The sequence below is a fragment of the Equus przewalskii genome, chromosome 23 (genome assembly GCF_037783145.1).
Source record: "Equus przewalskii isolate Varuska chromosome 23, EquPr2, whole genome shotgun sequence".
Lineage (NCBI taxonomy): Eukaryota > Metazoa > Chordata > Mammalia > Perissodactyla > Equidae > Equus > Equus przewalskii.
In genome coordinates, this window is record NC_091853.1 from 8720496 (window position 1) to 9873928 (window position 1153433).

At 39.9% G+C, this 1153433-nt stretch overlaps 8 protein-coding genes, 1 long non-coding RNA gene, 1 other non-coding gene and 1 pseudogene across 48 annotated transcripts in view; 6 read left to right on the top strand and 5 right to left on the bottom strand.

The window, feature by feature from the left end:
• Window positions 1-57789: 57789 nt before the first annotated feature.
• On the top strand, window positions 57790-733665 carry RABGAP1L (RAB GTPase activating protein 1 like). Of its 22 annotated transcripts, none has more exons than XM_070590936.1 (27): window positions 57790-57825; window positions 58153-58264; window positions 124980-125150; window positions 126594-126786; window positions 134135-134345; window positions 137207-137381; window positions 144149-144306; window positions 145949-146059; window positions 163524-163590; window positions 169246-169348; window positions 172113-172279; window positions 189744-189885; window positions 219461-219554; window positions 241659-241809; window positions 416974-417087; window positions 445530-445604; window positions 469613-469738; window positions 471936-472079; window positions 521914-521955; window positions 578479-578607; window positions 699778-699870; window positions 710089-710199; window positions 716914-717018; window positions 719359-719442; window positions 722870-722941; window positions 727303-727500; window positions 728484-733665. In XM_070590936.1, the coding sequence occupies exons 3-27, from the start codon at window positions 125013-125015 to the stop codon at window positions 728634-728636; spliced, it is 3156 nt and encodes a 1051-aa protein (XP_070447037.1). In that variant the 5' UTR covers window positions 57790-57825; window positions 58153-58264; window positions 124980-125012; the 3' UTR covers window positions 728637-733665. The 22 variants fall into 22 exon arrangements, with proteins under 22 accessions (XP_070447037.1, XP_070447045.1, XP_070447049.1 ...); XM_070590935.1 differs by lacking the exons at window positions 57790-57825; window positions 58153-58264 and adding exons at window positions 58614-58932; window positions 120563-120696; XM_070590933.1 differs by lacking the exons at window positions 57790-57825; window positions 58153-58264 and adding exons at window positions 58682-58932; window positions 82492-82564.
• LOC139078944 (actin-related protein 2/3 complex subunit 3 pseudogene) lies at window positions 117467-117985 on the bottom strand (annotated as a pseudogene).
• On the top strand, window positions 279601-282705 carry GPR52 (G protein-coupled receptor 52). The gene has a single exon (XM_008511290.2). It carries the CDS (start codon window positions 279772-279774, stop codon window positions 280855-280857), a length of 1086 nt encoding a protein of 361 aa, XP_008509512.1. The 5' UTR covers window positions 279601-279771; the 3' UTR covers window positions 280858-282705.
• On the top strand, window positions 608893-608997 carry LOC139079032 (U6 spliceosomal RNA). The gene has a single exon (XR_011532294.1). It is a non-coding gene; the product is annotated as a U6 spliceosomal RNA (small nuclear RNA).
• On the bottom strand, window positions 728940-737283 carry LOC103552158 (protein translocase subunit SecD-like). 2 transcript variants are annotated; one of them, XR_011531966.1, is made up of 3 exons: window positions 736620-736757; window positions 729651-729729; window positions 728940-729181 (listed from the first exon to the last, which is right to left on the bottom strand). XR_011531966.1 is itself a non-coding variant. In XM_070590953.1 (2 exons), exon 1 carries the CDS (start codon window positions 737168-737170, stop codon window positions 736712-736714), a length of 459 nt encoding a protein of 152 aa, XP_070447054.1. In that variant the 5' UTR covers window positions 737171-737283; the 3' UTR covers window positions 733563-733764; window positions 736620-736711. The 2 variants fall into 2 exon arrangements, 1 of the variants encoding a protein (XP_070447054.1); XM_070590953.1 differs by lacking the exons at window positions 728940-729181; window positions 729651-729729 and adding an exon at window positions 733563-733764 and having other exon boundaries at window positions 736620-737283.
• On the top strand, window positions 736912-747152 carry CACYBP (calcyclin binding protein). The gene is made up of 6 exons (XM_008521985.2): window positions 736912-737189; window positions 741567-741786; window positions 743267-743363; window positions 743618-743717; window positions 745160-745257; window positions 746582-747152. Exons 1-6 carry the CDS (start codon window positions 737169-737171, stop codon window positions 746736-746738), a joined length of 693 nt encoding a protein of 230 aa, XP_008520207.1. The 5' UTR covers window positions 736912-737168; the 3' UTR covers window positions 746739-747152.
• Window positions 747153-752003: 4851 nt separating this feature from the next.
• Window positions 752004-758996, bottom strand: MRPS14 (mitochondrial ribosomal protein S14). 2 transcript variants are annotated; one of them, XM_070590954.1, is made up of 3 exons: window positions 758872-758996; window positions 754246-754404; window positions 752004-752456 (listed from the first exon to the last, which is right to left on the bottom strand). In XM_070590954.1, the coding sequence occupies exons 1-3, from the start codon at window positions 758932-758934 to the stop codon at window positions 752274-752276; spliced, it is 405 nt and encodes a 134-aa protein (XP_070447055.1). In that variant the 5' UTR covers window positions 758935-758996; the 3' UTR covers window positions 752004-752273. The 2 variants fall into 2 exon arrangements, with proteins under 2 accessions (XP_070447055.1, XP_070447056.1); XM_070590955.1 differs by having other exon boundaries at window positions 758631-758932.
• TNN (tenascin N) lies at window positions 758322-862728 on the top strand. 11 transcript variants are annotated; one of them, XM_070590924.1, is made up of 23 exons: window positions 759087-759144; window positions 772887-772948; window positions 773474-773574; window positions 775632-775720; window positions 807850-808290; window positions 809749-810123; window positions 810553-810816; window positions 814123-814308; window positions 815358-815447; window positions 823626-823889; window positions 827193-827456; window positions 834075-834338; window positions 836420-836683; window positions 837835-838098; window positions 841509-841772; window positions 842425-842688; window positions 845010-845140; window positions 846119-846251; window positions 846702-846853; window positions 852263-852359; window positions 853182-853349; window positions 859575-859738; window positions 861831-862728. In XM_070590924.1, the coding sequence occupies exons 4-23, from the start codon at window positions 775654-775656 to the stop codon at window positions 861969-861971; spliced, it is 4257 nt and encodes a 1418-aa protein (XP_070447025.1). In that variant the 5' UTR covers window positions 759087-759144; window positions 772887-772948; window positions 773474-773574; window positions 775632-775653; the 3' UTR covers window positions 861972-862728. The 11 variants fall into 11 exon arrangements, with proteins under 11 accessions (XP_070447021.1, XP_070447031.1, XP_070447025.1 ...); XM_070590925.1 differs by lacking the exon at window positions 759087-759144 and adding an exon at window positions 764870-765011 and having other exon boundaries at window positions 775610-775720; XM_070590922.1 differs by lacking the exon at window positions 759087-759144 and adding an exon at window positions 764870-765011.
• An 11136-nt stretch (window positions 862729-873864) lies between these two features.
• KIAA0040 (KIAA0040 ortholog) lies at window positions 873865-874429 on the bottom strand. The gene has a single exon (XM_070590961.1). It carries the CDS (start codon window positions 874294-874296, stop codon window positions 874003-874005), a length of 294 nt encoding a protein of 97 aa, XP_070447062.1. The 5' UTR covers window positions 874297-874429; the 3' UTR covers window positions 873865-874002.
• Window positions 874430-900845: 26416 nt separating this feature from the next.
• On the top strand, window positions 900846-977157 carry LOC139078831 (uncharacterized). Of its 2 annotated transcripts, XR_011531967.1 has the most exons (4): window positions 900846-901153; window positions 903029-903330; window positions 955572-955646; window positions 977012-977157. It is a non-coding gene; the product is annotated as an uncharacterized lncRNA (long non-coding RNA). The 2 variants fall into 2 exon arrangements; XR_011531968.1 differs by lacking the exons at window positions 955572-955646; window positions 977012-977157 and having other exon boundaries at window positions 900860-901153; window positions 903029-908544.
• Window positions 977158-994245: 17088 nt separating this feature from the next.
• The window catches only part of TNR (tenascin R), a 405138-nt gene continuing 245950 nt past the window's right edge, over window positions 994246-1153433 (bottom strand). For 2 of the 5 annotated variants that reach the window (XM_070590959.1, XM_070590960.1), the window contains 21 exons: window positions 1080018-1080579; window positions 1077052-1077528; window positions 1070781-1070940; window positions 1067357-1067472; window positions 1064934-1065084; window positions 1059510-1059779; window positions 1053724-1053909; window positions 1041912-1042001; window positions 1040549-1040812; window positions 1039692-1039961; window positions 1038383-1038502; window positions 1037323-1037469; window positions 1034639-1034758; window positions 1031488-1031631; window positions 1030655-1030785; window positions 1029638-1029770; window positions 1013737-1013888; window positions 1012202-1012298; window positions 1007513-1007674; window positions 1003200-1003363; window positions 994246-1002289 (listed from right to left, as the gene is read on the bottom strand). In XM_070590959.1, the coding sequence (XP_070447060.1) occupies window positions 1002170-1002289; window positions 1003200-1003363; window positions 1007513-1007674; window positions 1012202-1012298; window positions 1013737-1013888; window positions 1029638-1029770; window positions 1030655-1030785; window positions 1031488-1031631; window positions 1034639-1034758; window positions 1037323-1037469; window positions 1038383-1038502; window positions 1039692-1039961; window positions 1040549-1040812; window positions 1041912-1042001; window positions 1053724-1053909; window positions 1059510-1059779; window positions 1064934-1065084; window positions 1067357-1067472; window positions 1070781-1070940; window positions 1077052-1077195 (3141 nt within the window). In that variant the 5' untranslated portion in view covers window positions 1077196-1077528; window positions 1080018-1080579 and the 3' untranslated portion in view covers window positions 994246-1002169. Of the gene's footprint in view, window positions 1002290-1003199; window positions 1003364-1007512; window positions 1007675-1012201; window positions 1012299-1013736; window positions 1013889-1029637; window positions 1029771-1030654; window positions 1030786-1031487; window positions 1031632-1034638; window positions 1034759-1037322; window positions 1037470-1038382; window positions 1038503-1039691; window positions 1039962-1040548; window positions 1040813-1041911; window positions 1042002-1053723; window positions 1053910-1059509; window positions 1059780-1064933; window positions 1065085-1067356; window positions 1067473-1070780; window positions 1071045-1077051; window positions 1077529-1080017; window positions 1080580-1153433 lie in introns of all 5 variants that reach the window. The other 3 variants (XM_070590956.1, XM_070590957.1, XM_070590958.1) reach the window with 2 other exon arrangements.

Sequence of the window (1153433 nt, forward strand, 5' to 3'; positions counted from 1 at the left end):
TCCATTTAGGGCAAGAGGTACCATATTGCATGGAGCTTTCTACAAACTCAGTTGGGCACTTTTTTTTTATTCCTCAGGCAAGTGGTCATGAGGAAGTATCCATGAGGCCACAGAAGTGGGATATGGGCGGTATGGCAGTGAAGTCAGAAATGGCTTGATGGGCACGTGAGCCACCTGCATGTATACCTTCCTTGTGACTTTGGGACCTGCTTGGGTGTAGTCTTGTTTACACTTTTCCCACTTGATGATAGTGTGCAGATGCTTGACTTTGTTTCTAGTTAGATAATTTTAAGTTTATGACGGATACCAAATATGTCATGGGCATGCGCTCAGTATCCACCAAAGATCAATAGAAAGCAACAGGCTATTTTTTAAAAAAAATTATACATACATATTATGTATCTATATAAATAAATTTTTATTATATTTTTATAATATATTATGCCATTTTTAATAAGAGAGCATAGATTTGTTTTGCTTCAAAGTCCTACGGTGATTGTCCCAACAAACCTTGGCACATTCTCTATATAACATTATAATCAACCACACTTTGGGCACCATTGGCTCAGAACTACTTCTACTTCAGCCCGGGTAAGTTGGGATAGTCCCTCTAGAATGCAGATCAGGTTGCTACTCTCCCTACCACTAAGAAAGAGACACAATGCTTGGTGAATCCCCTTGGATTTTGGAGGCAACTTATACCACATGAATACGCTGCTCTGACCCATTTTCAGGTTAACACAAAAGGTTCTCAGTTTTGAGAGGGCACCAGAGCAAAAGAAGTTTCTCTAGCTGATCAAAGCAGGCCCAGGAGCTGTATGGAGATGAAGGCAAGTTCCAATAGGAGAATCAAAATGGAGGCACCCTATGGTTTGGGAGAAAAATTATGCCCTTACTGGCAAGAAACTACTCTATTTTTGATAAGCAATTCTTATTTTGATAATAGTCTCTGAACACTTGACCAGAAGATACCAGGGGACCATGAATTCCGAGGAGCCCTTGATGAACCAGGTGTTGTATGATCTACCTAGCCATAAAGTCTGACATTCCCAGCAGAATTCCATCATCAAGTGGAAGCAGTATATGTAGGGCCATGAACAAGCAAAGTACAACTAAGTGACATGTGGAGAAGGCTCACATTTACATCTTTTCTGCTGCTTCTGCCTCAGCCCATACCTAGAGCTTCATGTGGAATTCTCTATGATCATTCACTGAGGAGAAATTAAAATCCTGGCCTGGTTTACATATATTTAGGTTTTACTGGCACCAACCAGAAGGCTTACAGTTCCACTCAGCCAGGAAGACAGATCAGAGGCTTAATTTTGGACAAATTAAGTGTGAGATATCTGTCATTCACCCAAGTAGAAATATCTTCAGTTAGATATATGAACCCGGACTTAGGGAGGACGAGGCTACAGCTCCATTCAGAGGTGAACCTGAAGGACAATGGAAGGGAGAATTCTTCCCAGCCCCATCAATTACACTTGAAGCAGAACATTGCATTGTTCACTTTGCCAAGAGGAAGAGGTGGCATAAGATAAATATGTACACTGATTCATGGGCAGTAACTAATAGTTTTGACGAAGGATTAAAGACTTGAGAGTAAAATGATTGAAGAGTTGCTGTGAAGGAGTTTTATAAAAGTGGTATGAGGATAGATCTCTCAGAATGGGCCCAGAATGTTCGAACATTTGTGTCCCACAAGAGTAGTCACTGAAAGATGCCCACCTCAAAAGAAGATCTCAATAATCAGACAAGATGACTGATACTATAGGTGTCACTCAGCCTCTTTCCCCATCCACCCAAGTATTTACCAAGTGAGTTCATAAACACCTAGATTCACTAATTGTTAACAGTTTGCTACATTCACTTTATTTCCCTTTCACTTGCACTGTCTACACACACACTCTTTTTTTGCTGATTCCATTTGAGGGTAGGTTGTAGACATGATGACACTTCATCAGCTATGATACATAAAATACATGGCCAAAATGCACTTATGACACTCAGGATAATTAACATTGGTGTATATATACAGCCTATATTTAAATTTCCTCAGTTGACCCAATAATGTATTTTATAGCTGTTTTTAAAATTTCATAGAGCATCCAGTCAAGAATTATGTTTTGCGCTGAGTTGTCATGTCTCTTAAGGTTTTGAAATCTAGGACAGTTCCCCAGCATCTTTCTTTTTACTTCATAACATTGATAGTTTTAAAGAGTACATGCCAGTTGTTGATAAATATTTTCTAAATGAATACATAACAGTCTGCTCAAAATGTTTTTGCTTCCTGTCTCTGCAGCTCTGAGCTCTGACTATTCAGGAGTCTGAGAAAGCAAGAGAAGAATGCTTCTACCAGGGAATACAACAGCAAGTCCATTGAATGTGAAACTCACACTCCTATCTGGGCATTTCAGTTTCCTTTTACCACTGGCCCAACTGGTAAAAAAGAGAATTATGATGGTTTATTGAGGTAACCAATTTTGGATATCAAGGGAGAATAGGATTGCTGCTACAAAATGGGGACAGGAGTAGTTTAGACAGAACCCGGGTGATCATTTGGGGTTCCTTCTGTTATTAGCATATTCAGAGGTATAAGTAATGGGAAACTACAGCAAACTATCCAGGCAGGGCCACCAAAGCCTCAGATCTTTCAGGAATGAAGGATGAGTCACCCATCAGGTGAGAATAGCTGGCTTAAGGGAAAGAGAACATGGAGTCAGTAGCAAAGAAGGAGAGTCATAAATACCACTTATGGTCTCATGACTATTTTCAGGAACAAGAACTGTAGCGTAGGCCTGTATTTTCTCCCCTGCTGCGTCATGTCAGAGTAAAAGTCAGTTTTTATAATGACCTTATGACACTACGTCATCCGGCCCCCTCTTTCCTTTCTGATCTCATATTCCACAACTCTCCTCATCACTGGTTTTCTTCCTCAGGACCTCAGTACCTTCTGCCTCCCTTGTCTCAATATTCTTCTCCAGATATCTGCATATCTCACCTCATCTCATCATCTCTTTTAGGTCTTCACTCAAATACCAATTTCTCAACAAGGCCTTCCCTGGTTACCCTGTTTAAAATTGCAACTCTCCTGCTCTCCCATATATTTTCTTCTCCCATCCATTAGAAAATTGGGATGATATTTATTGCCTATCACTCTCCCTGTTTTTTTTTTTTTTTTTTTGGAGGAAGTTTATCCCTGAGCTAACATTTGCTGCCAATCCTCCTCTTTTTGCTGAGGAAGACTGGCCCTGAGCTAACATCCATGCCCATCTTCCTCTAGTTTATATGTGGGACGCCTGCCACAGCATGGCTTGCCAAGCAGTGCCATGTCCACACTTGGGATCCAAACCAGCAAACCCTGGGCCACCAAAGTGGAACGTGTGAACTCAACCACTGTGCCATGGGGCCAGCCCCCTGCCTGTCACTCTCAATAGAACATTTGTTCATTGCTGTAACTCCAGTGCATAGAAAAGTGCACATGGTAAATACTCAATAAATAGTTGTTGAGTTAATTAATGGATGTATATATTTACCTTTTAAGATTATTTAAAAATAATTTCTATTTTCCCCACTATTGTATATTGGATATGTAGTTGGTGTTCGTCTTTATAATTTAGTCTAGAGGTTACAGAATAATGTGATGGGATAACGATAGGATTAGAGGAATGATGGACATTAGTCAGGAATCATGGACATGAAGCTGGATGCACAAATTCAGTGGTTGGTAAACTTTTTCTGTAAAAGGTCAGATAGTGAATATTTCAGGCTTTGTGAGACACACAGTCTCTGCTGCAAGTGTTCAACGTTGCCGTTGTAGGACAAAAGTGGCCATAGACAATGTGTAGACAAACGGGTGTGGCTGTGTTCCAATACAACTTTATAAATCCGCCTACAAAAAATAGGGTTTTTTTGGTAAAAAATCTTGCACTAACTGCTGATGTCTCCATTTTGGGGAGACGGTGAACATGTTTTCAGTTGTTGAAGGATATGTTGCAGTATATTGAGAAGTACTTAATGGTATAAGGATGGGAAGAAGTGTGTTTGCTTCTATTGGGCGGTTACAAGAGCAGATTACAGTAATATTTGCTTTTTCTTTTGGGCTGCTCAGTATTTGAAGTTCCTTTTGTATATATGCGGGATTGCCATCTTCCATTAGAGAAGCTGATCATTCCAGATACTTTCTCTTCCAGCCTCCTTTGCATTTATAGCGCTAATCAGAGGCACCCTCCTGAAACTTTTTAGCAGGTGCTAGTGGTTGGGGACCACAAGGAACTCTCTCTGGGACCATGAGGAACTCTCAGGGGAGACTGCAGACACATCGACTCCCTGGAGGACAGTGGCAGATTTGTCTGTTGATGACTCAGAGTCTGGTGTTAGTGGTATCGGTGGTACAAGTTGCCATGAATAATGTTTTGTGTCAGCAAGAATGGTGCCCTCACTGTACCAATTCTGAGGTGTTATTATGAGCATCACTTAAGGCTATGTAGCCCAGAGTCTGATTTTCTCCTTCTCCAGTTCTCCAGGAAATTCTGTAAGTTATCCAACATCCTTTCCAAAAATGCCTTTTCTATTTGAATCAGGCAGAGTTGATTTCTATTGCCCCCAATGGAGAACTGAGCTTAAAATGCATTCTTTTTACATTTACCAAACAATCCTGTGACACAGTCATGAAGATCTTTTTATAAATGACTATCAGCTAAATTAAGTAACTTTTCCATTGGATTTTTCATTTCAATTATGATATTTTTAGTTTCTAGAAGATCTAGTTGGTTTATTTCCTAATTTGCCTTAAAAACAATATCTTGTGCCCCTCCTATTTTGGTTCCTTCTTATAGTTCCTAAAACAGGGCTGGATTTATGTTAGCTCATAGATAGTACAACACTACTTCTCATCGTTACTTTTTTTCAAAACATCAACATGATAGTTCCAATTTAACTTGAGAGGTACCTTTTTTTTTCCTGAGGAAGATTCACCCTCAGCTAACAGCTGTTGCCAATCTTCCTCTTTTTTCTTGAGCTAACATCTGTGCCTATCTTCCTCTATTTTGTATGTGGGTCACTGCCACAGCATGGCCACTGACAAGTGGTGTAGTTTCTTGCCTGAGAACCAGGCCTGGGCTGCTGAAAAGGAGCATGTTGAATTTAACAACTAGGCCACTGGGCTGGCCCCCGAGAGGTACTATTTTAATTTGAGTACTTCAAAGACGTTCTCATTACTCCACTATCCACCCCCGCAAGAATCTGTCCTGTTAACCAAATATCTTCCAATACTTATTCAAAAAATATAGCTTTTTCTTCTCTATCTCCTTTTGTACTTAATTTCTAAGCTGTGTAAATTATCAGGTTATTTTGTACTTCCACAATAATATTTATATGTGCAATATGGTGTTTTTCAGCAATTATTTAATATCGTTATTGTTTGATTATATTGCTACCTTTTGTACCCAAGGATAACATACCCAAGGACCTACATTAAACTTGCTCAAAAATGATTTGTTGATTGGCTTTTTCTGTCATTGATTAGGTAGTTTCTCCCACTGAGGATTCTTATTACTATTCAGAATTGTAACAGGACAGAGGGCCTGAATGAGAAAAAAATGTTGTGACCAAGTTCCAAACATAAGCTATTAAATCGTTTAAATATCTGGGGGTCTTCCTGTGGTCTGGAGCAGGTTATTGCTACATTTAGCTCCCCACAACATAGAAATTTTCCCAAAGACCAGAAAGGGGCTTCTAAATTCAGAGGGGCAGGGTGAAAGGGGGCAGGGAGATTTGAGATATTCTAGCTTAAAAGCTATTTTATGACTTAAAAGCCTCTGACAGTTATTTGAGCAACTATGGCTTTAGCATCTCTGAATCCAGGAAGGCCTGATATTAATGCATATATGAATGTTTAATCAAACTATATGGTTCTTCTCTTTTTTCCTTTTTAAGAATGGGGCATCTTGTAGCCTACATGAGTAAGCAGAGGATTCTCTGGAGAACTCCCTGAGCATATGAGGTCTTTTTCACTATATCTACTTCCCCTACGAGGAGAGTGACCACATAATTTGTCTTCCAAATTGAGACACTTGATAATAAAGGGACACTATTAATAATTACACTCAGACAACAGGTAAAAATTACCTCAGGCAAACTGGTTTGTATGGTCATGTTCTCTACAAGTCATCTCCTGCCAGTTTTATACTATTCTAAGGCATAGTCCATTAAGTGGGATATTGTTTTTCTTTACTTGTCTCTATTTGGAAAAACCTCCTCCCACTCGCAGAAAGGGATTTCATTTCCTGGACAACTCCTCCATAACCCCTCCCTCTGATAAAATGCCCCAAGTTTGAGCCATTTATTTTAAAGTAGCACACTTGAGGCCTCATCTAGATATTTAATGTTGTTTGATGTCTCATAAGTCATGCTGGGAAGCTTGGGAGTGGTGGTGAAGAGGAGTTCAGGAATGAGAGGCTCCTCGTTTCATGCCAATGGTGCATGTGGAGTCTTCTGTTCAGACTGCCTTTTTGATGTTTCCACAGTATAAGTTGTAGGCATGCTGGTTTCTTTAATTAGGGGACTGATTAAATTACTTACAGAACCTCTTTCAAAATCAGGATTCTTCTCACCATTCTTATTCAACATCAAGTCCTAGCAAATGCAGTAAGACAAGAAAAAGAAATAAAATGTATAGCAAGGTTGTAGGATACAAAGTTAATGTACAAAAGTCAATTCCTTTCCTATATACCAGCAAAGAAGAATTGGATTTTGGAATTAAAAACAAAATGTCATTTATTTTGACAACAAAAAAAAGAGAGAGAGAGAGAAATACTTAGGTATAAATCTAACAAAATATGTATAAGATCTATATGAGGAAAACTACAAAACTGTGATGAAAGAAATAAAAGATCTAAATAAACGGGGAGATAGCCCATGTTCCTGGACAGGAACACTCAATATTGTCAAGATGTCATGTCTTCCCAACTTGATCTATAGATTCAATGAAATCCCAATAAAAATCCCAGAAAGTTGCTCTGTGGATATTGACAAACTGATTCCAAAGTTTATACGGAGAAGGAGAAGACTCAGAATAGCCAACACAATCCTGAAGAAGAACAAAGTTTGAGGACTGACCTTACCTGACTTTAAGACTTACTATAAAGCTACAGTAATCAAAACAGTATGGTATTGATGAAAGAACAGACAAATAGATCAACAGAATAGTGTGGAGATCCCAGAAATAGACTCATGCCAATATAGTCAACTGATCTTTGACAAAGGAGCAAAGGCAATTCAATAGAAAAAGGATAGTTTTTTCAACAAATGATACAGGGTCAACTGGACATCCACATGCAAAAAACATAAATCTAGACAAAGATTTTACACTTTTCATCAAAATTAACTCGAAAAGGGATCATAGACTTAAATGTACAATGTAAAACTGTAAAACTTCTAGAAGATAACACAGAAGAAAATCTAGATGACGTTGGGTTTGGTGATGACTTTTTAGAGACAATACCTAAACCACGATCCATGAAAGAAAAAATTGACAAGTTGAACTTCATTGACACCACCAAATGCTGATGAGGATGTGGAGCAACAGGAACTCCCATTCATTTCTGCTGAGAATGCAAAATGGTAGTCACTTTGAAGGACAGTTTGGCAGTTTCCTAAAAATCTAAATGCAGTTTTCTCATCTAATCCAGCAATTGTGACCTAGGTATTTAACCAGATGAGTTAAAAACTATGTCCATGCAAGGACCTGTACACAAATGTACACAGCAGCTTTATTAATAATTTCAAAAACTTGGAAGCAAGTAAGATATCCTTCAATGGATAAACATTGAATGGATAAACAAACTGTGGTACATCCAGACAATGAATTATTATGCAGCAATGAAAAGAAATAAGCTATCAAGCTGTGAAAAGACATGGGGGAACTTTAAATGCACATTGCTAAGTGAAAGAAGCCCGTCTGAAAAGGCTTCATACTGTTTGATTCCAACTAGATGCCATTCTGGAAATGGGAAAACTGTGGAGACGGTAAAAAGATCAGTGGTTTCCAGTGATTGAGAGAGAGATAAAAAAAGGAGAAATGAATAGGTGGAGCAAAGGGGATTTTTATGGTGGTAAAACTATTCTGTATGATACTGTAATGCTGGATACATGAAATTATGCATTTTTCAAAGCCCAAAGAACCATACAAAAAAAAAGAACGCTAATCTAAACCATGGTCTTTAATAATGGTCTCATTATTGGTTCCTCAATTGTAACAATGTACTTCACTAATGCAAGATATTAATGACAGAAGAAACTGTGAGGGGGCAGAAAGGGAGTATTTGAGAACTGTCTGTACCCCCTATGCAATTTTTCTTTAAACTTAAAACTGCTCTAAAAATAAAGTATGTTCATGAAAAAGCAGGTAGCATTAATTTATACTAATAGCACAGTCTAAATCAATATTGCTGCAGGAAATACTTCTATGATTAGTAATGTGCTTCATCCTACCCATATTTTAATGGACTTCCATTTTTGTGTGGAGTAGCATGTCATTTTTTTCTCTTATAAGGGCCTGCTGGAACAAAACGAGAGCTATATTAGCCTTTGACGGCTTCTCCTGATGGCTCTGGTTTTGATTAAATTCCTTTGATTCATTAGTCTCCCAGTAAAAAAATAATTTGGGGGTTCTCAGTAAAAGGGAACACATGCAAATAATTTTGCTCCTTCCTGAAACTCCACTGAAACTTATTTAAAAAAATTCTTAATGCCAGTAACTGACAATCTAGAAAACAGGAGAATAAACAAAATCAACGACATTTCAGAGGCTGTGAAGCAGATAGATTGGTAGTTACTGAGAGCAGCCCAGAAAAAGTAGACTCCTAAACTGGCAGAGGGAAATCCAAGAACTAAACTGATTTGCATTGCAGAAATGCTTAAAATGCCAGGATTAGCAGGACCAGGTACCTCTGGAAGTGGAAATAAAAGTGGGGGGAATGTTAAAAAAGGAAAATTAGTTAAAGGCTAATTAAGAAGCAGATAGCTAAATCTTGTCTCTCACTCCATGCTGCTGATTGATTATTTACTCCTGCCCTACAGAAGACTAGAGACTTCTTTGCAGAAGGTAAAACAGAGACTCTTCCATTCACAGTTGAGTGTGGAGTACAGTACCAAACACGTAGGAATGTGAATGTACTCAGAATGCTGAGTCCAAAGTCCTCTTACCATATTTGATTCTAAGATCCTGGCAGTCAGGCCTAGATCCTCTAGGCAGGACATTGGAAGATCTTTCTCTGCAGATCAGACCAGTCCACAAAGAAAGCTAAAGATACCAATTCAGGGGTTCCTCAACAGATGACACAGCCATATCACTTTACAGTAAACCTCAGAGTTGACATATGCTCAGAACTTTCAATCAGCTTTTAGTATCCTACTCTTAAATGTGAGCAAACAAACAATTGAGTTCCAAAAAGTTGAGAAAATCTTATAAAAGCCAAAATGAATAAATACAAGAAAGAAAATTTGAGGAAATAGCAACTGGGCAAGAAGAAAAAAACTTAAATATAAGAACAGATATTACATTAATGAAACAAGACGCTGCATAAAAATGATATTCAGATAGCAAAATGTATTCTTTGGAATTAAAATTGTGGTATTATAAATGCAAAAACTCAAAGGAAAAGTTGGAAGATCCAGTTGAGGAAATATTCCAGAGAGTAGAGCAAAAAGACCTCGAGCTGGAAAATAAGAGAGAAGAAAGAAAGTAAGTTCAAGAGGTCCAACATCTGAATAATAGGAGTTCCAGAGAGAGAGAGAGAGAGAGAGAGAACAAGAGAGAGAGAAATAAGAAAACATTTGAGAAGGCCTTAACAGTGTAAAATTTTTTTTAATTTTTCCTTTTTCTCCCCAAAGGCCCCCGGTACATAGTTGTGTATTTTTAGTCGTGGGTCCTTCTAGCTGTGGCAAATGGGATGCTGCCTCAGCATGGCCTGATGAGCAGTGCTATGTCCGTGCCCAGGATCTGAACTGGCAAAACCCTGACCACCGAAGCAGAGCATGCGAACTTAACCACTCGGCCATGGGGCCAGCCCCTTAACAGTATAATTTACAAAAATTTTCCAGAACTGAAGCTCATGAGTTTTCAGATTGAAAGATCTCACTGACTATATAGCACCAGGAATGAAAAAAACCCACACCCAGGCATATCACTATGAAATTTCAGGACATGGGGCAGAAAGATCTTACAAATCCACCCCCTCAACCAAAAAAGAGGTCTCATACAAAGGATCAAGAATCAGAATGTCTTTTGACTCCTCAGTAGCAACAGGAAGGCAGAAAGCAATGGTGAAATGGCATCAAAATTCTGAAGGAAAATTATTTCCAACCTAGAATTCTATACCCAGCATGCATGTACAGGGAAAGAAAACATTTTCAGATATGCAAGGTCTCAAAATATTTACTTCCCATTTATCCTTTCTCCTGAAGAGAGAATCAGTGAAGGTTGTCTTCCATCAAAACAGGAGATCTACTTAGGAGAGAAGTGAAAGGAATCTCCAAGACATTTGCCAAGGGAGATCCTAGGATAATAGCTCATGCAACAAGTCCAAGTTGGAATAGGTCAGAGGCCCTGAGACATAAGTATTTAAGAAGATGAAATTGATATAATATATTATATAAATTTAAACAACTGGCAGACAGTTTGATTGAATTAGGGATTAGAAAATTAATTAGGGGCCAGCCTGGTAACATAGTGGTCAAGTTCATGTGCTCCGCTTCAGTGGCCTGGGGTTCACTGGTTCAGATCCTGGGTGTGGACCTACGTACTGCTCATCAAGCCATGCTGTGGCAGCATCCCACATAGAAGAACTAGAAGGTCTTAAAACTAGGATATACAACTACGTACTGGGGCTTTAGGGGGAAAAAAAGAGGAAGATTGGTGACAGATGTTAGCTCAGGGCCCATCTTCCTCACCAAAAAGCATACCTTAAAAAAAATTAATTAAACACACACACACACACAACTTATGAACTCCAGGGAAAGCAAAACATTTTGAAGGAAAGGGAAATTCGTCATAGTTGACTACATCACTCTGTTCTGAAAGCATATATACAGTCACTTAATGACAGGGATATGTCCTGAGAAATGGCGTCATTAGGCAATTTAGTTGTTGTGTGAACATCATAGAGTATACTGATGTGGAACAAAATTTGCCACCGCAAAATGTGTTTCTTTAACATAAGGGTTATTTTAGGTTGATTATTTAATTTTTTATGTAAGACATTTACCTTTCATTTTATACTTAAAAAATTATTTTATTGAGGTCATATTGGCTTATAACATTGTGTAAATGTCAGGTGTACATCCTTATATTTCAGGTTCTGTATAGACTGCATCATGTTCACCACCAACAGTCTAGTTTTTATCTGTCACCATACACATGTGCCTCTTTATTGCTTTTACCCTCCCTCCACCCCCTTCCCCTCTGGTAACCACCAGTCTGTTCTCCATATGTATTTGTTGGTTTGTTTATCTTCCACATATGAATAAAATCATACAGTATTTGTCTTTCTCTGTCTGACTTATTTTGCTTAGCATGGTACCCTCAAGGTCATCCATGTTGTTGCAAATGGCACAATTTTGCCTTTCTTATGGCTGAGTGCTATTCCCTTGTATTATTATATATATATATATATATATATATATATATCTCACAACTTCTTTATTTGTTCATCTGTTGATGGGCCTTTGAGTTGCTTCCAAGATTTGGCTATTGTGAGTAATGCTGGGATGAACATAGGGGTGTGTACGCATCTTTTTGAATTATTGATTTCATGTTCTTTGGGTAAATATCCAGTAGTGGGATAGCTGGATAGTATGGTATTTCTATTTTTAATTTTTTGAGAAATCTCCATACTGTTTTCCATAGTGGCTACACCAGTTTGCATTCCTACCAGCAGTGTATGAGGGTTCCTTTTTCTCCATATCCTCTCAAACACTTGTTATTTCTTGTCATTTTGATTACAGCCATTCTGATGGGCATAAGGTGATATCTCACTGTAGTTTTGATTTGCATTTCCCTAATAACTAGTGACATTGGACATCTTTTCCTATACCTGTTGGCCATCTGTACGTCTTCTTTGGAAAAATGTCTGCTCATATCCTCTGCCTATTTTTTGATCACGTTGTTCACTTTTTTGTTGTTGAGTTGTTTGAGTTCTTTATATATTTTGGAAATTAACCTCTTGTTGGATATATGACTTGAAAATATTTTCTCCCATTTGGTGGGTTGTCTTTTTGTTTTGTTGATGCTTTCTTTTGCAGTGCAGAAGCTTTTTAGTCCAATGTAATCCCACGTGTTTATTTTTTCTTTTGTTTGCCTTTCCCAAATAGACACGATATTAAAAAAGATACTGGTAAGATTGACATCAAAGAGAATATGGCCTATGTTTCCTTCTAGGAGTTTTATGGTTTCAGGTCTTACATTCAAATCTTTAATCCAATTCTAGCTAACTTTTGTGTATGGTATAAGATAATAATCTACTTTCATTCTTTTGCACATGGCTGTCCAGTTTTCCCAACACTATTTATTGACGAGATCTTCCTCACTCCATTATATGTTCTTGGTTGATTAATTTTCAATTTTTTTTTTGAGAAAGATTAGCCCTGAGCTAGCATCTGCTGCCAATCCTCCTCTTTTTTGCTGAGGAAGACTGGCCCTGAGATAACATCCATGCCCATCTTCCTCTACTTTATATGTGGGACATCTACCACAGCATGGCTTGACAAGTGGTGCATAGGTATGTACCCGGGATCCAAACTGGCGAACCCTGGGTCACCAAAGCAGAATGTGCGAACCTAACTGCTGTGCCACTGGGCCGGCCCCCTTGGCTGATTACTTTTAAGAAACAAGAGACTCAGAAAGTTTTTCTTGTTAGTTCCCCCTTAACTGCCTAAAAGAATTCAGACAAAAATACCTGTCTCAGGAAGCAAGTTATCACCTTTGTATAACATGAACTAGATGGTAGATAGGGAGGAACCTAGAAAAGCCCAATTATTGGGGTCCCCTCTGTGTTCTGTTTCTGTGTGGCCAAAAAACCACTTGTTTTCCATATCTTTCCTCCTTTTCATGGCTGTGAATTGCCTTCCTTCTCTTTGAAGTCCCTGACTCTCCCCACCCCCAACATCTTCTTTTGTGTTTAGCTGAGGATGGTATTTAAGGTGAAGGCTTCAGACATTTTGGTGAGTTACTTGGTTTTCCTGGTTTTTGTCCCCATGTACACAGTTATTAAACTCTTGTTTGTTTTTCTCCTGTTAATCTTTCTGATGTCAATTTAATTACTAGACCAGCCAGAAGAACCTAGAAGGGTAGAAGAAAATTTCCTCCTCCCCTATAATACTTACACAAACCTAGATGGTATAGCCTTCTACACACCTAGGCTACATGGTACTAATCTTATGGGCTAACCATCGTATATATGGTTTATCATTGACTGAAATGTCCTTATGTGGCACACGACTGTAGTCATAGTAATATAAATACTATATATTTATCTAATCACTATATTGTGATAATGAGGAATGGGAACTGGCTGTGTATGTATGTGTTTAATTGTAGTGGAGTGAGGAAAGACAATAGAGAATGCTTACAAGTAAAATAACGTGAAGTAGCAATACAGTCATGTGTCACTTAATGACTAGGATATGTTCTGAGAAATGTGTCATTAGGTGATTTCATTGTTGTGCGAATATCATAGCATGTACTTACACAAACCTAGATGGTATAGCTTACTATACACCAAGGTTATGTGGTAGCCTAATTGCTCCTAGGCTACAAACTTGTACAGTATGTTACTGTACTTAATACTGTAGCTAATCGTAACACAACGGTAAGTATTTGTGTATCTAAACATAGAAAACATACAGTAAAAATATGGTATAAAGGATGAAAAATGGTACACCTGTATAGGGTATTTACTGCTAATGGAGTTTGCAGGACTGGAAGCTGCTCTGAGTGAGTCAGTGAGTGGCGAGTGCGTGTGAAGGCCTCGGACATTACTGTACACTACTGCAGACTTTATAAACACTGTACACAGCCCACACTAAATTTATTTTAAGGAATTTTCTTTCTTCAATAATAAATTAACCTTAGCTCACTGTGACTTTTTTATTCTATAAACTTTAAAATTTTTTTTAACTCTTGTAATAGCACTTAGCTTAAAACACAAACACATTGTACAAAAATATTTTCTTTCTTTGTATGCTTATTGTATAAGCTTTTTTCTATTTTTAAATTTTTTTTTACTTTTTAAACATTTTTGTTAACACCTAACACACAAATGCACACATTAGCCTAGGCCTACACAGGGTCAGGATCATGAATAGCACTATCTTCTTTTTTTCCTTCTTCTTCTTCTCCCCAAAGGCCCTCAGTACATAGTTGTATATTCTAGTTGGAGGTCCTTCTAGTTCTGCCATGTGGGATGCCATCTCAGCAAGGCTTGATGAATGGCTCTAAGTCTGTGCCCAGGATCCCAACCAGTGAAACCCTGAGCCACTGAAGCAGAGTGCACGAACTTAACCACTTGGCCATGGGGCCAGCCCCAATAGCACTGTCTTCTACCTCCACATCTTGTCCCGGTGGAAGTCATCAGGGGCAATAACACGCTTGGAGCTGTCATCTACTATGATAACAAAGCCTCCTTCTGGAATACTTCCTAAAGGACCTGCCTGAGACTCTTCTTGAGGATGTGTCAGTCTTTTCAGAAATATGTCCATGGTGGTTTGCTTGATTTCTTTCTCTTTTTCATCATAGGTATGCTTGTAAGCACATGATGCACCATGAGCATTTCTCTCTATTATTGAAAACCTTTCGGTGTTGGGGTCTATGTTTTCAAAATTTTTAAGAAGCTTTTGAGGTCTGCAAAAGCTTTTGCTAAACTCTTCACTGTGAATTTGCTTGGGGATTCTTTTTCTTCTTCTGTAGTTTCCTTTTTTCTTGCTTTTTCTTCAGCTGTACATTCCTGTTCCAGTTCCAACAATTCCTCATTAGTCAGTTCCTCAGGAACCACCTCCAGGAGCTCCTCAATGTCATTCTCATCCACACTCAGGTTAAAGTTGTTTGCTATCTCAACCACAGCCTTGTTGATTTTTGCAACCTTTTCATCCTTGGCAAATCCTTTGAAGTCATGGATGAACCTCTTGAGTCTTTTCTTCCAGATGCCATTCATACACTCCTTGGTGACATCCCTCCAAGCCAAGCAAGCCCAAGTCCAACCACTCTACAGTGCAGTCATAGATGTTGTAATCCTTCCAGAATTGCATCAGCATCTTCCTCAGTTGCAGCAATAGCCCAGGCAAAGGTCTTCCTCAGATAGTAGGCCTTAAAAGGTGCTATAACTCCTTGATCTATCAGTTGGATCAAAGAGGTGGTGTTTAGAGGGAGAAATACCATTTTGATACTGGGATAAAAATCACTAATAAAAGGAGGATATCCGGGAGCACTATCAACAATAAACAAATCTTGAAAGGTGTGTTGTTTTCCAAACAGTACATCTCCATTTCACTGGCACAACAATTCAGGAGAGCATCTTGAAAGAGGAGCTGGGACATCCGTGACTTCTTATTGCTCCTATAGGATACTGGCAGTGTGTGCTTATTGATATGCTTGAAGGCCCTGGGGTTCTCACTGTGTCAGATCACAAAGGGTTTCAATGTGTAGCCTGCAACGTTGCCCCCAAACAAGACTGTTATCCTGTCCTTAAAAGCCTTGAAACTGGCATTGACTTTGCCTCCTTATGGATGAAAGTCCTTTCACACATCCATTTCCAGAATAGGAAGCCTTCTTTCATAGTGAATATTTGCTCTGGCAAGTAATTTTCTTCCACAATCAGCTCATCTAGAGTTTCCAAACATTCTTCAGCTGCCTTCGCATCAGCACGTGCAGACTCACCACTCACCTTCACATTATACAATGAATAACGATTCTTAAATTGGTTAAACCACCCAGAGAGAGCAGAAAATTCAATATCGTAGTCAGGTCTAGTCTTTTCTTTCAAGATCACAAACAAACTTTTTGCCTTGACCAGGATTATCATAATGCTGCAAGGGATATGCTCTTGTGTCTGGTCATTAGAAGTTTCCCCGTATCTGATATAGGCCCCTCTCAATTTTTTTTTAGTCTCATTGCCTTCAATGAAGCAGATTCTTTAACATCTTCCATCACATTGCTCCTGTTTTTCAAGATTTAAGCCATGCTGGAATGGGACATACCTGATTAGCGAGCAATAACCATCACTGATTTTCCACCTTCATAGTCTTTGATCACCTTTTTTTTTTTTAAAGATTTTATTTTTCCTTTTTCTCCCAAATCCCCCCAGTACATAGTTGTGTATTTTTAGTTGTGGGTCCATCTAGTTGTGGCAGGTGGGATGCTGCCTCGCACAGCTTGATGAGTGGTGCTATGTCCACGTCAGGATTTGAATTGACGAAACCCTGGGCCACCAAAGCAGAGTGCGCGAACTTAACCGCTGGGCCATGGGGCCGGCCCCTCTTTAATCACTTTAACTGGGTTTCCAGGTCAATTACTCCAGATGGCCTGTTACTGGCAACATTATCAGTGTTTTGTATGGATAGGGCCCCATGATGAACAAAACAACATGAGATTAAATCAAGAACAAGATGAAATGATGCAATCAAGAGAGGAGGTGAACACAAGACGTATGAGGTTGTTGCCGGTGTAACACGGCATGCTGTTGTATAGTAAACTATTTTTTTAAGTAGAAAGAGTACACTCTAAAATAATGATGAAAGTATAGTGAATACGTAAACCAGTAATACAGTAATTTATTATCATTATCAAGTATTATGTACTGTGCATAACTGTATGTGCTATACTTTTATATGACTGGCAGCACAGTAGGTTTTTTTGCACCAGCGTCTCCACAAAGATGTGAATAATGCATTGCACTACTATTACATTACATTACAATGGCTACCACATCACTAGGCAATAGGAATTTTTCGGCTCCATTACAGTCTTATGGGCCACTGTCATATATGTGGTCTGTCACTGACTAAAACATCATTATGTGATGCATACTGTACAAGCAGGTTATTTATGGTACAGAGATACATATGAGAAATACATATGAGAGAGATTCTTTAGGGAGAATCATCTGGAATTATAAGTAGTTGTCTTTGGAAACAGGAAATGATGGGTAGACGGACTGAGGACTATTTTGTGTTCTAATATATCTTGTAAAACTTGTTGACTTTTTAAAAATGAAGACAAAAAGTTAATTGATAATCACAATGTTTCAGAGACATATTGAGGACACTTCAATGGCTATTATTATTTTTTTAGCATGTCTTGTACACGGTGAGTACTCTCAATTATTTCTTGAATTGAATCTTTTAAAATGTGTCAGAAGTGTTGTAGCAAGTCATTGCTAGTCTGTAAGATCCTTGAGATCAGAGATCATTTGTTATACATCTTTACAGCTCCTTCAGGACACAGCGTGACATTATTTGCCTTTTTCCTTGTATTAATGTGTAGGCTTTTAATTGTCCAAGTCTCATGAAGAACTAAGTAAAATTCCTTTTTATTCTTAGTTAACATATGAACACTCTTGAAATGAATATTTAACATTACAAATAAGATTTCCTCTTTTCAGTACCAGGAATGTAGGCTCTGCCTCACAATCAGGAAATCATCAACAATTTCTTTTTGAGTACTTACTGTGGACAAGACAGATCACACAGTTCTTTACTAACTATATTACGTTCTCTAGGAAAAGAATCTGAGAGATTGCCCAAGGTCACTAAGAGACAGAAGCAGCACCATCTTTTCTAAATGAGATCCTTTGCCTTAAACCAAACTTTTGTGATAAATACACTCAGAGTACGTGTGAGGAAAAAGCCAGAAGGGTTTATCCCACTTGAGATTCACAGGCAGTGTAGCATATCTTCACCCAAAGTGTTGACAGATAAAAGGCAAAAACTGGTGTGTAAATTTAGCTTTCACTTTGTTGAAAGAGGATTAAAAATAGAAAGGAATTTTATTTAGGTTTAGACAGCGAAGGCTGAGATATAGCAAGAACTTGTAAAGGAGTGGGCTTGAGATATTTTTTCCTTCTGAAGAGCCCAAATTATGAAGCTGCCAGAATAAGCATCTTGCCTGCTTGCTTGTATTTCTACTGTCTTGATGAATTGCATGACTGTCCTACATCAACAGTTTTTAATCTGTAAATTCACAGCTCCTGAGAGTTAATATGAGATTATCCAGACACTATTTAAAGAGCCAGAGATCAAGGAAACAAAGAAGCCTCTTCACAGGGGGTATGTGAATACTTTCCTTGTCCTTAGGCACTTAGTAATTTCACAAAGTAGATATGGTGTGGTCAAGCATCTCTCTCTCAACAGCCTCCTCCCCTCCATTTGTTCCTTCTCATTATAAGTGGAGTTTGTATTCTATACCTCCAACAGTAGAACAATTCTACTACTGTCTATTTGCTGTATTAATGGTTGTCTCCTGTAGGGAATCTTATCTTCAACATCTTAGGCTTAAAAAAACCTTGGAAGATCATCCCCAGGACTTAGGAACTATAAATATAATTCAGAATACTTTTGAAAGAATAGAGTCCAGGAAACAGTAAGTACAAGAAAGCCACATTAATAATTACTATTTAAAAATCTGCCATACAGAAGATAACCACTAACTTAAAAGAACTTACCTATTAGCTCTTATAATTTTAAATTGATTTTCAGAGACATACTTTCCAGATAAAATCAAAGGAAGCACTCTGCATTTTTAGCATTAAATGCTGGAACATGTAATTCAATAAGAATACTCAGCAATTAGTGTTCTATACTTTTTGAAATGCTTTCCCATATATATTTTGAAGTAGATAATGCAGGTATTATTCTCATTTATAGATTAAGGGAACTAAGATATGAGAATTCAAGTAACATGGCCAAGACCTCACAATGACATTATGAAAGGCAGGACCAGAACTCACATTCTATTGTTTCGTTCTTTATCATCTATCTGTGAAAATCATATCTTTGATTAATTATAGGCATTTTATAGTTTGGTATATGACGACAAAACAAAAAGAATCTTAGTGGGTTTGTTCAAGGTCACTCTGTAAGAGAAACGAACAGCCAAGAAAAATATCCATGAACACTGACTTGAAATCCTTTGCTCAAATCACTTGACCACAATAAATCTAAGAGTGAAGACTAAAGAGTTGTGTAGAACACATTGTCCATTACTGTTCTTAAGGTTTGTCCTAGATAAAAGGTTTCCATTAAAATCCATTTCTTCTTGGCAAACACTGTGCCTTTGTATGTGTGTGTCTTTTAGAAATATTAACAACACAAGAGAAAAAAAGATTTTTCCTGGGTAAATAATGGAAATAGAACAATCCTTTATGATGAACAAAAGTCAGAAGGATTACATGTTTTTTTTTTTAAGGAAGATTAGCCCTGAGTTAGCATCTGCCGTCAATCGTCCTCTTTTTTTTTTTTTTGCTGAGGAAGACTGGCCCTGAGCTAACATCCATGCCCATCTTCCTCTACTTTATATGTGGGATGCCTACCACAGCATGGCTTGCCAAATGGTGCCATGTCCACACCCGGGATCCGAACTGGCAAACCCCAGGCCACCGAAGCAGAATGTGTGCACTTAACTGCTGCGCCACCAGGACCAGCCCCAGAAGGATTAAATTTTTAAAATCTAAGTATAGGATTATGTTCATACAGTTGTGAAGTTTATAACACGCATAAACTATTGTGTAGCCAATTGTGATAATATTACAGTAACATTCTGTTAATCTGGCCTTTAAAACAATGTTTAAAAAATTTTTATTGAGTTGATGATAGGTTACAATCTTGTGAAATTTCAGTTGTACATTATTGTTTGTCAGTCGTGTTGTAGGTGCACCCCTTCACCCTTTGTGCCCACCCCCCACCCCATCTTTCCCCTGGTAGCCACTAGTCTGTTCTCTTTGTCTACATTTTTAAATTCCTCTTATGAGTGTAGTCATACAGAGATTGTCCTTCTCTATCTGGCTTATTTCACTTAACATAATTCCCTCAAGGTCGATCCATGTTGTTGCAAATGGGACGATTTTGTTCTTTTTTACAGCTGAGGAGTATTCCATTGCATATATATATACCACATCTTCTTTATCCAGTCATTTGCTGATGGGCACTTAGGTTGCTTCCATGTCTTGGCTATTGTAAATAATGCTGCAATGAACATTGGCGTGCATAGGACTTTTGGAATTGCTGATTTCAAGCTCTGGATAGATACCCAGTAGTGGGATAGCTGAGTCGTACGGTAGTTCTATTTTTAATTTTTTGAGGAAGCTCCATACTGTTTTCCATAGTGGCTGCACCAGTTTGCATTCCCACCAGCAGTGTATGAGGGTTCCTTTTTCTCCACAACCTCTCCAACATTTGTTACTACTAGTTTTAGATTTTTTCATCATTCTAATGGGTGTAAGGCGATATCTTAGTGTAGTTTTGATTTTCATTTCCCTGATGATCAGCGATGATGAACATCTTTTCATGTGCCTATTGACCATCTGTATATCTTTTTTGGAGAAATGTCTGTTCATGTCTCCAGCCCATTTTTTGATTGGGTTGTTTGATTTTTTGTTGTTGAGTTGTGTTAGTTCTTTATATATTATTGCTATTAAGCCTTTGTCAGATGTATGACTTGCAAACATTTTTTCCCACTTAATGGGTTGTTTTTTTGTTTCAATCCTGTTTGCATTTGCCTTGAAGAAGCTCTTTAGTCTGATGAAGTCCCATTCGTTTATTGTTTCTAGTGTTTCCCTTGTCTGAGAAGACATGGTGTCCAAAAAGATCCTTTTAGTACTGATGTCAAAGAGTGTACTGCCTACATTTTCTTCTTGAAGCCTTATGGTTTCAGGTCTCACCTTTAGGTCTTTGATCGATTTTGAGTTTATTTTGGTGAGTGGTGAGAAAGGATGGTCAATTTTCATTCTTTTACATGTGGTTTTCCAGTTTTCCCAGCACCATTTGTTGAAAAAACTTTCTTTTCTCCATTGTATTCCCTCAGCTCCTTTGTCGAAGATTAGCTGTACAAAGATGTGTGGTTTTATTTCTGGGCTTTCAATTCTGTTCCATTGATCTGTGCACCTGTTTTTGTACCAGTACCATGCTATTTTGATCACTGTAGCTTTGTAGTATGTTTTGAAGTCAGGGACTGTGATGCCTCCTGTTTTGTTCTTTTTTCTCAGGATTGCTTTAGCAGTTTTGGGTCTTTTGTTGCCCCACATGAATTTTAGGATTCTTTGTTCTAATTCTGTAAAGAATGTCATTGGGATTCTGATTGGGATAGCGTTGAATCTGTAGATTGCTTTAGGTATAATGGACATTTTAACTATGCTTATTCTTCCAATCCATGTACATGGAATGTCTTTCCATCTCTTTATGTTGTCATCCATTTCTTTCAGAAAGGCCTTGTAATTTTCATTGTATAGGTCTTTCACAGCCTTAGTTAAATTCACCCCAAGGTATTTTATTCTTCTTGTAGCGATTGTGAATGGTATTGTGTTCTTGAGTTCTTTTTCTGTTAGTTCGTTATTAGAATATAGAAATGCTACTGATTTATGCAAATTAATTTTATACCCTGCAACTTTGCTGTAGTTGTTGATTACTTCTAAAAGTTTTGCAATGGATTCTTTGGGGTTTTCTATATATAAGATCATGTCGTCTGCAAACAGCGAGAGTTTCACTTCTTCCCTCCCTATTTGGATTCCTTTTATTCCTTTTTCTTTCCTGATTGCTCTGGCCAGGACCTCCAGTAGTATGTTAAATAAGAGTGATGATAGAGGGCATCCTTGTCTTGTTCCTGTTTTCAGGGGGATGGCACTCAGTTTTTGCCCATTGAGTATGATGTTGGCTGTGGGTTTGTAATATACGGCCTTTATTATGTTGAGGTAGTTCCCTTCTATGCCCATTTTTTCAGAGTTTTATCATAAATGGCTGTTGGATCTTGTCAAATGCTTTCTCTGCATCTATTGAGATGATCATGTGTTTTTTATCCCTCAGTTTGTTGATGTGGTGTATCACGTTGCTTGATTTGCAGATGTTGAACCATCCCTGTGTCCCTGGTATGAATGCCACTTGATCATGATGCATGATCCTTTTGATGAATTGCTGAAGTCTGGTTGCCAAAATTTTGTTTAGAATTTTTGCATCTATGTTCATCAGCGATATTGGCCTATAGTTCTCTTTTTTCGTGCTGTCCTTGTCAGTCTTTGGTATCAGTGTGATGTTGGCCTCGTAGAATGTGTTAGGAAGTGTTCCATCCTCCCTAATTTTTTGGAATAGCTTGAAAAGGATAGTTATTAAATCCTCTCTGAAAGTTTGGTAGAATTCCCCAGGAAAGCCATCTGGTCCTGGGGTTTTATTCTATGGGATGTTTTTGATTGCTGTTTCAACCTCTTTCCTTGTGATTGGTCTGTTCAAATTGTCTGCTTCTTCTTGAGTGAGCTTTGGGAGATTGTAGGAGTCCAAGAATTTATCCATTTCCTCTAGGTTATCCATTTTGTTGGCATATAGTTTTTCGTAGTATTCTCTTATAATCTGTTGTATTTCTGTGGAGTCTGTTGTTATTTCTCCTCTTTCATTTCTGATTTTATTTGAGCTTTCTCCCTTTTTTTTCTTTGTAAGTCTGGTTTGTCAATTTTATTTATCTTCTCAAAGAACCAGCTCTTTGTTTCATTGATCCTTTCTACTGTCTTTTTTGTTTCAATAGCATTTATTTCTGCTCTGATTTTTATTGTTTCTCTCCTTCTGCTGACTTTGGGCTTTGTTTGTTCTTTCTCTAATTCGGTTGGGTGTAGTTTAAGATTGCTTATTTGGGACTTTTTCTTGTTTGTTAAGATGTGTCTGTATTGCGATGAATTTTGCTCTTAATACAGCTTTTGTTGTATCCCATATGAGTTGGTATGGCATGTTATCATTTTTATTTGTCTCAGGGTATTTTTTTATTTCTTCTTTAATTTCTTCAATGATCCATTGCTTGTTCAATAGCGTGCTGTTTAGTCTCCACATCCTTGTGCCTTTCCAAGCTTTTTTCTTGTAGTTAATTTCTTTTTTTTTTTAAAGATTTTATTTTTTCCTTTTTGTCCCCAAAGCCCCCTGGTACATAGTTGTATATTCTTCATTGTGGGTCCTTCTAGTTGTGGCATGTGGGACACTGCCTCAGCATGGTTTGATGAGCAGTGCCATGTCCACGCCCAGGATTCAAACCAATGAAACACTGGGCTGCCTGCAGTGGAGCACGCGAACTTAACCACTCGGCCACGGGGCCAGCCCCTCTTGTAGTTAATTTCTAACCTTATGGCATTATGATCGGAGAAGATGATTGTTATTATTTCAATTTTTTAAAATTTGTAGAGACTTGCCTTGTTTCCCAACATATGGTCTATCCTTGAGAATGTTCCATGCGCACTTGAGAAGAATGTGTATTCTGCTGTTTTCAGATGAAGTGTTCTATATATGTCTATTAAGTCCAATTGTTTTAGCTTTTTGTTTAGCTACACTATTTCCTTGTTGATTTTCTGTCTGGATGATCTGTCCATTGATGTGAGTGGGGTGTTGAGGTCCCCTACTATTATTGTGTTGTTTTTAACATCTTCCTTTAGGTCTGTTAATTGTTGCTTTACGAAATTTGGTGTTCCTCTGTTGGGTGCACAGATATTTATAAGTGTTATTTCTTCTTGATGAAGTGTCCCTTTGATCATTATATATTGTCCCTCTGTGTCTCTCTTTACCTGCCTTATTTTGAAATCTGTCTTGTCTGATATAAGTATTGTGACACCTGTTTTCTTTTGTTTGCTGTTAGCTTGGACTATTGTCTTCCACCCCTTCACTCTGAGCCTGTGTTTGTCCTTGGGGCTGAGGTGTGTTTCCTGGAGGCAACAGATTGTTGGATCCTGTTCTTTAATCCATTTTGCCACTCTGTGTCTTTTTATTGGAGAGTTCAATCCGTTTACATTGAGGGTGATTATTGATGCATGAGGGCTTAATGCTGTCATTCTGTTGCTCGTTATCTGGTTTTCCTGCGTTACCTTTGTTTCTCGTCCTGTGTGCTTTAGCTTACCCATTGACTTCTGCAATTTCTTATGCTGGGTTTCTTAGATTTTTCCTTATTTATGTTTGGTGTCTCTGTTCTGTTTTTTAGTTTAGTGGCTACCCTGAAGTTTGTATTTAGAGTCTCGTGTATAATATAGTCCATTTTCTAGTGGTCTCTTACTTACTTGGCCTAGACTGATTTAGTCCCTTTCCTCTTCCCCTCCTAAATTATTATTTTCATCTCTTATTCCAACTTGTGTTATGAGTTTGTGGTTAGAATGATAAGATCGTCTTTGCTTTGGTGGTTTCCTTCCCTTTATCCTAACGCTATAGTTGAATATTTGCTATCCCATTCCGGTTCTATCTGTCTCCCTACTCTGTGGTTTGTGATCCCTTTCTCCCTTTTTTTCTTTTTTCAGGTATGAGAGCCTTCTTGAGGATTTCTTGTAGTGGAGGACTTTTGGTTACAAATTCCCTTAACTTTTGTTTGTCTGGAAAAGATTTAATTTCTCCCTCATATCTGAAGGATATTTTTGCTGGATAGAGTATTCTTGGCTGAAGATTTTTGTCTTTTAAAGTTTTGAATATGTCATTCCATTCTCTCCTAGCTTGTAAGATTTCTGTAGAGAAATCTGCTGAAAGTCTGATAGGAGCTCCTTTGTAGCTTATTTTCTTCTGTCTTGCTGCCCTGAGTATTCTTTCTTTGTCATTCATTTTTGCCATTTTTACTACTATATGCCTTGCAGTAGGTCTTTTTACATTGACAAATCTAGGAGATCTGAAAGCTTCCTCCACACACATTTCTCCCTCAATCCCTATATTTGGGAAGTTCTCTTCCATAATTTCGTTAAGCACACTTTCTGCTCCATTTTCCTTTTCCACGCCCTCCGGGATTCCGATAATTATTAAATTGGATTTCCTCATTGCATCTGCTATTTCTCGGAGATTATTTTCATTTTTTTATATTCTTAGTTCTCTTTCTTCCTCTGTCTGGAGCCATTCAGCCTGTCTATCTTCGGTTATGCTAATTTGCTCCTCTACGGTGTCTACATGTGCATTCAGGGAATCCATATTCTGTTTTATCTGATCCACTGTATTTTTCATCTCTAATATTTCTGATTGATTCTTCTTTATAGTTTCTATCTCTTTTGTGAAGTAACTCCAGAACTTGTTGACTTTTTTCTCTATATTTCCCTTTACCTCATTGAGTTTTTTGATGGTAGCTACTCTGAACTCATTTTCACTTAGTTTACCTGTTTCCAAGTCCTCAGGACTTAATTCTGTGTTTTTATTGTTTTCCTTCTGGTCTGGAGCTTTTATAAATTGCTGAATGGTAGAGGAGTGGTTTTTGCGCATGATGGTATTATTTGGTTGCAGTTATAGTCTGTCGCCACTAGATGGGGGTCGAGAGGCACGCTTTCTGAGCCCTCCACCTTCAGCCATGATGGTGGCGTGCACCCCGGTTGGGGAGGAGGGGCACTTTCTCTCGCGTTCCGACCTGGATTCCAATCAGCTCTTGCTCTCTGGTTTCCCGGCGCCCTGGCTTGATGGGGTCCCTGCATGTGGAAGCTTTCCCCCGTTAGAGGGTTTCCGCTGCACGGGTCTATGAGAGTCCTGGATGATCCCGTGGACACACAGCCCCTCCCCCGCTCCTTCCCTCACCCGCAGCAGTGATCCCAGTCTCTAGGGGCAGGAGCGAAGTTCTCTCTTACCTCGTTCCAGCTCCTCCGAGGGCAGCTCCAGTCTCTCTGACTGTCGATTTGCTGCTGTGGGTCTCTGAAGATCTCTGTATTAGAGTTATTGGTTGAAATTCAATTGTTCCAGGTTTTGTTTGTAGTTTGGAGGGGAGAGAGTCCCAGGTCAGCTCACCCCACCATTTCCTCAACTTCTTGAAAGTCTTAAAACAATTTTCTAATCAAAGTAACCACTATACACCAGATAAAAGGTTGCCTTAGAGTTCTTAAATAAATACTATTAGAGAATTAAAAATAATTTGGATACTGTAGTGGAAATGGGTCATTACTTGGGTCACCTGAACTGCTTCCCTGTATTTAGAGAATTCCTTACCTTGTAAATCTTGGTGGCATGCAAAGATGTTTCCCATAATGGAAGTAGAAAATGTCAGATATTCATGTTCTTTGCCTCCCTTGCAGCTAGGGCACAGGCATGTGACCTAGGCTTTCAATCAGACATCTATGCTGGATCTTTGACTCTGAGCTGAAGATACAAGCAACAGTCTTTCTTTCTCTCTCTCTCCGTCTGCCCCTGTCGCTGTCTGTCTCTCTCTGTCTCTCCCATACTGGCAGCAGAAGTCACTGTAAGCTACGGTTTCCAACACAGAAGTGGTCAAAGGACAAATTGTGTTGTCTAGTGTTTGATGTTCATGGCATCGGCTGGAGGGAGGTTACCTTGTCACAATTTGCCCAGCACTGGAAACTCCAAATCCCTGAAAACCTTTTGGTCCCAGGAAAACCAGGATGGTTGGTTACCCTGGCCAACTTCCTCATCAGACTAGTTCTGCAGATGGTTTATTCCTGCTACTCAGCGTCAAGCCTGGTTTTTCAGCCCTCTCAGCAATTCTGTGAGCCACCCACTATCGTTTTTGTTTGTTTTTTTTAAATATATGGAAGCATAACTCAGTATCATTTTAATCAACTATTGTTTTGCTTAAATCAGTGAGAGGTGGTCTCTATTACTGCTACCAAGAACCTCACTGATACAGAACTGCTGTGTGTAAGCAATTTGGAAACCTGTTATTCACACTGACCCCGTGAGTCATATTGATTTGATTTAGCTCATAGGGTTATTACAGACCCCAGCAGATATTGGTGAAATCTTTTAATATTTTGAAAGGTGCCACAAAAACATCAATATTGATTATTCTTGCTGTGATTTTGAAATCCTGAGGCATTTCTGATGGTTCAGACCATCGTGAAACATTTTCCCCTAGTGAGGAGATAAACAAACATTGACAGAATGAAAAATCACTTGAAAGTTACTTATAGAATATCTTTGAATTTCCCCACCCCATCCCATCCCACATCCCTCAAATTTATGAATGTTTATTTCTCCAGAGGAATTTTTTGTATTGAGGTCATAATGGTCTATAACATTGTGAAATTTCAGTTGTACATTATCATTTGCCAGCCACCATATATATGTGCCCCTTTACCCCTTATGCCCACTCCCTAACCCTCTTCCCCTCCGGTAGCTGCTAATCTGTTCTCTTTGTTCAACTGTTTGTTTATTTTCTACATATGAGTAAGATCATACAGAGTTTGTCTTTCTCTCTCTGGCTTATATCGCTTACGACAATACCCTCAAGGTCCATCCATGTTGTTGCAAATGGGACGATTTTGTCCTTTTTTGTGGCTAAGAGTATTCCATTGCATATATATATATATATACCACATCTTCTTTATTCATTTATCAGTCGATGGGCACTTTAGTTGCTTCCACACCTTGGCTATTGTGAATAATGCTGCAATGAATATAGGGGTGCATAAGTCTCTTTGAATTGTTGATTTCAAGTTCTTTGGATAAATACCCAATAGTGGGATAGTTGGGTAGTATGGTATTTCTATTTTTATTTTTTATTTTTTTGAGATCAGCACCTGAGCTAACATCTGTTGCCATTTTTTTCCCTTCTTTTTCTCCCCAAAGCCCCCTAGCACATAGTTGTAGGTAATTCTGATTGTGCTATGTGGGATGCCACCTCAGCATGGCCTGATGAGTGGTTCCTTGTCTGTGCCCAGGATCCAAATCAGTGAAACCCTGAGCCACTGAGGCAGAGCACTCAAACTTAACCACTCAGGCACAGGGCCAGCCCCCTATTTTTAGTTTTTTGAGAAATCTCCATACTGTTTTCCATAGTGGCTGCATCAGTTTGCATTCCCACCAGCAGTGTATGAGGGTCCCCTTTTCTCCACATCCTCTCCAACGGTTGTTATTTTTTGTCTTGGTGATTATAGCCATTCTAATGGGCAAAAGGTGATATCTCAATGTAGTTTTGATTTTCATTTCTCTGATGATTAATGATGTAGAACATCTTTTCACATGCCTATTGACTATCTGTATATCTTCTTTGGAAAATGTCTGTTCATATCCTCTGCGCATTTTTCCATCAGGTTGTTTTTTGTTGTTATTGTTGAGTTGTGTGAATTCTTTACATATTTTGGAGATTACCCCTTGTCAGATATATGATTTGCAAATATTTTCTCCCAGTTGGTGGGCAGTCTTTTTGGTTTGTTCCTGGTTTCCTTTGACTTGCAGAAGCTCTTTAGTCTGATGAAGTCCCACTTGTTTATTTTTTTCTTTTGTTTCCCTTGCCCAAGTAGACATGGTGTTTGAAAAGATGCTTCTAAGACCGTGTCAAAGAATGTACTGCCTATATTTTCTTCTAGGAGTTTTATGGTTTCATGTCTTACCTTTGAGTCTTTAATTCATTTTGTGTTAAGTTTTGTGTATGGTGAAAGATAATAGTCTACTTTCATTCTTCTGCATATGGCTGCCCAATTCCCAACACCATTTGTTGAAGAGACTTTCCTTTCTCCATTGTATGTTCTTAGCTCCTTTGTCAACGATTAGCTATCCATAGATGTGTGGTTTTACTTCTGGGCTTTCAATTCTGTTCCATTGATCTGTGTGTGTGCTTTTGTACCAGTACCATGCTGTTTTGATTAATATAGCTTTGTAGTATATTTTGAAGTCAGGGATTTTGATGCCTCCAGCTTTGTTCTTTTTTCTCAGGATTGCTTTAGCCATTTGGGCTCTTTTGTTGCCCCAAATGAATTTTAGGATTCTTTGTTCTGTTTCTTTGAAGGATGTCACTGGGATTCTGATTGGGATTTCATTGAATGTGTAGATTGCTTTAGGTAATATGGACATTTTAACTATGTTTATTCTTCCAATCCATGTGCATGGAATATCTTTCCATTTGTTTATGTCATTATTGATTTCTTTCAGTAATGTCTTACAGTTTTCACTGTATAGGTTTTTCACCTCCTTGGTTAAATTTGTTCCTAGATATTTTATTCTTTTTGTTGTGATTGTCAATGGGATTGTATTCTTGAGTTCTCTTTCTGTTAGTTCATTATTAGAGCATAGCAATGCAACTGATTTTTGTAAGTTGATTTTGTACCCTGCAAGTTTTCTGTAGTTGCAGATTATTTCTAATAGTTTTCTGATGGATTCTTTAGGGTTTTCTATATATACAGTCATATCATCTGCAAATAGCAAAAGTTTCACTTCTTCCTTTCCAGTTTCAATTCCTTTTATTTCTTTTTCTTGTGTAACTGCTCTGGCCAATACCTCCAGTACTATGTTGAATAAGAGTGGCAAGAGTAGGCACCCTTGTCTTGTTCCTGTTCTCAGAGGGATGGCTTTCAGTTTTTCCTCATCAAATATGATGTTGGCTGTGGGTTCGTCATATATGGCCTTTATTTTGTTGAGGTACTTTCATTCTATGCCCGTTTTATTGAGAGTTTTTATCATAAATTGATGTTGGATCTTGTCAAATGCTTTCTGTCTATTGACATGACCATGTGGTTTTTATTCCTCATTTTGTTAATGTGGCATATCACATTGATTGATTTGTGGATGTTGAACCATCTCTGCATCCCTGCTATATATTCCACTTGGTCATGGTGTCTGAGCTTTTTAACGTATTGCTGTATTCAGTTTGGCAATATTTTGTCGAGGCTTTTTGCATCTATGGTCATCAGTGATGTTGGCCTGTAATTTTCCTTCTTTGTATTGTCCTCATCTGGCTTTGGGATCAGGGTGATGTTGGTCTCATAAAATGTGTTAGAAAGTGTTCCATCTTCCTCAATTTTTTGGAATAGTTTGAGAAGGTTTGGTATTAAATCTTCTTTGAATGTTTGGTAGACTTCCTCAGAGAAGCCATCTGTTTCTGGACTTTTATCTTTTGGTAGGTTTTGATTACTGTTTCAGTGTCTTTACTTGTGATTAATCTATTGAGATTCTCTATTTCTTCTTCTTTTTTTTTTTTTTGAAAAGATTGGCACCTGAGCCAACAACTGTTGCCAATCTTTTTTTTTTTTTCTGCTTTTTCTCCCCCAAATCCCTCCTGGTAAGTAGTTGTATATCTTAGTTGCAGGTCCTTCTAGTTGTGGCATGTGGGATGCCGCCTCAACATGGCCTGATGAGCAGTGCCATGTCCGTGGCCAGGATCCGAACTGGCGAAACCCTTGGCCACCGCAGCGGGGTGTGCGAACTTAACCACTCAGCCACAGGGCTGGCCCCTCTATTTCTTCTTGATTCAGTTTTGGGAGGTTGTATGAGTTTAAGAATTTATCCATTTCTTCTAGATTGTTCAATTTCTTGGCATATTGTTTTTCATAGTATTCTCTTACAAGCCTATGTATTTCTTGGTATCTGTTGTAATTTATCCTCTTTCATTTCTGATTTTATTTATTTGAGCCTTCTCTCTTTTTTTCTTAGTGAGTCTGGCTAATGGTTTGTCAATTTTGTTTATCTTCTCAAGGAACCAGCTCTTAAATTCATTGTTCTTTTTACTGTTTTTTGTTTGTTTGTTTGTTTCAATTTCATTTATTTCTGCTCTAGTTTTTATTATTTCCCTTCTGCTGATTTTGGGTTTTGTTTTTCTTCTCTTTCTAGTTCTGTTAGGTGTAGTTTAAGATTGCTTATTTGAGATTTTTCTTGTTTGTTAAGGTGGGCCTGTATTGCTATGAATTTCCCTCTTATAACCACTTTTGCTGCATCCCATAAGAGTTGATATGGTGTATTTTCATTTTCATTTGTCTCCAGATTTTTTAAATTTCTTCTTTAATTTCCTCAATGATCTTTTGGTTGTTCAGTAGCATGTTACTTAGTCTCCACATATTTGTCACTTTCCCATCTTTTTTCTTGTAGTTGATTTCTGGTTTCATAGCGTTATGTTCAGAAAAGATACTTCATATGATTTCAATCTTCTTAAATTTATTGAGGCTTTCCTTGTTTCCCAACATATGGTTTATCTTTGAGAATCTTCCATGTGCACTTGAGAAGAATGCGTGTTCTGTGTTTTGGGATGGAGTGTTCTATATATATCTATTAAGTCAATCTGGTCTAGTTTTTCATTTAATTCCACTATTTCCTTGTTAACATTCTGTCTGGGTGATCTATCCATTGATGTAAGTGGGGGTGTTAAGGTCCCCTACCATTATTGTGCTGCTCTTAATATCTCCTTCTAGGTCTGTTAGTAGTTGCTTTATGTATTTTGGTGCTCCTATGTTGGGTGCATATATATTTATAAGTGTTATGATCTCTTGGTGGAGTGTCCCTTGTGTTCTTACATACTGCCCCTCTTTGTCTCTCCTTGCCTTTTTTATGTTGAATGCTACTTTGTCTGATATAAGTATGGCAATACCTACTTTCTTTTTTTTCCCATTAGCTTGGAATATCTTTTTCCATCCCTTCACTCTGAGCCTGTGTTTCTCTTTAGAGCTGAGATGTGTTTCCTAGAGGCAGCATATTGTTGGGTTCTGTTTTTTAATCCATCCTACTCTCTGTGGCTTTTGATTGGAGAATTCAATGCATTTACACTTAGATTGATTATTGATATGTGAGGACTTAATGCTGCCATTTTATCACTTGTTTTCTGGTTGTTCTGTGTTTCCTTTTTTCTTCTCCCATGTATTTTGGCCTGCCAATTCAGTTTGGTGGTTCCCTATGATGGTTTTCTCAGTTTTCTCTTTATTTATCATTTGTGTCTCTGTTCTGATTGATTGATTATTTGTTTAGTGGTTACCATACAGTTTGTGTACAAGATCTCATAAATGAGATTGTCCATTTTCTGATAGCCTCTTGTTTTCTTAGTCTAAGCAGGTTCCATTCATTTCCTCTTCCTTGTCTAAGTTATTGTTATCATATCTTATTCCATTTTGTGTTGTGAGTTTGTGGTTAAAATGAAGTGATTATAGTTATTTTTTATATATTCCTTCCCTTTATCTTTAATATTATAATTGACTGCTAACCTGTTATGATAGAGAGCTGCACTTTTCTGATTTTGTCTATCTATTTATCTTCTTGCTCAAGGCTTTTAGCCCCTTTCTTTTTTTTCAGGTAGGAGGGCCTTCTGGATCATTTCTTGTAGGGCAGTTCTTGTGGCAATGAACTCCTTCAGCTTTTATTTAGCTAGGAAAGTTTTTATTCCTGCACGATTTCTAAAGGATATTTTCACTGGATAGGGTGTTCTTGGCTGAAAGTTTTTGTCTTTCAGAATTTTGAATGTATCATTCCACTCTCTTCTAGCCTATCAGGTTTCTGCTGAGATATCCACTGAAAGCCTGAGAGGGGTTCCTTTGTAGCTTATTTTCTTCTGCCTTGCAGCCCTTAATATTTTTTCTTTGTCATTTACTTTTGCCAATTTTACTAATGTGTGCCTTGGAGAAGGTCTTTTTACATTGATGTAGTTAGGGTTTCTATTAGCTTCTGTTTTTTTTTTTAAGATTTTATTTTTTCCTTTTTCTCCCCAAAGCCCCCCGGTATGTAGTTGTATATTCTTCATTGTGGGTCCTTCTAGTTGTGGCATGTGGGACGCTGCCTCAGCATGGTTTAATGAGCAGTGCCATGTCCACGCCCATGATTCGAACCAATGAAACACAGGGCCACCTGCAGTGGAGCATGCGAACTTAACCACTCGGCCAGGGGGCCAGCCCCTCTATTAGCTTCTTTTACTTATAGCTCCAGCTCTTTCCCCAGGTTTGGGAAGTTCTCAGCTACTATTTCTTTGAACAACCTCTCTGCTCCTTTTTCCCTCTCTTTTCCTTCTTGAACACCTAGAGTTCTAATGTTGCATTTCTTAATTGAGTTGGATATTTCTTGGAGAATTTTTTCATTTCTTTTTAGTCTTAATTCTCTCTCTTCCTCCATCTGAAATAGGTTCTATATTTCTGTCCTCTAAATTACTAAATCTGTACTCCATAATATCAGCTCTGTTGTTTAAGGACTCCAGTTTTTTCTTTATTTCATTCATTGTGTTTTCCATCTCCAACAATTATGATTGGTTTATATATATATATATATATTGTTTTGATCTCTTTTGTGAAGCATTCCCTCTGTTCATTAATTTTATTCCTGATTTCATTGAATTGTCTGTCTGAGTTTTCTTGTAACTTGTTGAGTTTTTTAATGATAGCTATTTTGAATTCTCTGTCATTTAGATTGTTAAGTTTTTGTGCCTTCAGGATTGATTTCTGGATGCTTGTCATTTTCCTTCTGTTCTGGAGTATTAATATACCTCTTCATAGTTTTTGATGGGGTGGATTTGTGCCTTTGCATAGTGGTAGTATCTGGCCATAGATTGCACCTGTTGCCACTCAGGGGGTGGACAGGAGCTGTGTATTCTGAGCCTTCTGCAATCCCTGGCTTCTGTGCCTTCCCTTTGGAAGCTATGTTTGCAGACCCCACCTGTGTTTGCCCACTCGCTGCTACCTTACAAATGCATGGGCATGCACTCTGGTGGGGGTCCCTTGCTCTGACTCACTAGCCAAGCTGGTGCAGGAGGAGGGGCACTTTCTTTCATGTGCACTATCCCAGGTGTGCTCTCTGTCTGCCCTCCTGGGCTGCTCAGTTGGGTGAATACGCTGCCCCACAATTGCTTAGTCTCTTCAGTGTGGAGCTTTCTTACGGGCTGGAGGCAACTCGGAGAGTGAAGTTGTTCCTGCGAAGGACTGCCCCTCTCTCCTCTCCTCTCAGAGCCATGCAGGGTCCCATGCCCTATGTCACTACCATTAGGGGATGGAGACAAGATCTCCTTATATCCTTCTACTGCCTCCCAGAGGATCCAACACTTCCACCTTCAGATGTGTGGCTGTGTGGGTCTCTCAGACACCTATTATGTTGTGTGAATGTCTTCTGTTTGTTTGTGAATGTCCTTTTCATTGTATCTTAGTGGGGAGAGTCTAAGGGAAGAGCTCAGTCTGCCATGATGCCAACATCAGTCCCAGATGAATTTTTAAAGTCAAAGAAATAGAAGGAAGTAGTGACCTAAAAAACCCTACTCAACTATTCATTTGTGGAGCATATGTAAAAGTTTGTTGTTTCTCCTGATAGTTAGACTTCCCTCTAAGATGAGTATATGCACCTTTCATTCAGCTTCATCTTCATGACATCCTCATACTCCTGCACTTTGATTTTTCATCTTTTGGAGAGAAAATCTTCAGTGAGGAAACTCCTGTTCATAAAATGGTTATTAAAATTTTATCATGTCAACAGTACATCTTTATTAAAGGAAAATAGAGAATACAAGAAGACAGAAATAAGCATTTGTAATTCTGCCACCACTAACATTTTGGTATTCTTTTTTTGTAAGTATTCATGTCTATAGGTGTAGAATTTTTTAAAATTGGAGGTCAAACTATGCACAGTATTTCAGAATCTGCTTTATTATTAGTATTGTGAATTTCTTTCTATGTATATGCATATAGATATAATTTTAAATGATTGCACACTTTTACAATATTTAGAAGCATCATAACATGTCATCAATGAACTCTTAGACATTTTTAACTTTTATAAACAATACTATAAAAATTATATATCTATTCTTGAACATTTTCCTAATTATATCCCTAAAATAAATATTAGATGTAGAATCTTTACATCAGAAGCTATCTTCATTTTTGAGATTTTTTATTATATTTTGCCAAATTGCTTCCCAGAAAAGTCATGCCTTTTATGCTCTCAATAGTCATCTATGAGACTGTGTACTTCCACTGTCAACAACACTGAGTACTTCCATTTGTTTAATCTTTCTTAACTTGATAGACAAAAATATATCTCATCGTTTTATAGATTACTAGTGATGCTAAACATTTTAATATATTTTTTGGCCTTGTATTTCTCCTTTTTGAATTATCTGCTCCTATCAAGTGCCATTTTCTTCAGTGTTTTGAAATGCAAACAGCAAACTCAAATTCTGAAAATAATTGTCACTCCCTCCAAGAATTGTTGTTATTTGGCTTGTCATCACAGCCTGGCTATTTGGTTTTTATGAATTACCTCCTCCCTAAAATAGATTTCTAGTTGATTTTTATCCTCTTAGTCCCTTCTCAAGAAGTCCTTAGATTTCAAAAATTTATTTTCTTTTATCCCATGAAGTACCATACTAATATTACTTGTTTTGAATATAGATGCTTAGGAATTTATACCTTGTATAGGAAAGAAGTCAAGCAGGTAGTGCCAAAATGCAATTAATCGAATCCATTTTCTCTTTAGGTTAAAAATATTGTCTCCCTTTTAAAAAGAAAAAAAATACATCTTTTGACTTTCTCTTCTATGAGGAACATATATAAACTATTAAGTAAAATAGTTACAGTGCTGGCATTTGTCACAAGGTGAGAGTTTAGAGGAAGTGTACTCAGCATCTCTGCAGCAGTATTTGCTGCCTATTTCCCAATGACTTTGCTGTTTTTTGCTGACCCTCGTGTCTGCTGTTACCTCAAAATCCATCATCACCCACTTATAAAGCCTACCTGCTGAGCATTGCTGGAGGCTGTTAATATCAGTCACACCAGAGAGAGGAGAGGAGGCGGGAAACTCTTCAGGGGATCTTGGTTGGCTTCTATATCTCAGCTCTATTTTTAACTCTCTGCAATCAATGCTGATGACATTAGACATTTGCTTAATATCAGTGCACTCAGTCACTCTTTCTTTGGCTCATTCCTCTCACACCTTAGAGCCCTCTACTACCAAATGACACCCTATGCTTAGAGCGACCATATGCTCTCTTTTTCTGGAAAGTCCCAATTTCAAATATTCTGTTCTGTTGCCAAATCAGATGTCAGACCATATGCTTCATGTTTTCTTTGGGGAAATATATTCACTTATCTATGCTTCAGTTCCCTAAACTCTGTTCGTCAAGATTTCTATTGGTTTTGTTATGACAGTTTATGAAAAATATTATTAATCCAAAATTCAGCTCAGATGTCTTCTCCTATGGGAAGCATTCCTTTATAGTCTTCCTTTCTTTGATGCCACTCATTCATGTCCCCAGAGCTCCCTATGCTTCCCTCTGCCAAGTGTGACCGAGGCCTCAGACTTCCCTCACCCACTCATTGGAATCGCTTTTCTTGGTATATTTGGGAAAACTGAAGGGTGAGAAGGATTACTCCACATTTATTATGGACTCACTCACCTGCTCTCTTTTGCTCAGGAAGGCATTCTCTGCCCAGTTAGAGAACACCTTTCATTTTTCTGCTGCTAATGGTTTGAATCATAGACTGTAGCCTACCTTCTCTTTCTCACTCCTGGTAGTCTATGGATCTGCATATCCCCTAGGAACCCGTTTCCACACCTTGCATGCTTCAGTCTAGAATAATATGATAGGGAAGGGATGGGGGCTCCAGGTGGGCTTTCCACTGTATATCCAGTTTCATAGTCTAGAGTCTCGAAAGAGCTTTGGTATTCTAAGGATCTAGGAGATAATCCATCAGATCAGGCACACATGCTCACACTGATCTTCCAAGAACAAACATCAACTATTCATAGCAGTACCAATAAGGGGGAAAAGAAATATTTTCCTAATTGTTCTATAAAACACGGCCCTCGCACACAATGGAGCCAGAACTTTACATTATGATGCAGAACAGCATTAGTTCTTTTATTCATCTCTCCCTTCTCTCCTCCTATTTTTAAATAGGGAGCTACAGGCCAACCAGAAATAAGAAAATGAGTCAATTGCTGAGGCTAATTTCCTCCTAATGGATAAAATATGATATAAACTGTGGCCTTTCTTTGCAGAAAAAAATATGTATCTAGCCAGTGCACAAAGAATTTTACATAGTTTCAGGGCATCTATGGACCTCTCTAGAATATTTCTGCATCTCAGAATAAGGATTCCTGTCATATTTATATGTATTCTAGTACTGGGGAAGCAGACATTAATCAAAGAATCACGACAGACAAATGTAAATTACCATTGTAATTTTAGGTGTGTAACAGGTTGAGTTGTCTTAGGCAGAGCAGTCCCAGAAGGCTTCTCTGATGAAGTGATGTTTCAGATAAAGTCAACCAGAATGGCAGAGAGAATCCAGATAGAAGAAATAGCATGAACAAAAGCCCTGTGGCTGGGAGGAGTAGGCATAGTAGAGAATGAAAAGGCTAGTGTGGCTGAAGTACAGAGAATGAGGGAAAGAAGTAGTGAAAGTAAGGCTGGAGAGAGAGGCAGGTTGTGAAGGGCCTTACAGACCAATTAAAGAATTTGGTCTTTAATCTAGGAGCATTGGGAACTGTTCTCCATAGAAGGTTGATACCTGGTTTTGGTCTTGAATAGAACACTCTGGCTATCCTTTAGAGAATGAATCAGAGAGAAGCAAAGGTGGATGGAGAGAGACCAGTTAGGACACTATGACTGTACTCCAGATTAGAGAGAATGGTACCTTGAAGTAGAAGGATGGCAGTGGAGGAAAACCGAAGTGTCTAGGTTCAAGAAATAGTCCAGAAGTGAAATTGATAGAACTGAGAGATGAGCTGGAAAATAGGGGAACAAGTGATAGAGAGGGAAATGTCAAAAAGAGCATCAAGGTTTTGGGCTTCCATGACAGGTTAAATGGTGATGTCATTCAGAGAGATCAAGCATGCTAATAGAGAACCAAATTTTGGTGGGGAAGATCCTGGGTTCATTTTGCACACATTGAAATTGAAATGTCACTAATTCTTTCACTTGAAGTATGTATTAGTCAGCTCAAGCTGCCATAACAAAATATCACAGACTGGGTGGCCAAAACAACAGACATTTATTTTTGCAGTTCTGGAGGCTGGAAGTCCACGATCAAAGTGGCAGCAGGGTGTTTCTGGCCAGACCTCTCTTCCTGGCTTGTAGATGGCCGCCTTCTCACTGTGTCTTCACATGGTCTTTTTTCTGTGCACGCACAGAGGGAGAGAGATAGAGAGAGCGAGCTGGAGTGCAAGAGCAAGTTTTAGTGTCTTTTCCTCTTCTTATTAGGACACGAGTTCTGTTGGATTAAGGCACCACACTTATGATCTCATTTAACCCTGGTTACCTCCTTAGAGGCCCTATCTCCAAATATAGTCACATTGAGGGTTAGGGGTAATCCCTAAGAACATAAGACCATAAGAATTTGGGGTGGATATAATTCAGTCCACAGCAAAGTGTATTACACGGTAGATAAAAATCACAGATTTTCAAGTCAAACAAAACTGGGTTTAAAAATCTGCCTCCCATAACTCAAAAAGTCTACCACTAGGTGCATGGATAAATAAATTGAAATATATCTATACAATAGACTATTACTTAGCATAAAAAGGAATAAAGTATTGATACACACACTAAGATAGATGAATCTCAAAATAATTATGCTGAATGAAAGAAGTCAGACAAAAAAGAGTGTGATTTTGGGGCTGGCCCTGTGGCCAAGTGGTTAAGTTCATGCACTCTGCTGCAGGCAGCCCAGTGTTTCGTTGGTTCGAATCCTGGGCGTGGACATGGCACTGCTCGTCAAACCACGCTGAGGCAGCATCCCACATGCCACAACTAGAAGGACCCACAACGAAGAATATACAACTACGTACCAGGGGGCTTTGGGGAGAAAAAGGAAAAAAATAAAACCTAAAAAAAAAAGGTGTGATTTTATTTAAATAAGATCCTAGAAAATGCAAACTAATCTATAGTGACAGAAAGCAAATCAGTGGTTGCCCGGGGCAGGGGCGGACAGGGAGGGGGAGGGGGGGGATTACAAAAGGGCATGAGAAAACTTGGGGTGATGGATATGTTCATTATTTTGATTGTGGCAATAGTTTTACAGGTACATACGTATGTCGAGAAGTATCAAATGGTACACTTTGAATATGTGCAATTCATTCCACACCATTTAAATCTTAATAAAGCTGTTAAATTTGGGGGGGAAAAAAGAGTCAAAGGAAGCTGTCTCCATGCCCACACAGAGGTCTAAAAGCCTTTCTTCTCCCACAAGTGAAGAGCATGTGGCTTTCCATTCAGGTGGCCAGGCTTAGGCCAGGTGCCTGGCCCAGGCTTCTGATGATGCTCTGAGTATCTTTAGAGGAGCTTTTTAAGGCCCAGCTGAGCTTCCTCACTGTGACCCTCAGTCGGGCTATATTTTGTCCACCTTCCTGGTCCCTCATTTGCTATTCTGAAACCAAAGATGGGAGTAGATGGTTTGAGGCTTCTGGCCCCCAGAAGATGAGGAATAAGGTTTGCCAGTTGATTGCGTTGAATGGAGTCTGTATATATTAAGACTGAAATTTTTCTTTTCATTTGTTTCATAAGCATTTACTGCACACCTACTAAATGGAAGATGTTGTGGACATATTTATTAAGCTATTTCCCCAGACCTTGAATACGGGCCTTGTGACTTACTCTGGCCAATACGATGTGACAGAAGTGATATTATGTGCCAGCTCTTAGCCTAGGCCTTAAGAGACCTTGCATGCTCCTACTTTCACTCTTATAAGCCTGACAGTCCATGTGACTAAGGCAGGCTAGCCTGCTGGAAGATGAGAAACATATGGCTCAGTCACCCCCATTTCCCCAGCTGACAGTTTGCTAAACTCCAGAAACAGAACCTCTTAGCTGCCTAGCTATCAACTGCAGACTCCTGAGTGAGCTCAACTGGACAGGAAGAGCTACTCCTGTAAGCCCAGCCCAAATTACTGACCCATAAAACCATGAATTAAATGAATGCCTGTTTTAAATCACACACACACACACACACACACACATACCACACACACACACACATTATGCACACCTGGTTCCTCCTCTTATTATTAGTACTTGAGTGATTTGATCAAGTTATTTAACCCTACCTGTGCCTCAGTTTCCTCATTTTAGAAATGATTATAAAATGAATGGATAAAGAAGATGTAGTACACACATACACACACACACACACACACACACACACACACACACACACAATGGAATACTATTCAGCCACAAAAAAGGCGAAACTGTGCCATTTGCAACAACATGGATGGACCTTGAGGGTATCATGTTAAGCGAAGTAAGTCAGACAGAGAAAGGCAATTACCGTATGATTTCACTCATATGTGGAGGGTAAACAAACAAACAAATAGATATGGAGAACAGATTAGTGGTTACCAGAGGGGAAGGAGGTGGGGGAAGGCGAAAGCAGTGAAGGGGCACATGTAAATGGTAATAGATAGAAACTAGACTTTTGGTGGTGAACTACAGAAGTTGAAATATAGTGATGTACACCTGAAATTTATATGATGTTATAAACCAATGTGACCTCAATAAAATAAACTTAAAAAATAAATTTTGAAAAATGATTATAAAAATACCTACCACATAGGGTTGTTGTTAGTATTAAATGAGATAACATTTTTAAAGTGCCTAGCACAGTCCTGGGCACATAGTATGTATTCCCAATATAGTAGCAATGATTATTTTTCAAGTCAGGACCCATATCTTATTCATCTTTGTTTTCCCAATAACTAGAGCAGAATCTTCTTCACAAAAGGAACTTAATAGGGGCCGGCCCAGTGGCACAGCAGTTAAGTTGGCACGTTCCGCTTCAGTGGCCCAGGGTTTGCCGGTTTGCATCCTGGGTGCAGACATGGCACCGCTTGGCAAGCCATGCTGTGGTAGGCGTCCCACATATAAAGTAGAGGAAGATGGGCACGGATGTTAGCTCAGGGCCAGTCTCCCTCAGCAAAATGTGGAGGATTGGCAGGCGTTAGCTCAGGGCTAATCTTCCTGAAAAAAAAAAAAAAAAAAGGATTATAATCTTCTTGAAGATAGTACCATATATTTATCCAAACGGCAGTAAGAAATCACTCCTATCCTTGTGATTTTAAAAACAAACAAGCAAAATCTTTATCTTTGTTGCTTTGAAACCCAGACTGATATCGAAATTCTCACTTCTTATCTTCTTGACCCCATCAGCAGCATTCAATGCCAGCTGATCATTCCTTTCTCCTTGAAACACTGCCTTCATTTGGCTCCCTGTGTCATACTTACCTGACTTCCCTTCGACTTCACCAGCCACTCCCTCGCGGTTTCCTTTGAGCTTTCACCCTCATCTCCTCAGCCTCTAAATGTTCACGTGCTCTAGGGCTCAGTCCTCTGTCCTTTTCTCTTCTCCATTTCCATTCCTTCCCTTGGGGATCTCATGCAGTCTCATGGCTTTAAGGACCTTCCCTATAGACTAGCAATCCCAAATTTATATCTCTGACTCAGGCTTCTCTCCTGGACTCCAGCCTCATAAATCCAACTTTATATATCTAACTGCCTGCTTGAAATCTCCATTTGGTTATTTCATAGGCACCTGGAACTTTACACATCTAAAGCTTAACTCCTGATTCTGTCCCCTTCCACCTCAAACCTACTCCTGAAATTTTCTTTACCTCAGTATATAACTCTTTTCTAGTTCCCTCTATTCTTAGAAGAATGTGAAATTCACAGTGTAATTCTCCTGGAGTATTTCCCAATGTTCTGCCTCATATTACACATAGCAGCCAGGAGTGAAGGGTGGAAAATGAGTTGTGACAATATCACAGTTCTCAGAGGTTGCCAATCCCAGCTTGAGATCATATATGATCCCCTGGCTCTGCAGCAAAATTCTCCTGTCCTACATTTCTTTTCCTTTTGCTCATTCTAGGTGACAGTACAAATACTATGATAAACTGCTCAGTTTTAGGTGATATTTTTTCAACAAGCTTTGTGTCCTTAAAAATCTCCCTCTCCACTAGTGAGTTCCCCTGCTGGTATCTTATAACAAGCCACTTTTTCCTGCTGAATTATTCCAAGATAATACGTATATATCTAGCAGAAACTTTCAATGTCTTTAACTCAAAACAGTAAACATTAGCTACCACAGCATGACCAGTGGAAAATATATTGTTGGGCAAGATAAGTCTTTCAGTACCAGTCAAAAATACCACACTTGGCTATCTACTTGTACTTCTCTTAAGTAAATACCCCTTTTCCCCAGAGGCTAATTCTGGCAGAAGATGTCATTTTAGGGGCTGGTCCTGTGGCTTTGTGGTTAATTTCGGCACACTTCGCTTTGGTGGCTTGTGTTCCTAGGTTCGGATCACAGGCACAGACCTACACCACTCTTCAGCCATGCTGTGGTGACCCACATATAAAATAGAGGAAGACTGGCACAGATGTTAGCTCAGGGCCAATCTTCCTTAGTAAAAAACAAACAAAAAAGTATCATTTTAACATTTTTTTACCTTTTTTCTTTCAGAAAAGTTTCATATGCAAGGAGCCCAGTTCTCTTTCCAGAAGGCTAGTCCTAAATGACATGTAGTCTCTCCTCTTTTTCATACATTTATCCAGAGTCTGAAGGATTACTTAAAAGAGGAATGTGTCTGTATGGGATGGCTCATGTTGCATAAAGTTTCAAAATTATTTTCACATCCACTTTCTTGCCTAATTCCATTACTATCCTAATATTATTCTAGCCTAATTTTGTTACTACTATTACTATTGTGCTGTTACCTTCACTGCCTTTCATGCCTTTCATGAACTGTTACCACATTTTCACAAACTAATTATTGGTATAGCTTCCTAATAATTAGTCCTCTGACTCTGTCTTCTTTGCTCTAATTTACCATGCATTCCACTATAAAACAACAACAACATTAATTTATGAAATCTGGACTACTTGTTCTTCTTTTAATCCGTTCACCCTTTCTCTTTGTATAAGGCTTTACCAGTTTCAAGGAGCTTTCATATTTATTATATGAATCATTATATAATTGCTTAATTCTATAATAGCCCTGTAAAATATTATTAATCCTCCTTTAACAGATGAAGCAGCAACATATACAGAGAGTAAATATTACCTAAGAAAATCACATAGGAAATGCATGTCAGATCCACGATTCAAACCCACATCTTCTTATTCTAACTTGAGTATTTTTTAAAAGAGAGATACTCTTTTATAACTCCTCTGCCTAACCTCCTTCTCAATGCACATTATCCTCGGCCCCTCGCACAATGGGCCTAGTTTCCATGTTAGGACCACATGACCTCATACTCCCTAGCAATAGCTATGTGGATATTTGACCCAAACTGAGCCATTCAAAATCTGCCTTCCAGGAAATTGGAAGTGGATTACAGAGACTCTGATAAGTTGTTGGCAACTAGTGCTAGGAGTGAGGGTGTTTTTTTTCTCCAATGTGCATGTCTTGGTATTTACTTCCTGGAGGACCCAAACTGATACACCAGAGTGGAAAAGAGAGAACAGAAATAGACAATGAAAAATAGAAATAAAGGAAAAATTAACCTTGGTTCTTAACTTTCCAGTTCCTGGTTCCACACACTTGTGGGGCCCAGATATACTTCCTCTCCATTCTTGAATCTCTGAGAGTTCTTTTTTAAAATCCTACTTTATCTAAACTTCATCGAGTGGATTTTCGCTCTTGCTGATGAACGTCTTCTAAAGCATGTTATTCTTTCCACCTAGTTTTTCTTCTTTACCTCACATGTCTTCCCTCCTGCCACTCCTGCCTGGAATGTTTTCTTATTCTCTCTCTTTCAAAATTCTGCCATCCTTCAAGTCCCAGTTCAAACGCCATGTCATCTCTAATGCCTTCTTTGTCCATTCCACCTGGAATGAACAATCACTCTGTATAACTATAGCATTCAGCTTGTATCAACAATACAACGCTCATCACAAAACGCTTTATAGAATTATTTATGTGCATGTCTCATCTGGTCCACTGTTGAGAAAACCTCTTGAGGATAGAAAGCAAAGCATTCTAATTTTTATATACCCCCACTGAACCAACACCAGGCAGTTGTTCAAGTAAAGGTGAAAGAATGAATGAATACACAAACCTTGACCCATCCAGTTCCAAAAGGGACTGAGGCATAAGACACATCTGGATATCAAAAGTAAAGCCATATGTGCTATACATGTAACTATTCTCACATTGTCAGCACCAATGTCTTTACCTATTGACTTAGTAATACTATCTTTGGAATGAGATAATAAAATTACTGAACTAATAGCTTTTGAAACGGTTGTTACCTCAGAACAGAACAGAACAGAGGTGAGGTGGGTCAAAACAGTTAAGTTAATAGCCTGTTAGATGCAAAGGGAAAAGTTGAGCCTAGTATTTCCTAAACTGAGTTCAGTTTTGAGATAAACAATAGCCATTTATTACAGAGCCCATAGTTGTATAGTGACAATATTGATAATGATGATAATAATATTGACTTCTGAATTTATTTAGTGTTTGCAATTCCTGTACACACAAACAATATTAATTCTAAATGTGGTTGGCAGTTATATTTAAGAAGATAATATTTTATTTATATATTTATATGTTATATACACACATATATCACTATGGTGAAACTATAATTATTTTACTTTTTCATTAAAACGCATTTTTCGGTATTATGTGGCTAACATTTTATAAACTCTTTCATGAGATGGTTTGTATTACGAGCAGTCATAGCTCACACCCTCAACACCCTTGCCCTTCTCTCCTTTGGTTCTTGCTTGGCAAAACTCCAAGGCTGGTGAAATACAACTTCCCGCCTACTCAGTGTCCACACCTAATTAACTGGAGAAAAAAATTATCCTGCTGACTGGACTCACTTTAAAATTATGACCTCAATCTTCAAGTGGGTTCTCAGTGTTGCCTGACAATTCTTTATACTTCCCTGGTCGTTTGACTCTTCTACTGTTCCAGATGATGTTGTCCCCCTGGAGCTTCTCCCTCCCTTCTCACTCTCAGCTGATGACCTTGCTTTTTATTTCATGGAGAAAAAAGAAGCAGTCAGAAGGGAATTTTCACAGTCTCTCACCACTAATTCTACCCACCTCCCCGCATCTCACCTTCCCTCTTGTTATGAAGGCTGAACTGTTCCTGTTCCTATTCCTGTTCCTGTGAGAATCCAACCCCTCCTCCTGTGCTCTGGGTCCTCTCTCTTCTGCCCATTCAAGAAATTTTCTCCTAAAATTATCCCATCTCTTTCATGTATGAATTTCTCCCACTCTGTGGGATCATTAACACTAACATACAAATACATTTAATATCTCTCATTTAATCAAAGAAACCCTCTCCTGATCTCACATCCCTCTTTAGCTTCTGCCTCATTTCTTTATTCCTATTTACAGAAAAACTGGAAAGAATTATTTATGTGTACTGTCCCCATGTCATCATCTCTCATTCTATCTTGAATTCTCTCCAGTCATTCTTTTTGCCCTCACCATTCCACTGGTAATACTCTCATTAAGTACACAATTGCCCTCCATGTCACTAAATCCAAGGCTGAATTCTCAGTCTTCATCATGCTTTACCTCTTAGTAATACTCAACACAGTTGATTTTTTTGGAACACGTTCTACATTGGCTTCCTAAAAACCTCTCTCTCCTGGTTTTCCCCATATCTCTTTGGCTTCTCCTTCACAGTCTACTTCGTTGGTTCCTTTTCACTACTTTGACAAGTAAATGTCAAAGTTGGAGGTCCCCAAGGCTCAGTTCTCCTCTATCTATCCTCATTCCCTAGGAGAAATCAACTATTTTCATGGGTTTGCAAACTATATATATGACTTTTCCCCACTCCTTTTCCTTCTCTTCCCAAAGCCATTAGGTGGGAAAGAACAAGATTGGCAGTGGGCCTGAATTGGGGAGAATCACAGAGGCTTAGGGTGGGGTTTTGAAGCCAAATCTGGGAAAGAAGGGTGCTGGCATAAGAGGACTGCCTCGCATGAATAGTCATAGCCTGAGCAAAGTGAGGAGGGCATTCACGTGGTAGGGGCAGACAGGTGTGGGTGCCAGAGCCTGAATGGGTGAGGAAGGTATCTGTGCAGGGAAGAGAGTGGTGATGACTGTGGAAGATCTATTACTTACAGGGGAGTTGATTACATAAGCAAATATGTTAAAAAATTGGAACCAGGTTTCCCACCGTCAGATGGAAAAGAAAACTAGAATAAATATTGTGGTGTTGGATTACAGTTGGAGGTATTTTTGTGAGTTCATTCATATCCAGGTAGATGATAGATAGATAAATAGACACAAATAGATATAGAAATAAATACAGATCTAAAAGCATGTATGTGTTTTTGTATCTCCATATGTATATTCCTTAGCTCCACCTACTGAGAGATCCTGGGAGTAGTAACAACCCAATACAATTGAGCACAGATAGACCCCAGATTTTGGTTTCTAAACACCATTCTCTACAAAAGTAACCATGGTTCTTGGAGAAGCGGCAGATGCTGGTATTGAGGCAGCAAAAGTACCAGATAAGCTTGGCACATCTTGTTGAACCAGAAAACAAAGTGTTCTAAGAATGATGGCAGTATGTCAAAAGAACACAGAAGCCAGCTTGAAGGGGTTTCCAATGGCCAAATCTGGGACAATTTGAGCAATAAATTAAATAATGATGGAAACAGATTATAACCCATTAAATAAAGTAAGAAACCACAAGTCAATAGAGATATAAATTAATAGATTAATGCATTGAAAGTTTAATGAAGAAAAGGATATTTACATAGTTTCAAAGTGCCTTCCCACAAAATTTATCAATTACAAAAGGTAAAAGAATAACTTTAAAATAGAGAAGCCTGCAAAATACTACCTTAATCAAGAGATTTAAATGAACATTATCAATAAGGAGAAAAATTGAAATTGTGTACCAACTGTTAGGATGCAACAAGAAGAATACAGGATTGTTTTTGTAATATTCATAATAAAGACACATAATCTGAATCCAATCACGATGAAACATCAAAGAAATCCAGGTTGAGGGATTTGCTTCAAAATAACTGGCCTGTAATCTTCAAAAGTGGAAAAGTCATGAAAATCAAGAGAAAACTAAGAACAGTTCCAGAATGAAGGAGACTAAATAGCTAACGGCAGCACATGATCTTGAACTGAATCCTTTCAATATAAAGAACATTATGATTTGAATAAGATCTGAAGATTAGATGGTAGTAAGATGGCAGTCAATTTCTGGATTTCAATGGGTTTATTGTAATTATTCAGGAAAATGTCCTTATTTGGAGGAAGAACACACTAAACGAGGGTGATGTGGCATTGGGTCAGCATTCTCATTGGGTCATTATTGAATCAACATAACTAAAGAAAGAAGTTGTTTGTGCTGTACTTGCAACTTTCCTATAAGCTTGAGACTGTTTTAAAAAAAGAAAGAAAACTATGTGCTGATGAGTATCAAATTTCTCTCTCCAGCTTCACCCAAGATCATACATCTAATTTTCTAGTCAAAATTTTCAGTTGGGTGTCATATGTCAAACTTAACATGTAAAGTTGAACTTCAGATTATGTAGCTGTTCTCTAGCTCCATTTGTCCTTTCCCCAATGTTCCCACCATTCACCTAGTTGCTTAGGCCAAAACTCTTACAGTCAGCCCTGACTCCTGTTTAACTCTCAGTTCATTAGCAAATCCTGTTGGCTATATCTTCAAAATACATCCAGAATCCAATCACTGCTTTCCACCTCTCCCACTACCACTCCATTTCAAGCTACTATCATTTTATCTGGTCTTCCAAACTAGCTTTCTAAATGGTCTCCATGTTTCTGCTCTTGCTTCTCTACAGTCAATTCTCAACACTGGAACTAGATTGATCTTTTTAATGAATAGAACTGATCTCATCATTCCTCTATTCAAAATAACTTTCCATCAACATAGAACAAAATCTAAGTTGTGCACACTAAAGATGGGCCATAGTCTATAAGGTCCTCTATCATCCTGGCTACTAGCTTCCCCTCCATGCCCCCCGCCCCCAATTTCATCTCCTAACCCTTTTCCTTTAATCATTGGCCCCAATCATACTGGCTTCTCTGTTGTTCTTAGAGCACACCAAGGACTCTGCCATCTCATTCCATTTGTATTAACTGACCTTCATGTCATCGTTTTCTGCTCGCACTTCCCCCGAGAGGCCTTCTCTGACAACCTTACCTAAACTTTCTATTCTTTTATACTGTTTTATTTTTCTTCATTGCATTTATCACCACCTGACATTCTATTATAATGTCTATTTATTTGTTTATTAACTTCTGGCATTTTCCACAAGTATCCATAAGGGCCTGGACTTTTTCCGTCATGTTTACTGTTACATCCCCAATACTTAGAACAGTGCATTCTACTTAAGACATACTCAATAAATATTTGTTCAAAGAATGGATGGAAACAGTTACTATTAAAATGACCAAGTGAAAATGATATGGAAAGCTCTGACAAAGAGGGAAAGGGAGGACTTTAAAGCAATACCCCTCAAAAGGCAGAATTTGTGGGCTCAGTAAAGGTTGTTATATCTTATTCTGATTAGAGAAAAAACTAAGGGAATCATGCCACAGACACAAATCTGTTATATGCTGACAATTTCCCTTTTATTCTTTCTGCTTATCCTCTTAGAAGGAAAGGCAAACCTTTGGAGAAGAGAAAGTTAAAATATGTAGAAATCTAATTCAGTAGCAAGCTGTGTAATATAGTCAGTCACTGAAATTATTGTATAAACTGAAGCAGCTACACATACATATAGAAGGGCTTCTAACTGGTAAAGAGGTATTTGATTCTAAATAGGGCAGCCAAATACATATTCTGAAAATGTTTTTTACTCTGAGATGAAGAATGCAGGGTTTGTTAGAGGAAGGTTTCTTAGGTCTGATGGTATTCATGGTAGAATGAGGAAGAGGATGTAGGAATTCAAAGAAACTATCGATAAAAGTTACTGATCAGAGAGAATGCAGGCTGGCCCCATGGCCTAGTGGTTAAATTCAGCACACTCCACTTCAGCAGCCTGGGTTCAGTTCCCGGGCATGGACCTACACCACTCATCAGTGGCCATGCTACAGCGGCGACTCATATACAAAATACAGGAAGACCGGCACAGGTGTTAGCTCAGGGCAAATCATCCTCAGCAAAAATAAATGAATAAATAAAAAACAGAAAAGTTACTGATCAGACAGAAAAATACCAAATTTTACTTTGTATATAAGTGACTGGTTTGTGATTATTGTTTTCAGTTTGTATTCTGTTGTTCTAATAAAAGATTTTATTTTTTAAAGCCTAATTTATCAGAAAATGGTGCTAATTTTCTCTTGGTTAAACACGTCTCTGAAAAGCCTGTAACAAAAGTTGTAACAAACTTAATTGGGGGTTGTTTAGAGAATTTCAACACAAGCATTCCAATGCAATAGATATGATTTTTCAGAGTGAAATACCAGACCATCAAGCAAAAATTTCAAAACAAATTTCCACTATTTAGATGCCTCTTAAAAACCACAAGGGTCAGACAGTGGAAAGTGAGACTGCATTTGTGAAGAGATGTTCTCTAGAGAAAGCCAAGCTGTGCATCTTATGCCCCTCTCACTGGGGCGAAGGAGGGGAGGGAGGTTGCCCCTTCACCTTCGCATAGTGGTTGGAGATTCTTAAAGGATTATTCAGAGAACTACAGTGGGAAGGATGAGTTTTAAAGGACTGATGTCTGACTTTTCCAGGAAAATCTAGAAGGCCAGAAAGAGATGACCTGGCAGGCTTTTTGTTATTGGAGAGGATATTTCCAGTTGCACTGGGACCAGTCAGCTCCCTCAGAGATTGTCAGGAGAAAGGATGCATAAAGCTTCCCACAGACCGGATGTGGGTCACACAGGGAAGAAAGGGCTAGTCCAGACGTCTTTTTGACTCTGCCCAAGAGAACTGCCTGAGATGTCTCCAACAGAAATAACTGTATGGCATGGATATCTGAAAAAAATAATCTGAAATATTCAGGAAAAAAATCTGAAAAAAAAAATCTGAAGCTAAGGGAGAAGTGGCCAGCCCTAATGGTCTAGTGGTTAAGATTCTGAGCTCTCACAGCCAAGGCCTGGGGAACCACGCCACTCATCTGTTGGTTGTCATATGGTGGCAGCTGTGTATTGCTGTGATGCTGAAAGCTGTGCCACTGGTAGTTCCGGGGAGCATTGTCTGATACAGCACCAGTGAGAGGATGGCACAAAAAGACCGGGCAGGGTTTAGTTCTGCTGTACACAGTCTCACTATGAGTTGGAATGACTCAACGGCACTAACAACAAAAGAGAGAAGTGGCAGCGAGAGGAATAGACTATATGGCCTGTGTCACAGGAGTTGTTGGAGGAGTTGTAGCTTGATTGGCCAAGCATGCAGCCTCTGAGGAACTTACAGAAGTTCCCACCAGACAGAGTCAGCTTTAAACATCTGCCAGTCCCAGAGAGTACAAAGTCATCTCACTGTAGGGCCAGCCAAGGAAGACCTTTCTGCCCCACTTTCTTCTTCCCTCCTTGTACTCCAACCCAGAGCCAACAACAGTAGCTACTGAGTAGGGGAGAGAGTAAGCTAGAAATAGAGAAGCAGCCAACCACATTCCTTTTCTCTATAGCTTTCCTTTCTAAATGCCAAACTGAGGCTGAATTTTGTGATTTAGAGCAATTGTAAGACAAGTGAACAGGAAAATCATGAGACTTGCTGGAATTTTCATTGTAGTGGGAGGGGGAAAAACTCACCCCTCTGAATTAATTTCAAGAGAACAGTTATGTTTTGACTGTGTCTCACAAGTCATACTAGCTCAATGTAATGAAGACACAGATTTTCCACTGTATGATCAGTGGAAACCTTTCAGAACTTGCAGGTACTGCAGTCTTAGGAGGAAATAAGCAATGCAAGCCCAAACTTACAAAATAAAAAATCTTATGAGCCAGGCTGGATGGCCGGCCCAGCGGTTAAAGTTTGGCGTGCTGTGCTTCAGTGGCCCAGGTTTGGTTCTAGGGTGCAAAACTATACCTCTTGTCAGTAGCCATGCTGTGGCAGCAGCTCACATAGAAGAACTGCAAGAACTTACAACTATTCACAACTATGTTCTGGGTCTTTGGGAGGCAGAAAGGAAGGAAAAAGGAGGAAGATTGGCACAGACGTTAGCTTAGGGCAAATCTTCCCCTGCAAAAAACCCCCAAAAAACAAAAAAACTAAAAAACTAAAAGGCACCTTAAGAACCATGCTTTAAAAAATTTTTTAAAACAATTTCTGTGTTGGTTTCATTCACCAATCACTATAGCAGAATCTTGAAATAGGTGAATGTAGAATATTCAAACTTTATGGAAGAAATAAATGTAAAATTTGAATGAAAAAAATCTAATCTTCCTAAGGCAGGGAAAAAATGCCACGTACTTTCGGTAAAAAGATTATCAAACCAAAATGGACTTAACACATACCTTTTAGCCATGATAATTAAGACAAAATAATTACTGAAGTTCCCATTCAAACTTCCCATGTCAGCTATCCTTCTAGATATGTTGGATCCAAATAAAGAATTTCAATTTTAAAGGAATTATGTTATTATGAAACAATTTTAATTCTCTATTCTAAAGTCATGTGGATCAATTAAGAAAGAGCATAACCCTAAAATAAGGTTTAAGATAAGAGAGCAGTTAGGTTAGCTGCGATGAGTAAAACCAAAAATAATAAATAATAATGGGTTAAATATACAAAGTTTTGTTCTCTATAAAAGGAGTTTGGAAGTTGGCATTTCAGGTAGGTTGCAGGTTCCACAAAGTCATCAGGGACCTAAACTTCTTCCACTTCACCATGCTACCGTTCCTACAGCGTGTTCTGGTAGTCTAGTTCAAGATGGTTGCTAGATGCAACTATCATATCTATGTTCCAGGTAGAAGGAGGGGAGAAAGGAGAAGAGCCCATTCTCTCTCTTTGAAGAAAATTTCTCAGTTACTTCTCTTCTTCCAGAATACATGGCTGCAAGGGAGGCTAAGAATTACAGTATTTTAACTATCCACATTGTAATCTTGAATAAATCTGGGGTTCTGTTACTAAGGTGGAAAGAGGAAAAGGATGCTGAGGTAAGCAGGAATCACTGGCATAGAGACTTAAATATATTTCTTCTAATAAAATGGCTAGGTCAAACATTGATTAATAATAAAGTAGAATTATTGATAAAGATTCTTAATTGTACTGTAGACATGATTTTCTTTAAATGCTTGCTTTCTCTAAGTAGAGAACATTTTTGTCACTTGCAACCAAAGAAACACTAATTAATGATCAATTATCAGGAGACTCAGTAATTTGTTATATTATGTAAGCTCTCTTTTTCATTGAGAATAGAACCATCTCAGTAATTTCTAAAACAAATTTGTCAATGCATTCGTTCATTCTACCATTCATATAATAAATATTTACTCAAAAATATTGATTTCTGTCTTCAAAGAGGTAAAATCTGGTGGAGATAGATAGTTATGAAAAATTTAAAACGTAAGAAAGTGTTATAGGTGCTGTAAGAAAGTATGTGCCAGGTGCTGCAGGGGTACAGAAGAGATATTACTTCTGTAAGAGATTGAATGGTGTGTATCCAAGGTAAGGCACGAAGTCACGGTGGAATTATAGTAAAAATTATTATGCAATTATAAATATACCAAAAGGCCTAGAGAACATCACAATGAATATCCATTTACTCACCACCTACCTTATGAAATGAGATATTATGAATATAATCACAGGACACACTTTTTATTCAAAGTAATCCTAAAACCTGGAATTTGGTATGAAGTTTGAGATTAGTAGCAGTAATATATACAGCGAAAAATATCATAAACTAATGATCTTCTACAAGACATTGTTTTTGTCATCTAATCAGAGAATTAAAGAGTAGTAAGAACCTTCTTGAAATTGGAGAAGTGCTAGAGAAAGTGTTAGGAATCTTTTAATATGTTCTAAAGCAACAGTGTTTGTCATTTAATAATTCTCAATTACTTTTATGTTAGAAAGACTCTCATGGAACTTAGACATAAATCTTTTTTTCAAATTTGCAGCTTATTTTTTATGTGGCAAAGGGAAAAGGGACTAAAAAAATGCCTTGAGGGGAGGGATGGGAGGTGGTGGAGAGAGCATGGATTTCCCTTGACTCAGAAGACGAAAGTGGTAATTTTCTTCCTTTTACTATGAAAGTATTTGCAATTTTTGAAGTTGCTTTTCTGCAAAACGTGTATTTAAGGAATATTTCTTATATGTCCAAAATCTAAAGTCTAGGACTGTGGCAAGGACTTCAAGGGAACTTGAGGTCACAGCCAAAGTTATGTTTGTGTGTCTGGTGGAGGGAACGGACCAGGGAGTAAGAACTCTGCTTGAATGGCTGACACCACATCTACACAGAGGCAGGCTCCATCTTTGAATACAGAGTTTCTTCCCATTGTTAAAAAACAGAGTTCCTTTTCAACAGTTTCTTTACATTGTTAAAAACAATTAAATTCAGATTAATACGGCAAAGTAGTCTGACAAGGGAAGAGGCTCTACGTTTCCAAAAATATAAACATACTAGATAATAACCTAAAAAACCGAAGAAATATAATGTTGCCAACTTCAATATTTTGAAAGCAAGAAAGGGGAAATTCCCAGGATCTAGAAAAAGGAAAACAGAAAAACAAAGCATCAGAGAGAGCCGAAGCCAAGCACATGCTGAAGCCCAACGGCTCACATGGGTATTAGAACCAGAAACAAGCTGTGAGCCATGAGGACTTGAAAAGCAGTGACTATCAACACGTGCAACAAGGTGGATGAATCTCCAAATAATTACGCTGAGTGAAAAGCAACACAAAAAAGAATACATATTGTGTGATTCCATTTATAGAAAACTCTAGAAAATGGAAAATAATCTATAGTGACAGCAGGTCAGTGGTTGCCTGAGGATGAGGCAGTAGGAGAGAGAAATTACAAAGATGTAAAAGGAAACTTTTTTGGGTCATGGATATCTTCACTATCTGGACTGTGGTGATGGTTTCACACCTGTATACATATGTCACAACGTGTCAAATTGTATTCTTTAAATATGTGTGGTTTATTGTATGGCAATTATACCTCATGAATCTGTTAAAAACGAACAAAATCAACATCCAAGCAAGTTCAACACATCTTCCTTCCCATTTTTATTTATGCAATTTATTTGTTGAAGGAACTTGGTGGTCTATCAGGTAGAGTTTCTGACATTCTGGATTTTATTGATTGGGAAAAAAAACCCTTATCTTTTAGAACTATATAATGAAGTATCTACGAGTGAAACACATGTGGGGGGTAGGGAAGAGGAGATTGGCCAGGTTTCATAATTGTTCAAGCTGAGTGATTGGCACATGAGGACTCATTATACTGTTCTCTCTACTTTTTATGTGCTTAAACACTTTTTGTAAGAAATAGTTAAAATAAAACAAGTCCTGGGGCCCATCCCAGAGTTACTGAATGTCTTAGGGGTTGAGCATAGAGATTTTCATTTTTTATAAACTCTTGAGGTGACTTTGTTATACATTAAGGAGGATCACTGCCCCAGACCAAAGAAAAGGACTGGCATGAGATGAATTTCAGATACTCGTCAGAGGGTATGGGAAAAACAGTTTTTTGTATGTGTCCTTTTTATTTTTTATCATATTACAAGAGTAGTACATTAACTATTCTTCATCATAGAGACATTTATGGCCCTCCCTGCCCCTTACACTGGTAGGACGTTTTCTGATCCCTATATACATATTGTTTGATTTTGTTCTTATTTAGTCTTAAAAGGGTGATTGTAATATAGGTTTGGCTACTGATATAGTCTCAGTGTGACTTGCTTGAATTACTCTGAATTTCAGCCCTGCATAAAACTGGGGAATAGAAAAGTTTATCTTCTGCATCTCTATGCTCCTCTATTACATCTTTGCTCCCTCTGTGATTCCATCCTTCCTCAGGTCCCCACTGTCTCTCTTCCAATCTTCTCACTACTGAAAAAACATTCAAAAACTATCTAATATGGGCCAGCCTGGTGGCATAGTGGTTAAGTTTGCACACTCCGCTTCGGTGGCCCTGGGTTCATGGGTTTAGATCATGGGTGTGGGCCTACACATTGCTCATTAAGCCATGCTGTGGTAGCATCCCATGTACAAAACAGAAGAAGATTGCCACAGATGTTAGCTCAGAGACAATCTTGCTCAGGCAAAAAGAGGAAGATTGGCAACAGATGTTAGCTCAGGGTCAGTCTTCCTCCCCAAAACAAAAACAAACAAACAAACAAATCTATCTAATCAAGTCATTTATACAAGATTACTGATTAGAGTCATGAAGTACTCTTCTCAGGGAAAGATGATTTAAAAAAAGCACAGGGGGCCAGTGTGGTGGCACAGTGGTTAAGTTCGCACCTTCCGCTTCGGTGGCCTGGGGTTCGCTGGTTCGGATCCCGGATGAGGACACGGCACCGCTTGGCAAGCCATGCTGTGGTAGGCGTCCCACATATAAAGTAGAGGAAGATGGGCACGGATGTTAGCTCAGGGCCAGTCTTCCGCAGCAAAAAGAGGAGGATTGGCTGCAGTGTTAGCTCAGCACTAATCTTTCTCAAAAAAAAAAAAAGCAGAGGTTTTAAGTCTAAGCTGGAAAAAAAAAAGGTGTCATGATTCTCAGGCATCAGTAACCCAGTCAGGGAAGAATTTTTTGGGGGTGGTCAAGTTCCTTTCAAGATCCTCTAAAATTTTACCAAGCAGGTTGTTACCTATTCTTCCTATTGCAATTACATCCTTAGAAGAGTCAGATAAGGCAACTACAGGGTTTTCTTCTGTAACGCGCATGGAAAATTTAGCTTTGCCTGAAAGTAATAAAAAGTCAAATTCAAACTTTCTTAAATAGCTAAGAAAATTTATTGGCTTGGGAAATTTACTAAATCCAAAGGAAGGAGTAGGCTTCAAGCTGGGTTTGAGCTCTTCCGTCATGTGTCAGCTTTATCCTCAGGCTGGCTTCCTTTGTGGTAGCAAAGTGGCTGTAGTAACCATGGGACTCACATCTACCCATCACACCAGCCAGAGTAAGAGAGAAAGCACTTTTCTTTTTTCTAACAAACACAAGATCTGGCCTTCCTTATGACTGGGTCAATTTAGACCTGTGTTGAGCATCTATCCAATACTGACAGAGTCAGATGAGGACGGGAGAGGCCGATTATGTACATCAGTTAGTGCCCACCACTGGAGCTGGAGCTGGGCCTATTCCCGTTCAAATCATTAGCTCCCTCACAATTGCAGAGGAGGGGAAACACGTGCTGGGGAGTCAACCAATAATGCCCTTTATAAAAACAATATAATATTTCAACTGCATTAAACACCATAGCTTAAACTTTTCCATTTTTGTTCAATGTTTAACTTGTTTCCAGTTTTTTTACATTATGGTATTTTAAATGGGGAGTTCTAGACCTCGAGGGTCTAGAAACAGGAAACAGGGCAGTGTAAGTACAATAGGGAATATAGAAACTTTGGTAAAAGAGAGAATGCATGTCCTGTAGCTGGTTGTCACCGTGTGAAAATGTAAGCTCACTGTTACCAAATCTTCTACTTTTTAAAGAGAAGCCCAGAATGCATGTGAAACCTTCAGACTTTTAACTTCGGCAATTTTTTTTAAGCACCATGTGGGCGCTTAAACAAAACATATTTGTGGGTTAGATCTGGACCCAGGTCACCAGTTTCTATCATGTTATGAATCATGCTAGAATATTTCATAACACCTTCCCCCAGGCAAGAGCTTCAGTCTTTTCATGGACCAGGGCTGCTAGGGTATGTTTAATGGAAAGGAAGCCATAGTGGGGAGAGAAGTGAGCAGCACACATTACAAGAAGAATGTTTTGTTATTAATTCTTTGGCATGTACTAAGAATTGTTTTCCTGATGGTAAGGATGAGCTTGTACCAAATCATTTTCACTGTCTCTTATCTAGGTTCTCTTGTGACTTATCTCTTATCTAGGTTCTCTTGTGACATCTCTTATCTAGGTTCTATTGTGAAGAACAATTCAGTTTTACAGAATGACCCCTGGTGACTAGAGGTGAGACATGTGGTCATGGGACAAAGTTTTTCTTTTTCTTGTAACAAGCTGGCACATGGATTGATCTTATCTCTAATAGTGACTTAGATATTATGCTCCACTTTAATAGAAGAATTAACTGGCAAGAACCAAAGGGGCCATTATTATTGCTTTCAGAGACATATGGAACCCAATTTGGGGAACACCAAATTTATTTTGGACTTACCATTTAAAAAACGTATTTCCTTTTTTTGCCTAGGTTTCTTATTGAGTGCAGATAATTACCACAGTGTTGCCCTTTTTGTCAGAAAGCTTCTCTCCAGTTAGAAGATATCAGAAGGCAGAAACCATGGCTTTTTCATCTGTTGACTTCCTCATGGTGCCCAGAGTAACTTTAGTAGTACTTTATTTAATAGAGGCTCAGTACCTATTGTTGGCTTATTTATTAATAGATACTGTATGCGTCAGGGAATCAACAGATAATTTGAGTTATTCTAGCCATAACTTCACCAAATTTCAAACTTCCAGCATTTATTGATCAGGTCTAGAGCTAGGTAGACTCTTGGGATACAGAAGTTAACAAAGGACTTTCTGGGAGGGAGCCTATTAAGTAGGGGAAACAACATAGTTGCAACACTGTTGATCTCTACTAGCATCTGTAGACATTTAAATTAGGTAAAAGGGAAAAAAAAGAACTTGAGAGAGAGGACGCTTTGGACAAATGTCATATTTCTCGGCACAGCTATCGGCTCTAGATCTAGGTGAGGAAATGGGTGCAGGGGAATTGAAGTGGGACAGAAGGGAGAATTTTAAACTAAAGAAGTCATTCCAGAGCTCAAATCATTGGATATATAGTTAACTCTGGCCGCACTTCTACTCACTTATTCATGCAAATAACACTTCCGGAGTACTTTCTGTAAGTCAGGCATCGTGGAAGATACAAAAATGAGGTAAGCAGGTTCTCAAGGATTCTCTAGGGGGATATAATACTGCACAGATTTACTTAGATAAGGTTGAATATATCAAGTACCTCGAAATTGTAGAAACAAAGTGCTAAAGAAATTGGGAAAATTTACAGGTCATTTCTGGCTGCGGGATCTAGGAAGGATATCCACAGTTCAGGGATCAGTACAATATTTGTTGAGGAAAGAATTGGTTTATTTTCTTAGTTCGCACCCCAAATTTATTGCCCCAAAGGACTAAAAGGTGCAAATGGAGGCAGGTTTTCTTCCCATAAATACAGGCTCGTGCTTAGCGGTTTCCTCCGTTCCCGGCAGGTTATTTCCCTCCTCGAGCTCCTTAGTCCCACAGAGCCATCCGCCTGGGAAGCGCTACCGAAGCACACAGACGCCTTGACAGAGGCGCCGAAAAGAGTAACTGGCTAGAAGAGTGAGTATTCTTTAAGGTGACTTCTCTGAGGATTACTGGGCATTAAGAATGAAAATATGTCAACCAAGTTTGTGAGCGTGAGAACCACCACCTCAACCTCAGAATGATCTAAGACTCAGGAACCGCTTGGCAGGGCTTCCGCCCACCGCGCTCGGGGCTCGGGGCCCTCCGCAGCGCGTCCGCGGGGGCTGCCTCACCCGCGCGGTTACCCTTCCGGGAGCTTCGGGAGGGTTGCGAGCACCTCTCGCCGCGTCCCGGGTCCCCACTCTCATAACCCAGGTTCTGTCAGGTTTTCACTCCCCCGCCCCAGCCCAAAGCCAGCGAGCCAGGGACGTGTACGCGCCTGCGCGCCGCCGCCGCCGGGGGCGGACGCGGCGCCTCAGCCCTCAGGAGCACGCACGCTGCGCAGAGGGGCCCGGACGCGCGCGCTCCCGACTCGCCTCCTCCTCAGCCGCCCCTCCCTCGCCGCCTCCTCCTCAGCCCGCCCCTCCCTCGCTTCTTCCTGCCGGGCGGTCCTCCTCCGCGCTCCGCTCCTCTCCCTCCGCCCTCTCAGGGCTCTGGCGGCCGCCGAGTGAACGGGACGGGCCCGGCCGCAGAGCGCGGGGTGGCGGGTGGGACGCGGGAGCCTGGCAGAGTTGTTCCGGCCCTGCCCACGGAGACGTGAGGAGGTGAGATGGGGGCGGCCTCCTAGGGGCGGGCGGGCCGGCGGCGCGGAGCGGCGGGCCGGGCCGGGGGTGTTGGCGCCGGGGCTGAGTCGGAGCAGGGTCGTGGTGGGGGCCGGGACCCGGACGAGATGCGAGAGGACCTCGGGAGGAAGACCCGGGGCGGGCTCGGGACTGCCAGTCCCCTCGTGTACCCCGCGGGTCCCCGGGCGGCCGCTCCTCGCGGCGCGGGCGGGCGGGGTCGGTGCCCCTCACCTGGGGGCGGCGTGCTGACTTCGGCGCTCGCCCGCCCCAGCCCTGCCCTTCTGACATTGCCGCCGCCTCCGCCGCCGCTGCTGCGCTGTGGCTGCTGCCGGCTTCGCGTTCCCTGCGGCCCGCGTCCGGGGGGCGTGTGGTTAGGGTGTTTTCTTACCCCCACTCGGGGTTCTGTTCGTGCCCGTGTCTCGCCTTCGCCCTCCTCCGTCTCCGCCCGGTACTTTGCTCCGCTCCTGATGTTGATGCTTGTGGTTTTGCAGTCTGGGATGGGCTGCGTCCTGGGCAGATCTCTACCTGCACGGAATTGCCCGCTTCAAAGTTGACCGCCTGGCCATGACAACCGCCCCCCCTGCCCAGATTGTGGGTGCTCGGTGTCCTGATAACTGAGTCGAAGTTTCTGAGACTGGGATGGTACTTTGCACTGGTCGCCAACGGTGCAGGACTGGGCAGTGCGTCAGCATGTGGAAAGGGGCCACCGGCCAGTGGGAGGTGGCCCGGTGCTCAGGGACTGGACTGACAGGGTTTGTTTCTTGTCCCAGGCAACTTGTCCAGGTGCTTCGGTATTCTCCTTGGACCTCTCAGATAGGGTTATTTTAGAAAGTGTACTACAATTTAGGTGGTCACTTGCAGAATTGAGGGTTTCATGCAAGTGAGGAGAAAAGCCAACCATATTACACTGATGGTAAGGAGAACTTTTGCTTGCTTTACAGATTTCAGGTCTGTTTGAAAACTGATTTCAAGGCCTTCGTTTTGGTGCTGGAAGGTTTAGGGATTTGTGTGTGTGTGTGTGTGTGTGTGTGTGTGAGTAAGATTGGCCCTGAGCTAACATCTGTGCCATCTACCTCTATTTTTTGTATATGGGACACTGCCACAGCATGGCTTGATGAGTGGTGTGTGTGTCCACACCCAGGATCTGAACTCCCGAACCCTGGGCCCCTGAAGCAGAGCCTGCAGACTTAACCACTACACCACCAGGCCGGCCCCAGGGATTTTTTAATACATTTAAATTTTCTTGTACATGGTGGGAGGTAGGTAGTGGCTTGTTACAGTTCTGAAAACACAATTTCATGGAAACCTTCTGACTTTTCTCCTAATAGTGTTTATATTTGGCTTCTGCTGTGCTTCTGTATAATATCTAGTACGATGATGTCTGAAGATACAAGCACGAAGTTTGCTTGTGGTCAAATTGGAAGTGGATTTTGTCCATGGAAAATATTGGTCCACAAGCTGCTAGCACTGGATAACTGGCCTGTGGTTCATTATCTCAATAGAGAGTCCCAAGAGAAACTAACAATGAAATTGCAAAGGACAAGGACCAGATGGATTTAATGTAGGCATTATCATCAAATTGTATTAAATGCTTACCTGCTTGGGGAGTTAGTTGAGACTCTGAGTTAGACTGGCGTCTATATTAAATCAGTTCAAAATGTGCTCTGATATTATGTATTGATAAGTTATATGGGGAGAAGTGGATGTAGTTGGGCAGTGCTTATATGCGAACATGTTATGTAGCCTACACTGTATTCTAGAAAGCTGGAAACAAGGTAGTAGGTTCCAGTACTCTTTGGACATGTAGTGAATATACCAACCAATGTAAAAAGATGTGACTGTAAATGTATGAAGTTTTTTTTTTTTTGGTCTGAGTTATTTGTTGGGAATTTTTATATATTATAGTTGTGATATTCTGAGAATTTTTGTTTCTATGCTAATTGTTTCATGATTCAGGTAATTTTTCATTCTAGTGATTTTTTTATTATATTTTTTATTTCAATGACAGAATTTTATTAGTCATATGAAACAGGAGTTTTCATGTTTATCAGCTCACCAGTTCTCAATTTGTGACTTCTAAAAACTTGTACGTAAAATTTTTTCCTTTGCCTTAGCCCAAACTTGAACTTGTTTAATTACTTTATATTTATTGGAACTTAGATGGTGCAGCATTAAAGCTGAAAGTCCTTTTATCCATTCTTTTGGAGTAGTCAAAAGAAGAAATTCTGTTGTGCCAAGTAAAAATATTATGAGTGGGAGATAGCCAGGCTTCTAGAAATTAACTTTGAAGAGAGTAGTAGCTAAGTAGCAAAAATTTCTTGTGTTGAGGGTGTAGAACTGGGTTTGTATTCCAGCGTACCATTGTCTTGAAGTGGTGTGGGGATGATTATGGCTGGATAGAGGGTGTTTGGAGAATGAAGTGAATACCGTAGCTGATGAGATTCCTAGGCACAGAGCTTTTTTGCTGTGTCTCACGGGTTTTAATGAGTGGCTACACCGGTATAGCTCTTGTCTTATATAAACAGGTCAGCCACTGGGTCTGAGGATGACCAACAGCCCAAGGCTAATTGCGCTTCTGGTACTGCAAAGACAGCTCAGTAATCTCTTATGGAGATAGTCTTATGAGCATTTGCCACCACAAACAGTGGAGGCAGAGAAAGTACAGACTTGAGCATACTCAGTTTTTTTCTTTTTTTTGTGAGGAAGATTCACCCTGAGCTAACATCCATTGCCAGTCCTTCTCTCTTTTTTTTGCTTGAGGAAGATTAGCCCTGAGCTAATATCTGTGCCAATCTTCCTCTGCTTTGTATGTGGCATACCTCCACATCATGGCTGATGAGTGGAGTAGTTCTGCACCTGGGATCTGAATTTGTGAACCCAGGCTGCCAAAGTGGAGTGCACAGAACTTTAGCCACTAGGCCACGGGCCGGTCCCAACATACTCAGTTTTTAAGGAGAGGTTAAATATTGTGACCATGGAGAAAGACATTGCTTGACTTGATTCTTGGCTTTTCAGAGTGGGGAGTGAATTTCGCTTTATGGTCAGTGTTTGAAATTGGGTTTAAGTATGTGAACGTCAGTGGATCTGAATTAAGCAGAACTTGTATCTCAACATTCTCCTTTTCATACTTCATTTACTTTCTCTGTTGCACCCCTTCAACAGGTAATTGTTTGAGTATAGCAAGTTTGTGCTCATGCTGACTCCTTTTTGTCATATTTTGGTGTAATTTTGGGAGATTTTCCTGGGAAACTTCTAGACATATATTCAGTTGATGTGGAGTTAGATTTGTGCTAAGATTTGTGCTAAATTCTGAGCCTTCTTGTTTTCAAAATAGCCTTAAAAATAGAAAACACAATTCTTTATAACCATTCATGAAAAATCTGGTTACAGACGGTGTTGTTGTGATAGACATAGTACAGCCAAAAATATATTCAAAAAAATTCCCCTCTCCTGACCCAGTTTAATAAGCTTAAATAAGAATAAAATATTTTTTTCAATAAAAGCCTGATTTTCCCAGAATATCAAGCCCAACAACAGACTAATGAGTCTGTTTGCTGTGCTGTTTTTCCCTTGCCTACTCTAAATTCAACATGTCTCTAGTCCATGGCAAAAACTTAATTCTAGTGGGGAATTCTCAGTAATAGAGGACTTGTTGAGGGATGCAAACTTGTGATGGAGAATTTGGCTGGCTAATGTCAGGTATGGAAATTTACTTTTTTATAGCACTGGTTTTCTTTGTACCCAGGTTCTCAGTGGGGTAGGGGCATGGGCACAAATATCACAGTAACTTGGATTTTTTCCATAGTATGGATTTCCTCTTCTTCTCTCACCCGTAACTCTTTGCTAAATGAGCCATTGCTACTAATAGGAATGTATTGTGTCCCTCAGGTGTGCGGGGCTGGACAAAGGCTGAGAACCTTGCCCTTTGCTGATACTTCCTAATGCAAATTTTCCCTGCCTGTAATTTGCCTTCTGGTAATATCAATAGGCATTCCTGTTACTCTCATTTTTGAAAAGAAATATAACTTGTGGTGGTGAAGAGACTACATATGTCACCAAGAGTAAGATTTATTTCATTGTGTAGTACACATGGAAGAGACTAGGGGATTGTTTAGCTGAACATTTATTAAACTATTTTGACTGACTCACAGTAAGAAATACATTTGATACCCTGATTCAACACACATACGAAGTTGAAAGAAAAGTTTGGTGAAACAATACTTATCTTTTCAGGTCCTTGCTGGAGCAGGCTCATCATACTGGTTTGCAAGAGCCGTTGTGCCTTTCTCTTCCCACCCAGCTCCACATCCACATTCTGTGACATTGTATGGGTAGCTTGAAACTGGCCATGGTGGGAGTCTTTACACCAGGGAAATCAGCAAATAGTACAATTTGGGGTTTTCCCCCGCTCTGGATAGCCAGTTGTTAAACATTTGCAGCACACCACTGCCTACAACACACTTTCATATTTTCTATTCTATTTCATTTCATTAGAAAAAATCCTAGGTTTTGATCCCCAAATTGATTTCACAGTCAGCTATGGATAACAGCCTATTGTTAAACACTGGTTTAGTTCAACCTCTTCACTTTGCAGATGGACAAACTAAAAGATTGAAGTTCAGGGTCATATAGCTAGTTATTAGCAAAGCCAGATTTCTGGACTCCTAATCTGGAGTTGTTTCTAGCGGACTTCTGTCCTCTCCTAACCCAAGCCATTCATGTAACTCAATTGGAGTACTTAATACGTGCAAGACATTGTGTTAAACACTTTGAATAGAGATGAATAAAGCATGAACCTTGACCCTGAGGGTTTTAAGTTTATGTGGGGGATTAAATATGGAAACAAAGATAACGTACAGCAGAAAGTAATGTGTGGTGAAGAGATAAAAATAAGGCGCTACAACAGTTTAGAGAGAGGAGGGAGAGATTACTTTTAGTTGTTAGGATAAGGGAAGAGGTGACATTTAAACCATGCTTTGAAGAATGAGTAGGATTTGGACATGTTGAAATACCACAAATAGTATGAAGAGAAAGGCCTTTCTGGGCCAGGGGCCAGGGTGATCAAAGGCATAGAGGGAAAGAGCTAGGCAAGAAAGAGTCAGTACCAGATGGTGAAGAGCCTTGAATGCCAGTTTTCCTTTCTGCTTTTCAGCTTATCTTTCATTTTTGTCTCTGGAATCATCTAGTATTTCTTAACATTAAATAAGCTTTATATGCTGTGTTCCTGATTAGAATGTGACCCGAGAGCACTTAGAGTAAAAGCTGAAGGGAAAAATTATTAGTGTTAGAGGAACAGCCTCGAGTTTACCAATCCTAAAACTGTTGGAAAGGGAAAATATTTTCTTTGTAAGGAGATACCATTATTTTTTGTTTTGCCAAATAGACAGCATCAAATTGGCTGTAGCAGAGCAGGAAGCAATTTTGAAAGTCTTTTCAAAGCACCTTCTAAAATGTGATTTCTAAATGACTCGATCTTAATTTTTTGGAGGCAAGTCTGGCTGGTTCAGGCAGAAAGGCAGCTTATACAGATCCACAGCTGAGCTGACTTGCTTTCAGAATTTGGGGCAGCAAGGCAGAGTATTTCATACCACAGCCAGTTGTGAGGGATTGATAGATTCTTTGCTCAGAGAAGTACCTTGGATTTCAGCATTTATGTGTTTGACAGCCTATATGACTGAGGATGTTTTGAAGTCCTGGATGGAGCTTAGCTTGTTTTACAGGGGAACTACGTGGCTAGAGATGAAGATAAATGACAGTAAGTTGTGTCTCTTAATCAAATGGAAGCACTGATGGTAGTTCTCAAGGTTTTCTTTCTGTTGATGATTTCACAATTACTGCTTCTAATTGAAATGATGCACAATTTGAAGAGCTTTACTTTTATTTGACCCACTGGTTCTATAAAGATAAAAGCCCTTTTAGAGTGTTGCCCAGGTAACAACACATACAGAGACTGTTGGAAGTGTGTGGAAAATTTTGGTAATCTTGGTAATGAAGTTGCTATAGTAAATAACTCCTTGGTTGGTAAAAAGCTGGGCTTTTTTCTGGATGGTTGACAGAGAACTTTTCGATGAGCTTTGGTTCCAAAATAAGTGTGACTTGTGTCTTTGCCATATTGTTTCCCTCATTTATTTAAGCTTCTGAAACGTATACTGTCCTGTCACTTTAGAAGGCTTCATATGAACTGCTCAACAAGATAGCACAGCCCAAATAGCATGATAAGAGTTCGAGTGCAGCGTGCCTCAGATACCTCACACCAGTTGAATGGAGTAGCTAATCATGTCAGCACAGAGACTTTTTTTTTTTGAGACGTGTTAGGCTTCACAAATTGAGTTTATTTAGAATCCTTCCAGATTTTCTACCATCATTTTTTGTGGTATATAGTGTGATGTGATGTCCTTAATTTAAACTATGCAAACATTTTCTAAAGATACACACCTACACATAGATGTATATGTTTGTATCTATGTATGTACGTATGTACACACCCCCCCTCCCCCATTTGTTTTTGGAATTTGTGGTGAAAATACAGTCTATCTAGCAAATAACTGAAAACAAGTGTCTGGCTTTTTGAAGACTATCATGTGAAATATTCACAAATATGAAAGTAACGCAAACCCAAAGGGATTTTTTTGTGTATGCCAGAGTTCCAGGAAAGGAGCACATTTTAAAAGACAAGTGTAGAATTCATTAATGTACCAATGAAGGACTTCTCAACCTCTCCCCTCTCCTACATACACACTCATACTCTGCCCTCATTATTAGCAGATACAGCACTTTAAAATTAGACGTCTACTACAGCGGATGCAAATAACAAACACTATTTTTAGAAAAAAGACAAATCTGTGGTTTTCAGTTTTTAAGGCTTAAGAGACATATAACACTAGTTTTTGATGAACCATATAGAGTATTTATTCTTTTTTTTTTTTTTTTAAGATTAGCCCTGAGCTAACTGCTGCCAATCCTCCTCTTTTTGCTGAGGAAGACTGGCCCTGAGCTAACATCCGTGCCCATCTTCCTCTACTTTATATGTGGGATGCCTACCACAGCATGGTGTGCCAAGCAGTGCCATGTCTGCCCTGGGGATCTGAATTGGCGAACCCTGGGCCGCCGAAGTGGTACTTGCACACTTAACCGCTGTGCCACTGGGCTGGCCCCTGGAGTATTTATTCTGTGCTTCAAGATGTATTTGTTATCTTGAGGCCCTCTGCTAAGAGCATTATATAAATGCAAGTGGTTGTTAGAGTGGTTATTAGGTATTTACTTGAGTAGTTTCTCTGTAGTAAATTTATCTTGGTGTGACACTGAATAGATTATACTTTGGTGAAAAGTCAATCATTGAAGGCAGCTTATACATATACTGGCAGACAATATGGTTTGCTAGGTTTTTTCCTAGTAATTTTGTTATTTCAGCAGCTATTTGCCATCAGAGCTCATTTATTTATTGTTTTGTTTCCACAAAGCTCTTCTTTCATGAACTGTGTTCTTTCATTTTAAATCTTTGCCTCCTATTTGCTGTGCTGTTAATGGTCATGTTTGGACTAATGTTTTTTTTTTTTGAGGAAGATTAGCCATGAGCTGACATCTACTGCCAATCCTCCTCTTTTTTTTTTTTTTTTGATGAGAAAGATTGGCCCTGAGCTAACATCTATGCCCCTCTTCTACTTTTTATATGTGGGACATCCACCACAGCATGGCTTGATGAGCTGTGTATAGGTCTGTGCCTGGGATACAGACCGGTGAAGCCTGGGCTGCCGAAGTGGAGCGTGTGAAATTAACCACCGCACCACCAGGCCAGCCCCTGGACTGATGTTTTGATTTGCCTTTGTCCTGGTCTTCCTGTGCAAAGATATATTACTGCCTGTCAAGTTGGTACTCAATTGTAATTCATTTAATTTCTTCTTTTCTCCATCCATTTTTTCTCTCAATATTCTAGAATTGACTCTAACACTAACCCAAGCTTCCTAGTAAAGTTAATGGAAAAATGAAATAGATATTATTATTCAAATCCTAGGACCACCTATTTGCCAGTACAAGTGAACCTATAAAATTTTTATGCATGGGGGCTGGCCGTGTGGCCCAGTGGTTAAGTTTGTGTGTTCCGCTTTGGCAGCCCAGAGTTTTGCCGGTTCGGATCCTGGGCATGGATATGGCACTGCTCATCAGGCCTTGTTGAGGCGGCGTCCCACCTAGCACAACCAGAAAGGACCTACAACTAGAATATACAACTGTGTACTGGGGGGCTTTGGGGAGAAGAAGAAGGGAAAAAAAGAAGATTGGCAACAGATGTTAGCTCAGGTGCCAATCTTTAGAAAAACATAATTTTTTATGCAGAAGTTATGTAGCTTAATTTTTTACTAATAAGTCTAGGCCTCTAAGTTTTTTTCTTTTTTTTAAAAATCTTCCAACATGTATTTTATATTTCTTGTCAACAGTTCCAGTCATTTTGATATGAAACAGGTTTCTTCTGTGGCATTGGTTTCACAAACAATAAAGTTGCAGTGTCTACCATTTGAAGATATCAGCTAAAGTTTTTAAAAGATAATCTAATAACGGTAAGTTAGAGGAGCTGATTTGTTTAGCAATTAATGTGATACTTCCCATTTTGCTTTTATTTCACTATGTTTACATGCTAATCAGAGTGGAACTTTATTATGTTCCACTGATAATTTACTGTTCTAAATTCGAACTTTAGCAGTTTTTGTACTTTTGAGAATTTCATTCTGAAAATGGAAGAGGATGATAATAGTATATTTTAGAAATTTCAGTTGGCCAAGGGCTGGGAGAGAGGAAGAGAAATAGTTATTAAGCTGCAAATGACCAAAAACAATTTTTGAGAAGCCAAGGTAATCTTTGAAATAGATAAGCACATATATTACTTTGTAATCACTAATGCCATAAAATAAGACAATGTGGGAGGAACACAAGACCTTCATTCTTGATCTAGGGCTGCTGTGAGATTCAGAGAGAATAGATGATTTGCAGTTTTTTCTTTTTGCATAAAAATAATAATGATGAACTAACATTAACTGAGTGTTTATATGGCTTAGTTATTATATAAGATAATATGCATTATCTAGTTAATCTACACAATAACTGTATGAGGTAGGAACCATTATAATATTAGTCCCGGTTTGCAGATGAGGAAACGGGCTTAGAGAAGTCAGTAACTTGTTTAAGATAACATAGCTCGGTTTTTTTTAAAGATTTTATTTTTCCTTTTTCTCCCCAAGGCTCCCTGCCACATAGTTGTATATTTTTTTTAGTTGTGGGTCCTTCTGGTTGTGGCATGTGGGACTCCGCCTCAGCATGGCCTGGTGAGCAGTGCCATGTCGGCACCCAGGATCCGAACCAGCGAAACCCTGGGCTGCTGAAGCGGAACGCATGAACTTAACCACTCGGCCACAGGGCCGGCCCCCACACAGCTCTTAAGAAGCAAGTCTCTCCTGCTCCTAAATCTGTCTCATAGTGACTCTCAACTACCACTCTATATTGATGATTCTTTAAATGGGGATGATGATACTTGTTTTGTCTATTTCATAGGGTGGTTATGAGAATCAGACACAGTAAGGTTTACAAAAGAACACCTGGTGTTTTCATTTTGCTGGATAATTTTTGAGAAACCAAAGAAATCTTTGAAATAGATAAGCACGTATATTACTTTGTAATCACTAATGCCATAAAATAAGTAAAAAAATGAATATTTGAAAGGCTACTGTCTGCAAAATAGAAGACATATTTTGTGTGGGTTGAGAGGGTCAGTGAGTAAAAGGCAAAGGAGGGTAGAAATGTGGGGTTGTAGTGAATAAAAAGTGGACTGGATGATCTGTAGCAACCTGAATTCCTTCTGCAGTGAGGAGAAGTATATGTAAATAACATTAGGTGACCTCTAAGATCCTTCTGACAGCAAGAATCTATGAGTCTTCTTAATGGGTGACTTTTCTTCTGTTCTAATACCTCAGAATAGCTAGATACACCCAAAATAACTTTTTTATTTTAGCTTGGATTGTCAACAGTCACCATTCTTTAAATGTCCATTTTTTGCACTTAGGCTGAACAAAAGTGTATAGTTGCCTTGGAAAAATACAGTTATGTATTTTTGCTCCCCCCCCCCCCCCAAATCAAAAGACTTTTTTGAGGGTGTGGTGGGTAAAACAGCTTAATAGTATGTTGTCACTTGCTTATACTTAATACTCTTCTTGTCTTTCTCTTAAATTTAGATTTCCTGAATGTGTATTTTCAGAAGAAAGTTAATATCGTTATGAGTATGAAAGGTCGTTTTTATTGTTTGGAGTGTTATGGCTTTATGGTTCTTTATATGGTTGGTTTCATTCTCTGACATTGTTTTATTCAACAAGCATTTATATGGCAGAGTATGGGTTTGGTGCTAGAGAAGCAGGGATAAGAGTCTGTTAAGGAACTGACAGTTGTATTGGGCAAACATACAAATATAGTGGAGTGTAGGAAGGATGGGGCAGCATAGGATGTGTCTTACAGAAAAACTTCAGAGGGTTGTATAACCTGGTCTGGGGTTTCAGGTAAGGCTGCCTGGAATATCTGAGTTGAGTTTAAAGAAGGTAATAGACATTTTAGATAGAAGTATGAAAATTTGAAATTAACTCTTTACCTACGTAGAACCAGTGGCACCTCCTCATCTCTCTGACACACTGCAAAAATCCCAAAGCAGATGTCATTTTTATAAGTAATTGTTAGCTCTCCCTGAGCACTTCTTTTTATTTTATATATGATGCTTGTGGTTTTCTAAGGTAGCAGATTAGAAGAAGGAATAATTTAGAAGTGGCAAGATGCTATCATAAACACATGTGCTGATAATAGGACAGTGAGATTGTTGACATGATAGCAGTGAAGAAAGAAGGAAAAACTGTGTATACAAAAACCAAATCTAAAAACCATAGCTAGTATAAGCAAAACAACCTTGCGCAATCTAATTAGCTTTAGGGTATCAATTGTATTTCTAATAGTATAGGATAATAATGAAAATGTGTCATGTTTTCTGTTACCAAGAAAAGGTTAAATATATGGTCTGTATAATGCATTTGTGAAGGCATAGTTGAGTACAGACGGTAATTGCTATATAACATTGGCTAGAAATTATTTTCTTCTATAAGATATCAGAGTTAAGCTTCTTGACCATTTTGGTACTGAGTACTTTTGTAGAGTGTGGACCAGATCATCTTTCTCTTCTGGATGGCTTGTAGTTGTGGTCTTAGCATAGATACCATTATCTTGAAAGCTTTCACTGAGACTGTAGACTTGGTTAGAAATCTCTCAACTGTGCTTTCAGAGCATCCTGTTTTCCTACCTCTTTTGATATTAATAACATTATATTGTAATTTGTCTGTTTCTGCATTAGACTGTAGGCTTTTCAGGAGCAAAAACTATTTTGTTGAGGGCTCTGAAATTGGTCTACCCTATGTTTGAATCTTAGCTCTATGTGGCATTGAGGATGTTATCTGTAAAATGGGAATAATAGTATTTACTGCCTAAGGTTATTTATCTTGAATAAGTTAATGAACGTAGAGGAGATATAGCACAGTTCCTGGCACATAGTCCAAGTTCTCATAACTGTTTCCTCCTTCCTTTCTTTCTTGTGTCTGGCACTTAGTAGGACTTCAATAATACTTTTTGTATGAATTTGTAAAGTATGTTAGAGCTGAATTGGATCTGTGTATCTATTTATCATTAACTTTATTAATTGAAAATCTTTTAAAGTGAATAATAATTAGTATATAAAAGTACAGTCTTGAGCCAGCCCTGATGGCCAAGAGGTTAAAGTTTAGCGTGCTCTGCTTCAGTGACCTGCGTTTGGTTCCTGGGTGCAGAACCACACTGCTTGTCTGTCTGTAGTCATGCTGTGGTGGCGGCTCACAGAAGAACTAGAAGGACTTACAACTAGAATATACGACTATGTACTGGAGCCTTGGGGAGGGGGAAAAAGCCTTTTAACTAAAAACCAAACAACAGTCTTTGAACTATATGACAGCAAATTATTTAGTCTCTAAATTTGATTACCAGCTTGCAAAACTTTCTCCAAGCCCTTGTCAAGCTTTTGATTGTTATGGTGGCAGTGGGTTTAAAGTGAGTGGAAAAGATTGTAGAGTTTTTTTTCCTGGACTTGCTGCTTTCTGACCTTGTTCACTTGTATTGGTGGCTATGCCTTTTATTGCCATCATCTTGGCCTTTTTATAATGAGATTGTTATTGATCTATTTCTTGGGGAGGAAAGAACCCTGAATCTGCCAGACTTACCAGCTGTGTGACCTTGGGTAAGTAACCTTACTTCTGGGTTTATATATTTGTGCAATGAAATATCTCACGAGTCTGTGAAATTTAAGAAATAAAATAGGGGCCGGCCCAGTGGTGCAGCGGTTAAGCGCGCACATTCTGTTTCGGTGGTCTGGGGTTCACAGGTTCGGATCCCAGGTGTGGACATGGCACCGCTTGGCACACCATGCTGTGGTAGGCATCCCACATATGAAGTAGAGGAAGATGGGCACAGATGTTAGCTCAGGGCCAGTCTTCCTCAGCAAAAGGAGGAGGATTGGCAGATGTTAGCTCAGGGCTAATCTTCCTCAAAATAAATAAATAAATAAATAAAACAGGTGTCTGGTAGGTATTCTTGGCCCTGTTACCAAGCTAAAGTCCTCACTATTCCTTGTTTATTAGTAACTTTAATTGACAGCAACAAACCAAGAAATATGGTGAGGGAGAATTGAGTGACCTGGGGAATAATGGCAGAAATTTAGCACCAATGCTCTTGACCTCCAGTGGAAGACATGGATGGGGAGGGCCTGTGGCTTTATGTGAAGGCTTACAGGTGGAACCAGATTGGATCAGATGTGGAATAACATCTGTATTCTGGTTTAAAACCTCATAAACCAGACGGGTGGTTGTTTTTTTTAGTTACTAAAATGCTTACAATACTAAACTGCTTACTTGATTAGAGAATGATTTTTCATTGAGCAGAATCCAGTTTATCCAAGACTTATGGACTGTTGAATTATTCCTTTGTGATGATGTGTTAAGACATTTCTAGGAACAAAGTATTTTTTTATCCCCTTTAATGCCACAAGCTATTGAGATCTGTAATGCTGCGACTGCTTTGGGATCTGCCTTTTCATTAGATCCCTGCTGTTTGCAAGGCACCGCGTTAGGTGCTGTGGAGGAATGTAGAGAAGTGTAAGGTATAAACCATGTCTTTCAGAAACTTGACTGTAGTGGGGAAAGTAATGTATACGTGTATTAAAAATAACTGATTTTTAAAAAGAGTGGAAGTATTGACTGAAAACAAACATCTTATTCTCTGAACCTAATATCCCTAGCATCATTTATTTGAGATAAATAGTTTGCTGGAAAAAAGTCTTAAGCTGTTGTTTATGCCAGTGTCAAAAATTAAGAGAAAAGTTGGAAACTGAAGTTTCTAACTAATGTTAATCTTTTCATCTTATTTGAAAATCTTTATTTCTTCTAAAGATTTCGTTATCTATAAATCTTGAAGTCTTTACTTCGTTACCTTCAGATGTGATTACTGAAAAGTTTGTTAATTATTTTATACATCTTTCCAAAGTAGATTAAGTTAAATCATCACAATTTAGATATTTTTCTATGACAATATTTTATCTGAATTTGTGTATCACTTGAAAAAAATTGAGTTAGTGCCATATTTATTATTGAACCTGTTTGTAGTATCTTTTATACTTAAGTGGTACACATTTTGATCAGTAGAGACATTGCCAGCCTACTCTTCACCCCCTGCTGTACCCTGACTAAAAGTTAGATATAAGAGAATCTCTAATCAGAATGCTCTCTCCTTACATTTTTCTGTTGCTGACTTTTCCTTGCTATTCAAATCTCGACTCTCTTTTCATTTTCTCTGAGTCTTTCCCCAAACCACCCAATCTAAAGTGGTCCCTTGATCTGCCTTGCTCTGCCACGTTGCCCTGTGTAGTTTAATTCAAAATACTTATCCCTATCATAGAAAATGCCTTCCTTCCTTTTTTATTTACTCCTTTCTTCCTAGCCCCCAGTAGCATGTAAACTCCTTGAGAGCAGGGACTTAACTGTTTTTTCATTTCTGGTATCTCTAGAGCTTCGAATAAAGCACTCAATAAAATTTTGTTGATAACTGAAGGAAGCAGATATTCTTGCCCCTAACTAGCTTTAAGACTTTCTTTAAAGTTATTTCACTTCATTATGCCTTACTTTCTTCCTCTGGAAAATAGGTGGGGATGGGAGAGGAAAGAGATTGAATTAGGTTGCTTCTAAAATCCCTGCCGTTGAAAGGCCTGCTATTAGCTTAATGTGAGCTTTGAGTTCTGTTCTAATGGCCTTGATGAATTTGTGCTGTGACTTACTTTCTTACTGTCTTCTCTTGAAACCAGTAGTGCATATTTATATTTGCAAGATTACTGACAGCATTGGAGAGTCAATTCTGATTGCAGAGTCAGGTTTCTTGGTGTATCTGGATTATTAAAAAGATTAGGGGCCAGCATGGTGGCATAGTGGTTAGGTTCGCTTCCTCCGCTTTGGCGGCCCGGGGTTCGTGGGTTTGGATCTGGCGGGAGGGGGAAAGGATTAAATCTGCAATATGATTTCATTTTTCTTTTTCTTTTTTTTTTTTGATGAGGAAGATTGGCTCTGAGCTAACATCTGTGTCAGTCTTCCTCCACTTTTCTTGTGGGACACCACCACAGCACAGCCTGAGGAGTGGTGTGCAAGTCTGCACCAGGGATCTGAACCATGAACCCCAGGCTTCTGAAGCAGAGCCACAAACTTAACCACTGTGCCACCAGGCTGGCCCCTATGATTTCTGTTTTGATGATCAAATTAAGATGAGTTTCTTTGGCATATCCAAGTACTAGATTGAACTGATCTTTCTGGTATTTACTATAAATATCAGGAAATTTGAGTCAACTGTTTTTTAAAAACAGGTGTATGCAGGAGAATATTCACAGCAGCCTTGTTTATTTATTTAATTTTTGAGGAAGCTTAGCCCCGAGCTAACATCTGCCACTAATCCTCCTCTTTTTGCTGAGGAAGATTGGCCCTGAGCTAACATCCATGCCCATCTTTCTCTACTTTATGTGTGGGACGTCTGCCAGAGCATGGCTTGACAGCGGTGCGTAGGTCCATGCCCAGAATCTGAACCACTGAACCCCAGGCTGCCAAAGCAGAGAGTGTGAACTTAACTGCTGCCCCACAGGGCAGGCCCAGCTGCACTATTTATAGTAGCAGCATATTGGAAGCAACTTAAATTTCCAACAGTAGGAGACTTTAAGTTATGATACATGTATTCTGAGAATCATTATGTAGTGTAAAATAATATTAAAAAATAATAAAAAAATAAGACTATATTACCATAAAGAAATGCCTATACATTTTAGGAATGGTGAATATAACCATTTAAATTATATTAGAAAAAGATGAGGAATCCACTAAAATCTGATTGTGTTAGAATGATAGGATTGAAATTTATGTAACTTTTATAATGAAGAAAGTATAAACGAAGTCAGATTTTGCTAGCTCTGATCATTTTGTTAGTATAACCAGGGTTGCCCAATTTAGCAAATAAAAATACATGCAATATCTGGGACATACTTATACTAAAAATTGTAGTTTATCTGAAATTCAAATTTAAACTGGGTGTCTTGTGCTTTATCTGACAACTCTAAGTGTAACACATTTTGCTTATAGTTGAATGTTCTTGAGAAATGTTGGGATGCTCTGCTTCCCAAATAATTCTAATTATTGTTTTTAATTCAGTTAAGTTGTTTTTTAAAACTAGGGTTATTTACCTGGGAGAATTTCTCATGGTCTAGTTTTATTTCAGGACTAGTTTTTGGATGATGCTTGAGGGAAATATTCTTCAGTGTTTGATGAGAGTAATTCAAAAACCTTATTATTTGACAAAAACATGATGATAATGGATGCTGCCTGTTTACCTTAGATAGGAGGATGATTTGTTAAGCTACCAGTTTTGAATCTTAAAAATAATGGTATTTCTGCAGTGAAATATCTTTATACGTGTATCTGGAAAGGTGCTTTCCCTGTAGCAAACTTATTCGCAGAATGTTTGAGAGGTCAAGGAAATTAGAATAAGGAGGAAAGGGGAAATAGGATTGTAACTGCTCAGCTTTGAAAACTGGAACTTTTTGTAAGTTTCATATTTGAAGTGAAAATAAAATGACATTTGTAAGAAATTCCAGCAGTTTTCTGAGTCTTAAGGGTGAAATAGATAATCTTCCCACAGAATAAGATGTCAGGACTTTTTGGTTTGAAAAAAATAATATGAAATTTTGGGGTCCAACTGAAGGTGAATCATATGAAGATGAAGATCAGTTTAGTAATCATTGTTAATAGAGTTAATGTATTCAGACAAGGCCTTTGATGTAGTAGGTACTAAGTGTTCACTTAGAGACCCTCCCTCATGGAGTTTATAGATTAATGGGGATGTAGGCAGTTTCACTGCTCTGTGATAAGTATAATGATAGGGCCATATGAGCTGCAGTGCTAGCTCGGAGGAGGGGCATCTTACCCAGAAGAGAGATGATGTCTAACTGAGGAGGAGTAGGAGTTAGCCAGGGAACTTGATAGGGGAGTGCTGGAGGGTGAGAACAGATGTGAAGGCCCAGAGGCAGGGAAGAAGAGCATAGCAAATTTGAAGAATGAAAAAAGGAAGTTCAGTATGGATTGGACAACAGTGTGTATGAGGGAGGGAGGAGAGGAAGTGGTAACAAATGAAGCTGTAAAGGTAAGCAGGGGCCACATAATGCCTTACTGATCATTTAAGAAGTTTGGGCTTTATTCTAAGATAATGTGACATCAGATTTTTGTTCTAGAGAGATTGCTTTGGCCTAGGTGTGTAGAATGAATTTGGAGAGAAGTAAGGCTGGAGTCAGGAAGACAATTTAGAAAATTATTACAATAATCCAGGTAAGTGAAGTAGGGTGGAAGAAGTTAAGTTGGAGAGGAGTGGAAAGATTTAAGAAGTTTTGGTGAGGTAAAATCAATAGGACTTTGTGGTACATTAGATTTAGAGGTGAGAGAGGAGGAGTCACTGATTCTTGGGCAGGTTTACCAAGAGGAATTAAAGGAGGAATAGAGTTTTGGGGGGAAAAATATGGGTTCACGGTTTGATGTCTGTGAGGTAAACATTGGAGGTGTCTGTGGGCAGCTTGATGTAGTTATGAGACTTGAGATGTCTGAGTTAGAAAGGTACTAGTTGAGACTGAGTGAGTAGAGTAGAAGAGGCCCAGAATGGAATCCTGAGGAACTCACTTTTAGAGATGGAAGAGGAAATTTTTTAAAAGAAAAAAAGGATTGTTTCTAAAAACTTACATATTTATATAATTTTCTTCTGTTCACTGGTATTTATTTCTGTCTATTTTGTTTTGTCACATCTCTTTCCTCCATTAGATTATGAGCCCATGGAACAGGACCATGTCTCTTTTGTTCACCTCTGTATGCACAGTACTTGGCACATAGTATGCACTCAAGAAATATTTCTTGAGTGAATAATTACAGTTTTCTCTATTATTGTGTTTCTTTTGTTCCTCATGTGAGTCTTTTAGTTGTGGAAATTTATTTCTGGAATCTCTGTTCTGTTGTATGGTCAGTTTTTCTCTTTAAATCAGTATCATGTAGGTATGTTTTCTTTTAACTTTTCATTATGGAAAATTTCAAATTTGTAAGAAGAGAAAGTAGTTTACTTAATATCCACATAACCATATAAATTTAGCAGTTCTTACACTTGTCATCTTCATCTCTTTTTTTTTTGGTGTAACACTGCAAATTACAGAAATTGATTTATTTTGTCCCTAAATATTTAAACACATCTCTCAAAAATAAGAACGTTTTCTTACATAACCATAATCATATTCTCACATTATCACACCTAACTAAATTAGCAATTTTTTACTATTATCAAAAACCCAGCCTATATTAAAATTTTGCCACTTCTACCAAAAATATCTGTATTAGTCTGCTAGGGCTGCCATAACAAAATAACCATGGACTGGGTGTGGCTTAAACAATAGAAATTAATTTTCTCACAGTTCTTGAGACTAGAAGTCCAAGATCAAGGTGTTGGCAGGTTTTCTTTCTCCTTAGGACTCTCTCTTTGGCTTGCAGGTGGTCACTTTCTCTCTGTGTCCTCACATGGTCTTTCCTCTGTGTGCACATCCTGGTATCTCTGTGTATCCAATTTCCACCTGTTATGAGGGCACCAATCAGATTGGATTAGGGCTTACCCTAATGACCTCATTTTTAACTTAGTCATCTCTTTAAAGGCCCTACCTCCAAATATAGCCACATTCTGATGTACTGGGGATTAGGTCTTCAACATATGAATTTTAGGGGGACAAAATTCAGCCCATAACAAGTCTTTTACTGCTGGTTTGTTCAAATCAAAATATAATCAAGGACCATGCAGTTGCATTTAGTTGTAAATTTCTTACATCCATTTTAATCTACAATGCATCTCTCTACTTTTTCCTTTTTCTTCTCTGGCTGTCCAGACAGCCACTTGTCCTGTAAAATGTCCCATATTTTAATTTGTCTGATTTTTTTCTGTATCCTGTATTTCCTCTAAGCTGAAAGCTAGATCTAAAAACTTGTTTAAATTAAAACATTTTGGGCATCAGTATTCATAGTTGGTGCTGTGTATATCATAATACATTGTCTCTGGAGGCATATGTTTGTCATACTCTTAGTGATGCTGAGATTGATCTCTGGGTAAAGTGGTGACAAAATCTAATTGTTCTATTATAAAGTTTATTTTTTCCCTTGTAACCAACAAGTTGTCTGTGGCACAATACTTTGATTCTAAGCGCCATATAGTTTTGATAATTGTTATTTAGGATAATTTGGTCGCCTGAATGTTATCAGTAGGGGTTGTTATGAATAGTGAATGTTTGCCATTTTTTTGCTTTTCAGCGTTTGAACCCCTTTCCTGTATTCGCCAAATTCCCCTAATTTATGAGTCAGAGCCTTCCTTTTACTAGAAAAGCTGAAAATGTGAGATGCCTTAATTCCAGCCCCCTTTTCATCTAGGGCATGGGTACATACCTAGGTTCTAACAGTGAAATACACCTACCTCCAAGTTTGGACTGGAAGCTAGTAATATAGAGAAGATGGCACTGTACAAAATTCATTCTGGTGCTGCATGGTAGCAGTAGCCACAATCTCATTGAGTTTTAGAAGCAGCAGAGGCAGTGGTTCTAAGTGGGACATCCACCAAGTGCCTATACTGTTGGTAGTGTGGGCTGTGCAACCTATGACATCTGTGCCCAGCAGCAGCAGTAGAGCAGCCATGGTGTCATCACTGGATAGGTTGAGGCATGCTTCGGGGCATGTTCTTGGCTGTGTGGCCCTTATAAGTCAGTTCCTTGCTGTTCTGGAGATACTTTTTAAATGAATTCCTTTCTGCTTAGGTAGCTATAATTTGTTTTTTTTCCTTAATAACTAAGAACTCTGACTGAGAGAAACTCTTTGAAGGGATAATCAGAAGTTGGACCCAGTGTCTTTATAGGTCCTCTTTAAATCTGCAGTTACATTTGTCTACCCATTCTTAGTTTTTAAAGGTCATTTTATATTTATATTCTTGTTTCTTGTTCTCTGAGATATAGTTTGTTATCGATTATTTGTTAAGTTTTAGAAATATTCATTGTAGAAGCATTCATTTATGCCCACTGTGAGCTAAGCTGGAGACAGAAGATTAATAGTCTGCCCTCAAGGAAGATACATCATATAGAGATCTTCATCTTACAGGAAGTTCAGATAAAGTGCATTGGCAATTCAAGTAGGAAGCAGTCATTTGCAGTAGGAGGGGTAGGAGATGATGAAAGAGGTAGCTATTGAGCTGAGTTGAAGGATTGGTAGCATCTAGATGTGGCCAGATGAGAGAGAAAGGGTGCTTTAGGTAAAGGGAACAACGTGACCAAAGGTAAGTTGTTGGATATGTATATGGGGATATTTACTCTATTAGAAATTAAAATTGATAATTTTAAATGCTTATTTATTCATTAAAAATAACAGTAATAACCCACTGCATGTTAACATAAATAACATATGCAAAATATATAATATATAATGAAATATATAATATATAATGAAAAGTAACTATTTCTAAAACAAAATAGTGAGAAAACAGCATCATTTTACATTTTGCAAATCCCTTTATTTAGAATATAGGTATTTGAAGATCTCCTCCAATTCATACAATTTAACCAGAAATAGTAAGATAAACAATGAAGATTTTATAAGGGAGGGGGGATTGAGGTGAGGCTTGTAGGCATTAGATAAACAGGAGGAAATAGAAAAGCTTTACTGTTGAGACCAAACAATATAAACAAAGTTATGGAAAATTGCATATCTCAAGATCAAAAGATTGAAGCAGTTATCATGAATTCAAGTGGTAGAACAAAAGTAAAAATGACTATCTTAGACTGGGGTCTGATAAAGCCTAGAAGATAACTTAAAGACCACGGGACAATTAGTTGGCCAGTAATGATGGGGGGAGTAATAGTAGCTAGCCACTCATTGAATGGTTTCTCTGTTTCAGTTACTGATCTAAGTGTACTACATGCATTCATCCATTTAATCTGCAAATAACCCTAGAACGTCAGTATTATTATTATCATCATCATCATTTTACACATGAGAAACCTGAGGCACAGAAACATTATGTTACTCACCTGAGAGCACACAGTTACTAAGTTGCAGAACTGGCATTTAAACTCAAGCAGTTGAGTTCTAAGATCTGTGCTTTTATGGAGCACACTAAATTGTCCCTTAAATATTAAGAAATAAGATTACATTAGGAGGGGCTGGCCCCGTGGTTGAGTGGTTAAGTTTGCACGCTCCACTGCAGGCGGCCCTGTGTTTCGTTGGTTCGAATCCTGGGCGCGGACATGGCACTGCTCATCAAACCACACTGAGGCAGCGTCCCACATGCCACAACTAGAAGGACCCACAACGAAGAATATACAGCTGTGTACTGGGGGGCTTTGGGGAGAAAAAGAAAAAAAAAAAAAGAAAGATTACATTAGGAGGATGGTACTAGTTTATGAAGGAATCTTAAAGCAGAGGAACTTGAAATTGATATAGGAGGCTTTCAATAACTGATTTTTTTCAGTTGAATTGATTTAAGAAATAATAAAATATTTATTGAGTGCCAGCTATATCTTTGTCAGTTGTTATGGCAAGGATATAAGGATGAGTGTGAGAGAGCCTGTTAATTGTCCTTCAATAGCTGTCTTTCTTTTCTTCTGAAGCGGTAGCATTTTAACCTGGGCTCATGGTCACCCATAATAGAGACAACATTTCCCAGCCTTTCTTGAAAGCTGGAGTGGCCATATAACTAATTCAGGCCATTGGGATATAAGTGGAAGTATCCTTGTAGCACCTTATGGAACTTGGCTTAAGTGATAGGTGGTATACATCCTTTTTTCTTTGATTTGGTCCTCTCCTCAGTCTTACTGCACAAAATTGGGCTTCTCCTACCTGATGTGCATAAAAAAAGCCAGTTATTGTGGCATCAGCTTTTAGGAAAAGAGAACAGCTTTATTGCTAGATCAATCAGCAAGGAGACAGGAGGCGTATGCTCTGAGATCTGTTTCCCTGATTCAGGGCTTGGGACAAAATTTATGGGATGAAGGGCAAGGCTGTCTGAAGTGTGGAGATGCGTGATTGGAGGTAAGGAGAAGTGAGGTAATTGTTGATCTACACAAGCATAGTCAAGCTTCACGGCTCTTCATAAGACTCATGTTGACAAAATGGTGGAGTTTTCGGCTCCTTGATGTCAAAAGGGTCACTTATTGGGTGTTTGTGCAGGCCCAGTTGATGGGTTGGTGGTCTCAACTGGCCTGAACTGGACGAGAGGTCTCAGTTCCTGAAAAACCATTCTTAATTACTCTGTTGGTAAGATGGGGTCAGTTGCACTGGTCCTAGAGAGACCATGCTTACAAATGCCTGTAAAGTGCCAAAGGGAAAAGTGTTAAAAGGAAGAGAATCAAATCTCTTTGAAATATAAATTGTTATAAGGAAGGATTATGGAGAAGCCTGCTCCAATGGCAGAAGGTGAAGGAAAAAACTATTTGCCATAGGAATTAAAATTTGGTGGGCGCAGCAAGAATACCAAAGATGTGTGGAAAACTGTTTAGTAGATTAGTGGTGCTCAGTTGGTGAATTTGAATCTGTTGATTCTAGAGCCCCAGGCCCTCCACTGCTCGCCCAATCCTCCAACCTAGCATTCTCCGTAATTTCACACTCTGAAAGATGATTGACCAGAAAGGGCCATGATTATGCATTCATTCAAAATGTCAGCAAACCTTGGGAATAAAGTGGCAACAAGGCTTTCAAGTTATATGACCAGCCTCCTTTTATCTTCCTGCTTTTAACCCCATGATGCTATTTTTACTTATTTTTGCTTTTGAATAGACTATTTTTCAGAGCAGTTTTAGATTTACTGCAAAACTGAGCGGAAAGTACCGGAGAGTTCTCATTTATCCCCTCTCTCCACTCAGCATCAAGAGAGCCTACCCCACTCTCAACAACAGGCATCAGAGTGGTATATTTGTTACAGTCGAACCTATGTTAACACATCATAATCACCCTAAGTCTGTAGTTTACATTAGGATTCACTCTTGGTTTTGTATATTTTATGGGTTTGGATGAATGTATAATGACTTGTATCCACCACTATAGTATCCTACAAAATAGTTTTACTGCCCTAAAAATCCTCTGTGCTCCACCTTTTCATCCCTCCCCTGTAACCTCTGGCAACCACTGATCTTTTTACTGTCTCCATAATTTTGCATTTTCTGGAATGTTAGATAGCAGGAATTATGTAGTATATAGCCTTTTCAGATTGGCTTTACTTAGTACTGCGCATTTAAAGTTCTTCCATGTGTTTTCATGGCTTGATATCTCATTTCTTTTTAGCAAAGAATAGTATTCCATTGTCTAGATTATTATTTATTTATCCAATCACCTATTGAAGGATATCTTGGTTGATTCCAGGTTTTGGCAATTATGAATAAAGGTGTTGTAAACATACATGTGCAGGTTTTGTAAGGACATAATTTTTCAACTCCTTTAAGTAAATACCAAGGAACATGATTCCTGGATTGTATGGTGGAGTTATGGTGGCATCCCTTCCCTGCTCATATTCTTGTTAGCTGTAGAGGGCAATGATTCTTTTTCTTTTTTGTTTTTTTCCTGCTTTTTCTCCCCAAATCCCCCAGTACATAGCTGTACATTTTAGTTGTGTATCTCTCTAGTTGTGGCATGTGGGATGCTGCCTCATTGTGACCTGATGAGCAGTGCCATGTCTGTGCCCAGGATCCGAACTAGCGAAACCCTGGGCCGCTGAAGCGGAGCGCGCGAACTTAACCACTCGGCCACAGGGCAATGATTCTTAACCTCTTAGGATTCATACACTCCATTGAAATGTGATTCTAGGAATAGGAAGAATCTGGGAGAAATCTGTCAGTGCTCTCTGCCATCCTCTTGTTTCTGATGACAGGATCTGGGAAATGTGGGGAGACCAGGAGATGCTTTGGATCTAACTTCAGAGTCTACTGGTTATGGACTGTTCAGTAAGTAAATATCCCAGTTGAGATGAAGAAAATTGTATGCAGCTTGCTTTGAGAATTATAGAGCTAAAGTACTTTGAAGGATAATTTTAAATTTTATTTCGTTTAGGTTTTACATGTACAGTTGTCCTTCCTTATCTGTGGGGGGATACATTCCAAGACCCCCAGTGGATGCCTGAAACCGTGGATAGTACCAAACCATTTTTATACTATGATCTTTCCTATACTTACATACCTTTGATAAAGTGTAATTTATAAATTAGGCGCAGTAAGAGATTAACAACAATAACTGGTAATAGAACAATTATAACAATATACTGTAATAAAAGTTACCATAGATCTCAGCAACTTCAGCATACGATTTTTTTTTCTTTCTTAAATGGAGAACTTCCACTCTTTCATTTAAAGGAAGCACTTTATGGCTTCTCTTTGGCATATCCAAATTGCCATCATCATTACTCTTGAGCTTTGGGACCATCACTTAATAAAATAAGGGTTAGTCGAACACAAGCAGTGCAGTACTGTAACAGGTGATCTGATAACTAACATGGCTACTAAGTGACTGTAGGCCGGTAATATATTCACCGTGGATCCGCTGGACAAAGGGATGATTCCTGTCCTGGGTGGGACTGTGTGAGATTGCATCATGCTACTCAGAATGTTGGATAATTTAAAATTTATCAATTGTTTATTTCTGGAATTTTCCGTTTAGTATTTTTGGACCACCATTGACCCCGCAGGTAACTGAAACTGTGGAAAGTGAAACCGCAGAGAAGGAGGGACTACAGTAATTAAAATGATTTTTTTGTTTTATTTAAAGAAATATAAAATTATACATTCATATAATTATTTCTTGAAATTTTCTGACTTTATTTTAAAATCCTGAGTAGTATGTGATCATTGTAACAAATTTAAAAGGAGGATATAAGTAAAAAGTGAAATTCTACTTCTCCCAATACATTGTTTAACAAACACACAATTAATAAAAAATGAGCTTATAATAGACCTAGTATATTTTGATTATCTTTCTGTGACAGTTCAGTGGCAGTGTACTGCCACGTAACCCATTGAACTATTTCCTTATTGTCACAAATTTAGATTGCCTCCTTTCTCCCCCTACCCCCCCCCCCCATTGAAAGCAATGCTAATATTATCCTTGTAATGGTATTTATTACCAGTTGGTAATGGTATTTATACCATTACAATTAACCCTTGTAATGGTATTTTCAAATATTGGCAGCTGTTTATCTGGGACAGATTTTTGCAGATGGATCACTGGTTCATTATGTATGTTTACTTTAAAATTTGGTTTAATTTTTTTTTTTTTTGAGGAAGATTAGCCCTGAGCTAACTACTGCCAGTCCTCCTCTTTTTGCTGAGGAAGGCTGGCCCTGAGCTAACATCCATGCCCATCTTCCTCTACTTTATACGTGGGACACCTACCACAGCATGGCTTTTGCCAAGCGGTGCCATGTCTGCACCCAGGATCCGAACCAGTGAACTCCGGGCCGCTGAGAAGCGGAACATGTGAACTTAATTGCTGCACCACTGGGCTGGCCCCATGGTTTAATTTTAATTTTTTTTAGTTCTAAGAGTTAGATGTTGTCTTCTAGTCACTTTTGGACACTAATGCTCAAACTCATTTTCGTAGAGATGCAAGATGTTTCACTGAACAATCAAAGATATTTATTAAATAGAAGATGGTAGGTAGAAACTCGCAAGGATACTTTCTACGTAGTTGAGTTTCAGGTAAATGATGAAGATGCAGGGATAGTTAACCTCACAAAATAATAGCTAATACTCACTTTTTCCATTTTGATTCAAAATTAAGTCAAAATAATTTCTGAAGGATTTAGTGGTGTTCTGGCAAGCAGTTAAATAATTTTAACTACTTTCTAGTGAGAAATGTAGTATTTATAGTCAGTGTTTTTATTTAAAAAGTAATGAATGCATATGGTTAAACTTTGAACAGTTCAGAATGTCTGTATCTTCTGCATAGACCCCTGCTTCCGTTCCACCCCAACCTGCAGAAAAGCTGGTCAGCTCACTCAGAGGCTGACTTGCCAATTTGTCATTATCCATGTACTATTGTTCTCCTTTGTATTTGACCATTTTACTGCTCAATTCTATCTGCTAGTTTAGACATATAAAGGGAAAGGGAAGAAGTGGTCATGTCTAGTAGATGATGGGTTAATTGAAACAGTTGTTTAGGGAATCATGAAAACATAACATATATCCACCTTAAACATGTTAACTTGAAATCTGTGTGTACCTTTATTTACCAAGCTTTTGATGTAGGGCCAATGCTTTTTGGCATTCTGTATTTTGGTCTTTGTTGTATACACCTGACCTGTAGTGCTTCATTTTAGATTTTTTTAGTGCACTTAGAATAAAACCTTAGTGGCCAGCCCCGTGGCCGAATGGTTAAGTTCGTGTACTTTGCTGCGGTGGCCCAGGGTTTTGCCGGTTTGAATCCTGGGCGCGGACATGGCACCACTCGTCAGGCCACGTTGAGGTGGCATCCCACATGTCACAACTAGAAGGATCTGCAACTAAGATATACAACTATGTACCAGGGGAATTTGGGGAGATAAAGCAGAAAAAAAAAGATTGTCAACAGTTGTTAGCTCAGGTGCCAATCTTTAAAAAAAAAAAAAGAATAAAACCTTAAATCTTTAACATGTGATATAAAACTGTACATTAGCTGGCTCTCTGCCAGTTTTGGAGACGTCTCCTCTTCCTGTGGCTTTCTGTGATCAGGTTATACTGACTTTTCAATTTCTGAAACTTACCTTAGGGCCTTTCCACATGCTGTTCCCATAACCTGGAATAATCTTTTTTCCAAGTCTTTGGATGGAGAATCTTATCTCACATGTCCAGTTCTCAGAGAGGCATCCTTAATATTCCAGTCTAAAGTAGGATATCCCACCCCACTACTAGTATCACCCTGTTGTTTTCCTTTATTCTGCTTGGCACATTTGATAAGTATATATTTGTGTTTTTATTTGTTGAATTTATGCCTTTTTCACAAGACTGAAGGTTACATAAAGGCAAGGGCCATATCTCTTAGGTTTACCATGATACGGTAGCCTATCCTTAGAGCAGTGTATGGCAGGTAATAGAAGCTTAAATATTTGTAGACTTAATAAATGTTTAATAATTGCATACGTTTCAGGCACTGTGGGGGTGTTAACTAATAAATACCACTTAGTCACCTTATTGGTAGCCTATAGTATATTTTTAAATGGAAATAGTGTACATCCATATATGCATCATAGGACGTTTAAATTTTTCTGATGGTAATATTAGAACCTGCACATTTTATGCTAAAACAAATAGAATCCTTTTTAAAACATGGGAGAAAATGTTGCTTATCGTTTTAAAAATAGTTGTTCATCTATTTTTCATTGCCACTATCTTGAGAATTCTCATCATCTTGTGGAAAGCTTTGAAAAGCTAGGAAGATCATATGCATATTATTAATAGTTGTAGCCCTTTTTTTCTAAAGTAAAGTTTTCCTGTGACTCTGCATAATATAGTGATACTTGCCCTCTGGAGAACCAAAGAAGTTTAAAGTATAGAACTAGAAGTAGAGCATAGGTAATTAAAGCTAAACTAAGATACTGCAGTTCTGATTCGCTATGTCTTAAGAGCTGTTGCCCTTAATAATATGTGCTAGTGTAAACAGAATGGCAGGCATCGTTTGTCAAGGTTTTCCTTTTTATCCTGGTTTTTGCATGACCAGAAATTCTCTGATTTGAAAGGCTATACTTTTTATAAAGAACTGTGTGCAGTAAGTGTTTAGCGTTTTGTCTTTGTATTAAGTCTGTGGAACTTGGTTCCTTGACTATCAGTGAGTGAATTAACCTTTCAAATCCTATTATACTTGTAACATGGATTTGGGTTTGGTGTTTGTAAAGGTTGTCTAATGTAGTTAAAATATAAAAAAATTTCTCTGTCGAAATGATCTTGCTAGAGAGAAATTATTTTGTTCTTTGAAATACGTAAGTTTAACCCATTCATTCAACAAGTGTGATATTGTCAGGTGGAGTACTATATTCCTTATACTTTCCTGGGAGCTGGAAATACAAAGATGTATAATGTATAGTTACTGTCCGAGAGGAATTAGTTGTGATCGATGAGCTGGACACATAAATAATTGTGTGGTATGATAACTCCTGGAGTAGGAATATAAATTAGCATAAAATGTTGCAGAAGCACTGTAGAGGGAGGGATTGACTCTTTTTGGAAGGATTGGAGAAAGTTTCTAGATTTGTTAATTTAGACAAATCCAACTGTTGGGATTTTACCCTCCCAAATTTGTGTAAAATAGGGCGTTTTAAACTACTTGCAAAGAACCCCAAAGGCAGAGGAGAGTAAGAGTACCTCTTGGAAGTTCAGGATATACCTCAGAGCATCTTGAAAATTTCTTGAATTCTGCTTTAAGAATTTATGTGAATGTTGCATTTTATGGCATACTGATTATATAAATAGATATTTTAATAGCTACCAGAAAAGAAAAAAACATTCCCTCCTGGTTTATTAATTTTGGAAAACTGGGGTGAATGAGGAGAGCTTACACTACACACCAGGCTTAGCATTCACCATCATTTTCTTAGTGTATCCCCAGCATGTCTCGGTTTATGCCTGGGGGGATATTTGTATACTGGCTTGCGGAAAAAAACATTGGTCAGTGAGATTAGTGAACATTTCGTGCTTCTTCCTTTTATCTGTAGTGTAGCCTTGGGAAAATTATTTAATTTGAGTCTGTTGCCTTTGTAAATTGGGCTAATTATGTGTACCTATACTTTTATTGGAAGGAGATTTTGTAGAAGCTGCTCATTAAATGCTGATTGCCTGTTTCCTCCTTTCCCTCCCACATTCCTCTTGCTTGCTTTCTCCTTGGCTTTACCCCTGGTCTTATAACTGCTTTGTGTGCCATGATCAGCTTGCTTATTGCCTTGCTGGTCTTTATCAGCCACTGAACAGAGAACAATACTAGAATATGCTTGGGGCATAACCAGGGAAGTTTCTGAAATAACAGAAGAGTTGAGTCTTGAACATTCAGTACACAGGGAAATGATCAGATTTGGCTCATTTCAAAGTAAGCAGAGGTCTAGGAAGGCTTCTATATTAATGAAGGGAAAGATAGGCCAGACTATAAAGTTTGGGATTAGAGTGTGGGACTGAGTGCACTGATAGAGTCCAATTTCTGAGCAGCAACAAAAGCTGGTGGTGTTGACTTAATTCTTTTCAAAATGGTCAGAGTATTAGACCAAATGGTCTGAAGATTTCATAGATTGAAATAAGTGCATGTTGAAAAATAGATTATTTCTGAAACCTTACAGTAAACATAAAAAGAAGTTATGTTACTGGCTTAATTTTGTAAATGATAATACCCATCCCTGTGGTTCTCTTGATGTTGTTAGTGTGTTTCATTAAAGACAGCTGCTTGATCTCAAGCCCTGTTTCTCTGACTGTACTGCACATGTCAACTGGAGATTCAGAATGGTCTAATTAAGTCACTTCTGCACCTGTCCAAGTTCTTAACTAATTGAGAACAGAAATGAGGAGCCAAATATGGCAGAAAATAAGTTTTGAGCTTTATTAGTAATAAAGTTGGATTGAAAAATGTGGTGAGGATTTATTCCAGTATTGCATTCTTCCTAGCAAGAAGTGAAAGCCCCCACATAGAAGTAGGAGAACAGAAGAATAGGGTTTTCTTTTCAGTGCAATGAGTCATGACACCTGCCACAGCCACTGTCCCTTCAGATGGAAACTTTAGGCAAGGAACTAGGCAGGCATGTTTTAAACCATTTAACTTGGTCTCCTCCCTGCCCCCCTCCCCGCCCCTCCCACTAGCCTTGAGATGGATAGCTGACCTATGGGCAGTTGCTGTAGGAGACAGACCACTACAAAGTGAGATTGATTTGGTTGCTTCAAATCTGGACTCCATATTTAATTAACCATATTAACTAGAACAAATGATTTTATGTTTTTTTTTTGAGGAAGATTAGCCCTGAACTAACTACTGCCAGTCCTCCTCTTTTTGCTGAGGAAGCCTGGCCCTGAGCTAACATCCATGCCCATCTTCCTCTGCTTTATACGTGGGACACCTACCACAGCATGGCTTTTGCCAAGTGGTGCCATGTCTGCACCCGGGATCCGAACCAGTGAACCCCGGGCTGCTGAGAAGCAGAACGTGCGAACTTAACCGCTGTGCCACCAGGCGGGCCCCTGATTTTATCTTTTGAATGTATTCCTTCATTTGTTAGATGGGATTACAATTAGTTCAGTGATTGTTGTGAACATAAAAAGATAACTAAAATTTAGCTCAATTCTGTTTGATTCATAGTAAGCATGTAGTAAATAATGGTAATAAAATAATTGTTATTTATGAGTTATAGTAACTTATTCCCAACAAACTATACCTTAACCATTTAAATCTTTAAAAATTGCAACTGCCACATTAAACACTAGTATGAGATACTTGTTACATTCCTAAATTGTACTGCTAATAGAAAATGTGTATCCTTTCAAATTAATACTTACTTCTTTGACGTACTCATTTCATGAGAGCAAACGGCTGCAATTGCTTTTATACTGATGTGCCCTTATATTGCAGACTTGACCATATGAGTATTACACAGACCACCAGGTATAGATTTTCATTTTCTTGTCAGAATGAAATCTCAATTATATTCTCCATATTTTGGGAGAAGGGAGCATGTGGGTTAGCTGTGCATTAGTGAACACTTGTTTCTTTTAAGTGCCTTAAGTTTCATTTGAAATTGGAGGTTTAATTTGTTTGAGTCAACATTTTGATATTTTGGAAAAAAAGGTATTATTTATATCGGTGTGTAGGAAAACACACAAAAAAGCATTGACCTGCCTTAAACTTTATATGGATGCCTTGCACATAATTATTTCTTAGTAATATTTCTTGACTGGCCTCTTTCTGTATGTTCATTCACTCAGCTACATTAAGGGAGAGCCTATGGTACTTCATTAAGATTTGAATATGTGTAACAGGATAAATAGTGTCTTTATTTATGGAAGAAAATAAGGTTGAAACATACAACTAAACATAGGATTAGTTGTTTACAGTCTGTTTGATGCTAGAAATTGTAACAAGGGTGGGGATTCCTGGTACTAAATTGTATTGTTCTTTGGGTAGAGAATTCTGGAGCTCTTCTTGGACCAGTTACTGTTTGCTGATTTGGTTTTAAAAATGTACATGAAAAAAGCCATTTAAGACATGGTTTTGCTGAGTTTCCTAAATTGTCCGCATTAAACCTTTCCCTCCCTCACTCCCTTCTTTTCCCCTCTCTCTCTCTCTCTTTTTTCTTTCACTACTTATGACATTTTATTTTAAAAAATTATTTTGCAGAAGTTATGATGCATTGTGAAGTATGCTAATTTAAGATTTTGGCATTTGAAAGGTAGAAAATACTTCATAGTGGAACTGGACTGAAAGGACAGCAGTTCCTGCAGGGAGTGCCTATCCAGTACTGGTTGGAAGCCAGAAAGTGAAGAGAGAGGTACTAGAAGTTAGTATTTAGGCTGCTAGAAACTGCCTTTAACTGCAGTTAAATGAAGATATTTTCATTGAACCCAGCCTTGGTCCTTTGTGATGCCCTTGGAGATCCTCACTGCCCAGATCACCTCCCTCTCTGTGCTCTCCTTTTCTTATTGCCAGGGCGCACAGGAACCTTCTACAGCATGTGTAAATACATTTCTTTGTGACCTAGGGTTTGGGACACTCTTGTACTTTTGTGAAGCAAGGAGGATATTGAGAATTTTTTCCTCCCAGTGTACAATGTATAGTTCCTAGGTAGCTATATATGAAATATGATAGATTACAATTTACTTCAGATGTAGTACTTGAGTTTTATTTCTGGATATATCAAATATGGGTTTCATTTCTGTGTTTCTCCAACTGTTTATTTTCATCATTCTCTTGAAAGAACACATTGAAATGTGTTCTTGGGTTACAGAAGTTTGAGATATTTTGACAAGACTTTGATAAGTTGGAAAAGATCTCATCCTTTCATTTTCTAAACTTTTTATCTCCCACTACTGGTTGGTCATAACATCAGGTGTTAATTGAAGTTGTGTGCTAGGGCTATTATGCAAGGCTAATATTTAGCATATTAGGTACAAATTACTTAAATGACACACGTAGATAAAAAATACAGTCAGGGGCAGAATTTAAGGTGCTGAGATGGGCTTTGACTAGTGGGAAGAAAGTTATTTGCTGGTATTTGAAAAAAAGAAGTGAAGTTCAGATGTAGAGTTTACTGTGGTTTCTGTGTTGATTTTCTTGGAAACGATTTTCTATTTCTAGAACTTGGTTTAAAGGTGGTAATTTTGGTATAAAATATTTGACTTTTTATCTGAGTTCCTTTGTTCAGAAGCAGGAGAGAATTCTTGCCTCATATTTTTACCTTTAGGAGAAAAGCACAACAAATAACATTTAGCTGTGTGTTAAAAAGATAAACTAGGTAATTTAAGTGGGGAAAAAGACACCTTTGACTTCTCACTTTGTGTTTGGGTGTTGGTTTACAGTTGTTAAATTCCCAGGTGTAAACTTCGGGAATCAGGAAGGGATTGCGTGTATAAAGTAGCATGACTATGTTTATGGCTATATATTTACTCTCTGGGCCTAATTAGGAACAAATTTTATTTTGTATTTATAACCTGTGCTATATTTTTTATGGTAGAAATACTTGTTTATTTAATTGTTATTTCAGCTGAAACTTAACTAGATTAAAAGAAAATACCTTTGGTTAAACTGAACTTCGAATCTCCCAACAATATGGTAATAAAAAAAATGCTTTGGGAAAACCGGAGTTTATCTTCCAAACTTAACTAAAGAAGTGAGACTCATGTTGGAGGGTCTATACCAACTTTTAATTTACTAATTCATAGAATTAGACCAAATGTTTTGTACATTTCTACTTGCTTGAAGCTTGTAGACGGTTGGAGTGCTTTTTTGTATATAAGTTCTGACAGTGGCTTTGTAGTGCAACGGTAATTGGACTTGGGAACCAGTTAGATCACTTTACTCACCTCTTTCACCTAAAGGACTTTTACTTCTTGGTAGGATTTGGTTCTGGGATAAACGTATAGCTCAGTACTAGCTAGAACTTTCTTTTAATGCCTTTCTTCCATCTCATCTTTGTAAAAATCATTATGGAGTTGACAATTGTTATCCTGATGACTGAAGTTGTGGAAGGCTTGAGTATTTTAATTCAGATAAGACTGATTTTAGTGGCAGATATTTTGACTAGATATGAGGGTAGTATTTTATTTTTCTCTCCTTAAAATCAGCAGATTATGAGGGCTCTTCCTAAGATTTTGAAGGTAATTATTGACTGAGTTGTAGGGAGAAAAAACTTCTCAGATCAAATAATGAGTGGTTCTCTTTTAACTTCGTTTTCTTTTTTGTTTTGTTTTTGTTAAGTTTACTTAGAAGCTGCATATTTTGTGGCTTGCAATGTGATTTGAAGACCCAGTAATAAGAAGAGTTGTTCAACCTCCTCTAGAAGAATGCTTCTATTTCTGAAACTTACGTGCACTAGTGCTGTCCCTTTAATTCTTATGTTTTGAAATATTCTCATTTTTATTTTGTATTCAAGTTCAGTAACTGGCTAGGATAAATGGTTTGCTCTAAGAGTCTAAACAATATTTTGAGAGAGTGGGGAAGAATTGTTTGGAAGTGCTGAAGTTTTTGTTTTCCTTTATTTTAAAAGAGATCCACAAGTAAGTGGCAGTTTGAGAAACTGCAGGGACCCTCAGCATAGTTGTAGGTACTAGGGCCTAAAGACTCCACAGGTTTGACTTATCTCTAAATTCCCAGCTTTAAGTGTTAAGTATATAGTAGGCTTTGGTAAATGTTTGAATTAATGAATCCATGGTATGCACATTAAAAAAAATTCTTTGGCACATTTTGGGTAAGTATTTAATTATCTTTCTTCCATTTTTGGGAGTCATCTTCAGAATATATGACACATTATAGTTGCTTCAGTTTTTCAAAGTTGGAAAGACATGACTAGCCATTCATAGAAATTTTTAGTTTTTATTCAGTGTTCCATGTTCTTGTATTACTTTTTTGTTAACCAATTGATCATTTAAGTGTTTCTCAAATAATTCAAAGATAGAATGACTAGTTTCTGATTTCCAAAGTTATTCCTGCTCTTAAATATAGGAGCTCTCTGTTCTTCTCCAATTCAAGATCCAATTCCAAGATCTCTTTCTTTGATCTAAATATGTCTCTTGAAATTCCCTAGATTTTAAGATATGGCATAGTTCAAGAATGGTCCTTCGGAAAAGACCTGGGTTTGCATCTCATTTCCAGCCCTTACTGGTTGTGTGGTTCTTGGGTGAGTTACTTAATTCCTTTTTAATCCCAATTAACAATTAAATTAATGGACAAATATAAAGCCCCTGGCAGAACAACCGATAAATAGTAAAATGGTAAATGCTAATAATAACTACCAACTTTTGGCTATATGTTTACTAAAGGAAAAGCAGAGTTAATCACACAAATTTAGCATGTGTTGCACTTGAGGAGGAAGGAAGATTATACAATTGGTAAAACTGTGGCAGCACGGTAAATTTCTATTTTTAAGGTGTTGTGGACTCTCTAAATTTGTCTTCTGGATATAGGCTACTTTTTCTCTTAAACTCACCATCTTAAAAAGTCACTGAGGGGCTGGCCCTGTGGCTTAGTAGTTAAGTTTGGCATGCTCCGCTTCAGTAGCCCAGGTTTGCTCATTTGGATCCCAGGTGCAGACCTACACCACTCATCAGCCATGCTGTGGTGGCAACACACATATAAAGTGGAAGAAGATTGGCACAGATGTTAGCTCAGAGCTGATCTTCCTCAAGCCAAAAAAGAGGAAGATTGGCAACAGAGGTTAGCTCAGGGCTAATCTTCCTCAGGGAAAAAAAAATAAAATAAAGTCACCAAAGTGACAAACTAAAAGTCTCTTTTGGTTGAGGAATAGTAGGTGCTGAACATTTAAAATTCTAGGGTTTGTTTAGTTGTACTTGGAGAGATTATATAAGAGAAGGAGAAAGAAAAGTGCATAGCACAGTGCCTGCTATATAATAAGCTTAATAAATGGTAGCAGTTGTGTGTGTGTGTGCGCGTGCACATGTGCATCTAGTGGTTAAGAATATGGCTGCACTGATCAGCTTACCATACTAATCTTGTGACCTTGGATAAATCATTTAATGTTCTATTGTTTCTTCATTTATAAAAATGGATTAATACTAACTCTATGTTATATTGTGAAGGTTAAATGAGATGGAATATAAAGTGCGTAGTACAAAATAAACACTCAATAAATGTTAGATATTATTATTATGTACTTTTTCTTTTGAGAGGCATCATTCCATAGTGGAAAAAGCAAGATTTTTGGAGTCTGGTTGAGTTGATTTTGAGTTTTGCCTCAGCTATATACTAACACTGTGACCTTAGGCAAATTACTTAACAACTGTTCTTTTCCTGTTTTCATATCTATAAACTGAGGATAATAGCTACGTTGTAGAGTTTTTGGAAGTATTATAAATACATAGATACTCAGTAAATGGTAATTATTATAGGCATGATGCCTGTAATTCGGGTCAATAGTATTTTCTTGGGTTGGCAATGTGAGCCAACTGGCTAGATTTTTCCCTGATGCTGATGGCTATCTGAATTGAGTACTTAGTCTACAATCAAGTCAGTTGTGCTTTTTCTATAACAATAAGACTTTGTAAATAACAGCTTAATATTTATTTATAATTTTTTCATATGCAATACAAATTAATGTATATTAGAATGTAGTTTTTCATATTCTCTTAATTATTTTTGTAGAACAAAGGTAAAAGCAACATCAGTTTGAGCTCAGGATAAAGAGATGCTATTCTGACTTCCCCTAGATGCTTTCTGCCCTATGTATCCTGGAAAAGAGAAATCCTGCTCATGTGGAGTTGTTTCTAGGATGTAGAGGCTTTATAGAAAAGTGACAATCATCTGCCTGTTTGAGGTAGACAACCTAGAACTTGTCTTCCCTAGACAACACAGAACTCCTCATCAAAAGTGACGGGTGACTCTTTATTTTCACATTCTTTGTTGTATGAACATAGCTGTCAGTGGGATCAGGCAGCTCAGCTCCCAGCTTAGGTCTGCAGAGCATGAGCAGTTTCCTGCAAGAGAGGATCCGTCTATTAGAATTTACTGAGCACAGTGACTAATGTGAAAAAACCAGATGATCACCCACTCTCAACTGAAACCACAGCAGCCACTCACAGGGTTCTCAGATGTAGAAACTGTTTGTGGAGAACGTTAGCAAAGGGTTTACGTGTTCGTTCAGATATTCAAATCTCATGGCTTATTAAGGGGACAAAATATGTACTTGTTTGTGCCCCGCCTCCTCTTTTTTGAGAAAAGAAATCTTGGGATATAGAGAAACTACAGCTTAATAGCAGATTCTTGCTAAACACAAAATTTCTGATGAATAACAGTCATTTTACATATGTTTTCCTTATATTTCTGGAAAGTTTTGCATATAAATGTCCATTACACTGTTTCTTTTTAAAAGATACAATTCACATACCCTAAAATTCACCATTTTAAAGTGTACAGTTGGGTGGTTTTTAGTATATTCACAAGGATGTGCACCACTATCTAATTCCAGGTAGAGTATACATTTTAAAGAAAGAGTATCTTTTTCTTATATTTTGATTAGCCTACCTCTGTTTTTCTTTTCTACTTTAAGGAAAATCTGTTTTGTCTTGAGCTTATATCTGACTTTCTGTTAAGTTTGGAGTTCTACTGTGGTTTCAGTTGAGAGTGGTTGATCATCTGGTTTTTTCACATTAGTCACTGGTGCTCAGAAAGTTCTAAAAGCTGGATCTTCTCTTGAGGGAAAACTATTTTACCAGTTTCAAGAAGTCCTCAAACATCTATCTCTGCATTAATTTCATTCTTTACTTCACAAAAAGGGAAGACAGACCATAATATCATTTTGAATGACTTTGCCATAGTCTGAATAAATGTTTTTTTGATAGTGGAGCATTTGTTTGTTAATTTAGTCAGTCTTTTCTCTTGAATGACTAGTTAAGTTTTAATATAAAAATTATTTTTTATAGACCAGCTAAAGGTGATAATTTTCCTTACCTAGCAATTCATAATACTGTCATGCAACCATTTTATAAATTGCTGTAGATCTCTTAATTAATTACCTTCATTCCTAGAGAAGCTTTACTTCTCTTTCCAGCTGAACAGTTTCATTAAGATTTGTACAGGGCATTATAATTTTTCAACATATTTACTTTCCTTGGACAACGAAAATATGTGTTTATGTAACTTTCTGTACACAAGTAGATGGAGATCAACACTAGATAGAGAATTTAGTGTTGTCTTCTTTGTCTAGCCTATTATATGTCTTAGTAGCTGGGTCTCTGAAAAATATTTTAAGTGTTGTTTTCCAATTTGCTGTTATTTTCAATCCAAACTAAAGTGTAATTATCTCAACTGCAAAATATGTCTCTTCAGGTTCTTTAGCTTCTAGTGAAGTAAAAACTTGTTCACTTTTTTTAGAGCCATTGTTTACCCTTTCCTTGACACCTGAGATCTCTTATAGGCCTCATATCTATCTATATACCATACTGTCCAGAGGGAGGACAGCTTCTCTCTCCTCTCCAGTACATTCTCTTGTGGATTTAATCTGATGCAACAGTTTAGTTCTTATATTCTTTCCCGAACAGTTGTCAGGAAAATAACATGTTAATTGGCGTAAGACTTAGTGACCCTCTTGGAACAAAGCGTTAAAATAACAGGTGTTAAGTTTATTGGCTTAGAGTTCAGTTAGAGACCCCCCACTTCTGCATGCTTAACCTCCCTCTCCTGAGGCTGGGGATTGGAGCTGCTACGCAGCTAGGGAAGAGATGGAATAGATGCTAGAAAACATTTAATAACATGTTTACTGATCATTTGTCTTTTTATGTCCTTTATTTTCTATTGGAGTATTTATCTTCTTACTTATTTCTAATAGCTTGTTATGTATTTAGGATAATACCATTTTGTCATGTTTCAAACTTTTGCTGTTAAATTTTGTTCATATTATTTAGTATGCATAAGAATTAAATTTCTGTGAAGTTAAGTTTATCAGTCTTTTCCCTTATGATTTCTTCCTTTGCTTTATGCTTAGTTCTTCCCCACCCTGATATCAGAAATAGCCATATATGTGTATATATATTTTTCCCCCCCATGTCATTTAACAAAGAACCAAAATCCTTTTGACATTTTTTTGGAGTTTGGTTTCAGGTAGGGATCAAAATTGATTTTTTCCGTAGTAGCCAGTTGTCCCATCGCCTTTTATTGAATAATCTCTCCTTCCGTTCATGTTTTGACTAAACTTGTCATTTCTCCAGTGCTTTGTAACATGCCACTTTTATCCTATATCAAATTGTTCTTTATACTGGTAGGCTCTTGAATTCTCTCTTTTATTTCTTTGATTTGCCTGTGATTTCTTATACCAGTATTACATAATTCCAATTAATCTATCATCCACTATCTGGTAATATACCGCCCCCCCCCCCACATTTTCTTGATTATTTCCCCCCATTTTTTCTTCCAGATGTTGATACTACCTTATATTTACTGAGTGAATAATATGGGTCAAGTTTTTTACATGTATTAGCACGTTCAGTCCTAATAACAACCCTATGATGTTGGTGTTATGTCATGATTTTACAGAAGCAAAAATCAAGATGCAGATAGGTATAATACTTAAAGATCACATTAAGCTGAGGAACCAGGATTCAGACCCAGGCAGTCTGGCTGTAGAGCTCATGCCCTTAATCATCATCCTAAAACTTAGATTATTTTGTCAAGTTTCACAAGAACTTCTTTTTAAAATTTTCATGGAATTAGATTGCACCTGTAAATCAACTTGGGGAGAACTGGCATCTTTACCATATGTAGTTTCATAATGGTCTGTTTTCTGAATTATGCATCCTGGAACATTATATGTATCTCTATTTGTTGGAAGTTTTTGTGCACTTCAGTAAAGTTTACTAGTATTTTTTGTAAATTCTGTGTATACATAAGAAGTCTATTGTTAGATACTTATTTTATTGGCTATCATGAATGGGTTCCTCCCATCCTCTTTTTGGTGTAGAGTAATAAGATGCAGCTGGCCCAAAAGAAAGCTGTTGAATTAGTCTCTTTTATATCTGGCAGATTTACTTAATAATAAAAACAATACTGATTATCTCTTATCTTCATGGAGAATATATTTCAGAAAATATTTGTAAGTTAAATGTCTAATAGTAATATTGATTTGTGTGTGTGTGTGGGTGGGGCAGATGTATTCGTAGGTAGCTAAGAAAGTGTGAAATCTCTAGATAGCAGATACAGTTTAAGGCTGAGGGAAGTCCTGTAGCTGGTTGATATTCTTTCCAGAGACTCAGGGTCCCTGAGAGGGAGGCCCAGTGACTTTCTTACTGCCTTGGTGACCAGGAAGCCTTTGGATGGGACCACACACCTGTCCTTAGTAGTGGTGAGGGTAGGAATTTTACTTTATGGGCCCTGCTGCAGAAGAGATCTGGTCTTTTGCCTCTGGGGCAGATGATTTTACCATAGAAGAACCGGAAATCATCTTTGCCCTGTGGATATGTGTTACTGCATTTGGCATAAGAAAGGCAGGCTGAGTGTGTCAATATATAAAGTAAAAAACTATGAAATGTGTGAAAGTAGAGAAATGTTTGTCATAATGATGACTGGCATTGTTTTGTGTACTTAATCTGTCCCAAGAGCTGTGTTATTTTTCTGAAATCTCTTATTAGTTTTAATAGGTTCCCAATTGACACTTTGAAATTGTGGCAGTTTGCACAATAATATTACTATAAAGGTATTCTGGAATAAAACTAGCAATATTTTGATATGTAGTAGTCTCATTTTTACCTTTTAAACTGTCTATGATTGTAGCTTTGATGTCTTTATTGCCCCAAATGTTTAGTGCTTTTTATTTCATTCATTCAGTACATATTTGTTTAGTGTTTACCATGTGTCAGATGCTCTCTTAGGTGCTGGGGAAGCAGCAGTGCACCAAACAGATCTTTTTTCTAGTCAGAGTTTGGGAATGTTTGACAATAAACAAGCAATTGAGATCCCCTCTACTTGATGTAAACTGTAATTGGTATTTAGTTATATTGTATTTTTGTCAGAGAATATATCCTAAACAATCTCTCCTCTAAAAGTTTTAATTTTTTTTATGTGGTCTAGGGTGTGCTGTGTTTTGAAAATCAATCTTTGTTTGGCCAGAATGATAATTCAGTATTTATGTATATATCTGTTAATGAGCCATACCAGTTAAACTCTGGTATCCTCATTTCTTATGCACTTGATCTGTCAACAACTAAGTTGTCTTCAGCTTGAATTGTAATTGTGTATCTGTCAATTTTTCACTGTACTTTGAACAGTTTTTGCTTTTGTAGTTGATTAGAGCCTTTTGACTAAGAGGTCTTCAGTGTGGCTTGTACCACTTATCAATATGGAAAAGACTTTTTTTGTCCTATTTAATGCTTTGGCCTGAATTACACTCTGATATTGAATTTGCTAATCTCAATATCCTTTTCATTATAATATGCCTGATATGATTTATACTTTTTAACAACACTTGCCATGTATTTTTGTTTTAGAACAAAATATACTTAGAAGCAGTATATATTAAGTTGAACCACATGAAATTGCCGTTTCTATAGGTCAAAACCATAATGTCATGTATTGGCAATTTCATATGGTCCAACCTGTTGTTAGTCATCATTTTTTTTGTGGTCATCATATTTTGACCCTATGTGAAAATTTTTTAACAGGTAGACAGTATAGATACCTATAATAAGTAGCATTTATTGAGTACTTATATGTGCTGTTCTAAGCACCTTACTTATGATAAATCATTTTATATTTACAATAATCCTGTGATGTGGGTATAGTTATTCTATTTTATATCTGAAAAAAAAAGACACATAGGGAGATTAAGTAATTTGCCCAAGGTCATAATTTGCTCATTGTTATCAGTTACTTGGCACCTGGTGGGCAGGCATGCACTAGTCACAGTCTCTTAACTAGTCAGGAAAGGCTAGAAAGTTATAAAAACGAGCAATGTGAAGAGACACACAACAGGTTAGAGGTTGCCATGGGGTAGGGAGGAATGGGGACTGTTCCTAGTGGGTACAGGGATTCTTTTTGAGATGGTAAAAATGCTTTGAAATTAGACTGTGGAGATGGTTGTACAACCTTGTAAGTATACTAAAGACAAGTGAATTGTTTAAAAAAGAAAAAGAAAAGAGCAGTGTGAGCTTTTTGGCAAATGGAGCGCTTTGGTGGGGATTGAAGGCCAGGGGGAGCTTGTTCCCCTTATGGGGAGGATGCAGCTGACTTCCAAATTTATTTTATTTTTTAAAAAAGACTTTATTTTTTAGAGCACTATTAGCTTCACAGCAAAATTGAGCAGAAGGCATAGAGATTTTCCTGAATGCCCTCTGTTCCCACACCTGTATAACCTCCCCCATTATCAACAGGCCTTGTAGGGTGATACATTTGTTACAGTTGATGAACCTGCACTGACACATCATTATCAAAGTCCATAGTTTATATTAGGGTTCACCCTTGATGTTGTATACCCTAACTTGTATCCACAATTATAGTATCATAGAGGGTAGGTTCACTGCCCTAAAAATCCTCTCTGCTCTACTTTTTCATCATTCCCTTCCCCTAACCCTTGGCAACTACTGATCTTTTTATTATCTCCATAATTTTGCCTTTTCTAGAATGTTAGATAGTTGGAATCATACAGTATGTAGCTTTTTCAGATGGGTTTCTTTCACTTAGCAATACGCATTTAAGTTTCCTCCGTGTCTCTTCATGACTTATAGCTTTTTTTTAAACTCTGAATAATATTCCATTGTCGGGATATACCACAGTTTATTTATCCATTCACCTACTGAAGGACATCTTGATTGCTTCCATGTATTAGTAATTATGAATAAAGCTGCTGTAAACATCTGTGTGCAAGTTTTTGTGTGGACATAAGTTTTTCAGTTCCTTTGGGTAAATACCAAGGAGCGTGATCATTGGATTCAATGGTAAGAGTATGTTTCATTTTGAAAGAAACCACCAAAATATCTTCCAAAGTGGCTGTACCATTTTTGGTTCCCACCAGCAGTGCATGAGAATTCCTGTTGCTTCACATCCTTGCCAGCATCTGGTCTTGTCAGTGTTCTGGATTTTAGCTATTCTAATGGGTGTGTAGTGATATCTCATTGTTGTTTTAATTTGCATTTCCCTGATGGCGTATATGGAGCTTCATCTCATTTCATACACTTATTTGCCATGTGTATATCTTTTTTGATGAGGCATCTGTTAAGGTCTTTGGCCCGTTTTTTAATCAGGTTGTTTATTTTCTTGTTGTTGAGTTTTAAGAGTTCTTTGTATGTTTTGGATAACAGTCCTTTGTCAGATATGCCCTTTGCACATAATTTCTCCCAATCTGTGGCTCGTCTTTTCATTCTCTTGATAGTGTCTTTTGCAGAGTAGAAAACTTTAATTTTAATGATATCTAGCTTATCAATAATTTCTCTCAAGGATCATGCGTTTGGTGTTATATCTAAAAAGTTATCACCAATCTGCAGGTCATCCAGATTTGCTCCTGTATTATCTTCTAGGAGTGTTATAGTTTCGCATTTTACATTTAGGTCTGTGATCCATTTTGAGTTAATTTTTGTGCAGGGCAGAAAGTCTGTGTCTTGATTCATTTTTTTGCTTGTGGATGTCCAGTTGTGTCTGCACCATTTGTAAAAAAGGCTGTCTTTTCTTCATTGTATTGCTTTTGCTCCTTTGTCAAAGGTCAGTTGACTGTATTTATATTATTTAATATATATACTTATGGCTGAAAGAAGCTTATCTAACACACATTTTCTTCATACAGTACATCACAGTGTTCTTGTTCTTAAGAACACTAGACAGCACTTCAGCACTGTGCTTGGAGGCCTTTTAAATAACGAAATCACCAACAAAAAGCACAAAAGTACAAAAAATGTGGCACTAAATAGACCGTGGAAAGGGCACTTGTTTACAGTGTGAGAGCTGAAACAAGAGCATTGCCTTGTTCAACCTTGGCTGGGAACATGGGTGACTCAAATTTTAGGCTGTGCTGTGCATGTCTTAAGATGACTGCAAAAATGCTGCAAATATTGATTTTGGGACTATAAATTTTAGTTGGTGAGTTCACAGATACAGAATCTGTGATTAATAAGGGTCAACTGTATCTGTTAACTCTGAAAGTGGGAAATTTAACATATGTAAATGTATATCTATTTTTTCTTTCTTATTAGGAGTTCTGTTGATGTTCTATTATTTTGACCCAAGTTAATTGTTAGTGTATAAAATCAAGTGTTTCAGGAAGTTTTTACATATGCTTTAGATTTTATAATTATATCAACAACAGTTATTTAGACTTACTATGGTATAATTGATTTTATTGTTCACTGTTTGTTCTTTATCGACTAACTTCCCTGTCCTTAACTGTTTGTTTTTAAATTTTGATTCTTCTCTTCTTAACCTGGGATATATAGTTGGGTAATTATTTTCAGGAAGAGTATATTATATGAGCGATCTATTTTCTGAGTTCTTGTCCTGTTGAAAAGTGCTTGATTTTGTATGTGCATAGATAGGTATGAGATTCTTTGGTTTTGATCTTTCTGTTTCTCCTGGTGAATGTTTAAGGATTGCTTCATTATAATTTGGCTTTTAGTTTTCCAGAGGAAAGGGTTAAGTCTGAGATGAACTCCCCCTGAACCCGGCCCTTACCACACTCCTCCTCTCTTTTCTTTTTGTAGATAATTCTTTTTTGCTCCTTGTTTTTCTATAGGATTTTAAAAAAGTATTTTAATAGGCTATATTTAGATGTTAGCATGTTCTTCAATTAATTTTTCCTTGTATATTCAAAATATTTAGATGTCCAGACTCAGGTTTTCCTTCAACTTAGAAAAATTTTCTTTTAATGTTTTTTGAGGAACATAGTACAGTGTTAAAATTGCAAACTGAGGAGCCAGGTTACTTGGCTTCCAATTCCTGCTCAATGATACTGGTGTCTTTGGGCAGAGTTCTTAACTTTTTTTGTCCTCAATTTACTTATCTGTAAAGTGGAGATAATAATAGGCTTATTTGAAGGTAGAAAGAGTTTATATGTCAAGTGCTAAGAATAGTGCCTGGTATAATGTAAGAATTATTATTATTATTATAGGCTTCAGTATTACTGTTCTCACTTAAGTTTTCTGTTTTCTTCTTCTGGCATTTTTAAAAAAATTTATTTTGCCTCTTTTGGACCTGGTTTCCATATTTCTCTTACCTCAGCATTTATATTTCTTAATCCTTTTATCCTTTCTGGGACAAATTTTTGAGTTTTCATCTTCTTTCTTTATTAATTTGATCTACTGAAATATCTCATCTGCTTGCCAGGTCTGCTGTAGTTTTTCCTTTGGTGATCATGTTATTTTGTCTCTGTGCAGTTTCTCCTAATCTTAGGTTTTTCACCCTTCATAACTTCCTGCTCTAATTTCCTATATGTAATTCTTTCTTGAATTGCCCTGAGAACGTCAATTAGAAATTTTAATAACAGGTTTTCCTATATCTTATAGTAAATCTATTTCAGAGAAGTTTGCTTTCTTTGTTCAGTCCATAATTTGAACTGTGGTAACTTTTTGGATGTGAAGTTTTCTTCCTGCTCATTTTTGTATTGTAAGGTCTGTATTAGCCTAATATTGGTCATAGCATAAGATAGAATTTGAGATGTGTTATAAGAGATGGATGTGAATCAAACTAAATCTTTAAATTTAATAAAGGTAGGTGATACTGCTAAAGCCCCTGCACTGATGATCCAGGATTCACAGTATCATAGAAAAGAATAATAAGTGATAATCACTGATATGTATTCACCTTTTTTTAATGTGCCAGGCAGTGTGCCAAGTGCTTTTACATGCATTATATCATTTAATCTTTCCCAATAACTCTAAGGTGGATATTATTATTTCTCCTATGTTGAACTTGATGAAGTTGAAGTTTAGAGAGATTTACTTACCTAAGGTCATAAAGCTTGTAAATGGTACAGGCAGGATTAAACCCAGGTGTGAGTGTGTCTCACTCTGGTGTTTGGGGGCTTAATGGTTAGCATTTAATGGCCTCTATTGTCAATATCTCAAAGAGCATGAACTCTTGTCAGTAGGTTTAGTCTCAAACTCAAACTCTGCCCCTCCTCACCTATGGTAGTCAGTGGGAGATGTGTGTAGATCCTTCTTGGTGAAAGAATTCCTCAATCCTCCACTTAATGTACTTTGAAACACCATATAATTTATTCCCTTCTTAATTTGTTCCCTTGTTTTGCTCATTCACAAATAACCCCTCTGAACCCTTCTGATGCGCACAAATAACCTCTCTCATTGCCATGCTGCTTGACTACCTATCTCTTATGCATAACACAGTACTGCTGATCTCTGTCTTTTTTTTTTATTTTTTTTTTATTTTTTTTTAAAGATTTTATTTTTTTCCTTTTTCTCCCCAAAGCCCCCCGGTACATAGTTGTGTATTCTTCGTTGTGGGTCCTTCTAGTTGTGGCATGTGGGACGCTGCCTCAGCGTGGTCTGATGAGCAGTGCCATGTCCGCGCCCAGGATTCGAACTAACGAAACACTGGACCGCCTGCAGTGGAGCGCGCAAACTTAACCACTCGGCCACGGGGCCAGCCCCCTGATCTCTGTCTTTTAAAAAATCTCTTATAGTTTATGTTATATAGATATTCTTGGAGTTCTGGACGTGTGATTGGCACCGTTTCCTGAAGAGCAGAGAACGTCTATTTTATACGAATATATTTTCAGTGTTTGCCATGATCCCTGTCACAGAGGATATACCTAATAATTATTGGTTGAATGAATACTGTATAAATTAAATTAGATAAGGAGATTCCATAGCTTACGTCCTCCAGGATGGGCATATTTAAAATGGTTGGATATGTATATCACAGTCAGCTACGAACCTTTTTTCAAAACACAGATGCTTATTATGTCTTGTCCTCTTTCCCTTCTCCCTGTCCATGATGTTTGGGGTTCTTTTGCCTAGCTTTCAGAACCACTATTCTGAAGTGTTGAGTGTATTTGGAGGCTATAAAATGAATAGTTCTTGATAAATAATTGCTGCTTTTCTTGACATTTAGATGTTTGTGCTTTAATGATTAAAATGTCTAAATCCGTGGTACATATGATTTAGATCTTGTTTCTAACACACAGAGAAAGGCCTTTTAAGAGTTCTATGAAATAATAAACACATGATTGGTTCATTATGGATTATTTACTGTATTAAACTGGTCCCAGAATGACTTTGCAGATTGTCATAATACTTTTGGCTTTTAGTGTAGGAGCGACATGTAATAAATCATCCCTAGATTCAGGGACTTGACTTAATGAGAACAAATTTAAAATAGGTGAATTTTTAACTCTTTGAAATCTGGTATAATATTTTGATTTATTAAGATGATTGTTTAGGTTATATGAAAATAAGTCTTTCCAAAATGAAGATATTTGTAGTAATCAAAAAGGAAATGAGATTTCTTTTTCTTTTGGTGAGCAAGAATCACTCTGAGCTAACATCTGTTGCCAATCTTCCTTTTTTTTGCTTGAGGAAGATTAGCCCTGAGCTAACATCTGTGCCAGTCTTCCTCTATTTTGTATATGGGTTACTGCCAAAGCATGGCTTGGCAAGTGCGTAGATCCGTGCCCGGGATCCGAACCTGCAAACCTGAGCCGCCGAAGTGGAGCATGCCAGACTTAACCACTACGCCGGTGGCTGGCCCCAAAATGAGATTTTCTGATCAGCAATAGGGTGCAATGCACTGTACTGGGAATTAATGGCATAAAAGTAACATTTTAAAATTTATATTAGTAAGCAAAGAAAAAAATTTAATGCTTTCAATATAAACACATTTTTGTCAGACATATCAGACCGGAATTTCGAGTTACTTTACCTACTTGACCAGTAGAGTCTTGAGTCACATATCTTAGTGGAAGGAATTTTATTCATATATTGTTCCTCAATTCCAGAGCGTTTTCTTTTTAAAGATCAGTAATTGTGTTCATTAGTTCCTTAATAGTGTATTCCTCCATTATTGTGGGAGCCAATTTAATCTTTCTCTCTCTCTCTCTCTTTTTTGTCTTTTACAGATCTTAACTCATAGGGCAAAGTTTATTTTTGGTTTCTATAACTCTAAAACCCGTGTTGAAGGTCCAGTCTCCTTCCTTTCATAAAGTGGTTTGGAGGCGTTGCTTCAGGAAGATAACAGTGAAGCTGGCTGAAGGAAAATTGAAAAATCCATAAGGAAGTAATAGCTATTCTTAGAATTATTGGTTATGAAAAAGTGCCTTCTTAGATTTGCACTAGTGGTGGTTATTCATAGGAAACAAAAGTGAGAATTATAGTTTTAAATCTGGGCATTTCTTTCTCTAAAGAGAAATTAAAAGTTAATTAAAATAGTTGTATATTCATTATTTTTGTTAAGAATTTGAGATTGTGGCAAGTAAGAGACGAGAAAATCAAATAAACTAAGAATAGATACTTGAGATATTTTTATATAAGCTCTCGTGTACGGTGGTAGCTAACAATCTGGTATTCCTAGAATGTGAAACACACACATCATATTTACTCTTTGGCAGATTAGTAGAGTAAGCTGGCATAAATAACAGTCTCTATTCCTAATTGGAAAATCTTATACGTTTTTGTACTTGACTTAGTCCATTGGATTTTTATCTCCAGTTACTTGAATGTTTATTAAAACAACAAAACAAAACAATAAGTATTTATCTGTACATGAGCTAGATGGTGACTCCCCAAAATTGTTTTTGACTGTAACCCTGCTGGTTAATATTTTTCTAGACTAGATTTAATCATCTGCAGAGATTGTTGAAACTGCTTCCAGAGGTAGTGCAAGTTACGTTTTGAAGAATACAAATTTTGTTATATCTAGTTTATTCTACCTTAGGACTGCTAAGATTTAAATTTTCTGTGCCTTTAACATTTTTTTTGTTTAGTTGATCTTTCCAGGATTGAGAGAGTGTTTGTTTCCTGCTATATTTGTTCTTTAGTCACATTGATCCTTGTATTTCTAATATTTAAGCTGCAAGGTTATTTGGTACCTAAAATTTCACTCATATTCTCTTGTCCCCCTTGATTATATTTTATATTTATGTAAATGACCTTTATAGAATAAAGTACAGAGCATTTTATCTTGAAAAAGGACACAAAGTCTTTTTTCCTAGTCCAGTCATCCAAATCTGAGATCACTATGGCTACTATCACTTTGCATGGTATTTTTCTTTGACTCCGAAGGAGCTGCTCACTTTGGTCATTAGTTTTTGTTTTAATCTGTTCTTATCATTATGGTAGTTTATAGAAACTTTTCTTTTTCTTTCATCATTTATTTATTTTATTTAGGTGTCACATAATGTGCTAGATGCTAAAAGAAATAGAGGCCTTTTTTTTTTTGAACTTACTTTCCGTGCTATTGTTACTTTGCTTTTTTATTTTTATTTTGAGAAATTTCAAACGTACAAAAACAGGGCAAATGATATAAATATTTCTATGACCTTCTACCAGCTTCAGCAATTGTCTGCCAATCTAGTTTTTTCTGTGCCCACCCCAGATTATATGAAGCAAATCTCAGACATCGTATCATTTAATTTGTAACTATTTCACTATGTATTGCTAAAAGACAAGGACTCCCTCATAAAGATACCACCATCCTCACATTCTCAAAAATATCAACAATAATTTCTTAATATGATTGACTGTCTAGTCAGTGTTCTTGTTTTCCCTAAATGGGAAATTTGGTGAAGAGGTCTCTAACATTTTATTTTACTCTGTATTCTTTTAAAAGTTACCTCATTATATCATAAACCCTTGGAAGTTCTTTATAATGTCAAGAGTGTGTGCTGGTTAGTTATCCAGTGAAAGAAATCGTCAGTGCTCTTATCATATTCCTTGAGAGGCAAAGTCCTCATCAGGCTGTGGGGTACTAGATGGCTATTTGAATTTTAGGAACTTTGAGTTTACTCATCTTGGATATTCATTCATTTGTTCATTTATTCAGCAAGTATTTACCTGTCTGCTATATACCAGGCATTCTTCTAGGTGCTTAGGTTACGTCAATGAAGAAAACAAAGATCCTTGCCTTTGAGGATGCTGCATCCTATTAGGAGAGACAGAAAATAAAGAGTAAATATAATAAAAAAGTAAATTAGATTGTGTGTTAGAAAATAAGTGTTCTTGGAAAAAAGATTAAGTAGAGCAGGATAAAGAGGGATTGGAAGTTGTTGGTGAGGAAGCAGTATTAAATAAGGTAATTGGGGTAGGTTTCTCAAGAGGCTGAAATTTCAGTAAAGATATGAAAAGGGGACTAAAAGTGTTATTAGCCAAGCAGCTACCCGGGAGAAGAGTGTTTTGTTTTGGAACAGCCAGAGCAAGTGTTCCAGGGTTGTTTGAGAGAAAGTAAGGAGATCATTTTAGATGGAGTTTAGTCAGCAAGGGGGAGGATTGTAGGAAATAAGTCACAGAGGTAAGGTAAGATGGGGTGAGGGAAGTAGTAAGGAGGGGTAAGTTTGTAGTATAGGCGTTTAATGGCTTTGAAGGTCATTTGGCTTTTGTTGTGAGTGAAATAGGGAAGCTGTTGGAGGGTTTGATCAGACGACTGACAAGAGCTAAATTAAAAGAATCATTCTGACTGCATTTGCAAATAGACCGTAGGGGAGCAAGTAAAGAAGCAAGGAGACTAGTTAGGAGGCTTTTAGAATAATCTAGGTAAGAGATGATGGTGGCTGGGACTGGGTAGTGGCAGTGGAGGTGGTAAGAAATGGATGATTTCTGGATATAATTTTTTTTTTAAAGATTGGCACCTGAGCTAACATCTGTTGCCGATCTTCTTTTTTTTCTTCTCCCCAAAGCCCCCCAGTACATAGTTGTATATTCTAGTTGTAGGTCCTTCTGGTTGTGCTGTGTGGGATGCCACCTCAGCGTGGCTTGATGAGCAGCGCCATGTCTGTGCTCAGGATCTGAACTGGTGAAAACTCGGGCTGCCAAAGTGGAGTGTGCAAACTTGACTGCTCAGCCACGGGGCCAGCCCCTCTGGATAGAATTTCAAGGTAGAGCCACAGAAATTTGCTGACATTGGAGGTGTAAGGTGAGAGAGAAGGAGAGAGTGAGTCTGAGAAAGGAGAGAAAGAGAGGAGTAGCATGACTAATATTTTTGACCAGAGTAACTGATGGAATTGCCCTCAACCGAGATGGGAAAGTATACAGGAAGGAGCTGTGGGGTTAAGGTAGGTAGGTTAGGGAAAGACTGGAGGTATGATATTTGAATGTGTTGAGTTTGAAATGTCTCTTAGATATCCAGTTGGAGAAGACTACCTTATAACTATGCCTATCAAATAATAAGTGTGCAACATCAGTGACAACAGTGAATGCTTATTAAAAAAAATTTAACTGAATTCTATGTGAGTAGCATTAGAAACCTTGTGGCTCTAATAGTCCAATCTCTGCCCTCAGTAAGACAGCAAGTCTGTTGTGGCTTGTGGCCTGAGATTCAAAGATATGACAAATAGCAAGATGGACATCAACATGCAGATTTAGGAACATGAGAAACTGTCAAATATTGGGTTCCAGATAGTTTGTGTTTTTATCACACTTTTCCTGTTTAAAACATCAGAAAGCATTTAAAAACACCCTTTAGGTGGGATATTCAGTAGAAATGGTTATGAGGCCATTGAATAATTTGCTCTTCTAATCATATAAAATATGTTTGGATTTTGTTTCCTTTGTGAGAGTAAAAACTTGTAAAGTAGAAAAACTTAGTACTAGAACAATTTTTACTTTGAATTATTTTACCATTGAACAGTGACTCACTTTCTAGTTTATAGTTTTAACTCAGCAAGACCTTCTCCTTTGCTTTTGTAGACACATGACATTATATAATTTCAGAAACTACTTCTGGAATTTTAGGTGTATGGCATAATATTTCCTAAATATTAGCTTCTTCAGATTATTCTTGATGCTTTTATTTTTGCTTTTGTTTATTTTTGTGAAACAAATTTGGAAGTCCTTTTTTAGGATTTCAAAACTTTTTTTCACATTTCTTAGCTTTCCTCATAAGCATCCTGCCGAATCATTTTACTGGAAAGATTAGGGAGTAGTCTTAAACAAAGTCTCTTCTTTGTGTAAATTCTACCAAATCAAGGAAAAATGCCTTTTTCTTGAATTAAAAATTTGAGGGATTTTCATGAATTCTAAATTTTTTATATGGATCACTAATTTTGTAGAACTGGGCAGATATAAATGCATACAAACATACATGTACACTGTATGCCAAGAAGCTTTGACTGCTGTATATTTAAATTTCTTCTGATGAGCTAAAAGGTGTTAAGTCAGGCATATCTTGGAAATACTCATGTTCTAATAAACCCGGAAGGCTCTGCGCTTCAAAGACAGAAGTCGGATGTTTGCTTGGAGGCCTTAATAGGAAAATAAAAATAAATAATTAAGAAATAATTTGATTCTTTTCTTTAGTTGTATTGTTGCTGTACCTTCTTGGGCGATGATTGAGGCTCCCCTGACTGCTGATCTCGTGTCGATCAAGTAATTGAAGAGGGTAATCTCAGTACTTTCCCTTAGCTTCAGGAACCATGTCTGGTTGCCAGGTTCATGAAGTTCTGGTTACTACCTTACTATCTGCTGCCTACTACCTTACTCCCTCTCTATGCTGGACGTAACAAATTGGTAATTACCATTTCCTCTGTTAACTTAGTGCCAGTCAGTAGGAGATACGCAGTAAACATTAATTCACTCCTTTTCCCTCTTAATTCTGCTTCATGTTGTATTTTAGGTGTACTTTCATAGAGTGTATTGTGTGAGGGCAGAAGAGACAATTGACTGGAATCAAAATGTTTGTATTAGTGTAATAATTACCATACCTTGGAAAGGTAATATGCTAGTAAATAGATTTCTCAACTGAGGATTTCTAGATTCTACTTGTGGCTCTGTAACTGTTTAGAGAAATTATTTCTTTGTGCCTCAGCTTTTTAATCGTAGTTCTATTTTCACTTCATATACAGATATAATTCATAAAATAAATGATGCGTAGAATTTTTAGAGATTAGAGATCTTGGAGATCAGCTGGTCTAATTCCTTATTTTTCTGATAAAGAAACCACCAATGTGTTCATAGAAGTGAGATACCTTGTCTCATGGAGATGTTGGGCCAGAAAGAACTCAAGATTTTTGACTATCTTATGTGCTTTGTGTAGCATCACATAACGTACCAACTATTAGATAGTGACCCAAAGATTACAAGACTTTGGTTTTCTTTTACCAGCAGAGGAAGGTCGGGCCACAGTTATGTGGACTCTTTAGTATATTCTGTCATCTGATGGATTTTTTTACTCTTTACCATATACCCGTACCTGCTGGGCACAAAGCTGATTATCAGTCTTAAGCCAAGTTTATAGAACTCTGAATTGTATAGCTGACAATTCTTGGTTTTCCAGGCACAAGTGACTATATAATATATATAATTTTATCAACATTACTCTTGAATAGATTGCATATATAATTACAGCAAAAAAACCAAGAGAAAAATATAGAGTTAAAGTCAGTCCTCATTAAAAATTTTCAGTATATTTAGTTTCAAAATAGTTTTCATTTATGTTATTGCCTAGGAGATATTACTGAATAGGCGTTTCTAAACTACAATAGAATACATGAGTCAATGTTTTACACAACTGAGTATTCCTAGAGTTGAATATTAGTATTACAAGGATAGCCTGTTGAGGTACATTTTAATTCAGTGAAATCTAAATAATAATTATAGAAACCACTGGATTTTTAAGATAATAGTTGAAGAACCGTATCAATATCTCCTCCAAAGATTGATTTGTTAGTGTTACCTTTTTCTGATTTTTATTTAATCTAAAGATAGTATAATAATCCTGAAGAAATTTAAAAAATAGTAGGTCACTGAATTAGCTATTGTTGTGCTAATGATATGTAACAATGCTGAAGTATTTTATGACTTAGAGCAAACATTTAATTTTTTAACTCATGGTTCTGTGGGTCTCCCAGGGAGACTCTGCTTATGGCTGTGGATTGCATTCAGGTCTTTTTTACATGTTGTATTTTGGGTCCATTGGCTTCCTGGGACATGTTCTTCTCATGATAGATGGCGGAAGCTTAAGAGACCAAGCCAGATAACTCTAGCACACTTAAAGTCTCTCCTCAAGTTTTGTTTATTGATATTCCATTGACCAAAGCAAATTACATGGCTGAGCTCAAAATTATCTGGGCAGGGAAATATTTTGCTTCACTTATTCTAGTGGGAGGTATTACAGAGTCACATGGCAAGGGGCGTAAATGTACAGTTCTGTGATAGGAGAGATGAAAAAATTTGTAATACTCTGATCTACCACAGTCACCTATAAATTTCACCATCCTAATATAAATTTTTAAATAAAATTGTTTTCCTGTATTGAATTCTATTTTTATGACATAGGAATATTATGTAGCAACAATCATAAAGTGTCTACCATTTAAAATTCCTCTTGGGGCCAGCCTGGTGGCGTGGTGGTTAAGCTCACATGTTCTGCTTAGGTGGCCTGGGATTCACCAGTTTAGGTCCCAGGTGCACTGCTTATCAAGCCATACTGTGGCAGGCATCCCACATATAAGATGGAGGAAAGATGGGCATGGATGTTAGCTCACAGCCAATCTTCCTCAGCAAAAAGAGGAGGATTGGTGGCAGATGTTAGCTCAGGGCTAATCATCCTCAAAAAAAAATTCTTCTTTGTCCTATGGTAGCTTACTATTTTGCTTATAAAACATTCTTCTATTGCCTTTTAAACCATCCTTTGTTAGTAACACTTGTATTTTCCCTCTTTTCCTGTAATTATTTCAAGTAAGTATTTTCTCTACTTTTTTCCCCCTTTCTTTCATCACACCCACTATATTGTTTATCTAGGAAATTATTGTCAACTTTTCAGCTTCTCTTTTAGTCCTTCATCTAGATTTCTGTTCTCATATCTACTATATGAAACCATAGGGCCGTCTACAACCTATTAAACTGTATCTTGTATGTCTTTTTGTCAGCATATAATTATATTAGGACCTATTAGGCTTGATGTAACGGAAACTCAATTTAAATTAGCTTATGCAAAAAGAATTTATTGGAAGAGCTATTTCATAGAACTGTGGATTTACTAAGACTGAGATGGGAACAGACAGAGTTAGGCCTCAGGAATGACTCAAAGTGATAGGACTCAATTAAGACTCTCTTGCTTGCCTGTGTTTAGGATTTACTTTTCTCTCTCACTGCATACTGGCCTTCTTTATATGGGAGAAACATGGCCACCAACAGTTCCCAGTTCACATCTTACAAGTTTCTGCTGTAAGAGAGACACTGTCATGATAAACTCTCTGGTAACCAGTCAAGAAATCTTAGGAGTTGGGTTTATTGGTCTAGTTTAGATTCAATGTCCACCTTTGGATCTGTTTGGCCATGGGGTTGAGGTTTCTAAAAGAGCCATGTGATTTGAGTAGAGGGAAGGCTTATTCTCAGGTTAAAAGGTTTGGAGATTATTTCTGAACAAATAAAAATAGGTGTCCACTAAAGTAATGTGAATTAATAAGGTCCTTTTGTGCCCTTTTGAAGGTAAGGGACATACTTGCATACATACATACATACTAATGTGGCTCTTGCCTGAGAACTAGAATAGTAGATGGGTTGTTTAGTAAACAGAGGTCATGGTTGTTTTTTCCAGGACTGGCTTAGTTCTTCAAAGCACAGAAGAATTATGATTGGTAAATGTTATTCTAAATTATTCATGTCCATTTTCTTATTGTAAATTAAGAATATTTCCTGTTTCCACTGTTGGAATGAGTCTACTATAGTCATTCTAATTCTCATGCCTACTAGTCCTCCCAGCCTAGCTAATTTTGACTCACACTCATATTTTCAGTTTTCTATTTTAGTTCAAGAGCCTCTTGAAAATGAATAGGTGCAAACACATAATCTAAAAGCAAGAAGCAGGCTAACCACTTTTGGCACAGAAAGAAGTTGGACCATGTGCACCACGATTTTATGCTTTTGAATGTGTCTAGTTATTTTGGGAAGAAGATAGCTTCCAGTTAGACGTTGCTGAATGTTGTTATGCTGTTTCTAGTATATGTGAAAGTTGTAGTTTGAGGCATCCAAGTGAGGTGTTAATTTAGATATCGTATTGCTCATTTGATAAAAATGATGTGGCGTTAAAGGACGAATTAAAAGCTATTTCACTTGGTAGAATTGCTGTAGGTGGGGGGGTTAAGTGTGTGTTTAAGTGATTTAGTTCAATCAAAAGTATTTATTGAGCTACCTTGCATTCAGAGCAGGGGAGAAGGGGATGAATATAAGAGACATACATCAGGGGCCGGCCTCGTGGCCGAGTGGTTAAGTTTGCGCACTCTGCTTCCGTGGCCCAGGGTTTTGCTGGTTCGAATTCTGGGCTCGGACTTGGCACCACTCATCAAGCCATGCTGAGGCGGCATCCCACATGCCACAACTAGAAGGACCCACAACTAAAAATACACAACTGTGTACCAGGGGGCTTTGGGAAGAAAAAGAAAAAATAAAAATCTTAAAAAACAAAAAAAGGAACATACATCGAATTTTCTGTAGCACTGATAAGATTTCTGTCACTTATTCTCATTTAGTTTTAAAATGCCCTAAAAATAAAAATGTTTATGGCTAGACTATCATTCCCAGTATTGTTTTTTGTGTTTTTTTGGTACCTGAATAGACATAAAAATCCTTTGTCAGATTTTACATTCTAATTTTCAGACTTTAATAGAGGAGCCTTTTAAATGCTTTTAAAAGCACTTTTGCTTTCATGTACTGTTCTGTTTTCCGTAGTGAGCTGAAATGGGTGTATTAGTCTTTAGGTCACAGAACAGCGAGCTCCGTATTATTTAAAAGACCCTTGCAAATTTTCCAACTCATATTTCTTTTGATCTGAAATAATAGCAGATTGCCATACTCAGAGAAAGTCACATTTTACTTATCATACTGCTGCATAATAGTAGACTTAGTAAGTTATGTTTTGAATTGACTTGTTGAAATGGAATTCTACACATCACATAAAGTGAGAATCTTAAGAGGAAGTGACTTTAGAATGCATTTGGTCCAACTTCCTATCTGATGCAGGAGTCTGTCCTGCTATATCCAAAATAACTGACTTGTTTATTAAATAGATATTTATTGAGCCCACATTGTGTGTAAGCACTGTTCTGGGAATGTGTTGTTGAATAAAATGAAAATAGACATGGTCCCTGCCCTTGTGCAGATAGTTCAGCTTGTAGTTGAGTGCTCTGTCAGTTGGTCATTTAGTCCCAGCAGGTTATTTTTTGCATCTAAGTAGTACTCAAATTGATAAGAATTGACATCTTAACACTATTGAGTTTTCCAGTCCGTGAACATTGAGTATCTCTCCATTTATTTAGATCTTTAATTTCTTTCATCAATGTTTTGTAGATTTCTACTTACAGATCCTCTATATATCCTGTTAGATTTATACCTAAGTATTTAATTTTTTTGTGCTATTGTAAATGATAATTGCTTTTTAAAAATTTTAACAATTTCAAAATTTCAACTGGAACAAATTCCAGTTCACTGTTTGTAGTAGGAAAGAAATTGACTTTTGTATATTGATGTTGTATCCTGTGACCATCCTATACTCACTTATTCCTTCTAGGAGGTTTTTTTAATAGATTTTTTTGGGATTTTCTATGTAGATAATTAAGCAGTGTGTGAATAAAGGCAGTTTTATTTCTTCCTTTTCAGTCTCTATACTGTTTATTTCTTATGATGTTGAATCAGAGTGGTGAGAGAGGGCATCTTGTGTTGTTCCCAGTCTTAAGGGGAAAGTGTCCAGTCTCACAACTAAGTATGTTAGCTGTAGGTTTTTTTGTAGATACTCTTTATCAAGTTGAGGAGTTCCATCAATTGCTAGTTTACTGAGAGTTTTTATCATGAAAAGGTGTTGAATTTTGTTAAATGCATTTTCTGCATCAATTGACATGATCATAATTTTTCTTTAGCCTATTGATATGTTTGATTACATTGATTAGTTTTTGAATGTTGAGCTAGTCTTGTGTATGTGGGGTATAATTATTTTCATACATTGGTGGATATGATTTTATAACATTTTGTCTATAGTTTTCTTGTAATTGGGTTTTGGTATTAGGCTAGTCCTTGTCTCATAGAATGAGTTAGGAAGTGTTTCCTCTCCTGTTTTTTGGAAGACATTGTGGAGAATAGATATTATTTCTTCCTTAAATGATAGAATTCACCAGTGAAGACATCTGTGTCTGGCTTTTTGTTTTTGGAAAGGTTATTAATTATTGTTGGCTAAATTTCTTTAAAAATATAGGGCTATTCAGGTTATCTATTTTTCCTGGGGTGAAATTGATACTTTATGTCTTTTAAGGAACTTGTCTATTTCATTTAAGTCACCAAATTTATGGGCATAGAATTGTTTGCAGTATTCCTCTGTTATCCTTTTAATGTCCAGGGGATTGATAGTGATGACCCTTCTTTCATTTTTGATATTGATAATTTCTGTCTCCTCTTATTCTTGTTTAGCATGGCTAGAGGTTTATCAATTTTATTGGTCTTTTCAAAGAACAATCTTTTGGTTTTGATTTTTCTGTATTGTTTTCCTGTTTCAATTTCATTGATTTCTGTTATATTTTTTATGATTTCCTTTTATTTGCTCTTCTTTTTCTAATTTCCTAAGATTCCTAAGGAAGCTTAGGTTATAATTTCAATATTTTCTTCTTTTCTAGTATATGCATTCAGTGCAACAAATTTTCTAAGTACTGCTTTCACTGCATCCCACAACTTTTGATGTTGTGTTTTCATTTTTGTTTAGTTCAAAGTATTTTTAAGTTTCTCTTGAGTCATCTTCTTTGACTCATGGTTATTTAGAAGCGTGTTGTTTAATTTCCAGATATTTGGGAATTTTTCAGTTGCCTTTCTGTTACCGATTTCTAGTTTAATTCCATTATGGTTTGAAAACATACTTGTATGATTTTATTTTTAAAAATTTGTCAATGTGTGTTATGTGGCCCAGAATATGGTTTCCCTTGGTGTATATTGCCTGTGAGCTGGAGAAGAAAGTGCATTCTTCTGTTGTTAGAGGGAGTATTTTATAAATGTCAATTAGATCAAGTTGATTGATGCTGCTATTCAGGTCCTTACTAATTTTCTGCCTTCTTCATGTATCAAGCTCAGAGATGGGCTTTGAAGTCTCCAGCCATAATAGTGGATTTGTCTGTTTCTCCTTTCAGTTCTGTCGTTTTTTGCCTCATGTATTTGATGCTCTGTTAGATGTATTCTTATTTAGAATTGTTATGTCTTGGAGAATTGACCCATTTATCATTATATAATGCCCTTCTTCATCTCTGATAAACTTCCTAGTTCTGAAATCTGCTTTGTCTAAAATCAATATAGCTATTCCAGCTTTCTCTTTTCTTTTTTTTTTGAATGTTAGAAATTTCTTTATTGTTTATTATTAAGCACCAATTTAATATGCAAAAAATTTCAGCTCACTCTTCCACAACACACTCTCTTCTCCTCTACCTAAATTCTTGATAAAGAGCTTTTCAAGTAAAGGCATGCTCTCCTCTCTTCCATGTAAAACTTTATCAAATAAAAGCAAAGGACTATATATATTTATGTGATGTAAAATGCTGCCTCTAGCTTTGAAGACATTGTCTACCCAGGCTCCATTTACTGTGCAGGTCTTGGAAGACTCTTGTTCATGAACTGCCTCTTTACAAAGCAAGTCCACCACTTACTAGGTTTATCATTCTGAGGGTCAAAGACTTTTCCACAAATCTTAGTCTCTTGCATTAGCTGCTGTAAATAGACTCTCAACTCTTCATCTTTCTGTTTGTTTGCAGGTTTGGCATAAATTGCATTAAGTGGAAAACCAGGCTCTCCAAGAATGTAATTCCCAGTGTATACGTTTTTCTCTCACCTTGGCTTTTGGAATTGTACTTTTGGAGTTTCTTGAGACACTCAGAAATGTAAAGAGTTATATATATCAAGGTCCTATCAGTTTCATTCTTAATTTCATGGTTTTTGAAGAAGACATTGACCTTGAAGTAATAGATAGCTTCATCTACAATATCTGTGTATTTTCTCCTTAGGGACAAGTCCTTCAAACTGACTTAAAATAATTAATAGTGCCGTGTTTCTGGTGAGTTTGTTCTCGGGTTCTATGAGAGAAGCATGGTAAGCTGGCATCTTGGTGGTGCCTGGGTTTCAACCCTGATGAGGAAGGTTGGGTTAGAGTATGGTGCTTCTGGTCTTCCAGCTTTCTTTTGATTAGTGGTATCTTTCTCCATCCTTTTACTTTTGACCTGTCTGAGCCTCTGTATTTAAAGTGCATTTCTTGTATGTAATATGTAGTTTGGTCTTGTTTCCTCGTCTACTGTGACAATCTCTGTCTTTTAGTTTTTAGACCATTCATATTAAAGTGATTATTGATATAGCTGGATTAAGGTATACCATGTTTCTCTTTTCTATTCATTGCATTTACTTTTTGTTTCCTTTTTTTCCCTTTATTTATTTTCTCAGGTTTTAATTGAGCATTTTATATGATTCCAGTTTAGCTCTTCTAGTGTGTCAATTATACTTAAAATTTCTTTCAATGATTGTTTTAGAGTTTGCAATATATATTTTAACTAATGTAAGTCCACTTTCAAATGCAATAACATGCTTATAACCTATATATGTGTAGTGCCTTAAAATAGGACATTTCCAATTCCTCTGTCTTCTCCTTTTGCCATTGCTGTTATTCATTTACCATATCTATATACTATAATCACCCAATACATTGCTTTACTAGTATAGCTTTAAACAGATAGTTATCTTTTAGATCATCTCTTCTCCCATATTCTTCTTCTCATTTATGTAGGCACAAGTTTTTGACCCATATAATTTTCCTTCTGCCTGAAGAATTTCTTTTAACATTTTGTTCAGGGCCTGTCTGCTGGCAGTGAATTTCATCAGTTTTGCTTGTCCGAAAAAATCTTTATTTATTTCTCCTTCAGTTTTATTGCTGGATATAGAATTCTAGACTGGTGGTTTTTTCTTTCAACACTTTAAATGTTTATGTTTCAAACGCTCTTTTCTGCTTGTGTGGTTTCTGATAAAAAGTCCACTGTAATTCTTATCTTTGTTTCTCTGTAGGTGAGGTATTTTTCCCCTGTCTTCTTTTAAGATTTTCTCTTTGTTTTTGGTTTTGTGCACTTTGAATGTGATATACCTCAATACATTTTTTTTCCCTCACGTATATAGTTTTGGTGTTTTCTGAGTTTCCTGGAACCATGGTTTGGTATTTGTTATTAATTTTGGAAAATCCTTCGATATTATTACTTTAAATATTTCTCATGCTGTGTCCTCTCTTTCTTCTCCTTCTGGAACTCAAGTTACATATATGTTGCACCTTTTGGTATTACCCCCCAGTTCTTGGATATTTCATTCTGTTTTTTTCATTCTCTGCAGTGTGAATATGCTAAGCCTAGGTGCATTTTTGTTCCCTGTTTGCATCACTTTTGGTGTTTTCTTAGCTTCCTGGATCTGTGGTTTGGTATCTGTCATTAATTGTGTTAAAGTTCTTGGCTATTATTAATTCAACTATTTCTTTTGCTTTGTTCTTCTCCTTCTTGAATTCCACTTGTATGCATGTTACACCTTTTGGTATTATTCCACAGTTTCTAGATGTCCTGTTCTGGTTCCCCACCCCCCCCTTTTTTTTTGTCTTTGCATAACAATTTGGTAACTTTCTGTTGACCTATCTTCAAGTTGACTGATTCTTTCTTCACTGATGTCATGACTACTGATCAGCTTATTGAAGACATTCTTCATTTCTATTACCATATTTTTGATTTCTGTTCTTTTGATTCTTTCTCAGAGTTTCCATCACTCTTCTTACAGTACCTGTATGTTCTTGCATATTGTCTACTTTTTCCATTAGAGCTCTTAACATAATACTCATTATTATTTTAACTATTTAAATTCCCTGTCTGATAATTCCAGCAACTATATCATGGTTATAGCAGTCTATTTCTGATGATTGCTTAGTCTTTTCAGACTGTGTTTTTTCTTGCCTTTTGTCGTGCCTTGTAATTTTTTTGTTGAAAACTGGACATGTTGTATTGGGTAATAGCAACTGAAGTAAATAATCCTTTAGTGTAAGGAATTCTTCTGAATAAATTTCATTCTTTTAGTGGGTCTTTATCTTGGAGCTTTGATCTTCACAAGCATTTCTCCAGTGGTATAGCTCCCGCCACCCCCCACCCCCCCCACCCCCCAGCTCCTTACTTTCTTCCCTGGTGGCAGCATTACCAATCTGTTTCCTTGAATCTCTGATACCTGTTGACTATGTCACTCCCATCTCCCACCTTAGGTAAGAGGAAGGTTGAAGATGGCTAGAGTGGAAGGAATTCCCTTCCCCTAGCTGAGATAAGGCTCTAGCAGAATTTTTCTCTGAAGAGTAGGACTTTGTTATGGAGAAGATTCTTACTGTATTCCACAATAATTACTTTTTCTCTCCCTCTGCCAGAGCCAGAGAAGATGTTTCTTGGATTTTCACTGTGAAAACCTAGTGGGGTTGTTGGAATAAAGCCAGTGAAAGTGTGGGGCCCCCCAACACTGCAGTCCCCAGGAAGTTCTTACTTTCACACTGTTTCACACTTAGCCTCCAGGAATTTGTAAAAATTATCATTTGCGTTCCTATCAGTTTCTGACTCCACCAGGTTCTGCTTCAGATAAACAGATCTCAGTTGCTGTCTCTCCCTGATTTGCCTTTCTCTCCAGATTTGTGGGATGGCAGTTTATCCTGTGACCTCAGTTCTCTGATACATCAAAGAAAACTATTGGTTTTTAGTTGGTCCAACCTTTTTTTGTTGTAAGGAAAGGAGTGGTGACTTCCAGGCTCTTTTGCTGAAACTGTAAGTTGGATTATTTGTCTTTTTATTATTGAATTATAAGAGTTCCTCATGTAATGTGGATATAAGACTCTTATTGGATATATGATTTGCAAGTATTTTTCTCATCCTGTGGATTTTATTTTTACTTTTTTCATGGTATCATTTTCAGCACAAACACTTTAAATTTCAATATAGTCCAGTTTATCCTTTTTTCTTTTTTGCCACTTGTACTTTTGATGTCATATTAGAAACTGTTAATAAACCCAAGGACATGAAGATTTACTCCTATGTTTTCTTCTAAGAGTTTTATAATTTTACATCTTATATTTAGGTCTGTGATCTGTTTTGAATTAAGTTTTGTGTATGATGTGAGGTAGAGGTACAACTTCATTTTTTTGGCATGTGAATATCTCATTATCCCACCACCATTTGTTGAAAAGACTCTTCTTTTCCCATTTAAATCTTAGTACTTGCCTGTTGAAATATTTTGAAATATTAACTTTACATTCTCAGTTTTTTGTGTCTGTGTGCAAATTTGATAAGCATCTCATCTCTGTATTGAGGTTCAGAGCAATGTTCAGCCCAATAAGGTAGGATTAGACAACTTCTAAAGGTATCCCTACGTCCCTTCAAGGCAGGGTTTTATGCTCGTAATGAGAGCTGTCTTCATTCTGAGTAGACTGAGAAACACTAGGCTGTGTTCTCTAGAGGTCGCAAAATTACGTATGGTAAACTAATAGTTATTTTGTTAACCTGGCAGAATATCTGACATTCTCTTGGCCTAACGAAAACCGTTACTGAAAATGGACATCTTATTTCAATTGAGCAACCGTTAGTATTAACATGCCAATTCAGAGTTAACTATCAGATTAACTATCACTTATCTAAGAAGAATGCTTTGGGGGAAGAGACAGATAAGTATTGATGGAGGAGAGGTATGGAGAAGGTTGAGTGTGCATAGTGACGTTCTGTTGAGGCACATACCAACCCTGGGTCTCAAGGAACAGTTGAAGAGACTTTCAGGAACAGTATAATGTAGTAGTTCAGAGCTTGTACTCTGAAGTCAAACTACATTGTTTGAATCCTGGCTCCATATTTGCTATTTGTGAGAACTTTAGCCTGATTGGTGCTTTTAACAACAGTTTGTTCAACATGTTTATTGAATATTTACTAGGTACTGGTACAGTAGGCATGGGTATTTCCTGGTAAACAAAACAGAGTTGGGATTGGGCAGAGGGCTTAATTAGATAGCCTTAACATCAAGGGTGGTCTCTGGCTTTTCTGCCTTCCTCCCATATCTCATCTCTTACTACTCTCTCCCGTACTTATTATGATCTAGCTATCATGGCCTCTTTTCTGTTCCTCAGTAAGCCTTTTCTTACATCTGGGCTTTTGTATTTGCTATTGCTGCTACTTGGAGTTCTTTCTCTCTAGTTATTTTCATTGCTTAGTCGTTAAGTGCAAATGTCAGCTGGGTCCATATTGCCTCCTGCCTTCTTCATCACCTTTTGTAGTACTTATTCTGGTATCTGATCCTGATTTGTCTTCTATATTACTTGTCTCTTCCATAAGAATGTTAGCTCTAGGAAGACTGAGACTGCATTGGTTTTACTCATCATTTAGTCTCCAGTTCCCATTATAGTTTCTAGCATATAGTAGGGACTCATTACATATTTGTTGAATGGACGAATGGAAAGCTTATACCTGTGGGGATCAGCCATATGAAGGTAGGGGGCAAGAACTAAGACCCTGAAGTGAGAAAATACTTGCGGTGATTAAAGACCTGTAATGATACAGGGACAAAGGCAAAGATGCATTGGACCTCCTAAGTCCTGACAAGGAGTTTGAATTTTGTTTGAATTTTAGTGAGAAGATTTTAGTCTAGAGTTTTAATGTAATCCAATTTATTTTCTAAAAGATTTCTTTGGCAGCTCTGTGAAGAGAAGATTAGGGAGAAGACAATGGGACTTCTATAATAGATGAGAGGATTGCTTGGATTAGGTTGGTAGAAATGGACATGGGGAAAAATGGGATAGATGTGGGGTTTATTTTGGAGGTGGGCCTGACATGACTTGCTGATATGAGGAATGAAGAAGTAGAGATGAATCAAGGATGATACCCAGTTTCCTTGTTTGAGCAACGTGGTAAAAGGTGGTGGTATCTATTGAAATGGGAAATTTGAATGAGGAACAAGTTTGGAGGAGACATTAAGAATTCCATTTGGGTTACATTTAAGATATGGATAAAAATTCCACATGGAAATATCAAGTAGAGAGTCGGATTCCAAATCAGGAATTTAGAAGAGACATTTGGGTTGGGATAGAAATTTGAGAGTCTGTCAGCATATAGATGGTATTTAAATCCACGGCAATGAGAAATATTACTTAGAGTATGTAGCAAGGAATCAGAAAAAGTCTCAGGATTTGAACTTGGGGAATTTCCAACATTTAGATGTCAAATGGAGGAGTGGCAACTGAAAAGGACTTGGAGAAGGATTGGCCACAGAGGGAACACCTGGAATGTGTGGTATCTTGGCAATCAAGGATTAGTGGGGCAGCCTAGAAGGGTAAAGACATGGCTACCAACACATACTGCATTTTCAAGAACATATAATATACAAAATGAGAAAAACCTGTAAAGGGCAGATGAATGTGCTTGAAAAAGGAAGGATATTGGGCCAGCCCAGTGGTGTAGTGGCTAAGTTCCTATGCTCTGCTTTGCTGGCTCAGTGGCTCCGGGTTCTCTGGTTTGGATCTGGACACGAACCTATGCACTGCTCATCAAGCCGTGCTGTGGCAGATGTCCCACATATAAGGTGGAGGAAGATGGGTAAGGATATTAGCTCAGGACTAATCTTCCTCAAAAAAAAAAAAAGATATTAACATTCTTAACAGAAATAAATGATGACTAGCTAATTACATTAGCCTAGAAGTAGAATTATTCTTTATTCTGATATTATTGGAAATTTTGATTTATGATAAAGTTGGGAAGTAATTAATGTTTTGAAGTGTAGCTTGAAGCTGGAAGTAAAATTTTTTTTGTGTGCCAGGAGTAAAGGTGTTAGTGTCACCTAATGGCAAAATGAGGTATTGCAGCCGTATTTATGTGAGGCAATGAACAAAGTACCTAATTAGAAAGAGAAAAAAACATTTATGGAGGGATTTTAGGCATGGATCAGAAGATTTACCATGGTTACAAGGTCCTGTGTTCTTTAGCTCCAGCCTACTTTCCTGTCCCTCTGTCACGTTACCCCTTTGGTCACTGAGCAGGTTGTTTAATATATGGCTCTTTTTTCTTGTAGGTTTCAGCTCAAATATTTTTCTTTCAGAAAGTCTTTTCCTACCACCTTACTTAAACTTGTCCCTACACTCCTTAGCTACTCTTTGTCACATTAACCTATTTTATTTTCTTCATAGCCTTTAGAGTGATTTAGGATTACCTTATTTGCTTACTTGCTTGTTTCTTCATGAGAAGTAAACTCCAGGAGAGCAGGCTACTTGTCTGCCTTATTCCCTCATGTAACCCCAGTGCTGAGTACAGTGTCTCCAGTGTCTACACTGTAGTGTCTACAGTGTTGAGTTAAAATTACTTGTGTGAATATTTGAACTCTTGGAAGTAATAGAGAATGGTGAGTTTCTGTGGCGTAGAGATCTATCCAGAAAATAGAATTACACTGTATTTGATTACTGAAACATTGTTTGCTACATGAATGCAATGTGAAAACTTTGGCTTCTTTTTTTTCCTCCTCCTGCTAATAAGTGGTAATGTGTCTGGAAAAGAAAAGATACATGGCTTAGGATGTTGAATTCTGTATTAATTGGCAAACTAAAGTGACACAGAAAAAAATATTTTAAGGTGCAATACTCCAAAAAATTTTTTGGAGACATTTAGATTTAATTATAAAGTAATTTCAGTGAAAGAATTTTTGTTTGTGTGTGAATTTGTAGATACTTCTAGTATCATGCTTAATTATTTACTTTATTTATTAAAAAGAACAAAAACATTATCTCTGGGAGAAATATAGAGTCAAACAGTAGTAAATCTGTTTAGTTGAGATGTGGGCTGTTTTGTGTTGTTTTTCGGGAAACAATATGGTTCTTTGAGTCTGGAAACTCAGGGTGAATGGAGTACATTTCCATTATGTGGCCCAGTCCAAGAAGGTAGCCTCCCTAGTTTTGAGAGAATTATCTAGCCAGCAGAATTCTTCTTCACATGAACCATTTTTAAAGGCTGAGGATTGATTAGGTTTGTGTTTTTAATCAATAGTTCTTTTGTTTTTTTTTAATCTCTGTGGTTTTAACCAGGTGAATGTGGGAAGAGAAGTTTGCAGAACTGAAATGGAGGTCAGAGCTTCATTACAGAAGGTTAGTGGGTCATCAGATTCTGTGGCTACCCAAAACAGTGAAGAATTTGTTGTGGTTTCTCAGCATGCAGATGATACTTCTACAAAACATGATGAAAAACCTGAACTGAAGGTATTTTTTTCTTTTCTACAAATGATACTGTTTTAAATTACTATTTTTTTAACTAGATGAAACTTATCTTAGGAGATGTGTAAAATTCAAAGTCAGTGTTTGATTTGTCCGGAGGCTAATTATGTGGTTTGTGTATTTATAAAGTTTTATGCTTTTGGTTATTTATCTTTTAATTCGGAATTCTGGAAAAAAGGAATTGGAGGGAAAAAAAGAAGAGAAAGGATGATTGGTGAGTTAGACTTAAGGATTAAATGTTACATAAATTTAATTTATCTGGACCTTTTTGTCTCTCACTGCTGGGTTTTAAAAGTTAGTTGTATAAATAGTTATGTTTTACTTTCATGTCAGAGACTTTTTTTTATGGTTTTTATGTTTTAAATCAGTTACTAACATGCTAGTATGTGATTTAACAGTGGACTTGTCTAAATATTTTTAAAGTATGTGTCATATTTTTAGTAGTTGAGTTTTTATGTGGATATGGTTCCTTTTTGTTTTCATTTTTATGTTGCCTTTTGTAACTCAAAGAAAAAGAATCATACAAACCCAGGTATACATGCGTGAGAATTGCATATCCACCCTCTAGAAATAGGAATAGAAAAATTAGTCAGAAGTGCAACATATTGTTTATGACTTTTATTTAATATTAACTGTGGCATCAAAGCTATATTAGTATATCAATCTAACAAATATTAAATTTTATAAAAATCAGATTTTAATACCCATTTTACATTACAGTGAGGGTATATAGTTTTGTAATTTTATTAAAATAATCAATGATCTTATTTAAATTTATTTAAATATTTCTATTTAAATAAATGACTAAATTTATTCAAATATCTGTATTTTAGTATTACTGTGTTTAATTTAAGACATCGTTTATTTACTTAGGCTTTATGTTTCACCTGCTTTTAAGAAAAAGATGAAACAAATGTAGGGAAATTAACAGTACTCCTTTTGGCAGCTACCAAGCAAAACATGTAAAGAAATCAGAAATATGTTTCTGCTATGATTAGAAAAATGACTTTTTAAATGATACAGTAGACACTGTCTATTTAAACTTATCAATTTTTCCATTTAAAACACATAAATTTATGATTACCTGGTTTTTAGAATGTGTTCCTAAAAAATAAAAAGGAAAAAACAAGAAAATGAAATCTCTGTGAATAAAATCTTAGATCAGAAGTAGTTGGAAACTGCCTGAAGTCTTTTCTGAAGAAATCTTTTTCTGAAACTATTAATCCTCCAATTTAGTTGGTTCTGTAATTCAGGATTTTGTATTATATCTAGTGAAATTACATACAACTGCATAAATTCTTGGTGTTCAGTAACTATATTTAAATTTAAATATTCAGATTGTTTTAATTTCTTCTAGAAATGAAATATTTTCTTTACGCTCCAGAACCATAGTATGATTGAAACAGAATTGTCTTGCTTTGTCTTTAGATAGTTTCTAATGGTGATGAACAGTTGGAAAAAGCCATGGAAGAGATTTTGAGAGATTCTGAGAAAGGGCAAAACAGTCTTCTTGTTGATTCTCAAAGTTCCAGTGAGATTTCAGACCATTCATTTGGAGATGTTTCAACCAGCCAAATAAATAAGCCATCTCTTCAGTTAATTTTGGATCCGTCAAATACAGGTACTCTATTGTTGAACTCTTAGAAACCATGCAAGAAATGGGATAAAGTGATAATGAAAATTTTAAGATGCAAATTAGAAAATCCTATTAGCTTTGTTTTCTAAGATCAGGGCCACCAGCTTTTCAGTTCTGTTGGAGAGTTTCCACTTTGGTTCTTATGTTCCTGTTTGTACCTTTACTTGTAAAATCAGTCTCGAAGACCAGGGACGATGTCTGGGTCTACATTTTACACCTGGTACTTTGCACATAGTAAGCCCTCAATAAATACTTACTGAGTAAGTGAATAAATTCTTGGATATCAGAGAGTAGTGTAATGGACACAGTCTTTCATATGATGTGTCTTTTTACTAAGTTTGACTACAGTTATTTCAGATTATAATTTGTGAAAATTGTAAGTAAAATAGCATATCAATTTATCAGCGTTTTGAATAATAAATACATTCATGAGTGAGTAGGATTTGTAGTAGGAATACCAACTTGTAAGTCAAAATGGTTTTGGGTGCAAGAAAACCCAAACTAAACCAAACCCAACTTCTGCTTCAGCTACTTTAAATGCTAGAGATGTGGTTTGGTCTGGGTTCTTGTAATGTTTCTTTGTAAACTACTCAGCATTGATCTTCTTCATGTCGCCTTCTTCCTTAACTGACTTCCCTTCTGGTCACAAAGTAGTTAGCAGCAGAAATTGGTAAGTAAGGCCAGGTGATTTGTTCATGCCTGGTGGCAGAGAGAAGAGCTCTGTTCTTCTACCCATTGAACAAAAGTTGTGAGTTTTACTCTGACTGAGCCAACTGAACCATTTTCTAGTGGTCAGGGAGATGACATGAACTGACTGGTGTAGGCCTTGGTTGCATTCAAACTCCTCAATAAGTCCGTCTGACAGAAGAGATATGGCTATCCTGAAAGGCTTAAGACATTCATGATCCATTTCTGAATGTTTGTGTAGGGTAAGTATAGATATAGGCCAAAGTGCTGCACAATGGAGCCTTGATGGCCCTAACTTACTCTATACACAAAATTTATTCCTAGTGAATCAAATATTTAAATGGGGAAATTAAGCCTTTAAGAAGAAAATATTGGAGAATATTTTTGTGTTTGTCAGGGTAGAAAAAGCCACATCATAAAGGAAAAGAGAGTTATATTTTAATACATAAAAATTAAATCTTCTGAATGAGAATGATACCATAATAAATATGATTAAATGACAGGCTAGGAGAAGATATTTGCAACGTGTTGAGGGTCTCTAAGAGCACCCGCTAGTTTGATGATTCTTATAAAGACTCATAGGTCTCAGTGTATAGTCATACTCATGCCTAGATTTAAGTTTAGAGGGACTTAGGCTATATATATACATACATATATATAAGTGTATATATATATTTTTTAAATTTCTTTAAAAATACAAGATTGGAAACAAACTTTACTAAGTATTAACTTTTGTTCTTCATTGAGGGAAGATGAGAGATTGTATTATTCATTGTGCTTTGCTTTATCTTTTGAGTTTCTTAAATCCCCACCCCTCCCTCAAAACCCAAAGCATACTGATACCAGCGTTCATATAATTATGCTACTTTCTAGTTAAAGGAATCAAAAGGAAGAAATACCTTTTCTGATGTAGCTCTGATGGGTTCTTGGAATCAATTATCCTTTGCAGTGACTTAGATAATGTGATTCTTATTTCTGAGCATATTTGATAGAGACCATGTATTGTGTACCTTTTTGTGTTCTCAACACCCATTACAGTAAATACATATTTAAAAATGTATCTTTCACTGAAGATCTTGGTAGATAGGAAGAATTTCCTTTGCTTTACAAGTAAGTTTTTACTATTCTTTTCTAGTTATATATTTTTAGTTTTCATTTTCAATAAGAAGACATGCTATAGTCTGAATGTGTCCTCCCCAAAATTCATATGTTGAACTCCTGACTGCTAAAGCTATGGTGTTAGGAACTGGAGCCTTTGAGAGGTGATTAGGTTATGAGGGTAGAGTTCTCATGAATGGGATTAGTCCCCTTATAAAAGAGACCCCAGAGAGCTAGCTTGTCCCTTCCACCTTGTGAGGACACACTGAAAAGATGCTCACTAGAAAGCGGTCTCTCACCAGCGCCTTGATCTTGGATTTCCCTACGTCCGGAACTGTGAGATATAAATGTCTGTTGGTTATAAACCACCTAGTCTGTGGTGTTTTGTTAAAGCAGCCTGAATGGAGTAAGACAAGACATTTCAGCTGCCTTTTCATAGTTGCAGTCAACACAATTGTTGTGGTTGGTTTAAAATGAGACTTAACTTCAATGGCAAAGAACTGTCTGGAAATTATTTAGATTTAAATGGTTTAAAGTGAACATTAAAGGTATGTTGTTTGCCTGTTATAAAACGAGATAGATGAGAGCTTTTTGTTTAAACATCATGATAACTTGTTGGTTTTTGTCATTTGGGGATCTTATATCCTGGCTACTTGACTGCAGCTCTAACAGGAAATCTTTGCTAGTTTACTGCAATGTACTAAAATACTGTTTGGATACACAGATGAGTCTTCTCTCTCATGCTCTTTGTTACTCTTTGCATCCTTCTGCTGAAGAAGGGATGATGGAATTAAAGAAGCATGACTTGAATAGGACTGAATTTATATTTGGGTGGAATGGAATTCCTTATACTGGTATATGATTTTATCAGGTCTAAAAGTGTTGCCTTGCTAAAAATATTCTGCTATTCACCTGCTTGACTCAGGATCTCATAATTGAATAGTTACCAATGAGTTTGTCTACATGAAGGCTGCGGTTATGATGTGTTTAGTTGTGGATGGGATAGGGTGTAGGTGGGGCCTAGATGATGTGATAGGTTGCTGAAAGGACCACTAACCCTAAAAAATTTCATTTATTTAGTGATTAATTCGTTTGATATACCTTGAGTGTCTAGTCTTTTAGACACTATTAATAAGTGCTGGGAATAAAAAAGGCTAGAACAGTTCCTTCCCTTGAAGAGCTGATACTCTCTAATTAAGAGCAGAATAAGAACTAAATTGTGCTTTTAATTCATCTTATTTTAGACCTTTCATGGAGGTTAAGACATGATATCTGAAGTTCAGACCTGGGTTTGAATCCAAGCTCTGTCTGTGACTGTATGACCTTGTGCAAGTTATTTTACTTCTCTAGCAGTCCTCATCTGTAACAAAGAGGTAAACTAGAACCTGCCTCATTCGGATGTTGGAGGATTAAATGACATCATCCACGTAAAGTATTTTGTAAAATGCCTGGTGCAAACTAAGTAGCAAATAAAATGCTTATCATCATCATCGTCATCAGTAGTATTGGAAATCTTGAAGCTGAAAATAAAATCACATAAAATCTTAGGTCCTGGGCTGGCCCGGTGGCCGAGTGGTTAAGTTCGCGTGCACCACTGTGGTGGCCCAAGGTTTTGCTGGTTCGGATCCTGGGCGTGGACATGGCACTGCTTGTCAGACCACGTTGAGGCGGTGTCCCACAGAAGGACCTGCAACTAAGATATACAACTATGTACCGGGGGGATTTGGGGAGATAAAGCAGGAAAAAAAAAAAAGGATTGGCAGCAGTTGTTAGCTCAGGTGCCAATCTTTAAGGGGGGGGGAAAAAAAAGAAAGCACTTAAAAAAAAACAACAACTTAGATCCAAGCCCACATTAAGCACGCATCTGCTTAAAATGGACGTGGGGCATGGCGTAGGCTCCTCATCTCCATTGGCCACCTTCATAGAACCCCTGGATTTCTATGGAGCAATGTCCTTTGAAAATAATTTAGAATTTCAGTGTCCTTTGAAAAGAATTCAAAAATTATTTGAGAACAATTTAGAATTTATTTTTGTTGAGGTTCACTGAGATTCTTGAATCTGTAAATTTGTCTTTCACCAAATTTGTGAAGTTTTTAGCCACTATTTCTTAGAAATATTTTTTTCTGTACTAATCTCTTTCTCTTCTCCTCCTGGAAGACATTTTTTTTTTCCTCCAAATTTTAGATGCCTGAGGTACTCCCTAATCCGCCTCCTCACCCCCTAGTTGTAGTGCAGCTCCAGCTCCATAATTATGGCTGGACTTGTGGTAGAACTGGCAGAGCAAAAAGGAAGAGAGGAAAAACGCCAAAACAAGTTATAATTCCCCAAACACTCTCTGGTTTGCAGGGACTTCTTTTTTGTCCTTTGGCCAGGAAGATTGGATTTCTTTCACAGTTTTGTTACTCGCTGCATGGTTCTGCAAGTTGGGTTGCTCTTAGGTCAAAACTGGAAGATAAAGGACAAAAAAAAAGGAACTTCAACACTGTAGTGGTAGTTCTTCAAGTTTTGACTTCTCTCTCTAATCTATTATTGTCTCCTTTTTTAAAAAAGAATCCTCAGGTAGTTATTTTTTATGTTCTGTCTAGTGTTTTCAGTTAAGAGAGAAAAGTGATAGCAGACTTATTATTCAACTTGACTGTTGTTCAGTTTGAGCATCTTTAGTTCTGCCAGTTTTTACTTTAGATATTTTGAAGCTCAGGTATTCAGGTATTTGAAGTGTTAGGGGCATAACCACTTAAACTTACTATGTTTTCCTTATAAACTGACCTTTAACATTGTAAAATGTCCATTTTTCTCCTTTTAGTATTCCTTGTTTTGGAGTCTAATTTTCTGATACTAGCATAGCTGCTCTCATTTTCTTAAAATTAGTGTTTGCAATGGTATGTCTATTTCTATTTTTTTTGTTTACTTTTAAGCTATTTGTGTCTTTAAAGTGCATGTTTCTTATAGATAGCACATAATTGAGTTTTGCTTTTTTTATCCAGTCTGATAGACTGTCTTTTAATTGGTATGTTTAGACCAGGGGTCAGCAACTATCTCCCATGGGCCAAATCCTGGCCACTACTTATTTTCAGTATGGCTTTCAAGGTAAGCATTGTTTTTACATTTTTAAAGGGTTCAAAACAAGTCAAAAGGAGAATGATATTTTGTTATATGTGGAAGTTACATGAAATTCAAATTTCAGTGTCCATAAATTAAAATTTGAATTTTGTAAAAAAAAATTGTGGAAGATTGTTTTCTCTATTTTTTATATAAATATTTGCATAGTATCTTAGATTTTTTTCCTCTGGGCCCACAAAGCCCAAAATATTTATAATATGGCTGTTTACAGCTAAAACTGATGACCCCTGTTTTTGACAATTTACATTTAATGCAATTTCTTATGTGTTTGGATATAAGTGTACCTACTCTCTTGCTGTTTGTTTCTTTTTGTCCCTTTCTTTATTGTTCCTTTCCCCCCCATCCTGCCTTCCTCTGAATTGAATATTTTTTAATATTCTGTTTTATCTCCATTACTGGGATGTTAACTATATAATTTTGTTTTGTTATTTTAATGGTTGTGTTGAGGTTTATAACCCAATTCTTCAGCATGTCTCTCTTTTAATAATAATATACCACTTCATGTATACTGTGAGGATCTTCTGTTTCCTCCTTTGCAGACTTTATGCTTTTGTTGTTGTTCATTTTGCTTGTCCGTATATTACAAATTCTACAAAATACTAATTTTTCACTTTAAATAGTCTGTTATATTTTAAAGAACTTAAAAGAAGGTTCCCTCATATTTATAACTTTTCGCACTCTTTGGTTTCCCTCTAGTATCATTTTCCTTTATACCAAGGAACTTATTTAACAATTCTTTTCTTCTGCAATTTAGAATCTGCTGTTATATCCATCCAGGGAATGTTTCATTTTAGATCTAGCATTTTTCAGCTCTAGAATTTCTTTTGGTTCTCTTTTCTGTCTTTAATTTTCCCCTTGTTTTGTTAGATGTTTTTCTTTAAATCCTCTATCATATTTATATAGTTACTTAAAGGTCTTGTCTGCTAATTTTGTTACCTGTCTCTTTTAGATCCATTTCTGTACTGTTTGCGTATTTGAGCTATACAGAATTTTGTGAATCTGTGAGTTATACAGATTTGTAAAATACTTATTTCTTCAAAAAACTTTTCTCCCCCTGTCTTTTGTAGGACTCCAGTTATACGTAAGTTAGACTGCTTGAACTACTTGATCTATCATGCTCATCTGTCACTGAAGCATGGTTTTACCACAGGACCTTGCAAATAATTGTTGCATAAGTGCTTGCTAACTTAACAAAAATGCATAATATATGTGCATATAACAATAATAGTAAAATGGAAACATGTTGGCGTTCAACCTTAGTGTGTTTGTGGTTTTTTATTTATCCATTTTGAAATGTAGTACATTGAACTCATTCCCAAGGGGAAAAAACATGTTTTAGTGACTGGAGAACATGGTAGGTGAAGTAATTCATTTGAATGGCTTTAGTTTCTCAATAGAAAAAAAGTAGGTGGTGAGGTTGCATGTTTTAGTATAAGGATGGGAGCTGGAGTGGGGGAGGTTGGGAATGGCTTTTCTGACTTTATTAATATCCTGTAAGCAGAATCCTGTTAGTGAGAATTTGAACATGCTGTAAGCATCTAGTTTGGGTGGGACAGGCATACTTAATTTTGTGCAGCATGGATATGGGTAACAACGGGATAATTGGAGACTAGCTGAATGTGGGTTTCAGGTGGGGATGAGAGAGTGGCACAGGGAGAGTTTTATACTACCTGATGTATGCAGATAGATACTGTCTAACCACAATGGAGCCTTTACTACTTGCTGTGCTTAGAATTAAAGTGAACAGTTTTTTGGTTTGTTTTTGTTTGTTTGTTTGTTTGTTTAAAGAAACTCATTAATGAGGAGGGGAGAATTGGGGGAAGCAATCATAGGATCATTCACCAAAATAATTATTTGGAGGAAAAAATTTCCATTGGAGTACTTACGTAGTTCATAGAAGCCAGCAAGTCAGGAAGGAGCAAAATAAGGAGCTTGACTTTTGTTGCTATTATTATGAGATGTAACATCTTAACATTGTTTACTTTTGCTTAGGAAGTTAGGCTGCTTAATATGATAAATTCAGTGCTGTGCAGGATCTTTTACAGCCAAGAGAAACTTTTAGCTGATTTTAATTTTATTTAATCCTCATTATTTTTAGGCTAATTCACACTCTCTTTCGTGTGTTCTTTTTCTCCTTATTGTTCTGTACCATTTGAACTCTGTATTTTTGATTTTTTAAAATGTAAAACTTAGAATTTTTTTCTCTGAAGATGTTATAGCTAAGTAAGATACTTTGAGAGATTTGAAAGTATAAAATAGCCAATTCCAGAACTCTGAATTAAGATATAGAATAAACATTAAAAGAAATGAAAACACAGAGAGACCTGAATTTTGTTTGCAATTTTTCATTTGTTTTTGGGCAATAGGCAAAATTATACCGTGAAGTTTTGTGTTAACTTTTGAGTGTTTCTTTTTTTTTTTTCTTCAGAAATTTCTACACCCAGACCATCTTCTCCAAGTGGATTACCTGAAGAAGATAGTGTTTTATTTAACAAACTGACCTACTTAGGATGTATGAAAGTTTCTTCCCCACGTAATGAGGTGGAGGCTTTACGGGCAATGGCAACTATGAAATCTTCCAGTCAGTACCCCTTTCCTGTTACTCTATATGTGCCAAATGTTCCAGAAGGTTCTGTAAGGTAAACTGTTACTTTTCTTTCCCCTCTTAGACATGTATGAAGTTCTTTGGGTGGTGGTGATGACATTGTATATATTATATCACAAATCAGGACTAGGACTTACTGTGAATTCACTTTTACTCTGCAGACACGCTAAGTAAACATGTTTAAGCTTAAATTGTGTTGCTTGTCTGCATGGGGTATTTGCAAAATTATTCTTTTTTTAATTTTTAATTTAATTTTCTTTTTATTTTTTGAGGAAGATTAGTCTTGAGCTAACTACTGCTAATCCTCCTCTTTTTGCTGAGGAAGACTGGCCCTGAGCTAACAACATCCATGCCCATCTTCCTCTACTTTATATCTGGTACGCCTACCACAGCATGGCGTGCCAAGTGGTGCGATATCCGCATCTGGGATCCAAACCAGTGAACCCCTGGCCGCTGAAGTGGAACGTGAGCATTTAACCGCTGCGCCACTGGGCCAGTCCACAAACTTATTCTTAGAATATTATAAATGGAAATATAACTGTAAAAATACCTGTAAGTCATGTTTATTCAGAAGGAGCATAAAAACCTGCCTTCAACATGTCATTGTAGCCGTGGTTCAAAAAACTAGAGTGAGCCCTAGATCTTACGCTGTTTACGTCAGACTGGAAAGAAGCAAAATGGTCTTTTCTCTTATGCTTAATTGGGAATAATATTTAATGTCATCTGAACTTTGAATTTCTTTAAATGTAAACCAGATAATGTTGTTCTCCTACACTCAGCCCTCCAGTGGCGCCCAGTCACACTTGTGGTTATATTCCAAATCTTTATCATGTCTGACCGGTCTTCTCTCTCTGCTTCTCTTACTCTTTCACTGCATTCATTGACTGCATTCATTCACTACATTCCAGTCGTAGTAGCCTCTTTGTTCTTTCTCAAACCCAGTGTGATCCCTGCCTCAGGGCCTGTCATGATTCCTACCTCAGGGCTTTTGTATAGTCTCTTTCTTTTGCCTAAACAGTCTTTCCTTGGTTTTCCAGTGGCTTTTTTGCCTCTTCTCAGTTTAACTTCAAGAAACAGTTTATCAAAAGGAGCTTCTTTTGATCATACCGTATAACTACCCCTTTCTTTCTCCTTACTGGGCCTTTTTTTTCTTCATAGCATTTTCCTTGACTTGATATTTTATTGTATATTTATTTGCTTATTTGTTTATTGTCTGTCTTCCTCACTAGAATGTAAGCTCCATGCGAGCAGGTTATTTGTGTTTTTCCCTGGTGTAGCTTCAGTGTCTATAGCAATATCTGGTCCATAGCAAGTTTTCATTAAATATTTGCTGAATGAACAAATAAATGAACCAGGTCTAGGAAGTTAGGTTGAATGTCTCCTGAACCTGTAATATTCCCTGAAGGCTGATTTAAGCTTGTTAAATTCTTTTCTGATCTGCGTCATTCTTCAAAGTTTGCAATGTGGGAAAAGGTTAGCTAAATTCTAAGTACCAAAATAATAGCAATATACATTTACAGGTTTTGATAAAAACGCTTTGACTTTTTCAGGAAAGGGTTTTGTAGATATGTTGTTTGTATGATATCTCTTTAAAGTGTCAAAATGCATTTTACTTATTTTGTTTCAAAGTACCAAACACACCTTGACAAAGACTTAGTGTTTTGACTTGTCTCTTGATTTCACAGTTTGAGATCCTGAAGTGGTCTTGGGTTTTTGTTTTTGTTTTTTTTTTAGGATTGGCACCTGAGCTGACATCTGTTGCCAGTCTTCTTTGTTTTTCTTTCCCCCTTCTTCTCCTCAAAGCCTCCCAGTACATAGTTGTATATTCTAGTTGTAGGTCCTTCTGGTTGTGGTATGTGGGACACCACCTCAGCATGACCTGATGAGTGGTGGCATGTTTGCGCCCAGGATCCGAACTGGAGAAACCCTGGGGTGCCGAAGCAGAGCTCATGAACTTAACCACTCGGCCACGGGGCTGGTCCTGGCCTTGAGTTTTTAGAACAATCTAGGGTTTAGGATTTGTAGAGGGAAAGTTAGAGAATTATTTGCTCCTAAATCCCACAAACTCCTTTTACCTCTTAAATTCTGTTAAGTTCATCTTTAGAACCACTCTGACCATTTTTGGGGTAAAAGAGGTCTTGGTTGAACAATGACCTGGGGCTTGGATAAACTTACAGGTGCTGCTCTAAATAGAAATGAATTCTCCAGGGATGGTCTGTGCTATTCTATACTGGCATTCTTTTTGTCATAACAGAACAAGCCTAGCATTTAGGCATTGGTGACATAGATTTTACCAGGCAATGTATACTTAGCTTTGGGCGTAAGTAAATTGGGTCATAAGAAATACAAAAATGAAGTCATTGTCAAAAGAAAGTGAAGAATTGGGGCTGGCCCCGTGGCCGAGTGGTTAAGTTCGCGCGCTCCGCTGCAGGCGGCCCAGTGTTTCGTTAGTTCGAATCCTGGGCGCGGACATGGCACTGCTCATCAAACCACGCTGAGGCAGCGTCCCACGTGCCACAACTAGAAGTACCCACAACGAAGATTACACAACTATGTACCGGGGGGGCTTTGGGGAGAAAAAGGAAAAAATAAAATCTTTAAAAAAAAAAAAAAAAAAAAAAAAAAAGAAAGTGAAGAATTGATGTTTCTGTATGTATATATATGTGTGTGTGTATATATGTGTATATATATATATATATATATACATAGCATACATATACATCCTTATATGTATATAGCAGGAATATAAAGACAATTTGTTTCCCTGCATTATTAGTGCCAGTTTATTTTTGTGATTTTAAGATAACCATGTTTTTGTTACTGGCATAGTAAAACTGTTTCCCTTTGTTCTTTGATAGTTAATATTTTATCTCATTTTTCATCACTGTTCTGCAGAATCATAGACCAATCCAGCAATGTGGAAATAGCATCTTTTCCAATCTATAAGGTGTTATTCTGTGCACGTGGACATGATGGGACAACAGAGAGCAATTGCTTTGCATTTACAGAGAGTTCCCATGGTTCAGAAGAATTTCAGATACATGTTTTCTCCTGTGAAATTAAAGAGGCAGTAAGTATAATATATCGTAGCAATTTGCTATAGAGATGAATTAGGGTATTATTTTTGGACCCTTATCTCACTGTCATATAAATTAGTATGTATGACCATATACCATATTACATAAATTTGTAGTATATTTCTAAAGAGAAAATTAATATTTGTAATGGCATAAAACTGAATATGGAAAGCTAAATCTGATAACTCTGTGCACTAAAGTGGTATTATAGGGCACTCTCAGCTTAACAGATGTGACAGAAAAATCCCACTTGATGAGCTGTCCTCCCAGCCCACCATGGTAGTAATTACTCAGGCTTCGAAAGGAGGAATATTTTTGCACATCTTTTATTATTTTGCTCATGTCGATTGGTCCATGTGATTTTAAAAAGTGCCTGTAACAATTCATATTTCTCTCCTGGGCCTAATAGTTGCATGTTGCTTTTACTTAGATATTGCACTAAGGCTGTTTCATGGATCTCTGTGGTTTTGACCTGTGGTTATTTGTTATCTGCGTTCACTCGGAGGCTCTGTAGAACTGGCCTAATTGAAAATACAAATGCTTAACGTACAGCATGGGTATCAACTTGTAGTCCTTTGAAGATGCCAGTAAGTTCCTCTTAGCAGTTATTAAGTAGTGGTTTATTCTTAGACTGGAGAAGTAGTTCAGAATCAAATGGCTGTTAAATACATGGGGAAATTGCCTTTTTTCTGTATCTATTGAGTTTTCCCCAAATTAAAAATAAGTTGCACTTTTAGAACTTTAGTAGTTACAACCATTTCAAAGGCATTAATAAATGGGATTGACAAGCAAGGTCTCAGGTGTGTTTGCTTTTGGAAATATAAATTGTCAGTAGAAAATGCTGAAAGCAGTTATTCTATTTTCTCTTTATCATGAAACATAATTAAGCCATTGTGTTAACAGTAGTTCAGAGAGTTTGTTTCTGGCTACAACATGGGAACTCATAGAAATGTAGATTTCTTGTGTGTTGGATGCAGAGTCTGAGTGATATGTCTATTCTTATGCCCTGGTGATTAATTTTATTTATGCTAAAATGAACTTGCATGAACATCATTACATCATTTAGATTGTAGCCATAGAAGTTGTCTGCCAGAAACCATGCCTGTGTTAGAAGTTCAAGTTTGGTGTTTGGTTTTTTGTTTTTTTAGATAGTTCTGAATCTCTTTTATCCCACCATTTATATATTTATATATATAATGACTGGTTTGGCCAAAAGTGTGATAGATAGGAGAATGAATGAGCACAAGTGTGCCTGGCACATAGGATGCAGAGAATATAAATATGTTGAAAGAATACGTTTTGTTTGTGAATGAGGGGGTCTATTTTACAACTCCACTACAGAGGTGGGGAGGCAGATGGTAGAGTCCTGGCTTTTCATGTTGGCAGCCAACATTTAACATACCTGTGTGGCTTCTGGATAATTGGCACTCAACAACAAGGAAATGAACTTTGAAGAATTGGAGACCCTGCTGCTTGGAGAGGCAGAGCCACTGCTGCAGAAGGAAATTGAAGGGGACCTAGCTGCAAGCATTTTTCATAACTATAACGGTATGAAACTCTTTTGGATTATGCCATCCACTTGTTTATGGGTGGGGGAAATATTTGTCATTTATCAGAGATTTAGCAGTGGATGAGTGGTGGACAAAACTGTGGCTAATTCTTCGCCTGACCATTTTGGATATGGTATTAAATAGTGTTAATTATATTTCTAGAGAAGATATTTGGTACATTGCAGATTGTAAGAAAGTGATATCCATGTATCTAATTTTTTTTAGAGTACATTTTTCGAAGTGTTACATTATGGAACATTGGTGGTAAAATTGTTTGAAGGAGAAATACATGACACTTGTCATTAAACTTTATTATGACAGATCATTTCTAAATCAAAAGTAACCCAGTGTAAATACCAAAGAGCTTATGCCAGGCACTGTGCTAAGCATTTACTTGATACTTATAACATCTCCATGACATAGATAATATGTATTTAGACTAGTAGTCTTATGCTCCTCTTTGCCTGGAGCAGTCCTAGTTTATGCTTATCGTTCAGGTGTATTATTAATAGCACTCTATTTTATTCTCAAAAGTGTTCTGGTTTGATGGATAAATTGTATAGTTACCCTTTGTTTATCCCAAGGCAAAGAGAATAGATGATAGAGCTGGGTTTCAAATGGAAGTCTCTCACCAGACTCTCCGTGTAATTTTCAGTAACAACTTTCCTGTTGCTTAAATATTATAAAAACCAATTGTTGTGGATTTTTGGCTTTCCATTATGCTTTATAAAGGGATTTATCAGTCATATAGCTTGCCTTCCATCTACCTTTGGATTTTATTCATGCCTTTTACAGAAGATGTCCAACACCTTTCTCTCTCCCCTCAAAAAATAATTACCCTTTAAATTAATCAGAAGTCTTTTAGTTGCATTTACTGGTTGTCTGGTTACCTAGTTCCCAGATGTTTCTTGATCTGTGGTAAAGGGACAACCTTAGTCCTTAGTAGTTGGGTCACTTTTGATATGCACAAACAGTTGGCAAAGATAGCTCAGGAACAGGTGACAGACATTCTTACTGCTTAAGTATGTACTGTGCGGGAGCGTTGCTAATTTATTTGTTTTCCATTGTTTGCAGAGTCCCTGGATGAAATCTGAAGTTGTCAGCAGTCAAAGGCAAGAAGATGTCTTCTCAAGCAGGAGTTGCGCATGGCTGCCACTACTGGCTGTCACTGTGATGCTCTTATTTCACACTAAAGTCCCACAAGCAGCAGTCACCTACAGTGGGAGAAGGGAAGCCAGTGAGGGTTGGACCTGTGATACAAGGATTAGGGGTTCCCACAGGAGAATTAGGACACATTTGACTTGTTACCCTGGATATTCTTCTGAGGACTATGCTGGAGTGGATTTCAGTTATCTATGGCAAAAGAGTTGGGGAATTCAGCCAGAAGTACCTTGATGCTGATGATCTTTGTTCAGGGAGAATGATGTGCTGGGCTTCTGCTGAAGAATTGCAGGCAAAGCAGAATATCAGAAAGCATACTGAAAGAAGCCAGGAGGCACCTATTATTGTTGCATCTTTATGGATGTATATACAAAACTGTTTTTAAAGATACTTTAAAAGGCTTAGTTGACTCTTTTTTAGAATTTATTTCTACTAGTCAGTGTAACCATTTTCTTCAAAACAGATTTTGATGTTTGTTGTTCGTACGTTTTAACATACTTGCCATCACTAGCAATTCTTAGTGGTGTGTTTTAGAAGCACAGTTGTCATCATCTAGTGTTAAAGACATTCAGAGGTGTCAATCAAATATCAAGGGTGTCATTGGGAAGATCTTTATTCATAATGCACTGGTTTTTCTTGGGGTTGCTGATATGCCACTATATAAAAGGAAACCGTATTCTTTGCATGGGAAAATATTATTTCTAAACAGATGTTTGTTAATATGATATTTTAACAAAGTGCCTTATTTTGGAAATTAATCCAGAAGTTGCATTCTTAGTGTTTTCCTTAAATAAATTTTTATAATTTTTAAAAAGTTTCTTGTGGCGGCGGCTCTGTGGCATAGTGGTTAAGTTCAACATGCTCTGCTTTGGCAGTCTGGGTTCGTAGGTTCAGATCCTGTGTGCAGACCTACACCACTCGTCAGCCATGCCGTGGCAGCAACCCACACATAAAGTGGAGGAAGATTGGCACAGGTGTTAGCTTGGGGTTAATCTTACCTCAAGCAAAAAAAGAGGAAGGTTGGTAACAGTTGTTAGCTCAGGGTTAATCTTCCTCAGCAAAAAAAATAAAGTTTCTTGTGTGATGCCTCTTATTTTAACTCCTTTCAGTGAGGAGTATATTTGAGTAAGTTGTTTTTAAAATTTTAACACATATCTTTCTGGGTGTCTTTATAGAATGATTTTCTACATTTATTTCTTGGGTGAACATTTTCTTGATATTTGCTATTTTTAAGAGTTGATTCTCTTTCACCAATATTAGTGAGAAGGCTTTATCTTGGGAAAAATTGGCTGTTATTTATTTTAAGTGAATACCTTTCTGTTTAAGAGCATTTTTTGGCTGTTAACATGTAATCCATATTTGAGAATTTGGAAAATACTGAAAAAAGAAAATAAAAGTTACTGAAAATTCCACCAGGGTTAAGATTTTGGTGTATCTCCTTTCCACATATCTACATGTGCCCCTCTCCTCACCTCTTCAAAAACAACCACCGCTACCACCTCAACACATAGTTTTGTGTTAATTAGTGCTTTCTATAGGTACTGCCTTATGGGGAAAAATTGTACTGTTATTTGTTAGTAAATCTTTGCCTTATGCAAAGAAAATGCCTATTCTAGATTATTTGTTTGTGTGACATATGTAGAAAAGTTTGCCATAGTATGTGTTTTTAGTTTTCTTTTCATGATGTAATTGGTTACCCAATTTGTTCCAATCACTATAGACATTGATAATCATTGTTTCTAAAGCTACTCTATCTTACCAATGCTTGGATCACCATTCCAGCTCATTCACACACTCTGGAATTCACAAATGATTTTAACCTTGTTGTTGGAAATAGCAACTTGCAAGACATGGTCAAGATTATATGTAGTTTGACTGCTATTAGTGAAGCTAATGGACTGTTGTGTCCTTCCTCCCAAAAGAGAGAAAGATGTAGTCTGATTTTTTCCCCCATCATTCTCTACTACTCTGGCTCAGCCCCATATACTTAGCATTTTAAAAAAGAAGTTCCTGAGCCTTACCATCTGCTTTGGAATTTCCCAAGTTCTTTGACTTGTTTGGTGTGGCCTGATGTGGCAGGCTTGCTGATAGCTCTGACGCAAAGGAAACGAAATAGAAGGTATGGCAGAGGAGAAAAAAGAATAAACATGGTTGAGGTTTGGCTCTAGTAAAGTATCAAAAATTATGTACAGATAGTCCTCTATTTTCACATATAATGTTTTATAAATATCCTAAATTTGAATGTATAAAAAGTGAACAATAGCCTTCACATTTTATTTGGAGTTAGGAAGTGGGGAGTACTCAAAGAACTAAAAGTATTTACACTTTACCTTGTAGGCATAATCTTCAGTGACTTATTTCTAACATGTTCTTTGGTTCTGTTTTCCTCTATATCACTTAAGTTATTGGACTAAGTCAAATAAGTATACATTGAGGCTAAATATTTCTGCTTTGGCTTACCGAATGATTCCTTCTCACCTACCCCAAATGCGTTCAAGTTACATGTGCTGGAGTGTAAGCTCCATGTTTGCTGCTGCATCCCTAGCACCGAGAATAATACTTAGTACACAGAAGGTGCTCAGAAAATATCTGTTGAATGAATGAATGAATTTATTATTGTCTTAATTGTATAAGATTTGAGGCCTACAGTCTTTATTAATATCAATCCTTTGCTACTTTTATTGTTTTTACTTATTTGTATAAAATTACATTGGTATATAACACATTAAAATATTTAAAAAATTTTATAAGCACTGTGATACATATAGGATACTACTGCTCAAATTAAACTTTAGGCTGGAAGGCAGCATTCTTATAGTTAAAAGGTGTCAGTTAATTTAAGAAATTATTAATTTGGCATTGGAAAGGCAGTTTAGAGTAATCATTGATTAATAGATGTAAGTATGGCTATTGGAAGTTTGAGGACCACTTGTTTTTGAATGTGGTAGATTGTGTGTATGAAAAAGGTGGAATATGTGAGTATAATAAAAATAGAAAAACGAGGAAAGACCCCCCTACGTTACGACTTTCTGCTGCTGTTAAAAGTACTGATGATTTCTCTTGTTTCAAGAAATTTACAAACTATCATAGTCCTAGACTAATCTGATTCAATGCATAGTTTGAATTCACCTTAAAGTGAAGAATTTAATATTCAGAGAAGTCTCTTGCACCTCCCAGTGTGAGGTTTTGAAAATACAACCTTTCCTAAACCCTTCTTATTTCTTGTTTTTGTTGTTCAACCCATGGGTGGCCCGAGAGATCTGGAAGGTCTTTTGAGCTTCAGGCTTACAAGTTTGAAATGGTATAATGCTGCTTTTGGAACTAAGGAAGAGAATAACTTCTGGAAGAGTGAGGGATTTAGAACACCTCTTTACTTTAGGAGAAGAGTATTAGCCATTTTAAAGTAGTCACCAGGGTGGCTTAATAATAATAAAATAGATGAGAGCATTCCAGCATTCATTCTGGGAATCCTGCACTGCATTTATACTGCAAGAACATTGAGTAATAACACTGGAAGCTCTTTAAATCATGTTTTCTTATTGCTAACAGCAGGATTTGCTTTATTCTGTGACTTAGTGTCTAGCCCTCTGAAGCTGAGGGGAGTGAAAAGAGAAATTGGCAGCTTGGGCTAAAACCTTGTTTGTGTGTATTCATTGGAAAGATTTAGATCCCGCATCATTCTAGTAATTATCTTAGGATTCGTTCAGTACAATATAGTATGTTCTGAGTCCTGGAAACATTTATAAATAAATATAGTTTCTTTTGTGAACTTAAATTTAGCATTTTTATTATTGTGTTTAAATTCCAGATTCAAAGAAGCAAACTATGTACACACATGCTTGACTGTATTTATACTATATATTATAAACTATATAATATATTATAAACTATGTATATATCATATATATGTATCTGCTTAAAATATATTTACTTTATCTGCTAAAGGGAATTGTGACCATGAATGTTATAGATTCAAGAATTAGGAGATAAGGATATTAAAATGCAGTTAAAACCTTTGCCTAATGGTATTTCCGTTTTTATTCTTTTAGGTAAGCAGAATTTTGTATAGTTTTTGTACAGCATTCAAACGTTCTTCCAGACAAGTGTCTGATGTTAAAGACTCAGTTATTCCTACCCCTGACAGTGATGTGTTTACCTTCAGTGTCTCCTTGGAGGTAAAAGAAGATGATGGAAAAGGAAACTTTAGGTGAGGTTATTTGGAAAGAATAAAAATTGGCACTGTACCTGAAATATAATGTTGGCTAATATATAGGCTTCAGAAACTATACAATGTTGATATAAAACCTTAAAATGATAAATAAATATTTGGTGAATGAGTATGTTTTACTTATGCTTTTCAAATATTTTATGTAAATGATTAATATTTAAAAATACTGATATTATAGCAAATTTAGTAAGATAAAAGAATAAAAAGTTATAGTCTAGTCAGCTACAGACATTATTTTTAATATTTCATTTATTCCCTTTGTTTATTTCTAGGGAGTATTTTTATACAATTGTATATATAATTTCTTTTATCTTTTATGATATAAAAAACTTTTAATTCAAATGTTCTTAATTAAAATCATTTTTAATGATTACCAATAGTATGTTGTGTGGTTTGATCATCATTTAATTAAACGTTTCCTTCCCTTGTATATTTAGAATGTTTTCCTCCAGTTCAAAAATAGGTAATAGGAAACAGTTATACTTTTTAACGATCGCCTGTGTGCCTTAACTATACCTTTAATTCTAACAATAATTGTTAGGTATTTTATGTTTTTTATAGATATAGAAACTGAGTCTTGTTTCAGATAAGTTGCTCAGGGTATTTTTCATTTTCAGATAGACAACCTACATTTTAGACATTTATTGTTTTATTGAATTAATTCTTAAGAATAGTCAGTCTAGGGGCCAACCTGGTGGTGTAGTGGTTGAGTTCGCATGCTCTGCTTCGGTGGCCCGGGGTTCACTGGTTCATATCCCGGGTGTGGACCTACACATTGCTCATCTGGCCGTGCTGTAGCAGTATCCCACATACAAAAAATAGAGGAAGATTGGCACAGATGTTAGCTCAAGACCAACCTTCCTCAAGCAAAAAAAAAAAAAGAATAGTCAGTCTGGCCTAGGCTAGAATTTAACTTGCCCTGGTCTATAGCTCTTTGTCCATCTTTTTTTCTTTTTTTTTTTTCTGAGGAAGATTTGCCCTGAGCTAACATCTGTGGCAAATCTTCCCCTGTTTTGTATGTGGGCCGCCACCACATCATGGCCACTGACCAGCTGTGTACGTCCATGCCTGGGAACTGAACCCAGGCTGCCAAAGCAGAGAGCGCCAAACTTAACCACTAGGCCACTGGGGTCCCCTTTGTCCATCTTTTATTTATATTTACTTGGATCTGTCTCAGTCATCTCAAATTCTAGATATTTAAAAGTAAGCTCTTCTCACTTTGCTTTGCCTTGGGTTTCACTATGTCAAAGGGCACTCATGGCCACACAACCAGCTAAACTAGAGATGTGACAGTCTTAAAAAATAAACCATATTCCTAAATTTGTTAAATTTAAAACCAAAATTCAAAGTTATGTCATTTTAGAAATCTTGTTTTTAACCTTGGTTGGAGATAAAATATAAGGCTCTTGTAAATCCAGTTTAAAAATTAATAGCTACTCCGTTTTGCTGAGTGTAAAATTTGTAGTTTGTAACTCTGTGGCAAGATGAGAGTTTAGTGCATCTTGAGAATAACGGTGTTGTTGCTTAAATACCTTATCTCATTCTAACTTTGGAATAGATTATCTTATTTAATTGTCTTAATTGTTGTATCGATAATTCCTCTTTTTTTTGCATCTTTCAGTCCTGTGCCTAAGGATAGAGATAAGTTTTATTTCAAATTAAAACAAGGAATAGAGAAGAAGCTTGTGATTACAGTACAGCAACTTTCTAACAAAGAATTAGCTATTGAAAGGTAAGCAGCTTGCTCCTAAATGCTCTCAAAAACTTGTGCTGACACTGTTACTGTGTTTCAAGAGATGTACTATGAATCTCAGTTGTCTTACTCAGCCTGGCTTTTCTCCATACTTGAGTTCTCCACTTAAAAATGAGAATGAAAATCATAATGCTTTCTCCACTTAAATAAGTTAGATGTGGCTGGTGCATTGAAAATCTCAATTGATGGGGGAAGTAAACATGAAATGGTTTTATTTTTTCAGTAATAACTGCTTTAACCCTGTTTGTTCACGTTTCTTTTTCCTACTGTCCATCATTTACATATAGGTCAGATACCTTAACTTCTCATTCATCTTTGATTATTAAAAAGTCCATTTAGTTACTGGGATTTCAGAAGCTTTAAATGCTACATCTTTTAAGTATATAAATACACACACACACATATATGAGTGTGTGTTCATTTGTATATTTATGTGTGTATTCGACCATATAAAAACAAAACAAAAAATTCTTGTAGGACAGAAGATACTATAAACAAAGGATAACAGATGATAATTCTGTAAAAAATATTTGTAATATAAATGACAGATGAAAGATTGTTATCTATAATATACATAAATTTCTTAACAATTGGCAGAGAAAAAGAAAAACAAGAGTATGAGTAGACAAATCACAGGAAAGCTATTCACATGGCTAACAAATATATGTATGTAAAGATGTCCCGATTCACAAATAGACAGGAAATTGTAGTTAAGGTAAGAATAAGATATCGCGTTGACAAAAATAACATGTAGAGCTGATGGGGATATGTGGAAAAGGGTAAAGTGTGTGTATATCATTTTTGAAAAGCAGTCTTGCAACATGTATAAAGATAAAAACATACGTATAATTGGACATGTTAGTCCCATTCTAGGGAATCTATCCTGTTGGAAATAAAAGTACGCTGTCTATGGACATGTTTCAAGGATGTTTATTAGAGCGTTGTTTATAGTGGCAAAAAAACTGGAAATAAAAACAAATGCCTATTCACTTGGCTTTAAGGAGTGGGAAAAATTGGCAATGATCACTAGAGAAAGAAAAGTCCCTTATCAAGGCTGCTGTCCACTATGACCACTCCCTCTCCCCTCTCCACATTCTCTAGACTGGGAATGAAAGTGGGGCCAGTTGAGGTGGCGGCTGATGGCCACCTCTGTCCCTCTGAGACCTAGGAGGGAGGTGTCTGGCCCCTAGTGATCTGCAGCTTTCTTTAGAATGTCAGCTATTTAGCTCCACTTTGTTCCCGTCTTTGGATTCTACTGCCAGTATCCAGATAACAGGAAGAGTTCTGTTCAGTCAACATCTTGGTACAGCGATGTATGCGTTTTTAATTGTTTGTGAAATTACATAAAAACCATGTTTCATCAATATTAAGATGCATATGTTTTCACATTTAACATCTTTGAAATTGTGTGTTTAACAGTTGATGGAATCTTACAGTTGTCATCTTTTTTTCCCTTTCTTACTGGTATAAAAAAATAATTGTGAGTCTTAAGATTGATGGCTTCTTAAAATTTATGAAAAATAGCTGATGATTAAAGATATCATTGATTTTGAATATTTTAGTCCTAAAAGAATGATGACGGGGTTTTAATTTTTTTTTGTTAGCAGTAGATATAGCAATGTTTGGAAGTAATTTTATTTGGAAGTAATTTCAAACTTACGGAAGAGTTAAAAAAATAAAACTAGTACAGAGAACACCTGTAAACTCAGAATCACCTATTGGTAACATTTTACTCCCGTTTGCTTTGTACCTGCTTTCTCAGTCTCTCCTTTCCTCTCTCTCGCTCTCTCTTGTTCTCTCAGTCTTTCTCTCCCTACCTACCTCCACACATACACACACACACACACTATTGTTTTTCTGAACAATGTAAGAGTAAGTTGCATACATCATGGTGTTTTATCCCTATATACTTCCTTGGGAAATGTGTCTTTCCTAAAAATACAGATAGGATATTTCTTATATAACGACATTATATGAATCAACTGCAGTAAATTTAGCATTCGTACAATACTTTTTATCTAACCTACCAGCTGTGTGCAGTTTTATCAGTTAACCCAATCACATCCTTTTCCCCCTCCAGTTCAGGATTCACGCTAGGGTCAGATATTGCATTTAGTTGCCATGTGTATTTAGCTTTCTTTAATCTGGAAACATTGCCACAGACTTTGTCTCTTACAACATGGACATTTTTGAAGATTACATCCCTTTCTCCTCTTTTTAATATAACATTGCTCATTTTGGGTTTATCTAACATTTCATCCTGATTAGATTCAGATTAAATATTGCTGCATAGGTGGTGATGTTTCCTTCACAGTGTATCACATCTGGAGGTGCTTGATAACCATATATCTCTTGCCAGTGATGTTAATTTTGATTACCCAGTCAAGACATCTGTCCCTACTGTAATTCCTTTTTTTCCCCTCCATTGCAGCTGGTAAGCAGTCTATCGGGAGTCCCATGAAAATGTCCTGGTTCTCATGAAAATTTTCTTCAGCATTTATTCATGATTCTTGTCTGATCTAATCTTTACCATGATGGATGCAAAATGATAATTTTCCATCTCCTGCACTTTCTCTCGATTTACCAGTTAGATCTTGTCATTCTGATGTAAGCTGGAGCTCTCATTTTCTACTATTTATTTATTTATTTGTTATTGGCATAGACTCCTGAACCTCCGCCCTACCCCAGTAGTTTATAATTCACTACAGTGCTCCATTATTTGGTCCTCAAATTGTCCCAGAACTTGCCAGTGGGAGCCCCTTCAAACTGTTTGTCCTTTTGACATGCCCTCAGCACTTCGTTTCTGGCATAACAAAAGGCAGCTTTCCATTTGACAAGTCTGTAGTAACACAAGCAAAGAAGTATTAATTGTTGAGTAATTTAACTTTTAATAAATAGTATTTAAAAATCTTTGAGTTTTATAATTAAATGGTATATTATGCATCTACTCTGGATGCCTATGCTTTGTTTGTCTATAAGGCAGTTCTTCCTTTTCCCAATGAGAAGCTCCAAGTTTGATCAGCTTGAATATAGAAATCTTGATGAATATAGGTGAAATAGTTGAATGCCTAATTATAATGTTTTCTTTAATTTAATTAAACATTTACACATATGTTTAAAATATATTACACAGAATAATCACTTAGAAATGTTGCCTTTTGCCCATCTGATATTCACAAAACAACTTTATTCAGACTCTCAATAGTTTTCAACATCAGTGTCTTCATTATCACTTGAGGTACTTTTTGAATAATTTTAAGAGATTTTTCCAGAGCACGTTATCTCAGTTTCTACCTCAGTTATTTGGGATAAAACACCTTTTGAATCAGTATATATTGCTATCATTAGAAATTTTACCTAAGCCCAAGTACCCATTTGTATAACTTCAGGATAGTTAAAAAAATTTTTTTTCATTCCATATATAACCACTTACTATATTGCTTTTATTTTAGTATAATTGATGATAATTTCTAACAGCTATGGGTTCATATATCCAGCAATAATTACTAAATCCATGTTAACTTTCTGTACTTCCTTTTTCACGTATTCTGTCAGATGACTCTGTAGACATTCAAACTAAAAGGGGTCTTCTCCTAAAATACTTTGTCCCACATAACAGGTAGAATTTTCTGTGTTACGGGAAATTTTGTAAATACTTGGATTTATCTTTCTTGGAAAAGAGAAACCCTTGCCTTTTACTGGGTTATGCGTGGTATTTAATGTGTTTAAATCACAAAATGTAAATGGTGGAATTTAAGGTAATCCAGCAGGTGGCAGTCTTGTCAAGAGAATTCTTAACATCTCTGAACCTTAAACATTGCTGCTGACAAAAGTTAATTTGTAGTATAAAGACATTGGTGTGAAAGAAAATCCTTCAAGTTTTATAATTTTGGCTTATCTTCTGAAAGAGGAAATGATTTATCATCTTTAAAACAACTTTTCGTTATGTAAAATTTCCAACATACACAAAAGTAGAAAGAATAACATATTGAACCCCAGTGCACCCATCACCCACCCCAAATGCTAATTTTCAATATTTTGGGTTTTTTTAATATTAATTTTTATTATGAAAGAAGCCATTTCTGTGTGCAGTTAAGGGTTCAAGCATCCCTCATATGTAGATATTTGACAAATTATACTGCCGTTATCTGTCTCGACCCCTTTGAAGCAAGTACTGTGTCATTTGTCCCACAATCTTCAACATCTAGCACATTCGTAGGAAGACACAACTTTGTAGTAAGCTACTTACTCCTTACTGAGTACTTTCTCTTTGCTGGGCAGTGTTCTAGGTGCTACCTATGAGGTTTAGGTACTATTATCTACATTGTAAAGTTGAGGAAACTTAGGCACATAGAAGATAAATAACTTGCCCAGGGTCATATAATTAATATTTGAACTGAGTCCATCTGGTACCAGAATACCTGTTACCCTCTACTGCCTCTTTTAAAAAACTTGTTGAATAAATGAATAAAAAGTATATAAAAATTTTATAAAGTTAGAGCATTGACTAAATTTGTCGTAATATGTAAGAAGTAAGAGAACGCTGCAACTGATAGAATCCTACTTTGTTTAGAGGATAGGTGGAAACTGCTTTCATATCTCAAACATTTCTAATATTCTTTTGTTTTTCCCAAGCACTCATGTTAGATTTTACATGTTAAGCTTTATTTAGGAACTGGGTGTAAGAGAAAATAATAACAACAACCAACATATATTGAGCACTTGCTGTGTGATGGCCATTGTAAAATTTAATTGTCGTAACAACATATGAGGAAGGTATTATAATTACTGCCCCCTTTTTGCAGGTCATGAAACACAGGCTTGATGAGGTTAAGTAACTTTGATCACTTGGCACACACTAAGTTTAAAATTAAACCGGTTAGAAAATAAGTGAATTGGTATTCTTTGGTTTATTTCCAGCGGAATTTGAATGTGAGAATATAGATGTTGGGGCATCCAAGTGATCGCTCGGTGACGTCAAACCCAGGGGCACCAAGCTGTGCGAGAAAAACTGATTGATTTGTAGAAGAGAAAACAATAACAACTGAGAGGAGAAAGCAAGATGATTGTAATCTGAAATGTGTGACGAGAGCGAGGCCTAAGCCTAATTATTGAGAGGCTTCGGTTAAAATGTTCAAGCATGTGCAGATCCAGTCAGGTCAAGCTCTTCTGGTATTTCTAAAGCAGAAAGGCAATCATCTCTGGCCCTGACCAGCTGTCATTTCCATGGGTTTTGGTATCACCACATGTAGAAATATTGCAAAAGATTGTCTTGCATACTACTAAATTGATGTGGATTTTTAAAGCTTTAGTGTTTAAAATATACTATTACTAGCAATATTAGATAACACCCAGTTCGATGCTTTGAATAGGTCGTTGGTTATGTTTGTTACCAAAAAGTGAGGCAGAAATCTTTCAGTTTTTGCTGCATTAGTTTTCTGACTAGTTGCTTTTTGCGACGTATTACTTCCTATTTTGTAATAAAATGATTCAGGACAAATAATACCATATACGTTTAGAAAATGGGCCTCTTTACAATTCCCTAACAAGAAGTTTGGTGTTCTAGCGATGGTAACTTCAGGCCTTCTGGAAGGTTGGATGGGAAGAGATTTTTGCCTTCAGGACTTTATGTCTGTCAAGTCGCTGTGTTCCCAGGGATATGCCCTGGTGTCTCCTGTGCGAACCAGAATGGAGTATTGATACAGCAAGCAGAGTACAATTATTAGATTTGTTAGAAGCATACAACTCCGTTTGTGCTGAGTAACATGGGCCAACACTGCTAGAAATAAAGGATTTCCGTTAGTCACTTTTATCTGATCCTAATTTTGAGGAATACAATCATTACATATACATTAAAAAATATATATATAATACATCATTACTAAGAGGCAGTTTGATCATTTGTAGTGTGATTCAGAGATATGCCTGTTGACTGAAGAGTTCTTAATTTGTGCTTGCTGGCTTGCAGCAAAAACCATGTAATGAGAAATTGAAGCATTGAGTGCCATACCTCATAGTGCAAATGATTGACAGGTACCTTTCCTTGTATTATTTTCTTAGGGAAAAAATTTTGAAGCCAAGGACTACTGAAAAAAAATCACCTGGAGCTCTTTTCTTCTCACAGAACAATTTTCTAGTATGATTTGACATCACTAAAGTAGATGGATGGTAGAACTTGAAATTTTTATTGTTTTTGGGCTGATCTAGTTTGTTAGACCATTCTGAGGGTTTTTTTGCTGAGTTTACCTAGCACTTATTATTGCCTTCACCCTAGCAAGTTGTTATAGTTTCTTTAGTTGTAGAAAGAAGCTCAAGTCACTCACTTCACGTTGCCTAGATGTTAGTTTGATTTGCATCTTTTATTCTTTTATTTAAATTAGTGTATCTGTGAAATCTTTTGACAAAATCAGGAGTTTTGGATGTTCTAATAATTTTTCTTAAAGGACATCATTCTTCTCTATTCTGAAAAAGCTAGTGGGGTCACCCAAAGTCTGCGTAATACTTTAAAAGCTGCTCTATGAACTTACTTATTTGTCCTTTTAGTTTTTTTCTTTCAGGCAGTAGAAAGACAACTCTCTTTTTCCTTGGGGAAAACAGCATATATGTATACAAAAATACTTTCATTGTTCTCTGATAGTTATTTCAAGTGACAGTTGGTAAAGAGCTATTGGCATTATCAGGTGCTTTGGAAAGTGAATAATTGGAAGCATATCTCTCTCTCTCAGCCTTTGGACTGGAACTTGTAATTAGGACAGAATTTTCAGTATCTTCCATTGCTGGCTTCTGCTGGCACTCAGTAAAGGGAGATGGCACTATAGAAGTGTCTATATACTATTACCTTTTCAGCGTTGTATTTTAAGAAGTACTTTTTTATATTAGCAATGAAAATATACATTGTTTTCTGTAATTTTTTTGTTTTTTAGAGATTGGCACCTGAGCTAACATGTGTTGCCAATCTTCTTTTTTTTTCTTTTTCTCCCCAAAGCCCCCCAGTACATAGTTGCATATTCTAGTTGTCCGTCCTTCTAGTTGTGCTATGTGGGACACTGCCTCAGCATGGCTTGATAAGCAATGCCATGTCCGTGCCCAGGATCTGAACCAGTGAAACCCTGGGCCGCCAAAGCAGAGTGTGTGAACTTAACCACTTGGCCATGGGGCCGGCCCCTGTAATGTGTTTTTATAAGTTGATCTATTCTAGGTGTCTTGGAGCTCATTTTTTTTTCTTTTTTGGTGAGGAAGATTGTCCCTGAGCTAACATCTGTGCCAATCTTCATCTATTTTGTATGTGGGATGCCGCCACAGCATGGATTGATGAGTGGTGTGTAGGTCTGCACCCAAGATCTGAACCCGCAAACCCTGGCCTGCAGAAGTGGAACTTGAACTTAACCACCACGCCGCTGGGCTGGCCTTTGGAGCTCATTTTTAAATGAAATTTAAAATTTGAAATAATTGTAGACTCATAGGAAGTTACAATAATAGTACAGAGAGGCCCCATGTACGCTTCCCCCATCTTGCCCCACTGGTAACATCTTAGATAACTGTAGTACAATATACCAAATAGAAAATTGACATTGGTATAATCTGTAGACCTCTACTGGAGCTCTTTTTGAATCCTTTTGTAAATCATAGTATAATTCTATAGTATAATATATTTTCTTAATTAATTACTTATTTTTCTAGCAGCAAGAGATCTTTGTTTACCTTTATCATACACCCAGAAGTGGAATTTCTGGATCATATGATAAATCTATTTTTAATTTTTTGAGGAACCTCCATATTGTTTTCATAGTAACTGAACCAGTTTACATTCTTAATTTCCATTAAGAAAATAATTTCTTAATTTATTGGTTTAAGAAATTTTTATTTCTAACCTGGCTGTTAAGTAATTGGAAGAGCTGAGGTATTTTAACTATGTCTTATGCCACTTATCAATTTATTGTCTCTTCGTTCCAAATCTACCCTTTTACTTGATCTGCATTAGTGGAACTGCTTTACGCATTTCTTCTTTGCAGCAAGCACAATATTAAATTGTGCCAGTAGAGGGTGCTAGAGAGACACTGCAGGAGGAAGGAACTTCTCTTCGTGGTTCTAGTGTGCTGTGATTGTTGTTTATGGCTCTAGCTGTAAGATTCTGGGACATCCAGTGGTGCTGTGCTCCAGCTGTGCACCAGTGCATGCACTCCCTCCATGAGCTCACAGCCCTGGTCCTGGTTCAGTGAGATCTTCCTCTGGCCCTGAAGACACACACACTGTGGGCCCCAGGCCTCACACCACTCTGTCAGTGAGCAGACTCTGAAAGCCCTGATTTCCTTTGTTCACCTGCCTGTCAGCCTTGGCTGCCTGCACCCTGGAGGATTGTTTTGTGCTTGCTTGTGGTCCAGCTTTGCCTGGGTAGTCCAACAAATTTCTTTGCAGTCCACTGGGCTGCAATCATACCCTTTCCAGTGAGGTTTGAATACCAGCTTTAGGGAGAGGACCCTCCTTCCAAGTTTGCTCTTCCTTGGGATACTCTCCTTCAGCCTTAGGGTATTCTTTAGAATTCTCTTTATAGTTACTCCCCTATTACAGTCAATAATTCTTTATAGTAAACTTTCCATGTTCAAATTATTGTGTACTCTCTCCTAATTGGGCCTCAACTGACAGTATCCAATTGAATTAGTATCTAATGAAATTAACCAGTCCCATAGATAAAGTTTCTGATACATTTCTGGTTGGGGGGGGGGGACCCAACTTGTCATTTTAGATAGTCTTTTTTTTTTTTTTTAATTTTTTTAAAGATTTTATTTTTTCCTTTTTCTCCCCAAAGCCCCCCGGTACATAGTTGTGTATTCTTCGTTGTGGGTTCTTCTAGTTGTGGCATGTGGGACGCTGCCTCAGCGTGGTCTGATGAGCAGTGCCATGTCCACGCCCAGGATTCGAACTAACGAAACAGTGGGCCGCCTGCAGCGGAGCGCACGGACTTAACCACTCGGCCATGGGGCCAGCCCCTAGATAGTCTTTTGACTGATAGTGTTTTAACTGTCATAATAGTGGCAGGGATAATAATGATTATTTAATAATTTCTGCCATATGTCCATTTCCATTCCAAGTGTTTAATGCACAGTCTAATCCCCACATGACTCTCTGTATATCCCCTTATCTGACTTCCAGCTCCTACCTTTGCCCAACTTTCAGAACCATTCCATTCTACACTCTGGAACTCACAGTCCGCCATCAGCACAATTCCTTTTGTCTTCAACCTCATTTCTGAATGTTACCTTCACTTTATACAACCTGACTTTTGCCTAGGTCCACTGCTTCCCTTACGGCCCCTTCAAATGCTGCCTGTTCTCTCTCATCATCCCTTTGAACCTGTGGCCTAGAGGTGTGTAAGTATCCTTCTTGCATGTTTTTGTTTCTTCCAGACCATTGTTTCTCTTTCCTCCTTAAGAACTCCCAGTTTCAAAGTTTATGCTATCAGATTTTACCATCTGCTAACCTCTGTGGTTGCAGTTATCTGCACATCCTTGGAATTCCCCTCATTCTTTGGAGATTTTAGCTCCTGGCTCACTGTCACTCTCTAATTATTAGGCTTATCTTAATTTTTGGCAGTTTCAATATCTATGTAGATGATTTTTCTAAAACCTAGCTTCATAGTTGCTTGACCTCTTCTTGTCCAAAGATCTTGTCCTCCTCCCTACCTTAACCACCTACCCCTATGATCATACTGTAGAATTTGTCATTACCAATAACTGTACTGTCTTCATAATCTCAATTTCAAGTATCCCCCTCTGATCACTACCTCTTATGTCTCTAATTCACTCCTGTTTTCTCAATTCCATTAATTCTTTGATTCCTCTAAGACTGATAATCTATGGTCATACCATGTTTTACTGTCCCTCTCTCACTCCATGTTTTTACTTGTCTCCTTCCCAGTTTAGATTCCATTATCTATCTTTATAAATTATTCCTTCATATACTTCCACAACTCTCTTGCCCTCTTTTCCATCTTCCTACTCACTTGGCATGTTTCCAGCTCTAGTTAATTCTAGCTTTCTGCTCCTTTGTGCCAACACTTGAGAAAAATATATATAATGCTGATTTGCTTTACTTTAGATTTATGTCCATAACCCCAGGGTACCTCACTGTTACTAGCATTCCTATTTCATTTTACTAGACAAGTTGTTTCATCTCCTTCCTGGACTATTTCACACCTTCTATTTAAATCTTCATCATGTCTTCTACCATGTTTACTCTCAGCCAATGATCTTTTCTTATTTAAGATAATAGAAGCAATAAGAATAGAACTTTAGATATTCCCATCACCTTGTCTACCAAGCTATCTTATCTGTACCATGTATTCTACTTCTCTCTCATGACTCTGGATGAAATGTCCATGTTCTGACGGCTAGTTTCTTACTTGTATACTAGAATTTATTCCATTTTGCCTTCTTGAGGACAGCAGTCTAGCAATCTTTCTACTACCACACTCAGTTGTTAGGTTACCTCATTTGGTCTTATGACTAAATATATCTATAAATAGATGACTTCCAAATTTTTATCTCTGACCTGACGTCTCCCCTAAACTCCAAATTCATATATTCAGCAACCTCAGATCTTTATTTGGCATATCAAAGTTAGTACATTCAGAACTCAAAGTCTTGATTCCTTGTGCCAAACCTGTTTCCCCAAAGTCTCTCCCCAGTCTTATTAATTCGTGACTTGATCCTTCCAGTTACTCAGGCTGAAAAACTTGAGTCACCCTTGACTCTTTTCTCTCTCACTGTGCGTCTAATTCATCAGTAAATCATGTCAGTTCTACTTCCAACTATATAAAGGAAGATAAAACTCTAGAGGAAGGAGATAAAAGAAAAATATATGAATAGACATAGGAGAAAATGTAGGTAAAAAAATAATTAGAAGAAAAAAGAAGTGAAATTACATCTGGGAGAAAGAAAAAGAAGCAGAAACTCCAGGTAGAATCACTAGTATTTGTTAAAAAGTTAGTAAAATTGTTTGTGCTTTACATTTTATCGTAAAATTAAATTTATAATTTATTTGCTATGTTTGGCTCAACTCTACCTACATTTGATTTAACTTTGTGAAGGAGAAAATGGGCCCTGTTAACTAGAAGTAGCTATAGAGGGAAAATGTTATTTGTCTTTATGATTTTTAATGTTTTTGAATTCTGTTTACAGGTATATTCAATTATAAAGTAATTGTAGCTTGGCTTTTGATTATTTTGATGCATATACCTGGTATATGCAAAAACCCAAGTAATGTATCGCTATCCAGATTTCCTCGATTATTCCTGTAGAATAGTAAAGCAAAATAATTGACTTGCTAAGTGTTTTTAGCAGTCATTAAACCAAATATTATTTTGAAATTTATTGGTTTGATTGTTGTGATCATTTTTAATATTATATTTTTATCTTTCTATAGCTAAGTTCTCATTTTGTATTTGAAGAGAGTTAGTAGAAGTATTCATGTTTGATTTATGGTTCTGTATTCCAAATTTTGATCCATTATTAATGTGAGATAGTGGGAACATTGTTGCCCAAGGATGGTATGGAGATTGTTGGATGTTCTTGAAGTTTATTGGTTGATAATTCTTTAAAAATATAAAAAAAGGACCTAGGGCTGGCCCGGTGGCACAGTGGTTACATTTGTGCACTCCACTTTGGCAGCCTGGGGTTTGTTGTTTCAGATCCTGGGCGCAGACCTACACACCACTTATCAAGCCATGCTGTGACAGGCGTCCCACATATAAAATAGAGGAAAATGGGCAAAGATGTGAGCTCAGGGCCAGTCTTCCTCAGCAAAAAGAGGAAGATTGGCAGTGGATGTTAGCTCAGGGCTAATCTTCCTGAAAAAACACAAAAAAAAGGACCTAAAAATATGATCTCTTTTTAAAAGTCTTCTTGTAGGTTAAATCTGTAGGTTCAGTTTTCTGCACTGGCTCCAGATCTGAGACAATCTTAAGCATCTATTTTAAATTATTTTTTTCCTAGTAATTAGTCCTAGTGTTCAGGAAATCTTTGGGAAATGAATAAAATTTCCCACCTGATGAACAAAAAGAAAGAACAAACGAGCCAGGTGTTTTGTGTTTGTTTGTTTTTTTGTTGAGGAAGATTAATACTGATCTAACATCCATTGCCAATCTTCCTCTTTTTGCCTGAGAAAGATTGTCACTGAGCTAACGTCTGTGCTAATCTTCCTCTGTTTTGTATGTGGGACACCACCACAGCATGGCTTGATGAGTGGTGTGTAGGTCTGTGCTGGGGATCTGAACCCACGAACCCCAGGCTGCCAAAGTGGAGTGTGCGAACTTAAGCACTATGCCACTGGGCTGGCCCCAAGAGACCGTTTTTTAATCTCTTTTGCTGAAGTATAAATCCAAATGGAGAGATGACTTCTTCCTGTTACTGATGGCACTGAAGATAATAGAGTGACATTTTTAAGATAAACAACTATGGAGTTCCCTCATCTGGGTTTGAATCCTGGCTTTCCGGTGACCTTAGCTAAGTTATTTAACTTCTCTGTGCTTCAGTTTCCAATTTGTAAATTGTGTATAATACTTACCTCTTAAGAATGTTGGGAGAATAAAATTAGATAATACCTGTAAAGTATTTGGAATAGTCCCTGACACACAATGAGTGCTTGCCATTATTATTATTGGTGGTACTGTTACTACTGCCACAATCATGATTTCTACTGAGACTGTTTGTACTTTGTGAGTGATGAGTGGAAATCAGAGTAGCCTGTAGAATCAGAGTAGATGCCACAGTGAGAAGGCAAAATCTTGGCTAGATTTATTTATAACCTGTGTGAATACATGGGCAGTCTTTGCCTTGCAGTTAGGATATGCATGAATTTATGTTACCATGGTTTAGTTAAAGAACACTAGTCCCTCAGCCACATGGTTCAAATTTTTGTTACCATGGTATATGAATTGTGAGTAATTGCCTAAAGTGTGTTTTGCTGTTAGCTCTTCAGTCACAATCACAACATAAATGTAGCATCAGTGACTAGTCACATCACTTCTTTCAAGTCTGTTGATGATTGGTCATGGTGTATTTGTTGTTGAGTTCACTCACAAACAGCAAAGAGCGTTGTGTTATTTGCTTGGTTTCTCAGTGATAAGCCCATGTAACAAAAATGGATAATTGAAAGAATTGGCCAACAAAGCTAAAAGTGCAGCAAAGAAATGAAAAGTGATAATACTGAAAGTGAGATTGCGTGTGATCTTAGAAGCTTTGAAAAGGTGACAGCAAAATGAAAGGAGAAGGAGACCTAGCTCTGCGTGAAACTGTGGTAGGAACCATGTTTAAAAAGTCTGTCGAATATAAAAAACATGATAAAGTCATGATAAATAAGGCAAGTGGTTCTGATGAAAAGGGTGAATGTCCCAGAGGAAGTGACGCCAGCAAAAACTTCACGTTAACGGAAGTCTTGGAGAGATTTCACAACAGTGAAAGTGCAAAAGATAAAATATTGGAAGCTGATTCAAACTTAGAAAGGAATATGACAGTGTTTCTACGTGCTTTAAATTACAAAGTACTAAATAAATAATAGTTTTAATTTTTTCCATTTTTCTATATATTTATAACAACAGGAAGAGAGTTTTTAAAGTTTTGACAAAAATATTTAAAGATCACAGAACAGTTATTTTTCTCATTGATTGTAAGATCACTTTGCACAGTTTCAGCTTGTATGGTTATTTTTATGGTTTCACACTACTGTCCATAGTGAGGACTGTCTGTATATCTTTTTCTACTTGATCCCTTTAGTAAGGGAAAAACAATCCCAACAATTTTATATAGGAGACTTTTTCAGCTATCTTTTGGTTTAACTTCTTTAGAATGAGACTGGGATCCCAATTTTTACATAATTATTTAGTTTTTAGAGTTTTTTATATTGTTCTAAAAAACTATGATTGAGTTATAGCTTTTCTTCTTTGTAGTTCTGTTTACCCCTTCTGTCACACTGTCACTTTTTTGTTTTTAGTAACAAAAGTTTAGCAAGAGACAGTGTTCTTGAACGGTTGTTGGTCAGATGCCTGCCTCCTTTCGTTCTCCTCCTCCTTTCCTCCCTTCTTAATTTTTATCCATAGTCTTCATGGAGGTATATAGAATTCTAATGATTTGATGGACTAAAAGCAAGAGTAAAAAAATTAGTTTCCTATTGTAGGACATTAACATATCTTATTTTTCTCACTTTTTTCCGTCAAGTCTACAGCATTGCTAGATAAGCTGAGTTTTGGTGTTTGTATGGATGTTACTTGTTAAAAGCTGTTTAAAGCTCTGTTTTGAGTAAAACAGGTATTATGGAAGGCCAAACTTTTCTTCTTAATAATAGTGGCAGTTATAATAATTTGTAATTGGCAACTGCTCTGTAGTTTACAGTGTACTTTCACCATGAGTTTTTTCACTTCAACTTTACATTAAAACACTGAACATGTAAGCAGGTAATATTTGTATTTCAGAAATGTGGAAAGTGAGACTTTGAAGTGTGTGACTTGCCCAGGATCACACAGGGAATTTATATTCTTTTCTACTGATAGGCAAGGGAGGTGGCAGAGTATAACGTGTACAAGACCACGTGGTTTTGGAGTCATAGACATGGGCTTGAATCCCAGTCCTATAACTTAGTAGCTCTGTAGTTTGGACAAATCACTTCTACTTTCTGAAAAGCAGTTTTATTATTTGTTATATAAAGGTTGTTTTGAAATATAAGTGCAATAGTGTAGTAATGTCTGACTTAAAGTGAAGGTATTCAATAAACGGTAGCTGCTATAATTAATATTATTATTAATATAATAATATCATCATCTCATTCTCAAGAGGTTTGATTTCAAATTTTGGGTTCGGTCAGCTATTTACTATATTTTAAATATTGTTAGGTGTGTCTCCTCTCTGCTTTGTTAGCATTCTGTAACTTACAGCTATCATAGAACTTACCATATCAGGTTGTAATTGGCTGTTTACTATTTTCCTCCCCTACTAAACTCTGAGCTCCTTGAGAAAATAGGTGTGATAGCAGTTTGCTTTCTACATTATTTATAGAGTTAATAAGAGAAGGTCGAACACTTTGAATTCCCCAGTGAAACTCTTATTATTCACATTAGGTGTTTATGGTACTAATAATATCTATCTAATTACTGACATGTTATTCCTAATAGACCTTGCTTGTCTCCGTAGGAAACCTGATGTGCTTTAATGAAGTATAATTTTGGAAATGACTAATAAGTGCTTGATAGAAAAGATTATGCAGTTTTAGTGCTGGAAGAACCCTTGGAGTCCGTGTATTATACCTCTCCCATTTTCTAGAAGAGGAAGCAGAGGCCCAAGGGAGTTAGGTGCTTTCTCTAAGGTCACACTGCTGGTTGGTGGCAGGATTTTTTGTTTATAGCCCAGGAGAAGAGCAGTGCATCAAAAATCATCAAAATAAGATGATATGTGTTGCCATTTAAGGAAAACCTAAACTTCCAAGGCTCCTTTTGCAGTAGAGTTTAACAAAGGAAAATTATATTAAGAAATATAAAATTGTACCCATTTTACCATTTACCTGCAAGTGTTTGACAAATGAAATAATATAAAACTTTAAATTTTCGAAAAGAGCAATAAGAAAGGTAGGGAGGATGCATACTAAACTGTTAGCATTGGTTCCTAAGGGGGCTGAGATTAGAGAGAGAAGTGAGAAGTTATTTTTTCCCTATACACTTTGGTATTCATTAACTTTTTACAATGAGTATATAACAGTTTTGTTGCTGAAAAGCCCCATAATACAGAAAATTGTTCTTAAAAAAACCCATGAGAGATGTAAGCTGAAGCAAAGTATATAGGGAAAGTGAGACAAGTCTTCTGTCCTCACTTTTTAGTTGGAGGGACCAAATTTTATATCTGAAAAAGAATTAACTCTTTTATTCTTGCTTATCAAGAATTTAAGGCAATAGTAGAAGAAATAGTACAATGAATTGCATGGTTAATTAACGTTTAATTAGTATAGACAGTGTTTGTTATAGGAGATCCTAGGAGGGAGATCAGATCTGTGTATAGTAATCATATTAAAATTATGAATATTAGAATATAATTATTTCTGTTGTAGTAGATTATATTTTGTTCACTGGTACAATAATATGTTTGGGAAGTTATCCTCAAAGCTTATCAACTTTGTCTTTGTTACCTATTTGATTGTTTTTGGGTGCCAGTAGGGAGCCTCGCGCAAGGTATCCTCAAGTGCTCACAGGAAGTATATATTGTTTTATCACTTACTCAGCTCTTATTTGGATATGATCAATCACTTATCTTGTTCATGGAAGAAAAAGCCATGCTACTAGAAAAGTAAACCTTTGGAAAAGAACAAGGATCAGATTGAGTATTGACTGGTGAACTGCCACTATTTTGAAATTTAAAAAATGTTATATTTTTTATTTACATTCTCTACTCCTTGTGTTAAATGTTCTATAGCATATTTTAAAATTTTGGAAAGCTACAATAAAAACAGTCTAGTAAGTGTGGGTATGTGTTGTTGGCAGAGGAACACTTCGGACAGATCACATTGACTCTAGAGTTACAAGACATATTTAATACCCATATGAATTTGAGTAAATTGTTTAACTTCTGTGGACTTTACTTTTCTTACCTATAAAGCAGAATTAACAATAATATCTTGACAAATGTAAAAACATTAGATTTACCTGAATTTTAGAGCTTATGAAAATTCTTTACAAATAAAGTGGTGGTGTTGATGAGATTCCTGAAGCTTCTTTAGCAGCAGGATGCACAGAATAAAGTAAATAATTAATGGTATATGGTATGTTGGATAATATCTTCACAAATAGCACATTTAGTATTATGTGCTAAATACACATATTTAGCACATATTCATTCAACTCATTATACAGGAGTAATGAGTTTCATATAACTTTAAAACTGAGGGTATAGTATTAACAGGCTGCTCAGAGGACATGACTCTTGAGGGCCAGGGTAATGTTTCTGTTAATCTGGCTTGACGCAGAGAGATAGCACAGTGTCTTATTCTTATTTTTCAAAAAAATCTCGTTTTTTATTTAACTGGATTAGTTGGTCTTGACCTATATGTTTGGAATAATTCTAAGGCAAATAAAATCTCATTTCTACTTACAAACTAATTCGTATTTCACTATTGTATTTTGTTTCGGTCAACAATTTGTGACCATTTTTATCACAGTTTCTGATCATGGTAATCTTTTACATGCAAAAATAAAGATCTGGGAATTTAGATAACTTAGATTTAGTTAACTTCTATGTGCTTTTATTATGTATAATAATGATTTCTTATTTGTGGTATTTTCTCTAAAAAACAATCTATTTGTAAGTACAAAGCTCAAATTGTATAGTTATTATAAAAAGGCTTTTTGCTCACTGGGCTTCTGTATGTTCTTGATACCTTATTTCTCCTTTTTTTCCCCCAATATTTTCAGATGTTTTGGAATGTTATTAAGCCCAGGTCGAAACGTGAAGAACAGTGACATGCATTTACTGGATATGGTAATGATAATCTTAAGCACCTTAACCAAGTATAGATGATAGTTATTTTATATTTTTTAAGTATTTTCTATTTTAAAATTTGTCATGTTGTCAAAATTGTTGCTAACTTTCAGCTGTATGAAAGTAATAATGAAATTTGGAAACCCAAATCTAAAATTATATATGAGGGAGAGATTTAAGAAAACTTCCACCAAAAAGTCATATGCAAGTTGAAAGCACGTAAAAGGACAATGTTATGACAATGTCCATCTATTTATCTGTTTGACTTCTTAGGAAGATGTCTTTTCTTTGAGCCAAAAATAACAAGTATGTGATTATAACAGGCATATTCAAAGTGAATATGGTGCCTTTCATTTATTTTAATGCACTGTTATTAATTTGATTACTGTGATGGATGCTTTTGTTTTCTCTAAAGGATTTCCCTTTCTGAATTTCTCCTCCTTGATTACCTGTGCTTATTAGCAAAGTATATTTATTGTAGGAATGGTATTTATTTAAGGAATGCCCTTAAAGGTTAATGTATATTTAAGAGTTGGTATTTAATGTAAAAATAGCAAGTCATCTTAACTTTTAAACAGAAATATCTTCTAATATTGCAGTTAAAGAAAACATTTACTTTGTGATTTAGAAATGTTATAGGAAATAGAGTAAGTATGAAGTTCTTAATTAACTGAGGTTTTTATATTTAGTGATAATAAGTACTACCTGTTTTCTTCCTTTCAACTGTGATTTGCAAATGTGAGTTAAATATCACCAATTATATCAACTTTTTCTTTGAGTTATTTCGCTGTAACGTTGATTTTCTAGTGGCCACTAGAATGGTTCCACTAGATTGGTACGTTTAACCTTTGTTATGCACTTAATTGTATGCCAAACATTGTGTGAAGTGATGGGGGTGTAGATACATTAAAACATAGCTCCTACCATCTGTGGGTTCATAGTCTTGTGATAGAAACAGACCTTTTAAGTATGTAACCACCGCAATGTGTTAAGTGCTCTCATAGAGCTGGTATAGCTAGCCACAGAAATAGAGAGGAAGCACTGCATGGATAGGTAGTTACATTGAATGTGAAAACAAATTAGCTGTTGATCTCTCTCCCTCCCACTCCTCTTTACAATATATCAGTAGTGCATTTTTTACCAAAGGCAAGCCAAAGCATTTTGGAGCCCTGAAAATTTTGTGAAGAGGTAGTTCAGGAACATAAAACTGTTATAAACTCCTAGGTCCTAATTAGTCATGGTCTTTCAGAGTTTAAAAGATTTTAAGATGAATCACTGGCAGAGATTTTTCCATAAAACCTAGTTTAGATTATAGAATTACAGACCTGGCTTGAACTTCTGAGGTCCCTTAGTCTTGTGTGTCTCACTTGCAGTGTGGTCCTCCACCTTTAAGAGTCCATATTAAATCAAAGCCTTGTCAGCACTGAAGCTCCTGGAAAGAGACGTGGGCTTATCTGTACAACAAACAGTTGGTCAGGTGGGAGGGTTTGTGTTTGCAATTATCAGCAGTTGTGATTTGTTGTTACCCAGTGCTGTTAACCTTCATGCTATCTTAATACATGGTTATTGACCTTTGGCTGGACTACATCTAATAAAAAGGAACTCATTGCTTTACAATGATGACTGTGGGACAGTTCTGGTTATTACAGTTATTTCTTTGTAATCACTTGAAATCATGTTCCTTGTAGCTCTGCCTCATTAGTCTTCGTTCTGCTCTCTAGAGCAAGATGTTAATACTTCTGCTTCTTCTATGACCTGTCCAAATATGTGAACAATTTAAAAACAAATTTTACCATCTTACACTTTATTCTGACAAGTTTTGAAAAAGCATACCATTGTATTTAATTTCAGAATTCGTGCGACTTTTCTGTTTGTCTTGAAAAATTTTTAAACAATGCTGACTTTTCTTCCCTTTGAATATATTCTAACAAGCAAAGTGAATTGAGACTTTCCTATAAATTTATAATTTTTGTTTAATATAAGATCTACATGAAAGAGAAGGTCATACTTATAAATGAAAACGTATTTTTTAGACAAAGAGCCAGATTACTTATATATATTACATATAGTATATAAATAAAATCACATAAAAAATTAGTTAGGTTTTTTGGGAGTACAAATCACAGAGGCTCAATTTTCTTCCAGTAATGGGAATATTTTTGGTGGAGATACTTGTAGTGTAGCAATAAGGGGTTAAGAATTTTGATCCACAGCCATTGATAGCTAGGAAAAACCTAACAGCAAGGTACCAAGGAAGAGCTGAAAACTCAGTAGAGCCAGGTTTCATGGAGTTGGAACACAATTTAAAATTAAAGTCCTAGAGATGCCTTAGAAAGTTTGTGGATCTTTACAGTTAACCATTTATTGACACTAGATCAGTAGCTGGACTCACAGTTAGAAATACATCTTCCTTTGTAATTCAATGCCCTTGTAATATGTATGTATAAAAGCTGAAGTAAAATTTTCATGAAACAATTCTCTTTTTTGGTGAGGAAGATTGGCCCTGAGCTAACATCCATTGCCAATAAGGAAGATTGCCACTCTATTTTGTATGTGGGTCACTGCCACAGCTTGGCTTGATGAGTGGTGTGTAGGTCCGTGCCTGGGATGTGAACCTGCAAAGCCTGGGCTGGTGAAGCAGAGCACATGAACTTAACTACTAAGCCACTGGGCCGGCCCCTCATGAAACAATTCTTAATCCTTACATGTTTGATGAACTCTGCTATTTTTTCTTCTCCTTGATTAAAAAGTCTGGTAATAGGGCTGGCCCAGTGGTGTAGTGGTTAAGTTTGTGCACTCCACTTTGGTGGCCTGGGGTTTGCGGGTTCTGTCTTGGACATGGACCTACACATCATGCTGTGGAGGCATCCCACATACAAAATAGAGGAAGATTGGCACAGATATTAGCTCAGGGACAATCTTCCTCAAACAAAAATTCTGTCCATAATCCACTAAATTGATTTTATGATCTGCAAATGGGTTGCAGACTGCTGTTGGGAAGAGAACAGTCTGTCAGCTCCATAAGGTCAGGACTGTTTTGTTTTGTTTTCCTTCCTGGATACGCCCAGGCGTAGAGCATGGCTCGTAGTAGGCTCACGTTTGCTTAATTTTGCTTAATATAATGGATGGATTGGCATGAACTTACATTTTTTGCTTTTTCTTTGTGTTATCTCCTCTTTGTACTGCCATCTGTTTGCTTTACCCTACTTTCTGTCTACTTGACTTCATAGTTTCAGCTTGTTCATAATTTGACAATTGTTCATTCACAGCTTACTACGTGGTTCTCTGGCCTCTATCTTATAGCCTTGCAGACTATGTTCCCATTGAAAGCTGCCATATTCTCTCGCTTTTTCCTGGTTTATTTTCTGAAGAAGAGGCCATCTAGTGGTTCAAGCCTGGCCTAGTTTGGGCAGAGTTTTTTGTTGTCCAGATGTCCCTTACCTGCTGTCCCTATTCTTGTCAGCCCTGTTTGTGTTGGGTTGTGGGGGTGGCACAGAGGAGTCAAGAAGAACTCTTCAGTAAAAAATGTGAAGTATCTTTCTAAAAGGGCTGGGAGCAAACCAGGCCAAGTGATGGAAATGTCTAGTTCAGTAACAACAGTGTCAGACTTGATGGGGAGAAAGTTTTATTGAAGGCTTTTGATGTATAAGATAGTATTACTGTGGTCCTGTGTTGTGAGGACTACAAAGAAATAAAAATATGGTTGTTTTAGTTAGGCTGTTTTGGTTACAACAAACAAAGAATCGCTTAGAACTCCTTAAAGACAAAGGAGGGTATTGATTTTCATGCAGTTGTCCCTAAAGCTGCGAAGTGGTCTCTGCTGTGTGGTCTCTTCCGCCTGCCTTGCCTCCCGCATGGGCTTGCTCTTTCTGTGAGCCTCTTTCTTGCTCAGGCTCCTGCTCTCTTGGACCTCTCTTGCTCTGGTCCCCTTTTCTCTTCTGTACCCTCTTCTCTCTCGCTGTTTCCCTCTCCCTCTCCTTCTCTCTCTGCCTCTTTCTTTCCTTTGCCTCACATTTTCCCTCCCTCCTGCCCCTTCTCTCTCTACTCCCCACTCTCTCTGCTTCTCCCTCCCTGCCTGCCTGCCTCCCAGTATCAGCCTTTGTTTTTTGATTGCATGATTAATGATTTTTAAGGATTTTTGTGTTTGCTTTCTCTGTATCTTTATTACCTCTTAGCAGTTTTCTAATATGCTGCTGTTCTTTATATACTTTTCCTTACTTTATAATTTCTGTTATAACTTCATTTTATGTGTCGCCTGTCGTCCCCTGACTTCCTATCAAAACCTTTAGCTCCACCACTGGCTGCCCACTTTCCTTGGTATTTGTTAATTGAAAGAAAGAATTTGATCGGTCTAGCTTTTCTTTTTGGACTCAAGCATAGTACAAGCTCTTGTTTAGAAATGGATTGGTGTTTTTTTGGTCAGATGCCCATTCTTCTTCTGAATGGGGGTTTAATTAGAGGGGAGAGAGAGGGCAGACATGTAGAGAGAGAGAGAGAGAGAATGAATGAATGAATATGAACATATGAGTGTGTTGGAGGTGCTGAGTGGGTTTTCTTTACATGGCCTTGAGTGTTCTTCATCTCTGGAATAGAGTCCCTGCACTTAAGCTTTACAGTCTGATTAGTGAAATAACAGCAGTACACTAGAAAAATATATATAGTAATTACCAAATGACTGAAATCATTTTATTGCGATTCAGAGAAGTGAGGGTAATAGAGGAAAAAAGCTTTTCTTTTTGTTTTAGTCTGACCCTTTTAGCACTCTCTAGTCATAATATGAGGCAATTGGTACAGAAAATTGAAAGTACTGTAGATAACTTTCTTTTGTGTATGCACATATTTGTATGTTGTGTGCTGTTCTTCCCTTGGACAACCTCTAGCCTCTTGTCACCACACACATACGTGTACACAACTATTTGGGGGCTTGCTTTCACCGTAGGAGTAGCTGGCTTAGGAACTGGCTTGGTAAAAGTCTTAAAGAGTGGGGGAAATGAAGAGGAAGGGGAGAAGGAGAGAAGGGAAGAAGGAGGGAGTAAGTATAAGGGTAAAGGGAGATAGTTAATAAATTTGGGTGTTGATTACAAACCAATATTAGTCTCCTAATATTGATTCATGATTATAAGAAAGTGTACAAATATCTGACATACAGATAACAGAAAAGTATTAACTTTAAAGGTATTTATTATGACAAAGTAAATTAATATTTTCAGAATATATTAAAAATTAGAACATTAGAAGAAAAGTACTAATTTCTTGTGATTAGCTATTAATTCAGTTTATCTTTAGTGAGATCTGTGGTTTTAATAGAAACTATGTACATCCTTGTATGTGTAAGTATAGGCAATTTTGACCCAGCCTAACATCAAGCTAAATATAACTTTATAGCAATATTATGTTTTTGTGATTCAGCAGTATACCTCTTTTATCCAGGAGGTACATGTCTTTAAATAGAAACTCTGTTTGAAGAAAGCTGTAAGAGAATTTAATATTTAAAGAAATGCTCTGTAGGGTGAAAAAATCTTACAAAGAAAATAAATCCCGTTTGATTGTAAATCCAAATTTTAATAAATTGGATTGCTTAAAATAAGATATAATTTAAAACAATGATTTTCTTGATGTATATATTCTCAGTGATTCCTGTTTGAACTTCTATAGGAATCCATGGGAAAGAGCTATGATGGGAGAGCTTACGTTATCACCGGCATGTGGAATCCCAATGCACCAATATTTCTAGCACTTAATGAAGAAACCCCAAAAGGTGAATTTTCTTAAAAGATTCCTTATTATTTGCTTTAAATTTTACATTATTGACAATGTTATTTTGTTGTGTTTTAAAAAAATTCTAGTGCTCATTTAAAATGGAGTTGTTCTTTTTTTGAAGTTCGTTTTCATACTTTATGCATCTATGGGGAAAACCTCAACTATTCAAAAGAATACCCCCCGCGCCTCCCCCCCCCCCAAAGATAAGTGAATTAGTTCTGTTAGATTATGTAGAAAGTATTTGGGCTTGTGTCTCATGTGTCATTATAGAGTTGTTTTATTGGGGGGGAAATGATGGAAAAATATGAAGGAAATGATGAAAGCAAATTCTGGAATTTTGCATATCTTTAATAAATATTTTAACTTTTTAAATTATATTATAGATTATTTATGCTTTTTCAGTTATTAATTATTTGTACCAGTTTTTTGACCTTTGGGATCTTAATAATGCATATTAAGGATTTCATTTGTGGCAAACACTTTTTTCCTAGTTGTTTACTGTTTTGTTTTGTTTAACATGTCTAGTGTTGAACAGAATTTGTAAATGGTAAATGGTCACATTTGTCGTTTTTCCCATTGTGTTTATTTTTATTTCTACTTTATCCAGATAGCTGTTAATTGCCTATGTTTTTTGCCCCTTCACCATCTGCCTTTAACTAAAATTTAAAATTTCACCAAATGATTTATAATCTTACACTAAATGCTTTACTGTCATGCAACCGATAATTTATATTGAGAAAATAATGGATCAGTTTGTTTGATCTTTAGTCTTGCATTCGTTAGTTTATGCCACAGTAGACTTTTGGTTAAAAACAGGAGCATTAGTGAATACTGATATAGAAATATGATATATTAATGAAGAACATTAAAACAATAATTATTCTCAAATTTCCTTAGAGTATTTACCAGTGCCATAAATTGCATGCATTTGATCACATATTGAGCTGTCTATTTCCAAATGAGGGCTAAAAAGAGAGAAAAATAATGATGATTATATAAAATTTAGCTTTTCATATATTAGGAATAAATAATATTTACACCCACAGTTTGTTATTTCTGGACACAGGCTTGTAAATACCAACTTGTAAACTTCTTTTCTTATAATTTTTCAGAAAGAAAACACAAAAATGAGAAAAATAAGCTGGTTGATAATTTTGAAGAATAGAGTATTGGAATTTCAAAAAATAAGTTTATGAAAGCAGTTTTTATTTTTTTAAATGTAATATAAAGTTCAGTTTCATTTCGTATTTTAATACACATTTGGTCCTCAAATAAAAGACAATATAGCCTAAAATTTGTTCTATTAAAAATAAGCTTTATGTAGTACTATATTACAGTAATCTTCTGAGCCAAAGATAATGTATTTTAAGTTTAAAATCCTTTCGTATGCCACACAAAAGTATTCACCTGATTTCTAAAATTTCCAAATGGTGCTCTTGAGATTATAAATTACACAGAGGATTCATGAATCATAGTTTGGTTTTTACAGAAGAGGATGAGGCCCTGAGAAATGTCTTGGATCTTTTCATTACACCAATTTATGAATTATATTCAATGTTTTGTATTATTCTCTCTTACTCCTCTACATTACTTCTCTTAGACTTTAAGGTCTTCTGGTTCAAGTACAATGTCTAGAGAATCCTAGTTTCTGTTGAATTGACAGATTGAATGCTGTATTTAGTAAGAATGTAATACAGTTTTTGTTGAATTTGATGATATTAATAAAAGTGTAGTTGATGAGTATAAATATTGTATAATGTTTTAAAAAAAACTATTGATGGTTTCTTCTAGTCGTGGGCTTGGTTATTTGATCTTTAACTGAGAACTGAAAATGGTGGGCAAAATAAATTTTAAAAATATTTTAAAGTAACGAAGAAATGACAAAATGGTATGGAATAACCAACCCACAGGTTCAAAAACCTCAATGAATCTCAAGCCATGTAAATAAAATGAAATACATATTTCAATCTATCATTGTGAAACTGAAGAAAACCAGTAGACATGGGCCTAGAAGATTCTAGATTCAAATTAACGAAAAGCTGTGGCCTAGTAAATATTTAAAATAGTAATAACTGAAAATTTGAATGATAACACTATTCTGTTGTCCAAAAGCACTTGCCAGGACTCTGAGATATATGTATGTCTCAGCACAGAACTATTTCATTAGAGCTTTGATCAGTGATTTTCCTGAGGGTAAATTTTTATTGTGGACAGTACGAGTGCTGACAAATCTCCAGGGACTTCACTTAAAGCATATAACATTGAAAAATTCATTTTAATAACGTTTTCCTATACAGTTTAACATAGTGAAAGTTGAGCATCTCTTCTGATTTTATGATCTTTCCCAAGCAACTCATCAAACAAACATAATTTCCAGTATCTTTTATAAGATGAAAGGGAAAATCTTAGTGATTTTCCAGAGGTTTTCTGGGAAATCTGAAAGATAGTTTTAGTGTAAAAGACATCTTGAAAATTTTATTTTACTTATTTTTTATATTAAGGACCTGATTTTGGGAAGGAAAAATTAAAATTCTCAGAGGAGATTGGACACTTGATTAAGATAGGATCATGTGTGTTGAGAAACATACTTGGAATACTTGGTTACCTGTTTAAGCCAAGTGACAATAAAACGTTTAAAGTTAAACATAGACCATAACATGATTGTGAAGAACTTTAGTTCTTTCATAAGTGGGAAAACTTTGTTCCTTAAATAATTAAGGAATAATAAAGCCAACGTAAAACACAGAACCCTTGTACTACAGATAAGCGAGTGTACATGACGGTGGCAGTGGATATGGTGGTCACGGAGGTGGTGGAACCTGTCCGCTTTCTCCTGGAGACAGTAGTACGTGTGTACCCTGCAAATGAGCGATTTTGGTATTTCAGCCGAAAGACTTTCACGGAGACATTCTTCATGAGGTTGAAACAGGTAGGACCTTTTGTTCTTTTCACATAACAATATATATATATTTTTCTACCATTCTCTTTTAATACCAAGATATTTCTTTAAGTAGCAATAAAAAGCAATAAAATTCCTCAAATAATCAAATGATATGTTGAGTCAGCCACTAGAGTATTTGAAAAATCCACATCTATGTAATGTAAGTTAAAAAAAAAAACAGCTTGTGTAATAAATTATGTAATTTTTTTTTTAGAGACCTGTAATGTGTGCCTATAAAGTGTCAACATACTTAATAGAAATATTGATTCTACATCTAAAACAACTTTTCTTCTTTTTACATACAATTATTTAAAACCAAAAAGACAGAGCACAGAAATATCATATCTTTGTAAAGTTATAATGAAAAATTTTCAAGTATACCTAATTGTCATAGTTATTTCTACCTATAATATATGATTATATTGTTTGACTTGTCAGTAAGGTTATAAAATTATTTTGATATTAAATAAGCAAAATTAGGGTTTCTATCACATCCCTAAATTAGGCAGTGTTAGTAGGTAATAATTTAATAAATACATAATTTTGTTTTGTAGTGTTCCTGAAAAAGGTAACAGTGAAAAATAATTTGAATTCTAATAGTGTCTGTTTTGTGAAATCAGGGTAAAATGCTCTATTTGAATAATGGAAATCCTTCATATACTGTTTAGTACTCCCACTCTCCCAAGCTTAAGATGCTTGCTGATTTATATACTATAATATGCAAAATGTAAAAGCAAGCATTGGCACAGTGAACAAATACAGAAGCCACTTATCCATATAAAAAATCTTGTCATATAAAATAACTCAGGATTCATAAACTAGATGCTTGAAATTATTGTGGTTTTCATCTTTCATAAAATTATTAGAGCTGTGGTTTGACACAATTTTTATTACTGTATAGACTATTTTCTGTAGCATATTCTAATGAAGATTATATGAAAAATATTCAAAATTTTAGTCTCCTGGGAATGTTTTCATATATTATTATGAGATATTTTCCTCCTTCCCCTCTTTTCTTCTTTTCTTTCCTTTTTTTTAGTAGCTTAATTGTTGTGACTATCAATTCATTTGTCATTTTGAGCCAAAGGATTATTCAAAGTTGCATAAGAGTGAATAAAGGAGCTGTATAGAGAGTGGTTGTCATTCTTTTAGTGACAATTAATAGATTATTGTGATGTGAACACTTCCTCCTTGAGACCTAAGAAGTTAACTTTTTGCCAAAAAAATTAGCTTTCCCCTATATATATATGGCAAGAGAAACAAGAGTGCTAGAATTTATAGATTTATATGTTTCTAAAATATATATTAGAGTGGATTTTTATTATGAAAGGTTATTTTCATCTTTTTAAAACTGCTGATGTTGAGTGACTGAGTGTTAAGTACTATGAGAATTTTCTTAGCAGTAAAACATTAAAAATACTACATGAGGCCATTTCATAGGAATTAAAAAAATTAAATTAGATTCAGTTGTAGTATTTAGCTCTACTAAATATGAGACTGATTTAAATGAGTATCAAATATGATGAAGATGGTTTCTAATTTTAGTGGTATAATCCATGTTCAAGAAAAAGTGTGGAAAGCTATGGAAAATGGGTTGTTGACTGGTTTACATATAAAGACATACCTGCCCTGAGCAGAAATAACAAAATATGAAAATACTGAAATCTAGAGAAGTTAAATGAATTATCAAAATTTATATGGATAATTATTGCAAAAGTATTGATTTCAAGCATCTCTTCTTGTGCTTATTGTTCATTTATATATATTTATTATAAAATATCCAAATTTTTTGCCCACTTTTTGTCTTCTTGAGTTGTAAGAGTTATTTATATATTCTGAATGTTTTTTGCCAGATACATGTATTCTAAATATTGCCCCCCCAACAATGGCTTACCTTTTTGTTTGCTTAACAATGCCTTTTGAAGAGCTAAAATTTTTAGTTTTAATTATCATATTTATCAACATTTTATTATTTGTGCTTTTTGTGTCACATCTAACAAATTTTTGCCTACCTCAAGATTGTGAAGGTGCTCTCATGTTTTTTTCTAGAGTTTTTATAGTTTTCAGCCTTATGATCCATTTTGAGTTAATTTTTATGTATGGCATGAAATAAGGCTCAAGGTCCTCGTCCCATCTCTCTCTCATATAGATATACAGTTGTTCCATCATTATTTATTGAAAAGACGGTCTTTTATCTATTGAATTATCTTGTCACCTTTGTCTGAAATTAATTGACCATAGATATGTAGGTCTGTTTCCTGAACAGAGTGGTATTCTGTTCCATTGATCTTTAGGTCTGTTCTTATACTGATACCACACAGTCCTGATCACTATAACTTTATAGTATATTTTAAAATCTGGTGTCATAAATGTTTCAACCTTTTTCTTTTTCAAAATTGTTTTGTCTGTTCCATGTTCTTTGCATTTTCATTTGGATTTTAGGATTAGTTGTCACTTTGTAGAAAAACGTCTGCCCAGATTTGGATTGAGGTTGCCTTGTATCTGTATATCACTTTGGGAAGAGTTACCATCTCAACAACATGGAGTCCTCTAGTCAGTGAATATGGCATATCTCATGGTATTTCATTCCATTTATTTAGCTCTTCTTTAGTTTCTCTCAGTAATGTTATGTCGTTTTCAGTATATGAGTTTCACACATATTTTGTTAAATTTATCTCTATTCCATGTTTTTGTACAGCTAAAAATTGTATTTTAAGAAATTTTAGTTTTTGTTCACTGCTGGAATATAAATTAACATTTGATTTTTGTATATTGACTTTATTTCCTGCAACCTTGCTAATAAGTTCACTTATTAGTTTTTATAGATCCCTTAGGGTTGACCATATACATGATCATGTTGTCAATATATAAAGACAGTTTGTTTTCCAATCTTTGTTTCCAGTCTGAATGCTTTAATTTCTTTTTCTTGCCTTGCTGAGTTTGTTTTCCCATGAACAGTGTTAGATTTTTATCAAATGTTTTTTCTGCATGTATTGAAGTTTTCGCTTATTTTCCCATTATTATGTTGAATGACATTCATTGATTTTTTTTCAAATGTTAAGCCAACCTTTCTTTCTTTAGGTTAAGCCCCACTTGTCCTAATACCATGATGGTATTCTTTTTATATGTCAGTCATGAAAATATTCCTTTTATATATAGCTAGATTTGAATTAGTAATATTTTATTAATTATTTTTTTGTCTATTTTCATGAAGGTTATTGGTCTGTAGTTTTCTTGTAATGTCTTTTTCAGGTTTTAGTGTTAGTGTAATATTGTCCTCACGAAATAAATTAGAAGTTGTTTCTTCTATTTGCTTGAGGAATTTATCTGAGATTATATTATTTCTTCCTTAAATGTTGGATAGAATTCACCATGAAACCATCTGGGCCTGTAGTTTACTTTGTGGGGAAGCTTTTAGTTATGAATTTAATTTCTTTAGTAGATATCATGTTTTGTTTATTATTTTTATTTATTCTTCAACGATTGTTGGTGATTTGTATCTTTCAAGGAATTTTCCATTTAATCAAGAATATTTAATTTACTGCTTAAAATATTGCCTTCTTTTCTCTTTTCTTTTCTTTTCTTTTCTATGTCTTTAGATCTGTAGGGTCTTCTTTTATTCCTGATATTGGTAATTTATGTTTTCTCTCTTGTTTTTTTTTAGTCAGCTTAGATAGAGGTTTATTAATTTTATTGACTTTTTTCCCACCCCAAAGAACCAGATTTTGAGTTCATTGATTTCCCTGTTGTTTTTCTGTTTCTCTTATGTTGATTCCTTTTTTTTTTTTTTTGAGGATGATTAGCCCTGAGCTAACATCTGCTGCCAATCCTCCTCTTTTTTGCTGAGGACGACTGGCCCTGAGCTAACGTCTGTGCCCATCTTCCTCTGCTTTATATGTGGGATGCCTTCCACAGCATGGCTTGACAAGTGGTGCCATGTCCGCACCCAGGATCCAAACCAGCGAACTCTGGGCCGCCGAAGCGGAATGTGTGAACTTAACCTCTGCACTACTGGGCCAGGCCCTATTGATTCCTTTTGTTTTCTGTGTTATTTCCTTCTTTTTTTTTTTTCTGCTTTGGATTTAACTTGTTTTTCTTTTTCTAGTTTCTTCATGTGAAGATTGTCAGTGCTTTTTTTTCTAATGCCTTTTCATTTTTAAGGTTATAACTTTCCCTTTAACAACTGCTTTACCTGCACCTTTAAAACTTGATATTTTATATATTTGTTTGATTTGAAATATTTTCCAATTTCTTGTGTTATTTCTTCTGTAATGTATGGGTTGTTTAGAAGTGTATTGTTTAATTTCCAACTACTTGTGAATTTTCCAGATATCTTTCTACTATTGATTTCTAATTTTGTTTCATTTTGATCAGAGAACATCTCTGTGTGATTTGAATCCTTTTAAGTTGTTGAGACTTACTTTATGACCCAGTATATGACCTATCTTGGTGAATGTTCTAAGAGTACTTGTAATGTGTATTCTGCAGTTGTGTTGAGTGGGGTGTTCTGTAAATGTCAATTATGTTAAATTCTATGATAAGGTTTCTCTGTGATCTCTACTCAGTACTCTGTATATTCATTGAGATCTCTCTCTTTTTGTTGGAAGGAACAACAACAACTTCTAGGACTATTACTATAAGTAGTAGTAGAGTTTACTACATGCTGTACATGTTTCTAAGCATTTTGCATGGATTAACCTATTTTATCCTCAGTGTGACTCTATTGAGGTATAGATACCATTATTATCCCCATTTTTCAGATAAGCAGTTAGGCAGTGGAAGGTTATTAGGTCATACACCAGGAATTAAAACCCAAGTAGTTTCGCCTTAAAACTTATCTTTGTGAATGTTTATAGGAAATGGAAAATATGCTAGTTGTAGCATTAAAATTGGGATTTTTTTTTCCCTGAAAACTTTTCCATATGAGTACTGGTCATTTTTGCTGTATTTCACTTCAACTTGTCTTTTCTTTACTTGCATAGTCTTTGACTGTTGACATCACTAATTACTTTAGATATACAATATGTGAAGAGTTTATAAAGTAAATCTAAGAACTTGTAATATTTGAAACATTGGCAGTGTACCTACTGTTACTCCTCTAAGAATACAGGCTCTTAGCTGCTGAGGTTCAGTGATGCTGATCTGGGAAGAGCGCTCTGCTTGTATGGAGTCATTAACTGCTTGCCGAAAAGATTCCCTGCTCCAAAAGCATTTCTAAGACTAATGAACATCTGGTATTTTACTATTAGATGCTGATTTCTCTGCCTTAAAGTTTGCTACCTGTTAAAAACTTCAATATCCCCAGGAAATAGACCTTAGTAACTTGGACCAGTCATGTTGTCTTCATTGTTAATGAGTTAATAAAATTCTTTTCTTAGGCTAGGTTTTATTAGGGGTCAAGATTAAGAAATTAGGAGCATTCCTGCTTGATTCCTTACTAAATTGAGGAGGGAGGGCCAAAAGTCTGTACCACTTATTTTATAGTTTTGCTGAGATGCCAGTATTCATTTTAGAAATGACTTTTAGTGCTTAGTTTAGTTTATTAAACATTTATTGAATGCCTACAACATGATAGGCATTGTGCTAGGTGTTGAGGATACATGAATGAATAATATATACTCTCTGTCTTTAAGGAGTGAAGAATGTAGTGGTAAAACTATTATACTACTAGATCATACATGCAACGGGAGAAGTATATGCAAAGTGCAGAAGTGGTACTCACTAATCACATTTACCACTTGGATTGAAGTCAGACTCCCTAAAGTTGTATACCCAGCTTACCATTTCCTAGATGTTTAACCTTAGGTAAGATACTCCTCGTCTCTGAATTGGGGATTTTTATTATACCACCTCATAGAACTGTTAAAAGAAAACCCTGTTTCCATTACCACTATTCAAACCACTTTAGTTCTGACACCAGATTGGTGGGTGTTTTTTGCATACTAATCAATTCTCCAGATCTGGACACCAACTAGATATTCTACAATTCAATTATGACACTAACTACCTGGAGTTAGCGCAGACCCCATAGATTAAGGGCTCAGTCCCACAAGACTATCTCCTGCCCCCACTCAGGAACCAATCTCAAGTCCAGTCCTTGTTGCCTGTGCTTCAGATCAATCGGCTATAAAATGGCTATAAATTGGCTATAAGTCGGCTATAAATCATCACAACCCCCTCCTCAGTTTTGATAATTTGCTAGAATGGCTCACAGAACTGAAGGAAACAGTTTACTTAGTAGATTAATTGTTTATTATAAAAGGATACAACTCAGAAACAGCCAGTTGGAAGATATGTATAGGAGACATATCTTCTCCAGGCCTGCCACCCTCCCAGCATCTCCACGTGTTTGCCAACCCAGAAGCTGTCTGAACCCCTTCATGTAGGGTTTTTTATGGAAGCTTCTTTATGTAGGCACAATTGATTAAATCCATTGGTCATTAGTGATTAACCCAAGTACCAACCCTTTTCCCCTCCCTGGAGTTTGGCAGATGGGGATGAAAATTCCAACCCTCTAATCATATGGTTGATTTCCCTGACATCCAGCCCCCATCATTAAGGGCTTTCTAAAAGTCACCTCATTAACTTAAATTCAGGTGTGGTTGAAAGGGACTTGTAATGAATAAGAGAAGATACTTTTTTCCCCTTTATTGTTCTGGAACTATTTCAGAAACTGGGGACAAAACCCAAATATTATAATAAAAGTTGTTCCTTTCACCTTTATCGTATGGAACTGTTTCAGGAACCAGGATGAAGACCAAAATATGTTTTTCTTATTATATCACAATATCACACTTGTCATGATGAATAAATATGAATTCATGTCAGGCCCTTTAGAACAGTGCTTGTCACCTGGTAAATGCTCAATAAATGTTAGTTAGCTATTATTGTTATTATTAATGGTAACTGACTACTTGTTTATCTTCTATCTAGTCTATGTTCTTTTTGGGCAGAGTCCTTTTTGTCTTCAGTCTAAAATGAATGAGTGAATGAATTAATAAATGAATAATTCTGGTAGAAAGGTCAGGCTTTTGAAGTGTGACAAGGCACAGTGTGTCAATCAGAGACAATAGTTGAGTAAATTCATGAAATTAGATATTGATGAAGCATCAGTGGATATGGTGGGTAATTACTCTAAGTAGGTCATTACCATGTTTAGGAATTTAGAGACTTTATCCTCAAGCTGGGAGAATTTTAAGCTTTAAATGACACAAAATTTATACTTGAGAAAGGTCACTCTGACAGCATGAAAATGATGTTGATACTGGAGGCAATAAATAGGAAGTAAGAAGGCTATTGTGGCCAAGATGAGAAATGATGGTGGCCTGAAGAAAGGCTGTTGTAGTGGGGATAGTAGAAAAGATGAATTTGAGAGACATTAGGGACGTGAAAATCAACAAGATTTGGTGTTTGATTTGATGTGAGGTTGAGGGAAAACAAGGAGGCTAGGATTACTTCCAGGTGTTTTTTGATCCTCTTGATTGAGAAAAATTTTGAGGCTTATAATGAAAGCTAGTGGAGTTTCAGATATGCTGAATTTAATGTTCCTGTGGGACTCCCAGGTTTAGTAAGCAGTTGAGTATTTGTATCCTAAGCTTGGGAAATAAAGATTTTTAGGAGTGGTTAATACTTGAGAAATGTGAATAGGAGTAGATAAAATCACCCATAGTTCAAGTGTTGAATGAGGAGTGAAGAGGGCTAAGCACGTATCCTTGGGAAATACAGACATTTAAAAGATGGGCAGAAGAGGAGAATTGAGTCAAGTGAATGTAAAAGAGTAAGCACAGATCTAGGCGTAAAATCACAAGAGCATGAGTTCAGGAGAGGCGAGAGAGGAAATTATTTCCAGTAGGAGAGAGTGTCTGCAGCATCAATTACTGCAGGGAGGTTAATGAGGAATTTGATCGGTAAATGAGAGACAGTGATTTTGGACTCCAAGACTTGGACAATTTCAGAGAAGTATTGGGGCAGAAGTCAGACTGCAGTTGATTGAGGCCCCCCGCTCCCCTGTGCAACCGGGGACAAAGAGATGCTGGGTACAAATCCAAAGTATTAGGGTACATTTTACTTATATGTAAAATCAGACTTTTGAGAAAATTCAATCTCTCTATTTTTCCTGGGTTTGGAAGCCAAACCCTTCTGCTAAGGATACTAGTGAGTGAGCACCTTACCAAGCATGGAATCAAGTGCTGAAAACCTTTTGTTGCCAACGTTTAGAGGAATGGCATAGCGGATATTTTAAAAGTAAACTAATTTCTTTCTGCTGAAATGGTATAGTTAAGAAATTATGTACAAACTTGCAACTAGTAGACAAAAAAGTTCTGGAGATCCAATTCATAGTGTAGTGATTATAGTTATAATCAAGCATTATAAACTTTGAAGTTGCTAAGAGACTGGATCATAAAAGTTCTCACCACAAAAAAAAAAAAGGTAATTTTGTGAGGTGATAGATGTGTTAGCCAATGCTACAGTGGTAATCATATTGTATTATATAAATGTATCAAATCAACACATTGTACACCTTATACAATGTTAGATGTCAACTATATCTCAATAAAAAAAGAAATTATGCATCACTTGATATTATCTTTTTCTTTTTTAATTTATGGAAGGACTTCCAAAGAAACTGAAAACAAAATTAGAATTTTGGAAAGTTGTCTTGCTTCAAATTTCATGTGCTTATCAAGTCAGTTCAAGGTGGTTTTCTTTTCTTTTCTTTTTTTTTTGAGGAAGATTAGCCCTGAGCTAACTGCTGCCAATCCTCCTCTTTTTGCTGAGGAACACTGGCCCTGAGCTAACATCTCTGCCCATCTTTCTCCACTTCATATATGGGGCGCCTACCACAGCATGGCTTGCCAAGCGGTGCCATGTCTGCACCTGGGATCTGAACCAGTGAACCCCCGGCTGCTGAAGCGGAACGTGTGCACTTAACTGCTGTGCCACCGGGCCGGACCCTCAAAGTGGTTTTCTAAGTGACAGTTTTAAAGTACCCCAAAATAAAATTCATGTTGGAGATACTCATGACCTACTTAAACTCAAGTTTAAATAAAACTGTGTTAAATAGTGACATCAGCTATTGCTACTCTAATATATTGCTTAAGAAATAATTAAATGAACTATTATGTTTTCCTTTTCCTATTACTGAAAATAAATACTGCACATCCCATCATCCATAAGGTGTTTACTGGCAAGATTCTTTGTTAGGGAACTGATTGGAATACAGTCTTTATAGTAATGTTTTTGTTTTGCTTTGTTTTATAATTTGTAAAATCATAGAATAATTTTATATTCTGCTGGTGGTGTTTAGCCTAAAGGACTATAAGACACTGGGAACATTTAAGTGCTACCTCATCAAATTTGCTCTGTATTGTAGTATAAAGTGTGTCTTATCATGGACCTATATCAAAGGAAAGAAAATTGAATAAAGCAGTATTTCCTTCTGAGTACTGAAATGAAAATCAGTGGTTTATTATATGCCTTCATTGCAAACTTGAGGAATTATTGGTTGAGTGAAAAGGATTGATTCTGAAATATTAGCATTTGAAAATTTGAAATTGTAAGCCAGAAAGGAGAGAATCCTTGCTTACATATGCTCATTAGCAATATGTTTAAAATTTGTTTGTTAAGCAAAGCAAGATGTCAAGCACAATGACTTGGGATTCTTTCATTAGGTATTAGCATTCCTCTCCCTTGTTTCGCTTCTGTGGAGTTTAAGAAAGCATTGCCAAGTGACCTATGAATGAGGAATAGTCCTCTTGTCTAATAACTTGTATTCTTTTACTGTGTGGAAAATTTAACAAATAAAAATAAAAGGCTTATCACCTCCTGGAGAGTAATGTGACAAAGAGAGCTACTTGAGTATGATGGAGAAGTAGCAACATAATTGATAGATAATAATGAAATTTTGCTTATTTCATAGTCAGATGTACTTTCTTTAGGTCCAGATAATATTCTTGCATTTAAGACTATGATGTTACTCTTAAAACACTACTTGTTCAAATTTTGAAATGAAATGATTTCCTATGAACAGAGATAACTGCTTTTGTTCACAATAATGGTGTGCAACATTCTTAGCTGTGTTGTTCCTCATAAAAATGTTTTCTACTTTGTGCTGGTGCCAAAATGTAGTAAAAATTGATAACAGCGAAGTTATTTTAGGCATAAAAGAGTGGAAGCATATGCAGATAGGAGCTTGGAAAATGCAACACTTACTTCAGTGAACTCAATGATCTTTTATTTCATAATTAGGCATATATGAGGATAGAAATTTTCAGGAAAAATAGGAGCAGATTTTAGATGATTAGATGAAGTTATTGTAAAAGAGAGTTCAATTGTCCCTTGAGTTCTTGCTTATTTTGGGAAGGTGTGATAAACAACAAAGAACAATTTGAGGCAGTTTTTTAAGGGGAAAAAACCACGTTATGAAGAAAGAAATGCTTATATAATATTTATTTTAAATATAATCTTAAGAAATGTTATTTACATTAGCTTAGTCTAGGAAATGCAGAGTGTTTTGAGGCCAGCACAGCATATTTTAATGCAGATTGACATTTCTTGAGATACCAAGCGTATGTTGTAGAATTAGTAAGATTTAAATAATTTAAATAATTTCAATTACCATATCTGATTACCATGATGAACAAATTTTCTGAAAAAATTGTTGCAGCTTATGATGAAGATTTTTAAACTGTAATAATAATAAAAAATTATGTTGTGTTTAGTTATTGGAACATCTGGCCTGAAAGACATAATGAATTTTATATTTGGTTGAAAAGAAATCACCTACTCCTGTATAGATATGTACTGTGTATCATGTATTTTAGATTTAGTATATGAAATAAGTGTTTGGAATCTGTATGTGAAATAGATATGTTAGATGAGGCTTGTTCTCAAAAGATAATAAAACATAAATCCTACTAGGAGTCCCTTTATCTCTGTAAGCCTTGGTTTCCTTATTATAAAATAAGAATGTGGACTAATAGTATTACTGGTATTTTTCATCTCTAAAATTCTATGACATTTGAATTAACTACATAATTTTAGCACACATAATTCCATGACTGTTGTAGTCAAGTTAATTCAAAGTTAATTTATGGTATCTGTGGTCCTGGCCACAGTGAGGATAAGATGTTGACAATATAACCCTTACTCCCAGATGATCTCTGTGTCACCTCCTATTAATAAGGAAGTATATAAAAATTACCATTTACAAGGAAGAATATGATAAATAACAAATGAAAATAATATACAAAATGCTGTGGGATTTAGAAAAGGGAGGGACCACAGCAGTAGAGTGACCCAAAGTATTGGTTAAAAGAAGTCCCTTTGAGGAAATATGTGTCATTTTCTGTGAGTACAGCCGAAATTGAGAACAGAGTGTATTTTAGCATATAAGATAATGCCTGTATTATCACATTGTAGACTATAAAGTGAGGCAGAAAGGTAAGCCAAAATATTAATGATTTGATTCTGATACTAGGCATGAGGCTAGTTCCTCATTCTGCCATGTGGTAGTTGTGTCTCTAAACTTAAGCTTCTTCATGTGTAAAATGGAGGTAAAAATAATATTTACTGTGTAGAGTTGTTTGCTTATTTACTTGTTAATTCATTTAATAAACCTTTTTTTAAGTGCCTACTCTGTGACAAATTACTATTGTAGACATTGGGGGTATAGTGGTAAACGCTGCAGATGAGGTCCCTGCTTCATGGTACTTACATTGTAATGTAAGGAGAATACATGGAGGAGATAGGCAGGCAGGCAAATAGATGGCAAGATAGCAGATAGTAACAGAGTGCTTTGATGACTGGGTGGATTCTGGGTAGTCAAGGAAGGCCTCTCTGAGGAGTTGACATTTAAATGTCTGAGGTCTGAGTGACAAGAAGGATCTTCAAGTGATATGAAGATCCAGGGAATGACCTTTCAAGAGAACAGTTAACGCAAAGTCCTAAGACTTGGATGAGCTTGGGTTGTTGTCAGGATTGAATGCTTGCTATCGTTATTATTATTACCATTGTAACTGTTTGTTCTGGAAGATTTCCAGAGTAGCACTAGAATAGGATTGGAAACCACTTTTGCTTCTTAGTTATTCCGGAATGTTACTTGCATATTGTACCACAGTTAGACTGTCTCCTGCCCCAAAGTATTATATCATCTAACCGCACAAAACAGTAACCAGAAGTAACACTTATATTGCGCTTACTGTGCATTGAGCACTATTCTAAGTATTTTACCTGCCTTTGGGGTCTGCTAGGAATAGAATTAGGATTCAGCAAAAAGAGGAGTATCAAGAAACAGGAGAGGGGGGAAGTTACAGTGAAATGAGAGGCAGTCATAATGCCAGAGAGACTAGAAGTGAGACTGTAGGTCAAGTGTTAAGAGGAAAGAAAAACTTCTCTCTTGACAAATCTGTTCTCCAGAGGCCATCTTCCTGTCTTGTGCTTTCAGTTGAGGGATGGTTTGGAGGGAGAAGTCTTGCCTGTAAGAAAAGGGTAGGCTCCAGGTCCTGACAGGAGTTCATAACAGTGATAGGAGCATTGCTGTGAGCTCCTATGGCTTAGAGGAAAGTGAGCCACCTCTTCTTTCTTCTCTAGGAGAGCATGAGCCAGGCTGGAGGTAGAAGAAGCTGCCCTTAGACCCTTGTCCTAACACAGCCTCCTTTAGGCTTGCTTTGGGCTCTATGCTAAATGTAGGTTTAATGTTAACATAATGTTTTTTTACACTCCTCCAAAAGCTCTTTTCCCTTGCTTTCAGGTGCCTTGACATTCTTTTCAGTTGGAGACAATCCATTTACCAATTATTAGAGTTAAAAAGCATAAAAGGAAAATTTTCTTTTAAAGATACATGCTGATTTAAACCTATTTAAATCAAAGTATAATCAGTAAATATCCAAGAGTAACTACGTGAGGAGATGGATGCTAACTAAACTTATTGTGGTAATTATTTTGTAATATATACAATATATCAAATCATTGTGTTGTACACCTTCACCTTATACAATGTTATATGTCAATTATATCTCAATAAAACTGGAAAAAAATAACCAAGAGTTACTGAATAGCAGGAATAACTGTTCTAATTGCAGAAAGATGAAAATTAGTAAGGTTGGAGGGGTACTTATAAGGTTGTGGGAAAATAAAAGGCTGTGGGAGGCAAATGTTCTGCTAACTTTACACTTCTGTTTAGGATTGGCTTTCTTTACCTTCAGTTGTACAGAGGCCAATAGAAGTTCCTTGCAAACTTCTATTTTCCATGTGATTATATATATCTGCATCTTGGTAAGAGTATCTGATTCTGTTATATGATTTATGACTTTTAAACATAGACATTTTTGTTAAAAACAAAAGGTCTTATAGGCAGTAGTTCACAGTTTAGCTTTGCATCAGAATCACTTGTGGCCCTTTAAAAAAAATCCAGATTCCTGGACCCCACCCTAAAGATTCTGACTAGTAGGCATTAGTGTTTAAAATTTTAAAAGCCCAGGTCTGGTTTCCTCATTTATAGCCAGTGTTGAGACCTGTGGCTTCAGAGGATTTATAAGCAGAGATAACAGCATATTATAGTTTGTATTTGATGATAATGTACTATTTTGAAAAAAATTTGAGTTTATTTACGTAAGTTTAATGAATCTTTGTAATGTGATTTAGTCAACCAAATTTATTGAGCACCCACCATGTATTTGCATGTTGCTAAGTGCTATAATTAATTCTAACATGAACCAGGCAATTTATTTTAGAAATACAGATTGATTTTTAGTTATCTAAAAGTATATGGATATTGGCAATAAAAAGTATTTTTTATAAAAAAAATTCCATATTTGAAACTCAATTGCTGGATAGAATGTTTAGGTGTACATGAGATCATGGTAGCAGAGAAAATTATGCTTGTATAGGAAACTAAGTGCAGATGAAATATTTTACCACTATTGTAACACTTTTCCACGATAGCAGAGTTGTGTAGTTGTGACTGAGACTATATTGGCTTGCAAAGCTTAAAATATTTTTATTCTAGCCTTTATAGAAAGAGTTTTTCTACCCCTGACAAAGAAATATATTGTTTGTAAGTAAGAAGAGTTTTATTTTTTCCTTTCCAATCTGTGTGTTATTTCTTTTTCTTGCTTTATTGTACTAGCTAGGACTTCCATACAATGTTGAGTAGGAATGGTGACAGTGTACATCCTTGCTTTGTTCTCAGTCTCAGGAGGAAAGTATTCAGTCTTTTTACCATTAAGTATGATGTTAGTTTCAGGTCTATCATAGATATGCTTTATCAGGTTGAGAAAACTCCCTTGTATTCCTAGTTTACTGAAAATTTTTAACATGAATGAGTGAATGCTGAATTTTCTCAAATGCCTTTTCTGCGTTAATTGATATGATCATGTGGTCCTTCTTCTTTAGTCTGTGGTGGATTACATTGATTTTTCCAATGTTGAACTATCTTTGCGTTTCCCGGATAAACCCCACTGGTTGTGATATATTATTTTGTATATATATTGCTGGATTTGATTTGCTAAATTTGGTTGAGGATTTTTGTTTATAAGGGATATTGGCCTGTGGTTTTCTTTTCTTGTAATAATCTTGTAGATTATTGACTTTTGGATGATTCGTTTCAAATATAAGCACTTATAACTTGACATCTCCCTATATACACTGTTTAGATGTATCCTACTGATTTTGATTTTCTATTTTCATTTTTGTCCTATTCAAAATATTTTCTAATTTGAGCATTCTCCTTTGAATTTGATCCATGGATTATTTAGAAGTGTGTTATTTTATTTCCAAATATTTAGGGATTATTTCAGATATATTTCTGTTGCTGATTTCCAATTTAGTTGTATTATAGTCAGTAAACATATATATGTATTTAGTGAGGAAGATTGGCCCTGAACTAACATCTGTTGCCAATCTTCTTCTCTCTCTTTGTTTTTTTTTTTGGTGAGGAAGATTGGCAACAGACATGCCAATCTTCCTCTTTTTGCTTGAGGAAGATTGTCTCTGAGCCAATATCTGTGGCAGTCTTCCTCTGTTTTCTATGTGGGATGCCACCATAGCATGGCTTGATGAGTGGTGTGTAGGTCTGTGCCCAGGATCCAAACCTGCGAACCCTGGGCCACTGAAGCAGAGCATGCTAACTTAACCACTACGCCACTGGCTGGCCCCCCAATCTTCCTCTTTTTGGTTGAGGAATATTATCCCTGTGGCTTGACAAGGGGTGTGTAGGTCTGTGCCCAGGATCCAAACCTACAAACCCTGGGCCACTGAAGCAGAGTGTGCAGACTTAACCATTACACCTCTGGGCTGTCCCCAAAACATGTTTTTTTGTGATTTCAATTTTTAAAACTTTCTTCAAGTTTGTTTTATACCCAGGAAATGATTTGTCTTGGTTAATGTTCCATGTGCATTTGAGAAGTATGTATCTGCTGTTGTTGGGTGGAGTGGTGTATAAATATCAGATCTTGTTGATGATGATGTTATGTTCTTCTGTAACCTTGCCAAATTTTTGTATACTTTTTGTTTTGATTACTGTGAGAAGAATGTTGAAGTCTCCAATTATAAATGTAGATTTGTCTATCTGCTTTCATTTCTACCAATTTTTACTTTATATATTTGAGACCCTGGTGTTAGGTGCACACACTTATAAGATACTTATGTATTCTTCTTGAATTGGTCCTTTTAACATTGTACAACCTCCTTCTTTATCCCCAGTAATTTCTTGCTTGGTAGTCTACTTTGTCTTACATTAATACAATCTCGTCAGCTTCCTCTTGATTAGTGTTTTCATGATGTATTTTCTTCCCTCATTTTACTTATAACTTGCCTATATCATTGTATTTAAAATAGATTTTTTTCTAGACAGAATGTAGTTGTGTCTTGTTTTTAATATCTCTCTCTGCTGTTTAATCATCATGTTTTGGCTATTTATATTTAATGTAATTATTGATATGTTTGAGTTTAGGTCTACCATTTTATTATTTGTTTTCTGCTTTTCATTTCTCTGTTTCTCCTTTTCTGCTATCTTTTGGATTATTTGGACATTTAGTTAGTGTTTCATTTTTACTGTATTTCTTTATATGATTATTTTAGTGGTTGCTCTAGTGTTTGAGGTCTCTGTTTCTTGAATGTGATAGAAATGCAATAAAAATTGGGTTGGTTTAAATCTAACCGCTTAACTTTTTATGGCCTCTTTTTTTTCTCTATTTTTAATGCAGTGGACAATTTTAACTTTTATTATTTGCTAAGTGATTTGAAAATGTACCTGAAATTTGATTTATGGTTCAGAATTAATTCTTAAAAACAGTGAATAATTAAAATAGTTATATTTTTATAACTTGAAATTATAAATTTTAATTATTATATTTAATCTTCTTAACAATTTGGAGGTGGTATTATTTCCACTTTCTTGATATAGATATTGTGACTCAGTGAAGTTAAGTAATTTGTCTAAGACCGTGCATCTTATTAGTAGTGAAACTTGAGTTCAGACCCAGGTCTGTTTGACTCCAAAATCCATGTGCTTTACCATTAGTCTCGTCATTCATTTCACTGATATTTGTTGAGTACCTACTCTCTGTCAGGTACCATATTATTTCTGATTGAAAATCGACATAGTCCTTGCCCTTATGGTGCTTACTGTCTTGTGGACGAGACAGCCATTAAACAAATAATATGTCTAATTATACTGTAGTAAGTGCAGTGAAGGGGAAGGACGGTATGATGAGAATCAAAAACATGGGGAACTTGGTTTAGATTCTTTGTAGAAGTGAATTAGAGGTAAGAATCCAAGTTAGCAAAGAGCAGGAGGAAAAGCTAAATTGGTGGAGAGAAAAGGATGTCCCAAGTTCTTGAGTTGGAAAAGAATTCAAAGGTTCCAGGAGCGGAGACAAAGCCAGAGTGGCTGGAATGAAGTAACAAACTTTGTGTGTGAGATGAGGCTGGAGAGAGAGAGGCAGGGGTCAGTTTAGGGCTTTGTAGGCCATGCTAAGTTGATTAATTGGCAGTTGCCTTAGTTTTTCCTCCTTAAAAAAAAGGCCATTTAGAATGTAACCATTTATAAGGTAAAAACTATCTGCTTCCATGAATTAGTTGATGAATGTAGCTGGTATCTCTGTACCTCAGTGCAAGGTAATGAATCCTGCGAATCTAGCATCACTTGCTTATCCGTCTGCCCTAGAATCTGTAGTGTCTCAGGTTTCTCTGATAAAAAGAAATTGAATTCTCTCAAAATGGTTAGTAGGTTTGATTGTATTGGTTAAAATAATACTAAAAGAACCATACGTTTAGAATGTCATGTGAAGAAGAATGCATTTTAAAAATTTTCTCAACTTCAGATATGCTGTAGATCAAACATGACATGTTGCTCTTCATTTCAGCTCTTTTTAATGAATGTATGAAATAGTATCTTTCAGTGTTTCTCTTGGATTTCTCATATTGAAACTCATGTTTATATCTTTCTCAGTCTGAGGGAAAAGGCCATACCAATGCTGGAGATGCAATATATGAGGTGGTTAGTCTACAGCGAGAGTCTGAGAAGGAGGAGCCAGTCACTCCTACTAGTGGAGGGGGTCCAATGTCACCCCAGGAGGATGAAGCAGAAGAGGGTAAGAAGTGACCTTATTCAGTTCCCTCTCTTTGTATAGCTGCTTTACTTATAATCCTCAAAGGTATGTCTGTGTGTGCAAGGGGTCGGGTAGGGAGTGGTGATTATTCCTAGTCTCTGCTACTTTAACCTAGCTTCTGCTAGATGCAGGAAAGAATTTGGTTCATTTAGTTCCTTGATTGCATAGTCCCCAGTGTCACTTATGCAACTATTTCAATTTGACAGTCTCACTTTACTGTTTTCCTTCTTATTTTATTTCAGGTATTTTGAAGTGTTTAATGAGAAGTTTCAGATTCTCTCAAGTGTTTTTAGAATTTCAGTGATATGTCATGTCCTACTTCTCATTTGACGTTATTCAGTTTTGACTTGTTTTTTGTTGTTGCCTTATCACTTAACCACTCACTTTTTGGAAATAGCATGTTATCTCCTCTGTTTACTACATGAATGCTGCCGAGAGATGCTAACCAACCTCATGAGAGTCAAACTTCATTTGGCTCTGTGCTCTATACTCTTTTTATAGAAACTAGAGCTAAATGACAATCTTTATTTTAAGCCCTTTATTATCTGCTTATAGGGTAGGGTTTATTAAAAGTAGATTTCTGAATTTGTATCATCTTTGAAAAAAGTGTCTTAGAATTCTCAGTCTCTCTCTCTATGAAACCATAACTGTTTTTGATTGCCATAGAAATAATATTTTAAGTTAATACTTATTGAGTGCTTATTGTATGCTAGATATTATTCTGTGTTACATAAAAAAAATGAAGGTATGATTTAAATATAATAGAATGCCTGTTTTAAGTGAATAGTTCATTGAATTTTGACAAATGGATACATGTGTATAATCACCACCGGAATCGTCATATAAAACATTGCCATTAGCCCTCCAAATTTCCCTTGTGTCCCATTTCAGTCTGTCCTTTCTTCTTAGCTGTGCAACTACTGATCTGTTTTCTGTCACACTGTTTTTGCCTTTTCTACAACTTCATATAAATGGAACCGTTTGGTACATAGTCTTTTGTATATAGAATCTTTCACAGAGCATAATACTTTTGAGATTTATCCATGTTGTGTGAGTAGTTGGTTCCTTTTAATTGCTGGGTAGTAATTTGTTGTAAAGATATGCCACAATTTGCTTATTTATTTAGTTACCAGTTAATGGACTTTTGAGTTGTTTCTAACTATTGGCTATTAAGAAAAAGCTGCTGTGAATATTTGAGTACAAGTCTTTGGTGAATATATGCTTTCATTCCTCTTGGGTAAATACCTAGGAGTGGACTGACTGGCTCTTACAGTAAGTGTCTGTTTAACTTTATAAGAAACCAGTAAGCTGTTTTTCAAAGTAGCTGTCCCATTTTTCATCCTTATCAGCAACATAATGAGTCAGTTGCTCTGTATCCTTATTAACATTTGGCTTTGTCACTTTTTAAAATTTTAGCCATTCTAGTGGGTATATAGTGGTATCTTGTGATATTGATTTGAATTTCTCTAATTCTAGTGAAATTAGACTAGTGATGTTGTGCGTCTTTTCATTTATATATCTTCTTGGTCAAGAGTCTTTTCAAGTCTGTTGCCTATTTTTAAATTGAGTCAAATATCTTCTTATTAAGATTTTTTATATATATTGATAAAAGTCCTTCAGATATGTTTTGCAATTATTTTCTCCCTCTGTGTAGTTTGCCTTTTCATTTTCTGAACAATGTCTTTTGAAGAGCAAAAGTTTAGTTTTTATGAAGTCTAATTTGTCAGTGTTTTCCTTAATGATTTGTCTGTGATCTATTTAAATTTTTAGGTATGGTTGGTGGTAGAAGTCAGAGTTCTTTTTTTTTTTTTTGGCTTAAAAAAGAAAAACCATTTATTATCTTTTATGGTTTCTGTGGTTCAGGAATTAGGGAGTGGGTTGTCTGGGCAGTTCTGGCTAAGAGTTTCTTATGAAGACTCAGATATTGTCTGGGGATATAGTCATCTGAAGACTTCACTGGGTGGGGCTGAAGCTTGGAGAAGCTTCCAAGGGGCTCATTTACATAGCTGCCAAAGTGATGCAGGTGGTTGGCAAGAAACTTTGTTTCCTCTCCACATAGGCCTCCCCAGAGGGGCTGCTTGGATGTCCTTATGGTTTAATGGCTAGCTTGCCTCACATGGCAATCCAAGAGACCAAAGTGGAAGCTGCAAGGCCTTTTATGTCCTAGCCTTGGAGTCACACAACATCGCTTCCATAGTATTCTGTTGATCACAGAGTTCAGCGCTTACTTCCACTGTGTGACTTCACTATCTTCTATACGAGATTTTCAGGAACACTGTTGTCGTCTGCATCCTAGCCAACAGAAAGAGGAAAAGACCAGACATCAGATCGTGGAATCGCAGGAGAATTTTGGGCTAGATCTGGAAGCTGTCACGTTCTTTTTTGCTAAACAAGAACCATAGGGGTGGTTGGGGAATGTAATTGAGCTGTGCGCTTAGGAAGAAGAGTAAACAGGTGTGGCAAGCAAAAGTTATTTGATCACAAGATTTCAGGTAATGTCTTACAAGAATGCTGTTCCTTTTAGAATTGAAAAATATATGGAACTAAAATTGGGAGAGAACAAAAGTAATAGAATGACATGTGCTACTCAATAAGAATGCATTCTACAGTTTAGTATCACATAAGTATGCCTTTTATTCTAATTTAGTAAATAAAAATTCCTCACTTCTATCCACTAACTTAAAAGAAGGATAACTAATTAACATGGATTAAGTATCTGCTTTGTGGTGTATAATATATTAGATGTTCAGAGACCTAGTTTCATATTTTACTCACTTTAGCCCTAAGAAATAACTGTTATCATCTTTATATTACATATGAGGAACTAGACTAAAAATTTTTAAGTCAGTCATTCGAGGTCATAGGGCTAATAAGTATAATATGCAGAATTCAAACCTCTCTCTCTCACCCTGAAGCCCCATGAATTTTCATGACACACAAAATCAAGGTATTCTTCTTTAAACCAGTGAATTGATATCATGCCACTCCTGATTGCTTAAGAGGTAGTATTTTTAATATTCCCTTTACAGACAAGATATTCTAGTCTTTCATATTCTAGGTCTGTCTAAAATCACAGACTTTGGATAGAAGGATATAATGCAATATAATATGAAAATATAACATGAAACCCTATCTTCCAAATAGCATTGTTTTATGTGAAAGCATTTTTGAAGAGTGATTTCATGCATGCAGATAAGCTAGTGCATTAAAAAGGAACTTTACATATAGAATATTTAAATTATGTTAGGCAGAAGCCACTCATCCTTCTTTAAAGGACGTGTTGTAGAAAAATCTATTGAAAACCAAAATATTCTCTTCGAAAGAAGTCTTTCAGACACACAAGCACACCTTTAGTTTATTTCCCTTGCGTTTTGTCTGACGTATTATTCAGTGTCATTCAAGGCTTGGAAAGGTGTTTTTTGATCCAGTGATAATTACTTTAGGGGTGATGAGATTTGAAAGTTGTGCAGATGTACACTTTAATGGAAAAGATTTATTTTGGAAAACAACATTACTAGAAAACTGATAGCATTTAGAAGTAAGTAGCAAACCAAATGATCCCAGTTTTGGCTCATTATTAATCAGCAAATTATTCAGAAACATCCACTGCCAGGATCTTAAAATCATGTGGGCAAGCATTGGAAAGGCCATCATTTTTTAGTCTTAGCAGAGAGCTAAATTGAACTCAAGTTTCTTTTCTTTTCTTTTCTTTTTTTTTTTTTGAGGAAGATTAGCCCTGAGCTAACATCTGCTGCCAGTCCTCCTCTTTTTGCTGCGAAAGACTGGCCCTGAGCTAAATTCTTGCCCATCTTCCTCTATTTTATATGTGGGATGCCTACCCACAACATGGCTTGCCAGGCGGTGCCATATTTGCACCAGGGATCTGAACCAGTGAACCGTGGCCTGCCAAAGGGGAATGTGCACACTTAACTGCTGCGCCACCGGACCGGCCCCTCAAGCTTCATTTTTGACGTGACCGTTTTGACAGAATTCTTTTGACACAGTTGTGTCAAAATGGCTACCTTAAAATGTAAGGCAGAAGAGATAGATTTGAGAATATATTGGAGGTAAAATCAGTGAGGCTTATAAGTTAATTGGATGTCATGGGCAGTAGAAGAGAAGGGAGGAAAAAGAATCACAGGTTATATCTAGGTTTCTAGCTTAGGTGACTGGATGATCTTGGTGCCAGCAAATGAGATAGGGAACACAAAAGGTGGAAGAGTGGGTTTGGGGGTGGGGGTAAGACTCATTTAACTTTAGACATTGATGAGTTTGAACTCACTGTGGAACATTAAAGTAGAACTATTTTCCAGTTACTAGAAATAGGCAAACTGTGAGAGAAGTTTTATAGCTGGAGAGAAAGGTTTAAGCGTCATCAGCATGAAGCAATGAGAATGACTGAAATTTCCTTGGGGGAAAATGTTGGAGAAGTGGGTTAAAAGTAGAGTTTAGGAGATCACTAACATCTAAGGAGTATATGTGGAAAGAGAAAGCCCAGCTAAAGGATATGCAGAAAAATGATCAGAACAATATGAGAACTAAGACAGTGTAGTAATAGACTAAGGAGTGATGTGTGAGGAGGGAGCGATGAGCAGTATTATCAAATGGAACGGGGAGGTTCAATATGATAAGGACCAAAAATTGTTAATTGGATTTGGTAAATTTGAGAGGTTACTGAACCCCTATGAGGGTGATTTTAATAAAGTTGAGAAAGAAGCCTCCTTATAGTGGATTGAGGATTGACTAGAGGCAAGGAAGGGAGAACAGTGTTCTAACGATTCTTTCAAGAAAGTTGATGAAAAGAAGAGGAAAGAGATTGGACTAAAAACACTGGGTTATATCTGACCAAGAAAGGGCATTTTTAGGATCTAAGAGATTTGAGCTCATCTGTAGTTGGAATGAACTAAAAATAGAGAGGAGTTACCCACCCAACACTTAACCATACAGATTCCTGACAAGCTTTTGTGTCTTTGCAAATACTGTTTACTCTGCTTAGAGGCTTTTTCCTCTTAAGTCCACCCGAATAAGCTCTTCAACAAAGGCATGTTAACAGTCAAAAGAAAATAATAATTTTAGCGTACTAGCAGTTTCTATACTTAGAAATGTTTCAAAATATTTTCTATGACATTTTTTAGTATGTTGCTCAGGCAAATTATATTTAAAACGTGTTTAATGCAGAATGGCTGAGTGAGGAGCTTGGCAAATCCACTTACCAAAAAACTGATAAAATTGTCAAAAACCAGCCAGTTCAGGACTTGAGAAAGTGACCAAAGTTATACAAAAAAATGAGAAACATTTATTCAAGAAAAACTACTGAACCTTGGGTAAGAACAGTCTCGTGTTTTGGCTTCTGATGCTACTCCCATTGTGCTCATTCCCACGACTGACTCATTGTCATTGTAGTTTTATCAGGGTGGGGCAAGCTGTGAAAACTAGTAGCTTTGCTTTCGCTGCCGGAAGCGGCTCACTTTATTTGCAGCAAATATAGAAAAATCCAATACCTCTGGAATGTTGTTGGAAACAGTAGTGATTTTTGTGGCAAAAGAATGGGATGGCCAATGTTGCAAGTTTCATGAGGTTGTAGTTCTGGCTGTGGAAAGCCACAGATTGGCCAGATTTTAAAGAGTATATTTAAGGAATACATGGGGCCTTCTTAAGATCCTACATATCGCTGGTGGTCTGGCAGGCTGTGTGCATGTGTAAGGCTCTGCACACACTCAGGAGAGACCAGAAGGGGCCCTAACTAATCACACATCCATGCTGGCTGTGAGGCCTTACATGTGTATGATGGAGACGTGTTTCCAGAATTCTGTCTCCTAAATGGTTTTGCTTCCTTTTCTTTTCTGTGGAGAGAATCTGTGTTCTAGATGGAGTAAATGACTGAAGCCTGATTCTCTCACAACCAAGCCTTTAGTCATCCTCTGTTAGCAAGTAGCAGCTCCAAGGCTCCAAATCTTGGAATCCAGAATCTGACCTCTATCTAGCCCTATCATTTCTTATAGTGGATTACTGCAGTACCTCCTATCTGGTCTCCTGCCTTCCACTCTTGTCCCCACCTCCTTAGTCTGTGTTCCACACACCAGCCATACTCATCCTTTTGAAATTTGTCAGATCACATTACTTATCTTCTTAAAATCCTCTGTTGGTTTTGGTACCCAAGGGACTGGTGACCCGCAAGTGGGTCCTTTTGCTCAGAGCTGCTGGCACCAGGTTGCTCACGCCAGTAGAAAGAGACCAGGTTCAGGATGGCAGAGCAGAATCTTTATTCATTGATCAGTGCATGGAGGAGGCAGAGCTTGTGCTCTAAACACCTCCTCCCCAAAGGGGAGGTGAGCAGGGTTCTTATGGGATATGAAGGGGAAGGGGTCTCCACGTCATCGCTGGGGCGCTGCGTGCAGTTGGGGCACGCGCAGATCTTTCTTTCTTGCAGATAGCACCTTTTGCACACTGTACCTCATTGCCATCTTGGACCTTTCTGGTTTGGACCAGTTCTGTGGTTTGGTCTCCTGGCAGTGTTCTGCCTTGGTTCCTGTAAGCAAGCACAACTTGAAAACAAAGCATTAGACATGGAAAATGTTTTTAGGGACTTTTCTGGGTGACAGCTTCTCATTTCAGTCAACCAAAGTTCTTTTCCCGTGATTTACACCGCCATATGTGATCTTGCTCTCTGATTTTTACCTTTCTGACCTCGTTTCCTACCACTCTGCCTCGCAAATTCCACGCTTGTCCTTTTACTATTCTTCAGACATACCAGGTGTACTCTTGCCTCTGGGCTATTGCACTTGCTGTTCCCTGTGGCTGGAACTCTTCTTTTTTGCTAGATTGCCACCTGGTTCTTGCCCCCCCCTCTTTCTAATCTTTCCTCAGATGCTACCTTCTCATTGTGATCTTGCTTGCTCAGTAAATAGTATGAAGAATAATATATGAGTAAACAATACATAAAAATAGTATAATATTATAATAAATATAATAATAAATGCATGAATATTTTTCCTTTATAATGCCTCAAAATGATTCAATAATAGAAAGACTAGAAAAACAGAGGTAACGTTTATGGAATTGAATTTGAAAATATGAAAAACATAAAATTTTCAATTTCTCATTCTTATATATGATCTGAATAAGAACACATCATCAGATTTCTGTTTTTCTCTAAAATTGTTTTACTTCTGTTCTTAACAATTTTTCACTATTTGAGATGTCACCTTGTCTTTTGAAAATCTATTAGCATCACATATGTTAAAAAAGCTACAAAAATCAGAGTAGGAAGTAATAGTTTCTTTTCTTTTATAAGTCAAGTCTTTCATACATTTTCAACACTTTATTATTAGTTCTGTAATTGACATTTCTGTCACCGCAACCATCAAAAGTTAGAGCTGGAGGTGGCGTAGAGATGTTTTCCTGCTGAGGGGAATTGGAGTATTCTTTTATTTAATTATTTTCAACAATTTGCCTGTCAAAGCAAAAGTGAAAGTTCAAGTCACTCTAAAATGTCTTACCTTAGCCTGTAATTTAATAAAAAGGGATACAGATTTAAAAGGACTAAAATTGCTCTTAATTTTCTGGGCAAGATCTAAAGTAAAATGAATTAAGATACCTTTGCATATTTTTCAAATGCTGTTCAAAAAATGAGGTGTGTTAAAGGCTATTAATTTGAATGCAAGGAATCTTAGCAGAAAGTTAAGTCAATCAATACAACATTATAGGGATTATTTTTAAATTACCGTGTCACCTTTATATACTCTCACATGTTGTGAATTGCTCCTGCTTTTGGAACGTGAGATGTACTTTGTATTGCTTCATCTGAATTTCAAAATGGCTTTCTGTTTGTTGACCTCATACTTGTATAGTTACTTGTAACATGGATGGCAAGTTACAAGAAGGCAACAGATGGCACATACAGTGGGTTTTCCTTTAACACACATGCCCAAGTAATTGTAAAAGACCAGATTCATAGTAATATTAGTAAGCTTCACCCTTGTTTGTACTTTTGATGTTTAGTATAATCTGCATTTTTTGTTTCTGTGTTTGAATTGTTTAAAATTCTATTTAAAAAAATTTTTCCCCTTAATTTGAGTGACTGTAAGCTGTCTAAGACTACTTCTAACTCATTATAACCAGTGAGCAAAATAGTCTCAAACTCAACTAGAGGTTTATTTTCTTGTAATTTCTTAATTCATAGTCTTATTGAAGAAAGGGCAATCACAAACAGCTTTTACTAGAGGAACCAGTTTGCAAGTGAAAATTTTTTATATTCAGATGAAAAGAAGATAGAAGATATAGAAAAGAAATGAATTTTTTAAGAAAATGTCGTGATCATATAGCACTTACATGTGGCAAGCACTGTTTAGAGAAGTGCTTCTCAAACTTCAAATGTGCACATGCATTCCCCGGGGATCTTGTTACAATGAAATCTTATTTTTTAGGTCTGGGCTGGGGCCTGATCTGCATTTCTAAAAAAAATTCTTGTATCAGATGCCACTGCTCTTGGTTACACCACACTTTGAGTAGTAAGAATTTAAATTGCCTACTTATATTATTCATTTAATCCTCATATCAACCCTATAAGGTCAATAATATTATTATATCCATTTTACAGGTGAGGAAATATGTTCCACTAAAATAATCTTAGAATGCTAGATACTATTTGTTTGCTACTCAGTTACTTTTTCTTTATTGCTTAGGAAGATTAGCCCTGAGCTAACATCCGTGCCAGTCTTCCTCTACTTTATATGTGGGTTGCTGCCTCAGCATGGCTGAGGAGTGCTGTAGGTCTGCGCCTGGGATCTGAACTGGTGAACCCAGGCCACCAAAGCAGAGTGCGCTGAACTTAACCACTACGCCACAGTGCCAGCCCCTCAGTTACTCTTTATATTTGTTAAGTGTGTGTGTGTGTGTGTGAGTGAGAGAGAAAGGACTTTATAATATTGTTTCATTCTTGAATTTTTACATTATCTATTTCAACAAATTAAAATGATTAAAAATATATTTGATAAGGGGAAGTATTTGTGAGAAAGGGCAGGGAGAGTGTATTGGTTTTCTGTTGCTCCATAACAAGTTACCAAAAAAATTTAGCATCTTAAAACCACACATGTTTATTATCTCACAGTTTCCATGGAGCAAGGGTCTGAGCATGGCTTAGCTGGGTCCTCTGTCAGGGTCTCATGAAGCTGCCATCAAAGTTTTGCTTGGGACTTCAGTCTCATCTGAGGGTTGGGGTTCTCTTCAAAGCTCACGTGACTGTTGGCAAAATTTATTTCCTTGCAGCTGTAGAACCATGGTGACTTGCTTCTTCAAGGCAGCAGGAGAATCTCTTTAAGGGAAGGCCACAGCCCTCTTTTAAGGGTTTACCTAATTAGTTCAGGCCCATCTGGGATAGTCTCCCTTTGATTAACTCAAAGTCAAACTGGTTAGGGACCTTAGATCTGCAGAATCCCTTCACCTTTGTCATATAATACAACCAAATCACAGCCATGACATCTATTACATTCATATGTCCCATCCACACTCAGGGGTAGGGATTATACAGGATGTATACACAAGGAGGCAGGAATCTTGGGGCCCATCCTAGAACTGCCTATCAGAGAGAATTGTGTACCAAAAATGAGGGAAACTATCATTTTTCAAGCCTCTGTTACATAACAGCGACTTGTGCATACACGTTTTCTCACTTGTCACCATAACTGTGCAAATAGGTACTATTACTCCCCCTATTTTACAATTTTATAGCTCACTAAGGATATATACAATATTAGCCAAACAAAAAATGATCTAAACAACTCATCAAAACAGTATATGATGAATTGCCAAATGAATTATAAGAGCACTGATTGCTGTAGGTTTCTAGTCTTTTCTCGAGCTATTTCCATTACTTGTGAAGCTCTTACCATCTCTCCTTTTTGAAGCCAGTGTTCAATTCTCAGTTTAAATGACATTTTCCTCATGATACCTCTACTTATCCCCAGTCAGAAGTGATCTCTTATTCCCTGAATATAGAATTCCACTGTAATTTTGCTTGTGTATCTTTAATGATATTTATGATATTCCATGTTAAATTACAGTTATGTGTGTCTTCTGTTCTCCACTTGATCGTATATTCCTTCTGAGAAGCTAGAATCCTTATTCATCTTCATATCTATCCTTTGCTGGGCCTATCAGAGAGCTTAACACAGTGGGTCACCAGTAAATGCTAGTTTTAGTTCACTTTCAAGTGACTTTCAGGGAAGGTTGGACAGAGTTAGTGGGATTTGGAAGAGTAGAAAGTAGAAGCATAGCATTTTGATATTTGTGAAAACAAGAAGTATAGATGTGAGCAGAATGTGCAGCATGCCTATGAGACAGTGATTGTGAAGCTGGAGAGGCAGGTTGAGAGTAGGCCTTGGAGAAGCTTACTGGGAACGTTGCACAGTATAGCCTTTAATTGTGTAAAGTTGAGGAGAATCGTTGAGGGATTTTGAGCTAGGGCATGGCATGAGCAAAGGTTTGAGTCAGGAAGATTAAGCTAGCAGTAAAGTATGCAGAATGCAGTTAAGAACAGTGAAGAATCCATGATATATTTGTCAAACCTGAAAAGATAAAGCTTTGAACTGGTGTGGCGGTCCTGGAAATAGAAAATGACTGATTTTAGGGAAATAATTGACAGGAAAAGCTGACTGAGTCACACCTGTCTTTGGTTGCCATATTCAAAGGTTCAGTGCTGGGTTAGGTTGCCCTGGAAGAGACCATATGTGTATACTAATTAATTTTATTCATTTATTTGAGAAATATTTGTGTACCTACAAATTTTTTTAGCATTATGCTTGCTTCTGAGAGGGACAGAAGTTCCTTTAAGGTTACTTACATTTTAGGTGGGAATAACCATTTTAAACTGTTGGGGGAATTAAGTAATACTGTGAAACATCACAGTGTATATTGCATTTGACCCAAATATAATCAAGTGTCAAATGTGTGGCTTAGATACTAAATGCTGTGAGATTTATTAAGAGTGTCGTTTGGGCTCTTGAGCTTTTCCCCTACAGATAACCAGTCATGTTTTCACAAAACAGCTGAGATCTAACCATTGGATGCTTGAGTACGATTGGGTCTCATATCAATTGAACTTAATAATATTAATTTCCTCCCTTGTGATTTGTGTGTCATTTAGAAATTTAAAGTACAAAATTGCATTGTTTAATTCATGAGTATAGCCTGTTAAGGTCTAATCTTACTTTACCTCAATCATAATCTTTATATTTTAAAATACATTGCCTTTAAAGAATGAAAATCTGTAGTGTTCAACAGAAAGTAAACTACATTCTGATGTTTCTAGGTTGCATGTCTTTTAAATCCTCATGCAGTTTTAAAGAGTAATTGACCTTTCAGTTTGACAAATAATATATTTTAATCATTTCCTGCAGCAATATTTTTGTGCCTGAGAAATTTATTATCCTGTCTTTAACTGGTGGAATATTTGCTGGAATCTAGTGTTTTAGTTTTTCTTAACTGATAATATTCTTGAATTTGGCAGATTGAAATCTGATTCTAATGTGCTTAATGTATATGGGAAGGATTTCTATTATATTTAAATTATAAAATATGTAGTCTTTTGTAATTACTATAAGTATATCCTCACTTTTAGTGAAATTAATTGTTCCTTTAGAAAATATAGTATTGGGCATTTAAAAACATCTTTCATCTTTAATATTCTGAAGCAAATAAAATGAATAGTTATTCTGAAAGGATCCTGGGGTTGGGCTATGGCCTACTGGCCAAATCTGGACCACAACCTGGTTTGTTTGGGTTTTTTTGTATGGCTAAGAAGGGTTTTTATATTTTTAAAGGGTTATAATAACAACAACAATTCCCCTTATCCCCAAAAAAACGAAAGAAAGAAGAGGAAAGAGAACATGTGACAGAGCTGAGAATATTTACTGTTTGGCCCTTGACAGAAAAGTTGGCCAACCCCAATAGTCACAGCATATTTGTGAATAGCTTTGAGTGTGTTTTATGTAGTTCCTAAAGCTCTGTGGAGTGTACTGTTATTACTATACTTTCTTTTGTTTATATGACATGGTGCCACGTTGTAGTTGATGTTACCTTTTGTTAGTTACATTTTTTTAACATAATAAATGGCCTTTGTATTAGTGCTCCAAAATAAACTGTTCTTATAAAACTTTTTACTATAAATAATGTGCTATAGTAAAGTTTTAGTTTATATCTAGTGGGAAGTAAGTAAAAAAATCAAAATAAATATTTTTTTGCATTTTGAAATGACCCAAGTGGAGAAACTCAAATTTCATAAATTGACTTTATTCTTAATAGAAAATATATTTGAAAGGAAATGTAAGAAGTAGCAAGAAAAAAAAAGTATGCTAGGGTTAGTGTTTCATCATATAGTAGTATGATGGTAAGCACCCATCTTTCTCATTCAGTTATTTGTGTGCCTAAATAATTTGTTAATATTCAAGCTATAATTGTACTGTTGGTTGTTTTGGCAAGTCTCAAATGTATATTTAATTCAAACTATCATAAATGGATAGTCTAATAGAAAAAGTACATCTTAAGATCATAAAAATATTTTTTATTGTTATATAAACTCTTTCAGCGAGGATTGATCTTCAGTGTTAATATGGTGCAGAATCTTTGGTAAGAAAATCAGCCTTGAAGACAATTTTATTCAAAAGATTTTTTTAGTATAAATATATTGCTTGAAGTTTAAATTTTAACTGTTAGTAAATATAAGATTATGAATATGGCAAAATATGAGTTGTGAATTTTTATATTGTATGCTTTTAGAATAAAGTTAATTGTTATTTAAAAATACTTCTATTTGGTTATTAAACTTTCGTAAATTTGGTTTTTCTTGGTGTACTTTTTTTTCTCTTGGTATTTTTGTTTTCATACTGGTGTCAAATTTGGTTCATTTAATACTTTGTAGATAGACTATTTACATTCTCTGAAATATTAATGTAAAGATACACTATTTAAGGATCATGTTTTCCTTTCTATATTTCTTTCTAATTTGTTTAAAATATTCATTTCAGAAGTTAGAAAGTTTTGAATTAACCAATATCCCCATGGAAAGTTATCCCTAGTTCTTTTTTTTTTTGCTTTTTTTCTCCCCAAATTCCCCCAGTACATAGTTGTATATTTTTTAGTTGTGGGCCCTTCTAGTTGTGACATGTGGGACGCTACCTCAGCATGGCCTGATGAGCAGTGCCATGTCCGCGCCCAGGATCCGAACTGGTGAAACCCTGGGCCACCAAGCGGAGTGTGCGAACTTAACCACTGGGTCACGGGGCCGGCCCCTGTAGCTCTTTCTGAATTAGTGTTTTTTTCATGTCATTCCAATATGCATGCAGCTGTCCTTTTCTAACTTGAGTGTGATAAATGCCTCATGTTTCCCGACCGCTCGAATTCTCCTGAATACTAGCTGATGTGATGCTTCTTTGTTTGGCTTCATGTCTCAAACTGCTTGAAAGATGGAGATTAAAATTAATTTATAATTTACCATAGCAACATTGTCATGATGCTGCCTTTGTAATTTTCCTATCGACACTTTCTGTAAATGTTATAGAATAAGAGGAAGATTGGATAGGAAAGGATATTAGAAGATAAGAGGGAGGTTGAATTCCATAAAACTTGTTTATGTAAACTGTTGAATGTAGCACCAAGGCTAGAGCTGCATCATGTTTGGATGAAAACTTGAGTATTTACTCATGTTTCTTTTCGATTATTGTTCAGAGTTCAGATTACATACAGAGATGTTTTTGTTTAAAATCCCTGAAGTTTAACTGAAATGGGATTTCCCCTCTCTTCATTAAAATCTCTTTCTCCTACTTAATTCATGGAATAATTGGGAATTGGGGTAAAATTTTTGATATCTAAAGTTTTAAGTTAATACAAATTTCATTCTTGATTGTTTCTTTTTTAAGGAAAATAATTATCTCATGACTAGAGGAATTTTTGTTTTGTTTGAATGAAATGTTTCAAATGTACAGAAATCTCACATATTTGTGTGCAAAGCAATCATCTTCTAAATCAGTTATGCACTGGTGCTTTTTTGAAGATTGGAAGGTTTAATTGAATCCTATAAATGTTTTTGTTGTTAGTAGGGCTGACCTTTAAATAATGGATAAGTGAATTTTGTACTTGAAGGGTCAGTGCAACTGGCTAAATGCCACATAGTTTTTTGTAGAAATTTGACTTGATTTTATTTATCTTTCTGTTAATATTTTTATATGTTTTCCGAAGTGGTTCAGTAAAACATGTGTTTGAACAGGTTGTCTAGATCCAGCGTGCTAAAAGGGAGATAGGAATTTTTATTCACAATGGCTGGCAGCTTAATATGATATCAATAACATTTTAAATGGTAGCCTCATAAAGGGAGGAGATTGATTAGAAACAGGCTAGAGTTCTTAAAGTAATTATTGTTGTTGACAAATGATTAACCAAATGTAATAGAAAAACCCCAAGTGGTTTTGCTCTGAGATAAGCTTAGAATAGCATGCTCTATTTTTCACTAGCAAATATTGTTGATATGTTTGTCATTTCAATTTTTCCGAGTACTTGAATCAACTGAAACAGTTTTTGACTGAGAAAATAATTTACTTAATCAAATCTTTAAGACATTTGACTGAACAGAACTACTGAAAAATTCTTTGTAACGCCAGTCACTGATTTATGATTTGAAAAGATAAGCAGCTTTGTATTCCTTAGAAAACAAACACGTAAAAATATATGGAGTTTTTTTCTTCTTTTTTATTGTCGAAAAAATTTAAATAAATGTAAAATAGACTCCCACTGCCCACCAATTCTAATTCTCAGGAGAAATCATTTAACAGTTTATGTGTCCTTTCCCCAAAGGAACATTGTGTATATCCTTGCTTTCCTCATTAAACAACCTATTATGAACACTACATTAAACTATTTCTTGCTCTTTTTAATTGCATAGTATTTTATGGCATGAATATAGCATAATTTAATTTTCCATTTCTCTTTTGAAGGTTCTAAAAGCAATTTCCATTTTTCTTTTTTGCTATTACAAATATTGTGAAGAATAGTCTCCTTTGTCCAGATACTCTGAAGCACAAACGCAGATTTCTAGAAATTGAATTGCTGTGGTGTACATAATCTGGTTTTTGATAGTTACTACTAAATTGCTCTCTGGAAAGACTGCAAACTCATGCCCCTTCCAGTAGTGTATCTGAGCACCCTTTCCTTCATGCCTTCACCAACAGTGAATATTATCAGTTTTCAAAATATTTACCACTCTGATTGATTATAGATAGCATCTCATTTTGTTTACATTTCCCTGATTACATGTGAGGTTGAGTGTATTGTATATGTTTATTAAGCTAATTTAATTTTGTAAGTGCCTATATGACTGTTAAACATCATATAAACCATTCTTCCTGTCAGATTTAGTATTTCACGAGACCTATAGACAAATTCTAAAAATCTTGTTTTGTTTATATATCTGCCTGCGTATTAATCTAAAGGGAAGTCAGGAAGAAAGTGAGCATTATTTTGTAGTAGTGTGGGGGAAGAGTCATGAAAAACCGTTCCTTCTCTCTACTCACATCCACTCCCTTTGGGTTTTTATCTGTTAAGAAGTGAATATTGTTTTGGGATCCCAGCATACCATGGATATACAGATCAAAACTACTAGGAAACCCAGACATAACCCATCCTATTTGAGGGGAGGGGATTTTTTCCTTCTCCTAGGAGTCCCTCCTTCCCAGCTGTTTATTGAGTGTCTACTCAGTCAGCACTGTGGTCACTTAGGCCTGCTTCATCTTTGATGGGCACCTGCTTTACTTGGTATGGTGGTAATAAATCAAATCAAAATGTATTTGTGTTAAGACCTCTTAATCATGCTTCAGCTGACTGAAGAAATTTGAATGTTCTGGAGAATGATCTCTAGTGAAATCTGGAGACCCTACAGTTTGTTAGTTGTATTAAGGTATATAGGGTGCCTAAAAGCTTATAGTACTTGAAACTTATTTTTGTGATAGCTCCTAGAGTCTACTTCCATGATGTGATAATAGCAATAATAGGAGTTAACTTCTGTCGAACATTTACACATGCCTGGGACTATTATTGATGTTTTATAGCTATTTTCCCTAATGTGAAGTGAGCCCTCTCTAGCCTCTGGAATTTTATTCCCATGGTGGTGGTAGGTGGTCTGCATTTATGCAAAGCCCGCTTTGGAGACCCTGTGTCTCGGAGCATTTGCTTGGCCACCTTACCCACTTTTGCTGCCAACTTAGTGATTAGGATTCAGGCTAAAAGATTATAGTGACCACCTTGATGTCATCATTCACACCCTGGTGAAGGTGATACAGCTGCATATTTTCAGTGAATCTTTGAATTAGAAGAGATCTTAGAGTCATCTACTGCTTGTCTTCTCCTCAAGTAGCAGTCCCTTAATTCCTGGGGGTAAACCGGTCTCTGCCGAAACAGATTGAGAAACTGATTCGTAAGGCAGTTAATTCCACTTTCTAGTTGTTAATAATAATGGAAAATATGTATGAAAAGCTATGTGAATTATCCATTTAATTTTCACACAAGCCCTGTGAGTTGGTATTTAATTAATTTTTTTTAGTACAGAAAAATCGAAGCTTAGAGAGGTTAAGCAGCTTGCCCAAGTCTCACAGTTTGTGAATATTTTTCTTGCTAAAACCTTTTTGTTTTTCAGGCTAACACCTTGCTTGAATCTCCCATTTCCTCCTCAGGCACTGCCCCCATTTCAGGTGGGAGCTGATATGGCAGATTCCCATTGTTTATCAGCCTCATGCTGGGGTTTGGGGTGAAGCCAGAAATTGGTGATAGCACCTGTGACTTCCAAGTGCATGTCTGTGGGCAGGGCCTGGGGAGGCATGTGTCTGAGGAAAATCTCTGAGGAGGAGTGCTAGTTGTTGATTTTTCTTTGTACAATCTGTTATTATCAGGAAAATTTTGATAACCTCAAGTCATTAAAATATTTAAAATTTGGAGCCTGGCAACAACTTAGGCATTATATATTTGCACACAGAATGTACTCAATAAATGTTATTTGAATTTAATTAATACGGAACTGTCTCATGTATAGTTCTGGAAACCGAGACTCTGAGATTAAGTGACAGTGTCAGGACCAGAATCTAGGCTCCTGATTACTTTCTAATTGCATTCTGTAAACAGTTAACTCATTTAGCTGAAGCAAGACTGAGAACTTAACTATTTACAGAAAGATTATGGAAGTAATTCATATCCCATTCTCTTTAGCAGCAGTTAGTATCTAGAAGGAAAGAGCTTAATTTTTCAGTTGGAGAAATTATGCCTGTTATCACACCAGGGGGATGTGATGTTCTAATGATTTGAATATAGCATTGGGAGTTGAGTGACTCAGACCTCTTCTAACTACAGGAAGAAAGCTGAGCTTTCTGAAAACTTAGTGCTAAAAATATCACACTGGTTTTAATGTTGGAGCTAGAGTAAATATTTGTAAAACATATGTCAGCAGAAGGGCTACACGATAGAGTACTGTTAGTGTTTTCATTCTGCTGTAAACAGACAAGCAAATTATTCAATAAAAATTCTAAGAGGAACCCATTTCAGCACATTAAAATATTTTGAGTGGTATTTTAAAAATAACAGAAGTTTGAATAATTAGAGCTTTAATTTGTCCTTTCTCTTTGTACAAAAACCACAAACAAATTTTACTTCAGAGAAATAAAGGTATTTGATTTTTCATGTCCCTTCAGAATTGCCCAGGCATAACCTGCTTAATAGTCTTTCTAATTGCCTCCCTCCCCATAACGTTTATGACTCTCTAGTGCTGGTTTTTTCTTACTTGCTTCCACCATTCCCAAGCTTTGCTCTGTCCCACTTACCCTTCCTTTCCAGATTCCGTTCTTTATCCTTCCTACATTCAATTATGTTTAGAGCCTGTTTTATGCAAGGCACTGTATTAAACGCTTAAGATTAGTTCCTATCTTCAAGGAGCTTACAGTCTAGAAATGGAAAGAGACATGCATAAAATAAATGCAAGATATGGTCACTCAGAGAAACACAAGTTGAATTCCAATAGTTAGAATTTGGATGCCTCTTGAAGGCAATGCACCTAAGATCATTCCCAAAGTAAGATTTCTGTTGAATATTTATAATGGTCATGTTATCCAGTTAAGGGATTAAAACTCTCTGATTTTTTTTTTCAAACATTTTATTTTTCCTTTTTCTCCCCAAAGCCCCCCGGTACATAGTTGTATATTTTTTTTAGTTGTGGGTCCTTCCAATTGTGGCATGTGGGACGCCACCTCAGCATGGCCTGATGAGCAGTTCCATGGCCTCGCCCAGGATCCAAACTGGCGAAACCCTGGGCCACTGAAGTGGAGCGCATGAACTTAACCACTTGGCCATGGGCCCGGCCCCAAAACTCTCTAATTTAAGGAAACCTGAGTTTCATTCTCACTACTTTTCTTGAAAAGCGGGTGATATTTTGCATAAGTAGAATAATACACTTTAATCATAGAATGATGCAACGGATCCCCATTCTTTTCACTATGACCAGCAATGAGATTTTAGGGCAAAGGAATAGAAGTATGGATTGTAGTTTGAATTTAATGAAGTGTCTGACCTTCACATGTCACATTTTCTATGCTTGCCTTTATTGTGTTTGGTGTTTTTTTTAAAGAAAGAAATGTGTTATAAGTTATAAGTATACTTATAAAAAGATTAACATAAGTTATAAGTATACTTATAAAAAGATTATGTGATGTTTTCAAATTGAAATAATATTTGTAGAATAGTAACTCTTAATCTGTGGGAGTTCCTTGTTACTTCAGAGGTAAGTGTCCTCAGTTGAGAATTCACTGCGTTGAAAAATATCATTCATGAGAATGTGTGAATGATATAGAGGTAGAAAGAGTTCAGAACCAGTGATTATAGAAGATCACGTATGCTGAGATTCAGTGGCCCTCAATCCAAATGGAAGGCTCTTTGACTTCTGCAGTACAATTTCATTTTGCCACCCATTCACCAAAGTAGTGTGCAGAGCAAATGGATCTTCTCTTATTCTCAGTGCAGATCACAGGTACATTTGGCACTTGCTAATAATCTCAGTTTTGAAGAGTCTGCACTACAGACTGTGAAAAATATAGACAATTGGTATTCAGGATGTACCCTCTAAAGAAAACATTAACGATTTTTTCTTCTAGATTTTTACAGTGTAATTCCTGGATCAGTTCAGAGCATTAGAAAGCCAGCTGTAACTCAAGTTTGTTATTCAGTAGGTTTTATCAAAATTTAAAAATTTAATAAACTTTTGTTGGGCACCCACTACTCTGCTAAGTGCTATGAGCACAAAAATAAATAAGACATGACTCTTACCATTGAAGAGTTTATAGTCCAGTTGAAGAAAAAAAATCCATAAATAGCTAATTTTAGTAAAATAGAGTAAATGCAGTAATAAGATATGAACAGGGTATAATGTGAGCTGACTAAAAGGAATTTAGTTTGGTCTGAAAATTCAGGGAAGACTTCTTGGAAATTATGCCTCTGAGCTCAGTCTTGATTGGTGCATATCATTTAGCTAGAAATATTTGGATGCCATGGTAAGGGAGGCCTTCCAGGCAGATAGGAACTCTGGGTGATGGAAAATGGCATTATATGTGCAGTAAAATATACATAGTTCGCTTGTAAGGGTGGGACATCATAGGAAATGAGATTAGAAAGAATACAGAGGCTAGGTAATGGAGGGCCTTTTATGTCATGCTAATTATGTATTTTTTGTTTTAATCAAGGGTTGGTATAAAAGATTTCTACAGGTGTGGGAAAAGTGTCTTCTTGGACATGATTTATTATGTTATTCAGGGTATTTTGCATAAAGATTTAGGAGATAAATTTCTCACACAGTTTAGGAAAAGGTATCTCTCTTAGTGAAATTATTTTTTAACCTTTCATTAGTGAGAGTTGTGTATGTAACCCTTCATTTTTTTTTCTGTCTTTGCCTTGTTTTTGGAGAAGGTTAAAGCTTAGTCTTTCATTTACCTGTTGTATATCGTTTTAGCTTAAGTGTTCTGATCTGAGACATCTTTTCTATCCCACTTCAACATTGACTTTTCTATTCCTACTTCTATTATAGCATATATTCTGCTCTGTTGTCATGTATCTATATCCATTTTTTTTTTTTTTCCTACTAGAGCATAAATTCTTCGAAGTTGGAAAGCATGTTTGTTTCACCTTTTTAAGCTTGGCCATGTAGTGAGTGCTTAGTAAATACTTGAATGAATAATTGATTTTTGCTTCATTTTACTTATACCTGTTATTTTTTTCTTTTGAGGAAGATTAGCCCTGAGCTAACATCTGCTGCCAATCCTCCTCTTTTTGCTAAGGAAGACTAGCTCTGAGCTCGCATCCATGCCATCTTCCTCTACTTTATATGTGGGATGCCTAACATAGCATGGGTAGCCAAGCAGTACCATGTCCACACCTGGGATCTGAACTGGCGAACCCTGGGCCGCCGAAGTGGAACATGTGCACTTAACCACTGTGCCACCGGGAAGCCCCTACTTATACCTATTTTTAACCTTTGGCCTCAAACTATTTTTTTAATAAATGGGTAGGGTAGGTATAAATAAGATAAAAATGTACTAGTGGTATGGGCTTCACATATCTAAGCTCTTAAATGGTCAGTTTCTTAATACATGAAGGGGGACATGATATTATAATAATAGCTACCATTTATTGAATGTCTACTATGTGCTGGGTACTTAGAGCTTTCCCTCAAATGGGTCTTTCTCAGTTCTGTTGTATATGTTGTTCCTTGTTTAGAAGGTACTTTCATTAGAACTTCTGCTAGCTCCCTTTTTCTCATCATTTAGAGCTCAGCTCAAGGCTCAGGTGTTATCCCTTCAGATAGTCTTCCTTGACCACTTCTAGCTGAAGTAGGCCCTTTCTTCTCTCAGTTTTTTCTGAATGTCTTGCCCTTACTAAGACAGTTGTTAGTCTTTCTACCATCTTGCTCTAATGGTACTTTTTTTTTTTCCTCCTACTTTTTCTCCGCAAATCCCCACAGTATATAGTTGTATATTTTAGTTGTAGGGTCTTCTAGTTGTGGCATGTGGGACACCTCCTCAACATGGCCTGATGAGCGGTGCTATGTCCGCACCCACGATCTGAACTGATGAAACCCTGGGTTGCCAAAGTGGAGCAGAGGAACTTAACCTCTCGACCATAGGGCTGGCCCCTCTAATGGTACTTTGAACACATCACTATATTAATTCTTCAAATATTTTAGTATAGGTATGGTCTTTTAAATTCATTTCTCTCACCTTGTAGAGTGTGAGTTCCTAAGGGGCAGATGGTATTTGATTTTTTTTGAGTTCCCATTGCCTACTGTGTGGCAAGTGTTAAGTAAATATTTGTTTAATGAATGGAAATCTCTTTGAAATGTTAAGTTTAGAGAATAACAACATATTTTTGTTTTTAAAATCCATTAGTGGACGTTAGAATAGGTGATACAGGGGTCAATAAATGTGCAAAAAAAGTTAACATAGTAGGCTTCAGACTGCTGTTTTTAGAGGCTTTTGGCTGGTATTGGGAAGGGTCCCCACCATTCCGTAACTGATAAGAGTGGCTCACTGTGCCTAAACCGTTGGTACTAACAATGTGATTTATGCTGAACACCTGCTTTTCTCCTGGAGTCTGGAATTTTGGTTTGTGTTAGGGGGAGGATGCTTATGTGACCAGCTTCCAGTAAAAACCTCAGGTACTGAGTCTCTATGAGCTTCCCTTGTGGACAGCCTTTCACACGTGTTGTCACAACTTGTTACTAGAGGAATTGTGTCCTCTGTGACTCCAGTGGGAGAGGACTGTTGGACGTTTATGCCTGGTTTCCTCTGAACTTCGTCCCATGTGCCTTTTCCCTATGCTGATTTTGCTTTGCATCCATTCATTCTAATAAATCATAAGTGTAAGTACAACTATATGCTGAGTCCTGTGAGTCTTCCTAGTGAATCATTGAACCCAGGGGTGATGTCGAAGACCTCTGCCATAACGAGGTAAATTTTCTCTACTTCTAATTGAGGGAGAGATGACAGAATAAATAAACAGAAAAATATCAAGAACTAGTAATGCCATTCAGATAATTAAACTTGGTTGATGGTCTGGGTGGCTACTTTAGAGTGGGTGTTCAGCAAAAAATTTCTCTGAGGAGGTGACATTTAAACTGAGATGTGAGTGACAAGAGAAGGCCAGCCATTAGAAGATGAGGAAAAGACATTTCAGGAGAGGGACCAGTTAGGGCAGAGACTCAAAGGTGAAAGTGTGCTTGGTGTGTTTGAAGAAGAGAAAGGAGGACAGATGACTGAAGCGTAGGGGACAAGCAAGAGAGTGGTGCAAGACAGATGTGGACAGGTAGCTAGGGAACATCATGTACATTCCTGTCAGCCACAGTGAGGAGTTTTTCGTTTTTGAAGTCTTTGAAGGGTTTTAAGCTGGAAAGAGACAAAGATTTGGTTGATGGTTTCAAAACACCACAGCAGCTGTTTACATGGAGAATGGAGTTCAGTAGAGCAGGGAGACCATTTGGGAGACTCTTAGAGTAATCTCTGCCAAAATGTTGGAAGCTTGGACTAGGGTTGTAATTTGGAGAGGGAGAAAAGTAGATAGAGTTGAGATACGTTTTGGAGGTAGAGTTAACAAGATTGGATGATTAAATGCAGATGATGAGGATAAAAAGTTTCAAGAGTAACTTGTAGATTTTCAGTTTGAACGTCTGGATAGGTAGTGCTTTCATTTATGAAGATGGGGGAGGATCAGGCAAATCTAGGTATGGGAATAAAATTAAGGGTTTTGTTTTGAAATCTTATTAGATATCCAAATGGAAATGTCATGTAGGTGGTTGATATAGGTGAAAATATTGTTTATATATTTGTTAATATAGCTGAAAATAGTGTTTCTTATTTTATTCTTCAAACATTTATTGAGTGTTTACCAGTTGCCAAGTACTTTGGTAAGGTGAGGAATACACTAGAACACAGTCTCTTCAGCAAGTAAGTAGTCTAGAAAGGAAGTCAGGCAAGTATTCAGGCCGTTCGAGAGAGAGGTGTTAGAACAGGGCCATGCAAGAGAATGCCTAGCAGGCCCATCAGAATGGCACTTACACTCCAAATCTTGAGTTTTTCTCAGAAATCCATTATTTTCTGTTGCTTTCACAATTATCTTTTACTGCCACTTTTGAATTTTAAAGTCCTTTTGTATAAAAGCCAGTCTATATTAAAGACTAACGTAAGTCTATTTTGGCAATTTCTGCCCTTTTCCCCCATTGTTTTATGCTTGGCAATCTCGTCATCAGTGAATATGCTTTCCCTTAAATAGTACTCATTTCCTCTAGATTTTACATTCTCCTCCCATCTCTCCTTTCCCATTTTGGAAACGTTTATCTTAACTCTCTTTCTCCCTTGTTCCATCCCTCCCTCTCTACATACATGCACATATACACACACATACATATATGTGTGTACATATTCATTTATGTATACACATTATACCTACCTATAACATACAGATAGATGGATAGATAGTTACTCTGTACCATGTCTAGTTATCTAATTTTCTCAGTAACTCAATTTGGTTCATATTCAAAAGTGTCAACTCTTAGGAGGGGAATATAAAAAAATTCAAACACAGGTATGAACCTGATCTCACTGTTAGTTCCTTGACTGCCTTTGGCTAGTTTTGTGGGCATTTCCCCTTCCTTTCTTATTTATTTGTGACTTTTTCCCTTTCCAAGTTACACTCTTGGTTAAAGGGGGTGATCTGCCCAGTTGTAGGACTGCTGAGTGTGTTGTGCACCACATGGCACATATTAGTGAGCTCCCTTTCCACCTGTTAGTTGAATCTGAGCTATCCTGATGAGTTCTTTTTCCTCTCCTCTTTGCTTCTGATTATTTCCAACCCTTGCTTAATTTTTTTCCTCTGACTGATTGGCTGCCTTTTAAAAAGCCATCCTTTGAATGATGTATTTTAAAATAATACTTCAGTATAACTATTTATGTATGTTCTTTCTTATAATCTGCCAGGCAGTTCTTTCCTTTTCACCACCCCTCAGTTTATTTTGGAAAAAAAGTCACAAGTAATACGTTCAAGTAGACAATGCCCTTTTTTTTTTTTTTTTGTGAGGAAGATTCGCCCTGAGCTAACATCTGTTGCTAATCCTCCTCTTTTTGCTGAGGAAGATTGTTGCTGAGCTAACATCTGTGCCCGTCTTCCTCTGTTTTGTATGTGGAACACCACCACAGTGTGGCTTGATGAGCGGTGTGTAGATCCACCCCTGTGATCTGAACCTGTGAATCCTGGGCCACCAAAGCAGAGTGCACCAATAACCATTACACCACTGGGCTGGCCCCTCAAAGGTTTTTTATTTTGAGACTATGCTAGCCTCTCCAAACACATCAAGTTGTATACATTATGTTTCTACAGATTTTTGTATGTCAATCATACTTCAGTAAAGCAGATTAAAAAAAAAGAAATGGGCAGAAAATTAAAATTTATTTCCAAAAAAATGAAATACAAAATGTAAATAAATGTCCAAATAAATTCAAAGTCCTTAATATCCCAGAAAAATGTAAAGTGAAACACTCATATACCCACACGCAAAAGAATATGCTAGCCTCATGATTAAGAAAGCAGTTTGCTTAATGTTGTTAATTGTCCTTCAGGTAAGATGTATTGGCTGCCATAGTACTCTCTTGAGTACGGTTGACAGGTTTCAGCAATTAATGATTTTAATTAATTACTTATACTTATCAACTACAGGGATTATTAAATAGAAACCTGTAATTAGATTCACAATGACAGTGATGATGATTTAGTTGGAAAGAAATCATGCACTTTGTGTCCTCTACCTTGAATCTTCTCTTTGTAATAAATCACCTTGCTTTTGATGGTGGGAAATGTTATAACATTTCAGATATTAAGGGTGATATTTTGTTTTACTGTAATGATTTATGTTTGTATATCAGCTTCCATATAGAACAAGTATATTCTGACTGTCGTGTGAGAAGTGAGAGATTATATTATATTCAAGGCGATACAAATGTGGTTATAGCTTTTGGCTGTATAAAATGATATGATTTACTACTAAGTAATTAAAATAAATCACTTTTATACTATTCTAAGTTGACAGCTATCATTACACAGACCTGCGTTCCTAAAGGTTTTGCATGATTAGTAAGGTTTTATTTTTTTTTCCTCCTCAATGTGTTTAGAAAACAGTTTATCACAACCTCTGGTTGCCTGTATTGTTTTCAGCAAACATTTATTACTTACTAGAAAACAATAAAGGAGAACATCTCTGAAAACTCTCAATAGTCACCTTTTACCTGTGCTTTTCAGCTTTTTATTTTGTGAGTAATCCTTCAGTTGAAAAGAAAAGAAGAAATGAGATTTTGTGCTTATTTGCCCATAATTTTATAACTTATTTTTAACTTTATTTTAAAAATGCAATATGTATGTGTTTTATTTTTTTCTTCCTTTTATGATGGCTGTTGATACTAGTTCTGAAATTTTCCTTTTATGATTAGGATGAAAAACATTGCTAATAGAAACACAATTTGTTTTTTTCAAAGCAGGGAGTGGCCAAAGTTAAGGGAGAGAGCTCTTAAATTATTTTTATTGAAGTATCATACATATTTATTTTGTTTGATTTGAAAAGTTACATCTATTATATCATCTTTTGGTGTTGCACAATTGGTTTCTGCTCTCTACATGTTAGAAATCAGTGGATAATAAGAAAAAAGAAACCTGGAATGCTTTTTTAGTTACTTTGATGTGCTGGGCCAGAAACTGAGGACTCATTAATAACACTAAGAATAAAATGATAGCTAACACTTGAGTACTACTGTGTCCCGGGTACTGTGTTTAGTACCTCATATGCGTTTTCATTTAAATTTTACAACACTGCATGATTGATCCTGTTATTTCCATTTCACTGATGTTTAGATTAAAGAAAGTAGTAGTCTTACAGTACGAGTCCAGTGACATCTGGAATACTCTGTTTGATCCTGCTTTCTGAAGGAGAGCAAGAACTGCAGGGAAATTGAAATCAATGAGGAGCATGTTCATGAAGAGGAATTGAAGTTAGGCTGATTCGAGGAGTCTCCACCAAATCCTGCTCCCTGAGTGAAGCAGGCCCTCAGAAGCCTCTTCTAAAGTTAAACTTTTAGAGGAAGTTGAAACTGTTACCTATGAATTCCCTCAACTCTCTTATTCTTTGAACTTCTCCATATCCAGTCAAAATATGAAATGTCCTCCTGGTCAGTCACCGCCCGCAAACCTGGGCAATTGCTTGTCTTTATAGAGAATTCCCTGATTTCTTGTCTTTCTCTCTCTAGCATTTTTCTTCCCAATTACCTTAAGTGAATGAACATATTTTAAAAATAAGGCAGTAACAAAGAAATCCTTCCATTAATTCCACAGGTGAATGTTATTATATGCCAAAGGCTACTATATAAAGACAAATAAGACATGATCCCAGTCCCTGCAAAGCTTGGATTCCAAGACAGGGAAAAAGACTTGTAAAACATGAATGTTATAGATCTTAAATATGTGAGTAAATAATGAAAACAGGCATGTTTTCATGGAAATCTTGTAGATTTTATTGTAGGAGTCTATATAGGAGCCAAAAAGGAGGAACTGGCCAATTTTGGGGGAATGGGGTTGATAAAGGAAAAGGAAGTATAACGTTTGAAATGACCATGCAGTTCCCTTCAGGTATATTATTTTCTTACCTCCCTATATTTCATGATTAGGGATAAAAAAGAATCTCTGTTTTCCATCTCTACTTCCCACTCATTCATTCCTCAAACCTTGCTCTCTGGCTTCTACCCCAGAACTCTACTTCATAGGCATTCGTATTTGTTGAATGAAAACAGCTTTTATGAGCTAGCAGTTATATAGCTCTTGCCTTTTGACAGGCACTGTAATATGTGTTTTGTGTATAGTAACTTGCTAAATTCCTACAGCTGCTCTATAAGATAGATACTATTATTATTCCCATTTCGGAAATAGGGAGCTGAAGCACGGACAGTTTAAGTAATTTGACCAGGATAACAGCTAGTAATTGTGGAACTAGGTTTCAAATCCAGGCAGTTTGGCTCCAGGATCCATTATGAATGACTGAATGAACCTGGTTCCCATTTACCCATGTCTGCACATAGATCCATATACTAAAGGTTACTAATTTTCAAGGCATACATTTTTTCCATTTGTAATAGATTTTCCTTGCTCCCCTCCCCTCCAATTATTCATTCAGGATACTTTTAACACTCTTACAGCCAAGTACTAATCTAGGCACTGGGAATATAGGAACAAAAGTTAGTCTCCACTGCTAAGAAACTGCAAGTCTGATGGGAGAAGATATAGAAGAAAATAAACAATTGTAATATGGGGTGATAGGTACTATGATAGAATATGCCCAGAGAGGGAGCATTTAGCCCAGCCAGAAGAGGGTGACCCCTAACTTGAATTTTGATGGAAAAGTAGGAGTTAGGGGAGGAGGATAGGAATTCTCGGCCTTCTCTCGTTTGTCCTTTTTTTTTTCTATGTAGAATAGGATACAGTTTCTTTTTCAAAACCTTCAAAGGGACCCTTTTACATATCTGCATGATTCTGTTGTTCCTTCTGTTTTCTTCTTTGTCATGTTCTACTTGCCGGCTCCTCACTGTGTTTTTTACTTCACTTTGGTGTTGTGTCTTTTTCATTCTTATTTCTTAATTTATTCCTTTCATCCTGCCTAGGAACTCTGTCTTATCTAATATAGTAGGAACTTGAATTAACTTTCCTTAAGCCCCATTTCTTTTTGTCTAGCAAGATGGCCAGTAAGTATTTAAAACACTCGTGGTCAGTAGTTTTTGCAATAAGGAAGATAGATCTGGTTCACACTCTTGAGGTCCCTGGGATATCAATTTCGTTTTTGTTCTTCTTGAGCATCAAGGGGAGTTACACCCTTGAAGCCTCTCCATTTAATCTGTTGCTCTCAGTTTAGCGTTTCTGGGGCATATTGCTTTATTTATTTTATTTATTTAGTTAATTAATTTTTTTGGAGGGGGAAGATTAGCCCTGAGCTAACTACTGCCAATCCTCCTCTTTTTGCTGAGGAAGACTGGCCCTGAGCTAATATCCATGCCCATCTTCCTCTACTTTATACATGGATGCCCGCCACAGCATGGCATGCCGAGCAGTGCCATGTCTGCACCCGAGATCCAAACTGGTGAACCTGGGGCCGCCGAGAAGCGGAACTGCGCACTTAACTGCTGTGCCACCGGGCCGACCCCGGGCATATTGCTTTAAATGTGCCTAGCTTTTCCATTCTCATCTCTGGCTCCCAGCATTTACTACATGTTGGCACTTGGTACAGACTGGTATCTGCTAATGCCAAGCATAGCCTCTTATGAAAACACAGTAGGAAAAACTATAAGGAGAGGTAGTATTTGACTCTGGATTCACAGTGAGATTGAATCCTATCTCTCCATTACTTATTAGCAGAGTAACCTTGGGCAAGTTACTTAACCTCTCTGTACCTCAATTTTCTCATCTTTAGTGTGGGCAAACTAGTAGTGACGACCTCATTAGGTTGTTTAGAGGATAAAATGAGTTCATGCCTGTAAAACTTAGAATAGTGCCTGGACTATAGATTTAAAAAGGTAGGTGTTCATTAAAGCCTGGGATTCTTGTCTTCCTTGGCTAAGTCCTATTTTTGCTTGCTGGAATTATCAGCAAGGCAGATTTTGATCTAGTTTATTTTATCATTCATACAAGACTTCTCCAGCCTTTTCTTACGTAGTACTGTGTCAAAGGCCTTGTTACAATGTAGATAAATTGTGCCCATAACATTTTCTTTCTTTACCACCTCTATTACCACTTAAAAGATTTATAGAGCTTAGAATTACTCATTTTTACCACTTCTTGTAAACTGTAACTTAATCCATTTTATTCTTTCTAAAACTGTTACTTTACATTTTGGGATGTTTTATAAAGTTGCCAAACAGTTTCATCTTTCCTTTAATCAAAAATATATCTTGTACTTATGAATATATCTTTAAAACCATAGGATTTTCTCCTTAGATTTCTCATTGTTTATGTGTTTGTATCATTATATATATATATATAGATATATATGTCCAACTCTAGATTTTAATTTTTCTTGGCCTCACTAATAAAATATTAATGTTCGAGAATATTAATCTGGTGAGTAGAGCACCATATAGGAATTTCTAATTGTATCACCATTAGCTTTTAAATTTTACTCTCTTTGGGTGAAGCTATTTATTTATAGGTATTTTCAACTTTATACTATGTAAACTGTGGATAAGAATTTTCATAGAAAGTGTATGCTTTGAAAATATTTATATAGTCACTCAAGATAAATTATTAGTAATGAATTTTTTACTGTTATTTGGCCATAGGTGTGATAATATAGAAAGAAGTATTGTTTGATTGTTTTATTAGACACAGTCATGTTTCTTGTTTTGTAATATATAAATGTCTAATATAATATATAATGTTTGTTGTTTTTGTTGTTGTGTTTCTTCTACAGAGAGTGATAACGAACTCTCAAGTGGAACAGGTGATGTGTCTAAGGATTGTCCTGAGAAGATCCTGTATTCTTGGGGAGAATTGCTTGGAAGATGGTAAAAGTTTTTCTTATTGAAAATTTTATATTTATATAGTTTATGTTAATTTGCTTTAGTTAAAATCTATGTGTTTATATATCTTACTATTAATATTTTGATGTACTTTAAAAATGTATGAGTTAAAAATATAATTCATACTCTTTATGTTTGGCTAGGCCTTCCACCCAATTTGCTTGTATTCAGTTTACTTTTGGAAGATGTATTTGCCTTATTATTTCACGCAGACATAACATTGTTCAGAGTAGTCAGTTTTATGCTATATTGCCAGTACATGTAAATAACTATTGTTAAAGGGTTACATTTCCTTTCTCTACTAACACCACTAAAAAGGGCTGTAGAGTTTAGAATTACTCATTTCACCACTGATTATAAAGTGTAACTCAGCCTGTTTTATTCTTTCTGACTAAGACTATTACTTTACATTTTGGGGCATTTTATCTGGAACTACAAAACAAAAGTTACTCTTTGTATTATAAGTACTCTGTTTATATGTATTATAAGTAAGGTTTTTTTCCCAAGGTAGTTGTGACTATGATATGTTGGTAAAACTTAAAAATCTTACCAAGAAAAAGACTCTGCCATACCAGAACAGATTTATAGAAAGTACAATTTATTATTGAATATGCACATCAGATTACATGCATACAGGTAGTCCGGGAGGAGCTACCAAATCTGGGCAGAATTTCACACATTTTATGTGTGTGAAAGAACATAGTAAAGTAGAAGAAAGAACAATTAAAACTTTTTTTTTTATCTTAGACAAATGAATACTCCTTATGATAATCTCCTGTACACATGCTGAGTTAATTTAGGAGATAGGTATGTAGAGTTCCAAGAGTTGGAGGGCTCATGACTTCTCATTATAAAATCTGAAGACTAGGTTTATTAAATTCCTGACCCAAGTGTTGAGCCTATTATGTTTTAAGGAGACACCCTAAGAGGAAGGGGGGGCCAGCTGTCTCCCATTTATTAAACAAAGAAAATTTAATTTTATTTTCTTACACATACAAGTATAAAATGAACACATCTCAGAGAATTTATTTTGTTCATTAATTATTGGGAACCAGTAGGATATTAGAACCAGTCAAAATGAGGATTCGATTTTGAGATTTATATTCGCTTCCTGATTATTTATTTGCATTGCCATGAACAGGAATCATTTGCATAGCTATGCGTGGAAAAACTTTTTCATTGTTATCAGTTTTCTAGACATTATCTTCTATCTGTTGAGAGTTATAAATTAGCCTAGTCAAAGACAAATAAAGGCACACACCCCTATGGTATCAGATAATTCCCAGATGCTCCAGCATTGCACAGAAAGTATGTTTAGTAATTTTTGTAGCCCCCATCAAAAATTTTTCACAATTTTCCCCGTCACCATATCCAGCTAATTTATTCATGTAAGTATTGTCTACCTATCTAAGTTTATCTCATATGTTTTTACTGGTTTCATATAGTGTTATTGCCCCCTTTATTTTAAGATGAACAGTTTTCATTTTAGATGGCTCTCAGTTAGTGTTAAAGCAAAATTATTCATGACACTTGTTAAAGATGTTAAGGAAGACTGTGTTCAAGGGAGGGACTATATTGATAGGTATAGGGATCACTGAAATGGGATCTTGCAGTAGGAAAGAGAGATTGGGCTGAACTCCAAATATAGCAAGGATAAGTGGAAATTTATAGCTGAGGAGCAGAGTGGAGGTCAATGGATGGAAAATTGCTAAGAGGAAACATCAGAGATAAGGGGGGATCCTGGCTAAAGTGACTTAACTGGATTCTTGCTGAAGGCAGATCAGGATGGTCAGATATCACCTGGGAATGGTGGAAGATGAGGAAACCAGTTAGAAACTGAGCGTGATCAGATATTGAGGATGTGGGATTCTGGCTAAACTGACTTAGTAGGATTCTTGCTAAAGCTGGACAATGGAGAGATGAACATGGACACTTAAAAGTCAGCGCCTATTTGAGAAGAGAGTTCAGGGGAGCCTGAGTAGAGTTCGGTCATGGAGAGAATCTTTGTCATTAGACAATAGAATTTCACAGGAAGATTAGGTGTTGGGAAGTATGGAAGGGGTGCTGGTCAGAGGAAGAGGATTGTTAGTCAGAGTCCAGTCTGGAAAACAGAAGCCATTCTAGCCTTTTCAAACAGAAGGGTATTAGTACAGGTAATTGGTTTATAATGTGTTAGAAGGCGGAAAGACAGAAAGGGGACCCAGAGATTAGAGGGCCTGGCTGGTATTAGTATTTCTCAAGATTTGTCATATAGCTACTTCTGAGAATGCAGTCCTTTCTTTCCTTCTACCACCTTTCAGTCACACACCACTGTTACTCATGGATGTAACCTGGAAACTGAGTGAGTTTTACAAGGTTGTAGGATACAAGGTCAGTATGCAAAAATCAATCTTATTTTTATATACTAGCAATGAGTAATTGGAAATAGAAATTTAAAAACATACAAAAGAAACAGGAAAAAACCATGAAATATTTAGGTAGAAATTGAACAAACTATGTGCTAGATCTGTATGTTAAAAAACTGGAAAACGGTAATGAAAGAAATCAAAGAAGACCTAAATAAATGGAGAAATATACCATGTTCATGGAATGACAGACTCAGTATTGTTAAGATTTCAGTTCTCCCCATTCTAATCTATAGAATCAAAGCAGTTTCAATCAAAATTCTAGCAGAATTTTTTTGTAGCAACTGGCAAGTTGATCGTAGAATTTATATAGAAAGGTAAAGTAACTAGAATAGCCAAAATAATTTTGAAAACAAAGAACAAAGTTGGGAGATTCACACCACATGATTTCAGGACTTACCATAAAGCATCCGTAATCAAGACAGTATTGATTAAAGGATAGACACATAGATCAATGGTGCAGGATAGAGAGCTGAGATGTAGAGTCACACAATCTAAATAGATATTTCTCCAAAGAAGATATACAAATGACCATTTAGCACATAAAAAGATGCTCAGTATCATTAGCCATCAGGGAAATGCAAATGAAAACCACAATGAGATACCACTTCACTCCCACTAGGATGCCTATAATAAAAAGGACAAATAATGAGTGTTGGCAAGGATGTGGAGAAATTGGAACCCTCTTATGCTGTTGATAGGTTTGGGAAATGTTGTAGCCACTTTGGAAAACAAAAACAAAGCAAAACGACACCAAAACCCCCCTGATAATACTGTGGTCTGGCAAGGATATATAGCAACTGTGGCTGTCGTATATTGCTGGTAGAAATGCAAAATTGTGTAGCCATTTTGTAAAATAGTTTGGCATTTTCTTATAAAGTTGAACACATGCTTCCTGTACCACCCAGCAATTCCAATTCCACTCCTATGTATTTAGCCAAGTGAAATGAAAACCTGTATATGAATGTTTACGATAGCTTTGTTCATAATCACCCAAAACTGGAAACAATCCAAATGCCCTCCAACAGATAAATAGATCAACCAATTGTGGTACATCCATTCAATGGAATACTACTAAGCAGTTAAAAGAATGAACTACTGATAACACAACATGATGAATATCAAATGCATTATGTTAAATGAAATATGTCAGATTCAAATGGCTAAATACTGGATGATTTCATTTGTATAAAATTCTAGAAAAGCCAAAACTATCCTCGTAGAAAATGTATCAGTGATTGCCAACGACTGGGGGTGTTAACTGGCATTGACTATAAGAAGACATAGGAGATTTTTTGAACTGTCCTGTATCTTGCTTATAGTGATAGTCAAACAATGATATGAATTTGTCAAAATTCACAGAACTATACACTAACAAGGGTGAATTTTACACTGCGTGAGTTGTGCCTTAAGTAAATGGCAAAAAAAGAAGCCAAGAGTATTAGCCCCGAGCACTGTAGTTGCTGAAGCGCAAAATGCTACCACTACATCGAAAAAAAGAAAAGAAAAAAAAGGAAAAAACAAGAATGAAATTTATGGCTTATCCATAGAATAGCTCTTTGAAGTATATCCTTTTCCCCCTCTTAGGTCAGTGCCTTCATCATCCCTTGCATACTCATTATTTTCTCTTTACTTTGATTTGTAGTATTTATTGTAGGAGACACTGTCTTGAACTAATTTTTCTATTCTAACCCTTCAAAGTTATGTCAAATGCACATGACCTCCTCAGAGTTACTCTTGTCTTACAGGCACCTGTCAGAGTGAATGGAGCATAATAGATGCTCAACAAGTATTACTGAATGTGTTTATGAATGAAATATTCCTGAATGTTACAGATTTCTGTCCCTTCAATTCTATCAGCATCTTATATGTCTACATTTTGGTACTTGATTATTTTTTCTTATGTGATTTTAAAAAAAATTTTATTGAGATTATGATAGTTTACAATCTTGTGAAATTTCAGTTGTACATTACTGTTTGTCAGTCATGTTGTAGGTGCACCACTTCAACCTTTGTGCCCGCTCCCCACCCCCCCTTTCCCTTGGTAACCACTAGTCTGTTCTCTTTGTCTACATGTTTAACTTCTACATATGAGTGGAGTCACACAGAGACTGTCTTTCTCTATCTGGCTTATTTCATTTAACATAACACCCTGAAGGTCCATCCATGTTGTTGTGAATGGGACGATTGTATCCTTTTTTATCGCTGAGGAGTATTCCATTGTATAGGTATATACCATATTGTCTTTATCCAATCATCAGTTAACGGGCACTTAGGTTGCTTCCATGTCTTGGCTATTGTAAATAATGCTGCAATGAACATAGGGGTGCATGGGACTTTTGGAATTGCTGATTTCAAGTTCTTTGGGTAGATACCCAGTAGTGGGATGGCTGGGTCATATGGTATTTCTGTTTTTGATTTTTTTAGAAATCTCCATACTGTTTTCCATAGTGGCTGCACCAGTTTGCATTCCCACCAACAGTGTATGAGGGTTCCTTTTTCTCCACAACCTCTCCCACATTTGTCACTTTTTGTTTTGGTTATTTTTGCCATTCTAATGGGTATAAGGTGATATCTTAGTGTAGTTTTGATTTGCATTTCCCTGATAATCAGTGATGATGAACATCTTTTCATGTGCCTATTGGCTATCCGTATATCTTCTTTGGAGAAATGTCTGTTCATGTCCTCTGCCCATTTTTTGATCGGGTTGTTTGATTTTTTGTTGTTGAGTTGTGTGAGTTCTTTATATATTATGGAGATTAACCCTGTGTCGGATATATGACTTGTAAATATTTTTTTCCCACGTAGTGGGTTGTTTTTTTGTTTCAATCCTGTTTTTCCTTGCCTTGAGGAAGCTCTTTAGTCTGATGAAGTCCCATTTGTTTATTGTTTCTATTGTTTCCCTTGTCTGAGAAGCCATGGTGTCCAAAAAGATCCTTTTAATACTGATGTCAGAGTGTACTGCCTGCATTTACTTCTAGAAGCCTTATGGTTTCAGGTCTCACCTTTACGTCTTTGATCCATTTTGAGTTTATTTTGGTGAATGGTGAGAAAGAATGGTCAATTTTCATTCTTTTACATGTGGCTTTCCAGTTTTCCCAGCACCATTTCTTGAAAACACTTTCTTTTCTCCATTGTATTCCCTCAGCTCCTTTGTTGAAGATTAGCTGTCCATAGATGTGTGGTTTTATTTCTGGGCTTTCAATTCTGTTCTATTGATCTGTGCACCTGTTTTTGTACCAGTACCATGCTGTTTTGATCACTGTAGCTTTGTAGTATATTTTGAAGTCAGGGATTGTGATGCCTCCAGCTGTGTTCTTTTTTCTCAGGATTGCTTTAGAAATTCGGGGTCTTTTGTTTCCCCATATGAATTTTAGGATTCTTTGTTCTAATTCTGTAAAGAATGTCATTGGGATTCTGATTGGGATAGCATTGAATCTGTAGATTCCTTTAGGTAGCATGTACATTTTAACTCTGTTTATTCTTCCAATCCATGTGCATAGAATATCTTTCCATCTCTTTATGTTGTCATCCATTTCTTTCAGGGAAGTCTTGTTGTTTTCGTTGTATAGGTCTTTCACTTCCTTAGTTAAATTCACCCCAGTGTATTTTATTCTTTTTGTTGCAATTGTGAATGATATTGTGCTCTTGAGTTCTTTTTCTGTTAGTTCGTTATTAAGAGTATAAAAATGCTACTGATTTATGTAAGTTGATTTTATACCCTGAAACTTTACTGTAGTTGTTGATTATTTCTAATAGTTTTCTGATGGATTCTTTGGGGTTTTCTATATATAAGATCATGTCGTCTGCAAACAGCGAGAGTTTCACTTTTTCCTTCCCTCCCAGTAAAAGGAATTTGGATTCCTCTTATTCCTTTCTCTTGCCTAATTGCTCTGGCCAAAACCTCCAGTACTATGTTGAATAAGAATGGTGATAGAGGGTATCCTTGTCTTGTTCCTGTTCTCAGGGAGATGGCGCTCAGTTTTTTCCCATTGAGTATGATGTTGGCTGTGCGTTTGTCATATTATGGCCTTTGTTATGTTGAGGTAATTTCCTTCTATCCCCATTTTGTTAAGAGGTTTTTTTTTCATTTATTTGTTTATTTTCGGATGTACATCATAATACATTTTGAATTCTGTGTATGTTACATCATGTTCATCACTCGAAAACTAATTATAGTCCATCCTCTCACATGTGAGCTTAATCACCCCTTTTGCCCTCCCTCCTCCCCCCTTCCCCTATGGTAATCACCAGTCCAATCTCCAGTGCTATGTGTGTGTTTGTCATTGTTTTTATCTTCTACTTATGAGTGAGATCATACGGTACTTGACTTTCTCCCTCTGACTTATTGCACTCAAGATCCATCCATGTTGGCACAAATGGCCGAATTTCATCATTTCTTATGGCTGAGTAGTAATCCATCCTGTATAAATACCACATCTTCTTTATCCATTCGTCCCTTGATGGGTACCTAGGTTGCTTCCAAATCTTGGCTATTGTGTATAATGCCACAATGAACATGGGGTGCAAGTATCTTTATGCCTTTGTGTTTTCAAGTTCTTTGGATAAATACCCAGCAGTGGGATAGCTGGATCATAGGGTAGATCTATCCTTAATTATCTGAGGATACTCCAAACTACTTTCCATAGTGGCTGCACCAGTTTGCACTGCCACCAGCAGTGAACAAGGGTTCCCTTCTCTCCATATCCTCTCCAAAATTTGTTGTTTCCTGTCTTGTTAATTACAGCCATTCTGACCAGAGTGAGGTGATACCTCATTGAACTTTTGATTTGCATTTCCCTGATAGCTAATGATGTTGAGCATCTTTTCATATGCCTGTTGGCCATCTGTATATCTTCTTTGGAGAAATCTCTGTTCAGATCTTTTGCCCATTTTCTAATTGGATTGTTGGTTTTTTTGCTGTTGAACTGTGTGAGCCCTTTGTATATTTTGAATATTAACCCCTTATCTGATATGTGGTTTGCAAATATCTTCTCCCAATTGTTAGGTTGTCTTTTCATTTTGTTGATGGTTTCCTTTGCTGTGCAGAAGCTTTTTAGTTTGATGTGGTCCCATTTGTTCATTTTTTCTTTTGTTTCCCTTGCCCGGTCAGACATGGGACTTGAAAATATGCTGCTCAGACCGATGTCAAAGAGCATACTGCCTATGTTTTCTTCTAGAAGTCTCATGGTTTGAGGTCTTACATTCAAGTCTTTAATCCATTTTGAGTTGATTTTTGTGCATGGTGTAAGGGAATGGTCTACTTTCATTCTTTTGCATGTGGCTGTCCAGTTTTCCCAACACCGTTTATTGAAGAGACTCTCCTTTCTCCATCATATGCTCTTGGCTCTCGTGTCAAATATTAGCTGTCCATAAACATGTGGGTTTACTTCTGGGCTCTCAATTCTGTTCCTTTGATCTGTGTGTCTGTTTTTGTGCCAGTACCCTGCTGTTTTGGTCACTATGACTTTGTAGTATATTTTGAAATCAGGGAGTGTGACACGTCCAGCTTTGTTCTTTTTTCTCAGCAATCCTTTGGCTATTTGGGGTCTTTTGTTGTTCCATATAAATTTTAGGATTCTTTGTTCTATTTCTGTGAAAAATGTTGTTGGAACTTTGATAGGGATTGCATTGAATCTATAGATTGCTTTAGGAAGTATGGACATTTTAACAATGTTAATTCTTCCAATCCAAGAGCACGGAATATCTTTCCATTTCTTTGTGTCGTTTTCAATTTCTTTCAACAATGTTTTATAGTTTTCAGTGTACGGATCTTTCACCTCTTTCGTTAAGTTTATTCCTAGGTACTTTATTCTTTTTGTTGCAATTGTAAATGGGATTGTATTGTTAATTTCTCTTTCTGCTACTTCATTGTTAGTGTATAGAAACGCAACCGATTTTTGCACATTGATTTTATATCCTGCGACTTAACGGTATTCCTTTATTGTTTCTAAAAGTTTTTTAGTGGACTCTTTAGGGTTTTCTAGATATAAAATCATGTCGTCTGCAAAGAGTGACAGTTTCCCTTCTTCTTTTCCAATGTGGATCACTTTTATTTCTTATTCTTGCCTGATTGCTCTGGCTAGGACTTCCAATACTATGTTAAATAAGAGTGGTGACAGTGGGCATCCTTGTCTGGTTCCTGTTCTTAGAGGGAAAGCTTTCAGTTTTTCTCCATTGAGAATGATATTTGCTGTGGGTTTGTCATATATGGCCTTTATTATGTTGAGGTAATTTCATTCTATCCCCATTTTGTTAAGAGTTTTTATCATAAATGGCTGTTGGATCTTGTCAAATACTTTCTCTGCACCTATTGAGATGATCATGTGTTTTTTATTCCTCAATTTGTTGATGTGGTGTATCGCGTTGATTGATTTGTGGATGTTGAACCATCCTTGTGTCCCTGGTATGAATCTCACTTGATTGTGATGTATGATCCTTTTGATGTATTGCTGAATTCGGGTTGCCAAAATTTTGTTCAGGACTTTTGCATCTATGTTCATCAGTGATATTGGCCTCTAGTTCTCCTTTTTTGTGTTGTCCTTATCAGGCTTTAGTATCAGAGTGATGTTGGCCTTGTAGAATGTGTTAGGAAGTGTTCCATCCTCCCTAATTTTTTGGAATAGCTTGAAAAAGATAGGTATTAAATCCTCTCTGAAAGTTTGGTAGAATTCCCCAGGAAAGCTGTCTGGTCCTGGGGTTTTATTCTTTGGCATGCTTTTGATTGCTTGTTCAGTCTCTTTCCTTGTGATTGGTCTATTCCGATTGTTTGTTTCTTCTTGACTTAGCTTTGGGAGGTTTTAAGAGTCTAAGAATTTATCCATTTCCTCTAGATTATTCATTTGGTTAACATATAGTTTTTCATAGTATTCTCTTATAATCCATTGTATTTCTATGGAGTCTGTTGTTATTTCTCCTCTTTCACTTCTGATTTTGTTTATTGGAGCTTTCTCTCTTTTTTTCTTTGTAAGTCTGGCTAGAAGTTTGTCAATTTTATTTATCTTCTCAAAGAACCAGCTCTTTGTTTCCTTGATCCTTTCTACTGCCTTTTTTGTTTCAATAGCATTTGTTTCTGCTGTGATATTTATTATTTCTCTCCTTCTGCTGACTTTGGGCTTTGTTTGTTCTTTTTCTAATTCAGTTAGGTGTAATGTGAGATTGCTTATTTGGGATTTTTCTTGTTTGTTAAGGTGTGCCAAAATTGCGATGAATTTCCCTCCTAATACAGCTTTTGCTGTATCCCATATGAGTTGGTATGGCATGTTATCATTTTCATTTGTCTCCAGATATTTTTTGATTTCTTTAATTTCTTCAATGATCCATTGCTTGTTCAATAGCATATTGTTTAGTCTCCACATCTTTGTCCCTTTCTCAGCTTTTTTCTTGTAGTTAATTTCCGGCTTTATAGCATTATGATCAGAGAAGATCCTTGTTATTATTTCAATTTTTTAAAATTTATAGAGGCTTGTCTTGCTTCCCAACATATGGTCTATCCTTGAGAATGTTCCGTGTGGACCTGAGAAGAATGTGTATTCTGCTGTTTTTGGTTGGAGTGTTTTATATATGTCTAAAAGTCCAACAGTTGTAGCTTTTCGTTTGATTACACTGTTTCCTTGTTGATTTTCTGTCTGGATGATCTGTCGAATGATGTGAGTGGGGTGTTGAGGTCCCCTACTATTATTGTGTTATTTTTGATATCTTCTTTTAAGTTTGTTAATAGTTGCTTTATGAACTTTGGTGCTCCTGTGTTGGGTGCATAGATATTTATAAGCCCTATTTCTTCTTGATGCAGTGTCCCTTTGATCATTATATACCACCCCTCTTTGTCTCTCTTTACCTGCCTTATCTTGAAATTTACTTTGTCTGATATAAGTATTGCGACACCTGCTTTCTTTTTTTTGCCATTAGCTTGGAGTATCATCTTCCACCCCTTCACTCTGAGCCTGTACTTGTCATTGGAGCTGAGGTGAGTTTCCTGGAGGCAACAAATTGTTGGATCTTGTTCTTTAATCCATCTTGCCGCTCTTGTCTTTTTATTGGAGAGTGCAGTCCGTTTACATTGAGGGTGATTATTGATGTATGAGGGCTTAATGCTGTTGTTCTGTCACTCATTTTCTGGTTTTCCTGTGTTTCCTTTCTTTCTCATCCTGTGTGTTTTGGTCTACCCATTGATTACTGCAGTTTCTTATGCTGTATTTCTTAGTAATTTCCTTATTTACTTTTTGTGTCTCTGTTCTGCTTTTTAGTTTAGTGGCTACCCTGCAGTTTGTATTCAGAATCTTGTGCATAACATAGTCCATTTTCTGATGGCCTCTTATTTCCTTAGTCTAAACTGATTCAGTCCCTTTCCTCCTCCCTTCCTAAGTTATTATTCTCATATCTTATTCCAACTTGTGTTATGAGTTTGTGGTTAAAGTGACAAGATTGTCTTTGTTTTTGGTGTTTTACTTCCCTTTATCCTAAGGCTGTAGTTGAATATTTGCTATCCTATTCTGATTCTACCTATTTGTCTCCTTACTCTGTGTTTTGTGACCGCTTTCTCCCTTTTTTTCTTTTTTCAGATATGAGGGCCTTCTTGAGGATTTCTTGTAGCAGGGGTCTCATGGCTACGAAGTCTCTTAGCTTTTGTTTACCTTGGAAAGATTTAACTTCTCCCTCATGTCTGAAGGATATTTTTGCTAGATAGAGTATTCTTGGCTGAAGGTTTTTATCTTTTAATGTTTTGAATGTGTCATTCCATTCTCTCCCAGCTTGTAAAGTTTCTGCAGGGAAGTCTGCTGAAAGTCTGATAGAGGGTCCTTTGTTGGTTATTTTCTTCTGCCTTGCTGCCCTGAGTATTTTTTCTTTGTCATTCATTTTTGCCATTTGTTCTACTATATGCCTTGCAGTAGGTCTTTTTAAATTGACAAGTCTAGGAGATATGAAAGCTTCCTCCACACACATTTCTCTCTTAATCCCTAGATTTGGGAACTTTTCTGCTCTTATTTCTTTGAGCACACTTTCTGCTCCATTCTCCTTCTCTTCACCTTCTGAGATACCTATAATTCTTATGTAGCATTTCCTCATTGTGTTGGATATTTCTCGGAGACTTTTTTCATTTCTTTTTAGTCTCAGTTTTCTCTCTTCCTCTGTCTGGAGCATTTCAACTTGTCTGTCTTCAATTATGCTGATTCGTTCCTCTGTGGTGTCTACACGCGCATTCAGGGAATCCATATTTAGTTTTATCTCTTCCATTGTGTCTTTCATCTATAGTATTTCTGATTGATCCTTCTTTATAGTTTCAATCTCTTTTGTGAAGTAGCTCCTGAACTCGTTGAATTGTTTCTCTATATTCTCTTTTACCTCATTGAGTTTTTTTCGATAGCTATTTCTGAGTTCAGTGTCATTTAGCTTACTTATTTCTGAGTCTGCAGGACATAATTCTGGGTATTGTTTTCCCTCTGGTCTTGAGATTTGATGAACTGTCTGATCCTGGACCTACAGGTTTTGCCCATTTTGCTATTATTCAGTTACAGTTACAACCTATTGCCCCTAGATGGGGGTTGAGAGCCGCATATTCTGAGCCCTCCGCCTTCAGCCAAGATGGCACGGCACAGTGCCGGGGGTAGGGGGCGGGCTTTCTCTTGCACACAGACCTGAGTTTCCTGATCAGCTCTTGCTATCTGGTCTGCTGGGGTCCTTGTTTGATAAGGTCACCCCACGTGAAAGCTTTCGCCCCGTTAGATGGTTTCCCTCTATGCTGCAAGGGCACTAGGGAGTCCTGAGTGGTCCTGCCAAGGTGTGACCCCTCCCCAACTCCTTCCCTTACAGAGCCTCCTGCGGCAGTCACCACAGTCTTTAGGGGAGGGAGTGAAGTTCTCTCTTACCCCATTCCAGGTCCTCTGAAGGGGGCTCGAGCCTCTCTACCCTCTGTCATTTGGCTGCTGTGACTCTCTGAGGATTCCTGTGCTATTAGGATATTTTCTGTTGGAATATGATTATTCCTTTTTCTTGTATGTTGGAGAGGAGAGAGTCCTGGGCAAGCTCACTTTGCCATGATGCTGATGGCACCCCTCTTATGTAATTTTTAAATAAATGTAAGTTGTTATATTTCCTGTTAGGTTATAAGTAGATTCATTTCTCTTGGGAAAGTTACTTGACCACTTTGTGTCTTGATGATGTCATGCTATGGTAAGATATTTTGACTTAAACATTTTTAAAAGCATCATTCTGGCTTTGAAGTGAAAAATAAATTATAAGAGAGCAAAGATAGAAGCAGTCAGAATAGTTAGAAGATAATCCAGGGGAGAAATGATGGTGTCTTATGCTAAGCTGATAGTGGAAGGTGACTTGTGATCAGATTCTGGATATATTTTGAGAGAGAGTGCTGATAGAACTTGCTTATGTTACCTGTGTGGCTTCAGAAAAAGAAATAACTGACCAATGATGCCAACATTTTTGGCTTGAGCAACTAGAGGACTTTCCATTTACTTAAATATGAGAGATAAGGGAGGAAGAACAGCTTCGGAGGATAAAATCAAGATTTTAGAGATGTTGAGATGCCTTTTAGACATCCAAATAAATGTGTTCATTAGTCAGTTACATGTAAGATTGAGTGCAAGGGAAAAATAAGGATGGAAATATGGGTTTGGAAACCATCAGTCAATAGATGTTTTGTTTGTTTTTGTTTTGCTGAGGAAGATTTGCCCTGAGCTAAAATCTGTCGCCAATCTTACTCTTTTTTTGCTTGAGGAAGATTAGCCCTGAGCTAACGTCTGTGCCAGTCTTCCTCTATTTTGTAAGTGGATTGCCACCACAGCATGGCTGATAAGTGGTGTAGGTCCATGCCCAGGGTCTGAACCTGTGAACCCAGGCTGCTGAAGCAGAGTGTGCTAAACTCAACCACTGTGCCATGGGGCTGGCCCCAATAGATGGTTTTTAAAGCTGTTAGAATGGATGAGATTACTCAGAGAGTGAATGTAGATAGACAGAGAAGTCACCCAGGAACTGAGCCCTCGACTACTCCAGTGTTTGGAGGTTGGAAGGATGAGGAGGGTCACTCAAAGGAATTCAAGAAAACATACCAAAGGTAAGAGGAGAACCCAGACAGAAATCAAGTGCCCTATGTCTGTCACGGGAGTGATCAACTGCTGATAGGTCAAGTTAGAGGAAGTCTGAGAATTTCATTGGATCCAGCAATTTGGATGTCACTGGTGACCCTGACAAGAACCTCTGAAGGGAAAGATAGGAATGAGAGCTGGATTGGACTCTGTCTAAGAAGAAAGATAATCAGCAGGTGTAGATAGCTTTTCAGAGTAGTTTTACTATAAAGCGATGATAAGAAATAAGGAGTTAGGGAGTAGATGTGGGTTGAGACGTTACTCTGAAAATTAAGATGGCCAATAGAGGCATGTTTCCGTATTGTTGGAAATGATCTAGTAGAGGAAATTTGATAATGCCAGAGGAAGAGGACACAGTTCCAAGAGAAGTCGATGAATAGCCAAGAAGATGGATTTGTTGACTGATGGGGAAGTTGTATTTAGGAGCACAGATGGTTTATTGTATTAGGAGGAAAGGTGGGCCATGTCTACAAAAGTAATAGCTGATTAACTGTACTTACTGTGTGCCAGGTGCAGCTTTAAGCACTGTAGATGCCTTAGTTAATTTAGTCATCACAACAACCCTCTGAGGTAGGGACTATTATTATCCTCATTTTAGAGATGAGAAAAATGAGATGCAGCTGTGTTAGGTAACTGATATAAAAATACACAACAAATAATGACAGCAAATAGGTAACTTGCTCAAGATCCCACAGTCAATAAGTAATGTACCCATGATTATGCAGCAAATAAATGACAGAGCCAGGATTTGAATCCAGACAGTCTTGCTCCAGAGCCAGAACTTTTTTAACCAGGTGGAGAGGCTGTCGTTTCTATAATGTAGGTGGGTTGCTAGATTAGTTTTTATAGGAGCATGTAGAAGTTTTAGTAAGAGAGAGAATAAACTAGGAAAATTATTACCCTTGCCAGGCTTCTAGTATGAGTTTAAAGAGAGATCATGAGAATGGCAGTATGGTGGACAGGAAAACAAAATACTTTGATGACTAATAAACAGCAAATTAAGATCTTTGCTCTATTTATAAAATGCAAGATTTATAACTTGGTTCAACATTCGTTTATGAAGCATCCTCTTAGGCTCTAAGAGATACATAGATAAAGACACAGTTCTTACCTTTGAGGTTCATAATCAAGAAGGGTGGGAATGTATGCTCATATCATACTGTTTTAACAAAATAATGAAACACTGAGGTTGTTTCAAATTTCTTGACCATTTTTTAATGTTTTTTTCTATAAAATGACGGGTCTCTTGATTCTCTCATCCAGCTTAAAAAAAATAACCTACTCTCTCTTAGGACTTATACTAGACACTGCTGATTTAAAGATGAATAGGAAATAATTCCTACCCCCAAGGAGTTTACCATCTTATAGAGGCATGTAGACATTTAAACAGATAATTGTGATATAATGGATAAATGTTCATGTAAACACTGAAGACTCACTGGAAATTTTTGAATATATACAAAAGTAGAAAAAAATACATGAAGCCTTATGTATCCACCATCCAACAATAGTTTCAACATAATAAAGACAATCTCCAATAAATATTTTTAAGCTATGATGCTTTTTATTATTTAGGAAGGTAATTTTGGAGTAAGAAGAAGCTGTTAGTAGAGAAACGAGTTAGGAGGTAATTACACGGGTTGAGAGGTCTGTACCAAACTCATGGGCCTTATGTATAGAGAGGAGGCTCCAAATGGAAAAAGACTTTTGAAGTAGAATTGACAGGGTTTCTCAGCTGTAATTCATTGTAATTTTTTTCAGAAATAAAATATAATCTTTCTAAATTATATTTTTAGTAGTGGACTTCAAGAAATTCATTGAAAGAATCTGAGGGAACTATTTTAAAGAACTAAGATAATTGATTTTTAGACCTTTAGAAAACTTGCTAAATCTTTTACAATTCAAATATTTTATTTGGCTCACTTTTGCAGTTGTATCGTGACAATTCATATGAAAAGGGTAAAATATACCTAACTGAGAGAAATTTGTATCTATTATACAAGGATTGACAGAATTTTTCTTTTTTTATTCTATGAATCCATTTATATTAAATATCAAGAATTGCAAATCTATACAGACAGAATGCAGATTGGTAGTTGTCAGGAGCTGGGGAGAGGGAGACACAGGGAACAACTGCTTAATGGCTATGGGGTTTCCTTCTGGAAATGCTTGAAAATGTTTTGGAACTAGATAGAGCTGGTGGTTGCACAACACTGTGAATGTGGTAAATGACACTGAATTGTTCACTTTCAAATGGTTAATTTTATGCTGTATGAATTTCACCTCAATAAAATAAATACATGAAATTTTTAAAAAGTAAGCTTTTGTTAGTAAGGAAGAAAGGAAAGAAGAATATTGGGCAGCAACCACTAGTCCTAGCATCGCATCCGTTTTTTTCAGTGGGCAGATATTTATTTATTTTAATTAATTAATTAATTAATTTTTTATTGCAGTAACTTTGGATTATAACATTATATAGCTTTCAGATGTACATCCTAATATATTTCAGAGTCTGTGTAGATTACATCATGTTCTCCACCCAAAAACTAATTATAGTCCGTCACCTCACATGTGAGCATAATCCCCCCTTTTGTCCTCTCCCCTCCCCCCTTCCCTTATGGTAACCACCAACCCAATCTCTGTTGCTATGTGTTTGTTTGTCGTTGTTTTTCTACTTATGAGTGAGATCATACCGTATTTGACTTTCTCCCTTTGACTTATTTCACTTTGCATAATACCCTCAAGGTCCATCCACGTTGAAGGATTGACAAAATTTTTAAATTGCTCTTGGAATATCTTTTTTAAACATTAGTCTTTAAATTTAGAAGCTTTCAAAGTGTCTTAGGAATACTAGCTAGGTAGTTACATGAAGATATATTTGTGATTTATTTAGGTAAGGCACCTGTTGTGTGAAATCCTACATTTTGTGCTTTGGGAAAATTTTTCTTTTAAGTGAGGAGATAGCCTGTGTTCTCAATGAACTTTTAGGTAAAAAATTGTTGAAAATATTTTGAACTTATTATAAAACAGCTAGATCACTGTATTAAAATAAATTGAAACTTTTATGGATAAAATCAGAATTCAGGTAACTAAATATACTATTAGAAAGCTATAAAGGAAAAATTTTTAATATTAATTTGGAATTATCAGGAAAAATAAGGATAATATGGAAAAGAAAACTAAAAACAGATTGCGTAAAAAGTTCAGTAAGTGAAGTCTTTATATGAGATTGGAATTCAGGTGTGTTAAAGACATAATTACTCCGTGAAAGAAGTGAGCAAACTGGAACTGAGAGAGAGAGAGAGGAAGAGGGACAGAAACAGAGGAAGAGAGGAAACATTTGTTATGGGAAGACTTGGAAAAACCAAACTGAAAGTGGTGACAAGATTTGTTTTATATGTTGAATATATTCAGAATGGTAATGCTGGTGACTTGAGTATTAAATTATTTAAGGAATTTAAGGTATTGGGCAGAATTGTTGCTGGATAACTGCTTCTGGTTTTGAAATTGTGTAGAAGCTGTTGAGACTTTTAGACTAGAAAAGTGTAGTGTTGACCTTGAACACTTAGGTATAAAAGTCAACTTATGTAGTAGGAAGGTTTTCTAACCAAAAAAACTAAATGAACGTCTGAGGTGCAAATTGGGTACTGGTTTATTATAATTAATAAAGCCATCCTCAAACTATTCATTCTCTTTTATTAGAATATCAGAAAATCAATACACATTTAGTAGGCGTTTTGATTGTATTCTTCATGGCTATACTTATTAGCAAAATGGGAAAATATGGGGATTTTTTTCCCTTTTTTTGGTGAGGAATATTGGCTCTGAGCTAACATTTGTTGCCAGTTTTCCTCTTTTTGCTTGAGGAGTATTGTCCCTGAGCTAGCATCTGTGCCAATCTTCCTCTGTTTTCTATGTATGTGACTTGATGAGCAGTGTGTAGGTCTGTGCCCAGGGTCTGAACCTGCGAATACTGGGCCACCAAAGCGGAGTGTGTGAACCACTACACCACTGGGCTGGCCCCCAGGAAAATCTGTTTTTAATCAGTGGTCTTTCACCCTAACTGAGCACCAATAAACTGCTGGGAAAACAAAATAAAACCTAGACTCTGAGGAAACCTGAAGATTAGAATCACTAAGCGTGAACATCCATAGCTTCCGTCCTTTTCACATTAATATAATGTTCCATTCTTTTCAACTGAGTAAAACACCCTTCAAAAAATAAGCAAATCAAAACAAAATGTCTGGGGGCCGGCCCCGTGGCGGAGTGGTTAAGCTTGCGTGCTCCTCTTTGGTGGCCCAGGGTTTCGCTGGTTCGGATCCTGGGCGCGGACGTGGCACCACTCATCAGGCCATGTTGAGGCGGCATCCCACGAGCCACAACTAGAAGGACCCACAACTAAAAGTATACAACTATGTACTGGGGGAATTTGGGGAGAAAAAGCAAAAAAAAAAAAAGCAAAAGAAACTATAGTTAAAAAAAATGTGCTCTTGATGTTCATAATGACCTTTAATCTATCACTTTTCTTGAAATTTTTCTTTATGTAGCTTATTTAACTTAATATAAAACCTAGTTTTACATATCTAGGTGTTCTCATTATTGGGGGAAGGAGAAATTCCCAACTTTACTCGATGCCACGCCATCTTTTAGTTCCAGTTGTACCTATTCCCTTTTCTGAGAGAACCTTTTAAAATGGGTCAAGCGGCTACCCTCTCCTTCTTATATCTTCTGGCCATCTCCTTCTGCTTCCCCTCTATCAACATTGTCCTAATTCCGTCAGTGACCACTCACTGTCATTCAGTGGCTTTTCTTCTCATCTCTTGATTTCTCTGTGGTTTTTGTTAGAAATGACACTTTCTCTTTGACACTCTCTCCTGGACAGCTTTAAAAATAGAAAAAATTCTATGCCTAGATAGTTTCAAGAAAAGATGCCTCTTTGGAGGTAACTGGATGAATGCACAGCAGCTTTATGATCCTATTAAAGTCAATGAGAATGTTTGCTTTTAAAAAAGCATTCCTTCTTCGTTTAGCCTTAATAGTTGATCATATTAATTTCATAAACCTATTTATTCATTCATTTGTCTAAAATGTATTGAATGCCATCTGTGTGCCAGGCACTGTTCTACATGCTTGGGGTACATAGGTAAAGAGGACAGAGATTTTTGCTCTTGTTTATATTCATGCATTAAAAACAACCTGATTACTATATGTTTAGTATATATATCTGATTCATGTGTGATTTTTTTGAATAATTAGATATCTATCTTGTTTCTAGCACAGAGTTCAGCATGTGTCATAACTAGCTGTCTATTTCCAAGTCGCTTGATAGCTGTAGTTAATGTTGTATTAAAGCAATGCCATATGTAGTTATGTTTTTATCAGAAATATTGAAAGCAATAACTATTTCTATAAATTGCTTTTTTGCTTCAGCCTCCCTGATCATAGATGTATACTAGTGGCATTTGGCTTAATATCCATCAGTACCTCTTAAGTACGAGGGTGCTGTGTGCAATATGATTACTGTATCATTACCAGGATAATCAGTAAATTAAAGCTGTTAATCCTGCATTGTTATGAATGACCTAGTTCTTTTTAAATGTTAGTCTGTAAAGATAAATAGTGCCTAGGTTTTTAAGAGAGGAGAAAAGGTTTTTTTCCATTATGCCTGGCCAAACAGATGGCTGAGGGTCAGCTGGAAGCTGAATGTCAATTGAGTTGCATCATGTTATGGTAAAATATTCATTAGGGACTGTTGACTATTAACCTTAAGGGGTCTGTATATGCATATGTATCTATGTGTGTATGCATGTGTAGGAAGAGATATTCCAAATTCAAAACCTTATGTAAGTCATTGTACAAAATAATCTGAGCCAGCATAATATTTAGTCAAGCTATTTGTCTTCTTCATTCTACCTGCAGTATTGGAAATATATTGTAGTAGGACAATTAGATATTAGGAGGCTATTGCAGAGGTCTAGAGTGAATAGAATGAATAGAGTTGGTGGCATTGGAAATAGAAATGCATGGATTTTGGAGAGGTTGGGAAAATAAAATGCATCAGACTTGTTGATGAGTTAGTAATGGCTTATAGGGCAGAGAGTAATGTCAACAGTAATTCCTAGCTTTCTAATTTGGGTGGATTATGATGATAGTCACTGAGATGGGATACTCTGGAAAACAGCCAGGTTTGGGGAGAAAGAATTTGACTTCAGCTTTGAGCATGTTGATTTTGAGGTGCCTCTGGAGCTCAGAATACATGGGCATAGATGATAATGCCCAGAGACAAGAGAGTGAAGAAAACTGGATCATTGAGGGAAGGAGTAGAGAGACAAAGAACTTGGAACAATTAAGAAATTAATAGAGGAGGAGCAATCTGCAGTGGGATTTGTGAGGGGAAAAAGAGAGTGCTTTGTCATTGAAGGCCAGGGAAACAAAGTGGTCAACGGTGAAAGGACTGAAAAATGTCCATTGAATTTAGTGGCATAGAGAGAAGTCATGTATTACTTAAGTGAAATCTTTTTTCTGGGAGAGATAGGGAACCCATGTTGAGCTGAGTTGAGGAATGAGTGGGAGGGGAAGAAATAGAGATAGAGAGTTTACAACAACTTTAAAAAATTTGATGTGCAAGGTAGGAGACACTCTGATAGCTTGGGGATTTTGTGGGGTTGAATAAAGTTTTCTTTCACATGAGGGATATTTATTGGAGTTTTAATAGCTGTAGATACACGGTGATGATGTATTGATCTCTGTATAACATATAGCATAGGATATATTTAATTATTTTGAATTCCCCTTATATATTATGGGAGTCATAATTCAGAATATTTTGCATTTAATTTCAGGGGAAATGAGCTTACCGCTTTGCACGCTGTTGTTTTTAGTTAACTCACTTTTTTACACTAAGAGTGCAGAAACCTCAGCTACCCACAAACCATGTATGTTTTTCCTGTTCAAAAGTGTAATCAGAACCAAATAAATTATGAAAAAGATCCTTTTATGATTGATCCTGGCTGTCTTGTGGCATAATATTCCCTTGCTAATCATGAACTCAATTGGATAGCGAAGAAGTGACAGCTGGAAGGAAGCTCTAGGTGTCACCTAGTTTCCTTGGGTAAATCTTCTCAAGAATGAGTAATGCTCTCTCTCTACTTGACATGTTTTGTGGAACGTGTTTAGCTATGGTATTTTACAAATTAACTGAAGTTGTATTTTACTTAAAGTCCATGAGAAAAATTTAAAGAATTCAAATGACTTTTTTTGTGTATGATTATAAAAGCATTTAAGATCTTTGTAAATATTTCAAACAACAAAGGAAAATAAAAGGAGTACTTTCCCTCTTAATTCTATACGCACATATTTTGGAATATATTCTTCTGTATTCTCTTCCATTTATGTTAAAAGCAGGTTTTGAAATAGTGTGTGTTAGAGAGAAAGAAAGAGAGAATGAGTATTTAAAATAATATTATATATACTGTTTTGAAACCTTTTTTCACTTAGCAGCGTAACTGTATTCTTTAATAGTGCAATAGCATGTTAAATCATACAAGCTCTACCTTTTTTTACTTCATTTTGCTTCAAGCTTATCAGTATTGTTGGCTTAGGTTCTTTAACTCAACAATATAAAGTTTTATTTGAAGAAGCTGAAAGAAAGGAGAATAGATATAAATCTGTTGATTTATCAAAAATATTAATGGGGGCCCGGCCCAGTGGCACAGCGGTTAAGTGCGCACGTTCTGCTTCTTGGCAGCCCGGGGTTCACCGGTTCGGATCTCGGGTGTGGACATGGCACCACTTGGCAAAGCCATGCTGTGGTAGGCGTCCCATGTATAAAATAGGGGAAGATGGGCATGGATGTTAGCTCAGGGCCAGTCTTCCTCAGCAAAAAGAGGAGGATTGGCAGTAATTAGCTCAGGGCTAATCTTCCAAAAAAAAAAAAAAAATATATATATATATATATATAAATGGGATGAGTTTACTTGAATTTTTGAGTAGAAGTTATTACAGTTTTCCCAAGATAGCCAGATTATGACAGTATGGGGAAACATGGAACATATTTCAGAGGAAGGGCATGCCAAACTGAGGTCTTGGCTGGAGGTGGAAGAGTGTGGATTAGCTAGAGAAGTAGGTGAAGTAGATGGAAGGCTAATTTTATTTATTTATTTATTTATTTAATTTTTTTGATGAGGAAGATTGGCCCTGAGCTAACATCTGTGCCATCTTCCTGTATTTCATATGTGGGATGCTGCCTCAGCATCCTTATACCTTGAAATGCTGCCTAGAAATATATAGTTAACACATTCATTATTATGAATAAGTTCATAGGATGATTAAAAAACTAAATGAGAAGAGGAAAAAACTTTCCTTGATGGTGGAATAACATGGTTCACCAATAAAGAAAATGAGACCAAGAAAAAAAGTTAAAGATATCACCGAGCTTAAACACTACTATTATTTCATGCCTCCCCGCTGCCATTTTTCTCTTGAGCCAGGCTTACAGTTTTAAACTCATTAATATACTTTCCATAACAAAAACAGTTTAGCAGTGGTGAAGGGAGTATGAATGGGTTATTTTCTTGTTTTCTCAGGCACAGCAACCTTGGTGCACGACCGAAAGGGCTCTCCACTCTGGTGAAGAGTGGCGTTCCTGAAGCGTTGAGGGCAGAGGTGTGGCAGTTACTAGCAGGCTGCCATGACAACCAGGCAATGCTGGATAGATACCGACTTCTCATCACAAAGGTAGGAAGCTCTTTTCGTGCTATTCTCATGGGACAACATATTAAATAAATCTTGCTATCATAGCTCCAAGAAGTCATAAATGCTTTGTACTTCTTTCAAAACTGTATTGGTGTCGTGCAGTGAACAGTTCTGCCTTTTGTTCTGAACGCTTGTTTGACGGGTTTAACAATGCACTGTGGTCATCTATGAACACTATGCCTTGGCTTTCATTTTGTTGTTCCAGTGACTTTATAATAACTATTTACCAAATTGGAATATATTTATGTTTCAAGTGATTTCAATTAACCTTTCTTATTGTATGAGATTTATATATAGTTATATATATGTTATATATGTGAGATATATATAGTTATATATAGATTATATATAGTTATACACAGTATAATTTTTCTCTTTATAGTTTTAAAATCAAATTAACTTAAAGTTAAATTAAAAGGCCTTGTTTGCCTGTGTAACCTTACACTTAAGTGATGTGGATAGTTGCCCAGATGTGGATAGTTGCCTTATTCTGTCAGGAACCCTGAGTTCCAATGTAAATTCCTTTGCTTATGTCCAAAAAACTGACTTTAGAGCATAGGTGAATGTAAATCCTCAATCCTAGACTTTCTTCTTAGGTCTCACCTCCTAAATTCTTAATCTACTCTAAATCATGAATTTTAAAATAATAGTAACATTTTGTTTGTTTTTTAAAAAATCTCTATTCTTAAATGAGAGATTTTTGGTAACCAAGACTTTGTTCCTCAGGATATATCAACTTTGAAAATTCTTTAGCCCCTCTAATTCCTTCTTCCTTTCCTTTCTTTTTTGCCTTCCTCCCTTCCACAAATATTTTCTAAGTGACCAATATATTCAATCACTGCTAAATTCAGGTTTTTTTTTTTTAAAACCTTTATCATTTTTTATGGTTAGTGTTTTCTGCAGTGGGATGTACAAGAAGATCCATTGATGTAGGGGGGATGTCTAAAGTTCCATTTGGCTTTTTAAAATTAACACAAAAGGATATTAAGCTGTACTAATATTTGGTGTGCCACGGTACTGAGACCTCACTAGGTCCTTGGGTCCAATGACCATTTGCCCACGTGGTTCAGGAGTGACCTGAGGGAAGAATGGACTTGCACACTGTGGAGTGGAATGACAGTGGTGCTCATACTCATGTGCTCCCTTTCAGAGCACTGCAATTTTCTTGTAGTTTGCACGTGCTAGATTAAGTGGATTTTAATCTTCATTGGATGGATGAGTGGTTTAAAAAGATTGCTGTCATAGGATGTTACATATCAAGATATTTTTAAAAAATACACCAATCTGTCCCTTCAAGTAAGAATTAGTGTTATGATAATAGATGATAAAGCAACTCAGTTTGGAAATAAACTCATGTTGTAGAGAAGGACATTTGAAACATTTGGCCATTTAAATATCACTGTGATTTTATCACTGAAAACTGCATGTGTGTGTTATTATAAAACCCTTAACTTCTTCTTACTTAAAAACCAGAATCAGAAATTTCAAATATGTTTAAAACTTGTACAGATATTTGCAGAGAATTTGGGGCTGTTTGTTAAAAATACAACACCTTCTGATTTATTCATAAGAATACCTTGAGAAAATGAGTAATTTCCTAGCCAGATTTCAACAAAATGATTGATGGGTGGGACTGAAAAAAATGATGCACCTCTACTGGGTCTATGGATCTTTGTAAGTCTTTTTTAGATGTGATAATGGTTAGAACTATGAGTCAAAAATCTGATGTTGAAAGAAGTTTTAAATTGTCTCATAAACTGCTAAACAAACATATTAAATATAAGGACTCGTGTGATTCTCTTTATATGAAATGTTCAGAATAGGTAAATCGATGGAGGGAAAGTAGACTAGTGCTTGATGGGCTGGGGGAGGGAGGAATTGGAAGTGACTGCCAACAGGTATGGAATTACTTTTTGGGGTGATGCAAATATTCGGGAATTACATAGTGATAGTGGTTACACAACATTATGAATGTACTAAAAGCCACTGAATTGTACACTTTAAAATGGTGAATTTTGTGTTATGTGAAGTTTATCTCAATAGAAAAATTGCACAAAATAAAAATTTTAGAATGACCCATATTCAATATTGAATAATATTTTTGTAGTATTTTTGTGAAGTAAAAGTTTCTTCATTGTCTTTGTGTTGTTTTACATTCTATCTACATTTCTGTGCTTTATAGTATCTATATTATTACAGTAACTCATGCCTAATAAAAATAATAAAATAAATATATATATATTAGATGTTTATGCTTAGAAAAGTCTTTATTGATGGGGATATCTGAGTGAAAATATCCAGAGTGTATAACTCTGGATGTCAGATCACTTTTTCATATAAATAACTGACTGTATAGTACTTTTAACGGCTGCTCATGGGATAGCAGCTACTATCACATCTCTTTCTCCATTAAGAGGATTTGTTGATTCATACCTTTTAAGATTTCAGACTTTGGGAGAAAAATAAAGAATAGTCTCCCATAATATTATTTATGAACTCCTGACAATTTAGTATATGTTCCTATCTATGATAAAAGTTTTACCATATATACCAAGCACCGTGGTAGTTTTGAATATACAATTTTCAGGAAGAATTTTAAGACCAAGAGACAGAATGGTAAAGAATGTTTTCATTGAATAAAATGTTCCCAGACTCCTTTCACTCCAGGGTTCTGGCTGTGATTTACTTTCTGCCAGTGAAGACTGGAGGGAGGCAAAAACCATATTGTTCTTCTCTGGCAGTGGTGGGCAGATCCCTGGGCTTTGCAGTTGTGAGATTTTGCAGCTGCCTCGGCATTCCATTCTGAATCACCTGCCTTCATTCGTAGTTGCTGTTTCTTGCAGTTTCTGAACTTGAGTGGCAACAGCAACCTCCCAATTCTCCATACTTTAGCTGTGGTGGCAAACCTAAACGCCACCAGTGGTGTCCCCAATCTTTTGGTCTTCCAAGTCTTCTGGTGTTTAAGTACGTAAGTTCCTGCGTTAAATCCTTTTTGAAATACGTAGAGTAAGTTCTGTTTCCCTCACTGAACCCTGTCTGATATACTTGGCGTATTCTTGTCACCTTCTTGTCACAAGATGGCTGCTCTAAGTCCAGCGTTGTGTTCAGAAAAGAAGAGAAGAAAGACAAAGGCAGCCAAAGCTTGAGGCTACAGGAAGAGTACTCCAGACTGCCAAGTCTGCCCAAGACTTCTGATATCAACTACAAGTTTGGGGGTCTCCAGAGCCACTCTCACTTCATACCAGCTGGCTGCCAATTTGGGGGTCCCCATAGACTCCCTCAGAAGTATAACAAAGTATTATACTTATGATTACAGGCATAACTACTTTATTGCTAAAAAATGCTAACCATTGTCTGAGCCTTCAGTGAGTCATAATCTTTTTGCTGGTGGAGGGTCCTGTAAAAAATGCAATATCTGTGAAGCACAATAAACTGAAGAGCAATAATCAAGGTATGCCTGTACAGTTTTTTTAATAGCAAAAGCATACAAATCAGAATCAGCTAAAGTAAGAGATACATAGGACAGAATCTGAGAATGAGAGGATTCCAAACATGAAGCTTGCATTGTCCTCTGGGGCACATTACCCTCCCACCATCAGTGTGTAGTAGTACATGGAAAATCACCAACCCCGGAAGCTCACCAAGCTTTGGTGTCTAGAGTTTTTGTTGGGGTTTTATTACATAGGCATGGATTGAATCATCGCCCACCTGGTGGAACTCAATCTTTAGCCCACTTCTCTCCCCTCCCCTGAGGTTGAGCTGATATCACCTGTCTCTTTAATCGCACGGTTGGTCTTCCTGTCCTCGTCAGCCCCCATACTGAATCCTCTTATTGGCATATCTAGGGGCCCTCCATGAGTGTCTCATTAGCATAAACTATCAGACGTGGTTGGAGGGGCTCACCATGAATAACAAAGACAGTCTTATCATTTGGGAAATTCTAGGGGTTTAGAGGTACCTCCCATGAGCCTGGACTGAGGCCAGACCTCCCCTTGGCATATCTGAACGAAGTCTGTCACCCTTTTAAAGAGCTTTCCTTAAAGCCCCAAACGGTAACTTCCACTTAATCTTTTTGACTAGAACTCTGTTACATGGCTACTATCTCCATGGAAAGCTTGGAAATATTTAAAATGAGTACATTGCTATTCTCCTTCATCCACTGAAATATGGGTTTTTAATAGGGAAGAAAGAATATATATTGGGTAGATACCTACCTTCTCTGGCACACCTGCCTGTTAATAGTGACAATAGTTGAGATTTGTTGTGGAAGAATTTATTATAAAAAGTATGTAAACCCAGTAGCGTATATATTTTAGAATGGCAGATGTTTATTAATTGCCACCTGAAAGTGATTAACAATGTATAATTTAAGATAGTATAATAAATATTTCCATGTTTGGTTTTAAATCAATGACAACCTAAAATTTTTAATGTTGTTCCTATTGTTAATGCAATTTATCAAAAACAACATTTTCATACAAACCATATAGAAATGTGTGGCTCTGATGACATGCCTTTATTCATGTTCTCAAGTCATAATACTTCTATGCGAGGATGTACAATGTATGTTTAATTTCATTGTCTTCCTTGGTTCGTAGCCATAGATGATGATAATGAGATGAATAATATCAATATTTAAAAAAAGATCGTGTCCTTTCTCTATGCTTATGGATAAAAATGAAACAGCAAGTGCTTTTAGCCAAGAGTACATGTATGTACTCTGGTGGTGAATACATATGAGCTTACCAGCCACTCAGTAGAAGAAACGTGAACTCCCAGAGGATTTTCAGTAAGAAATGCCTGCATTTTTGGTACTTTTTGGTCATCGTTCAGCAGCTGGTAGTGTCTTCTTTTGGTCCAGTTAATTTTTACTGTCTTCTTAAGGGAATAGCAAGATTTCAAGATCAGTTAATGAAATGGTTAAGCTTAAACAAATAGAGTTGCTTTATAAAAACCCTACCAAAAGATCTCAGGTTATATAGGGAAGAAGGAATATGAAATATTTATAGAAAACTTACTTAAGATTTGGCTTCTATGAAAAAGTAGTTTGTTTATCATTTAATTCTATGATGGTGGTGTCCTAGTCCAGAATTTGAAGCAACAAATCACATTCTGAAGCATTCTCTTCAGGTGTGGCAGCATACAACCAACAGGCTGGATCCAGCCTATAAAATGCTTTATATAACCATAACTACAACAAAGAATAACATATGTCTGGCTCACACTTGTAATTTCTGTTTTGCCGTAGACTTACTACTCTTTTTTACTTACCCTCTACTCTTCTTACATTGTAATACCTGTCTGGTCCTCAAATATATTTGATTTTGTGACTCCATTATATTGCCATGTCAACCATTGCCTCAGAGGAGGGGGTTATCATTGTGTGCTTTTAGTTGATTAGTGTCTCTTTCACCAGTAGACTCTAAATTCCAGGGGGAGCAAGGACCACAACTGTTTTACTCTTTATTTTGTCCCTCCCAGGGTCATTTGTTGACTTATTCATATAATCCTTTATTTATTCTTTTTTTTTTCTTCCCCTAAAGTATAAACCTTATACTGTGTTAGGTTGTGAGTAAAGCTGGTAAAGTTTGATGCAGTGTCTTTTTCCCAGGAATCTTATCATCTAGTTGGGGAGAGCTGTAAGCAATGGGTTAATTTAAGCAGCTGGTCCTGGTCTACTAGCTTCTGTTGTTTTTGCAGGGAATAGGTAGAAGCCCCCAAGAATTACTGGCCCAGAGAGTTTGGCAATGACCAGTGAGGCATGTGGATTGAGTCCGTTGCAGTCTTAGTAGGTCAAGACTAGGGTAATACTGAACAAGGGAGAGGACGGAGATTACACTGTGGAACAGTCACACTTTCTGGCCTTGTGTTTGGAATGTAATCTACAGAAAATAAAGGTTTACAAATCTTTTTGATGGGTGGGAAATGACTATAGGGACTGAAGGTTTAAAAAGGATGAAAAACTCTGGACTAGATTCAAGTGAAGATGAACCAGGACAGGAGCTGCAGACTGATAACCTTAATCTAGAGCCAAGGACCAAGCAGGACCAGCCACAAGAGTTGTTACATCTAAATCATGGGGAATGATATTGACCCCAGTGCGAGCATCAAAAGGAGTGTTCAGGCACAACTTACCTTGGTAGTAGCAGTAGCTCTACTTTAGGAGCAAATGTTGGTGCTCACTATGGAGGGAGACCTTGGGTTCAAAGTTCAAGGTCTGCTGCTTACTAGCTTGTGAGCTTGGGCAAGCTCCTTAACTATCCTCAGTCTCAATTCCTTCATTTGTAAAAGGGGCTTAATAATACGTATCTTACAGTATTGTTGTGACGATTCAGTAAGACAGTTCATGTAAAGTACTCAGAGCATGCCTAATACATGGTAGACACCCTCTAATGATAGAGGGTCTATCTAGCGATAGAGGAAAATGATAAAGCAGTATATGCTTAAATACTAAATGAGTGGCACAGAAAAGTACTATAGGAAATATGGAGATTACTGTGGGTTCTTGAGATCTGTGCAGGTTTCATGACATGCATTTGAGAAATGAAGAGAAAGAAGGAAAACAGGATATTTGTAAAACTCTATTATCTACTTGTGCCACTAATACATTCTTTAATTTATCAAACGTTAAGGTGTCTTTTGTGTTAGACACTATAGTAAGCACTAGAAATATAAAGAAACACTTTTACCCTACCCTTGAGGAGTTTACAGTGCAGCGAGGGAGGCAGTGAAGAAAGCAGAGAAAAGGTGATAACATGATTAAGTGCTGTGACAGAGGTGTGAACAAGTTGATGAGGGAGCACAGTGACTGGAACAGCCAACTATGGGAGCAAAGAATAGGAGGATATGTTTAGGCTGAAGCAATGGCATATATAAGACACAGAGTTGTGAAAGGTCCTGCCATGGTCAGAGGTTGTGGGAAGCTCAGTATGATCCATGGGGGCACTCTGCACTGTGAACTCTAAGTGAGCAAGGACTGTGTCTGGATATTGCTCGCTACTATAATCTCAGCATTCAATGCTAGGACTGCCCTCTGGCAGAGTCTAGAAAATACTTGCTGAGGGAATTAATGGAGTGTATGATGGGCATTACGTCTAATGCTTTCATATGCCCTTTCTGTGTAAGCCTGACAACTTCAGTGATATAATTCCCGTTTTTACCATCGAGGAAATAGGAGGTGCAGAGAGATTAAGAGACACACTTACTACATAGTGGAGTCAGTATTTGAACCCATATATTAGAAAACTCTAAAACAGAAATGAAGGGGCTAGGGCATTCCTACCATTTGTCTTTTAAAGATCATTTGGAAGGAAAAACCTTGTATCTTTCCAATCATTAATCATTAAGAGTAATAAAGAAAAGGTTAAAAAAAAAGCAGTACTCTCTTTTCTTTATACTATTCATTGTAGGGAAGTGAAATTATAATTTACTTTAGAAATTATTTTGTTTCTATTGGAAAACATGTATAAACCTTCTGAGTGATAGAAAAGTTCCAAACTGTATTTTATAGAATCAGTAATAGAAAAATTCTAAAGCACCTAACTGCAAGCCATCCCTTTTAAGATAGATTTTACATCATCTGTCCTGAAGTGAACTTGAGGCTTCAACCACAATCTGCTGCTACCTGATTTCTACCAGAGGCTGGGGGAACACCACTGTTGATGAATCAGTGGTGGACTTGCACCACATATTTCTGAAATCTTAAGTTCTTTATTTATCATCGAGAATTCTCATTACTCCTATTAAATTAGCATTCTTTATAATTTTGAGATGATCTGAAAGAATGATAGAAGGATTGTGACCCTGCTGCCCCTGTAGAAATGAGCAAACAATTTAGAACTTCTGAACTGAGGATTAAATCTTAAATGCTGGCCTGAGGAGCCACTGAGTAATGATCACGGTTTTTGCATATTATGAGCCATTTGATGCTGGGGAGGTTGTGTGTGCTTTAGGGCAACTTGAATTTTATGTAGCTTTACAGAACTGTATGTGAAATTTCAGTAATTACATGGCATGTGTGGTATAGTTATCCATCAAGTCTGCTGATTACTAATTATATAACATGAGCAAATATTAAGATTATAGTTCTTTGCTCTTTTGTAGAAGTGATCTAATTTATAACATTCCTGCTTTATACTTTGCTAACATCAAAACAAGCTTTAATTGATAAGCTGTCAGAAATAACATTATCATAAGCCATTTCTCCCTATCATGTGAATTCTTTTTTTCCCAAATGATTATTCTCTTCAAGAAGTCTATATGTGTTCGTACACACACACACAATTTCTTTTTAAAGGATTTAAGTTCTAGTGCTAGATTGACTTGGATTTGAGTCTTACCCCGCCATGTGTTAATCTGGGATCTTAAGAAGGTATCCCAACTTTTGAAACCTCATTTCCATCATTTGTAAAGCAGGGACAGTAGTAGTACCCACTGAGATTGTTGTGAGAATTAAATAAAATGATAGTGCTTTGCACATGTTAAGTATTCAGTGTTAACTTCTATTTTTACCAGTATGATATTACATCATGAATGTGGTAATAGTAATAATGGATATTGGTGTCAGTGTATATTTCTACTTTAATATGTGTGTTAGACAAATTCCAGTCACATAGTTTTCATAAGAGCACATGATGTAACAGCTGATGGAATCTTTTTAGAAGTATGAAGTATCAGATTTTCTTTTTCTGTTTTTTTGGGTTTTTTTGGGTTTTTTTGGCTGGTGAATATCATGGAATATTTGAATCCTAAAACTTGACTTTGTAGTGATTATATGAGTTATTATTTTAGTGATTATGCATGTTCAATTATATCATAAAGTCAAATAATCTCTAAAAGCTACTGCTAATGACTGTCTGATATAATCAAGCTTCAAGGCAGGTATTAATCTCATTCACTTATTAATGCACTCATTCATTCAGTAACTCTTTATCGGGCATCTGTTATGGTTCTAGGGCTATGTAGATAAAAAGAATTCACACCCTTGAAGAGCATCGCCTTGGGAAAGGCAGGCCTGTACACAGATAGATCATGTATGTTATGATACATGTTAGAACAGATATCTTAATCATGTGTGAAATACCAAAGAGGTAGTGACAGCTCTGCTTGGGTGAGCCAGGGGAGACTTCACAGGGAACATTATAGATGTCTGAGCAGGGAGGAGAGGAGTTGCAGGATAGGAGTAGCTTACGTAATGATTTCGCTGCCAGTTAGTGACTTAGCTTGGATCCGAGGGAGCCTCAGAAGGTGAAATCAGTGTTCTCCTTCTTTCCCTCCCTCCCAACACAGTTGGCCAAGTACATTTACTGTTCATGGATCAATGCTTGTCCTCTTGTTAAATCGGAAGAATGTAATACAATAGTAAATACATAGAGTAATCTCTGTTAGAATAAAGATCTGAAATGAAAAACCTCAGAAAATGTCATATCAGAGAATATTTAATTGGTCACCTAGGGTTGATGTAATGGGATTTTAACAAGTAATATTATAGTTTCTACTCAATAAATGTTTGAGTACCTATTGTGTGCCAGGTATTGTGCTAGGATGGATACATAATTTTTAAAATCAATGAACTGAAGAAATACCATCTATTGGTTAACTATAAAACAATATAAACTTGCAAAGAAGTCCAGTTTTATAAACTACAAAGAGCATGCGCTCAAACCTCTGTCAGGGAGCAGAAAGGGCAATAGTTGCAAATATTACTTTGGTAGTTGCTGCCAAAAATCTTTTTTGGGATATAAGTAAAAAACAACCATGAGAATGACCTGTTTTAAGACTCTGCAAATTCTCTGCTTTCTTGAGCATTGTATGGACAGATAAAGCTTCACTGTGTTTATTCTTGTCAGATTATTGGTAGTGCTCAGAGTAAAGCCTGTCTTCTCTCTGTTCTCCAGTGTATTATTGTAGCAGATGGCTTTTAATAAAACATGTAGCTAAAGAAAAATTTTTACTCTATTTTGGTGGAATGTACTATAATTATAATTACTGGACACTCTCAAGAGGAAAAGCTTAAATTGGTATTTTCCTTATGATTGAATAACATTTAGTGAGTATTTAATTCAAAAGTCAAATTATGGTATCAGTTTTGTATTTTTTTATTTGATAGCTTTTCACAACTGAATTAAACTCTAAATCATTTAGCTAGGAAGATGTTTGCTTTTTATTTATGTGGTTTATTTTTAAAAAATTCAGTGCAGTATGTTAGTCAAATAACACTCAACACTAGATTTCATTGAGAGGTGCGATGTTCCTTAATTATACGGCTGCTCTGTTCTCTGTCATCACCTTGTCTAGTTGTAGAAAATGAGCTTTTTGATAGAATAGGATTATCCCGGCTGGTCTGTACCATTGGTATTTGTAAAAGCCACAGACTCTTGTACTGGTACATTCCTGATGTAGCCGTAAAATTTACAAAAATTTCTCCAAAAAATTTATAGTTCTTTAAAATTTATTAACCAAAAAATAAGGTGAGCAAGGAGAATGAAGAGTACTCATTGTGTTGTAATGTAAATGCCTTGAACATGTAGATACCAGAAGGTAAGAATTAAGAATTCTAAGAATAATTCTAAATTATCTAATTCTAAATAATTCTGAATAATCTAAGAATTATTGAAAGAGATCCTTTAAGAAAAATGTACCTTTTGTTTTCTTTTTTCTTACATAAGAAGGGTGATATTTCTCACTACATAATTATACCTTTGCTTATTATTATTTTTTTAATCCCATAATTTTTAACCAATTTCCTTGGTCCTCATCCCCTGAGGTCTTTCATTTTCTGTCATATCTATATTGACACCTGCATGTCAATAAAATTATATGTGAGTCTGAGAACCAAAAGCTTTCCCCCAAGCACTGACAGGTTTCTGTAAAAATATATTCTTTTTTTTTTGAGGAAGATTAGTCCTGAGCTAACATCTGCTGCCAATCCTTCTCCTTTTGCTGAAGAAGATTGGCCCTGAGCTAACATCCATGCCCATCTTCCTCTACTTTATATGTGGGATGCCTGCCACAGCATGGCTTGACAAGTGTGTAGGTCTGTGCCCAGGATCCCAACTGGCGAACCCCAGGCTGCCGAAGCAGAGCGTATGAACTTAACCACTGCACCACTGGGCCGGCCCCTAAAAATATATTCTTATTCATTTTCATGTACTTAAGTGATAATATTCTGTTTCTAGTAACAAATAGTTTTTCTTATCCTTTAAACATCGTAAATAGTTTTGAGGTAAATTAAGGAAACCATGATTTTCTAATTTTACTTTCCTTTTCATATTATGGAATTAGAGTAGGAGTACACTATTTTGAGGGAAGACTTTTGGGTTATTGTTAAGCATAGATCATTTAGTGGCATAAAAGCTATATTTATAGCTATAGAACTAAGGATAAGAGGAAAGCAGTAATATTTTTCTTAAATCTCACAAATTTTCAAGAGCATGGGATTATAGTCTGACTCCTAGATCCCAATTTCATAACTTTATTGGCCTTATCTGCACATATTTTCAAGAGCATATTTATATTTTATTGGGTAATGTGGCATGATGAGCTTTCTCCAGGGATTTTGCTTTGACTTTGATTTACTTTTCCGCTCAAATTTATTTTTAGATATGTTTACCATTACTTAGTGTCAAGGTTAAAAAAAGGAGAGAGAGAGAGAGACAGCAGATACCTATAGTCAGGTACCACAAATCTGCCCTTCTCAACATATTATACGTTTCTGCTCATATTCTGGTAGCAGTTCCATTTTGCAGCTTCTTGCTTGATCACTTCATGAATCTTTCAGTATCTTCTCTTTCTCTTTTTTTTTGTCTCTTTATAGTTTATTTTTCTTTGTCTCTCCATTTATCTTCCATTCTCCTTATTACCTGTCTCCCTTTCTTAACTGTCCATAATGTAGCTCTGAAAAGAGGTTTTCAGTATTTTTTATTTTGTTTTTGTTGGGTTTAATGTTCCTTGTGAATTTCTCAGATTATGCTCCTTTTTAGTTGCATGGCTTTTTGTTGATTTTTAAACTGACAAGACAGTAGACTCTGTCCCCATGGAGAAGCTGTCATTTGGTACTCTGTATCCCCAGAGCCTGGCATTAGCCCTTAATAAATGTTTGTTGAGTGACAATATGAATTAAATTCTATAGGTCATTGCTCCATGATTAAAAAATAGAAGAGTGGTTAGTTGGCCATGGCATTGTAAAAGTTGTATTCAAAGTTATGAATGTTGGGTTTTTTTAATAGAGCACTTCAGGTTGTAGACCAGAGCTGATTAAGTCAAGTCTCACTTTTTTTTAAATCACATCCAATAAATAGCTCTTTGGTACCAGGAACAAGATTAGTCACTGAAAAGTCTTTTTAATTTATTCAATTTTTTTCATTGTTAGATAGATAATTACTTCTTTTGAGCTTATGGAGTAGGTATGTAATTGTTAATATGCACACACAGAGACCCCAGTGTATAACATGGAGTATATCTTGTATTTCAAACTCATATCCTAGTTTGTTCTTTTTCCATCAAATGGAAAAACCAAAAGACTGATGAGTAAGGTTATTGTAGGCCTTAGAAAAATTGAGTTCCTTTGTGAAATTTCATGAGCTTCTTTAAGAAGGTACTAGATAAATACTGTGTTGGGGATATTATTGATGCTGCAAATTTTTTTCAGACTTTAAAGCTTTATTCCATAAACTGACTTTTGATTTAATTAATATATTCATTCCATAGAATGTTTCAAACTAAGAATTGTAATTAATTCAACATATTCTGATTTTAAAAGAATTGTTATACCATAATAATTTATTATGATTGGCATTTGGTTCCTTTTTTATCTATATTAAATCATTACTTTTTCTAGATTCAGAATTTGTTTTATCAATAATACTTTATTAAGCATGGAATAGACTTTAATTTTTTACATATAAACATGTTTATTTCTAATGAATGAAGAATAGACTAGCTAAAAGTTTCTCAAAACTTTTTTATTCCTGAATTGGAATATTTTGGGTATGCATACTTTCTTGTTTAAGAGAGAGCTTTACTTGTTACTGCTGTCAGAATAATTCAGTCACTTCTACCCTTTAAAAGACTGATCTCTGACGTGTTTATGAAAACTACTTAATCTTTTAACAGATGACTAATCTTTTGAAGACGTCATCATGAAGCTTTTACCTTGATACCTGCAAAAATGATGTGAAAAGGAGCAATTTCATTTAAATCTTTAAGTCTTTAAATCTTCAGTTCTTGTTTGAAAAAAAGTATAATTGCAATTTTTAATTGAAAGCTTATCCTGTTTTCTCCCCATCTGTCTAGTTGGTACTTAGGTACTGTAAAGAAGGTTCCACTCTTCCTACAGATTATTTAATTGAAGTCTCTGTAGCTTTCTTGTTTTACTTTCTAGGGACCTCAGATCTTTACTTTGAACGGTTTCAAAGCTCAAGTGTGTGCAAGGGTGATTTGGGTATGTTTACCAAATTTGTGTCTCATTTGGTCCTATAGAGGTGATCATGCAGTCAAAAGGAAAATTGATCTTTATTACATACTATTTAACATCAAGATTTTCTGAGTAAAAAAACTATACCAGAACTTTAAATTAAGGATTGAAGGAAATCCCCTAAATAATTACATATTCTTTTTTTCTGTTGGGGCTCATGATATATCTCTCAATATTGACCTTTAGTTTTTCCAGCTCACTTCTACTGTGAAAAGACCCTTTCTCATTTGAACAGAAAACAGATTGAGCTTGATCCTAGGGAAAAGATGATACTTAGTAATACCATGAGGAGAATCATTGTTTGTCCCAGTGGCATAGTGTAGTCTTGTATTAAGTGTTCTGGGACTAATTAATCAGGAAATGACTCTAATTAGAAAGGAAACTGCTCATGAGCTGCTTGCTCAGGCTGTTTTATGGAAACTGTAGACTTAGTTACTTGCTCTCCAGCTCCCAGCAACATTCTTTAACTGCGTATGTCCCAGGTGAAAGAGGTAATTTAAGGATTTCTAGCAGACTTTATTTTCTAGTGATAAACCTTCATCTTTAATGGACTTCTTTTCAGATGTGAATTTACATAATAACAATAATTTTGGGGTTAGAATATTTTGGTTGATCTGCAAGGCTTTTTAACTTGTAATCTTACCAAGTTTTTTTTTAATCCTGGGACAAACCATGCTACTCAGAAATAGTCTTGGTAGACAGCATCTGGGTATGTATGTAGATACATATAAATATACACAAACATATATATATGTCATTCACGATCAAAAAACATATATCTGACAACTATTAGTGAATTTATTTTTAAATCATATTGGCATTTCTATTAGCTTAACAGTTTATTTGGCTTAACTGAAGTCTTAGAGAATTACTATATAAAAGAGAGTATTTTAATTTTACAAGAGTATATGCATTATATAGCCCTGGTGGTCTAGTTGTTAAGATTTGGTGCCCTCACCACTGCCCTGTCCAGATTTATTTCCCGCTCAGGGAACCACACCACCCATCTGTCAGTTGTCATACTGTGGAAGCTGTGTGTTGCTGTGATGGTGAAAGCTATGCCACCAGTATTTCAAGTACCAGCAGGGTCACCCATGGTGGACAGGTTTCAGCCGAGCTTCCAGACTAAGACAGACTAAGAAGAAGGACCTGGCCACCCACTTCTGAAAAAATTGGCCATGTAAACCCTCTGAATAGCAGCACAGCATTGTCTGATATAGCACAGGAAGGTGAGAAGATGATACAAAAAGACTGGGCAGGATTCCTCTCTGCTGTACACAGGGTCGCTAAAAGTCGGGATCTACTCCACTGCACTAACAACAAATGTGCACTGTGTATATATTATATATCTTGTTTCCCAGGCATGTTTGTGTTTGTGTGATGATTGCTATATCTAGCATATCAGGTATTTCTTAATTTACTACATGGTAATTGATTATGAACTACTAATCAATTTATAATTGTACTTTATAATTGTTCTTGATGTTGCTTTTGTTAATTTTACTCACTGTCTTTTGATATTTGCCCTAGTACAAATATATAAGTTTATTCATTTCTAAAATGGGCAAGTAGTTGGACAAATTAGGAAGATAAGAACTGGAAAGCTACCCTCGGTAAGGGTTGGAATTGTAACTTACCTCTCTTGTATCCTTCCCACCGTCCTCCTCCCACCCACTGGCACATAGTAAACTCTGTATTTTTTTTAAGCTGATTTGAGTTGTGGCCCTTTGGGAATCAGTTTATTCTGTGCTATTATTTCAATCAGTTATAGTTCAAGATGGTAAATCTTGTACAAATGGTTGCTGGTACAACACAATCTAATATTTACAAACTTTATGGCATGCTTAGCCAGGGCAAACATCGTCTTGTGAGTTGCTTTTTAAATTTTTATTTAAATTATGCTTTTTAAATTGCGTTTTAAATGTAGATGCATTTCTACTAGACTTGTAGTTTTTTTAAACAAAGGAAGAAAAGGTTATTAACGGAAAAATGCGACTAACATGTTGTATGTGATGCATCTGATGGGAACAAGACAGTGTCGTGAACAAGAACAGTGTTCAAGCCAGGAGCCGTAGATTTTATTCAGGTTTTATATCTCTGGGCTTATTTTTGTTTAGAGTTTCCTTTGAACTTTGCCTATGTGGATTTGTGTTAATTTGTGTAACTCAGTTAGTCAAATGTTCACCTTATTTGAAATATTGTCATATGTTTATTTAATACATTAGTTTTAAGAATTGATTTAGGAACATTTTTGTGACTTATCTGTGGATCAGATTGATTTCAAATAACAGTGTATCAGTTAATGCAGAAGTCTAAAAGTTTAAATACTCAGTCAAGGTCAAATGGAAGATGTATATTAGAATTGGAAATAGAAACTAAGTTACCTATAATTTATCTATGATTTCTGACTCTCTTTTTATTGTTTTCCGTTGAACATTGCTTTGAACATACAGTCATAGAGAATGTTTCTTCTTTATGTTGTGATAAAACTGCAGGCTTATCAAAATTTTCATCAATAAATAGTTCTTCCAAATACTAAACACTAAAAGGCAACTAGCTGGCTTTTCAGAGGTAGCCTTTCAAATGCTGAGGCCTTACAGCACATGTGCGGAACTGGTTTTGCTTGTTGCCTGGGTTGCTCACCAGTGTTAGTACCTACCCTCTTTGGTGCACATGTGGCAATGGATGAAAACTGTGCATCACTCCATAATGATGCTGGACTGATCTAAATTAGACACTCAAATCACTTTTCTTAGGTAGCAGGTCCTGTTGAGATTCTGCAAGGTAGTAGATATTATTTCCACTGATATTGTTTATGGAACTCTATACAGAATGATTTTATTACCATATAAGAGGGAAGATTCTCTTGAGGCTAAATTCTGTTCAGTTTGTACCAAGTTCAGTGGTATCCTAAGTCACTGACAGTTCTTGAATATAGGGGTCCTCTAAAGGGTGGCATATTAATACTTTGAGAGAATAGTTACAATTAAATCGTGACTATGTCTTTTTCTTCTGGAGATAGAGATGTTCTCTAAGAATGCCTGCAGCAGTGAAGTATCCTTGAAAACCAGAGAAATCCATGTCTTGTCTGGGTAATTTTAAAGGTTCTCGAAGGATTACAGGATGCTTTATGGGCACTCCAAAGAGTCTTTAAGGAGTGCTTAGTCCCATAAAAATATGGCAGTAAAACTAAATGCCAACATATGTCACTTTGATCCTGTGAAGAGTATAAACTTAGAATACAGTCTAAGGTGCCAATTCCATACCTCTCTGCAAGTCTTGATTTAATTATTAAAGCACTGAATTAGTTCTTGATATTTTTCTTGGTTTGTTCGCATTCGGTTTTAATTTCACTGTTGCTTTTTTTTGGTCAGAAACATTATCTAGGAACAGATCTCAAAATTTAGCATGCATTCAGAACACCTGTGGATCTTGTTAAAATGCAGATTGTGATGCAGTAGGTCTAGGGTGGGACTTGTGGTGGGGCTTGTGCCTCTCAATTCTAACAACCCATCAGGTGTTACGAACACTACTACTAGTCCATGAACCACAATTTGAGTAGCAAGAGTCTAGGTCCTAGAAGTTAAACTCTAAAATGTTTCTGAAGTACTTTTTGAATGATTATTAAGGTAAGTGAATGTATGTAATTATTTCTGACTTATTTTAGTTAAGAAAGATAAATATGCTAAGAAATCACAATATAGTTTACTATTTACTATGAAGTAGTTTAAAAAACTTTTTGTAATCGTGAATAGCCTTCATTGTAGTAGAGAATTCATAACTGAACACTGTTATTTGTGGAAAGATGGACAGATGAGACAATATAGTTTAAAAACCAGAATAGTTATAGTTCCTTATGAAAAGAATACTATGTAAATAAATATAAAATGATAACCATGAAAATGGCTTAAACGTGGTTGCCTTTTAGGGTTAAAATTTTTTTTCTCTTAATTTATGCTTTATGTAACATCTGAATCATCTGATACTTGGCTTTTACTTGATGGAAAAGACAAAAGAAAAGTCAGAAAATCAAAGAAGTAGAAGATGATTCTTATGAACAGTTTTTCTCTCCTGGGTTTTGACTGTCCACTTTCATTTGTGATTCAGGCTGCTTCTTTAATTCTCAAAATGTGTGGAGCCTTTTAGGTTTTCCGTTTGAGCCCAAAGAACAGGAATTAAATTTTACTTACATTAATCTTCATTCCTGTACTACTCAACCCATCACATTTAAAACCATAATACCTTTTACTTCCCAGGAAGATAAGTCCTGTTTCCCATTCCTTTTGTTGGGTTATATTGAGAGAAGAGTCTTTTAGTGAAAGAACCAACCACATTAATTTAAAATGTTCTATCATGGAGATAGTAGCTTAACAGAGAGTTTAAGCTTATTGGAGGGCTATTTTTTTTTTTTCTTTTTGGAAATGAGTAAAGATGTAGCCAGAAAGATATTGTGACAAACATTCCTTTAGGAAAACCTGGCGAGTGCCTTTGCTGTGGAAATGAAGTGACACATACTAAATGCGTTAACTCAAAGAGCCTCTTTATTTGTATTACCTTTTAGAAATCACTCCTGGGAAGAAAATGAGTTTAGATATTATTCATGACATGTATTTGATCACTGACATAGACTTAATTGTATGAATCCTGAACATACTGTATATTAATCTAGATTGTTGATTTAGAGAACATTTGGTCGAATGTTACTAATTTAATTTGTAGGAGTGCTTTTTAATTGACACTCATCATTCAAGAAATGTGTAGTGTTATTCTAAATTCTCAAGAGGATTTATAAATCAGCTTTTAATTTTCCTTTCTAATATGCCTTTCATCTCTCCCTTTTATGCTACCTAGTTTTGTCTGAGTATTCATTGTGGATTCAGGTTTTGTTGGACCTGAAGCATATAAAATTTTGGTCGGGGGAAGCTATTTCAGGAAAAGAATCTTTTTTTGCAAATTTTACAAAAGCATAGAATAATATTAACATATTTCTAGGGACTCTTCCAGGGCAGAATGAAGCTTAAGCTAAGCTTTATCTTCTGCCAGTATCACAAACTGGGAATATACTTTGTACTTTTTTCCTGTTGGAGTGTAGTCCAGTATAGGTGGAAAGAGCGTAGGTTTTATGTTACAGCTCGGGTTCAAATGTGGTCCTCCTTCATCTTCTTTGCTATTGCTAGAGTCCTAGGTACATCTTTGTCCAACGCGACAACAGGAGCTTTTTAAATGATGTTCCCCACTTCCATTTTTTCACACAGCCTCCTTTCCTATAGTCTGTTCTCCACGTTTCAGCCAGAGAACTCTTTTTAAAAATGTTTCAGTGATGTCTTTAGGTTAAAGAACAAAATCCAGATATTTATTACTATTTTTGGTGCTCTTCATTCCTTCCTGAAGATTCATGTTTCTCTCTGCTATCATTTCCCTTGAGCCTGAAATAATTTCTTTAGCGTTTCTTATGGTGCAGGTCTCATGGTAACAAAACAGTTTCCTTTCATCAAAAAAAAAAAGCCTTTATTTTCCCTTTATTCTTGAAGAGTATTTTCCCTGGTTATAGACTATTGGGTTGACAGTTTTTTCTTTCAGCATTTTGAAGATGTTGTTCCACTGCCTTTTGGCTTCCATAATTCCTGATGAAAGTAAATGATCATTCCAGAGTGAATTTCACGGGCATGTGACCTGTGCGGTTGCATAGGGCCCACACTTAGAAGGGCTCTGTGCTTGGTTAAATTTTCTGCTGTTGCTATCTTGAAATTCTTAGTTTTGAACAATGAACCCTGTGTTTTCATTTTACACTATACTGAAAATCACTGATAATTTTATACTGATACTCACAAATTATATAGCTGGTCCTGCATCATTTGAGTCGTTGTTCCCTCGTATGTAATATGTTGTTTTAAACTGGCTGCTTTTAGGATTTTCTCTTTCATTTGGTTTTCATCAGTTTTTGACTGTGATATGCCTCGACATGGTTTTCTTCATGTTAGTACTGCTCTGGGCTGCAGACTTTCTTAAATCTATTTATAAGTTTACGTCTTTCACCAAATTTGGAAAGATTTGGGGCATTATTTCTTCAAATATCTCTTACTCCTCAATTCTCTCTTCTACTGCTGGGATGCTAACTGTTGATATTGTCCCTTCAGATCCATGGGGCTCGTTTTTTTTTGTCAGCTGTTTTTCCCTTCTTCTTCTGATAGGATAATTTTTGTTGATTTATTCTAAGTCTATCCAGAAAATTTTTATTTTATGTTTCTATTCTAAAATTTTCATTTGGATCTTTCTCATATTTTCAGTTTCTCTCCTGAAATTTCTTCTCCTTGTATTCATTGCAAGTATAATTTTCTTTACATCACTGAGCATAGTTATAATAGCTGCTTATAAGTCCTTGTCTGGTAATTTCAACATCTGAATCATCTTAAGGTTGGCCTATGTTGAGTCTCTTTTCATTTGCAAATGGGTTACAATTTCCTGGTACTTGTTAGTCAAATAATTTTGGAATTCTCTCCTAGAAATTGTGAACGTTGTGAGAGTACTGGTTCTTTGTTTTAGCAAGTGTTTAACTTGATTTACCTCAAACTATATACTTTGTCTTGCCTATGGTGGTCAGCAGCCCAATTCTCAGGTTCAGATCCCAGATGTGGGCCTATGCACCACTTGTCAAACCTTGCTGTGACAGGCTTACCACATAAAATAGAAGAAGATGGGCACAGATGTTAACTCAGGGCCAGACTTCCTGGGCAAAAAGAGAAAGATTGGTGGCAGATATTAGGTCAGGGCTAATCTTCCTCAAAAGGAAAAAAAAAGAAAAGAAGGAAGGAAAGAAACAGCCCTTCATAGTTTATAAGGTTTTTTCCTATATACTTTCTAATTTTATCCTTATGAAAACCTCATATAATAATGGGTTAGGCTGGTAATAGTTCTCCGTTGATTATTGATGTGGAAATAGAGGCCCAAGGGAAGTTACATGAAATAGTCTTATATCAGTTAGGTATCCATTCTTCTTTTATTAAAGTCTGCTTTAAGATATTTTTCTTGGGGCCAGCACCGTGGCCGAGTGGTTAAGTTTGTGCACTCTGCTTTAGCGGCCCAGGGTTTCTCTGGTTTGGATCCTGGGCGCGGACATGGCACCTCTCATCAGGCCATGCTGGGGCTGCATCCCACATAGCACAACCAGAGGCGCTTACAACCAGAATATACAACTATGTACTGGGGAGTCTTGGGAGGAAGAATAAAAAACAAAGTTATTTTTCTTTAAGTATTAATGGTAAAAAATAGTGACATTCTTTAGCATACTTTATAATTTTTTCCCCAAAATGTTTCATAAATATTGTCTCATTAAATGTTGGAACTAACCATCTGGTTAAGCAAGACAATTGGTTTATTAACCTTTTTTCAGATGAGAAATCCAAAGTTGCAAGAACTTATTTGTATGGCATACATAAGTGATAATTATAAGATATGAAGCTATAGCCTAGATCTCTGACGCTGAGTTCTGTTCCGTTCTTCTGTAGATACGCTATCTTTTTTTGCGTATAGGTGACCATATACTTATTTCACCAGCATTTTTCCATTGTATCTTTAGACTCCATGTGACATTGTAGGAAGCATTTAACACTTTATTGAATCAACAGAAAATGAAGGAAAATACATCTTTTCGCAGTATCTCCTGATGTCTTTTGGACTTTTTTCTTCTTTATTCCCTTCTGAAAAATGTGCTGTGAGCAAAACTGCCTTTTCTCTATTTCAAAATGAACTGCATAATATTTCCAAAGTGCAATGTACCTGTACTTTAAATTGTGAATCAACTAGTAAAAAATTTTAAAAGACTTCTGGGACAAAAGAGCAATCAAATGCTAAATAGTTGCTTGGGGATGAAAATACATTATAAATATTTATTTTTAATACTTTTTCTATATAACCTTTTTGGAGGTCTTTTGAAGGTTTTGTTTGTTTGTTTGTTTCCTTCTTTCCCTCTTCCCTCCTGCCTTCCCTTCGTAGTATAGAGTACTGTTCTGTAAAAGCTGTATTCTATTTATGCCAAGCCCTTGAATCTAATTTTGGAACAACTTCTGTAGGTAATTTAAGTACAGAAGGTAGACTGAATGTTCATTTTATTTTTTGTTTATATGTGATATCTGTTTGGAACTAAAATTTCTCTCTTTTCAGAAACAGAAAAAAAAAAACCAATTATTTGGGGATATGTAGGCCAAAGGCAAGTGATCTGAGAAGTAAGCACCCTTGTTCCTAGAGGAAAAGTCACTTCAGTTTATGGGAAAAGATATATTTGACCAAAACCAAAGGATTTCACAAAGAAAGGATAGTATACAATAGGCTTTCAAGAAAAAGTTTACAGAATGATGAAGGAAAATGTGTCTCTGTTTTTATGACCTGCCTGGAATATAGGATATATCTTTTTTTTCTGACCCACTACCAAAGGAAGGTTGTTAAATTGCTGTGTTCAGTAGTGTTGCCCTAGAACAAGACACACTTATAGTGTGAAAGTAATAACTTTTATCTGCCTTACTCTCAGACTTCATGATCTTAGAATAAGTAGACACTGGCTCAGAGTTTAACTCCTGACACTTTTCCATTCTCAACCTGGCATTTAAAATTAGTAAAATGCAGATTTAACCTTCATTTCTTCCCTCAGGTCCATGTTCTTTCTGTATTTCTTTAGTTATTAAGTGGTTTTTGATAATGAAAAAAATACACATTGCGTTGACTTTTAGATATGTTTTATCATATACTATCCAGACTTTAATGTAAGGCATCTCAGCCATGTATGTTCAACCATATTTTAAATAAACAGACCATAACCATATTTTAAATTAAAATTGGGCAGCAGTTGTTTCCTATGAAGGAAACAGAAAGGTGTTGGAAAAAAGTGCTGAGTAATTTAAACCACATTTCAATGTAGTAATCTCCTTGAAATCAGGCTCTTTCTGAAGTGTCTTATTGCTACTATGAAATAAAAACAGGAATAAATTCCAGCCTTTAATGCATTTTATTGACCTGTACATAACATTACTTACAGCGCACATTTATATTCCATTTGTGCCCATGATTAACACTTTATTGGCGTTATTATTGTTATAAAGTTGTAGTGTATAACTGTACTGCAAGTTTTTGTGGAATTAAAATAAGCCAACAATAGGATTATCATTTAACATTTAGAACAGAATGGTTAAATCGTCTTTGTTGGTCAGTGCAAGCAAATAACAAAGGACTTTCTGCTTTGTTTTTGCTGTTTCTGTTGGTAAGGAACGCTGTTATATACTGAATTTTATTTGAGATGTTTAGGTCATCAGCCATGGCATTGGGAATCTTTTTGTCATGCTGAGTTTTTTCACTGGAATTTGTTATGGCATTTGCTGTAAATAGGATTTGACCTGTATAACCAGCAGATACTGTAGTATGTTATTCTTTATCAGTAGTTTTCTGTAACTTATTATGTCTACAGTCTTTGTGTCCCAGCCCACCTTTATAATATTCTTAACAGGTACCCTTGTGAAGGTGAAAATTTCAGGTTTTCAAAAACTTTAAAAAAGCGTCTAGTGTTCTATTGCATGCTTCATATGGTAAGCATCTCATTTTATAAAGGAGACAGATTAGGCATTTGGGACTGGGAGAAGTCATGTCACTTTCTCCCTGTCATCTAATGAATAAGTGGACTTGAACTTTCTTTTCTCGTTTCCAGTAGCATTTGGCTGAGATGTGAAGAGTACTTGCAATAATTGTATTCAGAGTTTTCCACAAACTTGGTTTCTTATAAAAATCCCCTAAAATATAAGGAGCAAATTAGACATAACCTAATATTTTCTATTCTAATTGATTTTAAAAAGAAAACTGAGTAAGTAAAATGAAAGAAAACAGACACTTTAGTCTGTCCTATGTACAGTATTTTATTAATGGTGGGGTTTAGACCAGTGTTTTCCACAAATATAATACATCCACATGTTACCTAATAATTAACATTTTTCTCTTGATTCTGTTCATGTTGGTTAAACCCACTTTATACAAAGTTAAAATTTATGAATGTAAAGACATTCTAGGGATATTTGGTAAATGGTTTGTCTGAAATTTTTCAGAACTTTTCTAACATCCATTTTGTGCACAAAAATCTTAATTGTAACAGTGCCATACATCTAGTTTATTAGGAAGCTCGAAGGATTAGAGTTATAATTGTTTTATCTACTTAGAGTGAAGAAAGTTTATTGGTGAAATAACATTTATTATTGTAATTGTTATTGCTTGAGTAGCATAATTTCACTGTATGATACAATCCATTAGCCATTGTCATTCTCATGAAGTTCAGTAAGAAATACTTCGTATTTAATACCTTTGCTTTTGAACAACACTAATAATTTTGTTTCCCTTTGGGGCATACAGCTGTTTCCAGCCTACTCAGCACCATGTCAGGGCATAAAATCATCTTGACAGAAAGCTCTAAATTATAAATAGTCCCATAATGACATTCAGCTTGGGTGGTACATTTATAAAAGGAATTATTAAGGAAAATGTCATCCCAACCCATTACTATAACTGGGATCCTTCACATTTCTGCGGCCGTGGTACCCAGATAATATTTGCATATGTAAGCATTTAAACAATTAGGACTATCAAATTTACAAGTATAAAGATATACTAGGGATATTGGATAAATGATTTCCTAAAATTTTCTATCACAAATACCTCCTAATACATGCCTTCTCCCTATGGAGACTGCTGAAAGACTGGAGTATTCAGACTCCAAGGTTGTGATACTATTCAACAGGCATAGCACTGGAGATACTCCATATATGATAAAAGAAAAAAAAAGAATTAGAAGTTGATTCTTCTCATTGTTATCTTATAGGCAACTTCAGAATATCGGATGTTGAATAAAATTCTGTGAGCACTTTTTTCCTAGTGTAAATGTTGATTATAAGTTACTTGGTGTTACTGTTCTGATTTTTAAATACCCAATTAATTTTAGCATCTTATTGGCACATTTAAATCCTATGAGAATTTACTTTTAACTCAAGGCATATTTTTCTTTGAACAAAATTATATTTTTTCAAAACTCTAATTTTCAAATAACTGTATTTCTATAAATCATCTATTTTGTACTGCTTGTGTAGTAGATTATGTCAGCACCTGAATGTAGGACTAGGTAAGAGAGAGTGAATGGGGAAAGCAGAGGATGGTAAATTTGTAGTGAGTCCGTGTTGTAGAGCTACACTTAACAAGCTTTAGTCTGTGTTATGGTCATCACTGAAAATATCTAGAGCATTCATTGCTGGGTTGAAGCTGGCATTGCAGAGATGTTATATTAGATTAACAGGAACATTTAATCTCTGTGAATATGTGTATGTGTGTTTATGTATATGCGTATATCAACATTTATTTTATATAAAGTCCTATCCCCTAACTCAGGAGTTTGTAAACCTTGTTGCATGGTGCTGCTTAATGGGCCATGATCCGTATGTCAGACTTCTAATTCAGTTTTTAATCACATTTTCTCCTTTGATCCCAAATCCTTCTCAATAGAGACATTTTCTTACTAGATTTCTGCCAGTTTAGCAACATTTATTCCTCTTTTAGGCATGTCTTGAAAACAGCATAATAGGTTTATTCTGTCTTTTCTGAATTTCTGTCTCTTAAAAGTGATTTTTGTCAAAGGTTCAATGTTCTGAGTTGTTCCCTATGCCACCTAATCACTTTAGCCACTTAGCTTTGAAACTGTCTGGTGAAAAATAAAGTTGTACTGGCAGATGTAGGTCAATTCGTTTGATTTCTCATTTTCCTCATTCCCCCATAACATGACCCAAGGATGATGAGAAAGTATTAGTATTTTTAGCTTTCTTTTGAAAAGCTTTACATTCTGAGTGAGTTTAAGCCACTCGAATTTCTGATACTTTAAGAGAATCCTGCTGTTTATTCTAGATTAGGCTCTAGCTTTATAAAATAATCTTTTGTGTTAATATTCAGCAGGAGGGGAGCACAAATCAGTCAGTTTGATTTATTTAGCAACTATTATTTATTACCTTCTGTTATGTGCCAGGCACTGTGCTTGCCACTGAGGATAACAGTGTTGAAAGATATTTTCAGAGGAAATCATAAACTAGTGAAGAATATGGTTAAATATGCTTAAGCCTTTGTTGATTGGTGAGTTAAATTGCTAAGTAAATTATTTTAGGCCCCTGTAACAGACTCATAGTGATCTTATGCTTAATACATCCCTGAGGATGAGTCTGAAAGTTAGAGGGTTTTCATTTCATTCTTTTCTGTTGACATTTTTTCTTTCATCGTTTTTTTTTTTTTCTGCTTTATGTCCCCAAATCTCCCCGTACGTAGTTGTATATCTTAGTTGCAGGTCCTTCTTGTTGTGGCATGTGGGAAGCCACCTCAACATGGCCTGACGAGTGGTGCCATGTCCGTGCCCAGGATCTGAACCAGCAAAACCCTGGGCCGCCACAGCAGAACTCTCAAACTTAACCATTCGGCCTCGGGGCCAGCCCCCGCTTCCGTCATGTTTTTAATGTGGTCTTGAGCAAGCCCTACAATATATTTATAAAGTCGGTAATGTCTGTCTGTAAACTATTATGAAATCTGTGGGGGGAAAGTGCTGGGTCAATAGAAATATTGTCCTTTCAACAAACATGTACTGAATATCTCTGATTGAAGCACTGTACATTAGGCTCCATGACCAATACAAAGGTAAATGAGACAATTGTCTAGGTCTAGGAACTGACAGTGTAGGGTATAGGGTAGAAATGGGGTTGGGGGAAGTGTGTGGAGAAGGGGGTAATAGTCAAGACATTTCTTTAGTACTTTCATGTAAAAGCAAATGTATGTTAAAATGAGCATCTTATGATAATTATATTCTCTCTTATGACTCTTTTTCCATCTGTTCATATGATTTGTAATGGGATATTTTCCATAAACTTAATGGGCTCTGTAGACTCAAAAATTGTTAGTTTCTTATCAACCTAGTTAAATAGTTTTCTTTAGCTTTGCTTCCTTTTCACTTGTATTGCCAGAGTACTTAATCATTTTAATCATTATTAAAATACATCTTCTGAATATCAACTATATGTGTCAGGGTTTTCAAGTCTGAATAATATATCACACCATTTCATGGGGTGGGGGGGAAGTCCTCAATGATCTCCTTCCCCAGTGTTGACTAAAAATATTATTTCAATGTTACCTAAATATGTGGTGATATAAAAGTAAATATAAATGCTTTATACTTTTAGCTCTTGTGACCGTAATAAATCTAATAGAAGCAAACTATAAAATCAATAAAAATGTGCATTTCCTACATTAATTTAGTGCTATGGATGAAGTTATTTTCCTGAAACTAAATTGCTGCTCACAGTGTGACTGTGATCCTGGTAGCTACAATATAGATTTTTTTGAGCTTGGCGTGCTGATGGGGCCATGTGCCTTCACATGACTCAGTTTTCTCAGCATACTTTTCCAACCCACTGGGAAAACTTACTCGTATGGTGTAGTGTTAGGTCATGTGACCTTCATTTATGAATCATTTAAATATTAAACTTTTTTATTTTCTATTTTCTTAGTCTGTGATACATTAAGAAGTACTTGGCTTCAACACAATGGTAAATGCTTCAAAAAATGTTGGCACCAATATTATGTAACAATACTTTGTTATGAGATAGCAGTCAGATTATCAGAATCTGCTTTAGTAAAGTTTTTAGATTGTTGTGGAAAAATTGAAAATTAAAAAATATGGTAGAGGGCCTGGCCCCATGGCCGAGTGGTTAAGTTCATGTGCTCCTCTGCGGTGGCCCAGGGTTTTGCTGGTTCAGATCCTGGGCACGGACATGGCACTGCTCATCAAGCCATGTTGAGGAGTCATCCCACATGCCACAATTAGAAGGACTCACAACTAAAAAAATACAACTATGTACCAGGGGTCTTTGGGGAGAAAAAGTAAAAATAAAATCTTAAAAAAAAAAATTGTAGAGTATTCATGGACCACTAAAGATAGACTCTCAAAGATTTCTTAGACTCTAGTTTGAGAAGTGTTATAAAATGTATGATATATACATATATATAGACACTGTATATGTGTGGCATAAACAAGTAGAAATCCAACACATGTTATAAAATTAATCATACAGGTACGACATGGATATAAATTACTACATTGTTAAATGTAATGATCAAATTAACTATTGGATAAGTTACTTTTATTTTGTGGATGCAGTCTAAGCACTTAATACAACTATGTGAAATTAAATTAGGTTCTTTTTCTGATGTTTTTGAGCTTGCATTCTTTTTTGTAAAAATGAGGAAAAATAAGATTTTGTTGGATGATACTAATAAACGTGGATTAAGAATAAAGCAAGGCATTGCAAATCATTTATGTAAAGGATAATAACAGATTCATTTTAATAAAAGGCAACAGAATTGTATTGAGCTCAGGATAAAAACAGTAGTGGTCATCACTAGTTATCTTCTTTACTGGGTTAGGTAGGTAAGGGAAGAGTTTGTGTTTTTGTAAGCATTTTCTTCCTACAGAGTTATCAGACTCTATAGTTTATATAACAGGAGGCTTTACTAACCGACATCTGCTGCAACTCTCCCTTTCTAGGTCCAGGGGAAATACTGGCCCTCTTTCCCGCTGAGTTCAGTCTGAGCTTCTCAAGTCGTTTTTATTAGCTTACAAGATAACCACTGCTAGTTTAAAAATAAGCCAATGGTTTTAGGGGAAAAAATACTGAAAGGGAGATGGATAAAGAGTACAAATAAAGCAGAAGGATATGGACAAACATACGTAGGGGTCCATTCCCAGCCAATTCTCTTCAGTCCATAAATGCTGGAGAAATGTGCTATGTTGGCACCATACGTTACTACATTCGTCACCCGAGTCTTGGTCATTAGTTATGAGAAAGGAACAAATGAAACTATGAAAGGAAAGACTTATCTTGATTTTCTAATGCAAAGCATGTAAACCCAAAATTTTAATATTTTAATCTGCCTATCTCAGGGAAAACAGTCAATTTATGTTACTTCCTGGTTTAAATCCTTCAAAGACCTTAGCACTTCTTATAGGACCTTCATGCATTTTCTCCTGATAATCTCATAAGATCCCTCATTGCGCATTGCATGCCAGTGACAGTGACCTATTTAGTTTGTTCTTTACTAGACTGTGACCTCTGTGAGAAAAGGTCCCAGAACTTCATGCAATACTTAGCATGCAATAGGCTTTCAGTAAAATTTTAATTTAATTGAACTTTAATTGGGTGATTCTGGGCAAAAGCACTTTGGCAGTGAGTAGATTTTTTCCACCTTTAGTATATTCTAGAGCAGAGCAGTGAAGATTGGAGATAAGAAGCAAGTTTTAGAAGACCAGAAAATACAGATTTTGCACAAACTCTGAATAGTTGAGTTCAATTCAACCTGCATTTATTGAGTAATCAACGTTTCCTGCTATTCATGAAGTTTGGTAACTTGTATGGTTATCAAAGCCGCGTTGTTGAATATGTATAGAATGATGAGGGATATAAGAAGTATAAAAAAGACTGCAACTGTTATGCTGAAGTTTCTGTTTTTCGTTTTTTAATTTGGTCTCCAGAGACAACTTGTGAAGACAAAAGCATGAGTATTTCAAGTTTTCTTTTGAAAACTGAGTCATAGATGTTGCATTTCAAGCCAAGGAAAGGTTTGATTATTTTACATTTCATGGCTTTTTAAAATTCCAGTTGCTATAACAACTTTGCTATTTCTTTATTATTTTTAGCACTTCAGTTGCCATAACAATAAGTTATCTTAAAAAATAGCAATTTTCTTTTATAAGGGAAAAATCTCTTTCAATTAAAAATGAATTTGAATCAACATTTCGTTTCTATAACGTGAACCCATTATTTAAAATGTAATTGTGCTGCTCTGTTTTCATGTAATTTTAGCAGAATTTTACAGGAGATGTTTTAAGGTTCACCATTTCCCTCTACGTTTTTACTGTACAAAAACTAAAGGTAGGTGGCTGTATCGAATCCTTTCTGTGAGGCAATATCTAATGGGATTTCACTGATGTAAAAATGTTATTAAACAATTTAATTTCCAGATTTGTTGTTCCATAAAGTAAGAGAAGAACATGATTGATGGATAGCTCTTACATGGAAGATGTAAGAAAGCTTGGAATTTCCTTTTCTCCTGTGTTATTTTTAAGTGTATTTATCATGTCTATTGCCATACTAAAACGGTTACAACCTCACTTACCTAGAAATAACTGACAGCTCAAGCCTGAGCACTTTAATCATAGAGCAATACTTCTATTTACTCTTTAAGAAAAAATTCTTGAAAGCATGGTTTTTGATATTTAAGCCTCTAGAAAATTAAAGATAGCAAATTAGAAGAGGAAAGAGGACTACTGCTCTATTTGCTATGCAAATAGAGTCAGAATATAGGGAGCTGTATATTCTTTTCTAGGTGCCTAGTTATTTGTGGAAATTAAACAAGTCTCTCTTGATATACATATCTGTATATACATGTATATTGAGTCCAGCAGCTACAAATGTATGATTATATTGTAAAACAGTGTTCTAATTTGACGTTAACAGTGATGATCCAAGACTGTCAGGCAGACGTTAAATTATGCTCAGAATTCTTAGTTTAAGAAGGCAGAAGAGTGGATGGTACATCTTATAAAGATTTACATTTAAAATTTGATAGGGTAAAACAAAATTTTAAGAAATTAAAAAGAGAAACCCTCAGTTATCAGGGAATTGCAGGATCCATGTAACTGACATTTTTATAGACTAGTAGTCTAAAAAAAGGTAATTTTTATATTTCTGTGTTGCTAATCATGTAAATTTCCTAAGGTGCATGGTCAGGTTCAGATAATATATTTGTTTTAAGAATGTACTTTCTTTTTTTTTGTGAGGAAGATTAGCCCTGAGCTAACTACTGCCAGTCCTCCTCTTTTTGCTGAGGAAGACTGGCCCTGAGCTAACATCTATGCCCATCTTCCTCTACTTTTTATATACAGGACGCCTGCCACAGCATGGCTTTTTGCCAAGTGGTGCCATGGCCGCACCCAGGATCCAAACCGGTGAACCCTGGGCCCCAGAGAAGCAGAACGTGCAAACTTAACCGCTTCACCACTGGGCCGGCCCAAGAATGTACTTTTTAAAAGGAATGTTGAGAGAGATGGCAATTCAACAGAAAAGTGAAAGTATTGTTATTAATTTTCTAGTCTCAACACGTTACTTGTGGGTGTAGTTTTTTAAAGAGAAATGAGTAAACAAAAAGCCTGTTGATAGTAAGGAGTGTATTTACCTTACTCTCAGTGAACTTTGAATGAACAACTGCTATGTGCTTTTCATGGTTTATTTTTAATTTCTGATTTTCATAACCAATTTTAAAAGATGGATATTATTATCTCCATTGTACAGATGAAAGCTGAGACACATGGAGAGACTAAAATACCCAAGGCCTCATAGTTAATGAACACTGCAGCCAGTGTGCCAACCCGAATCTGGTTCATTGTAAAGCCTACACTCTCTAAGTTATAGTCTTCCTAGTCTTCAGACATATTAAATGTTCACTAAAGGTAGTATCATAATGTGGGGAAAATGGGAAGAAGGATCATACTGTGCATGGTTCTATTTTATTACTCTGCATACTATTTTTGACCAATTAATTTGATTTTAATTATATATTTTATGTTTGAGGGTTTCCTCCACTAAGAGTTAAACATATATGTAAATTAGTATTTTTCTTTCTTCATTTTCCTTTGTGATTGACTGCAGATAATGGACTCTCTCAAAGATTTTGCATTCTCGGCCAGTTGTCTTAGATGCCAGGTAGCTGGGGCAGTCTCAGAGTGTTATGTAACTGGCATTTAATAAGAGAAGTCTTTTCTCACACAGTGTCTCACTTGCATCTGGGCTGTTGTGTCTGTAAGTACGAATACTGAGCCACGAGTCAGGTATACTGTTTGAGAGAGTGTGAAAGTAGGCCCAGGCTACATGTACTTGTTCTGTCCAGTGATATCTTTTTTTTTAGACATTTCAGTAGCTCTCATTCTTGATGGAACATTGCTTTGGAGAAGTCTGGTAGTTTTCTTTTTAAACGTCAGTATATATGATTTCCTGGCAATAGTTTAAAATTCGCTCAAGTAATTTAGGGCTGTTATTTGATGGCTTTACACAGAAATGGAGCACTTGAAACATGCAGTGCAATCATAGCTTTGTCATTCTCTTCAGCTATAACTTACAAATAGATGACACGCCCAGATCTTAAATATTACATTTTGATGAGTTTTGACATGTATGCATGCATGTAACCCACAGCTATCAAGATACAGAATGTTTCCATCATCCCTGAAAGAGTTTCCATGTTTTGACATGTATGCGTGCATATAACCCACAGCTATCAAGATATAGAATGTTTCTGTCATCCCTGAAAAAATTTCCTTACCTTATGCCACCAGACACACACCCACACACACCCACACACCCCTGAGGCAACTATGTTCTGATTTCTTTCATCAAAAATTGGTTTTGTCTCTGCCAGTATGGACATATCACAATTTGTTTATCCATTCCTCTGTTGACGGATATATCAGTTGTTTCCAGTTTTTGGCTATTAAAAATAAAGCTGCTATGTACATTTGTATACAAGTCTGTGTGGATAGATATTTTCGTTTTCTATTGGTTGAAATTGATGAGTCTTAGGGTTGATTTATTTAATGTTATAAGAAACTCCCAAACTGTTTAGAAGTTTTTAAAGTCGGGACATTTTACATTACTACTATCAATTTATGAGAGTTTCGATTGTTCTGCATCCTTGCCAACGTTTAGTATTTGTCAGTATTTGAATTTGAGTCATTCTAGTGGAAATATAGTGATATCTCATTGTGATTTCACTTTGCCTTTTCTTAACGGCTATTGATGCTGAGTTCTTTTTCATTTTCTTGACAGCTATTTGCGTATCTTCCTTTGTGAAGTGTCTATGACAGTATTTTCCCACTTTTTAATTGGGTTATTTGTATTTCTGTTAACAAATTGTAGGAGTTAGTTTATATATTTTGGATACAAATCCTTTGTTAGATATATGTTTTGCTAATATTTTCTCCCAGTCTTTTCACTTACTGATTTTCTTAATGGTACCTTTTGAAAAGCAGAATTTTGAATTGAAGTATAATTTATTAAATTTTTCTTTTATAGTTATTTCTTTCAGTATCCTAAGATCCCTTTATGGGGCTTTCAATCTAGTTATGGAGACAAAAGTTAATGAAATAGATCATTATAAACTATGATAAGTGTGGAATCTAGTCTAATCTGGGAATTCAAGGACGATTTCCCTGAGTAAGTGGTATTTGAACTGAAACCTGTAGATTGCATCTGAGGTAAGTAAAAGAAATGTCATGGCATAGTAAGCAACGGGTACAAATATCCTGAGGCAGTAGGGAACATAGCAGATATACGTGTGACTGGGGATGGGTGGAGTGCGGGGAGGTAGAGCCAGTTTAGCTAATCCTAAACAATATAGAAGAGATGTCAGGTTGGATAGATATATGGAGAGCGGATTTTAATAGGACCTGTTAGGACTTTATCCTAAGGGCAGTGTGATACCACTAAGTGTTTTAAACAAGGGATTGATATCATCTGGTTTGCATTTTGGAAAGAATATTCTGTCTGTTTTGTGCATAATGGATTGAAGAGAGGTCACAGACAACTCAGGAAGACCAGATTGGACGCTGCTGCAGAAGTCCACACACAAGATGATACTAGCTTGTTTAGGGTATAACAGTAGAGATGGAGAAAGGTTAACAGATGGGAAAAGTAGTTGAAGAAATAGATAAATTCTCAATGCATGCACCTTTTCATATCTTTAAAAATATATGTTTTAAAAAACTGTTTATCCTTTGTTTTTTGTTTTTGTTTTTGTTTTTACTTTTTACGATGTTATATTGGTTGTGTAGTTCTTGATACTTAATGCCTACTCTTTATCCTGTTTACTATTGATGGCTAATGTCCTTCCTTTGCTTTGCTGTTTAGGTCCTATTGAGTAGTTGCTTGAATTGCTTAGATGTTTAATAATGAAATATTGATACATATAAAGGAATATATAAAATGTATTTAAGGTATAAATGAAAAAGCAAACACATGTGATGTATCATCTCATAAAATTATACAGTTTTAGCTGTTAGAAGTAATTCTGAACAATCCCAAATAATTCCTCTTAGATATTCTCCAACCAGCATTCATCAGTTGAAAGGAGAGGGAGGTGGTTGATAATAACTGTAATAAGAATGACAATAATAAAACACCTAATGACCCCTAAAATGAGAATTATGCCTAATATAAAAAACAGAGAATGCTTTATGTAATGAGCTATGTAAATATATGATATCAATGCTATTTTGTTATTAGAACTTCACATTGTAAATTAGTTCCTATTATAATCAGATCAGAAAAAAGGATGGAAAAGAAGAAAAGTGAGGCACTATTAGAAAGATTCAGTCTGTATAAAGAAGAAAATTATTTTGTTAGAACTACTAAAGGTTTTTTAAGGAAGTTAGTGGAAGTTTTGAAAGAAGGAAGCTTAGTGGGTCAAAGGCACTACTTCTCTGCCTCTCATATTATGATATACCTTTGGAAGCATGTACAGTTATGGATTATTTTCAGTATTCTTAGACCCAACTCTCTGCCAGAAATTATTTTTTGGAAATAAATGTGTCAAACTAAGGTGATCTTGTATTTGAATTCCTCTAAATGAGATTTTTTCCCATTTCTCTGATTTTGGAAATAGTACTATTCAAAACTTTTAAAAATATGTGAAGTCTATACTTTTAAAATGATTTGTTTAGAATTTTGTGACTTGAACTAGCTTTAGTAATTGATGATATTTCACTTTTCAATGGTTTTGTAGTAAAGCTTAGTATTTAAGTCTTTTTTATATGGAATGTGGGACCCGAATATTTATCAAATGTAATTTTTATTTTGAATATTTATTATTATTATAAAAGCGAATGTTAGTTAAAGACAATCTTGTTTGATTTTAATGCTTTTAGATATCCCTAAAAGTCAAATTGCATCTCTGTAAAGTAGGACTTTCTAACCTTTTTGTGTTAAATTTAAATACTAAGATTATTGTTCTACCTTGTTTTATAAATTTTTCTGGTAATGAGAAGTGTGCTTCCATTCTGTATTTCACCCTGAAGATTTCAACAATAATATGGGCTTCCTGAAAGGCAGTTCAACAGGGAGGAAAGAATAGCATTTTCTATTCTTTAGAAATCATTTTTTGAAATCCAAAATAATTCTTTTTAGATATTTCCTGACTGGCAACCATCAGTGGAAAGGAGAGGGAAGGAGGGAGGGGTTCCTTAACATGGTGTTAAGAATGACAGTTTTCACAACTCTGTAAAAGAAGTCAAGTTATACTTACCTTCTCTAGTACCACTTTCTTCCTTTGGAAGATGATACTTATGGGTACCTACTTAACAGAGATTTAAGATTTTTATAGAGAGAAAATATATAAAGCACATGACATAATGCTTGCACATAGAACGTGCTCAACAGATGTTAGTTATCTTTCATTTTCATCTTAATTTTCTGATTTAATTCTGAAATACTTTGTAAATTAGTTCTAAGTCACTTTTAAGAAAAGTGCTGACCCCATACGAAGTAGGCTTAAAATAGTGAATGTTTGTCCGTAGTAAGTCAAAGTAAATGGAAATATTTTCAACCTCCATCAAATAAGCTTAATTTGCATTCTTCTAACTTGGGTTTGGGTAGTTCAAGTACTGTGTGACAAAGTTCTTTGGCTCTTTGACTCTTTTTCGTATTAGGATAAAAAGCGAACTAAGCAGTCATTCTATTTATTTCTAATACCTACTCTTCTTAGGTCATATCTGACCTTAAATAGTTCTCCAAATAGATTTTAGTGTAGAGCTATTAGTTTCAATGCTTTGTTTATACTATTAAATACATCAAATTCGGATGTTTAGTGTGGGTTTGGCAGGGATTAGAGAGATTATTAAGTGACAACTTCTATTAATCAAAATATAATTATATTTTAGAGAGTAAAAATCATAGCTATATCACTTGAGTTCCTGAAGACTTAGCTGATTTTTAATAATTAATAAGTTTTTTCTGCCAATGAGCATTAGATTACTGCTGACTTTTTAGTGTCATAGTACCTTGTGGTAGTTTCTCTATAGGTTTTAAAGGTGTATCCCAGTTTTTTTGTTTTCCTGTCCTGTCCATAAGAAATAATATTTACAAATGCTATAAGGAAAATACCGTTGGAAATTCATACATGCCATTAATCTGTCATAAGGATCGGTCAGTTCTATTGTCTTCTTTTGTCAATCTTGATCGGAGCTTGCCGAGTAAGTCTATAAGCCTGCATGTGCCTGGCAACTGTTACCTAGTGACAGTTTCAGCTGCAGTAGCCATTGGCTGTGCTGTTGATTGGGGCAGGAGGACCGAGTCACCTTTCTGATGGTGAGTTCTTCTGCATCAGCTCAGGATGAGGAGGAGGAGCAGGGCTCCGGCTCAGGTGGAGGCAATGATACTGAGAGACTGTGAAGAATATACCGACAGCATCCTGGTAACTGCATCACAGTAAATCGGACTTCTGAATCAAGCAGCCCAGCCTAGCAGCTGATAAGAGTGAATGTAGGTGAGAAGCATTGCCTTATTCCTGTAACAAGAGAACTATTTTGTGATAAGTGAAACTAGGAATGTACAAGGAGGACTATCCTGTGGCTATTATAAAAGAAGGAGGACTTCTCTGAATGACTTGGTGGTGCACGAGAAAATAACTTTTGGAAGAATGCTTTTTATTAAGCTGCTGCATTGTTCCTGAAGGAAATGTTTTTATTTCTAATGCATGGTATTGCTTCAAAAGATATGACAACAAAGACTGGCAAGAGACTCTCTGAAATGCCTATACTTTAAAAAAGACTTTCGACAAATGTTAACCTGATATCAGAATGACCTTGGAAGCCTTTTGGATGGATTCTATTCTGCCAGCCTCTCAGTGTTTCAAACTCTAGAATTTAAACTCACCCTGATGCTTTAGAGGTATTTTAAAACAAGACCATCTTATAATCTATCTAATGGCCCCTGTATTAATTGAGTACTTGCTCAAAATAGAATACAGAAATAGAAGAGGCATTTTCTTAACATATGGCTGCTATATAACTGCAAATATAACAGACAAGGTAATTTTCCACTTTCAGAAGATTTAGTCGAAGTAATGATTTAATGTGTTAATCTTCTAATGAAAATAGAAAAGATACAGAAGCATAGACTATGAAGCCTACTAGAAATATCTAAGTAATAAATAATGATAGCATTTCTAGTCACAAAAGCTCAGTATATAGGAAAGTTTCTATTATTGTCTAGATTTCATATATATTAAGATACATATGTGAGATATAGGTGTGGTTGCAAAGGTGAGAAATAACTTTGAGCTATATATTTTATGATCATGCTCCATTATAAGGAAGGTGGCATATCAGTTAATGAAAGTTATTTTCAGTTATTGATGCCAAAATTAATAGCAAAGATGATTTAATTTCCTTTTGAAAAGGAAGAAGTATAAATTACATCGCTGGTGGTAACATCAGCCACTGTAGTGGACTAAAACTGTTTTCATCTGAATGCTTAAAAAATGCATGCAGAATTAAAACTTCAGAAGTTTATCATATTTTGTCAGGTGTTAACCCATTGCTTATTATCTTCTCTATGGGAAATATGCTTTTTTTTTCCCATGACAGTTATAGGGCAATTTGGAGTCTCTTACCTCTGTTCTGGTCTTTCGTGCCCAAATAGAGATGTCTTTTGGAATTAACCTTGTTGGGGTGGGGAGTTTCTTAGCTTTCTAGAGAAATGGATCATAAAGTTTTCCCACCAGCATGAAACCCTAAACTGAATCCAAAGACACTCTTTCCCACAATGGACTTTTTCTTAGCTTTCTGAAAAAATCTGAGATCTTAATTATTTAAGTTTTAAAATATGAATCCACTTCTCAGGATAGATGAAACAGGAAGCTTTTCTTATTCTTTCTAGTTGATCCCCAAGAAACTACCTTTCTGAGGAGAACAAACAGTCCACAAAAGCTTTTCTTTCCTTGGCAATTGATTTTTTTTTCTTTTTACAAATTTAATTTTTCATAGTACAGGTAATCAGAAATCCATTTTCTCTAGAAGTGCCTTGTGTCTGCAAAAAGTTGTTTGAGAGCACCGGAGGAAGCTAATTAGTGACCTTTTTTCACCTCCTTTCTAGCTTATCCCCCTCCCTTCCCCACCAAAGCTGAGGTGTGTCACTACTGCACTGAAGCTGATGAAGAGACTTGAACACTCTCTGGGATGCTCAGCTGTGACAGAAGCACTGCTACTGTCTACTGAAGCTGATTCTGCGACACTCATGTACAGAGTTTAACAGATGCTGGGCAGAGCACCTGCTTGCTGTAGCCAAGGCTGCAGGTTTCCTTAATTCCAAGCCATGAATGAATCCAGGTGGATTGAATGGAAGATCCTGAACGTGAGCAGTGGCATTGTGAATGCATCCGAACGTCACTCCTGCCCACTTGGATTTGGCCACTACAGTGCGGTGGATGTCTGCATCTTTGAGACAGTTGTTATTGTCTTACTGACATTTCTAATCATTGCTGGCAATTTAACGGTCATCTTTGTCTTTCACTGTGCTCCACTCTTACACCATTATACTACCAGCTATTTCATTCAGACAATGGCATATGCTGATCTTTTCGTTGGAGTTAGCTGCTTGGTTCCTACTCTCTCACTTCTCCACTACTCCACAGGTATCCACGAGTCATTGACTTGCCAGGTTTTTGGATATATCATCTCAGTTCTGAAAAGTGTTTCTATGGCATGTCTTGCTTGCATTAGTGTGGATCGCTATCTTGCAATAACGAAGCCTCTTTCCTACAATCAACTGGTCACCCCTTGTCGCCTGAGAATTTGCATTATTTTAATCTGGATCTACTCTTGCCTAATTTTCTTGCCTTCCTTTTTTGGATGGGGGAAACCTGGTTACCACGGTGACATTTTTGAATGGTGTGCCACCTCTTGGCTCACCAGTGCCTATTTTACTGGCTTTATTGTTTGTTTACTATATGCTCCTGCTGCCTTTGTTATCTGCTTCACTTACTTCCACATTTTCAAAATTTGCCGGCAGCACACCAAAGAAATAAATGATCGGAGGGCCCGATTCCCTAGCCATGAGGTGGATGCTTCTGGAGAGACTGGGCACAGCCCTGACCGTCGCTACGCCATGGTTTTGTTTCGGATAACCAGTGTGTTTTACATGCTGTGGCTCCCCTATATCATTTACTTTCTTCTTGAAAGCTCCCGGGTCTTGGACAATCCAACACTATCATTCCTGACAACCTGGCTTGCTATAAGTAATAGTTTTTGTAACTGTGTAATATACAGCCTTTCCAACAGTGTTTTCCAGCTAGGCCTCCGAAGACTGTCCAAGACAATGTGCACATCTTGTGTGTGTGTGAAGGATCAGGAAGCACGAGACCCCAAACCTAGGAAACGGGCGAATTCCTGCTCCATTTGAAGAGAACTACACAGTAAATCAAATGTAATCTGACAGTGGTTTTGGATTGTACTCTTGTTTCATTTGGAAATTTGCCACTAGAGAAATATTTACTTGAATAGTTTACTATGAGGTGAAGGGACTAAAGGTTTCTTTTTTTTTTTTTCCTTTTTACATGTAAAAAAAGCTTAAGAAAAGGATGTATGGAGGGCAATCTCATGAGATAATTATAGTGTGTGAGTATAAATGTGCACTAATAGGAAAAATTAAGCACTGAGAATGAAAAAAGTATCTATCTGAGATCTTCCACAGGACCTGGGCAAAGCCCCTCGGCGTCTCTGTCTTGTCTGACTGAACTCTCTCCTCTATCCCTGGCTCTCATTCTGTCTGTCTGTCTGTCTCGCTCACTCTCTGTGTCTTGTGTTTGTAGAAATTACTTGCATAAATTGCCCTTCATAGAAAAATGCTGCATATTATATATGTGGCAAAGTATAATCTTTTGTGTCAAAGTGTACTTTTAAGCACACCAATCTATGATCTCTAAGTGGTCTCTCCATGGAGGATGCATAGTAAGCATTGTATTTTGTTATCTGCCACACAACCCTATTTCTTGTGTTTTTATAACATCTGCAGCACAAATTTTCTGCTATGGACAAAAAGAAAGAGTACTTTTGTTTCTTCTGAGTAAAATTATGCTTGCTTCCCCTTCTTCTTAACAGCGTGCTATTTTTTTCCTTTCCATTTTTCTTGATCTGTATCCTTTGGTACCTTAATCCAGAAGTGTCTTAGCTAATGAAGAAGAATCTACTAAATAAAGCAATTGTGATATTAAATAATTTATTCCTTCTAACAAAGCAATCTATAGCCTATTTAAGATATTGTGTTAAGTGTTTTTAATGCTTTGGGAAACATTTTTATCTGGTTTCTTTTAAATTAGTTCATGTGTCCAAAGTGGTATCTTTTTGCTATAGTGAAGCTTTGTTTTTCTTTTAGAAAATCCACAAATAGTTCTAAGGCATATGCCGAGTACTCACCCAGAAGTAAGATATGTGTCTTAAAGCTACTTGGTGCATCCATTTTTTTTTAGAGTGAAATATTAACTTTTTTGTGTTGGGTCTACAAAGCTTACTGTTGTGTCCACTAATCATTTGTGTGATATGCATTTGCACATACCGTATTTTTTACAACAAAGAAAATGTAAATTATATTATGTCATCTGTGCCTAATGTTTTCTTAGCACAATATATAGATCAATGTTGCTTAAGGCATCAACACCGGAAAAAAAAACACAAAAACTTCTTTTAAGAGAAAAATACTTTTTGTGTAGCTGTTATTTAGATATTTATATTAGACCAAGCTGCATTCTTAGTGCTGCTGAGAATACAATATACTTAATTATGAAATACAGGTAAGAGCTATCAGTATTTTCTTTTGTGATGATCTGTTTTCATATTCAGAGATTAAACCTGTTTTTTAGTGTGCTGTATGGAATTGTGTAATAAATTGTCAGGGGTTTAAATGTAGCAAAATGGCATTTGAGGAATTAGTAGTGAAGCAGGTGTGAGTGATAAAACATCTAAATCTTACTTTTATACCATAAGTTTCGTGCCTGATAGATATTTTAAAATTTATATGAAATTAGTATTTTTCTCCTTAGCACTTTTGATTTCTCTGTTTTATGAAATGCATTTAATGAAATGTGCCTATGACTCTTCAAATTGGAAGCCAACCATGTTTGCACACTGGTGGTTTGACTTCAGAGGTCCTTTAGGTCATCATTTTATTGAGGTTGTTCCAAATCCATGTATATTTTTAAACATGTAAGAAAGGTTTAAAATAAAGAATAAAATAATATTCTATATATCAAAATCAGACTTTGCTTCAGTTTAATGAAAATGCTTGCTTAGAACAAGAGTTTTTTTGGGGGGAATCAAAATTTAATTGTTTCACATTTCTGTGGTTTGGGTTGTTTATATTAATTCTTGTCCCTTGTTTGCCAGTGACATCTTGGATAGGTTGAAATACATCTTTCAAAGTTCAGACCAGTTCAAGGAAAACAAAGGAAGCATGATATTGCTAGCTTTTCAATTGTCATAAATAGAAGCTTCAACGTTCTATGTATTATTTGAGAATCAGATTTTGATTCCTTTAGTTTGGTGTGTAAACATACTTAGAAAAGACTCGGTAGACCCTCTGTACAGAAAGCCTGAGGCTGTGTTCATTGCATTTTCCTCTTCTGGCTTTTCCTCCTGATAATAACCACAGTTATGTGCCAGACATTGTGTTAAGTTTTGCATGTAACATTTAATCTTTATTACAATCCTTGAGTTAGATGTCTTTCTTGTTCCCATCCTAGAGATGACGAACTAAAGGAAAGTGATTTATCCAAGGTCCCTCAGTTAGTCAAGGGCAGAAGTTCTGCACGTTCAGTTGAGCTGGAGCCAAAGACTGTACCCGTAACCACTGTGCTGTACTACTGCCTCTCCCCAAAGCCTTCAGGTGTTTGGGCCTCTGTCTGCTTTCTTCCCTACAAAATTCCTCTGAGTTTTCTTTTTTCTCACCTAAATCTTTTGCTTTAGTTCTTTCCTTATCTTGCGATATCTTTTTCCTTGATCTTACAGATCTCCTGTTAAAACGGCAATCTGGTAAGCCCAAACTTGCCAGTTCAGTCTGTAATCAAACTGAAACCCTGGGGCATGGCATTTCCTTGATGTTACTTTTGTTCATTTTTGTTAAGTTTTCGTTGAATAACTTTTAGAAATCTCTGTAAATTACTTTTGGGAAGGAATTTTTTTGAAGGAGAAGAGTGGAGAAGGAAAGCTTTATCATAGGCTGAAAGGGGAGCCTCTACTTAGTTCTAGGTTTAGATTCTTCATTTATTGTAATGTTTCGTGTACAACTCTAGGGCAGGCCACTTAATTTCCTGTTGACATATTTTAATATGTGTTGTTATAGTAAGATAATACTTATTTTGAAACTATTCTATCTTTTTAAGATTAATGTGTCTTAAGAATAGAAAACATAGCCATTTTTCTCATTATTATATTCTGTGGTAATTATCCAATTTGGTTATAAATGACAGCCAAACCATAATGCTGTAGTCTATTACTACAGGATCTGTTATCTGTGGAGTTGTTTCTAAAGTTACATAGTGTTAGAAGGCTTTATAACCTACTAGTGTGTGAAACCTGGACTGAAATCCTGGCCCTCATAAGCTGTTTGGCCCTACGTAAGATACTGAGTGTTCCAAGTCCTCAGTTTTTTCATCAGTAAAGTCCAGAGACTTGTACTTTCCTGTGAGGCTGGATTCGAGGACTAAATGAGGTAATGTAGTGTATGTGCTCAGCGTGGCTCATGGCACATAGAAAGTGTTCGGAATGTGGTAGCTGCTGTTATTATTTTTGTTGCTGTTATTTTTATTGTCATCACAATTTAAAGATCACTAATTCCAATTTAGGAAATTGTATTTTATAACAGAATTAATCCGTTGAGGTTTTTTTTTTTTTGCCAAAATGCTACAAGAGCATTTTTTCCCGAATCTGTTTACGCTCAGATTTTGGCTTAAGCTCAGATGTTCTTACATGTAGAAGACTTTCATAATTTTTGAAAGCTCATTTCCTAGGAATAATTATTCATGAAGACATCATTTAAGATTAAAGATATGCAGCAAGCAGAAGTTTGGATAAAACAGGGATGATTCTGAGATTAACCTACCTCCTTACTTAGTTATGCTTAAACGTAACAAAGTATATAACAAAATAGCAAAGTTTATAAGAAACATGCTCAAACATTTCTCTTTCATCAGATTGGCAATAGTAGGAAAGAATTGTTCAGGAATGTCTTGCCATTTGTCTTTGCAGTTTAGTTTTCCTCATTTACTAAAATGGAGTTTAAGTTATTTTGTCGTAAAAATGTTACCCAGAAGAAACAAAGATTAATAAGCAGATTTGCTGTACATACATCATTAATTATATGAGTTTAGAAATAAATGAAGTTGTTACCTTAAGAGACTTCCCTTTGTCTCTCCCCACCCTGGAAGCTAATCATTAGATGTGAAAAAGATACAAATATGTGATAAACAGATAAAGAAGATTAAGATGTGGAGAATTTGCTAGTCTGACATGCTGAGCAAAGCATCACTTATGTTCAGGGAGGACCATCACAGTGTACAGGAGCTGATGTTACTGAGTTGATGCTATATTCTGATGTGTTGGAACACATATTTTCCCTGAGCAAAACTTTAAGATTAAGAAGGAGGTAGAAAGTGAAACACTCTATAATCAAATGTGTAGACATCGAGGAAAACAAAATGACTAGAAAAGAAAAACATGGATTCTCTTTTCAGTGTTTCTTACAAATGAAAATTTTATCCAGTGCTAGCTTTGCTCTGTAACTTAAAATATTCATAACTTTGTTTAATAGTAAAAGTGGTTGTCTTTTAAAATATTAAAAGCGATGTGATTAGGTTTTTCATCTTTATTAATGTATTTTAAAAGCTTTTGTACAGTAAGCACTTACTTCTTTTGTAATTGGGAAAAGAAAATTGTTTTATTAAGAAGAATGCTATTTAAAAAATATTTTGACATTTCACAAAACAGTTTTTGTTGATTCTACAAGTCACATTCAGTTTTGTCTCAATACTATTTGCTTTTGAAGACTTCTCTAGTATTTGTTATTTCAGGTAAATTTTTCAGAGAAATTTGATGCTTTTCTACTTAAAATATTAGATGTTTTTCGCTTATTTTTGCTTCAACACAATCAGTTCAAAGTGTTATTTGCTGAGTCTGAAATGCATCTTAATCACTGTAGGGTTTTTTGACTCACTATTGATGGCACCTTTTAGCATTTTTCACATCTTTAAATAACAGAAGAATGACCCTGCATTAGGGAAATAGGGTCCAGCTGGTGTGTTAACTGCTTCACGTATAGGCTAGATTCTGCCTTTAGTCTTCCATTTCCAAAGATCATATATATAACTTTTTAGCGGTAACTTTTAAAATTTTTATGTATGATTCCCTATGAAGCTGAAGAAAATCAGGGTAATAAATTCAGCAGGAGTGTGTTATATCTGATAGACGTTTAACATGACAGGCATATGTAATATCACTACCTTCACTGTTGTGAATGGGACCAGATTTGTTTTGTTTTGTTTTAGTGAGGAAGATTGTCTTTCCTCCGTTTTGGATGTGGGACGCCACCACAGCATGGCTTGATGAGCTGTGTGTAGGTCTGTGCCCGGGATCTGAACCTGTGAACCCTGGCCGCTGAAGTGGAGTGTGTGAACTTAACCACTATGCCACCAGACTGGCCTCAGATTAGTTTTTGAGATTCTAAATTTCTAAAACTTGTAGGTGATAGATGATCAAGAAACATAATGCGTAAGGGTAAAATTTATTGAATGGAAATATTTGCTAAAATTCCAAAATTTCCCAAAATGCTACTTTATGCAAGAGAAATCACATTCATCTTTGACTGTAAAAATTTGACTCTAATTTTATTTTGTGTCTTCTCCTTAAGTAGGTGTAAATAAGGTTGATGCCAGTTCAAAATGCCCAAATATACTTTATAAGTTCAAAGTAATGGCATTATTTTAGTTGTGAGGCCCACAAAAAAAGTCAGGTACAAGTTATATAGCCTGTTCTTTAGAATTCAAAATGTATCTTTGAGTGCAATGCACACTGTAGCAAGAGATGACCAGTGCATTTGTCTGAAGTTATTCCTGACACAAACAAGTGTTCATGTATATACTCTGTGTAAAATACAATTTTAAAACATTTAGTTATGTTCCTAAAAGAGTTTGAAGTTAAGAATAGGTATCGTTAGATCATACATTTCACACTAATACCCTCTTTACAGTTATTCCACTTACTCTTTCATGAATTTTATAATTAAAAATACTAAATTGGTAAAATTGATATTATAAATGATAGATTTGCAGAAGATTAAAAGATAATTTGTGAGGAAGCAGATAAAAAATCCTGGAAATCCTCATTTTAATATTTTAATGAGTTAAATTTATATTTGCATTTTTCTTATATTTATTATTTTGGCAAGGAAAATGTGATTCAAAATTCGACTTTTAGAATTGCTTGAAGTTTTCAGTTTCAAATAGAGCATAGTTTTTTGTGTGTAAGAAAACAACTTGTGTGTAATGTATATCTAGGTTTTTGTGAAATGTTCTTCTTGCCACAATTTAGACTTTAAAATGTAATTTGGATTGAAATGAAAAATTGCAAATAGATATACATTCCATTTTTTGCTCTCTTCAAATAGATTTTGAGGAAAAAACTTGACATCCTAAGAATTAGTTTTTTCTACTTTCACTGCCCCAAGGCAATTTTTTTAAACTTGTACGTGTCCAAGATCTTAAAACATTACTAGATTTCTAGGTATATTTATTTGGAAATCAATCTGGAAACATACGTTGTAAAGATTTATGTTTAGAATGTAATGTTACTAAGTGGGTCTTGTGATGACTTCTCTTAGTTCAATCATCAGCTTCACATATCTGCCTTACTTTCTCTGTTTCTAAATGTGATTTAACACTTATAATTGAACAAATTATTAAAATTTATTACAGGACTATATCTTGATTTACTTTTACAAATTTTGAAGTCCAGGGCATCCAGTGGTAGCATGGGGGAAAAATGAAAGTGTGTGTGTGTGTGTGTGTGTGTGTGTGTATGCACATGATTTGTTTTAGTGCTTTTACTATGTTACAAATTTAGGGGGGAATCCCTGCTTTCTCAGATTCTAGTTATTGTAGGGTTGTTAATTACTTTTGCCATAGCTGAAGGTACACATTTTATTGAAAACATTAGGATATGAAGTAACATTCTTGAGTGAGGTTACCTATGATGCCCCAGTTTTGGAGTGTTAATGTGGGATATATTCAAATGATTCATTGTACCATGAGAAAAATGGAGACAAGTACTTGTCTCTCCTGTCAAGTATGAGTTAAGAAATTCTTAGAAAACCCTGTAAGTTAAAATTTGAAAAAGCTTGAAATGCTTTTGAACATGTATAATGCCCTTGACAGTATGAATTAGATGTTTTCTAAATGCTTCTGTGAGTAAGCACTATCTCATTTTACACATAGAAATCTGAGATAAGATTTTTATTTTTTATTTATTTTTATTTTTTTATTTTTGAGGAAGATCAGCCCTGAGCTAACTACTACCAATCTTCCTCTTTTTGTTGAGGGAGACTGGCCCTGAGCTAACATTCCCTGCCCATCTTCCTCTATTTTATACATGGGACGCCTACCACAGCATGGCTTTTGCCAAGTGGTGCCATGTCTGCACCCAGGACTTGAACTGGTGAACCCCAGGCCGCCAAGAAGCAGAACATGCGAACTTAACCGCTGCGCCACTGGGCTGACCCCTGAGATAATAAGATTTTTAAATGACCCTAACAAGATCATATAGCTAGACAGAGCTACTACTGACCATATGTCTTGTCTAGCAATGGTTTTGCCTGTGATAAGGTTCTTGAATAATGTATTTATGGATGGCTGGTGGTAGTGACATGACCCTTCTTCCTTGAGTAGAAAACAAAGAGTGACTTAGTTGATATAGGAAGAATTCCATGTGAAATTTTATCTTTTAATTTATGAAGTAGAAAAGATTACCTTAAAATGAACTGTATGTTAAAAATGAAATTTTGAGATCTTGGAAAATTTTAATGAAATGCATTATTAGCACTGCTCATTGTTTTGATATTTCTTTAAACTATTTCTTGTTTGTAGAGGGCGATGAAAATATACCTCTCCTTTTAAAAACATGGCAGTCATCTGCTGAATGTGTTGAGATATACAGACTGAATTGGGCAGTATTAGCTGTGTATATAAAATACTATAACCTTAAGGGTGAAAAATTGTCAAAGTTACACTGTATTCATATAACTACTTTTGAGAAGTAAACATGCCATAGCCATGCACTTTATGTTCTAAATGTTCTTTGTGATGGATTTGCGATGTTGTTGAAGTCATCATAGAATGGGTTTTTCTGAAGCACTTCGATGGAAAAGGTCTTGACGTTGCTGGTTACAGTGCTTTATATATGTATTGTGTATAGTCTATAAAATAATACTCAGGGAATAAGAGAGGTCAGTCTGAATTACTGATGTATTAAATAAAGCTCTTTTAATATATAATTTAGTTTTATTTCAATGAAATAATATGGTTACAGAAAAATTCAAGGAACTCAAAATTAGGCTAACTCAGGATTGCCTTATAAATGTCTTCAGATGAAACATTTCCTTAGTTTGTAGTATATGCATCAATTGAATATAAATAAATTCCACTAAGTTACTTGAAAAGTTTATTCTCTTAAATTTTTGAATTTTCCGTGACCATTTATGACTACTTAATTGTGATATTCATTAAAAGTGTTTGTAAGATGAATCATTGCAAAATCCAAATTATTGAAATCTGAATTAACCAGATATGTGTCTGCATTCCATATCAACAAATTAGACAGTAAATATTTATTGATTGTGTTTTATGTGCGGGGCATAAATTGTGGTTCTGTGTTACTCCTGGACCCTTTTAAGTCCAAAGAATAATGTATACAATTGTGGGAAGCAAACAAGGGGCAGATTAATTTCCAGAATTTGAGGAGAGATTGCAGATAAGTCCTAGGAACAATGCAATAGATTGTAAAATTAGGGGAATTGGTGCATTTAAAAAGATGAATTGACCTAAATATTTAGCCATGTGTTTGGATGCTGTAGTCTCAGAGGATACCTTGGGACATTTGACAAGTTATTAAAATGAGAGGAAACGAAATATTCAGTGTTCAACATAGAACAAAAGCGTTGTGGGGAGAAATACACAACAACTTTGGGATGTGGTATATTAAAAAGAAAATATTCTTTTATGTGGATTAAATATGATTAGACTAAAATTAGGTATAAAGTATAAGCTTTCAGACTAGAACAAGAATATTAACATGGGTAGAAGGAACTTGAGGGACTGTACATGGACACATCCTACCAACTCAGGTGTCATTTCGGCCACTACTTCTTAGAGTCGTTTCCCTAATGTTTGTCACCTGACTATAGATGACTCTCACTTAATGAAGGCTGTTTACGCGACAGGCAGGTTTTAACTTGTGTGTCTGTCAGTCAAGCTAATCACTCATATGATATGGACCTGATATTTTTTGATTAGCAGAATCGTTTCTTCATTTGTTCTTTAAGTATTTATCAGGTTGTTATTGTGTGTCAAGGGACTATACTAAATTCTATTCCAGATAATGAGATTAATAAGTAAAACAGATTTTCAATTCTCCAAGAGCATATAGACTAATAGGGGATATATTGACTACATATAGATAACTATGGTATAAGATAGTTGACAAATTAAAGTCCACCTCCTTTTATTGTAAATAAAGTTTTATTGAAACAAAGCTGCACCCATTCATTTATATGTTGCCTTATAGTTACTTTCATAGTACAATGGCAAAGTTAAAGTTAAGTAGTTGTGACAGAGATTTTATGTCCTGCAAAACCTAAAATATTTACTATCTGACCCTTTCAGAAAACAATTTCTTGATCCTCCGTATAAGACATTATAAATACCTTTTGTATGCTGCTCACAATAATAGAATGTTGTACTTTTATAATTGCTAATGATCTCATCAGAGGGAGTGATTGCTAATTTCAACCTGTTTCATCCAGGCATCAGGAAAACTTCTGGCATATGGGTAGAACCCTAGATATTGAATTCCTCCTCTATGATTCCAGTGGTTTGTCAACTGAATACCTCACTTGAAATGAAGCACAGACCTCTTCTTTCTAATTAATTAATTCTTATCTTTTATAATGAATCTACATACATTATATTTATATCTTTTCCTGTTTGGCTAAAGTTCTTTGTGTATAAAACTTACTTTCTAGTCTTTTTGTTCAACTGTATGTAGTATGTAATCATTCATTATTTTACCTTTAAGTGTGGAGTCAATAATACTTAACATTGGATGTAATCTTCAAACATCAAAAGCATTTTTAAATTTCCCTTCAACAGATGATAATCTTATAGTCTGAAAGACTATATTTACTTATAAATTACTAAATTTACTTATAAATAAGCAGACCTCTTTTGTAGTACTCTAATAATCAGTAAAACAAAAAACTAAAGAACAGAAAATATAGCTGTATAGGAGCCAAACTTGGATGCAACTCTAAAATGTGTATGACTTAAGAAAATTTATAATTCTGCATTGATGTATAACATTATTAGTAGGCTCTTGGTAATTTATAAGTTAGAAAATAAATGGATATAGTTGCACTCATGGCTAAGATTTATTACAGCCAAAGGAATTCTTTTTTTTGAAGAGGGAAAAATGCATTGTTGGTACCAATGGACGTGGCGTGAATTTTAACATAGTTAAAAGGAAATTCTCTTAAAGTCAGTTAATAAAACTCTGTTAAAATACATTTATTGAAGTTTGGGAGTGGGGGAACACCAAAACTATAGAGAAGGCTAAAAAAATCATGGAATTTTTATGGTTTTTGATGTTGTGAGCTAATTGTGTTTTAAACTAATCTATCAGAAAGTTTTGGTTTTCCTCAAGTTTAGTCAAATGGGCGAGAAAATCCGTAAATGATCTTGACGTTTATATTGAAGACACACTTCATTTGGTTCATTAGAATAAAAGCAAACACATATATGTTTTCTCTGCATGAGGAAGCTTCCAGGTCACTTGGGTAGGAGAGCCATCATTTGAAACCCTATAGTCTGACTGAATGCCCTAATAATTTGTTTATCATGTAGTTTCTTTAAACAAATGAATAGGATAATTTCATTTAAAGCTGAATATTAAAAAATACTAAATTCTCAAGGTTCCTTTTTGTTTTTGTTTTTTTTTTGTGGTGAGGAAGATTCACCCTGAGCTAACATCCGTTGCCAATCCGCTTCTTTTTTTTGGCTTGAGGAAGATTAGCCCTGAGCTAACATCTGTGCCAGTCTTCCTCTACTTTGTATGTGGGATGCCTCCACAGCATGGCTGATGAATGGGGTAGGTTTGCACCCAGGATCCAAACCTGTGAACCCAGGCCACCGAAGTAGAGTGTGCAGAACTTTGACCAATTGGCCAGGGCCTGGCCCCCTGTTAATTTGATTTTAAATGAAAGATGTCAGAGAATCGTTAGATATTCCTGCAAGCACAGTCAATGGACTGGAGGGTCTTAAAAGAAGACCTCAAGAATTTCTCATAGAGATAATTTGAGTGTTAAGATATTGTCTCTACTCTTCATATATCCACTAACTTGCCCTTCCATAATTAGCATCTTTTAATTTCAGACAACTCTGTAAAAGGATGAGTTATAGCTAATCACTGTAAATTTATCTAGAAATTCTGCCTGTCCTAATTATCATCCCTTCTACATAACTAATTTCCCCCTTTTTCACCCTCAATCAAGATTTATTTTAGTTGTTTCATTTTTAATTTTTAAAGAAATATTACTCCTTAAGGAAATATAGTGAATATTTTAACGGATAAAAAAGAGAATAAAACACCTATAATTCCATTAACCCATATATAATTATATATAACAACTCTTCATTTTGTTTTTTGTTTTTTCTTGTACATTTCCACTATGGACTAGGACTTTTTCTATGTAAGGGATTTTTAAATGAAGTTATTTGTATCTTAAGCATTTTTCCATGTTATTGCATACTTTAAATGAATATCTTTATGAATAAAACCTTGTTTCTATTGAGTATTATTTTCTTACAGTTTTCAAGAAAGAGCAATACTGAGTCAAACTGTAGGAAGCTATTTTAAGATTATTTATATATGTGTTGTCTGTTGCTTTCCAAAAGGAGTGAGCCAGTTTATCTTCACACTAATGACTATCAGACTATGTTGTTTCACCACAAACTTGCCAGCAGCAATTATACGTTAACAAGTAAATTAAGGGAATTGATTTTCACTTTATGCCCTCCCAGCTCCTAGAACAGTTTGCTTTGTTAATGTGGTTCTTTGTGGCACTTTTCTTCCTTGTACTAAAAAAAAACAAAAAAACAAAAAGAGGATGGGTCTGCTTAGCCTCATTTAAACCAAGGTACCCAAATTTTTATTTCAAAAGTCTTTCAGCTCAGATTATCTTCTCACTTTTATTAGCCCACCATTTACTCTGTGCTGCTGCTTTAAGACATGTATTATTTAAGAACATTGAATTCTGTCAACACTCTTCTCCCATTATTGATGCTATCTTCAGAATTACCTCTTTCATTGTATCTTGTGTGTGCCACGTAGCCACCTATATACTGCAGTATGAGAAAAGACTTGAAACATTTTTCCATTGTATTCTTCTGTCTTTGTTACAGCAGTGGTATCCCTATTGGCCTCTCATGGTAGGGAAAGATCTTTTCCTAATATTTTTGAGGCCTGTGTCCTTGGAGTGTATCTGGACATCAGGACTTCAGCTTGTAAAGGACGGAGGACCCTAGGCCTGATTTTGATACTTAGGATTTCCCTAACCTACAGAACCATGGGTATAGTTCCTGCAGTGGTACCTGGAGCTGTGGTAAGCAGGCGAGGGGCTTTACCACTTCAGAGAAGTCACGCCTGGTGTGAATGTCTGAGGAGCAGGGGATGCTTATAAGTCTGCACCTTTTCTCCTCATTGTATCTTTTACATCTCTCTCATTCCTCGGAGTGCTTTGTATATAGTTGCTACTCAATTATTTGTCAAGCTGAGTGTAAAGCGCTCTCTATATAGTAAGTCATTTATTTGTTGAGTTGAATTGAGTTTAATTGTCTAGATTAACTGTAATTTGGGGTCTTCCCCCTCGCCCCTGACTCAGTTGAGGGTGTGGTTGGACTGAAGATTATGTCAAAATCCTTTTCCCCTCTGTTTTTCTAGTAGAGTGTAAATGGGGAAGCTGTGGAAAAGAGTATATTAGAAGAGTTGAAAAATTACTTGAGCTAGATATCATTAAATATAGCTGTCCACTCTAATTGAATTCTTTCTTCCAAAATCCACAACCAGTGGACTTTGTAGGCTTTGAATATGTGTTTTAAAGGAAGGTGAATGCACATTGGGGTAGCTTTGGATTTGGGATAATTTTTATTTATATTCAGCTGAAATGAATGTCTTTCTGACTTCTTCCCACTGTGATTATATAGAAAAAAAATTAAAATTTCTATTTTACCCAAGAACCTTCTGCATGTGTTAGTAGAACCGTTGTTTCTATCTCCAGTCTTCTCTTAGTCTTGAACCATACCTAGTAAGGTATGGTTTTGAGGCTCATCACCAGCTTTTCCCTGAATGTGCTCTAATATGTCCTCCTTCAAATGGCGCTCAGAGCAGAATATAATGTTCTGTATGTGATATGACCAGTAACAGAGGAGAATGGGGTTTTCATTTTCCCTTGGTTTATATACCATACTGCTATCCAGTCAGTGCAGAAGTAAATTAGATATCTTTGGTAGTAACATTTTACCATTTAACATATTGAGTTTGTTTTCAATAAACCCTAACTCTTTTTCACACCTGCTTATTTATGTGTTCCTTCCCCCTACATGTAGAACAGCTTGTGTTTTTTTTTTCAAAGATTTTATTTTTTTCCTTTTTCTCCCCAAAGGCCCCCAGTACATAGTTGTATATTCTTCATTGTGGGTCCTTCTAGTTGTGGCATGTGGGACACTGCCTCAGCGTGGTTTGATGAGCAGTGCCATGTCCGCGCCCAGGATTCGAACCAATGAAACACTGGGCCGCCTGCAGCGGAGTGTGCGAACTTAACCACTTGGCCACGGGGCCAGCCCCCAGCTTGTGTTTTTTAAAACACAATTTTAGACATTATCTTTATCTCTCTTAAATTTTATCTTGTTAGAATTGGCTCAGTTGTTACAGCTTTGAAACTTCGTTGTAACTTTCAGTATATTCATTAAACTTTTGCCATCTGCAAATGTGATAAACATCTTTAATGCATAAATCCAGATAAATGATGTTTACAAATCAAGGATTGTGGAGGCTGGCCCCGTGGCTGAGTGGTTGAGTTCGCGCACTCCGCTTTGACAGCCCAGGGTTTCGCTGGTTTAGATCCTGGGCACAGACATGGCACCACTCATCAAGCCATGCTGAGGCGGCATCCCACATGCCACAACTAGAAGGACCCACAACTAAAAATACATACAACTATGTACTGAGGGACTTTGGGGAGAAAAAGGGAAAATAAAATCTTTAAAAAAAAAATCAAACAATCTCAAACTTTTTCATCATGGGTCCCCAAGACCACTCCCAGGTTTGGTGATTTATTGGAAGGACTCGTAAGATTTAGAATATAGTCATACGCATGTCTAAGATATATTACAGCAAAAGGATGTAAAGCAAAATTAACAAAGGGGACAAGATAGAAGCTTTTAAGAGTCTTTTCTCAGTGGAGTCACACAGTATACTCTTAATTCCTCCTGCGATTTGTGTCAACACGTGTAAAGTATAGTATACCAGTGAAGCTCATTGGAGACTCAGCACTCAAGGATTTTACTGGGGGCTGGTCATGTAGTCATCCTTTGCCTAGCATCTACCAAAATTCCAGACTCCCAGATGGAAAGCAGTTATTTAACTAACATAAGCCCATATTGTTTATACAAACAGTCCAGGCATAATGAGCCACCCGTATCATTTAGGGGAAGTTTTGTATCATTCTAGGGAACTGTTTATTAGCCAAGATCCCAGAAGCCAGCCACAGGCCAATCTTGCGAGGAGGCTGTTCTAAGGATAGGCAGTGTCAAGCCTGCTATATTAACTCTTTTCTATATGTTGTATTATGTTGACATTTACTAGAATATCTATATAAAGTGTTTTAGGACATTGGTGGGATAGAATTTCCTATAGTATACACCAAGGGGAGTCATTCAGTTCTTTTCATACTCATAGAAATAACTTTAAATGTAGGCCTTTTTGATGACATTAGACATGTTATTTTTACAGCAGGAGACCTTTCATTTGAAATATACCTTACCTTACCACTTATGTTGATTTCTTCTAAACAATGGTTTTAGTGATATAATTTTGATAAGAATATTTGACAACATTTGCCTCTCCCTTTTCCTCCTGAATAATAATTGCAAAATATTTACTAATTTTGTAGGTTCCAAATGGCTAAATTACAAAGATGCTACACAGTTTATAGAAACTAGTTTTCCTCTAATTTTTATTATTATTTTAACCTTGTTTATGATTGTGTAAGGTTGCGAAGAGAATTAATGATAACAACAACAAATCACTATTTGGAGAAAAACCAACTAAATCTTCATAATTTAAATTTCATGAATTATAATGTCTTATTTAAGTTGATGCAGAAAGGTACTATTTATTTTAGAACACTAGGGCATTTATGAAAGTGCAGAAACCATTTTTTACTATTTCAGAAGTACTTAATTTGACGTAATACAAATAGATATTTTGGACTTGTCACAAGAGGATATGTTATATCTAAGTTTATACTATGAATTGAATTATACATTTTTGAGGCCAGAAAAAAGTGTTTCAGTCCTTCTGCTTATCCGTTTAGCAAATCAAAACATAATTTAATATATGATTGTTTGGTAGCATTTACTATAATAAATTTTACCATTAGTATTCCATAACTACATTTAAAATATACAAAGATTTTAATACAGATATCTTTAGCATTTGGAACATATTTTGCAGGGAGATTTTTTAAGAATGACTTTTAGTGGAGATTTTTAAGAAGATGAAAGATAATGACCTTTGGGGTTTTTATTTAAGTGCAGTTCTGCCTAAAGACAAATCAATGATTAGATGACATTTGAAAATGATCCTTACAGAGCTAGGATTCTGTGATGCTCTGTACATCCCTAATTTATTGTTCTCTTTGATTATTTCCACAGAAAGCCCGTCCATTCTCAGGGGTTGAACTACCATTCTTTTGCCAAAGTATTCTGAAATGGTGCTCTCTAAGTCTGACCTTGTACCTGTTCTCCAGTCAAGTGGATCTCTAGCCTTCTTATTCTGGATTTCTTGTAAAAATTGAAATGTGAACAATTAAAAAGGGAATTCATTATTGCCAACTCTTATTCTTTAAACTGACCCTCTTTTTGTTTTGTTTTGTTGTATTATTAATTTTATTCATACCAGTATCTTCCTAGGTTTCCAGCCTACAGCTCTGTGTATTTAACAAATGCTCACTAAAAAAAGACTATCAGGACTTTTTCTTCTCCCTCATTTTCCGTTTCATTCAGAATGCAATTTGTACTGATTCTTCTTTTACTATCTTTTAAGGTATCTTCTCTGAGTAACCACTTAGATCACTTTTCTTTCAATCTTTGTGGATAATTTTATTATAATCTTGATGTACTTTGAATCATAGGAGCTTTAGGTTAATTGATAATTAATGGACACAGCCTCCTACCTCTAAGAATCATTTCATCACTAGTAATGTGGCCTTTTCAGTTGTTAGACAGCTCTAAGACTTAAAAGATGCTGCCTAATTGTGAGCCCAAGTCTTCTTTCTTGAAACACCCATCATTTGATTCTATGTCATCTCCTGGAGAAAACCAGAAATAATAGCTCTTCTGCTATATGAAAACTGCTCTTATATCTTCCTTCTCTTCCCAGATTAAACATCTTTATTTCTCCACACTTTGCTCGTGCATTCATTCAGTAAATACTTATTGAGTACCTCTTAGGTGCAAGTCACTGTTTGAAATACTTGGAACATGATGGTGAACAAGAATGATTAGCTGTCTTTTCTCATAGGGCTTAGGTCCAAATAGAGGTAAACAAAAAGTATGCCAAATTAATACATTGACAGTAAAATATAAGATAGCTTGGATTATGATAAATGCCATGAGGGAAATATCCTATGCTGGGATTACGGAATATAGAGGGTGTGAAGCGGGGGGCTACTTCTCCGTTTACTTTGGTTTCCGAGTGTCTCTCATCATCTTTGTTGCCTTCCACTAAAGCAACACGATGGCCTTTGGCACTTTTCAAACCGCTGTAACAATGGACTTCTGACCTGCTGATATCCTCTTTGTACATAGGAAGGTAGGAGCTTCTTAATTATATGTGAGATAGAGCTATTTGAACTATGATATCAGTAAGATCACTATTAAAAAAGAAGACAGAGATTTAGATCTTTGGGTTTATTGTTGGACTTAGAGACAGTGTTCTCTGGCAGACACGGTGTCCTCTGGCCCATTGTACTCCCACATAGACAGTGGAACGAGTAGTTACCGTATCTAGACCGTGTGCTTGCATTAGTGCCGTCCCAGATATACGTGGCCCTGTCAACAGCAGGGTCACGCTAGCTTTGGAGAGAACTTTTTCAGGTGTGTCATTTTTGAACTGTTCTTCAAACAAGTATTTCCTCTTCTGAACTTGGAAAAGCAATTTGTTGAACCTAATTGCAGGGCTTTACAGTCAGCCCCGTAAAGTTTAATCTCACTTACTAGCCCTCCCTTCCAGTTTTATGTGGTCTTTTTGAATCTTACTGTAGATTAGTCTCTCAGGTCAGCAATGATGATGTAAAAAGAAGAGTACCAAGATCAGAACTTAGCAAAAAGGTTCCTTCTAAATGGATTTTGCTTTATTTACTGAGCACATTTTGAGTATAGCTGTATTTCTACCTCTAACTCTACCTAACATCTAGTTCACATTTTATCTAATGTTAGTATCTAGTTCCCATTTTTTCCCTCTTATTTTCAATTATTTCATGAGATGTTTGCTAAAAAGAGTGAAGCATAGTCATTCAGCCTACGCTCCAGAGTCAAACTGATTTGGGTTTTAATTTTTTATTTTGTCTCTTATTATTTGTGTAGTACTGGGCATGTTACCTAACCTCTCTGTCCCTTGGTTTCCTAATTGTACCTGCTTCTTGGTGGTACGTGAGATAATGAATATAAATCACCTGTCATATTGTCTGGCATATAGAAGAGCCCAGTAAATATGAGCAACAGCAGCTAGAGTCATTGTTGTTTTCAGCCCTGCAGAAATTAAGTATATTCTGTCTTGGGCTTTCCGCATGTAAAATCATTTAAATGCATGTGCATTTATACAAATATACACATAGCTAGATTTGTGTCTTGCGATTTTTTCTTGTGATGGACACAATGAGACATCTTTGTTTGTCAAGTCCATAAGCCATCTGTCTAGAATTTTGCTAGATGAAGCATCAAACTTACCATCTCTGAAATTCGTATTTTCTTATTGAAAGCTTAAACTTTGTCTTCTCTCTAGTCATTTATCACCTTTGTGGTGGTACACAGTTTCTCAAAGATTAACAATAATACTGATCTTTTAATAGCTACTTTGGTTTATCTTTGTTTGAGCCTAGTCAGAAATAAGACATGGGCATGGGATGCTGAAAGTAAATTTGGAAATTGCCTGGGTATTTCACTTGGCCATATGGTTCTCAGGCCTCTGTTAGCACAGAAAATAATACAGTGGGGAAGAAAAATAATATTTATAATGCAGCTACCATATGACAAGCACTGTGAAAACATCTTCATATATATTGTTTTATTTAACCCTTTTAGTAACTCCATCTCACAAGTGAGGAAATTGAGCATCAGAATTTAAATACCTAAGTCATCTCACATCTATTAAGTTGCAGAATCTATAGAATTTGAATTCAGTTTTGTCTGACACTAAAACCATGTCCTTTCTACTTCACCATGTGCTGTCTCCTTTTTCCCTCTACTATTTGGCAACTAGCATTCTACTGACATGTATATCAAACTGAAGCTCCTATTCTTTTCTTTCACTAGGCATCTATTCCTGGGAAACTAATAAAAGATTACTGTAGAGGAGATTTTCAAAGTCAAAGAATTGATGAGGGTCATAACTAAAGTTGGCAAATTTCCCTAGATAGGAAAACTTTAGCATTTTAGAGGTACTGTAAAATCATGGAATCTTAAGGTTGAAAGGGACCTTCTTGATTATGAGTTTTGTATTCTGTCATGTATGTGGAATATATTATAAGGAAGTTGTTTTAGTATTTTTGTACCTGAAATATTTTGATTACGATTTAAGATCAGTTCTTGCCTTTCTTTGTTATACCTCTCTACAATACATTGTGTTTTAAAAGTTTCTTTTGTATTTCTGTAATCTAATGGTTACAGAAACCTGATATACGTGAATAAGGATAAGCAAATAGAAATTTTAGAATTCTTCTCCCATACATGAGAGAGGTACCATAGTGCTCCAGTTTATCATGGAGGGATCTGAATGACTTCTCTCAAACTCTGGGAGAGACTTTTACACACAAATAAATAAGGACAGGATGGCTGATTTTGTATTAAATAATTATTTATTTTTATTTTGTTTTGTGGTTCATAAAGCTTCTAATAGTTTATTTCATGTTTCTGTCAGCCATGTTTACAAAAAATTACTTTAAAATATTAAAATGCAAATAGACATCATCCTTATTATCTGATATGCTAACTTTACAATCCTTTTTTCCAACTTTACTGAGGTATAGTTGACAAATAAAATTGTGTATATTTAAAGTGTGCTTTATTTTTTTGTGAGAACTCATCCTGATCATTGTTCAACACTGGATTCACATTCTGCATTGTTTTTGTAATCTTTCAGTGTTATAGCATAAAATATAGTTATTATCTGCTTCAAGTTTAAACAGGTCTTACTGATGAGAGAAAATTAAGCAGGTTCCATATGACAGAGTGGATGGATATTTTTGGGTAAACATTAAACAGTGAATTTCAAATAGTGGTTAGTTCCTTAGGCTAATGTTGGACATTATTACCCTGAAGAATCTAAAGAAAAAATTAAAAAACCCAGAAGAAACCCAAGTAGACACTGACATATATATGTAAAATCATTTTCGTTTTCTCCTTCTAGAACCTTAAGTTCCTTGGGGACATGGACTTTGTACATTCACCACTGTATTCCTATCACCGAAGGCAATATGCCACACATGGCAGGTGTTCAGTAGTGTCTGTAGACAGACTGACTATCTTGGTTTTACAGATGAGTGTTCCACTAAAAATAAGGGGAATATTTTTGCTCTTGAGTAGATTACACTGATAATAATTTTGCTTTTTGGGGTTTTACTTGAATATTTCTAAGAACTTATGATTTTTCCCCCTAAATTTCTAGATGCTGTTAGTAGTGTTTTATACAAAAGCTAAGAGCAGAGCATACTTATTATATTAAATACATGCTTGTGTGTGTTTATGCTCATGTCTTTTTATCTGATATTAGAAAAATACAGCTGACTATAACAGCCTCTCATAAATTGCTAAATGTCAGGAAAGTACTGCTTTGATTTGTTGTCCTAGATAATAGGCTCTCATCTTTGTGTGTATGTATAATTATAGGAGTGCATTGGTGATGAGGGTTATTATTTTGGTTACCAAATATCAGAAAGTTTCATGTTGTTGCCTGTATCTTTCTAGCAAAAATATCTTTACTACTTTCTAGTAAATCATATCTTCTCTCTGGTGTGAATAAGTCCTTCTAAGCCACTAGTCCACCATGTCTCAGAAGTGAGGGCTTGGGACAGCTTACATCAGATTCACTGGTAGTATTTATTAGAACTGGGGATTCCCAGAAACTACCTTAGACCCACTAAATCAGAATATCTGGGATGGGGCTTTCTGGAACCCGAATTTTTGACAAGTGCTGCAGGTAATTTCTCTCTGCACTCAGAAGGTTGAGAATCGTTGTATTAAATTTGCTGAAAGTATCTCTGTCCTGGGGAGAGGCTGGATCTTGGAGGCTCTGCAGAAGGAATCCCTCACCATAAGTTCTCTGCCCCACTTAAGTCCCAAACTAATCACTTTTAAGACACTGATTGTGTCCATGTGAGTTAGAACCAAACATACACTGATTTCTAAAGCTATTGGACTGGAACAAAACAGGAGCATCAAAATTGTTCGCTAGACCAATACTGAAAGGAAACAAAATTTCACTCAGTTCCAGTTTCTGACAACATCCTGGAAATGTCTCAGCTGCCTTCATTGGGGATTGTCACTGCCGAACAGGCCTTGCCCCTTTAAAGCCTAGGAGAGCCAGATACTATAGAGCTGAGCTGCATAGAGGAGAAAAAACTCTAGTTGTTGCCATGTCTACAAGAGCAGAGCTCTCTCTGCTACTATTAGAACTTCAGCCCAAATGTGCCTTGTATGCTTGATCATTTCTTGACTCTGGTTGTATGATCAAGTCTTGTCTATACTGTCACCCACCTTCATTATCTTACCGGTTGCACAGAATCACTACTGCATTTGGCAGGAACCAACTTAAGTGTCCTGGCTCAGCATCACCTCATCTCGAAGAGTAGGTATCATTTCATGTATTGATCCACCTTCTTCTCGCCTATCATCAACTAGAAATTGGTTATGAATATCAGGGCTTAAGTCAGGAAATCTTTCTTTCTAATCCCTCAAAACTGAGTTAAAAAGTGTAAATTTACATATGCAGATTCTGTATAAACTTATTTGTATAAGCAAAGTAAATGGTAATGATACCTTTTATATAAAAGAAGGTGATGTTGAATTAATTTCCAGAGGTAATGATGAACTTTTAGTCTTACCTCCATGTCGTAATGCCCGGCCCTCCTTGAATTCAGGGACATTCTAGAATGCAGTGTTTAGTTAGAGAACAGAGCACACCAATTAACAGAGGTAGATTAAATCCATGACTTCATTGGCATTGTGCCCTAGCCAAGTAACTAGCTTCAAAAGTTGGATTTTGCCTGTATATTTGTCTTATTTTCCTAGTCAAGTGTTAAGAGGGCTGACACTATGTATTAAGCTATTTTGTATCCCCCAAAGTAACTAATTGGCACAGTGCCTTATAAATAGCAGATATTTGGAAAAAAAAATTTTGATGTGGTGATACAGATTATGTTTTAATATAAGGGCATTTCAGCCACTTTGCATGGATTTCCTTGGGAAGGGTTTACTAAGATTTTAAAATTTTATTCTTGTATGTGCTTTTGTGTGTTTAAATTCAGTCATACTTAGCACTTCGCTGTTTTCTTGCTAAAATTCCTTTTTGATTGAATGTGATTATTGTGTTGATGGTATATTAGTTATCCTGAAGAATTAATATTCCCTTCTAGTTCAGTTAAAAAATTTGGGGGCTGGCCAGCCCAGTGGCATAGTGGTTGGGGTCATGTGCTCCACTTTGCTGGCCCAGGGTTCGCTGGTTCAGTTCCCAGGTGTGGACCTGCACACTGCTCATAGGGCCATGCTGGGGTGGTATCCCACATACAAAATAGAGGAAGATTGGCATAGGTGTTAGCTCAGGGCCAATCTTCCTCAGCAAAAAAAAAAAAAAAAAAAAAAAAAAAAAATTTGGTAAGCCTATGATGTGACTCAGCCTGGAGATACAAAGATGATATTCAGTGTTCACTTTCTCTAATAGGGAAAGCATGTAAAAATATTTCACTTGCTTTCAAATACCTGGTATACCTGTTATGTAGTAACTTATTTAGAAACATGCTAATTTCTTCATATATTAGAAATTTTGCTAAATTAGACAAAATCCTAGAAAAGTAGGTATTTATTAGACTTTAATATTAGGGAATTATAGATTACAAAGGACTTGAACATATCCAAATTAGAACTAAATACTAGCACAAACTGTTCTAATTTATTGACCTCCAAAGCAAATCGCTTTCAGGTGTTAGATGTTGGCTCTAACTACCAGGTTAAAGTAGTTGTTCTGTATACCATAGGTGTTGGAGACACCTCCTTGGTGGACTTTGAGCAATGGAGCCTCACAATGATTGCCATTTCCTGGAAACTTAATCTAGCTGCAGAATGCAGAATTTGTTATAGGAGGCAGAGAGCCCCGATAGGAGACTGTTATGGACTGAATGTTTGTGTTCCCTCCCAAATTTACATGGTGACGCTCTGAAGAATGCAATGCAACTATATTTGGAGATGGGCCTGTGAGGAAGTGCTAAAGGTTAAATGAAGTCATAAGAGTGAAGCCCTAATATGATAGGGCTGGTGCCCTTATGAGAAGAGGAAGAGATACCAGAGTGCTCTCTCTGTACCATGTGAGCACACAGCAAGAAGACAACCATCTGCAAGCCAGGAAGAGAGCCCTCACCAGGAACTTAATTGGTCAGCACCTTGAACTTGGACTTCTCAGCCTCCATAGCTGTGAGAAATAAATTTCTGTTGTTTAACCCACCCAGTCTGTAGTAATTTGTTGTGGTAGCCAAAGCAGACTGAGAGAGAGACTAATCTGAGCTTGAGGTGCTAAGGGGAGTAGCGACTGGACAGAAATCAAAGAGATGGGTATGGTGGAAATGGAAAGAAAGTGATGTGATTAAAAAAAAAAGGTCTACAGGACCTGATGGCTGACAGTATATAGGGGGCAAAAGATGAGGTAGAGATTTCTGATGAGTCTTGAAATGGATTATTTATCCTCTTTTCCCGACATGTGGAAAAGTGCTTTAAGAGTAACTGTGCTAAGAGTTCCCAAGACCATTGCAGGTTTGGTGATTTGCTAAAAGAACTCACAGGACTCAACATATAGTTATATTCATGGCTATAATTTATTACAGTAAAAAGGATACAAAGGAAAATTAGCAAAGGAAAAAGGCACATGGGGCAAAGTCTGGAGGAAAACAGGCACAAGCTTCTGAGAGTCCTCTCCCACTTTTTTTTTTTTTTTGAGGAAGATTAGCCTTGAGCTAACTGCTGCCAGTCCTCCCCTTTTGCTGAGAAAGACTCGCCCTGAGCTAACATCCATGCCCATCTCCCTCTCCTTTATATGTGGGACTCCTACCACAGCATGGCTTGCCAAGCGGTGCCATGTCCGCACCTGGGATCCAAACCCGCAAACCAGCAGAACGTGTGAACTTAGCTGCTGTGCCACCAGGCTGGCCCCTCTTCTCCCACTTCAGTTGAACAAGACAAGCTTAATTCCTCCAGCATCAAGGAATGTGAAAGCATATACAAAGTGTTGTCTACCGGAGAAGCTCATCTGAGCCTAGAAGCCCAGGGTTTTTACTAGCGTTAGTCACATAGATACCCTTTGTCTAGCATGCACCAAAATTCCAGAAGGAAAAGTAGGTGTTCAACATAAACTGCATTGTTTGTACAAAAGTTTAGGTACTGTAAACCATGCTTATCAGTTAGGGAATGGTAGGAACCCTCCCGAAATACAAGTTCCTAGATGCTAGCAAATAGCCAACCTTGCAAGGCCTTTCAAAGGATAACAGTCTCAGGCTTGCTATGGTAACTCTTTTCTTTAAACTAGAAAGAGAAAATTACATATATGTCACTCAGTTTTTATTAATGAAGTTTGTGCATAATAGAAACAAATTTTAACCCTAATCATTGTCTTCAGTTGACCACGCACATTATAAAGATACTTTTGACAAGTGTTAGAAAGAGAAAACAGGGGGGCTGGCTCCGTGGCCGAGTGGTTAAGTTTGCCTGCTCTGCTGCGGCTGCCCAGGGTTCAGATCCTGGGCATGGACATGGCACCGCTTGTCAGGCCACGTTGAGGGGGTGTCCCACATCCCACAACTAGAAGGACCTGCAACTAAGATATACAACTGTGCACCGGGGGGTTTGGGAAATAAAGCAGAAAAAAAAAAAAAAAAAGATTGGCAACAGTTGTTAGCCCAGGTGCCAATCCTTAAAAAAAAAAAGGAAGGTTGGCAACAGTTGTTAGCCCAGGTGCCAATCTTTTTTTAAAAAAAAGAAAGTGAAAACAATTCTGAGTACAGTGAAATTGTTGCATACCTTTAAGGTCAAACCATGGGGCAGTATTTTAGGTTACATTCTCATATAGTGGGAATATCTTTATGGTACCTCTAGTAGTAAACACCTAGACAGGTCAAAGAGGTATGGTCATTTTATAATAAGTTTTGAGTTAAAGAAATATTCCATATCATATTACTGAATGTCGATGTTCTTAATCTATATTTTTATTAGATTATTTCTTATCAGTTTGCAAGAGAGTTCCTTATATAGTAGGAATATTAGTCCTTTTTCATATATGGTATATTGTTACCTTCTCTCTTCACCCTCCCCCCTGCCCTCACTGGAATGATATTAAGACAAAAGATTTCAATTTTTATTCAGTTTCTAGAAGGATTCTATAACTTACCATGAGACTGAGTTTTTGCTTGGTTGCTAAAAAATAGGCATAACTAAAATGTGAATATGTTGAAAATCAAATGGGCTGTGTTAATTTAATTTCCAAGAGAGCCATTTGAGCAGTTCAGTGTTTGTGAAAATCTACCCCTTCTTAAATGGGTTTTTACCTTTCTTCATAGGAAATGAGCCATGAGCTCATTAGGTGGTTTCAAAAAACTCAGCATCAAGAGCAAAGTTATCTGGGACCATTTCCAGAATAATATTTAGCTGAAATTTGAAAATGGAGATTGGTATTTCTTGAGGTCAGTGACATAAATTTGTCTTAAATGTTTGTCCAAGGTCTTGCTGTTTAGTTATTAATGTTAATCAGGAAGAACACAAAGAAAGATCCATTTCAACTGAGTGATGTAAATGTTATAAGTCTAGTCAAGAATTATGATGAGGACAGGAAAAATGTAATAATTACATTAAAGAGGATTTGGCCTGGTCTCTGATTTTTGTCGTGAAGTCAGGAGAGTACCATTCATGTTGTTTGTTTCATTCTATGGAATCTTTTCAAATAATTGGAGACAGGTAATTTTTCATGGTCTTCAAAATAGTGCTAAGAACTGAACTCCTTGCAATAGAAATGATAATACTAGCAAATTTACTCCCTCCAAAAAATCAAGTACACTAAACAAAGTTGACCAGTCATGTCTCTTTGTTGTATTTTCCAACAACATGCTATTCCCTCTATTTCCTGCCAATCCCAAAACTGTGTTTCCTAATCACAACAGGGGCAAAATCATGCTACAGGAATATTCACATGGTTTTTGGTATTTTTCTGATTCAGCCCTGACAAAGTTCTCCCTGTTGCTTGTATACTCAAGAACCCAGTTGGTACTATCCACCTTTCTTTCTCGCCTGCCCTGGCTTTCATGCTCTTGTAGCCACAGCAGTTTGTTGATGTTCACCCCTGCCTCCTGGGAGGCTGCTGCTATTTGATGTTTGTGCTGAGAGCACTGTCTCTTGACAAGCAAGGACCTCTATGAACCATGCTGGTGTGCAGAATTCTTCCTTTGCCAGGTGTGTGTTGCTTTCTCTGGAGCTCAGAAGAAACACACTGCATTCTGTATTCACTTAGTAAAAATCCAGCTCTTGCCCCATCCCCGAAAAAGTGTTGTTATAATTCACTGCGTGGATCCCAAAGCTTTCCTGCTTGTACTCTAAGTGTCTCAAAGAGATTTTCCAGCAGCGTCTTGTTTTCTTGTTTTTGCTATAGTATCTGCTGTCCAGAGCTCTGAACAAGTCCCAGTTGGAAATGGGAGGTAGAAGCACCATGGATGGGATCAAGGGCATCCAGAGGACAAGATGCCCTGATGTTTTCCATACCTACAGTACTTATGGCCCTTTTTTCCCTTAGGATAATTTCTTCAGAGGCTCCTTAGTGTTACTAGAGAGTTTCCTGGTAGACTAGACATGCTTTGAGGTAAGAGTAATTTGTCATATATTATTACAGGATGCTAGAATTTTTAAAGTTTTCAAACTTTCTTTTAAAGCCAACAAAATCTCCTTTAGATACATATATACAACTGGAATGGCTGAGTTGCTCTAATTGAAGCAGGTTGAGGAGTCCTGCAGTCACTCCTCTCCTCTGAGCTCCTGCATAGAATTTGACAGGTTCTCAGAGGTTACTGATCTCCTCTGACTACTCTCAGTCCCTTATAGATGAGAAAAGGAATGCCCATGGAATTAATCCATATCCATCAGTTCTTTCAGGGTCTTACCAAACTTTTTCTAGAACTTCTTTGACTAACCTCATTTTTTCCTTTGTAAAGGAGGGTAGAATTAGCTGTTCTTGTGGCATTCTGTGTACACGTATCATGTAATGTTTATCATTTTGTTTTATACTTAAATGTTTGTGCTATCTTCCTCATAGTCCCTAACCTCAAAGAGTCTATTTTTTAACATTAATATTAGAGCCTCAGTGCCTAATGTAATCTTATATTAGGTAGTTAATAAAGGTTACATTAAAGTGAATAAATTTATTCAATACTTTTCTTGAAAATTATATATTCAGTTTGTAAAGTATCATTTTGCATTTGTTGATATTTTAATTTCTAATGGTTGTCCTGTTAGTTTATGTGACCTAGTTCTGTTTCTTCAACTTTTAAGACCTTCTGTGCCTACCCCTCATCATAAAACCCAGCATAATAGAAGCATTTTAATTAACCAAAGAGAAGCCCATAGAAAATGTCATGATACTCTTGCTTTACTCCCTTGTTAGTACCTGTTAAAATATTCCTGACATTGACAATTAACAGTTAAGAGTGCTTCTTGTTTCATGAGGCCAGTGGGTAGAGAGTCAGTATATAACTGAAATAACGTGGGTTTGTATCCAGGATCTACTACTTACTAGCTTTTGACCATGGCCATGTTACTTAACCTCTCTGAGCCCTAATTCCATCATCTGTAAAACAGGGAAAATACTATCTATCGTGTTGTGATAAGTGCCTGAAATAACACATGAAGTGTCCAGAAGTACAATGTGTGTCCTAATTAATAAATATTTAAATGACATCAGATGCGATGAACCTACTAGTCCATGTGTTTACACTTTAATGTGGTTACAAGTCATCTGGGGGATCATGTTAAATTGCAGTTTCAGATTTCCCTGGTCTGAGTTGCTTCCTGAGATTCTTCGTTTCTGATGAACTCCTAGGTGATGCTGATGCTCTGATCTAGAGACCACATTTGAAATAGCAAGGACAATTGGATTGTCCTTCACAATCGTTGTATGTCTTGTCAAACATTGCGACTATGTTTTTAACAATAATATCTCGGACTTCTGCATCTTTGTTTTAAACATTTCTTTTTGTTAAAATGCCAAGGGGATAATATATTTTTTAAAGTGCATGTAGTGCTGAGTATCAAACAGTTAAGGGCACACAATTAAGATAAACGTGATGATCCTGTCTACTTTTGGAATTTTGAGTTTGAAAGGATACCAATGAAGGACTGCTGGCACGCTAAGGCGGATCAAGTCTTGAGCCATCTGCTTCCTGCAGTATATGAATTACCTACAGGTCAAGAAACCACAACTGTAAACCTAAATATCCTGTGTAAAACAATCTTTATAAATCTTCCTAAATTGAAATTGAAAAGACACTAGGCTGGGAGTCAGGAGATAGGAATTCTGGTTTTAGCTCTAATGAAGGTTATCACAGGGTGACCTTGGAAAGGTCAGAGTTAATTCTAACTTTTTCGTGCATTCGTGCTGCTTTATAAAGAGAACTTTTTAACAAATCTCTCAGTCTTCTATGTAAGAAAAGATCTCACCTATTGGCAGTTTTCTAATCTTTGGTATTCTGAGTTTAAATTTAAAACTGTTACTTTAAAAATTAGGTAATTATGTCTATACTATTTTTATTTTAATTGTGTTCATTTTGTTAATGAAATTTAATAGTAAATTTTTGAGTAATTCACTGACCAATTGAATGTTTCAGATATTTCATCAAAATTTGAATACATTTTCATAAAAATATAAATTAAAGAAAATATTAAAAATGTTTAAAATTATCATTACTTTCAGGTTATTTTTCTTCTAATATGTGCAAAATTATCTAATGATATAAAAGACAAAACACAAGAAATTTATAAATTCTTTAATATTGTAAAATACTCTTTAGCTGCTATGTGCAACTCTTACAAATACCATGTTAATTTGTAAGTACCTCCAAAACCTCAAATTGAAACATGAAGCAAGAAATGAACCTTGGCACTATTGGGAAAGGATACTTGGTTAAGCAGGGGTTTATTGCGTTCATAGTACCTGAGAGGAAGGATTTGACAAGTTAATTAGTCTTTTCTCTTACCTAAGTGCTTTTGTTGCTCAAATCCTGAAGCTCTGAAGCAGTGCATATCTGTCTCTGTCTTTAGCAGCAGGGTAGCCACCACCTTCAGGACATTCTGACATAATCCCCTTTTATTTTAACGAGGAAGGGCAAGAAATGTGGAGAAGGACCTCCGCGGAGCTTGAAGAGTTACTTGTGTGAGTAGATGTTTAGGGTCACAGGTCACACCCCAAGTGGCAGAAGCCATCTCACGTGTTCTTCAATAGATTTAATTTGGGGTGTTTGTGTCTGAAACACAAGGTCTGTGGCAATGTCTTCTCTTTCCTGGATCTGAGTGATACTGCTTGAGTACCATAGTCTCAGGAGCAGAATTGGGTATGCTGAGATACCAAAGCTATGCATATGACCTCTACCAGGTTATTATAATTAAAGTATTATTTTAGGTACCAGATAAAAAACAAAAGTTATTATTGGATAGGCTTCTTTCACAAATCTCTTCAGCTAATCTGTATGTTTGAATGGCAGCCAGACTATTGAAAAAATGAACAAACAGCGTTGCAAGCTAAACTTATGCTATTCATAAGCAAATGACCTCCATTGTGCTTCTAAGCAATTTAGAGTTCTTTTCTTGGTTGTAGCCATCCTTGTGATATTTACATATAGTAATTATCATTGTCTAACCTTTAGAACTTCTGAGCAATGAGCTAAGCATTGTATTTTTGTCTCATTTCTAGTATAGAAAGTAGAAAAGGAGAGGTAGTGTAAGTTTTGAATTTAGTGTTGACTCAAAGTCAACAAATAAGTCATAGCTATTTTACATGATTTTGTGGTATTTGCTTCCTCTAGCATTGTTTTCAAACTCAGTTCTCATGGTACTGAGATGGGAAAGAGGTACTGGACATCTAGACAGATTTTTTTCTCTGCCAAGATTATTATAAGCTGTGATATATATTTTATGTTTAAAGCTGTTGTAATAATCAGTTAATATGGTAGTATACAATAGGGACCCTGCCATAATGCATGATAATAGTAAAATTATATTTATTCAAGAGGATGTTGACATTTATTTTGTACTCCACTCTATGTAAAACTTATTGTATCTGTATTAGTAAGATTTCCAGAAGATGCTTTGAGATCAGTTGGTGCTTAAATGAGTGCCTAGAGATCAGTTCTCTAAAGAGATTTTTTAAAAGTATTTATATCAAACCTGCATAGTAGGGGCCAGCCTGGTGGTGCAGTGGTTAAGTGTGTACATTCCACTTCAGCGGCCCAGGGTTTGCTGGTTCGGATCCCAGGTGCAGACATGGTGCCACTTGGCAAGCCATGCTGTGGTAGGAGTCCCACATATAAAGTGGAGGAAGATGGTCATGGATGTTAGCTCAGGGCCAGTCTTCCTCAGCAAAAAGAGGAAGATTGGTGGCAGATGTTAGCTCAGGGCTAATCTTCCTCAAAAAAATAAAACAAAACAAAAAAACCATAGTATACTTCATAAATAAGCCGAATATGTAGATAGTATTCCCATAGTTGAGTGGTAATAGTGTCATTAACTAGTAAATTTTATAACTAATTTAATATGCTTCTGTGGGGGACTGGAATTGGCCATCCCAAGATATGTCTCTTTGGCATGAGGATTATTTGGGGCCGGTTACTTTTAAAAACTGCAGACAGGAAAGAAACTCTGAAAAGTAGAATTTACTTACCCTTTGTAAGAGATCTTTACATTTGTAAAGGAAATCTCCATCTGTAAAGGTATCTCCCTCTCTGTAACAGGAAGAAGGGGGGATGACCTTATCTCTAGAAACTCTTATCAGTGCAGAAGGCAAGGACTTAAATCTGCATAATAACCCTACTCTTGTTTACTGTACTTTTCTGGTGATCTGTAACTGACTCCCCCCACCCCCAACATCCTCCTTTGCTTTTAGCTGAAGATGATATTTAAGGTGGTGGCTTCAGCCATTTTGGTGACTTGCTCAGTTTGCCTGAGCCTATCCCATATAAACATATTATAAAGCTTTGTTTAATTTTTTTCCTGTTATTCTATCTCATGTGAATTTAATTCATTTTCTGGCCAGAAGGACCCAGAGCAGGTAGAGGAAATGTCTTCCTCCCCTACACTTTTGTGATAAAGAAAATAAGTTGTCATTTCTATGTAAAGTGTTATATAAGGCATCAAAATATTTTGTCAGACAGGATAATATTTATCTACAATATGCACATTACTTCCTGTTTTGCCTTTCTAGTTTTCAAGTGTATCATTTTGGACTTTAGTCCTCTCTCTGATTTGTGCCCCACATTGTTAAAAACAACAACAAAGATTCAAGGAGGAATATCTTTTAACATTTTGTTTTTGATTCTTTTCAGCAAATCTTTTTATGAAATAAGAAAATATCCCAAACCTCAAATGCAGTCATACATGGGAAAACAAATTCTAGAATGTCTGTGCACATTCTAGGTCTTAATGAATAAAGTCTTGGTTATTCTTTATATCTTAAGTGGGTCTTAAATTGGAGACCAAAGTAACTCACAAACCATTGCTGTTTGTGAAACCTCTTTTTCAGCCTTCGTCCGTTCACAGTTGTATTTTCAATGATTTCTGTCTTCCATGATTAATACAGTGCTTGATAGAGTAGAATCAAAATCTTATCGTGAATGTTTTAAAATCCATCAAAAGATATCCAGAATCTTCCCTCTGCATTTCGACAGGGCTTTGGCTTTGATTGCCTATTTTACTATAAAGTATATTTCAGGTGTTTACCACACGATCCCTAATATACTTGCCGTTTGACTGATGTAAGGTGCCCCAGGACACCTGCATCCAAGAATAACTGCTGTAGACCAGGACAACTCAGGCTTTAATGTAAATATGAATCATGTGGGGATCTTGTTAAAATGCAAATTTTGATTGCGCAGGGCTGGGATGGGTCTGACATTCTGCATTTCTAACAAGCTCCCAGGTGATGCCATGCTGATCTAGGGACCATACCTTGATATTATGGATTACATCTATACGTCTAGTGTTTCTTAATGCATATACCGAGTGTTACAGGACTAGCTTGTTCTTAGGCATTGGTTCTCAAACTTCAGCATGCCCTGGAATCGCGTGATGGGAGAATGTTTGCTAAAGATGTACATGCTGGGCTCCACTCCTCAGAGTCTGTTTTGGTGCGGCTTTGGAGCCCAGGCATGTGTATTCCTCGAAACTCCTCAGATTTTCATGCAGGTGGGCTAAGACCACACTTTGAGAAATAGTACTTTAAAGGTTGGAATTGCTATGAAAATTCAGTCCTTTCTGGAATGACAGCTTTTTAAAGCCAAGGATACAATGAAAAGCCCTTCTGAAAGGTGATTGCTTCAGATGCCAATGTCATATTTGGTTAACGAGGAAGCAGTGGTATAATTTTGCATGTTTCTCTCTTCTGTCCCATTGCCTCAGGCAGAGGGTGCATAATTTATTATAATATATCAATGGTGAAGACCATAGCTACATTTACTTCCTAATTAACCCTGAAGGGGTCTTAATTGTATAACTGGTCAGAAGTAATAGGTGAGTAGGAATATTAAGTGAGGGTGAGTGGATGCCAGTATTGATTCTTCTTTTGAATATTCTAACCTGGGTATTTATTCACTCTCTAGGAATCATCTATATCTCTAATATCCTTGCTATTAGATTTACCTAGTGTCACAAGGGTCCTGTTCCATATATAAAATACAGAGTTCTCAAGTTAAAAAAAATTAGCAATTCAGATAACTAGTAAGTTGTCATTTTAGTTTGACAGCAGTTAAATTCTAAAAGTAGGTCATTCAAAGTGAATTTTTAAAAATATCTTTTCATCACTTTAAAATTGATTCTTCATCTGCTCACATCTCTTTCTGTTTTAACGTTGTGGGTGGTATTTATACAATACCTAATTAATTCTATCCAAATTATTTAAAACAAAAGGGTTATACAGAGGTTGTATTTATTACATAATCTTAACCAGAAACAGTAAGTGCTGTTTGGAATACTCTGTTTAGCAAACTGTGTAGTGTCAACCAAAGTGATTTAAAAGCTTTATTTAGGATTAATCCATCATATGCTTAAATTTGTTATCTCATTTATTCACTAATTTGCATGTGATTTTGCAATTCAAAATTTTAAGCAAACAAAAGTGTACCCAAAAATCAATTGCAGGATGAATTGCATTAAAGCAGATTATAACCAAGGGCAGCCCTGGACAGAAATGTGGCATTAGTGAGCTGTGATTACACTGCTCCTTTTCTGCTCCTCTGCCCTCAAGAGCAAATTCCTTTGTGCTGCCTCTGATGGTTTTGTTCCACAGCCATAGTACTCCTCTGAGGTCTCTCTTGCCCTTGAGAATTTCAAGGTCCAGAGCAGAGACAGTTTTGAAAACCGTCATGACTTAGAACAGTACATGCTGTAGGAGAAGGATATCTATCACACAAAATATTTTATGATCACAGAGAGAGATTAATTCTGCCTGAAGGGAAAAGGGAGAAGAAGATGGACAAACATATCTAGAGGCAATTTACATATAATATAACCCTCTCTGGGATAAGGATATAAAATAAGTGACTTTTCTTTTCTTCTTTTTTTTTTATTTGGTGAGGAAGATTCACTCTGAGCTGATATCTGTTGCCAGTTTTCCTCTTTTTTGTATGTGGGTCACCACCACAGCATGGCTTGATGAGTGGTATAGGTCTGCACTTGGGATCAGAGCCTGTGAACCCAGGGCGCTGAAGTGTAGCATGCTGAACTTAACCATTACACCACAGGACCCACCCCCTTAGTGACCATTTTGAGGTGGCTTTGTGTTAGAATTTTCTAGTTTATTAATAACTGAAGAACTGTGCTTTACAATCCATAATACTCATACCTCTTAACACAAAGGTGGTTGGCATTGGGAGGAAAAAGTGTCTACTGATTTTAAAGCAGACCAAAAAATTTTTCACTGCATGCTGGGAAGTAGCTTTATTAGAATTTGAGTAACAATTTTGCTTTGATATTCTCCAGCATAGTATAAGGTCAGTTTAACAAATTGATAAGTGTTACACTTTTCTAGATATTCCTTTATATATTCCATCCAGGTGCTTTGATTAAGAGAGCATATGAATGGAAAAGAAACGTAAAAAGTACTTAAATCCTGTAACATTTTTAAGAGCAGTGGTTTTCTAATTAAGAAAATCTGGATAGCTTTTTTTTTACTAATGTGGAAAGTCTGTGTTATAGACCCACTGTCAAGTTGTCTTCTTCTCAGCTAACACTTTCTGAGTTTCCACAGGTTTGGCTCAAGGTAGACATAGTAAAAATTACTCTAGCAAAATGTAATTATAGGCATATCTCTTATGAAAATGAAAATAATTTTTAGAATTTTACTGTATTGTTATATATAAATTAGGGAGGGATTTTATATCATCCCAAATTAACTCAATTACAATTTTGATGCTCCTTGATGCCTAGAGCTGTGCTGTCCTATACAGTAGCCACTAGCCGCATGTGGTTATTTAAATTAATTGAAATTAGATAAAATTTAAAATTCTGTTTTAAATGTTAAAAAAAACATTTCCAGTGCTCATTAATGACACGTGGCTACTGGCTGCTGGATTGGATGTCAAAGATACAAAACATTTCCATTATCACAGAAAAAACTTTTGGACAGCACTGGTCTAGACATTAGAGTATATACCAGCCATGGAATTGTTAGCATATATATATTGTATCAGTTAGGATTAGGTTCATTTACATAAAGCTAAATACCATAAATAACAGTGGCTTAAGAAGGAGAAGTTTATTTTCCTCCCGTGGAAATAAGATCTGGAGGTATACAATCTGACACTAGCGAGGTAGCTCCATGGTATAAAGAACCTACATTCATTCTTGTTTTGTTGCTGCCCTGCCATCACATAGCTTCGATCTTGTGGTTCAAGATGGCTGCTCAAGCTCCAGCCATCAAATCTGCTTTCCAGCCAGAGGAAAGAGGTAAGGAAGGGAAGAAGTTTCTCTGTTTTTAAAGATGATTTTCCATTTAACTCCTCAGCAAAAAGAGGAGGATTGGCAGCAGATGTTAGTTTAGGGCTAATTTTCCTCAAAAAAATAAATAAATGAAAAAAAAATAAAATATTAATAAAAAAGAATAATTGTTACTTTAAGAACAGCACCTTAAGAAATCTTGTTTAATCCTATGTACAAAGAATGACAGTTACAATGATGTGATTCCTGTTTTACAATTTGTGTCTTTAAATCATTAGGTGGTTCTGCTGCTCCTCAAACATGTTTTTATTGTTATAAATTTAAGAGAGACTCTGGAAGCCCATATTGTAAGAACTCAAGCAGTTAATATATTTTTCTTCCTCTGAAGGGAACCATTAGTAAAACTTTGAAGAAATATCGAGTTCATATTTTTTTATGTGCTAAGTGGTGACCATTACTGCTGTGGGCTTTCTTTTGGAGTTCTAATTTTACCTGAGTCTGTGTAATTTTTGCTCATGGAATTTCCTAGGAAATTTCATATTTGAATCTGGTAAGAATGAAGACACTATTTTCAATGGATCTAGCCCAGTAGTCCATTTGTAAAATGAGATTAGTACATGTTACTTGCCTTACCATTTCCCCCCAAATTAAAATTTAAGACAGAGAGTCTTAATTGATATTGTCAGCAACTTTATTATAAAGTTCTTTACCTTAGGTATTGACTTGAGGGTTTCAACCTGTGTGTTTGATCTGATGTTTTACTCTATTCTTCTTCATCTGTCCAGTTTCATTGAATTCTTCCCCCGGCATAACGTGTACTACCAAAACTTTTTTTTTTTTTTAAAGATTTTATTTTTTCCTTTTTCTCCCCAAAGCCCCCCGGTACATAGTTGTGTATTCTTCGTTGTGGGTTCTTCTAGCTGTGGCATGTGGGACTCTGCCTCAGCGTGGTCTGATGAGCAGTGCCATGTCTGCGCCCAGGATTCGAACTAACGAAACACTGGGCCGCCTGCAGTGGAGCGCACGAACTTAACCACTTGGCCACGGGGACAGCCCCCCAAAACTTTTATCTTACTGTCTTCTCAAACTTCTTTTTAAAAAATATTTTGCTTTTTTAAACTACAGATTTATCAAAAGAATCGTTTACACTTGCTGCCAGCCCACTCTGTAAGAGCTGCAATCTGCCTTCTGCCACTAGCACTTGACTGAGTGCTTGTTTGAAGATCAATGATCCACTAATTAAAACTCCAGCGCCCTCCTCTCTGTCTTTGTGTTCCTTCATCTCTGCCACAGTTGAAATTTTTACCACTTTCTCCTTGAAATTCTCAGTTCCTGTTGCTTCCCATTGAGTGCTCTTCACTCTGGCCAACGAGGACTTGTTAAATATATCTTCCTTTTTTTGTATCTTCCTTCCATTTAGTCACACAAAGCCTCCCCCCCAACCCCCCACCAAAATATCACCCCACACTCAGTTCTGCCTGTTACAGATCCTGCTTCATATGCCGTCTTCTTTTTAAGACTTTGAGTAAAAAATGTTCTTTTTCATTTCTACAGTCATCTAGTTCCTACTGGAAGTACGTTTCGGATGCATTTGTTGCAGAACCCAGGTTCGTTTTTGCCTGTTGCCTGGAATGCCAAACACCGAGATGGTGAGATTGGAGCAGAGAGAGGGTTTTAATCACAAAAGGCAGCCAAGTGAGGAAGTGAGAGCATGAGTCTCAAATCTGTTTCAGGGACTCAGGGATATTTATTGGGTAGACAAGGAGGTCTGAAATGTAGAGACAGATGATTGGAGGTGAGGAGAGGTGAGGCAGTTGATGATCTGCACAAGCATAGTCAGACTTCATGGCTCTTCATAGGACGCATGTTCACAAAATGGTGGCATTAGCATGATCTGAGGGTGGAGTTTTTTGCCTCTTGATGTCAAAAGGTTGTTTATCAGACATCTGTGCAGGCCCAGTTGATGGGTTGGTGGTCTCAACCGGCCTGAAGTGGACAAGGGGTTCTAATTCCTGAAAAACAGCTCAAGCATCCATTACCATGGTGACCCAGGCTCCAGGGAGATGTTATCTGTAGGAACCTAGTGGGAGTCAGATAGCATACTGCCTAAAGAGCACAGTTAACAATGGGTGGGGGAACAGCTAAAAGTTATAATCGGTAATTGCAAAAGGGAAAAAAAACTTTAGTTCCTAGCTACCTAATCATTAATGGCTCTTTGCCAGTTTTCCCCCCTGTTCTTTGGTCATTCCTCATTCTTGAGGGATTTGAGGTGACAACCAATCTAGCTACTTCCTGCTGAATTGGGCATAGATCTGGGTTAGAGGAATGAAACTGTTTAGCACTCATTTGGAAATATTCTCTTGTTCCCGTCTTCAGGTTGACATTTTGCATTATTAGAATTTTTGTACCTTGCTCAGCAGTTTTGGAACAATATCTAAAGGCACATTTTATAATCAAATATCTGACCAGAAGGATAAGACGTATAGACAACCCAAATTTTAACAGTCCCTGAAAAGTAGACCTAATGCCAATGGGGCCTACATCTAATCTCCAGGTGGGGGCAGACATCTAATCTTAGTTCCTGATAGTCTTTACTGGTTGTGCATCAGAAACTGGAACAATGCCCTATACCGTGATCTTTCATTTGTCATTGATGATGGCTGTCAACATAGACTGTCTGCCTTGGGGTCATCACATTCATCAGGAGCTCAAAAGAACAAAGTTATCAACTTATAGCAGCTGGGAGGGGCCATAAATTCTAGAGCATGTCTGGGTTAATCAGAGGTCATTCGAAGTTACATTATGGTTTCTTTTCTACGATATGGCTTCCCTTATGTCAACCTTGTATTGAGCCAGTACCACAGTTTTTCCTTAACAGTATGGTTTTGAACACATTTTTTATCTACCCTTGCAGATACAAATCACAGAGGGAGAGAGGTTGCTATTGCAGCTTCCTCAATGTTGTGTGTATTCAGTAACCTTAAATTTTTGTTTAATGTATTGTGGTACAGAATAATGACTCCCTCGAGGTGACCGTGTCCTAATCCCCAGAGCCTCTGAATATGTTAGGTTACATGGCAAAGGGGAGTTAAGGTAGTGGATGGAATTGAGGTTGCTAATCAGTTAACCTGAAAATACAGAGATTATCCTAGATTTTGCTGGTGGGCCCAATGTGATCACGAGTCCTTAAAAATGGAAGAAGGAGGCAGAAGAGAGTGTGAAGCAATGTGAGATGGGCTTAGTTAGTCCTTGCTTTAAAGATGGACGAAGGGAGCCACAAGCAAGCAATGTGGACAGCCGTTAAAAGCTGGAAAAAGTCAAGATTTTTCCCTTGGAGCCTCCAGAAGGAAGGCAGCCCTGCTGACACCTTGATTTTAGCCTAGTGAGACCCACTCTCTGTAAGACTGTGAGATGTACATATTCTGAAAATTCAGAGGCAATGGTATAAGAAAAACAGGAATATAAATAAACCAGTTATTTCAAGACTTCATTCCTTCACAGGGAATTTATTCAGTTTTACAATAATTTTTTTTCTGCTATTTTTCAGAGGAATTCTGTGTAATGTAGTCATCTTAAGGAGAAAGAGCCTTGATAGGATGTATTGATTTCCTTTTATTTGGGCTTTATAATTTGAAAAAGATAAAGATACCTCCCTGATTGAACAGGGCTGCAAATAGTAGGAACTGTCTTATAAAACTCATACAGAGTAGTAACGAGTTTGTCCTAAATTCAAGGGAAAACAATGCACGGATTGGGAGAGCACGGTGCCTCACAGGCAGTGGAGCACTGTTCTGGAGGGATCTGAGGCAAGAGGGAGTTTTATAGAGCGTTAGAACAGGCACCTCAGATGCAGGGCAGGATTGAGTGAGGAGGTTCCCTGTAAGGCCAACAGGTCCTGTTTTCTAGAGTGAGGTGTGAGCTAGCCAGAGCTGAGTTGGAGGGTTGTGTTTGGTGTCTGTTAGGTTTCCTTGACAGTCACGTGTTTCCCATAAGTGCAGGCTGACTTAGGTTTAAGTTTGTTCTGTGGGCTGGGCCTTTGGAGCAGCCTCCATTTTGTGGGTACCGACATACGAATTACCTTTGTGAGAGCTCAGTAAATGTTGATTGACTGAATGAACAAATAGGGTTGATGAGTGACGGGTGAATGTTTTTATTCATTCTCCTAAGAAATGAATGACTCAGTTTCTCAAATGCACTATATTCTTCTCCTACCCACTCTATCCTGCCCCTCTTCTCTTATACGAATCTGCTTCCTTTACTTGGAGCCTTCTTCCTCTTTCACTTTGAGTAAGTTCTAGTGATCCTTAAAGTCTCAGGTTAAGCGTTAAGCCTTTTGGGAAGGATTTCCTGAATTCCTTCACCACTCACTACCCCTCCTCCCTCTCTTCCGTTCAGAGTTCCGTCCCTTAGCGCGCTGTATACTTCCATCTTAATGCCTTGATGCACTACAGTGTTATTTAATTGTCTTTCTCACTAGACTGTAAGCTCTGTGAGGTCAGGGACTATGTCTTTGTTTGCTCACCATTGAATTCCCGGACTCTGGCATGATGCGTACATGATAAATTTTTATTGAATGACATTCGTGAAATATAATAGTGATCTCAAATGTGTCAAAAACAATACGTTTGATCTAAGCAGATATAAAGTATTGTTTTCAGGTTCTTTATTTGCTTATCTGTTGAAGTTCATAACCCTCCTCAGTATTAATAATAGTTTTTATAGGTAGAATGCAGTCTCTAATAGTAAAATCTACTTTTATTTTTAAATAAGCTATTGAAGTTTATCCAAACTTCAAACTTGACATTGTATCTCAAGACTTAATCTGTATGACCTTTGTATTTGAATTTAAATATTTCTTGGAAGTTGCCATTTTACACTTAGATATTTTTTTCAAGAAATAATTTTATTTTTCTGGGGCTTTTCATCACTGAAGTCTAGTATTTTTGAGAGCATATATTTAGAACATTGATTGCGTATAATTTTTTTAGAGAGAAAATGGCATTGATCTGTTTCTTGCCTTTTGAAAATAATACTCTGTTGGAGGCTTGGAAGGGTTTGTGTAGAATTAAGTGGGCTTATGTCTGATGATGGGCTCCTGCAGATAAAGCCACAACCACCTTCAGCCAGGCTGCTTTTGTGTTGATGTACTGTTTTTCCCTTGGGCCGTTAGATGCTGTTTCTCGTAAGATAAGAACATGGTAGGGAAGGAAATTTGTTCTGTTTTGCTGCTATTTAAAGCACTGCAGAACTGGTTGGTAGACCTTGACACTGTTCATTTCGTCTTCAGTTGAATTATTGTTGTTGTTATTTTATTAGGGAAAAAAGTTCCTCTGAGATAATTTCTACAAAGTAGTTATAGTTTCAAGAGGTTTTATGGTTTTCCACGTGAAATGAAATGATTCTCGGGAGATTTGGGCCTATGTATATTTGGTGTCAGAATCTTAACCACTAGGTTGTTTTGCCTCCAGTTTGGATGATTAAAGTTAATAAAGCTAATTTATTTCCTCAATTTTCCTTGTTCTTGTGAAATTTTAAGTTGGCCAGCATAAAGAAATCCTGGCAGCCAAAATCTCTCGTCTTAGAATGTCATTCTGCTTTTCTCTACTCTCCCCCTTAGACGTATTTGTTCTTACTCTGCCTTCACCGTGGGTTTCGTTTACTCTGGGACCTAGGTTACTAAGGGCTGCAGGAGGTACCTGGTACCCTGCCCTTTCTGTCGTCAAGGAGAAGGAGAGAGGGTTCTGATGTATACACGAACTCATCAGAGTGGGGGAGACTTGGGGTGAGTCATGTGTGATACATCTTTGCCATGTCCTGCCTGCTGACGGGTGCTCAATTTCCACTGGGAAAACGCCTTCGCTAAGGAACCAGCTTACCTTTTAGCATTTATCACGCTACTGTACCCTTTCTCCTCCTGCTAGAACAGATAAACTGCCTCAGGAAGCTGCTAACTTCCCCAAAGCATATGGGACCCTCCAGCATGCGGATTGTAAGGCTCATGGTGAGAGTTTGCTCTAGTCTGTGGACTCTTTCTACCCTATCAGTGTTTGATGGAAACTGGTCTCCCTCTGAGATGTGTGTATGCCACGAAATCTCATTGTTCCAGTTTACCTTCTTCTAGTCTCACAAATTCATAGAATGGAAGTGAGTCAGAGAGTGAAACTTTGCCTACTTTCTGTGATGATGTGAGGAATCTTTTGGGGGTATTAAAACAATATATTTTTGTTCCAAGTTTCCCTTGTTGCTATTTTTCCAGGGCTTCCCCCTATCCACCCACGGCATCATTGACATGCATTGTTTCAGGGTAAGGGGTAGATGCAGCCTCAAGTAAAGGAGTCACTTGCTCAGTTTTGAGTTTGTTTTTTTTTAAATACATTATCTTCTTAATGTGAAATACATATATAGTAATAAAATGCAAAAAGTACCACAGGAAATAATTTCACATAAATCTCCTTCCCCTCTTTTTAACCCCAACGGGCCACCGCCCTTTCTCTCTGTCATTCAGTTCTGTGTACACAAAGGATACATAGTTTATACTCTTGTATACCTAGCTGTTTTCACATAATATCTTTGCTATTGTTCCATATCAGTACATATAAAACTACCTCATTCTTTTTGTCAGCTCTAGTAACTATATCGAATTGGTGGACAGTTCAGTTCCTAATCTTATGCTTTAACAAATAATGATGCAGTGAATAACCCTGACCATACATCATTTGCATACATACAAGTTTATCAATATGGTAAATTCTTAGGAGTAAAATTGCTGGGTCAAAGTTTAATATATATATTTTTTAATATTGGCACCTGAGCTAACATCTGTTGCCAATCCTTTTCTTTTCTTCTTCTTCTCCCCAAAGCCCTCCAGTACCTAGTTGTATATTCTAGTTGTAGGTCCCTCTGGTTGTGCTATGTGGGGTGCTGCCTCAGCATATCTTGATGAACGGTGCCATGTCCACGCCCAGGATCCCAACCAGCGAAACCCTGGGCTGCCGAAGCGGAGCATGTGAACTTAACCACTCGGCCATGGGGCTGGCCCTCAAAGTTTAATATTTTAATTCTAAGTTTTAAATTAATTTTTTAGTTTTGGTCTGTACAAAACAGTAGTCATCACAGTCTGGATTTCCTGAGAAAAATAAGGATGTTCTAAATTCTAGAAACTCTTCAGGATGTATTAAGAGCAAAATTTGAAAATCTGTACATAATTTAACTATAAACAATGGTGTATAAAGGACTCTGGATGATATATGGGCAGTTTCTGTCACACTAGAAGAAGAAATCATTTCCAGTGCTGAGAAGAGCCATTGGTCAGTGTCTTCATTCCCCTACATACCTTTCAGAGGCTGAAAATCAAAAGTAGGAGACAGAGAGGTGTTGATGGTGATAGTAAGAACAACCACTTAGCATCAGGAGAGAATCTGAGAACAGGAGGATTGCCTGAGGAAGCTGGCTTTCTAGGGATAGAGAGATTCTAAGAGTGCTGATAGACTAGCCAAAGCGTGTAAACAGAGCATGAATGCTGCAGGGTACCTGGACCTCAAAACCAGTGGTCCTCAAAATCAGAAGCTATAGCAAGATTCAAATTCGTCAGCCAAAAAGACCAGCCCACTTTCAGTAGACACAAGCATAGCAGGCATAGTGACTAGGTAGAATAGCAGATGGCGAAGGTGAGGCCAGTCAATTGCCTGGCCTATGCAAGTGAATCAGCACCCTTCTCCCCTCCACCATGACCATGACACAACTCAGCCTCCTCCTTGTAACTAGTTGCCATCCCAAGAACAAACAGAGTGTGGAGAGATTCTTTAAAGAGGTTGAACTTTTAGTTGAGTCACTATTTACCTGAAAGAGATTGCTTTAAATTGGGAGAGACTGAGTTATCTTTAGTTGATAAGTTTATAACAACCCTCAACCCGATTCACACCCATCACTATTAGAGAAAATGAATGCCTAAGAGCAAAATTACGTAAGTTGTAGAAAAGAAATGAAATTTTATATTCTTTGTACATCTGAGTCATAGTGTATACATTTTATCACCCCTCTCCAGTACACACATGCATGCACGTGTGCAGTATGGAAGAGTCTCTCTGGTTCCTTCTACAACATGTAAGGCATACCCAAGGGTGAACTGTGGATTGCAATGTACACAGTTTTCTGTATTGCATCTAATGTTTTTAATGGAGTTCTATTTTGAGAACAAATATGGTAACTTCTAATTACCTGTAGCTATCTTTACTAACCTATTCCATCATATATTCACCATAATTACCTACATATAGTCTCTTCTTTTATCATATATAATAACAGTGGACATTGCGTGCTGTTTCTGTTCCAAGCACTGTGCCCATACTTAATGTTTTGTGAGGATCACTTCATTTATATGAGAAAAGTGGCACAAGGAAATTAAGGACCTTCAAAGTGGAATTTGAAGTTGGAGTTGGTACTCTTTTTTTTTTTTCTGAAGAAGATTAGCCCTGAGCTAACATCTGCTGCCAATCCTCCTCTTTTTGCTGGGGAAGACTGTCCATGAGCTAACATCCATGCCCAACTTCCTCTGCTTTATATGTGGGATGCCTGCCACAGCATGGCTTGCCAAGTGGTGCCGTGTCCGCACTCGGGATCCAAACCACCAAACCCCAGGCTGCCGAAGTGGAACGTGTGAACTTAACTGCTGCACCACCGCACCAGCCCTGGAGTCCACACTCTTAACAAGGAAGCTATACTGCATCCTACTACCTTGCATTTTTGCTTTCAGCCCTTATGTCATAATTCCACTGTGTTTTGTGTAAATTCTTTGTCTTCCCATACTCCCTCTACCCCACCTCCTTGTCCCTTTGGTTTTCTGGTCTTTCTGTGTTGTATGAGTTCTCTTTCCTCCTTTTATCGCCTGAAGTCTTTCTGGTACACTGATTTCTAGTCCTCTGAGCCTGCTCCTCATGCTCCTCTCCCCCTCCCACTCCTTGCCCTTTTGTCATTGGCAGTTTCTTGCAGATTCCCTTGCTCTTTCTCTCAGTTAGTCCAACAAAGAAGGCTCAGAAAGAGCAGCAGCCTTGTCATTTGAACAAAAGATTCCGAGAACCCTATGTAGGTTGGCTATTGATTTGCTTAGCTGAGAAACTGATTAGCCGCTTCATCTTTGGTTGAGCATCTCTATTAATGTCAAGGAGTTTCGTGTTACAGCATTAGGAACTCTGACAGTGACTGCCTTTGCGTTATTTTTACTGATTTCTCTCAGAGATCCTAACTACACAGTGATTATTGCAGCATCTCCCAGAAGGGAAAATAAAATCCCTGAAAGCACATTACCTTACAGGCTTGATTTGTTTCAAGATTCTATTAGTTTCATAGGTGTTATTTTCATCACATTTGGAAAACTAGTTTTATATTTTTAAAGATTTTATTTTTTCCTTTTTCTCCCCAAAGCCCCCCAGTACATAGTTGTATATTCTTCGTTGTGGGTCCTTCTAGTTGTAGCATGTGGGATGCTGCCTCAGCGTGGTTTGATGAGCAGTGCCATGTCCGTGCCCAGGATTTGAACCAAGAAAACACTGGGCCGTCTGCAGCGGAGCGCACAGACTTAACCACTCGGCCGCGGGGCCAGCCCCTAGTTTTATATTTTTAAAGTTCTAAATCATACTTAGAAAAAATGTTGTAATTTAGCCCTTTCAGTTTTTTTAGCTTTGAGCTAATTGATTTGTATTTTTTGTTTAGTATTAAAATATGGTAATTGAGCAAGTAAGAGTATAATGATTCAGCTAAGGAAGAGTGAGGTTATGTATGAATTTACATGTAAACCTACTTATAGAAATATGCATATGATTCTATAAATATTAATTATGTGATTATGTAATATTCACCTGTTGGTTAGGCGTGTTAATTGATATAGAGAGCATGTTGAAATCAAATATGCTTTATAATCTTTTTAATGATTCTGTTATTACTGCATAGACTGCAGTAAATCTAATCAGTAGTTAAGATTTATTGAATCTTATGGATATGGAAATAAGCATTTTTAACTGAAACAGAATTTTAATTATGACTATTTTGCATTACTTTCTCCTCATAAAAACTAAGAATTGACTCTTTGATATCTATTATCTAATGCCAGACCATGAAATAAATTTGATATAATAATTTTCATTGATTTCTATATGTTTTATCAATTCAAGAAGTCTCTCTTTCCAGAGGAACAATCTCTTAGCCAATGTTAGTTGGTGGTGTGCTATGAATTGTATTGCAACAAAGAGTTTCTATATATTCTGAGTTCCTTTTGGATATTAGTTCCTATAAATGGATTTCTATTCATTAATAAGTTGTCATTATTCACCCAAAGTTGTTTTTCTTCCCATTTTATAAAAGGCCACATATCACAGTGCAACATGAACCATAGAACTGGGAAAAAATAAAAAATGAGTTCTTTTATGCAAGATCAGTTAGGAAATGGCTTAGATTATAATATAGTTCATATATTCTTGATAAAATCTTAGAGAACTTAGAAATTCAAGTTTAAAACACCTGATCATTTTTTTACAATTATTTTATTGAGGTCATAATGGTTTATAACATTGTGTAATTTCAGGTGCACAATATTATTTATCAGTTTCTGTATAGACTGCTTCATGCTCACACAAATAGCCTAATTTGTATCTGTCACCATACATGTGTACCCCTTTATCCCTTTTGCCCACCCCCGAAACCCGTTCCCCTCTGGTAACCACTGATTTGTTCTCTTTATCCATGTGTTTGCTTATCTTCCATATATGAGTGAAATCATGCAGTGTTTGTCTGGCTTATTTCGCTTAACATCGTACCCTCAAGGTCCATCTGTGCTGTTGCAAATGGGACAATTTTGTCTTTTTTATGGCTGAGTAGTATTCCATTGTGTGTGTGTGTGTGTGTGTGTGTGTGTGTGTGTGTGTGTGTGTGTATCTCACATCTTCTTTATCCAATAATCAGTTGAAGGGCACTTGGATTGCTTCCGTGTCTTGGCTATTGTGAATAATGCTGCGATGAAGACAGGGGTGCACAAATCTCTTTGAATTGTTGATTTCAAGTTCTTGGAATAAATACCCAGTAGTGGGATAGCTGGATCGTATGGTATTTCTATTTTTAATTTTTTGAGAAATCTCCATACTGCTTTCCGTAGTGGATGCACCAGTTTGCATTCCCACGAGCAGTGTATGAGGGTTCCCTCTTCTCCACATCCTGTCCAACATTTGCTATTTTTTGTCTTGGTAATCATAGCCATTCTGACAGATGTAAGGTGATATTTCATTGTAGTCTTAATTTGCATTTCCCTAAAAAAGATGTTGAACATCTTTTCATGTGCCTGTTGACCATCTGTTTATATCTTCTTTGGAAAAATGCCTGTTCATATCATCTGCCCATTTTTTGATCAGTTTCTTTTTGTTGTTGTTAACTTGTATGAGTTCTTTCTATACTTTGGAAATTAACCCCTTGTTGGATATATGATTTGCAAGTATTTTCTCCCAGTTGTAAAACACGTGATCATTTTTATGTGCATTAATAACTTCAAAAGTAATAGCACAGTAGAAAGATGATTGTAATCATCAAAGGTTTTCAAATTAGTTTATACAGTTGATAGGACTTAGAACATTTACGAATACTAGAGGTATATTTTGGTATAGAAAAGAGTACCATATAGATCATTGCTTCTTGTTATTTGTTTGAGGTCAATACTTAGATGTTTATAGTGCTTAGATTATTTTATTTTATATAGAATTAGAAAGCTTACAGATATCTAGAAACATGGATTCTTAGTGGTGGGTTTTGGCATCAAACAACGTTGACTTGAGTTCCAGCTCCAACCATTGTGACTTTGGGCTGCCACTCTGAACCTCAGTTTCTTTGGGCATAAGACGGTAATTATCCCATAGAATTCCTGGGAAGAGAAAATAATAAGTGTACATACAGAGTTTAACACAGTGCCTGGCACATGTTGAGAGGCCGTAAGTGGTGCTGCTGCTACAGTAGAGGTGGCAGCAGTTGTAATTTTGTTTGGTGTGAGGAAATAAAATCAAACCTGAAACATAAATCACATCACTTTCTTGGCTTTCTCTCCCTGTTTCTAATCTCTGTTCCTAGGACTTTTCTTTAAGTTCACATATTATAATATAAATTTTAGGTCCTCGTAACTTCTGGACTGTTCAGAGTCACAGTCATATAATTACAAAATTCTGGACCTGGAAGGGAGTTTTGGGATCATGACTCAAACCTCTTATTTTACAAAATGAGAAAATGATATCCAGAGAGGTTAAGTGATTTACCCAGTGTAAATTGCTTGTGGCTGGTTTCCTGATAAGTGGAGCAATGTTCATTTTACAATTCGTCCTGTTGCTTATGTACCATTAATTTAAGTGTCAACGGGTTCTATTGATATGTTTGACTCACTTGAGCCCTTATTGTGGGTCGAGTACTATGCCAAATGTCCAGGATACAAAGATGAGCAATATAGAGTTCTTACAACTCAGGCATTTATAGGGAAAGGAACTGACTAACAATCACAGTAACGTGTTAAGTATTATGGAAGTGGAGTGTGGTAATTGCAGTCAAAAAAGAAGGATGGGAGCTAAGGTTTATGAAGTGCCTCTATGACAGGTAACTCACATGCACTGTCATTTAGTGGTCACCATAACCCTTTGAGATAGATATTACTATCCATGGTTTTGTTTCTTGGCAAAGCTTGACTCCTGATTGAGAAGGAGAGAAGGCACACTAGCCATGAGTTCCTGTGGAAAAACTCAGTGCTCATCAGAGCACTCTGAACCAATACAATTATGCAGTTTATTTTGCTATTGAATCTTTGGGTTATTTTCTTACTTCTTAATATAGTTTTTCATCACTTTTGCAATGTTCTCTTTGCGAGAATCTTGATTGCTTTTTAGCTAAATGGTATCATAGCCAGGGAAAAGTGGGTAAGATCTGATGACATATGATGAATTGGCATGTCATTTGCAATTGTGTATTCTACCCAGTTCTCTATTTGAGGGAGATGTTTTCTCCTGGGAGTGCTGGAGAAATTGTTATAGCATCATTCCTCAGAAAGTTATTCATAGTGATGTTACCTGTGAGACACATCTCAACCAAGGATATTTCATGGAAATGATTGTCCTTTCTGAACAAATGCCACATATTTTTATTGGAAAACTTATTTTCTTCTAATTCTGGAAATAATGATATTAAATGCATTATATGACTCTAAAGAACTATGAAACAATGCCTGTTTTATTACTTCCATATAACATGCAAATCCTGTTTAGTTGTGTTCATTTTGTTAGGAATGAAAAAAGAACACATTTGTGTTTAATTAAATTGGAGTGATATAATATTATACTATCTTTTAAAAACTACTGGCAAATTTTAAATGTTCAAAGCACTATATAAATAGAGATGAGCAGAGTCTATTCAGGGCAAGGTAATTAAAGCATCTTTGGCTAGAAGATTTCTGAGTAAAAATAGCTAGTCTCGGATAGTGTTGGAGAAAGGTAATTAAGGCTTGAAGAATAATGATGAAAACCTTTGCACAGATACCCTTTCTTTATTTTAGGTTTAATGCCTTACATTCAAAATAATGACCCCTAGCCTAGAAACCTCTATGTAATCAAAACTAGCCCAATGGGTACTACTGGGTAAGATACATTGCAGTACCCTATTCTATATCCCTGCTAAAGAAGGGAAATGCATGTGGGCCAGGAACAGAACAGCTTATAAATTAAAAACATTCATCTTGCCTCTCTTTTGTCTTATTCTAACTTTATGAGTATTTATATATATATAATCTTTTAATCCTGACTTCTCCTTCCTCCTTCCCTCTTCCTCAGGTAATGCACAAGAATGCATTATGGTAACCTAAGTTGAGATTGCTGGATTTTTTATGCTCTTAACTCGCTGAAATATCATTTACTACTCTTTTTTCCCCCAAACCTTAAATACAGGCATCTTTCAATAAGTTATCTTCAGTCCTTCCCCCCACCATCTAATCCATCTCTTAGAAATCCTTTATATTTCTGCTGTTACACTTTATGTAAAAATTACTGAACATATATTTCTGGTCTTCAAGTCTCCTGGACTTCAGAACTGCATTGCCAACCACTGCCTGGATATCTATACTTCAAGTGAGTGACATCCCAAACAAAATGTCTTCAAAGTCAAGAGTCGTTCTCTATTCTCTCTAACCCTTCAACCTCCACTGCACACAGCCTTCACTAATTCAGTTCATGGCACTATCAGTCACTTGACAATTTTTAAAAGTTTACATATCGGGGCCGACCCCGTGGCCGAGTGGTTACGTTCTCACGCTCCACTTTGGTGGCCCAGGGTTTCGCTGGTTTGGGTCCTGGGTGCGGACATGGCACTGCTCATCAAGCTGTGCTGAGATGGCATCCCACATGCGACAACTAGAAGGACCCACAACTGAAATATATAACTGTGTACTGGGGGGATTTGGGGAGAAAAAGCAAAAAAAAATAAAGTTTATGTATCCACTAAAAGGTGTGACCATTCTACTTATGTAACAGCCATCATCAAATTTATCTCCTCCATTCCATTCTCACTGCCCATTGCTAACATTGAGGCCCACACATCTTACCTGGAATGTAGCAATTAATGTGACTGGTCTTCATATCCTGCCTCCAGCACCCAAGTCTATTCTACCCACTGTTCATAGATCTACTTCCTTAAGCCCTGGTCTGGTAATACCATTAATCTGTTTAAAAACTTTCAGTGGGTCTTTACTGCATCTTAACCTAAGACTACAATTTTCAACCTCACTTGTAAGTCCTGTCTCAATCTAGCTCTTTAACCTCCTTTTACACATGTGCCATACTTAGACAAATGGAATGAATTTTTTCCCCCTCAAATATTTGCATTCTTTTCCACTCGTGTCTTTTCATGTTAATATGTAAGCTTCGTGAGAGCAATGATTTTCTTTTCATCTATTTTGTTCACAGTTCTGTCCTCAGCTTCTGAGACAGTGCCTGGCACATAGCAGGTACTCAATAAATATTTGTTGAGTGAGTGGACAAGTAATGAATAAAAGAAGGAATTGGAAGGTACCTTCCATGAGGCTGAGCTATTCTTTCCTGACTTTGGGTTCTAAGTAAGAGTCCTGTATCCTCTTCATAACTTCCCTTTGCCTATGCTAACTTAAGTGGCTTCTGTTCCTCCTAATCAAATGATCCTTGACCAAGACAGCACAGAAAAGTTGGGAAGGCACCACTTAACTTAAGAATTTGGATGAAGGAACTTGGTTTTAGAGACCTGGGGGCTCCTTGTGGCTCCTCTCACCTTTGCCTTCACAAAGTATAAACAAACAAAACCTCACCCCTAAGGTCAGGTATCCCATAACCCAAATAGATGGTAAATGATGACACATCCTGATTTCAATGGAGCTACTCATTAAGTGGATGCAGAGTCTGTCCGTGATTCTGCAGTACCATCCTTTGGTTACATACAAATAAGAAATTTATTGTCATGTATTTAATTATAAAGTTTACTATAGCTAAACAGACTATTCTGTTAAGATACTAATTCAGTACATTAATTAGTTGATTTTCAAGGTACACTAATTAGGTTGATTGTCAAGCCGCAATACAAATATCACCACACATCAGTATACACATATTTTCTTATTTAGTAAGTGACCAAAACTTTAGGTAAGAAAGAGGAGCAGAATCTTGATGAAAATGTGATGTCAAACCTTTGAAGTTTTAACTAATAGGCATGAGTTAGGGGACTCCACCTTCCTAACTTGATAAAATATTTCTTGTTTGAATAAGTGCCTTGAACACTGCTAAAAGCCACTTTCATGGCTTCAGTAATATGGAAGAATGTGATAGGCAAAGGGCAGCTTAGATTTTAAGCATAAAGTCAAGAAGGAAATGTATTTATAATATATAGAAGGCTACAGATTAAGGAGGATGAGATCTGTTTCTTTACCAACAATATACTTAGGTGGAGATGTATGTTTTCAGTGAAGGATAGGTGCTCACAAGCAGGCAATTTTCTTTGATTGTAAAAGAATCTAGGAGACTCACATGGGATGCTAAATGTTTACAATTAAGTAAGCCTGTTCTTAAAAGCACAAATTTAGAACACTGGAGCTAAAATAAATTAAGCTATAATTTCCACCTAAGAGAAATGAAAATTTCTTGCTTTTCCCTCCATGGATACTGGAGTAATTTTAGGGATACTGAGCATGCTTCTTCCATTTGGCTAAATTTTCTGACTCTCAGTCAAGTTCTCTGGTTACTTTCTCTCCTGGTGGACTTTTCAATAGCATGTGGCTACTTTACACAACTCATCATGTTGTGAAGTGTTTTAGGTGATTTTTAATAGACAATAAACCAATCTTAGTTCTAATTAGTAAGAACGAAGGATTTCTTCATATATTTATTCACAGCACAAGTGCGCTCGTGAGGAGATAAGACTTACCATTTGGGACATGACATTTCTGGCCTAGTGTTCTGTTCATGGTGATACCTAATAGCTGGCATTGTTCTTAGGGACAGTGGTAGTGATAGTATAACTTTTACTGGTTCTACTCTAGTTTCTGGCTTTTAGCAAACTTGTTCTTGTTGTATATTTTCCTACTAACACTTTACATAATTTCTGAAATGTATTCAAAAATAGTTATTTTTCATTAAAAAAGCTATGGTAACATATAATGGGCTTATGTTATTTTAAATAAATTAGAAGAATGATGGTGTTTTACATTTTTGAAATTCTCCTTAATATCTGGCTTAATGTAAGACACTTAGAATCTCAAATCTGCTTTGCATTCACTTTGTTGCATTATCCCATGTAATGTGGCCTCTGGAAAACTCCACTATACACTCAAGAGAAAGAGAGCGAAAAAGGCAAATAACATCTTAGTATTAGCAAGAAAATAGTTTTGACCTTGAGGAACCTCTGAAAGGGCCTTGCAGCTCCCCAGATTAAATTTTGGTGCTATTTATCTGTTGCCTGCTTCATCCACCATCTAGTTAGCATGTGTGTGTGCACCGACCTCCGGTGTTCCAGTGGTAGGAAGCCTTGATTGCTGTGCTCTGCTTTTTAGTTATTTATGCCAGTGGGATTTTTTTTTTTTTTTCAAGTTTGTTGTCCTTTCTTCTTTCCCTTTGTAAAGAGAGGTTTAAATTCAGCAGCATTCTTTCTGTTCTTAAACCCATACCAGACAGGAAATTAGAGGCATTAAATCCTGGACTATGTGACAGGAGATGCCTCAGGCATTCCCCTTCACCTCTGAGCTGCCATTCGCTGTTCTCCAAGCTTTTTTGAATGCATAGTCTATCAGTAAAATATATTTGAGCACACGGCTCCAATTTATGTAAATTTACTTATTTAGAAGTTATATACATATCCTACTGCACCTGTATATTTATGAGGTACATACCCATGTTCTTGTACTCATGTTCTAAAATGTGCAAAAGTATAAATAAAATAGATTAAATTAAAGTAAATGTGAAAAATTTCACTATTTTCTTTCTACATCCAAGTAGATTATGGCACATACCCCCTAGTTACCTTTCCTTTCCTTTGGAGACACAGTCAGTTGTGGCTTAAACCACAAAAGGAAGGGGTAAGGAAATGGATTCTTGAGGGGTGCTCTTAAGGTTAAAGGAGGTTATTTTGTTTGTTTATTTGTTTGCTTGACGGGAGGAAAATCTACATAGGGAATCAAAGATGTAAGAGATTGTTCATATTACAGTTAGAATAGAAGATAGAATGGGGTGAGTAAAGAGTCACCCGTCTAGGGTTTACACTGAAAAGCAGGAGGAACAATTTCTAAATATCTGGTAAATAGAACAAATGATGAGGTATGAAGTGAAGAAGAGGGAAGTTGAGAGAAGTTTAGATTTTCAGTGAAAGTGAGGTCATCTGCTAAGACTTAAGAGTAGGTGAGATGGAGTTTGGAATTAAAAAGAGAGGAAGACTTTAACTAACCATTGTGGGAAATGTGAGTTTGCTTAGAGAGATGCAAGAAAACACAACATGGATTGCTCAGCCGTGGTAAAGGCCTCACCGAAGTTAGGTACACATTTGTTTTAGGCCTAGGAAGCATGGTTTGGTGACTTCTTTAGTAGTGCTTAGCGTCTTGGAAATGGGCGTAAAGAAACTAAGACAATAAAGAAAGAAAATAGACTAGAAAAGATCCAGTCATTAAACCATTAAAGTCCATAGAAGAAGGTTATGAGGGTGGGAGTAGATTGTAGAAGTATATGGATGACTAGGACTTGAAAAGTGATCATTTGGTGAAATAGTGGTCTGTCGTTGGCAGAGAGAAACTGAGGAGTGGGGATGGTACAAGAAATTATTTGCATTGAAGAAGTCGAAAAAGAAAGATACATTTTAGTTAAGATGAAGAGATAAAGGAACAATCAATGAAAACTTGATATAGGAGAGTTAACTCATCTGGAGAACCCATGGAAAGGGCTCATCAGAATGATGTAGTGGACTGGAGAGGAGTAGAGTGGGTGTGGATAATGATAAGCCTTCGGCCAGAATTTGCCAAAGATGAAAAATATAAATAACACAGAGCAAGGAAATAAGTGAAAAGTTTGCTAGTGATCCTTGGCAAATTTGACCAAGTGGAGCTTTTGTTGTTAGATACACTTGGAAAACTAACTCATCCCAGGTTTCTAGATGCGGTGTGAATTTGCTGGATAAACCTCTGCAAATCTGCCTTCTGAGATTCTGACTGTGAAAATTAGCTGATGTAGTGCTCCAGTGAATGAGTTTACAGACTGCCCTTCTGGGAATCAGCCCACCAGTAAATATTAAATGTTGTAGTATAATAGAAAGGACTAGTTGTATGAAGACTTGCAACCCGGGGCTGGATCTCATTCACCCCTTCACACCAATTCATCCTCTACTCATAGTATCTGAATTTCTCATTACACCTATGTCTTTATGGTTCTAGATATACCATGTTTCTTCAGAATTTTACCCATTGACCCTTTCTTCCCAATCCAGATGACGTCCTTCTTTTCTTGTTATGTCTGAGTTAATATTTACTCTAATAAAGTAATGTTGCTTATGAAATACACTGTTCTTTAATATTCACATGCCATCTCCTGGCTTTGAATAAATTTCTTTGATTTATTTCTTAATATTCCTCCCTCATTTCAACCCCTGCTTAAAACTCATTTTGTTCAGGAAGTGTTTTTTGCCTACCCACCTGCAAGTATTCTATTCAGGGCTGATACCCTGCAGAGGGAGTCTGGCTAGGAGGCAGGTTGCTACTCAGCTCCCTCAAGGTCTGCACTTTTGCTTGGAATTCTACCCACTGGTCCAGCATGAGGGGTGCTTTTTCTATTGTTTACAAAAGGTGCTTTATGGACCAGCAGGGCCATGGCTAGTCATTTGTAAAAACTGCCAGCACTCATATATTATTTACTGAATTATAATGGGAAGAATCACTAACCAATAATTAACACTTGCTAGTGCTGGGTGTTGTGCTCAACTCAACAAGAATTTTTTCATTTATATCTCAGGATAGTCCTATGAAGTAGGTCTGATAATTACAGATAATCTAGGAGAATGAACAAATACTAAGAAAAAGTCAAATTCATCTGAAATTTCCGCTGCCTTTGCAAAGTAAAATTATCTGCTCCTTTAAAAAGATTAGACAAAATCTTGAAATCAGTTAGAAGGTACTTGAGCTAGTCCAACTTTGAGAAGTGTGTGTGTCTGATTTATTCATCAGGAAGCTCCCCCACAGAGCTTGCTCCCACTTGGCAGGGGAGTTCTTTTTCCTCCTCATCTGTAGTTTGAGGTAATACATCTAATAGTTCTGAGAGATCTTCAGTATTATACTGTAGTTGGAAGATTGTTTCCTTTGCAAATTAGTCACTTTCTACATATAGTCCTTAATACACACACCTATTGTTAGTTACTTCCTATGTATTTGTTATTGTTGCAACCATACTTCAGTATTTTTCATTGAATTGCAAGTTCCCTTGAGCAGTGATATTTCTGAACTTGGTAGTAACCCACATGACTGGTATTGAAGTGCTCTGTGCATAGCGAGCATTTAATACATAGTGGTTGACAGATGTACTCAGGTGAAGTTTGCTATAAATAGAGATAGTCTTTCTTGCTGCTCATAATAGTGTTAAAGGTATAACTCTGGAAATTATTTTTATTAAAAAGATATAGTTCTCACTCCATCTTGAGTTTGGGTTCTGATACTATTTTTGTCATTCAGATCAATTAGAGACATTTCTTGGGCACTTGCTAAATGTTTGTTAATCAAAATAGGAATAATGGTTCTTAGAACATTACTTCCACATATTCAAATACAAAAAAAAGTTCAACTTGTATTAACAATATAGATGAGTATGAAAGTCAAGAGATTTAGACCAGTTTATTATGATTGTTGTAATAGATAAGTATAATAGATAATATTTGCTGAGTGTACACTATGTGCCAAGCATCGTGTTAAATGCTATATGCCTTATCTCATTTAACCTCAAGAAAATCCTGTGAAGTAGGTATTATAATTTCTCTTATTTTATAGACAAGGAAACTGAGGTTTAACAAGGTTAAATAACTAACCAGAGTAAGTGGCAGAGCTAAGATTTGAACCCAGGAATTTGAACAGTGATTTTTTTTTTATTATAGATAACTGTAAAATGCATATTATTAAATATAGTTCTCTATTCAAGTGTTAGCTCACAATTCCTTTAAAATATGGAGCTAATGAATTATTCCAAAAAGAAATCTATTGGAAGGTCCCTGCAATTTCACTAAGGGGAAGGGTTCAGATACAGATATGAATAATATTTCACTAAGTGTAACATTATTATCATTAGTGGAATATTATGGGGATGCAGTCTAACTTTAACATGTGTTAAAATAGGTTTATTATATCATTGAGTTAAACATGGGAAATATTTATTTCATTTCAAGTGTGTTTTGTAGGGGGAAATGTAAAGGCAGGACTTGGTCAGATAGTTCTGAGGACACATCAAAAGTAATCTGAGAGCAGTACTAACATCTTTTGCAGTATTTTTTTTTCTTTAATTGAGGGAGATTAGCCCTGAGCTAACAGCTGTTGCCAATCCTCCTCTTTTTGCTGAGGGAAGACTGGCCTTGAGCTAACATCCGTGCCCATCTTCCTCTAGTTTCTATGTGGGATGCCTGCCACAGCATGGCTTGCCAAGCAGTGCTGTGTCTTCAGCTGGGATCCAAACTGGCGAACCCTGGCCTGCTGAGAAGCGGAACGTGCACACTTAACTGCTGCGCCACCGGGCTGGCTCCCTGCAGTATTTTTATGTACTTGAAAATCTTTGTAAGATCCTCCATCTTTATTTCTGAGAGAGGCAGAAATTCTCTCCTGGCAAGTGACTAGACAGGTGATAAAACATTTTAGATATGGAGTGAACAAGTGATATGCCTTCAATTCTGTGGGGTTATTGATAGAACTTATAGGAAGGCGAGTTTTTAGAAAGTCTGTATCCATAGAAATAAACACTGTAGAAATATGTTGTAGAAGTCAGTCAGAGCTACAGCTGTTATACTTCCCTCTTCCTTATTAAGAAGTAAAAACTCCGAATGCGATTTTGTTATAGTAGACTCTTCCAGATGGTATCCCACTCTTTTCAGTAAACTTCTCTCTCTCATGAATGTTCCACTCCCAAAGAATATTTCATCATCTTTGATATATACCTTTACAAAAGTGACATTATTTTCGATGTTATTTTGCATTAACATAATGCTTTGTATTTGATGTTTGTTAGCATTTATCTGTTAAGAATATTACTGATTTTTTAAAAAGGTTAAGCTAAGTAAAAGTTTTGGGAAAAATTTTTAGGGTGTCAGAAGGTTAAATCATTTTGGTTTTGTCTTGAAGGACTTTGGATCAGCTATTGATATGATTAGGCCAGTGGTTTCCAATCCTGGTTGTACATTAAAACCACTTGGGGAAGTTAAAAACAAACAAAACAAAAATAATGCCGAGTCCTTATCACCTGAGATTCTGATTTAACTCGTCTGAGACGAGGCCCACCTGTTTTTGAGGTGTGGCCAAGCTTGAGATCCACAGGATTAGACTCTCTCTTTACTCTGTTCTCACATCATCTTAGGCATTAAATATACATTTAGTACTGCATGTTGTACAACTCTAGGGGACACCATTCATATTGTGTTTTATATGAATGGCACTTCCTCCAGGAGTGAATAGTGCCTTCTGGAGTGGCTTTTGGTTGTATAAATAAGCTAATGGCTTCAGTAATTACTGATATAGGAATAACAGGGTTACCAATATAGGAATATACAAAATGGCAGTTGCCCTGTACACTTTCCTTTTCAATTCCAAGGTACAAATGACTACCTTGGCAATCATTCTCTATTTAAAATAGGTCAGATGTGTGTATGGCAAGATTGAGAAAAAGTCTATATCTTAGAGTAGCTGAGGATTCAAAATATCTTGAGAGAAATAATGGGAGTTGTGTATGAAATGAAATTTTCCATGGGGTTTCAAAACTGAGTGGGAAGGGTTGGATACAGCAGAAGGGCTTTTTCATCATTAAGGAGCTTATCTTTTTAAAACACAAAGGGAAAATACCAGTGGTTATAGAAAGAAATGCCTCGTAAAATACCATTAGAATGAAAAATGCATAGTACAACTATGGAGCCTCTTGTGAACATGACAAACATACATTGCTAACTGTGCTTAGATTCTTTACATTTTAATTAATCTTCAGTGATGTAGAATCACTGGGCTCTAACAGCAGTTTGATTTCAAACCCCTTTGTGAGGCTAAGATGAAATGGCTGTAGGCTCTCTCAGTGCTATTGTGTATGCTTTATTGTGGTGAATATCAAAGCAGCAGTTAATTATAGTAGTACCATTTCTGTCCTTCACCTCATTGTCTCTGTCTTGCACTGTTATTTTCTGTTGCTGCTGGCTATACAGCATCAGGCCTAGCACCAGTGAAGTGTGAACACAATGCCAGGACTGCATTCAGCACAAGAATAGAAAGGCAGATGGCAGATTTTACTATTTATAGTTGGAGCCAATTTGCCTGAGGTGAGCCCTGCTGACATGGTTCTTATCAAGAATGTTTTCATTTACTAACAGGATAAGGGAATGAAAGCCAAATAAAACGCCTCAGCCCCCAGGACTCTGAGAGCAAAACTCTTGCTACAGATTGGAAAGCAATTCCGAGTATTGATTAGACATTTATAAACTGGAAAATTATATATTTTTCTCCCTATTCTCAAAGACTTCAAGTCGGCAGCATCCATCATGGCAGAACTTGAAGAATTTATTGTTAAGTTGTGCTGCCATAGCAACTGATGCAGAGTGAATTTTAATTATTAGGAATAAACTAGGTTTATGGTAAGAGTTATTTAACACCATCAAATATATTATTTAAACTATAACTAGTTTTTACTTTCTCACTAATCATTTCTTAAGTGCCTTAGAAAAAACATAAAACAACTGCTTCACATTTGAATCTTTATATTGTTGTTTTTAAGATTCATTGTTCAAAACTCTGATAAATATTTTATATTATCAGTTAGCAAGTTGGAAGAAATTTTGTATTCAAAATTAAAATAGCATGTGAATTATCTAGGCTTTCTCATGCTTTAGGCATCTGATTTAAAAAGGGTTTTATTATCAAGAACACAATGAGTTGATAACTAAAACAACCTATTAAAGAACTTAAGTGGTCCAGACCATCTGAAGTATAGTAGCGACCTACTGATATTGTTTGTATTCCAGAAAAAAAAAAAATATATATGTATATATACAGATATATTTTGTGTGTGTGAGGAGGATTCGCCCTGAGTTAACATCCATTGCTCATCCTCCCCCCCTTTTTTTTTTTGCTTGAGGAAGCTTAGCCCTGAGCTAACATCTGTGCCAGTCTTTCTCTACTTTATACGTGGGATGCCTCCGCAGCATGGCCAATGAGTGGAGTAGGTCTGCACCTGGGATCTGAACATGCAAACCTAAGCCACCAAAGTGTAACATGCAGAACTTTAACCACTTGGCCATGGGGCCGGCCCTAAGAATTTATATTTCTATTCAGTTGATTCAATTGTGGTTGTAAAAGAAAAATATTTTGGTTGGATGTATTGGAATTTAGCAAATTATTTAGTTATATTCTAAATTATGCCAAAACATCTGTCCATTTTATAACATGGCAAAAATATCTGTCATGTGAGTTTATTGGTTTTATTTAGATCCAATAATCAGTTGACTTAAATTTTTACCTTTCTATGGCTTGTACTTTGATAGAAGGAACTTACAGAAGGCTAGTTTTGGAAAGGGATGATTACAGTCTAAATTTAATTTCTTGCTTTGTGAATTTTCTATTTATTTTTGGAATATAGTGAAAAAGTAAAATGAACTTCTAGTTAGACATGGTAGATTATGCGCATGCTGATAACTCAGGTTCTTCCCAAAGCCCCTCTAGAAGGAAAATTTAGGGGTTTTTATATGAATAAACTCACAAGGGCAAAGAAAATGGAGAAGAGAGCAGTTGTAAAATTTGGAAGGTGGAAAGCAGATATATTAGTCCTAACTAAGCTGACATGAGAAAGCTCAATTATAAGTTGATAGTGGGGAAAACTGAGAGAACCCTGATTTATATACCAGGATCTCATGATACTCAGGAATTGGAAATGCTGGGTACCCCTGAAAGCGGGAGTTAAAATGGGGTTGAAAACAGATTTTAAAATCTGTTTAAGAAGCAGTTGGTTTCCAAGATCCCACGCTCAGTACCATAGAGCTGGCTCCACTGTCTCTCTTACGTGGCAGAAGACTAAAGGCATATTTTCTATAGAGGCTAGAATAAGGGTACCAGGACTAGGAATACTATAAAACAGTAAAAGGCAGAAGGCAGATGAGTAGTATGTCGAAGTCACGGATAGTAAATGAAATTTTTTTGTGTTTAATGTTGAGATTTCCAATCTTCTCTGTCAGCCCACAGAATATTGGTAATCAGGCATGTACTGTCAAGGCAAGAGATTGGAAGAATTTTGTATAGGAAATCCAAGAGGTCCAAGAAAGACAGACTTAAGATTCCTTGGGATTTCCTCAAAGAAATGGCTCAGTCAGATGATCTTTCAGTGAGCACCATTGTCAGCAAGCCCCATTCATTCTACTGAAACTTCCACTCAGCTTTAGTGCCCTGTTTTCTTTTTCCCCAGCTTTATTGAGATGTAATTGACATATTGTGTAAGTTTAAGATGTACAACATGATGATTTGATACAGGTATATATTGAGGTATAATTACCACAATAAGGTTAGTTAACACCTCTATCGTGTCACATAATTACTTTTTTTTTTTAATGTGATGAGAACATTTACGATCTACTCTCTTAGCAACTTTCAAGTATATAACACAGTATTATTAACTGTAGTTACCGTGCCATGCATTAGCTCTCCGGAGCTTATTCATCTTCCAACTGGAAGTTTGTACTCTCTGACCAATATCTTCCCATTTTCCCTACCTCCCAGCCCCTGGCAACTACTGTTCCACTCTCTGCTTCTATGAGTTTTGGCTTTTTTAGATTTTGCATGTAAGTGAGATCATATAGTATTTGTCTTTCTCAGTCTGACTTATTTCACTTAGCTTAATGCCCTCAAGGTCCATCCATGTTGTCTCAAATGGCAGGATTGCTATAATATTTCATTTTGTGTGTGTGTGTGTGTGTGTATGCATCACATTTTCTTTATCCATTCATCTGTCAGTGGACACTTAGGTTGATTCCATGTCTTGGCTATTGTGAATAATGCTGCAATAATGCTGCAGTGAACATGGGAGTGCAGATAACTCTCCGAGATAGTGATTTCATTTGCTGTGGACATATACCCAGAGGTGAAATTGCTGGATCATGTGGTAGTTCTATTTTTAATTTTTTTTAAAAAGATTGGCACCTGAGCTAACAACTGTTGCCAATCTTTTTTTTTTTTTTGGTTTTTCTCCCCAAATCCCCCCAGTACATAGTTGTGTATTCATTTCATTCATTGTATTCTTCAGCTCCAGAATTTCTGTTTTGTTCTTTTTATGATTTCTGTTTCTCTGTTACCATTCTTATTTTGTTCATGTATTGTTTTCCTGATTTTGTTGAATTATCTTTCTGTGTTGTCTTATTGCTCACTGAGCTTCAGTAAAACAACTATTTTCAATTCTTTATTAGGCAAATTGCAGATCTCCATTTCTTAGAGGTTGGTTACTGGAAAATTATTGTATTCATTTGGTGGTATCATATCTCCTTGTTTTTTTTCATTTTCCTTGAAGTTTCACGTTGCTGTCTTCATATCTAAAGACCTAGTCATCTCCTCCAGTCTTTACTGACTGGCTTCAAAAAAGAAATATCTTCCATCAGCCATGTTAGGGATTCTGAGGCATTCTCAGACCTTTTCTATGGATATGCCTGCTCCACACTTCTTGTTCCCTCTTATGGGGGAATTCTTAAGCTTGTATGACTTCTCTCAGTCCTGCAAAGCTAGACTGGGTGCTGACAGCCTCCTGTTTGCTTACTTTCTCTAGAGTGGTGCTGAATGTACCACAAGTTTGTTTAGTTTCTGCCAGTTCCTCAGAGTTGGACTGGTTTTCTTTGCATGCTCACTAGCAGCCTGCAAAGGCTTGCTCTTGGGATGTGCACAGGGAGCCAGCCACACGGTGGGGGTATGTGAGTTATGAAGAGTATTTGGGGTGCTCACTGGGGCTCTATTGGGGGGATCTGCAAGTGAGCAATCCCAGTGACTCGTAGACTGGCTTCCTGATAGAGTCCAGGATGTGGTTAGTAGCATCCATGTCCCTTTAATGCCCTCCAAGAGCCTCAGCTGCTGTTCTCCCAGCTGTTTCCCACTCCCTGGTCATGTAGCACACATGAGTATTCTGGATGAGGCCAGAAAGAAGTGGGTTTTTCCGGAAGTGTCCTGCACAGCTGGGAAGCCAGTGTCCTACTCTTAAATGTGAGCAGACAACCAAATATCATTAGGCATTGGAAGGAAGCATTTGACATTAAAAAATAAAAAGACCAAAACAAATAGATAAAAACCAGTTGTAGAATACAGAAAATGTGCAGGGAGGGGAAAAAAAATAAAATAAAATATCATGAGAGAGAAGAGACAATAAAACAAAACCAATATATTTATACATAATGCATATGTGTTCCTGTAAGTAGGAACATTCAGGAAATTACGGTGAGCTAGTAGAAATTAAAAAACAACAACAAAATTAAAAAAATAATTGAATAAAGGCTTAGAAAATGAAGTTGAGGAAGTCTCCCAGTAAAAATATAAAAAAGACACAAATACAGAGAGATAGGAAATAGAGTAGATAATTTAATAAAATTAGATTATAGGATTAAAAAGAACAAACTTGCCACATACAACATGAGTGAATCTGAAAACACAATTATTGAGTGAAAGAAACCAGTCACAAAGGACTGTATGTGCATGCTTTGCATTTATATGAATTTTAAGAACAATCAAAACTATGGTCATAGTCAGAATAGTGGCTACCCCTCAGGGGTGGGTATAACATTGGAAAGTGTATTGATATGAGTGTGGTTTCCTAAGTGTATTCACATGTGAAACTTCTTTGAGCTGTATATTTAACTTTGATTTACTTTATAAGTTATTAACTCCATAAAAAAAAATAGAGAAAAAATATCAGAGAGTCAATCCAAGAGGCCCAACATTTGAACAGTAAGAGTTGTAGGAGATAAAAATAGAGGACGGAAAATAAAAGAAATAATCCAAGGATATTTTCTGGTACTGAGGACATGAGTTTCCAGAATGAAAGGGCACACCAAGTATTCAGCATATTGGATAAAAATAGACAGGTGTCAAGATGTATTATTGGGTATTTGTGGAATCCTAAAAACAAAAGTTCCTACAAGCTTCCAGGGAGAAAAAATAGGTTTTGTTCTTCTCAGTAGCAAAACTGGAAGCTAGAAGGCAATGGAACAACACCTTCAAATATGTGAGGAATAATTAATTCCAACCTAGAATTCTATATCCTGCAACACTACCAAATATGAACATAGATTAAAGACATTTTTAGATGTGCTAGGTCTCCATTCATCCTTTCTCAAGAAGCTGCTGTGAAATATTCGTCACAAAAATAAGAGAGAAAACAAAAAAAGAGGAAGGGAAGATGTATCAAGTAGACGATCTACCAAGAGAGAGGTACAGAGAACCCTCAGGGTGAGGCAAAGGGGAATTTGAACCTGACAGCTGCATAGGAGGCCTGTGGAGTAGCTGGTTCAGATCAAAATTCAGAAGGATGTGGGGAGACTTTTTTTCCAAGAAGATGAAGTTGATAGAATATTCAGAGTATTTGAAGAGTTTTGGGTATGTGGAAAACTAAGCAAACAAAGAAACAAGATAACTATGAACTCTGGGGTTGGGAGAAACAATGTGGAAAAGGAAAAAGAAAAATAATATCAATATGTTACAAGGTTCAGCTATGAATAGCTTATGTAACTACATAACTCTAATAATAGAAATGTCCCATCCAGATAGTGTATTGCAGACCACGGAATACTATGAAGCACCAAAAAGGAGTGAATCACAAATATACCCCTCAATGTGGATACCAGAAACATTATGTGGAGTGAGAAAAGCAAGTTGAGGAATATACACCACTCAATACCACTTTTGTTGTGTTGTTATGAGATGTGTAAAAACTCATTAAAAACTCTAGAGAATAGGCTCTTTGGTAGCATCCCTCTTCCTCTTTGCCTGAAGGCAACCACTATTTAGAAGTTCTCATTTATCATTCCTATGTACATCTTTATATATCCCTATACTATATATATATATCCCCAAACAACATTTAGCTGGTTGAGTGTTTTTAAACTTTGTGTAACTGGTGGTTATACTGTATGTATTCTTATGCAATTTGCTATTTTTAGCTCAACACTAATAAACTATTGTAATATATAATGGCTATAGTAGTTAATCTAGAACTAATAAGTAGACAAATGTCAAAGATAATATGAAAAGTCTTTTTTTATGAGAGCTTTTCAATATTCTAACTTGTTGCGTACATTTCAGTGTTCCAATTTGTTGCTTGAAACTTGCATTTCAAATAAATGTTCCATTTCTAAAACTTTATTTTTGATTGTGAGTTAAACCTAATGAACTGCCTTAACTGCTAGTCATATTTGTTTACTAATATCCTGGTAATTGCCAAAGATACCATGTTTTCTACTCAGTAGCTTATTAAAGGGAATTTCTAACAAACTGGTATAATTTGATTCATTGAGGTCATGCTCACACCATTGTAAAAAGCTGAAAGGAGATATAGTTTATATCCCTTTTTTTGAGGAAAAAATACCAGTTTTGAATGCCACAGTTTAGTTTGATACCATAAGTGTTATGGACTGCATGTTTGTGTCTGACCAAAAGTCCCATGTTGAAACTCTTAACCCCCAATAGGATGGTATTAGGAGGTAGGGTCTTTAGGAGGTAATTAGGTCATGAGGGTGCCCCTCCCGTGATGGGATTAGTGTCTTTTAAGAAGGGGAAGAGAGCTAGCCTCCCACCTCCCTCCAGCCCCCATGTGAAGAAACAATGAGAAAACAGCTGTCTATAAACAAGAAGAGAGCCTTCACCACAACCTGACCATGCTGGCAATTTGATCTTTGACTTCAGCCTCCAGAGCTGTAAGAAATAGATGTTTGTTGTTTAAGCCACCCAGTCTGTGGTAATTTGTTACAGTAGCCCAAGCTAAGACAGTAAGGTTAATTATGGTTTAGTGTCCTCTGTTACATTTGAGACAATTTGCCTGTACCTTTTAGGTATAGGTGTAAACAGTTTTCCCTTTTGAAATGTTATCAGTTGAAATGTAACTATTAAAGTTAAAAAAACAAAGAACTGGGTGGTCTGGTGGTGTAGTGGTTAGGTTTATGTGCTCTGCTTTGGTGGCACAGGGTTTGTGAGTTTGGATCCTGGGTGTAGACTGGCACACTGCTCATCAAGCCATGCTGTGGTGGGGTCTCATATGCAAGAAATAGAGGAAGATTGGCCACAAATGTTGGCTCAGGGCCAATCTTCCTCACCAAAAAAGAAGAAGAAGAATTTATCTTATTTCCTAAAAGGAATAAAAATAAGGAACTTAAAGATTAAAGCAAACTTTTTGGAAGGATGATGGGTAAAGGGAGCAGAAATAAACCTTAGATTATTTCTTTCAGAAGTTTTTGAGTATAAGTTTTGTTGGTCATTTCTCTCATAAGTGCCCTTAGGAAATGTCGTGAGAAATAACTAGGAATCATTTATTTATTTACTTGGAAGAGAGGAGAGGGTTTCTCTAAAATGGTGTTCTCAAAGATTGGTGTTGATCAGAATCACTTGGAGAGCCTGTTAAAGCACAGATTGCTGGGCCACACCCCCTGAGTTTCTTATTCAGTCCAATTCAGGTAGGTCCTGAGATTTTGCATTTTTTACTAAATTCCTAGGCGACGCTTCTCAGGAGCTCAACTGAGCTGGTAAGAGAGTGCCTTGAGCTGTGAAATGTTGGAGTAGCAATTAAAGCAACAATCCAAAAATGAAAGAGTTAAGACTTTAATCACTTACTGCTTTGGTATAAGGAAGAGTCTAAACATGGAGGAAATGCTGATTCCCCCTTTTCCATTTTCCTCCAAGGAAGGGCACACTGATGGAGGATCAGGTGGATGAACACAGAAGTTGTCTTGTTGGTGAGGGAGCCCTGAACAGAAGGCTTTAGATGGGGTTTGGGCAGGGGGAGGGGAAGGACTAAGAGTGGAAAAGTGCTGAGAGTGGGGAAAAGTGTCTTCATGGTGTCCTGTTGTGGCTCTCTGCCACCCTCCACCCCTGCCACCAGACATCTAGGAGTGTAAACAGGGGAAAGAGCATGACTGGCCAGGGGCCCTGAGTCCTTGAATGCAACTCCCTTTAGAGACTGCAATACATTGGTTGTGCACCAAGTCTGATGTTGGGAGTACAGCTTTCCTCATAAGTTTTGCCAGTAAAGCCTTTGTAATTGCCTTTGGTCAGGCCTGAAAAAATCATGCGTAGTTTTTAACCAGGAGCCAGACTCCTCAATGCTGATGTTGTTGGCTAGGGAACAATGCTTTGAGAACCACTGATCTAAATTCTAAAGTGTAGCAGTACTCTTTAATCTGCCACTCACCAGCAGCTCATGCCTATTTAAGATATTCATCACATTGATTGTCACATTTTCAAAATAATACACATCATTTTAAGACGGCTTTCAACCATCTGTTGACTAGTAAATATTAGCCTTGTCACTAAGTAATAATATAAAATGTTTGCAGCGTGATTAGGTGCTAAACCTTACTGTAATTGAAATTATTTGTAAACTCCCACAGTTGAAAAGTAAAGGGATTTGGATTCCAATTTGTAAAGCCATGGTCCTCTGCCTGAAGTATGGTTTTTTGTGTTATAACAAATAGCATAGTGGTTAAGAGTTCAGGCTTTGAAGCAAGACTTCCCTAGTTTCTGGCATGACTTTGCCTCTTTCTAGCTCTGTGACTTCCAACAAGTTATTTAACTTCACTGAGTTTCAGTTTCGTCATCTATAATATGGAAATAATAATAGCACTTACCTCATAGGGTTGTTGTGAGGATCATTACTTGTAAAGTATAAAGAACAGCATCTGGCTCATGGTAAACACATAATCAGCATTAACAGCCATTCTTAAAATTACCATCACCATCAATATCTTTTCCCCTGGGAGGACTTTTATGTCACAGTATTTTATTTCCTAAAAAGATGAATCATTTGCCATAAACAGATGTTCCTTACTTCTTTTTTTGTATTTTTTCCCCCAAACAGCTACTACCTATACTTAGGCGAACGGTGGATAATATTTAGCCTTTTGTGGTGTTATTAATTACTAGGACACACAATTTGATTCTATAATTACAAGTTAAAGAATAAAATCTAGATACATTAGCTGTTTAGATTTGAAGGTGACTGGCGGTTTTTAAATACCGATTTGTTTCAAGGTATGTATGCTGTGTTGTATCCTTTATTCTCTTTTCTCAGTACACTAGGACAAAATAATTTTTGAAATGATTTTCAAAAGGTTTTTCTTCTAATTTTGGTATATTGCATTATAAGGCACATATGTAAAGGATTTGTGTCCTGCTAAGCAGTTTTTTTAATTTTTAAAACAAACATGATTGTCTTTGATTAATTTAATTGTAAAAGTTTTGTTTTTTTGGTGCCCTTACCCAAGTAACTCTTTGCATATTTTCTTTTGAATATGGTAAGGTTTTTGCTTTATCATGGTGAGGCCCCATGTGGATGAAACTTTCTACCATGTCAGAGATGTTAATATCCCAGGGAGCTGAAAACAGATGAATTTAGGGTAAGGACATTTCTGTTTTGATAGATAAAGCTTTTGAGACTTAATAAAATCTATAAGTATTCAGATCCAAAAGGTAGAGGCAATGACTAGAGTATTGTAAAATCAAGAGTACAGTGAAATGGAATGCAATTATTGTTGTCAAGAAAACTTCGAGACAAAAAGAGGATATAAATATGTGTATCAAGAAGAAAACTAAGTAGTGATAACTATAATTAGTTAAGCTGTACAAAGAAAAGCAGGAAGAAGTAATAAAACACTTAATGAGACCTAGTAGAGGAATTAAGAAAGCAATTTAATGCCTAAACATTGAGGAAAACGAAACATCAAGGGAAATAGGCCTATTGGTATATAAGAAGTAAGATTAAGGATGGTTAAAAAGTGAAGACCTAAGGTTCTTTTTCTGTCTTTTTTTTTTTAATTTTAATTTTTTTCGGATGTACATCATGTTTCAAATTCTGGATACATTACATCATGTTCACCACCCGAACACTAATTATAGTGCATCCCTTCACATGTGACTCTAATCACCCCTTTTGCCCTCCCGCCCCCCTTCTCCAATGGTAACCACCAGTCCAATCTCCAGTGCTATGTGTTTTTTTTTTTTGTCGTTTTTATCTTCTACTTATGAGTGAGATCATATGGTATTTGACTTTCTCCCCCTGACTTATTGCACTCAGCATAATACCCTCAAGGTACATCCATGTTGTCACAAATGGCTGGATTTCATAATTTCTTATGGCTGAGTAGTAGTCCATCATGTATAAATACCACATCTTCTTTATCCATTTGTCCCTTGATGGGCACCTAGGTTGCTTCCAAGTCTTGGCTATTGTGTATAATGCCGCAATGAACATAGGGGTGCAAGTATCTTTATGCCTTTGTGTTTTCAAGTTCTTGGATAAATACCCAGCAGTGGGATAGCTGGATCATATGGTAGATCTATCCTTAATTTTCTGAGGATACTCCAAACCGCTTTCCATAGTGGTTCCACTGTTCCAGCAGTGAGCAAGGGTTCCCTTCTCTCCACACCCTCTCCAACATCTGTTGTTTCCTGTCTTGTTAATTATAGCCATTCTGACCGGAGTGAGGTGATACCTCATTGTAGTTTTGATTTGCATTTCCCTGATAGCTAATGATGTTGAGCATCTTTTCATATGCCTGTTGGCCATCTGTATATCTTCTTTGGAGAAATCTCTGTTCAGATCTTTTGCCCATTTTCTAATTGGATTGTTGGTTTTTTTGTTGTTGAGCTGTATGAGTTCTTTGTATATTTTGGATATTAACCCCTTATCTGATATGTGGTTTGCAAATATGTTCTCCCAATTGTTAGGTTGTCTTTTCGTTTTGTTGATGGTTTCCTTTGCTGTGCAGAAGCTTTTTAGTTTGATGTGGTCCCATTTGTTCATTTTTTCTTTTGTTTCCCTTGCCCGGTCACACATGGGACTTGAAAATATGCTGCTCAGACCAATGTCATAGTGGCCTTTTTTTTTTTTTTTTTTTTGGGTAAATAAAATGAAGTCAGCTTTAGGGAAAGAAAAAGTAATAAAACTTTGAATATTGTTAGATATAGTTTTAAAAAAAGTGAGAAAATCGAAACTGTTATTATTAGGTACAGGTTATTGGGATTTCAAGCAGAGGTTTACTACCTGTGGACCAAATACCGTCTGTTGCTTGCTTTTATATGTCCTGAGAGTGAAGAATGGTTTTTTATATTTTAAATGGTGGGAAAATGTCAAAAGAAGAATAATATTTTATGACATGAGAAAGTTACATGAAATTCCAATTTCATTGTCCATAAATAAATTTTTAATGGAGCACAGCAATGCTCATTCATTTACAATTGTTTAGACTGCTTTTGTGCAGAAGGACAAAGTAGTTGCAATAGATAGGATATGGCCCACAAAGATTAAAATATTTATTATCTGACCCATTTCAGAAAAGCGTTGCAGCCCACTGTTCTCACCCAACTATACTTTTTTCTGCTTCTGAATATCCCCCGTGCTCTCCTGCTTTCCTGCTCTTGCTCATGCCACTGTCTTTATTGTGGAAGTTCTCTTGACTATCTTCATCCATCAAAATACTACCTCTGTTTTAAGACCCAGTTCAGATGCCTCACCTCCTAATGAATATAATTTCCTCTACCTTTCGAGTTCCACAAAACTTGGTTTGTAGTTTTCTTTGAATACTTTTAGTATTCAACTCTCCATTGTGAATGTTTGTGAACCTGCATTATATTCACACTCGAATTCCTCATAATACATGAGTGGAGTCAGAGGAGAGATGGGTAATGGAACTAATATTTATTGAGTGCTTATTTTCAGATAGTTTACTAGGATCTCTACATGTGTTTTCCTTTGTCTTATTGTACCAATAGACAGTTAAATATTTTTAAAAAGTAAATTAATAAAATATATCTGATTTAGCCTGTCAGTCACTAACAATATCTTTTAGAAATCTAGTCAGTGCCGGAATGACATTAATTTATTAGCTGATCAAAGTGTCAGTACTCCACAGGTAAATTTTTTTTGGGTCTGGAATCTATTTTTGGTATTTCCTTGTCGATATGAATTTTCTTTTCTTTAGGAAATTTATTTCCCCCAAATAAGAACTATCCAATTATTAGTTTTTACCCTACTTAACTTTTTCCTGCAACTTGTTTTCCTCGAAAAAAGAAAGCTCCTTGCTGCTTTTACACTAATGCAAAGCAGCAAGTTAAGCAGAGTAGTTCTAATTTAAATTGTTACCCAGAGTAGATCTGATAGTAAAGAGGATTTTATACTCAGGTAGATTTTGGGCTTTGTGCAGAGTTTTACATAAGTGCAGTGGGGGTATGGGAGGATTGGTAATAATATTTTGTTATTAACTGTTACTTGAGGGACTGACTTGTCAACAAAGTACTTAAATAGTGCCATCAGTGTAATCTGCTTGAAAGCAACATTTGACTAACCTATTTGTAATTGTTGTAGTTGATTGTTATGACAAATAAATTAGTAAATTTTAACTAAATTGGTAGTTCAATAAAGAAACTAGGAATAGATCCTAGTGCAATAATTATAATACTTAAGCTTTGATGATTTAGAAAGATAATCTAACTTAATTAATTTTTAGAAATGGAATTATTATATCAGTAAGCCAAAAGAAATTTTGCTTAGCAGAAGAGGATGATTTTGGTTATTGCCTTTAGCATGATCCTGGATTTGTAATCATGGTAATTTAATTGATGTGACTTTCTTGTTTAGTATTTTATGAATATTTTTATTCTTCTATATATATGATCTCAGGAACTTAAGGGAAGCCTATAATATAAATATAAAAACCAGTTTTAGTGACAATGCCATGTGAACTTTTACTCTACAGTTGCAGGAATGCATTCAGGTAATGTCAGTATTTCTCATTTTAGGAGTAGTATAAGATACTTTACATACGCTGTTTCCAGTTTTTCCTACAGCCTCTTTATTTTTTTAAAAACATTTTCCAGTAGTATGTGAAATACTTGGCTTGGAGAGAAGTTAAGTGGTTTGTCCAGGGTCACACAGCTGGGGATTTAAACCCGTCTCTTTTCTTTCTACTGGCAAACAGGAAACTAGATATTTGGCATTGGGGTCTTTAAAACTGTAGTTCTGTATTAGCCTATTTGGAAGTTGTGATCCTGCAATTTCAAATTCTAATACTGTTGTTGTCATTTGTTCAGAAGGAACTAGATTCAGTAAGTGGTAAATACTTACTAAGCATCCAAAACAAGGTCGACACATAAAATAGAGGTCCAGCCTGGGGGCGTAATGGTTAGATTCGGGTGCTCTGCTTTGGTGGCCTGAGGTTTGGTGGTTCGAATCCTGGGTGTGGGCCTGTGCACCGCTTATCAAGCCATGCTGTGGCAGGCGTCCCACATAAAAAACGTAGAGGAAGATGGACAGAGATGTTAGCTCAAGGCCAGTCTTCCTTAGCAAAAGGAGGAGGATTGGTGGAGGATGTTAGCTCAGGGCTAATCTTCCTCAAAAAAAAACCCCCAAAATAGAGGACTCTCAGATAAACAACCTATTATTTTTTAGTATATATATGTCCCAAATATTGCATGGCACATACATACACTAAAAAGGTTATTCATTGTTTATTTGAAATTCAGACTTAACTGGATGTTCTGTATTTTAATTTGCTAAATTTTGTCAATCTTAATCCAACAGGTTGCCTTAGGTGACCTTTGGGAAAGTTCAGAGGAGGCCATTTGTCATCAAAGAGTACTGTTAATCACTTGAACATTGAACAAATTTGGCCCTATGTGCCTTTTTTTGGCTGCCAGTTTTTCTTTTTTTTCATTTATCTTATTGAGGTCATAATGGTTTTATAACGTGTGTAATTTCAGGTGTACGTTATTATTTATCAGTCTCTGTATAGTCTGCATCATCACCAATAGTCTATTTTTTAATCTGTCATCATACTTATGTGCTCCTTTACCCTTTTCGCCCACTCTACCACCTCCATCCCGTCTGATAACCACTAATCTGTTCTCTTTATCCATGCGTTTATCTTCCACATATGAGTGAAATCATGCAGTGTTTGTCTTTCTCTGTCTGGCTTATTTCGCTTAACATCACACCCTCAAAGGTCCATCCATGTTGTTGGAAATGGGATGCGTTGTCTTTTTTATGGCTGAGTAGTATTCCATTGTCTATATACACCACATCTTCTTTATCCATTCATCAGTTGATGGGCACTTGGGTTGCTTCCATGGCTTGGCTATTGTGAATAATGCTCCTCCCTGCCTTTTTTCTTTCTTTCTTTTTTTCTGAGGAAGATTTTCCTTAAGCTAACATCTGTGCCAGTTGTCCTCTATTTTGTATGTGGGTCATCACCACAGCATGGCTGCTGATGAGTGGTGTAGGTCCGCGCCCAGGAACTGAACCCAGGCCCTGGAAGTAGAGTGCACTGAACTTAACCATTAGGCCACAGGGCCAGCCCCTGCCTGCTCCTTTTTTTGATCCATGCTATAATCTTTCTCTTTGTCTCCTCTTTACCAGCTATAATTCTTTATGTGTATAAAATAATTATTATATATTATAATTATATATTATATTTATTGTTTATAATTAATATATAAATATTTTATATACAAAAATACATTTTTATATATTAATACATATATGTGTGTATATATATGAATAAAAAATTGGAGGCTCTCTCTCCGTCTCTCTTTTTTCTTTAAGCAGTCTCCCCAGATTATGATTCTATTCCTTTCTGGCTTCATACTTGTTATAAGCCGTCTATTTGTGGAAACCATCATTCCACACCTGACTCCCCACCAACTATAGTCTTTATTAGAACCCAAGTGTTTCCCTGAACTTGTGGGGAAAAAAAGGTGCCAGTGTGTTCCAACTCCTGAATTTTATGCCAAGATTGTGTTTTTAAATGTGTCTATATATGGTGTCAGAAATAAGCAAGAATGAATTGTTGGTTACTTAAATATTTCCAAACAAACTTCAGATTTCATGGGGTCATTTGGGATTAAAGAAAATAGTTGATCATTGTAGGTATAAGTAGAAAATTGAAAGATTAGATTATGTTCCTATGAATCTTAACAAAATGAAAGTAAAAAATGAAATTGAAGAGGTTAAAGCCAAAAATAAACAATACACACAAAATAATTATAACTTTATAGTGCCTTCCAGAATTATATTTGAGACTTTTGACCAGAATGCCACAGGAGCTCACAATGTTGTTAGGAAAAAGATGTATGCATCAATCTAATCTGGAGGGTAAAAGTCAAAATGCTTACTTTTGTGGTTATGTGGAAACAGACAAAGCATTGGTCATGGGTGCTGGTGTTCTAATTAGTATTTGATCCTAAAGTTAGACTCAAACAATTCTGAGGAGGGTTAACTAGCTTTCTTTTTCTTTCTTCTTCTTTTTTTTTTTTTTGCACTTGTATAGAAGTAGAACTTTTTATTTGTAATGAGGTTTAGAATTTATGTGAATTTGTTTTTTCTCTACAGAGCTTTTATTTTCACTGAGATTTAAGCATTGCTTGATTCTGGTGTCCAGATTTAGATTTTATTAAAGATTAAATTATTTAGAAGTTAGAAGGAAATAGGCATAAACACACGCAAAGAGTGAGTATTCATTCATTCTGCCTGTAGAATTCAATTGTATTCAATTTTATTAGTCTTTGTGGATATCTGTGTATGTGTGAAGGAAAATGAAATTCAAAAGTTTTTAAATGTCTTAGTTATGTCCCTTGCTTTTAGGAAATTATAACACTTATGTGTTCCAGTAGATTGAATTTTTGTGTTAAAATGGGGTCATGATTCTAGGTGTTGAAGTTTTCCTGCTTGTTATGTGAAATTATGCTTAGATGTTGCTTCTTTCCTCCCGGACTTTGGAACTTTAAAGTGCTACTTTCTTGTTGTGAATGAATGATGTTCACTCTGAAAACCCCTCCTGTGGTAGGGAGCACGATTCTGGTTTACTAGACCTTGAATTTTCTAAATTAGTATTTGTGTTTCTTCTTATGGGTTGCAAAGTTTACCACCACTTTCCTCCAGTGTACATATGTCAAAATTAAAATAAACAAAATCAAGCAAAATTTCTGCGATAGCCCCATTTAATGAGTATTTTTAGGTTCTTCAGGATTGTACCCATTCGTTTGTTAAAGGACATTTCCTCTTCATATCTCAGGGTTTCGGGATGGTCCGGTAGGCCTAGAACTTTGCAGTTCTAGACTATTGGGGTCTCAGGGAACTGCATGCTCTGCACGCTATAGGTTCTCAGTCAGCAACAATTGCTGTGGCATAAGCAGGAGCTATGTTAACAGCCAGCGTGCAGATTCCCAGTTAGTCGGTGATTGATTTGCCAGAGTAAGTTCGTCTTCAGCTTGGGTAGTTACACTTATGAGAGGACCCTAGAAGATGCAGTTGGTGCCTATTAGGTGTTCAGCATCCTTTTGGAAGAATAGAGGTCTTTGGTCCAGTAGGAACATCTTGTCTCTTCTGTATTTAAGATTTCCAGGCCTCCATTTCCCAATTTCCCCCACCTTTCTCCTTCTTAAAAGTCATGTTTTCATAGTTTAGGGGAAAATAATTAGTTTTATAAAACATAGAATTCCTAAATGATTAAGGATTAATTCCAGAAGAAAAAAAAATTATTGTGGTTATGAAAAGGGCTCTGACAACAGGCATTCATGTTTCAGAATTGCTTATCAGGTTTTGATTGAATTAGAAAACTTCAGTTTTTCCATGAACTTTATAGAAAAATTGAGCATATTTAAAAATTAAATTGAATAGTATAATTTTATAACAATCAAAAAGGTTTTATCCTTGAAAAGTTCGTGCTTTCTTCAACTTCATTTTGTTGTAGAATAGTGTCTGACATAGTAGGCACTCGGTGAATATTTGTTAAATGAATATGCTAGCCCTATGTTAATGAATTGATAGATGCTCAAGTAATGTGAGTGTGTGTTTTCTATGGGAAATCTTGTCCTTGTTTCACCTCAGATTTTTATCATAACATTTTTTTCCTCTTTGCAAATATCATTTCATCACTATTTTAGTTATTGATGAGGTCTGCATTTGGAACATTTATTCAAATGAATAATCTAGAATCAAGGAAGAAAGCACTCTGGAATTTAATGTATGGCTCTTTCTTGGTGTTTGTATCACTTTCCTTAAAGGAGAAGTTTGAGTGAAAAACTCCAAAGCAAAAATAATTTTAACTCTCTGCAACTGTGTGTGTGTGTGTGTGTGTGTGTGTGTGTGTTTGTGTGTATGTGTAAGTAAAAGGATTGAGGAGGAGGGAGAGACAGAGGAAGGGAGGGTGGGAGACTGAGAGAGGAAGAGAAGGAATGTGTGTCTTCTATGAAATTGTGACACATTTCCAGGATGACTGAGAATGTACTGAGAATATACTTAATGTATATTAAGTAGACAGAAAATTAAGCATTTTTCTTTCATGTGGGAAGAATTACACTTTTTTCCTTTTAAAATTGACTTTCTTCAAAACAAACAGTAATAAGGTTAACAAATGGTAACTTTCAGATCAAACTAATAGTTGCTTTTAGATAATGGCTTATGTCATTGACTAGAGGGGAGAAAACTGTCTTTTGGAAAAGGGTGTGTACTGTGTCAAAATAAAAATAGTTTATAGTCATTTTAAGGAAATCTTCTAATCTTCAGCAAGACACATTGTTATTTCTTTTGATCAGGAGATAGAGTATCTGAATTATTGCCTGATATGGTTTCATCCTAGACCTTTTAAATAATTTATCTTTTATTTTAATAGAGAAAAGGGCAGATTCAGATGTATGTTTATTTTACACTTTAAAACAATTTTCTTTGGTAATATAGAGTGAAATAGATCTAAAACCAAGGAGATTTTTAAGTTATAAAGCATAAGTAGATATTGATATTTTATCTTACTGCTTCTAAAGCTGGTTCTTTGACTTAAAAGGCCAACAATTTCATTTATTGATTTCTTTGAAATAGTGAATTGCCTTTCCTCTCTTCCTCACCAAACTATCAAGATAATTTCAGAAATGTCTTTCGAGCTGAACTTTTGTATTTTGCCAGTTTTCCTGTAACTTAGATGAAGTTTCAGCTAAAAATAGACTAAGAATTTAAATGTGAGAGGCAGTTAAATGAGTTGCTGTGACAGTTCATATTATGAGGTTGAACCAAGTGCAGAAGGAGCTTAATAAGACTTGAGAAACACAGAGCTATGCCAGTAGTAATACTTACATTTCTCTAACATGGGTTGGGTGTAAAGGGACATGTCTTCCTCTCAGAGGACAGAAGATCAGCTGGGGGAATCAGTGGAGCCTGTAGCCCTGAACTCACTGCTATTGAGAACCCATCTTCCTAAGGAACCGCCCCTCTTTCACATTTGTGGATATGGGTGAAAGATTTTGGGGAAACAGAGTCACGTCTGTGTGACTGTCTCCCCAGTCTTCTACAGGTAGTCCTCAGCAGAGGTGCTCACTGAATGCTACATACCACCATCAGTTCTTGCACTTCCTGATTCTGAAAGGAAATTTAGATTTTTCCTTTCTTTATGGAATCTGCCATTTTCTACATTCTGTATAGTTCAGAAGAATTTTTCGAGTATTGCAAAGTGCATCTGTGCACTTACCAAGAAATTTTAATATTCTTTTATTAATGTGCCATTGGACATTAAGCTTAGATATCGGGCAGGAAAGCAAACAGCACTTTAACCGGCCTCTATTTTAAGAAAAGATTTTCATTTACAGAACACTGGCAACTAAAAATGAGAAAAGAAAAATGAAAGAGAAAAAGTTTGTGGCTCTATTTCTATGAGGAGATGGCTGATAAAATTCATTTGGATAAGGAAAACTCAGATATTGGAGAAAGCATCTATGTAACAAATTCATTTTGACATTTCTAGAAGAAACTGTGGGTACATGAAATGGAAAGATTTCATTCTCCTGCTGATAAAGTCCTGGTTGATGAGTTGGAGAGCCACAGGTTTCACATAGGAAACAAAAAATCTCTTGCTTATTTTGCCTGAATTTCAGGAAGAGCTCCTGGTTCTTCAGGGGGGAGTAGGGCTACCATTCTAACTAATCATGAGTATTTTATATTTGCTGTGCTCTGCTTATAACCTTTTTTTTAATTTCACTTAACAAATCATTGTGAACATTTTCCCATGCCACTAAATATTTTTTATAATATAATGTTTAATGACTGCATAATATTTAATTGTAAGGCTTTTATTGTATATAACCATTTTCCTATTGTTGAGTATTTCCTGATAGAATTTTTAATATTCTATCATGAAGTACAAAGAATCATATTTTACTTTTTAAAGTACTATATGCTGACTTTTTATAATGACATACAAAGAAAACATTTTCTTTTCGTTTTTATCTCATTTTAAGCGAGAGAAAGCTACATGCTGGGGAAGAAATAGTTTTGATAGCCCACATAAGTAACCTAGTTAGTAAACTTCTAAAAACAGCTTTTTTGATAACGCTAGTAGGACTGAATGGGACACTCATACTTGGTGTTTATAAATTTATTTTTACAAGGTTACTTGTAACTTTAGTTATTTGCTCTACCATCAGCATTAATCATATCATCTAGAGCAGGTGTCTTTCTTTTCTTACTCCCTTTTTCAATATTGTGAGCTCTATGAAGGTAGGGTCTGGGCTCTCTTCTAGGCCTCACATGTAGTAAGTACTTTTTTTTTTTTAATGATTCAAGAAAGGAAATAAGTAGAGAAGGAAGATTATTTCTTGCAGTCTTCTCTATCTCAGAACCCGTAATGATAAAATTTAACGTGGAGTCACATTTCCCCCAAACCTTATTTATAATTTTAATTAAAACTCATTAAAACATTCCTGTGTTTTAAATATTATGAACCTTATTGTTGAGACTTATTTTTGAACTATATATTTTTATGCTTTTGGTTAAAGATTTTATTGAAAATAAAACTTTTATGTAACTATTGTGACCCTTAGGAGAAATTTTTAATATTACCGTATTATCTGAAGATACTGATATACTAGGTTTATAAGTGGTGTACCATTACTCCATTAAGAAATGTTACTCTAAAACCAGTCCCTCTAAACTAAATATTTTAAATGTAAGCATATAAATGTGAAATTTATATTCACGTTTGGATAAAACAGCAGTAACTCCTTGGCTCACTAAGGCCAGAGCAAACTTCATTAACAGAGCAGGGGTTGCCTTTGGTTATCTGCCAATGCAATACACAGGATAACTCTCTTAAGCCCTTGAATGTGCTTCAGCTTTGTAGGTAGCATCAGTGCACACATGCTACCTAACTCAGCAGTGTTCAGAAAGGTGGTTAGAGATACCAGAAGGATAACCCAGTGACTAAAGCTGAGCACCCTTTTGAAATTTGTGGGGACAGGGATTAGGGGGGTGCTTGTTTATGTTGGAGATGTCTCCTAGTCAGACCGCAGCATCCCTCACCTTGGCTAAGAGTACTTTCTTGCTTTTGGCCTGATTAGATCCTTGATGAAGGAGCACGATCCTCAAGTCAAGTGGATAGACTAGTTCCTTCCCTCTGTGAAAAGGAAATATGAATACTTATGATGCCATTTCATCTATTGCTGCTAAAATTGTTTAGTCAACAGACATTTGCTGAATACTTACTAGAGCCAGAAGTTGTGCAAAGTACTAGGAATGCAACAAGAACCTAAGACAGTCCCTGAGATGGCATGAGGTGAAGTGAGGTGCACACAAACAGGAAAACAGGCAGTTGTGATATAATGTGATAAGTGCTGAGCCAGCAGTGTGCAGTATTGTGTGGAAGTTTGCAGGATGGGCACCTAACCAAGTCTGGGCAGAATGATAAGGGAGAGATGACTACCATCACATTACCCGAAACATCTTTCTCACCCCTCTCCTCTTCCCATTTTACCTGTAATTGCCATACCTTCCCACTTAGATTATTGAAACCTTATACAGTGTTTCTCAAACATTTCCATCTTAGAACTCTCAACAGCCAGTGAAGGAGAGGGAGCTAGTTATTGAGTAGAGAGGAGTAGGGTTGTGCTGCCTTGAAGCACAACACTAATGACTTGCCATTATATGAGTTTTACATATTATTCCGTATTGTTTGTGATCATTGTGGAAAGTGTGACTCTGATACATGTGTAAAGACCGTTTTTTTTGTTTTGTGCTGAGGAAGATTAGCCCTGAGCTAACATCTATGCCAGTCTTCCTCTACTTTATATGTGGGTCACTGTCACAGCATGGCTGATGAGTACTATAGGTCTGTGCCCGGGATCTGAACCCGTGAACCTGGGCTGCCAAAGCACAGTGTGCCGAACTTAACCACCATGCCACCGGGCCAGCCTCTGTAAAGACCTTTTAAGGAGCACCAAAAGTTATAATTGTTTTCAACCCTACAAATCTTGCAGTAGATGAATTTTAAGGAAGATCTTCCATGAGTATCCTGTGGTTTCATGTATCCCAGGCACCCTCTAGTTCCACAAGTAGATACTCAATTAGTTACCTTCTTCCCTAATCAATCTTCTAAAAAGGCTGCCAGAGCAGTCTCCTTGAAGTGCACGTTCTGTTATGTAATTTCCTTGCTCTCTTTGTTTTACGAGAAAATGGCTAACTCCTCAGCCTGCTTGAAAATGTGCTGTGCAATCTGCCGCAAGCCTGCCTTTCCACTGGTAGATCTCACTGCCCTCTTCATGCCTGCTGTGGTCCAGTAATCTCAGAACTATTCTTTGGGAAAGCCGTTTCTTTGCTTGCGATGATACTTCTATCTGGAATGCATTTTTCTCTACCTTTTTATGTGAACATTTTAACTGTTCCTAAGGTCCAGATTAAATGCCAACTCCCTTTGAAGCTTCCCCTGTCTGCCAATCCCACTGTAATTTTTCCTCTTTTGTTTTTTTGTAAATCTCTTATAGTTTTAATTAGTACTTACCTCATCCTTCCCTTGTGATTCCTCATACATGTGTCTTTTTCTTTTCAGCCAGATTATAAGCTGTTTAAAAATGATTTTTTAAACATTTTTCCAAACCCAACATTGTCATATATCCATATAGTATGTGCCCCATAAATGTCTACTGAATTGAACTAGAGTTTGAAGTATAACCTTATAGACATACCAGTAATCTAAGGAATTTTATATTCTATTCCCAGTGCTGCCATTTACTCTTTGAATTGCAGCCTGACATTTAAGTTTTCTATGACTTAGTTTTTTTTACCCACAAAGTGGGTGTAATGATATTTCACTCTGCATTATAAAATTATGTTATTTATTGAAGAACTACTTGAACTCCCTGGGAGGAAAGTGGTCAAATTTATAGAAAAAAAAAATAGGATTTTGCCTCTGAAAGTTTTGAATGCAATCGAGAGAGAATTTTGTTTAAACATCAAATAACCTACAACTATAGGACCAATAATAGCACATATGAATGTATGTGTATGTGTAGTCTTTCATGTTTATAAGCTCATTTTGTAATATAATACCAGACCATGGTAAATTTGCTAAATTTTTAGGAAGCTGAAATTGTTACAGAAAAAACATATTACTTTAGTGTGGTGGTTGAGAGTCTGGACTCTGGAGATACAACGCCTTGATTCTAATCATTCTTTAGCCTTTTGTGACCAAGGACAAGTTATTTAACCTTTTTATGCTTGGTGTCCTCATTCACAAATCAGAATAATAGGTACTCCTACTTAGTATCATTTTCAAGAGTAAGTTAATACTGACACATAGTAAACTAGTTGTTGTTATAATCTTTTCATGTAGAAATCATACATAGTTGGGCTTAGTTGGAAGTTCAGCCTTAGTGATTAAGATAAACCTGGATTTTAATTCTTGCTCTTCTTGTGCTACATATATAATTTTGTGGGAGTTACCTAATTGTTTCCAAGCCTCTGTTAGGTTTTTTGAGAATTGAAGGACATAATACATATAAGATGTTTAACTTACTGCTTGGCGCATGGTAATATTTAACAAATATTAGTGATTGATTGTACTTATGATAATCTACCTTTGTTTCTTCACACAGGCTGCTTCAATTCTATGTGGTATTTATTTTAGCAGAAAAGCAGAGGGGGCCGGCCCTGTGGCCGAGTGGTTGGGTTTGTGTGCTCCGCTTCAGCGGCCCAGGGTTTCCCCAGTTTGGATCCTGGGCACAGACGTGGCACCGATCATCAGGCCACGCTGAGGTGGCGTCCCACATGCCACAACTAGAAGGACCCACAACTAAAAACATGCAACTATGTACTGGGGGGCTTTGGGGAGAAAAAGGAAAAATAAAATCTTAAAAAACGGAAAAGCAGAAATTTTTGAGTTGAATGGAGTTGTATCTTAAAGATAAAAATTCATGAAATTAAAGAAATAGATCTAAGTGTAAATTTAGAGAAAGTAAAGCTTTTCCAGAACTGTCCTGAAAACTCTTTTGGACTATCAGATTGGATATCCCGCTGGCTCTCCTGAGTGTTGGTAAAACGTCCTTGAGCTACTGTGTAGTTGGGTCTGCAGGCAATCCTAGAGGAATAAGAAGCTGGAAGAATGATGCATCTTTCACTCGATTGTCTACAAAGTGAGGAGTATACTATAACCCAGTGGGTAAGGAAACATATTAGGCTGTCTATTTACATTTAATTTATCTAAAAATATTTAATATAAGGTTGTTAGTGTATATAACTAACCCTACTAAGTATAAAGATATTGAGATAGGGACTTAGAGAGAGAGAGAGATGTATATCTACACACACACACGTAGGTACATACACACACACATACTGTGGACCACTGCTCTGGAGAATGGCTGTATGAAGTGGAAGTTCTAGTATAAACAGTTTGGATGTTTGCTGGTGATCTAAATTCATCAGCTCTTTCTTTTCCTTTAATGTACTATATGATAAGGGGAATGGGAACTTTGCTCTGTGTCTTTTTTCATAGGAGACTCTCTGAAAGATGCCTCTTTTGGTTGTGGTAAGGTGGGAGAGTTAGAACCATTCAGAATTGCTTTACAAAAACTGAAGGAAAGGACTATAGAGCTTATTTGTTTGGTTATTTGTTTTTCTTAAATTGCATCCTTGGATTAAGATAAAGCAGTTAAATTAAAACAAAGCCAGTAGGCTTCCATTAAGTTCACTTTTTAAAATTGAGTTTTAACATAGTGATTTAAAATTAGACAGACCTGGATTCAAATCCTCTTTCTTGATTGTGCTCTCAGTAATGAGAGTAATAACAGTAGCTTCCTCCTAGATTTATTGTGGTAAGTCCCTGCCCAGTGTCTGGCACATAGCAAGCAAGCTCTCAGTGATTGTTATTAACATTTTTTATTATTATGGTGGCAGAGGTGATGAAAAGAGCAAGCATTTCTTATACTGTCAAGCTTGATTTACTTTAAAAAGAACATAAATGGAGAGTAAACTAAATTCTTTTAGAGGTGGGGAATTTCTCTGTAAAGTTTGGATATGCAGTCATAGTATTAGTATTTAAACTGACCTCAGATGCATCAGTTTATTACCCACTATATTATATTTGAAAAGGATCATATTTATTTTGTCTTTTAGCAAGGTTAAATTTAGTTTCACGTTGAGACAGAATATTTACTCAGTCAAAGGTGATATTAAAATGCAGTTTAGGTTCTGTGAAGGTCTTTGTGGCATCCTGTCACCAGCTATAATTTGACATTAGATTAGATGTTCTAATTTCTCACATTTTTTGTTCTAGTCCCTTTTATGAACCTTAATTGTACAATTTGTTAGGAGGCTCAATGCCTGTTAAATTCGTCAGTGCTTCTTGGCAGCTTGACACCAGTGCTGCTCTTTGCATGTGGGAGCTTAGAGTTAGAAGCAACCTTATGGATTATTTCCCAAGTTGATGTCACACATGTTCACTTTAGAACCTGTGTGAACAATCTCTCAGGATGAAGGTAATCAGTAGAAAGCATGATCTATAGAATGAAGTTAAACAATCTGAGATATCTAAACTCTTTGCTATATAATGTTAATTAAATTGTTTGCCTTCTTAACTTATTGTTTATAAAATGATAGTTTCTCTTGTTAAAGTGCTGTATAATCCATACTTTAAAAGTCCTGTCTACTAGGATGTTTAAGATAGGAATAATAAACTCTGAACTTTTTATTTATGGATGTATCATATTATGTTTGGTATTAGAGATAAATATAATAATAATCAACCTGATTTTCTCATGCCAGTTTACAAATGGAACTATTCTCTAAGTTTTTCAGAAGAGTAAAACCTCTACTTTTCATCTGTGTTTGAGATGTACTTTTATCATCCCCACAAAGATTTGTAGAGGGCTTTTGTGTGATACCCATCTTCCAAAATTTCAGTACTTGGTGAGATTCCCCTCATTTTGCTTAACTAATTTATCTTGATGGGAAAGCTTAACTACTACCGAAGCTTCAGATTCTGTCTCATCACTTTTTTAATTTTTAAGTTTAACATTCAGTAACTACTTACTGTTATTTTAGCTGAATATGTTTAAATGGTACTAAAAGTATACCTGAATCTCCAGTTGGTATTTTACACGGTTAGTTAGAAGTGCCAAAAAGGTTTAAAAAATAATTTAAAACTACAACATTGACCTGGATTGAAAAAAGAAAACCTCACAAGTATAAAAACTTCTTACTACTGTGCTTATACCATGAAGATTTAAAAATTCAATGACTAATGCCTCACATAGTATAGGCATATATTATATAGCTTAAGTCATTTTGTCACTTTACCTGGACTGCTGTCATTGAGTCCCCTGTGAACAGTGAAGTGAAGCAACGAAAACTAGATTATTGTCCTCGAATCCATCTGTTAGGTTATGGCCAACTCTACACTGGTGGTAAAGCCAAAGGTTACTCTGTTGGCAGTTTTTTATAACATCTCTTGGCATCTTCCACCTCACTTTTCTTAAACATGTAACTTTTTTTTCATATACTAGAAGGGCTTAAAAGAAGATAGAAGAGACAGCCTTATTTCCACAGGGTGGTGCATTATTTTGACTATTTCTATTTTCTTCATCATGAAAATTATAGAAAGTAAAACTCAAAATTTTCTTGTCTTACAGAGGCTAGGGAAAGTGGTTGCTATAGATACTCAAAATATAGAGTAAGAATGCATTAAAAGAAGAGACTGGATTTTAAATATTTTGATGCAATCCTCTATAGGTGTTCAAACCTAGAATGTTGGTAAAGAGGAAAGCCACTTTGAGTTTGTACAAAGTTGGTCACTGTTCTAATCTAAAGTTTAGAATTATGCAGAGATGAAGTGGAAGCCTTAGACTTTTAGTAATAGCTCTTGAGATCTCAAGAAATGGAAAAAGCTAAAGAAGTAAAACTACTGAAAAGCCAAGCTAACTTGTTCCTGAATCCCTAAAACTAAGAATAATTCCAGAAGCTTAGGTTTTTTTCCCTATAAATAGTACAGCAGAATTAGCTTTGCCATTAAATCAGAATTGAAAATGATACCAGTCTGAAACCCTTGAGACTAAAACTAGCTGGAGACCTGTTTTAGTTTATAATCCCTTCCTCTATCCTCACCCCCCACCCTTAGTTTAAGGAAGTACTTTTATAATAATTGAGGAATCTCATTTTTAATATTTTTTCTGGATTATTGTTATATTTAAACTAATCTCCCTCCTTTAGTCATTACCCTGCTGGGCTACTCCCTTCCCCCACCTGCCTAAATCTAATGATGTCTTTCTCCTATTTCAAAACTGTCCATGATTCTTACTGTCTGAAGTCCAAAATCTTTATCAAGACACACATATTCCCTCACAATTAGGGTAGCCAGATATCTTGTGTTTAATGATTTTGTTGTGTGTCCCATATTGACTTTATTAGGATGCACTAAATATCATGTGTTCAACATTTTTCAGTAAAACAGAGAGATTTGGCAGAACTATTTTTTCTACCACAGTAATTGGCACTTAAATCATTTAAATGGCAGCACTAGCTAAAAATCATACTTCTGGAAATATTGTTCTATATAGTCTTTTTATGGTCTCTCCTGCAGTTTGTTGTGAAGGGAACTGAGAATTAAAAGTACTTAATTTTTATATTCAAGAAAGGAAAAGACTGTTCTTTGCCCGAAGTCCCAAGTCATGAATAAGTAACCATCACTAATTAGAAATAACTCTGGATCAGTACACATGCTGTGAAAATCAGCCAATCAATGACAGCCTCACTCCAGTAACTATACTTCTGAAAGTTAACAAATCAATGACAGCCCCAGGCTTCTGAAAGTCAGCCAATCAGTGACTGCTGCTATATGTTCAGTATACCCACCCATTCAACATTCAATAATCAATATTGTGAACAAAGATCAAAGTAAGTTGGATGGGGCCACCACAGAAATTATGTTAAAATGTAAATGGACCCAGGACTTCCTTCTCAGCAACTGATAGAACTACTAGACAGAAAATCAGCAAGGATATAAGATCTGAACAATACAGTCAATCAATAGAATCTGACTGGCGTATGCAGAATATGCTACCCAACAATAGCAGAATACAAGTGGAACATTCACCAAGGTAGACCATATCCTGCCAAAACACAAACCTCAACAGATTTAAAAGAACCGAAATCACACAGACTATGTTCTTTGACAATAATGGGTTGAGAGTAGAAATCAATAACAGAAATAAACAGGGAGAAAAATGATCCATAGGTCAAACAGGAAGTTTCACAGGAAATTTTTAAAAATACATAGAACTGAATGAAAATGAAAGCATACCAAAATATCAAAATATGCTGGAGGTAGCTAAACCAGTGCTGACAGGGAAATTTGTAGCACTAAATGCTTACATTAGAAATGAGGAAAGGTCTCAAATCAATAATCCAACTTACTCCCTCAAGAAACCTAAGTTCCTACCTCAAGAAACTAGAAAAAGAAGAGAAAATAAACCCAAAGCAAGTAGAAGGAAGGAAATAATAAAGATAAGAACAGAAATCAGGAAATTAAAAATAAGAAAATGATAGAGGAGAGTGATGGCAGCAAATGGTGGACTAGGCCATCCCAATGCCATCCCTACCACCAAAGCAACAAAAATAATTAATAAACAACTGTATACCAGTGAAAGTAGCTCTGGGAAAGCTCCAGAATACAATAGGGCAGTTACAGAAACCCTGTGGAACATAGAAACTAAGAATCCTGCAAAGGAAAGTGTAGGAAGCATTTTGGCTGTGTCACCTCATCCCCTTAGTGTGACCTTCTCTGATGGGAGAAAAGGAGAACAAGGGGACCTCAGCAGTCCTCATCACCCCTGCGGACACGGCAACTTTTGCCACTGAGGACCCTGAATCCAGCTGACAGAGCTTCCTGGAGTTCATGGTGCTGCACTCCCCTGCCCTAGAGGGATGAGCCACTGCTGTGTTCCCCTCTCCCAAGAAAACCGCTGATTATCCCTACTCACTCTAGGGCCAGAGTCAACACTTTTCTCATACAACCACATGCATGCTCCAGACCTTGGTTCCACAGCTGCTCAGCACACACTCATGCCTTGGACACCAGCACCGCCATTTCAGCAAGTGTGCCTGTGCTCTGATCTCAGGTTGTGGTCATTATGTACCTCCAAGTCCTAGACCTTGGCCCCACGTGTGCCCACACCTTGGACACCAGTGGCACCACCACAGTGAGTGTGCCCACACCTCTGTCGCAGGAGCTGCTATGATTCTACACATTCCCAAGCTCCAGACCCCAGCTTCATGGTTGCTCCATGTGTATCCATGCCCCAGACATTTGTGTCATCAATGGCACAAGCACCCCAGATCTTACTGCTGCCATGTGTGCACTTGCATGCCAGAGTCGATGCTAAGAAGGATCTCCTTGGCTAGTATTTCTGCCTGTGGGGGAGAGAAGGAGAATAAGAGGACCCTAGCAGCCTTTACCACCAAGGATCCCAGCCTTTGCTGCCACTGTGGACACCCAGAGCGGTGGCTGTTGAGGATTCCTGCTTTCTTTGCCAATGCTGACCTCAGCTGACAGAGCTCCATGGAGACTGCACTGCTGTACCCTCCCAGAGCCCACACCCACTGCTGCACCCTCTATGGAGCCAGAACGACTGCACCCCACTCAGCCAGTGCCCTCACATCTGTCTGTAGGTGAAGGTCTTTCCCCACCAAAGCTAATCTGTAAAGTCTGGGAGAAATGACTGTTCCCTCAAATGTGCAGATGTCAATGCAAGGCTACAAGAAACATGAAAAATCTGGGAAAAATGACACCACCAAGGGAACAATAATTTTCTGGCAATTGATCCCAAAGACATGGAGATCCACAAATTGCCTAACAGAGAATTCAAAATAATTGTTTTAAGGAAGCTTAGTGAATTGCAAGAAGACACAGACAACTTAATGAAGTCAGGAAAACAATACATGCTCAAAATGAAAGATTCAACAAAGAGATAGAAATCATAAGAAAGAACAAACAAAAATTCTGGAGCTGAGGAATGCAATGAATGAAATTTTAAAACACAATAGAAAGAGCTTCAACAGTAGACTCAATTAAGCAGAAGAAAGAATTTGCCAACTTGAAATAAGGTCATTGGAAATTATCCAGGCAGAGGAGAAGAAAAAAAGGAATGAAAAATGGTGAAGAAAGCCTATGGGATTTATGGGACACCATCAAGGGAACTAACATATGCATTATAAGAGTCCCAGAAGGAAAGGAGGGTAAGAAAGTAGCGTAAATAATGACTGAAAGAAAGAGTGCCTGAAAGCTTCCAAAATCATGGGAAAGAAATGGATGTTCACATTCATAAAGCTAAAAGCTTCTCCAAATAGTATCAACCCAGAGACTTCATTGAGACACAATATAATCAAATTGTCAAAAGTCAAGGACAGAGGGAGAATTTTGAAAGCAGCAAGAGAATAGTGACTCATCACATATAAGGGAATCCTCATAAGGCTATCAATGGCTTTCTCAGCAGAAACTTTGCAGGCCAGGAAGGAATGGGAAGTTATATTCAAAATAATGAAAGAAAAAAACTGCCAACCAAGAATAATATACCTGGCAAAATTATTCTTTAAAAATGAAAGAAAGGTAAAATCTTTCCTAAACCTATAAAAGCTGAGGGAGTTTGTCACTACTAGACCTGCCCTATAAGAAATGCCTAATACTTTATTAAAAGTCTCAGTGAAATAGGTATAGAGGATCTCACCTCAGCACAATAAAGGGCATATATGAAAAGCCTACATCTTGTATCATAGTCACGGGAGAAAACTGAAAGCTTTCCCTCTAAGATCTGGTAGAAGACAAGGATACTCACTCTTGCCACATCTTTTCAACATAGTACTGGAAGTTCTAAGAAGAGCAATTACACAAGAAAAGGAAGGAAAAGGCATCCAAAAAAAAAAAAACAAGTAAAATTATCTCTCTTTGCAGATGACATGATCATATATGGAGAAAACCCTAAGACTCAACAAAAAACATGGTTAGAACTGACAAACAACTTCAGTAAAGTTGCTGGATACAAAATCATAAAAAATCAATTGTGTTTCTATACACAAACAACAAACTATCTGAAAAGGAAATTAAGTAATTGATCCCATTCACTATAGTAACAAAAAGAATAAAATATTTAGGAATAAATGTAATAGACAGGTGAAAGGCTTATACATTGAAAATTATAAAATGATGATGATGGAAATTAAGGTAGGCACAGATATGTGGGAAGACAACCTGTGTTCATGAATTGGAAGAATTAATATTGTTAAAATCTCTACTACCCAAAGTAATCTACAGATTCAGTGCAGTCCCTGTGATAATCCCAATGGTATTCTCTGTAGGAGAAGAAAAAAAAAATCCCTAAAATTTATATGGAACAGCAAAAGACTCTGAATAGTTAAAGCAGTCTTGAGAAAGAACAACAAAGCTGGAGGCATCACACTTCCTCATTTCAAAGTATATTATATTTCTACAGAAATAAAAACTGTATAGTATTGGCATAAAAACAGATGTATAGGCCAATGGAACAGAATAGCGAGCTCTGAAATAAATCCACACATCAACTGATCTTTGACAAGAGTACCAAGAACACAAAATGGGGAAGGATAGTCTCTTCAGTAAATGGTGTTGGGAAAACTGGATATCCACATGCAAAAGAATGAATTAGATCCTTATGTCACACTATATACGGAAATCACAATGGGTTGAAAACTTAAATGTAAGACCTGAAACCATAAAACTCCTAAAAGAAAACTTAGGGGAAAACAGCTCCTTGATATTGTTCTAGGCAATGCTTTTTTGGATATGATACCAAAAGCACAGGCAACAAAAACAAGATAGGCAAATGAGATTGCATCAAACTAATAAGCTTCTGCATAGCAAAGGAGATAATCAACAAAGTGAAAAGGCAACTAACAGAATGGGAGAAAATATTTGCAAACCACGTATTTTTTTTCATTGTACATTTTTTTAATTGAGTTCATAATAGTTTTCATCAAGATGAGATTTCAGTTGTACATTATTTCTTGACTGTCACCACATAAGTGCTCCCCTTCATCCCCTGTTTCCCCCCCACCCCTCTTTCCCGGGTAACCACTGAACTGTTTTCATTGTCCAAGTACTTGGCAAGCCATACATTTTATAAGGGGTTAGTATCCAAAATATATAAGGAACTCATACAACTCAGCAGCAAAAAAACAAGTGACTTGATTAAAAATGAGCAAAGGACCTCAATAGATGTTTTTTCCAAAGAAGACAATACAATGGCCAACAAGTACATGAAAAGAAGCTCAACTTCACTAATCAACAGGGAGATGCAAATCAAAACCACAGTGAGATACTACCAGTTAGAATAGCTATTATCAGAAAGACAAGGGATAACAAGTGATGACAAGGATGTGGAAAAAGGGAACCCTATACACTGTTGGTGGTAATGTAAATTGGTACAGCTATCATGGAAAACAGTATGGAAGTTCCTCAAAAAATTAAAAATAGAACTACCATATGATCCAGCAATCTCTCTTTTGGGTATATATCCAAAGGAAGTGAAATCAGCATCTTAAGAGAGAACTGCTCTCTTATGTTCTTTTTCTCATTATTTACAACAGCCAAAATGTGGAAACAACCTAAGTGTCTATCAACAGATAAATGGATAAAGAAAATGTGATACACACACACACACACACAAGAATATTATTCAATTATTCAGCCTTTAAAAAGAAGGAAATTCTACCATTTCTGTTAGCATAGATGAACCTGGACGACGTTGTACTAAGTGAAATAAACTAGATGCAGAAAGACAAACATGTCATGATCTCACTTAGATTTAGAATCTAAAATAGTCAGAATCATAGAAGCAGAGAGTACAGTGGCAGTTACCGGGGACTGGGAAAAGGGGAAATGGGATAATGTTGGTCAAGAGGTGCAAAGTTTCAGTTGTGCAAGATGAATAATTACTGGAGATCTGATGTACTGCAATGTGAAGGTAGTTAGCGATACTTTATTGTATACTTGATATTTGGGCAAATCTTAAGTGTCCTCACCACAGAAAAGGGAAACGTGCTAACTACCTGAAGAGATGGATAAGTTATGTTGCTTGAATGTGGTTATTATCTCACAATGTATAAGTATATCAAATCGTCAAATTATACACCTTAAATAAATACAATTCTTCATTGTCAAATATACCTCAATAATAAAAATGAAAACAATAGAGAAAATTAATGAAACAAAAAGCTGATTTTTTTAAAAAACCAGTAATATTGGTAAACCTCTGGCAAGACTGAAAAAATTAAAAAAGAGAAGACACAAATTGCCAACATCAGGGATGAAATAGGGGATATCAGTATAGACTCTGCAGACATTAAAAAGATAACAAGGGACTACCGTAAACAACTTTGTGCCCTTAAGTGGATAATTTAGAAGAAATGAATGGGTTCCTTGAAAACCCAAAACAACCAGAACTCAACCAAGATGAAATAGATAATCTGAATAGCCCTTTAACCATAAAGAAATTGAACTTGTAATTTAAAAGCTCCTAAAAAGAAATCTTTAGTTCCAGATGTTTCACTGGAGAATTCTATCAAACATTTAAAGAAGAATTAACACCCACTTTTATGCAGTCTCTTCTAGAAAAGTGGAGGGAACACTTCCTGACTCATTTTATAAAGCTATTACCCTGATATCAAAAACAGACAAAGATAGTACAGAAAAAGAAAACCATAGAACATTGTTTCTCACATGCTTAAATGCAGAAATCCTCAATGGGAGTCATAGAACCACAAGTAATCACAATTTGTATTCCTCCTCTTAGATATTAATAATCAGAGTCTGTCACTTGCATGAAAATTCTCAATTTAGTGCTCTTTTAGTTACTCCTACTATAGCCTCAAAAATGAATTGATTCCTAGTCAAATTCAGCAGGTTTTTGTAGTTTCATTTTGTTCTCTTCATTTGGATCACCATTGTTTTTCAAATACAATTACTTTTGCAAGTTGAACAAGATCCTTGGTATTTAAAAAAAATTGAGCCTTCTCTCATTTGCCTTTTCTGAGAAAGGCTATGCATCTTTTCTTTAATTTTCTTTTTTGCAATATTGACCTGTGTAATCGGAAGTTCTCCTTTTTAAAGGAGGTATCTAAAAATGTTTCTTGCAATGTGTTCATTATTTATGTTAAATTTTCCTCTTTCTGACTGGGTGGCTGAGAAATTTAAATCAATTAGAGTATAGTAATCTACTATATCCCCTTGGCATTTGCAAGTGAGCTCCTTGAAATTTTATAATGGCAGATTTTCAAAAAGCAGTACTTTTACTTCGAAGTAAAATATAGCATAATATCTGTAAGAAGGGTGAAGTGTTTGGTTTGATTTGTACTCTAATTCCCCTTTTAAAAAAGACATCTTGTACTTGTTTGTAATAATTTCACTTTTAGGCAAGGTACAATCCTAGAAGTTTAAAATTAACATTTTTCCTCTGAATTAAATGATGATTATCTGAAAATAAAATGTTTAGGGTTGGGGGGAACACATTTTACTACAGATCTCATCTGTTTTAAAGGGAGAAAATAAAAGTCCTTTTTAAGTTTAGTTGGTGACGTAATTCTTTTTGCTTTTCGGTGCTTAATAACTCTCGAGGTAATAATAAGTGGTGATAGTTGCATAACCTTTTTCACATTGTCTTATTTTTGCTTACACTTGGAATTTCCAAGGCCAGCATGCAGGGAATTGTTTATTGCTCCTTAATTAGGTTTCCAGCAGTTTGAATAAGCAAGAGGGTGTCTGGCTTATGGCGTTGCAGTATGTCCTGATAAGGCTTCCCTTGGTCATAGTTGAAGAACACAGAAAAAATAGCAAGCATTCTTTCACAATTCTTCTTTCTGTATAAATGAGAAGTCTGTTTATGGAGTTATGCTTTTAAAAGTTGTAATATATACATTAAATAAATGGAATATATATTTAGAGCCTTTAAAAAAGGATTTCAAGTATGGCAAGGTACAAATTACCTTTCATACTCAGCTTTAACTATTTTCCATCACTTTTTAACCCACCCTTGGTAACACCAGCATTCTTTAAGCTTTAAAATACTCTATAATGTGTTTATAATACAGATAGGATACCCTTCAATAGCTTTTGGGCAAAAGTCCTTGAAGTCATTTCCCTTAATCATGTAAACACCAGATATGTATTGAACACCTGGTTTAATTATATGTAAAGCATTGTAAGTATGTTTAGGGATTCATGCAAGAAACATTTGTTGAGCATCTATTATGTACCAAGAAGAAAAATAAAAGATACGTTCCTTTTCCTTAATGTTTAATGTGATTAATGAAGATATAGGTAGATAGAGTGTTTACATAGGAAAACAAATAATAATCCATGCCAGTAAATTATCAGTTGACTCTTGGTTTTGGGGGGGAGTTTTAAGGAGGGAGACTATCACTTTTGGTCTGCAGTAGATCTAAATAGCATCAAAGGTGATGGAATCTATCTGGGTGAAGATGATTTTGATAAGGGAAGGTCTTAGGGACTACATTGTGGTATAGGAGCAAGAGCAAAATGACAGGAATAGGTAAAAAGATGATAGAGACTCAAGGGATGTGAATAGATCAGTTAGAGTGCAGGATTCATTGTAGAAGATGGATGAATGGTCAGAATAGGGAGGCACTGGGGCCCTGGATGGTTGTGGGTTGTGCATTTAGACTACAGACTGAGAATGATATAATGAAAACAGAATTTTTCTTTTGACTTTTAAAAATAGTTTCCTTATATATGTCCATTTTAAGAAAGATTAGAATATACTGATAAGCAAAAGGTTGAAAATAAAAACATGAAATGGAAGTTTTTAGGAATACTAATTTGGCGATATCCAAGATGGATGAAATAAGGAAAAGAATGACTGAAGACAGGAGGCCAGTTAGGAGTCTATTGCTGTGGTCCTCTTTCCCTCTCTCCTCACCCTGTACTTTTTTTTTCTTATCTACCAGCTACATGGTGTCAGAAGCTTGAAATCTGAATCAGAGCTCAGATAAGGATGCAATCTGAATAGAACTCTGAGACTAGATTTAAAAGTTTGAAATAGGAGTAGACATTGCACGTTAATTTTTTCTGTTAGGTCCTGAGGAAGTTCTTTACTGAGGGCTTAAGAAATATGGAATTACTTGTAGATGGATGAAATGAGCTCAACTTTGAAAGCAGCTTTCTGCCAGTTGATGGATGTACATTTAGCCAAGTACAGACCTATAGTAGCATTGCTTGTGGTATGAAGGAGGAATCCAGAGGTTTCTACCAATGAGTTAGGGGGATTTTGGCAGAGGAAGCTTTATGTCTCTGAACTCTTCAACCATTCTGAAATGGAGAACATCAAGGAATCTTTATGGTGGAGAGTAAGCTGTAGGTATGTAAAGGCATTCCTTTAATGCTAAGTGTCTGCAAAGGATCTGATCTCATCTGTATACACTCTTGAATGACATGAATGAATTGGGAAGGACATAACTAGTACAAAAGGACTAAATTGCATCCACATGCTAATCTCTATGTATGGAAAGGTCAACTTGATTGGCTTGTGCAGCAACTTTTGCAGTTGCCTGTGGTTGATGTCTCTGTGTGAGGACAGCCTGCCCAAGCTAGGATCTCTGTGGTTCCTTTATCTCTATACCAAGCTCGGATGAATTGGAGATGTTGCCTAAGAATTCTAAGCCTCTGGAAGTGGAGCTGATTCTCTAGATTCCTTGAGAATTGTGGAGCCATTCTTAAGGTCTAGGGTCTCATGGCCTTCAGGATACACATTGGAAAAGGAGGATTGCTCTGCCACGAGTGCTGGCTCACTTCTCATTGACCATGGAAAGCAAATAGACCAGAACAACTAAGGGTCAGAGAGCAGATAGTCCCAGTGTTACCGTCTCAGCTCTTTTCTTCAGAAGAAAAAAAACACTCTGGCGTAATCCCTGCATTTTGACTGTGCCCAGTTCAAAGAGTTATATTGCAGTCTTTTGTAGCTACTTCCTCATCATTACCTAAAGGGGAATGGGATAAGGAAAACATTCTCCTCTTCCCTCAGAATTTTCTCCAAAAATTGAATGGAGAAATTTTTAAGTCATATAAAGGAAAGGACAGTTTATTCCTGTCACTCTTTGAGGCCCTGACATACCTAAAAATCTATGTTAATCTTTCCACAGTTCAGTTATGTTGTGGCCTCCTTTTTCAAACAAAAGGTCCACCCTGGAGCTGCATGCCAGCCACCTTGGTGCTTTCTATAAAGGCTATGATTTTTTTGTCTCAGCCTCAGGAGACTCCTTATGCCGTTGTATGGTTTTACTACCAGAGTAAGTTAAAACTTCCATTGAATCAAATATGTATAGTTTAAAAAGTTTGCTTCTTTACCTCATCTAACTTTGTCTCACTTTCAAGGTTTGCTGAGAATCTCCCTAGAGATATACAGATTCTGCCTGTGACATCTGTCATTCTATTGACCTCCACTCTTGATTTGGCTGATCTCTCTAAACAAAGAACGAGCAATTATTGGTAAAAGGTAGAAATAGCTGGATTCTACTCCAAATAAACTCTCAAGTTCTATTTGGAGATGCTACTCTTCAGTTATTTTTAAGCCTACTATGTCTCTTAAACCAGGCTGCTGCTTCTTCCCCATAATTTCCTAAGTGTTACCTTATATTTATCATTCCTGGTATCAAAAAATGACTGGCACCATGGTGTTGAGAGATGTACCCCTGTTGGTATTGTGTGAGGCTATAATGAAGCTGAGTGAGAAAACGAAATAAAGGGAAGGCAAATCTATGGACCTGTAACTCAGGCAGGCATTTTCTTTCAGTTTTACTTCTCAGTCACTAAGTCTCAAATTCTAGACAAATGTAGGTATTTTTCCCTCAGAGAATATGATGGAAGGAATCTGAAGACAGCAAACTAGCTCTCTTTTGACAGAGAAAGAAGGAATAACCCATCCAGAAATGGGTCACCTAGTCGTCCTTTTCAAACTATACTTTTGTTACTTAATTTTCGCTGAAATTTAAAAATCATGTGTTTTATCATGTGTTTTATACTCTAAAAGTTTCATTTTATTATTTATTACTTTTATTCTTAAATTGTTTAAATTTGTTTTTGAAAGCAGTACTGTAGTTTCTGTTGTTCATTATCATGAACACATAATCTTAGAACTTTACTTATTTCAAAGTAATAAAAATTTCAACTTCAGTATGTGTCAACTACATCTTAAAAAACCAGATACTGACCAAAAAATATATTTATGTATATAGAACATTTACTTGATCAAAAAAAAATGCCAGAAATTTCAAATTCAAATTTTTTAATACTGAGTACAAGAGATAGGGACCTGGAATCATTACATAGTCAAGGGACTTATCCACATCTTTGATGATTCAAGATAGAGTATCTCTAAATAAACTTCCTTTGTGTGGGAGACCAAACTGTCCTAGACTGATAACACATCAGAAATATACTTAGGGGCGGCCTCTGTGGCCGAGTGGTTAAGTTCGTGCGCTCTGCTTCAGTGGCCCAGGGTTTCGCTGGTTTAGATCCTGGGCGCGGACATGGCACTGCTTGTCAGGCCACGCTGAGGTGGCATCCCACGTGCCACAACTAGAAGGACCCACAACTAAAGTAGACAACTATGTACTGGGGAGATGGGGATAAAAAGCAGAAAAAAAAAAGATTTTCAACAGTTATTAGCTCAGGTGTCAATCTTTAAATAAACAAAACAATATGCTTAAAATATTCTCTGAATCAAAATACTACTATTTAGTTTAGATGCCTCTAATTTAAAGATGGTAGAAGTCAGTTTTATTGTACTATTAAGTGAGATTGAAAATAAAAGTAGAGAATTGGGTGGAAGAAGTAATTTCATTCTAGCCACTCTATTTCATATCTTTCCTAACTGGTCGGTTCTGAATCTGGTTCTGGTGAAGTAATCTTGATGAGAGTTGGAGTTGATAGAGCCAAAAGCATGACCTGCTAACTCTAATGGGTTCTTGATTCTGCCCGAAGTCCACACATATTAGTGGCCCTGGCACTGTGAAAATGGAGCTGCCGCATGTGCCCAAAAAGATTCCCCTTTTATGGAAGCTGTGTTTTTGGATTGACAGTTACAGTCCCCATTTGGGTTCAGTGGAGGGAGTACTCTGGGCTTTGGGGGCACTTTTTTCTTCCATGTTCTCTGATCTGCAGACTGAAACTAAGGTGCACCTTCACCTCCATCAAAACTGTGCTTTAGTATTCACAGTAGTCCCATGTATTCAGTTCTGTTGCTAGTCACATCAGAGTCGTATGCCTGATGGGTGCCTCATCCTACGAATTAAGAAAGGAATTTAAGAACTGTGAGTAGAAAAGAATATTGGGATTGGTAGATGTCTCTGTAAATGAGTAAGCAGAGAATATGGGATAAGAATCTAGTTTCTAAGTTACATGTTAATTGTGATGATTCTCTCCTAGGGTGTTTTTGAAAATTGATTTAACATTTCTAAATTTCCTTTCTACCTCCCAGGATTGAATCTTAAGCAACTCAGCAAGACCTAAAATATGGAATTCAATATTTTTAGCTTCATATTTTGACAATACAATTTTAAGAGCACCTTTTCATGTTTAGCTATTATTAACACGTCTGAAACTCCTGTGAAGTATGGGGGGATGAGCACAGGTTTTAAAACATTAAGACCTGGATGTGAGTTTTAGCTCTGATACATAATTGGCTTTGTAAACCCATGTACATCATTTAACTTCTCTGAATATTAGTTTTCTGTAGAAAATGAGTTAGACGTGCTCACCTTCTCTTCTTTACAGGGTTGTTTCAGGACGAAACAGGAATGTTCTTTTAAGAGGTATAGATAGAAAAGACCATCTAAATAAAGTGCCAATTCTTAAAATCAAGGTTCTTCAACCTCAGCACTATTGGCATTTTGGGCAGGATCATTCTTTGTTGTAAGGACCGGGTCATTGTAGGATGTTTAGCGGCATCCCTCACCTTTACCTGCTAGATGCCAGTAACAGTCCTCTAGTTGTGAAAACCCACAACGTCTCCAGACATTGCCCCCAGGGGGAAAAACACCCCTGTTGAGAACTACTGCTTTAAGCCAAATAAATTATTTAATGCAATTTACTCTAGTAATGCAGTGAGCCTAATTTCACCATAGTAGAGCTCTTTTTTATGGATATATTGTTTTTATTTAGAGCAAACTAAGGCCCTAAAGCCAAATCTGGCTGCTGCTACTTGTTTTGTAATAAAGTTTGAAATTTGTCATTTACATGTTATCTATGGCTGCTTTTGTGCCACAAAGGCAGAGATGAGTGGTTCTTACGCAGATGTTTAGACCACAAGCTAAAATGTTTATTATCTGGCCTTTTACCAAAAAAAGTTTGTCCACCCCTGAGTTTAGAGTGTTTTAGAGTATTTTAACAGAATAGCCTTTCCCATGCACTGAACTATGAGTGCTAAGACTTAAAATTGTTTGGTTTTATGTCTAAGATTTGGTGAAAAAATATTTCAATTTGTACAAGTATGTAAATTAGGTATAAAATTAAATCTAACAATTTGCACGTGTCTGTGCTGGCTTCTGTATGGGCATATAATATAGCACGTTAACTAAGAGCAAAAGCTTTGGAGCCAGACTTCTCTGGTTCAAATCCTGGCTCTACTCTTCTGTGATCTAAAACAAGTTGCTTAGCCTCTCTGTGCCTTGGTTTCCTCATCTATAAATTGACAATAGTGTTAAAACCTGTGGGGACTAAGTAAATTAACATGTAAAGCATGTATAATAGCATCTGATAAGCACAATACTTATTACTGTGATAGCCAAAGGGTTCCAGAAATCAACTCATTTATATTTGGCCTCTTAAAGATGTGAATGTGTAATAGTTGTTTTCACAACTAAATGTAAAATGTAGGCAAATAATTTCACTTAATTTATTTCTTCCTCTAATGCCAGCATCCTCAGTGGCACAGAATATGCCTGTTCTGGTCTGCTCAATTGTACAGAAATGGATGAATAGGGGCAAAGTTGTTGAATTGGTCTCCAGCAGGCTATTGTATTTAATTCCGGCCAGAGATTAGTTTTAAGTCACAAAAAAATGTTGTTGCCCCAGGTCTTGCCACTAGTAGAAAATAGATTACCTCTAAAAAAACATTATGCCTTTTTCAAAATGTTTATCATTTTCAGTGCCCTCCCTGGGATGGTTACTTCAGCTCTTGTAAAGCTCTGCCTTGTATCCATCAGAGTTTAGGAACCCCAGGCACAAGGCTCCCTGGCTTCCTAGAATGCATATTTTAATACAATTTTCTATTTATGGAGTATCACTTTGCCCCAAAGCTCAAAGATGATTACAGATGATCTTATTAATCTTGTATAATGTTTAACAGTTACAGTTTCCTTATTTTCTAGATATAAAAACAGAAGGTCAGTAAGTACCAAGATGGAATTTTTATCCCAACTTTTCTTTTTGTTGGACATAGTGACTATGTTAGGCTGCCACATATATTATAATCAAACAGCTAGCACTAATTATTGAACCCCTCTGTATGTGAGATGTGATGCTAAGAAATATAGGATTTGAAAGGAAATATAAGGCATGGATCTTGCCCTCAAGGGTTTACTGACTGTATGAGAAGGCCATGATACATTTATAGATGTACATAAATAGATGCTGCATGATTTCTCATAATAATTATCAGGTGATTTATATAGACAATGAGTATCTTATGTTCAAAGAAGAGACTGTTCATAATTGACTGTAGTGTATTTGTCCTGAATTCCATAAGTATTATGGCCTTCTAAGTATCAGGCACTATAGTAAAAATTGGGAAGTGTGTTCCCTTGGGGCCTTATAATTTGATGAGAGAGACTATATATATATATTTTAAATATATATATATATATATTTTACTATAGGCAGGGGTATAGTGAATGCTTTAATAAAGATTATGGAAATACAAAGGTAGAGGAAATCCCTGGCAATATATTCATGTGTGTTTTTTTTTTTTTTAAAAGTCTTGTTTTAAAATAATCCTTTCTATTTTTCATCCAAATAATTTGCCATGCAGAACATTTATCAAATATATCTCTTCTTTGAAAAGAGATTTTCATTCTTAAAATAATGTGCACGTATGCACTATTCATTGTGTTACCTCAGTGAAGAAGGCAGAAATGAGAACTATTTGCTTCTTATTAGACAGACACATATTATACAAAATAAAAAGTGCAGAGCTCCATGTTAGAAAAATTCACCTATTTGTAGTAGCTTCACATATATGATCTTATTTGATCCACACAGTTGGTAAGGTTAAGCAGGTGGTTATCCTCATTCGTATTTCTCAGGTGAGGAAACTGAGGCTCATAGAGGTTGTGCTTTATTAACATAGGTCACATGACTAGCAAGTGAGTCCCAGAATCTGTAGAACCCAAGTCTGCTAAACCCTAATCTGCCCATCCTTCTGCTGTAATGTGCTTTCTCCTTGGCGGCAGGAGTTAACATTTACTGATCACTTAGGACGAGTCAGCCTCTTTACTAGGTACTTTGCGTATGTTGCTTTATTTAATCCTCCTAACAACCTGTGAGATAACTACCATTATTATCATTATTTTGCAGGTGAGGATAGTGAAGCGTAGACAAGTGACTTGCTCAGAGTTACACATATGACAAATAGCATGTAGGCATTAAACCCAACTGTGTAAGATTTTCATGTTTATCACCACTCTCCCACTCTGCCTTCTTATGCTTTTTGCTACTTGATTGAAACAGCTCAGGTCCCTTGGGCACAGAAGATGTATAATTCAAAATATCCTCAAAGAGGAAAGATTATCTTTCATTGATTCAACAGATATCTTTTTGAGTACTTACTGATTACACACACAGGGAATCTCTTCCTTGAGGCATTCACAATCTGACTGGGGAGACAGATAAAGCACCTGTGGCTTTTTAGTGGATTAAGCGCTCTGGTAGAACTTTACAAAGGATGTTATGAGCATAGAGGGGATATGACTTCCATTTTAGGAGGTTGGGGAAGGCTTTCTAGAAGAGATGGTACCTGAAGAGTTAGTGAGTTTTTGTGTGGAACTCCTGTAGCACTCTACTGTGGGAAAAAGGCTTCCAAAGGAGTGACCCTTATTTCTAAAAAGTGGTTGTAGTATTGCTTTAACGTCTGCTACTTTCTCAATCCTGAGGAAGAGCTTTGGAATAGTAATAAGTTTTCTGTAGTAGCAGTACCGGTCCCTGTCTCTAGAATTCTTTAGTTGCTAACATGACTACGTTTCTGGGGTTTCTCACTGGGGAGCAGGGTGGACAGATCAGAATGAGCTCGTGGGCTCTTACCAAGACCACAATTTTGGGACTCATCATAGTCCCTTCAAATCCTGTGTCTGGTGGAAAGGTTTCTGAAAACTGTTTACAAATGCTGGTCGCGAGATCCTTCCCTACCTCTTCTTCAAACTCTTTCTTTTCACGGTCCAGTTTTTCTGTGGTTCGCTCTGTCCCCATGCGAACTCCTACTTGCTGAAAAGTCTGATTAGATTTCAGGTACCTCAAATGCCTTGGAAGCTTTTTGCCAAGTTAGAAGTATCAACTTCAGAGAAGTTAAATATATATGAAATTATGGGGAAAAACCCTCTTATTATGTTTACAACACTCTGCCTCTTACAGGAGGTAAAATTGTTTTCAAAGTAGTGGACCAGAAATGAGGTAGAGCCACCTTGAACACATGCCTCTTGGAATGCCTTCTTTTTTTTAAAGATTTTATTTTTTCCTTTTTCTCCCCAAAGCCCCCCGGTACATAGTTGTATATTCTTCGTTGTGGGTCCTTCTAGTTGTGGCATGTGGGACTCTGCCACAACATGGCTTGATGAGCAGTACCATGTCCGTGCCCAGGATTTGAACCAACGAAACACTGGGCCGCCTGCAGCAGAGCGAGCGAACTTAACCACTCGGCCACGGGGCCAGCCCCTCATGGAATGCCTTCTACTTCCCGTAAAACAATGCAATTTTTTTTTCCCAAAAACTTATTTTGTAAGGTCATGTTATTCATCCTTTTGAACACTGCAGTCATTTTCCTGTGGAATGCAAAATACATGCCGTACCTTTAGCATAATGATTCTATTTGAAAGGACAGAGAGCATGTGTTGTAGGGTATGTAGGCAGTGTGCTTTGAAGAGAGAGGGAGGGTTATATGTTGAGTAGATTAGTAGGAGGGATTATTAGAAGGGGATGGATTTGGTGGGTAGTGTGGGGTATCTGAGGCCACACTCGGGCAACTGGAACATAAAAGAGCTGTGGCTGGAATCAGTTATTTTCTAACCTGGCAGATACCTTCCACTCTTGAGACACATGTAATGAAACATGGTTTTCCCCCATATTTCCCTACTTTCACTCACTCACTGAATGTGTGCAGCTGTGTGTGGACGTACTACATCCAATAGTTTTGCTCCCAATAGTTTTGCTTCCTTAGATTTTAATTATCACTAACCTCATTGCAGGATTCTCTGCCCACTTGGTTTCCAGCTAATTGCCGTCACTTTTAATTTTTGACTGGTTATTTTTTTTTCCTTCCTCTTATGACCCCTCTGGTTTCCCTTGGTTTCCACTTTCCTTCTGCTCTCCCCTGAATTCCTTTGTGTATGTTAATATTAAACTGATTATCATACTATTTATAAGGTATTCATTGTCTGGACTTGACACAGTTTGGAATTTACTTAGTACTTCTGAAGTTAAATTTCTAATGCCAAACAAAGCTGTGCTGCAATATAGGTTAAGCATCAGTCACAAGCCAAAGAAATTCTACCTAAACCTTATTTCCCCATGACCCAGTTGCTTTGTATAGGAAGTTGGACACAGGTTGTTTAGTGAGACAGAGAAGGTGCTGCAGGTGAAAAAGAAAAATGTGGTGAAGATTTGGCTGCTATTGAGTGGGATCCTTTTTTTATATATATATATCTAAGGTGTAACTTTTTTTGATTGTTTAATAAATGTAAAATCATAAGTTGTTATTCAGACAGGTAAGTATAGTTCTTATGGTGTAGCATTACATTAACAATTCATCATTCCTGATTAGGATTCTTAAGTCCCTTTAGAAGTCATTCCAGGAAATACAAAGATATCTCAGTGATATTTCCAGTTATCAAATATACAGTTGGTGAATAGTTTAGCTTTTTTCTCTGATCTCAAGCTTTTAGTAATTCCATTGTTGCTTACAGTTTGTACTTCCAACAGAAGGCAAGCAGACAGCAAGAGAAATTCCATTTTGCTGTTTGTCAGTAACCAGAGAGGGGGTGAGCATGAGGGGTGACAGATGGGGATGAGTCTGGCTAGTGAGCAGGTAGAGTCTCACCTCAAGAAGGTTTTGGAACCTCTTTATGAGAATGGGCTAGGGTCACTTTCTTAAAGGACAGGTGCCACCTTTGTTTATTTCTCAGTCATGGTCAGTCTGAGTAGGTAATAATTGGTTACCCCTTCTGAGTTAGGGTCTTTAAATACTCCCTTTTTAACTTGAGGCATGTTGAATGCTGTAGGGAAGAAAGGTGGAGGAGGGCTGCAGGTGGTAATTAATATTCACCCTGCTCTGCTTTAATCTCTTATAGTATGAGCATCATGGTTGATGTTCTGTGGTGTTCAAGACTGCATGATCCAGTAACTTACCAAACACTGGGCAGAGAACCATAGCTTTCAGTATCAGATTTACAGAGTAATCCAAACAGTATCACTTCTCCTCTTTGTGCCTTATATTCTCCATTTACAAAATGGAGATTGTAGAATTGTCCTTGAATCCTGGTGAAATAATTGCAAAGATAACTTATGTATTTGTGTCTTTGTGAGGCTTTGAATATTTAGTTTAAACACGATTTTATTGAGCTTCCTGTGTGGATGTGTGTGTGTGTGTATGTATGTATATTGATCATGTTGGGAAAGCAAGACATGGTTACAGATTCATTGCTTAGCTATTTCATAGAAATGATGGTTTTCATTTGCTGTCTGCCACAGATTTTCAAAGAGTATAAACCAACCATGTAGAAACTTTCCTAGCATATCCCCGTCCCAGAAGGGTTTCATTAGCCTTCAACAGAGTCTATGAAGTATGACTGTAATACAGTGTGCCTGATATTTTTTTATTGTGGTAAAATATAACGTAATATTTATCATTTTAACCATTCTTAAGTGTACAATTGTGTCATTAAATACATTCACCGTGTTGTGTAATCCTCACCACCGTGTATAACCAAAACATTTTCATCATTGCCAACAAAAACTCTATACTTGTGAAACAATAACTCCTCCTTTCCCCCTCCCCTCAACCCCTGATAACCTCCATTCTACTTTCTGTCTTTATGAATTTGCCTACTCTAGGTACCTCATATAAGTAGAACTGTACAATATTTGTCCTTATGTGTCTGGCTTATTTCACTAAGCATAATGTTTTCAAAGTCCATCCATATTGTAGCATATATCAAAATTTAATTCCTTTTTATGGCTGAATATTATTCCATTGTATGAGTATATCACATTTTGTTTAGCCATTTATCTGTGCTTGATATTTGAACATATGAAATGGTTACATAATAAAAGGCTATATATGATCTAATATCTAAGTAAGGGATATAGGAAGAAGATATTTTGTCAGAGAGGAGATAAATTATGGAAGATGAATGAGTGGCAGTATAGTTTAGTGGCTAAAAGCATGAGTTCTGCATCCAGACTACCTGGGTTGGAAACCTGGCTCCAACATTTACTTACCTATGTGACCTTGGGCTAGTTGCTTAGCCTCTCTAGGCCTCATTTGTCTCATTATAAAAATGGAGATAGTTGTGATCTGACTCACAGTGTTGTGGTTTGTTGGCTTAAATGAGTTAGTATAATACTAAGGAGTAGTAGTATAGATCTGTGTAGCACTATAAAGTATAATATAAGTACTATTTTTCTATTTGTTGTTGTTATTTTTATTACTATAATGTATTTATAATTACGTTATAGTTCATGAGGGGCCCATAGAAGAGATTAGAAATGAGCTAGACCTTAATGAAACTCTGCAGAAGGTGATTAGGAGACGAATTCTAAGGTGACTCAGGTGTGTACAGAGAATGCATATGGCATGTTTGTGCAGGAAGACAGGTGTCACACAGTGGTTAAACGAACAGCTTTGGAGTCCAGCAGGCCTCTGTTCAAATCACAGAACTGCCATATACTTACCGTGTGACTTTGAGTATAACCTTTGTAAGTTTTAGTCATAATCTATAATATGGTGATAATGATGGTGATAACCTCTGGGGACTATTATGAGTATTACAAGAGAGAGTTTATGTAAAACACTTAGCATGTTACCTGGCAAATAAAAAACTTTCAAAAAGTGATAGCTGTATTAGTTTAGTACTTTTGGTCATCATCATTTTTTGTCATCATTATCATTAGTGTTATTTGCGGTGGATCATAGTGGGAGATATTACTGGAAAGATATTGGAGAGGGAAAGAAAGGGGAAGTTTCAGAGGTTATGGCATAGCTTGAGAAGTTTGCGCTTGAATTTAGGTAGTGGAATGCCAGTAAATTTTCTTTGAGAGAATAAGTGAGTGTGTGTACATGTGTGTGCGCACGTGTGTGTGTGTGTGTGTGTATGCTCATGAGGGAGTGGCAATTGGTAAAAGAATTTGAAAGTGGAGGGGACTTGCTGAAAGCAGTGATTTGAGAAGATCAATCTGTTTACACTGTGCAGATAATTTGAAGGTTGGGAAAGAATATATAAGCTAAAGGGAACAAAACAGTTTAGCAATTTTTAACAATTGAAAGGAAATAAGTAAGAGAAAGAAAATATCTGAAGAAAATTAATTATTTACTTGCTTTGGTATTTAGCATGTGCCAGACACTATGCTAACCCCTCTATGTTAATTAATATCATTTTATCTTGATAGTAACTTTATGATTCTATTATTGTTTCCATTTTACAGATGAGAAGTCAGTGGCATAAAGTGGTTATGATCCCACAGATAGCATGGTGGAAACAGCTAGTAACCCAATATTTGCTCTCACCTTTTCCCCAAGTATTAACAATTGCAGCTGGGCATGTGGCTACTCAAAGTAAATACCACATTTTCTAAATTCCCTTGCAGTTAACTATAACTCATAATGGCAAAAACCAAAAAAGTCTGGTGGATTTGGGGGAGCTTTCAAGCTTCTTAATGTTCTTAAGAAAAAGAGAGAGTTGGCTTGCACCCTCTGCCCCTTCTTCTTCCCTTCTCTCTTTCTTCTTTCTCCTGTCATAGGCATGTGACAGTTGAAGCTCTTAGGCTGTGAAGAGCAGGGCTGCATCCTAGGAATGGAAGAGGAGAAAGCTGGAAGGAACTGAGTCCCAGTGGACTTTGGGGAGCAGAGCTTCTGCACCAGCCCTGAGCTGCCAACCTGTAGGCATTTACATAAGAAGGAAAAATAAACTTCTGTCTGGGATTTCCTGTTATTTTTCCAGCCTTTCTGAATCCTCACAAAGTTTAAGAGAAGAACTTGGAGTTGGCCCTGGGCGCTGTGACTGTGGAGGCTGTTGTAATTACTGTGTGTGTCTGCTGCCTCATTGTATTCTATCTTGGCAGCCCTCTGATGTCCACTACTTGTTATAAAGAGTTGTTGAAAACGAACTTGGGTGTTGCAGCTCAGAAAGCCAAATTTATTGAGATTAGGCATGTGTCCAGAAATGGATTGAAGAATCCAGTGATGTTTTCTCTCTGCCAAGTAGAGAAGCTTGAAAGCACTGCTACTCCTACCTCCTCCTAGACAAGATGCTTTACATTTCTTTTTTCTCTGCATAAATGTTCCTGATCTCGAGAAAACCAGTCTGCCACAAAAGGAAAGATATTTAAGAGTAATTTGTGTATGTTTGTTTTAATTATCAAGAATAGTGATTTATAAGAGGCTTTTGAAAAAATGACACCCATCTTTAAGTTAAGGACCTGTGTAGTTACAATTATGAAAAAAGTAAATTTTGGGAAACCATTGATAGAAGGTAAATGTGACTTCAACTCCTGCGGAATTATTATTCTATGATTCTTATTTTGAGCAATAACTAAAAAATGTTAGAATTACATCAGTTGATCAGTTGCTGACAGACAGTCCTGAAGTATTGGCTAGAACTGATAAGAGGTTACCAATGTTACATGCACACAGAAATCCTCAACCTGAAATACTTTCTAAAGCAAACAGTTCAGTCAACATCATTACTTATAGAGGTGTCACAGTGACAGAGGGTGGATGGATTTGGGCTGGTTTTCAGATAAACTCGGTTGTATTTTGCCTCTACTCTGAACTGGTTGGATGACCACAGAGCTTTGTATCTCAGTGATTAGTGGATAAACATGTAGTATTTAATAACCAGTGGCGATATAATGCATGCTTCTAGAGGATCTCAAGATGATATGGTCTAAGTCATATTCTATACCAGACCTCCTCTGACAAGAGCTCCTCGTGAAGTCTACATTTGAGTTGTGCAGACTCTCAAAAAGGCAATACAATTTTGAAATAAGATGAATAACCCCAAATTCATTGAGAATTATGTAATTTCAGTGTTGGGAACGAAATTAATTACAAACTGCATTTACATGGCTTCAACATGGCTCCATTTTAGCTGCAAACAGAAATACTTGTCTTTTTAGGATTAGTCTCAATTATTTAAGCTTTTAAGTTGTCCTGAATCTTTCCTCAGGAATAGGTTACAAATAAAACATAAGAAATTTTCAGGGCTGGCCTAGTGATGTAGTGGTTAAGTTCACTCACTCTGCTTCAGTGGCCCTGGTTCACAGTTTTGATCCCAGACACAGACCTATACCACTCATCAAGCCATGCTGTGGTGGTGACGACTCACATACAACATAGAGGAAGATTGGCATGGATGTTAGCTCAGGGACAATCTTCCTCAAGTGAAAAGGGGAATGTTGGCAACAGATGTTAGCTCAGGGACAATCTTCCACACACACACACACACACACACGAACAGTAGCTGATGAGTTTTCTGTTTTGATTGTTATGATGTGGTTATGTAAGAGGAGGTCTTTGCTCTTAGGATAAAAAATAATTATTGAATGCCAGTTTTTATGCTAACTGCTTTCTAAGGCACTGGGATCTTTTCTTTTGAAAAACATATCCTTGAGAGATGTGATCTGTTACCTTACTATATCTCACTATGTTATGATAGACTTTTGCCTCACAATGATTTTTTCTTCCTGCTTCTGAAATGTAGGTAGAAATTACAAGAAATGGCCACTATTGGTCTAAAACTTGTTTCATCTTCTTTTACCATAATAAACTATTGAATGGAAAAAAAATAAGTGAGAGTAATAAGTGCTTAACAGAGAAATGTTTAGAAAAATGTAAAACCAAACTCAGTAAAGACCTCATTAATTTAAACTCATAGGTAAGGATTATGAACAGTGCCTGAAATGAAATTTACTTTTGCTACCAGAATTCTTTCTTCATTGCCTATGCAAACTGATAATGGGAACAAGATTAGAAAGGGAATGTTTTAAATGGTTAAAGGAACAAAATGTTTCAGAGCAGCCTTCATTCATTGGGAATGCTGATGAACATACCCACCAGAGGATGCCAATTACAACAGCCTTATCTGGTCATTACAGGAGGTCCCCCAGGACCTTTCTCTTACTTGGTGGAACTTGACAGTAATAAATTTGCTTTCTTTATAATTATTCTGTAATTAAGAGTTGTACAAATTTAAATCGTTTTCTCATTGCATTCCCCTGATTGACTTTAAGCAAATAACCATACGTTTCCTCATATATATTTATGTGGTACAAAATAGGTACTGATGTATGAAAAAGAAAGATGATGACTAAGTTTGTTAGAAAGAATCATCCTTTCTAGTTTTCCATACTGACATTTTGATGAGAAAGCTCTTTTACATCTTTTATTTAGTTGATCCATGTCTTAAGGTTCATATGACCTTGTTCTTAACTTAATGGAAGTAACAACTTTCTTGGATCTCAGGACCAGTCTTTTCATTCTTTGATGGAGCAGAGAATAAAGAAATTTGTTTCTCCACTGGTGTGAAGATTGAAGCCTCTAACAGAGAGGAAGCATCAGCAGTTTCATTTTCCAGGGAATATAGCTAATAGTTAAATTCTCAGTTTTGCTTTTTCACATGTTAGAGCAATGACATTAAAATGGTATGATATTTTTATTACTTAGATAAAGACATTATGTAGTTATCATTATAGGTACTGATGTGGCATCTTTTGTTAACTATTGAAATATTCTTCTTAGGTATCATTACCAAACAACTGATGAGTTGTTGTGCCATTTAACTTTTGGTCATAGTGTTATTTTTCCTAATATTTAAATAGCACAAACAGAAGTGAAAATAGCCTGGGGTTCAGACTTAATTGTTTATGCATAAGAAATGAGTCAAACTTATTTGTTAGGTGGAATGGTGGAATGGATTCTCTCTTAAGTCTTTTCCACCTCTTTCTTTTAAGAGTTTTTATCCAGATGGGTAACTTTTTGCCTGGATATAATATTTGGTATTTAGCTTGTCTTTTCCCCTCTCTCCCTGTCTTTCTCTAGACCTCAGAGGAAAATCACTTTGATCCTTTTTGTGCTCAGAAAATAATTTCCAACTTTTTGACCTTCTCTAGTTAACACGCTAGAGAATAAAGATTCAAGTTGCAGAATATTGATTGAATGTCTTCCTTCCATCACTCCACTAGAAATTGCTCCTCCCTACCCCTACCCTTCTGAGTCAGCACCAATCTCCTTGTTTTATCCAAGGGAGGTATTTTAGTTCTTATTTAGATGTATCTGTGATGTTTGATACTAAGTACTCTTTCTTGATACTTTCTCCTCCTTTCATGTCCTTATCACCATTCTTTTTTAGTTTCTGTTTTCTTTCTCTCAGTCATTTGTGCACCAGTATTTATGGTGCTGTTTGCTAGGTCCTGGGGATTTAAGTGGTGAACACACACATTTCTTGCCCTCGAAGAGATTACAGTCTAAGGAAGGAAATGGGCCAGTAAGCAGTTTCATGCTTTCTTGCCCTTATCCATGCAAGTCCTGCCTGGAATCGGCTCTGCTCTTCTCTCTTCTCTTTTCTCCTCTCCTCTCTGCTGTCTTCTCCTCTCCTCTCCTCCCCTCTCTTCTTCTCTTCTCTCCTCTCCTCTCTTCCACTCCCCTCCCCGCCTCGTTCCCTCCTCTCCCTTTCCCTCCCCTCCCCTCTCTTCTTCTCTTCTCTCCTCTTCTCTCCTCTCCTCTCTTCCACTCCCCTCCCTGCCTCCTTCCCTCCTCTCCCTTTCCCTCGCCTCCCCTCCACTCTTCTCTTCTCTTCCTCTCTCTCCCTTTCTCTCTTACACATGCACACACACCCCCTTTACACGCATGCTTTTGAAGATTTTAAGACATAGTTCAAATACTAGATGAATAAATGCACAGATTCTTTCTTTTATCATAGGCCTGGATTGTAATCTTGCTCTCTATTTTCTAGCCATGAGGTGTAATTTAACTCTCCTGGAGCTTTTGTTTCCTCATCTTTAGTATGGTATAGTAATTATCTGCGGACCTCATCGGATTGCTGTGAGCATTAGATGGGGTAGTCATAAATGAAGCGCTTGATAAACTGGAAAACACTGTAGCAGGGTAAAGTGGTTTTATTTCCTTCAGTTTGTCCTCTTCTCCCTTGTTGTCTTGATGCGGGGTCGGTGAGCCGAGGAGTCAAAAGAAAGATGTCTTAGACTCTCCAGATCTGGCAGTAGTGCTCTTTTATTTAGAGAATAGTGTGGAATAGCATGGGGACAGGACCCATGGGCAGTCAGAGCTTCTGCTGCCGCCGCTTCTGCTGCCCCTGCTGGCATGGGGACAGGGCCCATGGGCAGGCAGAGCAGCTGCTGTTGCCCCCGCTGGCATGGGGACAGGACCCATGGCGGGCAGGCAGAGCTGGTGCGTGGGGACAAGACCCACGGGCAGTCAGAGCTCCTGCTGCTGCCCTGAGTTGAGGGTTAGGGCTAATTTTATAAGTCATGGGTACGTGACTTATTTTTACTGGAAAAAAGAAAAGATGATGTAAAAAGTCATTAAATGATTTCAGTGCAGATGGGGTCTGGTTATTGTGCAGTCATATAACTTTAGATACGAATCTGGCCATATAGATCGGCATGTAGGTGAGGATGCCCTGGGCTTCTCTCCCTGGGGCGGTCCTAATTCATACCATAAAAAAAAGTCCACTGGGTCGTATAGTTTGGCATGTAGGCCAGGTCACCTTGGGCTTCTCTAGCTGGGGCAGCCTTAATCCACATCAGTCTTCCTGGTTCTTTTTCCTTGTCTTCTCTTTTCCTTTTCAAAGAACCTACAATAAGTTGCTTTTGTCCTAAAGATAGTCTATCTTCCTGCAGTTTTTGGAGGGAATATAGCTGATAATCTAATCAGAAAATATGTGCAGTAGTCCCCCCGATCAGAAAGTTTTATTTTCTGCAGTTTCAGTTACCCATGTTCAACTGCAGTCCAAAAATATTAAATGGAAAATTCCAGAAATAAGCATTTATAAATTTTAAATTGCACGCCATTCTGAGAGCATGGTGAAATCTTGTGTCATCCTGCTCCTTCCTGCCTGAGATATGTATCATCCGTTGGTCCAGCTTATCTACGCTGTACAGGCTGCCTGTCCATTAGTCACTTAGTGGCCATCTCTGTTACCAGATCATCTGTCATGGTATTGCAGTGCTTGTTTCAAGTAACCCATATGTTACTTAATAATGGCCCCAGAGTTCAAGAGTAGGGATGCTGGCGATTTGGATATGCCAAAGAAAAGCTGTGAAGTGCTTCCTTTAAGTGAAAAGGTGAAAGTTCTCAACTCAATAAGGAAAGAAAAAAGTCACATGCCGAGGTTGCTAAGATCTGTGGTTAAAAACGAATCTTCTGTCTGTGAAACTGTGAAGAAGGAAAAAGAAATTCATGCTAGTTTTCCTGTCACACTCAAATATGTATGTATAGGAAAAAACGTAGTATGTAAAGGGTTCGGTACTATCTGCGGTTTCAGGCTTCCACTGGAGGTCTTGAAACATACCCCTTGTGGGTAAGGGGTGAATACTGTAGTGTCCTAGTGGCTATAAACTAAAATATTTTGAAGTCATCCTCAAACCAACCATTACAACCTGAGTTTAATCTATTTAACACATAAAGAAAGCTGTTTCATAAGACCCTGAAACAGATTTATGCCAAATAGTCTTATAAAATGAAAATGCTGTAGCATCAAATATTAATGTTTTGCTAGCAGCAGGCAGCCCAAATGTTAATGACTGGCATGCATTTGAAGGCCTACTTAACTGTGAATTTTATTAGGACCATTTTTCAGAGCTAGAGTTATAAATGGGTTTATAAATGAGAAATTAGCTTCCCCTCCAGGGAGCAGCAGGTTCTTTGAAATCTTAATTAACCAATCATATTGAGCGTCTCTTCTTTCAATTGCCAACACTTGGTTAAATGCTGAAGAAAACATTATGTAGTTGGAAACAGCTTAAATAATGGAAACACCATTCTTTTGTATTTTAAATATAATCATAAAATGAAAAATAATCATAAATATGAAATATCATAAAATGAAAAATAAAAGAAATAAAAACATGATTCATTCTTCCCTTTTTAATATGTTCTTTTGTCCATTGTACTTTAGTAAAAAGTTCCGTTGTAAAACTATGAAATTTTTTTAAAAATCAGAAATAAGTATAAGAAACATAGGATGTTTCATCTCTATAATAATCATTACTTGCAATATGACTTTTGAAGTACCACTTTATTTTCTTTCACACAGAAAGTCACAAATGGAGGCAATTTGTGTAATGAAGTTAATTTTTTTGCATGAATAACCAATGAGTTTATTGTGCTCATTATTACCAGAATGAGTGCTTTAATTATATGAAATGTATGAAATCATTTGCATTTTATTTTCTAAAGTCTCTTTGTGATTTGTCGAAACCTGATGAAAAGTTGGACTTTATCTATGCCTTTGCTTGTAATTACCACCATCATGCAATTAATACATCTACTAACGCCCAACGTGATGAACCTCTGAAGTTCATCAACATTGGGTATTTAATTCAATCAAAATTGCTTTTTGGACAAAAAGATAAGATAAATCTAAACAGGAAACTCTGAAATTTAACATCATAATCTGATAATTTGTTAGATTTCCGTAGAAGGGGTTAAAAATGTCAATACCTGTGTTTTATAACATTTTTCATTAGGGATTTCAAGTCAGATTTAACACTATAGCTGTAGAAAATTACCAATTTTTAGAAAAGCCCTTTTTGGCTTCCTGCTAGTGTTTCTTTATTCTCATGCCTTCCCTGAGTCTTAGTTCCACAAATTCTCTATGCATTTTCCTCAGGATAAAAGCAGGACTTGCATAGTACCCTTGAATTCACCCAATTGCTCTTTGATTATTTTACATCAATCTTCCTGAAATTTTCCTCTCAAATATGTCTGACTTTTGGAACTATTTGTTCTGTCTTGATTCTTAAGGATTGATTCTCAGTTGGTATAACTGTGGACACTTGATCTTCAGTTTTGAGAGAACACTTCTGCCCCCTGCCAAGGTACTGGTTCCCTTTGGTGTTAGTTTCACGTATTTTTCCAGTTTTATTGAGATTTAATTGGCATATAACATTGCATTAGCTTCAGGTATACAACATAGTGATTTGATATATGTATCTATTGTGAAATGATTACCATAATAAGTTTAGTTAACAACCATCACTTTTCATAGTTAGAAATTTTTTTTCTTGTAGTGAGAACTTTTAAGATCTATTTATTCTCTTAGCAACTTTCAAATATGCAGCACAGTGTTGTTAACTATAGTCACCATGCTATAAATTACATCCTCAGGGCTTATTAATCTTATAACTGGAACTTTGTACCTTTTGATCACCTTCACCTGTTTCCCCCACCCCTCAATATTTGGTAACCACTGATCTGTTCTCTGTTTCTCTGAGTTCATCTTTCTTAGATTCCACATATAAGTAGATAGTATAATATTTGTGTTTCTCTGTCTCACTTATTTCACTTAGTATAATGCCCTCAAGGTCCATCCATGTTGTTGCAAATGGCAGGATTTCCTTCTTTTTTTATAGCTGAATAATATTGCTTTGTATGTATATGCCACATTTTCTTTATCCATTCTTCCATCAGCGGACACTTAGTCTGTTTCCATGTCTTGGCTATTGTAAATAATACTGCAGTAAACATGGGGTTGCGAATATCTCTTCAAAATAGTGATTTCATTTCTTTCAGATATACGCCAAGAAGTGGTCATTTTAATTTTAACAAAATATAAATAGATTGATGAATTTTAAAGTGATGTCTAGAAAAGATCATTGATATGGTGGGATAAACATATATGGGTGAAAATTTAGTAACCCTTTTAATTGAATTTCTTTTCCCAGAGACACAGCGTTATATTTTCTGAGATAAATTCTTCTGTGTTGTGTTATTACTTTTTTCAAATGGATGCTTCAACCAATGTGATCTTCTTAAAAAACTTATAAGAAGAACTTATAAAAGTGAGATCGTTTTGTGATCAGTTTACCTTCCTTAGACTAATAACTTGGAAATTGTCTCACTTCTTCTATATAATTTTCAAACACATATATATTAGGTTTTCCAAAATTAACTATGGAATGAAAAAATATAGATATAGCACAGTTATTTAAGTCACTCAAATTTCTAGAAATAAAATATGGAGTCCTGATTTTCCAACATTTGTTATGTCCTCTTTCAGATTTAACAAACATTATGCCTTCTATATGCCAGGTACATCTGCATAGTTATCACACTTAATGTTTAAAACAATCTCATAAGCTGGAGGAATATGTTATAAGCATAAGGAATAGCAGGTATGTGATTATAATGTAGCATGACACATTGGACAGCATCAGAGTTCTTTTAATACTAACCTGTGGGAAGATAGTTTGGAGGTTAGAGGACAAGGAGGCTAGAATAATGGGTCAGAGAAGAGCAGCACTGAATGACAAAGAAGTGCAAAGGAGTGTAGACTTTATTCTTTGGGTTGGTGATCTTTGGATGGGTTTTAGTGCTTTTGAGAGTCTTCTGAAATTACATGCAAAAGTGTCTGTGTGTTTTAGTTTACACGTGTACTTGTACCTCCACATATACACTTCCTTGGGAAAGGGTCCATTGTTTTCATCAGATTTTCTAATTCCACAAAGAATCACTGAAGTAGATATGATGAAGCCGTTTAGAGATTTTAATTACATGATGATGATGAGATAGGAATTGTTTGTTTGCTTTTAAGAAAAATCATTTTGGCAGCAAGACCAAAAGTTGGTAGAGGGGTTAAAAGATTATTATAGGACTTCACCTCTCAGTGTATGCAAAAATTAATTCAAAATGAATCAAAAACCTGATTCAAAATGGATCAAAGACCTAATAAAGGTAAGATCTAAAACTATAAAACTCTTAGAAGAAAACATAAAGGTAAATCCATAGAGATTTACCATAGAGATGTTGGATTTGACAATGATTTCTTAGATATGAATCTAAAAGCACAAGGAGCAAAAGGAAAAAACCAGATAAATTGACTTCATAAAAATGTAAAACTTTTGTGCATCAAAGGACACCATCAGGAAAGTGAAGAGACAACCCAGAATAAACATTTGCAAATCATACATATGGTAAGCGTCTAATATCAGGAATATATAAAGAACTCTTAATAAACTCAACCTTAAAAAGACAAATAACCCAACTGAAAAATGGACAAAGGATTTGAATAGATGTTTCCTCAAAAAAGATACACCAGTGGCTAACCAGCACATGCAAAGATGCCCAACATCATTAGCTATCAGAGAAATGCAAATCAAAACCACGAGGTGATACCACTTCATACCCATTAGGATGGATATAATTAAAAAGTCAAGTGTTGGTGAGCCTGTGGAGAAACTGGAGCCCTCATACACTGCTGATGGAAATGTGAATATGCTGCAGCTGCTTTGGAAACCTGTGTGGCATTTCTTCAAAATATTAGACAGAGAATTATCGTAGGATCTAGCAGTTCAACTCCTAGGTGTATACCCAAGAGAACTGAAAAGAAGTTCACACAAAAACTTTTACACAAATGTTCATAGCAGCAGTATTCATAATAGCCAAAAAACAGAAACAACCTAGATGTCTATAAAATGATGAATGGAAAAAAAAATTATTTGTCTGATATGACATTTTAAATAAATTTTTATACTCTAAGTTAAAAAAAAAAAAAAAGATGAATGGATGGGGCCCGCCCCATAGCTGAGTGGTTAAGTTCTCGCGCTCTGCTTCGGCAGCCCAAGGTTTTGCCGGTTCGGATCCTGGGTGTGGAATGGCATCACTCATAAAGCCATGCTGAGGCAGCATCCCACATGCCACAACTAGAAGGACCCACAACTAAAAATATATGTACCGGGGAGCTTTGGGAGGAAAAGGAAAAATGAAATCTTTTAAAAAAAAATGATGAATGGATTAATAAAATGTGATATATCCATACAATGGAATATTATTCAGCAATATAAAGGAATGAAGTACTGGTATATGCTTCAACATGGATGAACTTTGAAAACTTTATGCTAAGTGAAAGAAACCAGTCACAAAAGGCCAGATATTGTATGATTATGTTTATAAGAAATGTCCAGAATAGGCAATTTATAGAGATATAAGTAGAGGCTGCCTAGGGTTGGGAGGGCTGGGGGTCCTGGGGGATGATGACTAAAGGGTGTAGGGCTTATTTTCAGGTTAAAAATGTTCTAAACTGGGGCCAGCCCAGTGGCGCAGCGGTTAAGTTTGCGCGTTCCACTTCAACAGCCCAGGATTTGCCAGTTCAGATCCCGGGTGCAGACGTATGCGCTGCTTATCAAGCCGTGCTGTGGCAGGCATCCCACATACAAAGTAGAGGAAGATGGATGCAGATGTTAGCTCAGGGCTAATCTTCCTCAAAAAAAAAGGGGGGGGGGCTGGCCTGGTGGCGCAGGCCACCACGTTCTGCACATTCCACTTCAGTGGCCCGGGGTTTGCCGGTTTGGATCCCAGGTGTGGACATGGCACTGCTTGGCAAGCCATGCTGTGGTAGGCATCCCACATATAAAGTAGAGGAAGGTGGGCACAGTTGTTAGCTCAGGGCCAGTCTTCCTCAGCAAAAGGAGGAGGATTGGTGGCAGATGTTAGCTCAGGGCTAATCTTCTTAAAAAAAATATTCTAACTTTAGACTGTGGTGATGATGGCATGATTCTGTGAATATGTTAAAAACCACTGAATTCTGTATTTTAAATGGTGAATTTTTTTTTCTAAGTTGATTTTATCTTAATAAATCTATTTTAAAAATAAAAGGTTATAATATTCCAGTGAGAGGAAGCTCAGGTACTGAAATAAGTTAACGACAATTGAAATGGAGAAATGATGATGGATTTGAGGATCAATAATGAGAAAGAACAGTTAGGGCTTTGTAATTGGTTTTGACAACAGTCAGATAGGAGGATGCATATGTGGGGACTCCCCGGTTTCTGCCTTGGGAGACTAAATACAGAGCGGTGCCTTTCACCACAATGGGACAGGAATATGGGAGGGAAAGAATACTTTAGGAAAAAGATGATGTGTTTGTTTTTTAGCATGCTGAGTTTCAGGTGCCTGCAGGGAAGCCAGGTACAGTAAACAATTTAAAATGTAAGTCTGAGGCCTGGAGACGTAATTTGAGAATCATCAATGAATTGCTTAAAATTGAGGCCTTGTATATACAAAACCACACAAGGAGAGAGTGGTCTTTTAAAAAGAAAAACCATGTAATAATTTTACAGAAGAGTTGCTGGCAAAGGAGACTGAGAAGCTGCAAAGAGGTGAGAGGAAAATCAAAGAAGAGGTATTTGGGAACCCATGGGGGAAGAGGTTCAAGAAAGAAGGAATGAGTTATAAAACAAGTCCTGGGGGTGTAATGTCCAGCAAAGTGACTATCGGTAATAATACTGTATTATATATTTGGAAGTTGTTAAGAGAGTTTGATCTTCAAAGTTCTCATCACAAGGAAAAAAAGAAGGAATGGTTAGCTTTCTTAAACGCTGTCCACTTCACACAATATGAACACTGAATATGAGCACACAGTATGAGCACAATATTCGGAGGTCACTGTAACCTTAACGAGCAGTTTCAGTGGAGTGTTGAGGGTAGAATTCATAAGGGGTTTAAAGGAGAGTTTCTTTAAAGATAGGGTAGAGTTAGCTTTATAACAGACAAACTTGTTTTCTGTAATTCTTTTCTGCCTTAATGCTAGAAGTTTTTTCTTTAATCCAAGCATTTCCAAAACATGGTGTTTCACTTTTTTAAAAGTGCGTGTGCTTTAATCTAGGTTGTTTTTTCTTTTTATAACCAAAAATAGCAATGCGAACTATAGCATCTGTATTATACACATTAAAATTCTCAAATTATGTAAATCTTGAATTCCACACACAAAAAGAATTTATATCAAATTTTATTTATAAAGTTAGGAAAATTTCTTTCATCAGAGCCTTAACTCTTATATTTCCCAAGTACTTTTAATGAGAAATAGCCATTTAAAAAGGTGACTGTATCTTACTCTATGAAGATTTCATGTCATCTAGCTAACCAGCTACACTGTGTTCTATGGTCGTTTGAGGGTAGCATGACTTAACACAGCCATATGGATCAAAGTTAGGGTCATTATATCCTTATCCCATATCTGTATTTTAGAGCTCACCTTTGATAACTCTATCTACGTTTGCCCTAAAAATTCCTTTTCAAGGGAATCAGCTACTCTCTTCTCTCCTGCTCATCTGCATCTCCTAGGAAGTGAGAAGTTTCAGGGATCCTTGAAATTCTAGTGTGTTCTACGGCAGTGGAGTTCAGACTTTTTTGATCCTCTCCATACATATGTCTATGTGTCTGTCTGTCAGAAGCAAAAGTTTTCAGAAGTGATTCTGTGAGATGCACTGGATATTTCCTATTTCTTTTTTTCCCTTTAATTCTGATTATGACCCACCATTAGGCCATAATCATGATTCAGTAATGGAGATTTAAAGTTCCCACGTCTCACAGAGAACCTCCAAGGATGGCTGTATATTTGCTAAGCCCCAGTCTGTTCACCATGACTCCATTTTAGGAGTTTGGGGTATGATCTGACTGCCTGGTAACATCAGAAGGCAGCAGGAGTTACCCAACTTCCAGGTGCTAAAACTGTTGCCTTCATGCTGTGGAGAAAAAGCAAAGTAATTCCAGGTTTACTAATATCTACCATGAATTGAATGCTTACTATGTGTCAGGCAATACGATTGGCATAAATAATATCTAATCTTAAAACAATTTTGAAAATTAGAATTAACATCACAGTTTTGTTGGGAAAGTAGGGAGAATGAGGAAAACAAAGCTTAGAGACATTAAGTAACTTGTCCAAGATTGTCTAATGTAGGTAGCTTTACAGCCCCATTTTTTTCCCACTACCATATGCTTTCTGAAAAGGGCATTCCATTGTGAAGGATATTCTTTAGTATTCTTCTTTGTTGTGGGTAAAGAAGTTTGAGAGACCTGGGAGGAAACAAAAAACGAAAATTAGATTTTGATAATCTAGCCTGTAAGCATTCTCGCTGCTTAAATAGAAAATTCAGGCAATGTCAACGTAATCAGGTCAGTACTCTCTCAATACAGGATAGTTAAGATTTGCTTCCATAATTTTGGCAGTCCCAGTCCATAATTTTGGCAAAAGTCATCTCTGAGATTTGCACAATCTTCCAGAGTCTATAGAAAATCTTTAAGACTATGCTCCAATTTGTGCTTTTTACTGGTGTTTCTATTAGCCCAGGGTAGTAGGATAAATCCTTGTTAATTATATCCCATATGGAAGTGTGGCTAAGAAATATCATTCTTGGTAATGAGCTTAGCCACTTTGTAAGAAACCTTGGCCTTTCAGAGGACTGGTGGAAGAAGCAAAAACATAAGCCATTCTTCTCTGTAATGTTTAGTTATAGGGCCAACAGCTTACACAGTTGGAGGCAGGTTTTGAAAATTCCATTTCCATCCTTCTCTCCTTGTTTTTACTCTCACACTCAAAAGACATTTTTTTCCATCCCCCTACAGAGAGAAAAGTACATGACAAAGGGGTTGAAGGTGTAGAGTGTGGCTTCCGAGTTAAAATCTAGACCTTCACTGTCTGAGGTGGTAGCCACTAGACACATGTACTGTCAGTCACTTGCAATGTGGCAAATCAGAATTGACCTGTGCTGTAAGTGTAAAATATTTTGTTGTTTACTTTTAATATTGATTACATGTCGAGATGGTAATATTTCAGACTCATTGGGTTAAATGAAATGTTATTAAAATTAAATTTTAAATTTAATTTAATTATTTCCCCTATTTGTTTTGACTTTTTAAATGGGGCTCCATGAACATTTTGAATTACATATGTGGCTTGCATTTGTGGCTTGCATTGTATTTCTTTTGGACAGCATTGATTCTGGACCAGTATTGCAGCCACTGCACCCAACCTAGCTTTGAAATATGGTCCATTATCTTAATTTCAGGACCTTCCCCCACACAGAGGGCTAAATTTTGCCCAATCTTTTCTTCTGATCCTGTCCACCTCCTTATGCCTGCTTGAAGCAGTGTTGGTGATTTACTGGACAGGTAGGGCATATAAAAAAAAATCAGCCAAGTTTGCCCAATTGGAGGTGATGACAGATGATCTTGTTGGATGGGACGAGGACACCAGGCTGGTATAGCCCAGAGGCAATGGATTTACTGAGGGTATTCCATGAAACAAGTTTAAGGAAGTCCAGAAAATTTCAGATTTTTTGCCTTATGGCTACTTCAGTGGTTTTGTTTTTGATTAAGGATCAAATTTTTCCAAGATACTTGTGCTCCTTGTTTTCAGAGCTCCTGTTTTGCCTAGTCGCAGTCTGTGTGGTTTGCCTTCAGAGATCACCAAATCCTTACTGAGTCCAGCCCTAGGGGGTGGGATGGCAGGCTATTGTTACCAAACCAGGTTTGTGTTTTGCAGGCTGCCCAGAAAGCCAAACACCAAGATGACAAGATTGCAGCAGAGAGAGGGTTTAATCACAAGGCAGCCACGTGAGGAAGTGAGAGCATGAGCCTCCAATTCGCTTCCCCGAAAACAGGGACTCAGGGATTTTTATGGGATAGGGGACAAGGTGGTCTGAAATGTGGAGAGAGGTGATTAGAGGTGAAGAGAGGTGAGGTTTGATGATCCGCGCAAGCGTAGTCAGGCTTCATGCCCCTTCATAGGACCCATGTTCACAAGATGGTGGTGTTAGCATGACCTGAGGGTGGAGTTTTTAGCCTCTTGACATCAAAGGTCGCCTATCAGACATCTCTGCGGGTCCAGTTGATGGGCTGGTGGTCTCAATGGGCCTGAAGTGGACAGGAGTTCTAATTCCTGAAAAATAGCTCACACACCCATTACCATGGTGACCCAGGCTCCAGGGAGATATTATCTGTAGGAACCTAGTGGGAGTCAGATAGCATACTGCCTAAAGAGCACAGTTAACAATGGGTGGCTTAAACAGCTAAAAGCTATAATCAGTAATTGCAAAAAGGAAAAAACTTTAGTACCTAGATACTTAATCATCAATGGCTGTTTGCAGGTCTCACTATGAATCCCTGAGCCTTGGGAGCTAGACTCCTGCTGTGGTTAGTTGGTTGCAGACAAAAAGATAAAAGTAGCTGATGAAAATTGTTTCAAAGGAAGTGGACTATCTTTGTGTGTGTGTGAGAGAGAGGAAGGGAAAGAGTATGTCTATGTGTTTGTGTGAGAGAGAGAGTGTGTATGTTTGCGTATTAGAGAAGTTTCTGTTTAAATTCTTTTCAATTGAAAATTCTTTTTTTAAAGAATACACTGGAAGAAGAAAAGTCACATTTTTCAATTAATTTACAATATAATCAAAGAAAGACTAACAAGTTTGTTCAAAAGTGCACCATTATAATCACATGCTGTAGTGCCTGCTAGTTACTTAGTTTATGAAATTTCAATAAAAATTAAACTCTTCAGAAAAGTAAGAATACTTAAGTGTAGATGCTAACATTTGTTTACTTTGAATTTTTTAATTTAAAATTCATTTAAAATATGCAACCCATAAATTTTTATTTTACCTGAATTGACAGTTATATCTAAATATTGCTTGTCCCCAGGCCACCACACCCACCAAATCGTTCAAGTTGTGCCCTGATACTTCTTTATATCAATACTTGCAATGTAAAAACTAGAAAAAGAAAGGTCCATTGATAAGGCATAACACAGTACTAAAATCTCAGGTGTAGGTTTATGTCATTATGCTAATTTTGAAGCCACTTTCTTCTGTGACCAGAAGAGTTTTCAAATGTTAATTGATTGATCTTTATTTGGCATTTGAACAGAGGAGAGACAATGTTGACTAAGTAACCATGCTCTGCATCTTTGTCTTTTATTCGCTAGGAGGAATCTTTATCTGTTCCCTGCCTTCATATCTTGAGGGACCTCAGGCCAGTCTGCTATATCTTAATTTGATCTTATTTTCCAGGTCATCAATTCAGTTTTTCTGTGCTTCACAGGCTTGGTATTCTCACTAATAATGGCGTCTGTCCATTGTTATCTAGATGTCCTCATTTTCCTTGTAGTCTGTTATAGTTTAGAACAAAGCTTTCTGATTTTATTCATAGCAGTATCTGTGGCTTTTAACTAATATTTGCTCATTTTTATTAAGTAAATTTAAAACAGCTTGTTTGAGAAGTCAAATGTAGCTAGTTTATATCGAATATGGTACCATTCAGAACAAAGTATTTAAAAACAACTTAAACAAAAACAAAATGGTATGTGAAGAGTATTCAGGAATTGATTTTCCCAATACTGTGATATTAGTCATCTGGGTAGGGCTGCCGGATTTAGCAAATAAAAATAGAGATCACTGCTTAAATTTGAATTTCAGATAAACAAAAACTAATTTTTTAAAATAAGTATGTCTCATGTAAGAGTAAATACCATGCATTTTAACTGGGCATCGTATATTTCATCTGGGAACCCTAAAAACTGGGGCAAAACACAGTAGCTTTTAACCTTTGTGGAACCGTAAAATTATAAGAGAACTAAAGCCTACATATAGTTGAGCATATTGAATTGAATACATTTTCTTTACAGGGCACTGAGTCTTGTAGTAGTTGCCCTACTTAAATCCTTCAGTAAAACACAAACAAAAAGCTAACAAGTTAAGAGTTCTTCTACTCCTGAAATATTGTTGTGCCTTATTCCCCCTCCAATGTCATTCTTCCCCCCCCCCCCCCCCCCACTTCTGACATTTCCTTGATTCTCCTAGGGGCAGTGGTACCGTGGTGTTGCAAAACTGGACTCAGGGTTAGAGCCAGGCCACTCTTTCTGTCTCATTTACCTCATCCCATCTCCAACTCTCCTTGAGTTTCAGGGGCTGTAGACATTCCCCTAGTAGCAAAAGCAGAGGTGTCATCCTGACTGATGCTCAGGGCCAGAATGCTGTATCTTGTTTAAAGAATCAAAAGTGAGCCACTACTCCTTTCCTCTTCCTGTGGCTCTCAAATTTGCTACATTTGTAACAGGTACTCTGGTTGCTGCTATCCCATTATGTTTCAGGGCTGCATCATTTACCATTATGATCTTGAACACGGTATCACAGCAATAGTCAGCAAGAAATACTAACTTGGAAGAGTGCTGCTTTCTGTGGCTACTAAGATAATTGTAGCATTACACTGTCTTGATAAAGCATTTTATCCTATGCTGAGTTCAAGGTAGATTTAAACAAAAATGTGTGCTTTCTGTTTATCATGATAAATCTGTGTAAAGGCTTCTTTGATGGTTCTTTCCTGTATGTCAGGAAGCTGGCATTATGAACTAAGCTGTGATGATGAACCGAACACAATGGGTCTGTCTCTTGGTGAGTGCGGAGCTGAAAAGCACAACCAATGCTGAAGTGAGTGAAGAAGAATGGTTTATCACAAGCAATGAAGAACCCCAGGGATAGCTCCTGAAGCAGTGCCCCACTGCTTGCCTGCCCATGTCCCCCACTCCCCGCCAGCTTACTGCAAGTGAAAGGTTTATATACCAGAGTGCAGAGGACATGTTACAACTGTGTAACAACTGGGCCTGATCAGGGCACATGACAGGCGGGCCATTACATAACAAGTTCAATGCATCATTACATAGCAGGTTCAATGCAACATGCCATTTAGAGCTGGGGCAGTTTGCAGGGATCCTGCTGCAACTGTGTAAGTTTCTCTGTAGGATGGCAACATCTACAAAAACCAGGACATCATCTTCTGAAAAATAGCACGTTTAGTTTCCTCCTTGTCTGGAAAACATTTGACAGACTATGTTTAGTTATGGATCAGATTTTCATTAACCCTTTCCTTGTGTGGTTTCTGGTCACAATGACTTTCTCCAAAGTTACCTCCAAGTAACCCCTGGCAAAGCAGGGTTTTGAACAATGAGACCATCTATTTCCTTTGAGTGAAAATGTTGTGAATTGTGACAGTAGTCCCGTCAGATAACATTCTGCCTTCTGATGGTTTTTATAGCCCCCCTCCCCTGGAGCCAGATCAGAGCATTTCATGGGGCAGATGTGAGCGCCCAAGAAAGGAAAATTTGCCCCAACCTAGTTTTCATTTGTGGTTCAGTGTGGGGCATGGCCCACCCTCCACTTAAGTAGCAACACAAACTCTTTCTTTATTCTCTGCCTTGGTTCACCATTTTTTCCTTTCATGGAGTCATTTATTCAATGAGTATTTGTTCGGCCTCTGATACAGATGTATAGGGTACTGGATGTGTTACTCTAAGCCACCATCTCTAGTGGCCAGGAGCTTAGTGGAGGTAAATATGTCTTACCCCAAGGCAATAAGTAATACGCTTTATATAAGTCTTTACAACTTGGTATTATAAGAGCATAAAGGAAGAACGTATTATTTTCACTTGGGATCATTAGGAAAGCATCACGGAAGAAATCTGATATGAGCCTTTATAAATGGGCAAGATTTCAAAGGGGAAGATGTGGGAAATAAGGGTCATCATCCAAAGCAGAGGAAATTGCGCAAAAGCAATGAAGCTTGAACGAACACTGCAACTTTGGGGAATGGAATGTGATTTAGATGAAATGAAATAGGGATTTTTTTTTTTTTTTCTATTTGAGGATAGCAGGTGGGACCATGTAGTAGATGGATTTGAATGTTACATGAGAGCAAAACTGTGCTTTAGGTAAATTAGCTTAAAGTACTGTGCAGGCTGATTGAAGGAAAGGGAAACTCCTCTGTGATGATTTAGAGGCTACTGAAATGGTCTAAACATAAAGAGGTAATATCCTGAACTATAGTGATGGTGCCAGAAGAGGACCCATGTCCCAGCTGACCCAGACAAGGCTTGGTTTGTCTAAAGAATAATATTCGTTATTTTCGTATTGTGAACTACTTACCAATTATACCTAATTAACCGTTCTGTATATTTAACTTGGTATTAACCGCTTAAAGCTTTGGAAAAATGAGAGTGCATTTATTTGTAGAACCAAGCCTAAATAAAAAAGCAGTACCAGACACATGCCTGGAAAGAAACCTCTTTTTAGGCTCCATAGCCACTGAATCAAGTCAAAGTACCTTCCAAAAATGGCAGCCTAATAAATGAGAAATAAGTGGGGTTACTTTTACAGTTTCTTAATGTTTACAGCACTTGCATTTTCTTCCCCTTAATTAGAAATTCAGACTTTAAAAGTCCTCTGTTAGCAACTTGGGTCTATTAGGAAAGAATTACACGAACATCTGTAGCCCATGTAGCATTTAAATACCAGGTAAATACGTATGTATATTGATTAAAGGCGACAGGGTGGTGTTTCAAAATTGAGAAAGACTACAACCATAGGCTGTTTCTGTATTTTTCTCACGCCAGTATTAAAGAACCTAAATAACTAACAGTTCATAAGATATAAAAAAAATCCTCATTTCTTGAGTGTCTTATAGTCTTACAGAGTAGATAGAAAACATTGATCTCTCTTAATGTATAACTTCTAAAGTTATAGAAGTCCTTATATCAAGAAAGAGGAGGATCTGTGTCTTCCTTTGATTTAATATGATATTCAGACCAGAAAGAACCGGAGCCTAGGTGCCGTAATCCAGAGATACGATGACTGGGACAGAATTTCCTGATTCTTACCTGACCGTCATCTCAGTCTACTACTTCACGCTATTTTACTGAGAAAGAGTTAACATGCCAACTATGAAGGATACTTCAGATTTCTAAAACATCATATTTAATGTAATTAGCTTCTAGCAGGGTTTTGAACACATTAATTATGTGGTTTATCTCGTCACTTTTAAAGTAAAAAGAATGATTTTAAAATAATGTGGCATTTGAATTTTTTCATCTTTTCATCCTTATTTTTATTGCTTTTCATATAAAATGAGATAAAACTCAGTGAGAAAATCCCAAATAGCTTTTTGTAATGATGTTTTTTGGCAATTCCTAGCAGTAGAATATCTAATTTCTATTTTAAGATGGAGATCCATCTTGTTTTTTCTGTAGTTTATATAATATCTGCAGTTATTTTCATGTGTCATCCTTGGTACTAGAAGTAAAGACATTTTGGTATGCATTTTGCTGTGAAATTTTGGTTTGGAAGCCTATGAGTCCTAGTAATCATCTTTGATTTTGGCATAAATTATTTCCTTTTGCTACTGCTCTTGACTAAATGAAGTTAGAAGGGAATTTGAAACTCAAGGCAAGAATTATGAAACTTTAGTCTCTCCATCCTAGGGACTATATGCTTCTCTTATTCTCATTTACTCAGCACTCATTCACTAAGCAGCTGCTAAAGTCTCAGTCACCAGGGAAACAAAGACAAATAAGAACTGATCGTGGGCCATCTAGAGGTGGCAATCAAGTGTGGATATTCAGACATGGATACCAGTTAATTAAAATAGCAGAGTGGAAGACCAAAGGACCAAATGATTAAGGGAGGAAACAGGAGAAGACTTCCAGAATAATTCTTTGTGTATCAACTCAGAGATGAGAGTGGAAGTTCTCATTGAGACTGAGAATATGGAAGGGCACGTCATTATATGGGAAATTCTGAACTGAGTTTTTGACTTGTTAAGTTTTAAATGTGGAATGATAGATCTGTTTGATAGTAGTTCTCAAATAAAAATATGTGGACTTTCCTTGTAACTGCGTAGGTATTTGTTAAAAAATATAGGTTGCCTGGAAGTATTATAGAGATATTGGTAGATTAAATCTAGGTGAGATCTGGGAATATGGGTTCTGAAATAGCTTCTCAGATGATTCTGATAATCAGTAAGGTTTGAAATCTACTTCAGTAAAGGTCCAGGAAGGAGAAGACAGATGGTAGTTGAAGTCACAGGAATGGATGTGATTTCCCAGGGAGAGCAAGGAGAGTGAGCAAAGAACAAGGCTACGGATGTAACACCATCAGATAAGGAGTAGGCAGAGGAGGAATCGGCAAAGAAGCTAAAAAGGAATATACTGTGTTAAGGAGCAGGAATATATGCTTACTTAAATCTAAGTCTTAGATTAGTAATCACATTTCTGATTCTATATAGAGAAAAAAAGTGTAGAAGAAAACCTTTAGGTTTCTACTCATGATTTGGCTTTATTCCAAAAGGGATTCATCAATTTTCAAATGTGCTCTACTACAAAAAGATTTCTTCTACTTCCAGAGAAATCTGTTGGAGAAAAAGAAATTGGCCCACTTGAACAGAGAAAAATAGACAAAGTAGAGTATCAGAAAAGAAAGTTGTAATATTAACCATAATTTGTAAGACAAAAAAAATGCCCTATTGTACGCTTACTAGATGGAGTTAGAATATTTAATTAATCAAAATCTTTATAATTGAAAACTAAAGCTATTATAGTGTCTCAGGAAAAAACCCTTCTGTTCTTAGCCCTTCCTACTTATTTTGTTATGTGGTGATGAGTGCACCTTCTAAATATAGGTAAGTAAAAACTTACGTTAATAGAAACGTGTGCTGTTAGAAAAGAGGAACTAAATGGCAGTTATATAACCTGACTTGATGTAAAAACTAATTACCTTTTTCAAAATTCATATCCCAGAATAACTTTATTGATCCTGTAGGATTTTAAAAATATACACATTATCGACATTTATTTAGGGATGCAGTTATTGTTCACTTATACTCACTCTCCTTTGAAGTTCCAGGTGACCCTTTATGCAAATAAATTATAGAATCATTTCAGTAGTTGTGTCATCTGCTTTTAACTTACTTTTAATCACTTCACTAATCACATATAGATTTTTGAGGTGCTCAGTGAACAGGTGGTCAAATGGTCAATAGTGGTCTAATATTTTTAACCTTTCAAGTTCTACGTAAAAGGTGATTTTTTTAAAAGTCATGTGAATTAACAAAGTCTTGGGGGACTTTTTTTGTGAATAATATTTTGTCAAAGATAGAGGAAAAGGTAGGCAATAATATCTTTGAATAGAGAAGATTTACTGGTGAGAATACCACAAGGAAATTTTCAAATTTGTTGATGGCTAACTTGTTAGAACATTACTTTCCTGGCATCAGTGTGTGATAGTACATGTGGAGTATTGCCAGTTAGGGAAGTTCACTTGAGTCTTATTGTCCAGAGTTTTTGTAGGGGCTCATTCATGTACTGCACATGTGACTGACCTTTAGTCTCCAGCCTCTCCATGGATAGAACTAATACTGCATGGCCCAAAGCCTGATCATAAATCACATTGTTAGACTGCTGGTTGGCCAAGGCCCACATGCAAACAGTGACTCCTATCAAGGATGGCATTCCAGAAGCCTAGAGATCACTTCTGTAGGGGAGAGGAAGACTTTTCCTCTACCTAATGTGGGTTCGTCTGGCCAGAGACCGAATTAAATTCACATGAGACAGAATAGCAAGAGAAAATTAAACAAAGCTTTATGAGGAACCATGGCCCAGGGCCTCTCTTCCCGAAGGAAGAAAGGGCACCAGAGAAGTGGGGTGCACAGAGTGGTTATATACCCCCAAACAGGATATTTCACGTATGATTGAAATGTCCCTCCCACAATAGTCACAAGATTGCCCTGTTGGCACAGTGCTTGATGGACACAGCAGATAGTGGGTCTGCTATCTCGGTGGGCGCAGCAGGAAGCAAGTCTATTGTCTTGAGCTGGGTGGTCACAGATGAGCGCAGCAATCAGTTCCTAGCCTAAGGAAAGATGCTTAATCCTTAAAGAAATGCTAACTTTGGGAGGGGGAGGGAAGTCAGTTACAGGAGGTTACCATATAAGCACAATAAAATGCAAATTTAAGTCCTTGCCTTCCCCATTGATTAAGAGTTTCTAGAGATATCTTTACAGATGGAGAGTTCCTTTACAATGTAAATGTCTCTTACAAAGGGTAAGTTCTACTTTTCAGTTTCTTTCCTGTCTGCAAAGTAAGCAGCCTCAAATAATCATCATGCCAAAGAGACATATCTTGGGGTGGCCATTTCCAGGTCCCCACACTTCCTAGTAGCCAATGGCAAAGGCCAGCACTCTTTTGGGGTACGGTTAATTCTTTACTGCGCACCAATTGTTTCAGATAGTAAAACTGGATGAGGCCAAACTGAAACAAGAATTGACAAAACTGTGACTACGAAGTCCATGGTAGGTGAAATGGCTCCTTGTTGTCCACAAAATTAAAGTGTCTTCATTCACGGTTACCTTGCATATTCTAGATTCCAGCAAACTTGCCCCTCTCTGAATTCTCTTCTGTAGTCAATTAAAGTCCTATCTCCTGGACATGCCAAGTGCTTTCCTGCTCTGGAGGCTCTGCTCACGCTACACTTGCTGTCAGTGTGTTCTCCTGAGATCTTTCATTTGTGTCGAGCATGTCCTGTCTCCATTGCTCAGCCCAGTCCCCATCTCCTGTGGAAGGCCACTTGCACCGCTTGAATACTTGTGCAGTCTCTTCTGTACTGAATTCCTATAGCTAATATTGCCCATATCATTTATATGACTGTTAGTGTATGTTTCCTTCTATTGATATTATATCTATATTTTGTCTTTACAAGTAGATTTTAACCTCTTGCAATTTGGGAGCATCATGGACTATATCCTGTGTCTTTTTGATCCGCTAGATCAAATGTCTTGTCCATGGCAGGTGTTAGATAAATGTTTGAGTAGTAAGCTTTCATATTGACATGTGTAATTAGGAGCATATTATTCAAACATGTGAATTAAAACATCTTGTAAAAATAATCTAAATTATACTTATAAATTCATGAGGTAGCCATGTTAATCCAGGAAAGTATTGGAGTCATTTTTGGCAATTCATTTTAGACATCTGCAAACATACAAGTCAGCAAAATGCTGGAAAGTGTCTACAGAAGTATTGCCATTCTGCTCCCACCTCAGGGCTTCTGCATGTTTTCCCCTCTGTCTATTATGCTCTTTCTCTAAGTATTTGAACCCTCACTCAGAGAGGCAAAACCACCCAACTAAAACATCAGCCCTCTCCTCGCTATCTCTTTACCTTATTTTATTTTTTTCATAGTACTTTTCACTAATTAATATTATATACTTGTTTTTTATGTCTTTTTCCCTTACCTCTAGAATATAAGCTCCATGGTGGAGGGACATTGTCTTGCTAACAGTTGTATCTTCTGCACCTAAAACAGTGCCTGGTTCTTAGTAGATACTCAGAGAAGTATTTGTTGAATACATGAATGGAATTAGAAGCAAATAGAAAGCTTAATTTTTTATGTACTTTCAATTTTTATGTCATTCAATTCAAGATGTAATTGAGCCCAAAGAGTTTCAAAGAGAAGCAGCTAAAGTGATTGAAGGTGTGGTAGAATGTTTTCTAAAGTTGTTGAAAGTTATTCAACCTGTAAAAATAATAACTAGGTATGTACATGGTCAAAATTAATAAAATTCTAAAATGTAATGATCAGGTGAAAATAGGCACGTTTATCGAATGCTAGTTATCAGAGGCATTCTTTAAAGTTTTGTGGAAAAATGAAAGAATGTTATTTTTACACAATGGGTAGTAGATATGGAGCTCTTAAAATTTTTGTTTATTTCAAAAGGGTTTAAATGGCTGTTTTGATAAAAATCATAATTAACAATTAAAAATACAAAATTAGAAATATATCTAACTTTGGAAAATACCTGCATGGAGTTCAGTTATTGTGCTTCATTTTAAAAAGAGTTGCAGGGTTTTATCATTGGCTGTTGATATGAGTTTCCAAGACTGTCAAGTCCCCCAGTTGAACTTTTGTCTTAGGACAATGAGAGGTCAGCAATCCTGGGAATGAAGACATACCCAAATCTGGCCATAGATGCTTTGATAGGTGTATTTGGAATGTAAAAGTAACCTCAAATATTTGTGGTAGAGAGTCATCCCCAGCTTTGACCTACATTCCATAGCATCTCTGGGAAATCCAAGCTGTGCTCATAGGCTGCAATGCTTCTTAGTCTTCTAGCCCCAAAGAAATGCTTTATTCTATTCAAATATTTCCCACTCCAGTCCCAGCACTTCCTTCAGGACCAAAGTATCAATTATGAATACTGACTGGTCTTATAAATACACTTCCTCCTCTCCCTTCTCTTTCCCTTGCCCTTAGTTCTCATTGTTGCTACTCTCCCTGAAAAGATTTCTTCCCAGCTGAAGCCGGAATATAGCTAATATTTTTGACCTTTGTGTCAGGCTTTGATTTTGAGACATTTGGCAGCATGTGGGTACAATGCCTGGGAAGCAGCTTTCTCACAATATGATTTAGTTGATGTTTATTTCTTTGCTTCCATATTATTCTACTTATGATGAGACTTCCTCCTATATTCAAGGCATGAAGACTGGCAGTGATCCAACCTTTTTGTGATACTCTTTCTAGCTCATGATTTCAGTAGCACGTTTGAAACTAGAATGCACTTTTATATTTTCCCCTTTCATCTCTGCCTCTTTGGATTTTTGGCAAACATCAAGGCAAATAAATCAGACCCACCACTGCAAACCCATCTGCTTTCAGGGACGCGTAAGGCGACCAGTTTGTGATGTTTTCCCATAGAGCTAGCTCCAGCGTAGAACTAAAGGAGGATCCCTGTGGAGTGAGAATAGAAGGCACGTTCTAAGGTCAGATCTTTTTAAAGCTCTGAATCATTTATCTGCTGACAGATTGTGGCTAGGCATGATCTGCAATGACATTTTTAATGACACCAACAAATTGGCATGGTACTTATAAAGTTGAAATGATTTCATAGTAGATGAAAAGTGAAAATGTAGTTATACTTTGGTATTTGACAATAGGGATTAATAAGAAAAGATGCTGTCGTAGTTGTAAAAATGTAGGAAACCAAGGTACAGTCAGTGTTTTCATTTATCAGTACATTACTTTTACACTTCTTCTGGTGCCAAGGTCATATGTGAGAACAGTCTTCCTCACTAAAATACCTTTCCAGTTGTTGACAGCCCAGAAATTGTTTTATAAAAATAATAGGCTATGGTCATCCAAACCTGTCTTCCTAATGCTTGTTGACACATGAATTCTGTATTCATTTCTTTCTTACAACAAGCAAGTAAGTGATGATTCTCTTCGAATAGGAATTAAGATTACAAACATGTCAGGGTATATATATTATACTGGAAGAACAGTTTATGTAATACTCTTGATAGTGGCTGTAAATTGAATCCACTTAAAATGATCAAAGTTGATCTAGTTGGCCACAACTAGAAGGACCTGCAACTAAGACATACAACTGTGTACAGCGGGTGTTTGGGGAGATAAAGCAGAAAAAAAAAAAGAGATTGGCAACAGTTGTTAGCTCAGGTGCCAGTCCTTAAAAAAAAAAAAAAAGGAAGATTGGCAACAGTGGTTAGCCCACGTGCCGATCTTTAAAATAAAAAGTTAATTGAGCTACTTATCATACCTCTTAGTTTGGTTTTAAACTGATTTTCAACAAGCTGAATTATATCCTCTTTTGGGCCATGGATTTTATCACACTAGAGATCAGTGTCTTTTTTGAAGATGTTTATTAGTGTTGTGACTTAGTGGTTTGGAAATTAAAGAAAATCCTTGAAAGATAAAGTAAAAAGGATTTAGTTTCCATGTGGTATTAGTGTGAGCGGTGCGTGTGGGGTTGAATAAAATTCAGCTTTTAAGACTTTCTTCCAAGCCTCTCTCTACTACTCCCTGTTTCTAGTCTGAGTCAGCTTTTGTGTGTGACCCAACCTCACCCCTCCTTTGGCTGATGGAAGATGATCTCAAGGACTTTGCCTACCAGTTACATTCTTGGTGGTGATGGTCCAGAAGGGAGGCATGCAATGGTGACAGTGGCATTTGTCCTCTCCATAACCATGACTTCAACCTCCTTCTAATCCTCACAAGCCAAGTTCTAAAGTAATGATTGAAATGGTAGTTGATCTGGCATGTTTAGCTGCTACTCTGCTTTGTCCTTCCCATTCTCCTTCTGGGTATATTGTTGTACTTCTTTCTTTATTGCATGGATATATGCAAAGCTGGGGCCAGAGTGTGTATCAATTGATAAAAACATCACTTTATTCAAATAATTGTTCACTTTTGTTTTTATTCATGGATTAAGAGAAACAAGGATAATTTAGGACATGTAGGATACGTGATTGGAAATTTGTGCATTAATACATCATCATGCTAAAAGCTCTAAGGGAATTGGTTTCATAATCATAATGTTAATGATATCCAAAGAAACATGGTGGTTTATTTTATTATTTAAAGTGCACAAATACAGAAGGATGTCTAAAATATATATTCACCAAAAAATTTAAACAGTTAAATGTGATTCTTAAGGAAAAGGGGAAATAATAATTAATTGTTATTTTTATTTATTTCTTTAATGACTGCTCAGTCTGTACTAGGCAGTGTGCCAAGCACTGTACACACGTTATTTTATTCTAAATGACATGAATTTGGTATTATCATCCCATTTTACAGATGAGGAAACTGAAGTTTAGTGAGATTAAGTAACTTGTCTGAGATCCTATAGGTATTAAGTGGAATAGCCAGAAATAGAACCAATGAGTCTGGCTCCAAAGCCACTAAACCACCATCCTGTCCTGAGTATCAGAATGCGAGATGCATCTAACTGGGAAGTACATTGTGGGTCAAGTTGTGAGTCTCTGGATATTGGTGAAGTAGCTGCCCATGAGGGAGTCAGTTTTTCTCTCTTCTCATTCTGAAGATAATTGGGAGGACTTGAGGAGACTATGGTTATCGGGACCTCCCAAGAAAATGACCTCATAACAGTTTTGGTTGTGCTATAAAATGTTTTTAGCTGTATAAAAAAAGGGTTTTCACATGCACCCTTTTAACTCCAGATATTTAGGTGGTGAATTATTTGACCTCTTTTTTGTACTTCTTCTCTGTTCATTTTATTTCTTGTAAAAATTGACAACTATGACTGGAATAAGTCTAAAAATAAATTTATATTGAAGAGAAAAATTGTTTTATTCTCCTTCTACAGAGTGTTAGGTTTTGTGACTCCCTGACTTAAATATTTGTTGAATGAGTGGGTGAGTGAATTTGTGGGATTAGGTGTGGGTTCCTGAAATATGTACTGTTCCTATTCTCAACATTATTGGTAACTGGAAGGTGGTTAACTTTCACTTTCAATTTGAAAAAAGGATTATTCTCTCTAGTCTGTTACACCATTTCGTTAATATCAGTCTATTTATAAGAGTCTAGTGTACCTCTTGACCTTCACTTATATGAAAGGGATCAGTCAACAATGTAGCAAAATAGCTTATTTAGTCTATAAAGTGAAGTTCTAGAAATTACTCCCTTGGCCAACTGAAATTACTGTGCAAGAAGAAAACTCTAGAAACACACATGGAGAAAGCATTTAAAAGTAATCGTAGGAAGGGAAAGTTTAAGAAGAAGTTTATGATTTTTATTTCATTTGATTTTTTGCCCCTTTATTTGTTAAAAACAAACAAGGAAGATTCAAGTATGCACAGAAAAAAAATTACTCAGATTTATGCAGACTTACTTCCTAGAAATTTTTTATCAATTTCTCTTTTTCTGAATCAGACTGTTAGTGCCATTTCAACACAGCATGATGCCAAATGAGTAGGCAGTTTCTAGGGAATGTAGTCCAATGATCTCTCTCCCTTCACATCTTGAAAGATGCAAAAAGAGTTATCCTGAGAACCGCTCAGCACATGTTTGCTCCTGAAATAGCTCAGCAATGGCAGTAGTAGCATTTTTACTGGTCATCTTTTCAAATAGTTTGTAAGTGAAAACTATTACTATGTGGAAAGAGAACCCTTTTATTGGAGAAAACTTGGGCAGTGAAAACTTTCTTCTACCTCGTACCAGATTCCCCTACTTAGACTCCATACCAGGTCAGATAAAACATGCGTGTCATAATATGTCTCTTTATGTAGTACCTTTATATTTACCTTGTTCTCTACCCTTTTCTCACCCAAAATTTTCTTTATCATTAGAAATTATATTTACCTTGATAAATATAAAGTTTCTATGTATTCCTTTACTTAAGTTATGGTAATTTTTTTAAAGTTCATTTTTATTCAGCTGTAGCATTCTATTCCTGTAAGCCATCAGAATTTCCTTTGGAGTGACTTGTAATATGTTTGGTGTTTGTTAGCAAATCTGGAACTTTTCAGTTTGTGTCCTTTCTCTACGTGATATAAGATCTAATTACCACTCAGCATGAAATAGCAGCTGAAATGAAAAAGGCAGCAAGAGAAGGCACTGGCTTAACTTAGAGCTAATCAACTACTTGCTTCTTATATACTGCTCAGCTAGAGATAGAAAGGAAAATAGCATTCATTAAAATAACTTACATATTACACATTTTTTTCCTTTCTTGATTTTAACGTAAAGAAGCAATTTGTTCAAATCTTTATGGAAGCAAAATATTAAGTAGTACTTTTATTTGCAATGCTAGTCATTGGTGTTTCCTCAAATTGTGCAAAATAGTTTCATCTTCAGGGTTGCTAGAAGCAGTCCCATTCTATTTTCCTGACATTTAAATAGATAAACAACATTTATAGCACTAGAATAAAATCAAGCGAATGATTAATCATTTTTTATAAGGCTTAGAATTTTACTCAGTTTTGAGCTTTTGGCTCCTGAATCTATCTGAAAAAATTCTCTAGATTTATCTTTAAAGTATATATCATCAAAATGTGATAGTTTTGGGGCTTTTTATTTTCTAGAGTATGTGAGTTGGGTAATTAACCTATCAGGGGAGAAAGATTGATAATATTTTTACTTTTTAAATTACTGTGGTCTGAGTTTTCACTGATCAGATTGTCAAAAATTAAAAAGTTACATAATATGTGGTATTGCATGGGTGTGGAGAAACAATACCATGGTTTGGAATATTTGGAGTTGATGTATTGGTACAACAACTCTGGAGGGAAAGTACGATTATCAAAAATGGATATGCATATACCCTTTGACCTCAGAATTCAACCCCTAGAAACGTATACTTGAACATCTATGTTTGGAAATGTTCCTAGTGATATTATTTGTAATATAAATAGAAAAAAATTCAAAAAGATCATTAATAGGAGAATATTAAATAAATTATGATATATTAATATCCATATGTACCTCATTCTTTTTAATAGCTTCTCCTAAGGAGAATGAAATACATTTGCATGCATTGATAAAGAATGTTCTGTAAGTTATCCTATTACGTGAAAAGAGCAGATAGTTTGCTTCTATTTTTGCTTCAGAAAGCAAAGGATGGAGATGTGTGTATACGGCTTCCCTCCCTCTCTTCCTTCTCACATAAATATGCATTCACACATCCATTGGGGAATGGATGAAAGGATGCAAAAGAAACTATTGATAGTATTTATCTCTAGTCAATGGGACTATGGGCCTGGGTAGGGATGGAAGGCAAGGTTTTTTTTTTGGTGGGGGAGGCATACTTTTTTGTGCTGTTTGTATTTTTTTTTTACCATATGTATATATTAATTTTCATAATTAAAAGAAATTTTAAATTAATGACCAAGTCTTTCTTTTTTCTTTTGTAGGACTCAGCCCAGGAGAGTGTTATTACTCGAGATATTCATCGTACATTTCCTGCACATGATTACTTTAAAGATACTAGAGGAGATGGCCAGGAGTCACTCTACAAGATCTGCAAGGTAGGGCCCTCCACCTCATTTTTTCTAATGTATTTACAAGGCTATATTTTAGGAACCCATCTTGAAAACTTTTAGATTTTTTTCTGTCTTCGTGTCTTATTTGTACTGTGCCATGTTCTCTGCTTTACATTTATGGTACCAGGTCCTCGGTACCGAGTCCTGAAGGTGACTTTTTGGCTGTGTGTTCTATGCCTTATCGTGAGGGAAGAGGCACCGTGTGGCCTCACTTTGGCTTTGCTGCTCACAGGAATGGAACAGAAGGTCCTTTCAGGCTACTAGAGTAAGGCTTGAAGGAGTCCCGATGACTCTGCCCTTTTGACAAGATAATGTGACAGTTGTCTCAATTTTTTGATGATAGGCTAGAGTCAGAAACAGTGTGGCACCAGTTTTTGAATTCTGGCTAATTCTCTGATATTGTTGATGTACTTTGAGTGATGTTACATCGTACGTCCTTGTGCAATTTTTATGTCCCATTTTGGAATTTTTCTTCTCCCTCATTATTAGGAGGCCTGGAAGAAAACTGTTTTCTGATTTTCAGTAAATATGCTCTGTTTAGGTACAAAAGATTCTGTCTCTGTTAGTGGAGAATAGCCATAGATTATTAATTTCTCAAGGTTATATCAGAAATACACATTGACTTTTTAAATAATAATATATAGTTATCTTATATTGTCAATGCTACTTGAGGCCAAAGACTTAAAATTACGAAGTCCATTAAAAAGAGTTTTACCCTTTATTCTCAAACTTAAGATGCCCTACAAAGTGTAGTGGGTGTGCTCAACATGGTCCTCACCTACAATTCCAGTAGAGATTGTTAATGAATAGTAAACTACACAAAAATCTTGTAATGATATGAAGAAAAAGCAAACACCATGGCTAATTTGGAAGTCAGATAATCAGTTCCTCAATAATCAAATTTAGCCTTTTGTTGAGTGGCAAAGATTAGCTAGTAGGTAGTCAGAAGTATACTCACGTATCAATGTCATTTTATATTTACTGTTTTTTTTAAAATGGCACTTGCTAAAAAGCCTTTGCCTGCATGTGCTAACCAAGCAGGACTGATTCTTAATTCTGCAAATGGCACAGCGTTCCTTAAAGTCCTTCTTGCGTGTTTGTGGTTTAGCCCTCTGCCCACCCCTGTCTTGTCTTGTCTTTTTTTTCCTCTTTTCTTTTCTCTTGATATAGCCATTTTGGAGGATTATAAATATACACACTGATCAGAAATCTATTTTTATGTGGATATATCATTCAGAGCTGAAGTGCATAAATAACTTAAAATCTGAGAGTGTACTCTCAGATACGTCATCTGGTTTTAAAATGCCAACAAGCATTGAACACCATAAAAAATGTATAATGTATTCATTATATGCTTGTAAGAAGAAAAAGTAATTATTAAAAACATTCCTACCAATTTTGAAATTCTGCAACCTAATTAGCTTCTGGCTTGTGTAAGGAAGATATCAAAATTTATGTTTCTAAATTTATTCAGAAGGGTCTGGCTTATGGTATATGAAACAATGTTTTTCCTCTGGCATTCAGTATATTTTTAGCCAATCAGTGACTTTTCCCTCAATTTTTCTCTGATTGTTACTAGATACTCTTTTCACATAACTAAAACAGCTGGTTCCATGTGCTTGCAGCCTCTGACTTACAATTTTGTTCCATTGTAGTAAAAACAGTATTTGGTATTATGTAGTATTTAGAGGAGAAATATATGAAACTTTAGTGGACATAAAGATAAAAGTTAAATAATTAGTACATTTAAGTAGTTGATACCCCTTGCTTTGATATTGCAGATAATAATCCAACCTTGAGTTCATTAGAAAATGTTTATAGTACCTTCACACAGCTTGTGTAGCCATTTTAGATGATCAAAGTACATTTTGTAATGTAATTAGGCAATTTTAAAGTACTTTTTGAGTAAAGAATATTATAAAAATGTAGCTCTAAGATACCTTATAATTTCTGACTAGCTTATATTGCACTAAATTTTGTGAAAATCTGGACAACCAAAGAATCATATTAAAAACATTTCAAAATTCAAGATGGTAAATAAAAGTTGCTAAGGCTTGTAATATTGTACTAAAATGCGTATTACCTACACATAATTTCACAACAGTCTTTGATAGTGGAGGAGAGCAGAGATGACTATATCAGAAAATGTTGGAGAACCCAAAATTTGCTGGAGTTCTACCGTGTGGACCATGTGGTTTATAATTAACACAATTCCTTCTCGTCTTGATCTACTGCTATTTAGTAGTGGAGTGCTTGTGCAGGGAAACCTCAGGGAGTGGTGGTAACTCGCAAATACGATAGCATACTTATGAGTAATTTAGAATTGAATATTATTCTCAAGTTTATGCACCCACTTTCCTTTGATTTTGTATTCAATTTAAGCTATAGTTCTTCATTTTATGACCTTTGTTCTGTGTCCTCAAAAGCTACTATGTGTGACTTTTAAGGCCACTAAGTCTGGTGTACCTATTTTATCATTTTTATTTCTGGAATAATATCCAATATCATACTTCACCCTCTCAGCAATATACCTTTGGGTTTCCAATTTGGATACCTTGCACAAAACTGAATAAACATTCATCATACCATGATCTTAAATCAGCCGCTTTGTTTTATAATCTGTAATAGGGACAGTTTTACTTCTTCTTTATCAATTCTTATTCTTGTTTTTTTCTTTATCTTGTTCTTGTCTTACTGAACTGACCAGAACCTCCATTACTAGTGTTAAAGTGGAGCAATGATAGTAAGACATCCTTGTCTTGCTCCTGGTTGTAAAAGAAATGCATCTAATGATTTACAGTTAAGAATCCTATATCTTATTCACATCAACAATGCACTTATAGACCTTTGTTTTTATACAACGCCTTCCATATGTTATAATAATTTCAAATTTACATAGTACTTTTACTTACTATTTCCTCATTTATTTTTGACAACTCCTCATTAGTGGAGCCTATACTATAAAGACAATATGCTGTGCTCTTAAATTGAGACAGAAATTTTTAAGAGGTTTTCCATTACACTAAGTGTAGAAATCAACTGTAGTTTCAAGGTTACAAGAGTCTGACTTTGTAGTTGAAAAGTTTTCTGTGGCTCTGGTGAAATGAGAAATTATCTGAGCTGTCAGATTAGAGGGAACTCTGTTAAAAACTTGCTGTCATGTTTTAATAGCCCTGACAATTTCAGTTTTTGCCTCTTAATATCTTTTTCAGAGTAGGAGGAAATCAAAATGGTTCAAAGATTCTTCTGTTGTTATAAATTTATACGTGGAAGTTGAACTGAAAGTATAATAGAATTCGGAAGATTCTGAAAATGAAAAGATTTAGGCTCCCCTCCCTTCCGCCCGCTCTTCCCAATTCCTCCTTCCTTCCCTCCTTCCTGTGTCTTTTCTATTAGCTCAATAACATACTTTAAAATAATGTTTTTGAAAGGAGGAAAAATATACTACCACCTCACGTCCTTGGAATCTGATTGGCCCCGGAGTGTAGGCTCTTCGGTGTGGAATGATAGGTGTTGCTGGATCAAAATGCACCCAAAAGATTTAGTTAGAGCAGTGCTTTGGGGGAATCAGGTAGCCGTTGGAGAATCAGGCGGTCTTTTCTGTTCTTTGTGTGCCTCCTCTCTCTCCCTTGAGTTTCTGGCATGCTTCTTTGAAGTACAGCAGCATTCTAAGTTAGATCCAAACAGGGGGCTGCTGAGGAAGAAATCTTTTGAACCCCTATGGCACTCTGCTTTGCCAGCACCTCCTAGTGAGCAGTGAATTAAGTGGTTTCAGAAGATCTGGGGGAGTGACAGAGTGTTCTCATACAATTTAGTTTCCGTAAGGAATAATTCTTTCAGGCCATACAGGAAGGCTTGAAGAACCTTCCTGATACTCAGATGATGATCAACATAATCACAACAGTAATACTGGAACCTTTTGGAGCACTGTGGTTTAGAAAGCACTTCTGTACATGTTGTTGTTTGATGCTCGTAGATACTCCATAGGGCAGGTAGAATTTCCTGCATTTTTTAGGTGAAGTCCAAAGAACTTAAATTATTGGCCTAAAATTATGCAGCCACTAAATGGTGCAGACTTACTTGGATCCAGATATGTTAGTTTAAAATTCTGTAGTATTTCTACAATACTGTTACGATTGTATGTGTGTAATGAGGAAGAAAAATTGTGATTTATTAAATACCTCCTGTGTACCAGAAACTATGCTAGGCACTTTTACACACATCACATTGTGTAGTTTTGACAATTATCCTGGAAATAATACTGTTCTTATGCTTAGGCTAACAAATTCTTAAGAAGTTTGAGCATTTACCTATATTACACAGATAAGGAATTATGAAACTGGTATTCCTTTCTAGGCTGGTCTGTCTAACTGCTGAGTCTATGTTCTTTGTACTATGGTGGCTTTTCTCAGGGTTAGAGGGGCAGTATTTAAACAGCAAGTGAATCTTATCATCATCATCATCAAAAGTGAAATCCAGAGGGCTAGAAAATACTTTTCTGTTAAGCTAAAAACTAAAATGCAAAGAAGAAAATGACTGTATATGCTTATACATATAAATGTCTTATTAAAAAGTAATAATAATAATAAAGAGAAGATCAGGGACATCAGTGGTGTCATCTCCAGTGTGCTTGGAGTTACTTCATCTCCTAGTCAAGGTAAATGTTTTAATTATTTTTTTTCTGGTGGCCAGTACAAGATTACTCAGACGATAAACTGAGCATGTGCTTTGGGGCACCACAAAAGAAAAATGAGTTCATCTTTAATGATTTCATCTAGAATTTTATTATCTAAAATTCTAGAAAGGAGTTATATTAATGTCAGCATACATGTAAGTTTTGGTTGCTTTTTTAAAGATTATTTGAACTACATATGTAGTTCATAATCTCTTTAGAGCTTAGGGCCTTTGAAGTTTTAATAAGACCCTAGGGACTTCTAATAATAATAAATAGTAATTGGATATCACACCTACAAAGTATGGCTTTTTCTTGTAGCTGATTGTAAGAAGAAGTCTTCATTCCCGCCCCCCCCCCCCCCAGTTTTATTGAAAAATAATTAGTATACATCACTGTTTAAGTTTAAGGTCTACAACATGATGATTTGATTTACATACATTGTGAAATGTTACCAAAATAGGTTTAACTAACATCCATCATCTCATATAGATAACAATAAAAAAAATTTTTTTCTTTGTGATGAGAACTCTTAGGATTACTCTCTTAACAATATTCCTATATATTATGCAGCACTGTTGACTATGTTCGTCATGTCGTATGTTACATTTCTAGTGCTTATTGATCTTATAACTGGAAGTTTGTACCTTTTGACCACCTTTCTCCAATTCCTCCTCCCTCTACCCCCAACCTCTGGTAACCACAAATCTGATTTCTATTAGGTTTATCCATGTTATTGTATAAGGCAGAAGTTTATTATTTTTGTCACTGCATAATATTCCACAGTATGACTATTCCCCAATATAATATCCATTGCTACTCTTGGTGGGCATTTGGGTTATTTTCAGTTACTAATAATGCTGGTATGTATACTCTTGTATTAATAATGTTTTGGTGCACATATGTATGCATTTTTGTTAGGTATATACTAGGAATGGAATTTCTGGGTCAAAATGTATGAACACATTCACCTTCAGTAGATATTGCCGAACAGGTTTTTGAAGTTTTACCATTTACATTCCAGCCAGCAATGTATAAATATTCCAGTTGCTCTATATTTCACCAACCCTTGGTAAACTTTTAAATTTTAAACATCTTGGTGGATGTGTAGTGGTATCTCATTGTGGTTTCATATGCCTTTCCCTTTTGACTACTGAGGATGAGCACCTTTTCACATGCTTATTGTCTATTAGAATATCCTCTGTCATGACAAATCTGTTTGTCTTTTGCTCATTTTCGCAATTGGGTTTTCACTTATTGTTTTGTATGAAATTTTTCTATGTCTTGGGTACAAGTCCTTTTTTAGATATATGTATTGCAAATATTTTTTCTATGGCTTGCTTATTTCACTCTATTAATGGTATCTTTTGAGGAGCAGAAGCTGTTAAGTTTTACTTAAAGAGACCCAATTTATTAATCTTTTCTTTTATGGTTAGTTTTATGTCCTGTTTAAGACATATTTGCCTAGCCCAAAGTCATGAAAATATTCTTTGATGTAATCTAGAAATTTTATTCTTTCGCTTTTTACACTAAGGATTATGATTCATCTACAATTGATTTTTGTATGAGGTAGATGTCAAGCTTCATTTTCTTTCCATGTGTATCTCTAGTTGATCCAGCAATATTTTTAAACAACCATTCTTTCCTCACTGTATTGCTATAGCATGCTTATTGTGAGTTAGATCCATGTACATAGATGTGGGTCTGTATCTGCATCATTCTTTTTTTTTTTAAGTTCTGGCTTATTTTTTTAATTGAATATATCTGACATATAACTTTGTGTAAATTTAAAGTGTACAGTGTGATAATTTGATACATTTACATATTGCAATATAATTGCCATTGTAGTGTTGTTTAACATCTCCGTCACATAATTATCGTATCTTTTTAATAGTTCAGATAATTGTTTTAGTCTCTTAGCAAGTTTGTTGATTGTAGTACAATATTGTTGTCTATATTTATTATACTGTGCATTAGCTCTCTATGGCTTATTTACTACTGGTTGAAAGTTTGTACCCTTAAAGAACATCAGTATTATCCTCCAACCCCTCATGCTCTGATAACCACCATTTCACTCTGTTTTTTGTGAATTTGACTTTTTTAGATTTCACATATAAGTGATATCATATGGTACTTGTTTTACTCTGTCTGACTTATCTCACTTAGCATAATGTGCTCAAGGTCCATCCATGATGTTGCTAATGGCAGGATATCCTCCTTTGTCATGGCTGAATAATATTCCATTGTATATATACACCACATCTTTTTTATCTGTTCATCCATCAATGGGCATTTAGGTTGTTTCTGTATTTTGGCTATTGTGAATAATGCTGCAATAAACATGGAAGTGCATATATCTCATTGAAATCCTGTAATTTCTGGACCATTCCATTTCATTGATCTACAGTCATGTACCACATAATGACATTTTAGGCAATGATGGACCACATATACAGCAGTGGTCCTGTAAGATAGGTACCATATAGCCTAGGTATGTAATAAGCTCTATACCATCTAGGTTTGTTTAAGTACGCTCTTAATGATATTTGCAAAATGATGAATTGCCTAATGACGCATTTCTCAGATTATATCCCCCTCATTAAGTGACATGACTGTAGTTATCCATCTTTGTACCAATATCGTTCTATTATAATTACAGTAGCTTTACAATAAGTCAATACAATACAATACAACTGGTAGCATTGGGCCTACAACTTTGTTCTTCTTCAAAATTGTTTTTACTATCTTGCCCCTTTGTAGTTTCATATTTTAGAATCAGCTTGGCAGTTTTTGAGGAAAAAAAATGCCTTTGAGAATTTTGATTGGTATCGCATTGAATTGATAGTTTATCAATTTTGTTAATTTTTTCAAAGAGCCAACTTTGGGCTTACTTGATTTTATCTATTATATGTTTGCTTTCTATTTCATTGATATCTGCTCTTATTTTTATTTCATTTACTCCATTTTAAGTTTAATTTGCTGGTTTTTTTAACTCCTTAAGATGCTTAAATCAGTGATTTTTTTAGTGTTTCTGCTGTTCTAATAGGTGCATCAAAGACTACAAATTGTGGGCCAGCCCGGTGGCGCAGCGGTTAAGTGTGCACGTCCTGCTTCGGCAGCCCGGGGTTTGCGGGTTCGGATCCCGGGTGCAGACATGGCACCGCGTGGCAAGCCATGCTGTGGCAGGCATCCCATATATAAAGTAGAAGAAGATGGGCACCGATGTTAGCTCAGGGCCAGTCTTCCCTCAGCAAAAAGAGGAGGACTGGCAGTAGATGTTAGCTCAGGGCTAATCTTCCTCCAAAAAAAAAAAGACTACAAATTGCTCCTAAATGCTTTCGATGCATCTTTACAAAGTTTGTTTGTTTTTCTGTCTTAAAGCTCTGACTTTTATAATCAACATAATTAAGGTTAAATTTACGTACAATAAACTGTATCCATTTTATGCGTATAGTTTTATAAATGTTGACAAATTTATACACCTATGTAACCATAATCAAATTACACCAGAATCAAGATACTAAACATACATCAAACTAAAAAGCTTCTGCACAGCAAAGGAAACCATCAACAAAATGGAAAGGCAACCTACTGAAAGGGAGAAAATACTTGTAAATCATATATCTGATAAGGGGTTATCCTCCAAAATATTTAAAGAATGCATACAACTCAGTAACAGAGAAATCCGATTAAAAAATGGGCTGAAGATCTGAATAGACATTTTTCCAAAGAAGACATACAGATGGCCAACAGGTGCATGAAAAGATGCTCAGCATCGCTAATTATCAGGAGAATGCAAATGAAAACCACAATGAGATATCACCTCACACTTGTTAGTATGGCCGTTATCAAAAAGACAAGAAATAACAAGTGTTGGTGAAGATGTGGAGAAAAGGGAACACTTGTGCACTGTTCGTGGGAATGTAAATTGGCACAGCCAATGGAATGAAGAATGAAGCTTCCTCAAAAGTTACAAATAGAACTATTGTATGATCCAGCAATTCCTCTCTGGAATCTGAAGGAAATGAAAACAATAACTTAAAAAGGTATCTGCACCCCCATTTTCATTGCAGCATTATTTGCAATAGCCAAGATGTGGAAACAACCTAAGTGTCCATGAGTGGATGAATAGATAAAGAAAATGTGGTACATACAAGGGATATTATTCTGCCATAAGAGAATGAAACCTTGTCAATCTTGCCATCCATGTGACAACCTTGGGTACATTATCCTAAGTGAAATAAGTCAGAGGAAGACAAATACCATATGATCTCACTTATATGTGGGATCTAAAAACAAAACTAAACAAAACAAAGCAAGCTCAGAGATAGAGAGAACAGATTGATAGTTGCTAGGAGCAGGGGTTGGGTGAAACGGGTGAAGCAGTCAAAAGGTACAAACTTCCATTTATAAAATTAATAAGTCATGGGGATATGATGTATAGCATGATAATTATAGTTCATAATACTGAATTGCGCATTTGAAAGTTGCTAAGAAAGTAAATCTTAAAAGTTCTTATCACAAGAAAAAGTTTTTGTAACTATGTATGGTGACAGATGTTAAATAGACTTATTGTGGTGATCGTTTTGCAATGTATACAAATATTGAGTTGTTATGTTGTACATATGAAACTAATATAACATTATATGTCAATTATACCTTAATAAAAAGACATAAACAAAATGCTTCCACTTCCAGAAAAAAAAAGAGAAACAAACAAACAAAGAAATGATAGATGTTCTAAAGGGGAATGTAAAAAAAAGATGAGAAAATGCTTTTCGTGTATTTTTGATTTGGGTTTTTGATACCTCAATACAGGAGAACCAGAGGAACGCTGGTATTCTTTATTGTTTTCTTATTATGTAAATCAAATAGATTTTCTTTTCGAATAAAATTCTATGTTAAAAAAAGATACAAAACATTTATATCACCTCAAAAAGTTCCCTAATGCTCCTTTGCAGTCAATCCCACCACCTGTTCCTGACCACAGGCAACCACTTATGTTCTTTCTGCCATTATAGATTATTTTATAGAATTTAATATAAATGGATCATACATTGTGTACTTTCGGCTTCTCTCATGCAGCACACTGCTTTTCAGATTCATCTATGTAGTTGAGTGCTTCAGTAGTCCTTTGTTTTGTATTGCTGAGTATTGCATTGTAATGTCACAAACTTGGATGTCATATTTCATTACCATTTAGTTAAAATATTTTCTAATTTCCATGGAGATTTCTTTGACCTATCACATTTGGTGACTTCTGAGTTATTTTTTGGTATTGATTTCTAGCTTACTTTCATTGTAGTCAAAGAACATCCTTGGTATGATTTCAAAACTTCTGAAATTTGTTGAGACTTGCTTTATGACCTGAATATGCTCTATGGTGTTGATTAGATAAACTTTGTAATCATGCTTTTCTAATCTTCCTTATAGCTGCTGGGTTTTGTGTGTTTTGTTTCCTGTTCTATCAGTTAGTGATGAAATTGTGCTACAGTTCCCAACTATGATTTTGGACTTGTCTGTTTTTCTTTTTAGTTCTGTCAAATTTTGCTCTATGTATTTTGAGGCCATGTTATTAAGTGCATACAAATTTAGTATTATTATGTCTTTGTGTCGCATTAACCTTATTATCATTATAAAATGCCTTTCTTATTGCTGGTGTGTACTTTGATATAACTGTGGCCACATTAGCTTTATTTTGCATTGTATAACTTTTGGTATCTTTTTACTTTCAGTTGAGTCCGTATATTTATGGTGTGTCTCTTTAAGCATCTTATAATTGAGTTTTGTCTTTTTAAATAGCCCTACAATCTTTTCTTTTTATTGGGGTAATGAGTATATTTACATTTAACGAACTTACCGACATATTTGATTTTAAATTTTTTATCTTACTATTTGTGGTCTATATGTCTCATCTGTTATTTGGCTTTTTTGTTTTTCCATTTTCCACTTTCCACTTTAACTATTAGTTACACAGTTTTTATACTTTGAGTGGTTACCCTAGAGATCACAACATGCATTTTTGGCTTATTAGGATCTACCTTAGATGAGTACTTTGATCACTTCCTGGAGAATGCAAGAACTTACATCTCTTTATGGAGTTACATACATCACTATTCTGCTTGTTGTCCTATTATTGTCGTATATTTAATTCTGAATCAACACTTCCCCCAGTAGACACACGGGATATTATTTTTTTTGTTTTAGACCATCAGTACTCATTTAGACTTTATGTGTTTCTGTTTATCTGTTCTTACATAGAACACTATTTATCTGTTCTTGTGCTCTTCATTTCTTCCTGCATTGCTTGCTTCCATCTGGGATCATTTCCTTCTTCTTGAAGAACTGTCTTTAATATTTAGTGAAAGTCTGCTGGTGAAAATTCTTTCATTTTTTATTTGTCTGAGAGCCCCATCATTTTGTCTTTATTTTGAAAAGATATATGTATTTGGTATAAAGTTCGAGATTGGCAGGATTTTTGCCTATTGTATTAAAGTTGTTATCTTAGGGCCGGCCCAGTGGTGCAGCAGTTAAGTTTGCACGTTCTGCTTCAGTGGCCTGGGGTTTGCAGGTTCAGATCCCAGGTGTGGACGTGGCACTGCTTGGCAAGCCGTGCTATTTCAGGCGTCCCACATATACAGTAGAGGAAGATGGGCATGGATGTTAGCTCAGGGCCAGTCTTCCTCAGCAAAAAGAGGAAGATTGGCCACAGATGTTAGCTCAGGGCTAGTCTTCCTCAAAAAAAACCCAAAAATAAAACAAGCAAACAAAAAAGATGTTATTCTGTTGTCTTCAGGCTTCCATCATTTCTCTTGAAAGATGGCTGTCTCAGTTTGATCATGGTTTCTCTAAAGGTAATTCATCTTTTTCTTTTTTTACTTGTTTTTTTTAAATTTAATTATTTTATTGAGGTCATATTGGCTTATAACATTGTGTAGTTTCAGGTGTACATCATTATTATTATTATAAAGTGTATATTACTTTCTGTATAGGCTTCATTGTGTTTAGCACCAGTAGTCTAGTTTTTATCTGTCACCATACGTATGTGCTCCTTTACCCCTTTCACCCTGCCACCCAATGCATCTTTTTTCTCTGCTTTAAAAATTTTTTATTGATCTTTGATTTTTAACAGTTTCTTCTATGATGTACCCTAGATGTGGTTTTCATTATATTTGTACTGCTTATTGTTTATTATTGAATCTGTGGCTTGGCATAGTTTGTCACTTTCCCAAAATTCTCAGCCAGTATCTTTCCATATATTGTTTGCCTCTGTCTTGTATTCTGGACCTCCAAGTACTCATATTTTAATATGTCCCTTATGTCTTACCCTATCTTAAAAATTTCCATTCTTTTTGTGTATTTCTTATCTGGATATTTTTTACTAATCCTCTCTCCAATCTATTGAATTCTTAACTTTGGTCGTTTTATTTTTCAGTTCTAGAATGTCCATTTGGTTCTTTGAAAAAATAGATTCCACTTCCTTTGTGAAATTATTTTTTTCTTTTGTTTTCTTGAACAGATTAGTCATAATTATTTTAAAGTCCAAGTCTGATAAAGTCTAATATCTGATAACCTATTAATATATTCCTGTTGTCTCTTGTTTCTTGATTTTATTCACTCGTGTTTTCTTTTATGCTTGATTGTTTTTAATAGAATCCTGGATCTTATGTATGAAAAATTATAAGGGCTTTGGATGGTCTTATTTTACTCCAGAGCAGATTCAGTGTTCCTCTGGTGGGAAGATGCAGTATGGTGGATCCCTTTCACCCAGTTTTGGCTATTTCTTGCCTTGAGGGTGAGTCCCTTCCAGGATCTCAACTGAAAGCCTGAGGTATTTACTAGGGACCTTCCCTTTTGGTGGGCCTACACTTTAATTTATGTGTCCTTGACACTATGAAACCACTGAAATCTCTACTTAGTTATTTTGATATTCTTGCAGGCCACTTTTTCCAGAATTTCCCTTTCTATGAGATATTATTTAGTCCCCATGAGGAAATATGCAAGATCAAATTTTCACAATGTTTTCCTCAAACTTTTCAGTAGACAAGTTGTTGGTTAATAGTTTCAGATTTTCTGGAGGAAAGGGGAAATTTTCATTGATTCTCTTGCTTACAGTGGGATAAAGAGGGTACCAGCTTAGCATACTGATAAATCCTAATCTCTCAGAGTAAGAATTTAATTATTTTCCTCCCTTTAAATCACTCATTTCACATTTTTCCATTTTAGAAAAATTGTCTAATTCTGCTTCATTGCCAAGGACAATTATGTTTATAGCCATTTAGAATCGCAAGTGCATGCTCACACATATACATATACATGTAAAGAAATCTTAGCAACCCAAAATTGAAAAGGGGTGTGTGTGTGTGTGTGTTTGGGGTTAACTTTGTGCTTAGCTTTTGCTTATAATATTTCAAAAATATTTTCTACATTTGTTAGTATCACTAAATTCATACATGAGGAATTATTTTGGGGTTGTATTTTTTTAGTTCTCTTAAATATATAATATTAATAGGATAGTCTTTCTATGAGTCAGAGCTCAACTGAGAAGATATGATGTTGTTTTAAATACAAATTTTTCTTCTGAAACTGTTAACAATAAAAAGGTCAGGTTTGTGAAACTGGAGTCCTGGAAAGAGAATGAGTGATTTGTAATGCTGTTGAGAGTCTCTGAAGAGATTTTAAAAATTTCTTTATGTGCTTGGTCCCATAAGAGCTTTTCTTGAAATAGCTTTATAGTTTCTGTGGAACCTGTAGTCTTTCAACGGAAAGGCTAATTGAAGCCATCACACTATTACTAGAATAAAGAAGAAAAAGGGTGGGATTATGAGGATGATAAAAACTCATAAAATTAGAATACAGGGGTTAGTGTGTATCCTAAGGGTTTGATTGTAGTCACTATTTTTAGAAAACAACGTTACTCTTTGAGGAAGAGAATAAAAGTGATATTACTTTTTAAAATAGAAAAGGAAAAACAAAATTAACCTGCAAAGACATAGCAAAAGGAACCCTCAAATAAAATGCTACTCATGATGCTTCCTGAATTTATGATTTTTCTCAAAATAGAGATCTATTTCTACACTAGATTCAAATGCCTTAAATATCCTTAACAATAAACTCTCAGTTCTTCCTGAGTGGATTAATTATAGAATTATGGGGACTTATTTCCTCTTTACTGATTGTTATACAGTTGGCAGTGTCTTTATAACTTTGAAGCCTTGAAGCCTTTTCCTTAACCAGACCTTTTCCTGCATTTTTTAAAGACCTAGGAAGAGTGTGAATCTAAATTGCTCTCCTCCTCCTTCCCATCTGTTCAAATCTTACTTGCCCACCTCTCTTGTGAAGCTTGTCCCACCCACTTCTACCCACAGTGATTTACAGATTAAAGATACTCTATAAAATTTAGATTATTATAATGAATTATGTTTTGAACATTATCTGATTAAGTCTTTCCTGCAGTGTGTTCAGTCTCTAAGGGAAGAGGCTATCTCTGACAGTTTTTTTCTTTGTTTCAGAGAGTAGAGTGCAGTATCAGTTACCTGGTGTCAGTATAATTAACTCTATGGTCTTGACTTGATGAAACTGACTGTGTTAATCCAGATCCCCTAAGAAGCCTGTCACCAAGACAGGATTAAATGTGTAAGAAAATGTATTAGGGGAAATGCATGTAAGAGAAAATAGGGAGGATGCTGGGAGAGTCATTGGACCACAATGTTAGTCCAACCCCAAGAGAAGAAGGAAGGTTAGGTGGAAGTGTCTTAGACTATAGTGCACTTTTCTGAGGAAAGTTTGGCAAGGCAAATGGGAATCCTCAGCCAGAGTTGCCTGTGAGGTCCCACTTCTCCCAGAAGCTGATCTGCTTTAGTATTCTTGCTGTGGTAAGTTTCCCAGTTTTTGCCAAGAGGTCGTGTGTGTGTGTTTGGGCATGCCTTCATTACTCAGTCAGCCAGTTGATAACTCTGTCTTGCGTTCACTTCCTGTTTGTGTAGATCCTTAAGGTCAGCTTGAGAGGTAAGAGCTTAGAGTCTTCTCAGGCCTTTCCTGAACATGCACAAAGCCTTGGGCATCTGTCCAGCCTTACACATGGGTGTAGTCCTCTAGATTCTCAGAAATATATCTGAGTCTTTCAAAGCCCTGATAGACAGCTCATTCCTCAGCTTTTCCTTTTAAGCCTTTTGGTTAGTCTATATTGTCTGCTCTAACTTTTATCCACCACCTCAGGCAGTCACAAAATTAAACAATTGCCTGTAATTATTTTTGACAAATGCCCCTGGGGAAAAAGCCTTTTCACGTTGAGTGAGCTTTGCAAGTGGAGTGTTCGAGAACCGCTAGACAGGTCAAATAATGATAATTCTCTGGGAATGATTCTTTGCAGGAGCTCTAGCCTCATTTTGCTCCCTCTGATGGTTACTAGGCTGTTTGTTTTCACTGCAGATGCAGGCTGTTAGTTTTCAAGGTCATCACAGAGATGCAGAGCAGGGAGTGGAACTACGGCAAGTTAAAAATGCCACAACGTTTCCTATTCTTACAGAGATTAAGTTATTTTTCTGGAATAATGTTCCTCAGGCTGCTGCAAACCTTTGGTCAATTTCTGGAGCTCTAAAAAAGTTGATTAATAACAATTTTTGCCATTTTTCCTGATGTTATGGAGGAGCACATTTTCAGAGCTCCTTACTCTGCCTTTTTTGTTGATGTCACTGTTCATATTTTTTTTTACATCTGTTTGTATATGTTGAAAAGCAAAGATCCGTAGGAATACTTCAAATTCTAATCCAACTCCCTTCTCTGACAATGAGAAATCTAGCTCCCATTATCCTTAATATATTTATCCATTTGATCAACATCCCTGTGTGTAACCAATCTCCCATTGCTGCTGCCACTCCTTTCTTGCGCAAATCCCTCCTTACCATGGTCAGGCTGTGATACCCTGTGCCAGAATGTTGCCCTGCACGTATTTCTCCTTCTCCTGTCAGGCACTGATTTCCTATTCTTGGCCACCCACTTCCCCAGATGGATGGCCTTGCCATCCTGATTAGGGTTTGATACCCCATACCAGGCCACCTTTCTGTGTCATGTCTGTCTTTCTCTGCTTCATGGCTTCAGGAAGGGAATGGGAAGCTTAATGACTTTTTGAAGATGAATTTCATTATCCTTTCTGTCCATGAGTTTTACTTGTGAGAGTTTGTAAAGATGTCTTAGACTTAAATTGGAATATCAGGCTTCAATGAGTTTTAAAAAAAGGTATAACTTATGTCTCTAAACAAATTGTTAGAGGTTTTTTTTTAGCATTTGTAGAAAACTGATCATTCTCAAGAAGTCAGTGACCCTAAGAATCAATAAGAATTTTAGTAATGAGTAAGATCCCCTCCAGACAACTCTGTATTCATCTTGATAGATGGCTCAAATCAGGTATTTGGAAGAAGGACATAGTAATCCTACTTGACATCAGCCTGTCATTGCTACCATTTATTCAGCACTTCACTATATTCTAGGCATATACTCAGAGAAACTTATGTGGTGGTTTCTGTTGTTATCTTTCTGTTATAGATGAAGATTCTGCTCCTCTTTATCAGAAAAGTCCTCAAAAGATTTATCTATACTTATTGTAACCAATTCCTCTCCTCCAGCTCTTTCCTAGGCTCATTTCAGTCAGGATTTTACCTGTACCACTGCACTGCACTGAAAATGGTCCGGTTAGAAACAAATGCATTCCAAATCATAAATTATCATCATGGTCTTATTCATCTCAATCAGTAGTAACTCCATTCTTCCAGTTGCTCAGGCTAGAAACCTTGAATTGTTCTTGAATCTCCTTTCTTTCTCTTACACTACATGTTGAGAAAGTGACAACTGTAATCTACCACCAGGAGCAGCAGTCCCAGGATGTCAACCCAGACAGGACTCACACAGGCACGGGATGGAACAGGGCTTTACTCTGATAGAAAAGAGAAGCAGCAAGATCAACTTCGACAGAGTGTCAGTCCCTCATGGCAAGCGAGTCAACCCTGCAGCTGTCGCAGGGAGAGGGTCTGCACATACCCTCCTGTGCTGCAGATGAAGGATACTGTGCCCCCCTCGCCAAGAACCTAGATAGCAGTGGGATTGGCCAGGTGCCATATGACACACACACTTACACAGAATGAAGAAGTACAGGCAAGCCTGGAACAGGGAAAGATATTCCCAAACATGGTGATAAGCCTAGCTCCGGCTGTGAGGGCTCCTTGTCTCCCACAGGAAGAAATGTTCCAAGCCCGTGGTACACTCTTTTGCAACCATGCAAAGGTTAACAGGCTGTGCGTGACAGCCTTTCACAATACCACACATCTAATCCATTAGGAAATCTTTTTGGCCCTATCTTGAAAATATATCCAGAATCTAACCATTTCTCACCATTTCCGCTGCAGGCACCCTGACCTGAACTACAATTATCGACCTGGTCTTCCTGCTTCGGTGGCTTTGTCTTTCATTCATTGTAAAAGCCAAAGTCCTTATAGTGATTTACAAGGCTGTAAACTTCATGTATTACTATTCTCTCCATCATGCATTCTGCCCCAGCCATACATGCCAGACTTGCTCACGCTTCATAGTCCTTGCACTAGCTGTTCCCTGTGCTTGGAACACTCTTCTCCTAGAGATCTACTTGGCTTGTTTTTTCACCTCTCTTGACTCCTTGCTCAAGTGTTACTTTCTCGGTGTGGCCTGCCATAAGCACCCTGCTTAAAATTGCAATATGCTCTGAACCCAGCACTCCTCAGCCCCTTTCCCGGCTTTACTTTTTGCCTTTGTACTTATTACCTTCAAATGTACCTACTTATGTATGTTTTTATTTAGGCCATTGTCTTTTGTCACTAGAAAATAAGCTTTATGAGAGCAAAGGTTCTTTTGCCCGTTTTGTTCACTGCTTAGACCAGTCTTTCACATAGTAGACTCTCAATTAATATTTGTTGCCTCAAAGCAATTGAAACTTAGGGAAATTAAATAATTCTGGTAAGTGGCAGAGCTGGAATTTGAAGTGTTTGGTATTCAGATGCCCTATTAGAAAACTTTTAAGTAAATTTTTTAGATTTTAGAGTACTTTACTATTAACAGGTTACTCTCCTGGGCACTATTGTTAGGGGCTAATGTTGTTATCTAGGCTAATCTTAGTGCCTCATAACTATATTGTTAGTTTTATGGGAAACACATGCTGACTTTCAAAGAAAATACTGGAAAACGAACTGTTCATCACCACAAACTACCTGTACTGCATACTAAAGGAGTAAGAAAACGTGTCATTGGTAATGATTCTGAAGACTTGGGGTAAAAGGAATATAATGACGAATATTGAGTGCTGAATATTTTTAATAGAAATATTGATTTATAACCAAATTTTAAAAGTTTAAATTGTAGTATGGGAATACATCTACATTCATTTTTCATTTACTTGATTTTTTTAATGCCTGTGGCTCTTCTTGAAACTAGTTCATTATTTTAATCAATAACAATTTTGGTTTTATTACTTAAAAACACTTTGTATTGATTTGCTTTTCGTAGGCTAATTCAGAAATAAATGATTTCAACTTAATTCTAGATGTGGATATATGTGTGTGTGTATCCAAAAAGATATATGTATATGTTTCCAAGAAGGTAGATAGATATGGATATTTCTCTAAGAGAATACACACACACACATATGCACACGTATGCAGTCGATCCTCACTATTCATAGATTCCGTATTTGCAAATTCTCCTGCTTCCCAAGATGTATTTGTAAGTCCGAAACATTATCGACTCAGTGCTTTTGTGATCATTTACTGATGTGCCTTTGTACCATGTGGAAATATTTGAATCACCTGATGCACACGTCCCAAGTTCAGATGAAACCAGGTGATGCTCTGCCTTCTTGTTTTAACTCTCATATTGTAAGCAAATATCCTTTTTGCAGTATATGTTTTATGCCATGTCTTATGTTTTTGGTAGTTTTGGTATTGGTGATTTTGCTGTTTAAAATGTCCACCAAGTGTAATGCTGAATTGCTGTCTAGTGTTGCTAAGCACAAGAAGGCTGCGATGTGCCTTACAGAGAAAATACGTGTGTTAAATAAACTTCACCTGGGCATGAGTTATAGTGCTGTTGACCATGATTTCAATATTAATGAATCAACAATAAATATTAAATAAGGTATCATTAAATAGAAACACACATAAAACAAGGTTATGTATTGATTGGTTGCCAAAAATGTGACCAGAGGCTCGCTGAAGCCTAAGCCTCTGTATCCCCTAGAGGCAGTGATTCAATATCTGCCAATTCACTGTTTGCAACAACTTCATAGAGCATAACTGCTGCAATAACAAGAATCTATTATACTGCTTCTTGGAGTTTTCTCCAAGAAGAGTAGTTTTTATTGGTTATTTGTTTCACCATTTTAGTCATTATATGAAGCTCCAAGGAAACCTTGATGCGGGTCTTTCATATATTTATATTCTAGTGATGTCACCCAAATTGAAATGGTGACGCAAACCGTTGAATGACAGATTACTAACAAGTGATTTTTTAAATTTTTAATTAAATTTTTTAAATTAGGAAATATACATTCAAATGAATGAACATAATTTGTATTTTGATTTTTTAAAATCAATAATAGAAGTTACATCCTTGTACCTAAAACTTAGGAAATGTAGTATTACCAATATCTTTGAATACTCCCCAAGTGATCCTCCCAGATTCAGCCTTCCCCCACCAGAGTCAGCCACTCTTAAATTTTGTATCATTCCCCTAAGTTCTTTAAAGGCATCTCTCTGATTGGTTTATGAATATTTATTGGCTACATAGCAAAAAGAAAAATTTGTGTTTTATTCTTAGTTTTTGTCACTCACATGAACTCTGCCACTTAAGTCAACAGTCATTAAGATCCAGAAGCTGCATAGTGATAGTAGCTGAGATCTTGAGCTCTGGAGCTGGGCTGCCTGAGTTTACTCCTGGCCTGATGCTTACGAATTGGATGACCTTGAAGAAGTTATTTAACTTCTCTGTGCCTTGGTTTCTTCTTCTATAAAAGGGGGATGTTAATCGTACTTACCTCAGAGGGTTGTTGTAAGGATTAAATAAACTAATATATGTAAACACCTGGAACAATGGGTAGCAATTATTAATAAATATTAGTGGCTATTTAATAGAGAAATTAATGCTAAGAAATTCTTTGAAAGGCCACTTGTATTCTTAAGTGCTATAGTAAATAATCTTTTCTTTAAATACTACTCAGATTTCTTTTAGATGATGAGGTGTCTTATGATTCTTGTCTCTCTGTGACCTCTTTTCACTTAGCTTATTAAGTGGCATTATTTAAAAATAGTCTTTCCTTTGTAGCTCTTTTTCTCTCTATGATTGTGTGAGAGCAGATCTCTTTTATACTTTGTAAGTAAATTTATTCCATGTATTTTATACTTGATTGTTTCCTTGATATGCTCATTTAAGGGCTACTGGTACTAAGAACAATAATCCAAAGGCTGATTTGTTTATTTGTCTTGGCCTCGTGTTGGCAGAAGCTCATTGTGGAACTCATGAAACAGTTTATCTGTCTAATAAATGGCAAATTGCTTTATGTAAATGTCAAGCTCCTGTTACGGTGAGAAGGAGATCTGACTTAGTATTTCCTGTTCTCAGTATTGCTCTTAGATCTATATTGAAGAAAAAATGAGACGGCTCAGTATTTAGGTTGGAGTTTGGAGAAACACGTGTCATGGTTAAAACTGGTAAACTGAACTACTGTCTATCATAGACAGTAAATTAGCAAGTACATCAGTTACCTTAGCAGTACCAAGAAGCTAAGTGAGGATCTGTTTTACGAGTTTGATCCATTCTTGCATGCCCGTATAGCAGCCTCTCTATCTTGCTGGAGAACATCTTCTGATTTTCTTTTCATTCTTCCTGTGAATCTGAGCTTCCTTCATTTTTACCTATATGTGTGCTTGTCTGATAAAGTAATACTGTATGTTGCCCATCCCTGGGACAAAAGAGAAAGACCATTCTGTATTTCCTGTACCAACCTGGTAAAAGTTTGTGTGTGAGAGAGCGTTTGGGGAGAAAGAAAGTGGTAGATGAGTCTTCAGACATAATCTAACTGTAAGACTAAAAACTTTCCTTAATTATTTTAAGTTAATTCAAGAGCAGTTGTGGTTATTGTGTATTTTGGGTTGGCAAATAAAGTGTCACTATCCTGTGGAAAATTATTTTCAAAGTTCACATTCCTATCAACGGATAACAGTTATTCACAAAGCAAGAAAAGTCAATTGTTTTCCATATTTATTTCATTAAGGGGAACTTACATTATATATAAATGTTAGCACCAACAAGATTAAGCCTTACCAACTGTCTGTAGTCAGCATGTTAATAAATAATGACATAAGAAGTTAAAACCCTCCTTTCCTAAACCCAGAAGTCGTGGATTAAAAAAGATTAAGCTGCCCTTGATCACAGTGTCATTTCTCTTAAGGATATGGAGTCTTATCCTCCATCTCTATGGAACCCCAAGGCAAATCAGAATGTAGGCCCTCTCGTCTTTCATGAACCCAAACACATGAATGTTTAGGAAGAAGAATTCTGCACAGACTGAATCTAAGTGATTGTCTTAGTCTGTTTGGGCTGCCATAACAAAAATACCATTCATCGCCTGGCTTAAACAACAAACGTTTATTTCTCAAGCTCTTAAAGCTGGAAGTCTAAGATCAACGTGCTGGCAGATTCGATGTCTCATGAGGGCTCACTTTCTGGTTCGTAGACAGTCATCTTCTCTCTGTGTCCTCACATGCTGAGGTGAGGGAGCTTTCTGGGGTCTCCTTTATAAGGACACTAATCCCATTCATGAGAGCTTACCCTCATGACCTAATCACCTCCCAATGGCCCCTCCTCCAAATACCATCACATTGGGAATTAGGTTTCAACATATGAATTTTGGGGGAACACAAACAGTCGATAGCAGTGATGTAATAAAGATATTAAGGGTACAGACTCTATTCTCAGACAGGTTTGAGTCCCAGCTCTAGCTATGTGATCTTGCTCAAGTTAATTATCCTCTCTAAATCTCACTTTTCATATCTCATAGACTTTGTTAGGACTAATTGAGAACATGGAAAAGCACTTAGCACAGTGTCTGCCACATAATAAAGAAGTCAAGCTGTCTCATGCCTTTGTACATGCTCTTCCAAGCAGCATGCCTGAAGAATCTCCATACTCTTCCCTCAAGATTGTGAGGCCAGGGGCCGGCCCGGTGGCCCCGCGGTTAAGTGCGCACGTTCCACTTCGGCGGCCCGGGCTTCGCCAGTTCGGATCCAAGGTGCGGACATGGCACTGCTTGGCAAGCCATGCTGTGGTGGGCATCCCACATATAAAGTAGAGGAAGATGGGCACGGATGTTAGCTCAGGACCAGTCTTCCTCAGCAAAACGAGGAGGATTGACAGCAGTTAGCTCAGGGCTAATCTTCCTTAAAAAAAAAAAAAAAAAAAGTGAGGCCAAGTTTTCAGCAGTTCAGGTCATATCCTCTTCTTTAAGATTAAGACAACATCACCTTGTCTGAGATGACTTCCTTGCCTTTAACTCTCCTCCTTGCACTATGACCTGATTACCTATCCTTTCCCTCTGAGCTTTCATGTATCCATCAGCACTTCTCTCACTGTGCACTTTTTCATTGTACATGCTAAACTTTTCTTCAAGACTCTGAGCTGAGGAGCATGGACTATGATCATCTTTGTTTCCATCTCACTAAGTACAGTGTTTGAGGCATAATAGGTGCTTAGTAAATAATGTCTTGGTGAATGAATATGTAAAGTACTTTTGGAGATGTGGTATATATACAATGAAATACTACTCAGCCATAAAAAAGATGAAATCTTGTCATTTGCAACAACATGGATGGACCTTGAGGGTATTGTGCTAAGCGAAATAAGTCAGAGAAAGAGGAATACCATATGATTTCACTCATATGTGAAAGATAAACGCAGACACACATAGATACAGAGAACAGATTGGTGGTTACCAGAGGGGAAGGGAAGTAGGGGGAGGGCAAACAGGGTCGGGGGCACATTTGTATAGTGATGCATGGCAACTAGACTTTTGATGGTGAACACGATGTAGTCTATACATAAATTGAAATGTAGTGATGTACACCTGATATTTATATAATATTATAAACCAATGTTACCTCAATAAAAAAGAAAAAAAATATTCTTGGGGACCCAGCCAAAAGAGTAGTCTACAGTCCAGAGCAGAGAGAAGAGACAGAGTATAGCCACAGTTTTTTTCCCTCGAACTATTATGAAAATTTTCAAATATATGGAAAAGTTCAAAGAATTGACTATCCATAAACCTACCACCTATATTCTACAATTAATCTTGTTATATTTTCTTTATCACAGATCTATCCTTTTATCTACCCCTCCATTCAATTAATCAGTCCATTTTAATAGTTTAGGACATTTCAAAGTAAGTTGCAGACATTTGTATACCTTACACCTAATACTGCAATATGTATATTATTAACTAAAGTTCAATATTTGCTAACTTTTTTTTTGTAGGTACAATTTACTTTCAGTGAAATGCACGAATATGATGAACTATTTCATTAATTTTGACAAATGCAAACACTTGTGTAATCCAAGATACAAAAGTTTCTTCCTGTCTGCTCAGTTAATCCCTGATCTTTCCCCCAGAAGCAATCTTTGTTTTGATTTTTTTAAACCGTACATTACTTTGCCTTGTTATAGAAATTTATATAAGTGGAACCATAGAGTGGAATCATTTTCATGTAAGATGTTCACACAGCATAATAGTTCTAAGATTCTTCCATGTTATGGGAATAAGTGATTCATTACTTTTTGTTGCTGAAGAGTGTTTCATTGTATGAATATACCACAGTTTGTTTGTGCATACTTTCTCCTGGTAAGATCTCAGCTGCTTCCTGTTTGGGGTTGTTATAAATAAAGCTGTTGGGAATACCTCTTAACCCTATATCAGTCTTCTTGTGTACATTTGCATTCATTTCTCTTGGGTGAATACACAGATATGGAATTGCTGAGTCATAGGGTAGGTGTATATTTAGTTTTATAAGAAACTACCAAACAGTTTTACAAAGTAGTTTTACTATTTTACATTCCTACCCACAGCGTTTCGGAATCCAAGGATGCTAACATTTGGTGTTATCAGTCTTTTTTACCTTCACTTCTGGTGGCTATGTCATAATATCTCATTGTGGCTTTAATTTCATTTTAATTTAATGACTAATGATGTCAAACATTTGGCCATCTTCTTATTGGCCATTCATAGATTTTCCTTTGTGAAGTATCTTTTCATATCTGTTGTCCATTTTAAAATTGAGTTGTTTGACATTGAGTTGTAGGAGTTCTGTTATATACAAGACCTTTTGCAGATATGTTTGCAGTATTTTCCCAGTCCATAGTTTATCTCTTTTTCTTAATGGTGCCCTTTCATCAGTGGAGGTTTTTAAAATTTTGATGATGTCTACTGTACCAGTTTATTCTTTTATAGTTAGTGCTTCTGTGCCCTGGCTAAGAAACCTTTCCCTTCATGAAGTTACAAAGATATTCTACGTTTTCATTCACTGGCTTTATAGTTTTAGTTTTATGTTTAGGACTATGATACATCTGGAATTAATTTTTGTGTAAAGGTGAGGTAGGTAGGGATCCAGGTTCATTTATTTCCCCCATGTGGATATTCAATCTTTCGAGCACATTTGTTGAAGCAATTTTCATATATTTACATGTTTGCATATATAAACAATTTTCCTTTTCTCATTGTATTATCTTGGTAGCTTTGTTGAAATCAAATGGTTCTACTTCTAGACTTCTTTTGTTTATTGATTATTTCTCTATCCTTATATATCAGTTTTACACTGTCTTGAATACTTTAATTTTCCAGTAAGTATAGTAAGGGCTTCTGTTCTGATACTCTCTTTCTTCCAGAATTTTCATTCTTGCTTTCTAGCTGTTATGGTCACCCCAACCTGTTCTCTGGTTCTTCAAGCCAATAAGACTACAGTTTTATATATAAGTTTTAACCATCCACTGTGGTACCACTGGTGCCTGACCTCTGGCAAAAGCCATAAAGAATGGGAATTTTATTACTGAATGTCATTCTATTCTTCCAAGTTTATGCTCCCCTCCAGTTTCTGCCTGCTTTCGTTTAGCTCTTCCGTGCCTTCAGTTAGCTGTTTTATACATTTGTCCAGACATAGTTTAAATTTGTTACCAGAGGGAAGGTTGGTTCAATAGGAGCCACTCCTCCATTACAGAAGTGGTACCCAGATTGTTTGTAAGAGTTGGACTGAGTAGGCATCTGGCCAGAGAAGCAATTAAAGTGAGGAGTAGCGAGAGGTATGGTGCAAAGAGAGGCAAGTTTTGAGTAGAGGGAAGGATTCAGTTCAGCTAGTTAGAGAAGGCTCAGACTAAACCTAGCAGTGCTTGTAAGAACTCCAAGGGAAAGAACTTGCTAGAACACTGTGTTTTTCAAACTGCGAATCATAGGTAAAATCAATTTATTAGGTGGCCTCTGAAAAGTCACATTTGCTGCTAACCTAACCCCAAACCATAAAACAAGTAGAAAGTAAGATCAACGCATTACTAATTTACACTTTTATCCTTAGCTCTCTAGTTAGAGAATAGTCTGTGGAGTTCCTGAATCATACCTTCTCTGTCTGATGTATCGTGGACCTTCGTTTTCTATTGAACCTCTCTTGTAACAGAAATGATTTATATAAATAGGACATTTCTCAATAAATGTTCGATATATATTTATAAAGATGGATCAAACATTTGTCCAAGTCATGTTAGGGTTGTTGAAGTATAATTGACTTTTGGAGATCCACAGTTGTAAGGAATCCTCAACTTAGACATCTTTCATGGGGGAAGGCAGAGCCTTGAAAACATATCACTCATGTAACATGCTGTCTTATCAACAAATCCCAGAGTTCCTTGTTCGTGGAGAAGGAAATGACAGATCACCATCAGGAATGCTCCAAATACGGATAGTATTAGAAGCTTTCCTCTCATTCTTCATTTTTTGTTCCTTTTCTCTTCTCTCTTTAATCCTTATTCCACCCACTAATTCACACACACACACACACACACACATATACACATATATCCATGAGCTCTGGATAATAAAAGTACAAATTAACCAATCAAAAATATAACTGTATAAATCAGAGAAAATTAAATAAGTAAAAGGATGTTAATCCATCTTTCAATTTTTAAAATTAAGCAGAGCTCTGGAAACTGGTGATAATGAAGAAAAGCTCCTTTCAGATTCATTAGGTAATGATTCCATGATCTAATTTTTCTCTCATTAGAAGAGTGTGATAATATCATCATTAGCAGAAGAAGGTTAAAAGAGAATAGTAGTACTTCAAAAGACACCATTAAGAAATGAAAAGGCAAGCCACAGACTGGGAGAAAATACTGGCAATATGTATGTCTGAAAATGGACTTGTAAACAGAATGTATAAAGAACTACCATGAATCAACAATAAGATGAACAATTTAGTTAAACAAATGAGCAAGAACTTGAAGAGACAGTCACAAAAGAATGTATATCCATTGCCTAAAAGCACATGATAATATGCTCTACATCATCAACCATGAGGGAAATCAAGTCAAAACCACAGGAATTAATAAAAGAAAAAAGACTGGAAATAGCAAATATTGACAAGGGTATGAAGCAATGAGTACTCTTTTACTTTTCTGGTGTGAGTATAATAATTGTACAACCACTTTGAAAAACAGTTTGGCAATTTCTTATAAAATTAAACATACACTTATCATCTGAACCCTGAACCTCCACTCTTAGGTATTTACCTAAGGAAAATGAAAACCTATTTCTACAAAAAGCCTTATGTATACATAGCAGCTTTATTCATACTGGCCCCAAACTGGAAAAAATCCAAATGTTCATCAACAGGAGAGTGGATAAACAAATTGTGGTATGTTCACCCAGTGGAATACTACTCAGCAGTTAAAAGGAATGAACTACTAATGCATTCAACAACATGGAAGAATCTCAGAAACATTATACTGAATGAAAGAAGCCAGACACAAAAAAGTATATATGATTCCATGTATATGAATTTTTTTTAAATGCAATATTTGTAATATATTATGGTAAAAATCAGATCAGTGGTTCCCTGGGGTGAAGGTAGTTTGACTGCGAAGAGGCATGAGAGACATCCTGGAATGGTGGAAATACTCTTTAATGATGGGGTTATATAAATGATTCAACTCAAAGAATTGTGCAGTTAAAATGTATGTATTTCACTGAATACAAGCTATATTTCACTAAAGCTGTTTTTTAAGTGAAAAAAAAAGAGTTCCAGACCCTGTCCTCTGACCACCTTGGCATATGAGAGGTTCCACACTTACTCTCCCTGTGGTAACCCTTCCTAGTTATCTTTGATAACCATTGCCCTGGGCAGAGACAATTTTTATGTTCACAAAATCATAATGCCTTGTATTAAGCACATTAAGTGAAATCCCCTCACTAAAATGAAGCACAGTACATAGATGGAATACATGACCAAGACTCAACCAGCACAATTGGGATGCTTGTCTTTTAAAGATAAATGTGGGAGCACCTGAATGAATTTTTTTCTTCTGAATCAGAGGTCAGTAAACTATGGCCCATGCTGTCTGCTTTTGTACTGCCTTTGAGCTATGAATGGTTTTTGTTTTTTAAGGTGTTGTTTTTTAAAACAATATTCAACAGATATGTAAGTATCCCTCAAAACCTAAAGTATTTATTATTTGGACTTTTACAGAAAATGCTACTAATTCCTATCTTTTACTCTTTGGTTAGCACACTCTGCCTGCTGTAACTAATTCAACTTCCTAAAAACTTATGCAGGGTATCTTTTTTAAAAAGTATAATGTCAGCAGGTTGAAGTACTAATTAGTATGTATTAAGCATACGGCCTTATATCCTTTCCTCTGAAGACTAAGGTGAATATTAAGTTGAATGGTATGGCAGCTGCTTCTCAAGGAGTACTATATTTCCTATGAATGGGCCTCTGGCTGTATACCAGCTGACCTGGTTAGAATGATGTTAAAGATGGTGAATAGCCAGAACACCTGTGATGGTGGGTGCATATGTACCATAAGGCGGGCTTTCAGCCATTCTACAAAAAGTTCAGGGCAATGCTAAATGTTTCTGGTTTGCCTCAGTGGTATAGGTGGGAGGAGTCATTTTTACCCTTCAGCCTTCTGGAAAGTGGGAGAGTAGTTTAGAAGATCTTTGAAAACTTCTAGAGGTTACAGAGGGTAACTTTTTGTCTGTTAGTTAGGGAATCTGCGCTATACTTTCAATATCATTGATTTCCCTCGTATGATGCATTTGAACTCCCACATCAACTCTAGAACCTTCCCACCGTCTTCCACCTTTTGCTTCTGCCTCCCATGATCTCATTTGCCTAACCATAAACCATAAACTTTTAAAGTTAAACTGTAAACTTTTAAAGTTAGTTTAGGTGCTCTGAGCATCTCTTTATTCCAAATTCTAAAGATGAACCTGGGCATAATGGGACACTAGAGCTGCTTTAGGAAATGTGCAGCCTCTTTGAGGGATCCTACTGTGCTTATGGCTTACACATCCAAGTTGAAAGATCAGTGGGATTGTGGTCGACAGCCCAGGGACAAGAGCAAGCAGCAGCCTGATGTGAGCTAACACTTAAGTTAAAATCTGTGAAGGTTTAAAATATTTTTCTCTTCATCTTTTCTCTAGGCCTACTCTGTCTACGATGAAGACATTGGGTATTGTCAAGGACAGTCTTTTCTTGCTGCTGTACTGCTGCTGCATGTAAGTAATTTTCCATGTAATAAATGGCATGGAGCTGCCAAGTTTATTTTATTTTCTGCTTGGTTTTGTTCTTCCTTCTTATTTTCCATTTACCTGATGGAGATTACACATGGCATATCTTTTTAAAGTGTACCTTTGGTGATAAAGTAAGAGATCTGATGTCAAGAACAGGACAGTTTCTCAATAGAATTAATTTTGCTGGCTGGAAGTGGAAGATTGCTTATTTGGAGTTATTTTTAACTAGAACCCTCTAGAATTAAAGAAGTCAATGTAACTGCCCAAATATGAGCAGGAACAGGACCAGTATGGAAGAATGTGGCAAGGAAGTCTTTTATCTTTTCTGTGATTTATTTTTGTATGCTCTCTTTCCTCTCAGTCACCTTCATTTAACAGAACATTTATTGAGCATTGACTGTCAGTACTAGGCTAGGAAGTAGGATTACAAATATAAATAATTTATCATTTGTGTTCTCAAAGGCCTCATGGCCCAAGATGAGATACAGTTAATGTAGGCACATGTTTATTAATTTTATTTCTTTATATGTCTTTATTGATTTTTCTGATGTTCACTAAAGAAGAATTTACAGTGTGCTAAGTGCAAGCACTACATAGAGTAAGGGAATAGAAAGGAGAATTACCCAACCCAGCTCTGCCAGAACTTTCAGGGAAGACTTTCTGGAGGAGGTGGTAGCTTTGCTAAGACATAAATGATTGAGGTTGGGGGAGGCAAGAGGGTAAAGGGAGGGAGTAGGGATTGCTAGAGCAAAGGCACAACATGAGCAAATGTATGGAAACACAAAAGGGCACAGCATATAAAGGGGACAATATGAAATTACAGTGTCCACACAGTTACTGTAGGAATTGTACGCAGGGAGAGGTATGAGGTAGAAATGATCAGAGGGGTAGGGACCAAATTCTGAAGACTTTGTAATCATGTCAAGAAATGTGGGTTTTATTCTAAAGCTAATGAGGAGCCATTGACCAGTTTGAAGCAAGGGAATGACAGTCAGATGTTCATTTCAGATAAATTCTTCTTATATTCGTGTAGAGGGTGGAATTGAAGGAACAAGCAACAGCAGAGAGACCACTTAGGAAATATCAATCTAAATAAGAGATGGAGAGACCCAGAGAAAAAGAAACAGAATTCAGAAACGTGCAGAAGGCACGGGTTTTATGGATGAGCTGACAAAGGGATGGTTAAAGGTAACATGTCTGGTCTTCTAGCTTTGGTGGCTGGATGAACTGTGGTATTTTGAGCCCAGGTAGAAAATACATCCATTGAGATTGAATGGAGGAAAAAGGTTAGGAGTTGATGATGATTTTTAAAAAAAAATTCTTTGAGGTTGAGATATTTTGGGGACATCTGAGTGAAGCTGTTCAGCAACTAATTGGATACTGGAGACTGATGCTGGGGGAGAAATCCAAGCTGAAATCACAAGAGTGGATCAGATCATCTAAGAAGAATAAATAGAGTAAGAAGAACAGGATAGCGGCCAGGAATGCCAGATATTTAAAGGGTTGATGAAGAAGAGGAATCCTGGGGCCGGCTCCAGGGCCGAGTGGTTAAGTTTGTGCGCTCCGCTGCGGCGGCCTAGGGTTCGGATCCTGGGTGCGGACATGGCACTGCTCGTTAGGTCATGTTGAGGCAACGTCCCACATCCCACGACTAGAAGGACCTGCAACTAAGATATACAACTATGTACCTGGGGGAGGGAGGGGGTGGTTTGGGAAATAAAGCAAAAAAAAAAAAAAAGAAGAGGAATCCTTGAAGAATTTCTGGCTTTTCATTAGGGAGGAAGCAATGTATAAAGTCAAATGCAACAGAGAGGTCCAGCAAGTTTAACATGAAAGCATTTCTTTTAGGTTTGCATTCTGGAAGTGAAGAGCAATTATATTAGAATCATGGTCCTAATTCTGATAATTTTATTTTAATATAACGATATACAATGGTTCTATTGTGATTATTCACTTTATTTGAGTGAATATGGGTCATATTACAGTTTAGCATTTTAAACCCGTAGCCCTGTTAAACACATTATAATATATTAATTAAACTTCAATGAGAAGAATATCTCTCTGAGAAATCTGTTCTGAGATTTAACAGAGGTTTAGTTAATCGTAAGTTCATATTTATTTGGAAACACCTCCCCCCGAAAAAGAGAGAGTGATTTAAATAACTGGAAAACGCATATATCCGGAATTTTTTTCTATTTTATCTATTCTCCTTTTGTAAGGGTCACATGGCAAGTTGGTTGTTGTAAACTTATTCAACAAAATTGCTTCCAAAGTATGTCACAAGATGGGTATAAATCCAGTCCAGTCTGTTAAACTTTCTATTTTAATAGAATTGTGCAGTTGTTACCATGGCTTATAAAAATAACTGGAAATATAAAAATGCCTTCAGAATCCTTGAGGAGGGATTAACTGATATTCATCATAGTGTTAACGAAGAACATATTGTAATTTTTAATTGACAGTATGTGCAATAATTCTATTAATCAGCACATTTCATTAACAGCCCAACACATCCATTAACCAATTTAAATAAGAGAAGTTAACTGTAATTTTTTCTTTTGTATATTTTTGCCTCCCTGGTTTAAACAGGTAGAAGAATACAGTCTAGCTTAAACAATTCATCAAATACACTATCTCATGTTCCAGGGAGATATGTTATTAGGGGCTTACTGACTAATTTTTTTATCAGTTACATAAGCTATTGCTTCTTTTTGCTGCCAGACGTCCTTTGGTGGCTCCATATTAATCATTGTCAGAAACTGCTTGGGATGCTGTCTTTTCCTCACCCATAGTCATTTATATTTCACATTCACTGCCTAAGAGGAAAGAAAGACCAAAAATGAAAATATATTCAAAACCAAAAGTTTAAAATTTTTGTTATCCCATGTCTAAGTAGTTTTAAGAAATAGTTAGCTTCTCTTGGTGCTTGGAAATTTCCAGATGCTTTGCTTATAATTTTGTAACTTGTGGTAGTTTGGGCAGTGGAAGAATTAAGTGTTTATCACAATAGATGCTGTTGTATCTATTGATGAGATTATAAGAAATGTATCATGGGACCGGCCTGGGGGTGTGGCAGTTAAGTTTGCACGTTCCACTTCTGTGGCCTGGGGTTCACCAGTTTGGATCCCAGGTGTGGACCTATGCACTACTTGTCAAGCCATGCTGTGGCAGGCATCCCACATATAAAGTAGAGGAAGATGGGCCACAGATGTTAGCTCAGGGCCAGTCTTCCTCAGCAAAAAGAGGAGGATTGGTGGTGGATGTTAGCTCAGGGCTAATCTTCCTCAAGAAAAAAAAAAGAAGAAAAGTATCATTTACAGTTGGAGAAGAATGTTATAGCACAGATTGCTTTTAGTCTAATTATAATGTTCATCTGCCTTTGAAGTTAAATATGCAATAATAATCAGTAATATCATTATAGTATTAGTCTTTGCTTAATTGGAAGTATAATAATATCCTTTTAAATATTTCATTATTTTATTTTAAAAATAGTATAAAATATTTTAGATAATTTTTAACCCAGTATATTTTTCTGACATATTTATTGTCAAGCAGCTTTAATTGTTTGTTGTCGAACATATACTTTTTTAGACCTTCAGAAAATCATGCTCCTTTTTATCGTTAAGTTACCATAGGTATAGTAATATTGACATGTATGGAAACTTTCCAATTGTAGAAAGGATTATTTTTGGGTAATCCAGAATGTTTAAAAGTACTGAAGTTTTAAAAAACTATTACTAGGCACTACTCTTTTGGAAACCAGTTTGGCTTTATCTGATAAAGATATGCATTCCCAGCAATTTCACTCCTGGATATATACCTTAGTCAAATTTTTGCACATGTGCACCTCAGTCATGTATTAGAATTGTCCCAGGATCCATGTTTATATTAGTCAACTCAACTGCTCACTATTAGAATGTCTACTATTATAATTGTAACTAGACATTAAAATGAATAAATTGTGGTATATTCATATAGTGGAATGCTCTACAGCAGTGAAATAATGTTTTACACTAAATATGTTAACATGAATGAATACTACAAACATAAGATTTAGTAAGAAAGCAAAGTATGTTTGGTATCATTTGTTATGATTCCATTTAGTATAAAGTTGAATAACAGACAAAACTAAACTCCTTTTCTAGGATGCTATATAGATGGTAAAACATAAATAACACCAATGAAGTGATTACTTTTAAAGTCAGGATAGTGATTTCTCTGAGGAGAAACTGGGAGTCATGCTTGGTAAGGGACACACATGGATCTTCAGGAGTATTGACAGTATTCTATCTCTTAACCTGTTTTTACTTCATAAGCAATTACTCATTAAAGTATACCTTTAACTTTTATGTATGTTTCTGTGTGTTGTATTTCAACATAAAATAAGGTTTAAAAATTACGAATCCTTTATGCACCTCCCAAAAAACACAGGTTTAGGATAAGATTTAACCAATGAATTTAAGAAATGAGAAGCAGAGCTACTTCTTAGCTTTTCTGAAAATAAAGATTCCCCAGAGTCCAAGGAGACAAGATAGAGGCTTTCTAGTGTGTCTTTATGTGGATATAAAAGTAAAGGTATTTGTGCCATTATATTATTTAGGACTGTGTCTGCTACATGTGACATATGCTTAACTCAAAGTAGCTTAAATTAAAAGGAAATTTATTGATTCACATAACTGGGAAGTCTAGGGCAGAGACGATTTTGACATGATTGTCATTTGACATGATTTTGACATGTTGATGTCATTTGATATCATTTGACATGATTCCAGAGTTCATATTTTGTCATCGGGAATCTGTGTCTCTGTTCTGCTTAAATCTTCTAGGCTTAATTTTATGGACAGGCCCCAAAGTGGGCAATGTGGCTGCTGGCTCGCCCAGCTTCTTGTCCTTTCAGTTTTACAACTTCATTTAAAAGGGACCATTTTTGCTATAGCTCCTGTATTAAAAAAAAAAAAAAAATCCCTGGAGGACTGTGATTGGCTTGCCTTGAGAAGCTGCCATCCTTGAATCAATTACTAAGACCAGGAAGGTAGGGTAATTCTGATTGGCCCGCCCAGGTCTTGAGTCTACGTCAGTGCTGACAGTGAACTGGATCAATTCCTCCTGAACAATGGAATGCTTTTCCTATAGGAAAAGGGTTTTTAATAACAGGTGATAGGGAGATAGGATGCTAGACAGATACATCACATAATCTTACAGTGGTGTCTTACTGCAAGAGTTTTTGTGTACTTTAAAATAAGCCCTTCTGTACTCTGAAATCACTTTTTCCTTATAATGCAAGAAATTTTCCTGTTCTGAGTTAATTCTTGCATCAGTGCTTTAGAGCCATTTCCCAATATCTTCTCCCTGTGTCCTGTAAATATATGCAAGACATTTTACTTTAAAAAATCCTCTCTTGGTCCTCCTATTTAGCTATCTTAGGTTTCTCTGCCCTTTCAAAGGTGAACTCTTTCAAATGATAGTAAAAAGCACAACTGTGAATTTGAATTGTGATTTAATACCTTTCAAGGTATATGACCTTGGGTAAGTTTCCTAAACTCTCTGAGCTTCAGTTTCTTCATGTATAAAATGGAAATAATATTATCGTCCTTCTAGGTTTTTTCTGAATATTTAATACCTTACATTATGAGTGTAAAGAGTCTTATTTTGTGTCCAGCATAAAGAATGCAGTCATGGGCTTAAACCCAGTCTTTACTTAATAGATGTGTAGTTATTGGAAAATCACTTAACTTTTTTGCATTCCACTAATCTAATATTTAAAATGTAAAAATAATGACTGCTTTCCAGAATTTTTGTGACGATCAAATAGGGTCGTGAATGAACGCCTCTAATAATGGTAGCTGCTGCTCTTTCTAAAATTAATAATTATTTTCCCAGCTAATTTTCTTTTGGTCCCTGGTCCCACTAGCTTAAATTTATCACACATAGCAAGCTAATATGTTGTACGGTACGTTTTATGGCTTATAAATAGACGTTCAGTTTAAATGTACTTTAGTATATATTTGATTTAAAAGGAAAATAAACAGAAGTTTTAATTCTCTTTACTTTTCAATGTGTAAACAGAAAATGAAAGCTCATGAGTTTATGATTTTCAGAATAGTCACACCCACCTTTGTTGAAGAAAACTAAAAACTAAAAACAATCAGTGGAGTGTTCATTGCCTTCATGGAAAAAGGTAGATTGATTACCAAAAGATGTGAAACACAATCGTGCAGAATAGAAAATTTAATTTTATCCTAAATAAGGGGATTTTTGAAAATTGTCAACATGTAATTTTACTTCAGAAAACATCTTGACATGTGTTGCTTCATGTGAGTCTTAAAGACTTGAAGCCCTTAGAGCTGCTTTGTTTTCTGGTTCATTGTAGAGAGACGCAGTGGAAGCTTGGAGACTGTCTCCTTTCAGTGATTGTCTGTTAGTACAGACAGCAGATCATTATCAGATCTGTACCCAAACAGTGATTACATCAGGCTTCATTTTCAGATTGTGCATGTGAGGCTGGTATTTAGTTTTGTATTTCATTGAGCCGTGAATGATACTTTGATACCTTAAATTGTAGGATTTTAATGTTTATCTCTTCCCTCCTCCAATAAAGCTACACTGATTCCCTGACAAAGCTCCTGTACACATCAAAGATAGATATTCAATATTAGAGACCCGCTATGCTCCGTCTTAATATTTTATTTAAAAATATTTGTTCAGTGATTTGTTTTTATTGTACTTTAGACCAATTGCATAATGATGATAAATTGGATTGTCTAGTTCAATGAGATGTTAATCATTGTAATAAGTTAAATAGTTAGTTTAATGCTTTTTAAATAAAAGTAGACAGATCCCACAATACTACCTACTGGGAGAACTCAGTCTTATAGGTGAGGTTTGGTAGTAGAACTAGGTATTGATGCTCAGATCTTGATTGATTTTCTTTATGCTCATTGAGGAACAAGCTTAATAGCCAATACAAAGTACAGATAATACAAAAGTTTCTTATATTTAGCATTTATAATAATATTAAAAGAAATCAATTACTAATGTAGTTACTTTGGCTGACCTTAGCTTCCACTTTCATACCTATTTTTCTACATTTTTGTTGTCTCTTACCTTTGCAGGTGCCAACAGGTTGCCCTACTTATGTGACATGCTTTCATTGATAAAACCAAATGTATTCAGAGTTTTATTAAAGTTATCTTAAACAAATATTTAATACTTGATATTTATTTAAGTCTCTATTCTAAGAGCTTTGGAGGATACAAAATTAAAGCAGCATCCAGAGGTTGGGAGGAGCATACAAATAACTATACTACATGCCACAAAGATCTTTAGGATTCAGAGAAAACGAAGATCTTGTCAAGTTGAATGGAATAACAGAGACTTTATGTTCTAAGTGCCATTTATAATCAACCTTAAAAGATCTGTAAAATTTCAAAGGCAGAGCTGTGCTACATAGTATACCCCAACCCAGCCGTCCACCCTGACCTTGTGTGCCTTAACGCCAAGGGGAGCTTGGACAGTGTAGCCTGTCACTATTTAAGTTATAAAAAGGGTGGAGTACAGGAGGGAGACATTCTTCCCAGTGATACACAAGTGCTCTCATTTACATGAAAAGTAGCACATCTTTGCTACTTTCTTTTTAAGAACATATATTCCTGTAAATCATTTTAACAGAAGAAAGGCCTTACAGTGGAAATTTGTTTTTGTAGTTTTTGATTAAATAAAATTTTTACCCATGCACTTATTTATTCTTTTTATTCTTTCAAGTATCTGCATATAAAGCACTAGTAGTTGTTGATAAAGAAGACATAGTCTCTGTGTTCAAGGAGGGAGAGAAAATGGAAATTTACATTTCTGGTCAGCTACAATGTGCATATGTTGTCTCTCACGTATGTCTCATTTAATCCTTACAACATCCCTGTGACATAAGTATTATTATTTATGATTTTTTAGAAATAAATAACTCAGACTTTGAGAAATTACTTGCTCAAGGTCAACCAGCTAGTAACTAAAAGCTTATCTGAGAATTCACATCTATTAGATTAATTCCAAATCATGTTCTTTCTGCTGCAGCATCTTTTCTATATATGTCATCTATTTCTGGGCTCCCTTTCAAGGGCAATGATTGAATATAGAGTCTTTAGATTATCCTTTCATACAAAAGAAAAGTGATAGGTCCTTACTAAACCGACATATTTATAATTCATTTTTTTCTGTAATACATCCTCCACCACACTCCTGATTCGTTATCATGTTTTATATCAGTACTCTGCTAGAGTCAGATCATACCAGCTCATGAGAGCCAGTTGTTAAATTTTCAGGAATTTTGTGAACTGCTTGTTAATTAAAAAATTAAATGGACATTGTGGGTCATCAGGATGGCGACATAGGTTATTCTCAACTTCAGTTCCACTCACAAGAAGACCAGCTAGCAACTGTCTGTAGACAACACACCATTATGAAAATCTCAGAACCTGGAGGTGAGGCTAAAGTGCTCCTCCTGGACCACAGAGACTAAGAAGGATTGCAGTAGAAGGGTAAGAGGAGCCACTACACTCTGACCACATTGCCCCTCCCCCAGGTTGGCACAGCACTGTACCAAGAGGATCTTCCTGTGCCTGAGGTTTCTCCAGTGGGGAGAGAGCCCACCGTAGACATTCAGCTCTCCTAGCATTGAAAGACACCTCCCTGTAGGCCACCTTGGGTCTTGTCTCACAGAGATTACTAGGGAAATCTGTGGGGCTTGACCACTGGGGATCAGATAGAGACAGAGAAGGAGGAGTGGGACTTACAGCAACCAATGCTCAAGTCTTGGTGGGCTACATTCCCGCTTGCAGTGATACCCAGTCAGAGGTCCAAGCCAGTGGCTTTTCTCATCTGCAGAGCCAAGCCAGTGACCTCATCTGGCCAGGGAACTTGGTTAGCAATTCTGCCTGAATTGAATGTCCAGTCAATAGACCATACTGGCCTTGGAGCCTGTTTTACTGCCCTGACCAGGAAGGGAAGCAAATTCACAGCCCCACCCAATTGCCAAGCTTAGGCTCCAGTCTTGACTTGCCAGGAAGCCTGGTCAAAGAACCTGAGCAGCCATGGACACCACATTACAGCCCAGCTCAGGCACGGGGCCAAGCCAGCAGCTGTGCCCAACTATTGAGCATAGCCCATGGCCCTGCAAAACCCTGTAGCCTGAACAGTGACCCTGGGCAGTGTCAGAGCCCAGCCTCCAGTCCTGCTGACCAGTGGAGGCCAAACTACAGCCCTGCTCAGCCACAAGGCCAGCCTACAGACCTGCCCAAAGGCTGAACACAGCCTATTGCCTCACCTAATCAGGAGCCTGAACAGTGATCCCACCTGACTGTAGAGCACAGTCTCTAGTCCCACCCAACTTCAGGGTACAGCTAGAGGCCCCTCCTGACCAGAGATCCTGACTAGTTACCTTAACCAACGATGAAGCACAGCCCACAGCCTACCTGATTGTGAAGCCAAGCCTGTGGCCCTCCTTTACCCCCCAACTTTAGGACACAGCCTCTGGACCTGCCTGAATACAGCCCAGCCAGCAGCACCATCTGGCCAGGGAGCACAACCTTAGACCCCACCTGACCAGGAGCTATTGCAGAGCCCAGCCCATAATCCTGCCTAACAGTGGGTCCAAGTAGTGGTACCACCCTGTCAGGGATCATAACCTGTGACCTTTCCTGTCCCTAGGTGATGGCAGAGCACAGCTAGTGGCCCCACCTGACCATGGAGCACAGCCAGTGCCTCATACAATCATTGAGCCCACCCAGAGGCCCTGCTTGTATGTGGAGCCCAGCCAGCAGACCCAGTCAACCATGTAGCCCAGCTAGTGGCACCCTTTCTCTCTACCTTAGAGCACAAGCAATGGCCTCACCCAACTAGAGACTTTGATACAAAGCTCTGCCTCCCCATGGTTGCTATCAGCTGACCCACCCAGTACCCCAAGCTGAGCTGACTGGTAAAAGTCTTTTCTTGCCAAAGCAAATCTGTAATGTCTGTACAAGGAGACCGCTTACTCAAATGTGCAGATAGCAATGCAAAGAATCAAGGATCATGAAGAAATCAGGTAAATATGACGCCACCAAAGGAAACAGTGAACTACAAGAACACACAGACAACTGAACAAAATTAGGAAAATGATAAACAAAATAAGATGTTTGACAGAACAATAGAAACAGCAAAAAAAAACCCCAAACCAACCCAGAAATCCTGGAGCTGAAGAATACAATGACACAACTGGAGACTTCAATGGAGAGCTGCAACAGAGGTGATCAAACATAAGAAAGAATCAATGAACTAGAAGGTAGGTCATTTGAAATTATCAAGTCAGAGAAGTAGAAAAAAAAAAAAAAGAATGGAAAAGAGTGAAGAAAGCCTATAGGACTTATGGGACATCAGCAAATGAAACAATACACACATTATGGGAATCCCAGAAGGAAAAAAGAAAGAGGAAGGGACAAAGCAGTAATGGCCGAAAACTTCCCAAACTTGAGGAAAGAAATGCACTTCCAGATTCATGAGGGCTAAAAGACCCCAAATGGTTAGAATCCAAAAAGGATTAAACTTTTAGATGGGGCATATTATAATTAAATTGTCAAAAATCAAAAACAAACAATTTTGACAATAGCAAGAGAAAAGCTACTCATCACATATAAGGGAGCCCTCAGAAAACTATTTAGTTTCTCAACAGAAACATTGTAGGCCAGGAGAGAGTGAGATGATATATTCAAAATATTAAAAGAAAGAAAAAAAGGGCCAGCCCCATGGCCAAGTGGTTAAGTTCGCATGCTCTGCTTTGGCAGCCCAGGGTTTGGATCCTGGGTGCAGACATGGCACCATTCAGTAGGCCACATTGGGGCAGCTTCCCACATGCCAAAACTAGAAAGACCCACAACTAAAATCTACAACTATGTACTAGGGGGATTTGGGAAAAAAATAAAAAGGAGGAAAAAAAAGAAGATTGGCAACAGTTGTTAGCTCAGGTGCCAATCTCTAAAAAAACCCAAAAAACTAAACCTGGCAAAGCTGTCCTTCACAAATGAAGTAGAGATAAACCCCAGCAGTGGTGGTGGCACTGGCAACCCCTCTGGCAGGGGGATGGAAGGTGAAAGTGGTGAGTGAAAGTCTATCTGGCTCCACAGGCTGCAACTGGAGGGTCCCATTGCTCCTCAGCAGCTCCTGGACTTCAGAGAAGAGATATCTATGACTGAAGGGAGGGAAAGGAAAGGGAAGGAGGCAGACAAAGAGACTTGAAGGAACATGTTTTCTGCTGTCTGTCCCAGGAATTCAGCAAGAGGACCACCCAAGACTTCCGAGACTCTCTTACTTGAGGATCTGCTTATTGGGCCATGGGCACATCCAAAGCCCCAAAGGCCAAGCACACACCTCCCCCATTCTGTTGCCAGCCCCTTCTTTTAAGCACGTGTTCCCAAATAGAGTGATGAGGCACCTCTGGTAACAGAAAGCAAAAATGTGCTGTAGCACCACCTGCTGGAACACCAAAGAAAGACCTCTAATTGCCAGTCTGTTGAACTGTTAGAATCAAAGTAAACAAAGCTTTACCTAAATAAGAAAGGTGTTCATTACTTCAAATGCAGCAGCAGAAGCACATCTCATCAAATACTGTGAAAAATTACTGTGATACAGTATCATAAAAAGAAAATGACAATTCTCTAGCAACCAAACTCAAAGACACAGAATATTGTGATCTGATAGAGAATTGAGAAAAGCTGTTATGAAGAAATTCTTTGGGGCCAGTCCCATGGCCAAGTGGTTAAGTTCGCACACTCTGCTTCAGCAGCCCAGGGTTTTGCCAGTTCAAATCCTGGGCACAGACATGGTACCGCTCATCAGGCCACGCTGAGGCAGCATCCCACATGCCACGACTAGAAGGACCCACAACTGAAAATACACAACTATGTACCAGGGGCCTTTGGGAGAAAAAGGAAAAAATAAAATCTTTAAAAAAAAAAGAAAGAAAGGAATTCATTGACCTACAAGAAAACCAGAAAGGTAATTAAATGAACTCAAGAATAAAATTAATGAACAGAGGAATACTTTACCATTCTAAAAAAGACCCAAATTCTGGAGTGGAAGAACTTAATAAATGAGATGAAGAATGCATTAGAAAGCATTGGAAATAGCAGATCAGATGGAATAGAGAACAAGTCATCTGGAAGATTAGAATCTAGAAATGATTCAAGTGGAAGAGGAAAGAGAACTACGATTTTTTAAAAGTGAAGAACCCTACACGAGCTATTAGACTCCATTAGAAGAGCCAACATAAGAATAATGGATATACCAGAAAAAGAAGAGAGGGAGAAGGGGACAGAGAGTTTATATAAAGAAATAATAACTAAGAACTTCCTAAACCTTGGGAAAGAACTGGACATACAACTCCGTGAAGCTAATAGATCACCTTATTATCTTCATGCAAACAGGCCTTCTCCAAGACAAATTATAATGAAGCTGTTGAAGTCAGTGATAAAGAGTCATAAACGTAGCCAGGGAAAAAAAGAAAGGAACCTACAAAGGAACCCCCATAAGACTATCAGCAGATTTCTCAGCAGAAACTCTATAGGCCAGAAGAGAGTGGAATGACATGTTCAAAGTATTGAAAGATAAAAATTGCCAGCCAAGAATACTCTATCCAGCAAAGTTCTCCTTCAGATATGAAAGAGAAATAAAGGCTTCCAAGACAAACAAAAGCTGAGGGAGTTCATCTTCACTAGACCACCTTACAAGAAATGTTGAAAGGAGCTCTTCTAGCTAAAATGAAAAGACAGAAGTACACAAAGTTATGAGTAAAGAGATAGACAGAATTAGAAAACTGTAACACTATTTTAAAATAGAGTATTAAACAATTATAGCAAAAAGATTAAAGGGAAAAAAGCATTAAAAATGACTATAGCTACTACAATTTGCTAATAAATTCACAGCATAAAAAGAGAGAATTTGTGATAGCAAAACTATAAAAGAGGAGGAGTAAAAGGATGGAACCTGTATAGGCAAATGAAGATAAGTAACTCTCAGCAAAAAAAGGGCTCTTTTATCTATGAGACATTTTATGCAAACCTCATGGTAACCACAAAACTAAAATCTAGAGCAGAGACACAAAACAAAAAAAGAGGAAGCTGAGCAAATCACCATGGAAAACCACCAACTTAAAATGGTAGACAGAAACACAAGGAAAAAGAAACAATGGAGATTTAAAACAACCAGAAAACAAGAGATAAAATGGCAATAGAGAGGTCTTATATATCAGTAATCACCCTAAGTGTAAATGGATTAAACTCACCAATCAAAAGACACAGAGTAGCTGGATGGATTAAAAAACAAGACCCAACTATATGCAGCTTTCAAGAGACTCATTTCAGCTCTAAAGACACACATAGGTTCAAAGTGAAGGGGTGGGACATGATATTCCAAGCAAATAGTTACCAAAAGAAGGGGGTATAACCCTACTTAGGTCAGACAAAATAGACTTCAGGACAAAAACGGTAACCAGAGGCAAAGAAAGTCATTATGTAATGATTAAGGGATCAATACATCAGGAAAACATAACAATCCTATATGTATGTGCACTCCCAACACCTGAGCACTGAAATATGTTAAGCAAATACTAACAGATCTTAAGGGAGAAATAGACAACAATACAAGAATAGTAGGAAACTTCAGTACCCCACTATCAGCAATGGATAGATCATCCAGAGAGAAAAACAACAAGGAGACATTGAATGGAATCATACCTGAGAACAAATGGACTTAATGGACATACGCAGAACATTTCATCCAACAGCAGCAGCATATGCGTTATTTTCAAGTGCACATGGAACACTCACCAGGGTAGATCATATGATAGGACACAAGAGAAATCTTAGCATATTTAAGAAGACTGAAATTGTTTAAGTTATCTTTTCTGACCACAATGGTGTGAAACTAGAAATCAACAAGAGGAAAGTGAGAAGATCTACAAATATGTGGTATCTAAACTACTCACTTCTTAACAACTAATAGGTCAAAGAGGAAATCAAAAGGGAAATAAAAAGCTATCTTGAAACAAATGAAAATAAAAATACAACATATTAAATCTTGTAGGATGCAGCAAAAGCAGGTCTAAGAGGACACTTTATAGCAAAAAGATGCCTATACTAAGTAATTAAAAAGATCTCAAATAAACAACCTAACTTTACACCTCTAAGAACTAGAAAAAGAAGGATAAATTAGGCCCATACTTAGCAGAAGGAAGGAAATAATAAAGATCAGAATGGAGAGAAATGAAATACAGACAAGAAAAACAGTATAAAGGATTAACAAAAGTAAGATCTGGTTCTTCAAATACATAAAATTGACAAACCCTTAGCTAGACCAACTCAGAAAAAAAAGAGAGAAGACCTCAATAAAGAAAATTAGAAATGAAAGAGGAGACATTACAACTGATACTACAGAAATTCACAGGATCATAAGACACTACTGTGAACAATTATATTTTAACAAATTGCAGACTGTAGTAAAAACAGATACAGTTCTAGAAACACACAGCCTATCAAGACTGAGTGAGGAAGTAATCCAAAATCTGAACAGGCTAATAACAGATAAAGAGATTGAATCAGTAATCAAAGACCTCCCAACACAGAAAACTTCAGGAGCACACAGCTCCACTGGTGAATCCTACCAAATATTTAAAGAAGAATTAATGCCACTCCTCCTCAAACTCTTGCAAAATATCACGGAAGTGACAACACTTCTAAACTCATTCCACAAGGCCAGCACTACCTTGATAGCAAAACCAATAACGAAACCACAAGAAAAGAAAACTAAAGACCACTGTCCCTGATGAATATTGGATACAAAAAGTCTCAACAAAATATTGGCAAACCAAATTCAAGAGAACACATTAAAAGGATTATACATTATGCCCAAGTGGGTTTTATTGCAGGGACGCAAGGATGGTTCAACATACAGAAGTCAGTAAACATAATACATCACATTAGTAAAATGAAAGGTAAAAATTACGTGATCCTTTCAGTAGATTCAGAAAAAGCATTTCACAAAATAAAATATCCTTTCAAGATAAAAACCATTCATAGATTGGGTATAGGTGGAATATACCTCCACATAATAAAGGCCATACATGACAAACCCACAGGTAACATTATACTCAAAAAAGAAAAATTGAAAGCTTTTCCTCTAAGATCAGGAACAAGACAAGGATGCCCACTCTCACCACTCCTATTCAATATAGTGCTGGCAGTCTTAGCTAGAGCAGTTAGGCAAGACAAAGAAATAAAATGCATCCAAACTGGAAAGAAAGAAGTAAAACTGTCACTATTTGTTGATGATATGATTTTATACATAGAAAATTCCAAAGAGTCAACCAAAAAATTGTTGGAACTAATCAATAATTTCAGTAAAGTTGCAGGATAGAAAATCAACATACAGAAGTTGGTTGTTTTCTTTTAGACAAATGATGAAACATCTGAAAAAGAAATAAACAAAACTATCTCATTCATAATAGCATTAAAACCAGGGAAATACTTAGGAATAAATTAACCAAGGAGGTAAAACAATTTTACAATGAAAACTATGTCTTTGCTGAAAAAAGTTGAAGAAGACACAAACAAATGGAAAGACATCCTGTGTTCATGGATCAGAAGAATTAATATTGTTAAAATGTCCATATTACCCAAAGCTATCTACAAAATTTACTGCAACCCCATAAAAATGCCAAAAGCAAACTTCACAGAAATAGAAGAAGCAATACTAAAATTTGTGTGGAACCACAAAAGACCCTGAGTAGCCAAACCAATCCTGAGAAAAAAGAACAAAACCAGAGGTAACATACTTTCTGATTTCACACCATACTACATACTAATTAAAACAGTATGATACTGGCACAAAAGCAGACACTTAGACGAATGGAACAGAATAGAGAGCCCAGAATTAAATCTCAGTAGATATGGTCAACTAATATTCAGCAAAGGAGCCAAGAAGAACCAATGGGGAAAGGATAGTCTCTTCAACAAATGGTGCTAGGGAAACTGGAGAAACATGCAGAACAACGAAATCAGACTGCTATCTCACGCGACTCAAAAGAATTAACTCAACATGGATCAAAGGTTTAAACGTAAGGCCAGATACTATAAACTCCTAAAAGAAAAGACAAGGAAGCAGCTCCTTGATATTGGTCTTGGCAATGGTTTTTGGGACATGATGCCAAATGCACAAACAATGAAAGCAAAAATTAACAAATGGGACTACATAAAACTAAAAAGTGTCTACGTAGCAAAAGAAACAATCAACAAAATGAAAAGACAACCTACCCAAAAGGAGAAAATTCTTGCAAACCATACATCAGATAAGAAGTTAATATCCAAAATATATAAAGAACTCATATAACTTAATAACAAAAAAATCTGATTTAAGGGGCCAGCCCCATGGCCGAGTGGTTTGGTTCGTGTGCTCTGCTGCGGCAGCCCAGGGTTTGGATCCTGGGCGTGGACATGGCACTGCTCGTCAGGCCACGTTGAGGCAGTGTCCCATATGCCACAACTAGAAGGACCTGCAACTAAGATATACAACTATGTACCAGGGGGGATTTGGGGAGATAAAGCAGAAAAAAAATCTGATTTAAACATGTGCAGAACTGGGGCTGGCCCTGTGACTGAGTGGTTAAGTTTGCACACTCTGCTTTGGCAGCCCAGGGTTTCGCCAGTTCGGATCCTAGGCGTGGTCATGACATCACTCATTAGGCCATACTGAGGCGGCGCCCCACATGCCACAGCTAGAAGGACCTACAACTAAAATATACAACTATGTACTGGGGGGATTTGGGGAAAAAGCAGAAAAAAAAAAAGAAGATTGGCAACAGTGGTTAGCTCAGGTGCCAATCCTAAAAAAGTGCAGAACTAAGAAGACTTTTTTCAAAGAGGACATCAAAATGGCCAACAGGCGCATGAAAAGATGCTTGACGTCACAAATTATCAGGAAAATGCAAATCAAAACCACAATGAGATATCACTTCATACCCATTAGAATGACTGTCATCAAGAAGACAGGAGACAACAGGGGCTGGTGAGCATGTGATGAAAAGAGAACCCTCCTGCACTGTTTATGGGATTGTAAATTGGTCCAACCACTATGGAAAACAATACAGTTTCCTCAAAAAATTAACTCTACAATCCAGCAGTTTGTACCCTTTGTACCCAAAGGAAATGAAAACAGTGCTTCAAAGATATATATGCACTCCCACGTTTATTGCAGCATTATTCATACTAGTGAAGATATGGAAACAAGCTAAATGCCCATCAACAGATGAATGGATAGAAAAGATGTGGTATAATACATAATGGAATATTATTCAGCCATGAAAAAGGAGTATATCCTGTCATTTGCAACAACATGGATGGACTCTGAGCACATTATGCTAAGTGAGATAAGTCAGACAGAGAAAGACAAGTACTGTATGATATCACTTATATGTGGGATCTAAGAAGAAAAAAAATTTGAACTTGTAAAAAGCAAAGCATAAAATGGTGAATACCAAGCGATAGGGGGTGGGGAGATAAGATTGGCATTGTTTAAGGGTACAAAAAAGTAGTAAATAAGCCATACTGATCTAATGCACAGTATAATGAATATAGACAACAATATTTTACTATAATTATGTAATCTGATAAAATAGCTGCAAAGGCAATCATATTACAATGAATAAATATGTCAAAGTAACACTTTGTACACCATAATGTTATATGTCAAGTATATTCAATAAAAAAAAATTGAAGTAGAGATAAAGACTTTCCCAAACAAACAAAAGCTGAGGGAGTTCATTATCACTATACTTGCCCTTCAGAAATGCTAAAGTGGGGGCCGACTCCGTAGCCGAGTGGTTAAGTTAGTTACTTTAAACGTAAATGGATCAATTCTCCAATCAAAAGACATAGCATGGCTGACTGGAAAAAAACAAGATCAAATAATATCTGCCTAAACAGACTTATGTTAGCTTTAAGGACACAAACAGATTAAGAATGAAGGGATAGAAAAAGACAATTCAAGCAAATGGTAACCCAAAGAAAGTAGAGGTAGCTATACTTATATCAGAAAAAATAGACTTTAAGTTAAAAGTTAAGCTAAAAATGGTCAGAGGAGTCAAAGAAAGTCATATAATGATAAAAGGGTCAAATCATCAAGAAGACAACAATTATAAATATGTATGCACCCAACATCAGAGCACTTAAATATGTAAAGCAAATACAAAGAGAACTAAAAGGAGAAATAAACAGCAATACAGTAATATTTGGGGACTTTAATACCCCACTGTCAACAATGGATAGATCATCCAGGCAGAGAATCAACAAAGAAACAGCAGATGTGAACAGCACTATAGACCAAATGGACCTAACAGACATATACAGAACATTCTATTCAATAGCACCAGGATACACATTCTTCTCAAGAGCACAAGGAACATTTTCTAGGATAGACCATATATCAGGCCACAAAAAAGTCTCAGCAAATTCAAGAAGATAGAAATTTATCAAGTATCTTTTACAACCACAATGATATGAAACTAGAAATCACTAACAGGAGGAAAGCTGGAAAATTCAAAAATATTTAGAAATTAAACAACACACTCCTGAAAATACAATGGATGAAAGAAGAAATTGTAAGGGAAATAAAAAAATATCTTGAGACAAATGAAAATGGAAACATGACATACGAAAACTTAAAGGATACAGCAAAAGTAGTTCTAAGAGGGAAGTTTATAGTTATAAATGCGTACATCAGGAAAAGAGAAACCCCTCAAACAGCCTAACTTTACACCTCAAGGAAGAAGAAAAAGTAGAAAAAACTAAGCCCAAAAGTTAGCAGAATGAAGGAAATAATAAACACTAGAAGAGAAATAAATGAAATAGAGAATAGAAAAACAATAGAAAAGATTAACAAAAGTAAGAGTTGGTTCTTTGAAAAGATGAACAAAATTACATACCTTTAGCTAGACTAAGGAAAAAGGGAGAGAAATCAGAATTATAAATTAGAGAGAAGACATTACAACTGATACCACTGAAATATGAAGGATCGTAAGAGACTACTATGAACAATTATACACCAACAAATTGGACAACCTAGAAGAAATGAATAAATTCCTGGAAACATACAAGACTGAAGAAATAGAAAATCTGAATAGACTAATAACAAGTAAGAAGATTGAATTAGTAATCAGCTCCCCCCACCCCCACAACAAATAAAAGCCCAGGACCAGATGGTTTCACTGGTGCATTCTACCAAATTTTTCACGGTGAGTCAATACCAATCCTTCTCAAACTCTTCCAAAAAATTGAAGAGGAGGGAGAACTCCCAAACTCATTTTACAAGGCAAGCATTACCCTGATACCAAAACAAGATGAGGACATTACAAGAAAAGAAAACCACAAGCCAAACCCTTGATGAATATAGAGCAAATATGCTCCATAAAATAATAGCAAACTGAATTGAACAGTACATTAAAAGGATCGTAGACAATGATCAAGGGTGATTGATCCCTGGGATGCCAGGATGGTTGAATATATGCAAATCATAAATGTGACACATTACATTAATAGAATAAAAGATAAAAATTATGTGATCATCTCAATAGATGCAGAAAAGTATTGGACAAAATTCAACATCCATTCGTGATAAAAATTCTAAACAAATTGGGTATAGAAGGAATGCACCTCAGCATAATAAAGGCCATGTATGACAAGCCAATGGCTAACCTCATACTCAATGGTGAAAGATTGAAAACTTTTCCTCCAGACATACAGATGGCCAACAGGTACATGAAAAGATGCTCAACATCACTAATTATCAGGGAAATACAAATCAAAACCACAATGAGATATCACCTCACAACTGTTAGAATGTCTGTTATCAAAAAATACAAGAGATAAGTGTTGATGAGATTATGGTGAAGAGGGAAGCCTTATGCACTGTTGGTGGGAATACAAATTGGTGCAGCCACTATGGAAAACAGTATGGAGGTTCCTCAAAAAATGGAACTACCATATGATCCAGCAATTTCACTTCTGGGTATTTATCCTGAGGAAATGAAGACACTAACTCAAAAACATCTGTGCACCCCCATGTTTGTTGCAACATTATTTACAATAGCCAAGACGTGGAAACAACCTAGTTGTCTATCAAGGGATGAATGGATAGAGAAAATGTGGTATATACATGCAATGGAATATTATTCAGCCATAAAAAAGGAAATTTGTGACAACATGGATGAACCTTGAGGGCTAAGTGAAACAGTGGTATGCTTTATGCGAAATATGCTAAGTGATGTAAGTCAGACAGAGAAAGACAAATACTGTATGATTTCACTTATATGTAGAATTTAAAAAATCTAAAGTCATAAAAACAGAGTAGATTGGTGATTGCCAGGGGTAGGAGGTTGGGGAAATGGATGAGTACGGTGAAAAGGCACAAACTTCTAGTTATAAGATTAATAAGTTCTGGGGATGTGGTGTATGGCATGGTCACTATAGTTAACAATACTGTATTGTATATTTGAAAACTGCCAAGGAGTAGATCTTAAAAGTTTTCACCACAAAGAAACAAAACTTGTAACTGTGTGAGGTGATGGATCTGTTAACTAACCTATTGTGGGTAATCATTTTGCAGTATATATCAAATCATCACTTTGTACACCTTAAACTTGCACAATGTTGTGTGTCAGTTATGTCTCAATAAAGCTGGAAAAAAAATGATATAAACTTACAAGTAAATAATCTATATTAAAAACAAAAAGTAGTAAATACTGAAAATTAATCACTATTATTTTGCCACATTTTACTGTTATTTATGCTCTTGAGTCTGTTTATGTCTGTTCTATCTGTATGATGGAAATACAGATTCTGTCTGCACGTCACTTCTCAACTTCAGTCTGTTTATTTTCTAGTATTTCATGTGTTATGGTAAAGGCCAAATGCTGCTAATGCTACAGCAAGGCTTCTATTATCCCACTTGTTATTGGAATTATTATTATTATATTTATTTGCATTGACAAAGCTAATAATTTATTATTGTCAGTAAATTTTTCTGCCATCATTGAAGTCATTAGTGGCCACCAGAAAGTGACTCTTGTTTACAATTTTGCAAAATATGTTTTTTCATATCTTTTATGTTTTATAATACCACCACTAGGGTAAGACTTCACTTATTATTATTGACACTTAACTGAGGTATAATATCTTCCTTAAACAGGCATTGTCTTAGCCCTCAAAAGCAAAATGCCATTATAAGTCACTATGTGAACTTCCTTTTTCCTCTGCAGTGTAAATATAAGTATATGTTGTTTAGCCGTATCTTATACATTTTTAGATTTTTGTTTTCATTTTCTAAACCTTTGACATATTTGTTAAATTTTGTGTGCCTATCCTGGTTGCTGCTACTGAGAGTGAATGCATTAATTGAAGAAAGAGAAATACCAACGGAAGCTTAATTAGACATGCTAACTAGATGCCTTATAGTCTTTAAACTAGAAAGAGAAGGTTGCATTTCCACCTTCCAAAGGATTATACATATTTCCCATTACTTTCTCACTTGTTTTGTTAGCAACCTTTTTCTGTCTTCACAGGAGTTCGCTTTTTGGTCAGTTTTATGATGAGATAGTATCTGAGATCCCATGAGAGCTTATTACATCTGACCTTAGTCTTGATAGTCAATATTGATTCTACCCCAGCTGGATTGGTATGTTATAGGTTTAGTCCATTTTTTTCATGTGGCGCATTAACTAACTGAAAATCAAAAACTTGGCTGTATTGCTGAAGCTTGACATAGAGGATAGTAACTCTAAGACTACCTCCCTCCCCAAAATGTAGGTATATTAAAAAAAAAAAAAAGGTTACAGGCTGGAATTGCCACTTTTAGTTTTTAAGGATCAAGTTCAAACTGCCAAATGCTTTTGTTTTTGAAGAACGTTTATTAAATAATATATTGTTTATATATGTATGAGAGAGAGACAGACAAGGGGCGGGGAAAGAGGGGGAGAGAGGAATGGGAAAAAGAGAGAATTTAAGTTCCATACCTAAAAGCAAAGCAGAAATTTATGTCCATTTGTAATTTTCCTGAATAATCTGTCCTGATCTGGCCCATATCCAGTCATTTCTCTACTTGCAGTCTAGCTGTAGTGATCTCACTCTTGGTCCACACACCCAGCCTCCCCTATCCTAGGCCTTCTGTGTCCATGTGAAACTCAAGCAGAGTTGCCTGTTCACTTGTCCCTTGGGAAGGCATTATACCTGTACCTCTGTCCCAGCCAGCACAGTGCATGCATCTCACATGTTCAGTGACTGCATGTATGAATGCTGATAGGCATTTAAACCTTTTATTTGCTTTAATGGTTTTACCACTTTCAGAGAAATCAAAGTTTTTCCCCTTTATAAGATATCAGATTTTAAAATACTCAACTAATCATCATTCACTTAGAAAGAGGGAGAATTCAAATGAGTTAGTTTCTCCAGGGCTGACTACAGTTATCTTGCATGTGGCTTTTTTGTATAGCCATTTTAGTAGAGATCTGAGAGGAAGATGAAGAGACTGAGAACTGGGTGGTAAGAGAAGTATTGTAGACCATGTATGTGCAAGTTAGTGTCCCTTGAGGCTTCAATGACAGAACTGCTAAAAGAGTAAAGAATACAGTGTACTTATATTCTAACTACCTAAATATAAGCTGAAAAATGTTTGCTGACTTGAACAGCTGGGGTCAAAGCCCAAGCCCCAGACAACTTATAGATAAAAAAGAAATAAGCAAATATTTAGAGAATCAAAATGACAACAGCTAAATGTACTTATTTAACTTTTGGTGATTTTATTTAACTAATTTACGTATTTCATTGTTTATAGGTAAAAAATGTAAGTGGCCAATTTGTATAGGAACTTAAATAAACAGTTACATTTCTAAGTGGGTGAATACATCTCTGCTTAATTCAGTTATTCGGGCAGGAAGTTAGTCTAACAAAGGAGTCAAATACAGTCATCAGCCAAGGTCAGACTTTCAAAGAAGTGACATTTAAAGTGGATGTTCACATAATAGTTACATCCTAGGATTGAGTGAGAACAACTCTTTATTCTGTTTGCTTGGTGTAATTTCTAGAATATTGGATAGATCCCTCTCTAAGTTCTTTCAGCTTGTTGATACCACAATTTAGAGATTTGTTCTTTGATTTCAGACTTCATTCTCTGTTCAGATAAAAATACCTCTGGGAGGGTATAAGGTATATTAGATTTTATTAGTTATTTAAATCATAATGACAGAGCTCATAAATTCTTTCCTGAAACTTTTTTATAGAAAGAAAAATAGCAACATCAAGAAGACCCTGGGAGGACAGTATTGCACAATCTATCAAGATTAAAAATGCATTAATCCTTTGACCCAGGAATCCCTCTTTTGGGAATATTATTGCGGGGATAAAAACAAGATGCATCACAGTGTATATAGAATGCTATCTTTTATGTAGGAAAGGGAAAAAATAAAATAAATGTAACTTTTTATTTGCATAAACGCTGGCAGGATACGTGAGAAATTATTAGGAGTAGTCATGAGGTTATGCCAAAGAGGTGGGGGGAGGCAGGTGCAGGGATTAGTGTACAGGGGGATAGAGAGGGGTGAGACTTTTACCTTTATATACTTTTACTTTTTGAGGAAAATTGTTTTGATTTTTGAATCACGTGACTTTACTACCTATTTTTAAGATGGCTTAATAAGTGAATGACAGGATGATTAAAATTCACGAGAGAGAAACTCACCTCCAGGGAGGAAGCTGGAAGCTTTGAACCCAGATTTTACCTGTGTCTCTGAAGAAGGCTGGCTCTGAATAACTTCATTCACTAGAGGCCTTTAACCATTAATGCAGAGGACTCATAACATGAAGGAACTTTTTGGACATTCTGGCCAAATGCCACTCAGTCATGTTCTATATGTATATGTTCTCCTGTAGATGCCAGAAGAACAAGCATTCTGTGTTTTGGTGAAAATCATGTATGACTATGGTTTACGAGATCTCTACAAAAACAACTTTGAAGATCTTCATTGCAAATTCTATCAGTTGGAGAGACTAATGCAGGTAAGTAAAAATTAGGAAATTTTATCACTCGAGTTTGTTGTTATAGAAAAAGTCTTCATAAAATTGATGAACAATAATGATTTATGAAAGTTTAATGAAATTCTACAGAAAATGTAGATGGATTTGGTTTCTGACCAATGAATACAGTGGGCTTAATATCATAAAATATTTATTCAATCATTGGCCATTTTTAGAATAGTCTTCCATTTTAAATATTCAACTTTAGTACTTTGAAGTGCGAACATAGTAAGTTGTCAATGAAGAGATTGCCTAGTATTATTTATAAAGAAGTGAAGATATTTACAGAATAAAAATGGAAATACTTAAGAGCTTTCTCTACATTAATTAGCACCAGTACCATATTTAGGTCCACATGTAGAGAACGCGTTGAAGAGACAAGAAGATATTGATAAGAGAAGAAGAAACACCTAAAATATTGTAATGTAGAGACATAAAAATTTCCCCCATATAATTTCCTGATCTCTAACAATGTTGTAACTTTTTCACAATGTAAAAATTTCATAATATATAAATGTGTAAATTTATATATATGAGAAACATTCTTTTATGTATATATGTCAAACGTACATAATAAAAAGAATTTTGAGTAAGGGCAAAATTATTGACCAATGCTGATAAAAGGAATTACTGAGGAGCTTTGAAATTCCACCTGAGGTTGGAAATCTTAAATTTATAATGGGTCTATGCAGCATCTGTATGTGGCTTTCTCCCAATATGAACTATTGGGAATCCAAGAGAAATGTGAAGGAAATGCATAAATGGATTGATTCCATAATGGGGAAAACTAAAGTGATTGGGGAGGACGGTTAGTAGGAAGTGACAGAAGATACTGGTGGGAGCTCATTGATGTGATCTGTCAGGAGATATCTTTAGATAGGTTTCTAAAAGAGGGAAGTGAAACCAATAGGAAACTGAAAGACTAGAACAGGGGAGTGGAAGATGGACAGTTTGCAGTGAGGTTAGGGATAGCTTTATTGGGAGAAGGGAATATAGGAGGGCAGAAGACCTTAAATGTGAAGAAGAAATAAAGGAGAGGAAGGGTGTCAAATGAACTGTAAGCGCAATGACAGATGGGCATTGAGGGGAAAAAGACTGTGTAGAAGAATCTGGTTACTATGGACATGAAAAGCAGTAGGCGCCTTTTAGAGATTTAATTCTTCCAAGTAAATATTTGGGATTATTGATTTTTTTTACCTTTCATTTACCTTTTATTTACAAAAGTTTATATTTTTTCAGAGGTCAGTATTCTTAAGAGCTTTGAGAGTCAAATAAATGATAAATGAATAACAAGTTTGTGGTACTGTGAAGGAACCCAAACACACTTTTCTGTGGGCATTTTTTGTCTGTTAACTGGATGACCGTTTGGACACCCCTTTTAAAGTACCTGATGGACACATTTGGGTGCTTTTCAAAGAGCATCTTGTGTAAGAAGCGAATTTTTTATTTTTTGGTTTTCTGGTCTGTTTATGAAAACAAAACTAAAGTGGGGTTTTTTACATATCTTTGCCTTTGTCTTTCGGTTATGGGAAGAGCTATGCTAATGATTTTTACTTTGCCTTTCATACTGTTGAAAAGCATTTACTTGTTTATCTTGGGGAAAAAGATAAAGCTAGCATAAAGGCATTTTTAGAAAACATCCAGTTTCATACTTTATACACTTGCACAATTTCTGTACTTTGCTATTTTTAATGTGTCAGATTTTTTAAAGTTTGTGTTTTGGGCTTTTCTAAGTACCCCCAAAATATACTACAGTGATATCATAGAACCCAGATGATGTAGATATTAAATGGTCTCCAAAGAAATGGTATGTTTCTTTCCTGACTAGTTAGGAATTGAACTGTGAAGGGGAGTGCTGTGACTTGACCCTGAGTTGTGATTTCATTAGACTACAGGTGTTCTATCAGAGCAAACATTTCCCACAAAACAAGAACAGTCAAGTGAGGAAGGGATGATCTTTGTTATTTGTCCATAACAAGTCTGTCTTTATTTTCCTTGATTCTCTGTTGTATCCCCAATTCTTCTCTCCTGTCATCACTTCTGTGTAGTTATATATCATTCAACAAATGCTATAATAAATTGAGAGTGATTGTAGAAATCTTGTCATAAATCGCAGTTGTGGCAGGAAATAAAGATTCTTCAGTGTTCCTTCCTCTCAATTTTCCACTTTGACTTTTAGGAGCAGTTACCGGACCTGCACAGCCATTTCTGTGATCTGAACCTGGAAGCCCATATGTATGCATCCCAGTGGTTTCTCACTCTGTTTACTGCCAAGTTCCCGCTCTGCATGGTCTTCCACATCATTGACTTACTGCTTTGCGAGGTAGAGTGACTCCCATTTCTCACCTAACCAGCAGAGAAGATAGTTTCTACTGAAAATGGTTACAGTTTTCTTATTTTTTTTTCCTGTGACATTAAACCATAAATATTGACCAAAATTTCTATTTGAATTTTAAGTAAAGACTATTTTAATTGTAATTTTATTATTTGTGAGAAGTGAAAATATTAAGGCATATATAATTCCTACAAAGAAAAATGAAGTAATTAAGTTTGTATAATTACATTCCTAATAAGCCTATATCTGTGTAATAAAGTACTAGTAATATAAATGACCTTTAAAGTTAAATAAATGAATTTAGAATCAGGTATTTTTAATGGTAATGCAATTATACTCCAAGAATGAATATAAGTGAAATGAAATTTTTATAGTAATTAAATCCTCAATTCATGAGCTATCTCTTTGTATATGATGTTTGAGACTTCTACCAGATGATAGAGAAGTGACAAACTAAAGCTTCCATATCATATATTATATTTTTATACAGTGGAATATTTCAAAAATTAGTTTGCAAAATTCCTTAGTATCTATATTTGTTTCTTTCATTGTTTTTAGTTCCTTAGATGGCTACATTTACTGTATTCTTTTAAAGAATAAGCAATATTACACAAACATACGTCATATACTGCCCATCAAAATGTTTGATAGTCTTTAGCAGTAATAGGAAAGTTACTGGATGAGAATAATTTTTTCTATTGGGGATATAAATGTATGTAAAAATATAGCTGTCTTAAATTAAAAAGCTAGTAATCAAAAGTATAAGCTGAATATAATCTAGAGAGTTTTGTATTATTGTGTTACTTTTTTTACACAAAGTTTCCTCTTAAAAGACTAACCATTTTCATCACACTAGGAACTAGAAATTTAATTATAGAGATGAGATTTTAAAAGATACAATGTATAAGCTGTATAAAGCATAGCTATTATTTCTCAGGCTACCACAGCAATAACTATTTTATATGCAAGCATAGCTGAGTTTTGTTCTTCAAAGGTTCCAGTCGGCAGTTGTACAATATTTGAAGGTTGCAGAGCAGCTTGTAAGCATGTAAGATTTTTAAACATTTGTAACATATTTTGATAAAGAAGTGTTGTGTGACTTGCTGAGGGTCACAGAATAAGTTCCCAAATTCTGAATATATAACAGCTAGAGAACCTGATTGATAACACATCAATTCTCCTATTTGCTTTACTTACAAATTAGTTTCTAAAATGCCTATCTAAAATTACCCTGAAAGAATGCAGAATTACAAGCTAAAACCTTATTCAAAGTCAAAATGCTATGATCACAGTATACACAAAGCAAATTTAGGCATTTGTACTAAAAACTCTACTTTGCCTGATTGTCCAAAGTGGTGTGGTGAACAGTTCTGACTCCTCTAATTTAGTGCAATACTCTTTGAAAGTAAAAACCAAATTTATATCTTTGAGTTCTTTAATCTTATAACAAGATAATACTAAAAGTTAGTTTTGATAAATAAATATTCATAGTTCTCATTCATTGTATAATGAGCCAAGTTTAGTGTTTCATCGTATTTATAAAAATAGGAAAGTAGGGGTATGGCATTTTGACAGTTTTATCTTTATTTGTAGTAGGAGCTTGCAAATCTTCATTATCATTGCTTCACGTTTTTTTGCTGAAAGAGATTATCTAGTTTCATACGAGATTGGTTCTATAGTGTTCATTATAGAAATGAGAGTGAAATTAGTATACTTAATTATACCAGTTAAATTGGATTTCTTGGTCACTTCTGGTAGAGTAGGGCTGTTACCTTTAGCACACTGGAATGATGCCTTTCTAGAATAGTCTCTACCTGAATGGTGCTGTACCTGACATTGGAGCACTGTCCATGGGTCTTCTGGAACCCAGATTCACAATTTCTCAGGAAATTTCATCTTAGAGATACTTGAATTTCTAATGTCAGTTGCTAAGAAAATTAGCAACATTTATGGTAGGGAAAAGAACCGTTAATTTATAAGCCTTCTCATTACTTGTCAACTGCAGTTCATAATCACAATATTCGAAACATCTTAATGCTCATTAAAATTAATAAAAGCATCATGGATGTTACTTTCCCTTCCCTTAAACCTGTACTTTGTAGCTGTTTGAGGAAGTTGCACAGCTTCCAAAACATGGAGTAGGTTGTAGTCACAGCATCATGGTAACTAGGGAAATAAATGACAACTTCCCTTAACAGAGTAAAGCAGCTTTCAAAATAAACTTGATTGGGAACAATATTGTAGCGTGCTTCAGGATATTCATTCTTTCCACTAACTCATCTTTGTCAGAGGATTGTTTTGCAAAGGAAATTTTTAGATAAACTTTTATTTCCTGCCTGTCTGTGTTTTCTCTTTGCCCCTTTCCTTCTTGTAGTTAATAAAATATTTATATCAAAACCAGTCTTTTATATGTGATAAAATATTTTAAAAGAAGAAATGGTAACATAGTCTTAAATAGAATCATCTGTGGGTGTTTGTTTTTGTCATATTTTCTCTTTTTTAAGAAAACAATTCAAATCCTGAAAGTTACAAATTAATGTTTAGTTACAAATGGAAGGCTAGGAAATTCTCAGATGGAAAAGTGTTGATTTTTCAAAGTTCATCATTCTGACCAAAAAAATTATTTTGGACTGCAGAGTATTTTGTTCAAAGATCCTATTACAAAGTGAGAAAGAGGAACATTGAGCTTGAGGCTTCACTCCTAGAAAGCATATCATCATTTCATATTTTCCTAAGCTATATGCTGTTAAGGATTTCTTCATTCATCTTGAGGTTAAGAATATGAAGTTAATTTAGTAGCAGAAAACGGAAGAATTTTAGTAGACTTTGGCAATGCAGTATGAATCAAAAACTCCTGGTTGTTAATAGTTTTATTTAAAATGTTTATTAAAACTGAGTATATGGTGACTTCGGTTAATTCCTTCATTTAGTCAAGATGGATGGCAACAGGATTTGAAACTAGAATTTCAAAGTACATTTTCTCATATTGAGATGAATCAAACTCTCTGTAGATTGTCATTTATCCAATAATTGAAATGAAAATTATTTTTTTCAAAAAGAACAAAGCCTTCCTTTTTGTTGTCTGCCTCTATCTATGTGGAGAGATAGGAAAAAGGCTAAAGGTACTAACAATTATGGTGGAAATACTATGCTATTAACCCACCAACAATAAAACATTGCTTTTTAGAGAACTTTTTATTGAAGAATTACATAATGAAAGAAAATGTGCAAAACTTAGTGTAAAACATGAAGATTTTTCACAAAGTGCACATACTGATGTAACAAGCACCCAAGTGAACAAAAGCAGAATGTTATCTGCATTTCAGAACCCCTCCTCCTTTTCACTGCCACTCTAGTCACCACCCCTCCGGAGAGTAATCTTGGAATAATTAATAATTGTAAAGTGGAATCATACAATATGAACTCGTTTTTGTCTAGCCTTTTCATTCATCATTGTATTTGTGAGATTCATCTATATAGTTGCATCTAGGCATGGTTTATGTGTTCCATTGTGTGAATATACTCCAATTTATCCGTGTGTCCATTTTATTGTTGATGAGCATTTGGGTCGTTTCCAGGTTAGGGCTATTATGAATAGTGTTGCTGTGAACATTCTTGAACTTTTCTTTTGATAAATATGTACGTCCACTTCTGTGGTGCACATCTGGGACTGGAATTGCTGGGTTAGGGCATCCATATGCTAGGGTTTAGTAGATGCCACCAAACAGCTTTCCAAAGTATTTTGAGCATTACCTTTCAAGTTGTTTTTGTTCAGTAAAAGTCTTCCCTGTGATTATGGGCAAGTTTTTGTTTTGTTTTGGTTTGGTTTTTTTAGAGGGCAGGTCATGGATCAGATTAGAGTTTGTGAATATGGGACAAAATGAAACTCACTGGTGATTCAAATCATTCACTTGGTCTCTGAAGTTGTATGCAGATGGAGACTAAGAACTGGATCTAACAGCTGAATCACTTTTGTGCTTATGTGAGAGAAGTTACCCTGATGGGGAAAATTCAGCAATGTATTCAGCTATAGAAGAAGCAACATAGAGACAGTTTACCAGTGGAGTTAAGATAGTTGGCGTTTTATTTAACCCTTCCCATACCATCTTGTTACTTTACCTATGTATGTCTCAGTTTCTTTCTCTGTAAAATGAGGCTAACAGTGCCTATTCCCCAGGTTTGTTTTAAAGATTAAATGAGATTATGAATATAAAGTGCTTAGCACTGTGCTTGCTACATAATAAATATTCAGTTAATAATATTACCCTCCATTCTGCTCCAGTTACCTGTATAGCCCTTTTAGTTGCTTCTCAGTTTTTTCGGTTAACTAGCTGACCTCAGAGGTTCTTTTTTTTTTTTTTTAAAGATTTTATTTTTTTCCTTTTTCTCCCAAAGCCCCTTGGTACATAGTTTTGTATTTTTTAGTTGTGGGTCCTTCTAGTTCTGACGTGTGGGATGCTGCCTCAGCATGGTTTGATGAGCGGTGCCATGTCCGCGCCCAGAATTCGAACTGGTGAAACCCTGGGCTGCTGAAGCAGAGCGCGTGAACTTAACCACTCGGCCACAGGGCTGGCCCCTCAGAGGTTCTTAAGAGAGTGTTAACTAGCTGTTGGTTCTTTAATACCCTTCTAACCACCTTTATGTCCCCTCAGTTGAGATGCTTCTTTGCTAAAACCAAAATTTTAACTGTTGATCTTAGTGGAAATTTCATTTTATTTCCTTTTGACTAGTGGTTCAAGTAGTTCTCCAAAAGTGCTTTTTTCTTCCACAGTCTTTCAAAAAACATAAGGAAAGTAGTATTTTTTTTTAGTCTTGACAAGATAACTGACAGCTGGTGTTTGAAGTTGACTCTTTCCAGATAGTGTAATTTGAGGAGTATCAAATATATTCAGCTTTATATAGTAACTTGATATTTCATGAAATTTAGGGAAATCATTGACCCTTCAAATTAGAAGTATATTTCCTGCCTCTCCTTTCTTCTTAGGATAATTTAAAAAAATGACGGTACTACAACATGTGATTAAATACCACCAAGTATAATCCCCCTCTCAAAGTAGTAAGCTGTTGTCTGAAGAGTAGATTCATTATGTAGTATTCTCACTCTTTGCCCTCATTTTGCTCCCTCAAACAGTGATATGCTGAATTTTTTATTGAGATATAATTGACACATGATGCTGTGTAAGTTTTAGGTGTACAATATATTGGTTGGATACGTTTATATATTGCAATATGATTGCTACAGTAGAATTAGCTAACACCTTTATCAAGTAATATGTTGAGTTTAAAGTATATTAGAATGGGCTGATATAAAGAAGATTAAGAACCTAAATATAAATTTTTCTGAAAACTTCTAGAGTAATAATTGACCACAAGAGTAGGAAAAAAGTGCTTGTACTAACCAATGAATACAGTATAGATTATTTTAAGTTTTACTTATCAGTAGAAATCTTCAGGACTAGAGAACAAATCTTGTTTCTGGACCCTAACTTCTTTCCCACCTACAAAGGTATTTATGATCCTCACTTCAAATGTTTTACAGCTCTTTCTTGTGTTTTCATTAATTTTGGCATTACAGAAAGAGGCAGAAACCTTAAATTAAAATGGCAGAAACATTGTGCTTCCTGTGACCTTTAGAGAAATATTCATTCATTCATTCATTCATTCAACAATCATTTATTGAACTCCTACTAAATGCTTGGCACTATTGAAGTTTGGGGATACAACAGTAAAGAAAAAGCGGCTAAGACTCTTGCCCTCATAAAGTTTTTATCCTTGTGAAAGAGAGAGACAATAAACAAATGGCTAAGTAGAATATATAGTATATGAGAGTGTTAAGCTATGGAGACAGATGAATGAAGAGAGATGTGGCAGATCTTAATAGTGTCTTTTGACCATTGTAGAGAATTTGGGTTTGACTGGACTGGGATGGGAAACCACTGGAGAGTTTTGAGTAGCGCGCTCTGATGTATGTTTTATCCTGATCGCTCAGGTTGTGTTGTTGAAAAAAGACTGTGGGAGCGTTCAAAGGGAGAAGTGGGAGACCAGTTAGGAGGCAATTGCAGTAATCTGTGTTGCTTGGACCAAATTAGTGGCAGTGGAGGTGGTGAGAAATTGTTGAATTCTGGACAGATTTCAAAGCTAGAGAGAAAGGACAGGATGTGCTGCCGGATCATGTCGGGTAGGTTTTATTGATGACATGTTTTCATTTGATGTGGTGGGAGGGAAGGATGGCTGCTTGTTCAGCTCCTGTGCTTCAGGGGGCATCTTGGAGACAGATGATGTTGTGCAGTGACTGGGGAATCTTATTGTTACATACTTTTTTCTGGCAGTGCTTGGCTTATAATTTCTCTGCAATGTTTGCTCTAGAAGCAGGTTTTGGTACCCTTGGAAACATGTAAGGTCAATATTGCTACCTTTAAGTAAGAAATGTAGAAGATGGAATAATTATGAAAGATGATCAATGGGGGAATAAGCATGTCAAGCATAGTACTTTAAAATACAGGTACATGTTCACTGCCAAAAATAGGGGTGGCATTTTGTTTCAGTAAAGTCAGACCCACATTACTTTGAAGACTCATGAAGACTTTATGTACTTTGAACCGGTTCAATAACCCACAGTATTTAATTGTTGCGTGTTTAGTTCTCATAATCAGAGCAGTGATTACTGACTTAAAGTTATAGAGTGACAGATTTTTCTCCAATAAAAATATTTCAGTTCATTATGAATTGGAATAACTAACATTACTTTATACACACACACACACACGCTTTATATATATATATATATATATATATATATATATATATATATATATATATATATATGTAGTATTTTTTGTTGCAGAAAAACTCATAGCAGTTAAACTGTATATACATGGATTGAATAAAATAACTAAATATCTTCTGTTATTTTTATGATTAAATATTTAAAACATACCAAAAAAGCATTAAGACATACAGTGAACTCCTGCATATCTACCTCTCTGGTTGAGAAATAAAACCATAGCAGTGAAATTAGCTTTGTATGTTATTATCTCTTCCTGACCACACCCTCCTTTGCTTCCCTCAGAGGAAGCATTATACAGAATTCAATGTTTATCATTCCCATTCATGTCTTTGTTTTTATTACATATGTGTGTATCTCTGGGCAATTCATAATTGAACATATTTGAAAGATATTGTGCTCACTGGTTTATCAAGTCCACTTCCAAAATAGGTCTTGAAGCCTGTTTTCTGTCTCCAACTCGGTATCGTATCCTATTCAGTAACCTCCTAACTAGTCTTTCCACTTAACCCCCTGTCTCTTTTATCTCATTATTCTCCATAGCATCTAGAAGATTTTCATAAAACATGTATCAGATCATGTCACGTCTCTGCTGAAAAAGCCACTAAATAAAACTCATGTTGTTTCACTTGGCCTGTGATCTTGCCCTTCCTTTCTCCCCAGTGGTATCCTAGGGTCAGTCTTTCTCTTACTCACTGTACTTCAGCATTGGCCTTCTTTTAGTTTCAGGAACACTTAAGATCAGTTCAAGTTGAAAACGCTTGTATATTCTTTCCCTTCTGCCTAGAATGTAATCCTTTCCAGCTAACTCCTTCAGGTCTAAGGTTAAATGTTACTTCCTCTAAGGAACTTTTCCTGATCACCCATTCTTAAGTAGGTCCATCTTTTTACTCTCTCTGATGGCACCCTGTAGTTGGTGGTTATTATTTACTGTGTATCACTTTTGAAGTGCCTGTTTCTTCCACTACATTTTAAATTTCTGAACAGAGAAGCCATGTCTCTTTTGCACACTACTGTATGCCTAGTCAACTTGTAGACACACAAGAAGTATCTGTTGAAGGAAAATAGGAGTGAAGACTTAATAGACAAAATTGTTTTTACTATCTTCATTTAAATGTGTTTATGAAATCATACAGGCTGAAAAATAGCTTTGCTCTTGAGTTTTAAGAGAAAAAATAAGTTAATATCTTTAGGAATTCCTTTTGTTGTAGTTAAGATATTTTAAGAAACAGAACCCCAGACATAGTAGCTCAAGTACAGTGAGGTTTATTATAAATATAGAGGGAATCCAGGAAATGATGAGTAAGTAGACCTCAGAAAGGATAGGTGCCAAAGAAACTCCAGGCACTCATATCTGTTCCTCCCTATCTCTGTCTATGAATTGGATGTTCTCCCTTCTTTCCTGACCTACTTCTCTTTGGCTTTGTTTTGCACAGGGCCTAAAATATCTCAGAAAGGTCTGCCATCACCTTTCAACTCTAGTGTCAACAGCTCTTAGCAGTCTTCTTAGATATCTTTTAAACAAAATTCTTGAGGGATAACTTAATTTGCCTACATAGTCATAGGTTAGAGATATGGGTCACCTTAGGTTACCTTTCCATCTCTTGTCCAATATGCTGTGGTAAGGGGTAGCCTTGGGATGAGTCACATGACCTACAGCCCACTCAACAAGAGCTGTACATGGAGGCAGATTTTCTGAGAAGGGTCACTGGTGGATCTGGCACAACAAAACATTTCTAGTGTGCATATACCTCATCGACTAAAATTCTTAATGTTGCCTCCTTTGAAATTTGGCATTTGATAAATAATATTTATTAAATAAAACTCTAATCCATCTCAAAAACAACCTATATATTATCCAGCCATAGATATTTATTTAATGAGAATGAGGAGTAGCACAGTTTTAGTATAATCTTAAAAATTATGGTCCTCAGGGTTGAAGTGATAGCAATGTTCCAAGTCACTTTCATGGTATGATTTTTGCAGGTAGGGTTTTGAGTAAACACAGCATGTGATTTTGATCTATACAAATTATTTTAATGATTATCTACAAAACTATATAAAGTATTTGAATGCATCTCATTGTCTTGAAATTGGATTATGAAAGCATCTTCTAAGTAATACTGTATTAAGACCTCCACTGCACTTATTTGTAACAACAATGTATAAATTGTTTAGATTGTTCAGTAGAGAAGGAACTCTACAATACAATATCTCTTGGAAGTAGATTGAAAATGAGACCTTGTTTTAGAGAGTAGGTACTTGCCTTCACCATCCAGTTTTATTCATATCCAATTTTTGCTGATAAACTCTCAGACTTCTCTTTTTAAGTCTCAAAGATTTGGGACAGGATACTGTCAGGCTTTTCTGGGGAGTATTTTTGGGCCACAGACTGTACTAAAAGCTTTACATACCCTGTCCCACTTGTTACCTTCTGCGAACATGCTGCTGCCTTTCACCTTCCTTACCTTCTAAGTTCGCCAACTTACAAATAGTTTTTTGTTTTTGTTTTTTTAATTCACACGAGCAGTAGCATGATTGTTCTTTTCTGTCTCTATAGCAAACAGACCAATAGTCTTTGCTTCTCTTAAGAAGCCCCCATTATCTACTCTCGTTTAAAGGTTGGAGTCTTATCAACTCTCAGCATCAGTTGAGGTCTCTCAGTCCAAGACTCTTGACCTCATTTCCCCAATGTTCCTTCTACGGTCGAGCAGAATACCACCATTAAATGGCTTCTTCTGATGCTCCTGATATTCTTCTCTAGCTTCCCTTTTCAGCTACTTTACCATGAGCATCCATTGTTTGGCATTTTTAATCAAACAGTGGTTTGACTTTTTCATCATTTGCCCAGGGTCTCTTAATTATCTCAAGACATACAATATCCACTACCAGTACTAGAATTGCTGATTGCATTGGTTAAAAAGAGGCATAATAGGACCTTCTGGTCTCCTGCTTTTTGGATTGTCCTATGATGGTTCTCAGAAGCTTTTGTTTTTCAGAAGTCCCCTTGACATTTTGCTTCTTGTCTGTGTCCTTGTAATATAGCCCATTTTGCTCTTCTTTGCTGAGGAATATTACCAGGATAATTTCCATAATTGAATAGAACAATTTCTTGCATGTTCCAATGGCTCATTGACCTATTGGATTGCGGCTTGGACTGCATCACAGTCTAGTAATTGTTTCTTACTTAAGGCATTTAGTGGTCTTGGTCTAGTTGTTCTCCATTATCCAAAAGAAGTAGGTACATACTGCTTCTGACTAGTCGTCTCGTTTATGCTAATTGACAGATAGGCATTTTGTCCACAAGAATCCGTAATACAGGGCCAGCCCGGTGGCGCAGTGGTTAAGTGTGCACATTCTGCTCCGGCGGCCTGGGGTTTGCCTGTTCGGATCCCGGATGCGGACATGGCATCACTTGGCAAGCCATGCTGTGGTAGGCGTCCCATGTATAAAGTAGAGGAAGATGGGCACAGATGTTAACTTAGGGCCAGTCTCCCTCAGCAAAAAGAGGAGGATTGGCAGCAGTTAGCTCAGGGCTAATCTTCCTCAAAAAAAAAAAAGAATACTTAATACAGAGAAAAATTAGTGCATTCCTAGTATTCATAATCTCTCTTTGCTTTTAAGTGTATTTAAAAGATCATTTATTATTATTAATATGTGACTCTTTGTAAAAGGATGAAAGATAGATATCCAGCAGTGCTGATAAAACCTCTAATTTAAATGCTCTTTTTTCTGTTAAATACAAAGCACATTTTATCTAATAATTAATAAGCTTTCAACCTGAAAAGTAAACAGTTTAAAATAAGTGACTATGGGTCAAAGCTAATAGTGCTGAACATATTCAGATACCATGAGTTAACCTTGAAATACGTGAAATTTTCAGGCTTCTAAAAAACAGGTCACCTTTAGAAGACAGATATTACTTTGCCTATTTACCTATCTAGAAATATGATCCAGTTCTTGTTCCACATCTTATTTTTTTTCAAAAATCATTATAGTTGCTTCCTGTTTATGTCTGATAATGCACCACGTTGAAATTTGACAAATATTCCTTGTTCTGTGAGAGTCTCTTTCTTAATATTAGAAGAGCATAATGATACAGTCCAATACTGAAAGAAAAAAGAAGTCTCACTGTTAGCTGATCAGTTAAACCAGTGAGTCTTGAAAGATGTGTAGAGTAATTCTTTTCTCCAAGCTCAAGTTGACTGTTGTAATCCACACAGAATTCATCTTGAGTGGGGAATCAGCTGGAGTGGGGTTCCTCTGTGTGCTTTTATCCGTATCACCTGCTCCTCAAGAGCAACACCTGCATCTTTTCAGCACCCCCATGCTTCAAGCAACCGCTCTGTGAAGCTTCCTCACTCTTTACATATTTCTCCAGACTCTCCATCTTATACCTTCTGCTTTTATTCCTTTGCCCTATCGTCTTTCGTCTTCTTCTTAAAGGGTTTTTGGCCTGGGTTTCAGTTATTTAGTTTCACCTGATTTTACCCTGGAGAATGTTTCTGATCCAAGTAGGCTAAAAAAGAGAGTGAAAGAAAGCAGCTTGCATTGACCCTCAGGATCTACTCTATACAGGACAGTCAGACATTTCCCTCTACCAAGATGACTACCTGATGGCATGACTTTGTTATGAAGAATCCCTACCTGATTTCTCTTTTTAGGTTTGTATTACAAAAGACCCCCTTCTGTTATCCTGGGTCAGTTTGTGCCCAGTCCCAAAAGAAAAAGCAAAGATGTGCTATGCCCCAGGAAGAGGATGAGAGAGGAGGAAAAACTCTGTCCTGGCTCATCTGATGGTCCAATTGGATTTTACCCAGTTCTTAACATTTAATAATCCCATCCATTTTTGAGACCCTCAGTATAATTTATCATCACATACTGTTCTAGTGACAGTAAAACATTCCTCTAGGTATAACAGGCTGAGTATGAGAATGGTGGAGACCCAGAGCAGCCTACGTGAATCCCTTTTTGGGAGGTAGGGAAGGACAGGAGAGAAGATTATGGTGAACCTACAGCCATGGCTAATAAGTACCTGCGTTTCCTCAGGTAGAGGGCCAACTCCTTCCTTATAGTGCAGTCTTATTTTCTGAGGCCTTCTACCGCTCTTTAAAATGACTTTTTAAAATTGTGCCAGCTAACATTTTTTTTCCTGTGGATTTTTCTCTAAGAAATGTGAGCCAATTTAATATTATTGTTGGTAATTAAAGATAAATTTAGATTTTATCTGAAATTTACCGATAAACCTAAATTATGTTTTACCCACCATATTAACTCTATTCAACTTTTGAATCTTTACTAGACTTGATAACAAATAATATTTTGAACTTAGTAGAGTTTCACTCCCTTTACCTGATCTTCCAAGTCATAGAACTACTCTTAATAAGTATCTGTTAAATCTTCGTAAGTTCAAGAAAAGAGCCTTGAATTTTATCTAGCTTTTGGATAAAACCTTTGAAAACATTGTGTTGGTTACAACAAAATAAAAGAAATCAGAACTTTTCTTTAATGGGTTAATTTAAGGATTTCTTTAGACTAGATATGGCTAACTCAAATGCACATAAATAAGTGAAATAGGCTAGGTATAACTTAATCCTGAGTAGTGGGGACTGGGATGAACTGGAGAGTACATGCTCCATGTAAAGGAACTCAAATTTAGCAGTTGTAAAAATATCATATGGCAAATAGAATTCATCATAAGACAAAATTCAGCTAAAGATTGTAATTTGTGACCTCTGATTATGTAACAAGAAGAAATTTTATTCTTTTGAGGGAAATGTGGATGTGGTAAGAGTAATTCTAAATAATGATAAATAAATTAATATATTTTTATTTTAGAAGCCCATATTACAAAAGATGTATTTGTAATGGTTATAAATAAGACAGATTGATAGAATAAATGTAGTTATGCTTCAAGGCACAAGCCAGTATTTCTCAAAATATGATTCATACACAGCTTTCATCAGAAAGTTACTGATGAGAGATGCTACTTCAAAACTTACTACAAAGCTACAGTAATCAAAACTGTGTAGTAATGGCATAGGTATAAGTATATGGATTAATGAATTAGAATTGAGAGTTCAGAAATATATATTTATGAGTAATTGACTTTTGAAGAGGGTACTAAGACAATTCAATAAGGAGAAAATAGCGTTTCCAACAAAGTTGCTGGGATAACTAGATATTGACATATAAAAGAATGAACCTGTACCACTACCTCAAACCATATATAAGAATTAACTTAAAATGGATCAGAGGCCTAAATGTGAGAGCTAAAACTGTAAAAGTCTTAGAAGAAAACCTAAGTGTAAATTTCCATGACCTTGGATTTAGACAATGGTTTCTTACATATGACACTTAAAGTACAAGCAATAAAAGAATGAATAGGTAAATTGGACTTCAAAATTAAAAATGTCTATGTAAAGGACACTGTCAACAAAGTGACAAAATAACCCACAGAATGGGAGAAAGTATTTGCAGATTATATATCTGATAAGGGATTTCTATCTAGAATATAGAAGGAACTCTTACCACTCAACAACAAAAAGACAGATAACCTAATTTAAAAGTGGACAAAGAATTTGGAATAGATATTTCTCCAAAGAAGATAGACAAATAGCCAATAAACACATAAAAAGATGTTTAACATCATGAGCCATCAAGGAAAGGCAAATTAAAACCACAGTGATATACCACTTTACACTCACAAGGATAGCTATAATCAAAAAGATGGACAAAAACTAGTGTTGGTGAGGCTGTGAAGAAAATGGAACCCTCATAAATAGCTGGTGAGACTGTAAAATAGTACAGTGACTTTGAAAAACTGTTTGGCAATTCTTCAAAAAGTTAAAAATAGAGTTACAAATGACCTAGCAATTCAACTCCTATGTATATACCCAAGAGAGCTAAACACAAAGGTTTACCCAAAAAGCCTGGAATGGTCATTCATAATAGCTAAAACGTAGACACAACCCAAATGTCCATCAGTTGGCAAATGAATAACCAAAATGTGGTAAACCCATAGAATGGAATATTATTCAGCCACGAAAAGGAATGGTATACTGATACATGATACAACATAGATGAACCTTGAATACAATATACAAAGTGAAAGAAGCCAGGCAAATCTACAGACACAGAAAGTAGATTAGTAGTTGTGAGGAGGAGGAGGGATTGGCGAGTGACTGCTAATGGGTACAAAGTTTCTTTTCGGGGTGATGAAATGTTCTGGAATAGATAGTGGGGATGGTTGTACAACCTTGTGAATATACTAAAAACCACTGAATTGTATACTTTTTTAAAGGTTGAATTTTATGATATTGAATTATATCTCAATTCAAATAATAAGGGAATTGGGGAGTGCTTGTTAATCACTCAGATTCTATAGATCCATCTTAGACTCAGGATTCTTTGAGGATATGACCCTAGAAATCTGCATGTTTAACAAATACTCCCCAATTTTTAAATTTTCCAAAGTTTAAGGAATGTTGATTTAACAGTTTTTTGTACTTATACATTGAAATGTGTTTGGGCTAAAGAATACGTGCTTTTTGATCATTTTAATCATCAACAGTAGCATAGCAGAGTTACTAGGGAATGACTTTCTGTCCTGGATGGTAGTTATTGAATTATATAGGGATAGTCTTTTCTCTGGAGGATTGAGAAGAGTGGATGGAGAGGCAAGAGATAGTGCACTTTTTCATTTCTTAGAATTCATTATATTGGCAAATTCTAGGAAGTGAAATCCAAGGTAATAAATTCAGAGAAACACAAAACTTAAGGGAAACACAGCAATGTTTCTGTGGTTGTGCTCATTCTGGGGTAAAAACCTGGGTCTGTTGATTTTTTTCAAGGCTATTTTGGTCAGATATTACCATGGGCCTATCAACAAAGCCAAGTTGACAGAGAACAGATGAGTGTTTTAACAGCTAAACTTCCTCGGCACTAGTATCTGGATCAGATTTGTTTCACAGAAATACTGCAGCAGGACAAATTGTGATTAAAAATAGGCAGATCATTTCATTTCATGAAGATTTTGGCAAAGAACAAGTTGGAACCTTTTAGAGTTAGCAGTTGCCAAGCAGAGAATGGAAGATGAACCTGCATTCTTCTAATACAGACTATTTGGGGGCCTTATTTGGATTTTTACTTTCACTAAGTTAGAAAATGATATATGGTCATTAATAGTTTCCTATATATTAAGCTTAAAATTCTCTCTTGAAAATCTAAAACTTCTCCTTTTCCCAAAGTATCAAAGCTTTTTAAAAATCTGATTCACAAATACCATTTTTTGAAAAGAGAGGTGTGGCTTGATACTCAATAAATTCTTCATGGTTGATATCAGGCACTCTTACTTTGACTAAACATATTTCTTTCTTTGACAATAAAAATAGATGATCCAGCCTAAAATATTCTACACTTATATGAATTGTTTATTATAATAGTTTTGTTGTGTGTAAGCTCAGTAGCGTGCTGTAGAATAAACACTTTGTTCAGTTAGGGTGTGGGAACATGAATGTGATTAGCTTTTCCCACTTGTTATCTCATGCTCTGCTAGTAGTGTTAAAGCTAACAGGAGTCTTCTGTGCCTCAACCTGAAGGGGGTGCAGGGTTTCTGTTACCAGTCTTTCTTTCAGAATATGGAACTTCAGACGCTTGTTTGTAGTCACTGTGTACAAACGACCCAGGCTGAGCCCTAAGCTAACTTTTATTGTGCTCTGTTTTAGGCCAGTCACAGTGCTTGATGATGGAGACAAAGAGCTAACAGATATTTTTGGAAGGAGGCAAGTTGGGGTGATCAGATACAAATAAGATAGAAAGACTCTTGTATTATATTGAATCATAGTAATTTGCCATTTTTTTTTTAAAGATCTTATTTTTTTCCTTTTTCTCCCCAAAGTCCCCCAGTACATAGTTGTATATTCTTCGTTGTGGGTCCTTCTAGTTGTGGCATGTGGGACGCTGCCTCAGCATGGTTTGATGAGCAGTGCCATGTCCGTGCCCAGGATTCGAACCAACGAAACACTGGGCCGCCTGGAGCGGAGTGCACAAACTTAACCACTCGGCCACGGGGCCAGCCCCAGTAATTTGCCATTTTTTAAGTAAAAAATTATTGAATATTGGCAATTTCCATGGTCAACCTAGTATTATACTAAGAATCATCACATAGAGATGAGCTCTTAAGAACAAGGAACACCCGATCCAAATTGGGGGAAGTCCACTGTTCAATCCCAGTATTGCTGCGCCATAGTAGTCACTATTTATATAATAAATGAATGAAGTCCTCTATGATATCTTTTTGACACATTTATTGAGTTTCTATTATGTGTCTGATATTCTCCCAAACTCAAAGCTTCTTTAAAGATGCATATCATATATTAAACATTCATTTTTGAATTTTGCATTTTGCTCCATAGTAGAGCCATAGCTGTTTTAGTATGAATATTTTTTTCTTAAAATATTCAAGTAAAGGGGCTGGCCCCGTGGCCGAGTGGTTAAGTTCGCGTGCTCCGTTGCAGGCGGCCCAGTGTTTCGTTAGTTCGAGTCCTGGGCGCGGACATGGCACTGCTCATCAGACCACGCTGAGGCAGCATCCCATATGCCACAACTAGAAGAACCCACAACGAAGAATACACAACTATGTACCGGGGGGCTTTGGGGAGAAAAAGGAAAAAATAAAATCTTTAAAAAAAAAAATATTCAAGTAAAAATTGTTTGTCCAAGGAGATGTAGCATATTTGCTTTGGCTTTTCCTCCCCTCACACACAGCTATCTGTACCTTGGAGTTGGCATACCCCAGTTTGGAGAGCACAGTTATATAAATGGGAAGTTACAGAAAGTTTAAATGATGAAACAGATGTTTAGAAAGGTAAATATGAGAGAGCTAAGATAATTGCGTTGTAATATCAACTGACATATATTCAATGAGAATTAAACATTGAGAATGAATGCTGACCTCCAAATTGGAAAGCAAGAAGTAAAACAGTCACTATTTGCAGATGACATGATTTTATATATAGAAAACTCTAATGACTCCACCAAAAAACTGTTAGAACTAATAAACGATTTCAGTGAAGTGGCAGGATACAAAATCAATATACAAAAATCTGTTGCATTTCTATACACTAACAGCGAACTATCAGAACAAGAAATTAAGAAAACAGTCCCATTTACAAATGCATCGAAAAGAATGAAATACCTAGTAATAAATTTAACAAAGGAGGTGAAAGACCTATACATTGAAACTATAAGACTTGATGAAAGAAATTGAAGAAGACACAAATAAATGGAAAGATATTTTGTGCTCGTGGATTAGAAGAATTAATATTGTTAAAATGTCTATACTACCCAAAGCAATCTACAGATTAAGTGCAAGCTCTATCAAAATTCCAATGGCACTCTTCACAGAAACAGAGCAGACAATCCTAAAACTTCTATGGAACAACCAAAGACCCTGAATAGCCAAAGCAATCTTGAGGAGGAAGAATAAAGCTGGAGGCATCACACTTCCTGATTTCAAACTATATTACAAAGCTATCACAATAAAAACAGTGTGGAATGGCATAAAAACAGACACATAGATCAATGGAGCAGAATACAGAGCCCAGAAATAAACCCATGCATATATGGTCAATTAATCTATGACAAAGGAGGCAAGAATATACAATGGGGAAGGGACAGTCTCTTCAACACCTGGTGTTGAGAGAACTGGACAGCCACATGCAAAAGAATGAAACCAGACTACTATTATACACCATACAAGAAAATTAACTCAAAATAGATTAAAGACTTGAATGTAAGACCTGAAACTATAAAATTCCTAGAAGAAAACATAAGCGCTAAGCTCCTTGACGTTGGTCTTAGCAATAATGTTTTGGGTCTGACTCCAAAAACAAAGGCAACAAAAGCAAAAATAAACAAGGGTGACTATATCAAACTAAAATACTTCTGCACAGCAAAGGAAATTGTCAACAAAATGAAAAGGCAATGTATTAAATGGGATAAAATATTTATAAATTTTATATTTGATAAGAGATTAGTTTCTAAAATATATAAAGAATTCATACAACTCAAGAGCAAAAAAACAAACAATCCAATTAAAAAATGGGCAGAGTACCTGAATAGACATTTTCCAAAGAAGGCATACACATGGCCAACAGGCACATGAAAAGATACTCAGTATCACTAATCATCGGGAAAATGCAAATCAAAACCACAATGAAATATCACCTAACACCTGTTAGAATGGCTATCATCAGAAAAACAAGAAATGAGTGTTGGCGAGGATGAGGAAAAAAGAGAACCCTCATGCACTGTTGGTGGAAATGTAAATTGGTGCAGCCACTACAGAAAACAGTATGGAGATTCCTCAAAGAATTAAAAATAGAGCTACCATATGATCCAGCAATTTCACTTCTGAGTATTTATCAGAAGAAAATGAAAACCCTAATTTGAAAAGATATATGCACCCCTGTGTTCATGACAACATTATTTCCGATAGCCAAGACATGGAAAGTGCCCATCAATGAGTGCATAGGTAAAGAAGATGTGGTATATTTCTACGATACAGCCATAAAAAAGAATAGAATCTTGCCATTTGCGGCAACGTGGATGGATCTTGAGGGCATTATGCTAAGTGAAATTTATGCTAAGTGAAATAAGTCAGAGAAAGACGAATACCATATGATTTCACTCATATATGGAATCTAAAACAAACAAAACAAACAAGCTGAGCTCATAGATACAGAGAACAGATTGGTGGTTGCCAGAGGAGAGAAGATTGGGGGGTAAGCAAAATGGGTGAAGGGGGTCAAAAGGTACAAACTTCAAGTTATAAAATAAATAAGTCATGGTGATGTAATGTACAGCAAGGGGACTGTAGTTAATAATACTGTATCGCATATTTAAGAGTTGCTAAGAGTGTAAATCTTAAAAGTTCTCATCACAAGAAAAAAATCCTGTAATTACATGTGGTGATGGATGGTAAGTAGACGTAGTGTGGTCATTGTTTCATAGTGTGTACAAAGTTGAATCGTTAGTTGTACACCTGAAACTAATATAATGTTATAAGTCAATTATATCTCAATAAAAAAATAAGTTAAAAAAATGAATTCTGACATGTGGATTGTGGCTTTTACAAGTCTATCCTTTTGCCTTTGTGCCTTTTATCTTTTGCAGTAAGTATACATTTAAGATTATGTGGTATGCCAAATTGCCTAACAGTACTACATTTTTGTGGAGTTATGAGGGAGGGAACACATACAATGTATGCAAAATTTTTAGATTAGATTTTCTTTTATAGCCTTTTCTTTGTTGTGGTTTCTCATATTTGAGGGGAAAAGAATTCATAGAATACATTAGTTAGTGTGTTGCATTATGTCAGCAGGATAAGTGGGTTTTTAAAGGTTGGGTTATTAAAGGTTTATTTGGGGGTCTAAAAGGACTCATGAGTAATTTACTTTCAAAGGCATTGGAAAGAGTGAAAAGTGGATGACTGTCTAATTCCAGGCATGAATATGAGACAGACTAGTACTTAAGCAGTTAGGAGGATGCCAGGAAAGCCAAAAAATGAGCAGCATATGCTTCCAGGTTGTTTTGAAGGGAGGCTTTGTCTTTTGTCTCCGGAAAAATAATAACTGATAGCTCATCAATTAAACATCTAGGAGACCAGAGATACTCAGTAAAAGGAATGTCTTATTCATTCATCCAATCATTCATTTACTATTTAATAAATATTGAACACTTAGTATGTCCTGACGCTGAGCTAGACCTAATAGATACCATGCTTAATAGAATAGACATTTTCTTTGTATCCATGGAACTAACAGGCTGATGGGAAGACAGATAATAAATACGAAAAACATATATGATTATACATTATAATAAATGCTATGAAGGGAAAATACAAGCTGCCTTAAGATTTTTTAATAAGTAAACCTATTTTAGATTAGGGTTTCAAGAATGGTTTCTCTGGGTGAGTGACATTTAGAATTGAGATCTAAGAGATGAGTAAGAGAATTCCCAGTGATGAGTGGAGGTAATAGATGTATGAGGCTTTTGGGTGGGATGAACTAAAAGAAAGCCAGTGGGGCCGGCCCGGTTGTGCAGCGGTTGAGTGCACACGTTCCCCAGGAGTTCCCCGGTTCGGATCCTGGACATGGCACCGTGTGGCAAACCATGCTGTGGTAGGCGTCCCACATATAAAGTAGAGGAAGATGGGCACTGATGTTAGCTCAGGGTCAGTCTTCCTCGAAAATAAATAAATAAATGAATGAATGAATGAATGAATGAATGAATGCCAGAAATTCTAGAACACAGAGAGCAGTTGGCCAAGACGTTGGTGGACCCAAATAATACCAGAGTTTGGCAGCCATGTTGAGGAGGACATGGGATTTCATCCCAAGTGCAGTGAGAAGCCATCGAGGATCCATGAGCATGGAATTGCATGATTTGCTTTAAGTGTTTCACTGGTTACTATGGCTGTTGCGAAAGCATTGAAGGAGGATAAGGAGATCAGGGAAACCACTGAGGGACTACTGCCCATTTAAGAGCTGATGGTGCTTAGCAGAAAGTGTCAGCAGAGGAGATGAGTGGTGGGGGATGAATTCATATTTCAGAAAAAGAAACCAGGGTTGCTGTTAAGGGCATGATTAAGGATTGGGGGGCTTTTCAATAGATTCTGACAGATCAATGAGAAAAGATGAGGTAGGGGAGAATAGGATTGGACTGGATCAGAAAAGAACACCTACCTAGAGCCAAGAGTATTTGTTAAATGGATTTTCATTTTTCCTTTATTTATTGTTTGGACCTAAAATGTACTTGTGCAATTGAAGGTCAGAGCTAACTGTAAGTTAAATGCTTAAGAAGTATTATTGCTGTATTTTATCCAGGAAAAATACCTGTCTGGGACAGTGGAAAACATTACCCTCTTCCCCAAGCACTACATACTTAGTTTAAAGGTTGAGAAAGGAATATATTGCAGGAAAATTTTCATGAGTTATTGTTGGTTTTGTTTTGTTTTGCTTCTGGAAACATGATCTCCTTTTTCTCCCCCACAAGTTTTTTCTTTGGAAAATAAGAGGTTTAGTGGAATAGACACTTACAAATTGGAAACATCAATAATGTGTACTCTTTTACATCACTTTTTCTTTTTGTCTTTTAAACTCATTTTCTTTCTATAACTTTTTTTTTAAGATTTTATTTTTTTCCTTTTTCTCCCCAAAGCCCCCCGGTACATAGTTGTATATTCTTCGTTGTGGGTCCTTCTAGTTGTGGCATGTGGGACGCTGCCTCAGCATGGCCCGATGAGCAGCGCCATGTCTGTGCCCAGGACCCGAACCAACGAAACACTGGGCTGCCCGCAGCGGAGCGCGCGCACTTAACCACTCAGCCACGGGGCCAGCCCCTCTTTCCATAACTTTTACAGAAATTGTGTATATGAAATCTCTTTTCCGTCTTTGAAAAAAAGACAGTCTAGGGGCCAGTCTGGTGGGGTAATTTTTGAGTTTGCGTCCTCCGCTTCGGCAGCCCGGGGTTTTACTGGGTCACAGAAGAGAAGGGTGCATACTCTACCGTGTTTTGATCTAGCGCGCCTCCTAGGTTTTTATTGTGTCTGGGACAGTGCTTGGGAGTATGTGGAGTCACAGAAAAGAATTGTGATTTGATTTGGTGGTAAATTGTATAATTCTGTATGAGCTGTAGTTGACAGTACCACAAATTCTTTATTGATTGAGGTCAGTTTTGAAGATATGATAATTTTATGATCCTTAATTTATATATTAAATTTGTTTGTTTAGTAATTTGGCACTTTGCATTTCCCTTTTGATTTTATTCTTCTAGAAATCTTTACTAGTTTGGGGTTTTCATGTTAGGATTAGTAAAGGCATAAGCTCTATTTATAAACTGATTTGCAGCAGATTTTTTATAAATTAGGATGCCTCTTTCCTTTTTTATTTTCTCACACAGTTTTTGATCAAGGCTGGATCTAAAGTAACTTAATCTACAGTAAATTTTCAAAATGAAGTCTTTTAAAGTATCTGTCACTGTTATACAGCTAATTAGAAAATTTGAGTTATTTTTGAAAAGATATTAATTTTGACAGTTTGACCTCTATGACTTTTGTCATTCTTTCACTGACGCATGGTGCCATCTGCTGTTTGTGGGAAGTAGATTATATTTTGAATCACTAGGCAGAATAGATATATAATGTCTAAAAGAAAAATGCAAAAATAGATGAAATAGAACAATGGAGAAGTGTGGCCGGTTTGAAACTTTGTAGTCTATGGTTTAATTGCTTATTTTTTATGTCAAATCATTAAAAAAAATCTGCTTATCTTTAGTATTTACATGAATCACAGATTTTATACTCATTATATTGTGTCTTAATTTTGTTTTCTTGCTCATATATTTCACCTTTCTTCTTAGAAAAGCACAGTTCTTGACCCAGAGTAAGTAATCAGTAAACATTTGTTTGTTTGATAAGTCTCACTTGGTTTGTTTTTTTGTGACTATACTGGGCACCTCTTCTGATGTCCTTCTCCTGATCAGTGGTGTAGAAGCAGCATAGGATTTGGAGTGAGAAAGACCTGGCTTCCCAAGGTAACAGGTGTACAGACTGTGCAGCCTTGGCAAATCATTTCACTTCTGACCACTTCTGTTTCTTCCTCTGTAAAAAGAAGATAATAATATCCATCTCTCAGGGTTGTTGTGAGGATTGAATGAGATAAAACTTATGCCTAGCACAGTCCTTTCCTTTCATTAAAATGTTATTATGTTCAGGTTCAGTGAATTTCCTTTTTATCTTATTTCAAAGACACTTTCGTCAACAGTCAGATTTTTTAAATTGTAAAATCATAAACTCTTCGGACTGGAAGGAACTTTAGCAAGGAGGTCCCAAATTGTAATATGCATTTGAACACTTGGCAATCCTATTTAAGCCAATTCAGATTCCGGTTGGTGGTTCTGAGATATGGAACCTGAGAGTCTGCACAGCTAACTCACTCCTGGGTGATGCTGATACTTCTTCCGCGGAGCACACTTTCTGTAACATGGCTTTAGAAAACAACAAACAAAAAAACTTGTAAAGATCCCGGTTTTGCTTCTCAAAAAGTTAATCTCATGTACCATTGTCAGAACTGCATTTCTTTGTACAGGAGAAAAAGAATCCAGAGTCTCTCCCCAGAAGACATTGCAGACTAATTTCTTATATTTCACTTTCAGCAGTAACATTGTTTAGAGAATTATCTTCAAGACCCAATCATTTGTTGCCCAAGCATTACAACCTCCACACACTGTAACCTCCTGATACTGAATTGGAACCAATTCACAATTTAACTACAACTTTTATTTCTATTTGTAATTTGTTACCCATTTATTTCCCTTTAAAAATTCATAGCATTAAAAAATGAAAAGCCAAACAAATTAGTTCTAATAACTTATTGTAAATTCTAGAACAGTTACTTGACTCAAGACCTTTTTTGGTGAGTTGAATATACCGTGCTTCTCTCTTATTGTTTGGATTTCCCCCCATGCTGGTTGATTGTATTTAAATGTGAGTACTCACATGTCCAGTGCACCCGGGGTGGGTTCACCAGGATATGGTGTACATCCCCATACTCACCGAGAAGGAATGCCTTTGATTTTACCCAGGCATAGAATTGTTCAAACCTGAGCAGTCATCCAGCCCAGTCACACAATTTCAGGGTCCTAAAGGAAATTAAAACAGGCTTAAAATAAATTGTGCTTGGGGACATGTGAATTTGATTAAAAACTAAAAATTATGGCCTGGGGAAAAATTTAATTGGCAGAACCTTTTTTCCAAATTCAATCTTAAGTAGAACAACAACATTGGCCTTCCTGCCTGCCTCCCCTGAGGTGGCCCTCAGGACATCCTACTTTACCTAGTGCAGCTCACTGCCCTCGGAGGCATTGCTGTGACACTACTAAAAGGTCATGAGGGCCACTAGCAATTGTGTAGTCAGATTTCACTGTCATCCTATCTGCAAACACTCAGATAGACTTCTAAAAGGACTGTTTGTCCTGTTGTTTAGGATGTCTAGAAAATGAGCTTTCAACTTTGGTAACTTTTTCAGGATTTTTAATTCTCTTGCTTTTTCAACACTTGTGAAAAGTAGATTGCAATGCTTTTTGAGACAAATATTTTTTTAAAGGGGAATCCATAAAACGAAACAAAAACCTTTATACCCTACATCTCCAACGTGAGAATTTTCCTTTCCATACCATTCCTGGCTGTCCATCTCTATTTTTATTCATAAACTCACCCTCCATTTAAGATTGCAAGATGCCTCCAGTCTTAAAAAGGCTAGATTCTATAGGCATATTCTGTACATGAGCCTTGGTTTCCACACTCTGGTCTGGTAATGTCACTGCCTTGCTCGTTACATCTTCTGGTGAACCAGAACGTAAAACAGCCACCTCTCTATAGATCTGTGCAGTCTGCTCATAATTTGAAACCAGAAAATCAAGTATTTCTACTGTATTCAAATCACAAAGAATCATGGATTGTTAGACTTGGAAAGTACTCTACAGAGAGTTAAGCCAATAGCCTTATTTGACAGGAGAGGACTTGTACAAGGAAGGCATGGAAGGTCGTAAGTCTTATGGCTGATCTCAAGCTCAAGCAGGAGTAGACAGGTTAGAATTAGGGCTTAAATTTAACACTCTGAGTATAGTAGGTAGTTCTTCAATAGTATTTTCTACTATTTGAACCTATGCTACAGTATAGTATCTAGTTTTATTATTTATTAAGTTTATGAAGGCCTTGAAGAAAGTTCAGAGGTGGAACAAAAAAAGGATTTAGTTAGTACATATGAGAACAGATGAAAGGAATTAAGAATATTTAAGCTTGAAAAGGGTACCTACAAAAGTATCTTCAATGACATAGAAAAACTGCGACCAGGTGTTCTCCATTTCCTTTGAGGACAGAACAAAAGGAGGTAAATTTATCCTGTAGCAAAAGGAACAGCAGTTAGATGTAAGGCAGATCCACACAATGAAGCTGGTAAACAGTGGAACAGGAGGGCTATTTGGCTTCCTGGTTATCTTCCTCAAATTCTCTGGTTATTATCAGTGTCTGTTTCCTGTGATTGGCGTTTGACATCTCAAGGCCTGTGTGGATGCACCTCCAGAGATCCTGTCCAGCTCAGTGATCTCGCAGTCTGTCTAATAGGGACTGTTAGAGGCTAGGCAGTGGCCTGTTCGTGGCAAACCTCCTACATTATCGGTGCAATTAAGCTCTGTTTTATTGAAATAATTTTCTTTTAAAGTCCAACTAGCAATTAAGGAATAAATGTTAAAGACTAAATTAGTCAGCTTCTGTCATTTTACAGAAGCAAAAACTATAAACATCTCTCCTCTCTATCCCTTGTTAAAGTTTATTAATCCTTTGATCTGTTTCTCCTGAAGTACTAGCTGCTTCCATTTCCTAGAGACCTAAGTTTTCCTTTTAAGATTGAGTCTTTGATATGATCAAACTGATTGGGAGAAAGGAGAGAATTTTTTTCAAGAAGTTATACAAGAAATGTATGTCAGCTTTTATCAAAATATGTAGCAAATTCCTTGGGATCTTAAATAACTGAAATTCCTTATAAAAATTCTGAGAGGTTCACTTTTGAGGACTTTATCATACTAATGTGTTCAGGTATGTAGTGCTTAACTGTGTGTGAGGCGCGGTTCTCAGTTCTTTACACATGTGAACTCATTTAATCCCCGCAACAACCTTGTGAGATAGGCGCTGTTTATGAGGAAACTGAGGCAGAGGATTTAAATAATTGCTCTAAGTCATACAGTTAAGAGGAAGTGAAAGGTCCATTCAGACCTAGGAAGGCTGGCTTCAGAATCCATCTCATAACCCCCCACACCCTACTGTCTTTTATGTCTTTTATGTTGCCCAAGTATCTCCAGAACTGATGATAACATGGATCAAGATCTGGACAGTTGCAAGGGTCAAGGAGAGCCAGCAAACAGTGGAGCACCTGCCTCCCTGTCCAGCTTTAGGCCTCGTCTTTGCTCACATACACTTTCCATCTCATCCCTCTTGGATCACGTGCAGTTCCTGAGTGCACCACGCTGCTTCATTTCTCCCTGCCTTTACAGATGCCATGTTGTTGGTTTGCGTTGCTTTCCTCTCAACACTTTAACCTGACCAATTTGTGTTTATTCCTCAAAATCTTATTCAAGCATCCACTGCTTTGTGAAGCCTTTCCCAGTTTACCCAAGGGAGACTAATCTTTCTACCATTGGGCTCCTCTATGCCATGTGCATATCTCTCTTGTTGTACTTTCAATCACTCATTTGACAACTATTTATTTAGGACTGTTATGTGCCAAGCACTGTTCTGGATGATCGGGAAATCAGTCAGTCCAAGTTTCTGATCTGATGAAGCTATCTAAGTTGACAAGAACAAAAAAACCCAGGATTTTGAGCAGAGAAAAGATTCACTCTAATGTCTCTTTTAAAGGGGTCACTCTGGCTTCTGTGTGGAGAATAGACTGTGAGGGACCAAGAGGTAGGAGTAGGGAGACCAGAAGGCTATTGCATTAATCCAGGTCAAGAGGTGATGGTGGCTTGGGCTAGGGTGGGAGTCATAGAAATGATAAGAAATAGTTGAATTTCAGATATATTTTACAAGTAGATCCTGCAAGATTTGCTGATGGATTAATTGTGGGTTGTGAGAGAAAGAGAAGATAACTCTAAGGTTTTTTTCCTGAGCAACTAGAAGAATGCAGTTGCTATGTTAAATGAGATGGCAAAGATTGGAGGCAGAGTGGGTTTGAGGGGAAAATGAAGAGTTCAGATGTAGACATGTCTGAGATTTCGTATATGGACATTCAAATAGAGATCTTGAGGTAGCTAGATATGAGTCTGGAGTTCAGAAGAGATAGTGAGGCTAAAGTTGCTGATTTGGCAGTCATGGGTGTATAGTATGTATTTAAAGCCACAGAGCTTAATGGGGTCACCTAGGAAGTGCATGTCAATAAAGGAGGATCTAGGACTGAAAGCAGTGTCACTCAACATTGGACGAGAAAATGTGGAGAATCCTGCAAAGGAGACTTTGAAGTAGTGGCCAGCCAGGTAGGAGAATCTTTTCATGCCTTTAGAGCATGTAGTGTTTAAGAGCAGGGCTGTAGTTTATTTATCTTTATATCTGCTAGTACAGACATTGGCCTTTGGTAGTAAATGTTAGTATATTGAAAGAAAATAGCTCCCAGCTGGAACACCAAACATGACTATAGGGATCTTGGGAGATGGTAGTATTCAGAATGTAGGTCCAGTAAAGCTTTCAAAGCCCCAGCCAACTGGATTTGGAAGCAAGACCTCATTTCCAAAGAGGGGACTGGCAACAGTAAAATAAAGTCCTTGTCCTAAAAAAGCTTGGAGAATTGAACAGGTTCTCAGGACAGCAAGTTAGACAAAGGTAAGAATTCACAACCAAAAGTCAGGAGGTAAAAACTTGGTCTTAGGAGAAGGTCAAATGTCATTTATTTATAAATGAGGTACAAGATGGGATGAGCTAGACTCAAAGCTATCTTGATGCTCACACTCTTGAATGTTGTGACTGAGGACGTGCACCAAGACCTTTCTTTACACCACGGGTCAAGCACAGCTAGAACCCAATCATGGGTTGACATCTGTTCATGCTGATCAGTAAAAGAGAATTATTTGCAGTACAGATCATCCGTGCTTATTTTATTTTTTTAAAGATTGGCACCTGAGAAACATCTGTTACCAATCTTCTTTTTTTTCCCCCTCTTCTTTTTCTTCTCCCCAACACCCCAACTGTACATAGTTGTGTATACTACCTGTGAGTGCCTTTGGTTGTGCTGTGTGGGATGCCACCTCATCATGGCCTGATGAGCGGTGCCATTTCCTCGCCCAGGGTCCGAGCTGGCGAAACCATGGGCTACCAAAGTGGAGTGCGCAAATTTAACCACTCAGCCACAGAGTCAGCCCCCATCTATGCCGATTTTATGTGCTTTAAAATTCTTGCACCTTTTCTGCTAATTCTTTAGATGGCTTTGGATCATGTACGTTTGTTTAGTCTTTATTTAAAAAACAGTGGGAAGAAAGCAAGCTCATTTAATTTGGGAAAGTAGTATCTTGTTCTTTTATAACTCTTCTCATTTTATTTATAAACTTAAAGAATAGCTTGTCCTCCCTTTGATAGAAAGTTTACCAGTTTCCAATCACCTAGATAATAGGATCAACTCAGTTAAATTAATAATTAATTAAGTGCTAATTATATGCCCAGCTCTAAACTGGCTGAGAGGTTATCAAGAGCAGTAACATGGTCCCTGGCCCAAAAGGATTTCCCATCTTGTAGGAGAAATGAATGCACATAAACAACTAAGTATCATGAAGTGAATATAGCAATAATCCTAGTAGAAGATATATGGACAGGGAATGATAGGAACATAAACAGACATTAGTAAATCTCCCTTGAAGGGCTTTGGAGTCGGGAGACTCTCAATCAAGGAGTCAATTACCTTGAGCTAAGTTTCTTTCCTGGTCAGTTGGCCACCTGAGGGAAGAAATACGGTCCCTGATGCAAGGCTCATGGGAAATTAAGTCCCAATTAGAGAGATAGGAAGACCTCTGGAAATAATTAAAAGGGCATTTCACTGGTGACTTTCACCCCAGCAACTTCAATGGAATAAGTTGCAGGAGCAGAAGGGAATGGCAGCAAGTAGAACGATGACTGTGGAATAAGGAAATGAAATACAAACTTACTCGTTGTATAAGGCCCTCCTCTGTTTGATCTATACTGGTATTTCTAACATTTTCTTCTTTGGCTTCTCTTAACTCTTAAAAAACATGGAAACCAGTGGTTCCAAAAACCAGCCTATCATTAGAATCGGCAGAGTAGGGTAGAGGCTGCTAAAATATACAGTAGATGTTCATTACCGTGCTGGACTTGCTGAATCAGAATCTTCCAGGGTGGGATCCAGGAATTGGTATTTTAACACCCCCCTCACTCTGCTTTGTTATTGTTAACCCATGTCCCCCATTTTATTTAGGAGTCTTACTCACAGAGAGGTTGAGACACTTACTTAAGCTAGTTGGTGGCAGAAATGAAACTGTGATAGAGATCTTTTAACTAACTCCTGCTCTGAACTTTTGGTTTATTGTATTAATGAATTTCTACAGTGAATTTCCAGATTGTTTAATAGTAGGTTTAATTTACTACATTTAAATGGGAAGGAATTTCACAGGGCTTCCAAAGCTTTTCCCTATAATTACAGAATTTTAACAGCAACCACTATGTTCCTGTTGCTACAGTGTCCTTTGCTAATTAGGTCTCTTTAGCTCTCACTTTTAACTTGGTCTTTTTTTTTTTTTTGGTCATTTAGTAGATCTCAGATCAAATCAGCTGAATTAATTCTTTCATCTTTTCTCTAGTGGGGACATCTCCTCCTCACTATGACAGGCAGATCTGTGATTTCCAATATAATTTCTTGATGTGAGGCCAGGGTTTCTTGGAAAAGAACTTTCGGTATGAGTGATTTAATTATCTACCTCCTGTAGATAGATACCTTTCTCTTGGTCAGCTCCCAATAAAGGAACAAGCTCTTCATCCATTTTACAGCTTAACATAATTGTGAGTGAGCCAAATTATATCCTAGAGCAATCAAATGACTAAATACACTTGATAGTATCTGAAGTCCTGGGTGTTTTGTTCTATGATAGCTAATTACTAACAGAAAATGCTTTACTACATAATTATAATAGTATTTAGTTGAAAATATACTGGAAGCTCATTAACTTTTCACTTTCTAAAAAACTGGATGATTATTATGCCTCACTCATCAGAGGTTGCAGATTTTACATATCCCTGATGTGTGAATGGATACTTGGAAATAGGAAAAGTGTACTCTAAATTGCTGTGATTGCTCTGCAAAAATGCCTGAGTAGAAACATTATAAAGCTATAAAAAATAGGATCTTTGCCAACTTTCAGCTGTTTTTAATATTCAAAGAAAATCAGTTGCTCACTAGAATATTTTGTTGCATTTAAGAGTTTGTCATTTCTGTTTTATAAACATTTTTAGTTTAAGGATTAAATTTTCAGATTACAGTGAAAGTTATCACTATTTTCAAAAGCATGTGTGTTGTCTCTTCTAGTAAGAAATGTGGTTTCTGGTCAAGCAAGTAATATGTATTTATGTTAAAATTTGAGGACGCATTTGTAATTGATGAGCAAGTATTGCTTCTCAATGGAATTTTTAAAGGAAATAATATTGATAGCTTGTTTTCTCTGAAATCTCTTCTATGACCAGTTTCATAAAATTAATCTGCTAACTTGAGGTTTGTTGCTTAGCTTTTGTTATATGCTGTTCTTTTTTTTATGCTGTTCTTTTCTCATCATTAATCTGCCAAATTTTACCACTTTCAAATCTTTCCATTTGCATATTAAGCTTAATTCATTTCATTGTATTTTCTGTAGATTTTTAAATAGCCAATTGTATAGTTTTCTGTTAAAATAGGGAATACCACCTGTATACAAATATGTAAACATACACATACAGACATAACTCACTGAAGACTTTTGTGAAATTTCACACAAGTAGCCTATTTTCAACAACTTTCAAAGTGACCAGTCTATTTTTTTTTCTGCTGGCAAATGATCTGCTGGGGTATATAGACTACCCTGCAGTGTATCCTAACTTTCATGTTTTTATTAATCACTTTACTTGATATGGACCGTATGTATTCATTTTGAATGCATAAAATATAATTTACCTTGATATTTTAAGTATTTGATGAGATTTTTTGCATGATTCAGATAAAATCTGTTAAACTGACTTACTATGGGAAACATCAACTATCTTTGCTTAGTGGCTTATTACCTACCTGAATAAACTTGAGAGGACTATTCGTTAGAGAATTAAATATGTTCCATCTTTTTCCCTGTAATGTTAATAGTTTCCAGAGAGATTACTTAACATCTTTATTTGTCTGACGGCAATTTCTAAAAAGCTATACTGAGCACAATATCGTCTTATTTTTTCAAGATACATTAGTCGCTTCTACTGTTATCATCATTCTTTTCAGCTAGAGTACAACCTCTTAATTAATTACTGCTACAGTACAATTCACGTTATCTTTAGTACTTTTAATTTTGATGTTTGACTTTAAGAACTTTGTACAAGTGACATTTGGAAACATTTTAAATATTATAAAATAGCTATAAGCGGACTTGTAAGTTAAAGAATTTTAAGATGTGCTTGTTAGAGGCATTGTGTGGTGATTCCCACACCTGACTGCATATTATAATCACCTGGCCCCACCCAGGCCAATTAACTTAGACTTTGGGATGTTATTAAAGCTTCTAGGTGATTCTAACGTGCAGTTGGCGTGAGAACTTTAGGTAATGCTCAGTTCTCAATCTGGATTCGTGGTAGAGACTCCTGGGAGGTTCTTAAAAATACGAGTGGCTAGGCTCTACCCCTGAGAAATTTTTATTTGTTTGATCTGAGGTTGAACTCCTGCATCAGTGTATTATAAAAGCACCCCAGGTGATTCTAAGAAATAACCAGGGTTGAGGATCACTTATCTAATGGAAGAACAACTGAATTAGAATCAGTAAACTTGTCATTCCAGTCCTAATTCTGGGAATTCAGATAAAGCACCCAGCATATTTGATCTTCCTTTGTGAAATGGAGACATTAATAGCAGTTTATACACCTGACAGGTATGTTACAGTCACAAATGAAACCATGTACTCAGAAGTTCTTTGCATTTACGTGCTATACAGATGGTAGCAGTTAAGGTTTACGACGTACAGTAGTCCCCCTTAGACATGGTTTCGCTGTCCAAAATTTCAACCCGTGGTCAACTGGGGCTGGTAGTAAATAGAAAATTCCAGAAATAAACAATTCATAAGTTTTAAATTGTGGGCCATTCTGAGTAACATGATGAAATCTCCCACTGTCCTGTTCCTGCTCGTTCCTGCACCAGATGTGAATCATCCCTTTGTCCAGCGTTTCCACACTGTCTATGCTACCCTCCCATTAGTCACTTAGTAGCTGTCTAGGTTATCAGATCCACTGTTGCGATACTGCAGTGCTCAAGAAATGCTTATTTTACTTAATGGCCGCAAAGCACAAGAGTGGTGGTGCTGGCAATTCAGATATGCCAGAGAGAATCCATAAAGTTCTTCCTTTAAGTGAAAAGGAAACTTAATAAGGAAAGATTTAATAAGGACTTAATAGGAAAGGAAAAAAATCGTATGCTGAGGTTGCTAAGATCTATGGTATTTTGTTATAATTGTTCTATTTTATTATTAGTTATTATAATTTTTTTACTGTGCCTAATTTATAAATTAAACTTTATAAATATAGGTATGCATGTATAGGAAAAAAACCCCATACATATAGGGTTTTCTGTACCATCCACCGGGGGTCTGGGAACACATCCCCCTCTGGATAAGGGGGGCTACTGTAATGGCGACTGTAAAGTAGTGTGTTTAGATTGATACTAAGGCCTGTGTAGTTTTTGGCAGAAAGATGCTGATCTGTCTCTGAGGCAGAAAGAAACCGGCTCCTTGGCTATCCCCAGGGTAAATCATCCTGATTCTTAAAAGTTTGCACTGCATTTTTATTCAGACTAGGCTGCTAGTGGCTTTCAGTGGCAGGGCGCAGGAGGTGGAGAAAAAGATGGAGCTGCCCCATCTGGCAATTAAAAAAAAGTGTGAGTTCCTAAATTGTAAAATCCTTCTTGTACCTTCACAGTGATACGGTGGCCAACACTGGAGCTGTTTGCCTGATGTATCTCTTCCGACTCTTTTTCAGTGCTTTCCTCCTATATCGTTTCTATGTCTGCTATCACTTGTGTTTAAGCTTCACTAACATTTACCCATATACTGAATGAGGACCGGAGAAAGAGAAAGGGTCATCAAAGATGAATGTGCTCATTAATGGTTTCCCAGCATGACAGGAATCTTGAAGGGGTACAATTTACTATCCAGAGCATTTCCTGGTGTGTTAATCTAGGTGCAACCTTTCACTGGATTCATCACCAAGCAAAATTATATACAATTTCTTGAGGCTTTTGAATCCTCTCAACTGTATGTGTCATAGCAAGTTCTTGAGCCTTTTTTTTTTGGCATAATTCTGCTTAAGAGTACTTAAAATATCAACTCCTGCTTATCTCTGAAGATGGTGATTAATGTGTGATTGGTTTAGTTTTTCTGAGCAAATCAGCCACTGCATTATACCCTAGTTTTCAGATTTGGGAAGAAGTGGTGAACCTCTGGGACTGAAGAAGATGAGAGATAACACGTCCGGATTTTATTGGTTACTGTCCAGGAGCTCACTTTTCATATTTAAGAAGGAACTGAGTGTAACATGTCTGTCTTTCCAAATAGCTTGAAAAGGAGGCTCAACAACCAAAAAAAATATGAAGTTAAAATCAGGAAATTATAGGAAGAGGAACATTTCATGATTTTTAATTCTTATTAAAGTTGTGTTCCTTTGACAACCCTATTTATTTCATCCATTCATTCAACTAATACTGAGCGCCTACTCTGTTCCTGGTAGTGTTCTAGTGTTCTGAGTGATGGAAATATACCAGTAAAGACACAGGCAGAGTTCTGCCCTCATGTAACTTACAGGGAATGGAGACAGGTAAATGAATAGTTACACAGCAGTGGGATGAGTGTTGTGATATGGAGAGTGCAGGGTGCTTTTAAAGAGCATGAATGAGGGGTACCTAACCCAGCCATGGAAAGCCAAGAAAGCCTCCCGAGATGAATTAGCCTCTAGTCTCAGATCAGAGAAAGAGAGGAGTAGCTAAGTGAAGAGGGAAAGATGTTCCAGGTAGAGAAAACACCATGTAGAAAGGTCTAGAGGTTCAGGGCATGGTCTAATATGGGGGAATTCCTTCAGAAGAATCTGTTTATTATTTCCCCACAGCTATGAGGTCACTAAGAAGAGTGGGGTTTGTGGGGAGTGGGTACCACTGAAGAAATTCCTACATGCAGCATGGAGAAAAGTGCTATTCCATCTTGCTGTGGAGTGGTGTCAAATTGTTTAGCAGATGGCACATGACATGGTAGCAACCAGCTGAGAGAGTTATGAAGGAGGACCTTACAATTTATCAGTAGTTCTAAATCTTCTGGTTAGGATTCCCTGGATTAGCATTGTAAAGGAATAACCTCAGTTTTTCCCTCCTGTTGTAGGGAAAAACTTAGTTCATTCTGTCTCCTATGTATTTCTTCCCTCTGTGTCTCTTCTACTCTCATACTGCTACCACACTCACAGAACACTTCTGACACTCCTGGTCACCAAATGTGTGGAGGTTTTTCCCCACACTAAGCAATTCTCTGGAACACCAGCTGCATGTCCTACAATTTAAGTCAATTCTAACCCTGTCTACCTGGAGATAGTGTCAGATCCCACAGGTTAAGGGCTCAGTCCCACAAGACTTCTCCCACCCCACTTCAGATGTCAATCACAAGTAGTAGGTCCCCAGGTTACCCACAACTTCTGTCTGTTTTGACTACAAATCAGAAGTTCCCATGATCCCCTCCTCAGGATTGATTAATTTGTTAGAGCAGCTCACAGAACTCAGGGAAACACTTACATTTACTGCTTTGTTAAAGGATATAATAAAAGATACAGATGAAAAGCCCGATGAAGAGATACATAAGGCGAGGTCTAGGAGGGTCCCAAGCGGAGGAGCTTTGTCCCTGTGGAGGTGCAGTGCGTCATCCTCCTGGTGTGGATGTGTTCGCCAACCTGGAAGCTCTCCGAACCCAGTACTACAGTGTTGGGGTTTTTATGGAGGCTTTATCATGTAGGCATGATCGATCATTAACTCTTTTTTCACCCCTTCTCCCTCCTCAAGAGAATTGGGGTGGGGGTAGAGGGTGGACGAGGCTAAAAATTTCAAGCTTCCAATCATGGCTTGGTCTTTCTGGTGACCAGGAGCCCACCCAGAGTTGCCTCATTAGAACAAGAGACCCTTCTATCACCTAGGAAATTACAAGGGTTTCAAGAGCCCTATGTCAGGAACCAAGGTCAAACATCAAATATTAGAACAAGAGATGTTCCTAGTTTTCTTATCACTTAGGAAATTACAAGAGTTTCAGGAGCTCTGTGCCAGAAGCCAGGGGCAGAGACCAATATATATTTTTTATTATCTTAAAAGCATATATTTAATGCTTCTCAAGTTGATAGATTAAAATTTACGCCTTATAATGATAAATTGATACACACTCACATATTTCTTAGCTAATGGTCTTCTGGAGCCATGTTTAATCTGAAGAATCAAGCATTAAAATATCTTCGTTGTTAACTCATCTAATTTGTAAAACGTTCTTATTTTGACTTTAAATTAATACCTTCAAATTTGCGGAAAATGTATAGTATGCCATAGTCATCTCGAACACTATCTCTAGAGACAGACTGCCTACTTTTGAATCCTAGCTTTAACTATTTGTGTGTGATCTTGGACAAGTTAATGAACCTTCAGCAGTGTGCTTTAGTTTCTACATCTCACAAGTAAATTGAATGATACATGTAGTTCTAAAAATAATTATTGGCATATGTTAAGTGCTCAATAAATGTTAGTAGCTAATATCATCATCTTCTTCATCATCATCATCATCATCTCTAGTTTTATTTCATCAGTTGGAATTGAGTCAAGTTCCAGCTTTCCAAAGAATACTTCAGACTGCTCTTACTCAAGTTATTTCTGCACACCTGATTGCCTATTGCATTTTTCTGCAGGGGAGTTGTCCCTATAGCATAACTTCATAGAGTGTACCAAATAGTGCTCTGTTCTCTAACCTTTGCGTGTGACTTGCCTCCCCAATTATACTGATTTAAAAAATAGATATATTTCTTTTAAATCATCAGAATACCTCCATCCCATGTTGAATACATAGTTGGTGCTCTGTAAATATTTATTCATTTTAGAGTAATTTGTTGTGAGATTTTTAAAGGTCATTTTTATTTTTTAAAAAGGGATAGGTACCAGAACTCTAACAGCAGAGCTCTTGTACCTTCTGGCTTCTGGGTGAATTGGGTCAGTGGAAACTCTCCAGGAGCTGGGAAGGAGAGGATCAAGATCAGCTGTTAGTTAGGAGTTGGTGGAAGTCCTTTGTCATTATGAAGGGCATCAGAACTGCCCTTCCCCCGCCCCCGCAGTCTGGGACTGATAACTGTAGCTGGAAGGTGATATAACTCAAGGCTCACCATGACTTAAGGGAGTTTGAGAACAACAGAAGGGTGATTGCCAAAGGACATCTTTCTGGGAGCTATAAAGTGCTTTACAGGTCACACCTCTCCTTTCTTACCCAGAGGTGGTGTATTATCTGTTTATATTTTTCTCTCTCATCCTAGCCTGGGAGTCCCTTGGTGTAGGGATAACTTATCCTTCCTTGTAAATGTGCAGATGCTTGTATGTACTAGGCAGTCTTCAGAATGCTTGGCACACAGATTTGATGAATGCTTGTCAAAACGTCTAATTTGATTTATTGCTCTTATTTTACCTGCCTGGTTTCTGAAAGGTTTATTTAATTCAGATGCCACTAGCCTCTAAGAATTCTTCCCAGAGTCACTCATAATTAAGGACTCAGACTTTGTAGATATATCTCTATTCAGTACTTCATTTATAAAAACAAATGCAAGTCAAGCAAAGATTTAAAAAAATTACCCACAACTAGCCAGGTGCATTCGTATGTTAAATTTATTTCTCCTCTCCCCTTCAATCACGAACTGTCTTTGTTCACCACTCTACTTATTAAAAAACTAACAAATGAATCTATAGTAAAACTGGAAAATATATAGTGAAACTAGGGGAAAGGGAAAGTGGGGATCATCCCAGTTTTGTTATATTTTATATTATACTAGTGAATTAGTAGTAGACATAAGGGAGGACTTAGCTGTGAGGCTTTTAAAACATCAAGACGGATGAATTTGGATGCAGGCTGCTGTGAAGGGCCCTGAAATCTTTTTAAGCTGCTGCTTGGTTTTCAGTGATGCAATCCTGACCTCTAGTGGGCATCCAGAAACAAAAATCAAAACCCAGAGCATCTCATCATTTTACTGGTTACTCCCTAAACCTCCGCTATTTAGTCATCCTGAAAGATTGAACATTTGAAGAGATTACAACATGAGGAGCAGAATAAAGTAAAATACCTTTGGGCTAACATGTTACAATATTCTTGCCATAGGACCTATGTCTGAGAGCAGCCAGGATTTACTTCTTTATATTTGCATACTAATTATCTGTTATTTTCTTCTTTCTGTGGAAAAATGCATTACTTTGCAGATCACAGAAGTAAGAAACTTATCAAAGAGAAGCCAAAGTGAAGAGTGTTCTGGTTACCTGATGTGTATAACAAGCTACACCAAACTTGAGTGGCTTTAAAACAAAGATTTTGTAGTGAGACATATTAATATTATGTGGCCTCCTGATCTGGTGCACTGACACAACATCGCTTCTGAGGTATTTGTGCCAAGAATACGTAATCTAATTTAATCATAAGGAAACATCAAACAAATGAAGTTGAGGGACATTCTACAAAATAACTGGCCAGTACTCTTCAAAAGTGTCAAGTTCATGAAAGACAAAGACTGAAAACTGTCCCAGATGAAAGAAGACTAAGGAGACATGACAACTAAAGTCAGTGTATGATCCAGGATTAGATTCTGGACAGGAAAAGGACATTAGTGGGACATTTGACAAAATTTTAATACTATTTTCTGGGTTTGGGTAGTTGTACTGTGACTATGTAAGATGTTAACATTTGATGAAGCTGCGTGAAGAGTGTGCAGAAACTCTTGGTACTATTTTTGCAAATTTTTTCTAAATCTGAAATTATTTCAAAATGTTTTTAAAAATTAAAACCAGCCATTTATTTTGTTCACAATTTCATAAGTCAGGAATTCGGGGGGGATTCAGCTGTGTGGTTCATCTCTGATCCACACAGCATCAGCTGGGGCATCTGAGGCTGGAGGATTCACTCTCAAGATGACTTCCTCACTCACATATCTGGCACCTGAGGGACCTTTGGCCTCTCTTTCTTATGGATGTCATCTCGTCCTGCAGGCTCTTTCCTTTTTGTTTGGCTTCTCAGAGCATGAGGGTCTAAGTGTAATTGCACTTCTTACTTGATGTCTGGCTTCTAAGAGGGAGTGCTCCAAGGGATGGGACATGGAAGCTATCAGTCTCTTAAGATACAGACCTGAAATATTGGCATAGTTTCACTTCTACTATTTTCTCTTGGTCAAAGTAGTAGCATAGGCTTCCCAGATTCAGGAGGAAAGGGCAGAGACCTCACCTCTCAGTGGGAGAAGTGTCAAAGAATTACAACCATCTTAATTCATTACAGATATCTAACCAAAATCTTCCTGAATTTGCAGTAGATACGGAATTAGTGAAAAATGCATGGTTGGTGTTTTTTTTTTCTGACAGAAATAAGTTCTAATCCTGGCTTTATCATTTACTAACAGTGTGTATGTCTCTGAGCCTCAGTTTCCTCATCTCTAAAATGGTGGCAGAAAAACATATGCCATAGAGTTGTTGACAGGATTAAGTGAAAATATATGTATATATATAAAATACTGGGTATGGTAGGCAACCTAATAATAATTGCCAGCATTTATCAAATGCTTAGCAAGTGCTCAGTTCATTTGCTATGTTTTTTATCTGCCATCTCGTTTAGTCATTATCCATTCCTGGGGTGATCTGTCCCATGCTGGATGGGTCAGAAAAGGCTGCGTCCATTTCCTCCTGCTTTAGCTGTATTTGTGGGTCTGCTCCATTTCCCTTGTCCACTTCTGCTTTGATAATTTCTCACTGCCGTGTTGTTAGGATTTCCATTTCCACATACTGTTTATTTCTCTCTTATTTTGATCCCTAAGGCCCCAGGTGCTGATGCACGTTGACACCTTTTGACACTGCCTTTTCAGCATTTGTTCTCAGTGCTGTCAGTGTAGCTTCTGACAGCTTCTCATACAATCTGTCAGCTCCCTCTGAGCCCACGACTGCCTGCTCGTCAGAGCCGAAATGTTCACTGTCTTTGTTTCAGTGAGTTCTTTGCTGTGAGCCTTTATGCAGGCTTGTGGGCGCCGAGTTGTCGGCCTACCCAGGAACATGATGATCTGCACTTGGGAGCAGTTATTTAATTTGGGGCAATTACTCGTAGGTGTTCTGTAAAGCGGAGATTTTTCCAGGCTGTGACTGAATTTTGAGACAGCAGCTTCCTAATCAGTTAAGGAACCACTTCATTCATGCAAGGCTGGTCTCAATCTGTTGTCACTGGAGGAAAGTGGTGACCCTTTCTTTCCACAGCAAGCTGAGTTCCTATTGTTTTACATCCTGTAAGCAGTCAGCTATATTTTATGAGTGTTTTCAGTATGGAGACAAATAATAAAATTTGGTTTTGGTAGAAGTCACCTATTTGTTATCTTTCTACTCTCTGCTCTTAAAATTTGCTTGCCTTTAAATGGAAAGAATCACTTTAATCTTTTCGGATTTAGATGACACAATAAATAATACCCAACTAAAGGATTTATTCATTCATTCACTTAGTCATTGAGCCATCTTCTCTAACTTAGTAGGAAAGAGTATGACTTCTAGAGTTACACTGCTCTGGTTAAAATCCACTTGCTAGCACGTAACCTTGAGAAATTTACTTTGACTTCTCTACGTCTTAATTTTCTGGGTTTAAAATGGAATTTAGAGTTGTTGTGGGATTAAATAAGGACACGTTTTCAATGTAATTAATTCAGATCTTGGCACATAGAAAATATTCAGTGGATTTTGTCTCTTTATTATCTTGCACTTGAAGTTAGACCTTATACTATAAATAATAAGTAGCCGTAACAACATGTTTACTTGTTACTTTTACTCTTAATAATTCTCCAAATGTTTTAACCCTTTGAGTCCTATCAGGAACCCTTATTTACCCCATAGTAACAAATAAATTGCTACAGATTACATAGTCCTGAAAAAGGGAGGCATGTTGAAAATGTATAACACTTTTTTCTTTTAAAAATGTATTTCAAAAAATAAACTTCAGTTCAATTAGACAGGTTGGATCATGTAAGAGTAGGTGGACAATGAAGTAACAATGGGGAATTCAGTTCATGGTGGCTTAGAAGAGTGAAGGGTGGTTCACGTATAGTTCACTTCATTGTTGGCTAGGAGGCTGAGGACTGGAGCTTGCATTGACATTATCATCATATAACCAACCTATTTGTAATGCCCCACTTTTAGACTGACGAAATGCTGCCCTGTGGAAGGTTCCTGTAATTTAATGATTTGTTTAATTCTGTTCCTAAATGAGAATGTCTTACTTAAAAGAAAAAAATAAATATTTAACTAAGGTTGCCTTCCATTACTCTCCTCTTAGGAAATCAGGATACATTTTGCAGTGAAATAAACTTGCTATTCTACCAAATTTTTTTTCCTGATTTCCAGCAATTCAGAGGTCTGAAAGTATCTTTTTTTTTTAAAGATTTTATATTTTCCTTTTTCTCCCCAAAGCCCCCCAGTACATAGTTGTGTATTTTTAGTTGTGGGTCCTTCTAGTTGTGGCATGTGGGACGCCGCCTCAGCATAGCTTGATGAGTGGTGCCATGTCTGCGCCCAGGATCCCAACCAGTGAAACCCTGGGCTGCCAAAGCAGAGTGCACGAACTTAACCACTCGGCCATGGGGCAAGCCCCTGAAAGTTTCTTTGCTTGTAAAGTCTGGTCACACTATTATACCTTACTTTAAGTCTTGTGAAGTCTTTACTTTTCTTTCTTTCTTTCTTTCTTTTTTTTGAGGAAGATTAGCCCTGAGCTAACTACTGCCAATCATCCTCTTTTTGCCAAGGAAGACTGGCCCTGAGTTAACATCCATGCCCATCTTCCTCCACTTTATGCATGGGACGCCTACCACAGCATGGCTTTTGCCAAGTAGTGTCGTGTCCACACCCAGGATCCAAAGCAGGGAACCCTGGGCCACCGAGAAGCAGAATGTGCGAACTTAACCACTATGCCACCAGGCCAGCCCATCTTTACTTTTCTTGATTTTTATGAATAATGTCTAGAGAGTCATATAAACAGATGCAGTAACACCTTAGTATTCTGAACTTCTTTAAAGAGTTTACATGTATAAATTTTTCTGGTAACTGAAAGTTACCTCTTTAGCTTTTGAAACTCAAAGAAAAATCTACTTCTTATTTAAAACATATTCTATCCTCCCTTCTTTTTTTTTATTTTTAAAAATTTTTTATTTTTTATTGAGTTAATGATAGGTTACAATCTTGTGAAATTTCAGTTGTAAATTATTGTCTGTCAGTCGTGTTGTAGGTGCATCCCTTCACCCTTTGTGCCCACCCCCCACCCCACCTTTCCCCTGGTAGCCACTAATCTGTTCTCTTTGTCTACATTTTTAAATGAATTTAAATGAATGGAGTCATACAGAGGTTGTCCTTCTCTATCTGGCTTACACTTAGCATAATTCCCTCAAGGTTGATCCATGTTGTTGAAAATGGGACGATTTTGTTCTTTTTTATGGCTGAGTAGTATTCCATTGTATATATATACCACATCTTCTTTATCCAATCACCTGTTGATAGGCAATTAGGTTGCTTCCACGTCTTGGTTATTGTAAATAATGCTGCAATGAACATTGGGGTGCATGGGACTTTTAGAATTGCTGATTTCAAGCTCTTTGGATAGATACCCAGTAGTGGGATAGCTGGATTGGATGGTAGTTCTATTTTTAATTTTTTGATGAATCTCCATACTGTTTTCCATAGTGGCTGCACCAGTTTACATTCCCACCAGCAGTGTATGAGGGTTCCTTTTTCTCCACAACCTCTCCAACATTTGTTACTATTTGTTTTAGTTATTTTTGTCATTCTAATGGGTGTAAGGTGATATCTTAGTGTAGTTTTGATTTGCATTTCCCTGATGACCAGCGATGATGAACATCTTTTCATGTGCCTATTGGCCATCCATATATCTTCTTTGGAGAAATGTCTGTTCATGTCTCCTGCCCATTTTTTGATCGGGTTGTTTGATTTTTTGTTGTTGAGTTGTGTGAGTTCTTTATCTATTATGGATATTAAACCTTTGTCGGATGTATGACTTGCAAACATTTTTTCCCACTTAGTGGGTTGTTTTTTTGTTTCAATCCTGTTTTCCCTTGCCTTGAAGAAGCTCTTTAGTCTGATGAAGTCCCGTTTGTTTATTCTTTCTGTTGTTTCCCTTGTCTGAGAAGACATGGTGTCCAAAAAGATCCTTTTAGTACTGATGTCAAAGAGTGTACTGCCTACATTTTCTTCTAGAAGCCTTATGACTTCATGTCTCAGCTTTAGGTCTTTGATCCATTTTGAGTTTATTTTGGTGAATGGTGAAAAAGAATGGTCAATTTTCTTTCTTTTACATGTGGCTTTCCAGTTTTCCCAGCACCATTTCTTGAAAACTCTTTCTTTTCTCCATTGTATGCCCTCAGCTCCTTTGTTGAAGATTAGCTGTCCATAGATGTGTGGTTTTATTTCTGGGCTTTCAATTCTGTTCCATTGATCTGTGCACCTGTTTTGGTACCAGTACCATGCTATTTTGATCACTGTAGCTTTGTAGTATGTTTTGAAGTCAGGGATTGTGATGCCTCCAGCTGTGTTCTTTTTTCTCAGGATTGCTTTAGAAATTCGGGGTCTTTTGTTGCCCCATATGAATTTTAGGATTCTTTGTTCTATTTCTTTAAAGAATGTTATTGGGATTCTGATTGGGGTGGCGTTGAATCTGTAGATTGCTTTAGGTAGAATGGACATTTTAACTATGTTTATTCTTCCAATCCATGTACATGGAATGTCTTTCCATCTCTTTATGTCATCATCCATTTTTTTCAGAAAAGTCTTGTAATTTTCATTGTATAGGTCTTTCACTTCCTTAAATTCACTCCGAGGTGTTTTATGCTTTTTGTTGCAATTGTGAGTGGTATTGTGTTCTTGAGTTCTTTTTCTGTTAGTTCATTATTAGAGTATAGAAATGCTACTGATTTATGTAAATTGATTTTACACCCTGCAACTTTGCTGTAGTTGTTGATTACTTCTGAAAGTTTTCCAATGGATTCTTTGGGGTTTTCTATATATAAGATCATGTCATCTGCAAACAGCAAGAGTTTCACTTCTTCCCTCCCTATTTAGATTCCTTTTATTCCTTTTTCTTGCCTGATTGCTCTGGCCAGGACCTCCAGTACTATGTTAAATAAGAGTGGTGATAGAGGGCATCCTTGTCTCGTTCCTGTTTTCAGGGGGATGGCACTCAGTTTTTGCCCATTGAGTATGATGTTGGCTGTGGGTTTGTCATATACGGCCTTTATTATGTTGTGGTAGTTCCCTTCTATGCCCATTTTGTTCAAAGATTTTATCATAATCACCTGTTGGATCTTGTCAAATGCTTTCTCTGCATCTATTGAGATGATCATGTGGTTTTTATTCCTCAGTTTGTTGATGTGGTGTATCATGTTGATTGATTTGTGGATGTTGAACCATTCCTGTGTCCCTGGTATGAATCCCACTTGATCATGTTGTATGATGTTTTTTGATGAATTGCTGAATTTGGGTTGCCAAAATTTTGTTGAGAATTTTTGCATTTATGTTCCTCAGCGATATTTGCCTGTAGTTCTCCTTTTTCGTGCTGTCCTTGTCAGGCTTTGGTATCAGCGTGATGTTGGCCTCGTAGAATGTGCTAGGAAATATTCCATCCTCCCTAATTTTTTGGAATAGCTTGAAAAGGATAGGTATTAAATCCTCTCTGAAAGTTTGGTAGAATTCCCCAGGAAAGCCATCTGGTCCTGGGGTTTTATTCTTTGGGATGCTTTTGATTGCTGTTTCAATCTCTTTCCTTGTGATTGGTCTGTTCAAATTGTCTGCTTCTTCTTGCTTCAGCTTTGGGAGGCTGTGGGAGTCTAAGAATTTATCCATTTCCTCTGGGTTATCCATTTTGTTGGCGTATAGTTTTTCGTAGTATTCTCTTATAATCCATTGTATTTCTGCAGAGTCTGTTGTTATTTCTCCCCTTTCATTTCTGATTTTGTTTATTTGCGCTTTCTCCCCTTTTTCCTTTGTAAGTCTGGCTAGGGGGTTGTCAATTTTATTTATCTTCTCAAAGAACCAGCTCTTTGTTTCATGGATCCTTTCTACTGCCTTTTTTCTTTCAATAGCATTTATTTCTGCTCTGATTTTTATTATTTCTCTCCTTCTGCTGACTTTGGGCTTTGTTTGTTCTTCTTTCTCTAATTCAGTTAGGTGTAGTTTATTATTTCTTAGTCGGGATTTTTCTTGTTTGTTAAGATGTGCCTGTGTTGCAGTGAATTTTCCTCTCAATACAGCTTTTGTTGTATCCCATATGAGTTGGTATGGCATGTTATCATTTTCATTTGTCTCCAGGTATTTTTTACTTTCTTCTTTAATTTCTTCAATGATCCATTGCTTGTTCAATAGCATATTGTTTAGTCTCTACATCTTTGTGCCTTTCTCAGCTTTTTTCTTGTAGTTAATTTCTAGCTTTATAGCATTATGATTGGAGAAGATGCTTGTTAGTATTTCAATTTTTTTAAATTTGTAGAGGCTTGCCTTGTTTCCCAACATATGGTCTATCCTTGAGAATATTCCATGCATGCTTGAGAAGAATGTGTATTCTGGTGTTTTTGGATGGAGTGTTCTATATATGTCTGTTAAGTCCAGCTGTTTCAGCTTTTCATTTAGCTCCACTGTTTCTTTGCTGATTTTCTGTCTGGATAATCTGTCCAATGATGTGAGTGGGGTGTTGAGGTCCCCTACTGTTATTGTGTTATTTTTGATATCTTCTTTTAGGTTTGTTAATAGTTGCTTTATGAACTTTGGTGCTCCTGTGTTGGATGCATAGATATTTATAAGCATTATTTCTTCTTGATGAAGTTTCCCTTTGATCATTATATATTGGCCCTCTGTGTCTCTCTTTACCTGCCTTATCTTGAAGTCTGCTTTGTCTGTTATAAGTATTGCAACACCTGCTTTCTTTTGTTTGCTATTAGCTCGGAGTATTGTCTTCCACCCCTTCACTCTGAGCCTGTGTTTGTCCTTGGAGCTGAGGTGTGTTTCCTGGAGGCAACAAATTGTTGGATCTTGTTCTTTAATCCATTTTGCCACTCTGTGTCTTTTCATTGGAGAGTTCCATCCATTTACATTGAGGGTGAGTATTGATGCATGAGGGCTTAATGCTTTCATTTTGTTGCTCATTTTCCCGTTTTCCTGTGTTTCCTTTGTTTCTCGTCCTGTGTGTTTTAGCCTACCCATTGACTTCTGCAATTTCTTATGCTGGGTTTCTTAGATTTTTCCTTATTTATGTTTTGTGTCTCTGTTCTGTTTTTTAGTTTAGTGACTACCCTGAAGTTTGTATTCAGAATCTCTTGTATAACATAGTCTATTTTCTGGTGGTGTCTTATTTCCTTAGCCTAGACTGATTCAGTCCCTCTCCTCCTCCCCTTCTAAATTATTATTTTCATCTCTTATTCCAACTTGTGTTATGAGTTTGTGGTTAGAGTGATAAGATTGTCTTTGCTTTGGTGATTTCCTTCCCTTTATCCTAATGCTATAGTTGAATATTTGCTGTCCTATTCTGATTCTATCTATCTGTCTCCCTACTCTGTGTTTTGTGACCCCTTTCTCCCTTTTTTTCTTTTTTCAGGTATGAGAGCCTTCTGGAGGATTTCTTGTAGTGGAGGTCTTGTGGCTACAAAGTCCCTTAGCTTTTGTTTGTCTGGAAAAGATTTAATTTCTGCCTCATATCTGAAGGATTTTTTTGCTGGATAGAGTATTCTTGGCTGAAGATTTTTATCCTTTAAAGTTTTGAATATGTCTTTCCATTCTCTCCTAGCTTGTAAGGTTTCTGTAGAGAAATACTCTGAATGTCTGATAGGGGTTTCCTTGTAGGTTATTTTCTTCTGTCTTGCTGCCCTGAGTATACTTTCTTTGTCATTCATTTTTGCCATTTTTACTACTATATGCCTTTCAGTAGGTCTTTTTACATTGACAAATCTAGAAGATCTGAAAGCTTCCTCCACACACATTTCTGTCTCAATCCCTAGATTTGGGAAGTTCTCTTCTGTTATTTCTTTGAGCACACTTTCTGCTTCATTTTCCTTTTCCACGCCCTCAGGAATTCTGATTCTTCTTAAGTTGCATTTTCTCATTGAGTCAGCTATTTCTAAGAGATTTTCTTCATTTTTTTAAATTCTTAGTTCTCTTTCTTCCTCTCTCTCAAGCCATTCAGCCTGTCTATCTTTGATTATGCTAATTTGCTCCTCTCTGGTGTCTACACGGGCATTCAGGGAATCTGTATTCTGTTTTCTCTGATCCATTGTATTTTTCATCTCTAATATTTCTGATTGATTCTTCTTTATAGTTTCAATCTCTTTTGTGATGTAACTCCAAAACTCGTTGACTTGTTTCTCTATATTTCCCTTTACCTCATTGAGTATTTTGATGATAGCTATTCTGAACTCATTTTCACTTAGTTTACCTATTTCCAAGTCCTCAGGACATACTTCTGTGTTTTTATTCCTTTCATCTTGGACTGGAGCTTTTATAAATTGCTGTGTGGTAGAGGAGCGGTTTTTACATATTATTATTCAGTTGCAGTTACAGCCTGTTGCCATTAGATGGGGGTCGAGAGCCACGTGCTCTGAGCCCTCCACTTTCATTCGCCATGGCTGCGCTCAGCGTGGGTTGGGGGAGGAGGGGCACTTCCTCTTGTGCGCAGACCTGGATTCTGATCAGCTCTCGCTCTCTGGTTTCCTGGGGCCTTGGCTTAATGGCGTCCCCCACGCGAAAGCTTTCCCCCATTAGAGGGTTTCCGCTGCATGAGTCTGTGAGAGTCCTAGATGATCCTGTGGACGCGCAGCCCCTCCCCTGTTCCTTCCCTCACCTGTGCAGCGATCCCAGTCTCTAGGAGAGGGAGTGAAGTTCTCTCTTACCCCGTTCCAGCTCCTCCGAGGGTGGCTCCAGCCTCTCCGCCCTCCATCCTTTAGCTGCTGTGGGTCTCTAATGATTTCTGTTATTAGGAATTTTTTTTAAGGTTGGAAAGCAGTTGCTCTTTTTGGTTGTAATTTGGTGGGGAGAGAGTCCTGGGTGAGCTCATGCTGCCATGTTGCTGACGTCACTTGTCTATTCTCCCTTCTTAAGCACATTTTGAACATGATGTAAGCCTTCATTAACACTGCTGGATTATTATCATGAACTAATATTAACTGTTGAAGGCTTATTAACTCCACTAAATGGGTCCAGACAGCTATACATTGCATGGGTTTTTTTAAGGGTATATTGTACTTCTGTTAGACCTACTATTTTAATTCTGATGTCTCTGTTGACTGTCTGTCCCTAACTCCATCTAGCACACACCTTGTCTTTTAGTTTGATACTTCTGATATCTACAAACTATAAAGCCATATCACCAAACTAATTTGAATTGTATATGAAATAAAAATTTTGAATAAATTTTTCTTTTGGTGTTAGAGCCATTTTGGCTGTTTAGGGGTCTTAAATTTTTTTTTTAATTTCTAAGTTCTCATTTGTGTTTTTCATAGCTGAGTTGTCCAGTAGTTTCACTTTGAGAGAACTGAAAACAAGAGTTTCTTACTGTAATTTGATGGTGCTTTTGTAAATTGGCCTAGTTGGGTCCATAGGGAAAAGAATAAATTCCAGAGGGGCCGCCCAGTGGTGCAGAGGTTAAGTGCGCACGTTCCACTTTGGCGGCCCGGGGTTCACCAGTTCAGATCCTGGGTGCAGACGTGGCATTGCTTGGCACACCATGCTGTGGCAGGGGTCCCACATATAAAGTAGAGGAAGGTGGGCACGGATGTTAGCTCAGGGCCAGCCTTCCTCAGCAAATAGAGGAGGATTGGCAGCAGTTAGCCCAGGGCTAATCTTCCTCAAAAAAAAATGAAGAAATCCCAGAAAATCTGGGATAGCTAGTATTACAGTTCAATCATTCAGTCATCAAATAAGCACTTACTATGTATATTACACCAGCACTGTGCAGTGAAAATGCCATTAAATTAGATATTAGGAGGCTTCAGGGATGACTCTAGCCTACTACTAAATACATGAATAACCTTAGGCAAGTAAAAATCATATTCTGAAAAACCGAGAATCATAATACAGGTTGTTACGAGAATCAATGAGGTTTTGCTATTCCAGGAAAGCAGGGAGGTGAGGGGAATGTTTGGCAGAGGGGTTGAGAATATGAGAGAGGTTGAACGTGGAGTGGAGGGAGTTTCCAGAGTACGCTGAAGGGATTTGGGAGCGAGAGGAGCCATGGGAGCCTGGCTTAGGAGAAAAGACAAGAGCATTATGAGGATTAGAGAACTAGAGACAAGAGAGGCTTTCATTTTGAGCCCTGACTAGAAAAACAAGATCAGAAACATGGCGGATTAGTCCTGATGGCAAGATTGATAAGCACTCAGATTGTGAGAACTCACTGCTGCCTAGCCATTGTGACTTGGGGATGGAGGGAGTGAGGAGCAGGGAAGCAAGTCTTTTTTCTTTCGGTCTGCAAGTTTTGGCAGCAGTGGGCAGCAGCTAAGGGATGAGGACCCAAGTTTAGATTAGGAAAGCAAATTTTGCTTAATTATAACCCAAGTTTTTAAATATACAATAGTCCTCTTTTTTGTAATCAGTAAATAGTGATCAGAACTAGTCTAGGATCATTGCTTGGTGTGATGATGAGCTTTGTCAATTTGTTTTTGTCTCTTGGCCTGATTATACTTACTTCCTACTGCTTTGGGTTTCTTAATTAACTGAGTAAACCCCAAATCTCTAACCAAATGTTTTGTGTTTATCCTTCATCCCTTTCACCATTACATCATATTTTTGGTGGCTGAATATGAAAGATTACATTAGTAAATTATAACAGCAGTGTGCTCTAAATTCCTAGTCCTAATTCTCGCTGCTGATTTTGGAGACAGAAAGTGCTTGGTTTATTAGGAGTTCTTTGCATAATACATCTGATACAGCTTCATATCCAAAAGGCAGATAGATATTTGTGACCAAGAAGAAGAGGGCGCATCAAATAGACCCTGGACTTATGGAAGATGTCAACTCATACTTGAAAGATCTCTATTCTCATGTATGATGACTTGCATGGCAAGGAAACAGCATATTCCATGGCAACTTTGTTTCTGATTGTGTCATCTTGAGCATTTAAGATTCCCTGTCTCTTGAATTTAATATCTCAACATCTCTTCAGTCATTGGGCTGAACTCAGCGTTCAAAATTGAGCTCCAGCATGGCTTCTTAACAAGCTATTTAATTTGTTTATTCCTAAAGAAATATTCCTCCTGTTTTTAGGGAAGAAAAAGGAAAAAGAAGACTACCAGAGAGCTCCTAATTACCACCTAATTATATTGTTGTATACAACTACTTGAATACAAATACTACTTGAGAGCTAGCACTAAAACAAAAATCAAAATAAGAACAAAATAAGATAAGAATAAAATAAATAAAATAAAAATAAGAATTAAAAAAAGAAGAAGAACAGTAGTGGAAATGCAGTGTGATGCTTACAACTCCCCTCATGCGATCGGTCCCAGTTATCAGCAACACTAGTTGTGGTTTATTTTGTTTTGTTTTGTCAGCCAGGAGCAGTTTAACCACATCACCCAGATGTGCAGACTAAGAATTTCAGTTAATAATCTTAGACTTCTACATTGCTGCTATCTTGATCAAGTAACTTGACTTTTGCAAGGCTTAGTTAGACCTATGCAAATAATCAAGAAATGGAGTGAAGGAAAATAACTTATTGTAAAAACAGTAATTTTATGTGAACATTGATTAAATAGCACCAAAAGTTTACAGTAAGCCTCTCAGAGGAAGAAAATACCTTTTTAAAAATTTCATGAGTTTATTATTATTGTATGTGAAGATGAAAACAATTAGGAATTTTATTAAAGATGTATGGAAATCTTTGGAAAATACTCAGTAAAACAGTGATACATGTGGCAGCATTGATTTTGACTCTCTTTTTCTGTTTCAGGGTTTGAACATAATCTTTCATGTAGCCTTGGCTCTCCTAAAGGTAAGTCTATTTTTAGCTTTAAGTTACCAAACTATCTTACCTCTCTGCCCTTGGAATTGGGCATGAGTCCGTTTCTAGCCTTTGACTCATTCTAGACTCTTGAACACAAAAAAAGACTTCTCTGACGAACTCTGATCCTCTTCCTTCTTCCCATCCTTTTTTGTTGTTTTTTAGAGGATGTTTCTTTATTTTTCTTACAATACATTTGATCTTGCTATCATAGCACTCCTTCCAGTGGCATCATGATATGTTTTCATTCATATGAGTTGGATGATATAAAATTTGAAACCTGTTTTCTGTCAAAACGATGCCAGCTTTTTCCTTAAAATACTTCTTAACATAATAACATCCCTGGAGGTACCTAAACATATAATTGAATTATTAGAAAGCTTCTGTAATATACTGACTAAAAAGAAACTGCTACATTTCAATTTACAGTTCTTTCTCTGATAGCTAGAAATTTATAAGACACTTTAGAATTTAATTATAATTACTTTGTTGGACTTTCAATATCAACATATCAGTGCCGCTTTAACAGTGTGGTAACAGCAAGACATTTGCTGCAGATTTGGTGAAAATAACCCAGTAGATTTTTGGCCTTCAGTCAAAGGTAGCATTCTGTTATGAAAGGTGATAATTGCCTGTTTATCAAAAGATGCAGGTTCACCCTTTCCCCAGTAAAACATAGTGGTTAAAATTGCAGACACTGGCCTCAGACGATTTGGTTCTAATTTCAGCTCTACTGTGTGACCTTGGGCAAATTACTCTAAGTGCTCAGACCCTAAGTTTTAAGATAATAATAGAAACTAATTAATGGGATTGTTGTAAGAATTAAATAAGATGATACATAAAAAGCCTAAATATAGTGTCTATAAAATTTTATTGCATAATAAATGTTAGCTGTTATTATTGGGATTACTATTGTATTTACAAGGTAACTCAGAATGTGTTTCTAGATTCCCCATCATTCTTCCAAATTTCCCAAAAGAAGATAACTTATGTTCAGAGAGCCTCTTGATATTTTAGGAGAGTTTCCATACTTAACTGTGAAATATCTTGAACCGAAACAAAAGCATGACATAATATGGGCCCTGTGCAACTCAAGAAATGGGTTGCTGCTCCTCATCTCTTATTCTGTTAAACATTTGTTTTTTATGAAGTTCATAAAATATACTTAAAATAGTTCATTAAGTCATTTTAAGTTTAGATATGAACAATTCTTATGCCAAAGTTATTTTAGAAGTTAGGAAAATATTTCAAATATTTTCTATAAAATAACACAAACATATTTGTATTTATCTTTTAGTGAAGTCATGGATTTCTACTTCTAATTTTTTTCTTGTCATTAAAACAAATCAAAACCTAAAACTTTCTAAGATGCTTTCTGTATAGGACTGGAATAAGACTTAGAATGCCTAAGCTGTGAAAGTATTATTTAATTCAGACTAAAAATAATATTAAAACATAATGTAAGTGTAAGGAAGTCCAACAAAGCTCTGATTTTTTCTATCATCTCTAATTTTTTTAAGTTGAAGATATTATATCTTTCCCAAAATGCCTTTCCTCATTTTTTTTGATGACCTTTCTTTATTGGTGCTCTCAGCATATCCTTAGTCTGTCTTTTGGGGGTAACCCAGGACTTCCCCTCTGGATATCACACCTATATTCTGTGTCAGCCTAATGCTGTATCCATCTGGTAAGTTCTATTCCTGATTGACAGGATTTTTTGGCTTGATTGTATTATTTTCGGCCATGTTAACCCAGACATGGCCTGTGTAGAGGACATTCTCTGGCCACTGGCCAAAAAAGCTTTTGTATCTTCTACAGCAATACATGGACACTCATCCAATATCATCTTGGAAAATTTGACAAGTTAGAAAAGATAAAAAGGAGAGCTTTCTCACTATTGTTGGCCTATATTTATATCCCCTTCTTGTATGAATCCTGGAGCTGACCCCACATAGAGACAGTATATATAGGATTAATTGAAGTGTACTTAATTGATCCAGTTGCCCCCACCTGGAAAAAGAATACTCCAAACACATATGACAGTGACTAACTTTTAGCTTCTAATCTAATATGTCAGATAAAAAAATGTATATTCGTTTGTATAAAAATAACAAACCTAGGGATAGTTCGAAGTGCTTATAAACCCAGCCTAAAGTAATTTTCGATATAGCTATAAAGGGAGTTTAGATTTCTCTGTATTAGAAGTGTTTCTTGTGATGAGGCAAATCGGAAAAGGAAGTAACATTTCTTGAGCACTTACTCTGTGCTAAGTGCTAGCGTAGGTTATCTCATTAACTCACATTAAATGTCCAAGTGTTGTTTGTAGGAGAATCATAAATTGTATTAGTCAGAGAAAACCATCTAATTCTCTTCCCCAGTTGATAACTGAGGGAGCCAAAGTCCCAGATTGCCTAAAGTCTTTTGGCTTAGTAATGATAAAGCTGGATTTACAATATTTTTAAACAACATAGATATAGGTGAATGTCTCTGTTGCTCAGTATGGTTTACAGATATCTACTTTCTGAATGGGAGCTACTTTCTTTGGGGTTAGAAATAGTCTACCAGGTGGTTGGAAAGCTATTGAACTGAAAGAATGATTCAGTATAGTAGGTAGCATCATCAAATCATTTAGGATGTTGGCAGTGTCTACTAGGTAGGTTAAATATATTTCCAAAAATCTAATTCATTTATTATATTAAACATTGAGTAGTCATAGCATAGTACATTGTAATAGATTGGAGATGGTCAGTCAGAATTAATCTTAGCCACTTTATGTTGACAGAGAAAATTTTCTGTCAGAATAGGTTCTTTGCTTTCAGACAGTGGTTAAAAGTAAATGACAGAATGTGTTCCCCCCTCCAACAAATGCCCATTTTGTGTGAGCATATAAATATTACAGAGATAAAGGGATACTCATAATCCACTCCTAGAGGTAACTGGATATAAAATCTTCCTCCTGTACTTTAGTCTTTGAATATGTAAGCATGCATTACCTACCCACATACATATGTTTGTATATGTACATATATTTTTTAATATGTGTTTGAGGGTTTAAAATAAGAAGATGAGGAGGTAGGAGATAAATTCAGAACAGCATACAGGGATGAACATATATTTATTTTCTTTCAAAAGATGCTATTGAACAAGACTTTTTTTCATTTAATAATATATTATGAATATATTTCAATCTTACTACATGCATATAGTGGCTAAAATCATGGATGTGGGAGCCAGACTGCTTGAGTTCAAATCCCATCTCCCACAGTTTCTCCAGCAATCTTAGGTAAATTACAGTGTTTCCATCTTTAAAATGGGGATATTAGTAAAACCTATCTCATAGGATTGTTGTTAGGGTTTAATGAGTGAATATATGATTGCTGCCTAGAACTTAGTAAGTTCTACACTGCACCAATTCCACCAATTAGAATTATTATTACACATAGAATTTCCTTAACCTTTTTAATGACTGTTTAGTATACTATTGTATGTACCATAATTAGCCAATTTTATATTTAATTTTTGTGGACTTTTAAGTTGTTTCCAGATTTCCTGTTAAACAATACTGTAACAAACATCCTTAAGATTCCCTCTTTGCATACTTATCTAATAATGTCTTGAGGATAAATTTCTAGGAATGTAATTTCTGGGTCAAACTGAAATCATGTTTTCAGTTTTGACACATATTGCAAAACTGCTTTCTCCTAGCAATATGAGAGTACATTTTCCCCATACTCTTGAAAAAGCAGAATTTCTAAATATGCACTTTCATGAACCTTGAAAGCAAGTTGTAAAACAAAGCAGCTTAAAAAGTTATTGTTATAATAATTTGTTTAATTGTAAACAGACAAAACTCTCCAGAAAGTTTTAAAGAGTCCAATGTTATGTTCTTCTGTTTGGGAATGTCTGGTTTTCTTAGGGAAGCCAGTTGATCCTGGCTGAATTTTGGAAGAGTGAGCCTTAGCTTGGAGGGGCTTTGTATATTACAGAAAAGTTCTGAAGTGGATCTTTGATGTTTTTGCCTTCTAAACCCTCTCCACTGTGTGAAATCTTTCCTTACCATTCTATTGAAGCTTTTTTGATGAAGTTACTAATAAAATCTAGTGGACATCTTTCCATTTTTGTCTTATTTGATCTCTCAACAGTTATCAAAACAGCATAATGACATATACTTTTTGTTTTCTTCTTTTTTGAAGCATTCTCCCTTGGCTTCTGTCTTATTTTTCATCTCCCTCTCTGCTTCTTCTCATTTCCCTTTGCTCACTCCTTTTTCCCTCATCATTAACTTGGAGTTCTACAGAGCTCCAGCCTCTAGGAACTCACTTGATGCTTCTCCCTTGCTGATCTTGTTCACTCCCCTGGTTTCATCTATAAATGTTCCCTCTCATCTTTATATTTAGCCCAGATCCAAATATTTGGCAGTGGACTTAACGTGTCTGTTTGGATGTTTCAGAGGCACCTCAAATCCACAAGTCAGAACTGAACTCATGTGCCCTCCCAGACCTCCTCCTCCTCCAGTGACCTTCACCTCAGTAATGGCACTACCCACCTGTTCAAACTAGAAACCTAGACATTATCCTTAACTCTCTTCTCTTCTTAGTCCCTGACCTCTACTAAGTCACCAAAACCTGTGGATTCTACTTCTTGAGAATTTTTAGAATCTTCCTACTTTGATAGTTTAGGCTTCTCTCTAACATGGACTGTTGGAGTGACCTGTTTCAGTAACAGATATTGAACACCTACCAAGTGCGGGTACTTTTCTAGGCATTGGAGATGAAGTGTTGATGAGGAAAGACCTGCTCTCATGGAGCTTGCATTCTGATGCAGGAAAGATAGTAATTAAACATATTATTGTAACATCCTGAGATTTATGAAGGAGAATGATGTTGATGCAGTGTAGAGAAGGGAGCTCCCTTCTTTGGATTAGATTGCCAATGAAAGTGCTCTGAGGGATGATATTTGAGCTGAAAATCAAATGAAAAGAAGTAGCCTGCTATGCCAAAATCTGGGGAATGAGCCTTCTAGGCAGAAGAAATAAGTGTAAAGGCCTTAAGGAGGGTTTTTATAATCTTAAAAAGAAAGAAGGCCTGTGTCTGGAGTGTGATAGGTAAGAGAAGTTAGTGGCTTGGATTTTGGTGTTAGCAGTGGTTCTGAGAGAAGACTGCTCTTCCTCAGTCTACTTGTGACCATTGTCAAGTCCGTTCCCACATTGCCACCACAGTCATCTTCTTAAAAAAGATTTTATTATTCACTATTCAACAGATATTTGCTCAACACGTATTCAGAGACAGACACTATTCTGTGTGCTTGACTAGATCGGTGAACTAAAATAACAAAAATACTTGCCTCCATGAAGCCTATGTTCTAGCAGTAGACAGTTAATAAACAATAAATATAACAAATGTGTATATATAATGTATGAGAAATAATAGTGATACGGGAAAAAGGAAAAGGGAGTTCTGGATAGGTTTTACAGTGTTAAATAGAGTTCTAAGGGTAGACTCCATCAAGAAGTTGAGACTTGGACAACGACTTAAAAGTAGTGAGTGGTGCTGATGTGCATTCCGCATCAGGAGAATGGCATTCCAAACAGATGGAAAAGCCATGTACTGGGATTGTGATTGGAGCAAGTGAGTAAGGAAGTGCAGTAAGAGATGGGTAAGAGAAGTAACTTACCTCCTTACTTAAAACTCTTCAGGGGCTGGCCCCGTGGCTGAGTGGTTAATAAGTTTGCATGCTCCGCTGTGGCAGCCCAGGGTTTTGTCCCTCGGTTCAGATCCTGGGCACAGACATGGGACCACTCATCAGGCCAATTCTAGGCGGCATCCGACATGCAACAACTAGAAGGACCTGCAACTAAGATATACAGCTATATACCTGGAGAATTTGGGGAGATAAAGCAGAAAGAAAAAAAAAAAAGGTTGGCAACAATTGTTAGCTCAGGTGCCAATCTTTTAAAAACAACAAAAAACATCTCTTCTATGGCTTGTTATTGTCCACCCTTTTTCATTGTAGCCATTCTAGTGAGTGTGAAGCAGTATCTCATTGTGGTTTGATTTGCATTTCCCTGATGGCTAATGATCTTGAGCATCTTTTTATGTGCTCATTGGTCATTTGTATATCTTCTTTGGAGAAACATCTATTCAAATCTTTTGCCCACTTTTTAATTGTGTTATCTGTCTTTTTATTGTTGAGTTGTGAGAGTTATTTATATATCCTGGATATTTTCTCCCATCCTGTGGATTGTCTTTTCATTTTCTTCATAATGTCCTTTGAAACACAAAAGTTTTTAATTTTGGTAAAGTCTAGTTAATCTATTTTTGTCTTTTGTTGATTGTGCTTTTGGTGTCATATCTAAGAAACTATTTTCTAATCTAAAACCACAAAGATTTCTTCTTCTAAGGGTTTTATATTTGTAGCTCTTACATTCAGGTCTTTAATCCATTTTGAATTAATTTTTGTATATGGGGTGAGGTAGAATGTTAATGGCTGAGTTATGTCCGACATCCCAAAATTCATGTGTTAAGGTCTTAACCCTCAATGTCTCAGACTCTAACTATATTTGGAGATAGGGTCTTTAAAGAGGTAACTAAGTTAAAATGAGGTCATTAGAGTAAGCTCTAATCCAATATGACTAATGTCTTTATAAAAGAGATTAGGACACAGACATGTGCAGAGGGAAGACCATGTGAACACACAGGGAGAAGACAGCCATCTACAAGCCAAGGAGAGCCTTTAGAAGAAAGCAACCCTACTAATACATTGATCTTAGACTTCCAGCCCCAGAACTGTGAAAAAAATAAGTTTCTCTAAATTATGCCACTCCATCTGTGGTGGTTTGTTATGGCAGCCCTAACGAACTATTATAGTAGGAGTACCACTTCATTTTTAGCATGTGGATATCTAGTTGTCCCAGCACTGTTTATTAAAAGACTTTTCTTTCCCCGTTGAATGGTCTTGGCAGCCTTGTCAAAAATTAGTGGACAGTAGACACATGGTTTTATTTCTAGACCCTCTATTTCGTTGATCTTTGTTTCTCTCTTTATTCCAGTACCACACAATCTTGATTACTATAGCTTTGTAGTAAGTCTTAAGATCAGGAAGTGTGAGTCCTCCAACTTTGTTCTTATTTTTCAGTGTTGTTTAGCTGTTGTGAGTCCCTTGTATTTCCACATGAATTTTAGGATCAATTTGTCAATTTCTGCCAAAAAAAAAAAAAGTGTGATTTTGATAGGGATTGTATTGAATCTCTACATCAACTAGGGAGTAATGCTATCTTAACAATGTTAAGTCTTCTGATCCATGAACATGGGAGGTTTTTCTGCTTATTGAGGTCTTTGATTTCTTTTAGCAGTTTTATAGTTTTCAGTATACAAAGGTCTTGTAATTCTTTTGTTAAATATATTTCTAAGTATTTTATTTTGTTTGCTATTGTAAATGGAATTGTTTTCTTAATTTCATTTTTGATTCTTTATTACTAGTATTTAAAAATAGTTATTATTCTGTATTGATCTTGTATCCTACAACCTTGCTGAACTTATTTTTAGCTCTAATTTATATATGTGTGTATGCATATTTCTTAGGATTTTTTTTTCAAAGATTTTATTTTTCCTTTTTCTCCCCAAAGCTCCCCGGTACATCGATGTATATTTTTAGTTCTGGGTCCTTCTAGTTGTGGCATGTGGGACACCGCCCCAGCATGGCCTGACAACCGGTGCCATGTCTGCACTCAGGATCCGAACTGGCGAAACCCTGGGCCACCGAAGTGGAGGGTGCAAACTTAACCACTCAGCCATGGGGCTGGCCTCTATTTCTTAGGATTTTTTATGTATAAGATCATGTCATCTGTGAGTAGGGATACTTCTTCCTTCCTGATCTGGATGCCTTTCATTTCTTTTTCTTGTCTAACTGCCCGACTAGATCCTCCAGTAAAATGTTGAATAGAAGTGACAAGGACAAACGTCCTTATCTTGTTCTTGATCTCATTTACCTCTTTCAGGAAAGTTTTTTCCTTAGAACTCCATTTCTGAATTACTGCTACCACTACTATCACCACCATCTTTTGCCGCCACAAATGGTAGTAGTTTGACCATATTAGAATGATGGACAGATTGTTATTTACTAAAGAGCAAAATTGCCATACATAAGGAGTAGTAAATCTCTTCCCTTTATTCTGTACTTGTGTATGTGATTATTTTATCTGTCATCACTATGATTCAGACTAGATTTATAGGAAACTCCAGTGCTTTATATTTTTTTGCAGCTTTATTAAAATATAATTAACATTTTTTTTGCAGACTTTATTATTTTTAAAAGAAGAATCTTTGTGTATGTCTGGGTTTATGTAATCTACTTGCTTAGTTTTGCATTTTTTCTCTCAGAGATTATTCATTTGTCCCTGCCTGCTCCCTTTACTTCAGTGTTCAGCTTTTAGAAAGAATTTCAAATTAGATGTGAGATAGAAAATATATTTGTATTACAATATTTCTCTCTCTCTCTCTCTTTTTTTTTTTTTTTTTTGCTGTTCAGTTGTGTGGTTCTGATTTGTATTTCAAATAGACTCTAAATGCTTAACTGTAACACCTCTTTCCCTAACCAAACTTTCCTCATATCAGTAGCCTGCTACTGTAGGCCTGGTTATTTTGTCAGGGCATCTTCCTTCCAGGAATCTGTCTAGAATTCCATGGGAGAAATAGCCTTTCATATTCCTTGTTTTGGCCCCCATCAAAACCTTCCAGCTTACCCTGCTGTCAGTGGGTTGGAAGCTCTCCCATGAGCCGTGCTCTGTGTGTCCCATCCTGCTTCCTCTGCTTCATTGTCTAGTGCCCCTCTGCAGCTAAAATAACCTCCCACCATTTCTTTTTAGGATTTCCATCTTTTTTCACCTTTAATAACCTTATCATTTTGTAATATTCCACTTGTTATCCACCAACTCATCTACCATTCTGTACTCAGAACTCTCCTAGGACCCATGAAATGCATTGTATACTATTAACCTTTATTCTTCATTTGTTTATTCAGCAAATGACTTTTGAGCACCATTGATGAGCCAGACACTGTGCTTAATGTTGGGGATACACTGGTAGACACAAAGTCCCTTTCCTTACATTGTTTAAAGTAGTATCTGACAGTCCTCCCAATGCATGTGAGCAAAGTAATTATCTTCCACTTTCTCCCCTCCTCCTCTCTTAAAAACAAAAAAATCTGCACACCATTCTACAAAAAGAGACTGTCCCAACTTATTTTATGTCACAATATTCTAAGTCCCTACTTAGAACTCAAGAGATTCTTAACTGTTAGTGTGCCTAAGACTCATCTAAGTCCCAATGAGTTTGTTTAAACTGAACATTCCTGAATGCCTCCTCCTACCCATCCCCCCCCCCAAGATGTGATGTAGGCAGTTCCAGAACCAAAAGGGTAGGAATACTTGTGTGTTGCTTAGAGCAGGGTTTCTCAGCATTAACTGTACATAGAATCACCTGTATATTAGAATCAGCTTTTAATATTTTCTGATTCTGAGTTGTATGCCAGACCAATTTCATTTGAATATCTAGGTGAGACCCAAACATTGGTATTTTTAAAAATTCCCCCAGGTGATCCCAACATGCAGTGAATTATCTACTACACTGTGATCAAACATTCAAAATTATCCAGTGTAGTGGAGGAACAAGAAGATGAAGAAGAGAAGGCTCTGTAGTTAGAGCAAGCATTCACAGTCACACTTAGAAAATGGGTAATCCTCATTTTCATAGTTAGCAATTGCTAATTTGTCTATCTCTGTGCTCCTCCATCTCAATGCCAATGTTTTAGGATTGTAGCAGCTGCTCACTGGGGCTTATGAAAATTAACAGCAGGTTCCTGAGATGTATTAGGGAGCTCCTTGAAAAGGGAAGTAAAAGAGGCACCTGGGTTGGGAAGTGAATTGTGATTCAGCTAATTCATATTGGATTACCAAGGATTGCTTGAACCATAAAACTTAATTTATAAGGCATAGCTCATCCACTATTAGTACCTTCAAATTGGCAGACGAGGAATGGGGAAAAAAGGCTTAATAGAGAACAAAAGAAAAACAATTCCAAAATTGGGACTTCTTTATTTAAGAGAGTAAAAACTTGGTTATTATTTAGCACCATGCTGGTTAGTTAAGTATACCTTTGCCCTTTCAAAGTACAATTTCCCCTCCTTTTCTGTTTGCATTTGAAAGAAGGACCAATTCATGCTCCAGGGGCTCTCTCCCTGCAGGACGATATTTGAATACCATGCAAGGTTAAAGACTGAGAATCAAGGAGCTGGCCTCATGGCCAAGGGGTTAAATTTCTGCCCACTCTGCTTGGTGGCCTGGGTTCGCAGGTTTGGATCCTGGGTGCAGACCTACTCCACTTATCAGCCATGCTGTGGTGGTGTCCCACATACAAAATAGAGGGAGATTGGTACAAATGTTACCTCAGGGCTAATCTCCCTCAAGCAGAAAAAAGAGGAGGATTCAGTGACATCAGCATCATGGTGGAGTGAGCTCCCCCTTGAACTCTCTCCTCTAAAGTACAACCAGAAGGACATTCATACACCAATGGAGGACATTCACACAACACAAATGATGTCTGAGAGACCAACACAGCCATACCTCTGAAGGTGGTGGGGCTGGATCCTCCAGAGGAAGTGGAAGCTGGTAAGGGGGACTTTTTTCTTCCCAATGGCAGCCAGCAACCTCAGGACAACACACGGCTCCTAGAGGAAAGGAGGGAGGGGCAGCCCTCCACGGGAACACCATTGCGCTCCAAGCTCCCTCATAGCCTGAGAGAAAGCCGTACACATAGAGGAGAATGAGCTATTGTTAGGGGGTCTCCATCAAACTAGCACCCCTGGAGAGTAGTTGGTGAGGGCCCAGGGAGAATGCTGGGATTGTGCAGAAGAAAGAGAGTACCCCTCCCCTCTGCCCAGCACTCCAGCCTTGCAATTGCCCAGAGCACCCCTCAGAGAGAGGCGGTGTCTGGGAAAGGTGTGCAGGTCTCTGTGATCACCTAGAGCACCAAGCAGAGAGAGAGGCAGGGGCTGGGAAAGGGGTGCAGGTGTAAGAAGGCACCCCTTTCCCTGCCTGGAACTCCACCTACTTGATCTCCCAGAGTGCCATGGAGAGAGAGAGGTGACAGCTGGGAAAGGTGTGCAGGTGTAAGAAGGTGCGCCTTCCCTGACCTGGCACTCCAGTCCTCCAATCACCCAGAGCGCTGTGCAGAGAGAAAGGCGGTGGATGAGAAAACTGCACAGGTGTAAGAAGGTGCCCCTTCCCCCACCTGGCACTCCAGCCCTGCTATTGCCCAGAGCTCTGCACAAAGAGAAAAACAGAGGCTGGGGGAAGCACAGGTGAAAGAAAGCACCCCTCCCCCTGCCCAGCGCTCCAGATCTGCCGTTAGTCAGAGCATCACACAGAGAGAAGAGAAGTCAGCAGCTGGAGCTGAGCAGCCCCAGATCCTGCTGGGCCCAGAATACACAGCACCTGATCCCCACCCAGTGGTGGCAGGTGGAAGCTGCGACCAGATAATAACTATGGGGAGGCAAAAATCCACGCCATCAAGCAGTATGAAAAAATATGTTAAATCTCCAGACCAGAAGGAAAGTAACAAGTATCCAGAAACCAACCCTGAAGCCACAGAAATTCATAACCTAAATGACAAAGACTTCAAAATAACTATCATAAAAAAACTCAGTGAATTACAAGAAAAGACAGAAAGACAAATCAACTAATTCAGGAGCTTCTTCACAAAAGAGATAGAAACTATAAAGAAGAACCACTCACAAATGTTGGAAATGAAAAACAGAATGGATGCAATAAAGAAAAATCTGGATTCCCTAAACAACCGAGCTGACAATATGGAGGACCAAATTAGCAATTTAGAAGACAGTAATATAGAAATACTTTAGATGGAGGAGAAGAGAGAACTAAGACTAAAAAGAAATGAAGAAACTCTCAGAGAAATATCTGACTCAATTAGGAAATGCAGCATAAAGATTATAGGTATTCCAGATGGGGGAAGAGAAAGAGAATGGAGCAGAAGCTTGTTCAAAGAAATAATAATGGAGAACTACCCAAACCTGGAGAAAGACCTGGAAATACAAGTGAATGAAGCCAGTAGATGTCCTAATTTCATCAATGTAACAACACCTACTACAAGGCACATAGTAGTAAAGCTAGCAAAAGTCAATGACGAAGAAAAAATAATAAGGGCAGCAAGGCAGAAGGAAATAACTTACAAGGGAACACCTATCAGGCTTTCAGTGAATTTCTCAGCAGAAACCTTACAGGGTAGGAGAGAGTGGAATGATATATTCAAAATTCTGGAAGACAAAATCTTTCAGCCCAGAATACTCTATTCAGCAAAAATATCCTTCAGATATGATGAAGAAATAAAAACTTTCCAAGATAAACAAAAGCTAAGGGAGTTCATCACCACAAGACCTCTACTACAAGAAATCCTCAAGAAGGCCCTCATACTTGAAAAAAAAAATAATAGGAAAAGGGCTACAAAGCCCTGAGCAAGGAGCTGAATAGGAAGGCAATAATCAGAAAATGGTAGCTCTCTATCAGATCAGGTTAGTAAACACTGAACTTTAACATTAAGGATAAAGAGAAGGAAAACACCAACATAAAAATAATCTCATCATTTTAACCACAAACTCACAGCACAAGATGAAATAAAGTATGATAAAAATGACTTAGAAGGAGAAGAGGAAAGGGACAGAATTGGCATAGTCTAAGGAAGTAAGAGTCTGTCAGAAAATAGACTATCTTATCTAGAAGATTTTTTATACAAACCTAGTGGTAACCACTAAACAAACAAGGAGATAAAAAAGGAGAAAATGAAGAAAATCATCATAGAAAACTACCTAATTAATGTGGTAGTCCAAAACACATGGGATGAGAAACAAAGGAAATGCAGAAGAACTAGAAAATGAGTGATAAGATGGCAGTATTAAGCCCTCATGTATCAATAATCACTCTAAATATAAATGGACTGAATTCTCCAATCAAAAGACAAAGAGTGGGGGCCAGCCCAGTGGTGCAGCACTTAAGTGCACACATTCCGCTTTGGTGGCCTGGGGTTCTCCAGTTCAGATCCTGGGTGCAGACGTGGCACTGCTTGGCAAGTCATGCTGTGGCATCATGCAGGCATCCCACATATAACGTAGAGGAAGATGGGCACAGATGTTAGCTCAGGGCCTGTCTTTCTCAGCAAAAAGGAGGATTGGCAGCAGTTATCTCAGGGCTAATCTTCCTCAAAAAAAAAAGAAGACACAGAGTGGCAGGATGGATGAAAAAACAAGATCCAACAGTATGCTGCCTCTAGGAAACACATCTCAGCTCCAAAGACAAACACAGGCTTAGAGTGAAGGGATGGAAGACGATACTCCGAGCTAATGACAAACAAAAGAAAGCAGGTGTTGCCATACTAATATCAGACAAAGTAGACTTCAAGACAAAACAGGTAAAGAAGGGCAGTGTATGATAAAAGGGACACTCCACTGAAAAGACATAACACTTATAAACATATATGCACCCAACACAGGAGCACCAAAGTACATAAAGCAACTATTAACAAATCTAAAAGGAGACGTCAACAACAACACAATAATAGTAGGGGACCTCAATACCTCACTTACATCAATGGATAGATCATCCAGACAAAAAGTCAACAAGGAAATAGTGGAATTAAATGCAAAACTGCACCAGAGGGACTTAATAGATATATATAGAACAGTCCATCCAAAAACAGCAGAATATACAGCCTTCTCAAGCGCATGTGGAACATTCTCAAAGATAGACCATATATTGGGAAACAAGGCAAACCTCAGTAAATTTAAGAAGATTGAAATGATGTCTAGTATCTTTTTCAACCATAATGCTATGAAACTAGAAATCAGCTACAAGAAAAAAGCCAGGAAAGGAACAATGTGGAGACTAAACAACATGCTACTGAACAACCAGTGGGTCACTGAAGAAATAAAGAGGGAAATCCAAAAAAACCTGGAGACAAATCAGAACAAGAACATACCATACCAACTAAATGGGATGCAGCAAAAGCAGTCCTAAGAGGGAAATTTATGGCAATACAAGCCCATATTAACAAACAGGAAAAAGCTCAAATAAGGAATCTTAAACTACACCTAACAGAATTAGAAAAAGAAGAACAAACAAACCCCAAACTCAGCAGAAGGAGGAAAATAATAAAAATTAGAGCAGAAATAAATGAAATTGAAACAAAAAAGACTGTAGAAAGGATCAATGAAACAAGGAGCTGGTTCTTTGAGAAGATAAACAAATTTGGCAGACCCTTAGCCAGACTTACTAAGAAAGAAAAGAGAAGGCTCAAATAAGTAAAGTTAGAAATGAAAGAGGAAAAATTACAACAGATACCACAGAAATACAAATGATTATAAGAGAATATTAGGAAAAGCTATATGCCAACAAACTGGACAATGTTGAAGAAATGGATAAATTCTTAGACTCTTACAACCTCCCAAAACTGAATCAAGAAGAAATAGAGAATCTGAATAGACCAATCACAAGTAAAGAGATTGAAACAGTAATCAAAAACCTCCCAAAAAATTAAAGTCCAGGACCAGATGGCTTCTCTGGAGAATTCTACCAAACATTCAAAGAAGATTTATTACCTCTTCTTCTCAAGCTATTCCAAAGAATTGAGGAAAATGGAAAAATTCCTAACACATTCTACGAGGGCACCATCACCCTGATACCAAAACCAGACAAGAACAACACAAAGGAAAATTACAGGCCAGTATCACTGATGGACATAGATGCAAAAATCCTAAACAAAATATTGGCAAATCGAATACTGCAATACATTAAAAAGATCATACACCACGATCAAGTGGAATTCATACCAGGGACACAGGGATGCTTCAACATCCACAAATTAATGAATGTGATACACCACATTAACAAAATGAGAAACAAAAACCACGTGATAATCTCAATAGATTCAGAGAAAGCATTTGACAAAATCCAACATCCATTCATGATAAAAACTCTCAATAACATGGGTATAGAAGGAAAGTACCTCGACATATTTAAGGCCATATATGACAAACCCACAGCCACATAATACTCAATGAGGCCAAACTGAAAGCCATCCCTCTGAGAACAGAAACAAGACAAGGGTGTCCACTCCCACCACTCTTATTCAACGTAGTACTAGAGGTTTTGGCCAGAGCAATTAGTCAGGAAAAAGAAATAAAAGGAATCCAAATAGGTACTCAAGAAGTGAAACTCTTGCTGTTTGCAGATGACATGATTTTATATATAGAAAACCCTAAAAAAACCATTGGAAAACTATTAGAAATAATCAAAAACTACAGCAAAGTTGCAGGGCACAAAGTCAACTTACAAAAACCAGTGGCATTTATATACTCCAATAACAAGCTAACAGAACAAGAACTCAAGAATACAATCCCATTTACAATCGCAACAAAAAGAATGAAATATCTAGGAATAAATTTAACCAAGGAGGTGGAAGAGCTATACAAGGAAAACTAAGACATTACTGAAAGAAAACAATAATGACATAAAGAAATGGAAAGATATTCCATGCACACAGATTGGAAGAATAAACATAGTTAAAATGTCCATACTATCTAAAGCTATCTACACAGGCCAGCCGCATGGCCAAGTGGTTAAGTTCGCATGCTCCACTTGGGCAGCCCAGGATTTCACCACTTGGGATCTTGGGCGTGGACATGACACCACTCATCTGGCCATGTTGAGGCAGCATCCTACATGCCACAACTAGAAGGACCCGCAACTAAAATTTGTACTGGGGGGATTTGGAGAGAAAAAGCAGAAAAAAAAAAAGAAAAGATCGGCAACAGCTGTTAGCTCAGGTGCCAATCTTAAAAAATAAATAAATAATATAGATTCAGTGCAACCCCAATCAGAATGCTAATGACATTTCTTCACAGAAATAGAACAAAGAATCTTAAAATTCATATGGGGCCATAAAAGACTCCGAATAGCCAAAGCAGTCCTGAGAAACAAGAACAAAGCTGGTGGCATTGCAATCTCAGACTTCAAAATATATTACCAAGCTATAGTAATCAAAATAGCATGGTACTATGCAAAAGCAGGCATACAGATCAATGGAACAGAATTGACAGCCCAGAAGTAAAACCACATATCTATGGACAGGTAATCTTTGGCGAAGGAGTCAAGAACATACAATGGAGAAAGGACAGCCTCTTCAGGTGTTTGGAAAACTGGGCAGCCACATGCAAAAGAATGAAAGTAGACCACTGTCTTTCTCTATACAGAAAATAGACTCAAATTGACCGAAGACTTGAAGATAAGACCTGAAGCCATAAAACTTCTGGAAGAAAATATAGGCAGTACACTCTTTGACATCAACCTTAAAAGGATCTTTTTGAATACCGTGTTTACTTGGACAAGGGAAACAAAAAAAACAAAACAAACAAGTGGAGCTTCATCAGACTAAAGAGCTTCTGGAAGGCAAAGGAAACCAGGATCAAAATGAAAAAACAACCCACCAACTGGGAGAAAATATTTGCAAATCATATATCTGACAAAGGGTTAATCTCCATAATATATAAAGAACCCAAATAACTGAACTACAAAAAAAAAAAAAACCCAATCAAAAAATGGGCAGAGGATATGAACAGACATTTTTCCAAAGAAGGTATACAGATGGCCAATAGGCACATGAAAAGATGCTCGACATCACTAATCATCAGGGAGATGCAAATCAAAACTATACTTAGATATCACCTTATGCCCATTAAAATGCCTATAATCACCAAGACAAAAAAATAACAAATGTTGGAGAGGTTGTAGAGAAAAGGGGACGCTCATCCACTGCTGGTGGGAATGCAAACTTGTGCAGCCACCATGGAAAACAGTATGGAAATTTCTCAAAAAATTAAAAATAGAAATACCATATGATCCAGCCATCCCACTACTGAATATTTATCCAAAGAACTTGAAATCAATAAGACAAAGAGGCTTATGCCCCCCTGTGTTCATTGCAGCATTATTCACAATAGCCAAGATGTGGAAGCAATCCAAGTGCCCATCGACTGATGAATGGATAAAGAAGATGTGGTATACATACAATGAAATACTACTCAGCCATAAAAAAAAAACAAAACCGTCTCATTTGCAACCACATGGATGGACCTTGAGGGTATTATGTTAAGTGAAATAAGCCAGACCGAGAAAGACAAGCACCATATGATTTAACTTATTTGTGGAAAATAAACTTATGGACAAAGAGAACAGTTCAGTGGTTACCAGGGGCAAGGGGTTTGGGAGTGAGCGCAAGGGGTGGAGTCTGACAAATAATAATGTACCACTGAAATTTCACAATATTACAAACTATTATGACCACAATAAAAAAATAAATTTAAAAAAAAGAAGATTGGCAACGGATGTTAGCTCAGGGCAAATCTTCCTCACACATACACACAAAAAAACAAGCAGCAAAGAGCAAAACACCTTGAAAATGGAAAGACAGGTTTCAGTTTTCCTCAGTCTTTGAATCACGAACTTAGATTAAAAGTTCTTGTTCTGTGCTTGAACATGGTGACATAAAGAAGAACTGAAATTGGGCCTGTGCCTTCTGTAGCTACCATTCAGGTTACAAAATTAGAAGTCTAAAGACCTGAAAGAAATGAAGTGACCCACAGACATTCTTTTGGATTTGCGGTGGTTTTTGCACATTCAAGTAGTTTTGTAACTTCCGTGAAGGAATGCTTCTTGTCCTGGTGGTGGCAGCAAAGCACTACTCTCTTGGAAACAGGCACCATTAGTCTAGTGCTTCCAGTTCTGTGGCACTGGTATTCCTTTATATTGGTTTCTCTTTCCAACGTAATTTGTTGTTTGAATGTTTAGTTTTGGTGTTTTTCTCTAGTGTCTCTTCATTTTGGTGATAGGTTAGTTTTAGGATGCTGTCTACTAAGTGCTAAAATAACCAACAAACATACATGTAAGGTTCTAACTAGTGCAAGATGCTCAAGGAATTTTCAAGTTTCAGAAAAAATGCATTTTATGGATTATAGATCTATATCAGAAAAAAAATGTACCACACTATATCAGAAAAAAATGTCCATGGTACTATATCATTATAGTACCATGCATGTATTGTATAACACCTGTATAAATCTGTTGAAGTGATTTCTCATTATTTATTTCTCGTGAGACAATCCAAAATGCCAGGAAGAGAGGATAGTTGACTAAACATGCCATGTTCCACGGTGACAATAATTAATTTGAACTTAATGCATCCTAAGAAATATGAGGTCACTCGACAGAAATAAGAACAATAAAATCCAATGTCCTCCTTGTCCTATTTTTGTGAGGAAACTAAGTACTCTTAGCTCAAATTCATTCAAGCTTCTACTTAAAAATCTCTCTCCATCTTCATCCTCTGCTGTGCTCTTATCTTTAATGAAAGTGTACTCTGCCTTCGTTCCAAGGCTGACTTCCCACCTGCATCCTTGATCTCAACTTTCTTGTCTACCTTTGGAGGAGCCTGTGATGGTTGGTTGGTTCACTTATCCAGCAGACATTCAGTGAGTGCCTACTATTGACAGGCCCTGGGTGAGGTGTGGGAGCATGCAGAGATGACAGTCTGTGTCCTCAAGTTGTTCTGAGTCTAATGGAGGAGGCAGACAAGTAGGCAGTTATAATTCAGTGTGATTACTCTGGGGTTTTAAAAGGGAGCTTCGGGAGCCCAAAGGCAGGGTGCGAGATTTGCTTCCTGGAAGAACCAGGAAATTGTTCCAAAGGTGGCAGCTGAACTTAGAAGAGGCCATTTTATGCAAAGTGAGCAACACGCAAAGGAGGCACGAGGAAGAATGGCCAAGCCAAGTCTTTTGCTGTGGTGCATTTGAGAGTGAAGCATGGGATGAGGTTCTGAAGGGCTTTAATTAGATTTCTGCCACAAGTTTACTGTGGGATTTTAATCAAATCATCTAACCTTTCTAACATTTCATTTTTATATTTATAAAATATGGAGACAGGAAAATATGATTCCTAAGGCTATGAATTTCTGTCTTGCCAACTGTCAGTCTGTGCTACATATATATGTTTGTGTATGTGTGTGTATATGTGTATATATGTATGTGTATATATACATACATGTATTTATATATACACACACATGCTGTATATGCTATGTACAGCCATCTCAGTCCTTTAATGAATAGACAAGAATCATCTGATAGTACATTTGTTGTTTAAATTCTTGGCTGAAATTTCTCTTTGTCTCTCTTACAAAAAAGAGTTTGCAGAGCAATGTAATAAAATTAGGAGCAAAAACTATTCAGTCTATTATAGTTAAAAATGAATACCAGCAAATTGTTTTAAATCCCACTTATAAGCCCCTTTAGCAACACCCTTGACTATAAACAACGCATTTGTTTTAAATTAGTGAAATGTCATTGTGTGTGTGTGTGTGTGTGTGAGGATGTGTGTATAGTAAACGCATCCCTGTACTACCATTATTCTTACCAGCTGTTTCCAGATACCCAAGTAATATGTTGGATCCATAGAAAAAAACCTGACAACTATCATCAATAATTATGTAATTGTGTAGCATTTACCATTTGTGATGAACTCTCAAATGCATTTTGAAAATAATTAATAAATAAAATTAATTGTAATACACCTATCCTTTGTTGAACACTTAAAGTATACCTGGTGCTGTGCTAGGCACTTTTAAACTAATCTTTATAACCTTTAATTTTTTTCTTTTTTTTTATTGTGGTAAAATATACATAACATAATATTTACCATTTTAACCATTTCTGAACATATAGTTTATTGACATTAAGTACGTTTACATTGTTGTGCAGTGATCACTACCATCCATCTCCAGAGCTTTTTGTCATCTCAAATTGTGACTCTAAGCCCATTAAACAATTGCTCTCCATTTCCCCCCACCCAAGTCTCTAGCAGCCACCATTCTACTTTCTGTCTCTATGAATCTGACTATCCTATGTACTACACATAAGTAGGATCATACAGTATTTGTCCTTTTGTAACTGGCTTATTTCACTTAGCATAATATATGACCTTTAATTCTAATAGTAATCCTATAAAGGCTGTTATGAGTCAATATCGTCGTTTTGCAGACGAGGAAACAAAGTCTTTGAGAAGTTCAAGAAGTTGGCTACAATCATTGAGTTAGGTGAGTGACACACACACTCAGAACTGGGCCTGTCTTACTCATGGAACCAGTGTTCTTAACCTCTAAAGTGTGGTGTGTGTGTGTTTTAAACCTCACAATTACCCTGTGAAGAAGAGATTATTATTCCCACTTGATACTCACTCAAAATTCACTGCTTTTTCAAATTGTATAGCAGGAGACTCTCAAATTGTAGTGAAATTAGCTTCTATTTCACAAATCCATGTTGATGTCATACTATGAATGAAAAGAAAATTTTTTTATCCAAGTTGTTTGAAGACTGTGTAGGGGAGGAAAAAATCTTCCCCTGGCTGGATCTGAAAATTAAACTGACAAAGACAGATTAACGGGAGAAAAGCAAACAAATTTATTTCACATGTTTTACATGACGTGGGAGCCTTCAAAAGGAAATGAAAACCCGAAGAACTGGTTAAACTTGAGTGTTTTTATGCTAAGTTTAATGAAGAGTGGACAGTGGTAGAGAAATATGATAGGGCAAAGCAGCTGTGATCTTATGTGATAAGCTAGGGAAAACTTGGCAAGGCCTGTTTGTTTGGATTCTTCTAAGCATTCCTCTGTCTTGGAAATAAGGATGTTCTTTTCCTCCAGGAGTAGGGAAGACACTTCTCACAGTAGGGTCTTATGAACTGCTTCAGGTGAGAAGGGCATGTAAAGATCAGAAAAACCTTTCTGCTTCTGCCATTTTCTCAGACTCCTTCAGCTTAAATTATTCGATGTTCCAAGATGCCATATTTTTGGGAAGTGTGTTTTGAACCCCATCAGCTGCATATTCAAAGATAGTCATCCCAATTTTAAAATGTCACTGTTGAGTAGGACAGAAGCAGAGCCAGAGCAACTGGGAGCCATTGTTATATCAACAACAAATTGAATTTAGGAAAACACACTCACTATTGAGAATGATCATGAAATTAAAGTATTCTCTGCTCTTGACTGGCTAGAATAGTATTTGGTTCTTGAGTTCTTCCTATCCATTTCTTCTTTCATAGCCTTTAAGATGTATGAAGTCATCCCTGAATCCTGTTTAATGCCCTACTCAAACTCTGTTTCATTCTGACCAATTGCTGTGTGTGACCTAATCTTAGGGAGATATTATCAGGAGACTTGTCAGAGGATGTCACTGCCCAATAAGTTTTTATGACACTTTTTATCTGCAAGAGTTGCTGGTATTGCTTTTTAGCATTAATTAGACTAATTTTGTTCATTAAAGTGCTGACAGGGTTGATGACTCACTGTGGGAAGCAATTGATATTATCACGATAGTGTAACCAATCAGGGGAAATTCAACTGAAACATATAAAAATTAGTTTGAAACTTGGTTTATGCAGGTTGAGAAAAGGTTGAAATATGCTCCTTTCACTGGAACTACAATAACTAAAAACCTCATAGGCTTGCCTTTTTTTTTCCTCCTATATTGTTTTCCTTTGACTAAGGAAATTTGGTTTTGACCAAAGCCAAATGAATTTAGAACAAAATCTTTTACTTGTGTATATGTAACCTTGATTAATTAGAGTATAGGCTGAGCTGCTATTTAAAAAGAGAAAGAACACATGAAAGAGAAACCATAAAAAATATAGTGGTTTAAATAAGATAGTTTATTTCTCTCACATGTACCAGTCCAGAAAGAGAGGACTGGCCCAAAAAGGCAGGCAGCTCCACTGCATGAGATCACTCAGGGATTAGGTTCCATATATGTTTTTGCTCCACCATCTCCTAGGGTCTTGTCCTCATGTATGAGGTTAAAACTAGATTAATGCCATATCTAAGTTCCAAATCAGAGGAAGAGGAACATTTTAAGTAAAAGTGGAAGGCAAGCAGGGCCAGCATGGTGGTGCAGCAGTTAAGTTTGCACGTTCTGCTTCAGCAGCCCGGGGTTTGCTGGTTCAGATCCCGGGTGCAGACATGGCACTGCTTGGCAAGCCATGCTGTGGTAGGCATCCCACATATAAAGTAGATGAAGATGGGCACGGATGTTAGCTCAGAGCCAGTCTTCCTCAGCAAAAAGGGGAGGATTGGCAGCAGATGTTAGCTCAGGGCTAATCTTCCACAAAAAAAAAAAAAGAAAAAGAAATGGAAGGTAGGCAATTTCCTTTTAAGCAAATAATGAGGAAATTGCATACATTACTTTTGCTCACATTCCTTTGACAAAAATTTTGTCCATGGCTACACTTAGCTGCAAGGTAACTAGGAAATACAGTCTGTAGTTCAGTAGCCATGTGCCTTGTTAAAATTCTTATGTCTGTGGAAGAAGGGGGAAATTTTTTAGGGAACAATTAGCAGTCTGTCATAGTTTGCCCTCCTGGTCATTCAACATCTGTGATCACCTTTATTCTCCCACATAAACACTGCCTCTCTCCTGGGGGAGATATTCAAAGGCCCCATTTGGTTACTTCACCTGCTCAAAGTCAAGGATTTCTGGATGATGTCTCAGTTTTGTCTCTCAGGTCTGGGATGGTTCCTCACAGTTAGGTGACAAGGTATCTGCTCATCTCACATCTAGTGTACAGAAGTGGTAGGGAAAAGTATAACTGCAATAAAAGCTCTCATTTGGAAAAGGGAAGAATGGGAAACACATCATAGTCCGTGGTCCATAGGAATTTACAAGATTGCCTGCTTTAGCAGTAGAGAAGATTTCTTGGCTAGCCCATCTGGCTGCTCCCTAGTTCTAATCTCTAGGAGGTACACCATTATCCATTGTCCTCCTAAGCATCTAAAAGTTTGCTTCTTATTTGTGAATATTTGGAAGCCTGAGAATTATTTTAGTGACCAGAAATATAGGCTTCTTTTTAGGCCAGGCTTTTGATTTCTTTTGGGAATTAATTCCCTCAATATTTTTGTAGGCTTTTGGTTTTTTCCTTCCGGTCAATGTACTGTGAGTAAACAGAGCCAAAGATTTCTTCTAGACATAGTTCTTAAGTCTTCTTATTTTGTTTGTCTGTTTTTAATGACACATTCCCTTCTTCCTCCATTTTAATAGTGGCTACTCTGAGCCCAGCTAAAACCAAAAGTTTCGGTAGGAAGGCAACATCCTTCATTTTATCTTTCCCTCTTGGCTGGCTCTGTATTTTGGCTGGGAAGTCTTAATGAGAGATACATGTAAAAAAAATCTAGAGACTACTTATCCTTCTGTTTGGGGTACAAATTGGATTTCCTAAAACCCCGAGGCCTCAAATCACTGTGCTTGATCAATTGGAGTTATAGACTACTTTCCAACCGGTTTTTCTAGAGTCACGGGTATCATAGACACATATGTGGTCTACTTTTTAAGTTATCACAGGCAACAGTATTACCAATATTGTGACTTGGAGTAAAAAGGATCACCAATTTTCCAGCCTGTGACATTTGTTTTCTCGCCTTGTCTTTCACTCAACCACAAAGCCAAGAAACTTATTTTAAGTTTTAATTTTGGGAGCACTTCACTTCTGGGTACCAATTTCTCTATTAGAGAAGTAAATAACTGCCATACCAACCCAGAATACACTGGCTTAAATAAGAAATTTTTTTCCTTTTATTTGACAGACTGTAGAGATAGGCCTGTAGTCCAGGCCTACATGCAGCTCAGCTCCATGAGATCGTTCAGAGAGCTGAATTCCTTTCATCCTATTGTTTTATAACAGGGTTTCTCAAACTCAGTACTAGTGACATCTTGGGACAGCTAATTCTTTGTTGTGGGTGGCAGTATAGGATGTTTAGCAATACTCATGACCTCTACCTGCTGGATGCCAGTAGGACTTCACTAATTAAGACAAACAAAAATGTCTCCAGATGTTATCAAATGTCTCCTGGTGGGGAGAGGGCAAAATCACGCCTGGTTGTGAAACATTGCATTACAGTTTCATGGAATCATATTCATCTATGTGGTCAAAGCAGATTTTGATCCACAGTGAAGAGAAAAACCAACCAATCAAAATAGGCCCAGATGTTATAATTGGCAGTGAATTAATACAGTAATTATAACTTTATTCTATATACTCAAAAATTTAACGAAATGGAAGATATTACTGAACAACTGTTGGATCAGTGAAGAAATCAAAGGAGAAATAAAAAAATACTTGGAGACAAATGAAAATGAAAACACAACGTGCCAAAACCTATGGGATACAGCAAAAGCAGTACTAAGAGGGAAATACATAGCAATACAAGCCTATTTCAAGAAACAAGAAAAATCTCAAATAAGAAATCTAACACCACAACTTAAAAAATTAGAAAAAGAACAAAGGCAAAAGTCAGTAGAAGGAAGGAAATAATAAAAATCAGAGCAGAAATAAATGAAATGGAGACCAAAAAGACAGTAGAAAATATCAGTGATACTAAGAGCTGGTTCTTTGAAAACATGAACAAAATTGACAAATGCTTAGCTAGACTCACTAGGAAAAAAAGAGAGAAGGCTGGAATAAATAAAATTAGAAATGAAAGAGAAGTTACAATGGGTACCACAGAAATACAAATGATTGTAAGAGACTGCTATGAAAAACTATGTGCCAAGAAATTGGGTAACCTAGAAGAAACGGATAAATTCTTAGGCTCATACAACCTCCCAAAACTGAATCAAGAAGAAACAGAATCTGAATAGACGAATGACAAGTAAAGAGATTGAAGTAATCAAAAACCTCTCCAAAAACAAAAGTCCTGCATCAGATGGCTTCTCTGGTGAATTCTACAAAACCTTAGAAGATTTAATACCTATCCTTCTCAAATGCTTCCAAAAAATTCAAGAGGAGGGGAGGCTTCCTAACTCTTTTTATGAGGCCATCATTACTCTGATACCATAACCAACAAGGACAACACTAAAAGGGAAAATACAGGCCAAAATATTAGCAAATCAAGTACAGCAATACATTAAAAGGATCATACATGATGATCAAATGATCAAGTGGGATTTATCCCAGGGATACAGGGATGGTTCAACATCTGCAAATCAATCAGTGTGATACACCACATTACAAAAGTGGAGAACAAAAATTATATGTTCATTTCAGTAGGTGGAAAGAAAGCATTTGGCAAGATCCAACATCCATTTATGATAAAAACTCTGACTAAAATGGGTATAGAAGGAAAGTACCTGAACATAATAAAGGCCATATACAACAAACCCTCAGCCAACATCATACTCAACAGTGAAAAACTGAAAGCTATTCCTCTAAGAACAGGAGCAAGACAAGGATGCCCAGTCTTGCCACTCTTATTCAACATAGTATTAGATGTCCTAGCCAGGGCAATTAGGCAAGAAAAAGAAATAAAAGGTATCTAAATTGGAAAGGAAGAAGTAAAACTGTCACTATTTGCAGATGACATGATTCTACATGTAGAAAACTCTAAGGAATCCACCAAAAAACTATTAGAAATAATTAACAAATACAGTAAACTTGCAGGGTACAAAACCAACACACAAAAATTAGTTGCATTTCTATACAATAACAATGAACTAACAGAAGGAGAAATAAAGAAAACAGCCCCATTTACAATTGCAACAAAAAGAATAAAATACCTAGGAATAAATTTAACTAAATAGGTGAAAGACCTGAATACTGAAAACTGTAAGATGTTGAAAGAAATTGAAGACGACATAAATAAATGGAAAGGTATTCCATGCTTATGGATTGGAAGAACTAGTATAGTTAAAATGTCCATATTACCTAAAGCAATCTACAGATTCAGCACAATCCCAATCAGAATCCTAATGACATTTTTCACAAAAATAGAAGAAAGAATCCTAAAGTTTATATGGAACAAGAAAAAAACCTCAAATAGCCAAAGCAATCCTAAGAAAAAAGAACAAAGCTTGGAGGTATCACACTCCCTGCTTTCAAAATATACCACAAAGCTGTAGTAATCAAAACAGCATGGTACTAGCACAAAAACAGACACCACAGATCAATGGAACAGAATTGTGAGCCCAGAAATAAAACCACACATCTGTGGAGAACTAATCTTCAACAAAGGAGCCAAGAACATAAAATCAAGAAAGGAAAGTCTCTTCAATAAATGATGTTTGGAAAACTGGACAGCCACATGCAAAAGAATGAAAGTAGACCATTATCTTACACCATACACGAAAATTAACTCAAAATTGATTAAAGTCTTGAATGTGAGATGTAAAACCATAAAACTTCTAGAAGAAAACATAGGCAGTATGTTCTGTGACATCAGTCTTAGTGATATCTTTTTGAATACCATGTCTCGCCAGGCAAGGAAAACAAAAGAAAAAATAAACAGAATGGGACTACGTCATACTAAAAAACTTTTGCACAACAAAGGAAACCATCAACAAAACAAAAAGACAACCTAACAGCTGGGAGAAGATATTTGCAAATCGTATATCTGATAAGAGGTTAATATCCAAAATATATATAGAACTCATACAACTCAACAACTCAACTCATACAACTCACTACAAAAAAACAAATAACCTCATCAAAAAATGGGCAGAAGATCTAAACAGAGATTTTTTCCAAAGAAGATATATAATTGGCCAACAGGCACATGAAAGGATGTTCAACATCACTAATTATTAGGGAAATGCACATCAAAACTACAGTGAGGGGGCTAGCTTGGTGGCATAGTGGTTAAGTTCACATGCTACACTTCAGCAGCCTGCAGTTCACTGGTTCAGATCCCAGGCGCAGAGCTACGCACCACTTATCAAGCCGTGCTGCGTCCCACATATAAAGTAGAGGAAGATGAGCACGAATATTGGCTAAGGGCCAATCTTCCTCAGCAAAAAGAGAAGGATTGGTAGTGGATGTTAGCTCAGGGCTAATCTCCTCCTCCATCTCTCCCTCTTCCTTCCCCTCCATCTCTCCCTCCTTCTCCTCTCCTCCCTTTTCTCTCCTCCCTCCACTTTCATGCCCATTTGAATGGCTGTTATTAAAAGATAAGAAATAGCAAGTGTTGGAGAGGATGTGGAGAAAAAGGAATCCTTGTACACTGCTGGTGTGAATGTAAATTGATGCAGCAACTATGGAAAACAGTATGGAGATTCCTCAAAAAATTGAAAATAGAAATACCATATTATCTAGGTGTTCTATTTTTGGGTATTTATCCAAAGAGCACAAAAACACTAATTTGAAAAGATAAATGCACCTGCATGTTCATTAAGGCTTTATTCACAATAGCCAAGACTTGGAAGCAACCCCTGTGCCCATCAACAGATGAATGGATCAAAATGTGGTATATGTATACAATAGAATAGTACTCAGCCATTAAAAATGAAATCTGCCATATTCGACAACATGAGTGGACCTTGAGGGTATCATGCTAAGCAAAATAAGTCACATGGAGAAAGATAATTGCTGTATGACTTCACTCATGTGAAAGGTAAGCAACAAAGAAACACATAGATACAGAGAACAGATTGGTGGTTACCAGAGGAGAGGAGGGTGGGGGGAGAGAAAAAGGGGTAAAGGGCATGTGTACACTGATGGATGGCAACTAGCCTTTTGGTGGTGAACACGATACAGTCTATACAGAAGTCAAATATAATGAGGTACACCTGAAATTTATATAATGTTATAAACCAACGTGACCTCAATAAAAACATATATAAAGTATATATCTTTATAACAGTTGTTTTTAAACACTCCATTATAAGCATTACAGAATTATTACTTCCATTCACTGAAATAACACTGTGTGGAATGAATCTTTCTAGTAGATTGTTGGAAACATTATTATTAAATGTGTTATGAATAACTTCACTACAAAAAAAAGAAACGGAAGATATAAAAAAGACTAATTTCAAGAGATAAAAATTACGTTTGATAGAACTAAGGAATATATTGAATGAGACTAATGGCAGATGAGACTTGCAGAAGCAAAGATTACTGAACTTTAAGGCAGCAATTGAAACTATTCAAAATTAAATACAAAGAGAAAAAAGAATTTTAGAAAGAAAGAAAGGAGTAACAAGTTGTGAAACACTTCAAAAGGCCTCCTGGATGTGTAACCAGTGATAACGAAAAAATCCTAAAAGCAACCAAAGAAAAAAGACACAATATCTACAAAAGAACAAAGTATTACAGCAGATTTCTCCTTGAAAACAATGCAAGCAAATAAGGCAGTGGAACAACTTTAAGTACTAAACCAAAAAAAAAAGGAAAAATTTCTTTAAAAGCTAGGGCAAAATACTTTTACAGACATACAGTATCTGAAAGTATTCATCACTAGCAGATATGAATTACTAAAAATGTTAAAAGAAATCCTCTGGCTCAAGGAAAATGATACTTGATAGAAATAGGAATCTGTTCTATGCAAAGGAACATAGAACGCTGCAAATGGTAACTACATGGGTAAATATATGCTTTTTTGTTATTTAAATATCTCTCTAATTCACTGTTTAAACAAAAATAATATCATTTTGTGGTGGAGTTTATAGCATATTTGTAAGAGAAATGTGTGAGAATAATAGAGTAAAAGCCAAGAGGGAAGAACTAGTAAGGCGCTTATACTATAGGTGATGTGTATAATTTCCCTTGAAGGTTGACTGTGATAAGTTCAAGCAACTCTAAAGCAACCACTGAAATTACAAAACAAAGAGTTCTAGCTAATAAACCAACAAACACAGTAAAGTAGAGCCATACAAAATATTTGATCTTAAAGAAGCAGAAAAAAAGGAAGAGAGAAAAAGAGCAGATCAAACAAACAGAAAACACATTAACTTGATAAACATTTATGCACCTAATAAGACTTCTAAGCAGACTGACGAGGAAAAAATAGAGAGGACACAAATTACCAGTAATAGGAATGAGAAAGATGATGTCTCTACAGATTCTAAAAACATTAAAAATTATAATGAGAATATTATGAACAATATTATGACAATAAATTTGACAACTTAGATGAAATGGACAAATCCCTTGAAAAACAGACTACCAAAGCTCCCTCAAGAGAAGGAAATCGCCTGAATAGCCCTATGTCTATTAAAAAGTACTCTTTTCACTATACATTTAATTTTGCAACTTGAAATTTTTAACAGCTGGAAGAAATGGAAGCACAGTTACGTGGATACTAAATTCCAACAACTGAACAAAATGGTATGTTAATTTTGTGTCTTAAGACGTAGAAGCTGCTGAGAAAAACAGCATTAGACTGAATATAAGAACAGACGTTTTCACAGTTTGCTTCCCACCTAGTCAAACTCTCTGGTCAGACTGATCAGGAAAAAAAAGCATTCTGCAGATATGGTACCATTTCTATTCTTCCACAGCTCTGTACTCTTCAAGTACCTTACTTCTCTGCCCATCCCTTTGGTGGGTTCCTCTTCCTCCTTGGCTTTTAGCGATAGGAGAGTCTTTGGGCCTTCTGCATTTTTGCATTGTATAAATTTGCTTTCCAAAGAAAATAATTCCTAGATGTTATCCTAACTCAAGTTCCAATTTTATATCTTCAGCCACCCTATATAAAATCTTCAGAGGCCTTTGGTACTTCTTTTTGTTATCATTAACATTATTCATGTGTGGGTAAGGCAGCTTATGTACAGTACAACTTAAGGGGGCGCCATTTACATAGACAATGATCTGCATGTCTGTATATCATGCCCTTGATTACTATGCAGTTTTCATCTTTTCATTCTCCCCTCAAAAGTGTTTGACCTAAACTCTATCACTGTATCCTGAAAGTGTCTTCATTTCACCCACCAGGTCCCCTTTTCTCTGTTTATTCAGAGCTTTCCTAGCCCCTATGTTTTGGCTTAAACCCTACCTCCTTTAAAGGATGGTTCCTCACTCTTTATGCCTGAAGTGAGCATCTGCTGCATTTACAAAGTCTATCGTTCACTTTGATGCTAACATACCATCTTTCGTTTTATTTAGAAGTTTTATATGTCCTGCATTCTCCAATTAGACAATTAGACTTTCTTAAAGACAGTCTGAAGCTTACTTTTTTATTCCTAGAGTGGCAGATGCATTGATGCATTTCGGCAAGCATCCCTAACTCCAGGATTGATACACAAAGTAGCAAGGGGCCAAAGGATTAACTTCATCCTTTTTCCAGTTGTATTTAAGTAGATTGCACCTCATTTAAAGCAATATTTGAAGTACTTTTGATTTTCCCCTAGGGATCTGTGCTTTATTTTCAAATTTTATGTTGGAGAGAAAAAAACTATACTAACTCTTGCTTCTTTTGATTAATATTTGTTAATTGTTTACACAGTAAATACAGATCTTTTCACATGGATTATGTATACCAGAACTTTTCTTTTGAATACAAAAGACCCATGTTTTCCAAATTTAAAAACTTTTTATTTAAATAATCATGCACTGATTAAAATTTCCCTCAATTAGAATTATCAACGTTGGGGCCAGCCCCGTGGCTGAGTGGTTGGGTTCGCGCACTCTGCTTCAGCCACCCAGGGTTTCACCAGTTCAACTCCTGGACGCAGACATGGCACCACTCATCAAGCCACGCTGAGGCAGCTTCCCACATGCCACAACTAGAAGGACCCACAACTAAAAACACACAATATGTACTGGGGGGCTTTGGGAGAAAAAAAGAAAAATGAAATCTTTAAAAAAAAATTATCAACGTTAAGTACAGCCTCAGACACTGTTTCCATCCCTTTTTTCCTATATTTAATAGACCTTTACTGACTCCTAAAGATTAAAAATGGAGTTCAGATACTTTAGTCTATTCCTAAAAACCCTCCACACGGATGGTTCTAACCTCATCAAGTATCTCTTCTGCAGCTGAACTGAAAGTGGACTCAAGATTAGCCACACACACCTTGGGCTTGTCTGCTTTCTGTCCAGGAACAGCCTTCCAGCCTTTCTAAATCTACACGTTTTCCAAGTCCAGCTCACATCTAAGTTCTGATCATCGCTTACCTTCCTCTGTTTTTACGTTACAGCCCTAAAAAGAGAAAACTCTAGGGAAATACTATTGCATTATAGCTTGCTTGCTAAGGTAAGCGCTTTTAAATACCTCCTTTGCTGTATGTAAATACCATTTAAAGAATTTGAGGGAAGCTCTTTGAAACTAGTTCGTTCATTTGTTACTCTACTCTGGGGCATCTCTGCATGGGTGGCACTTTGCATCATAAGAGAGGTCAGACTTTTTGTGGGTCTAGTAGATTGGAGTGGGGATGTGAGGGAATACCGGATAAGGAATCTAAACACATTCCTACCTCTTCCTGAGTCAGTTCTTCACTGTATGACTTCAGTAAAGTCATTAAACTTATTTAAGTCTATTTCTAATACATGAGATATTCAAGTAGAATTACAATACACAGTCAAATCTCTGTTAATCCTCAGTTTGAAATTAGTGCCCCCATTCTCTGTTGATAATTGAGAGGTGAGTGGACATCTTTGATATTTTTTCTCTTTTATTTGAATAACTATAGATTTGATACTTGTACTCCTTCTCTTTAGCACTCTTTGTTAATTTATTATATGTACCCTATGTCAGATTTCTCTTCTTTCCTTGACATCATCAGTCTGAGATCTGTACCCTGTTGTGGTAGGAAGTGGGAGAGGCTGATTCCAGCAGGTGTGGGACTGGTAGTAGGAGCATCTTCTACCCAGAGATGGTAATGTACTGTCAAGTTTGAGAACTGAGCAAATAAACTGAAGGAGGTGACTGAGACAAGCATGGGCCATCAAGTAAGGCTGACCTGAGGTGAGTTTTAGGAACCTGAACACAAAGCCGAGAATAGATGTAACTGCCAGAAAAGAAAATCAAAATAAGTATAAAGGAGGGCAGCCTGGAGATGGAGGGGAGGGGAGTGGGGAGTAGAGTGGGTGCTTATTTGCTACTGGGCTTTTTACGTGTTCTGCAAGCCCTTTCAATGGTTGAGCTAGCTCCATTTTAAAGGATCAACCTTGGAAAGGAAGCCACCAATCCATTTATTCTTAATTATTAAGTTATAAATGCCTCTTCTCTAATTATAAAATAATGGAAGGTGGTTTGTTTCAAATAGGACCCATTTTGTTCTTGGTGACATTTAAATAGGCTCTTGGAAGTTCTTGTCCTCTTTTTTGTGTGTGTGAGGAAGATTGTTCTTGAGCTAACATCTGTTGCCAATCTTCCTCTTTTTGCTTGAGGAAGATTGTCGCTGAGCCAACATCTGTGCCAGTCTTCCTCCATTTTATGCAGGATGCTACCACAGCTGGCTTGACCAGTGGTGCTAGGTCCATGCCCGGCATCCAAACCTGCGAACCCTGGGCCACTGAAGTGGAGCACATGAACTTAACCACTATGCCACTGGGCTGGCCCCTTTATCCTCTTTTTTTTTGTATAGAATATACTGCAGTATTTCAAAATACAATATTTCCAGATAAGTGATTTTAAAACAGAGAATTAAGTATTACTCTTAGATTAAGGTTAGTTTTTCATTCAGCTACCACTTTAATAAAATAAGCAATTTCAGTAAAGGAATTATATATATAATTGTAATTATCATGACGTGGTATCTTATGCTATGTTTAGACAATTTTAGGGTAAAGAGAACAAATCAAAGAAGGTCTTGCTGAGCACACTTGCAGTTGATGCAGTCTTGTTGGAAAATAATGTGTTCTCATTTCAGAGCAAAGACAGCAAAGTTGACACTAGTATTTGGAGAGCTAGAGGAGTACTTCCTCTTTTAAGAACAGGACCATTCAGGCCCTGTAGGAGTTATGGAGCGTATGTATTCACACATAGACTGTCATGTCTACAGTCTGTGCTACTTCTCCACCGTTATGTGCAGACTGTAAACCTTACAGTGGTGATACCTGCCATTAGGCCCCATTGTCTGACCTGTAGTGGAGTGCTTATGTATCAGACTTGCAGTTCTTGAAGATTGGCTAGATTTTTCAACTTTCATTTAAATGTTGTGGTATCCCATTATCTGAGCATTATAACCTGGGGTATCACTGATGGGAAAGAAAGAAATAAAAACTATACATAAATGTAAAGCAAATGGAAATTGGAACTTATTTCTTTGATTAATTTGTTTATCTAGACTGGCTAAGTCCATTTCAAACATCTTACTCATTTACTTGTAGTTTCTATCTTGTCTAAATGTAGTAGCTTGTAGGGGAGACATATAGAAGTGTCTTCCATTTATCACAGTGATTTCCGTGCCATTTCCTTGAGTTTGATTTCAATTCTGTTATTAGTAAATTCTGAGCATCTGTCCTCTTGGACAAATAAACTTGTCAATCAGATGTTATCTTAAAGGTGTATTTTATGTTAATATTATTTTGGGTGCCTTTTGGCATTGTTTAGAAACCTTTGTTTGAGAACTTTAATGATTTGATTTTGCAATACTTATTACTTATAGCCAAATGAATTACTATTTCTATCAAAACATATACTTTGTTTTCATGTGAAATGGAAAATATTGTTTTATTTGGCACTCCCTTCCCCGATATATTTTATACATTAAAATCCAAACAAAAATAATAACTTCTGGATTTCCATTTCTGTCTATCCTGCAAAGCATGTGGGTCTGTCCCTTGATCTGCTCCCAGAGAACTAGCCTGTCTGATGATGAGTGCCTCCAAATCAAATTTGTTTCTGAAGGAACTGCCAACTGATAGTGAGCATATTGCTAAAGAACATGTTTTATTTATTTTCGTATCGCTTTTCACTGTTTTATTATATGTCAGTATTTTCCCTCTCCTGTTTTAGAAATCCGTAAACATTATACTTGCTTTCATTTTGACCTTTCTTCATACTAATTTAGACATTAAATAAAAGAGATACATATGTACCATCCCCTAGTTTAATGCATGGCCTTTTTTTTTAAGTTAAGCTCATATTTTAACTCTGTGTATAATTCACTCACTCATTTGAGCATCAGTCAGTCATTCACTTACTCGATATTTATCTAAATGATCTGTGACCACAGTGACTAGGAGCTCTTGGGGAGTGGGAGGTGCAAAGACGAGTATGTTGTAGTTAATCTCAAGGAGTTCACTGAGCAGCAGGGGAGACAGGTATATAAATAATTACCATAAAAGAGTTGTTGTACAGTCATAAACAAATGGGACAGGATGCAAAAGAGGGAGATAATGCAAGGATGACTTGAAAGAGACATTTGAGTCTTGAAAGATTAGGAAAAGAAGACAGGAAATGATATTTTAGACAATGAGAATAGCATATGTGAGGAACAGAAGTAGTATAAAATACAGCGTTTTTGAGAGCAAGCTCATGAGAACATTGCACATGAGGTGTCAAGATGACATAATTGGAAAGGTAGGATAAGTCTAGATTGTCTAAAAGGTGTCTTGTGGTTAGGGTTGTGAGCTAACCTTTGAATCTGTGGGCCAGAGGGTACCTTCAAACAGTTACATGATCAGATATGGTGTTTTAGGAAGACAGTTTTGGAGACAGTGAGAGAGATGGACTGAAATGTGAAAAGACTGGCAATAAATATGGAGACTAGTTTGGAGACTTAGAATAGTCCAGGGGAGGAATAATGAAGACTTCTTCACCCAAGCCTGCAGCACTAGAGATGGGAAGGAGGGGCAGACTGAGCAGCATTTCCCAGTGCTCTGGGGGGGCTTGGACACAACTGAATGTGCCAGATGGTGAAGAGTCATTGCTGTTTGCCACTTTTCTTTTGTTTGTCTCTCTTTCTTGTCCTCTTAAAAACTTCCCTGTCATCTTTTCTCTTTAATTTTAAGGAAAGGACCTGCGTATAAAGTGTTGTTTGTAGAGAAGGCAGCTTGCTAGAGCTGATGTATTCTCACTTATTGCACATTTAGTGACATCCAGGGTGTCCCCAGGCAATTGAATAGTGCTACCAGATCAGCTTCTGTTTGGTTCAGCTTAATGTATTATGATTTGATCTCCATTAATAATTGGCCTTTCAGGGAAAGTGACCAAACCAGTTGATCTTTTAACCAAACTTTGTGCCTCAAACTCAGCAACTTTGAGAGAGCTACTGTATTCATATGTCAGGGGGCATTCTGTTTCCTCTGTGGTATGCCCTTCCCTGGCTTGGTAAGGAATATTATCTCTGGCAGTTTTGTATCAATGAGTTGTATAAAGGAGGACATAATGAGCCACATGTACTTGGAAAGTTACACAAAGATAATGAAGAGCTGTTTTTCCTTCATGATGCTTCTCAGATTCAAGCGTGGCTCTGTTTCCATGACAACCACACCAGTCCAGGCTCTCATTTTCTCACATTTGGCTTACTGCAAGAGCTTTATGACTTGTCTACCTTCAGTTTCTTCCTCTCTTAAACTCCCTTGCCCTCTGCTTACCACATTAGTCTTTCTCAAAAATTCTCTTCATTGTATTATTTACCTGCTTCTTGTCCAGTAAAAGCCTATCCTCTGGCACTCCATTTTCACTATAATCTGGCCTCAGATGTACCTGCTGGTTTCAAATGTACCTATTGGGCATATTATTACACACTGTCATGTGGACACCCTTATTGTCCCAATCATGGATCTTGTCTCTGCTGTAAAGTCTATAAGGCTGTTAAGGATACAGACCATATTATATACTGATTTTTTATTCCACCTAGCACCAGGCACGACTGTGGGCTCATGGAGTGTACACAGAGAATTGATTATTTCCTCTTTCACCCTTTGCCCCTGGGTTTATTTATTCCTCTCTGTACCCACTGGGTCTGAGGGCTGTTTCTGGTTATTTTGTGTTGTTAATTTCTTTCTCCCTTCCTGACGTAGTTGACAGTTACATAGCATGTATTATCCACAGCTTGCAGGACACTTTAAAAACCAATATTATGATATCTTTGTTTTTAAATATAGAAGCCTCTCTCTTCTTTACCAAAAGCCACAATGACTCAGCTACTTGCATGTCTAAAATGGTTTCTGCATTTTTCTGTGGCCAATCTTTATCATGGTTATATTAATAGTAGCCTTTTTGGAAACATAACATTTGGTATTAATCATGACATTGCTACAGTTAACCAGATAGAGCAATTTAGAGTATTGTCTGTTTCTTTAATGTGTTTAGACATAGGTTAAAGGGGAAAAAAACAACTTGACATTCATGAAGGATATGTTCTAAGATGCTCTTAAATTTCTGAATTTTTTAATACCACTATGATATTTTTTAATTCATTTTCTTTATTGATAAAATAACTGCCTTGCCATAAGAACATATGATAACTGAGAACAAAGACTATAAGTAAGCTAAGCTTACTCACCATCTGCTACCTGGGAGCAACTAAATTAATTTCTCAGCAAACCCACAAGTTGCTGTGTTATGGCCTTGTGGGGTCTCTTAGGGAGAGCTAAGCAATAAATATTAAATCTATAAATGTCAAGGGGTCATTTTGGTTGACTCCTGATTGCTAAAGAAAAGAGAGACTCAAAAGGCTGTGTAAAATAATAATCTTTTAATATAAAAATGAATGAATGAGTAAATGAATAAATGAAAAAAGCTAAGACCAGGGGCCGGCCCTATGGTGCAGCAGTTAAGTGTGCATGTTCTGCTTCGGCAGCCCAGAGTTTGCTGGTTCAGATCCCAGGTGCAGACATGGCACCGCTTGGCAAGCCATGTTGTGGCAGGTGTCCCACATACAAAGTAGAGGAAGATGGGTATGGGTGTTAGCTCAGGGCCAGTCTTCCTCAGCAAAAAGAAGAGGATTGGCAGCAGTTAGCTCAGGGCTAATCTTCCTCAAAAAAAAGCTAAGACCAGAATCTTTTTTAATGTTTATGTTTTTCTCTAATAACTTGTCAATAAAAAATTTTTAAAGCTGTCTCTCCTCTGCCCTGTGAGCTTTGCCCTGATATTTTCTAGTTGGAGAGAGAGAAAATACATAAGAAAGAAGTAAATAATTTCAAGAAGTGATAAATGTCATGAAAGAAATAATATAAGGGAATCTAATGTGCTATTGCCCTCCATTAGATAAAATAATAAGAGAAGGCCTCTGTGAGCAAATAACATTTGAGTTGAATGATGCTGTGGAGCCAGCCATCTGAAGATCAGAGACAACAGCAAGTGCAAAGGTCCTGAGGCAGGAAAGGCTTTGTAAGTTCAAAACAGAAAGGAGGCCACTGTGACTGGAGCATAGTGAGTGAGTAAGCAAGATCTAGAGAGGAAGGAGAGTGGTCACAGTGCTAGGCAGGGGCCAGATCAGTAGAGACATATAAACAATGGAAAAAGAGGACAGATTCAAGATAATTTTGTAGATAGGTCTGACAGAATTTGTAGATACATTGTATTTGAAAGGCTGTGGGAAAGTGAGGAATCAGGGTTGTAGAGATGGGGTAAACTGATTTTTCAAAACATGAGCAAGTCATTTATTTTAGCAATAATTTTACTACAACATACAGGAATGAAATGAGATTGTACATAGAAGTGGATGGCACAATGTCTGGCCCACAGCAGACACTTGTGAGATTTTTATTCTTATCCCTACCTCAGCACATTTTTATTAGGAATTTGTATTCTCACATTACTATTTAAGTCACAAAATTCAAGCAAATGATTAGAAAGCCCATTGGTGAGTATTGTATGATATTCAAACACTCATCAACTCAGTCATTATTTCCTGAGCTCTTTCCATATGTAGTCACTGTTCTGGGTGCTAGGAACATACTGGTGAGTGAAGTAAATACAACACCTACCCTTAAGGACCTTACTGTCTGGGAGCGTAAATCGTTTCCCTAACAATGTAATTATGCAGCTAGTTAAGGTAATTAAGAAGATCAAGGCATTCTATGAGAACGTCTCTTCATGACTTTTGTATTTTCCCTGGTTTATCCCATTTGTTCCCATATTTCATCTTGCATATGACTACCGATTCCTAAACCCATCCTGTGGCTCCAGTTTCACATTCTCCATGGCCTATGGAACATCTCTAACTGATTGCCACATATTCCTTGCTAACTCCATTCATCCTCCACCCTTTCCTGTCCCCAGTGCTTTCCCCATCAGTTAATATCATTACTATCATCTCAGTTTACCAAGCTAGAAATGTCACAGACATTAATAGCAGAAGCAACTTCGAAAGACTACTATTTTAAACCTCATTTTCTTAATGAAAAATAAGACTCAAAGAGGTTAACTTTCTTGAAGTCACACAGCCACTGGACATCGTCTTGGTTTTAAATCCAGGTCTCTTTGACTTCTTAGCTTTCGTTCTTTACATAACAACATTTTGAAGGATTGTTAAATTTCTTAAAGGAAAAATGATGGAGGAAAACATTCCAGAAAGAGGGAAGAGCATTTTAAAAGGCTCAGAAATATTAAAGTACCAATATCTCTAATCAGAGAAATGCTTATCTATCCCTCCCCTGGATAATAATTGTACTTCATCCATTTTGAATGCTGAACCACTTCAGCAAACAGCTATGGGGTAGCCACTATGTGTCAAGTAACTACCCCTGCTATGTTTTTAGGACAAAAAGAAGGATAATGCAGGATACCTATCTTGAAGTGCCTTAGCAGAGGAGAGACCCTAAACATTGATTTCAGCACAGCTCATTAAAGTATAAGCCTGCAAGTGCTGTGAGAGAGACAGCGTGGGTGGAAAGAGAGTAAACAGGAAGACCGTGTACCCCACCTCTGGGATTGAGGGATTGGTTCTTGCAGGAGGCAATATCAGAGCTGAGTTTTGACAGATTAGGAAAAGGTAAGTGAATTAGAGGGGAGGCACAGTTCGAGAAAAGAAGAAAGCAAGGACAAAGACATGGAGGCATGCAGTTACCTAGTGCGTGCAGGGAACTTCAAGTAACTTGAGTATTACAGATGGTGGAGGTCCCAGCATGTCATACTCAGTGCTGATGTCAAATCAAAAGAGATGGGAATGGAGAAAACAGGATAGTTTTGAGAGATGGTGGGGAGGTTGAATCAACTAGACTTGAATAATGAGTTGGGAGTAGGGGAGTTAAGAGGAGGCTCTAGGATGACACCCAGGTGTGTGCTGGGACAATTGGGTAGATGTGAGGATACTGTTAGCTAGGATAAGAAATGTAAGAGGAAGAACTGCCTTGGGGAAGAAATGGTGACTTTGGACATGCTGAGATTAAGTTATGTGTGAGGCTGCATATATCCAGTAAGGAGATAGATTTACAAGTTGAGAGCTCTAGAGAGAGAGCTGATCTCGTGGTTGGGTTGTTCAGTAGTAGTAAGAAAGAAGGGTATGGATAAGGGTACAGATGCTGCTCTTTAAGCCCCAGTTTTTACTTTGTTTTTGTTTGTCATTTCTTTTAGAATCCAAGACATATTACTCCCTCATATATTCATAGTGACGTGACTCTTAAATCCTGTAGTTTCCACTGGACTAACTTGATTAGCCTCTAGGACATAGCCTCTGTAACTCCACTTCCTTCATTGTTTCAAGTAACTCAAATTAGATTGAAAACACTTATATATCAGATGCATAGTTATCCAAGAACTATAGTTGCAGTTACCACTTACTAACTACATGATCTTGGGCAAGTCACTTTTTTAAGCTTAGATGCCTCCTATGTAAAGTGGGCATAATTGGCTGTTAAGATTAAATACAATAATGCATATTCTAAGAGCTTAGCATAGTTCATAGCCTTTATAGATACTGAATAAATGGTAACTATTATTGTTCATACTTTTAGTCACTTAAATATTGATCAAGGGTTTGTGATGTGTAAATTACTTTGTTAGGCCCTGCTTAGAACAAATATGAGTGTGAGATAGGAAAGGAGCCCACCAAGCAGGCAAGCCCTGAGTTCACTTATTACTGTCATCATGTAAGACAGCCTGTGGCAATACTAAGTGTATGTAAGAGCTGAACTCACAGTGGAGAGAGAGCAGATCACCTCCACTGCAAGAAGAGGAAAAATCACCTGCACTCTCACCATTTTGCTACCTCTGAAATTCTACTGAATCCATTTGAAGTCTTGAGTGGGGGCTCGGGGAGAGGGAAATAGTATGGCTGTACAATCTATGACCATCTTTATTTCAGAATATGGACATGTCTATTCAAAAAAATGAATGTCCCCATCTTGACATATTCATTTTGTGGAAACAAATTCACTTTCTAATACATGGGCTGACCCATGTAACTCCAACGCTGAAAATATTATTTTTCATAGTGACAGCTGTTAAACTATACCTAGCATTCTATGTAACATAGAGATAGCAAATTTAATAGAGAACTGGAGATGGACCAGGGGAAGAAGGGAGAGGCAATTCACAACTTATCAGGGTGAATATAGCACCTCATTGTTTTTAACAACAATGACAAAACACGCGCACACACACATACGTAAAAATAAAAAGTAAAATGCTGATCCCTCTTGAGAGAATCAAGGAATAGTCTAGATTCTATATGTCATAATTTTAATCTGATCAATTTAAAATAAAAAACCAGTCCTCTGCTAGCATTTATTTATGCCTTTTCCTCAAGCTTGAAAATAAGTTTGAACCTTATACAAATTGCCCAGGGAAGGGAATGCATGAACTGAGGTAGCATTCCATTTTCAAGCCTGCATCACTAACATGGCTTCAAGAAAGCTGCTCTTATGTAAACACAATGGCTGAGCTGTCAATGATGTAGCCTCTCTGACTGTTTCACTGAAGAAGAGAGTGCTTCTCAGTTAAAAATTGAGAAGGCAGATTTGCTTTATTATCACAAGTGTGTGTTTAGAAGTGACTATTCTCAAGGCAGCTTTGGGATGTCCCCTCTCAACACAAGTCTAAGAATCTTAGATTTTTTCATACCAGATAACAGGCACAGGCTTCAGACCAATTCCATGTGGACTAAAATGGTGAAGCAGTCTTCCTAATAAGATAGTTTTTACTGGGCTACATTAATTGAAAGCTAGGAAGTTCCAGTGCAGGAACTGCCAGGCTCTCTGCTGTGCAGCTGGGCACTGGGATCGTGGCTTCCTGGCTCTGCCTCAGACAAGTTTTATGATCCTGAGCCAGTCACTTCTCTGCTGCCTCAATCTTTTCACTAATAGGATAAACATGTTAGACTTTGGTGTTTTCTGTGGTCTAAAAACATAGCATTATTTTATGATTCTGTTATCATATATAGAATATCCTTTTCAGTGAGGTATTGCTTTATTGAGAGACATTGTCCAAAAAAGTATATCCTTCGGGCAGGAAGTGGGATTGTGAACAGTTTAAAATGGTCCAAAAACCAGCTTATAGGAGGCCCAGTTAGTAGCAGGAATAGTTAGCTTGGAGAAAGGGAAATTAAGACTGTCTTCAAGTATTTTAATTGTCACATGAAAAAAAGAAGACTTAGTCTGTGTTATAAAATACATAACTCAATCCAGTAACTAGAAGTTTAAGATTTCTGGCTTACCATAAGCAGTCCTTTTATACAAATATAAATGTCTAATAATAAAATAGGCAGCTTTTTGAGCTAATTCTCAATGAAGGTATGGAAGCAGAGCCAAAACGACGAACTCTCAAAGAGACTGTAGAAGAAGTTCTTGCATGAATAAAGGCATTGCGCTGGGATCTGATCACAAGGTAGGCAGCAAGGCAATGATGATGCTTCCAGGGCTACTCAGAGTGTTACTAAATCACTTTGTGGGGGAAAAACAATTCCATTAAACTCTTCTATTAAAAAGAGACAAAAAAGAACTCCTTTAAGATTTAGGCCTTAAGTCTCACAAGAGGTCATAACATTCCCAAAAAACTAGGTAAGTTTATAATATTTTACAGGAATCTTTTTTCTTTTGAATTCCTGTAAACTTGTTACCTAAACTACCCACCGTAGTGTTAGCTAATTATGTATTTTCTTTTATTTTTACTCCAATTCTTCAGTGTATGAGTTCCAAATACAGAGTAATGAGACTCATTTCCCTGTGATATAACTTGTATGCTTAGTGTCATTACATTTTGTTTTAGCCTTTTCTTCAAGTAGCTTGAGTAATACATAAAGTTAGAAGCAACATCTGATGTATCTTTCTACCTCCAGAAGCATGTAGCACGGCATTGAGCAGAATCAAGACTCGAATGGCAGAGTGTGAATTGTGCAGGATTTTACAGTAGTACCAAGATATCAATACTACCACTGTGTAATCTTTATTTGACCTGTTTGTTGGGTCTTAGGAACTTTCAAATTATTGAGGGTTCATCTTTTATTTTTTTATTTATTTTTTTGAGGAAGATTAGCCCTGAGCTAACTTCTGCCAATCCTCCTCTATTTGCTGAGGAAGACTGGCCCTGAGCTAACATCTGTGCCCATCTTCCTCTACTTTATACGTGGGACACCTACCACAGCATGGCTTGCCAAGCAGTGCCATGTCTGCACCCGAGATCTGAACTGGCAAACCCCGGGCTGCTGACCCGTAATGTGCGAACTTAAGCGCTGCGCCACCCAGCCGGCCCCTGAGGGTTCATCTTTTAAAAAGTAGTTTATCAGACAAAAAAGAAATAGCTAGAGAATTCAGATTTTGCAGTTTTACCTCTCCTAGTTGAGAAGAGCATGGATCCTTTACTTATTATCAACGTATCTAAATCTTAACGTGAACTGAAGAGGTAGTTAGTCTCACAGGAATGTCTTTTATCAGTGTTTGGCTCTCTTTCTCATGTTAATATATCCAGAGTCCTTTTTGACTTTCTAAACCCTAACCCAGATGAACACAATGCATTTTATACTTTCTCTCCACTTCTACATGACTTCCTGGAAAGAATGAAGGAAATTACTAGTTATCTAGCATCCACCCCGTGCTAGGCACTATGAGAGATTCCTTTATATGCATTAACTTATTACATTTTCAGAGCTACTTGGCTGGGTAGATGATACTGCCATTTTACAGAGGCTCAGAGAGTGTTAAGTAACTTACCCATATGATGTAATAAGCAGTGTCCTGCTTTGCTCCTAAAGGTACGTTTAATTCTCATTACTTTTAGATTTCGGTCCAGGCCAATCCCACTAGTATAAGCCTTCTTGTGTCTGTATCCATTGTGGACAAAAAAGACGTGACTAGATTACAACCACAGTGTGCTCCTCCTTTTGTGGTGTCCACATCCTGCTTTGTCTTTGGGCTTGAATGCCTCCCTGATTTTAAGTTACTGCAGCCTGGGAAGTGTTTCCTTTTTCACCTTTGTAAGCCCTGAAATAACTACTTAGCATGTTTCTTTGCACTCAGTGTTCTTAATTACAATTCCATAAATTAAGTCAAATATGCTTTTTATTTTACAGTGGAAATCTGTTTATGTCCTGCACGTGTCAGTAATCATGACACAGTGGAGTGGCTCAGGAGGAGCACTCAAGCACCAGGCTCTAATTAGGACTGCACCACCATCCACCTTGCTTCCAGCACTCCAGAGAGTGAGGCTTCTGTTCCTTAGACCATGGCTTCAGGACCTTTCCTGGTCCTCTTTTCTCTCACTCTGCCTCATTGGATGATTCATCCAAATTTCCCATATTTATCTTCAACTTCCATTACAGAAGTTTTTTCTGTAAAAGAAAATCTCCTTTTGATTGTGTACGGAAATTTGAGAAATTATGTATTATTACTAGTTAATTCAGAAGAGTTTCTTTTCTATCATTAGTTTAATTTTTGGACTACTTTATAACTCAAAAATTTATTTTTCAAAAGCGTACTGTATTTATTGCTGAATCTTATCAGCAGTAAATAAATTACTTGAGGAGTTGGGAGAGGGAAGGGGAATTGCTCACTGAGATGAGTCACTCTTCTAAGGCTTCAAAAATGTCTAGAATTCATTCTTCTATTTCACCAAGTGATGTTCTAGAAGAGCTATTTTACCTGATATTGATCAATAGCCTATTCCCAAAGGACAACCTAAAAACAAGACCAGGGTTGAAAAATTATGGAAATTTTGAAAGCAAGGATGATGCTTTTGGTGGGGGTGCTGTGTATATAGGGTGCTTTATTCCTTATAGAAGGATACATGCTAAGGTGGGTTGGGCTTGGGCTGATGTCCTCATATGTATAGCACTGAATGAGTACGTCTCTGAGAAGAAGTCCTGTTTGCCTTGATGTGGAAAGAGAGATGGGAGGATGGGGATGGGCATACAACCAGGGATGTGTTCAGTTCTGTGCTGGTTCTGGCCTGGAGTGCAAAGAGATGAAGCGCTCTCAGTGTGGTCATTTCTAGGCAGAGAACGCCTGCCGGGCTTGGGGAGCCTTCTCTTCCACATCTTCCCACTGGGCATTCGAAATCTCCAGCCTTTGCCCTTTTTACCAGCTCTCCATGTTCTGGGTTCGTGGGAACAGAGCTGTGGTTGCTTAATGCTGTAGCTCCCTCCTCATCTTCGTCCTCACTCTCTAATGATGAGTCCAGCTAGTGAAACCTTAGGGCCTGTATCCAATCCTGGATGTCAGCAGCTACATCTTCTCCATACCCCACTGGTGCCAGCTCTCTCTCTTCTGGTTCAGGGGCTAGTAGGATTAGCCAGCTGGGCCTGCCCCCATTTCCTCCTGCTCGTCCTCATGCTCCTCACTGCTGCGATCCCCAGTGCCTTCTGTATGGCCCTAGTGCAGCCACAGTTCATCAGACTGATTGGAGAAGGTACGCTCTGGACCCATGCTGTCTCCCCCTAAAACTACTGCTGCCATCCCAGCAGGGGCCAGTCAGAGCCCGAGGTGGAACCTGCACCCTCACTACCTCAAGGATGATGCATGTCTGAGGGGAGGGATGATAGAGAGATTGGGAAAGGTGAAATACGTGACCACTTGTTTGGAGAACCTTTTACATAGTGTTTTGTTAAATGTACCTAAATATTTTTTGGTTTTTTTGAGAAGGATTAGCCATGAGCTAACATCTACTGTCAATCCTCCTCTTTTTGCTAAGGAAGACTGGCCCTGAGCTAACATCCATGCCCATCTTCCTCTATTTTATATGTGGGATTCCTGCCACAGCATGGCTTGATAGATGGTGCAGTTGTCCATGCCTGGGATCCAAACCAGCAAACCCAGGGCCACCGAAGCAGAGCATGCAAACTTAACTGCTACACCACGGGCCGGCCCCTGTACCTAGATGTTTGAAGTGTAACTTTCTCATTAAAATATCTTATTTTATTTGTGCATTTTTTGCAGAGGAAGATTCTCCCTGAGCTAACATCTGTTGCCAATCTTCCTCTTTTTCCTTGAGGAAGATTTGCCCTGAGCTAACGTCTGTGCCAATCTTCCTCTATTTTGTATGTGGGTCACCGCCACAGCATGGCTGCCAATGAGTAGTGTAGGTCCACTCCTGGGGACTGAATCCAGGCCGCCAAAGTGGAATGTACTGAACTTAACCACTAAGCCATGGGGCCAGCCCCTGAAATATCATATTTTAGTTATTACATTTAATATTTAGTACATATAGTTTTAACTTCTTTTGTGAGCATCAGAGCCAAACCATACAGTTCCAAAGTCTTTTGATTAATTTTTACTTCTTTTTATCAGAATCCTTTTAGCTAAGAAATTATTTGTTTCTGGCTTAAGAAAAAACAAATGCTTCTGCCAGTGTTCTTTGAGACCAAGTCAGTTGGATGGAAACATCTCCCTTCTCCTTTGAAAAAAATCAATCAGAAAAAAATTCTGTAAGCCAAGGAGTCACTGAATTCTTCCTTCCTGTGAAAGTCAAAATATCCCCTTGTTCTTAAATGTGAAGCTTCTATGGCAGTTATTTTCACACTTACATAGCAGTAGCACAGTCTTTTCAAACAAAATCTTATGCAGAACTCCAGTATGTAAACAAGATAAAAATGGAGCTGTTCCCTGTCGGGGGGAGGGGGGTGTGCCTGTGTATGTAGGCGTGGGGTATGAAAGACCCAGAACCTCGTCCCTTTTCCTTATAGTCTCCCTCTTCCAGCTGAACCAATCCCAACCCTGGGTAGCCCATCAGACATTTCCTCTAAAACCTTAGGGATCTGAAATTTATTTATATATATGTCGTATTCTTATGGCTTTGAAAATACTACATTAAAATCTTTACTATGTATAGTGTTTTAAGAAATCATTTTGGAAAGAAATTACAGGCTTGACAGCAATATATAAATACATTATTTACGGTATTTTGTTAATTAATACTTTAAATATTTAACAGAAAAAGCTTTATTTTCCCTGAGTTTTTGGAAAAAGAAACCAAATAATATTCTGTTAAAAGAGACAGTATTTCTCTTTAATCCCAATCCCATAATTAATCTACTTCTTTAGCCAAGATCACAGAGATATGCTGATAAACATGTTTTTATTTTGTTGCTTGCAGAGATCTGTAACTCTTGTTTGTCAGAGTAGGAAGCTAAGAACTGCTCTGGTTCTCTTAGCCCTGTTACTCTTGTCCCATGCTCCAGCTGTGTGGAGAGACTGGTCTGGTGTTCGTGGGACCAACTACAGAACTGCAACACCAAGAGTCTGAATAGATACTAGTTAATTGCTAGGATAAAGTTAAGAACTGTCCCTAAAGGTCATCTTGTCCTTTTGCCTTCATTTAGCTACAGCTGGTTATTCACATCAAAGAAATGAATACTAAGATTGTAAAACTTTAAACTATGGATAATTCTCAGTTATATTATTACTAGGGAAGAATTAATTTGAGCAGAGAATATCAAAACAATGTTTTGAACTATTAACTGAGTGTTTATCAAGGTCTCTGGCTTAAGAAAGCTGTTTTCTTTTAAGAATCTCAACTTTAGTGGTTTCTTAAATGTATACTCTTATTATGTTGTAGATTTTATGTTTTATCATATTATGTGTTTATAAAAGTCTTCCTTTTAATTGTGGCTAGCCTTCCTGGAATGCTGAAATACTTATGCACATCCTAGCATAAAATCATTATTATTGCATAAACACTTCAACTTGAGGGTGTGTCATTTCTTGGATGCTCAGTCCTTGCTGTTCTGTCCATATTCTGTCATTTTGCCCTAAACCTCTCCTCTGTAGAGAGATTTCAGTGATCTAACAAAGATTGGAGCCTCCTATTTTAAATATGCAGTATAAAATCAGACTTCTATCTGTTATCGTTATTAGAAAGCAAGAGTGAATAAAGGTCAGCCTTTTAGCTGGCAGGCTGTCTGATTTTTCTGTGAGCATCACATGTTAGGAGAAGCTAGTTCATCTGTCTTTGGGTTTAGGATTCAACAGCATAAGCTGTCAGACTAACACTGATTGAAGGTGGACCAGGAGGAGGAAGCGCATCTGTCCAACGGCTCGCCATTGGCTTCTTATTACAGCATTCTCCCCCGAGACACACTCTGCATGCTCATTCACCTACCTCCTCCTCTCCCCTCCCCTTCCTTCCCTACCCCTTCATTACTGATTCACAGCAAGAGGGAGCAGCAGCAGCAAAGAACAGCAGCAGCAGCAGCAGCGGCAGCGGCAGTGGCAGCGGCAGCGGCAGCGGCAGCGGCGGCGCTGCTTGTCACGAATCAAAGATTGCAATGAGCTCATCCTTTTCTCCTTGCAGCTTCACAACTGCCCCGGCGGCTTCCTGGCTACTGCTGCTGCTGTCCGCTCACACACAGACACACACACACACACACGCACTCTCACACACATACGCACAGCACGCTCACACACACACACTCTCACATGCAAGACCCTTCTAAGCAGCTTGTACATTTTTACACATGTATCTGAACTCTCCTGCCTCACTCTTGGCCATTTTCTTGCATTTGATTGCTTTTGTTGTTTTTTATTTAGATCAGTATTTGATTTCATTTTCCAGTCTACTTTGGGGCTCTTGCACAGTGGATAATTTAGCTGAAATGTTTTTCTTGCGGAGGCATTAGCTGACAATTCCCACCACAGACTGGCTTGTGCATGCTCCTGGGGAGACCTAAGCCTGGCTCCCCTCCCACCGCAGTTCTTAAAATTGTGGATAAGAGATCCAGCTTTCTCATTCTGGATACCTACTTACTGCTCATGGAAGAAGGGGTGCCCTGCCCAGCCCCAGCTGCTAAGCTCACACCTCCTGTCAAAAAGTCCCAGGACATGCACGACGAGAGGAGCAAGCTGGTGAATGAGTATGCTTGTCGAGTGCTGGAACTTCTGGGGATGGGGCATCGTCTGTTTGTGCCTCGGCTTCTGGCGGTGAGACTGTTTTTCCTTGAACTTCATTTGTAGGGAATCTGCCACCCTCTGTGAGAATTCCTTGTATCCCTGGAAGAGGCTTGCAGTCTCCTGTTTTCTTCTCCTTCTCCCCAGTCTACTGAGAAGGAAGTGCTGAGCAGCCACAGCTGTGGGGCTCTATTCGAGCCTGGTCCACGCCACTCCTTAATTGGCTAGAGGAGATATAGCTCTTTTCTCAGAGCCCAGGGCTATATTAGTGGCATTATCTCTGTGGCAGCAAACAAAAAACAAAAAACCCAAATGGTTTTCTTGCTGGCTATGCTCAGCAATAAAACAGAATACCCAAGTGCTTGATGTAGGCATTCTGTTATTTATGTCTCCAAAGGGTTAAATTTTACAACAGGCATTATTGCTACTTATCTAGACTACGTGTGGTTTGCTTTCTAACCTCTCCATTTGATTGCCAATTTGATTTGTTTTTTCATAGAGAATTTTACCCCCTAAAAATCCTTGGGTAGGAAATTATAGATTTTTCTCCTGGAATGTTCGAACTGTGCATCTGTGAAACAGCTTAAAGCTGCTGGCTCTGTGCTGTAAATCTGGGAAGTCTGGCTTGCTTGTTTTGATTTCCTGAACAAGAGAAAAATCACCCTTCCTCACTTCCTACCAAGGGTTAAAATTAAATACCCACAATCGCTGGGGCAGGGTTTCCTTTTAGTGGTTTGAGAACTATACCTAGCAACTGTTCTATAATGTAATTGGTCTACAGTAGTCCTATACCATTATTTGGTAATCAAACAAGAATAATTTAGCTTTGTCTATTTTATACAATGGAGTTTAATCCATTCCAGACTGTTCCCTCATTATGATTCTCTCATATTTGAGTCTTTTCAAAAGTACAATATTGACTTGACTGAATTTAACTCTTTTTTTCTCATGTATCTCCCTCCAGTGCACTTCATCTCTGTTTACACTTATCTTTATAATTACAAGTTCAGTCTTCATGTATGTATTTGCATGCAAAGTATAATCATTACAGACATGTTAGGAAGCCATGTACATAAGGGATTTCTCACCCTGAAGAAAGTCTGTTTATAGCTGCAAGATGAAGTTAGATGCAATGACCAGCATATAATTATTGGGATGGGGACGATATTTTTGAGAACTAAAGTTCCTTTGTCATTTAAGAAGGAAAGAAAAAGAGGCCAATACATACGTTTTAATGCCCAGGTGAGGTCATCTGTGCTCACTTGAATTTTATTTCCCTGAATCACATTTTTTTCTTAATAAAAGAGAAAACTGAAGATTCATGATTCTATTAGAAAGGAGTTTTTTTTTTTTTAAGTGAAATAAAAAGCATTTTATTTCAGCAGCTTTGACACTAAGAAGTGCTAAAATACATTTCAACAAATTCTGTGCCTCTCTGAGGAATCAGTTTTGGTCTAATATCTTGCCATATTCTTAAAGACTGCCTAATTTGATGTCTCAAGGGCTTGCACTCATAACTTTCCAGTAATCCTGTGCTGCCTTTCTTTGGCATTTACATTTTAAGTGTTTTAAAAGAAAACACAAATTGATAACTAAGAAAATCTCTTATACTAAAATCTGCTTTAGAAATAAATTTAAGCTGCCTGTAGTTCAAAACAAATTATCAACAGTAAAACCCACAGGGAGTTGGGTTCATAAGCTTCACATCTTAGGAGGTCATATATAGATATTTATGTTGCAACTATACAAATTCTGCTTGGTTGCCCCGTTAAGTATCTGAGGTAGTACATCCCTCAGGTTGTTTTGGGCTCTAACATTCAGAGTCTAGGTAACAGTGCCACTTGGATTACATGTGAAAAGTGTATGCGGATTTTCTATAGGGCCGTTTGGAAATCTCTGGCTTTGTTATGCAGTGTCATACTTAAAAGAGTATTGATAGAATTAGAGTGCTCTACATTTGGGGAAATCATATGCCCTTTAATTAGCAAAATGGCTGTGAATTGGGATCAGCTATCCAGTGAATTACGGCCCAGAATTTAGCACGTGTATCAGGGGGAAGTACAGTTGTTCAGCCTTGTGTTATTGGACTGGCTAATGATGTGGGATCGATGGCTAATCTGCACAGGGTGGTCTTAAGAGGAATCCTGCCACATGCAATATTGCAGCCTTTCCATTACCCGTCAAGAGGGCATGCACTGAAGTTCAGCTTTTTAATCATGTTTTAAATATGAATGCCTGTGGGTTAAACACATACAAATACCTTATTTTACTTTAAAGATCTCATTAGTTTTTTTTTCACATAACACGAGTTAATTTTCTTACTGAACTGATATAAATGAAGATTTACTAAGATAGTGTTGTGGGTTTGGACTTTGAGCATCATTTATTGTTCCCTGATTCGCAGAGGAACCATCAAACTACTAGAACGTCAAGTACATTTGGAGTTTTTGCTTATTGTCCTGCAAAGGTACACCTAGTAAACAACAATCTCCCTTTAATACATCAGGTATAAGTACTTCCTATTAGATATTACCACAAGGCATAAATTCTGTGTGCAGAGTCACTAAGTACACGTTTCTTGGGTGAAATTAAAATACCAAAGCAAGAGAAACAGGTATCCTAGACACCAGCTAAGTAATGATTCCTTCTTCTAAAGCCTGTGCTTCCAAATGGTTCTAAGACCTCCAAAAATATTTCTCAACTGAATAGAAATCCTTTTAGACACTATAACTAAAGGAAGTAAAAGCTATTTGTGGTGAAAATAGTGAAGGTGAGAAAGAGAACAATGCCTAGATTTTTTTTTCAAATAATCCCTTAAAATTATCAAACCTAGAATTTGCTGCTTATCAGAGGCCCTTAAAGATTTATCATCCAAGAATAGTGAGAGGTTTGGAATAGAAGCATCTAGAGCTAACATTCAAATGTTAGAACTGTTCATTTCCACCCACCCTACTTCCTTTTTAAAAAATCACTTTAAAATGTGATCCTCTTGCAATGAATTTTTCAGTGGGAAAAACACACTCAAAATGGTATCAGCAGTGGCACATAGCCAGAGTCCATACTCTGTAAGTATATGAAATTTGGAGAAAGAGGAAAAACGTTTACTCTGCTCATGTTCAAAATCTCCCTTTCCCCTCTAGATTGTCTCTTTTTGCTGTTATATGCTATGGGAAGTTATTATCAGATCATTATATCTTAATGTCAGTATTGGCTAGTTTCAATACTGATACTCTGGGTACTCTGTACGGTGGATCCAAAGGACTCTCAGGCCAAGGAGGGTTGATATATACAGGCAAGTGCTCCAGCTGTCCCTTCAGTAGCCATTTTAAAGTTGTTTTTTTTTTAAGGTATGCTTTTTTTTGGTGAGGAAGATTGGCCCTGAGCTAACATGTGTTGCCAGTCTTCTTCTTTTTTTTTTTCTCCCCAAAGCCCCAGTTCATAGTTGTATATTCTAGTTGTAAGTCATTCTAGTTCTTCTATGTGGGATGCTGCCACAGCATGACTTGATGAGCGGTGTGTAGGTCGTCGCCCAGGATCTGAACCAGCAAGCCCCACAATCTGAACTGAAGCAGAGTGTGGGAACTTCACCACTCAGCCATGGGGCCAGCCCCTTAAAGTTTAATTTGGATAAAATTTCTTATGCTGTCAAATTGTATCCTAGTCTTGTGGGTTTTTTTTTTTTTTTAAATTTGAACACTTTCTTAAAAAATTAGTTTTCATTTTAAGGGAATGAAAGAGAAGAGGAGAAAGTATGTCTCCCGTTTTTATCTCTGTTGTTAACTGCTACAGGGATTGCTTATTGAAGAAAGGTTGCACAACTCTTAAAAGAAGTTAAAGACCCAAATATAAAAGTTACCATGTGTACTTCTGATGCCCCCTAAAATATAAAAGTCAACTTTTATATCAAAAAGTCCTAAATCCACTTTCTAATTTGCATTTTACAAATTTTGGCTTTTTAATACTGGGTATGCTTGAAGTGGAGCCTTTATGAATTCATGGAACAGACTTATATTGGTGTCTATTGTGTGCCTGGCAATTTGCTTAATTCATTTACTAGGGCAAGTGGCAAGGATACTTACATTAATTTCCTACTTACCTTTTCCCTCTGGATATCTCTTTCTCCCTACTTGAAAGGAAATAGAAGTAGGACTTATTTAAATGTTTTTAATTGTCCAGGTAATCTTTTCATATAATTCTATTCAAATGAAGGAAGAAATGCTGTTACTTTTGAAGATGTAAAGGGTAAACATGTTTCATCTAATCACTTAAAAAGATTTGACAGAAAGTTTGGGGAGCAAAAGATGACTGTTAATAGAGCCACTAATTTTTAAAAGTTATCATTTATTCTTACTTAAAAGCTGGCAGAGTTCTTTCCTTTATTTTATGAAGGAAGAAATCATATCTTTGCTTATTTAAAATTTCCTAATTCTTGTCTGTATTATCTTCTGGCTAATGTTGATTAATATAATAATGTCGGGAAAGTAATTGCATTCTCATTATTTTATTTTTCCCTCATAATTGTTCTGAAGGCAATATAGAAAAAGTGTAAGAATTTCCCAGTTGAAGAATAGCCTTTCCAGTTTAAATCAGTTCTTCTAACCTGATGGGGTTCTGTGTAGTGAACACAGATGGATAATGATACCCAGAAGCCAGCACAACCTCTTTTGGGTACTTGGTCTGGTTCTTGAAATGTTAGTCTGCCTTTTAGGGATGCATTTTTCAAGCTTGGGTCTTATCACAAGATCATATGTTAAGCTTCTCTTCGTTGTCAGGGTAGAGGATTAGCATTTATACAACTCTAAACTTAATCATAACCATTAACTAAGTTAACATCTCCATAGCCAACTCATTAGTAATTAGTATATGTGATTGAAGCCATGTTTTAGTTCTATAGAAAATATTGCTACTTATATTTTGAACTAATATTATCACATTAATGCTTGACATTTGTGAAGCATATGTTTAACAAAATAATAGTATTTTTCAAATTTTGTTAAATATTCGTGAGATGTATGTGTAGGGATAGGGGAAAAAAGACTATAAGCAATGTAATAAAATATTAATTACATTTATCTCTGGGTGGTGAGACATCTCAGGCTTTTAAAAAAATTGTTTTTTGGAGCAGTGAATATGTAATCAATAAAAAATGTATGGCCCCACTATGTAGATGTACATACACATATGTATACAAATTATGATTTTTAAAAAGTATTTTGAAAAAAACAATTTTGTGATAAATTCTTAATAAGTCATCTAAATCTTTGCAGAGCAAGAGGTATTTATTCCTCAATTGTAGGGGGAAAAACCTGTTAGATACAGTTGTCAGAAAACAGAGAGTTAGCCCTCTAAATTTATAATCTGCTTATGGCATACAATGACATTTGAAGTGACACTGAATAATTATGGAAGTCTCTACCATAATGATTATGGAATATAGAAAATTGGAGGGAAAAGCTTATCAGAATCAAAGGAGGACTGCAGGTTGTCATCGAGAACACTGGCAAGCAATGTTTTTGTTAATATGTTTTTTGCTTACTGACATATTTTTCCCCCATGGGGTTGTCTGCTGGCATATTTTTTCATTCACTACGAAATTAGCTTTATTTCAGTCCATGAGAAAAATATAAGTTCTTACAACTTAGACTGCCTGCTTTATGGAATTAAAAATGTCAGTGAGAGCAGGATACTGTTTTTAGCTACTGAAGTATCAATATCTGAGCATATTTGAGCGATACAGAGACAGCTTTCCAAACTATAATCCCTTGTATTTGTTTTGGGTTTCACAAAATGCACTCATATGCCTTAACTTGTTTCATTCTCAAATATTTGAGGTTGAAGATATTCCCATTTTTTGAGTAGGAGAACAGTGGAGACTTACGTAACACCATGAGTTAGCCAGAGTTGGAATTGGAATAAATCTATTCTGTCCTTTGCAACCTTGTGTGAGTACCTTCAATTGCCCAGTACTTTCTAGAGGCTGAGCTTAGAGGGTTGAATAGGACGCACTTTCCACACTTTTGTCTGCCTGAGCCTCCTTGCTCCATGGTTGTTAGAGCTCCTCTTTTTTGGGCTTAACTGAGTTGGGCAAGGCGTGCCATCTGGAGCATCATTATCACCAACAGTGTCCTGGAAAGGACAGTCACAGGGTGCTCTGAATTCTGGTTTCCAGACACTCAACCTGAGTTGGGCTTCAGCCCCACACAGCTGGGGAGCTCCTTGCTGCACCTCCCCTGCAACTATAGCCTCCTCCAGACGACATCTCTGTCTACATGGCCAGACCATGGCCAGACCAGAGGCCAAATGTCACAGGATATATGATTCCTCACCTTTAATCCTAATCTTTCTGCTTCTGTATGAACTCAGAGGCTAGATTTGAAATTAGGCCTTGGCAGTATTAGAAAATTAGGTAACTGTGCTGCTACCTGCATGCAAGAGATTGCTTCCCACAATTTTGGGGCATCTGTTATCAGGTAACTACAGGTTAGTTGCACTGAAAATAGAAGGTGCCCTCAGAGGCTTTGAGTAGTGAGGAAAGCTGCTAATCCTGTTTCCCTGCAAACTCTGTAAGCAGCCCGTCTTGAATTGTCCCAACAGTGACCAAACAGCAAGTCATCAGAACCAGTATTGCAAATGAAAAAGGAAGACCAGGGATGTAGGATGTCTGGTATAACTGGTAGTTAGATGCTTTCCCAATAATTCCGCAGTTGACATTTTAGTTGGAGAGGCCCTCTTTTAGGCTGAAATTGTTTCCAGTAGCTGCCTTTTCCAACTAAGTTAAGATGAGTTGATAGCACTGGATCATGCTAAACATTCTCACTACCACTCATTGCGGTCATGTCTAAGTATCCGTGAGGGAGGAAATAAATCTGAGATGTACTAAAGCTTGTTTTTTCACTGCCACTGTTAGCCTGGCTCTATTTTCTGATTACTAATTAGTAGATCTAAAGCTGAGCCAACTTAGTTCCGCTGTCGAAATGCCTGGTATATGAATTAATATATTATTTTATTTAACATGTTCCTGTTTGAAGGGGAAGGGAGAAGGGAGGAAAAGAATTTTATATATACATATATTTAAATAATATAAAATTATATATATAGTGAAAGAGATGAAAATAGAATTCATTCATTCAGTAAATTTTAATTGAGTACCTCCTGTATTCTGGAGATTAGTCTTGTCACTGTGGATACAGTAATGAACAAGACAGACAAGGCCCCTTTCCTTAGGAGGAAAACAGATGTAAAACTGGAAAATGACTTGGTGGAAAATTATTTGATGAGCTAGGGGGAAGAATTAAGTACTCAGAAAAGGTCTCACTCAGATCTTACGTTTGAACTGAAATCTAGATCACCAGAAGTTGCTATTCTCGTGAAGATATGGGAGAACAATATTGCAGGCAGAGGGAACAGCAAGGGTGGTAGCCTTCAGTAAGGAATGAACTTGGTATGTACAAAAAACAGAAAAAAGGCCAGAGAGATGTGATTCAAGATGAGATTGGAGGAGCTGGCCCGGTGGTGCAGCGGTTAAGTTCGCACGTTCCGCTTCTCAGCAGCCCGGGGTCTGCCGGTTCGGATCCCGGGTGCAGACATGGCACCGCTTGGCACGCCATACTGTGGTAGGTGTCCCACATATAAAGTGGAGGAAGATGGGCACGGATGTTAGCTCAGGGCCAGGCTTCCTTAGCAAAAAAAAGAGGAGGACTGGTAGTAGCTAGTTCAGGGCTAATCTTCCTCAAAAAAAACAAAACAAAACAAAACATGATTCCACTATCCAAAGAAACATTTTATTTCTTTCCAGTCTTTTTTCTTTGCATGTGTATATTTATTTCTCAGTGGTTGCTATTTCTCAAAGAAGTAAATTTTGCAAACACTGGTTTTCATAAAAAGTTCATAAAAGTTCATTTCCTTTTTCATAGCATTCTTTAAGGTGTGGGATCAATTTGTTATTTTCTTCACTTGAGCTGCTGCTGTCATTAGTTGAAAAGTCATCATCCCATTAGGTGTTTATTATTCTGATGTACTTTGATTGCATTGTCTGTGTCTTCAGCCAGCTTTGTAATAGTGTCCTAAAAATGCCCCATCAAGCTATAAAGTCACAGATTAGTCCCAGAGTTAAGGTTTTTTTTCCTTTTCTGGCATTTATTTTTCTTTTTCTCAGAGCTGTAACTGGTTAGCTTTTCAAGGGTCCACCATTCTAATATGCAGGTAATATAAATTAAATACGTTAGCCTGTTAATTAATTCTTAGGCTGCTCCTAGGATTTGTAGTGACTTATTTCAGCTTATAGTGAAGAGGTTAGAAATCTCTTCCTAAAAATTTTTGGAACTAACCTAGATCTTAGCTATAAAAGTACATTCAGGAAAATACAAATTCTTTTTTCAGTGTATTTGTCCCGAATGCAGACTAAAATGTAATCATGATTCTGGGTGATTATTTTGCAGACCTCAAAGGAAGATCTTCTGCAGGCTGATTTTGAAGGTGCTTTAAAGTTCTTCAGAGTTCAGCTTCCGAAGAGATACAGAGCAGAGGAAAATGCAAGAAGATTGATGGAGCAGGCTTGCAATATTAAGGTAAGATACATGAACTTATTTATAATAAAGGTAGAACTTGAATGCAGAATAACATGGCAAATTATGTAAAATCATTTAGCTATGTGTTGCTGGATTTTGACTATGTTTAAGATAATATTGTGTATGAACTCATCTCTCCCAGACTTTTGTGTCAGGCTGGTATGTATGTAGTAGCTGTACCTTCTAGTAGGATTCAGAGTGAAAGTTGACGTGTTCAGATTGTAACAATAGGAAGACAAACATTTATTTTATAGGTGGGGCTCTAGAATGGGCTGCTGTGATAGTGGTTTCCATGGCAGCAGACTTAGTCTTTAGCTTTTGCCATCTGTCTTAAGACTATTTAGGACAAAGCAAGAAATCAGACTGCTTAGGCAGTGCTTTCCTTTCTCTGAGGCACTTGGAAAGCTTCTGAATCTTGATCTGCCCATTCCCATCTCACACCTGCCAAATGTCTGTGGATATATTGCTCTTTACCGTATATCTGATAAAACTAAACAAATTTTGGGGTCGGGCCCCTTGACTAAGTGGTTGAGTTCACGTGCTCTGCTTTGGTGGCCCAGGGTATGCTGATTTGGATCCTGGGTGCGGACCTGCACACTGCTCATCAAACCATGCTGTGGCAGCATCCCACGTAGAAGAAGTAGAATGACCTACAGCTAGGATACACTACTATGTACTGGGGCTTTGGGGAGAAAAAGTCGAAGATTGGCAAGGATGTTAGCTCAGGGCCAGTCTTTCTCACACACACAAAAAACCCACATGCCTAAAAGGAGCCACCTGAATGTCTCATTGTATGTCTATAAACTGCCAAAACAACTGGTTCAATTGTTTAAAAAAAAAAACAACAAATTTTATAAAATAACTTGAAATAAAAATCTCTATCCAGAAAGTTGTGGTATCAAGGTGAGAGAGCACGTTTTTAAAAAGTTTGGGACCAATTTACTGATGTTAATTCTTGAACCTCTGGAATATACTAGGGAATCTTCTTACCTATCCATGACATAAATATAAATTTATTCTCTGAACAAACACACGGAGATCCCAGGTCTTATGGATCTTACATTCTTGCAGAAGGAAACAGACAATAAACATAATAAAGAATATATTTCATATGTTAGATGGTGATAAATAGCTATGAAAAAAGGAAAAGTAGGACAAAGTAAGCAAGATTGGATTGGTGAGGAGAGGAAAAATTACAATTATTATTAGATAGTCAAAGTAGACCTCATTGAGAAGGTGAAGGAGATGGGTTAGTCATGGAGGTGTCTAGGGGAAGAGCATTCCAGCAGGGGCAACTGCTAGTTCAAAGGCCCTGAGGCTGGCTCATGCCTGATTGGGTTTGAGGACCAGCAAAAAGGGCAGTGTAGCTGGAGTAAAGTGAATGAAATGAGAGTAATAGGAGAGGAAGTTAGAGAGCTCACAAGAAGACAGAAAATGTAGGCCATTATAAGAGTTTAGGCTTTACTCGAGTGAAGTGGGTAGCCCTTGCAGGGTTTTGAGTGAAAGAGTGAAGTTTTAGGGGACCACAATGCCTACTATGTTGAGAACAAACTATAGGAAGGTAAGAGTGGAAGGAGAGCAGACAGGGGGTTTTGCAGTAATCCTGTGGAGAAATGATGCTGAATTGAACCTGGGTGATAACAGAGGGCATAGACGTGGAGGTGGTTGGACCTGGGTATACTTTGAAAGAGAACCAACAGGATTTAATGATATGTTAAACATGGATGTGAGAGGAAAAGGGGAGTCAAGATGGTTCCACAGATTTTGGACTGAGCAATTAGAAGATAGAGTCACCTTCGAGTTCTTAAGTTCATCACTTAAAATGTACTTTGACATAGACTGCATTTAAGACCGTACCCACTGTAACACTTTTTTTGGGTAACACTTTTATTTTCAATTTTAACTTATCTTGTTTATTATTAATTATATATTATATGTAATATATAGTAATATTGTTACTTATTTTAAACTAAATTCCAAATGTTAAAATGTTCAATTCAATGCTGAAAGTAAATAGCTGAGCAGAAAAAATTATATTGTCTTTCAAATGAATTCTATATTCAAAGAGATCGTTTTCCAAAGATAGTAAGAAAGGTAGATATCTGAAGTCTTCTTCCTGAAAAGCAAACTTTTAAAGCCTTCAGGACTGATTATTTCGTTTGGCTGGGCCGGATGACTAAGCATAAGCCACATTTGTCTGTGGACTTTGAAAACACATTCCAGTGGTCATGGTGGCTTTGATTGAATTTTGTGGGTGGTAAGTTTGAAAGGTAGGCTTCAGTCAGCTGATTGTTCCAGAGCTGTCAGAAAAAGGTACTGTAAACTGGGGCAGTGCTTTAGGAATCTGTTGAAATGAAACATTCATTTCTAAGAATAAAACAGTAGAGAGTTAAAAGGTACTGGGAAGGTAGAAAGTTAAATGTTTTTGAGGGAAATCTACTCACAGTGGCAAATCATTGAGAATGAAAAACCCAGAAAAATGATCCAAAAATGAGAAATTTATAGGGATAGGGAAAGTTTTCTTTTTCTTTTAAGATTCGCCCTGAGCTAACATCAGTTGCCAACCTTCCTCTTTTTTTTTTCCCTCTCCAAAGCCCCAGTGCAAGGTTGCACATCATAGTTGTAAGTCCTTAGTTCTTTTATGTGAGCTGCTGCCACAGCATGGCAACTCACAGATGAGTGGTGTGGTTCTGTGACCAGGAACCAAATCCGGGCCACCAAAGCAGTGAGAGTTCTGAACTTTAACCACTAGGCCATCAGGCCTGGCTCGAAAGATTTTGTTCCCCAGTATTATTTATGAAGTTCCTCAGAGGATGGAGATGGCTAACAATTGTCAAGCCAGAAACAGTGGATCTGAGAGACACAGAAACAGAAAACGTTAGAATACAAGTTCAAAATATGATCTGAATGGACTGTTCCTAGAATGAAAGTGCCGTGTGCAGCCAGAGTGATTTATTTGGACATGTACAGATAGATATGAATATGGTTTAAAAAGTAATAATGGGGTTGTTATTTTGGTTTTTTCTTTTTAATTTTTAGAGGGTTTTTTTTTTCCTGCATTATCTAAGGAGAGCACCTTTTTCTTAGATATTTGAACAGTACCCACAGGACACCTTTTTTTTAAAGATATAAGTGACATAACATTGTTAGTTTCAGGTGTACAATGTAATTATTCGGTATTTGTATATATTGCAAAATGATCACCAAACTAAGTCCTGTTAACATCTATCACCATATATAGTTAAAAAAATTTTTCTTCCTGAAGTGAGCACTTTTAAGATCCACTGCTAGCTAAGTTCAAATATGTGATAGAGTATTAACTGTAGTCACCACGCTGTATACTACATCCCTATGAGTTACTCATTTTATAACTGGAAATTTGTACCTTTTGACCCTCTTCACCCATTTCACTTACCCCCACCACCCCCAGTGTCAGGCAGCTACCAGTCTGTTCTCTATATCCATAAGCTCATTTTGTTTGTTTTTTATTCTTTTAGATTTCACATCTAAGTGGGGTCATATGGTATTTATATTTTTCTGTCTGACCTATTTCACTTAGCATAAGGCCCTCACGGTCCATCTATGTTGTCACAAATGGCAAGATTTCATCCTCTTTCATAGCTGAATAATATTCCATTGCATATATGTACCACATTTTCTTCATCCATTGATGGACATTTAAGTTGTTTCCATGTCTTAGCTATTGAACATAATGCTGCATTGAACATAGGGGTGCATATATTTTTTCGAGTTAGTGTTTTTGTTTTCTTTGGATAAATACCCAGAACTGGAACTGCTGGATCATATGGTAGTTCTATTTTTAATTTTTTAAGGAACTTCCATATTATTTTCCATAGTGGCTGCACCAATTTATATTCCCACCAGTAGTACACAAGGGTTCCCATTTCTCTACATCCTTGCCGACATTTGTTATTTCTTCTTGGTTTGATAATAGCCACTCTAACAGGTTTGAGGTGATATCTTATTGTGGTTTTGGTTTACATTTCCCTGTGTGGTAAGTGATGTTGAATACGTTTTCATGTACCTCCTGCCCATCTGTATATCTTCTTTGGAAAAATTTTTATTCAGATCCTCTGCCCATTTTAAAATCAAATTGTTTGTTTGTTTGCTGTTGAGTTGTATGAGTTCTTTATGTATTTTGGACATTAACCCCTTATCAGATATATGATTTGCCAATATCTTCTCCCATTCAGTAGGTTGCCTTTTCATTTTGTTGATGGTTTCCTTTGCTTTGCAGAAGCTTTTTAGTTTGATGTAATCCCACTTGTTTATTTTTTCTTTTGTTACCTTTGCTTTTGGTGTCAAATCCATAAAGTCATCACCAAGACCGATGTTAGGGAACTTACCACCTATGTTTTCTTTTAGGAGTTTTATGGTTTCCGGTCGTACGTTCAAGTGTTTAATCTATTTTGAGTTAATTTTTGTGTATGGTGTAACATAGTAGTCCACTTTCATTCTTTTGCATGTTGCTATCTAGTTTTCCCAACACCATTTATTGAAGACACTATCCTTTCCCCATCGTATTTTCTTGGTTCCTTTGTCATAAATTAATTGACCATATATGCATGGGTTTATTTCTGGGCTCTCTTTTCTGTTCCATTGATTTGTGTGTCTGTTTTTGTAGCTCTACCATACTGTTTTGATTACTGTAGTTTTGTAATATAGTTTGAAATCAGGGAGCGTGATGCTTCCAGCTTTGGTTTTTTGGGGTTTTTTTTTTTAAAGCTTGCTCAGCTATTCGAGGCCTTTTGTGGTTCCATACAAATTTTAGGATTACTTGCTCCATTTCTGTGAAAAATGCCATTGGAATTTTGATGGAGTTGGCATTGAATCTGTAGATGGCTATGGGTAGTAGACATTTTAACAATATTAATTCTTCCAACTATGAACATGGAATATCTTTCCATTTATTTGTGTCTTCTTCAATTTCGTTCATTAATGTCTTGTTCTTAGCATACAGATCTTTCACCTCTTTGGTTAAATTTATTCCAAGGTATTTTATTCCTTTTGATGCAATTTTAAATGAGACTGTTTTCTTAATTTCTCTTTCTGATAGTTTGTTATTGGTGTACCGAAACACAACAGATTTTTGTGTATTGATTTGTATCACAGGACACCATTTTAATTTATAACATGATTGTGAGACAGATGTGAGATGCAATTGAGAAAAGGAAGACATAAGCACTACAGTATTCGGAGATTGTGGTGGGACTAAAATGTAGGTCTCCATCCTAAAGGTTTAAAATTGTTTTTAAACCAAGACCTACCTTTTAAAATAATTTATATCAAGACCTTGACCATGCATACATACATACACATATATATATATCTGAAGAGATGCTTACCCTTACAATGTATGATGCACTCTGATGTTTTCTTTTCTACTGTATTGTATTCTGTTTCATTTTAAACCTCTCCTCTCCCTGCAAGAAAATTCCTCAAACTGAAAAACTAGTCATAACCCACTAAATTGGTTTCATAATACTTGCAGTTTTGAAAAAACACTAAGGCCTATGCCACTGTTCACACCACCTCCCCCTTCTGCACCCTGTTACATGGCACCCTGTGAGAGGTTATGGACAGTGAGGTGTTACACTGAATAATGGAAGTGGGAATGTGGCAAGGATGTGAGTCAGCATGCCATCATTACAGCAATATATGCTGCAACTGGAAATTTTAGGAAATCCTGGACTCAGGGACCAAGACTGTGTGTCAGACAAAGCATTCACAGACAGGGGTGGCTGCAGGCATGGAATAGGCAAAAAAGTTGAACTCACAACCTCTTATCTACAGCTAGTTTAAGATTAAAGATAGAATTTCTGTCAAAAGTAGTAAGACTTTTTTTTTGCATTTTAATTATTTTCAAAGTTAATATTTGTGTATGTTTGTATCTTTGGATGGACATTTTCTCACTTAATTACCCAACAAAATGAATTACTTTCCTCTAACTTTAAGAAACTAGGTGTTCGGTGATTTCAGTGAACTGACTGGTTCTAAAATAGATGGAACAGTTGCAGGTAAAAAATAACTTAGCTCTCTATGTGGTTTATTTCTGTGAGTGTACCAACAGGCTGTATTAATAAACCACATTGGATTGGATAAATAACTTTATTTTTCTAAAACCTGTGTAATATTAAATATCAGAAGTATCCTTTGATGTTTACTTTTTCTAATTTAACTAACATTATTTAAAATTATTCCAATATCCCCTCTGCTCCTATGGTTTCAGCCAGGCTAAAATTAGAAAATATGTTGATCCATCGGACTTTACTTTGAAAAGTCATTTGGTTACTTACTATATGAATATCCTACACTTTCCCAGGGAATCAGCTTTTGTTGAATATCGTTATTTAAACTTTTTACCTTATAGTTAAAAATTCTGCTATTGCAGAGCTTCTTAAACTTGAACCTTGGCTTCATGCACTCTGAATCAATAGAAATTTTAATTTCTTTATATAAGCACATGAGCATTTTATTATTCCTGGTGAGACAATGTAGAGCTTTCATTGGATTCTTAAAGGGAACTCAGTGACTCAAAAAAAAATTAGTCTCTGTACTATGAGACAATCTTAAGCGTGTTAAGCAAATTGATATTTCTATAGAGCCTAAGAATTTATGAATGGCATACTATATATATTCAAATACATATAGACATAACCTTTATAATTATTCTTGGTCTGATTGCCTGTTTTTCTACATAATTTTATTTAATACTGTTTACATCGTATTAGGTTGAATTGATGAAATTGCCATTCTTGTTGGTCAAAAACTGTCATATTTTAGACATTGTCTATGACTTAATTCAATATTTCATGCCACATATGGTTCAAATAGGTGCTATGTATGTAGATGATGAAATATTAAAAATTTGAGTCTTTAAACATAATGGAAGTCATTTAGCTGGCATTGCTCTGATAAAAATAAAAAGATGAACTAGAAGAGTAAAACATCTGTAGTATAAGTTAGGGTATCTATATATACCTTAGTTCTATGGACATGTAAACCTTTCCTGAGAATTACTCTCCAAAGACTGAGAAGCAAGTCTTTTTTTTTTTAAGTTGATTTTTATTTGGAATAATGTTGCAAATGTCACATTTACAATGGACCTCATTAATAGCAAAGTTGATCACATCACTGAAAATATTATGTTGGTAGATCTTCATAAAAGAATGTTTTAAAATATAAATCAGCCTATTTCATTTGTATTTTATTAGTAAAATAACTTGAGCAAACTTAAAACTGCAAAATCTGACATCAAACTAAAACAAGGGAATTAGGAAAGATAGGTCATTTAATAAATGCCTATGGTGTCTCAGAAACTATGCAAGAGGACTTCTCAAGGAAGTAAGAGTTAAGATGAGACCTTAAGGATTAGCAGGAGTTAAGGAGTGTTATGGAAACAGCGGGAAGGATGGTCCATGCAGAGAGTATGTAGAGGCCCAGAGGCAAAAAAATATTGAGTTGTCCAAGACCTGAACGTAGTTCGTGACTGGAGAATAGGTAATGAGGGGAATAAATAGAAGACTAGAGAGGTAAGCGAGAGCCGGACAGCTGGCGCAGAGCCGTGTGAGCTGTGGTAAGCAATTCGGGTTTTATCTTGGGGAGGAAGCATTGAGGGGTTTTAAATAGGAGACAGAAATGATAGATTTATGTTTTAGAAAGGTGATTCTGGCTGCTGTGTGGAGAATGGTTTGAAAGGCGTAAGAGTAGATATTGGTGACAGACCGATTTAGGAATGGTTGCAGAAATCCAGGTAAGAAGTGACCAGAGTATTTGTTATGGGCTGGAGAGATGTGGACAGATTCCAGAGATATTCAAGAGATAGAATCAACAGATCTTGTTGATTAAATGTGAGCATTAGGGCAGGGAAAGGGAGCCGTGATGACACTCAGGATTCTTACTTAGGCACCTTGGTAGAAATCACACTGCAAAAAGGAACAAACAAAGAAGAACAAATTACAAGGATGGAAGATAATGAGGCAAGTGTTGGATATGATAAGTTTGTGGTGTATATCCATGAACTTATATCCAAGTACATAGAAATATCAAGTGGGCTGTGGATAGTAAAGTAAGATCCCAGCTAAAAGTAGACATTTGGATGTCATCAGTATTGAAACCATGGGAGTGGGTGATTCTCATAGAGGAACCAGAGACAAGGGTTGAGGATAGATATATTAACATATAAAAGATGGGCTGAGGAATAGAAGCTGGTGAGACAGAAAAGGCCGGAAGAAACACAGAAGAGTGTGAAGTGTGAACGCTAAGGGGAAAAGTATTCGTTTTCAAGAAGGAATAAGTTGAACAAATGTCAATGATGCTTAGAGGTCATGTAAGGTACTAAGGAGTGGAAAGTGGACATTGTGTGGTAATTAACAATAAAGAAGTCCTTAATGGCCTTAGTGAAAATAGTTTCAGTGGAGGATGAGGTATAAAAGCCAATGATTCAAGGAATAAATGGGAGGTGAGCAAATGGGGAAAGGAAGAAGAAACAACTCTTCTAAGAAGGTTAGTATGAGGAGAAAATAGGGAATGGAAGAGAGCCAGCAAGCCAGAGAGTAAGTACAAGAGAGAGATAAACAGACATGAGGCTGAGACAGACTTTTGGAGGATCGGAAAGAAGAGACTTTAAATGCTGAAAAGTCTTGAGTGAGTTTCTTTATTGAGCACCTACTCTATATCAGGCATTGTGCTAGACTCAGGGAATACAAGGTTGAACATATGCAGATGTGCTCCCTGAACTCGTGGAGTTTAAACTGTTGTGTGGAAAATGTGAATTAGATAATCAACGTTTAGTTACAAAGTGAGAAAAATACTCAGAAGGGATAACATAGGATATATGAGAGCAAAGAGTGAAGGAACCTGACTTTGACTCAGTGATTTAGGGAATGCTTTCTTGAACTCAGATTGTAAGGCATTCCAGTCTGAAGGAACAGCACGTGCAAACAGTGTGAGGTGGGAAAGAGTAAGGTAGGTGTAAGAAACTAAGTGAAGGCCAATGTGACTATAGATCAGAGAATGGTGAGGGTTGATATCCAGGGACCAGACCACTCTGTCTTCAAATAAAACAGAAAGGCCCCCAGAAAGAGAAAAGTTGAAGATTTGATAGAGAAAAGGGGATGTATCAACAGAGACATGCCTCAAATGAGGTAAGGGGTTAGACTCAAAAGAATGGACCTTTCTTCCATTACAGCAGGTGGGAATGAGCAAGGAATAGATGATGATAAAGAGAATGTGCAGTTTGGAGAGGAAGACATAGAGAATTTTTGACTTGAAGGTTTTTGTTATTTCAATTAAGCAGATTCTAGAATGAAGGGAATATACTAGAGTGAGAAGTTTAAAGAACATGGAAAAACTTTTAGCTGGAGATTGTAGAGAAGGGAAGAATCAACTTGGAAAACACAAAAGAATTGTTAGACTGTGTTGTTAGAGATTATGAATTCATAGTGGCAAGAATCTACAGTGTTTTGTGAGTTTCTCTAGAAACTCAGGAGCTCAAATGTATACATGAAGACAGTAGACAGTTATTTTGACCCAGAGTTGAGGTTTGCCAGCACAAGGTAAAGGAAGGAGAGTGGGGCCAGGGCAAAGGTACACTAATATACTGGATCTTGGGTAGACAAGAGGGATGAGAAAAAGGAGAATCCCTGATTTGTAGCTTTTGCCAATTTCCATGGTGTTAATACTCCTACCATGGCCAATTTCAAGGTGCCAATGACTTAATAACTGGCTCACACAATTTGTAAATATCAACAGTCACTTCTCCTGAACTGACCCTAGTTGCTGATGCTAGTACACCACAGGAAAAGGAAGATGAGGCTAGTAGCCAGAGAGTGGATGATATGATCGAAATGGCATCTAACTAGTAGAAAAGAAAGTGAAGACAGAGGGGGACTGAGAGACCACAAGAAAAGGGGGTGGGGGAGGGGTACAAGGAGTTGTTGAACTCCGCAAACAGGGAGAATGGTAAAGGAGGACATTAAATGACTTGCTGGTTGTTACCCAAGAAAAAAGCATCTTTTCTCCAAGAACTCTTGTATTTTAAAGACAGTTTAGTGACATTGGAAGATAATACTGACCAGTGCTTAATATTTTCAGTTGTTAATTCAGGTTAATTAGTGGCAGCAAAACCATGCCAATTGGCTATTTTGCCATCCATGGTCAGCTTCTATGTCTTGCTTCACTCTGTCCTAATAGTGCCACCATCACTACCGTTTTACTCGGATCACAGAGATTTGAAATGCGTTGTAGGAGGAATAATCAAAGATGGCAGAGGCAATAAGAGCAAGGGAAATTAGGAGGGCCACTAGTGGCTAAAACAAAGTCTTGCGCCGGCATCTTCCTCTCTCACACTAAAATTTTCTTCCTACCCCATGCTGGAGAGGTGGCCACCAATGACGAGATGTTACCATGGTAACTACTTGCCTCAGAAAACTCTAAGCTCTACTCCAGGTCAGTTACCTATACACTATTATGGACAATTATCTACTCTCCCAGAGTGGATTAATACAATGTGATCTTGCCTCTCACAAATCATGTCTTTAATGGGATATCATAAATTTGTTTATCTAGAAATTTAATGTTTTTTCTTCTAAGACCTCCCTATTTGTAATAGATTTGAATTTAACTGTTTGAAAATAACTTTCACACTAGAGCAAAACTATAAAGAGTGTTTGTATTGAATGCAGTTTACCTTTAATTTCTTCATTTTGCTTTTTATTTTTGTTTATTTATGTTTGCTTTTTATTTCTGGCTGTTGCTGTGTGTAAACAAGAATGTAATCTCCCAAATAGAGGCTTTCTTTGAATTAGCAATGAGGCCACACAGAAGCTTTTGTCTACTCCATGGATCCAAAATGTGTGCCCTTATGTGCACCATGGAAGGAGTTCGTTTTAAATGAAATCACATCTTGTGTTCTTTTCCTATAAAGACCTCTACATTGAGAACCACAGTGGGACTATTTCATTTAAAGTGTTATAATCCTCTGCTGGGGAAATGTTTATTATGTTATACAATACAGAGATGTGATAATTAACAAATTGATAATGAGGTGGTTTCTATGTCAAAACATTTGCCTCTTTTTTCCTTTGAGGCTTCTCTTAACATTTGTAATCCTCAGTGTGCCTCAGATTTGGGGCATTGTTTTGTTTTTCCCAAAAACAAGGATTAATACAATTTGATCTCGCCACTCACAAATCATGTATTATGGAAATGAGCAGGAAATGTGTAAATATTGGACATACTCTGAAATAGTTGATAACAAGTGGAGAAAATAGGCCATAGCTCCAGATGCTATAATTTTCCCACAACTATTTATAATGAGATCCACATTTCTTTGATTTTTTTTTTTTTTACTATTTGATTCATATTAAGATTATATTTAAAGTATGCTTCACAGTTTGTGTTTAGGGATCTGATTTAAACAGGAAAATAGATATGGTATTTGTCCATGCCCTTGTTGCCGTTCACTGGAAGTTTTTTTAGGTAGCAATAAAGATAAATTTAAATGTCTTAGGTTTTTAAAATAGGTTAGGAAGGCTGAGCCGTTGGATCCTGGGGGTTTAGAATTCTAAACACTTCAACCACAGCTGTTTCAGATGCCAATGCCGCTACTCTGAGGAGTATAAAGCATAATTACATTAAATTTATTTAGTTATTCATATTCTTGTTTTGCCAACTCACAGACCCATTTAGCACTTAGCTGGCGTATAACTGAGTCTAATTAGTACTCTGGAGAACTTACTTGTTTTACTATTATGCCTTTCTCTTACCCCTCCACCCCTGCAAAAAGTTCTTTTATTTTTTTTATTGAGTTCACAATAGTTTACATCATTGTGAGATTTCAGTTGTACATATTTGTTATCTGTCACCACGCAAATGCTCCCCTTCATCCCCTGTCCTCACCCTCCAACCCCCTCCCCTGGTAACCACTGAACAGTATTCTTTGTCCATGTGTTTGTTTATATTCCACATGTGAGTGAAATCATCTGGTGTTTGTCTTTCTCCATCTGGCTGATTTCGCTTATCATAATACCCTCCAGATCCATCCATGTTGTTGCAAATGGGGTGATTTTGTCTATTTTTATGGCTGACTAGTATTCCATTGTATATATACATACCACATCATCTTTGTCCAGTCATCGGTTGATGTGCACTTGGATTATTTCCATGTCTTGGCTATTGTGAATAGTGCTGCAGTGAACATAGGGATACACGTGTTACTTTGGATTGTTGATTTCAAGTTGTTTGGGTAAATACCCAATAGTGGGACAGCTGGATCAAATGGTATTTCTATTTTTAATTTTTTGAGGAATCTCTGTACTGTTTTTCATGGGGGCTGCTCTAGTTTGCATTCCCACCAGCAGTGCATGAGGGTTCCTTTTCTCCACATCCTCTCCAATATTTGTTGTTTTTTGTGTTGGTAATTATAGCCATTCTGATGGGTGTAAGGTGATAGCTTATTGTAGTTTTGATTTCCATTTCCCTAATAATTAGTGATGTTGAGCATCTTTTCATTTGTCTGTTGGCCATCTGTATATCTTCCTTGGAAAAATGTCTGTTCATATCATCTGCCCACTTTTTGATCAGGTGGTTTGTTTTTTGTTGTTGTTGAGTTGTGTGAGTTCTTTATATACTTTGACGATCAACCCCTTGTCTGATAAATGATTTACAAATATTTTCTCCCAGTCAGTGGGTTGTCTTTCCGTTTTGTTCTTGGTTTCCTTTGCTTTGCAGAAGCTTTTTAATCTGATATAGTCTCATTTGTCAACTTTCTCTTTTGTTTCCCTTACCCTAGTAGATACAGTATTCGAAAAGATATGGCTAAGACCAATGTTGAAGAGTGTATTGCCTATATTTTCTTCTAGGGTTTTTATATTTTCAGTTCTTACATTCAAATCTTTAATCCAGTTAGATTTGATTTTTGTGCATGGTGCAAGATAATAGTCTACTTTCATTATTTTGCATGTAGCTGTCCACTTTTCCCAACACCATTTATTGAAGAGACTTTCTCCATTGTATGTTCTTGGCTCCTTTGTCAAAGATTAACTGTCCATAGATGTGTTGTTTTATTTCTGGGCTTTCAATTCTGCTCCATTGATCTGTTTGTCTGTTTTTGTGCCAGTACCATGCTCTTTTGATTGCTCTAGCTTTGTAGTATGTTTTGAAGTCAGGGATTGTGATGCCTCCAGTTTTGTTTTTTTCCCTCAGGATTGCTTTGGCTATTTGGGGTCTTTCGTTGTTCCATATAAATTTTTGGATTCTTTGTTCTATTTCTGTGAAGAATGTCATTGGGATTCTGATTGGGATTGCACTGAATCTGTAAATTGCTTTAGGTAGTGTGGAGATTTTAACGATATTTGTTCTTCTGACCCATTAACGTGGAATGTCTTTCCATTTCTTTATATCTTCTTCAATTTCTTTCAACAGTATCTTATAGTTTTCAGTGTACAGGTCTTTCACCTCTTTGATTAAGTTTATTCCTAGGTATTTTATTCTTTTTGTTGCAATCGTAAATGGGATTGTATTCTTGATTCCTTTTTCTGCCGGTTCATTGTTAGTGTATAGGAATGCAACTGATTTTTTTAAATTGATTTTGTACCTTACAACTTTGCTCTAGTTGTTGAGTATAATTAATAATTTTTGGGTGGATTCTTTAGGGTTTTCTATATATAGAATCATGTCATCTGCAAATAGCGGAAGTTTCACTTCTTCCTTTCCAGTTTGGATTCCTTTTATTTCTTTTTCTTGCCTAATTGGTCTGACCAATACCTCCAGTACTGTGTTGAATGAAAGTGGTGAGAGTGGGCACTCTTGTGTTTTTCCTGTTCTCAGAGGGATGGATTTCGGTTTTTCACCATTAAGTATGATGTTGGTTGTGGTTTTGTCATATATGACCCTTATTATGTTGAGGTACTTTCCTTCAATACCCATTTTATTGAGAGTTTTGATCATAAATGGATGTTGGATCTTGTCAAATGCTTACTCTGCATCTAATGAAATGATCATATGATTCTTATTCCTCACTTTGTTAATGTGGTGTATCACATTATTGATTTGCAGATGTTGAACCATCCCTGTGTCCCTGGAATGAATCCTACTTGATCATGGTATACGATTCTTTTAATGTATTGGTGTGTTTGGTTTGCCAATATTTTGTTGAGGATTTTTGTATCTAAGTTCATCAGTGATATTGGCCTGTAGCATTCCATCTTCTTCAGTTTTTCAGAATAGTTTGAGAAGGATAGGCACTAACTCTTCTTTGAATGTTTGGTAGAATTCTCCAGAGAAGCCATCTGGTCCTAGACTTTTGTTTTTTGGGAGGTTTTTAATTACTGTTTCAGTCTGTACTTGTGATAGGTCTATTTCAGGTTCTCTATTTCTTCTTGTTTCAGTTTTGGGAGGTTTTAGGAATTCATCCATTTCTTCTAGGTTATCAAATTTGTGGGCATATAGTTTTTTATAGTATTCTCTTATAATCCTTTGAATTTCTGCAGTATCTGTTGTAATTTGTCCTCTTTCATTTCTAAGTTAATTTGAGCCTTCTCTCTTTTTCTTGGTGAGTCTGCCTAAGGGTTTGTCAATTTTGTTTATCTTCTCAAAGAACCAACTCTTTGTTTCATTACTCCTTTCTACTGCTTTTTTTAGTCTCTATGTCATTTATTTCTGCTCTGATTTTTATTATTTCCCTCTGTCTGCTGACTTTGGGCATTTTCTGTTCTTTTTCCAGCTCTGTTAGGTACATTTTTTTTTTTATTTAAAGATTTTATTTTTTTCCTTTTTCTCCCCAAAGCCCCCCGGTACATAGTTGTATATTCTTCGTTGTGGGTCCTTCCAGTTGTGGCATGTGGGACGCTGCCTCAGCATGGTTTGATGAGCAGTGCCATGTCCACGCCCAGGATTCGAACCAACGAAACACTGGGCCGCCTGCAGCAGAGCACGCGAACTTAACCACTCAGCCATGGGGCCAGCCCTCTGTTAGGTGCATTTTAAGATTACTTGTTTGAGATTTTTCTTGCTTGTTGAGGTAGGCCTGTATTGCTATGAATTTCCCTCTTATGTCTGCTTTTGCTGCATCCCATAAGAGTTGGTATGTTGTATTTTCATTTTCATTTGTCTCCAGGTATTTTTTAATTTCCCCTTTGATTTATTCAATGATCTAGTGTTTGTTCAATAGCATGTTGTTTAGTCTCCACATATTTATGAGTTTCCAAGTTTTGTTTTTGTGATTGATTTCTAGCTTCATAGCGTTGTAGTCAGAAAAAATGGTTGGGATGATTTCAATCTTCTTAAATTTATTGAGGCTTGCCTTGTTACCCAACATATGGTTTATCTTGGGGAATGTCCCATGGGCACTTGAGAAGAATGTGTATTCTGCTTTTGGATGGAATGCTCTATATGTATCTGTTAAGTTCATCTGGTCACATGTTCCATTTAAATCTACTATTTCCTTGTTGACTTTTTGTCTGGATGATCTATCAAGTTCTTTTCCTTTGAAATGATGGGAGCAATGTGTAGATGAGAATAGCAACCCAAAAAAGATAGTGAAAATTTTTAAGTGTTATTCACTTATCTCCAACTGTAGTTTATCAAGCTTTCTGAAGCTCCACTTAGGGGCAAACAAACTGTAAGGGGACAATTATATTCCTTGCTGTCATTGATAGCTGTGATTAAATGGGCAGTCCTTTCTCATTGTCAAGTCCTCTGATTTGAGGACTTTTTATTGCTACCACCTGTGGGAGGGAGCTGTTTCTTTTATCTGGAATGTCTAGTCTTTTCCCTGCAAGTACGACTTTCTACCCAAATTGCTGTAATGTGCAGTTCATGTGATCTCTTACAACAGTCACTATTTATTATTGTTATTATTGTTATTATTATTATCATTATTATGTGAGGGAATGTTGGAGTACATACCACACAAAGAGGTTCTGTTACATAGTTTAGATTAGGGGAAGCCTCACTTAGTTTGGCACAAGTTCAATGCATGTATCAGTGTGTTCTATGCAGTGTTTCATTCATTCTCTTTTCCAGGCTCTACATTGTCATCTATTACCCCTTACCCTTAGGATCACTGTACTTCCTACTAACTCTTACTGCTGAGTTAGAGTTAGTTACTGAAGTGTCTCACTGAGTTGGTTCCCAAAGGGCAGTACTTTTTTTTCCCGAGTCTCATGTCTGCCCCAAGCTTCATGTCTGTATCAGTTTACTAGGGCTTCCATAACAAAATACCACAGACTATGTGGCTTGAACAGCAGAAATTTATTTTCTCACAGTGTTGGAGACTAGAAGTCCAAGATCAAGGTGTTGGCTGGTTGGTTTCTTCAGAGGCCTCTCTCCTTACCTTTTCACTGTGTCCTCACATGGACATCCCTCTGTCTGTATTGACTGTGTACTAATCTGCTCTTCTTGTAAGGATACCAGTACTGGGAATTAGGGCTCCAACATAAGAATTTGGGGGGCATACAATTTGGCCCATAGCAATGTCTTTCTCATAGTCAATAGGATGCCAATTTCTCCCCAGTTTCTCTGAAAGCATTCTCTTCTGACATGAATCTTACTTGGCAACACTGAACTGTGTCTCCAACGTCTGATAATGCATGACAGTTTCCTATGTTTGTCAGCATACTCAAGTTCTCCTACTTTCTCCTAAACTCTCATATTATCTAAAAGATCTATTTTTCTTCACAACTCCACCCTCCACTTCCATCGGTCCACTTGGTTGGCAAGGAATTTCCTCTGGCATGCATGTTAGCTTGTTAAAAGTTCTAATTTACTTTATACCCTGTTCTGGTATGGTCGTATTGCATTAACTTTCTTCCATTCCTGCCTTTATATTGTATTATATCCTATACAAACCACAACCTCCCTGATTCCCCTCCTTTCCTAAAAGAGAGGCAGTGAGTTGTGCAAGTAAATAAGTTATGTCTTAGCAGGGTGTCCAGTTAGAAGAAAGTCTATATTATAATAAAATGAGTGTTTTAAGCAACAATGTGGTTTGAAGACTATATAGGACATAGGGACTTAGTTTCTTTTCCAAAATCATTTACATAAAACCTTTGATTCTAAAATATTTCACCAAATTTTAGGATGGCTATTGTTTAAGAAGCCAAAGTGCAGCCATTGCCCCCGTGAGGGAAACTTTTTGAAAAAAATTGTCTGACGTAGTAGGAACTTCTAAGAAACTTCAAAATTCATAGTTTCAGGCCCCTGACATTGTTATAACCTGAGGTGTTACAACCACCTCATACTGACTGGTGTCTCTGGCTGTAGTTTTTGTCTTCTTTAGTTTCCACTACTTGCTGCCACCAGAGTTGTCTGCCTAGAAAACCAACTGCATTTTATCTCTCCTTGCCTCAGAGAGCAGCGCTGGCTCCCTGTTGCCTGCAGGATAAACTCCCCATCCCTCAGCTTGGCACACATCCCCTTCTTTCACACCAATATACCATGCTCTTCCTGGTCTCATCATATCTTGTCCTTTCTGCCTGGAATCTTTTCCCTCTGTGGAGTGCCTGGAAGAGGCGGAGGCTATGGAGGCAGACAAGTCTAGGTTTGCATTCAGACTCCCGTTCTTGTTGACTGAGTGATCCTGAGAAAGTTACTTAATCTCCTTGAGTATCAGTTTTCTCATCATGAAATGAGGCTAATACTTACTGCACAAGGATGTTGTAAGAATTAACAAAGCTAAGCATATGTGTGAAGCACTGGCTAAATTATTTATCACTTCCTGTTGTGCTTATGGGGTCAGGCAAATCTCGATACACCCTTTAAGACCCAGATCAGACATTCCCTCCTCTGGGAACCTAGGCTGTGATTTATTCTAACTCTGACAATTCCTCCGCTAGAGCACCACAGTTGGAGTAAAGAATCTGGTTTTCTGAAGCCATGTTGTTGGAGTTCCAATCTTGGCTTCTCTGTTTATGACCTGTGTGATCTCTGGCAACTTACTTATACTCCCTGTACCTCAGTTGTCTCTGCTGTAAAATGAAGATAATATTATCTGTGTAATAGTATTACTATGAGGATTAAGGTAATATATGTAAGAAACTTAGCACAATGTGATACATAGTTAGTATACAGAAAATGTTAGCTATTGTTACTATATTCATTTTCTCTCACTGTGAGTTCCTCAAGGGTTTGACTCTACCTTTCTCCTTTCTAGATGCCTTGTGCTTGATCCAAGGCCTAGTGTAGTAACTGGATCAAAGAAGTCACTCATTAAATATTTATTCAGTTAACAAATCCTGTTCATTTAAGAGGAAGAATATTGGGTTTTAAATCCTCTCTGAAAATAAACGGAAAAATCCTCATGTGTTACACAATAGTATTCTAGGTTTTTTCCTACAGAAAAGTGAAATAGCTGCTTTTTGGTCTGAATTCTGATTTTAAGAAGTGTGCCTATCATACTGTGTAGATTGAAGGGATTATGAAATATAAATTTATGAATTTTTCCCCTTTATGGACCTTTTAGACTTGGATAGAAGGTCGGCCTTCTTTCTTGATGCTATGGGTAATCAGAAACACTCCCTTATCTTTAACTATTAGATTTTTCAGATCATTGTTCAATGATTTTGGAATACTAAAAGTTTTTTTAAGTCTCAGTTGAATAAACTTCTTAATTGTCTATGGTAAAAATAGCTGTTTTGGAAGAACTGAGGCTAAGATGTATATGCCACATCTTATGTATATGCCAGCATTTTTATACAGGGTAGGATGTCAAATTAATAGAGTTCGTAATCAAAAGACTGCTAATACAGATCCCAAATGGTAGACTAGTCTGTTCCTTCTTTATATATAAAGTTATAATCATGTTTTGTATTTTCTATGAATTTCTATGAAATTCTCTTTAGTATTTCATAATTATCAATTATATTTTATTCTTCATAAATTAAATTCAAAGAATGTCAATAGTGTATCTGCGTATTTATGCTTGCACATTGTATCAGTTATCTATTGCTGCATAACAAACCATCCCCGCACTTAGTGGTTTACAACATTTCTCATGATTCTGTGAGTTGGCTGGGTGGTTCGTCTGCTGTATCTCTGCATTCGTTCATGTGGTAGCACACAGTTGGTGGGACAGCTCAGAATAGGATCTCTCTTTCCACATGTTTTTTTCATCTTTGGTTTTTTCGCAGCACTGTGGTCTTAGGTTTCAAAGAAGGCAAGACTCTATGCACAAGCACTTATCAAGCCTCTGTTTGTGTCACATTTGTCAGTGTCACAGTGACTCTCCATGTGATTTGTTTTGGTCAATGTTAGAGGGGGCCCACACAAGGGAAATAGGTACCAGGAGACATGACTGATTGGGAGCTGTTCCTGTAACAGTCTACCACACACATACATGGCACATTTATGTTTCAGTGTATACAAAAAATTTAACTTGGTTTCTGAGGAGAGGCCTGAGAGTTTGATGTGGAAAGGAGACTTCCTTGCCGTTTAATAATATTTACTTTCATTTATTAATACTTTCATACAGTTTTTTTTACCATGAGCTGATACTGCTTTTTCAATTAAAAAATTTTTTTTTCACAATACAAGTGAATAAGTAAACCTGACATCAGTTTTGAATGACACCACAATTCTGGCATAAGTAACATGGAGAAGGGCAATGCGACTGCTGGATAGGGGCAACTTGGGGAGGAACAGGCTTGGGCAACTGGAGAGTTCGGTTTTGGAATGCTGGGCTGGAGGTTTCCATCATGAGTAGACTGCTGCATTAGACAGAATTGCCTTTAATGCCCAGAGATGCTTGCTGTTGTCAAAAGGCGCACAACTTAATCTTGCCTACTTGGCTGCTGTTCCCAACTATTTTCAGTGAACTGAGCCCAAAATCAGATCCAAAGGCATCGTCCCTACGGAGAGTTGGTGATGGATGGAGTAAACTAAGTGCTGCAAGCATGTTGCAGAAGGAGATGGCAGGGCCATCTGAGGCTCTCACCAGTACCCCTTTTCTCCTAACCACTGTGCTGGTAATGTCTGTGTGCTGGCAGCAAGCACCCACGCCAGCACTCCCTGCCTCCCTCGTGGATGTCTCTGTATGCTCCTGCTTCTTGCTGGTGGATCTGTAACTCGAGTCTCTTTCTACAGCTTGCTGCTCCTACGTATTTTTCCCTTCTGATTCTGTGTAACTTGCCATTTTTGTTTGAAGGCACCATTGGTTAACATAACTTTGTAATGACAACAGCCACAGCAACAATTACGTCTTGCTTCCTTAGATGCCTGCCATGTGTATCATTTAATTATCACCTTAACATCGTGAAGTACTCTTATTGACCCGATTGTATGGCTCAGAAAACAGACACGGAATGTTTAAGTTGCTAACAAAGGCTGCGTGGCTAATGAGCAACAGAGCCAAAATTCAAATTCAGGCCGTCCGGTTCCAGAGTCCAGTGCTTTACTGCCTCTCCTCACTCACTATTTTTTGTGTTAATCTTACACTATACTGCATAGTTTTTGAAGGCAGTCAATATTTAAAAGTTGCTTAATATTGCCAGTATTTATCAATCACTTACAAGACTTAAGACTACTCTGACTCAATATGATTCTATTAAATTGCATCTATTCATTCTTTTGCTTAATAAGTATTTAAGAATTTTTATGCACCTACTGTGTCCTAGTACTGTGCTAGGCATTCTATTTAGTAATAATCATGACAGACAAGATTCTTGTCCTTCAGGAGCTTACAGGATAACGGAAGGGACAGTTGACACAAAAATAATGTTAAATTGAAAGTTGTAATAAAGGTTACAAAGGGGAGGAGAAGTATGTTACAAGAGAAAAAATAGTAAGAAGCTAATTTAGATTGGGGAACAAAGCTCGACGAAGACTTTTCTGAGGAAGTGACATTTTAAGCTGAAGCTCTAAAAGATTAACAGGAGCTAGCCAGCTGAGGAGTACTGAAGTACGCTGCAGATCTTTGTTTTCTGGCAAAGTGCTGGACTAGTTGTTAGTATAAGCCCTTCTGGTACAGCACATCTAAAACTTCTGGATAAAATAATTAAAATATCTTTTTAAATGTGTGCCTGAGTTGTGGGAACATAAGGAAAATTTTTAAGAGCCGGAAGTTATGTGAAAACCTGAATCCTGAGATGTAAGTGAGTTCCAAACCTGTATTTTGTTTTTTGGGCGCTTTCTGATCCCTGGTGGCCTAGATCTTAGCCTTTAACAGGTCATGTGCAGAAGACAAAGACAAAGCCAGGACTTCTGAAAGGCTTCTCTGTCAATAGGTAAGCTAGGGGGAAAGGCCCGTGCCCCCATAGACCTCTTCTTCAGAGGGAGACAGTGGGGATAATTGCCTATCATGGCTGTGGTGCTTGAATTGAATGGAAGTTTTATACATCAATTACATTCTTTTATATGAAAATATATTTCATAGTAAAAAAAAAAAAAAGAAGTTTCCTGGACAGAGGAAATACTATATGGGAAGCCCCTTAGGCAGAAAAGTGTTTGACCTTTTCAAGGAACCAAAAGGCTGGTACAGATTGAGCAAAATAAATGCTGGCAAATGAGATTGGAGATGAAGCCAGGGACCAGATTCTTGCAGGGCCTCAAAGGCTTTGGTTAGGATTTTTTATTTTATTCTAAGTATAATGCAAATCTTTTTAGTGGTTTTCAAAAGATTATCTGGCTTATGTGGGAAGGAATAGATTGAGAAAATTTAAAGGTAGAGAGCTACTCTAAAGGTAGAAGTAGAGAAAACGAGAGCAGTAATCCAGATGAGGAGTAGATTTGGCTTGGATTCAGGGAAATTGGAAAAACATTAATGAATTCAAGATATATATATATATATTTATTTTTTTACTTTTTATTTTTTTTAAGATTGGCACCTGAGCTAATATCTGTTGCCAATCTTTTTTTCTTCCTTCTTCTTCTTCTCCCCAAAATCCCCCAGCACATAATTGTATATTCTAGCTGTAGGTCCCTCTGGTTGTGCTGTGTGGGATGCCACCTCAGCATGACCTGATGAGCAGTGCCATGTCTGCATCCAGGATCTGAACTGGCGAAACCCTGGGCCAGCAAAGCCAAGTGCTGAACTTAACCACTCGGCCACAGGGCTGGCCTTCAAGATGTATTTTGAGCATTAAACCTCCTGACAAATTGCTGGGGGTTTCACAGTAAGATATAAAGGGTTATTTCCAAGCATCTGCCTTGAATAACTGGTTGTCGAGAGATCTTTTTCTGAGCTGAGGAAGTCAGGAGGACATATGAAGGGGAAAATCATGAGTTTGGTCTCAGAATGTTGAATTTTAGAAGTGTTGTTTGACAAATAAGAAATGCAAGTGGAGGCAGTACCACTATTTGATATAAGAAAAGTAAAGAGATTTTAAAATAATTTTATGTAGTTGAACTCATATTTGAATAAGCCAGTGTGTAACAATAATGAAAATTTACCTTTTACAAGCAATCCATTTTATAGTAAATTTCATTGGGAGGCAAATTTGTTAAATAGTAGAATTTCATTGTAATAAACACAGCATTTAAATTCACGTTCCTAGGATGCAAGAGCTGGGTGTATTTGCAGATAAAGTATAATATTCTGGGAGAGACACTGTGACAGAGATTGGCTAATTGTTTACCAAACCTATTTTCCTTTCTTCTTGCTGATACAGCTTGGACTACATTTCCCAGCCTCCTCTGCAGTTAGGTATAGTCGTGTGACTGAGTCTGGGCAGAGGAATGAGAGTAAAAGTGATGGACGTTTCTTCCTTTGGTCTGACTGGTTTAAAAAAAAAAAAAGTCCCATGTAGCTTCCGTGCTCTCTGTCTACCCCTCTGCCAGCTGAATATTGACACTGAAAGTGACCTTGGAAACCATATGTTGAAGATGATAGACTCTCCATAAGTTAGATTTCCTAGATGACTACATAGTTCAGAAATCCCCCAACCCCACCCTCCTGCCAGCTGAACTCCGCATGAACAAAAAATAAACTTCCCCTTTTTTTAAATCACCAGGATTCTGTGATTTAACTATTTCAGCAACTAGCATCACATTGAAATAAGATGTTAATTTTCCTTCAGGGTGATACCAAGGACCTAATTTCGTTTCCATTCATTTCTTATCTCACTTTTCTTCTATGTATGTTAGCTGTAATGTGTGACCAGGCACTTTGAATGGATTAGGGTATTAGGAGGTTTATGCAGGGAGTAAGGGGATTTGAGCTGCTTTCAGGTACAGAGAGGAGCTGAAGGATATCATTGCTTCCATGTAAGATAGCCACCACTCCTGCTCTCTCTGGCCCAGTAATTCATTTCAAAGATTTATATTCTTGCAGCCACTTCTTCCCACCTGCTAATAGCACCCTCACTGCAAAATAGAGTTGATGAAGACTTTGATCACCTCTCCCTTCCTTGCCTAGGTTAACATTCACAAATACTCAAATTTACACACTGGGATACAAAATAATCACAAAGTTAAAACTGACAAGTATCTTTTCTTCCTTTTTACATCTGATAATCAACGTCACAGGATGTCTCATGGTAAACATTTTTGTGAGAGGTGCAAAATGTGTCAGAAGAAGTGCATGTCTCTGGTAGGACTCATTGAAATCAGAACATCCCCCTCTGAATCTTTGGCCAGTGGATTAGCAAGTTAGACATACTCTTACATTGTTTTCTTATTACTTACTTATCAGTCTGTTTGCCTTACCACACCTTCATGACTCCTTCTCTTGAGGGAGGGTGAGAGGTAAATTCAGTTCCATTGCTGAGCCCTCAGTATAATTCTTGGCATATTGATACTGTAAGTGCTTAGTAACTCCTTAGTTGAAAACTGAATGCATGCTGAAAGTAGTATATTATGTGTCTGATTGATATGAGAAGTGTTCCTTGTGTGTACATTTTCTGGATTATTCACTGTAAGAATTTGTTTTTAACTACATCAGTAATGTGCCTTTAAGAAATGGGTCATTGTCTGGCAATTGAAAGTATTTTTATGAAAAACATCATTATGATAATGTTTGTTGTGCAAGGAATTTATCTAAATTTATGTCCCCTTTGATGAATATTTCTGTACTCTAAAAAAACTATCAGATTATTCTTATGATTGGCAGAGTTTGTAATTTTGCAAGAACTAGGGAAATCACACGTACAGGGACAGGTTGGACACATGCCCCCACAGGAGCTTTAAAGGAATACATTCTGGCCTGTGGATAATTGCCTCCTCTTCACTTCCAGTGGCATATGGCTAGGCTTGGGCAAACAGATGTCTGTAGCCAATCAGGCATTTATTGTCTCAGTTGAGGTGGTAGGCCAGGCTGAAGTTTACAGCTGTGCCCTGGTTGAAATTCTAAAGCCATAGTAGTTTATTTTCTGCATCTAGTTTATCTGTAATCTAGAATATGGCATTGTTGGCTTCTGGAATTATTTTCTTTCCCAGTCCAAAAGATGATAATAAAACGTGTTCTCATAGGGATTGTGATAAGCAAAGTGAAATTCAGTTCTAATTTGTCATAAGTGGAATAAAAAAGCTTTTGCCTGTGCGGTCTTAGGTGGCAGAAATGTAATCATAAGTAAGCCCCAATTTCTTCTAGGCACACTAGTGCCTCAACTACCGAATGGATGATTCCTTTATAGAAGTATGTATACTAATCACTTTGACTCCTTGGAAAATTAGCAGTAGGTACTATTTGATGTAATTCTTTCCAAGGAATTTCTAGCTCACTAGACTAAATTCTCGTGCCTTTGGTGGTACAGCATATGGACTTTTATTGTGGTAGTGATTACATTTAAGTATGAAAGAAAAGCTTGAAATGCAATAAAATAAGCATATCTATTACATACAACTAATGCTTCTTGGAAGTCATAGAGAACCTGGGGTAGAATGCATGCTGTCGGTAATAAGAACTGAGGAAAGCTTAACCGCTATACTAGGTAGGCCAAATCTAGGAGTATCTGTATAGTCACAGATCTTTTCTAAGGGATCCCACCTATAGCCCCTTCTGGAGGATATCAACTCTAGACAGTACATATGGGTAGCCATGTCTATATTGCTTGATGTTACCATCTACATTTGACCTACAGCAGTCAGGCTGTTTAGAGGTTGACAACCCATTAGATGACCTGGCACTAGTGCTTTATCTAACTGATGATGGTGACATAGTGGACTGATCACATCCTCTCTCTTAGGAAATTTTAAATTTGAGGTAGAGAGAATTATTTGATAGCAATAGAAGTCAAATATTTAACCAGAAAAAAGGCAAAGATGTCATGAGTCAGTAGAAGCCATGAGTAAGCAATAGTGATGAGCAAGTAAAAGCTAAGTCAGGAAATTTTTAAAAAGTGAGTGTGAGGATACAAAGATTTTACCTAGTATCTGTAGGGGAAGAGGATGATCAACGAATTATTGTTGCCAAAGGGGTGAGAAACTAACCAAATCATTGCACGTCTATCTGATCCTGGACAACTTGCAATTGTCAGTCTATGATCCTGAACTTCTCATGAGGCCTGGTGAAGCTGCTTTCCATAAATTACTATGAGGCCTAGCCACATGGCATACCTTTGTTCTTTATTTTCATGTGAAATCTTACAATAATACTCCCACTGATACTCCTCTCCCTCCTTCATTCTCTCTCTCTCTCTCTCTCTTTCGCACGCGCGCGCACACACAACCACAGGCAGTCACTGGAGATAACTTAAGTGAGTCTCTCTTCTTTGTAGCCAAAGGATCTTAGTTTACACAATAGCTCTATGAGTTCAATTTTTATTATTTTGGCTCTGCAACTGAGACAAGGAGATGAATGATAGCAGTTTTATGCCCACCTCAAGAGGATACAGACTTTGAAGCGGAAAAGTCATTTTACCTCTCATTGTTTAAGAAAGGGGATGTGTGATATAGGGAGGGCGCAGAGACAGATGGATAATGCTAATGATGTAACACGGCATTTGAAGAGACTACGTGGAAATGTGCCTTTAGCAAAAAAGTATAACAACAATATTTCTTCTTTTCTTTCTACTAGATTATGAGTTCCTGAGGCATTCATTTTGGCATGCCTCAGCAATGCCTAGGAGAGGGTTTTTTACATAGTAGGGGAAACACGAAATTGAGCACATAACGTGGCCCAGCTATTAGTTTGTCTTGAGGTCTACTATCAACTTTGAGTTGGCTGGAAAAGTATACTTTCAGTAAGACTAAACTAAGCTGAAGAGAGAGACATGAGCCAGAGACAAGAGTAGGATATCCAGAAGCTTCTGGGAGAGGCTGAGATAGGCAGTGTAGAATAGCCTAGATACCGTGGGAGGAATTTCAAAGAGCCAGATAAGAAATTGCCTTCCTCATTCAGAGGGTTAAGGACCAGAACATACTGTTATCAGGAACATTGCAGAGCACAGTACAGCATAAGCCTTTGGCCAGAGAGCATGATGTAGGGAATGGATAGTGGAGGAGAACTGGCAAAAAACAAATTCTAGACTTCTAGTTTTTAAATGGCAGAGCAAATATCATGCATCCACCTGCACTAGGAGAACAAAAAGAAGAAATATGAACCCCATCTTGAAAGAAACTAGGAGACATGTGCAACCCCAAACCACAATATGTGGTGAAGAACAGATAATACAGTTGAAGAAAGATACCCACAGCTGCACATCTCAGACAGACCAATGATGCGTAGTTTAGACTACTGGGATGGGGTGTATGGGCTGGCTTCAGGAGCTTCCTTGGCCCTGATTAGGCATAAAGAAGAAGCAGGGTAATGGACTCAATGAAGAATCACAAAGACAAACTTGAAAACATGGGCAAAAGCTTACTGGGAAAACACAAACAAAAAAGTAGGGATTGCTTCTTTAATATCAGGCAAGATTGGATTTAGAGGAAAAGCTTTAAATAAGGCACAGAAGGATGATTCATAAGTAGTATACCACTATCATCAATAAAGCAGAAACTATGGGAAACGCGCAGAGAAGTAGTTACATGATAATAGTAGGAAACATTAATTTTCTTCTCTTAGTACATAAGAGATCAGGTGGACAAAAAATAAGAAAAAGAAAACCCAAATACAAATAATGAATAAAGTAACTGTTTGATATTTGTCATTTTTGTATCCTGAAAGCTAAGAATAGACCTTTTTAAATGCTAAATAAAACATTCACAAAAATAGACCATAAAGAAAACTTCAATGAATTCCAAAAGGCAAAATAAAAACATATAGCATTCTCTAATCTCATTGCAATAAAACTGGAAATTAAGAAAAGAATTAGAAAAAAATTTTATCACCTTTATATTTAATTTTTTTTTTCCCTGAGGAAGATTAGCCCTGAGCTAACATCCATGCCCATCTTTCTCTACTTTATGTGTGGGACACCTACCACAGCTGGCTTGCTATGCGGTGCCATGTCTGCACCTGGGATCCAAACCGGCAAACCCCAGGCCGCCGAAGCAGAACGTGTGCACTTAACCACTGCACCACCGCGCCAGCCCCTAAAATTTTTGTTTAAACAACTCTTGGATCATGGAGGAAATCTAACAGGTTACGGAAGGGAAAAAAGCACAATGAAAACACTACATATCAGAACCTATGGGATTGAGCTAAAGCAGAGTTCAGAAACATGTCTTTAATGAAGAAGGAAAGAAAATAACCAAATTAAATATCTAACTCAAAAAGTTAGAAAAAATGATCAAAAAAAACTTTGAAAAACAGGAGGTAGGAATAAAGATGAAAGTTAATGAATTAGAAAAAAGAAAATTGGTCAGAAGAATAAATAAAAGAGCAGATTCTTAAAAAAAAAAAATGTCTTTAGTTAACCTAATAAAATTAAAAGGTACGTAGGGAAGAGAGCATAGAATGAGAAATAATAATGGAGAAATGATAGAAACAGAAAAGAATAAGAAAATTATAAGAAAATATTTTGCTCAGTCCTGTGCAAATTTGAGAACCTAGAAGAAATGGATAATTTTCTAGGAAAATAAAATGGGAAAATAGAAAATTCAATACTAACCTCAGATAATTAGAAATCTAAACTATTTATCACAGAATAACTTCTCCCTAAACCCCTCCCAAAAAGCCTGAGTGAGCCCAGGTGATTTAACGGGGGACTTCTATCCGATCTTTCAGGGATAGATAATACCAGTTCTCCCAAATATATGTGATTTAATAAAGACGGATATCTCTGCAAAGACACGTAAGAAACTAATAAACAGTTGTTATTCCTAGGGAGGGCTCAGGGGCAGTATTAGAAGAAAGTCTTACTTTCTGTTGTATATCTTTTGTATCTTTTCTATTTTATTCCATTTGCATATGTTGCTTATCCAAGTGTGAGGACTTCAGAATATCTTTGTTTCACGTATGAACAAGTTCACAAAACCAATAGGCTTTTGTTATTTTGTTCACCTTAATTTTTTTGGTAGGCAGAATTTCTTAAATAGCCCCCAAAGATGTCCCACCCTAATGCCTGGAACCTGTGACTATGATGGGATATGGCTTCTCTGATTATGCTGTGTTATATGTCACAGTTGACCTTAAAATAAGGAGAGTATCCTGGATTATCTGAGTGGGCCTAATCTAATCATATGAGCCTTAAAAGCAGTGAGCTTTCTTTGGCTGGTGGCAGAAGGGGAGTCAAGGAGATGGGAGTTATGAGAAGGACTCCATGTTCAATTGTGGCTTTGAAGATGGAAGGCACTGCAGGAGAAGGAATGTAGGCAGCTTTGAGGAGCTGAGGGCAGCCCCCAGGTGACAGCTGGCAAAGAAACAGGACCTCATTCCTAGAACTGTAAGGAACTGCCTTCTGCCAACAACCTGAAAGAATTTGGAAGCCAGTGTTCTTTTCAGCCACTAGATTTATGGTAATTTGTTATACAGTAATAGAAAACTAATAGAGTAAAATTACATTTTCAAACCCTGATACATGTGGGGCTTTATGAGGACCTAGAGATGAGAGCATCTTCCCTCCAGTCTCGATGTGGTGGGATGGTGCAGATCAGATTCAGAGCCCATGGCACAGGGGCCACAGGTCAAGATGGGGGCTGCATGATTCTCATTAAGTACCATAAGTAAATTATATTTTGCTGTATTTTTATTATCTTCTCTAATTGTGTAGAAGTCCAATTTTATTATCATAATGAAGAGAATATATTTCTTATACCTGTCTTGTTTGTTTTTTTCCTTGTTCAGATTATAGTCTTGAAAGCAATTTTTTGGCATTTCTGTTTTAAATAATTTTTTCTATTTTCAGTGAAGAAGTTGGAATCTTTTTCTTTGGTATCTTAGGAAATTAACTCCTACCTTTCTACAAATTCTTAGGTTTATGTGACCTGGATTTTAAATTTGTCATTAGAACAATTTCAATCATGATCGTACAGTCAAATGACACTGTTTGACTGCTTTAGTTTTTCTAGAGTCTTACTCACTTGAGTTGCCAATTTTGTTCCAGTGGCAGTTTTATCAAGACGGAAGAAAGATAGTTTACCTTTAAAGTTGTCGCACACTAGAACTTATCTTTCAATTAATTAATTGTTTGAGTTTAGTGGTGTGGGAATCAAATATTTAATTTTTATTTAATTGATTGCACTTTTTAAACTTCTACCTGGAAATGTTAACTGTGAGAACCGCCGAAAAGCAGCATATCTGTTAAAGTCTGCAAAGAGCATAGGTAGATTCAAGAGTACACAGAATTGCTTCACGGTCTCCATCACTTCAAGTTCTGAGTAAAAAAGCACAAAACAGTGGCAGGCAAATTGGTGTCAGCAGCCCCAAAGACATAGCATCATAAGCAGGTGCAATAACACATACGAATCTCTGATACTGAGTTTTGATGCCCTTCCTTTTTGATAAATTACATTGTCCAATTTCCCTTTCCTGGATGATTCCAGGGGCTTGTTGTAAGCCTGCTGAGGTCAGGAAACGCTTCTGCCTTGTGTGCAACACCACTGGGCGGTGTGTTATGAACAGATTTATCTATGGTGAATGTGAAACCCATGAAGAAAAATTTTAACAACAAATTTCAATGACTGTATGGGATGTGGCAAGTAGACAGAACAGAGTTTTGATTTCGCTTTGATGAGCACATTTCTTTAAAGAAGATATTGGTCATTTTTGGCAGAAATTTGTTATTTTTCTTTAGGAAATGAAATTAAATGTTTTTGTTTTTATGAGATGTTTCTAAAAGGAATGGAACTGTATTATTGCTAATTCTGTTGTGGATTGAGGCATTTAGAGCAGCAATAATTATGTTAATGCTCTGTGCCCAAGCATATAAAATGGCTTTATCACTGGTGTCTGAATTCTGAAAAGGTAATAACTTGTAATATGCAAGGATGCTCTTTGAAAGAAAGCAGATCGCTCGCTTCAGCAGTACATATGCGACAAGTGGAACAATGCAGAGAAGATGAGCATGGCCCCTGCACCAGGATGACACACAAATTCATGAAGCATTCCATATTTTAAAAAGAAGAAGAAGAAGAAAGTAGGGTGTTTTTCTTGAAGTTTAGTAATCTTTTTATCTAATCAAACTACACCTTATACTGAGCTTTATCTTTTGTATAAACCATACTTTACAGATACTGATTTAAAAGAAATTTCCTCTGGGGGACTCAGATTTCACAGTTATGCGTAACTCTTGAGCACCACACTCCTAGGTCTCAATTCAAAGGCTAGCTTTCCTCAAAAGCCCAAACCTGGCCTGGTAGATTATTTTCAAAGACAACTCTTGATAAACTTTGCTGAAGGAAGGGCAGAATGGTACAGATCACCCTGAAGTTATGATTGGCTCTCTCACGTATGAGCCCAAAATGCAAAACCCGTTGTGGATTTTCCTCTGGCATGTTTACCTTCTGGGAATGCTGCTCTGAGGATAAATATAAAAAGTTAGTTTGCCATTTGAACCCTCCACCTAGTAACAGATGTGTCACAGGTGTGCTAAGTGCTGGCCACAAAAGAGAAAGAATCTTGTGGGAATGAGACTTTGAGAAGTATTGTGAGTGTCACACTGTGGGCTGCCCATGGTAAATCCAGCCTCTAGACACCATGGTTTACTTTCAGTAATTTGAACCTCTGCTGCTTTGGGGCTGTATTGCAAATAGGTGGTGTAATAAGCTTATTTAACAGATTTCCATCATGTAAATACAAAAATCTCAGTTTTGTTATGATAATGATATTGACCTCATGTTTTTGTTTTTTGTTCCGTGATTTCATGAATGAATTGCTTGGTAGGAAAGCAGGTAGTCCACTTCCCAACCTCATGTTACGTGTATGTTGAGGCTAAAGAATGTCAGAGAGGGGTGCCCTTATTCATGAAACGTTAGGGGTAAAAAAGGGGGAGGCTTACCATATTTTAATACCAAAAACCTTTCATTGTAAAAAGTGAGATTATTCCTTTAGAAACCGTATAAATTACTGAAGGGAATTATGACGAAGAATGTGTTTTGGGTGAATAGGTGCCAAATGCCCATCTCACTAGATGATTACTATTCTAAATATTTTTCCATTAGCTAGTTTCAGCTCAGGAAATAGATTAGACCCTTAATGGCCTAAGCAACCAGGAAATGAATGATATATTTATAGATTCTGCCAGTGAATTTGAAATAAAATTTCTTGCCTTTTAAAAATTCTGACTGCAATATTCAATGTAAATGCTTTTTTAAAAAATACTTTCTTAAATGTTTCTTCTTCCTCTCCTTTCCCAACCATTTTGATGGGCGGTATTCCCAATAAAGAGAATAAATTACCTGGAATTATATTTTGAGGAAAGCCTGATTTTATGTTAAGTGTGGAGCACTTAATGTAGCAGTAGTAGAGGCTTATCCATTTCTGGTCTCATTTGGGAGTCTGTAAGAAGTCTGAACCAGGGCACCATGGACCACTCTGATGGCCCCCTTCAGGCCTAGAGCTTCTCCAGTCTAAAAGGAGCTGGAGGAAGCTTATTCACACCTTGTTTAGCCCTAAGACTTTAGCTGTACTCCAGAAGACTGGGAATACCTGTAGCCTACACATAGGCCAAAGGCAAGACAGGCCTTAGTTTCCATTAGGGCCCTTGCTTCAGAGTCAAGAGGGCCGATTCCCATCTTAACTTTACCACTGAACAGCTCAGTTTGGGCCTTTGACATAAGCAGTTGGGTTAGAGGACCCCAGAGGCCTGTACAGCTCCTACATCCTGTGAGTCTAGATTCCACCTGTGATTGCATAGACTCCAGAAGTAAGCATTCCACTCCCCTACTGTGGGCCTTGTTCTCTGCAGGCTCTTGAGAAAGAAGGACTGTTAAAAGCAGTGAAAAGAAGGGCTCAAATCAAACACATTTTAGAACAGACTGAGATTAAAAGGTATTTGTTTGTGTTTTTGTGGGGAATGAGGCATTAATGCATTTGTTTTCATTATGTGTAGGAGTTTCTTTATCTTCTGGCAGCCTATTGATAATAATCTGGGTTCCTTGAGTTTTTCATTCTGCTACCCCAGATGTTTAGTACTCTGCTCTGTACATAGGAAAACTAGTAATTATATGTTCTCTTGAATTTCACTGAAGTTCCACTTGAAAAAGTTAAGTTGTATCAATTGCCTTTGAGTATCTGAATTGTTTTTAAGCCTTTTTTAATGATGGATTGTTGTTCATGCAATGGCTGATTTTTGTTTGTTTGTACTAACAAAGCATAGTTTTCATTAAATGGCCAGTTTAAATGGGAAGATAATTTGTGCTCTTAATTTAAAAATATTATATAGTTCTAGTCCCATCTAAATGCTTTCAGCTCAAACTGACCAATAACATATTGGAATACCTGGACAGATTTCAAATGTAACTTAAAACTTGGAGAGAAGCAGCCAAAGGTCGACCACTGTGTTTTACTGGATCTACCTTTTATTTCTGTTTTATTTATTATATTTTTAAAGTTATACCTTTAGATTAAAAAGCCCCAAGATAAACTCATAAGAAAAACTTTCCAAATATAAAAGTTTAAAATGTACTCACACACCCTTCTTCCCACCCCACCCCCTTCAGATAGCAGCAAATCAAGTTAATCGTGTGGTATAAAACATTGACCTAGGAGCAGAGAGGTTCTTTCCACCCCCATCACTGCTTTTACGGGTCTCCTCCAGCAACCGTTTCCCCTGGAGAGGAAGTGCCGACTTGGTTCAAAGCTGTAAAACTGTGCCTGTCACTTCTCTCGTTCTTGTTCTGTATGGATCCCAGGGACTGAGATCTGCTGTTTGCAGGCTTTCGTCAGTCACTCCCTGCTGCGCCCCACTAAAAGCATTACTTTTCTCCCTCTTGGCTTTGTTTCTTCTTCCTTCTTATGCTCCTTTCTCCCTTTCATCTTCCTCTCATTTTTAAAAAATGTAGTTTATTTCGGCTTTTTCAGTTACCTAAACCCTAAGCTTTGGTTTCTCATCTGTAAATCAGTAACTAGATAATAATCTCCAAGGCCAGTGCCAATACTCTATGTACTTGTGGTATTATGTACTTATGAATAAATGTAATTGACATATTTTTTGATGATAAATTCATCAACAAATCATGAGTTCAAAATGTAGTAGGGGAAAAGCTTTTCCTCTACCCTCTCAGGTTCAGTTTCTGGAAGCCTATCAATTAAACTGACAAAAGGCAGGTTCACAGGAGAAAATGCATATGTTTCTTTATCGATGTTAATTTTTTTTAATTCTTTTCCCTTCTTCTCCCCAACCCCAGTAGATAGTTGTATACTTTTTTTAGTTATGGGTCTTTCTGGTTATGGCATATGGGACACCACCTCAGCATGGCTTGATGAGTGGTGCTAGGTCCGCACCCAGGATCCCAACCAGCGAAACCCTGGGCCACTGAAGCGGAGTGTGTGAACTTAACCACTCAGCCGCGGGGCTGGCCCCTGATGTTAATATTTTTACTTGAATGGAGACTTCACAGAAAAGAAATGAAAACCCAGAAAAGTGGTTATACCTGGGGACTTGGATACCATTTTAACAAAGGGCGATAAATTGTGGAGAGGTGACTAAACAAAGGAAAAGGACGTTTGGCCTTCTAGGAATTGTCAGTTGTGGGAAGATGACTAGAAATCTGTGGGCACAACTAATGGTAGATAGGGGTTGTAGAGGGTGCACCAGTCCAAATGGAAATTTCCCCTACAAAAGGGAAATATATGCCCTGCTTTTAGGCAAATAGGGAGAGATCAGAGAGCTCCTTCTATGTTTGCTGTTTCTCAGTTGCTTTCAGCTCAAAATAATCTTTATGTCAAAGTGGCATGTTTTGAGGTGGCATATTCTGATCCCCTTCAGAAACATAAAAATCTGAAAACCCTTTAGAACCCTCCTATCTCTGAAATTAATGGATCCTACTTCATAAAACTGATTGATGAAGTTGAATATATATTCCAACATATAAATAATTAATAATGATGTATAATCAATACCTATAACAATGAGACACCACAGCGTGATTTGTCTGCAATTGATTTGTGATTTTCCAATTTTAAGAATATTTAATATCAAAACATCAGTTGTATACCTTAAATACATAAACAATTTTTATTTGTCAGTTATACCTCAAGAAAGCCAAAAAACAAGAAGAATATTTAAATGTTCTAGTTGTAATCTATGAGGCAAAAACCTTGTCAAAGTAAGAAAGTTCTTTATAGATGCTAATCAATGATTTATTGATATTTTTCAGTAGGATCTGAGGCAACATCAGTAGGGTCTGAAATCATAGAAATTATTTTTAAAAGTCTAATGGTTAGAGGTCAATTTGGGATAAAAAAAATAACCCCTCTCCTTAATTTTGATTTACTGTATATCTGTGGTTCTCAATTCGGGACAGTTTTGCCCCCCAGGGGACATTTAGCAGTATCTGGAAAATTGGAGGTTGTCACAAGCTTGGGGCATGGATATTACTGGCATCTGGTGTCTAGAGGCAAGTGATGTTGCAAAACATCTTAAAATGCACAGGACAGCTCCCTACAACAAAAAATTATCCATCCCAAAAGGTTAATAGTGCCAAGGTTGAGAAACTTCTCTATATGCAACTCTGTGACTCAGTATAAGAATTCTACAATTTGGAATATCTACTCATGTTTAATTCTAGTAGGCCTTGAAAACAAAATAAAGACCATTAACACATATCTTAGACATGCATATCATTACAAACTGCTTGCTGACTCTTGGCTTTTTATCTGGACAATTAGATTTTCACAATGGATTCTTGAGTTTGGCCTGAGGCAATGTTATTACTATGGGAAAGCAAAAAAGAAAGCACTCAAGAGATCCTGCTAAATATCTTAAATGTCTCATCTGAGCAGGTTTAAAGATAGAGTAATTCTTTCATAGACAACAATTCTTACATAATAATATGCTTCAAAGTGGAGTCATGGACTGTTAAGCTAAAGTAGACTTGAACCAATCATTTAGTCCAATGCTGTTGTTTTAAAATAAAATAATCTGCCTATCTAAGCTCACATGGTGTTTTGGTTACAGAACGAAGACAAGGCTTGATTACAACCCAGACGCAAGGCACTTCCTTCTCCTCCATGAAGATATTAATCACATTTGTAGGTTCTTTTTATTGGCTCATTTATTAAAGCCGACCCTCACTAGCCTCTGCATCAAGCTTTGCTCAATGTGGACTGTAAGAAAACTCAGGGAGGAATTGATTTTGTGAATAAGGGATTTTGCAGTTGCAACCCTACACCATTTACACACTTGCAATAGCATATCAGGGGAGAAGTGCAGGCATAGGGTGGGGAATTTTCCCTTGAATCCTCAAAATGATAGAACTGTGTTCCACTTCCTATCTTTTCTTCCCCCAGAGCAGTTAAAATTCTACAGTAATTTTCCCTTTGGTTATTTGCTTTTTTTCTTTTTTGAAAAGTTTCCATTATTATACCTAATAGATTAAACAGCATTCCTCTTTACTCATTGAGTTGATATAGTAAGATCTGTAAAAAGAGTTATTCCAAAATGTTAGCATTAAAGATTTTTCAGGGATCTGGTAGTTTAAGCAGTGTCATGAAGATGTAATTTCGTGTTACAATGAGAGAAAATTTTGTATCGGTACAAACCAAAGTTGTGACATACCCTGAAACTGGGGATTAGAGGAAAATTCTGTTAGAGAAAGAGATCAATGGAGCTCATTGTTAGTAGTAGTAATTGGAGTATCCTGATCTGATTGAATTTGAGATGTTCAAAATAATTAGGCTGTTGAGTGTAGAGGTGAGTATAATGATCACCATTTAAATAAAGTTAAAATATTAATGTACTAAAGTACCACCTCATTTGGTGCTAGAGGAAAAGAAAATGTTTAACCAGTAATGCAAAAGTCACTAAACCTCTCTTAAGCCTGATTAGCAAGTTAATGCTTTTTCCTTTTTGCTTTTCAAATGCTATTCCCTAATTTTGCACTCAATTTGTCTTTTTCTGAAAGCCTACTAATTTCATGTGCTTTAGCCTTACAGAGAGAACGTTGCTTAGCAACTGCCAAAATAACTAATAAGCCTATATGTAGTAAAGGCTTAAAGGATTTATTTTAAATTTACATATTTCTTTATTGACCATTAAAACCAAGAGAAAGTTGTTTCACTTTTAATTTCTTCTTATTTCTGCATTTTTTGTTCATTTATATATGAGCTGTTTGTAGCAAAAACAAAACAAAAAAACACAGTATATTTAACATGAATGTCTCTTTTCTCCCATCAACTGCTTCGTAACATTACTCTGTGTTCTTCATTTGCTTTAGTTATTTTTTTCCAACAGAATACACTCTCAATGATGTATGCTGGATAAAGAAATGTTTTCTAATTCGTTGGAGACAGAATTCTACAATATTGCTTTTTAATGCTAAGAAGCTTTTTTTTTAGAGGAAATATAATAAGGTTTTAGGAAAGGGAAATACTTGGAGATTAAATTGAAATGGTCGATATTACCTATAATGGTTTTATTTTTTGGTTATTTGGCCCGCTCTGAGCTAAGGCTTTTGGGGTGGGAAGTGGTGCTGTCACCTTGCAGTGTCCTCTCAGACTACTGTTGCTTAGCCTTGGCGTGTTCACTTGTCAGAGGTTTGTCTTCCCGCTGTGACATACAAAGCTTTATTACTATCCAAATCTCAGACCTATTTTCTTCACTCTGCTTCTGTTCAACTGCCCTGGGTAAAGACAAAATACCAGTAAATTTCCTTACTATTCTTTTGTATTCTGTGGTGTTGTAAAGTTACAGATCACTTGTACAAATATTATTAATCATAAAAAGAGCATGGGCAGCTTATATTGATAGTGCTAAGGCAGTCTGCATTAAAGAGAAACTGTGCATGCAGCCAGTTACTAATGCTGCACTTCTGTGTTTACAAGAGCAGATAATGGGCAAATTCATTTTATTCTTTATAAAGTTTGATACCAGAACTTTTTGCATAACATTAAGTTTATTTAGCCAACTTCATGAGCCATTTTTCCTATAACGTCCATTTAAGCAGTTCTGTATACAGAGGATTGGAAAATTGCAAGTATTGATAAAATGTTTGATAACTGAAATTTTCAAATACTGAAACTTTTATTTATTTTAGCTATTAATTTCAATTTATTCCTGTAACATAGTCATTTGACAATGATTTGAAATAACATCCACCAAGTAGTCACTAATTAGAGTTTTTCCTTCATTTCCTATGTTTGTACTCTTTGGAGTAGAGATACCAATAAGTAGTGTGAGGTGTCAAAGAACTAGTTGGCTATTAGGAGAAGCAAAAGGCATTATTATTTACATTGTCGACAAAAATAATCCATAATCAATCTATAAATGAAAATTTGGGAGAGTTTATTCTGAGCTAAACTCTGAGGACCATGGCCCAGGGCCTTTCTTCCCAAAGGAAGAAAGGGCACCAAAGAAGTGGGTGCACAGAGTGGTTATATACCCCCAAACAGGATGTTTCACATATGATTGAAATGTCCCTTTTACAATAGTCGCGAGACTGCTCTATTGGCACAGCGATTGATCGAAACGGCAGGTGGGTCTGCTGTCTCAGTAAACACAGCAGGGTGGCAGGTCGTTGTCTTGAGCTGGGTGGTCACAGGTGAGCTGGGTGGTCAAAGGTGAGCACAGCAATCAGTTCCTAGCCTAAGGAAAGATGCTTATCCTTAAGGAAATGCCAGTGTGGGGGGAAGTTGCACCTTTGTCTTAAGGCCATTTGTTCTTGCCATAGTAAATGTTTTAAAGCAGATATACAATGTGTGCTCAATAGCCACAGTCAGGCCCTTTTGGAAAAAACAAAGTTAGGCCGAATTAGGTTTATACCAAATGCCTTCCTCATATACTCCAGTATATTCGTATACTCCAATATATCCTATTGCTTGCCATTTCAATTTGTCAACATAAATTAAAATTCTTCACAAATCATTAATATTTAATATGTGTTTATATTCAGTTTTACAACCTGATCATTTATATGGATTTCTTTTTCTTTTTTTCTTTTTTTTTTTTTTTTGAGGAAGATTAGCCCTGAGCTAACTGCTGCCAGTCCTCCTCTTTTTGCTGAGGAAGACTGGCCCTGAGCTAACATCTGTGCCCATCTTCCTCTATTTTATATGTGGGATGCCTACCACAGCATGGCTTTTGCCAAGCGGTGGGTGCCATGTCTGCACCCGGGATCCGAACTGGCGAACCCCAGGCCGCCAAGAAGTGGAATGTACGAACTTAACCGCTGCGCCACTGGGCTGGCCCCTATATAGATTTCTAATATATAAACCTTCCCCTGGTCTAAGCTTGTTAAAGTAACTTTTTGTTTTACCATCATTTCAATAATAGTTAAATGTTGGTCATTTTAGTATTATAAATCATAAGTTGGTCATTTTAGTATTATAAATCATAATTCATATTACATTGCATATTTAAAATTCTCCACAAATGCATGCTAAGTTTAATATAAGACACTAGCCTTATAACAGTTTTGAACATTAGAAATTTGTATTTAAAACTACACTGAAGATTTCATTACTGGATAATTAGGACAACATAATAAGGAATGAATAGCTACCAATTTTAGATATTGACAGAGTTTTGCTTGTTTTGCCTCTGATATTTTTCTGTATCTTCACTTAACTAGTAAACAGGTCTTCTTCACCTAAACATTTGAAGGTTTTCTTAGATTCCAAATGGACATTTTAAATAAGAAAGAGGTATCACAGAATATGTATGTCCTTAGGCCTAAAGGTAGTCATCATGTTACTGGGTGAGAGGACCTATGTATGGCCTGATGCACCTGAGAGCCAATACTATGGCACCAGCCTTTGAGAAAAGAAAAGGCTTTATTGTGAGGTGGACTGGCAAGGAGACAGGAGGCAAGGCTCTCATATCTGTCTCCCCGATCCAGGATTTGGGGCAAAATTTAAGGAATTAAGAGGGGCAGGCTGGTATGTGGAAGTGCTGGCAGGATAGGTTTCAACTGGAAGGACTTTCAACATTTATGGTAAAGTGTGGAACGGAGCTTTAACACTGGATCTTCCTGGACAGTGGACCCCTTGCTTCTGATGAGAGTCTGGCTTTTGAGTTCTGGTTGTGTCCTGGTCCTTTGGTTCTGTGAGAGGAGAATCTTTTGTTCTGGGTGTTATTTCAGGTCAAAATTTTCTTTTCTGAGCATGCTCCAGCTACATGACATGCAGTTTTGTCTCCTTGCCCCTGCAAACAACCTTTTTTTTTTGAGGAAGATTAGCTCTGGGCTAACATCTGCCCCCAGTCCTCCTCTTTTTGCTGAGGAAGACTGGCGCTGAGCTAACATCTGAGGCCATCTTCCTCTGCTTTAAATGTGGGACGCCTGCCACAGCATGGCTTGCCAGGTGGTGCCATGTCCACAGCCAGGATCTGAACCAGCAAACCCCGGGCCTCCAAGAAGCGGAACATGGGAACTTAAACCGCTGCGCCACCAGGCCGGCCCCTGAAAACAACCTTAACATTCTGTTGTTGATAAGATCAGTTTAAACTGGTGCTGTAGTTACAATCATATTAGAATTTGTGACTGAAAATAAACCCCTTGAGCAGCTATGTAGGCACTAATATTATCTTTGAACTTTCTGCTTAGTTTGAAGTGTAATTAAAGCATAAGGATTTTAGCTGTTTTTATGATCTTCATGATATTGGAGAGATATTCTCTGTGATGATACTTTATGGCAATTCTTAAACCTGAAGTGACCACTTTTTGGGAAAATATTTTAGATTGAACATAAAAAATAAACTCTCATTGAAATAAATGAAATTCTGCTACGATGACCACTGTTAAAAAATTAAGACCCTTCAAGGCTGGCCCCATGGCCGAGTGGTTAAGTTTGCACACTGCACTTGGGCGGCCCAGGGTTTTGCCGGTTCAGATCCTGGGTGCAGACATGGCACCACTCACCAGGCCATGCTGAGGTGGCGTCCCACATGCCACAACTAGAAGGACCCACAACTAAAAATACACAACTATGTACGGGGGGCTTTGGGGGGAAAAATAAAAAATCTTTAAAAAAAAAAATTAAGACCTTTCTATTATTTTACTCTTAGCCATTTTACCAATTTACTGTTGCTCTTAAATCAAACAAAAAGCCGATTTTTAACCTCATGAAGCCACCATTGACAGAGTGTTCAAGGAATGCTGCCTCAATCCACAAAATATTTTCTATTGTAGCAGACTGTTAATATATGCGTTGCACTTGTCAGTAGATTACTTTCAGTCCTGTCTTTTTCTTTATATTTGCAAATGGCTTATAAGTAATACTTAGATGCAATATGAGTTTTTTTCATATTTTCAATATACAGTGATATAATATTAAAAGCAAAATATTAAAAGAAGAGAAATACAGAGTCCAGCTTTGGAAATGTAAAAGCTTCTGTTTCAGGATCTCCAAGTTGAGTTTACTTTCTTCTTTCTTGAATTCATCTTATGATGAACCTGTTGTAAGTCGGAAAAAAACTACAGAGCCTTTGTAATCACATATTTCAGTTTTAATTATAGCTCTGATTTACTAATGGTGTGACCTTAAATTACTTAAACTGTAAGGGCAGTGGTTTTCTCTTCTGTAAAATGGGGATCATAAAACCAGCTTTATAGTGTTGTTGTAAAAACTAAAAGAGATAATATAGGGAAAGCTCCACTCCAGTTCAGTAGGTGTTAAATGTTACTTCTCTCCTCCTTTCTCCTTCACCCCTAATCAAACTCAGTTGTTATCTTTGAAATGAAGTGGATTACGGTTTTATTGGTCATTTCTAAGCTCTCAGATAAGCTGCTACTCTAAACCACTGCATAGGATATTTCTTTTGACTCTAAGGTACAAATGAACAGTGGAAAATCTTATTATAATACAATTATAAAGAAGGATTATGTATTTGCAGATGATAGCCCATAGTAACAGTGTTTTGTTGATCAGGTTACAACAGATGAATATCGTTATACAACAAATGCTCTCTTTGTTCCCTGTTCTTGTCACAATTGCTCAATTTAATGAGAGGTAATTGATTAAACTCTGTTTGCATTGTAGTCAGGAAACTGGAGAGGGCAGCTAAACCAAGGAGATTCCACGCATACACATATCAATCTTTTTACCTTCTCTAACCCATCTCAGTTATTTCTGACAGAAGAGCTCATGTAAATTACCAAATTGCTCCCAAATAAAGCAACATCTAGAAAGATTTCATTGCTTGGGGAAAACTGGTAGAGGACTGGAGTCGTGTGACACCTTTTATTTTCCTTCCTGGATTTTGATTAATTGGACAAGGAAATAGAAAATGGAGGCATTGACTGCTTTCCTGTATACTGAAAACACCCCTTACCTCATTTCTCAAGGTTATAATTCCCTCTTCTCCAGTTTTTGGCAGATAATTTTCATCTCCAGACATAGTTTTTATTAATATTGATAATAACAGCAACTAACATTAATCAAACACCTCCTATAGCCAGGCGGCTTACTAAGGACTTGTACATGCATTATCTTATTCCTCATAGTATCAGCATTGTTATTATTTCTCATTTTATAGATGAGAAAACCAAGAGTGAGACAGCTTATGTAATTTGCTCATCGTCGCACAGCTAGTATGTAGCAGAGTCGAATATCAAACCAGGTTATTCTCAACTCTGGAGCCCATGTGTTAGCCATTATATGCTACGTACTTTGTCTGATGGCAAAATGGAGGCTAGAATGGCAGAAACCCTATGGTCTTCAATGACTGCCCTTGGCCTACACACGATATATTCCAAATTTGTTGACCTGATATTTGAAACCTACCACAGGACAATTCAAATCTGCCTTTGAAATCTTATCTCCTACTGTACCCAATATCAGTTCACCACTCTGGCTAGGCTAATGTTATTTTCCCTGCAAAAGCATTATTTCACTTTGCCTATCAAAACCCAGCCCATCTTTTCCATGAAGACTTTACCGTCTGTCTTCCTTCTTTTACAATCCTAATACCACTTTTTATTGCTCTACTTGACAGGCGTAGTGTGTTGTAACCTAACTGTGTGTGTGTGAAGAAGATGTCAGTGTTTGAGAAGCAGTAGTAGTGACCGACACATGGCTGATTCGCAGAATATGTTTGCTTACTTCCCTTATCATTCTTTAGTGATGAAAGGCATGCACTTTGGAGCCAGACGTACTTGTTTTTGAATCCTCTCAGCTCCATTTCTAGCTGTGAGAGTTGAGTCAAATTACTAAACTTCTCCACACTTGAGTTACCTCGTCTGTAGAAGAGGGATAATTGTAGTCCTAACTCATTGGCTTCTTGTGAAGATTAATTAAGATGCTGTGCCTAGGACATGGTGAGTACTTACTAAATAATAGCTATTATTATTATAAAAGAATTTTTAGTTTATATTAGTCATTATTATAACTGAATTATTTGTTACTATATTATAGATTTTGTAAGCCTCCCTCATGTACGTTGGTTTTTTTTAAATTGAGATATAATTCACATGTCAAATTCATTGTTTTTTTGTGTTCTTTTTTTTGAGGAAGATTAGCCCTGAGCTAAGGTCTGCCACCAGTCCTCTTCTTTTTGCTGAGGCAGATTGGCCCTGAGCTAACATCCATGCCCATCTTCCTCTCTTTTGTATGTGGGATGCCTGCCACAGCATGACTTGATAAACTGTGTGTAGGTCCACGCCCAGGATCCAAACCAGTGAACCCTGGGCCACCAAAGCACAGTGCGCAAACTTAACCACTGTGCCACCAGGCCAGCCCCAAATTCATGAAGTTTTTTTTTTTTTTTTTTATTAATGTTATGATAGATTACAACCTTGTGAGATTTCAGCTGTACATTTTTGTAAGTCATGTTGTGGGTACACCACTTCCCCCTTTGTGCCCTCCCCCCACCCCGCCTTTTCCCTGGTAACCACCGATCAGATCTCCTTATCAATATACTAACTTCCACCTATGAGTGGAGTCATATAGAGTTCATCTTTCTCTGACTGGCTTATTTCGCTTAACATAATACCCTTGAGGTCCATCCACGTTGTTGTGAATGGGCCAATTTTGTCCTTTTTTATGGCTGAGTAGTATTCCATTGTGTATATATACCACATCTTCTTTATCCAATCATCAGTTTCTGGGCATGTAGGCAAATTCATGAAGTTTTAACTGCAGGATTTTAGCAAAATCCACCCCTGCAAGCTGTCTATATATGACCTACTGCAGGGACCTGAGGGTCCACTGGAAACGGAGTTATCCAGGCTGGGTCACCAGCCCTGCAGGAAGAACTTGAGACAAGTAAACACTTGAATGAAAAGTAGTTCACACTTTAGTTGCTGTTCCCTAACCTGCATTCTAATCTTGTGAAAAAATGAATCTAAAACATCATGAATGTGGAATGGTTTGATTTGGTTGTTAGTAGAACTTAAAAAAAAATATTTGAATATTTTAGAAACTAAAGTTATTTGTAATTACAATTCAGTTGTGTATTCTCAAAATGAGACAAGATGAAGCATTATACATATTTTTAGATGTGTCAGAAACCATCCTCGTCTGGGATGATAGCAAATGTTAGTGAATGCTTAGGAGCACTTGAAACACTTATTTTTGGTTACCTACCATTTAAGTGAACGTGTTGTGTTAAAAAACAAAATTCAACTTTATTCAACAATTTGGAATTAATTCTAAAGATCTTATTGGCTTTATTCAACAATTCATTAATTGGGCAGCATCCAATCTAGCAGATAAAAAGGAGCTCCAAGGAGCTGTACAAAATGAATGACTTGTATGGATAGAAAGGAGCGCGAACAAGGAAGTTATACTAGGCAAAAAAGTGGTTATTGCAAGGTTACTTTCCTTTAGGGGATGGTAGGGGTCTATCAGACAGATTACCTAACTAGTGCTGATCAGGCAATTCCATTTCTGGGAGAGCCAAAACTAATAATGAAGTCTCTGGTGACATGGGGCTTAGCTAAGTGACTCCATTTTCAGCCTCTTGTCTTGTTTTTAACAGTTGGCCATGGATTTTAGAGTAAGAAATGAGGTAAAAACCTGAACTGTTAAAGAGTTGCAGCTACTCTTTCATAGTCTGAAATCTACCTCACCTTCCTTCTTTGTACTGAGATGCAAATGAGGAAGTAGGATAGCAGTGTGACTGTTAAGCAAGTATTTATGTCCCACTGGTTTCTCTTTTCTTAGTTTAACTCTGGGGACTTCTTTTTTTTTTTTTTTCTTTTTAAGAATCTATGTTTTCTGAGGTTTTGATTTTGCCTAGCAATTGCTAGGAAAGATAGGAAAGATAATGAGCTGAATGGCTGGAATTTGACACAAGTATAATGGTTTTCTTTATTTACCTTTGCATGATTTTAAAGAGAACTAAGATTTCGTTTATTTGTCTTTTATTACTTTTTGTTGTTTTCCTTTTGTAAAAAAACAGTGTGTGTTACTGGACTATTCTGAAATCCAAGATATTCTGAAAAGCTTTCTTCTATTGATACTTCTATGGTTTCTCATTCTCATCTTATCTTTTGCTCTCCCACTTAGAACACTTGGGTTTCATAATGTACGCTCCTAAATGTAAATAGGAACCTACTTGGAATATTGGTTTTCTGTGATTAAGAAAGTACTTGTAGAATTTTGTCTTTCTTATAGTTCTTTATCTCTATGTCAATGTCAGGAACATTTTGTGAAGGTCCCTTAAAACTGAATCATGTATAATTCATGAATGTTTATATTGAATTATTTAGGAACATCTGTAAAGATGTCCATCATTGATTAGACAAGGGCCGCTGGAGAAGGAGGAGCAGGCTCTGCAGGGCTCTGCCCATACAGGTGGGGGACATAGAAGACCTTTCTGCCCTCTAGACTGTATTTCTGTCGTGGTGGTTTTGTCCTCCTTTCCATCTTGTCCTGATTTTATGGCTGTTGTGATGAGAATGTTCAACAAGTAGAACTTGAGGCGTGGGAAAAGGGTTTTACTGCCACTCTTGTGAGGTGGGATCATTTTGCAATGCTGTGCCATCTTTTTTAATGTATTTGCTGCTTTGAGTGGTGGATAACAGAATACTACTCCCATGATAAAACTAACTTTGCTTTGCTGCATTTGGGGAGAACACAAAGTAGAAAAATGTTCACATCTTATTCAGGCTTTTCTTTATTTTTGTTTTGGCCTTTTCTAAATTTGACACTGGAGCATGGATGTTCTCTGAAGGCCAGGAATGGAATGGCTTATTAGACCCATATCACTTGACACATATCACACTGACACATGTCATTCAGTATGATCCAGGTAAGTTTTTGTAAAAAGTAACAATCCTAGAAGAATGACTGTTGGAACAAAATCAGCTACCAGAGTGAAGTCTTTCTATGTCAGATCTTTAAACAGCATTTAAAAATCATTGAAGATATTTTATTCATTAAAATTTTCTTAATGAGATCTAGAGAGCCTTTTGAAAATTATTTTGTAGCCAGTTTGCCTCTGACTAGAAAGACTGTAAAGAGTAACTAATAAAAAGTATAACAACTGTCATTGAATTCTCTTTTATAGGCAAAAGAGTTGATATTAGAAAATCCAAACTAGGGTAGAAAGTAGACTGTATTTGTTGGGCTACACTGTAGCAACCCTGGAGGGACTTTCTTAACATCTGGGATTCATGTTACCCTTGTTTTTTATTCTGAAGGATATTAAAAAGGTTTTTCCACCTTCAAATCCCCTAATAAGCCTATTTAGTGGAGGGAAATAGGACACATTGCTTTTGACTCTTTCTGAGTGTGCGTGAAAACTTCTGATCTGCTCCATCCCTCTCAATTTACATCGCCATGAGGAAATTGAAACCTAGAGAGGTCAAAAGACTGGCTCTGGGACAGACAGCTAGCTAGTTCCTGCTTGAACCGGGGACCATCTCTTGATTACCACTGATGCCTTGTTTTCTGCAGCCCATTTGATACCCAATCTCCTGGTAAATTTTAGCAGCAAATGGTGTTGGTGGCACTACACCCCTTGATCTCAGGTAATTCCCACCCCTACGCATTTTTTTTCAGTGGAGTTGGGTGGTGTGAAGTAGATGCCTGCAGAAACTCAGGTGGAAACAATCCTAGGACATAGTGGTTCTTAATTCATCAGTGAAAAGGCAACAGTGTAAGAAAGATGTTTTGCAAGGGAGTCAAGGGCTATATGTAAACATGACTGTGTACAATGGCTCCTGAAGTTTGGGAGGGGGGTGTTGTAACTGTTGTTTCTGAAATTGGAGATAATGTTTTCAGGAAAAGAGAAAAAGCCAGTAAACAGTTGTTTAAATAGATCCTCAGTTTTCAAAAAGTATGCTTTTTGTTTAGAGGACAAATATGCATTTAGTTGTATGAGAAAAGAAACATTTGAATTTCTCCTTCTCAGAGTCTGGAGGAACATTTTAAGGGTGACAAAAAAGAAGGGTACAAATCAAATTTAGGGGGTCTTTGCGCTGGAAAATGTATGCACTGTGGCTATGGGAGAGGACCTTTTGCATTTGAAATGAAATGTTAATAATTCTATTCACTGTGGCTAATTAGAACAATGTTTTGAAGGTAATAAATCAGAAGCTTTTAAAAATATGTAATTGTTTACCTAAGAACTTGCGTGGAATTCTAAAAGGACTAAATTATTTGAAGTTGTTAGCTTCTGTTTGTTCATGTAATTTTTTACAATCTCTATAGCCTTTGATTATGATTTTAAAAACGTTTTGTGCTCTTATAGCCCTGATGCCATGAACGTTTTATGAGTTTAATGCACGGCACCTTAACTATTTGATGTTGTTTCCCCAGTCCTTTTTCTGCTTGGATTATGAGTGTTCTTCTTAACCAAGAAGATTACCTATTGTTACACTGAGTGTGCTCTCCCAGGGTGCATAGGCAACTGCTGACTGCAGGTTATAATTTGTGTGCCCCTGGGCGGTTGCCAGCAGGAAGTGAGGCATTATGGGAAGTAGTTTCTTTACCTTCCACAACAGGTGTCTTTGTCAGTGCACCTTATTCAGATATCAGTGTGGAAGCACTGAGTCACTGGAGCAAAGAGGGAAAGCAAGAGGAGTTGCTTTCACATCTAGAAAATGGTGCTGCAAGATCAATTTGAAGTCTTCTGGTGCTAGTGAATGCCTGCAGAGGTGCACAGTATCTTTAGAGTACTTCTGAAAAGATAACAAGGAATTTAAAAGGTATGAACTGCCTGGATGCCTTATAATACCTTGTCTCCTGATTATCATTTAATTCTTACCTGGTTAGTCAGCGTTAAGATAAATATGCTGGAAAAATTTTTAACGAAAATAAAGCTTAAAAGACAAAGCTTCATTGTAGAAAAAAACAAAGTAAAAATGCTTTACCGGCTCCAGCAAGGGTCAAACACAGTTTGAAGTTGTTTTAATCTTGAGGATTTATTTAAAGTATTGCATTTTCTGTTTAAATAAGCCTCTTAGAATTGCTTCTGTTTCCTGGCAATAAGGTGTTTTTCCCTCCTTCCTCCGTGTGTGTGTGTGTGTGTGTGTGTGTGTTTAATCTAGAATGCTATAGCAGTTGTTAAACTCTCCTAATCACATTTAAATAGAACAAGGTACTGTTTAAGTAATCAGTTAATTTAGGTGAAGATACTTTAGGAAAACAAGGGAAAATAGACACTATAAATCTCATTCTAAGTTTTGTTTGTTTTCTGAAAAGCGAACTAACTGAAAATAATACTGCTATTGGTAATTGGAACTAAAAGTTCCAACTAGTATCTGTATTTAATTGTAGACAAACATTGCCAAATTGATTTCTACTTCCGACAAATAATATTTCTCATAGCACTGCAGTGTCATAATCTACAAAAAGCCGGGAAATGTTGGGAAAACAACTTTGGGAGAAGCTTCATCTGTCCTCCCCTTTTTTATTTGCTTAATTCTTTTCCTCTGGAATTAGCGTACATTATATTTCCTGGTAATTTAGGCAACCTTGTAATGATAATTATGGGCAGCTTTCAAATTTTTCATCAGGGCACATGGAGGTTCATTTACAGTCTCCACTTGTACTGGTGGGCTAAGGCACCAACGGTTCCTGGCTGTCTGCTGATTTGGGTAATTAAACCTTATCTACTGATTTGGGTAATTAAGTAAATAATTAAACCTCTAAGCTTAAAAATAAAAGATGAAGAGAACTTTTATCTGTGACAGAAAATCAGTCTAGAAATGAGACCTTTGTGTTGTTTTCTGAATAATAACAGAAAACTAATTTCTCAAAATCAAGAATTCTGTTTAAAATATTTGTGTTTATGGTTTTTTAGTGGGAGAAGGGGAAATGATTATTGATACTGCAGTCCCTGTTTCATTTTTATATTTTGGTACTTCTTTTTTTTTAACAGAAATACTCAGAGGGGAAAAAGAATCTTTTTTATTCATACTTCAGGAGATAATTTTTAACTGCACCAAGAGTTTGATAAATTCTGAAAAACAAAAGGTTACCGTCTATTTTCTGGGATTGTGAAAAAATAAGCAGTAAGAAAATCTACTTCTGCTCCAAGAAGAATCTCGATATAATTAATACTGAAGTAAGAAGATAAACTTTAAACATTTCCACCAAGAACATAACATAAATCATTTTTCGTGTTTTTGGGGTTTTTTTTGTTTCTGCCATAGGATATTTCTAGTTAGGAAACTTTTCTTTATTTCTCTTTTTGAAGTTTAAAGAAGATTTCCAAAAACTGAATTTTCCAGCCACTGTGTTAAGAATGCATAGATAAGAGACCTCCTCTAGTTTTCTACTGGGGGTGAGTTGCTAGGCAAGCCTGTGATAGCAGCTGTTTTTTTTCTCTTTTTCTTTTTTTCCTTCTGGATTTTTGACACTCCACCCCCTCAAACTCAGGTGGGTGTGTGCATTGGCACTGAGCTGCAGTAGGATTTTTCCTTGGATAGTCTGGCCTGAAGCTGGGGCAGCAGCTGCTGCTGTGGAAAGGCCAGCTGGCAAGATGATGGAAGAAATCTCCATTATGGTAGCCTATGATGCCCATGTTTTCAGCCAGCTGCACGATGAAGACTTCCTCACTAGTCTGGTGGCCATCAGCAAGCCCAGGTCTATGGTAGGTGGTACCTTGCACACTACTCTGGGGCTCTTTGTTCTTTTCTAATATGATATTTATACTCCTGTAGCAGTTGAGGCATAGCTTCCTGGGAGTTAAAGTAGAAGTATTGCTGTTGGCTTTGTGTTACAGGCTACAACAAGGTCTACAGGTTTCCAGTGATTTATTTACATAACTAAACATGCTAGTACATTTAAGCTGTCTTAGGAGGAACACTTAGGTTAATGCTTTTATACGTAGTGAGGTTGAAAGGAGTTTTACAATGCCAGACATTGCTTTGTCCCACATGTTTGCCTTGTGGGTATGTATATGATTATTAGGTGAGGGCTACCTACATTTACCTCCATATAATTCAGTCTTTTTGTAGTGGAACAGTTTGAAGTGGAACATTTTTACCAGTGGGTCATAACATTGACATTGAGAATTGAACTATCTAAAAGACAAGTAACTTTCAAAGTTTTTAGATTATTACTAAGAACTATTATGAAAATAACTTCTAGTATAATTTTAGTTTGTATTTAATTTTATTTATTTATTTTTTAACTATTCTTCAAAGGTCTTAGTGTGTATATCCTGGCTTAATAGAAAAATGAAGTTCTTGCAAATGTTTGTTGTTTCTTCTCTGTAGATGTCATCCTCATAATGGCTTCGGAGTTTAAGATATCACACCCTTTGAACAAACTTTCCTAACTGCTGTTGTAGTAACCTCTTATTCATTATATTTGATAGTACTCATCACAAGCAACAGAATGAGAGTGTATCATAAGTTGTCTTACTAGTATGAAACCCTAATTCTCTACATTAAGGCATAGGAACCTTAAAAATGTAATATGGCAATTTCTTCAAACAATAAATTGCAGTGACAAGAATAAAGGGGGAACTCATAGACTGATTTAAAAACACTTACGGGTTCTATCAGCCAGGTATACTGTACTGACTTTGTTTAGATGCTGATTTGAACAAACTATAAGAAACATCTATAAGGTAATTGGGGGAAATTTGACACTAATTAGGTATTTAATGATATTAAGAGAATTATTCAATTTTTTATGTAACAATGATATTATGATTATGTTAAAAATGATGATTTAGAGATACATATTGAGATAGTTACAGATGAATGTCTGCAAGGATTCAAAATGATCCAGTAGAGGGGTTGGTGATGTGGATGAAACTAGATGACTATGTGTTGATAATTGCTGAAGCTGGGAGTTGGGTACAAAGGGATTCATTATACTCTTTCCACTTTTGTAGATGTTTTATAGATGCAGTTTAAAAGAATCACCAAAAAAATAGCAGAAGCAAAACAAATACAAAACCATAATATACTTCTATAAGTGTTTATTAATACAGAAACATCCAGCCTACTGCATTCTTTCCCTATTTAATATAAAATAATTTCTATTTTTATACTTTATTACGTACATTATATGGAGATTATTGCCAGCCCTTAGTTAACCACAATATATATACCAAGTCAGGATAGAATAGTCCATGGTTGTGGATAATCTTTAAATTTCATTTTAGCCATGAATTTCATTGTGTTCCACCATGGAAGCTTATCCAAAGAATTGAGATTTCTAGTTCATTTCTTTCTGATGGTCCTATCAAGATCCTCTTAATGAGTCTGAGCCGATATTCAAAAACTTGCAGGAATTTTCCAGGCCAAAAAGGAGAAGAAACAAAAACAGGGAGATGTAAAGTGGCACATTGCAGAGGACAGGGGAGGTGGAAGAGGTAGGCAGTGACCGAGTCATAGAGAACATCCTGTGCTCAGTAAGTAGAGGACATTGTGTGGGGTGTGTGTGTGTGTGCTACATGCCCATGTGCAGGAGACAGGGAAAGAGAGAAAATGAATGAATGAGTTAATTAATATTAATGTTCTTACTAGGGAACACTCTTCCATTTATAGATATGTGAATATTCTGTATATTGACATAAATTATGCCTTGATGCAACTTCAGCTCCCACAAATAACCCTGGAGCTTATTTGATAGGAAATTTGGTCACTAATGGAAAGCCTCAGAAGTATGATAAAGACACAGAATATTGCTCTGTATACCAGACTTTGAAATAATATAGATGTTGGGACGTTTAATTTAATTACACAACTTTCTGGAGATATTTTGTTTTCTTTATCAGATTTGAAATTTAAAAGAGTTGACTGGTATGGTATTTTGGAGGTGATATTTGGTTTTGGTTCATCTGGAAAAGTTACACTAAAATTGTACTGAGATAAAATATTTATCATTTGCTTTTGATTCCACGTTAAATTTTTGCTTTGTCTGAGATGAAACCTTTAAAGAGTCGTATGAAAGAGATAAATATTCAGATTTTCTACAGTATAAAATAAATTGCTTCTCAGTCTACTTTATTACTGCACTGTGAAGCAAATTACATTCTTGCTAACAGAAAATCCTCTGGGTTTAGGTTGACTATTACAAAAGGTATTTAGAAGCTTTCTTAGTGCAGGATTAAATATCTTTCTGTGATTGGTCTTTGTTTCATAATGGGAGATATTTTAATTCCTTAAATGGTAAAAATCCCATTAAGTACAGTGGTTTTTGGTGTGGACACTGAATCTATTCTTGTTCTTAAGTAGCCCTGTGACTTTATGACATTGCTGATGGAGACTCATAGTGAAAAGTAGTAAAATAATAATTGCAAGCCATTATACACACAAGACTGAAAGAAGATTTGACAAAACAATACTTACTGTTGCTACATGTGATGTATTCCGTTTTCTTTCTCTTCCAGACTATTTAATTGTTTAAAGGCTATTATGAGCCACTAAATTGATTTCAGAAATATCTCGATCCATGCTTTGGAAAATATGGCTATATCCTCATTTAAAAATGAATGACACTGCAAGAAAATCACAGATTCCTTTATACAGGTCTCTTTAGACAAATCACAGATAAGAAAAAGGGATAAGGAAGCCAAGCATAACTTCTCTTGTCTTCCAGATCATCCACACACACAGAATAAGAAATTACCCAGACCAATGCTCTATTTACTAAGATAAACTAAACAAAAGCCTAGAATTGCCACTAGCCCAACTTAAGAACTTTTTAATTACTGCATAAATAAATTGGCATGCAAGGTGAAAATCCAATATAGTCAAAATGACTCCAGAAACATTTAGAAAGGTGGCATTGGCCACAGTATTCCTGCCTACCCTTAAATCCAACAGATTACTTTTTCTTTGTTCACTGGCTGAAATTGACTGGCTTGCGTTTTGAGACAAAATTGCACCATTACCCCATCCTCCCCCCCAATACCATGTATCTTTAAATTTAGCATGAGGTGCTCACACAGGAGTGATAACCGCCAAGGGAGGGAGTCTGTGAGGTTTTCCTCAGTCAGGGCCTTCTGTCTCTGAGTGGAATGGCCAGCAGTTCTCTAGAACCACCTCCACCATTCTCAGTTATTTTTATACCTGACTAGTATAAATAAAGGGAAAAGATCACACCTGTTACATTTATTATGCATTCTAAAGGAAGCTTTGGATAAGTATTTAAATTCAAAATATGTGATTTAATTTTAAACTGAACAAGTCTAATAACCAATGCGTACTCTGTCAAACATGAATATTTCAGGTTAAATGTTCATTTATTTTCTGCTGAATTATTTCAACTTTTTCTATAAAGTGATTATGAAGGGAACATTGCTTTCCAACGCATGTTAGTAGAGGTCAGTATGTAATATTACAAACATTTTTTGGTTACTACAGTGTACTGGGTATAAATAGAATATCCCTTCCCTCAAAGATATGACGGTCAAGTAAAAGAGAGAAGCAAAATAAATATTTATGGGAATGGTATTTGCTCTCATAGGGTAGAATGAAGTGGAGAATAATTACAACTGACTAAACAGTGTGGAAGAAGCCTTCACAAGGGGGTAGGAGCACTGAAGTTAGGCTGTGAAGGCTGACCAGGTGCTTGCCAGCCAGTAGAAGCAGGTAGGACCTTTCTGAGCAGGGGGAACAGCTTAAGCAAAGGCTGAGAGGTTAACTATTTGAGGGGCTTTAAAGTTACACAGTCCTCACTTCAGGTTTCACATCTGCTATGTACTGGTTAGTTACTTATTTTCTCCAAGCTTCAGTTTCCCCACCTGAAAAATGGGGGACATAGTGGTACTACCTCATTGGATTACCGTAAGGATTAAATGAGATTACTCCTAAAGTATTTAGCACAGTGAAAGTGCTTACTAATTGTCTCCCCTTCTAACAAGGAAAGGACTATTCAAACTGTTTGAGAAGGCGTAAAGGAAGGAGTGGGATGAGTAGATAAGGCACCCTAGGGATGTGGAAGGTGGAAGGGGATGGACAAAAGAGAAAATGGACTAATTGAGTTACCCTGGTGAATTACTTTGTTTGATTAGGGAATCACTATCAGGATATCAGTCCTACAGGAAACTTGAAGCCTTCTGCCCTGAAGGTGGAGCAGAGGATCTTAGGTTTGAGCCTCTGGATGGTGGAAAGGCAATGTAGAATCAATGGGAGAGATTTATATGGGCCAAACCATCTGCTGAATAGATGTAATGATTACTGCAGCACTAATCCGGCAGTCATGGACTGACAGGGCCACATTGCCCATGGAAGAAGTTTTAAATGGCATTACAACAATGCAGGTGAAAAAAAGTTGACGAGTGTCTGGATTTAGACACTTAACAATGACAGTGTGATAAAGAGATTAGTACACACATGTTGATTGGTTCTTGCAGGGAATAGATGAAGCAGTATTGCTTAGGAAGAGGTAGCAGCTGATCTATATGAGAAGAATAAATGATTGAGATAAGTTGAAAATTACTGTAAGCTTCCCACCTTATAAAATTGGAAAGATTATTGTTGTGTCAACTTAAATGGGAAAGTTGGATATCAAGAATGTAATGGAAAAAAGATGGTCCATTATGGCTTTACCATGTTCCACATCTAGAAATTCTAGGTCACAGTGTTACTGTAAGAAACTTGGTGTTCAGTGGTTGGAAGACTATTCGTTAGCAAAAGCTGTTTACCCAGACTAACGCATGTCTAGACTGTATTGGCACTGGATATATGTTCTTAACTGACAGATACCAAAATAGCGGTGCTGTGCCAGCAAAGGAAGGGAGCTTTTTCAGGGAGCTACAGTTTCTCTGTTCTATAAATGGGAGATGAGGGTAAGCATTCTGAAATTACTTCCTCCTTATCAGGTTGGCATATAGATTTCATCTAGCATGCCAAATCTAAAAAAAAAAAAAAAGTTCAGAGCAATTCCATGTGCCAGATGGGGAAAACAATGAAATCAATAAAGTTATTTCTAAATCTTCAGTGTATATACATTTCAAATATTGATTAGAATAAAACATTATAAGAGGGCAGGCTCCATGACCAACTGGCTAAAGTTCTGCACGCTCTGCCTCAGTGGTCTGGAGTTTTTGGGTTTGGATCCCAGATGTGGACCTACTCCACTCATCAGCCATGCTGTGGAGGCATCCCACATACAAAGTAGAGGAAGACTGGCACAGATGTTTGCTCAAGGCTAATCTTCCTCAAGCAAAAAAAAGAGGAGGATTGGCAATGGAAAGGAGGATTGGCAATGGGTGTTAGCTCAGGGCAAATCTTCCTCATAAAAAATAAAAACAGACCAAAAAACCCAACATTATAAAACCAATTAAGATTCATTCATATTTTTAAAAAATATTATCTGAATCATTTTTATTCTCATTGTTATTTAGTGTGTGTATATTTTGGCAGTTTCAGTTTAGTACAAGAAGCCAAATCTTCCCTGATTTGGTTTATCAGTTCTGATATGAGTTAAGGTTCTTATGGTTGCAAGTAGTAAAATCTTGAGCTATCTTAAACAAGAAAGGGAATTTATCATATGGACACCAGGGTGTGTTTCTTTAAATGCCAAGGCAGGAGTTCAGCTAGGCAGCAGAGCTGGTACCAGACTGATGCTGGCAAGCATTCTCCCTGTCTCTTGCCATCTAATTAACTTCTCTCTTTGCATCTGCCTTATTTATCTGTCTTCCCCAAGTTCTCTGCTTCGTTATTCCCCTGGCAGAATATGGCTGCCAGGCAGCATCCGGATTTACAGTTCTCTCATATGCAGAGAGTTATGTTGCTATCCCTGAATCGCAACTCCAGATTCCTCAGGCAGAATCTGCCTGAGTGATGTTAGGTGAGATGACATAGTATAGAGCAGAGCCTGTGAACATAGACGCTAAGTCAGCCTAGGTCAAATCCCACCTCACCTCCAACCAGCTCACTGACTTCAGGCAGCTTATGTGACCTCTCTGAGCTTCATTTTTCTCATCTGTAAAACTGAAGACATATTAGAAGCACCTTATAGGATTGTTGTGAGAATTAAATCAGTTAATGCATATGAAGCACTTAAGAATATCTAGCACACAGCTAGAGGCGTATGTATAGGAGTTGATGTTATTCCAGACTGATTCTTCCTTTACAAAATTATGAAATAAGAGAAGGTGAACTTTTAGCAAGACTTTATAAATAAATTCACCATCCAAACATTATTTAGGTTGTTTTACTAATAAAAATATGAAATTATTAAACCAGCTTCTATAAAATAATTAGAACTTTTCTGCATTTAGTCCTGTTTGCGATGTGAGACATGTTGAGTCTTTCTAGACTTGTTACTGGGGGTGGGGTTGATTTGTAAGTCAATTCAAAATATCTTTTTATGAAAGATATTATAAGAACAGTTGACATAAAACTTGTACATTAAATTTTTATTTCTCTGTTTTATAAAATCATAGCTTGTCCACATGGTTGAAAAATGTTACTCGAGGTTTTTGGTTGTTTTAGCAGCCAATGTTTGTATTCAATTTAGTGATCAATCAAAAATATTCATTTATCTGCTACTGTCTACTGTGCTCTATTTTCGGCTCTGGGAATCTAGGTGTGAACAAGAAGACAGGTATCAATTGTGAATCTTATACTGTTTGGGGGAGAGGTAAGACATAAATAATAGCTGATGATATCACTTATCAGTTGGTGATAAGTGTTATGTAGAGACGTAAAATGGAGTGATGTAATCAAAAGTGATTAATTGGATGCTTTATTTTGGCTTGTCAGTGAGGGCCTCACTGGTGTCATTTGAGATCTGAATGACATTCATGAGAAAATTGGGAAGAAGAGTAGCTCAGGCAGAGGAAAGCTCTAAGAGAAGGGCCCCAAAGTGGTGAAGAGCTCGATATATTGCAAAATAAGAGGGTCAGTGGGATGTGGTGTGCTGTGGTGTGGTGTGGAGCACCACGAGCCAGGGGCAGACAGTGGTAAGAAATGAGGTTGGGGAAGAAGTTAGGGGCCAGGTTATGATGTAGGGCTTTGTAAGCCAGAAGGAGTTCAGGTCTCATTCCTTGTATGATGTCCTTGTCCTTTAAAAATCTAATGAATCAGATTTTGGGCTTGGTTAACAGAAATTTAAAATGATGATTAAATTATTAGAGAAGCCAATATTATATCAAAATCTCACCACAGTGCTCAAGCTCAGTATGAAATCAAATTGTAGCATTCAAACTCAAGGACTCTAAGCTGATTTATAAACAGGATTTGTAACAAAACAAAACAAAACAAAAATAACACTGTAGGCCTGATTATTGTAATGCCTACAATAGGATTTCTAGCAGGCTGAAATATTGAAGAAGCTCTCTTATCTGACACAGTCACGACCATAATTGGTTGCCTAATAGAAAAAGTTGCCTTGGGAAATGAAGCATAAAAAAAATAGTGTATACTGACTAACGTAAATGTTTGTTTTAACTTAAAACATAAATATGTATTCATTATCAATTTTGTTATAGAGCCCTTAATGCCCTTTCTTTGAATAGGAATTCTGAAATACATGATGCTTTCTAGTTTCAGTTTCCTTACGGGGGCAATGAATTAATAAACTTATGCAGCAATCTAATGCAGACTTTACAGAGTTTTTTTAGAACTGTTTTTTACATCTTTGATGGTAGCATTGCCACCATTTAATGTGACAGTGACTTTTGTATTTAACCACTCATCTTTGTCAAGTCTTTCCAGATCAGTCAGTTTAGTTTTTTATAGAAATAGCGGTTCAGTTTCTTTTCGCATTTATTTTATTATGAACATAAACATGTTTGTGAACCAGTACAATTAACTCATTTTTTTTTTTTTTAAGATTGGCCCTAAGCTAACATCTGTTGCCAATCTTGTTTTGCTGTTTCTTCTCCCCAAAGTCCCCCAGTACATAGTTGTATATTCTAGTTGTAGGTCCTCCTGGCTCTGCTCTGTGGGATGCTGCCTCAGCATAGCTAGATGAGTGGTACTAGGTCCTTGCCCAGGATCCAAACCTGTGAAACCCTGGGCTGGCGAAGCAGAGTGCATGCACTTAACCCCTCAGCCAGGGGGCTGGCCCCTCAGTTAACTCTTTTTTTAAGCATAAACTCAGTCGTGGGAATAGCCTAGTAGCCACAAGAGTTCAGTATGCTCAGAGTATTAGATTTCTTTATAGAGCAAATGGAGAGCATTAGTTAATCGGGCAAGGTTTTTAAAGAATATTTTTATCTTTTTTTTTTTTTGAGGAAGATTAGCCCTGAGCTAACTGCTGCCAATCCTCCTCTCTTTTCTGAGGAAGACTGGCCCTGAGCTAACATCCATGCCCATCTACCTCCACTTTATACATGGGACGCCTACCTCAGCATGGCTTTTTGCCAAGCGGTGCCACGTCCGCACCCGGGATCCAAACCGCTGAACCGTGGGCCCGCCGAGAAGCGGAACGTGTGAACTTAACCACCGCGCCACCGGGCCAGCCTTTATTATATTTTCTTAGTTAGATATTGCTGCACAGCAAACAACCATAAATCTCTGTGGCGCATAACAATAAGCATTTATCTTTTGCCTTCTGAGTCTTTGGGTGGTTAGAGTTTAGCTGATCTTGGCTGGACGTAGCTGGGCATAGTTGAGCTTAATTAGCCCCGGGACCCAGATTTGGTTAGATCTGTTCCCCACCCCTCATTCTTCTGCAGTCAGCAGGCTATCTGGAGTGTGTTCTTCTCATGACAGGGTTTGAAAGTTCCCAGAGGGGTCAGTGGGAACATTTGATGCCTCTTAAAGGCCTAGGCTTAGAGCTAGCACACTTTGATTTCTGTCCATATTTCATTGGCCAAAGCAAATCCAACAATGTGGCGCAAGAAAGTCTGCTGCACCATAGAGGTTGGAGGAGGGGGAAATGAATATTTCCTAAATAATCATCTACGACATATTTAATAATTGACCCTTTATATGACCATCATGGTTAGGTTAACTATCTAAAATACATAAACATTGTGTTTCTCAACAGAATCCGTAGTTTATATTCACAAAAACTATGTACCCACAGATTAGTCATCAGAAAATGATATACTCTTTGACAATCAATAAAACCTGACTGTAAATTGAAACTTAGCCAACACTCTATTACTGTTTTTCATCTTACTTGGAACTTTGAAGTGAATTGACACTCTTCTTTCTCATCCTTCCCAATGGTAATTAAAAACAGAAATCTGTTGTTTCCAGTGAAATTCTATGGTATACCAACATTGTTATCCCAGCTCGATCTATCGTACAGCCCAGGGACTTTTAACAGTTTTGGGGTTACAGACGCCTGTGGCAGTTTGGTTAAGTTCATGCGGACCTCTTAGCAGAAAATCAGTTTTAAATGTAAAAATAAAATACATAAGATTACAAAGGAAACCTATTAGATTGAAATATAGTTATCAAAATAAAAATAAGATTTTTAAAGTTGTGATGTAATTGACATATAACATTATGTTGGTTTCAGATGTACAACATAAAAATTCGATATACATATATATTGCAAAATGATTACAATAAGTTAACATCCATCACCACACATAGTTACAAATTTTTTTCCTTGTGACGAGAACTTTTAAGATCTGCTTTTTAAAGCAACTTTCAAACATGCAGTAGAGTATTATGTGTAGTCCCCATGCCGTACATTTCATCCCCAGGACTTATTTTATAACTGGAAGTTTCTTTCTTTTGACCACCTTCACCCATTTTGCCCTCCCCTCACCCCCAAAAGTCAGATTTGTGACAGAGTAGTATGTGCTTCTTTATTAACCCATTAAATAACAAGATATGGTAGCAAGTAGAATAACCACTGTAATTCCAAAATAGTGATAAATATAAACAATATTTTGAGATATATGCAGTAATCATATTACTGTTAATGTGAATGAAAATATTGATAATATGTATTGGTGGCAAAATCACAGATACTGCAGTGAATTATTGCCTACATTCATAATTAAAGGAGCTGATAAATTCAGAGGTTCAGGAAAATAAAAATATTTTTTCCATCTAAGCTCAAGGATGCTGAATTCTCTCCACAATCCCCTAACGTAACATATAATATATTATCTGACACGTGAAGGTTTTAGGTAACTTTCCTTTCCTTTCTCCTAGCTGGCTAGGAGAAATCTTGACCATGCCTTCCAGTTTCTCTCTTTTCCTTCGTTAACATATAGAAAAATACTTGTGAAACTTGTGTGATTATTTGATTACTCTCTCATTAACCATAAATTCCATGAGGGCAGAGCTATGTCTATTTTGCTAACCATTGTATCTCCAGCCCAGCATGGTGCCTGGTGCCTTGTATGCTGCCTGCACATATTTAATTGATAGTAATGGAAAAAAATGAAGCACTGCATAGTAACGATCATTGGTCCACAGCAGATGATATGTCTGTGACAATTGAATACATTCATAAATATCTATGCACATAAGATAGGGGAAATTAACTTTAAATCTTACGATCCTTAGACCTTTATTCTTAATTCTTGTAAAATTGATTGTTGAATCAGGTTAGAGTCTAGCTGAGTACTTAAATATTAGTTCTTAACTGTTAAAAAATAATGCAGTGCTGGAGGGGCTGGCCCGGTGTTGTAGTGGTCAAGTTTGTGTGCTCCGTTTCAGCAACCCAGGGTTCTCGGGTTCAGATCCCAGGCATGGACCTACACACCACTCTTCAAGCCACACTGTGGTGGTGTCCCACATATAAAATAGAGGAAGATTGGCACAGATGTTAGCTCAGGGTGAATCTTCCTCAAGCAAAAAGAGGAAGATTGACAACAGATGTTAGCTCAGGGCCAATCTTGCTCACCAAAAAAATAAATTAATTAAAAAAAATACAGTGCTTATTTCTGTATATCTTATTCAGTGGTTCATTTAACACACATACCTCCTATGTGCATAGCACTGTGTTAACCTTAGAGATATTTTCAAGATGACAATCTAGTTTGGGAGACAGCCATGTAAACAGGTATTATGAACCACTGATATGAGCACTAGGAGAGATGTATAAGATGCCGGCCTCTCCTTTGTGCGCCTCTCACACCCTGCACCCAGGCACTGTCTGAAATGAGATATTCTACCTGCTTTTCTGAGTTGTACAATGAGGTTTGTTTTTCTTGCCAGTTGTTTTCATTTCCCCTCTCTACCTGGCACATAGTGTCCGTCGTCAGTAAAGGTTCTAATGAATGAATAAAGGAATGATGGAGGACAGTGTGGGAAATAGAGATATTTTTCATAAAGATATGAACACTTTTTCTTAGCATTTTGATTTTTAAACTTTCACAATTTTATCTTTGAATAAGTAGTACATTCACATGGGTTTGGAATTTCAACAAATATAAAATGGTATCCAATAAAGTTTCCCACCCATTCCTGTTGTCCCAGTGATGTTACTAGTTTTTTAGAGGTATCCTTCTAGAAATATTTTATGCAAATTTGTATGTATTTCTCCCCTCTCTTTTTCCAGAACTTTTGGCATGCCATTCATGTTCTGTATTTTGCTTTTCTCACTTAAGAATATGTGTTGGGGATTTTTCTATGTCAGTACATCAAGGAGTCCTTGTTTATTTGACAGCTGCATAGTATTTCACTGTATGGATTTCTATAATATGTTTAGCTCCCAATATGTGTGCATGTAGGGTTGTTTCCAGTATTTTGCTGCTACAGATAATGGTGCAGTGAATAATCTTTGGATATCATCCTTTCACAAATGTGTGACTATATCTGTAGGTTAAATTCTTAGGAGTGAAATTGCTGGGTTGAAGGTTACGTGCATTTGTAATTTTGATAGATAAAGCCAAATTGTTCTCCTTAAAGAATGTATTATTTTACATACCAGCAATGTATGTCTGTGCCCATTCAAAAGTGGAAACTTTTGAACAGAATTCTAAAGAAAAAACAGGAATTTCTCAGGTCATCAGCTGGAGGGAGAAGGTGTTCCAGATAGAAGAAATAGCACTTTCAGAGGCACACAGGAGTGGGAAAGAGGTAGCGTGTCTGGGAATTTCAACTTGTTCCATCTCGCTGGAGTATGGGAGGAAGGCCAGGAAGTAGTAAGAGAATGAGAGGTGGTCATGAAAGGTTTTGAGTATAATGCTAAGGAAATGATATTTTAATTCTGTAGATGAAGGTTTTGAGTAGGGAAATGATGTAATAAAGTTGATTAATACATATTACAGAAAACTGTTTGTATCTGTTTAAAGTGAAGCTTGCCAGATAGGTCTATTCCTTAAAGATCTTCTTGCAACTTCAAGGTTTTTTTCCTCATTAATGACCAAAATAATGTTGATTATACAAAATTTGGAAAATACATACAAATAAAAACTAAAACACAGAAATTACTTATAATTTTACCTCTCAGAGATTCTCCCTAGCCAAATTACTCCTATTGTCCTTAAAACAATAAAATAAAACAAAGTCGATATATGTATTAAGTTAGAAAATACAAGTTTCCAATGACAGCCACTTGTTAAGACATTCTTGCAATTCCTTCCAGGAAGAAAGAAAAGAAAAACCGGTACATATTCCTGCATAAATCACAGCATAATTATTAATGTAGGCCTATACAATGAAGGCCTTCTCTTAAACATATGAATGTCTTTCAGAGACTTGAAGAACCATTTCATTTTTATTTTCTTTAAGCGCCTTACTACAAACCTTTTAGATAGATCCCAATTATATGTGCTGCTTTTCCTCTTGGTGAATTTCACTGGCAGGTACTTCTCTAATCAGGATCTCAGCTGTTATTAGCCATACAAAATGCCTGGAAGGATGGTAAGTTTCAGAAGGCTGGACTCCACCACTCTCAGAAGTCCTCTTGTGGAGTAATCCTAACATTATTAATAGCCAAGTCTTGCCCTTGTAGGGCCTTTTGGAACAGTTTGTGGCAGATCATTTCCAGGCTGTTCTTTGGGTATAGGATTTGAAAAATATCTCCAAGTCACTAATGCTCTGTTTGAATGCATGCATCCTACCAACGTATGCTTCACAAGTGTGTTAATGTACCATCAAATAATTTTTTTCTCTCCTTAATTACATCCTAAGAATTATAAGGGGGAAGGGAGGCAGGTCCCAGTTGCATTTACTGAGCTATCTATTAAAGTACTCCAAGCTGGTAGATTGTGGCAATAATTTTGATGATTCAGTACATCCAAGGTAGTGTTAAAACCATACAATATGTGATAAGTGCTTGAATCAGCAAAATTTCTCTTAATAGTTAAAATTTGACCTTTGCTTAGAAGCCCAAAAGCTCTACAGTACCCTCCAGCCTAACAGTCACACTTAAGTTAATTTTGTTCCTTCATGTAAAACGATCATTTTTATTGCTCCTGCCTGAAAGGTGCAAATTGCTTTGTCTTGCTTGTAGGCTGCTCAGTTTCCTTCTTATTAAAGAAACAGGAAATATATCTTCCATTTAAAGTATTAATGTTATCTGTAAATGTGTAGTCTAATTTGTCATTGACTTGAATTCTTCAAAGAAGATTTGAAAAACAGGGTGTGACTTAGCACTTGAGATTGTTACACAAGAGTGAAATGTTCTCGGTGCCCTGCCTTCCATTGATGGAAGGTGCCACAGAGGAGGATGAGAGAGACGGCTGGAATAGAGCTGAATATATTGTATCTAACTAAGAAGGGCTCACTGAATTGGCTGGACTCACAAGTTCATTTTTCTCCTAAGAGGACTTTCACCTATTATATCAGGAAGTAAGCATTCTTTATAATCATTGATGAAAGTGGAGCTTAATGTACTACATTTGGTGCAAGCAGGTTGTTGAGACTGGACCCAGGGGAGAAAAGAGGTCATTTGTTAACAGACACTTGCGAAGAGACAAGGACTTTTTCTCAACGCTCACCAAGTCAAAAGATAATAGATATTCTACTCCAATTGTTCAAATAAGTAAATGGAATAACTGAATGAAAGTTATTCATTTCTATTAATTAGAAATAGTAGAAACTGTTTATGTATTCTCCACAGACTTGAAAATAAAGTCTTGAAAATATTTTAAAACTTCTACAAATTTGAAGTGATATTGGTATCCCACAGTAAAGTACCACTTGTTCCCTCCCTTAAACAATCTTCAAGGGAAAAACAGAAATAAAAACAATATAAAACAAAAGTATGAAATGAAGGCATTGATTTTACTCAATCTTTTAACCTATGTAGTATATTAACCTATGTAGTTTTTTGTATATTGAACAAATTTGAACATTATATGAAAACATTATGAATTCATACTAAAAAATTTGACTCGCTTGTTACCTATTTAGACTAAACCCATAGGAATTCACTTGCTTCTGGCCTCAGGAGCCTAGGCCTATGATAAACGTGATGATGACCATGTGACAACAGCATTCCTGGCTTTGTACTTGCTCTAAGTGTCTCCTAGCCCATCTGCTTGTGTAGAGTATCAGTCTTCCTCAGCTTTTAGAGAATTTCTCACATAGCTGTAAAATGTACTTGCCTTTGGTGTGTTTGGTACCCCTACAAAGTGTCGACAAAAATAATCCATAACCAATCTATAAATGAAAATTTGGGTGAATTTATTCTGACCTGAAACCTGAGGACCATGGCCCGGGGCTTTTCTTCCCAAAGGAAGAAAGGGCACCAAAGAAGTGGGGTGCACAGAGTGGTTATATACCCCCAAACAGGGTGTTTCACATATGATTGAAATGTCCCTCCCACAATAGTCACAAGAGTGCCCTGTTGGCACAGCACTTGATGGACACAGCAGGTAGTGGGTCTTCTATCTCGGTGGGCGTAGCAGGAAGCAAGTCTGTTGTCTCGAGCTGGGCGGTCACAGGTGAGCGCAGCAATCAGTTTCTAGCCTAAGGAAAGATGCTTAATCCTTAAGGAGACACCAATGTTGGGAGGGGGAGGGAAGTTGCACCTTTATCTCAAGGGCCTTTGTTCTTGCCATAGGGAATATCTAAAGCAGGTATACAATGCATGCTAAACAGCCACGGTCAGGCCCTTTTGGAAAGACAAGTTCGGACGAATTAGGTTTATAACAAATGGCTTCCTCATATTCTCCAATATATCCTATTGCTTGCCATTTTTATTTGTCAAAAGGGAAAGAGTTTCCTTTCCTGATTCTGCACTGACTTCATATTAGGAGATTTGGAGTAAGAATGGGAAATTAGTATACTCAGAAATTGAGATAAAAGAGAATTGGCATAATAAGAAACACAAAGGGCAGGGTCCACAAATCCTACAGTGTTATAACCTGGGTTTCATCTTTTTTTTTAAAGATCTTTTTTTCCCTTCTTCTCCCCAAAGCCCCTGAGTACATAGTTGTATATTCTATTTGTGAGTGCCTCTGGTTGTGCTATGTGAGACGCTGCCCCAGCATGGCTTGATGAGTGTTGCTACGTCTGTGCCCAGGATCCTCACCAGCAAAACCCTGGGCCACTGAAACAGAACACACAAACTTAACCACTTCGCCACGGGGCCGGCCCCCTGAGTTTCATCTTAATAGTACTAAAATAGACATTGAATAAAAAGAATAACACATTTTTTGAAATTTAATTTAATTCATATAACACATTAATCTTTTTCAACTCACTTAATCTTCACAATAACTCTGTGAGGTAGCTACAAATTTTTAGGCTTGTTTTACAGGGATGGTCAGGCCAAAGCACAGATTAAGTAGCTCAAGGTCACACTGCTGGAAAGTAGTGAAATCAGAATTTGATTGCAGGTTCCCTGGCCCTAGGGCAACACTCTTAGTCATTATTCAAATACTTGGCCTTGTGCTTTGTACTCACTCCTTAGTTGTCATACCCAATTTTCCTTTGATTGTGTATCCCTTTGATTATCAGAATCCTGAAGTTTTCTACACTTCAGCAGTTTCTGAGGAAGGTGATAAGTTAGACAGTGAATCTATAATTAGAGTTTCCTTAATTTTTGAAGCATGGATCTTGAAGGTAAATGATTGCTCTGACAGTGATTGACACTATTATTATCAGATTTTTATTCACTTTATTTCAGGTATTTAGGTGTTAAGGTAAACATGTTTGTCTAAATTCCAAAAGTCCTGTGTTTGACTTTGTGCTCTATATGGGGAAAGGGAGCCCTGTTCTATAGCAAGCGTATGTATCGTGAGTAAGTAAACCAGTTAACAGTTCTGTCTTCGTTGAATTTCCCTGACTGTGTAGGAGGTATAGGCTAATGAGAGAGTTATTGTTCAAATGTGGAACTGCTGCCATCTGACTTGAATCTCATTTTTCAACCTATTTATTCAAATAAGTCTGTGAGGAAAGCTAGGAGTATTTATTATTGGTGTAAGGGAAAAAAACTATAATAGTCCAGAAAGTGGCAGTTTAGAAGAAGAACAGACACAGATACAAAAGTGGTTTATATTAGAAATACCTTTGGACAATTTCTTAAAGGCAGGATACTTAATTGTATAAGGCAATATGTTTTTTGTAGCATAACATATCAAATTTATAGAGGATTCAACATTGATAGCGTATTGATTGACAGAATCAGGATCCAGAAGGATCTGGCTGGAAAGTGTGTTCATGAAACAGGATAGGGCTAAGGGTAATATATGAGATTCAAATCAAAAAGAATTCTGGGGGCTAGCCCCGTGGCCGAGTGGTTAAGTTTGCGCACTCCACTTCGGTGGCCCAGGGTTTCACTGGTTCGAATCCTGGGTGCGGACATGGCACCACTCATCAGGCCATGCTGAGGTGGCGTCCCACATTCCACAAGTGGAAGGACCCACAACTGAAAATACACAACTATGTACCAGGGGACTTGGGGGAGAAAAAGGAAAAATTAAAAAAAAATCTTAAAAAGAATTCTGTATAGTGTGGCGTGTGAACAGCATTTTAGCAGATATTTTTAGCTATTATAAGCCAATTAAAGCCTTTGCAAAATTGAATATTTATTAAGTATGCACTTTGTGCCTAGTAATGTGTTAGTGCTAAGACTGCAGAAGAGAGCAAGGTAAATGTGATTTCTGCCTTCACAGGGCTTACAGTCTAGTAGACAAGATAGATACTCAACAATATTCACCAAAAAAAGGTTAATAGTTTTGTGAAGAGAGAGAGTTCTGAGTCCTGTGGGGACATGTAGGGCAACCTAATGTAAATTAGGTGTCCTAGGTTCTTGGGAACATGTAGGGAGGACTAGTCTAAGTTAGGGATCAGGGAAGGACCTGAAAGATGAGGAGGATTTAGTCAACTGGAGAGAATGAGGGTAAGGGAAACAATGTTCCAGGAAGAGGGGAAAGTATATTCTAAGTCTCAGAGGTGAGCAAAAGAAGAACTTAAAGAAGTTAGATAAATGAAGCATAGAGGTCAGGGTGAAGGGATGAGGGAAGGGCTTGAAATTAGGCCGAGAAGATAGTAGGAGCCTGATCGTGAAGAGCCTCAGTGGTCACATTAAGGAAACTAGACTTTCTGCAAAGGGCGACAGAAAGCTGTCTGAAAGGTTTTAAGCAGAGAAGATGTTAATTTTATGGAACTGTCAAAGACACTAGGCTAATGATTTAAACTTTGCAATTCATTTGACCTTTCTAGTTCTAAATTTTCTCATCTTTAGAGTGAGAGACTCGGATTAGCTCTTTCAGATCAAAGCTCTCTAGTGTGAGTTTAAACATCCTGAAAATGTCACGTCTAGAAAGAAGTAACACAGCATTTCTCATCTATTCTGTTCTGATTCTCTTATTTTTCCTCTCAGATTGGAATACATATTTTGTCACGAAGCATATTTTAGTGCTTTAGTGAAAGTACTATAATGACTCCTATGATGTGGTGTTTTTTTTAAGTCATTGTGTCATCATAAAGGAAATAAAGATACATTATGGAGAAATTTTTAAATGTAGGAAATGAATGAGAAGGCAATCATAAACAGTGATGCCATGATACTCAAACAGTTGGAATATAACTAGAGTAGACGGTTCAGGCTGGTAAAACTGCCCTGAAATCCTATTGCCAGGGAAATAGTGCTTGCTGGGGAGACAGAATACTGGAGCTACGATAAAAGTCTTCAGGTTCCTGAAGGACTGTTGTGTGGAAGATGAAACAGAATGCAGAATCATGGTTAATAAGTGGAGGCTGCTAGAAAAACAGATTTCAACTCAGTATTAGGGAAAACAAAACTAAGAATTAGAATTTTTCTCTAGAAAGTTAGTGAATTCCTCTGATTGCATGTAGGTGTCCAGTAAATTACTACATTTGTTTATGCAGTATATAGTCAAGGATATTACTGAGGAAATGCAAGCATCAGATAGGAAGTTAAATTATGTGAATTTTGACCTCATAATTAAAAATTTTATTTTGGAATCTTAATTCACTACATGTTTTGATGAACAGGAAATTGATTTGAAGAATAGTTTAATACCTGTTTGAAAAAGAAAAGCAATTTAAGCTGCTAGGTGTCTTGATTTTAAAGAGATGCTTGAAGTATTTAACTGATTCCCCTGTATGTCACAGAGTGACAATAGCACAATTTAAACTTAAATTGCACATGACTACTACTATTTGGGCTACTTTAGCGTTCTGGATCTCTAATGCCTTTAGGTTCTAAGAAAACATTTCATTATTTATGAAGAGGTATTTAAATAATTTAATATCAGTAGACCAGTCAGGTCTCTATGGTTGCATACAACAGATGCCAACTCTGGCAATTCGATGGAAAAGAGGAAATTTACTGAGAAGCTGGAGCTCACAGGCTCAATGAGAGGTGTGAGGAGTAGGCTTGGCTGACAGGCAGGTTTAGAGGTCAGGCATCACAGGAATCTTGTATGAGCCCTGCTGTAATAGCATCAGTGAATCTCCAGACATTCTGTTTGGTCAGTCTGTCCCCTGTGCTTAACATTCAAAATTCAAAATTCAGGAAGTGAGCATCAAATTGGCAGTGAGGTCGCATATCTAACCCTACTGGACCAACCCTTCAGCTTCTCTAAGGGAAGTAGCAGCGGAAGGTGAGAGCTAGGCTTGCTAAAAGCCAATCTGAAAAGGGACTAGATGGAAGATGGAAATGTTCTACATCTGGGTAAGGGTTTGGGTTACACAGGTGTATGCATTTGTCTAAAGCTATTGAATGGAACATTTAAAATTTGTGCATTTCATTTTATGTGAATTTTACCCAAAAAGACAACAAAAAAGAATAAGAAACAAATCTCTCACTCTAACAAAGTGTTTCTAATGAAATATCTTGAAGTATTTAGATGGAGGCGTACTAATGTCTGTTGCTTTGAAATGCATCACACAAATAAGATGGATGAATGGATGGATGGATAGAGGGACAGATATGTGATAAAGCAAAACAGCAAAATGTTGGAGGTAAAATTTAGGTGATGGCTGTTCACTGTAAAGTTCTTTAACTTTTTCTGTATATTTGAAATTTTTCTAAATATTGGAAGAGAAGGGGGGATAAGGCTGCTCATAAGGGGAGAAGTTGGATTCTGTATATCAGAAGCTCACTACAAGTATCTGCTTCAATGAGATTGTAATAATTCTTAATCACTATGTAATTAAAAAAAATAAACAGTTGGGTTGGAAAACCCATTTCTACCTAGTCATTTTGATTTCCTAACCAAAAGAATGCCTTGATTAAACAGTGTACTATATTACAAATAGAGCTGGACAGAAAGCTGGGGGAAAAAATTCTGGATGAATGCACAGAGAGAAAGAGTAGTTGGAACTTTTAAAAGTATCGATCTTCTTCCACCAAGCAAAATTATCAGATGTTAGTGATGATACTCAAATATATAAGGTGGGCAGACTACACAATATATAGTATGCACGTAAGAACTAGGTGACAGACAGCAGATTGCATCACTTGTGCCAGCAAAGTTAGTAAAGGAAATTTTAGGACCATAAAACAAGGAATAAAACCCTGTAGTAAGTCAAACTTTTTTAAAGCTTAAAAATAGGTATTCAAACTTTACTTTCATTCCATTTTACGTTTTTTGAGCACCTATTTTATGTCAGGTTCTGTGCTGGAAAAGTAAATAAAACCCAAACCTGCCTTCAAGATAGGGATAATGGGAGGTGGAAACAACTAATATAATACAGTAGTACAGGGGGAAAGAGAACTATCGTTTATTTAATTAGTGCCTGCTTTGTCCCAAAGCTCTAGGAGCTTACATTGTCCCATTTAATTCTTACCACCCCCTGAGATAGAAGGTACCTGAATATCTAACAGATGAGGAAACTAGGGATCTGCGAAGTTAGAGAACCTTCCTAAGGCTTCAAAGCTAGAACTTAAATTGCAAATTCCAACCTCTGACTCCAGCAGCTGTTTTTTTTTCCATTGTGTGCATCCTCTAAAATAAATTCTCTGTGTATTAGAGGTGGAGAGGCAGCAGAACATTTCTTTCTTCCTGGAGAGTTTGGGAAACTGTTCCCAGAATTCCCAGAAACATATATACAATCGGTGTTAGTCTTCTTCAGAAGGCGTTTGCCTGTACCTGAAACTTCAGCACCCAGATACACGGTAGAATTATGTATTGTTCATTGTTAGGGTTGTCCCATTCAAACTCTGGATTTACAGAATGTGCACATAGTGAAATTCAGGAACTTTTACACTAAGATCATGAATAGAATGTGTGTCTGAGTATACACTGAGAACTCATTTGAATATCAGATATGCATTTTCCTGTGACACAGCTTCCACAAATCCTGCTGTTCTGTTTGAGTATTCAGAGATGGACTTTGTGATGTATGGCAGTGCAGCTGGGAGATGAAAGTGTTGATGTAGAGGATGAGGAGAGAATTCAGAGCAAATGAACTAGCACTATTATCATATAAAGCCATCTATTACCAGGTATAGCTGGATAAGAAATGAATTTAAAAATTCCCACAATTTGAGACCTTTGGACTGTAAGGATTTCTAAAATGATATTGAGAGAAGTGTCTGTAGTCTCGAGAATAGTGCCATCTGAATACAGACCATCATTTGAGGGAGAAAGATCATGAAGTTAGCTTGGGAGGTGACTATAAAAACATTGTTACTTATAAGGAGTAATTTGAAGTTTGTCTTTTTAAAAGATTTGAGATGCTAAAAAGCTAAGCAGTTGGATTGAGTATACGGCATACTTATTAGAAAACTCTAATGCAGATAGGATGTTGCAGTAAGTGAAGGTAAGATGAAAAGGTAGCATATGGCAGTGAGTGAAGTGTCTGATGGAATTGTTAGGTTGACTGAAGATTTATTTGCATTGGAGAAAAGTCTGGAGTTAAAATTCCATATCAAGCTGAGAAATAATGTGTTTTTTACCCCATTGTTGAATGACATTGTTATTTGATAAGGTATTTCAGAGATTCTGGATTTTAATTTTTCTGTAAGGGATGTCTTATGATAGAAAACCAAAGCCATTATTTTCTTTTAGCCTAGAACTTACTCAATTAGAATTTTGATTCTCAAAACAGTGAATTATAATTGCTAGTCTGATTTTTAAATCCTCTTTGTAGTCTGTAGTCTCTTCAATTATTACATCCTCTCAAAGATTTTCTTTTCGTAATTTATTTAGGTGAAATTCACATAACATAAAATTAACCGTTAATTTTAATTTAATTTTATTTTCAAGCTTTATTGAAGTATGGATAAATACAAATTAAAATGTATATTTAAGGTGTACAGTATGATGTTTTGAGATATATATACATTGTGAAATGATTACCACAATCAAGCTAGTTAACATATCCATCACCTCTTATAGTTACCTTTTGGGGGAGTAAGAACACTTTGAAATTTACTCTGTTAGCAAATTTCAAGTATACAATACATTATTATTAGCTATAGTCACTATGCTGTACATTAGGTCTCCAGAACTTATTCACCTTATAATTGAAAGTTTGTACCCTTTGACCAACATCTTCCCATTTCCCCCAGACCCTGGGGATTCTACTCTCTGCAGAATTAACCATTTGAAATGAACAACTCAGTGACATTTAGTACATTTGCAAGGTTGTGCAACCACCACCTCTCTCTAGTTCCAAAACACTTCCATCTCCCCAAACCAAAACCCCTTACTGTTAAGCAGTTTCTCCATATTCCCTCTTTCCTCCCTAAACCCTAGCAACCACCAAATCTGCATTCTGTCTCTGTGGATTTATCTGTTCTGAGTATTTCGTATAATGGAATCATATAATATGTGACCTACTGTATTTTGCTTCTTTTACTTACATAATGTTTTGAATGTTCATCCACATTGTAAGCACATATCAGTACTTCATTCACTTTTATGGCTGAATACTATTCCACCGTATGTATATGCCACAGTTTGTTTCTCCATTCATCTGTTGATGGACATTTGGGCTGTTTCCATCTTTTGGCTGTTATGAATAGTGCTACTGTGAAGGTGCATGTACATGTACTTGTACAAGTGCCCATTCTTTGGGGTGTATACCTGGGAGTCGAATTGCAGGATCATGTGGTAATTCAATGTTTAACTTGTTAAGGAACTGCCAAACTGTTTTCCACAACAGATGAACCATTTTACATTGCTACCAGCGTGTGTGAGGGTTCCAGTTTCTTCACATCCTTGCCAACACTTATTTTCCACTTTTTTGATTCTAGCCATCCTAGTTGGTATGAAGTGGTACCTCATTGTGGTTTTTTTAGGTGTTTTTATTGTGATAAAACATGTATAACATAAAATTTGCCTTTTTAACCATTTTAAGTGTACAGTTCAGTGGCATTACTTGTATTCACCACTGTTTATTTCCAAAACCATCACCACTGTTTATTTCCCAAACTTTTTACCCCTCTTCCCCACTCCACCCACAGAAACTCTGTATATGTTAAGCAACTCTTCCTCATTCCCCTCCTTCCTCCTAATTCCTGGTAACCTCTAACCTACTTTCTGTCTCTGTGAATTGGCCTATTTTAGATATTTCATGTAAATGGAATCATACAGTATCTATCCTTTTATGTCTGGCTTATTGCACTTAGTATAATGTTTTTAAGGTTCATCCATGTTGTGGCATATATCAGAACTTCCTTTTTATGGCTGAACACATTCCATTTGTGTATATACCACATTGTGTTTATCCATTTATCTGTTGTTGGACTTGCAGATTATTTCCACCTTTTGGCTGTTGTGAATAATACTGCAATAAACATGGGTCTAGAAGTATCTGTTTGAGTTCTTGTTTTCAATTCTTTTGGGTGTATACCTAGGAGTGGAATTGCTTGCGCATATGATAATTCTATATTTAACTTGTTGAGGAACCACTATGCTGTTTTCCAGCTGAACAATTTTACATTCCTACCAGCAATGTATGAAGATTCTGATTTCTCTACCACCTCACTAACTCTTATTTTCTGTTTTGTTGATTCTAGTCATTCTAATGGATGTGAAGTGGTATCTCATTGTGACTCTGATTTGCATTTCCTTAATGGCTAATGATGTCGAGCATCTTTTCATGTGCTTATTAGCCATTTGTGTATCTTTGGAGAAATGTCTGCTCAAGTCCCTTGCTCATTTTTTAATTGGGCTGTTTGTCTTGTTGAGTTGTAAGAGTTCTTTATATATTCTGGATATCAAACCCTTACCAGATACATGATTTGCAAATGTTTTCTCCCATTCTGTAGATTGTCTTTTGACTTTTTTGATAATGTCCTTTGCACAAAATTTTTTAATTTTGATGAAGTCTAGCTTACTTTGTTGCTTGTGTCAAAGATCTTTTTACTTGACATAAGCACCATAAAATTCATAAAACATCTATTTAAGAAAAACAAATCTTTGTGTAATTTAATAATAAGAGTCCAAACTGTTCAGTTGAATACGTACAGAATAATGTAATGGTTAAATTGAATGAAAATTTGTGTGAGTTGAGTAGTTTTGTTTCCTTCTCTAAGCTTTACCATTCTGTGAAAAAGGGTCCCATTTACCTATAAAAGATATTTTGAGGTTTTTAACTAATGTTTATAGAACCTGAAAATGTGCTTATAAGACTGGCGATAAATTTTGTGAGCATATTATCTACTTGCTAATAACATCATCTGTCTTATTAGATTTCAAGATGTTGAAAATATCCCATTCAAATACTCAGATTATGTAATTGAATCATTTGTTATGAAAATCAAAGCTTCCTTTCTATTCCTATGATTCTTTTAAGCTGCTGAATGTAGAGACATATGACTGAGCAGTAAGAGATCTTACTGCCTCTAGATATCAGGCTGTGCTTGCCTTGGTGACAGAGAATGGAGATATAGATGACTGGAGACATTGATTTTTAAAGTACTCCCAGAACTAGGACTATTTTATTCCAGATATCCCAGTTTTCTCCCTGAAGCTTCTATGATGTGCTGACTAGGCTCAGAGTAATACCAAAAGCCCTGCTCAGTTGGAAACTTCCTCTTTTTGGTATGTTTCTGGCATTTCTACTCACTGTAGCTCCTACTCTTGGCAGCCCTTTTTTATTTTTAGGTCTAATGAGTCAATAGGTAAAATTTGATTTTTGCCTTTGAAAATTTAAAGTATAAATTGAGTTGGGTAAGCACTTATGCTTTTATGAACTCATTGTTTAGATAAAAACCATAAAACATTGGTCAGTGGCATTATCTATGGCTGGCAGCTGTTAATGAGATACTAGCCATATGCTCCATATCCACATGAGACAAATGATTGTGTTCTGTTCTGTAGATTGTAGTACTTTTCCCTGCCAATAGTCTCTCAGATTTATCTCACAGAAGAGACCAGACAAGAGAATATGGACAGATCAGCTCACATGCATTGTCCTGGAAAAGTAACTCAAAGATATGCCCAAAGGATTGGATACTTGTTTCATCCTTGCATAAGCTGGAACTGTGCATTTATAAGTGGCAAGGGTGTACCATGCCTTATTACAAGAGATATCAAAAAAGCCAAATACATGGTTTTTGATCTCAAGGAGTGTCATTATTCTCAGAAAAGAACACACCCACATCTAGAAATGTCTTATGATTTAAAAGCAAGGTATAAACAAGTGCAGATGAATAGAGCACAAACTGAATCTGTTTGGGATAGTACCAGCTGTACCTAATCAGATAAAATTATTTCATATGGAAAATGTATGTCAATCTAAGAGATGAAACAGGCTAATTAGTTGAAATTAACTGTGAATTCTAGTTTCTTCTAGATTTTCAGAAAAGGATTCATTTAACAGTAAAACTTATTTCAGATGTTTATAGTCTATATTTTTTCACATTTTTTAACCCAGAAAATAGTGAAAATAATTGAAATATGTGCCATTTTAATGGCATCAACTTCTTAGTGCTGTCATTTTCCTTGTCGTCTGGTATACCCATTAAACAGCACAATTATTCAAAGTTTAATTATTGCCTAGCACTGTGTGAAAGTTTATGTCTCTATTGCATATGTCACAGACTGTACCATTGGCTTTAAGTAAAGATGCCCATTCATGGTTCTTGCTCTACATCCTTATTTACAAGAACTGTGTGATGAAACTCTATAACTGTAAGGATTTTTGTTATTTCTCCCAGAAGTTTTGACTTGCGCATCATTGCCGTGTGAGGAAGGTAGCAGCATTAAACCTGGTGTTTCCAGAGACCTTGTGGACTGTCACTTAGGACAGGCAGTTCCTCTTGTTTTGCCTGAAGAACAACATACTTTCTTTTTTTTTTTTTTTTTTTAAAGATTTTATTTTTTTTTTCCTTTTTCTCCCCAAAGCCCCCCGGTACATAGTTGTGTATTCTTCGTTGTGAGTTCTTCTAGTTGTGGCATGTGGGACGCTGCCTCAGCGTGGTCTTATGAGCAGTGCCATGTCCGCACCCAGGATTCGAACTAACAAAACACTGGGCCGCCTGCAGCGCAGCGCGCGAACTTAACCACTCGGCCACAGGGCCAGCCCCACAACATACTTTCTTTTGAGATACAATCTTCCTGACAAGGGAAATATGTTTACCAAACCCCTACTTTGTGGAAATTTTACAAAAGTTAAACCTGTAGCTTCCAGAGTGGAGAAAAGGACCCTGCCTTCTGACTTTCAGCTCTCTCCTGGTTGATTACCTGTCACGGTTCTATTTTAAGTGAGGTGGCAGATAAGTAAATACTAGCTTCTTTATATAAATAAGCTGTCCACAAAAGGTTTTTTGTATTATTTAACTATCTTAAAGTTTAACTGGAGTAACTACAGGAAAAAGAAAAAGGACAGACTTTTTACTTAGTGCTATTTTAATGCCGGTGGTTGTATGAAATGAAAAGAAAAAAAGGCAATTCATTGTTTCAGAAAATAAGTGTTGACACCTAAAAGAGAGAAGCAAGTTACAAAGCTGCATAACATTTCTGGAACACTTTCAGTACACACACTTCAGATATATACTAGTGTCCAGGATAGATTTCTCAGTATATTTATCTACAACAGATCTTAAATATTTAAAACTAACAGAAGTTGTTGCATAAATTTTTCTGTAATTAGATAAGAATATTTTTATTGCTGATCTGCAGACAGTTCATGAAGATACCACTGCCTAAGATACTTCAACGTTGACAAATGTTGAGCGGTGAACTCCTTTCTTCGTTTTCTATAACATAATTGTATTATCCTAAAATTCAATGGTTTTCTCACATACAGTTCAGAGTTGAGAGGTTCAAGGCTAGTAGGACAGCTCTCCCATCTTCACAAGCTGCTTCTGTCTGTGGATGCAAGAGTTGTTAGAGCTCTTGCCATCTCACTACCAATATGAGAAAGGAAGGGGCAGACACACTTCTTTCCTTTTAAGAGCACTCATACAAAATGGCATACGTCACCTTTGCTTACATCCAGACTTAATCATATGGCCTCACCAAGCTGTAGAGACGGCTAGGAAAGATATCTTTAGATGGGTAACCGTGAGCTCAGTTGAAACTCAGGAAAGATAATTATTTATAGAGTTGTGCATCTATCACCACATCCAGTTTTGGAACAGTTCTGTCACCCCTGAAAGTTCCTTCATCCTCATTTTCAGTCATTCCCCATCCCACCCCAGACTAGTCACTCATAATCTGCTTTCTGTTTCTGTAGATTAGCATTCTCTGGAAATTTCATATAAATAGAATCGTACACTATATAGTCTTTTGTACCTGGCTTTTTTGCCCTCAGCGTCGTGATTTTGAGGTTCATCTCTGCAATAGTCTTTATCAGTAATTTGTTCCTTTTTGTTGCATAGTAGTATTTCATTGTATGGATAGCCTACATTTTGTTTATCCTTTCACTAGTTAGTGGGCTTTTTGTTTCCAGTTTTTGGCTACTATGAATAATATTCCTATGAATATTCCTATGCAAGTTTTTGTGTGAACATGCATTTTCATTTCTCATGGGTAGATGCCTAGGAGTAGAATTGCTGAGTTGTATAGTAAGTTTATGTTTAATTTTTAAAGAAACTGCCAAACTGTTTTGCAAAGTGGCTCTAACATTTTACATTCCCATCAGCAGTTTACGAGGATTCTAGTTTCTCCATATCCTCAACAACACTTGATGTTGTTATTTTTTTCTTCATTAAAGCCATTCTAGTGGGTGTGTAGTACTATCTCATTTGAAGTTTTTGTTTACATTTTCCTAACGATGCTGAGCATCTTTGCATGTACTTACTAATCATTTGTATATCTTCTTTGGTAAAATGTTCAAAGCTTTTACCCATTTTTTATTTGGGTTATTTGTCTTCTTATTGAGTCATGAGAGTTCTTTATGTATTCTGAGTACAAGTCCCTTATCAGATATATGATTCATAAATATTTCCTCCCAATCTGAGGCTTTTCTTTTTATTTTCTTAATGAAGAGCAAAGTTTTAAATTTTATTTTGTTAATTAAATTTAATTTACCAATATTTATTTTTATGGATTTTGGTTTTTTTGTCATATCTAAGAAATCTTTGCTTAATGCAAGTTACAAGATTTTCTCCTAGATTTTCTTCTTAAAGTTTTATAGTTTTAGCTCTTATATTTAGGTCATGATCCATTTTGCTTTTTTTGTTTTTTTGTATAATGTGAGATAAGGGTCTACATACATTTTTTTGTGTAGGGATATTGAATTGTCCTAACACTGTTTGTTGAAAAGACTATTCTTCCCTCGTTGAATTTCCTTGGCATCTTTGTTGAAAATCAATTGACCATAAATGTAAAAGTTTATTTCTGGATTCTCATTTCTGTTCTGTTAATCTGCATATCTATCCTCACCTGACTAGATTTTTAAGACTCTCACAGTAATATATTCAAACTTACCTTCTTGCTTTGTTATCTAATCCAGTCAATGATGGGAGCTGAAGTGACCTCATAACATGTAAACATCACTGAAGAGAATGATACAGGAGCTAAACAAAGTTTTGTATTTACAGGCCAGATAAATTAATAGCAGATAAGAAGCATGTCAGTCCAGAAGGCAAAAAGGTCCAAACTGAAAAAAAAATGACAGTCATAAAAGTGAAGTTTTTGTTGTGGTAAAATACATATTAACAGAGAGACCTCAGCAGACAGTGGCTTAAACAAGGATTTCTCTTTCATTTTTCTCTTTTAGTATCAGTTTGAGTGTACGCAGTCCACATTGGATGTGGTGGCTGCATTGAGCTCAGGGACCCAGACTCTTCCTATCTTGTTGCTCTACCATCTTCAGGGATGTTGCCCTCATCTTCATGGTCGTATACTCACCACCACATTTTCTAGGTCTGTATTCCAGTTGGAGGGAAGGGTGAAAATAGGAAAGGGAAAGCATGCCTCTTCCTATGAGGGAGCTTTCACGTATCAGTTCTACCCATTCCATTGGCCAAAACTTGTCACTAACCATATCTAGATGCAAAGAAGGCTTGGAAGCATAATCTTTAGCTGAAGGCCGTGTACCCAGCTAAAAATATGTTACTAACTTATATGCAGAATGTAAACAAATACATGGACAAAGAAAACAGTTCAGTGGTTACCAGGGGGAGCAGGGTGGGAGGTGGGCACAGGGAGTGAAGGGGAGCACTTATGTGGCGACAGACAAGAAGCAATGTACAACTGAAATTTCAAGATGCTGTAAACTATTATGAATCTCAATTTAAAAAAATGAAAAAAATATGTTACTAAAAACCATTGGGGATAAAAAGCAGAAAAAAAAAGGAAGTTTGGCAACAATTGTTAGCTCAGGTGCCAATCTTTTTTAAAAAAAAACCTAGAGAATGCATATTTAGAGGTAATTAGTAGACGATACCTCCAATTATATTTCTATTATGTATAGTTACATTTATAAATATAGTTATATTTATGTATACATCAGAAGATGAACATTGAGTAGTTACCTTTAAGGCACTATTGGGATTGTAAAGATTGCCTTCAGTGAGATTTCCAGAATTTAATAATTGGTGGTAGGGAAAGTAGTCATAGTTTTATGACATAAAAAATGCATTTGAAAACTGAAAATGGTGTTTCTGTTTTTCAAGCACAGCCACTGAAGATCTAAGCTGCACCATTTACAGTTTTTCAGCTGCCTTGTTTTAGTAATTCTTCACTTTAAAAAACGTTTATCGAGTGAGTACCTTACATGTGCCAGGGATAGTAGGGTGAATTGTCTGTATCCAGAAGTATAATTATGTTTGGCCGTGGACAGGGAGCATGTAGAATATCCTGAAATGTTGCAGTTTGAATAATAGTAAGAGATAGTAAGAGGCTTTTATAATAAAGAACTATATCATGAAGTATTTGTGTCTTTGGAAGAGCCAAGACTGGAAGCAAAGAGTTATAAGAGTGTGTCCCAGATCTTTTACTCATCAGGCAACTGTGGGCTGGCCTCAGTTTCCTCATCTTTAAAATGAGGGGGTTGATTATATACTTTCTCTGCTCCTCTTTGTTTCTGTAATTCTATAGCTCTTGATATCTACAATGTATATATTATATGTACAATACACTATGTGTTGTGTATTATCTATAGTCTGTATGTCTCTTTGATTCTATAGTTCCAATTATCTATAATCTGTAGTTCTAGGATATCTATTGCAAACCACCCCAAAACATAGGATCTTAAAAAAGTGACCACTATGCTCACAGATTCTGCATGTCAAGAATTCAGACAGGGTATAGTGGGCATGGTTTTATCTCTGCTCCATACTGTCTTGGGCCTTATTTGGAAAGACTTAGATGACTGGAGACAACTTGAAAGAGTAGGGGCCAGAATCATCTGGAGGTTCTTCCCTCTTCTGTCAGGTGCCTGGAATGGGATGACTCAAAGATAGGGCTAAGCTGAGATTACTGAATGAAACACCTTTGGCTTCTCCATATGCTTAGGGCAGCTTCTCCATCTGTTTAGGGCTTCTTCACAACATGGTAACCTGAGTGTCTTACACAGCAGCTCAGGGCTCCAGGAGCTAGTGTTTTCCAAGAGCAAGGTTTTATCTTGTGAGATGATTGAAAGATTTTAGTGAAATAAAAAATTTAGGGGAGCTCGCCCCGTGGCCGAGTGGTTAAGTTCGTGCCCTCTGCTTTGGTGGCCCAGGGTTTCGCTGGTTCAGATCCTGGGTGCGGACATGGCACCGCTCATCAGGCTATGCTGAGGCGGCCTCCCACATAGTGCAACCAGAGGCACTTACAATTACAATATGCAACTATGTACTGGGGGCCTTTGGGGAGAAGAAGAAAAAAAAGGAAGATTGGCAACAGATGTTAGCTCAGGTACCAATCTTTAAAAAAAAAATTAGGAATTATTTTAAAAACCAAATAGATACAAGTAAGTAGAGTTATAAAAAAGTAAGTAGAGTTATAAAAGTTTGTTTGAGGCTACCAAGACACTAAAACTGTCATTTATTGAGTGCATACCATATGCTAGGTACTGTTCCATAAGCACTTTTATGGATTATCTCATTTATTCTTCACAACAATCTTATGCAGAAACCAAGGATTAGAGAAGTTAAGCAAGTTTTACAGGTTGTAATCCTGTTATATGGCTTAACTGTGACTCAAAACAGATCTAACTCCAAAGTTTGTGGCTTTACATTGTGATGGGCTGAATTGTGTCTTTCTTTCCTCAGATTCACATGTTGCAGTCCTAACCAATCCGTAGCATCTCAGAATGTAGCTGTATCTGGAGACAGGGTCTTCAAAGAGGTGTCAAGGTTAAATGAGGTCGTTGGGATGGGCCCTAATCCAATACCACTGGTGTCCTTATAAGAAAAGGAGATTAGGACACAGATAGACACAGAGTGAACACCACATGAAGACACGGGGGAGGATGGCCACCTATAGGCCAAGGAGAGAGGCCTCGGAAGAAACAACCCTGCTCACACCTTTATCTCTGACTTGTAGTCTCCAGAGCTGTGAGGAGATAAATTTCTGTTATATAAGCCGCCCAGTCTGTGGCGTTTTGTTATGGCAGCCCTGGCAAACTAATATTACCACTAATAACACTATACTAATGTATGTATGTGTTGTTTTTTGATTCATCGCTATTTTTTTATTGAGATTTTTAAAATTGAAGTAACATTGATTTATAACATTATATAAATTTCAAGTATACATCATTATAATTTGACTTCTGTTCCAAATTCTAGTTTCCATCCATCATCAGAAGCAGGATAGCTGGATCATCTGGTAGTTCTATTCTTAATTTTCTGAGGAATCTTCATACTGTTTTCTGGGTGGCTGCACCAATTTACATTCCCAACAGCAGTGTGTGAGGGTTCCTTTTGCTTATCCTCTCCAACACTTGTTATTTCTTGTCTTTTTTCTTTTTTTTATTAAGATTATGATAGTTTACAACCTTGTGAAATTTCAGTTGTACATTATTGTTTGTCAGTCGTGTTGTAAGTACACCACTTCACCCTTTGTGCCCACCCCCCAAACCCCCCTTCTCCCTGGTAACCACCAATCAGTTCTCTTTGTTTACATGTTTAACTTCCACCTGTGAGTGGAGTCATACAGAGTTCGTCTTTCTCTATCTGGCTTATTTCACTTAACATAATCCCCTCAAGGTCCATCCTTGTTGTTGTGAATGGGACTATTTTATCCTTTCTTATGGCTGAGTAGTATTCCATTGTATATATATACCATATCTTCTTTATCCAATCATCAGTTGATGGGCACTTAGGTTGCTTTCACATCTTGGCTATTATGAATAATGCTGTAATGAACGAAGGGGTGCATGGGACTTTTGGAATTGCTGATTTCAAGTTCTTCGGATAGATACCCAGTAGTGGGATGGCTTATTTCTTGTCTTTTTTTTTTTTTTTTTTTTATTAATGTTATGATAGATTACAACCTTGTGAGATTTCAGTTATACATTTTTGTTAGTCATGTTGTGGGTACACCACTTCCCCCTCTGTGCCCTCCCCCCACCCCCCCTTTTCCCTAGTAACCACCGATCAGATCTCCTTATCAATATGCTAATTTCCACCTATGAGTGGAGTCATGTAGAGTTCGTCTTTCTCTGACTGGCTTATTTCGCTTAACATAATACCCTCGAGGTCCATGCACGTTGTTGTGAATGGGCCGATTTTGTCTTTTTTTATGGCTGAGTAGTATTCCATTGTGTATATATACCACATCTTCTTTATCCAATCATCAGTTTCTGGGCATGTAGGCTTGTTCCACGTCTTGGCTATTGTAAATAATGCTGCGATGAACATAGGGGTGCAACGGACTCTTGAGATTTCTGATATCAGGTTCTTAGGATAGATACCCAGTAATGGGATGGCTGGGTCATAGGGTATTTCTATTTTTAACTTTTTGAGAAATCTCCATACTGTTTTCCATAGTGGCTGTATCAGTTTGCTTTCCCACCAACAGTGTATGAGGGTTCCTTTTTCTCCACAACCTCTCCAACATTTGTCGCTCTTGGTTTTGGATGTTTTTGCCAATCTAAGGGGTGTAAGGTGATATCTCAGTGTAGTTTTGATTTGCATTTCCCTGATGATTAGCGATGATGAACATCTTTTCATGTGTCTATTGGCCATATTCATATCTTCTTTTGAGAAATGTCTGTTCATGTCCTCTGCCCATTTTTTGATCGGGTTGTTTGTTTTTTTGTTGTTAAGCAGTGTGAGTTCTTTGTATATTACGGAGATTAACCCTTTGTCAGATAAGTGGCTTGTAAATATTTTTTCCCAATTAGTGAGCTGTTTTTTTGTTTCAATCCTGTTTTCCCTTGCCTTGAAGAAGCTCTTTAGTCTGATGAAGTCCCATTTGTTTATTCTTTCTATTGTTTCCCTCAACTGAGGAGTTACAGTGTCCGAAAAGATTCTTTTGAAACTGATGTCAAAGAGTGTACTGCCTATATTCTCTTCCAAAAAAATTATTGTCTCAGGCCTAATCTTTAGGTCTTTGATCCATTTTGAGTTTATTTTGGTGTGTGGTGAAAAAGAATGGTCGATTTTCAATCTTTTGCATGTAGCTGTCCAGTTTTCCCAGCACCATTTGTTGAAGAGACTTTCTTTTCTCCATTGTAGGCCCTCTGCTCCTTTGTCAAAGATTAGCTGTCCATAGATGTGTGGTTTTATCTCTGGGCTTTCAATTCTGTTCCATTGATCTGTGGACCTGTTTTTGTACCAGTACCATGCTGTTTTGATCACTGTAGCTTTGTAGTATGTTTTGAAATCGGGAATTGTGATTCCGCCTGCTTTGTTTTTCTTGCTCAGGATTGCTTTAGCAATTCGCGGTCTTTTGTTGCCCCATATGAATTTTAGGATTGTTTGTTCAATTTCTGTGAAGAATGTTCTTGGGATTCTGATTGGGATAGCATTGAATCTGTATATTGCTTTAGGTAGTATGGACATTTTAACTATGTTTATTCTTCCAATCCATGTGCAAGGAATGTCTTTCCATCTCTTTATGTCATCGTCAATTTCTTTCAAGAAAGTCTTGTAGTTTTCATTGTATAGATCCTTCACTTCCTTGGTTAAGTTTATCCCAAGGTATTTTATTCTTTTCGTTGCGATTGTGAATGGGATTGAGTTCTTGAGTTCTTTTTCTGTTAGTTCATTGTTAGTGTATAGAAATGCTACTGATTTATGCACGTTAATTTTATACCCTGCTACTTTGCTGTAGTTGTTGATTATTTCTAATAGTTTTTCTGTGGATTCTTTGGGGTTTTCTATATATAAGATCATGTCGTCTGCAAACAACGAGAGTTTTACTTCTTCGTTACCTATTTGGATTCCTTTTATTTCTTTTTCCTGCCGAATTGCTCTGGCCAGCACCTCCAGTACTATGTTGAATAGGAGTGGTGAAAGTGGGCACCCTTGTCTTGTTCCTGTCCTCAGAGGGATGGCTTTCAGTTTTTGTCCATTGAGTATGATGTTGGCTGTGGGTCTATCATATATGGCCTTTATTATGTTGAGGTACTTTCCTTCTATACCCATTTTACTGAGGGTTTTTATCATAAATGGGTGTTGGATCTTGTCGAATGCTTTCTCTGCATCTATTGAGATGATCATGTGGTTTTTGTTTTTCATTTTGTTGATGTAGTGTATCACGTTGATTGACTTGCGGATGTTGAACCATCCCTGTGTCCCTGGTATAAATCCCACTTGATCGTGGTGTATAATCTTTTTGATGTATTGCTGTATTCGGTTTGCCAAAATTTTGTTGAGGATTTTTGCATCTATGTTCATCAGTGATATCGGCCTGTAGTTCTCCTTCTTTGTGTTGTCCTTGTCCGGTTTGGGGATCAGAGTGATGTTGGCTTCATAGAATGTGTTAGGGAGTTCTCCATCTTTCTCAATTTTCTGGAACAGTTTGAGGAGAATAGGTATTAAGTCTTCTTTGAATGTTTGGTAGAATTCTCCAGAGAAGCCGTCTGGTCCTGGACTCTTATTTTTGGGGAGGTTTTTGATTACCGTTTCTATTTCCTTACTTGTGATTGGCCTATTCAGATTCTCCATTTCTTCCTGATTCAGTTTGGGGAGATTGTAGGAGTCTAGGAATTTGTCCATTTCTTCCAGGTTGTTCAATTTGTTGGCATATAGTTTTTCATAGTATTCTCTTATGATCTCTTGTATTTCATTGGTATCTGTTGTGATTTCTCCTCTGTCATTCCTAATTTTGTTAATTTGCGATTTCTCTCTTCTTTTCTTGGTGAGTCTGGCTAGGGGTTTGTCAATTTTGTTAATTCTTTCGAAGAACCAACTCTTTGTTTCATTGATCCTTTTTATTGTCTTTTTTGTTTCAATATCATTTATTTCTGCTCTTATTTTTATTATTTCCCTCCTTCTACTGACTCTGGGCTTTGTTTGTTCTTCTTTTTCTAGTTCTGTTAGGTGTTGTTTGAGGTTGCTTATGTGAGCTTTTTCTTGTTTAGTGAGGTGAGCCTGTATTGCGATGAATTTCCCTCTTAGGACTGCTTTTGCTGCATCCCAAATGGTTTGGTATGTCGTGTTCTCATTTTCATTAGTCTCCAGATAAAATTTGATTTCTTCTTTAATTTCTTCAATGATCCATTGTTTGTTGAGAAGCGTGTTGTTTAGTCTCCACATTTTTGCACCTTTCTCTGCTTTTTTCTTGTAGTTGATTTCTAGTTTAATAGCATTGTGATCAGAAAAGATGCTTGATATTATTTCAACTCTCTTGTATTTATTGATGTTTGCTTTGGTTCCCAAAATATGGTCAATCCTTGAGAATGTTCCATGTGCACTTGAGAAGAATGTGTAACCTGCTGTTTTTGGATGAAGTGTTCTATATATATCTATTAAGTCCATCTGGTCTAATTTTTCATTTAATTCTATTATTTCCTTGTTGATTTTCTGTCTGGATGTTCTGTCCATTGGTGTTAATGGTGTGTTGAGGTCCCCTACTATTATTGTATTGTTGTTGATGTCTTCTTTTAGTTCTATTAAGAGTTGCTTTACAAATTTTGGTGCTCCTGTGTTGGGTGCGTATATATTTATAAGTGTTATGTCTTCTTGGTGGAGAGTCCCTTTTATCATTATATACTGTCCCTCTTTATCTTTCTTTATCTGTTTTGCTTTGAAATCTACCTTGTCTGATATTAGTATAGTGACACCTGCTTTCTTTTGTTCATTATTAGCTTGGAGTATTGTTCTCCATCCCTTCACTCTGAGTCTGTGTTTGTCTTTGGGGCTGAGGTGTGTTTCCTGGAGGCAGCATATTGTTGGATCTTGTTCTTTGATCCATCCTGCCACTCTGTGTCTTTTGATTGGGGAGTTCAATCCATTTACATTTAGAGTGATTATTGAGACGTGGGGGCCTACCACTACCATTTTGTGTCTTGTTTTCCGGTTTTCTTCAGTTTCCTTTGTTTCTCGTCCCATGGTTTAATCTGTTCTGATGTAGAGCTGCTACTCTCTGTTGTTGTCCTTCTACTTATCTCCTCTGCTCTTGGTTTTGTAGCCCCTTTCCTTTTTTGGATTTTTCAGGAATGAGGGTTTTCCTGAGGATTTCCTGAAGAGGAGGTTTTGTGGCAATGAACTCCCTTAATTTTTGTTTATCTGGGAAAGTTTTTATTTCTCCATCGTATTTGAAGGATATTTTCACTGGGTAGAGAATTCTCGGCTGTAGATTTTTGTCCTTCAGATTTTTGAATATATCATTCCACTCTCTTCTAGCCTGTAAAGTTTCTGCTGAGAAATCTGCTGATAGCCTGATGGGGGTTCCTTTGTAGGTTAGTTTCTTTTGCCTGGCTGTCCTTAGTATTTTCTCCTTGTCGTTGACTTTTGCTAGCTTCACTACTATATGCCGTGGAGTTGGTCTTCTTGCATTGATAAAGTTTGGAGATCTATTGGCTTCTGTCACCTGAAGATCCATCTCTCTCACCAGATTTGGGAAGTTCTCAGCCATTATTTCTTTGAATAGGCTTTCTGCCCCTTTCTCCTTCTCTTCTCCCTCTGGTATACCGATAATCCTTACGTTGCATCTCCTAATTGTGTCTGATAATTCTCGGAGAGTTTCTTCATTTCTTTTTAGTCTTGCTTCTCTCTCCTCCTCTGCCTGCAGCAATTCTATATTGCCATCTTCCAAATTGCTAATTCTTTCCTCCATATTATCGGCCCTACTGTTCAGAGCATCTAGATTTTTCTTAATCTCCTCTATTGTGTTCTTCATTTCCAATATTTCTGTTTGGTTCTTCTTTATCGTATCAAACTCTTTTGTGACATAGCTCCTGAACTCGTTGAGTTGTCGGTCAGAATTCTCTCTTAACTCATTGAGAATTTTAATGATGGCTGTTTTGAAGTCATCATCATTTAGGTTATATATCTCATTTTCTTTGGGATTGTTTTCTGTGTATTTGTTACTTTCTTTCTGTTCTGGAGATTTAATGTATTTTTTCATATTGCTTGATGTTGTTGATTTGTGCCTCCACATGGAGATAGAGTTTAGTTGCTCCTTTCACTTGTTTCAGCTGCTGCGGTGGGGGAGCAGCTGTTTATACTGCACCAACCAGGAACCCTGTCCGCAGTTGCTAACTGGGCCTGGGCCCCTCCTCGTAGCCACAGTGGCCCTTTGGATTCCCTCCTCTGCCGTGGGGGCCATCACAGGGGGGCTTCAGGCTGCTGGTGCCTACTGTTGCAGCCCACCTAGATGTGCTCTCTCCTTAGGGTCTGCAATGGTGTTATGGGCTTTTCCAGCGGCCAGGGGTGGGATCACTTATATTTGTCGCTCCGTTGCTGTTGGCACCCACAAAATCTCACTTGTCCTCTATGGGTCGCAGGAGAGCTATTGGCATCTTCTACAGTCTGTGGTTAGTTCACCTCGCTATGCTGCTTTTGCCCTGGGGTCTTCCAGCCTTGTGGCTGGCGGCTGGGTGCCTTCTACTGGTGCTGTGCAGAGGCTTTCCCTAAGGCTGCTGTGAGCCTGTAGGGTTTCCCCCTAGGCTACGAAGCTGGGACTCTGGAACTCACCCCAGCCCCAGTCCTCTCCGAGATCTCCGGCTATCCCTAGTCCCACGGGGCGGGCAACGGCAGCTGGGGGTCACCCCGCCCTCTGGGATTCTCTCCGGGCCTCTCCCGGAACCGTGAATGCTGGGCGTGGCCCCTCTGCTAATGGCAGACAGAGAGCTTTGTCTGCTGCCCGGGCGGAACTCCGAGGCTTCCCCTCCGGGTCGCAGAGCCGGCCTTTGAAACTTCCCCCAGCCCCTGTCCTCTCCGAGATCTCCGGCAATCCCTAGTCCCACGGGGCGGGCAATGGCAGCTGGGGGTCGTCCCGCCCTCTGGGATTCTCCCCGGGCCTCTCCCGGAGCCGTGAATGCTGGGAATGGCCCCTCTGCTAATGGCAGACAGAGAGTTTTGTCTCCTGCCCGGGCGGAACGCCAAGGCTTCCCCTCCGGGTCGCAGAGCCGGCCTTTGAAAGTTCCCCCAGCCCCTGTCCTCTCCGAGATCTCCGGCAATCCCTACTCCCACAGGGTGGGCAACGGCAGCTGGGAGACCTCCGTACCCTCAGCGACTCTCTCTGGGACCCTCTGGGCGCCGCGAACACCAGGCGGGGTCTCCCCGCCAATGGCGGGGAGAGACTCTCCCCGCGGGCTCAGGTGTGCAACTCCAAAGTTTCCCTCTGCGTTTAGGAGTAATTGCGGGGGGTTTAGGTAGGGTTCTGGTCACCTGTTTCCACCGTCGCTCCTCTGTTGTGTGCTCGCTCCTGCCCTAGATGTGTGTAGATCCTCTGGGGGCGTCCGTTGGAAGAAAGCCGCTTGCGGGTACTAGGCTGCTCGGTCGGGGTCGGAGAGTTTTCACCTATTTCCACCTCCTCCCGGAGGAAAGTCCGTCCGCCTTCTGATGTTTAGTCACGTGGGTATCTCAGACGTCCTGAGATGCTGTCTGGATATCCTTTGTCAAGCGATAAGTGTCCAAATAATTGTAGACTCGAAGGGGGAGAGACAAAGAGGACTACTCACGGCGCCATCTTGGATCTGTCTCCCTCTTGTCTTTTTTTTTTTTTTAAAGATTTTATTTTTTCCTTTTTCTCCCCAAAGCTCTCCGGTACATAGTTGTGTATTCTTCATTGTGGGTCCTTCTAGTTGTGGCATGTGGGACGCTGCCTCAGCATGGTTTGATGAGCAGTGCCATGTCCGCGCCCAGGATTCGAACTAACGAAACACTGGGCTGCCTGCAGCAGAGCGCGCGAACTTAACCACTCGGCCACGGGGCCAGCCCCTCTTGTCTTTTTAATTATAGCCATTCTTACAGACATGAGGTGATATCTCATTGTAGTTTCGATTTGCATTTCTCTACTAATTAATGATGTTGAACATCTTATTATGTGCCTGTTGGCCATCTGTATATCTTCTTTGGAAAATGTCTGTTCAGATCATCTGCCCAGTTTTTAATTGGGTTGTTTGGGGTTTTTTTGTTGTTGAGTTGGATGAGTTCTTTATATATTTTGGATGTTACCTTCTTATGGGATGTATGATTTGCAAACGTCTTCTCCTAGCCGGTAGCTTATCTTTTCATTTTGTTGATGTATTGAGATATTATTGACATATAATGTTGATTTCATTTTAGGTGAGCAACATAATGATTTGATATGTAATGATTTGCTTATAATGCAAAATGATTACCATAATAAGTTTAGTTAACATCCATCACCACACTTAGTTACAAATTTTTTTTCTTGTGATGATGTGTGTATGTGTTTTTATCAGCCTACTTTTGTGTGGTCCTTCAGATCATCCTCTCCCTTACAAAGATGTTGTCAACAAAATCCATAACAGCTGATTTCTTCTCTAACTATATTGGTTTCGTTTGTTTTTATATGACTCACTATTATCACTTGCCGAGGCTTGCAATAAAGATGTACAATTCTCCAAGGTAAAAATACCTTCTCTCAGGCATACTCTCACCTGTAAGATGGAGTTCTTCCCTGTTTTGAGATGTAAGCATTAGTAACCTTTAAGGAGGTTATTTTTTGTAGAGGTCAAGGTTCAATTAAGATTATTTCAAAATAACCCAGAAATTAACATGAAAATTTCTGGTCTTATATAGCTAGTTATCAGCTGCTAAGAACTGTTCAAATATGGTGGAAATTAGACTTCATCAACGTAATAATTCATCCCCTAAACCCTATATTTACTACTTGTTATCTGTCGTGCCTGAATTTTTTTGTCTTGTTTTATGTATGTAAATCTTGCCTCCTCAATGAGCTTCCTCAAGATGCATCCTTTTAATCCTCTCTGGCTACTAAAATGTACTGTAACGCTTGTTGCAGGTGGGCATTAACTGCATGTTAAACTGAATTGTGATTTTCAGATTTAGATATTGTGGGTACATTTTCCCACTAAGCCCCACTGTTGAAACAATATTGAAATCAATATGGGAAAGGAGATTTATTTTCCACACTTGAGTGTTGTTTTGATGCATGCACTCTGCCCTTTGGTTTTTAAAACTACTATTTCTTTTCCTGACATGTTCTTCAGATAGTGGCTCTCTCTCCCAGCGCTGCATTCTCACCATGGAGTTTAACGTGACCTACTCATGTATTGGTAGAGAAATGTTTCTGAATAAGGACCAGGCATTTGATCATTTTGTGAGATATTCTCGATCTCCTCCAGCTGAAAAAGCAAATGACAACATTATTCCTAACACTGGAATGCATACATATTATTCACATCTCTAATATACTAAAACTTTTTGGGTTTTGGTAAAGAAATTCAGTGTAGTGGGTTCAAATCCTTTCTATGCCACTTACCAGCTGTGTGACTTTAAGCAAATCAACTTAACTTTGTTGTACTTTGATTTCCTGTTCTGTAAAATGTAGACAATAATAGGATATGTCTGTAAAGTTGTGAGAATTAAATAAGGTAAAACATGTTATGTGCTTATAACAGCACGTGGCACATAGGGGGCCATGTAAATGCTAGCCATTATCATCATTACTGTTACCTGTCAGATATTTGAATGTAAGAAATAACTAAAATCACCTTTAAGGCTGATGGTTTGTTTAAAGCATAGTAGGTATTCAGTGAATGTTTGCTGGATAATATTTAAAAATATACCAAGTACATATGGAGCATTTATTGAATAGATGACTATTTTTCCAAAGACAATAGCACATTTTAAAGAGTTGGAATATTTTAAGTATATGGCACCTCTCCATGATTTTCACCGTGCTAAATTCTGCTTGATTCAAAGTCCAGAACCTTCCCAAAGAACAGGAGCTCAAAGCCTTACCCTTAGTGCCATGTCTGGATAAATGATATCTAGTCAAATTCCATGATAATGTTAATCATTTGAGTATATTCTACATAAACAAGGATTTAGAAGCCAGTTGCTTAATTATAGACTTTGTCTCCTCTGAACTTTTATCAAAAAAGTATTTAGTTAAAACTTACATTGCCAGGTAGTTTCACTGGGAGATATAATGCAAATCTCACGTTTGGGAGATACGAACATGACTGAGCTACCACACGTGGGGCAGAGGTACCTGAGGCTTGTAAGGGCTTCATTTCCAAACTACAGGACTGTCCAGTCAGTATCATAAGAAAGGTACAGAATCCTCTGGAAATCTGGAAAAGGGGAAAGAACATCTCTCACTGCAGAATCAGAATCTCCAATGGCGTTAATGGAGAGCTGAAAGATTGCTTTGTCTCCTACTTCCCAGAAAATTTAGGGTAATCAGATTCTGCTGAGATACATTTTTCTACTCCTAACCTTACCTTACTCATTTTTTTCCAGCTCAGAAAAAGACTTATCCCCGTGAGTTCAACATTAATTCTTTCAACCTTGCTTCCAATCTGATCCCTTCCCATCTCTCCCGGGACCTTGCACCAAGGGATAATCTCTGTTGTCATAACAATTTCCACTTCTCTTCCAATGACTCTTTCCTTAAACCTGGAACGTGTTATCTTTCTCATATTAAGAAAAATTGGTCAGAAAGTTCTTGGGCCCCCTCATACTGATACCGCCTCTCCGTCTCTCCCCATCCCTTAAATAGAAACTCCACAAATGAGGAGTTTATACTTGTCTCAACTCTGCACACTTAAAAAGAATTATTATTTTTGATTATGAACTATTTCAAAAACAGAATTATAGAATAAACGCTCATGTATTTGTGCCCCGATTAATAAATGTTAATGTTTTGTGGTATTTGAGATCTTTTTTTTTTTTTTTGAAGATTTTATTTTTCCTTTCTCTCCCCAAAGGCCCCTGGTACATAGTTGTGTATTTCTCAGCATGACCTGATTAGCAGTGCCATGTCCGCGCCCAGGATTCGAACTGGCGAAACCCTGGGCCACCGAAGCAGAGCACCCAAACTTAATCACTTGGCCACAGGGCCGGCCCCAAGATCTTTTTTTAGGAAGTGAAACAATCCAAATATAGTTGAAGACTCATTTACCTTCAGTCACTTTATCCTCCCTTCCTCCAGAGGTTTCTACTACCCTACCGTCAGCGTGTATTCATCCCACTGACTTTAAAAAATACTTTTAATACATTATAATAAGAGCTAACAGTTATGTGGCCCTTATTATGTGCCTGTCACTGTTCTAAGCACTTGGCATATATTGTATTATTTAGGGTTCTCCAAAGAAATAGAACCAATAGGATATAGAGAGAGAGCAAGAGATTTATTTTAAGGAATCATCTCACATGATTGTGGGGGCTGGAAGGTCTGAAATCAATATGGCAGGCTGGATTGAGACAAGAGTTGATGTTGCAGTCTTCAGTCTCATTTTTTCAGGGCAGCAGGCTGGAAAACTGAGGAGGATTTCTGTGTCACAGTCTTGAGGAGAATTCTTTCTCTTTCAGGAAACCTAATAAGTCTTTACCCTTAAGGCCTTCAACTGATTGGATGAGGCCTACACACATTATCAAGAATTATCTGCTCTACTCAAAGTCTACAGATTTAAATCTTTTTTTTTTTTTTTTTTTGAGGAAGATCAGCCCTGAGCTAATATCTGCTGCCAATCCTCCTCTTTTTGCTGAAGAAGACTGGCCCTGAGCTAACATCTGTGCCCATCTTCCTCTACTTTATATGTGGGATGCCTGCCACAGCGTGGCTGGCCAAACAGTGCCATGTCAGCACCCGGGATCCAAACCTGTGAACCCCGGGCTGCCGAAGCGGAACGTGCACACTTAATCGCTGCACCACCGAGCTGGCCCCTGCAGATTTAAATCTTAATCACATCTGAAAGATACTTTCATAGTAACATCTAGACTGGCATTTGACCAAACATCTGGGCACCAGAGCCTTGTCAAGTTGACGTATAATGTTAACCATATCATGTATTAAACACTTTAATCATGATAGTCTGTGAGGCAGTTACAGTTATTGTTTTCATTTTTGAATGAGGAAACTGAGGCACAGAGAGGTAAGTGCCTTGCTCAAAGTCACACAGCTACCAAGTGGTAGAACAAGAATTCCAACCCAGGAAGCCTGGCTCCAGAATCTTTATACCATATGCTATTCTGTTTCTTCAGAAATAATAAATACTGTGTTTTGTTTTGTATGTCTTTAAATTTTGCATAGATGATTTTATGCTGTACTTACCCTTTTTAAGTTTTACTTTTTCCTCTGAGTATTGGTTTTGAGATGCGCCTATATTATTACATGTAGACCTACTAGCAATCCATTGTACAAGTATAGTACGGTTTCTTTATTCATTCTCTAATTGATGGACATTTGTTTCCAGTTTTTACTATTACAAATAATACTTGCCCAAACATTCTCGTGTATATCTCTTTGTGCACCTCACCAAAAGTCTTTCTAGGGCATATACTTCAAAATGGAGTTGTTAGATTTTAGGATATGTACAGCTTCAACTTTAGATATTGCCCAATTGTTCTCAAAAGTGGTCATTCCGGTTTACACTTCCGCAGCATTATCTGAGTTCCTGTTTCCCCCACATCATCCCTTGCACTGGGTATCCTTGAGTTTTCTGATTTGTGCCAGTCTGAGTGAAATGGTATCTCTGTACACTTTAAACTTACACGATGTTATTTGTCAGTTATATCTCAGTAAAGTGGGGGATGGCGGGGGGGGGGGTGAAGAAAGAAAAAAGATAGCTCCATGTGGTTCCCTCATTTCCCTGCTGACTGGTGAGGTGGTACCTCTTTTCATGTGTTTGATGGCTCACCTTTTCTTTGAATTTCCTATTCACATCAGTTGCTGATTTTCTTAATGGATTGTCTTCTTTCTACTGATTTATATATTCTTTTTTTTTTTAAAGATTTTGTTTTTCCTTTTTCTCCCCAAAGCCCCCTGGTACATAGTTGCATATTTTTTAGTTGTGGGTCCTTCTAATTGTGACATGTGGGACGCCACTTCAGCATGGCTTGATGAGTGGTGCCATGTCTGCACCCAGGATCCAAACCGGCGAAACCCTGGGCCTCCGAAGTGGAGCACACAAACTTAACCACTCGGCCATGGGGCTGGTCCCAGTAGTTTTATTCTTTTATTCATAGATTATTTAGACGTCTGTAATGATTGTAATTGTCTGTAAATAATGACAGTTTTTTGCCTTCTTTCTAATTTCTAAACTTTATGTTCATTACTTTCTCTCATCTTATTGCATCAGTAAGAACTTTCACTAACTGTTAAAAGAGCCATGATAACAAGCATCCTTGTTTTGTTCCTGATTTTGAAGGGTATGTTTCTAAAGTTTCACCGTTAAATACTATGTTTGCTCTAGGTTTAGATTGACAGCTTTTGTTGAGTTTAAAATAGTGATTTCTATTACTGATTTGCTAAGTTTTTTTTTAATAAATCATGTTTTCATGCTTTTTGTGCATCTGTTTAGATGATTTTATGATTTTTTTCCTTTAACCTAATATATGAATTACAATAATATTTCTTATTTAATCATATTTTAAAATAATTGGTAAAATGACATGGTTCAAAATCCAAAATGTAAAACTGACCTTGTCTTCCAAACCTGCTCTTCCTCCTCACTTTCCTGTGTCGAGGAATGGTACCATCCAGCCAAAAACCTTAGCAGCTGATCTAGGCATTATTCACATCTATTCAGTGACGAAGTCCAGTGCATTTTCTGCTGCTTTTTATTTTTTTCTTTAAAGATTTTATTTTTCCTTTTTCTCCCCAAAGCCCCCTGGTACATAGTTGTGTATTTTTAGTTGTGGGTCCTTCTAGCTGTGGCATGTGGGATGTCACCTCAGCTTGGCTTGATGAGTGCTGCCATGTTGGCTCCCAGAATCCAAACCAGCGAAACTCTGGGCTGCCAAAGCGGGAGCATGCAAACTTAACCACTCGATCACGGGGCCAGGCCAGCCCCCATTTTCTGCTTTTTAATAGCATTTGTCCTCACCTTCTTGATTCTCTCCTGATTGCCTAATCATTCTCCACATTCCTTCCAGAACATGAAATTCCTTTTGTTTAAAATCCTTCAATGACTCCCAACTCATAGTATCTAGAACTTTCAACTCCTTGCTATGCCCTGTGAGGCCCTTCACAAGATCTGGCCCTTCTCCAGCTGTGCAGTGCCCCACTTCCCACTGATTCCCCTGCCGATCAGTCATTCCATGGGGCCTTTCTCAGTATTTCTCCCTTTGTTCAGCTGTCCAGCACTTAGTTATTTTTCTAGGCCCAAGCCTTTCCTTCTTCTATGATACATGTCCTAAATCCCAGATGGAGTAGACCATTTAATCTTTGCTCCCTAGTCTACCCCATACAGATCTTAGTTAATCTTTTGACAAGTTATGGTCTCTGTTCATGTATGTATTTATCTTCCCTACTAGACTATGTATCTTAAAGATCGTGACTAGTTTATTCATCATTGTATCCTCACCGTTCAGTATACATATTAGGTGGATGAACAAAGAAACAGACAGGCGATAATTGAGGTAAAGGAGAAAGGGATTATTCCAGAAGGAAATAATATAAGCAAAAAGTCTATAAAGATTTAACTGTGACTGTTAATTTCGTTATCTACTTTGAACCCTGAGTGGACCTCCAGGAACTCCAGAAATGTTTATCTAGTGACTGACTGACTGAAACAGATTCTTTTGGCTGCAATATTTTGCAACTTTGTTGCCACTTTTCTTTCTGTCTTTACACAGAAGCTTTTTTTCTGTCTCTGTCCCTTCCTTTGGGGATTTTACTTTCTTTTAAATTCGTTCATGTATTTGGTCGATAATTATTTGCTGAGTACCTGCTGTGCATAGGCTCCATGCTGGTGCTGGCACTAGAGTCTGTTCCCACCCTCCGGAGAGCCTGTCTGGCTGGTGGGGGATACAGATTTGTAAGCAACAAATAGCACAGGGCTTCTGCATGGCTCTCCTGGTTCTCTTGGCATTTTTTTCCCCTGTGACCCCCACTTTGTAAAGGAAATCTCCTCCTACTGGGGTCTCTTACAGTTGTGTTTGGTGAAGAGGAGAGTAACTGGAGGTGATTGAGGATGACGTGCTGGGAAGAAATTGTCTGAGAGGCCACTCCTCTGCTTTACTTGTTCCCTCTCTTCTCATTCCCAACTGTGTCAGTATTGAAGAAGGATTCTGTTCCTCAGACTGGAAAAAATTTGACTAGGTTTTTGTGCTTTGGTTAGATTAGAAATTAGAAATTTAGGAAGCGTGTTACTTCCTATTGATTTTAAAGCAAAATTCAATTAGCTTGATTTTGTCGTTATTGGGGGATGATTTACTTGGTACTTGTTTTCTTCATTTTCCACGTTGAGGAGGAGATAAGGCAAAATGTGTCTCAAAGAACTATGATCCAGAAATTGAAATATGATGGAATCCATTTATAATGGAATCATTTACAACATGGGCATTAGGAAATAGGACCAACTTACTATATAAGCCTTGATGTCTAACTTTTACCAAATGTTTGCTTTGTAGTATATCTGAATGTGAATGAAAATTGGTTATATTATATTTGGGGTTGACTGTAGCTATTCAGTATCTCTGATTATAGTATTGGGTGGTTGGAGCATCAAGGATAGAGTTAGATTTTTTTTTTTTCCCTGAGGAAGATTTGCCTTGAGTGGACTTCTGTTGTCAATCTTCCTGTATTTTGTATGTAAGCTGCTGTCACAGCATGGCCACTGACAGATAAGTGGTGTGGTTCCATACCCAGGAACTGAACCCAGGCCACCAAAGCAGAGTGTGCTCAACTTTTAACCACTAGGCCACTGGGGCTTGGCCAGAGTTAGATTTCTAAACCACTGTTTTAAATGAAAAAGATTTAAATCTAGACCAAAATTTATTGTGTCATTGCCATAATTATACCCAAAGGCTTTAATAATAGATGCATTAAAAAATCCTTTTTATAATGGAAATTATCAAACACACACAAAAGTAGAGAGAAGAGTACCATGAATATCCATCACCTAGCTTTAACAACTTTTCTTGTTTCTTGCTTTTCTTGTTTCATTTCTCCTCCAACTTTTTTTGCTGGAGTATTTTTTTTTTTAAAGATTGGTACCTGAGCTAACAACTGTTGCCAATCTTCTTTTTTTTTTTTATTCTTCTCCCCAAAGCCCCCCAGTACATAGTTGTAGATTCTAGTTGTGAGTGCCTCTGATTGTGCTATGTAGGATGCCACCTCAGCGTGGCCCGATGAGCAGTGCCATGTCTGTCCCCAGGATCCGAACTGGCGAAATCCTGGGCCACTGAAGCAGAGCACACGAACTTAACCACTCAGCCATGGGGCTGGCACCTTGCTGGAATATTAAATAAAAATTTCAGGCAAATCATTACACTTATAAGTACTTAAGTGTATATCCTACCAGATAAGGACTTTAAAATTATAACCATAATATTACTATCACACCTACTAAAATTAACACAAATCTAATAGTAGGTGCATTTTTGAAATTCAAATAAATATCAAACAGCCAAAGTCCAAGTAAAGGAATTTATCAGGTTTTGACTTAACAAGTTGGGAATGGTTTGGTTTTTTTTAACCCCTAAATTTAGTGGGGTTTTCTGTTGTTGTTGTTTTATCTTAATTTTAACTAGAAACATTTAAAAATCATCCCATCATTGTCCCCTCTTTTAAAATAGAGTGACAGAGTAAGCAATGCGGATGCTGTTAATGTGTAATTTTGTTTGTTCTCAGGGTACAGTATACTGCCTTCTCTGGGCCAAGCTCTGGGTGGTGGGAATAAACATATGTGCCTAGTGAAACTCAGTATTTTCTTACATGCTGAACATTTCCCATTTCTTTTAAAAGAGAAAGCTGATGGGCTGTCTTTTGCATTATACTGTAAGAGTAAAATTCAGAATCCGTAGTGCTAATGGTAAGATTGATATTCTAATACTGTGGTTCTAAGCCTAGCTTTGAATTCTTTGAATAGGGAAGTCATTTCTTATGGCTTCTAGCAGATAATGCTTTTTTCACTGATCCTCTTTCAGAAATTTTCTCTGTGAGGCTTTTCAAGGTTAAAAGAAGCCAATGCTTTATGCCAAATCAAAGGTTGCTTCAGCCCTGGCAAGATTTGTGTGTTTTTACAAAAGAGATTAAGGAAGACAGCTCTTGTCATGTATTTTACTCAGCTGTCCTGAACCGGAATGGGTTATCTCAGCCCATGGAGTATTTTTGAGGGAGCAGGCCGGGGAGTGTTCATGTCTATAAAACATACTGTGTAGCTTTGTTGTGTTCCTTGGCTAAAGGTGTGAAAGATTCTGATCAAGTGGTAAACTGTAGCCATCTCAAGTTGTTATAAAATAAACTTTAGGTGTGCCAGCCCTGGTGGCCTAGGGGTTAAGATTCACCACTTGCACTGCCCTACCTGGGTTCATTCCTAGTCAGGGAACCACACCACCTGTCTGGCGGTTGTCATACTCTGGCGGTTGCATATTGCTATGGTGCTGAAAGCCATGCTGCTGGCATTTCAAATGCTAGCAGGATCACCCTTGGTGGACAGGTTTCAGTGGAGCTTTCAGGCTGAGATAGACTATGAAGAAGGACCTGGCCACTCACATTCAAAAAAATTAGCGATGAGGGACCGACCTAGTGGCGTAGTGATTATGTTCAGTGCACTCTGCTTCGATTGTCTGGGTTCGCAGGTTCAAATCCTGGGCACGAATATACACCACTCATCAAGCATGCTGTGGCAGCAATGCACATATAAATAGAGAAAGATTGGCACAGATGTTAGCTCAGGACCAATCTTCCTCACCAAAAAAAAAAAAAACAAAATCAGCCATGAAAACTCTATGAATAACATCAGAGCATTGTCTGATACAGTGCCAGATGGTAAGAGGATGGTGCAAAAAGACCTGGCAGGGTTCCTCTACTGTACGTTGGGGTGCTAGGAGTTGGGATCTAATCCACTGCACTAACAACAAACTTTAGATGTACATTTACCACCTGCCATCAGTCTCCTAGGCACTATAGGAAGCAAAAAGATGACTCCTATCTTAAAGCAGAAGGCGTTGTTAATATTTAACTTTAAAAAACCGTTTAAGTGTATTGGTTCATATTACTTCCTGGTTGACCCTACATTCAAGTGGCAGAAGTACTGTGTGAAAGTGCACATGCTGGCCTCTTTTGTTGAAGACAGTGTTTGCCTCCCATTTTGTCTCTAGATGTGGATTTTAGAGACTTGCCTTCTTACTATTAAGATTTAAATTATAAAATGGCTTTCCCTAGACTGATCATGGTTTTTGGCTGTGTGGTTATTTCTGTGTCCATTGAAGTTGTGAGCTGCACATGCCCAGACTCTGCATTCAGTGCACCCTGAATGAGAGATAAGCAGGTAGATAGTAAACAGAGTGGGATTGTTAAACTAGAAAGGACCCAGAGACATCATCTGGGACTTCTCCTTTCTCCACGTAGGAGTATATCAGAACCACTCCAGAAAATCAGTCCTTTTCTTTAAAATTTCAAAGAGGGGTATTTATTCATTTATTTAAAAGAATTTTCTAAAGATGAACTCTGAGCCAGGTACTGTGTTCAACCCTTTAGCCACCTTCGGTTGGAAACAGTTTCTCAGTCTTTCTTTGATATTCATAAGCTTGATACTTTTGAAGATTACAAGCTGGCTATTTAGTAGCATGTCTCTGAGTTTGAGTTTGTCTGTCGGTTCCTCATGATCAGATGCAGGGTGTGCGTTTTTGACCAGGATGCCGTAGAGCTGGCATTGTTTTTCTCATTGCTTCCGTTCTGCCAGGCGGAGCACGATTCGGACTCGTCCTGTTCCTGGTGATGCTCCCTTTGGCCATTTGAGTAAAGTTGGTTCCTGCCAGGTTCTCCATGTAAAGTTGCCCTCTTCCCCTTCATAACTAATAAGGATTTTGTGCGTACTCTGAAATTATGTAAATAACCCATTCCTAATCAAACTTTCAATTAACTTCATTTATATCTATATGGACTCATGATTTCTTATTTTATTCAATATTCTATTTCACTGTCACTATTTATTTTAATGCTTAAATTATCCCCTTTTTTGCCATTTGGAGCTCCTTGAAGATGGCTTCTGTGTCCTCTTGACATGTTACCGTTATTCTTTGAGCATAACTTGCTTTTGGAACAGTAAGATATTCCAGGCTCTTTTTGTGCTTTCCTGGGTCTGGCCTTGGAATCAGGTATTTCTCCAAGTAGTCCTGGTTCCTTTTAGTAGAGAATGGTATTTAGAAACCAAGATCTGTGCAGTAGATATGCTCACCAGGTATAGGGATCATTGCTTCTAGGCCCTCTCAGCAGACAGAGCTAGGAAGTATGTAAGCACAATGCACATACATGCATTTGCAACTATATTTCTCAAAGTATGTACCTGAAAACTCTGACTTTGCAACATTACCTCCACTTCCAAGCTAACACCGCAGGGTTCATTCTAGTTTTCTGTTTTCATTTTGTACCTCTACTCTCTGACACTGAGAAACCTAGATCCCTAACCTATTTGATCAGTACCCTTGTATGTACCAAGTCTGCCATTTCTGCTGTCACCCCTGCCTTGTGTGAACCTCCTCCTCACCCACCTCGGGCTCTAACTCCCTGTGTCAAATCCATCCTTCTCATGGATGTCTTCCTCTTGGACTCCAACACAGCCATGCCAGGCTGTCTCTCTGTGTAAATGGCCTCCTCACCCTTCCTGGGCTCTAACATTCCACTTGGGGCTATCCACTTGCATGGTTACCCTCCTCACTTTGCTTGGGCCCAGTCTACCTACTCTAGGCCACCCTGCGCTCTATTTCCTTGGGTTTGGATACAAAAGGAAATTGGATGATTGACGAGTACTCAAGAATTTGCCCTAAAATTCTTAAAACTAGAATGGAAACTAGAGGAAACTAGGGCAGAGGTTCTCCAAGTGTGTTTCCTAGACCAGGAGCATCAGCATCACCAGGGAACTTGTTAGAAATTCAAATTTTCAGGCCTACTTAAATCAGAGGCTCTAGAAATGGGGCCCGACAATGTGTGCTCTACCACGCTCTCCAAGAGATTCTGGCACACACTAGTGTTTGAGACCCACTGTCCTGGGGAGAGAGAAGGTCTCTCCTTAGAATTCTACTCTACATCCAGGTTATCTCTTGCATAAGGAAGATTCGCTTGGTTGTTAGTATGCCTGGGACCATTTTTAGGGTTTTGGAGCCATCCTAGCATTTATGGCCTTTCATCTGGGCCAGACTGGAATGTCTATCCACTTCACCTCACCATCTGTGGAAAGCGCAGTCCTCTAAGGAAAACTATTAACTTGTAGAAGAATTAAACTTTGCTTTGTCTTTTTGGTTTAGAAATCTTTTTATTAAAGCCTAACAGTTAGAAATAGTTAAAGCGGGAGTCAGAAATAGGAACAATAATATCAAAGCAATGGAGGTTGTACAGTTTTTATTTATTTTAAACTCACGTATGGTTTAAGAATGTACAATTAATGAACTGTTACTCTCCTGTACTGGCTATGTTTTCTGCTGTCATCAAAAATATAGTATACAACCCTTGTGCACTGCTGGTGGGAATGTAAATTCGTACAGCCACTATGAAAAACAGTCTGGGGATTCCTCGAAAAATTAAAAATAGAAATACCATATGATCCAGCAGTCCAACTTCTGGGTATATGTCCAAAGGAAATGAAAACAGAATCTCAAAGAAATATCTGCACTCCTGTGTTTGTTACAGCATTATTCACAATAGCCAAGATATGGAAATGACCTAAGTGTCCATCAGTGGATGAATGGATAAAGAAGATATATATATATACACACACAATGAAATATTATTCAGCCATGAAAAAGAAGGAAATCTTGCCATTTGTGACAACATAGGTGACCTTGAGGGCATTATGCTAAGTGAAATACATCAGAGAAAGACAAACACTGTATGATGTCATTTATATGTGGAATCTAAAAAAACTGAACTCATAGAAACAGAGAGTAGAATGGTGGTTACCAGGGGCTGTGGGGGTGGGGGAAATGGGAAGATGTTTGTCAAACAGTTCAAACTTCCAGTTATAAGATGAATAAGTTCGGGTATCTAATGTACAGCATGGTGATTATAATTAACAATACTGTATTATATATGTGAAAGTTGCTAAGAGGATAGACCTTAAATGTTCTCACCACAAAAAAGAAATGATAATTATGTGAAGTGATGGAGGTGTTGGCTAATCATTACGTGTGTCAAATCAATGTGTGATACATCTTAAACTTATACAGTGTTGTATGTCACTTATATCTCAATAAAGCTAGGGAAAAAATAAAACCCTTAACGTGTTCCAGAATGTTAAAAAATCTATATGCTTCACAAATTTGACTTCTATACAGATATGAAAGTTTACATTTCAGGTGAATAAGGCAGGCTCTGTAGTAAAACAATTTGACAACAGGAAAGTCTTAACTCATTTTTCTTGAATGGCATGAAAATATAAGCAAAAAAATCTGTATTTATACTAGAGAACAAAGCGTAGTCAGTTCAGTATCACTACCTTCACCTCAACTGGATTAGCCAGGGAGTCTGTTCTTTGTTTAGACTCCTAAGCAAGATGTATTCTGTATCGTTTATCTTTTCTTTCAGCAAAAAGGGATAATTATGACACAGTACAGTACCTGAATTAAAAGTACTTTCAATTCAAATTAAAGGTTCTCTTGAATTAAAACTAATTCTCTTCTTAAAAGGTGACTGATATTTCTGATTTCTCATTTTCTTTGTTCTCAAGGAAGGCCTTTATTATTTTTCACAAAGTTTTTGTAAATGTTTCTAGGTTCTCTCTTCTGAGTTCATGTGAATAATAGTTTTAAGAATATCTAGGTGCAATACTTTTGATTTATTTCTGAACTGGAAGGAACAGATGCATAAATATGCACCCACTCAAATTTTCAAAGTCTAGGAGATGCAGTAAGCCACTTAATATGGACTTTGACTTAACTTTGTCTGGTCCTTATGTATTTACATTTATAAATAATCCCTTAAAAATATATCTCAAGAAATAATTAGCCTTGAAAAAGGAAATATAAGAAACTGAGTATTCTAAAATTTGATATAGATTCTTAAATTCATAAATTTATTATTTGTGATTTCAACATTTTTGTGAGATTCCCCTAAGAGCCATGACACTGTAACATTTTGTAGTTTTGGAAAAGTCCCAATTGTCAATATCTGCCCTGTGAGGCTGGGTAAGGAGCAAGTCTTGATGAGCCCACTTGTCTTTTTAGTATCTAGATTTCAATTAACTTTGTTTCTAGAAGGAAAATGTCTCCAAAAAGAAAGCCAGCCACTAGTGCTGATGGTACAACTGATGAGGACATGAAGGCCAAGGAAATTCTGGTTTCCAGAAAGAAAAGAGCAGCTTGGATTAAGTTAAAGCATGCTTTAGCTGGTCATATTTCACAGTAGCTTCTATCTATATTATGAACATAAATCACTGTATACTTTATAGAGACAACACAGTGCTTCATAAAACATCTTAACTATTATATTAGCCAGTGAAAATTTGCATATGAAAAAAGAAAGAAAAAGCATGTATAGCTAATTGGAAAGTGCCAGAATTTATCAATTACTTTAGTCCTGTGTTTATAGACTCACTGTTGGTCCCAAGAAGTCACGTTCGTTTTTTCAGCTATTGATCTGCATTTTATAGCTTACATTATATGCTGCATTTTAAGTGACATTTATAAAGTCTCAGGACAATGCTCATGTATACATCAAGGTCTAGAGTATTGAGGGACGGGGAAGGAGAGCTACCATGTATTTCTTTATAAGGTTAATTTGAAAATAGCAGTACTTTATATCTGGCAGTTTGAAACTCTGTCTTATTCATAAATGTTGGTGTTATCAGTACCTGGTGCTAAGGGATAAGTAGGTCCTCAATATGTGCTGCTTGACGTAAATGGAATTGGACTTCACTTGAGTCAACAGTGAAAACCAGATATCCTAACTTGGAGCTCCTCTGTAGTTTATTCTCATATTCTTGTTTTGGAAATATCACCTTGGAGATTGTGGTAAGAATAAGAAGCCCATTCAAGCCGCAAGGTCTGTTCTAATATTCCTCCTTATCTTGTTGGCTAATACTCTTGACACCCTTCTGTTGAGCTGTATTAGATAATGTTCAGGTTTTGTATGTGCATTTGCCTGAGGCGTGTGTGAGTAGAAGCCAAGTTATAGTGAACAATTTGGAATAACAACCTCTCCAAAAAGAGTGAAAAAGTACCTCAGAGATAAAATTGAGTTATGGATATGTAAAACAAAAAGAATTATTATTTTTTTCTTTTTCAACCTTCACATATGTTTAAAAGGATGGCATTCATTTCAGGTGATTGATGAGGATTTTTCCTCTTGAGCTAAAAGCTTATAATAGATTTTCTTCTATAAATCATTTTACATATATATTCTAAATCCCTTGGACGTAGAGGGGAAATGGGTAATCTTTAGCCAGTTCTGGCCTGTTCTTTTCTATATGTTTGTGTAATTCTTTACCAATGCTTAGTCTAGGTCTCTCATCAAGTTCTTTGGACTCAGCCTTCCAACTGTAGGTGTAGCTGACAGTGTTTACATAGTTTCTTGTAATAAAATATAATTAAATAATTTTTAAAAGTTAAATTAGGCCCCTTCCCTCCCCTTTTCTCGCTCTTCTCTCAGTTTGATTAATTCCGCCATACTTTTTCCACTTCCTCTGTTTGGAGCAAGTTTGTGACATCGGAGTGACTTGATGGGCACACACTTGATTTCACTGCATTTCCTGTCACAGTCATTTGTTTTAAAATGATGCATGATATTAGAATTATGAAAGACACCAACAGACTAAGCCTCAAAAGATCCCTTTGAGTGTTCTTCCTCATACTAGAGATATAGTCAGTTTCCTCCTTGTAAATTATTACATTGGGGAATTTATTAGGGAAAACATCATTTAAAAATTTTAACAGCTGCTATAAACTGTCATTTGCAGCTCTTAGCTGACGTTTAGCCAGCTGCAGTCTCTGAGTGAGCTTTCACTGTTGACTGCCGGAGGTCTTTCAGGTCCTGTTCCCTGGAGATGAGGAGGGCTGGATGGGTGGAAGGGACAGTGGGGTTAAAATCACATTTCCCTATACCTTATTTTTCCTTCCTCCTCACAGTTTCCATGGAAATGGAAACATAAATGCCACTCCACCCCAAGCTTTGGAGAGAAATCATTCATGTGTAAACAATAGTAGATGGGCCTTAAACAGGCACACAAAAAAGCTCATCTTGTGGCCTTTCCTTTACCTGTGTGTGGCCAAGACTAATTTCCAGTATATTCTCAATTGATCTACTTACTCTGCCTGTAAAAAATGATTCGATCAGTTTTTAGAAAGTCAGTTTGTTATTACCTTTTTTCCAAAATGAAAATTCTGTTAGACATACTCTTATTGACTGTCAGCTATATATTTATTCTTTATGTTAAGCATTTAGTATGCATGATGTTCTTAACTTTCTTCTTATGTCTTTCCCCTCAAGATTAAAGAGATGAATTTCTTTAATCATGAATAGCATAAAAAGTCTCCTCAAAGAGTCTGATTCTTACGCACTATTTTAGAAATTGCCCCACAGAACAGAGGTAATTATTGGCTCTGTCAAACATATCAAGGAGAACTGCCATTTTTAATTGGTTATCACAGTCTTCTCATTTAGGTAGCAAAAATATCCTACCGTAAGTGGATTTGGATGTCTTTCCACTTACCAGCTCCATGTCATCACATATCTCCTGTAATACCCATACTCAAGGAAAATATATGGGCATAGTCTTCATCTGTCTTACTTATTTCAATATTTAAACTAATTAATAAAATCCGTTTGAACCATGAGACATTAAGAATATACTTAACTGAACAAATCTGCTTTAGGATCCACTAAATATTCAGCTTTGTGTTAGGCTGAAGCAGGAGATACCAAGCCTAAGCGAGGCACGTTTTGTTCCTTAAGGCATCCTAATCAGGTTGGGAAATTCATACCCCAGAAAAAGGTAATTACAGCCATATATGATTATTAAGTGAGCTATAGACCAACTCCAAAGAAGTTTAAGGAGGGGAGGGAGCACTTGGCCTAAACGAAATGATCAGGAAAGACTTGCTTTAAAGACCTTTCTCTCATTGGTTTCAGTGGTCCTTCCTTTCCATTTCTACTGTCACCTTCACAAAGACCTTTCTCCTGAACCGTCTTCATAACTTTCTCAACATTCTTTCAATTGCCACCTTTCTTTTCTTCTTTATCCTCCCTTCCAGTTTCGCATACATACCATTTCCAGATGAACATTCTTACCCGCTCAGTTTTGATCTTTTAATTGCACTGTTTTAAACCTCAGTGACTTATCATTCCTAGGACAAAACTTTTTTTTAAAGATAGTTCTCCTGTCAGATATTCTGACACATAAGTCCTGTAAGCTACTGAAACAATCAAAAAATTTTTAGTATTTTAAATTCTTTCATATTCCATATTGCTCCTCATATCCAGAATCGATGCAAACTTCTGTTAAGATCATGTGGCTGATTTTTATTTTGGAAAATATGATCACTGAAGTAGCAACTACCAAAATAGGTTCATGCTTTCATCAATTGGCAGTGTCCTAGATCTTCTAATGATCTGGCTCTGGAGTATTCTTTCCAGCCTGCCCTGCAGGTCCCTTATGCCAGGACATCTAGCTCCTCAACCAGACAAACGTAACTGCTTGGCACAGTAAGCAGGCCCATATTTTCCAGCTCTGTGCCTTTGCTTACAGCAGTTTCCTTCTGCTTCCTTTGTGGAATGAAGAAAGAAAGAAGCAAGAATGAGCTGTTTCTTCCATATCTTGCCCGTCTCTCTGCCTCTTACAGTACTACTCCACTGTTATACCCTCTGTAATTTGCATTAAAATGCACTCACTGTTCACCCGGTGTGATATAACATGTGTTTGTCTTAGTCTATACCTTGGACTTGATTAATGTCTGAAGCACCCTGATATGGGAGTAGTTGGTTGGCATTGGAAAGACCCTAATCAGAAGATAACTACTATAAATTTAACCTACTTATATTTAAATATACGCAAGAGGTTTTCTAATTAGCATAAAGGATGTCAAATAATTTTAAATTGGATTGCCTAGAAATACTATATAGGCCCCTCTAGCCTTGCATGGATTGCAAGTAAGATTCCGGCAAGGCAAGCCAGCCAGTCTAACACCTGCAGAATGGCACCTGAGGTGGAGCACTCTGTTTGGGCCTGTTGGCTACCCCCTAACAAATTATGCCTCCTACCTGGTGGAAAGGTAGTGGGGAGGAGACCTGGGCCTTGCCTGTCTCTAATCCTTGTAGGCTTCTGACATCTACAAAAAAAAAATCCTGACACTTGTGAATGGTCAGTAGCAAAAGCTCCCTCTAGGGCAATGCTTACATGCTAGCTCCTTGTTAAAGTCTGTCTTAAATTTCCTGATGGATTTGTGAAAATATTGTTCTCTAAATCATTATAGCATGAGGCTTATATTTCTATGATGGCATTGATCAAATTTTAAAGTTTACTGTAAGTTTCTTGATGAAAGGATTGTGTCGTAGGTATCTTTGTATCTGACATCACATCTGGCATAGTGTCTTGCACACAGTAAATATTTGTTGAATTAATGAGCACATACATGTACTTTCCAATTCTATAGGAATAGATCTAGCATCTGGTCATGGGGTCACCGAGGGCCAGTGTGTGGATTCCCAGACTTCCGTTAATTGAGTGCTCACAGTTCTTAGGGAGTCAGTAGTAATCGTCCATAACTACATCAGCTCTGGTTGACCATGAGTACAAAGAGACGTTGGGACTGCGATCAATAGCACAGGAAAGTAGCATTATGTATGTCATCTTCTTTCAAAAATTCATACCTAAATGTATTTCACATTGCTCTTCTTGCCAACTCCAGCTCTAGATGATAAAGATGGAAAAACCTTTAGGAATATTATTTTTCTTGTTGTTTCTCTTAGCCAATTTGAAGCAGTATATATAGCTGAGTAGATAAAAAGGTTAAAGGGACAAACAGAGGACTAGAGAGGCTAAAAAGGGCTTCAGTATAGCATATAGATTTAGAAAACAAAGCAAAATAAAATGACGTTAGTAAAATCGTAGTACAGTATAAGAGTTTGGAGCCAAGACTGTGGACCTGCACTGCCCAAGTTACAATGTATACCCACCTTGATAGCTGTGTGAGCTCAGGCAAGTTTTTAAACTTTTCTGGATCTCTTTTCCTCCTCTGCAAAATGAAGATAATGATAGCACCTACCTCATAGATGTGAGGCTAAAATAAATTATTATCAGTAAAGCATATAGCATTCACTGCCTGGCACATAGGAAGTGCTGGATGTGTTTGCTGTTTCTACAGTGGTCTGGCCAAATCATTGCTCTCAAGGCAGAAGAATGCTAATTTCAGTCATTGTGAAGTCCTTCTGTCTGTGTGTTTACATACTCTACCTCAAGAGAGTAATCGTGCCTTGAATCCCCCCAAATTGGTGCTTATACGCTCTTGTGGGACTTACCACATTCCACCCTAAATTACAGAATTATTTGTAAGCTCCTTAAAAGCAAAGACTGACTTCTTTGTTTTCCTCTTAGCACCCAGAGGAGAGCTTAAGTAACAGCCTGGCTTGCACAATAGCCCTTTAGTAACTACTGGGGAACCGTGAAGGAGACAGTACAGGTCGGTCTGTGAGGTTGGTGCCTGTGTACCTCTCATATGCCTTCAGCCTCAGCCAGCCATTTCTCTCCTCACTGTGCTCCAACTGGCCTTCAGTTCCGCACGCTGCATCCCTCTTTCCCAGAGCCGGCTTTGTGGGCTTGTGGCCTGTACAGTCGCACAGGTCCCCATGCTAGGGTTAATGCTCTACAGTTACCATCTTGAAATTCTCACTTTTTGAACAAGGGGCTTTTCCATTCTGTACTGGTCCTGCCAAATTATGTAGCCAGTTTGGCTCTTTTCCATGCTGTGTCCCTCTGCTGGGAACACTCTTTCTCCTCTTCACTGGTTAACTTATTTTTCAGGTCTCAGCTTGTCATTTCTCAGAGAAGCAATCAAGATCAGAGCCATGTGTGTAATAACCTTCACCTTGACTTCTCCTTCAGAGCGCTTACCTTACTTTGTAAATGATGTATTTGTTTAAATTGTGTGATTATTTCTTTAAAGCCTTTCTCCCCACCACACTGTAAGCTCCTTGAGGGGCAGACTGTGCGTTTGTTCCTGGATGGCCATGCCTGCTGCATTGTAGATAATCAACAAATATTTGTTGAACGAGTGAGTGGATGGATGATTTTTAAAAATGCAAAGTAGGGATAAGTTTTTCTTGCCATGTTAAAAAGTTGATGTATGAAAGTGGCAATGCAGTCATCATGCAGTTTAATATGCTGCTGCTGACTTCTAACCGGTTTTACTTCCTGCCTTTAAAGGTAGATGAATACGGTAAAGGTTCCCATTTCTCTTTCTCACTGTTTATCCTTCTCGGATAGTCTAGTTACAGTAAAGTTGACTCTCTCTAAAGACAGAATTACTCAGATTGTTTTATATAGCTACTGTTTGGCATATTAGTTCTTGAATTAAATTTCTTACAGCATAAATGTCTGTAGTCTTCTTCTCCCCGCTGTGAGTATTTTTAGCAAGAGATATATGTTTACTTTTGATCTAATTGCCAATGACAACTGACATAAAAGTACTGCTTCAGGTTTCTTAGCATCCGTGGTGGAAAGGCCAGCACTATAATAATGCACATAGCATTTGATGATAATAAAGAACAGTGTCCTACTTAGCTCCCTGTCATTCTTTCTCCCTTGTCTCATGGTCTGGTTTTAAATAAGCTTAATTAACTTGCTCTGAGGGCACAGCTGTGTCAGCTTTCTGTGGCCCAGTTTTGGGACTACATCTGGTTAATCTACTCTCTGGAATCAGACCAATATCGTTCAACATGTAACCAGATTTATTGTATTGTATACCATCTTACAGTCTTAAATTTTAGCAATTGGTAGTCATTCTGTTATTTTCCAAACATTATAATAAAAATTTTAAGTGATAAGCTTCACACCAAAAACTCATTCAGGAATGGAATTTTACTTGTGATATTACAGTGGATTTTGAGTACCTCCCCCCAAAATAAGAGAAATACAAACACCCAACATGCTACACCAACTTAAGATATTATTGCTTCTAGGGGCCAGCCCCGTGGCCAAGTGGTTAAGTTCGCTCACTCTGCTTCAGTGGCCCCGGGTTTCACCGATTCGGATCCTGGGCACGGACATGGCACTGCTCATCAGGCCATGTTGAGGCGGCGTCCCACATAGCACAACCAGAGGCACTCACAACTGGAATATGCAACTATGTACTGGGGGGCTTTGGGGAGAAGAATTAAAAAGAAAAAAGATGTTAGCTCAGGGCCAATCTTCCTCACCAAAAAAAAGAAAGAAAGAAAAACAGGCAAAATGTCTTTTTTCTCTCCTTCAAGTGCAAAGAATCTGAGAAAGACAGATTTAAAAGCCAATAGGAGGAATGGTTGTGACCTAGCTGCAACTGTTGCATGTGGGTGAAGGAAAGAAGCCAGCTTTATTTGTACAAATCAGTATATGAAGCAGTGGGAACAGAAGGAAATAAAAAACTGTAGGAATAATACAGGAGAAGGGTATTCTCAGTGAAGCTGCAGGGCTCAGAAATGCTCTATCTAAGTAAGCACTGACTGAATCCAGTACCTTAAGGTAATTTGCTGTAAGCTGTAAATCTCCTGCATGGTTTATACCTCAGTCTTTTTTTTCAGAAGGCTGGGAGAGGAAGAAAATATATCATTTCATTCTGCCTCCTCTTAAGACTTTGGAATTTTAATCAGGCTTCTCCTAGAGTTAAATTCCTGGTTCAACCACCCCAGGGTCTGTTTGACCTTCTCTTTTTCCTAGCTTACCCAGAAAGTTCAGGGCGAAGGTGTGTATATTTTTCTGAGCTCCTACTTTATGCTAGGTAATATGACAGCTATCTTAGTTCACATGTTAAAATGGCAACATCTCCATCACCCTACGGTTGATTAGCTCAGTTAGTTGCAGCAGACTGCTGAGGAGGCTTGGCCAGGGTCCTGGGTTTGAGAGCTGTGTGTGCTGACTAGAGGACAGGCAGTGAGATGACAGGCATGCAACATATTGCAGTTAAGGCTTTACCTTTGGTGTCCAAAAGGCCTGTTGTGTCAATCAGTGTTATTATCCCCGTGCATGTTACTTAGTCTTGTTCTCAGTGTACTTATTTTACAGAATGGATATAGTAAACCCAGCTCAACTCTGTGAGGCAAAAAGAATATAAACTATGCTATGTGCTTAGCCCAGTGCCATGGCATGCAGTATGTGCTCAGTAAAGGGAGATGGTCACAGTCGTTATTTGTGTTACCCCCAGTTAAAAAAATAAATAATTGAAGCTCTGAGTAAGTGGTTTAAGTGATTTGCTTATAAAATTACATAGCCAGTATTTGACAGAGCAAGGTTTCAAATGCAAGCTGGTTTAACCCCCAAACCACTCTACTTATATTATTGAAGAGAAACTCTATTGCTTAAATAATTGTTCCTGAAGTGTATGGTTTTCCCCTTATTTAAAATGATTTTGGGGGCCGGCCCAGTGGCACAGCGGTTAAGTGCGCACATTCCGCTTCTCGGCGGCCCGGGGTTCGCCCGTTCAGATCCCAGGTGCGGACATGGCACCGCTTGGCAAAAGCCATACTGTGGTAGGCGTCCCACATATAAAGTAGAGGAAGATGGGCATGAATGTTAGCTCAGGGCCAGCCTTCCTCAGCAAAAAGAGGGGGATTGGCAGTAGTTAGCTCAAGGCTAATCTTCCTCAAAAAAAAAAACACTTCATTTTGTCCTTATATTCAAACTATTTATATAATAAGTTCTTGAAAAAATTTAGAACATTAAAAATAGTCCTTCCTGATCTTACAAATTTATTCTCTCCTGAAGTTTATTTATAAACTGGTTGTTTGAAACTTAGAACGAATATTCCCTTAGAAACTGATGGTTATGTTCTCGGGCCAGTTTATAAATGCCTTTCCAGCCTGTCTCTCACTCCTCCCTTGCTAGCACTTGATGTTTTAATCCAGTGGTTTTCAAACGGATCATATATCAGAATTGCCTGAGGAGCTTTATAAAAATAGAGATGCCTGATCACACCTCAGACCTTTTGAATTAGAATCTTGAGGTGAAGGTGCTGGATCCACCCTGGCAGAAGCAAGCGCATGCTCAAAATCCTGAGACAGGGCAAAGTATGATGTGTTAGCTAAAAGAAGTCCACTATGGCTGGAGTAGTGACTGTTGTCTCTAAACTCTTTTGACCTCCAGTATATGTATATTCATTTTTAAATAAATTATGTACATATACCTTAGTAAAATAAGTACAAATATAGACATTTTTAAAAGATGAGGTAAAAACAATAAATAGAACTGAAAATTCTAGTGAATGTCTTTTGCCTTTTGCACCTGTTTGGATCATTTTATGTACTCCTTGGGATGGGCAAACCCCAATTTGCAAAATATGGGCATAGAGAGTGACGGGGAGAAGTAGAGACCAAACCTGATATGACCGGCAGAGCTATGTCAAGTGTTTCTCTTTATCCTAAGTCCAACAGGAAGCAATTGAAAAATTTAGGAAGGAGATTGACATCAGATTTGCATCCTGAAAAAAATTTGGCTGCCCTGTGGAGAAAAAATTTGGAGTAGAGCAAGCATGGACACGGGGAGACCAGTTTAGAGGTTATTGAAATGGTGAAAGGTGATTTTGGCTTGAACTAGGGCAGTGCCAATAAGGTTCAAAAGAAGAAGACAAGCTAGAGAAATATTTGGAGGCATACCCTATAGAATCTAGTGATTGATTTCATGATCTCTGCGGGGGGAGTAGTCAAAGGTGACTTCTAAGTTTCTGGCATGAGCATCTGGATGGAAGATGAAGAGTGGAAGAACAGTTTGGGAGTGGGTCATGAGTCCAGATTTAAAATATCTCAAATGTGAAACATCCAAAAGATGACATGAAGTTAGCAGTCAGATATGTAGGTTGAGCTCAGTAAAAGTCCTGGGCTGGAAACTATAAATTTAGGAATTATCAACACATAGATAGTAAAGAAATTACTCTACCGTGAGATAGTATTTATTGATAGGAAAGCTCTAGAGCAGAAGTGCCAAGGAGTTCCATAAAAATAGTGTGCAAGATTAAATTTATAGGACTGGAGATGAGGGATTAGAAATTAACAGATAAGCAGTTTCTATAAAATGCAGGAGTCTCTTAAAGTTGCTACAGTATTGGGAGCAGATAACATATATTAGAATGTGATAAAGAAAGTAGATATCACTATTTCAAAAGCTTTTGTAGATACTTGATGAGCACACTACATTCAGGAGTGAACCACGAATGTTGGAAAGTGACTCACATCATACAATGAATGAGTCCAGGAACCTGTCACAGGTGTGTGCACCGTTAGACTTGAGTAGCTGGGAAAGCTGACCGTGCTGGATGAGATGAAAGCAAGTGCAACACTGTGGACTGTAATGCGTGAACCCAGGAAAGAATGCCTAGTAATTCGTTGTCTGTAAGCCTTGGGAGTTGTGTTAGAGATACAACAGGAGATAAGTACTTGCCTTGTCCCCACCACCTTAAACCATTAGGTTCCTTAAGTATTAGAATACACTTAATATTGCTGGGGTGGGGGTGGACTCAGGAGGGGGTGGTCAAGGGGGTCAAAAGGTACAAAATTCCAGTTATAAAGTAATAATTCCTGGAGATGTAGTGTGCAGCATGGTGAGTGATGTACAGTATAGTTAATAATATTGTATTGCATATTTGAAAGTTGCTAAGAGAGTAAATCTTAAAAGTTCTCATCACAAGGAAAAGAAATTTTGTAACTGTGTGGTGACAGATGTTAACTAGACTTACTGTGGTGATTTCACAGTGTATACAAATATTAAATCATTAGGTTGTACATCTGAAACTAATATAATGTTATATGTCAATTATACCTCAATAAAAAAAGAATTAATAACCATTTGTAGACTTTTATGTTCTCAGAAGGTTTTTTTCACCCTAGTTCCATGAGGTAAAATATCATTGACTATGTTCCTCCTCCTCCTAGTTGCAAAAGCTCAAAAAGAATCAAAGTGGCTTCTTCCGGTGAACACACTGTGAAGAGGATTAAGTGAGGCCTATAAGACATGGTCCCTCTTCTTAGATGTCTTCTCCTCTTGATTCCTTCCCATCTATTTCTTCCCAAGTCTTTTAGGCTGCTGCAAACTGTGAGAGTTTTGTTTGCCACTGATCCACTTCCTGTCTAGATCTTGACAAGTCCTTTTAGAAGTGACTCTGAATTAGAAACTCTCACCCCACACACAAACACAAATCACCAAGAAATGTAGTACTATACTTCTTATCTATTTTTTCTCTAATGATCAATATATTAAATGGGATCATTTATATTCATCCTAAGAAATTATCTGAAGTGAGCAAGAGCAGTACATGATGGCTAGTACCTTTGGTCTATTAATTTTTTAGGCCCTCAAACTTCTGACCATCAGGAAAATATTAACCAGATCTAATCAGCCTTTTTTTTAAATAATGATTTCCTTTGCCAGCATTTGCATCCATCAATAAATGTTTTTGTATCTTTTATTTCTGAAATAGATCAGCAGATTCATCAAGCCGTGAATAATAGTTCTTACAAGTGACTGGCCCATTGTTAAAATTTGGCACAGGAGAAATGCTATATTTTTGAATTGGGCAAGGAAGCTTACATAAACCAGTCACAATGAAAATCTTCCTCACGAGGTGCTCCCCCCACAACAAATTGCTTCTTGATCACCCTTGTCCCTTTATCAACATCTGTTATTGCACTTCTCAAACCCTGTGGTAATTAGACGCGTATTTGGCCCTACGTCTAGACTGTCAGCATCTTGAAGAGCTTTGCCTTAATCGCCTGGCTCCAGGCTGTGGAGCAAAGTGGCTGAAGCGGGCAGACTCTGGAGGCAGACAGCTTGGATCCCATTTCTGACTCTCTGTTTACCAGCTGTATGATCTTGGGCAAGTTACCTCTCTCCAGTTTTTCTTATTTGTAAAATTCAAATAATATTTACTTCACAGAGTTGTTGGGAGGCTCAAATATAGAATTTTCTAAATTATAGCTTTAAAACTGTTAGGAAATTCTCTGACATGAAGGCATTCCACATTCTTCTTCATGCCACTTACTGCTGATCAAAAACAGAGCAGAGGGAAGCAGACATCAGAATATATGAATGCAGTGCTGAAAACCTTGCATGCCGGTCCAGGCCTCCTTTTTGTCTTTATCGACGGTTTAGCTGAGTAGTTTTCAGTATGAAACCCTCTTCTTGAGCATCTACCCTTCACACCTCCCATCCCCAGTGCTCTCCCCTCCCTATTTGGAAAGGTATGTGGGCATCCTAGTTGTCACCATGACTGGAGGGCACTACTTACATTTAATAGGTGAAATGAGAAATATGCCAGGGATGCTAGGGACTCAGAAATGGAAAGTGGAGTCTAAGACAACCAAAAATCATTCCACCCAGAATGCCAATAGTATGCCTACGTTGAGAGACACTAGTAGCTCCTAGATTCTTTTTTCTAGTTGATAGATTGTTCTATAAGATCAGTATATACATTGCAGCATATAGACCAGGTTGAAAAATCTCCACATGTGTATTCTATGTTGTGTCATTTCCCTCTTCTCTGTGTATAAATTTTCCTTAAGTTAATATAATAGGTATATTCCAAATTTGTTACTTAAGAGTTCTCTTATTCCATTAATTACTATCCGAAGTTTAAGGTCTGTGCTGTTTTAAGGCACCTGAACTCCTTAAATATATAAAGATCACATTTGATAATCAGGAAACCTAACCAACTCATATATGTAAGAGGAAAAGTATGTTTTACTAGAAATAACTAATGCACATGAGATTCAAGTATTGCTAAGGAGTATTCAGAATAATGTAATAAAAGTAAAAATACAAAATAACCCAGGTAGATATGATTAGTGAGAGAAAGATTGTTAAGGCAAGTTCATCCAAAATTAATTGATATACAACAAAAATTTATATGCGTATATAGTCATTCTATCAGTCACATATAAAAATAAGAAATACATGCTTTAATGAACAGAAGAGGAAGAGCATGGGAAGTGAAGAAAGTTGAGCATATTCTTTTTTAGTCTTCCCCTCCCATATCTCCAGCTGAGATCAGCGTGATTAACAGTGAGAAAGAATAAAGCAAATTAAGAATTTTTGTGCTTTCTCTTTCCCTGCTGTTGAAGGGCACTGTTTAGCACTCCCCCACCACTCCTCTTTCCCTTAAGTTTATTAGGCTTTTTTCTATGTATTTCCTGCTAACAGCTGAAAGGACCCCACTTCCTCAGTAAATGGCAGCTGAGGGCACTGGTGACCAGGAGGGGAGTTAATAAACCTCCCCAGTGGTTTAATGTCACAACCCACTGAGTATGGTCATCAGAGGAAGACACGAAAAAGTCCCTTTGCTATGGTGCAGTGTCCTTCAAACTGCTGGTCAGGAAATCATTTTAGAAGGTCTGAACAGGCATTTTAAAAATGGAATACAGTAAAACATAATAGAGAATAACAGTGGACATTGCACAGATCCTTAGCAAGAACTGGATACAACTTAAATCCCACAACCAGAGAGAGAAGGCAGAAAGGGACTAAGTGAATCCACATGTTGGCTGGAGTGGGGTTATATTTATCTTTTGCTTACTGCCGTTTATCTTGCTATTCTGATATTTGTAACATAAGGGTTAACAGTTTACAATTTGTTTTATATTCACATAATTTGCATTTGGTTGTAAAGTGAAGGGTGGGGAAGTTTTTATTTTACTTTCAGCAAAACTGTTAAGACTTTCAACTGAATTGTGTTTGTAAACATTTAGTAGCTCAATTAATAGTAGTTATTATTTATAATGTTTTTGTATTAGTTTCCTGTTGCTACCATAGCAAATAACTACAAAGTGGCTTTAAAGAACCTAAATCTCTAGAGGCAGCGCACGTACCCTGACTCATGGACCTCTTCCTCCATCTTCAGAGCCAGCAACATCAAATTTCCTTGGTTCTTCTGCAGTAGTCGCGTCTCCTCTAGTCCAGGAAGGTTCTCCCGTTGTAGTGACTGTGATTTCATTGGCCCTCAGATAATCCAAGACAATACTTCATCTCGAGGCCCTTAGCCTTAGTCACATCTGCAAATCCATTTTGCCATGTAAGGTACCATATTCACAGGTTCTGGGAATTAGGATGCAGACGTCTTTGAGAGGCCATTTCTCTGTCTACCACAGTGGTCTGTGTTGACTCTTGCTTCCAAACTGATTTCTTGTAAAATAAATTTGTGTAAAAAAATTAGTTGATTTTAAGAAAAATAGTAGTAAAATGTATTTGGATATGGCAAAAATAATGAACATGGTATTTGAATGACTGAAGTTTGGGAAACACTTCCCCTGACAGCCCAGTACCAGAAAGGAGTACAGGCCAGAGAGATAGTGGACCCATCCATATCCTAGGTTCCTCTGCTACAACCAGCTGGCTCCATCCAGTGCTCTAGCCACGTGGGTTCAGCCTCCTCATCCTGAAGAAAGGGATTGCCCCAGACAATCTTCAAAGGTCCCTCCAGCTCCAAATTACTAATTCTGTGTAAATGGTTGCGTTGTGAATTTAAATGTCAAGGCCAAGCACATTGTGAAATATCTCCAAATATCATAAAATATTCAAAAGATGAAAACACTGGTTCTGTCTTAAATGCTGCCTTCCCTAAACATAGTTGTCAAGTCCAAAATGTCAAGCCTTGGCTATTTATTTGGTTATTTGTTTTTACTAAATACCATTTTGAAGTGGTGAGTGCTCATTGTCGGTTGCACTTATCAAACAATTATGGATTCTTTGAGGACATGTCCTGAATTTAGCCAAATAGGAGGTGTTGGACAGGCAGAGGATGGGGTGGTTGGTGGAATAGGACCCCAAAATTCAGTAGACAGTTAAGAGGATTGGTGATTCTTAACATACTTATCAAGCTCATACTTACATTAAATTTATTTAACTTAAAGGGAAAGAAATCTATACTGCTCTTGAGATAATACATTGTTTCGATTCTTAATAACTTTCTGTTCTTTTAATTAAAACTACTTACTAAAGGGTTTTTTTAATTCCTTTCTCTGACAAAAAAAATTTCAAGCTCAATATTATGTTCCTGAAAATAAAATCAATTTTGTCCTGAAATATAGTTTTAAAAATTGTTAACAGTCTGTTTTCTTTGGTTATCTTATAAATAACAGGAGTTTCATGTCAGTTCCCCTTCCTCCTCCACCCTTTTCCCCCCTTTCACTTTGTGCCAATCACAGGTGGATGCTCAGTATCACCCCACAGCACCAGATAAATAAGCTTGGAAGGTTTCCTAGCAACATATTGTTCTGGGAACCTGCTCTGTTTCCCTGAACAAGATGAAGTGAAACATCCTAGAATCTCAGCCAGATGGGAAAGGATTAGCTTATTGAGGATGTTCAATGTATTTTTTAAAATTTCACTTTGAAATGAATCTCTTAACATAAGTAGCAAGATTGACTTTTAAAAGGACACTGTTTTACGTGTTAAAAAAATGTCAATAATGGTTTGAAATTTAAAAATGTGGTTTTAGAAGAAATTCTCTAGGAACAAGCTTGCAATCTGTAATTCAGTCATTGATGAATGGATCCATTTTAGAACCATGTAGAAAGTACTTCAACACAGGACCTGATCTTCAGCCTGGTACCCATCAGTACTGGTATTCAGTTGCAAAAATATTGACATACTTCCCATCTTGTGGCTAATGGCTGCTGGAGTAGGCTCCCTTTTCACCGCACCTCCCACTTCTCCCCTTGACCCTAGCTCCTGGGGGTACATGTGAAACACCTGCTACTGCTTAAAACTCAGACTTCTTGCCTGTTTGCTTCGGCTCCAGGGCTGCTTCAGGGCTAGTGATTTGCCGCTTAATCTTGAGAGTCTGTTTTGGTTTTTGGAGTATGTGATTAATACATACAGAGAAAAGAAAACTAGAGGAAATTGAGGCCCCTATCAAATTCAAGAAAAATAATGTTCTTGCTGTCTTGTTAGCACCTGATCATGTATATTTTCCTGGTTGTTTATCTGGTGATCTTGAGGCGGCCTAGTTGGTAGGTGGTGCTTTCCTCTCTGTGGCACTCCAGTTGGTCACAGCATACTTTTGAAGGTCTCTGGAGACGGAGTAATAAAGGATTAGAATTTCTCATGACAATATTCAGCAGTGGTTTTGCAATTCAGTTACACCCTGGAAAATGTCCTTACTTCTTGTTTGACTGAGCAGACATACCCCCATCAGCCAGATGAATATTGTCATCATGTGTTCCTTGAAGGATTTACACTGTCTATCAGGTTTGGAGTGAGTTTGTGAAACTGTGGTGAGAAGCAGATAATTCTAGTACTTCACATGCTCCTGGATGGGGAGACCACAGTAGTTAGAATAAGATAGGGATGATACCTGGTGTCGGTGCTTTTTATTTAACAAGTTCTCTGGCCAGATCCCAGAGAATTGAACCTATCCTCTTTCTGGAAAAACACAGGGTAACTTTACAGTCATTCCGGGTGCTTTTCATTCTCTCTCACACACATATACCTGTTTTCTAAATGCCATGTTTTGAACTCAACAAGAAACAGTCTGCTGAGGGACTTGTATCGGCCAATTACTTTGGGTAGGTATCATAATGGATACTGAGGGGCATCAACGCATCATCCTTGCCCTCACTGAGTCCCCAAGAATTCAGAAAAATAACACATTATCTTTTTAAAAAACTGAATAAACTTTTTCTTTATTTCAAGTCGCTTACTTTAGGACCTAAACATTAAGGAATGATTTTGATATCTAAAGAAATTACATAATTTTAATTGTTCAAGAAAAGCCTAAAGTAGATTTAACCTGTTATATGGAACATAATAGATTATAATACATTACTTTTAGTGAATACTTTTTTAAAGAAAACAATTTGAAAAGTTTCCATGGACCAGGAGTTATTTTAGATACTTTATCTGTGTTATATCATTTAATTCTCCTGACAACCATTATGAAGTAGAAATTTGTTTGCCTGCCATTTTACAGATGAAGAACCTCGGGCTAAGAGAGTTTAAATACCACCGTTAATAAAACAATAGGAGGCATTCAGAACTTGGTCCATCTAGGGCCAAATTCTATGATCTTTATACTGTGCAATGCTTATTTGTTTATTTTTAGAATTCTAAGATTCTTTAAGATTCTAGTCTTAAGAAAAGAGTAGAATACTGGCTTTTAAAGATGACATAATTTTAACAAGAAATAGATGCGTTGTTCAGATGATTTTCTGTTGTCTTATACACAATGATTCTATATTTCTTTAAATTTTCAGTGACAAGCTTTAGAATCTTCCTTCTCTCTAGTATATTAATTCCACTTGAAAAATTATTTTTTTGCTCAGTTTTTCTATTTATTGTTTTTTTATTGTATTTTATTTATTTTTATTTATTTATTTTTTTGAGGAATATTTAGCCCTTAGCTAACATCTGCTGCCAATTCTCCTCTTTTTTGCTGAGGAAGACTCGCCCTGAGCTAACATCTGTGCCCATCTTCCTCTACTTTATATGTGGGATGCCTGCCACAGCATGGCTTGAGAAGCGGTGTATAGGTCCACACCTGGGGTCCAAATTGGTGAACACTGGGCCGCCGGAGCGGAATGTGCAAACTTAACCACTGCGCCACCGGGGTGGCCCCTCAGTTTTTTATTTTTATAAAATAATAGTTTTCATTTTCAACATGGTAGAAGATCATGAGTGAATTTTACTTAAAGAAAAGTAGTTAACAGAAGTAACAGCACTGTTAAATACATTAACTAGAAAAAGGTATGACATATAAGCAATATTGTAGAAGAGAGATGGACAAACTGCAGCCTATTTTTGTAAATAAAGTTGTGTTGGAGTACAGCCACACTCATTTGTATAACCTATGGCAACTTTTAAGCAGTAATAACAGAGTGGAAGAGTTGCGACCTAGACCGTATGGCCCACAAAGCCTAAATATATGCTATCTGGACCTCTACAGAAAAAGTTTGCAGACCCCTGCTCTAGAATCTAGATTTTTTTGCTCCTTAACTTTGAATTGGATATGCTTCATTAAAATGCCGGGGACTTAGTTAGGAAACACATCAGAAAACATTTTCCTAAGTGATCTCCTTATCTAGCATTCTTTTCCTCTGATCCTTGCAGGTACCAACCAAGAAGCTGAAGAAATATGAGAAAGAATATCAGACAATGCGAGAGAGCCAGCTGCAGCAGGAAGACCCCATGGATAGATACAAGGTATGGGAGCCATGGGCCTCCTGTCAGAGCAAAGTGCCTTCTTTACCCTAAGCAGCAGCTGTGGCACGTTCAGTTCCCTCTGTTCCTTCTCTATTGACGTAGACACTCTGACCATGCTAAATGTCCAGGTATGTTTGCATTTCAGGAGACTCTTGAGTAGCCAACCATAATATTTCTTTTCTTTCAGTTTGTATATTTGTAGGTAACTCCACCTGTTGCATTTATACTGAGAATCTTCATAAGAAGCTGAGAGAAAGGGAAAAAGAAAGAAAGTGGCTATCAACTACTTTCAAAAATGAGGAAAAAAAGAAAATGGCAAAGTACTGTTTTAGCTGTGCACGGTCACATCCACAAAGACTTTTAGAAGGTGAACTGTTCCAAGGCTGGCACAAGAAAGTTTCAGACTTACCTCTGTCTGTGGCAAATGTTAAAAATACAAACTCATTTGGAAGGAGAAATAAAAACCACAAAGGCGTATCGAGCACAGTATTGGTGTTTGTTGCAACATTTATTTCCACAAACAAATTTACAAGTAACAGTGACATTTCACTACACTATGCAGTTTCAGAATCAAAATCATTTCAGTTTAATAGCTTAGTTAATTGTAGTGTTTCTAAAAATTGGGCCATTCACAAAGGTAGATCTCTTCAGTGGTAATTAGCAACACTGTTCCCATGATGCAATGTTGGGAAACACTGATTTTGAACTTATTTCTCCGAGTGAAATATTATCATCTCTCTTCCACGTGTTTTAATTCTTCAGATTCCTCCAGATGCATCGTGGTTCCCTGCCTGTCCACGTCAGTACATTAGGATAAGGGAATATTGTATTTTCACACTGAGCACCACCAATGCTAAAATATCCTGCCAGAAAAAGTTTTGGGGTGGGATTATTAATTAAATTACCCACAGTGGGATGACATCCACTTTTGTAACTAGAGTTGCCTTTGTGTGGTCAGAAGCTGGACATGAGCAGATACAGTCAGATGTACACCTTGTCTCTGTCGCTGAATTGAATAGCATGGAAGGGTCACAGAGGGGCATGGTGGAAGGAGTATATTGATTTTGTGGTTAGACCTGAGTTCAAATCCTAGCTTTCCAAAACAGGAGCACAGGATTTGGAATCCAGGCTGGGGATTTTACTCCCTGTGCCATTGCTCAGCATCTGGGACTAGGTGTTGGCCCTCTTCCTCATCTGTGAGACATTCACTGTATGCATTTCCTTGAGGGACTGTTGTAAAGGTGACGGATGTTGTATGTTAAGTACCAGCACATAGTTGGTGTTCAATAAATGGTTGTTGTTAGCCTTAGTAGGCCTACTGCCTCGAATTACCCAAATATTACTAAAATAGCCAGCCCCTCGCTTATCTTCCTTATATTTCTCCCAAGTATTGCTACCCAATAATCTGACATCAGTCTGTTTCTCTTCTTATTTATAGCTCTAGCTAAAGAACTGATAATAAAACCCCACATACTGTCAGGGTAAATAACTATTAACACATAGGCGCTCATAGAATAGGGTTTGAAGCTAGTTTCCCCACCACCACCTCTCAATAAAACCAATTTTAATATAGCTCATGTAGCATGCTGCTTTAGAAGGGCTTGAAGTAGTCATTATAAAATATTATTGAGGATCCAAAATGAAGCCCTCCCACTGCTTCTATCATTCTGACTTTCTTATTGCTGCCATCAGTATGAATAAAATCTGGGAAGAGTGCTTTAAAAGAGGAGAGAAATGAAAGACTAAAATAGTGTATTTAAAACATCAATCTGGGACTGAACTTGTTGTTGTTTCTTAAATCCTTTTTTAAAAGCAGAAATGTATAGATAAATAGTACAATGTATAGTATTTTTTAAAAAGCACTTATCGCACATAAGACTATGTGTACAATTTTTACTGAAAGATCAAAGTAGAATTAAACTTTTTTTCTTTTTTTGAAAACAGATGCTACTTTTGAGTGTTATAGCCTCTTCATATCTACATAGCTGATATCTACATATCAGATGCCCTCTATAGCTATTTCCTTTGTGTTATCATAATAGCCTCCCAATACATCATCTAACTAATATCTCTATACCCTTTTAATAATGTCTAGACATTTGTACTGGTGATATACTTGATAAAGTTATACTCCTCAAATTATAATTACAATTTCAAACAGTGGCAATTGACAGCATAGTTTTCAGCCATCAACAGATTTGTTCTTTCAGATATTCAATATCTAGTTTAAGAAGTTAATTATAATTATCTTAAAGTAGGAAACTGTCTTAGAAAATACCTTTTAGCATCTTCTAAATTTAATCCTGTCAAGAATAAGATCCATGGCCTGGGAATGAACACTTTATAATTAATAAACCTTGGACTGTGAACCTGGCTTTATAAATCCTTAAAAATAGCTTAGGAGGATCTTTGAGGACGTGAGTGAGAACTTAACCAGTTCACTAACACCCCCTCCTCAGCCTTTAGGATCCATACTGCTTAAAATGCTGTGTCTACACTGTAGCTTGCCTTATGGCAAGGAAGTTAGGAAAGTCAATTGAAAAAAAAAAGGCCTAGAAATGTCATACAATAAGATATTCTAAGAGATTTTTCAGTTTGATGCTATTTCTCTTTGGCGTGGTGGCATAAAAAAGGGCTATTGCAGGGAAGCCAGAGGTGGGGTTAAAGATCCAATAATGCAGAGGTAGTTCTCAGCAGTCATGTTCTGGCTGTATCTATCTAAACATTTTGTGTCTATTTTTATGACATACGCACATACCTACCTTCTCACATTGCTGCCATTATACTCACCTGTATCTAACACTTAAATCTCAACCACAAAGAAAGAGATGAAATGGTGTTAGTATAAATTTATATTTTAGAACCCTAAGCACAATGAAAATGTTCTGGAATTAGGTAGTGGTGATGGTTACACAACTTTGTGAGTAGACTAAAACCACTGAATGGCACATTTAAAAAAGATGAATACTGGGGCCGGCCCGGTGGTGCAGCGGTGAAGTGCGCACGTTCTGCTTCGGCAGCCCGGGGTTCGCCAGGTCGGATCCCAGGTGCGGACATGGCACCACTTGACACGCCATGCTGTGGTAGGCGTCCCACATATAAAGTAGAGGAAGATGGGCACGGATGTTAGCTCAGGGCCAGTCTTCCTCAACAAAAAGAGGATGATTGGCAGCAGTTAGCTCAGGGCTAATCTTCCTCAATAAGAAAAAAAGAAAACCATGAATATTATTGTATGTGATTTATATCTCACACACAAAAAAAAAATCCAAGCAAAATTGTTCCAAGAGGATTGGCATGCACCCTACCATCCTCCTTTCATAAAGCCCAAGTCACGCAAGAGGTACTTGTGCAGAAGCCAAACTCATGGGAGGGAGACCTTCCTGTCAGAACTGGAGCTAATTATTGACTATAGATCCTTTGTGTACCCATACTTATAGGGGAATGGCCAACATAAATAGGTGGTACATTCATTTTCACATATATATATATACACACACACACACACAGACATAAGCATATTCAAGTAGGTAATACACATGTACTCACACTGGCTATGCTACCTGGTTTTGGCATCGGTTGTATTTGAAACTCAGCAAGCTCTGGCATGACTGCTTACAGCCTTTGGTATACTCCTGTTTATCTACATGACTAGATTGCAAGAAATACCAAGGAAATTTTATTGGAAGAAGAATATAGAATATTTATTCTAAGCCTCTTTTATCGTCCTTCAGTTTTACCTGGCCAAATTTGTATAGTAGTATTTATTTACTCTTATATTTTGGTTTGTAAATTTATTTATTGATTTCAATGAAGTAAAATGCAGGATAAAGATTTGTTGGTAGAAATACATTATGTACATTTTCAGTTTCATACAAGTCCGCAGAAAACAAACATTCGTGCATATGTGTAGCTGCTTTCGTACATTTAAAAAATTAGCCAAGCACCTAATAAGCAGTTGCCAATTTCAGAAATTAAAATGTTACTTTCTATTTTAAAGAGATGAATTGTTTCCATTTGGGGAGAGTTAATATTCTAGTGATGTAATCTATCGATGGCACTTTTTTAAAGAACTGCAGTCTTCATTTGTCTCTAGAAGATGACGTGCTTCTCTTGTTTAATTAAAGGACTACTTGCACAAATGTAGGTTAAGCTTTAAAAAGCACAGCTAATTAATTAAATTCAGCGAATCTCCCAAAGCATAACGAAGGTTATGTTATTACCTGTCCAAGATGGGCAAATCCTAGAAAGACTCAAGAATGCTTAAACTCTCTTGGGTTTGGGACACAAAGAGTATTATAAATACTTAATTTCTAATTGTAGTATCTTATCCATGTTCAGTATAATTAAATTTACAATGTTTAACTTCCTTCTTGAGGTTAGACATAGTAATTTTTTTAATCAAAATGTAATTCAAGCAGAAAAAAGATGATTCCTCTAAGCCTACAAAGAGTTTTTCTTGCACATACTAATTTTCATAGAGCAGTTGTCCCTGCATGTAATTTAAGATTAAGCTGTTTAATTATATGTAGTAAAAACAATACAAGCAAAATATTTGAAGTAAAGCTTAATTGTACTTGTATTATTTGCCTTCCTTACATATCTAATAAAATAAATTAGAGTAATTATCACATTTTATTTTTAACTTGACACGTGAAGTTTAAGTTATGCTAACCTTCTTACCTGGAAAAAAAAATAATAAAAGGTTTCCCTTTTGTTACTGTGTTGGGCCCTTCCTTACTCAAACAACTCAAGATAAGTGAATCCATCTTTGAAAAATGTTTTTCTACCAGTGAAAATACATTTATATTTTATTATTTTTCCACATCACGAAGACTGTTGTTTGCTTTTGGAAATATTTTTGTTATGAAATAACGTGCTTTTAATGAATGGTGAGAGTCGAGAGGATGGTTTCTACCTGCGTGTGATAACTTCATGGTAAACTTCAGAAGGCTGCTACTCTTCCTTTGCGAGCTTGGATCACCGATGAATTCATCGTTGTAGGACAATGGAAGATGCAAGCCTCAGCCCTCTTGAGGCCTGTTGAGCAACTTAGCTAAGAAGGAGCAGGTGGTGTCTGATGATGCTTGTCTGCCGATTGAGCTAGACTTTACACTGGAGCTGTAAATGTTATGTATATTAAGAATTTCTAAGTGTGTTTATTGATAATCTTCAGAATTAATTCTCCAAAAATTTCCTTCAATTTCTACTAAGTTTTATTTCCTTTAAAGTAATATTACTGAGAAAATGATGTCACACTCATACATTTCTACATCATCTGTAACCCATTTGCTTTTTCAAAATTTGATTTGTATGCTAGAGTAGAGTAGAGATCTGCAAATTGTGGGCCAAATCTAGCCCACTGCCTGTTTTTGTAAATAAAGTTTATTGGAACACAGCCACACCCATTTGTTTACTTATTGCCTGTGACTGCTTTTGCACAACCAATGACAGAGCTGAGTAGTCTCAACAAAGACCATATGGCCTGCAAGGCCTGAAATGTTTACTGTCTGGGCATTTTCATTAAAAGTTTGCTGACCCCTGTGCTAGAGTATAATCTAAGATTGCTTTTTAAGAGCTAAAAGAAATGCAGTCTGGTTTACCAACTGCCAGTTAGTTATCACTGACTAGATTTTGTTTTTAGTTTGACATTTAAAATTTTTAAATTTCCACTGGAAAGATAAAATTGGATATGTTGGGTAAAGGAAGAGCATCAAATGATTTCAAATATCCAGGTTTTCTTTCTCAAATCTTCATTTATAGACAATATCGACATTTAAACATTTCTTTGAATGTCAAAAAGCTGATAAAATTTGAATATGATGATTATCAACTCGTTTGAAAGAGGTATCCAAAAGAAAATATGTGAGAGTTGAGTGTTGTTGCTGATGAAATTGCACTGTATCTTTTAAGAAGACATTTTCTCCTGACCCCTAAATGTCTTTAAAAATGTGTGCCAAGAATTCGTTAGAGCAGCAGACAACACACCCAAAATACCGAGCTAGAGTTTCTAAAGCCGCCTGCTTCCCCATCATTTTTTCCTGAAAGGCTTAGTGTATTTTCTTTTGATTGCCAGTTCACATTTGTCTGTTTTCTCATCTTGGGAAAAATGACGTTCACCATCGCTCGCACTGCTTCACCCAAACTTCAGTCCCCAGACAGGGAGGAGACCTGGGATCGGTCCTTCTTTCACGTTCCCCTGCCCAGCAATTTCATCCTGTTGTCTGAAGATGAACTCTTTTGCAAGCTTTCCGACCTTGTCATAGAAGGAAGTTCCTTCCACCCAGCTTTAATAACACTGTATAAACAACTCACCATAGTTGCAAACAGTTCCACATACAGCGTTTTCGTTAGTCATGCAAACTGCAAATAGCAGTGTGGAGAGGGAGGAGTTTAGTGTATCAGTCAGTCTTCCTGAGTTGAGACTTGCCCACTGGCTGCCTCAAGTATATTTTTTCCATCAAATGTTTGCAGTCATAGAGAGAACTTAGAGTTTATGACACTTTAAGGACAAACAAAATAGCATTAATAAGTGTCTGTTTTTGTTATTGCCATTTCCTAAATGTATTAGTAGGTGTGCAATTTCATTGGATATTCTTTTTTTTTTTCAATTGTCTTTGTACCTATGATTGAAAACGGTAGTTGGTCTATGACTTTTGAGGAGGTAAGTTTTTTATCTATGTGTGTCTGTACTATCAGCGTCTGTCTTTCTGAAAAATGCAGTATCCTCCTCCCGAAAGTTACTAACCAAGCTTTCCCAGCTGCACGTCTCCTATGCAAGAGGGGAGGGAAGTAACGAGGAAAGTTGTCTGCTTTTTGTTCAAATGGTGTCAATTGTGTGAGATGGTGGATGTTTCAAACAGTGTGATGTGAGTTTTAAGGGTTATGTAAGCATGGTCTCCTGTAGTCTTTTCTGAAAGGCGAGGGAAGCGATTTGCCTGTTTTGTTTATGGGCTCTGAGCATTCAGCACATCTGCTTGTGCAGACGTACAGCATGTGAGTCTGGACTGACTGAACTTAACGGGGCTGGCTTCAGGTCTGTCTCAGTGGGCAGCCCTTGCCAACATTTCAAAATGAACCAAGCAAGGTTACTCCCTTTCCCAAGCCCAGCAAAGCTAAACTTTCTTCCCCATTCGAGCATAAAGGCAAACTTTTTCTTGAATCAGTCAGTTCTAAAAACAGTTTTGGCTCCTCAAGAAAGGCTGGAAAAGACAGCCAGGTAATGTCATCTCTCATTAACCCTTGGTGAGTGCGGGCAGGTTCTTCTTCATAGAAAATCCCCATCTCAGTAGCAGTGCCTCACTGTGGCACCCGGTAGCACCGGAGGACTCCCGAGGACCCCTCGCTGCCCTCGGGTTCATGCTTGGAGGACGATACTGCATTTTCGACCCCGTAGCTTGCTTTCCCACGTGTCTGTGAGTGCAGAGCAGGAGTCTCACTTCCACTGTGCTGCTTGCTTTGCAGACACCGAACTGAAGCTTCTTGCTAAAGCAAAAGCCAGTAGGCATGCCCCCTAGGCTATTCTGCTTGTAAGGGACCCTCAGACACTCATAATTTCTCCCAAATCTTTCCTGCTCCACCCCCCTATCCCCTGAGCTGTGTGTCTATAAGGAAGGGTTCAAGTTGCAATAGCATCGTAATGGGAAGTTACTAATCAGAATTTCAGCCGAGCTCACATCTCTTTCTTATATAATATAACCCATCAGACATTTATCTAATGAATAGTGAAGAGCTACCTGTTGTGTTTTTTAAATACTTTTAACAGAGTGCTTTTCCACGAGCATCATGTGACTTTATCTGGAGGTTACTTTAACTCGATTCTAAGCCTTTGTCACTGTAACCTGAAAAACTGGTAGCTGCAATATTTTCACTTGTGCCAAATTAATGTAAATAAATAGTTGAGGGAGCTTTTGTAGTCTGGAGTCCTGCAAGTACAATTTCAGTAGAAATAGGACATAACTCAGGAACAGGTATTGGAGTAGTCTTATCATGGTCTCTTTTGAAGAGATTTATCGAGAAATGAGAAAAATCTCTTCCCTATCTAGGCAGTCTGCATTGTGAAACAATGTGATGAAATTGTGCTGGCTATTGCTGCTTGTTCTTGGCAAGGAGGAAATTTTTTGGAAAAGTTTCTGGAACTTTTTTTTAGCCTAAGTTTTCAACAAGTATGTAAGTTGTTTGCACAAAAAGGGGTAATAGTAAGATATATCAGAATGAACGACTAATTCTCCAGCCCCTGCTAGAATTTGGATATTTCAGCAAAGATTGAAAGATTCAGCTGTAGGCACCGTGGCTTTTTTTTATATTTTAGTCTCCTTTTTTTTTTTTATGCTTCTGTGGGAGGCTGGAACTTCTGTGTATCAAGGGGACAGACAAAATTTGATGAGTACAGTTTGCTCCTACAAATATGTATGCTGTCTTTTCAGGAATCTCTTGGGAAAGAGTTCCTGGCAAGGTGGCACTTTTGAGGGGCTACAGTGTATACTGGCCACCAAGGACGATCCAGTATGGTTTCGTGTGGAATGTGAGCCTATAACAGGAGTGGACTTGAAAAAATTTCTTGTTTTGGCATTTTATCCTTTCCAATGGAATTGAAATTCTGAATTACTTTTTATTTTTTAAATGACTTCTTAGACTTTTTTAAATACATGTATTATATATTTATTGTAGAAATCTTGAAAACATTTTAAAAGCACAGACAACAATAAAAACCCACTACTCACAGTTAATGTTATTCATGTTGTTATGAAAATGAGATTTTCCAGTTACTTGTCTTTTTTTCTCTGTAAGGTAGCATAAGCATTTCTTCTGTCGTTAGAGATTTGTCATTTATATTTTAACACTGCATGGAATTCTATCATGAATTTGTTTAAAAGTACCTAAGTGATTTTGGTTTGTTTTTATCTTTTTTAGTAGATACCTTTTTCAAAAATGTTTCTCTAGCTCTCCCAGTCTACCTTTTCCAAAAGAAAAGACAGAAATGGACCCTGGTGGCTGGTTATAGTCAAAGTGCATGTTCGTCCATTAGCTTCCCGACTGGCCCTGGTTTTGGGTCCTTTGCCTCCATGAAAGCCTTAGGCTTTGCCCTTACCGCCTGCTTCTCAGTCCTTCTTTAAAAAAAAAGAAGAAAAAATTCACTTCACCCCTCCCACCGTGTTATAATACACCGTCTTCCGGGGCATACGTTTGTCGTCTGGTCGTGCAACACTGCTTTGTCTGAGTTTTTGCCACCCTTGCATAAAGACTATTAGGAGTATGAATCTGAAAAACAGGAAGGTCTCATCACATTGATGTCTTTCCTGTCAGCTTCTTTTGAATCTCCTGTAACTATTAACAGTAGCAAAGAAAGCACTTTTGATACTTTCGAATGGAAGACACCAAATTGCTATTCTGACAATAGATGTGAATGTGCACAGTTTGTAATGGCTAGCTAAGGGGAGACCTTACTTCATAGGAATTAGTGACTTGGTTCTTTGAAACTTTGTTTCAGATTTTTCCTGGAAATTCAAGGGGAAAAAAAACTCATTAATGTATTTTACCCAGAATCTTTTAATCTTAAGTTTAAAAAAAAACCAAACATACGTTTAGAGACATTATCATCAGGACCATTGTCCTTACTAACACAAAAATTGGTGTTCAGAAAAGTAAATATGTTCCTACCCAAAAAATGAAAATGTCAGTTGATAGCAAAGTCTTGAACCCATGTATACTGATTCTTGATTTAGGGCTCTTTAATATACTCAAATAATTTAAAGATATTGGGAAAACAATTTGAAGAAATGTCTAGTGTTTTCCCCCCATTTCATCCCTGCCGTGTCTTGCAGTTTCCTTTGAGGTCAAGGGTGGGATTATTGTGCATGTTTCAAACAAAGAATTGCCTGTGTCTGTGTTTTAGGTCTGTATGAAAACCTCACAGGATTGGGGGTATGTTTGGAAATTTTGCTCTTTGTGGCCCAGTTGTTAAAATGAAGTCTTGTCTGGAGGGTGGAAGGGACAGTTGTAAGTTTCACGGGGTGGAGTACCGCATCCGCACTGCCAGCTTAACTCACCGTTGTTTCCAGACAGCAGTCCTGCCTTCCTGTGCCACTTGCACCTTCTCCTTTTTACACCTTCAAAAGTTCACTTTGTTGTTGTTGCTTGTTTCTCCTCACCAATTCTGTTTGTTTTGTTAGTCCATCCACGCACTAATGCCAGCTTCTGGCTGTTGATCTTTTTCTGCAGAGGGAGAACCGGAGATTACAGGAGGCCAGCATGAGGTTGGAACAAGAGAATGATGACCTTGCCCATGAACTTGTAACCAGCAAAATTGCTCTACGGAATGACTTGGATCAGGTAAACTTGATAGGACTGTGATGGCCTCTTCAAGGGCAAGGACCAAGCTGCTTTCACTGCAGTCCCCCTGGGGCTTGCTCTGTACTTGACTCTGAGTGAACTTCTGGATGGATGAACGGATGGGTGGCAGGTGGGAGGGGACTGTTCTTGCGAATTGGAGAGGGGAGAAAACAGAAGCCTTTGAGACAAGTGTGGGTCATTTCCAAACAGCACGTGTGACATTCTTCCTTTTATACCTCTAAACTTCTCTGGTGTCTCTTCTCTTAATCTGTATTTTCCCAAACCAAGGGCTGCCAGCATAATTACTTGAGAATATCAGTCGTCAAAAGTATACCACTACCCCTCTAACAGTGGTAGGCACTTATACTTTTTGTTCCAAAAAGTATTTGCGTCTACAATAAATGTGAAGATTTTATATGAAGTATGTACATTAGGATACGTATATTGTTGAGGTGACGGGCATCCTAGTGGCTAAGAGCCAAGACAGCCTGCATGTGAATCCTGGCATGGCCACTCACTAACCCTGTGACCCTGGGCAGTTCTTAACCTGCCTGTAGGTGTGAAACAGTTTTTACCTCCTAGGGATGATGTGAGAGTTAAATAACATACAGCACTACAATTGTATGTGTTCAATAAACCTTAGCTATTGCTAGGAAGACCTTAAATTGTTTAATTTCCCTCCTTCTTTCCAAGAGTACTGATAGCCTGAGGACTTCCTGTTTTCTATTGCTGGTGTCTTTGGAGATAATTGGCAGTGTGGAGAGAGTCTTGTGCAGATTTAAAATTGTCACTCTATTTTCTGACTTTTAAAAAGTGAATATTCCCAACAAATGGTTCAGTGTCGGAAAAATTGAGACAGACTGTTGAATCTGTGCTCTAACTATGCATTGACAATATTTAAAATACAAATGCATTAATATAAATGATTGAATGTTTAAAATTGAAGGAATTTTTTAAATGTTTAAAGATAATCCCTGCCACAGCTCCTTTTTCCCATATAAACAGCTAATTTTGCAGCTCAAAAGTTTTGACCACATGGGGCTGGCCCAGTGGCATAGCGGTTAAATTCACTCACTCCACTTTGGTGGCCTGGGGTTCATAGGTTTGGATCCCAGGCACAGACCTACACACCACTCACCAAGCCATGCTGTGGCAGCATCCCACATACAAAATAGAGGAAGATTGGCAACAGATGTTAGCTAGGGCCAATCCTCCTCACCAAAAAAAAAGTTTTAATCACAGTAACATAGGAGATCACTGTTAAGGAAAATCGTGCTAAAGGGGGAGAGGAGGAAACTGAAGGAGTCAACACTAAATGGAGTTTGAAAATAAAACAAAAACTCTGCAGCTTGGGACACAGGATGTGAAAGGTAGAAAAAGCAGCCCAGTTGGGCAGAGGGGTGGGGTAGGGGGTGGCCCTTTTAACCACAAACCCCACTCAGGCAGCCTATTTGGGAGTTGTTAGAGGCAGTATGAAAAACTTGTGACTCAGAGAGTCAGAGCCACACCCAGCCTAAACTCAGCTCTTGTACATTTTTGTATTAATGAGACTATACTGATGAGTCATTATTATCCTGAAATTCTTGGTTCCTTATTAGCTTTCCAGACGGCCTTGACTCTGCCATTTTGAATCTTTTATCCATTAGTAGTTTTCTTAAGATGGCAAACTAAATGAAAAAGTTTTAAGCAGTTGGACTTGGTAGGGATGCAGTGAAATAAGCTGGAAGGGTTGTAAATTGAAAGTTCTGTGGGAAACGTATTCGGTAATATATATCAAGCCTTTAAGAGGTCTAAAAAATAAAATTAAACATTTGCTGAGTACCTACTATACACCAAGCACAATATTTAGCAATTTTTAAGCTTTATCTCATTTAATCTTCCTAATGACTCCATTAAGCAGGTATTATTTTAATCCTCCATTTTATAAATGAGAAAACTGACATATATATTGTCTGACTTGGAAAGCTATCCTAAAAAAATAGAGATTTGGTCAAAAATATATATACAAGGTTGTTTACTGCAGTGTACTAAAAAATAGAAATGTGATGTATGTGTCCAATAGAAGGGGAGAATGAAAGTGTACTGTAAAATGTCCTTTTGGAATAGTTTTTAAAAACAAAGGGAAGATAATGATATAATAATTTTTTTAAACAGTAAGTTTATCTGTATATAATGTTTGTGTCTAAGCTGCAAGGGATATGGCTGGCCTAGGGCCATCATGTAGGAAGGGAGGCTAGACTATACCTCCACAGGAAAAAAGCCACCAGGAAATACATCAAAATGTTACTACTAGATGTCTCTGGGTGATAAGTATAAATCTAATTTTTATATTCATCTTTATACTTTTAATTTTTTCAATTATTTATCTTTTATAAGAAGACTTTTAATAACTACCCTTGGTTAAGTAATAATGTGCATTATAGCTTTTTAATAATCAGCGAAAATATATTATTTTTTATTATTATTATTTTTTTAATAAAGATTTTCTTTTTTTCCTTTTTTCTCCCCAAAGCCCCCCAGTACATAGTTGTATATTCTTCGTTGTGGGTCCTTCTAGTTGTGGCATGTGGGACGCTGCCTCAGCGTGGTTTGATGAGCAGTGGCATGTCCGCGCCCAGGCTTCGAACCAACGAAACCCTGGACTGCCTGCAGCGGAGCACACAAACTTAACCACTTGGCCACAGGGCCAGCCCCCAAAAATATATTATTTAAAAAAATTGTTTCACCACCAAGAAAATCCATTTAGTGGGTCAGTCTGGAATGACTGCTCCAAGGGTACTCCTGAGATAATGTATTTTTGAGTCTCTGGCTACCTCATGTGGATGCTAAATTAGTCCCTGAAGAAAAGATTCCTTCATTCTTTCTTTTATTCCTTCTCTCTCTTATTTCCTCCCTTCCTACCTCTCTGTCTCTTTTTTAAAAAGTAAATAAGACCTGGCCCCTGCCTTTTGAAGCCTATTATGGAGAAGAAAGAATAAAAATTGCTATTTCATGCAATTCATGCTATTTCATCCTCCTAACATCTGATTTTGCACTTTCTGCCTGAGTGGGGCTTATTTGCACATCAAAACGCTGGCCCTGCAGTTTCGCTGTCTTGCCCTTTGGGCTCGGTGACGGGCGTTAGCCTGCCAGTGGAAGTGCTGGTTTGCCTGCCTTCGCCTAGTGTGCCCAGTACTTTTCCATTCCTATTTTATCAAAATCAGATCTTTTAATTAAAATAGCAGAACTTTGGCAAACATTAAACAAACCTGAAAGCAGATTGTATTTGAGACAATATGTGAAGAAAACAAACAATAATTTTATGCAGTTAGGTACTTTTAAAAAATATTCCTTACCCTGTCATTTTGGTGCTGGCTTCAGGCTTCCTGGGCATCAAAGTCTCTTAAGTTTTCTCTCTGACAGACCCATCTCTTTTAACAACTCGCCCTCCCTCAGACTCCTTAAATAAGGACTTCTCAGTGATTAGAAATGAAAAAAGATACAACATCTCCATTTCAGTTTCTGTTGCTACCTGCTTTCAGGCCCTTCCTGTCCTTTCTTGTTCCCATGGAACAGAAGGAAGAAACACAACCAGTACTTTCCCACTGAAGCCTGTGCCTACCTCCCTTCTAACCACAGCAAGTTCTGTGTGGGACCAGAAGCTACATGTAGTATGTGGCAGATTCTTTTGTTTTAAATTGAACAACTGGCTTGGCTAGTTCTTTCTGGAATGTCCTCATCCATGATGTTAGAGCTGAGCCTTTTGATCAGGTTATAGGTCAGTTCATGATTAAATCACACATCGCGGTGCTTGTTTCTCTCATGTAAATGTCAGAGAAGCATTCAATAGGAATTAGAAGTTGCAGCATCAGTAAGGTATTATAAGATGTTGGTAAGTGATTAGAAGACTAGAATGACAGTGGTTCACTCAGTCTTATCAAATCGTGGTGAAGGTTTTATAATTTGGGTTCAAAGATAGAATTTGAGTATCTGTCTTTATTGTTACGTTCCTAGAGATTCATTTGACATCAAAGATGATTTCTACTTAAGTGAGGTATAGAGGTTGGCTATACAAAGACCCAGAAGACCATTTTTAGAGGGAGAACCAAGTTGTTTCAGATCTGGTCCTGTTGTGGTGAGCAGAAGAATCACTCCCATTTCACTGTATCACATGGAGGAGAAACTTTGGCTGAAGCTCCTTGGAAAACTCTGGAACTCCTCCCGTGAAGGAGCCACAGCAGTTTCTGCAGATGTCAGATCTGATAACAGCAGAGATAGAGGGAGCTTGCCTCGCCTTGGCCTAGTGAAGAATGTGCAGCAGAAATGTGTAAATAAAAATAATAGGTCTTCTCATCATAAATATTTAGATGTTTATTAAAAATTTCCTCAGAGAAGTACTTTTTTATTTTACCTTTCCTCACAGACATTTCCTAAACAATAAAATGTCTAGATACACTGAAGAATTTAAGAAACTTGTTACTGAATGTCAGGATAGCATTGACTATTCAGAAGTTTACAAAAGGCTAAAATTTTGGGTGTATCTCTCTCTAAGAAGCCTAACTTAGAAAACACTTATTTCAGAGTGTCGTGATGTATATTCTAAAGGGGCTCTTCTCTTCACCAAATGGAGGTTTCTGAGGGTACTGTAAGGGGAGGTTACATTGCAGGCTCCTTTATTGGCAGGGCTGCCACCCGGATATGCCAGGGTAGGCCTTGAACAGGGGGCTGCAGTGGCAGGGAGGTGGGTTTGGTTAGAGTTTCAAGAACACTACAGTGATCAGCACAGCTGCCCTTGGTTCGCCACTCTGTGACCCTCCGTCAGAGACTCTGCAGAGGGTCGTCCTGCTTGGTGGGGAACCTCAGTCGTCTGGCGTGAGCTCTAGGATCCCCAATTTCCATACTTAACACCAGGCATCTTATAATTTATGAAAACTTAGCTTGCAACGTAAATGTTGCATTTTTTGAGGCCCACCTCTAATTTTAGGATATTCTTTTGCTGTATCGATTTCCCCCCTAAAATCTAATGTATCAGAACAAATTTTAGAGTCTTTAAAAGGGACCTTTTCACTTTAACTACCCAACAGTTCCAGATCAACTGAAAACAGAGCTATAACCACTGGGATATGGGGTGTCAGGAACCGTAAGGCAGTGCGAACAGAGAGGCTGCAATGCAGTTCCTCTGCCAGGACAGAGCAGACTGTGCTGCTGGCCATCTGGACACGTGGGAGATATGGCAAAACACAGACAGAGGCCACCTGGCCAGTTTGCATGATGACTTGGATAACGTTTCACTGCTGTCAGCCAGGGGTAGCTTCTTCAAATAGCTGCCTCTCCTCTACGTCTGTGGTTTTCTCTGCTGAACTCATCCAGTGGCCCTCTGCCACGTCCACTCCACACAGTCCACTTCTGCAGTGCCTTAGAGAGCCACATGCGTTCGTGCATCACATACTGTGGAGTACCTGCTCTGGACCTGGTACTGGGCTAGGTGCTGGGGATATGGTGACGAGCAAAAGAGAAACAGTTCCTGCCTCCCAGAGCTTAAAGTCTAGTGGGCAAGAAACATAAATCACACATGTAATTTGTTACTACAGATTGTACTTTAAGTACTGTCAAGGGAAATATGAGAGAGTTAAACAGAGGAACTGATTGAGATGAGGGTGTGTGGGACGGGGTTCAGGCCACGCTTCCCAGCAGATGTAAACTTGAGCTGAGACCTAAAGGGTGAAGTAAGTGCCCTAAAGTGTAAAATAGACACTTGTTTACGAAGTTAAATAGACACACAGTGCTTTCGTAGTTAATTTTGGCTCTGTATCCAAGACCAGAGTATGGTCTCTGAGCTTTTCTTGGCCATTCTAGAAAAATTGTCTTTTCCGTCTGGATTCCTGGTCTCTACATCAGTTTCCTTCAGGGCTATCGCTGTCATGGGTTTTTGGTCTTAATTTCTCCTGACTAGACTCACTGTCCTGTGTGAGTAGCCTGATGGGCCAGTTTACCTGAGCTGGTCTTTGAATTTTCTCACTTAACTGTTATCCATGGATCAGCCCGTCGGCTCATCCTCTCTGAATCCACTCCCTTGCTTCTCCAGCTAGAAGCTTCTCTGTGAGGCTCCACCCCTCACGCAATCCATCCACACAGTCTCAGAGTGAGTGCTGTTGTGACAAGCATGGAGACAACAAAAACAAACACATAGATACAGAAAATAGATTGGTAGTTACCAGAGGGGAAGGGAGTGATGGAAGGACGAAAGGGGTAAAGGGGCACATGTATACAGTGATGGATGGAAGCTAGACTTTTGGTGGTAAACACGATATGGTCTATATAGAAGCAGAAATATAATAATGTACACCTGAAATTGATATAATATTATAAACCAATGTGACCCCAATAAAAATAAATAAATAAAGCATTGAGCAAGAGCATGGGCTTTGATGCCATTCAAAATCTGAATCCAGATCATGGCTGTGACATTAGAGGTGTGTCCCAGTCAGGTCATTTGATCTCTCCAAACCTCACTGTCATTATCTGAAATAATTATTCTCATGAGGATCAGAGATAATATGAGCCAGAAATATGATAATATTTCACTTGCACTCAGTGACAGCAGCCACCCTCTGGGTGAGCTCGGAGGGGAAAGAATGGCTTGCAGCAATGTTGGAAGAAGAATCAGTGGAGACTGGAGAAAGTACACAGACTTTCTTCACCTTCTGTGTGACTGTGATGCGCTCTGATTTGCAGGCAGAAGACAAGGCAGACGTGTTGAATAAGGAGCTCCTCTTGACCAAACAGAAGCTGGTGGAGACTGAAGAAGAGAAGAGGAAGCAAGAGGAAGAGACTGCTCAGGTAAAAGGCGTGGGCCGGCTTCCCTTTACACGGGGATGTTGGTATGTGGAGTTGATTAATACTATAAACAAGAAGTAACATTAAATTTATTTTAGATCAAGAGCACTGTTGAAACAGTGCATGTGAGTAGCATCGAGGCTCGACATTTCTTTTGAAGGGTGTTAGAAGAGGAGGCACATTTCCACCCTTGAACAGCTTTTAGGAATTTGCCTTTACTGAGATGTCTAGCAAGAGTGTTAAGTTTTCTCTAAGTTTAGTAACTTGGAATCATGATCCAAGAGCTCTGACAAATCTGCAAATTTCGTGTTGTATCTCCAAGATAATTGACTTCTCTGAAGTAGTTTATGAGGATTGTTAACCTGAAGGCCTGCAGAGATCTCTGCTGGGAGTTGCCTCAGTCAGTCACGCTTAATTTTCCTGATTCACGCCTTAGAAGAGGGAGCACCAGTGTTCCTGGCGGAACCTTATTCCCTGGGGGAGTGAAAAGAAACCCTTTAGGAATCGGCCTTGAAGTTAGCACTTTACCATCTTCAGGTGAGTTGCGAGGCCAATCACCGGAAGACACCACCTTTGCAAAGGATCCAGATAGGTCATAGGAGGGGCCTCTTGCCCCAGGAGTCAGAGCTTCCCACTTCCCTAAGGAAGAGCAGAGTGTTTCACCGTGTTCTCCATCCCTGTCCGTCCCAGCCAGTTAGGATTAACTCGTTTATTTTAATGAGTTTTATTCTGAGACATGGATAATGCTAAATGTAAAACAGACCGCAAAGCATTTCAAAAACCTACATCCAAGCAACCAGAAAAAGTTCTGGTAAAGTTACTCATGAAGGGATGTATTGTTTATAAAAAGTCTTCCATGTTTTGGGGTTGTTTTTTTTTTTTTGAAAATGATGAAATGAGTCTTGAACAATTACTATGGACCAAGATTTTTTTTATGTTCTCAAAATTTTTCAGGGGCTGATTATCCAGTTTGATCTAGGCCTTTTGATGGGTTCTGTTTTTCCCTTTACCTCCTGCCTTTTTTAGGCCCACTTCAGTACTTTACATAAAGAATGAAGCTATTAGCAAATGTATTTAATCCATGTTTCTTCCCTTCGTGTGTGTGTGTATGTGTGTGTGTGTGTCCTGTTTTCATTGTTATAGTACTCTTGTGAGATCCAGATTATTCTCCTCATTTGTCAGATGAGGAAGCTGTGGCTTAGAGAGATGAACACTTGTTCAAAGCCTCAAAGTTCAAAGCAATGGGGCCTTATTGCAGATGGGGAGAAGGGTATGGTTTCTGTCCTTAACTTATGCAAGATAGAGAATAGAGGCTAATAGGAACAACTATGGTTTCTGTCCTTAACTTATGCAAGATAGAGAATAGAGGCTAATAGGAACAACTAGATTTGAATCAGTATAACCTAGAAATTGCTTTTAGAATTTTAGAATTTACCAACTATAAAGAAATTTAGAAATCTTCTAAAGGTAAGTCCAATTACAAATTGCAATAATTTGTGAATTTGCAAGTAAAGAGTATATCCCATTTATGATTTGAGATGTGCAATGCAGAATTCATCTGTTTTTTTCTGACTAAGTACTTAAAGATTAACCAGAATTGTTTTTTATCTGTTTGGTCAACAACTTGGAAGAATTGAATTTTTTTCCTTTTTATCTGGTGGCACCTGAGCTTTTTCATTTCCTTACCCTTCCACTATACCTAGAATTCTAGAGCTGCTGGGCTACAAAAATAACTGTGGTTTTAAGTTTAGCATTCATAATTTAGTATTTCTGCGACTGTCACAAGTCGCATTATGTGTCACTTTAGCTTCTTCTAAACGTTTCCTTAGTTCCCGAATCCCTTGCCTCAATTCTTATCTTCCTCCATCCTTTTCTGACTCCAGTTCCAAAACCCCATGTTCCTCCCTCCAGAGAGGCAGCAGCATTGATTGTGGGGGACTGTGAGGAGGAAGGCCTGAATGTTCTTTCAGTAATTACTTTATAGCATCAAGAATACATGCAATGTTACCTGGGTGTTTGTTTTAGACCCTCATAAGGATAAAGATAGCTTCTGATTTGACGCTTATTTAACAATATATTCATAAAGCAAGTTGTGAGCGTAAGCAATTTTATAATAGGATTGCTCATATGTCTTATATATTACATGAAAGAAGGTAAGATTTCTGTGTCTCTGGAGATGATTAGGTTTTCAAATGATCAAGATGCAACTTTAGTAAGGAAAATTTATGTAGTTATCGTGTTAACCTTGTTGACTGTGGCTCAGGCAGACTTGAATATAGATGTTTGTGGCAATTTAGTAAGATTTTGACTGAATCTTGATGTTCTCATTCTCACTCTTTCTAGCTGAAAGAAGTCTTCAGGAAACAGCTAGAGAAGGCGGAATATGAAATAAAGAAGACGACAGCTATCATTGCCGAGTATAAACAGGTAATGTGCCACTGTGGTTTTTGTTGCTGTAAAAGTAATTATTTCTGTTGTTTTTCTTTGGGAAAAAGACATTTTTGTTTTTCGAGTGTCCAGAACAATGACTGCATTGCATTCATTAGATTTGATGGCTTACTTTCTCATCTGAAATGGGCAGTAGTGGACATGTTTGCTGACGATGTGCAAGGTTTAATTGAGCAGAACAGTCTGTTGGTTGTTCATGGTGTTTGGTAGTTTTAGAGAAAGAGGAACCCTTGTTGTTACCATTGGGACCCTGTCTCTGCCCTTCTCAGAAGCTGATTGCCAGTAAACCACACTAGTGATATCTACCTCTTTGCCGAGGACTAACATTTAGTGACTGTATTAAATGGCAATAGCTAGGGGATCAGTGTGTCCTTTGCTGTCACACTACAGAAGGTGGGAGCTCTTTTTCCCCCATGGCCATGTGGCTTTACCCAGTGCATGCCAGTGCTAGCAGGAAACTTCCTGTTGTGAACGTTAAAATGATCTTTTAATGGAGGGCTGCTCTCCTGGAGGATGTTTCTCACCTCCTCACCAGCGTGGTCCCAGAAAGCCCTCATTCCAGCTCCAGTCGTGTCTTCCTGTCCCTGCTGGTCATGCTGGGTAATGGCAAGGACTTCTCTCACTGCTGAGAGGTCCTGAATGGTCTGTTCAAGTTCCATGTTCCAGAATTAATTAAGGCACCATACGCCACCTGCTTATCCAAGAATTTCCCTGGGGTCTCCCGCTTCATTTAGTTGTTAGAAGTCTGATGCTTACTTTTTCTTTTTAAACGTGTTTTTCTCCTTGTAAATGAAATTTATGTTCCTCGTGGAAAATTAGGAAAGTGCAGAAAAGCACAAAGAAAACAAAAGCCCCTTAATCTTGTCAACTAGAAATAATCACTGTAATATACTGCATATGCATTGTTGCTCTATAAATAAAAATGTAATTAAATTGTTCCTGCTTTTTTTTGGAACTAGTTCACTTCGTATATTATGAACATCTTTCCATCAGGATTCCTCCCCTTCATGGAAGATTTTCTTAGAAAGAAGGCTTCAGAGCTGACTGACTCTCTTTTATGAACATCAGCATATGTTTATTTAATGCCTGCTCCATGTGACACTTGACACTTTGGAGGAATAAAAGATGATTAATTCAATTTCTCTCCTCCAGAAGCTGATCTTATAATGGAGAGATAATATCTGTGTATAAATAAGAGGACAGGGAACTTATTACTTATGGGAAGTGAGGAAACCCTTCCTGGAGAAGGGGTGATTTGAGCTTGCTCCACAGGCTCGGTGAGATTTGGGTATGTGGAGATGGGGAAGGGGAAGATGGAAACGGTGGAACGGGGGAACAGCATGTGCAAAGGGATGGAGGTACAAGAGTGAACAGAGATAGTTTTGTTTGGCAAGAGTTTCGAGTATAGCAGAGAAGCAAAGGTGAGCCAGGGCCCAGTTCAAGGAAGGTCTTCAGGCATAGGCTGAGGAGTTTAGGTTTCAGGCCGTTTGTAGTGGGGATGTTTGAACAAGAAAGTGCCGTGAACAGGGACATATCATTGGCACTACCCTATCCCAGTGAGAAATGTGGAACCAAGTGGAGAGATCCACAGGCAAAGACACAGGCCAGTAAGAGGCTAACAGCAAAGTCCAGGTGAGAAAAAAGAGGGCCCCGAACTGAAATAAATAGTAATGAAAATGGAGACGAGGGAGACATAGAAGACAGTCATTTTTTCTAGACAAGGGAAAACATTGAAAGCACTCTTGAGATTCTGAATTTGAGTAACTAGGAGAAGGGGTGGGTAGACATTAATCATATGCCGTGGAACTTAGCATCACTGCAAATGCTTTTTCATCACCACATTAGGCCATGGGCCCATATGCAGCACTCGTCAGATCTTTGGGACTATTCTTGAATATTATCTGGCAAGCACTTTAAGTAATGTAAAAGGCAACGGACCCATCTGTTTGAAGATAATTAGGACATAAAACAACATAATCTAAATGCATTGTCTAGTTGGAATTGGCTATTATTGGCTATATTTCAGAGTGTTTTGGTTTATTTAAAAGAGTATGTGATTTGCCAAAATTACTAGGAAGATCACTTCTTTTTAACTTCAGCCGGTACAATCCTACTCATTGTTTCCAGGCTGCAATCTGGAGAAACTGGAGACTGAACTCAACAAGCAGGCCCTGGTCTCTAGAACTATTTTGGAGTAGACTGGGATTTTTTTTATGTTGTTTTGGTAATAGACGTAGACCTTTTATGTTTTTAGTATAAATTACGCTTTAAAATTTGACATCCTCTAACTTTTTTATTCAATTTTTTAAAAATAAAGATTCTTGGGGCTGGCCCCGTGGTCGAGTGGTTGAGTTCGCACGCTCCGCTGCAGGCGGCCCAGTGTTTCGTTGGTTCGAATCCTGGGCGCGGACATGGCGCTGCTCATCAAACCACGCTGAGGTGGCGTCCCACATGCCACAACTAGGAGGACCCACAACAAAGAATATACAACTATGTACGGGGGGCTTTGGGGAGAAAAAGGAAAAAAATAAAATCTTTAAAAATAAATAAATAAATAAAAGATTCTTATTTCATTGAAGTTAAACAAGAGTTGAACTTCCCAGTATTTTTTTTTTTTTTTTGGCTTTGAAAGCATTTATTTCTACCTGTTCCTAGTACTTGTTAGCACCTTATTTCAGTAATAATGAGATTTTATTTAATGAGCACTTACTGTCAGCCAGATGCTATATTAAACCCTTCACATACATTTTCTTCCATTGATTATCACAGCACAGCACTTTTCAGTCATGAGGAAACTGAGGCTTAGAAAGATTAGTGAATTTGCCCAAGGACACAATGCTAGAAGGTAGTAAAGTTGGACTTCCAGGCTTTTCATTTTATGCTATGTTGCCAAACCACTTGGTAAGAGTTTTAGTCTGTATTATTTTCTGGTCATTTTAACTTTGTGTTATTCACTCTGCCACTTCATAAGCAAACTTTTGTAGTTGAAGACAGAGACTCTTCTGTGGCTGTAGACAGAAGACATTTCTGGTTCAAAGTTCTTTTCATCAGATTCCCGCATAGTACCTTGCACAAAGTAGATACTCAGCAAAGATTCTATAGATAGATTCCAAAGTGAGGACAGGAATTCACTGGAACCTGTCACGAAGGCTGGTGAGAGAAAGTAATCAAATCTACCCCATGTGTTTTTTCTACTAATGAAGATAGATGTGCTTTACACATGGAACACTTTTGGGCTTTCTCCTGCTCATTGCAGAAACGACTGGCATATGCAGTGCTACTCATTTACAGAATTTCTTCTAGCATCAGAGATGCTAGAGTAATATATGAGTTGATAAACAGTTGTGTGCACATGCTGCAAGAGTCTTTATATTTTCTAGTAAAGAAACTCTTTTCTTTCCCTTAGATCTGTTCGCAGTTAAGTACCAGACTGGAGAAACAGCAAGCAGCCAGCAAGGAGGAGCTGGAAGTGGTAAAGGTGAGGAAGAGTGAAAGAGCTCTGTGATATGGTTTCTTCCACATTCACATAGTTGCAAGTGAGCACTTGATAAAAAGATCACAATATATGACAATGCCCCACAGGCTGGATGGACATCACACCCACCCGCCCCACTTGTTTTAAAGGATTTGGGAATTATGGAGACTGGTATCTCTCTTCTGACTGGGGTGTGACCTTCTTTCCTGCCAGCTGAAAGATTATGTTCCCATAAATCTTATGGGCTGTCAGAGGCAGGTAACAGCAAAGGAGGTAGGATTTCAGCGTTGTCACAAGAGGCCCCTGAGCCTTGGAAAGTGAAAACCTGGGAACCCCCAGCAGCCTGCATGTCAACTCTGCTGAATTGATGTGGGTTCGTTGCGACCCAGTAGGATCATCCCATTGCTCTCTCAAACAGTAAACACCATGGACAGTGTAGAACTTGGCTGGAAAACACGTATTGGGTAACCGATTCTTCCACCAAATTTTTAGAGGTTTTTAAAGAAACCCTGTAGCATTTATCTAAATGCTGCCCCCTGGTGGTAAAACTTATGTTGACTATCTGAAAAAAGCAATTGCTTTTTCTATAGAAACGACAGTAAACCAAATGGATTGGTATTTTTAAGAAGCAATGGTGGCACAGTCAACTCTTGGGACCAGTGTTACAGAAACCTGACATAATTCTATTTGAATATATTCAGGTTTAACACTAGTAAATATATGCATTCTAGGCACTTTAGCATATAATTTAACAAGTTGGACAAGTTATTTAACCTCTCTAAGCTTTATTTTGTATTCTGTAAAATACAGATAACAGCACCTGCCTCATCAGGTCATTCTGAAGATTAAATAAGATAATGTATGTAAAGTGCTTAGCTTAATACTCGGCACACAATAAATATATATTTTTATAAATTATAATCTGAAAATCTGAGACATAAGAATTGAAAATGTGAACCTTGTTCTGACTTTTATTCCAAAAGTGTCTTTTTCTTCTTTTATGTTATAAAACATCAGTCTGAGGTTATTAGTGAGTATAGAGTTGGTGGTCTCCCTCCCCAAACCTGCTACAGTTTGGGTTCCTGTCTGCCCTTTCTGGTCTGCCTTTGCCTCCCTTCCTACTTAGCCTTCATCATTCTTTGTACATTCAAGGCACACTGACCAAAACTCAGCTGATGAAGTGTCTTGGCATAAAAGGGTTAACTGTCCTAAACTAAAATCTTTGTGGAAATATAAATGAAACAAGGATTTATATTCATCAGTCAATAAAAGTTTTATTGAGCATCTACTATGTACATAGCCATTAGACTTTTGTTTTTTATAGAAATTATACCTGACAAAGAGCCTAGAATTTTACTACAGGAATAAGTTACATACATATGCACATGAAACACTTAGGAAATAGTTCAAAAGCTTACGAGCAAGGGCTGAGTTGGATGACACTGACCATCAGAGTTGTGGAGAAAGCAAAATCATAAGAACTACAGACCAAAGATCAGTTTAGACCTGCGTTGGACTAAAGCAGGATGGATAGAATTCAGTTAGAACGATTTAAAAAGGACACTCTGGAAAAACAGTGTGAGTCAAGACTCAGAAATAAGAATGATCATTTCGGGATCTCCTTAAGGAGACTGGTGTGATTAGAGGTATTAAGAATAGAGGAAACTATTAGATATGTAGGAGTTACCTAACGAAAGGCCGTGATGTTCAGGAAGAGGAATTTGAACTTGTTTTTAGCCAGAATAAAGGACAACTAACACTTATTAAACACTTACTGTTTGTACTGTTCCAAGGCTTTACATGTATTATCCCATTAAGCCTCACAACTACCTGAGAAGGTAGGTACTATTATATCTTCTTGTTAATGATAATGATTACCAAAACAGGTAGTTCAATTCCTCAAGGTCAGAGAGCTGATAAGCAGTAGTGCTAGGATTTGAACCCAAGGAGTGAGACTCTACAGTCTGTATTAGCCAACACACTTACCATTATACTATACACTGTACTCCTCTTTCTGCAGTGCTGCGCCCTCTCCATCTCGCTTAGTATGATGCAATAGCTTCCAATAACAACCTTCCTCCATCACCACCCCCCTCTAGTTAATCCTCTGCACTATAATGAGAATGAGCATCCCCAAATATAAATTTGTCTATATCACTCTGTGTATCTGTTTAGAATTAGATTGGCCACATATAGGAATCCCAAAATGACATTGCCTTAAACACAAAAGATGTTGATTATCTCATATAAAAGAAGTTAGGACTAGAAAGATCTTTGGTTTCATCAGTGATCTCAGCTCATCAGTTATTAGTGACCCACATCCTCAGCAAGGGCTTCCATTCTCAAGGACATCTAAAAGTCAAACCTGTCAACTGGAGTTTCTGCCATCACGCCCACATTCCCTGGTAGAATTTTAGGGCAGACAGAGATGCAAGGATACAAGGGCCCACTTCCAACTGGGTGAGCTCTCTCTAGGTAGCCTTTTTAAGTTCCGTCCACATTTCTGCTTACATATCAGAATTTCATGACTACACCTAGCTTTAAGGGTGTCTGGGAAAGGGTGCCTTTTAATTGGGCATATTTCCAACCCAAACAAAATTAAGATTCTGTTACTTAGGAAGAAGGAAAGATGGATGTTGGGTGGGAATCTGCAGTCTCTGCCACACCTTAGTACTGCAGCCTGACTGCCAGACTGCAGCTTCACGAGGCTCATTGCTCTGTCTCCAACATGTAGCACCGGATTTGATGACGTGAATGAATGAACTTTCTATAGGATAAAATCAGCATTATACTTAAGGACCTTTACGACATGGCCATAGAGAAGTCTTCTTTGTACCTCTCACTTGCATCACTTTCTCTCTGCTTGAGCTATCTCAGACTCCCCGCAGTTCTCTGAAAGCGCAGTGACTTTGCACACGGTGTTCTCTCTGCTGAAAGGTCCTCCTTCCTCTTGTGAAATTAATCTATTCCTTCAACTGGTTCAGCCTAATAAAACTGCTTGCCCAGCTGAGGAAGATTGGCCCAGAGCTTACATCTGTGCCCATCTTCCTCTACTTTATATGTGGGATGCCCACCACAGCATGGCTCGATAAGTGGTGAGTAGGTCCGCACCCAGGATCCAGACCGGCGAACCTTGGGCCGCGGAAGTGGAGCGTGCAAACTTAACCGCTGCACCACCAGGCCGGCCCCTTGGTAAACTTTTAATCATTTAAGACGCAGATCACAAGCCACCACTTTAACATTTTATTTAGTCAACAATAAATATATAATGAATACTTGCTGTGTATCTGTTTTGTGCCAGTACTGGGCTAATTATTCTTATAAGTTCTTAAGAGAGTTATAAGATATCTCTTAAGTGTCTAATGAATTATATTCATGCAGGAATCTGAAGAGTGCATTATGAATGGGAAGAGAAAGAAATCAGTGGGGGCGAAGAAGGTGACTTTGAGGGATTCCGGCCTGGGACAGTGAGAGCTTGGACATGTAGAGGGAGAATTTAATGACCAGCTGAATGTGGAGCGAAGGAGAAGCTAATGAAAAGATGACACCACAGTCTTCAGGCCGAAAGGGTAGAGATATGCACAGTGACACAAAAGTGTGGGGAGAGTTGCTTTGTGTGTGTGTGAAGAGAGGCATAGAGTTATGGTTATGGACATGTTGAGCTTGTCATACAGTAGGACATCAGAACGGAAATATTCTGTAATATCTTTTCTCTCTAAAGTATTTTTGGAGATATTTTAAGAAAACAACGACACCGTTGTCTTGAAAATAGTTGCTGTTGTTCAGTGCCATGTGCTTGATTGGCAGTTGGGCATGTGGCAGAGTTACTTTTATTACTTTGAACAATAATGATCATCTTTGCTTAAAACTGAACAAAAGGATATATACTTCGTCACAAGAGTAGATTTAGGTTAGGCATAATGACCTTCCTCAGTCTACAGTAGGAAGTTACTTAACCTCTGAGTTTCTTCATTTACAAAATGGGGGTGATAAGAGTACCTAATCATGCAGGAGTTCTGGGATTCAGTGAGATCCTGCATGTAGAGCATATGGCACACGGCTTGGCATCTAATAAGAGTGATGGGAGCACGAATTTCTAGGACAGATTTCAGAGAGATGCTATAATACTTTCTATTCCCAGGGTCTCTAGAGATACTTCAAGACAAAGGAGCACCTGTCTTGATAGTTGGGTTTTGTGTTGGCTATACCCATTTTGGTTGCAGCACAAGAAAAATAATTACCTTCAGAAATGGGCCTGCGTTTGATGAACAAGCAGTGTCTAAAAAATGCTATCATATTCTTCAGGAAGTGGTTTATGCGATGAACTACAGTTTGATGTTGGTTATCCCTGTTGGATATTTCAGGGTAAAATGATGGCATGTAAGCACTGCAGTGACATTTTCAGCAAGGAGGGCACTTTGAAACCAGCGACCATAACCAGAGAGGCCCCAAGGGTTGAATCGGATGATGAGAAAGACTCACTGAAGAAGCAGCTGCGGGAGATGGAGCTGGAGCTGGCGCAGACCAAACTGCAGCTGGTGGAGGCCAAGTGCAAAATCCAGGTCGGTGATTGGACAGAAGAGCCATGGGAAAAAATAAACAGTTCGTGGTCTAGGATATTCTAGTACTTTAGAATATACCTATCTAGCTCAGAATCCTAAGATGTTACTATATATGAGGAATACACTTTCTGCCCACAAATGTGTCCTGCATAGTTGCATTTTCTGTCAGTATTTTTAAACACTGATATAAACAAATGCATAGTTTGAGATGAAATTTTGATAATTAAAATTATATCTTGTGAGAACTTAAGCGTATGCATTGTTAGTTTACCCTGAGATTTTTTTCGCCAAGGTCCTTTCTCGTTGAACTTTGTCACTGTGACAGCTGATCCTGAAAGTGGAAGGCCAACCCCCTCCCCCATTCTTCCCCTGACAGTTGAACACTGGCTGACACACATTCTTTCTTTTGGAGCTTCTTTTCATCTTTATCTGATTTTGCCAAATCCCTTTCCATATTGGAGGGTAACGTAATTAGGAAAACAGCCCTGGCTTCAGACGGACCGTCCCCATTTCCTTTCCACCAGTAATCCTCACCCAGTGCTGTCTCCTGCCACGGCGCCATCCTGCACTGCACCAGTGGTCCGTAACCGTTTCTGCTCTCGACACTGCAGGTTTGGAGCTAGACCTCACTCCTGCTTACACTGTCAGTAAAAACTCAACCCATCCACACACTTATTTTATTGTAGTTTTAAACATGTTATCTCAGATTGTAACCTAAACCTAATTTGGACCTAAACTGCCAGGGGGAAAAGAAAATAAAATGAGGTTTCATTTCACTGTTCAGAGAAAGCACAGGTTCTGTTTTTTAGTGGTAACTCTTTTAGCTCTAAACTTTTTCTTGCATTAAGAAGCCAATTAAATCTCTCCTGGGTTTTGTGGGAAGAAAACTATGGCTATCTAGGCCTGGGGATTCTGAAAAGCTGTACTCTGATTTTTTGGCAGAGAGAAAACATTTATATAACTTCAGTGATTTCTCTCTTTAGGAGCTTGAACATCAGAGAGGAGCCCTGATGAATGAAATCCAAGCTGCAAAAAACTCTTGGTTTAGCAAAACCCTGAACTCTATCAAAACGGCCACGGGCACCCAGCCACTGCAGCTGCCACAGCCCACCCAGCCACCCAAGGAGAGCACATAGTTCCAGCCTCACCCAAGCACAAGAGCACAAGGATCAACGCGCCAGAAACCCAGGAGGATTCCCCTGGCGGTCCCTTTGAAGGAAAGTAAAGGAGGCCAGAAAGCAAGCCAGAATCTTTCAGTAGCTCTCACTCTTTCTTCTATGACACTTTTCAAAGGGATGTTATTTAAACTGATCTGATTTGTGTTGAATACCTGTTTTCGAGCTTCTTTGTGGAAGGCCATGTTCAGATCCATCATAGTATTATACATTATTTTTTATGCCTGATGTTTAGTTGGAAATAAGTAATTCAGAACTAAATGCTTTTTATTTAGAACTAATTATTCATAATTATTTTTATCTTACATAAAAATGGAGATGTCTTTTATTCCAAGGTTTAAGTGATAGGAGGATATTTGTGACAGCAAAAAAAAAAAAAAAAAAAAAAAGGATTGAAACCTAAACCTCTTAACTTTTCAGGATTTATTTAGATGAAGCACACTGTGGGGCTGGTCTCAACTGCTTCCAGGTTTCCTCCTGAATGTGATTCCCTGGATAGCGATAACCTGTCCAAAGGAAAGAACAGACCTGGGGTTGAACAGTCCCCAAGAGAGTTAGGTCATTTTCATTTTCTGTTGGGTACTTCTGGAAATGAAGTGCCAAGAACCATGGAATAAGATAGGCTATTGAGAATATACACTAGATAAAAGAAACTGAGATTCTGATAAACGCGGAATAAATCATTTTAGTCCTGGTTTTCTAACAGGTCCTTTTAAGAACTCCACACAGGAATGGCCAGTTCCTCAGTATGAACACAGTTGTGACTTCTGACAAACGTAATGTCAGAAGTGGATATTGTGAGTCGCAGCCTTAGGGAACCTTCACCAGAGAAGCCTAGAAGGGCCCAGGTTCAGCCATTGTGTTTAGAATGGAATCCAGAACCAGGGACAGCATATGTCATTTAATGTTGGCAGAAACTTGCTAAGGAAACACTAACACTGTAACTTTGTTAAAGTTAGGAAATGGGAAACTGACCTCAGCTTCACATCACACTTTAATGTTAGGCAACTTCTCCTGATTTCTGTAGCTCCCTGAAAACGCGCCCTTTGTACCCCTAGATGAAGAGATGCAAATGCATTTGTAACATTTTTGAGTGAATATAAAACCTTTATAGAAATACTTATCTCATGGAAAGGTAAAGCTATTGTTTAAAAGTTGATGGAAATATTTTTTTCAATTATATTTAACATATCTATATGAATAGTACTTGCAGGAAATTCTTTGGTAAGGGTAAGACTAATTTTCCCATTTTCTAAGCTATTTTGGAGGCCTTTGGTCCTTTTATGCCACCAAACTACTGTCAGCTATGTACAATAACATTCATTGATACTCATCCTTGGCTTCATTGTTGAACATATTCTTTGCAAAGGATCTTAAACTCTGTAGTGCCAGAGTGATCCTCGTCTGTGCCATATGTTGCAATTGAAAGTAACCACACTCTTGGAAGTAAAAATCAAGTAAGAGCCATCTCAGCTCTAGGAGCATGCACTACAAGTTGCTCATGGTGGGTCCTTTTCTCTAAAATGGTCATTAAACTCTAAAAAGAGAAGTTCCCTTCATCAGTGTTTATATCATCTACAACCCATGAAACTGATAGGGTTGTTTGTTATCCTTTGTTACATTCATTAAATAATACGTTTCTTACATTAATTCTTATTTTTCCTGACATCTTTCATCATAATACTCATTTCCTTTTACCAAAAAGGAAAATAACCCAGCATTCCAAGTGTCTGTGTTGACTTTAATGTTCTATACCTGATAGTTTAGAAAAACTCGTGGGTTTTTTTGTAAAATATAATGGCTAGAAAATTGCATCTTGGTACTTGTTTTGGTAAATCATTTAGTATAATTTGTTAGCTCTACTGGTACTTTTTGCTTTGATTCCAAGAAGCCTTGTACAAGTTGCCTTATCAAATGGCCAGCTAAGTTAAAGATATTCTTTTGTTTTTTGTGAATCTCATAGTTCGACTGTACAGAGCTCTTAACTTCCAAACATCAGTACATTCCACAGAATGCCTAAGTTGCATAATTTTCCTTGAATGGTAGTTGAGGGAGAAATAGAATGGCTCCCAGTCCAGTTCTTACCAGTAGACCTGGCTCAATTTCATAGCTTCTTACGTTTTTTCTTAAACAAAGTCACCAGGTACATACATTCCAAACATTTAATAAATCTGTCTCTTGTGTTTTCTTTTAACTCTCAAAAGATTATAGTGGCAATTTATGGATTTTCTTTTCTTCTCCAATTCCGTATCATTGCTGGGTATGTGTATTGGTACCGTAAGTCTAAACTGTCCCTCACTGCAATGCCTTTGGGTCAGTAGCAATAGTAAAGATAGAAAGGAAATTCAAAATTTGGTATACGATATGATTACTTATACAATATGTTATAATAGCTGTATCTCAAACCACATGTCCTTCACTGTGTATTGTTTGAAAACTCATGCATCCCAGCATTAACTGCTAATTGCAATTTCACTTATTTTGAAATATATTTAAGAACTACTACTTTTCTCTTGATTTCTTTTAGAAAGAGATCAACAAGCCCAAGTATCCAGGAAATTTTCACATATTCTACAGTGTTTTTCATCTTTTCCTAGGATTCTTTTTCTGAAACATTCCTCCAAAAATCCAACATTTGCAACATCTGAAAAGTGATGATTTCTCTTTTGATCAAATTCTGTGAATAAATTACAGGAATGAAATTCAACTTGATCATTCAGTTCATTAGCTTTTGTATCTTGAGAGTCTTGTTTAACACGTTCTTTACAGCTGAAAGAAACCAAGCTGAATTTTGCAGTGCATATGTTTGCTAGCTTCCCACATCCTGAGCCATGGCACAATTTGGTTATATTTAGTTACATATCATTTAATGCAAAGAAATGCTCAGTTACCTAATGTTCTGTGTATGAGTGCCTATCAGAAACACTGAAAGGAATGTCATATAGGCCTATGGCCTATCTTTCCGTATAACCAATATCTCTCTTCTCCTAGCTATTAAGTTAGTAATTTCTTCTTCATTGGCTTTCTTAAATTTCCATAGTAAAGTAGAAAAGCAATCTTTGTACTGATGTTGGGATATTTAATAATATTTACCTTATTTGATTTTTTCAAATTTTTCATTCTTTTATACTATGTATTAATATTTTTCTGAAACCCCTACTCCATTTTCCTAAAATATTCTCCAGTTAGTAACTAGTGGCTTCGTTTCCTAGCAAAAGTGAGAAAAACAAGAGAGTACACAGTTTAAGGCACAAGACATGAGTTAGATTCTTAAAGCAGTTGATTAGTTAGGATGAGAATCACGTATGTAACTAATGTAAGGGATTGAGTTTTCTTCAGCTGAAATCAGTCTACTATTCTGCTAAGTTGGTTGTCTGATTTCAGGACCCCTTTAAGGGGAAAAGGAGCTTTTAAAAAATTAAATACCTTGTTTGCTTTCTCTCTCTGGAAAAGAACACATTTAATTACTTAGCAAGGTGAGTCTATTGTGTAACTTACTCTTTAAAAAAACACTCTAAAATAGCCCTGATTCTCTTGCTTCAATTTCGAGTAAGAGAGAGAATGGACAAACTCTGTCGTCTGATTTGAACACTGCTAGGTGTGTGTGTGCCTGTGATTGGTAGACTTGTCCAGAGGGTGCTTGCCTCTCTTGTAGACCCAGGTACCAAAGAGCTGAATACACACCTGGAGATCAGATACAGAAGGCCAGACAACAGCGTGGTAGCCTGTATGTTTCCAACCACCAGATATGAAAAACTCTTCCCTCTAGTTGCCATGCTGATGGTCACATGGAAGTAGAACTGCTCCAAAACATCCTTCCTCTCTCACAGTGGCTTCCGTACAATAGAGGCAAAGCCCGTGACCTTGGGAATTTCCTTATCTTTCAAAAACTACCAAAATGAATATTTTAAGTCTGGGCTGCACCTCAATAGGAGATGTTGATCTTGAGTTGTAATGAAAAAGGTGGATGTTTATGAGTAGCTCAGTGACTGCAGTCAGCTGTCAGGCGGTCCCTTCTCAGCTTCCATGTAAAAGTCTACATGTCAAGGTTATCTCCAAATGAATTTGCTACCTGCTATAAAAACATCTTCACCAACATGTCCCATTCTTCCCACCTCCATCCCTGGTTCATCATTAGTGGTATTTTGAAAACTTTAAGAAAAAAGAATCATTGAGTAGAAAATGGACATTTTAGGTTACTTTCCTTTTTCACTGGCAATAAGTTAACATGTAAAATCTTTTCCATTAAAGTGTAACTTTTAATAACTATGTTATATATAGAATAAACTATAGGGAACTGAATTACAAGGATATAAATGCTTCAAGACTCTGGTGTCATGAAAGCACAAGAATAAAGCTGGAGATGGTCCCAGAATCCAAGATGTCCCAATAGCCTTTTGCATCAGTTTCTCTGTTTTTGGTATTTTGCATAATGTATGGATCCTTAGTTCAAATGAGGGAAAGTTTCTCAGTCAGCTCCACATCCTCTCTTTCAACTCCTACCTTTCCCTTGCTGAGGAGGTAGCAGAAATTCTGTACCACCTATTTTTATGGATTCTCTGATTTTGCCCACAGCTACTCTAATAAAAACAGGTTCTAGAATAAAGGAGTTGATTAGCCCAAACAGTGCTAATTGACTAAAAAGGAAACTGTAGTGAGCAGCCTCTCTCCTCTATAAACATTGACCAATTAGATGTTTTCATAATTCCATGTATTATGTATAGTACATTCTGTAAATGTAAATGTAATGCTTGTTAAGAAAAGTGCAATTTATTGTACATTGTCCCAACAAATGTTTACTTTTATAATTGTTATGAACTTGAATTGGATTAGTATCTTGTTTTCATGTGTGAATGAAGCCTTGTAAAATAAACAAATGCAACCAAGAAGGTAACAAGGTGACTGTTATTGTGAGCCAGTGATGTTTTCAATGCTTTGTGTTGCCCTTTTGGCCCCATTAAGCAGTAATAAACATTTGTTCTGAAGTCCATGTATGTTTCTCTGATTTTTTCCTAGTTGATTTTATTCTGAATCATCTGAGCCCAGTGTTTATGTAACACGTCACAGTTGACAGTAGACTCCAGTCAACCTGCAAAGAAAAAAATAGACAGGCTTTTGCTGTGGGCTCCTCCCTGCGAAGTGATACCCTGTACAGCAGCACTGCGGTGCCCTGGCTTCCTCTCTAGAGAGGGTCCTCGGTTGCAAGGAACAGAAACTGTCTCAAGCTAGCTTCATAATAATAAGGCAATTAATTAAAAGGAAATAGGGATATTTCTCTCATAGATACCAAAGACCAAACAGTTGTTCCTGAAGAAACACGACAGGAGACTGGAATGCTGCCATCAGGAGCCCAAGCAACTCTTCTCATAATCGCTCTTCTGCTTGTCTTGCCACCTGCTGCTTTGCTGCTGCTCTCTCTGAAAACAAGTTTTCCCTGCTTCTGAGTGCACAACTTGCAAGTTTACTATCCTCTCTAAAAGTGATCAGCAGAGATGGCTAGCATCTCAGTGTCCCAATTCCAAAATCTTGCAAAAATCTGATTGGCTAATCCTGGATTAGGTGGCTGCTTCTAGTCTTTCAAGGTACAGCACAGTGATAGCATATAATTCAAAGAGAACTCCAGAGGCTTTATGGAAGTGGAGGCAGGGGGCAGAGAATATCGATCTGCATTTTGTTCTGAGAGTGAATGAAACCTTAGTGAAAGCCAAGAGACGAGTCAGCAACTCTGAGAATTCAGCATATATTTAAAAACTATTAATGAGAGATTGTAAAATTACAGTTGATGCCCCAAACCCTGACCACAGACATCTTTTTTTGGCCCATGTGGTATTCTAAAGGAGAAATTTTACATAAAAAGTAAAGGAGTCAAAGTATTCAGAAAAGATCTACTGAATTTGGCAGTTGGGAGGTCATGAGTGGTCTTGACACAAACAGTAAGCGGAACCCACTGTTCACTGTTGATTAAAGGTCCTATACTTGGTGAAGTTACATGTTAACCTCCAGACGTTTGTCCAGTAGGGATGCAAATCTCTCCTTCTTTCCAGTGGAACGGATAACCCTAGAGGTCACATATAGTTTACCACCCTGTAGGACATTAACCAGCTTGTATCTTAACTTTGCAACCTCACACTAACATTCTATTGTGAAATTGCCTGTAAGCACCCGGCTATACAAATACACTGATACAGTTTTAACATCTTTTTGGTTCCCTCATTAACTAATGAGACAAATACAAAGTTTGGCTTGGTCTTAGGTGCTAGTACTGGAGGTTGTGAGAAGTGATTTGATTCCCCACGTATTTTGAAGGTAAAGCCGGCAAGACTTGCTACAAGATGGGATGTAGGACCTGAGATTGACACTCAAGTATGACTCCTTGGCCTGAGCATTCAAGGTAATGAGCCAACCAGTCACAGAGCTGGAGAATCATTGGAGGAACTGATTTGGGGTGAGGGTGAGATATTGGGTGGAGGGGGTGTTTTTGTTTTTGTTTTCAACAAGCTGCATTTGGTGTGCTTATTAGACATTCAAGCAGAGCCAAAGTCCAAAGTCTGGCCCAGTGGAGCTGAAGATAGAGATTGGGGAGTCACTGGATAATAAATGGTATTTCAAATCTTGTGACTTTAAGGATATGTGCGAAAAGGAGTTGCCCCAGGTGCATAATCAAGCAAATTTGGAAATCACGGCATTAGGTCAAGCCTTCACGCAGTGCAATGGGATATTTGTTCCTATTAAGTACCTAACTAATTCCAGGCTTTCGGATGGACATTTTTTTTTAAAACTGAGGTATAATTAACATACAATAAAATGCACAGATCTTAGGATTTCATTCTATGAATTCTGACAATTCTATGTATCAGTGTAACATTTCTATCATCTCGGGAAAATTCCCTCCTGAGCCTACGTAAATATAACTTTTAGTTAAGTATAACACAAACAGGAAATTACACGAACGTAAGTTTACAGCTCAGTGAAATTTCTACTAAGTGAACACACCTACAACCAGCAACCAAATCAAGAAACAAAACATAACCTGAACCTTGAAAGCCCCGTCGTGGCTCCTTTCTGTCATTGTCCTCCTCACCTAAGGAAAGACTATCCTGATTTTTAACAAGATAGGCTAGTTTTATTATCTTTAGACTTCATTTAAATGGAACCAAATGATATGCACTCTTCTGTGTCTGGCTTCTATCCTTGAACGTCATGTTTGTGAGATTCGTGCACGTAGGGTGTAGCTGCACTTTGTCGGGGTTTGCACTGTATTTCCGATTCTTTACTACGACAAGGGTCAGCCTGCATCTTTCTAGTAGCTTTTTTCCTTCTCTGACTTGCTGATTCTAATCGCTACCTCGGGCGATATATAAACTGAGCGCGGGCTAGCTGACTTCTCAGGGATTACTGTCTACGTTCTCAACCGTGCTGCAGACGTTATGAGGCCGCCAATGGCTAAAATAATCTGAAAACTCGGTTTCTTAGGGGCCTTACTGAGCCGGGCTGCTGGAGCCAGGGGAGAAGCGGAACGCAATTCCCAGGAAAACTCAACACCATTATCTCTGAGGGTAATAGGCTCACTTAAATCGAATTCAAACCCGGGTGAGAACTAGAGACTCGCAGAATAGTCGACGGAGGGGAAGAAGGCACCAAGGAAGTGCTTCGACAGCGCACGAGGGAAAGGCGGGACGGTAATTACAGCCGGAGGACGAGGCGCCACTGGGGCCGGTCACGAGGCCAAGACAGCTTCACCTCCCATCGGGGTCCTCGATGACGCCACCACATCGTAATTGTTAAATCGTGGTGACGTCTCCAGAGCGCCAGAACCCACTGAAAAAACAAACTTCCCATCAGAATGCTCCACACTTAACGTCCTCGTTCGTCCCCGTTTTAAAAGAAATAGGTGGCCCACTCTCCCCATTTTTTTGTCCTTTTCTCGCAGACTCACAGACTAACCTTGGACAACATGGCTGCCTAGTTGGCCCGGTGTCCTAGAGGGGACGGAAGCAACTGCCTCTCTAGGCAACTTCCGACTTGGACCCCGACGATCAGTACGTTATTTCCGGGGTTGGGTTAAGGTACGGAGGGCGGCGGTTCCAAGCTGCGACTGCGCAGCCGGCGCAAACGGGGTCAAAGTTCAAAACATGGAGTTGCCGGGGCGGGGAGGAAGAGGCGTTACTCTTCGCGAACTGCCGCTTTGCTCGCGAGAGTTGAGCGTTGCTTCGCGGCGCGGCGGGCGGAGCGGGACCAGGCGCAGCGGGGCGGGGCTGAGCGCGGCGGACGGCGCTCGGGGGGCGGGGCCGTGGCGGCGACGGGCTCGCGAAGGTTCCAGAGGCGCCGCGTGCGGGAGGCGGGCCGCGGTCTGGCGCAGGGTCGAGTGTGCGCGCCGGCTGCGAGCCCTGCGTCTCGTGCCAGCGGTCTGCGCTCGGGGGAGCGCGCTCGCGGCGGCGTTTCGTGTTGTGCCGGGCGCGGCTGCAGCCCGGGCCCCGCCTGATCAGGCCGACCATGGCCGCAGCTTTGGAGGAGGTAAGGGGCGGCCTCGCCGTCCGCCCGCGCCCCCCTCAGCCCCGTCGCGGTCCCCGGCCTGCCTCCCGTGCGGAGCTGCCCCGGGTCGCCCGTCGGCCCCTCCCTGGGCCTTGGTGGCCCCGCGCACCTGCAGCGGCCCCGTCCCCGGTCCCCGCGGGCCCCGCTGCCCCGGGCAGCTGCGGTCAGCGGCCCCTCCCGCGGTGGGGACGGGGGGCTGCAGGCGGTGCCCTGGTGCCGGGCGCGCTCGTCCCCCTCACGCTCTCTTCGGGCCCGAGGACGCGAGGCTCGTTACGCTAAAGCCGACTGCAGCGTCGGAGGGGCGTCCCTGGGGGAGCCCGTGGGAGGCGAGGAGCCGTCGGTCCCGGCGCTTGACTTCTCTGAGTCCTGGTTGCTCTGCGCCTTCGGGTGGCTGTGTTACTTGGGGCAAGTTCTCTGCTGCTCTGTGCCGCAGTCGGATCCGTTTCAGAGGGTTGGAAAGACCAAGTAATCGTTGTAAATGTTGAAAGCAGTGCTTGGCACCCAGCAGGTCGCTCTATACGTTTTAAAAAACAAATTGGAAAGTTGTAAGTGGTGGTGGGAAATAGCCTTTGTCTGTTTTCGGCTCTGTAAACCGGACGGGGCAGCTAAGCTCGTTGGAGGCACAGTTTGCGCGGTGACAAAATGGGAGTGCTCCTGCTGGCGGCGCTCTGCTCCTGGCCTGAAAGGATGTCACTACATAAAACCGTTAGTCACAGACAAGTGTTGGTGTATATGAGCTGGATTTGTTTTCTAGAAACCTTTTCCTCAATATGGACAAGACTGGGAATCTTAAATAAGTCTAAGAATCTGCCTAAAATGAAGAAAAAGTGTGTTTAGTGTTGGTCTGGATGACTTCCCCGAGTTTGTGTAAACGGCAGGCCGTGGGGCGCCATGTGCCCCGAGGAGAGTCTCTGAAGGGACTTCACAGTCATACCTCTGGGGAGCTCAGTATTAATCCAAGTTAGGGCCCTTCTCAATTCAGGTGCTTAAAAACACGTATTTAGGTACACTCTTGGGGGAGGTGTTTTGGTTTTAGATAAAATTCACTGTTTTTAACCATTTTAAAGTGTGCAGTTTAGTGTTTTTAGTATCTTCACAGTGTTGCACAACCATCGCTAACTACAGAGCGTTCCCATCACCCCCAACAGAAACCTGTGAACAGTCCTGAGCGGTCAGTCCCCATCCCCCCGCCCCATCAAGCTCGCGTCTGCTTTCTCTCTGGGTTTGCCTGTTCTGGGCACTTCGTATAAATGGAACCTCACATTATGTGGCCTTTCCTTTTTGCCTTTCACTCAGCATAATGTTTTCAGGTTCATCCATGGGGTGGCATGTGTTCCTTTTTATGGCTGAATCATATTCTGTTGTATGGTAACACATTTTGTCTGTCCATTCATCAGTTGATGGACATTTGGATTCTTTCCGCCTTTTGGTTGTTAGGAACAGTGCTGCTCTGAATACTTGTGTACCACTTTTTATGTGGACGTAGTGTTTTCAGTTCTCTGAGGTCTGTCCCTAGGCGTGGACTGCAGGGTCTTATGGTGACTCTGAGAAACTGCTAAACTCCTTCCAGAGTGGCTGCACCATTTTACATTCCCACAAGCAGTGTATGAAGGTTCTGCTTTCTGCACATAGTCGTCGACACTTAATATTTCCTGGGGTTTTGTGTTTTTTTGTTGTTGATGCTAGCCATCCTAGTGGGTTGAAGTGGTAGCTCACTGTGGTTTTGATGTGCGTTGCCTTAATGAGTAATAATGTTAAGCATCTTTTCATGTGCTTGGTGGCCATTGCCTGTATCTTTGGAGAAATGTCTAAGTCCTTTGCCCGTTTCGAGGCACTTTAGTTTTAATGTCTCCTAGTGAAGAATTTGGAAGTAGATTAGAAGATAAAGCTTGAATGTTGGTGGGTGGGCAGGGATGAAAGGGAAATGCAGTTTTGCATAAGAAAAACAAATGAATGCCAAGGTCAATTAGATGAGAAGCTGCTGTAGCCAAGACATCTTCAAGTGTGTGTGCAGGAAAAGCACCAAAGGGATCGATCTTACCGGTTTCAGGTCTGCAAATAGAACTGAGGAGTTGCCTGCAACAGGCCTGCTGTAAGGTGCCCAGACCTGGAGTGTCTGCCTTTCTTGTGTGCTTTGTCAGGGCCTACACTGGCCGGAAAGAGGGTCTGGGAATCTCTTGCTTAATTCTCAGAGTTCTTTTCCAAGTCTCCTAGAGAAAAGATTCCTGTTCTAGTCAAGAAGTAAAATATCTTGTTTCGACTTGATACATTTTCTCTTTTAAAACGCCTTACTCTGGGAACAGGTATACTCGTTTTACGTTTCAGTATTTTTATCATATTGGTATTAGAATCAGTGTGTATTTTTTTAAACCATTATAATGAAAAAGATTGTTTTGAACTAAAGCATGTTGGTTCTATGCTCAGAAGATGAGTTGCAATTATTTTCATCTTAATATGATTTTAGGAGAGGGAGTAGAGTATGGACCAAGAGACTGGGCCCAGTTGGACTCTATCCTGTGTTATCAGTTACTGACAGGTGAAACGGGGCCTCTGAGTTAAATGAGAAAGTAAAAGGCTTGGTAAAAGAAAAGCATTCGTTTTTTTGTTACTGAATTTCATGTGACTATTAAGAAACAAAGACTTTCAAACTCTGTATTTCGGATATTATATACTGAGTTATCAAGCATTTAAAGATTTTTATATTGAGCCTTTATATGATCTCAGGCTGTGATATAAGTCTTGTCAAATTGCTAGTATCAAGCCAGAATGTAAAGTTATTTTAAGACAAAATAAATCCCTTGTTTGTAAAGATCTTACACATTTGCAATATGTGAGAGGATAACTGGGAAAACTTTTTTTTGCTGAGGAAGATTAGCCCTGAGCTAACCTGTGCCAATCTTCCTCTATTTTGTATGTGAGATGCCGCCACAGCACGGCTGATGAGTGGTGTAGGTCCACACAAGGGATACAAACCCAGGCTGCCAAAGCAGAGTATGCCACACTTAACCACTGTGTCATGGGGCTGGCCCCTGGGAAAACATTTTTAAGACCAATTAATTTTCTAACTGTGTCTCTAACTCTTGAACTTGATAAAATGTTGGCGCTCTCTCTTGAAAATAGAAACAGAAATAGACATTGGGAGGCAATGTATTGGTATAAGAAGAAAAAAGCAGGTGGCATTTTCATTGATCCCAGAGGGTGTGACATATTGGAGTGTTATGTTAGCCCAGGTTTTTTCCCTCTACTGTGTAGCCAAATCCCAGACTTTTGTCTGGAAGATTAACCTGGAGCTTCAGAACAAGACTTTTTTTTTTTTTTTTAACTGAGATTCATAATAGTTTACATTGTTGTGAAATTTCAGTTGTACGTATGTACATATCTCGCCTGTCACCACACAAATGCTCCCCTTCACCCCCTGTGCCCACCCCCCAGCCCCTTCCCCCTGGTAACCACTGAACTGTTTCTTTGTCCATGTGTTTGTTTATATTCCACATATGAGCGAAATCATCTGGTGTTTGTTTTCTCCATCTGGCTTATTTCGCTTAGCATGATTCCCTCCAGGTCCATCCATGTAGTTGCAAATGAGGTGATTTTGTCTTTTTTTTATGGCTGAGTAGTATCCCGTTGTGTATGTATATATACCACATCTTCTTTATCCATTCATCAGTCGATGGGCACTTGGATTGTTTCCATGTCTTGGCTATTCTAATAGTGCTGCAGTGAGCATATGTTACTTTGGATTGTTGATTAGAACAAGTCTTCTTAAAAGCAAAAATGTCTTTTTTTATCTTGTCTTAAAAATTCAAACTTTGTGTGTGTAATATCTGGGGTGGGAGATCAGTGAGGACCAATCACTGACAGGAAGTAGAGGATTACCTAGGAGAGTTGCTGTAGCATTTCACCACGCTCATCATGTATTCACTCATCTGTTTTATTTTAATATTTTAAAAATGCCTAATATCTGATGACTAGGACTGGATGTCATAAAGAAATCCATGAACTCGGTTTTTTTTTTAAGATTTCTTTATTCCAGTTTATAAATCACAAAAGTATTTTGTAAATAAAATGTTCCAAAACAGAGGCAGATAACAAGTCTACCAAACTGGAAAATTTAGGCTTGATTACCTACTGTTAACTTGAAGATTGTTAAGTTTTCCTTTTAAAAAAAAAAAGGCAGTTTGAGTTAGTTACAATTCCGTAGGCTGGAGGAAAGAATCCAAGTTGTAACCCAACCCTAGAAAATTTAAATGACCCACTTAATTCTTAGCTCTTATCTCAGTAAATTGAAATAACCAATAAGCACAATATCAAGCTACTATCTTATTTATTATAGCTAACTTATCTTTTATTTTAACACAGCTACAGAAAGATCTAGAAGAGGTGAAGGTGCTACTGGAAAAAGCCACTAGAAAAAGAGTACGTGATGCCCTTACAGCTGAAAAATCCAAGATTGAGACAGAAATCAAAAACAAGATGCAGCAGAAATCACAGAAGAAAGCAGAACTTCTTGACAATGAAAAGCCAGCGGCTGTGGTTGCTCCCATTACAACGGGCTATACCGTGAAAATCAGTAATTACGGTATGACTTGCTCCCCTGCATCCAGCTCTTCCTGCCTGCAGGCAGCCTCTTCTTCACTAGTGACCCACTGACAAATGTAGTTTTTAAAATAGTTTTGAGTGTTTTGGTGGTTTGAAAGAGAGCACCCATCAATTCTTATTTAATAAGATACTTTTTAAGAGATGAAAAAGGAAAGGATGCATTCTAGAAGCTACTAACAAAAGAGTAAGATGATTTAGTACAATGAGTAGTAGCAGCAAGAAGGAACCTATTCTCAAATACAGTCAGTAGATGTGAAACACAGCTTTTTGATTTGTTTTCACCATTTTTGCATTTCGCTTTGCCAAACAACCGCCAGTATTAACTGAGGAAAGGAATCCAGTTAAATTCAAAAAACATTTTTGAGCATCTAATATGTGCCCCTGTTGTGCTTGGACTTCTGGATACACAACAGTGACCAAGACCCAGTCCCGGCTCGTGGTGTGGTTGGGATACAAACACAGCTGATACCATAACAATGTAAATAACACCATTTCCCTCAGTAGATCATAAACACTCTTGTTTTGGAAGCAGTGCGACTTACATCTGAGTGATGAGCTCTCACAAGGGCGGGGGCAGTCTTATTTTTTGTGCTCACAATATCTAGCACGTAGTTAGTACTTAGAAATATTTGTTTAGCTGAACTGAATGGAGATTTATAAAGTATTATGGGAATACAGGTGATAAAACAATTCTGCTGGAGGTTAGGAACAGTCTGAATTAGAAAAGATGTTTGAGTTTGAAGGGTGAGTTCAGCAAGTGTGGGAAAGGAGAGGGAGTTGCATGAGCAAAGGACACAGATCCCTGAAAGGCATCATGTATTTTGAGTATTGTCATAGTGAAGAGCAGTGTGTGTGTCGTGCTGAATAGAGGCACTGTAGGAGATAGGCTGTGTCCTTAGTTGACTGTAGGAAACTGGTCTGAAGGTGGTAGGGTTTTGGTATGTTGGTCACATTAGCAGATTTGGATGAAGTGGACTCCCTAAATTTATATTCTCCCTTGTCAGGGAATGGAGTTGAGAAAGCTAGGATTGTGTTGTTGAATTGTTTAGAGAAGTAGAAATGATTATGGAACTAGACAATAGTGATGGTTAGCCATCTCGCTTAGTGGAGAATTACCAATATTTAGGTATTGCACAAAACTATTTCCATAAAAGGGGAAGTGAACTACTCTTAACATATTTAATGATCATATTCCTTATTCTAAGGACTAAAAAGAACATGGGCATTGTGTTCAGTAAACCTGGATTTGGAGCCAAGTTCTAGCACTAGTTAGATGCCTAACTTTGGGGAGATTATTTCACTGCTTTGAAGCTCAATTTCTCCATCTAGAAAGTTTTTTTTTTTTCATGTTTCTATTACTGGATTTTCATTTTACTGAGTTTTATGATGAGCCATATGCATATGCTGTTCTAGAGATAATAGCAGATTTTACTCCTGTCCCATTTTGTTGTTGTTACTAGGATGGGATCAGTCAGATAAGTTTGTGAAAATCTACATTACCTTACCTGGAGTTCATCAAGTCCCCACTGAGAATGTGCAGGTGCATTTCACAGAGAGGTGAGTTCTCATAATGAGAAAGACAGTGATCATTAAATCAGAGACTGCCTTATTACAGCTCATTTCTTTGCACTTTTGAAAGTTCTGCTTAATTTAGAATTAATTATCCATTACACCTGCTTTGAAGGGGTGAGTCGTATCATCTGGCATGGCCAGATGCACATGCAAAAATAAAACTGGTGACTTTTCCCACAAGGATTATAGAATACCTTTCATAGAACGAGAAAGATAATGTATTTACTATTATGTTGTAGGTCATTTGATCTTCTGGTAAAGAATCTAAATGGGAAGAGTTACTCCATGATTGTGAACAATCTTTTGAAACCCATCTCTGTGGAAGGCAGTTCAAAAAAAGTAAGTTTGCTTTTTTATCATAATTTTCTTAAACCTTAAATTGAACGTGGCCTATTTAGAACTGAGATGAACTAGAATTAATTTAACCTCTATTATAGGGATCAGCAAACTACCACCTGTCGCCTGTTTTGTAAATAAAGTTGTATTTGAACATACTCACACACATTTGTTGATGTGTTGTCTGTGGCTGCTTTCGTGCTACAGTGGCACAGTTAAGCAGCCGCAACAGAGCATATCGCCCACGAAGCCTAAGATATTAACTGTCTGGCCCTTTACAGAAAGTGTTTGCCAACCCGGCTCTAGAAGAATAGATTATTATAAGAATATTGCATTAAAATCAGGAGGGGAATAAACTTTAAAATGGTTAAGAGTGAGATTTGTGTTTTAATGCCAGTTTTGCCGTTTGCTAGTGACCTTAGCTCATTTAATCACTCTGTGCCTCAGTTTCCTTATTTGTACAATGGGAATAATAATTTATTTCAAATAGTTGAAATGATATGCTGAAATGAACGATATATAAAGTACTTAAATTGATGGTAGCTATTATCAGAAGCACTCTGTAAGTTTGATACATAAAGGGACTTAAGCACTTAGCCTGGTTGGAGTTAGTAGACGCTATAAAAATACTCTTTTAAAAAACTATTACTCATACTTTTCACTAATTCAGATAATCCCTCTTTTACCTAATTTAAGTAAATGAGCTTTAATGATTGTGGTATATGGAAGTGCCATTCTGCCATCTCTGTTTACATAGAGTTGTGTAGCAGCATAGAGGTAATACTAGAAGATAATTTATTGATTAGCTTGTGTTTCACTGCTCCCTTCATCTGCCAATCCCATAGTTGAAGGAACACTCAAACTCCAGGAGCACTACAACTCCTAGGAGCTACATGGATCACTGTTGAAAGAGTTGTGTACTTTTACTCTTTCTGCTTTCTCACCTTCCAAACTCTTTACCCATACTGCCTTATGATTTGATTTTCTCCCTCTCTCTGACCCCCTTACTATGTTACTCTCCTTCAGTCACCAAAATCCTGCCACTCCTCCTTCCTTTTTTTTCCAAACACACCAAAATCATCTCATTTTGGAGCCTCTCTCTTTGCTGTGCCAACTGCCTCTATAGAAGGCCCTTTCTCCTAGATCTTGGGCCACAGCTCAGATTTCACCTCAGAGGCCTTCCTAAGGAAGCTTGTCCCCTAAATCCCAGTGACACCTTTGTTTGAGAACACTTTGTACTTAAAGGTATTCCAGTTTCACTTGTTTATGGTTTTCTCCTCCAGGAGTATTTGGACTCTGACCTATTCCTAAAAGTATTACTAACACCTAAAACAGGTCCTACACATCATAGTAACTCGATTAATTCAGTAAATAATTGTTTTCTAAATATTCATGCTTATCTCCACGTGTTCTAAGTTATACCTGTTTTCCTGCTTTTCTTCCAGGTCAAGACAGACACAGTTCTTATCTTATGTAGAAAGAAAGCAGAAAACACACGGTGGGACTACCTGACACAGGTTGAAAAAGAATGCAAAGAGAAAGAGTGAGTCTACTTTCACTTCTTTAAGAATTTTAATGTATTCTTTGCTGGGATTGTAGATTTTTAATAGTTTGTCTTTATGGATAATAGAGTTGTCTAGTTTCTGATTTGACCATCTGCCTCCTAATGTCTACTGACTAACCGATTATCTTCTATTTGCTTTCAACTGTCAGAACCTGCCTGAAGAGGGCACGTGTCCAGCAAGGTGCTTTTTAAGGAGGGCTTTGTGGTTTTGGTTGGCTCTCTGTACTGTTTCTCAACCCTGGGCCACTGGTGCTTCTATGTAGATTCTGTGCCCATTCCCCAAGATTCTATAGCAGTAGTCGAGAGAGGCCCAGATATCCTTCTCTGGGTTTTGAACTTCACTCAGATTTCTGATATGTAGTTAGTTTCACTATCACTGTGTAGAGTGTAGAGTGACAAGATAGAATACTTTTATCCTACTTAGTAGTGGCTATTCTAAAAACATGTTCAAAGATACTTCCATTCTAGGTCAGATGTTTCTCTGCTGTCCATCTCCTGCAGGGGCTGTGCACTACAGTGAGTCAGTGAGCCATCCCCATTTCTCTTACTCCTCCCCTCTGATTGCCGGCGTACATTTGGTGTGTGGTTGGCTAGAGTTAGGCACTATCTGTTGGGTTGGTTTTAAATCTAGAATGAATTACCTGAGTGCAGGACCTTGTCTTACTGTACTGGATCCCCACTGCCCAGTACAGAATCAATAAATGAGGTGAATGAAGAGTTAAATATAAATTAATTGGCCCAGTTTAGACATTGAACCAGAAGTATTGGCTACATGAAGGACCATGCTTTTACCCCCAGGCCCAGACCCGTGTAAGGGGAGGGCTTTTCTAATTAAAAAATGTGTGAGTTTCAATATGTGTCCATGTGAAAGGGATGTTTGTGTTTTTCCCTCAATGAAAGTATTTTTTTCAAATTATACGTGGAAACATGCTTTTAAAAAATTAAAACAGTTCAGAAAAGTAAATGCTTATTTTTCCTGCTAAAAATCACCTAAAATCCCAGTCCGAAGATAACCCCCACCGTTTTGAAGACCACTCTTTCATGCACTGTGTGGGTGTATGTTGTTTTCGTTAAGATGAATTTGTGCATGCTGTGAATTGTGAATATCTTTGGATACTCTGCCTTCCCCTTATTTCCACCCCTCCACTTCCTACCACTGTTAACAACCTGATTTGTATCTTTCCATACTTGGTAATCATACATATAAAATTTGTCAGTAAATGGGATAATTTTTATACATATATATATATATATTTCTCTATTTATATCTATCTCCATTTTTATTGTGTTTTCTTTTTAACAGAAAGCCCTCCTATGACACTGAAACAGATCCTAGTGAGGGATTGATGAATGTTCTAAAGAAAATTTATGAAGATGGAGATGATGACATGAAGCGAACCATTAATAAAGCCTGGGTGGAATCAAGAGAGAAGCAAGCAAAAGGAGAGACAGAATTTTGAGACTTGAAAGTCCTTTTGGGAACTGACGTGGAAATATTGATGTTTCCAACAAGGAAATGTTGGTGAGCTGCACAGATAAATTTGACAGATAACTATTTACACAGCCTTCTAAGTAAAGGCAGTGAATTCTCCATTTCCTACTGGAGGATTTATTTAAATAAAATATGCTTATTAAACATTTCCTCCAAAGATGGTTTCCTGAGTAACCTGGTCATTTTGTTCAAGAAAGGGTAATGTTGCATTCTCTTGTGAAATGTAAAAAAAGCAAGTCTTGCCTAATGAAAACGCTACATTGTGTGTATTTTTGTTCAGCTAAGAGGTGGAAAACAAGTTATTGCTTGCCATTAAGTTGTTGATATCAGCTCCCACCAATGTAAGAATAAGTAAAAATAAAACCTGAAGTTTTGCATAAAATGCAGATTTGTACCTGTGCTTTTGAGGCTGCTGTAGAGGTTGGTCTCTTTTCTGTTAGCAGCTGAAGTAATGCATGTGCTGTGAGTTACTGTGCTCTGATGCTCTGATGATCTCGGCATAAGTGGTTTTCTCTAGATTGCAGTACATTTATGAATAAATTGAAACTAAATCCAAACTTGACAAGCATAGACAGACATTTTTGTATAGTGTTAGTAAGTTTTGCTATGGATCAGATACCTTACAAAAGCAACAACCATAAAGAAAAAATAAATGGGAAAATCCTTCTATTCCTGTGTTCAATAAAGTTAGGTTTTTATTCAGTGGAATAACTTTACTATCTGTCCAGGAGTGTGTCAGAAAAGTCAGGCTTTTAGAGGGAGTTTATTTTAGAGAGAATTAAGTCCCTCTAAAATCAGGAGCAAGAGCAAGATGGCTTTATTCTCCATTACTACGTTGCATTGGAGGTATTTGCCAATGTAGTTAGATAAGAGAAAGCAATTAAATGCATGGAGGAAAAACCAAGAGGATTAACCAAAACGACTACAGTTAATAAGAGAATTCGGTGGGGTTTTAAATTAACATTAAAGAAACAGCCTGTGAATAGGATAGCTGTTGCTAAATGTTGAGCCCATTATAAAACCTCTATCATTTAAAGCCATGATGTTGGCACGTGAATAAACAGACCAATGGAACAGACTAGAAAAAGACCCAAAGCAATTGCAGGTTTCAGAATATAAAGCAGCATTTCAAAACTAGGGAAGAGATGGGCTTTTATTGAGATAGTGAGATAACTAAAAATAACTACAGGATTTATTCCAAACAGATCAAAGGTCTAGATGCACAACTGAAGCCATGAGTTCTGGATTGAACTCCATTATAACCTAAGCGTGAGGGAAAACTATACTATGTGACTTAAAATCTAGAAGTAATAAAGCTAAATGTTGATAATTTCAACTACATAATAAATGTTTACGTAGCCAAAAAACCCACACTAACCAAAAACATGACACATTAAGAGGATTCCAAAGTTATGAACTGTCATAGAAAAAGAAATCTAAATGACCTTTAACATCAAAAAATGCTCATCTTGTTCAGAAGAGAGAGAGTAATAAAAAATTCTGCTTGCTACCTTTTATTGGAAAAATGCCAAACGTTTAACACTGTTGAGGGTATGGGGAAATACGTAGAGTGCAATGAAAAGGTTGAGAAGCTTAAAACTCGTACAGAGGGGTAGTTGATAATATCTGCCAGAATTATATATGCATTTATTCTCTGACTCAAAATTCTTCTAGGCTCTTTCCCAAAGATAACACTGGCAAAAATTTGGAATGATACATGCGAAAGATTGGAAACACTCAAATGTCAGTTAATAGGGGACTTGCTGAAAAAACTGGAACATCCACACACTGAGTACTTACAGTCACAAAAAGAAATGAAGAGTATCTCTCTGTACTGATAGAGCATGATCACAGGACCTAGTAAGTGGAAAAGCGAATGCAGAGCACTGGTCCACCTGACCAGCTTAGTGTTAGAAAGGGTGAGGTGAATCCACAGACACGTGTATTTGCTTATATTCAAACTGGAAGAGTAAATCCAAAACTAAGGGTTACCAGTAGAAGGAAAGAGGTGGGACAGAAGCATACTTCTGTGAATGTGCCTTTTTCTGTAGTTTTGACTTTGGAACCACTTAAAATTTAACAATTTAAAAGCTAAATAAATAACCCAAAAATTAGAAAGCAAACCTAATACGTATCAAGTTGTTATAAACACGTTGCTTTCAAGTGACTTTAGAATACAATATTTTGCCTGCATCACTAGTGAGATGGAGTCTGAGGACAAAAGAACCACACTGAGACCTTACTCTGCAGTCACTAGTGTTAATGGGAGAAAAACCAGTAGCATATTGAAACTATTTTTATGTATTATATGATAAAGGTAATAAATAATTAGGTTATCATTAGGAGCTAAGATTTTTACAAGTATAAAATCAATATAAACTTGCCGTTATTTTTATCTTTAAAAAATACACATTTCCGAGCCAGCCCTGATTGCCTAGTGATTAAAGTTTGACGCTTCACTGCTTTGGCGGCCCAGGTTCTCTTTCCAGTTGCTGAACCACACTACCTGTCTGTCAGTTGCCATCCTGTGGCTGTGGCAGCAGCTCACACAGAAGAACTAGAACAACTCAAGTAGGATATAGAACCATGAACTGGGACTTTGGGGAGAAAAAAACAAGAGGAAGGTTGGCAACAGATGTTAGCTCAGGGCCAATCTTTCCCTGCAAAACAAACAAAACCAAAAAACCCACATTTCCTAGCAAGGCCCATGAAAAGGACAATTCACAATTCAGTAGCAGTGAGCTGCAGCCTTAGCGCTCACAGGTGGTTGTTTCCTACCAGAAGGACCAGGGACCCTTGAAAAAACGTCTGAGGCAGGAAATAATACAAGGTAAGACTGAGTTATTTTATGCCAGAAGGTAAGGAAATAACAAATATCTCATATCAAGCCAACATGATACAGGACCCAGCAGTGGGGAGATAAGGGGCAGTGGGAGGATTAATTTGAGCATCAAGATAATGTCTGAAGTGGATTGAAACATTAAATATTTAGAAAATCCATAGGGCCATAATCATAGTGAAAAGTCATCGGTTACCTTTGGAAGTTGTTATTGCATCAACTCATTTACTTGAAAATTGACAGAATCGTGTTTCTATGGTCTTTGTTGTATGAAATGCATTTCAGGGAAATAAATTGTTGATAAAAGGAAAGTTCCTTAAAGAAAAATTCCAGCTAATGCAGGAAAAGTGGTGGAATTTAGAAAATTACCATTGCAATCCTTAATTAAATATTAAGGATTTAATATTAAGGCTCAGGTAACAATTGCCAATGAAATGCTAAAATCATTAGGTGACAGTTTAATAAATGGTGATCTCTGAAGGCAGGGATCAGGCTGACCCCACCTGAACCCACTGATCAGTCACCACTAAAAGCTGGACAACCAGATACATGCCTTCTGATGTGACTGACAGTCCACAGCACACTTGTGAAAATTCATTCCTAAGAAACTGTCTGAATCTAGTCAAGCCTCTGGATGTAACTACTGGTTTATAGGGACAGAGGAATAAGTTAAAGGACACACCAAGAAGCAGACAGCCAATGTTGGACATTCTACAGGACAAATGGCCTGGCTCCTCCAACAAATGGATGACATGAAGGAAAAAGGAGAGCCATAGCAACCAAATGAAACATAGAGATCATGCTTGGACCCTGATTCAAACAAATGAAAAGTGGGGGGGGAGGGTGTCCTATCATGCTGGAAATGCCAGAAATCAAATTTGATGTTCTAGTTGTAATTTGATGAAGAAATTACTAGTTGGAATATTAGCTAAGCTAGAGCATTCCAGTTCGTAAATTGGAATATAAATTTAGGAAATACGAATCCAAGATATAGCATGATAATTCCCTCTTACTACTTCACCTCCACCTGAGTTCCAGACTCTATCCAGCTGCACGAGACATCTCCATCGGGATGACAGGCATCTCAGACTGCATGACAGAAACCCGAGCTTGCATATCTTCTGTTCCCCTAAACCCATTCTTCCCCCCCCATTCTTTTTTTTTTTTTTCCTGAGGAAGACTGGCCCTGAGTTACCATCCATGCCCATCTTCCTCTACTTTATACGTGGGATGCCTACCGCAGCATGGCTTCCCAAGCAGTGCTATGTCTGCACCCAGGATCCGAACTGATGAACCCCGGGGACGCCAAAGTGGAACGTGCGCACTTCACTGCCGCACCACCAGGCCAGCCTTCCCCCCCCACCCCCCCATATTTTCTATCGTGGAGTTCCCTTCTACCATCTACCTAGTCACCCTTACCAGGAATCTAGAGAGCCCTCTTTACCGCTTAGATATAAGCGTGTTTAAGTCTTGCACAATTTTCTTCCTACTTTTCAAATCTGTGCTCTCATCTCCTTTGCTAATCCCACTTCCCTAATTCAGACCCTCGTCTTCCTGCGCAATCAAGACATCCTCCTAACCGGTTATCACTTGCAGCCCTTTCCGCCCTTGGCCGTCTACCGCACAGCTGTCAGTTATCTGTAGAGCAAACTGATGATGCCTTTCCTTCGCTTAAACCCTCCAATAGTTGGTATTGAAACTGTCTTATCTCCTTCACATGTGACATCTTTCACAATATTTCCCCACTGAAGTGACCGCAGTGGCATGTTTAATGCCTTTGTGCCTTTGCTTCCACTGTTGCCTCTGCAAACAGTCTCACCCCTCGCGCCCAATTTCAGTTCAGGCGTCAACTCCAGGGGCTTCTGGACTTGCACGTGTACATTTTTATCACTGGGCTGATGACACCGTTGAGTTACTGCATGAGACCACCTTTTGCTACCTTAACTAACTCATTTCTGTGACAGATGAATTTAACTCGAATACAGGGAATATATACTATTCCAACAAAACTCTTCCTCTCTGGATAGATTTTCAAGGGCTTAAAGTGACATAATTTGTTCTAAGGGTCCTTGAAGATGGAACAAGAAAATACTTAGCGGTTCCGCCTTTTCTTCAGCCATCACACAAATTGAGCGTTAGTTAGAGAACCCAGAACATCAGCTTTACCCTCCAAGGCATTGTTTCTCTACCAGGAAACGAATAGTCAGGTGAGCTCTGCAGGTCAGGGCCGCTGGCCCAGGATTCAAAATTGCCATAGTGGAGCCACACGTCAGTGAGTTGGATTGACTAGAAGATAATACTGCTTTATGAAATAATGCCCTTAAAAAATACAGAAACCCCTGTATGTTACTAAACGATTAAACTCGAAGGAAAAGGCAAGCATATGGAGCATACTTTCACAGAAAATATTTTTTATTACTCTGCTCTTTGCACCATGCATGGGAACAGTATGAGTCCAAGAGAAAAGATAAATTCACTGACAGCCAGAATTCACTGAGAGAGATCCAAACTTCTTCGTTTAACATTTAAAAGTAATTTAACTACAGACAGCATCAGGTAAACTAGACTCCTAGTGGATCCTATAAACACTAGGATTTTGTCTACCAGAAAAGTCTCTTCCCGCCAGGACAGGTTCCCAGCAAGCTCAGCAGGTTCTGGAGCTTTTTACCACATTGCTCGCTGGACCCCAGACAGCTGCCCGTGGTCGGCTAAGTGACGGAACACAATACGACTAAGCCTCCAGCGCCGCTTTACACCACGCGGACGGGACGTCATAACACACCGATTTCTGATTCTGACCGGACAGCTATCCCGGGGAAGGGCAGCAATTTCTTCATCAGCCACGTCCTAAGGGAAGTCACAACATTATTACACAGATCGTATGCATTTATTTATTCCAGATGCTTAAGCCAATGCTTAGCGGAAGAGAGCAAATGGCTGGATTCACTAACATAACCAGAGTTTGGCCAAAGAACCCAGGACACAGTAGTGAACCTTAACCTCTGAGTAGAAACAAGTAGACGAGAAAAGTGACAGAAATGTCTGACATGCTCCCGATATGAACTGTTAAAAATTTAGTTGAAACTTTACATAGATAAATGAGAATCCTCAAGCCACAAGTTTGTAAAGCTCAGTAACTTCTCACACACAGCACATAGCTGTGTATCAGCAACTAGATTAAGAGACAGAACATCCTCAGTGCCCCCAGCCCAGCCTATGCCCCCTTTCAGTCACTGACCTGGCCAATAGCTCACCTGATTACTAACAAACACCACAGATGACTTTTCTTGTCCTGGATTTTATGTAACCATAAAATATGCATTCTTTTTATTAATTTCTGTTTGACTTTGTTCATTCAGCAATATGCTGTGAGATGCAGCCATGCCGCTGCACGTGTCATAATTTGTTCATTCTCACTGGTGGTGATTTTCATGTGTGAATATAATATAACTCAGTTATCCAGTCCACAGCTGATGGGCACCTGGGCAGTTTCAAGTTTTGAGCCATAATGAATAGGGCCGCCACCTATATTCTTGTTGAAGTCATTTGGAAAATATGTGAATGCATTTAAGGCAGTTTACAAATGAGGAAATTGGGGCAAAGGAGACAAAGAACGCGCTGTGAAAGCCTGTAGATGTGTTAGAACTGGGACATAAATCTGACTTGTAAGCTACTTGGCAGGCAACATAGAGCCAGCATCAGTTCCTGGCACTCACAGCCTCTGCACAGCCATCACTGGTCTCAGACAGGAGACATTCCTGGGGGTCTTTATAAACAATGTCCTCCACGACATCCTGACATCCCAAGTTGAGTTCCTCAGGGACCACTTCCCGTTACTACCTAAATACAGGCAGGTAGCTGAATGCCATTGCAGTAAAGCCATAAAAGAGTGGTCCAGGGCACCCAGTTTTCTGCTCATCTGGCTCAGTCTAGACAAGATTTAAAAGAATCCATAGTAGTGAATGGCCTGTATATTATTCTGCCAGCTTCTATAAACCTTTTTTTTCCTCTGAACTTTTTATAAGTTGAGCAGCCTTGAGTCTAAGTTATATTCCCTGAAGAGACTCTTGAATGTAGGTATCTATGTCACCAGTTATGCGCAGGACCTTATGCTTCAGGAAGCCAAACAGGGCTGACATCCTCTTACTCGAGTTAAGGAGCGTGACGAGAAAGTCAACCTAAATGGAGGCCACCTCAGCACACAGAGGTGAGCAAGGGAGCTCAGACAGGCAGGGTAGGAATGACCCTGGGTAACGAACAGGGTAGGCCACGTCGAAGCACACGGCCCCGTGCATCAGCAAGGCCTCCCAATGCCCTGCGAGGTGAAAGGTTGGGATGAGGTGGGGAGAGACCTCAGGTCAAAGTAACTGCCTAATTTCCGTGTGTTAGCATGCACCAGGCCTTTCCAAGGATCGCCTAACAAAATGGTGAAAAGGCTAGCTAGGAATGAAAAATTCTCTTTAATCTGAAACTCACCAAAATCAGTTTCTAGGGTATTCATTTATGTCGACTGGGAATATTTGATCATATTCTCCAGAAATTATATTGATACTAAATCACAACAAACAGCATCAAAAGTGATCTGATCGGAGTTAATGATCTTGTGGTAGATAGGGACTCATCTTGATTAGCGAACCTGAAGGTCTTTTGGCAAAATGGTGTTCTTCCTGAGCGAATTGATCCGCAGCCTCTCATCTGCATATTCATAGGCCATTCTTCGCCTCTTCACATCACGCAACATTCTCCAGTTCACATAGTAACCTCGAACCTGGCCTGAAGCTGATGAAGGAACCATCTAAGAGATGGAGACAAGGAACAGCGAAGGACAGTCAGACCCAGGCTCTGCCAGTGTTCTCCATCCCGCGACCCTCTTTTAGTCACTATTTGTGACCAATGGGGCTGACCCCGTGGCCAAGTGGTTCAGTTTGCATGCCCCACTTCAGCGGCCCAGGGTTTTGCTGGTTCAGATCCTGGGCACAGACCTAGCACCGCTCGTCAAGGCAATGCTGAGGCAGCATCCCACCTAGCAGAGCCAGAAGGACCTACCACTAGAATATACCACTATGTACTGGGGGCCGGGGAGAAGAAAAAGAAAAGGGAAAATTGGCAACAGATGTTAGCTCAAGTGCCAATCTTTAAAAAAAAATCAAAAAAGTATAAAAAGACATACAGCAGAGTCTCCCTCCCACCTCATCCCTCACCTGCCCAGTAGCCACCCCCTACTTCCAAAAGCATCCACTGTTACTCCTCTCTCATGTATCCTTCCAGAGATTTTTGTCTATACTAATACACGTATTCACTCCCTCTGCCCTGTTTCATCCCCTCCCCCTTTTTTCGCATTTAATAATATTTCTTGAAGATCTTTCCATATCTGTATGTTACAAAGCTTCCTCATTTCCTTTATACTCCACTTGTATGGATGTGACAGTTCAGGACATACCTCAAAATATGGCACCGTGGCCTAGTGGCCTACTGACTATTTCGAGCATAAGGATCTGCGAAATGGCAGGCGCAGGAAGGGCTTTCTGACCTTTCCGGGAAGGGGTAATAAGCCCCTCCCAGGAGACGCGCCCACCCTGTGTCCACGGGAAAGGAGCATCCTTCCCTCTGAAGATGGGGACACTGAGAGGATCTGAGCAAACAGGCCTTGCGAAGCCTCCCCAGGTTTCTACCCTTAGCCCATGCCCTTCGTCCTAGCACATTTCCCCATGCCTTCCACTCGCCATCACACCTAGCATAAATACACCCAGGTCTAACCACTTCTTTGGGTCTTCATTTCCTTATGAAGGCCCCTGTGTCATGTAAAACTTATAAATTTGTATGCTCTTCTCTTGTCAATCTGTCTTCTGTCACAGGGGCCACAGCTGAGAACTCAGAAGGGTAGAAGGAAATGATTTCTTATGCATCGTAATTTATTTAACCTGCGACCAGTGGTGGACAGCTAGACCATCGCTCACATTTATAATTACAAACAAGAGCTGCAGTGGATAACCTCTTACATAAGTCACTTCATATATATTCCTAGATACCAGCAGGATAAATTCTCAGAAGCAGAACTGCCAGGTCAAAGGGTACTCTGAAATTATTATTGACCTGATATTTCTTAGCACTAGTTGTCCAGTAATAAGACACAGAGGCTCCTTAGTGTCACAGGTTTACCCGGTGACAGTTTACAGTTCTGACAGCACAGGCAGAGTACAGGCCACGAGAAGATCAAGTCTCTCCCAAACCAGAGCAAACACTACATGTTAACTAAGTTGCAGCTCTAGAAAATAACAATGGCTTCCTATAACAGCTGTCTACAGAAGAAATGTATGCACTGCATTACACAGAATGAAAACTGAACATGAGAACGCTATACTAGTACACTAGCACCTTCGAGGCTGAAAGTCTCCTGGGGAAATACAACAATCCTACAACCACCTTTCGGAAATAAGACAAGCACCAGTGGAATTTCAATATCACTTTGGCACATGATGGAGTCAAATGAGTATCCTGGTCACTGTGGCTGAAAATAAGTGTCACGCAAAAGGGGGCTTCAGCAAGGCTTTGAAGGACCGACAGAATTTTCATACGGGGGGGGGCAGGGGAGGGGAGAGGTGAAGTCTGTCCAAACCAAAGGAGGAAATGAACAAGAGACATTCATGAGACCAGAGGGGATCATTCTGGCTGAAAGAAACAATTCACGTTGAGGGACAACGCAAGGATTGCTTTCACCTACGAAACTGAAAGTTGAGACTTAGAAAACAAAATTAAATATTTTTTCCTTCAATTCTTTTTCAAACTATTCCTAATCAACTTCCTCTCTACTATCTCCTAATGGGTTTCTTTTTTTTTTTTAAATCTTTCATTCCTTTTTGTATAATTTTTTTTCTGACTATAAAAGTAATATACTTTTGAAATAAAGCATTTATTGATCTACTGTCTTATTTCTTCTGTGAATGTTTTGTGCCTTGCCCACACTTCCACCATACTGTATTTTCGTCTCAGTTTCTAACAGCGCTTTATATACTAAGATCGCATTCTATTCCGTTCCGTACACATCCTATCCTGCCCTCCCTCTCACCCTCCTCATCTCCTAAAACTCTTCCACTGGCTCCTCTTCAGCTCACGGTCTACCATCATCAAAATCTTCTCAATCCTCAACCTCTTCTCTTAACGTCCCTTCCGAGTTTTGCTCTAGGTGAACCCTGAACCCCTCCTGAGAGCTTCTCCTGGAGCTCTTTTTCCTCCCACAACTGGCCGTGGAGGTAGGGAGGTGTATTCCTCGCTCTTCACTGCAGCTTCCAGAGCCTCCTTCCTTCCCGAAAGGCAGCTCTGACTCTCGTGCCACTGAGCTGTACCTCCCACCACCCCTCACTGTTGCCGTCATCGACCACAGCCCCCCCCAATCCCCTTTCACTTGTCACTGAATTTAGATCCTGGCTCACTGCCACTCTCTGTAATATTCTTCTTGTCTTATTCCTGGTGATCTCACCATACAGGCAGTTATACCCTGATCTTTCCTTCCTTGAGCTCCTCTCCTCCAGAGATTTGTGTCCTTCACTCTTCTTTACCTACTCACCTCCCTGCGCTAGGTCTTTTACTACCATCAGTGCAAGCTTCCTATTAGCTCAGTTTGTGTATCTCATTCTCTATCACTTCGTTGTAGCTTGTTCCTCTAACACCCCCAAAACAAGCCCGCTGGAACGTTTAATCCCTTGATCCTAGCAGCTTTTCACTGTCTCTCAGCTTCTGATTTCCCATCACCCCCTTACCCAGCCTGAATTCCATGGTCCATAAATACAATGCTGTCTTTTGTACATCCTCAATTTCCTGGCCTCAACTCCACTTTCTCTTTAATTATGAAATTAGAAGCAATATGAAGAGCTTTCCATAAACTCCCACTAACTACATCTACCCACTTCTGAGCGTCTGTAATCATATGCTCCCCATTCCCTGCTGTGATCAAAGATCTGCTCTGTACGACAGAAGCCACTTACCACATACGGCTAGGAAGCACTTGAAATGCAACTAGTGCAACTGGGGAATGTAATTCTCAATTTTATTTAATTTTAATTATTTAAAAAATTTAAACTGAAGCAGAGTAAACATTAAACAACTTTATTGTTTTGGTAGGACTACATTTTCCACTTTAATGGTGGAAAACTTAGCATCCAGAGATGTGCTGTAAGTGTAAAATACAGACCGGATTTTGAAGCTCTAGTATGAAAAAAAATGTCAATATCTCATACATAACTTTTACAGATATGTTTGAAATAACAATATTTTGGATATACTGAGTTAAATAAAATATTTTATTAAAATTATTCCATCTGTTTCTTTTTACTTTCTTAAGGTGGCTGATAGAAAATTTTAAATTACACATGTGGTTGGCATTATCTTTCTGTTGGGCAACGCTGCTACAGCTAAACTGCCCACGTTCCTAAGACCAACAACTGCACATGAGACCCATCACCTCTTGCCTGCACAAGCCTACAGCTCCAGCAATTCTTCCTTCTCCCACATCATCGATTTTTCCTGCTCTACAGGATCTTTCCCTCTAACACAAAAACATGCAGTTACTTCTGTCACGTTAAAAAAAACACCATCACAAAACACCCACTCTTAACCCACCTTCTCCTGGAGCTATTGACCCACTTTTCTGCTTCCTTTTGCAGCAAAAAAAGGGCTTATCTATACCTCTGGTCTCCAATCTTTCCTCCTATTCTCTCTTGAACGCTTTCCTCCTACCACGCCATAGGACTGCTATGATCGAGGTCCCAACGACCTCCACGCTGCTAAAGCCAATAGCCAACTCTCAGCCTTTCTTTTGCTTGACCTGCCAACTCTGCGCAGAGGGGACCACTCCCTGCTCCTTGAAACTGTGTTATGCCTGTTTCCAGGCCACCACGCTCTCCTGGCTTTCCTCCCCCCTCGCTGAGCTCCTTTCAAGTCTCCTTTGCTTGGCTCTCATCTCCTAATGCTGGAGTCACCAGGGCCTCAATCCTCGGGCCCCTTCTCCCCTCCACCGACACTCACTTCCTTACAAAGCGGAGTCCATCTGCAGCTTTCCAGGCCAGTAAGTTATACTACGCTTATGACTCCCAGACTTACACCTGCGGCTCGGACCTCCCCCGAACCAGGCCGGAGGAGGGAAGCGGGCGGAGGGACCCCTGGGACGGGTCTGCACTGGACGCTACAGGTGGCAGAGCACTGGGGGACCCGCAGGTTTGGAGATACAGAGGGGCGGTGGGCATGAGGGTAAAGGCGCGGGCCTGACCTGCCGGACGGTCCGCAGCAGAGAGCTCAGCATGGAGGCCGCCATATTGTCCGCCGCAAGCATCAAACCGCTGCAACTTTATTGACACTGCCGGATGCGGGGAGAACGGAGGGGCGGGGCCTGGGCCGCAGGGGGCGGGGCGGGGCGGGCGGCGGGCGGGTCTTTAGCCTATTGGAAGGAGAGTTAGTTATTGGATTTGCGTTCTCGCGATATTTAACGGAAGTTGAGCAAATGAAGAACCTGGGAGAGCAGCTTCGATACCTTTGCTGAGGAGTGACGTTCTTTACGTTGCTTCCTTTCTGTCTGCTTCGTACATCCTGTAAACTACCTGCCTACCGACTCGCCTCCTTTCCTTCCGCCTCCGCACCTACCGGTTCCTCGTTACCATTTTCTCTGCCCCGAAGTCCTCGGTCTCGCTCAACCTGCTCCTCCTCCTCCTCTGTCCTCCATTCAGTTTAGGGTGCCGCTTGCCAGAAACCCAGAATTGTTGCCAGCTCGTCTTTTTCTGTTATCTCTCCTGTAGTTTTTGCAAATCTCTCCACTGTAGTAGTGATAATGATCACGTTGATAGTGGTGATGATAAAGATAGTTACTGTTTATATGTGTAGGGTTATATATCTATTATATGTAATAGATATAAAATATATATTATTTTAAACATATATTCTGTATTGGGTTTTAGGTGAAAAGCGCTTAAAACATTTTGGTTTTTGGGCCAGGGGAGCATTGCCATTTAAAAACTGCTTTCAGTTTATAATGCAGGGAACTTTCAGATCATCTTTATAGCAGAACCCTTTGAGGGGGCCCCTTTCCTTTGTATGGATGTAAGGTAAGTACCACCCACCTACTGTTCTAGTAGAAGAGTATCGAGGAGTATGTATTAGCTTAGCAAAGACCTGTATCTTAGACGTGTTGATGGATGAAGTGAGGAGATGCCCATGTGCTATTTACGTCTGTGTTGTTGAACAAGAAGCCTTCTGGGAAGAGAAGGTAAAGGCAGACTCCTTTCTTTAGAGGCTCAAGTTTATTGGAACCCGTTTAACGGACTGGAGAGGGGTTGACTGAGGCCAGCTAGCAGGAAAGGACAACATGAGCCCCTGTCATGGTAGAATCAGAACACTCCTGGACCAGTGTCAGGCAGGCATCTATTCCTAATTCTAGCCCATGTAATGCCTTTCTCTCCCTCCCCACAATTGAGGGTCATTTTCTGTAATCGGCTTACAAAATGGGTGAGCCAGCTTTGTGCACAGTGGCCTTTTGCTTCTTTCTGTAAAACTAATTCTGAAAGCATCTTTAAACAGCACTAGTAACTTTTTAAAAAATTGTGGTAAAGTATACATAACATAAAATTTACCATCTCAACAATTTTTAAGTGTAAGAGTTCAGTGGCATTAAGTACATTCATGTTGTATAACCATCACCACCATCCATGTCCGGAACATTTTTGTCTTCCCAAACCAAAACTTGACACCCGTTAAACAGTAGCTTCCCATTCTGCCCTCACCGACCACCACCATTCTGCTTTCTGTCTCCATGAATTTGATTACTCTAGGTACCTCACATGAGTGGAATCATACACTTGTCCTTTTGTGACTGACTTCTTTCACTTAACGTAATGTCTTCAAGCGTCATCCATGTTGTACCATGGGTCAGTACTTCATGACTTTTGATGGCTGAATAATACTCCATTGTAAGGATATGCCACATTTTGTTTCTCTATTCGTCTGTTGATGGACACTTGCCTTGCTCCTACCTTTTGGCTATTGTGAATAATGCTAGTATGTACATGTGTGTACAAATATCATAAACAACATTAGTATCTTTTTAGGCTGTTTTTCACTTTAAGAAGAGATTAAAGCAATCTAGTGACTGGTAAGATAGGAAGCTCTGAGATAGTGAGATAAGACTCCCAGGTCTGCTTTCCCTAATTGTGTTGGTTTTGTAAAACAACCTAAGATTTTCCCCCCAATGCACCCTCCTCCATTAGTGTGTGGGGAAACCTGGCAAGCCCTAAAGAAGGCTCACTTTACCTCGAGTTCTCCCAAGACACCTGTGATTCTCCCTGGCCGTTTGACAGAATGTGGGGAAGGCTCTTGGCCTTACTGTCCTGGAATACTAGGATCAGGAACCATTATCATTCATTCATTTATTCATTCAACAAATATGTCTTAAATGCTTATTATGTACCATTGTGTATGTGTGTGTGAGGTGGGGTGACAGAAAAAAGTCCCCACTCTTCTGATGCTTATATTCAGTTGAGGATTATAGATTTAGATGCAGGTGGAGATATCCACCATTTGCTAGTTATATTGTCTTTGCTTTTTCCTTATAGTCTTTCCTGTAGAGGCCTAAAAGTTACTTTTTTGGGGGGATAGTAAATTTTAAGAGTTAAATGTTTTGAGGTTTGATTGTGAGAGACTGTTCTAGTCACCATGTTGATTCTGGACCTAATAAAATGGCAGGAATGATAGTGTAGATGATGAAATAGGTTCAGCGAACTTAGGTGACTTGCCCAGCTCACAGAGCTAGTCCTGGACCAAGGCACATGCTCTTAATCCAGACTCCACGCAGTCCCCTGGAGAAGCCACAGCTCAAGGACACAGGCCTGACTGCTGTTAGGGAATCCTTACTTATGGAATGTACTAATTGGTTAATGTAGAAATTTTGTGCCAGTTCAATCAATACCCCAGTGGAATTTTTCTTAACTTAAAATAATTCTAGAATATAGATAAAAGAATAAGTGGGATGAGAGGGAGGTAGAAAGCTATGAAATTTTTGAAAAATGAAAATAACTAGTAGTCTTGCCCTACCAGATGTTAAAATGCCATATTTTGTAAAGCCACAGTAATTGAACTAGTGCGGTGCTGGTGCCAAAATCAACTGACAGGTAAGTGAACTCGAATAGACAGGCCACAAAGAAACCCATTAGAATTAGAATTTGGTTAGATATTAAAGGAAGCATAAAAATCGTTGACCAAGTGGAACTGGAACAGCTAGTTAAAGATTTGGAAATAAAATTTTTAATTATATCTTACCTCTTACCATAGATCAAAATAAATTTTAGAGATTATTTTAAGTTAAAGAATTAAATGCTAACAAAGCCTTTAAAAAACAGAAGAAAATAGATGAAAAAATATATATATAAAAATATATATTTTCCTTCTTCTTCTCTCCAAAGCCCCCCAGTACATAGTTGTATATTCTAGATGTAGGTCCTTCTGGTTGTGCTCTGTGGGATGACGCCTCAGCATGGCTTGATGAGTGGTGCTAGGTCCAAGGCCAGGATCTGAACCAGCAAAACCCTGGGCCACCAAAGTGGAGCACGTGAACTTAACCACTTGGCCACGGGGCCAGCCCCTAGATGAATATATTTTTAAACACTTAAATTCCAGTAGACAATTCTCAGAATGTCTAATAACATTAAAAATATTCAGCCTCACTAGTTTCTAAGAGAGAGCAAATTAAAACAATGACATAATTTAATCTAGCAAATTGACAAAGGTTAAAAAAAATTCAGTGTTCTTATGGATGTGGGGAAATAGGTAATTTCATATGCTAGCGGTAGAAATATAAATTGGCATGACTTGTGTACGAAGCAATTTGGCAAGAGTCTTTTCAAAATTTTTATCTATTGACTCAGTTATAGCACTTTTAGGAATATATTCCAGGGAAATACTGAGAAACTCTAACATTTGTATATGAGGACACTTAATATGGGATTATTTATAATAAGAACAAATAAATACCTTAAAAGTCTAGCAGTGGGGGCGAGTTAAATGAATAAAGAAATAACATGTTATAGTCCTAGTTTAATGTTTAATTCTAGTGCTAAATTTAAATATATATATGTATAACAATACAGGCATAGTTGTAGATTAGATAGAAAGAAAAACGATTAAGAAGGAAATACGCTCAAATACTAAGAGTCATAGGTGAATGACCAGATTACTGATTATATTTATGTTCCTTAAATTTTTCCAATTTCCCTATAATTTACATGTATTGCTTTTAGATTCACAAAAATTTTGAAGTTGATTTAAAAATATTAACCTGTCCTTGTGTTTTTATGCTTCTATTATTTCACCCAAAATATGTGAAAAATGTGTTTCTCAAGGGGCCTGAAGGACGGGGTCACGCTCCGGTCCCTCTCAGTATCCTCTGCTTATCCTTGGGGACAGGCACAGTCAGAGCCCTGGACAAGGCAGGGAGAAATGAAGAGTGCGGGATGCAGGCCTCCTTCATGTGTGGTCCTAGGCGTCCACTCGCCCTTTGGGTTTCATTTCTCTGGCTGCTCTGTGTCTACCATCAAATAAATTGTAGTTCCTCTGGTGTCTAGCCTGTAACTCAGACAAAATCCATCATTTCCTTAACCTCTCTGTTTTTGAGAGGATTAATTAATTATTCCTTTTTATTATTTTGTAACTGGTAAGTCACAGGGTTAACTTGGCTGCAGCCCTCGGAGGTGCACGCTAAGAATATTTCCTCGGCATATGCTTGGCCCTGGAGTCCTTGTCTGGCCCAGGCTGACTCGGCAGCTTCCCAGGACCGTCTGCCCTCCCCACTTCGCCCCTGCAGTGCTTCACCACACGGTGTTCCCCAGGAGGGGCTCCCACGTAGGGAGGGCTCAATCTGGTTTGATTCAAAAGAGCCAAACTTCTCGGCCTTTTGGTGGGCCAGTGGTCCATGTGTGGGAACAGCTGTGAGAGGAACTACAAAGAGGAGGAAGGTGGGAGTGAAGGAAAACATGTGGAGGGAGAGAGAAAGGCAGAGACACACAAGCGTTTGCAGCCTGGCTCTGCAATGGCGTGTATGGATAGCCTGCCTTCGTTAACCACCGCCAGCTGAATAGGAATCCTGTCTGTGTACCAGCTTGGCTGTGGCGTGTGGGTGGCCTCAGCGCTTACTTCTGGAAGCACCCGCAGGGGCCTTGGCCTGTGAGTCTCCTCCTGGAGCTCTGTGCTGTGCACAGGATTGAACACAGGGTGGCAGTAACATCACATCTGGCCTCCAACGCCCGCCCTGCCACCTTCGCCCTGTTCCCCCACACACAGCCTGATGCAAGCTGGAAACACACACACACACACTCACACACGGCTGTCTTCCAACCGAGGTGGTAACATGTTACCTCATCAGGTGGGACCTGTGTTGGATTGAGTTTGCCTCTTCTGTAGGCATCGCAGGCAGGACAGGCTACGTGAGTTCCAGAGCCCAGTGCAAAAGGAAAATGGAGGGCCCCTTGTTCAAAAAGCAGGAAAAAGATGCTGTTAAGGGTAGTAAAATATAAAGCCAAGCTCAGTGAGACTGTACCTCAGGCGCCTCTCCCTTCTTGCCTGGGGCTTCTTGGAGGTTGACACGGGACACCTGAGGAACCAGGGCCTGCTCGGCACTCACACACACACATGGCTACCGAGTGCAAGCCAACAGACACCCATGGGGAGCCCTGACGATAGGGGATGGAAGCCTATGGATAACACGTTTCCTATGACGCCTCCAAGGTCTCAGAGATACGGAGCAGCAGTCCCTAACAAAGTCACACATCCTGGTGTTGCTTTTTCCCCCTTTCTTGTTCCCCTGCCCTGACCCCTCACTCCTGCTCCCCGGGGTTGCTGCCCAAATCTACTGCTTGCACATAAACCTCTGACTTGGATTCTGCTTTTGCAGGTGGTGGGAGAGTAGCAGGGGGACCCAGGCTAAGAGAGAAATATCCCATCCAACAGATGATCCACAGCTTGCTGCTTCTACATCTAATCCTCTTTCACATTTTCTCCATTCCTGCTCCTGCTCCTCTGGTTCAAACCCTCTTCATCGCTTGCCTGAACTAGTAATAACTGGATTCCTAACTGCTCTTTCTGCCTCCCTTTTTATTTTACGTAACCCATCACCTTTCCCCAAAAACATCCACCCTTTTCAGCTGCCAGAGTGAACTTTCTAAAACTACAGCTACTCCCTTTTAGTAGGTCCCCCTGCCTCCAAGGTGGTTCTCCCTCTGGAAGCCTTCATTTCCGGCAACCTTTCCATTCAGTTCGGTTTATTTCATCAAATGCTTAATTAACACCAGGCACCTAGTAGTTTCTGCCATCCAAGGGGTGAGGAGCAGGCGACAACATGGGTGATGGGGGAAGATGCTACAAATTACCGAGGTGAGCGGTGCAGAATATGTCGCATGTCAACACAATCCCAAATAAAGGCTTTGGGCTGGTCCGCCCCAGTCGAGGGGCCCAAAAATGCTTTTCCACTGGGCCAGAACCACTGCTGGGGTTTTGGTGTGGAGAGAGGAGAATTTGCTTTGCAGAACTTGGATGTTGTGAGAAAAGAAGGTTCTGAGTGAGGGCAAATGTGTGAAAAGCCTTTTTAACTTCACATTAATCATAAAGACTGATGTCTAAATAAAGGCAATGGGATTGACGTTTTTCACATCTTAAATTAGTAGTAGCGGGTATGGTACTCAATTTCCGCTTACCATCCCTGACTCACAAAAAAATATGTTACATTTTCTTGCCAGCAGTCTCAAGGAGATGCTTGCGTATTTGTTTTGATTTGTTGCAGATAATGTGCATACAAAGAGGTTTTCTTCTCTGAGTCTCATTTTCCATCCAGATATTCAGTGTCTTCCTGACTTGAAGACTTGAAATTGTTGATTTTCTACGCCCCTAATTCTGCCTGCGGGCCGCTGGATACGGTGTGCGGGTTGGTCCTGGCCAGGGGGCGATGAGCCTGACGTCCAGCCCACTCAGTTTGCGGGGTCTGGCTCCCCGGCTCGCAGCCGCATTCCTTTTCTTTAGTTCTGCCAAGATTCAGAGATGTCAAGTAAATTGGTGCTTGAGATGGAAAGGGTTTAGGATAATCCTGTTTAACCAGTGAGGCCCAGCTCAGCAGGTAATTCTCAACCCTTCTATCCAGCTTCCAGGGTTTATAATCTCAGTCATGGCCTTGGTGTCTGTGTGCAGAAGCACATACTATCAACTCCTCTTTTCAAATTTCAGCTACTTCCTTCCTCTCAGGCTAATTCCCAATTCTAAGGACCAGGTTTACTTTTTGTTGTTGTTGATTAAAATATTTTATTTATTTTGCATGGTATCATGTACTGTTAACCTTTGAGCACAATACTTTGTTTTTTTAAAATTTTATTGAGGTCATAATAGTTTATAACATTGTGAAATTTCAGTTGTGTGTTACTGTTTGTCAGTCACCATATAAATGTGCCCCTTCCCCTCTTATACCCACGCTCCAAATTCCTTCCCCTCTGGTAACCACTAATCTGTTCTCTTTGTCTGTGTGTTACTTTATCTTCCACATATGAGAGAAATCATACGATGTTTGTCTTTCTCTGTCTGGCTTATTTCGCGTAACATGATACCCTCCAGGTCCATCCGTGTTGTTACAAGTGGCATGAGTTTGTCTCTTTTTATGGCTGAGTAGTGTTCCATTGTATATATACCACATCTTCTTTATCCATTCATCAGTCAATGGGCACTTGGGTTGCTTCCACATCTTGACTATTATGAATAATGCTGCAACGAACATAGGGGTGCATAAGCCTCTTTGTATTGTTGATTTCAAGTTCTTTGGATAAATATTCAGCAGTGGGATGGCTGGATCGTATGGTAGTTCTATTTTTAATTTTTTTTGGAAATCTCCATACTGTTTTCCACAGTGGCTGCACCAGTTTGCAATCCCCCCAGCAGTGTATGAGGGTTCCCTTTTCTCGACATCCTCTCCCACATTTGTTATTTTTTGCCTTGGTGATTGTAGCCATTCTAATGAGTGTAAGGTGATATCTTAGTGTAGTTTAGATTTGCATTTCCCTGATGATTAGTGATGTTGAACATCTTTTCATGTGTTTATTGGCCATCTGTATATCTTCTGTGGAAAAATCTGTGGTCATATCCTCTGCCCATTTTTTAGTCTGTTGTTTGTTTTTTTGTTGTTGAGTTGTATGAATTCTTTATATATTTTGGAGATTAACCCCTTGTCTGATGTATGATTTGGAAATATTTTCTCCCATTTGGTGGGTTGTCTTTTCGTTCTGCTCCTGATTTCCTTTGCCTTGCAGAAGCTCTTTAGTCAGATGAAGTCCCACTTGTTTATTTTTTCTTTTGTTTCCCTTGCCCAAGTAGACATGGTATTCGAAAAGATCCTTGTAAGACTGATGTCGAAGTGTGTACTGTCTATATTTCCTTCTAGAAGTTTTATGGTTTCAGGTGTTACCATCAAGTTTTTTTTTTTTAATGCATTTTGAGTTAATTTTTGTGTATGGCAAAAGATAATGGTCTACTTTCATTCTTTTGCATGTGGCTGTCCAGTTTTCCCAACACCATTTATTGAAGAGACTTTCCTTTCTTCATTCCATTCTTAGCTCCTTTGTCGGAGGTTAGCTGTCTGTAGATGTGTGGGGTTTTTTTCCTGGGCTGTCAATTCTGTTCCATTGATGTGTACATCTTTTTATGCATGTGTGTGAGGAAGATTGGCCAAGAGCTAACATCTGTGTCAATCTTCCATTTTGTATGTTGGATGCCACCACCGCATGGCTTGATGAGTAGTGTGTGGGTCTACACCCAGGATCCAAACCCACACACCCCAGGCCACCGAAGCAGAGCACTTGAACTTAACCACTACACCACCAAGCCAGCCCGTGTGTGTCTGTTTTTGTACCAGTACCGTGCTGTTTTTACTACTGTTGCTTTGTGGCGTATTTTAAAGTCGTGAATTGTGATGCCTCCAGCTTTGTTCTTTTTTCTCAGGATTGCTTTAGCTATTCAGAATGTTTTGTTGCCACATATGGATTTTAAGATTTTTTTGTTCTTTTTCCATGAAGAATGTCATTGGGATTTTGATTGGGATTGCATTGAATCTGTAGATTGCTTTAGGTAGTATGACATTTTAACTATGTTTATTCTTCCAATCCATGTGCATGTAAGATCTTTCCATTTCTTTATGTCATCATTGATTTCTTTCAATAATGTCTTATAGTTTTCACTGTATAGGTCTTTCACCTCCTTGGTTAAATTTATTCCTAGATATTTTATTCTTTTTTTTTTATTGTAAATGAGATTGTATTCTTGAGTTCTCTTTCTGTTAGTTTGTTATTAAAATATAGAAAGGCAACTGATTTTTATGAGTTGATTTTGTACCTTGCAACTTTACTGTAGTTGTTGATTGTTTCTAATAGTTTTCCAATGGATTCTTTAGGGTTTTCTATATATAAAATTATGTTGTCTACAAAGAGTGAGAGTTTCACTTCTTCATTGCTTATTTGGATCCTTTTATTTCTTTTTCTTGCCTAATTGCTCTGGCCAAAACCTGCAGTACTATGTTGAATAAGAGTGGCAAGAACGGGCACCCTTGTCTTGTTCCTGTTCTCAGAGGGATGGCATTCAGTTTTTCCTGGTTGAGTGTGATGTTGGCTGTGGGTTTGTCATATATGACCCTTGTTATGTCAAAGTACTTTCCTTCTATACCCATTTTATTGAGAGTTTTTATCATAAATGGATGTTGTATCTTGTCAAATGCTTTCTTTGCATTTATTGAGATGATTGTGTGGTTTTTATTCCTCATTTTGTTAATGTGGTGTATCACACTGATTGATTTGTTGATGTTGAATCATCCCTGTGTCCCTGGTGTAAATCCCACTTGATCATGGTGTATGATCCTTTTAATGTATTGCTGTATTCAGTTTGGCAATATTTTGTTGGGGATTTCTGCATCTATGTTCATCAGCAATATTGGCCTGTAATTTTCCTTCCTTGTGTTGTCCTTGTTTGGTTTTGGAATGAGGGTGATGTTGGCCTCATAAAATGTGTTAGGAAGTGTTCCATCCTCTTCTACTCTTTGGAATAGTTTGAGAAGGATAAGTATTAAATGTTCCTTGAATGTTTGGTAGAATTCCCAGAGAAGCCATCTGGTCCTGGACTTTTCTTTTTGGGAGGTTTTTGATTACTGTTTTAATCTCTTTACTTGTGATTGATCTATTCAAATTCTCTATTTCTTCTTGATTCAGTTTTGAGAGGTTGTATGAGTCTGAGAGTTTATTTGTTCTTTCTAGATTGTCCAATTTGTTGGCATATAGTTTTTCATAGTATTCTCTTATAATCCTTTGTATTTCTGTGGTCTCTCTTGTAATTTCTCCTCTTTCACTTCTGATTTTATTTATTTGAGGCTTCTCTCTTTTTTTCTTAGTGAGTCTGGCTAAGGGCTTGTCAATTTTATTATTTCGAAGAATCAGCTCTTAGTTTCATTGATCCTTTCTACTGTGTTGGGTTTTTTTGTTGTTGTTTCAATTTCATTTATTTCTGCTCTAATTTTTATTATTTCCCTCCTTCTGCTGACTTTGGGCTTTGTATGTTCTTCTTTTGCTAATTCTGTTAGGTGTAGTTTAAGATTGCTTATTTGAGATTTTTCTTGTTTGTTAAGGTGGGCATATATTGCTATGAATTTCCCTCTTAGGACTGCTTTTGCTGCATCCCATATGAGTTGGTATGGTGTATTTTCATTTTCACTTGTCTCCTGATATTTTTTTATTTCTTCTTTAATTTCTTCAATGATCCGTTGGTTGTTCAGTAGCATGTTGTTTAGTCTCCACATATTTGTCACTTTCCCAGCTATTTTCTTGTAGTTCATTTCTAGTTTCATAGCATTATGGTTGGAAAAGATGCTTGGTATGATTTCAATCTTCTTAAATTTATTGAGGCTTGCCTTGTTTCCCACCGTATGGTCTATCCTTGAGAAGAAAGTGTATTCTGCTGTTTTTGGATGGAGTGTTCTATATACATCTATTAAGTCCATCTGGTCTAGTTTTTTTTGTTTAATTCCACTTTTTCCCTGTTGACTTTCTGTCTGGATGATCTATCCATTGATGTAAGTGGGGTGTTAAGGTCCCCTACTATTATTGTGTTGTTATTAATATCTCCTTTTAGGTTTGTTAATAGTTGCTTTATGTACTTTGATGCTCCTGTGTTGGGTGCATGTATATTTATAAGTGTTATTTCTTCTTAATGGAGTGTCCCTTTTATCATTATATATTGCCCCTCTTTGTCTCTCATTGCCTGTTCTATCTTGAAGTCTACTTTGTCTGATGTAAGTATGGCAACACCTGCCTTCTTTTATTTGCCATTGGCTTGAGTATTGTCTTCCATCCCTTCACTCTGAGCCTGTGTTTGTCTTTAGAGCCGAGACATGTTTCTTGGAGGCAGCTTATTGTTGGGTCTTGTTTTTTTAATCCATCCTGCCACTCTGTGTCCTTTGATTGGAGGATTCAAACCATTTACCTCTAGAGTGATTATTGATACAAGAGGACTTAGTGCTGCCATTTTATCACTCATTTTCAAGTTGTTCTATATTTCCTTTGTTTCTTGTTCCATGTATTTTGCACTACAAATTCAGTTTGTTAGTTCTCTATGATGGTTTTCTCAGTTTTCTCTTTATTTATTATTTGTATCTCTGTTCTGATTGTTTGTTTAGTAGTTACCATGAGGTTTGTATAAAAATTTCATAAATGTGATAGTCTATTTTCTGATAGCCTCTTATTTCCTTAGCCTAAGCAGGTTCCATCTCTTTCTTCTTTCTTTCTAAGTTGTTGTTGTCACAACTTATTCCATCTTGTGTTGTGAGCTTGTGGTTAAAATGATGAAATTATAGTTATTTTTGATGTTTTCCTTCCCTTTATCTTTAACGTCATAATTGTTTGCTAACCTGTTCTGATAGAAGCCTTCAATTTTCTGATTTTGTCTGTCCATTTATCTCCTTGCTCAACGCTTTGTGAATGCTTTCTTTTTCTTTCAAGTATGAGGACCTTCTTGATGATTTCTTGTGTGTCAGGGGTGGGTCTTGTGGCAATGAACTCCCTTAGTTTTTGTTTGTCTGGGAAAGTTTTTATTTCTCCATCATATCTGGAGGATATTTTTGCTGGACAGAATATTCTTAGCTGAAAGTTTTTGTTGTTCAGAATTTTGATATATCATTCCACTCTCTCCTAGCCTGTAAGGTTTCTGCTGAGAAATCCACTGAAAGTCTAATAGAGGTTCCTTTGTAAGTTATTTTCTTCTGCCTTGCTGCCCTTAATATTTTTTCTTTGTCATTGACTTTTGCTAGTTTTATTAACATATGCCTTAGAGAAGGTCTTTTTACATGGTGTAATTAGGAGTTCAATTAGTTTCTTTTACTTGTATCTCCAGCTGCTTCCTCAGATTTGGGAAGTTCTCAGCTATTATTTCTTTGAACAAGCTCTGTGCTCCTTTCTCTCTCTCTTCTCTCTCTGCGATACCTATAATCCTTATGTTGTATTTTCTAATTGAATCACATATTTCTCAGAGAATTTCTTCATTTCTTTTTAGTCTTAGTTCTCTCTCCTCTTCTATCTAAAGCATTTCTGTATTTCTGTCCTCCAGATTGCTAATTCTATCCTCCATAATATTAGTTCTGTTATTCAGGGAGTCCAGATTTTTCTTTATTTCATTCATTGTGTTTTTCATCTCCAACATTTCTGATTGGTTTTTCTTTATAGTTTCAATCTCTTTTGTGAAGAATTCCCTCTGTTCATTAATTTTGTTCCTGATTTCATTGAACTGTCTATCTGAATTTTCTTGTAACTCATTGAGTTTTTTTTATGATAACTGTTTTGAATTCTCTATCATTTAGATTGTAAATTTCTGTGCCTTCAGGATTTATTTCTGGGTGCTTGTCATTTTCCTTTTGGTCTGGAGTATTAATATATATTCATAATATATACTTCATACTGTTTGATGGTGTGGATTTCTGCTTTTGCATAGTGATAGTATCTGGTTGCAGATTCCACCTGTTGCCCCTCGGGGCAGGGGGGCAGGAGCTGTGTATTCTGAACCCACCATGATCCTTGGCATCTGTGCCTGTCCTTTGGAATCTATGCTGATAGGGCCCATCTGTGATTGTCAACTCACTTGGTTGCAGCTGCTTCTTTTCTAATGCATACATGGGTGCTCTGGCCAACTGGCTGAACTACAGCACTGGGCGGAGGAGGAGCACTTTTTTTCACATGCACCATCCCAGGGGCGTTCTCACTCTGCCCTCACTATCTGCTCTCCCGGGGTGCTGGCTTGATGAAGACACCCCCACAATAGCTTAACCTCCTCTGCGTGGAGCTTTCCCATGGTTTGTGAGGGAATTTGGAGAGTGAAGGCATTCCTGCAGAAAGCCACCCCTCCTTGCTCTTTTCTCAGAGCTGTGCATCATCCCATGCCCTGGGTCACTGCCAGTGGGGGTGAGAGGGGAGATCCCTTTACCTCCTTCCACTTCCTTGTAGGGGGGGCCCAATGCCTCCACTTTCAGACTTATGGCTGTGTGGGTCTCTCAGATATGTTTTGTGTTGTGTGAATATTCTCTGTTAGTTTATGAATGTCCTGTTCCTTATATCTTAGAGAAGAGAGACTAAGGGAAGAGCTCACTCTGCCATGATGCTGATGTCACTCCTTGGACCTGGTTTATATTCCTCATTGTATTAGTTTCCTGTGTCTGCTGTAACAAATTGCCACAAACTGGGTGGCTTAAAACAGCAGAAATTTATTCTCTCACAGCTTTGGGGGCCAGAAAGTCCAAAATCTAGATGTCAGAAGGGCCACCCTCCCTCCAAAGGCTCTAGGGGAGGACCCTTCCTTGCCTCTTCCAACTTCCAGTGGTTCCTGGCATTCCTTGGTTGGTGGCGTCATCATTCCATTCTCTGCTCCTGTCTTCCCCCGACCTTCTACCCTGTATGTGTCTTTGTGTTCTTTTCTGCCTCTTATAAGAACACTCTCATTTGAATTTAGGCCGTTCTAATCCAGTATGGTGTCATTTCAATCCTTACCTTAATTACATCTGCAAAGATCCTATTGTCAAATAAAGTCACATACTGAGGTTGTGGATGGACATGAATTCAACCCACTACCCTCATCTCCTGAAACATTATCAAGACTTCAATGCCAGCAACTCTACTTCTTATGCATCTGTTTTACTTCATTATTCCACTCTCACCTCCTAGTTCCTCTTTTCCTATTTGACTCCATTAGGAGTGTCACAATTTGTGTGCTCAAGACTTGGTCATCCTGAGTTTCTAAAGAGATACACAAAGGTAAGCACATATTTATTAGAGTTTCTCATTGAGGGAAGTCAAAATTAAGGAGGGTGGGACTGTTATATTCACATACAACTCTTTCAATCTTGTACTTGGTTGACCTGTTCCTCAAGCTGTCAAAATATATATATATATATATATATATATATATATATTTGTATTAATTTCCCCCAACTTATTTGAAAGTTCCTTAAGACAATGTGTTGTTTTACCCAACTTCCTCGTGAAGGGCCTGGTGTATAGTAGATGCTCATATGTATTTGTTGGGTTGAAATGATTCAGACTCTTACCTCTGACTATGTCCTAACAAGACACTGACAATCTGAATGGGAAAGGACTGGACTGGCATGAAATTCTCTCTTCATTGCTCACGGACTTTGCCTTCAAGCCCAGCCTCTATGAATACAACCTGCTGGCCTGATGTTTTAGAAAAAAGGGCCCCTTTGTCTCTCCCTTCCTAGGCATGCAAAGACCACACTTGCAATGCTGATGGGGGTAATCTAGATGTTTTGTCTCTTCCAGAGGAGAGGAACCTGAGTTGCCTCAAGAAGATGATGGGAGAGTGAAGGGCTTTCATGGACTTCTCTAAAATACAGTCACAGAGCCTGTGTCTTGTTCCTCTGGTAAGAAAGTGAAGTCCATGAGGATAGAGACAAGGCTTGACCTCTATATTCCTAGAATCAAGCAGTTTCCCCACACAGAGCCAGACCCAATAAACCCTGGATGATGATGACAGTGCTTATTCATCTGGCTGAAGTTCAAGCAGATGTGGTCACTCTGCTGTCTCCTAGAATGCCCAAGAGAGCCTTGCCTGCTACGTGGAGAGACAAGGACCTCAAGGGGTACCTGGCTTTCAAGGATTCCATATCTCCTGCCTCAGTGGAGTTCCAGGAGAGTTACAGCCCTCTCCTTCCCTGTGGCCTCTGTGCCCAAGGCCACAGTCCTCTTGACTGTCAAGCTGACTCTGGCTCACTCCTGCCTCTCTGGCTGTATGGGTGCCTCCCTCTCCTCTTACCACAGGGAAATCTACACTTACTCTGAGGTTTTGGATCTGACTGTGCCCACCAAGGCGCTCTCCTCCAGCTGCTTGTGGTCCAGGCTGAAACAAAATGTTTTGTGTGGTTTCAGAGACGAGGTCACGCCCATTTTCTCTGGCAATGTTCTTAATTGATTTTCATTTGGGGGAATCAACAGTTGATAGGAAAGCAGCTTCTTCCTTCTTTCACATCATTTCCCCTTTTCCTTTTTTCTTTCTCCTCTTCCTAGTTTTTCTAAATTACAAACCCTGATGAAAAGGCCAAATGTTAGCAATTTAGGTGAAATGCATTGCTTTTGGTAGCTATGGGGATGAAGATATCAAAGAGCCATAGTTAGTAGGGTTTGAGAGTAGAAACTCCACAAAGCCACAGGGCGAGTCCCAAGGATGCCGGCACATGGCAGAGGCCCCTTTTCTGAAGAAAATACATGGTCAGGTGACCCCTGCAGGCCTCCTAGCAGCCCCGGAGCAGAAGTATGTACTATGTCTTTCTGTCTGTGGTCCATGCTGGGGCCTGGGACGGAGCAAGAAGAGAACACTCACTCTACATTTCATGTCTGTCCAAGACCCCTCTCCATGGCTTTCTTCCAGAAACCCAAAGATCCTTAAGTTCTATCCCATCCCCCACCTCCAAGCTAACTTGTGTTAGAGTAAGAAAAACATTCCTGGACACATCTTGTTTCCTGCTAACTTTATCAGTTGTCAGTCAAACCAGGTAAATTTGAATTTTGTCCTGATTTATTTTTTAAAAGGAAATTAAAATTGTGTTTCTAAATGTTTTTTTCATCTTCTGCTCTTTGCTGTCATAAATAACTAACGTAGTCTTTTGTGTTGTTTGCTAATTGTTTCATGTCTTGTCTCTCTGAGGGTGGGATTCATGTCATAAACTGTCTTGGATGTCTCATGATACAGGGCACATAGTAAGCATTCTGTCCTCAATAAATGCCTTTTCCTCAAGTAATTAAGTTACCGGATTGAGATCTACTTGCTGGACATCTGCTGTCTGGGTTCCATTAGGAGTTTTGTTTTTACTTCCTCAGATGTAATTCATAGTGAACAAGCACCCTGACTTCTCTGCTCAAGGAAGAGAAGTGGGGAAAAAAGTACAATGGTAACTACCTACCTCGCTACATCTCCATAGGACGCAAGCTGTAGGGTCATTAGTATGCTGTGCAGTGCTGAGAAATCTAGTGTAAAAGATACATGAAGAATATAAACTGCCATTAATTCGTTTACTTCTTTCACAGAACCACAGGGCAGAACTTCGTTAACGTTGATTCCCTTCTACTACAGGGAATGCTAATCTGTGTTTCCCTATAAAAATTTAAATTCCATGAGGGCTGCAATGATGCCGATGATCATTAGTCTATTTTGTTCAATTCTATATCCCCCTGTCTTAGAACAGTCCCTAGTACATAGTATGCATTCGGTGAATATTTGAATGAATGGACTTCAGGTCATATTTGGTAAAACCTTATAGATTATGCTAATCAGCAAAGTAGAGATTAGACTTGTCCTCTCATACATTTGAAGTCTGTGCTTGTGGTTTGATGGCAGGCCAAGCGTCTCCCACTCTGATTTGATCTGAGATTCTGTAAAAAACCTCAGTCTCATGCTTTCAGTAACCACAGGGTCTGCTTCTAGAAAAGGAGGAGCATTTGCAGTAATGACGGGGAATGGCGACCCAGCAGGAAAAGCTGATGTAATGAAAAGGAGAGAACAGGCCCACACATGTGAGTACTTGACTGTAGAATGTATTTGTCTGTGTGGGATGTCCATAGTTACCACACAGGCCTTTCACAGGATTCTCTTTTTCCCTTTTGCTTCTTTTAGTTATCCTTCATCCTTCTATAGTAATAGGGTGGGTTCTGATTAATGCTGACTTTAATACTTAGGAATCAAAGAGGATTGGCACCAACCAATGATGACATTATTTGGATTAACAAATCTTGGTAATCATTGTTTCCTCTGAGAAGACCCAGATTTCTAGATATGGACATGAGTTGGTTAATCTTGCAATGCTCTAACAAGGCTGAAAGATCATTATCTCCATTTTTCAGATGGTGAGACCAAAGCATGGACATTGACCTGAGGCCAAGAAAGCCAGTCCTGCCATTGTGGTCTTTTATCTCAGTCCCCAGGCCTTCTTGAGCTCCTAATGCCAGAAAACAGTGGGACCTTGACTTGTCCCTACTATCTGATGGAAAAAATGATGTGCTCCATCATTCTAACATTATCTTGTTTTCTATGGCTTATGTTTCATACCACTGGAAGAAAAGCTCAGGCAAAAGTGATCATCTAAAAAACTATTTGAGTTTAGGATCTGCCCATCCCTACAGGGAAACAGAGGAAATTAGGGGAAAATGTACTGGTAGATATTACATAGCTTAAAAATTCTTTAAATAATTAGCGGTCTCTGGCCTGCATACTGGGGTGTAAGCTCACCATGCTTTTACCTTTGGTTTTCAGTCCCAAGGGTGGGACGCAGTAGAAGTTGCAGGCTCTTGAGCCAGACAGCATTGGCTTACCCACTTAACTCACTCTGGGGCCTTGAGCAAGTTAGCTGACCTCTCTGTGCATCAGTTGAAGTCCTCACTTGTAATAATACCCACCTCATTGGGCTATTGTGAGGATAAAATGATTTAGCACGTTTCATACTTAAAGCCCTTAAAACAGCACCTGGCACACAGTGAGTGTTCGATAAATGCTCTATGATGATTATGATGGCGATGATTCCCCTTCTAACAGTGGGCCACAGACATCCTTTCCTCCAATATTGCCTCATGTCATGAAATGGCAATTTCTAGATATGATGGGCATCCAGTTTATTGGACCTTACCCCAAAATGAAACTCTTTGGGCATTTCCAGTAAAGGAAAAGAAGAATAAGATTTAGGAAGAAAGCAAAGGAATGGTTAGAAAGATACAAATAGAAAAAGCAATTAATCCTTGTGTTCATTCAACAACCTTTATTATGTATCTGCCATATGCAAAATACTATACAGGACTGTGGGGGATATATATTATATGCATGTGCACACGTGTACCCATGCACACGCACACGCATGTGCGCACAGCATTGCTTCTGACTTCGAAGCATCTACTCCTGTCTCCTCCAGGAGGCTTTCCCTGGGGACCCCAGGCAGGGTTAGGGCTGCTCCTCTGTTGGCTCCTAGCACCCCAGCTTCAGCACTCACCACGTGAACAGACTTGTGTAGCCTGCTTGTTTAGAACACCGTGAGCTCCACAGGCATAGGAAACTCGTCTTTTTGGCTTTTGTAGCACCCAGCAGGGTGCCTGGTGTTTGGTGGACAGGACAGGACTGGGTGCAACTAGCAGAGGTTGTGTCTTTGGTATTTATCTTCCTCTCCCCCACCAACCCTCCACTTTGACATTGTACTCTTAGCCTTAGACCTCACTTTTAGGCCTCATTGGTATCCTTAACCTGTTCTTGGTCCCTCCTCACCTGTGACTTTCCCTCTGGCAGTTTTGCCTCCTTGATTCCACTGGACACATTGGGCCTCAGCCCTGAGCCAAGGGAAAGAAGGGGTTTGTCTTCTCCAACAAGGTGCATCTTGAGGGAACTTAGAGGGATCGACCACAGGCATCTGGTGCTTCAGAACATCAGCTCCTCAGGCTCTGGCTTTTGCGTCCCCCAGAGATGGCCTCTCTTTTCAAAAGACTTCTCTACCTATTCACTCACCTTCCACTAGAAGAGGAGCCCAGCACGAAGTGAAACTGGAGGCTAGGGGGTTGGTTGGCCAAAGCTTGGATCAAAGAACTTCACATTCGACTGGGTTTGCGTTGGTCTTTCTTCCCTGTTCTCCCCAACCAGTTTCCCGAGCACAGAGTTCTCAGGGCCTTCCTGTTCCCTCAAGGGCTGCAGGCCTGTCCAGCTCATCTCCCAGTTAAGTCTCTGCAGCTTCTGGCTTCTGTCAGTGGCTGGAAGCTTAGGGCTTTCTGAAAGCAACCACACAATGTGTGTCTGCAAAGTGTTTATGCCGAGCGCAGTCTCATGCAGGCATTTGTAAACCTACTGCCAGTTGCTAACTATCTTTGGCACTCAGTCTGAATCCCTGTTCATCTTTCCAGTGCACACAGAGAGGTGCATCGTCCTGTGACACGCAACCTCCCCGCCAAGGATCTGCTAAGGTGCCTTACTGTACCTTCAGGTTCACGTTGTCACCATGCACCCTGTTGCCTTCTGCAAAGACCCAGCTCCTCTCCATCTCCCTCTGTGGTTACGTTTACCCAGATTTTTCACTTGCAATTGTTTCTGAAGCTTATGTTTAAACCTTTCTTCAAACCACAGTGGTATGGCAGAAAGTAAGGCTGCCAGGGTTTAAATGAGTCATGATGCCTGTCTTCCCCTTGCCTCAGGTCATTTTCTTCTTCTGGAACATTGTAATGGAAAGGAGGACAGACATTTTTCTGCACTTGTCTGGTGGCTCCTACTGGAACATAAACTAACACATGGTTCGTGTGGCGCCGAAGCTCTGGAACAGAGGCTCATCACAGAGGTTATTGGATGAGCTGTGGTTGGTTTTGGAGTTGGCTAGACAAGGAGGATTCCTGGGGGATGTTTTTTGTCCTTTGTTATTGCTGAGGGGCTGGCTATAAGAACCAAGCAAGAATAATGATGGCCTTTGAAATTCTGGGTTTTATTCTCAAGTCGGTGGTGACTTGGGTTAGATGACATTTTTGATGAGAAATATATTTTTAACAGGCCACTCTCTACTTCCTATCTCTAAATCTTGACCATGTGGATCAAGAGTTTGGACCCTTGAGCCACAGTGTTTCTCAATTGCCCTATAGGGCTGGGAGGCTTAGCCAGGTATGGCTGGCATGTCTATGCGTGTCATCACTGTTAATCATGAAGGCGCTGGATAAAGAGTCACCTTCTTTGACTTGCATTCAAGGACCTTCAAAATCTGGTTTCTGCTTACCACTCCAATGTGCTACTCTCTTCTTTGAACTCTTGCTTTGATCAAAATGGCACTCTTTCTTTCATGTAATTTGATATTTTTACTCCTCTGTCAGTTTCCTCTCAATATCCTTATAGGATGTCTCTTCCTCTGTAAACATCAGTTTCACAAGGGTTTTGATGTTGGTGTCTTTCTGCCCTTCTCAGTTTTCACCTGTCTTCTTTCACCTGATGACTTCAGTTATCACCACTAAGTCTACATCTGCCTCTGTCCAGAAATTTCCCCTGAATTCTAGACCCCTATAATCTCATTGGATATTTTGGATGTCTCAGTGGACAAACTCAACATGTCCAAAACTGAATTCATCTTTCTCTCAAGCTTGGTTCACCTTCTGTATTTCCTGCCTAAGAGAATGACCCAAAGCCAAAATCTGAGATTCACCCTACATTTCTCCCTCATCCTTTCTTCTCATCCCAAATTGGAACTCTTGATCCCTCCCTTCTCAATCTCAGGAAATTGTATCATCTTACATCCAGCTGCTCAAGACAAAAACTCTTGAGGTCTCCTTGATAGTCCCCTTTCCACCATTCCTACATTTAATCCATCAGCAAGTGCTATGAGTACTACCTCCAAAATATTCTCCAAACCTCTCCCTCTTGGTGAATGAGTCCAAGAAGTCACTAGGTTCTGCAGACTTGATGCCATAACATCTCCACGGGCTGTTTTCTCCCCTTTTTCGCTCTACTCTTCCTTTAGGTCGGGCACTCTTCCTCCCTTGTCCAGACTATCTTAATTGCCTCCTTACTAATCTGCTTGTCTCCAGTCTTACATCCTTTAAAGCCATTGTTGATTCATTCCAACAATGTTTGTGGAGTGACTAATGGGCTTGGGAAACAGCTGTGAACAAGGCAGATGTCATGCCTGCCCTGTGGGGCTTACATTCTGGCAGAAAGGCAGATGTCAAAACCATACTGGCAAGTATGATGAGTGGTGGGAGGACCCTGGGGGCTGAGAGTGTCAAACTTGGAGACCTCACCTAGCCTTAGGGGTCAGGTAAATCTTTTCCATGAAGGAAAGTTTCAACTGAAAACTGAGGAATGAATAGGAGGCAACCAGGTGAAGGGGAAGAAGGTGAGAGAAACGGAAGGGTGTCCTCGTCAGAAAAACATCAAATCACAAATGTGTGATGTATTTCCTCCATGCTGTTATCAGTTTCATCTTTCTATCTTCTTTCTTATAAGTGTTTTTTTTTCTGATAAAAAGTAATAAACATTCATTGTGGGATATTTGGAAAATACCAAAAGATTTAGAAAAGAAAATACCATTTATTTGCAATCTCCCCACCCAGAGACAAGTGTGTTTGCACTGAGGTGCATGTCCTTTTGGTTTTGTCTATGCACATATACATTTTCAAAATGATCGTTCTACACTGAAAATCTCATCATATTATTTCCTTTCTTAAAAACAGTCAGTGGCTCCTCACTGTCTAGGAGCCCAATGCTTAGCAATAAATGTTTGCTGAATGGATGACGAAACACACAAGTGAGTGAGCGAATAAGTGTATGCGGCCTCACCTCCACGTGCTCCTCCTCTTTTTCATACCTGTTTGACGAGGTCTTGTCTTAGGGTATGACTCCACCCAAGGCTGCTTCAAAGGCTCTGACTCTCGTGACAGTGCTCGTCTTTAAGCACGGATTGTCTTGCTTCTCAGGGTCTTAGCAAAGGTGGACTGCCTTCAAATGCTGTTTTTCTAAATTTATACTTAGAAGCCTTTCATGCTGAATTGTCTGTTGACAACTCAACGTGATTCCATCCCTTCTCTACCCACCGTACCTCAGGGGTTGGAAGCCCGAGAACACACTTCTCAGAATCTTTTGCTGGTAGTGTTCCCGGTTGGATTCCACCAATGAGAAGCATTTGCCTGAGGCTTGGAATGGAAAAGAGAGGCGGACATATTTTTGTTGTTGCTCTGGCTGTGGAGGCACTTGTGTGGCTGCGTGGGTCCCTGAAAACTTCCTGCTGACAAGTAAAAATGGCAAGTAATAGGATATATTGGAGTATATGAGGAAGCCATTTTGTGTAAACCTAATTTGGCCTGACCTTGTCTTTCCAAAAGGGCCTGACCGAGGCCGTTGAGCATGCATTGTATATCTGCTTTAGAGATTCCCTATGGCAAGAGCAAAGGCCCTTGAGATAAAGGTGCAACTTCCCTCCCCCTCCCAACATTGGCATTTCTTTAAGGATTAAGCATCTTTCCTTAGGCTAGGAACTGATTGCTGCGCTCACCTGTGTCCACCCAGCTCAAGACAATAGACTTGCCTCCTGCTACGCCCACCAAGAGAGCAGACCCACTACCTGCTGTGTCCATCAAGCGCTGTGCTGACAGGGCAATCTTGTGACTATTGTGGGAGGGACATTTCAATCACATGTGAAACGTCCTGTATGGGGGTATATAACCACTCTGTATACCTCACTTCTTTGGTGCCCTTTCTTCCTTCGGGAAGAAAGGCCCCGGGCCATGGTCCTCAGATTTCAGCTCAGAATAAACTCACCCAAATTTTCGTTTATAGATTGGTTATGGATTATTTTCGCTGACACTGCATTGGTGCTGGAGGCAGCTGGGATCGCCAATGGTGATTTCTTACAGTTCCGGAAGCTCCTAATTTTCTGAAAGAAAGAGGCAAACCTGAGAGCTGGCCTTTGCTCTTCTGTCCCTTTCTATGGCCTTCTATGTTAGGGCTTGTGTTTTCCTGACCATGCCTCTCTGAGCTCCCTCGTGGGCAAGGCTGGGGTCCTGTGCCTCTTTGTACCTTCTTACCTGCAGTGCCTTGCCCGGCTTAGTTCCTCCATACATATTTGCTGCCGCTGAGAATGACAGTAACACCCGATACTTTATCAGTGTAAACAAAACATCTTATTTAGTGGACAGAGGTGTATTCATTTAGTGATTTAACTTTCTCCTCTACAGCAGTGTATTGAGGATTATGCACTTGCACAAATACAACAGGAGTGCAGACAAGGGAAGACCTGTCAAGGACTCAGCTCACTGAGGCTAACACCGATTTTGCAGCACAGTCACTACGTGGGGCACCCACCAATATTGATTGATGCGGGGTCGGTGAGCCAGGGAGTCGAAAGAAAGATTTCTTAGACTCTTAAGATCTGGCAGTAGTGCTCTTTTATTTAGAGAATAGAATAGCACGGGGATAGGACCCATGGGCAGTCAGAGCTTCTGCTGCCGCCGCTTCTGCTGCCCCCACTGGCATGGGGACAGGGCCCATGGGCAGGCAGAGCTGGTGCATGGGGACAGGACCCACGGGCAGCCAGAGCTCCTGCTGCTGCCCTGAGTTGAGGGTTAGGGCTAAATTTAAGGCATAGGTATGTGAGTCATCTCTTTACAAAGACAAAGGAAAGAATATGAAAAAAAGTTAAAATGGTATCAGTGCAGGGGGGGTCTGGTCGTTGGGTGATCCCATGACTTTTAGACAAGAATCAAATTGGATTAAGTAAAGGTCAGAAGCCACCACCCTAAATCAGTTACATGAGATTGCCAGACAGCAACCAACTTAAGTTCTTGCCTTCCCCATTAAGAGTTTCTAGGGACAAGGTCATCTCTCTTCTTTCTGGTACAGAGAGGGAGGCACCTTTTACAGATAGATTTACCTTACAAATGTAAATGTGTCCCAAAAAGGGCAAGTTCCATTCCCCAGAGCCTCCTTCCCTGTCCCAGTTTATCGAAAGCAATCAGCCCAAAACAATCCCAATGCCAAAGAGACATATCCTGGGGTGGCCAATTTCAGGTCCCTACAAGGTCATCCCCTCTTCCTTCACAAATTCAAATGTCTCTCAAAAGGGCAAGCAAAATTCCAGTCCTCGGAGCCTGCTTCTCATCTGCAGTTTTAAAAGTAACCAGCCTAAAAATCCTCATCATAAACCGTTTTAAAATTAAGCAGCCTAAAAATCCTCATCATTGATCAACTCTCTATTGTTGTCTAGAACCTGCCTTACGCCTTATGGGGGCTGGATGAAGGGGATAATTATGATAAACGTGTATCTATTTGCTAAGTGCCTGGTATGTACCAGGTGTGGTGCTGGCTCTTGGAATTACACGTTGAACAAGAGTGACAGCTCTCTGCACTCCCAATCTCATTGCTTGATGCTATGACTAAAAGAAATGAAGTCAGTCATTCACTGTTCCCACCCCCACTCCCTATGACTGTGGCATGAGCGTGTTTGGCCTCACCAGGCCTACGTAGCCCCCAGCAGAGTACTAGACTTTCTAGGAGATGGGGCTGCACACCAGGCCCCGCCTGGGTGCCCCCAGTGCCCCAGCATCTCTATGGTCGGGTTCAGCTTGGTCCTTTCAGGATTGCTTGCTTCTTGCTCAGCATTTCATTCATTGTGGAAAACTGGCATGGAAGCCAGTGGCATTCACCTCTAAATACTAGAAAGAGGCAGGGAGAGTAGTAATGTAATTGTCAACAGGCAGGGTTGGACGAATTTTACAAATGAACTAGAGCTGTATTCCATGCCAGGCCACAGGGTGGAACATACGGGGGATAGAGTGACATTTAAACACTGTATTTTGAGATTTTAAGGAAAAAGAAAAGAAATGTAAAAACCCCCTAAGTAACTGAAGGGCAGCACAAAGGTGGCCATCCCATAGGCTTAGCTCATGCTTATCAATTGCTTACTATGGGCCAGGCATTTTCCCAACAAGTTACACAACCGATTCATTGAATCCCACTGGTGGGCAGTTGCTGCTATGATCCGCATTTCACAGGTCGGGCAACTGAGACAGGGGAGAAGAAGGACCATGCCCGAGGCCATACAAATAAGTGGTACAACTAGGGTGTGAACCTGGAGAGTTGGATTAAAATAAAAGGACATATCAAATCCCCCTCCTTTGGAATTTCTCCTGGTTGCATCTGAGCTAGTCTGATGTGGACACTCAGAGAGCAGGTACCAGAGAAGTGGTATTTTTAACAGGGAGCTGTAAAGGGGGCCTGGGATGTCTTCCATTACTGTTGGGATCTGAAGAGATGTTAGCGTTCAAATCCCAACAGCCACATATATTCTTTGGGCCTAGACTTTTGTCCCAAAATGTGAATGTGCCATCTGATCGATAATCAGCCATCAGCATCTTAGTGTGAGTCGCGACATTAATTCACTTAATTTTCAAGACATGAGGCTCAGAACAGATCAATTATAATGGATGGAAGGGAGGGCGAAGGGGCCAGAGAAAGAGGGGCTGGAGATAGCTTTACTGAGCATGTGCTGCAGGAAGCCAGGTGGTGACACCTATTCAGAAAAATACACATCTTTGAAACTGTAAGAGCATCCTCTTGAAAATCAAGATCGGAACAAGGACACCAGCTTTCAGCGCTTCGATTCAACTATGTCAAAAATTACAAAGATAGAAAAGAAGGAAATTAAACTGTCATTACTTAGATGATATAATAATTTACATAGAAACTTGTGAAAATCTATAGAAAAATGGAAATTAATAAGAGAATAAAACCAAAAATATAAGGTATCTTATAGTAAATCTAACAAAAGGTATAGAAGATCTCTCCGGAGAAAATTATAAGACGTTGTTGACAGAAGATCTACGTAAATGGAGAGAGAGCCCACGTGTGTAGTCAGGGAAACTGCGTGCTGTGACTATATCCATGCTCTCTGGGCTGGTCTGCTCAGGCTCCGATATTACAGTACCACAGACTGTGCAGCTTAAACGACAGAAAATTAATCTTTTCACAGTTCTCGAGGCTAAAAGTCTGAGATCAAGGTGTCAACAGGGGTCGTTTCTCCTTGGCTCGTAGATGACCCTCTTCTCCCTGCCTCTCCACACTTTCACATGTGTCTGTGTTGTCATCTCCTCCTCTTATAAAGACACTAGTCAGAGTGGATTAGGGCCCACCCCATGACCTCATTTAACCGTAATCACCTCTTTAAGATCCTATCTCCAAATGCAGCCACATTCTGAGGTACTAGGTCTAAGCACTTCAACATATACAATTGAGGGGAACACTCTTCAGCCCATAACATTCCCTAAATTAATCCACAAATTGAGGACTACCCCAATCAAGTCGAAGCAAGGCTTTTCATGGAACTTGACGATTTGAATCTAAGTTTATGTGAAAGAACAAAGGTCAAGTATAGACTAAAAATCCTTTGAAGCAAAGAATGAGATGATAGGGTATGCCCACTTGGAAATTGAAACTTATTACAAAATTACAATAATTAAGGCAGATCATATTAGTACAGGAATAAACAAATAGATCAAGGGAACAGGATAGAGCATCCAGAAGCAAACCAACACATATATGAAAACTTGATAAATGAGCGATGACATGGCATATTAGAGGGGCAAACGTGGCCTGTTCAAAAGCTGGTGCTAAAGCAACTAGAGACCCACGTAGGAAAATAACATAAAATTGAATCCTTTCTTTATGCCCTGGACAAAAGTAAATTCTAGGTATATTATAAGCCTAAATGTGTTAAAACAAACAAAAATTTTTATGGAAAAATATAAGCGACTATCTTTTTGACCTCAGGATAGGAAAATATTTTTTAAACAAGTCATAAAAAGAATAAGTCATAAATATGGGAAAGACTGATAAATTTGATCAAATTAAAATTTAAAACTTTTGCATATGAAAATACCAGAAAGAAAGTTCATAGAGAAGCAACAATAAGAAGAAAATATCAGTAGTGCAACAATGCAGACAAAGAATTAGGAACCAGAATGCATAAAGAACTATAAATTGGTAAGAAAAATACAAACAATCCATGATTATTCCCAGAAAAGAGAAAAAAAAAATAGCATATGAAAAGATACTCAACCTCATTAGAGAAACAAAAATTAGAACCAGGAGATAGTATCTCAGACCTGTCAGATTGCCTATAACATAAAAATATGAAAATAATTCTGTTGAGCCAGCCTTGATGGTCTAGTGGTTAAAGTTTGGTGCTTGTGACTTCTGTGGCCTGGATTTGGTTCCCAGTCGTGGAACCACACCACCTGTCAGTTGCCACGCTCTGGTGGTGGCTCACATAGAAGAATTAGAACGACTTACAACTAGGAGATAGAACCATGTACTGGGGCCATGGGGAGAAAAAGAAAATAATAGTTCTGTCAGTTTCAAGAGTCGGAGAATGTGTGGGATCATGGGGAACAGTCACACACTTCTGGATAGAATGGAAGTAGGCATAACTATTCTGGAGAGTGATTTAGCCATATCTAGTGAAGTTGAAGACATGTGCCTTAGGGTCTAGAAACTTTCTCCCATGTACAGAAGAGACCCGTAAAGATTATTAAACATGACATTGTAATAGCAAGTAATTGGACTCACCCTAACATAATCCTTAACAGCAAATGGGTAGATTTTTGTGGTATATTCATACAATGCAACAGTACATCACAACAGAAATAAATGGACTAGAGTAACATGTATCAACATTGTGGCCAATAGATCAGAGTCAGATAGAGCAATCCCAATAATTCTCATCAACTGGTGTCCACACCTTTGTGCAATCCCCTCCCCTTGAGTGCAGGCAGAACCTGTAACTTGATTCTAATCAATAGACTATGACAATATTGATAGGATAAGTCTTATACACTACAGGACTCCATTTTAGCAGACTGGCCTGAGAGATTCTGTTGGTCTTGATGGAGCAAGCTGCTATGCCGTGAACTGCCTAGGGAGGGCCATGTGGCAGGGAAGTGGGTGTCCTCTGGGAGCCAGGGCTCTCAGCCACACAGACGCAAGGGAATGAATTATGCCAACAAGTGAAATGAGGTTTGAGGCAGCTTCTTCCGCCGTCAGGCTTCCAGATGTGAGTGCAACCCAGACACCTTGACTGCAGCCTTGTGAGAGCCTGAGCTGAGGACCCAGTTAAGCCACACTTGGTCTCCTGATTCACAGAAAGTACAAAGTACTAAATGTGGGTTGTTTTAAGCCACTACATTTGTGATAGTTCATTACCCAACAATAGAAAACTAATACAAACACGGATAAAAAGATAATACTGACAAAAATAAAGCAAGTTGCAGCGAGATATACAATATATATGGTACCATTTATATAAAGCTTAAAAGCATACAAACCAATTCTATATACTGTTTAGACTTCCATATAGACCTTTGTAGTAAAAGTATAATGACATCACTGGAATGAGAGTCTCAATTTCAGGAGTGTTTCTCTCTTGGAGGGAGGGAAATCTGATCAGAGGGGCTGATGCAGGGACTTTAATGGTGTTTATAACATTTTTTTTCCTAAGCTGGGTAGAGATACACGAGAGTTTATAATACTCTTCTCTATACCTTTTTGTATGTATGAAACATTCCGTAATTCAAAAAAAAAGTTTGTCTTCAGCTTTAGGCTCCAGTGGGCACAACATTGTGTTGACAATGAATTTTGTCCACTTTACATTTTCCAAATCTGTAATTGGAAAGAGGGAGTGGGAGGAAGAAGAGCCTGTAAGGCCTGGCTGGGGATCAATACGGGATAATACAGACAGAAGGAGATGGGAGGAAAGAGGACCAGAGGGAGGGCAGTCTGCAGAGGTACCCTGGGGAGCGCTGTCCCTCAGTCACTCGGGGAGCCATCCATAGACTCATCTCCTAGAGACCACAGATGGCCTCAAATGAGTGACTTCAGCAGTTTCACAATCAGACCTTGTCATTATCCGTGGCTTTGCCCTTGCAAGCAATGGATCAGTTGCCACACAGCAGCCTTGCTGTAATCTGAGAAAACAGCAATTAAAAAAAAAAAGAAAAAGAAACCAAAATGTTGGCAGTTAGGCTATTAGGGAGAATCAAAGTTTTTTTGAAAAGAAACAAAAGCCTGAACAGCCTGGCCTGAGAGGGAACATTTGAGATGGGAGGCTGTGACTCAGTTTGTAAAGAAAATGATTGGATTTTCCTATCTTTTTTTTTTTTTTTTTTATCAGTGAGTCATCTTCAGGGACGAACAGTGGTGTCTCTCTTCTCTTTGATTTACTGCCATGAAGTTTGGGCGATGCTGTAATACCTTGTTTGTATGAAGAAACTTCCAATCCCCAGAGTGACCAAGAGAGGAATTTCCAGTGGGATGCTGGCATCATTTAATGGCTGGCTCTCCAGAGACAAGAAGCTCTCTGCTGATTTCCATGGTATAAGTACTCTCACAGTGGCTAATTTTTAAGCTATCAATGTGACGTCACTGAGTGTGGAGCTGGGAAGAGTTAGGAAGAGATGTGCATAATCGGCTCCCAAAAACCCATAGGTGCAGGCTTCAACATACGATTGAAATTTCCTTCCTACCAGGGTGGTGAGCAGCCCTGGCTGGAGGTCTCAGCCAGAGGAAGGATGACTACCAACAGGGAGGCTCCCTCTCAATGGCTCCGTCTCAATCCAAAGACGTTGAGACGCCATCATTCCACTTAGAATGTAAATCACTTCCTTCATAGCCAAACATTTTTAGAGGATAAGAATATGTTAAACACCAAAACTCTATTCCTTTTTGAGAAAAGCAATAGAGATGAGTTGTTCTCCCTGAATAAGCCAGGGATCCAATGTTGGTGATGAAGTTCAATTTACGTAGGATATTTTTCCCACCATCATCAGCCTAGAGGGCAGGTCTCCTTGCAGATGTCAGGGCAGCTTCATCTGCGGCTAAATTTGAAAACTCCCCTTGGAGAATTTCATATCCCCTAGGTCACTGTACTCAGTTTTACAGTCCCCTTAAAGTTTTGCAGTCTGAAGGGCGTTATCTGTGAAAAGTCATGAAGTCTGTATTGGTTAGAATGATTTGAGTACAAATAACAGAGCACTTTGACCCAACCAGCTTAAATAATGAAGAAATACATTATCTCCAATAATGAGAAGTCCTAAGGTAGGAAAACACCAGGGTCGGTTAATTCAGACATTCAAGAATGTCATTAAGGATCCAGATTTCTCCCATATTCCTGCTCTGTCATCCTTTGTCCTGTTTATCTCCCCTCATGCCTGTAAGATGGCTGCCACTTTCTAGGCACGAATGGCAACAGCTTTTGAAGAAGGACCAACTCTTCCAATAGAGGAAAACTTTTCCAGAAGCTTCATTGGAAAGAATTGGGTCAAACATCCTTTCCTAAATCAAACCATGTCATAGAGACTGGAATTACTATGATTAACTTAAAATAAATCGGAATTTAACCATGAGTCACATTGGGGAGAGGTAAACACCCAGACAAAATTGTGTTCCTGCTTGGTAGGCAGTTGTCATCCCAAGGATTCTTCCACTATTCTGATCCTAAGAATGTTGACGTGTACAGGTCATTTGGTCCTTTTGGCTGATCAGAGATCCACTTGGATCAGACCAATGAACTTGATCAGAAGCAAATTATGCTATGTTTACTAAATTGATTAAACTCAAGATAAGTTTATCAAAAAATATTTGTTAAGGACCTAGTGGGAACCTGGCACTTAAAAGTTACAGTCATTAAGCACTGGACCTGCTGATGAGTAGACATGGACAACTGGACTTAGAGCTCTTAATCAGCCAGCAGAATAAGTAAAAATTTCTTCAAGATGAGGAGGGGTAAAACTTTAAAAAAATACATGACTATGGCTTTCAATAAGGATGCCAAGACAATTCATTGGGGGAAAGACCAGTCTTTCTAACAAATGGAGCTGGGACAATTGGATATCCACATGCAAAAGAATGGAGTTGGACCCTTACCTCACACCACATGCCAAGATTAACTCAAAATGGATCATTGACCTAAACATAAGAGCTGAAAATAGAAAAAATGCTTGGGAGAAAGCTTGTAAATCTCATGACCTGGATTAGTCAACGGATTCTTATACATGACACCTAAAGCAGAGGTAACAAAAGAAAAATAAATAAATTGGGCTTCATCAAAATTAAAACTTCTGTGCTTCAAGGATGCTATTGAGAAAGTAAAAAGACAATCCAAAGAATGAGAGAAAATATTTGCAAATCACGTATTTATTAAAAGCCTAGTATCCAGAATGTATAAAGAACTCTTACATGGGCCGGCTCCGTGGCTGAGTGGTTAAGTTCGCGCACTCCGCTGTGGTGGCCCAGGGTTCGGATCCTGGGCGCGGACATGGCACCGCTCATCAGGCCACATTGAGGCGGTGTCCCATATGCCGCAACTAGAAGGACCTGCAACTAAGATATACAACTATGTACCAGGGGGTTTGGGAAATAAAGCAGAAAAAAAAAAAAAGATCGGCAACAGTTGTTAGCTCAGGTGCCAATCCTTAAAAAAAAAGAACTCTTACAACTCAGCAATAAAAATACAAGTAATCCAATCAAAAAATGGGCAAAGAATTTGAATAGACATTTCTCCAAAGAAGATATACAAATGGCCAATAAGCACATGAAAAGATGCTCAACATCATTAATCATTAATGAAGCACAAATAAAACTTCAAGATATTACTTCACACCTGTTAGGATGACTATAATAAAAAAGACAGACAATAACAAGTATTGTAAAGGACACGGAAAAATTGAAACCCTTATGCATTGTTGGTGGGAATGTAAAATGGTATAGTCACTTTGGAAAACCATTTGACAGTTCTTTAAAAAGTTAAACATAAAGTTACCATATGGCTCAGCAATCAATTTCATTCTTAGGTAAATGCCAAAAGAAATGAAAACATACATCCACACAAAAACTTGTATACAAATGTTCAGAGCAGCAAAATTCATAATAGGCAAAAAATGGAAACAATCCAAGTTTCCATCAGTGGATGAATGGATAAAGAAAATGTGCTATATGCACATTACGGAATATCATTTGGCCGTGAAAAGGACTGAAGTATTGATACATGCTGCTACATGGATGAACGTTAAAAACATTATGTTAAGTGAAAGAAGCCAGTCACAGAAGATTACATATTGTATGATTCCATTTATATTAAATATTCAGTATAGGCAAATTCATAGAGACAACAAGTAGATTAGTGGTTGTCACAGGCTAAGAGAGGGGGAAATGAGAAGGGACTATTAATGGGTATGGGGTTTATTCTTGGGTGAAAGAAAATGTTCTCAAAGTAAATAATGGTGATGACCACACAACCTTGTGAATATACTAAGAACCACTGAATTGTACACTCTAAAAGGTGTGTGATGTTCTATGGTATGTGAATTACATCACAATAAAAACATTTATATGACTATCTCAGGCCTTTGGGGGGAAATAGGACAAAAAATCAGCAAGATAATAAATATTGAGTTGGCAAAATTTATAAAACTCTTCTATGATTCTGAAATTTACACATCCTATTTTATCTCCTCCTATCTCCTTGGTCCAAATGACTTATTGTGCAGATCAGTGGTTCTTAACCCTGGCTGCACATTTGAGAATCACCATGAGCTTTAAAAAGATATGATGCCTTGGCCTGACCCATGGCCAATTAAATCAGTGTCTCTGGTCCCCCAGCAACTCTGGCATCTTATTTTATTAAAAACTTCCAGGTGATTCCCATGTGCTGTCAAAACCATGAAATTAAAGAGTAGACCAAGATCCAGGCAGCAGTGGGTCATATTACAACATGATTCTTTAGCTAAGTCCTTTTTTTTTTTTTGGTGAGGAAGATTGGCCCTCAGCTAACATTTGTTGCCAACCTTCTGCTTTTTGTTTTTCTCCCCAAAGCCCCAGTACATAGTTGTATATACTAGTTGTAAGTCACCCCTGTTCTTTTATGTCGGATGCCTCTACAGCATGGCTTGATGAGCAGTGTGTAGTACTGCGTCCAGGATCCGAACTGGTGAATCCTGGGCTGCTAAAGTGGAGTGCACGAACTTAATCGCTCAGCCATGGGGCAGGCCCCACTAGGTCTTTTTTCCCCCTTAATTCAGGTTTATTAAGATATAATTTATTTACATTAAAATTTACCATTTTAAAGTATACAGTTCAGTGAATTTTGACAAATGTGTGCTGTCCTATGACAACCAACAAAATTGAGATATAGAACATCTCCATTATTCCCCCAAATGTCTGTGTCCTTTAGCAAGCAATCCCTTCCCCTCATGTGTCAGAAGCACATACTAGAATACTATGCAACATTAAAGAGCGTGTCCTCATAAGTACACGTAAGAAAACAGAGAAAAAATTTACTATATGAAGTCAAGAGCAAAGAGCAGAAAAATTTCTATATAATATAACTTTAATTATTTTTTTATACATGTGCACAGGTATATACATCTCTCCATATATGTATACACTTGTAGAAGAAAAATCTGTGGTTATCTCTGGTTATGGGAATTACAGGAAATAATTTTTTTCTTTATATCTTTTGCATGTTCTAGTTAGTTTACAATGTTACTTTTATATTGAAAATCATCATGATATCTACATGATATCTACATTGCCACATCTAAATAGCGATCCACGGGCAAGTGATGCATGCAGAGCCTGTGAAAGACCAAACTGCCACCCTCCAATGCTCCAGGCCCCCAGCTGCAGATCAGCCTTCTGGTCCCACACACTGCGGGTCACTGGCTCAGAGCAATGGTTATCATCAAAAGAGATTAATACGAAGACATTGACTTCTACTGAGATAGATATCAAAAAATATTGACCCAAGAGAAAGAAATATTGACAGAAGAAGAATCAAGGTCTTTCAGCGCCTTGAAGGGAATAATAAATCTTCCTCTTTGCTGAATGCCACATTCTTATGTCCATTTCTGCAGCACTTGCACAATTTAAAGTCAAAGATGGCGCATCTCTGTAAGCACTGTTAGAGGTTGGAATTTGGGATCTACCACAAAGGGAAGGTGACCCTACGAGTACAGAATGTATATAATTTATAGCGGGGGGGAGTTGGTGAGCGAGCTGAGACAAGCTCTTGACAGTGGAGGTCTGCTCAGGTTTGGTTTCAGTTCCTTTAGATTCAACAGAATCCTAATTAAAGATACTAAGACATATCTTCCAACCAGCTCATAACAGACCCAAACCAGCTGAGACCAGCTCCAGGGGTCCAAACTAGACAACCAATTCCAGCTCCGTCAGAACCAGCACATTGGTCTGTTGGGTATTGGGTGGTTTCTTAGGACAAATAAAATTGGAGATGAAATACTTTTTCCTACGTTTTTCTCAAATAAAAGAAGATGATATAATAACACGTTGGTTGAACCATCATTTGAACCAGCAACTTTTTTTTTTCAGGTTGTTCTGGAATGGGTTACACCATTTGGACGAAATAATGGGTTGAAATTCGTTTCCAGTTAAATTATTCCCCTAGTTTGGGTGTAGGCTCTGTCCCATTTTTCCATTGTTGCACAGCAAACCTCTCCAAAATACTGCGACTTAAAACAATTGCTTATTTGCTCATAATTTTGTGGGTTAGCAGTTTGGGCTAGACTGGGCTGGGGTGGCTCCTTTAGCATTGGCCGGGCTCACTCACGTGTCTGGGGCCTCAGCTAGGAGGGCCAGGCCTCCTTCTCTTTGTGCTCTTTCAACCTCCAGAAGGCGCTTATATTCCAAGAGGACGAGAGCAGAAGCTGCAAGGCCACTTGAGGCCCAAGCTCAGAATCATGTCACTTAGCTACATTCTACTGGGCAAAAGAGGCCAGGTTCAAGCAGTGGGGAAGCAGACTCAGGCTCTTATAGCGAGAAGCTGCAAAGAATCTGGCCGTTTTTAACTTACCGTGGGCTCCCAACCTCAAGACAACACTGAGGAGCTGAAAGAACAGAAAGCTCTGGAATCGGATTCTCTATCTCAAAGCCACGGCCTGTCACTGGCTGGGACTCTCAAGTTCCTCCTGGGGTTCCCTACATGTCTTTCTCTATGTTCTCAGCGGGATGGCAAGAAATCACTTTGCTACTGAGAAATTCACTGAACAATGTTGAATCCTTCAGAATTCAATCCTTTAGAATAGAGCTTTCAGCTCTAAGAAACAAAATCCTGACCCAAGAAAGTTCTGCAGTAGGAAAACCCGAGGTGGAGTTAATTTGGCAGCTTAGCAATGTCATAAAAAACCCAGACTCCTTCCATCTTTCTGCTCTGCCGTCCCTGATACGTTTTCTTGGTCTCTGTTAGCTCAACCCTTACGTTTGGTTGCAAGGTATAAGACATAGTTTCAGGCATTATACAAAGATGTGACAATGTCCATTTCTTCCTTGGGTCATTTATTTACTTTTCGAGTAGAGGAACCTTTCCTTGAATGCCCGCCCACAGCCTCTCCGTGTCTCACTGACCCCAAACACGTTGCACACTCTGGCCGGAATCACTCTCCAGGAAGGACAACAGGACTACCCTCATGGCTTGGATCAGTCAGATCCCTCCTGGGGCCAAGATCAGGAGGAGGCAAGCAGATATCTAAATAAAATTGAGGTGCTCTTGCGAAAGAGGAAGGGCAAAGCTGTCCAGGAGGCAGACAAAACAGTGCGTGCCACCGTGATTCAGGCCTGATATGTTTGGCCTCTGTCCTTGGACATCTTGAGAAATAAACCTATCATGATGGAATTTCAGGTAACGTATTAGGTACTTCACCATACCATAGGCAGCAAGGGGTCAAAAGAAAGAAAGCCTTCATTCTCCAGAAGCTCATATTGAAATTAAGGAGCCTCTGCATGGACACGTGGAAATGCTGACCAGTACTGCAGTCTCGAAATCAGGGATACTGAGAAGAAATCCTGTAACTCAGGCGCCAGCTGAGGTCACCTTTCTTAGAGAGTTAAATAAAATAAAAGCTAAACAACCTCCATCCTACAAACCTGTGGCAAATCCAAAGCACTCCCTCCGCTTTCCCATAACCGATTTCCGTGCTTCTTGTCCTGGACAGGGGGAGGGGCATGCGGCCTACGGTCGCGTCTGCTCTGGGTTCTTGCTTCCTCGGAACTTACAGCTCACGGCAGTTTCCTTCTCTTTGTGCAGCGCTGACCCAGATGTGTAACCCAGCTCTTTTCCTTTGATTTTTTCCTCTCCCTTCAAACCAGTCAAAAAAAGTATCTGTGTGTGTGGAGACTGAATCTAAGGTTTGGGGCCATGAGGGGATTTATATAAAGCAAAGCGAATATTTTAATACTGAATAGACATTCTTGTTCTTAAAAGTAATTCATCTTCTGGGACTTCACCGGCCCCGCTCCTCTCTAGCTCCCAGCCTCTGCCCTCATGCTCACCATGTCCACAAGCTTTCCTGTTTTCCCACTGCCAATTCATTCATTCCTTGCGAGCGGTTTAGCTTTGATTGGTTTGTTTCTTAGTTTCATTGCAAGCCCACCCTTAGGATCCCAAGTACTTTCCTACACAAAGTGAATTACCTCCAGAAGAGAAACTCTGGGGCCTGCCGTTAGAAAAGTGAACATTTCACCATGATTCAGGCAATCAAGTAGGGAAATCAGAGCAGACCTCAGGGGGTGGAGATGGGCCTGGCCTCCGGACGTGGGGACTGCACAGGGAGGAGCATTTTGTGTGCCAGGGACTAGGGGAGGCTGAGTGGTCAAGCTCACCTTTTGTATTTGTAAGCAGTGGGAGATGAGTTTGGATATGGGGGTGTTTAGGGAGAGGTGTGATGGGGCAATTCCAGAGAACTCTAGAAGCTTGATCCTGTAAGTAATGAGGATTTCTGAACAATTTGAGCAGATGAGCAACATGACATGACTTTACGACTCAGGGAGAGCATTTTGGCAATGGTGTATGGGTGGGCTCTGGGGCAGAAGACGAGTTGTCCATCAACGTCCATTCTCCCTTCCTTTCTTTTACTAACAGGGCTCCTGAGCTTTAGCTGGACACATGACCACCCACCTGGAGATACGCCAGGCTCTCTGGCAGCTGCACATGATCATGTGACTAAATTCTGCCCAAAGGGATTCTAAGGAAGTGATGTACGCCCCCTCCAGCCTGTGCACTTATCCAAAATATACCTCATTTTCCCATAAAAGGAAACAGTGCTCCTTGGGAAAATAACGGATTCCAGGGCTGGGACAGGAGAAGTGGAAGATGAGTCTGGAATCGTTTGCTATCCAGAAAGTAAGAAAGTGCTCCAAGAATGACGGTGGCGTGTTAAAAGGACACAGGGACCAGCCAGAAGGGCTCCCCTTGGCCAAATCTTGAGCAATGTGAGCAACAAAATAAATAATGACAGTAAAGGAAATATAACCCATAGAATAAAAAATAAGAACACAAGAGTCAGTTTGAATATACATAAAATAATTACTTGATAAGATAGGAGGAGGAGACAGAAAAGTTCTTTACAGTAAAATTCTATCTAATCAACATAGAAGGAGCAACGGAATTAGAAAAACCACCTTGCTTTTTTCCTTTTTTGCTGAGGAAGTTTTGCCCTGAGCTAACATCTGTTGCCAATCTTCCTCTTTTTGCTTGAGGAAGAATCTCCCTGAGCTAACATCTGTGCCAATCTTCCTCTATTTTGTATGTGTGTCACCATCACAGCATGGCTGCCAATGAGCAGTGTAAGTCCATGCTTGGGAATCGAACCCAGGCCACCAAAGTGGAGTGTGCTGAACTTAACCACCAGACCACAGGGCCAGACCCAGAAAAGTCACCATTTGACAGCCACCATTGTAGTAACTGTTTCAGGCAAGAATCAACAATGGGGGCTAAAACTAATGGGAGCAAGTAGAATACGAAGCAGGATATTTACATGGTCTCAAAATATCTTTGCACAAGACACTTATTAATTTCAAAGAGGGCAAATATTTACAGTAGAGAAGCCTGGGAGACATAGTCTTAACCCAGCGACCTAAGGTAACATCACCAACACTGGGACAGATGGATATCAAGTGCCTCCGGATCAGGCACTGAGGGTGCACCACTTCTGTGGTATTCCTGCCCCAAATGCACAACCTAAATCTAGTTGTGAAGAAACATCAGACAAGTTGAGGACATCCTGCCAAATAACTGACCTTCACTCTTCAAAAATGTCAGGGACATGAAAGACTGAAGAAGCTTTCTCTGTTAAAGGAGACTCGAAAGACAGTGCAACTAAATGCAGTGAGCTATCCTGGATCCGATCACGGGTCAGTAGGATTGTTTTTCTTTTGCTGTAAAGGACGTTAGAGAGACAACTGATAGAATTCTAATACAGTCTGTAAATTAGACAATGGCATTATGTCAATGTTAATTTCCTCATTTTGATCATTATATCAAGGTTATGTGAGAGTATGTCCTTGTTTGGGGAAATATTACACACTGAAATTATTTAGAGGTAAAGGGGTAAAGAGGTAAACCATGTCTTTAACTTACTCTCAAATGTTCTAGGGAAAAAATATATAGCAAGAGAATGAATGATAAAGTAAATACAGTAAAATGTTAACACTTGAAGAATGTGGGTGAAGGTTATATGGGGATTTTTTGAGTTTGTTTTTGCAGTTTTTCTGCAAGTCTGAAATGATGTAAAATAAAAAATTTTTGTGTTTTAGAGAATGGGCATGCACTCCCCTCTGCCTCATTCCTTCCGCTCCACACTGGCTGGGAGACAGCCTTAGAGAGAGATGGCTGTGGGCTGTAGATGGTGGCATTGCCTTACCAGCCCTGGACGGCCTTCTTTTACTGTCACGTGAGAGAGAAATCATCTTCTGTCTTGTTGGGCTACTGCCCTGGGGGGTCCTCTTTGTTACTGCAGTGTGTCTTCACCTAACTAATACAGGCTAGAGGAAGGAGAGGGTGGCCTCTCAGGAGTCTGCTGCACTGGTTTAGTTACATGGACTCAGGGCATGGAAGATGGGGGAATGGAAAGAGTTGGCAAAGACCACTCATTTGGGGAGAATTATTGAAAGGAAATTAAGACTAGGGCAAATTGAGGGGATAGCAGAGTCCTAGCAGACTCTGGCGGAGACTTTCCTATTTAAGAAGCAGAGAAAAAAGGTCCCAGGGAGAAGAGAAATGTTCAGGGCCTGGGGCACACTGCAGTGGTCACCTCTGTGTATAGCTGGCCTTGATTCCAGGGGCAGGTAGCAGGACTATTTGTGATTGTAAGTAAAGAATGGCAGAGAACTACGAGCTCATCCAGGCTGAGGCGGAGATGATCACAGACCACTTCATGGGATATACAGGAAGAATGAAAAATGATGATAATGATAATAACTACAACAATAACAGCAGCTAACATTTATGGAATCCTCATCGTGTCCCCGTGACTAGTCAAAATTCTTTACCTGCATCAACTCATTCAATCCTCACCATAACCGTCTTATTCCTCTTCCAGAGATGAGTAAACTGAGGCAGGAAGAGGTTAAGTCAAAGGTCATTGGCAAGTAGCAGACACAAGCTTCAGCTCCAGGCAGGCTGGCTCTGGGCGCGCCCTCCCACTTCGGAGGGCAATTCCTTATCCTCCAGCTCTGCTGTCCTCTTCCTTCTTCTTTCTCTCCAACACCATTCAATGCCCACAGAGGTGAACTGCAAACATGGGGGCTCCTTCCATTGTGCTGTAGATCTGCACTCCAGAATCTATTCCAGGAGGGACGCGAAAGGGGCAGAGGGTAGAGAGAGCAGCGGGTGTCGGCTGTGGCCTATCAGGGTAGCTCGGGTTCATAGAAAGGATTAACGCCTGTCCATCTGAGAGCTGGAGAGGCAGCGTGGCACCACTTCCTTTCCTGGTGACCGAGCTCTTCTGCGCTGGTGTGCAGCAGGCTTCCGGGACGGGGTGGGGGTCAGAGCGGGTTGTGGAATTGAACATCCCGGGTCTGCTATTCTTGCTCTCAGCCATCCTCAGAGCCCGGCCACTCATTGCTGTGAGCCGATGGAGAAAGGAGGTGGGGGGTCACAGGAGGGTCTCTGCTCATTTCTTTCTGTGCTAAAGGTCTTTTCCTATTTTAAAAGTGGTAGGCAGTAAGTCCCAGAGCTCCTGAAACAGAGAAAAGACAAAGAGTCTTTATAAATGCACTTTCAAACCCGGAGACCCAGCTCCCAGCCAGGAGACAGGCAAACTCTTTTAATAACCTTATTCTGGATCCACTTAAATGGAAACAGCCTCCAGTATTTTTAGCTGCTGCAGAATTGATGTAAAAAAGAAGGGGGAAATGTGTATTTTTTTCCTTCCTAGTTAGAAGAAGAAGGAATTGCTCATTATCTCTTAACTGAGTCCCCGCAGGGAAGACAGGGGAACACCCAAGAGTCCCCATTGGCTCCTCCTCTCGCCTGGATGGGATTTAAACCCAGGGAGGGAAGCTGAGCAGAGGAGGGAAGGTGGGACCGACCACCACTGAGGTCTGTAGCCCCAGGGCCCTGGCTGCCAGTTGGCGAAGTGTTGGAAGTGGTGCCCAGCAGCCTCCGAGGTAAGTGCATCCATCTCCGAAGGCTTTACCTGTAAAAGGAGGAAGGCAGCTGGGGGGCATGAGCTCATGCGTCTCACATCCTGAGCCTGGACATCCAGGCAGGGTAACAGTGTCCTCTCACCTCCATGAGGAGTGAAAACCCCCTTAGGAAATATCTCCCGGGACTGAGGAACCGTCCTTAGCCGGGGGTGTACTTGGTTCAGTCATCCTCCTACCTGGCCAAACACAGTCCATGCTGGCGGGAAATTTCTACCTGGAATAATGGATTTTTATAGAGAATGTTTCCTGTAGTCTAGCACGTCCTTCTCTTGTTTATTCTTTGTTGGCTTCTTTACAATGTCAAAGACCTCTTTGTTTTTTTGCAATTTATCTGTTATAGCTCACGTTTTTCTAAATCCTACAATGGAACTTTTATTTTAGTTGTGGTCAGGATGCGATTATAACTTCCCCTTTTTCTGGATTTGGTAAATACCAATTAAGATGATGTTTGCAAATGCACTTGGAGAGCTTTGAAGTTTATTCAAACATTCAATTTTATAGGTTTTAATTCTTATTTGTAAGAAGACAACTTCTTTTCCCCCAATTCCCGTGCTGTTAGCCTCGCAATGCCTTAAAGAAAACATTTTGAATCATTTCAAGCAATGATGTGGTAGACTAGTCTTTGGAGGTCTTTTTATTTATTTATCTATTTATTTCTGTGGTTGGGATAGAGCTGGAGGAGGGAGAAAGAACGAGTGAGAACAATCACTTAAAAGCATGAAATTCAAATTGCTTATATAAGCATTAAAAGAAGAAGTCCTAATATAAAAATAAACTGCCCACAGGTGCGCATAGGTCAGCCGCAGAGGCAAAGTCCACCGGTTCTTGGAGAAGCCGAAGTATCAGCAGGTATCAGGTGACACCTGCTCAGCCAGGATCTGCGTGGAAAGAAGCAGTGTCTTTTGGCATTTAGGCATTTTTGGAGACTCAGAGTCAAGGTGGCGGAGCTGGGAGAAGGGACTCAGAAAGGAAATTGAGAGGATCAACATGAGTATCATTTTGCCAGGGAGGAGGGAAAAAATGACTTGATATTCTTTCATACAACTTTGAGTCCTGCTATGTCCCTAAGTTTTGGGGCTGCAGATGACTCCCGAAGGAAGGAAAATTAGGACAAGATGACATCAAATCATCTTGTGGCTTCTGGTTTCCATTCCAGCCCCTTCTGTGGTTTGAAACGTAGGGTGGACTGAGGTCTGTTCCTGAGAAGATGCCTGAGGAAATCGTGCCCAGACCCAGTGGAAACTCTGGTCCATTCCCCACTCATTCCAGAGCCTTGGCTCCTAGAGGGTCTGGATACAGATGTGAGATCATGGGTAAGGTTCTGTAGCAGCCTCTGGAGCCGCCAGTCTGCAAGCTGATGACACTAAGATCTCAGGCCTGATCCCTGGGTGGGCAGGGGCTTTGCCCGGTTTCACCACAGTACACTCACCGCTTGTGCCAATCAGCCGTCCTCTGAATGTGTGCTGTTGGTCTAAAGAGAGACCCAGAGAGTGCGGGAGGAGCCAAGTCATTAGCAATTAGCAAGGAGAAGCCTCTCCTCTTTGATAGAAGGCTGGCACTTCAAAGTTATTTCAATATGTGGAAAACCACATGTTAAACTAGAAAAGGGAATTGCGACTTTTTCATCGTGTGACTTCCTTCATGATCATTCATTTGAAGCAGTTTGTCATCAAATGCCCCTCATGCTCATGGGGGATAAGGCTAATTGTGTATAAAATAATAGTCATTCTGGAGACTGGGGGTTGTGTTGGACGAGGGGAGGCAGGTCCCTGAATTTATGCCCTGTGTTCCTTTATCTTCTTATTGTGCATGAGCCTGCGCATTCCCAGGAAAGCAAGAGGAGGGGGTTTTTGTGAGAAAGTGATTTATTCCTGTGGGGTAAATGAATATCCTGACCTGAGGTCTGGGAAGAGCTTTAAAAGGGCTTAGCACGGAGCCCGGCACATCACTGGTGCTTAGCAAATGGTCGCTCCCCTTATCATCGCCCGTTTGAGCCCCCACAAGGAGGATTAGGATTCAGTTGACGGAATAAAACAACCACACAAGCCTGTGGCTACCCCTGAAGAAGTCACTGAGCGCTGAGGCTGGTCAGGGACGCCATCCTTGATCTTTTCAGCCTGTGGTATGTGGGCAGACTTTCTGGAAAGAGTTCTTCAGGAAAAGGGTGCTGCATGGCGGTGGGAGAGGCATCTAGGAGGATTTCTTGGGCACTCACTGGGTGTATTGCACTGAACTAGAAGAGTAGGGGGACAGAATGATGCCTGGAATGTGACTGTTTTAAACCTTATTACATAAAAGCAACTTCTCATGCCCACTCACACCCGGCTCTATCGTGTCTTATATGGAATGCTTGTGCAGAGAGTTCAAGCCACAGAGACTAGAAATAAAATTGTTCCTGTGTACTCTGTTTGCCTGGTGTCTGCCCTAGTAGGAACAGTACTGCCTTGCGCATCGTAGGCTCTCATATCCAGAGGGGAAATCAGTTGCCCGAGGTCTCCAACCCAGGATGAGCCGAGCCGGGGAGACTCCTCAGCCACCCAAGAACTTGCTCTCCTGGACTAAGTACTTAGGTCAAAAGGCCCCAGAGTCACCCAGGTTGTAGATCCCTGGCAGAATACGTCCAGGAGAGATTGGGGAAGGAGTGACGAGCTTGCCAGATGACATCTGTGACATTGATGCATCCCCAGCCACCCACCGCCCTCACTTTTCGTCATAGTTCAATGATGTCCACTACGTCATTTGGGGACAGAATCTTTTTAAGTGACTCCACTGGAAATCCATGATAATAGTTTTTCTAAAACCCAGAGCTGTGGTCTCATTTGCTTGTGGTTGACTGTAAAGGCGGGATGAAGAAATAAGGGAACCAGACAAGGCCCTGAATTTAAGTAGAAAGATCTGTAACGCTGGCTGAGAAATTGGCGGCCACTCTCTTCAGTGTAAGTAGTAAATTTATTCCTGACCAGAGTGTGTGTCCCTTTTTGGAGAAAACGAGGTGGCATGGAGGCCGTCAGCCCTAGGATTGGACAGGACCATCCGGGACTCCCCTGGCCAAGGCTCGGTCCACTGCCCTGCAGACAGAAGCCCACCTCGTGTTTCCAAGGAAGGGAATTCTCCAGCCTCTCCCGAGAAGTGGCCGGCATTTAACCTTCCCATGCGAGAAACACTAATTTATCTCTCCAGGGGTCACCTTGGCACTGCTCAGAGGAAGCGCAGCCATAGGACTTAGTCATTGAGCAATTAATGTTTAAGTGAGCAGCCTGGGCTTTCCTTTATTTTCAGAAGAACCCCTCTCTTAAACATGACAGGAAAGAGGACACTTGGTCTTTTTTCCACACATAGAGATCTCCTCATTGGATTTTCTCATTTGGGGCAGTATATATAGCAAAGAGATGAACAATACAGACACGAGGAGTGGACAGACCTGCTGTTTGATCTCTGCTCTGCTGCCTATGAGCTGTGGGTCCTTAGGCAAGTTACTTAACCTCTCTGAACACTTCTAACAGAGAATGATATCAATTGATTCCAAGGATTCTGAGGATTAAATGAGAATAGTGTTTATAAAGTGTTTCGCACAGTGCCCATCATCTATTAACACATATGCAGAAAACTCAGTGGCCGGTGGGCACAGTAGTTAAGTTTGTGCAGTCCAATTTGGCAGCCTGGGGTTCATGGGTTCGGATCCCGTGTGTGGACTTACACACCGCTCATCAAACCATGCTGTGGCAGCATCCCACATACAAAACAGAGGACAACTGGCACAGATGTTAGCTCAGCAGCAATCTTCCTCAAGCAAAAAGTGGAAGATTGGCAACAGATCTTAGCTCAGGGCCAATCTTCCTCATAAAAAAAAATACAAAAAACAAAAACAAAACAAAACAACCCAGTGGCTATTATGATTGAATACACAAAATATTACTTTGTCCAGGACTTGCTCTGCAGCTGTGGATGCAGAGGGGATCAACACAGTCAGGGCCACTGCCATCCTTGAGCTTACAGGGATATCTGGGCTAGGAACTCACACAGATGTGGGAGCTGTCAGTATTTGGCTGGAAATTAGAGCCACAGGAGTAGATGCAGTCAACAAGAGAGAATGAATAGAGCACAGATGTAGAGCCCTGCAATGGGGCCAGAACCAAGGGGACCATCCATCCGGCTCTCGGTCGGCAGTATTCGCCTCAAAGAGCCTTTTTCGAAAAAGCAGCACCAGGCAGCATTTGTTCTGAGTCTTAATGTGCCTCTGCCCCCACCTCCCCACACCACTCACCACCCCTCTGCAGTCAGAGTTGAAGACATGATCAGCGTCAGCGAGGCTGGGTCTCAGGGACTCCTGGCTTCCTGTGGTTTCCTACACGCACATCCCGGGGAGTAAACCCCCCTTGCCTCAGACATTCCTACAGCATTCCCTCACTTTCCCTGAGAAACGAGTCCTCAATGGAATAATCATCTTCATTTGGAAACTTATTCTCCTGCATTTTTCTTGGTGGCATTTGCTGCCCTGTCTGTCCCCTCCCCACCCCATGGAGCTCTGTCTGTGGTCTGCGAAGGCATGAAAGGGCTGGTGAAGTCATCCTTTCCTTCTGCTGTGGCACCAGGCGAGCCTCTCCCGCCACGTGCTGGAGAGAGAGCCAGAGGCTTCTCCTCTTGCTCGTTACACTCGACAGAAGTGTTAGGGTGAGGGTTCCCACCCCCCACTCCCCATCTTCTTTCGAGCAATCCCTCTGCCCAGGAAAATCTGAGCTCAACGCGTGGAATCTGGCAGGCTGCAATTAGCGGGGATATCTTGTTACAACTCAGGACAGGCGACACCGAGGGCTCATACCAGGGCTTCTGGGGGTTCTCATATTCCAGGCTTCAGGAAACAAACACCGCGAGACGGTGCTTTACATGGCTTCCTGCGGTTTATGGCAAGAGTCTGTGGCTTTTTTGCATTCATTCAGAACTTCTTCAGAAAACCATCTGCAGTCCATTTATGTCTCGGAGAAGAATGAGCGCAGAGTGTCGAGGGGGATGGATGGTAGGAGGGGGCGGAGAAGTCTCAAGTCTGCCTGTTTGGCTCCACTATTGCCCAGGAAGGGGATTTTGGACCATGGAAACTTGTGTGCTGCCCTATACAAAGAAGGGGCTTTTGAGGTCAGTCTGTGTGGTCACCAGGGATGGCCGAAGCATGTAGGGGTTATGGGCTCAGCTAGCAGACACGGTGCACTTGGTTCGACTCTGTGGCCTGGCCCTCTGGTTGCATAATCATGGGCACATTGCTGGATGCCTTTGAGCCTCAGTTCCCATCCAGGCCACATCTTTTCTTCTCACCCGGCCCAGACCTGATGCTGGAATCTGCAGGTGAGCGGGAGGGCAGGGGACCGTGGTGGGTCTGGCGCTTTTCTTCCTCCACTTCCCTCACAACTTGCACTGCTGCTTCTGGCTTCCCGTGGTTGCTGACTGAAGCAGGGAGCGAGGTTCAGAGGAGAAGGGAAAAGGTGTGTTTATTTAGCTGGGGTTGTGGTTCCCTCTGGTTATCAGATGCCCTTGTTAGGGCAGCTGCTCCCAATGCTGGCTCCACCTACCACCTCTTCCGCGAAACTTCTGTGGGTTCTTCAGACAGTCCCCATCCTGCCTGCTGGGCACCTGCTCCTGCAGCTCGTCCCCTGGGGTAGCACACTCCTGTTGAGTGGTGAGGCTGCACCTCAGCTCTGCCCCCCAGCTGCCTTATTTCTGTGGCATCACCGTGACTTATGGCAGGACCTACATATCCTTGTCTCCCAAACTCTGGGGTGCAGGCCTCTCCCACTGTGTCCTCCCTCTACTGTCTGCTAGGCAGCTTGTTCTAGGCAAACGGCCATCTCTGAGTTCCTCCGGGCAAGGGGCAGGCACTGGTCTCTTTACCCTCCAGCCTCTATTCACCCCAACCTCCCACCGCCAGAAAACCTCTTGTGGAGCATCTCTCCTTAAAATGTGCGGGCACCTATTACCCACCATCCAAATCCCATGACAAGAAGAAATATTCCACTGACCGTTCCATTACATCTGCAAGCTGTGGGGCCCAGTTCCTGGGACGTAGTAAGTGCTCAGAAAAGGTGAGCTATTATTATTATCATCATCAATAATATGTGCTTTGTATAACAGGAACAGCCAAGAAGGAGTGAGCAGGGCAACGGGGTAACATGAAGAAGAACTCTCCTTCGGTCTGTCCTGTGTAGTTCGCAGTGGTAGCACGTCCCCTGGGTATAACATACAGCACATCTGTCCAAAGGCGGGAATAGCACAGGGACAGGTGTATACTGGACTCATGAGTTATTTGTATCAGAACATCATAGCGATGCACGGCCAAGCACAGGCTTGCAATCAGATGGACCTGGGTTCGAATCCCAACTGTGCCACTTACCAGCTGGATAACCCCTGTTTGGTGGCTACCTTTTACATCTGGTTCCTCACCTGGGACAAGGAGAGTAGCACCAATCTTACAGAGTAGGTGTGAGGATTAATGCACCTGGCCAAGGCCCAGCACATAGTAGCAACTGGACAAATAACATTTAATAGTATTGTAATATTATTGTTATTTTTAATAATAATTCTGCGAGGGCCCTTCGTCCTCTGTTTCCTCTACTTCCTGACACTAATGATGACTATTAAAAATTAAAGATTTTACGCAGTATCAAAATTTGGTTTAATGACTAGGAAGTTTTCTTCCTTTCTTGACCAATGAAGTTATCTGCCCAGGTCAATTGTTTTGATGGCGTTGTGCTGACTCTAACCACTGAGCTGGAAAAGACGCAGCCTCAGGCGAGGGCATGTGTGGCTTCGAGGATGCTGGCAATATTCTAGTTCTTAACCCCAGGTGGTGGCTCCATGGCTGTTGCTTTTGTAACAATTCATCAAAACTATATAATTTATGTTGTATGCTCTTTTCCGTAAAGATATCACCTTTCACAATAGAAAAGATGAGAAAGAAAAGGAAGTCATACTCAGTAGTTGATGAAAAACAAAATAAACCTCAAAACACTTACTGAGCGCTTATGATGGGCGTGGCGCTGAGAGCTTTCCACATCCAGTGCAGTGAAGCGGGCATTATCTGTCGACCCACTTTACAGACGAGGAGACTAAAGCTCAGGATAAGCAGGCTTCGCAAGACCAGACATCTGGGACCTGTCGATTTGTCTTTCTAGCACGTAGTTGCCTCTCACAATGTGGAGGGAGAGCCTGGGCTTGAGTGGGACAGCCACCAGGAAAGGACTAGGCTTCCTGACTTCTTCAGTCTCAGACAGATGCCTATGAGTCTTGAGTTGGTCACAGAAGCCCATTGGCAGGAGGCAGCTCCGCAGCTCGGTCTCTAGGAGAGAGGTGCCGTGCCAGCCCCGTGGAGAGGTGTTCTGGTGACCCAGTGCCCGTGAGTAAACGTGAGGTGCTGACGAGGTCTCCTGTGGTCTGCCCTGCCTCGGCTCGATGGGGATCAAGAATGTGCCGTCCTGGATGGGGGCTGGGGCACTGGCGGAAAGGGGCTGGGGAAGGTGCTGAAGGCTCACACCTCGTGCTGGCAGCAGAGGAGGCGCCACCCAACAGCCTGCTCTGGCCCTGGTGCCTGGCCTGACTGACAAACCGGGCCACCTGAGCACCGGCAGACTTGAGGTGACTGAGTCCCTCGGCCTGCGGGACTCTGTGCTCCTGCCTTGGGAGGGCCCCGAGGGGAATCAGCCTTGGGGCCTGTCTTTAAGAGGCTCATAGCCTTGCCGGGAGACATGTTGAGTACCAGAGTAACTACAACACAAGATAAACCGACAAAAGACCCACAGAGGGACCGACGCATTTCCCTGAATGCTTGGCAGGAGGAGAGCGAGTTTGAGCTGGGGTGAGGGGGGAGGCCATGAGAGAAGAATTCACGGAGAAGGTATTTTTCTTAGAAATTCTGATCTTTTGTTGGTTCGTGGACAGAGGTGGTGAGCAGGACACTGGTCCGGAGTCTGAGTATAGGCTCTGCCCTTCCTGGCCGTGGTACCCAGGACAACCTGCTCAGTCCTTCAAGCCTTGGTTTTCTCATCTATGCAAGGCAGCATGACATGGTGGCGATGGGCATGGACTCCGGAGTCAATCTGGGTTCAAATTCTGCCACTCTTGGCTGTGTGCCTGTGGGCAAGTCATTTAAGGTAGCTGTGCCTCAGTGTCCATATCTGTAAAATGGGGGTAGTAACAGTATATTCCACGAAGGGTTGTTGTGAAGATTGAGTGAAGCAATAAGCGTAGGACACTTAGAAAAGCGCCTGGCACATGGCCCGTGCTCTCTGTGCAGCTGTTATTGTGGGTAGTGTGAATGTGAGGATAATATTAGGGTTGTTGTAAAGATTAGGGGTTAGGGGGAGCAAAGCCCAGCACACAGTAGGTCTTCAATACAAGATGGCTGTTCTCCTTATCATTAAAGTGCAGGTGAGCACAGCATTAGAAGTGACGAGAAGGCTCCCAGGTGTGTGAACAGTGTAAGCAAAGACCAGAGGCAGAGATGTGCAATGTGTGAGGAAGGAAGCAAAAGTAATTTGGTTTGGATCCTCAGCAGACATAGCATGAAATCTTTCAGCTAGTTTCTAGCTTCCTGGGGACTCGTAGCATCCACGAAAAAGGCCAATTTCTATCAGCAAGTCTCCATGGCTTTCTTTTGCATTGTTTCTCCTTACAGGCCTCCTGGAGGGGTTGCTTCCTGTCTCTCCAAGGATGGGTCTCCACGGGATCTTCTCCTTCCCCCTGGGGCTCCTGTTTGGCTCTGTGCTCTTGGTGGCCTCGGCCCCGGCTGCTCTCGAGCCTCATGGCTGCAGCGACAAGGAGCAACAGGTCACCTTCAGCCACACCTACAAGATTGATGTGCCCAAGTCTGCCCTGGTGCAGGTGGAGGCTAACCCCCAGCCTCTCAGCGATGATGGGGCCTCACTTCTGGTCCCGGGGGAGGCCGAGGAACACAACATCATCTTCAGGCACAACATCCGCCTGCAGACACCACAGAAGGACTGCGAGCTGGCAGGCAGCGTCCAGGACCTGCTGGCCCGGGTGAAGAAGCTGGAAGAAGAGATGGCAGAGGTGAAGGAACAGTGTAGTGCTCGGTGCTGCTGCCAAGGAGCTGCTGGTGAGCTTGCCATCTGGTATTCATTCAACAAACATTTAATGAGCACCTTCTCTGTTCAAGGTGTTCCTCTTATGAGCACTCTGTGAGTCTGGTGCATTCCCACCTCTCACTCTGGGTTTTCTCTGGGGACTTCGTCACTGGCATTAGCTGCAGGGGGCATCTGTAAACCTAAGCAGGGAGGGACCAGCAACTGTTGCAGTGAGTTTGGACTCCTGGGGTAATGCTTCCAGATGAGGATGCTTCCCGGCGCTGTTTTACCTGTGGATCCGATCTCTACTGCAAGGGAAAGCAGTGGGCTAGAGAGGAAAGATGACGGCCTTGGAGCTGGACAGGGCTGGGTACAAATCCCAGTCCTGCCACTTTTTAGCTGCGTGACTTTAGACAAATTCCTTAAGTTTCCTCAACTGTCCAATGAGGATAATTCTATCGACTAGTCCAGTTCTGAGAACTACAGACGATGTACATAAGATTCCTGGCCCATAGTCGATACTCTGCAAATTGTTAACTCGTTTATTAGTAATAAAGAATACAACTCGGTTTTACAAATAGTGAGCCGCCCATCACCACTTGTTTTTGAACATAAACTGCCCAGGCTGATCCAAATAATAACGAGCGGAACTTCAGCATACATTTTTATGCCCAAAGGAACTGGTACTGTTAAGAGGACTTCCTATGTGCCAGACACAGAACTAGGCACTGGGGACACTGCATGAACAATACCGCGTGCATCCACCCTAGGGCGCCTCCAGATCAAACGTTGTTAGGAAGGAAAGAGGGTGTTTTGAGAAGCACAGGTGGGCGCTGGTGAAGGGACAGGGCTGATTGACCCCTCTTCAACTGTCTCTTGCTATCTAGGGTTAGAGAGGGGGGCCTGGTGAATCCCTTCCCCCGCCCCTCACCCCCATAATGAGACTGGGCTATTTCGGCGCTTCTGCAGGTCCACTTTTCCAGGATTCGAATTGGGCTTATTTCCCAAGGACGCAGCATTCCTGTGTCTAGCCCTCTCTGGCCAAGATAAGACAAGCTCCTGCCCGGCCTGGATCTCACCTGCCTGACCTAGGAGCCCTGCCCCTAGTGTAACTGGACCCGCTGACGTCCGGGCTGGGGCCTTTAAGGCGCCTTCATAGAAAAGTACTAGATAATTACCACCATTTAGAGGGGAGGGAACCAGGAGAATTCACAGGAGCGCTTGGATGAGAAGGGAAAGGAGAACGTGGTTCGCGTGGCTTCTCAGGCAGCAAAGGAGGCCGCGTTTGTAGATTTTGCGGGCCAGCGTCCTGCCCGGGGTGGAAAGGGCGGACGGACGCCTGTCCTCCTCGTGGGCCCCACCCTCCACCCGAGAAAGAGACGTGCAGGGCCCGGAAATCAGGGCCCGCTCTCAGGGGCTCCAGGGAAGGAGACGCACACTTATAAGCCCTCGCCGGGCCCCCAGCCTCCTGCCTTTCCTCTCTCCGGCAGGTGTGAGCGGCCACTGCAGTGGCCACGGGACCTTCTCCCCGGAGACCTGCAGCTGCCTCTGCGAGCAGGGCTGGGAGGGCGCCGCCTGCGACCGGCCCGCCTGCCCCGGGGCCTGCAGCGGCCACGGGCGCTGCGTGGACGGCCGCTGCGTGTGCGACGAGCCCTACGTGGGGGCCGACTGCGCCTACCCCGCCTGCCCCGAGAACTGCAGCGGGCACGGCGTGTGCGTGCGCGGCGTGTGCCAGTGCCACGAGGACTTCACGTCGGAGGACTGCAGCGAGCGGCGCTGTCCCGGCGACTGCAGCGGCCACGGCTTCTGCGACACGGGCGAGTGCTACTGCGAGGAGGGCTTCACCGGCCTCGACTGCTCCCAGGGTGAGAGCGGAGATGCGCCTGGGCCCGCCCGGGTCCCAGCACCCGCCGTCCCCGCAGCACCATTTAACCATCAGTTGCACTTTGTCCTGTGCAGGGCGCTCGACCTTTAGCCTACATCAGAATCCCCTGGGGGGCTTGTTAAAACACAGTTTGTTGAGCCCCACCAGAGTTTCTGATTCAGCAGGTCTGGGGTGGGGCCGGAGAATGTGCATTTCTAACAAGTTCCAAGGGGATGCTGGTGCTGCTGGTTTAAGGACCAGTGGTCTTATATGATCTAATGGCTCTGGGTGTGTGTGTATTTGGGGGTGAGGGGATCAGTATGAACTGCCAACCAGTATTAACTCCCGGCCAGATAACCGGGGGGCATCAAGAATGGTGCCCAGCTGTCTTTCCTCACCCTCTCCATGCCTGTTCCTGTTCTGCATGCAGTGGTCGCCCCCCAGGGCCTGCAGCTGCTCAAGAGCACGGAGGATTCCCTGCTGGTGAACTGGGAGCCGTCCAGCGAGGTGGACCACTACCTGCTCAGCTACTACCAGCTGGGGAAGGAGCTCTCTGGGAAGCAGATCCAAGTGCCCAAGGAGCAGCACACCTATGAGATCACCGGTTTGCAGCCTGGAACCAAGTACATAGTCAGCCTGCGTAACGTGAAGAAAGAGATTTCCAGCAGCCCTCAGCATCTCCTCGCCACCACGGGTAAGGAAGCAGCCAGATGCTCCTGCTTTCCCAGGAGAGGTCCCATTTTAAACATTTTCTTCCACTGTCCCCACAAATACCCTTTTACTACTCAGGCCATTGCTCTGATTTGGGGTTTGAAAAACACAGCTGCTGCAATCCTAGGTTCTGGAGAAAAGTCTCAGTTCTCATCTCCCCTGCCTCCACCCTCTGATTATTGGGCCCTCCAAGCCAGTGATAGCGGCCTGCTGGATTGGGGCTCAGGGGGGTCCTCTCCGTCCCTGAGGTTAGTAAGGTTGTCCTGCACCCACACACACCTGCATCCCAGGCCCTCACCAAGCCTCTGAGGCCATTCAGCAAATTCAAGTTGGGATTGCGTGGGGATCAGCTGAAGCCACCTGAATCAGATTGGTCTCAGCAGGAAAGAGAAGGAACAAACAGGGTAATTGAAGAAAGTGTAACGATGAGGTTATTTACAAAGGTGTGGGTAGGGTTTGGGTGGTGAAACACTCTAGGACTAGTGTTAGTGGGGATCCACCCAACCTGAAGGGCCGGGGGTGGGTGTTGGTACTGGGACCCAGAGAGGGCTGTAGGAGAGGGCTGCCTGATGAGGTACCTTTGGTAGAGGGATGGAGGTAATCCACTGTGTCCCCACCAGGAGGGTTGCTTGAATTCTCTCTCCTGCCCTCTGATCTGGTGACTCTCTCTGGCTGAACCCAACCGTAAGCCAGAGGGCAAGGGAACCTGGCTAATGTAATTCATAGAGGTCGTAATCTGGGATACAGAGCAGGATGGAGGATGGATCTGGAGGGACAAACGGAGATTCCAGGGCTCCACCAAATGCTACCAAAATGTTTAGAAGGACAGGCATCCCTGCTTACTCTTTAGAACTTCTTGTTTCCTCATGAAAGTCATTGAGGCAGCTTAGATTTTCAAGGGTTTGGAGAAACTTAGTTGTTCGATGGATTCTGGTTCGTTCCTTCACTCAATCTATTTTATTGAGTGTTTACTATGTGCCAGACACTGTTCTAGATGTCGATAGAAATGAGCTGCCTCCATCCTGCCCTAAACTCCTGGGGAAAGAAGAGGTGCAGATGGTCAGGCCTTTGGCACACAGTGTCCCTGCAGAAACATCAGGCTGCCTGTCCTTTTGCGGATAGGGTGGGTAGAGATGGCTCAGTGTTGGAAAGGGCCGTGAGGGACTTGTCATCCTGGGAGCACAATTTGTGATTGTCTTTGTCATTGCCTTCCAGCCAGAGACCCCTCGGAACGCCCCTGTAGTTGGACAAGTTGGGTTTATTGACTGTTGCAGTGTGTGAGAACACACACCCTGGGGGCCATGCGTGTCTCCCTCGGAGAGTGTGAGAAAGACCAGGGTAGAATTGGGGCTTGTGTTAGGTGATTTGGCGGAAGGTTTAAGGAAGCAGAGATTTGCTTTGGTTTGCATGCTGTCAGGAAGTGGGAGTAACTCTGTGGTTGGTGTCTCAGTGAATCTTATCTAGAAAGAGGGCAGCCCAGAGGGAGGCTAAAGCTATCGATGGGAAGAAGGAGCCGTCACTCCTCTTAGTCCGGAGAGAGGATGCTTAGTCATTTCTGTGGTTTGGACAGTGTTCCTGTTTTCGCTTGTGTTAGATGTGGTCACAGGATGGTCTTGTTGTATCTTGACTAGCATGGCCACGGAGTGGCTGGCCTGATGGGGATGTTTGGTGAAATTGCTTGTTCCATGGGAGAACACTAGGCCCACCTGCGAGAGCCAGGCCAGCTCCCAGCTCTCAGGCTGCCTTTGTCTTTCTCCCTTTCTGTTTATGGCTACCTCTGCCTTCAGACGGGATGGTGCCCAAGCCTCCCAGTGCAGAGCAGAGACATCTGTTCTGAAAGTCCTAGCCTCCCCTCCCGGCTTCTTGCTAAAGGAGCTTGTAAAGTCCTGCCTCTGAGAAGTGTGTCTTTCTGTCTAATCTGATTCCAGTCAAACCCATTCTTACTTGCTCCTCAGGGGAATCTCAACCCGAGAGACACTTATCCCCGTGAAAATCTTGAACATTTTCATTAAATTTCTTCTTTTTCATTTGCGAGCCATGTAGGACCCCTTTCATAATCCTTGAATCCCTTTCGTTACTCACTGCTTGACCTGTTCCCTCAAGGAATTCCCAAGTTTAAAGGAGGGACCTGGAGGCTGGCAGGTGGAAGCCAGCAGGTGGGAGGAAATGCTTCAGAGAAAAGGCTCTGCGAGCTTCTTTACCCAGAACAGAGTGAATCAGAAACACTCAGAGCCAGAGGGCTTAGAGATCACTGAGTTCACCCCTGACTGGTGCACGAGTTCTCTGTCCTTCGTCCTTGACAAGGGGGCAGTCAGCCTGGGTGGGAACACCACCAAGGTGTGAAGGTGGGGGTGTGACTGAGGAAGGGGGCAAGGCTGAGAGTCTGGGAGCTTGTCTTTCCTGTTCCCAATCTCAGGCCAGGCAACATCGGCCTGGGATGTGGCCGTTGGACTCAAAGTGCCTCCAGAGACCCTCGTCCCCTTTCCAGCCACCACCTCAAATTTCTTCCCATGGAGCCACATCAGCGATCCATTCCTTTGTATTAATCATTATGATTCCATTGTTTTCCTGAGTGGAGGGATGAAGACTTAGCCATTAATACTTTGAGTAAATGTGTACAGTAACTCTCCTCCTTCGCAGGACGGACAGGTTGGGCAGCATGAAGACACCAGGTCACTGGTGGAGATGCTGAAATTTGGTAGAAGGTGTCGGAAGGAGACTCAGAAGGACCAAGCTGAAACTCCCCGACTTCACAGTTTGGCCTAGGGTGAATCCATTCAGGAGCGTTTGAGAGGCGAGGGCTGTAACTTAGGGGACTGAGGAAGGAGCTGGTTGTATCATCAGTTGTTATGTTCCCGAAAATTTGAAGTGCGTTTCCCCAACTTTACGTGGAGGGGCCTGAGCTTCGCGTCCCGGGTGGGGTCTCTGAGGGCAGGGGCTCTGCTGCTAATGGGTGAGCGTTTAGTTCAGAGCGGCCTGACCCCTGGGCTGAGCGTTTGGATGGCTGGCCTGAGAAGTACAGTTCAGGGCTGTGTGGCATCCGATGGGATGGGATGGGGAGAAGAGCCTTTCCCCAAGCAGACTCTGCCCTCCATGGGCAATGTGAAAACCAACAGTTGTTTGCTACTTTGACGGTGCTAAGACACCTGTTAAGGACTATGTCCTGGGGCTGAAGCCTGCTCTCAAGGTGTTAAGAAAGGGGCTGATCTGGTAGACAACAGCCTGCCACAGACCTGCGGGACCTCTGCTCTTCAGTGCTTTCTCTTGCCCTCCGTGACCCCTGCCCTAGATCTTGCTGTGCTTGGCACTGCTTGGGTGACAGACGAGACTGAGAACTCCCTCGACGTGGAGTGGGAGAACCCCCCGACTGAGGTGGACTACTACAAGCTGCGGTACGGCCCCCTGACAGGGCAGGAGGTGGCTGAAGTCACTGTGCCCAAGAGCAGTGACCCCAAGAGCCGATATGACATCACTGGTAAGAGCCAACACTGGGGATGTGAAACGTTTGCTGGAGGTGCTGAGGCGAGGACAGGGCGTGCAGAAGGGCCCGGCATCTGCGCCACTCCAGTGCGCGTGAAGGGGCCTGCGGCCTTAGGGATCACTGGAACCCTGACCCTGGCAACTCCCCGACGTGAGCCCACTCTGGAGGCCCAGTGTCCTCTTGAAGACTCTTTGTCTCAGGGTGGATATGATGGTACACGGACATTCCTTCTAGAAGACCTGTGTGTGTGTGCGCATGAGCACACACGTGTTGTGTGTGTGTGCATGTGTGTGAGAGAGGGAGAGTGAGGGAGAGAGAGATTGGTTTGTTCAGCACAATGTGTGGAAGGAATTGTGCTAGGAGGCTGGGGGTTGGGGAGGTCCTTGTCCCTGATGACTGGGCTAATGCTGTGAGAGCTGGAAATCAGACGGCTGCCAAGGCAACGGGGCTGTGCAGGCCTGGATCACATTTTGCGACTCCTGAAGCTCACACAATTTTCAGGGCCCTCTTTAAGAAAAGTAATACACAATCATGAATATCCAGTCAGCATACGGCCTTGGATGGGCCCCGAGGCTTATTGGCTCCAGGGTACGGGCCTCCTCTGGGGCCCTGTTCTGTTGTCCACTCTGAGTTCCATCTTGAGAAGACGTCTTGGGGTTCGCAGTGTTGGTGGAGTGGAAAGTAGGGCGCCTCCCACATGCCGCTGTTCATCTGCATTTTGCCCACAGAGGCTGAATGTTTATACCATGAGGAAAATCATTCAAGTTGCTTCTACAGAAAAATAACAAAACATCAGTGAAAAGGAAAAAAAGGCAAAAATTTAGGCTAATTATTACAATGAGAAGTAAAGAAACTTTTGAGGGAAAAGGATTGTTGGGAGCAGAAAAGCATTTGGACTATAAATAATGTTGGGGAATAAGTACTGAGTGGACCAAGAAAGGACTGGGAGCTCCATCAACTTCATCTCATCTGCTCTGATGCCCCTGCCCACCCCCTCCCTCTGGAGCCTGTACTCACCTTCAGCACTGGCTGCTTGTTCGCAGGTCTGCAGCCAGGGACGGAGTACAAGATCACAGTTGTGCCCATGAGAGGAGACCTGGAGGGCAAGTCGATTCTCCTCAATGGCAGGACAGGTAAGAGCTACTTAGTGGGACTATGAACTTTTCTCCTGTTTGCATTCTGATATTTTTCTTGGCTGACTCCTCTCTGGATAAAAGTTCTGGGGTTGTATGTGGAGAGAGTCTATCTCTTTGTGTACTGACATCTATTTTAGGGGGTAGTGGAGGGGAAGCAAACTTCTCCTATTTCAAATTTTTCTTGCCATTGAAAATCTCCCCTAGGATCTTGGAGTCAAGAGAAAGGGCCATTTCTGACATCTTTTTGCTTATTTTAATAGCTTCCCTAGCTGCATTATTTTTAAGGCATTTGTTTTTGTGGCCCTAGGCACACAGCTCCATGTTACCTAAGACAGGTACCCTGTAATTGTTGTCTTGCTGCTCCAGTCTTTTTTCCGGATGACCGAACTCAGGCAGTCTGCTTTAAAATGTCAAAAGATGTTAAGGAACCTCCCCTGGGAGTAGTGGCGTATTTAGCGTCTGTGGATTGGGAAAATATATAATGCCAAATGTTATGAATCAGTAACATTTGACAATAAATCTGTAATTTATTAATCAGAAAAGAATTTGAAATCATTGTAGGTGTATATGCAAGATGGCTTGAGCCCGCATTGAATTGTGAGCCTCCTGCAATAACTCTGTGCTCCTGCTGACCCACGACCCACGTGGGGAACCGGTGATCTAGAACATAATGCTGCTGGGTGGAGGCTCATCCCTGGAGCCAGCAAAGAAGGGATCTTCGAATTTGGGACTTGCTTGAAAAGTTTTTTAGTTCTTTTCCATCCAGTCCTGGCAGTAGCTGGTTGTGTGGGTGAGAATAAGGGTGAGATGGTACAAGAATTGAATTCACTATTTTCAGCTGCCTAACAGATTGCTTATGGGGAGTGTGAGAGAGTTAGAGTTGGGCAATTAGAAAGGATAGGATATAATTTAATTTACAAACTGTGCGATACGGACTCTGCAGCCTTCCTGAATGGTGAATTAGTGGGACATTTTAGTGAGTTGGAAAATGGCAAGTACTTCCTGCTTCCAGTGGCCTTCTCTTTAAGCTGTGAATTAGTTGAGGACTATCTATGCACCAGGCATTATATTAACTAAGCAATTTGTGAATTATCTCATTTAGTTCTCGCCATAATCCTATGCAGTAAGTCCTTTTGTTATTTCTAAGTCATATCTAGGAGAACTTATGTATATGAGGCTTAGAGACATTAAGCTCGGGATCGCCCAGCTGGGAAATGACAGAGCTGGGGTTTGAACCTAGGATGTCCCCTTTGGTGGGCACAAAGCTAAAGTGCCTCCTGCTTTTACCTTCTTGTCTCATACTTCTGGTTAATTTTCATACTGTTTATTCTCAAGCCAAAAATTTACCGTGCCTCCTCATTTCCTTTGCATAACATGGAACCCTTTGATCTTGGCCTCAGTGGGCCCGTCCAACCTGGGCTGTTGTTCTCACTACTTTCCAACAGGAAGCCTTCCTGTCGCTGGAAAGTTCTTGGGGTTTCTTCACACAGAGGGCTTATCCGTGCACTGGGGGTTTGTTTATGTTGTTACTCCAGCCTGGAAACCCTCCACTGCCATCTCTAGCTATCAGTTAATTCAGTTCAACAAACGTTAATTGCTGAGTACTCTTGGGCACTGGAGACAGGGTCCCTTTAGATACTTCCAAAGAGGATGAGTCCTGGTCCCTGCCCTCAGGGGCTCACAGCAGTAACACTACTCATTCTTCCAGGCTCGGCTCCAACCTTAGCTGCCCCATTGAAGCCTTCTAGGACCATATTCGTGGCAGCCATCTTTGCCTCTGAGTTCTTAGAGCATTTAATCGTGTATGGCCTTGAATTGCTACTGAACCTTTCAATTATATTATCCAAACTAGAAGGTGAGCACTCAAGGAGTGTTTCTATTATCAATTATATTCTAAAAGCAAGATGGGCTATTTTACTGGATTGCAAATAAACTTATGTCATGTGTCTTACCAACATACAAAAAAAGACACAATAATTTCTAAGGTCAGGAAACAGTCTTAAACTAGACTCTTAATTTGAGGGGAAAAAAAGAATCTTTTTTCTCCAAATGGGTTGCATACCACGAGATGGTATGAAAGACACTGGAATATGAGACCAGCAGAAGCGTGTGCAGGGAGGAAATGACACAGTTCAGGTATTTTCCATTTAACAAATCACTCAGTAGAACTAATACCGTGAAAGGGAGAGGGTCAGCTGAAAGTCCTGACTCTGTTAACACACTCAAAGTGCATTGAAGCTCCTTCCAGAGAGGCAAGGCTTTAGAAGCAGGTCAACTTCAGAACGGGGAGCACAAGCCTGGCCAGTACATTCAGGGAGAGATGTCCCTGGACTTCTCCATCAGACCCTGACAGCCACCTCACATCAAATGACAAGCAGGGCAGGCCACCAATTAAGAGGTCATGTTATCCCTTTGTCCTCAGTTTCTCCATCTGTAAAATGAAAGGTAGGACTAAATGAATTTAAACTTCCTTCTCTTTGTTCTTTTTTATGATTATGAGTCTTTTAATACCTTCGTGGTTCATGCCTTCCCACGGTGAGCATACAGCAAAGGGCCGCTAACTGTATTCTAACCTCGCGAGCTGCCCTGCACAGCAGAGCACACGGCCCGGCATGGTCGCTTGTTGACCGTTTTCTCAGAACTTGCCCCTTAGATTATGCTGTGAAATAGCGCATTTTGCTTCTCTTGTTGTCCTTTTCACTTTTTACTGCTTTCCAAACACAATGCCCCGTTTGAAATGGCCCAGCCCCTAAAACTTTCCTTCCCAAACTTCTTCGTGTGTCAAGATGAGGTCCTGTCAACACTGAGAGCTCCTGTCACACACACAGCTGCCCAACACACACCCCCAGCGGCTGAAAAATAGTGATGATCCCTAGTATTTGAGTGCCCACTGGGTTCTAGGTACTGTGGGGCTTTGTAAACATTACCTTTGATCCTTATAACAGTGTTGTAAGCATTATTATTCCCATTTTACAGATCAGAAAGTCAAAGCCTGCAAAGTTTAGGATATTCAGAGTAAACTAGTGGATGGCATTTGAACTTAGGTTTGCTTGAGGCCAAACCATAACCCTTCCAGAAGCAAAGCTAGAGGACGGCAGGAGGAGGGTTTGACCTCTCGGGCACATTCCCTACATGTGGTGCCTTTTAAATAATTTTATTGCCATAATGAAAAGCAGTAGAGGAGACCTGAGAAAGCGAGACCAGGCAGCGCATAGGTGCTGTAGTCCAAAGGTGCCTCTTTCATGAATTCATCTTCAAACCAGTGGCATAGGCCCCATCTCCCACCTCTGCCCCCAGGCCCACATCCCCACAGATTTTAGACCTTGACCATGCCATTTTCCAATACGCCAACTGTGGTGATTCACATGTGGCCATTGTGAATGGAGAAAGCTGTTCCTAGAGCGTGTGGTCATGGGCTGGAGTGTGGACCAGTCTTGGTGGTCCTGTTGGGTGCTGTTGGGTGTTCCAGCATAGACCGAGGTCAGCCATCCCCTACCCAACCTTATGGTGAATCTTGTTTTAAAGTGGAATATGCTTTCCTGATGTGCCTAGAGCTCTTAGCCTCTTCTGTATACTCACTTTTGTAAAGTAGATCTCTTGGAAGCGGGACTCATCTTTGCTCTAACTCATGCACTCAAAAGTGAGTCCCACCCACCAAGCCTTCCAAGTCTTGTCTTAAATCTCTCTGACCTGGACTGACTCTGAGAAAGGTCCCACCAGGGTTGCCAGTGTCCAGCAGGTGGGGAGTTAGAGCCTGAGGAGGAAATTGGGGCCGGGCCGGGAGAGCCTGTCTCCTAGTTGAGGCTGCTTCTGTGGCTCGCCTATGATTTGGCCAGCTGCCGCAGCTACTGAAAGGCTTTGTTCCATGGAAAAACCATTTATGATCCCCATGTCCCTTCTTGGCAGAGAGGGAGGTTTTGGTTCTGCTAAGCTGGTTTCTTCTGCAGTGTGGCCTATCGTGGGGGGTCCCCTCGCTGAGGCTTTCCTCCTGCTTCTGTGTCTCGTCGTCTGGTTCCCATCCTGAGATTTGTCAAGGAGAAGAGCACTCTGTGAGGAACTCCCTTCTGGCTAAAGTTGTTGTTGTTCTGAGGGAATTGAGAGAAGGGGTCAGAGAGCCTGAGTTCCAGGCTATCCCAGCCTCTGACCAGCTTTCTGAGCTTGGAGAAGTCACATGTCCTCTCTGGGGCAAGTGTCTGTAACCCTGGCAGGGTATGATTCTGTTTTCCTTCCTGCCTTCCTACTCTCCAGAGCCAACTTGCCTTTTCCTGGTTCTTCTCCATTCCTGGGGTGCTCTGGGACTGGTGGGGTGAAAAGGAGCTTGGGGGCTGGTTATTGCTTCCTCTGTCCGCCCGTGTGGATGTGATGGATCTTGAGAGGGCTGCCCACACAGGCAGCCCTGACCCTACAAAGCCGTGGGCCTGTGCCGTGGGTCCTGGCAGCTATGGTGGTGAGCACCGGTCTGGGGCAGGGAGAGGCATTGTGAGGCACTTTGGGGACCCTGGTTTGTACAGACGTGGGTCACTTTGGAGAGGATGAGGGCCAAGGACTTCAAGAGCGGGACTGTCAGGTGTCCTTGCTCTCTTCTTCCCCATCCTCACTTTTCCGTTCTGAGTGTCCCCATTCCCTATTCAACACTGATTTCCCCAGGCTGAGGTACCACCTTTGGAGGCTCTCTTCATTTCCTGCCTATCATGCAGAATCATGCTTTGCACAGAAAGGGGTGACGGTGTGCCCTCTCTATGGTCGTGCACACTTTCCCCTGAGCATCCTTTCAGAGGCTGCGTGAGCCTCCAGAGGCCCAGGACTTGGCCCTGTTGGGGTCTGCGTCGTGACTGCACTGCCCTCTCATCCCAGGAGGCCCCCTCTGTCAGGGAGGTATGCCAGCCCCTGTCTCCCAAAGGTGACAGTCTGAGACCATTTCCTCTCTCTGGTTGTCACTCCAAGCTCCAATCGACCAGTGCTGCTGGATTTCAGATTGCAGGAAGCTTTCAGATCATGCTTTATTTTATTCACAATTTGTTATTATTATTATTAGTAGTAGTAGTAGTAGTAGTAGTGGTAGTAGAAGTTCCATGAGAAAAAGCTGGTGATGGTGCTGCTTAGCATGCAGTGGTATAAAGTGGAAATGTGTGGCCTTTGATAGCTGGGCATGGGTTTGAATCTTGGCCCTACCATTTGATATGCCCCAAAGCAAACTCTTAGGCCCATTTCTCTCCCCACCCACTGCTGCATACTCTTCCCTCCCTCAGATCTCCCCATCTCTGTAATGATCACTCTGTCTGCAAATTGCTTAGGCCCCAAATCAGCAAGTCATTGTATCCCACATCGAATCCATCAGCAGATTCTGACAGCTTTACCTTTGAAATGTTCACAGTTGAACCTTGCTCATGACTTTCATCACTGCCACAGTTGTCCACATTCCTGTTGTCTCGCACGTAAACTGTGGTAATCGCATCCCAGGTGACCTCTACTCGTCATCTGCTACCGTCATACTCTCTTCAGCAGCCAGAGGAGTCCTTTTATAACACAAGTCAGGTCATGCCATTCTGAGCAAAACCCCTGGAAGCTTCTCTTCTCATTCAGTGCAAAAGTCAAAGTCACAATGGCCTTCAGGGCTGCCCACTCCGCCCCTCACGTTGCTGGCCTCACTTCCAGCCCCTCGACCCCCTCACTTACCCTGTCCAGACGCGCTGGCTCCTGCTGTTCCCTCAATACATGGAGCAGGGCCTTTGAACTTTCTGCTCCTCCTGCCTGGGGTGAGGATCCCCACATTGCCCTCTGCTTCGTGTATTTAGGACTTTGAATGATACCTTCTCAGTAAGTCAGATCTTTCTCGACCTCACTATCTAGAATCACAGGCATCTTTTGTCCACCGTTTTCTAATCCCTTTACCTTGCCTTATTGGACTTCCTAATGCTGTTGCCACTTGCTTATTGTCTGGCTCCTCGGGGAGAATGAAAGCTCCATCGTAGAGAGTCTTTATTTTGTTCATTGCTTATGTTAGTGTCCTGGGGCTGCTGTAAGAAAGTACCAAAAATGGGATGGCTCAAAACTACAGAAATCGATGATCTCACACAGTTGTGGAGGCCGGAAGTCTGACATCAAGGTGTCAGCAGGGCCATGCTCTCTCTGACAGTTCTGGGGGGAATCCTTCCTTCCTTCTAACTTCTGGTGTTTGTTGGCAATCCTTGGCATCTCTTGACTTGTGGATGCTCAGTCGCATGGCCGTCTTCTCCCTGTATGCCTTCACATCGCCTTTCCTCTGTGTGTGTCTGTCTCTGGCCACATTTCCCCCTTTTATAGTGAAATGAGTCATATTAGCTTAGGCCCATGCGAATGACTTCATTTTAACTTGATTATCTCTAGAAAGACCCTATTTCTAAATAAGGTCACATTCTGAGGTATTGACGGTTAGCACTTCGATGTATCTTTTTGGGGGAGGATACAATTTAACTCATAACACTGCTGAATCCCTGGCTCCAAACAGATGCTCAAATGAATGTCTGTGGAATGAGTTACTCATATTTACTAGCTGAGTGACCTTGGGCAAGTTATCTAACCTCTCTGAGCCTGCCATATAGTTAGTGCTCCAAAAATGGTAACTGTTATTAATTTTCTGAACTAGTGCATGGGAAATATGATAAATGCCTTGTGTTATTACTATGAGGTTTGATAAAGTAATGTATGAAAAACACCTGACACTTAGTATGTGCTCAATAAATGACAGTTGATTTATTAAGTAAAATTTCCACTGCCTCTGGTGATGGAACATATTTCATTTCCTTGCACCCAAAGAAAGCCCTGCCACTGTGCTCGAGAAAGGTGCATTGTAGTTGATGTTAAAAGATACAGCTGTGTAAAGTTGTAGCTTTTCTGCTGGAGAACCTTTGGCCAAGAGAAGTAGAACAGAATGGGCAAGAAGGAACATGCTTAGGTTTCTGAGAGTAAGAAGCTGTATTGTGTGTCTTACCCAAAAGGATCCCGATCTGTATGTAGGGAAGGCCCTCGGGACTGCCTCAGCTTTGTTCTGTGCAGCCTCTTTATCAGGGACCTTGGTGGAAGCGCTCACATGGCTTATCTATTAAGTTTGCAAATGATAAGAAGCTGGAAACCAAAGTGGGCCTGTTGGATGAAAGACTAAATTATAAATAAGATAAAATAGAACAAGGAGAGATGTTGGGTCCAGGTCATGTATTATATGTGCAAAAAACTGGAAAGATGTGACTTAGTGTGGAGGTTCTCAACCTCTGATGCGAATCGGAATCCCCTGTGGAGTTCTGCTTATTTGTTTTTTAAATAGAGATGCCAGGGCTTACCTGAGACCTTCTGAAGCAGACTCTGGTGGTGGTTCTTACTAGGAGCTCAATGGTGACAAACATTGATAACTCCTAGGTTAGCAGGGACAGGTGTGACAAAACTTAGGGATTTTCTGAGGCTATGGGCTGAGGATATATTATTGGGGAGCAAAGTGTCTGGAACATGGGGGTAAAATAGTCCTGGGTTAGTCCTTCCGGAATATGAACTCTGCGTGGGCAGGGATTTCTGACTGTTTTGTTCATTGGTGACTCCTGAGTGCCGTTACATTCCGTGGCATGAGAGGATGCTCAGTAAATGGTTGAATGAATGAATTCAGTTTGGGGAATTTTTCTCTGAAAAGAGAAAGAAAGGTGCATGTCTAGATGTAAGTAACAGGTCTAGAAACTATAATTCAGGAGTTTATAAGTATATAATATATGAGTATGTAACTTATGAAAGTGTATAAATTGGAGAGGTGAAGCTGTCTTGATTAGAGGAGAATTAGGAAGGAGAATGATAACTATTCTTGAATACTTGCTGGATGGTCTCCTGGAAGAGGAATGAGGTGTCTTCTCTATGTCTACCGAGGGTGGACATACTTGAAGGAGTTAGACTTCAAGTGGCTACACTTGGAAGAATTTTCTCTAATGTGCTCAGTGTTTGAAGATGGAAGGGACTGTTTTGTCCATCAGGGGGCTCTTTCTCAGCTTAGGATTCAAGCAGAGGCCAGTTGTCCACCTGTCAGAGATACGGAGACCCATCTTGCATTGTGTAGGCTGTGAAACTGGGTCACCCAGCTGAACTAGATCTTGAAGCATCTATGATTCTGACCCGCCAGATGTCTTCTCTAATTTTCCTTTCTCCTATATTTTTATGAAGAAATTGATAGTCCAACCAATGTGGTGACTCATCAAGTGACAGAAGACACGGCGATGGTCTCCTGGGACCCAGTCCAGGCTGTCATAGATAAGTACGTGGTACGCCACATCTCTGCTGACGGGGAGAGCAAGGACATGGCTGTGCCCAGGGAGCAGAGCAGCACCATCCTGACAGGCCTGAAGCCGGGAGAGGCGTACAAAGTCTACGTGTGGGCTGAGAAGGGCAGCCAGGAGAGCAAGAAGGCCGACACCGAGGCCCTCACAGGTAACGGAAGAAAGGGAGCAAAAACGGCGTTCCTCACAGCAGAGAGAAGGTTGATTTTTGAATCAGGAGGCCGATGCCCGCCTAGCATCAGCTCTCTTCTTTGCACGGTTGGTGGAAGGAGTTGCAAAAGCAATGTCGAATTTCATAATTGTGAATTTTTTCCTTTTTAACCTCAAACAAAAGAGACCAGCCTTTTTATTTGATACAGAAGGTCATACTATTTGGGTTGGAATTCCATATGCAACTCCCTCAGGGTAGAGGAACGCTTTCTAATTTTCATTTCTTGGACGTGAAAACTCAAAACATTTGGCTGACAGTGGATTTGCGTGCTTATCTCAGTCTGCAGTGACTGTATGGGCACTCTGCTTACAATCTGGAGCTCTCTCTCAGACCGTGGAAATGGTTTGCATCCTGAGTCAACATTCACCAAATGTACGCTTCTGCCTTTAAGCTTTTAGAAACCATGAGGATGCCCAGACTTCACCCAGTCATTCTGCTCAGCTCTGGCCTGCGGTGTCCTGAGACTGCAGGGGGCACATCCTGGACATTCTTTCCGCTTCAGCCCTCCTCTGGCACTGTCCCTGAATTCAGAGATGCCCAATCCTGGAGCCCACTTGAGGTTCCAAACACTTGACAGAAAATTGTAGAAAAGGAGTCACTTATCTGCTGGGCTCTATTCTGGAAGTCACTTAGTGTAGAGCATCTCAGAGGAGCAGCTAATTAGGAATATGACTTCAGAAGCTTGACTGTCCAAGTTTTAATCCCAGCTCTACCGTTTACTAGCTGAGTGGCTTTGGGCAAGTTACTTCACCTCTGCTCTTCAGATTCTTAGCTGTTAAAAAAAGTCATCTGAGTGTCATACGAGTTAATTCATGAAAGTGCCTGACACATAGCAAATGCTACGTAGGTGATGGTAGTGATTAATTCTTAGCATGTGTCTCAGTCTGCTCGGGCTGCTATAACAAAATGCCATCGACTGGGTGGCTCAAACAACAGAAGTTTATTCCTCGCAGTTCTGGAGGCTGGACAGTCCCGCGATCTAGGTGCTGGCTGATTCAGTTCCTGGTGAGAACTCTCTTCTTGGCTTGTGGACAGCGCCTTCTTCCTGTACCTTACATGACAGAGAGAGGAAGCCCTGGTCTCTTCTTCTTATGAAGGCACTAATGCCATCATGGGAGCCCCACCCTCATGACCATTGAAACTTAATTACCTTCCGAAGGTCCCACCTCGAAGTAACATTAAACTGGGGGCTAGGGCTTCAACATATGAATTTTGGGGGAATGCAAACATTCATTCCATAGCAAATGTTAATCAGCATTTAGCCCTTGAAGCATTTTGTGGTGCACAGCCTCCTGGGTCCAGGTGGGCCTTACCTCCTCCAGGGGAAGGAGAAGAAATTGAGAGTTAGGATGGTGAGATCTACATTTGTTTGAAGTCAGGGTCAGCCAACTTTCTGTAAGGGGCCAGATAGTAAATATTTTCAGCATTGGGGGCCATACAATCTCTGTTGCAACTACTCAACTCTGCCACTCAGATGAGGAAACAGCCATAGACTGCATGTAAATGAACTGGCATAACTATGTCCCAGTAAAACTTTATTTATAAAAATAGGCGGTGGGTCACACTTGACCCATGGGTGGTAGATTGCCAACTCCTGGTTTATATTATACATGGCTTTCCATTTATTAGGATTTTGAGTGTTGAAAGAGCTTGTGGGTCAGCCTTTTTAGGACAGTGGAAATTAGAATAGAAAAGTACCTTCCCCTCCCTCAGGCTGGGATGGTGTGAGTAAGCACCCCAGCTTGTGGGGAGCCCCGGGAGTGTGGTATTGCTGGGGGTGTCAGGCAGGAAGCTAGGCTCTGGGTGTACAAAGATAAAAGACACAGTTTGTGTTCATATGGCATTCACGGTCCTCTGGGTAGAGAAAAAGAGTAAAATAGATAAAGTGCGGTGAGTTACTTTCTAGAGCAAATAAATGTTCCTGGAACTATGGGAACCTGAAAAAAGGATACGTACCACAGCCTGGGATGGAGAGGGGTCATGGCCGCTGTAGGAGGAGGTGACACCTGAACAGAACCTAGAAGGATGAGTGAGTGTTAACAGTGGGAACAGCATATGCAAAGGCCTAAGTTGTGGGAATGTGACATGTTGGTTTTCTGTGATATCTTAATATGCGATTATCTCTTAGTGGTGTTCCTGGCGGACAGATCTGTGAGAGTGGTGGAGTAGTGAAGGATAGGGCAGGAGCACTAAAGCCTGCTGGGAAGCCTAGGAGCTAAACTGTCTGTCCTTATGTGTCGGTCGTCTGTGAGACATTCCGAACTCTACTCCTCCAGGCAAGTTATCTCCCTCGGCTGTGTGTTCCACCGAGCTGGCCTGGCCACGCTGGGCAAGTGGCAGGTTTGAAATGCAGTTGCTGTCACAGAGAGCTCAGCCTTTTGAGGAGGTGGTTTTTGAAACAGGATAATAAAGTCATGCTAATCGTGCACCCAATAATCTTAGATTTTTGACTTTCTAAAGGTTTACAGTTTGAGGAGAAAGTGGTATTTCATTCCTCAAATGGCATTCGTAATAATAGGGAGCTCGTATCTAAGCATTTACTATGCAATCTCTCATTTACTCTCCACCAAAACCTCTGAGGTAGGGACTGATGTTTCATTCTTTGTAGAGATGAGGAGACCAAGACAAATTATACAGTTTGTCTAAAGTTAGCAACCAGGAAATGGTGGAGCCCAGGTTCTAAGCCAGTTTAACTGTGTAGAAACCCAGACAGATTCTACAAGTAGGATTATTTTTGTCAGCCCAGACCTCAAATACCATCAATTTAAAAAGTCTCCTGGTTCTCTGGCCACAGACATGGTGTTTTATATGGAAAGAACTGACAGCTTCTACTCCCAAGACATTTTTCTTCCCAAAGAAAGTATTAGAGCTGATGCAGAGATTTCTTTAAGTTTAATTGTTTTCAGGTACAAGGAGTCAGGAACTGAAAGAACTTATTATATAAATCTGGGGTAAAAGAGAAATTTGTATATGAAGACCAATTCTTTTTATCCAAAGGCAACTGTGGGAAAAGTTTATAGAGCTGAGATGTTATACTGGCTTTCTCTGAAAACCCTACTTCTCATTGTATGCTGTTCGCTCATTCTTGGCATTTCAGACCACTTGATTAACCCTTAAGTTGTCCCAATCCTTGGCATATAACAGACCCTGAAATTTGTTGGGGTATCATTTTTGTTGTGTGTGTGCTGGCCTTTCAGGAACCACGGAGTTGGTAAATGCTACACTGTTTCATCTCTCTTAAAGAAATTGACAGCCCAACAAATCTGGTGACCGACCTGGTGACAGAGAACATGGCCACTGTCTCCTGGGACCCGGTGCAGGCCGACATTGACAGGTACATGGTGCGCTACACCTCCGCTGATGGAGACACCAAGGACGTCCCTGTGGGGAAGGAGCAGAACAGCACCATCCTGACGGGCCTGAGGCCGGGCGTGGAGTACACGGTCCATGTGTGGGCCGAGAAGGGGGACCGGGAGAGCAAGAAGGCGGACACCAAGGCCCCGACAGGTAACAAGAGAAAGATGGTCAATTGGAACTGAATTTTGAGCATGTGGATTTGATTGTGACTGGTACCAAAAGATGTGGCGTGAGTTGAGAGACTTTGCAAAGGAAGTCTTAAAGATCCAAGAAAGACAGCGAGCTCCCGTGGTGATCTCCATGAGCTGCCTTTCCCTGACAGTGACGAGCTGCTCATGGAACCACTCAACCCATGGAAGGGAGAAGTAAGGTTGTGCAGTAGCCATGTTTTTAGCAGACTCAGCGAAGATGTTTATAGGATCTGGTCATTGCAGTGTTTGTGATAATACTTTTAGAATGATTGCCCGTGGAGTAGCCCTTGATAAAATGATAAGTTAGCTGTTCTGAGCACCATGCCAGATGTTTAATTGATGGTTTTTTTTTTATTGAGTTCACAATAGTTTACATCAATGTGAGATTTCAGTTGTGTGTTATTTCTTGACTGCCACCACACAAGTGCTCCCTTTCACCCCCTGTGCCCACCCTGCAACCCTGCTTCCCCTGGTAACCACTGAACTGTTTTCTTTGTTCCTGTGTTTGTTCATATTCCACATATGAGTGAAATCATATGGTGTTTGTCTTTCTCAGTCTGGCTTATTTTGCTTAGCATAATTCCCTCCAGGTCCATCCATGTTGTTGCAAATGGGATGAATTTGTCTTTTTTATAGCTGAGTAGTATTCCATTGTATATATATACCACATCTTCTTTATCCAATCATCGGTTGATGGGCACTTGGATTCTTTCCATGTCTTGGCTGTTGTGAATAATGCTGCAATGAACATAGGGGTACATATGTTACTTTGGATTATTGATTTCAAGTTGTTTGGGTAGATACCCAGTAGTGGGATAGCTGGGTCATATGGTAGTTCTATTTTTAGTTTTTTGAGGAATCTCCATACTGTTTTCCATAGTGGCTGCACCAGTTTGCATTCCCACCAGCAGTGTATGAGGGTTCCCTTTTCTCCACACCCTCTCCAACATTTGTTATTTTTAGTCTTAGTGATTATAGCCATTTTAACGGGTGTTAGGTGGTATCTTAGGGTAGTTTTGATTTGCATTTCCCTGATGATTAGTGATGTTGAACATCTTTTCATGTGTTTATTGGCCATCTGTGTATCTTCTTTGGAAAAGTGTCTGTGCATATCCTCTGCCCATTTTTTGATTGGGCTGTTTGTTTTTTTGTTCTTCAGTTGTGTGAGTTCTTTATATATTATGGAGATTAACCCCTTGTCAGATATATGATTTGCAAATATTTTCTCCCAATTGGTGGGTTGTCTCTTTGTTTTGATACTAGTTTCTTTTGCCTTGCAGAAGCTCTTTAGTCTGATGAAGTCCCACTTGTTTATTTTTTCTTTTGTTTCCCTTGTCTGAGAAGACGTGGTATTCAAAAAGATCCTTTTAAGTTCGATGTCAAAGAGTGTACTACTTATATTTATCTTCCAGGGGTCTTATGGTTTCAGGACTTATCTTCAGGTCTTTGATCCATTTTGAGTTTATTTTTGTGTATGACGTGAGATAATGGTCTACTTTCATTCTTTTGCACGTGGCTGTCCAGTTTTTCCAACACTATTTATTGAAGAGACTGTCTTTTCTCCATTGTATGTTCTTGGCACTTTTGTCGAAGATTAGCTGTCTGTATATGTGCGATTTTATTTCTGGGTTTTCAGTTCTGTTCTGTTGATCTGTGTGCCTGTTTTTGTACCAGTACCATGCTATTTTGATCACTATGGCTGTGTATTACATTTTGAAGTCAGGGATTGTGATGTCTCCAGCTTCATTCTTTTTTTCTCAGGATTGCCTTAGCAATTCGGGGTCTTTGGTTGCCACATATGAATTTTAGGATTCTTTGTTCTATTTCCATGAAGAATGTCATTGGGATTCTGATTGGGATTGCATTGAATCTGTAGATTGCTTTGGGTAGTATGGACATTTTAACTATGTTTATTCTTCCAATCCATGTGCATGGAATCTCTTTCCATCTCTTTATGTCATTATAAATTTCTTTCAGGAATGTCTTATAGTTTTCATTGTATAAGTCCTTCACCTCCTTGGTTAAATTTATTCCTAGGTACTTTATTCTTTTAGTTGTCACTGTAAATAGAATTGTATTCTTGAGTTGTCTTTCTGTAAGTTTGTTATTAGAGCATAGAAAAGCAACTGATTTTTGTAAGTTGATTTTGTACCCTGCAACTTTACTGTACTTGTTAATTATTTCTATTAGTTTTCCAATGGATTCTTTGGGATTTTCTATATATAAGATCATGTCGTCTGCAAAGAGTGAGAGTTTCACTTCTTCACTCCCTATTTGGATTCCTTTTATTCCTTTCTCTTGCCCAAATGCTCTGGCCAAAACCTCTAGTACTATGTTGAGTAAGAGTGGTGATAGTGGGCATCCTTGTCTTGTTCCTGTTCTCAGGGGGATGGCATTCAGTGTTTCCCCATTGAGTATGATATTGGCTGTGGGCTTGTCTTATATGGCCTTTGTTATGTTGAGATAATTTCCTTCTATCCCCGTTTTGTTAAGAGTTTTTATCATAAATGGTTGTTGGATCTTGTCAAATGCTTTCTCTGCATCTATTGAGATGATCATGTGGTTTTCATTCCTCAATTTGTTGATGTGGTGTATCATGTTGATTGATTTGCAGATGTTGAACCATCCCTGTGTCCCTGGTATGAATTCCACTTGATCATGATATGTGATCCTTTTGATGTATTACTGTATTCAGGTTGCCAAAATTTTGTTGAGGATTTTTGCATCTATGTTCATCAGCGATATTGGCCTGTAGTTTTCTTTTTTTGTGTTGTCCTTGTCAGGCTTGGTATCATAGTGATGTTGGCCTCATAGAATGTGTTAGAAAGTGTTCCATCTTCCCTAATTTTTTGGAATAGCTTCAGAAGGATAGGTATTAAATCCTCTCTGAAAGTTTGGTAGAATTCCCTAGGGAAGCCATCTGGTCCTGGGGTTTTATTGTTTGGGATTCTTTTGATTACTGTTTCAATCTCTTTCCTTGTGATCAGTCTATTCAGATTATCTGTTTCTTCTTGATTCAGCTTTGGGAGGTTGTAAGAGTCTAAGAATTTATCCATTTCCTGTAGATTATCCATTTTGTTGGCATATAGTTTTTCGTAGTATTCTCTTATAATCCATTGTATTTCTGTAGTAGCCATTGTTATTTCTCCTTTTTCATTTCTAATTTTATTTATCCAAGCTTTCTCTCTTTTTTTCTTTGTAAGTCTGGCTAGGGGTTTGTCAATTTTATTTATCTTCTCAAAGAACCAGCTCTTTGTTTCCTTGATCCTTTCTACTGCCTTTTTTGTTTCAATAGCATTTATTTCTGCTCTGATTTTTATTATTTCTCTTCTTCTGCTGAGCTTGGGCTTTGTTTGTTCTTCCTTTTCTAATTCAGTTAGGTGTACTTTGAGATTGCTTATTTGGAATTTTTCCTGTTTGTTAAGGTGTGCCTGTATTACGATGAATTTCCCTCTTAATATGGCTTTTGCTGCATCCTATGTGAGTTGGTATATGTTATCATTTCCATTTGTCTCCAGATATTTTTTGATTTCTCCTTTAATTTCTTCAATGATCCATTATTTGTTCAACAGCATGTTGTTTAGTCTCTACATCTTTGTCCCTTTCTCAGCTTTTTTCTTGTAACTAATTTCTAGCTTTATAGCATTATGATTGGAGAAGATGCTTGTTATTATTTCAATTTTCTTAAATTTATTGAGGCTTGTCTTCTTTCCCAAATATGGTCTATCCTTGAGAATGTTCCATGCACCCTTGAGAAGAATGTGTATTCTGCTGTTTTTGGATGGAATGTTCTATATATGTCTATTAAGTCCAACTCGTTTAGCTTTTCATTTAATTCCACTGTTTTCTTATGGATTTTCTGTCTGGATGATCTATCCATTGATGTGAGTGGAGTGTTGAGGGCCCCTACTATTATTGTGTTATTATTAATATCTTCTTTTAGGTTTGTTAATAGTTGCTTTATGAACTTTGTTGCTTCTGTGTTGGGTGCATAGATATTTATAAGTGTTATTTCTTCTTGATGGAGTGTCCCTTTGATCTTTATATACTGCCCCCTTTGTCTCTCTTTACTTGTCTTATCTTGAAGTCTACTTTGTCTGATATAAGTATTGTGACACCTGCTTTCTTTTGTTTGCCGTTAGCTTGGAGTATTGTCTTCTATCCCTTCACTCTGAGCCTGTATTTGTCATTGGAGCTGAGATGTGTTTCCTGGAGGCAGCATATTGTTGGGTCTTGTTCTTTAATCTGTGTTTTTTTATTGGAGAATTCAATCCATTTATGTTTAGGGTGATTATTGATGTATGAGGGCTTAATGCTGTCATTTTATCACTCGTTTTCCAGTTCTCCTGCATTTGCTTTGTTTCTCGTCCTGTGTGTTTTGATCTATCCATTGAATTATGTAGTTTTTTATGATGTGTTTATTTGTTTTCTCCTTATTTATTATTTGTGTCTCTGTTCTGCTTTTTTGTTTAGTGGTTACCATGAGGTTTGTATTCAGAATCTCGTATACAAGATAGTTCAATTTCTGATGACCTCTTATTTCCTTCTTCTGAACCAATTCAGTCTCTTTCCTCTTCCGCTCCTAAGTTGTTTTTCTTACATCTTATTCCATCTTGTGTTGTGAGTTTGTGGTTAAACTGACAAGGTTATCTTTGTTTTTGGTGTTTTTCTTCCCTGTTATCTTTAATGCTATACTTGAGTATTTGCTATCCTATCTGATTCTGTCTACCTGTTTATCTCCTTACTCCATGCTTTGTAACCCCTTCCTCTGTTTTTTTTTTTTCAGGTATGAGGGCCTTCTTGAGGATTTCTTGTAGGGGGTGTCTCGTGGCTATGAACTCCCTTAGCTTTTGTTTGTCTGGGAAAGTTTTTATTTCTCCATCATATCTGAAAGATATTTTTTCTGGCTAGAGTATTCTTGGCTGAAAAATTTTGTCTTTCAAAGACTTGAATATGTCATTCTATTCTCTCCTAGCTTGTAAGTTTTCTGCAGAGAAATCTGCTGAAAGCCTGATGGGGGTTCCTTTGTAGGTTATTTTCTTCTGACTTGCTGCTCTTAGTATTCTTTCTTTGTCATTCATTTTTGCCAGTTTTACTGTGTGTCTTGCAGTAGGTCTTTTTACATTGACAAATCTAGGAGATCTGGAAGCCTCTTCCACAAAGAATTCCTTCTCTCCCTAGGTTTTGGAAGTTCTCTGCTATTATTTCTTTGAACATGCTCTCTGCTCCATACTCCTTCTCTTCTCCTTCTGGAATACCTATAATTCTTATGTCGTATTTCCTAATTGAGTTGGATATTTCTCGGAGACTTTCTTCATTTCTTTTTAGTCTTAGTTCTCTTTCCTCCTCTGTCTGGAGCATTTCAATATGTCTATCTTCGATTATGCTGATACGCTCATCTATGATGTCTACTCAAGTATTCAGGGAATCTGTGTTTTATTTTCTCTCTTCCATTGTGTTGTTCATCTCTAACATTTCTGATTGATTCTTCTTTATAGTTTCAATCTCTTTTGTGAAGTAGCTCCTGAACTCATTGAAGTGTTTCTCTACATCCTCTTTTCTGTCGTTGGGTTTTTTGATATAGCTATTTTGAATTCATTGTCATTTAAATTACATATTTCTGTGTCCTCAGGACTAAATTCTGAGTACTTGTCATTTTCTCTTTGGTCTGGAGATTTGATATAGTGTTTGATATTGCTAGAGGAGGTGGTTCGGTTCTTACGCATCATGATATTATTTGGTTGCAGTTACCGCCTATCGCCACTGGGTGGGGGTAAAGAGCCGTGTATTCTGAGCCCTCTGTCTTCAGCTGAGATCCCAGGCAGTGGAGCCGTGGGGCAGGTGAGGGGAGGGGTGCTTTGTCCTGCATGCTCTCGGGGCATTCTTGCTCTGTTCTTGCACTCTTCTCTCCTGGGTTGTTGGCTTGATGAGGTCACCCCCCTGCAAAAGCTCTTGCCCTGGTAGAGGACTTCTCTCTAGGCTGCATGGGCCCTTGGGGGTGCTTGATGTTCCCATGAATGAATGTCCCCTCCCCCATTCCTTCCCTCTTGGAGCCTCCTGTGGTCACAGATTGCAGTCTTTAGGGGAGGGAGCAAAGTTCTCTTTTACCCTGTTCCAGCTCCTCTGAGGGGGGTTCCAGCCTCTCTGCCCTCCATCGTATGGCTGCGTGTCTCCCTGACATTTTTTGTGTTGCATTAGCATGTTCTCTGTTGGAGTATGGTTGCCCGTTTTTGTTGTATGTTGGAGGGGAGAGAGTCCTGGGCAAGTTCACTCCACCATGATGCTGACGTCACTCCCCTATTGATGGTTTTGATGTGCCATAATGCTGTTGAGAAGACATCATTCCTCCCACATTTTAAGGAGTTGAAAGCCAAGAAAGTGTGTCAAGCTTATAATAACTAGTCTTTAGAAATTGAGAACCAGGATTGCTTTTTTCCTTGACTTCCCCAGTGACTCTGGATGGGAATACCATTGCCGTATGCTAAGGCAGCTCAAGAAGCTGAAAATCATGGTAATGGGGTGGTGGGTATCTCTCCTAGGGTTTCAAAGCTTAGGCTTTTCCAACATTTTCTTAAAGAAATAGACAGCCCCCAAAACCTGGTGACTGATCGGGTGACAGAGAACACGGCCACCATCTCCTGGGACCCGGTGCAGGCTGACATTGACCGGTACATGGTGCGTTACACCTCTGCTGATGGAGACACCAAGGACGTCCCTGTGAGGAAGGAACAGAACAGCACCATCCTAACGGGCCTGAGGCCGGGCGTGGAGTACAAGGTTCATGTGTGGGCCGAGAAGGGGGACCGGGAGAGCAAGAAGGCTGACACCAAGGCCCCGACAGGTAATGGAGTGTGCATTGTCACTGTGTCACTGTGTCACTGAGTCACTGCTAAGCTCATAGTCTGTCTAGATTGGTTTTCCTTCTCTGACCTTGGCAGAAAGGGAGGTTTTATGGAAGAGCAGGTTGGTATCCTTCCATAGTAAATTGTGGGCCCTTTACTTCCATTTAATGGCTTCTCTTAGAATGCATAGGTCATCTTGTGGTCTCCAAACTTTGGTCTAAAGATTGATGTTATTGTTCGTAGTCCTTTGTTCTCTCTGCCTATGCACCTTCTTTGTTATCATCACACTAAATGCTTCGCCTTGATAAGGAAGAAACATGAAGAAAGCATAAGTAACAATCATGCTGAGGGAGCCAGACTTGTAGATTGTGGTCCCAAAATGACTTTTTTCCCCTCCTCACCTGTTTAAACCCTTTCTGTTGAACTTGTTTTTCTTTCTGCCCTTTGGATAAACGTTTTAGGCAGAAATAATAACAATGTTTTATTAGCTAAAAATAAGCAAATATGTAGTCACTTTTAGTTCCCAGGATGTATCATTTTAGTAATCGAAATGGCCCACACCTGTGTAATAATGCATACTTCATTTAAAACTCAAGCTTCCCTTCTCCATCAGCTTGGGACATAACTGCCTGTGTGGGAAGTGGGGGTACATGGCTTACCTTGTATTTCCCTTCTCGGACTTGAAGCCTTGTCCTTCCAGCATGCTAACTGCAGTTTCTGACCCATTTATGTTTGGCACAGCTGGGTGGGAGGTAAGGGGTCAAGAGGGAGGTAAGGAGTCAGGGTGAGGAGAAGCAAGGGGTCATGGAAGGTCTTGCTTGACTGTAAGAGTCACAGCTAGCTTGGGCCTGTCATGGGACCTGACAAGTGTTCGAGCTAACAAGTTCCCTCGTGGAACACTTCTGTGGTTCTTCAGAGACACCTCATGTGTCCTCTTCCACTCGGATCCCTCCCTGAAGTGATTCTGTGGGCAAAGGCCTCTCTCCTACTGGTCTCCTACTCCTCTTCCTCTGCCCACACATCTGGGGGTGCACTCCAGTGCCTTTCTGATGGGGGTCACCTCACTCCTTTAGGTGCTCCTCTTTGGACAGCTTCCTAAACAACCCCAGGTGGGCTCTCCTTTGGTGGCATACATCTAGTCCATGGGGAATACGCATGCATCCTTTGTTCATTCCACTGGATGCACGTGTCTTTTGTAATGCTGCAGCTTCTCATTCCTCTGCATCAGAGCCACCAGACGTTTTCTCACCTTTTCAGCATTTTAGGAGTGTGTCAGTCACCAGCCCATGGTCTTCGCCAAGTGTTGGGCAGGGTTTCTCAAACTTGGCTCTATTGATATTTTGGGCTGGATAATTATTGTTGCAGGGTCTGCTTGTGCACTGTAGGATGTTTATCAGGATGCCTGGCCTCTACACGTTAGATACCAGTGCCTTCCCATCCCACACTGAATTGTACCAACCAAACATTTCTCCAGACATTGCCAGTCATCCCTGGTTGAGAACCACTGCTCTAGGGTATACAAAACAAGCTCTGTAAGGGATCCCATTGAAACTGCTCATTCGAGGCTTGAGTCTCACCTATGGGACTTTTGCAATGAACCATTTGGAACAAAGAAATGCTATTATTTTCTTGGCGAATACATTTTTGAGTACCTTCTCTGTATGTGGTAGGGTGGAACATAATCTCTTACATTTATAAAATATCAACAAACTGAAAGCCTTAATAGCATATGGTCATTGGGCATTCACTCTGTCCAGGAACTATCATAAGGGGCATGTTGTTAACTCATATAATACCCCAGAGTTTACAGATGAAGATGCTGAGGCCCAGCCAGAGGCAGCTGAGTTGTCCAGGGCCATGGCTCTTCTGACTCTGGGTCCAGTGCTCATTCTACTGTCCTATGATGCCTTCTTGAGGATCCAGGAGTGCAGCTGTGAAAAGAAGGTCTATGTCCATGAAACCACTGAAAACTGACATAGGAGATGGGAAAACCGTAAGAACAGGAAACTGCCTCATCCGAGACAATGTGGCCACAGGCTCTCATTCGGTTAGTGTTTATTGATCATCGTTTGCATTTCAGACATTGACAGCCCCAAAAACCTGGTGACTGACCTGGTGACAGAGAACACAGCTACCGTCTCCTGGGACCCGGTGCAGGCTGTCATTGACAGGTACATGGTGCGCTACACCTCCGCTGATGGAGACACCAAGGACGTCCCTGTGGGGAAGGAGCAGAACAGCACCATCCTGACGGGCCTGAGGCCGGGCGTGGAGTACAAGGTTTATGTGTGGGCCGAGAAGGGTGACCAGGAGAGCAAGAAGGCCGACACTAAGGCCCCGACAGGTAACGGAGCGTTGTTCTTTGGGAATATAAGCTGTGTCATGCTAAGCCTATGGCTGGTCAAGTTTCTTTTCCTGCTCTGACACTGGGAGAACTGATGATTTATGGAAGATCGGGGTGGTATCCCTTCATAATAGACTGCACACGCAAGCCTTCACGGCCCTTTAACTAGGTTCCTTACAAGTCAGGTCCACATGGCGGTCTCCAAGCTACGATTTTGCCATGATTGGATGGTCATTTCCAGACACTCCTCCTCAGAATGCGTGAACCTTTTGTTGTTGACAGTATTCAAAGTCTCATTGAGTTTCTGAATAGGGACAGAAAATGAAAATTAAATGTTGTTAGTATTAATAAAAATATGTTGAAAATTCAACTTTAAAAGAGTAGATTTTACATCTACTAGAGCAAGTAGATGTATGTGGTTTGCTTTACTATAAATGAATCGTGATAATTCTGGTTTTGAGGATAAGGATATCTTCTGTGTAATGTCTTATATTATTATGAAAGAGATGTATGGCCATATTTCTGTACAGTGATTTAACCAGCAAACCAGCATTACGAGTAAATCTATGATATGCTGAAGAATATGAACACTGGGTTTTAATTTTTGCTGATTCACTTGACAGTATGTATTGAGCACTTTCCGTTTGCCCTGTTTTCTACTAGGCAGTGGGAACCCAGCAGGAATAGGATGCAGCCCTCTTCCTCTAGGAGCTCACATTTGCCTCTAACTATTAGAATCTTCTTGTATGAATTGGGAGGTCTTCATTGACATGATCCTACAAACAAAGTTCTTAGCTGCTTGTGAGCAGAGACTGTGTCTTCTTCAGCTATCCTCTGCACACTGCCTGGCGCCAGGCTTCATACGTAGTGGGAGTTTGATGTATGCTCACTAAATGAATAAAGAGATTGGTTTTGCTAAACTTTTGGTGGAGATAATGGTGCAGATTTTCAGATTTGGGTCAACTGTGCTTTCTCCTTGAGGAGCCAAAGTTTATCTGGGGAGAGAAGACATATATTCATGAAGCAGTTAGAGCATATGAGACAGAAAAACCACAAAACATGCAAGGGTCTCAGCCCAAGCAAAATGGCCATGAGTTTCTGCACTCTTTGGCCTATTATTAGTGCACATTGATCAGCATTTTTCCTTTTAGACATTGACAGCCCCCAAAACCTGGTGACCAACCATGTGACAGAGAACACAGCCGCTGTCTCCTGGGACCCGGTGCAGGCCGTTATTGACAGGTACATGGTGCGCTACACCTCTGCTGATGGAGACACCAGGGAGGTTCCAGTGGGGAAGGAGCAGAGCAGCACCGTCCTGACGGGCCTGAGGCCGGGCGTGGAGTACACGGTCCATGTGTGGGCCGAGAAGGGGGACCGGGAGAGCAAGAAGGCCGACACCAAGGCCCCGACAGGTAACAGGAGGGAGGAGAAAAACAAACTAGGGCCATCAATGTGGGTTTGCTCTTGCTACTGAATTATGACACCGCTGCTTTTTGGGTCTGTGACCTCAGGGACTGTGTACTGTTTTGGGAGAGTTTGCTGTAGAAAATTTCATTCACCTAGAGAAAAAACGAAGCATAGTAATAGATTCAGTACTGAGTGATCCCTTGGCTATCTTAAAACTCTTTTCCAAATCCTCTGTTTTTAACTGCTGTGCCTCTGAGTTATATCAAATTATAGGCAATAAGATAAAACCAATATAGAATTGCTAAAAACACTGGATTAAAGAACTGTTTTGTGGCAAGCTATTTCACGTAGGTTTGACTTAATAGATGGTGTATAGTTTAAAGGAGCAGTGTTACCCAGAGCAGCTGAAGCTCTGTGTTCACGTCACCAGGTAGCTAATTTTTAATGAGTATCTTCTAAGTGCCAGGCTTGGAATACAGGGGTGAACAAAACAAATATGATTTCTACTCTCTTAAAGTCCAGTGGGAAAGATAGACAACCAATAAGCAAACAAATTTAAAACTGTAAATTATGATAAATTCTCTGAAGAGATGAACATGGTGTAGGTATAGAGAATAACAGGTTAGGGATGTTTCTTAGATGGGGTGAGTAATAGTTAAGATACGCATTGACAGAAACATCCAAATAGCAGTTGCTTAAACAAGAAAAAAGTTTATTCCTCGCTTGTGGAATGGTCAGAGTATAAGTGAGCCAGAGCTGATGTGGTAGCTCCGTGGTGCAGGAGATCCGGGCTCCTTCTGTATTGTCCCACAGTCATCCCTTGGGAGTTGCCTTCACCCCCGTGGTCATCACTCATCCTCATTCCAGCCAGTGGAAAGCAGCGTGGGAAAGGGAAGAGCATGACTGGAGCATTGGACACATCGCTTCTTCCTCCATTCCACTGGCCAGATCCAGACACAGTGCAAGACCTCAGTACAACAGAGGGTGGGAAATGAAGTCTTCAGCTGGATGGCCATGTGCCCAGCTTAAACTTCTTTTATTCTGTCCTGTCCAACCCAGTAGCCACTGGCTACATGTGGCTATTTAAATTTTAATTCATTAAAACTAATGAGAAATATTTCCTCTGTTGGACTAGCCACATTTCAAGTGGTCAATAGCTACATGTGACTAATGGCTACTGTATTGGACAATGAAAATTATAGACTATTTCCATAACTGCAGAGAGCTCTATTGGACAGTGTGATTGTAGAAGAAGGGGAGACTGGACACTGGGGAAAACTAGCCATTTCTGACAGAGGGAAGAGTATGTGTGACGGCTGTAAGCTGGAACAGGACAAGATGGTTGAAGAACTGAAAGGAGGCTGGTGTCCTGGAGCCCAGAGAGTGAGAAAGTGGCATGAGGTGAGATGGGAAGGAGGCAGGGGTCAGATCATACAGGAACATATGGTGCCTAAAAGAGGAAGCATGTTAGATTCATTAGAAGAGTGATGTGACGCGGTATTCATTTTAAAAAGATTATTCAGGCTGCAGTGAGGAGAATAAGTGGAAGAGATGACAAGGGTGGAAGTGGGAAGATTAGTAAAGAGGGTATTATAAAAGTCTGGGTCAGAGATGATGATGATTTGGACCAGTGTGATGGCAGTTTGTTAGTGTCATTGAGTTGATTCCGACTCCTAGTGACCCTGTGTACAGCAGAGAGGAACCCTGCCCAGTCTTTTTGCATCATCCTCTCACCTTTCTGTGCTTTATCAGACAATGCTCTGCTGCAATTTGCAGGGTTTTCATGGCCAATTTTTTCAGAAAATGGTGGCCAGGTCTTCTTCCTAGTCTGTCTTAGTCTGTGAGCTGTACTGAAGCCTGTCCACTATGGGTGACCCTCCTGGTATTTGAAATACCAGTGCCATAGCTTTCAGAAACATGCAGCCACCACAATATGACAGACAGGTTGTGTGGTTTCCAGATTGGGAAACAAACTCGGGCTGTGGTGGCAAGGGCATCAAATCTTAACCACTAAATAACCAATGATGAAGGCAGGGATAGAGAAAAGGAGATATATATTTTGGAGGTATAAATGACAATGTTTGTTGTTGGATGAGATATGGGGCTGGAAGAAAATGAGGAATCAAGTATGCTCTGGGTTTCTGACTCGAGCAACGTGAAAAATTGGGGCATCATTTTCTGAGAGATGAATAGGTTTGGGGAGGAACATTAATACTTGTATTTAAGTTCAAGATACTTGTGAGATTCCTTGGTGAATTGAGTGTGTGAGTCCATAAATATTTGTTGAGTGTCTAATACATGCTAGGCACTGTGGTGGATATGCAGTTGAAGGATCAAGGCAGAGGCTCAGAATTATACATACTGGGGACTCATGAGCATCTAGTTGGTATTCAAAGCTGCGGACATGGGTGAGATCACCTAGGGAGAAGTGCAGAGAGAGAGGAAGAGAGGGACCCTTGGTGCCCCTACATTTACAGGTTGTTGACGAGGGAGACTGATGAGGAGTCAGAGAGTTAGGAGAAAACCACAGGAGTGTGCAGTCATGGAAGCCTAGAGCTGAGAGTGTTTCAAGATGGAGGGAGTACATCAGCTCGGCCAAATGCTGCTCAAAAAGCCAGTAAGACGAGGAGGGTGAAAGTCCATTGGATTCGGCAACATGTCAGTTGTTGGTGACCCAGACTGGCAGTCTCAGTGGTGCGGTGTAGAAAAATGCCAACTTCTTTGAATTGAGAAGTGAATGGGAGGTGAGAAGTGAAGTTCAGGTATGCAGACAGTTCCCTTGAGAAGTCTGTCAGTTAAGGGGTGCAGAGGGATGGGAGATCCTAGAGCCGCCTTGTCTGGGAATGATGGTAGAGGAGAAGAGACTGATGGTGCGGGAGAGAGAGAGTAGCTGAAAAGGAGCAAAGTCCTTGAGAAGGTGGGAGGGCTCAAACTTCAGGGCGCAGAGGGTCTAGTCTTGGTTTTAACACAAGAAAACGGTGGCACCTTGGACAAGTCTTTCATTTCTTTGGGCCTCCATTCTCCTCCCCTTTTATAAGACAAGAAAGTTTGAAGATAAGACTTCTTGGCTGTCAAATTATGTGAAACAAAATAACTAGATACCATGGGGATAACAAAAGAGGTTGTTTAAACAGTAGTTGGGGTGGTTTATTTTGTTGCTCTGGAGATTTTTATTGTTATTTTTGTGGGAACTAGATGGACAGAAAATTTCCGTATTAATAAATTTGGAGATATAATTCCTTCCAGTTTTAATATCCAGGAGTTTGTTTCCCTGGAAAATGGAAACCAGAGACCTTTCACTCCTGTTTCAAATGGAGCTGTATCACTATTAAAGATAACTTGAATGGGGAGCCGGTGATGGAGGGCTGGGATATCCTCCCTTGGCTCTAAAATTCAGCCTTTTCTTTTTCAAAAGAAATTGACAGCCCCCAAAACCTGGTGACCAACCAGGTGACGGAGAACACAGCTACTGTCTCCTGGGACCCAGTGCAGGCCGACATTGACAGGTACATGGTGCGTTACACCTCCGCTGATGGAGACACCAAGGACGTCCCTGTGGGGAAGGAGCAGAACAGCACCATCCTGACAGGCCTGAGGCCGGGCGTCGAGTACACGGTCCATGTGTGGGCCAAGAAGGGTGACCGGGAGAGCAAGAAGGCCGACACCAAGGCCCCGACAGGTAACGAGAGAAAGATGGTCAATTGGAATTGAATTTTGAGCATGTGGATTTGATTGTGACTGGTACCAAAAGATGTGGCGTGAGTTGAGAGACTTTGCAAAGGAAGTCTTAAAGATCCAAGAAAGACAGCAAGCTCTGGTGGTGATCTCCATGAGCCGCCCTTCCCTGACAGTGACGAGCTGCTCATGGAACCACTCAACCCATGGAAGGGAGAAGTAAGGTTGTGCAGTAGCCGTGTTTTTAGCAGACTCAGCGAAGATGTTTATAGGATCTGGTCATTGCAGTGTTTGTGATAATACTTTTAGAATGATTGCCCGTGGAGTAGCCCTTGATAAAATGATAAGTTAGCTGCTCTGAGCACCATGGCAGATGTTTAATTGATGGTTTTGATGTGTCATAATGTTGCAAAGAAGACATTGTTCCTCCCACATTTTAGGGAGCCGGAAGTCAAGAAAGTGTGTCAACCTTATAACTAGTCCCTAGAGATTGAGAACCAGGGTTACTTTCTTCCTCGACTTCCACCAGCGACTCTGGATGGCAACACCATTGCCGTGTGCTAAGAGAGCTCTAGAAGATGAAAATCGTGGCGATGGGGTGGTGGATATCTCTTCCATGGCTTCAAAGCTTAGACTTTTCCAACATTTTCTTAAAGACATTGACAGCCCCAAAAACCTGGTGACTGATCGGGTGACAGAGAACACGGCCACCATCTCCTGGGACCCGGTACAGGCCGACATTGACAGATACGTGGTGCGCTACACCTCTGCTGATGGAGACGCCAGGGAGGTCCCTGTGGGGAAGGAGCAGAGCAGCACCATCCTGACGGGGCTGAGGCCGGGCGTGGAGTACAAGGTTCATGTGTGGGCCGAGAAGGGGGACCGGGAGAGCAAGAAGGCTGACACCAAGGCCCTGCCAGGTGAGGGGCTGGGACAGGGAACTCTTCACATCTGTCAGGACAGAATCTTCCTCCATAACCAGAAGTGGGGAGGGGAGTAGGGAAGGCAGTTGTTTCACTGAAGATATTCTTCAAAGTGCTTCTCTTTTTACCTCTTTGAGGTAATACGTTGCCATGACAGTTCAGATTAAGATGAAAGAGTGTAGAGGAAGCCGTGTGAAAGTAAACCTGTGGGACCTTTCAAGACTGTTGTGCAAAAGGTGGCCTCCCTTCCACCCCCTCCACCCAGCCCAGCTCCCAGGCTCCCCACCCTGGATATGAGAACCTGGGTGGGCCTCAGCTCCAGGTCGGAGGAGAGGCCAGGAGCCTCTGCTGTTTCCATCTTCCAGATTGGGGGCAATGATGGAGCATCTTTGTCCCCTCACTGTCCCTCTCCGCTTGGTGATCAGCTGGCCCTGGACTGCTTGTGTTTTATGTGAATGATGGGGCCTCTGGTCTCACTGAGCATCATAGAAATCAGGCCTCAGAAGGATCTGAGAAGAGTACTGTGCCCACCCTGAGGTCCATGGGCCTGTTTAGACAGTCTGGGCAAGCACTGGTTGTCCCCTTTGAGGCCATATATATACCATGTGTGGCCACTGGAGTTAGAGGTGCCTTGAGTTTCTTTGTTATTTTTATTAGTTACAGTTAGCAGAAATTTTTAATTAAAAAGGTGATATATGCTTATAGTAGAAATTTTCGAACTAAACAAAGATGTGTAGAAAGAAAAATGTTTCCACATCTCAGACTCCCTAATACCCAGTGCTGCCCTTCAGAGGCAACGAGCATCTTCCTCCCTCCTTCTCCCCTCTCTCCCTCCCCCCACTTCTCCTCCCTCCTTCCTCCTCATCTCCCCTTCCCTTCTCTCTTTCCTCCCTCCCTCCTTCCTTCTTCCACCCCTTTTTCTCTCTCTCTCCCTCCCTCCCTTGCTCCTTTCTTCCTCTCTTCCTTCTTTTTGTTCTCTCTGCTACACTTTCCTCATTTTTAAGGAAAACGTTATCATCTTTCTACTTCATAGAAATGTGTGAGTAACTAAGACAGACATCTCAAGTCCATAACTAGGGGGTGGGTGGGCAAAGAGGTAGCAGAAAGCAGCTTAAGATACTTAAGTAGTTTAGGTTTTGCTTTGATTTTTGAAAGCAGGAAATTCAGTTTTTCCATATGATGGATAGAATAGATCCACACCAGATGTTGTGCTTTAGAAAGTCAAACCAAGCTGATATTACAGAAATGCACAATTTGTCAAAACACCCTCGTTCAAAATAACAGCTGCCTGTTTTCTATTAAAATAGTGCAATTCAGTTCTCAGCTGAAATGCTACTGGGTAGGAAATAGCCTAGAGACATCTTTTTTGGGAACTTCTAAATTAAAATCACCTTCTACGATAATGATTTTTCAAAATGGAAATTTCCATTCATATCTTATTTGGTTAAAAAAAATGAGCTGTCTGACCAATTATTATGGTGTCGACTAGAACTTTTGCTGAGCTTTGGTTTTCCTGGTCTCCAGCGCACACACAGATCCACGCATTCCCTCTGGTGTTAGAGTGGGAAACTGCATAGGAATCAGAAGAAAAGCTCTCTGCTCTTGCTACATCTCTTCTTCCCTTTCTTTCTTTCTTTCTCTCCTCCTTTATACAAGCTCTCCCCCTCTTCTTTCTGTACAGAGTATGTGTTTAAGGCCACATGCTTACATATATAAGAAATAGGACTTTATATTTCTATATCAACTTAATTTCTATCATAAGCCCCCACCTCTGCTTGTTGGTTAGAAACCTCAGGAAATTTAGGGTCATGCTCCTTCCCAAGGGCTCTGTGTAAAGTCTTGTGTAGTTTCCCAGTGCCAGGCATGGGGGTGCCCATGGCACCTTCCAGGTGGATGTTTGCTGAGGTACCCTGGTTTCTGTGTGCAGGGCCCTTTCAGATCTGCGGCTCCCCCATCCGTACACGCCACTTTGGGAGCTGTGCCATCTCTGAGAATCTGTCTGCTAATCTAGGTTGCTCGCACCCACCACTCTCTGGGAATCTGCTGGGGAATGGGGGCCCAGGTTCACTCCCTCGGACCCACCCAAGCCCCTGTTCCTTAATCCTCTTGTCCACAATGGGTCTATACTTTTGGAAACAAAAATCATAAAGCATTGGTAGCAAGGAAGAACAGAGCCTGCTACCTGCTTGAAGGGAGGAAGAGAAATGGAGGAGGAGAAATGGGAGGTTAGGTAGGGAGAAAGGATAAGTTAGCACTTCAGAGTTACGTCGCCTCAGTTGTGTCTTAGTAATAACAGTTACCTGACTTTTGATATACAGACATCGACCCTCCCAAAAACCTCCGTTCGTCTGCTGTAACACAGTCTGGTGGGGTATTGACCTGGACACCCCCCACTGCTCAGATTGATGGCTACATTCTGACCTACCAGTTCCCAAATGGCGCTGTTAAGGTACTGGATCCTCCTTGTCTGCTCTGTTGGTGTCCATGCCCAGCCTCTGTATGAAGCAACTGACTTGGGTGAACCAGCTTGATTGCTGGTCTCATGACAACCTGCTGATAAATGAGTTGATCCTTATTGATCACCCGTTGTGTGCAAGGGACAGTGCTAAACATAGTCACGTGTGAACACGTGGTCTCATCTTATAGGTCTAACTTTTGTGCCTGCTTTCTAGCTAACCACTGCTTATTTGCTGGCCACACATCTGCCCCGAATTATTTTGTTTGTTTATCTTCCTCAATAAACGTTAGCTCCATGAGGACAGGGAACTTTTGTCAGTTTTGTTTATCATTTAGTGCTTAGAACCTAGCACATGGTAGGTGCTTAATAAATATTTATTGAATGAATTGATTAACTGTTATTTCAAGGGTGAGACCTCACACGTGGAATCTGAAGGCCAGCGTGTTTTTGAAAATTGTCCCAATGGAAAATTATTATTCTCTCTCCTTGGCAAGGAAGAAAGAAGGGAGGAAGGAAGAAAGGAAGGGCACGTTGATTTATTCGTTATCTCAGTTAGTGCTTAGGACAGCCCTGCTAGGAAAGTCAGTCCTCTGTTTGTAGAGGAAGTAAGACAAGTTCAGAAGGAAGTTTATTGAAAAACCAACTATCTCCCTGGGTCACAGATAGCAATGGCCAGATTCACCTCCCCTATTAACTTCTTAGCCTAGCCTTGCCTGCCTCTTGCTTCCAGCAGAGGTCCCCAGGGTGGTGCCTGGTGCTGGCTCCCAGCAGTGCTGAGTCTCCGTGGCCTGGCCCACCAGAGCAGCGGCTGGGACCACTGGGCTTCTGGGCTGCCACTGCACCCTCAAAGAGACAAAACACTGTGCTCTCAGAGAGCTTCTGACGTTAGCTCCAGGAGATTCTATTAACCACCTAGGGTTCTCAGGGTGATCAGCCGAGTGACTATCCACTGTCTCCTTTGTTTGGTAGGAGGTGCAGCTTGGACAAGGGGACCAGAGGTTTGAGCTGCAAGGCCTTGAGCAGGGCGTCGCCTATCCTGTCTCCTTGGTTGCCTTTAAAGGTGATCGTCGGAGCAGGAATGTATCCACCATTCTTTCCACAGGTAATGTGGACTTATGCACTCTGAACGAGAATGCAGTCGAGAGGACCAACATCAGAGGGGCCAGAAAAAAGGGTCCAGGGAGGAGCAAGTGGCTACAGAGTCATGGATCTCTCTAGGCATAGGGAAATGGAAATGGGGTTATGGGCTCAAAAGAAATCCATCCCAGGGTAGGGAGACTACAGAGGGGAGTGAAATGGGGTGTTATTTTGGTGGGAGGCAGTTGGGTCAGAGAGGAAGTGATGTGAACTTGACCTTATTTCTAGTACATTTGGAGGGTTTGATGAGAGCAGAGTGTGGGAGAAAAGTAAGATGTGAGTGAAGACTGGAAGGAGCAAAATAGTAGGAGATTATGGAATAATTTCTACACAAGTTGTCTTAAAATAGGGGAATAACCTCACTCCTCTTCTGTGGCCTTCTCCTAACAATGCTGCCCCTCTGCTTGGCTCCCAGTTGGTGCCCGTTTTCCACACCCTTCGGACTGCAGTCAAGTTCAACAGAACAGCAACGTTGCCAGTGGTGTATACACTATCTACCTGCACGGTGACGCCAGCCGGCCCCTGCAGGTGTACTGTGACATGGACACGGATGGCGGCGGCTGGATTGTGAGTCACACGGAGCCCCACGGAGCTCTGGCAGTGCCTTGTTTCTCAGCCCAGGGAGCTTTGTTCCTTCTTCATCCATAGGAAAGAGGAGCTTGGGTGGCTTGTAGCTGTTTTTAGAGACCCCACTGTAAGAATCGAGCCTGAAGTACTTTACACCTTGGGTAGAGCAGGCTTGATTAATCTAAGGCTGATGATTGTGAAGGCTTTTGGGTTTACTGCTGTCTAATAATGTCCTATATGTGTGTATTACCTACATTTCACTCTCTTCAAAGCACTCTCATAAGCATGACTCTCACACGAAAGCTTTAGAATAAGTGAGAGAGATTATTGTTCCTATTTTATAGACAGGTAAATTGAGGCCCACAAGAGGTGCCTTGGCTAGGTCACATGAATTAGTGACAAAGTTGAGACCACATTTCAGGACTTCAGCCTCCTCGATCGTTGTTCTTGCCATTGGGTCATCTCAGGCCATCCAAGATGGAAACACTTGACCTCTTTGGGGGCTCAGTGCTCTGAATTGGAGCCTGTTGTCCAGGTTCTGCATCCTGGCTCCATTGTACGGAAACAAGAGCTTTGGAACTTTGATTTGAAAGGCTAAAGCCTGAAAGAGGGAACCTTGGCCATGTTCTGATGGTCCCTCTTCTGTGTGGAGGTTTTATTCTCTTGGGCTATTGTCTGCTTAAATCACGCGGCACCTTCTTTGATTGCATCAGCCTGATCCAATTATATGATGAGCCGCCTTTGAGGATTGCAATCTAATCCTTCTATCTCCCCCACCCACTTCTTCCTGTGCCTGAACAGACAGAGGCTGTCGCTGCCCCAAACCAGCATGCAGCCTTACCCGCTGTGTACCCATAACTCACTGTGGGAAGGAAAAAGCATGATCTCATAGTGCTCAAGCTGTGTTCATTGATGCATTTGCTCAGGGGCCTGGGAAACCAAAGACACTTGAGCAGCCACGGATAAAATGATACTGTCTGATAAGCAGCAATGACGAAAACTTATTATCTACACAGCTGCATCTAATGGCTGAAGGGCAGTATTGGATTGGATGGGGGAGATTCCCAATTGATTTATGAAAATAATGGAGCAGAATGTAGCACGGGAGGTCTTCCACCTGACCAGACCCATAGGGATGTACCTGCTGCTTTGCATCAGCACCATTGTAACTCTAAGCATTCTGGCTTGAAGCCAGTTCCCTGCCTTTGTACCCATAATTGACCATTGCCAGCATCTTTGTACCGTCTATTGTGGCCTTTTTGAAAGTCAACCTTGCACAGGAAAGGAGACATTTGTCTAGAGCGATCTTTGGAAAACAACCTGCCAGTCTACCTGCCTGGGAATACCCATGATTTATTTCACAAACATTTATTGAGTGCCTGCTATGTGTCCCGCACTCTTTTATATATTCAAGAACCAGCAGTGAACCAAACAAAATCCCTGCTGTCCAGGAGCTTGCCTTCTCCATCCCTCCCATGCAAATGCCCCTGACTAGAACACAGAGGTCAGTTCCAGAATAAAAAACATCACCCTCGTTCTAACCAATCCTGGTCCCCGACCCCATCCCAAGTCTTGTTTCCTGACCCCGACTCCTGAAGGAATACATGAACTGAGATTCTGTAGGATTCTCCTCAAAGCCACCACCCTCCGGAAACCATGTGGAGTCCTGAAAACATCTCCAAATCTTTTACAGACAGTTTCTGTGTTTTTTGGGTTCTACAGTCTTTTGTCACGGAAAGATGACCTTAGTATATTGCTCATTTTTGAACTGAGCTTGTAAAATCCTTTTAAGGAAGTTCTTCTCCATCCCAGGCAGCAGGAGACCAATTTCATTAACAGGCCAGAGGAACTCTGCCCGGAGGCAACTGAGGCCGTGGGGGGAGGCTGGAAGAAGACATCAGAGGACACGTAAATGTCTCAGATATTTCCATCTTTGTTTCCCATCTTGCGTGTCTTAAGGACCATATTAGAGGCTCTCCAGACATTTAAAGGAGATTTTCAATTTTTTCTCCCGATTTAGTCATTCAGGACATTGAGTGAGTTCTAGAATGCAATAACAGTTCTGGAGTGTAGAACTAGGCTGAAAGATATTTTCTTCTTCTTGAGACTTATTTGCTAAGGGGCTTTTGTTATCCAAAATAGTTCATCATAAGATGTTTTCACCTTGTAGAGTGGGAACGGACTAGATTCTGAATGAGTTGATTAAGACTGCCTGATCAAGATGTTCAAATGATCCCTGGTGGTTAGTTCACTTGGAATCTGATATAATAAAATGCAAACTAACATTTATTGAGATAAAATAATAACTTATTATATCTGTATGTGCCAGATTCTGGCCTCCATACATTATGATTTATTATGATTAGTGACCTTGCTGAAGCCTCGATTTAAGAGCATGACAAATGGGCTATTAACTAAATCTTGATCTAATAGTTTAGAGAAGTGAGGCTTGTCACGGTTAACTAACTTGCCCAAGGACACAGCTAGTAAGTGTAGAGCTGGCCCTAAACAGTGATGCGAAGAGCATCAGCACCATTTTTTGGAGTTTCCCTGGCCAAGTTGAAACATTATTTAAAAAAAAAAATCAGGCAGAAAGCTCCTCTCACGCTTCGACACTATGTTCATTGATTAGAGATGGAGACCAAACGCCTTGGTAATGTGTCTGTCCTAGGACGGCAGGATTGGATTTGAGCCTGACCTCGTAGCGTAACTAATTACGTAGTGGAAAAGTAATTTGATGCGACGTGTATGGAGCTGAACACTGGTGCCACATCCATGCTAGGATTCCACTGTCCGTGATACAGGAAGAGTCCCAGGGAAGGGACTGGAACAGGCGCCATGCTAAGGATTTATCAGTTCGTCTCAGAATCCTAAGAAATGCTTTTTGGAAAATAGACTCAGCAGAGCTGGTATTTTCACATTTTCTGACGGAAAGATGAGATCACTGTTTTCTCCTTGCATCAGCCACTAAATAATTAGCTGTCTGACTCTGGCTAATTTCTTTACTGAACCTTCACATCTGTAAAATGGCATCATATATGCCTACCCTGGAGCCAGCACTTAACGAATGCTCAATAAACTATTGTTATATAAGTGAATAAATGAATAAGGAAATGAAGGAAGCCACGAGAGGAATAGGACATCTCTAAAAATGGACACTTGAGCAAAGGGGAAAGGGAACAACAATATGAATGCAGTGTCATTGTTTGCCGTGGTCCTTCCAAAGGTCCGTTCAGCAGCTCTTTTCCATTATGGAACATCTTTAATGTACCGTCTCCTTTAGTCCTCCCAGCACCTCTGAGTTAGACACTTCCTTCCTGCTTCTAACCCTGTTTGACAGGGAGCTGACTGAGGCTGAGGAATAGAAACGGCTGAAGAGGCCGTAGCCTGACTCTCAGAGCCCGGGCCTCTCCCTTGCCCATTGATGCCTCTGTTCAGCGCTTCTGGGCCAGCAAACGTGGATGGGTGGTGCTTTGGAAAAAGTGAGATGTGAGCGCCCTTGTGGAGCTCTCACACTGTCGCTCTCTCCTCCCTCCCTGTCTCTTCCCAGGGAAAAATGTAAAGAACGCACAAATATTAGGAGGTTTACCTTACCAAATTCAAGATAATGTGTTTTACTTCAAGGCGCATGCTGTGGCGCAGGGTGGAAAGGAGGGAGATGGGATTTTGTGTTGGGGCTTCTGCATTTGAATGAATATGAAGGAAAGTAAGTAGAAAGATGCAGTTCCAGCTTTCTAGAATTCCAGGATCGTCACTCAGTTAGCTAGGAAGGCATGTCACTTGGCTCTCAAGGTCATGAGGAATTATATGTAGTATCAGTCCCAATAGTACTTATAAGTGTGTTTAGCTTTTAGGGACTTCATATAAAAGAATCTTATTTCTCTGACTGGAACTTCCTTCTCCGAATAGAGGGGGTTTGGAAATGAAAGCAGCCCATGCTCTCATGAAATAGTCCCCAGCTGTCTCCAGTTTCTCACTTTTTACTCACTCTTCAACCATTCCAGTTTGGCTTCTGCCCTCATCTCTCGCTAACACAGCCTTTGTTAAAGTCACCAGTGATTCTGTGTCACTAAATTCTATGGACAGTTTAGGCCTCATGTTGACCTCTCTTCAGCACTTGATCCTGTTGACCGCACCTTTTTCTTTGTGGCCTTTGTGATTCCACATTTTCTTTGTTGTCCTTCTTCATCTCTAGTGGCTGTTCTCTCTCCTTAATGTACTCATCTTTCTCCCTGGGACTGTGATACATTGGGGGTCTTCAAGGCTTGATTCTAGGCCATTTTCTCTTTTCAGTTCCTATTTTCTTCCTAGATGGCCTCATCTTTCCAATGGCTTCATTTGACTCTCTATGTCCCAGTGGTTCTCTGTATTAGTTAGGCTAAAATGGGCTACATTGTGGTAACAAACCAACCCCAAATGCCAGTGATTTAACATGGAGGAGTCAGGCTGGCCTGGTGGCATAGTGGTTAAGTTTGCGCACTCTGCTTTGGTGACCCAGGGTTCATGGGTTCAGATCCTGGGCACAGACCTACATATCGCTCATCAAGCCATGCTGTGGTGGCATCCCACATAGAAGAACTAGAGGGACTTACAACTAGGATATACAACTGTGCACTGGGGCTTTGGGGAGGAAAAAAAAAGAAGAAGATTGGCAACAGGTTTTAGCTCAGGGGCAATCTTTAAAAAAAAAAATAGTTTTTTTTCTCACGTGTGCAAAGTTTTCTGTGGGTTTGGCCGTCACTTCTAAGTGGTGACTCAGGAATTCAGGCTGATTCCAACTTATGGCTCTGTCCTGTCAACATGTGGCTTTCGCTGAGGCACTGTGGCATGTGGCACTGGCAGAGAGAGCTTGGAGAACCCCTCCCCCTCCAGTGCTCTCACTTACAATCCTTTGGCTAGAACGAGTCACATGGCTTATTGCACATTAACTGCAAGAGATGTTGAAAGAGGCTATGTTCCTGTGTTCCTGGGGAGAGGAGAGTGAAATGGGACTTGGAGAACACCTGGCATCATCTAAGACCCACTCTCACCTTGGTTAGTCTAGCCTAGCTCTCTCTAGCCCTTACAGTCAACTGCTCCCATGGCATCTTCATTTACCAAGATACCTCAGAAGTGACTCACACTTACCATGTCCCCACTGAGCCTGTGATGCACTCATTAAACCTGTCCTCTCTCAGAGCCCTGCTCTCAGTGAAGAGCCGTCCAGAACTGCAAGCCAAGACCACAAGAATCATTCTTAACTTCCTCTTGTCTTTCAGTTTCACTTTCAATCTATTACCACATCTGTCAATTTTACCTTCTATCCACTTCTCTCTACTTTTAAAGCAGCCTCCCGTCCAACCTACCATCCTCTTTCACTCAGTCACATCTTCAGGTGTGTCAGAGTGAAATGTCCCTCTCCCTTTGCAGGTCTTCCAGAGGCGGAACACCGGGCAGTTGGATTTCTTCAAGCGCTGGCGGGCCTACGTGGAAGGCTTTGGGGACCCCATGAAGGAATTCTGGCTTGGTATGATCTCCGAGAATCCGGGAGGGCTGGGTTGTGGAGAGGTGATTTCCCCCTTGAAAAACTGGTCAGGCAGCTTGAGGAAGCTCACCACATTCAGGAAGAGGTCCAAGTGACAGGGACACTCTGAGGAACCTGTCGACCAGGGTGTTGGTGGGAAGGTTCTTATGTGCTCTGGGCTTCTGAAAAGGTGGAACTGTCACCAGTGGTCTTTATGCTGTATCTAAGCCCCATAGGATCTGCCTGGAGCCTGAACTTCTTAGAAACCACAGGAGAAGAAAAATGGTTGATTGATGGAGATGCTGGGCCACTATTGGGAGGTCATACTAGTAGTCCCTGGAATTCTGCTGGTTCTGCCAGTCATTATGGGCATCAGTTTTTCCCTTTTCCTTCTCTATTCTGGAGCAGATTTTCATAGTGTGTGAAGTAACAAAAAGCATCAATTGGGAAATGAAGAATTAAAAAATCGTAATAGAATAGATAGATGTTTATGGTTTGCTTGGTCCAAAATCCCTTAAGAGACCTTGATAAAGAGAACTGCTAATGCTTTAGAGAGATGGAGTCAATGGGGGTAGCTTCATCCCGGGATTACTCCCCACTGCTCCCCCCTAGAGGACGAGGTTTCCATACTCATTAGCATGACTGTGCAAAAGAGATAATAGGACGAGAGAATGAGCCCCTAAAAGAGAAAGTGTGTGGAAGGCCCCCATTCACAGCAGAGGAAAAGGCTAAGGTGACTTTTGGTGCTGAAAGTCTCAGATGCCAATGGTGAGTGCTCACACACATTGATTGATTGGTTATTAGAATTCCATCCCTTCTTTTTAGGACTTGACAAGCTACACAATCTCACCACTGGCACTCCTACCCGGTATGAAGTGAGAGTGGACTTACAGACTGCCAATGAGTCTGCCTATGCCATATATGATTTCTTCCAAGTGGCTTCCAGCAAGGAGCGGTTCAAGCTCACGGTTGGGAAATACAGAGGCACAGCAGGTGAGAAGTAACATTTCCTTACAGCTGGGGTCTCTTGCTCTCTGGGTGTCTAAGCATTGGTTTGCCACATGCCATGGATCTGGGTGATGGAATATTGTTCTGCGAAGGTGAATTGTCCTCACAATTGAGACCCTGCTCCCTGCGGGGGGGGGTGGGGGTAAACAGAGTCATTCAAGCAATCCTTCACCGTCATAAAATTGGAACTTTTGTACATTTTACATCGATCCCCCTCCTCTTATACTTCCCAGATTCAGGCTGTTGCACATTAGCTGAGAAACCCACATTCTGAATGATTTCATGGTGCCTGCCCACCTTTCGTTTGGCTTTAGCAGTGTGGCTGCCATCCTTGCACAGCAGTGTGTGTTGTGTCATTATTAAAATATTTTGTGGTACTTTGCCATGAATAAAGACAGAAAAATGAAAGTGGTGATTCAAACAATTAGAAGTATAGGTCTCGTTAACTTCATACAAATGTGACAACACAGGAATTAGCGGTTCCGTGGAAAGCAGGGCCTCGATTAGCTGCTCACTGGATTTAAGCCAGTTGATTGTGTGTTCAGTTGTGAAGGAAAAGAACAAAATTAAGCAACGTGGCAGAAAAGCTGGGATTATACCATTGAGTATTTAAGAGGGGAAGGGTGGTTATTGTTTTAATATTACATTTTAAACCTATATTTACAGTTTTTAAAACCCTAACAAATAAGTCTGTTGTTTGACTTTGCATGTTTTTGACTTTGGTGTAACTATGTAGGAATGTGTTTCCAGCCAAAATGACTGACAGTATAAGACATGGTCTCTCCCCTTAGACTCAAGCATGAATAGATAAGTAATAATATAAGGCAACTTTTGCAGAGAGTCAGATAAATGGTAAGGAGAATAAAGAATGACAGGAGTGTGGAGAAGGTGGGCACACTGAGGACTGGGGCCAATGAAGGGAGCTTCCTTCAGGAAGCTGGAGTTGGGTCTGAAAGGGTAGAACTTGGATGACGGGAAAGGAAGGGGCTCCCCAGGCCTGGGGGAGTTCGGGGGGCTGGGGAGCAAGGACTGAGCTCAGGCAAGGAAATTGGGGTGCACTCTTGAAGCCTTGCAGGCCTTCTCAAAATTGTCTGCTCAAGGACTCTGAACAGCATAAAGCTGCGAACAGACACCATGATCTAAAGTGGCCAACTGCTAATGCAAATTTTTTCAGGTCTTATAATTTAATTTTTAGAAAAATCACATGAAGTTTGCATTGCTCTTGTTGCCCAGTGCTTAGCATGGAGCCTGGCGCAGAGTAGGTGAGTTTAAAATATAATATTGCTAGCAAGACCTTTCTATATAATCTTATGGATGCTTTGTATTGTAAAGAATAGTCCCTGAGATGCAAATAGCTTCCACAGGGGTCAGTGAAGGGTGAGTTTGGTGACATGGTGACACAGAGGGAGACAAAGCACCTACTAGAGAGAGAGGAGTTTGGGTAGCAGACATGGAGAACTGTTCAAGGGTTCCGACTAGGTGCTGGGTGGGGAAAAGTGTGCAAAGAATTGTTTCAGGGAAAAAACATCCTTGGAAAAAAAGATACTGCACTGCCTGCACCGCTGGGGACTGTCAGTTCTTCCCTCAGTGTGCTGGGTCTCCATAGGCTGGGAACAGGCTGGGCAACCCTTTTGTACTTTACAGACAGCTTCTAGACGTACAGTGTACTGTGCTACATCCACTCAGAGTATAATAAAGTAAAATCCACTCAAAGCACGAAAGTCAGGCATAGGAATAAGGCAGTTAAACACAATTGAGAAACACAGCTGGACATTCGTATGTCTTATTATAAGGATATTAACTGGATGAGGGGGATTTAAAGACGCCATTTTGTAGGATTAAGCACTCTGCCTACCTCTGCGCCCCCCAGCCCCCCGCCCCCGCCCATGAGATCAGACATCTTTGCTGATGGCTGATTCCACGATCTTCCAACACTTAGGTGTAAGGGGGACGCACATTGCAGTCTCTCCTAGACCCCTTGGGCCTCCTCCGGCTCTGGTCTCAGTATATAGGGTCATCCCTTTTCTTTCCAATACCCTGTCTACTACTGACCACAGCCATGAGTCAGCCTTCCTTTCTGAGGCTAAAGAGTCCCGATCTTCAGAGACTCCATCCATGGACCTTCCCCAGACAAGATGTGGAGTTGGGGTGTTTCCCTTTGGTGCCTGTGTCCCACATCTCTCCCTGAAACCCAGTGCCCTCACCGGCCTCCTGGGTGGGCACCTCACTCAGACCTGCCTTCCTAGGCTGCCCATTCCCCTTTCCTCTGCCATTCACATGTAGCTTTTCTGACGCTCGTCTTAAAATAACCCAGTCAATGAACTGATGCTAATGGGAAAATGAGTGAAAGGGAGTCAACATACTCGTGAATTAATGGGATTCTCTTCCTAGGTACTCTATTTGCATTTTAACTGTGATTAACAGATAATTCTCTTCCGAGGTTGTTCAGGCCTGACAGTGGGGAGATATTTTTTAAGGAAGCCTTGAGAGACTTTCAAATCAGGTAGCATTTGGGCAGCGATCTAGTCTGCCATGTGTACTAGCCTTCTGAATTCTGAATTGCACTGACATGGTTAGGGAGCTTTAGTGTTCCTTATATATGCTGATTGGTCCCTGAGGAGGATTTTGAAATTTAGGGAGCTTCTGGCTACTCATGTCCTAAATGGTGAGTTTCTGTTCAGAGGACATGGCATTCAAATAGAAGGTGAACATTTTGATATCTCCATGCACAAGCCAGCTCTTCTCAGCTTTTAATTGCATTATAGCTCTGATTAGAACAGGAGATGTGGAGCCCTGGTGGAAATGCATGGTTTAACACTTGTCCCCTACTCAGACTATCCAGGTGGACCCTCAACTTTTACTTTCACTGAAGTCCTATCAGTAAGCCCATTGTGCTGCCATGAAGGAAACTCCAGCCAGGCAGTGCTGTGTAAGTTCAGCATCTGATTACGAATGTTGGAGTGGGGCAGGAAGGACATTTTATGAGCTCTACCTTCAAAATGCTATTCATCTCTTCAGAGATTAAAATGAAAACATAAATAGATGTTTGGAATGGAGCAGTATGACTTCTACAGGCTGACCCATCATTTACAGCTGATTCTGAGTCCCACCTGCAGGAGACAGCACTGCTCAACCAGGGATGGGTCCACCCCTGGGTGGGGGGACTTGGCAATGTGACTGAAGGTCTCTGCCAGCATTTTGTGGGCTGGGGCCGGGGAGGCCAAATATCCATACTGAAGAATTGTTCTACCCCAAATGCCAGCACCCTTCTTGCTTTGAGTGGATTCTTAAATACTGGTACTTAAAAAAAAGAGAGAGAGAAAAATTGTTGGGTACGTGGACAAAAGGGATAGCTAGAGATGGCACAAATCACTCTTTCATTGGCCTATTCCTGGTCCCAGGAGAGAAGATGTTCAAGGTCCAGACACATGGTCCTGTGGCTGTGTGACTTATAGGGGATATGATGTCAGTGATGTCTTCTGGTCTGAGATGGCTCAGTGGCCTGGGTCATCTTTCCTGTCTCAGGAAGTGCTGGAGGAGGAAGTGCTTAGAGTGACATTTTGGTGAGATGGGTGATGACCTTTTGCGGGCCTGTCACCAACCCCTCCCACGCACTCCCTGAGAAGAACCAGCTTCCCACCCAAAGCCATTATAGTAGAAGTGGGGCGCTTATCTCTCACCTAGATTTTCTCCTAAAATGCCAGTAGAAGGGAGGGAGTCTAACCACCACTGGCTCTTCCACCTTATCTTACTTAGGGGGATAAGCTTAATAAATCAGAAAACTGTCTCAGCTGGGGCCTGATGACCAGAGGAGAGTTATTTTTTGATTTATGAGCACAGTCACTATCTCTACCCAGAACATCAGTATGGCTTCTGTTTCTAGAAGGTAGAAAATCCATCTGCAGAAAAAAACTCCCACCCTTAGGCTGAAACCTGCTTCCCCTTTCTTTATCCCAGTGTCCAGGGATAGATAACCACAGCCAATCTTTAAGAAACATCCTCTGCACAGATTCTTAGGAAGCAGCGGTGGGAACTTGAAATGCAAGTTAGATGAGCTGTGCACTTTGAGAGAGCATTACTCAGGGAGCCCTTGCATGTTATTTAGAGCTGTAGTTAACTGTCTGCAAGAACTCTGAATGGAGGAGGAAATGTGTGTGAATAAAGTGACAGTTTGCCTGTCTTTGATCAGAGACAACTAATGGGGGCAGAGTGTTTTGCTGTGTCTGAGAGGAAAGGCCTTTATCACCCTCTTCTCACTCCTCCTGCTTTTGCTGCTTGAGGCAGAGAAAGGCCAAGGGCCGCTGTGGGAGCTCCCAAGTCAGAGGGACAAACTGGGACCTTCCCCTTACACAATGTGTGTCAACTCTTTCTATATCTGCCCCTACCACTCTCAACTATGAATAAACGCTGGGAACAGCGGCAGGGCATTGTCTGAGACAGCACCGGAAGGGCACAGGGTGGTGCAAAGAGACGGGCGGGGTTCTGCTGTGTCGTACATGGTGTTGCTAGGAGTCAGAGTCTACTCCACAGCACTAACAACAACAACTACCTCCGACTAAGTTCTTGGGAGCAAGGACTTCCTCTGTTTGCATTCCCAGAGCCTAGCATGGTGCTGGGCCATAATGTAGCAGGTGTTTCTGATGTCTCCTCAATAAATGAATGAAATTGCAGAACAAAAGTTCCCAAACTTCAGCTTGCATCAGAAGGGCACAGATTGCAGGGAACTCCCCCAGAGTTTCCGGTTCGGTAGGTCTGGAGTGGGGCCTGAGGATGTGCGTTTCTCCCAAGTTCCCAGATGATGCTGATGCTGCTGGTCCAGGGGCCCCACTTGGAGAACCATTGTTGTAGACGGCCAGAGAAAGCTCGCTCTCACTAGCATAACTGAAGCCCTCTGTTGAAATAAAGGAAGCCGCAGGCAAATCAGTGTATCAGAAGGAACCCAGGACTTGGCATCTGAGGACTGAGATTGGAGTCCTGGCTCTGCTGTTTGTGGGCTGTGAGACCTTGACAGGTCCCTAGAGTCTAGCCTCGGGGAGTTTGTTTCCTGGTGGGACTGAAGGCTGCCTGACCCACCTGGCAGGCATGTCATGGGATCAAATGAGAATATCTATGTGAAGATGATGGGTAGACTCAGAGATCAGATGTAAATGTAAGTACTGTTATTGTAGGAACAGAGCTTGATTAAGCTCGTGATTGATATGGGCACTTAGTGCCTTTTATGAGCTGAGTTAAAAAGCAAACTTATAAAAGGATGACAAATATGATGGGGGAAATAGGAGAAATAATTACAGCAGATTTTCAGACAGGATGTAACGAAGTGCTAAATTATATATATGCGTCCAGAGCACTCTAGAAGTTCAGGTGTGTGTGTTAGGAGGGTATGTGGGAGGATTAATAAGGGGAGTCTTCCTCAGCAGTGGGATCCAGTGGGCTTTGAGCAATGGTTAGGATTTGGACTGAGGCAGGGCAGAGAGAAGTCGGTGAGCAGAAGCATGGAAGGTGGACCTGTCCACTCCACAAGTGGAGAGTGCCTGTGGGGACAGTGGGCTATGAGATTGTGCAAAGGGAACAGCCGAGTTACAGGCCCGCAAAGCAAGGAGCAATAATTCAACTCCATGTGGTGGGAAGTAGAACATTAGGCCTGAGATGATGAAAATGGATGTTTAAGCTTCAGAAGGGCTAGGAAGGCCCAAAGAGAAGAGAACAGGCTTAGGGTGGCAGCTGTGGGAGTAGGGGTATACATGAGTGACCTGCAGAAAAAAGAGCTTGATAAAGGGGTACAACAGGATTCTCAAACATGACTCAGGGGTTTCAAGTCTGGGTGGCTGGGAGGATGGTCAAGCAGAGAGGGAGATTGAGAGAGGGGGGTTAGCTTGTGTGAGGGATGGTCAGGTACTATCGGGAGAGTTGATGAGTTTGGTTTTAGGTATTTGAATATTTCACATGACTGTGAAACTTCTAAAGAAAAATGCCATTAAGGCTCTTGGATAAACAGGCCTAAAGTTTGGGTGACAGGTCAGGAAAGAGAATATTTTCATCTGTACCATGTTCTCCTCTTGGCCGTTTCGAGAGAGGAGTGACTGCCTGTGACATAATTCGCCGGATCCTTGGTGTTTTCATGCCTGGAGATTTTCCTGCTGAGTCCTCTTGGGCCAGAGTATGATCAGTGGTGAAATTTGCATCTCACCTTTCATCTCTTCTCTCCTGCAGGGGATGCTCTTTCTTACCACAATGGATGGAAGTTTACCACTTTTGACAGAGACAACGATATCGCCCTCAGCAACTGTGCCCTGACACATCATGGCGGCTGGTGGTACAAGAACTGCCACTTGGCCAACCCCAATGGCAGATATGGGGAGACCAAGCATAGTGAGGTAGGTGACAGGCAAACATCTTTTTTGTCCCAGGCTCTTCCCACATTGATTTCCCAAAAGGGACACCCTCCTGGTTGGTTTGGCTGCCCCTCTCCTTCCGATGCTTGCTGTCAGGGCAGTAGAGCTTCTCTTCCAGGTTCCATGGCCTCAAGGTCAAGGCACTCCCTGTCCATCTGCTGAGACCCCTCCCCACTCTGCATTCCCACCAGTGCTGCTCACTTACTTAGTGCAGGTGGGTGGGAGCTCAGGCTGCCCACTGCTGAATAGAGACAGAGATGTGGTCACACACCATCTCACTTTACTACTGCACACGTGAGCCCTGTCTCATTCAGCTTGGGCTGCTATAACAGATTACTATAGACTGAGTGGCTGAACAAGAGACATTTATTACTCACAGTTCTGGAGGCTAGGAAGTCCTAGATCAAGATACCAGCAGATTCGGTTCCTAGTGAGAGCTTTCTTTCTGGCTTGTAGACAGCTGCCTTCTCACTGTGTCCTCACATGGTGGAGAGAGAGCTCTGGTCTCTCTTCCTCTTCTTATAAGGGCACTAATCCCATCATGGGGGCTGTACCTTCATGATTTCATCTAACCCTCATTACCTCCCAAAGGCCGCACCTCCAAATGCCATCACATTGGAGGTTAGGGCTTCACCATATGCGTTTTAGGAGGACCCAAACCTTCCATCCATAACAGACACTTCATAATTCTTTCTAGTTGTTCTCCCAGTTAAACCAGAGTGATTTCTCTCAAGTCCTTTGATCACCAGGAAAATAGTCTTTCGTGCCTTAGGTCAGACCCACCCTTGGATCCACTTCATCCAAAGCCACCTACAGTCTGCCCAGAGCATTATGCTGAACCGTCTCTCCATTTCAGAAGTGTGCACACGGGGCTGAGCGTTCTCCAGGGCTCCTTTCCCCTCCGTTGCTCTGAAACTTTCTTACAGTGATTCCTTGAACCTCTATGACCTGTGAATATCATCTTGACTCCTTGCCAGCTACCGGGCAACTCCTGCCTGCTCCCTCACAGCTTCTTGAAAATTGCATCTTTGTTCATACTCATCATTAATCCATCCCCTCTGTGAGCTCCCCGAGTCCCCATCCTGGGTTTCTAATTTCCCATCCTGGGTCCTGATCCTAGCCTTCATGAAGCCACCTCTCCCCAGAACTCACCTCCTGCCAATATTACTGTAAATATTAGCACCTCTAAAGTCCAGGTACCTTTTGATTACTTTGGTCCTGACCAACAGTGGGGGCTCCTAATCCTTATATGGTTTCTCAAAGGGAAGAAGAAATTTGCCCCCAGGGAAGCCCGGGAGGGTGGGCCCATGAATCCTGGTGGCAGCGTGTGGGCTGACTCAGGGAAGCCTGTGATCAGAGATCAGATATTTGAAATGAGCAGCCAGCGTGTCCTAAACCATCCCCATATTTGCTAATAAAAGACATTCATCTGGTTAATGTGCTTTTCACAGTCTGCAAGGCATTTAGCTTCTTGTTTATTATTTACTTCACAAATTAAAATATATAAAATTGGTCACTTGGGCTCTTTATTGGCCAGGTTGCAAGGTTATTAAGTGAATTAAATATTATTGCGCTCACCAGTCAAAAGACATAAAATGAAATTTAGCTTTCAGCAGGCTATTTGTTACCCCAGAGCTAATATCTAACCAGTCTAAATTGAAAATGATTTTACACAATTGGCCAATTAATATGTTTATTTTTGCCTTTAATTTTTTGGAAAAGCAAAGAGTGAGGCAAAGATAATGTGATCCTTGCTGGCCAGGTTGACCCTGTGTTATCTTTGCTGCAGCTCTGGCGTCACCCACCGCCTGGACTCACACCCCGCATCCTCCAACTGCTCGGGGCTTCCAGGTCACCTCAGCCTGTTTAACCACAGCTGACCAGCAGAGGGCACACGTTTCTAGATTCCACCCTCAATTCCCTTATCATACTATCCCAGTCACCACTTGTCTCTTTTTCTCTCCCCTAAGCAGACAGGGAGTGGTATTACTGGCAAAGAAGCTTTTCTTTGTGCCATAACTGATCTCACCCTCCTCCCAGGTGCCTTTTCTTGATCTTAGGTTTTTTTGTGCAGGGGGTGAACTGGGAGCCGTGGAAAGGACATGAATTCTCCATTCCTTATGTGGAGTTGAAAATCCGCCCTCATGGCTACAGTGGGGAGCATGTCCTGAACAGAAAGAAGCGGACACTAGGAGGAAAGACGAGAACAGTCTGATGGCCCATGTGAGAAATCGTCACACGAGATGACCGGTCCCGGGTTGGGGCTGCTTGAGCTTGGGGTAGGGTGGGTAGTGGTGACTGGCTTATGGACGCTTGAAGGACGCTCAGAGCCTCTAGTTTCTGAGATGGCTGGATAACCTGCAGGGCAAAGCGTGTCACCAAGCTTCAAACCAGAGAGGTTACCTTCTGTCACCTGCATTTTTGCCCATTATATTGGGGCCTGAAAAATTGACACAGTAGTAGTTGCACAGTGTGTATGGGAAAGACAGCACTGAAACTGTAAGGTTTTTCAGTCTATCTTCAGCAACAAATGTATAGGTTTAGGGCAAAAAAAAAAAAAAAAAATCCAGCACTTCACCAATTGGAAATCTCTGGTAATTGGTATATATATATTTAAAGCTCTGTTAATACAAATCTTCTGTCTAGAAACAAGCACCAAAGAAGGGTTCTCTTTGATGACCAAGGGGCTGAGGTAGCCTGATGCTTGTTACCTCTATTACCACTGGGTTTTGACAAAAAAGATGTAAATTTTCCCCTTTTAAAAAATTGCTGGTGTTATGAGGAAGAATAAAGGGAACCCAAAGGGACCAGGATGGATCCACATTTAGCTTAGTTCCGACTAGTATCCAGGCTGCTGGAAAACAAGGCTTCGTGTTATCGCTATTTTTAAGTGCCCCCTTTCCAGCTATTTGCATAATCTTTCATAGATCTGCATATGTTGTGAATAAATTCTCACTCGTTTCAACTTTAAATAATTTGACTCTCTTGGTAATTGGTTCCTCCCAAAGCCTCTTTCCAGTGTCTCCCTGTCATGGCGTCAGGTCCTCAGCCTCCCTCCTTTCCCGCGCCCACTCAGTTGGAGCCCTGGGTTTTCTGAAAGCTCTCAGCACTGCAGGCTCACTGTTTGAATGGGCACTTGGAGAGGTCAGATCCTTTCTGCTTGTTTTCCTGTCACTTTAGAAGGTTTTTCTGTAGCGAAGTCAGTGACCATTGAAGTAACTTAAATTCCTCTTCACAGAAAAAAGAAAATAATAAACCACGTGATTTAAAAAATTTTGCCTTGTGTTATTTTCCCCACGTAAGTGCACTTGAATTCTAAATTTAACCTAAGTGCAAATGAAGGTACAATTTATGCATTATAATGGAGTTTGGTTGGCTGTGGGCTCTTACGTGTGATGGCAAATAATGGCCTTGGGAACCGGGAGGAGTGAGTGAGTGGGAAGGAAGCCCAGCGCTCTGCGAGCTGCAGTCCCCTCCAGGACCGGAGGGCCAGTTACTGCCTCAGGTTCTCCAGGTCTTACCCCCGGCTGAGTGCCAAGCCATATTCTCGACAGTTTTTGTCAGCCTTCAAAGTTTTCAGCACCACTCCCCTTGCCCTCCTGCTGACACATGCACACTGAGCAATGCTGTGGTCCCTGCTAGATATGATCGTGGGGGCTCTGAATGGCGTACAGTTGTAGGGTTGGGGCTGATCATTAAAGGTGTGCTTGCATGTTGTTCATTGATTCAACAAGAATTTAAGCGCCTGCCTGCTCCTCACCAGGCAGTGTGCTAGGGAGGCAGGGGTGAGCAGTGACGGCGAGCCCACAGAGGTGAGCAAGCCAGACATGGAGTGTGTGCCGTCATTCATTCATTCAACAAATATTGACTAGGCCCTATTGTGTGCCCGGTTCTACTCTAAACACTGGAACTATGGAAGTGAACAAAACATAATATTCTTGCCCTGTGCTTCTCTTATTTTGGTGGAGACTGACAAACACACATAAATGGACAATTTTAAGAAGTGTTAAGTGCCCTGGAAGAAGAATACGACTGAAAGGTGCAGGCAGTGATCGGTGGTGGAGGTGAGGGCTGTGCAGGCCTCTCCGAGGAGGGGCTGTGGGCAGACATCGCCCAGATTCCTTTAGTCGTGATCCAGCATCAGCAGGGCCGAGCCTGAGCTAATTTGCTCTCCATCTTAAAGGCCCCTCTGTCTAGCTTCCCAGTACTGAGTCCTCTCGTCTTCTGTTTCCACGGAGGGTGCTCGCCTTAGTGATTCAGAGCCTTGTGCTCATCCCACTGGGTGCAGGCTTTTTAGACAAAAAAAGTGTCCTTTGCAAAATGGATCAAACCCTGGGATGACTCAGAGCTGAGGGTGGTACCTGGTGGACCCTGCTTCCCAGCGCGTCACGGGCCGTCCGATATGCCTGGTAAAGCACAGAGGGCTGGGCCCCGTTCTTGACCTTCTGACTGGGTCGGTCTGGGCTGGCTGCTGCTGCTGTTGGTGATCAGTCTGAGTAGCTCTGGCCTAGGGGGCCGCCTGCCGAGGGTCATTTGGGTCTGGAGGCATCGGTGATGGCAGCAGCACACCCCACGCTCACTGACCTCTGCGTTCCTCCACCACTGGCCAAGAAGAGAACTGGTGGGGAGACTGGTGTTGTGTCTTGCCTTCTTTCCTCCGAAGGACCCAGGCTGTCCAGAAGGAGTGGGCAGAGAAAACCTCAGCTGATCCTTCAGGGGCTCTACGGCGGGGCAGAGAAGCAAGTCAGGGGAGGCTCATTTTCAAAGAATATTTGTCTGCCTGAGGAGAACATTCCAGCCCTAAACCTCCGTGCCTAACTTCATCTTAACGTGACCGGCTCTGGCAGCTGAATTTAGGTCCCAGGAATGGGGTTATGGATAGACCTGCTTTTCAGAGGGTCAAACGCTTTTCTGAGAGTTGAGTTCTGAGCCATCAGGGTTTTGAAGCTTAAGGGACCATTCTTACCCTGTAGGACAAACCAAAGAAAACAAAAGCTGTCATTGGAGGGACGGGCTGCAAGCCAGGCACTAGGGTAGAAGCGAGGACAGAAGTATCTGAGCCTTTGAGAAGGTCTCTGAGCCATTGCTTGTTCCGTGCAAGATGCTAGCAAAGCAGTGATGGACAGAACCCAGCCCCTGCCCGCAGTGTGGCGGGGACAGCCACGGGGACAAACCATGACAGTGGGTAGCGCAATGGGGACAGTGAGTCAACAGGGGTGTGGTCTGGATGCAGTGAGCAGAGCAGGGCACTAGGGAAAGCTTCACAGGTGTGATGTGGGCATTAGGTCTGGAAGGACGAATCTGAGTTGACGGGAGAAACGAGAGGCCTGGGAGGAGGCAGGGCACCTCGGGAAAAAGGAGTGTGGTGGCAGAGACGGGAAAGGGTGGAGTGTGGCATGTTCGAGGGCGGAAAGTGGCTTCCTCGTGGGGTGAGGTGTCATCGGTGGGGGCCAGGCTGGAGAGATGAGCAGGGACTCTTGTCTTGGTTGTGCGAGTCCTGTGGTTGTCAGTGCTCACCGTCTATCGGAAGCAGCTGGAGTTCTTATGTATACAGACCCTGTTTCACCTCTGAGGACTCTGCTTCTCTGAGTCTCAGCCGAGTCACATGCATCTGAGCTTTTTAAAGCTCCCAGGGGATTCTGACATGCACACAGGGCTGAGGACCACTGCTAAGAGGCAAGAGTTGGCCAGTGGAGAACACTCAGAGGTCTGTAAACCTTGGAGGGACACATGTAGTGAGGCTTTTAGTTTGGAAATATCATTCTGGCGGCATGAAAGTGAATGGGAGTAGGTGTTGAAGGAAGTTTTGGGGAAAGCATGGAGATTCACAGACTAGTTAGGGCTATTGCAATAGGCAATAGGGGCTGACTTTCTTGGTCTGTGGCAGAGATGGTGGGAAAGGGGAGAAGGGCTCAGATTAAAGAGAAATTTAGGAGGAAGAGTCAACAGGATTTGAGGGGGATGCGTGGTAAGGCAGGAAGGGGTCCTTTAGTGGCAGAGTTTAGGGCTGGTGGTTCTTGACAGTAGCTTCCCCTGGGAATCAGGTCCCAGTGTTTGTTTGTCACGTGACATCAGGAGCTCTGCTTTTTAACTTGGAATTCTCAGGGATTCAAGGATTATTAAAGCCAGAAGGTGCTGAAGGAGCCAAGGAGAGAAACAAAGGATGACCCAAGGGATTGTGATCGAGGGGATGTTGTGAAGGGAAAGAAGCAGGTGTGGTGTGTGACGAGAGAGAGGATGTGGACAGGAGAAACGCAAATGGAGGTAGAGAAGGGCGGAGGGAAAAACAAGTAGAAATAATGAAAAGCTTTTGGCGAAATGTAGTCGTTTGCTGGAGGAAGTTTTCCACTAAAAAATTTTCCAAGTCATTCTCTTAAGTGCTTCACCTGGGTGATGGAGAGGCTCAAGAAGGAGTTTCTGTCAAGAAAGAGCAGGAATCTATACAGTTGGGGCCAGCAGCCCAGGGCAGGGGGCAAGCTGTACCCAGCCAGGCCAGGAGATGGCAGTGCTGTTCTATCAGGAACCTCTCACTTCCCGAGCACTTTCCTCTTCTCCATAAAGGGGAGTGCTGGGGGAGTCTCCACTTTTCCCTCCTGGGTAACAGTCTGGAGAGTCAGCCCGTAGGATATGGCTCAGCATCCAGCCTGTGCTTGGCAGTTGCGCGCAGTGCTACTGCTGGACTAATGCACAAAGCAGGTAGCTGGGAAAGGCCCAGAGATTGTCTGGGGAGACCTGGGCTCTGTCCGGGGCCGGCTCTGCTGGGCTGGTGGTGGGACAGGTGGGATGGGGGCCGTCGGCATGATGAAAGGTGAAGGCGGCACCCCTGGAAGGGATTTTAGGCTGTTTCTAATGTGCAAGTGAATTTCCACTTCCCGAAGTTCCTCTGTTAGTTGGTTGTTTCTATGAGGAGATAGGAAATGGGTTGAGTTCCAATTCGAATGTCAGATAAAGAAGTTACGTTCCCAGTTTAGCCCATAAAAGCCTGTTTATTCTATAATAGATAAATTGCAGGGCACTCATAATGACAGAAATAGAAAACCATGGCATTGCAGTATTGTAATTTAAACAATAGAAGAAAACAAAATGGAATGAAAACAGTTCATTATTTTGGTAAGTGAAGAAAATTAGGTTTAATTGGAAGAGGATAAAGAGATGAGGCTTGCTGTGGTACATCTGAAGGAGACATTGGGGCCCTCTAAAGGCTTGTGGGCAGAGCCCTTTATTGTACTTAATACGTTTCTGATGTAAGGGAGGGGCTCCTGCAAGTTAACGGTCTTTGAGGAGCCAAAATCAGTAGATGGTCCTGGATCACAACACCTGGTGTGTAGAAGGGCACTGGGGTTGGCCGTGAAGACTTTGGTTTCCATTCCAGGTCCGGGTGAATTACTTACTTGCCTTCCCTGGGCCTCATTTTCTTCTTTGTAAAATGGGAATGATATCCATCCCTGATTTACTCACTGCATCGGTTGCTGTGAGAATCAAATAGATAAGGAAGGTGCTCTTGTGTGATAGGAAGCTCTCTGGAGTGTAAGACAGAGGGCGGGGAGCTTTGGTCTCTGAAACTTCATTCAAAACTTTCAGGTTTTCTTTATTCTTCCTTTCCTTAATAGAGGTGTATTTGCTGTGGATAGCCACCCATAGGATTATTACGGCTGACAAACGGAAGAAAGATAAGGGGCAGAGTGAGAAAGACAGTTTGGTAGACGTGAAGGAGAATCTGGCTACATTTCAGAAAGGGTTTCCTTGGGGATGATAGGAATTGAGCTGCAGGCAGTGAAAGACTGGAACAGATGAAGCATGGGGGCTACACGAACCCTCCACAGCAGCATTTCTCAAACGGTGTTCCTCGGAACCCTTGCTCTTCCAGATGTGCTAAAAGAAGAGACTTCATGGTCAAACAGACTTGGGAAAACTCTGAGGTAAGCGGAGTTACACCAGTTTCTTCGTTATGGTACCTCTTAGAACCTTTCGTGTGATACACGCATTGTGGATCGCAAGGAGTGGGGAAGTCACAGGATGCAGTGTTTTGCAAACTTACTTGACCATAGAATTCTTTTGTTTTCTGAGAATCTAGATAATATTTCTCAAAGTGTCGTTCAGAGACCACTGGCCTTACCTAGCTGTTAGAAGAGCAGATTGTCTGGCCCCCACCCAAGATTTAATAAATCCGGCAGAAGGGCAGAGAGGGACTGGGAATCTGTGCTTATAAGAAACACCCCAGTGATTCTTTTCTTTTGTTTTTTTCCTAATCAATACATTTATTTAGCATATAGTATATACCAGGCTCCATGTCGTATATTGGAGATACAGTGGTGAATAAGGCAGTTACACTTCTGGCCTCATAAAGGCGAATTCTAGTGCAGGTGGGAATGTGGGGGGAGTGCCAGGAACACAGGAACACACACAGTTACCATACAGTCTGGTCATGCTGTGATGGGGAAGACTTGTGGGGTTAGGGAACCTTTCCTGTGGGCGGTGATGTAAAATCTGGGATACTTCACCAGAAATCTGTTTGTAACAACAATGAAGACGTAGGGTTATGAAAATCCCTCCTCTGTCAAAGGAGCATGGCATTCTTGACCCTGAGATTTGTGAATATCCCTAAGACCCAGTGAGTCTTTAACACATTTAATCTGAGGACCAGTGATGCGGCTGGATGCATGTTCTCAGGGAAACACTTGAAGGGTGACAAAGATGTTGATGCAACTCTCTCCTCATCTGGCCACCAGGGGGCACTGTCACTGCAGGGTCGCTTGGTTGTGGGCAGGGGGCGTGGGTTGAGGTGGGCTAGATATGTTAGGACCTGGCCTGTCACATAACTGCAGATTGGGAGTACGGGAATACTGTAGGCAGTGCAATGTGTGGTGCAATTAGGGAGCACGTCATACCAGTGTGCATAGAAATGTACGTTGTTTTCAATCCTTATCTCAGTTGACCTGTCTGCACCGTTTGACTCTGTGGACTTGGGCTTTCTTCTCCTTTGACTCCTAAGACACAACTCGCTCATGATCTTCCTTCTACCCTTTATAATAATAACAACGAACATTTACTGAGCACGTGTATAAGCCAGGCTCTGTGCTAAACGCTTCATAAACCTTATCTCATTTACTCCTCTCCCTGTGAGATAGGGGCTATCATTAACTCTACTTTACAGGCAATTTTTACAGCGATTAAATCATCGGCCTAAATTTCCATAACCAGTGGAAGTTGGAGTTAGTTTCGGAATCCGGACAGCCCCGGGCTTGAGTCCTAGCCCACCACACTTACGGAGGTCCTTGTCAGCCTGTCCGCAGCATCACTACCCCCGGCTGCACTTTCAGGTTGTAGGCAATGCACACGGGGCCCTCCTTTCCCAATTTCCTCCTCTGCAACTCTGTGGACAGCTCCTACTCTCTGCCCCCACACCCTGTCCTGAAACCAGCTTTGGAGCTTCCCTCTAAGGAAGCAGCAACCACACGTATTGTCATGGTCTATTTGCTTGTCTGTCCCCCAAACAGCCTGTGAGCCCCTCCAGACAGCTTTGTATCGCTGGCGCTTAGTACAGAATCAAAACTGTTAATGGAATGAGTAGCCTCAAGAGGGAGTTAGATGCATGCATGGCCCTTCCTGAATGAAGTGTCATAGGTATTTGAAAACATCCCTTTGAACCTATGACAGAGACAGAAGGCTGTGTTGAAGGGACTCTTTTTTTCAGTCTTGTAATCCTGTGACTTTGAATTTGGGAATAATATTAGGTCAAAGGGCGAGAGGCCAGCACAGCATGTTCTGGTGAGTTGAGAATGCTCTTAGCGCTGCCCAAATCCATATTCACACCCAAGGTCAGGGCCAAGCTGGGCAGGTGGAGCTGATGGCATGTGGCTCTGGCATCCCCACAGGTGTGCAGCAGCTGCGCCTCCTCCAGATGGCTTCTGGGCAGCATTCCCTTTCCAACACTGGAAAGGTTTGGAAGACCTGGGGGAAAGAACAGAGAGCTGAGTGAAGAGTCTCTGTTCTCAGGTTGTCGTGGAGTATGTGGTGATGGGGAAGGGAGACCAGGAATCAACTAAAACTACGGAAATATCAGCCTGCCTTGGGGGAGGTAAGGCGCAGGCCTTCCTTCCTAAGTCCTAGTTAAAATGCAGTAAACACAGTGTTTTGCCAACGGGTCTGACCACTCCTCCCACAAGCTTCTGGACCCATGCTCTCCAGGTTGGTAGCCAGTAGCTGCACACAGCTATTGAGCAATTGAAATATGGCCGGTGTAACTCAGCTACTGGCCTTTAATTTTATTTAATTTTAATTAATTTAAATGGCTGTATGAGGCTAATGGTACCATATTGGACAGTGTAGATACAGAACATTTCCATCATTCCTAGTTCTATTGGACAGTACTACTCTAGAGGGTTTCTGGTCTAATGACCAGCTTAGCATCATCAAGGGAGAAATCAGGAGCATCTAAGTCATTTCATTTCATAACCAAAGCAAAGCTACGGCTGACTTGAAAAACATACATTTATCATACAAACGTGAGTGTGGGTCTATCTATCTTCTATCTACTGTCCTCTATCTATCTATCTATCATCTATCTATGTATCTATGTATCTATCTACCTACCTACCTATCTAGCATGTATCTACCTATCCTCTATTTATATCATCCATCTATCCATCATCTATCATCTACCTCTCTGCCTAGCAGCTACTATCGAGGCTCTTAATCTCTCCCCTTCCCAGCACCAGATTTAACTCAGAGGTCTATTTTTGCTTAGTTTTTCATATTTTCCCCTTTCTCCTTTCAGAAGACATTGATTGACCTCACTGAAGGGAATGTTCTCGAAGTGTTGCCAAGGACCACCCGTGTGTTTTTTCTGCAGCTGGCACTCTGAGGATGCATAGTTCCCGAGGTGTCTGCTCTGCAGGCAGGGGTCTGAACACACTCCTGGTTCTCTGACCTGTGACTCTGCCATGGGGGAGGCAGTGCCCAGGACGCTGGGCCTTTGGTTTCCCAGAGGAAGTTGCTACACCCATCATTTCTGTGTGATGTCTGGGAGAGGGTAATATCTAATACTGGCAAGAAAGTAACTATCCGAGGTCAGCAAGTAAGGAGGTCAGGCATGGCTTTTTATTTTCAAAGTATTTTATTTAAATAAGTTTCTCTTTTGGTGTGTTTGAATTTTCCAGAAAAAAAAATACTGACAAATACTATACAAGTTGGACCATTTATATTCTTCTTGAAAAGGTGACTGCCCTTTTTCTACATCTGCCCCTTCCCCTCGCCCAAGGAAATAAAAGGGCGCATCCACTGACCAGTGGGGAAAAGAGCTCCCTGCCTCTGGTGGCTGAGTCTGGCTGAAGCTGTTCAGAACTCCCGGGCCTGGGCGCTGCTCCCCAAGCCTGTGCTGGTTTAGGAAGCCTCTTCTTTACAATCCTTTCTGCCCTCTCTTGGCTTAAACCCCGCAGGATGGGCCAAGCAGGCTCTAGTCCTGAGGCACCTGGTTGCCAGTGGCAGTTCTGGGGCAGAGGCTGGGAAGAAGGAGTAGAGATGGAGAGAAATAAAGGGGTGGAGCCAGGGTGGTGCTGGGAGAAGAGGCAATGAGATGAGAATAAAACAGGGGGGAGAAAGATGAGAAGGAAGTGGGAAGAAAAGGGAGTGGACTCCACTAATTGCCTTGGGCTCCTTTCACACACCCACTTATTCAACACAAACTTGAGGGCTTGTCATGCACCTGGCACTGTTGTAGGGACCCCATGAAGGTTGTCAGGGGAGTTTGGGGTGGGGAAAATGTACACCTCATTCGGGGTTTGGGCCTCCTGGGTCGTAGGCTGTGGAAGCAACTGAGAAGTGCATTTCTGGGTGTTTCATGCCTGGAGGTAGAACACAAGTCCATTCGATTAGGAGACAGTGGGGCACTGCACCTTGAGACAGAGGCCTTGTCACAGCAGTGACAACTCACTGCTGTCTTAATTCAAACCAGCAGCCAGTTGCCATGGCAACCATGTTACTGGTGTGGTCCCTGATCCCGGTGATCTGCTCTCCTAGATCATATCTGACACCAGTCTCGGCCATAAGCCTCCACATCTCCCTCAAGTCATCCATTTTAGGGGGACTGAGAGTTGGAGTCAGGAAGGGCAGCTCATCCCGGTGGCAGCAGTAGACGTGGGGAGACGACTAGTCATCCTGTGATGTGAAGGGGACAGCCAGATGCTCCATAACAAGGTCTCTGTGTGACAAGGGGATAGAGAATCAGGGGCTGCTGCTTGCTTTGGTCAAAGGGGTGTATGAGTGAGGGGCCCAAATGCCCAAGGTATTTAGGGCCACTTGGGGTGAGAGGGTGAATGTGACTGTTTCTCAAATATGTGCAGGCCTGAATTACGATTCACAGGGTCACCTGCTAGAAGACCCTGGTGCAGAAGTTACTGTCAGATGCCCGCCCTCCGTGGGCCTGGAGTATGCCTGGAGGGCAGGAGAGTACCAGGTAGCCCAAGTCAGCAAATAGAGTATATTTTTCCATTAACACAATCTTATAGATTTTAGTTTTTGCTATAAATATCATAGTTTAGTTACATCATTAATTAAATTGCGTTTTTTCCACCATTTAGAACAGCTTCCATGGGAAAATATTTCAAGAGAGCTACCCAGCAGATTTGCAAAGGGATTTTTAGAGCACTGTCTGCCCCCAACTTGGGGATTATCCATCTTTGTAATATGGTCACAATACAATCAAAACACCAACCAGTTCATTCTATCAGTGGATTAACTCTGCCTCGCAACCTCAGCCCAGTGGGGAGACGCTCTCCTCAACTCACATGTTTACATGTCCCCACGGACCTCAGGGCACATTTGTCAACCTGACCCTTGGTTCTGCATGCGCCCTCCTGTAGAATTCAATACCCAACTTCCGTCCATTGGCAATTAGTGGGCTCACTTAGAAGAGAAGGTCACTTGGGGGTACTGGCGAGGTATTGCAAGTTTACCCTTAGCATGATCATGTATCCAACAGCATCCACAGACAGTTATGAGTACCAACTGTGTGCAAGGCACTTGCCTGAGCTTCAAGATAAATATTAATAAACCTCTATATAGCTTCATCCTACTTTCATTTAAACTCTGTAACTTCTGCATTCCATTTGCAACATACCACACACCCATTACAACCTTATGAAATCGTTTCCAGTGTGTCTTCTGTGAGACTGTACCGGTGATTGTCTTAATTCCTTCCCCACTGAAACCTTTGGTTACATAGGAGACACCTAGCTCAGGTGTAGCCTCTCCTTTCCATCCGTAAAACATACATTACACGGGTCCACACTGTAGTCCACTGAAGTGAATGGAGTTCACTTGCTTTCTATAGCTTTCCAGCAGTCACTACCAAGAGCTGTTTGTTCTTGCTTGGAGAAGGGTGCCTCGCTGAGTGGTTCTGAGGGCAGCATCTCAGAGAGAGGTCTGGGACCACATTAAATACCTATCAGTGGTAATGAGGACTTTGTCATGAGTTGCACACAATAGCTTTCAATAAATTTTGATCCATCGCACGTTAAACTTTTTCTCCCAGATGAGAAATCAGAAGCGGAGGAACTTGGTGTATCTGTATCAATATACAGGGACGGGGACTGTACCAGGTTGCTGGATGGTCCAAATATGAGGATTTCCAGTGAAAGGTTATGTAGGGATAGGACTAGGAAAGCACACATCTCTGACCTGAGTGGTATACAGAACAGACAGTGCATAGGCACCTTGCCTGTTATATTATTGAGCTTGTGTGCCCAAATCTGGCCAGGCCTTCCTGTGAGATGTTGGCAAGAGCCGATAATGTACTGCTTTGCCCAGGGCCTTGCACAAAGTAGACATTCAATGACATTTGATGAACACAATGTACTTGCCCAGGTACCCGTTGCCTGAATTTGCGCGCGTGTGTGTGGTGGGCATGGTGTGCATGCGTGTGCATTTGGGAGGCATGTCAAGATCTAGGAATAAGTGTTCCTTGTGCTTTTGCATATAGAGTATGCCAGAGATGGGTGGAAGGCATGCCTGAGTCTGTAGTCAAGAGCATTGCTATTGGACACAGCTGCCAAGACAGTGCCCAAGAATTGTTCATGTGCTCCCCAGGAGTGCCCTCCATGGGGACACTCAGTCTGAGGTTTGTTCCTTGGTTGAGTAGTTCCTCTGTGGACTTGAGTGCATCACTTCAGGGGCTGCTGCTCCCTAGCCCGTGTGTAGCTGGAAGGCAGCTTAGCCCCCAAGGGAGGACGCCTCTGCTTCCTACCAAGCTAGACAGGCAGTGATGGCCTCTTCTCCATCTGGAGAAGCTTGGGCTGAGCAGAGATCCAGAGATCTTCTTCAGCCTTCTTCTTCTTCTTCTTTCCCTTGTTTCGCTCCGGTTGTTGGCCACTCTTGCCTGACCGACTCCAGCAGCAATGGCAACAGATGAAAAGGAGTGTGAGGACCACCAAGAGTGGTAGCCCCATGAGGACACCCAGGCAGATGGTGTTGAAGAGGCCCTCTTGGTGTTTGGTTGAGATGATGTCCCAGATGGTGCTAAAGAAGGAGCTGATTTTCTCCATGTTGCTTGGCTAGATTGGGGCCAGAGGAACCTTTCAGCTCACTAGCAAGTTCTGGACTCAAAAGGATGCAGCCTTGCCCACTTGCAATTTATTCCTCTTCCAGATTAGGGTTTGGGCACGCCACTGACGGCACCTGAAGAGAGCAAAACAGACTATTCAAGAGAAATGCTGTGGAAATGGTCTATAATTTTTAATAACATCATAGATTTTAGGCTTAGGAAAGGGGAGGGAATCAACGATTTCCAGAGTTCACTGAAATTTGTATTAAGACTCAATAAACAAGATATATGCATGCATTTAGTCAACAAGTACAAACCAATTCTTGCTATGGACACACTATGTTTGGCTTAGGATATAAAAATGAATAGTCTATCAGACCTGCACATAGTAGGTGCTCAGCAATGGTTAGATAAATGAACCAATGTGTCTGTTTGGTGTTTTGGTTAGGAGTTGGCATCCTGGACCCTCTATAAGAGCAGTTCTCAATCCTTTCTCCACCTGATTGCTGTTGAACACGTCCCCCCCACAGGACAGCTCTGTATCTGACCTTCTGTGAAAACTACTTGCCATTTTCAACACTTAGGAAAGCTTAAGCAAGATGAAATGTCTAAGGCTTGCTGCCTGTCTTAGGGGATTTGGACCTCCCCCAAGGTAAGAAGTTCTCAGTCCTCATCCTGCCTCCCTCCTGCCTTCCTTACTGCCCTTCATTCTCTCTTCCCTGCTCCAGGTCTCTTCCCTCTTACATCCCACTCCTGTGCCCGGCGAAGACTCCTCGTGCCTTAGGTGGGGGACCATTTTCTGGTTCTCTCTGTTTCTAACTTCCTCTCCCTCATTACCCTCGTCTTTGCTTTCTGTCCCTCAACCAAATATTCCCAAGTCTCCTTCCCTGCCTGTTCCCTTCCTTTGCTGCGGAAAAGGAGTCTTGCAGGCTGCTTAGTGATGGTGCTTGGAAACTGGGATGGGGTCCCTGGATGCCTCCCTACTCCTATCCTGAGTTCAGCTTACAGCTGGGGCTGTTCTGGTTGCTTATACAAAGCAGGCCCTCTTCCTTTGGTACCCCCTCCACCTCTCCACACATATCTTAGGCCTCAGCATTCAAAGTATAAGGTTTTAGAGGCTCCTTCAGATATGGAATCTTGGTTCTTGTGTCTAGACAGGACTTGAAAGACAGGGATTATTCAAGAAATTTTTGTTTTTTTGAGGAAGATTAGCCCTGAGCTAACTGCTGCCAATCCTCCTCTTTTTGCTGAGGAAGACTGGCCCTGAGCTAACATCTGTGCCCATCCTCCTCTACTTTATACGTGGGTCGCCTGCCACAGTATGGCTTGCCAAGTGGTGCCATGTCCGCACCCGGGATCTGAACCGGTGAACCCTGGGCTGCCAAAGCAGAACGTGTGAACTCAACTGCTGTGCCACTGGGCCGGCCCTGAAGAAAAATTAAGAGACCTCTTGGTGCAAGACATTGCCCTGGACCCAAAGATCAAAGAGTCATTGATTTTCAGGCTGGAAACCTTAGGGATCATCCCAACCAACACTCTCACATAAAGATTAAGATTCTGAGGCCCAGACAGGGGAGGTGACATGTATGAGGCCACGCAAAGCTGTGATGAACACCCAGACCTCTGGAAAATGGGTCCGGGGCTCTCCGAAGGCTGCTGGGCAAGCAGAAGAACTAAGGATGATGATATTACTTTATATTTGTATTTCACTTTTAAGTGAGCAATGGGATGGTGCATTGTCTATGGAGAAAGCCACTGGGGCACCTGAGTCTAGAATCATTCTGAAGACCAGGCTTCATTCTGTTGTCTTGCACTGCAGTATAAATGTGTGTCCCCTCTGGGTGGGGTGTGGGACATGGTACCCCAGGGGGTGTCCTTGGAGGTCTAATTCCTTAGATAACACACTCATGTACCCAGTGCCCATGTGTCCATCAAGCCCCACCATCCCCGACCTCGGTCTTAGTCTGCTGGCATGCAGCCCCACACCCTTATGATGTTATTTATGCAATTTATGCAATTGTATAAATTGACACCAGCTACTGTGCCATTTGGCCCATGGAAATGAACTAAGTGATATGCCAGTCACTTTTCTAGGCACTTTACACCTGTTAACTTATTTAGTCTTTATTACAACCTTATGAAGTAGGTACAATCTGTTTCCCCCATCCCACAGCCAAAGAGACAGAGGCACAGGTCACACAGTGAGTGAGCGGCAGAGCTGGCCTTGCTCATTCTGGGATGTTTGACTCTAGATCCCCCAGGGGTGAGCCCTTCACAGGTGTTGCTCTGGGCCTCATATGCCTTTGTGTGGAATTAACCCATTTTTGGCAAGTAGCCCAGGATTTATAGAATCTTATGCTACTTGGCTATTCCCCAGATTGACTTAAACAGTTATTCCAGTCTGTTGCAAAACAAGACTGCAAAGAGATTTATTTCCTTTGTTAGATACTTCACAAATGCATGAAGATACATACAATAAAAATCCAGTCCTGCCCAAGTGGAGGTTTATAGAAAGCATATGGCCGCCTGAACTTAAACTCAACATGCAACAAAGAAAAGTATTCTGAAAAGTCACATCCCCTTGCTGGAGACTCTGCCGGAGCCCCTCTGAGGCCCTGGGAACAGCGCACAGTGATCTGTCTACACACCCTCAAGCCCACAGGCTCTTTAGGGAGAAAACTCTCCCTTGGATCCCAGAACTCCTCAGCGGAGCCACTCCCCTGTCTTGCTGCTTCTCACACCACTCTCTCTCTGGATTTTCCTTCTCCCTTTGCCATGACCTTGGCTTTGACCTCAGCCTTGCATGGCCCAGTAGTTTGTGGCCCATCTAAAAGGATTTTTGTGCTCCATTGTGGGAAGACTTTGGGTGATTTTCTCTAATTTGACCCACACATAAGCTTTCCTGGGGCCAAACGCTCCTTGCACTGCACCGCTGTGATTCAGATGAGACAACACTGTCACACTTGTGACAAGCTATTCTCTGCCAGGGGTCATGCGGTCCCTGAAGGGAGCATAAGTGCATTAGGGGACAATCTTGGGTTCAGCTAGAAAGAGAGAGGAAGGACATCGAACTCCTGGGGCGTATTAGGGCAGTTTTCATGAAGGGAGAGCCACTCGAGTAAGACCTCGAAAGATGAGTAGGATCTTGACAGAGAAACATGGATAAAAAGGACGTTCAAAGATTCCAGGCAGAGAAACTTCTAGAACATGGGCAGGAGAACAGGGGGCCTTCTGGTGAGCCTGGGGCTCAGGGTGGGAAAGGAGAGGGCTGTAGGTTGTGGCCAGAGTGGAAAGGGCTTTCATAGGGCATACATTTATCTGGGGGTTTTATAACAGGAGGATGTTGTGATCAGAGCTGCCCTTCAAGAAGAGATAATAAGATCTGAAAAGTTCTGGAGAATGTTTTAAGAGAATGCTTCAACCACTTAACACACATTTATTGGGCACCTATTATGTGCCACACACTGAGTTAGGTATTGAGAATTCAGGAATGAACGACAAAGATATGGTTTCAGATATCATGGAGACTTGTACATTCCAGGGGGGTTATTATTAGTGAGGGATCATGTCATAAAAGACAAATATAATAAGCAAATTCCAACTTAGGCTGCTTAGTTGGCTAAAATAGAAGTATGCATTTGAATTACGTGTTTATCTCAACATCCCAGGCCCTCCTACCTCTCCTAACCTTTGTCTCAAACTCATCCATCCCATGGCACCTAAAATAGCCTTTGAATAAATAGATTTCTTTTCAAGCTAAAGCTAAGTCAATAATTCACTTTTGGATCCCTAAAGGTACTTATTTGAGTCTGCTCTCTATACAGCCAAAGAGAGTATTCATTAACATCTGGGAATCCAGTCTGGGGAAAATTCAATTAAAAGGTATTCTTTATATTTTTTAATCTAAGAATTCTAGGCTCCCAGGTTACTTGCTGAGCTCTGCTAATCTATAGAGTTTCATTAGTATTTATGAGCCTCACATTATTAGCATTTCTAGGAAACAATCAAATCTCTCCTTGGTGGTATGAATTAAAAGTTAGAGCTTCCACAGAATGTTTTGCAAAAGGAGCCACACTTTGGGCCTTAGAAATGCACTCTGGGAGACTCCATCCTTTTGTTGGCTCTCAAGTATTGCTGACACTGTTTGAAAGATAATTCATCTATTCTTGTAAAACCAATAATAGGTGCCAACCAACCTTGATTGTTTGATTGTGGTTGTGGGGTTGAGTGTGAGGTGGGAGAAGAGGGGAAAGTTACTTTCAGTCTCCTTGAAACCAAAAACTGTTCATCTCTATATCTTCAGTAGTATCTAGCTGAGGATAGAGTCATTTATTCATTCTTTCTTCCAACAAGCTTCTGTCTGCCTGTGTGTGAGGTGCTGATGGAGAACAGTGATCCTGGAACCAGAGACCTGGGTTTGAGCCCTGGGTCAACTCTCGTGACCTTGTCGAATTGCCGAACCTCAGCTACAAAATGAAGCTAATAAGCTTCCTTCAGAATGATGTCATGAGGATTAAAACAACTCAATATATTTAATGAATTTTGTAAACTGTAAAATAATATAAAACATCATCTATAAAATAGTAGGTTATCTCCAGATAACAACGGACCAATTCTAGCCTTGAACTTTTCTTCCCCATGCCTTACCTTCAAGCCCAATGCTCATTGCCAAGGAGCCATGAGCCCCACCCAATTCAAAAGGAAAGGGCTGCACAGGAAACCTCCCTGCTTGTGGCTGGTCTGCAGGTCTGTGGCTGTCGTTCTAGACTCTGGCATCCAGCAACAGGGATGGAGAAGGGTCACTTGGGAACACCTGAGGGTGTGTGGAGGACTCTTGAGCACATAAAGGGAGGCCCAGGGGAGCACTTAGCCCTCTGTAGGTGCCAGCTTCCTCCCCAGGCTTCAGAATCCCTGGAAGTATACAGGGCTGGGTCCTTCCACAGGGAGGTCTGATCCATCCCTGAGAGCCAGGAGCTGCTCCAGAGTTGTGTCCACGCTGGCCCTCAGCCTAGTCTTCCTCCTGGAGCTCTCCAGGCAGGAGGTGGGGCATTCTACTTTGTGCCAGCCTCTCACTGGTCTTGTTTATTAGATAAACTAATACATGGAAAGCTGTAGAATAGTGTCCATCAGACAGTAAATGCTTTCTAGAAATGTTTATGATAAGGACCATGATGGTACCCCTTTAAAATCCCTGAGACCAACTCCAGAGTGACCTCCAAATGGTCCAAACCCTTAGCGTTCTTGGGGGGTGACGTGGGGTGAGGCAGGAGGTTCACATCTCTCTCAGAACCTTAAGATTCCTTTGCTGCAGCTGCAGACTCCGGGGTCTGTGTGGGGGCCATCTCATAACTGAAAGCTGGGGGCACCCCTCCCGCTGGGCCTCTCCTCAACCACCTCCGCTGAGCCTCACCGTACCTGCTTTGTCTCCCCTCCCAAGGATCTCGGGGCACAGCACGATGGGCTTCTGGCCAGGCTGGCTGCTTAGAGTCACCAAGGGAGTTAAAGATGCAGACTCCTGGGCCTTACTCCTGGAGACCCTGATACAGTAGGTCTAGGGTGGGCCCAGGAATTTATATTTGTAACAAACAGCCTGAGTGTTTCTGGACAATTGTCAGGTTAAAAAACTGTTGTATAAGCAAGTTGAGTGGATGAGCCTCTTCTGTGAGCACAGGAGCCGGTGCTGAATGAGGGCGTGGACCTCGGGCGAGGGGAGGTCGGGAGAGGTTGATCATGTACAGCGGCACCACCGCCTGCCGCGGGGGGCCTCCCCTTATGCTGCTTCTTGCCCTTGGGTAGTAGGGCATCTGGGCCAGAACTACTTTCCTGGGGGTCATGATTCAGTGCAATAAACATTCACTGGACCCTCACTATGTATCCGGCCCTGTGCGTTCAGACCCTGAGCACCTCTCAGTCTAGCAAGGAGGAGACACACAAATAGCTGCAGTAGAGTGTGATGAGTCCTGCGGTCAAGGTCTGTGTAAAGGGAAAGGGGAGTGGAGCAGGAGAAGGAGTAAGCAATTCAGCCTGGAGGGGGTTAAGGGGAACAGATTAAAAGGAAATAATCAGGACGGGTGTCTGCTCATTACTGGGTCAATGACTACTTATGGACCACCTATTACTGGGAGCACTGGCGGGGAACTGTGTTGGGTCTTGGCTATCCAGGAACAAGCAGACCAGATCCCTGTCCTTTTAGTGCTTGAAGTCTAGTGCGGGAAGCAGACACTCATTAAAGAACCCCAGAGGCAGGTGTGAAAGTATACTATCGTAAGGAAGCAGACACTCATTAAAGAACCCAAGAGGCAGGTGTGAAAGTACACTATCCTAAGGAAGCGCTTTGAAGAAGCCCGAGGCCACGAAGGTGAGTAATACGCCTCAGGGAGGTGGGGCAGGCTCAGGTGGGACGACTTAGCCAGGCTCTGAATTACAAAAACAGCAAACACATGGCTAGGGTGTCTGAAAAGCCTCGAAACAGAGAATAAACTTATTTAAAGCGTTTTCAAGTAACATGCTTGGTATGTTTTTCTTCAAGCCTCAGGTGAAGTGCCTCTAAATTTAGAAAAATGAATTCAATTGTTAGTACGCTATAAAGTGTCCCCCCAAAGTCTGGAAACACAGGGCAATAATGCATTTATTGTGCTTGTTTTCAGAGGAATACTTGGACCCATTGCTTCTCCTGAAAAAGACCTGACAAGACAGTGTGGCCGAAGGCCGCAGCAGTGAGAGAGGTGACAGTGGGGAGACTAAGGCCCTCGAACAGGTGGCCCCACACCCACAGGGCCTTCTAAGCCGTGTTAATGGCTGGTATGCTGTAAGAGCCACGGGGTTTTAAGCAAGGAGGGGACTAATCCATCTGTGTTTTGTAAAGAACACTGTCACTGAGGTGAGAGGGAACAGATTGATGAGTGCAGCACTGGGAGCACACAATTACAGTTGTTCAGGGAAAGCGGCAGCTGAGAGGGGGTGACGGTGGCAGTGGAGGGCTGGACGAGTGGCTTGACCAGGGTGTTCTCCAGCAGATGTGATGGGAGAACTCTCAGGCACAGGGACAGGAGGAAGCGTCCCTGGGCTGGGCTCTGCTCTCCCCTTGCTAGCCCCAGCCTCCTCTAAAGGTCTCCAAGTCTGGCATATTTCATCTTTTCTTAAATAGGAATCCCATCAAACAGTCTTGGCCTGACTCCCTGCCGTCTCTCTTAGGGGTTTAAAACATCTTATTGAGCCCCAGGCCTCTCCACCCTGCCTGCCCAAACCTTGCCCCAGTCTCAAAGCCACCCTGAGTCCTTGCAGAACCCCTATGGTTACAACAGTATCACACACTTTAGAAACCGAGGCTCTCTGGCAGCGAGGGCTCAGGGCAGAGCCTCAGTCAGCAGTTATTGGCTCTGCTGCTCTGGATACGTATTTTCTTGATGGTTCTCACCTTGCTAACCTGGTGAGCTCAGATGCCCTCTAATAGATGTAAGTACTGGTTTGTACAAAAATTGTCAGAGCACAGCAAACAATCTGCTGGTGGAATATTATGTGTATAACTTACACCTGGCTTTAAGCATGATGAAACATATATCTGTATTTTCCCCAATTTAATTACTTCAAGCAACTAGTCCAAATACAAAGTGGGAGCTTCATTTTTCCCCCCGAGGGTATGCATATATGGTGTGTAACTAGATATTGAGTCTTATAGGAAAACAGATAGTATTTTCTCTTGGAATCAATGTTATAATTATGGTTGCAATTTTGAACAAAAGCACAAATAGATCATCAATATATAAATGATTAAGGCACCATGGGTATTAAAAATAATAAAGCGATGCTTTAGCATATAGGCATTCTGAATTGGAAGAATCCAGAGATGGGTCATCTAGTTGGGTTCCCTACTTTGTTGATAAAGAATCTGGCACCAAAAGAAGCTTCGACTTGCTAGAGGTGACACAGTTGACAATTGGTGGAGTCAGGGCCAAAACCAATGTCTTCTGACTCTCAGCACCCCGCCTCGCCAGGTCTCCCATGCAAAACTCCTTAAAAATAAGCATTGGGGCAGCACTTGGCAAGATGCTCGCCACATCCTCATCCTGGGCACAGGCTAGATGACACTTCTAAGCCCCCTTACATCTCTGTGGGGCCATGTGGCTGAGTTCTGGCCAAGGGAACATTGGCCTGGCTCCTGAAATCTCCTCCAGGCCCTCCATGTTCTCTCTCTGCTTGCTCAGTGGCTGGCCAGATGCAAAGGACCCACAGGAGGACTCAAGGCCCCGGGGATAGCAGAGATGGAAGGTCTTCCTGAATGACTGCGTGGAGCACAGCACCCTGCTGACCACAGGGACCAGAGCAATGAATGAGAAATAAATCTCTGTTGGGTGAAGCCACTGAGATTTCAGGATTATCTGCTATAGCAATTAGTCTATCCTGACTAATACAAGTGACAAAAAGCTAATGTTGGTAATGATTATAAGACGTATGAGATAAGTTCAACAGCTCTCCAGAAATGCAGCTTTGACCCAGGTGGGGTTTAACTCAGTGCTTCAGAGTGCTGGTTCTGGGACCAAATACCAAATCCTGACTCTGTTACTCACCAACTATCACACTGGGCAGGTTACTTAACCTCGCTTTCTGGGGCTCAGTTTTCTCATTTGTAAAATGGAATTTTAATATGGAATAATGGAATAATGGAATAATAATAGGCTGTTGTAAAGCTAAATGAGTCAGGAGATGTAGAGCCTCTCCCGGCTGAACCTGGCAGTAAATGTGAGCCCTTATTATCTGACCCCAAAGAAACAGGCCGGCCGAAAGAAACATCCCCGATTCCTTAGCTAATGGTGGTTTTGTTTGCCTTTTCAGAATTTGGGATGGTTCCGGAGTCATGGGTTTGATTATATAGGTCTTCTTTAAAAGGCACTTTTTCTCCCTTCTCTGGTTTTCCTATAGTAGGGAGACTCTTTCTAAATTACTCCATTCATTATTCTTTGTCAAAGCAACCACTTCAGAATTAAAATATGTACGGCCATCACTCCGAAGCAGCATTATGAGGATTTGAATGCAGTCTCTTCACCCTCCCTCTGTGGGTCTCACATTATTGGGCAGAGTGGGACACGAGCTTCCCTCCCTCCCCCCACCAAACTGTCCCTTTGTCTCCTCCCTCCCTCTCTTCTTTCCTTCTGCCACTGTATTTCCTGAGTCCTAGAATGTGTTAGCTCCTGTGTGAGGCTCCGCAGATGGAGTCATGAAAGACACAGATGTGGTAAAGCTCTGTACTTTCTACAGGAAGAAGGTAGAGAATAAACAAGTGTATGAACAAATAAACCAAGACATGTTGTAAGTGCTATAAAGGAAATAATTGGCATTGCCTCTAGGAGGTGACTTCAAATTGAGATCTGAGGATAACAAGAATCCAGGTGTGCGCATGGCTGAGGGAAGGGCCTTCCAGGGGCAGGAACAGCAGACTGAGGGCTCTGAAGTGGGAAAGAGCTAGGCACCCTCTAGGAGAGAAGGAGGCCAGTGCCACTGGAGCCACAAGCACTGAAGGCGAAGCAGGGTTTAAGGCTGGCAGCTCTGGTGATGTGAGCATAGAGGGCAGAGGGTGGAGAAGCGAAGGGCCCCGAGCAGTACAGCTGCCGTCCTCTTCATCCCATTGCTACTGCATTTGTCCGAGCCTCAAATAGGTCTCTAGCTTTTCCTTCTTCCAATTCATCTTTCTAAAATCTGAAGGTGATCATGGTCCCCCTGCTTAGCCCCTCTTTGGCTCTTCATCACTTACATGATAATCATGACTCCTTAGCAAGGAGGACAAATCGCTTGCGAGCTGGTCCCTCCCACGATCTCAGCCTCATCTCCCACCACCATCCTTCGTGCCACATTTTCCTTAGGCTCTCCCAAACATTCCTGCTCTCTCCCATTGTCATGCTTTGGCACATGCTATTCCATCTGCCTGGAATGTCTCCTCGCCTTCTTCCCTGGGTCCCTGCACGGAAGATCTCCTTGTCCTTCAAGCCTCCTCTGTGACAATCAGTCCTCCACTCCCAAACCTCCCCAAATGGATTTCTTTCTCTTCTGAGCTCTCATAGAGCCAGGAACCCACCATAGCCTTTACCTTATTGCATTATAATTAATTTTCTTTGAAAAATTAAAAGAATACAGAAAAGTACAGAGTCATATATATTAATATTTTACATACATTAATAGGTAGATATAGCACTTGTTGACATGTTTCTCTCATACTCACTGCAAACTCCTATACAGCAGCGATTCTCACTCGGCTGTATGACCTGACAAGCATACAGCTCTGTGCCTATCATACAACAGGTACTCATAAATATTCGATGAATGAATGAATTCTTTCAATGCTGGGACTAAGAAGACTGAAGATGGGTCCTTGATTCCCTCCTGTTATGGGTTGAATTTTGTTCCCCCCTCCAAGATTTAGATGGAAGTCTGAACCCCTAGTATCTCAGAATGTGACCTTATTTGGACACAGCGTTTTTGCAGATGTAATCAGTTAAGATGAGGTCATACTGGAGTAAAGTGGGCCCCTAATCTAATATGACTGGTGTCCTTATAAAAAGGGGGAATTTGGACATAGAGATAGACATGGAAAGAGGGAAGACAATGTGAAGAGACATTTAGAGAAGACAGCTATTTACAAGCCAAGGGAGAGGCCTGGAAGAGATCCTTCCTTCATAGCCGTCAGAAAAAATCAACCCTACCAAAGCCTTGATTTTGGACTTCTAGCCTCCAGAATGGTGAGACAACACATTTCTGTTGTTTAAGCCCGCTAGTTTGTGGTACTTTGTTACGGCAGCCCCTTTTGCTTCACCCCTACCTCCACCCCATCAGCTTGTCCCATCAGCTCAATCTCCAAAATATATCCCAAATCCATCCACTTCTCTCCACTTCGTGGCCAGGTGTCCATCATCTCTCACTTGGATTATTGCGACAGCCTCCAACCAGTCTCCGGTTCTACTCTTCCCTCTCTATAGCCCGTTCTGCCTCACCCTGTGCACCTCCACTCACCACTGCTTCCCAATTCCTGGAGAGTGAAATCTAAACTCCTTGCCATGGCCCACAAGGGCCTCCATCATCTGGCCCTGCCTCCTTCTCTAATCTCTTCTTGAACCCCCTCCTCAGTCACTGTGTCCTGGGCACACCTACTTCAGGACTGTCCACCTCTCAGGACCTTGTTTGTCCCTTTGGTACAACTGCTCTCAGATCTGGGTGTGACTGACTACTCATAACATTCAGAGCTCAGTTCAAAAGCATTTCCACTCAAATGTAACCTCAAAGGTTACCTCATCAAGAGGCCTTTCTTAACCAAGTAATCCAAGAACCCTGCCCCCAGGCAACCTCTACCGCGCCATCCTGTCTCATTGCCTTTGTAGTACTTCCCCCTCTGAAACTTCTCATTCACATATGATGCTCTCGTCACTGTTGTTTATGCATTTATTGACTGTCTTCCTGCACTGGAAAATGAGCTCGATGAGAACAAGGCCCCTGCCTGTCTTATTCTGTTTGGATGCCCAGAGTCTGGCATATAGCTGAATGAATGAATGAAGTCATGCCAGTTAAGCCAAGGGTCCTGAAAGAAGAGAGATCTTGAAAAAATGTTAATCAGTCAAACCACATCATTAGAGAGAGAGAGCAGCCTCAATAAAGGGCATAGAAAAGTGGCCATCAGTCACATCTGTGGTCAGACTTTTATGACAATTACCCACCATTTAGCGTACGGTTTAGCCAGATCCTCATTTAAGGAGGAAATAACGATCAAGAAAATCCCATATCACTGAAAGCAGTTGGGAGTGGGGGCTGTGCTTTATGAGCTCCTAAACAATCACCTACCTTCCGTTTGCTTAGTTACAAAGAGCTCGTTGTAGCTGGGACTTTCTGATAACAAGTGATCCTTTCCTAATTACTATATGTTCTATTTCAGGTTCAGCAGAAAAGAAAATTAAAAAGCTACATTTCACTCCAGGTTCAAATGAGTCAATCTTTCAATCAATCAAGTATTAATTAAGCTATGCTAGGAAATACAGGGAGGTAAAAGACACCTTCTGTCTACTCAAAGATGATGCCAGGGAAATAATCAGAGAACAATTTAAGAACAATGAAAAGAGTTTAAAAGGTTGTCATTTGGGCTTTCTCTGACTTTCTCTTACGGAAGGCATAGAATCTCTAGCTACTTCATTCTCCTTTACTCTTCCTCCTTCCCTCTTGCTTCCCTTTTTTCTCTTCTCATCCCTGTTACACTGTCTCCAAAGGGTCCACGCCAGAGACTCTGAGAATAATTAGTCTTTTTCAGTCACCACTAGGATAAGTCGTGTCTCTCTGATACTCTGAATATTCCAACGTGCTAAATGGGATTGATACAATCTCTCCAGCCTGTCAGCAAGTCAACCACTTCCTCATATTTACATCACTAGATCATCAAGGAAGTTTCCTGATTTTTCTTCTCCTAAACCAGAAAATGCACAGTCAAGAGTTTCACCTCCTCCACTCACATAGGTGTAGAGTCTGAGCCACATTCTCTCAAGCTCTTTGAGTCTAGTTTTCTCTTCTGTAAACAGAGGTATCAGCACATTTTTCACAGGGCTGGGTGCCTTACCTACCTGCTACATCGCTGTATTCGCAATACCTAGCACGGCGCCTGGGAGAAAGTGGACCGGCAGTGTTTGTCATTAAGGAATGAATGCACTACTGGGAGGAATAAATGAGATAATGTGTATAAAGCATGTAGCCCAAGTACACGTCACACAGTGGGTACCTTAAAATTGCCTTGAAAACTACATAGCATTATATTTGTTATTATACTATTCATATTGTGTGAAAGGTGAAAACATATATTTACTAAAAGATGATTTTATTCTAATCCGAGTTTGGTCCCTTTTTCAGTGAACTGGTCTAAAGCGTGATTAGCCAGCTTCTAGGGCGTCAGGGCAGACACGCTTGCCTTTCCCTTGGTTTCCTGCTAACTTGATCTCCATCTACTCCCAGCTGCGTGCGTCCCTCTTCCCGCCCTCCTGCCCTCTGGGATCTAGTTTCTTGGGGTGCCTTGTCCTATCCCTCACTATCAGCTTTCCCCTCCTTGTTTCAGCTAGAGTGCTCTCTTGTTTTCCTTTCGCCTCTTTTGACACAGACACCTCGGGAGGCCGAAGCCTCACAGCGGAGGGTTGGCAAAACATCTTACCGCTTCTCACAGGAACAGGGAATCATCTGTTGAACCAAAAAGCTACCATTTGTTGTGCTCTTAGGAAGTGCGCCACTCTGTGTGTGTAATCAAGGCCTTACAGACACGGCCTCATTCACCAACTCAGAAGGTGGGCCTTTTATTCCCATTATACAGATGACGAACCTGGGGCTATCAGAGATTAAGCAATTTGTGGAAGGCCCTGGAGCTACTAAAGTGTAGAAGAGGTTTGGCTCTAGTCCTGAGTTCCAAGATCCTGCTGTGACTACACAGCTGCCATTCTCAGGAGGCTGAGGACTTCAGTCTCTGGACCTTCTCTTCTAGGATGATGGGGTGTTCACTCAGTCATTCATCCATCAAACGCTGGAAAGCCTGCCATGTGTGCCACACCCTATGGATACACACTTTATTAATTAAGATGTCTCTGTGACCTCGAGGAGCTCACATTTTAACAGGACTGAAAGTGTACGAAGAGGAGTGCAGAACAACAGCACATATGACAGTGGCTGTTGGGGACCCAAAGGCATAGACTCCTGTAAGTGCTCACTGGCAGTCCAGGAGCTATAGCCAACCCACAGGCGCTTCTATTTTATTTTATTTTTTGCCTTCTCTGATTTCATATAAAATGCTCAATCTTTAGCTAGTCCTAAATTTGGCCACATTAACCTCCCACATAGCCACAATCTGCTGGAGCTTTAGAAGGGCCTATGCTGTGCCCATCCCACACCCTAGTCCCACCCTGCCTGCTTCACCCACCTGGTCGCTGTCCTGTCCTGTCCCATACCTGGTCCCTGGAGGCATTTGAAGCCTGCAGCCCCTGGACTGTACGCTCCCTCCACAGTAGGGACTACGTTACCCCTTCTTTGTGCTGTCATCTATGTGGGGGGGAGCCACACAGGGGGCTTGAAAAAGACAAACGAGGACAAAAGGCAAAAGACCAGCCTTACTTTCCAGCTGTAACCTCCAGTTTGATGGAGTAGCCCTGGTCTTTGGCTAATCAGACAAATGATAATGATGAGGGATGTTTGCAAGAGGAATTAATGCATATCAGAATGTTCCCAGGCATGATACAAGAGGCTGGCAGACGGGTGCAGTGGAAAGAATATTAAGCTGCGAGTCAGAAGACCCAGTTCTAGCCCGGGGGCAGTTGTCCTCCAAGCCCCCGACCTTGGGCCAATCAGTTAAGCTTCCTGAGCCCTTTCCTCATCTGAGAAATGAGGCTATTAGCTGTCCCAGATCTCTCTCAAGATTGTTGTGAAGAACAGACAAGACATGTGAAAGCACACTGGGAAGGGAAAATTGCAACCCAAATGCAACGGAGTAGTATGTTAGAGGATTATACTAAAAAGCTGAATTAAAGCTAAAACTAGAACCCTGAGCGTCTCTTACCGATGCAGCCCTGCACCCTCCTCGTCTCTCCCCTCCCTCCCCCCACCAGTCTTTCATGAATCAGAGCCATTAGGAGCTACGTTTCCAATTTGGAGAATTTATGGGCACACACTCTGACATCACTCACCGTTGTGTTTGCTGTCTGTATATATCCGATCTGACCACATCCTGGTCTTGATGCTAACAAAACCTGTAGCCATGGTTACAGTGAAATACCTGGGTTATTCAGGTCCCATTTTCACTCTTGAAAATTATTTGGTAGAAGACCTTGGAGCCAATTTTTGTGGGTGTGGTAAGGCACGGAGGTAAAGTTCTATTTTTGGGAAGTGTGAACCAAGGCTCTGAGGTCACCTGGGCGCCAGGAGTGGCTGAAGGGGGTGCGGCTTCTCTGTTCCACAAATAAAGGGGAGGCTGTGTGGCCACTGCTACCACGGACGCTTAAATCTTCAAACGTCATATCCTCTTGGAGGGAAAGAGTGTTTTTTGAAAAAGCAAGAAGACAACCAAGCACTTGTGTGATTCAGCGTCTCCCACGCAGGTGGTAATTAAAAAATAGATCTTAAATTTAAAGTTGCATAATTCTCTTTCATATTAGAGAAGAGAACTTAGAGTTCTGCAAACTTCGCAGCAATAACTGAATGACTGACGTATTTATTTTTCTCAGTGGTGGGGGGAGGAGGTTTACAGGCTGGAATAGTTGAAAACCAATGGAGTGGCAAAAATATACAATTATGCAACTCAAAAGCCATACAGATATGGCTTATTTTCCTTTCCATTTCTTCCCTTCATTTAATGTTAACACAAGTTCGAGGCAATCAAAAGCCAAAAGCTACCTTACTGTAACATTAAGGCTTGAAACGTGAAGGCCAAATCACAGAGGCAGGGAGCAGGAACATTCTCTTTGAGTCCTAGCTCCCCGCTGCGGAAGGCGCGGCGTGGGGCAGTGCGGATTCACCAGGCTTGGGGACGCAAGCTCACTCCGGGGGTGGATTGTGCAGAGGAGCTGATGCTGCAGGAGGATGAACCTCCACTTCCTGCCTGCAGAGGTTTAAATCCGCATCCCTAACACTGCATCCTTTTTTACACTCTTGATAAATAATTGCTGGTGAATGCAGAGGACATATATGAGTGCACTAAACTATTTATTGAGCGCCCACTGAGGCAAGCAGCACCCGCTTTTTTTTTTTTTTTTGCCTCGGCACCCTCTTTCTTTGATATAGATGACACTGACTCAGTCTCGTCAATGCAGCTTTAAGTGCCTCTGGGCAAACAGATTGTTACCCCTAAAGTTCCTGCTATAGAGAAATTCTGGAGCTGCCACTGGCTTCATCCCATCCCTGATCCCCTTAGTTTGCCTGCCCTCACCCCCAAACTTCTCCCTCTCTGCCTCTGAAATGCTCTTCCCCGAGGAAGCTGCAGGTATTAGCGGACATAGGTGATCTGGGAGCATGGATGGAAGAAGCTGCTTCAGCTGGGGACGGCAGGGGGTGCGCCCCGTAGATACTAACATGTATACACACACAGACACACACACACAGCCCCCTTCCCTCAGCCCCACCTCCTCACTCCTCCCCATCCACCACCTCTGTTCCATCCTGGCCTGGAGACCTCAAAGCTTTACGGAAGACTCTCTGAAGAGTACCTGGGGCCACTGGGAGGTGGGGGGATGGAGGGAGAGGCCAGGGAACTCAGGCCTGGTCTCCCAGCTCTCCACCGGTGGCCTCAGGCCAGGACTGCCCGCAGGCTCCACACCAGCCTTTAGGCTTTTTCTCCCATTAGCAGTCCAGAATACATTTTTTTAATCAGACCGACCCTCAAAGTATCAGGTTTTGAAGAAATGGGACACTGGCTGGGAACACTTTGATAGAGCCAAACGGTCTGAATATGTGGACCTGCCTTGGCTAAGTAGAAGGCAGGAGAGGATCCTGAGATGGGGTTTGGCTTGGAGCAGCCAGAGAAGGGGTGGGTGTCCTTGTAACGCCCTAATGGGTAGGCAGTTCTGGTCCTCAGTGGAGAGCCTGTGGCGCTTCAGGCCTCCAGGGCTGGCTTTCACTTTTACTTGCTTTTATTTGTTTACACTCTTGTAGGTTTTCACATGAGCTGAATTCATGGCTAAAAGATAACCTGGGATCCACAAGTACAGGGGAAGCTCAGGGACTATGGTATGAGAAGCCGGCTCAAATTCTCACCTGTGACTTACTAAGTGTGCGTCCTTGGGAAGGTCATTCGGTTGTTTTGGTCCTCAGTTTCTTCATCTCCAAAATGGGGAAAAATCTGGAAAGATGCATAAGAAAGTGATAGTATGTGTTGCCTGTATGGAAGGATACTGCGGGCTGGGCCGGGAGACTGCCTGCTCTCAGTCCTTCCACACAATTCTGAAGGTGTGACCATGTGCACACACTTTTTAAAGTAAACAAACAACAGGAAGTGAATGCCCACCTCAAGTGTCCTTGTGTCAAAGTAGACAATGCGTGTGAATGTGCTCCGAGGCTGTTAGGAACTGTACGAGTCTTCAGAGTCCTAATTGGTATTACTCTGGACAGATGTAGGGACACAGTAAAAACCATCACTCCTCAACTCTGCCAGGTAGTCAGAGAAGCCTAAATTCTTGGGAAATCTGCTCTCATGCTGGAAGGTCTTCGTGCCTCCAATGCAGAATTGTCCCCCCCTCCCCCCGCCGTGTACACCCCCAGTGGCTCTTTCACCTGGCTGTGTAGTGGTGCTGGGCAATCTGGATCCTCCACGTGCCCAAGTGACCCCAGGTTTCCCAGGATTAGCTGAGCATGTCCACCCTGCTGAGCAAGTTCGGACAAGCACATTCCATCCTTTGCTGGGAGGTGGTGGAGCCATGCAAGCAGAAGGAGTGGTACCTGCATTTGTGGCTGTCCCCTGATTAACCCTGGGGTGGGGGTGGGGAGGTTAGTACAGAACGTGTGTGAATCTCCTTTAGGTTGTTTACTGGGTCACTATAATAAAATAAAAATAATGCTGCAAACACATTGTTATTTATACATGAAGAGGCGGCAATTCTTTGCATCAATAAAATATGCCATTTGAGTTATTTTTCCTGTAGTTACATATGGATTTCATTTCGAGAAGTGTTAGTTCAGTCTTTGCTATCAAGATCAAGATGGTGCTAAGAGGAAAAACAGAAGCGGATGAACTGGTTTCTATCCTAGGAGGGTTTCTGAATGAAACTTAGAAAACCGTGAGTCCTGCCAGGTGAGAGTGAGTCCTGGAGTCCCCAAGCCTCAGGGTCCTCATCTGTAAGATGGGAAGATGATAATCACACTGACTTCATCACCATCCAGTGTTGTTGCGAAAGTCCAATAATAATATAAACAGGAGTTCTTTATAGACTGAAATGCCCTGCAAAGTTTAATTTTCAAAAATAACAAAGCAATTAAAGGCTAAAGTAAATAGCAGAAAGTGCAAAAATGCACGACCATTAGAAAGGAGAGGGATCAGCGTTGGCTTTAGTTTTAAGGAGGAGACGGCAAGGAGGAGATAGAGGTTGTGCTGGCCGTGTGCTGCATGTTACCACATGGAGGGATGGGCATTTGGGGGAGTGGGAGAAGGGAAGTTGGGGTAAGCTAGATAGATGGGAAAGCAAGAGCAAAGGAACAGAGAGCAGCACACACAGAGTTTGGGACGGCGATGGCAGTGAAGAAAACTTCTGGGGAAGAATGGGGAATGAGGTGGTATAGGCAAGGCTGGTGACCTCACAGAGGGCTTGGAGGGCACAACACAGGTTTGGCGTAACGGGCCCCAGGGAGGCCTTGAAAGTTGGTGAGCAGGGGAGAGAGCAGCATCAATGTTTCCAAGGCCACGTTATTCAAAGTATGCCTCGGCCAGAGCTCAGGATCATGCAGGATTAAGCCCGCACCCCTGGGCTCAGTAATGACAATTTAAAAACAACCCTTTTATTAATAGCATACTTTCTCCCTTAAACAAAATATGATTATGAACTGAAATGAAATATCACCAAACCAATCAGAAGGAAACTGCTCCTAATCTCCTGACCCTTGGGAATGGGGGCAGAGAGAGAAAAACTCTGATGCAATCACTTCTCCAGTCTTCCAGCTGATGCACAACTGGGCTTGTGTTTATTTATGACTGGGAAAGACCTGTCAAAGACCCTACACTTACAACTCCTCTTCATTTTTTAAAGGCTCTGCAAACATTTCTTCATTCAATTGACAGTAATGTGAGGAGGGGAGGGAGTTCTTGCCTTATTTCATAGATGAATAAATTAAAGAGCAGAAATGTGTTCAAGATTTGTTTAAAATTGCAAGGCTGGTTAGTGGCCCAGGGCAGACAGGGTTCTAGTTTTCCAGTTTCCCAGCACGATGCTGTCCTCACTATACTAACTCCTAAAAAGCAGCAAGAGAGGTGTGAACAAAGGCAACCAGTCACTTTTCAGTTTACAAAGGCTTCTGTTTCTCAGACTCTGCGAGATCTGAGGTCCCTCTCTCACTTCGGGGCCTCACACAAGCTTCTTTACCTGGAACCCTCAGCTCTCCCCCTATCCCACCCCAACCACTACCCCGGAATCTCCCGGCCTCTATTCAGTTAAGTCTCAGCTGAAACACAGTTCTCTTTGGGAAACTTCTGTGACCTCATTTAGGTAGTGCCACCCCTCCCACTGTCCCTGTGACCCCACCACAGCCCAGAACCTGCTTCAGGCTAATTGTTTAATTACCTTTTTTCTTTTCTAGATAGAATCTATTCCCATCATGACATCCTCAAATCTGGGATATGTTTTGCCCTTAGAAAATATTTGCTGAATTAATGAACGAACATTTTTATAGATGAGGAAACTGAGGCTCATGGAAATTAAATACCCAAGATCTCACAGCTAATCATGGATGATGTGGCAATTCTTCTTCCCCTAAATGTGCAGGGCTCATTCCACTCCACCACGCTGCTTTCTGGGTTCACTCACAGCACTATGGTCAGATAGAAGAAGATACTCAGGGGAAAAAAAGTCTACCAATTGGAATTTCAATATTCTGGTTTTGGAGAACTCTTTCAGCCTGGGATCCGAGTGAGCTCAGATGCCACACATTCTTGGGCGTTCCAGGGTATAGGCACACTGTGCAGGCCTCTTTTGGGGACTGGCTACTTTTGAATCTCCAGGGAGGCTGACAGTACCAAGAAACAGAGATGACAGCAGTGAGATCTGACTTTCAAAGATCACTGGCCTCAAATGGAGATCGGACTTGGCCTCACAGCCGCCATATTGAATATTACAACGACGTCACTTGAAAGTGAGACTAGCACCATGTTGGAAAGCCCAGGCTGACTGTGTTCCTGAATATTTTGGTGTTTACGAATTGATATCATTCCATTTGGTAATTTCCGGTTGCCAAGCCGATTGAGTAGAGAACATGTGTGTGGTATTCGGCCTCTCACTACGTCACTGTTATTACTGCAAAAGGCTTTCCGTGTCTTTCCCCAGAGGAAGGAACTCCCTTTGTTGGCTTTTGTCTTCCTTGCCTGAGCCTGGGTTGTTGATACAATTGAAGCAGAGGAGGCCAAGAACTCCCATCTCCGCTCTCTGCAGTACAGCAGCACACAATTGAGTGCACATTTGTTGAGTACCCACTGTGTGCACAGGAACTTCTCTCTTTTCTAAGGCTGTCCAGATAATGTTGCCAACAAGAAGCAGAAACTTGCCACCTACCTGGGTAGAGAATCCAAATTGAACTAAAGATATAGACTGTGAAGTCAAGGAATTTATTTTTTGTTGGGGAAATGGATGCGCACAGAAGAACTATAAAGCACAACTAATTAAGGGTCTCAAGGGAAATGCAAACAAATGGTTATGGGAACAGCAAGGAGGAAGCTGTTAATTCCATGAGGAAGCTAGGTTAGGCTTCAAAGAGGGTGTGATGTGAGCTGGCACCTGCGGGGAGAATGGGATGATTAAATGCAGCGAGGACGGGAGTGAAGGGATTCCAGCCTGCTCAGGAAAGCACAGCTGGCTCAGGGAAAGAATCCAATCAAGGTAGCCCGGGCACTGGCCCAGATCTGGAGCCTTCCAACCTCCTGCTGTTACCATGGTAACATTCAAACAGCTCACTCCAGCCTGGCCCTCCCTCCATGCTTTCCCAGCCAGCTGCTCTAATCCAGGGCATCCAGCAAGCAGCCTGACCCATGGGGAGGGCTCCGCAAGGTTGTGGCCCGAGGAGGAGGGCTGCTCCTTGGAAACTTCCTCTCCCTTCTCACCTCCTTACCTATTATGGCTTGAACGTCCAGGGACAGGGCTGGGGGTGGCTGATGATGTGCTGGGCTCAGGGACCTTCAGGTAATGTTTTTCACGTTTGGCCATGAAGGCAGATTATGGTGTATGAAAACCTGAGTGCACAGGGAGCTTTCTGCTTCCTTCTCCCCCGACTCCTAACACACTTTATCCCTTTGTATATTCTTAAATTGGGTCATAATCCTGATTTCAACTCTGGGGTCACAAGGGTAGCTAAAGCCAGTTCCAGCTGGCACAAGTTCAGAGGGATCCCTCTCTCTCTCCTTCACACACACACACACACACACACGCGCGCGCGCGCGCACTCAGCCTACCCATGTAGCAATGCTGTTAATGTTTAGCACAAGGTTGGTGGAAATCAAATGAGATTTCTGTCCTAGAGGGACAGAAACCTAAATCACAGAGTGCAAACTGGAAGCCCACGAGGTAGATGTGACCAGTGACCAGTTTTCCAGTTTCCCAGCACATACTCCTACATTCTCACATTGTCTGTGTTATTTTTGTAGGTGGACCAGCCTGGGTCAAAGGCCACCCCCCACCTCCATTCACCAGCTGTCAGACCTCGGAAAGTTCCTTTACCTTTCTGTGCCTCAGTTTCCTCAACCATAAAAGAAGGATAAGAATAGATTCTAAGTCACTGGATTGTTGTGGAAATCAGATGAGTTAAATAATCTGTATAATGTGGTTCAAATAGTGCCTGGCACAGAGTAAGGTTCAGTAGATGTTAGCTTTACCTGTCAGGCCCCCGTAGGTATCTGAGCTTGTGATCCAATGGTGAGGAGCTCAAGGATGCTAAAGAGACCACAGTGATGACTCCTGTGTGTAGCACGGAAAGATGCCTTTTGTCATTTTAGGCAGAGCCAGTGAGGGATGCTCTGGCCTGTTAAACGTAGCAAAGATTGGGCCATGTACAACCTCTACCAGATATGGGTGAAGGGAAGGAGGATTTAGAGGCCTGGGGGCTTTTTCTGGAATCATGGGTTACACAGAGATCATCATAGCTGAAAATTTCTGTCCCTCTCCCCTACGTCACCTCCCTGACAATGCGTGAAAGATTATTGCACAGATGCTGTTCACGTCTGCTGTGCCACTGATTAAACTAGGTAACAGCTCTTCCCTGGAGGTATCCCGAGTGCCTAATTCAGGGTTGGCACATGGCAGATGCTCAATAAATGCTTGTCGATTGCTTAGTGAACTGGTTATGGTCTTGAGGGACAGAAAAGAACCAGACTTAAGAGTGGCTGTGTGAGGGCTATATATTACCTCCTCAGGGCTGGGACATCCATATTCATCACTGGCAGCCTGAGCCCTCATATCTATATATACACAGCTTGTGTATCTATACAGGCTTTGCAGAGGCCTCTGCAGGGCCAGGTCACAAGGTGGCATACCAGGGTAGGGCTACTGCAGGTGGAGGGAACCAGGACAGGGGCCTCTGCAGAACAAGAAGGTCTTGCAATGGTCAAGCTTTCACAGTTGGGGCTGGAGCCCAAAGCAGCAGCTCATGGCTTAGGCAAGCTGATCAGAGCCTGGAGGGCCAGCTGACCAGGGATGAAGCAGTGGTCAGGGAGGTTGAGAGTGGTGCAGGCCAGAGCCTGAGTGGTGGGGGAAGAGATGGCGGCACTAGGAGCAGAGATCCCAGGACAGACTGTAATCCCAGGGAAGAGGCTCTTTCCCACACCTCTGAATGAGGAGGCAGGACTTGCAGTGAGGCGCTCGAAGGCTCCAGGTCATAGGCAGTAGGCCCCGGAAGGTGGGATCTGTGCCTGTTTGCTTTTTAAATTCCCACAGCCTCTAGCATAGTGTCAGGCACAGAGTAGTTTAAAAAATGCATATGGAAAAAGTGCAGTTGGAGCCTCACTGGGGCAGCGTCTGCCTTCTAAAGCAGGACCGCCAGGCCTCGGAAGAGTTGTTACAATTCTCCTTTAGCAGACAGGAGCTGAAGGTGAATGATCGAAGGTAACTGATGGCACCCAGATTTCACGGAAAATCCCTGGGAAAGAGGAGCGAGAATTACCACCTGGGGAGAGCAGTGACCTTCCTGTGAAGCTGCTGCTTCTCGAACTTGCTGGCGGAGGTGAATTGCCTCTGATACGGTATAGCCGGTACAGCTGTAGGCTCAGAGTCTTTGAGGCAACAATACAACCTTGAGATGCAACGCAGAAATTTCAGTTTGGAAAGTAGTTTGCCAGTTCACTTCTTCTTTAGGATCCCAGGGACCTCTATGGGCTCCTCACCTGGCATAGAAGATCTCTTCCCAATGCCTTTGATGACCTCCCGCCCCCTCCCCACCCTTCTTCCCCAACTTCTCTTCTTCCCATATACACCGAGCCTGCTCAGACAGAGAGAGAACACCACAGAGAGAACAAAAGCCATTCTAGGCCTTTTCTCATCTCCTTCCCCTGATCTCTGGGCCATATCTGTTTTGAGAAAGCTCGTGATATTGTCCCAAGTGTTGGAATCACGTAACAGTGTGACAGGGGCTAGAGGGTCCACCTGCAGAAGCACACGTGTTTATTAAGCTGTGTTTAATGAGAAGCTACTACATGCCAGATACTGTGCACTGGGGATACAATGATGAAGTGGTGGTGCCAAAGGGTGACCCTAAGGGGGAGAGCCAAGTCTTACCATGGGTCACAAAGGTTTACACGTAAAATATCAATGCTACAACTAGAGGGACCCTCAACTAAAAATACACAACTATGTACTGGGGGGCTTTGGGGAGAAAAAGGAAAAATAAAATCTTTTAAAAAAAAAATGTATCACACTTAGATTTCATCTTCTCTGAGACGTCTATCACCCAGAGCTGGGCTAAGTGCCCCGCCTCTGGGTCCCATGGGAGAGGTTGTGACGTCTCTCATGGCATTTATTACACTGTATTATAATTGCCTTTTTATCTGTCTGCCAAAATAGACTGTAAACTCCTGAGAAATAGAACAGCTTCTTATTCATCACTGGTGGCAGTCACAGAGTTTCTTGGTAGAAGGGGCTTATGGGTAATACTCTGGAGCCAGGGAGAGAGAACCAAGCTTTTGGAGAGACCTCAGTTTCCTCCTTTGTAAAACAGGGACAACAGTCGAGCCGTCATGATGGTTAAATGAGAGGAAGCAGGCGAAGTGCTTGACACAACGCCCGGCACCCCTGCACACAGCGCCCCACAGATACTGCCGCTGCTGTCTCTTGCTGCCTACTTGGTCACATGGAGAAGGATTTATAGTTCACCTGATTTTTCTCTTTCTTAAGCATCCAAATAACTCTGCACCTCCAGGACAACAAGGCTCAGGATTTAATATCTCTCATTAAAGCATAACATCAAAGACCACAAATAAGAGACTAGGCATGGAAAAGTATGCCACTTAATATGCATATTTGCCTCAAGAAAGGAAAGTGAATTTATAAGCATGCCAGAAAAATGCGGGAGAAGGGACAACAGTTTGGCAATTCCTCATAAAGTTCAACATAGCATTAGTTTATGATCCAGCAATTCCACTCCCAGGTATGTACCTGAAACAAGTGAGAACAGGGACTCAAACAAATCCTCGTACATGCATGCTCACAATAGCCAAAAGGCGGAAACAACCAAGATGTCTATCAACAGGTGAACGGATAAACAAATCGTAGTACATACACACAGTGGAACATTATTCAGCCATGAAAAAGCATGAAGCACCAACACATGCTAAAGCATGGATGAACCTCGAGAACATTACGCTAAATGAAAGAAGCCAGACACAAAATGTCACATATTGTATGACTGATTTATGGAAATATCTAGAATAGATAAACCTGTAGAGACAGAATGCAGACCAGTGGTGGCTTGTTTAAGAAATATAAAACATCACAGTTTTTTTTAGTAGGTGATTATTCATTCACTCCAGTACCAAATGTTGAAGGACCACACACCTCAGTGGTTTAAGTATTCCTTATTAAAGGAATAATATTCTTTAAACCACTGAAAACTTACTCCTGGAAAATATCAGTCAGGAGCATCAGATCTTCTTCCCCATGTGGCACATGCTCGGTGACTGTGTCCCCTCCCCTTGTCCCAGACAGGGTGGGGGAAATACAGTGCCTCTGTCTGGAAATGAGATACTCTTTCCAAGGCCAGCTGTGGAAATCTGTGCCATCGATCCATCAAAAACACAGTAATAATCAGCTCTATCCTCAGAGGGGCCAATAATATCCTCATGCAAACCACAAAACACACAGTAGTTGGAAATCAGCAAGTATCCTTACGCACCTGGCCCATCATTGCCTTTTTCTGAATCAAAGAAGGCTTTGGGCCAAATATCCCACAGGGCGGAATCAGAGTTTCTAATTTGGAAACCAGGAGGGCTCTGAGCAGGTCTTGTCTGGATGGTGTCGTGTGCAAATGTGCTCCCCGTCCCAGTGGAGGTTTCATTAGGGGATGGTGTGGGTCACCTATGTAACGAGCCTGGAGGTTTTAATCTAGGCCACTGCCGTGCTGCGCTGGCAATTGCTAGTCAGCAGACTGTGGGCCTTGGGTGGGAGGGGATGTTTCAGGTCACGAGTGGAAGCTAGGGAGAGAGAAGGGAGGGTGGAAGCCATCAGTCGTTTATAAGAAAGGGTCTGGAGAGATGGGGTAAGTCTGCAGGGCTGGCCTTAAGAGTGGCGTGCTGTCTTTCAGCTTTGCCACTTCTGCCTAGCATGACGTTGAATGAACAACTGTGATACGCTCATAAAGAAACCTGGAGGCTGGGAGGCAACAATGACTGTCATTTTTATGTGCCTCAGATTCTTAGCACCACTATTCCCACAAATGGCTCTTGAGAGCCTAGCACGCATACTAAAAACTCATGGGAGCCAATGACGGTTGGATGAACATTTGTTTACTCTGGATCCCTAATCACTGGGAAGGTCACTTTGGCCCCAGTGTTAGTTTCTGGGTGATTTCAGGCCGGCGTGCATGAGTGGCTCTCTGGAGCCTCCGGGCTACGGCCAGGGCTTTTACAGCAGGGGGGCTTTTGAAAGCTGGCACATTGTCCCATTGGTGGAGCTGCTTAAGAATCTCAGATTAGAAATCACAAGCAGAAGGACACAGACTCAGGATCTTAGTCAGGCTGGGGTGGAAAAAGCTAGCTCCTGACTCACATGGCAGCATTCTTTTCTCTTGTTTAAGGTGGCCACGGTCACAAGACATTTAGGTTAAGACACAGCATGTCTACTGTGTGCCATTCTGTTCCATAATGCTAAAGCTAATGGAACTTTCTCATTTCCATTGATTTTCTCTGCCTTCAACCCCCACCCTACATCCATCTCAAAACTTGTGGACCCCCAACTTTTCCTCCTCAGGACAATTTGAAGACTAAAAGTACGATTACATGCAACTATCCTCATTGCTGTTATATTTTTTCCCTCTCTTCTGCCAATTTTCTTTTATGACCTGCAGAAAATGGAAAGAAATTGCTGATGGGCTTTCCTTAAGCCCATCTGGCTTGAAATTAGGGTTGTATTTGAGGAGAGTAAAAGTCAACTGGAAAACATCCTAGCAGGGAGAAGTTATAGACAGTGAATAGCAACGACAAGCCTGGCATGCCTTACAAACACAATCTTCAATTTCGACCAAGACATACAGCAATGATGAGGTTTTCTCTCATTTTTTAGCAACAACTCCATGGAGCAGCTTGCTCACAATCGTGGGAGCAAGTCTCTTCCCAGAGGCGGGGATTGAGTTTGGACACTGCCACGGCCCCTTGGGAGTTGCCCTGGGAAAGGAATCTTGGTTCGTGTGAAGTTCATTTTGGAACTCAGCTACCCTTGCCCACTCTCCACAAAAGGTCCACTCACGTGCCCAGGTGGTGCTCTCTTCAGATGGCTCACGCGGATGTGGGAGAAAAGTCAGAAACCTGACCTGGTCATGCAGCCCCGGGGATGGCCCTTCAAAGAACTTCAAAGATTTTCCTTTTGCTGCTTGGAAAGGGAAAAAGTCTACCCGTGGCTGTTTCACCTCTCTTACTGTGCCTGTGAGGAGCCTCAGGACCTTCTTTGATTGGCTTGGAGCTTTCTCATTGAACGGTAAGTTGTAGATCAATATTTGATGCGTACTGCTGACCCATCCACTGGTTTGAAAACAGTCTTTATGACAAATTTCACAAAACACTAAAAGGGTTGTCGTTCATTAAGGCACCCAACGCTGTTTCCCTTCTTGACGGGTCTTTGGGATTCTTGAGAAAAGCTTAAGGACTGAAGTGGAGGAGACAGGAGGGATGGGTGTGGTATGGAGACTGCCTGAAAGGATGAGATCTGCCCACATGTCTCGAGGATCTGCTCGTAGTTTCCCCCAGAGGCCAGTCGGGGAAGATTCAGCCTTCAAGGCCGTCTTTCATTTGACCTCTCTGCCAGCATTTGAGTGCCCGTGTGTGAGGGACAGAAGGTCTGAGTGATAGAAACCCTCAAGGGTGTCCACTTTTCCTGAATGGAGAAAGAGAGAGCTTGGATTCTGGTCCCTCCATTGACCAGCTGTTGCCCTGGGCACACACTTCACCTCCCTGAACCTTCCCTCATCTCTGAAGTGAGGGGGTGGGGCCGGCTCATCTCTGAAGTGTTTTTTCATTTGAAGTCTTTGAGTCTGTGGTTACTTCCTGTTCTTCATCAACAGTCAGCCCCAAACAGAAGTCTGTTTACTTGAAAGTTTTGATGCTGGCATAAAATTCCAGTTTCACTGGGTTGGAACACATCAGGCTTCCCTGATTGGGACAGAGGAAAACCACAGATATGGCCAAGCCATCAACTGATGCTCAGACTCAGGGCCACTGCTGGTTTAACCAGCACCTTAGTGAGGATTAGAAAAAAGCGTCCCCTCTGGGTGGACTCAGCTGCAAGTGGGATGGGTCCATGGCCTAGCCAGTGGAAAACTGGCTGCTTTCAGCCCCATCAGCTCCCAGGAGTCCTTGTGCAGTGTACAACCTGCATCAGCATTAGTAGAGGATTCACTGCTGTGGCCTCTGACCACTTTAGGTAAGGAGAAAAAAGAGAAGGGGCCAGAAGAGATGCATGCCATTGATATGACGGCAGGAGACTTTTATAACTACTGCCTTAAAATATTTCATACAGTCAAAAAGCTGCAAGTCTGGGCCTAAGATGCTGCCCGGATCCTACACCTACACAATCCATTTGATTTGGTAGCTTCAAGAGGCATTAGTAATCATTATTAATGATAATAAAACCCCTCACATTTTTATAGAACCTTACAATTTATGTAGCACATGAAATGTACTTTCTTTTTCGATTTGATTCTGATTCTAACCATTGCCCTGGTGAGTAATAATTATCCCCATTTTAAATACAAGAGAAATGAAGCTGAGAGATTCAAAAACTTGTTCAAGGGAAGCTAATAGGGGTCAAGGCAAGAATTGAACCCATGTCTGTCTAGCTCCAAGTTTGAGGGTTTTTTTTTCCACACCAGGTCATATAAGATTGTGATCTGGGCACTGGCAGCCAGACCTAAAGTACCATGCTATAGGGGTTTAGAATTAGTTTGAGAAAGTCATCTTGTTTTAATGAAGGTAGGACTCTCCCACATGGTGCAATAAGCAGACTTGGGGTATCAGTTCTGGAGAGGCCTTGGTAGATCTTACAATTAAACTAAAGCATTCATTTCTCACACCGGGGAGTGATTCCTGGGGATTTGCTTGTTTGGTTAAATGCATCTGTAAATGCAGTTTTCCACTGGCTAGGCCATGGACCCATCCCACTTGCAGCTGAGTCCACCCAGAGGGGACGCTTTTTTCTAATCCTCACTAAGGTGCTGGTTAAACCAGCAGTGGCCCTGAGTCTGAGCATCGGTTGATGGCTTGGCCATATCTGTGGTTTTCCTCTGTCCCAATCAGGGAAGCCTGATGTGTTCCAACCCAGTGTGCATTTAACCCAGGATTCTCTCCAACACTTTAGGTATCACCCTGCAAGGCATCCTGAGAAAGCCTTAGGAATTCAGAAAGAGTCATGTAGAAGTCACCATACGGCATGAAAATAATGCCTGTCGGCCACTACTGACAAATCCAAGACTCTTCAGCGTCAACATGGTCTCACTGATGGTGTTATCACAGGCCTCTTGAGCTGCCTGCAACACTGCTTTTCAGTACAACATCTGAGATGGTTAAATTGGAGCAGCCTCCACCTCTCCCTGAGCTCCAGACTCAACACCCACTGCCTCCCATATCTCTCCACCTGGACACCTCCTGAGCATATTCAGCGTAAGTGTGTCTAAAGTGTTCATCACCTTCTTCTCCCACAATCCCCTTCCCAGGCCCACTCCTCCTGTAGTTCGTGAGATTTCCATTACGGGCATCACGATGCATCTCCCAGCCCTAGCTCAACACCTTACAATCATCCTCTGTTCCACTCACTGCTCCCTCACCACACACACTTGGTCATCAGGTACTTTTGACTCTACTTCCTAGACACCCCTGAAATCCATTCTCTTTCCTTAGTTCCCACTGCCTTTATGTTAGTTGAGTCCTCCTTCTCTCTGCTTCCCATCTCTCCAAGCCGGCCATTAGCTCTCTCTCCAAATCTGACCATACTGTTTCTCTGCCTAAAACCCAAAGCTGACTTCCCACTGCCACAGGAGAGACCTCACCGTTCTTAGTAGCAGCTCAATCCCCAATACTTGCAATTCCCACAACCTGCCACTGACTTGGCCTATACTCTCTCCTCTGCCTAAGATACTCCTTCCCTGGGCACTCTAATCATTTTCAACACCCTGCTCATCCATCACTTCTGCAGTGCTGACTTCCCAGTAACTCCTGGGGGACTTTATCACTCCCTCCTTTGGATTGTTTCAACGTCCCACAGCTTCTGCTATTACGATGTGTAGGACAGTCATGTGTTGTTTAATGATGTGGATAGTTCTGAGAAATGCATTGTTACGTGATTGCGTCGTTGTGCGAGCATCATGGAGCGTCCTTACCCAAACCTAGATGGTATAACCTGCTACACACCTAGGCTATATGGTACTAATCTTATGGGACCACTGTTGTCTATGTGGTCCGTCACTGGCTGACACATCGTTATGCAGTGCATGACCGTATTCTAAACACGAGTTTATTTCTGTATCTGTCTCAAAGTGTTTATCAGCCTGTGGGGCTTTAAAAGCAGAAACTGTCTCATTATCTTTTGACTCCCCAGTCCTGTCACACTACCTGGGACACAGAAGCTACAGTAAATGTTGAATAAATGGATGGGGTGGATGTACCGCCCTCTTGGATGAAATCAGTAATGCAGCTTGTTGAGTGTTGCTTATTCTCTTGGGTTTAGTCCTGAGGGCAAAGGGCAGAAGTCATCCTTTCTGTATTCTACAGGCTAAATATTGACAAAGTAAGGAGGCTGGAGAAACATATGTGCAATGCATTTCTTTCCTAAAACTGTGTGTGGGGTGGGGATGGGGAGCCCGAATTTCAGAGGAAATGAAGGACCTGATCAGACTTTCCAGTACAGCGGCCTCCCCAGCCCAGCACTGGGCAAAGAGAAGGCACATCAGACGAGGAGGTCATGGCAAGATCTTTGCTGAATTCTTTAGATGGAATTTGCAAACTATTTGTAAAAGGGTTAGGAACAAGACGCATCAACACTACTTTTTAAGCCCTGCTCCTTACAACTCAAGGCTCTCCCATTATCCAACAGGACTTCAGAATGAGGGTTCCTCAAAATTAGCTTCAGGGTCCTATGAACTTTAGCTGAGTGAATGAAACGCAGCAGATTTGGAAGGAAGGGGCTCCTGGGATGATCAAGTGCACTCTCTCTCCCCTTCCTCATTCAACAGAATCTGTGGAGCATTGCCGTGGAGCAGCAATCCTAGCACACTGGTTGCCAGCATCGTCGGTGAAATGACGCCGTGCTTGTCTGCTTCGGTTTCCCTTTCGGTTAGGCAGGACTGGCTTTCCTACTAGCTAACAGCTATAGTGTATTTAACTCCATTATTACATAATGTACTTCTGTGAAGCTCTTCAAAACACTAGGGAAACAGGGTTAATTGTGTCCTCCATTCTACCTTCACAGATGGGGTGGGGGGCTGGGAGTGGGACCATTCAGAGATTCAAAGAAGTTGGGAAGCAATATGTGCCACAGCAAATCCTCAGGAGCTCAGGGAATAGCAGACAGGTTCCCATCCCACTCCTGGCTCCAGGCCATATTTTCGTTTTGGCCAGTTTCTTAGCCCCATTGAAAATCTGGCTTCACCTAGAATAATTTAGAAAGAGCTAAACCCAGGATACTTTTTGGACAGTCTCAGGCCTTGAGTTTTTCAGTAGCACACAGAACGTTCATCTGTCCCTTTGCAGCCGCTCCTATGGGCAGCTGTGTCAACTGGCGTCAGAGCACTGCACCCCAGGGCCCCTAGGAACCCAGAAACAGATGGAAGAGAGCCGAGGGTCCTCGCGAAGGAGAACAAACTAGAAGCGAAGGTGTGAAGAGGCAGGAGGCTATTTAGAAATAACCCTTAAATCTTCCTTTTCTCTGGGGCTGGTCTCATCCTTCTAAAGAAACATGTGAGTGGGAAGTCCCCTTCCAAACAAAGGGCAGCTTAAACTGTATCTAAAAAAACCCACAACAACCACAGAAAGTCTTGAGACTCACCTTTCAGTCCACCGGCGAGCTTCCTGCAGGCGGGTCGCCCAGGGATCCCCGGGGCTCCCGTCTGACAGCGATCAGGACTGGGGGCGAGGTCCGCGTTTCCTTCCCGAAGGCCCCGCCGGCCCACGCGGAGCCGACTCTGGGGTGGCGGGGTCAGCGGGGGCCGCCCCGCGCCGCGCCTACCTGCCGCCCGTCGGGAGAGTGGCGCCCTCTGTGTTCCCTGCCCTCCCGCTGGCCGCCGCCTCGCATTTTTGAGGTTTCACTCCAACTCCGTCCTGCCCCTGATGTCAGAAACTCAACTTCCTGAATCACACTCGCGCTCTCTCCCGCACCCTGGGCCCGGCCCAGGCTCTGCGCGCGGGGCACCCAGACCACGGGTGCCCTCGGATTGGGGCGCACACGCCCCAGATGCGCCCTCCCTCCGCGTCTTCCCGCCAGTTACCCCTCCCCGCCCCCGCCGTTACGTGTTCGTGCCCCTCCGTCCCGGAACACGCCTCCTGCAGGACACAGGCGCGCTCCTCGCCGGCGGAGCCGGTCCCGGTCGTTTTCACAAATGCGCAGAAGTTCCCAGAGACTTGAGACATGATTCGCGGCAAACTCGCCTTAAGTGAAAACAGCCCAGTGCTGCCTACTACAGCAGCCTTCTTGGAAAAAGGGTGGGAGGCATTGGAGAGGGAGGCCACGGGACAGATTGGGTGGAGGCTCCCATGCCTTATCTGGGCAACAAAAACGACAGGCTCTTCTAGACAAGGCTGTGTGCTCAGTGGGGTGCAGCAACATCTCCGAAAAGTCTTTGTGCGGCTCACTGAAGGCTTCGGGGGGGGGGAAAACTACGCCCCAACGGCAGCTGTCAGAAGCAGAGATGGAGGGGGAAACTGTCTTCAGACTTCTCAGAGTTTCTTCCCCTCTCATCATGAGTTGCCGTCTGTCCATTTCTTATTCAGATCTCCCTGGGTCTGATTTCCAGCGCCTGGAAGGCTAGAAAAGGAGAGGCCTGGCCCAGGGCTGGATGCAGGGCTCCAGACACAAAGCTTCTGATGCCCAAGGGCAGAGAACTTGCTCAGTGTCTAAGGTTACCGTGTGTGGGAAGGGAGGTGATGCCGAGTCCTGGCCTGGGAGCATCTTCCTCAGAGTCATCTCGGGAAGTCCTTCCGTGACATGGACCTGAGATACTGCCGTCTTGACTGTTTCTGCCAGGTACCCAAGTGCTCAGATGCCAGGTGCTTAGCCAGGTCCTGCCCTCCCCCTCCTGTGCTTGAGTGCTGGTGTCCTTTGGCCTCTGCATGTGGACATTAAAAGGACTGGTGCAGCCAACTGTTTTCACTGAGGAACAAGAGATCCCTTTCTGTTAGTGCAGGAGAAACCAAAGGGCTCTGAGCTGAAAGGCCAAAGAGAAAACCCAGCCCTCCAGTCAGAATGCCAAGGATGATTAAGAGAGAAAAACCAGTTTTCTTCCAGTGGAAGGAGTTTAGATGAGACCCTCTTCCCAGAAATCCGGGTTGAGTGAACTCAGTCTGGACTTGAACAAGGATGAGGAAGGGGGCCTTCAAGCAGGTGGGCTAACAAGTAGTGAGGTGGGGTCAATAGAGGTTGGAAGGTTGGGCTTGAAAGACTGCTTGGAAGCGTCCTGACTGAGGGGCTTCCCTCGGTAGATGTGTTTTCCAAGATGGGAAAAGCTCAATCTGTAATCACGCTTTGAGCTTACGGTTGTCCACCTACATAGAGTTGGTTCCTCTAACACTCCTGGAGCTTAAAGCCAGAGTATAATGTCTAACAGAGCGTTGAGGAAGACAGGCCTGAGGGGCTGGCAGTGAAGCCTTGAATGGCGGCCTAAGGATTCGGGATATTTGGAATATTTGCTTCCATGTTAAGGAAGGACACTAGACACTGGGCCAGGAGCTTTACGCATAACGTATCATTCAATCTTTCACAACACATTCATGAGATGTAGTATTAGCCTCATTTCACAGATGAGGAAACTGAGGTTCAGAGAAGTTAAGTAACTTCCTCAAAGCCACATAACTCATAAATGGTGGAGCCCAGTTTGTGTCCAAGTGTTTCCAACTCCCCCATCCATCCTTTTACCACTATATCATCAGGTCGAGGAAAAAATTGCCTTCTGCGGAAGAATTCCACACTTGAGCAGGGGTAATGTTCAGGCCTGGAATGAGGCCTATTGAGGGAAGCCTACCGAAAATACTTTCCTGGGAATCTAGAGCAGCATTACAGATTGACTGTGGCTATGTGACAATTATTTAGGGTTGCTTGTAAGAGAAAACAGAAAGAAACTAACTGAGAGAAACTGTGAAAACTGACTTGAGCTCAGGACTTCGTGGACATGGCTGTCAGTGGTAGAAAGAAAATCTAGAGGCCTACCCAAAAGGTGATATCTCTGTGATGTGTCTGTTAGTGAGTGAGGAAAGCCAACAGCTTCTGTGGCAGAGAAATTAGTGACTCATAGGTGAGCAAGATGGCAGATTGGCTCACACTGGATTGCCAAGGCTGCAAAGTCTGTTGGGGAACTGATACTACTAGGAAGATGCAATTATGGCAGAAGTAAAGAAGTGGGTATCTGACCAAGATGTTCTCACTCCGGGTGGATGATGCAACCCTTACGAACAAGCAAGTTAGAGCACCACCTACTATTTTATTCTCTTGGCCCGAAATCCCAACTCTGATGAACTCATGAATGACCCCAGGCAACCACAGTGTTGTTACATTTTGCTTAATCCTCATTATTTTTCATGTTTTCAGTAAAGATATTTAAAGGTGGTCAAGAGGTTAATGGGCTCTAAATGGAGTGAAACAGAGCATTAACATCTAATTAAAAAAGAAAATCCAAAATAAGCAGATTTGTGAACTGAGACTGGAAATTTGAGTGACTACCCCTCACTAACTTTAGCACCTGCTAAGCTATGGTTTCGCATCAGTATGTTCACAGAGTGCTGTGAAAATCAATAGGGTATTTATTATAGAACCGTAGCCTGCTGTGAAGGCAAGGTCTGCCTATACTGCTTTTCCTTCCGGGCTGTGCCCTGTTCAGACAGGTGGCCTTGCACTACTGGCCAGCATTTATCCCTGTGCTGCTTGCAGACACTCTCCCATCAGTTTGCAAACTCCCTGAGTCCAGAATAAGTTCAAATATAGTGTGTTTACCCCCAGGACAGTGCTTCCCAAAAAATGGGTGTATTCTTCATGTATGGAAAGTATGAAATTGAGAACATTGTCTTACTCTCACCTAAAACTGTGGTGTATTCTTGTCTACAACACTTGGGTGAGGGTCGGGAAGCATAAATGGGGCCACAGAAGTCCTTGAGTGATAGCCTGGGTGCTCTGAGAAACCAGCTAGAAGTTAGAAGCGCTGCTGACAAGGTGCAGGCTGTTAGGAGGAAATGAGCAGCCTATAAATGGTGTGGATAAGATGAGCACAGACTTGTTCATCAGATCCTGAAAGATAGCAGTGCCTTGGAACCAGGAAGGAGGCAAGTTCAGGACTAGTCAGTGGAAATACTACACCACGCAGCAGGCGAGGAATTTATGGAATGGATTATCTCCCAGAGGTGGCACAAGCTGGCGACATAAATGGATTCCAGAAGGGTTTGGACAGATGTGTGAATGGCAGAGCCGTAGAGGAGAGCTGCAGAAAGCTGAGATAGACTCCATGTGGTTGGGAGAGCAGGATGACTAAATGGGCCCTTACACTGTGCCTACGTGTGGGTCTTTGTGGGCGAGAGTCATGGCCTCCATAGAGCTTGGATTTGAACTTGTGGGCATCACCAATGCTACCTCCCTAATTCTGCAGACTCTGTGGCCTTTGCGTCATGAAGGGAGCAAAACTTTGTTCTTTTTCCCTTAGCCAAACGTTTTCTGCACATACTGTCTTGTCTTTTTAGTCTCATGTGTGTTCAGTTTTAGTGGGTTACCCAAAAAACAGTGAGTTTTCCAGCTTAATTATAGCCATTGTAAGAAAATATTTCCTCTGCCCCACTCCCCCTACACCTTTTACAGCCCTTTTAAAATGCCTTGCCTTTTCATTTTGGCTTTGGACTTCTAAACAGATTCTGAGAGCCTGTTTTCACATCAGTCATTGTATTTATCTCTTATGATTAGATTTCTGTCGAAAACTTTCCTGCTAAACTGTCTAATTCTGACATAAATTGCTCTAATATGAAAGCTCCAATGAAAAGAGCAGTGATAATATACTTTTTTGAGGAAGTCTTTTGAATGCGACGTCCAAAATGTCTTCAATGCTGCATCCAGGATGCCAGGGAAAAGGTTAATTTTATGGGCTGTAACTCCCAATCTTGGCCTCAGGGGAAGTTTAGGAAACTCTTGGATGTGTCCTCAAATAATCCAAGTGTTGCCCTACTCATCCACGTTCCCCTGCCTGACGCGCTTCATGTTTTCTGTAGCGCTCCTGTAAGTTCCAGAGATAGTGTGCCCCGCCCTGCGCCTTCCAGTAGTGGGGCAGGTGGCGCATTGTCTGTACTTACGGCACATGAAGGGGCTCAGTTTTCATTTTCTGTTTCTGGCTCCGGCCCCCAGAGTTGTGCCTTGAAAGCTCTTTCTACAGCACTATCGCTGGCCGTGGTAGACTGGCGGGCACTGCTGTTCAGGGCCCTTTTGTTGGGATTCAGCATTGTCGTTGTTCAAATGTAAACAAGGGCCTCCGGATTCCATTTTCCTGGCAGGGGTCTCGGGATGGGAGGAGGGCCCCACAGAGTTCTCATTTCATCTCTCTTTGTGGTTCTCCTCGTCTTCTGCTCTTCCCTTGGGGTTGGGTTTACTTATCAATTTATTGAGTGAGCCCATGGTGTGGGTTTCATATAGCATTTCCATGGACTAGGTAAAACATTTCTTGTCGCTTTGTGAGAGAGACGCCTGGGCAGCCCCAGCTTGCCCTGCCCAGCACACTCACTCTGGCAGAAGTTTTTGTGAAGGCTGAAATTGTTTATTCCTCTTGCCTGGAGGGCCCACAAAGTGACTGTGCCTTTGAAATTTTCTTCCTTAACTAGTTCAGTGACTCAGAACGTCAGTGTTGCCACAAACAAACTTCCTTTCTCTAGGTTGGCTCTTTCTTAACAGGTGAAAGGAAGTGCTGACGTAAAGACAAAATAATGGGATAATCTTCATTTACCTAACTGCAGAAATTGACTATGTTTCAGGCACTGTGCGAGGCAGCTTATGCATACTGCCTGTAAATTTCCAACAACACTATGAGATACTATTATATCAGTCTAGTAGATGAGCAGACTGAGATTTGGAAAATTTAAAAATTCGTCATAGATCAGGTTGCTGGCAGACAGAGATTCCAACAAATTGTTAGAAACACATTTGTTCAGCACATGTATGTTCCTAGTACCGTGCGAAACATGAGATAGACAAAAATGGATGAGACTGTAGTCTGATAGAGCTTATGCTAGAGTCAGGTTTCAACCCAGAACTTTCTGAATTCAGAGCTCCACTGCTACCCGCCTTAATCAACTGAACTGGTTTGGGAAACAGCGCCTGTGTCTGTGGAGCACAATGGAATTAACTCATGCCGGGATGATAGCAACAGCAATAATACCGGAGCCTGCGTGTAATTTTCAGTTTACGAAGACTTTTCACATGTGTTATTTAATGTAACTCAATGTTCGTTAGGACGGCAGGGTAGATGAGAAGCTGGGGCTTCAGGAGGCTGGTTGCCCACAGTGGTTGCATAATTAGATTAGAACCAGGGTGTTTTGCCTCCTAGACCAGTGGGCTCTACATTGTGGCATGCAGGATGAATGATACATCCCAGGAACATCTCTTGGTGGGATATAGACCTATTGGTCATCTGAAAGTATCTAGAAGCAGAGCCTGAGCTGATAAACTCAAACAGAATCTGGATATTAGCCTTGGAGGGAATTCTTGCACTTAGAAAAACATGGGATACAAAAGTACTTCTCAAACTTTTCCACTACATTATCCTTACATGGTAGGAAATTTTTGCTTGAGGAAGACATTGTTTAATATCTTGTGGCTTCATATACACTTGGCATACTTTTCCATATACCTCCAGGGATGTGGGCACCCCAGTTTGAGAAGCGTAGGATCAGATGACTTATGAGACTTATTAGAGCTGTGCTCAAACCATTAGAATTGTTTTCTAACCAACTGAGCTAATAAATACAACCCAATGGAATTTCATCCACCCACTAGTGAACATTTATGGAGAATCCATAATAACCTCCGCATTGTGCTAGGTAGGCACTATGACGCGGCCTTAAGGAATTTACAGTCTAACATGGAACTGACTCATGAAATGATTGGCAAATAGTAGAAAATTGCTTATAATGAAGTGCTAAATTTTGTAATTTGGATTTAAGGGCAGTAAGAGCTGGAGCCTAACTTCCTGAGAGAGGTGCGTTGGCCAGAATCTAGGAGGTGCAGAAGAATTTGAAGAAGGGGAAAGAGAGGGAAAGGTTTCTAGGTTGGGCATAATGTGAACCAAGATGTGGAGAAGCAATAAACATGGTCGGATTTTTTTTTGTGAGTAACATTAATTATTTGACGATCCTTTCTCAATCTCTCTCTCTCTCTCTCTCTCTAATGCAGAAAACTAAGAAAAGACTCAAAAGTATGAAGGAAAAAAACAAAATATCATCCAAAAACCTGGTGACTGAAGATAACCCATGTTACAGTAAAAAAAAAAAAAATTGGTTATGGCATTTTTTTTTTGAAGATTGGCCCTGAGCTAACATCTGTTGCCAATCTTCCTCTTTTTTTCTTTTCTCCCCAAAGTCCCAGAACATAGTTGTATATCCTAGTTGTAGGTCATTCTAGTTCTTCTATGTGGGATGCCACCAGGGCATGGCTTGATGAGCAGTGTGTAGGTCCATGCCCAGGATCCAAACTGGCAAACCCCGTGCTAGTGAAGTGGAGCACATGAACTTAACCACTTGGCTGTGGGGCTGGCCCCCAATGTTATATTTTTCTCTGTTTTTTTTTTTTGAGGAAGTTTAGCCCTGAGCTAACATCTGCTGCCAATCCTCCTCTTTTTGCTGAGGAAGACTGGCCCTGAGCTAACATCCGTGCCCACCTTCCGCTACTTTACATGTGGGATGGCTACCCTAGCATGGCTTGCCAAGCGGTGCCATGTCCACACCTGGGATTCAAACCGGCGAACCCTGAGCTGCCATCGAAGCAGAACGTCCAAACCCAACCGCTGTGCCACTGGGCTGGCCCCGCCATGTTATATTTTATAGGGGCTATTCTAGTCTTTTAGAACGAGATTAGAATTTGTATGTTGGTAGTTGGAGTCACTGCAGATTTCCAACAGTGGACTGACCACTCTTAAAGAAAGTTAATCTGGTGGCCTTTTGTAGGATTTATTGGAGTATGGACAGACTGGAAGACTGTGGTTAGAAACTCTAGCCTGGTTGGAGGCCACTATATACTCTAGCTCCTGCCTGTAAAAATAACTAAGCAACTAGTTGCCTTGATGAGTGCAGAGTTCTCCATCACTGGACAATTTGAGCAGAGGCTGTGTGACCACCTGGCAAGGATGCTATAGAAGGGATTGCTATACCTGGTGAGAAAATTTGGTAACCCTTCTCATCCAAACCCAAGATTCTAGGGTTTACATTGTTAGCTATGGAAACCCATGTTCAAATAGATTATGATACTTTTTTCTTATGATTCAACAGCAATTGGTTTGCCCAGTAACGTTATTGGGTAACATGAAATGTTATTGGCAGGTGGAAATCAACTATCTTTGAGGTGCTGGGGTTAAGTTCTTGTATAGTTTAGCTATGTTCTCTTGCCGTGTTATCATTTCACAGCTATCCTTACACGGGAGCATTTGAGGAGTAATTCTTACCCCTACCTAATCTCTACATGCCTGGGTCCCAGCTCAGCCACCATCTCCTCTGAAAAGATCCTGACTCCCCAAGACTGAGGTAGAAGGCAGCTCTTCGTATTCCTGCAGGACTCTGTGCTTACCCATTGTAAAGCCTGCCCCGCGGTCATGCAGTCGCTGGTTCTTTGCTCCCCACACTGGACTGTGAGCTCTGTGTGAGCAGGGATGGTGCAGTGAGGTGCTCAATAAACATTTGTCACTGTATGAAGACCTTCAGCTGTAAGGCCACATCTGGGGAGTTGTGGAGGCTTTCTGCAAGCATGGAAGAGCGTGACGCCTTCCACGTGCACTTGTCTCCTGTGAGTGCACGAAGCACTGGGTTCTTTCCTTCCTCGGTACTGCTTGGGGTCTGCAATTCTGTCTCCTCACAAATAACTGGAATTATTGTTGGAACTGTGTGTGAAAAGGGACACGAGAGGGGGAAGAACATGATGTGGGGTCAGAGTAAGGCCCGGCTACAGAGGCATTTCTGAGATCAGATCAGGTGTACCCTTCCTAAAGCCACTGCGATCTTTACAAGAAAAGGACCTTTCTGCCCTCCTCTGTGGTGGCCTTGGAACTCTTCTCACAATGTCCAATTCTGTTCCAGGCAAACAGAAACCTCCTATATTCCCCACCTCCAGCACTGCGGTCGTCCTTTCTCAAGTTCCTGATGTTGCCAGCCCTCAGCGAGGGTGCCGGGGAAAACACTGCAGGCCTGTTGAGAATTCTCGACACAATGTTGGAGCCTGGAAGATGCTGGATCTGAGTTCCTTCAAGATTCATACAGGTTCCAACTCGAGCCTAAATTAAGCGGAAAATGTTTCCACCTACAAGCTTATCGTCCACTCCTCCGGTGAAGTCGCTAGGCAGCACGGTTTTCAGTGGCTCTAAAAACCATTTGGGTAAAAGATTATTTATTTCTATATATGGCCAGAAAAGAGCCCAATCATGGGCCAGCTTCCTGGTTGACGCTCTCCAGTTTTCCCAGACCTGTAGACTCCAGAGACTTCCAGGCTGGACCTTGGTTTCTGTGGCCTGTGTGTAATTAGGCTCAGCAATGGAAAATTTGGCTCCCAGTGTGACTGTCCCTAGTTGTCCTCGTCTGCCATCCCCTCCACACTTGCTTCTCTTCCCGCAGAATGCTGCAGCTAAAAAGCAAATAGTGAAGCTCTTACAGCTGCAGCCCTGCTAAAAATAGAAAGTTTGTTTATTTTTATGTTCATGAAGCCCTTTTCCTGCTGCTGCTGTTGTTATGAGCATAGCTCCCAGGCAGGAATGGGAAGGACTCTAGGCGCTGGTCACTGGCCAAGGGAATTCTGTCCTCTGTTGGAGGCCCAAGTTGAAGCCTACTCAAGGCCAGAGGATTCAGTGATCTGTGTTCTTTTTTGAGCCTCTCTCCTCTTAGCTGACACCTGCTCTTCAAAATTGGGGCTGTGGGTATCTTGGTTTTTAGATGATGTGCATGAAGGTACTTCCCTTTCAGAGACAGAATCCCCTTTTGTTATCATCTGCTCGTAGGAAAGATAACGCGCAGGGGAAAGGACACTGAGCTCAGAGGCAAGAAACCTGGCTTTTTCTTCCTTGCTCTATGACCTTGAGCACTTCATAACCTCTCTGACCCTCAGTTTCCTCATCTATAAAATAGGGATAATAATATATGCCCAGAACTCCAGTGTAATAATGGATATGGAACAACTTTAAAAAGTTCAGGATAGCTGCAAATGAATTGTTTTCTACTTTTGCTAAACAAACCCAGGCTTCTCAAGTGTGTCCAAAAGATAAATATTCTCTTTGCCTCCAATGGCTTCTGAGTCTTCCCTCCCTAAAAGGAGGAGGGGAAGGGGCACAAGAGAATAGTACAGGCGGAGACACGTTTTGATCATATTTCCTTTGAGATCAGCAAAAGACAAACTCGTGTTGAAATACCTGAAAGGTGATCTGCGCTAGAACAAAGACTCCTGGATCTGGATTTGGGAAATCGGGGAAGGGACTCGTCAACATTCTGTTAGCTTGCTGTGGGCCCTGGAGCAAGGATTCCGCTGCTGTGTGTCTTGTCTCCCTTCTCATAATGTAGAACCATTGTTAATGGTTGATCTTCCCAGCTAGGAGGGATCTCCACTTGCTCAGCCATCTAGATTGCTTGGTTTATAACACACACATAAGGCTCGTCATATCTTTTCCAGACAGTGTCCTGGAGTGTCATCATTGACACTTTCTCCTCAAAGATCCTAACGGCTGAGGGCAGGGCTGTGTTGGACCCATCTTCGACTCCCCTGGGGCCACTCTGAGTGTTGTGTTTGCTTATTTTCTGTGAAGAACCCTTATGTACCCAGGGCTGGTCCTAAGGCCTGGGTCACATTGAGTACTGTATCCTACAGGCTTCTGTGTCGTAAGCAACAAAATAACAGCTTTGGTTGATTGAAGCAGAAAGGGAATTTATTTAAATTAAATTTTAATTAATTATGTTTTAAAACTAAATTAAATTTTAATTAAAATTTAGGGGCTCTGTGACTTGGGTGGATCACTTTTGTTTTAATAATCTCTCACTGAATTTAACATTTCCCTAAGTTATGAATGTAGACAATAAACCAGGTACCTGTGACTTTACCACCTTTAGAAATCATAGATATCTTCAAGTCACATTTCAGTTATTGCAGACATTCCAAATATTGTTTATGCTCATTACAATAACAGCAGTTATTAGATCTGCCACCAGATTCATTTAATGCACTAATAAAAAACCACATGTTATGCTATCATATATCATCATAATATGATAATACATACTATGCTATTTAAAATGTGTTTTAACTGTATTTTAATATAATTGGCTTCCTATGTATTTTATTTTGTGCATTTAAAAACATTCTTTATATGCTTCATAGGCTTCACCCAACAGCCAAAGTGCTCTATGACAAACAAAAGATTAAGAACTCCTTGGCCAAAGGATGCTAGCAAGCTCACAGCAGGACTGGCTACATAATTTGCAGGGCCCAGTGCAAAATGAAAATATGAAGTCTCTTGGTCAAAAATGTAAAGAGTTGGAAGATGGACAGCAAAGCATTAAACCAAGCATAGGACGATGCTGAGCCTGGGACCCCGGGTGACCACACAGGTTGCTAACACGTGAAGTGGGCCCTGGCTCGTTGAATTTCCAGAAAGGTCAAAGGGTCAGGCGCAGGGGCTATATGGCCAGGGAAAATATCCAAAATGTGATGCAGAACTGATCTGATAAGGATCCAGTGTTGCTCCTGCTGAGAACAGAATCTGCAGCTTGTCTCCATGCCGCACCAACGGTAAATGCTGGAAACTGCCCCTGAATCTGCCGCCACTGGTATGTCAGTAAGCTGAACGGAGCTGTCCCCACTGACAGAGTTCTGTGTGACCCCTGCTTTTTCGTATGACTAATTTCCAGTTTTAGCTAGCCTTGGTGGTCTAGTGGTTAAGATCTGGCGCTCTCATCACTATGGTCTGGGTCCGTTTCCTGGTCAGGGAACCACAACCCTAGTGTGTTGGTTGTCATACTGTAGCGACTGCGTGTTGCTGTGCTGCTGAAAGCTATGTCACTGGTGTTTCGAATGCCAGCAGGGTCACCTATGATGGACAGGTTTCAGCAGAGCTTCCAGACTAAAACAGACTAGGAAGAAGGACCTGGCCAACTACTTCTGAAAAAATTGGCCATGAAAATCCTACGAATAGCAATGGAGCATCGTCTGATGTAGCGCAGGAAGATGAGAAGATGAGTGCAAAAAGACGGGACAGGGTTCCCCTCTGCTGTGCACAGGGTCTCCAGGAGTTGGAATCCACTTGATATCTAGACTGGGTACATTTGTTTGGCAGAGCCTAGTTCATGGCCAGCCCTCCAGATGCAAGGGAGGCTAGTAAGCAAACATCTATCATTGCTAGTCTCCATAGAGGGAGACCAGCTCTGCCTCACAGAAAGAGGGACTCCCCAAATGTGGGAAGGGGATTCAGATGCTAAGAGGCAAAAAAAATGAGAAATGTCCTTGACAGTACCCACATACCCAATGTACCCTGACCACTTCTGAAGAAAGCCCATGGGCTGGCAAGAACACGTGGCCACCTTTAGGTAGACGAGATTGTCTGAGGGAGAATCCATATTAAAATGCTTTAGATTTCTGGGACATTTGGATCATTTCTAGGATCAATAAGGCAGAAGATTTGGAATGGAGATTATTCAAGAAAATTCACAATCTGTGGAGGTAGGACGTAAAACCTTGGGACTTTCACCAAATATTCTCTATCTGCAAGACCAGACAATGCCAGGAAGAGCAAATGGGCTCTACACTGTCACACAATGACGAGGTCTAGTTAATTTAAGAGTTTCCTTGAAGCAAAAGACAATGAGTCAGTGTGGATGTACTTAAAGTTGGGCTAAGCCAAGGGGAGCAAAGGTCACTCTAGAAATGAGCCACTCTATGGTTTTACACAGTACCACTCTGTGAGGCAGGGGCTGGACCTCCAGCCTCAGCTCATAGCTCGGGTTGGCCTTCTCACTCCCACTGAAAAGTCAGTCAGTTAAGTAAGTGGTAGGTTTTTCTGTTTTCTTATCCTCCCCACAGAATAGTGGGTGGGCTGTTCTTTAAAAAGTGGTACAAGGACAGAGCTGTCCCAGGGGGCTTGGCAGGAGCCCAGCAGAGTGCAAGCTGCTTTCTAGAAGTCGAGCTGAGAGACCACAGCTTGCTGTCCAGGTGAAGACATCCAGCGGGTCCTCAGGAGGCCAGGAAGACAGGGAGCCCCACCCCTCCCCCCCACCCCCCAGCCAAGACAGAGCATCCTTCCACCCAGAGGGGCAACTTCTATGAGTTTCCCTAAGGGGCTGACAGGAACTGCCGGTGGGGATGTCCTAAGAAGGAGCGTAAGAAAATGCCACTTACCCGGCTCCTGACACTCGTCAAGTGCTCTACATCCATTGTGTCCTTTATTCCCCACAGGGACTCGTGACAGAGAGATCATTATCTCTGTACGGACTGGAAAGCCCAACTCCTGGGGCTCCCAGCTCTCTTTACCTTCCTGACACGTTACCTTGAGGAGAAAAGGAGTTGGCCACCATCTTTTGGTTGATCTCTAGCAAAAGGATGGAGATTTTTGTCCTTTTAATATAATTTTCATTGGGAAAGAGAATAATAATCCCCACCTCTCCCACCCACCAAACAAAGGTTCTTCGGCAAAGAAATCTTAACTTCTTATTATTACTTTGCTTTTTTAAAAATAAATTTTCAGGGGCTGGCCCCATGGCCGAGTGGTTAAGTTCGTGTGCTCCACTGCGGCGGCCCAGGGCTTCGCTGGTTCAGATCCTGGGCGCGGACATGGCACCGCTCGTCAGGCCATGCTGAGGCGGTGTCCTACATGCCACAACTAGAAGGACTCACAACTAAAAATATACAACTATGTACTGGGGGGCTTTGGGGAGAAAAAGGAAAGAATTAAATCTTTAAAAATAAATTTTTGAATAAATTCTGGAATGATTTTAGATTTATAGAAAAGTTACAGAGATAAATACAGAGATCCTACATACCCTGCACTCGGTTTCTCCAAATGCTAACATCTAATTTAACCACAGTGCATTTGTCAAAACTAAGAAATTAGCGTTGGTGTTACACTGTTAACTGAATATGGACTCTGGATTTCACCAGTTCTTCCACTGATGTCCATTTTTTCTGTTTTAGGATCCAATTTAGGATATCATACTGCTTTTGGGAAACCTTGAATTTTTTTTTTTTAAAGATTTTATTTTTTCCTTTTTCTCCCCAAAGCCCCCCAGTACATAGTTGTATATTCTTCGTTGTGGGTCCTTCCGGTTATGGCATGTGGGACGCTGCCTCAGTGTGGTTTGATGAGCGGTGCCATGTCTGCGCCCAGGATTCGAACCAACGAAACACTGGGCCGCCTGCAGCAGAGCGCGCCAACTTAACCACTCGGCCACGGGGCCTGCCCCAGGAAACCTTGAATTTTAAAGGAACTTTCAGACTGCCAATGGAGGGTTTGACCCAGGATGATAAATAGTTGTGTTTTATATTTTCCCTCATTTTTCTTGCCAAAGTGCTTTAAATATTAAGTGCTCTTTAAAGTTTTGTGGCCTCAGTGAACTCTTTGCTGCTTCTCTTAAATGCTAAGGCCGGACAAACTGACGTGGTTTGAGAATTTTGGAATAAAGATGATGCAAAAATGCAAACTACTGTGGTCTTTGATTGGGAATTTGGGATATCCAAGGTTGTTTCTTCCCCCAAGTTTTAAGTACTAAAAAAACAGGATACTTTCCCCACAGACTTCTACCTTGCATCTTCCTGTGGAGTCACGTAAGTTTGGGCTCAGAGGTTTACTTTGACAAATTGAAATGGGAAGTAATAGGATATACTGGAGTATATGAGGAAGCCATTTGGTGTAAACCTAATTCAGCCTGACTTTTTTTTTTCCGAAAGGGCCTGACCGTGGCCGTTGAACACGCATTGTATATCTGCTTTAAACATTTCCTATGGCAAGGACAAATGGGCTTAAGATAAAGATGCAACTTCCCCCGACATTGGCATTTCCTTAAGGTAAAGCATCTTTCCTTAGGCTAGGAACTGATTGCTGTGCTCACCTGTGGCCACCCAGCTCACCTGTGACCACCCAGCTCGAGACAGCAGACCTGCCACTCTGCTGTGTCCACCGAGACAGCGACCTACCTGCTGTGTCCATCAATCGCTGTGTCGACAGAGCAGTCTTACGACTGTTGTAAAAGGCACATTTCAATTATATGTGAAGCACCCTCTTTGGGGGTATATAACCACTCTGTACACCCCACTTCTTTGGTGCCCTTTCTTCTTTCAGGAAGAAAGGCCCCAGGCCATGGTCCTCACATTTTAGCTCAGAATAAACTCTCCCAAATTTTCATTTATAGATTGGTTATGGATTATTTTCATCAACAGCTTTGTGCTGAGGGCTAAAGAGACTAGATGTAGGTGAGGTGTTGTGTGAACTCAATGGTACAACTGGTTTCCCTGAGTTGCTCAAATCCATTGTTTGTAGTGCCAGGCTTTGCTGGCAACATTTCAAGTCATGGAGTATCTTGTATTTGTCTGGGCTTCTGCTTATCGATTGGTCATCCTTGCTAATGTAGTTTATTTTCTCTTGAAATGGAACTAAAAATGGAATTTTAGTTAGGTATTCTTGAGTCTATGACAGGTCTCTTTTTATAGTCTACTATCCTGGGCTCCCAGTGCTTTTGGAAATCTGTAAAATTTCAAGAGCTAGTCAGCTGGTGAGTGATTGGGTGGGGTCCTTGTCATGGTTATATGGACCTGAGATCCCACAGAATAGAGTGGGTAGTAGAATTATTTATGAGGTTTCATGGGATAGACATAGCATGATCATAAGTACTTGACTGATAATTTAACTCTCACTCCCAATCTTTATCTACCATAATATAAAAATGTGGGTCCATTACACAGCCATATATATAACTGTATGCATCTGCCCTTATAGCCCACCTATCTCTGAGGGCTTGCTTTTAGAATAGTGACAAGTGCTAATATTTGTCGAACATTTCCTATGTGCTAGGCAGTCTGCCATACTCTTTACATGTCTTCGTTTTGTGTAATTTTTCACAATTCTATGTGTTAAGTACCATTATTATGTTCACATTTTGAATGAGGAAAATTAAGCTAAGAAACTTAATTTCATCCAAGTCACATAGCTAGGAAGCAGTGAAGCCTGGATTTGACTCAGAGCTATCTGACTCCAAATCCAGTTCTCGTACCCACCTTGCCACACTGAGCCAGGAGATATGAAGAGTTGGTAAATACACATGTACATTTCCAGGCAGTGACTCCCTACTCTCTCTTTAAGCAAAGATTAGTCAAGTTCCAGAAATCAATAACCTACATCATTTATTGAATTTTTCCTACATGCAGAACTCTGTGCTTGCTATTTAAGAGGGTGGAGAGATAAAAGAACATGTTGAAAGTACTGAAGGAGGAAGAGCCCAGGAGACCTGAATTCTTGTCCTGGTGCTATCACTGGTTGGTTTGGCCTCATCATGCAACCTTTTGGGGCATCAAATGATTTATTTATAAAGTGAGCGGGTGAGATTAGATGAACTTAAAGGTCCCTGCCAGTTCTTTGATTCTGTCCCCTCAGCTTTGTGCCAGACATAGCTTGAGATAAATACCAGATGTCATCTCTGCCCTCAAGGATCGTGAAAAAACTTTCAAACACATGAAACAATTAGAGAACAGTAGAATGGCAAATTGTCTACCATGGGCTACAAGAGATCACTGGACGTGTGCTTACTTGAATCTCTTAGTACTCAGCAGTTTTAGGGATAAAAGACATATGTCATAATTTCTGCCCTTAATGAGCATACAGATTAGTTGGAAAAACAGGACATAAGCACTTGGAACAATGACTAATACAAGACACCGGATAATTAATTGCTAAATTGTGTTGTGCTGTCATTGTGTGATGATGATAAAATGATGGCAACCAACATTTACTGAGTTCTTAGGCAAGTGTGCAAAATTTAAGGGATGTCAAAAACCCCTCAGTAATCAAGATAGGTAATGCTATAATGCAATATTTTTTAAAAATAAAAATTAATACAAAAAATTCATGATAAACAACTATCAAGATTTTGAAAAAGACAGGGTCAGTAGTACAGATTTTTCCTTTTGTCTCAGGCTCAAGTATGCTCAGTGCAGCGCTGTGTGCTAGCTGCTACACCATAGGGCTTTACATCCATTGTCTTATTTTTTTATTTTTATTTTTTAGCCTTTTTTTTGGAAGATTGGCCCTGAGCTAACATCTGTTGGCAATCTTCCTCTTTCTTTTTTTCCCTCCCCAAAGCCCCAGTACATAGTTGTATATCCTAGTTGCAAGTGGTTCTAGTTCCTCTATGTGGGATGCTGCCATCAAGCATGGCTTGATGAGCAGAGCGTATGTCCGTGCCCGGGATCCAAACTGGTGAACCCTGCCCTGCTGAAGCGGAGTGCGTGAACTTAACCACTCAGCCATGGGGCTGGCCCCTCATTATTTTATTTAATCTCCACAATAACCCTTATGATTAGGTTCTGCAATTAGCATGATTTTATGGTTGAGGAAGCGGAGGCTTGGTGGGCTCAAGTCACAGAGGTGGTAAGGGGCAGGAATGGAACTCGAACCCAGGTCTCTGGCTTTATAATTCATGCTTTTAAGTACTGGGTTATGTGCCCTTACAAATATACATACAGAGCTCACTGCTCCACAGAGACTGCCCCAGTGTGGCTGAGCTGGCAGTGGGCTCTGCCTGGGGCAACGCTCTGGTCCTCCTGGAGGGATGCTCAGCGCAGTTTCATGCCTTACACCTGCTGCTTACCGGCTGGAACCCTTTGGGGGGCTCCTCTTTCCCTATCCACTGGGTTCCACGAGACTGGAAACCACTGCCGAAGGGGCTTCACCGAACACCAAAACTTCAGGGTGCACTTCACACTCACTTCATCCAGAAGTAGGAAATCCAAGGTGAGTCCATCTGAATTGTGCTTTCTGCCTGACCCCACTAACAGAAAAGCCTTTATAGTGTTTACCCATATCTCATAGCAAAGGAAACCATGCTGAACCCAGAAGCTATCTTAGAAATGTTTGTGTCATCTTAAGCCCCATCTGCAGCACCGAGCTCTGTTTCCGGGCAGGAAATGAAACCACAGAGGGCAAGGCGAATCTTGATTTTCATGTTACCACTTTGAAGGTGGCAATCATTTGTCTTGCAGCTTTATATCTAGCACATATTTGCCCAAGGTAGGAGGCAAAGACACTGACCAGATGGGCCCTTGGGGCACTTCCATTGGACTGTGCTGTTTGAGCTACAAATCCACTCACGTGCCTTTAAGGAGTAGGGGTTAGATTTCTGCTGCCCAAGACGGTTGGTTGTTAGTACAGATAGAGGCTTGGAATAACTAGATGTGAGGTAAAAAGGAAAGGCAGAATTAGAAACTGTCAGAATGGGAACCGGCTGTGGAGGTTATCCAGTTTAATCTTCACATTACAGAAGGGGAATTAGAAGCCCAGAGAAATTATGTGACCTTGAGAAAGGTCACATAACAGCTTTATGGTAGGCATGGGACATGAAATTGGGTATATTACATTTTGAAGCAGCAATTTTAATGCAACCTCAGGGCCATTTGAATGATGCATAAAAAGTACTATTTTTAACAGCACAACGGATACTTTCATTCTATTCTTGATCTCCCCTTCTCCCCTTCTCTCAGTTCTCTGGGAAAACATTCTGAGATCGTTTAGTGATGCCTGCAGTGGAGGCCTATGTGCAACATATTGGCTATTTCTGTAGCATAAATAGGATGATCCACAGCGGCAGTAAACCCTAGGGTGATGAGGATCTCTCCATCAATTGGCATGTCTTGTCTTCGTTTTGATTTGTTACCTTGATGGGAAATTTTCTATTTTTATGTTTTGGAATAAAGAACCTATGGCTTAGGTTTCACAATGTACATAGCTGCTTCATGTACTACTCACAGTTCTATTATATTTCTGGCAATTCCAAAATGTTTATTTCTCCAGGATGTTGGGTTATTTTGTGGGGCCCTTGAGATGTCCACACTGGGAAGTTGGTCCCTCTATCCTTCAACCTCCTTCTTCCCTATCCCTCCCCAGGATCTTCATAATTGTGGGTGGCCTGTCTGATATGACTTCAAGAACCTGTGAGGAAAAAGGCATTGATGAATGAGGGCCATTTAATGACCAATAACAACTCCAGGTGTGTAATTTAAAAACATGAGGTGAACCTAATGGATTCATGGAATAGATCGTGGTGCATGCATCAACAAAATGGGAATGATCATTTGCTGCCAATTCACCAGGATAGTAATATATGTATCTACTATACATGTAAGATACTATATATACATACATTATGCATAACTTATAAATGTCCGAGTTTTATGGAACTATTCACAGTTGTTACTACCCTGAGGAATATTTCCTTAATCCTTTCTTTGTGCCATCATGTGCCCTTGTACATGCCTCTAGTATGGCCAGTCACGGTCTATGTGCAATTATTCATATGTACATCTCCCTCTCTACTTGAGGACAGGGATCCATCCATCTCGGTGTCCTTGAGCCCAGCATGGTACCTGGCACATAGTAAAGCTCAAAAACTATTTGTTAGGTGCACCATGTCTTCAGACGATGATGCTCTAGAAGTGTGCCAGCAGGCACTTCAGTCACGGGTGCATAGGACAGCTGGATCTCCTGCTGCCTGGCTCATTTGGAGAGAAGTGGCAACAATGTCATGCATATGCATCCCCTCAGTACCTGGAACCCTTTTGCTTCCAATTTAGCAGTTGGGCCAGTAAGATGCCCACATTCTGGGTACTGTGCCTCTAGGTGTTCAAATGATCTTGTGTCTGTGGAAGGAAACCTGATTTTTTAATCAAATGATTTCTAGTTTCCTTTACTATTGCTTTAAAAAAAATAGAATACTTTTTGAAGTAAAATCATTATCCTGTGCTGATTCCAAATTACCTTTTTATGCTGCTATCTCTTTCCATCTCTGTGATTTTATGCTCTGACAATACAGTTGTCAGTCAGCAAGGCTTTTCTGAGAGCCCTGTGGGATCTCTAACGTAACATTTTGAATGCATGTCATACTATTCTTAAGTATTCTCCTGGTGTTATCACTTTGGCTTCGAATATAGTCTAAATGAGAAAAATATTGTGCTTGAAGGTGTTTTGAAGTTCATAATGCAGAGATTGGTGCCTTTGATGGGGAAAGGCACAGTTGCTATTTATTGGCCTACCATGTGTCAGGCATTATGCTCCACAATTTACATACATTATCTTATTTGATTCTCTCACCTGTCCCATGTGTAGGTGGTCTGATACCACATGTCACAGCTAAGCAGACAGATTCAGAGATGGCAGGCTCCTATAATTAGCAAAGGGTCAAGCCAGGGCTTGAACTCAGGCCCCTCTGAACCTAAAGCCTGTGCTCTTTCCCACATGTTTTCTTACTACATTAAACCGTCCTACAGGCAAACGTTTGGAAAGATTACAATCGAAAGCAGATTGTAAATTCTTCAAGCCTGGGACTGTGCATAGAAGTGAAATGTGCCATTGGATGATTTTGACATGTCTTTGTGTATTTTTTTTTCCCTACATGTGAAAAATAGGACTCATGCTGGGGTTCCTTTCTAAGAAGCTGGAAATGATGATGCTTTCTCACCGTCCCTCCTTCCAGCAGTCCCAAAGGCCAGTTCAAGGGACCTAACCCCAAACTCAAAAGCTGTACAGTGATGCTCATGATTCCAACCATGGATTCACTCTTTTTTTGTCTGGGCTCCTGCTACACAGGGCTCTTCCTTGGGAGTTATATAGTTTTTGTGTATCTTCTTCTTCTTCTCTCTCTCTTCATAAAAAGTCCTGAAGCAAAGCAAAAAAACTAACACACAGTGTGTAATTTACAAGGTGTTTCAAGGTTGTTCATTCATTTGTTCACTTAGTCAGTTGAACAATTTGTTTATGAATCAGTTACGAGCTCTTTGATGTGTCTAAAGTGTGTCTGAAAAATGCACATGCTCATCTTTGAAAAACTCTTAGGCAAGCATGCACACAGCCAACTGCAAGATGAAATATTTGTTCCATATTAGTCCTGTGAACAAAGTCTAATGGACTTCAGGAGAGTAGGAAATGAATTATTTGGGAGGAAAGATGAGAGAAGGAGAGAACAAGGAACCAACAGAACTGAGGAATCACATGAACTGGATATTCAGCCATTCCACAAACATTTTTGACCACCTCCTGTGTGGTCAATGCAAAGGTGGATATTACACAGTCCTCATCCTCAAGGCACTCACAGACTACAAGAGGGAAAAAGACGTGTAAGCAACTGAGTGTTAGGTACCAAGACACGTGTACAGTTACTGTGTGACTGCAGAGGGATGGCGAATTTTCTCTGGTCTGGGCTCTTAAGGGAGGAACAGGCAAGGACTCTTAGAGGAGGTGGGTTTTAGCTGAGTCTTGAAAGATATGAAGATGCTTTGATGCTTTGAAAGCTATGAAGGTGTGTTGGGGCAGAGTGAGCAGGCAGAGAGGCATGAAACAGCAAGGCACTTTAAGGAACTTCACACAGTCCAGAGTTGGAGAGAGGAGTTGGTGCGGGTGGGCAGCAGTGAAGGGTGAGTCCAGGTTGATGGGCAAGGGTCTGGGACAGGAATGCCTTGAATGCCAAGCTAAGGACTTTTTATCCTGTAGGCCTTGGAAAGCCATGGAAAGATTTTTAAACAAGGGAATGATGTCATCAGAGTGATATTTGAGTATATTTTCAACAAGGTTGTACATAAAAGCAATTGCTAAAAAGTGAAAATTTAACTTATTTTTCATGTATGTTACTGAAAAAGTGTTTTCTATTCTCTTTGTTGTGGTTGTAAATAGGATTGTATTCTTCAGTTCTCTTTCTGTTAGTTTGTTATTAGAGTATAGAAGGGCAACTGATTTTTGTAAGTTGATTTTGTACCCCAAAACTTTGCTGTAGATGTTGATTATACTAACAGGTTTTTGATGGATTCTTTAGGGTTTTCTCTATACAGAATCATGTCATCTGCAAACACCAAAAGTTTCACTTCTTCTTTTCCGTTTGGGTTCCTTTTGTTTCTTTTTCTTGACTGATTACTCTGGCCCAAACCTCTAACACTGTGTTGAATGAGACTGGTGAAAGTGGGCACCCTTGTCTTGTTCCTGTTCTCAGAGGGATGGCTTTCAGTTTTTCACCATTGAGTATGATGTTGGCTGTGGGTTTGTCATATATGGTCTTTATTATGTTGAGATACTTTCATTCTATCCCCATTTTATTGAGAGTTTTTATCATAAATGGATGTTGTATCTTGTCAAAGGCTTTCTCAGCATCTATTGAGATGATCATGTGATTTTTATTTTTCATTTTGTTAATGTAGTATATCACAATGATTGATTTGCAGATATTGAACCATCCCTGTGTCCCTGGTATAAATCCCGCTTGATCATGGAGTATGATCCTTTTAATGTATTGCTGTATTTGGCTTGCCAATATTTTATTGAGGATTTTTACATCTATGTTCATCAATGATATCGGCCTGTAATTTTCCTTCTTTGTATTGTCCTTGTCTGCTTTGGGGATCAGAGTGATGTTGACCTTATAGAATGAGTTAGGAAGCATTCCATCTTCTTCAATTTTTTGGAATAGTTAGAGAAAGATAGGTATTAAATTTTCTTTGAATGTTTGGTAGAATTCTCCAGAAGTCATCTGGTCCTGGACTTTTGTTTTTCGGGAGATTTTTGATTACTATTTTAATCTCTTTGCGTGCTATTGGTCTATTCAGATTCTCTGTTTCTTATTGATTCAGTTTGGGGAGGTTGTATGAGTCTAAGAATTTATCCATTTCTTCTAGATTATCCAGTTTGTGGGCATATAGTTTTTCATAGTATTCTCTTATAACTCTTTGTATTTTTGTTGTATCCATTGTAATTTCTCCTCTTTCCTTTCTAATTTTATTTATTTGAGACTTCTCTCTTCTTTTCTTAGTGAGTCTGGCTAATTTTGTTTATCTTCTCAAAGAACCAGCTCTTAGTTTCATTGATCATTTCTACTTTTTTTCTTGGTTTCAATTTCATTTATTTCTTCTCTGATTTTTATTATTTCCCACCTCTTGCTGACTTTGGACTTTTTTGTTCTTTTTCTAGTTCTGTTAGGTGTAGTTTAAGATTACTTATTTGAGATTTTTCTTGTTTGTTGAAGTGGGCCTGTATTGCTATGAATTTCCCTCCTAGAACTGCATTTGCTGCATCCCATAGGAGTCGGTGTGATGTATTTTCATTTTCATTTGTCTCCAGATATTTTTCGATTTCTCCTTTGATTTCTTTATTGATCCAATGGTTGTTCAGTAGGATGTTGTTTAGTCTCCAGAAATTTGTGACTTTCCCAGCTTTTTTCTTGTAGTTGATTTCTAGTTTCATAGCATTATAGTTGGAAAAGATGCTTGATATGATTTCAATCTTCTTAAATTTATTTATGCTTGACTTGTTTTGCAACATATGGTCTATCTGAGAATGTTCCATGTGCCCTTGAGAAGAATGTGTATTATGATGTTTTTGGATGGAATATTCTATATATATCTATTAAGTTCATCTAGCCCAGTTTTTTGTTTAATTCCACTCTTTTCTTGTTGACTTTCTGTCTGGATGATCTATCCATTGATGTAAGTGGGGTGTTAAGGTCCCTTACTATTATTGTGTTGCTGTTAATTTCTCCCTTTAGGTCTGTTAGTAGATGCTTTATGTACTTTGGTGCACATATATTCATAAGTGTTATGTCCTCTTGGTGGAATGTCCCTTTTATTGTTATATACTGCCCCTCTTTGTCTCTTACTGCCTTTTTTATCTTGAAGTTTGCTCTGTCTGATGTAAGTATGGCAACATCTGCTTTCTTTTGCTTGTCATTTTCTTGGAGTATTGTCTTCCATCCCTTCACTCTGAACCTATGTTCATCTTCAGAGCTGAGTTGTGTTTCCTGGAGACAGTATATTGTTGGGTCTTGTTTTTTAATCCATCCATCCACTCTGTGTCTTTTTATTGGAGAATTCAACTCATTTTCCTTTAGACTGATTATTAATATAGGAGGGCTTAACACTGCCCTTTTATCTCTTGTTTTCTGGTTGTTCTGTATTTCCCTTCTTTCTCTTCCTGTGTATTTCTGACTGACATTTTAGTTTGGTGATTTTCTATGATGGTTTTCTCAGTTTTCTCTTTATTTATTATTTGTGTCTCTGTTTTGATTTTTTGTTTAGTGGTTACCATGAGGTTTGTATAAAAGATCTCATAGATGAGATAGTGCATTTTCTGATAGTCTCTTATCTCCATTAGCCTAAGCATGTTCCATCCCTTTCCTCTTCAGTGTCTATGGTATTGTTGTCACAAATTATTCCATTTTGTTTTGTGAGTTTGTGATTAAAACTAGATGTTTATAGTTATTTTTGATACTTTCCTTTCCTTTATCTTTAATGTTATAATTAAGTGTTTGCTAATCTGTTCTGATAGGAATATGCAATTTTCTGATTTTTGTCTGTCTGTCTCCTTGCTCAAGGCTTTGTAAATCTTTTCCTTTTTGTTTCAGGTATGAGGGCCTTCTTGATCATTTCTTAGGGGGAGGGGCATGTCTTATGGTGATGAACTCCTTCAGCTTTTGTTTATTTGGGAGAGTTTTTATTTCTCCATCATATCTGAAGGATAGTTTTGCTGGATTGAGTATTCTTGGCTGACAGTTTTTGTCTTTCAGTATTTTGCATATATCATTCCACTCTCTCCTAGCTTGTAAAATTTATTTTGAGAAGTCTGCTGATAATCTGATAGGGATTCCTTTGTAAATTATTCTCTTCTGCCTTGCTGCCCTTGATATTTTTTCTTTGTCATTTACTTTTGCCAGTTTTACTAATATATGCCTTGGAGAAGGTCTTTTTGCTTTGATGTAATTAGGAGTTATATTAACTTCATTTACTTGTAATTCCAGTTCCTTCCCCAGGTTTGGGAAATTCTCAGCTATTATTCCTTTGAACAATCTCTCTGCTTCTTTCTCTCTCTCTTCTCCCTCTGGAATACCTATAATCCTTATGTTGCATTTCCTAATTGAGTTGGGTATTTCTTGGAGAATTTCTTCATTTTTTTTAAAGTCTTAGTTCTCTTGTCTCCTCCATTTGAAGCATTTCTGTATTTCTGTGCTCAAAATTACTAATTCTGTCCTCCATAATGTCAGCTCTGTTTTTTAAGGCTTCTAAATTGCTTTTTTTTGCCTCATTCATTGTGTTATTCATCTCCAGAATTTCTGGTTTCAAAATTTTTTTAGAGTTTCAATCTCTTTTGTAAAGAATTCCTTCCGCTCATTAATTTTATTCCTGAGTTCATTGAACAGTCTTTCTGAGTTTTCTTGCTACTCATTAAATTTCTTTAGGATAACTATTTTGAATTCTCTGTCATTTAGATTGTAATTTCTGTGAATTCAAGATTGGTCTCTGGAGACTTGTTATTTTCCTTCTGATCTGGAGTGTTAATATATTTCTTCATGGTGTTTGCTGAAGTGGACCTTTGCTGGGGCATAATGGTAGTGTCTGGTTGCAGATTCCACCTGCCGCCACTTGGAGGGGGCAGGAGCTGTGCTTTATGAACCCACTGTATCCACTGGAAGCTGTGCCCATCCACTGGAAATTGTGCCAAGAGGGCTCATCTGCATCTTCTCGCTGACCATCACTGCTTGGCAGGTCACACATGCAGGTGCAGGTGCACTGGTGCAGATCTGCTGCCCTGGCCGACTGGCTGAGCTAGTGTGCCAGGTGGGAGGAGAGAGGGAGGTTGCTTTCTTTCAAGCATGTGAGCCCACTCTGCATTGACTGGTGGCCTGCCTGGGCTGCTGAGCTTGGTGGGGGCACTTACGTGGAGGCCCAACTGCCTTGGTGTGGAGCATTCCTGCACACTGGATGCAACTGTGAAAGCAAAAACATACATGTGGAGGCCTGCCTATTCCCCTGCCTCCTCCCAGAGTCATGCACTGGCCACTGCGTGAGCACCTGGGACCTAGGTTGCTGCTGCTGGGCAGATGATCCGCTCACCTCCTTCTACTGCTTCCTGAGGATCCAACACCCCCACCTTCAGACATATGGCTCCATGGCTCTCAGACATCCTATTGTGCTGTGTGGATATTTTCTGTTGATTAATGAATGTCCTTTTGGTTGTATCTTAAGGGGCAGAGACTAAGGGAACAGCTCACTCTGCCACAATGCTGATGTCACTCTGAAAAAGTTTTTTCTAAACATTTATGATTATATACTAAAATTAAAAGAAAAATGCAAATTGCAAAGAATGAATGTAATTTTTTAGTTAAGTTTTCTATTTTGAAACAATTGTAGATTCACATGCAGTTGTAAAAAATAATGCAGAGAGATTGCAGATACCTTTAGCCAGGTGCCTCCTATGGTACTAGAATAAAACTATAGTTCAATTTACAACCAGGATATTGGCATTTAAACAGTTAAGATAAAGAAAATTTTCATCACCACAAGCATCCCTTATGTTGCCCTTTTCCAGCCACGCACTTCCCTCTCTTCTCCATTCACTCCTTAATCCCTGGAAATTTATCATATTTTCCTTTTTGGAGTGATGATTTTTTATGTCATGTCTAAAAATTCTTTGCCTAGCACTAGATCCTGAAGATGTTCTCACATATTTTTCTAGAGTTTATCTAGAAAACACTAGTTTTCTAGCGTTTATAGTTTTGTGTTTTACATTTAAGCCTATAATCCATTTTGAGTTAAATTTTGCATAAAGCTTGAGATTTAGGTTGAAGTTCTTTTTTTTGCCTATGGATGTCCAATTGCTCCAGCATCATTTATTGAAAAGACTGTATTGCCTCTGTTGAATTGCTTTTGCACCTTTGTCACAAATCAGTTGGCCATATTTGTGTGGGCCTATATCTGAGCTGTCTATTCTTTTCCATCAATCTGTATGTCTACCACTCCACAAATATCACACAGTCTTAATAACTGCAGCTACACAAAAAATCTTGGCATAGGGTAGATTGATTTCTCCTACTTTATTCTTTTATTTCAAAATGGTCTTAGCTATTCAAGTTCCTTTGCTTTTCCATATAAATTTTAGAATAATCTTGTCTATATGTACAAAAAGCCTTGCTGGGGTATTGACAGAATTGTGTTAAACCTGTATAACAATTTGATGGAAAATTGACGTCTTTACTATTTTGAGTCTTCTAGTCAATGAACATGATATGTCTATTTGTTTAGATCTTGTCTGATTTCCTTAACCAGCATTGTATAGTTTTCAGCATACAAGTCTTGTACTTGTTTGTTAGATTTACACCTAAGTATTTGCTTTTTAAGTGTCATTGTAAATGGTATTATATTTTAATTAAGATGTCTACATATTCATTGCCAGTGTATATAAAAACTATGGATTTTTTCGGTATATTTATCTTGTATCTTGTGACCTTTCTAAATTCACTTATTTGTTCTAGGAAGTTCTTTTGGCCTTTTTAAAAACTAGATTCCTTAGGGGCCTGCCCAGTGGCTCAGTGGTTATGTGCACACCTTCCACTTTGGCGGCCTGGGGTTGGTGGGTTCTGATCCCAGGTGCGGACATGGCACTGCTTGGCAAGCCATGCTGTGGTAGGCGTCCCACATATAAAGTGGAAGAAGATGGACAGGGCCAGCCTTCCTCAGCAAAAAGAGGAGGATCGGCAGCAGTTAGCTCAGGGCTAATCTTCCTCAAAAAAAAAAAAAAATTCCTTGGGATAGTCTATGTAAACATTCACGTCATCTGCAAATAGGGATGGTTTTATTTCATATTTCATTGTTTTCTAATTTGTATGCCTTTTATTTCCTTTGCCTTATTGCGCTGGCTATAACTTCTAGCACTATGTTGAGTAAGAGTGGTGGGAGCAGACATCCTTGTCTTGTTCCAGATCTAAGGGGAAAAGCATTCAGTCTTTCACCACTAAGTGTAATGTTCACTATAGGTTTTTGTAGCTTCTCTTTACCAAGTTGAGGTAGTTCCCTCTATTCTTATTTTTCTGAGAATTTTTGTCATGAATGAATGTTGAATTTTGTCAATTTTTTTCTGCATTGATTAATATAGTCATGTGGTTTTCTTTATTTGATCTGTTGATTACATTGATTTCTTTTCAATATTGATCCAGGATTGCATTCCTGGAATAAATCCCACTTGGTCATGGTATAATGCTTTTTCCATATTATTGAATTCTGTTTGGTAATGTTTTGTTAAGTGATTCTGTGTCTAAATTCACAAAGAGTATTGATCTGTAGTTTTCTTTTTCTTTCTTTTTTGGTGAGGAAGATTGGCCCTGAGCTAACATCTGTGCCAATCTTCCTCCATTTTGTATGTGGGACACTGCCACAGCATGGCTTGATGAGTGGTGTATAAGTCTGCACCTGGAATCCAAACCTGTGAACTCTGGACTGCCAAAGCGGAGCATGTGAACTTAACCAGTGCACCACTGGGCCAGCCCTTGTAGTTTTCTTTTTATGTACTGTCTTTGTCTGGTTTTGGAATCAGGGTAATACTAGCTTCATAAAATGAATTGGGAAGTGTTCCCTTCTTTTTTATTTTCTAGAAGAGTTGTGAAGAACTGGTGTTAATTCTTCATTAAGTGTTTGGTAGAATTTTCCAGTGAAATCATATCATCCTGAAGGTATATTTTTTGTGAGTTTTTACATTAAAATTTCAATTCCCTTAATCGTTAAAGGGCTATTCAAGTGATCTGTTTCATTCTGGATGAGTTGTGGTAGTTTGTACTTTTTGAGAAATGGGTCCATTTGTCAGATACAGGTGTGTGGAGTTGTTGGTAGTGCTCATTTGTTATTCTTTTGATGTCTGCAGCGTCTGTAGCAATATCTCATATTTTATTCCTGATCTTGGTAATTTGTGTCTTCTTTTTCTCTTTGTCAGTCTTGCCAGATTAGTGCCAATTTTATTTTTTTTCTGATGACAATAAATTTTCTTTGAAAATTCAATTTTCTAAACATTCAATTTGATTGCCTTTGTTTCATTGATTTTTCTCTGTTTTCAACTTCACTAATTTCTGCTTTTCTTACTATTTCCTTCCTTCCACTTACTTTGGGTTTATTTTGCTCTTCTTTTCCAAGGTTCTTGAGATAGGAGATTAAATGATTGATTCAAGACTTTTTCTCTTTTCTAATGTACATTTTTAGTGTTATAAATTTACCTCTTAATACTGCTTTACTTGTGTCCCACAAATTTTGGTATGTTTTATTTTCTTTCATTTCAATGTATTTTTAAAATTTCCCTTGAGACTTCTTCTTTGACCCATGGATTACGTTAAATTTCCAAGTGTTTGGAGATTTTCCTGTTATCTTTCTGTTATTGATTTGTAGTTTGATTCCACTGTGGTCAGAAAACTCACTCTGTGTAATTTCAGTGCTTTTACATTTGTTGAGGTTTATTTTATGGCCCTTGATTGGTCTATCTTGGTATATGTTCTGTGGGCACTTGAAAAGAATGTGTATTCTGCTGTCATTGACTGGAGATTCTATAAAGGTCAATTAGATTCTGTTGTTGATTGTGTTGATGAATTCTCATATATCTTTGGTGATTTTCTGTGTAGTTATTCTACAATTGTTGAGAGAGGGGTGTTGAAGTCTCCAACTATAATTGTGGATCTGTTTATTTCTTCTTTCGGTTCTATCAGTTTTCCCTCACACATCTTGCAGCTCTGTTGTTTGGTGCATGCATATTTAGGATTACTGTCTTCTTGGTGGATTGACACATTTATCATTACGTAATGTCCTGTTTGAGTCTGGCAATTTTCTTTGGTTTGAATTTTCTCTACTTTATCTCACATTAACATAGTCATTCCTGCTTCCCTTTGATTAATGTTTGCATTATATATTTGTTTCACCTTTTAATTTCAACCTGCCTATATTATTATATGTGAAGTAAATTTCTTGTAGACAGGATATAATTGGGTAATGTTTACAATCTGCTTTCCCATTCTCTGTCTTTTAATTGGTATATTTTGATCATTTACATTTAATGTAGTTATTTATAGGATTGGTCTTTTTTATTTTCTCACTTTTTTCTCTGCTTTTTAAATTTCTGTTTTTTTCCTGCCTTCCTGTGTGTTACTTGGACAAGTTCTAGAATTTCATCTTGATTTTGTTTCCTTGTTGACACTTTCCATTTCTTTGTGAGACTTTCTATATTTTTATTTGCTTCATGCACGTTTGTAATTGTTCATTGAAGCACTTTTATCACAGCTGCTTTAAAATATTTTGTCAGATCACTGTAACGTCTCTTTCATCTCAATGTTGGCATCTATTAATTGTCTATTTTCACTCAGTTTGAGATCTTGATTTTTGGCAAAATGAGTGATTTTCGATTGAAACTTTAACATTTTCATATTATGCTTTGAGACTGTGGATTTTATTTAAACTTTCTGTTTTTGTTGGGTTTTTGGTGAGGTGCCACTTCTTTAGTGCAAGGTGGAGGTAGAAGTCCAGGTCCCCACCTGTGTTTTGTTGACAAGTGATCCCGAGGAGGCTGCTTTCTGTTACTACCAGGTGGAGGTGAGAGTTCCAGCTCCATATGTGGTTTCTCCTGACTCTGCACTTAGGATGGCCTTGCTACTGCTGGGCCATGGTGAAAGTCCTGACTCTTCACTAGGCTTCTTCTGACAGCACCTCAGAGGAAAGGGGGAGGGACTCCTCGTGACTACTGGATGGGAGTAGAAGTCCAGGCTCTCAATGTGGTCCTCCACTGGTTGGGGGAGTTCATTACTGGCCAGTGGGTATGAAAGTTCAGGCACCCTATTTGATCTTCTCTGACCCCACTCAGGTGCACTGGGGCACCTCATTACAGTCTCATGAGGGGGAAGTTTAGGCTCCCACTTGGACTCTGCTGGCATGGATGGGTGTGGTGCCACAGATATTTTCTGTGGTGTATGGTTGGGGTAGAGTGGTTATAATCTAAAATGTTTCCTGTCTCCTAGGCTGCCCCTTTCCTATTCTTTTGGGGAGAGAGGGAAGGCTTTTGTTGGGGCTTGTTCTGTCTGCCAGTTGGTGTTTCTGAGTTGTTCAGCTCCAAATCTGGGGTATATGAGGCAAAAAGAAAATCCAGGGAACTGACTCCTCTGTCACTCCCTGGGTTCTGAAGATTCTAGTCAGTCTACTTCTTCTCTCTACCTTTTAGAGTCTTCTTACCTTTATTTTATATATAATATCCATAGTTTTTAATTGTACTTAATGAAAGGAATAGGCATGTCAAAGTATGTCTAGTCTATCTTCCCTGAAGAAGTATCAAATGTAAATATTTTAAATAAAGCTGAATTTTAATTTGATTTTTTGAAATGTAATTAAATATTTTAAAGTAGTTTTACAAGAATAAAACCATTTTCAGTTTTAACATTCAATGTCCTTCTAGTTACCAATAAAAATGTTAGTATCATGCTTCACCCATATGCACAAATTTAAGGGTAATATGACTGGTTTAATACTGCAAAATGTTCCTCAGCTGCTGCCTGCATCTGTTGCAAACGCTGTGATCATTTGTGAACACTCCGGGAAACTTAAATTAGAATACAAAGAGAATGAAGAAAACAGACACCTGGCCCTTACTAGGAAACAAGCATTCAGCATGCAAGAAGTGTTGCATTTACACAGAGAGGAAGGGTTTGACAAGTTAATTTCTCTCTTCTCTTATACCTAAGTGCTCCTGTTGCTCACATTCTCCCTATGGTTCAATGTCTGCAGGACGAAACCCACACACGTTCATGGCATTCAGATGCACCTGCCTTCTGTTTTGAGGACATCAGCAAGAGATCTGAAGGATTTCCCTGGGGCCTGACAGGTCCCAGAAACAAGGATGTTTGGGGTGATGGATTGCTCTGCACTGGCACTGAGCATCAGATCCTAAGCGACAGAGGCGCTCACGTGATCTTCAATAAGTGTATTGTGTGTGTGCTGTAAGGTATGGGAGCCCCTCCAACACAGAGGTCCAGGCCAGGGACCCTCTTGCCTGGAACCTAAAGGTAGTATTGTCTTCCATTGGGCCTGTTCAGCTAAGACTTTTAAGCTATTTGCCACATTTTAAGGGCCTTCTTTCTCATCTGTTTTCTCATAATCTAGTGTAAGACTATTAACAATGTAAATGAGGCAAAACTAAACATTTGCACATTCAACTGAGAATTAATATGAGGTAAACACAGATCAGGAGATGGTGAGCGTTCTTTCTCTATAATTTATGATACAATTTTAATGGTGCTGCACCACTGTGTCTCTGGGTAGAAACACTGCGTGGGCAGAGAGGGACATTTCCTTCTCTAAATTGTGGGGGAAAGAGCTGAAGTTTTATTTTATGGTCAATTTCATTTTTTCTAACTGGAGTCAAACGCTTGATATTATAATTAAAAATACATCAAGTCATCCAGAACAGTGGCAGTGGTGTGTTTGGTTAGATGGCAGGATAATTGCCAACCCTTATCTTCAATTTTCAGACTTAAATCTCTTTCCCATTTAGTTTTAATTGGCTCTAGGCTTCCATCCATCCTTTACTTTGGGTTCATTTGTCGCAATTGTTTTATCTGAGCTAAGTTGTTCTCCAATGAATACAATAAATCTATGTAGCTGATTTGCCTTTGTTTTTATGGTTAATATTTTAAGATTATAAAACCAGACTTTTCAGAATGCGAAATATAGGAGTAAATGGCTCTGTTTCAGAATTACTTTGTCAATGTCTGAAAAGGCATTAGCTACCACACATTAGCTTATCGAATCACATTTTTAAAAACTCTCTATGAAAAACAAGAATTTGTATTTTTATTTTCCCTGCTCTTAACTCTTGTTGATTTTTTATGACTCTCATAGCAGCATTTTTTGGAAACTTACATCTTTTCACAATGATTTTTTCCTCTTTCCAAACTGCCAATTAAATAGTGACCTGGTTTGAGGCTGCCTTAGCTCCTCAGGTTGCATTGCTGATAAAAAGCTCAGTCCTCTTCCCTGGCTACTTGATAGTGGTTAACACTTTTTTGGGGGGCAATGTCTTATTAAAGTTATAAATCCTTCTTCCGAAAAATGCATGTACTAGTTGCGTTTCAACTAGGGCATTGAAGGACGTTCTGCGGTTGTGCCCAGCTTCCTAAGAGTTTCTCAGACCCCAGGTTAAGCTCCTGGGTTCAGACCACTTGGTGGCAGAGGCATCTGCAGTAGACATAGTGTGGTAATGTCAAGACACTGTTTACAAGAGCCAGCGTGCCAATGCTGTTGGGGGAGCTGGTATTCCAACGTAGGCAAGTCCATTCTTTAGCTGTGAGCAGAGCTAGAGGCTCAGGACCTAGAGCACAGCAGGCAGAAAATGCTGCCACTCAGGGAGTGAGCTTATAAAGTGAAACGGAAGACAGTCCTTTTGCTTTCTAATGAAACAGGATTCAAGTTATAATTTTATTGGTGAAACGAAGGAAAAAGATCACCATTTAAAGCAAGTGTCTTAGAAAGCTGGTCTTTCTAAAGGAGTCAAAATGTTGTGGTTCCATTTCACACTTAGAGGGGCTTTGGATATGCAAAGCAGGGGAGGGAGCTATGGTGCTCTGAGCGAGAAGTGAGAAGTAGGAAGAATCCCCGGGGGAGAGAGGAGCCACGTGCTTCAGAACAGGCCTGGCCAGTGAGAAACCCCTAGAGAATGTTCAAGAAATGGGACATCTAGTATCGGATGTTAGGTTGTTAGCTGTGTGGTGAGAAAATGTAAGTCATCCCTTCTGACCTACAAACCATCAATAAAAGTGCTGCTAAGTGGAATGCTTGTAAAAATGATTGCTTTTAGGCGAGAGGCTAGGGTTGGGTGAAGAAGGTGCAGAATTATGGAGAACAGAGAATAAGAATTCAGTGAGGGCAGGAAATTGGAGCTGGAGGTGAGAGGAGAATATAGGTTCCCTTGCAATTTGCAGAAATCTCAAGGCAGGCATTAGCCTTTTCCCTAGGACATAAAATAGGGGTTTGAGCCAAACCGATGTATGTTTTAAGGAGCATAGTGACCCGCTGACCTCTGAGTAACATTTGTCTAGAGTGTTCACATTTCTAGAGCCCCTTTATATTCGTTCACATTGTTTGCTCTCCTCGCATTCTGAGTCCCCAGGCATGGTGTGCCTGTAGGGCCGGCAGCTTGTGAGACTGACAACTGCGGAAGGAGGGAGTGACCGAAGGATGATGCAAGAGAATTTTTAGTAAAGGTGGGGAGGGAAGAGATTCCTGCAACTCTGAGGGTCAAAGAAAAATGTTGGTGGGGATGGATAATTTGAAAAGGATTTGCAAAGCTCCATAAGGTTTCCAATTCTGTCAAGTTCCCAGGAGGGACAGTGCTGGCGCCCAGAGGTGTCATTCTACTCTTTTCTGGGAGAAAGGTTCCCTAAGATCATGCTGACCCCCTGTCTATTGCGGTATGGTAGGCATAAGGGGCGGGGACGCAGCTGTGACCACTTCTTTCTTTTCTCAATTGTTGACTGACTTAGTAAGGTTCCGGGAAATATTTGGTATGCTGACTTGTACTGTCTCAAAAGAAAAGAAAAATGAGTACACCCCACTCCCTTGCTTATTAGTGTGCCTTATACATGTCTTGACTCTGCACAAGCGTTCCTTCCTGAGGAATCTTTAGTGTCACTGAATGGACTTCGTGGGAGGGAGGCAGGAAGAGAGGAGGGAAGGGAGAGGGGCAGGCTGCTCGGATGCAGAGCCATGAAAGCTGGAGTCAGGGATGCAGGGCCTGGAGATGAGGTTGACTGGCTGACTTGTTTCTTTTGGTCTCAGTGACCTGCATTCCCAGCCCTTTTCTCCAAGAATTCTGTATAATATGGTCTGTGGACACATGTGATGTCTCTCTTTAGAGCGGATGAGGACATATCTTTGGGCGGTGACTATGCTGTCCAATATTGCACCAGGGATGCTTGTGGGGCTAGAGGGTGGTGTGGAAGTGTGAGAGGGGGGAATGGGGACCCGTGTTGATGACTCAGCACTGACGCATATACTGGGCTGTCATAAAGAGTGCATTTCTCATGCAGTGACTCACTCAGGCGTTTGTTGGATGCAGGTAATATGCCAGGTGTCGGGACGCAGAGATGACAGTGCAGCCCCCGCTGCAATAGAACTTAGAGCGGTTTCTGTTCCAGCTGGTGGGTTTCAAGTTCTAACCAAGGCTTACAAGGCCCTGAGTGACGGCCCTTGTCACCTCTTCACCTTGTCCTCTCCTCCTTCACCCTCTCACAGCCCAGCCACGCTGGCCTCGCTGCTGTTCTTGGAAAGCACCAGGCACACTCCCATCTTAGGACTTTTGCGCTGGCTGTTCCCTCTGCTTAGAACGTTCTTCTCCCTCGTCTCTTTCCATTTTTCTCGAATGTCACCTTATTCTGATCCGGTATGAAAAGTGCAGTGGGCCCCCTTCCCAGCCGCCTGACCTCCCTCACCTTGTTCCACATTTTCTTTCTAAGGCATATATCTCTTTCTACCGCACCATGTAATTGACTTATTTATTATGCTTTTATAGTTAATATCTGTGTTCCCCTGCTAGAATATAAACTCCATGAGGCAGGAATGACTGATGCGTCCCAAGCCCCTGGAGCACGGCCTGTGGATGAATGAACAGATTACAGGGGGAGCTTTGGAAGTCCTCCTGCCCTTCCCCCGTCCATGGCAGGCCGGTTCAGGGCTATACTTGAGCTGAGCGTCCCCTCCATCTCTTCAGTCTCTCCCTTGGCAGCATATCAGGGAGGACCGATCAGGCCCTCTTGGTAAGCTCGGCCACACGAAGACGCTCCTGGTGGCGCCCGCAGGAAGAGTAACGCAGCCTCGTGGAAGAGGAGGCACTCTGCGATCCTGGTAAAAGTTTTCAGGACCTTGATTACCACAGCTTTGAGGGAACTTAGCCAAGGAAGTTCTTGAAAGGAGGCTTTGTATTTTGTGTTAGAAGTCCGACTCTAGTCTTCCAAATGTGATCCAAGTTTCATCCATTCGTCTAGCTCTACTTCTCTTTCAAGAGGCTTTCCAACTGTCAGCAGTCACCACTCTCAGTATCCAGCTGTCACGGTCTGAGCCCCTCTGCGTGTCTCAGGAATCCTGTCCCTTCCCCAGGTGTTTCTGAAAATCCCCAGGAGTGCCCAAATGTCCCTCAAGTCATCTCAGTTTCCACCAGCTTCGTGTGACATTGGCTTACTCAGCTGATCACTCTGGGCTTGTTGTAACCATTTCTCTAGAGCTCCCTGTGGTCTAGTCCTCAAACCAAGGACACAGCCTAGACTTTCTCTCCCAGACACAGCTAACTCAAGGCTATGGGGATGTGATAAACCTTCCCAAGGAGCTGATGCTACCACAAGAAAATTATAACTCAGAAAAGGGAAGCCTAACACTCCACCTCAGTCATCAGTGCTTCTAACGTCCACTGGCTGTGCTTCTCCATGGTGGCAGTGCCCCTAACTGGGCACCTCCCCCCTTAGACACTAGCCTGCTGCATTGCTCCAGGACTCGCTTACCTCCTCTGCAAGAGCATTCCCTCTTACGTGTCCTTCTTTCCCTGAATCAAGCCCCAACCCCAACTCTGCAGTTAGCCAAACAGCCCCACCGGCCTCTTGTCTGTCCCCCCTAAAAGTGAAGTTTACACCCAGCGAGGGGCTTTTGTGCTTGGTGTTTCCTCTGTCTGGATGCTCTGCCCATAGATCTCTGTGCACCAGACTCCTTGTCATTCAGGTCTCAGCTCAAATGACACCTCTGTGGAGACGCTTCCCTGACCTCTCAATCTGAATAGGACCTCTCTCTCCCTCCTGTCACTGAGGTTTGTTCTATTCTCAGTCCTTAGCACTATCTGGAAGGATCTGATTTATGGCTGGTTTGCATGTGGTTACTCAGCCCTCTACACACACAGATGCCTGTTTCTATCTCCTCAACGTAAAATAGAATGTAAGCTCCCCAAAGTGGAACTCACCTGTCCTGTTCACCATTTTAGCTCCAGGACCTAGAAGATTATCAACTGGAACATAACATAAGATCAATAAATATCTGTTGAATGAATAGACACCCGGATCCCATCAAACGGGCCTCATTTTCCAGTTTTTCAAGAAAAGCCAGAAATCCATATTTTAAGTGTCATCCCCCAATGTGGCAACATATTTAAAAAATTTAAAATATTGTTGTAGGCAAATAAATCATATCTGCAGGATTATTTGTCCTGCCAGCTTCCAGGTGGGGTCACTGCCCTAAATGCGTGCAGACACTTCCCGGGTTTCTTGGAGGAAAGAGATGGGGAGGCTAGGAGCTTTGAGGAAAAAGAGGTGACAGAGGATAGCAAGAGCGATTTCTCACCTCTGAGAAGGAAGCGGTGGTCAGAGAGTCCCTCAAAGGGTGGCAACCCCTGCTCCTTACCCTGACGGTGTCTTTGGAGCTGGCAAGACCTCAGAGAAGATGGCACAGCTGGGGAGGCAGGGCCCCAGCCCCCGGGGGAATGGGGCTCATAGTGCCCCTCCAAGGTTGCATGGAAGTCACGGTGAGGTTAGATTTCAAGGGGTCTTTTGGAGGGTCCAAGGCAGTAACCAGTGTGGGCTGGAGGGGCCTCGCAAAAACTTTGGGCAGCAGAAGCGTCCATAACCCAAAGGGATGGCGGCAGTGGAAATGACTGGATTGGATTTCCCACCAGACCAGAGGGAGAGGCACTCCAGGGTCAGATTTAAATTAACATAAATCGACCTCTCTGACATCTCTCATAGAACTCAGTCTGTAGACTGATGTTTCTCCCTATTACTTGACATTTTGTTTTTGCTGAAGTGGGACAAACTCCTGGGAAGTGTGTTGGGGGAAAGTATAGCACCAGACCTCACCCCAGCAGGGGCCCCTCGTCCTAAGGTCCCCTTGGGCTCTCTTGGGCTGCTTCTTGTCATCTTCGGACAGTGTCCTCCCACATGCATCTCCTGGTTTTAGGCCACCCCACCCAGGGGGAGGGTCCCGCTTGCTCCTGAGGCGTGCTCCCTAGGAACCTGCAGTGGCAGCCTTTGCTACGTATGTTCCAGCAGCAGGGGGAGGCTGAGGCATCAGAGGCCTCTTGTGGTCCAGATGAGGGACAATCAGGGCCAAATTTATAGCATCCTCCAGCCGTGTCCTCAACACCTCCAGCTTGCGAAGGGGAATTCCTAGGTCCTGCTGGCTCAGTCCTTTTTTGGAAGAGAACAAAACACTTCCTGGCTCTTTTCATGCTCCAAACACCTTTCTCCTCCCCAGCCTTCCTTCCCTGCACCCTCCCTGGAGAATGGCCTGTGGAGAAGGAAACCAGCTGGCTCAAGCCGGCGGACAGGATGAGATACTTTGTGCAGAGGATTTTCTGCCCAGTGGGAGCCAGCAGCTAGAGGTGGGGCTGCTGCTCCCATCAGAGAAGCAGAGTTTCTCTCTGGCTGAATTCTATCCACCTCACATGCTCTCCATCCTTCTGGGCCTACTCACAGAAAGACTGCCTGGGAGTGAGGGCTGAAGGACTCACTGTGTGTGTGGGATCGCTCTGTGCTGGAATGCTTCCTTCTTCCCAAGGGAGATGGGTGCACACAGCTCAGGGTAAAAACAAAAAGCTCCCGACTCTCTCTGAGGCCTGGCAAACATAGACTACATTACCTGCTTGAGCAATGGAGGAAAATATCCCCAGGCTGATGCTTGCCTGTGCCTCCCTCCACATCTCACTCTTCATACCTCATCTCCTCTTCTTGCACAAGTAAGGGGGGAAGAGAGAGAGGAGGAGAAGGAGGCCTGAGGGCGGGTTTGGAAGTGCCTTGGCCAGGAAACAGAGGTGAGAGTGGGGGGGCCGCCTTTAATGAGGGCACCAGTGTAACTGCCTTAGGGGGACTTCAGGCCTGGTCGCACCAACAGCTATTTATAATATAGGATGTGCTGTATCCACCACTGGAATTCAGACACGTCTGGGCATCTCTGGCAAGTTGGTCAGTGAGCCAGCCAGGGACTCAGGAAGAAGCAGGAACCAAGCACCATAACCTTGGCCTGGTAACAGGGCCTTTGGCTTCTGAGGGGGGAAGTGATGGTACGAGGCGTGCATTCAAATCTGTCCCAGCCCTGGCTCCCTGCCCCAGGGTGAGAGGGAACTAGGTGCAAGAGGAAACAGAGTTTCATGTAAATGTCACAAGACATCGGGCAGGAGCATTTCTGCTTCAGCAGTCCTGAACAACTTCGGAACGCCTGGTGGGGAGGGAGGGGTGCTATTCCACATCTTGCCACAGATAACTGAGTGTCTGGTGGGACACGGAGGAAGTCATGGGAAGTGCTTTGTGGGAGCCACAGGTTGGTGGATCCAAATTTTAGGGGGAAGCACAAGTAAAACAGCTCCTGAGGATGCCCTGAAACAGTTGTGTGGAACTCAGCAGGGTGGGCATTGGGGATCCTGCATCAGCAGGATTACAGCAGCTGCAATGATAACTCCACCTCAGGTGTCCAAGTAAGGGGGAGAGAGAGAGGAGAAGGAGCCCTGAGGTCGAGTTTGGAAGTACGTTGGCCAGGAAATATAGGTGAGTTTGGGAGGTAGCCTTTACAGAAGCTTTCACATACACGGTTGTATTTGCTCCTCACAACCTCCCACAGAATGATCCTCTTCCCTCAGGACCCAGAGGGGCTGGCCTGGCAACCTCACGGCCACCTCGGCTCTGTCACTCCAGGGTCCTCACATAGGGACACTTCAAGAGCTGTAAAGCCAATGTGAACATTGCTTGGGGGCCTTTCTTCTGCCCAGGGTTCTGAACAGGAAACAAAGTAGTAAAAATGGAGAAAAATATTTCCTTTATTACTGACAGAAGCTGAGTTGGAAGATGCAGCTTATAGTGAGAAACAAATGGCCCTGCTAACTGAGCTCAGAATTGGCCAGACCTGCCTACCCTGTCACAGACACAGCTGGACATTTTTCCAGGTAATATTTAGAGCATAAAAAGGCAGAGAGGAGCAAGAAGAGGAAGGAGCTGGGCTACTCTGTCTGGTTTCTCTATTGAACTCACCAATGAGGTGAGTGAGGGGCGGAGAGGGTCGAGAGTGTCACACTAATCAACGTCCCTCCAAGTGGAAGAAACTTCAGGGCTTGGAAGAGAATGTTCCTGTATGAATAAGTGTACTGCATTGATATACAATATCCCCTGGGGCCAGGCCCTCTGTACTGGCAGGACTTAATGCTTAGTCTTCCAGCCTCTTGAGGGTTGATTGCTGTGTTAGTCAGGGATCTTCAGGGAAATGACAGAATCAATAGTATATATATAAATAGTAGATATATGTGTGTGTGTGTGCGTGTGTGTGGGAAGAGAGAGAAAGAGAAAAGAGAGGGAGAGAGACATCAATGTAAGTAAATTCACCGAACAAAATTAAATTATAAAGATTTATATCAGGATAGCAATCCTTGGATCAATTAGTACCTCACAACTATCTAGGATCTGTGGATCATTGCCTGAGCCACAGCGCTGCTTAAATATTTTTTTTTAATTGAAAACAGAGAAGAATGACTTGTTTCTTGATTCAATAAGTAGCAAATAAGTGTCTGTGGTATCCTGGGTCCTGTGTGGAAGACACCAAGGGGAGTGACATTCGATATTTGTTTTCTGGGGCTCAAGGTTGAGTGGACGATGGCAAAGCATAATATGATGAGCGCAATTAAGAAGAGAAAAGCAAAGTGCTATTATGGTCCCAGGTAGGATTAATTCTGACTTGAGATCTGAAGAAGGCTCTATGGAAAAGGAGACATTTAGATTGCACCTTGAAGAATGAATAGAATTTTGACAAGCAGAGATTAAGGGAAAGGAGCTTTCCTTCGTATTGGAGGAATGTTGGTAAGTCTGGTCTTGTTAGAGTGTTCTAGATGTGTGTGCATCTGGGAGAGGAGGAGAGGGTGGAGGATGGCTGTAGGGTTTGCTGGGGGCTGGAAGGCAAGAAGGAAAAAATAAAAGAGAGAACTCAATCTGGAAAGAGAGTTTATATTGGGAAAGGCACTGAATGCTGTGCTAAGGAGTTAAGACTTCCTACAGAAGGTAGGGGGGCTGTTGACTGTTTTCAAAGAGGTGAGGGGGGAGACACGGATTTTGAAAAATCCTTCTGGCGGTGTGTGTAAAATGGTTTGGAAGGTGGTCCGAAGCCCATGTGCGAGTCTTGGTGAGAGCTGGAGGGGACGGAACCACGGCAGAGGTCGTGGGAATGGGTGCCAGGGACTCTCCTGAGAGAAGTGTGGCAGGCAGGACTTGATGCAGTGTGGAAGTAGTTTCGGTGGGCTTGGGAGGAAGCCAATCACGAGTGGACCTGTTTGTCTTGTTTGAACGATACATTCTGCCTGTGTCAGAAGCTCTTCTGTGTCTCCTGTCTCCTCTGGACTGGAGGTTCATTACAGGCAGAGAGTCGGGGTTTTCATCTTTGTGTCCCCCTCAGCCTTCAGCTCAGAGCTGTGATCATGTGAAGAAGGCAAGATACGAATGTTTGTGACAGCCGAGTGACCCCAGGAGGATAGGCTGTGGCATGCAAATTGCACGAGGGAGGGTCCATGTGTTGCTCTGTGGGTGTGATGCCCGGTACTTGAAGTGAAACTCTCTCTGTAGAGGACACGTGGAGCCAGAGAACCTGTGTGGGAAAGCCCCACCCGACACGCGTGGGTGGTTATCTCATGGGGCCACCTGCACTATTAAGGGAGCCCTGAGCAGGAACAGGGGGTGGGGGAGGGGCCCGCCTGGGCTGGGGAAGCTCACTTCAGCTCTGAAGACAGGCCGGCCAGGATTCCTGCTGAGGGAACAGCACGTGCTGGCTACACTCCAGCCTGGGAATCACCAACTACGGTCATCACAGAAGCCACAAAAGCCCCTGGAAGTCATCAAGGGTCATAGGTTCCTGGAGCCACCCACAGGGGTACTTTCTGGCAGGATGATGGGTGTGAACTAAATATTCTCCACTTCGTATTTGCTTTACCTTTATTTTTCTTTTTTGAAAAAAGTAATGCATGTTCATTGTAGAAGTTTTGAAAATAAATATAAATAAAAAAATAAGTAAAAGGATCCATTGTCTTACCAGTAAAGATAGCCGATGCCAAATTTTCATGACTATAAGGCAGTATGTCCTTACCACATGCGTAAGGTATATATAAATATACATATACACCTATATATATTACCATATATTTGGTATGCCATGCACCACACCATATATGTGTCCATTACCAAATGTATATAGAGCGCTTTTTGTTTCCTCAGTGAATCACTAGGGTCCTCGTCTGTCGTTTGCAGGAAGTGCAGGATCTCATCTCGAGGCCCTGCCCTCTTCTGTTGTCCATGAGCACCAGGGACTCATTCAGCCCAAAGGGAGCCAGAGGTGCTTTCAAACACTGGGAGGTGACAAGGTGGGGTTCAGTCAGTTCCATGCCATTTGTTCTTCCTGCTGCCACGTGGCACCACTGTTGAAAACTATTTGCCAATACTGTGATCTCTTGACAGGGCTAAACTCTTGTCACTACCATTGAGGAACCCCATGCTTGGGCTCCAAAGTCACAGCTCTCTAGGTTCACATTCTCCTCGCAAGCGTTGTTCCCAAAGTACCACCAGGGACCCTGGAGGCTGCACGGTGAGGGCCTTTCTGCCTCAGCCACTGCTATTGCAGAGCTGGACCAGCCTCACAAACCTCAGGCTCCTGTGATGAACCTGGGCCTCCAGCGTGGCGTCCCTTTGCCCCTCTTGTCTTTGGGGCCTTTGGAATCTTCTCCAGCTGATGAAACAGGGTCAGGGCTACTGTTGTTTCTCTAATTTTAAATCTTGGGGTAAAAGTTGTAGGAGTCTAGGTTACTTCCTTCCCAGAAGATCCTGGGCTCCCTATGCAGATTGGTCCTCCTCTTTCTCAGAAACTTGTTCCGCATACCCAGGAATACTGGTCAGGCTACAGGAAGTTTAATTATATTGTTCTCCAGGAACACATCACAAAACTAAGATCTCCTCCAAGATGGTGAATAGGACACCTCGATGGATAGTTGTGTGACTGATTAGAAAGTTACCCGATCTGTCCGCCTAGGCAGGGGGGCAAGAGGCAGGTCTGGCACATCGTTATATGGAACTTTCCTTTGGGATCAAATAAAATCCACTCATCTCCTCACTCGAGAGCTGTCCTGGTGATTTGGGCCTCTCTGCGCTCAGAGGGCACGCTTGGAATGCCAAATATTGCCTCCCGGGGCTTTGATGAAGTATCCAGCCAGCTCTTTCAATCACCAGTTTAAAAAATAGAAATGCTTCCAAATCTCCGAGCGGAGGAGCTCGGTCTGAATAACAATTATGTGTGTGTGATTGAGGTTCTCTACCTTCAAAACACACTCCGGGTCTTATCACTTCCTACCACCCAGGTGCAGGCCACCACATTGCTCTTCTAGACAATGGCAATAACCTCCCAACCAGCCAACCAGCCCCTCTGCTTCCACACATTCCCCTCTACAGTCTGTCTTTCACAGAGCAGGTCAGAATGAAGTGCTCAGCGCCTCCTGATGCCTTCCCAGAACAGGCCAGAATAAAATCCACACTCCCCACTGCGGTACGGAGGCCCCATGGTGTGACCCCTGCGTAGCCCTCCGGTCTCACCCCATCCCTCTTCACTGTGTCTGCACTGCCCTCTTGCTCTGCCTTGAGTAGCTCAAGTCTGTTTCTCCCTCAGGACCTTTACACGTGCTTTCCCCTCCTCCTGGAACATTCTTTCTCCATTTCTCCTCATGTTTCCCTCCCTGGATTCATTGAAGTCTTGGCTCTAAAGTCACTTTTTCAGAGAGGACTTTAAGAGTAGACACTGCTCCCTGACACACTCCACTTCCCCCATCATGTTGTGTCCCTGCTCACACTTTGTTTTTCTTCATTCATCTTATTATTGCCCCCAATTTCTTTTATTTAGTTGATTTGTTTCTTTATTTGTTGCCTGTCTTCCTAGCATTAGAGCTGAAGTTCCTTGAGAGCAGGGCCATGTCTGCCTTTTTGTGGTGGAATCCACCAGGCCTAGTACAGTGCCTGGCACACAATAGATGCTTCAGGAATGTGTTTTACATGAATGAATGTCTGAGCCCATTTCTCAAATTTACAGAGATGGAACCCAAGTAATGAAATGGCTTTCTTTGATGTAGAGTCAGTAGTTGCCTCAGTATAGGGTATTTCTTGCCTACCTTCCAAAGTGCTTAGCACTGTCCACGTACAGGGCATTAAGCATAGGTACACACACACACACACATACACACACACATGCACACTTTGTAGCAATGAAATGCATAGACAGAAACATAATTAGATATCTTTCTTGAAATTTAAAACCATGGTTTGGGATAGTTCTCAGCCAGACTCTGTTCCACCTTTGGGCATTCCTTCTGACTCAAAAAAGGCTATGTCATTCTTCGCCACTGCTCAGGTGGATTCTTCAGGACTAATTATTCTGTGGGAGAGCAGTCTGTTTTCTGAGTGACCCCCCCCCCCCTTTCAGTGGAGCCTCCCAAAGGCCTCTAACTTTGTGGGTTTAAAAACAGGAAAGGTAAGGAATTTGGAAAGGGTTTGGCCAGATAATTCTGTTCCATGTGACACTGGTTGGAGTTATTTACTGATCTGTATTCAGCAGGTGCCTAAAATGGGCTGGAAGGTGTGAGAATGCTTTACTCACGTGCCTGGTTTCCTGCCGCTCCTCTGTGAGGCTTCTCTCTCTCCAAGCGGCTAACTGGGCGTCCTCACAGCATGGTGGTCTCAGGCTAGTTGGACTTCTGACCTGGCAGCTGGCTTCTAAGAAGGAGCAGCAGTCCTAACACTGAGTTCTCATCTTGACTCTGTTACTTATTAACTTTTAGACACTGGGCAAATTGTTGCAATTTTCTGAGCTTAAACTTCCTCATCTGTGAAATAGGGATGCTAACACATATCTTAGAATGTTGTTGTGAGGTTTAAAGTGAGATGTGTATAACAGGAGAATAGAATCCCAGAACCTCAGGACCCAGGAGTTTGTAAGGATGGAGGGAGAATGACTTTTCTATTCCCTTCCTTTCCACCTAGAAGAGCTGCTTCTGGGAGAGGGATCTCTGACCAGACGTGTGATCTGGGGTACATGGAAGAAAAATTGCCATTTCAAAGCTTCTGATGATTCTTTACATTGTTTGGGATGGAGCCCAGAGTGGAAACTCACATAAGACGACCCTTTCTGGTTGTTGAAGGCAAAACACAGGGAGACGAGGTGAGACGAAGGAGACATGCATAATAAAATAACAGAAAATGTCTGTTTCCTGGCTCTGAAACTCAGAGGAAAGAGAGAATGAGAGAAAGGTCATAACTGGAGGTTGAGATCCCAAGTCCTCGGAGGGTTAGCAAGAGATACTGTCTGGTGCGATGTGTGATATTCCACTTCAGTCTGCTTCCTTCTCTGTAATCGCCTTCATTATCACCAAATCTTCAGGAAAAGCCTTGTGCTGGTGTTGTGTGGAGGCCTGAGGCGGAGCCATATCCACTCAACCTTGGAAAAGGAGAGAGAACAGCATCTCAGGAGGGAGATGGTGAGAGGAGGTGAGAAACTTGCTGACAGCAGGAGTTCGAACACTTGCGCCCACTTTGGAAATCCTGGAAAAGATACTAGACTTCTCTAATTTAGTATGTTAGGTTGGGGCTCAGACTATTAAAGTGGGGGAGGCTGACTCCAGGAGGCTGGTAGAGTTGGGGACATTCTGGTTACGGATACAAAGAACTTGACCCATAGCTGACTTACCTTACATGGTGACTTCTCTTACTCAGAGTTCAGGTAACTTGCAAAGGGAAATAAAGCTTAGCATGGCAACTGGCAATCAGACTCAGGTTTGCCTGAGTCTAAAGTCTTTACTCTTCACACTCTTCCACATTTCCCTTAAGTACTATGTATTTGCTGCCAAGTCTTTTTAGAATATTAGAGCTAAATGAAAGGCCTGGTGGCAGCTTAAAGTCAAGTTAAATGATGACTCCCCTTAGGTCACCTGGGGCAAGGCAGGGCCTTCTTAGGACTGTCTGAAGATCACCCAAGTACACTTTCTCTTGAGGTCAAGTCTCCAGTGGTTAGTAGGCTCTAAAATCCTTCTCTGTTCTGGCTATTTTAAAATCTTGTTTATATGCTAATCGTACTCCACCCTCAGCTGGCCTTCTATCATCTGTCAAGTAAATAGTGACCATAATGAGAAAAGAAACCAGAAATGCAAATGAAGAAGGACAAAGAGTGTCAGTGAGCAGGAGCCAGCTGAACAGAAACATAGAAATCCCTGCTCAGAGCCACTTTGTCTCATATCTAAACTCACACCTTTATTTTTTATTGACTCTGGCATGAGAAGGTTTCCTTGCATTAGTAATGATGCTGTCAATGTTTTATAGGGTATGGAAGTCATGGTCACATTGAAATCCTTCCTCAGTGATGGAGGACTCTCAGACTTATTGAAACACATACTGAGTTTGAGTCAGAGTGTCATATAACCCAACCGAGGATCTGAGAATTCTTTGGGGGTGTTGGTGACATTTGGCCCCCTTTACTTTGTTAATATATGCTTCTCTACATCCTCAAGGAGGTTTCAGAAGACTCCTCGACCTCCTTTTCTTGACTGAGACCTGGATCTCCTAAAAGTCTCAACTGCCGCTGCAGTCCCCACCAATAGAAGCTGCTCTTTCTTCTACATTCCACGCAGCAACCTCCCAGGGAAGACGTTGCTGTTCTCCTCACTCTTACCTGCACCTCCAGACCAATGCTCATCAGCCTCCAGGCAGAAGCTCTTTTCCCTTCCAGGTCACACCACCCACTTGAATCATGTTCTTTTCCTTCTAGTCACTGACATCAGCTTATTTCCAAGTTAGTTTCCTTCCTTCATTAATGATTTTGAAATGACAGTCAGTCATTATCCCCATTTATTTCAGACACAATCCTAGGATTTTTTTTTTTTTTTTTTTTTTTAACATTTGTTAGACAGCCAATCCAACAAACTAATCTCCAAACTTCAATGTCCTTCATTTCTCTAGTTCTTCAACTAACCTTGTAGGCCAGCATTCCAGTATCCTACTCTCTGGTCACAACGCCCTGTCCTCACAATGTCTCTCCCATTACACTCAGACCTCATATGCTCTTCCTGTCCCTTGGTCACTTCATTTTCTCACAGTTTATCCAAACCTCTATGACTCCACTCTTTCTCTATACAACCTAGATCCCAAGGTTGTACAGACATGTGAACCACTCTTTCGCAAGCATCTTTGATTCCTTTCCATCCTTTATCTTTCTATCATATCATCCATAAAATCCCAAACTAGAAACAATGGTACTGTTACTCTCTGCCTCCTATGCTCTTCACTTGAATAGGGGAATACACTGGAAAAACAGTCACATATAGATTGGCATGTTAAAAAATTCATGGTCTCCAATCATGACTCATCCCTTAGCACTACCTCTCAATCTTTTGTCTTTAGTCAACTCTTTCTCATTTCCTTCACTGACTATCAAACGGTATCTATTTCTTCAAGCCTCATACCTTATACTTGTTCTTTTGTCCTCAGCAGACAATCAAGAAAATCAAAGAAATTAAGCATAATTTCTCCTCCTGGATATAAACTTTTCCACATTTATCCCCACTGTGGCAGACACTTTTGATTGCCTACCCAACAGCTGTGCCCACCCATTCTTTCTTGATAACAGAGTCCTGATTTGGTTTAGGTGTTTGGTGGCTATGTTGTTCAGAGGGGCTAGGCCCTTGCCTGGCCCCAGTGGATGGATCATAATTAGTTTAACTCAATTTTGAATGCTTCATTTCCTTTGTCAGTACTTGGCTTGGCCATGTGAAGAAATTCTGGCCATTGAATGGAGGTCTGTTGAGGGGCTTCTGGGGAACTTTTTCTCCCTCTCAAAATGGAGCCCAAGAAAGAGCTCTTTTCTCCTGGTCTTTGGATATTGTTCTGTGTGTGGCCTGGAGCTACTGCAGTGATCTTTTGACCTTGATGAGAGTGGCTGGTGTGTTGAGGGTGCCAATGCAGAAACCTGGAAAGAACCTGGGTCCTTGATGACATTGTTAAGCCACTGAATTAGCCAAACTTGCCTATAATCATCCCACTCTTTGATATATAAAAGAATAATATTCCCTTCTTGATATATAAAAGAATAATATTCCCTTATTTATTAAGCTTCTTTTGATTGGATTTTCTGTTGCTGGCAACCAAAAGCATTGCAAATGTTAAACTAATCCTTCCAGTCCTGGAAGGTTCTCTCCTCATTTCAGGGTGAATCTCTTCACTTGTGCTCTTGATCCTCTTGCTTCCTGTCTTTTCTGGAACTTTGTCACTTCACTCATCCCCCTCCGTCCTGTACCTTCTACTTCTCCCCCTCTAAGTCCATCAACTTGCTCAAGCAGCCTCTAATGTTAGAAGTTTCTCTCAAAGCCGTATCTCCCTCTAGCTCTCAACAAACTTCTCTTCTCGCCTTCTCATGCAAACTCTTTAGAGTGAGCTCTGCTTTCTGTCTCTACTTCTTCACTTCCCATTTCTTGTTTAGCCACTCAACTTGGCTTCTGGCTCTTCTTGACCATTAAAAAGGTCAGGTAAAAGTTACTAATGATGATCGGGGCTGGCCTGGTGGTGTAGTGGTTAAGTTCACATCCTCCATTTTGTTGGCCCAGGGTTCGTGGGTTCAGATCCTGGCATGGACCTATACACCACTCATGAAGCCATGCTGTGGCGGCATCCCACATACAACATAGAGGAAGATTGACACAGATTTTAGCTCAGAGACAATCTTCCTCAAGCAAAAAAGAAGATTGGCAACAGATGTTACCTCAGGGCCAATCTTCCTTATTAAAAAAAAAAAAAGTTACCAATGATCTCATAACCACCATGTTCAATGGGATGTTTACGATCCCACGTTTTGCTGCATTTAATGCAGCTTATTGAATCTCCTTACTGTTTTGGCTTTCATGTAGCCTCACTCTCCTGGTTCTCCTTTGTGATGCTTCCTCTATATCTCTTGTGGATGGACATTCCTCTCTCTTCTTGCCCCTTACATTTTGGTGTTCCTTAAGGTTACACCATCAGTTCAGCTCTGTTCTCATTCTATATATTCTTTCTGGGTCAGTGCACCTACTTTTATGGTTTAAATGATCACCTTGCTGCTGATAACTCCCAAATCTCAGACCTCTTGCCTGACCTTCAGATCTTTCTGTCGAATGAGTTGCTAGAAATCTACACCAGGATACCACTTAGGCCCCTCAAACCTAACATGGCTATGCTGAATTCATCATCTTCCTTACCAGACTTCCTCCCTCCTGTGTTCTCTAGCTAAATTGGTGGTGCCCCATTACCAATCACTTAAGTAAGACACTTGAAGACCAGCCTGCACATCTCCCTTTCTTCCCTTCTCCTCATCTACCACCTTCTCCCAATCTACCACCAAACGTGGGGGTTTTGCCACCTACATAGCTCTCAATCTTATTCCTGCCTCTTCAGCCCCACCGCCACTCCCCCAGTTTGTATCCCTACCACCTCTCTCCTAACCACAACATTAACTTCCTAATTGCTCTCCCTACCTCCATTGTTTACCTCCTGCAACCAATTCTCAACACAGCCGGCAGAGGATTGCATCTTGGTAATTAAGTTTGACTGTGGTATGCCCTTGATTGAATTCTGTCCATGGCTCCCCAGTTTTTATTTACAGAGTGAAGTGCACATTCTTTAACAGGGCATTCATGAGTGCCCCCTGCTGGCTTCTCCAGGTTTATCTCCTGGCATCTGCCTAACAATTTCTTTTGTTTCCTTTGTATATCATGTTATTTTTCAACACAAACATACACACACATACACGCACACCACTTTGCCTAGCCAGTTCTCTGAGTTGGATGCCATTTCTTAATTCTACAAGACTCTACCATTTCTACCACTACGATTTACCACGCTGCATTATAATTTTCTTTTTTTATGACTATTGAGAGCAGTCTTACTAATATCTGGGCTGTCAGTGACCAGCCTGTACTAGGGATCCCTGGCCCATAGTACAGATCCTTTAATATTTGTTGAATGAATGAATGGATGAATAAACATATCCTCTAGAAAGTTCAATCTCCTGGATCTGTCTGTGTAGATTGGGCCTCTATGTAGCTTCAACTCAGAACTTGAAGAGTGAACTAAGCACTGTGCCTACAGACACCTCTGAGATACCACCTTGTCACTGTTCCTATATTTCACATTATCCTACTGTAATTCTCAAAGTGTTTTGATACTCCTCTGGTGTTGGAATAATAGGAGAATTTCTTCATGGATCCACTTGCAGGAAATAGTAAAAGCAACTCATGATTCTGGGATTACATGTATAAAATTAATATGCACATAAATAAACTGTTATGTTTACTTTCAAGCTACCAAAGGAGATGTTGCTTGCTGATTTTATTTTTTTCTGTATCTCCTTATTTCTCACTCAGTTGCTGGATGAGAAGAGATCCCTCAAGATCAAGAGAAGAGATCAAGAGAGGAAAATCCCTTGGAGCTGGAGGAGGGTGAGAGACATTGCAAACTTTGCTTTTTCCTCAATTTCACAGAATGCTGCGTTAGGGTGGAAGTCTTTTCCAGTTTAGAAATGTTTCTCTCTCTGTGACTCCTACTCTCTCCCTACCATCATCCTCCCCATGGCCCCCACTACCCACCTAGAACCATCTTCTACCCTCCTGAACATATGTGAAAAATCCAGAGCAAGGTTAGTCTGGGCCAACTGTGGAACACCTGGATTTAGATGCATTGTCACATGTCCCTCCATTCCTGCAACACGGAAGGAGAAGGAGGGCCCTTCCATTAGCAAATTAGTGGCAGAATTTCAGGTCAATGAGAGGGAAATGTATGAGGTAGGCAGAACTTTTGTCGATTAATGTCTTCAGACCACATTACAGAAGCAATTGCCTGCTTGGCTTGTTAATCAAGATGGGGAAACATTTGTCTTTGAGCAGTAAGTTTCAAGATTCTTCAGACTTCCTGTATATTCCTTAGCTTCTTTCAATCTCAAAAATTTCTCAAAGTGAACCGAAGTGGTAGTGATAAAATTAAAGGTTTTTCTCTGTTACCCAGAAACTTCTAAATGCAGGCTGCTCCTGAGGTTAAGAGACAATTCTAAACTGGGAAGTACAGTGTGTGAGGACAAGGACAGCAGGGACACTTGTTAATAAGTGCAGACTCTATTTTTCCTCTTGTCACTTGCTGCAGAAACGTGAATCATGACCAAATCTTTCCAGATTGGGGAGGGCCTCAGAGTTACCCGGGATGCTCCTGGTGCATGCTGACATGTGCCACCTCAGACGGCCTGAGTGTGACTGTGAGCTGTCCAAATGCTCTTTCCCTAGTTTGAGGGCATTGAAATGGAAAAGCCCCAAGAATGTACTGCAATGGAGTCTAGGACTCCTAGGCTCAGGCTTCCTTAGCTACTTGGTACAAGGTGAAAGGAGCTGGAAGAATGTTAACGGAGTTGTCATGGGCGGAGGCAATGGATAGATAAACAGCATTACAGATACATGACATTACATATTTCAGGATGGGGGGCAGTAGGGCATGGAGTGGGAGGCCTGAGGGGCATATTTCCCCTTCTCCATCCTTCGTTCCTTGCCTCATCTGTTCAAGAGGTACCAGAAATCTAAAAGGTGCAAACATGGCAGTATATTTTGCCTAAAAAACCATTATTTTGATTTTGATTTTAAGTAGTTATGATCCTTCAAATAGGAAAATCATATAAAAGTGTTCAAAATATGGATGAGCCATAGAGTATGAGTTCAAAATATGGATGAGCCATAGAGTATGACCCACCAAATTCTTCATTTAGGAGATCCATAGATTTTGAAATCAATTCTCAAACTCCACAACTCATTTTTATGAAGCAATCATAATGTTAATCTCAAGATCTTCACCAAGAACTAATATGAAAAAAAACTTCTTTAGATTATTTTCATTTTAGATATAAACACAAGAATTCTAAATAAGATACTAGTAGATAGACTGCTTGACAATCCAGCTCATGGAGTCCTAAAAGGGAGATGGAAAAGGAAGAGGTGAGTGGAAAGACATCAAAGAGAAGCTCTCCTCATGTCGTTATTTGGACCAGAACAAGCCCTGGTGAATTAATTAAATCAAAGAATGAAAGATAAGAAGGCTGCAGAAAACTACAAACTTATGTGATCAAAATAATAGATATTAGTGGATAAGACAAGGGATTTGAAAGCCAAATACTGGCATATCCTTATGTCAGTGCCTTCTATCCTATGTGGAAAACAAAACTGGATAAACTAATGAGTATAAAAATGAATCAGTGGTATTTAAGAGATAGTGTGGTGTGGTTTTAGTAATCGGGAAACCTGGCATCTAGTGCAGTTCAGCAAATTAGCTGTGAGACCTCAATGAAGTCACTTGACAACTTTGTGAAATGAGGCAGTTGATCCAGATCAGCACTTCTCAAACTTTTATATGTGTATGAGTCAGCTGAGGACCTTGTTGCAATGTCAATTCTGGTTCAGTAGGTCTGGGGCTGGTCTGAGATTCTGCGTTTCTAATAAGCTTTTAGGTGATGCCAGTGTTGTTGATCTGCAGACCACACTTTGAATAGCAAGGATCTAGATGAGCTCCATGCCTCTTCCCGTTCAAATGAACATGGTTTTCAGATATACTCTTTCACAGGCAATCAGCTCAGAAGTTTCTGAATTATAGAAATGAAGGTAAAGCAAAGACAAGAACTACTGTGATAAATAAGAACAAATTGAGAGACGTGGGCATGTCAGTAGGATGAATCTGGCAGTGAAGTTTGACTCAGCAACTCAGTGAGTAAGAGAGGCAGAGCCAAGTTAAAATCAGGGCATGAATCTCAGTCCAAAGGATGTGACCAGAGAGAGAGAAGAGCAATGGAGAAAGATACCCAGGAATCTCGTGAGTGGTTAAGTGCACGATGACACATTCCTCGTATTGCAAAGGAACAAAATGGGCCAGAATACTGTCAGCTCTGCTTCAATTCCGTGAGTCTCTTTGGCTTCGTTTAGAGGATCTTGTCACCACAATCCCTGACACCCCCTTCCTCCTCACATAGCTTCTCTAAAATGCAAAGACAAACCATGGGTTCATATGTGTACATTATGGTGAATTCTGAAAAGCCACTCAGATGCTGACTGATGGACATCTTAGCCCTTGATTTAGGGCTGAGCACCAGGGCTGGAGGACCCACAATGTATTTCCCAGGTTTGAGAACTTGGGAAGACAAGGAAAGAGTAGGGAGGACTCAGCAAATTGAGCAGTCAATGTGCCTTCAAAACCAGAAAACTTCCCTATTGCATTTATTCATTGGAAAATGACTTCAGTTTAATGGCAATAATGATTTAGTAAGCCATTTATATTAAGAAAAATTCTGTGAGGTAGATGGAGGCAGACGTTGTTATCCAATGTAAAAAAGGAAGAAGTCAAGATTAGGCAGGTTAAGACCGTCTGGCTAGCTAGTGTTGGATTAGAACTCAGTCCTCTTCACCCCCGTCAGTGGAGTTCCTCTACAGTGCTGTGTACCTTGTACCACATGCATTTAATCATATTGGACTTGGACTTTTCTTTCATACTCCACTAACCTTATGTATCAATTATGGTTATAGAATTACCAGGTGCTTTGTTCCATTATTTGATGGCAAAATGTTTTAGAAAATAAATAGTCTGTCATATCGGTGGGAGCGACAGCCATTGCTGGTTGCCAGTCTCAGAGCATTTCCCCTTTATTCTTTGCTGACAAATTTTCTTTACTTTCCTCTGAGAATCCACGTTCTTTAGCAGTGGCTGGGCCCTTTCCCAGCCTTAGGACACTGAATCCTGATTGGTCTAAACTAATGAAGATGGTATCACTTGCCAAGTGATTGTAGAGCTAAGGGTGTGTGATGAAATTGTGGCCAATGAGATGCGAAGGGAGGTTGCCTCTGCCTTTAAAAAGGGACATATGAAGGAGATAGTCCTTTTTCTGCTTCTACACTTTGTCCACTACAGGTGATGCCTGGAACTAAGGCAGCATCTTGGAATGATGGGGGGAAACATTTGACACAATGAGGGTGGTAGAGAAGGAAAATGAAAAGAACCTGGGTCCTTGTTGATGTAATGGAGGCATGGAGCAATCAAACCAAGCCTGCTCTTCCTTTGATTTTTAGCTGAGATTTCTTCTATTTGCAGCCAAAAGTATCCTAATGGATGTAGACAGACTGGGAGTAGCTCTGTCATAACTGTCACCAAACAACCAGCGTTGGAATCTCAGCTGGTTCACCAACTAGTTCTGTGACCTTGGGCAAGTCACTTTCCAGACAAGAGCCTAATTCCCTGTAAAAATGGAGACAAGAAAATACCAACTTCACAAGGTGGGAGTTCTAACATAAACTGTGAAAACACTCCAAAATTGTTATTATTATTATTACTGTTATCTTTATTAATATTATGTGTTATACAATAACAGCATTACAATCAGGCTCCATGTCAAGCAATCTGCAGTAAGAATGCTTTAAATCTTTTGATGTTTCTGGGAAAATCCCTGCATGCTGAGACATTTGTGCCTGCCCTCTCTCCTAAGGGCACATGAGAAATAGCCAGGCTGGTTACAGCTTGGAGTGGGGGAGTTCCTTAATGGAATCTGAGTGTAACATCTCATGATAAGCAAAATGGGGCTCATCGAATGACTTTTGGGACTAATGTTCCATGAGAGTGTTTCCAGGAATTTCAATGCATAAGTGGGGCACAACACACACCAGATAATTTTTCTCTGCACTTTCCTTTATATTGAGAAGTACAGAGCTCCACAGATTTCAAGTGAGAGGTCATGTCTCTGGTGTATGGAAAAAAAATAAACCTGGGGGTCTGACTGCACTGGATTATGAGAATGCTAGATCCCCAAGTAGAGGTTTGTAAAGGGCCTTCTTCCATTCCGTCGTTTTCATCCTCCCCACTCCCTTCGACAGACCACTTTTTCAGCAGCGTTCAAACAAGGCAAGACTTGCTTGGTTTACAGCTCTAGCCATTTTATTCACCTTTTTGTTTCACGAGTAAGGGCCAGAGGAGCTCTGCATTTTGTGTGTTTATGTTAGAGACAGCCTCCTGTTTCCGACTGAATGTAAGATTGTTGTCATTCTGATGAGCATGTCACTTGGGAGGACACTCAGGGCTGTTTTGCTGTTGAAGCTCTGGAGAGGAGAGGCAGTGGCCTCGGACTGCATAACGAGGAGGAGGAACCCATGGGAGGGGTGCTTGGCCCAGGTCCAGCCCAGAGCCCACTATTTTTTATGGGAGGTCAAGAAATGAGGAGCTGGGCCTACGGACATCTGCCTAGAGTGATATTTCCAAATTGGTCTTTCTCCTCTGGAGGTTCAGTTTCAAATTTAATTAGCTAGCTAATGATGGTAAATTATCATAATTAATTGATGAATGCTGAAGTGCTTTGACGACAAAGCACTATACATAATTTCTAGGGCAGTTAATTTCTGGTCTAACTTTGAGGACTAGTCTAGGAGAGAGAGTTTTATAATAATAACAATAATAGTTTTTTAATGGTTTGGACTGAAGCCTTCTCTTGGTCTGGAACACTGTCTTAATGGAGTATCTTATACAGTCTCATTTCCCACTTAGTAAATGATCTCTCCTTTTGCCAGAGGCACCCCTGGAGGAAGAAGGCCTTGTGAGAGATCTGTAAGCGTGTCTTTACAGTCCTGTGGGTGAGACAGAGAAGTAAATAAGCAGTTATTATCCAGGAAGATTAGCGCTGTGGTAGGGAGATATCCAGGGAGCTATAGGATCATAGGACAGGGTCTGGGAAGTATTCTGGTAGAGGTGAGAGCTCCCGGTGAAGGATGAGCAGGAGTTCCTCAGGCAGAGGTGGCGGGGGACAGGGGGAGTAAGAAAGATGATGGGGCAGAGAGAGTAACGTAAAAATGTGTGTGTGTGTGTGTGTGTAAGAGAGAAAATAACACATTTGAAAAGTCCCGAGTAGAGTGTGTTTGGAAGGGTAGCAAGAGATGTAATTAAAAGGCTAAGGGGCTTTTATTTAAAGAAGATAAATTGAATACATGCATTATATCTTTCCCTGCCAAAACTCTGTTAAAGGGATGTTAATGAGATTTTTATAAATATGTAAAACCGTAGGAACAAACAGTACAGGAGAAATACGACAGTAACAAAATTTTAAAAGCTAGGCAATAGATGGAAGAGTGGCAATTGATTTAGCAGACTGGAGAAAGTGGAATTCTAATCTTAAGTAAGCAGTGGGGAAAACTAAACAGGAAGCCGATTTGAACCAGAGATTCCTCCTCGCCAAAGCTCAAGCATCAGAGATAATACATACTTTGGAAATAGAGGTAAAGGAGGATCCAAAACCAGGAGAATTGGTTCAAGTAATTTTAGAGAAAGATTGAACCCCTAAATCATTTCATCATCTGTTCAAGAAGATGTCTTCCCACTTCCACTCTCACAGAAGACTGAGGGTGATTCTCTTGAGGGTATAAAATAAACACCATGTAGAATTGAGTATGGGGAAATCGTATTGAAAATATGGTGAGTTCAGGAAAGTTTACATACTGAGATTGAGACACCTCCAGTCTTCAGCTCCTACCAGACTCTCAGAATTTTGACAACCACATCTTTATCCTCCGGGAAAGAGACAGAAAGAACCTTCTTTGGAAATATGACCAACCTAAGAAAAATGATCTAAAGGTACTGACATCAGGGCTTCCACAGGGACCCCAGTGAGATATCAACAATGAAGACCACAAGTTGATCTATACATGGTTTCTTTAAGGAAGTAAAATTGATAAGAAACCTAATACACCAAGGATGCTTACACAATTGGAGGAGAGTTTGGAGCTGAATTACTGATAAGTACACGGAAAAAGTTAAGGGTATGTAGAAATCTACGCAAATAAACAAGCAAACAAAAGACAACTATTAACTACAGGGAAAACAGAAAGTTGTGCAGGAAAGGAAACAATGGTTTAGTTACAAAATGTGTTTACATAGTCATAATAATATTTATGCTACTAAAATTCTAAATTACAAGTAGGATGGAGGGATGGAAAGTACATGTTGGGAGCATGGATGTGTGTGAAAGAGAACACTCTATCCTCATCTTCTGTAGTCGATAATCAACAAAATATGTCTAAAAATGGAAAAATCATGAAAGCAATATAGCGATAGTCTTTATCAAGATAGGAAACACAGGAGAAGAGGAATTATGGAGGAAGGTAATAGATTTATTGATAACGTGTGGCTTTTGAGGCACCTGTGAAACAAACAAGTTGAGATGTCTCTTAGGCAGTTGGCTTTATGGGTCCAATGCCAACAAGCCTCAATAAGGGTTCTTGGAGAGAATTAAGCCCTACGGGAAATGATTTGAGTGACTATTTCCTCACTTCTTCCCCAGGGTGGTTGATGGCTATTCCCATTCTAGATAAATAAGAAAGAAGTTAATTAATTATATGCAATAGATGCTTAAGGGCTCTAGGGCTTGATGTCCTTGTAGAAGCCAACCGAGGGGGCTGCGTCAATAGGGTGGGAAATGGAGATTTGGAGTTATTGTCAGGGGAGTAGATGAAACTGGAAGAGGGCCAAGGATAACCACTAGAGGATACTCACAGGTCAAAGACAGGCAGGCAGGAGGAGACTGCAAGGAGATTAGAAAGAGCAACTGTAATAGAAATAAAAACACCCAGGAGAGTGTGGCACCCAGAAGACACAAGAGAAGAGATTTGAAAGAGCAGGTGCATGGGAAGTGCCAAAAGTTGCAGAAAGATTATGTGAAATAAGGACCATCAGGAGGTTGTTGATTTTACCTAGGAGGAAGTTGTTAGTGACTTTAGATGGAGCCTTTTTATTGGAGGAGGTGGTATTCAGAAACCAGATGGCAACGTACTTGGGGCCCAGGAATCAGTCAGCTGAAACTAGTTATTTCTTAATGCCCAGCTCTCCAACCCAAGCTAAAACTCCATTCATGCTCCAAGTCACATCCCCTAGGAGGGAATTATGTTCTCACCCAGGAGACCACTTAGACACACAGCACTGGGTTTCTACGACTTTGTGAGAACATTTCTGGGGATTCATGGGCCCTGGCCAATCTTGTTACTGCATTCTTTAGGTTAGTTATTTTTATGTGAAAACTTAGATGGGATGAAGTGCTGATACTGACCAGGGAAGTGTATGAATTACCTTGTCCTTCAAGTTATTTCTCAGCATAAGTCAAGAACTTTTCACCTGGAAAAGTAAAGTCCTTCCTGTCATGCAAAGGGGTGGTGTCGATCTGTCTCTGAAATCTCTGGTGGTACAGCATTGCTGCTACAAATATATATCATGCATTCATGCAAATATTTACCATTCTCCTAAGAGTTATAGAGATAAAAACATGGAGTAGATATGGATTATGCTCTCAAGAAGCTTACAGTAGAGGCAAGGGTATGGTTGATGAGCCCGAATAGCACCACGCGAGGTAAAAGGGCTAAAGAACCTTTTTCTCATGGAGGATCTTCAACCCAAACCAGCCATCTGTGGGAGGAACAAAAGGAGGTGGGGTCCCCTAGGAAGCGCATCAGTCACTTTCTGCCTCAATCACCCAGCTTGCAGCTGAGAACCCTGACACCAAAATAAACAGACAAGCAAAGTCATCAAACAATTACATTACAAAATATTCAAAAAGGTGGAAATAAGGCACCCATATTCCTATCCCTTTAACACAAAAAATAATGATAGCTATGTTTCCCCCGTGAGACTTTCCCAAAGTGTTTCCATGGAACACTAGGTCATGTGGACAGAAAACGTCTCCACCATCAAATGATTTTGGAAATTTGAGAAATGTTCTGATAATACTGCAGTTTTCTTTACTTCAATACATAACTTCTCAAAATCCTTAGTATGGTAATGCATTTTGAGAAGATTCAAGAAAGAGATAAACATTACTCTTTTTTTCTGGGAACTTTCAAAGGATTTTGAGGGACATTTGCCTCAAAATGCTGCCTTATGGTCTTTCGCACATACAAGGGAGCTACATAATGGTAGGCAGAGGGCACGTGCAATTCTGTGCCCTGCTTTCTTCTACTACTGTACCATGGAGACTGAGGGCAAGACTTTGCTTGGAAGAAGCTTCTCTCCTTTTGTTCCTGGGGTCTCTGTGGACTCGAGCTAACCCAGCAGGCGAAAAGCTGAGCTAGCAGACCATGTCTTGGTACTTAGTCTCTGCTCCTGTGTATTCTGCTAGAAGCAGGTTGTCAGGACTTGAAATTAGGGCCAGGACCTTCTAATCCTGAAACGAACTTAATTTATTTGGGCATTTCCAACTCACTAAACAGCATATCCAACTTCCCATCCACTCCCCAAGCTCAGAGGTGAGACCTTGCACAGTGATTCGACACAGACTACAAAGGAAGAAAGAACGCCTGATTTTCCTCAAAAGAAGAAACTCAAGAGCAACCGAGCGACTGCAGCAGGCTTTGTCATGCAAATGGACGTAGAGTCTCCTTGTTGCTCCCAATTATGCCCGTGGTGGAAAGGGCAGAGATTTAAGGAGACTTAACTCAGAGAAAGAAAGAAATAAGGTATCGTCTGTGGGGCACTAGCTGTTAAAGGAAAAAGAAATGTTTTTATTTTGTAATTTTTTTTCACCTGCTGAGTTGGTCCCAGGAAATACGACACTCACTGACAGGTACAGCCCAACCGTGCTAGCAACTCTGCTGCTTAGAACCTGGTGCTGAGAAAGGCACAGGCATGAATCTCCAGGCGAATTTATATTCAATGAGGCCAGGGACTTGTTGGTGTTTTCTCTGCTGCGTCCCCAGGATGTAGAATAGTTACACTCTAAATATTTGTAGAATTAATGAAGGCTGTCTCCTTGGAGAAGAACTAGTTTTGCTGGTCCTCACAGATGGAGGTTGAACCTCTAATCCCCACCAGCCCGAAAATTCTAGCTTGGTGTACGTGTGTATATAAAGGCAGTTACCATTATATTTCTCTAAGTTCCCTTTGAAAAATCGTCAAGCCACAGACCGCTGTGTTGTCCTGTTGAGTAAGAATTTACTCTGAATTATTTCCTTGCTGCACACTTGCATGTTCAGAAAATGCATAGCTCTGTTTCTGGTAATATAATGGCTAGGTACCTGGAACAATCTTCCTGCTAATAACAATGAAAAATGCTAGTTAATGAATATTTTAAAAATCTTGAAATCATTGAAGAACTGGTCAAATACAGCAGCAAGGATTTACCAGCTTGACATCTAAGGGAAAGCAGGAACCAAGAGAGGTAAGCAAAGTTTTCACCCTGAGGGCTGTTGCTGAACCTAATGAACTGGAGCTTCAATTTTCTGGGACAAGTGTCTGTGCGTGTGTATGTGTGTGTGTGAGAGAGAGAGAGAAAGAGAGAGAGAGAGAGAGAGAGAGAAAGAGAGGGAGAGAGCTGGAAGGAGAGAAAGCAAAGTTCAGTGCCTGTTCCCAAATCCTGGAACCCTGATGCATCACGTGTTGTGTCAGCGTGAGCCAGAACTGAACGCAACTACACCCCTTCCACACACAGGAAATTTCAAGGCAAGTTGCCTAAGCACCAGACAAACAGAATTAATTAACAAAAACCTCTCCCTGCTAGCTAAAATCTTGAGCTGACCTTCATGTGGGCATGTAAGCCAAATTTGTGTGACCTGGGTGGTCCGAAAAACTTCAAGTCAGATTTTAAAGTGTTCTTAGGATGGCGATGTCCCAACCATCTGGTAAATGCAAGCTCAAATCCTCTTTGGAAGAATCCATTTCCATCCAAGGCATCAAAGAATTCTCAAAAAGAAAAGGAAGAGGGGCGGCTAACAATAAAAAATTACCAAATATACAGACAGAAGAAATGGATCTGCACAGACCTCAGACACTGCAATCATCAATCTCATGATCCAAAGTAAATATGATTATTGTGTTTAAAGAAATAAAAGAGAAGCTTAAAATGTCTGTAGGGAAGACAAAACTATAATGAAGGTCTAAGCAGATGTTAAAAGGTATATTGAGGCATGTGAAAAATTTTAAGAGTTTATTTGAGCAAAAATCAATTTGAATCTGGCAGTGCCAAGTCACAAGTGGTTAGGAGCACTCTGTCAACAGCAGCCAGGGTCACAACTTATACAGAAAAAGGCAGAAGCAAAGTAAGGAAATGATTGATTGACTGTAGCTTAAAACCCCGTTGCCTGTTGGTGATTGGTTGCCCTTAGCGTTTTGATTTTGTAACCTTGAGGCATTCACAGACTTAGATTTTGGGTTGCTTAGGCAGGTGTCACAGCATTAGAGCCACTTCAGTCTAGTGGCCTCCTTGTTTAATTAATTTAACACAGATTTTAAGAAAAACCTCATATAATTTATTGGAATGAAAATTATAATAAAATCGAAAAACCCAGTGGATGAGTTTAACATCAAATTAGATAGAGGTGAAGGGAACGAGTGAACTTGAAGATGGGTCAAATAAATTATCCAAATATAGCATAGAGACACACAAAAATAGAAAATGTGAAAGAGATAGCAGGAGACATGGAGAATGGAACGTGAAAATCTAGCAAAAATGTAATTGGAGTTTAGAAGGACAGGTGAGAACGGGATGGGAAAAATGTTTGGAGAGATAACAGCTGAGAATTTTTGATAACTGTTAAAGACTAAAATCTACAGAGTCAAAAATCCCCACAAATTCCAAGAGGAATAAATAAAAAGTGTACATCTAGGCACACTATAGTGAAACTTCAGGACATCAACGAGGAAAGATCTTAAAAGCAGCCGAGGGTGGGGGGAGAATACACATTACCTTTAAAAGAGTAACTGTCGGACAGAAAGCTGATTTTTTCGACAAAAATGATAGAAACCTAGCATCAAATCTTCAATGTGCTAGGAAAAAAAAAAATAACTACTAACCTAGCATTCTGCACCCAGGGACAGGATATTTCAAGAATAAGAACAAAATAAAAACATTTTCAGAAAACCAGAAACCAAGAGAATTTGTTGCCAGAGGACCTTTTCTAAAGGAAATTCTAAAAGATGAATTGCAAGCAAAAAGACAGCAAGCTCAGATGGAAGGCTTCCAACCTTGTAAGAAAAGTGGCAAAGACATGGGTAAGGCCAAGTGCTCATGGTATACATAAAAAAGTAACAACAACATCTTGTGTGTGTGTCTGTGTTTTTAAAAATAAGATAAAAGTAAACCACTTTAATTAAAATACTAAGTGTGGGGGATGGCAAATGGTGTTAAAACGTTATAAAGTCTTTGTACTGTCTAGACAAACAGTAAAGGTATTGTCTAAATTTAGACTTTGATGAATTAGTGTGCACATTGTCATTTCTATGGTAGTCACCGAAAGAATAGAATGTAGAGTATAATTTCCAAACTAGTAGAGGAGAAAAATGAGAGGATGAAAAGTCCTCAATCAATCAAAAAGATGCAAAAAAAAAAAAAAAAAAAAGAGAGAAAAAGAGAGATAGTGGAACCAATAGGAAGCACAAAATAAAATGGAGGAATAGATACAGAAATGTATCAGTACTTTCATTGAATGTAAAAAGGATAAGTGAAAATATGCAATACTACTTAACATTCAACAATAAGAAAATAAACAAGCCATTTGAAAAATGGGCAAAAGATCTGAACAGACAACTCACTGATGAAGACAGAGAGATGGCAAATAAGCATATAAAAAGATCCTTAGAATTATTTGTCATTAGTTAATTGCAAATTAAAACAACGCTGTGGTACCACTATGCATCTACGAGAATGGCCAAAATGCAAAAAACTGACAATATCAAATACCGGCTAAGACTCAGAGGAAGAGGAACTCATTCATTGCTGGTGGGAATGCAAAATGGTACAGCCTCTTGGAAGACAGTTTGGCAGTTTCTTACAAAGCTAGGCATAGTCTTACCATACTATAACAATCACATTCTTACGTATTCACCCAGTTGAGTTGAAAACTCACATCCACACAAAAACCTGCAAACAAATGTTAATAGTAGTTTTATTCATAATTACCCCAAAACTCGAAGCAACTAAGCTGTGATTTAGTAGGTGAATGGACAAACACGCTGGTACATCCATGCAGTAGAATATTATTCTATGATAAAAAGAAATGAGCTATCAAGCTGTGAAAAAACTGGGAAGAACCCTAAATGCATATTGCTACGTGAAAGAAGCCAGTCTGAAAAGGCTACATACTGTATGATTACAATTATACGCCTTTATGGAAAAGGCAAAACTGTAGAGACAGTGAAAAGATGAGTAGTTGCCTGGAGATTGGGAGGAGGGGACAAGGGATGAATAGATGAAGCACAGGGAATTTTTAGGGCAGTGAAACTATTATGTATAATACTGTAGTGGTGGATACAAGACCTTATGCATTTGTCAAAACCTATAAAACTTCAGTACCTAAACACTGAACCTCAATGCGTGCAAATTTAAAAAAATCATTCAGGAGTCTGGAAGATCCTGGGAAAGAGTCTAAACTATGGCAATAGAATCTAACTGTATCACAAGTGTATTTGAAAAGACCTCACTAAAGAGGATGGGAGAAAACATACTGACCTAAGTCTTTTTGGAAATGAATGGAGTCTATGAGACTAAAGGCAAAAGCGACTGAACATAAGCACTGTACTCCAGATGACAAAATTGCTTCCCACGGAGGTACAGGCTAGCAATTCTGGTACTGCTATATGTGTATGCTGGAACTGAACAATTCAGCAAACAATGGCAGATGGTGGAGCTTAGTTTCTCAATGCTGGAGTGGGAATTATGGATAAGCACTGGGAGGAGGCTAGAATCATCTATATGGTAACGGATTAGAGTTGGAAACGTCAGTAAGAACTGATGACTAACCTAACAGATACAAATGTTTACATACAGTTAACACTGGTTAATATACACACATGTATATCTTTGTTTTGTCTGCTAAGAGGCTAAAAGAAATGATACCCTCATAGTAATGAGCTCACCTAATACCCAGATCTTTGTAATACCGTTATCCAACAAAAGGAACCAAACTCCTGGGAGAAATGGATGATTCTAGGCCTGGGGCATGAAATATACAAGATAAGCCTTGAGCATCTTACAGTGCCAGAAAGTAAGGAAGTACTGGAAAAACAACAAACCCACTGAACCCTACCAAACACCTCATAATGATGTAGGTAGATCAAAGGTGCACAGGATTCAAGGGAAAGAGTTTCCAATGGCCAAACCAGGAGCAATTTGAGCAACAACAAAATAAGGTAGTATTGATTTATAACCCAGACTATAAAACAAATATCCATGAGTCTGTATTGACATGAATAAGTGATGGAATGAATAAATAAATGGGAGAGAAGAGATAATTCTCCCATGCAGAAAAATTTCAAATAATTTATGTAGATTCTTTCAAGGAGGTGACATATAGCTCTTCAGTCCTTAAGTGTGGGCAGTACATAGTGACTTCCTTCCAAAGAATACAGTATGGATAGGGGAAAAAGAGTAACTTTGTAGTGGAGAAACCTGATAAACATTAACTTAGTCAAGTGATCAAGGTCAATATCAACATGATAAGTTGCATTGATAGTACATATCGTTGGTCTGATCTAACGAAAATGTCATTTACCTCTGTGATATTCCTCTCCAAAACAAACTACCCCAGTTTAACCATGAGAAAAACGTTAGACAAAGTGCAGTTGAGGGACGTTCTACAAAATACTAGACAAGTACTTCTCAACATTGTCAAAGTCATCAAAAACAAGGGAAGTCTGAGAAACCATCACAACCAAGAGAAACCTAAGGAGAAATGATTACTAAATGTAATATGGTGCCCTGAATGGGATCCTGGAACAGAAAAGAGATATTAGGTAAAAACTAAGGAAATCTGACTTTAGTTAATAATAATGTATCGATATTGTTTCATTAATTATAACATGTATCATACTAATGTAAGATGTTAATAATAGGGGCAACTGGGTGTGTGGTATACTGGAACACTCTGTACTATCTTTGCAATTTTTCTGTAAATCTAAGACTTTTTAAAAAATAAGGTCTATTAATAGTAATAAAAAAAGGAATAAGTGCTACAGAGAAAAAGATGGTCTGAGAGGATGAAATACAAAATCTAACTATTTATAAAAGAAACTTCTAAAATATAAGGATATAGAACTAGAGAAAGGAAACAAAGAATGAAAAAAGATATACTGGGCAGAATCCAACCAAAAGGAAGCTAGTGCAGTTATCTTAAGATCAGAAAATATAGACTTTAAGCCAAAATCCTTACTAGTGATAAAGAGGATCACTTCATAAAAACGAAAAGTTCAATTCACCAAAAAGACGTCATAATTTAAAATGATATGTACCTTAATAACAGGACCTCTAAATATTCAAGCAAAAATTGATAACTCCAAGGAGAAATAGACAAATCCACAATCATGTGAGTCATTTTAATACCTCTCTCTCAGTAATTGATTGAACGAGCAGATAAAATAGCAGGAGGAATATGGAATATTTAAACATGATGGAAAAATCTTGATTTAATGGACACATATTATTGACTTGACTAGCATACGCACTTTTTCAAAATACACAGAATATTTACACAAAATTGGCTATATGCTGTGCCGTAAAGCAAACTCAAATAAATTTAAAAAGTCTGAATAATGTATATTGAGTCTTCTCAGCACAATTCAATTAAGCTAGAAATCAACGGTAAAATGATAATTAGAAGAGTATGTTTAGTATTAGAAAACACGCTGATAAATAATTCTCAGTTCAAAGAAGAAATGCTTATGGAAGTTAGAGAACATTTTTAACTATATGATAAAAATACTGCAAATCAAAATGTTTGAGTTGAAGCTAAAGCAGTACTTGGAGAGAAGTTTATATCTACAATGGCAATAAAAAGTAAAAAAGTAAAAAAAAGGCTAATCAAATTTAATAGAGTACAAAAATGATAATATATCATGACAAAGTTGAGTTTGTCTCGATAATGCAAGGTTTTAACATTAGAAAATTAAATTTGTTTTAACATTGCTAGATGAATGGAGGGAAATCATGCAATAATCTCAAGAGGTGCAGAAAAAGAAAAGTTATCCAATTACTATAAACACTTAGCAACCTGGGAGTAGAAAAAAATTATTTAATTTAATCTAAGGTATTTGCAAAAAAAAGGAAAGGGGACTAGAGAAAGCATCATTTATAACAGTGTAACATTTAAAGCTTTCTCTTTGAGATAAAGAATGAGATAGTGCTGTCATCATTTCTCTCAACATTGCTTTAGTTAAGCCAAGGAAACATTTTAGCCAGTGAAATAAAGTAGGAAAAAAAAGGTAAAAAATATAAGGTTGGATCAAAAGAAACATTTTGTTATTCAAAAATGATATGATTTTGTATGTAGAAAATTCTATGGAATCCAAGGCTAAATTATTAGACTTAAAGGCATGTGTCGCTTAATGATAGGGATACATTCTGAGAAATGCATCGTTAGGCAATTTTGTCGTTGTGTGAACATCATAGTGTCCTTACACAAACCAAGATGGTATAGCCTACTACACCAATGCTGTATGGTACTAATCTTGTGGGGCCACATCATGCGTGTGGGCCATTGCTGACTGAAATGTTATTATGTGATGCATGACTATAATGAGTTTAGTAAGATTGCTAGATAGAGAATTAATATACAAAATTTATTTATATTTCTACATGTCAGCAACAGACGGTTAGAAAATAAAATTTTTACAAGATTCTGTGGATTACTGTTGGGAGATACTCCTCTGTGAGTCTTTTATACTCCCGCATGTGTTACTGTGTACGCCAAGAATGGATGGTTCCAACAACTATTTACATGGTCTTATCTTAATGCTGTCTTTCTATCAAGAAATCTTGAGGGATGAAATAATGTCTTCTTCTGGGACAAAGAGCAAGCTTGCTTATTGCTTGCCATATAACACAGTCATGCACTGCATAACGACATTTTGGTTAATGATGGACAGCATATACGATGGTGGTCCCATAAGATTATAAAGAAGCTGAAAAATTGCTATTGCCTAGTGACATCGCAGCCATCATAATGTCATAGTGCAATGCATTACTCATGAGTTTGTGGGGATGCTGGTGTAAATAAACCTACTGCACTGCCAGTGGTATAAAAGTGTTGCACATAGAATTATGTACAGTACATAATACTCGATAATAATAAGTGACTGTCACTGGTTTATGTATTTACTATATTATTTTTTAAATCATTATTCCAGAGTGTATGCTTTCTATTTATAAAAAAATGTTTACTGTAAATCAGTATGCTGTGTTAAGCTGACAGCAGCTTCATACATCCATGTTTACTGCATTTCTTGACTGCATCATTTTCTCTTGTGCTTGGTTTAATCTCATGTTCTTGTGTTCATCATGGCCCCTAGCCATACAAAATCCACTGTGCGTGCCGCCAGTAAGAGGCCATGTCAAATGAATGACCTGCAAACAAAATTAAAAGTAAGGATTACAAAAGCAGAAAATCAGTAATGGTTATTGCTCCCCAGTCAGGCATGTCCTCTTCCACCATAGCTAAGATCTTGAAAAACAAGAACAAAGTGACGGAAGCTGTTAATGGATCAGCTTCATTGAAGCCAATGAGACTAACAAAAATTTGAGAAAGGCCTATATCAGACATGGAGAAACTTCTGATGACCTGGATTGAAGACCAGGCACAGAAGCGTATTCCTCTCAGCACCATGATGATCATGGGCAAAGCAAAAAGTTTGTTTGTGATATTGAAAGAAAAGGCCGGATTCGACTACAATGTTGAATTTACTGCCATCTCTGAGTGGTTTAAACGATTCAAGAATTGTTATTCATTACAAAAGGTGAAGGTGAGTGGTGAGTCTGTGAGTGCTGATGTGAAGGCAGCTGAAGAATTTTTAGAAACTCTAGATAATCTGATCGTGGAGGAAAATTAGTTGCCAGAGCAAATATTCAATATAAGTGAAAACTCTCTATTCTGAAAACAAATGCCTGAAGGGACTCATCGATAAGAAGACCAAGTCAATGCCAGGTTTCAAGACTTTTAAGGACAGGAAAACAGTCTTGCTTGGGGGCAATGTTGCAGGCTGCAAATTGAAACCCTTTGTGATCTGGCACAGTGAGAAACCCAGGGCCTTCAAGGATATCAATAAGCACACACTGCCAGTGTACTGTAGGAGGAATAAGAAGTCATGGATGACCCGGCTTCTCTTCCAAGATGTCCTCCTAAATTGCTACCCCAGTGAAATGGAGAAATACTGTTTGAGGAAAAATATACCTTTCAAGACTTTGCTTATTGTTGATAATGCTTCTAGACAACCTCCTTTTATTGGTTACCTTCCTTCCAATATCAAAGTGATGTTTCTATCTTGAAACACCATCTCTTTCATCTAACCAATGGATCAAGAAATTATAGTAGCTTTTAAGACCTACTACCTGAGGAGAACCTTGGCCAAGCCAACTGCTGCAACTGAAGAAGACACTGAGAAGACAATGAGGCAATTCTGGAAGGATTACAACATTTGTGACTGCATCAAGAACCTTGTGTGGGCTGGGGGTGATGTCACCAAGGAATGTGTGAATGGGATCTGGAAGAAGGTACTCAAGAGGTTCATCCATGACTTCAAAGGATTTGCCAAGGATGAGGAGGTTGCAAAAATCAACAAGGCTGTGGTTGAGAAGGCAGACAACTTTACCCTGGGTGTGGATGAGGATGACACTGAGGAGCTCCTGGAGGTGGCTCCTGAGGAATTGCCCAATGAGGAGTTGTTGAAACTGTAACAGGAACGCAGAGCTGAAGAAGAGACAAGAGAAAAGGAAACTGCAGGAGAAGAAAAAGAAGAACTCCCCTCCCCTCTAAGAAAATTCACAGGGAAGGTTTAGCTGAAGCTTTTGCAGATCTCAATAAGCTCCTTAAAAGTTTGAAAACATGGACCCCAACACTGAAAGGTTTTCATTAATAGAGAGGAATGTTTGTGGTGCATTATCTGCTTATATGCAAATCTATGATGAAAAAAAGAAACAAACCGAGCAAATCACCATGGACATATTTCTGAAAAGAGTGACACTTCCTTAAGAAGAGGCTCAGGTGGGTCCTTCAGGAGGTGTTCCAGAAGAAGGCATTGTTATCATAGGAGATGACAGCTCCGCGCATGTTATTGCCCCTGAAGACCTTCCCGTGAGACAAGATGTGGAGGTAGATGACAGTGATATTAATGATCCTGACCGTGTGTAGGCCTAGGCTAACGTGTGGGCTTGTGTCTTAGTTTTTAACAAAAAAGTTGAAAAAGTAAAAGAAAATAAAAAATTAAAGAAGCATTTTAAAGATTTTATAGAATGAGGATATAAAGACAGAAAATATTTTTGTACAGCTGTGCAATGTATTTGTGTTTTAATCTAAGTGTTATTAAAAAGAGTCAAAGAGTTAAAAAAGTAAAAATGTTTATAAAGTAAGAAAGTTACAATAAGCTAAGATTAATTAAAATATTTGTAATAAATTTAGTGTAGCCTAAGTGTCCAATGCTGATAAAGTCTACCGTAGTGTACGGTAAGGTCCCAGGCCTTCACATTCACTCACCAATCACTCACTCACCCAGAGCCACTTCTGGTCCTGTATGCTCCATTCATGGTAAGTGCCCTGTACAGGTGTACCATTTTTAAAAATCTTTTATACTATATTTTTACTGTACCTTTGCTATGTTTAGATATGGTTAGATACACAAATACTTACCATTGTATTACAATTGCCTACGGTATTCAGTATAGTAACATGCTGTGCAGGTTTGTAGCCTAGGAGCGATAGGCTATACCATGCAGCCTAGGTGTGTAGTAGGCTATACCATCCAGGTTTGTGTAAGTATACTCTCTGATGTTTGCATCATGGTGAAATCACCTAAAGACACATTTCTCAGAATGTATCCCCATCATTAAGTGATGCTTGACTGTAATTTCCAAGCTCAGTGATCCTCAGCTATAAAGCAAACCCATTGTGGGGAGAGAAGCCCTCTGGCCTCCTCCATGGGGCTTGGACCAAGGAAAATCAATGCGCCTGTTGCTTGCTGTGAGAAATAAGAGTTTTCATCTCTACAGGATCCTTGTGTCTTCTACCAGCACTCATGAACCAATAATAGGCTAACTTATTAGCTTGTAAGTTGAGTAAAATCAAATCTCATGCTCAAAAAGTACCTGGAAGTAAATCTAATAAAAGACATGTAAAACCTATCAGGAGAAAATTATCATCCTTTATTGAGAGACATTAAAGAAGATATAATAAGTTGATAGATATTCTGTGTTCATTAACTGGAGGGCTCAGCATTGTGAAGAGGTCCATTCTTCCAAACTGATGCATGCAGTCAATGCAATTCCAATAAAATTCCACAATTTCTTTTGGTTAAACTTGACAAGCTGATCCTAAGATTTATTTGGGAGTGCAAAGAGTCAAGAAGAACCAAACTCTCTTGAAGAAAAAGAGCCATGTGAGAGGTCTCGCCCTACAGAACTCACGTTGTTTTAAAGCCATAATAATTGAGGTGATATAGCCCTGGGGCTGGGATTGACAAAAAGACCTACATTAGCAAGATGGCATGGCAGATCAGTGGGCAAGGATAGACTTTCAGATAAACAGTACTGGGAAAATTTATTATTCATATGAAAAAATGGAAAATCCTGCCTCACTTCATGTATTGTGTTCAATCATACAGAACTCTCATTTTGTAGGTCAAAAAGAGTCAAATATAAGACAATTCATGTAATTCGACCTAATAAAAACTTCCTTCCAGGTAGATTAAAAACCTAAATGTGAAAGATAGAAATTAAGATAGGAGAATATATTCATGCCATCAAGGGAAAGATGATAAATTTGATTACATTGAAACAAGAAACTCTCTTTATTTCAAAGACACCATCAAGGAAGTGGAAAGACAAGCAACAGAGTATAACAAGATATTTTAAATGCACATAACTGACAAAGGCTTCCTATCTAGAATATATAAAAACAACTCCTAAAATCAATAAGTAAATGACAGGCAAACTAATAGAAAAACCATTCAATGTGTTCTGTAGATCTTCCAAATTTGACATATTTTATTGTACAAAATCAAAAAATCACATTTTTAAACATCACTACTGATCTCATCAGAAAAGTTTTTAAGTATTGGGAAGCTGTCAAGCTTAGCATAGTGGATGCAAGTTTTTCAGAATTCTCATTTTTTTCAAGAGCTCAAATTTTATCACAAGTTACAAATACTGTCAATGGATTTCCTTGAAATGACAGGCTTACTTGGCTTATTTTTGAGACGATGCCTGCCAAATACCCAAACCTAAAAGCCATAGTTTGTCTGTCAGTTATTCTTTCAAGTAAAAATGGTGTTTCCACGAAAAAAGCAACTAGTTCAGCTGGCGACTCAAACAATTGCACAAATTCTTTTCCTCAAGACAATTGTTGTACTTGGATGTGCTGCAGGAGGCTTTCAGCATTCTTCCCATTGATTCACATAGAATGAAAAAGACGTGCATGCAGGGTCAAGATATAATAAAATTAATAAGTTTTACTTTTTCGTCAAGGACATTCTTAAGTGGCTTTTTTTTTTTTTTTACTGTGAGTAAAAAATACGACAATGAGTATAGTAGTTGCCATTGCCATTTTTTGTGCTAAAGTGCCTGCAGTTTCACCACCATCGGTGTAAAGTTAATGCAGTGAAAAAGGTAAATATTGTCTTAGCATTTTTGTAAACATAGTTTGGATTTTGTGGGTCCCTTGGAAAGGTCTCATGGACACCTGAGGATCTATGGACCACAGTTTGACAACTGCTGCCCTGGGTGGGCAACAGCAAGGCAAGACTGGGAACGCCTAGAGTCCAAGTGTTCAGTTGTCTTCCTTTTCTGTCGCAGGCTCTCTCAGGACCATTCTGGCTGAGTTGGTAATCAAAGACATTTTGATGGGGGCCGTATGATGAAACTCCTTTGACATCACCCATTTGGGTACACAACTGACACGACTTTGGAGATGAATGTGGTGAAGTCAAAGATGGAGAGAGGTAATTTCGACTTTTCTTAAATTTTTTTTTCAAAACTGGAAGTTAATGATAGGTTATTTTTTAGACTGGGTCAAAAATTTCCTGAGGTCTAAATGGCATGAACCTACTTATGTTTTATAGGTTAAGATTCTTTTGGTATCAAGTAACAGAAAACTCAAGTGAAACTGTCTTAAACAACAACAAAAGGATGCATTCATAAATCCAGGTCAGACTGGATTCAGTAGCTTAACAGTGTAATCAGAACCCAGTTTCTTTCAGTGTCTCTGTTTAGCCTCATGTGGTGTCAGCTTCATTCTGAGCCCGACTTTTTTCAAGGAGAGAAAATGGATGCACTGGTTTCAAGAGTTTCATCCATATATCACATAGTTCAGAGGGAATGAGAGTTTCATTCCTTGAAGCCACCAAAAAATGTTTGCTCTAATCTTCTGGGACTCGTGTTCACCACTGAACTAATAACTGTGGGCCAGAATAGGACTGAGCTGAATTGCTTAGGCTGGAACTCCTGTGCCCTATCCCCAGAGCAGTGATTTTCATGAGGTGATGATTTTGCCCCCAGGTGACATTTTTGGTTGTCGTAACTGGTGTGCGTGTGCAACTAGTATCTAGTGAGTAGAGGCCAAGGATGATTCTAAGAGTCCTACAACGCTACAATGCACAGGATAGCATGTTTCTCCTCTCCCCTGCAAAAAAGGGAATTATCTGGCTTCAGCTGTCAAGGTTGAGAAACTTTGCGTTAGAGGAAGTGTTACCGAAACCAAAGTGGGTTCGCCTCCTGGTGAGTTAAATCAGACTCTCCACCAGAAGTAGTTGTCTCACAAAGTCAGGTATATTTGTAGCAAATAGGAGACCATGAGGAATCATTTCCTGAGTCATGGTGTCCCCAAACTAAGGGAAGCAGGGACCTTTTATTTCAGATGGGGAATGAACATTTAAATAGGAGAGGTGGGTATTTGCTTGTGCAGGCTTTGTTGGAAAACATGCTTCCACGTGCACTGCAGTTAAGGCAATGAGGCCTAAGCTCCTCCTGGAGAGATCTTAGCATTGAAAATAAGGCAAAGGTTATAAACGTAGCTCTGGGTGAGTCTTGGTCTGGTTCAGGGTGGTTGGTGACCGCATCTGCTTAACATAACAAAAGGAAAAAAAAACAATTTGGAAAAAGAGTTAAATGCTTCTAAACTCACTTTTGAGTTCTTTGGGGCAATTAATCTGTAGCAGAAGGTGTAGATATTAGAATAAAATTGGTGTATTAGCAAGGGAAAAGGGAATGCATGTTGGAGGGGCAAGTATGTCTATTACAGGCATATTTTCCTGTTTCTGGTCTGTTGGAAATCCTTTCCTGTGGAAAACTAACTATCTTCCATTTGGTCTCAATTTCCATTTGGGAAATTGGGAATAATTTTTTCTCTTCATTAGGAATATGAAGGAATTCAATTGTTGTTGATTGTCGTTGAATATCTTACATTAAAAACTGAGTAAGTATAATAGTATCTGAAGTGGAATTCAAAAAACAACAACTCCTGTCTTAGGTAGATACCAAATGTAATTTTGTGATTTATAAGAAGAAATATATACGATATTTGGTCTTCTTCCTGTTCCTGGCACAGAGCTCCTAAAATCCTTGGAATTTCCTACGTGATGAGAGCAAGAGTGATAAAGATGTTTTGTGCTATTCATAGCAAGCCCCTTTCAACCACTACTGAGTTTATGTTAATCTGGTGACGTTTGGAAAGCCCCTAAGGATGGGGACTGGTTGCCAGGGAAACCACCAGTCTGATTAAAGGGTTGGAACTTTCAGAACTAGGGACCCCCTCCCTCACCCCCAAGGGAGGAGAGAAGGATTCGAGGTTGAATCAATCACCAATGGCCAATGATTTAATCAATCATAGCTATGTAATAAAGCCTTCATAAAAATCCCTGGATATGGGGCTTGGAGAGTGTTCATGTTGGTGAACAAGAATGCATCCACACGTCCAGAGGGTGGCACACCACAAACTCCACAAGGACAGAAGCTCCTGTGCTCAGGACCCTTCCAGAACTTGCCCTATGTATTTCTTCATCTGACTGTTCATTCATATTTTTTAATATTATTTGTAATAAACCAATCATCTAGTAAGTAAATTGTTTTCTCAAGTTCTGTGAGTGGCCCAAGCAAATTAATCGAACCCAGGGCGAGGTGTTGTGGTAACCTCTGATTAATAGGCAGTTGGTCAGAATCACAGGTAACAACCTGGACTTGAGATTGACATCCAAAGTGATGGTGGTGGTGTCTTCCTGACACTCCGGTTAGAAAGTGTCAGAATTGAGTTAAATTGTAGGACACACAGCTGGTGTCACAGAATTGCTAGTGTGGGAAAAACCCCCACACATGTGGTGTCAGAAGTAGTGTGGTAATAGTGTGAGAATAAAGGAGACATACAGAAGTGTTTTTTATTTACGTAAGATATTATGGTTTCCCTGAATTAGCAGGTGTTACCGCACCAGGTTCGTTTTTGCCCACTGCTGGGAAAGCCAAACACCATGACGATGAGATTGCAGCAGAGAGAAGGTTTTAATCACAAGGCAGCCATGCGAGGAAGTGAGAGCATGTCTCAGATCTGCTTCCTTGAGAATAGGGACTCAGGGATATTTATGGGATAGGGGGCAAGGTGGTCTGAAATGCAGAGACAGGTGATTGGAGGTGAGGAGAGGTGAGGTAATTGATGATCTGTGCAAGTGTAGTCAGACTTCACGGCTCTTCCTGGGACGCATGCTCACAAAATGGCGACGTTAGTATGGTCTGAGGGTGGAGTTTTTAGCCTCTTGTCATCAAAAGGTCGCTTACTGGACATCTACATGGGCCCAGTTGATGGGTTGGTGGTCTCAACTGGCCTGGAGTGGACCAAGGAGTTCTAGTTCCTGAAGAACAGCTCAAACGCCCATTACCATGGTTGCTCAGGATCCAGGGAGATGTTATCTATAGGAACCCAGTGGGAGTCAGATAGCATACTGCCTGAACAGCAACAGTTAACAACGGGTGGGGGAACAGCTAAAAGTGATAATCAGTAATTGCAAAAAGGAAATAAAAAAAACCCTTTAGTTCCTAGCTACTTAATCATCAATGGCTAACTGTTTGCCAGTTCCACAGGTATTCTGATTTCCTGGCTTCCAGGTCCCTAGGTGGATGCTGTGGCCAAGCTAACTGTATATATAGAAGGCCTTCCAAATAGTTTTCTCAAACTAGTATATACTATGAAGTGAAATGCCTAAAACATTTGCAAAAGTCTATATGACTCTGCTTCTCAGACAGGAAAGAGAGAACTCAGACTACTGAAATCCATCCAGTCCTCTATACACATGCGTTATTTCTTTCATTTGATTTGACTTCTTATGGAAAGAAGAGGCAAGGAATCTGAAATGGCTCTTCCTTTTGCAATCTGACTTCTTTTAGGTTCCCCTTGAAATAGATCACCTATTTTCCCCTAGAGGTTTCACTCATTCTGGTCAGGCTTTCGCACCACTACTACCAGTCCTCCAAACTGCCTTTGTCAAGGTTAGCTTCTTGTCCTATCTCCTTTCTCAGAGGTATTCAACACAGTTGATCCTTCCCGTCTCCTTGACCATTTTCTTTACTTGGCTTTCAGGACACCACACACTCCTGGGTTTTCGTCTTTTCTCAGTACTTTCTCCTTTTCAGGCTCCTCTTTTCTTCATCCTCTTAAAGTCCCAACTGTTCACCATAAACCCCAGGAAAACCATTAAAAAAATTTGAAAAATATAGTAAAAGAAATGAAAGGAGAATTGAGGTGGTACACTAGAAAATATCTACTTAACACAAAAGAAAGCAGGAATGGATTAATAGAGGAGCAAAAATAATATAAGACATATAGAAAAGAATAAAATGGCATAGGTAAATCCTGACTTATCAGTAATTACATTAAATATAAATAGATTAACCACTAATCAAAAGGCAGAAACTGTAAGAATGGATAAAAAACATGATACAACTATATGCAGTCTACAAGAGACATGTTTTAGATTCAGAGACACAAATAGGCTGAAAGTAAAAAGAAGAAAAGATGTACCATGCTAATAGTAATCTAAAGAGAAGAAATTGTTACTAGAGAGAAAGAAAGATATTTTATCATGATAAAAGGGTCAATCCATCAAGAAGATAGAACAACTATAAACATATATGCACCTAACAATAAAGCCCAAAAAAATGATGCAAAATCTAACAGAATTGTAGGAAGAAATAAACAATTCAACCATAGGACTGTAGAATCCAATGCCCCATTTTCAATAATGGATAGAACAACTAAAAAGAAGATCAAGAAGGACATAGAAGACTGGACAACACTATTAACTATCTAGAACTAATGGACATCTATAGAAAATGCCACCCAAACCAGCAGAACACACATTATCTTAAATGCACATGGAACATTCTCCAGGATAGACCTATATTAGGCCATAAAACAAGTCTTAATAAATTTAAAAGGATTTAAGTCATACAAAATATATCCTCTGACTACAGTGGGAATCAGTAACAGAAGGAAATTTGGGAAATTCACATATACATGAAAATTAAACAAAACACTTCTAAATAATCAATAGTTTAAAGAAATAATCAGAAGGGAAATTAGAAAATACTTTGAGATGAATGAAAATGAAAACACAATATACCAAAATTTATGGGATGTGGCTAAAGGAGTGTTTAGAGGGAAGTTTATAGCTATCAATACCTATATGAAACAAGTGAAAGATCTCACATTAATAACTTAAACCTCACCTTAAAAAACTAGAGAAAGAAGGGCAAATAAAACCCAAAGACACTAGAAGTAAGGAAGGAATAAAGATTAAAGCAGAAATAAATGAAATATAGAATGAAAACTAATGCAGAAAAATCAATGAAACCAAATTTTCTTTTTTGAAAAGAGCAACAATATTGACAAACTTTTAGCTAGACTGACCAACACCCCAAACAAAAGAAAAAAAATGAGAGAGAGAAAATTCAAATTACCTAAATCAGGAAAGAAAGAGGGGACATCACTACTGACCTCACAAAAATAAAAAGGATTATAGAAACATATTATAAATAATTATATGCCAACAAATTTGATGGCCTAGATAAAATGGACAAATTTACAAACACGCTAACTACTGAAACTGGCTCGAAAAGAAATAGAAAATCTGAATAGACATATAACAAGTAAACAAACTGAATTAGTTGTAAAAAACCTACCCACAAAGAAAATGCCAGGCCCAAATAGCTTCACTGGTAAATTCTACCAACTCTTTAAAGAAGAGTTAACAACTACTCTTTACAAACTCTTCCAAAATAAATTGAGGAGGAAACACTTCCCAACTGATTCTATGGGTCCAATACTACCCTGATACCAACACCTAATAAAGGCATCACAAGAAAAAATACTACAGACCAAATTCCTTATGAAGATACATAAAAAATTCTCAACAAAATGTTAACAAAGTGAATGCAGAAACATAGAAAATTGTTATACATTATGATTAAATGGGATTTAATCCGTGAATGCAGGGTTAGTTCAACATATGAAAATTCAGCAATGTAGCACACAATATTAGTAGAATAAGGGACATAAACCACAGGATCATCTCGATGGTTGCAGGAAAAGCATTTGACAAAATTGAATACTAAAAGTACAAGCAACCAAAGTAAAATAGATAAATTGAACTTCACCAAAATTAAAAACATTTGTGCTTCAAAGGACACTATCAAGAAAGTGAAACGATAACCCATAGAATGATAGAAAACATTGCAATTAATATATGGGATAAGGGACTGGTATGCAGAGGATATAAAGAACTTACAGGGCTTAGCAATAAAAAGACAAATAACTCAATTAAAAACTGGGCAAAAGATTTAATAGGCACTTCTCCAAAGATAAACAAGTGGCAATAAGCATGTGAAATGATACTCAACATCGTTACTTATTAGGGAAATGCAAATTTCCACAATGAGATATCACTTTATACCTACTACAATGGCTATAATAAAAAAGATGGAACATAACAAGAATTCGTGAGTGTATAGAGAAATTGGAACACTCATACATTGCTTTGTGGTACAAAATGGTGCAACTGCTTTGGGAAAATAATTAGCTCTAAGTTAGACTTAGAGCTACCATGTCACTTAGCAGCTCCACTCCTATGCATATTCTTAAGGGAAACAAAAACATCTCCATACAAAAAACTTGTACATGAATTTTCATAGCAGTATTATTTATAACAGCCAAAAAGTGGAAACGATTCATATGTCCCTCAATTGATGAGTAGATAAACAAAAATGTGGTATATCTATACAATAAAATATTATCCAGCCATAACAAGGAATGAAGTACTGACATGTGCTACAATGTGGACGCACATTGAAAATATTATGCTAAGTGAAAGAAGACAGACACAAAGGCCACATATTGTATGATTCCATTTATATGAAATGTCCACAAAGGCAAGTCCGTGGAGACATAAAGTAGATTCGTGGTTGTCAAAGGCTGGAGGAGGGGGAAATTAGGAATAACTGCTAACGGGTATGGAGTTTCTTTGTAGGGTGATGAAAAGTTTTAGAATTAGTGGATTGTTGTGCAACTTTGTGAATATAATAAAAACCACCGCAATGCATACTTTAAAAAGGTGAATTTTCTGGCATATGAATTATATCTCAATTAAAAAAAATCTCATGAAAAAGTCCAGTGTGGAGGAAGCCTTGGAGTCATTCTTGACCCTTAACATCCCACATCCAGTCTGTCAGAAAATCCTGTCTGCTATTCCTTCAAAATATATCCAGAAACAGACCACTTCTCACTGCCTCCATTGCTACTATCTTGACCCAAGCCACTGTCATCTCTTCCTCAACTGTTGTACTAGCCCCCTCATTGGACTTTCTGCTTCCCTACTTCCCCCTACTCTGTTCTTAGCATAGAAGCCAGTGTGACCATATCACTCTTCTGCTTAAAAATGTCTCATGTCTTTATACTTCATTTAGAGTAAAAGCCAAAGTTGTTATTATGGCCCATAATCATATATTATTATGACCCATAACCCTCCAGCCTGGTAGCTACTAACTATATGAGGCTATTGAGCACTTGAAATGGAGCTTCAGCCAATAAGGAACTTTTAAGTGAGTGTGGAACAACTTGGGCGCATGTATCTCCTATTCCAACTGTGAATTTTATGCAGTTTTAGATTTAGAAATCTAAATGTAGGTTTATTAGTTCGCTGGAGCTGCCATAACAAATTACCACAGACTGGTTCAAACAACAGAAATTATTTTCTCACAGTTGTGGATGCGAGAAGCCTGAGATCAAGGTGTCGCAGGGCTGATTTCTTCTGAGGCCTCTCTCCTTGTCTTGTAGATGACTGACTTCTGGTTTCATCACATGGCCTTCCCTCCGTGTGTGCCTGTGTCCTCACCTCCTCTTCTTAGGAAGACACTGGCTTTATTGGATCAGGGCCCACACGTGTGACCTCACTTTATCTTAATCACCTCTTTAAAGACCCTATCTCCAAATACAATCACATTCTGAAGTACTGGGGCTTAGGGCTTCTACATGTGAATTTTAGGGGAACACAGTTCAGCCCATAACACAGGCTAGGTATGTCTGATGGAAATGTAGCATCCCAATTGACATGTGCAGTAAGTGTAAAATATATACCAAAGTTTGAAGATACAGTATAAAAAAAGAATTTAATATCTTTCCAACAATTTCTTTTATACTGATTACATGTTGAAAAATAGTATTTTGGATATATTGGAATAAATAAAATACATTACTATACCTATTTTGCCTGTTTTGATGTGGCTACGAGAAAGTTGAAAATTATGCACGTGGCTCGGGTCCTAATTCTCCAGGCCAGCGCTGCTCTCCACAATGGCCTCCCATTAGCTAGCCGATCTCATTGCCTGCTGCTCTTCCCCGGCCTCTATACCCGCCTCACTGGTGCAGCTAGAACTTGAGTTAGCTCCACCTTGAGGTCTTTGTCCTTGCCATTCTCTCTACCTGGAACACTTTAGCTCCAGATGTCCCCATGGCTTGCTCCCCCACCTTCTTCACGGGACATTATTCAAATGTCACTTTCTCACTGAGGCCTTATATATATACTTTAAATTGAAAACGCCTGTCTTAATTTGGGTTCTCCTGAAAGCAGACCTTGAAACAACGAGTGCAAGTGGTTATTTTTAGGAGGTGGCCTCAGGAAGTATAACGAGGTAGCAGGGAACTGAAAAAGGGAAGGGATGACCAGCAATGAGAAGTGGGTTAATAAGTGGCTCACTGCTGTAGGCACCAGGAGACCTCCTGAGAAACTTTGTAAAACACACACCTCAGAATTGCCCTGCTCAGGAGCAAGGCAGCTGCGGCATATCCATCATATCTTTTCCCTGTTTATTTGAAGATTGCTGCTGGGGGCATTAATTCCTTAACATTTCTGTAGAAAAACAGTGGAGTTTGAGGTAAAATGTTAGCATCGATGGTAACAGTCATGGAAACTGCAGGTGACCCCAGAGGTGGGTTGAGGAGACAAAGGTAGAGAGCTGATAGCTTCTGCCATACCCCCAACACTCCCTACCCCTTGTTATGGACCGAATGGCATACTTCCCTCCCCACCCCCCATCCATATGTTGAAGTCTTAACGCACAATGTGACTGTATTTGGAGATAGGGCCCTTAAAGAGGTAATTCAGGTTAAATGAGGTCACAAGAGTGGGACTGTGGTACAACAAGACTGGTGGTCTTATAAGAAGAGACTCCAGATCCCTCTCTTCTCTCCCCCACCCCTGCCCTGTGCACACAGAGAAACGGCCATGTGAGGGTGCAGTGAGAAGGTGTCTGTCTGCAAGCTAGGAAGAGAGGCCTCATAAGAAATGGAATTTTCCAGCACATTGATCTTGAACTTCTAGCCTCCAGAACTGTGAGAAAATACATTTCTCTTGTTTAAGCCACCCAGACTGGGATGTTTTGTTATGGCAGCCCTAGCAGACTAATACATCCCCCTTATTTATTTATTTATCTTCAGAGGCTTATCATCATCTCACACACTCTACATTACACTCATTTATCTTGTTTGTTGATTTCGCCACCTACTATTAAACAAGGCCCACCAGGGTAGGTATTTTTGTGTCTTTTGTTCTCTGCTATATTCTCAGTGCATAGAACAATGTTTGGAACACATTGAGTGCTCATGGAATGAATGAATGAATCCATGTCTATAACTTCAATTACTATCCGTATCCTTATTGATATTATGTTATATGTTCAGAATCAGCTACACAACTTTCTGGGCTTTGTGCAAAATAAAAATGTGGGACCCCTTCTTCAAAGATTTGAAGGTGGTGACAGCAGAGCATTAAACCAAGCGTGGGGCCCTGTGTGACTGTGTAGGTCACATGACCATGAAGTTGGTCTTGTATGTGACCCCCAAATAACTCTAGAGTGGCCTCTCCTTGAACTTCAGGCCAATATGTACAGCTGCCCTCTTGCTTGGATATCTCAGAGTGCCTTTAGCTGATGTTCAAAATGGAGTTCCTGGCTTCGGCTCTCACTGAGTATCTCTTCCCTTCCTGGTGGCCACTGCCTGTCCAGTTGTGTCATCCAGAATCCTGTGAACTCGTGTCCCTCATCCACATGTTCAAGTTCTGTCAGTTTACCTCCTAAATATCTCTTGAACATGTCTGTCTCCCCAGTTGTACTAAAAGCACCTGGGTCCACGTTATTCTGTTTCTCATCTGAACCAATCCTGAATTTCCCCCCAAATCTTATGCAACCCCTCACCATCTACACTACACCCACAGCCAACTCTTTTAAATGCATACGTGATCATCCCACTCTCTTGTTTAGAATCCTCTTGTGGCTTCCCACAACTCTTACAATAGCTCAGAATTCATGCCTGGCTTGCAAGGCCCTGTCTGATTAGGTCCTGCTCTCCTTCCCAGCTGTATCTCTGTTACCCACTCACCACCAATCTGTGCTCCAGCCACCCTTGCTTTCCACCAGTTCCCTGCACAGTGCAGGCAGACATGGGTATTGAACGACTCTTGGTTGAATGAGTGAATAAATAAATGATTGCATGAACAAGTGAACGAATGAGGGAACGAGTGCTCTAGGTCAGGAATGCCTGGGTGGTGCAGACGAGAAGCTGCATTGAAGGGCACGGTCTTCCTCTCCGTCCTGCAGGGCTCTTTGGCAGTGGGTGCTATGTGAGGAGGCGTGCTTTTGCTTTTGCTGTGCAACCTCATGCCTTGACGGGGAAAATGGCAGCAGAGAGGCTCCAGTGCCCCATCACATGTGTCACAGTCCATATGATACCACCAGAGTGAAAACAACTGGCTCAATGAACTGCAAATTTGTCTGCATCCCCAGAGTGCAAGCAGGAGCTAAAGACTGAGAGTGAATGTGATCATTTCTGTTCCTCTTCTTTTTATAGGTCAGGACCTGGGAAAGGTCAGTGGCTTCGAAGGTGGCTATGAGCCCTTTGTCCCCTATAGCACCAGACAGAATCAGGGCTGGAATGTGACAAGCTGTTTTCCCAGTCTCAGGCCATTGGAGAGGGTTGGGGAGAGGTGAGTGCCCAGCTCCTGGCTCGCCCTCCTGGGGTGGGGTGGGGATGGGGGCAGGGCAGGGGTCTTCTCTGAGAGACCAAGCTTCTGTCCATGGGAAGTTTCAGGTCCATTCTGAGGGGCAGAAACACACACTCTTTCCTATATGGGGCTTCTGTGCAAATTTGAGGGCAATGCTGAGTTGAGACACATGGACATCCAGAGTAATTGCCTTTCAAATGAATATTCTTCAACCATTTGTTTCACATTTATGTAGAAGTGGGGCTAAGTCTCTCAGCCATGTAGGGGGAAGGTTAGGGATGGTGCTGATGGCAGCGCTCAGCCTCTCTGTCCCTTGAGTAGTTCAGTTCTGGCCCCAGACACCCTACTCAACAAAACTGAAGCCCATAGCTCCGTAGAAGCCAGACAGCAGCCCCTTCTTTATAAGCCATTGTCTATGCTATTGAAGCATGCCCTTTGGGGGGGCCAATGCCTGAACCCCGCAGGTGTGGTCTCCTGGGAGGAGTTTTGATAAATACAGGGACTCAGTGAGAAGTCCTCACCCCACACATCTGAAAGAGTACTACTAAGCATCTCTGTGGTGGCTGCTGAGTGCCTGCTGAGATCTCTCTGCTCTATGTCGCAGGGTAAGGTCGGGGTGGGAGAATGGACTGGAACCAGACCATCCTTAGACAGTCTGTAGTTCTGGCACATAGTGGGCTGGCTTTCAACACAGCCTGGTCCTCTTCATCTCTCTCCTCCACAAGAGTCAACTGTGGAGCTGGCCTCAGCCGTGGCTGCTTTCTTCCATTCCTGTGTCCTCTGTTCCTTGTTCTTTGGCTCCTCATCTGCTCTCCTCCCCCACCCTTGCCCCCTCCTGCTCTCAGGTAGCCATCAACTCATGTCTGATAGCAAATGGATGTTCTTTCTTTGCCCGGGCATTTTCTCAGCAGAATAAGTTGCTTTAGGAAACTAGGTTGGTGAAATTTCAGGTCAGAACACTGCTGGGAAGGTATTGGAGATTTAAGGATGATTTTCAACATCCTTTACCTTTCACCAAGTTAACATGCTCCCAGTAGTGACAACACCTACTTCAAAGCATTTTCTGAACATGTTGAAGTTTGCCCCTCACAGCAGTCTGTGAAGAAGGTAGGATAGTTATGCTTGCTCCCATTTTAAAGATAAGGACACTAAGCTTCGGAGATGAAAGGACTTACCCAGCGTGCATCGCAGGTAAGTGGCAGAAATAGATTGATCACATATGCCTTCGACTTGAAGTCCAGCATCCTTTCCTCTGCTCCTCGGATAGTCTCAAACATCCTATTTTAGGGATCTATCCTAAATTTTGACATGATAAAAGCTGTTAATTGTGTCTCTTTCATGGACATGAGATAGAATTGATTCAATCCAGTTTACATCAATTCTGTGTTGAGTCCATACAGGGTGCTGGGCTAAATATTGGGAATAGAAATGGAAAACCCACTCTCTGTCTTCAAGGAGCCCACTTACAAGGAGAAGGCTCTTTTCATTGGTACTTTCCCAATTCCCTCCAGTCCTCTGGAAAGAGAATAAGCCCTTTACTCTGCCAAACAGGAGGGCTTGACCCTTCAAAGTGGCTTGGTCTTGGAAGAGAAATAACTGGTCTGGAAATCTGATAATGGGTTGTGGCCCTTAATGGTAGGGGCGCTTTCTGAGCTGCTTCAGTGACTCTTGATCTGGAGGAAGATCCTGTGGTGAAAACGATCACGATGGAGGACACATCTCCTTGGACACCAGTGTGAACACCAAATATTCCTTCCTTGCTGTGAACTCTGTGGCAACACACCCCCCTGCAGGAAAGGGACCTCATCAGAGTCTCTTGAGAGACTGACCCAGACCTGTCCCATCTGACCCAGAGAAGCAAATGTGAGGGCTGTGGCTACCAGTCACACTTGCTTGTTGATCCTCTCCTGATCCCAGATGACCTTCACAATTAACATAACGTTACAGAGATCAACTATGGTAACTGCATTTTATAGGGACGTCTACTATAAGCATAACTGTTATAAGTAAGATCTACTACAGTGACTACATTTTCTAAGAACTAAACTAGGCCATGTGGCCCAACAGCCACGGCTGGGACAATAGGAAAGAAAAGTCAATATGGTGATTTCTCTGAAAAACCTGGAAGTAAAAATGGCATCCGTCCTTACATCTCCCTTCCTGTGTTCTGGAAGAGCTTGTTTGGGAGGGTGAACTGAGTAAAGGGGTTTGGTGGTAGGTGTGCTTCTCTGCCACATGCTGAGGCTGCAGTAGACTTCTTCTAGACAACTATCTATTTTTCCCATTTGCTGCATTTTTATTCTTGTGACACAATTAAAGTTTTCCTTGGCTGGGGCTCTAGTTAACCGTTTGCTCTCCCTAACACTGTGGAGCACTCTCTTAGGCACGTGACTTTGATATCCACATTCTCCTGGGGAGAATACTGGCCTTCTTTGTTCAGTTGACCAGAATCCTGGACCTAGGCAGAATATGGGGACAAAGCCTTCCCTTCCTCCTGTCTTTGGTGTATAATTTACCCTTGACTTCTCTTTTCTTAAGAAACCTTCAGGACATGTGAGATTGTGAGGTATTTGGGGATGTTAAACAATCAATACCATTTATTATTGTCCATCAGGTGAAGCAACAGAGCCGAAGGTCTAACTTACAAGTGACCCTTGATTGGAGACTTAATTGATTCCAGGAGCGCCGTGAAAAATTGAACCATTGTAAGTCGAGCTCTCATTTTCTGTAAGCACCATCCTACACATTCTACTCCCTACCTTGGAATCTAATCTCATACCATAAAAATATCCAGAGTAATTCCAACAAAATGAAACTGAGATAAAACACAGATATACGCTTTTCAAACATTTACAGACTACATAAAAAGAAATTCAATAGGAAAATCTGTAGCAGGGCCCTAATTGGGGAGCTCTCTTGTCTTTGGGACCAAAATGGGCTGGATGAAGTTTCTTAAAATGTTACTTCGATGAAGTCTTGATTGAAGTCATCTTCTTTTTGTGATAAATGTCCCTGTCACAGTGGCTTTCAACTGAGGGTGACTTTGTCCCCAAGGGTAAAATTGCATTTGGCAATGTCTGGAGATAGTTTTGGTTGTTACCACTTGGAGGGGGCGGTGGTCCTATTGGAATTCAAAGGGTAGAAGCCAGGGGTGCTGCTAAGTATTCTAGAATGCACAGGACAGTTTCCCTCAACAGAGAATTCTCTCACCAAAATGTCAATAGTACTGCCATATTAAAACCCTGCCCCACAGTAAGCATGGGCATTTCAATCTGAATTAAAATTCAGGTCATTTCTCTGGAAAAGGAAAATTGAAATCTAGATTTACACGAACGCCTCTCCAAGTCTTTAAATGGTACATGATAGGGAGGCGAGTAGGGTAGGAGGTCAGGTGGTTCCATCTTGACTTCTCCAGCGATCCTGTGCTCTTCTGTGTCAGTAAGTCAGCTGAGCTGCCTTTCATAGCAAGCCAGGTTGTCATTGTTGCCAATTGTTTCAATTGTGTGTAGCTTTGGTTGTAAATATAAGTTTTGGTCATTACTCTGTGGGTTTTACTTATAGAAAAAAAGTCATAAAAAGTGAGTATGGGTCACAAATCATTCCAGGTATTGCCTGTACACAGACATAATTTACACATTTCCTCACAGTTATTGCTGTTTTTCTTGGATCTTTAAATTTCCTGTACAGCTAGCATATTGAATTTTTGTAATTGCTACTGCATTTCTTGTAATTTATACTCATTTCCTAGAAATCTCTACAGGGCTGATTGTTTGTCATGAAGAGCAGACCCAGAGCTTTCACACAAACTGTGAATGAGTGCTTAGCAATGATCTCTGATCACAGCAATTCTTACTTAAGATATTAAAGGACATACCAGAACCTTTTTGAATGCCCTTCCTCTCCCCAGCTGCCCCCTCCAAAGAAGATTCTATAGTAATCAGTCCTTTGAGAAGGTTCTGTTAGCTTTTTGGATTCAAGAAGTTCCTTAATTGCCACTTTTCTCAGTGTTTGAAATATGTCTAAGTTAAAAAAAATATTGTGAATATTGAAATGACAACCTCATCCTAATTAACTGAATTCTTTTACTGTGTATCTCTTTCCAGTTCCTCACGAACACATAAACAGAAATTTGGAAATTTTACTCTGTTCTATTTAAAACCTTTGAAGTGAGGGGCCTTATTCACATACTTGTGGCATATCTGGATTGGGGAGTAGGGAGTTTGGTACAAGTGGATGGAAACAGAAAGAGGCAAAAAGAGATTAAGTCTCTTCAAGGAGGGACCAGGCCTTTTGTCTCTGCACATCCAGAGCCAGGACTGGGTCTGGTCCATAGTATGTGCTCATTGAACTCAGATGGTGCGATGAGGGAAGAGGAGCAAGAGACTCAGTTATATGTGGATTTATGAGGCTAATGCACTCTCTTTCTATAATTCCTTGAAAGCCTGGGCAATGGAGTGTATCATACATATCACAGGAGAGGAGATACACAGGACCCAAGGGCCCTTATTCTATGATGATGTCTTCGTGCTGACTAGCAAAGAGGTTGCTGTTGAGGCATGTGTCCCCAGGGCCACTAGGGTCCTTACAGAAGAGAAGACACTACTGTGTTTAGGTCAAGTTCTTGATAATTGCACTGATTACTAATGCTGCTAATATTTTTCTTGCTTAACAATCCATTTTTAATTTTACCCGTGGCAATTGTTAGTTCCCACAACACAGCAATAATTAAATCTTTGTTCAGATGGTTGTAAATGCACCCAGAGGTCTTAAGCAATGGATGAATTATACTCATTTAAGTTAAGACATAATGTTAGCATTCAGTTACCTCAGGAATAACTACTAATTACTGAAATTCCTTTAAGTTCCACTATATCCTTTTAGTTTCTGCTTCCTAGATAACATGCAGGATGAGATTCAGGTGGTTTTATCTGCACCTTACAACGGCCACTCCTCCGGGAATATGATCCTGGGGTACAGGTTTCCCGGGTGGCTTATTTAAAATAGGATCAGGAAATGTGGCTATTTTTAAAGGATGGTCTCTTGTCCGATATTCCGGAAATCTGTTTCTTAAGAAATGATGAAGAAAGAGGCAAGGAGGCATGGGGGAAGGGCTAAGAAGAGTGTCCTGGCCCTGTTCGTGTAGGGTGCCTTCAGTGGGAGAGTGTCACACAGCGGGAAGCGGGAAGCGGGAAGCTGGGATTTTGTCCCTGTTTCTCACATGGCTTAGGGTTGAGAAGACCCTGCTGGTGCCTAGTAAAGACTAAGATGAATAAAACTTTAAAAAAAAATTTGTTTCCAAGGCTAGGATTCATCCCTTTTTTAAAGTACTCTCTTGGTCTCCCTTTTAATGTGGGAACGGTGGAACAAAGTCTCTCTCTCTTGGCCTTGCGATTTCACAAGGCTCAGCCTGTCCTTGGCCGCCTGTGGGGAGCTCTGTCATCACCCTCCCTCACAGGGCCCCAGGCAGCCAGGCCAAGACGAACACTCACCACTCCTGGCCCTGCTCCCACAGGGTGTGCTGTTTCATGCCCTGCACTCTTATTCATAAGGCTCCCTCCTCACCTTTCCCCCTTGGATATTTCCTGTGGTCATAAGACCCAGCCAGGTCAACCTCCCCCAGTTAGGCTGCTAATGCCCCTCCCTCCTCCAGCAGGGGGAGATCCTGTCTGTGTTTATGGCACCTATCGCGCTCTGTTACAGTGCTCTCTCTACGTCCTGGCTCCGTATGCCTGTGGATCTGAACTGGAGGGAAGTTTCCCTCATGACCCTCTGGTTGGCGCTGTTACCTGCTGGGTCTTACCTAATGTTACCTGGAGCTTAGAGATGATCTTACAGTGTGCACTGGGCCCATTTTCAAGGGAGAGAAAGGGAAAATGTTTTCCCAGGTGACCAAGTCTGAGAAGCAGGTAATCATGGGAGCTGGAGACTGACTGAGCCAAGGACAGGTAGGCTCAGCAAGTTAGGCCTGTTACATATTCTCCACCAGTGCCCATAGGTGGCACTAGAGCCTCGAAGATCTGGCTCCCACTGGGCATCCAAGCTTGAGGGAGGCGGGCAGTGAATCACTCTTTGTGGCCGATCAAGGCTCAAAACCATAAACAAGACCAGTCTGGGTGGTGCTGGGGCATCCAGCGGAGGCTACCACCCATCAGTGACCTTTTCTGATGGTAAAAGCAAAGGCTGAGATGGAGAATTCAAAGTTGGTGGGAGACAGGGAAGGAAGAAAGGGGGAGAAAGAGGTGAAGAGAGAAGGAGCCGTAGGTGGGGAGAAAGAGGGAGGTAGAGAGGAGGTAATGAGAGACCAGGAAAGGGAAGGCAAGGAGGCAGATGGAGCAGCAGGACCATCAGGAATGAGAGCAGCCTACCCAAAGGGTGACGCAGGGAAGACGTTTTGGCAGAAGTGGTGGGTAAACGTTGAGGAGAAGAGGACCAGAAAAAGCAGGCCGGTCATTAAGAAAGGCGCGCCCCCACAATTCCCTATAGGACTTGCAAGATGCATACCGTTCCTTCAGGATCTTTTATTAACGTATAGAAAATGTGTTTAAAAAAGGAACTATACAGAGGCTAAAAGCAATCAGGACTAAAAATACTAGTTAACAATGGTTAACAAGCGGAGATTCCGGTCTTCGAGCTACAGCGCCATGAAAGGATGGGGACGTTGGTTTGCCCTCTCTCTTCCTCTGCACGTTTGTATTTTTGTTTTAGTTCATTAAAGTGTGCATCACCTGAAGAGTATGTACTCCATTTTCTTCTTACTTTTTTCTTCCTTCCAGTCCTTCTTTTAAGTAAATGCTTTCCCAAGCACGTTGTAGCTAAAAAGTCAGTAAATTGGTCTTTGTTATTTTTACCTGAAAAGCCTGTTAAAGGTTAAAACAACAAACAGAAATTCGGAGGGATTGGAGGATTTGGTGTTTATGATTTCTCAGAACAACAATCTAGAGACCACCAGGGTGGGTTTCAGCTGCCCAAGCCCCAGGTAACATCTCCCTCAAAGTCACAGTGACTTTCTTAGGGTACCTGGGAATTCCCATGGGCCTGGAGCGTATTTGAGGTTGGAATAATTTGAAGGGTGCGTGTGTGAATGACAGGAAGGAGGAATCTGTGTGTTAACGATAACTCACATAGATTCTGAACCTTGAGTCTGTGGGCCATGGTGAGAGTCTAGGCCTCAGAGAGGGTGCAGGTGGAGACAGAGGCTTGACAGGGGAACACTTTCTTGGTTGCCGTTTTTGCAGAAATCACAGTGTCTGCTACATCTAACACATAGGTGCCCCTGCTGCCCAAGCAGCCCCCGCATGGGAGAGGCCGTAACATGCAGCGTTCTCTTTCGGGGACAGCTATTCCTTTACACAGAAATGTCGTTCAATTAAGAGAAAGGGGTTCATTTCTGGAGTTTGTGCCTAGCAGCTAAAAATACAAGTTACCAAGTACTGATTTCCTTCTAACCTCCCCAAAGTGGCAAAGAGAGCTGAGATTGTAGCCAACTGTCCTCTGAGACCCCACTTACTGAGGAGGGGGGAGCAGGTAGGGAGAGGAGCAAAGAAACCAGGGAACAAACAAAATTAATTTACCTCCTGTCTTCTTCTAGCCTTAGTCCTCACAAATTTCCACTGCTGTAACCCTGTAGGGGACCAGGAAGGTCTTCATACCCCTGAGATCCTAGAGGGAGGGAGCCCGAATCTGTGTGCAACCTGCAGAGTCAGCCTAAAAATTCATGGGATTTCTGCATTTGATATCGTCTGTATTGGTTTGAATTAATTAACAATACAACCCTTTTCCTCCCAAATTCTGGAGTAAGAGTGACATATGCCATGTTTATTCTCCGGCTTCCCTCTCCTCAATCCTGGCTACATTGTCTGCCCCAGTTTGAGAAGAATGTATCTGGAATATTCCACTCTTCTACTGTTGGGTGAGAAAGAGGCCACCGTATTTCCAAAGGAGCGGGGTGGGGGAAATAGTGTTTGTGTCTTGGTCTTTATCTTCCCCTCCCAACCTGCAATGGATCCTTTTCTTCACCTCCCAAATTTAAGAAAAAAAGAATGGAAAGAGCTGCCCAGATGTTTCTAACTCCTGACGATAAGGTTGAAGATCCCTTGGAGTATGTGGCAAAAACTATGCAAGAACTCCCTTTTCTTTGGAGAGGAGAGAAGTGGCATCAGAAGGCTCTTTGGGAGAACATTAGCATAATCCAAGATGGCGGCCACTTGGCTAAATAAATATAAAGGGCAGAAGCCTCATGAAGTAGAAAAGGCAAGGGCTTTAGAATTAGACAAAGAGCTTCTGATTATGGCTCTACTTAGTAGCTGTGTGACTTTGGACATATTACCTAACCTTTCTGTGCCTCCAGTCTCTTACCAGTAAAATGGTTAAACTTGAGTCAGGGTTGTGGTGTGGATTTAACAAAGAAATATACGTAAAGCTCCTAGTACAATATCTGGAAAATAGTAGATGTGCAATAAATACCATTTCTCTTAGTTTTCATTTGGGGAGAGAAAATTAAAAAGCCTATGCCAGATCTGATGTCAGTTCTGTTACTAATTAGCTGTGTGAACTTGGGCAAGTTACCTAACCTTTCTGGGCCTCAGTTTCCTTGATTATGAAATAAGAGGGTTGGGTTAGATGATCCCCAGAGTCCCTTCCATCTCTGCAGGTGTGTTTCCAATGTTGGCCTTTTGGAGGCAGTGTTGAGCATACTAGTGTTCAATGACAGGAAGTTAAAAGCAACACAGGGTCTCCCTGGGGGCTGCTAACCCAGTGATGGGAAGAAAACAGTAGCTCTCATCCATGCGTTTACCTCCTGGCCGTGCACCTGGACCCAAACCCTCTCTTGTGGCTTGTGTGTTCCAGGCCTCCGGGGTTGCTTGCGCTGCCTCCCCTGAGCCCATGATGCCAATGAGCCAAGGCCAGTGCCTGGGATTGCTGATCCAGGGGGACTGAAAGAGTTACATGTCTCTGAACTGGAAATTCAGCATCAGCCCAGCCTCACAGCCAGACAATGAAGAGCTGTTTTATTAAGTTAACAGAGGGGCAGAGTTTGTTGGAGGAATAAGAGCTGTGTTATTTGGATGCTCTTCAGTAGCCTCATTAAGCTTGGGGAAGGAGGGAGGATTTCCCGTTTGGAGAAAATGCAACACTGTCCAAAGACTGTGAGGTTTGCCAGGGACATTTGGACAAGGGAGTGCTGCAGGTGCAATGAAGTCATGCTTCAGGCAAGGGGTGACCTTGAAAAATTAATCAGAAATGCTGGAGATGACAAGTCAGGCTTGTGACTGTTTGTGAAGAAAAAGCGAGGTCCATGCAGGACCGGTTGAGCAAGCACAGAAAGCCCTTCGGCTTCCCATTCCCATTTCCTGTGCTGTGACAGGCCTCTCATGCCTTAGTTTCTCCTCAGGTGAAGGCGGTGAACGGACAGGAGTCCTGGTGGAAGGCTGAATTCAAGGAACTAATGTGGACCCTTTCCCCGGGCGCTGCCCACCTGGTCTCTGCACATCTACTGTGGAGCCATCTGTAGAAGGTTTGCTTTTAGTCTCTACTGATCCGTTGTCTTCTTTTTTATATTATTTTGTATTTTGTTTTTTCTTCTTCCCAGCTGTTTTGCAAAGCTTGAAGAACACAAAAGGGACATAAGCAAGTCTAGTGTGGGTACAGCTAGGATGAGCCGGAGCCACTCTTTCCAACTGGACCTGAGTCCACACCTACACACCCTGGTAAAGTATACTAGAGTCTTTTCCCTACCCGCTTTTGGAGGTTTTCATTTGGTCTTGACTTCTCTTTGGCCTGCTGCTGCCAAAATGCTCCAGTACTGCTGAGGGAGACCTTATCACATCCATGTGGGGTTGGGTTATGGGGTTTAGGGAAGCATTTAGTCAAAGATCTTCAGGATCTTGGCCAAAGGCCCCTGATGTGCAGCCAGAGAAAGGCTACAGGCACAATCCAGAAGCCAGCCCTGTGACTCATCTTCCCTCAGGGCATAGAACGTCTCTGTCATTGTGACCTGGAGGAAAATCCCAGGAAGGTTAGACAGAGCTGAGTCAGAAGCTCCTGGGGTCTGGATCTTTGTGCAAGAGGCAGACTTCCAAACTTTACAGACATCCCCCAGGCCTCGGAGGTCCCAAGGCCCCCTTCTTGTAGCCTTGGCAAGTTTGAGGCAAGTGAAAACAAATTACCCCACCCTCTGTGGGCTTAGTGAAACTCAACTGAAGTGTGAATCTTTCCAAGCTTCCTTATTAAAGTTTTAAGAGTGGCTAGTGAGATGCAAGTGGAGTGACCCCTTTGGAGGGAAAGAAATGCAAGTCAGGACTTAGGTTAAAGAGGAGGCTGGTGATAAGAAAGTAAGCTGTAGAAAAGTACATATCCTGAGTGAGTGGCTCCACCTTTCCTGAAATTCTGAGGAGAGGTTAAAAAAAAGGAAAAATGTTTTCACTCCCCAGGAGTATTTACAAATCTTGGCCACCAGTTAGTCTATTTCAACCCTTTCAGCTTGGTGCAGCCACTGTTCTCATAGGTTCCAGAAGACAAAGAGGAACTGAAGCCCTTTCCCAACTGATGTTTTTAAGAGTTCTTAGAAAAGATTCCATAATGACTTTTTGTCCCTTAATCCACAGCTCTGCTCTGGGACTGGATTGTAAGTCTAAATGTGATTAAGTGTGTTTGGTTTGGTATTGAACTCATCGGCAACCTTGGTTCTTCAGGTTTGTCTTGGAAGTAACAGTTTCAGTGTAGAGGGAGCTGGTTGGTTCCCAGGTGGAAGGGGACAGAGTGTGAGGTGTCCTACCACTTTATGAGTAGTGGAGTGGGGGAGCTGGGAAGTGAAGGGTGGGGTGGATGTGACTATGGTCATTACAGTCATGCACTGCATAAGGACATTTCGGTCAACGATGGACCACATATACGACAGCGGTCCCATAGATTAGTACCATTAGTACTACACGTATAGGTGTGTAGTAGGCTATACCTTCCAGGTTTGTGTAAGGACACTCTGTGATGTTCATACAACAACAGAATTGCCTAACGGTGCATTTCTCAGAATGTATCCTCGTCATTAAGCGACACATGACTGTATTTGTGGAAGTTTGCTCTGCATTCTTGCTGCCATTTTTGTTGTTGTTGTCCTTTTACAAATCAATCTCCTGTGCAAATCAGTTGGCCAGTTTTCCTGGGTCCTGGTTTGGTATGAGTTCTCCTGGAAACCTGGAGGGACTTGCTGTCCTCCACCCCATGATCAGGAGGTGGCTGGGGGCTGTGATCGCCACCTCATGGTCACACTTACCAAGTCTCCCTCCTCCAGTGAAATCTGGTCTAAAGGCCAGCAGGAGTTTTCCACAGACTTCGTGTCTCTCCAGCCCGCCCTCTCACCTTCCAGAAATAACCCTGGAGAATGTGAGTGGACAGTGTTGGAAACTATCTTTGTCTGATGGGGAAATGCAAAAAGAAGAAACTGTCTGGGTCTTGGGTCTAGGCAGTGAGTCCAGGGCAGTCCTGGGTAGAGGTTTTTTGTGTTTGTAAGTACATATCCTGATGTGTCTGCCGTTAATCTGCCTCTGAGCAGGGTTCTCTTCCATTCCTTTTGAGACCCTGGAGGGAAACTTTGGTGTGCTCAGGGTGAGTGCTTTGTGAATATTGCTTACTGGGTCCCCCATGGGAAGAGCCCATGTGCTTGGAGGAACAGGATAAACAGTAATCAGTGAGTAAAGTGTCAAAGCTCTGAGTCAAGTTGACTATGGGCCTTGGGGAGATAATGGGCACAGTGTCTCTTAAACATGGTGAAAGCTTGTGAGAAAATCACTGTACTTAATAAAAGGAATTTATAAATCTTTTTATAGAAGCTTGGGTGTAGTAATCTTTGAAGTCCCTTTCCTGCTTTAAAATTCTTTAAAATAAATCTAGGCAATGCTGCCGATACTATTTATAAAAATGTTCCATAGGGTAAAACGGTTCCAAGAAAAGGCAGGTTTTGGTTTCCACTTTTACCTGAACTGACGACATGAGGACTCATAATCTTTTCCTGTTTCGGTGCCCTTGATGAGGTGGGCCGTGCTGGCACCACCCAGGTCCCTGGGCTCTGCTTTCATGGACAAAGTGAGTTCAGCCTCTTACTTGGCAGGGTCTTTTCTGCAATGTTTTGTCCTCTGTGTGTGTGTTTTACTTGCAACTTCTAAGTCAGTCTTCCTTCCTTCCTTCCCTTCTTCTTTCCTTCCTTCCTTCCTTCCTTTCATTCAAGTAAAGCAAGGATTCTGGTTAGTTCTCATTAGTTAATTGTGCTCTCTCAGCAATGCCAATTTCTATGCAGATCTCCAGCTCAGAGACTAGCATTACTGGCTGTCAAAACTGAAAGGGAAGTTAGAAGCCATTGTAGTCTAAGCTTTCATTCAGCAGGTTAGGAAACTGAGGCCCAGAGAAGTGAAGCAACCTCCCCGATGTCACATAGCCAACAAAATGGCAGTGGTGGGCCTACAGCTCAGCCCCCAAGTTCCTCCTCACTCAGTTGTTTCCCACTGTTCACTGGCGTCCCACTCTCTAGCTGAATCTTACTTAATTTAAGGTTTCTTGAAAGGATCGTTTCTGTTTCTTTCTCTTTCTCCTAGTTTTCTTGAAGCCCACGGTGAATTGAGAAGTGAAAATGTCACCTCCATTTTCAGCACCGGGTTTGTCAGTCACATCCACACCACACCAGTGAACAAGGCCCTGGAGGCCTGCTACAGGGAGAGTGGCTACAGCAACTGGCAGCTGACTTCATCCTCATCACATCAGAAGTGTGATCGTCCACCCAGGGACCGCCCCTTCCTGGTTATCAGAGCTTGGTTAGATTGTGGATGTTTCCATTAGAAAGGTGCCTGCTCACAGGCTCATCCAGTAACTGCTTGGGAAAGCTACAAGATGCCCCAGTTTGACTAAACACAGGCATTATAGAAGCAGACCTGGGGCTTTGAAGAGAACGGGAGGAAAGGGAGAAGGCGGCTGGGGGAACTGGGCATGGATTTCGGCAGAGCTGCAGAGACAGCTGCAGCCAACGTGATTTGGAGAAGTTGAAGGGCCATGGCTTCTAGAGCCTCCAGCTCTCTTGGGCTTAACAACCAAATCATGCTAGTGAAGAGAGCTCATCTCATAAGATGGAGGGATGCCCACAGTCTGCCACTCTTCACCTTTGGATTTCTAAATGTAATTTCCTCCAGTATTTTTCATTTTTCCTCTCAAACGCAGAATAATAAAAGAAGGTGGAGAAAGGCTTCTCATGATCTCACCTCATTAAGGAGGTCATTCCTGTTTCCCACAGAAGCAAAAAACAGAAAAAAATCCAAAAACCAAAACCCCCAAATCCCACCTCTTCCCAGGGAATGTCAGTAAGGGGATTGGCTGGCTGGTCATATAACTTCTTCTTCTGACGCTTATTAAGCCAGCCACACTAAAGAGAGCCTGGCTGAGACAGAAACGAGGCCTTCAGTCTGTAATTCAGAAAAAAACAACCCATGACAAATAGGACCAGAAATAGAGAAAATGGAGTTAGGTAAAATCCGTGTTCCCCATGGGACCTGCCATCTCAATGGCAGGTGCCCTGGTTTCCACTTCTGCTGTCCTTTCCTCAATGCCTGACCGCAAAGTGCTAAAACTCACAACCATCTTCCCCTCCCATCCCCCAAGAAAGTTGCTGTCTGACCTGAGGGAGGGGGCAGTGATTTATGACCCACAGGGACACAGCCACTGTGTAGCCCAGGGCCAGGCACGGGCAACGAATGCCTTGGGAACTAGAGGCCAAAGCAGAGCTTGGGCTTGTGGGGCCGTGGGAGTCTCAGGGTAGGATGCAAGTAGGCACAGGTCTATTGGGGCTGGAAAAGAGGCCAGTACTCTTGAAAGGTAACAGAGGACACTCGGCTGGTAAGAGTGTCAGACGATGAGAATCTTTGGCCCATGTAAGAGGACTTGGCTTGTTGGGTTGGGGTGAGGATAATCTGTTTCCTCTTAAGGGGAGTTGTTGGCAAAGCTCTCTTGCTGAGGCTTCTTCTCTGTGTCAGTGTGAGAACCTGGCCATCAAAGGCAGTGACAAGAGCACGAACACCTGGATGTGGAGGGCATCTCAGAAGGAGGGCAAGGAAAGAAGGCACGTGCCTGCCACCATGACAATCTGACTCCAGCACTTGCCTTTGAATTTGGATTTCAAGAAAACTTCCCACTTTCATCCTTGGTGGGAAGAGGGGAAGTTTAAGGATGACTGGGCAGAAGGGAGAATGGAGACCGAGGGTCAGGGCCGGGGGCAGCAGAAACCATGAGCCGCTGAACCTCAACTGATTTCCTGCTACATCCTGCTTCCTTTAAACACTCTTATTATGTTGCAAAGCACATTACTATTACCCCCCACCCTTTGTTTCATATTATAAAATACAAACAAATGACAGAAAAGGTCAGTTGGCTTGCAGCCGCCCACTACTCAGAACTGCAAGGACCGCCGTTTCCTCCCCGCCGTGAGACGGTGGTTGTAGGGGCGCATCTTCATTTCCACAAAGGGGATGGAGAACTCGTGGCCTTTCCAATGGTACCAGTTGATCCCCTGGGAAGGAGAAAGGTAAGCACATCAGGTCATCCTTCTCCCTCAATGGAACCCCTAGCTTGCAAAGAAGGGGAATGATGGGAGTGGGGAGTTCAAGGTGTGGATTTTGCCATTTTCCATCAACATGAAGCTTGTGGCCAAGTTCCCAACAAAGTCAAAGGAGCAGAGTCTCTTTCCAGCTTTTCTTTTTAAACATGACTGTGAACTGGGTCTTTATTGGGAATGTGTTGCAGGTCGTTCCTTATTGCCAGCTTCATGTGTTTAGCTTTCGGGATTTGCATGCACCAGCAACCAGTGTTGAATTTCAAAATCCCAGCAGTACAGAAGCATTTTGAAGAGAGTAACTGTTTGCTTACTCCTGATGGAAGAGTCAGGTGGTTTCCATCTATGGTGACCAACCATCTTGGTTTGCCCAGGACTAAGGAGTTTCCCTGGCTGCTGGCCTTTCAGTGCTAAAACTGGGAATGTCCCTGTTGGTCCAATTGGTTAGCCTATCACCCAGCCCAGCCTATGGACTTGTAGTCTCTAAGGGGAATGACGGTCCAGTTTATACTGGCATTTCTGGTCAATCCTTTTGTAGGTCACTTCTTAGGATGAAGTTGAGCCTTCATTGATAATCTCTTCATGGGATCTTCCAGATGAGGAAATGAAATGGAATTTGACTGGTTGTCAAGGGCTTCTTGGGGTGAGTTCTAGCTCTTGAGTCCAGATGCTTTCCTTTTCTTCCTCTGCCTGTCCTATCTCAGAATTTGCATTACTTTCCTCGTCATGCTAGTCCTTTCTCAAGACTCTGAGCATTCCTTTTTAGAAGGGAAATGTAAGACCTACACGTGCATTTAAAACACAAAGCTAAGGGACCGTGGGTCCCACAGCTGTGGATCACTCATAACAGCGGCAGAACTTTACCTACCTGACTGTGCCTGGATTCCCCATATTTCCCATTGAGGTTGGTCCGGTGGCAGTTCTTATACCACCAAGCCCCCTTGTATGACATGGCGCAGTTGGTAACTGCAACATCATTGTCTCTGTCCTCTGTGGAAAAAGGGCGTCCTTGATGGTAGCTGAGGGAGTCCCCTGGAAAAAAGACACATTTGTGAGGCTGTTCTATCTGTCACTCTTTTGTCAGGATTTTCTGGACATTGGACCCCCTCCCAACAAACCTGGCCTCCACTTAAGGGACCTTCCACTTGCCTCTCCTGTTTCTACCCAGTTCATCAGCCTGACTATACTGAACTCTTACTCCACCTTACTCCTGGGTTCAACTACTTCTGTGCTTCAATCTCGAACTCATTTGCTCATTCCCCTGACCTTCTGCTGAGAACTCTGTCCACTCAGCTCCACCTCACCGCCCCTGTGCACTGGGACACAGATATTCATGGTTCCTTTTGTCTCTAGCGGAGACAGTGATGAGCCATGGTGACTTGGGCCAGTCTGGGTCACCACCATGTGCCTGGCTTTCTCCGTGGCTCATCATGCCTGGTCAGCCCACACTCAAAACCCTCCATTTAGAACTTGGTGCCACATGTGAAGAAAGACGTCAGAAAACAAGAGTTCCTGTTCACAGGAAACTGGATGATGAAAAAAATCCTAACCATGTCAGAGGAGAAGTGGCTGGGAAAACTGGGGCTGTATCTTGGGGAAGAGCAGGCTTGAAGGGGAGACAAGGTTCATGATCATTATCTCCAATATCTGATGGGCAATTGAGTAAAAAAAAATTAAATGAACTCTCTGGTGATGTATGAGAATCAGTAGGTAGAAACTTGTGAGGAGGCATAATTTGGCTAAATATATGAGGAGAAATCACCTAAATATTAGAGCCGTTCACAAATGGGATAGACTGCTTGGAGATGTGGTGAGATCTCTACTCTCAGTGGCAAGCAGAGGCTGGGTCTTCTCTTCTTGGGATGCTGTGCAGGGGACTCATTTGAATTGAGTATTCGAGATGAGGGGTCAGACTATAATTAATTTATAACTCTTGACCACATTTTTGGCAGGACTTGTGCTTAGAGATGTTGTGAAGGGGCTCATGCTTTTGAGTGAAAGTTATCTTAGATGCTTCTGAGGTCGCTTTAAGCTAGGAGAGACCATAGTTCTGCTTCTGTGACTTCTAAGTCCACACCATAGTGGCCACTTAATGCCTCCAATGCTTCCATGACAAGTTAACCCTGAGGGGGATATCTGTATTTTATGGGGATGCCTGATCCCCTCAGGCCAGTTGGGTCCCTAACTCAGCATGTCTTTGTCTTTATCCCTTCTTTTTCATCTTCCCCTCTTAGTCTCCAAGGAATCAGTTTTGTGTCCATCTAGAGTTAATCTTACTACCTGCAACTCATTTTTTCCCATCTCCTCCAGGTCCTAGAGAAGGCAAAAAATATTTCTTACTTTTTCCTTTTTTTAATACTTTTTTTTTTTTTTTAGCACTTTCACCTCCTCCAATCCTAGGTCATACTCATATTCCTTATCTTAAAAAGGTCTTGGGTTAATCCTACTGTCTAGTGACCTTTTCTGTACCATCAGTTCCTTGACTATGTTGCCTCTACCCACATTCCTATCTTCTCATCTCCTGCTTATCCCTCTGTAACCTAGAATTTGCCCTTATTACTCCCCTGGAACAATTGTCTCCAGCTTCCACTCTGATGCGGCCTGCCACCGTCTCATATACGATCCCAATGTTGGTCCTTAGTTCCTTCCCAAATCTGGCTCCCTGTCCCATTTCTACCTCATATATCCACCTCACATATTTAGTACATTAGCTAAGTACTGGTTGTTCTCTCTCAAACTGCTGTTCAGATTTAGACCTTTCTCTTAATTCCTGGCATTAGTCAAGGCTCCTGTTATCTCCTACTAGGATTAATGCAGCAGCTCAAGCTGGTCTCTGCTCTTCACTCAGATTTACTTTATCCTGCTCATGGCTGTCAAATGAATCCTCCTACAACCCCACCTTCATTATCTACTCAGGACCCACCATGGCTCCTACTGCCCACCATATTAATACTGAACTCTTAGTTTTAAGGCCTTTTGGGATCTGGCTCCAGCCTACTCCACCAATCTTCTGTTTCTTCTGAGCTCACACCCTGCCGGGGCAGCCAGGCCCTTCATGCCTTCCCTCCCTCCACATTAACTGCTCCTTCCGTGAGTTCTCTTCCAGGCTTTGCCTTCCCTGGAGTGTCTCCCTTACCATCAGGATCCCAGCCAAATGCTGCTGGTTTCATGAAGCCTTCCTCAACCACCCAGACCCCCCCTCCTCTGGACGCCCATTAATCTGGATGTGAGTACCATTTCTTTTGAGGTGAGTTACTACCTAACTGTTTCTTTTCTTTAAATAGATATTTAGTTCTTGCAGAGGCTATGTCTTACGCCTCTTCTGAGTCCCCACAATTTGTACGAAGAACTTCCAGGATTTGTTCAACAACCTCTTGTTGATAACTTGATTTGGAATTTTCGGTCCTAATCCAATGAGAGTCCTGGTTAGAGATTTGGATTTCTGGAGCCTTGAGAAATGGGGGTAGGAGAAGTGGCTGAACTTGGATGAGATGCCATGGGGATGGACTGTTGCCAGCAGGGCCAGTAAAAATGAGCAACAACTAAAAATAAAGGCCCAGAGAATTGGGCAATAGTGAATGCCAGAAAGAGAGGATGGGCTCTTCCTCCCCAGAGACCTGGTCTAGAAAGAACAACCGTTGTGTGGAGTTGCCTGGAGAAGTGGCAGCCTACATAAGCCCAGGTTTTCATCTTTTGAGGAAGATGAACTAAATATGTGAGGTGAGAGGTCATCAGGTTGTAATTAATTTATGATGATTGGCCAAATTTTTGGCAGGATTTGCCTCTGAGACATGCGAGTAGAACTCAATCCAGCAATTCTGACCGCTACAGGGCCTGGTAGCGAGATAGAGCTGCAAAGAGGCAGCAGCCACTGGGTCCAAGGTAAACGGTAAAAAGCAGAGACCTGGAGCAGGTGAAGAGGAAGGTAGGACACGTGAGGAAGTGGGAGGGCCTGCTCTCCTTCTGTGGGAGAAATAAGAGCTGCTTTTCTACAGGCACAATTCTAATCCCATGGAATGGTTAGCATCAGGTTATTTTTGAAACGATTTAGTCTGACATTTTGTTTAATACACTCCATTTCCATGGCTGTTTTATGCCCAAAGTGTGATCAATTGCACCTTTTATTGGGGGTGCTTCAAGCAGGTCTGATTGCCATTGGGAATGACCTCCAATATGAACAATAACAAAGGAAAGTGTGTCTTCCCTTTAGAGTAACAATACCTGGCTGAGAAGAAATAATTGGACAGATGCAGTGTTTGGAAGGGAAACACCTTGATGATCTTCTTAATTCCAAGAGGCATAAAAATGTTACTAAAATTATACACTAGCATTTAGTCCTAAAATTGGAGTTAATGAAAGGACCAATAACTCCATATATCAAAGAGCAGAATATTTGGAAAAGCAGGTTTTATGAAATGTGCTACAATAGAACTCAGGAAACAGACTGACAAAGCCTAAGAAGCAGGCTTGATATTATGTGCCAATAAAACCATTAGTGCAACAGAGCTTAGAGGGAGAGTTGTTCTATTTAGTAGAAATGTCATAAGAATCTATACAGAAAACGTGACTGTGTGTGTGTCTCTTGTGGAGGAATGAAAAGAAGTGTGGCCACTGAGGAACATTTAACTGCTGTTGTCTGGCCCTTGATGGGAGTGTCATGATGACTGCTGATGGTGAGGTGGGGTCGTCTCAGAATACGAGGGATCTGTTTTGTCCTCATTAGTTCAAAGATGGTTTTCTGAGATGTCATTGCAGGGGAGATTTCTACCCAGACAATGGATGATTGTGCTCTCATTGGATAAGAGCCCATATTGATTAATCTAGACAAGAAAAATAATCCTTTGCCCTTAAATTGCGCATTTTTTTTTAACTTTAAAAGCACGTTCACTGCATTTATCGCATTTTTTTCTGACTTCTCTGAAGTACAGCAAGCATCATTATCACAGTTTTCCGGATGAGGAAACTGAAGGCCTGAGAATTTGATTTCAGGTCCCCCGAGTGGTTAGGACAGCCTTGATGAGAGCAGTGATTCCCGGCCCTCTGCCCTCCTCATTGGCTAGCAGGGAATTCATGAACTCTGTGGGTGCTGCCACTGCCTGGTGCAGCTTGCGCCTACAATGTGGGCATCCTGGTCCTGCCGCATGCCCATTGCCCCTGGGGTCTGCTCAGGGGCCAAGGTACCTGCAGTGCCATTGTAGCCTCCTATGCGGAGTTTGTACAGGCTTCTGCTGTCCTCCACGGAGAACTTGTCGTAGTAGGCGAAGGCGGCCTCCTGGCCATCCCGCATGTCCACGCGCAGCTCGTAGCGGCCCTGCGACGTGATCCTGTGTATGTTGTCCAGCCCTGTGGAGAAGAGCAGAGAATGCAGTCAGCTGGCCGCAGTGGCTTTGGAAATGGGAGGGAAAAGGCAACTGTGGCCTCATAACAGAGGTTATAGAGGGGAGGTGGGGTATCCAGATTGCTTTTGCCCTCAGCCCTTCCCAGGTTGTTAGCAAACAGACCCTACGGGGCTGGCCCCGTGGCCAAGTGGTTAAGTTCACATGCTCCACTTCGGTGGCCCAGGGTTCACTGGTTCAGATCCCGGGCATGGACCTACTCTCTGCTCATCAAGCCATGCTGTGGTGGGATACCACATTGAAGAACTAGAATGACCTACAACTAGGATATAGAACTATGTACTGGAGCTTTGGGGAGGAAAAAAAAAAAAGGAAGATTGGCAACAGATGTTAGATCATGGCCAATCAGTCTTACCAAAAAACACAAGTCAAAACCAAAACACCAAAAAAACCCAGACCCTGCCAGATTCTGAAATTTCTCCTGCAAAAAGGCCAGCCCAGGTCTGTTGATGAATTCCCACCACAGAGAAGGTCAGGGGTGCTAATATCTAGTCTTGACCCAGTAACTGACGAGCCCTGAGCCTCAGGATTCCTGGCCCTGTTGCCCACCATCTCCCATTCCAAACCATGGTGTGGGGTGAAAATGACAAGAGGCATCATATGGCCATGAGTCCTTTGGTGTGGGTGATAGGAAGCAAGAGGTAGAAACACTGATCAGAGGAGGTGAGGGTGGGCCCTAGGGGTCCAGGATACCTGGACAGCCTACCGTCTCCTGGTAGCCTGTGAAGGGGGTTCTCACTTTCATTACACTGCCTCTCCTCTGCCTCCGGCCCTCCTGAGGCTCCCGTTACCAGATTGGGGAAAACTCTCGCCTGCCTCCTGACTCCACTTCCTTTCTCTCTGATCTACCTGCTACAGCTAGCACTGCTGCCTCTTCACTGGTCTTTCCAGGCAGTTACCCTCACTCACGTGCTCTCTTTGGCCTCTCAGCTTCCCAGGCCTTGGTCCAATAGATTCTTGTATGTGCAAACCTCTGGGAGTCCAGAGTTCAGGTAGAGCACAGATTCTCCTTGGTGATATGTTCTCGTATGTATTTTCTTTTTTATTTTTAAGTAATTTTTTGGGGATTATAAAGGTTTATAACATTGTGTAATTTCAGGTGTACATTATTGTTTTTATCAATTCCCAAATATACTTCATTGTGCTCAGCCCTAATAGTCTAATTTTCATCCATCACCATATCATATGTATTTTCTTGGCTGCTTGCCCTGGCTGGCTGTGCTGGGCAATTTTGACCTATTTGACCAGACTTGGAGCCACTCACCCTGCATTGCTAGTCACCTCTGAGTCCTCCTGGTCTCTATCTGCCTACACAACTGGGATCCTCTTGCTTTGCTGTGGCAGCTAATGTCTACTAGAGTATGCCCTGATTTAGAATCAAAGAATTGCAGAGATGGAAGGGAATTTAGAGATGACTTAGGCTAGTCTCTGTTTTGTGGAAAAGGAGGCTGGAACCCACAGAGGTGAAATGATTGGCCGAGGGTCACCTGGATCTTTCTGCTTCCCTATCCTGTTTAAGATTTAAAGCATTACCTTGACTATAAGTCAAAGGCTGTTTGACTGCTGTTTGCTGGGTTGCTGACCCTAGACTTGTGCTTGTGTGGATGAACTGGAGCCTGCTGGTGCCCTGCCCAGATGCCCTGAATTGAATGGTGGCTGCATCCCTCAGCTGATAAAAGTGTTGGCTGCTAATAACTGACAGCTGCTTCCTTATTGGATAATTGCCCTTGACCAAACGGGAGTCACTTCCCTCTGGAAGCTACACTCTCCCTCCCCCAAGCCTTGGGGCAGACTTCCATCAATGCCTGATGTGGGGGTTACAAAAGCCCGGTCCCCTTGCCCTGGTGGGGACCAACTCTGAGTAGCAATTCATGCTCCAAAGCTTCCCTGAGGATCAGACTGCAGTTAGTCTCCCACCAAGACCCTATGTTTGTACTTTCCCCTGCTCTATCCTGCCTTCCCCATTCCTCTTCTCCTGAGAGCACTCCCCCGACAAATCACTCGAACAAGAATCCTGGTCTCAGGCTTTGCTTCAACTTAGGACATAAACCATGGGTCATAATGTCACCCCCAAGCTGAGGATTGCTGCCACAGTACACATCATCAAGCTGTGCCTCTGTTTAAGAGGCCTCACTGGCTCCCTTTTACCTATGGCCATAAGTCAAGACTTCTCTTCTGCACTTTAGAACCATAATGTGCCCTCATTCAACCCACCTACCATCATTTTCTTCTTTCCCTGACTTGCACCCTTCCTCTGGTTGGATGTTTTCTTCACTGTCCCTTTGCACAGATCAAATGGATCCCTGCCTCCCCTCCTTTCATGTCCCCTTCCCTCTTGCATTCTTCCTACTCATCCCTCAACGCCTTCTCCATGAAGCTAAACTCTTCCTTGAATATCCATGGCTGTCTTGTTGGTAGCTCATAGGTCAGTACAGAGTTTCCCAGGGCGAGATGGCATTTCTGATGAAATGAGAAATATTTTGGGAATAGGATTAAATAATTTTGGACATATAGGGAAAAAGGTATTTCCAAATTCTATCTCTTTCTTAATAGATTAAGGAGAACACTTACCCCTGATCCTAATCTTAACTCTCAGTCTCAATTTGGTTCTAGTACTTTGTGGTTTAACACCCAAAACTTTCTAATCTCCATTTTTAACACCACCACCAGCAGCAGCAACAACAACAGACTTGGAGCCTCCGTACTGATCTATCATTTGATAATTTTAATATTGATTTGTTTTCATTGCATTTATTTTTGAGGTTCCCTTTATTTACGGTACACGATAGTTCTCAATTTTCATAAAACAATAGATTTGATTAAATAAAACAAGTGATATATAGAAAATTTAAGTGCATGATGGTTCAGATATTTCACAGATATGACAAAAGTTGTGAGAATGTCACACAGTGGCTGAGGTTTGGGAAACGTGAGCACTGTCTGCTGTGGGGGCATTAATTCACGTGCATTACACTTGTCTCCCAAGCTGTCTGCAAACTCTTAGAAGGCAAGGATATTTTCCTATTCACTTGACATCTCTCTGTATGTTTGTGTATGATTTTTTACCTTATTTTTTAATATTTACATCAGCAAACACAGACCTGGGCATCTAATAGGTTCTTAGTAAAGTCTTATCATTGGTCGACTGATTGATATAAATATCTTAGGGACCTACTATCTCCAGTCACCATAATAGGCAATGGGGTTAAAAGATGAATATGATGTGGTCCTAGCTCTGAAGCAAGTTTACACAGTACAGTCAAGAGAGACAGAAAGGAAAATGGACACTGTGATTGGGGCCACAAAGAGAGAGTAGCCGATTCTCCCACAGGCAAAGGGTGATAAAAATGGGTAGGATATGTTCTATGGAGGAAGAGATGTGTATTTGGGTCTCTGAATATGCACAGAACAGCAAGGTGCATAGGGGAGGGAATTGTCAGCTGGCACAGTGGTCCTCGCAGAGGCGACATTAGTAGTTCTAAGTGTTTGGAGTTGGTGTTGGGTTGGGTTGAGGTAGTTAGCGGTGGGAGCAGGCTCCGGAGGTATATTACAGCGGGCCTTGGACCTTAGCTAAGGTGTTTGGCCTTCACCTGGTGGTGATAAGGAGTCATTGAAAAGTTTTACAAGTGGGGTTAGCCGTCACTCAGATTTTGGGTATGAGGAAGATGATTCTAGTGGCCATGTGGACAATGGGTGGTTCTGGCGGTAGGGAGGCTAGTTAGGGGGTTGTTATAGGAGCATCCAGGAGAAAAACGATGAGGCCTGGATGAGTTAGTGACAGGGGAGACAGAGAGGAGACCACAAACATAAAACACAATTATTTGCCTTGCCTCCACCTCCCTTTATAATCACTATGAAAACCTCACCCAGAGGGAGATGCAGGTAAGAATGAATCTCTTGCTTTCTGGGATTGGCTCCACAGCTGTCTGCCTAGGGTGGGTGTGTTTACCTTCTCACATCAATTTGGTTCTCAATCGACACCTCCTGCTTGTGTGAGACCTCAAGGAAATTGCCAGTCACCTCTAATGCCATTTTCATTTTTTCCCTTCCCTTCTCAAGTCAGGTAATAACACTCCTCCAAGGAACTAGAGCAGCGTGACTGCCTCATTTCTCTCCTGACCTGCAGGCTGGCTGGCTGGGCCTGGCTTCTGAGAGCTGACCAGCCGGCCTGTTGCTCCCTGCGTCCCCTCCCCCGCCAGGCAGCTCACTCCCTTTGTAGTTGCCTACTGTCAAGATCCATCAGCATAAGAGACTATTAATGAGGATGGGAAGAGACAGAGCAAAGAGGAAAACACCACAATAAGATAAAAACAGATCAATAGTGGAGCCAAATGGAGCAAGAGGTACTGAAAGCAATTCACGAGCTGTCAACTTCTCAGCAGGGTTTCGGATAATCCCAGAGGGACACAGAGAGGAGGGAGGTGGACAAAAAGCCAGAGCTGCTCTCCAAGGGAAAGCAAAAAGGAGGCATTACCCAGCCAAAACTCATCCTCCAGGTTCCCGAAGCCAACACGGTACTCAGCCCATTTCCGGAAAAAATCAGTTTGGCCATTCTGCCGCCTCTGGAATACCTGTGAAGAGAAGGAGTAAGCCACAAAGAGATGCTAAGGAAAATAAACTCTAATGAGTAAAGTTGCTATAACTGAGTGTGATATCTGCAACGGCAATGATGCTCCCATAAGGAACAGGGCATACAGAGCTGGGGATTTTCACAGCAGCTTTTGCAGGAGATGCTCAGAGCCCTTCTCTTGAAGGGCAGAGGCCCCCGATCAATAGGCCAGGGTGTGATGTTGACACTAATTTGCATCCCTGCAATGTAGAAAGGATTCAGGGTACACATCAAACCCCCAAGCAGTCAAGGGAAATAGGCTTGGCTCACAAATTAATCTTTTTGCACCACGGAATGCACGAGAAAGCAGAAGAATGGGACCAGCCTCAAATCAGCTCGTAACTGTCGTCATCCTATTGCAGGCAAAGGAACTGCATGTCATTCACTTTCCAAGCTAAGTGCTAATTTCATTTAACCTCCAATACATCAGCCTCGGCTTCAATTTCTAATTATGTTTTAAGAAGGAGGCACAAATATGTCAGAAACATAAAAGAAAATGCCTCCCAAGAGTAGCTGTTATGAGCACAGCTACTATTTAACTCCATTCAAAAACTATCCCTTTTGCATTGTGAAGAATCCGGCGCTGTGTATTAGCAGCGCTGGAAGGGGGATCCACAGGAGGGCAGGTGGAGGGGCTGGCTTTCCACCCCCACCGACTCAGTTAACACTGAGCTGCTCTGGGGCCAGGCTGCCGGAACTCTCCCACCCGCACAGGGGCCAGCACTGATAGGTGGGACCATTGGTGAGGTTGCCCTTTCTCTTCTCTGTGTACTGCCCTATCAGACATGGGAGGGGGGTGGGGACAGGAAATGGTGTCTCTCTTTTCCCAACCACTAGTGTTCCCTGAAGGCTGTGACAGCTCTGGGGAAGAGCCAGGGAGGGGAGGGAAGGATGGGACCAGGGTGGCCTTTGTAACTAAAGGTGGCTATCCATGTTCTGGCCCTCATCTGCTCCTCCATATGCAATCTTCCAGTAGAAAGATCCTAATCACCTCCCCACAGAGGCTCACCTCCTCCTGCAGAGGAGTTGCCTGCTCTCTTCCTTTATTATAGCTATGGTCTTCAGCAGGCAAGACCCCTGGGCCTATGTGAGCCCCTAGTCCCCTTCCCTGGCACCCTCCTGCATGAACTGTCCCGGCAGAAGGTGCAGTCTTTCTAGGGCCCCTTCATTGGGCCAGGCCAGTGCAGCCTCACTAAGCTTCTTCCTTCCTGGGCCTGGCCAAAGCTAGGGTTGGGCTGCTGAACAAGAGCCCTTAGGGCAATGAAAAGCCCTAAGTTGGACATATTGGGGGTGGATGAAGGGACGGCCAGAGGATGGTGAAGTCTGGGTCCATAGGTGCTGAGCCAGGTGGACTAGAACGCCAAGGATGTTTGCATGCATGGGCAGCTGCATGTACTTACAATCCAGCCACCCCCGTCCGTGGTCATGTCACAGTAAACCTGTAACTTCTGGCTTAGCTCTCCATTGAGGAAGATGGTGTAAACCCCACTCAGAGTGTCTCCATTCATCAAATGCTGGGCACAGTCTTGAGGATGCGGGAATATCCGGCCCCCTGCACACAAAAAGAGGCAATTTCCAGAAAGAATCCACTTTCCCACTATGCGTCAGAGCCCGTTGGATCAGAGAAGGTTTTAGAGAGCCTTGTGATGCTTCATCAAGAGCTGTAAGAAATCCTCACTGGATCTCAAACAGTGTGTGGGAAGCCTGCATCATCCCGCATCCCCCCTCTTCAACTGAGGCTGGGTTTATCATGCAATATACAGTCTCATGGGATCTGAGGACCAAAGAACTAGGTTCACAGTCTGGCTCCTCCACTTACCTATTTGTCCGGCTTCGGGCAAGTGGCCTGAATTCCCTGGGCATCAGTTTTCTCATCAATAAGATGGAGATAATAAACACACTCCCCCACCCCCAACGGTAAAGGCGCGTGATTGCAGTTACTGAGTGGTTACTCAGGCCACCATTACAGACACGTGGGCCACAATAGATCACTGTAGGGCCCACCTTTCAAGAGGACGAGAGGCCCCTCAGCCGAGCTTTCTGCCTTCTTCACAGCAGCAGTAAGGAATGCCCAAACACGCTCAGCGTTAGCAAGAAGATGGATATCTCTTCCTCATGCAAAACAATCGGACTGGACTAAACAATCAAATGGCCATGTTTCACAGTTCAGTTTAAGTTTGAGAGGGCAGGGGAAATAAATTGCTCCTCATCTTTCAGAGAGAACAGCCCAATTTGTAGAACAATATCTAATTAGCTGAAAGAGAAGCTTAAATCACGTGTCTTGAAGAGCTTAGCTTCAGGGCAAATTTTAATGCTTAGCAGGCAAGCCAAGAAGCAAAGATCTTGTGGGAGGAGCTTTTCTGGACTGCAGGAGCTCACAGAGCAAGTAAATGGCAGAGCTTGCCACGTGAGGGAAAGCAGTTTAGGTGCTCTGTAAATACCACAATCTTCTGGGTCAATGAAGAGTGTGGTGTGGTTGATGTGGTTCTGCCCCCTGCAGCCAACCGTAGCAGAATCAGGAAGAGAGGCCTGGGAGGGACCTCACGGGTCAGTCCCTACAGTCTCCCCTAGTGGCAGAATCAGCGCACTGCCGGTGTGACGGAGGGCCATTTGGAGAGTCAGTCAGTGGGTCAGAGCAGGTGACAGCATAATGCTACACAAAGAAGGTGACATAAAAATCCTGCTGAATGTCCAGGTCATCTAAGACCCCTGTCACAGATCATCAGTGAAGTAGCCTGTGTCAGGAACAGGTTGTTGGGGCTCAGTAGACTTTACGCAAGGGCCCTCCGGAGATCTGTTAACACCTCCTAGCATGAAGACAGTGCAGCCTGCTGCCACACTATGGTCAAGGGCGTTCCCATTTAAGGTAGTTTAGAACAAAGGCATCGCCTCCTTCAGGCATGGTTACACCAGGGAATAGCAATATATTTCTGTGGAACTTGCATTCTATAAAGTGTGCCTTTATTTCCATTCAGTTCTTGCAAGAGACTTGAGAGGAAGGCAGATTGTTACAGATCAAAGACTTATTTTGCAGAGAAGGAAACTGCACTCAGAAAAATCACATGACTTCCTCCGGTCACTTGAGCTCAATTTTCAGACCCAAGTCAAGCGCTTCTTGCACTCTGCTAAGACAGGGAACATAACATATGACACAGTTCACTGGGTCTCCATCTCTCCACAGCAAAGGATTAATGTCTGTATCTATCTTATAAGCATATAAAACCTCAAAGGTTAAAGTTAGCTCAAAAAGTTCTAAATAAGTATCTTTACCCCCCAAAACTGATTTCCTTAATAGCTGCGGAAAAGCTCTTAACTTTCATCTCCAGCATGTCCTGGAGCTCGTTAGGGTCCCTCATCCCACCTGTCGACAGCCTAGAGGTCACGATTCCGTTTCAGGGGACAGGTGTGAGCGAGCTCCTTCCCTTCTCCCTGTTGCTTTGGGAGCTCTGCGATTATTTGGTTATTACCTGGCTTCCAGGTCATTCTCCACCTGGTCTCCGGAGCAACCAGCCTGTCTGCCTTCCTTTCTCGCCTCGTCTCTCACTGCCTGAGTTTCTCATTTCAGAAGATCTGCACAAAATGTTCCTGGTCCTCAGCTCACTCCTACCTTATGCACGAAGAGCCCTTTCTCCTCAATCAACTCAGCCCCAAATTTCCTCCCTCTACCCAACGTGTCCCCAGCGGAATATCTTGCCCCAAACCTCAAAACGACAACCTCAGACAAATACACATACAAAAGCAAACCAAACTTCAGAATAGGTAAATAAATGATGTTATACAGGCTTCTTCACATTGATAATCTAGATTATTTAACGTTTAATTATAGGTACTTTTAAAAGACTCAACGTATGAGTTGCTTTAAAGGTAGACCTACCCAAGACAAAAATCTGAGATGACCCGCCCTGGAGATGAGAAGTTTTTTAAATATCTGAAGGACTGTTATGTAAAAGAGGGATTCATTTGTTAAAGTCAGAAAATGGGAATAAGATCAGTTTAAGAAAAAAGTGTGACCAAAGGGGTGTCAAAAATTTGGACGGGATTAAGGTCCCAGACTGCACCCTGGGAGAGGAGGGCCATGCTTCCTTCCTTCCGGCCCTGGGGTGCGCTGGTTGGTGCGCGCCCACCAAATGCGTGCGGGGCCGCTGTGTAGCTGCTGTGTGTGCTTGCCTTACTGTTAACAATTGCAAGGCCACCTGGTTGTGTATAGATTTGATTTACTGTAATTTAGTCTGTGGCATTAATGGGAAGACAATCAACAAGGTTTTGGCTGGTGCAGAATACCAGGGGCAGCCATCTGGGATTTTCACATCCTGGGCGTTGGGAGAAGACATGACATTTACGGTGAAACCACGCCTCTCCACCCGCCTCCAGCCCTCAGTGCTGCCAAAGTTTTGCCTCGCACCTCCAGTCCTCGATCAAACTATTATTCCTTCTCACCAGATGAGAGGCTCACTAATTGTTCCCAGATGGGAAACTTTATTAAAATTCTGATTCCTGGGTTCTGCAGTAGACCTGCTGAATCAGAATGTCAGAGGGCGGGTGTTGGGGAATCATGTTTTCCCAAAGCTCCTCGGATGAGTCTGAAGAGCAGCTGGATTTGAACTCCACTGTTTCTCTGGTACATTTTCCTCTTCTCAGAGAGGCCAAGAGGGGGAATTAGTAAGTTAGACAGTGCCCCCAAGGGGCCCAGTAGTCTGCTTTCTCTGCTAGGTGCATATGGCTGAGTGGATAAGTAGACTGAGTGTCTCGGTCCCATTCTCTCTCTCTCTCTTTCTCCTCTTTCCTCCTTTCTTTCCCTTTCTCCCTTTCCTTCTCTCTCCCTGTCCTTCCCTCTCTCTTTCTCAGTAGGTATGTTTTGAGTGGGCTGGTCCCCAAATTTAGACTGGGTGAGAGCGGGTAAGAGACTCTATTTATCCTTGAGTTTAAGCCTGTGTTCCAGTTTTTACCGTGAAGTTCTGCCTTGGGGTTGTTGGGTTTGGGCTTAGTTATTAATGGAGAACACCCTGACTCCTGTTCTACTGTGCGCACTGCATGTCTTCAGACATTTTTAGGGGATGGTCAGGGCAGATTTCAGGCATCCCTGGCTCTCTGGATGTCATACTCTCTCATATCATCAGAAACTCACCTTTAACCTTAACATAGATCATCCCACTAATTTTTCCCAAGGCAGAAATATTAGGCCCAAGAGCAAAACTGAGAGGCTTTCTTTCTTTTTCTAGTACAGGCTGTGGTGATCACCAAGTTAAGGGGAAAGCAATGCCAAGTGATTGGTGCCCTCAAATGTCTCACAGTTAAGTGTTTCTAGAGGTAATTGTGAGATCAACAGGACTGGGGCACTCACCAGAAGAATTGCTCAGAAATTGGTTTGTTTTGGGCATCCGGAGGCTGGGTGCTGAGTAGAGTGAAGTGCGCTACGTGACCAACAGCAAAAACAGATAGTCCCCAGCTGGCTGGGAGTGAAGGAAGAGACTTTCTCTGTCCCTATCCTGACCCTGACTTGTTTTGTATTCTTGGATGCAGTCTTTAAAATGGTCAGAGTCAGTGGCTTTGGCGAGTGTCTGCCCACTTCCCACTTAGCATCAGGACTGAAGCCGTGATGTCGGTGTCTGTTTCTGAGAACAGCCTTGGCAGGCCTCTCTGCAAATGCAGAGTGAAGTGTGCTGCTCCATAGAAGCCCAGGTGAGACCACCTCTGGCCACCAGCACTTGGATTTTTCCCCCAGAAGTGAGTTTGTGGTTGGCAGGTTTGTGGGGCACAGTCTGAGGCTGTGGACAGGGCAAAGGTATCAGTTCAGCCCACATGGGCTGTCCAACCTAACACCTTAGGCTCCTTCACAGCATCTTCCAGTTCATTTGCCTGTTTGTTATTTTGTGTTTTCATTCAACAAGCATATCTGTTGGATTCTAATTACTGGGCTAAGAGATGGGAATATAAAGAAGAGAAAGACACAGTCTCCTCTTTCAGGTTGCTCATACTCTGGTAGGAGTAACAGACAAATACACTCCTAAGTTCGAATGCTCTGGAAAAGAGATAAACAGAGAGAGCTATCAAGACATGGAAGTGCACATGCAATGAAGCCTGGGGCTGGGAGGGTGGGGTGGGCAGTGGAGCTGGGATTAGCAAGTGTGAATCAGAAAGTGCTTCTTCTTTAGGAATGATGTAGAAGTTAGCCAAAAAATTGGTGGAAGAAGGGTGTTCCAGGCCTGTGGAAAAGCATGGCCCATTTGGGAAACTGCAGTTTTAGGCAGGAGACAAGAGCAAGAAGTGGGTTGGATGGATGAGGGAGAGCCTTGGGGAGGTAAGAGCAACTGGATCACAGCATTTAAGAAGTTGGACCTTCTCTTGAAAGAAACAGGATGGAGAGTCCATTGATGGACTTTAAGCTCAAGTTTATAGAAAGATCATTCTCACTGTGGTGTGGAGAATAAACTAGGCAGAGGTAAGGCTGGAGGTAAGACCTCATGCAGGAGGTATAGGGGGAATCCAGGAAGGGAAGTGACAACAGCCTTTATGGAGGTAATGGGAATGGAGAAGCTGTGGAGAAATAGACAGCATAGATGTCTTCATGTTGAGCAGGTTGCTGAGGAAGGTCTTTAAGCTCTGCAGACGGCCTGCCTTCCACTCACCAAGGGCAAATGCAACAGGCTTCCAAATCTTCCCTTTGAAGATCAGCTAAAGGCACCCAAATAGCAGGGAAATGTTCTGACAAAATTTGCCTTCCTATTCCTCGGACTCACTTATATCAGGAGACTCAATTCCATGGCAGATTAGTTGGTCACAGACTGGCAGCTGCCAGCCTGACCCTTCTCTGTGGCTCTTGATTCAATATGGCGGAGAGGGCTGGGTGATGGTAATGCCTCCTACCTGCTCTCTCTCTGCCATTCTGGCAACACTTGCATCCATTCTCCATATTTTAACCAGAATGATCTTTTTATAATGCAGATGTGATCCTGTCTCATCCTGTCTCTCACTTGCCGAAAACCCTCTACTGGCTTCTCCAATGTAATGGCTCCAATTAGAATAAAACCTAAATTAGAACAAAATCTAAAATCCTTCCCATGGCCTACAAAGCTCTGCATGCTCTGGCTCTGCCTTGTACTCCCCCTTTCTCACTGGCTTTCTTTTAATCTGTTGAACAAGCCAAATTTATTCCTCCCTGGGGGTAAGTAATGACTCTTCCCTGGGCCGGAAATGCCCTCTTTGTGTGATTCAGTCTCATCATTCAAGTCCAGGCTCAAATGTCTCAGCCTTTTCTGACTGCTCTAGTTGAAGTCAGGGTTAGGATGGGGGTAGGAAGTAGCAGGTGACAATCAGGAAAGTCTTCCTGTCGTAGGAGTTAGCTCTTCACACCTGTTTCTATTCCATTACTCTGTTTATTATTTTTTTTTATAGTGTTACCACTACTTGAAATGACCTTACTTCCTTCTTTCGCCTATTTCTCACTGCCTCATCTCCTTGAATGTAAGTTTCAGGGGGGTGGTCGTCTGGCTTATCTTGTTCATCCCTCTATCCTCAGCACATAGAAGAGTGTCTGACCTACAGTAGATGCTCAACTCATATTTTTAAATGATGCCATGTGAGCACTATATCCCCCAATGATTATCCAAAGGGGAATTAAAGTTAGATCTTCTGAAAACATTTGGGACAACATGATTAAAAATGAGACAGATCAAATTCTGCATATAGTGACATATAAGGTCCTTCTATAAAATTCACAATGTCATCTTGTAACCTATGGCAGATTGTATTACTGTTTGACAGAATTCATTGCCCTCCCTATAGAGGGATTGCACATCCCTGTCCTATTGAATAGTATGAACAATTCCATATAAATAAATTCAACAACTTAGGTGAAATGGACCAACTCCTTAAAAATCACCATTTACCAGAAGTCACTCAAGATGAAATGGATGACCTGGGTAGTACTATAACTATTAAAGAAATTGGATCTGTAGTTAAAACCCTTAGAAAAAGAATCTCCAGGTCCCGGTGGCTTCACTGGTAATTCTACAAACATTAAAAATATATATATATCACCAATATGATCCCTTATACAATTTCTTCCTGAAAATAGAAGAGGAGGGAGCATTTTCTAACTCGGTCAATAAGGTCAGCATTACCCTGATACCAAAACCAGATAAAAACAGTACAAAAAGGAGAGAGGGTAAGTTAGAAGATAGTCTTGAAGTTCTGTTCTTGCTTCTCCCCTGATCAGTCACAGAGTAATCATTACCTACCCCTTCACATGTACTTGCTTCTTCTCTAATTCGCACATTACCAGAGAGAGCAGCTGAGAACCCCAAAGGAACATGAGCTCACAGGCCAGAATATCCATTCATTAAAGAGTAAGACTACTGTGAAAGAAAGACCACAGGCAGTCTGACATCAATCATCTGAGGAAGAATTATTAGAATAGATGGACCAAGTTTAAATTAAGCATGATAATTTTTTAAATGTAATTAATTTATTTAAGGAGGTAAGGAAAGATATTAACAATATGAAAAAAGAACAGAAATCTTAAGGAATTAAGTAGAAATAGTAGGTATGAACAATATAAGAGTTGAAAGTAAGAATACAACAGATGGGATGAATGAGGGAGATAGATATGGCTGAAAATAAATAAATGAATTGGATGATCAGACTGAAGTACTCTGAAAAGACTAAAAGTAAAGATAAACAGAAAAAAAAACATGAAGAAAAAGCTAAGCTATTTGGAGGATAAAATACACATTCCAACATCTAATTAACAGAAGTCCTGGAAAGGGAAAATAAAAACAAGAGGAAATGTTTAAAGAAATAATGAAGACACATGTCTCAGAATTAAGGATAAAACACTTCAGATTTAAAGGACTAACAGAGTGTGAAACTGGAGATGTAAAAGATAAATGAACTCCAAGACATATATTGAAGTGCAGATTGTCAAAAAGAAAGAAAAACATTCTAAAAGCTTCTAGAAGGAAAGAGCAGACTGCCTACAGAAGAACCAAGATCAGATTAACATAGACTTCTTAATAGCAACACTCCATATGAGAAGACAATGGAATAAAATTTTAAAATATGAAGGAAACAAATATTTGAACCTAGCATTTTATATCTCTGATCAAATTGCAATTCAAATGTGAGGATACGGTAAAAAAAAAAAAAAAAAAAGAACAACTTCCTCAGGCATATGAGATTTCAGAATTTTTGCCTTACAAAATCCTTTACTGAAAATGTAGAGTAAGCACACAGCTAAGAAGTGACAAATGCTGAGATATGAAAAGTAAGGGTGAGTAAACACTTGAGTAATATTTATTATTTTTGTCTTAAATCAAAGGCTATAACAAAAGAAGAGAAAAAAGAAAGCCTATTCATGACAATCCAGAGCCAAAATGTAAACGTGGTTTGTCTGGGTGGAGGTGAAAGGGATGGGTAGTAAGGAGGAGTCCAAAGGGATTTGAAAGCATGCTCAGGTATTTGGATTGTTAGAGGGAAGATATTATGTTGATATGTTTAAGAAATCAAGAGAGATAAATAAAAATGAATATGGATCTTAAATTTAAAAGCTGGTTCTCTTAAAATATTTAAGAGAAATAAATCACTGGCAAGATTGATCAAGAAATGAAGAAGGAAGTTGGAAAAACCAAAATGAAAAAGGGAAAATAGCTATAGATACAGTAGAGAATAAAAAGTCTTTTAAAGATTTTTATGCTACTAAAATCTAAAACTCAGATGAAAGGAATAAATATCTAGAAAGTTATAAAGGGTCAAAACTGGTGCAAGAAGAAACCAAGAATTGGATAGATAATTAGCTAAAAAACTTCTAAGTATTAATCAGACATCTCACATTTCAAAAACAAACAAAGAAACAAAAGAAAACAAACAAACCAACCAACAACAAAATATGCCCAAGTGGTTTTAGGAATGAGTTCTGTCTTAAGTTATTCCAAAAAAGTGGAAAAAAGAGTGAAAGCTGTCCAGTTTTTTTTAATGAAGTTAGTGAAACATGGATTTCAAAACACAGTAAGTGGGGCTAGCCCCATGGCTGAGTGGTTAAATTCATGCCCTCCGCTTTAGTGGCCCAGGGTTTTGCCGGTTTGGATCCTGGGCAAAGACCTAGCACCACTCATCAAGCCATGCTGAAGTGGCGTCCCACAGAGCAGAACCAGAAGGACCTACAACTAGAATATACCACCATGTACTGGGGGGCTTTGGGGAGAAGAGGAGAAAAAAAGAGATTGGCAACAGATGTTAGCTCAGGTGCCAATCTTTAAAAAACAAAACAAAACAGAACAAACACAATAGGGAGGTATGTACAAGAAAAAGTTATTAATTTCATTTATGATTGTAGATGTGAACAGCAAACAAAATACTAGCTAATCAAATCCAATGGTGCATTAAAAATCATATCCAGGTGAGGATTCTCCTAGCGATGTAAAAAAAATCTATCCAAAAAAATCTATGCATGTAATTCACCTCATCAGTAAGCTAAATAATAAAAATCATGTTATTAATTAAATTGATGAAGAAAAAAGACATTGATGAAATTTAACAACAAAGTTCATAACAAAAACTCTTAGAATAGAAGAAACTTCTGTAACAACACGTATTTTGAATTTCAAACCTAAGCAAATAATATTCTTGTTTATTTAAGGTTAGCTAATTATATATTTATTTTATTTTAGAAAAGGTTAAATAACTTTTTTTTAATCAAAAAGGAGTTTAAAAATGAATACTTAGCAAAAATTATGCAACGTGAGCTTTAGTTGCATTCTCTTTAAGAATGGGAACAGGGCAATGTTACCTAATATCTCTGTTACTGTTTAATACAGTTCTGGAGGTCCTAGCTAATGTGATAAGAAAAGAAAAATAAATAAGAGGTATACGAATTAGAAATACAGAGATAAGACTATTGTTATTTGTAACTGATGTACATTTACCTAAAATATTAACATGAATAAAATAGATAATTAGGATTAATAAGAGAGTTCAGCAGTGTTGCTAGATATGGGATCAATATACAAAAACTCATAGCATTTTTCCATATCAGCAATAACCAACTAGAAAATATTTTTAAAATTAAGTAAAAGTCACCAAGCAATAAAAAATTACAAAGTGTTCAGAAAATAGCCAAGAACATAAAGAATGGTATATAGAAAAACAAAATCCTATTCAAGAATGTAAAGATGATTTGAATAAGTGAAGATACATCATATACTTGTAGAAGAGATGACTTAATATTATAAAGATGTCAGTTCTCCCCAAATTAATTTACAAATTCATTGCAATTCCAATCTAAATTCAAGTTGAAGTTTCTTTCAGGGAAGTCGATAAACTTATTCTGAGACGCCTATGAAAAAATAAAGGCCACCAAATAGCTAAGTCAACTTTGAAAAAGAAAAGTGAGGAAACTTGTTCTACGAGCTATTAAGATATTAAGTCTTAGATATAAAAACTCAATGTACTGTTGGCAAAAGAACAGACAAATAGACTGTGGACTCGAATAGGGAGTTCAGAGTTCAAAGAGAGATCGACCTACATATGGGAACTTAATATACAATAAAGCACCACCAATCAGTGGAGAATAGATGGATTATTTAGAAAATGATAATGAGGAAATTGGCTCACTATAGAAAGGAAAATAAAACTGTATCCTTACCTAATACCACATAAAAAATAGATTAAGTATAAAAACGTATATCTAGAAAGTTAATAGAAGAACATATAGAAGAATACTTTTGCATCCTGCAGGCAGGGAAAGACTTCTGAAGAAAGACTTCAAAAGCCCAAATAATAAGAGCTAATACTTATCTAGCACAGGAACCCTGGTAGAAAGATGGACAAACTATATGAACAGGCAATTTACAGAAAAAGGAAATTTGAAAGTCTAGCAAGCTTATGAAGAGATGTTTAAACTCAGACTTGTTATTATTTAGAGAAATTCAACTAGAACAATGAAATATCAATTATGCCTATTAGACTGTCAAGAATTACAAAGCTGAATCACATCAAGCCATTAGGAACGATGCATGTCATTAGGAAATAGGAGACTTATTGCACTGTTGGAGGGAGTCTAGACTAGTACAGCCATTTAGGAGAACAAAACTATGTAAATACATCCCCTATGACCCAGTAATTCGTCTTCTGGGTGTATATCCCAAATGCATTGCTCCACTGATTCATAAGTGGACACATACAAGGTATTTACTGCAGCACCATTTATAGTGGTGGGAGGATGGAGACAATTTGATGTCTCTCTTTGGGAGAATGGAGAGGTAAAATGTGATGAGTGCATACCATGCAGTATTTTGCAACAGTTGGAAGCAAAAGACTGTACACAAGCATAACAACATGGATGGATCTTAAAAACAGTGCTGAGTAAAAAATAGGAGAACTGGGAATGAGTTATGTCATCCAATATGATTTACATACATTTAAAATATGTTATACTCAAAGCAATTTTACAAGGACACATTTTTAAAAGACACAACAAAAGGATACAAATTTAACACATCAAAATGGTTGCACAAAGAAGGTGGAAGAAAAGATGGGGGTAAAATGAAATGAATGAATAAACACAGAGCGGGACCTTGTGGAGACTGACATTAGCGATATGCGATAAACTGAGAAGTATGATGAGTTCACGCTTCTCATCTGACACCCATCCATCTGCCTGTGTTGGACATGCATGGGAATGTTTTGTTCAGATGGGATGCTGAGTGCCTACCTCCTTCCCGATAGTCAGGTCCTAAAGAAAGAAGAAGGTGAAACTCTCCTTTGAGGGGTCTGCATGTCTCAATGAAGCAAGAACTTGAGCTGTTTCTAAGTAGCGGACAAGAGAGAAGCCTCTTCAGTTCCCTATCTTGGTGAGAGGGAAGTGTGGCCCATACAAGCAGTGTGGTGTAGACAGACAGCAGTGGACAGTGATCATTGGGCTTTCTTTTCCAACTGAGAACTATGTAGATTTGCATGATCCACCATCTATTGTCCCAGAACCCAAGGTTTGCCAATCTTCATTAATATTCATAACCTCAAAACCTGAAGCTTGTATTAGACTCCTGGAGTTTTCCTAAAAAGCCTCAGAGAGCAGCTCAGCCTGGATGTGGATAGCAGGGACTGGAGCAAAGGCAATAAAGAAAACTCATTATCCATCTCTGGGTACCTCAGCAAATGATTGTCTTCACTTAACCTCAAGGTCAAGACAACCTATTTTATAGCGTTCACTGTCTCTGAGGACAAGCTTTAGCGAGTACCTTGTTTGCTTCTTACAGTATTAAAAGAGACAATGAAACCTGCCTCTCAGAAGATCATTTCACCAAGTCCCTGTTGCTCTGTGGGGAATATTTGTTTCCTCATTTATATTCATGTCTCTAAAAGACAAGCAGACCTTGGATGAAATTTCGGGTGACAGTAAATTATAAATAATGTATCCAGAGTTTTTTCTTTTCCATATTTCTTGTATTTAATTCTCCCCAGAGTCTTGTGCAAACACCAGAGACAAGAGGACAGGAAGCTATTATCATGATGGAAAGAATGAAATGGGCTTATGTTATATGGCAGTTATGCAACAAGGGAAGATATCTTGATCAAAGGAGGTTTTGAGGTTTTGTGGGGGCCAGTTCTTCTCTTTTCTCTCTCTTTCTCTCTATCTTTTATTTTTATTTTATTTTTTTAACATCCCAACTCTTCGGGATCATTAAGTAGGCATCTGCTTGAAATGAGTTTCTTTTCTTGGCCCATCCAGGATGAGATGAGGGTTTGTCGGTGGATGGTGGCCACTTTGGGGCCCAACTTTAAGCTCTTTTGTTCCATAAGACAAAGCATAAAAAATGCTTAGAACGATCAGCTGAGATCAGCCGGTCCTAAGAACAGGATACTGCTAAGTGGAAAGCTCAGGCACTGTCAATGAAGTCAGGAAGGATGCTGGTTACTAGAATGAAATTAGCCTCCAAATCCATCAGCCCTGATTTGTCATCATTTAGGATCCCTGGTGTTCTCAGACCTCTTGCTCAGCAGGAATAATTCATGGAGTTCAGACTGGAAGCGCTCCAATCTTTCAAGTAAGTGAGGACACTCTGCTATTTGTTTTTGTTTCTTTCCTTTCTTCTTTTTTTTAGGCAAAAAGGAGTCCACAAAGGGAGCCCGCTGGGTGTGCTATGTGGCTGCTGGTGTGTGTGGGAAGTTAGTGCTAGTCCCGATAGAAGGACAGGGAGAGGATGGGCTGGGATGCGCTGACAGTGAGGGTAGGCTCCACAAATGGTGCAATCAGGCACTGGTGCTGCTACTGCAACCACTCTTCCCAGAGGAAGCCTGATCTCGGATCTTGGGAGATCTATGGGGGCCAGCAGGGGAGTCCTGGGATGAGAAACACCTGGGGGCCCAGGGCGCCGGAGGCCCCTCCTCCCAGACTCCTCCTTAAGGAGTCTGGCTCATGCTGCCTATCAAGCAAACCCCAATCTTTCTCTTCTTGACAACATCCTGATCCCCAAACGTAGGATGCTGGTACTTTGTATTCTCTTCCTCTTTAATAAAGCTTGCTTTTGGCTTGGGGAGCAGGGAATGGGAGGGGGGTAGAAAAGATAGGGGAAGGGACATCGGACAGGCAATGAAGACTCATTAATATTGGCATGCAAATAACTGTAGGCTTAGTGCAATTTATTCAAGAAAATTTGCATTTTGGGTGGCAGAAGGAGCCTGAAATTAGAGGGACTTTGGGGGTCAGATTCTGCAGGCAGTGCCTCTTTCCTGTGCCATCCCTGCGAGGGATACGGCGAATCTTCTCTTCCTACAGCCTGCTTTCACCAGAAACCCCTCTTCTGTGCTCTGCAGCTGGGATTAAACTATTCAGTTCAACCAACACTGATTATGTCTGCTATGTGCCAGGCTTTGTGCAAGGCACTTTCACATGCATAACCTCTGTCCACAAGCTTTTCATTCTGCAACCACTCATTGCAGTGGGTTCTGATAAGTCTCCAAGACAAAGCTGACAGTGTTTGGTATGCATCAGTGACTTAAATCCAAATTTGGGTTTTCCGGTAAAACTCTGCAAAAGCTTCCAAACATGGACATGTCTTTGCCAAGTACCACTGCAGTAGTGGCAAATCCTCTTCTGGTACCCCAAACTCTACATGGAGCAGCTCGGTCAGTAACTACACCGTACAGGAACGTGGGCTCTTCTGCGTTCTCCTTTCCAAGTTGGTATTGGTCATGCATGGAAGCCCAGTGTCAATTGGAGTCTTGTAAAAACAAATAAACACCTAAAAACATCCTGACGGTCCCTCTGCACTGTCTACCAAACAAAGCCACTACCCTGGTGTCCTCTCCAGACTTCGGAGAATTGTTAACCCTCTGCTTATTGGATCTTGCTGAGCCCCTAGCTGGATTTGGGGTCCCAGACTCAAACTGTTGCACAGCCCCTGGGGCAGCTTCATCTAAGAGAGGCCAGGGTCCCTTTCAGCCCTGGGGCATCTGGAGCAAGACACTGCAGAAACCTCAGCTATATTGTCATACTGCTCACAGCCAGCATCTGTGCATTACTAGCATGAGAATTAAAAGCTCATACTACACTGAGCAAGCATCAAAACCCATGCATTATGGGGACGAAATGATTGGTTTAGACCTAATAAATATGCAAATTGGGAGCTCTATTTACGTTTCTGTCATCTGTGTCCTTTTTATGGGAAAGAAGGTCTTAATTCAATAGAAATCTCTAATACATGGATCTTTGGGTGGTGGCTTGGAAAAGAGGACCACAGAAGAACCTTATTTAACCTGTGAATGTGCAGGGCAGGGCTTGAACAAGAAGACGGTAGCACCTCGGTTGAGACAAGACCTCTTGAAAGGGCAGGGAGTGTGAGCATAACTGACTTCAGCCCGATAAAAGAGATGAGTCCTCCTTCCAGTTCCACTTGATAGGAGCATGTCTTGAATTCTTGTCTTGGTTGCGAGACCAAGGTTTATTTTAATTTTTTTAATTAAAAAATTGTTTTTATGATTACTGTGCTCATTGTAGACACTTTGTAAGATATTGAAAAGTATAAAAAGCAGGAAAAAGAGGCCTCATTTGCAATCTCACCACCCTAAACAACCCCTGGCGACATTTGGTGCATTTGATCTGGTGTCCTGCTTTGTCATACAAAACAAGTCTAATGGGGGAGGCCCCTGGGCAGGGGAGGGGAGCTCTGTCACCCCTCTCTGGTGTTGGGGCATGGGCAGGAATCCAATCATCCTGGAGCTCTGAGATGACAGGCAGGCAGGCGTCTAGGGATGAGCAACGTGCTCACACTTGCCTCACGCACGTGCACGGCCACACCCCTAGAATGTGGGGCAGGGAGAGAATTCAAAGTCTGGACTCCAGATTGTAGAGAGGCACTGTGGGAGGAGGCAGAGAGGACTGCTCACGGTACAGAGCCCAGAGCCAGAACAACCGCAGTCAAATCCCAGCTCTCCTATTTAAGAGCTCCGGGCTCTTGGGTGGGCTGTCTCACTGGTCTGTGGCCCAGTTTCCTCACCCGTAAATAGGGATAATAGAACATACCTTGTAGGCTGTCATGAGGATTAAATTCAATAATGCAAGTAATACAGTTAGAGCAGTGCCCGTCACATAGCCCTCAAAGGTTAGATATTAGTTTATTTCCTGTTACACACATCAGGACACTCTTATCTCTTAGGGACATTTCCAAGTATCATCTGCTGATACTTAAATGAGGGAAGGCAGGAGGAGCAGCTGGATTTAGAAGGGGAAGAACTCAGTTCAAGTTCTGACCCAGCCTCTTACTAGCCATAGAAGTCATTTGATTTCCATGCTCCTCAGTTTCGTCATCTGTGACATGGGGATGATAAGGCCCTCCTTACCAGTTGTTATAAGGACTGACTCGAGACCATAGGAATGCAAAAGTGCTTTGTGTATGGAGAAGAATCATAGGTTTAATATTGAGTGTTGACTACTGCTATTTTTACTAGGTGACTCTCTGATTACAGACAGCGGAGGAAGATGGGAGGGAAGGGAACTTTGCTGGAAAAACACGTGCAGAAAATCTCAACAGGAACCTGATGTCTTTACTTGGTGCGTTTAGTTGGTCCAGGTGGATCAGGGATTAGTGCTGTTGGTTCCTACGGTGGCCTTGGTAGTGAGAGGTTTCCTGGCAGGACCTTGAAAGTGGGAAAGGCAGCAATGGAGGAAAAAATAATTTTCCTTTGCAGAAAGAGGCAATTGAGTTTCTTTGGTAGGCTCCTCCCCGCTCAAGTCTTAGCAGAGGCTGCCAAGGACACAAACGTCACGCAGGGGAGAAGAAGGGATGGAAGTGGCAGAAAGTCTCTCACCTGTGGTGAAGGCTGTGGAGGTGATGCTGCTCCGCGTGGCGTCCTGGGCTGCCTGCAGGAGCACTGTGTAGTCTGTGCTCTCTGACAGGCCCTCCAGTCGGATCCATGTGTCCTCTGCATCCACAATCAGCTCCTGTGGAATGAGCCGGAGGAAGGCAGATGAAAGGTAGCAACGGGCTCGCAATAGAGGAAGTGGGGAAGGAAGTCCAGATCCCACAGCCAGCTGGGTCAGTACTGCAGTGGTCATTTTCATCCTCTGCAACCCACAATGAGGAGAACCAAGCCAACAAGCCGAGAGGACAGCTCCTCTGTGAGATTTAGGCCAGCTCCTATCTTCCAGATGCACATTGGGATAAACATAGGCACCTGGATTATCGAATCCAGTGGCTTTCGCATTGCACTGGGCCTCCTCGACAGGTGAGGAAGCAGAATCCTAGGCCTACTCCGTCTCCAACAGACTAGCTCTGCTTAAATCTACTCTGAACATGATTTCACTTTAAAAAAGAATTCCACTGCTAACAAAAGTTTGACAACCAGTGCTCTAGATGGACTGTTTCAACTGATCACATGAAACAGAAATTTGTCATCTCTTTACTGTAGGCCATATAGATGTAGCCTTTATAATGCTTATCAGGAGGCATAAAAGGCTGTTGAATTTGGTATCCAGCTCATGTTTGCTTGGTCCTGTTAGTGAAAAATCATTCCAATATCATGTACTTCTATAGCCTTGGAAATTTCCAAGGTGCTTTGCATCATCATGTTGGAAGCACCACAACCAAGCGAAGTTGCAGGAATAGATACCCCCATTATCTAGAGAGGAAACTAAGGCTCACGGAGGTTTAGTATTTTGCCTCAACTTGTATGAAGAGGAATAGTGGAGCCAGGATTAGCACCCAAGTCTCTGGCTTGCAGACTCCTTCCTCAACAGCATGCTATGTATCCATAGTAAGAAACCCAGCTTGTTCCTTGAGGATTGCTTGATAGGAATGGTCTTTCCCCTTGACAGAAAAATCTCACCTTGCGGCTTCCATCGGTGGATCTGTAGGTCAAGACGTAGTTTTCAATGTCTGCTCTGGGAGGCTGCCAGGAGATCAGGGCACTTTGTCTGGTGACTTCACTGGCTGTTAGGTTTGCAGGAGGGTCCAGGACTGCAAAGAGGAGGCAATGCCAGAGCGCCTGCCCCTCCAGCTCCTCCCCGTTCGATTCCAGGCATGTGTACCTATTTGCCCACTTGTGTGGTCCCTGGGCTGCTCACATGCTGACCCAGCTCTAGCTTGGACAGGAGCATAAAGGGTGCTCCTGGGTCAGAAGACAACTGTTGAGTATCATGATTATTCTTACAGCTATCCCCCTCTTCTCTCATCTGGGCCTCTGGGCCTCGGTGTGACACCTTACAGTCTGACACTTTATGTCTGAAACCATGACCTTGTTAAATCTGCATGTCTGTGAGTTCAGTTTTGAACTTATAACATTCTCACATCTATATCTTTGTCTACTGTTCTCCTGGCCGTGACCACACCCAGCACTCTCTCCCCGATATCAAGCCCTTTCATATCCATCAGACTTTTCTGAGCCAGATGCATCACCAGTACTGGCCTCTCTTGGCCTGATTCTACTGCTATCAGCCAGATCCAGGATGAGAGCAGAAAACAGATATGTGTCTGCTGGCCAACAGCTGCAGCTCACTTCCACTGGCATTTGGGCCACAGTCAACTAAAATAAGAATAGCTCATGGCTGCATTGTCCAAAGCCTATAGACTATAATCTAGTCTATCACATGCAAACTGATCATTTTCGGGATCCACAAAAACCTCCAGGGATACTGGATATGTAGCTGACCATGTACTCACGGGTAGAGAAGTTGGTGCTGATGGTGCCACTGGTGAGAGGCCCATTGGTGGCATACAAAGTGACGGTATAGTGGGTACTAGGAAGCAGGTCAACAAGCTGGAATTCCTCACTGCCTCCATCAACCAGGATGGTCTCTCCAGCAACTGAAATCAGATGAGCATGGATAAAGATTGAATAAAGCTATTCAACTTAGGAAAGACTCATCAAATCCAAAGTCATTTCCAAAGATTCAATATTAGAGAATTTTGGAAAAAATATTTTGGAGGTTATTTAGCTTAGCATTTTACTCCATACAAGGATCCCCTCTCACCTAGTTTTGCATTGAGAAAAATATTCTTTATTTTTTTTCAGAAATCTTTTTTCTTTTTTAAGATTTTTTTATTTTTCTTTTTTTTCCCCAAACCCCCCTGGTACATAGGTGTGTACTTTGAGTTGTGGGTCCTTCCAGTTGTGGCATGTGGGATGCCGCCTCAGTGTGGCCTGATGAGTGGTGCCACATCCGTGGCCAGGATTCGAACCGGCGAAACCCTGGGCTGCCAAAGCGGAGCACGCAAACATAACCACTCGGCCATGGGGCCAGCCCCAAGAAAAATATCCTTTATTTGGAGGCCAAAATATCTTTTCTATAACTTCTACTCAGACCTCTGAAGTTATAAAGAATAAGCCAAATCTTTTGTCTACATGACCCCTTCCTTCCCACCACCATTCCTAATCAAGTCCTCTTTCTTCCAGACTGAGAAAATTCAGCCCCCATCCCCTATTACATGTATGTGACAACTCTAAAACCATCTCAATCCTGGCTACCTTTCTCTAGACAAGTAGTAGTTTGTCAGTGTCCCTGCTGAAATGCAGAACTCAGGAGAATTGAGAACAATAGTTGAGAAGTACTGCCCAATGAAACAAACAGGGTCAACCTATGCTTATATTTGTGCCAATTATATTAGTCCATTAGGTTTTGAGACAGTCATGTGATATGGTGTCACATGCAAGATTATTACTAATCAAAGACTTTCTTTATAACCACCCAACCCAACCTTATGTAGTTGAGTTTTTGTACCCATAGGCAGAGCTTTCCATTTATTTCTATTGCATTTTGCCGTCTTGAGTTTTGGGCCATTGTTTCACTTTATTAAAATTTATTTGAATTTGGATTTTATTGATCACAGTTTTGTTTTATACACATATTTGTGAGCATGTCTTCTCTGGATTCATTCAAGCTACTGATAAAACTGTTCATTAGATCAGGGCCAAGCCCTCTTTGTGCCTTTAGAATATTCTGGAGTCATTCAACATTTAACAAAGTTTACTAGGCACTTCTCCAAACTAGGTAGGGCCAGAAGTGTCAAGTTTCTTGTGGTCTAAAGGCATAGAAGGCATGTGAACAAGTTCAAATCCAAAAGGAGTCTTTGGAAGAGCAAACATAATGACTCTACCTTTTCAATATCCTCCTTTGAAACATCCTGCCATCAGTTAATGCTCCAGTCATGTCAAACTATCGCAGTTCCTCAGACTCTTCATGCTCTCTCATATCTCTGTAAATGCACACAGGCTGCTCTTCTTCTTTTCTCTCCCGTTCTCTTTCTTTAATTTTATCTGAGATGCACCTCCTTTCTTCTCTTCAACATCCTGATCCCAAATCATAGTGGCCCAAAAGACGTATCTAAGGTGTTTTGTGCTTGACTATATCATGACACTGCTCCCTTAGAGTTGTAACTATTTACTTGTCTGCATCGTCGCTAGATGTGGGTTCTGTGAAGACAAGAGCTCATGTTTTGTCTCTGAATCTTTACAGCCTTATAGAGTATATGGCACATGAGAGGGCATCAAAAGTATTTGTTGAGTGAATGAAAGTTAATTGCTATGATGGACCTGTGTACTTTTGTACCTGTGAGCAGGTGCATCTGACTGCCTTAGGGGAAAAATGGGAGCTTTGACAGAGGAGATAGTGTTGAAACTAAGACTTGAAGGATGGGTTTTCTAGGCAGACAAGTAGGGAGAGAATTTCCTGGTGGAGGAAACAGCATGTGCAAATGCCTGGTGACTTGAGAAGGCATGGTGAGAATTAAGAAGTGCAGGATCATCGTATGCAAGGAGGGATGGTAGCAGCTGAGGTGGATTGTGTATCAGAGGGGTTAGGATGTATCCAGAGTGATGATATTCATTCTTTGAGGAGGGTCATTCAGTCAACTACAGTTCCATGTAACTCCAAATATGACCCATCATGTATTTTTCCATCTAAGTGATTAGTGGGTTTTTCTAATGCCTTGCTGAAATACAAATGTGCTAGCAGATTTGCCAACAAAAAAAGGACGTAAACTGGTTTTGGTAAAACTTATTTGTAGTGAACCTGTGCTGTTATGTAGTAATCACTAATTCCTCTTCCAATTTGTTGAATAGTCTGTTTTGGGTTTTACTTTCCCAAGCTTTGACAATCAGTTTATTTCTTTGCAGCTTACAGAATTGGCTTTCTCTGCCATTTTTGAGAAGTAAGACATCTGCCTGCCTTCTGTCTTCTGGTATCTCTGTTTTCTGGATTCCTGAATATAACTCACAACAATTCTGTGATCATATGTATAATTTAGGCAGGGAAATAATTTTCCTAGGCCTGGTACTTGGACTACTCAATACTATTCTGCTTTGGGCCTCTCTGTTCAACTTCAAATAGCATAAGGTGAACAAGCATGGTGAAGAAGACATGGAAACTCAAGATTTCATCTTGGCTCAAACTTTTGGGCCGGATGTGGGTAGAGAAGACCCATATCTGCTCCAAGCATGATCCTACAAATTTAGTGTTTTTCTTGCTCTATGAATATCTAGCCAAGTCTGCTTTTCTGCCCATAGCCTTTTGGGCCTGGTCTTAGCTTAATTCTGAGTTTTGTCTTCCTCTTGCTACTTCTCTGTTCTTGCATTTGCCCTTGGGTATGTGCCCTTCTTGTAACCTTCTGAGTCAGCTTTCTCAATTCCTATAGTTGATACAGTTTGCAGAGTTTGGGGACATCTTGAGGGCTTCATAGTGAAATTGAAGCAGGAAGATTTCTAATTTGTCCCTCAGATTGACAAAATGTTTTGGTTTTCTTCCTTTCACACTAGTCTTCAGCCTCAGTCTCCACCATTCCCACCTGCCTGATGCATAGGCCTGCAGATACCCACCTGCAAAGTGGGTGAGAACGATGACATAGTTCTCCACTTCACCCACTGGCGCCTTCCACTGCAGCAGGGCTTCCGTTGGAGTGATATTGGTAGCAATCAGATCCACAGGGTTGTCCATGGCTGAAAGAGAACAGGAGAGTATGGGGAAAGGTGAGAGGAACTGTAGCATGGAACTCTAGTGAACTATCTCCTGTAGATTCACCCACGACTCATGTCTGCTGCTGAACAAAATAATGAAGTGAGTGGAGACCTTTTTCCTTTATCCCCTCTGATTCCCACCAGCCCCTTCCTCCTCTCCCTTTCTGCCTTCCTCTCAAGTACCCAGCTCTCCTCTGATTGCCCCCAGATCTTCCTCTTAATTCATTAACTTCTTATGTACAGAGTACGGTCAGGCGCTGTGGGGGATTCCAAGTTATGGCTGTTGTGTCTTAGACATTTAAGCCTAGATGGAGAACTAAGGAATATAGAAATTGTTATATTTCTTTAGCTAATGAGATAATACACTTCCCAAGATATTTGCACTTTGATAAATGTAAGGGGCATGCCTGTGGAACCATCTGTATTGTTGAACTTCAAGAGGTGTGGTGGGAGCTCCGTGAAGGCAGAAGTGTTCCTGGCACCTAGAACTTAGAAAGTGCTCGATACATATTTGTGCCAGGACTGAATGGGACTCAGCTTTCCTCTGAAGTCGTATGTGATTATTGAATTCTTGCTTTACTACTCACAAAGCTTACTCTGTACTGAGTCCTGGTATCCTTTTTGTGACATAGCGAATCAAGGAGATTCTTCTAGGTTTAAGGCCAAGAGTGCCTGTTGGGGCAACAAGATTTGCTTGTCATAGGACCATGTTTGTATTCTCATTTGCCCATGCTCTGTGCCTTTGTTTTATTACTGTGCTTCCCTTCTATAGAGTTGGGATTTATTCTAGAGATGAACGTTATTACGACAGTTTAGGTATCAGCTCAACCTAAGTGTCATGCAATTTACTTTTGGGGATCAAGATGTGCTGTTGATTTGGCCCTGTTCTCTAATTGAAGATTTTTATTGCTTTCCCATGCCCATCACTTCAAAGCAACAACCATAAAATGTTTTTACAGTTTACATCTGAATTGTATCCATAATCTATGCCTTCAATGAGTTCTTCTGATGTGACCTTAGGAGAAGAAATGAAGAAGAAAAGTCTTATGAGACTATGGTTAGCTTGATCTCCCTGAGATTAAGCATGAGACCCTGAAGGAGTGCTCATTTCCAAAAGTTGTAAGATCATAGACTTCACGTTAGAACAACAACAACAAGCAACAACAAAATAAGACGTTTCTGTGAGCAATCTGGTTACTGGGAGTTTACAAAATAGCTCTGCCTGGACTTGGTTGGGGGTGGTTTGTGTTGGCACACTGGTGAACATCTGCATTAGAGATGCTCACTGCTTATCACCAAGAACCCAAAGAATGAGCTATTGACCTGAGTTGCTGCTCTCTTTCTCCTTGGGGGTAGGAGGCTCTTCAAGTCCATTTTATTGTCCTCAGTGAGAAAAAGCTTGATTTCTTTGTCATGAATTTCTAAGACTTTCAGGAAGGTGTGAGAGCTTCTTTTGACTCATAGGGTATCACTTCAGGGTCAATTAGTGTTGATACTTTAGTGGTCAGAAATAATTTGATAGAAAGGGTAAGACTGAACCAACAACATGGCTGGGTTATTTGTGGTCATAGGCCTGGAAGGAGACTAGGGAAGAGTCCAATAGCCTGTGTTGTCTGTAGAAGAAGACTTTTTTTGAGTTTCTGAAGGAATGTTTCTTTGGGTGTGGCCTTAGAGACACTGCTTTTGGGCTTCTGAGAGCATCCACAAAAGCAGTGAGGAATTCCAAGTTACATTTTTCTCATTCAGGAAATACCATTCTCTGAGGAAAGTAAGCAACCTCAGGAAATCCAGGTGTTCTCCTAATGAGACAAGTTGGGTGTTTTCCCATGTGCTATGGGAACTATAGCTTAACTGGGAGGTTAGTTCTGGGGGTTGGGGACAGAAAACTGTGACTGTCCCCTCTGGTGACTTCTACAGCAAATCTTTCCTAGTTCTGCATTGTGGGCTGGCTGAGAGGCTAGAGAAGGAGGGGTGGTGGAGCTGCTGCAGAAGCCCCATCCTCAGCCCCATCCAAGGGGCTCATTGTCCAGAGGAAAGCTGCCACCTTCTTCCTCCCTCAAGCCTGAAGCAAGAGCAAATGCAGCTGCTTGGTGGTTTCTGGCAATATAGGAGAGAGGTTTCCTGACCCTGAGGGTTGTTACTAGAATAACAACCCTTTCCTTCTCTGAGGTGGCATTTCCTTCTGTGAGTTTTAAAAAAAATTACATAGGATGATTCAGGTCTGTTCTGGAATTCACTTCCATGGTGTGTCTTTGAAAGGTCATCTGTCATATTGGAAGTTCCATGAAAATTCCTGACCTAAACCAATAAGAACCCTAGAGGGTGACTCTCTAAACTAGTATTAGAGAGAAATATCAGTGCGGGGAGAAGTTGCAGATGGCTTTGCATGACACAGTGAGTCAGAGGAGTGCCTAGGAGTGGAGCTTCCAAGCCCAGAGCCAGTGTCCTCTGTATCAGCCAGAACAACTTCGCTCTTTGCCTCTTCTGTTTGCTGCAGGTCCTCAGCTGGGGTCCTGACTTGGCCCCCAACAGGGAGGCATGCCTACCTGTGTGCACGAGAGTGCAGATGCGCTCACTCTCCTCCCGGCCCCGCACACTGTTGAGGCTGATTTCGTATTCGGTAGCTGGGTACAGCTTGGTGATGGTGAATTCTGTCACAGTGTTGGGCACCACGGAGCTGTCCAGCCGTCCCACTAAGGAAAAGCAGAAGCCACAGTTAAAGTTGAGCAGATCTCTCATCAAAGCAGCTCATGGCATAGTTCACATAGGAGCTCCTGATGGCACTTTGTCATGAAGCACAGATGGGTGCAAGACTTAACAGTTGGTGGGGAAGGAAGAAAAATGGTGCGTGGACTGACAATGCTCGAGAGAACTTACATGCTGGTCTCACCCCCTCATTTAACAGGTTCCTTGGAGCAAAGTAAAAGAACTATTTATTAGGTGGTTTTCTAACAAGCTGGTCTTTCTAAGGCAGTATAGAGGGCATGGCTGCAAAGAGTGGTCCGTGCAACCCAGAGACATGGTAGCCTGGAAAACTATCCCACCCGCTCACTGGAAGTCAGCACGCCTTTCACTTTGTTAACAATGCCACACGTGCTAGCAAGAACTGGCAGGATGCGGGGGAGATCTGGGCCAACTTCTTCTGACTCAGGACTTGGCTGGAGTGGCAAAAATAGGACCACTGTCACTGTGGTTCCCTCCAAGGCTTCGTCTGGCTCTGCTGGATCTTTAGGCATCCCCCAGGGTTCTAGTCTTAGACTTTACTCTCTCAGGAAAGTGCACATGATCCTGGCTCTTGGCAGATTCTTTTAGAGCTCTTTGTTCCTTACTACATTGCCTAGATAATGGTGACTAGCTACCTCTGCTGGTGAAGGGCCTGCTTTCTGGGTACATGTAATCAAGCCTTTTGTGAGAGGAGTTGGTGAGCGTAGGGTTTCTTGGGTGCTTCTCATCAACCCACTCTCATTCTGTTGGAGCATGCCACAGAGAGGAGGAAAAATGCAGGCATGGGGGTGATATCCTCTGGCGTATGTTAGTTTTCCCATAACAATCTTCACCTAGCTCCAAATCCCATTCATCTTTGAGAAATCAGATAATTTTTATTACCTTGTGTTGGCCGATATGATACTCGGTAGTAATCAAAAGATGCAACAGGAGGGCTCCAGGAGACCATAACTGAGTCCTTGGTCACATTGCTGATTGTGATGTCTTTGGGGGGATCAATTCCTACAAGGATCCAAGTGTTTGTGGGAAAAAGACAGAAAGACAGAAAGTGTGAAAAAGGGATTCCTATCCTTGGCTTTACATGGCCCATGTGCTAATGGTGTCCAAGAGGCCTGTAAGAACTTTCTGTGTACTAGGGCATCCTTAAAACCATGGTGAGGCTGAAGTCTCATCTGAAACCTCATGGATATGGCCAAAGCCATGTTCATTGAGAATGTTTTAAAAACATGAAGTCAATTTGGTAAGATCTGTGCTTGTGTAGCAACTATTACTACCTAAAGGCCAACTGAGAACTTTCCTTTAAGTTTGTGTGTTTTGTTTTGAACCGAGGGCAACATGGTCATTTTCTCTGGGGCAACTTCTCTTGGACAAACCCAACTTGATCTTTCTTATTTTTTTAGCAATCACCTTTGGTTCACTTTGGAAAAACTGCCTATTGACTGTAGAGGGATTTCAGAGCACAAGTCCAGAACAAATCCACTTTCTAAATTATATTTCGTTTATACTGTATACCTTATTTTTTTGACTGCTGGAGGATCGCAGAGTCAAAACCAGCTGAGTGTTTAATCCGCTTGTCCAGTTTGTGAGTTCTTGTTGGTATGTAGGAAACCACTCAAACACACATGTCCTCACCCACATACATACTCATATTTGTGATTGTATTTGGGAATGATGAGATGAGAATGATCCAATTCATCTCAGAATGCCTGTGTTTTCCAAACACCATGCAAATCAACCCCATTCTCTATGTACCAGGTCCCTACATGGTTCCACGCTAGTCCCATATCTGAGGAAGCATCATTTGTGTTAGTGACCTCACTGGGCAGTGAAGAGATGGCCCTCCAGAATAGGAGCAGATGTCTCCTCACTGCAGAAGTATTTCCTCCGGGAGATTAACTCTCTCCAGGGCTTTCTCCTACACTAGTTATGGGAGGACTTCTGGACCAATATTCAAGACTTGGCCTTCTCAAGACATTGAGTCCATTCTGCCTTCTAAATGGAAATTTCCCATCTTCTACATTTTGCATAGCTCTGGAAAAGGTGGCTGTTTCAGAACAGCTCATAGACCCTCTCTAGCCAAATGAGGCAGTCCCCTATTCCTTGGGTGTTTCTCTTTCTAAGTTTCATTGATTTGTCAAAGGCTACTGTGGGAACCCCTTTCACCACCTGCTGTCAAGTCCTCCAGCCTCACCTGTGGTGATGGAGCCCACGATGGGTTCAGAGGTCACCGTGCCATGGACTGCCACCAGGTTCACAATGTACTCAGTGGCTGGTTGTAGGCCCATCAGGACAGCATGCCTCTTGGTGGCATCCAGGGAGACCTCCATCATCTCTTCCTCTTCATCCCGGGGGTTGTAGTTCAGAATGAGTCTGTCTGCTGGCGGAGATGGGTCACTCCAGGTGATGTTCACACTGGAGGAGGTGACATGAGAAAAGTGCAAATGGGAGATGGGGCGGAAGCCTGCAAAATAGAGAAGATGGATGGTTCTGAAACACACAGGAGGTGGTAGGGCCACTGGGCTAGAAGAGCTATCTGACTGAAGGGATCTACTTTTCTTGCTAATAAGGACTGTACCTTCACCTGCTGGCCCTGAGCTTCTACCTCCTCACTCTCCAGTCCTGTCTGTTCACCTTTCTCCAAGCCACATTCTGAAAAATGAATGTCCTCAGCAGGATAAAGCCAGCATTATCTCTGGGAGTTATTCATAATACTGATCCAGGATTTAAAAGCTCTCTCTTGGAAGGAATTTAATACGATCCCATGGATCCTCTGAATGCCCACTGGTTTAGTGCAGGCAGGGGAAGATGGACAGAATCAACCACTATGTCGAGGCTGTAGGAAACCAGACACAAATTTTCAGGCATGTAGGCAGCCTAGCTCATCTCTACCCTTTACTTCCAACCCTTCCTTCTTGGTGTATTCATTACATCCATCTCTTCCTCCTCTAAAGGAAATGGGGCGTTAAAAGAATGGGTTGCCTAGATGGCCTTCCCATGCTAAGATCTGTTGATCCCTGAACCCGGCTGGGATTTCTGCTGCCCTGGTACCTGTGAAGGCATCCACAGTGGACTCCAAGCTCTGCTGCCGACCCCTCTCAGCAGTGATTGAAATGATGTACTCTGCCCCAGGTTCTAGATCTGTCAGTGTGTACGAGGTCATGTCCTTGGGCACAGTGACTTCTGAGGCAATTCCAGAGGATGGAGTAAAGGTAATTCGGTAGTGGTCAATGGGGCCACTGGCCTTAGTCCAGATGAGGGAGATGGAGGTCTCCGAAGAGGCTGTCACCATGAGGTCTCGGGGACTGTCAAGTTCTGTGGATAAACATAAGTGCCCTATTTTACACAAGTTACACAGGAGGGCCAGTATTTATTGGAATTGGACCTTTCTGTGGATTTCTAAGCTATCAGCAGGCCTGCTGACCATGAGGATTAGCTTGTCATTGCTGACACTTATCTCATATTTTGTTAAGCATCTTCCCTTTGAGAGATGGCCATGGGCTTGGCATACAGACCGACAATCTGCAGAAAGACATTAGCAGCCCTAACACCTCTGGAAAATAGCCACCTCTGGGACAAAGCTGGCTGCTGATTTTTAAGCTCTCTGCATTCATTTTCTCCAAGCCTTACTCAGCAAGCCGACCAGGGCAAAACAGGAGCCACCATCAAGGAGGGATATGCCATTCCTGGAAACAATAGCAACCCGTGTTCCTGAGACCATTTTGACTGACCTGGCCATGACTGTGTAGGCAACTAGATCTGAGGACTCCTGGGGACTTATGTCCATGTGGTTCTCCAGAGAGGTTGTCTATGCTAGACTGAGCCTTGGGACAGAGATTGGCTCAAGATTCCCAGTCCAGTGCAGGGTGCTTGTACCTAAGGTACTAGAGTGACTTTGAGATTTATCCAGGGTCTGGAAGCAAAAGTGCTGGATCCAGAGCAGCAAGGGTCTCAAGGGGACTTTTCCATTGCCCTTAGATTTAATGGGCTCCTTCCAAGTCTAGGCCTTCATCCCTGTGGCCTTTCTGAGGGCTTCTGTCATGCACAGTGAGGGATACCACATTCTGCCTGCTGTGTGGTGGTCTAAAAGAAATATGATGTGCTATGACATCAACCTATCTGGGATTGTCCACCTCCGTTCTGCACAGCTGTGGGCAGCCCTTCAGACCACGGACACCATGCACACATCTGTGGGGAAGAGGGTGGGACTCCATCCTGTGTGTCGGATGTTGGAGGTCAGGCAGAAGGCATCAAAGAGCTGCAGGTAGATGTTGTGCCTAGGTGGATAACTGTCACCTGGAACCTGTTATCTAGGGGGCATTGCCTTCTGACCAGTCCTTACAGGACAAGCCTCCATGGCTCCTCGGGCTTACAGAGTATCCGGGTCTTCTTCCTCACCGATCCGCCTACTCACCAGTCCTGGCGTTCATGGTGGCTGGCACACTTTGCTGTGAGTTCATGACGGCAGATATTCCAACTCCATACTCAGTGCCAGGTACCAGATCTGTTGGTTGATGCAGAAACAAACATTATTCCATGTGTGTGTCAGGGGTGGGAAAGGCTGAAAGGAGGGAAGCAAATGACCCTAGACTCCTGTTCAGATCTTGTGTTTAGTCCTTCCTGAATGAACTGATCAGGGCAGAGCCTCCTTCTTGCTGCTGGTCTCCTCAGGCAGACAGTGAGGCTGCCCTTGTCAGTGACCTCCAGAAGGGTGCTTTCCTGTGGAAGGTCTCCCTCTGGTACTTAGAGTCTCAGGTTGGCTACAGCTGGGGAAGGGATTTCTTGCTTAAGCTGTGAATGGGGAGAGTATATAACGGAGAGGAACTATGTGGACAGGGGCCTTTAAAGCATTTCTTAAAGCTTGTGTATAAGGACCAAGCTGCACCTTTTCTAGATGGGGACTGAGGCCGTGTGGGGACTCCTGGGTCCCTTCTAGGGAGCAACACTGGAAGGACTTTCTCTCTGAGCACAGGGCTGTCAGGCCTTTAGTGTGGGGCATGCAGAAGCCCTGTTGCTGTGGGATCCCACCAAGATCAGTAATTCAGGCCCCAGGATGTTTAAAGCTAAGGATTCAATTTTAGAATGACTTCTGGGGGACTCTGAGAAGATGCAGAAAATGCAAAAATGGTCCAACTTACAGGTATAAGTCTCTCCGGAGCAATCCTTTGGGACTTCAATGCAAAGGATGGCTGGGAGCCTCCCAGAATATCTGGAATTAACTGGGGTGTCTCCCTACCCTCTCCCACATTAATTTTCAGACTAACTGGTTTGACTGGAGTATTAATTTCTATTGCTGCTGTAACAAATTACCACGACATACTGGCTCTAAACAACACAAATCCTTATTTTACGGTTCAGGAGGTCTGAGGTCTAAAATGGTTCAGCAGGGCTGCATTCTTTCTGGAGCCTTTAGGAGGAAATACATTTCTTTGTCTTTCCCAGCTTCTAGAGGCTGCCTGCATCCCTTGGCTTGCGGCCCCTTAATCCATCTTTAAGGCCAGCAGCATAGCATTTTCCAATCTGTTTTTCTGTCTGACCTCTGCTTCCATCATCCCATCTTCTACTCTGACTCTGATCTCTCTGCATCCTTCTTATAAGGACCCTTATGATTACATTGGCCCCACCTGGATAGCACAGGTAATCTCCCCATCTCAACATCCTTAACTTACTCACATCTACAGTTTCTCTTTTGCTATGTAAGATGACACAGTCACACATGCCAGGGATCAAAATGGGGGTATTTTGGGGGGCCGTTATTCTGAGCATCAAACCAGCATCCAACTCACCCTCACTTATTAGGAGTAGGATTACAGAAAAATGCAACAAGAGCAAATCCTCACCGGTGGGGGCCCCCTGGTCAGTCTGAGTCCTTTTGGTAGGTTCTGTGTGGGGCTCCGTGTGGCCCTGTCAGAGCTACGGCCAATGATCACGCTGTTCTGCATTAGGATAACATTTGCTCTTTTCAAAATACATGAAGTGTTTTGACCTCCATCTGCATTAGCTCCCTGTGACTATTGTGACAAATGACCATAGACAGAGTGGCTAAAAACAGCAGAAATTTATTCTCTCAGAGTTCTGGTGTCTGGTGGCCAAATCAAGGCGCGAGGAGGGCCCTGCTCCTCCTGAAGGCTCTAAGAGGAGATCCTTCCTTCGCCTCTTCTTAGCGTCTGTGGTTGCCAGCAGTCTCTGGTTTCCCTTGACCTGCAGCTGCACTCCAGTCTCTGCCTCTGTTGTCCCACGGTGTCTCAGTCAGCTTGGGCTGGTGTAACAAACTGCCGCAGAAGGCGTGGCTTACACAATAAACATCATTCCTCACGGTTCTGAGGCCAAGAAGTCCAAGATCGAGGCACCAGCAGGTTTCACGTCTGGTGAGACTCCATTTCCTGGTTCTTAGATGGCCGTCTTCTCATGTGGCGGAAAAAGTGAGAGAACTCTCCAGAGCCTCTTATAAGAGCACTAATCCCACTCACAAGGGCTCCATCCTTACTGACCAAATCATCTCCCAAAGGCCCATCTCCTAATATCATCACATTGGGAATGAGGATTTCAAAATATGAATTTGGGGAGGACACAAACATTCAGTCCATAACACGTGGTATTCTCCCTGTGTGTCTGTGTCTCTTCTTCTTATAAAGACATGGGTCATATTGAATTTGGGGGCCTGCCCTGATCAAGTATGACCTCACCTTAACTTGATTTCATCTGTAAAGACCCTATTTCCAAATAAGGTCACATTCACAGGTTCCAGGTAGACATGATTTTTTGGGGGGACATTATTCAAACAGGTACACCGTCTTTTTACAAAAAGAAACTAAGGAAAAGAGTAAGTCTGTGACCAGCTGGAAATGACACTCTGGCTTCTGGCTTCAGGGTTCAGGGCTTTTAAGAGGACTGGAATGTCCCACCCCTCCTCTCATTTCATCCCCTCCCCAGAGCAGCTGTGAATTCTCTGGGATCCCTGAGGTAAGAGGAAGGATTTTGATAGGAAATGCACTGAGCAACTTTTCCTTAGCAAACGGTCTGGTTTAGTGAAGGGGAAGGCTGCGAGAGGCCCCTGTACCCCCTCCTCAGTATGGCGTCACTGCAGCCTGTGCAATAAGTCCCTCGTGCTTGAGTATGGCAGAACCTACCAGGCCTTACCGACCAGGTTCCCTGGCAGGAATGCATTAGAATCAGGCTACTTTTTCCTTTCTCTCACCAGTTCCATCCATGCCTAATTCTTAGTTCTTTCTTTCTCTAAAGCGCCAATACCAGTAGAGGTGAACTTTGAAGTCTGACAGACTTTGAGGTCGCCATACTTACGTTAATATTCATGCTCGGCCACTTTCTACCTGTGAAACATTGATTACTTAACATCTTTGAGCTTCAGTTTCTGGAGAATGGGAAGAATCACAGGATCTGTCTCAGAGGGTCATTGTGAGGATTAGATGAATCAATGTGTATAAAGCACAGCCTCTGGCCCCTCGTGATAGTAGCCGATATTATTATTCCCTTGCTCAGAGAACTATTCCAGGATTTTGAGTCCTTTTGTTGCGTGCCCCAGGCAGGTGCAGATCAGTCCTCAGGACACCTGTTGTTGGTTTGCTGATGCTTAGCCTGTCAGCTCTGATGAAACCAGTGAGTCAGGGAGTCCAGGTGTCAGCGAGGAGCTGTCCCATGGCTGGCCTGAGTACCTGTTGCTAGATTGAGTGTGTGATTGCAACGCCCCCAGATCCGCCTGAAGCCCGCATTTATCTCCGTCAGGATGTGCTCTGAGTCCCAGGTACATCCTTGGTTGGAGAAATTAGATTACCTTTGGGACATAAACCACTTCTCTCAGGCACCTGATTGAGACCTTCAATTGCCTATAATGAAGTAGGAATTCTCCGACGAAGATGAAAGATGACAGATCGAGGGAGTAAGACAGAAATTATATGTTGCCAAACGGATCTAACATGTAACGTTTTCATCTGAGTTTCTTATTTATGAAGCTTAAATGAAATGTTCAATAATTTACAATGGAATCATCTTCTCCCAGAAAACCGCAGAGCAGAATTTAAAGAGTACCGTCTTCCCAGGCTTTCTGTCTAGGGGATGGGGAAGTGGGACTCGCTTATAAGCTCCTGCCTGCTGCTTGCCTTTGATTTTCAGCAGCTCTTTTCCTGTGCTACAAGTGAAATGTTGCTCTTTGCCAGTAGGTAAAATACAGTTCTGCCGGAAGAGAAAATGTGTATCCAAGGCACATCTAGCACACTTATATATCAGCACTCCGAGGCCGCCTGGGGAGTTCTCACTTTTTAAAGATCCCACTGCTCTCTATTAATGCTCCCTTTATCTTTCCATCCAACTCCTGCAAGTGGTAACATGTAAGTGTGGTAACATATAAGGTGGTAACATATAAGGGCTCAGTTCCCTTTCTTAACAGTAGCTCAGAAAATTCGTCCCTTAGGAGACCACCACTCTCCATCCCTTATAGAACTTCCTTTGTTCAACTTGGAGCTTGATGCTTTTCTGAGCCCTTTCACTGCACACCCATTCTTTTCTGAGCTCCCAAAGCACACAGTTCATTCACTCAATGGGTATCACGGAGGGACTCCATTGTGTCAGGCACAAGGCCATGTCCGGGGGATACTGGGGTGAGCTGAGTGGACATCACCCTTGTCCTTAATGAGATAACAAGACATCTGTACTAAAGAAGGAAATAAATTATTTATTGAGCATCCATAAGAAGCCAAGCACTGAGCTACACGAAATAGGTACTCTAGAAGAAGACAGGGAGGGAAGAAAGGAGGGATAAAAATTGAAGGAGAATTTTTGAGTGACTGATGGTCAAGAGTACTATTGTTAACTATAGTTTCTTAGAGATTTGTCCATGTTATCTCATTTAATGCCCCTGTAGCTCTGCCAGGAGGACATTACTGACAAGCAAACAGAGGCTCAGAGAAGTTCATTCCTTGACCAAAGCCACAAAGCTAATATGTGATAAAACTGGGTGTGGAGCACAAGTCCTTTGTTCTTTCCGACACATCCTAGCATGGTCCCCATCCCTAACGGTCTTACAGGCCAGTTGAGGGGAGTGGAGCAAGCACATTGGAATTCGGCCCTACACCAGGGGCAGATGGTTAAGAAGACCATTTCAGAGGAGGGGTGAGATCAGCATGGGCTAGAGTAAGCCAGAGAAGTCTTTCTAGAAAAGGGGCTTGAGTTGAGCCTTGAGAGCCAGCCAAGACCAGAAAAAGTTGGGGGAAGGAGATACAGAGTTCTCTGGTGGTCAGGATGGGGCACGGTGAGCAGGAAGAGAACAATTAGGCCTGGAGAGTAAGAGGGGCTAGTGAATTCTCACCTGCACTTCAAGGACCGTGGGTGATAAAGGCAGAATGAGTCACTTGCCCCTGTTTAAGAGACCTGTCCTTCATGCTTCCTGCTGCTGGTGGGCAAGGAGTGGGAGGAGGAGGCCCGTGAAGCTGAGATTGCTGTCTCTTGCCAGCAAAAACATGAATAAGACACTTGGGGTCTGCAGGCTGGGTTGAGTTCAGGTGGACATGCAGAAATATGGACTCTTTCCATCTTTAAATCCCTACACACATCACCCAAATGCCTGTGAAGCTCATGTCTACCAAACTGGGGTTAGGGATTTGCTTGGTCCCAGTGCATCAGGAACCTCCCTTCAAAGGGTGGGAAAAACTGAGGACCCTGTCCCCAAGGAGCTTGTGGTCAATCTCTTAGCTTTAATAGCAATTATGTGATTTTAGTTTTATTGTTAGTTTTCACGGCAGTCTCCTCACTAGACTCTTAGGTCTTTGAGTCAAGAGATTTGATTTTTTCAATGTTTTAATTCAGTATGTAGCATAGTGAAAAAAATCTATTCATACAGCATGGCGGAGCATTGTTGGGAGTGTTGGGAAGACTTCCAAAGAGGATATCTGTGAACGGGGCTTTGAGGGCTCAGGGGACATTGGTTGGGGAAGGGGCATCACAGGCAGAGGGCACAACACGTGCAAAGGCAGATCGGGTAAAATAAGTCATGAAAACCAGGGACCTAATGGAGGGTGCCTCTTAGGGAAATTTGCCAGCAGTAGATTTGGGTCCCAGGGGTTTCATAGATGGGGAGATATTTGGAGACAGAGGATCACCTGGAACCCCTGAAATCATACCAGATAAGCAACAGTCTACTTCTTATCGTAATGGAGACCTGAGTTCCCAGGCTCCCCATTCTTATCTTCTTGGGTAATGGTAGTTGCTCCTTCAGGTTCCCTGAATGAGTCAGGCGTTGGAGGACATCTCCTTGCTTTTGGAGTATGGATGATATGAGAGCATCAAGAGAAGCAACTGATTCTGTGCTGACTTTAAGGGAGGGACTGAGCCCACAAACCTCAGGTGCAACTTTCTCGTTGCTGGTGAGATTAATGAGAAGCACGGCTCATCATCCTTGTCCTACAGGAACATCCGTCTCTGGTCTTTACTGAACAAACACTGCCTGCTGAAGAAGCCAAAGCAGAAGATGAAAATTCCCCACCTGGCTTTCCTCCTGGCCTTGCCCCAGCCCTTTAACACAAATGGGGGGACAGACACCCTTATGTGCCAGCTCTGTGGGGAGGAGGGGTATGGAAGCCTCTGCCCTTTCTTTCTCTCTTCTGCCTGGGTCTCTGCAGCCCATTCCCCACTTTCTGGCCCCTGGAAGGTGGTACCTTGTTCAGAGGGTGTCTTACCAAAGTGACCACTTGGGGTCACTGTGACTTCGCCCAAAGGAGGCAGAGCACGGTCTGGCTCTGGCCCCAGGCCCATTGCCCGATTCCTCCTCTCAGAGGAGCCTGCAGGGCGTTGAAGGTCTGGCACCACGTCTGGTGTTTGTGCCCTGGCACGCCAGGGAGTGCAGACAGGGTGAAGTGAACATCGAGTGCCTTGGTCAGCGCCGAGTTGCCAGCTGGACTCCTCCGGAGTCCCAGATTTCTTCATGGAAAATCCTCCTGTGGACAAGCACATCTCCTGCCTTTGCCCCTCAAGGAGCCCACCTTCTCACCACCAGACCCCCTTCTGACACCTGAGGAGAAAATGTGGGGTTTGGTGTGGGACTCTGTTCCATGTCCACAGCAACCAGAGGCTTTGAAGGGGGCACCTTGCACGGCCTGAGTGAGGTGTGCTTGCAGACGTCAGCCTTGTGCGTGTGAGACTGTGTGTGTGAGCGAGTGGGTGTGTCATGTGTGGCTGGCTGTAGGTCTTTGTTTTCTTGCAATCCTACTTTGTATCGTGATGTCTGTAGGAATCTTCAAGGCCCTGGGTTTCTCAAGCCCTGTTGATGATTTTTCTGATTAGCAGCTTGCTGACTGGAGAGCCACGTCATCATAGAGCAGAGAGAGGCAGCTGGTTGGGACACGGTGTCAGGAGGCACCCAGGCAGGGCTGTGCAGTGGGTGACGGAGGCAATGAATGGGCCCCGGAGGGCGGGGTGAGAGCCCCCTGCTCACATGGCCATATGGGCCACTTTTTTTGCCTTTCTCCCTGGCCACAGAGGCCCTCAAGTGTGGGCTCCTGTTCATGACGGAAGACCAGCAAGAGGGTGTGGATGGCTGAGGACAAACCCCTCTCCCCTCTGGGCAAAACACTGCAGCCACAGGCCTTTCCGATGACAGGTTAGAGGAGTCACCTCAGACACAGAGGCCAGAGCAATGTCTATAATTTGCATGGGTCCCAGGCAGGGTTTTTTGACCAAATCCCAGTCAAGGAAGGAGAATTTCCTTCTTTCCTTCTCTCTCTCCCTCCCTCACTTCCTCCTTCCTACTCTCCTCCAGGAGTTTTCTATGTGGTTTGTTGTTTTTCATTGCCACCCAGAAAATAGACTGGTGGTGCCTGTCCCTGGTAAGTGCTGCCAAGTTCTAACCTAACCTTGATGAGCCTGTAACGTATACAACACTTGGGGACTCCTTGGGGACTCCGGGCATGGTACACAGGCCAAGCAGACGTCATCTGGGCTGAGAGGCTGAGCCTAAAAAAAGACTTATCATTAAGGACACAGAAGCCACCAGAGTAGAAAAAGAAAACAACCATTGCAGACACTGAGTCTGTTGTTCAGAAACGAATTCATACTTCAGAGGGAATTCACTGGGCATTGCCTAGAGAGAATCATGGAAAAGAAATGTTTGGTATTTTGTGCCCCAGCCTGGCCTCTGTGTTGCAAAAGGTGAGGTATGTGCACTGGGAAGCTGGGAGGGGAGTGCTTGGGAGAGCCTGCATTCCGCAGGCAAAAGTAAATGGTGCCTGTGGAGACAAGGGCTTGTGCAGGAAAAAGCCAACACAGATGCCATAGGACTTGAAGGGTTAGAGTCAGCTGTGAGAACACGGGGGATGCAAACTTATTCCAGGGAGAGGCCAGGTTGCCACGGATCCAGGTCTGACCTTTGTGGGGATTAAAAACAATGAAAGGTCCATCCTAAGTCCTTACTTATATAGATATCTGTGATTTCATTTAATCCTCACAACAACCCTGCGGGGTAGACATGATGGCCTTCAGACCAGGAAGCCGAAGCACAGGAAATTTAAGAAATTGCCCAAGGATGCATATCTATGAAGTTGGTCTCAAACCCAAGTGGGCAACTTCAGAAGCTATGCTTTAAATGAGCACTTCTCACCCATTAATGTACACAAATCACCTGGGGTTTTCTAAAACGCAGGCTCTGAGATGGTAGATCTGCGGGGCAGAGGGCTCTGACATCTCTGGGGAGGAGGGTGCCCTTGCTGCTGGTCCCCACACCCCGCTTTGAGAAGCAAGGTTCTCCACTCTGTGCCAAACCTGTTACAGCAAGTTGTCCTAAACCATCCGTTAGTTCACAGCCTCCTCCTCCTTCAGCCTCATCACCAGCCACAGGTGGAGTAGTTTGCTACGTTAGAAGCACTGCCTTAAACTCGCTAGAGACTGATTCGTTAAAGCCTCATCATGACGCTATGAGGGAAGAGGGGTCATTATTCTTCCACAGATGATGAAAGGTTCAGTAGATGGCCCCAAATCACACAGGAAGTGGCCGTGCCTGGATACAGGGTCCAAAGTCCTGGCTCTTAACATGTTTGCAGAGCAAAGCATTCAGATAAAACCGGGGCAAGAGAGAATGGGATCTTCTGCTAGAAGTCCCAATTTTTTTTCTTTTTTAAAATTGAGATATAATTGACATATATAATATATTAGTTTCAGGTGCACAACAATGATTTGTTATTTATACATATTACAAAACAACCATCACAATAAGTTTAGTTAACATCTGTCACCACACATAGTTACACATTTTTCTCTTGGGATGAGAATGTTAAGATGCAGTCTCTTAGCAGCTTTCAGAGGTACAATGCAGTATTATTAACTACAGTCCCCACGCTGTACATTCCATCCTCAGGACTTATTTATTTTATAACTGGAAGTTTGTGCCTTTTGACCATCTTCACCCATTTTGCCCACCCCCACCCCCACCCCCACCTCTGGTAACCACCCATCTGTTCTCTGTATCTGAGTTCCCCAATTATTTTTGACTAGGCGACAGGGAGGCTGGCGATGGGGAGGGTCTTTCTGGTGAGGGTGGACCAGCTGCAGGTGACCCTGGGATGCCCGTCCCACCCACGGCCAGGGTCTTGTTTTATATATGCAAACAAACAACTTGCTTGAAACCAGAAAAAAGAACAGACTTTGGAGGCTGAAAAACTCTCTTCTTTAGTGTCCAAGTTGGAGAGTGAGAGAGAAAATACAACTCTTTAGAGCTGGGATCAAACTTCTCCCTCCCTCCTTCTGCCTGCCTTCCTTCACGGTCCTTCCTTCTCTTCCCCCAGATGCCACAGCAGGAGAGCCAACCATCCTTGTAATTTGCATCTCAGCAAGCACAGACATACTTGATTTCCTTACATGCCTATAATCCCTTCTTAAGTCACATAAAGCTATTTGTCTTTATAAATCTCCCCAGCGGTGAGCTCCCTGGGACAATTATGTGTAATATATACTTACAGTTTTATTTCATAAGCCCAACTCTAACCAAAAAATTGGCCTGAGTAAGCCCACTCCTCAATAATAATTTTCCATTCCTTGTGAGTCTGCAGCATTTAAGTTTTGACTGGCCTTTACGTTTGACTTCTTTAGTTGGAGCAGCCATGGCTGAGAGGCTTTGGGTGGGACTCAGAACTGCCTTTGAATCACAGCCATGCCCCTTGCTAGCTTTGCGAACGTAGGCAAGTTTCCAAACTCTCTGAGCCTCCATTTCCTCATCCACAGAATGGGGATGCTAACATGCCTCACAAAGTTGTTGTGAAGATTAAATGAGCTGTAACTATGTGAAGGTGCCTGGAATAGGACAGATGATCAATGAGTCTTCTCCTTTCTGGGTAGTGGAAAATAATAGCTAGGATGTGACTGGGTTCTTCCCTCTGTCTCTCCTGATTTTATGGTGCATGCTCTATCTGAACAACTAGCCGTCATCTTTGTAAAATTGCTAATTGCCAGATCAGCCTGCGGCTCCAGGCAGGGATGGGCTGCCCTTAGAATCAGATCCCTCCTGTATCATTTTAGTTTTTTTTGTTTAGCTTAATTTTTGTGAATGTCTCCAGCTCACTGTAAAGGCCCTCATGCCAGCTGGTCTGTTCCTGCTATGTTTAATTCACCCCCAATAACCTGCTTGGTCAGCATATCTCTCCATCTCTTGCTGTGTTTTCAGGAGTGCATCTGTCTGGAAAAAGCATTTATTATATTTACTTTAACTGGCCTCATTTGGCAAGGCCGTCTGGGATTTCAGTTCAGGAGGAAAACAGCTTTGATTACACCGCCCTTGTTTACTGTGTGCACTCTTCGCTGTGTGTCCCTTGTCTAGAAAGACAGCAAATGCTTTTGCAGGAAGCCAAGACGCAAGTTAGACCAAGTGTCTCTCTGTGAGCGCGTTGGCAGCCCCTGGTCCATGGCTGCTTTGCGTAGTCTCCTTCGTCTGAAAACCATGCCCCCATTTCTAGTCATCTACCTCTCAGTGAAGTCCAGCAGGTAGATTTTCCTGAATAGCTGTGTCTAAGGCCCCAGGAAGAGCACTGGCTGGATCCCACAGTGCCATGGGGACAGGGAATGCTCCCCAGCCAAGTGTCATGGTGACCTAGGGCATTGTCTTAGCCCAGACCACCGTTATCTCTCTGGTTGATTCTATCACAGCCTCCTGACCAATCTCTGCCTCTGGCCTTGCCTTCCTCCCATCCATTCTCCACACTGCAGCTGCACAAATCTAGTCATTACATCACCTTATTTAAAATTCTTCAATGATTCCTCATTGCTCTCAAGAATGAACTCAAACTCTTTATAGGGTGTATGAGGCATGACCAGACTCTCACCTTTTCACTGGCCTTTTGTAGTCTATGCCCTAGTCGTAGTGAACTTTTGCAGTTTCTTCCATTCATTCATTCATTCATTCAACCATTGATTATCTAGGAAGATGTACATGCTAGACGCCGTGCTGGACACTGGGGTGTCAGTGATGAGCAATAACCAATATGATCCACCTTTCACAGAGTTTTAGGTCTAGGGTGGAGATGACAATCGAATAATCCCACCCACAAGTGTCCAGTGGTAGCTTGAGGAGTGCTATGAAGTGAGTGGCAACCAGCGAGGTGAGGCTGCCCGACAAGATGACCTGACCTCATCTGGGAACCAGACGGGCTCCCTGAGAAGTGGCAAGTGAACTGAGATCTGAAAAGGAGGCAGACACAACTGGGTGAAGAGGGAGGTGGGAGCGCCTGACAGGCAGCGAGAGCAGCATGTGCCAAGCCTTGTGGCAGGAGGAAAAGGTGTTTGAGGAGCCGAGAGAAGCAGACCTGTGGGTCTGGAGCACAGGGAGCACAGGGGACATGGGAGGGAGGGGAGATGGGAGAAGATGGCAGGGGAGCCAGGACCGCAGTGTGGGCTGCGCTGAGGGTAACGGTTTCTCCCAGGAGCAATGGAAGTCCCCGAGATGTGTGCACAATGGGACAGCATAAATAGAAAAGATCACTCTTGGGTGAAGAGGAGGTTAGAGGAGGGCAGGAGAGAGTGTGGGGAGGTTACTCAGAAGTGAAGACAGGACATGATCGTAGCTTAGACCAGGTGGTGGCAGTACAATGAAGGCAGTAGACAAACGTGGTAGGTACTTGAGAGATTAAATCAGTGGGGTTTGGCAATGGCTGGATGTGGGGTGGATGGGCTGGGGAGAGAGCTGTCAGGGTTTGCACTCAGGAACTGAGGTGGCCCAGGAGCCAGGGCTCACTCACCTGTGAGGGTGGCTCTGGAGGTTGGGCCGATGCTCTTGGGAACCAGCAGCTCGTGGTACTGCTCGCCTGCCAGGGTGCTGTACACAACCTTGTACCCCTGAACCTCTGCTTCGCTGTTGTCCCATTCAAGGTCAAGGCTGGTTGCCGTGCGGGAACCAACCCGCAGGTTCTTGGGGGCGTCGATCTCTAAAAACAGTCAGACATCACCAACATCACACAGGACAATGTGCATTTGTCGTGCATCTTGAACCTTAACAGACTTTGGGGCAAGGGCTCACACCTCCTGACCCTCCACCCTACATGAGTGAGCCCCGGGGCTGCCACTGAGCTGTGGGTCAGCCAGGTTGGTCAGGACTCAGTTCCTGCGCAGGTTGGAGAGTTTGACTTGGAGTTAAATACGAACACACTTCACACTTTCCCTATTTCCATTCAGGAGTTCCAGTGGTGTTCTAGAAATTTTAAAATGAACCAGTTAGTATCATAAACTTGAAACTAAGCGAGGGAAACCCGAATAGGAGAAAATCACAGACGGCGTCCAAAGGATTAAGATGGAATAGAGTGATGTCAAATTGACCACCAAGCAGAAAGAAGAGAGCTGACTGTGAAATGTTGAAGTGTAAGCTGTCGTCCCCTGGGTTCACCTGTGGAACACTGCTGAAAGTTCTGCAGGTTAGAAAATTAAGTCCGTACAGAGGATGTGATGGAGTGCAAAGAATGTGGGCCTGGGAGTCCGGCCTCGGTTTGAGCCTCAGCTCTGCCACTTATTGTAATGGGACCATGGGCAAGTCCTTTCACATCCCTGGGACTCGATGGACACATCTGTAAAATGGGCAAATAATACTGACACTTCAGCTTGTTGTATAGCTTAGACACAATGCATATGAAGTGCGCGGCGTGGTTCCTGGTGCAAAAATAGGTGCCCAAGCCCTGGGCTGGCTTCCTGTTGCCTCTGAAGTTCTTCCTGAGTTCCAACAACTTGCCACCCCCAATGCTTGCTCTCTGGGGTTCCAAGAATTCCCATGCAATGAAAAGAACACTGACATTGGGGTCTCTCTCACAATCCTGGGGGCTAATTTTCTCTCCCAGGACTGATTATCTCCTCAGGCTTATTTGGGCAGAAACAACATAAACAACTGGCAGGGGAATAAGGTGCTGTCTTGAAAAACTGCCACTAAGAAGTTCTAAATAGGTCTTGTCTTTGACACTTGAATTTAAGTCTGGAGTGGCCCGGCCATTTGTTCTGAGAAAACCTCATGAGGACTGCTTTAATTTGCAAATGCCAGGCATGTACCCACCAATTGTTCTTTTCAGAAGATGGGGATGCTGTGAATCAATCTGAGTGCAGCTGCTTCAGAGTGAGAAGTGTTCTGTTTAGTGATGTAAATTGGATGAATCTTTTAGCAGATTTATGTCTCTGCAGCTTACTTTTCTGAGAAGTGTTTCCTTACTCGATGTGGCTGTAGCATGCCGGATACTGTGCGTTCTTGACATGCTGTGTGTTGTGTGTGTTATTTTTCCAGCAGTTGGAGGGAGAGAGGAGCATGGATGCAGAGGCAGGCAGGAGGAGTGTCCTGGACTGCAGGCCAATACAGTGCATGCAAGAGGAGAGGCTGGGCCAAGGGGCTGGGCTGAGCTTGGGGTGTGCGGCCTGAATGGAACTGGAGCAAAAAGAAGTTAGGATGAGGGTTCAGACTGAGTCTTGTACTACTCACAGTGCCCTTCACAGTGGAAAATCCCAGACCTTGGAAACTATGGTTTTTCTTTTCTTTTTTTGGCCTTAAGGGCTATGCCCTGTGGATAGGGGGCAGTGTTTTCTCTGAAGGGACCAGATATTGCAATGTCAGTGATGCCAAAAGGAGGTCAGTTCTGGGAATGAGGGTTTGGGTGGTGAGTCTTAGGACTGGGGTGGGGTAAAATGGTTTGCTCCCCTGGGTCTTGAAGCCTGCCCTCTAGGAGAGGCCACCGAAGGCCACTCCTGTAGGTGGCTGTGTGTCTCTGCAACATGTCAGCGGGCCAGGGGCAAAGCAGTCCACTATAGACCGTCCTACATGTCATCCATTTCACTTCTCGGGAGAGTACTCACGATTGAAATGATCCTGCATGCTTCTTTTCTTCTTGCTTGTCCAGTTTTCCTCACTGGAAAGTAACTCACATGAACTGAGATCTTGTCTAGCTTGTTTTTTCTGTGCCTAGAGTGGTGCTTGTCACCTACTGGGTGTTCAGTAAGTACATGGGAAGTGACGGAATGCATATTGTCAGTTCTTTGTCTTGTCAGTTACCTCAAAACCCTTAGAAAAGTCTTGCTAAATATTTCAGCTGTGGGGCTCTGAGGATGCTTAGGGTAAGGTGATGAGGAAAAGGAACAGCTTTGACCGAGGGTAGCTGGTCGCAGCTCGGGTGGCAAGTGCCATGCAGGTTGAACTTGAGAGAATCCCAGAGTGGAATCACTGCCGAGCAGGCTGGGCCTCCAACTCTTGTGACTTGGGTCTTTGTATGGGTGTCCTGGGACCGCCATAACAAAGCACCATAGACTGCGTGGCTTAAACTACAGAAATGTCTTGTCTCCTGGACCAGAAGTCTGAGATCCAGGTGTCAGCAGTGTGGCTTCCTTCTGAGGGCTGTGAGGGAGAATCTGTTCCATGCCTCTCTCTGGTGGTTTGCTGACAACCTTTGGTGTTCCTTGGCTTGTAGGAAGATCACCCCAATCTCTGCTTTCATCTTCACATGGCGTTCTCTGAATGTGCGTCTGTCTCTGTGTCTAAATTTCCCCTTTTTATAAAGACATAGTCATATTGGATTAGGGCCCACCCTAATGACTTCATCTTAACTTGATCAACTGCAAAGACCCTATTTCCAAATAAGGTCACATGCACAGGTACTGGGGGTTAAGACTTCAACATCTTTTAAGGGACACAACTCAACTCATAACAGCATTCAAGAGAGGTCTGGGGCATTCAGGTTCAAGCAGCAGCCTCTCGTTGGCAAATGCCCTGGAGGCTGCGTTCGGTGCTTTAAGGGATGTGCTCAGAGAGAAGGCCTCCGCTGGAGAGAAACAGTCCCAGGAATTCCCTGTGAGGGCACTGAAACCAGAGCCACTGAGAGCAGGGAGACTCCAGAGATTGGCCTCCCGGTTTCCCTGGGCCGGCTTCTCTCTAACCATTGGCCTTGGTATGTTTCCATCAAGGCCCTTTCCTTTTTCCGAGCAGCTCTAAGACCCAGCAAATATCCCACTCACCATGCAGGAAGCAAATCTGTTTTAATTGCCTATGCAATTAGTGCGCTCCTAGTGTCGAAGCCATCACCTGGAAAAGCACTTTGGCTAATTTGAATTTAAGCGGAGTTCTGAAATGACCGAGGGCCCTACGGCGAGGGTCCAGGCACCCTCTCATCATTCAGCCAGCACCTGCCAACCCCAGGCCCTGAGAGCTTGTCTGCAAAGCTGTTCGCATCTCCTCGGCCCCATGTCTCTCCAGCCCCCTTGAGCGGAGGGTTGCAAGTTGGAGGTGCAGGCTGGGGCTGCACTGAGATGGCAGCCTCCAAACAGCTGCTGATCGGCCAGGCACCCGGACACAGAGAATCATGCAACAGTGAACTGAAACTGGGGGCGGGGAGGGGGAGCTTCGAGGAGGCAGAATGTAATTGTCTTGATTGGAATTTTCGTGGGCCACCAGCCAATCCTGCTTCCATCTTGTCGACATAAACATCAAGAATTTGCTTTTCATCATGCTGCTCAAGAGCTCTCTTCTCCTTTTCTGCCTCTTCAAACTCCTTATCTGAGCAAAGCACAAAGAAACCACTTTTCAAAGAAAAACTGTCTTGAAATTCAGAACAGAATGCAGGACTCGTGGCCCACAGGAAACCCCACAATCCGAACAGGAAGTGTTGGGGGGCGGGGGGACGGAGGAAAGGCTGACCTTGAATTCACCAAGAAGGGACAGGTGTGAGGACCCTCCTCCTGCTCAGCCCTGAGTTTGGCTTAAGCAAGGGAAGAAGGGAAGAGAAATGGGCAGAATTTGGTTCTTTTTTGTTTTTGTTTTTGCTTTTGCTTTTGTTTTGTGCTGAGGAAGATTAATTCTCCTGACCTCTGATTCTTCTTTTAAGGTTCATATGCAGTCACCAGGGATCCCAAGATGTGTTCAGTAAAAAATCTGACCCCCTAGATGGGGTGGAGTCTAGCACAGGGGCTGGAGAGAAACCCTAAGATCTCTTTGGGAATCAAACCTGCCTTCTCCATTTCGTCAATGTCCACACTTGTTTCCTTTTAACAAAGAAGGTTTTCCCCCCAGCTCCTGATGTTTCCTTCTGTGCAGAGGGAACCTATTATAAGAGCCCTAGCCTCTCTCTTTCTTACACTGGGGAAGACGGGCTCACCTCAGTGATGAGTTTTGCAGCAGGACCTGGGCACTGCCCTTCTGCTCCCTTCTCTCACGGGAGCCGGCCGACCCCTTGGACCAGGCCTCCACTTGCTCCTCCGGCTCTAAGTCCTAACCTTGGTAGTCCCCCAACTTCTGCCACGTGGGGACTTGCCCAGGTCCACAGAGGCTGTCAGTTTGCAAGTCCATCTGGCTCTAACACTAAGCTACGTGCTCCAATCCAGGGGGTATTTTGGCCTTTATCTGTCTTGCTCTTTGCCTTATGCATCAATTGATTTTCAACACAGGTCAGGGACAATGGTGCTGTGTATCAAACCTCCCTGGAGCCCCTCGGCTGCTTACTCCATCCTGCAACAGGCTCTTAGGCCACAACCCACGGTAGGATGCTTGCATTAGTGATTCTCCGTCACTTTTACCCCATCAGAAGATGCTGATTCTTAGATCTTACAGATGCTGGTCGTTTCCTTTGATCCCTGGGACAACCTGAAGGTGGCAGAGACATTTCTTGACACACAACCTCCCCAGGGCAGAGGGGCTGAGACTGAGGATCTGGGTTAGACAGAGACTCCCTATCTGATCACAGACCCATGGACCCAGGGAGAGTGCCAGGAAGCCTGTCTTTGTCTGGGGTCTCTTCTAGGTGCCCACTAGCTGGCCAGCCTGATGGGCTCCGGGAGAGTCAGGGAGCAGGTCACCGCGAGGTCTGGCCTTTCCCGGCTGTTGGTGAAGCCCTTTGAGAGTCCCGACAGCCTTGGGAAGGGGGTGAGTGGTCATCTAGGCAAGGCAGGCGGCACTGATAGGGCTTAATCCAGCCTTCTGTCTGCGAGCCAGGCCTCACATTAGCCTTCTTGCTCGGGCTTACAAATGGCAGAATGAGTCACAGAACCTCAGGCAGAAGGTCTTCTTCCACTTGTACGGGTTGGGCTTCATACAGCTCCAAAGGACACCATCATGCTAATGTAGTCATTATGGATTATAGAATTATTACAACAATTTCCAGCAAACAGCAATAAAGTGTCTCAAGGATGGGGCACATTTCCTGAACTCTCACAGATTTACCATTTGGGCTAGTAATATGGATGCTTAAATGACTTCAAGATAAACTTTTCATTTTACAAATGAGAACTTGAGAGCCATGGGGAAGAGACTTATATCAGGTCCCAGATTTGGCTGGTAGCAGAGGTAGGACGGGAGCCCATGCTCCTAATTCCTGGGGCACTGCCCTCCTCTATATTGCAATGTCATTTCACAGGAGGCCCCGATACCTGTCGCTTCCTTCTTGCAGCATCGATGATAACATGGATACCCAAGCACAAGTCAACTTGCTTCCTTAATGGCCCTCTTGCATGACAATTCCACCAGCTGGCTCACCTCCTCCCCACTCATTCTGCTCCTCTCCCCAACCAGCCTTACCTGTTGTAAACTGGGTGGTCGTGGACTCGCTCTCGTTGGTCCCGCGGACTGCGCTGACCCACACCTCGTACCGGGAGCCGGGCCGCAGGGCCTGCACTGAGTATTGGCTCAGGGGAGGCTGCAGCCGGAAGGTGGTCTTCCCGCCTTCCCCGCCCACCAAGCCATACTTCAAGAGAATGAAGTCAACTTTGGCTCGAGGGGGCGTCCACTCCACGAAGGCCACAGTGTCGGAGACATCACGAACCAGGATCTGCGTGGGCCCATCAATGACTGAGTAAGAAGGACCAAATAGAAAAAAAAGCTTGAGAAATGAGCATATAATATCAGCTCTCTCCTTTCCTCCTTATGTTAGCTGGCTCAGTTAGAGACAGGATGAGAATTATTATCCCATTTTACAGTTGGGAAAATGAGTTACAGGAAGATGAAATCTTTTCTGAGCACAGACAGTTTGGCAATGGGGGAACCAACACAGGAATTCAGTTCCTCTGAATCTTCTCTCACCAGGCTGTGGCTTCTCAGTGCTGGCATTTCCAAGTCTGGGCAGAGGAAGGACACTTCCTGGCTTGAGAAGGCCAGCACTGCTTCTGTCTGGAGGTAATGGGACAGAGAACTGTGTGCCCTGCTGCCCAGCTCTCACCTTCTTTGAGCCCTGAGGAAAGATCTAGGAAATTATCAGCCCTACATAAGCATCTGAGATTTCCAACTTTGTTGCTAAAGAGGACTTCATGAGTATCCAAAAGATGTCCTTGCTTAGCCATACTAACAACTCGGTCAACCCAGCTGCTAAGACAGCACCAAAACCCAACAGATATTTGGGACACGAAACATGCCTTCCAGGGAAGTTTGTTTTTCTGGAAAAAAAAAAAATGGACCTCAGTTTTGGAACAACCTCTTGTGGGCTGTTTTTTTTCCCACCTGTTCTTGCATATTTCTGAGCCAGAAAGGCACTGCAGTCACTCATAGTCGCTCAAGTTTACTCAGCCTATGTCCCTTGTGAGTACTGGCCTCTGGCACTTAGCAGCTGAGGGGAACACCATTGTGGGATGGCATTACCCTGGAAAAGCAGGTTGGTTTCCTAGGCAGCCCACCATCCATGGTTCCAGCACCCATTTAGGGTCCTGTTCATATTGAATGAGATGATGGTGGGGGTGGGGGAAGCTGAGAGAATGTAGAAGGGAAATAGAAAAACAAAAGGCTTAGTGAGGAGAACAGAAAATAGTGTTCTCAACTCCTCATGGTATGTCTGCATGGCCAACATGCCCTTCTTTGAATTACTCATTATCTTCTAAAAGAGTAGGCCCAGCTTTTGTGTTTGCATTTGTTATGTGACCACAGCCCTCTGGCTGGAGCTGGTTAATATTAATATTCTTCAGGGATTTCGAATTGGAACAGGAGACCCTGTTTCTTTGGTTAGCTGGTTTTGGACCATGTAAGAGCCAGAACAAGTGTGGCCACGTTCTACCATATACACACATAAATAGAAAACATCTGATCTGGAGAGAGAGAGAAGGAGAGAGGGAAAGTGGGAGAGACAAAAGGGGAGAGGGAGTTTTATAATAAACACATATTTGGTCTTCCTCCCCTTCCTGGCTCAGAGCTCCTAAAACCCCTGGAATTTCCTAAGTGATAAAGTTGTCCTGTGTTATGTTAATGAGGTAAAAGTGAGGGCTGGTTGCCAGGGCCCCCAACCATGTGATTAGTAACTTTTAGTCCCACCCTCTATCTCTGGTCAATCAATCAATCAGGCCTTCGTGATGAAGCCTCCATAAAAATTTGAAAGATCTGGGTTCAGAGAGCATCCAGGTTGGGGAACCAGAATGCTTTCACATGCTGCTGTGCTGGGCCCCAAGCTCCCCAGGGACAGAAGCTTCCTTTGTTATAGACTTCACCCTGTGTATTTCTTCTCCTGGCTGTTGATTCGTATCCTTTAATGTCCTTTGTAATAAACCAGTAATCTAGTGAGCAAACAGGTTTCCTGAGTTCTGTGAGGTGCTCCAGCAAATTAATCAAACCCAAAGAGGGTGTCATGGGAACCTCCAATCTGTAGCTGGTCAGTCAGAAGCACAGATGACAACCTGGACTCGCAATGGGCATCTGAAGTAGAGGGCAGTCTTGTAGGACTGAGCCTCAATCTGTGGACTCTGTTGCTATTTCTGGGTAGATAGTGTCAGAACTGAGTTGAATTGTAGGACCCCCAGCTGATGTCACAGAGAATTGCTTGGTGTGAGGAACACCCCCCCTCCCCCCGCCTGGCTCCGCCGACAGGAATTGGGTGCAGAATTTTAGGAGCGAAATATACAGAGAGAAGCAGAAATGAATCCCTACGTGGAACTTCTAGATGATATAGAGAGTAACTTGATTCCTGATTTTCCATTTTCTGGTTCAGGTCTTTCGTGAGACCCAGATGCATTTCTGGCCCTGGCGTTGCATGAGATAATCTATATCCTTGCAGTAAATTCTCTTTTCTTGCTTCAGTTAGTTTAAGAAAGTTTCTCTTCCTTGTTACCAGACAGTCTTGACTTAAGACTGGTTTTTTAAACTAACGTGCACTGGACTACTTCCCACTCTGTCTCTGGATGGGAATACCTCCCTCAAGATTGTCTCAGGCTGACCTTGAGCCTCGAAATCTTTGAGACTTGGGCCTTTCGCTGGTTACCTCACCCTCTTTCTTGGTCTAGCCCACTCCTGTTTTCTATTAAGCAGTTTAGGATTTTTGGTCCGGCACCAGCCAAAATGAAAATCACCAGACCATTTTGATGCCACCTGGACTGGAGTTAAAATGAAGTTCTGTTTTTCATATTTGGGGTAACAATGTGATTTAACAGAACACATCCAGATGTTTTCTTTTCAACATGCTGTATTTAGTGGTTTCAGATAACTTGGGTCTTTTTCATTTGATTTAACTTAATAATGAAATGGGGGAAATGGTCTCCTAGCTGCTGTATAAACATAATGCCTGGAATATAGCAGACACTCAGTAAATGGGTGTCGAGTAAGTGAAATGAATGGATGATCCTCCATAGTCATGAGAAAGAAGAGGAAGCATTTCAATGAACTGGAGCTTGTTGAAAAAAATAGAAGACGTCACAGAAACTTCAATGACCACGCAAGTCTTTTGTCCTTCAAGTCTTTAAATCCAAAAAGCGCTAATCGTAATGGATTGACCATATTAGAATGTGATTGCGTAGCACAGAGGGCTCTAGCTGTAAGGGGTCTTGTGATTTGCATTCCCAAAATGCCTGCCTGGAAGAAGCTACTCGGAGTACCTGATGAAGACTCAGAGCTTTGCATGAGGGGCATGGTGTAGGTCACACCTCAGCAGAAGGAAATAATTAAATAATCATTTTCTAAAAACAGCAGACAGAGTTGGGAGCCAACCATGTTTTCTGTAGCCACCCTTGGATTCTACTGTTTGGTTGGCCACTTAGTAACGATGTCCCACTCCACTCAAGGAGACATCAGCTTGCTTTCAACTGAGCCCCTAATTTCTAAACAAACACAAGTCCTACTCAAAAAGTAAACTGGAATAAATGCTTTTCTTTCCATTTCTTCATGACTCGCTACCCAATGCCAAAATATTAACTAGGATAGTTTGCTTAATTGAAACAAATTCTGCTCAGCTTTACCACAAATTTCTAGATCTGGAACTTTTAATTTTAATCTTAAAGCATTTTCAAACCAAAAAGTACTGCAAATTTCGTAAAGATGTGGTTTGAGTAGAAGGCTAAGGCAGGGTTGGGCTATCTTCTCTGTGTTCTCAACACTTGGGAAGAAAAACCTTCTACAGCTATAATGTTCTCTGCCCTCTTATGAACCATCTCTTCCTTCTAGCCTTTTGTTTTCTACTAATACTTTCTTAATAACAAATCTTAGGAATAACTGGAGACCTGAAACATTCCACATCAAATGAGGAGAATCTGCACATGTTACCAGCTGTCAGCTCTTCATGTTCCAGCAGAACCTTGGGGAATGGAGCTGTGGAAGGACTCTGGCCACTGGCATCTGGAGAGATTCCTATGGAGCACTTTTAGGCTTTATGGCTATGGAGTTTCTTCTGAAACATATTTGGATTAGAACAGTGGTTTTAAAGCCTTTTTGCTGGGATGTAACACTCTTTTTAAAGAATAAAATCTTAAATGACTGTACAAAATATAAAAGAGTAAAATGGAGCTGCCTTGGTTGGAGGGTGTGATGGACATGGAGTGGGAGTAACTAGAGGCCTGGCTCTCCACTGCATCCTTGCCTCGAGGTGCTGCCATGGAACCCTGGTACTCTAATGGAACATAATCTAATGCCACATCGTTTTAAACCAATGTTTTCTAGACTGAGCCTACCCCTCCGAATCTGATGCTGTTTAGTTTGGTTCCAATTAGCAAAGTATGAATCACTAACACATAAACATGGTCTCATTACACAGTGTTGTGGTTCCCTTTTCTGACCAACTCGGCCTTTGTCCTGGACTCATGACTGGCTTTCTTAGGTGTCAGTTTCTGTTTGTGAAAAACAAAGCTGTACTCATATTCACCTATCTCAGTTTCTGTTACTAACAAGGAAAGTTGTTTAACCTTCGAGTCTCAGCTCTCCCAGGAATAAAATGAGAACCAAAAATGATGCCAGACACTATTTACAACTTTTGAGAAATTCTTAGTGAGGGCACACTCATATGTATCATAATTGCTAATTTATGGCATTGAGGTTGAATATCTTTTGTTAGTTAAGGCAAAACACAATGCAGTTAATGAACCAAACCTAAAAATATAATGATCTTGCATGAGATTAACAGTAGGGATGAAATAATAATCAATTTACATCATTGCCTTGAACAGTGACCAAACCCACACTTGCTGGTTTTGAATGACTTATTTCCTACCACTCTCACTTCTAGGTGTGTTCTCTGAGTATATGTGTATGCACAAGGTATAGAGCCCTCACTCTCACCAACACAGTGCTAGTCACCTTGTGTGCTTTATCTAATTTAATCCTCATGTCAACTCAACGAAGAGGGTATTATTGTTCATCACTGTGCTATAATGAATTGAGGTTTGGGAAGGGTTGGATGACTTTCTCCAAATTTTACAAAAGGTAAGAGTGGGTCAACTCTTGATGCTTTCAAAGCTCAAGATACTAGGAGCTGACAATCAGGCCTCTTAATGAGTACAATCAGAGGAAATACACTGGAAATCTTAACAAAGAATTTTCCCTGTAGAATACTCTCCCAGATTTCTTGCTTGCAAGGGCAAGCAATAACGAAGAAGTTCAGCTAAGCATCTGGTAGAGCAGTTTCACCTCCAGGTACCAAGATGGTTCTCCGCTCTGAGAGAAATCCTAACACTTCCTTGTCTCTCTACTTCTTGGGCAAGCCTGCACTTTTTTTTTTGAATGACCTAATGGGTAGCCATCAGGAAAAGGATGGGAGGCACTCACCAGTAGAGACGCTGGCCGAGGTAGGAAGGCTCCGGGCTTGCTCTTTCAGAGCCACCACGTTGACAATGTATTCCTCCCCAGGCTTTAGTCCTGTCTGGTTGAAGGATGTAACATCACTGGGGAGCTGGGCAATCACTCCTCCTTCATTGTTCTGGAGAGCAGGAGGAAGGGAGAAGCAGAGAAACCAAAAGAGAAAATCACTGGGGGAGAAATCTGATGAGAGGAAGATAAAAGTATGGAACACTGTGAATTAAAAATGGGGACTACGTCTATTCCCTCCATACTGATGACTGAGTGCTGGGGGCTGGGAACAACTCCCAGCAGACTTAAGAAGAATGCCACCACTCTATGAGGATTTGGCAAATGGGAAAGCAATTTTCAAGAACATTTCTTTGGCCTCGCCTGAGTCTATTGAGTTTGCCAATAAAAATTAGTCATGAGGTGATGTAGATCGGCTCTTGCCAAAGATTAAATATTTGATGGTTACAGTTAACATCCATCAATTTTTTTGGCATTTATCAAGATGAGCATACCCTTGGCTATTTAGAAGACTATACTTGTGTGTGAATGTGCGTAAACATCTCTATGTACACACAGAACATATTTCAAACTAAGACATTCCCAGTTTTTTAAAGAGCGAAGCTTTTATTTTGCTATATCTGGTGTTTCTCATGGTGTTACACTGGGTGCAAATCTGTCAATGTCTTGTTTCCCCTTCACCCAGATGAGTTAGGAATCAGCAACACAACCAACTAGGAAGTACAAAAAAGAAAAAGGGAAGCATGGAGCAAAGAATAATACAAAGGAGAGGGGAAAGAGACAAATTGGTGGAAAAGGAAAGGAAAAAGATCAACTTGATGATGTTGGGTCCAGAATTTATTATCTATCTGCCTGTCTGCCTATTATTATACATTTTCTATGTGTGTCCCTGGAAATGGAGGAGACAAGAGGGCTTTTTTAATGGCACTGCCCTTCTCCCTATTCTTTGGTCTTTGTTAATGTCACCTGGAGCATCCTATACTTAATTTATACCCATACTCTTATAAATCAATGTGACAGATGCCCCCCAGTGGCCTCAACCTACAGATCACACAGTTATTCCATGTGTTAGACCTTGGCATGCCCCGGCCAGCCCCTCCCTTACTTAGAATTTTACATATTGGATGTAAAACCGGCAAACCTGTCATAGTCTTTTTCTGTCTGAGCAGCAGGGTGACACGATCCTCTCCGCCCCATTATAAATTCAGTTGCCCACCATACTTTCCTGTCCATTTTAATGCAGATAAGACACATAAGAGAACATTTGTCTAGAATGTCTGCTTAGGTGTATTTAGCTTGCCATGACGTGACTACATCCACTTAAGAGAGTGGGGCATCCTGGTTTAGTGGACAGAGCCCTGGAATAGGAAGTGGAGACCCTGGTTCTTGTTTTAAGCCTGCCACCAACTAGCTGTCCAATATCATTTAAGTTCTCTGAGTCTTAGTCTCTATGAACCAAACAAACTAGACATAAAATGAAGGGTCATACTCTGTGAACTTGAAGGTCTTTTGTAGCTCCAACAGTCCATGCCTCTAAGAATTTTGAAGTATAAGAGTGGTGAAGTCACAGTCTTGTTAGCCAAAAATGTGTCATCTGTCATGAAGTCTGATGAGTGACTGAAAAAATGTTCTTTGATATTGAAAGATGAAGACAGGAGGAAGGAGTATGATTCAACATTATACCCCCATGAGTGCTATAGTTAGGGAGACATCAGTAGGGTCAACAAATCCTGGAAAACTACAACTGGTCAGGCACTTCTGGCAACTTGGAAAAATTAGTTTTAGGATCAATAAAACAAAATACTACTTGAAAGAATAGAAATGAATCTTAGGACACTGTTTAACTCAAAGAGGAATAATATAATTTGATTAAGAAATTTTTCTCAATTGATAGGTTATAAAAGGTGTTTTTGTGTCACGCCTCTAACATTTAGAGACTAGGCCGTGCAAGCTGACTTTTGGTGCATGTGTCTGCACAGAATGGAGCTGTGGGCTGACAGTGTGACTGATTCAATTTGGTGTTTCTTGCGTCCTAGAGAGAAGCCCCAACTTTTCGAAGGTCTGGTTTTCAGACCTGCTGAAATCACAGCTTGCTAAACCCTAGAGATTTCTGAGCAGAGAACTAGGGCTGGTGGCTGCTTCCTGCATCCTCCTGTCATCCAAGGCCAGCGTGCTAGGCTCAGGGTCACTCTTGTTAGTGAGTGCTCACCACAGCTTTGTGAAAGAAATGTTCTGCAGTCCAGACACCCACAAAATGCCCCTTTGTGTCCATAATGGCACAGAGGGAGCTATTGGGTAGGGCCTTCCTTGCTGCTTCTGATTCCAAGTTGAGGGTATGGATGCTCTAAACAAGGCTGTTTAGCAGTCTGACAGGTGGGTGTTACCTTTGGAATGAAGCTGATCTCCCACCCATCAAAGGAGAATGAGAAGGGCTCCCACTGCACCTCCACGGTAGTCTCTGTGATCGTCTTGAATCGCAGCCCTTGAGGAGTGGAGAGATCTGGAACACAGCAATGTGGGTGACCATGTCACGGCTACCCCCAGCAGGGACAGAGAGCATCATCTGGGGCTTTGTCTGGGTGTGCTTCCTCGTGTGGCGTCATGGGTGTGGTGGCATGTGGTGGGCTTTCCCAATCTGATTACAAACACAGTGGGTCCCAAGCACAGGATCAGCCCATGCCACTGTGGCCCTGGTGCTCAGCGTTGGTGAAGACATGAGTAAACTTAACAAACATAATCTCATAAATACTTTCTTGTGCTTTCTAATATACAATGTTATTATTAAAATACAAATGTCACTCTTTTCTTTCCTTAATAATGTGGTCAATCTTGGCATTTAATATAATGCCTTTTCTAGAGAACTTGAACACTATCTGTGGAGGCTCTAAGAATTCCTGAGAGGGGATATAATGACTAACGTCCCCATTTCACACCCAGAAAAAGGGAGGCACAGAGAGGGCTGGCTAAAGATAGGGGGTGAGCCAAGTTCAGATGAAGACTAGAATGCTTTTCTTGACCATCTGATGTGCAGCGAGAGCATTTTGTTTAACTAAAATCACCAAGTGTATGATGACGTGAAATTTCCATTTCATGCACATGAGCCAAGCAAAGGTATACGCCAAGGACAACAGCAGGGCCTGGGGTTGTTGCTCTCGCTTCACTATCTCCTTCTTTTCTCCAGGTGTTCCCTCATGATTTCTCTCTTCTCTCCCTCGCTCACCTTTTATCTCACTTGTTTTTGTTCCTCTCTTAATCTCCCTCTTTTTCTACCGCGCCCCCCCTCCCCCCCCGCCCCGCCCCAACGCACATACACACACGCAGGCACAGGTTTAGCGAGGTGGAAGTATGCTCGTCCTAATGGAGTTCCAGTTACCAGCCCTGAAATACGACAGCATGACTTTTCCCAGTTCTCCAGGGAGCCTGCTCCCATTTTAGCTTTGCCTCGCATGGGATGTTCCCATTGGAAAACGGACAGATTCTCATCCTTCCTGTTTGGAAGCTTCCTCATGCTTCTTGGCTGCAAGGCAGGGCTGATTCTAAACCCACTTGAAGGCATGTCAGGTGAGTTTACACGATTTTGTCCTTGTCACCTGGGAGCTTGCCTGAGGGGATGCCCCGAATTGTCATAATAAATGCCACAGGAGATGGAAACCTCATCACTGCCTGTGCACGTGGATCAGAGAGGAGATGCTTGGGAGTCAGGCCAGGCACTCGCTGTGGTGACTCATCCTGGAGCAAGGTGGGGAAAGCAGCAGATGGTGACTGGCCTCTCTACACGATCACTGCAGATATTTAAAACTAGTTCTTAGGCATGAGAGGAATTAGAAAAAGGGTCAAATATAAACAGAGATAATTATAGGCATATTAACAGGGCCAGCATTCATAGGGGGAGTCCAATATTATAACAGGATCTTTGTCACCTGAAAAGCAAGGGGACAAGACGACTTCTTAAATCCTTTCTCCTCTGACTGCCCCTATCCTTGCATCCTTCAAAGCACAGTTCAAGTCCTTGGTCCTCCGTGAAGACTTCGAGGTCAACTCTTCCTCCCCCTTCTCTGAACTTTCATGGTATTTGTTACCCAAATACCATCTTGTCATTTGAGACCTATATAAAATGGGCTCAGAACTCTTATCCTGCATTTGATGATAAGTCCTGTTTTACCAACCCAGGGGCTAATGTTTCATGGTCACCTCTTTTTTGAGTTTCCTGTTACTACTGAAATCTCTGTGTGATATAATAAACAATAAATATTTGGTCTTTTCCCTGGCTCCTGGCACACAGCTTCTAAAACCCTTGGGATCTCTACAGTGATAAGAGTGTCTTTTGTATGATTATGTGATAACTGGTGGCTAGAGGCCCCTAGATAGCTGGTCTCCAGAAAGACCAAGGTATGATTAGAGGTTTGGAACTTTCAGCCCCACCTCCAAACCTCCAGGGAGGGATGAGGGGCTGGAGATTGAGTTAATCACCAATGGCCAGTGATTTAATCAATCATGCCTACATAACGAGACCTCCATAAAAACCCTGGACAATGGGGTTCAGAGAGCTTCCCAGTTGGTGGCCACATGGAGGTGCTGAAAGGGTGGTGCACCCGGAGAGGGCATGGAAGCTCCATGCCCTTCTCCCACACTTTGCCCTGTGCATATCTTCCATGGGGCTCTTCCTGAGTTGTATCCTTTATAATAAACTGGTAATAGTACATAATGACTCTCCTGAGTTCTGTGAGTCATTCTAATGAATTATCAAATGTAAGAAGGACTTGTGAGAACCCCTTGAATTTATAGCTGGTTGGTCACAAGTATTGGTGACAACCTGGGACTTGTGATGGGCACCTGAAGTAGGGGCAGTCCTGTGAGACCGAGGGCTTAACCTGTGGATCTGATGTCAATTCCAGGTAGATAGTGTCAGAACTGAATTGAATCATAGATCACCAAGCTGGTGTCAGAGAGTTGGAGAAGTGGTGTTGGAAAAGATGATTTAAGAATTCAGAGGTGTATAAAAAAACCCAAAAAGCACTGCCTTCCTTATCTCTTTCTTATTCTACTCCTTGATGTACTCAATGTTAACAGGTAGTATGGAATCTTTCAAAAATCTTCTATGCTTAAATAAACATACAAAATATAAATACATAGCTATAGGAGTTTTTTCCTGTTACAAGTGAAAAAGAACAACTGGCATTTCTTATGGAGAGCAGTTTAACTTGCTCCTTATGTGTATCTCAGTCTCTCTCTTTCTCCCCATTGAATCTTTCTAAACTATGCTCTAGAAACTCAACTTTTACAATGAAAATGAACTATAAAGATACTTTGCTAAACAAAAGACCATAAAGAAATTAAGCCACCTCTCCTTGAGGAGAGGTGGGTCTTGTCAGTTGTGGTTTTAAATAAGATTTTTTTTTCTCACTCTGCTATACACTTACCCTCTGTAACAAAACAGTTAGCACTTGTTTATTAAACATCCTGTATCACATCTCTGCGTCTTGAACCTCTAACTAGATTCAAAGTCTCTAAGTCTCACACTTTCCTTGACTTCTCGTTAGACTCTAGCTTATAATAAGTCAGAACTCAATAATTACAGTATTTTTTGTCCTTCTGGTTCCATTATTGGTAGGAGCTGCCTGAATTTGGAAGCCCTCTTAATCAGAAATGCCTTTTTCCTAAGCGGGTCACCTTGGAACCCTATCCCTCAAGAGCAATGATTACTACAGGCATCCCTGAAGAATTAAGAAAAGACACTACCATCATGAATGCACATGATCTCATGTAGGAGAAAAGGAGAATGAAGCAGGATGGGGAAATGGTACGTACGGGTGGCCACCTTGGCAGTGATGGGAAGGCTGAGGATGTTGCTAATGACAGCGTAGACGCTGATGTTGTAGGTGAGACCTGGCTCCAGCTCCGTGATGGTGACACCACTCCAATCTCCAGGCACCCGCTGCTGGAGCTGGAGGCCCCCCAGGGCCGTCGGCTGGTAAGAGATCACATATTCCGTCACTGCCATCGGCCCGTCCCATTCCAGCTCAATGGACCTGTCGCTGATACCAGCCACTCGCAAGTCCTCTGGAGGGGCAACTACCGGGAGGCAATACACAGATAGCATGAACTCAGAGGACTGCCTTCCCCATCCTGGACTCAACTTTCTTCCTCACATCTCACCCCACATGCCCTGTGTGTATGTTCTGCTCTGCTCAGTGGCTTGGAGTGGTTTGTAACTCCCTTTGTGGGCAGGTTCTTGTCTTTTCTGTGCTTATTATTTCCTTCTCCACAGGGCCATGAGTTAGTGGCATGCTGGAGTTGTCTCCTAGTGGCTCATGAAAGTTGATTGTCGAATTTTCAGAAGTTTTGCCAAACAGTTGTTAAACACAGCCATTATTACAGATTAAATTTTTATAAACTTATCATTAAGTGAATTAGATTAAAAGCAAAGGTAATAAATACTCAAAATTCAGCACTTTCAAATTATTTCACTACAATTTACTATTATCTATATCCTTAAGGTAATTTACATGTGTTGTATCTCTCTGGTGGAAACGTTACATAATCGCGTTCCACTGCACGGCTATTCCCAACTCCACATTTAGTGATGTTGTATGGGTAGTTGAAATTGGCCACGGAGGGAGTATTTACACCATAGAAATTGGCAAATGCTACAAATTAAGGCTTTTTATTTTTTTCCTCAGAGAGCCAGTTGTTAGATATTTAACAGCACACTACTGGCCAAAATTTTTGGTAGTTTAATAAGTTATTGTCACCAGGTTACTCTGGGAGCCAATATTTGATTTGGCAAGCAGGAATAAAGGCTTATTTCCTGTTATTTTGCAAAATATAGGAAGCCACAACAGTAAGTCCTGGATATCATGGACTGATGAAGACCTTCAATAACTTTTATTATGTCATTTTCCCTTTTAAAAGGAGATCATTTAAGTTTTGAAAGAAATGTAACTAGTATTAAACCAATTTTTATTAGCCTTAACCCTGAGGATGATGATAAAGAAGAATTTCTGAGGGCTTTGGTTTGCTGTCTTGTCCTACTTCTCAAATGTTGCTCAGAATCACCAAAGATTAAACCTCATTGAAATAGCCTTTCATGTATGCTTCCCTTGGGAAGTGAAGATTTACCAGTAGCCTGGGTATTAAGTTATTGAACCTTTAAGACCAATTAGGAGGCTAACTCCAGTGTGCCTGTAATTGGACCTGTCCATAGATTAAATCAAAGATCAGACCAATATTTAAATAGTCATAATTAACATAAATTTATATGTAGAGGAGGCTTTGGTAATTTTAAGAGTCATCATTGGTTTTGAATTTCTCCTCTGAGTATTCTCACCCGTTCACTTTTACAAGAGCACAGGACTGAGCCAGCTGCTACTCACAGGACCGTGTGAGTGGAGAGCACCTGCCCAGTTGGCTGTGCTCATGCGTGCACCCTCAAATCCTCAGCAGAGGCAGAAATGAGGAGCCTTTTAACTGATCCCAGACTCACTGGATGGAAATTAGGAACAAATATTTGCAGTGCCGGGCATTTGTTTTGGTTGCTTTTGTGCAAAATTATTCATTGTATACAACAATCTAGACAGCAGAGCTTCCTCTGATTGAAGATGGCAAGTGTTAACCAAAACAAAAAATTAAAAATTTATTTGTTTAAATTTATAAAACTAAATAAATGTAAATGAAATTTAAATAAACTTTCAAATGATAATTTATAAGCTTATACCATTTCTAATTCTGGCATTATTAAAGCTTTGAAGTGCTCCAAGATCTCTGGGACAGCCTGTCTAATGCATGCAGAATGACTCCTAGGCCGAGGGAAGAAGAGTTGACATATAGAACTTATCAATATTTTGCATGACTATATTGAGTATTTATTATGCACCAGGCACAATGCTAAACACTCTTACATGAACGATCTCATTTCATCCTCTCACTAACACTACGGACAGGCAATATTATTACCCCTATGCCAAGACGAAATTGGTTCACACAGTCAGCACGCACAGAAGACAGGATTTGAACTCAGGCAGAAGGACTCTAGAACCTCTTAGGCAGTAAACAAGATCGCTTTACATTTACACAGCATTTCACAGTCTGTAACACATGTTCAGACACACCATTTAACTAGAATTTTAACAATTCTTTAGTAGCAGCTTTATGAAGTAGACCGGGTAGATATAAATATCCCAGCTTTATGAATGGGGAAACTGAGTCCCAGGTTAAGGGACTTAGTAAAAGTCAGAGAGTTGGGCCATAGTAGAACCAATGCTCAAACCCAGATCTTCTATGCTTGGTGTTCTGTCCCCGACAATTTGTAGGACATGTTACGTGTTGCGCCGGATGCCTTCTTTCATTTATACACAGCTCTCAAAAGTAATTGACATTAGAGAATAATTCAGGCTATCTTGTAGGATGTGAATCCCAGACTGGTGCTTATCCTAGAGGTAAGAGACTTCTTTTAAAAAAGGTTTTCCAGGGCCTGCCTCTTGTGATCCAATACATTGATTCCAAGTTTCCTCTGTGGGACTTCTGTCATAGTGACAGAAATGGCCATTCCAAATTTGAAGTCACCAACAACTAGGGCAGCTGGGACTAGCCAGTGCATTCCTTTTCAGTTCCTTCTTCCAGAAAATGAAGCTAATAATGACAACGGAGGATGATCCAAGAAGAGCATTTTGGGATTTTAAAGTAAGAAAGACGTGCAGAAGAACTTTTTATCTTGGTGCTTTAGCTTGAGACCTTAGCCTGCTCGTAAATACTGCTTTCACTTCTGATGAGAAAACAGCAATGGTTTTGTTCATGGTGAAAGTACTTTTGGAAGTGATTGTGGCTCAATGGAAGAGACCATCACCCCTCTCCCTGTGACTTAGCAGCACCTGTGCACATTGGGTGTCAGTAATTCTTATAAAACGAAATGATATTGAACTATAAAGCAAACTATAAAAGAGCCATATGCCTTGATTCAATGAATTTTGGACGGGTGCCAAGTATTCTTAGTCTTACTTCCTTTGGGCTTCCAATTTTGAACCTTGGGGAAAAGCAGGCGGTTAAAAAGTGGCTTGAAGAATTGGAGTTGCTTAGCTGCAAAGATGCCGAGCTGTTTACTTTTGAGATCTTGCATCAGTTTTGCACACATGCCGTGAGAGCAGTCGGAATGAGTTCCATGAAGTGTCTTGCTCCAAGGAGCGAGTGATTTCAGGTGCCAAAGGTCGTGCTGGGGGCAGTGCTGGCAGAGGCAGAGGCTGACGTGGATGAATCTCCGCAGGTCCCAGTCCGGGGAACAGCTTTCTGGATTGTTTCCAGCCCTGCTCTGGTGGTTCTTTTATCCTGCTGACTCATAGGGAGTTTGGGCCAGCTCACTGGCAGGCTTCCCCACCAAGCGCCTTCACTGGGGGCACATGCGGACAAATGGTTTAACGTGCTTCTCTACTCCACCTCCAACACCTAATTTTTTTTATCATTTGACAGGGCTCAGCTTTCATATCAAAAGACTATTTCTTTGCGTATGTGGATTTTAAAATTTTTATTTTTCCATTCCACTCTACTTAGCATCCCAGAGAGGATTAAAGAGTGCTAGAAGTTGGTAGGAGATCAGGTTCTTATTCTTGCTCTGCCATTAATTAGCGGTCTGGCTCTGGAAAAATCTCTCTGTCTCTCTCGACTGCTGCTTTTTAAATTTGTAAAATGAGAAGCCCAGAGTAGCTTGTTTCTAAGGCCTGTTTTAAGTGTTCATATTCATGAATTTTTTGTTCTATTATATTTACACAGCCAGAGAACAGAGGCAGAAAGGTTGAGATTTTTGTCTCATGGCATACTCTGCACAAAGATCAAGGCTAGGAGTCAAATATAGTGGCCTTGTGACATTATTCAATTGCATTCAAGCTCTAGGATCCTAGGGGACCTCAGAATGAAATCCAAACAATGGGCAGCTCTTTTCCATGCACTTGCCAAGAGAAAAGAATGACCTCCGGGGAAGTATATTTTGTGGCTCTCCATATTTTCCCCTTCCTTACTCTTCCTTCTCCTCTCCTCACTCCTGTTGGCAAGGGGAGCAATAGTGCTGTAGTGTGTGCACCTGGCCAGAAATGTCAAACGGTGGGTAAATAGTCCCCTCTCCTACGGCTTTCCCACAAAGAGCAAGCAAAGTAGCACTTTAGATAATGACCTAGATACTTCTCTGGAAGAGACCCCTGGCACTTGGTTTGAAAGGCTGGCGCTCAGAGCAGCACCTCCTGCAGTGAGTAGTGGCTCCAGGGTTGCTATAGAAACAGATGGAGATTATGCAACTGTCCTTCCTCACATGCTTTGGGAACCTGTAAAGGAATTTATCTGGGCCTCTAGAAGTCTTTCTCAAACAGCGTGGACATAACGTGTTGGAAATAATATGTGCTCATGGTTTGGACTTCACCAGTTGTAGTTATGCTAGCAGCTGCTGAGTCTTCCCTGAGTGACCAGGAGAGTTTGTCTCCAGTTCAGTTTGGACCCTGGATCAGATCAAGACTGTTTGTAAGTGAACCCATCCCTGTAGAAAAGCAAGGTCAAGAACAGGACAGGTATGTCCAGCCCAACAAAGATCAATTCTATTAAGAAGCGTGTGGACTGTGGAATAGCCATATGCAGCAGTGGTCCAACTGACCCTTAGCATCCTCTCACGGGCCTTCAGGTAGCCTCGTCCTGTCGGTGGGAACCAGGACCATGCTTCAGCCTCCCCAGCAACTGCCTAGTGACTTTGGATTCAGAAACAAGGCTTCACTTCTGCTTAGTATAACGACTATTTACATTTTTAGAAAGATATTTCAATTCAGTACACAAAAATAGGAGGCCAAATGAAATAACTGAAATGGAAAAAAATGAGGAATATGAAAATATGTTGTTTTTCTTTTCGTTATGGCCATTGATCTCTTAAAAGAATTTAAGTCGAAGTCACAGATGCAGGAACCTTGTCTAGCTGGTCTGCTATAAAGTGAGAAGCATTTCTGATGCTGAAGAACAAAAGGCTGATGACGCTGGCTTCCAAGGATCTCCCCTGTAAACTGATGTCAGAAGGCTGATCAGAAAATTCTTAGAATCAATCCATCAGATGGTTTAAAAATGTTTATTTGCTGTTATTTTTAATTTTAAAGCTTCTCAGTGGGCACTCTGAGCCCACTGTTACACATTGAAGTGTAAACGGAAAACATCAATTGCTTAACCTGTACCATTTAAAACACAAACAAATGTATCAGCAAGAGTCACTTGATTTAGTTAGAAGAGGATGAGCAGTTATAGTGAGATGACGAAAATAATCTGATTTTAGGCAAAAAAAAAAAAATCTCCAATGAGGTATTGGTATTTTTCCCTGCTGCTGGATTTAGATCTTCATTTTAAGACATCACCTTTGTATCGGTTTCCATGGTATAGACTACATATGGGGTTGGTTCCAATTTGCTATATGTCATCTGGAACAAAGGGAGCCCTAGCCTTTTAATATTCTGTCCTAGTTGTTAGAATGGGAGTTGGTGCTTGATGCCTTTAGTACTTTATTTCTGCTTAAATTTAATTCCTTGCCTATAAATGCTTTTTTCCACGTGGACACTAGATCATCTAATAAATTAGTAACACCTTGCAATCTGTAAGCTCCAAAATAACCAGAGTGCCTGGTTCGTCTGGTTATCTCATTCATTGTAAAAGGATGTGTCCCTGGAATATGGCAACAGGCAAGGCGGATATTTCGTAGCAGGTGGAGCTCTTGGAAGCCCTCTGAGTGGGAGAGTGGCACTGCCTAGGGTGGTCCCAAGGCCTGACTCTCTGCCCTCCCCCACCTGTGGGACGGTGGAATGCTGTCACCACTGCTTTTCTTCTAGTCTCAGGGGTAAGATCCAACTTTCAGCCTGAACTTGACTTTTTATGGTTCCTGCCCTTTTCCCCCTTAACTCTGCCTCGACAGTTGTGATTGACTCAAGAAATCTGCGCTCTTGGAAAGCAAATGAGAACAACTCACATGGGAATTAGTTTGCCTAAAATTCACCTTCCTCCCATCTCTCTTCCCACCTCCAGTCAGTTTGCTGGACCACCCTTGCCAAGCGCCCCACGGAGCTCCCCTTCCTACCTGCCGAGCAGTCAGGGCCCTGGTAGCCCTCTTCACAGACGCACAGGCCCTCCTGGCAGTCTCCTCGCCCACTGCAGGCGTTCGGACATCTCCGCTGGCCACAGTCCTCACCGACGTAGCCCTCCTGGCATAAGCAGGTACCATTGGCACATCTCCCCTTCCCCGAACAGTCCCCAGGGCACCTCAGCTCGCTGCAGTCCTCGCCTGTGTAGGCCTCTTCACAGACACACTCCCCGTCCACACAGAGCCCCCGGGAGCTGCAGTCTGCCGGGCACCGGAGTTCGGAGCAGTCATCCCCACTGTATTCGCTGTCACAGATGCACTGGCCATCCACACACACGCCCCGACTGGAGCAACCCAGGGGGCAGTAGGGCTCTGAGCAGTTCTTGCCAAACCAGCCTTCATGGCAGATGCAGCCACAGGACTCGAGGCTAAAGTTGCCGTGGCCACTGCAGTGAGGGATATAGTCCAGTTGTCCTGGAACAGTCAAGGAGAAGGTCAGAGGGCATCATGGCACCTCTTGTAAATGGTGCATGGGGAAGGGTGGGCACGGACCTCTCCTCACTCTCTGATGAGGTTTGTGTCGATGAGAGTTAGGTTCAACCTACTTTGGTAGGTAATCAATTTCATAAATATTTTCACCTAATATGGGTTGTCTGTGCCTAGCATAATGCTGGGGCAAGGATGAGTGACAGCTGGTCATGTGTCCTTCAGGAGCTCACCTTCAGTGTCGTAGCTTGAGTTCCCTACCAGTGGACCTGAGATGAGGATTCAGGTGAAAGGGACTTATTAGAAAATGCTCCCAGGAAAAAGCGGTTTGGGAGAGGGCAAGATTGGGGAGGGAAGGTGCCCAAGCCAGGGTGCGTTGCCAGGCAAAGTCCCAGTGAGGGTAACTCGGGTTCAGTCCTGCAGAGTGCTCTGATCACAGTGCAGGTCACACCTCACCATGGCTTAAGCGCTGTCCCTGGGGGGTGTAAATGTTCTGGCTCTCTCGTTCTCTCTTTGGGCAGGCCAAGGAGGTTGAAGGCCCGGGGACAGTCCCTGACAAAGACACCCAGGTGCTGTGGGGACTGACGGGGATCCTTCAGTCAGTAGATTCAATGCTGAGCCTACTCCGCAGGGCAAGGTCATATGCTCTGCAGACCCACGCTAGGCCCTCTCCGTCCTGCTGTCTAACTCACTCTGCTCGTTCATCACAACCAAGCGCCAGGCTCACGTCAAAGGCTTCCCAGAACCTCAGTCTCACTTAGTTGCTGTTTGCTGGGATCTTTTTAGGATTCTATGCATATCTCTGTCCTAGCTGTTCCCATGCTATTACCACAGTGGCTAATTTATCTGTCTAGCATGAATCCAACAAACTTATTAAACAAACACAAACCCAGTACCTGCTTGGCATCGTTCTCTGCACTTGGCCCTGGGGATGTGAAATCAAGTAAGTTAGATCTTTGTTAAATTCTGTCATTTCACGCAACCCCCAGGGCCGGAAAGGATACTACGCTGACACAGCTTAACATAGCTCTTGCTGGTAGACTTTTCCACGTCTGCCAGAGAGCCTGGCTGGAGGCTGGTAAAAAGCCTACTCACAAGAGCCACCCAGCGTCCTGGGCAGCAAAGAGTCCATGTCCAAGGACACCTGTGACTTCCCCGCATTGCCTCGCTCCATTGAAAAGGTAAACTGACCTGACTGCTCTCACTGAGGAACAGAGGACTGAACAACCGGCCTTTCTCTTCTCTCCTTCAGATTATTTATTTATAGTTTTGGTGGTGAGGAGGAGAAAGAGGTGAGAAAACCCATGAAATATTTCACGACTCAACACTGCCCCTAATCTTGTTATGTCTCGGGATGAATGTGTCTGACATCCCTCTGGACGTGTGTGCCATCCAGGCCCTGTTAAAATGTCATCCTGCCACCTCCTGCTTTCATCTCTGTGAAAGCCCTGAGCTATTGGACCCTACAGAGGTGAAAGCTTAAACCCAGGAGAGTAGGACAAATTCCTCTTCTTATTAAAGGATGAATGGCGTGGCTCTAAGGTAGCTTTGGGTGAGGGAAGTGGGGCCCATAAGGGGACGAACACAATTTCTGCTCACTGGGGGTCAGCTAGTAATAGCTACTGCTTATATGGTGCTTACTGGAAGCCACACTTCCATCCAAACAGATGCTTTCATATTTAATAATTCCTTGCCCTTCTGGTCTATCACTATTTGTCGATGGGGAAAGGAAGGCACGGGTTATGCAACTTACTTAAGTCACAAAGTAGCAAATAGCAGAGCCAGGATTTGAACTCAGGAAGTCTGGCTCTGAAGACTTCTCTCAGAGGGGCAAAAACAGTAATTCCTAAGTGTTACTAGTCAGGGGGTGGGTGAGGCTAGAAGTGCATCTCCTGGTCATTCAGCCTTTTGGGGGACGGAATAAGCCCTGTGAATGTGTGTGAGTACGTGTGTGTGCATGTGTGTGTGAGCAGATGTGCACTGGTGGAGAGGGCAGGGGCTAAAACTTCCATCTTGCCAGAGAAGACGGGGACAGGTCCTCCGAGACCTTAATGACTATCATTTACTCAATGGGAGAGAGGCCGTGATTGAGGGAATCGAGCGCCTGCATTCTCTAGTCCCTCAGGTTAACACGGGTAGATATCATTTCGACAGCCTGTGAAAACCAAAGACGAATGAAGACAGACATCAAATTCCCTGCTCACCACAGAAGTTGCCGTGCTGAAGCGATGTACCATTACCTGACACATCCCCCCAAAATCAGGTTAATGTATTTCAAACTGGCTAAGCAGTGTAGAGTCCCTGCCCGGATCCCCCGGGAAGGACCGCGTTTAGATCTTAGAGACATAGTAACCGAGCTATGGACGAGGGCACTCTTTCTCCCCAGGTTTCGCAGGGGGTGGCTGCTCCCTCGCTCTCTCTCTTCCCTCTCCCTCTCTGCTCAGCCCTCTCCTCCCCCTCCCTCCAGAAGACTCTACCTGTGGCAGCACTTCCTTGGCAACAGTTGCTGTCGCATTGGTCCCGCAGCAGCGACACCTCCCTCTCCAGCATCTCAATCCGGCTCAGCAGCTCCTGCAGCACCTGGGCGGAGCTGGCACACGGGCAGGCCTTTTTGGGGAGGTTGATCCTGTGGGTGAAGGTGACCTGGCTCTCGTGGTCTGAGGTGTGGCCCGTGTACTCTGCCAGCGCCTCGTCTTCGGCACTCACCTCCTGCTCGGCCGAGGCCTCCAGCCTCGAGGAGCAGAGGCTGTCCAGGGGCACGTTAATGTTGTACACGTGGTTGAAGACCACAGGCTGCTCTTTGCCCGATGTGTTGTAGTTGGCACCACCTCCTTCCTCCACCACTGCCTGTCTCTGGACCCTTTCCGTGGTGACCTCCAGCTGACACTCTGTTGGCTTGAGCATGGAGCCCAGAAGGATCAGGTTGACACCAATGAGCATGTTCTTCAGGACTACTGTTTCCCCGTCTGCCCCCATTCTCTCAGCAAGAGCTCCAGGTTCAAGACCAGCCTGCAGCACACAGCATGGAGTTGCGGGAATCTGCAAGAGAAACCAAGGAACGAGAAGATCTCTGAGACCTGCAGCTCGGCACCACACAGGGCACAATCCTACAGAGCTACAGAATAGGCACAAAAGGTTTTCAAGGGGGAGGTTGGGAAGGGACAACGACTACCACGGTCATAAAAGCCCGGAGCTTTGTTTCCTGGAGGAATCGATTCCTGGAAATGGACACTGCTTCTTCAGAAGAACATTTTGATTTCCCAAAAGGCTTATCTAGAACACATATCTCGTCCCCATGGTGGGCAAGTGGTTCCAGTGAAGAGGATACACGAGGACCTGGGCCAGGGGCTCTGTGGATGGGCCAGTCCTCCGAGGAGAACTCAGTGCATCTTTTCACCGCTGGGTGAGAATTATGATGAAGGATGGAGCCTTTGGCGTACCCTCACATTTCTCCAGATATTTATTATGAAGGGCCTCTGCCAGCCACTTCAGAATAACTTATTAACTCCTCTAAGCTCATCTATTCCATACAAGTTGACTTTAGAATAACCGACCAGGCAGATAATATAGTTACAGGTAATTGTGGTTGTTAATAATCCTTGGGTACATTTGTGATTATCTGGGACTGTATGCTCTGAACTTTCTTTTAATCTTCTCATTAGTATAGACCCAGTGCTTTGTGACCACAGGGTGCCTTTCTCCTGAGGTACTGTTTAAATTGCTAAAATAATGAATTAGCTCCTCTGCTGGTTACCTAGTCACCGAGAACCACGGAGAACGATAAATTTACTGTAATGTAAATCAGTTTTGCAGAAATTATACTTCTTTTCTACTCTCTATGTAAAAGAGAAAAGAGGCTTACAAACCTTGGTTCTAAAGGTGGTGTTAGAGCTACTAAGAAGATTAAGGACTAAGAGAGGGAGTGAGAGAAACTACGAGTCTGAGAGGAAGGCAACAAGCGAGAGCTAACATTTATTGAAGGTGTGCTATGTCCACACCGTGCTGCGCCCCTCACGCGGAATCTTACTTGACCTGCAGAACAACCCTCGATGGGGCGTTATGATTATCCCCATCTTATAATGGAGGAAATTCTGCCTAGAGAGCGTAAGATTTGAAGGCAGGCCTGACTGATCCAACACCTGTGTTCTTCACTCCTGTGCTCCAGGGCCTTTCTTGAAAAGCGTGTTCAATTTTCTGTTGTCTCTGATGGAGACTGTGTAACTCTAAGATCTTCCCAGGAATACTGAGGTTGGAAAGTTTTGTTGGGGCCAGATCCAACGTTCCTCCCTCCATGAAGCGTTCTTCTCTGCCCTTTTTCCTCCTGTCCCTCATCTGTTCTCCCCAGTGCAGGCTGTGTGAATGCCCCGTGTCCCACGAGCCCCCGCTGACAGCATCTGCCACGCTGGACCATGGTTTCCTGTGCCTGCTCTGCTCCACCCGGACTGCTAAGTCAGTTCAGATCAGACCACGTTCATCTGCCGTGTGTGATGAGTGCCTAGGACAGCACAAGTGCCCTATCTGTGCTTGTACAATAAATGGCTGGGTGGATGCGTGGAAGGAGGAATAAACAAATGAATTAATGGGGCTGGCCCAGTGGCGCAGTGGTTAAGTTTGCACATTCTGCTTCTCAGTGGCCTGGGTTTCCCCAGTTCGGATCCTCGGTGTGGACATGGCACCGCTTGGCAAAAGCCATGCTGTGGTAGATATCCCATGTATAAAAAAGTAGAGGAAGGTGGGCATGGATGTTAGCTCAGGGCCAGTCTTCCTCAGCAAAAAGAGGAGGATTGGCAGTACTTAGCTCAGGGCTAATCTTCCTCAAAAAAAAAAAAAAAGTTCATTCTTTAGACAGAAAGAGAAGATGAAGACATTCATATGAAAAGAGTAAATATTACAAAACAACAACAGCAAATGAATTAATGAGCAAATGCTCAGTGAGCCAAAGGTTGAATCATTCTCCAGCTCATTTAACTTCTTTTCATTATCCTCAAGTTATTCACTATTGTCTTCAATTTTAGTTCAACTGGATAACGTCTGAGTATTGATTTTTTTTTTTTTTTGGCAGGGAAAGATTCTCCCTGAGCTAACATCTGTTTCCAATCTTCTTCTTTTTTTTTCCTCCCCAAAGCCCCAGTACATAGTTGCATATCCTAGCTGTAAGTCATTCTAGTTCTTCTATGTGAGCTGCCACCACAGCATGGCTACTGACAGACAGGGTGTGTGTTCAGTGACCAATAACCGAACCCAGGCTGCCGAAGATGTGAGAGAGCCAAACTTTAACCAGTAGGCCATTAGGGCTGACTCTGAGGTTTGGTTTTTATTAGGAGTAATCTGTATTAGTGACTAGTATAAAAGGCTGATTTATTACTCAGCCTTTATACCATATATTGGAGCATGATCTGTGCCTGCTCCCAATATGAAAAGGAAGCAGTGAAACAGAACAGTTAAGATCATGGACTCTGGAGTCAGGCTGCCTGGGTTCAAACCCAGCTCCTTCACTTTCTAGCTGTGGGTAGATCAGTTAACCACTCTGTGTCTCAATTTTTCCATCTAGAAAGTGGGGATCACAACAGTACCTACCTTATAGAATTGTGGTGATGCTGAGTTATTATTTGTATAATACTACCTAGTACCTGGCATTGACTGAAATAAATAACTATAGTTTTTAGACAAATAGAATAATTGCTCTGCTTCTTCTCTTATCCAAGGGCTGCCCTGAAATCACTAGACCATGTGAGAAGTCTCATCCGTTAGTGGACAAGAGGAAAGCCAAACCTTAGCATACCCTTGTCCAAAGAAGGGTGGGGTTCTTGGAGAGATGTGGGAGGTGGCAATCTGTTGGTCACATCTGGATGACGTATGTCAGCCTTGGGGATAGATGGAGTGACACGTCTGAACCAAACTGCCCTCGAAACTGTAAGCTCTCGCCATACCCCTTCATCCGCCTCAGGGGCTCCCTGCCTTCCCTCTTTCAGGTGTTCTAGGCACTGCATCCTTGGAGCACCGTGCTGCCCTTCCATCACTGAAAGCTTCCCAGGAAGGGCTCTCTCTCAGTCATTTACACTTACATTCAAGGCTAGGAAGCCTCAGCATCGCTCTTCCTAAAGTTGGTTTGTCTGATTCATGTTGATATTGCTGAAAAACATTTTTCTTCTGGAAATTGTGAAATTATTGCATGATACCCATAACACTTAACATGGCTTTTTGCACATAGTCAACACTCAATAAATAACTGAAAGAATAAACAATGTTACAAATGAAAAGGAAGACAAATGACAGGAAAATTAAGAGGGAAAAAATGTTAGATTCTACACTTTGGTCCAAAGCAACAACTACAAAATTATATATGGAAATGAAGGTACAGCTTTAGGTGTGAAAAACACTTAAGATTTTGGTCAATAACCAAACTTACCATGAGTCAGTCTACAGTGTGATTTTTGTAGCCTCCGAAATCTTATTTAAACTTAGGTTTTATTAATTGAAAAGCAGAATAAAAGATGAGCAGGCGGCGGTTTTGCTCTGTACTGCACTGATCATTGATCGCTTCTAGGTGGCTAGGTTGTTGAAGGGACTCGAAATCTTGTCATATGAGAGGGAGGAATTTACCTCCCTCTGGGTCCAGGGAAGTGAAGACTCAGGAGGTACATTTATTCCTTTATCATTCATTCCTCTGACAGATATTTATTGATCACCTACTATATGCTAGTTTCTTTATTTATAGAAGTTAATGAATGTGTGTGTGTGTGTGTCTGTGTGTGTGTGGGCACAAGGAGGGGAGGATGGATGATAAATAAATAAATACCCAAAATAATTATGTATATCATATAATGCATATTATATGGTATTTAATATATGACAATGTAACATACATTTGTGCGTTTTTGTGGCAGGAAGTGGTAACGACTGTGGAGAAAAATAAAAGAAGATCACGGGTGGGGAGTTATGGAGGGGAAGTCACATTCCTATTCTACAGAGCACGGTCAGGGAAGGCTTCTCTGAGAAAGTGACAGCTGAGCAGAGACCGAGAGAAGTGGAGCAGGGAGTCCGGCAGATGGCTGAGGAGGTGCGTTCCAGGCACGGAGAGCAGCAAGTGTGAGGGCTCCGAGGCAGGAGCCGGCCTGGTGAGTTTGAGTGACAGCGAGACTGCGGCCAGGCAGGTGAGGGAGCAGAGGGAGGGAGCGGAGGTCAGAACAGTGGGGGCCAGACCAGCTATGGCCTTGTAAACCACCATAAGGACTTTGGCTTTTACTGTGGATGTATGGTCACATCTCTCAAACGCATCCACATCCCAAACATTTATTATAATCTAGTCCCTGTCCTTGAGAAACTCGCAGTCTCGTGAAGGAGATGGAAACTGTTGACCTTAAACAAATAGCCAGTTATTTCTCCAGCAAAAATGGGTTTCTTTGGGATCAGCAAAGAATTGCAATTTCGGGGTCTGCAACCATGCTAAGCCGTGCAAGTCCCCAGCAGCAAAGAGAGGAGAAACTCTTTTCCAGAGAGGAAGAGGAACTTGGGAGGGCCATTATAAACAAAGAGTCCATTGGAGGAATCGAGAGTTCTGTGTGTACTGGCTTTATTGACGGAGCTGTGACAGTCTCTCACTGGCTGAGCTTCCTGCCAGGCAAGAAGAGCAAGTCTTTCTTCTTCCTGTTGGACTCTGCTATCAATGTAGGGCATGAGTACTCCCCCTTTTGGCCTCCTGAATCCAATTTAATGAGGTTTCTGTTTATTAATTTTCACAAAACACAACTAAATATAATGACAATGCAATGTGATAACTACCATGACCAACAAATACACAAAATGCCCTGAGGGGGCTGGGGGTGCTACCAGCAACGCTGCCCTGGGCAGCATGGAAAGCTCCCAGAGGGGGTGGGGGAGCCATCAGTGCCATTTGCCCAGTATTTCTGGCCTGGCTTTCCAGACACATGGAAGGACTACATTTTCCATTGGGTAGGTGAGGTCATGCTACAAGTACTGGCCCATGAGCTGTGAGAGGAAGTGCTGTGTGTCACTTCTGGGTTGCGGCATTAATTGCTGATGGGAGACCCTCCAGAGCTTTCTCCCTTCCATGGTGACTGGTGATGTAAGGCTGCTCTCTCAGAGTGGGTCCCTGAGTAGCCACGATAAACAGGGTGTCCCTGCTGCCCCACAGTGGATATGTGCTGTGTGAGAGAGAAATAATCCTCTGACTTTGGAGGCACAGATTTTGATATTGCTTTTTCCTGCAGCATAACCTAGTCTATCAGGAGATAATACCGAGCTGGATTTTAATGGACTACTCTTTAGGTAGAGAAAGCAGAAGTTCATTGCACACAAAAGAAATTGCATTTGCTCAACCTCTGATATGTGCAAGAACATGGCTTATTCCATGAATGCAAGTATTTGGAAGACTACTAAATGCCAAGGGATTGGACTTTTATATGGTAAAAGGTCCAAGGGTGGTAGTTTCCACCAATGAGGCAATCTACAGGGAAAGAGATTCTGGCTTCATATAAAGAATGCTTTTCTAATTGTCAGAGCTACTGGGTTGTCATGATAGGTAATGAATTCCTGGTCACTGGAGGTGTTCAGGCACCAGTTGAAGGACTCCTTAGTGAGGATGCTGAAGAGGGGCTTTCCCCTATCACATGAGAGACTGGACTGGAATGAACGTTAACGTCTTCTCTTTCTGATACTTTATGAATTCATGGTCTTATGCGACCTTTGAGGAGTCTACTCACTAGAACACCGTATGAGCTTCCCAGAATGGCTGCAACAAATCAGCACTAACTGGGGAGCTTAAGACAGCAGAGCTTAATTCTTTCACACTGATGGAGAACAGCCGTCCAAATTCAAGGTGTCATCAAGGCTGGTCCCTCTGAGGGATAATCTATTCCATGCCTCTCTCTGAGCTTCTGGTGATGGCAGGGAATCCTTGGCGTACAGCTGCGTCACCCCAGGCTTTGCCTCCATCTTCTCATTGCATTTTCTCTGTCTCTGTGTCTTCACATGGCTATCTTCTTTCAAGGACATCAGTCATATTGGATTAGGGGCCCATCACTCCAGTATGACCTCATCTTAACTAATTGCATCTGCAATGACCCTATTTCCCAATAAGGTTACCTTCTGAGATACTAGGGTTAGAATTTCAACGTATCTTCTTTGCAGGACACAATTCAATCCATAACAAACACCCCCAGCTAATTGGGCATTTACCACGAGCCAAGTTAAGCTAAGCATTCTCCTTGTATTAATTTACTCATTCCTTACTACAATCCTATAAGCTAGGAAGGAGTGATATTTAGGAGTCAAGATGTTTACCAACTAATATGGCTCAGGCAATAACCAATCAGAAGAGGGGATAATCAATCAGACCCACTGTAAACAGCCAGTAGGGCTCTGTGGTGATTTTACTATGATGCTAAGTCTTCTTTTTATTTCCATTAATTGAGAACAGGAAAACGAGCTTCAGGAAAGGCCAAGGAATTTGACCAAGATTGCACAGCTAATGAGCAGAGGAGAAGGATGAGCCCAGATCTTGCTGACTATATTCTTAACTGCTTTTTTTCGGCCAGCTTTAATTAGTGGCCACATACCATTCTCATGAAAAGACTTAGAACTCTTGCAAATCAACACTCTCCTCTCCCGGGATCAGATTTAGGACTTCTTGACAGCGATGACTTTTAGCTTAGTGTTTTCTCTACCAATCTAGGCTACTACCCCAGAAATTGCTTCTGTCTCTCCCCCTGGAGAGAAGGCTTGTCTGATGGCTCCTTATTTAAAAGTGCCCAGCCTCCACTGTGTACCAAAGAATCAAGAGCAATTCTAAACCAGTAAACCTTGATCCTAGAGGAGTCGGGGACACTATTTAAACTTGCCCTTTCTCAGGACAATTCCCCAATGAGCCAGCAGTTAAAGAAAGCCAGGGCCTGCACAGACAGACTCCCTCTGACTTCATTGGCTCCTCTGAGGCTCCCTGTGGTGCGTCCCCACTTGCTCAGTTATAAGCCATTGTCAACCACACCACAGAGATGCTTTGCTCTTGCCTCTCCACTTCCATTTGGCTTAGGTTGCTTTTCTGGGGATGGGCAGAGAGAGAGGGTGGGATGAACGGCATGAAGGCCTTCATTTTTCTCATCCATCTGAAGCCCACTGAAGGGGAAAGGAGAATGAAACTAAGGTGTACTTAATGCCTACTTAATAAACGTGCCCTTAGTTTTTCTAAGCTCATGTTGCTTATTTCACAGCAGCTTTTCTTTCCTGTGACCCTGAAAGCTTCTCTTACTGACTTCGTTCTCTACCCCCGCCTTCTACTCCTTTGTATCACAAAGAATGCTGGCTGTTCTGCAGGCCGTCCAGTCTCTTTCTGCGGGGTTTTTCAGTGACGCTGGTGGGCAAATTTCTGCAGCTTCCTAGGAGGAAGGCCTGGTCTAATCCTGTGGCCTATCCAGGAGTGCCTCATCTGCTATTTTTATGTCTGTCTCTGTGGAGGGGTCTCCCCTGCTCTGAGACCTGTGTGCGAGGGCTGGTGGGAGGTGGTGGCTGCACCTCTAAGCTAGATGAAAGGCTCTGTCATCAAAGGCAACCTAGGAGAATTGAGGGGACCGGTAGCCTCCTTTCCCCTGTCACTATCTTCTCATCCCTCAGATGGGTCATCCAACTAAAGCTAGTAAGACTCCAGGACCAGAACCAAAACGGGCTGGTCAAAGGGGTGAGAAGGAGGAAAAGGAGGGGGAACAGAGAGGGAAGGAAAAGCAGAGAAGACAGAGAAGAGGAAAAGCAGAGAGCCAAGCTGATGAGAGGAACAGACAGGAATTCTACAGGTAGCAAGAGAAAATATAAACCCAAGGGACAGATAAAATACCCAGGATTCATTGATACCCTAACAGTCGTGAGCAGACAGATAGCTAAAGACCCTACAAATGAGAGTGCAAGGGAGTTGCAGTAATTCGATAGATTGGTACTCAAGAAATTCACGTGATGCCATTGATTCATTTCCTCCACTCCAGCTTCCGTATCAATACAGTGATCATGGCGGCACCAAAGATAATTTGTAAGATGCCGGCCAGAGCAGAATGGTCCTCCAGGGTGAGTTGGGGCTGTGTTACTGAGGTGCCCACTGCTCTCCTGGGAGGCCTACTCGGAGACGTGGGTCACCCCAGTCAGCTGAAGTTCTCCCCTCCAGCTGAAGTTGTTCTTAAGTGGCTTTTCTTTCCCTCATCCTCTTCCACCCGCCCACTCCTGGCTTGATTTCTGCACATTGAAGAGCTTTTGGTTATAGAGAAATATTGTGCTAGCTGTCACCTTTTCCCAGCCTCGGAGGAGAAGGGAGAGCAGAACTGGTCTCAGGAAGGTGGGTGTGGGGTGGGAGGCAGGAGGCGGAGAAGAGGAAGTGAAACAGTCAGGAGTCATTCACATTGAAACTATGCCTTTGTGTTTTTTCCTTTTTATTTCCTCCTAGAGTCAGAGGAGGGATGGAAGAAATAAACAGGAGCAGAAGGACCTCAGGAAACAAAAGGGAGAGAAAAAAATGAGTGTGTAGGTTGTTGGGCAGGTATGAAGAGGTGGTGGTCTCCCCGGGTGGGCTGCCAGTGCTCTCTTTGGATTTTCCAGCTTCTGCCAACTGTGGTCTCCACTCTGTCCCTGGGGGTGATTTATAAGCCAGAACTATATCTGTGAAAAAAAAATGACGCTTTTTTTTTTTCAGTTAGAATTAGTTTAAAAATAGTTTCCTGCCTGCCGTTGGGATGCTCTGTCACTTGGAGAAAGAGGGTAATTATGAGAGACGAGGGTGTAATGCGATTACAGCCGGCCCCATTGTGTCAGGAGAGGCAGCATCAGGGCTGCTCGTCGCCGTCAGCACTGGGCCTTTATTGGGCCTGTCAGATTTCTAAAAAGAACCTGAGGGCAGAGACCTCCCCACAGACAGGGCTCTATGGCTGGCCCAGAGCTGTCAGGAAGGAGGGGAGCGATGTGGGAGGAGGCAGAGGCCAGGTTGGGGCGTCCATCGCCTCCCACCGGGCCTGGCCGCCCAACCCTCCTGAGCCGAGTTCACTTCCACGCGCCCCCATGTGGGAGTCTGCCGGAAGGGGCTCAGGGCTCGGAATCTGATGGAATCATATTCATTTTCTGCATGTGGTCAGCCCGGCATGTCTGTGACTTTGTGTCGGTGCGGATTAGCGAAACCACACGGCTGGGAGGTGGAATCAGGCTTCCCGTCTTGCCCTCTGGTTCTGTCTTGTACTGTCCGTGAGACTTCTAATTGACCTGACCTCTCAGAGCAACCCCTTCTTCATCTGGAAAATGGGGTCCTGAATATCAATCAAGGGAATAATACCCAGGGAGTAATAAAATGTCACGATTGGAAGTGAGTGTGAGGTCATCTGGCGTTGAATTCCCTCTTTACAACACAGCTGGCAAGGCTGGGCGCATTTTCCGCTGAGGGAGGGCGCCTGCTTCCTTCTGGGCAGCTAAGGCTGATAGAAAGTCTGCCTTCCAGGTTTCCCCACAGCTTTTGGTAAATAGGAATCCCCTTTAGGAGAGAATTTATCCAATTTTTATAGATCTCAAAGAATTCTTAACATGTGTAGAGCAATTGGCAGTATATATATACATATATACACAATTTTTGTATTATAGATTTTTTTATTATATTATATATATGTCTTAAAATATAACCCCATTTAATCCTCACAACAGTCCAGGGGATTATTACCATTTTATAGATGAGGCTTAAAGTAGGGGAGTTCTTTGCCCAATTACATCCAGTAAGTCAGAGTCAAGCTAAATCCTGAGTCATATTTCCAGACTCTCAGCTCAGTCGTAGATGCCATCAGCTGCCTCTATCCTTTGGAAGTAGGTGGGATATAAATAATGACTTTCTAATTAATCTCCATCATTTTGGCCAAGAATTCTTCCAAGAGTCTGACCTTTTGCTATCATTAATATCTATTTTTTGTCTCTGTTTCCTGAGCTGAGAGAACAGCATGTCACCATTTGCCGTTCAATTATTCTTCTTGAAGAATCATCATATTACTTTTCATCTTTTTCTTCTTTACATTTAATAAAACTGCAAAGAAAATTCCCTTGTAAGAAAGATTGCCAGTCAGACTGCAGCCCAAATTGATGGTTTATATTTCCTGCCCAAGATACCTCTCAGAACAGATTGAGAAATTGGCTCAGAATACAAAAAGTCATCTCTACCCTCATGGGGCTTAAAATCTAGTTGAGAAGCCTAGACTAATACACATGAAATTGAAGGACAAGGCAAGGCAGTCCATCTCTATTATTAAACCGAAGATCACTCTTTTTAAGTCTAACAGGCACTCCTAACACTGAACAGAGATAAGTATGGGAGAAGTGACTGGAGAAGGCCACCTCAAGAGGTGATGTCCCAGTCCAGATGGAGGGGTGATGCAAGAAAGCTGGATACGAATTGTGGGGAGCAGGTGGAGAGAGAGAGGAAAGGGCACAGCGTGAGCAGTTAGTTGGAGCCCCAAGGCCAAATGCAAGGAAGTTCTGCCTCTGAAGGGACCATCTTCAGTCTTCACAAAGGCTTAAAATCAATTACAACTAGATTATGACAATAAGACACACATACCTTGTTTGTGCCTGTGACATAAGGGAGCTAGTCATATATCAGCAGTGCATCCATGGCTGGATGTCCACGGACCAGTGCATCTAGGAGACCAACGTGGGGCCATGCCAATTTATAAATGTGGGCTCTGAACATCTAGTTGATTATAACTGTAAATGTAGGGATTGTTTGCTTGATTTTAGGGCATTGAAACCCTTTAGAAACAAACAAATCTTAGAAGTAGTCACTTTTAAAAATTATGTTCACCCACATCCAGAATACCAGTTAATTCATCTGCTCTAAAAATACCTAATGACAGATTCAAATATCAAATTCATGCTGTTCCCCATGATAGGAGATAACTATATTGGAGCTGATCCTTCCAACAGGAACTGACTAATTGCTTTCATATTGGATATCCATTAATTTCTTCAGATGACTTGTATGTTGGAGGTGACAACTTATGAAAGTCCAGCTCTAGAGGTGTAAAGGAGTTATTTACTTCATTGTGTAAATTATGTCTTTTAGAGCATGAAATAGTAACTCCTTGACTCAAAGGCTACACACAAGTGAATTATGTTTTCTAGTGCATGAGCTAGCAGTTATTTTCTAACTAAAATTTGAAGAAGCGCTGAGAGTATAGTATATGGAGCACATCTTGCTTAATGAAATTCGGTTACACACTGGTTGCATGCCCGGAACTGGACTGGGTTCCCTTCGAGATGTCAGAGGTGAGCTAGAGAAATCTCAGGTAGCTCCTTGTGTAACTGGAAGGAAGGTATTCGCATAACAAGAATAAATAGCAGACCATGCTGAGCACCGTATCAGAGGTCTGGAGAAATTCTTCTGGGAGCCTGGCAGCAGGAAGCATTTCAACTGCAAGACTCGCTAGAGAAGGCTCAATGGAAAAGGTGGCCTTTGAGCTGGCCTTGAAGAATTAGAAGGATTTTGAAAGGGGGAGGCAGGGGAAAGGCAGTTGAATCGAGTGAGGAGTAGAGAAAGAGGAAAATCATACCTGAGGAAGAGCAGGGTTCCCGGGGTGTTTGTGTGTGTTCAGGAGTGGAGGGTACTAAGAAGCTGTCAGGGAGCCTTGATTGGCGTTGCTAGAAATTTGCTCTGTATTCTGTGGGCCTGTGGAGCCATCAAGGCTTTTCAAGTAGGGTGTAACATGATTAAGAAACCCTTAACATCTGGGGTTACAATTGGCCAAAGATGAATTCTAATCTGAAAAACTCGAAAGATTCCTTTTGCTTGTTTTTTATCTTATTTTGCAATTATTTAGTTGGTAAGGCCTGACTAGCTTTCCTCATGACTTCAGAGAGTGGTTTTCAGGGTACATAATTTCTTAAATTCCTTTTCTTTCACTCTCTGTCTTGACAAAACACATTTTGCTCTCCATTAAATTATATTGCATAGTCTTCGTTCATTATTGTTAAAAGAGGGCTCCAAGGGAATTCAAATGTTATTTTATTAACTGCTAAATTCGGGATATGTATTGTAAAATATTGGACTTCTAAATGTTTTCAATCTGAATAAAGACAAGAATTGACCATCTAGCTACAAGCAGCTTCCTTTCTGACACACCAAGAATGCAGATGACACTGAGTGAGCTCCGAGCATGGCCAGGCTGCTGAGACTTTGGTAAGCAAAGCAGGTTTTGAGGGTTCCCAAAGTCCCTGTGGGATCATAGAGGGTACACAGGAGCCCACAAGAGGATGCAGGATGTCTCTGGAGGGTTGGGGCTTACATCTGAAATAATTCGTTCTCGGCACCCTGTTCTCTTTGACCTGAGCTCTCCTTCCTCTCCAGCCCTTGTGCGCACACTCTCTCTCCACACACAGTTCTGGAGCTCCACCACTTACCTCTCCACACCCTTGTTCCACCCTTCTCCTCGTTTGGGGCTTAAGCATGGTAACAGCTCAGCATCTACTAACTCCAGATGGTCTGGGTCTGACGACCTCCCTGCCTGACCCATGGCTGTCCAGTGCTCGTCCCTGCAGGTAGCCACAGGGACCTGGCTTCCTGGGAAGGGCTCTTTACCCTAGACATTTCTCCCTGTCCCCAACTCTGCTTAAGCCTTACCTGTCCTCTGCGCCTCATTCCCTTAGTAGTCAAATGCCAAAGTAATACAAGATACAGTGTTGGCAATAAATTAATGCCTTCTGGAAACCTATTTGGAACAGGTAGGCCTTAAACCATAAATAACAGTGACATTTTCATTTTAACAACAGCCTTCAGCTAACCTAACAGTGGACATGGTTCAGTGTGGTTTCGTGCTGTAGCAGAGAATAAGATTCATTGCCTGTAAAAGTCTTCAACATTTTTTCTCACATTGATCTTTCTGCCTTTCCCCTGTTGAAAAGCACAAAAATGAGTCAGAGTAACAGAACACCTGCATTTGCAGAGCTCATGGTTCCCAAGATGCTTTCATAAACATACTCGTGGTTGATGCTTCTACGAATTTTGTGGAGTACGTAAGGTGGGTATATTGCCCCACTTTACAGATGAGCAAACTGAGGCTTATTTCTATGAATAACATGCCATAAAGCTGCTATTAAAGAAATCAAGTTTTCTGAGCGTCATCTGTGCTACTTCTGAGAAATTTACATTGTAGAAAGGAATTTGGCTCACATCTTCTTGGGTTTGTTTTCCTCGCAGGGAAACTGGAAAAGTACAGTGACATTAAAAAAAATGAAGACACAGGTTTATTTATTTCTCAGCAAGGATTTGTTCTCTAAATTTTAAAAAAGGTTTGAGCCTTCTACTTTCTCTTCGGCCATTTGTTGTGCGTTAATGAGCAGCTAGCTGGGGTAGGGGCAGGGGGCTCACCAACACCGACTCTGAGCTGCAGGGCTGGGGGTGGGGTGGGGTCTGGCCGCCAAGGGGAAGGGGAGGTTGAGTGGAGAAGCCCAAGCCGGTCAGTGCAGAGGGAGCCTTTCTTTGCTCCTCTCCATGGATTTACTCAACAACTCTCCTACTCGAGGGTGGAGGACCATACCCCAAGAGGCTCTCCGATTTTCCTAGCAACACCTCAAAACTGGATGCTTTCCATGGAGTTTGTAACAGGAAAACCATCTCTTTGATCCTAGTTTGCATTACCAAACAGGACTCCTGCAGGGAGAGTTTCCCCTGCTGAGCACCACACCAGCCTGGTTCACTAAATGGGAAGCCCGAAGCAGGTGAACTGTTCCCCAGGCCAGCTCTGAGAACCTCCCACACCATATCCATCAGGGGCTATGTTTGAAGATAATTACGAGGTGGGCAGTGGAATATTATAGCTTCATTAGTCTAGACTCACAAATGTGTCTAGAATGATCCAAGCTTCTGACCTGTAAGATGAGCCTACAATGTTAAGTCAACAATGAATATTTATTGTCTTTCTCCAAAATAACAACATCTCCGGGCTTTTCCTAGAAGATTGAAGATGGGAGACTGGTGGCTGGGTTTGTTCAAACCTGCTGCATTTGATAAGGAATCCTCACCATCTTCAGCTAAGCTGGTCAAGTGTAACCACACACCCCAGGATTTGTGCATTGTACCCACTGCAATATGAGGACTGTGCTATGAAGGAAAGGAAGGGCCTTCTCTGACTGACCAGATGCATTCCAGGCACAGGCCAGGCTCTCTTCCAAGGGCTTTACATATTAACTCATTTAATCCTCACGGCAACTGTACAAGCTACTAGGATTGTACCCATTTTACAGATGAGGAAATTGAGTCACAGAGAGGTTAAGTGACTTGCTTAAAATCACAAAGCCTTTAAATGAGGGGACCAAGATTCGAACATTTTTGAATGTCAAGGGATGTATCCAGTGCGTGGAGACGCCTTCAGATGAGAAGGAATTTGTGACAGTTATCTCCCTCTCTGAGCTCAAGCAGAACTTGTTATTACACTTATTACAATAGTTGTCTGCAGAGCTTTTGCCCTCTCTGCCCCCAACAACAGAGGGTCCCTAGGTTGCAGGTCTGTAATCTAGTTATCTTTTGTCCCGGCATACAGCACAGATCCTAAAGTCTAGTAGGTTCTCTCTCTCAAAATACGTACATACAAGTATGTGTGATGTGGTTTCATCCATCCTGACCTACTCAGGTGTCTGCATGTTCCCACAAATTGGTTTTTCCTGCTTCCAAAGTTTCTGGAATTTTCCTTTCCTCAGTGTTATCCAGGAGAACTGCTGCTGGGAGGGTGTGAGGTGACACTGAGGGGCCTGGGGACACATGTCCTGCTGGTCATCAGCACAATTTATGTTCGGGTAATAAATGTCCTGCCTACCCCCTTTCCAGTCCCTCTTGTTGATGGCTTCAGGATTACAGGTCTTCCCCTTCACGTTTTATCACTGCTGCCTGCCACATTGTTTCTTCTTATTTGACCTTGGGACCTGTCAGACGGTTCCTATCCCCTAATTGTCTTTACCTGCTGCATGTCCATCTTCACAGAAAAGCCGGTGTCTCTGATTCTTCAGGCCCTGTCAGTCTCAAGGATTTACTTGCTTCTTCTCAGAAATGAAGGAGTGATTTGTGGCCTTCTTTGCCCTTGGATTTGATAGGGGTTGTTGGCAGTGAGCCGGGTCATAGATGGTCCCCTCCAGAGGGCTACTTCAGGGAGATTTGAGAGAGGGGTCATTGCCTGGTGGGCAGGGCCCTGCCTTGAAGACACATCATCTCCCTGGGTCTCCTGGCATTTTCATTTACCGGCTTTATGAGCTTGAGCAAGTCATATAACTGCTCTGAGTTTCAGTTTCCTTAGGTGTGAAGTAGGAAATATGTATGAGAATCGAGTCGATATGAAAATATTGTATAAACTATGAAGTGGCGCATAACTGATGGGAAGGTATCAGTATCGCTAACACGAAAAATAAAGAAGCACGTGCTTTCCATTTCTGCACAGGTCAGAGGTTTGTTATGAGGCAGCCAGCCATGCGATTATCTTTCCTCCTCAACCTTCCCTCAGCCCCAGCGTTTAGAGGGGGCACAAGCAGGATGGCGATTTGCCACTGTGTGCTACATTAATGATGGTCGGATTGAGCAGAAGTGAGGATGCTCAGGTAGTTATGAGTGAGAAATCCCATGGTGGCACTTGGGGTGCATCTTCTTGACCCCCAAGTATAGAGAAGGACCATCATTTCATGCAGATGATCATCAACCCTTAGAGAATGGTCTGCTTTCCAGAGTGAGGTTGATTAGAATGTAAAAAGAGAACTCAATCTCCTAGCAATCACAAGGGTTCCTAAATTATCCTTTGGTTGTTCCTGGGCTCAGTTTGATCCCTGAAACTGGATTCGAAGAAACCAGAGGGGCACCAGAGGTCAAAGCTATTCACCGGGCTATAGCAGCTGGACTTGAGGCCTGGGAGGCCAGCTTCAGGGGCCAAGGTGGAGCTGTCCTGGGCTAGACTGGAGCATGACACTGGGCAAGACTGAGGTGGATAATGTGGTGTATCCTGGGTGCAGCCAGGGTCAACTAAAGTCACAGAGCTGGATTAAAGCCATGAGGGTCAGAACCAAAAGGAGAGGAGACACATCAACAGAACCAGGACGCAAATCCCACTGTCCCAGGTGGAAAGGTGGGTATGCACCAGCCAAACCCTATGAGCCTTGGGAGTCAGAATACCCACACCAATGCCCAAAGCTCAACCAACAGCTCTATATTTTTTAGCGTTTTTCTGTGTTTAGAAAAACAATGCATACTCATCATGAACTAACCAGAACATACAGAAAGGTTGTATTCTCAATAACCTGATCTAGCAAAACTCCCTAGTGATTTTGGTGCATTTTTTCCCAATTTTATGTTTATTTACTCAATTGAGATTGCGCAATATTTGGAAGAGACATTCCTTGGGATTGCTATCTTTGGGGAAGCACTGCGCAGTGACACTGCCCCTGCTCAGGCAGGCCTGGAAGGCAGGGCTAAGGGTGGCCCAGGTCCCCATCAGCTGCCAGACCGCAGGGTCGTGCAGGTAAGGCAGGTGCAGGCTTGGCAAGGCAGTGATGGAGAGCTGGGCAGATGGCAACCAGAGAGCAGCTTCTGTGTTTTTCCCCCTGCCCCTGGCACCAAGCACACTTCTCTGTCAGTTGGGAGCCTGGGCAAGTGTTGACAGGGTGACTAGCTTCTTCTGCACAGTTCTCATTAACACGTGTGCAGAAGTGTGTCTGAACGCGTAGCTGTTGTGGGGGACATTCTGTTTCGGTCCTGATCAGAATAATGAACCAGATCTACCAGAGAGAGAGTTGTGGTAGGGGAGGGCCGGCTCCCCTCTTCGCTCTGTGATTTCTGACCAATCTGAACAGCAAGGCCCTCAGGCAGGGAGACCTGAAGCTCTGGAGAAGAGAAGTTTCTCAGGGGTGGGAGCGACTGGAGCAGGAGACAGAGCGGACAGGATGGGTGGGGGATGGACGTTCCTGGGTTCCCACGCACTACCCTGTACAGGCTAGGTTCCTTCAGAGGGGTTAAGAAGGGCTAGTGGCCAAGTTCAAGTTTGAGTGGAAGACAGAAGCTGCTGACTAAGATGCAGTGTGTGCCCCGAAAGAGCTTCAAGTACTCGGAGACCAAGCAAGGAATACCAGTTCAGAGACCCTGGAGGGGGACACAAACCCAGCACTCCGGGAGCGTGGCATCTACCAGCATCCCTGTGGGTCCGGGTGGATGGATTCTCACCCGGAGAGACTCTGAGAGTAATTCTTATCCCCAGCGCTACAACTACCTCAGGGCTCAGGTTTGTGGATGTTGTTGTGAGCTTACCAAGTCATTTTCTAAGATCTTGAATTAGGGATACTTGAAGTGGGAGATAAGATGGTGCGTAGACGTGGGGCTTGGGAATCCCATAAGCCTGAAGTCAGGTCTGCTGTGCCCTAGCTGTGTAATCATGGGCAAGTGACAGATTTTCTCTAAGCCTCAGTTCCCTCATCTATAAAATGGAAGTAACAATGGGTTGTTTTAAGCATTTAATAGATGGTACGTATGAAGCATTTAACACAGGGCCTAGCTCAAAGTAAGTGTTCTAGACAACATGTTCATCCGACTGGTAGTGTTTCCAAGGTGCTATGTGGGACTCTGCTTGAATGAGTTCTGAATCAGCTCTTACTATCTGAGGCATTTTGATTCAAGTTTCCTGGGTAATTCATGATCATGGAACAGAATTCATTTATATCAAAACCTGTGACGTCAGTTCCAGAGGCAGTGTCCTGATTAGCTATGAAAATGGCCTTCAGTGACAAGGACCTGGCAGACTGAAAGGACAGCTGGCAGCAGTGGGATGTGTCTGCATCCTTTCTGCCTATGCATTGCCCACTGCCATCGCACTTAAATTTGCAAAGCCTGTTTTCAGCACCCCCGTGGACTGGGACCTGGGAACACAGAGCCCACTTGGCCTTTCTTCCAGGGGTAAGACCCCCTGGCAGTGTTGAGATTAAGCAGTTGTTAGAATGCAGGGAGCTGCGGCTTTTGTGGCCTTGCATCCCTGGGGTGAGTTAGGACCCCTGCCTGGGTGGGCCTCAGCCTCTGCCTCCTGCAAGGCCAGGGTTATTCAAACCATGACTTACCACTGTGCTCTTGTGGGGTCTCAAATCAATCTGGAGCTGGCCTTTACCCCAGAGAGAGCTGCCTCTGGAGCCTGCAGAGATCACTGAAGCTCAGCCTCCAGAAAGCACAGCGGTTGTGTTTTCTAACTTAATTATCTGGAGGGAAGACGTCTTTGGAGTTGTGGACTCCCTGTCTAGACTGGAGAGGAAACTTTTCTAGCCTCACAGGGATGTGCTGAAGGAATCGGCAGACCTCTACGGATAAAATTGGTAACACGATGTCTAAGTTGCCTTTGAGGGGGCCTCACTTCCTGCCCCTCTGGGTGCTCGGATGTTGTTTGCCCGCTGCCTTCATCTCCCAGGGCCCAGGAGCCCTCGGCATGTCACAGAGTGGTCCTCACTGCTTTCTACTCAGGCCTCTGAACTTGCATGACTCACAGAGATGGGTTAATAGCGCGGGCGCCCTTCTCTCCCACTAGCACAACATCAGCAGAGGCTGCAGAGTTTCCCTGGGCAGAACTGAAAAGTTACAGCATTGACCTGACTCATCTCTGAATCCCCGTGGTCAGATACAAATCACACAGCCTTCGCTGTTTATGCCGGAACATTCTGACTCAAGAAAGTACTGTCTCGTCATGGATCATTTAGAAAAGGGGTGTTCAAACACTTTTTACTCTATTGACAGTAGAAATATTTTTCATTTTGTAACCCAATATGTAGTACATAAATCACACACATACATGTAATTGAAACCAAAATTTCACAAAACACTCCTTCCTGTTTTGAATGCATTCTAATCTGCTCTATTACATTTTATTCTACTCTCTTCATTAGGAAAAAATACAGGTTGTAAGTCACTAAACTGGTTTTATGCTGCACTGACACATCACAACCCACAATTTGGAAATCATTGCTATAGAGCCGCACCCTCCAATAAAAGCATTAATGCAAGTTACCAATGTCAGCCACACATGTCATTTACAATTTTCTATAGCCCACACTAAAAAGGTAAGAACAAACAAGTGGAATTAATCTTAATGATATAATTTATATAGCTAAAATATTATCATTTCAGCATGCATCAACATCAAAAATTACTGTTATTTTACTGTTTTTCATACTAAGTCTTTGAACCCCAGTGTGTATTTCACGCTCACAGCACATCTCAGTTTGGACCAGCCACATTCCAAGTGTTCCGTCGTCACATGGGGCTGGTGACTCCTCTTTGCGCCGGGGCAGCTTTAGAGGATTCTTCAGGGAAGAAGAATCAAGCGTTTCTCGTGATGTTTACAGGTGGGCGAGGTACTGACAACGTGGTGTTTGAAGCTACCTTCCTCAGGCATGTTGCCTCCAGCACCAAGAAATACATTGTAGCAGAATGGACTTGGGGTTGGAGTCTGGATTTACTGTTAGAAATCCTATCTTTCTTGAGGCTTTGAGGAAGAGTCAAGGGGAAGGTTAAGGCAACACCATTTTACTTCCTTAAGGAAACCTTAAGATGTAGAAGTTAGCTGAATTCAACAATTAATGAGCACCTGCTATCAACAGTAAACCAATGTCCCAGCATCTAAGGGGTTTGGGGGGGCCTCTCTTCCTCAGAGCTAGAAGCTAATTTGGTTAGGGATCGTCCCCACTTAGGTCTTAGTGGCCTTTCCTCTACCTCTGTCTGTAACAGGGGCTTGCTTCTCCCCGCACGCCTACTGCTGACCAGCGTCTCCAGCAGGGAGCAACTCCAGTGGAGACCTGGCTGAGAGAACTGACGGAAACCAGGATGGTGTGTTTCAAATCTGACCAAGTTTGTTGTTGTTGATGATGATAGTGCTTGCAGCTAACATTTGCATCAGACGTTAAAATCAAAGCTTGTTTACAATCAGGTCATCTGATTTACTTTTCACAGCAACCCTGGAAGTTAAAATTTTTATTATCATCTCCATTTTTTACACAAGGAAACTAAGGTTCAGGAAGGTTAAGGAAATTGTTCAAGATCAAACATTCGTTTAAAGCAACTCATATTTTCTGAGCACCTACCAGGCACAATATTATAAGCTGAGCATATAACAAACAATAAAGTTCCAGCTATCAGTTGAATTTGGGCTCAAATGAAAATCTCTTTAGTCCAAATTTCAAGCCTTTTATGCCATACCACACTATTCTCATTTGATGTAAGTGGAAATGCTCACCATCTACTATTAGTTTATTCTTGGCTTGACTTGACTCATCTGTCTATCATCTACCATCAATTCCTTAAACAATTAATTGGATATTCAGGGATAGATATGATTCTGTTTTCTGTATTTACCAACTCCCTTTAAATTATTTAGGACCTGAAAGATTAGATAACTCTCACATGGATTTTGAGTTACCTGCTTATACTAATATTGGTCCAAATAAAGCAGAAAGCTGAATCTAGGATTCAAGAGTCTCATCTTTCCTTCAGAAAATCCTCAAAAGCATATTTTCATGGTGCTCTAGAACAGTCTATGACATGAGCTGTTAGTAGAAGTAAGCAAAGAAAGAAAAAAATAATGTTTCTTGTATCAAATAAATTTAGAAATCACCTAATTAAACAGACAGATTTCTTTACAAAAGAAATTTTCAGACATGCTAATCTGATTTGTAAACCATCAAGAAAGATATAGATAAAGATGTAAATATGGGTGTAGAGTAGATATGGAGATGAAGATACAGATTATAAAGATAGAATGAGAGAGAGAGAGAGAGAGAAATGGGAGGCAGTATCACATAGTGGTTAAAAGAATGGGTTCTAGATTTGGACTAGTAGATTGAGCTTTGACTCCAATAGTTGCTTGTTGTGTGATCTCTCTGCCTCAGTTTCCTCGTCTGTAAAATGTACCCTACAATAAGGTTGTGTGAGGATTAACTTAATTAATACATGCAAAGCATTTAGAACCTGTGACATGATAAATGCTCAATAACTATTAGATGAAAACGTTAGCTATATTTAGCATGCAGCATTTCCCAAATGCAGGATCAAAGGCTCCTCTTTTAAAAGCATCTTATGCGATTAATATTACATAAGATACTCTCCGTAAAGTGCTTCTCGAGAACTTAGAGTGCAAATTGAAACTAGTGGAGAAACTGGGCAGGAGCTGGGAGCCATCTTCTGGAAGATGGGAGGAGAGTGTTGTATGATGTCGCTGGTTGAGGAAAGATGTTGCCACTGGAGGAACTGGGTTGTCATCATTGTAGTTTCATCTCCAAGAAGATACAGGTTGGTAGCTCAAGAGCCTGGGGCCCAGGGACAGCAAATAAGTGGCATGTGTGTCACTGCTTCTGCCTTCTTCCCTCATGGCAGACATTGCTAATTGATCATGACACTCTCTCCTGTGAACCTTCTCCACACAGCACCTCATGCAACTCTACAAGAAGGATAGAGTCTGCATGTGAGATAAAAGCTACTTTATAGCCCTGGGTCGGTTGTCATCTGGTGGTGAAGAAATTAGCAGTACTCCACCACAGATGGTTGCTGGGACCCCAGTGTGTGGGTTGGACAACTCGTTCTACTGTCATCAAATTTTCTGCCAGCTTTGTTTAGAGTTGGCTCTGTTTATAGCCTAAGGAAGTTAAATAACAACAGAAGTTGTGGTAGTCATAGTAATAATAAAAGTTAGAAAGACGTTAGTGGGGAGGTGGGTGAACGGCAACTTGGACAACCTTTAGGAATTAACTTCTGAAGAAGGAATTAAGTCAGGGTTCCTGAAGCAAGAATTAGAAGAAGTCTTAGTGAGAATGTTTGTTACCTCATATCTCAGGCTAGAAGGGTCATTCTAATAGTTGAGATTATGTTATGTCGAAAAATAGTTTCCTATACTCCCCACTCCCACCCTTGTGTACTTCCAATGAGTACAGACTCCAAATGATGGAATCAGCAGAATTTAGAGCTCACCTTAGACGTTTCTATTTGACAGGTAAGGAAGTCCTTTCAATTCTTAGTGATAGATCTGAGATTGGGATGCAGGTCTCCTGACTTCTGGCTCCAAGCTCTTCCCACTGTAGAAGAAGCATCTCCCCTCGATACTGCCCCCTAGTATTCCTTTATACCCACAGAGTACCAAGATTTTCATTGGAGTCCTTCAAATATCTTCTCCACTTCCTTTTCACTGTCTTTAGATAAAAGTTGTTTATATCTACCATATAGAGAAGAGGGCCCAGTGAAACATCATTGCTTAAAGGGAAATTATCACTACAATAATGGGTTCTTTCATATTTAGGAGTGAAAAAAATGTCATTTTCTATGAGAAGGGAAATTTTGTCTTAGTGCCACTCCAAGTATTCTGGATTCTCTCTTGGACGCAATTTGGGACCCTTTATACGCATGTCCATATATGGACTAAGGGAGATATTTGCCTCATCATCTGCTTTTTCTCATAAGAAGACCTATTCCAGGAACTGAATCATTCACAGCTCCGCACAGAGCCCAAGGAGCAGCCCGCATTCTGCATAATCATCTGCATGACATTCAGCATCGGGCATCCTCAAAACTGCCTTTTCATTTAGGGGCTGTACCAAAGGGACATTTAGGGAGGAATGAATCAATTGGGAGAAAAGTCAGAACTTGAACCTTTTCCTTGGAAATTTTGCATACTAATTCATTATTTAAGTGCTTGTTTTTAAAGCTATGTGGAGCTGAGAAAATAGACATTTTCTCATATGTTTGTTTAACAAGTAATATCAAATATCTACCATGTGTGAAGAGCACTGTGTTTGGTATTGAGGGTAATGTAAAATAGATGTAAGATCACACACTGCTCTGTAGAAGATTAAATTCTAACTAAGGTGATACCACAGTTGACATTCTCCCTTCTCCTCTTCCCTTCCTCTCTTTGGGGGATGAACTAGCATCCACCCAGTGCTTTAGGTCCTAGGAGGGTCTAGAATAAAAATAATTTAATCCCCTTGGGCACCTCTCCTCCCAGGTGGCCAGGAGAGCTTCTGCTGACAGTGAAGTTTCTCTTGTGCCAGGGCCAGGCTTCAGGCAGAGCGGGACAGGACCAATGCCCTTCAGCACAGCCACAGGGGGAAATGAAGAGCATGGTGGTGGTCTTCTAAAGGGCTGGATCCAAAGCTGAGGAACGTCAAAGTTTACCTCCATGAAAGACCATTACTTCATAGGTAACCTAGTAAGGGCATCAGCCAGTCTTCGGCTCTAACTGAGGACCCACATCTCCTTGTTTATGGACCATAACCTCTCTCTCTGTCTGCAGGCTACCGATGGAGGTGAGAACACCAACGCCTTCTGCCAAAGCTTGAATCATTGTTGCCCCAACTGGTAAGATACAAGGAGGAATGTGGGCGAGCTGCCTCCTGCATGGAGAGGGGACGGGGTAACTGACCGGGAGTCTTGGCGCAGGGGCTGCGCGTCCCCGGTGAAGGAGGCAATCACAGAGAACTGCCAAGACCAGCCCAGAAGGGGCTAAATTAGCAGCAACTTCCACACTTGAGGTAGATCCTACAGTAAGTATGGACATCGTGTTCCTGAGTGCTTGGTCTGGTGAAAGCTCACAGTCAAGGGCAACCCAGAGATAGCCTGGCTGGTCCTATTTTCTAGGCATTGCAGGAGAAGGGGCTGGAACATCTATGGTGACAAGCTGAAGCAGGGAGCTCTGCTCCTAGAGGGCACAGAAGAAGACCCTAGGCTTGGGAAACAGGAATCCAAAACTTCCCCCGGTAGCAAAAGTCACTCCTAAGGGTGGACAATGGAGGCTCCACGAAACTCCTGGCTTTCATTTTCCTTTCACTCCTTTCTTTAGCCCTCTCTTGATTTCTCTCTTTTTCTTATTCCCTCTTCTTTTCTCCTCTCTTTTCTTTCCTTCCTCCTTTCATTTTCTTTTTCTTCCGTCCTTGGTTGTTCTTTCCTTCCTCTCCTTCTCTCAGTCCTTCCGCTCTTCCATTTGTTCCCCTCACTGAGTATTTGCTGTTATTTTAGGGTCCGTGGTATTATATTAGCGGTCTGGGGTCCTCTGCTCTTCAGATAACTGCAACCTAACTGTAGATGAGACTGTGAGACTCCACCCAATATGCATTCTCCTCTTCTCTCTTGGTGGCGGATACGTGAGATTATTTGGGGCCATATTATATCCAACTAAAAGACTACATTTTCCAGTCTTTCTTGTAGGAGCGGCCAAGTAATCAAGGTTGGGCCCATGAGATGCAAGCAGAGTATTGTGTGGGGAAGTTGCATATAGGAAGCTGACCAGCTGAGAATTGCAGCCTTTTTGCCCTTCCACCTTCCTCCTTCCTGTTGACTGGAGCATGGACATGATGGCTGGAGCTCCAGAAGCCATCTTGGACCATGCAGTGAACTTGAGCATGGAAACTACACAATAAGAGGAATGGAGAAATGATAGAAGGAGTCTAGGTTCATGGCGACACTGTGTGTCTACTGTACCAGCTCTGGACTTGATGTCTCTGGACTTATTATTCAAGAGAGAAATAAATTTCTATGTTGTTTAAGCTATCATTATTTGCGGTCTCTCTTACTACAGCTGAATTCAGTCCTAAACCATCCACTAACCTCATCAAAAACTGTTTCCCATGCTCCATTATTCCCTCCTGGGTCATTGACTCTTCTGTCTTTACTATCAGGTGGGACACTGAGACTTTGAGGGCTGGGCACTGTCATGTTAGATGGCTCAGCATAAGCAATGGAGCGCCCCTGACTCTCTTCTCCATTCAACAAACCCTTCTCAGGCATAATGTAGGACTGTGGGGAGTTTGAAGCTGTAGCAGCTGAAGGTTTGAGTCCCTTGTGCCCCCAGCAGAGTCTCCTACAGAAGTGTCATATGGGGAAGCAAAGGCAATCTGTCTGAGGCTATCAGCTGTCCAGAAGCCTGGACAAGGCAGCAATTTATGAGGTGCCTTCAGACATCAAATGTAAGAGAAGGCTTCATCAAGCGAATTTTGCTGGCTGTGTTGTATGTACATTCACAAAGTAATTTACAGTTCCCTTGGAAACATGAAATAGTTTGGGTCTAAATTTAGCGTGTTCATTCTGAGCTGTTGTAATGAGCTCAAAGAATATTCAGAGTGAAGGAACAGAATGAAGAGATGCAGGACAATTCACCCATCAATCTAAGCACCAACCCATCCTCTGGGTCACAGAGACCATAGTTGCTCCCACAGGGGGTCAATACCCTGCAGCCCTCACAGTCAAGAGGCTGAGGGGAGGGCACCACTTCTTTGTCTGCTCTAGGAACTCTGGTCCTAGTGCTTTGGGTTTTGGTTTACTCCCTTGCCTTCGCAGTTGTGTGAGGCCCCATGACTTTTGCCATCTGTTTTCTGTTAAATTTTCTTGCAAAGTGTCTCAGTGTGTGGTTCCAGAGAACCAGCATGTGAAACTCTCAGGATGCAGCCAGATTGAATTTTCAAGATTCATCCACACGCTGGTTTCCCAGGAAGATTCTGGCAGCCTGTGAGGTAACGAACATCCATTTTCGGAGAGCAGGTGTGAGATGGAGCACTGGAGGAGGAGTGAAGACTCCAGATAAGCTCTACCTTTTATGTTGACAACATATGGGGTGTTGACTGTCTCTGGGAACACTGTTCCTTCCCTGGGCTGATAATTCATCATCTCTTGCCCGAATTGGAATATGAGTCCCCCAACTGATCTTTCCCCGCTTCCTCTGTGTCTCCCTCCCAGCCATCCTCCGTACTGCCAGGGAGGTGATCTGGCTCAGACGACACTCCATTCCCCCCTGCACTGTAGCTGCGCACCGACATCCCCTGCTGGACTGTAACACTCTAACGTCGGTGTCATTTGCCCAACAGTTGGCATGTGGCCTATATTAACTCAAAACAAATTTATTGAGCTCCTGGGTGAATAACACCACCATACCTCTGTGTACAACCTTGAAATGTCTCCCTGTCATCTATATTCCAAGCTCGTTAACTTGGCATTGAAGGTGCTCCACGGTATGACTCTATTAGGGCTCCAACCTCATGTCTTTCCTCTCCTGGCCTCTTGATTTGTGCTTAGGAACATGTTTCTACCGATTCTGGTTTCTCCCAGGTTCTGGCACGTAGCAGGGAGTTTCCAAATTCTCTGCATTTGGCCTTGCTGTCCTTCTGCCTAAAATGCTCTCAACAATTCTTCCTTCGTCCTTACTTCCTCACCTCTCTCTCACCACCAAAGCACCCTACCCAGCTAACTCCTCCTTAATTTTAAGACTCTAATTATCACCTCTTCCAGGAAGCTTTCTACTATCTTCCTCAGTTTGGGGTAATAATTGTGTCTCTTTTTCATTCCCACAGCTTCCTGTCATCCACTTTTTACATTGCCTTGTGAATGTATTTTTATATTTCTGTCTTCTCTGCTAGACCACGAGCTCCTTAAGGGCGAGGGCTGAGTTTTAATTCTGTTCACTAGTACATATTTACTATCTGGTATGTCTTAGGCACTGGGGGACACTGCAATGAACAAAATACCTCTCAAGGAACTTACACTCTAGTGGTGGAAGAGAGAAAAGAGATATAGAAATATAATAAATCAGTAATGATAAGTGCTATAAAGAAAGTTCCCATAGAGTCCATAGGGATAGTAAAGCAGTGCTAGGAGGTCTAAGGACACCTCTGGTGAGAAAATATTTAAGCAGTCACTTGAAGGAAGTGAGGGAACAAGCCGTGTAGATAGCTGGAGGAGAAACATTTTAGTCAGAGAGGCCAGCAAGTGCAAAGGCCCTGAGGTGGGATTATATTTGAGATTTTCCAAGGATAGTAAGAAGGCAAGTGAACAAGAAGGACAGTGACGTGAGATAAAGTCAGAGGTGTCTGAGAGCAGTGCCAATTATGTAGGGCCTTGGAAGCCATGGTAAGGACCGCAGGTTTTTCTCTGAGTAGGATGGGATATCACTGGACGGTTTTGAGCAGAGAAGTGACATGATGTGACTTATGTGACATTTTGGAGATGGAACTAATGGGGTTTGCTGATAGATTGATATGGTAGGTAAGAGAAAGGAAGAGTGACGGATGACACCAAGATTTTTGGTCTGTGCAGAGGAATGGCGTTGCCATTAACTAGGATGAGAGAGACCAGGGAGGACCCAGTTTAGAGCATGGAGTAATTAGAGGTTGGATTGGGGGTCTAATATAGTTTGACACAGGTATTAGAACTCCAAGAGGTCATAATGAGGAAGAAGTTGCATATATGAGTCTGGATTTCAAGGAAGAAGTTGGGCTCAAGATTTAAATTTGAAAGTTGTTAGTGAATATTCATGGAAATGGATGGAGTGAGCGTAAGAGGAGAACAAAAAGGATTCCAAGGATTGATCCCTATGCTGCACCAACATTTAGAGATTCAATTGGTGATGAGGAACCAGCGTGGATGAATGAGAAGGAGCACCTACCGAGGCACGAGAAGAACCAAGAGAGCGTGGATTCATCAACACCAAGTGAAGACGTGTTTCAAGGAGGAGGGAGGATTCAATTGTGTTAAGAGCTGGGAATCAATCCAATAAGACGAGGACTGAGAATTGACCATGGGGTTTGGCAATGTGGAAGTCATAAGTGACTTCAGAGCAGCATAAATAGATGATGCAGAATACAGAGGATATTTGGTGGATTGATATTCCTGAGTAAGCAAGAGGGGATGGGATCCAGTATTCACACAGAGAGAGCTGGCTTTAGGTAAGAGCCTAGTCACTGGAGGGAAGGCAGAGTTAAAGCGAGAGGGTTGACAGATGGGAAAGTGGGAGTGGACAGAATTCCTCTTCTGATGGCTTCCATTTCTCAAGAGAGTAGGAAGCCAGGTCATTAGCTGAGAATGAAGGTGAGGGCATATGTCTTATGCATCTCTGGGTCCCCAGCAATTTATGTGGTGCCTGACACGTGGTTGGCATTAACACATGGTGCGTGAATTGAAGTTCTGTCTAATGACTTGACATTTCCTGGTCATCTAGTTTTGTGCTGTTTATGTGGTCGGAACCCTTGCTGGAACTGTACAAGAAGAGAAGATGGGATACCATGGGAGAAACAGAATGCTTTTTGATTAAAAGTTTGTGCGCATATTTATATATTATATATAATATATATCTACCTACACACATATAAATTACATATATGTGTTACATATACATACTTAACAAGAATTAAACCAATTTAAATAGACATTAACAATTCCTATGTATTAGATAAACCCATCTTAGATCAATGCTCTTTCCTGTTATAGATTTGGATAACATTTCGCCAGCTGTAGAAATACACTTACTATCAAAAGATCATGGGAAGTCAGGTCCCTGGGAGGCCAGTGGAGGAGCTGGATTGGAGAAGGGGCCTCAGGGAAGCCCCTTGGGCTGCATTAGAGAAATCAGTGTAGCCCCTCCACCTGACCTGGGTAGGACCCATTCTTCCTTCTGAGCTGATGATTTCCAACCAGCTACTTCTCAGTGTCTGGGTCCAAATACGCCTAAGGTGCTATCATACTGCCAAAGAAGAACACGAAGAAGGGCTTTCGAAAAAATCTAAAAACTGAGGAGATGGGGGTTAGATAAGCAAGGAAAGGGAGTGTGAACTGCTGAAAAACAGAATTTAAAAGTCACGTCTAAGAGTGACATATTTTGCATTTGGAAGTCTTCCCAGCCCGGAACTAGCTGCAGCGAGAACACGGGGACGAAGCTGACATCTGTTGGATGACGGAGGGCTCTCGGGGACTGCTGTGGCTTCAGTCTGCAGAGGCGCGCCATGCGTTTCCTCTCCAGAGCCGGGGTTCAGAGGAATCCATGAGATAAGCAGGGCAGTAAATTTTAGTTTGCCTCACTGACCTACCTTTTTTACATCTTATTTTTCTCTTGGCTTTTTTCCCCTCTTCCTTCTCATTCTTCCACCAGTTCATAGAATTCACTGTGAATAGAACAGAATTCACAGGCAGCAGGACATGTAAACTAGCCTTGTAAATTAGGACAAGCCGATTCCCATCAGTTTGACTGTTAGAACGGTGAAAGTGGTGGGAGACTTCACCAGAAACGAGATGAAAGTGAATGAAGATAGAGCGGCCCCAGGGTCACGCCTGAGGAGAGCCTGTGAGACGGGAGAGGGATGTGTTGAAGCATTGAGGTTGAATCCTAGGGCTCTGAAATCATATTGGCTGGATTATTAGAACACTGAGAGTGAGAAGGTGGTCTCAGAGCCGACCAGAGAGGCGAAGAGAGATTGTGTTTGGAATCCCTGAACGTAGCTGGAGGCGTCGTCCATCAGATAGACGCACACAGCACGACTGGAGGGAAGAGGCAAAGGCTTTCGCTGCACCGTGCTGCCTGCCGTGCCTCAGCCGGGAGCTTTGCTGTTTCCAGTCATTAAAGCACCATAAATATGAAAAGTCCTGTCAATTGCCCAAGACCATATTTATTCAAATCAGCCAGAACAGGTTTCTAAAACTAAATGTCAACAGATCAGAAAGATGAAAGGGATCTGAGAAAAAGAAGTCTTGAAACAGCTCTGAAATAGGTTATCACACTCTGAGACAATTGATGTAATTCCAGGCTCTGCGAATTTACCCATGCTGTGTACTTTGCTGGAAAAGACCCGTACCTTTTCCAGTCCTTGATGCCACTTTGGTTTCAGAAGGCTATAATACGTGGGAAATGAGTTGTAAAGATAGTAACATACTCGCCCATGCATATTTACAACACAGTCCTGCAGGCAACTTGTAGCTCGATGGAACATTTACTCTATAGCATAATTTTTCAGTAATATTACATGCATTAATAAAGGGAATTTAGAAGAAGCCCCATAAAGTCATTTGACTTCTTTGCCAATTGGCAGAGTAATAAAATGCCTTTACATTATGCTGCGGTAGAAAAGCTGTGCCCTTTTGCTTGATTAAGTTAAGTCCCTTCAGTGTTTGCAACTAGATATTTGTGTGTCACTTTATTGCCATCTTATTTTAATTTGAACTATGGATTTCCTATCTCCGGACGACACTGCCCTTATAGTTTTGGAGACGGGAACTCTTACTCTGCTTACCAGGAGGATCGGGGACATGAACGCTGGCCTAGAATGTTCTGTTTCTACCAGGCGCTCATGACATTTAAGTTATACTCCAGGACTCCCAGTCAACGCTTAGCAAGTGTTTACTGATCACCTACTACATGCTTGGCACTGTGGTAGGGAATGAGGGGGATATTACAGCAAGATTGGAATCTGGGGTAAGAAGTTTAAAAAAAGCTTTGCTTTGTTGAGCCTGGAGGGGAGGGTGAGACACCCCTAACACATGTTTCAGCTTCCATAGATGATCACTACATTTCTCTGCCAGAGTCAAGGAGAATTGTTTTGGTTCCAAGAAAGAGTGGGGAAAAGGAGAGATGGGAACCACAAGAAGGGAGCATGATGAGAAAGGATGATGGGGTCTGAGAAGAAAGGAATGCAAAAGGATGGATTCTGAGGTTGATCGCTCCATGATTTGAGATGTGATTTCCTTCTTTGCAGCTTTCAAAACCTGCAGGAAATTTTACTGTCCCTACAAATGTTCTGTTTTGGGGTTAATTTTTGAGGACAGGGCCTCTTCAAGGAATCTACTAGAGGACTGGATTTCTAGTCTACATGAGCTGGAGGTAGAAGGGTTCATGAAACCATAGGCCATCCCATGGGAGAGCTTCAGGCTTCATCTGGCCATGGACTTGGGGGTCTGTGTCCATTAAATCTAGCTCTCTCAAGGTATGGAGGCACCAGAATCAGACCCTCTAGTCAAAATACTTACAATCTGATAGGGAAATCTAAACCAGCTTACAAAGCCAACGTGTCTGCTGGAGATGGAATGTAATTAAGTGGTGAACTGAGAGTCAGGCTGGTCCGAGGGAGAACATGGAGCCATGGGAGAGGAAGGAGGGCTTTAAGGAGTCTCTTGATTTTCTGACCAAGGAATCTAAGACCTTTTTAAAGGAGGAAGTGAGATTTAATGGGGGTATTAGAGGATTTAAGGATTTGGATCAGGGATTTAGGTGTACGCCAAAAGAGAGGCACACATAGACAGGTGCAAGGTGGGGGACATGGAGTGTAGCTGGCCCCCCACTGGGTGCCTTACCCCTTGGCAGAGTTTCCTGGGCCCTGATGCCTGTGAATGTGTCGTAGGTCCTGACTCAAATCTATCCTTTACACATCACATCCAAGAAACAACAAATAGTGTGGTTCATCCACTCATTTATCCAAGAAATAGATGGCAGGTAGCATTCTTATTGCTAGAACTACAGTGATCAGTAACGCAGACACAATCTCTGCCACCCTGTCCCCTGGGAGAGACAGAGGCCGAGCATGTGAACAACTCTAAATTAAATCAGTGACCTGGAGGAACACAACAGGATACTGAGATGGAGAATATTGCTGGGCAGGCAGAAGCTACTTAAGAAAAGGTGTTAAGGGAAGACCCCACTGAGGAGGTGATATTTAAACTGGGATCTGAAGAGTGAGAAACAAAGTCAGGCAGAGAGTGTCGGGGTGGAGAGGAACGCTCAGGGAGCAGTGAGAGCACTTGCAAAGGCCCTGAGTCGGGAAAGAACTTGGCACCTCTGAAGACTCTTGAAGACCGAGATGGCTGATGCAGTTAGTAAAGGGGCGAGAGGCAGGACATAGAGCAAATTGGGTCAGATCATGTAAGGCCTTATAGGCCCAACAAAGGAGTTTAGATTCTATTCTGATTGCAATGAGAATTTATCAAAAGATTTCAAGCACAAATTTTAAAGCTGTTCAAGGATTTTTTCATTTCTTGGTCTCTATCTATAAAAATTTTCAATAACAAATTCTCAGTACTGTACTGGTTGTACATGCCCCAGCCACGGTGCTACAGAAAATGGTAGGAACCTGCTAAGGTCTACTCATTACAGGCCCCTGAGCAGCCAACGGATGGATAGTAACATTTAGTCATTGCCGACTGGTAATTACAATATATATTTAAAAAAGAAATAACTACATTTTCTGCTTCAAGCTCTCACTTATGAAACGGAGAACCACTATCTCCCAAATTGTATGTCAGAGATGCAGTCCATAGTTCCCAGAGCCGACAGAAAGCTCCCTGAGGTTAATAATTCGTGCACGACCCGTGACCGCACTTGTCTGTTAGATCTGCTTTCATTAGGTCTTCTCCTTTATTGAGTTTTCACAGTGCCCATCGGTAGCTTCTGTGCACCCCCGTTTGAAATAGGCTGCTTGCTTTTAAAATGTTCTGGACAATATAATCTCATCTGAACCATTATGGGAACACACGGTTCCTGTGTGTCTGGCTTTTTAAATCTTTTCACACTGATCTCTAACACTGTGATGCGATGTTGGTCTCAAACTTGTCCAGGTCTAGAGCGTTGTGGCTCTCACCTACTCACGGAACGATCTGCCCCCCCACTCTTCGATGCAGACCTCTCTGGTCCTAAAAGGAGGGTCTCTAACTCAGGGCATTTTGAAAGAAGGCATCGCGCATACTTTGAAATGAGTGAAGTCCTGGGTCTGTGTGCAGCCAGGGAAGAATGACATCTCCACCTCTCTGGGGCTGACCCCAGCCCCCAGGGAACCGCTGGATCAGGCCCGGAGCTCAGGGTCTGCCCTGTCTGCACCACATCCTTGGGTCAGAAACTGGGCTCCATCACTTCCTTCTCCTGAGGCACATTCTTCCAGCCACAAGATGGCTATGAATTTTCCTTTATTTTATCTTTCTGGGATGATAGAGAAATTCCTGAATTAAGGGCTGCTTTGTAATTACTGGTGACATAGTCTAATTTATGGCTCTAGTCCTCTACCTGCTTCTAAAACCAATTGGAAACAATATTACTGTTAAGAAATACATAATATGTATAGATCTGTAGAGAGATATGCACATACACCCAAATTATGAATAGTGGTCACCCCTGGATGGCAGGATTTTAATTATTTTTCCTTTTGCTTATCTGTATTTTCTAAGGTTTTGGCCATGGAAATGTTATTCAGGTTAAAATAACTCAAATTATTTATGTAATAAAAAAAAAAAGCAAAGAAAAAATTCGCTCGCTCTTGGTGCCCAGAGCCGGAGATCTGGCAGTCACAGTGATCTGGGAAAGGAGAGAAACGACAGCCCTTAAGACATCCCGCAGGACTAGCCACCTCCCGCGCTACTCAGGGGGTGAGGGTGCCCCAGACTCTTCCTGTGTGTCTGTGTGTGTTTGTGTGTGTGTTCCAGAGGCCCAAAACCTCCCCATGCTGCTCCCTGTGACACAAACCAAGGAAGACTTCACTCGGGTTTCCATCATCTTCTGGAAGTAGTGGTGGCATGGAGGCAGTGTGGGGTGGCTGCGGGGAGCGGGAGGAGTGGGGAGGCCTGGCTCCTTCTCAGGGCCCCACACCAGCAGTGAGTCCGGGTCCTCTCCTTTGCTGGTCTCCCCCTGCTTCTCTGTAGATTGTGCTCTTCTTTTTCCCTGACTTCCTCTCCCCTCCTCCTTCTCCTCCTCTGTTTATTTTATTCCTGCTCCTTCTTTGGAGGTGTCGGGAGGGCTTGGTTCTTACCCCGTTCATCACTGCCTTCTTCCCACCCTCTGTTTACGGTGGACCCTTTCAGCACACAATCCCTTCTGCTTCTGACTCTCAACGATCAAAGTCAAACTTTGGAAGGTAGAAAATATTTTCTCCATAAAACAGCAATCAACAAGCCCCAGTGCTTTTGCTGATCAAAACCGCTGGGACTGTGGTTTCTGCTGTGACTTACAATGCCTATTTGGAGACACAATCAGCTTCTGTGTTTTCTCTGTTTTCTGTGAGTTGGTTGTGCTTTTTTTTTTTTTTTTTTTTTTTGATTTTGTATCCTCTCCACTTCTGGGCAGGGAGTGGCTTCTGAAACAATGAAAGCCTTCGCTCCGTGTGGGGAGGGAGGCATGTGGTGCTCAAGAAGGGAAAATCCCTCAGTTAATATCATCAAATTTTATTCTAACACATGTAAGATGGGACCAATTATGTACCTATCTCTTAAGGTTGTTACGAGAATTTAATGAGCTAATCCAAGAGAACCTTCAACACTCTGCCTGGTGCTTAATAAAAGCTCAATAAATGTTACCTATTATTATTATTACTATCACCGTCATGCTGCTCATTACTTCCCGCTGGGAGAAGACAGCAGATGCCTGGATTCATCTTCCCCAGGTGTGAACGGAGGGGGTTTGGAGCCCCATCAAGCTCTGGGGACCTGCACCTGTGCCATCTCCCCATACCTGTCTCCCCGCCCCCCCCCCCCAACCAAGGTGGGCTCCTGAGCCCTGGCATGGCGGCTCTAGCTTTACCTATCACACCCTGTTTGCAGGAGCCTTCAGGGGTTTGCTGGCTTTCCAGCTTGGTGGTCACTGTGCTCTCCTTATCCACCTCTGACCAGGCCAAGGTGGATGGTCCCATGGGACACACGGAGACCCAGGTGTGCTGGCCTGGCTTGGGGACAGGAGGGGCAATTGAAAGCCGCTGGAGGAGGCTGACCCTCATGGACCCTCCTGGGCAGGAAGCAGGTAAGTCTGGATTCAAGCTTCTTGATGTTCACTTTGGTGAGCCCTTTGGTGTCCACCAGCGAACCATAGTCTAGGACGGAGCCTGGAGCTATTCTTGTCCCTAACGCAGGTAGGGGAGCAAGGGGAGGGAGTGGGCTGTGGCTCCCAGCTGTCCTGCTTCCCTCTGTGCCAAGAGCAGCCTAGGTCTGTCACTGCACCCCACACCAGGGATGGTCCAGGAACTGCTGATGCTGCTTGGGCTCCTTTTAGCCCTTCCTTGGGGCTGGCTCCCATCTAAGGGGATTACTTTTCCTTAGGGTCCTGTCGTCTGACCCAGTGATCAGTGTGCTTGTCTTACCACCTGCTGACACACTGAAGTGACAGCAGATCATGGGAGGTTCTGCAAAGACCCTGAGCTGTTTTTTATCTGGAATAGTAGAGACCACTGGAGTTGTAGAAAACACTGCATGGAAATTGCTGCCTGCCCAAGCAGCCTGATTGGATGACATCCACAGACCTCCACAGAACCAGCTGGCAAACCCTCCATTTCCCCAGGGAGCTCTGCTATCCACCTGCCCCCTTGCTCTCACACATAGGCACACACATGCACAGGCATGCGGGTACACACACAGGAATGCACACACTTTCAAGCGCAAATACACAGTGTGTACATACACATGGACACACATGCCCACAGCAGTGTCCAGGGCACCCACACACCTTGCATACCTCAGGGTGGGTGGTCCTGCAGGATGTCTTAAGGGCCATAATTTCTCCCCTTTTCCCCCTTCTTCCCTTGCTCCTCTACAAATGCTAGCTTCTTGCAAATATTGAGTAGTTGTGCAGACCAGTTAGGAGACATCTGCATTTTGTGCTGGATCAGTTGCTAAATGAACTGCACTGAAGACCAGCTACACATGGCTGCCATCTGTCCTGAGAAGGCATTCGTGAAGGTTAACGTAAAGAAGGGACAAAACCGATGGAGCTATAAGGAATGTTGAGGCTTCACTAAGGTGTCAGAGGAAACAGGGCATCCACCTGCCTGGGTGCCCCCTGACCTCGGCTGAAATTTAGGGGGGGTCCTCTCCCACCTGCTCATGTAGGAGAGAGGGCCTCCGAGTTCAGAGGGCTAGGCAAATCCTTTTTATTTGAGATTTGGGAGCCTCCGTCCTCAAGGCTTCCTTCTTTGTAACCCAGAGTCTCCATTTTCCTGCTCAACACGGATAGCTTCATCTGCAGCCTCGTCAGCGACCTTCTGCATGTTCATGCTTTGCTTTTACAACACTTGCCTGCCCACCCACGCTGGCTCACTGGTCCCACCATGCCTCCATTTTCTCCTGGGCTCACTCCCTCCTGGCTTAGCCCCTGACCTGCCGTGTAAACCACTCTCCTGTCAGGAGGGCCAGCTCCCTTACCCTCTTGTCCAGCTACCCATCTCCTGGAATAACCTCAACACTCCATTGACAAAACCCTCTGCCTCACCTGGCACTATGGGGGAAAACCGTACCCCCAACCTTCTTGTTTGGCCCATTAGAGATACATAGCCTCCAACTGGGGCTTCATGATCCCTCTCATCAGACCCTTGCTCTTCTCTGCAAGCTCTGGCATCATCATATCTCCATAGTCCCTGCAGCCGTCAGCTGATCTTAACCTTTAGAATGTGGGCCCTGACCAGGGGGGACAGAGTAGTCAGGACCGGGGGCTGTCTCTAAAGGGACCCAGGAAAAGCCAAGGGGTCCTGAGGAACCATCTCCAATGCGGTGGTCTGGAAGCACAGCCAGTTGCATCCGTATAACAGTGAGAAAGCTGTTTCTGTCAACCGCCATTCCACAGATCTTTAGCTGCCCATTTTGGGAGGAGGGGAGTAATTTCCTCTCCTGTTTTTTCTTCCCCACAAAGATAAATTCACCTTGGCTTAGAGTCCTGGAGTGTGCTGCCCAACTGTCAGTGGGTGCCAGGCAGTGTGTGTGTCCTCTCTCCCCGCACAGCTCTCTTTGCACCCTTTTGTTGCATCAAAGGGTTAGAATTTTCAAGCTCAAAGGGGTCTTATGGACCCCCTGGCCCAACTCCTTATTTTTACACTTGAGGAAACTGAGACCCAAGGAGGTTAAAATTCTCCTCAATGCCACCTAGTTAGTAAAAGGGGGACATGTGGAAGCCAGGCCTCCAGTCCTCCAAGCCACTCCTGTGTCCGCGAGGCTGCACTACTTCCAGCATGGGAAGTCCTGGTAATGGCTCTCTGGTGGGGGAGTTCGTCGCTGTGCACCAGGATAGGCCATCCCGCTGCGCCCCTTGCCCGCCAAGAATGAGCCTCTGACAGCCCCCAGGAGCAGACGTGTGGAAACGCCGAGCATCGGCTGGTATGCCCGACCCCTTTTGTGGAGCCGCCTGTCTCAGCAGCAGGTAGAGCGATCTGTCCACAGCTTGGCAGGATTGTAGCTCTTGTTGATGAAAGAGAAATCCAGCCAAGCCTGAAAAATGACTTAGCATTTTGAACGTCAGAGAGACACAGACTAATGGGTTCCCTCCTTACACGTACTGTGTGCTACAGTGACCCAGGGGCACGTCTATAAAGAATTGCTCTGGCTGGAGCCAACCAGGTCTCCCCTGTCAACTCCGAACTCTCTGGGAACTCAAAGCCTGATGTAGTTGGAGTGGACGTGTGCCTTGGCGTCATTGTACCAAGTGCACATTGCCACGCAGTATGTTCGTCCGCCCTGGGCTCCCACTTAGAGGTGGCCAAAGCAGCAGCCGAAGGAAGAGGTGAGACCAGGTGAGGCGATACTGTAATGGCAACCAACGTCGTGTGCTCTGCGTTTCCCTTCTGTCCACTTCCTTGGGGTCCTGTGACTCCTCTGTCCTGCTCTCCTTCCACTGTGGGCTCTCAAGTCCGATATTCAGACTTCATTCCTCCCACAAACACCGACGGCCCCGGTGCACTGGGCGCTGTCTGGGCCCTGGGATTCAGCAGTGAACAATGCCACCTGCTCTACAGTCCAGTGGGGGAGAAGACAGCACCCAAAGGGAGGTTCTGTAAGGGCAGCCATGCAGCTGCTACGGGGCAGACAAACCCAGGAAGAGGCCCTGGTGACTGGATGGGCACCAGGCTGCTGCTGCTCCAGCCCAGGGGAGTCCTCTCCAAGGAGGAGACATTCAAGCAGAGCCTGGAAGGAAGAGGAGGAGCTGGCCTGGCTCAGGTCTGCGGAAACATTCCAGGCACAGGGAAGAGCACATGCCAAGGCCCTCGTGAGGACACGCTTGGTGTGTTTGAGAAAGGGACAGAAGGCTGATGTGAGTGGAGCCTGGTCAGCTTGGGGAGAGAGAAAACAGAGAGACGGCCCTGAAGGGCCTAGTGGACAAGAGGGAGGCCTTTGGATCTTATCCTTAGCATGGAGCTTTGGAGAGCGTTAGGGAGTGAAGAGTGACAGGAGCTGATTAGTATTTTTAAAAAGATGACCCCATATACCAGTGTTCACAGCAGCTTTATTCACGATAGCCAAAAGGTGGAAACAACCCACACGCCCACCAACAGATGAGTGGAGAAACAAAACATGGTGTGTGCATGCAATGAACTATTATTCACTGTTAAAAGGAAGGAAATTCTGACACATGTGACAACATGGATGAATTCTGAAGACGTGCGGATGGAAATAAGCCAGTCACAAAAGGAAAGGTATTGTATGATTCTGCTCATAAGAGGTACCTGGTGAGAGGCACCTGGTTCCCAGAGAGCTCAAATCCATAGAAACAAAAGTGGGATGCTGGTTAGCAGGACTGGGGGTCGGGGGCACGGGGGTCGGCATTTAATGGGAGGAGAGTTTCAGTTTGAGATAATGAAAAAGTGGAGATGGATGGCGGTGGTGGTGGCATACGATGTAAAAGTATTTAATATTAGTGAATTGTACACTTAAAAATGGTTAAAATGGTAAATTTTATATTATCATATTTTACCAAAAGTAAGAAAAACACAAACAAAAAGAGAGAAAAAACAAAGAAAGAAAGAGCACCCTGGCTCCTGTGTGGAAAATCTCTGGTAGAAGAGCAAGAGTGAATGCAGAAAAACAAACAGATAACAGTTAAGAGGCAATTTAACAACCCAGGGGACAGTGGTTTGGGCCAGGGTGGAAGTAATGGAGAGAGAAGAGGATGGAAGTAATTTCAAACTTAGAGAAAACTTGCAAGGACAGGACAAAAACTCCCAATGGCCCTTTCCCCGGGTGACTGGTGAAACATTTTGGCAATGAAGTTGAGCCGGACTTGGTGGTGGGACAGGTGTGCATGCTGGGAGAAGGAGAGAAATGCACTGTCTGCTCCCTGCAGCTACAGAATGTTCCATGCGGAAGGGCAGCAATCAAGTGGCTGACCACTGAGCACCAGCTAGCAAAGCCGAGACCCAGAGAGGTGAGGGGACACACAGCGAACTCACAGCAGGACCAGGGTGTGAGCTCAGGTCTGAGACCTGCGGTTTTTGATCAAGGGTGAAACTGCTTCCATTTTAGCCATATTTATCTTTATGAAAAGGTCAGGCAGTCAGTGGGGGGAAGGGGCGGGGTGGATTTCTCAGGGGTGGACCCTCCCTCGCTGTTCCCAGTCTCCTGTTATCCTCATAGGGAAAGGACGATGCGCTTAGGGTGTTTACTGTGGAAGGCACCAGAAAGTTGCTCAGTTTCTCCATCTTCTAAATGAGTCTCGCAACCTGTCTGTCGGGGCTGGTAGTGGGAGTAGGAAGAACAGGGCTTTCCGTTAAAAGGGTTTTAGTAGACACAGCCCTACCCAAAATGTCTCCCCACACCCCCAAATGTCTCCCATACCTCTTGCCACAGTGACTGAAATCCCCATGATAGACTCATTCCTTGGGGTTCAGGAGAGAATGGTCAGAAGCAGCTGGTCATGCTGCATTCATTCATTCACGATGTGCCAAACTATGCTAAGCACAGAACGATACAGCTAAGATGTGGTCTCTTTCCCACGGGATGTCTGATATTGTGGAAAGAACACGTGCTTTGCAGTCAGACAGATGACTTTGAGTACGGGCTCCATCATGTGTTAGCTCTTTGCTATCAGACAAGCGACCTACACTCCCTGAGCTGTGGTTTCTTCATCTGTGGCTGTGAATTCTTTCATACTCTTCTCATTGAGAGGAAGGGTCTATGTTGCCTCCCCTCAAATCTGGGCAGATTATGATGGCTTCAGTCAATAGAGTGTGGCGACTGTGATGCCGTGTGACTCCTGAGGCTGGGTCATGAAGGCCATGAAGCTTCCTCCTTGTTCTCTGGAACCCTGAACCACCACATATGCCACAAGTAGGTACTCCAGCCCACCAGTCATCCCAGATCCTGGGCCAGACACACAAGTGAAAAGCCATCTTAGAAACGGGTCATCCAGCCCCAGCTCTTCCAGCCTCTGGCCATTCGACTCTAACCAGAGACCAGCTGTGCCCGCTATGCTTTGTGCAAATTCCTGGCCCACAGAATTCTAGACATAATGAAATGGCTATCATTTTATAGCGCTAGGTTTTGGGGTGGTTTCTTGCATAGATAACCAGAATAAGGCCAGTATTACATCCCTTAGGATTACAGTGCATTCGAAGTGGAAAATAAAACTGCATACAAAGCATCTAGGCCCTATTAGAGTCTTAGCCTGTTTGGGCTGCCATAACAAAATACTACAGACCAGGTGGCTTATAAGTGACAGGAATTTGCTTCTCACAGTTCTGGAGGCTGGAAGTCTCAGACCGTGTGGCAGCACAGTCCAGTGAGGGCCGTTTTCCGGGGCGCAGACTTCTTGTTGTGTCCGTCTTCACATGACAGAAGGGCTAGGGAGCTCTGTGGGGTCTCTTGTATAAGAGCTCTAATCCCATTTATGAGGAATCCAAGCTCATGAACTAATCACCTCCCAAAGGCCCCACCTCCTGATACCATCACCTTGGGGGTTAGGATTCAGTGTATGAATTCTGGGGGACACAAGCATTTAGACCATAGCATCCGGGCTGCAATAAATAGGAGTCTCCCTTTTCAAAAAAAGATTCTCCCTATCTAGCAATAGAAGTGGGAATGTCAACTGATAAGTAAACACGATGTGTAAACATTGTCATAGACATGCAAATGAAGTAAAAAATCAGTCAAGGCACAGTTGAATTTTGTGAGGATGGGGGGCGGTGGGGCTGGGTCAGAGACAACCTCAGAAGAAGGAGACGTCTAAGTCAGGCCCTGAAAGAGTGGTGGAGTTGTTTGGGGTTCACCAACCAGACACAGCGGGAGAGGAACCTTCTAGAGAGAGGCGACAACCTGAGTTTGCAAAGCCTCTCAGGTTGCTTCCTTACTCCCACCTTGGCCCCGGGTCAGGTCCTTCGACACAGAGCAGCTGGAGGGGGTGCTCGACTGTGGGAGTCAGATACTGTCATTCTGTTCCAGCTCCCTCAGCTGTTTGCCTCAGAGTAAAAGCCAAAGTCCTAAGGTAGCCCATGAATCGTGACCATCTAATTGTTGGTTCGCAACTTTGGGGGTTTCTGGGTGAAATTCGTAATTGGCCCCTGTTCTGAAGAAAGAGGCGGAACACTCCAGGTTGGTAGGTGGCAGGTTTAATAAGTAAGGGAACTTACATATGAGGCTTGCCTTGGTGGCCACGAGATGGGTAGATCTCCTCCCCCTCCTGGCGGGATCTTAAAAAGTTTATGCAGAGGCCTTAACGGGTTTCAGTCACATGTGCTGTCCATATGGTCTTGATAACATATTACTCTCTCAAGGCTGCATCCTTGAAGTGACTCCTAGTGTGGGAACAGTGGGCAGAAAGTACATTCCAAGGACAGGGGAGGTTGGAGGGTCTTCTGATCATCCAGGTCTAGCTCATGGGTCAACCGGTGGTCACATCCTCTTGACGACCTCCTCCAACAGTGATTTATCACCCAAATGGGGCACTTTGAGAATGGACAGGGACACTATTAATAATTCCACCAGGATAATAGGCATAATTCAGGATTGTTCCAGGCAACAGGGATGCGTAGTCACCGCAGCTGCAGGCTTTCTAAGGCCTGTCCCTGCACACCACCTTGAAGGCCCTTGACCGCAACTCCAAATTCCTTGTCTCCCTGCTCACTCCAGGCCGGCCACACTAGCCTTCCTGATGATTCCCGATTACATGGGGCAAGTTCCTGCCTCAGCCTCCTTGGACCCCCTGGTCTCTGCTTAGGGTGATCCTCCCTCAGTGGTCACAAGGCTCATTCCCCCACTTCCTTCAAGTCTTCGCTCAAACGTGATTTCTTTGTAACGCCCTTTCTGCTTACTCTATTGAAAATGGACTCTCTCAATGGCCTTCTCCTCTTCCTTGCTTTGTTTTCCTTCATAACCGTCATCACTTTCTAATATACCTCATAACTTACTATTTCTTTGGCTAACATTTTTCTCTCCCCTCATCAGAATGCATGAGACAGAAAGGCAAGAATTTTGACTATTTCCTTTGCTGCTGCACCCCTAAATGTCTAGAACAGAGCCTGACACATAGTAGGTACACAATAAAGATCCAGCAAAAGAATTCCTAAGCAAAAGTAGTTGACTGATCCCCTCAATGAAATACAACCTAACAGCAAAGAGTTCGGCCAGTGGGGCTGAGGATATTGAAGAATGTTTTGCATGACAGATATTTTTTAAGTTAGTAGCTTTTGAAAATAGCCAAGAGCCATGTCTAAAACAAAACGTATGGCCCATGTTCAGCACAGTTTTCTGTTATAAACTTCCCCTCTACATCTCTCGCTATCATAAATTATTATAGCTGGAAGAAATCAGTTCTAAAATTCTATGATTCTAAGTGAAAAGTTCTTATATCATAAAAAAATTGAAGGGATTTTTTTTCTGGATAATAAAGAAAACTGGAGGTCAGGGTAATAAGGGGAAACTGAGGATTTGGGCAATTTATGAGTCAATTTCTTGGGTTGACAGACTATTGAGATTTCTCCCAGTTTCTGTGGGGGGTATTTCGATCCTGCCTCAGCTGCTGGAATAATACTTCTTCCATTTCTTTAGCTCCCCACTAACGTCTGCAGATTCTGGGAGATAAATTGTCAGCAGTTCTTCCCATTTCTGAGGCATTAAGCTTAAATCCTGTTAAGGTTCCTCATATATTAAAAGTAAAACTTCTATTAACTTTTCCCCTGTCAGCGCAATGAGTTAAATTAATTTTTAACACTTGGGTAAAGCAGCCAAAGAGGAATGTGTCCCCAGAGCTGCCCCACGTGGGCTGTGGGGCAGCCAGGGAGACCTGGCCAGCTGACTCCCTGCAGAAGCTGGCCCACGCACCACCTGGATGTGCTGGAGGGCTCCGTGTCCATAGGCAGCGCTCCCAGAAGTATAATAGATGTTGGCGGGGTCCCAGGCTACAGTTGATGGGCCGTATGCAAGTGGATTGCTAAACAAGATATAACTTTGTGGACTGTGTTAGACCACTGAGATGGCCCACCAAACTGGCCTGCCTGGTTTGTCACCAATTTGGTCTGTGGCACTATCACTCCTGGAGATGCCCTGTCACTCACCCTCTGTACCCAGGGAAATAGCTTATTTCTGAGGCTGAACATATGGTGTGTGAGAGCACGGGCTTTACAACCAGCTTTATAGTTGAAGCCTTGTTTTCATCACTTGAAGGTTATAAGACTTTAAGCAAAAAAATAGAGAAAAACCAGAGCAACTCTATTTATTGAATGCTTACTTTGTCTTGGGGACTGAACAAATGGGGTGTGTGTGTGTGTGTGTGTGTGTGTGTGTACAAAATTTATAATAATATATTAACCATTTATATACTTATAATTATATATAATGTGTTCACGTATGTGATTCTTCTTATCCAATTCTCCCTTGTACAATCAAGTCTTATTTCCCCACTTTTCAGGTGAGGAAACCAAGATTGAGAGATGACAATTGACTCAATAAAAGCCACGCCACTGGTAAATGACAGAGCTCTGATTTGAAACCAGGTCCATCTGAATCCAGAGCTAGTACTTTTAACCATGAGACTTTAATGAAAATTATTGAAACTTTCTGATCCTACAGTTTCTCATCTGTAAAATGGGGAAATAGTACCCACTTCATAAGCTCAGTGTGAAGATTAAAGGAGATAATGTGTGTGATGTGCTTAGCCCAGAGCCTGGCCAGAGTTCAATAAATGTCAGCTACTATTGTAGTAATGGTATTATCAATTAGATCCCCTCTTTCTTACACTACTAGAGGAGATCTTGATGCTCAAATTACTTTCTTAACTATTGTGTGCACCATTGTGCTATGTATTTTTGGGAGAAAATGATAGCACCATAGATTCATTCATCAATCCATTCATTCATTTGTTCAGTATATATTTATTTAAAGGGCATGGAATTTAAGAAAGACAGGAAATGCACCTCATCTTCAAGAGGCTTACAATCTGATTGAGATGGAAAAACATGCACACAAGATAAAGTAAATAATAATAAAAGCAATAGATGAGTAAGTTTTGAGGAGGGGAGTCACCCTTGGCCAGAGATGTGGAGCTGGGCTTGAGCTGGGCTCTAAAGCAAGCAGGATTCTCCTTTCAGGAGAGGAGATAGACAGGACACCTAGTCCCCAAATCAAGAAAATATTTTTGGCACCAGCAGGTGGTCAGTCCCTCAGAACTGGAACTTCCATTTTGCAACTTCTACTCTGAGATACACAAAATTGGACAGGATTCAGAGAAGGGCTTTTATGGAGGTCTGATTTGAAATAGGAGCAAAGTGCCTTCTTACAAAAGAAATGTTCCATTCCTTAATGAAAATCGTCTTGAACACAAAGATTATATTGTCACACTCTACCATAATGCACAGACCACCACCATCACCACTATCCTGATCATCAGCACCTCCACTGTCCCCTCACTGTCATCATTTCTACCACTGCCACTATCATCGCCACCGCTACCACCATCATCACCTCCACCAACACTATCATTACCTCTATCACCACTAGCACCACATTAATAGCACTTCCAAACCATTCCATCACCACCCAGCACATCATCATAACCATTATCATCACCTCCACCACCACCATCATTACCATAACCATCCCCACTATCCCTTCTGCCATTACTACAGCCACCATCATCACCTCTGTTATCACTACTAACACCACCACCATTACCATCACCTCCAGCACCACCATCATTACCTCCAATATCACTACTACTGCCACTACCACCATTATCTCCACCAGGCAAAACTCTTAACTTTGAGCAGAGATGATTATGAAAATGAGTGGTCTTCACTTTAAGGCCTACATCAGTCTAAACTGAGTAAGAGATTTATTTCTTCTATTTTCTAATGTGAGGCCAACTGGAGCTAGTCTTAACTGCAAACAGACCTATTGGGAACATCCTTTCCACCTTGTGATAATTTGTTAAAGCTGATATTACAAAGAAAATGCATTTAAAAGTTACTTGCCTTAGTCTGAGCCAAGGTTCCCACCTCCTTCAAGTGTGCCTGGAGAGCTGAAGAGAGAGCTGGCTATTCACAGTTCCAGGAGGTGGGGTGGTGGTTGCCGGCATGGAGAGGGGAGCCTGAGAAAACCTGGCAGGCAGGGGCTGTTTCTCTCCCACTCGAGGCAGCCCACTCCCTTCAGGCAATAGACAGCTTCGACTTCAAACCCTAGCCAGGGATACTGCTGCCTGAGGAATGCCCAGAAAGATTCTATAAATGATTTCTTTCATGTCCTATTGAAATGAAAGAACAAGGGAGTGAGAGAGTAGAAATGAATTGTATTCCTACTGCAGAGAGTTCATTTGATAAATAATGTATATAGAGTTTGCAGTTATAACTGCTCTTTTCCGATTCAGCATGTGAGGGTGAGTTTTGACATATATTCTCTGTATTTCTAACAGGTAGTGAGTGACTGGTGTCTGGATTGGCATTATGAAAAGCAAGGCAGACTGTTAACATTTGCTGTCGTGTCGGAAAGGTTGCTTTGGCTTTTCCCTGGAGCTGGGGGCAGGGCGCCTTTGCCTTTCAGTGGAGATGTAGGAAATGAAGTAGGAGGCAGATGGAGGATTTGTCATGCGCTGGGCTCCTGGGAACAGGTGGCAAGAAGATGACTTATGCCACCAAGGTGGAGCGACTGGGACACAGGCAGCAGGGAGACCTGCATCTTGAGAAACTCGCTCTGCTGCCTTCTGCTGGCTTCTTCTCCCGGAGCATCAGAGAAAGTCCCAGAGCCCACTGGGCACTGGGAAGAGCACAGAGATCTACCTAAGCTTTCCTGGTGGACTGTTCCAGAGGCCAGGGGCCGGCCCCAGGCTCCTACCGAGAAGGAAGAAGCACTAGGATATTGGAAAACTTTCCTGATCCTTACAGCCTTTGGATTTCAAGGAGACAAACAAGTTGAAAAATGGACTCAAGTTGAAAAATTAATAATTTGATAATCCTATGTTACCTTCCATTTTGCCCCTAAACAATTGAGAGCTCATGTCATTTTACAACGTGTTTGGCTTACAGAGTATCCTCATGCATATTATCTTGTTTGATCCTCACAACAATGGAGCAGGAATGGTTACCCACATCGTATAGATGAGGAAACTGAGGTTAGAAAGCTTTAGTAACTTGTCCATGGTGGCAAAGCATGTAAGAGAAATAATTTATTCAAAATATGCTCCATGGTAGATTTTCTGACTCTAAGTGCAGTGCTTTTATCACTCAAGATTGCCTCTCTAGAGACACTTCTGCAGAGACTTTGTTGCTCTTTGTGTGTGTGTGTGTGTGGGGGGGGGTGGGCACATACATGCACATGTACACACAAGCATGTGCACACACACGGATGAGTGCACATATGCATTCCTGGACACATGTACAGGACACACATCACATAGATACACACATGAACCTGCACCTGTGTACATACGGATGCATGCACACAGACTTGCACTTGCATGCATGCACATGTGGATGCATACACACACACAGGTGCACACACATGCAGACATGCATACTTGCACAGGGGAAGCCACAGGAGCGTTCCCAGTAGGGGAGGGTTTCTGCTACGCAGTTTGTTTTCCTTCACTTCAGTGAACAATCACTCAAAGCCTCAAGAATCACTCCTCCTGGCCCCAGATGGACAGATGGAGCTACCTGGAAGCCCCAGGAGATGAATTCTGCTCTTCAGGGGTCTGTGATTCTTGAGAATTATGATCCGCGACCTCTTTTGGCCACTGCCCTCCAGTTGGGATTCATAGTAGTTGGTGGCTACAATTTCTGGGACTAAGATTTACAGCACCGAGTGTCCAGGAAGATGTAATTTACTCTCAATGGGGACAACTCTTGATCCCAAGAAAATGTTTTCCATTCCCTGGCTCACTGTTACATTTAAGGAATCACTCTGCGAGGTGAGAGTGTCTAAAATTTTAAATGTTAGATTCACCTCCCCAAAGATTAGATAACATTAATGTCAGACCTGACTCGTGTTTTTCTCAAAGGTTCTTTGCTCAATTCTCCACTCAAATCACCTACAAGGAACTTTCATGAAATAACAGAAAATGAATTCTCTTTGTCGAATATTTTCCTCCCCACACCCCTCTCTATTCCCATCTTTTACTTTGATTTCTTTCTGCAACATCTCTTGGGAAATCTCACTGCTTATTCTCAAGTGTTTACTGCCTCTGCTCATACTTTTGTTCTGTCAGTTTTTGGTTTTCTTTTCAAATGAGACCTTTTCCTTCTACTCCCATGAATTCTTAATGGTTTCTTTCAGACAGTTCCTTATTTTTGCCAATTCATTGGCTTTCTCTCTCCTTGTGCCCTGGGCCTTTCCTCATCTCTGTCTTTGCGTTTCCTCCTCCATCCTTTGCAGGGAGGTGTTCTAGGCAGAGCGAGGGCTTTGGGAGTTTGGGATGGACACAGCTTTGACTTCAGACTCTACCACTTTAATATGCATGCACACACGGAGGCATATACACACGCGTGTGCACACAAACGCACATGCACACATACGCACACGTGACCTTGGGAAGCTACCGTCACTGCTCATAGAGTCTTGGTTTCTAGATTTGAAATATAGGGTATTAATATCTATAATGTAGAGTTGTTCTGAGACTTAAATGAGATCCTGTGTGGAACCTCCTGTCCCATGCCCTGACACGTAATCGGTACCCACAGAATGTCCAGTTGCCCCATTACCTTCGCTTTTGGTATAAAATGTGTCCATTTCCAGTCCTTATCTGGTTCATTAAGTTACCTGGATTAAGTTTCAGGGTTAATCAGGCCACATAAAGGTAGAAATGTCCTTAATTTGTTGTTTGTGGAAGATCTCAAACAAGACAGATTTGGTTTGATGCCAATTCAAACGAAAACACAGAAGCAATTTAAACAATGAAGGAAATTATGAGGCTGAAATGCATCAAAGGATTAGTTCTCTCCCATTTTGTGTGTGTACTGAAAACATTTTGATAAATGGGGAAGAAGAAAAATCTAAATGTGCTCCTTGGTTCAAACAAGTGTCATAGCCCGTGAGATAAAGATGTGTTCGTCCAGGGAAGTCAGTTTCTAGACACACACGATCATTATGCACAATTTAATAATATACACAGGCATTCTCCCGAGTTCTTATTTGGCAGCGGCCGACACTCCAAGAGCTGAACTTGCTAATTTTGCTATTTGGATTCTGCAGTAAAACAAGCAGTCTCAATATTTGGGTTCACTGGGAACCAGTTCTGGAATTGTAATGATGATTAAGTGGGAGAATGTCTGTGAGGCCTTAAAAGTTAGTTAACGCATCCTGACAGGATGAGTTTGGAGATTTGCAAATAACACCACTCCTATCAACAATAACAACACAGGCCACCTCCCCCTCCCCAAATAACAGCAGTAACAAGACAAGGACAGCTGGTCAGTGAACGTGAGCAATGCCTGAAAGGGCTGTAGGAGGGGATGTGGGGCGGGGGGAGGGGGGGGTGCTGCAAAAATGTGCACGCTGGAGTGGTTGGGATTTTTTGATTAATAATCTGCTTTGCCAACAAGATAGTTTTTACTCTTCTGACATAGTGATAAGCCGTGGTTTAGAAATTGTTCCTGGAGAATGCAGAATAGTGTTATTGTCCTTTTATTAGAGGAAGAAGCAGGCCAACAGTAACTTACTAGAAGTCAGGGGCCAGAGCAGAAGGGCAGTTTCTCTGAATCACACTGGAGAAGCTCTGCCTTCAAGATTCTGCATCTATTTTATCTATAGGGTGCCCAGAGTCCAAAGCAAGAGTCCTGGGGGGAGCAGGTGACCTGCAGGGAGGGCCCCATCAGATTCACTTGTCCCACCTACTTGAAGGTTTAACAGGACCTTCCGATTCCTCTGTGTTTTCCAGAGATCTCAGCCCTTTCCTGCTTTTGTTTCAGAAACTCCATTAAGGATGCTCTTGCCAGCACACCTGGTCTTTCTTCTTTCACCATCCTTTCAATGTACACAGTTGTCAAAAGCCAAAGCACAGGCAAAGCCAGCCTATTTAGCAGCTCAACACTTCATCAGGGAATTAGGTTTTTTCTGTGTTCTTGTGCTGACATTCTCATCACGTTGGCTTTTTTTCTCAGCTAGACTCCTCTTGATGCCGAAATAGTTGCCACAGCTCCAGTTATCCCATTTTTACCCACCAATGTCCAAAGTTTAGAAGTGGGGTAAGAGGGAATTTCCTTTCCTTGTATCCCTTTTTAAAAGTGATAATGTTCTCTGAGGCTGCCTCACAGCTCAGTGGCCAGAATTGTGCTTGTGCCCATTTCTATGACAATTCCTTGCAAGAGAGAACACAGTTACCAACATTGATTTACCATCAAGACTCCTCCCTTCCCACCGGGGTTTGGAGTGGGACTCAGCCTCCTCCTAAACTGATTCCATCAGACGCTTGAACTGAATTAGGATTCTGCTACAAAGAAAAAATGACAGAGGGCTGCTGGGTAGATACCCACAGAATGTATGCTTTCCAAGGGAGTTGGTAACATAATCGAGAGTAAATAAAGCAGAAGGCTGCCAAGGAGTGACGTTCTTTTCTTCTCTGGTCTGACCTGTCTCAGGGTTCTTGGATCTGAAGCGTCTGCATGCCGTGAAAAAGAGCGCGTGTAGTTTTCGCACAGGCTCCTTCATTCTGAATAACTGGTCCCTTGATCTTCACGTGACTGATCACTTCCCTCATAGGATCTAAGCCACAAATATCTTCTCCCCAACACTTGATAGAAAGCCTTAAACTCAGAGGGGAATAATCGAAGAAAAGAATATCTGATAATAGGACAAATCCCAACTGCATTGAACCCAGCACAGCTGAACAGGAGCATATCCATTTTGCCCACCAGGTGAAATAGACATGGACTAATCTTTCTCCGAGCAGCCCCAGGGCTTCAGAAACCCAATATCCAGAATTAAAGTATGGAGTAAAATGTGAACAATCCTGAAGAAGAGAAAGAAGCCCATTAATAAAGACTGTCGATGGTACTAAGGAGAAGATGCTGCCAGTTCCGGGGAAGATGAGAAGTTGGCCAAAGGGACTAGAAGTGGAGAACAGGGATCAGCTATGAGAAGGCCAGGAGTTGCTGGGAAAGCTGCATACCAGGTGTCAGGGTACCCAGAACACAGGCGTTCAAGCTCCTGGGAAATTTCTGGATTGTACACTGGATCATTCCTCACCAAACGTTACAAACAGAGAGGGTATAAGTGGACAACAGTTCGTGGGAACTGGCATCATTTTCTAGAACAGAAAAGCAGCCCTTTTGGGGCTTTCCACTGTCTTATTGCATTAACAGTAGCCGGAGAATGCTCAATATAATAGATACTGTTTGCTTTTCATTGTCTTCTACTCTATCAATTGATTTTATTTAATTTTTTTCCTGTTCTAACACCGTGGAAAGGGCACTGAAAATGAGGACAATTATTCAAACACAGGGCTTGAGAAATCCAGCCACCAGGTTGTGCTGGAGAGTGGAATTTGCCACCTGGGGGCCTTGCCTCTCTTGGGAGGGGCAGAGCCGAGAGGGCTGTCAGCCCTGACAGGGACCCCTCCTGCCCTGCTCTCACCCAAGTGGGCCCCGCGTCTGAGCAGACCTGGAAAGCCAGCTCGCAGATGAGGTGACTTGCTTCTGAGCTTTCACGGACTGGTAGGAGAGACATCAATGTGATCCAGGCCCATGTGCCATGTGGCAGCTTGGCCTCCTGAGGTCTGAGCAGGACCCCACGGGCCCTGGACGGGGGGCCTGGGACACACAGCTGTCCCAAGCTCGGATGGCCTTAACTGAAATCCCAGTTCTACTACTCACTTATTGTAAGGCCTTGGGCAAATTCCTTTCCTACTTTTGGCCTCAGCTTCCTGATCTGTAAAATGGGGATAATAACCCTGCTGATGCTCCTAGATTGGAAGGGTTAAAATAAATAATCCACATAAACTTTGTAACTCCGTGCCTGGCATCTTGTAAGTGCTCGGTGAATGCCAATGATCATTTTGTGTCAGTCAGTGGCAGAAAACGAGACTTGAAGGCAAAGGCTTAAGTAGATTTCAAAGCATACTGATCATAAAGCAGCTAAGTGCTTTTATGTGATTTTTTTTTAATGAGTTCTTTCAAAAGTAAGAAGGTGCTTGCTTTTCCCTCTTGGAGTCAGTGCAGCCTGCTTCCCAGTCTCTGCATCCCGGCAGGTTTGGCTCTGTCCATGGTCCTAGGGTCAAGCCTCCAATGCCTGGCACCCAGTAGGGGACCCAGAAACATATGTTGAAGGAAAGTAGGAAGAAGAAAGAGGAAGGGCTGGAGGGATTGAAGAAGTATTCAAGAGGTCCACCTTGTCCTTGCTCTGGTGCAGCCTTGCCTGTGGCCAAGGCTGACCTCTGGAGCCAGCACTGCCTCCCTGAACTGGACGCCCAGTGTGGCCACACCCACTCTGCCTCTGGTCTGTTGGGGCCCCCAAGTAAGCAGACCTACTGGTTGACATAACCGTGGGTGGGGCCCCAAGGCGGTGTGGGGCATTTGAGACAGCTCTCACTTGGTCCTCACCTTAGACCCTGGCTCTGCAACCTTGACCTCAGCTCTGCCCCTGGTCTCTTGAACTTGCTGTGCGGAGGTGACCTTTCCGCCATTGCACTGACGATAGGGTTTTCATTACTTGAGCCCCTACTTGTCTCATGTGGACATCGCACTGGACAATATTAGGTCCTTTAATCCTCAGAAGAATCCTAGGAATTAGGTTTTGTGAGCCCTGTTTTATAGATGGGGCAACAGGCTCAGAGGGGTGAAGAGGCTGGCTCAGGGCCATGGCTCAGAGTCAGATACAGTCTCTGACTTCACATCTCGTGTTCTAGTCCTTCTTCAGCCTTGGCTTTTCTAGTGGACACCAACCTGGCTCTCTGAGTTCCCTGAGGCCTCAGGAAAGGTCTGTGGAACCTAGTTTCCTCACTTGGCCACTTGGCTGCTGACTCAACTAGACGCCTTCTGCAGTCCCTCCAGCTCCCAGGAGACCCGTGTGCTGCTGACCCCATCCCTCCAGCCTTGGACCACGTGCCCCCAGGGGCCCATGTCCTTCCCTGAATCTCTGCCCAGTTACTGGGCTCTGCCATCAGTGCCATGTTTTCCTGGGTGGGCCAGGGTGTCTACCAGCTCCCTCTGTGCAGCCCGCTGTCACTGCTCTGCTTATGTCAGGAGATCCTGTTTCTTCCCTCAGACATCTGATGCCCACAGCTTGTCGGAGTGACTCCCTGGCAGTGTCTGGCCTGCGGAAAACTCATTCAACCTGACAGATTGTAAGTCTAGCTCCTGCAACTGCATCTACACATCACCGCTCTCACCAGAATGGTCCACCCCCGGCAGACAAACAGCCTGTTTAGGAACCTGGGCTCCCCTTGTCTACTGGGCTCTCCAGCCCTATGTGGGCCCCACATTCAGGACATGACACAGTCCCAACCCTCCCTGGCCTCTGTTCTCTGGGGTCTGCTGTTGTGGTGGCAGAGGGGGAGAAATAGGCCTTAACCCTTGAATCCTCAGTAGAAGGAGGCTGGGATTCCAGGGCCTGGCAGATGATGAATAGGCCCAGCATATTAGATTCAACCCGTCAGGGCAACATTAAATGTGATTTATGACTTGGTTTTAATTGAGATTTTACTGAATTATTATTCGATGTAGAGAGCAGACCCAGACCCATATTCCTAAGTGTCCCAGCAGTCCTGAGCTCAGAGCTGAGTGAATATGTTCTGTCCAAGGGTGATGTCCACTCTCCTCCAGCATGGGGCCAGAGGCAGCCTCTTGCTCTGCCCGCTCCCACCCCTCCCCCTCTGCCTTCTGCCACCTCATTTTCCTTAACCCTTTCAAACCCAAGTTCAAACCACAAGTTGATCTGGTTGGTAAAATGAAACAATGAACTCAATGAGGTTGCAGAGTAAATGACTCAATGGAGGATCTACATTCTGAAAGAGGACAGAAGAATAAGGCAGTGCTGAACTCAGAGAAACGACCTTCCTAACCCTGGGATTTCTACCCGCTGGGGGGATGCTTGAGGGGCTCGCCCACGGACAGACATCAAGATGCAGCCATGAGTTTTGGCGATAGGAGATGAAATGACGGAGTGAGTCTAGAGGGCCCTTGAGCCCTGGGACTTGGGGCTGCAGCTGCCATGCTGACTGTCAGAGACGATCCCACCGAGCATACTGACGTCTGAGGGGATGGTTGGGGGAGGGCAGGGAGGAGGACAAGGACATACGTGGGAACTCTCTCTCCACCCCCCCAGGGCTGCTCTCTGACCTGCAAGTGGGGAAATTGGGCTTACATGACATTTATTGGATTTTGAACTGCATTGGGCAAAGAAAATTACCCGTTAATATATAAAGCACTGCATTTCCCATAATGTGAACGCCAGTGAAAAATGGGTTCCTGCCTGCTTCATTGAGAGAGGGCTGCCTTTAAAGTACTAACGTAAATGTGTCCTTAGAGAGAGAGGGAATGGCAAATTAGATAGAAGTTTGCAATATGATATGGCGGCAGGGAAAGCTCACGCTTGCTCCACGCCTGCAGACGTGCAGAGCTGAAGGAGGAGGTTTGCAAGCAGCAGGAGCGACTGAGGTGGGGCAGGCGGTCTCCATCTCAGGGAAGTTGGGCCACCTTCCTTCCTGGAGACCTTCTGAGAGACTGAGAGTTAGTACGGCCAGCCCAGAAAAGGAGGTGGCACAATGTGGAAGAAAAGGCAAGGTATGGAGGTGTAGGTATGGGTTTGAATCCCTCCTGGTCATCTCTGGGCAAGATACTTACCCTCTCTGGGCCTTAGTTTCCTCAGTCATACATGGGTGGGGGCAACAGTACCTGCCCCATTGAGTTCCTGTGAGACTCAGTTGAGATACCGCAGATAAGAATCTGGCATATAATATTGCAGTCCACTCCCTTTACCTTTAGACGTTTCTTTAAGGAAATATGTTCATTGATTCCACGTTTGTTGAGTTCCGATCATGTACAACATGGCTCCTGACCCCAAGGAGTGCAGGATCTTGTGGTCGTTGCCCCAGCAGTGACATGCGGAGGAGATTGGGGAAACTCAGAGGGTGGAGTTAATCCAGTCTGAGGAGGTGGGGAGAAGTCTGAGGCGGGAGAGGAGACGCCTATATTCGGTCTTACTTAGGAGCAGGAGCGGAGGGTGAGCCGCCAGGGCGGGGCAGGCAGAGACCCACAGGCCCTTCAGCGTGGCTGGGCAGGGGGCGGGGCCAGGAGCAGGGCCCGCTGAGGCCGTTGGGCCCTCAGCTGTCACATGGTGGCAGATTGGTGCTGGGCAGGGGGGACTTTGTTTGAAGCATTCTCGAGAAGGTGACCGTGGCCTGGCAGTGTGTGGAGGCTAGCGGGAAGGCAGGGGCTGCAGCATCCATGGGGCAGTGGACAGGGGTCAGAAAGAGAGTTGGGGTGGAGAGGACGGCAGTCTTGGGAGAGGTGACTGTTTTGAAATAAATGGTGGTCCTAGGAGAAATTATTTTTCTGGCAACATTAGTTCTTGGTGATTAAGCCCTATTCACTCCTTTTGAATTGTTGTATTTTAGTAGACAGGAATCCTGGTGAGGATTGTCCAACAGTTTGCAGACAAGCCCTGACTCCATCTCAGGTTCCAGGAAAGCTCAGACACACAATTTTCCCATACAACTTCTTTCCCAGCTGCCAAATGCATTTTCTTCCTCTTTCCATTAAACGTCTGGTTTCTGTTCTTGTCAATATGATGACACAAACATGCTTGCACACACACATGCTAATCACCAGGAGACCCTCAAAGATGCCCCCAGCCCTCATCTTGAATTAACACTGCCCCCTTGAAAAGGAAACACACTGGAAGAAACATTATCCTGTATGTGCTTCTAGATGAACTGTCCTTCCCAAGAAATGGAACAACTCAGACCCTCCCCCGGGGAATGGAAGCCCTAGGTTGGACAGAGCACCCCGGTGAACTGGCAGTGACCACCCAGTCATGGGGGAACGCCAGATGGATGGGCAGAGAAGACGGCCAAGGCCCAGATATCTACAAAGCTTTGGAAAGGAGATTTGGGTGGCTCGTACCCCTTGCCTGATTCTGCCCCCTCCACCCCACTGGGTAGCCATAGCGATGGTGGAGGAATAAGGCTGAGCACTTTACCTTTGATTCTTGCTGCCCTTTTATGTGTGAGCGGCTAACAGAGTGAGAAAGTTCAATCTTTAATGTACAATCTACCCGGAAACATCAATGACAGCTTAAGACGCATTTCTGTCTAATATTCACTTTGGCAGGTCTTTGTAATAAAAACGCTGGTTTTAATGAAGTGCATTAAAATGAGAAGATTCATGGCTAGCCTGTGCACTTTTATCACTATTGCCTCCCCTTGAGCTGTCAGAGCAGAAGCCACTTTGTGGCAGGAAGGCAGAGGGATGTCATTTTAGGAATCACACACGCACAAATTCCCCATTTCTGGAAAGACTCATGTTACTGGTGCATATATTTCAACATAATTCATTTTATTTCCATAATATGATATCTTTCCAAAGATGTGTCTTTGGCAGAAAGTTGAGCTACGAGCCAGGTAGGTGGAGATGATGGAGAGAAGAGTCCTGTTATGGGCTGAATTGTGTCCTTCCAAAATCCATACGTGGGAGTCCTAACCCCCTAGTACTTCTGAATGTGGCCATATTCAGAAAGAAGATCTTTAAAGAGGTGATTCAGTTAAAACCAGCCTGTTATAGTGGGCCCTAATCCAATCTGACTAGTGACCTTATAAGAAGAGAAGATTAAGACACACAGACACCAGAGGCATGTGTGCACAGAGAGAAGACCACATGAAGAGACAGCAAGGGGGTGGCCACCTGCCAGTCAAGGAGAGAGGCCCCAGAGAAAACCAACCCCGCTGGCACCCTCATCTTGGGCTTCCAGCCTCCACACCTGTGAGAAAATAGATTTCTGTTGTTGGAGCCAGCCAGACTAGTATTTTGTTATGGTGGCCCCAGTGGACCGATCCAAGACCCAAAGCTTGAGATTGGAGCAGTGAGCTCTGAGCTCATCCTTTGAGAGAAGAAAGTGACCCAAGGGAATGAGAGGGCAACCCATTGCCATGTATGCCCTGGAGTGAGGTCAATTCAAACACCTGGAAACATCTGGAAAATGGAGAATAAGGATGTGGTAGTGGTGGTGATCTCTGTCTTTGAATGCCTGAAATGTCACCCCTGGTAAGAAAGGATACACTTAGAATGTGCTGAGTGAGGGGCTTGTGCTCATAATGGTGGGTAAAGAGTTTCAATAGATAGGTAGGCAGATGCGTGCTCAATTCATATTTGTTGAATGTTGCTGAACAAACAGAGAGAGCGCGTAGCGTGATTGTTAGAGGCACAGACACTGGAACCCCAGCCCCATGCATGCCCACTACGTGATCTCTCCGTGCTTCCATGTTTCCACCTGTGAAGTGGGAGTAGCAGTGGTTCCTACCTCACGGACTGCTGTGAGGATGAAATGAGTTTCTGTTTGTTCCTGCTCAGAGTAGCGCCTGGCTTGTGGAGAGTGGGCTGTGATTGTTAAGTAAGCAAGTGGCTTGGGCTCACTGTGAGGAAGTCATTATATCAGCTGCTCATACAATAGCGGAACAGGATGTCCCAGGGTGGTGAGCTCTTTGTCACCCAAGTCACCAAGTCCCGTCTACTGCGTCAGGGTCCCCTGACTCCTCCCTTCCCCTCTGTTCCCTGTGCTGCTTTCCTGTAGGTTCTCGCTGACTCTCACCTGGACTCTCCCCAGCATCTTCTATCTGATCTCCTGGCCCCTAGTATCTTCTCCCCGATTTCTCCCACCCATTCTGCTGAAGTGAAACAAAAAATCCTGGCATGTTTCTCCTTATTACCTCCATCACCTAAGGGCTTGGGGAGGTGGTGGGGGGTGTTGGTGAATTGGTTAAGGAATTGCATGAAGTGATATGCTCGTGTGGATATGTTAGCTTTTTGGGGGAGAAGGATAAAATCAAGCTCTTTGGCACAAAAATGGTCTTTTATCATCTGATCCTTAGTCTACTTTTCTGGCTTTATTTCCGGTTATTTCTCATTCTCACAGTTTACGCTACACAATGCAGAATGCTTACAGTCCTAAGAATATATGGTTCTGGGTCGATGCTACTGTGCCTTTGCACATGCTCTGCCCTGTGCCTTCTCTGCACCCTGGAATACTCTTTTCCTTCTTTTTTTAATCTGGTGAGTTTATATTCACCTTCCATAACCAAGATGGCCTCCTTCAGGAAAGGCTCCTGTCCACATAGAATCCAGAGTCCCGAACCCTCCTGGTGTTATCCTGGATGAGAAAAGAAAACTTGTGCCTGTGTAGCTTGCTTACTATCAGTAAATAAATACAAGAAGGAGAATCCAAGAAATAATTAGGAATTTTGAATCATCAAAGGACTAAATCTGGCATTTCTTCTAGAGTATCTGGCTGCCCCTCCAAACTTCAGCAATCCTGTAATAAAATGATATTTTCAGGAGCAAGCTGGCTCTGCAGTCAAAGGGGGACACTAAGGTCAGTAGAGTGACAAGCCTCGTGGTAGTAAATGAGAGCTGGACAGGAAGACCACACGCAGCCCAAGTGGGAGAATCAAAGGAATGTCATGTTGGTTGTTAACCCAAGGGCCATGAATTCATCAACACATCTATGCTTCGTGGTCTGCTGTCTTGTTCTCACTCCATTCCGTCTTTAGACACCAGAGACAATGGGTGAGAGTCCTTGGTGACCATATAACTGCCTCCCAGAGTCTAGAAGCAAGCTAGTGCGTGCCACGATCGAGGGACAGGGAGATCTCAGGACAACCACAGTCTCTCTGAGCATTGGTTTACACATCGTTACAATGGTCTGATTTATAAGATTGCCCAGAGGGCTAAGTAGACGTGAACGGTAAGCTCAGAAGTCTGTACCGATTGGGTTTTGCTTTGGGGGAGAATTGCTCTGTGGGTGGTCTTGACGCTCCTCACTCCACTTTCCTGCCTCAACATCTGCCTTCTTCGAGCACCCCACCTACGGCCTCCAGTGTCCTCTTGCTGCTTCCTGACCTCCCAACGGCTGTCTCTGAATTGTGCTCTCTGGGCCTCCACACTCCCTCACCAACTCCCCAGGTCACATGTCCCAATCAAAACATGACTAGTCTCTACTCGAAAGTCCCTTCTGGGCTGGTTGGAAAGTAGACTAATTTATCTACTAAACTCCTTTTGCAAAAACATCAGCAGGTGCTAGAACGTTTGTGTGTGACCCTCCTCTGTAAAGTGTAGGGATACAATACCTGACACACTGCTCCTATCCAGTGGTGACACTTCTGGGAATTTGAACTCCGAGGAATGGGGGTTGGGGGGGCAAACTCAGGACAGTTGGCCTTTAGGGACCCGTGACTGCACCGGGAGGAACCTGCTATCTAGCCCTGTGAATAACCGGCAGGATCCCGTAACAGGATGCCAGCTCCTTCACTAAGTACATTTTAAGGAGAGCATAATGGAAAGGTAGGGCCGCACGGGAAGGAGTGCCAAAGAGTGGCTGTTAAATGTGTCTGTGTTTTGGTAATGCACTAGCAAAATATAAGTGAAAAAGCTCTGCAAGGATAAATGAGATAATAATAACCAGAGATCATTTTTAGTTCCTGGGAAGAAAAGCACCATATAGATTTGAGGTGTTATTATTATGCGCATAATATATACAGAGACGTTGGATATTTATTCACAGTGAAGCTCACATATGTCATTCCCACTAATAACATTTTCTTTTCCAGCTCCGGCGTAAAAGGAGAGATGCCATTTTCATCTGCTCCACACATACTCAGAGGAACCTGCTTAGAATATTTGCTGGTGAAATTTTCTGGGTTGTAACATTTATCTTTCGAAGAGCTTGCTTCCTATAACCCCATGTGAAGGGTGTGTTTTTACCTCTCATTGTGATGCCGTCTACATGCGGATTTTGTGTCAACTGCTTATCTCAGGCATTAGCCAATTTCTTGTCTGTTTGTATTGTTTATAAAGTGCTGGACACAGACCGTGCTTTGCCGGTGCATGAGGACCAAGCTCCCTGCCCTGTGGGGAGCACTCGCTGATGAAAATAGACAAGCCCAGCACACTGACTTCAGACAAATACAAGACCCGGGAAGATGCCGCCTTTGTGGGAATCGGGGAAGGCCAGTCAGGGCTTAGAGGATCAGAAGAAAGACAGGGAAGTATTCAGAGGAAACTGGGGTGAAGGGTAGTCTAATTGAGGCAGACACACACAACACACACAAGTCAGTTCTTACACAAACATATGATTGGAAGGAACCTCTAGAAGTTATCTGTCCCCCTCACCTCCTCATGTGTTTCTCTCCCTCATCCTGCAATGTCTCTCAGCCTTGATCATCCCCAATGGTGGGACAGTCAATTTAAGTGTGGATCTTTGCAGAGCAAGTGTTCGATCTCCAGCTGGCTTCCTCTGCCACCCAGGATGCTTCTGGGTAGCTCGCTGCCTACACTGTCACGTGCTGGGTGCTCAGAGGATGCAAATTCACTTGAGTATTAGTGATAGCAAGGCATAATAGAGAAATTAAATGTACTGCAAATGGAGGGGCATATATTTCATTCTCATACTAAAAATAAACCATTTGGGGTTACATGTAATTGCTCTCTGGGATTTCTCACTTCATCAGCAATTCTCTTTAGAGTGGACAATTGGAAATGCCCAGTTAATTTACACACACGGTCTCACAAAGTTTTGGGTCAGAAAACTTGCACCAACTTTCAATATGTATGCATATATTGTCCACATGGAGAGACATTAGTATTAGAAGAAGAGAAGAAGAGAAAGAAGTGGGGGGAGCAGGCAGGACTCAGTCATGCGAATTTAGAAAGCAGGCAGAGTGCAACAGAGAGCAGAAACGGAGTCCAATGCAAACGCTGGTTCGTGCAACTCACTGACCTCTGTGCAACTCACTTAACGTCTCTGTGCTTCAGTTTCACCATCTGACTATGCACTTTGTAAACACGCAGTTACTTTTCAGGTGTGGCTCAAGAGATCGATCAGATCCAGCCCTGGGCTTCAATGAATTCTATCCAGCCCAGTGTCAGCTGGGGACACCCATCTACCTTCCATTTAAAAAAATCCACTCTCTGCGCTTTCCTTCAAGCAGCTGCCGGGGTGGATGACATATGACAGGATGGAAGGAGATCAACACCCAGCTCAAAGCACCCCCACCCCCACTGTGGAAAAGGACTTCAGGGGACCTTGATAGTACAAGGTTATGTGGCTGCCGCCCTGTGGTAGGACCTGCTCTTGTTTCTCCAAGAAACTGACAAGCATTCGGCATCCTTTTGTTAAATTCTACTTATGACCATTGGCAATTAGGCCACTGGGGTTCATACTGTACAAATGCAGACATTAAACAGAAATAGGATTTTATTCTATGGTTACAAGCTAGTAAATCCTGGGGCATAAGGTTATATTAGCCTGCGTACTTTGAGCATTTACCTTGTGCCAAGCCCCTTATGTACATTATCTCATTTCATCTTCACAATAGTAGCTTGACACCATTATTCCCACTTGACAGGTAAGAAAATTAAGATTAGGAAGAGTTTAAAAACTTGTTTTAGATTGCACACAAGGTAGAGCTGGGATTCAAACTCTAGGCAATTTATTCCCAACCACCGCAAAACTTCACTCCATGTTGACTCTCTGATTCCCCAGGTGGCTGCCTACCTGCCCCTGTTTGCTGTAGGAGGGTCCCTCTCTCCACTGATGGTGGAATTCTTTGGTTTCCTTGAGGAATTTGGGGCAACTATTTCCTAGCACTGGATTGGAGTCCATTCAGAAGGCCCCTCCCAGGGATACTCCCTGAAGAGGTTCCCCCAAGTCAGTCCCCCCAGATAGAGCCCAACTTGCTTTAATTGCTTCTCTGTTGAGGCGATGAGACCATTCACGTGGGGACTCTCTAAGTGAGTAGAGCGGTTTCATCTTCCTGTTCTCCCTGAAAATTTTAATCCTGGTGACCTGGTACCTCAAACTCAGCCCCCTAATTTCCTTAAGCCCTCCATGGGCCCATCAACTCCTGTCGTCCACGGGCCTGCTGGCTGGACTTGGCAACCAGAGCCCCTGCGGCTGGTCTTCAGATCAGCCCCACACACCATTCTCGATACCCAGCTGAAATAACAGCACAGCTGGGCCCCTCATTGATTGCTGACTCACTGAGCTCTGAGCCCTGAATCTGAGATGTGGATTTCTAAGGATCTCGTGGTGTCCCTCTGATATGCTTTGTGGCTGCTGAGTTCCTTTGAAAACCCTCCAAGCTGCTATGGGTAGCTGCATTTTCCAGTTACTTCTAAGCCAAGCTAATGAGGCATGCTAATTTTGAGAGATGCATAACCATTCACAAATCTACTTCAGATCTCCAGGAATAGGATTCTGGAGAGATTCTAGCTAAATGCTAAGGCATTGCAGACCTCCAGAAAATAGCTCCTGTCTTCATGTTCCTCAGAAGAAACAAGGATAGGTGGTGACATGGGCCAAGTAGGAGTAGGAGCAGAGGGAGGAGAGGCCAGGGATGCCCACAGGGACCCGTCTGCCCACGTGTGCTAAATTCTGGTAGAGTATCCGAGTGGGCTTTCCCTCAGGCTTCTCAGAGCAGCGCCAGCACTGACAGTGACCCCAGAGTCCTCCTACAGGCCTCTGGACCCATCCTGGGCTCCGTTCTCCAGCTGCAAGGTCAGGAGCTTGGATGTACCCTGGACTGTGCTTGTTGAAGGAGATCTGTGTACAACAGAGACAGCGGCACCGACACTGGCCCGGAGGACATGAGGAGCAGAGGGAAGGGCTGGACTTAGTCAAGACTGTGAGCAGTGCTTTGTCCCCACTGCCTGCACAGCCTCCTTTTTCCTCCTCTCCAGCCATAATGACGACTATTTACTGAACACTTACACTATATTTGGCGCTGCGCTAAGTACTTTACATGACGTTATATAACTTAATTCCCACAGTATATGGAATTTGGAGGGAGGTCTAGAGATGTTAAGACATCAAATGCTCACCTGACATCAAATGCTAGTAAATAAGAGAAGCTGGATTTGAACTTAGAACACATCCCTCAAAGCCACTAGTTATACTGCCTTTTCTCTGACCTCCCTCTTTTCTTCAGGTGCCTAATGTCCTCAATTCTTTTTTTCTAGCATTTGGGTCTCATTGCACTACCCTTTCTAGGGGCATATCCTGGACTACTTCTTACCCTTTTATAATCCACACTTACATGGTTCTGTATTTATTCACACTAAGGATGCTTCTTTCTGATAGAATGAACTAATTTCTGCTAAAGTGTTAATGACTACCGAGGAGTAATACATTATCTTAAACTGAAAACACTCTGCATCATCACAGTGGACTGCTATGGCTTAACCTTAAGGAGAGAGAAATTTGCAAATCTAAGGCTTTATGTCTGGACCAGTGAGAGAGAAAATCTGAGGTTAGGGAAAGGGGAATGGGGCACTCATCCTTGCCCCCTTTGAATCACATTATCTACTAGCTTGACACATTGTAAACACTAAATAAATGTTTACTGAAAAATGACTGGGTGAATGAATGAGTGAACAAATGAATGAATATGAAAATATCTAGACAAGATTTAAGCGTGTGGTAATACTACGTCTGGACAGTAGAGGCCACTGTTAACACTTTCCAACATCTGAGCCAGTGCTGATCATTGAAGGGAAAGCCTGGGGCATGGAAAATTCTGTTATACTAAAGGTTGACTCTGGGGCTAAGATTCCGAGGTGGATCCCGGTGTGCTGCCTTCCCCTCTGCCCCAAGCTCTCATCAGTGGGGTTTTCAGGTACAGATGAGGGCTTGTTCTCTCTGCTGCTTGGAGAGAAGGCAGGACCGAGATGACCAACGCTGTGGGACATCTGCCTGAGACAGCCCAGTAGAGTCATCAGAGCGACAACCCGCCCTATCAGACTTTGCACTAGCGTGTGGCTCTAGGGAAGAGGATGGTGGTTGCGGGCACTGACCGTTGGTTAAACATTGGTCTCTGCTTTTTGGTGTATCTTTCTGACTAGAGCACCACCAGAAGGCAGTGTTCCAGATCATCCCCCAGTTCAAACCCTCTCTCTGGTGACCCAGACAGACATCTGGGAATCTAGCCGGACCCAGAACTTTCCCCTAGGAACAAGCACACTCTTCTGCCCGGAAAGCACAGTCCCGGTGTGTCCTCTTGGGAGTGGGGCACTGTCTGTTCTGGTTGGCATCCTTCTGTACCAGATCCACTTGAGTAACATTTAGGGCTTACCTCCTCTGCGAGGCCTCCCTGATACCCTTCGCCTCCCCAACCACACACCTGCCCCAGGTGTCATCATGTTGCATACCAATATTGAGTGGTCAGTTTATTGTCATTTTCTGGGTATGTCACTGTGAATTCCTCAAGGGCAGAAAGCGTTTTCCTTTTCTCTCATCTTTAGGTCCTAGAAGATGCATGACTGAAGTCCACTGACTGTGATAATCCAAATCAGCTACTAAGATGACGAATTAACCAGACCTGCCATTTAACTGTCACTTTATTTGTGTCACATGGATACAGCAGAGTGGAGGAAATGGAAATAGTTCTTCCCCGACTTCGCCTTCGTGACCCTCGCTTTGATGACTGAAAGGGATAAAACTTTTCTTGCTGAACAGAATGAACCAGAGTTAATGTTATCCATGTTTATTTTTGGTCCTGCGTGCACAACAGGAGACCCTTAATGACCATCCAACTTGTGTCTTATTAAATTTAAAAAGATAAAATGAATTGCATGAACCATAAGCTTATATGCTACTGTAGGCTAATGAGGGAAATGCTGATTAAAGTTTACCCAGCAAAGAACAGTAACACTCTGTCTGTACCGCGAGCATAGAAAAATAAATGTGCCTGGTACTTTGTAATTATTAGTTGAACATATGAATGAATTAGCTGCCTAGGAACAGTGCAATACATGAAGAAGGTAGGATCTCTGTTCCCTTCTTGGTTGTTTATTGAGCCAAACTCACTGAAACTTCTCTAAGGTTCTATAGAATGCAGAGCTAGCACCAAGAGAGCCAAAAGTCAAGCCTGCCACTCTCTGGACTATGTCTGTGCACAAACACAGCCAGGAAAGGTACCAAGACTCACCCAATGGAGGCCTCACCCAGTGGTCTCTCATGGGGAAGCTTGCAGTCCCATTTTGCAGATCAAAACTTGTCTCAGAGGGGAGGAGAGGTTGACCAATTACTCCTATCAGAAAGATTCTATCAGAAAGAAGCTGAATTAGGGGTTGCCTGCAACTCAACTCACTGGGGACTCAATTCAAGTCAGCTCCCCAAGCATTTATTAAACTCTTTGTGTAAGCAAGGAGCTATGCCAGGAGCCAGGGGTAAACAGATGAGTGAACAGACTTCACAGCCTCCTGGGGGAGGAAGACAAGTCAAGAGATGATTAAGACATGAATGTGGTGACTGCTATGAGAGAGATGGGGATGGAGCTTGGGGGGTTGGGGGACACCTGGGCATACTGGTTCAGAGTGGGAGGTTAGAGGGAGAAGGCTCTATGAGAGGTGGAAGAACCTGGGCTGAGTCTTGGAATGAGTTCAAAGTGTATGTCAAGGACACCGTAAGGTTGGGGTTGGGCAGATACAGGGAACATGCCTCAGCAAAGTGGGCCTCGCCTGTGAAAGAATGGAGGCCCACTCCTGCACCTCCAAGTACTTCAGTGTGGCTAGAACTGATTGGAAGAAAGAGGAATGGGTAAGAAGATGGATGGAGGATACACACAAGCCAGCTGGAGGAGGGAGGGCCTGGATGCCAGGAGTTGGATTTGATCCTGAAAGGAATAGTGAGCCACTGAAGGATTTCCTGACAGATAGGAAAGGGAGCTGCTCTTGGATTTGATCCTGTGTGCTCAGGCTAGAGATGAGTTGTCAGGATGTTGGAGTTTGAAGGGAGCAAAACCAAACTCAGAGACAGTTGGATGTAGGGGCTGGAAACCAGGAGATGGGGCTTCCAGCTCAGGCTCTGCCGCTGATCTCCTCGGAAGCTGGAGGGCTCTTGGCTGCTGGCTTTTGGGCCTGTGGTCACCCCACCTGGTACACACAGCTGTCAGGGGCCTCCTCGTGGGTCCCATGGCCCCCACACCATCATAACTCTCCTCCCACTGTGCTGTATGTGCCAGTTCACTTGTCCATATGCCCCACTGGACTGTGAGCTCCTTGAGGGCAAAGATCTTGTCTGTCTTGTTCACCATGGTGTCCCTGGTGCCTAGCACAGAGCAGGGCACATAGAAGGCGCTCAACAAATATTCATTCAAAGACCGCATGAGTGAACGGGTGGATGGATGGATGAATGAAAAGTCACTTAACCTCTCCGAGCCTTTAGTTACTTTACTTGCTTATTGGTAAAATGAAAACCATCTCTGTGCTCCTTTCTAATTACAAAACTCTGCATTCCAACACTCTACAATTCCTGAATGTATTACTTTCCTCCCTCCCCCATCCTTTTCACCTTCTTCCTCCTCTTCTCTCCGTGTTCCCGCTCTCTCCTCTTCTCCTCACTGTGGTTCCCACTGTTTGTGCATCTCCTGCTCGCGTGTCATGTTCCAGTTCTTCACGTTACCTTGGCTTTTCTATTCAATACTTTCCCTCCGCTCACCTCTCCACTCTCTCCCTTTGCAGGTCACCGGCCCCTTGCCCGCATCTTCCTTCCCGGCTCTCTCTCTAACTCTTCCCTGTTTTCCATTTAGCCCTCCTTCTATTCCCCCAATTGTTTTTGTCCTCATGAAATTTCTACTAACCTAATTTCCTGCCTGGCTTTTGCTCCTGGCACTGAGTTCTAACTGACCTCCAAACTCTTTTCTCCATTTATTCTGCATGGAACAAATTGGCGATGATAATGACAGAGATGCTATTTCAGCAAAGAAAGGAATGACGTAGAGGATGTCTTTGAAGGGACCAGCAGGTCAGCTATGGAAGGAGGGACACCACTTAGTCCATCACTGAGAATACTCTGTCCTTTGATGGAGCTTCAGAGAATTTGAGAGCATATGATGAGCATCTGGAACTGTTCCTTCCAGAAAATAATACATCAGAAGGCAGAAAAATAATTATGTTTCCCTCAATGATCCCAGCAAAGATGTTTGCTCTCCTAAAGGACCTCAAGGCACTCATAAAACTAGGAAAACTGAGTTAAATGCTTTTTATTAAACCATTAAGAGATTTTATTCAGCTAAGACAAATGTCTTCACTGAAGGATACAGAGTTTGGTAGTATAGAAAATACCCAGATGAAAACTTGTGTGAATAAATTAGACTGATGCATTCGGCATTTAGGGCTCCAAGTGTCTGATTCCCTCCTTCAGGCCCAACCTGCCAACCAGAATATATTCTGTAATGTGGGACTCACTGATTCTTAGGAGTGGCTGGGGAGCAGGCGTGAGAGGTCCTGACAGCACTGGAAGTTTCCCAAACTGTAAATGGCTTTGTAGATTAAGATGGAAGTAGCAGGGAATCCATTTTCTTCCCTCAACAGCCACGGGCTCCCAGATCTCTCTGGCCTCGTCCATTTTGGCGGCCTCAGGGAGGCTGAGCAATACATCAGGAGACAAGGGCAGTGGCAAGGAGGAAGGGCGATCAGAAATGGGAACTTCACATCCAGCTTTGGAGCCCTCAGACCTCTGGTCTGCCACAAAATACAGAGTGGGTATGGACTCAGAAAAGACACATTTAAAGACACTCACTCCCAGCTTTCCCCTCACACCTTCTGGGTCCATTATAATCCTAGAGCAGATTCTTCTGGGGACATCACAGCTCTCCTCCTGGCTCTTTCCTCACTTTTCCAAAATGGAAAAAGAACTGGCTATGAGAATCTTGTGTGCCAAGGGATTTAGTATACTAATGTTTATTTATAAGGAATAAAATTGAGCCAGGCCTGTGAGCTCGCAACGGCTCCAACTTCATAATAGTAACAAGCTAACATTTACTGGGTATTTACCATGTGCCAGGACCATGCCAAGCTTTTACATATGATTTCTTATTTTGTCCTCACAACAGCTCTATGAGGAACATGTTAGCATCGTCATCCTAGGTGATTTAACCTACCCAAGGTCATTTGAAGCCACATCCATCGGATGCAGCCTCTTCTTTGGGGAACGGACCACCTTCCTCTGGGACCTGCTCTTCCCTTTCCCTCCACTCTACCCATATGGCTACTGTGAGAGGTGCCATGTTCTTTTTGTGACCTGCCCCCTGCCAATCATTCCCACCCCAAGGCATTTTTGAATCCTGGAAGAGAGAGCAAGATCAGTTTGAAGTTCTAACATGTGATGCTTGGGGCCCGATGGCAGCCACATTTTCTGGCACACAATCCTGTGGGGAGAGAGTCGAATGAATCACACACTCCCAGAGCACACTGACGGCCTTTAAGTCCCAGGCTCCAGGCACTCCTCAGGCCCTATGCCTGTTTTGGCTTCCACAGGCTACCCGAGGATGCTTATAATAAAGACTCTCCTTTGCTTTAGTTACTTAAAATTGGTCTCAGGAAAGCTTCATAGTGTGGTGGATACGTGCACAGGCTTTACAGTCAGACAGCTAAGATTAATCCAAACTCCATTAATTCCTGGCTGTGTGATTGCAAGTCACTCACTACCCCACGCCTCAACTTCATCTGATAAATGGGGATAATGATGGTACCTACTGCTGAAGATTCTCTGAGGGTTATAATTCAGGTGAAGTACTTAGTACTGTGCCCCCACAGGGTGAGATTCCACAAAAAATAGTGTTATTTTTAATACCAATTTTAGTTGTTACTTTCGTTATTATCATGAAGGTTGTTTCTCTCGATGATTTATAGAATCACGGGGCTCTAGTTAGGGCTGTCTGATGGTACCTGGGATTTTGAGCTTATCACCAAATTTCCAGAGATGCTCCTCATGGATAGAGTGGAGTGGAGGGCAGATGGCTGTGAGTGTGCCCATCCGGGCCTTGGTGAGGGCATGGAGCCAGTGGGGTGGCTGGGGGTGGTTCAAAAATAAGAGCTAATAATATCTTTAGGAGACTTCAGTGCACAGACTGTCATTCTGCGCAAACTGGGAGGTGGGGTTCAGGAACGCAGAGAGCCAGATTGATTTTTAAAAGGCCGAACTTCCAGGCTGTTGTAAGAAGCCGGCAGCAAATGAGAGATCTATAAACTCAGGGAACAGGCAGTGCATCACTGCAAACGGTGCTGGGAGATGGATTAGGCATGGAGAATGAGTACTTTGCAGCACAAAGAAGTTTTATATGATGTCAGAATTTGAAAATTCCCAGAACTGCTTTTTATGGGCAAAGTTGGGTGGGGAGAGAAGGATGAAGAATGAAATTAAATTTCTTAAAAGGATTACCACTGAGGATTAAACACTGGTTGGAAGAAAGCGCTAGATGCGAGATGTGATTTGGGATTGCAGTGAGGGGCAATGGAGGGGAATAGATTCAATACAATCCTGCCCAGTTTTTCTGCTAGGCTGGGAAATTGATTTAGGGCGAACTGGGCAGTGGATCCTCAGAGGCCCTGCACAGCCTTTGGTGGAAAGTTGGGCAGATTTGTTACTAGGTATCTCTCTCCAAGAGGCATCTCTCTCCAAGAAAGTCACTTGGGTCAGGGGACTGATTATTGATCCCCAGCAGCCAGTGAAGTTCTAGCATGGGCCAGTGCACATGTCACTCAAGGAATTGAAAGAGGATGAAACTCCCAGAATCCCCTTGCCACCATGAAAAGCTGGCGGATTACACGAAGGATGGGGAATGAGAAGGGAGCATTTTTTGCTGGTTCCCGGAAGGGCAGATGGGGCAAGGGTTCTGGGGTAGGTGGAGAGGGAAGGTGCCTGCACTTTAAGGAAAGTTTCAAACAGATGGAAAATTTGGGGCAAAGGAACAGGAATCTGAGGACAAAGGGATGTTCAGAGTTAATGGGATTTGAACCTGCAAGTGAATTTAAAGTCTATCCCAGGGAAGGTGAGACGAAAGTCACCCGGCACAGGAGTGAACATGTCACAGCCCTGGAACTTCAATTCCCTGAGGACCTTATTAATTTATTTGTTGGCATCTTCACACATATTTTAGAGCCCCGTCAACACTCTGAGGGTGGAAGGAAGGGATGTTATTATCCCCACTGAATATGTGGGCAAGTGGGGCCACCCCAGGAAAGCTGGCAGGATGAGCCAGAAACAACCCAGAACCTCCTGAATTCCAGCCCAATGTCCCTCCCTTCCACCTTGCTCACAGAGGCCAGGTGCACTTCTGAGTAATTCACGTCCCCAGGGACTCTGCCATCCCATGCAAAGGATGACTATTGCATCCCACAGATGGAGGTTAGATGGGGTCATGGTTGCAATCCTTGCTGGGGAAACACTGGGAGTTTCTACCGACCCCTTCAGGGTTTGTGCAAAGAATGTGCTTGTCCCAACTCCCATGTAAATTGTGGTTGCTGAGCCAAGCTGAACCATGTGTCAGCATTTACTGAGGAGGGGCTGAGACAGGAGCAGAGATGGCACCTTCCTGGGGAGACTATGCAGCCTCATTCCCGGCCCTGTAGTCTCATTGCCCTGGGAGACCCGAATGCACGGAAGCTCAAGGAGCACTTGTTGGTTATCTGATGTGCACATTAATAAGGGGCTGCTGATGGGGGCCGAGGGCCCTTTGTGCCCGGCTGTGTTTAGTTTTTAGTAATACTTGCCATTCAGAGTCTGGTACTTTTCTAAGAACTTGAGAAAATCTAATTTTTAAAATTTTTAAAATAATCTTCTAAAATTTAGAAGATCTGTCATCACTTGTGTTTTTCAAAAAATTGAATGCTGTATATATATATATATATTTGTCTTACTTCGACCAAAAGAACTACACATTTTCAATCCACAATATATGGGTTTCTTATAAGCATAATAAATTCAAATATTAATTTATTCCCTTTTCTTTTCACAATATCCTTTTAGCATTTCATCTCCTGACTTCTTTCCCTGCTTACCAGTGAGGGAGACTGAACTATGCTGACTTACTCCTTTTCACAGATGAGAAGACAGATTCCCAGAGTGGTAAAGTAATTGCCTCAGGATCACACAAGTTGGTGGACGCGTCCAGACGTCCTGAGTCTAAATAACGCACTTTCTACCATAGCACAGGCATCAATATAATTATGTCTAAATTTCCAGACCTGGATTTTAAACTATAAACTTTTTATTAGTTGGTTCCATGACTTATTTAAAAGTTGCATAAAGGAAGGTCACTCATTGTGGGCCAAGGGTCATCTATGGCAATCAAATCAGAGGCCCTAATTCAGGCCTCCTGGTAACTATTTCCAGAGCCAACTTTGTTTTCCTGATCAATGAACAAACAGATTTCTTCAAATTTGGTGGGGAGTGGGAAGAGCATGTATTTTATGATTTTTCTCTCTGGAGAAAGCCCAAGTTTGTTTCATCTGTTGCTTTTGAATATTGCATGTGCTACTCTCATTTGCAAGAGTCATTTGATGATCACATTGCATGTCTCCCTTGTTTAGATAGTTCTGCAGATGGATCAGCAGTTGCTCACACACAGCTGTGCACATCTGGCATGCAGGTGTGTTCTCTGATAGCCTGACTTGCTTACAAAATGATTTCTTCTGGGAATGAAGACAAGAAATTGGCTAAGGTCTCAGACGGAGCTGTCCATGAGCCGGGGCGCTGATTTGTTTCTGACAGTGGTTTTCTGAGAACAGCTTAGGGAACATGATGAGATGAGATCCATATGCTGAAACAATGAGGGGGCCACAGAATTTCCACCCCCAAAGGCAGGTATGTGCCAAGGCCTGAGCTGGTTCCTGGGGCTTGAGACAGGCTGGAGAGTTAACGCTCTAGTCAAACCACTCCCACGGATATTTATGGATGAAACAACATTATCAATTGGCATTTCTTAAAAAATAAAAAAATCCCATGTGGGTGTGGGAGTGTTCGGGGGGGTGAGGGCTACGGATGAAACAAGAGAGGTGCAGGGCTGATGATTTTTATAGCTGAGTGATTGGCACACAGGGTTCATGGACAACTCTATTTTTATGATTTTTAAAATTTTCTGTAATAAAAAGTTAAAAACAAAATCTGTTCCCACATATGGGTCCCCAGAAGTACCATGGATATTACGAGGCCTTGTATTCATTCCAGGGAGTGCATGGCTGTTGGAGTGCAGGAATGGACCCCGGCAGGAGGAGAAGCGAGGATGGTGGAGGGTCACTCAGAGCGAGGCTCAAAGGAGCCTGAGAGAGAGAGGCTGAGAGATGAGGAAGAAACAGGGAGAGAGAGAGAACGGACTTGGCACACTTCCCAGGTGACGTGTTATTCTCTGCCCTACCCATTAGACGGCAGGTGTGTCTGCCTCATGCACCAGAGCTGTCCTCGCCCCCTTCCCCAAACACCTGGCAATCTCTCCAAGGAAGGGTGCTTGGGGTTCCATGGAGCCTAGAAATACAACCAGGAAAGCGGCTGGTAGAAACCAAATGTGTGCATCGGCCACGTTCTGTCAGAGCCAACCCTAGCCTAAGGAGTAACCCCAGCAAGGGGGAGAGGTGAAGGGAAGGGAAAGGGGGCAAAGTAAAGAGAAAACCACAGCAGTTTCAGAAGAAATGTTCATGTTCAGAGGAGAGGCTTCCCTGGGCCATTGACTGACCGAGAGAACAGACAGGTGCCCAGAAGAGGACAGCCCCTGTCACTCAGGCCATCAGCAGAGGCCTGGCCCCTCTCTGGCCCATGCTCTGCTGGGAGCAGCTGGCTCTGCCCTCGCCCGCTGGGCGAAGGCCATCGCTGGCTTTCTACAACCTTTACCGGAGAAGCGATGGCTCCCTTTCCAGCCAGAACAGCCTCTGCCCGGCCCCTTCTGAAACCACAAGTACCCGGAACTAATCTTGTGCGTGACCCTTTCCACTCCTACTCCCAGTCGAGTTCCAGGGTCATGCTCCCTCCTTTCCTACTAGAGAAGATGTGCTTGGGGTGGAGGCCTCGGTGCGGTGGTCCCACAGGGCCAAACGGGGAGCCAGGGCCTGGGCAGGAGGTGAGAGCATTTGCTGTCCTCCAGGGAGTCCAGATGGCTGCGGGGCCACAAATAGCTGCGCCAACTTGCAGGAGACGCCCACTCCTCTGAAACCGGCTCTGACTACTTGAGTCAGATACAGGCTGTTCCCTCCCTGGTCCTGACAGGAGCCCCTGTGAGATTCACTCCCAGCCAAGGGGGCCCTGAATCTTTGCGGGGGCTCGCCCTCCTAACCTCTGTTTTTCTTTGTTGTCGGCTGCCATCCCTGTTTCTTCCTTCCTCCTTCCCACTCTATCTTAGCCTCTTTCCACATTTTGGTCTGTGCCTCCCTCCCCAGTTCCCCGGACGCCTCACCCCGCCCAGACTGCCCCCGAGCCCCTCCCTCCAGCCTGCCCCCGCCCCTCCTCGAGGCTGGGCTCTCTGGGGATGCTGTCCGGGCGGCAATCCTGTGGGCACAGGTGGCACTGGCAGATGCAAGTTCTTTCCATTCATGTGGGTAAACAGTAAACATTATATTAAAATATTCATCACCAGGGCCTCTGCCTGAATGTTAATCTGGGGCGGGAGCCGATTCCTCGTCCCCAGGGGCCCACAGTGCTGCTGTGACTGCGGCAGCAGACTCAGTGGTCAGGAAGGTCGGCTTGAGTGGAAAGCATCGATTTTGCATTTGCCTTGGGGGGAGACACAGTGGAGCTTTCCTACCAGAGAGGCCGCCTGTCTGCCTGGGGAAGACGGTCTTGCTGGGCGTTGCTGCCGCTGAGCGCCGCCTGGCCGGTGGGTTGCAGACCTGTCCAACAAGCAGGAATCTGACACTGGGCTCCTCGCACCTGTTTATCGCCTGTGTATTTACACATCTGGCCATGTACTGAATGCTAAAAAGTCCTGTGGCTCTTTAAATGCCCACTGGTGATCATT

What these genes read in the sequence shown, in the direction of transcription:
- KIAA0040 (XM_070590961.1), bottom strand. Translation starts at nt 874,296, where the DNA reads ATGGAGAAAATCAGCTCCTTCTTTAGCACCATCTGGGACATCATCTCA.
- RABGAP1L (XM_070590932.1), top strand. Translation starts at nt 59,825, where the DNA reads ATGCAAGTGAGGAGAAAAGCCAACCATATTACACTGATG. An exon ending in ACCGACTTCTCATCACAAAG is followed by an intron (nt 241,810 to 416,973) that starts GTAGGAAGCTCT and finishes TTTCTTTTGTAG; the next exon opens with GACTCAGCCCAGGAGAGTGT. An exon ending in AGCAGGCTTGCAATATTAAG is followed by an intron (nt 578,608 to 699,777) that starts GTAAGATACATG and finishes TGATCCTTGCAG; the next exon opens with GTACCAACCAAGAAGCTGAA.
- LOC103552158 (XM_070590953.1), bottom strand. Translation starts at nt 737,170, where the DNA reads ATGGTCGGCCTGATCAGGCGGGGCCCGGGCTGCAGCCGCGCCCGGCAC.
- CACYBP (XM_008521985.2), top strand. Translation starts at nt 737,169, where the DNA reads ATGGCCGCAGCTTTGGAGGAG. An exon ending in TGGCCGCAGCTTTGGAGGAG is followed by an intron (nt 737,190 to 741,566) that starts GTAAGGGGCGGC and finishes ATTTTAACACAG; the next exon opens with CTACAGAAAGATCTAGAAGA. An exon ending in AAAGAATGCAAAGAGAAAGA is followed by an intron (nt 745,258 to 746,581) that starts GTGAGTCTACTT and finishes TCTTTTTAACAG; the next exon opens with AAAGCCCTCCTATGACACTG.
- GPR52 (XM_008511290.2), top strand. Translation starts at nt 279,772, where the DNA reads ATGAATGAATCCAGGTGGATTGAATGGAAGATCCTGAACGTGAGCAGT.
- TNN (XM_070590920.1), top strand. Translation starts at nt 758,481, where the DNA reads ATGCCTGTTTCCAGGCCACCACGCTCTCCTGGCTTTCCTCCCCCCTCG. An exon ending in GCATCTCCTCGCCACCACGG is followed by an intron (nt 810,817 to 814,122) that starts GTAAGGAAGCAG and finishes CCCCTGCCCTAG; the next exon opens with ATCTTGCTGTGCTTGGCACT. An exon ending in ATCCACCATTCTTTCCACAG is followed by an intron (nt 846,252 to 846,701) that starts GTAATGTGGACT and finishes CTTGGCTCCCAG; the next exon opens with TTGGTGCCCGTTTTCCACAC.
- MRPS14 (XM_070590954.1), bottom strand. Translation starts at nt 758,934, where the DNA reads ATGCTTGCGGCGGACAATATGGCGGCCTCCATGCTGAGCTCTCTGCTG. An exon ending in TGCTGCGGACCGTCCGGCAG is followed by an intron (nt 754,405 to 758,871) that starts GTCAGGCCCGCG and finishes TCCATCTCTTAG; the next exon opens with ATGGTTCCTTCATCAGCTTC. An exon ending in TTTTGCCAAAAGACCTTCAG is followed by an intron (nt 752,457 to 754,245) that starts GTTCGCTAATCA and finishes GACTTCCCTTAG; the next exon opens with GACGTGGCTGATGAAGAAAT.